Raw genomic sequence first — 965,000 nt, forward strand, 5'->3', positions numbered from 1 at the left:
TTTCAAGTGGTAGTATTCATTGTAAAATTCTTCATTGTTTGTAATAGTCATGGAAGCACACTTGATTTTTCAAGTTTCCATGCTTGGAAGTTCCATAATATCCTGAGAGTTTCTTGCGAGAGCAATGCAGGTAATGTTTTCTGTGCATGTGTGTGTTTATCCAGGATGGAGGCAGGTGCAGGTGCGGTTGGTGGAGCCTGTGTCACACTCTCTTAACAGTGGCGACTGCTTTCTGCTGGTCACACCCTCAAACTGCTTCCTCTGGACCGGCAAACTCTCCAACACCATCGAGAGAGAAAAGGTACCATCAGTTCACACAGAAGCAGAGTTATTCCTGTTAAAGCCTGTGCAAGTATTGTCGCATTCTCAACAGTATATTTCGGGTGTAGAATAAAATATGAAATACTTGGGAATATTGTTATTTATTAATACATTTTATTTTATTTAGCTTATTTATTCAGCTCAGATGAGACTCAAATATTACATTTAATTAAAATGCATTTCTAAAAAAAAATTTGTTGTCAGTTTTTTGTATTTATTTCCTGGATGTTGATTAATGGTGTGTTCTAGGCGTCTGAAATGGCCTCGTTGATTGTGACCCAGAGGGATATGGGTTGTCAAGCAACGGGCGTCGTTCACCTGGATGAAGGTGTAAATACAGACAGCCTGCAGGCAGCAGAGTTCTGGAACCTTCTCGGGGGACAGACCCAGTATAAAGGCAAGAGCCGTACTGTACACCCCACAGGAAATATCCCATCAAAAACAACACTTTTATTTCCCAAAACTGTTCAAATGACATTTGTATGTTTATGGGGTGTATCACTTTGCAGGTCCAGACTGTACAGATGATGATGAGCACTATGAGAGAGCCATATCAGAGTCAAACTGTATTTATAGGCTGCAGGGGGACAGACTCCGCCCCCATGAGCAGGCCTGGGCTGCCATACCACACCTCACTCTACTGAACTCCTCTCAGGTCCTGATCTCAAGCCATATACTATTAAAGAATAAATGGCATGCACTTTATAATGCACTTTATAACTGCTTGTGATTACACATGACAAAACTGCTATTTAAGGTGGGTGGTTACATTTATTGACAGTGCTTTTTCCGTTTCAGACTCTTCTGTTTGACTTCGGCAGCGAGCTCTATTTGTGGCATGGGAAAGACGTCGGCCCCAGTGAGAGGAAACTGGCCCTTCAGCTGGCTCAGCAGGTTTGGGACGGAGCGTATGACTACAGCAACTGCAGGATCAACCCTCTGGATCCCTCTGGTGGCAGTGCCCACATTCCCAAGTAGGTTCACTGTAATGGGAGATTCTTCGTATATCCAGCTACAGTGTGGTCCAAAAGTCCATTAGTGAAAATGCTTCTGTTTTGCATTCCTTTTAATGAGTAAGAATTATATTATCAGTATAACAACTTGAATTAACGTTAATGAATATCAGAACGTCTCAGTATTTGCTCTGTCTCCTTTGTTTTAATGACTGCAGCACTTAAGCTGCATGAACAACGTAAGTTTGTATGACTGTATAAATGATGTAAAACATATATAACAACGTATATTAATGCCATTATATATACTGTATATATATATATATATATATATATATATATTTTTTTTTTTTTTTTGTTCCACTGAAGGAATAAAGATAAATAATTGAATTTTAGGATGCAAGCAGAAAGAGCTTATTGCTTGTATTCACCAACAAATGTACTTATTTGTGTGTTCAGGCAGGGAACTGGACGGCCAGACTGGGCACTTTTTGGCCGTGTGTTTGACCAAAATGAGACGGTACTGTTCAAAGAGAAGTTTGCTAACTCATTTGAGCAGACAAAAGTGAACAAAAATCAAGTCGAACCTTTCATACAAGAGGAGGAGCAGGTGAGGAGGCTTACATACATGTTATAATAACAAAAATATCTCAGGTTCCTCTTTTATACCTATGACTAGGGCTGCACAATATATCTAAATACCGGTAATCAAAATATTGCAAATGGACATATTGCGATATGCTAAATGATAACTACTAAATGACATAAAAGATAAAAGAAAGTCAAAATTTTAGGTTGACGCAGATAGCAGAGAATAGACTGGACACATATGCATAATGTTAAAAAGAGGTAAGCCGCAGAGGCGTACTTGCACACACACATTGCGTGCGATCCTGAAATCAGTTCTCTTCCGTAGCTAACTGTATATGGCCAAATACACACAAAATTATGTCAAAATGCCATCTTGGTGAGTATTCACGTAATCAGTCAGTTATGTCTTAAGTTAACGTAAACAGTTGAGGAATAAAACGCATGCGTAACAGTATATTGGATCCGTGCCTTAGCTCTTAAAGTGACAGCAACCTAATAAACCTGCTGCCGTCTGTGTTTTTATTATTAATCAGACAACAAAAGACAAAGAGAAAATCACTCACTGCTCTTGACTGAATAACTTTTATAGCTTTAATAAGAATCAGTGTTTATTTCATTCATACAGTGAAGATTTCTGTTTTGTACATTATCGTATCGCATATCCCATTATTTAACGAGCTATCGCATATCGCACTTTTCTTCAATATCGTGCAGCCCTACCTATGACTTCCATCATCCTTAGGGGCCATTCACACAGAACACGTTTTTGCTTTGTAAAACGCGAGCACCGCATTCTTAGAATGCCGTGTCATGCACGAGGCGCTGCAAAGACTCGAGCGCAAACACGTCCGTCTAGCATGTGTTTACATAGAAAAACAATGGACAAGTGGCGCAGTGGAATGGAAAAAAACACTCTGTGCGAACCGGCCCTAAAACAGTTTCCGATTTTTTCAATATTATTACAGCCCTTTAGTGATCAGGTTTCACTTTTAAATCATTTGATGTTCTCTCTTTCTAGCTCTATAATCTTTTCCGTCTTTTCTACAGACCCCCTCACTCATATCATCTCCTCAGCCAGTGTCAGCTGAGCAGTGGTCATGTGATGCCAGAGCTCTCTTCGGTGGAGTCTGTCTCTCAGCGGTGTCACAAATCGTTCTGGATGGTGTGGATGTACGAAGGGGACGAGACATGGTCACTCTGAGTGATGGTCGGCAGGTGGAGTTACGCACACTTGCGGTGAAATCGTGGCTTATTTCAGAGAGTGAGGAGTGTGAGGTTGCCCCAGAGAGCTTGGGACAGTTTAGTGAGGGCTGCACATACGCTACACGCTGGACTTACAGCCTCTCAGCGTTAGGTGAGTTAATGCACGCATATATTTCATTTAAGTCGAAACATGAGATGAAAATTCACTCTGTTTCCTATGTGCATGTTATAGATTTTGCATATGTTGCATATGTTTCATTTTGTGTGTTTTGATCTCGTAATGCTCAACCGAAATGTCATAACTGGACCATCCGGTGAAAACGACTTCTCTCTAGTGACATATGCAGGACTTATCCAAACATTTAGTCTGCTAAATGTCTTTATCAATTTAATGCATCCTTGCTGAATAAATGTATTCATTTCTTTAATTTCTACTGTATTAATGTATTACTGATTGATACAATATTACATGGTTTTGCTTTATTTTGAATCAGAATAAGGCAGCCTTGATGAACATAAGAGACTTCTTTTAAAAACATTAAAAAATCTTACCAATCTTACATTTTTGAACGGTAGTGTATATTATTTATACATATTAAAATGAACATTTTGATGAAAATTAGTATGTTTGAGAATTTAAATTCTTTGTATATTTATTCTCCTATTATTTAACAGGAGATCAGATGGCAAGAGGTCAGGAACGATCTGCTCTTTTCATCTGGAAGGGACGGCACTCCAATGCCAGTGGGCGGGACTTGTCACCAGCGCTGACCAATCAGTGTAGTTCTCAGGTGTTTGTAACAGAAGGGGAGGAGCCGCCCTGTTTTCTGCAGCTGTTCCAGGGAGGAATGGTCATTTATAGACAACACAGCAGAGACACAGGTCTGGTCATTGAAAAATCGAATCCTCTTCTCTACTATGGATCCACTTATTACATCTGACAATATAGGTTTGGTATGTGTTTCAGGAGGCTGGCATCTGTTCTGTGTGAGGGGTGATGTGTCAGTAGAGGGCAGTCTGTTAGAGGTCCCATGCTCCTGCTCCAGTCTGAGGTCTCGTGGCTCATTGGTCTTGCTGAACAGCCAGCAGGGGGCGATCTACCTGTGGCATGGCTGCAAAGCCCACAGCAAAGCACGTCAGGTGGCCAAGCAGACCGTCCAATGCCTCACACAGATGTGAGCCACACCTTTAACATTATGTAAAAAGTATCAATCCATGAAACCGGATGAATGATTGTGATCGATTTCATGTGATTGATTGTAATGGTTAGGTGCCCACCTGAGCTGAGTCTGAGAACTGGCAGCTTTATGGATGTCCAGGAAGTGGAGGAGGGGAAAGAGCCCGCAGAATTCTGGAATGCTATTGGACCTCAGGATAAGAAGTCATATGACTGCATGCTGCAAGGTGTGATGTTTAACGAACTATGATAAACCATGTGTGAACTTTCTCTGTCATGCAATGAATGTTTGCAACCGTTTTTTTTCAAGAGATGCTCTATGCTTTGTATTCCTTTCAGATCCTGGTAAATTTAACTTTACCCCCCGCCTTTTTCACCTGAGTGGCCAATCAGGAACTTTTGAAGGGGCGGAGCTCATTAGCCCCTCCCATGTTAGTGGAGTAATTACGGCAATGCCTTTCCTCCAGGATAAGTTATATTCTGTGCCACATCCAGGTGAGAGCAAGCAAGTTCACATACACAGAAACACAAGTGGACATAAAGGCTTTTCACACTACACTTAACCACAGGATAACTTTCAACGCTGAATCAATGTTTCATACTTATGAAAGTGCTGACTTACTGAAATATTGATCAGATGGACAAGCATTTATTAAAGTGCCCCATTATGCTTTTTCGGATATCAACTTTCATGTAGTGTGTAATAAAGCTGTTTGTGATTGTAAAGGGTCTGCAAAGTTTCAAAAATCAAAGTGCACAATAAATGGAGATATTGTCTTCCAAAAGAAAGTCAATTCCAGCCTTACTTCCTGCTCAAATATACGTAGGTATGTAAAAAAATTTGCATATGGATTTCATTGGCTGCCCTTGAACAACGATGACTTTGACCCGCCCTCAAACACTGTTGTTGTAGCTGAGGCCTGGAAAAGTTTGGTTCGAGCTGTCGAGAAGACGCTGTTTAATGCGCCGCAAAAGCAAATCCACTTTGCATGAATTTCCAAAGGAAATCGCGCTTCAACTGATATGACTGACACCATCACTACTTCGGAGCTGAAATTCAGCTATGGTAATGGGCGTTTTGTTTCCGACACAAGCTGTAAGCGGTAGAACAATCACAACAGCCTGGGCCGTCTGACCAATCAGAGCAGAGTAGGCTCTCAGAAAGGAGGGGTTTAGACAGATCGAATCCTTTATCGAGCCGTTTCAGACACTGGAGAAAAGAGGTGATGTGGAACTAAAGTGTTTTTTGACCTTGGTTGCATATAAACCTGTTGTAGGATACATCCAAAACAAGTTAAATTAGACAACATCCAAATTAGAAGCCTTTAAAATAGCATAATAGGAGCACTTTAAAATAACTTGTCTGCTCGTTGCATGCCATGTGTGTCCAATCAAATCATACTTGTCCAAATCTGAAACCTCACTACCCAGAATTCATTCCAAATCCAGGATGAAATATAAACAGTGTGAAAGATGAAACAAGATCAAGCAGGATTAAAGGTATAGCGGGGGATCTTTCCGAATTTTAGATAAGACCCGCCCTCTCCACTTTTTAAAAAGTTTGATTGATTCACCAGAATGATTGACAATTAGGAGGACCAATAGTATAGGGAATCCACCCGGAAGTAAAAAATCCTCTGCTATACCTTTAAGTTGGTCATTTTAGACGTGGATTAACAAGTGTGAACCTCCCAATACAAGATACATAACTTTGGTGTTCTCGGACAAACAGATAAAACTAGATCAAATTGAATGTAATATGCATTATTTGTTTTCTTCACACTGCTGTGGTGTTGTAACGTTCTCTCGGCAGCACTTTTCCTGCTGGATAACTATCTGGAGGTGTATTTATGGCAAAGTTGTGAAGCTTCAGTCTCACAGCACCCCCACTGGGACAAAGAGAAGAAGTGCGCCATGGAGACTGCCTTACAGTACTGCAAAGGTGAGTTTGGATTCGGCGAAAAGAGCACAGATGCTTTCTGTTTCTGTTTCTGTTTCTTTTTTGTAAGGTTCTTTTTGGTGTTTTGTGTTCAGAGAGAAATCCTAGACGGCCTCCCATGGCATACCTTATTGATGAAGGGGCAGAGCCTCTCACCTTTACTAATATATTCCCTTCCTGGGAGATGAGACTGACACAGGGAGTACAGGTGAGTGTGGACATATCTTCATCATATGCATGAGTGAGTGCTTTCATGATTTAGACTGAAGTCTCATTTAAATATTTGTTTGTGTTTTCTTCTAGGACTGCACAGTTTGTAAAAAGCTGACTTTGGTGCAGGATGCTCTAGCTGCCCTTAATAAGACCCAGTTTCCCCTTAAGGATCTGCTAAAGAGACCTTTACCTGAGGGAGTGGATCCTTTACACCTGGAGAACTACCTGTCTCAGCATGATTTCAAGGTCTAACGCTAAAACATAATGGCCTGATTTCACAGACAGGGCTTAGATTAAGCCAGGATTAGATTCTAGTTCAAGTACAATGATTAAGTAGCTTTTATAAATGTGCCTTAAAAAAACAAAAACATTACTGCTGTGTACCTTGAGACAAAATAATGGCAGTGACATATTTTAAGATATATCAGTGCAAGTTGCTTTCAGTTAAAACAGCTCAAACATGCATTTTAGTCTGGGACTAGCTTAAGCCTAGCCTGAAACCGGGGGAATGTACAGTAGATTGATAGACAGTATGGTTGAGGTTCAAAGTATAGCAATAGCAGCCAGTGGCGGATTTAGCAAATTGGGGGCCCAAGGCGAAAGTATGTATGGGGCCCCCCCCATCCGATTTTTAAAAGATAACGAAAAAAAAAATACAGACTGAATGATGGATAGCCAGGTAAAGCTAATCTACGGGGAAGTAAAGGTTGAAGAGGAGAAAAAAACAACTTTCCCTTTAAACCCTGCATACATTTCTTTACTCCAAAATGAAGATGGAAAGCAGAGAACACACAAAGTGTAGCACTACACAAACTAATAGTCACGATGGAACCCAACAGAGAATAAGGTTTCAGATAACACCTGAAAAATCTTGCATCACAATAAGTGTATTGTGATTGTCAAAACATTTAGTAACTAAACAGAAACATGTTACAATGTTTAACGTTACATGGTACAATTTCTGGTAAGCTACGTTTTTTTATTATTGCTTGACAAATTTCACGATTTCAATTCAATTCTTGTGATTTGATTCAATATTGACTCATTTGGATAAATATTAGGTACACAAGATAGGGTTAATTTTTCTCAAGAAAAAAAAAAACAGCTTTCCTGAGGTAAATTTTATGTGACACAATTGTTCTCCAGCTGTTTTATTGACCCTTTCCGCTGTTGAAAAAAACACTGATTGATCGGTATTATGTATGAGGAATATACATTTTGGTAAGTTGTACTGTATCTTTCAATAGTCATTCATGTTTATTCACTATTAGCTAGTTACGTTAGAGATGATCAGTTCACGTGCGCTAGGGATCTTTCACGTCACATTTACAAGCGCCAAAACAGTATTTATAGTAAGTAATTGAGAGGGGGGTAAGAGGGGCGAACTGGGGAGAGGTGATGTTGCATTTGGCTCTAAGCAAATCCACCTATATCCATGTGAGTGTGCTGTCTGAATCCCCAACAGTAGCTGTAAAAAAGTTTGTCATCTTTGGCAGCGTTGACAAATACTTATCAACGTCTTTTTTCTTTTATTTGAGCCGCTTGGGTAACTTGGTTTCATTTTCTCGTTTAGACTCATCTTGCTTCGTCTCTGTTTTTGTGTACTTCCCAGTCCTCCTGTCACTGCGTGTTTATCTTTTGCGCCGCGCACAGTTATGGACTAGTCCATCTCATTGTGAAAGTCGGGGGTGTGTAGAAACGGATAACCATGAACTGGACATTTTAACTACTACTTTTCAACGTATTTCTTAAGAATATTAATACAATTTACTATTCTTTTGAAGCGTTCATGATGATAAGGGGCTTTTTTTTTCTTTTCTTTTTTCTTTTTTTGAGGTTGGTTGGGCCCCCCCCTACTACGGGGGCCCCAAGCAGCCGCCTACCTATGCCTCTATGTTAAGACCGCCACTGATAGCAGCTTTTTATTGTCATCAGTTATTTTTACACTGTATTTTGAATCTAAAATTGTATTTTATGTAGATATTTCATTTATATCAATTGAGTCTTGCATAGCGACACCTTTGACTGACTGACAAGTAAAGCAAATAAATTGTTGACTTTTGTTTTTACATGTTGTTTAAGGGCGGTTTTATTTTAAATAGTTTTTTTTTGTTTAGATATTTAATAAATAATCATTTAAAAAAATTATATTTAGTTATTTCATTAATTTAATAAATAATTTTATAGACATACACTACCATTAAAAATGTTGGGCTCAGTAAGTTTTTTATGCTTTTGAAAGTCTTTTATGCTCACCAAGGCTAAATTTATTTGCTGAAAAATACAGTAAAAACAGTAATATTGTGAAATATTGTTGAAAAATTTCTTATCATCACTGTTAAAAACAGTTGTGCTGCTTAATATTATTGTGGAAACCATGATGAATTATTTGATGGCCATAAAGTTCAAAAGAACAGCATTTATTTGAAATATAAATCTTTTGTAACATTATGAATGCCTTTTCTGTCACTTTTGATCTGTTTAATATGTCCTTAATGAATAAAAGTATACATTTCTTTAAAAAAAAAAAAAAAAACCTTACTGACCCCAAACGTTTGAACAGTAGTACATTTAAAAAAAAAGCAGAATTTGTAGATGTCTAGTTAACTACAAACTAAAGTCTTATAAAACTAAAATCTTATAAACACAATTTGGTTTCCAGGCAGAATGAAAAAAAAAAAAAGTCTGGCTTTCAAAGTCAGCCAATCAAATAATAGCTCACCTGATTAAGAAAATAGACGCTAATATCAAGTAAACTATTAAAGGGATACTTCACCGATTAGCATTAAGCTTTGTATCTGTAGAAACCAGTAGTATTTTCGAATGACCGTGCTTACCTCCCTCATATCCCCCTGAGACGAGAGATTTCTGTATTGTGTTTCTGGAAAAAAAACTCTGATGGCGCAAACATCGTTATTTAGCGTCATCGGAGGCTTTTTTGTCCAGAGGCGAGAGACAACAGCCAGTAGTAGGAGCTCGTTCCGCATGTCTTCAACCCGCCCATAGGGGGATCTCACGATAAAACGCCGTCTTTTCCAGTTTCGAGTCAACTAGTTGCCTAGTTGTATCATTTCTTCAGATACTGCCCTCTGTAACCGGTAGGTGTGAGTGGCCTCGTAGGGCAGCGAAGCAAGTGCATTCTGGGAGTTGTTGTCTTTCATCCACATGAGCCAAAAATACATTTTCTGGCTTTTCTCAGTCTAGAAGGCACCAACTTCTAAAATAATTTCACATTTCTTCTACATAATTAAATACACATTCATCTTTCCAGTGGTGAAAAGTCTGAATCTTACGATCTTCTTGAAAAATAAATAAATACATCCGGAGAGGTTGAAGTAACTGCCCTGTTTATTTGTTTTAGGCTGCTTTAGGAATGACATGGAATGACTACAACTGTCTATCAGATTTACAAAAAATGGACCTGAAGAAAAGCAAAGGACTTTACTGAGTGTCAGCAGCACTGTGACCTAGGCTCAACAAGAAGCAATATTTAAAAAAAGATCTGTTTGTGAGATGACATGTTCTTGATGGCGGTCATGTGTAAAGTGTAACTGTGAGTGTGAGTGTGTCTTTCGGTCTGCTTCTTTTCAGTCTGCTGCTTCTTATAATGTCTAATGCCCAGCACTCATTTTGGCCAAAAGCTTTCTGTTCAAAGCTAGACAGAACCGTTAACTATGACTTTGAGAAATAGCTTCCATGTTTTTCTTCCCATCCTCCATTGCAGCTGTTTCTCTTCCCGCTTTATCTCTTCCTGTCTGCCTTTTATCTCTCCTCTCAACACAAAGCAGCACATGTGAATAAAGATCTGGTTGTTTTACTGAACTTACAGTTGAATTTAGTAATGTTTATTTTAAAATAAAACAAAATGAAATCTTTTCACTGTGAAACTTTTATTCAACTTTACAAATCTCAAATACATAAACAGAGCAAGAATGGAAGAACAAATAGAGGAACAAACAAGAAATGTCAGTAACAAGATTTCTCAATAAAAAAGTCCCAAACCACAGCAATAGGAATTAAAAGGGGAAATACTGATAGTCAACAACAGAATGATGAAATGTATTCTTATATGATTGATAACTTTATTTAATACATGAATTACAGAGTACTGTATGTGTGTGCGCGCACGTGTGTGTGTGTGTGTGTGTGTGTGTGTGTGTGTGTGTGTGTGTGTTTCTGAGTGCATGTGTGTGGGGGGGGTGCGCGGGTGTGGGTGTGTGTGTGGGGGGGTGTGCGTGTGTGGGTGTGGGTGTGTGTGCAGCTGCTGAAAGTGTAAAGTGAAGCGGGGGGTTGAGGGAGGGAATTAGAGGGGATTTAGACTCATGTGACTGGTGAAAAATTACAGGCAACATCTAGATAGCAGATTGACAAAAGAATGTGAGTTTTGCTTGCTGCGTAACTGTTCACATCCAGTTTTTTTTTAAATTAATCAATTCAGCAAGGATGCATTAAGTTGATAAAATTTACAGTAAAAACAAGAATAATAAAAAACATTTCTATTTCAAATTAATGCTTCTTTTGAGCTTTCTATTTATCAAAGAATCCTGAAAAATCACAGGAATAAATTACATTATTACTGCTATTACATGGCATATTAAAATAGAAAACAGTTATTTTAAATGGTCATAATATTTAACAATATTACTGTTTTTACTTTATTTTTGATCATCAGCCTTGGTGAGAATAAGATACTTCTTTAAAAAAATATTTCAAAAATCTAACCAATCTTTTGGACCGTTGTGTATACACCATGATGAGCGAGACAAAATAAGAGAAATCTAATACAAAAGTACTATTTCAACTTAACATGTGATTATATTATGCAAATGTCTTTTCAAATTGTGAATATTTACTATGTACTATATACAAACTGATCTGCAAATGAGACTGAACTGGAAATAAGAAAATGAACCAGAATTTGTATATTTTAGAGAGAAAAAATACAAATTACTATTGATGCTAATAATGAAAATGTGTAATTAATGCATGAAAACATTAAATGTAATGTTTTAAACCAACCAACCATGTAGACTTAACTATGAGACACAAGAAAGAAAAGGTAGATCTTATTATGTTTATAAAAGGTTTAGCTAACAAACTTAGCAATGCCATTTAGCACATTTTGCATTTGGTTTATACATTCATGTTTTTGATTGTCTCAGGCATTGTTTAGCACTAGTATCTACATTAAATCCAGCATGAGGAAATATCAGACAGTATGACCACAGATTAAACTGGAATGTAACAGATAAAATGAAAGAAAGAGAGAAAGAAACAATGTTTGGAAACAAGGCTAAAGCTAAGGTGCCTTTCTCTTTCATACCATGGATGTGTTGAGGTATTGCCCACTGAATAGCAGATTCTTTACAGGCGCATTCATAACAGTGTATGTACATACAGTATGCCTGCCAGAGTCTTGTGTGTGATTCAGATTGACTGCTCTCTCTCTGGCAAACCTCTCTCTGGTTCAGACGCTAAAGCTGCCTCTCTCAACACCACCATGTGATCCTCGGCTGCATGCAGTGATTGGTCGATCCAGTCCAGGCTGCCAGACATGTGACAGGCGTTTCGTGTCACCAGTACCAAGTGACTGACCGACAATAGTAATGCTGTGGCCCTGGTCCAAAGAAACAATGTGGCAAAGTCAATGCACTTCTTTGCAGAAACTTAAACATGCAGTACAATAGACCCTGCTAGCATAAGAAGTTACCTGGCATCCAGGAGAATGGGGTCCAGCGGAGGGTACATGGATCGAACCACGTCATCCACCCTGTGATGGCACAAAGTCAGTATCAACACTCTCATATGCGTCATATCAACTCCTCAAACTTTTTACCTTGGGCTGATGCGTTTGGCCACGGTGATGATGTCATTCAGGCTGGCAGGTGCTTTGACCTTTGCCCCAGAGCCCATTGTCATGGCGACTAGCTTTTCGGTGAGAGTGTGGCATATCTGTACAGAACCAGGACGCTCATTTTATTAAACCAGACAATGCTTTGTATTATTATACTTACACTACAGTACAGTTCATGTCATGTTTGTGGTCAGTAAGATATTTTTAAAGAAATTAATAATTTTATTCAGCAAGGATGCATTAAATTGATCAATCGTGGCAGTAAAGCATTTATAATGTTACAAAAGATTTCCTTTTCAAATAAATGCTGTTCTTTTGAACTATATATTCATCAAAGAATCTTAAAAAATGTATCGGTTTTCACAAAAACTATTTTCAACATTGATAATAATAATAATGTTTCTTGAGCTCTAAATCAATATATTAGAATGATTTCTGAAGGATCATGTGACACTGAAGACGAGTAATGATGCTGAAAATTCAGCTTTGACCACTGGAATTTTGAAAATTTCACAATATTACTGTTTTTATTTTATTTAATCAAATAAATGCAGCCTTGGTGAACATAAGAGACTTTAAACATTCTCTAAACTCTTTAACATTAATTATATGTATTTGGTCTTGAAATTTGAATTTGAGCGCAAAATTTACCTTCAGAATTGCAATGCAGTGAGACACAAGACCACTGAGAGGAAGATATCAGTGAAGTGTTAATAAACAGAATATTATTATCAATAAAAATACTATGGTTGTGAACGTGAATGTGGAGAGAAGGCATACGAAGCATCTTCGATCCAGTCTTCGTTCTCCAGTATGGCCTCAATATGAGGATTAGTGATGACAACATCATCCAGCTCCAGCTCTGATGGTTCACTCTGAGTCTCCATCGCTCCAATCAAATCCACTGTAGGTCTAGAATATAAAAAAAGAAGAGCAGAGGTATTTTCATAGCTCAGAATGTTGGAATGCAAAATGGTGATGCCTGCTTAATCCTGAGTGTGGGAATGAATGAGGCCATGTCTTATTCTGCAGTGTACACTCAGGTACATACTTGGAATCAAACTGGTGCAGAAAGTCCGGAGGGTGGCAGTAACGATGGCGGCACACAACCACCAGCGCCACAAATGATGCCAAGAAGATGGTGGCGAGTACACCGATGGCCACGATCACCACCGTCTCCATGGCTGTGATGATGGTGATGATGAACGATTGGCAAAAAGTTGCTTGTCAGGAGTTTGCAAAAGCTAGACGTTTCTGAGGAAATAAAGACAAGAAGACTTGTTTATATTAAAATAATATCTCTTTATTATAAAAAACTACAACTCTATCTATCTATCTATCTATCTATCTATCTATCTATCTATCTATCTGTCTGTCTGTCTGTCTGTCTGTCTGTCTGTCTGTCTGTCTGTCTGTCTGTCTGTCTATCTATCTATCTATCTATCTATCTATCTATCTATCTACTGTATCTATCATCTATGTATCTATCTATCTATCTATCTATCTATCTATCTATCTATCTATCTATCTATCTATCTATCTATCTATCTATCTATCTATTTATCATCTGTCTATGTATGTATGTATCTATCTATCTATCTATCTATCTATCTATCTATCTATCTATCTATCTATCTATCTATCTATCTATCTATCTATCTATCTATCTATCTATCTATCTATCATCTGTCTATGTATGTATCTATCTATCTATCTATCTATCTATCTATCTATCTATCTATCTATCTATCTATCTATCTATCTATCTATCTATCTATCTATCTATCTATCTGTCTGTCTGTCTGTCTGTCTGTCTGTCTGTCTGTCTGTCTGTCTGTCTGTCTGTCTGTCTGTCTGTCTATCTATCTATCTATCTATCTATCTATCTACTGTATCTATCATCTATCTATCTATCTATCTATCTATCTATCTATCTATCTATCTATCTATCTATCTATCTATCTATCTATCTATCTATCTATCTATCTATCTATCTATTTATCATCTGTCTATGTATGTATGTATGTATCTATCTATCTATCTATCTATCTATCTATCTATCTATCTATCTATCTATCTATCTATCTATCTATCTATCTATCTATCTATCTATCTATCTATCTATCTATCTATCTATCTATCTATCTATCTATCTATCTATCATCTGTCTATGTATGTATCTATCTATCTATCTATCTATCTATCTATCTATCTATCTATCTATCTATCTATCTATCTATCTATCTATCTATCTATCTATCTATCTATCTATCTATCTATCTATCTATCTATCTATCTATCTATCATCTGTCTATGTATGTATCTATCTATATTTGTTTCTAGAGCTATCAAGTTAATAAAGGTTTGGTTTTATCTTTGTGTTTCTTAAAGGAGCAAAGAAAAACTATCATAATGAGACTTCAGTATTAACGTGTTGAGTAAATAATGTCATTTCCTCCCTTTTAGTCTCCTTATGCTTCACTAAATACAGAGATAACAACTTGATTTATACCCTTATCTTGATCATTCCAGTCTTTTACAATTGAATATGTAAAGTTTAATTCAGACTGTCCTCTCATCCTCTCGGTCAATGGCCTCTATGGCGCTTGCAGCAGTCTAAGAGCTGTTTTTTATGAGTATGTGAATGTAAAATGAATGTAGGAGTGTTTTTGTGTGTGTACCTGTGTCTAATTGTGTTTTGTAATGGTCACACCCATCAGACCTTTGATCAGTCAGTCATTAACCTACTCACAGTGTACGAGTCATTCTGGCACCATGTGTTTGTATCACTGTCATTAATGCTCTATAAGTATGGTGTGTTTGACTTGCCCTTTTGATAAAAAACAGAGGCAAGACTGACTATTTCAATTTAGGCACGAAAAGCCTCTGTTTGTTTAAACATGTTTTTGAACATAGGGTCGTATTTTAACGGTCTAAGCACATGGTCTAAAGCACACGGCGCAAGTGCAGTGTCCGAATCCACTTTTGCTAGTTTAACGACGGGTCGTTGCGCCCGGTGCATGGTCTAAAAGGGTTGTCCCTATTCTCTTAATGAGTAATGGGTGTGTTTTGGGCTTTACGTGCAATACACCAATCAGAGTGACATCTCCCATTCCCATTAAATGCCAGTTGCGCTCGCGCCATGGCGGGTTGCTATTTACATGACGGAATTTGCAAGGAAAAAAAAATAGCAACGCACCATCAATGCGCCAGAACACACCTCGTTTTCAGACCAGCACACCCATGGGCGCACAGATGGGCGCAAATGCATTCGCTATTTAAACAACATGGCAGGATGTGAAAATGAAAACTGCGTCGGGCTGAAACTCGCAAAAAACACTTGCGTAGCGCCTGGTGCTGCATTGCGCCGGGTGTATGATAGGGCCCATAAGGTTTTAGGGTTACAATTGGGCCTATTAATTTCCCCAACAGTCTTTCATTTAATGTTAACAAGTGAAAACTTAAGACTTACTTTCTATTTCACTTCTAATCCCAAAAAAATAAACCGAGAAATGATTATTGTCCATTTAAAACATTTAGTCTTTTCAGCTATGCAATGCTTATTCAACATGGGGAGCAGTTACAACATATGAGAAGTAGTATTTCGATCAAGATGATGAAATAGTGTTTTGGAATGCTGTAATTCCCTAATCGGATTAATTTGAACTCCCCCGGCCGTATCATACTGTGCACTATAGGCATTTTTTCAAATGTATCCTGCATTTAGAGACACTGGATTAACCTTTATGGTTATAATATATACAATGTATATGGGGACACACAAACCGTTATGTTATCACATAACAGATTAGCAAACAGAGAAAAAAATTTCAAGCCTTTGCATTTTGAAACATTGTCTTGCTAAGGAAGCTGGTCTTTAGTTACACAGTCATAAATTTGATATCCATGCAGACTTGAGTTCATGCAGCCTGTGTAAAGCAATAAATAAAGAAATTAATACAAAGAAGTGCTGGGTAGATTACTTACAAAGTGTAGCCTGTTACTAATTTCAAATTACATGATGAAAATTATAGTTGGTAAAAGTCATAATAACATCACATATTTTAGGTAATATAACTGGACTACTCATTACTTTTGACCTAATTTGTTTATCACATTGATTTGAATCAGAATATCTTGTACCACATTGATATAAAAATACAAAGAGAAAGAAGTTTCCCAAACTGAGGCTCATGAAGGAACTGCGGTTGATGAAAAGCTAATCATCTAAATAATACAAATGTAAAATTAAAGTAACTTAAAAAACAAAAAATTAAAACTATCATCAAAATAAAACCCTTACTAAAAATATGAAATATTTTCCTGCATGTCATGTGACCATTAACTGACATCAGAGCAACATGATTTAACCACTGTTAAATTTTAGGACTTTCCAAACATATATAAGCGATTGGTAAAAAAAAAATCTAAGTTAAAAAAAGAAGAATTATGGAGATTCATAATAATAATATAGGGCCATTGTGTGAATAATATGTAATCATGTAATCAATAAAATAGAGTAGCCTAGTCTGATTGTGAGTATTTTAAAAGGTAATAATCTAATCTAATTACAAGTATTTCACTTTTTAAATATGATTACGCAATCCAGATTACATGTATTCAGAACTACCAGAACTATAGAATTACACACACACACACACACACACACACACACACACACACACACACACACACACACACACACACACACACACACACACACACACACACACACACACATCTTTGTGAGGACTCTCCATAGACGTAATGGTTTTTATACTGTACAAACTGTATATTCTATCCCCTTACACTGCCCCTATCCCTAAACCTACCCATCACAGGAGACATTCTGCATTTTTACATTTTCAAAAAAACTAATTTTGTATGATTTATAAGCTTTTGTACCCATGGGGACCTCAATTTAGGTCCCCACGGTGACACGAGTCCCCATGAGTCTGTGTGCATTCAGGTTTAAGTCCCCACCGGTGTAGAAAAACATGTTCACACACACACACACACACACACACACACACACACACAAACACACACACACACACACACACACACACACACACACACACACACACACACACACACACACACATTTAGTGTTGATAATATTTCTAATGAAACTTAAATGTACCAAAATAGAAGGGAAAGCAAAATAGAAAAGCATTTTGACTAGTGCTCACTTTTGGACCCCACTGTATGAATGTGCACACTATGATCTATTGAACATTATATAAGTTAACGTTACGACTTATTAAAGTTATTATTATAAAGTGTTACTAAAGCATTAACAAAATACAGAATTATGTGCATTGTTATTGGCCTAAACGCAGTAGATGCTCTCCTCCATTTTACTCTAACATTTAAAAGGATTCGATGTTTATGGCATGATGATGCATATATCCAGCACATGAATAAAGACTTTCAAGGCTATACTGTATATTCACAACTTAATAGGCTTACATCTGCACTGAAACAAAGAAAGCTCTGTTCTAACCAAATCAGTGGGGTCTGTTTAAAAGTTAGCGTTATTTAATTTAAATAGCCTATCATTAAATTCAAGCAAAATACATTTTGTTTGTATAGAATTTTTTTTATATATGAGTTTTCTGTCTGTCAAATTTAGTAAAGACAACTGTAGGCTACTTTTGACTCACTTTTTTTTTTTGTTACATTATCACAGTAAGTTACAAATCTCTCAAATAATCAAATAGGTCAATTATACAGTCAATTAGATGAATTTTATGATCTTCTTACCTATATATCTTTTCCATTTTATGGCGTTTGTCCCACGAAACAAAGCGAGTTTGGGCAGGAAAGGCGGAGACGGCACGGAGATCTCCAGCACGGGAGCGCGCAGTAGAACAGCGCTGTGAACTTCGCTCCTGCAAGAGGCGCGCGCGCGCGCTTAAATACCAGGTGTCATTCCCGAGCCTTGTGTTGTGGAGCCCATGCGGGTTTTTCCATATTGCGCATGTGCAAATACCATGTGGCAGCTCGACTCACGTGCACGCAGGTACAGTGGGTTATTCAGTTTTTAAAGCATGAATGTAGGACAGTGTCAACTGAGTAATCATTCAACGTTTATTAAAAAAGATTCCGCAGTCATTTGCTGTGTAAATGGACATTTTGAATACACAACAGAAACACTGAATTCCAAATACAGTCCTATGAGCAGGGTGCAAATAAGCCGAACTGAACACTTTTCACAGCTAGGAGATGACAAGCTAGTTTTACCTCCACATTTAGAAAGCATTAGAAGCTAACCACAAACTTTAAAGTTAGCACTTTAACATAGGCTAATGTGATGTATAGGCTAATGTATTTCTCTCATGTGCAAGCTGCATGTTTAAATGAGAACATAAGACATTAGAATTTCACAATGTCCATTGTCCAGTGTATGTAACATTTTGTGTAATATTTTTAACAGTCATAGGTCCAAATTCATGAGAAAAACATTTGTGTGAAAGTTAAAGCCACACCATTAATCCATCCCATAACTGAAAGTGATTATATTATACCCAAAAATAAACAGCATGAAACATTTGGTAACATTTCACATTATAGTCACAAAGCTATATTAAAAGAATATTTAAGAATAATACAATTAAATGCAATGAAAGGAAAATTTTATATTTTAACTTCATTTGAGGCTGGCATACTCAGAGTGCTCTGCCATGACGCTCTGTTTGTGAGCTGGTTTGGCGGTAGTCTTAACGTGAACAACAGAAGAATATGTCACCTCGTCCTGGAGAGAGAGAAAAAGACAGATTTTGTTAAAATACCTACATGTAGCTACACATGCATTTATGCACATACACATACACAGAATACACTCTGTCTGACCTCATTTTCATCTTGTTTTAAGTTTTGTCCTTGAGTTAAGCTATCAGGATTTACATCAGCCTAAAGAAAGAGACATCATGATCAGAACACACATATACAGATGCTGCTCTTTATTTCATTCAGCTAGTAAATACATTCACTGGAAGTGCATGCATGTACTGTATAAACACATTTATCTGAATGGGTTTGAGGCAATTTGTGCTCACCTGTTTCTCATTTTCACTACTTACTAGCACAAGTCCATTGGTCATCTTTTTGACATCTCTTCCTAGAAATGAAAAAAATCTCAGTCAAAAAAAAAAAAAACATCAGACAAATGGTGTGGCTTAAAGATAAAAAATGATGGCGATGAGTTTATAATACTTAAAGTTGAACATTCAACATCCTTTTGACATGTATTTTTCCTATTTGCAGTAGTTCAAAGATGTGTTATATCATCAAACTTACGTATGACTTTGACTTTAATTTTGTTCTGAATAACATCAAATGCTTTGTAATGGTCAGCAAATCGTTTTTAACTTTCTTTAGAAAAATCAAATGTTTGAGAGGCCAGTCTTTTTTCAATGTGTGTGTGTGTGTGTGTGTGTGTGTGTGTGTGTGTGTGTGTGTGTGTGTGTGTGTGTGTGTGTGTGTGTGATTGTGTACCTCTGCATTTCCAGTAGATCAATGCCAGTACTGCTAGTAACATTAATACTGGAAGCAGTGACAGCAGAATGAAGGCTGAAAAAAAGGCTAAACACACACACACACACACACACACACACACACACACACACACACACACACACACACACACACACACACACACACACACACACACACACACACACACACATTAAATACTATGAAGACTTCAAGAAAATAGGCAAAAATACATTGAAATTATAGTAAATCTAAAAAAAATTCTTTAATGCAAAATAGGCTGCTACGTACTCATTTTGTCTTCTGTCTTTTGTTCTCCTGTAAGGGTTAGTTAGGTTATATGGTTATTGCATGAACTTTTGTATTTTCTATAATGAGTTCAAAATCTGCCAGCCATCATCTACACAACAGAGGATATATTATTCTAGAACTACATCATCTTCAACAGTTATAATGAACAATATTAATATTGTAACAACAACACATAAGAATATTACCTTGAACAGTGAGTGTGATGTTGATGTGTGGTTGATGAAGCACAGAGCAATGATATTCCCCCTGATCTTCTGTGTTCAGGTCTGATATGAGTAGAGAGAGATTTCCTGGAGAGGATTCATTCAACAGTTTGACTCTACCTCTGTGTCTCTCGCTCTGTTGATTTGGGTAAATTTCTTCAGGTTTTGTTGTGTGTTTTAGTGAAGTAAATGTCCATGTAAGTTGTAGAGGTGTGTCCTGTAGTTCAGTACAGGAACAGGGCAAAACTACAGACCCTCCCGAGTGTCCCGTCACCTCAACCGTCTGTGTGTTCTGATCCAGATCACACCCTGACAACACATTAGACTGACATTTACACTGCACTTTACTGGAAGAAGAAAATAGCTTCTGCATTTTGAGAGATTCAGGTTTCATGCAAAAAAAATTCCATTTACCTTTTATCTTCACTTTAATGTCTTTATATATTGGTGAAATATCACACCTATATGACCCTCCATCCTCCTTTCTCAGGTCAGAAATGAGCAGAGACAGATTTGCTGGATTACTGTCATTAAACATCTTCAGTCTGCCCTTGAAGTTTTCATCTTTAAAAACGTTAATCCAGCTTGTGGAGTAATACCAGGTGAATTTCTCTACGGTAGTCTGAGGGTCAGTACAGGAGCAGGGCAGCAGGACTGATCCTCCTGTGTAACCTGTTACTTCTTTAGACTTTCCATGATCTGAAAGATAACAACCTGCAGACAGAGAGAGTTTCTTCATGAATGGATCAATGTGAGCTTTAGAGATTAACATCAGGAAGAAGAGTTTAGTATACCAACATTCAATAATAATGCAGCACGCTTAAAAAAATAAGCATGCAACAGTTTCACAAGTCACATGATAACAGAGCATGAGACTCAATCTGAGCTTTAAGTTCTGGTCAGGGTGCCACACACTGTATAACTGTATGACAAATCTTCAGTTTAAAGTAAAATACACACTGCACATCTAAGGGTATGTTTACATGACACTTTTATGCGTTTTGGCAGGTCATTTACACGACAATGGTGTTTTTGGGGGCCTGAAAACTCAAGCTTTTGAAAACGGATTTCAAAGTGCAAGGTTTTAATACAATTCATTTATCATCTCCTTGTAAACAACAGAAACGTGCATTTTTAAAAATACAAAAACAAAAGGGTGACATCATGCGCATGCGTATTACGTCTTGCGGGGTGTTACTTGACAAAGTGACATCTCCATACTGGCCTGGTATAATACAGTCTTTTTAGTCATTTTCGCAGATCTGTGTGAACGGGGATCGTTTTGACAATGTTGTCGTCTGTTTTTAGTAGCCAACATCGTTGTCGTGTGAACATACCCTAACCCTGGTCCGGGAGCACTGCACATTTTAGATGTCCACCTAACCAAAACACACTTGACTCAACTCATCAGCCCATTAAACACTCCAAGACCTCAGATGGGTGTGTGAGATAAGAGAATTCAATATGCGCACATCCAAAATAACTCAGACAGAGCTCGATCAAAAATAAACCTTAGCTAAAACACAAAAGAACCAGTTTGCCTCGAAGACCTTGTGGTCGAAATGTTGCAAGTTAATAAAAGTCTTTGGGAGCTTGAATAGCAGTGTGCTGGTTCTTTTGTATTTTAGCTTTTGTCTGGCAAGAGAGATATCAAGAGTGTTCAGTGTTGGGGTCACTGAGTTAGGAACCACTGACATCACTCAGCACTATCACAGAATCACAACCATTGATGACTGATTCATTTCACTCTTAATTCTTAAAAGTATTTATAAATCTGGACTTACCTTCAGTAAAGTGAAGCATAAAGAGGAAAAGACAGAAACACTCATTCATGACTGATTCTCTGAACTCACTCACTGATGGTCCAAACTTACACACTCGTCACTTGATCAGCGAGTGTGAACTGATTCTTAATTTTGTTCTTGTTTCTTTTAAGTCTTAAGGAACTTCACATTTTGCGCCATTTCCTCTTCAGCTCTGTAATTCTGTTTCTCTTCCTGCATCACTGACACTAATAAAACATATATGCTGTCTTTGATATTATATCAGGGCTTCTCGTGTCACTACTGCAGCTCATGATTTAATATTAAGAGAGTTAAATGATCTACATTAGTCGGTAGATCATGATCCACAAAACTGATGCTAAATTGTTGCTAAAATTGATGGCTGAATTATTGTTTTGAGCTCGTCAAACAGAAACGATCCTCATTTAAAGTCATGAAAACGTGACTGTTCCATCTTAATGAGCTGATTAAACTGACTGTCAAACACACAATACAAAATATTAGGTAAGCAGTAAGAGTTCATGTTGTCTGAATGTGAAAGTGATTAATATCAGATGAACAATGTGCCTTATTTGACATTCAAAGATAATGCTGACTTCCTAAATATGAATGATTTTGTGGTGTGTGCGTGTGTGTGTGTGTGTGTATACAGGTTTGGCTATGCTTGTGAGGGCCAAATGTCCTCACTTATACAGTGAAATATATTGTGACAACTGACTAGTGAGGACATTTTACTTGTCCTCAGAAAGGCTTATTTTGGCCAAATATGTTTTTATTTAAATCTAGAGTTTTGCAAATGTTTATGTGTTTGGGGGGTGGGTTAGGCGATAGAAGATATCATTATCCTAATATAAAAACAAGTCTATGAGATGTCCTCTCTAGTATAGAGAAACAAACATTTGTATTTGTGAACATGTAGAGGAATAATTGATGATGCAACATACTAAAAAACGTTTTACCCAATCAGAGGTTAAGATCTCTACCCATAATGTACCCGATATTTTTACTGTAATAAAACAGCACAGTCCTTTTGATAAGACACACACACGCACACACACACACACACACACACACACACACACACACACACACACACACACACACACACACACACACACACACACACACACACACACACAATGTTGTAGTTTACAATAACTACTATTTTTTCATACCTCCCAGAGGACTACTAAGAATAACTATTATATGGTTCATAATTAATGTGAATAATTCATTATGTTTAACTAATTCTAAAGTGAAGATCATGGTAACTCACTAATGACTCAAGTGTTATCAAATCCTTTAGAAGGAAATACTAATTATCTGGAACAGTGAAAAGTATGATAACTCCCTACTAACGTTCTGCATACATAAACTCTGGTTTTTGGACTGGCTGTATAAATCTCTTTATAGTTTGTCTCTTTATAGTATTAGCAGTATAATCAGAATCCAACCTGGTGTTTTATTGTTTACTTTTTAAATCAACAAATTAGCAAAAAAAGCTATTTTTGAAAATTCTTAACACACACAAATACACATACAGATTGTAATTGCACAGGGTATAAACTAGATAAGTTGAGTTAAAACAGAAGGCATAAAATAGGTATGCTAAGTTACAACAGGAAGAATCAGAAGTTTCAAACAAAGTACAGATTATGATTTAAATTCATATTTCTTTGCTCTACTGTATCTCTGTGAGCTGGTGCATCTGTTTGAACATGTCATCCTAGAGAGAGAGAGAGAGAGAGAGAGAGAGAGAGACGTTGTACAAAGAAATCACTGTCTGAGTTTTCAAATGTCACAACAAGCACAATAAAACATTCAAAAACAGACAAGCAGCATATCATGTATCGTTATATTAATACATCTAATTAATTCTAGTCAAGGCACTTTCTTAAAACTAAAATCTTTACATTGACTACTTACATTTAGGTGAGTTGTGTGGTTGTTTTCTTGATTAGTCTCCGGAGTGTTGAGTGGTTTTACTTTCTTCTGTGTGTTTTACAGGTTTATGGGTTGATAAACACATTGATGGAAAGTAAAATTCCTCTGCAGAATACAATAATTGTCAGTTATAATATAGCACAATGGGACATATTATAATAAAGCTTAATGTCATTCTTCTAACAGTTATTTTTTTAAACAATTTTTTAACAAACTTAACTGATTTCCATAACAACAACACATAAGAATATTACCTTGAACAGTGAGTGTGATGTTGATGTGTGGTTGATGAAGCACAGAGCAATGATATTCCCCCTGATCTTCTGTGTTCAGGTCTGATATGAGTAGAGAGAGATTTCCTGGAGAGGATTCATTCAACAGTTTGACTCTACCTCTGTGTCTCTCGCTCTGTTGATTTGGGTAAATTTCTTCAGGTTTTGTTGTGTGTTTTAGTGAAGTAAATGTCCATGTAAGTTGTAGAGGTGTGTCCTGTAGTTCAGTACAGGAACAGGGCAAAACTACAGACTCTCCCGAGTGTCCCGTCACATTAACCGTCTGTGTGTTCTGATCCAGATCACACCCTGACAACACATTAGACTGACATTTACACTGCACTTTACTGGAAGAAGAAAATATCTTCTGCATTTTGAGAGATTCAGGTTTCATGCAAAAAAATTCCATTTACCTTTTATCTTCACTTTAATGTCTTTATATATTTGTGATATCTCACACCTATATGACCCTTCATCCTCCTTTCTCAGGTCAGAAATGAGCAGAGACAGATTTGCTGGATTACTTTCATTAAACAGCTTCAGTCTGCCCTTGTAAATCTCATTTTTGAATACTTCATTTCGTTGGCTCCCGTTTAGCAAGAGCCAGGTGAATTTCTCTACGGTAGTCTGAGGGTCAGTACAGGAGCAGGGCAGCAGGACTGATCCTCCTGTGTAACCTGTTACTTCTTTAGACTTTCCATGATCTGAAAGATAACAACCTGCAGACAGAGAGAGTTTCTTCATGAATGGATCAATGTGAGCTTTAGAGATTAACATCAGGAAGTTTAGTATACCATCATTCAATAATAATATAAGCTTAAAAGTGAAATAAAGTTGCACAAGCCACATGTTCATTTAAACTTTAGTTCATATAATACATAAGAATGGAGCATACCCAAGAAGGGTTATGGTACCTTGCTGCCACTTTAAAGGGGTCATATAATAGTACATGCACTTTTACAAGTTGATTGTACTGAAATGTGTGTTGGCAGTGCCTGTACACAACCATCATATAATTATAAAAATCCATCCAGTGGTCTTTTTTTTATCTTCTTATATGTTTTCCCCCGTCTCAAATCGAGCCATCTGACCGTGTGACATCACACGGTCGGACGCCCCTCCCACGATTGTTAATTGACAGCAGCGTTTCAACACAAACCCGCCCTGAGCGAGCTGTCATCATAGTCCGCCATTGTTGATACACTAGAGCAGAATGGTGTCTAAGCGATTGTGGTGTTCTGTTCTTGGGTGTAATAACGAACACAGCAGTCATACTGATGTTCCTAAATCCGAACCGCTGAAGACGCAGTGGCTGAGTTTGTTTTCGAAGGGAATATTCCCCACGATCAACAGCAATGCTTTCATGTTTGCGCGAATCATTTCACACACCAGAGTGCTTTACAAACGAGGGTCAGTATAAAGCTGGTTTTGCTATGAAGCTGCTCCTGAAAAAAGGATCGGTACCAACTATTCGTGTTCCTGCTGCACCTCCAGAAGAAGAAGTGAGTGTAACATTTTATTAACCTTTATATTAATCTTTATATTAATCTTTGCAAATCACTTGCACGCTTCACGATGAATGCGGCTAAGGTTTACACTGAGGGTACATTACGGCATGTTTTCTACATACAGTGTATGTAGCGTATTTTCTACATTCTCAATATAATTCATAATCCCAAGTTTATAATGAACAACGCGTTATGGTTATTGTGTTATTATTTCAAACGGTGTACGCACAGAACAGAGGGGCGGGGTGAGCAAAACTCATTATCATTTAAAGACACATGCACTGAAACGGCGTGCTGAAAACAGAGCTGTTTTTGACCAGGTAAAATTAGTGTTTTCTTACAATACTAATGAGAATTTTTAATTAAAGTGTATTACAAACTTTTCATTTACACCCTAAAGAATCATAATAACTTGTACAAAAAATGGCATTATATGACCCCTTTAAGAGCACGCTTGTACGTTGCAAAGTCAGTTATAATATAGCACAATGGGACATATTATAATAAAGCTTAATGTGATTATTAACAGTTATTTTTTTAAGCAATTTTTTAACAAACTTAACTGATTTCCATAACAACAACACATAAGAATATTACCTTGAACAGTGAGTGTGATGTTGATGTGTGGTTGATGAAGCACAGAGCAATGATATTCCCCCTGATCTTCTGTGTTCAGGTCTGATATGAGTAGAGAGAGATTTCCTGGAGAGGATTCATTCAACAGTTTGACTCTACCTCTGTGTCTCTCGCTCTGTTGATTTGGGTAAATTTCTTCAGGTTTTGTTGTGTGTTTTAGTGAAGTAAATGTCCATGTAAGTTGTAGAGGTGTGTCCTGTAGTTCAGTACAGGAACAGGGCAAAACTACAGACTCTCCCGAGTGTCCCGTCACATTAACCGTCTGTGTGTTCTGATCCAGATCACACCCTGACAACACATTAGACTGACATTTACACTGCACTTTACTGGAAGAAGAAAATATCTTCTGCATTTTGAGAGATTCAGGTTTCATGCAAAAATATTCCATTTACCTTTTATCTTCACTTTAATGTCTGCATGATTTATGTGTGAAATCTCACACCTATGATGACTGATTAATTACACTCTGAATTCTTTCACAACAAAAATATTTTTAAGTTTAGACTTACCTTCAGTAAAGTGAAGCATAAAGATTAAAAGATAGAAAAACTCCTTCATGACTGATTCTCTGAACTCACTCACTAATGGTCCAAACTTACACAATCTTACTGTTGATTATTTTTATATGTTTTCAGGAACTAAAACATGTTGCGCCATTTCCTCTATTCGTCAGCTCTTTATTTATATTTCTCCTCCTGGATCACTGACACTAATGTATATGTTATCCTGCTCTATATAGGGGACTATATCAGGGTTTTTCATGTCACTACTATAGCTCATGATTAAGCATGTAAAGTCACCACAACATGATCCAAATTCATAAACTCCAAGTTTATTCCTTTTTTCTAAATGGGTGTCATATTGATGTCAGCTGGAAGGACTTTTAAGTGCAAGACATTGACTTTGCTGCTCATACTTTTGTAACTAACCGCACATGAACAACAGCTCAGATAGGCCTATTTTGTGACAAAGCCAAAAAAGCCAAGAGATCAAGATCGCAGGCCATATAGTTTACCCTTTAGTCACAATGTTTTGTTATAAATAGAGTATCTAACTACTGTTTTTGGCATACAGGCTATATACTGTGTATCTATATGGAAAATGACTACATCATCACTCTTCTATGGTGATCATATTCTTAAGCAACAGCAGCAGGTAAAATGCAACAACTCAGAGATGTGTGAAAACTTAGTAACAGCTACAGTGTGTTGTGTTGGCACTTCACTGGGCTTCCTCTTCACCATAGCTGCAGCCTCCTCCTCTTCAAAACAACTAATAAATATAGCCGCGGGCAGCAATCATCGGGGTCCAATCACCAATGTCCCAATAGGATGATTTGCGATCAAATTGAAATGTAACTTATTATCTTGTTTTTACAGAAAATTCCATCTTGAATCTTCTCTGAAAGTTATGGTGTGATAAGGTCTAAGCAACAAGGGCAAATGACTTTCAAAAGAAATCTATCCCTCCTACCGTTAGATTAAACGAGAAGTCAAAAATACCCTGTTTAAGTATAAAAATAAAAGTTCAAGTAACTAATGTAAAAAAGTTAAAAATGTTCACTATCATTTAAGGCATGTAATCATGTGGTGTAAGTGTGGACTTATATTCAAAAAATATTTTGTTCTGAAGTAAATACTACAGAAAGGCAATAATTTTTTTAAAAAAAGAAGTAAAATCTACAGTATATTAGTACTCAATTCAAGCATAGAAATGAAAGCGTATCAACGTTTTAAAATTAAGTGAAATTACTCAACATTTCTGATACTGGTGTTCCGATCATGCACTGGGCCTTGAATAATTAATGAGGTTGATTTTTCACTGTTTTCCAGCTGTATTTACACTGTTTTATCATTGCTTTTGTTGTTAGGATTAGTAACTTGCCACTGACATTTGGAGTTCATTTTCACTCAAAATAACACATTCAAACATAAAAACGATCCATCAAATGTTACTTTAAAAGTGTGGTTTAATTCAATGTTATATTAATTGAGAGAAATGTATTGCAAAGGAATCTTAAACTAAATAGATATTGCTCAACCTTTTACTAGCCAAGTTAAAATAACTTATTTTCTTTGATACTTTCACTTAACTTAGTTAAGAAGAGTTTACTTAATTCCATATGTGAAATTTACTTAAAAAATATGCGTGTGAAATTTACAAAGACTTGCCAAATAAAAATTAAGTAAATTTGACTTAAGTTTTTTGTCAGTGCATGTCATACTGTTTAATGACAATTTCAACTGAAAGTGAAGATATCATTTGCAGTTCAAAACCTTATTTATCTGATTTTTTATTATAATTTGTGTAGCCTTCTAACCTTTTAAAGGGTGTGTTGTGTTTTAACTCAAAAGTAAAATGTTTTTTAGAGCTGAAACTAAAACCAAGTAAAGACTTTTATAATAATAAATAAATCAGTTATACTACACTTATAATAATACAATTGGTAAACATTCAACAATAATATCATTACGTCTAAGCGGATTTTTACATTTGCCAATAACAACCCTTCCCTATTTCTGTTCTGTTATGATAATGGGTTACGGTACCTTAAAGGAGCTGTATGTAGGATTGTGGCCAAAACTGGTACTGCAATCACTTTAAAAATACTGTAGAGAGGTGTATCCCCTCCCCCTCCCCCCTGACTCGAGGTTGCCAGATAAGCTGCAGGATTCAGCAGAAACGTAGGCTGCTTCAATGGTCATACAGGTCAACTTGCAGCATGTGTAACTTATAGGGTTGCCAACTTCAGAAAAGGAAAATACAGGACAATCGTGGTTATTTATAGGAAAATGAGGGACACTCAAAACTGTTCATCATTTCAGTGTCTGCAGTTAAATATGTGTTTAAAAGGTTATCAGACATGAACACATTTGTATTGCTTTACCTATTTATGTATTTAATTCATACATAAAATACAAAAAGTCATACATAAAAAAAATCACATTACAAACAAATCATCATTCAAAATAGCAGCATTTATCTAAAATAGAAAGCTTTTTAACATTATATAGGCTTACAGTTCAAAAGTTTGGGAGATTATTTTTTTGGAAAAAATTTTTAAAGAAAGTATTTGCCTACTTTTATTCAGCAAGGATGCATTACATTAATCAAAAGTGACAGTAAAGACATTTATAATGTTACAAAAGCTTTCTATTTACTTTCTAAGGCTTTTTTTTTTTACATTAATAATAATCAGAAACGTTTTTTGAGCATATTATTCCTTCAGGTAGATTACATGTTTTCTTGCGTGGCTGGATGTTAGACTCATGGCATGAACAATAATCACGTTGTTTGCATTCGCCAAAATTGTTTTGCCGAAATCAAAACGTGGACAGTAAAAGGTTATTACCGTTAGCGCGAGACGAGTCCGGCTTGAAGCGGAAGCAACCAGACAGCAGAGGATTATGTTCGCAAATCAAACAATTATTTGTCTAAAAACAGTGATTAAAAAAAACTGTGATTGGATGATGACAGGTGTCGGTGATCATTCTCAAGTGTCGTGGTCAGCACTGCTGCTGTTGCTGTTGTATCAGTCAGTGGTTAGATCAGCTTGTCAAAAAAACGGACATGGGAGGTCACGCACGGGACAAATATATTAGGCCCAAAATACGGGACGTCCCACCTAATTCAGGACAGTTGGCAACCCTAGTAACTTAGTCCACGATATACTGTACGTGAAGAACGAATGACGAATCTTTTTTTTTCTGAGGTAAAGTTAGGCTTCTGTCTCTGTTGTTTTCCTCAGCGTCTCCGCATAATGACAGAGAAACGGGCTCCATAATGCATTGCTAATACGTCCATGTGAGCTAATGTTACGTTACTTTGCACGAACATGCATAACTTTGTTCGACTGTCATGAATATATGAAATGTCCATTGACATCAAGTACAAGTTAGCCAAGCATAGATGAATCTTACCTGTCCAGGAGAAAATTAGCAACGTCGTGTCTGTGTTCAAATTCTTCTCCGTTTTCAGCCGTCTCCATCTTTCAAAAGCATCTCCAATACAAATTCTGTTTTTATTTCGGACTTTGTCACGACGAATTTCTGAATTATAACGAGGTCTTTTTGATTTAGTAACATTAGACATTTTTGTCCGACTAAAGTTAGGGTAGGTAAGAGCAGAGCTGGCAACCCGGATTCCGAAACACTACTGACTTCGTGATTGGTAGATAGGTGGAGGGAGGCGCGTCAGGCCAAAACACAAGATGACAACATCAACATCAGTTGAGGGCTGCAAGTCCACTTTTTAAATGACAATATCCTAGCCATACTACTGTTGTCAGTGATATAAGTATTTGAAATGAACATGATTTCTTAATGTCTGGTGACACATCAGGGCCATTTTATGATTAATTGAAATAGATTTCTTACAGCTCCTTTAAAGAAAGGTTGTAGTTTATGTTGCTGCCACTTTAAGAGCACGCTTGTACATTGCAAAGAGAGAAGAAGTGACTGTATGCTGTAGTAAAGTTACACAGTTCTGTTAAGCACTGCCAGGCCTCCATTACATGGTCTATGAATTATGTTGTAATTTTTTAGAAACCATTGTTTATTGTCACTGGATGAGGCTACATTATTTCAATATTTAGTTATATTCCCAATATATTAATAGCACAGGAATTTATAGCACAGAAACATTATTCCAGATAGCTCTCCAGTAGATAAGGCAGAGTTGTGTTAAGGGCTGATAACCACACGGGGGCAGTAGCTCTTTAAAGATGACCAATCAAAAATGGAAGATTTTAATGTTGGCATGGATTACCCAACAGTCTGGAAAAATTAATGGCAAAGCATAGTGCCAGATGAACAAATACAATTGAGAGAAGAGTTATTAAACTTTCTAATTCATAAAAATCTGTGATATGACCCTTTTATTGTTTTGTATATCGCAATGTGAAGCAGCAAAATAACAATTGTTTCACATCTCTGAGGTCTTTGACGTTTAGAAAGCAGAATGACAGTGACGTGGAGTTTCATCATCTTTGGAGGTGCTTCCCACAGAGTTAATGGGTTTAAGCTCAGCTGGATTGACAGAGCTTTGTTGAAAAGTCAAGCACATTGTGTCACTTGTCATATTAACAATAAGGTGCTTGAGCACACTTCTTCTTTGGAACTGTATTTTGTCCATATTTCATTTCTTATCCCATTCCAATGAACATAGCCATCTGATCATATTATATCTGACGGATTCTTACCGCGGCAGAAAACAGCCTGTCATTTTAACGCAGGTTTCAAAGCAATTTCTGTTCATTTTGCCTTTGCATAAACTATGAGAGATACAAGACACCAATGATACAACGGTAAAAAAGTTTCTTCTCGTTCTAAAATCATTTTGAAGCATCTAGGCCCGGCATTTATCTAAAAGTGAGCGTGTATTGCTTTTTTGTGTATACAGTGTATGAGAGAGAAATAAAGAGAGTGAAAGAAAGCACCAGAGACACAAGGCTAAAAAAAACTATTCCTCTCAAAGAGCTGCATGCTTTGTTCTCCCACCGTTGTTACATTCAGTTGTCTCATTATCATCCATTTTCCTAATAGTTGGCCTGAATTGAAAGGTGCCTTAGGTGTTAAATAGTCATTTACGGCCACTTCTTGGATATTAGATGTTTAAAAAGGATCACGATGACCTGTAATCAGACTTCCTAAGGTTGTGTTTTTCTGGTATTTTCAGGACGTGTGCCTGGAGATGAACTGAGTGTGAGTGTGAGTGTGAGTGTGTGTGTGTGTGTGTGTGTGTGTGTGTGTGTGTGTGTGTGTGTGTGTGTGTGTGTGTGTGTGTGTGTGTGTGTGTGTGTGTGTGTGTGTGTGTAGTGATTTGTGTGCAGTGATTGACAGTTCATTTCAGAGCAGGATGAGCTTGACCGTCTGTGAGAACAGAGCCAAGGTATGTTGTGATTTCTGATTACTCACCTCTTGCTGCAAGAAAAAAACTCACACACATATGCACCTATGTTCATGATGATGAGCAACAAATCTCTTTTTTCCTCTTTGGTTTACACAATATCATAACAAAGACAAATGTAGACATATAAGCCATTTCATAGATGCATAATGCGAGAGAACGGTAGTTGAAGAGTGCTTCGTTCATGCCTCTATTCTCTCTCTATATCTTTCTGTTTTCTGTGCTGAGTCATTAGGGCTTTCTTTACTGATGGATGTTTACAGACAGCCCTCTTCTTCTTTTCCCATGCAAAACAAAAGAAGATGGAAGCTATGTGCAGCTATGACATAGAAACAATACAATTATTTTGTGTCCTGTTTCATCCATGCATATACGACACAAAAGCTGTTTCTGGGGTGGTACCCTTTCAAACGGTACACATGTGTACCTTGTTAACTCCTAAAGGTTGCATATTGATACCTTAAAAGGTACATTTAGTACTTTTTGAGAGGGTATCATCCAGCTTCTGTACCTTTTTTCTGAGAGTATGCTATAGTATTATACAGTATACTAGTACTGCTAAGTATTGACCATAAATGGCTTAGGACCACACTTCAAAATGAATCAATTTGCATATGCACATTAGATAACAAAATATCAAAACAAGTGACATCTGACAAATTATGCTAGAGCATTGATTCATTTTATAGGATGCATGAATTCAGTTCAGTTCCTGTGAAACTCTTTTGATTCCATTGGCGTCATATTTTTTTTTTTTTTTTTGCACTGATCTTTGTTCTGGTGTTCTTATGCTTAATTATGCATGTCTTCATGGATTTACTGAATTAACAAAGGAGATGTTCAAAGTCAAGTCCCTCTTATACACTGATTATGTTGTTTCTAATGTCTGCTCTCTTAAGTGTCTCAGATGGGGTTCACCTCCCACTAAGCTGTCTAGACTAATTGATATCAGGTTTGAAGACATTTTTCTGGACTTTTTAACAAAGGTCAAGCGCTGAGGAGCACATGGAAGTTCATCCTCAGAAATACGTAGTATTATATAAACGTAATATTATAAAAAGTTAAAATCTGGGTGACAATGAGACACTTACAATGGAAGATATTTTATAAATACACATATAGTATAAATGTATAGTATAAATATGCTATACACACAGTACTGTGCAAAAGTCTTAGGCACATTAGTATTTTCACCAAAACAAAATGGTTTTAAGCCAGTTATTTATAGGCCTATCTTTTGCTGTGTCAGTATGAAATATCAGTTTTAATTTTACAAATTAACCTTCCTTTTGCCATTGATTGTAATAATCCAGTGAGATTTTTGTATGCAATCTCACAGACAACAATGCACAAAAATCTGACAAAAATCTGATTTCACCATCATCAAGTCCATCTGGGATTACATGAAGAAGAAAACAAGTAATGAAAACTCAGTGAGTGTTTTAGCGCAATTTTCTGACGTCATGGGATCACAACACTAAGAGATAGTAAATCTTTTCCTGGATTTTTTTTTTTGTGCGTTCCTGAGATTAGACCTTCCTTAACATAATGCCGAAAACCCGAAGTCTCTAGGTGGTCTGGTTTAGGAGTAGATAGAAGTGCAAGATTGGTGCGCACAGACAGAACAGAAATCATGAGTTAACAATCGCAATTTTGTCCGGTGGAAAATTGCGCTAAAAATGAGACAGATAAAATCCAGAAGAAATACCAAGTTCTGGCATGAAACTCTAGATGGCACAGGCTGATAGGACTTTAATTAATTTGGTAGCGATGCATCGGCATCTACATAGCGCAGCTGATTGGTTGCTGTAGCATCAGTGGCCAATGAGCTGCTGCTGCTCAACATTCAAACAGAAACCGGTAGTCGTTATTTTTATTTTATTTTTTGCGTACAAAAAGTATTCTCGTCGCTTCATAACATTAAGGTTGAACCACATGGATTATTTTAAAGCAACAACATGGAACTTTTCCTCTGCGGTCGCCCTACAGGTTGGAAGCGGAATTGTCCATTACCGCTGTCGTAAAATGATTTACGGTTACTGTATATGAAGCATGCAGGTTTTTTTCATATGGGCAATGACAATATTATTAATCTTCCCCCTTTCATAATTTATACACGTTTAGTAGACTAAACATTTTAACTCAAACATTTGCGATTTGCATGTCGATTGCAATGCTCAAATCTGAACGAGAATGATAGCGATAGCATCCTAACCATCTAAAACTACCATGTTAGTGTTTACTAGCTACCAGATTGATAATTCGCTCATCTACTAGCTGATTCATGAAGATAAATGGAGGACCAGATAGTTTCCGTAACGTAGCCAGGCAGACAACAGATTAGAAAAACTAAAGATTGTATGCAAGCAATTTACAGTTACTTACTAGTTCAACAGCATGACGGCCAAGTCAGCATCGGTCTGGTAACTCTCCTCCTCCATAAGCTAACGCCAGCGAGCAAACGCTCGACCAATATTGATCCTCGTCCTGACTTTCAGTTTATTACTCTCCCTTTTCCTCTTCCGACTCTACTCCAAAAACCTTGGACTTCTTACGTTTCGGTGCTGCTTCAGCCATGACGAAAACAGACGTACGAAAACAAACGCGCTGGTTGGCCACATTTGAGGAAGTGGTGGACAAAGTGACGTATGCCGTAAAGCAGTCGAATTTTGTAGTTCTTTTTGAGCTCTGGTTACTACCCGCACCCCGAAGTTACATAGTGCCAGTAAAAGCGATACAGACCCCGTCAGGCTCTGGCAGACGTCTCATTCAACCTATTGTAAGTCGATGTACTATCACAAGGGTCTTGGAAATATATTATGAAGGTTGAAAAGTTACATGTTGTTATTTTAATTATGTCTTTAATACCTTTCTGGGCCTTGAAAGTGGTCAAAACATTGCAGTCTATGGGGGCAAGTTTTCGGATTTCATCAAAAATATCTTAATTTGTGTTCCTAAAATGAACGAAGGTCTTATGGTTTTGGAACAACATGAGGGTGAGTTATTAATGACAGATTATTATTATTATTATTATTATTATTATTTTTTTTTTTTTTTGGTGAACTAACCCGTTAAAACGTTCAGTAATGGCTCTTAAAGGAAAAAATAAATCAGGTCTTCGCTGTAGATCTGCTTTTTAGGGGTTTGTGTTTTGTCCTATCTCAATCTGGCTATGTTCTTCAGATATATATGCATATCTGCCTATTCATTCAGCAGTTTGTTTTTTCACTGCATGTGTACGGTATAAATGGTTGTATTGTCTATTTCTTCCATTAACCTGTGCAACTGTGCAGGGTGAAAAGTTGCTTTACAAATGTATAGCAGTAGTCTCTTTCAGCTGTTGCACAACTGTGTGCTCCAAACTCAAAATCTAGAGTGGCTGGGAAAAGCTGGGAAACTGTGCAGCTTTATTTGGCATTGGCTGTGCAGCCTTTAACTATCTGGAAAAGATATTTAGTTTGCCTGTTCCCTGTTGGATACTGTTGCCACGCTTTTCAAGTTAAGCCCTCCCACCTGCCATGCAGGAGACCCGGGTTCGATTCCCAGTCGGACCTAACAGTACAAAGCCCTCCCCCTCAACAGATAGTCCGATAGGTCCTTAACTCATTTGGTAGTGATCGTCATCTACATAGTGCAGTTGATAGGTTGCTGTTGAAATTCAAATACCGGTAGTGTTGCTGCTAGCAGTCTGTAGTGCACTTTCAAAAACCCTACACCTTCCCCAGCTCCACCTGTATAGATCAGCTATGGGGTTAAATCATGTATGATTTATTCGGCCAAGACCAAATACATTAACATTGCCATATCCATCACCATGCCAATCTCTCAGAGAGTTGTCATGACAGAACTGTGGCAACATCTCCAAGACGCTTGAAGAAACTTGCCTGCAAAGCTACCTGAAAAATGATGTGCAAGTGGTCACACTAAATATTGATAATACAATCAAAATGTTTGGAAATGTAGACTGATATTTCATACTGACACTATTTTATATTATACATCAAAACTTGACTCCTTGTGTCACAGAAACAGGAAATGTGACATTGACGTCAGCTGGCCTGTTATGGCTGTGATCCGCTAGGAAGAGCTTCTGACTGGACATGACGAGAGCATCATTGGCTTTGCTCCTCCATGAGCTCCTAATAGCTCATAGCCATTTCTAGAATATTAATTGAGTGCCAGGCTCATGTTTAATCAGACACATGCACTGTCACTATGAGCAGCACTACCTGCTGGGTAGCATGTGGCAAACATAGCGGCTGAACAAATGCTGAGCGATTTACAAAAAGCATATCAATAATGTCAGCAGAATTGCTGTCTTGCAATTCCACCTGGAAGCACTTCCACCTGCTTTTCACATCTTTACATGTTCACTTCTTAAATATGATGATTCTCCAGTTTATACTCTAAATAGCCAGATTGGCCATGCTGTTTTTAAAATGTGTGAAGATCTTTGTCCTTTAGTAAATTTGCAAGCAACAGCAGTGTCTCAGACTTTTTCTATTCTTTCCTCAGATAAGCAGGTTTGACAGGACTAATGTAGTTCCCTTCAAGCAAATCTTGAAAATATGAAACTTAAAGGTTGCTGTTTTTGAATCCCAAAGGGCAATACATGAGTATCTGGTTAAGCAAACGGTAACCTTTACTTAAACTCATATGTTGAGCACTGCTGTTGTCCATGAGAAAGAGCTCACAAATCGGTAATAAGGTGTAATGTAATGTCTTATTGAACACAGTTTTCCATTTTATTTAATTTTTTACATCACACACACACACACACACACACACACACACACACACACACACACACACACACACACACACACACACACACACACACGATACTGAATGTCCAAGTCTATCCACAGGCCCATTGCTTTAATGCAGAGTCACATTCGATTTCCGTGTTAAATGACCTTTTGAATCCGACTCCTCTGGGCCTGTCTTACTATACCAGCCCGTCTCCTGCATTTCTGAGACTGACTATGTAAGTGCACATTAATAATGTGCTTGACTTTTACACATAAAGATAATAATGTGAAAACAGTAGGAGTGCTTTGCTAAATGAAAACCCTTAATGAAATGGATCTTTTTTATATGCATTTTCACTGTGGGTACCTTCAGTATTCACACACACAGAGCCGGTATTTGAGATTACACTCTTGGACAAGCTGATCCTTTTGATGTGGTAACATGTGCTTATATGCTAAAATTTGAAGAGATGAGCAGAGGATGAGAGTAAGGGGATTGTGTGAAGAAGAGACCCTCTGCGTCAGAAGCTTAATCTGAACAAAAAATGTGTGTAATAAAGCAACAGCATTAAGTTTCCTGGTTTCCCTCATGCTAATGAATAGTAATGACTCTTTCAGTTGCAATATCTACAATATGACTCCCTTACAGCTAAATAATAAATAGTTTAAAAGCACATACAAATACAATTATGAAAGAATACATTGATTTAAATAGTTGCAGGCCAACCATGAAATGACATATTTACTAAATCAAATGCAGTCATTTGTGTTAAATGTTTTGCCATCAAAATTCAGATGCAAATGTTAAGCTGGATTTTAAGAAGTTAATGCGTTAAAATGTGGAACAGACAATCGCTTAAAATTTGTGCTCTATAATCTACAACGCAAAGTCTTCTGAAACCATTCGATGGCTTAGTGTGGGGAACAGACCAAAATGTGTTAATTTGTTATTTCTTATACCCTAGCTGTTCTTATCACTCTCATGAAAGTTCATGAGAGAAGTAGGGATGGCAAATGCACAATTCAATTTGTTCTTTGGACTTGGAATTCTATTTCAGTGCTAATTAGTTCACAAACCATCTAAATGATTTTAACTGCACTGGATCTCAAGTTCAACTCGTTGATTCAATGATCCTGTTGCAGCAGTTCACAGCTCACCGGAGGGAATGGTTATCAGTGAATGGTAATACATTTAAATTTCAATCTGTTCCTCACACAAATGTAGCCTATCATATGACTTTAGAAGACTTTAAATTTTGCACACTGCTTTCGTGTTGTTTTTGAAGCTTGAAAGTCCACATATAGAAAATTGTGACCAGAACAGTCTTCAGAATTTCTCCTTTTGTAAAAGATCCTGCTTGTTAGAAAGCGCATAATGATGACAGAATTTACATTTTGAACCCTTGAGAGTTATTAAGCTAGATAAATGAGCTTGAGGATGATCAGTTAATGCAGTTTTTTAATTGTAGAACAGGGAAAAAAGGTGGAACTGAACTTTTATTTATAACCCCATTTCTCAAGAATGCTGGCATAAAGTGCCTGTGTGTGTGTGTGCGTGTGTGTGTGAGAGAGAGATTCACTTCACTGTACTAAAAGCCAAAACAAGCAGATTCTCTGTGTTAATGAGCTTCAAAACAGACTGTCCTCATATCATCTCTCCTCTTAAAGTATACTTCTCAGAAAATCACCGTACCATTACTTTTTCATTAGTCAAATCATAAATTTCCATTTCTCAAATCACGCGCTTTGTGTGTTGTTCAGGTAAACCCTACATTATGGGGACAATATTTCCCCACAAAAATGGCAATATCCGAAATCCTTGTCCTTGTGGGGACATTTTTTGGTCTCCATGAGGAAAACAGCTTTAAACCTACTTTTTACATTTTCAGAAAAATATAATTTAGTATGATTTATGTGTAAGTGGATGTGTGTGTGTGCGTGTGTGTGTGTTTTGGAGGCTGACTAAAATGACATAAATACAGCCTATTTTTGAACCAAGTGGATTTTTAATGCGGCTTCCATGACAAAAGGTATTTTTGATAATTAAGTCGCACAATTATTAGGTAAAGGTATAAGGTTCAATTTGTGAACATTAGTGAATTCATCAGAAATCATCAGCTAACAACAACGAACAACATTTTGGTTAATAATTTATCAATTTTCTAAAGTCCATTCATAATGCATAAGCTCATGTTATTACATGGCTCCATCACCGTCATCCATGTCGTGTATCAGTCTTCTCATCTGGGCGAATAAAACTCTTGGTTTATATACAAATGCAACTGCCGCCATCTTGCATTTCTTTTTTACAGTAGTGAAAATGACCTCAGAGGACTTCAGTATTAATATAACTTTAATTTTGTTGCAGTGTTCATCTTGTTGCTAGGCAGATTGCTTTGTGTGTAGTTGTAGACTGTTTTTTTTCTCAGTGAAAGCTTTATGATAGTATATAGGAAAAATTCTCATATCACATTTCATGTGAAAAGTTAAAAGTTCTGTCACGAACAGTCAGTTATCTTTGATTTTTTTTATTCTTTTTAATTGACTTTTAGTTTTATGCGCAAGAAACAATTGTTATTAGAATCAATGTTGAAAACATTTGTGCTGCTTTATATTTTTCAGGATTCTTTGATGAACAAAAAATAACAGCATTTGACTTATAAATCTTTTGTAACATTATAATGTATTTACTGTAACTTTTTATCAATTTATTGCATCCTTCATAATAAAATGATTCATTTCTTTTAATAAACACAAATCTTATACTGAGCCCAACATTTGAAATGTATGTATCTAATGCATTAACTAATGTTAACGTTAAACGTTAACTAAATGTTCATCTAAAATGCTGTGTGAGAAATCACATGTCGGTCAGTTCAGTCGAGTCCAATAATCTTCCGCAGATCATTTAACTTAACCTGAAACTTCTGTCATCATACCCACACTCATGTCATGTGACAAAAGTTATTAGGTCATGAACTGTACCTAAGTCACCAAAGAAAACCTTTACCATTAGACCAGCACATCTTAGACTTATTTAGTTCATTTAAAAAGTAATAAAGTTTTTTTAAAACGTCATTCAAATGTATTCATGTATTGGTGAATCATGTCTTGTCAGTGTCTCTAGTGCCTCCACATAAAAAAATAAATAAATAAGTGTATGATGCCCCTGTGTTGCACCTTTTCTCCCCAATCTCATACACTTTCTCTTACTTTTATTTCTTTACTGGCCCAGGTTGCTTAGGAACCCTATATCAGATTAATGTCCTGCCTTATCGAGTCACCCTCCCAATTTCCTGTAGTCGTGTCCCTCCCTCTGGCAGACGGTCCCCGACGAGGGAAAGAAGGAAGAAATGAGGGCAAGAGTATAAGAAAGAGGCATGAAGCCAATGAGACAGATGGAAAAACTAAGGAAAAAAGCATAAAAAAGACAGGAGAGGGACAGAGAGATGGATGTAATATTTACGTAAACAAGCTTCTCTAATTCTGTCTCTTTATTTTAAGGCTCAAATCTGTGAGCTAGTATCTTTGCTAAGCAAATATCCATTATTTGGGACATTTTCACAACAGATCACTTACATCCAAGGGCATGAAAATCAATGCATGAAAATTGCAGTTCACTGACACGGATGAATTGATAAGATGTAGAATCTGGATTGATTTAACGCCTCTTGAGGCTTTGGTCATAATGTCACTTTGGCGATTGACAGGGTCATGACACAAGCGCTCTAGACTAAATCATATCCCTTTAATGTTCTCTGATATTCCCATTTATTCACTGATGTAGTCTAGTTTGACGAGACTATGACACCTATGCTGGACTTCCCATTGACTCAGCTCTGATGTCCAGGCTGAAGGTGATTCAGTTATATCCCTGACGTACTCCCCAGGATCGGTCTTGATCACTGGACCGGAGAGATGAGATCATGTGCTTTGGTTCATTATTTCCACTTGCCTTCAAGAAAGGAATGTAGTCACAGTGGTATCTGAATCAGACTCATTTCATGGCAACATCATATTATTTTTAGTTATTACAAGTGTGCGATATCAGTGTAAGAATTTCTTTTGATATTCGTTTGCTTAGTTTGTTTCAAATTTACGTTGGCATTTATACAAATGAAGTGTATATTTTAAGAAAATTCCTTGTGTTTTTTGAAATTCTGAAATTTGTCTGTTTATTTTCACCCATTTTGCAAGATATACAGTAAAAGCAAGCAAAGCATTTACTGCATACTGCATGTAAAAGTATAATTTAATATTTAATATTCTATATTTTTATAATATTCTGTAAATTATGCAGATTTCTCTAGACCTTTTGGAACAAGAAGTTTCAACAATAGCTAGAGTTACTTTCTAGGTATTCAGAGGTCTATCTCAATGATTTGCACACAGCGGGATGTTGCCTACAGCACAGGCAAGGGTCTGATTTAGTTTCAGAAATATAAACCCTTATACTCTCACTCACAGTCAGACATATGCACACAAATCATGCAATTGAGAAGACATGCCACATGTACAGGTATAGATATAAAACAGAACTTTATTCAGTAACGCTCACGCCATCACAGCAAATAGAGATTATGTAATCCAATTTCACATGTCAGCAGTTTCTTCATGAGCATTAATATCTCTCTCTCTCCGTGTCTCCTCTGTCACGAGAGACTGTCCAAGCAAGGCTGGGCTGATGAAGATCTATTACACAACAGAGATTTGCAACATGGCTCCTCAATTAGTAAGATACTGATACTGATTCCAGCACTAAGCAACATGAAAAGCCCTGACCCGCACCAGAATGATTAAACGCTAACCATTAATCTTCTCATCAAAGCAACTAATTACTTTTCTTGTGTGGTGCATTGGTTCGATGCTAATCACATTCAGATGTGAGCGTGTGCATCTACAGGGCTGGATTACAGTAAAGTTCCTTTGCTGCACTATCGCAGTCATTTAATAAGCGCGTAGAGACAGTTGTACATTGTCAGTCGGCTTTAATAAATCAGTCCACTCTGCCCTTGCATTTACAAGCGGCTGTTGCTTCTGGAGAGCCGCTAATTGTGTGTTTGTCTGGATGTCTGTTTTAAAGGAATATATTTGCTCAGGTTGTTCCGAAACTTAGTTTGTTAATTTGTCCATGAACACAAAAGGAGAAATTTCATGTTTGAGAAATTTTAGATGTGTGACCACATTATGTCAAGCTACAAAAAAAAAGTGATTCATGCGAAAGTCTTCTGAAGCCATGTTTTAGCTTTGTGTCTTGGACAGACTATTATTTCATAGGTTTTACAACAGATACAATTATATATACAATTATAAAATATACAGTTATGTGTGTGTTTGTATATGTGTTTATTATGGACAAAATAATAAAGAAAATGCAGCTCACTGAGTCTACTGAAGTTCCAATTTTCAGTAAATGTTGCTGCACTCTAAGAAAATAAATAGCTGCATATATAAATGTTTAATTTTTTATAATGACCAATGCACAAATATATTTCAGGATTATTTAAAAAAAACATACTACTGTTCAAAGATTTTTTTTAAATGTCTCATGTGCTCATTAAACTGCATTTACCTGATCAAAAATACAGTAAAACAGTAATTTGTTAAAAATTTTAATATATTTTTTAAATATAATTTATTTGTTTCATAGCAAGGCTGATTTTTTTTTCAGCAGCATCTTCGTGTCACATGATCATTCGGAATCCATTCTAATACGCTGATTTGATCCTTAAGAAATATTTCTTATTATGCTGATAACAGTTGTGCTGCTTATTTTGTGGAAACAGTGATTCACAATTATAATTACAACAGCTATAAGTTGAACTGTCGCATTTGAAGATGCTGCTTGTCAAGAAGTGGAATTCATTACAACCTTTTCAGTCACAGAAAGGCCTTAAAGATAAAGATTCTAAAAGATGGTTTTCGTAACGATGCAACAAAAGAACCATTTTGGGTTCCCCAAAGAACCTTTTAGTGGAGCGGCTAAGTGCTTATGTTTGGCAGAATCGTTCAGTTTATGATACAAGCGTGAAAATTAGCATGAGCAGTCTCCATGGGTCACTTGTTAAGAAAATTGTCCGAGCCACTTGAAATTTCAAGATGGCGGCCATTTTTCAAGATGGCCGACACCTTAGTGGAGCAGTTAAGTGATATAGTGGTTTATTTGGTGATACAAGCATGAAAATTGGCATGAGCAGTCTCTGTGGGTCACTTGACAATACGCCACCTACAGCTACTTGAAATTTCAAGATGGCGGCCATTTTTCAAGATGGACACCACCTTAGTGGAGCAATTAGGCTTAAGAAATCATTTAGTTGGTGATACAAGCATGAAAATTGCCATGAGCCTAATTGCTCCACTAAGGTGGTGGCCACTTGAAAAATGGCCGCCATCTTGACATTTCAAGTAGCTGTGGGTGGCTTATTGTCTAGTGACCATCAGAGACTGCTCATGCCAATTTTCATGCTTGTATCACCAAATAACCCACTATGGGCCCTATCTTGCACCCAGCGCAATTGACTTTGTACACCGACGCATGTATCATTCCTATTTTGCACTCGCGCAAAGCGCGCTTTTCCCTCCACAGAAGCACGTCGGTTAACTAAGAAATACACTTGCGCTCCCCGGGGCGGTTCAGCGCAAAGAGGAGGCGTGTTCCAGCGCAAACGTTCCTTCATGCTATTTTGCAGGTTTAGAAAACAATTGCGCTACTAACCAGGAAAAAATGGTTTAAAGTCAGTGGCGCGTTGCGCATGTTATTAATATGCTATTTTAAGGGCGCATGCTTGGCCATAATCAATGTAGCGTGTGCACAACGCGAATGCACTTTGATTCTCTCATCTACACAGAAGCAGCAGTTTTTATTTTTGCAAATCATAGCCTACATTATTACGATAGATAGATAGATAGATAGATAGATAGATAGATAGATAGATAGATAGATAGATAGATAGATAGATAAAAGCATACATCTAGCTTACACATTTACCCAAATTATCATACGCCTTTTTAACCGAAGTTAATTTGGGTGGGTTTCTCCATCCCCAACGTCCCTGACGAGAGCGTTGCTCTCCTTGGCTGTGAACCGCTCCTGGCGCGCGCCTGGCAAATCCGCCGTTACAATAGGAATCCGGTTTAGAACAAACGCGTCTGCTCTTAAAGGGAATGTGAGATGACGCTCTGATTGGTTTATTTCACGTTACGCCCAAACCACACCTATGAATAATGAAGCTACTTCAGACCAACCCATTTTAGATTTGCGCCTGGCGCAAGAGTCATTTATCCCGCCGGGAAAATAGCAACAGCGCCAAGACCCGCCCACAAAGTTACTTGCGCTTTGCGCTTTGACACTTGCGTTTCAGATCGTTAAAATAGGGCCCTATATCTCTTAACTGCTCCACTAAGGTGTCGGCCATCTTGAAAAATCTCGAAATTTCAAGTGGCTCGGACAATTTTCTTGTCTAGTGACCATCAGAGACTGCTCATGCCAATTTTCACGCTTGTATCATAAACTGATTATATCACTTAGCCGCTCCACTATTTCTGTTAACAGTTCTTATAGAACCATGTTTTTCTTAGTGTGGAGAATATTTCCATAACCTGAATAACCCACTGTATAAAGAACCTTTTGTGCAATGGAAAGTTTCTATTTATGGTAAAGGAACAATAGATGCCAATAAGTAACCTTGATATTTAAGAGTGTAGAGTAATATTGAAATGATCATCATGAGAGTGTGTTTCTGTATGTGTCCTCAGTTTGTGAGTATTTGTTTTAGCTGGAGACATGCTGAGTTACTAAGCGTAATGATTGTAGGTCCCTGTGGTAAGTGTTCTGTCCTGCCAGTGTGTGATAAGTAAGCCAGAACCCCAGATGCACACTCACTCTTTCTCCTCTCTCTCTCTCTCTGAGGGGATCTACTGAAGAGAAGCTAACCCCTTCATGCATGCTCTCCTGATGCTGGCTAGCTTAAACAGGCCTGAAACAAACCCCAGGGGATACACAGTCTCACAATACAGGCTGTTTTTGGTCCACCTTACTATGTTTTTGTGAGCATTTGTTGTGTTCCTTGTGACTGTATTTGATAAGCTTCAAATACATGTGCAGCTATTTGATGGTGCAGTAGCCTACAGTATGTGTCATGTGGTATAGAATTCTGCTTGACAGCACCCTATTAAACCCGGATTAAGCCAAATGAGGTAACATGACCCTATCAGAACGACCCCACAGTGGGTCTTACAGAAGAAGTGCTCTGGGATCATATGAAAAGCCAGATGGTGCAGAATACAGACATCAAATAAGACATATGGTTGATCTTAACTAACAGTGACTTTGCACAGTATGTGAAGGACAGTAAGCTAACATACCTAGAGATAAAAAATAAAAAAGCAGGGTGAGTAAAAAGCAATTTGTTACTAGAAGTAGCAAAGGTCCATGTTTTTTGGATATGTAGTGTACTGTACCATGATATTAGGGTTGGGCAAAATAGACTGTAACTCATATCTCTGCATTGTTTGGCTGAATGACGATACACAATATATATCTCAGTATTTCCTACATAGTGGGCTAAATGTTTAATTTTCTTTTCATAAGGCACATCACGAGTATTGCAACACACTTCGTTTCAGGAGCAAAAGACTTGTTTTAGATTGCTCTTCGCGGCTCAGTTTGCAGCAGCAGCACAGAGTAAAGAGGACCTATTATACTTTTTAATATTTTCAACTTTCTTTAGTCTGTAATCTTGCTGTTAGAGCATGAAAAAGTTATTTAAAGTCACAAAATCACTCCAAAGGGAGTTATTCTCTATATCAGTAAGCACCATTTCTGAACTCACAGTTTCTTTTCTGAATAATTCCTGCCCATGGCATATGCAAAAAGAAAAAGAAAAAAAGCGAGGCTTAGTTGCGTTAGTAGTGTGTTGAAACTTTCGGTTATGGTAAGGGGCGTGGCATTTCCACAGTACGCTCAAAGTGGTTGACCAATTACAGCACACTGGTCCATCCGGCCAATCAGAGCACATTGTGCTTTTTGGAAGGAGGGACTTCATAGAGACCGGAACTAAATAGTGTTACTGACAGACTGGAAAGTGAGGTGCTGCAATAATGTTAAATGAAAAAATTAATTAAACATTCAAGCTTGAAAACCTATTCTAGTATACCCCAAAAACCAAATCAAGACTTTGAAAAAGGGCATAATGCGGCCTGTTAATATGGTCCAAATGTCCTTCAACATCCTGCCCAGTGTTGCCCTCCAAACAGTGTGTTTGGCCTCTGTAGTGTATACTGCAGTAAAATGTGCAGTTTCAGTGTTTTCTACCTCAACCATTCGAGGATGATGAAGTCGTTTGGCCCTTAGACCCTGTAATCACATCTGCATCGGAATGTTGGAGAACACGATGATTCTTAAAGCTGATTGGTTTTCTCACCTCTGTGCCACCTTTACCTCCTCACCGTCTGATTGGACTGTGTTGTTGTGTTGCATTCCTCTGACATTAGCTGATGAGGGTCAGGGTGAATGAGGTTTTTGTCTGTTCATCATGGACATGCAACTCAGGACACAGACAAACACATTTGTGCATGTTTACATGACTCTGTGTATGTGTATGTTTATGTATTTGTATGTGTGTGTGTGATGCTGATGATATACACTACTGTCAACAGTGATCCTGAACACAAATGTTTTTGGGTCGGTAAGAATTTTAAAGGTTTTGAAGGAAGTCTCTTATGCTCAGCACAATTGTATTTATTTGATCTACAATACAGTAAAATAGTAATATATTGTTAATTGTTACAAATAGTATTACAATTTAAAATAACTGTTTTCTATTGAATATATTTTAAAATGTATTTTTTTCTGGAAACCGTTATAAAGGGCACAATGTACTGTATAAATATGAAGGAGTTTTCTGTATAGGTTTTTTTTTTTTTTTTTTTTTTACAGTGCAGATCAAAAGAATAGCATTAAGAATTTAGAAAAGCATACAACATAGTTCAGTATTTGTCTCAGACTTTAGGACCCCACTGTATGTGCCGTTTCATGTTTAGTGCTTTGTTCACTCAACATAATCAGATTTGTGGGTTTTGATGTATATGTCTGATTTTGAAACCTATATCCTTCAATGAACCCAGCACACAGTGAAATTGGGTGTTTTTATTGTATGTGTGTGTTTGTGTAAGTAATTTTACACATAATTGAATGCAGCTCAGCTCTGGCGTTTCACACTTCAAAGAGCTTCCAGTTTGGCTGCCATAGACTCGACAGCTGGCAGATGAAACGCATTTTGGAGCCCTCGCACACAATGGTAAACATACACACAAGGACATATTTGGTGCTTCTGAATAAATCTCTAAACAGTCAGACAAAGGCAGTCAAAACAAGGTCAAAGTCCAGTCCACAGAACAACTTTACCAAAATATTCAGTTATTGTACTAAACATCAGATTTCTTGGAATCTCTCTCAGCCAAACAAATTAGAGGACTGACATTTTTGTCCAATCAAATGCTATCTTATAAGAATATCCCTCCCCCATTTGCAAGAATTGTACATACAGTGACAAAAAGTTAACCTGAACTAAAGTCTATTGGCTGCATGATATGCCCTGCTCTAACGTCTTGTTTCAAGAGGAAATATGTAAATATATGGAAGAAAATTGCATTCGACAAATAATTTAATGGGTATTCACTTTAGTCATTCACACAAATACACACACACGGCTTAATAGTATTAGGAATGAATCAATCAGCTGATGGTTACACTTGAGTAACAAATTGCACTCAGATACATTTTACAATTTATTGTGCTGTAGCGTACAAGGCATGAAACCATTCTACATTAACCATGAAATGATAAAACTAGCCATTATGTACTTGTCTTGCTTAAAGTGCCACTTCAGCTGATATGCTAGCCCAAGCTATGGGTGTACACAGGACAGTTGAATTATATCCCTGTCTGGTGCTGTGATAAAACCTTTAGCCTCCATTGTGTGGAATTGTCAGAATGAGAAAAGCCCACCATGATAGACTGACATTGTTAGAAATTTCTAATAGAAATAATTGCTACACTGCTTAACACACATGCATATGCACACACCCTTACATATGGCAATAGCAGCAACCACGGTTAAAGGCTATTCCCAGCATGCTCTATTGTGTGTGGGTGATGTTATGAAGAGACCTTTATGTTAGGGCAAAAAAAGCCATGATATTTATCTTGTTTTCCATTCATCCTGTCACATCGCTTTCTGCAAGAAAAATTTAAGACCGCATTTAAAGATCATCTTGTAGGCACATCTAGAAACTTGAAGTGTTGATTGGCAATAAAAAAGAATGACCAAGTATATCACCATGATAAAGTCGTAATTAATTTGAACTAATGTTAACCTACCTTACCTACTGTTACAACTCACTCCTGTAACGGGGTACAGTAAGTTGTAACAACAGCCCTATTTGTTTTTAGCATTATTTACACCATTTAGGGAGAAGTAGTCAATACATTAAATTGTATCAGATAAAAATGGGAATAATAATGAAGCCCATTTTCTCAAAGAAAAAAGAAAAAAGAAGTGAGATGGTTTAAATGAAGAAATAGTCACATTGTTGCAATTACAAGATAAAGTCATATTTTGCAATATGAAGTCACTGTAATGAGAGGCAGTCTTAATTGAGTGATATAAAATCTAACTGGGAGACACTATGACATCAGTACTGTGAAATATAAAGTCACAATTAGAAGATATAAAGGTCAAATTGTGAGATATAGCAGAGACAATTTATATGAGACATGCCACTTCCTCAATCCTCAATACAACTATATAAGGAAAACCCGTAACGGCAAAGATGGCGGTTGTATGCACATGTCCCGCCCCTCCCGCTGGAAAGCCAATCATCTGCTTTTAACAGTCAGCAGCTGACCACTAAGGAGCGAATGTACAGTGATGTGACATAACTGCCATATACGCTGATTTCACACAGCCGCCATTTTGAAATCGAAAGTGAGGCTCCGGTGGGAAAAACCCCGGAAGTAAAGATAAACAACAATGGCTTTGGACTACCAACCTAAAGCTGCTGCCGCGATTTACACTTTTGGATGTTAATATCCAATATAGGATATTTATATAGTTCATTCCTGCTTCTTTTTTTACTTTCTGAATAATATAAAAAAAATATTTTATTTATAAATGAATTTCACTGTATATAGTCTAAAGTATGAAAGAAATGTATGTACAGTTTTAGAATTGACAAAACATCATTAAACACGACAATACGCCATCGCATTCACGACTCTCCTATGATTAAAGGCGACACTTCCGGTTTTCTTCCCACCGGAGCCTCGCTTTCGATTTCAAAATAACGGCTGCGTGAAATCAGCGTATTCAACCTGTGCTTTCGCGCTGTGGCTGGCGCTGAGCCAAAGACGGACGCGCTCAGCGCTTGTCATAGGCTCTATCACAACTGTTCAGTGTTTTAACCACATAATGTTTATTTTAGGTTTCAGACATTTAAATACATATAATTGTTTAAGTGCTTGGCACAACACCGGCATTCTGCATAGAGACGTAAATGAAGTTTGGTGTCCTGAACGTGAACCCTTGCGCATGCGTAGTAAAGGTATAACCTGTGGGGAAAAAGGCATTTTAAACCTTATTTTGGGGCAAAGTAATCAAACTTTTTCAGCGATTTTTATCATATTTTACTGCTGTTTCTATACATGCAGTTTTTATGTCCCAGTGACCAGTGAAAGTGCAGTTCTGACTCTCTGCCCATTCATTTAGATAGGAGCCTGGTCTTGTTAGTCCGAAATAGCTGCCCGGAGGCGTTGCCAAGATGGCGGCCGAGTGGCACGACTTGCCTAAAAGGACTTTGGATATAGTCACCATTTGAGATAAAAAGTCACAATTATTAGCCTGGCTAACGTCAGACCTCTTTCTCATTGAGACGTGGTCTGGGAACCACACGTCCATTTTCTCGTATTTGAGGCGTGGTTTACGAATGCCCAGAGCCATTTATTGGGCGCTACGAATGTCTATCAAATGCGCCTGTACGTAGCTCATAGCCAATCATTTCAATTATAACAGATGACGTATGTAGAGCGACAGAAATTCGACGAGGAAGAAGACGAAATAAACTTGCGTTCTAAACTACTTAGAACACTATCTAAGGCTGCATCGAAAGGTAACTTCGTGTCTGATGCCATGTTGGATCCATAGATATAAACAAACTGCTTCGGTGTGTCGCATAGACGTCGTCATGTCTTGCTGCTCCCTCCCCGTTCTGTGATTGGTTCCCTTTTTGAGGGGAAAATCTGGTCCATGGTGTCCAGGCTGCCTAGCAGCGTGAATAAAATCGAGGCAAGGCAGCATGGGGAAACCCAGGCTACACAATTATAAGAACTTACTCAAATTGTGAGATAAAAAGTCTCTATTGTAAGATAAAGTCATAATTGGGAGAAGAGCAAAACAAAGTTACAGTCACCGACACAAAATGTGTTACAACACTCCCCAGTCTAGACCATACCTACAGTATATTTACATCAGAAACCAAAAATCCCCCCCTCACACACACCCATTAGTCTTGCTTTGTGCTTTAGTGAGCTAGGGTCAATGAGGTCAACGAGTGTGAATTTTTTTTCTGTGTTGAAATAAGCTCACACACACACACACACACACACACACAGTCACACACTTGAAATGCCAAAATGCTAATGCTAACATTTACAGCGGCGCTGTGGGACTGGGCTATTCACACATGTGAGGGAGATCTGAGGTCAAGAAGAGAATTAAACATTCTCAGTGCGTCTCGCGTTGTGTATGTGCATGTCTGTGTGGATGACGTTTGGAGTGTGTGAAGTTTGTTTGCTATTACTCTGAACACCTCTTTCATATCTGTCAGTCTCACTCATGCTGTTACATTTCACAGGCAGAAGCAGAAGGTAATTTTGCTGTACGGCCACACACTATATTTTTCACTAGATTATGGAACATGTGTCAGTCGACCGGGGCTGTAATTGGTTTTTGCCTCTTCCACCTGCAAGAGCCGTTTCTCTCTTCTCACTTCATCAGTAGTGTCCATCTCTCACTCTCCCGCTATCTCTCTGTCTAAAAGCAGGCTAATATATCCGTGATGAGGGTCTCAGTTCATTCTCACACCCCACCGGAGTCCTGAGGGACCGAGGTCTATATTAACTCTCACTGGATCTCACCTGTGCCTTCTACTTACCTGCAGGCTTTCATCTCTTCCATTTACTTCCTCTTCTTCCCTGTCATTACTTTCTCACTGAAATGTTGCAAGTGAACAGTGTGCAATAGTTATTGTGAAACTGGAGTAAAGATGCATGTGCTTTGCGCCTTTAAAGAAACATAACTGAAAAAAATATAGGCCTAAATTTAAGTGTTTGTATTTTGATAGCATATATCAATCCATCAATTTTTAACATAAGTTAATAAACTTATGTCATATTTTTCAACAACCAGGTTTATATATTTATCATAAACAAATCCAGTTTGTTTCAGTCTCATATATTTTAACTGACTGAATCTTGTTCCACAGTTAGCCACATTACATTTTTTTTTAATAATTTTTAACTGATTTCACAAATACTAGATTCATGCTGATTTTAAGCAATTTAAATAAATGCATTTTGAAAATATGATTATCTAAAATCAAATACAGTTTTCAAGTACTTATAATGCCATGGAGCGAGCTATCGAATACAGTTGTAAGTCACATAAAGTTGTTTTATTGCTCTCTTTGCCTTATGGGTAAAATAAAGATACAATGTAATGGACTGTGCTCTCAGAAAATATTTTTTCTGCTTGCTCAGTTTATTTTTTTATTATGACCTAATGGAGCACAATTCTTCAAGATTTTGAGCTTAATTTCATTGCATTTAAATTTAGAGCCAGATTAGTTACAACCCACCAGTATTATTTATCCACATTTATAACATTTATTAACAGTTTTCATTAACGTTTATTTTCTATTAATTTTAGGTTAAGTTTTAGTAATTTAGTAAAGTTTTAATGTGCTTTTGTAATTTTTAATAGAATATATATAAGCATATTTAGTATGCTTTCATTTTATATTTATTTCAGTTTTATTTTTAGTAGTATTAGTACATCAACTTAAATATTTTGTTTCAGTTTAAGTTTTTTTTTTTTAAGTTTATTTTTTCATTTTATTTCAGTTAATGAAAATAGATATTTGAATAGCTGGAGTCCGTAACTTTTGGCACTCTAGCGGTTAATAAACAGAACTGCATTCATCTTGTGGAAGAACATTGTTGCCGGAGCTACTTCTCTCTGTTTATGTCTATGACGAGTCACGCAGGCTCTGTGCTACTCCGCAGTGGTATGATCCATACCAGTCTAAAATAGTCTGAATATAAACACTTATTATAGGTGTACCGTAGTGATTCAGGATAAGACAAAAACACGGGTTGGAAAATGGAGTCATGATTTACTCACTCATCATATAATATTTGTACATTTGAACACAAAAAAGTTACGTACTGCAGCTTTAACAACAATGCTGGAACCAGATGGTGTAGTTACAACATATACCAGCAGGGTTGTGCTAACTAGTCAAGCCATGTGTCCTTGGTTCGAGCAGTTGATTTACAATTCCCACCATGCCAAAATGATGAATGGGGGAGACCAGTTAGTGTTTAAAGTGTTACTCAATTCTTCAAATTGAGAATCGTTTCTGTTATATTGGGGTTTTCGGGGGTTATCACTGAGTTGAAGAGTGGAACTTGTGTTTAGGAGATTGATGAATAGCTGAAGAGTATGTTTCTTTATTGGAATTACAAGCAATTACTGTGCAAATGCTAGGAGAGCGACTCATTTTGTCTCTCCATGTTTCCTGTCACCAGCACCACAGGATAGAAATGGATGTATTTAGCATACTAATGTGTACCTTGGTTCCCTAGTTGTAGCTGCATAAAATATCATTGCTTACTTTGACATGCAATCATATTGTATCAATTCACTGAAGTTCAGAGTCTGATTTAAACCCATTTCCGATGTGTGGTACCACTGTATTAAATTAAATTCAGTTCATTCAGGATTTTTTCTCTCTAGTTCGTTTAATTCCATGTAAAGCATAATAATGCATTGTGGCCATGTGAGGCAAGTGAAGTTACAGACGTGAGAGTGATGAAAGTAATGAAACCAGTTCATTTGACATCCAATCGTTTTATGAATATTTCTATTCCTGACGGCTCTAAGTCATTAGCATGGCTGATCTCCTTTTGTGAAAGCTGCTGCAAAGTTGCAGAGTAATATATTTCCAAATACTCCCTCTTAAGATTCATGACCGACAGATTTCAATTTGTCGTGGTCCCAGGGCTCTGGGCGCTGGAGGAAAATAGATTTTTTTTTTTTCATTCCTAAAGTCGTCATCACAACGTCTGGTGCTCAGGATTCTTTTCTTCAGGAGGGTTCATCTGAGGGCGCTTTCACACTAGCACTTTTGTTGCGCACCCAGGTTCGAATGACGTCAGAGTTCGGTTAGTTTGGATGATGTGAACGCTGTCTTCCGAACTCGGGTGCGCACTCACAAACCATACTCGAGTCCGCTTAAAAAGGGTGGTCTGGGGTACGGTTCATGTGAACTCCAGTACGGTTCGCTGCTGATATGAACGCAATCGTACCAAATCGCGGAAGTGAACCGCTATTGATGACGTATAATGTGGTGCGTGCGTGTGTGTATCCACCTTATTTTCGAACGCGGAAGTAAACATGGGTCCAATATCCGGTTTTTGTGCGGCACTTCCGTTTCCTCGCTTCCCTGGGCTAAATAACATATCGATCGCGAAGGATTATGCAGAGTTGATAGAAAAATGTTACACATGCCGTAGCAGATGAATACTACAAAGAACTAAAGCCCCGCCTCACTCAGTTAGGGTACCGGACCTGGTTGAAAACACTCATGCATCTAGCTGGCAGAGTGACAAAACTTCACCGGCGCCTTCAGCCCCGCCCTAAACATAGTCGAGCCAACGCTGGACTAATATGGAGGTATTTTGTCATGTCAAATGTATTAATAATGCCATAAGAATGCAACCAAAGCATAGGATGGATAGCAATAAGTAGATGGCTATAAATAGTTGTAAATCATACAAAATAAATGCCATGATCATGCCATTATGCCATGATCACTAGATTTTATACAGGGGTTACTATAATGATTTTGTTTCTCCTTGGAGTTTTTATCATGGTTTTTATTGAGACTTCATAGCCCAGCCACTTTTCTGGTATCGGGTGGTCTTCTATAGGTGCTCACGAAATGAAAAGAACAAACATACGGTCGTTTCGATGGTTTCTTCAAATGTAAAGCTTTTAACCACAGGCGAAGGGATTCCTCAGGCCGGCGACACACTGCGTGTCCGTTTTTATTTCGGCTCCCATGTTAACAGGTTAGAACGTGCACACTGCCTGCGTGACACGCGCGTCTCACAGGCGCGGAAAACGCGTGCATGCTATAAATAGAATCGACGCCTATTTTTCACGCGACACGCAAGCGTTTTGGAAGCGTTTCCAGACAAAATAGAATAGGAAAAGATCTTTGTATTTAATTTTACATGAATACATATTAATAAATTACATTTTGATGTTTGAAATTTTAGGTTTTGACAAATGCTGATATAAATGCAATGAAAAAAAATCGATTTTCTAATATTGCACCTGTCAATACAGAACGAAATATCAGGGGTGCAAACACATGTATGGTCAAAAAAGAGAGAGGTAATCGAAGCCCTCGTCCCGCGGCAAATATCCCGATAATACATTGCCACCATCCCCAACCCACCCCTATAGGCACATAGAGTCAAATGAAATTTAGAAAAACTATCTTGCACTTCTTCTTCTTGCTTTACTGCTACTTCCTGAAAACAATTTCACCTGATGATTTGAATAGCTCTTTTTGTAAAGAATTAATAATTCTAGGATGATTGGGGTAATTGTGTAGGGTAGGCCTAGTGCATCTGTATAGAAACTAATAAACAAAATACAAGCATCAGGCATGTGATTGGCTAAGGACAAAAAAGCAGGAAAATATACTGAGACCCCAATATAGGCCATTTATTAGCCTATACTTTAAATTGTCATTTATTTCTGTGATGCAAAGCTGAATTTTCAGGATCATTACTCTAGTAATTACTCCATGATGATTCATTATCAAAGTTGGAAACAGTTCTGCTGCTTAATATTTTTTTAATAACGTGTGATACTTTTAGTATACTTTGATGAATAAAAAGTAATAAAATTAAAATAAAATTAAAAAGGAAGAAGAATTTTTTTTTTTTTTAAAAATAGAAATCTTTTGTAACAACAATATACTCTACTGGTCAGTAATTTGGGTTGAGTATTTTTTTTCTTTCTTTTTTTTAAATAAATAAATACTTTTATTCAACAAGGATGTGTTAAATTGATAAAAAGTGATAGTAAAGAAGATTTATATTATTAGAAAATATTTTTTATTATTTTGAATAAATGCAGTTCTTTTTAACCTTTTATTCATCAAATATTTTAGGCAGCAGAACTGTTTCCAACACTCATAATAAATCAGATTTCTAAAGGATCATGTGATAGACCGGATGTCACATGCTGAAGACTGGAGTAATGATCCTGAAAATTCAGCTTTGCATCACAGAAATAAGTTATAATTTAAAATTGAAAACCAATTATTTTAAATTGTAATAATATATAACAATATTAAAAAAAAAATCTGTATTTTTGATCAAATAAATGCAGGCTTGATGAGCAGAAGAAACTTCTTTCAAAAACATTAAAAATAGTAATGTTTCCAAACTTTTGGCCTGTACTGTATTCCCCCCAAAACTGCACAACTGTAGGGTAAAACATTAATAAAAAAGTGATAATAAAAAATGCGTCTTAAAACTGACATGATTGTAACAAAATCACCCTGGGGACTCTGGAGAACTCAGAACAACTGCTAACATTAAGTTTAAGGTAAAAATAACCGCCATGAAATTATAGTAGGCTATCTTACTATTTTTTTAAATTACAAATATGCATTTGTCAAAACCGAGAGCCTTTCATGCATCAAAATGTAATTTATTAATATGTATTTGCGCCTTCCATTTTGTCTGGAAACTTCCAACACTCTTCTTGCGTGTCGCGTGAAAAATAGGCGTCGGTTGCGGTTCTATTTCTAGCACGCGGTTTCGGCGCGGCTCGAGAAGTGTGTGTGTGTGTGTGTGTGTGTCACGCAGGCACTGTGCTCTAACACAAGCTCTAACCAGTTAACATGAGAGCCGACATAAAAACGGACACTCCACGCCACGCAGAGAGAAATGTGATGCAGCGCGCGGCAGATCCAGAGTGAGTGAGACAGAAACACTAGTGGTTCACGCTTGCGCACATACTGCTGGTTTGGCGCGCAGTGTTCTGATTCGCTTATTTCCTATTTACTTGTTGGTGGATGCAATCCAGAATTACTGTTGGTTAAATTATAATCAGACTCTCTCAGACCCCCCCCCCCCCCTAAAAAAAAACTCTTCGGATCTGCACGATTCACACAAGTCACCCAAACTGACGTGAAAAAAGCGGGAGGCGCCGAAAAGCGCGCTGTTTGCACCCCTGAAATATTCTGTAGCCTGTTTTGCCGTCAATACTGCCGACGTTGTCTTTGCTGCTATATATATGTTTAACATTAAAGGCCTTCCACAACTCTCTCCCCATTATGTCGAATATAATCACCAATGAATGAGGATCATATGTCACCTAGCAGTGCCGCGTCAGACACGTTTCTGGTGTGCAAAGACATGTAAAACGCCACGCAACAGAAACGCCACGCAGCCAGTGTGTCTCTGGTCGTAGGGCGCCTGATTAAAATGTCAATGATTTCGATGATTAAAACACTCCTGCTCCAAGTAAACCTTTCTTTTGTATCAGTTTATGACAACCTCTAACTGCACAAACAATCCCGGTCTTCCCCGAAGCCATGACGATGAGTTAGTTGTTAGGAAAACTTGTTTAATTAACCGATATGGTGAAAAGTGATCAGCGCGCCAGTTACCGGAAGTGCCTGACCGGAAGTCTCGCACAAAATACCGTCAACTGGCTGCGTCCGTATTTCCGTTAAAAATAAGGTGAATAGGGCCTACACTTGGGCCTCATTATACTTCTGCGTCGGACCTACGCCGGAGCCTCTACGCTGTAGGCAACGCGTTGGTTTTCATTTATATTTCTGCGTCATTGTCCGCGTTGACGCGCAGAGTGAGCATGTGAAACCCGTGGGAGCGGTCCTAGCAGACCAATCACAGCGCTTGTGTCCGCGTAGAGTTGACGCGCTGTTACATTTTTGGAGAGGTGCACGTCAGGGTACGCCGCAGGGTACGCGCGCTACACACAGCCTACGACGTAGCTACGGCGTGAGTTTGGCGCATAAGTATAAATTGGCCTTTAACCTTGACGAAAAGCAGGATTGACGCACTGCAAGCAGAGCGATGATTTCTGGCTGGCTCCGCAAAAAACTGTCTTCGGCGGACAGCCCGCTGTCTTTGGAACGATTTTAGTACTTTTGCGGCTGACAGACACAAATATGTTTCTCTTGCTGTATCTTTTCTTTGAAAACAAAACCAAAGGTTCAAAAAAAGAAGAACAAAGTGAAGCGAGCAATTCTATCCATTTTGACGCCTTTTCATTCATAGTGGTTACCAAGCAACACGATTACGCACCAGCTGCAACTTGATGACACAAGCCTACCGCGGTTCGGATACTATAATGTGAACACAGTCCATCGGGGGCAGGGGGAGGGGGGAGCAATCGAACCAAGTGTGAAAGCGCACTTAGTCCTGTACTGATCCTGCTAGAAGCATGCATTTCAATTGTCAAAGTGTGAACGTGTGAAAGTTGAACTGAGAACTTTGAATTGTGAATGACTGAGGAAAGGAAGCATGCAGAGACAGAGAGAAGAAGGTTATTGTGCAGTGCAGTGTGGAGGTGGACTGATGCAGATGTAGTTTGCTGGTTCAGTGCTCAGTGCACACCTGTGGTCATTCTGCTCTGTGTCTCATAAGTAATATCATTAAACCGTGTAATTCCTCTGCTAGTCATTCACCCAAAATTACCCTGATGGAATGCACAGATTTGTGTTTTTCTTCACAAAAAGAATATTAGTTTATGGCATACAGATTATAATATACTGACTTTAGTTTTTTAATTTTAAAATATTAATTAAACAACAGATATTTTAAAATATAGGCCTACATTGTTGTCACGTGACCTCAAGTTCAGCAAATTGAGTCAATCAAGATTTAAATATGGTTATTTTGCGTTTTTAATAGTGTAAACATTTCTTTTGGCTGTCCAGTCAAATAATGGGCAGAGAAAAAGGTAAACTGCATTTTGGGATCATATGGGAAATGTTTTTTTTTTAACAGGGTTCAGCCTGTTGGGTCATTTTGCTATGTTATTTTTGCTAACAATACTTCTACAGCATTTATTGTTAATGTAAACATTTACTAATACATTATACAAATCAAAAGTTGTATTTGTTAATATTAGTTGTTGATGCACTGTGAACTAACATGAACAATCAATGAACAGCTGGCTAATAACAAAGATTAATAACTACAGTAACAAATGTTTTGCTCATTGTTCGTTCATGTTAGTTAATACATTAACTAATGTTAACAAATGAGACCACAATAGTATAGTATGATGTTATGCCATTTCGAATATATCCATAGTTTTAAAAAGAAATCCAGTAGCAGGAGTGAACATCTAAAATGTGTGCCAAAAAAAAAAAAAAGCAGTTTATTCATGTTTCATACATGGGTTTTTGTGATTGGTGGGTTTTTGGGGGAGGATGTTTAATGTACATTTTTGCTTAGAATTTGTTCTCATAAGGTCAGGAACAGTTTTAAGATATTAAAAAGAGTCAACCAGAACATGAGGGTTTAAATATCCAGTATATATTCTTTCCGACTTTTCTTCTCCAACAGGGTACTGATCCAGGTATTGCACCAGTTAGCACTTTTTCCAATCCAGTGGCCCTTTGTAATCAGGACATCTGTCCGTCCCTTGGGCTGGCCGAGGGCATTCCTGACTGGAGCGGTGTTGAGCTGACCTTTATCTGCCTCATTAGGGCTGGTGTGATGTGTGTGGACAGATGGCCTTGCTGGAGGGCTGCAGACCCACACACCAGTGCCTTGTCACCCACTTTACACGTGTGTCCGCTCATAGTTGCTTTGGAGATAAGGTGCACTGTGTGCCTGTTATGATCGGTACGCCTCATCAGCGTTCCTGTGACAACCGTACTGTTTTCCCTTAATCTCCGATGAGGGGGGGTGGTGTGCATGTGATAGCTTGTCTGTCTCATACGTTTTTTCCTCTTCTCTTCTCACCTTCGTGAAGTGTGAATTGGACAGATAACCACAACACCTCTTCTTTCAGGAGGTCTTAAACACTTCCTAAAATAGTCTCTTACAGCGATGCTGGCCCACCTGAAAGTGGCCTATCTGTTTTGTTTTTTGTGTGACAGCTTCATCAAATTTATGGTTTCCACAAAAAGATTATGCAGTACAGCTGTTTTAAAAATGTATCAGAAAAGTTTTCTTGAGCTGAAAATTAGCATAGTAGAATGATTTTGGAAGGATCATGAAAATTCAGCTTTGCCATCACAGAAATAAATGAAATGCATTAAAATAGAGAACAGTTATTTTAAACTGTAATATTACTGTTTTATCATATAAATGCAGACTTGAATAAAACTACACAATATTTTGAATAGTAGTGTAATTTTTAAACAAAATGCTGTCTTTACAATAGTGCACTTTTTTTTCTCATTTAGTATAAAATGTATTATTCTAGCCTGATGGTAGAAGTCCTTTATTATCTCTACATGACCACTCACTAATGTTTTCTGCATCATGAACTGGCTTTAAGTATGCAGTGATACAATGGTGATTCCTTTTGAGAATCGAACCAGCAACCTTCAGGCTACCAAATCCTGAATCTTAACCTGTCACCCCTGCGTAGAAGACCAAAAGCAACCTTCCCTCAACACACACAACCCCCTTTTCCATGGACATTAGCCATGTTAAATTCTTTTGACCGTGTCGAGCGTTGCACATTTGCTTCTCTTAATCAGCTGCAGAAATATGTACATATATTATCATAATCAATGACTAAACTGCATTACTTCAGCTATTCCGTGCTGAATTATAGCTGGCTTTCATTATAGTTAAACATGCGGCAGAGCTCCAGACAGTCAACCAATCAAGACAATGTCGATTTATGGACTGGACTGAAATTACATCCTGTCTCTTCTTTGTTTCCTAAAATTGGTTGGCTGATAAACTGTTTTGTGTGTGCACGTGGATCTGCAATACGTGCATGTGTGTGCAATGACTCTAATCTTAAGGTGTTCAAACAGACCACGCTAACATACAGCTGCGCACATTTAAACGCTGCTGAAATATTGCCATGTTTACAAAGACAGGCAAACAAATTAGCCACGCCGAGGGAGTGATTATGCATGAGCGCAGGTCGTTTCATGCATTTATTCCAATAATAATGTTTTAGATGATTATAGATCAAGTAAATATTGATATTACTGCGCATGGTGTGCGAGCCGAGATAACCAAATGTACTGCACGTAACCCTCTGGGATTTGGATTAATGTTTTACAAGAGCACATCTTGTAAATGTGTGAAATGTACAACGCAAATTTAGTGACACGTTGATTTAGGAATTCTGTCGTTCTGTTTAACCCATGATTGTATTAGAAAAACCACATACAGTGAGAAACAGTGTCATTCTCTGATTAAATATAACCCAAGCCTGATGGTGACTATGAACTGCAGTCATTAAACAAAAGGATTTCCATTTCATATTTCCATTTTTAAAGGGATCGTTCATCCAAAAATGAAACTTCTGTCATCATTTACTCACCCTCCTGTTGTTGTAGTATGACAAACCACTATGGCTTTCTTACAATGAATACGACACAAATGCTTCAGAAAAGTGGTCCATATTATGTGTGTGCTACAGGAGGGGAAAAAATGTGTTTAACTCATTTGTTAGTGAATGGCAAAGACCTTTGCGAACCATGAGAGAATGTGTTGTGCCACATGATGGTGAGTAAAACAGTATTTTAAAGTTCTGAAGGCTTGTTCATATTCACAGGGACTTTTAATAACTTCTTGTGATCTGAAGTGGTTGTTGTCACGATCAGGTTTAGATGAAGATGATGAGGTTCCTCAAACAAATATTTCTTTAATATAACACTCAGGTAATCCAATAGCAGGAAGGCAAAGTAATAGCATGTGATACACAAACAATACCAGACAATAACTTAATGAAAAGGAGGAACTTAAATACACAGAGTGATTGACCTCAAATGACGAACAGGTGTGCTCTAATAATAAGGAACGTAATGAATCACCATGACAACTGATTAATGACGTGCAAACAGGAACATAGGCAGACGGCAACAATGAGGAACATAATAAGAGTCAATTAAAGTCAATTTTATTAAAGAAATTAATCATTTTTATTAGCATGGATGTATTAAATTGATCAAAAGTGACAGTAAAGACATTTTAATGTTTGAAAAGATTTCAATTTCAAACAAATGCTGTTCTTTTGAACTTTCTATTTATAAGAATCTTTAAAAAAACTTATATCACGTTTAAGCTGCACTGTTTTCAACTTTATTTTTTTTTTTTTGTTGAGAAATTAGAAACATTGAGAAATGCATTGAGCAGCAAATCAAAACTTCAGAATGACTAATCAGCTTTGCCACCACAATAATAAATTACATTTAAAAAGTATAATAATATAGAAAAGTTATTTTAAATTGTAACAATATTTCAAAATATTACTGTTGTTACTGCATTTTTTATCAAATAATTACAGCCTTGGTAAGCATAAGAGACTTCTTTCAAAAACATTAAAACTTTTGAACGGTAGTGTATGTATGGCTTTCTAACTCTTCTCATCTTACTGCATCTTGTTTTCACACATGACAGAAGGACAGAAATTATAATTCTCATTGTCACGTCAGTCTGCTTTTGTGGAAAGTTACTCCTCTATGTCTTCAGCGCCCTTCAAAACCTGCCATGAATGCGATACACAAAACTGAATACATTTTTTTATAACAACTAGTTGAAATATAATTGGAAAATAAAAAAAAAAACAAGATATTGTGGGAAGACAAAAATCGGAGAAAAGGATGCATGGTGAATACCAATTTCTCCAACGGAAAAAGAAAATAAATAGCAAAGGTTTTGTGGTAATTTGCTGCTGTATTATGAAGCAGATTGTGCATTGAGTGAAGTGCATGTGACATTAGTGGGACGTGGAGATGGCTGTTAAGTGGTGTGCGTGTATGTGTGTGTGCGCTCTGTCTCCGTGCTTCCCTGGGGAGTGAAGGACAGTTGATAGGATGGTAATGAAGGAAGATAGGAGGAGAACAGGAGAGTGCCATGCTGACACTTATTACTGTGGGTGAGAACCACGACGGTGAAACCCACAGACACTCTCTCACTTCCAAAACCCCTGAGTGGTGTATTTACACTTGTCTTAACCAGTCACGCCCGCAATCAAATGTATTTCCTGTAACAAATTAAGTGTGTAATCAGGACAAAATCAAACACACACACAAAGTTTATGTCTTTGGTCTGATAGCTTGGAACACATGCCATGCTATTTCTGTGGAGGGTTGCAGCAAGTACTTATCTCTCTGAAGGGTGTCTGTGTGTGAGAAGTGTGATTAACAGTTGAAATAACACCTTGTGGAGACACTGATGGAGGCATACAACACAATACGGTAGCCAGCATGTGTGTGTATGTGGACGATCCAGCACTCTTTCTCTCCGTTGTAGAACATCCCTCTGCCTTTCCCATATTTAAACCTGCTTTCCACATGGGAGGAGGTACGGAAGCACACCAAAATAATATCCATTTGCATTTGCACAAGGGACATTCAATTCAAAATAGTCTTTAAATTAAATATGTTCCCTAGATGTTGTTTGGAATGCTGCATGTGTCTAAAATGTAAAAAACTTAAATGGGTACCAACATGAAATAAAAATTGCCATTTACAAAAAGAAAAAAAAACATGTTATTGTCAGACATCAAATTTTGCAAAAGTAAAACATGTTCCAAATAGCAATTCACATTGACTTTAATGCATTACATGTAAAATGCTATTAGAAGTAGGCCTGTGCTGTAACATATGTGACCCTGGATGACAAAACCAGTCACATGGGTCAATTTTTTTAAATTGAGATTTATACATCATATGAAAGCTGAATAAATAAGCTCTCCATTGATGTATGGTTTGTTATGATAGGACAATATTTGACATCTGGAATCTGAGGGTGCAAAAAAATCGAAACATTGAGAAAATCTCCTTTAAAGTTGTTCATTTATGTTTGAGATTGTGCTGCATTCACTCACAAAAATAAATGTTTTATATATTTACGGTAGGAAATTTACAAAATATCTTCATGGAACATGATCTTTACTTTATATCCTAATGATTTTTGGCATAAAAGAAAAATTGATAATTTTGACCCATACAATGTATTGTTGGCTATTGCCACAAATATATCCGTGCGACATAAGACTGGTTTTGTGATCCAGGGCCACATATTTGGCATGCAATTACAATGAGATCCAGTGTCATTAGTTTTTGGCTTTCCTCACAGACATCTGCCAACAGGAAATTATATAATATATAAACCTTTGCTGCCAGAAAACATTTTATTGTTGTGGATCAGTGATAAGGCCTGATCGGTTGGCATGAGGTGATATTTGCTTTGGTCCCACTGGAACTATTTACTTACTAAGGACTATCTATGGATTTTAATTTATTTGTTTGTTTTCTATAAATGTTAAGATATATATTTCCATTTATCTCATCCATGATGCATGAAGGAAACTGAGCTCCGTCCCCAAGACTGTGTTAAGAGCAATTAAATGTGTGTTAAATCTGAGCTGTTTTTTCCTTCATGTCACTGCTCTCATATTTCCCATGGTCTTGTAAATATTAAAAGAAATCTGCTTTCCTCTGAGATTCCTGCAACATTATTAGAAAGGACAAAGCTATTTGATACGCACAACTGCATCTCTGGAACTGCACGGTATTTTTATAGAGGCTTCGTTTCCATAATCTCTCTCTAACCTCTGAAGTTTTCATCATGCATCTTTAGACAAACTCTCACAGAATTTATTGCAGCCAGGTTTAGACATAATGATACATTTGAGCTTCTATATCTCCTAATATGGAGACTCTAGATTAAAGTCTAGCAGTTCTGGTCTGACTGATATTAAAATCAGTCAAGGGTTTTTCAGAGTGTAATGAGGAAAGCAATTTATCATACCAGAACCAACAACATCAGAGCCATACAGCCGTGACACTGAATGTCATTTGTTCTGCATTCACACCGAATCTCCCTCGCTCTCTCTTTCTAGGCTTTTTCAGTTTAATCAGGTGCTAATTCTGCATATTTCTATCAGTATAATGAACTTTAATGAATTCACCTAACACTCTCCTGAAACATGGCACATAAATTCATTTTCATCTGCTTTGAATCAGAACTCAAATGTGGAATAGATAATCAGTGAGCTGCACTGACGAGCCTGAGACTCAGCGTGAGTGACAGAAGTAGGAGTCAAATGGAATGGGGATGTTATTACCCCACATTGTTTTTTTCCTGGAGGATATTTATAAAGCCTCAAATAATTTATGACACAGTGGCAAAAGTGACAAAATGACAAAGACACTGACGCTGTCTGACTCTTTTATTCTTTTATTTCTCTCTCTCTCTCTCTCTCTCTCTCTCAGACTGTAGCCTAAAATCGAAGATTCAAAAGCATATTAAAATCACATATGATACACATCTATCATTATTGATATTGTCTGTATTATAATATCGCGCAGGGCTAGTGCTTTGTTAAGTTAGGCGACGAACATGTCAAGTATTGTTTACATAAGTGGCTTCATCTTTACAAAACACAGACATGCACATAATCACCTCAGTCTGAATTTCTGTCTGCATGTAAACATCAAAACACAGGTGTGCTACTCTGCCTAAGTGTGTGTGTGTGATAGCCGCTGTGGGTGGATACGGATCGAGCTCATTGTAACTCAGAGCAGGTGTGTTCATCTCCCTTTCATTAAACAAATAAATTCATCCTGACTCATTTCTCCAGCAATTTCAACTAAACTAGATTGAACAGAACTAATGATAAGACGTACGCCAGGCACTGTGGGAGAAAGGGTGTCTATATTTGAGAGCGATATGAAGAACATGTGAGAGAGAGAGAGGACTTTACTCTAGGTTACTCAAGCTGAAAGGATTCAAACGGCTATCTTTAATTATTCTTTACTCACTATTTCCCATTCCATTAGTGCTGGGAAGCGGCCGTCCATATAAACACTCTGCCTTTCCTCCATCCATGTCTGGAAAAATGAAGGATGGCTAGGGCTCAGGCAGTTTAACATACTAACAAATTGAAAACCAGCGTTGATGCATTATTCATCACAGCACTCACCTCTTTTTATTTAAAAGAAGTAAAAAAAGACCATAATTTGAGGCCATTTGTGTCTAGAGGGTCAATTAGTAATTTGCTTGTTTTTCATGTCATCCCTTTTACTTTTTTTTGCCACAGTCTGGGGTTTTTGTCTTTGACAAAATGGCAAATATCACACAGTGAAGCCATTTTTTGCAAAGAAAGAATGGTGAAGGGACAAAGAAAGAAGGAGAGCGAGAATTATTGGTGGTTTGAAAGAGGGAATTCATTTTAAGAAATGAACCAGAGCTGACCGGAGAGTTGCCATGGTGTTTTGAAGAGGGCACTCAGCCTGTTTTTTTTTCACACTCTGCCTGGATAAGCTGAAAGGATATTTTTCACAATGGACAATGCATGGAAATCAGCTGTTTTTCCTTTTGTGTGCATGTACATGACCAAATATGTGTGTGTGGGTGTGCGCGTGCACGTCATTAGATGCCCTGGACTCACGGTTGACAATTCATGTGTGGAGAATGTTATTGTTCTGATGTCAAAAGTTCAATTGAATTCTTATTGTTATGGCCTGCCTACATTACACATCTTCACACTTTGAAAATTACATTTCCTAAATATAAAAGTATAGTTCACTCAAGATTCTGGAAAAAAAATAATTTACTAAACCACATAGTCCTACCTTTTAAATGTTTAGGGTCGTTATATATATATATATATATATATATATATATATATATATATATTTTTATGATTTTGAAACAAGTATCTTATGCTCACCAAAGCTGCATTGTAAACACACAGTAAAATTTGCTAATTTGTTGCTCAAGAAACATTTCTTTTTATTATCAATGTTGAAAAAGGTTGTGCTGCTTAATATTTTTGTGGAACCCATGATTTTTTTTTCAGGATTCTTTGATGAATAGAATTTAAAATTACTAGTTACCTCAGTGCGCATTGATTGGCCAAAGGCAGGCCACATGAAACTCCAGCACCTGCCATTTTTACACACAGTTTACATGTACTTACTCCAGGAACATGTAAAACAGTGATAGATGGACCAGCGCCAAAGTCCAGGTATGGACTTTACAATATGGAGTTGTTAACGATGCAGCGCTAAATGACATCACTGTCAGTCGGCTTACGTCACTTCAGAATTCCTACTGGTGGTGCAAATGCAACCAGGAAACGGGGAACGTTTCGATCTCAGGGGACCACCCTGGTGGCTAGTTCCTATGACTGAGTACCTTTTGCTCTAGATCTGAAACTGCACTGACTTCATATTGCTTTGCGTTAGGCCGCAATGATAACTCAATGGAAAGACAATTCTCACCATTATTTTGCAGTCGTTTTACTGCGTCACACTCAATGCAGACTACAAACTCTTTTTCATGACTCTTGACTGAGTCTAAAAAACTCTAACTCTAACTCTCATGACTCTAAAAAATGATTTCTAGCGCAGAAAACAGCACACACATGCAGCTTTGGGCGAGAATTTAAGTAGTTATTCAATGAAAATATTCACCTCCACCAATGTAATGAATGTAATCCACATCCAGATTGACAAATGGCAGTAAAAGATGTAAAAGACGACAAACTTGCCCATGGGCAAACTATTCTTAATTGTCCAAATAAAAACTAGAAAGATAGTAAAAGATGTATGTTATATGACAAGAAGTGAGTAATTGTTTACTAAAGCTTGTGCAGCATGAGTGATTCAGTATGTTGTATTATGCATCATGTTTAAATATACCACTGTGCAGTGGCAGCCCTGACTCACATGGCGCCCTAGGCCAGACTAAATCACCTTTTCTTTTTCTTTTTCTTTCTAGTTTATTTTTTTTTCCTGGAAGGACATGCCAATCTCAACATTTGGTCAAAATGAGGTGTCAAATATGATATAATTGTATGCACTACAATTGTAAGACAGTATTTGTGCCAGAAGCGCACCTTTCCAGTTCAGCAGGTTTCGAGAGCTTGTTAAATGTATGCATTTCACTTTTAAAAAGACTATAGGGATCACAAATATAGACAATTTGAGGTAAAAAGGACAAAGAAATAAATCTCTTATGTTAATAATGGGAAAGAAAAGTGGTGCTTTGGCACAATGCATCAATGAGCAGATGTTCAAACAGTGCCCTCTGGCCTGTGTGTGGATGTATGAGCGTTTGTGTGTTTGCACAGGGGGATTTAAAGCAAACCCTATGTGTTTTGGAGATTAGGGACACACCGAGAGCACAGAACAGTGGAGCACACCATGAACCCGCAGAACAAAACTATCACACAAGATTTGCAGCAGAGAGAAAGTGAGGAAAAGAAAGAGCAGAAATCTGGAGAAACCGGATAAGCGAACAGAGAGCAACTCCAGCTATTCTGAATTCCTCAGGCACATGCGGAGAGAAAATTGGCTAAGGATAGTGGAATACAACAAAAGAACAAAGGAGCGAAAGAATAAGAGGATGATTGAGGAAGGGAGAGAGGAAAGGTTTTATTTCCTGGAAGGCCAAAAGAAAGTAATCAGAGAATTCATGATGTTCTTTAGCACCACACACTGCTTTTCATTTTAACTTGCTGCCTCTGAGTGAATGAGTCCTACTCCTGATTGGCTCTGTCAACTTGTTTTTGTGGGAACCCGACAGAGAAGCCATTTCTGAAATTTCAGTCTGAGGTTTCATCAGGCTTGTACTTTTTATAATCAAAGATGAGTAGACGAGATTGGGGGAGAACATTAAACAGTAAAAAAGTGATACTGCAACTATTGAAGCCATTTAAGGAGACAATATGTGACCCCGGATCACAAAACCAGTCACATGTCGCACGGATATATTTGTGCCAATAGCCAACAATACATTGTATGGGTCAAAATTATCGATTTTCCTTTTATGCCAAAAATCATTTGGATATTAAGTAAAGATCATGTTCCATGAAGATATTTTGTAAATTTCCTATTGTAAAGATATAAAACATGTATTTTGTAAGTGAATGCTGCACAATCGCCAACAGAAATGAACAACTTTAAAGGAGATTTTCTCAATGTTTCGATTTTTTTTGCACCCTCAGATTCCCTCAGATTTTCAATAGTTGTATCTCGACCAAATATTGTCCTATCTATCATAACAAACCATACATCAATGGAAAGATTATTTATTCAGCTTTCAGATGATGTATAAATCTCAATTTCAATAAATTGACCCATGTGACTGGTTTTGTGGTCCAGGGTCACATATATTAAAAAAATTAGATGATATGATTTAATTCTAAATAAATGTATATAACAGAAAAACATTAAATGAAACATTTTGCGATAAATACAGTTAATAAAACCAGCACCCCCTAATGGCAGTTTGTAGCCTATCTTTTATGACGATTTTGTATGAATTTGTACAATGTCATTTGAATGTTTTCGTACGATCTGCTTAGGCCCCAGATGATTAGATTCTAATTATGTTCTTTTTTTTTTCTAAGAATAGTAAATTTTTGGATGACCCAAATCACCAATTCGCCAAAATGTAAAATAGTGTACATATTATGTACATACAACCGAGCTGAAAACAGTGATGAACATGGGGTTAAAGTAAATATTTAGGGGGTTATTTGTAAATATTTTCAGATTTTAATGAATCAGTTGGTCGTTTACAGTGTTTGATTACTAAATTCTTTATTTACTGTACATGAACCTTGTTCAATAACATGGAATGGTTCATTTAAAAACAATTACATAAGGTATTTATGACTTTATTTCTCATAATTGTGACATTCTCTTATAATGTGAAATCATTTCACAGTGAGACATTTCTCATTTTATTCTCACAGTAACCTTTATTTTTTTTTTTTACTGGTTTTCATATGCATACTCCATTTCAAAGTATCATCTGTTTATGGATGTATTTCTTTACTGTATGTATACAGTATGTGGGGCCATACAGGAAAGTTTTTCAGTCAATCTTTTCAATAATTCATGACTGATATTTAGTCAGTATCCTGGAGGTTTCTGTTTGGTTACCACCTACAGAAAATAAGAAAGTCTGCTCTCTTGCCCTTATTGTAGCCGCACAAATATGATTTCATTCAGCTTATTTAAGATGTGTATATATGTTTGTGTGTGTGAATGTGCTTGCTCATGTCCAGGCAAATGCAATCAAGTAAATGTCAAGTGGATCATCTCCCTTGCATCGTTTTGCATTAAGTCCATCTGTTCAGTGAAGTGTGACTATTTCATCTTGAGTGTTCACATAGGCCACATCTTCAGTCTACACTGATTTTCTCTGATTTTTCCATAAAGTTAAGCATCTCTTCACACCAATGACAGAGCCAGACATACTCTCCAAATCAAGCACATACTGACTCTAGACACTGGTCATAGTTAATATGCACAGCCACAGACAAACAGTAGTTACATAAGGTCATCCATTAGAGAAAAGAGTTTCTAGATATACCTCAAGGACATTCAGTTAAATCAAGAATCCAATCTGAGACACCTTCAATGGGTTTACCAAATTTGACTAAATTAGTGGCATCTTATCTTCACTCAATACCCCCCCCCCCCCAAAACTGCAACAGTTATGACAACTTCAAAAGAAATTATGTTCAACAGACAAACTTTATTGAGTTAGAGGAACTTAATTTGTAACATAACACACATTTTTAATTTGATTATTTAAAATAAAAGTTGCTTCAACTAATTGAGTTGAAGCTCTGGAACCATTTACTCTTATATTTCAGTTCAAATCCACAACTATCATAACACATGCTAAATGTAACTTATTTAGCATGTAAATTTAATTAACAAGTAAGATATTTGTCATTGGCATTAGTGCAGTCATTGCTTGTCAATGTAGTGTTTACCTTAATGTTGACTACTCTTCAGCACATTGGTAACCACATCTTCAACATTACAGAAGAAAAAAGAAAAAGCTGCATCCTTAAATTTAAGTTCAATCAACTTGATGATTATTACAACTTGAATTAATCAAATTTTACTTAAACAATTAGTTGAATCTTGTATAAATTTAAAAGAAAAGTTGAAAATTGCTTAACTTATTTTGATGAGTTAAAGTAATGTAAAAACATATCTTGCCATAACCTTTTTACAATGTAACAGGTCTTTTAACATACATTTGAGTTTAAATTACACACAATATCAAATTAATGTAATGATCAACATTATTATGCCAACAAAACTCAACAAAATAATTTTTAAAACCTAAAATGTTTTTAATTTGCAACCATGCATTTATTTAGGTTGTCATAACAGGTCCGCTGAATTACTTTTTAGAGATTCTCTGAAACTGTAGATATGAAGAAAACATTAGAATTTTCTACATTTTACATGTGACACTTAACAAAATGTTGTATATACAGTATATATTATGTATATATCATGTTTTGTAATTTGTTTTGAATTACAGGCATGTGACATTTAACACAGTTTTAAAAAAAATCACATTTTAAACATTTGTATTTTTAAACAGCAGATTTCGCTCTGAATTTTTTATAGGAGAAATTATTCATATTTTACAATAGCTTCAAGTCTGCAAAGTTTTTTGATGATGCTGCACGATAATTGTCACGGTTCAGAAATCCCATGCTTCCTTATCGTCTCGTGCTCGTTGTTTATGTGTGTGTGAGTGTGTGTGGGCGTGCCGACTCATCAGCACTGATCAATGATCCGGCTCTGCAAGGGCAAGTTATATTCACTCTCTGCTCCAGAGAGGGAGGCTATGGAGAAATATATTTCTGATTCTCTAGCAGCGGGATTCATCCGTCCTTCCTCTTCTCCAGCAGGGGGGGGGGGGTATTTTTTGTGGGGAAGAAGGACGGGTCCCTACGACCTTGTATTGACTACCGGGGGCTGAACAGCATCACGGTAAAGAATACTTATTCTTCAGGCTGATGTCTTCAGCCTTCGAGAGGTTGCAGGGAGCGTCTTTCTTCACAAAATTGGATTTATGTAATGCTTATCATTTGGTCCGCATCAGGGAGGGGGATAAATGGAAGACCGCCTTTAACACCCCCAGGGGGCACTTTGAATACTTGGTCATGCCCTTCGGGCTGTCCAACTCCCCAGCGGTCATCCAAGCACTTGTCAACGACGTGCTGCGAGACATGGTCGATCAGTTCATATATGTCTACCTGGACGACATATTGATTTTTTCTTCGTCTCTCCAGGAACATGTGCAGCACGTCTGACAAGTGCTCCAGAGGTTGCTAGAGAATGGACTTTTTGTCAAGGTGGAGAAATGCAATTTTCATGCACAGTCTGTTCCTTTTTTAGGTTACATCATGTCGGTTGAGGGAATGCGTATGGATCCTGAGAAGATCAAGGCTGTGGTAGAATGGCCAAACCCAGATTCCCGTAAGGCCCTACAGAGCTTTCTGGGATTCGCCAATTTCTACCGGCGTTACTAGCCGCACCTCTGACCGCCTTGACCTCCCCCAGAACAACGTTCAGGTGGTCAGACGCAGCCGAGGCTGCGTTTACCAAACTTAAAGGTTGCTTCGTTTCAGCCCCCATCCTGATAACCCCTGATCCTTCACGTCAGTTCGTGGTGGAGGTTGATGCGTCAGAGGTGGGGATAGGTGCAGTGCTATCCCAGCGCTCTCCCTCAGACGACAAGATGCATCCTTGCGCGTTTTTGTCTCATCTTCTGTCCTCGGCCGAACGCAATTATGACATTGGTTCACTAGTTCACACTTACAAATAAGTCAGATAGAATAAATGCGTATTTGGCGTGCTGTCCGAGGAGAGGGCTCCGGGCTCGGTATTCGGCCCGAACCCAGAGTACTCCCCCCGTATTCCTGGCTGTAAAAGATTGAGCCAAGAGTGAGGAGTCGGGGTGGTGGAGGGATGCTGGAAAAACTGTCAAGGAATATTAGGTGAGTTGACAGAGTGGATATATATATACTACTTGTCATGCTGATTAGGGTAGACATAATTGTTTGATGACGAGTAGATTGGATTGATTATTTGAACGTGCACCTCCCGAACTTTGTTTATAAAACATCATTAAAAGAGAGTTGTTTGCAGTTAACGTAGCATTGGAGGAATTGCGCCACTGATTAGAAGGGTCGGGGTACCTTTTATTGTCTGGACCGATCATAAGAACTTGGAATACATTAGAACGGCTAAAAGATTAAACTCCAGGCAGGCTTGATGGGCTCTTTTTTTCGTCGTTTTGATTTTACTCTCTCGTACCACCCGGGTTCCAAAAATATCAAACCCGATTCTTTATCGCGTATTTTTGACCGTTCCGAACGCCCGTCTACTCCCGAGTGCATTTTACCTGAGACCCTATTTGTCTCTACACTCACATGGGAGGTCGAATCGAAGATCAAAACTGCCTTAGAAGGGGTAACGCCTCCGGCCCGTTGCCCACCGAACCGTTTATTTGTGTCTGAGGGGTTATGGTCCAGCGTTATTCAGTGGGGACATTGTTCCAATGTGGCTTGTCATCCAGGAGTCAGTCGTACTAAATTTTTAGTCAAGCAACGATTCTGGTGGCCTCTCATGGCTCGTGACGTTCACAATTTTGTCTTGGCTTGCTCAGTTTGTGCCACTGGTAAGACTTCCAATCGACCCCCAGATGGTTTACTTCAACCGCTGCCGGTTCCTTCGAGACCCTGGTCCCATAACGCGCTAGATTTTGTCACCGCCCTCCCACCCTCCCAGGATCACACGGTAGTTTTGACCGTGGTGGACCGGTTCTCGAAGGCGGCCCATTTCATTCCCTTGCCCAAATTACCCTCAGCCAAGGAGACAGCGTTGATTGTTGCTAACCACGTCTTTCGGTTACATGGCCTCCCGATAGACGTGGTTTCCGACAGAGGACCCCATTTGTGCCCAGATTTTGGCGAGAGTTTTGTAAGTTACTGGGGGCGACTGTTAGTCTGTCCTCAGGGTTCCACTCCCAGAGCAATAGTCAAACTGAGCGAGCCAACCAGGATTTAGAAAGAACGCTGCGATGTCTGGTATCCAAGAATCCTTCCTCGTGGAGCCAACAACTGTATATGGTGGAGTTAAACCAATTTTTCCTAGTCTGGAATCCGAGGTCGCGGTCCCCTCCACCCACGCCTTCGTCCAGAGGTGTCACCGAACTTGGACTAGAGCTGTGAGACTCTACTCCAAGTGGGGTCACGCACCAAGGCCAAAGCTGACCGCCACCGGTCTAGGCCTCCCGTATACGTCGCTGGTCAAAAAGTGTGGCTTTCTACCAAGAACAATCCTCTCCGCTCCGTGTCTAATAAACTTGCTCCCAAATTCATTGGCCCGTTCACTGTCACCAAGATCATTAGTCCGGTGGCAGTCCGCCTCAACCTTCCTCCGGCGTACAGGAGAATTCATCCCGTCTTTCATGTATCTAAAATAAAGCCCGTTTTTCGTTCACGCATTAATCCGCCGGCCCCGGCACTCATCAGCACTTGGTCACATCAGCACTTCTTATCACAGCACTCATCTGACCATCGAAGTCCCTGCGCCACAATTCTGTTTCTCTCTGGACTGCACCTATCATTATTTATATTGTTTAATAAAGAGAGAGTTTTACTTGCATACTGTTTCCGTGTTTCCATCATGACAATAATAGCCGCTATAACCGTGAAACTTGTTTAGTTCACAGTGAAGATCCAAGTTGTAAGAACTTGCGATTCACAAAAGAAAAAGCAATAAAGCACAGAAGGAGATAAACGCATATAATATGCCTCAATGGAAAGGCTGTTATTCAGCTTCATACAGCTGATAAAGAGCACCGTGTGATGTACTACAGAGTTTATATTTATTGAACAAATCTCCAGCAGCAGCAGGTCACGGCATGTTCCAGTGATATCTAACAGACTCATGAGGAGATTGTTGTTTAAATCCCACTGATTTGTGGCCTTTACATCTGCTAAAGACATCAACCAAATATGTGAGCAAATCTGTCCTCCTTGACTTGCTGTGATGAGTTTTAGGTCTTTTTATAAACTATAATGGTTTACAGTTTTAGTGAAGAAGGCTGTTTGTGGTGGTTGTGCTTGCAAGTACAACATCCTGAATCAACATACTCCGTTCCTATCATCAGATTGCTTTTAGGGTTCGGCTGTGATTGGTTGACAGAAGTTTTGGTCCAGAAAAACAAACGATGAATCAGGAACATGTCCTACTTGTGTAGCCTAATTTTGTCTCATTCAAGCCATTGCTTTGAGTGGACATGCTCATTTCTCATTGCTTTCTCCAAAAGACACACAAACACATTCACACTCTAACAAGGTGTACACTTCATATAAAATCTATTCTATCGAATCGATGTGAACACATGCAACCAGGAAAATAACATGATCAGACTTGTTTTGGAATGGGGTGGGGATGGTGTGACAGTTGACAATTCTCAAAGAAATAAAATACAAATACAGGGTCCCTGTAAATGTTCATCTGAACAAATGGTGGGTTTTGTGCTCTAAAATGAGGCTACGATGTTCCCCCAAATCATTTTGGACTATTTATAAACATGTTCAAAAAACAGTGTTCTCATTTTATTGTTATCATAATTGCTATCTGACGTTAAATCTAATTGCAATCCAGATTTTCATTTGTTTTAGCTTGCAGCAGTTGTCATTTTGTTTTATATAGTTATGTTTTAATAGTTATTATTATTAATTTCTTTTTTGAGTACTTTAAAAAAATATTTCAGAATTTTTTTTTTTAAACAAATTTACTTCAGTCTTTCTACTTAAATTAAATTCAATGTGTAGTCATTTCTTTGTAGTTATTTCTGAAATTTAAAAGCAATTTCTGAGTGAAAATTGATGCGAGAGATGCAAGATGATGGCAGTTGCCTTTGTATGAAACAAGAGAGCGCGAGTCCGCAGTGTGATACGAAAGACATGACAGTAGTGGTGTTTTCGGATACTCCGACGAGCGTCTGACTCTGATTGCCATGATAGACGATGGAGATATTCAGACCTCGACTGACCAATCAAAGTCGAGTGTTCCAGAGTGCTCCGTGATAAATGGTTTTAATCATTACCGGTCATGATTATTAATTACTACTGTAAGATATTCAGGCCTGCGAGTTTCTGTCTGTTGTCTCATTGTCCAGAATAATCCTTCACCTTCATCAAACCTTTCAAGAGACTCTTCATGTCCTATTCCTTTCCTTCACTCTTCTAAGTTCTTCTGAAACTTTAATGTCAGAAGTATTTTTACACCAGCAGCCTGTCAGAGTTATTAGTCTCACTCAATTTTTAGACACTGTGAGGAATGATCCGGAGAAAACTTGTCATTTCTGAAACTCTGATGTGAAAAGATGAAAAGAGTAGCATGATGTAGACTGGATAGTAGAAGGAAGTTCTGTACTTATCCGTTTTAATATGACAAGGTTTGAAATAACATAACACAAATCTATGTTATTTAGTCTGTATGTTTAGTCACCAATTACATATATTACAGTATGAGGTGATTTCTTCCATTTTGAAAATTTAACACGTGATCTGTGCTCTCCCCCCACACATACGATGTTTGATTGCACACACACAGGCACACGTGTATCGCTAAAGCTCATTTTCTCAATACTTCACAGCTTATGTTGGTGTTCTGTTTTTCATTCCCAGCTTTTAGCTCTCTGTGTCCCTGCAGTATATCACGTTTGCAGTGAAATCTGAAACTCGTTCACCATATGAGCTCTGTCTGTGGACACCTCTTTTTCTCTCCCTGTCCCTCCTGTTTTTCAATCTTTACCTTTCAAGCCTGCTCAGTGTCTTCTCAGCTTTTCTCTCTCGCACTTATTTTCTGCAGAGCAGAGGTGCTAAATGGACAGGCTTTTTCATTCAAACAGTGATCACAGATCCCTGTCCATGGTGCTGAAACCACAATCTTTCTTTCTTTCTTTCTTTCTTTCTTTCTTTCTTTCTTTCTTTCTTTCTTTCTTTCTTTCTTTCTTTCTTTCTTTCTTTCTTTCTTTCTTTCTTTCTTTCTTTCTTTCTTTCTTTCTTTCTTTCTTTCTTTCTTTCTTTCTTTCGTTTGTTCTTTCTTTCTTTCTTTCTTTCTTTCTTTCTTTCTTTCTTTTTCTTTCTTTCTTTCTTTGAGCTAGTAATGTGATGCTCATTTTTATTCAAATGTATTAAAATTATCTTTCAATTCATTCAGTTGAAAGATAGAGATTGAACTGAATACATTACACATTTGTAATAAATGTTCTCAATGTCTGAATTGAAATAAGTTGACTTGAAAGCTTTCTTAATTTATGATTTGTTTTATTTATTGAAAAAAATGAGCATGTATCAAACTTAAGTGTAATTAATGATTAATAGTAACAACACTTGACAAATCTAGAGTTGTTTAATCAATACACTTGCTGAAAATGTATCAAATTAATCAAATTCATGTATCAAACAGTCATAAATACAAAAATTAGGCCTACATTTCAAAAATTGCTAAGTAGATTTTTAAAAGATTTCTCATTTACATCATTGACCCTTACTAGTATTGCTTTTTTAACACTATTTTTTATTTCCTTGACCTTTTAATTTCAAAAAAAAAGAAAAGAAAAAAAGAAAAAAAAAAAGATTGTGTGTGTGATTGTGTGTGTGTGTGTGTGTGTGTGTGTGTGTGTGTGTGTGTGTGTGTGTGTGTGCGCTGGTAAACCCTATATTTTGGGGACAAAATGTCCCCACAAAGATGGCAATATTTGAAATCCTTGTCCTTGTGGGGACATTTTTTGGTTCCCATGAGGAAAACAGGTTTTAGATCATTGCCTATGTAAACTTCCCATAAAAACACAACGTGTATGTGTGTGTGTGTGTGTGTGTGTGTGTGTGTGTAGATCTCTATGTGCTCTGATAGAACTACCTATCATTACTGTCTGACCCAATGACTGCTCTAATTACTTTGTCAACCAATCACTACACTTTCAATCACCAGTAAAGCCCACAGTGATTATCCTCTCAACCAATCACAGTAAAAGGTCCTAATGAATCGTTTTTAGACAAAATGGTCATTTAATGTGTTTCTTTTTCTCTACGGGTAATGATTAGAACATCAAAATTTCCCCCCATGCATCAAACAAGGTGGCAGAAAGATTGTTTGAATATGAATATGTCACCAGCCTAATGATTTCATCCTGACAGTGTCAGAGTTTAATGTATTGACTGAATATATGAATTCTGATGGAAGCTATTTTACATCAGTTTTCATGTCATGTATCCTCAAGAATGCATTGTGTCCATACTCCATTTGATAATTTGTTACATAAGCTCTCTCTCTGCTAGTAACAAATTCAATGGTCATTAAACAATTCTATAAATGCATTTTTTTTATTTTATTATTAAAATACCAGGATTTGTAACATTATTAATGATCAAGACTTGAAATGGACTTAAAATGATTTTATTAAATATAATGTGTCCACTTTAATGGCCTTTTATGCATTTAAAAAAAATCTCAAAAGAGCATTTTATATCTCAAAGTCAGATGTATGTTCCAGAGAATTCTGAATTCATATGTCTCTTACTCTTCTGTAGTAGACAGACAGGCTACTACACAGACACCATGTTGCAGCTTTATAAATAGAATTTATTCATTGTAACTAAGGATACCAGAGGGTTGTATGATACATAGCTAGAGATGAGAAGCAGGCATGCACATATGTAATTGTGTGTAATAGTGACATTTCTAAGTGTGCGAGTGAAAGACACTGTGCGACCATTTAGCCACCAGTAAACAGAGAATTAAAATCACAGTACTTCCAGAGTTTTGTGCTTTCTCAAAGAAAACAAACAAACAAACAAAACAGACAATCGACAAAGAAAAGAAAAAAACTCAATGCCATCTCTCATGCTTTCTACTAGTAATCTATACCTCCAACTAGTTCTCACTCTGCAAAACATCATATTCTTAAGTATTTTTTTCCTAATTTTCCAGTTAAAATATCTAAAAATCATTGAAAATTAAATTTGAGTTAAACATAAATTTACTTGGGAATCAGCAATGCATGAGATGTTAAAACCCTAAGACTTGTTTACAGAGAATGTAGCTATAATATAGGTGTATTTTTTCCCTGTATTTTTTATGCATTTGGCAAACACTTTTATCTAAAGTGATAAATATAAATATATATATAAATATATATCAGTTTTGATAAATCACTTGCTTACCCTGGGAATTGAATCCATGACCTTTGCATTGCACTGACAATTCTTTACACTTATTTTAAGTATAAAGAAAACAAAAACAAGTAAAAAACAAAATCTACCAGTGAAGACAATATATACTTACATTCAAGATATAATATAACAATAATAATAATATAAGGTATCGTTTGAAGTCAGTAAGATTTTTAAATGTTTTTAATAGAAGCATCTAGTGTTTTCAAAGGCTGCAATTATTTGATCAAAAATACAGTAAAACAGTAATATTTTGAAATATTATTACAATTTAAAACAACTGTTTTCTATTTAGATGTATTTTAAAATGTGATTTATTCCTTTGATGTCAAAGCTGAATTTTCAGCCTCCTTACTCCAATCTTCAGTGTCACATGATCCTTCAGAAATCATCATGTTCATCAATCATTCTAATATGCTGATTTGATGCTCAAGAAACATTTCTTTAGAAAGTTAAAAAGCCTTTATTTTAAATGGAAAACTTTTGTAACATTAATGTTTTTACTGTCACTTTTGATGAATTTAATTTATCCTTGGTGAATAAGTTTTAATTTCTCTTTTTAAAAAAAAGTTAATACAATCTTAATGACTCCAAACATTTGAATGGTAGTTTATATACAGTATAAAAAAGGTTATTTAAGTCATGTTTATCAAGTAAATTGATCTCATTTTAAGTTTTTTTTTTTTATATATATATATTTGTTTAAATTCACTTTGTTTCCACGATCTTTAGATATTTTAACTTTTAAAACATGTTTTGTTTTTATGGATTTTTAGATAATTTACCGTGAAAGAAGTCAAGAAATACTAATTAAAAATACATTAATACATTGCAGGTCAAGCCAATGCAACAATTCATTCACTGTGCAGTCAGAAAGTTCACATTACCGTTACTCTACAAGAGTCCTTATTCAGTTCAGAACAAAACATTAATTTTGCCCTAATCTGGAAGTAGTTGTGCTCATCGTAAATAAACCCTAAAAACTGCTCTTAGATCAGTACAAAGTTCTAAAAGCACTTCCAGGTCAGCGATCTGCATTCATCCTCCTTAATTTGGCAGGCAGGTTGTCCTCCATTCGGCCACCAGGCGTGTGTGGAGGAGCGTGCTGGTGTGTGGGGACGACCACTGGGGTGGGAGGCAGACTCCTCTGGTGGAGGTCTCCAGTGGACAAGGCCATGGGCTGGAAACCCACCTTGAGGGCTTTGAGGTGGAATCGTGCCTCTCCGTCAACCTGCCCAGGACTAGAGCTGAGCCGCTGTAGTTTAAGAGGAAGGTCCCCGGTACTCGAAGCCTTCTCGGGGTGCTGCGAGCTCAAGCGTAGCGCCTTCCTCTGCAGATCTTCTCTGCCAGACGAACTCATTTTCTGGAGTTTACTGGGCAGCTTGCAAGAAGCGCTTCCGGGATGCGCCCTTTCATCACCTGTTTCCAGGCAGTCCATGGAAAACACTCTCTCGCGGTGAGGCGTGAGCAGGGGAGAGGGGAGCGAGGATTTCTCCTCGTATTCTTTCACGCTGTAGGGTGGCGTGGGCACCTCAAAGGTGCTGTGAAACTGGGAGTAGTCCACACGAAAGAAGCCCTCTTCCAGAGACATGACGGGCAGGAAGCGGTGACCCCACAACACCTCATCTTCCGTGTACGAGGTACGAGCCTGACATGTCATACCTGTGAGAGACGGCGTATAATAAACAAGCATTACAATAGAGAAGAAAGGTTTACGGTTGAAACGTATTTCAGATAAGGTGGCTTTCATTGTCAGGTTGGCCTGGCCATGAGAGTGATTTATACTGTCCTATTCCTTTGTCTTCCTAGAATGTGATTTAAAGACTCTCAGTACATAATGTGCGTGAGAAGGCAGAGTTTTAAGACTCCTGCAACCATAATTCAGCCAGAGGGCCCTTCAGTGAGTCATAAACACAGCCCAGCCATAGCTTTACACAGCCGCGCTCTTTCGCTTACAAACCCGGCCAGGAAGACTGAAAACCCAATCTGCTCCTCGATAAAATCAATACAGCAATCACTAAACAATTGGTGTTCCTTAAGAATGCATTGTTGTTGTTTTTCAGCAGGGTAATTCTGTCATTATTTTCATGGGGATAAACCAATAAATCAAAGGAGAGATGAAAAATGTATTCTGTTATGCTGAAGTAGCATTTGTGTCTTTTCAAACAGAATGTTTAAAAAGGTATATGCTTCTATTATGAAATAGTTCCAGTCCTCAAATTTTATTTAGTGTCAGTCTGTGTAGTGTTGGGGATATTTCATTGTAATGTCTCTCTTTCTGCTGATTACATTGCCAGTAGTTGTTGACAAATTACTATATTTATGAGTGGGTCATTGAAACAATTTGCTCACTTGAACAGTAACCGAATCAAGTATTGCAATTAAGTTCACTGTAAACCCAAAAAAGTTGGCAAAACTTAAAGAAATTTGGGTAATGAGTTACATGAAATTTTGTAAGTAAAGAAATTCAAAATTTAAGTCAATTCTAGCATTTATTCTCCTTTTCGAGTGTCATGGCAAAGCATGCTGGGAAATATAAATCCCAGCCAAGTTTCAGTTCAATTTAAGTTTGCTTAAATTAAAAGAATCAAGTTCATAAAACCCAAAACAATGAAACAATTCGGATTAATTAAAATGTGTCCGTTTTGTGAACCCATAAGAAAAAGAAAGTTATAAATTTAAATTTAATTTAAGTTTACCCAACTCAAACCAATTAATTATGTTGAGCATTAGGGTTTAAACTTTACACTGTAAAAAAATTCTAACCCTCCCAAATCAAAAATTTCAAGTGACTGATAACATCTAAATTTTTCAATTGGCCCAAGTGAAATTCTGTAAATTATAAAATTAAATTCACAGAATTTCACTTGGGCCAATTGAAAAATTTAGATGTTAGCGGTCACTTGAAATTTTTGATTTGGGAGAGTTCGAAATTTTTACAGTGTACAGTGTAATGCATTGTTCAGGCAAGTGATTTGTTCAAAACACAGATTTGTGCATGAATGAAACAAGTGATTATGAATGAGTAATTGAATTATTCGTTTAATTGATTCATTAACAAAATAAGTGATCATAAGTCATTAGATCATTTACTCAATGATTTGTTCAAAACACTGATTTATTCATGAACGAATCAAGTGGTTATGGGTGAGACATTGAATCATTAGGTGTGTTGGACTTAAAGTGGCGCTGCGCAGAGCTGTGTATGACATCAACGTACTGTGAGAGCGATTAGAGAACAGACGGCTCCGTGGTACTTTGATTTCATACTATCAGTCGAACACATCTTCACTCAAACGTTTCGTGCAAAAACGTTGAGTCGTTCTTGAATTAAACAGCAGTCCTGCGTGTTGCAGCATAATGACTAATTCTGCTGTGGCTTCATTGAAACTATTTCCAGTAAACTGCACTTGAGAGTATTACAGATAACTGAAAGCATCAAATTAGTCAAATATATAATAAACAAATATGCATGGGCAGGGGATCTGTACGTAACTTCATCAGTGAAAGGTGTTCCAAGTCTGCAGAGCTTCTGTGTGGGTCTGCTAATGATTAAATAATTATCATTAGCTTACTAATTAGCAGCACCTAATATAAAACATGAACAAGCCTCAAAAATGAAGGATGAAAATGCCAACAACTCGCTTTCTGTGAGCGTTTCTGCTGGTGACATTGCACTGAGAATTCTGTATTTTGCTGCCGGAGTGGTCGTGCTGAGTAGGAGCAGTGGGGTGTCCTGGCTTCAGCTAAAGGCTTAATTGATGGATCAATGCTGGAAGAAGTTTTGCCAATGTATCAATGGCTTCACTGTGCTGAAAGCAGCTTTTTAAGCTCTTATTTAAAGCAAGACAAATTTCACAGTCTTCACAGTAAGACTCTTGATCGCGCAATACTCTGTCGGCATACATAATTAGGGTCTGTCTTTCGTCTTTCATCTGATCTATGGCATTGATTAAAGAAAGCCTATTTCACACTTGCATTAAATCTATTTAACCAAATTGCACATCTGTTTCGTTCTTTGCTGTTTCTTATACAAAGAGAAGATGCAAATTAAAGTGAGTCATGTGAGGTGCAAAAGTTCACGCAAAGCCCTTAATATGCCGTAAAAGGAATACAGAGCCGTAGCTTTGTCTTGTAACATCGAGTTTGTAAAATGATTAACTTGACATTTCTGTCTGTGTCCAGGGCTTCAGTGGATCAATAAGCACTTATGAGTACATGATAGACCTCAGCTCCCCAACAGAAGGGTGGTTAAATCACCACATGACTGTTTGCCCCGTTACTGGCCTGACAAGAAATTAATTACTGAATTAAAAGAGGAAGTGAATTAATAGATGGTTTAACAGCAGTCTTCCTCTGGTGTGCACTGATATGCTTAATAAGTTTTGTGTTTATCACTGCTGTAACAGCTGCATAATGAGCATTGCTGACACAATGTAATGTAATATCGTCCCTCGCTCCATCTCATATCGTCTCTCTGATAGAGCGAGAGTTCAAACGAAAAGGCCCCCTGCATGGTGTTTCCATTTTATCAAAGGTAATTTACAATAAAACAACTAATAACTGAACAACTAATCTTCTGAAAGGGTTAGAAGGTGTGAAAGAATTCAAAAAGAATTTTCTGATAAAAATGTCAGTGCTTTCCAGGGAGTTGCTATGCGGTTGCTAAGGTATTCCAGGTTTTGGTCATTTACCAATGTTGTTGTTGTTGTTGTTGTTGTTAACCAAAGTTGCTAAACCTTGGTTGAAGAACTAAAAATCCTAAAACTATAGAAATATAAATTAAAGCTAAACAGAAATAAATGAAAAACAACAATAAAATTGACAAAATCAATTTCTCCTCGGCAGAGATGATAGAATAAAATGACTAACATTTGTGAAAATGTGAAAAAATGTATAAAAAATATAGTTCAACATTAATAAATCCAAAAATAGTGTGTAAATGATACAAAAATAAGGTCGCTTACTGGCTCAAGCCTCTAATCTGGTCCGTATTAAGTCACTCCTTCAATTTAAATCTATTGTATTTTTAAATTAATCCTAAAAAAATCCTATTATTTGGAAATGCAATTAATAGCATGCATCATCCCAATGATTTGAGGTGTCACTCTTGCTATGTCAAAGTTTAATTCTTATGGTTATAGGCAAATGGTCAAATCACTAACCCCAAATATGAGTATTAGTGATGTTTAGAAAACACCACTAAAAATGAAATGAGAAAAAGAACTGCTGTCATCTTCCTACTCCTCTCACATCCTCAAAAGAAAATCCCATTCTGCATTTCTCAGTTACTTTACTTCCTCGCACTCTGCTTGCATAAAAGACACCAGGAACCAACTGAACTCGAGCGAGGTCTGAAGCTCATACCTCAAACTGACAAGCATGTGAAAAAAAAAAAAAAAAAAAAACGCATTATGCACAAGGCACAGTTAACAGCACTTTTAAAGCACAGACCTGAATGAATGCAATCAGAAAGACACCTTATTAAACCCACTCGACACCCCAACTGACCTGACTGTATATTATGTCCATTCAAATGGAAAACCAGGACTGAGGGATGTGAGGAAGAATAGAGAAAGGTAATCAAGTTTAGAAGGTAAAGTGATATGTTCACTTCAGTTTGATAAATGAAGATGAATAATGATAAATGAACACTGCAAAAAAAAAAAAAATACTTTTCTTAATTAGTATTTGTATCATGTTTTCCAATAAACATCAAAACATCATTAAAACAAAATAAATTTACTTGAGGAGAAAATTTGCATAAGACAATACTTCTTTTCAGAGAATTAATCTTTAGAAAATTAAACTTGCATTGGCATAAAAATTTGGGGTCACTACGATTTTTTTTTTACTTTTGTTCAGAAAGAACATATTAAAGTGATCAAAAGTGGCAGTAACGATATTTATAATGTTACAAAACATTTATATTTCAAATAAATTTTCTATTCATCAAAGAACCTGAAAATAAAAATGTATCATGGTTTCCAATTTTTTAAAAAAAAATTAAGCAGCACAATTGTTTTCAACATTGATAATAATAACAAATGATTCTTGAACAGCAAATCAGCATATAAGTATATGATTTCTGAAGGATCATGTGACACTGAAGACTGGAGTAATGCTGAAAATTCAGCTTTGCCATTACAGGAATAAATTACATTTTGAAATATCTAGTTCAGTCGTGAAACTCTAGAGGGCACAGGCTGGTCCTTTATGCAATCTGCAAGCAATCACATCATTACCGCATGGAACAAGAAATTAAAAAATGAAGATTTATGCATAATACAAGAAAAAACCCAAAATATTTGAATTTTAGCCTAGAAATCTAGACGTACATCTAGAACAGTCTTTCGAATCGGCTTTGGCCGCGACTCTGGAGGACTTGGAGTTAAGTTTTTCTTTGAGAAAAGAGCAAAGAACGGCACTTAAGTCATTAAGTCATGCCGGCCAGATATGGCAAAAGTTGAATCTATCAACTAGCTCGGCTGTTGGGAAAACGCTCTGGTTGGTTGAAGTGCTGTCCTATTGCGTGCAGAGGGAATTTGAAAGACAGCCGTTTATCCTGCCCCTCGGATTGAGCCGTGTCTATGGTGAGTTTCCAGACCTAACATCTTGATGTAGGTCTGGCTTGCCAGGCTATTTGAATTTAGTTTCTTAAGGAGTTTTAGTAATGTTTAGGTATTTTTACATGAAAACGAGAAAAAAATTACTCTGCAAAATGGCCAAGGGGATGCAAGCAAAGTTGCATTGTAAATTAACTTTTGTGACATCACATTCTTAAGCCAAATGATGTTCCTAAAAGAATGGAGAGTGGAGTGAAGAATGCGACTTACCCGTTGTCTCTACAATGCCTTCCAAGATGACGACAATCTCAAACTGCTCGTTCATGAGCGAGCGCTGGGACAGGTCGAAGAAAGGGCTCTTGGGATTGATCTCGTGGCAAATGGTGAGGGGAGAGACTAGGAAGAGTTGGTCAGCACCTGTTCCAAAGCCCACATCCAGTTCACACTGATCCAACGGCAGGAACTCGCCCTCCGGGGTCTGACGAGACTGGTGAGAGACATTATCATCATTATGGTCACCATCTTTATCCATTTTACATTGAAAACTTCAATTTAAGATTATGCCCTTCAATATCTGAGACAAGTTACAGCAGGAACAGTCAATCTAAAAAACAAAAAAAAACAAGGATGATAAGAAATGGAGGTGGAAATGGAAAAAGCAAATTGAAAGAAGAATGTCAGCATGTGTATTTACAATTTTTATGCTGTAAACTGAATCGTAATCAAACTCAAAATAGAATTGAAATTGAGGGACAAATTCATGCTGTTTAGAGTGTAAGGAAAATATTCCTCACTAGGCAAGTGGAGAGAGAGTGAAGAGTGAATGGGGATTTTGATAAGCATGACTGCTCAGAACAGTGAAATAAAACGCAGACGGAGCAAAGGAGGAGGCTGGGGTGAGATAAGAAAATGCCTACAAAGCATTGTGTCATTTCAACCGTGATTTAAGAAGATAAAAAGAGTATTTTCAGAGAGCGAGCGAAGTTTAAGACCTACTGATTTACAGGGCGATGTCAAACTAAAAAAGAGAAGGAAACTCCAATGAGAAGGATATGTTTTTCTATACAGGCTAGTGAGGGGTTTGTGTGGAAAGGCAGAGGATGGAGCCACACACACAAACTCTCTCTCTCGGAATAATGTTGCTGTAAATACAAAGTGGAAGAAATCACTCTTACATTCAGTTAGTTGGCAGATGTCCTCTCACTTCCAAGTCTCCATTTCATCCTCTCTCATTACAGTGGCCTTACTGGAGCTGTTTAGGCTAAGAGTGTCTCTAAAGGGCCCTACAGCTGTGGAACAGCCTCGTGGGATGTAAACCAACAACCCTCTATAAATAGGTCCATTACTTAAAACACTGCAGCTCAGAGGGGCATTAAAAAGTGGTTTACATATTCCACATGTAAACCACACAAAACTGTCTAGGCATTTCCAATCTCTAAATACAGCCAAAGTGCATTAGACCTACAGAGGTGATTGGATAATAACTTTGTCATCGTTATTTTCTCCTTCCTTCTTTCCTTCCTTCCTTCCTTCCTTCCTTCCTTCCTTCCTGTAGGTTAAAATGTTTTAAAATTATTTTTTATTTAATTTCAGGCATATACTTCTAGATTACTGAATAGAATAGAACTTAATACAATAGAGTTGACTATGACACATCTTTTTCATTGTAGTACATGCAATGTATGTCTATGCAGTTTTAATGTTGTATGCAATGCATCTAGATACATGTTAATTTTTTTAACATCATGGTATCTACATGGTGACAAAAAACTCCCATTTACCTATTTATTATTCTGTCCTCCCAACGATGCTGTAATCTTGTGAACCATTTGTATTTAATAATGATAATAATAATAATAATAATGTCATGCTGTGGCTGTCTTTAATCAATAAATCCACAATGGAAAAACTGGGGATCTGGAGGAGGATGTTACGAGCATGTAAAAGGCAGGAACTAAGAGCCGTTGGCGTGGGAGATACCAAGGCGGAGATGATGGTGGAAGGAGCCAGGAGCAGGAGTAGCCAGGCGGGGACCCAGAGAGCAGCCAGGACAAAGGCCCACGGTGGAGTCGAGGAAGGGAGGAGCCATGGTGGAGACTTGGCTGACAACACCAGGCGGATGACTGATGGAGATGACGCCAGTGGACCCCTATGCGGAGGCGTAGAGCCAGCGAGTTTGGGTGACACTGATGGTCCTGGAGGCCGAGGCGGAGCCACAGAAAAGAGCGTCTGAGGTGGAGCCAGGGTGCCAGAGGACTGAGGTGGAGCCAGAGGGAAGGCGGAGCCAGATGATGCTGAAATGGTTGGAGAGACACAGCGCAGCGGTTGGATCAGAAGTCTGTGGCACAGGCAGAGCAACGTCTGACCAAGGAGGAGCCAGAGGGAGCCTGGTGAAACCACAAGGACGATGGTCAATGGTGGAGGCAAGTGAGGAGCCAAGGCAGAGCAGTTAGGTCAACAGACCGAGGTGAAGCGACTGAATCAGCGGCTGGAGGCAGAGCCGAGGAATCCTCTTTACTCGGAGGAGCTGGAGACTGGAAAGCCCGAGGTAAATCCACACCGTAGAGAGGAGTCAGAGGAGGAGCCAGGGGGCTGAAGGGAACCAGCAGAGGCGGGGCTGGGGAACTGGCTGTTTTTGGATGAGGAGGCGGGAAAGGGAGGCTGGGCGGTGAGGCTTCGAGCTGGGTGGAACCATCAGCAGGGATGGGAGAATCAGGGAAATTACCTCCTCCAATTCCTCTAAATAATTTCCAGAGGCCAGGTACAGCTCATCCACACAGGCTGGGCTCTGGGTCTAGAGAGGGGCTGGTGACGTCTTCCTCAGCAGAGCAGATGGTGCATGGGGACACGCAGTTCACCAGCACCCAATCCACAAATTGGCAAAATTCCCCCGGGGACCCACACCTGGTGTGCTTTCATTTCTGCATCGAGGCTGGTATGATAGAAGAAATTTAATGAAAATGAATGAAGCACGCACGCCAGATGTAAAAATCTGACATTACACAATTACACATACAAATCATCTTTGCGTACAAATTTGTATTCAGCTGAACAGATGAAGAGAAGTGAATATTTATTTATAAAGCATGTGATGAATATATTGAGTTGCTAGGTGAGTTTGAACTGTTGTTGAAGGGAAGGCTGGCTGGACAGGGCCTATCACTCCTACATCCAGTGCACCCAAGCAGAAAAATTTAATAGTGCTCATACAGACAGAGTATGACATTTCTCTATCTCTCTCTTACCCCATTATTCTCTCCATCTCACTCTTACTGCTCTTTCTCTCCTTGTCTTGTACTTTCTCTTGCAAACACATTCTTGGCAAGGCTAAAAAATCAGAGACAGTGAGGGAAATTTCACCATAAGACGAGTCGACGCACATAGATCAAACTCTGAAAATATGTCTGGTTTTCATGGAATCATAGCATAGGTTTCATAGGTGTTTTTGTCACAGTGATGGCATTAAAAAAAAAAAAAACAGCCTTGGATCAGATTTTATTGGATTGTCAGTTGACTTGATTAACGCATGTGGGATTGATCCAGTAACCGGTATGGCAGGGTGATCCATTGACTGGGTGGATTGATTACAGCATGAACAATTAACACATCAACAATTAGCAAAACTGCATTTTGAGTGTTAACTGTTATTTAATTATTCAAGGGTGATTTTGCTCTTTTTATTTTTTGACCAGATAGAATTTTGATGATGATGTAAAACCTTTTACACACACACACACACACACACACACACACACACACACACACACACACACACACACACACACACACACACACACACAATAATTTCTACACATACAGTAGATACTCTTGTGCACACATTTCCGCCTCATAAAAAGAGGAGAAAATAAACATACTTTTGAAATCCCCCCCCCCCACACACACACACACACAAACAGATACACAACCTTCACCCACACAGAGGTTCTGGTGCACTAAGTGTCTTCTCTACTCTTTATCAACCCACAAGGAGCACTTCCACAGTGAAGTCTCATCACACCAACTACCCATATCCAGTGTATCCCAGCTCTCTCTCTCTCTCTCTCTCTCTCTCTCTCTCTCTCTCTCTCTCTCTCTCTCTCTCTCTCTCTCTCTCTCTCTCTCTCTCTCTCTCTCTCTCTCTCTCTCTCTCTCTCTCTCTCTCTCTCTCTCTCTCTCTCTCTCTCTCTCTCACACACACACACACACACACACACACACACACACACACACACACACACACACACACACACATACACATCCCTGATCCCTGCCAAATATCGATGTGCCTACAACTTTTTATTTAGCAGCACTCCTGTCTTCTATCCCATGGTTGTTTTTCATCCAGTTGCCTGGACTGGTTTTGGGGAGTAAACAGCTCCCCCCAAAAGAATTTGCAATGCTAACACATTTTGTAGGCTAGTGTGTCTGTGTCATACAGGTTTGGAACAACTTGGGTAAGTAATGAAACATTTTTTGGTTGAACCCTTTAATAAATGTTCGATTTAGTATTTATTTTGTCACCTTTAAGTTAACCATCTTTGTTCTGTGTTAGATAAGTATTGCTGATTATATAATCATTTTTTGTAAACAATGATAGTTATTTATTTAAAAAAAGACATCTCTACCGTAAATGTCTTGTAGTTAAAGGAACACTCCACCGTTTTTTTTTTAAATAGGGCTTATTCATCTTCTTTCCCACATTTAGATAGGTGGAAGATATATTGATGGAAGACATGGGATTTCATGTGTTGCGTGCCCAGTAGCAGTGCTTCGCCTGTGCTTCCCCCTAATATAGTCCCAAGACAATATCTGCCTAGGAAATCGCCTAGTGTTAACCTGCATCGCTATTTGTACTCGTTGTGAATACGCAGGCCACAAGAAGTAATTAGGTGTGTTTTTTTTTTTTTTATCACTTTTACTTAGGACATGCTAGCTGGCAACAAAGGATACCATTCATTATGCTAAGCTAAGCTAGCGCCAACCCTGTCAAACTAAAACAATGCATGCAATTTGCATTGCACCAGACAAACATGCATTTTCCCACCTATCTAAATGTAGGAAAGAAGGTGAATAAGCCCTGTTTCAAAAAACGGTGGAGTGTTCCTTTAAATAGGCCTACTTTTCGCAAATAATACTTTTCGATATACTTTGTGGTGTTATTATTTTTTATTAGCTTTAGTGTAAGTTTTCCTAACAATGCCTAAACGGGTACTTCTGCCATCATACGTAGTGCCATCTTTGCTATTTTGGGCACTAGAAGATAGATATTAAGCTCACCTCACAAAGTATTTTGAACAGAGTAGAGTGATTTTCATGACAATGAGAAACACAAATATATAAGAAATGTAGTATTGAGATAAGTTTAGAAAGAGTCAACCACATCACCTCCCTTTCAAACCTGTCACCATACCTTTGATTGTTGCTCTGATTTTTGGTTTCCCCCTTTTTGGCATGTAACTAAAATACACAACCCATGGGACACAAGCCATCATTGTCCTACACATGATGTGGGGTTCATTGGGAGGTTTGTGGTATTGAGTATGAATGGTATTACACTGTTCCCTTTCGTTCAGTCACTACGAGTTACATCAGTGAATGATGAAATGGGGGTTTTGTTTAGAAGCCTATCACCTTTGAGTTCTAGAAAACGAGCCAAAGTCAATGGAAATGCCAAGTGTCTGCGGAACCTGCACAGCGCAACTCTGCCCGACCGCGTGGGTATAAAAGGAGGACGCCGGCAATCTCGCATCATGTTTTTGCTTCAGAGCCAAGAGCTTCTCTTCACTCTGCAAGCCTGTTTCTGAGTTCTTCACCGCCACCGACCTCGTTCTCCGGGCGACGAAGGTGACCGCACGCTGCCTGGGTCAGGTGACGTCCAAAGCTGTGGTCCAGGAGAGTCACCTCTGGCTAAACCTGGCCGATATGCGAGAGGCTGAGCGGACCAGGTTCCTAAACTCTCCCATATCCCAGGCTGGCCTCTTCGGCGGCACGGTCAAGGACTTTGCCCAACAGTTCTCGGCCACCCAGAAGCATACTGAGGCCATAAAACATGTTCTGCCCCGGCGGCCAGCTGCTGCCTCCACCCAGCCACCGGCTCAGAATCCTCAGTCTGCTCGCCACCAAGGGTGCCCTCCTGCGGCTCCCGCCCCTCCCGCCCGGCTCCAGCAGCAGCCTTCACCCGGGCCGTGCCGTGGAGGTGGCTGCACCTGATAGGAGCAGCTCAGAGATGGGCTGCAGTTCTTCCCAGGAGATTGTAGCTGGGCCACTCCTTCCCCCTGGAGGGCCAGGGGGAGAATCTTTTGTTCTCACCTTGCTGCTGGCCTCATGGCCGGCAACACCTTAATATGGTTAAAGGAAGAACTGACACCCTCATCTCTGAGCCCCCAGAGGCCGTGGATGGCAGACGCGGATGCACTAGTGCACAGCTGGCCGCGGGGCCAAGTATGCGTTTCCCCCAGTGAGCCTCCTGTGCAAGATCAGGCCTCATTGTCCCAACCAGACTTGGTTCTCCGAACTGATGCTCCTCGCGACAGCCCATCCCTGGCCAATTCCTCTGAGGAAGGACCTCCTTTCTCAGAGACGGGGCACCCTCTGGCACCCACGTCCCGATCTATGGAACCTCAATGTGTATGAGTCCTGGACGGGACGCGGTAGGTTTGAGTACCCGACCACCTCTACCCTACCACTATCCTACTTCCACTAGGGCCCTGTCTAGAGACACGCCTATGCGCTGAAGTAGAGCCTCTTCATCACCTGATGTTCTTCTCACCAAGAAGACCCCAGAAAATGCCCGATCAGGTCCGTGCTCTCCTTCCTCCAAGAAGGGTTGGAACGAAGGCTGTCTCCTTCCACCCTGAAGGTTTACGTGGCTGCCTTCTCTACGCACCATGACCTCGTGGAGTCAAAAACGGTGGAAAAGCATGACCTGGTCATCAGGTTCCTGAGGGGGCGAGGAGACTGAATCCTCCTCGGTCTCCTCTTATACCCACTTGGTACCTCGCAGTCTTATCAGCCCTGCAGAGACCTCCCTTTGAGCCATTGTGATCAGTCGAGCTTAAGTTCCTGTCAATGAAGACAGCGCTCCTGGTCGCTTTGGCCTCCATCAAGAGGGTAGGGGACCTGCAGGCATTTTCGGTTGACGAAGCGACCCCACCCTGGATACGTGCCCAAGGTTCCCACCACTCCTTTCAGGGATCAGGTGGTGAACCTGCAAGTGCTACCCTTGGAGGAGGCAGACCCAGCCTTGGCACTGCTCTGTCCAGTACGCGCCCTCCGTGCTTACGTAGACAGAACACAGTGTTTCAGGACCTCAGACAAGCTCTTTGTCTGTTATGGTGGGAAGCTGAAGGAGAAGGCACTCTCCAAACAAAGGTTGTCTCACTTGATAGTGGACGCCATTGTCTTGGCTTACCAGACGTAAAGTCGACCATGCCCCCTAGGGTTGGGTACCGAAACCCGGTTCCAATAGGGATAAGAATAAGAACGAAACTTTTGGTGCCTGATTTCGGTGCCTGACGTTTTTTTACCGCCCCCTATAAAACATCTCGCGGCACGAATGATCCAATAATAAAACATCTCCAGTTAACCAGCGAAGCATTCATTTAGTTCGTTTGTTAAATAAGAGACGATCTAGCGCTGAAATGTGTTTTTTTAAATCAAGTGATCAAAGTGCTCGTTGCCGCTGCGATCAGTGGCGCGGATACAGTGTTTTCTCGTGGCTCGCGCACACCGCACTTTTCTTCACTCGGACGCGCGCTTCAATACGTTGCGGAGATCAATCTATTTATGAGGCGCCGTCTATATGATTATGTGCGCGGAGAGTTTGTGTGTGTGTGCTCGCGTCTCAGATGAGTATGTGCTCGGAGAGTTTGTGTGAGTGTGTGTGTGTGTGTGTGTGTGTGTGTGTGCTCGCGTCTCAGATGAGTATGTGCGCGGAGAGTTTGTGTGAGTGTGTGTGTGTGTGTGTGTGTGTGCTCGCGTCTCAGATGAGTATGTGCGCGGAGAGTTCCGCGCGTCTGTGTGTAGAGTTTGCGTGTGTGTGCGTGAGCGACTTTAGAAGTTGTGCATTTCATATGTATTAGTTTGAGCATTCAGCAGTATACATGTATGTGTGACTACCTAGTATGTGTATGCAAGGGTTTCATATGTGCGTGAATGAAGTTTGATTTAAGCCCTAGATGGCGCCTCATATCTATTCGTTCTGGTGAAATCTCAAAATATAATGGACACAAAGTGTCCCTGCTTGATATACAACCACTGATGAGCATAATCGGTTTAAAAAATAAATAAATAAATAAAAAAATACAAATGCGGATTAGAACATAAAACCTCTGACACGCTTGACTAAAGTTCAAGTTCAGCTGCCAGTGTTCCTCTTCGGGTAAGTCTAGCATTTTAATGCCAACTGCAAATCTTGCATATCAAGTATGAAGTATATCAATATCAAGTATATTTATATGAGGCTATACTGTGTGTGTTAAATATTTCTGCTCAGTGTCAGATATTTCTCTGTTCTGTAAAAGTCATAATATGAGAAGACAAAATTTTGATCTTAACTCAAGTGTTTTGTGCTACATCAGTAGCCTTTTAAAGGGCACAATTTTTCATTTAATCAGAAAATCTTTTTCAGAAAATCACACACACACACACACACACACACACACACACACACACACACACACACACACAGAGGTATTTTTTTTTTTTTGATAAAGTGTGTGCAGTTTAGTTTTCTTAAGTACCGTTTCAAGAACCGTTTAAGCACCGGAACCGTTTGAAAAATACCGAGTAGGTACTGGTATCGGATAAAACCCAACCAATACCCAACCCTAATGCCCCCTAGGGGTGAAGGCACACTCCACCAGGAGTGTGTCTTCCTCCTGGGCTCTAGTGCATGGCAATTCGCTAACAGACATCTGTAGAGCTGTAGGCTGGGTGACACCCAACACTTTCGCGAGATTCTATAATCTCCACGTTGAGCCAGTGTCCTCTCATGTACTCGCTTCCACTAGCCAGTAACAGGACCTGCTCTGTGTCATCGCTTGCAGTGCCATTCCACTCCACGGACTGGATACGTGCGCTATTTCCCCCGTTGGGCGACCCCCACATGTGTATTTCCACGGTAAGCCTCCTCCGAGCACGTGTTTTCCCTCGGCAAGTTCCCTCTTGCCATCTCGGGATTGAAACATTCCACCCTGTGGGCTGGACACCTCTGAGTTTTCCATATGCATCCCACTCTCGTGTCATTTGTGTATTCTAAGTCCTCCCCTCGGATAGGGATGTGTTACATATTCCACCTAGGATATGCCACCCAGTGTACCTTGGCATTCCTGCGTTAAGCCTAGCCCTTCGTCCGTGCTAGTCTCACAACAGGGAGCTCAGTCTTGCGCAGGGTACTGGAAGACAGCCGCTGTGGCGTGATTGAATTGGAACCGCAATTTTGTCATTCACTGATGTAACTCGTAGTGACTGAACGAAAGGGAACGTCTCGGTTACGAATGTAACCCTTGTTCCCTGAGGAGGGAACGGAGACATTATGTCCCTCTGCCACAACCGCAGTCTTGGCTCCTCAGCGGAAAACATGATGCGAGATGCCGGCGTCCTCCTTTTATGCCCACGCGTTCGGGGGGAGTTGCGCTGTGCAGGTTCTGCAGACCCATGGCATTTCCATTGCCATTGGCTCGTTTTCTAGAACTTGAAGGTGATAGGCTTCTATAAGCAAAACCCCCATTTCGTCATTCACTGACGTAGCGTTTCCGTTCCCTCCTCAGGGAACGAGGGTTACATACATAACCGAGACGTTTTCCAGCTGGTCATTTCAACACAAAGGTTCTGTTGCTTTCTTCTGCTTTTTAAATCCACTCTAGGCAATGGTATTCTTCTGTCTCTTTAAGTTAAGCTTGAAAAGACAGATTACTGAGTTCAAGGAGATGAGCAGATCTTACACATACATAAACTTTCCTGCACATTTCAGGAAAACGCAGCTAAATACAGACATTCATTCAAAATCACAGTGGGCAGTGGTGATAACCTTAAACTGCTTAATATGAGAAAGTTACTTCATTTGAATAAGATGTGAAGTGATGAGATGTTTGCATGGGTCTGATAAGTTGTAATGCTTATATAAATGCTGACTGATGTCAAACTAAAGGCTGTACTCATCTTGATTCAGTATCCATTGACCTTTAAGGCACAGAGCTAGACAGCAAAAGCAATCTTAAAAACAGCACCTTCGTGATTAAAGTGAACAAGCTGTTATTCAAATAGCCATTTGAATGTGTCTGTGTGCACAAACGTTCATCTGTGTGTGTTTATGTGTGCCTTGTAGACTAAAGAGCTGCCAGATCAATCATGCCATTCTTCTTCATATCCCACAGGAAAGAAGAGGAAAAATAGAAGGATAGAAGAGTCTCTTAAAGAAGAGGGAAAACGTGGATCAAATCCTCTTTCCACTACAGCAGGTACCAGCAGCCATCTGTTTGACTCAGTCATGTGCATGGGTGAATAAAAGCTGGGATTTCACTGCTTTGCCTTCCTCTGACTCATAGTGGCTTTGACAGCAGAGCTGTGGGGCTGTGCATGTGAATACTCACATGTAAATAGATGTCTTTCACACTGTTAATAAGGCACTGTAACCCAAATTTAATTTAAACTGGTATAAACCTTCTGAGCTATGACCAGTGTAATCAGAATAAAATATAGCATTCAACAGAATAACACATCTATTCTATTCTACCCAGTCAGATTCTATTATATTCTATGCATGCAACTCTACTATATTCTATGTTTCTCTTTCTATCTATCATATTTCTGAATACTCTATAGCCCTAGAGTAGAATATAACATTACATATAACATAACATTATATATATTATATAATTATTCTAATATGACTTGCTGCTCAAGAAACATTATTATTATCAATGTTGAAAACATTAAGCTGCTTAATATTTTTGTGAACCATGATTTCTTTCAGGATTCTTTAATGAATAGAAAGTTTAAAGCATTAAAACAGCATTTACTTGAAATGGAAATAGTTTTCAACATAAAAAATGTTTTTACCATCTATTTTTTAACAATCTATTCAGCATATTTAAGTATGCATTGCAAATATAAATATATTTTTAATTCTCACAGACCTTAAACTTTAAACTTTATAGCGCTCCACAGAACATTGTTGTAGAGAACATTGTTCATTAGATTGATTATATTCTTTGCCAGACTTCTCTACTCAATTTCAGACCAAATCAATTCAGAGTTAACAGAACTGAACCATTACTGAGTAATTCAAATAAAAAACATGTGCCTCCTGCATTCATTTTTTTCTTTCTCTCTCTCTCCCTCTCTCTATCCTTTGTGGAATTACACAATTAAATGCACATACATTATACAGACAGTGTAATGTGCACCCCTGAGTATCTTATACTGCTGAAGGCCATACACATATAACGTGTGTGTATAACAAACTCATCCATCTGTATCACTGCTAGGTCACATGTCCCCAACGCCTGTCAGTGACAAGACAAATAACATGTTGTCCACCTCACATTTAATGCATCACCGCCAGCCTTGTAACACACATGAATGCTCAACACACCGAACAATACATATTCATACATAGGTATAAATAACTCCCAGCATGCCTGTGCCCCACTATGAACATATACTCATGTGGTTTGAGGTTATGTACATGATTGACATAAGTCATTCAAAACCTTTTTATTCATGTCAAGCATAAACACACAAACTCATTTAAAATAGACCCATGCACTCACAAAATATATCAACATTTCACCTAACAAAGACCTTTACACAATACACACCCACGCAGTCAACCTTCTGTACAAGCTGACTCCTGAGTCAAAGCCTGTCTTCTGTAATCGAATTATCTGCAATTAACTCATTCATTACAGTGCACATGTGACTGTCTGCACAACAGCAAATATCTATTTGTTTCTTTCCGCTGTAAGACACGCTAAATGAGTTCGAACAAATCCAGCTGAATTGCAGTGGGAGCGTGTTTCTCCTCAGCTTTTATGAGGTTACATGTACAATTAGCAGTTTGTTATCACGTCTAAACTCTATTGTGTGTGTGTGTGTGTGTGTGTGGTCTGACAAGAATGTTCAGCTGTAAAATGTAAATGGGTTTTCTCTCTGGGTAATCACCTTATAAATTTCATTTATGTGAGAATGAATCTGTGCTAATTAGTTATGCACGATATATCAGCCACCATATCCAAAAATTTGGATTTGGATTCAGATTTATCGGCCAATATTCCGTTTATCGCCTTTCAAATACAAAGAATTATCGGTTCTCAGTATTGGCCAAAATGTAATACCTTAAAACAATAACGTGTAAAACTACTGAAAATGGATAGACAAATTACAAAACTATCCACACTTGAAATTAACCACTTCAAGTTTGAATCAAAATAATGAGCTGGGTATGATGGTTATTAAACTGTTTTTTGCTCAGCTCAGTTAAATTAAGGGGGCACAACTGAACAACAGTAAGAAGTAACAAATAAGAGCTACACATAATGCTATTATTTACTATTTGTAAGATTTTTACTCTATTATAGTATTATTACTTCTAGAGCTATATAAAAAATAACAAAAACCTATTTGATGATGATGAATTTCTTTGATATGACTTAAATCAGATATTCCCCAATTTCTTTTGTCAGCCGAACATTTGCATGTTATTCTGATGATTTTCGTCATGAACCCGAAACCCTGCCTTAGATAAATGTTAATATTAAAAAATATTGCCATTCTACAAGCTTCCTGGAAACTGTAAAAATGAATTTTTTTGTGGTACCCTCAAGTGTGCTCTATTCTATTCTATTCTATTCTATTCTATTCTATTCTATTCTATTCTATTCTATTCTATTCTATTCTATTCTATTCTATTCTATTCTATTCTATGAATTCATACTCCTCCTCTCATCTCCCGCTCATGTTTATCATTGAGTTTTCCTCATTTCTTCCATGTTGCATTAGAATGCTCTTGTGTAGAAACACAAGGCTAACCTCAATTTCTGCCTCCTCTTTTCCTTGTTTTTTTTGTTTTTTTTTGTCCCTTATTATAACGATTTTTTTCCCTTTCATCTCTCTGCTCTTTTCATCTGTTCTTTTTTTTCTCTTCTCTCTGTACTCTGTTTATTAATTCACAAACAATAGAGACAGTGACTCAGGATGAGAGGAAGGTTGATAGATATATTTCATTTGTTTGGAACTGAAGATACAATAAGCAGATGGGGGAAAAATCATAGTGAAAATCATAATCATCACGTAAATGTTTGTGTTTAATCATAAAATGTGAGTGTGCCTCTTTAAGTGTGCATCTCACAGATGAAATTACAAATGCATGATCAATATTATCAAAGCACACACGGCAGGATGAGGCATGATCTGACAAAAGGTGACTGGGAATGACTGAGACTGTGTGCGTCTGTGTATGTGTGTGGGCGACTGAGTCTAAATGGACAGGATATGCCGGCTTTAACAAAAAATTGGCGAGAGAGAGAGAGAGAGAGAGAGAGAGAGAGAGAGAGAGAGAGAGAGAGAGAGAGAGAGAGAGAGAGAGAGAGAGAGAGAGAGAGAGAGAGAGAGAGAGAGAGAGAGAGAGAGAGAGAGAGAGAGAGAGAGAGAGAGAGAGAGAGAGAGAGAGAGAGAGAGAGAGAGAGAGAGATGTGATAAAAAGCACAGAGCAATGCCACCTATGTACTCTTTAGTGTCAAAGGCTATGTTTCGACTGCAGGCAAATCTGAATTTTTTTGCAAATCAGATCTTTTTAGGCAGACTGTCCACACTATTAATTGCAAGTGATCAGATAAGATTTGTGTGTCCAGACATAACCAACCTATCTGCATGGTTTGCTTTTGTAACGACGTAGGTTTACCTACGTGTGACGAGGCTTTCAAAACGGATGCCGTTAAAATGGCTCTCCAAATAAATGCCATGTAGAATCGCGGTGCTGAACTCCTCAGTCGCACAATTAAAAACTCAGCGACGGAGGAGACTGGTATTGTGATGTTCGGTGCTGTCGTCACGGGACTCACGGCAGAAATCTTTGGACATACCGTCTGCCTCTACAAAAACTTTTATTTTGATTTTATATATATTGAACATACTGTATATTTTAATAATTTGCTGTGTCTGTGTTGTATAAGGGTTCTTTTAAATAAGCCACATATTGCTTCTATAACATAAAACACTGATGAGAACAGAGTTAAGGTTATGAGAGAGAGGGGCGAAGAAAAATTTCTTCTTTCCAATTTTTGTTCACATTTCATCACTCTCTTTTTCTTTATTGAGTCAGTTTTCTGGCTCTTCATTTTGCCTTCTTATACTTCCAATAAATCCAATTCTCTTTCCCTTTCTATTTTGTTTGTGTTCCCTGATGCCTTCTCTCAACCTTATACTATCTGGCAAACCTTTCACTATCTCCCACTTACTTTGCCTTCTTTGTTTATCCTCTGTTCTTCCTCCTCTTTTTCTCTCATCGAGAGAAAAACTTCAGCATAGCTTAAACTGACAGTCTGCCTCATTAAGTCAGACGCCATTGACCAAAGACTCTTAATCATTCACAGCATTTGCTTGGCACTAGATAATTAGTGTGAGCTCTGTGAAAGATTTTTGGAGAGGGCCAGAGAGGTCATCCATCCATATCTTTGAAGAATAATCACCTGCTGTAATTGTTCTGAGAGCTGAGATCAGTTATCCTATTATTATACTGGATAGATTCAGATTATCTCACTATTTCAAGGCATATGAGCCATAAAAGTTCCGTTCTATTACACTGACCTCTTTGTTCACCTTTTCAGCGGCCTTTGACTGACAGTCATCAATTACAGGGAAGAAATCCTGATGGTGTTGTCCATGTGTCAACTTTCCATGCCTTATTCATTTAATTTTAAGCCTGTTCCATTGACCGAGCTTATGTGTAACAGCAGACAGACAGACACACTCACACAGTAGCTTCAAAACGTACGCATCTACTAGAGCTGTTATGTAAGCTTGTTCTTCCAGAAAAAGCTTACATTGACAAGAACGACTTCTCTCCCCCTCAGAATATATGTTGGACAACTCCAGCATTGCACTCTCGTGCACATCTGTAATTATTCTGCTGCATTTTCTAAGGCTCTGGAAGTTAGTGCTTGAGGCCACAAGCCACAAAAAAAAGAAAATCCTCCTTCACAAGTGTGCAAATGCAGATTTTCTGGCATCTCTCTGGCTGTGACCTCAGCTCTCGCAGGAGTCTTAGAGAGGCTTATGAGCTCAAAATCAAGAAACATTTTCTGTACTTTTTGGATTTGGAAACAAACCCGACAGAACTGTGCGCTGTCGTGGAACAGCCTTCCAATTACAGAGCAGGTCGGTTTAAATGTCACCGGTTACAGAGTGACAGATGTTGGGCACAGTTAAAACTCTTTTATCCGAGCCTTTTGTCACTGGAATCTCATCTCATTCAGCTGTAACGATGGCTGTCCGTGTCGAGATTACAATAATAAAATGTCATGTCTATTCATGTATCACTGGTAATCAGTTGTGAAGGGGGTACCTGTGCGTCTCGAATTTCCAGCTACACTGCTATCCCGCTAAATCGCATTTCACAGGTTCCTTGATTGTCACTTATTCTCAACAAGCTTTGCTCGCCATGCTTTCTCTGATAGAGGAGAGCGAATTATGAACTAACTCGATGAACTATGCCTTACAGCAGGCCAGGGATTCAGAAACTTTTTGTCAGTCTAACCTGTTTAGTTCTTTAACATGTTGGCAAATAAACATAAAACATGTCATCTTTCTGTTTGATTTCATTTTAAAATGATTTATTTACATTTTTATGATTTAAGTAATTATTAGATTTTCATCAACTCTCAAACCCTCTGCAGTTCCCTTACTATCCCCTAGGGGTTCTAAACCCCAGTTTGGGAAACCCTGTCTCACAGAATTGATCCAGAACAGAGCCAGAGGCATTTTATGCTATTCATATTTGTACTGCCATACAACTGCATCAAAAACGAATGACAATAGGAGAGAAATAAATCATGCCACTTTTTTAAAACTTGCTAAACTTTCTGTGAGGAACAGACAAGTTATTCCTACTGATTTCAGCAATGCAAAATATGATTAAAATGAAAATATTTGTAAAAGGCCTCTTCCTTTCCTGTTAAAAAAAAGGAAAGGGAAATCCTTATAAAAACTACCTGACATTTCTGCAATTTAGTGTTTTACACAATATTTAGAACATCTTTAACTTGAATGAATGAATAAATGAATGAATGGATGAATAAATGAATACATTTCAACTAGTAAACCACTTTCTTTTTACAGTTCAATGCTGTCACACCACTTAGCTATTTCTCAATGACACTAATGCTCATAAATTTCTAACAGTCAACAATAATTCCACCTATATTACACAACAATTGCCTTAATATGACTATAGGTGTTACAATAGTCATAGATAGCCAGCCTACCAAAACACCTAAGTGGGCTGGCATCAGTGGAAATCAAACTATTTTAAATAGATAAAAGTTAATATGATACAACACTGCTAAATAGCTAAAGAGTAAACTAACTGTCCCATAACCCATTTATACACATAAATGGGTCCAACAATAACATTAAATCGGCAACTTAGTGTAAGATTAATAACGAGTTGTTCCATTATTACAGATTGGCACATAAAGAACCTGCGAATGAATGAATGAATGAATTAATGAATGAATGAATGAATGGAACTGAAATAATTGTTTTCAAACAGCTTGCTGATTTAAAGATCAAATTAGCAACACCTCTTCGTGCGATTTTTTTGAACCACACAGTGTACAAATTACAATAAATCAGTGAAATAAACTGTTAATTGGTTAACTGTAACTGTAAGGCATATAACACACGATTTTACTGTAATATTGTTTAAAAGGTTTTAAATAAAAAAGTATAAATCACCTTATAATTTAATTTAATTCACAGAATTCTCCATTTGTTGTGAGTAATGTTGTAGTGTTTTGTTGCATTTTATGCCATTTAGTTTATTGTATAATTATAATATAGCCTACAATATTTGTGTGTAGCCTACAATCACCTAATTCCACTCCGTAGCCTAATGATTGCTACCTTTTATGAAAAAGTTGTCAAGTCAGCTGTTTATAAATGTAGCAACTATTTTTACACTCATGGCTGAGGTTAAATAAAACGAGCATCTAATAAAAAGGAGAGTCTAAAATTCTGCATTCCTTAAAAACAGTTTATTTAGCTCTTGATGCTTCACTATATTGTGTAATAGTAAACGAAGAGTCGCGCTGTAAGAGTGCAGTGTGTGTTTTCACCTTTATGAGTTTACACCTGATTTGCGCGGACACCATATGGCTGTTCCTCAGATTTCCCACGCGGAACATTAAGCAGAGTTTTCCGTCTCGCTGTGAGATCACCGAGTCCTGACTGAACATGAGTGTCTCCGCGCGCTTCTTGGGCTGAGACATCTTTATGAACATACAGCCGATGAGAAACGCGTCTACTATCGAACCCAGCAGAGACTGGAACAGGAACAGGATGATGCCCTCGGGGCACTTCTCAGTTATATAGCGGTAACCGTAGCCAATGGTCGCCTCGGTCTCAATGAAAAAGAGGAACGCCGACGGGAAGTTGTAAACATTGGCGACGCACGGAGTGTACGAAGCGTCACGGCCATGATTTATGTCCCCTCTTATATAGGCGATGATCCACCACATCGAGGCCATGACCAGCCAGGCGATGGTGTAGGTGAGGATGAAAATGAGAAGGTTCCAGCGCCACTTCAAGTCCACCAGCGTGGTGAACAGGTCGGATAAATAGCGACTGGTCTCTCCTCCGAGGTTCCCGTGCTGGACGTTGCAGCGTCCGTTCTTCTCCACGAAGCGCTGGCGCTTCTTCTTCACCGGCGCGATGGGGAAAGTCGCGGCTCTGTTCGTGTTCACCACCTGGTAGTCCTCTCCAAATTTACGCCTTAGCGCTGCCATAACTTCAGCACGTTTGTTTCATTAAACCGGTGGGAAGGGGTTCATAAGTAAAAAAAAAAAAAAAAAAAAAAAAAAAAAACACACAAAATGGAAACTTACTTTCTCTGTAGCATGGCTTTGGTGCCTTTTTCACTTTATAAAGTAGCTGACGTGGTCGCCGGGCAGGGCAATGTCTCTCTGCCAAGTTTTATTCCCCCTCCTTAATCTAATCTGAACTGTAAAATGTAGTCAGGAAAGCTGAAGGTGCACCCTTGCTATAATGTCAGTTTACTGTAGCATCATTGCACTAGTCTCTCTTCTGGTCGGGTTTCTCTGGATGTCCGTGTGAAGTGCACGGGCTGTGTTCTCTGTGCACTTTCGGCTCTTCTGCACATGATATGGCATGAACAGCAGAAGAAGAAAGAGAAGAGAGAGTGGGTGTGAGGGACGGCCGGGTGGGAGGAGGGGGCTTAATGTGTGAGCGAAATACTATTTTCTACACTGGAAAATATTGTGTGTGGTCCTAGTGAACGTTATGAGGACAGAATGTCCCCCACAATGATGGCTATATAGCTAATAAATCAAGTGATGTTTTTTTGAAAATGTAAAAACTATGAAAGTTGTCTGTGATGGGAAGGTTTAGGGTTAGGGGATAGAACAGTTTGTACAGTAGGCTATAAAACATGCTTGAAAGTCCCCATAAAAACATTAAAACCCAACTTATGTGTGCACTCTTAAAATAAATGGTTCTATTTAGAGCCAGAAATGGTTCTATCACCCGCTTCACATGTAGTGGCGTGTGTGTGTGGCCTAAACCCTACATTATGGGGACAAAATATCCCCAAAAAAGATGCCAATGCAAAATCCTACTGTAGCCTATGTGTACACTAGGGTAGTGTAAGGGATAGAATATGTTTGTGCAGCATAGGCTAAAATCGTTTTATTTGAAAGTCCCCATAAACCATAAAAAATAACACAAACGTACGCGTGTGTGTGTGTGTGTGTGTGTGTGTTTCCCTAGCATTGGGAAAAAGATTGGATTTCCAGTCCAATGTAGAAATCAATACGCTGCTCGGTCGGTCTGGTGTCCTGGTAAAGCTGACACAACATCTTGTTTTGTCATGTTAGCATTTGAGTCAAAAAATTCAAATTATCTTTCTTGTCACTGAAGGCAAAAAGAAAATCATACTCAATTGTCCTTCAAAATTGAACGATCCTCCTCAGTCAATTAATCAAACTCACAGCGCCATCTGCTGACTGAAATGCGCGAGTACACACTTCGTTAAAACAAACGATTGCAGTTTTTTTAGCAGTTTAAAATGTGTTGTATTTATTTGTGGGCATCAACCTGTGCGGACAAATTTACTTATCCCTTTAATAATTCACCTTGATTAAAAACTGAAGTTTGGGGTTTTGTTGATTTTCTTTTTTTAATTCTTAGAAAGACACAAGTTTTTGGATTATAATAAAATACCTCATATTAACAATAATAACACACACACACACACACACACACACACACACACACACACACACACACACACACACACACACACACACACACACACACACACACACACACACACACACACACACACACACACACACACACACACACACACACACGTCTGGTGCACTATCTTTGATCTTTGTGAGGACTCTCCATAGACGTAATGGTTTTTATACTGTACAAACTGTATATTCTATCCCCTTACACTGCCCCTATCCCTAAACCTACCCATCACAGGAGACATTCTGCATTTTTACATTTTCAAAAAAACTAATTCTGTATGATTTATAAGCTTTTGTACCCATGGGGACCTCAATTTAGGTCCCCACGGTGACACGAGTCCCCATGAGTCTGTGTGCATTCAGGTTTAAGTCCCCACCGGTGTAGAAAAACATGTACACAAACACACACACACACACACACACACACACACACACACACACACACACACACACACACACACACACACACACACACACACACACACACACACACACACACACACATATATATATACTGTATATGTATACACACACACACACACACACACACACATATACTGTATATATATGAAGAGTTCAGATGCAAAAGCCTCTAAGTGCCATCTGAAATTTTCTTCTAGAATGATCATTTTTATCAAGCTTGTATATTTAAGTTCAATAATTTCACTTAAATGGCAATGAAAATTACCTATTAATTGTCATTTAAGTGAAATTACTGAACTTAAATATACAAGCTTTATAAAAATGATCATTCTAGGAGAAAATTTCAGATGGCACTTAGAGGCTTTTGCATCTGAACTCTTCATATATATATATATATATATATATATATATATATATATATATATACAGGCTAGAGGGAGAGAGAGAGGCAGTAAGTGCATCGCATTAGGTTGGGTTATGAGGTTTATCATGTTGTATGTGGGCGCTCAGTTTTTTTTTTTTCTGTCATTTGAGATTCTGTCAATCTCATGTTAGATGAAGTGCTATAGGCTATTTAAGACCGTATTTGCTATGACTCGCCGACAAATGCTGGACTAAGACACTCTTAAAACATTAGCTTTATATGTTTCTTGAATAATTGAAACGCTGTACTTAAACAACCAGGGCCCGTATTCATAAAGATTCTAAGAATCCTCTCAGAAAACTCTTAATTTAGCTTAAAAACTTGTATGTAGGAGTCTTAGCTTAAGAGCGATTCGGGACCGATCTGAGAGCAACTCTGAGTAAGGAAAATACAAAAACTTTTATCTTAGTAAGAAGGCGGGGTTGACCCCGTTGCTATGTATGACACAATCTTTTGAAGACTGTGATTGGTTGGTTGTCCAAGAAGGAAAAAAAAAGTGATTTTAAGTATAGGGTCTATTCTAAGCCTCCACTTTGAACTTACATGCGTAATTTTTCCTGTTTGATCGTTCTCTCTCTCACACACACACACACACACACATTATATATGTGTATATAAATCCTTATTTTATTAACCATGCTGTGTTGATTTCCTATAAGGTATTTGATTGCTTAGAATGATAAAAATTGTTCCACTCTTTCCAGTTACACTGATTGCTGGCATGTCTATTTAAGCGGTGGTTTGAATGTTGGTTTTAATGTATCAAACATGGAATTTTCCCAGTTGCCAAATATCGTAATGTAGTGATTACTTTCATTTCAGGCGCTATGGCATTTCTGCGCTGTGTTGGAGATATTAGCGTGTCTCTAAAAAGATCAGTCACAAACATGATCCCTGCATGATCTAATCTATAGCGTCTTATTAACTCACTGTCATCCATTGTCTGCAACACATTTCTTCTCCCTCTTCGTCTTTCTGCCATTTTCTCCTCTGCTAAAGAAACTCTTAAGCCTCTTAAAAGTCCTCGTCCGTGCTCCTAACAATTTTGACCTTAAGACCTCTTTTAAGGGTTAAGATGCTTTCTGAATTACTTTTTTTCTTTACTAGGAGTTTTTCTTTAATTTTAAGAGTAAACGGCCACATTTCTACAAATTTTCTTAGAATTTTGTCACTAGGAGCTACTCTTTGCATTAAGATTCTTTATGAATACGGGCCCAGGGCCCGTATTCATAAAGATTCTAAGAATCCTCTCAGAAAACTCTTAATTTAGCTTAAAAACTTTTACGTAGGAGTCTTAGCTTAAGAGCAATTCGGGACTGATCTGAGAGCAACTCTGAGTAAGGAAAAGACAAAAACTTTTATCTTAGTAAGAAGGCGGGGTTGACCCCGTTGCTATGTATGACACAATCTTTTGAAGACTGTGATTGGTTGGTTGTCCAAGAAGGGGAAAAAAGTGATTTTAAGTATAGGGTCTATTCTAAGCCTTCACTTTGAAATTACATGCGTAATTTTTCCTATTTGACCGTTCACACACACACACATTATATATATAAATCCTTATTTTATTAACCATGCTGTGTTGATTTCCTATAAGGTATTTGATTGGCTTAGAATGATAAAAATTGTTCCACTCTTTCTAATTACACTGATTGTTGGCATGTCTATTTAAATGGTGGTTTGAATGTTGGTTTTAATGTATCAAACATGGAATTTTCCCAGTTGCCAAATATCGTAATGTAGTGATTACTTTCATTTCGGGCGCTATGGCATTTCTGCGCTGTGTTGGAGATATTAGCGTGTCTCTAAAAAGATCTGTCACAAACATGATCCCTGCATGATCTAATTTAAAGCGTCTTATTAACTCACTGTCATCCATTGTCTGCAACACATTTCTTCTCCTTCTTCGTCTTTCTGCCATTTTCTCCTCTGCTAAAGAAACTCTTAAGCCTCTTAAAAGTCCTCGTCCGTGCTCCTAACAATTTTGACCTTAAGACCTCTTTTAAGGGTTAAGATGCTTTCTGAATTACTTTTTTCTTTACTAGGATTTTTTCTTTAAATTTAAGAGTAAACGCCCACATTTCTAAGAATTTTCTTAGAATTTTGTCACTAGGAGCTACTCTTTGCATTAAGATTCTTTATGAATACGGGCCCAGGGCCCGTATGTATAAAACTTCTAAGAAATGCTCTTAAGAATAGTCTTAAGCTTTGACTTAAGTGTCAGAAAATACTTAGTAAAGAGTAGGACTTTTCTAAGAGTAGGAGACTTTTATAAAGCAGCTAAAAGCAGCTTTCAGTAAAGTATAAGACTGATTCTTAAGTGCTGACTGAAGTGGGACTTAAGTGTTGTAAACTAAGGACTACAATGATGTCAACCCAAAATGGCCGCCCTCAACCACTGAATCAGCCAATAGTGAGCCTGCAAGGGTGAGGTCACTGCAGCATGACACCAATCATTTAAACTAATCATAATAAAATCATTTAATTAAGACACTGAAGCTTTAATATTTAAATTTATTTAAAAAATGCTTTGCAGTGCATTGTGCAAAATTATCACGAATTAGTATTTATGCTGTGGAAACCCTTTTCTATTGATGCGTGTCTCCTCATTTACAGTTGGAGCAATTATGCAAACATGAGTTCCATCAATGGATCCAACAACTAAGGAAAGCCCGAAATACTCAATAAAGTGGCTTTATTTTACTGCGAGATTTGAAGATCAATTGGAATGTCAAAGAACTGCCATATAGTATTGGCCAAAAGTGAGGCCAAGGAAAATTGACACTCACCCTTTATTCAAATAGTATTAAAAATGTGTTAAAGATTTTGTACGCGTATTGTAGTTGTGCTTGGAGTCAAGTGTTTATTTGTGATAACACAATGAAACATTTCAAACTGTTCAAACTGTACAGACATCATTTTTAGCCAAGGCTGTCAAACAAATGAACAAAAGCGGACAATGAAATATTAATAACTGACTATGTTGCAAGCAATGTATGATTTTTTTTCTTCTCCTGTGAGATATTTAGTTTTTAAAATAACCTGTATCTGCAGTTTGCCCTTTTTCAACAATATTATTGATCTGCCTGCATTGACACCATTGTCTGAGAACTGAAGTGAGCTGAACAATGACATCACTGTTTTCTCAATCAGAGCGGCTGTATAATGAACTAAATAGATAACTAATGATCTTTTACAAAGGAAATGAATCATCATTGAACTAACTTAAGCTGCAAAATGACACTATGTTCTTCTAGAGCTGCTGTACAGCCCAAACTAACTTTGTTGCATTATTTTCCTGTTATCACTGTAAAGCTGCTTTTAAAACAATCTGTACTGTAAAAAGTGACTTTTGTCAGATAAATATCTTCACTAAGTTTTATTTTCCTTATATTTTGATGGTTTAAGCAATCTTGTAGGGTCATAAAAAAAAACAATTAAAAAAACTTCACTTTTAGCCACTTATGTGTTTGGTGTGGTCAGTGCCACAATAGTGCTATTAAGACCCTGGGGCCGTATTCACAAAGAATTTTAAGGCTAAAAGTAGCTCCTAACTGGCGAATTTAGGAGCAACTCCTAAAAATAATGGGCGTGTCACTCGTAACTTTAGGACTCCTAATTTTTTTGACTAAGAGTAATTCACAAAGCATTTTAGCCCTAAAAGTAGCACCTAAGCCTGGGACAGCTTAAAAGAAGTCGAGAGGACTCCTAACTCACTAAGACCTATTCAAAACCGCTTTTTGTGGCATTTCACGTTGCGATGTTTTGAAATGCGTGCGCGGCGGCTACAGGAGCTTCCAATCGCGAGGGAACAATTTTGCATTGTAGGCATAACTAGGGATGCAATAACGCCACCAACAACAACCAAAACTAGGCTACTCATTCATTGCATGTAAACTAATTGTAACGTTTGATTGTGAATCAAATTAAAATGTTCTTCTCTTTGCAAACGTAGGCAGAGGCATATAGTGACAGATTAATTCAATAACGTTGCAAAGATATTGCATCAATCCATATGTTTCATTAGGCTACTAGGCTATTTGTTTTTCCTTACTCTTTATTCATTTAGGCTATTTATTCAGTTATTCATCATCTTCGTCCTTCGCACTACTTGTGTAGCGCACGCATTCTCAGACCTGTCACCTGTCACTCATCATCGTAGGGGAGCTGTTTGGAATCATTCCCGCGTTACAATCATCAGCCAATCAAGGTGGTCACTTCAGTCAAGCTCGTGCATGAGTAATGACGTCATCCATAGCAACAAAGACTCACTCTTAGTTTAGGAGTTGTCATTTTTCTTTACTAAGAGTAGGTCTGAAAGGCGTTGTGAATAACTTTTAAGAGAAAACTCCTAGCTAAAATCTTTTAGTGCGATTTAGGAGTACTCCTAGTGGTAAGATAAAATGCTTTGTGAATACGGCCCCTGCTTACAGTGGACTGATGAGCTCAAGTCAGTACCGGGTGTGCTGCTGCTTTTTCCCAGTCAGCAACAATGTAATTATTACTTTCCTTTTTATTTCATTGCTATAAAATTAACTCTCAATCAACATTTACTGTAACTCCAATACATCATATTTTCATTGAACAGTGTGCGGCCTCCTCCTCTCTACGGCCATCTTGTTACTCCTAACTAGGTTAATAGACCTCTTCAGCTCTCTTAAATAATTTAGGAGCTGAGACCTAGTCTTGACACTTAGGAACCTTTATGAATCACACTTATTCTTAAGTCTAGGAATAAAAGTAAAGTGACGTCATTCTTAGAATTTTGAGAGACTTAAGACTAAAATTTTACTCTGAGTGGCTTTATACATACGGCCCCAGTTCTTTATTTACCTTTGCATTGCAAACAAGCAGAGACGGTCCAAATGTGTGCGTCACTTCATTCATGATAGAGTTACGAGGTTTGAGGAGCCACTGAAGTTTCGAAGTTTAGTCACAAGCTCTTTTCTTTGGTTAAATATTTGCAAAACCCACAGACAGATCTAAAGGGTGACCAATATATTGATTTATTTAAAAAATTAAAATGATGATATGGAGATATGCAACTATATTTTACATTTTAATTTATAAATTAATTTACAGAGATCTTACAGAGTTTTAGCAACAGAGTGGTGAAATAATAATAATAATACTAATTAAAAAACTATGATATCTCCTCATTGTTATGAGGTCTGTTATACTGCTGATGTTAATAACAGAAAGGCACTTGTCCTTTGTCTAAATACTCTTAACTTATAGCTCTAAACACTTAATATTCCCACCATGGCATGCTTATTTTTGGTTGTTGTGCAGTTATTCAGTGGGTAGAGAAATTTGAAACCGCATTCTCTTCCTCTCTCTGTTTGCTTTTCCTTTGGGGAATCTCAAATATATGGGCAGTCATCAGGCCAGGCCAGTATATCTGTTTGTGTGTTATATTAAAAATGAATACAGTCCCCATAATGACAACTCTTCTGGCTCTGAGAAATAATGAACACAGATGAAAAAGCACTTCTCTTGTTGATGGAGGCAGTGTGTATTTGTCTCCATCCGAGATTAAAGCAGTATTAAATGCATTTATCAGGGGAATGACTTAATAGCTTAATGAAATATTGAGCGGGGTCTGGTATTTTCATTATGTAGGACTGTGTGTATATCCGTGGACATGATTAAAGGATGCTTCGTTTTATTTTCAATGCAAACTACTAAGTCAATATTATAGAGAGTATGGGTTATGTGATTGTTTCAACTGATTACATGTCTGAACTGTGATTGAAATGAACCAGGGTCTTATGCTCATGCTTGGTGATTGACAGGGAAAGGGTTGCTCACCCTCCAGATGATCACTGGCCCCATGTGGATGGCGCATAGAAGTTTTGGATTGTTATATATACTCTTCTCCAAGATAAATAAACAATATAACACAGTACAAGAACACCAGATGCTGTTACACAGCCCTTCAGATTTGGAAATGAAAAAAAAAAAAAAAAAAATGAGGAGAAGAAGGAAAGGAGGCAGACATGGCAGACAGTGAGCGTACATATACGATCTTGAATAATGAATGAGCTCTATTGATGACATCTATATGATATCACATGACCTGTCAAGTTTCCTTTAGTAACAGTCATGAGCTGTTTGTTCAAAATTGAGAACAGAAAAAAAAAATTGGCAAACATAATTTGATTTCATTGCTTCTATATCTTCTAGATGTAATGAATTTTAATAATAAAATAATATGGTGAATTTGATTAATGATAAATGTATAAAAAATGTGTCCTTGATTGCACAGTAACTGCAATCATAAGATAGCACTGCCTCATTAAATAATTGTATTTTCTACACTGTATTAAGAGGAAAGGAAGCATATGATAAGATCAGACTGTTGTGTATATAGGTCTTTCTAGAATTTGAATACGCAGTCTGTTGTGATTGGTTATGAGCAGCACTATTGTACTATTGTCTGATCTTAGTCATAATAATGTTTCAAATGAATTATACAGTGGATTACCAAACACTCTTGAACACATATATGACAGAACATTGTTTGACTATGGCATTTGAGAAGAATGTTCAATGCATATTTAACCACTCCAGAGATGGTTGCACGTTTGCATGTGCGTTAAATCCCACACTCTCAGATTGCAAGAATTTATTATCTCTCTATATAAAAACAGCAATATTTCAGTCATGCCAGATTTTTCAGCCATTTAAAAAGCATGTGAAGACACACTAACATAAAATAGAGGAAAACTACTGCGATTGTTAGCCATTTTGTGGAAGAGGACAAGATGGAGGAGAATAGACAGGTCGGTAACACTTTCCAATTGTTATTACTTAACTAACAATTCACAGTTGTATTTTTATTAAATAATTGAACAATTATTAAATACTGCAACAAATGTATCGCTTATTAATAGATAATGCATAATGTTAACTGATGGGACTTTATCGTAAAGTGCAACCACAATATCTTATATGTCAAATGTCTTTTCCATTGTTAAATTTACCCATGTCCATTATTTCTCATCTGGATTAATTGGGTCTTAAAATAGACAATTAGGAGACATAACTTATTAGGTGCTGATTTCGTATGAATTCGTATGTCCACCTCTAACCCCATAAACCTAACTGTCGATGGAGCAAATGCAGAGCGTACGAATTCATACAAATCATCCACCAATTTGATAAAACATGAAATTGTTATGAATAAGAGAGTGTTGCAGCAACAGCATCTTCAGCTGTCATGGCAATTTGTAGCTATTTTACGTTTTGGCAAATTAAACTCATTTGTATGTTTTTGTATTATCTGCTCACGTCCCGCAGATGGTTAGGTTTAGGGATGGACCTTCATCATGACTGTTTTTGACCACCTAAATGGCTCTGTTCTCAAAAACTCTTTCAGGTAAGCACATCATTTTAGCTTCAATTTTGTTTATTATTGTTTTATCTTGTTTCATTGTCTCTATCTTTCTTTGTTTCTCTTTGGATCTTCTCATAATGATAACTATTTTTGCTCACAATATAGGATAAAGTAGTTAATTAGGGGCTATTTGAGGATTTTTTTCTTTAATGAATTGTGTCACAGCCATCCTATTAATTTGAGAGCCGTATTACAATGGCAGGATGTGCTGTGTCCTAATTTTGGAGGACCCAATGGGATACCACCATTTTTCTGAGAGACAAACACAGTTGAGAGAATCATATGGGCAATGCAAACTTCAACAGATTGTCATGAAAAAGAATATGAAAGCAGTCAATGCAGATGTTTTCATCTGTGAATGTGATTAAGTTTTCAAAAACAACAAGAAAAAACGTATATTTGTGAGAATTACCCACAGTTTGCTATATGGAAAACTATTTCCGCCACATAAGAAAAAAAGCTTTTGTAAATCATAATTATGTCAATAAATGTCGAAATTATGATTTAAAAAGTGAGAATCAAACTATATAGGCATTATTATGACACAAAAATTTGAAAATGACAAATATTGAGTTAAAATTATGATAGGCTATAGTAACTAAATTATTATATATGTCGAATTATGACAAAAATACTTTTAGTAACTGACTAGCCTTATAAAAAAGTTTAAAATTGTGTATAGTGTAGGCTATATGCTAATTTGGACTTTTTATGTAATAAATGTTTTTAATTATTACATAATGTCATAGGCTACTAAGTCATAATTATGAGATAAAAAAGCAGAATTATGACATGCTAAGTCATAATTATGACAATTTGACTGTTATAATTTGCCTGACAAAAAGTAGAAATGAATAAGACAACATTTTGACAGCTAGTCATAATTATGAGAAAAGGGTCCAATTATGATCTACTAAGTCATAATGAGAAAAATAGAAATGACTGCTTTCTATGTCATAATTTAATCTCATAAAGTAGGCTACAAAGTATTTAATAATTTCGACCGTTTTGTCATAATTATGATTTACAAAAGCACGCTTTTTTTTCTTATGTGGCGGAAATGGGCTTCCATATCAGTGCCTTGCTACAATAGGTAGCCTAATGCAAAAATGAATTCTTCTGAAATGTAAATCTTCCCAATGGCACCCACTAGGTCTAGTCTGCTCCTCTGTGCGACAGTGCACTATCGGACGCTGCTCCAATGCCCTGGATCAGAGCGTCTGTCTCCTCGCAGGACCCGTCCGCTCTACCCACAGTTCCCCGCGCTCAGACAAGATGGAGGAACGCAGCAGCTGCGGGAGAACAATGTTTGGACTCTGAACATTAAAAGAAACGAGCGAGGGGGGAAATATACACTGAGAGAGCCAACGGTGGACATGCACTGGTAAGCGAAATCCTGAGATCAGCTTTGCGTGAAGTTTGATGCGCCGGAGAGGTGCACGCAAGCGGGGCAGACAACAAAGCGCAGCGACTCGTAGTGTAGTTAGCATATTAGCCGCGTAGCTTGACGCGGAGCATCAATTGTTCGTTGGAGTTGCATGGTGCTGTTTATTATGGGTAAGCGCTGTCGCTCACACAGCCACACCATTGTGCCTACTTTATATATCTTCATTTCTTTTTTTGAGCATGTGGTGTTAAACAAAATCACATTTTACTTTGTAAAGTGCTTTTGTACTTAATTGTTGCAAGTATGTTTTATTATATTTGTCATTATATGATTGCTCATTGCATGCCCTACACTTCGCCAGTGTAATTTATTTATTACGCATCGCTTAGCCGGATAGCTAGCGCGTTAGCGGCGAGGCCCTTTGTGAGTCGGCATGAAGTTATTAATATGGATCCCACCATAACGGTCATGCCTTACAAACAAAAACTTTAAACTCATACGTTCACAGTATAGACTTCAGGGTCCCGCGCCACGGAGTCATGTTGCTTTTCTCTCCAATATGGCCACTGCGTCCCGAGTTGAGGATCGATTTGATGTGAGTGTGTGAAATATATGATTTATGTCTCTGATTGATGAGCTAGCTCAGTTGGCTAACGTATGCATGAGCTATTTACATACCATCTGCGTCGCGTGCTGTCTGCGCGCACTCACAACACAAAGAGACGCGAGCTGCGTGAGATACGAGACGCCTCTACTGGGACAAAGTGTTCCTTTATTACTCACAACGTGTTTGAACCCACTTTATATTAAATGTCTTTAACTACTATATATAGCCTAATAACATTTGAAGCAATTTTATGCAATGCGCTCATTGTGTACACGTTTTATAATTCCTATTCGTTTATAATTCGTATATATATATATATATATATATATATATATATATATATATATATATATATATATATATATATATATATTACACACACACACACAGTGGGACCACATATTTGGGCTCCTATTGATCCTTGTAGTTAGACTTCATCTTTGTCTTGACTGTGAAGTGACATGGATGGAGTGGTTCTGACTAATGCAGGGCATCTGGTTCAGATCCAATCCAACAGCTCTTTAAGGGGAAACGAATAGTATGAATCATCGGATGTCGCATGAATCCAAAGAGCAATTGGCCATTGACTTCCCGGAAACATCATGTACCCTCGGCAAACATGTGCACACATGCATTGAGACAGACGTGGATACCAATCTACATTGCTCACAAAATTTACCAGTTACATTTCTGCAAAATACTCTTTCTTTTACCATTGTAAACCACTGTAAATTAATGAGAGCCTATCTTTTACTGTTCATGTTTTACCAGAGGTGCGAGTCAGAGTTAATGAGATTTATTATTTACCACAAAATAAAGCAAGACTCGCATGTTATCGGTTTATATATGATAAATCTTTCAGTGAATGAACTCACTAGATCCGTTAGAGCGGTTTCTGAATCATCATTCTGACTCACTGTCATTACTTTGTTTGTGTGCTTAAAGGATTAGTTCACCCAAAAAATGAAAATGATGTCTAATTACTGTCATCGTTCCAAACCCCTAAGACTTTTTCATCTTTGAAATCTGAGAGTTTTCTCTCCCTCCATTGAAAGCTACGCAACTACCACTTTGACGCTTCAAAAAGTTAATAAAGAGATTGTAAAACTAATCCATATGAATTGAGCAGTTTAGTCCAAAATTGTCTGGAGACATGATCACACGAACAGATTGAATTTAGGCTTTTATTCACACATAAACATTGATTAGTGAACATAAGCCGAAGCTCAACCTAACCTTCTTGATGTTCGAAAACAAATCTCATTGGTCAAATGAGCTACGTAACACACGGGAATGAACCTCATTGGTTCTTGCTGAAGCTCAAACGTGCTGCGTAACACATGAGAATGGACTTCATTGGTTCTTGCGTGTCAAGCAAACATGCTAGAGCTTCTGTTTACCACAACTGATGTGTAGTTTGTTTATATGACACAGTGTAGACACACGCAATGTACAGTAGATTAGGGCTGGTTAAATTTGCATAGGTAATAATCTGTCAATTTTAGTAAACAGAGCAGACTGTAAGTTGGTGTACTGTATAGGATGCCCAGTTTTCAAACTCATGATAGTGCTTACACATAAAATAGCCACCAAAATAGATTAATGGTGGCCTCATAAGAAATATTTCTCTCTCACACGTTTTATTTACTCAAGACGTAAAAGTTTAGGTGGAATATCCCACAGGCCTTCATCCACCATCATCCGCAATGTTAGACGGGTTCACAGGGCAGAACATCTGTGTTTATATTTAAAACATGATCTTAATCCTCAACGTTCAAAATAGAGCATGTGAGCAAACACTAGCCATTTTGTTTTGCATATGGCATCTTAAAAGGAATGTCTGTGCATGTGTAAATACTGGTTTCTCCAGCTTGAAAATAGAAATTTAGTCTTATGTAATTGGTCCTGCTTCTTGGTTTAATTTACACACACAAAATGCAAACAATTCTAGTTTTGCTGTAGACAAAAATATTTTTTTTAAATAAAAATGTTCAGCTATTTGAATGAGATCTTCGCCAGTTAATGACCTTTAAACATTAATTGATGGTTAATCCTAATCATCTCTGGGCTGGGAAAATTGAATTGGAGTGAGATGTCGTGTAGCCTATGTGTGCTTTGGACCTATATAATGTGTCATGAAACTAGCCAGGTAACAACTCTATAATACAGAGTAAAGAATGATAAATAAAATAGTCCATGAGATCAAACATTGATTTTTTCTCAGCAGCACAACTCTTTACAGAGTTTTAAATGAAAGTGAGTCTGTGATGAAGCCCTGTTGGTGTGACTCCTGATCTTTATAAGTACTTAGCATTACTCCTCTTCAAAAGTCATAAGCAAATTGTTTCCTGTAGGCTGTTGTTTTTGTGTTAAAAGAAGGAAATGGCAAGTAACCATAGTTCAGTGTTGAGCAGTTGATATAGCAGTCTCTTGTGTCTGACCCACAAACCTTTGTGATTAATCCGGTTAAGCACTAGTTGGATCAAAAGAGCATACGGCGTAACTATTCCTAAGATTATCCTCAAAGATCTGCACATCGCATCAGTGCTTTAAGATTTCCATCAATTTGGCAATCCTCAAACAATTATTGTTTTCTTGCAAACATTTGTCACAGTGTCCCGGTTTTGAGGATCCTGAGAACTTTACGGTTTACAAACCAAAGTATTCAGAGTGTTCCGGTCTTAACACTAACATGGCTTATATTTGGTTCTCAATGGCATATTTCGCAGCTTTTGAAGCTTTTGTTGTTTTTTTCATTTATTATTTGATCCTCTTAGCAGTGTAGCTTTAAAATATTAGGAACTTAAGTAAAATTAAAAAATAAAATGCAATAACAACTGCTTTTATAAGTTTGTTTTTAATTGCTGGTACTGATATTTAGAGTGCAGAATGGTTTATAAATATCCGCTATTGTTTAAAAGTTTGGGGTCAGATTTTTGGAAAGAAAATACTTAAATATGTTTACTCAAATATTTTTTTTCAGCAAGGATTCAATTTAAATAAGACTTTTACAGTGTTACCAAAAATATATGTATTTTGAATAAATGCTGTTCTTTTGATAAAGCGTTTTTAACGTTAATGATAATATTAAGAAATGTTTCTTGGACACCAAATCAGAATATCTGAATGATTTTTGAAGGATCAATTTGAAACTGAAGAGTGAAGTCTGGAGTAATGATGCTGAAAATTTGCCATTGCAGGAATAAATTACATTTTAAAAAGGCATGAGAATAGAAAAGTAAAATTGTAATAATAGTATTCCTGTTTTTGCTGTGTTTTTGATCAAATAAATAATACAGCCTGGTGACTGGTGAGCATAAAATGGCTTATTTCAAGAACATAAAAAAACTTACCAAACAAACATTTGAATGGTACGGTAGTGTTTATTAATATATATTATTTTGTAAATTGCAAAAAAAAGTGAGCAAGATCACTTATTTTGCACACAATGTATTACACAATAGGGATGAAAAATAATAAAGATATTGCTTGATAAGTGAGATCTCTGATTGTAGTCCTTAAAAACAAAAAAAGTTGTGGAATTTAATTTTACAGTATCTTTACGAATCCTGTAATTCCTTCTACTTGGTTAGTTGGCATTAGACCGTAGTAATGCATGTGAAAAATGTCAAATCATTATTTTGTCTCTTTTGATGTCTTTAGGATGAGTGAGGTGGCCTTGCATTGAAGCAGACCCCATCGCCCCCGTTCCAGCATCAGTGTCGGTGTAATAACACTCTGAGCCTTGCCTCTTCAACATGAGCCTGATCCAGGACAAACTTGGCAATGAGTTCCTCCGCTCCAATGGTGGCATGGAGCCAGGCTTCGGTCCAGGCATGCTCATGTTCAGCCACCTGCCCCCTGTTACTAGTTTCACCCGTCTGGCCAGTCAAACGGTTATGGCTGACCTACAGCCCCACGAGATGATCTTGAAGAAGGAGAGGGACTCGCCGGACTGTGGAGGAGGAGGGCTGAGTGCTGGAGGCATGTGTGGCGGAGGTGGCATGGGAGGGATGATGGGAAGTGTGGGCGATTATGTTCATGCCATGGGCATTAAACAGGAGAAGGTTTCTGAACACGATTACAGACTTCCTCTCTACCCGGGGGGTGGAGGTGGAGCCGGAGCCGGAGTACGAAGTGGAGGAGAGTTGCTGGAGGTCTCGCTGGGCAACCATCAGAACCTGCTGGTGCACGACCTCAGTCTGGGAAACGTAAGTGTGCCGGTGTCTGCCTGTAGAATTTCCGTTGAAGTTACATTTGGACAAGAAGGTAGTTACTTCAAAGAATTTTTAGCTCGTGTTTTGTTAAAAGGTAAAGAACCACCATTGTGTCATTTCCAGGATTCCATTAAGAATGTTTTACTGGACTTCCCTACTTTTAATATCACTAGATGGGTTTTAACATATAAATTGTCTCTGGTTTTAACCAGAAAGTTTTTAGAGGATGCTTTAAAAAACAACAACATTTCACCAGGAAAAAGGCTTTTGAATTTTAAAATTATAATAGCATTTACATACAGTGCCCTTTTTTATAAAATATTGAGTTATTCTGTTCGTGACATGCACACAGCCTTTGGTGTCAACATGGCATTAAATAAGCAAATAAATAAATAAAAAGAAAACTTCAGAGATTGTTAGAGTATTTAATAGTTTATAAAATAACATTTTTCATAATGTTTTGCCTTGTAAATAATAGCACTATTTATAAATTTAAAGTGGGTCCTATGAAATGTTTTTTTTTTTAAAGATCTTTTTGTTATTTTAATTTTGACATTTGCTAGCAGAGTTTCACAGTCACATATTGCATCCAGTGATCTAATGGCCCTATATATATATATATATATATATATATATATATATATATATATATATATATATATATATATATATATATATATATATATATATAGGGCCATTAGATCACCACAGTATGAGAAGCAAAGGTGCCGTTTTGCATTTCCACATGCATGCACGCGCGCGCACACACACACACACACACACACACACATCTGCATGACTCTTGTTACATTTGACCTAGTCAAACCCCTCAGTCATCCACAGAAATGAGATGACTGAGGGGTTTGACTCATATATGGTATATATATATATATATATATATATATATATATATATATATATATATATATATATATATATATATATATATATATATATATATATATATATATATATACACACACACAGACACTACACCACACACACACACACACACACTTAGGGTTGCATATGTACCATGCTTTTTGCCATGTTGTTTATATTATAATTTTAAAAACAACAAAACAAAATCAATGTCTAAATTTCCCAGACTCTTGAGTTAAACCAGATTTATAAAGATCTAGATTCCACGGAAGTCATACAGCTCTATCCCAAGCCGAGCTTAACGCAGATTCCATAATAATACTGTAGGGTACAAATTATCCTTCCTGTCAGTGATGTCATCTCATTTCTGTAGATGACTGAGGGGTTTGACTAGGTCAAATGTAACAAGAGTCATGCAGATGTGTGTGTGTGTGCGCGCGCATGCATGTGGAAATGCAAAACGGCACCTTTGCTTCTCATACTGTGGTGATTAAGCCCTTTCCAGGGTTGTAAGGGCAATGATCCCATTTAATCATTATAAGGGCTTATTGATCATCTCATCCGCACCGATGGCTGAAAGGAAATTGGACTGAAGCATTGAGACACTGCATCTGGCTCAGTCTTTCTGCAGTAGCCAAAGGCAGCTATGATTACATTAATAAAATTATGACTCATGCTAATTCACAATTATTTCTAGCAGCACGCCAAGAAATAACACACACAACGTCTTTGTTCTGTCTTTTGTTTTCTGGTCGCTTGATTTTAATCTATCCAAGTAGCTCTTCCTCATGCTCTTTGTGTTGAAAGAGAGGTCATTTTTCAAAAAGTAAGTGGTTTTTTTTTTGTGTGTTTTTTTACTTCCTCGCTCTAGGTTTCTCCATTGTTATTTTGTCAAATATGCCATAGCCTTTAGAAGGACAATAACGATATTCAATAAGGAATTAATATTTTAATCTCCATTCAGGATGGGTTTTTGTGTGCGTTTCTTGGCGATCTCTTGTTGTATACTGCCTAAGTGTGAGACAATATTCAGATGTGCAGCTGGTCAATAATCCACATGGTGATTTTTTTCAATCAATGGTTGTGAAAATGAGAAAAGTGGCATTTGTTCTCCAGGGATAGATATAGAGGCTCGTAAATAAGGGATTTACCACCATGCCTTCTGCCACGTGCACATTAGGGAATACTTTTAATATTCAAACTAGACTTTCATCTATTCTGTGCATATTAGAGAGTTTTGGCTGATTTTTGTATGTGCTTTTGTTTCATTAAAAAAAGTCACAGAGTGTCACACATGCAGTGTCTCATTCACACAGCGCAAGTCTGTAACCTCCTATGCATACAAAACAAAAAACAGATTTGCGTTTCACAAATGTTGTGTGAATGAATGGGGGTTTGTTGTCTTTTATTTAGTCCTCTCCCAATCCTATTCTATCTTTGTTCTCCTTCCAGCTGTCGGGACGGCTGGTAAAGGAATCCTCAGGGAGGAAAGGTCGAAGGTCAAACGGAGAGGGACTGGAGGGCAAGACACGGAGGAAACGAGGAGAGTCGAAGGTGCGAACATGCAAAGCTTTTACATACAACTTGGTTATTATTCACAGCTGTGCTTATTTTTAAAATGTAAAGATTTTCCTTCATATAATAATATTAGTGTTGTCTAATGCTGATCATTCTCTTATTGTCTGCAGTCAATGATGCTGGATCCAGATGGAGGGAGCTTGTCTCCAAACTCCAAACCGCACATATGTGAGCACTGCAATGCAGCGTTCCGGAGCTCCTATCATTTACGCAGACATGTGCTTATACACACAGGTCAGCATGTGTTTACTCTTACACACAAGAGCGTGCTTAAGTTAGTGTGTGTTCTACACAGTAGACATTGGCCCATGCACACAGTGTCATCACCAATCAATTTGGTCCAAGGATTAACAGCCAGTATTAAGTAGAGATTAAAAGCACTTGCATTCTAAAATATTTGGTTAAGTTCACAAAAGACATTTATCACACAAAGACGACGGTTCTTTGTTTGGGTTAATTATTAAATATTTTAAATTATTTAAGGAAAAAGGTTTGCAGAATAGCCAAAATATAGAATTTTTTTACATTTGTTTAGAAAATATTTTTAATTTGTTTGGCATTAAAATAATGGCTTTTAATAATTTGGCTGAAATGTACTGCAAAGTGACTTCGGTAACTGCTAGAATAGCTTCTAACAAAATGTGAGAGACATTAAATTTGTTTCCATCATCATATTTTGGAGATTATTTTTATTAAAACAAGAACCTGCCTAGATAGGGGAACCTTTGAGTATTGTCATGAACAAAGGGGAACCTTGGAGTCACAAAGGTCGAGAACTACTGCTTTAATAGCACCCAAACAGGGCGCTTCAATTTTCAACAAGCTTATTGCTACAAATATTTCATTGAAAATGCTATTTTTGGTTTGCTGATTTACTCTTTAGTTCTGCCCATCAAATGGCTTTCTGAAGTAATTGATTCAGTTTGCACCTGCTGTAATTATTTCTACTCATATGCACATTGATGCCAGTACAGAATACTTTGGGGGGCTACTGGTCACTTTAAAAAAACATCATGTCGTGTCTCTAGTCATTGCAAACAAGGTCAATGCTTGACTCTATTTCCTTTACAGGTGAGAGGCCTTTCCGCTGCACTCAGTGTAACATGAGCTTCATTCAGAAATACCTCTTACAGAGACACGAGAAGATCCACAGTGGTAAGTTCCTCAAATTTGCACAAACTTCAGCTTTCATTTCCCTATTTCTGTCTTTGTTTGCAACATGTTTATCACGCCTCATAGCAGGTTCTGTTTTTGTTGCAAATTATTCAAAGCCTGTTTGATCTGCAACTTATTTTTTTTTATTCTTGCTTTTATGGTTTTCAGGAGAGAAGCCATTCAGCTGTGATCAGTGCAACATGCGTTTTATTCAGAAGTATCACATGGAAAGACACAAGAGAACTCATAGTGGAGAAAAGCCATACAAGTGTGACACCTGCCAACAGGTGAGTTTCATGCAGTTTCAGCCAGTTCTCTTTGCCTGTATTGTCTTCTTATACTGTTGTTCCTTCTTTAGTATTTTTCCAGAACGGACCGGTTGCTGAAGCACAAGCGGACGTGTGGAGATGCCATAAAAAAGGGTATGGATGGAGCGGAGCACGAGTTGGGCGCAGCAGGTGACGGAGAACACGGCAGCTACGGAATCTCTCAGGGAAATGCGGCCACGCCTGGCCGCAAACGGGGCAAGTCAAAAAACGCTGGTGAGGGGAGTGAACGCAAACGTAAGAAGTCATCCGGGCCGTTGGGGGTGACGCATAGCCAGGGGGCGGATGGTTACGGGGTGCATGACTTCAGCTCAGCTGCGAACCACGGGGTCTCAACAACGTCATCTTCAGTCCAGCCGGGCCCCAGTATGCATGGCGAACATGGCCGGGCTCCCAAGATGGCCTTCAAGAAGGGGAACAGGAAGTCCCAGGAGAAGAATGCTCACCACATGGATCAGTCCAAATCAGGAGGCATGGAGTTGCCTGCGGGAGGAGGCTTGGAAGGCCTTGGACTTCTTCCAGGTCCAGGGGCCAAAGTTGGTCACAGCAGCAGTAACTATGACGATGCCATGCAGTTTTTGAAGAAGAGGCGATACCTCAATGTGACAAACAATGGCAATGCGGGTTCCGGAACTTCAGAGTATGACGTAGGCATCAGTCATCTGCAGTCGCAACCGACGGTCATTCATGGTGTCGTTTCTGGGGTTCTAGATGGCGACGCCTCGCTAGGTCTTCTGGACTCGTCCCCTCTGGGAGATATAAAGCAGGACAAGTCTGGAATCCCAGATGAGGTTCTCCAGAGCTTGTTGGATCACTATGCTCACAAGCATGACGTGGCTTTTGACCTCACCGATCCCCATCACGTGGAGCTCCAGCCGGCCGGCACGGATGCCGCAGACCCATTGGGACCCGAGGGCTCCCCGTCAAGTCCCAACAGTGGCGACAAAGCCGTAATCATGCACGAGTACTCGCGTTTTCTTCTTCAGGCACTAGAGCGAACCAGTCACAACTTAAACTTCCCATTGGGTCCCAGTCATGGTTCTGCCGTGACTACCACAGGACCATTTCCTGGGCCTAGCCCACTTTTGTCAGACAAGCATGTGTATACTTCCTCACCTCTCGAGTACTCGTTCTCACAACCAGTCTCATCTTCGCCCTCCCTTTCGTCTGTGCCAAAGTCTCACTTTGGTCTCCTAGAGGGCTCATCTCCTCCAACGGGCTTCCACATGAGCAGCCTGGAGCAGTCTGCGCACACCCAGCAGCTCACACCTTCCCAGGAGCTCACCGAACAGCTGGACAAGCAGCACACCCCCCCTCCGCCGCCTCCACACACCCCCAACACCAACGCCTACCAGATCGCACCTCAGCCTCCCGACCTGGGCGGTCCAAAAGAACCGCAAGGGCCGAAAAATGGAGCCGCAGCCACCACTGGAGGATTCACTCTGGCTTCTTCCCAGGACCTGGCCACCCTGGACCCAGCCAAGGCTTCTTATCAGATTGAAAACTTTGCCCAGGCTTTCGGGGCACAGTTTAAAGGGGGTCGAGTGCCCCTGGCCTTCAGCAGTGACTCGGGGGGAGAGGTAAATCACCGCTTACAGACATCAGTCTCCGAATTCTCAGGGTATAGCAGTCTCTTGGCTGATGCCAGCGACCCAGTCAGCAGTGGCTCCAAAACCCCAACAAGCCAAAGCTACAGGTGAATGGGCTCCTGTGCCTAGATGCTCAGATGGAGGTTCCCTATTTTGATTTTGTCATGCTGTCTTTATTTTGTATTATTATTGTTGTTGTTGTTATTATTATTGTTATTATTAATATTGTTATTATTGTTGTTATTTAGTTCTCCTACTTTAATGAAATTGTAATGCTTTTAAGTAATGTTTTTCTTACTGCCATTATGTTCAGTTTCTCTCTCCTTTGGCCTGTGATGCATTTTCCACCATTGTCTCCCTCCCTCCCCGCTTTTTTTTTATTCTCAGCATACTTTTAGTTCTAGTCTGTTAATCAATAGATGAAAAAAAAAAAGTGAAAATAGTTGTTTACTTTTTCCAAAAGTCACTCACATTTTAGTAATTGACTTCACAAGCATGTAAAAATAACTACGAAATTGCAATGGCAGGGAGTCACCCAGAACTGAAATCGTCTGTTACAATGATTCAAGTATTACTCAGGAAAATGTGTGGACGGCAAATCTATAAGAGGGGGTAGCAAGCATTCATTGACGTTTTGCAAATACAAAGAGCTTTTTCAGGAGATTTTTTTTTTTATTCTTCTGAATGAGTGCGACAAGTAGAAGACGGAAGCGCTGCCTGCTAAATTACACTGACACCACTTTCCACTTAGCTGTATAGAGATTATGGTACTTTTATCTCAATGTGAAACGCTCACATTCTCTTTCAGTAAGGGCCATATATATATGAATATATATTTATAAGAATATCTGTATGTAAAATAACATATACTCTTTCTTGAGACTGTCAGGTGACTTGGAGGGAGATAAAGAGGGATTGAGTTTGTGAAGGGAGGCCTGTGACTGACAGCACACAACAGCCCCTTCATTCTGTCCCTCTTTTTTCCCTTGGATTGCGAAGCCAAGGGCTATACACTAGAGGGCGCTGCATGCGAGCGTGTAAGTGCCTCTTGGCACAGGCCAGATCATGGGATTTTTCTGTGCCTGTCTGGCTTGCTCATCCCTTTCTCCCTCTGTCCCCTCCTGCTTTACCTTCTTTGTCAGAAAGAATCCCATCTAGCACTTTTTTAACCTGTTTATTTTACATGGTCAATGAAACTACCCAGGCTGATGATCACACACAGTATGTGAGCTGTGCAACTGACATGCTGTTTTTAAAAGGGGGCAGTAGACAGAAAAGGGGCGGCTGTTATTTTAGTAAGTGTAGGTTGTCAAAAAGACCAGTGATAAGGTCTTTCTGATGGAAAACTTTAGTTTCAATGGGACGTGTTTGCTGGAATTAAGGGTGGGCTTTCCTCGGGTGGGAGCATAGGGTGTCTTTTTTTTGTCTTTTATTCCCAGATTCTAATGGATGTAGGGCAGGTTATAGAGGGGGATTTTTTTTTTGTCCATTCTTTTTTTCTTTTTTCTTTCAAAAGTATTGGTTTGGAAAATGTGCTATGTGTTGAAATGGCCCCTGTTGTACCGATTACCGTGTGTTTTTTTTTTTTTTTTCAGGCCTTTTACCAGAGGCAACTTGTAAAATGTCCTGCTCTTAGTAATTTATATAGCATAGGTCCTAAATATACTGACTTACAGTCCAAAAGGAATTCAGCCAACTTATTGCAGTGTGCATGCAGGGCAAAGTATTACCTTGAACTACATTTTTATACATTTGATTTTGTACTGTACAAGTATTATTGTATTTTTTTTTTTTTTTACGATCAATAATCGTGTCTTCCATCAGCGCTGTTGGCTGCTGTTACACTGTCCTTGAATTACTGTCATCTAATGTTGTTCTTCCTTTCATGTGTTTTACTCCTTTTGTACCTACCAATACCTAAAAGGACAGAACCACATGGAAGATTGTTTGACAGGCGCCCGTCTCTTGGGGAACACAAACAGACCACTAGGACTTGTTTAGAAATGTCGAGGTACTCCGTTCACATTGTAGTAATAATAACATTGATGAGTGTGGTGACTTGACTAAAATGAAATCATTAAAGCTGATGATTTTATACCTCTTATCACTGGTGACCGAAGCAGGGATATCAAAGATTGACTTTATGTAGCATGACTGACGTGGCTACCGCTAAGAAACACCTCAAATAGTCCCCTCACCATCATTTTTTGTTTTCATTACGCAATTGCTTTTTTCCTCGTGGGAGACAATTTTCTGAAAACAAAGCCTAATGGCAAAGGCACTGATGTCTGGAGCGTGCGTACTGTGTAATTCTTAACGCAAAAGGTTCTTGAAGTTGCTCACTTTGTATTGTTTCAATAACTGTAAGGACAGGAGATCCAAAGATGCTATGAATTCAAATCAAAGTTTATGCATCACATGCAGATTGTGCACAGCCTATCAGCCTACTTGTGTTTTGAAGTCATCCCATGCCCTGCAGTAATGTTCATTTTTTTGTTTTATGATTTGCTGTGGAGCACAGTTGAAATTTGATGATTTCTGGTTCAATGTGTAAAGCCCCCTCAGACACTGTTAAGCCTCGATTGAGATCATATGTGGCTTGAATAATGCCAGCCATCAATCTGTCAGTGGTTGCCACCATAAAGTTCTCTTGACATTTTTTTTTTTTTTGGGGGGGTGGGTCTCCTTGCTGTATATTCCTGAAAATATTTATTTTGTTTACACACAGTTAATAACACTACATTATTTTCCTCTCTCTTGATGATTTTTTTTTTTTTTTTTTGCATGTAAATTTTTGAAACTTTTTTTTTTTTTCGCCCCCTTTTTGTCACCATGCCAAATTTGTAGCTAATTATCTTTTTCTCTCCTGTCTTATTTTATTACAGATTCTTGTGATCTGATACACAGGGCTATACCTGTCCATTCTGACTTTATTATTGATTAGGAAAAACAATAAAAATGCTGATATCAGTGTGTTTGGACGTATGAATTTATTTCCATTGTGGCATGTCATACATGGACATTTTGCATACTGTATCTTGTTTGATAAACGCGTATTTTATTAGCTCAACAGATAGTTGAAGGACTTGCGTAAATGGGCTTTTTGCTGATGCAAAAGTAGAGGTGAATTTGAATCTAATCTTGAGTCTTGTTCTTTCATCATGTTGACCATAAAGCAAGGTACTTACCAGAGTGACAATCGCAGCAAGTAGCCTCTAATAACTTATTTACTTTACTTTCTGTAATCAAGCAATAAATGCTAAAAGTATCTTTTTTTACCCTTGGTATCTCATCGCTTGTACTATGAGGTAATGTTTGTATCAGGGTGGAGTGTGGATTGTGCGTTTCAGGTCTTTTTATAGCTCTTTGCCCAGCACTGTATGATGATGCTTTCTGTGCCTATATATATATATATATATAATCAAGTCAATAAATCAAGTTATTTTTAGGTTATATGTACACTACCCTGCATTTATACATTTAATACTTTTATTCAAAATTGACCAAAAATGACTGCAAAGACAGTTACAAAAGATCTCAAATAAAAGTTTCCACAAAAATATTAAGCAGCACAACTGTTTAACATTGATAATAAGAAATGTTTATTGAGCAGCAAATCATCATACTATTTTCTGAAGGATCATGTGACACTAAAGACTGAGTAATGATGCTGAAAATACAGCTTTGACATCAAAGGAATACATTTCTGAAGAGTTATTTCACAATTTTGCATCCTACAATGAAAATCCTACACCGACCCCAAACGTTACAATATGGTAGTAATTTAAACTTTGATGTAACCAGATCAAACCTTTTTTTTTTTTTTTTTTTTTACAGTCTATGATTAAAACAACATCTAGAACTACACAATAAAATGCCATCTTTCAAGTTCTAGATATTGTTGTGTACGTTCATTAGTGCATTAGTCTGGTTACATCAAAGTTTGAACTGGCATTAGTATGAATTTGTCTAATATGGTTTTGCAGATGAGATTTTTTGATATCACTATTTGCTTGATAAGAAATTATAGAGTTTCCATCTGAATACCTTTATAAATTGTGTCCTATAGCATTACATGATTTTAAAAGAGTTGATGAAACATTAGATCACTATCCTTTCACATTTTTGTTGATTTTGGCTTTTTTTGTGGGGAGCTAAATGGTGATCAAACATTTCAAGTCAATGTCAAGTTTAAGCATTAACTCATATCTCACAACATCAAGGAAGTTGTAATTAGATTAGATTTGAATTTAATTAGATTTCAATTAGAGTCAACGGAAATATTTTTGGCCCTGTTTGTTTCAGGGTAATAAATTCAGCTTCATTATCAATAGATGCTTTGTTCATTTTGTTTGAGTAGTTAAGACATTTGAATGCATGAAAAATACGCTTGACTTCCCATGTTTGAATTTATGAAAAATATGTTAGGCGGGGATAGGTTTTTACCTTTTATTTTATTTTTTACATTTCGTCAGGCATAATAATACTCATTTTCATACATCCATGTCTTAATGTCTTTGAATCTGTAGGCCTAATGATTTTGATTTGAGAACTGATATTGTCCCATTTAGTGTTATTATAACTAGGGCTGCCAACTTAACACCTCAGACGAAGTTCATCTTATTTTTCATTCAATTGATTAGTGACGAACATGAAGCAGGACAGTGCTCTGCGTGATGCAGCATATATAATGCAATCAAAATGACCTTAAATTCAGTTTTTGTCTCATATTTATATCTGTATTTATCCTGATAGCAGGAGTGAGACAGTTAGGCTGACAGAGAAGATTTCAGAACTAGAAACACGCATCCAAACTTTTATTGAGGATAGTAAGAGTGCTAGAGCTTTAGATACTATTTTGGATGCACCTAGCATAGTGAACTCTTTACATGATGCGGTTCCAGCTGAATTAGTGCCTGCGCAGCCGGGCAAATGGGTGACAGTGAGGGATCGCTCTAGTCGCGGATCAAAAAAAACACTCTTCTGTTCCGATTACCATAACAAATCGATTTGCCCTGCTCAGTGAAACACCCACTGAGAATGATTGTGCCCTAGTTATTGGCGATTCTATTACACGGAACGTGAGCATGTAGATAGAGCAAATAGAGCATGTGAACGCCATCAGCGTTTCTCACAGGTTCGCATTTAAAGTCTATGTAGAGAGAATTGTCGTCTTAGCGGCCCCTAATTTAATAACAAATGATCGTTGCGACGGAAGCGAATCAATCATAACTAACTTTAGCTGGAAAATAACTTGAACCGCTATAAAGCCAAAACAATCTCTGTTACCATAAATTATACATTTATCTCTGTAAATCTGCTTTGAAACAATATTGTTAAAAGCGCTATATAAATGAAGATGACTTGACTTGACTTGAGTGCGAATGTGATGATGATTTTACAGTTCAAAAAATAAGTTAATATTGTTATATTTTAGACACAATACGGTCTTTTTTGTTATTGTCTCAATTTTGCCAGTGCAGAACTGAGCAACACACATCAGCGTTTAGTTTCTGAATGAATCTGCGTTTTGAGCGAATCAATCAATCAGGTGATCCAATGATTCAACGGCCCATTCATAAAGAGAGACATTTACTTGACATTTGAACTAATCGAATTGATGAATGACTCCATTATACATTTTCCATCACCTACTGGAAATTTTAGTTTCTTATTTAGAGCACCACTTCATATTTTTTTTAAATCAAATTTTGGGGATGGTTTGGCCAAAAATTTAATTCTGTTTATTTACATTTACTCACCGTTTCAAAACGGTATGACGTTCTTTCTTTTGCGGAATATAAAAGAATATTTTGAAGAATGTTGGTAACCAAACTGTTTTGGTCTGTAAATATATCTAAATACCAAATAAGATGCAGCTTTTGAAAAAAAAAAAAAAAATCATGGCCCTTGATGTCAGCCAATTTAATGTGATTAATTTGTGATTATTTCGATCAATTAATCTGCACATCGTGTAATTAATTCGATTTAAAAAATGCAATCGCTTGACAGCCCTAGTAATAACACATTAAACGCAATCACTCAAAAGGTTTAAAGTCCAAGCACTGTTTGCTTGCAGTCATTCACGTCACACATTAGATAGGCCACTGTAACTCCGCTATTAAAATGAACTCTTAAAAATGACTTAAGCACTCTCATCTTATCAGACAAGTTGTAAGTTTCTAAATTCACAGCAGTCCCAATAAGCGAAGAGGCCCAATGAGCAGCTTTCTAAGAAAGATTTACAGTGAAGGACCAAGTGGCCTTTATCCCCATGGCAACCTGCATGTCATAAAGCCATAAAGGTGTATTCTGTGCTGAGCACACCTGATCAAACAGAGAGTTGTTCTGGTCGGAGGGAACCATCATGAATTTCAGCCAAGCATCTACTGACTGCATGAGCCTGCAAGTCTAGGCTGTGGTTTAGGTGGTGTGATGTGAGAGTTCAAATTCATTTGATCCATTCGTTTTTATGCACATTTTCCCATTTTGTGATAGCTTTGATGTAATTTGGAGCAAATCCCTGGTCTACTTTGAGGCTTTTGCTTGACTGTATTAAGTCATGACAGGGCTGCTCATACTCACTTCCTTGTGCTTTTATTTCATTTCAGCATTTCGGTCTTTTTAATAATAGAATAAGTCAACACTTTTAACTCATCGTGGTGTTTAAGATATTGCACCCTTAGTTTGGCATCACAGAGGCGGGGTACAGTCTCTATCAGCTGTATGAGGATGCTTTAAAACAAAGTTTCTAAATCGACGTTATATTTCAAGAAAAGTGTTGATAGGCTGCTCATTTGTTAATTGTTTGTTATTCTGATTCAAAACAGAGCAGTAAGGAAGAAGTGATATTTTTACTGTAAAAATACAGTAATTTCTCTTCCTGGTTCCCCTGTCGGAACAGACTTTCCACTGGATCTGAACTCAGATGCATATTGACAAAGGAAAGTTGTTTTTCTTTTATTACTTTATATTCAGAAACAAAAACAACCTTCAGCTTCACCCCAAAAGCTTAAAAATAAATGAAGCTTAAATTTGTATTTACATTTATCATATCATATCGCATTTTATTTGATTTATTTATTTATTTTTTACTGTGTACCCTATTACTCAGTAATTACCATACTAATAACATGGTCCCACTTTATATTAAGTGGCTTTAAGTACTATGTAATTACATTGAAATTAATAATTTGATACAATGGACTTATTGTGTACATGCATGTTTTTACATTGTACTTTACATGCATAGTTTGAAAATACCTGCATGTAATTACAGCTGTAATTCATTTATGTAATTAAATTTGTAATTACACAGTTGTACATTTTTCGATGTAAGTACATAGTACTTAAAGCTACTTAATATAAAGTGGGACCAATAACGTATTTCATTTAGTACATGAAACCAAAGCTATTTGATCTGGTTTGTGAGACTATCGTAGAAAAGAGAAAATAACTTATTGTACTAAAATCGTCCTTGATTTAGGTTCTTGTAGGGTGTCCAAATTGTAATCAATATTGCAGCTGTAAGCATGTCAAGTTTTCCTCTTTTCGTAGAAAAGAGAAAATAACTTATTGTACTAAAATCGTCCTTGATTTAGGTTCTTGTAGGGTGTCCAAATTGTAATCAATATTGCAGCTGTAAGCATGTCAAGTTTTCCATAACCTTAAGAACTGTTTTTTTTCTGCTTTAATTAAAGGTCCAAAGATTTACTGCAGTTGTCCTGTCCTTTTGATGAATTACTGGCCACACATTAAACTTCTGTCCCATGTCTCTTAGGAACAAGCATATTGAAACATGGTAATCTTGCAGATCTACCACTCTCACGATTACTGATGGTTTAGAACACCTTGAGGAAAAGACATCAAAACAATGCCTCAGATGTTGGTCACACTGTCTACTATTGAGAGCATATGAGACAATAAGCACCATAAAAGAATAATGACAGCGCTGGTATGTGATACATTTCAGGGAACTTCCATTTACTGCTTTATACGCATTTAATAGGCTATATTATTTTAGTTCCTATTTCCACATTTTACTTCTTGTTATGTCAATAACCGGTAACAACAGACTCCCACATGGTTTGTAAAATACACGCAGTGGGTAGGAAGTCATTTGTTACTTAATTAGTAAAGCTTTTATGTTTGGAAGTTGTCAACTTCTTACTACTGTACTATATGCCATTAATCTCAAATGATGGATGACAAAGAGAACAATCTGTACAAAATGTTAATTAAAACAAGGATTCTTTAAAAAAAGTTTCAATGATTTTATATTATATTTTATATGATAAAATTCACACATGTGCCAAATGAATACATGTTTTGCTCAAATAAAAGGGTCATTTGAAAATGTCCTCCAATAAGTAATGCTCTTGTCATTGAGTCTCGCCGAAAGGTCACGCTTCAGTGCCTACTATAAAATCTACCCTTTCCTCATGTAAACATCTATTCTTTTAACTAGACAATAAAACATTTTCATATGCTGCGAACTTCCCATGTTCTGTAACCATTCTTGGAACGATGGTGGCCGGCTATCTGCCTTCCTCTCTTGATGATTTGCTTGCTTATCATAATACTTGTTTGAAATCATTCCCTCACATTTTCATAAGTACATAATGGAGATCTCTCGAAACATACAGGCTAGGGCAAAATGAGCTTCTGTATACTACTTGTGTATAATCATCATGCTTGACCTAAAATTCTAGCATTTTAAGCCAGTAAAAGGTCAATAAAGCTGTAAAGCCTGAATTTAATCTGCTTCCTTAATCCAATATAACCAGCATTGAATTAACCTACTAACCTGCGAGTCCAACAAAAGTGATTCCGAATCTTAATTTTAAGTTTGTTCTAAAAGCTTGTTACTTTTTTCTAATAGCTTCTGAACAGCATTTCCAACAATAATTTTTTAGCATTTACACAACACTGTTTTCAACTAAAAATGCTAAACGTTTTATGCGTTTTGGCCTTTCATTTACAACGGCAGCATTTTGGGGGCCTGAAAACGCAAACTTTTGAAAACGGGGTTTCAGCGTGCAAGTTTTTGAAAATTATACTGTTATTGTCTCTGTGTAAACTATAAAACTGTGAGGTCATATGCATGCATATTACACGTTCAGCCTATAGGTCCGTAGTGTACTACTGTACTACTAGTGTCCGCCATCTACTGGCCTGGCAGCAATACAGCGTTTTTAGTCGTTTTCGCGGATCCATGTAAACAGGCATCATTGTGACATTTGTCATCTGTAGGTGAATAACACAAAGGAAAAACATTTATATTTTTAGCACATGATTGTTGTGTAAATTTCAAATTTCAATCTAATAATTTCATAGTAATAACAGCCTTATTTGAAAATGGCAAACATTTAAAAGCAGAAGACATTTTGTAATAAAACATTTAAAAAATATTAGGTGCTCTGTCAGTAAAAACAACATGGGAAAATGTGTGGTATATCCCTGTCTGTGCCATTGCTACTGACTATACTGATAATCTCAACACTGAATGACTTTGCATTCCTACAGATTAGAGTTCAAGCCCTCTTCATTACACAGACCCCATTTGTCTTTATGACCATTTCGAAATACGTTAACAATACGGTAGGCTATACAGCTCTAGAACTTTTGCCCTCTTCTATCGACACAGTAAATGACATATAAGTGGAAACTTTCGATAATGTTTGAATGAAGTGTGTAGAACATTCAGAAGATTAGAGATTAGACCTGCAGGACCCAAGATATTCTCATTACATGATGTTCTGATCATGAATCCTCTCTATCCCTCTTGTAAATCTATTCTTTTTATTTGTTGATTATAGGTGCTTTGAGGAGAAAATAAAAAGGTTTATGCTAATTAGAAATGCATAAATGTGACTAGAACAAAGCTGTTTTGTTTTGGTACATTTTGCATGCTAGTTGACACCGAGTCTTGGCATGGCTAAATTTTATCTGTTGGGACTTGGAGTGTTCACAGTCTTTCTTTTTATCATTGCTGGTTAAACAAAAAGGCTTATGTTGCCATCCCGTCCTTGGCAATCCACACATTTTCCAAAGTGATAAGAAGGAAGGGAGTGTCTGCTCGATACAAAGTGAAGGAGTTTAGGCACAAAATGTCAAGACATTCTTCTTTAAAACGGTATCGAACAGACCGTTTCCATTGCAGATATGAGTGCTCCCCACCCTTATTGTGAAGCACTTAATGAGTTTTGGAATGAATCAGAGGAGTAAAACTTTAACGTCAGACTCTTTTCTTTCTTTCTTTCTCTCTCTCCGAGGTTTTACATTTTCATATTTGTTACTAGGGTTTACTTGTGCTTCATCATGGCATCTGCAAACATCAAACATATCTTTAATGTTGGCATTCTCAGATATGATTCAAAGCAGGGTATTTTTATAGCCTCATAAAATACATCATACAAGGCTTGTGTTATTTTTATGAAAAAGAATTTGTAAAATGTTTCACGATAAGGTGTGGTCTAACTCCTGTGCGTCAGTATATGACCAATATGACCAAATAGGCTGAAAGGATATAACACCTCTTGCTTCTAACTATAAATTGGATTGATGAACTGAATCAAGTGTTTCCAACATAAAGTGACATACATACTTTTATGTATTTAATTGCTTTGGCACTTTTAACAAGCAAGTGGCACATTTTCAAAACTCACAACAGACCATCAAAAGTGGACTTTCTTCAAACATTTCAGCAAATTTCCAACTGTTAGTACAATATACACCATCACAAAGTATATTCACAAAGTTTTCAGTATACAAAATCAGTGTTTCATCTATATAAACATTTTATTCAGTAACTGCCTTTCATAAAGCTCTTACTATTTGATTAGCATCTCTTCTCATTCAGTTTAATACATTTGTTTAATTCAACTTGATTGAATTTCGGGACATATATTTCTATATAGATTCATACAGTATATATTTCTATAGAACTTGTTTGCAATTTCTGATATGGACAACTAAATGTATTCAGTTTAATGGTTAATCAATGAATCATCTGATACAGATAACTAAATGTATGTTTTTTTGTACATTATAAGCAATAATAAGTTTTTACAGTATGAGCGATTTATATTAGACGTTGACCACTGAGTTCAAAGTGTGTGTGTGTGTGAGTGTGTGTGTGTGTGTGTGAGAGAGAGAGAGAGAGAGAGAGAGAGAGAGAGAGAGAGAGAGAGAGAGAGAGACTGTTACTGGAATTATTTTAGCAATAGGGGTGATTTTAAATATCTTGCATTGTTTGCTATTGAATAAACTGTTTGTTAGACATACACCTTCTTTCAGCAGCCTTCCACAACTCACCCTAAACCAGACATATTTAAAATTAATTTCCCACTTGATTCTCTATGAAAATTAATCTACATTTTGAGAGGTTTACATGAGTCCTAATGGATTTCCAGACCTCACTCCCATCACTCATGTTATTTCAAAGAAATTGCACATTGATGCAAATCTTCCTAACGAATGCAAATAAAGCAACACCAAAAGAGGCCTATATTGAAGGTCTAAACATTTAAAAATAGGAAGTTAACCATTGATTTTTAATAAAGGAACCCAGTTAAACGACATTTTCTCAACAGACCCATCACGTTAAACCAAAACCATGTGCTACGTAATCTATCTGGGGGGAAGAATAGCCTAAACCACACTGATTTTAAGAGTCCAGTTTCGCAATCTAGGTTGTAGCCTATGTATCCTCCCCTTGCAGGCGTATTTAACTGGCTGGGCTCTCAGAAGCCACCTGTAGCGGATCTGTCCTCCAACGGAAATAAACCTCCGAAAGACACCGAGTTAACGGACATAACGCCCTTGCCACGGAGGAATTCTTCTTCTGGGGAATTTGATTTTATTATTTTTTTCCATAAGCCTATTATTATCTATTTTATTTGTATGAACGTCACTTAAGTAGAGAACCATGTTAAGGACGCGTCAACTCTTCCTATTAATATTAATCTCGACCTCAGGTAAGCCCGCGTGTTTTTGTCTGCTGACGGGTTTATTTTAGATATAGCTACAGTAAGTAGGCTAGTCTATATTTGAAAAGATAGCTATTTCTACAGGTGATAGCAACTTTATTTTGACTAACCCTCTGGTGTTATTTTGACTTGCGCCGTGGATATGTTTTTGCTTTAAGGACCATGGACAGTCTCGAGTGCTAAATTTCCATTAATGTTGGTCTCTGTTTGTAAAAGACAAAACTTTTGCCTGTCGAAAACGTGAGGCACATTTGAACGATTCCGTGGAAGACTTAGTAGGCTAGACAAAATAGTTTTCGCAGCCTATCCGGTTTTGAAGCGGAATAAATGAAATAATAGTGTCGAGATATGGTCGAGATTCAAAACTTAGTGATCTAACAACCTAGACAGCATTTATAGGCATGATATATCAGCGTTGTCCTTAGCTAACTCACTTTAACCTACAGGCACCATTTGCGTCCAGAATGTAGGCTACTTTTAAGACTGTGAAAACTAGCCGCTGACGCATTTTACAGAGTTGTCAACTATAAATTAAAGTGTCTATTATTAGAAGTATGTATTGCTCTTTCTCACATAAAACATGATCACATGCAAATAAGTCATTGGTCACATTTGTGGTCAGTGGGAAAAAGAGACTCATTTTGAATAAGTAACTGAATGATTCACATTATAAAATTGTAGGTTACATTTAATGAAACAAGCAATAGCAATAATTTATTCTTGGATTATTCCCCTTTTATTCAATATCCATTATTGCATAATAGTAAATGTAAAAATTAAGTAAACCACAGGATTTTTTGTGCATGAAAAGTATGAAAGACATTCAACAGTCTTTAAAAAATAGAGAAAAAGTTTCTTTGTTATTCTATCATAAAACACAATTTTAAAAAGATATTGAGTGTATTTTATTTTCAAGTGTACAGTGTTTTTATGTCTCTGTTTAATTTTGGCATTTTGTGTGGTGTGAGGGTTAGTCTGTGGTGAGTCATTGTGTCACACACAGTCAGACATGACTTTGAGACTCTCCAGTGTTCATTCACGCACACACACTTGGTTGTAAGTGAGCACTCCTGGGGATCTGCTTCATCACATCCTTTATTTTAGCATCTACCACAGAAATAGGCTATCAAATAACATGTTTCGTTCAGGATATGCGCTTTTGTGTTGCAGCTCTGATTGTGATGACTCTATCGCAGCCTTAATTCGATACTCACTGATCACAGGCTGATAAGTTTATTAAATAAATTCCACTCAAATTTCAAGTTACGACATTACCATTATGTCAAGGCCTAGTTAAACATAATCTGTGTATATATGGCGTCACATGTTTGCCTCTGGGCTTGTTTGTGTTTCTAATAAAATAAGTCTTAATGTGTGTGTGTGCGTGTGTGTGTGTGTGTGTGTGTGTGTGTGTGTGTGTGTGTGTGTGTGTGTGTGTGTGTGTGTGTGTGTGTGTGTGTGATGTTCTGTAGTAGAGGAATAGCCTGTGGGTATGTCCTGACTTTCTGTCTGGCACCAAGTCCAGCTGTGTCCTACCGGGGGACCTGTCAAAGACAGAGAGCAAGTTAAACAGAGAATGTCAGGATGGCAGATAGATGACAAGATGGCAAATGTGAGGAAAATGACAACGCATGTGTGTGAGAGAGACAGTATTTATATTTATCTTCCTTATATCTTCAGTAACCCATTATCATCATGCAAATCATATTTCTGATGGAGGTTTACCGATGTTCTGCTGAGGATGTTATGGCTAAATATATATTATTTACAGAATTTGATAACATAATTTATTGCATAAATTACTGCCATTTGAATAATTGACACATTTAATCATTTTGTTCAAAAAAGCTGATTCATTAGGGAACTAAATAAGTGACTGTCATTGAATCATTTGCTAAGCCGATTCATTAAAAAACACCGAATCATTCATTAACTAAGCAAACACCACTAAAGTGTGCTGCTAAAGTTCTGATGTGGCTTTGTTCGGGACTTTTTTTGTTAATGAAAAGTAAGATTGTATCTAAAATGTAAGTTATTCAGTATTAACTTCTTGTTTATTGAACTGTTGTATAAAAGCAATGTCAGCATTTTGCAGTGTTGTTGTCAGTTCTAAGGTGATGTTTTCTTGTCCAAATCTTGGACAAATCTTCTGATCTAGCAATTTCAGATCATGTATCTATGGACATAATAAAGTAGCTCTAAACAAAACAGGGTCTTTAGGACACTCTTTGGTTTTTCCTTGTTTATTTTTTTTGTTGCAATAGTAGCAGAATAAAATAGGCAATGAAATAAAAGTAAAAAAAAAAATATTATAAATTATGTTATTGGGCCCTCTGAGGTCTGATTAAGTGAGGCTGGGAAGATTGTGGAATAAGGCCTTTGTTTCAGAGTGTGCTCTAATCCAGGCAAAGTGCTGTAATGCTAATCTGGCCGTCTGAGGGATAAAGAAGCTCTCTAATACAGTCGATATAGTTAATTAATGCTGCCTGCTCTGTAAATTAACCGTAAGCTTCATCTAAATTAGTTACATATAGTTAAATTACATATATATAAGAAGAGACATATATATATATATATATGTTATATATATAATAAATTGTTTATAACATTATTTTTGTATACAGGTCTCTTCTCTTCTCTTCTCTTCTCTTCTCTTCTCTTCTCTTCTCTTCTCTTCTCTTCTCTTCTCTTCTCTTCTCTTCTCTTCTCTTCTCTTCTCTTCTCTTCTCTTCTCTTCTCTTCTCTTCTCTTCTCTTCTCTTCTCTTCTCTTCTCTTCTCTTCTCTTCTCTTCTCTTCTCTTCCATTGGGATTAGAGGTTGTAAATCTGCCCCTTTAATAGAACAACACAGGCTGACTGTGTTTTAATTGGATATGATTGAGTGTGAGTTTGTCTAGTGTGTTCTAGCACAGAAGTGCTTCTCCAAGGAACCATCTGTTACCTAAGAGGCATTTAAAGCTTTGTAAGCCTTTGCAAGAGAGAGTAAGGGAGAGTATATGGCATTATAATGTCTTGTTGTGTCTATAAATGGCAAACTCAACCAATTTTACACAGAAAGAGGAAGTGTGGTTAAGGAAAAATGAAGAGGGGAACTTTATCTAAAACAAGTATTTAGCCCATATGTAAATCAAAGCCACTCTAAGTTTTTACATTTTCTTAATAAAACGTACCTACGTGGGTGTTGTTGTGAATGGTTGCCAGTGTGTTGCTTAATGGTTTTGTTAGGGTGTTGTAGGAGTACATAAGTGAGGCTGCTTAGAAAAGTAATATTACGCCCTTTTGCCCAACAAGCCACTGTATTTGAGTCAACATTCATGTCCGGAGTATTTTCATAACTTAGAGGTTTGATCAAATAAATAATAGTAATATCATGATGACATAACTTGAAATCTGCATTCAGTGTTATTTTAGTTTTATATCTGTACTGATATAGTATTTATTAATACTTTGAATTAGCTTTTAAATGTATTTTTATGTGCCTTTTCATTGTTATTATTATTTTTAATATTTGTAATTATCTTTAATTTATTTTTATTTCAGTAATAGTTTTAACAATTTGAACATGCAACTTAAACTTATTTTTCCAGTTAGTTGCCAAGGCAACATTTCTCATTTTTAAGTTTTTCATCTAATATTCATATTTAATTTTATTTTATTTTATTTTATTTTATTTTATTTCACAAAAATGATTTATTTTATATTATGTGTAAATATTACTTTGTTTTTAGCAGTTCAAGAAATCTCTTTCAGGGCACAAGAGACTTTTAATTGTTTGGGCCTTTACTTTAAGCCAAACTACAGCTGGTTGATTTAACGTAGATTGTGACTTCAAATCTGTGACCTGATCGCTTTGTTCTGATTAACTTAACAGACCAGATGTGATTCTTCTTTAAACGTGGTCAGGATGTCTGAGTACTGGCATTAAGAAGTTTCAGTCCAAGAAACTAGTTCTAGAGCACCAGAAGAAACCCTAAACAGAGTTCACGTATCTCCAAATGCTACTGATATTATGATTACAGATAAGGCAGTGTGAAGGAGGAACAGACTGATTATGGGAGAACATGTCTGTGTCATAAGAGAGAGAAAAGAAAGATAAGATAGAGGAACAACATTGTCACGGCTGAGGGTGTAACAATGTTAGTGAGGAACGGTATCTTAAAACTGATCACACGCAAGTTTCTTTGTGTTTAGAAGTGCCATTTGTTTGTACAGGATTGAGGATGTGTCACCACTTCTAGGCAAATGTAAACAGTTTGGTCATGTCACTGTAAGTATTTAGAATGGCCTCATGATACACAGCACAAGAATTTTTGTATGCTAATTTTTTTTTTTTGCCAGATACTATTGGTAAGAGGCTCCGGTGCTCAAATGCTAGTACTAATGGTACCAGTAATACATTTTATGATTCTAAAATTCAAGATTCAATGTTTAAATTCATTTACTACGATATAATTGGATTAATTTAAACTGTTTCCTAGCATAAGATAGAGGAACAACATTGTCACGGCTGAGGGTGTAACAATGTTAGTGAGGAACGGTATCTTAATACTGATCACACGCAAGTTTCTTTGTGAAGTGCCATTTGTTTGTACAGGATTGAGGATGTGTCACCACTTCTAGGCAAATGTAAACAGTTTGGTCATGTCACTGTAAGTATTTAGAATGGCCTCATGATACACAGCACAATAATTTTTATTAAACTTAAACTGATTAAACTGTTTTCAAGTATGTTAATGGAATCGCCCATTAATTCAACTTTGATTACAATGACAAAGCTTATGCCTGAGGTGGACTGTCACTATAACCTAGTGAAGTGTGTCACTAAGACTAAGTCATATTTGTATGGCCCTCTCATAGATGACATCTGCTCATTCCAGTTGATGGAAGGCATACTTAAATATAACTAGGTATATTCATTTTATTATCTCATTTATCCTGGCCTAGAGGACAACCTAAAGGGATAATTCACCAAAAAAATGAAAATTCAGTCATCATTTACTCACCCTCATGTCGTTCTTTCTCTGTGGAACATAAAAGAATACATTCTGAGAAATGTCTGTGTTTTTTTTTTTTTTTTTGTCCATACAAATTGAAGTCAATGGTAGCCAAAACTGTTGGATGGCTAAATGTTTGCAAGTAAATGATGACAGAATTTTTATTTTATCTTTAATCTTTAAGTAAAAAAAGGCACAACATATGCCACCCCCACCCCATAAACCATATAAAGTTGAAAATGTGTCTAAAATGTCTAAAACATCAGATAACTGTTACATGTATGATCTGTGTTTTCCCCCCTTCATTGTGTTTTTGGTTCAGTCCTGTGACCTAGTGTTCCATGATTGTTCAATTAGTCAGGTCTATCACCTATGCATTGTCAATCACCTCATTAGTTATCTTGTTAGTCCCTGTGTATTTATATCTTGTGTTCTCCTTTAGTCTTTTTTCCGTTATCGTCAATGTAAGTGTGAGTGTTTGGTGTTCCCCTGAGAGTGCTGCAGTGGGCAAGTGATGTAATCGGTGTGTGGCTAAACACTGTGTAACACTGGTAACACAGACTATCGCAGCAAGCCTACAGTGAGCATGTAAGACATGCTGATGCAGTAGAATATAGCATATGAATTACCCATAGCAGATCTATACAGGTGGAGCTGGGGAAGGTGGAGGGCTTCTGAAAGCATGCTGCAGAATGCTACAGCAAATGCTGACCAACTATTTGTAGGTTGAGCAGCAAGATTATTGGCTACTGATGCAGCTGTGCCCTATAGAGAATGATGTTGGGGGATTATTTAGAATGAACGAGGGAAAGTCATGTGAGAAGAGACAATGCCTCCATCCGCTATGATTGGATATGACGATAAATTACGATAAATCCCGCCTCTTGTTTTCGTGTGTTTGTGAAATGTCAGTCAGCGCCATCTAGTTTCATGACAGAATTTTATATATATAATTTCAGTATATATATGTTATTTATGTTAATATAATATAATATAATATAATATAATATAATATAATATAATATAATATAATATAATATAATATAATGACTACAGATCTGTTCTAGCTTAAACTTTACTATTGACACTGAACAAAAGCATATTTGGTTCAAACTGCAAATGCTAAATACATACAAGGATTTATAATTTTAATTAAAGTATATTGAACAACTCATTGTCCAAAAACCAAAACTCAACTTTGGCTAGTGACAGGGACGAAGTCCCTTTTCTTACTTAACAAAAGATTTTAATTGAGCCATGGAGTGAATGGAGGAGATGATTAAACAGAGAGAAAGGGCAATCAGTGTGCGTCAGAGAAAGTCAGTGTTGGGTTACGAGAATGAGAAGGTTACATGTGTTTTTGAGAGCCAGGGTGATATATGATTGTGTGTGGGTGTGAGTGTGTGTTTATCTGTGGGAAGTAGAGGTGAAAGCAGTTTACAGTTTTCAGGTCTTTCTGCTGCCTGGCGTCAAGTTTGCTGCTTTGAAGCAGCGAGCCACGACTGCAGAAGCCTTCAGCCTTGAGGCATCTCAGATCTGCCTGTCAACCCCCACGTTTCACTTTTTCTCACACACACATAACCCATCTAATTTAGTTTTTCTTACACTGTCTGCCCCTGAGTGTGTATGTTTGGTCTAAAAAAAGTAATGTTGGCTTTATATCTTACACTTAAGCTTATTGCAACATAGTTCACAAATCTAGTGGGTGTGTTTCTGTGTGAGAGGGAGTGGATAAGCTCCAAGGTTCTGTGTGGACAAGCTCCAAGGTCATTTTATACCTGCCACACACACACACACACACACACACACACACACACACACACACACACACACACACACACACACACACACACACACTAATTCAGAAATAGAGGTCCTACTGTACATAGCAATAGTGGAATTTGGTTATAGGACAGGGTGTTGAGACATTGGCTACTCTGGTAACAGGACAGAAGCAACTTGTCTTCCTTTGACCTGAATGAATGCTATAGTTGAATTCTAGTGCAACCTCAATAATCATATCCTGTGAGTGCTCTCAGCAGACTAGTAGTCATTTATTAGATGATTTACTTTAATTGACCTTAAAGTTACTGACCTTACTGTTTCTTCTTAATTATCATAAATATACTTAATAATACCTATTGTATTTTTAAAAATATAAAACAAATCAAATATATGTTGATAATTTGGTTGATTTTGAATTATTTGTTCATTTATTTGTTTTGTTGTTAAAGGGTTAATTCACCCAAAAATACTTCACCAGAAAGATGTCATTAATTACTCGTCCTCATGTCGTTCCAAACCCATAAGATTTGCATTTATCTTCGGAACAAAATTTTTGAGAGCTTTCTGTCCCTCCATTGACAGCTACGCAACTACCACTTTCAAGCCCCTGAAAGGCAGTAAAGACCTCATAAAAGTAATCCATGTGACTCCAGTGGTTTAACCACAATTTTATGAAGCGCCTTGTTTGCGCCAAAAAAAAACAAAATATTTTACCACTTCATTTACAAAATATTAATATCCAATATTTTTTTACCACTAGGCCTACCTTTGAATGGACAGTCCTATTATTAATAAAAAAGAAAACTCTCTTTGTAATCTTTATTTCACGAGTTCACACTTACATCTATTAAACAGAGTAAAGATTATGCATATTTGGCGTGCTGTCCGGGGGAAGGGCTCCGAGCTCGGAATTTTTGCCCGAACCCAGAGTACTCCCCCTGTTGTTGTAAGAGTATTTTGGACTAGAAGTGAGGAGATGGGGTGGTGGAGGGATGCTGTTAAACTGTCAACGAATGGAGGAAAGTTTGCTGTATATACTGTATACACCTCTTAACTCGTTGATTGGGTTGATTAACAGAGTGTGCTTCACTTGTGTCTAATAGGTTTGATTATCTGAATGTGCTCCACATGTGTTTAATTAGGTTTAATTATCTGAACGTGCTCCTCCCGAACTTTAATAAAACATAATTTAAAATGTATTACTTTCCTTTCCGCTGATGGCAGTTGACCAATAGCCAAAAAATGTATTTAATATTTGTACTGCAAAGCTTTAAGTAATTGTTTATACTTAAAAAAAAAATGTAATGTATATTTTTGGTTTACATATAGAATTTTTATTGTAAATATAAAATCCTCTGGAAATAAATATGGACAATTTGATGTTCATTGATAATATTTAAATTGACAGAAATAAAATTAAAAATATGAACCTTTGCTACCACAACCCTTAAATAAGAGATCTGTAGAAAAAGTTCAATTAACTTAGTAAATTCCACTAAGATGACATCTGACCTGACCTCTGCTCTGGTCAGAAGTAAAGTCGTATGTGCTCTTTGACCCAGACAGCCTCATTCCTCATTCAGACTTAGTTTTCTGGTGATGCTTTGAGCTAGAACTGGACCTTACGTAACCCACTCATCTCTTTTGTGTCTGGAACGGATTAGCAAGTAGTAGGCTAATCACCCTGAATCATGCACTGCCCTTGGGAGAACACACAAGATGTATTATAAATGTGATTCTTTAATAAAATAATGCAGATTAGATTTTTCTTTTTGTATAACATTTAAATACAACAGCATGTCCCTTTGTGGAATCTGGTACTTAAAATATAATCTTTGTGAGTATCTGTTATGTTTTCACTTTTTGTCCTCACAATGTGATAAACTATGAAGAGAAACAGATGTTTCTGATTTGAGCATAGTGCCTCTGAGTCTGGTGGATCTTTACTTTTAAAAAAGCCCCTTAAATCTTCAGGAAATGCAAATCGCAGAACTGCTTATGTGATAGTGAATGTCTATCAGCATCTATCTTTGTTAGTTAAAAACCCTTTATAGAGACATTAATGTGTACCACTGATGTAGTATCCATCTAAAGGGATCCATTAAACCTGATTTTCCTTTGCAAAGCTCACCCAACATGTGAGACATTCAAAGAATATATATATATATATATATATATATATATATATATATATATATAAACGTTTGTAAGACTACTTTGTTTCAATTTAATTGAGTTCACATGACTTACGCTCCTAAATGGGAATTCTGCTAGCACTCTTAAGACATACATGAACATTGTTTAATTAGGTTGACATATTGTTCTTATAAACAAGTGGTAAATAGCCTATTTTAATCCATTCTGTTGACATTTTCCTCTCCACTAAGCATGAATATATGTGACTTTATTGCTGGGTAAACTGTGATCTATCTATGAGCGTGTAGTCGAGTGGAAAAATAGTTAATAAATAAACAGGCAGCTATGCAAATAGCCTGATAGTTCTTTCTTTCTTTCTAATGCCTCAATCGGATAATTAATGGAACTCCTGGATCATCAGGAAAAGGATTTCTCAATTATGCTCACTTCTTAGGGATAGTTGCTCGAAAAATGACAATCCCATCATCATCTACTCATTCTCACGTCGTTCCAAACCATGATGTATTGTTCCCATGGACAACTAGCCAAATGTAATGGTGACCACACACACCAAGGCCAAAAATTAGCTGTCTAGTTTGTCTGTGTTTGGATTTACGACTTAATTTCAAAAGCAAACAATAAAAGCAATAGGTATAGAAACATGACCTCTCTCTCTCTCTCTCTCTCTCTGTTCTGGAGTTCACTTGTTAATCTGTTGTTCTTTAGTGTGTGGTTGCTAGGTATTAACACAAGCAGTATATAGCTGCAGGAGACAGTCACTCTATATGACTGTTTGTTCTCGGAAAATATTGAAATTTCTATGAGGATGTGATGCATTCATGTGTAGTTTTAGTTTGACAGTAAATTACCTTATTGACTATGGAAATGATATGGGTGTGCTTGATTAGATTGCAAGAAACATACAGGAAACCAATTGAAGACTGAAATTTGTGTCTGAAGATTGTATGTATTCATTGTATTATATGCATCTCATGCCATCTGACCAATTTTGTCTGTTTTCACAGTTTTGATAGCCACATCCACTGAGGATCCCACAATAAGCACGACTGCCTTGACAACGACACCCGTTGACACCCGCACAAATTCAACCATTGATTCCACAGCTAGCCCAAACAATGCTACCTCTACTGATACTGCAGGTAAGGACACATTCTCTACTTCCAATACAAAACATTAGCTAGTACAATCACTACAATGCAGATGAAGTCATTATATCAGACATTATTGGCCTTATTATAGCCTATATATAAAACCAGAAACACCACATCGACCTCTGCTAGCTCAAGAAATATTCTTGCTAATATACTGCTGCTTCAGAAGCAAAGCAGCACTGGCAATGTTTCTTCATGTGATACAAGTGATGAAAACAATTTTGTAAAAAACTCTCCATTCATTTTCTCATTCAAGTCATTCAAAGTTCAGACATTCAGTCCTCAGACTTGTCATTCAAGCTTTGCATATGCTTCTGAAAACAGTTTAACCAAAATACAACTTCTGCTGTTCAATAACCAAATAATTGCTTGGGTTTTTTTATGCTGGTTTTACTGTCTGTCATATGTTTAATGCTTTTTAGTGGAGCAGCTACTAGTTATAGCCACAAATAAATATTAGCACACTTTATTTGATATAAAGACCTTTAGTCTTGACAAAATAGGTCATTGTTATTTATCTACAGCTTAATTCAGACACTTGTCGATGAATGTTTACTCTCACATGCTTATTTCTATAGCAATGTACACAACCACTGTTATAACACAATATGTCCTCTCTTTTGAATAAATTCAGTTATAAATACAGCATATGTTATACAACTTTAATCATGTATACAATATTACCTGAAACAGTACAGAGTTCTGAGAACACATTTTAGCATCGAATGTAATTAGATTCAGTAACTTTATGAATAAAATAAGTTTTTCTACACAGCTGATATAAACACTAAAGCTGTATCTGATTTGCCTTTTTTAAATCTTTCTCAAAGAAATTAAAATAGGCCATAAGCATAAATTAGGATAAGCAGTTATTCAAGTGAACATCTTATATCTAAAAAAATCTGAAAAGAAAGAACTGACTCAAAAAATTATTGTCACAAATCACTGGCATTGCTGGTTCAGTCGACAGAAATATGAGACACATAATAACTGCTGAAATTTTTGCAAGGAAAACGTCACTCAGAGTGATCCTGGTATACAGAGTGTGTACAACTGTACAGCTTCAGGTGCCACTGGTTCTGGTTTAGATAAGATTCTTAAAACTTTATGTGTGATTATATATGATTATGTGTTTGTGGCCATCAACAGTAGTAACAAGCATTCCATCTGGGAATACAACTACACAATTTCCAAACAATGCCACAACTCCGCTGCTGTCAACGCATGGGGGTAATGTCACATCCCCACCTTTATCTACACAAGGCAACGTGACAAGCTCCTCCACATCCGCACCAGAAAATGCTACAAGTTCATCAGTGAGTCCATCAGGAAATACCACAACTTCACCTGCCCTTGTAACTACAGCATCCAACACCGCAAGTCCACTTGTACCTACACTGGGGAATGCAACAAACCATCCTGTAACTGCACCAGGCAACAGCACAACTACCCCTTCACCTGACCCAGGCAACAGCACAACTACCCCTTCACCTGACCCAGGCAACAGCACAACTACCCCTTCACCTGACCCAGGCAACAGCACAACTACCCCTTCACCTGATCCAGGCAACAACACAACTATTCCTTCACCTGATCCAGGCAACAGCACAACTATTCCTTCACCTGATCCAGGCAACAGCACAACTATTCCTTCACCTGATCCAGGCAACAGCACAGCTACTCCTTCACCTGATCCAGGCAACAACACAACTATTCCTTCAACTGATCCAGGCAACAGCACAACTACTCCTTCACCTGATCCAGGCAACAACACAACTACTCCTTCACCTGATCCAGGCAACAGCACAACTACTCCTTCACCTGATCCAGGCAACAACACAACTACTCCTTCACCTGATCCAGGCAACAGCACAACTACTCCTTCACCTGCTCCAGGCAACAGCACAACTATACCCCAAACTACAAGAGGCAATGATACTACTCCTCCTATTAGCACACCAGGCAACAGCACATCTTCACCAATTACAACACCAAGCAATGTCACAATTACAGCACAAACTACATCAGGTAATGCTACAACAGGAAACAATACCACCTCACCCACCACTAATCCAGTAAATGCTACCACACCACCCATGACTACTCCAAGGAACAATGAAACAGTAAATGCTACCACACCACCCATGACTACACCAGGAAACAATGCAACAGTAAATGTTACCACACCACCCATGACTACACCAGGGAATAATGCAACAGTAAACTTTACCACACCACCCATGACTACACCAGGGAACAATGCAACAGTAAACTTTACCACACCACCCATGACTACACCAGGGAATAATGCAACAGTAAACTTTACCACACCACCCATTACTACACCAGGGAACAATACATCAGTAAACTTTACCACTCCACCCATGACTACACCAGGGAACAATGCAACAGTAAATGTTACCACACCACCCATGACTACACCAGGGAACAATGCAACAGTAAATGTTACCACACCACCCATGACTACACCAGGGAACAATGCAACAGTAAACTTTACCACACCACCCATGAGTACACCAGGGAATAATGCAACAGTAAACTTTACCACACCACCCATGACTACACCAGGGCATAATGCAACAGTAAACTTTACCACACCACCCATGACTACACCCGGGAACAATACAACAGTAAACTTTACCACTCCACCCATGACTACACCAGGGAACAATGCAACAGTAAATGTTACCACACCACCCATGACTACACCAGGGAACAATACAACAGTAAATGTTACCACACCACCCATGACTACACCAGGGAATAATGCAACAGTAAACTTTACCACACCACCCATGACTACACCAGGGAACAATGCAACAGTAAACTTTACCACTTCACCCATGACTACACCAGGGAACAATGCAACAGTAAACTTTACCACACCACCCATGACTACACCAGGGAATAATGCAACAGTAAACTTTACCACACCACCCATGACTACACCAGGGAACAATGCAACAGTAAATGTTACCACACCACCCATGACTACACCAGGGAATAATGCAACAGTAAACTTTACCACACCACCCATGACTACACCAGGGAATAATGCAACTGTAAACTTTACCACACCACCCATGACTACACCAGGGAACAATGCAACAGTAAACTTTACCACACCACCCATGACTACACCAGGGAATAATGCAACAGTAAACTTTACCACACCACCCATGACTACACCAGGGAACAATGCAACAGTAAATGTTACCACACCACCCATGACTACACCAGGGAACAATGCAACAGTAAACTTTACCACACCACCCATGACTACACCAGGGAATAATGCAACTGTAAACTTTACCACACCACCCATGACTACACCAGGGAACAATGCAACAGTAAATGTTACCACACCACCCATGACTACACCAGGGAACAATGCAACAGTAAACTTTACCACACCACCCATGACTACACCAGGGAGCAATGCAACAGTAAACTTTACCACACCAACCATGACTACACCAGGGAACAATGCAACAGTAAATGTTACCACACCACCCATGACTACACCAGGGAATAATGCAACAGTAAACTTTACCACACCACCCATGACTACACCAGGGAATAATGCAACTGTAAACTTTACCACACCACCCATGACTACACCAGGGAACAATGCAACAGTAAATGTTACCACACCACCCATGACTACACCAGGGAACAATGCAACAGTAAACTTTACCACACCACCCATGACTACACCAGGAAACAATGCAACAGTAAACTTTACCACTCCACCCATGACTACATCAGTAAATGCTACTACACCACCCACAACTACACCAGGGAACAATGCAACAGTAAACTTTACCACACCAACCATGACTACACCAGGGAACAATGCAACAGTAAACTTTACCACACCACCCATGACTACATCAGTAAATGATACTACACCACCCACAACTACACCAGGAAACAATGCAACAGTAAACTTTACCACACCACCCATGACTACACCAGGAAACAATGCAACAGTAAACTTTACCACATCACCCATGACTACACCAGTAAATGCTACCACACCACCCATAACTACACCAGTAAATGCTACCACACCACCCATAACTACACCAGGGAATAATGTAACAGCAAACGCTACCACACTACCCATGACTACACCAGTAAATGCTACCACACCACTCACAACTACACCAGTTAATGCTACCACACCACCCATAACTACACCAGGGAATAATGTAACAGCAAACGCTACCACTCCACCAATGACTACACCAGTAAATGCTACCACACCACCCACAACTACACCAGTAAATGCTACCACACCACCCACAACTACACCAGTAAATGCTACCACACCACCCATAACTACACTTGGAAACACTACAATAGGGAATTCCACCACACCACCTCAATCTACAACAGGAAATGTTACCACACCACCCATTACCAACTCAACGACTGGACCAATCGTATCTACTACTAACCCAACTAACAACACAACCACACCAGGTGTGTTTGAATGAATGTGTTGTGTGATTGTGGATTACAGTGTAATGTTCCTGCATTGTAACTCTTCACAAATGCCTAATACTTTCTCCTTTCGTTCTTTTAGCTACCTGTCCTTCAGTGCCCTGCCCACCACTCAGTGTCTGTGTGAACTCCACCTGTCAGTGTCTGACAGGAACTTTTCCTTTAAATAATGCCTGTGTGGAAAGTGAGTATCTGTCTGATGCCATTCTCTGTCAATCACTTATAACCTTTCTTACACAGGGCCATGGGACATTACAGAAAGTCCTTCTGTCTTTTAATTTGTATAAAACTCATGTGATTATAGTGATTCTTAAGAACAATCTTTATTTATCACCCTCACTCTCTCTTATTCCCAGCTAAATCATTCCCTAGTTCACTAAGGGTGATGCGCACATTTGTACCTGCAATGTCTGATCCCAAATCACCTGAATTCCGGAATGTTTCTAATGAGATCATTCTTGCGGTATGTCACAAACTTACATTACAATCAGGTGTTTTAGCTTTAACATTTCATTTATTACTTGCAAAGATGTATTTCTTCACACTAAAACTGTGCAGTTTATGAAGTCTGTTTGTATAACTATTGAGTAAGAAGGCATGGAATGAAATGATTAATCTAATAAGTCTACAAAATAAATATATTAATACAAATTTGGATAAAGTTTTTAATCATAAATGTAGTGTATTTTGTTATCATGCATCTTATATAATTTTAGAATCATATTTATAGAAGTATAGAATCATATTTATTTATCATATAGCTATATTCTCTATATAAGTTAAAATATTTCTGTATATTGCTTTGGCAGTATAGACAGCTATAGTTAATAGTCATGCCAATAAAGCTTTATTGAACTTGGGACTGCCAAAGTAAATACTTAAAACAATTCCATATCCTGGATCAATATCCTTCAGTTTCAGTGAGTCTAAAGTCATTACTCATTCTTCCCTTTCACCATAGGTAAATGCAGTTCTGCGTAACCAGCCAAACTACATTAACAGCACAGTCCTTAAGTTGACGTGAGTGTCCATTTCAAACAGTTCTTAACCAAAGCTCTTCTCTTTTGTATTATATTTGCCAATTACTTATCTCTGTGTAAATATTTCCAGGTCTGGCAGTATAGTGGCTTCAGTAAACAGTTATTTTGAGCCCAGTTCTCCAGTCACCCAGGAATCGTTTACATCGGCCCTTGATACTGGTATAAAAAGTGCAACGAACTGTGGAGAGACAAACTGTGGCATTCTTGCTGATGCTCAATACAATGGTGAGTATCTTGAAAAGATTTAGCATCTAAGTTTCGCTGTATGAACAGAGTGAAACATGTTTTAATGTCCACATTATAAATGAATACAGTACAGTATATTTGGTACATAAATATACAATATTTGGTTTCACATAATTTTAAAAACAATTTTACATAAAAAATCATTCTTTAAATGCAATACATTCTTTATATCTACATTACTTGACATTAATTCTAAACACATTCATTCATGTTTAGGCAACAAATTCACCTTCACAGTATTGATATCAAAAACATGTAGTATTTTTTATGCTAATTTCCACAAAGATTAATAAAACAGCTTCTCTTTGCAGTTGTATTAAATGGCAAAGATTGTTCCTAAAATAGGAACACATTTAAGTGCCAGTGCCCGAACTTTAGTTGTTTAGAATTGTTTAGCCATGATTGTGGCCATGTTTTGTAGTTGTGAAATGTTTTAGATCACATAAAAGATAGTCTCTCTATATACGTAAACTATACTGGGGTATTTCACATGAAATACTTTTGAGAAGCTGAAATAACCACTATGCCACGCATGCTACCATTTAAAACGAGTTGATTATTTAAAAAAATACACAAAAAAAATTATATAATCATCAAGTTGAAAACTGTTTTTACATTGCTTTAACTCATCAAAATAAGTTAAGCAATTTTCAGCTTTTTTATAAGTATAGATACATTTTTTTTAAGTCAGTTTAATGTAATTTAAGTTAAAATGACTTAAACAACCAAGCTGTACTTAAGGCAGCAATTTATGTTTATGTTTGCTTATGTTTGTTTTATGATATTCATATGAAATGAAACTACATGAAATTAAATGAGCCTATGAAATATTTATACTTTAAAAATCCATAGTTGCATCGCAGGACCATTTAAAATGAACCGGTGAAGGCAAACATGCTGTAAAAAAGGACCTTAGATACACGCTTCTCTTTAAACAACTACCCACAACTAAACTCTCTTTCTCTCTCACTGTCTGTCTCTTGTTAGTAAGCAATCTGTGCGAGCAAGATCTTGCTCCTTGTGATGTTGACACTACAGTGTGTGAGGCCAAAGATGGGATCGCTCTCTGTACCTGCAAACCTGGCCACGTACCCAGCCCTTACCAGCCCAAAAGCTGTAGAGGTGAGTGTGTGTCATGAGTACTCCCTTTCTGTGTGGAAAAGAACCCACATGGGCTTCCATATGTGTTTGTGTGTGCATATCATAATCATCAGTGACCTTTGATTTTGACGTGGATTTATCCATAGTAACAGACACATTAATCCTGGTCTGGATCAGAATGTACAGTACACTGACCAAAAATAATAAAGTTTATTTTATTTCTACATTATATAAAATAAAATCCCAATGTAAGAACAACAGTGTTTTATTATTGTAGTGTCATCTTTAAACACAAAACCAATTATTTACTTTCTAATCTTTTCACAGTTTGTCCAAGTGGCTACAAATCACAGGGAAATGACTGTGTTCGGTGTGTACCATTTCATTTCTTTGTTCTGAATACACATACCTAAACAACATGTTAACATTTTAATAAAGTTGTTCATTCATTCACCAACCTGTAAGGCCTTAAAATAGCGGTTTTCGTTTAATAAAACATACCTCAAAGGTGATGGCTCAGAAATACTAATTGCCTTCCTTGTTTTTAAACTGACTATATATTCAAAAGCTATATTCAATGGTGGAGTGTGTGTTCAGTGTGTTTGTTATAGAAGCTACTGCCCTCTTGTGTCGTGGCAATATTGCTACAATCAGATGTCTGTGGATAGGTTTCAACGTTTATTTCCCTTTTTTAACAGATGTTCATTTGGCTATTCTGGTTTCAACTGTAATGACTGTAAGATATTATTATTACAATGTTTCTTGTTTTTTAATCCTTAAAGCAATAAAGTTACACCAATACATTGATCAGCTTGTTTACTGTGCTAAATTATAGATTTTGCGTGTATATTTGTGTCTAATGAACTTTGTCTTTCTGCGTAGCCTCTTTGTTAGCTCTAGTGGTGGTGGCGTGTGTGTTAGGGGGACTTCTGCTCATTGTAATTCTGGCTGTTCTCATCTACATCTGTGTGAGGTGAGTGTTTATGAGAGGTCAGGTTGAATCTCTCTTTTACAGAGTATTTTATGCTTAGGTATGGATGTACATTTGTCACTTGTTGACATTTTTGTGTGTGCATTACTTATTTCTCAGCAGGAAGAAGTCAAACGACAATCATTTCGGCAGCCCGTATCCTACTGAGGATATCCGGGCCACATGGCCCTCTCAGGATATCAGCCATATTCCTCGTGTCACTCTCACATCTAATTCCAGCAATGATGTCTTTGGCAACAACCTGGAGATGGTTGAAGGGCCAGGCAAAAAAGGCCACAGTAATGGATTGGTGAGTACCTCCTTCCAGTCAAAACTTCACAAATAAGTTGTAATTTAAACCTGTTAAACAGAGAAGTTACACAGATCTTAAACTTACAGTGGGTTTCAAATCAAAGACAAGCGTATATGTGGACTTTTTAAATAAAACAATGTATCACTGTAAAATAAAATAAAATAAAAAGCTGAGATTTTTTGTTTGGGAACACTTTACAATAAGGTTCATTAGTTAACATTAGTTAATTGTTTGTTCATGTTAGTTCACAGTACATTAACTAATGTTAATAAGATTTTAATAAAGTATTAGTAAATGTTGAAATTAACATTAACAAAAATTAATAAATGCTGTGTAAGTGCAGTTCATTATTAGTTAATGCTAACTAATGTAGTTAACTAATGTTAACTAATGAACCTTATTGTAAAGTGTTACCTTTTATTTTTATACATATACACTACCGTTTCACCTTTTGGGGTCGAATTTCCATGGAAATATTAAGGAGTGCAACTGTTTTCAACATTGTATTTTAATAATAATGTTTCTTGAGCATCAAATCATCATATTAGAATGATTTCTGAAGTATCACGTGACACTGAAGACTGGAGTAATGATGCTGAAAATCAGCTTTGACATCACAGGAATAAATTACATTTAAAAAAATATTTAAATAAAAAAGTTATTTTAAATTGTAATTACAATATTGCTGTTTTTACTGCATTTTTGAGCAAAGAAATTCAGCCTTGGTGAGCAGAAGAGACTTCTTTTAAAAAACATCAAACAATTTTACGGTAGTGTATATCATATATACATTTATATGGCTTATTACTGTACCTCTTTTTAATAATTGTAGAAATGAACCCACTGTAAGTTACAGTTCCCTCCAATTCTTCCATTAACCCTCTATGTAACCTTATTTAACTCTAATAATAATGTCATCACACCACTAACCACTACTAAATATATTGTTCAATCAGACCCAAGTCTAATTCTAAATCTTTACTCTGCCTGCCTGAACTCCACTAATATACTATGAATTAATCCAAACATTACAATATCCTATTTTTTCACAAAAGTATTACTTTACTGAATGATTGAAGTCCATTATGAGCAGATGCAGTCCTAACCAGGCCACACATAAAGAGGGTCTATTGCATTAGTGCCTTTGCACTGAAAGGAATTGAAAGCTAACAGTAGTACAAACTCAGTAGATTTCATCATTTTAATTTTTGAAATCATAATATTATCATAACAGATGTACAAGTTTTATGATCGGTTAGCTCTTAAACAAACCTCTTTGTGTGTGTTTGTGCACGTATTTGTGGTTGCTGTGTTGTGTATGTGGTGTTACGTATACGGACTTGATACTGCCTCACTCCAAACACTATGACTGTAGAAGATTAGAGGAAAGGTAAGTCACCGATGAAACAATTGGGCTGTTGAAGTGTGTAGTGGTTCGTCGTCAGAGACTGTAAAAGGCAAAAAGGGTCCACTTGTACATATGAATGCACAACATGAACATACTTCCTGTAGTTTTGCCTTAAAAGCGGCAGTGGCGTTATTGAAATGCTTAATTTGGCGGCTGTAGGAATGGAAGTCATGCCTGACAGTTAATATAGCCAATCACGTGTTTGTTTACTCTACATGCAAAATGAACTGGACCAGCCTGAAAAATACAACATTTGTGAATGTGATTTGTATGGAGCCACTAAAGGGACAAAATATGAGGTGGTTGAAAAAATATGCGATGGGAGGAAAAAAATATTTTGCGAGAGAACGCAAAGTTTTGAAAAATATTTTTTCCTCCCATCACATTTTTTTCCACCACCATGTCCCTTTAGTGGCTCCGTAGATTTGAGCTTAAGAAGTACAAAATATGATAAGATTGTTGCCAGATTTTATTACTGATTTGAAATATACTACCGTTCAAAATTTGTGCTCATTAAGATTATAACGATAAACGAAAACTTTTATTCTGCAAGAACGCATTCAATTTACTGTAAAAATTAGTTTCTAATGTTTTCTAATGTCTAAATTTCTAATGTAACAAAAAATATTTATATTTCAAATAAATGCTGTTCTTTTGAACTTTCTGTTCATTAAAGATTTCTGAAAAAAGTATCACGGTTTGCACAAAAAATCAGCACAACTGTTTTAAATATTGATAATAATAATAAGAAATGTTTCTTGAGCAGCAAATTAGCATTCAGAATCAGATTTTTTCACGTGACACTGAGTTATGACGTAGAAAATTCAGGAATAAAGTACATTAAAATATATTAACAGAAAACGCTTATTTTAAATTGCAGCATTGGTGAGCAGAAGAGACTTCTTTCAAAAACATTTAAAAAAATACAGAGCCCAAACTTTTGAACAGTAGTGTATGCTATTGAAATGTAATAAAAAAAAATGTATACGGCTTGTATCGCTGAAAGTAGCTGTGATACGAATATGGCCACCAAGTGAACTGACGTGCCTTAAAGGAGAACTCCGGTCAATTTTAACATTGAGCTCATTTTTTTGTACATTTGGAGTGCTGTCAATACAGAGAACAACGACAAAAATCGGTGTTGCCTACACCGTGTTATCCTCTTTTTAAAATTTGCACCCTGTTGACTTCAATGGGGCAAGTTTTAAACCTGCTTTTAGCCTCTTAACATCCTTGATGTGTCATTACAAGTGCACAGCCATGTGAGTGATTCCTTCAGAGTGAACACGAGTGAATCTGACTGCAGTAGATGTGAAAGATATGTATAAAAATGATGTTATTTCAGCCAGCGCAAATACCTGTGTTTACATCCTGTTTTCGGTTGAAGTCCAAAGTAGTCGATTGTCGAGTTCACGCGCGTGATCATAGGTACTAAACCTATGCGTGTGAACTCAACACTCGACAAACTTGACAAATTTTAAAAATAGAATAACTCGGTGTAGGCAACACCGATTTTTGCCGTTGTTCTCTGTATTGACAGCACTCCAAATGTACAAAAAAATGAGCTCAATGTTAAAATTGACCGGAGTTCTCCTTTAAAGGGACTTGTTTGAAAGTGTCCAAGTTCTTCCAAGTAAAGGAATATTCTGGATTAAATACAACTTAAAGGTTAAGTGTGTAAATTCTTAATCACTAGCATAACCAAAATAATAATTGCAGCACCAACATAAATTATGACTTAAACTGTATGTAACTTGGAAGGAATATTCCTTTACTGTACTTTTCTTTATTTCTTCTTTTCGCTGTGACATCGCCGTTTACCGCAACTATATACATTCTGATTCTGAGGTGAATTGCTGTTAAATTCTTGATGAGATCTCTGTTTTCAGCTGTTTGCATGCCATTTTAAGCTTTGCATGTATTTTTAAGCAGGTAATTGTGATTTCCCTGCATGAGGAGATGGGCTGAGAGAGTGAAGGGTTGCGGGTTGTGTTTACCTGTATGTGGCTAATATGAACTCATTTCTTCTGCAGAAGGGCTCGTATGACCTTAACGCAGAGGGCATGAGGACCTTCAAGGACCCAAACCCCACACGGTACTCTTATCTGGTGGGTCATGAAAATCCATACTTCATACAAGGAGATGAGAAGAGATGAGGAAAGAAGCAGGGAAAGCCAGCGAAAAGTAAGAGGACAAAGATAGAGTGCAATAACAACATGAATTATAAAAAGGCCTTGGATCAAAATGTTTCAGGAAAGTTAACGCTGTCAAAACCGTACAGCTGATCACAGACTCAAGGTACACACAAATGGCATTTGAGAGATACATTGTTTTTAACATTTTACTGTTTTTATTGTAATTTCCTTTCACCCAGGATAAAATGCTCACTTCCTGTGTGCATTGATGATTGGGTTTCTTTTACCACAAGCTTGACTGACGTGTCTTATTTATGTTAGTGAGAGATGAACATTGAACAACCACTCATCTGTATTTCTTGTCATTTCTTACCATGTTTCGTCTGCACAATTTATATCATATTCAGTGTTTTGTTGTCTGTCATGCATGTTACTGTGGTTTTCAACTCAAAATACTATATTACAAAGGATGTAATTTTGAACCACATTTTGACACATTATGTATTTAATTTGTCTCATCTGTGGAAGAAATAAGGGGTAGAATATACAGTGTAATCCAGTAGATCTGGATCTAATCAATATTCTGATACAGTAATTGCACTTTGTTGGAGAGAGCATGTCATGTTTGTGTTTTTTAAATTATGATGAAGTTTTCATTGATATCTTCTCCAAAGCATTCGTTTATTTTATGCCAGGACAATGCATGCCACCAGAAATTGATCCCTGTGCCTGACTGTAATGTTGTCTTTTGAATAGGAGACTTATGCATTGAAGGGGAGCTCTTAACCATGTTTCCTCTGTAGTCGTGCCAATAATCATATTTATTTAAATCAGAACATGACATTGTTCTTTTTACTCAACCATCTATTTGCTTCATATATACTTATTTATGTGTCACTGGGAGATTTTATATCTGTACATAAGGCTTTTGTAAAAAAAAAAAAAAGAGACTAAGTGATTCTTCTTGTTCTGTATATTGAAAGGAAATAAATTAATATAACAATGTTATCTAATATTTGTCCAGCTGTCCTTGTATATGTCTCCAGATGTGCATACGCACATTCACATATGTTTCTTTTGATTTTTAATTTTAATGATTTTGTTGTCAAACTAAGATATTTTGCAAGTGTTAAAGACATTTAATATTAGTGTATTAGCTAATATATATATATATATATATATATATATATATATATATATATATATATATATATATATATATATATATATATATATTAGCTAATATATATATTAGCTATATATATATATATATATATTAGGGCTGTCAAAAGATTAATGCGATTAATCGCATCCAAAATAAAATTTGTTTACATAATATATGTGTGTGTACTGTGTATAATTATTTTGTATATATAAATACACACACATGCATGTATATATTTAAGAAATATTTGCATATACTGTATATATTTATATATAATTTATATTATATATAAATATAATTTTTTTATATATAAATTACACATTTTTCTTAAATATATACAAGCATGTGTGTGTATTTATATATACAAATTTAATTATACACAGTACACACACATATTATTTAAACACAAACTTTTATTTTGGATGCGATTAATCTTTTGACAGCCCTAATATATATATATATATATATATATATATATATATATATATATATATATATATATATATATATATATATATATATATATATATGCAGAAGCATGATAGTAAAAATACGGCATCTAGTTTATTTGATAAAAATAATTTTAAAAGTACATTATTTAATTCATTAAAGTTTTTTACAATTGCTAGGGCACATTTCTCAATACTTACGTTCAGTCACTTTTTCACATTCAAAATGCACTAAAACTACCCAAACACTTGACTTGATACATGTCTCAAATCAACTCATTCCTACAGAACACCAACAAAGGTTGTCAACCAACAAACTAACTTTGTCAATCATAAAACACAGACCTAAAAAACTCTAACATCAGGTAGCATTATACAATATTTTCTTTTGTAATATTTCTTTCCAAAACAAGAATGACTCTGTCTACTGCTTATAATTCACTGCAGTATGTTAAATAGTCCATGTTTACATTACAGTACTAAATCCTTCCTAAATTTTCCCCTTTTGAATGGATGGTAATGAAATTGAAAGACTAATGCTTGTGTAGGTGTTCAGTTACATCTAATTGCTTTAATAGCATTTGATTTTTTAGATTCAGTATATATTTCAAAATGGTATTACTGTAGAAATGGTGCAAATTTCTGTCTTATTCGTGTGTGTGTGTGTGTGTGTGTGTGTGTACTGACAGAGGGCTCTAGTAAATCTTTTCCTTAGAGTCAGATCAGGTGTAACAGATGTCTCAGAATGAATTAGACAGATATCCCAAAACAACACTTTCAACCCTTAATGACCCCTGCACCCAAAAATGAAGGGCTCTCTGACTGTAGAACATCCATGTTATTTATGCAAGGTTACCACATGGCCCTATCAAAAACACACACTAGGTTTGAACCTATAAGCATGTTATTAAAATAAGAGCAAGTATATAACCTGCAAGTCTTTAATCTTCTCTTTAGTGAGATTTGGAATTTAGCATGTTGATGTTGTTCTAATGGCTTATTTTAATTAAACACACCTTAGCTTAAACATACTGTATGTAAAAGACTACTTGTGAAAATTGTCATTTTTCATTACACGTTTCACTGCAAGAATTCTATATTTAAAAATAATAATAATGTCCTGAGTGAAAATGTTTCATTACAAATAGCACTTTTTAATGTAATACATTTTCATTACAAATTATATTACCCATAGATTGTTTTAAAACAAATGTTATCATTTAAAATGACCAGTTTTTAATTTAATACAAATGTTTTCATAAATTAGAATATCATTTTTTTAATTATGCATTTTTTATAATAAATCATATCAGTTACTGTCTCTGACAAATCAGTTAAAACAAGTTAGACAGTTTAAAAGAAATAAACGAAAAAAAGGTATCTGTACAAACTAAGTTGAAGTTGATAAGAATGATAAATGTCACAAATTTACTGTTTTGATTCATGACCTAAACAGCGAAGAATCATATTGTATTGTATTTATTTATTTATTATCTAACATGATCAGAATTCTAAAAGTTTCTGTTCACATCCAGGTTTAATTGGGGAAAAAAATATTTATCCAGATTTCCTGTGGTCTCATATTCTGAACCCTACTGTACGTGCAATGAAACCCACAGACCTCTAAGCTCTGCCTGGAATAATCCATCTATATGTAGCCTACAACAAAGAAACAGCAACAATCTCACATGCACAAAACATAAGCATGCTGCATGCCTGTGGAATAGAGAAAGGGGGGATGGGGAGAGCCTCTTTTCTCTCTCTCTTCCATCTGACTGTGAGTGAATGAGTGCTTAGGCTTTCAGAGCTGCTCAAGTGAACACAATAATCTAAAGAGAAAAAAGACACAGAGGGTGAATGGGAGGGGGGAGAGATACCCACTGCGTGTCTTACAACGCCCACCTGCTTCTGTCTCTGGTGACATAATGACAGCAGAGAGAGAGAGAGAGAGAGAGAGAGAGAGAGAGAGAGAGAGAGAGAGAGAGAGACTAGCTGGAGGATACAGTGCTGGATGAACGGAGGAGAGAAGGGGAGGAGATAGGAGAGGAGGGAGGATGGAAAGGGGAGGGGGTCTATGTATGTGTGTGGAAGAGAGAGACAGAAAGAGAAGCGACAGACGGCAGGGGCGGCAGCCGGAGGAAGAGTCACAGCGAAAGGATCAGTAAGGCAATCTTCTGGGAACGACAGATCCAGAGACACAGAAAACAGAGGGGAAGACGGAGCCAGAGGTAGGCTGCTCCTTTTTGTTACGTTCATTTGCTTCATTATACCGGAGCTAAACCCGAAGCAAGACCCAGCATGCACTGCACGAGATCATGCGTGCGATTGTATGTGTGTTTTGGTGATTATCTCCTCTAGAGGGGCTTTTTTCTCTCTCTCTCTGAGCCAATCATATGGCATATGTGCAAATCAGCACTGCACTGCAGATGAGGGAAGAGAGAGAGGAAGAGAAAGACTGTGATGGAGAGAGAGAGAGAGAAAGAGAAAGTAGCCTACTGATGCTTTCTCAACACTGCTGAGGAAAACGTGCACACCTGTTTCCATTATTGATTGTAATTGTCCATAGATCTATGTCCATTGTTTGTCCAAGGTGCATGCGTTCCTGTATGTGTTGCACATGGTAGTGCAACAAAAACAGAATTAGGTCACTGCGAGTTGAATTCTAATGGTCTGGATCTGTTTCAGGGTTAAAGAACCGCTATTTGTGTCAGAACAGTACATATTTGAGTTTGGGTCATGCCAACAGGCAATTGAACTAATAATGAATTTGCTCTTGGAAAATAACGAGTCTTAACATGAGTACAGCCTCCAGACAACTTATATTCCTCTCAGATGATTGAAATATTTGAAGATGGTCCAGGAAAACATTCAAACTAATGTCTCTCTGTGTTTTTAATCTCTAACAAAAGGAGCTTCTGTTGTGATGGCTGACCTTTCACCCCTAGGGTCAGATTATTATTCATGAATCCCATTTGGCACTATGAAATATCCCCCTGTTTGTCATAAACATCTTCAGAGGCCCTAAAGACTTTAAGAATAAGGACACAGTTGTTGGCATAATATTGTTCTAGATCAGTGGTTCTGAGCAAGGATGAGCACAAGATGACTTAAAACGATTCAATTATATTATAAAAAAAAAAGAATCCTTATAGTTTAAATGCTAAAAACAAATCAAATCTAATAACAACACTCTCAGTTTCTGTTCATAAAAAAGTAGTAAGTAATTAATCACATATTACTCTAATAAATTATTGCATTACTTATTAATTACTTTCTAAATCCCACATCAACCTCGACCAGTTGAACAATACAAGGATAGACATGAAACTGCTCTTTTAATTCTTTCAAATAAATAATATAAAATTGTATAAGTTATTCTTGAGCTGACCAAAGTATTTAAAGGGAGAAGTTTACATTAAAAACATACATTTTGTCAGTTAAATCCACTATTGTTTTTATAAAGAATTGTTCTATAATACAGTATTTAATGCAATTACATCAGAAGTAACTAATTAAATTCTAGAAAAATGAAGTGCAATCCTTTACATTACTTTTTCAAGGAAAAAGTAAATAAATTACAGGAATTAATTAAAAAATGTAACCGTAATTTTTACGGTAAAAAAACGGCAGCTGTGGTTGCCAGAACTTTACCGTCAAAAATACGGTAGCAACCCGTTATTGGTTTTACAGACTTAACTTAAAATTTACAGTAATAAACCGTATTTTATTATCTGATATAATGTGAATTTACCGTCCTATTGAAGTATTAATATCTGTTTTGTACCATAATACACTGATAACCACCAATCACAGCAGTGATGAGAGTCACATGATCAATCAAAGCTCATCACAAGCAGCTCTTCCACAAGAAAGTTAATACTATAGAAGCTGCACAGTGTCATTCACACAAACATTAAACACCATCACGGTAACACACATGAAATTTTAAAAATGCAATAAACATTAATTTAACAACATTAAATGTAACATAAAACCCTAATGTACATTAGAAAATTAGAAAACTGATTAGAAAAAAACAAAGACAACTGAAGAAACATAGTTATTTCAACAAAAATACATCAAATGTGAAGTGTCACACAGGGAATCAATCACAAATGTCAATTTACGGTTTTTCACTGTAAATTATACAATGAGTTGTTATTTTTCACTTTCAAAAGCTGTAAATTTAACGGTATTTTACAGTAAAATTACATCAAATGTACCATTAGATCTATCACAGTTATTTACCGGATATAGTGCGGAAACTTTCTGTTAACCAATTAACAGTTTTTCACTGTAGCATTTTTTTACCGTTAAAATTACGATCATTTCTTACAGTGTATCACATTACACCCAATACTGTTGATAACAAGCAGCATAATCATAATACAAGAGGAAATATTGAATATTCATTCAAATATTGCGTTGGACAAACGGGGGCTTTTAATCAAAAAGGCTGAGAACTACTGTTCTACATAACATTTAGTAAAAAAGTCATACTATATACTCAGTGTTTTTTAAAGGATGTTTTTTATTTGTATCTTAAATTGTCCAGGTCAAAATGTGATGCTTTATCTCAGACCTCACTTTGCCTTCCCAGATTAATCACCAGCACAGATCAAAATTCATCCTAAGGGATATAAAAACTCCTCTAACAATCATGTACATGCTTTTATCTCTGTCTGTGAAAACCTATCTATTTCGATAACCTGATCAACATCCCTCTACCATTATACCAGTTTAAAGGAGCAGTCTCCCACCTGCCCTTAGACAGCACACACCATCCAGCTTTCAGCTGTGTAAGCAAACAATTCATTATGATTATTGTTAATAAGCTTCCCATCAGTCACCAGGCACAATCACTGAAATTAAATTCAAAGTTTTGTAGCTTTAGTGTGTTAGCTCATGCTAGTGTATTGCTAAACTAATTGTCTGACATCGTTTAAAAAACAGGATGTCCCGCCCCAAACTCAAACCATTGGTTGAGCAAGAAATTGACATGTCAAACTGCTCAATGACTAATTGTTTGATGGTGCAACAGAGCCCGTGTTTCACTTTTCAGGGATATTAACCTATGGTGTAAAATAGGGAATGCATTTTACATTGAGAAAATTACAGCATTCCCATTTAAAGTTTGTTAATTACAATGAAAGGATAAAAAGACATTGAAATGTAATGAAAATATATATATTTTTAAATTCTGAATCCTATTCCTACCCTGTGCAGGTGGCTGGTAAAAACAGAAGCTTCCCTATAGGTCAGATATTTTGCTCTGGTTCCCTTGAATATCCTCCAGACAGCAGACAGACAGTACCATTCACTTAACTACATTACATGTGTTTTATACATCCTTAAAAGTTTTTAACAGCCAGACTGGATTTGATGTTCTGAAATTCAGCACACATCCGTGAGAATTAGAAGGCCAAGCAGATGTACTATCTGCTGAAGACTGTGTGACCTAAACAGACCTCTAAAGCCAATAAGGTTGCAGAGAGGTCTTTGAGAGTGTGTGTGTGTGTGTGTGTGTGTGTGCTTGTGCGTGTGTGTGTGTGTGTGCTTGTGCGTGTGTGTGTGTGTGTGTGTGTGTGTGTGTCTTTTTTACATCCAAGCCAAAAACACGAAAAGGGCTCTAAGCTGTTCCAGACAGAAATAGCACACATAATGACGTGTTCATGCATTTATGCCAAAACTTATATTTATCTTTTTAGGTCTATGAACAAGCCATACAACACAAACATTACACTTATACATAACCAGATATTATTCTTGATAAAATACAGTAAGAAATGTATTACAGCTATGCTTAATTTTACACTACCGTTAGGGGCCAGTAAGATTTGTTTTATTTAAGAAATTAATACTTTACTGGTATTCATTTGATGATAGACTATATACTTATTTATTTAAAGTTTCTAACAACAAAACCCTTTTTTTTCTCAATACTAGCTTTGTTGTGCTGTTTGTACCAACACACACACATTCTTGTACAGTACATCTATCTTTATGAGGCCATTCATTGACACAATGCAATCTTTTGCCGCTTACCCTAACCTTACCCATCTCAACTAAGTGCCTAACCCAAACCCTTACCCTAAACCTACCCTTAATCTAATTATAACCTTATCCCTAAAACCAAGTCTTGACCCTCAAACAGGCCTTTAAAGAAAGGGGTCTCAGAAACTGAGGACCGGCCAAAATGTCCTCACTTTACTCTCTTTGTCCTCACTCCAATGGTCTAAAACTCAAACTGGTCCTCACAAAGATAGTTGTACAAGTACACACACACACGCACGCACGCACGCACGCACGCACACACACACACACACACACACACACACACACACACACACACCTCCTTCCCCTGTGTATTGCTTCCACAAAGCTCTTTTGCCAATTACATCATTACCAGAACAGCATAAAGTGGGAATGACATCATCCTTTAGAGCAAAAGTGATTGTGGATTCCTATCTGTGGTGGTCATGGTTGGATTATTAGTTTATATCTCACATTCACTCTCCTGATATTGCTGAGAATTGAATGTTGCTTTATGGTATTATGGTACCAGCAGCCATCTATCAACAAATATTTTTTTTTTTTTTTTTTTTTTTTTTTTTTAAATACATCTGTGATTTGCCATATTACTGTGCAATTACATACTGTATAGCTTGTTGGATGCAAGGGTTTTTTTTTTTCTTGGTTTTTTCACAGACAAACCAGGAAGTGCATATGATGTTATATTGTGTGTCACTATATGGAATAGTCAGAGAGTCACAGATCTAATTATTGCCACAAATGTGATACATCAAATCTGTAGGATTAGTGGCTTGGTTATATACAATGAACACACTCCTCAGTCTTGACATGTCCATCTACACCAGAATTCATTCTAGACTCTCAGTCTAAGCATAGAGCACAGTCATGGTTGAACTGATAAAGCTCACCCCATGTTACAACACCCCTTATGCTGAGTGTTATGAGGAAGAAAAACTGCAGTAGAGTTTCTATTTTTTGTCTCTCTTCTGTTTTCTAGACGGATCAGTGCTTGTGGAATTGCTATTTCTGTTTCACTGGGCATGCACTCTGAAAGTATGGCACGTCTGAATTGCTCTGGGAGAGTGTTTGTGAGGGAGAAAGAGTGTAAAAGAGGAAGTAGTGGCAGCACTCTGAGCTTTGTGTTCCTGCTGCGGCCTCTCGGCACCCACAGAAGAGCATCACTCAACTCTTCCAGTCACTCTCTCTCCTCTATTCTAGCACTTTATCAAGGATGAATATCCATTAATCTTATCAAGGCAATGCACACTCAGTAGAACTATATGAAATATAAGTTGCAAGCTTAAAAGTGATGGGATATTGATGTACCGATACACTGCAGGTATTTAAACAGATTTCTAGAGCCTTGAAGACACCAGCAAGAGAGATAGATGGTAGATGAATCATACATTGAAAATATCATACATTGAAAATATGATTTTGTAAATTAGAGATAAAACAAAGAAAAATTAAACAGGGTTATTATAAAAAGTACTATTTGTGTCACAGTCCTATCACCTTGTGAGTTTGTTCCTGGTCAACAGTGATTGGAAAAAAATTATACTAATCATCATATTTAAAAATATGACATTAATCGTATTATGTTACTATCATTTATAGTAAATCTATATTAAATAATTATGGGATCTACTTCAATGCTTTCAGAATCTTTTTTTTTATTATAATTTTGTTTCTGTATTTTTAAAATATATATTTATCTTAACATATTTTAATGACAGTATATTTATTGAACAAACATATTTATTAAAATAAACATAAAATAGAACAAACTTTGCTAAAGTGATTGTTTTGAACAATTATTAACTTTATTAATACATTATTAAAAAAAATAGTTTTGCTAAAGTATCAATATATTGTGCCTTTTGCCCCATGCTGGTGAGCCTTGTACCCCGTGTGTGGGTGAAAAGGCCCACCTTGCCACCTCATACATTTTTAAACAAAAAAACTTTTATGATTTATTTTCAGCTATTAGCTATAAGCATGTTTTTTTTCTAGCTCTAGAATATATTTTACTAATTTATTGCAACAAAAAATCGGTTATAAAATGATGTATTTAACTACACCTCAGTAGACTCACATAGGATACATCCTCTTTCAACTGGACCGAAAAAAATACTTGCGGTTCAGCGAGGGAGTAATGTGAACTAATTTACAGCTCTGGGGTGCGTTTCCCGAAAGCATCGTTGGCCAACTATGGTCGCAATTTCATCGCAATGTCCATTGAACTCTATTGGTAACGACGGAACTTGCGACCATAGTTGGCCAACGATGCTTTCGGGAAACGCACCCCTGAACGATTCACTACTTCAATTCAGAACCGGTTCATAAGAGTTAATGAGTCATTTGTTCGCGAATCGTGCAGTAAAGTAAAAAAAAAAAAAAAAAAACGCGGAGGCTAAAGATGTAATAGCAACGTCACGGAAGATGATATCTGACTACACTTAAAGTTAGTGTCGCAAATGTTTACTTTTTGTCAAGCCCTTTATCGTAAACTAAAAACTACAATGAAAACTATTGATTTTGAAAACACTGTCAGGACTGTGGGGTGCATAGCCTATAACGTTACTTCTATAATGGTTACCTCTTTTTTTTAGGTCAACCCCTTCCTTATCGATGAAAGAAGCCATGCCAGTCCTCTCTGCAGGAGCAGGTGAGCTGCACAAATGTAAACATCTAAACAAACACACTTATGTACAGTCACAATGACGCTTACTGATCTCTGTTTACATGTAGGGTTGCATGAGACGCTTGCCCTGCTGACCTCACAGCTGCGTCCAGATGCCAATCACAAAGAGGACATGGTCTTCCTCAAGGATGTCTTCAGTGAGAGAAGTCTCAGCTACCTGATGAAGGTGTGTAGGTTTTGCATTGAATTCACTTGCAGCATCATATGTTATACATTTTTCACTGCATGCATTATTTACCTTAGCTTATTTTTAAGGTATGGCAGCAAATGTGTAAGAGACCAATCTTCTCCAGCTCTGTGTACATGTGCATTGTGCTTGTCTTTTTTAGATCCATGAGAAGTTGCGTCAGTACGAAAGGCAGAGCCCCACCCCAGTTCTCCACAGTGCCTCCACTCTGGCAGAGGATGTAAGTGCTGCAGTCTGTCATATCACCTCACTTCAGGCAAGATTAATGGCCTTTTACAATAATATATGAGACTAGTTTAATGGTATCTGGGGGGAATGAGGGAACACTAAAATGCTTGACACAGCAGCTTTCTGTTACACTTACTTGAGAAAGTAAATTAAATTGTATAAGAATTTGTATCCATAATCTGTGGACAAATTTGCTCAAAAATGTCCCTAGAAGTTGGCTAAAGAAATATAAGAAATTAGAAGACTATTTTAAAGAAAGCTAGCTTGCTAAATGCTTTGATCACAGTCCACCCTTATTGATTGGCAGGTGGCAGAGGAGTTGCAAAGTGGACCGATGAGTGTTGAGGAAAAAGAACTGCTACATTTGCTGACATCACCTCATCTCAAGGTACAAACAACACCTTCATTGTTAGATCTTCGTTAACACGGTTGGCCAGAAACAAAACGTAGTTGTTCATATCCCCCCTGCTTGTTAGGCGGTTTTGTCAGTTCATGACACGGTGGCGCAGAAGAACTTTGACCCTGTGCTGCCTCCTCTTCCCGATGACTTTGAGGATGAACTAGATGAGGACTCTGTCAAGATCGTCCGCCTTGTCAAAAACAAAGAGCCACTGGTGAGAGAAAGAAACAATGCCAGTTGTACAAATACAGTGACCCTGAAAATATTAGTACACTTGAACCTGTGTGTTTTTAGTATTATTTACATACTAGTAGTGCTGTCAAATTGACTCATCGCGATTATTCGCATCTAACATAAAGGTCTTTGTTTACATAATATATGTGTATGTATATATATATATATATATATATATATATATACAGTACACACACACACATACACATACACACACATACACTAAATTTTAGTTTAAGTTTTAGTAATGTAAAACTAAATAATTATGTGCTTTTGTCATTTTTATTAGTTTTTATTTATTTCTATTTGGTTTCATTTTTATTTGAATTTATTTTTAGTGTTTTAGTACTTAAACGTAATTTATTTTGGTTAGTTGCCAAGGTAACATTTTTAATTAATGTTTGTTCTACAAGTTTTTCATCTAAAATATATATTTCATTTATCATATCATTTCATTTATATTTATTTATTTATTTCATATTCTAATTTCATATGGAAAATGGGTTTTAATAGTTTTAATTTTTGCTAACAAACAATGACTTGAACAACACATAAGAAAGCAAATGATGCAAGAAAATGTATGCACTGTAAGTGTGACTAAAGAAAGTCCAAATAGACAATTTGAGATCACTGAATATGTTTTTTTTTTTAAGAGATAAATTGCTCAGGATTCAAGATAATTTCATCTGTCAGCAGCATTAATATTTAGGTGATTGTTGTTTGGTGTTTCTTTGTCTCTCAGGGTGCCACTATCCGGCGGGATGAGTCCACCGGGGCCGTGATTGTGGCTCGGATCATGAAGGGCGGGGCTGCAGACAGGAGTGGTGAGTGACACTTCAAAGAATTTGTCTTACTCCATGCTGGATTCCATAATAATCATGATGCAAAGCTATTTTGCCAAATATACTCCTGAAATGTGTTTTATCTTTTGTTTTAATTACCATTCCATTATATCAATGGGAAACCATTGCAGTCTTCAAAGGTTCTGTATTCATCACTAAAACCATTGAAGTTTCTGAATATCCCTGCACCTTTACTGAGATATGCTTGTTATTTTCACCTCTGTGATGGGCACATGCGTCTGCTACAATGGCCCATCTGTGGTGGTCAAGGAGAGTCTCCTGAGACCCAATCAACCGAATCAAACAGACTCACTAACCACCTGACCACAGCTGTTGCCATGGGAATATAACCCATGTATGCTGTGTGTGTGTGGTGGGAATGATCTTGGTCATTAAAAATTCATTTAACTATGCCTATAAAGTGTATTGTGGATCAAACACAGCGGGTGCAGCTTGAACATGTAGTAGTGAATCTGTAAATCAGGTATCCTTCCTCTCTCCACAGGTCTGGTGCATGTCGGTGATGAACTGAGAGAAGTCAACGGCAGCTCTGTAATGCACAAGAGACCAGATGAGATCAGTCAACTACTGGTAAGGAAGACCTCCTGACTTTCTTCACATTCATTTGGCATGATTAATTATGATAAAAAACAAACAAAACAATTAAACATATTAGCACAAAATGAACAAATGCTTCTTAAGTTCTGTTTGAAGGTATTTTTCTATCATCAAAGCATTTCAAGCTTTGACACTATATCTTAAAGGGATAGTTCACCCAAAAATGCAAAAAAAAAAAAAAAAGTCATAATTTCCTCACCTTTATGTTGTGTCAAACCTGTATACAGGTTCTGAACATACCTTCTTCTGCTGAACATAAAACAATATATATATATAATGCGTCCATACAATACCTTGTAAAGCCATTTATTGCCTATTTAATGCATTTGCATGCCACAATTTTAATGTAATTGTCTCATGTAGTATAATAATATAATTATATTATTAAAAGTACACTATGTAACTTGTTTTTGTTCAGAATTCATAGACTGTAAAAAAATATTGACGTATTGTCCGTTGACGTCACCTGTAGGTTTCGTAGCTGAGGTGATGTGACGGCTAACAGAGAGCAGACAAATGGCTAGGAGTGACAGCAGCGACAATCCACCTGTCACTCAAGTGACCACGCCCTTAATTATGCAGAACTTTAAGGCTTAATATAATTTAAATGGATGAGTTATAACAACAACAAAAAAACTGAATAAAAAAATAACAGTTGTCATGAAGGGCAAAATTAGCTATATAGACCAAAACCACTTTTTGCACCAGGCTGTAAACACATTTTGTTCTGCTGTAAAGTTGGACATATTAACATGGGGTTATATGGGATTGACTCTCTTTTGCAGCCTGTCTCTACCGGCCACTCGCCCGTGCGTGTCTCGTCATGTCAGTATTATATTAGTAGAGAAAAGTTACTACTTTGAAGCGTGTATTGTGTGGGAGTGGCATAGGTTAGTTGTCACGATAAGCGAGAAAGGTTGACATGGAGCAGCTAAACCTCAAACCTCCAGAGAATCACCCGTTTAAAAAAACACTGAACAGAAGAGAGTCTGCAGGCAAAAAGAGAACAAGACAGAGCTCGTAATAAAACAAGAATCAACATTGGCTTGGATTTTTGGAGATGGCAAGAATTGAGGGATTTAAAATGTTGTAAATGTGGCGCATAGATGGTGTTTTTATTACACAACAGGTGAGAAAGGTATTTTATTGAACAGATAAATTGCAATATGTAGCTCTCTAACAGAGTTCAGTGGCATCATCTATTGTGAAGGGTCATTTCACTTTGGTTGTTGTAGTGCTGTGCTGGAATTTATTTTCAAGGAAGTACCGTGTCTATTAATGGTATAGCTACAGTAACATCTTCAGATAGTCAGCTTAAGATCCTTTCCATCTAAACCAGTTATATTTCATAAGCCTAGTAGTGAATGTTTTATGATCAGTAGGATAATCTCTCTCTCTCTTTTTAGTTATGAGTAAGAACCATATTCATCTACACAGTCACATAGAGCCGAGGCACAACCAAAACAATGTTGTGCCGCAAAATTCATGCAGTTTTGTTTTTTAACTGCTAGAGGGCCAAAAGTTACATAGTGTACCATTACCTTTAATAACAAAATTATATTATTTTAATTTTGGGGGTTTTCTCAGCAAATATTGTAATTAATTGTGAATAATTAAATGAATTTATTGGCATATCATGTACTTGATTTGATTTACCTGTTTAATATAAAATAATCACCTTAATCATTCCCGTTTATTGTCAAAACAGAATAATTTGAGCAGTTTTTTCTTTTCTTAGTCTCAATCACAAGGCTCTATCACATTGAAGATCATCCCAGCGATCAAAGAGGAGGACAGGCTGAAAGAAAGCAAGGTGATTGACTATAAAAATAGCATAAAACCTAGTAATTTACCAGTAATCAGCCCAGCATCTCTCCAGTTTTTTTTTTCTTGTCCAATGAGTTTGTATCTTGTTTGTACGGTGTCATCTTCAGGTCTACATGCGAGCACTGTTTGATTACACTCCATTGGAGGACAAAGCCACACCGTGTCAGGAGGCAGGGCTTCCGTTTACACGAGGAGACGTCCTGCAGGTGGTCAGTCAGGATGATCATACATGGTGGCAGGCCAAGAGAGTGGGAGATTGCAGCCTGCGTGCAGGACTCATCCCATCCAAACAGTTTCAGGAGAGGTGGGACAAGTCATCCATAAAACACACACCTCAGAGATGTTTAGTTTGCATGAAACTGCTAAATATTTTATGACCTCCACTCAAAAACAAAAAAACAAAACACTTTTTGCTCTCTCCAGCTAAATTTTGCTGGTGAACATCTTGGCTGTGCTGGTCCCACACTTTGACTGGTACTAAACCAGAAATTACCAGCATAAGCCAAAATATACTTTAATATAATTTCGGTAGAACTTTTACAGTCCTGTTCCCCATCTACATACTATGTGCTTATTATAGTAAATGCAATAACTGGGTGATAACTAGGTACTAACCCCAAACCTACCCCTAAACCTAACCTTAACCCATGTCGTTATCTTAATTTACCAAGTACTTTCTTAGGTAAGTACACTTGTATTTAAATATATTTGTAATTACTCATTTGCAATGATGAAGTTGCTATTTAGTACATTGAAAACATAGTTACAACGATGAACAGACTCAGAAACAAGGGAGAGTGAATGCAAATGCAATTTATTTATTAACCAAAAAACAAAAAAATACACAAACTACCTCAAAATATCAGAGAACACGGAAAATCAGGAACAGAACTGAAAGCACTGAGCACATCAATGAAACAGCCTAGAAAAAAACTGGGGTTTAAATACACAAGATAAGGGACAGGTGAGGGTAATTAAGCACTATAGCCAGGGTAACTATGGAGACAAATAAGGGAGCTAAGGAAAACACAGGAAGTGAAACACAGGAACAATAAGAACAGAAAATACACTTCAACATAAGAGTCCTTGAACACAAAACAGGGGAAACAAGACAGTAAGTAACAATAATAACTCTTGACATTAATATTTAAAAACATGCCACAGTTCAAATTATATTCAAGTACTTTACTTGTGATATAGTATGTTAGTCAACACATCAAAATAAGCATATTTCTTTAAAGCATGACACAAGTTTATTAAAACATAATGATTTAAAAAATGTATTAAGTATAACTTTAATTTTAAATTATTAAAACCTTGACTAGCATTTTTTAAAACACTGTAATGTGTTAAGAGATACAGTTGTGTACTTAGTTATTGAGCAGTTGCTAAATCAGGTGTAAATGGACAGTGTGGCTGCAGCATCATTGTTAATAGTTACAAATTAAATCAAATTATCAATGATATTAATTATAAATTATTAGGCAGAGATGGGCCAGTCTGTCTTTTTGTCTTTCATCTCAGCAGGGTGTATTTTGGATGGATGTACTGATAATAGGTTTTTTTCTTTCACCAATGAGTTTGTTTGATCTTGCTCAATCAATAGTATATGATGGCTCAAGTCAGACCGGCACAAAATATATTTGTCAAGGGATTTAATGTTTTTCAACAGTTTGAAGTTCTCCTCATATGGTTTTCCCCCTCAGGCGGTTAGCCTTCAGGATAAAAATGGGCACTCTTCAAAACTCCAAGTCTCCCCAAAAAACTGTCTGTGAGTATTTCAGAGTGATTCTGCTTTCCTTACCGAAAAACCCCTTCAGTTAATAATCAGTGTTGACTAACGGGAGGCATAATTTGCTCGTGTGAAGTGGCCAGGTGATTATTGAGCGCTTCATGTTCACTAATCTAAAGCTGATTAGAGAACAGACACATCTGCAGATTAGCAACATGCCCCGCTCTCTCTCTCTCCCCCTCACTCACAGACTCTCATTACGTGTGTGTTATATCTGATCCTCTTCTGCTTTTTCCTTTATTACTGCATCTCTGTGTTGGTCTCACTGTTGACCTGCATTTTGTGGGAATGTTGCCATTTATGATCAATCTCTATGTAATAAACTCCAGGGCCAGGATAGCATCTTTTCCCATTCAGAGTAAATGAAGTCTGCAGTTTTGTCTCCTTTCGTTGTCATCATATATTTTCCTTTTCCTTTTACTTGCTGACACCAGATGACCAGGGATGTGATAAAGGTTGGTCTTCTAGATCTGAGTTCACACATTCACACAACACACACATATTGGTACCACAGTGATTAGGAAATTAGGCCAGTCTGTCACCTAATCTAATTTAATTCCTGGAGAGAGACTACAACTGCTGTTACACTGTACACACACACTTTTGGTTTCCATGTTTTATGTTTTACTAGGGGCTAGTCCCCTCATTTGGGTCATGTTGAGAATAAATGAATCTGGATGACTGTGAATAACACATTTTTACAATGGCATCAGTAACTGACACCTCTTGCTTTTGCATAATACTACATTAACACCGTTAGGTGTCAGTATAAGACAAGTCCAATATGAATAGCATTTAGACCAGTACAACAGAAACACAAAATTACTGATTATACCTACAAGTATTCCCAGGTTTCTTTCACAGATTGTCTATAGCTGTCAGGTGATGTTATATTCCAATCTTTTTTTTTCTTCTTTTTTTTTTAAATCTCTACCGCCTTTTCTCATCTCTTTTTCAATCTAAGGGCCTCATTTCCAATATTTGTAGGTTATAAAACACCCATTGTTTCCTTTGAGTCCCACTCAACCACAAAAACAAATCCTAATATTTACATTCTATCACACCATCATTTTCTTCTTGGCAAATAACAAAGCCTCTTGGTTGACCACAGCCGTCATTTCAGTCTGCTGAAACACCTGCTACCCACCCGCCCGCCTACCTACCTACCTAATCGTTGAACCTGCTTGTGTAACTGTAGTTCTGCAGCCCTGCTTTTCTCTCCTGATCTCCTCTGCTCACTCCCTCTCTCCCTGCTTGCCTCCCTACAGAAGACTGTGACTGTGAGGGCTATTTCAATGGACACTACATAGGTGAGAAACTGCCCTCTCCTGTACCCAGGCAGCGCCTGCTAAATCTGAAATGTACTAACCTTCTGCCTGAGTGAGCATCTATTGCTGCCTGTCTCTGTGCCAAGAGCTATGGCCTTGATGAGGGGAGGCCGGATTGGGTATTTAGCAGCGTGAAGGGAATTTTAGCTTTCTCAAATCTTTGACTGTGAAGAAGCCAATTTGCAGTGGTGCTGCACTGATGTTTCTCTGGAAGAGAGACTGAGAAGCGGGCTGCTATTTATTTATTTTTCACACTTTTGATTTTGCATAGTAATAGAAAGAGTATGTGAGTGGAGCGGAACAACAGCAATTTCTCCAAAGTAATCACTGCCGGGTTTTACATTTCGCGCTCCTTACTCAGTGGTGGGCCTGTTTATGGTCATTTCATGTTTCCTCTGATCGGATAGATATCGAATTGTGAAAAGAACAGATGTAAATGCCCTTCAAAATGCATTTGAGACAGATTGCACTCCGACCCAAAATGGTAAAAAATAAATGTGTAGGTTAGGAAAAGGAGTAGCCAGATACGACACCGCAACAACACGCATCTCCATATGAGTATCTCTTTTCAGCAAGCAGACGCACAAACTGCCGCAAATTAAACTCAACGTTCTGCATCTCATCCTGAAGCTCAACACATATGTCATCTTCATTAAGAGTGGTGAATGCTAAATTCTCTCACTAGTGCTGATTCTGTTCTCTCTCCTCTTTGATCTTGAAATCAGCTGATGATAAATAAATTGCTACACATAGCTCATCTGTTACTTTTAGTGACGTGAACTTGAATTTGCAAATGGCGTGGGAATTGAAGATCGGAATTGTATTCATTTTGCAGAACAGTTTTAACTGGGATCGGATAGCTATCCGATTAGTAAAAAAGCATGAAGTGGTCAAGTGTAAATAGGCTCGATGAGAGAAACTCCGCTAAAGGAAAAGCATGAGTGTCTGAGCACAAGATGCATAAATAACATTTATGCAATTTATGTACCATTGTGAGCAAAATTACGCAAGCTTGTTGCCAATATGGAACAAAATAAAAAAAGATCTCACAATTCTGACTTTTTTTCTGAGTTCATAACTCGAAATTGAGAGCAAAGAGTCATAATTGAGAGATTTAAATGTGCTAATCTGAGAAAAAAGCCAGAATTGTAAACTTGCAATTGAGAGAAAAAAAAAGTCATAACTGCAAAATTTAAACATGCTTATCTGAGAAGAAAAAAAAAGCCAGATTTGTGTGATATCTCAATTACCTTTTTTATTCCGTGGCAGAAACAAGCATTGTTCACCCTTCTCATTTGTCTGTCATTATTATTCACAAAAAGTTTTTTGTAATTTTGATTAACACCTTTCCAGTAATACAGTTAATATAACATTCATTTTAAATAATATGATTACAATAATATAAAATGTATTACTTTTTACTTTTACTTTTACATTTAATTACGTATAGCACATAGCAGTGGTTTTACCATGGTGAATTCTTGCTCACATGTTAGTGTGTAATTTGATTTGATTTGATTTATAAGACAAAAATAGTGAAATACACTAATTTGTCAAGGATAACACAAAGTTAAAAACTTGTCTCCATTCCGGTCATTGATGTACAGCACAAACTTCACTCATAGTGACAGGTTGCTTTGGCATTGCATACTATTATAAATACAAAGCTACAATAGGTTAACAAATTTGTATAAATATACATAAATTGTATAAATACAAATAGGTTTCCACATTTGCAAAGTTTACAATCACAATTAAACATCCACATAATACTATGGAGTGAAAACAGTCTCAAAACCTTCCACAAATGCACGTGAGAGATCCACATGTGCGCGCAGCAATCCACAAATGCACGCGAGAGATCCACATATAATACACTAATACAAATTCATCACTAAAACAACCTATCTAATAACCAACATTTAACATTCACACTAAAACCAACCATATTAGAAATACTTTTGATTTCCAGAGGCAACGAATTCCACAATTGAGCCCCTGAGTACTCAAAAGTCCTACGACCATACATAGTTTTAAAGCGATATAATGTAATATCCATGAGACTTTGCCTAGTATTATAAAGATGTCTCTCACTTACCCTAGAGAAATATTTGTTAAAATATGTAGGAGCTCTTTTATTGATTAAAATGTGCTACTCTGCTTTCTATAGGTAACCAATCCAGATGTCTAAAATGAGATACATCAAGTGCAAAACTATTAAAACTTAAAACCAACCGTATCAATTTATTTTGCGATTTCTGTAACTCATCCAACCATACACGAGACAAATCAGACATCCAAGAAATGCATGCATACTCAAAATGACATTGCACTAAACATGATGCAAGTAGTTGTACATTTTATTTATCCATAAAACTAACAAATTTTGCTCTAGTATTAACCTTACCTAAAGTTTTCATAGCCATACTTGCACCACTCAAATCATTGTCAAGGACACAGCCCAGATAATTAACACTATTTCTGTTTGATATTACACTATCCCTTACCTTGACAGACATGTTAAGAACCTTTTTCAGTTTAATTTTGGACCCAAATAATGTGAATTCCGTTTTACCTAAATGCAATAAGAGTTTATTTTCAGAGAGCCAGTCTTTTATTTTAATTAACTCCCCACTTAATGTCACTTATATTTCACCGATATCCTTGTCTGAAATCAGTAATGTCTATGATGGAGTGGTTTTAAAACGGGTTTGGAGGGATTGAGAACTCCAACACTCTGACTTACAAGTAAAACATTCATAGCTCTAGGCAAAATCATGCTCTGCAACGCTCACATACTCTGATGATAAAAAGAGAGGAAAGGTTTGTCATCCCTCTGAGTTAAAAGTGTTAGAAACATGTCTAGCATGTTTCAAGTCTCATTTGTTAATGACGCTAATTGGAGGAGCTGTTAAGAGAGTGATGAAAGAGAAGTGATATTCAGTTCATATGGTGTTAGATATTTCATTCACAGGCTATCACACTATTTACAGAATGTGTAGCAGATGCAGAAATCTTTATTAATAGGCCTATGTGTTAGTGGGGACAACCAACAGGCTGACAGCTTCTCATCTATCTTCACGTTCTGACACCAGTCTCTTTCTTACAATCTGTGAAGATGAGCTTGACGAAGTTTAGATTTATGTGACTTTCTGTGGTTGGCTCGAATAAGTAGCTATGATATTTGAAACACTGGTGCAATTTTTCAGCACAGAAACATTATTGTTCACCAGTCATCTGTAATTTATTTCATTTTTCCTAAGTGGTAATTACGCTGAAATAGCATGTGATGTGATTATTTAAATTAGTGCAAAGACGCCTCTTTAAAAAACAAAAAAAACAAAAAAAAAACCTACATTAGGATTGTTATGGATTGCTGTTTGCCTGTCAAAATTAACATTGTACTAAAAAAACGTTTTTTTTTTTTTTTTTTTTTTTTTTACTTTTCTATTGATCATGTCAATAGTAACTGATTAAATAATAGAACACATATGTAACTTTAAATATGCACTAGCCTTTAAAAGTTTGGGGTCAGTAAAGATATTTTTGATAGAAATTAATACTTTTATTCAGCAAAGACTGAAATGGATCAAAGATGACAGTAAACTATTTATAACTTTATATATATAACGGATTTCCATTTCAATTTGTAATTTCTTTTGAACTTTTGAAAAAATATTAAGCAGCACAACTGTTTTTAACATTGATAACAACGAGAAATGTTTATTGAGCAGCAAATCAGCATATTGGAATGATTTCTGAAGGATCATGTGACACTGAAGCATGTGACTGAAGTAATGGCTGATTAAAATATTTTAAAATATATTCATATAGAAAACAGTTATTTTAAATTGTAAAAATATTTCATAATATTACTGTTTGATCAGATAAATGCTAACTTGTAGGGCACATATGCTATCATTAAGCGAAAATCATTCTTAGTGAGACTTTTCCTTTGGTTCAAATATGAGCAAATCATAGATTACATTGAAACTATAGATGAGAATAATGACCTTACCTTCCTCCCCTCTGGCAGGTATAGTACTTTCCCTTGCCCGGTCTCTATGTGAATGTATTCCTTTCTGCTGCCGTCTGCTTTATGTAGTCCTCCATCCCTAAAAACCCAACCCCTCCAAATCCACTGTCAGGCTGCTGCCCTTCTATAGGACACTCTGCACATTCCACCCTGCACGATTGGCTGTGCACTCACTCACTGAGTCAAGTGTGTGATATAGCTAATGTGCGTGACGGCAACTCTCAGCCCTTAGCCACTGACCTAGAATCATTAAATAATCTAATAGTGTAAATACTGGGAAGTGCCAAAGATGACAGTGGGAAGGCTTTGAAGTCAGATTTACTGACAGCAAGGAATCTGCCTCCACAGAATATTATAAAGCACCAGTAAATTTGGCCAGAACTCGAATACCTGTCATTTAAAACATTCTGCTTATCCCTTATTTCCAAACTGACTGTGTCTTAAATATTTTTTGATCATTTGTTGTTGTGCTGCACTCCGTTACATTTAGCACATTTTACTATATTTAAATCCTGCTGATTTGTGATGAAATGTGCAGATTTTGAGCAGGCCAACTTTTGGGGTAGTGCTGATGCAGACCTCAACAGAATTCACGGTCAGTTCTAAATGATCTCAGAAGTGAAAGTCTAAACTGATTTTGGGTCAGTTGTTGAAGGCAGAGTGTGGCTTATGCACAAGTGTGAGGTGGTCTAATGCGCATTGTAGTCTCTTCGAAGTGTAATGCAGTGGCACCCTCCTGTGGCCAGGTGTTTTCCTGGGAGTTTTACTCAGGTACAGTCCTCAATCTTCCCACCACTAACCTCCATGTCCTGAAATATAAAACCCTTTACAACATTTTTCATAACATCAGCAATACTGCTAGAGGGTGGGGTGAAGATTACAGGAGTTACGATACAGGAGTTTCATTGGAGTCAGACTATGGCTAATCACTGCTTGCTTTCAATATTTTATCTGTATTATTACTATACAAAGTGAAAGTGTGAGTTCTTAAGAGTGTAAATAGACTAGAGTAATAAATTAAATTGAACTATGATTAGACTTTTGATTGTCTTTCACATTATTCTGTCATTATAACTATAAATACATTAAATATACTCTACTATTCAAAGGTTTGGGGTTAGTAGGATTAGAAAAATGTATACTTTTATCCAGCAAGGATACATTAAATGCATACAAAATGCAAAAAAAAAAAAATGCTGTTAACAAAAATATGTGATAAGTAATGAACATTAATTAATTATTATCCACTGTTTTTTAAGAAATGTTTCTTGAGCAGCAAATCATCATATTAGAATAATTTCTGAAGGATCATGTGTAGACCTTGAGTAATGATGCTGAGAATTCAGCAGAATAAATTACTTTTTGTAGTTTTTACTGTATTTTATAACTCCTACATATAAAACGCCTACTGACCTCAAACTTTAAATGGAAGTGAAAATCAATAAAACAAATAGTCTTGTAATTAGTTTTTTTCTTTCTTCTCTTAGACATGTAATAAATAATGTTTTCTGATTTTGTGTCTGTCTCTATCTCAGCCGGTTTAAGGAGAAGTTTTCGTCTAAGTCGGAAGGACCGTCGTGGTTCTTCAGGAGAGGCCAATGTTTCTGACCAGAATGACACAGAGTTCCTGACCTATGAAGAAGTGACACGTTATCAGCAGAGGCCCAATGAGAGACCCCGATTAGTAGTTCTCATTGGTAAGATAATATAAAACATAATATTTCAACTACAGTTTTGTATTATGTGTATATTGTGCAATGTTTAATTTTGGTGGAATAAACTGCCCACTGATTAACTGAGATATAGAAGAAAAAAAACTACTTTAAATATAAATGGGAGGCACGGCGGTTGTCCTCACCATTTTACAAAGTAAACAACAGCCTATCAGTTCAGTCAACCTTGTGTTCTATTAAACATAATTATAAATAATTATAAATTCACATTTCCGGGTTTCTCAGAAGCAGAACACATCATAGTTAGGTAAACTTCTATAGCGGTGAATGAAAGAAAACATTAAATATATTTATTGTGTTCACATTTGCTCAAATAGCAAAAGAAAAACACCACTGTAGTGTTTTCACAACTTTCAAAAAGAGATAATGTTGTGATAACGGCAGGCAGAAGAGAGAAAGACATCAATTTTACCATCACTCCCACAGCCGCTCTATTAGAAACACCCTCACAGCAGCGTTAACTAGTTTCTTGTCATTTGATGGTAATATAATACAAAGTCAAGTGTTATAAATGTACATACATTTAAAAAAAATGAAAATATAAAAAACTTTGCAGGATTTAAAACCTGCAAAGTTTTAAAGTCCACAGTCCATTGTGAAAAGGGTCCATTGGCAGCTTGAGCAAGGAAGCTAACTTTTTTTTACCATGACTAGTATGTCTTACTCGGCATACCTAGCAATTCCAGAAAATATACCAAATCGGGTATTATAATTAAGCACATAGAATTTATCCTTAAAAACTAGGCTGGAGCTACACTATTCCTTCCATAAACCACTGCCTGAATCAGGAAGATGTTTGCCAACACGGTTCACTGCATCCCACATTCTGATGATACACTGACCCCTAGTGGCAATAATAATTTTACTCAGCTTCAGAAAGTCTCTGTGATCTAAGTGATCTTCTGAAATACTTTTTTCTTGTACGTTGCACTCTAAGTACATAGACTACTATAAATGCTCTGATTTGAACTTGCTGCTTATCTTTGCGCAGGTTCTCTGGGAGCACGCATCAATGAGCTGAAGCAAAAGGTCATTGCAGAAAATCCACATCGCTACGCTGTGGCTGTGCCCCGTAGGTCTTGCCTCATTTCCTATTCAGGATGAAAAGAGTTTCCTGATAAATACACTAGCTACATTATTCACTCATAGTTCAAACCATTAACATTCAAACTTTCCAGTGTTTTTAGACTTTAGAAATGATCTATGTGAAATTTTAAATCGCCAAAATTTTTAATTTTTCACTCACCATCATGTTGTTCTTCAGATGAAACAAAATGCAAATTTTGGAAGAATATCCTGGCCTATATATATGTGTATGAAAGTGAAATAGGACTGGGTGCAAAAACACAAATGGACCACTTTGATGATATATTTATGGTCCTTTTGCATTCTTTTTGAAGCTTGAAAGATTCGGTTCCCATTATAATTGCATGAAAAACAATCTTTGGGATGTTTCTTTTTGTGCTCCCCACAAAGAAAAGTCATGCATGTTTGGCAAAACATAAGAGTGAATAAAAGACAGCATCATTTTGCAACTATCCCTTTAAACCACATGACATTTTTGGCTCTCTGTCCTCCATCACAGACACCACACGGCCCAAAAAGAGCCACGAGAAGGAGGGAGTGGAGTACCACTTTGTGACTAAGCAGGCCTTTGATGCAGATGCACAGAATAACAAGTGAGTGCTGCTGTGATGTGGTCTTCTTGTACTGCTGCTTTGAAAATATATTGTCCAATTGTCATACCCTGACTTGTCTGCAGATTTATAGAGTATGGAGAGTATAAGGAAAATCTGTATGGGACCAGTATAGAGGCCATCCGCTCCGTTCAAGCCAAGAACAAGATGTGTTTGGTAGACGTACAGCCTGAGGTAAATAACATAAACATTGACATAAAAACAGCAAAACTATTCTCTGATCAGCTTAAATTATGCACAGAAGCATTATGTCGGAAACACTCAAATTTAGGGTTCAATTCTCACTCTTTTAACTAGTTGCTTTTTAGCATGCATATTACTAGGACATTGGGTGTTTAGCACATATTAATACCTTATTTTGTATGACCATATTCATATTCTTCCTTAATCCTACCCAATAGTCCTAAATGTAACAACTACCTTACTAACTACCGTACTATTTGGAGTTTACTGAAGCAAAAGTCGTAGTTAATAGTTAGTTAACAGTGAGAATTGGACCTGGGGTGTGCGATATCAAGATTTTCTATAGTGTTCGTGGATGATTAAAATGTCTCCACAATCTGCTTTTAAAGAAATATCGTTTAGTGCTACAGTGTATTCTAGCAGTTGCAGTTCTGGTGCCTCTGTCCCAACACACTGTACAACGCGATGTACATTCACATCACATGTTAACACAGAGGTCGAGTTACACTTACGGGATACAGCAATTCACAAAAGTTAATTATTTGCATGTGCTTTAAATCCTTGCCATTTAATCATTTCATTCACGTCTGATGCGCTGTTCTACATTTACATTTAGTAATGTAGCAGATGCTACATGGAAGAATACCTAGAGATTGGCATGGGGTACTTTCCATAAGATCATCTCTCAATGCAAATCAAACCAGCTATTAGGCTAACTGAAATAAAACCATGCCAAACTCTAGGTATGGTGAAGGCTATGTGATGATGTGGGGCTATTTTAATTCCAAAGGCCAAGGGAACTTTATCAGGATGCATAGTATCCTGGATCCATGAAGTAACTGGCCTTTAAAAATAAAAATAAAAATCTGCCTGCCTCTATGGGAATTTAACATAGGGTTGTCCAAACTTATACACCCTGTATTTTAAGGAAGAATATTTATTTATTTACGATACATTATTCATTCACAAAGAAAATTGGTGTCCTTAAAGGTTGGATTTTTCCTAATTTTTTAAATTAAGGCATTAAAGGGATAGTTCACTTTGAAATTAATTTTTGATATGTTTTAGCTTACCTCAAGGGCATCCAAGATGTAGGTGTCTTTGTTTCCGCAGTAGTTTCAATTTTGATATTTTTAGGTCAAACCGTTCTTGTCTGTCAGTCATATAATGCAGGTCTATGGTCACTGTCTCAAAACACAAGCACAGAGTCCAAATTAAAACAATTCTCCATCGTCCAAATGAAACAATTCCCCATCATAAGTACACATTGATGGCCTAAGACACGAAACGAGCGGTTTGTGTGAGAAAACGAACAGTATTTATATAGTTTTTAGCTCTTGAAAACAGCACACGTCCAAATGGTCTGACGGCGCGGGCGAGTATAGATGTATACATAGATGTCGCCTTGGCTACTGCAGTTCATTGGAACGAAACCGTAGCAAAGCGACATCTAGTGTATATATCTATGCGGGTATAGATGTATACACTAGATGTCGCCTTCGCTACTGCAGTTCATTGGAACGAAACCGTAGCCAAGGCGACATCTATGTATACATCTATACTCGCCCGCGCCGTCAGACCATTTGGACGTGTGCTGTTTTCAAGAGCTAAAAACTATATAAATACTGTTCGTTTTCTCACACAAACCGCTCGTTTCGTGTCTTAGGCCATCAATGTGTACTTACGATGGGGAATTGTTTCATTTGGACGATGGGGAATTGTTTTAATTTGGACTCTGTGCTTGTGTTTTGAGACAGTGACCATAGACCTGCATTATATGACTGACAGACAAGAACGGTTTGACCTAAAAATATCAAAATTGAAACTACTGCGGAAACAAAGACACCTACATCTTGGATGCCCTTGAGGTAAGCTAAAACATATCAAAAATTAATTTCAAAGTGAACTATCCCTTTAAAGCTCCAGTATGCGACTTTGGTATTTGACCACAAGAGGGCGCAGTTTCAACAATAACAAAGGCGAAGCTTGATGACGCTATGAAGGAGGTGACGATGGGAGATGTCGTTTTTAATGCGTTTTCACCATCTAGCGATATCTACATGGAATTAATGAATCATGATCACGGATGAGGTAATTTATTCGTTTTTGTATTACCTGTATGTCTGATCGTATTATTTTATTTCATCATAATTAATGAACTGCAAGGAACGTGAAATGTTATGCTATATTATCCCGTTACAACATACAGCTATTTGTCAAATGATTTGTTTGGTTAATGTTGTGCAGTTTTACGTTTTTATGGTTAATGCCGTGTTGTTTAACGTGTTCAAACCAATATCTAAAAGTAAATTTGAACGAACATTTGCAAGTAATGACTAAATATATTTTTTTAACATCATATCCGATTGTATTTAATTGTACTGCCATAAGCTCGGTCACCACACGTGATAAAAAGCCTTACCAAAGTACAAAGAGCAATATAACTTTGTTTATAAGTGCTATTATTGACAGTTGCATGTCTTACCTGTCTATCAATACACTCGCGAGACCAGAGTCTCTGTCAAGTCCAAGATTGACGCGCAGCTCTCTCCATCTCGAAAACGCCTGCCGATATTTATCTGGGTTTTATTCCTCCGTTTGTCACACAGTCTGAGTGTATCCGAATATGGACGCTTTCGTTTTGTTGGCACTTCAATACTCGCCAAAGAGTTCGTGATCCATAACAGCTATAACCATACAGTCTATGGCTATAACACTTTACCCACCACTTCCGCATTTGACCATGCGATATTCCGGTGTGGTGGGTCATATTTTTTATTTTATTCTTTTTTTATTCTTTGTCAGACGTCTTTATTGTTTATTGTGATAAGAAAAAAAACCTCAATAAAGTTGTTGTAAAAAAAATAAAAAAATAAAATCCGGTGTGGTGGAATATCCTATCACATGGTCCACACCGGAAAAAAGGGATATTGCGTCACTGAGGCGCGACATTTCTTTTCCGGGACGGCCAGTTATTTAAAATCGGAATTTCTCTGAAATAAAAAATCTTTGGAGACTTTTGAGATATTGTAAGTACACAGCTGGAGGAAATATATCACACTGTGCAAGTTATTTTTGGAAATTTTATTACAAAATTCCTACATATTGGAGCTTTAAGTTCAGTTTCCAAAAGATGATTTTTTATTCCTCTTTTAATCAACTTTAGTATGGGTGTCTAAACTTATGCATAGCACTGTATGTTGCTTTGTTTATATTTACAATTTTCATGTATCACTTGGCCAAAAGGAAGTCTTTCTCTAATGCTGAGATGTACTGACTGGCTTCACCTTCAGGTGGAGCTACTTGCCTATTGCAAAAAGCATATTAATTGTGCAAAACCACACACAGCACTTTACCCCCGATGGCAAGAATCCTTCTTATGGACATGGCAGGAAATTTACCTTAAACTTGCTCTCATGCATTTTTAATGTTTTACTGCTACTGGCTGAAACTGAACATGAATTTTATCAGTGCAGACCTCATAATTTACTTTTTTTTGTCAAATCTCAATAAAGAAAGGGTTAATTTGAAAGAGTCAGATAGATAGGAGTCAGTAAGATCTTTTATGTTTTTGAAAAAAGTCGCTTATTTATTTGGTCAAAAATACAGTAAAAACACTAATATGAAAACAATTGAAAATAACAGTTTTCTATTTGAACATATTTTAAAATGTAATTTATTCCTATGATGTCAAAGCTGAATTTTCAGCATCATTACTCCAGTCTTCAGTGTGATCCTTCAGAAATCATTCTAATATGATGCATTTCTTATTATTATCAGGATTCTTCGATTAATTGAAAGTACAAAAGAACAGAATTTATTTGGTAACATAAATGTCTTGCTAAATATTCATTTCTTTAAAAAAATCTTGGACCACAAAACCAGTCTCATGGGTCAATTTTTTTTAAATTGAGATTTATACATCATCTGAATAAATAAGCTTTCCGTTGATGTATGATTTGTTAGGATAGGACAACATTTGGACGAGATACAACTATTTGAAAATCTGGAATCTGAAGGTGCAAAAAAATCAAAACATTGAGAAAATCGCCTTTAAACTTGTCCATTTATGTTTGAGATTGTGCTGCATTCACTCACAAAAACAAATGTTTTATATATTTATGGTAGGAAATTTACTAAATATCTTCATGGAACATGATCTCTACTTAATATCCTAATGATTTTTGGCATAAAAGAAAAATCAATAATTTTGACCCATACAGTGTATTGTTGGCTATTGCCACAAATATACAGTACCTGTGCGACTTATGACTGGTTTTGTGATCCAGGGTCACATAGATATAGATAGTGTCATTTAACCCTTCACATTACTGGTTTTGTTGTTTGTCCTGCCACAGGCTCTGAAGGCCCTGCGGACAGCCGAATTCAAGCCTTATGTCATTTTCGTAACACCACGAATCCCGGAGAGTCGCAGACGCCGAAGTGCCGGCACCTCGCCGGGTGGAGGTGAACATGGGCGAATCACAGTGAGTCTCATCACAGGTTTACATCACTCAGCTCTCAAGAAACCCTGTGGCACTGATCATCAACAATTCTCCCAACCTCTCAAAAATCAGCCTTGAAATTGTGTCATTTAGTAATAATTGCGAAAAAAATTGCCACGATTGTCTAGCTTTTAAAAAAATCAGCTTAAAGGGTTAGTTCACCCAAAAATGAAAATTCTGTCAGTAATTACTCTACGCTACGCAGTTATACTACGTGAAAAAACTCGAGGCCCAGAGAGAAGGAAATGAATAGTGGAATAAAGTAATAATTTCGGGGGGTTTTTGCGCACAAAAAGTATTCTCGTCGCTTTATAAACTTAAGATTGAGCCACTGTAGTCACTTGGACTATATTAACGATGTCTTTAATACATTTTCTGGGCCAGCAAGTTATAATGCCTTAGAAGCCTATAGAGGAGTGAGACAACTCTCAGATTGAATCAAAAATATCTTAATTTTGTGTTCCGAAGATGAACGAAGGTCTTACGGGGTTGGAACAACATGAGGGTGAGTAATTACTGACAGAATTTTCATTTTTGGGTGAACTAACCCTTTAAGGTTTGTCTCACTTGCAAAATGTATGGGAAAATCACATAATCTACAGGCACGATATATCTAGCTTGATTATTATTTTTGCACAAATCTTCAGACATCTCTTTCATTTCATTCTCTCTATTAATGTTCATACCCTACACTTTCTCATCTCTTCATTTTCAGGAGGAGGACCTGCAGGAAATGCGTCTGTCTGCACAGCAGATAGATCAACAATATGGTCATCTAGTGGATCGGGTCCTGATTAAGGAGGACACTGCCAGTGCCTGTGCAGAACTACGTAGCATCCTAGAAAGACTGGAGCGGGAGACTTTCTGGGTTCCAATGAGCTGGGTCAAGGCCTAGGAACCCCGCCCTCCCAGCTTTATTTCAGACTGTTGACCAAGTAGAGGTCCACTGAAGGCTTCTTTTCCTCCATACGGTGCAGTCGGACTGCACACTTCCTTCTTGGCCTGGATTCTTTCAGCCATCCACCATCTGTAAGGGAAGGTAGAGTTCTGTGCAGAATGGATTTTTCAATCCCGTTCACGCCATCTCCCGCCAAAAATATGATATATTTGATCCTGTTCCCACCAAAAACAAAAGCCCGTAGGAAAAAGCCGTTGGCTTTTTCAGTCCTAGTCTGGTTAGAATCGGTATTGTTCTGGTGTTGCACACTCACACAATGCTTCAGATCTCCAGAATTGTGCATGCTGTTATTATTAGATAATTATACTTTGCGGGAGCCCATGAGTCATTTTCTTTTCTCCTGCTTCCTGCAAAGGTGTTGATCCAGGAACATGTTGCATTTAGTGAAATCCGGTTCTGCCACATATCAGTATCTTTCCTCCCGCAAGCACTCAGCAATTCAAAACTTCCCCCGGGCCGCACTGTTGCGTCAGGTCCCGCATACCTCTTAGGGAAAGCATAAAGAGACTAAACAAGAGACTTAAACCTTTAATGGGAACAGGCCATTGAGGGTGTCTGTCTTGATACAGATTTTGTTTTCAGGCTGGGACATGCAGGCACATAAGCACTTATATAATTTATTTTTTTAATGACTTTAGTTATTTATTATTTGCATTGTTGTGTCAAAACATTTGTTTCTTTGATACTTTGTGGCTTCCTTTTAGGTTATTTAAAGAGTTTCAGTAGACTGTTCATTAAAGCAATACTTCAGTTGCGAACAGATTATATTTTCAGAAAGGTATTAAATGTGGAATTTGGTTTCCATAGAACTCCACATCTGGCCACAGCAAGTGGGAAATTTGCAGATTGAACTGTACATTTTTCTGCATTGCACAGTACGCCTTTCCCACGCACACCCATGCAGAGACTCATTTAGCAACTGTAATCACTTCAAGTTTGAAATCATTTGAAGTTTTGATTTCATAAAGTGTTGCCTATCAGACTTAATTGTCTAATTGAATCACAGAAATCAGGTTATTTTTGAAGAGCACGATTGATCAGTGTTTAACAGGAAAATATTAAACTCCTGCTGTGCCAACAACTGTCTCAATACACCAAGCTTTTCTTCTCAAAGATTTTCTTCATTCGGAGGGTTACGAAATACCACGGCAAAGCACTTAAGCTACACATTATCCTTGTAAATATGTAACTAAGCTTTCTGGAGTTTAGGTTTGTTAGATGTAGATGAACTAAGAGAGTGTTGAGTTGAGACAGTAATACACAGGCCCTTTATTTTAAACCAGACTTTGATTGTAAAGGTCTAAGCGACAGTTCAGCGTGCATTATGAACTCATGCATCTTTTCAGGTTACACTTTTTTTGAAGGCGTCCTTGTTACAGTGTAATTATACATTTAAGTACTGAGTAATATTAATTAACTACATGTACTTACTATAGGGTTAGGATTAGGTTTGTTGTAGGGTTAGTTGCATGTAATTATGCACAATTTATAGTTATTATTACAGTAACTTCATGTAACTTGTGTAACAAGGACACTGTAGAATAAAGTGTTACCAACTTTCACATTCACGATTTCCCGAGAACTTTCTACCATTTCCCAACATATCATACAAATCTTCTTGATCCTACCTCACCTTGTTTTTGAACTGAAATCTGTCGCTTTTGTTGTAAGCTGCCATTCTTTGGTGTCAATTCTTAATTGTATGTCATGTACTGATTGCAAGTAAAAAACAAAACTTATCAAGAAGTTGCCTGTCTTGAATGTGCAAATGTGAGTATTATGACAAATGTTGCCTCTTGTTACATATTTGTCTATTGCATTCAGACTGAAATGACAGTGAGCAGTACTACGTGCCTTTGAGGATTATTCTGTCAGCCACTCTATTGTGCATTAACATTATGAATATATTCTTTGCTGTGGGCAATCAAAACCCGAGACTGCGTTATCCCATTTCCAAGCTCACAGGCTATTGCTTTTTCTGCCTCATGTTAGATTGCATTTATGACAGTTTGACAGCTGCTGTCCTAAAACAGAACTGAAATAAACAATGTTAGATTTGTACAAACGATTTGTTCAATAAAAATCTCAGTTCAATATTTGAGATTTCCACAAGACATGGATGAATCATTTCACCTAATATGTAAGCAAAAAGGTATACACATCAATCAGACTGGGTGCTAGTTCTGCCAGATTCAATCTGGAAGTGATGAAAAATGAAGAAAACAGCCAAACAACATTCCCTCAAGTGGAGTCGTCCTTTAATTCTTTTAAAAGCGTCAAAGAAAAGCCAGGCGTCCGATCAAACAACCCAATGTTGGAGACCTCTGAGTGTCAAGGCTTGCTTATTCATTAGTAGATCATGGTCTTTAATTGGAAAATGGGCAGAAAGGCCTGGACTCAGTGAAAGCTTGGCTATCTTTAGCCAGCTTTATTTCACAGGTCCCTGAGCAGTGGCATATTTGTGTGATAGACTTCCATCCTAATTGGGCTGAGAGGGAGGAATGTGATGCTTGCTAATTGACATTTGTTTGATTGCGTGGGAAGAACTGTTATTTGTTTGGTGGCAGAAAGATCCTTTGAAGTAATCCCGTCTCATTCTCGTTCCCCCTCTCAAGCAATTAAGTTCTGGAACATTTTGGTTGCCCTATAAGACAGATGGGAAGATGAAGAAAAAACAATTAAAATGGGTGGTGATTGATCTCATTAGTATGGAAGTCTTGGCAGAAGAGTAGATTTCTATTACCAGCACAGAATTATAATGTCATAAACACAACATTTTCAGTAGAAGCTGAAACCAACAACACACACTTGCATTCATTTAACACACACACACACACACACACAGTGCGATTAACTTCAGCGAAACATTACTATACTAAAAATGCAAAATAGACATTCATCCTTGTGAGGTCATAATATTCTCATTAGCTAGTTTATTTATCTGAGACTTAGCATACATCTGACAGCATGCTAATTTATACTGTATCGTGTTGTGTATCATTAAAAGCATTGCTAATACGTAACTGCTAAAGGCCAACATTAATAACGTTTTCAAAACAGTAGCCTGTTCAGCTTTTTCATGGCCTACCTTTATTTATGTTCACCGAATGTCATGAAAGCAATTAATATTGCAAATGCGCACTGGTTTTTTTTTTTTTTCGAATTGTATTATTGTGTAGTGCAGCCTGGACTATCAGCATTTGCAGCATTTGTTCACACACCAAACTCCTGACTTTCATTACATAGAAGTAATTTTAAGTGTTCCACAAGCATCCTGAGGCTTGACTATCAGCCTGTTACATCAGACATGCCATGATGTCTGTTTACGAAAACAGCACCTCTGGCATTATAACTTGTTAAAACTTAATGAGTATACTGTACTTTTTTTGCAAACTTTGTACCTTTAGGGGTACAACGACAGCTTGTCGCTGTGGCCTAAAGGGTACATTAGTACCTTAACATGTACTACAGGCACAACGAGTGTATTTGAGGATACAGCCCCGCTGACAAGCTGTTGTGCCCTTAAAGCTCCGATTTTTTTTTTCTGACCAACTTTTTTTGCGGTTGATGCAGAATCACCTTTCTTTTTACTTTATAGCTCAAAACCTACTGAATATCTGTGAAGTCTTTCTTATTCTATCTTAATAATTAAACAATGCAAATGTAAAGCAGCCAATGAAGAGGCTGAGAATTCTGTTTGGCTCATCAGAACAAAAATGTATAAAAAAGCATGTGTGATTATTGTGGTGAACAGCACATTCCAGGGCCCAGTTTTATGGCAGGGCCCCTCTCTGTCCGTTTTGATTGGATCTTGGAGGACTAACTCAAGCAAACTGTTCAACACCATCAGATAAAGATGCTAGGACAACAGCCAGACACCTCTTGGAGGGCAAGTAGAAGACCTCTGGCCAAGCTCGGGAAGGACAGGACCTCTCATTGGTCCACATGCAGTTTCTGCTCTTGAACCATCTAGAGATTACTTCCAAGGTTTTGGCCTGTGACTGCCATAAAAAATTCCTTAGGACCTCCGGATGCAGCAGCAGTAAACAAAGAGAGACCACAATGATCCATCCAAATCTATTCATAACTATGTTTTCAAACTGATGCAAACTACAAACCTCTATTTCAAACTTCTAACTAAATTCAGCTGTTAATGTATATGAATGCATGACAGTTGAATCTTTTTCCATCCTGTTTGGTCTCTATTTGTTTATAATATTGCCAAAGGTATTCTGGTGGTGGTTTGGAAAGTGAGAAATGCATTGGTAAAACTTTAAAGACACTTACAGATTTCCAACTGTGTGCTTTATGCAAAAGAGTTCCACAGGGGAAAGAAGGGTGGGCCACACTGTGTGTCTCCCCTCTGACGCCAGCAGCCAATCACAGCACTGGAATGGAGAAGCGCCGAACTGCATCGCAAAGGGATAAAGGTACCCTTTCAACAGACACTCAAGTTCAAGTTCAAGTTTGTTTATTTCTAGAGCACATTTACTACCGGCTTTTGGCCGACCAAAGTGCTGTACGATAATCACAACACGATACACATTGAACCAACAACATCACTATCGTCAATCAAAATATGGTGCATTAAAAGATAAGTTCAGGTAGATTACACATTAAAAGCTAATCCAAACAAATGAGTTTTTAGCGCTGTTTTAAACTCAGATAGAGTGGAAGCCATTTTAAGTTGGATAGGTAGATTGTTCCATAGAGTGGGGTCCACCACTTCAAAAGCTCTATTTCCCCTCTTTTTCAAGCGGGTTCTAGGAATACGAAGGAGGGATTTGTTTCCTGATCTCAGTTCTAGATTTGAAGTATATGGGTGAAGTAAATCCGATAAATAAGCTGGTGCAAGATTATTTAAGGATTTGTAGACTAGTAGTAAAATTTTATAGTCAATTCTATATTGAACAGGTAACCAGTGAAGGGATCTCAGAAGCGGTGTCACATGATCAAATTTTGTACCTCCCTTCAGAAAACGCGCTGCTGCATTCTGAACAACTTGTAATCTAGAGATTTGACTCTTAGAAACCCCATAATACAGAGAGTTGCAGTAATCTAGCCTGGATGTTATAAAGGCGTGAATAGCAACTTCTAGAGAAGCATTAGATAGGAAAGATTTAATTTTGGAAAAAGAGCGAAGATGAAAAAAACTAGAGCCCACTACCGAGGCAATTTGCCTATCAAATTGTAAGTTGTTATCAATTACCACACCTAAATTACGAACTTTTGCTGAAATAGTGAGATTTAAAAGATCAAGGTTAGGTAAATATTGTCTTCTATGTTCGGAGGGGCCAAAAACAATAGCTTCCGATTTATCTGAGTTTAAAAAAAGAAAGTTTATTGAGAGGCATGCCTTTACATCATTCGAACATGCTGAGAAATTACTAACAGCATTCTCATTACCGCTGGTCAAAGGCAGATAAATTTGCATGTCATCAGCATAACAATGGAAGGCTACATTATGTTTCCTGAAAATGGATCCCAAGGGAAGTAAGTATAAAGAAAAAAGAGTAGGTGCAAAAACAGATCCCTGTGGTACGCCACAGGATAGCTTGCGTAATGATGAAGTAAAATTTCCAATTTTAACAGAAAAAGTTCTGTGACACTCCTTGTTCTGAGTCTTCAACCGGATGAGCAATAACAGATGTGCCGTTCTGAGTCTGTCCAGTAAGGGGAGAGACATTAACAGATACATTCTCGTTCTGAGTCTCTGGCCTGCAAAGGTGAGACAGAAACAAATCAACATTTTCTGAACATCTGGCATTTTCTGAACATCAGGGAAGGCAGCAACAGATACACTGCACCGTTCTGAGCCTCCGGTTTGTCCAGAGAGACAACAGATTCCATGATCTGGGTCTAAAGCTTGTGAGGCAGCAACGGACCACGTTCTGAGCCTCCAGTCTGTGAGAAGAGACATTGACAAACACTACGTTCAAAGTCTTCGTCCAGCGAGACAGTTAACAGATGCAGCACGTTCCAAGTCTCCATGCCAGAGAGGACAAATGCGGACTGACCAAGTCTCTGGCCCAGAGAGGCAGAACACAGAGACATTTGCAACAAGGTTAAGCTCAGGAGAGCGAATCTTCACTTCAAGGTACTGTCATCTGCATGTTCCAGGTTGTTAAGGACCTTCTGCACCTACTTCAGGGCCTCATCTGCATGTTCCATATTTAAGGGCTCTTTGGTGCTTTAGGAGATCAGCATCCCACAGAGCTTTGTGTCCAAGGCTGTTGAAACGCATTCCGGCTCCTTTCCCCACTGCATTGTTACCCAGCACAACCAGTAGAAGACGTCATCGCCATCAGACTGTGATTGAAAGAAGGACAATGAAAAAAAAGCACAGATTTGAGGACTTAAATGTTCCAGACTGTCAACATCACAGAGCCACTGTCTGACAGTTGTAAGTCTTCTAGTAGCTGTGCCAAGAGAAATCTGATTCATTCCCTTCCGAATCTTGCAGAGACGGAGAGCATGAGTAGGGGCTGTCCATGAGCTATGAGCAAGAGCAGCTTTATGAATCTCTATGGGCTTCTCCCTTGACTTTATCGGACTTTATGCCTCCGCTCCATGTCCCACCGATTGCATGCGAGCTTCTCCTCCTGTCTATACGGTAATTTCTCTACTATCGTTAGCCTATTTTTACAAAAACTGCTTCTATGGGGCCATAACGTAAGATACAAGGTAATGGAGCCTTTTATATATTGTCCTGTTTCTCTAGAAATAAACAATGGATAAATAGAGTCTTTAAAGGACTCAGATGTAAAGTTATTCGCTGTCAAAGTGACGCCAAAATGAATGGGAGTCAATGGAATGCTAACAGCAGATGATGGCTTGCTAACCAATGGCGGCCCCCAGGGAAGGTACGCTTTCCGGGTGCTGGATTACCCCCTTGATCTCACAACGCACCGCGAGAGCGTGAAGCTGAACTTATAGGAACTGAAAATGCTCACTCTGCTGTACTTGCTTCGCACCAGTGTGCACTCACTGTACAAACAGGAATCCACGTGATCACATATTTTGCGTGAGGGCGAAAAAGAGTTCACAACAGATCAAAGTTGGTCATGCAGAATCAACACGCTGATCAAAATAAAGCATTAGTCTGAAAGCAACATGGGAGCTGTGCTTCTGCTAAGCCAGACAATGGCCAGACCATGAAATTTAATTGAAATGTAAGGTGACTGCACCTTAATATTTTCAATTCAAATCAATATCAACTTATTTTATTATTTGGTGAGTTGTAATGAACTAGATAGGGGTAATGCTTCCGCAGGTTGCAAAATAAACCCCTTCAGGATGATAATTTTCATTTCTTGTTTGTGTGATAGAGATTTTTGTAGTATTTAACCTGGATTTCCTTTAATGGGAAATGTGTTTTATAAACACTTTTTGTGTTACTGGTTGAAACTCTCTTCACATCCTGCAATCAATAATAGAAGTGTAAATATTAAAACACGCTAAAACATCTTCTGTGGAAGTTTCATGACCAAAACATTTTATCCAATCATTGCATTTGGCCGAATAAAATGATACAATGTCCTACCTGCCTGTGAACATAATGTATTTGCATACCGCCATGCACCCTGCTCGTGTAGACATCACTCGTCATCTGTGCGCTTCGTAAGGCTATATGCAGAGTTGTAGACAGACAAAAAAACAACAGCCTTTTAAAGTTCCTTCTAAACCAAAAAAACTAATTTATGCTGCGTTCACGCCAAAATAAATCTGCAGCAGTCAAGGGGTACAACTAGACGTCTGTAAGTTGTTCATGTTCATTATTATTGTAATGTTATGTGCTCTGAGACATGAGGTAATTTAACGCTGTCTCTCATCTCGTGACGCTTTGCAGACTGGGTTTATGTGTTTTGAAGGAGGCGTGACTTTGGAGAGCACTCTGAAGGGAGGGTGGGATCTAATGCTTTCAAAGCTAGCTTGCTATTGCTAGCCTCTCGGAAATTGCCTACTCCACCCTACACAATTAAGTCCTGGAAGAACAGGTTCTGTAAATGCCTCAAACTGAGATTATTATTTGTCAGCAGACAGAAAGGAGCCTTATTGTGGGTCCAAATGGCTGACACCAATGCCACGTTCATCATTAGTTGTTGAGCCACCGCTTAAATGCGTTTGATTTCCGCAGGCCTTGTTATGTTTTCAGCACCCTTATCATCAGGGCACTATTCAATTAGTTTGAGCAGTTTCTCTGAGGCAGTAAACAAGAGCGACAAGTGATTGCACACAACTTGCCCTCAACATAACGGCTTTACAAACACAAAATATTCCTGATGTTTTGGTGTGGAAATAATGGATGAAATCACTCTTTCACTAATTCTGATTACTTTTGTGATGGAAAGGGACTGACAGCTAAAGCCCTGAAAGCATTTTCTACCAGATAAGCAGTTTGGAACTGGAAATATATTATGTGAATAAATGTAAGCTTAAACTAAAATGTACTGTAATCAAACATCATAGGAATATTATGTCAGCCTCACACCTGAGTTCATTTTTAGTGTTAAGAGCAATCCACGTGAACCGGAATTTGTGACTGACCTTACTTCAGTAGTGTGACGTATTTTCCGAGTGAAACGGAATAATGGCTGCGTCTGAAAACTTGTCGTCTCACTGCCTTATCAGACAATGACTTTGTTAGCAGTGTTTGAAGCAGTGCAATGGTTTAATAATCTATATCAAAACAGAGCACGCTTTGGTGATAACTAAGCAAATATTTAAACCCTACAATAGTAATTTCTCGCTAGAAATGACATCGGAAGTGGAAAACGTTAGTTAAAAACTTGACCACCAACCGCAGCTTTCAGATGCCATCTTTCTTTTTTAGCTCAACTGTCAGAGAATGGAATGAACAAACAGGATTGTGGGATATCAAAGGGAGCGAAGGATACATCTAAGCTGCCTTCAAAAATCGATCAGATGAAGGAAGTGAAGCTAACAGTGGAATTTGGAATGCATCCTCCAAAGGCAGCATTTTTAAGATTTTGGACGCATCCATTGAATGAGACAAATAGAGGGTGTGGCTTGTTTTTTCCTTTCTGGGAATTAATTGAGTGTAATAAATTAATTTTATTCAGTTCGCTGTCAAATCTCGCAGGAGACTGACAGTTGGAGGGGATGTTCTACCCAAACCGTCAAAATGCCATCATCAGAAAAGGAAAGCAATATTAGAGGGGAAAGATTACGTAGACAATTTTTTGTTTTTGTGGATTAACACATGAATTGTTCACCACAAAACTAGCAATGTGTACTAACAAAGTAAATAGGGTTGATATGGATTTAATGACGACTTTAAGGGAGATCACTAGAATAAAATTGCACATATTTAGTCATGAACAGTCCATAATATCCTGTGCTGCAGATGTCATGAGCAGATGGTAGGATAAGATGGGGAAAGATGCCCCCCTTAAGAACCATGTAAAAAAAAATGTAAAGTACTAAATCAATTATTCTATTTAAAATTGTGTTTTGACAATTTAGTTGAATAAATGAATAACTGATGACAGGCAAGGCAGAATACCAGTAAAAGGGATTCATCTGAAAGGTGTAGATTTGTTCTTTGACTTTAATGTATTTGAATACATTGATTCAATGTATTGAATTGCCCATATTTTAATTGAAATGTCATAATAGCAAAACTAATAATTCAAATTGAATGATTTCACTAAATTATCCAAGTAAGGGTTAATGCCCGACGAGGTGTCCATTATCAGGTATTAATGGACGACGGCGAGGCGTGAACCGTCCGACGCGCAGCGGAGGAATCCATTAATACCTGACAATGGACACCTCGAAGGGCATTAACCCGCTTATACCATGGTCACTTACGAAAGAAAGAAATATTTAATCAATTAATAATACTTCAATGTGTTTTAGAGTAAAAATCGTGAGGGTTTTTATTTATTAAGTCGAGGGCACTATTTAATATCTCCCGTATACAGGCGTTGCCAAGCAACGTGGCCACAGCGACCCGACCGCAGCAGCAGTTGATCAGTGAGTTTGAGCCAGCGCAATCATTTAGAACTGTCATCAGGCAAATTGACGGGACGCCTTTCCTAGTTGTACATTATCACTTTTTAATGGACACCCTGCAGCCAATCAGAATCGAGTATTCACCCAGACCATGGTATAATAGGTTTTAATGAATAGTGAATATGTCTGAAAAGTACATTCTCATGGAATTTATGACCATCTATAATCAAGGAAAAAAAAGGTGTGGGGGGAGGTGCCTTTCATCTTACCCTACTTTTGGCGGTACCATATCAAATAGCCTAAATAGATAATTTAAAAAGTTGGCAAACCAGCCACAAGAACCACAACAGCTAGGTAACATTTGTATTCATAAATCAGTAAACAAACCGTTATTATAAACTATATTTAAATAACTAATGTTGCAGTGATGACAATGAACAGCAACAACATCTTATGCAATGTGACTTTAGAAGGCCGTGTGACGCAATTTCTGGACAACTTTTGAAGCTTATAAGTTAATTGGAGCTGTAGCTAGTTTTTCTTAGAAGTAAATGGCATGAAGAGCCCCCGCACTTGAGTTCATGCATTATCTCTGAGCTCAAAGACAGCTCTTTTGTTCTCCATGATGTTTGTTTATGTGTAGGGTGGTGAAAATTAATTCGTTTTTCTTAAATGAAATTGCGTTTCTTATATCTTCACTTCTTTCTTTTTTCTTTACTAGGTAGAGACACAAATAATCATATGCTGTCAAAATTGTATTTCACCATTTGTTTCTGGCAATCTAGACGGACACGTATAGCCTTCATCCGTGCTCACGCACAAGATAAAAGAGCAACCGTGTAATCGAGTAAGAAGAAATGATAAAGGGACAGCAAGTATGAAATAAAAACATTTCAATCAAATTGTCTTTTTGTTCTAAAGCTGCAAAAGGGAGACGGACGGACGGACGGACGGACGGACGGACGGACAGACAGACAGACAGACAGATAGATAGATAGATAGATAGATAGATAGATAGATAGATGCAAGTGAGACATAATGCAAAGACAGATGCTGTAACTCATTTATCCTTTATTGTTTTCATATAAGGTTTGAGGTACTGAAGCAATTACCTTGGAATTGGAAACCATCAACCCCTCTGGTTTCTGCTAATGAGAAAATAGCAAAGGTGGCATGACACTCCTATGGTGTTTGTCCACATGGCAAGAAAGAGTTTGTCTATTAAAATTACTGTTTAACACTATGAGTGACTTCTTAGTTCACGGTTTTATAATATGGACGGCTATGGACTTCTGCATTTGTACTGTGTACTTGTCTGGTTATTTTTTTCTCTGCATGTGCTTGAAACCCTTTGAGGTTCACAGATCTGTCTTTGACACAGATTTAGAAGAAATCATCACATTTTTAGGGCAAATAAGGATAACACGTTCATCCTCTCCAGCCCATTACATTTAATTAGCAAACTGAATAGCAAATAAAACAACTAAAAACATCTACATTCGGTCACAGATATTTAGCAAATCAGGAAAGTGTCCAGATTGCGTGATTTTTATAGAACTATTTTTATAGAATAAAACAAACAACATTAAGCAACATGTGTCTGTATTAACATTCACATGGCTCTCTCACATGTTACAAACAACCCGGAGTACACATTCATTATTCTATTCCCTGTGGCAAAATGAAAGCGTTTCCGCTCTTAACGTTATTGAATTAAATTTTGCATTATGTTATAGGTGCAAATCACGCCTCTTAATACTGTTATTAGTACCACCCAGAAGGGGGCATGAAAATAATAACTAATAATCCTGAAACAAAAAATATCTTAGCATGGATATTAATGACAGATATTTGCATACTGGCTCTAACCTCAGATCTGACTGGACAAGGGAGCCCTAGGTCATGTGTGGACGCCTGGGCTTATTAAACCAGATTAAATACCTTTTATTTATTTATTTACATGCAAATTTTAGAAGCTTGTCAACAAATTCATGGTGTAACACATCTGCAGGGGCCTTAGTGTCCCAGAGCAATTTGTTCAAAAGCTTCACCTACAGTTTCAACACACAAGCTCTTTTTCTTATTTTTGTGACTGAATTTTGTGCCAGTCAGTATTCTTAAATTGAGAAATGCAATCAAGCTCTCTTTCGTCACCCAGAACTGACCCTCTTTTCATTCATACTGATTCATACTGATGTGTAGTGATCTGAGAACCTCATATTTAGTTTGAGAAGAGTATAGACACAATCACACCTTTGAACCGTCCATCATCCACCATCAAAGAACATTGTGGGACAGGGAACATAGTAAATATCTGATAACTTATGGCAATTGCAGTATTACAAACCACAGAACAGATGAAAAGCTCTGAAATGATAAGATGAGATAAAAACTCACATAGCCTAATAAATCACCGTGAACACCTCTAAATCCTTTATATGTATATGGGAATGTGGTATCATGATGGCTGTCAAAAATCTCTAAAAAGTGCTAATATATCTCTCAATTCTGAATTAAAAGCATGGAATCAGCTTTCTAATATCAGTTTTAAATGACAAAGTAACACTTCTTACATTTGAAAAAATGAAAACTGCTATTTGTATCTTATCCAGAAAGCAACAACAACTTTTTTCCTGTACTTTCTTTGTTCATCATTTTCCCAATGGGATCCAGAAAGCATTTATAAGAACCATCTACAGCCACAATGGGCTCATAATGGCTGCCATTGTACCGTGACCCATTCGGCTTTTCTATGAAGGATAGAAAAATAAAAGGAAGGGAGAAAGAAAAGGGCTCTCGGTTTTATGATGCATCCCTGATACATCAAAAAGCCAACTGAGACGCTAGAATCACATAGCAAACGAACAGCACAAGAAGACAAAATCGTCTCCATAGATGAGAGAGGATGACATGTTCGAGAAAACCGTACTGTAACGCATGAAACTGACACATGCACAGTTAGAACAGTTTCACAACATTTTCTCTGTTAATAATTTACAGTGTTTTGGCAGTAAACTTCAAAATGGCGGCTGGGGAGAGAGAGAGAGAGAGAGAGAGAGAGAGAGAGAGAGAGAGAGAGAGAGAGAGAGAATGCGAGAACACACCGAGGCCGTGTACATTTGCAGTTCCTCACATGCTCGTGTTTTCGTGTTTGTCTTATGTTTACAAGTGACTGTCCTGACAGGTCCACAAACTTCTGCTTTCCTTCATGAGTCCAGAACAAACAGATGGTGTTTGCGAGAAACTCTGCGGTCCTCATGTTCCTCGAGAAGCTCCTTGGCTTCTAGTTCTCATGTTTGTGCCAAATGATGACATGTTGAGAAAAAGAAAAAGAGTCTGTTTCCTTCTTTTTCCTCTGTCCTTCACCCATTGGAGTGGAGTGGCCTGGCTCCCCCTGGTGGTTTGGAGGGGAACGGCGCTCAGCAGGCGATCTCCTCTAGGGTGCCCAGGGTGGTCTGCAGGGGAACACTGACTGTGTGGCTAATCGATTCGGAATGGTTTACCACCGGATCACATGTACTCTGAGGGAAAGCAAAACAAAAACAGATGTCATCGTTCATAGAACTGTATGCCTAAGGCACGAGTCCACGCAATGGGTTCCTGATATCTAAATAAATTATTTGAAGCTTAGCAGGCGGTTGTTTTTTTACCACATTCTCTCCATGACTCTCTTCCTCCTCCTCACGGTTTAGCAGGTCCAGCAGTCTCTCCTTCACCACCTGCCAGCACACATCACAAACCACCATCTCATTCACTGCCAAATCAGGTCTCAAACTGCTGGCCTCAGAACAGCTTTGTAGCTCTGCCAGCGCTGCATTAATCAAATCAGCAACATGGGTTGCAGCCCAGGGCACTGACCACCGGGGGATCCCAGGAACTGGAAACCACACAGGAATTGAAAATGGCCATTTTGATTGGGACAATCATGCATATTGGTCTAGTTTTCAGCTCCAAACTGGCTCCACAGATCCTCAAGCTGTAAGTAGCTTGTTTATCAATGTTCAGTCTGGTGTGCTTTTGTTGGTCGCATCTTTTTGGTCATGTGAACATTTATGGCCAATTTGAATCCTACTATTGTAAAGGCCAAGCTCATGAATATTAATTAGGCCATATTACTGGGTTGCACTAGGAGGTTACCAAGAAATGTGAGGCTGGCCTAATCAATATTCATTAGTAATTCTTCGTAATATCACACACTGGGAGGGATGCCTTTGTCCTGAACCTGAGGAGGTTTAACATGCCCTGTGGACATTACTGAGTCTCTCTCTTTGTTAAAGTTTACTGGTTAATATGTCCGTTCTTAAGATGACCACATTTTTAAAGTTAAAATCTCAATGGGCATATAGTCTCATGCATTTCCAATGAAGCTAAATGCTTTAGTGTTTCCTTTATTTTTATGTGCTTTGTTAACAGCGGCCAAAAGGCTTAGAAAGGCCTAAGTTTTAAGATGAAATCTGTCCTTTAAAGCTATCCTGCATAAGAAATCCATTAAAACAGGACAGGGCAGAATGCAAAATGAGTGTGTGTGTGTGTGTGTGTGTGTGTGTGTGTGTGTTCCCGAGGGTATGAGTGGTGTAAGGACTTGTGCTGGCTGCTGTCCACAGAGCAGAGAGACCAGCAGCAATGCAGAATTAATGAAGGCTCATTATGAGGACACTCTCCATCAGTGTCATTCATTCATTCTACACCAGAGACAGACAGACTCAAGTTTTCAACAGCCATCACAATGTCTGAGGGAATGTATGTATGTGTGTGATTCTCTGAATAAATTAGCAATTTTTAATATCTCAGCGTGTTAAAATGATTATTGCAGTGTGCAGCTATAGCGTCTCCTGTGCCTCTGAGTTAGGACACCGAACGGTGTCAGACAGGGTCAATTGACAAGCACCAAAAACGTGTAAAAATTGGCTTTGGCAAGTAAATATATACATGCAAATAGCTGGAAACTGGTTAAACTTTAAGAATGATAGAACAAAATGAAAATATTTGGGGGAAATAATCACAAAAGGCTTTCACATTTTTGTGACAACTGTGATTTAACCGAGAGATGCATTCAGTAGCGTTTAAAATTTTGGGGTAGGTACGATTTTATTTATGTTTTTGAAAGATGTATCTCATGTTCATCCAGTAAAAACAGTAAGTGTTTTCTATTTTAATATACACATATATTAAACTGTAATTTATTTATGTGATGTCAAAGCTGAATTTTGAGCATAATTACTTCAGGTTTCAGTGTCTCACGATCCTTCAGAAATCATTCTAATATGATGATTTAGTGCTCAAAAATATTTCTCATTATTATCAATGTTGAAAACAGTTTAGAGAAACCAATTCCTTAATGAAAAAAAAAAAGTTAGAATGAACGGCGTTTACTTGAAATCTTAATATTTTGCAACATTATAAATGTCTTTACTGTAACTTTCAATTAACTATCAATTTAATGCATCCTTACTGAATAAAAGTATTAATAAAATTAATATAAAATCTTACTGACCCCAAACATTTGAAGGATTGTGCATATGATGCTGAAAGTGATGTGTTTGTGCCAAATACACAAGAAAAAGCAAGTAAATAATACAATTGTCAACAACAAATGATGTTACATCATGGCATGTTATACCCTGTGTTTAGATGCTGACATACCTCATATGCATAATCGAATAGCTCCAGGATGGTCAGGATACTTGCACCGATAAACAAGCCCATCTGACCACCAATATCACCTGCAACATAAATATATTTATGATTTAGAGGAATGGAGAAAGAGAAAAGATGAAAGAGACAGTATTCATACTACAGTATGTTGTGTTACCTAGAAGACCTGCCACCTCATATGCTTTCTTCTGCTCTATGGTCTCATAATTCAGAGCTTCAAAGAACACATCCAGAACTAGGATATTGTCCCTGGAACAACAGAACAAGTACAGATCAAAGAGTGATGTTTTGAATTTCAGATATTTTGGTTCAGTAATTTTGGTTCAGAAGTAATTTGTCTTGGTCATACCCAAAACACCTGAACAATGTTGTGCAATCTGACACAATCACAGCAAAGTAGAATAGTTTAGATGCTTCATATGAATGAGATTTCACTGTGAGCAGAGGTACTCAAAATGATGCAACAGAAATAGAAACCAAATGACCAATAAAATGTCCTGTTGACCAATAAAACACTGTGGCTGCTTAGAACAGAAACTCAGATCAAAGAAAAGGTAACCAACAACATATCTGTATCGTGTCAGTTAGTTCTAGTTATTGTAGTGTTTTATTGGTACTGAGTGGAATACTTAAATGAAAGAGTGGTTTTATCCTCAGTAGCGCTTTTTGCTTTTCCACACACACACACACACACACACACACACACACACACACACACACACACACACACACACACACACACACACACACACACACACACACACACACACACACACACACACACACACACACACACACACACACACACACACACACACACACACACACACACACACACACACACACACACTAAAGGCAAATTGGTTGTTATTGGATGTTAGTGGCTAAACTGCAACCTTCAACAACACTAGTATTGTCTCAACCATTCATTACGCTCCTATTATGTTGCAGAGATGAATGATCTTGGCATGACCAATAATTTGTGTGAATGTGTGGAGGAGTTAAACATAAACAAGTTTTTTTTTTATCACCATAAAATTAAGCAGTCTAGCTTATCTCTCTCTAGTGGGACACCAGAGTGATGATATTCTGTCTACTTTATGCTAATATAATTGACTCTGCACACAGCAACATCTCTGTGTGTGTGTGTGTGTGTGTGTGTGTGTGTGTGTGTGTGTGTGAGAGGGAGAGAGAGAGTCAGTGTTCCCAATAGCTCCACATCTCAGACACATCAATCCCAAACTTATCGCTATGACGATGAACTAATGAATGGGGAGGATGTGATATCTGTCACTATATTGAAGAACAACTCACTGAATCTTCCTGACACAAAGCAGAAGTGTTCTCAACTTGTCAGCCAAATTTCTGAAGGAGATATAAATATGTCTGAGGGCCACATCAAATGTCCTGGTGTCCTAATTCTGTTTTTTTTTGTAGCGAAGCACGTCTATGAGGCAACATTTCAAACGCACATTACGCACATTACGAACGAACGCACATTACGAACGAACACACATGGGGAGTACACAAGTAAAGCTTTCTCCCAGAATCCAGTGTCCATTTTCTCCTGTACAGTGTCACAACTAAGCCTGCGTGCCATTCATAATTGAATGGCAATGTCAATTCAATTATAATTAACTTCCTCAATTTGCATTTGAACAATTAAAGAAATTGCAAGTAAAATTTAAATGGAATACAATTCTAAAGCAACTTAACTGTTTTCAACATTGATAATAATAATAATAATAATAATCGACGTTTATTGAGCACCAAATCATCATATTATTATGATTTCTGAAGGATCATGTGACACTGAAGAGTAAAGACTGGAGTAATGATGCTGAAAACTCAGTTTTGTCATCACAGGAATAAAATTACATTTTAAAATATATTCACATAGAAAACAGTTATTTTAAATTGTATTAATATTTCAAAAATTAATGATTTTATTGTATTTTTGATCAAATAAATTAAGCATTGGTGAGCACAAGGGACTTCTTTCAAAAGCATACGGACTCCAAACTTTTTTTACGGTTGTAAACCAATTAATGTTTTTACTGAATTGTTGTGTGACTTTGGATTGCAATTAAGTAAATCCCTTCTCCTTTCATTTCACCATCCTGTGGTTTACGGCCAATTCAATACAAGCTTGAGAATAAAATGAAGCCAATTCTTAATTTCCAAATTGTTCTCAGTTCTAATAACACCACAGCTCATCCTTGGCAGAAAAGTGCAGGCTTGAGATCATTAACAAGCTCTGTATCTCTGTGATCATGGATATAACTGGTGGCAGTAATGAGGTAAAGTTAAAGACTGTGAAAGGTATTAGGAGGACTACAATTAAAAAGTTTGGAAAGTGGTAAAGTTACAACTTAAAAAAAAAAAAAACAACAACAAAAAAACACTTCAGAGACCTTTGGATGCTGAATTCAAAGCCATTTTGATGTAAAGGAAAGTGGCTTTTAAAAGGGTTGTGAGGTGCGTACTCACGTGATGTATTTCTCAGATCGGTTGAATTTCTTCTCCAGGTAGCGGGCAGAAGTTTTACTGGGGATCTTGACCATGGAAAGCTCTTTGTTGTATCGCGTCATGTTACAGGGGCTCCTGCAGATGCAGTTTGTGCCTTCAACTGCTGACAGAGCAGCTACAGAGAGCAAAAAAGGGAATAGAAGAGAGGAAAAAGAAAAGAGAAAAAGAAAGGGAAAGGGTACAGGGAAGAAATGGAGAATATTTGTCTGTTCTTTCTGCAGGTGGCATTCCTGAACTGGGTTCTATATATGACTTCCTCTGTTGAACAACTGATAGTGTAAAGAACATGAGGTCGTCTTATCCTTTTCTGCAAATGGAGGGTCTTTTCAGTGTCTTCATATACACACACACATACAAACACCTAGACAGATTGGAGTTTAATTCAACTTTTGGCCTTGTCAGAACACTTTTAAATCACTGCTGTCAACTCTTGACGCTTCGGAAAATATTATGTGTTGCACTTTTGATTACCTTTAGAGAGATTGGCTACTGCAAAAAAAAAAAACAAAAAAAACAAAACAAAAAAAAACAATGTTACCCACAATGATTCTGGTAAACTGCAAGGATCATGCTGTCAAAGTGCTTTCTAGAAGTCTAGAAAAACTGACTGAAAATCAAAAGACTTTACTAATTGGCAGGTGAAATGCATCAAAGTATTTTTCTTGAACTTGAGCTGAACTTTTAGCTTTCATTGATTGATAAAAAGTGCTAAGGCAATGTGTACGAAATTGGAATTAGAATGCCAATCATAGTTTGGAACCAAAAGTAAAGAATCCTAATGGGATCACATAGGAATTCTCTAGGAATCAAATTAAGCCCCTACTGGATATACCCTTACGGAAAAAAAGTATACTTCAAGTTCATTTTATGAAGTGTACTTGAGTAATGTTCAAGTATATTTTTAAGTATAATTTATGTAGTAAGTATACTAATGTCAATATGTACTAGTAGTAAACTTGTAAGTGTACTATTTTAATACCGCTTGGGACTAAATTGGCCCACTTGAAGTATATAAAAGTATGTTTAAGTGTACTATAAGTGTAACAGTAGTAAACTTTAAGTGCACAACTAGTTCATAATTACGTTTCTCATTTGTACTGCAAGTGAACTTGAGTATACTAGTAGTTCACTATTGTAATACTTGTAGCAACTTTGAAGTATACTCTCAGTAATCTACTAGTTTAGTAGTTTTATACTACAAGTTTTCTTTAAATGAACTTAATATTATACATATAGTTTACTATTTATATACAATTTTTGCAGTTGCAGTAGGCCTATACTACTATGTTCAAATGTTATTTTTTACACTCGAAAAATACCTTTAACTCTACTTTAATTTTAAAAACATTTTATTAGCTTGCATCCTTTTTATCAACACTTGAATGTAGGTAAGTTTCATAAAGAAAGGCAACATTTTAAACAAAATAGTTGAGAAAATCATATTTTTGTCAAAGACTAAGTTACGCCTTGATCAGATTCAGAACGATGATCAAAACACAGATGGAGTAACTTAGATCGAGTCGGACACCCCCACAGCTTCAGTCGTTTTTCCTTCATGGGTTACGCTTCATTTCATTTGGAAACATTAAGCAGTTTTGATTTACAAGCTGTTTAATGTTTGATGATCACAAAAAAGTTGAATTAAAGTAAATTCCTATGTACACCAGTGGACTAAAATTCAGATACGCAGAATTAGAAACATATCTGTTTTATATCAATATTTTAATCAATATTTTCAAACAAAGTTTCATAAGACTGTATATGAAAAACAATGTTAAAAAAGTATATTTAATAAGCTACTCGATCAAAAGAGTTAACACAACTACAAGTATACTTTGAATAATTAAACTTTTAAGTATATCTCGATCAAAAGATTGAGTACAAGTATAGGCCAAATATACTTGGACTTTTCTCTCAGTATAAGTCAAGTACACTTAAAGTAAGTGTAATTAAGTATATTTTTGAGAAGTATATAAAATGTAGACTGAAAGTATGCTTTCTTCTTTTTAGTTGAAAAGTATACTAATAGAACACTTGAATAAACGCATTTTCCATGCTTATTTTTTTGCTCTATAAGCTCTTCCACCCGAAAGTTTGTTATTATATAAAGCTGAACATGTTAGTTTATAAGACGGTGTGTAATATTATGTTTTTAAAAAAGTATTTAATAAGCTACTCAATCAAAATAGTAAACGCAAGTACAAGCCAAGAATACTTAGAATACTTAATTATACTTTCTCGATCAACAAGTATAGGCCAAATATACTTAGACTTTTCTGTCAGTATAAGTCAAGTATACTTAAGTGGAATTTTAAGTATATTTCTGAGAAGTACATAAAGTGTATTTCTGAGAAGTATATAAAAAGTAGACTAAAAGTATACTTTCTTATTTTTTAGTTTAAAATAAGTATACTAATAGCACACTTGAATAAACTTCTTTTTCGTAATGGTAAAGAGATTCCTACAGGACTTTTTAGGGGGTGGCTAGAATCAAATTTGTTTCATACCCGACTCCTTAATGTTTAATACTGTTTCTTCTTTCCCTTTTTTGTACATGTAAAGAAACAAAATAGATAATTTTCTATTCTCTTGCTGGTTGCCCAGGGCTGAAATCTTTAGCTCTTGGCTGTGCCTTCCTCAGATTTCTAATCAGCTCATAACTTGCATGACCTGCAGATGGAATCTGACCTTTCACAGAAACATTTTAAAATGCATCCATCCCTGACCTTTTCTATCTCCATCTCGCTTTCTTTTCCTAACTTCAATCCCCTCTCAAACCCTACCACTGGAGACGAAGCTAAAGTCATATCATTTAATTGGAGAATTAAGTCAGATTTAACCTTCCAAACACTCATAGACAACTTAACAGGATTCAATCACACACACACACACACACACACACACACACACACACACACACACACACACACACACACACACACACACACACACACACACACACGTACGTTGCGTTTTCATGTTTTATGGGGACTTTCCATAGATAATGACTTTTATACTGTACAAATTGTATCCAAGGATTTCGGACATTGTCATGTTCGTGGGGACATTTTGTCCTCATAACGTTGGGTTTACCTGGACCACACACACACAAGGCTATTAAATCTGCTATAACCTTCTGCTAAATCCATCGTTCTGTATGAACTTATATCCCATAACATCCCATGTGTTCTCTAGGCATCGCCTATGGCAGATCCTGTGCTTAAAACCACAAAGGTTATGCTATAGAAAACAGTTGTGAGTTTCATACTACCATACTACTTGTACTAGTTTTACAGTGCATAATGTAAACAGTGAACAGTATGGACAGTATTTTCTGCATGCATGGATGACAGTCAAATGACCAACACAATACAACCAAAGCATTCAAGACTCAAATCTCACAATGCATTCCACTCAACCTGCTTTATTTTACTTTCAGCCTTTTGTGTATAGTATAGTATAGTATAGTATAGTATAGTATAGTATAGTATAGTATAGTATAGTATAGAACAGAGAAGACAGGATGGAGAAAAGAGGGCAAAAATGGGATCTGGAAATGTTGGATTCAAACTTGCATTGTCCACATGAGCTTCAAAGAATACTACACTGTTAGAAAAATCTGTAGAAATTACAGTATTACTGGCAGCTACTTGCCAGTAACTTACTGTAGATTTAAATTGATGTTATTTACTGGCAACAATTTGTTCAAAATTAAATGAACATTAAACATTAACAAGTCTTTATCTTTACAGAATAAAACTAAAATAACATCCTCATGCAAAGAATTCTGGGAACCAAAATCTGAAGGAAAAAAACAGAAAAAGGTTGATGAAGATTTCTGGTTCCCAGAATGCTTTGCATTAGATTGTTATTTTATAATTTTATTCTTTAAAGACAAAGACTTGTTAATGTTTAATGTTCATTTAACTTTGAACAAACTGTTGCCAGTAAATAACATAAATTTAAATCTACAGTAAGTTACTGGCAAACAGCTGCAAAACTACAGCAATTTTTTTACAGTGTATGCTACAGCATATATATGTGCTAATAACCAGGTTTTGGCACCGGCACTGCCACAGATATTTCCTTCTTTACAGTATTTGGTTTGATTGGACTACAAAAATTGCATTTAAATGGCAAAATAGTCATTTTTAGTTATTAGGGGTACTACTGTTTTTTTATTATTATTATTTAAGATGGCATACTGTTTAACAGTTTTGGTGACACTTTATTTGAATAGTCCACTTTAGACTGTCTAATATCTCTAAGTAACTTTGCAACTATATGTCAACTAGCAGTCATTAGAGTATTAGTAAACTCTCTGCTTAAAATCTGCTAACATTTTACTTTATTGGTCATCCAACAGACATTCTACTGACTATAAATAACTTTACCAAGTACATGTCAACTTATTCTACTAACCCAAACCTAACAGAGTCTACCAATACTCTAATGAGAGTAAGTTAGCATGTAGTTGCAAAGTCACTTATAGTTAGTAGAATGTCTAAAGTGGACAATCAAAATAAAGTGTAACTACATTTTTTACACTACAGTACACAGTGTGCAGGAAGCAGTATTCTTATTCAATTCTGAACATGTCTTGATTAACCTCCTGCTTGTAATATTCTTCTGTCCCTGAGTGTTCTATATCATTGTCTTCTCAATTATCTCAAACATTTCCTCAAACAAGAGGATCCTGTATTTCCGTTCTATTAGCCTCTCATTCATGTCTAAATGGTTTCATCTGCATATTGTTCTGGACTGGTGAAACACATTTATTGGAATTATTTATTGGATTGGAAAGTACACATTTCTTCCCTCCTCGGGGTGCTGTGAACAGAAAGTTGGAGTTGGTGATAATTTCCTCTCCACTTTGCCAAAAGATAGGAACCAGCTGTCAAGAATTTTGATGCCAGCTGCTGAAGTTTTAGACAAGTTGTGCAGCCATCTTGTGCTGTGCCTTTACTTGTCAATTGACCCTTCGCAGGGAGCTTGATTGACAGGTGATCTGACCAATCATACTTCGTCATCCGCCATTTTGTCCGACAAAGCAGTCAGGAGAGTTAGTAGATTAACATGGGAGGATTTGAACTTGAAAAACGGAGTGTGCTGACGTATTTCCGTGGTTAAAACAACATTCCTTCTTATGTTTGTTCATGTTTATTTGAGGCTATAAATTAACTAGAAGGAAGAGATGATCGGTTCACGAGCAGCTTTAACTGATGCTCTACAGCGATCTGTCACGACACATTAAAGAGCCACAAAACGGTATTTATTGTAATTTTCTTTTTAAAAATGACCAAATTTGAAAGGTGAGACTTTGTTTAATGTTTAATATCAAACGTAACCGAAAAGTAACCTGGTCTGCCCTGTCTGTCAGCGTGTTGTCAGTCTCCTCTCTGCTCCGCAATGTATTTTCACTGCGTGAGAACATGGTGTGGCGTGAGAACGGCGTAGCTTGTCGGACATAGCGACAGTAACTAAGAGGGGCGGGTCTTTGCGAGCGGTCAATTAGAGCTATCCCATTAATACTTTTCCAATGGTTTGAAATTCTGCCTCTCTTCATATAAAAATTGCCTTTATCTCGAATGGTTGTGCACACAGAACTCTAAAAGGTAAAAGTATGTGAAATTAGACAATTGTTAACAACCCAAGGAAGTCTTTGGAGACAGTTTGAGTGCTGAATACCTGAAAAGTTCGAAAATGTACAGTCCTAGCTGTGCTCTAATTTGAATTTCTTCATTAGTGGAAGATAATTAGTGAACATGGAGCCAACTTGCTTATTATGTTTGGTATATACTGTCAGATGGTACATAGAGAGGGAGTTAATGAGGGCCAGAATGCATTCTGTTGGTAGAGACGGTGCACAAAAAAAAGTCTTTGCTTTCCCTGAATACATTTCCAAAATAATGCCTTAATTTGAGAAAGTTCATGAGGGAATTTAAAGTTCAATAAAGAAGTCCCTGTGTCAAGAAGAATCAAGATCTGTGAAGAAAAATGCAATTAATGCATACTTTCAAAGTTTCTCCACGCAGAGTTAATATAGTTTAATTTGGTGAAGCTGGTGAAGATTACGTCTAAAGTCTACAGCCACCCACTACAAAATCACACATATAAACAAACCGATGTGTTCTATTATATTTATTTTACTTTTTGTTCTACCGTTTGCCCTTTTATCCTCTTTAAGGATGCTACTTAATTTAATTTTGTGGAGGGTCAGTGTGGCCTGTTGAACAGAAACTTGAGCGTATGTATTTTGTGCCCCAGTAGTGTATTAGAGTAATTAAAATGAGCCTAGTAATACATCAGGATTCCAAACACACTTTATTCGTTCAGCCCGTCTCACTGATCAGTGAGACAAACGCGTCTCACCCAGCACGCCCATGGGTGCACAGATGGATGCAAATGCATTTGCTATTTAAACAGTGTGGTGCAGGAGGTGAAAATGAAAACTGCGTTGGGCAAAAAATAGCAAAAAACACTTGGGTCGCGCTTGGCGCTGTATTGCACCGGGTGTATGATAGGGCCCAAACGGTCAATATTTCTTGAATTGAAGGGGATGGAATGTCTTTCTGGATTGTTCTGACCCAATTTAACCTCTCTCTGGGATCTTTTTGGAAGGATTTCGATGTATTTACTTTCGCAAAACTAGTTTGGTTTCAGTCTGTTATATTCTCAGATTTATTGTTCCTGTAATAGTCTAGTATTGTTGTGTCTGGGATGGAGATGGCACGGTGTGTCAGGTGTGTCATGAATGCTGGAGAGTCTGTGGAAGACGCGCTGTTGGATGTAGCTGAACACGTCGGTCACATCAACATTGTTTCAGCGTCCCGAATGAACAAAGCGTTGGTGGTTTTTCTCAAGGATGAACAACTAGTGAATCATTTGATCGAAAGCAGGATTTCGGTAAGTGGTGCTTTTATTCATGTTCAACCGTTAGTAACACCAACAAGTAAAGTTCCCATTTCTAGTGTTCCGCCGTTCATTCCTAATGCTGATATTGAGCGCGAGCTTTCGTGTTTCGGCAAACTTGCTAGTGGAATCAAAATGGTTCCACTTGGCAGCAAAAAATGCGTCTTTGAAACATGCTGTCCTTTAGGCGACACGTATTTGTTCTTAAACTCGCAGACTCTTAATGTGTCGTTTCGATGCATGTATGAAGGCAAATCGTACATGTTATATGTGAGCGCAGGTGAGATGCTATATTTTGAATGCAGTGGTGTCGGGCACGTAAGGTTATCACGTCCTAATAGAGCCGAGGCAGGCCCGAGTGGAATTGAAACTGGAGTGCAAATTGACCCTTTTACAGTTGGTAAACATGGTGACGTATTTGTGTGGGCGGGGCTTAGCTGGAGGCAGAAAGATCCCTCTGGCCGCTTCGCTAACGCTAGTTTGCAAGTTTTGTTAGCTTGTTTTTTAACAATGACTAGAGAAAAATCCGATTTTGTCTTAATGTGCAAGGTCACTCACTGTCCAGGACCGCGATTGTTATTTGCAAAAGTTAATTTTAACGGACGGAACCAGATGACCGTACACGCTCAGTCAATGGACGATCTGACAGGATTAACGTTAAGGCTACCTCCGGTCGAGTGGCCTGACTTCTACACCTACCTGATAGAGAAACCGAGGGTAAAGAGAAACTGACGGCATATAAATCTTTAGATGCCTATAACTATGTGCTGAATGGTCATGTAAAGACTTGTGTGGTACGATCCGCAGTTCTGCCTAGCCAGTGCCAAGAAGACGACAATGTAAAGAGTGACACTACGGTGCAATTTTAATGATATGAATATTTTCTAGAAATAAAAAATCCAGATACAGCATACTCATTTTTCATCGATTCTTGCACCCAACAACACAACAAGATGACATTTAATAATAAAAATAATAATTTAAGCTCCTCATTATGTAGCCGAATATGTGCTGGTTTGTATTGGCCGCCTCCAGTTTTCCGTTTGTTTTGCCTCCAGCTAGCGCCGTGACGTAACTGTGACTTCGGCGCAAAAGGGGTCTATAGATCCACATAAAGATCAGGGTGTTGTGATTAATGCTGAGAATGTAAGGAATGATGAGGAAATTCCTACTGAGAAAGTAAGAAATGACGAGGAGGTCTCTACTGAGAGTGTGAGGAAGGATGAGGAGTTGTCTTTTGAGAATGAACGAATGGATGACGTTGATGTTGAAGTAGATGTCTGAAATAAATTATGTTGTGAGGATGGAAGGCCAGATAAGCAAAGACTGTGTAGTGACCAAATCTGGAAGCACTGAAGATCAGAACAGTGTCAGAAAGGTAAATTCATGTGAGCCTAAAGAAAAAATAAATAAATCAGGTGAAGATGAAATGAATGAGGCTGATGATAAGGATAGTGTTTTATCTGATACTTCAGATCTGTCAGATATTTCCCAGATACCTGTAGGTTGTGATCAGATTTACTCTTTGAATGAGATTAATTTGTTTTTGGATGATACTTTTGGAAAGGTTGCTGATGTGAAGAATTTCTTTCCAGATGTAAAGAAATTTGAATCTTCAGTTCTATATTGGCAAAATAGGGTAGGAGAAGAAAAACTGAGCACGCAAAAGAGGTTTCGCTTAAAAAAGATTCTCACTAAACTTAGAAAGGGGAAAACCCCAGTTAAATGTAGGCTAAATCAAATTGATTTTGCGAAATGAGATACAAATCAAGGGTGTCTTTACAGTGCTTTCTGTTTTTTCTGTCTCTTTCTTTTCTCTCCTTACATCTTTTTATGGATATTTTGCGAATAGGATCTTTAAACATTAATAGAGGGAGAGATAGGAATAAAAGAGCCATGATTTCAGAATATGTTCATCTTAAGGACATCAATGTTATGTTTTTACAGGTAACACATTCAGATAATCAAAATTTAATTAAATTTTATAGATGGTAGGAAGGTGAATGTATTCTGAGTCATGGAACAAATTTGAGTACAGGGGTAGCGATGATCTTTTCTAAACATTTGGATCTAAAGGTCCTATCCACAATTGAATTTGAAAAAGGTAGAGTTTTTAGAAATGAAAGAGTTAAAATTTCTTTTTTAATGTATATGCTCCAAATATAGGTCCACAAAGGATGGAATTATTTGAAAAGTTAAACAGTGCAATAAGAAAATATGATGATGGAAAAATGTGTGTAATAATGGGAGGAGATTGGAATTGTACCACTAATTTTGTATTGAATAGGAATGGGCAAGAACTTCACTTACAATCTAGTAAAATGCTCCTCGGGATAACTCAAGAACTAGAACTGAATGATGAGTGGAGAAGTAAGAATCAATTAACAAAACAATACACATGGGTTCAAATTTTAGATTCTACTGTGACGGGAGCAAGACTGGACAGAATATATAGAAATAAATCAGACAATAATAGAGTCATGAATGTTGGTATATCTCCTTGTGGGTTTTCTGATCATCATATAGTGACTATTGATTTTAATACTAAAAGTGTGTCGCATCCAAAATCTTATTGCCATTTTAATGTCAAACTGGTACAGGATAAGTTCTTTTGTGAAAAATGTAATGTTTTTGGGAGAGTTGGAAACTAGAAAAAGAACATTTTGAAAATGTAATTCAATGGTGGGAGGTAGGAAAAGTCCAAATCAAGATTTTTTGTCTGCAGTTTTCTTATAATAATACTGTGATTGTAAAGAGTAATTGAGTTGAATGTTTCGGGTATGACTAAGGATTTAAAGAAGAAGAGATTGGAGTTGAAAACACTGTTGGAGGAAAGAGCAAAAGGTGCCTTAATCCGAGCAAGGATATCTTCCATTAAGGAAATGAATGCTCCAACAAAGTTATTTTTTAACTTGGAACATAAAGTAGTAAAACAAAAAAAATATGCTTTACCTTTGGAAGGACAATGGTACATTTACTTCAAATCCTATAGAAATGAGAAAAATCGAAGTGGACTTTTATGCTGAACTTCTTGGGCCCAAAGATTGTGATCCTGAGAGTATGGATCAGTTATTAAAAGGACTGCCTAATTTAAAACCTGAGGACAGAAAAACATTGGACAAATTGATTTCATATGAGGAACATTCAGAGGCTGTAAAGCAACTGTCCACAGGATGTGCCCCGGGAGTAGATGGTCTGCCTGCTGAATTTTATAAATCATTTTAGTACATTTTAGGAGAGGACTTTTACAATGTAATTGGTGAATGTTTTAAAAAAGGTATTTTACCCAGCAGTTGTCAAAGAGCAGTACTATCACTTCTGCCTAAAACTGGTGATTTAGGGTTGTTAAAAAATTGGCGCCAAGATGTGCCAATTTTAATGTGCCAAGATTACAAAATATTGTCTAAATGTTTAGCAAATAGATTTAAAAAGTTTTTGAGTATTATTGTGTGAAATGAGCAAACATACTGTGTTCCAGGACATACAATAATGGATAATTTATTTCTAATAAGAGATGTAATGAACCTTTCTATGAGTGATGATTTTAATATTGTTTTCTTATCGATTGATCAAGAAAAAGCATTTGATCGTGTGGGTCATGATTACCTTTTAAATGTTTTGAAAGCATTTGGGTTTGGGGAAACATTCATTTTAGTAATGCTTAAGTTTGGAGGGGGACTGAGTTGTACAATACCTGTTAAGAGGGGAATTAGGCAGGGTTGTCCAATTTCTGGACAACTCTACAGCTTAGTTATTGAGCCTTTGCTAATTAAGCTGAAAAATAATTTAAAAGGTTTTCATATACCAGGAGATTTTAATGGGTCAAGTGTCTCTGTTTCAGCTTACGCAGATGATGTAACTGTGTTTATTACTAGACAAGAGGATATTCAGATACTGTCTAGAAGTTTAGCTTTATATGAGAGATCCTCCTCATCAAAAGTAAATTGGGCAAAGAGTGAGGGTTTTGTTGTGGGTCCCTGGAAAAATGGTGGGCCACCTAAGCTTCCAGGGGGGTTACAATGGAATACAGAAGGAATTAACATTCTTGGAGTATTTCTGGGTAAAGAAAATTATAGACTAAAAAACTGGGAGGGTATGCTGGAGAAGGTGTCAGCCAAGTTGTCTAAATGGAAATGGCTATTACCTGAACTATCCTACAGGGGTAGAGTCTTGGTTACAAATAACCTGGCCACCTCCATGCTATGGCACAGACTAAATGTGCTGGATCCTTCAAATGAACTGATCAAAGTTATACAGAAGAAGTTTGTAGAATTCTTTTGGTCGTAGCAACACTGGGTTCCTGGATCTGCGTTATATCTGCCTTTACAAGAAGGAGGACAAGCTCTGATAGACATAAGAAGCAGGATTATGACTTTTAGACTGCAAACAGCACAAAGAATATTATATGAAGAGGATCTGGGATGGATTTGTGTTGCTTGTGCTATTTTAAGGACAGCATCTGGTCTTGGTTATGAGAAACAATTGTTTTTTACTGAGACTTAAAGAACTGGACTAATTTAACCCTGTTTTATCAGTCAATTCTGAAAGCTTAGCTTGATAACTTTAATGTCAACAGAGATCTTTCAAAACCAAAGGAGTGGATTTTGGGAGAGCCATTGTTTTACAATCCACTGATATAAACCAGAACTCTGTCATCAGGAAGCTTGATGAACTGCCTGGTGGGAGCTGGACTGAAGAGGATAGGAGATCTGAGAGACCTTAAAGGATGGAAAATGGCTGCAGCACTACAGTGTGAAAGGGGTATTCGATCTCTCCGTCTTCTGCAGCAGGTGTTAGAGGAGGTGCAGAGAGCATTGCCTGGAACCTGCAGGGAGGCACTGGAAACTCAACCAGCTCAAGATTGGAGGAGAAATGATCAGTTCCCAACTATCAGTGTATCTGCAGCAGCAAAAGAAAATTATGAAGATGCTGACACATTACTAACTTTTAAGACCCCGGAGATGGGACAGTTTCGTGAAACAAGTAAAAAAGCAATCTACCTTACTTGTGTTAAAGTTGCCCATCAGACTGTTTTAAAACGAGTACGAGCAGGGAGGAGGACAGAAGTGTTTGGATCAGACTTTAAAGGATCCTGGAGGTCTCTGTACAAACCTCCCATTGAGAAACGTACAGCAGACCTACAGTGGAGACTTATTCATGGTGCTATAGCTACAAACAGACATGTGGCACACCTGAATCCAGCAGTGGGTAAGGAATGTCCTTTTTGTGGAATTGAAGAGACAGTTGACCACTTATTTATTTATTGTGTGAGGTTAGGCAGTCTTTTTATTTTTTATTTCTCTCTCTCTCTCTCTCTCTCTCTCTCTCTCTCTCTCTCTCTCTCTCTCTCTCTCTCTCTCTCTCTCTCTCTCTCTCTCTCTCTCTCTCTCTCTTTTTTTTCTTTGACTTCAACCTGAATGCACACAGACTCATGGGGACTTGTGTCATTATACAGAATGATTATTTTATTTTATTTTTAAATGTAAAAATGCAGAGAGTTTTAAGTTAGTGTAAAGGGATAGAATTTACTGTTTGTGTGTGAAGATCACACTTACCCAGAGCAGGTTCAGCACAGTCCTTATACTGTTCAGGAGTGCAGAACGGAGAATCGCCTAGAAACAAACAAAGAAAATGAAAAAAATATTCTTCTTTATTCAGCCTTATTAAATTAATAATGAAACACTGATATTGTGTTCTAAATAGGAGGGAAAACAGACCCCACCTACACTTAGCCAAACTCAACACGACATGGAAATAAACAACTGTGAGTGCATGTGTGCCGTGCGCATGGAAGAGAGAATTGTACGTGTCTACACTGGTCAAAATGTATCAGATGTATCCCGAATGTACATCACAGGCCTATCACAATCAGTTAATGAATCTATAATTACATTATTAGAGCAGGGCGCCTGTGTGAATGAAGGACTAATCATCTATGAGATAATTGTTCTGTCTCGAGCACCTACTGAAGTAGCACGAGGTTGAGGTTGGCACTTATGGGTTAGATTTAATAGGGAACTTTATGATAAAAAAAGAGCAATTTTATTTGATTCAAAAATTGAGAAAATTGTGCAAATGGAGACTGTATAGTGTCATTAAAAGAGACCAGTTGACAAAGAAATCTACTGCAGCACTAACTTTAAATATCAGCATATTACGGGGCAGCATAAATTGGCATTAAGAACGGGACATAAAGGGCACTTGAGAGTCACAATGAGATGTTCATGAAATCATATTATTAAATCTTGGAAATATATTACGTCTTTAAAAAGACCATTTAGCGACAGTTAAAGATGACTATTTATCAATGGGCCAAAATTACCATTTTATCAGTGAAATTAAATTAAAACTGAATGTTTCTGAAGACTATTTTGGTAAGAGCTCTTCCACACTTTTTAAATTACACAATATGTCATGGCTCCTGCATATAAGCCCTTGCTGTCAATTTGTGGGCTTGTTCCAAACCACCTTTGACCCACAGACAAATTAATTCTTTTCTATATTCTGACCTCTCCTAAACAAGTTCAGCCAGCAAAACTCGACTGCCAAATGCAAACCACAAATGCCACAAGGCATTAAGTTATCGCAACACACAACCTCATGCTGACATGCTATCCATGAGCATATGAAATCTGACCTCATTGGCTAACTGTTCATCAAGATTTGAAGACCTTAGACGGGTTTACACAGACAAGATGGAAACAGAGTCCCTACAGATTTCGTGATTGACAGTACAAACTCTATTTGTCCTTACTAATCAGTCACAGACATTATAAGTGATGTCTTCATCATGTCTTCCTTCTGATTACATTAATAAAGGGTTGGATCTGATTTGTATGCAAACTATTTATTTGCACATAATTAAAGCTGTCATTTATTTCTATGAAATATGTATGTAAACACTTATTGCTTTGAACACCATATTCACTAGTATTTTACTGTCTTGGACCAATGTATTATGACAGGACATTACAGGGCAATTCTTTATATATATATATAAATTAATAAATTTGTCATCACAGGCACCTTTTTGTCACATTTTTATTATTGATGCTTTGACAATATTTTGTGTAAAATCCTGATAATTAAATCTAAGAGCCCTATCATACACCTGGCGCAATGCAGCCGTTTTCATTTTCACCTTCAGGCGTGCTGGTCTGAAAACAAGGTATGTCCAGGTGTGATCACGCGCATTGTTGGCACGTTGCCATTTTGAGGCAATTATTTTTCCTTTAAAGAGCGCATTAGTTATGCGTGCCTATAGGCAGGTCCACAACACGCGTACACTCTGCTTATTACACACACAGGGACGCGCAGCGGCACACAAACTAGCCAAATATTAAAAATAAAAGGATTACAATGTAAAATATTAATATTGTGTACATAAAGATATGGTGGAATTCGGCTTGTCCCGTAGATGGTCTGCTGGCTTTTAAAGGGAATGGGAGATGAGACTCTGATTGGTTTATTGCATTATGCCCAAAACATACCCATTACTCATTAAGAGAATAAGGACAACCCTTTTAGACCATGACCACCTTTTTTCCCGTCGTTAAACTAGCAAAAGTGGATTCGGACACGCCCTGAGTGTGCTTGCTAGGGCCCTATGACTGAAAACTGAAATGCAGAGGATGCATTTAAAGTAAATGGATGAGTATAAAGAAAGAGGTATAAAGTTTCAAGCACTGCTAGGTTGGGACGTACCAGGCATATAGACCATCCTGCAGTTGCAGTTCTCTACAATGTAGCGCGTTTCACACTCGATACGGCAGGCAGACACGCTGTACACCTGAAAGAGGCCTGAGTCCAGGGCTCTGGACACACACTCGCCCCACGGAGGAGGAAGGTACGTCAGCTGAAAGAGGAGAGAGGATTATTATTCATTAGACAGATTGATTAGCATATGATTGACATTAACAGTGTAGGTGAGTTACAGAACAGAGGTTTTAGTGCATAAATTTTTTTTACACAAGTAATTTAGGGAGGAATACTTTTTACAACACCAGTGGTCAATGTAAATCTATTTTATGTTATCTCAATAACCACCTACTAGTTTCATACACCAACATCATGCCCACCAACCATTCACAGTAAATTTCCTACCCCTTTGATATCATATTGCACACACACACACACACACACACACACACACACAAAAATAAATACTGGGCAGATACAATAATTGTTTTTGGAGACAATTCAGAGTTTTGTTTCAGAAAGTAAAACAGACACTATTGGTACAGTCCAGTTATGCCTGGTTTGACCTTTTCTGCTTTCTGTACAATCGTTCACAGAAACTGCTGCATAATGCATCTTCATGAATTTGTTCTATTTTTGTGGTACATCTCTGCAAGTATTAACTATTAAGTAAAAGTCAAGTAAAAGTTTATTTACAAAACAATGACTGAAGTTGATCCAAAATGCTGTACAATTCATAAAAAAGAAAAAGGAGCAAACAATTTAAAATATAAAAAGACATATCATTATAAACTATAAAGTACAAAGTAACTACTGTGGTCTGTTGCTTTTCATTTGAAATCAAATCAATCAGGCAGTCTCTTCATGTTTAAATAGGAGGTGCTCTGCAAGTTACCCCCTATTATTGGAGACTTTACATGCTGAATAAATAAATAATACATTTTCTATCCTCTGGATATTTCTACATTGGCATTTGGTGTGAGGCTGTATCCATGCCTGTCAGCATGAAATCCAAAACCACTGTTGTTTCAGCAAGAATTTTTTTTTTAAAAAGTACTCAGCCCACATTTAAATAATCACATCACAATCATCGGAAAAGGGTAATTTAGTTCCAGTTTGGCAAACATAGTGCACAGTGTCCCTGCTCTCTGTTCTGTGCAAAACAATTCCAATTATATGAATTTGTCACAAGATAATAATTACAACTTTTCTATTTAGAGAGGTCTTTGTCTAAAGAATTCACACAAACAAAACAAACAGACATCCTGCTGGCATGTGTCCACTGGCTGGAAGAAGTGCTTACTGTGTTACAACTTCCAACACACTCAGACTCCACAATCTTTCATGAGCAAACACCCTGAACTGGCTCTCATCTCAGTGAACCTGGCAGCAGACGGATGGGGAAGGCGGCAGGGAGGGAAGGGTGTGAATGTCAAGGGAGCGAGAAATATGGATTAAGGATTTAAGAGGGAATGACAAAAGAGATAGTAAACAACAAGAGGAAGAGACACGGCACAGGAAATGTCAGGTGGAGGAGGAGGATCCCATCTGCCCCAAAACAACAGGTTGCCCACATTCGCACGTCTCCGAGCATACATTACCAAAGCTTCCATGCAGGTCAGCTTCATTTAGTCTCAACAGGAGACATCATGGGTACCCATACACAAAATAAATATATTTGAAATATATTTTCAAAATATATTTTTGGAATATATGCAAATATTTGAAATTGGCCCAATAAACATATTTTAGTTAAATTAGTTTTCATATATTTACATATATGGTCATATATGTTTTAACTTTCGCAAATTGTTTCATTTGAATTGTTAACATTTTCACAAACAAACAACACATTTTCAATTTAGATAGATAGATTAGATAGACCACTTCAGCCGTGGATGTGGCCGTGGCATGGGAGAGCTGAGCTACCACTTCCCCCGCCCACATTTTTCCTACTGGTTGGGGATCGAACCGGCAACCCTTCGGTTACAAGCCCGAAGCCCAAAGCCCTAACCAGTAGACCACGGCTGCCCCTTTACTGACTTTATTGGCCTAAAATGAGAATTTTATGTAGGAAATAACACACAGAATGCAGAGTTTTTTTCCCTATTTTTACAGAATTGAATACAGTTATTTAATAGTGTGTGTATGCAGTGTTAGACACAGAGTTCTATCTATTGTTTAAGTGCACTTCACTAATGGAGTGTCACTGTTACTTGCATCATAATATTGTGCATATTTTCTATATTTAAATGACTTATATTTTATTGACTTAAAGATGTCAATAAAACAACAATAAATCTAATAATTGCTCTTAGTGTTAGGTACGTGCAACCTAATATGGCCTAATAGTCCCAGGAAAGCAATATCTGTCATTTTACATTGCAGTCATTTAAATGTAAGTACAGTATTTTATTATAGCTGTGTGTCATAATACAGTAGTGAAATATGGTAGCCTACTGTTGTGTATAAGGGAAAAGGTAGAGGAATTACTATGATCAAAATACATTTTCGACCCTTCTTTAGCAAGCAAAACATTTTATGACCATATATTTTTGTCATATATTTTACATTACTGTACATGTTATAAATGTAAATATATTTCACACTTAACATCATATATTTTTGTTATATTTTAGAATATATTTCAAAATGATAAATATAAGTGAACAACAATGCATATATATCAATGTATTTGGAATATATGCCACATATATTTTTGACACTTTAAAATATATTTCAATATTTTTTTTTTCTGTATGGGTAATGCAGTCTTAAGACTGAAAGAGCCAAATGTGAATAATGAGCTGACTTGGAGAGAATAAGAAGGGACATAATCTCTGTCCAACTGCGTCTGGAAACCACTGAGCATCAGGCACAGATTGAGGAGGCGATTTCACACTGCTGCTGATGGGAAAAAAGATATCTGACAGGCAAATGAAATTTGTCAGTGGAGATAAAATCAAAGCTGTGTTGGCATGGGAAGACTTTAAAAGGCCTGTCGTCTTACCTCTGCTCCGGGAATCAAAACTAAAACCCAGCAACCAGATCTGACACTGACAAAAGCCTCCCGCAACAAACGATATCTTTAAAATAAACTCAGTGACAGGTTCTTTAGTAAACAGCCTTATAATAACTTCATTTGCATTTCTCCAGCTTGCCTTCAGACATATTGCAGCCTATAGACTCTCTTTGAACTGTATGAAAAAAGGCCTTAATTAAGTCTTGCTCAAAATTACACTGCATCTGTGTATTACTTGTAGCCATGTAGATGCTAGATTACATCAGTAAATTCCAACATCAAAGGATAACAAAAATGAGTATAAATACTAGAAATCAGATTTATTTATTTATAATATGTATGTTTAATTTCATATTTTAAATATTTTAAAGATCATTACTAAGAAAAAGCCCTCAAATGAAGATAATTCAAATTTATTACATTATTGTGGCAGATGAGAGCAATAAACACATCTGATTTAGAGGTCAATATATAATTTGCTGTATTATTTCCATATCACTGAAACATAAGCAATGAACACTGTTTTTCAGTGTCTCACTCAATTTTAAGACAAAAATACATGTCAAGACCCCTTCATTCTGATTTATTTTGATTACAGTTCTGTAATACGGATTTAAAACAAAATAGCATTCATTTTATTCATTGTTTTTAACTTAATGTTACATTGACAACTCTAATTATTACACATTACAATCAGTTCTTATTTTTAATATATTACAAAAAATCAGTACAAGGTTGAATAAGCTATTATTTTTTAATTCCATTAGTCAACTGAGAAAATGCTGATGTTCCATTTACATTAATTATTCATTAATGATTAACACAATGTTCTGCCCTTTATACTGACCTTCCCTTCCAGCATCAAGGTGTGTGTGTGTGTGTGTGTGTGTGTGTGTGTGTGTGTGTGTGTGTGTGTGTAGCTCATAATTGCTATGATCACACTCAACTCACACTAAAGGAAGAGACTTAACCTTCCACCTTCTGTATATATACTATATATACTGTATATATATATTAAAGAAATTAATACTTTTATTCATTAAATACGTTAAATCGATCAAACATGGATAGTAAAGATATTTATAATGCTACAAAATATTTCTATTTTAAAAAAAAAATCTTATTTTAAGCTTCCAAGTCATCAAATGATCCTGAAAATCATGGTTTCAACAAGCATTTTAAGCACAGCTGTTTGGTTCTTGAATAGCAAATCAGAATATTAGAATGATTTCTGAAATGCTGAAAATTCATAATTGTTTTTACTGTACTTTTGATCAGATAAATGCATCCTCTGTGAGCAGAAGAGATCACTAAAGACCCTAAACCATTGAACAATAAACTAAAATGCACTGTTACTGGCAACTAACAAGGACAGTTCTCTAGTTCACATTTATACTATATCACAGAATGCTGCAGTTAACAAGCCTCTTTCTTGTACACGCTCTGCAGTTTCTTCAAAATTAAGGAAAATTGGCAAGAAAAAATGGATTTATATGTTCTCAAAGATCAAGCAGTTTCAGCCATCCTGTTCAGCCATACTTCTTATTGCTCTTTTTATCTAAATAACAAAAAGAGTAATTGGGCTTTGTTAAGATAGATGATTATGAAGGATGGTAGTCCAGTTAAAAATGCAAACCATATTACATCCATGACAATACAAATAATTCTGATTAAATTGTAATTACAAACCATTCCAAAAACATCTGGTTTAAACTTGATTCAGACCATACGTTAACACAGACTGAACTGATAAAACCTGAAAGCAATGTTTATTCTCTATAGCATATATATTAAGTGACTTAAAGACCATGACTTCCCAGCATTTATATAATTAAATGCTGGGAAGGACAGTTTGTTTATTCAAAACTAGTTTGAAGACCTAATTTAGCGTATTTACTGGCAGAGTGTTGTGGGGGGTGGGGTGGGGGGGCATCACTAGAGACGCTCTCGAATGGAGGAGCGAGGGTTGAGATAGACAGAAGGGAGTGGAAAAATATCCCGCTGCTGGATGATTTTAAGTTTTTTTGGGGGTCCTATGAGCCTAAAGTAAAGTTAATTAACCAGTGCTAAATTTACAGAGCTCCCAGATGAGACGAAGCTACAAGAGAGGAATGAAAATGACATTTCTGAGAGGAAAATGTCATTCAGACTCAATCTGTGAACTTAAGACTCTTCAATCAAATGAAAAGCCATTGCAACTCACCCCACATTCATATTGCATGACTTCAGAAATTGGCCACATTCACCTTGTTTGTTCTCTTTCTCCTTCTCTCTGGGTCTCTCTTAATGGGTTTCTTGCAACACTGCGTCAGCGAGTCATTACGGCCCCTGGCTAGGACATCAGGGTTAATGATCATTAGTTGGAGATACACCCTCCTGTTCAGAGGATATTTAAAAACAAATCCAGAACATTTTCTCCAAAATCTACAGCAAAAAGTTCTGTTCTTGAATTTATTTTGCTTTAAAGGAACACTGTGTAGCTTTTAAACCTTCATAATATATTTCCAAGACCCTTGTGATGGTACATCGACTTACAATAGGTTGAATGACACGTCTGCCATAGCCTGACGGGGTCTGTATCGCTTTTACTGGCACTACGTAACTTCAGGGTTCAGGTAGTAACCCGAGCACAAAAAGAACAACAAAATTCGACTGCTTTACGGCATACGTCACTTTCCCCACCACTTCCTCAAATTTGGACGTGAGAGGCCAACCAGCGTTTGTTTTCGGCTTTCGTGCGTATGTTTTTGTCATGGGGGCTGTTTACACCTGGCCACTTCATGCTTTTTCTCAGATCGGATAGCTATCCGATCGTGAAAAGACCAGGTGTAAATGCCCTCCAAAACGCATTTGAATCCGATCGCTCAAACCACTTCAGGAGGAGGTCTGGGCCGCATTCCAGAGGAAACTGGACAAGTGTAAATGCATCTGGTTGTTGAAACCACATATATAATTGTACTCCTCCCAAAAATGCAAAAATGCAAAAAAAAAAAAAAAAAAACCGTGTGAGAGCATGTTATAGTCTATATGTTATAGCCAGATATGATGACGCTGGAACAGGGATATTGGAACACGCATCACCGCAGATGAGAAGCTGAGCATCTATTCATCAAGCCAACATGCAAACTATCGCAAATCAAAGTGAAAGTAAGTCGCAGACGCTTAACACACAATCATCATCATTAAAAGTAAAGAAATGAAATGATCTTACCAGGGCTGTTACTGCTCTCTCTTATTGCGGTCTTTGATTTTGAAATTTTAGCTGATGATCAATAAAATGCAGTTCATATCTGTTGCTTTCGGTGACGTGCACTCCATTAAATCTGCATATAGCGCAGGAATTGAAGATCGGATTTAAATCCGTTTCACAAAAACACATTTATGTGACCAGGTGTAAATGGAACCGTTTTGATAAATCAGATAGCTATCCAATCTGAGAAAACGCATGAAGTGGCCAGTAAATAAAATCTCTTATTTGTGAACTTGTTTGCATTCTATGTTGTATGTTGTTGCGCTTGCTTGTAGTATGTCATTTTTTTACATGCTGTTCATTCATCCATTGCTCATATTTAGACCAGTCCAATTTCCACATGTCTAGCTAGCTTTCGATTATCAGAGCTGTTAACAGACTTGCTAACAAACACTCGTTTCTCTTACGTGTTTTTTGCGTTATGTTTTATTGCCTAGCTTGCCTCACAAACTAGTTTGCCAGCTGAACTCAGGTGTTGTGAGGTGTATTTATCACGTAGTCCTGAGGGATATCAGACGACGCTGTTGACGTTGATTCTTGCGATTATCATGAGAACAGTTTTCAATATCTCACATAATTATCAGGACATAAATAATCCTAACGTAGAGGTTGTAAATAGTGTAAACGAGCACAATTTGCAAACTATTATGATAAATTGCAATAATCATGTCTTCGGAGTCTATCTGTGCCTGTTCCATGCCCGACGCAGGTACCGGTGTACAGGGTGGGAGGTGGGCTCTAGGGGTCGCTGTTTGACAAAAACACAATTTCTACACAGTGTGCCTTTAAATATTAATCCCATAATTTCCATAATTAATGCTGCCTATCTGTATGCTCTAGACAAGAATGATCAAAACATTAAACAACACCGGCGACCCAAATGACCTTTTGGTAATGAAAAGTCAAGAAATTAAATGTTTAGTCAATCGTTAGTTAATCAAAATCAGAGGGAGAGGGAGAGAGAGAGAGAGAGAGAGAGAGAGAGAGAGAGAGAGAGAGAGAGAGAGAGAGAGAGAGAGAGAGAGAGAGAGAGAGAGAGAGAGAGAGAGAGAGAGAGAGAGAGAGAGAGAGAGAGAGAGAGAATGCTCTCAGTGCATGCTTGGAAATGCCAAAAATATCAATCAATCAGAGACTGTTATTATCACAAGAATCAGTATTCAGGAAGTATATTACAAGAAATAATACTTCCCGAATTCAATCAATGTTCCCCATTTAAAATCTGTGTTTTACTCTTAGTAGGAAGCTGAATGTGCAGAGTGAGATTTGTAGCATCTAGCCATATCCTGAGGGACAACCAGGCCTGAGAAAACAACAATAAATGAATGTGTCGTTAAAGGGTATCCCTGACACACAGGGTACACTGGCAATAAAGAGAACTGGGACTTTTCCCAGTGGGCCAGCCTAGTTATCAAAACCAAGTTTATAACAAATGGTTTCAGAGAAAAAATCCTGATCTTGTTAGGCTCAACAGGGAGGGTAGTTTAATATTTCCACTGATCTTTTTTTTTTTTTTTTTTTTTACAACCATGTCCAGTCTCATCACAGATACTACCAAACATCTCGTTGTGTTCCCCAACAATACTCATACAGAAGAGAGTGAATCTAGACGACAGTAGAAAATAGAAAACAGTTATTTTAAACTGTAATATTTCACTATATTTTGTTCAAATAAATGCAGTGCAGTGTAAGTGGAAACACAGAGGCAATTAAAGATAAGAGAAGTTTAATTATAAATATTTCTATAATGTTTAATGTCTAATGTTTACTACTTCACACATGAATGCATCAACGCAATACTGCATCCACAGTAACACATCAATGCCTCCTTTCACATCATTGCGTCCTCGCTGACACCCATGGTACAGACTTTTTTTCAAAGTGCAAGAGTATATATTTGTTCAGCATATCGGCGTGCATTGTTTATGAACCAGTAACTGTAACGAAGCGTCACTCGAAGTGGGATCCATAAGCAGGCTTTTATTAAGATCGTGATCAAACAGGCAAAGGTCAAGCACCAGCAAACACAGTAACTTAGAGAAAACACAATCATGGTCGATTAACAGGCAGTAAGTCAGGGCAGGCGGAGAACAGTCACAAACCAGAGACAATGCAGATAATCCAAAAGGCAGGCAGCAGCGAATCATAAATGATGTACAAACAGGGTCACAAAAGGCAAAAACAGGAATGAATGCTCAGAAATGTCAACGTAGTAAAACAAGACCTCGCAAAGAGGGATGGGAAAGAGACAGTTTAAACAGACCAGCAGACAGGATACAGTTGGGCAATGTGATCAGTGCCAGGTACAGGGCTGATGGGAAATGTAGTGTGTATGTGAATGAGTCAATATTCGGGTGAGGGAACCCTCTGATGGCCGGAAGAGGGAACCACGGAGTTAGACTCTGTGACAGAGCCCCCTCCCTGCGAGCGGCTCCTGGCGCGAGGAGGCAGGTGACACCAAGGTCTCCCATGTGGTCGAGGAGCGGGCTTATCTTGATGGTTCAGATGGAATTCTTCCAAAAGATTGGGATCGAGAATGTCATCTGCATTGACCCAAGAACGCTCCTCCAGAGCGTACCCCTCCCAATCGACCAAATACTGCAGAATTCTTCCTCGGCGTCTGGAGTTCAGCAGTTCTTGAACCTGGTATGCCTCCTCGCCATCCACCATGATGGGTAGGGGACTTTGATCTCTGGACACCTCCTCCCCCTCCTCATTTGGACCAACAGCAGGCTTGAGCAGAGACACATGGAAAGTTGGAGTAATACGGTAATGATTAGGCAGGGCAAGACGGAAAGAAACAGGTGTGATTTGTTGGATAATTTGAAATGGGCCCACATACCTGGGACTGAGTTTCTTGCAGGGAAGTTGAAGATGTACATTTCTTGTGGATAACCACACCCACTGGCCAGGACTATACTCAGGACCTGAACGGCGATGTCGATCAGCCTGTTCTCTTTGTCGACGTATGGCATGTTGGAGGTGAATGTGAGCTTGATTCCAGGTTTCCTCACTCCGGCGTAGCCAGTCATTAACTGCTGGAACATTTGTGGGTTCTCCAGACCAAGGGGATAAGGGCAGTTGAAATCCTAGGATGCATTGAAAGGATTCTGGGCGTACTCGGCCCATATCAGGTAATGACTCCAATCGTTCTGATGTTGATTACAATAGGACCGATGGAAACGGATGAGTTCTTGGTTTAATCTTTCAGCTTGGCCATTGGATTGAGGGTGATACCCAGACGTTAGGCTTACATTGACATCAAGTGTTTTGAAGAATGCGGACCAGACTTGTGATGTAAACTGGGGGCCTCTATCGGAAACTATGTCCTCTGGTAAATCGTAGATTTGGAAAACCCAGTTGCATAGGTGTTCTGCTGTCTGCAGAGCGTTGGGGAGCTTGGGTAGTGGTATAAGACGGCAGGCTTTAGAGAATCTGTCTATGATGGTGAGGATTGCCGTGTGACCATTGGAGACGGGTAGATCCATAATGAAGTCAATTGCAATGTGTGACCAGGGGCGTTGTGGAATGGGGAGAGGATGGAGCAGGCCAGCTGGTAGCGGTTGTGACAGTTTCTGTATATTACAGGTTTGACATTGGTGGACAAACGTGGTGGTGTCTTTGGACAGGGATGACCACCAAAAGTGGTTTTGCAGGAAATGGATGGTGGCAGTAATACAAGGGTGACCAGAACTGGGCAGAGAATGGATTTGTTCTAAGACTCGATTTCGGAGGATTTCGGGAACGAAGACTTTATTAGGTGGGCATTCAGCTGGAACTTTAGACTGGGCGTTGGCCTGCTCAATCTCAGTCATGATGTCCCATTTAAAGCATCAATGGAAAAACTCACCGACTTCTGGGATTCAGGGTGTGGCCGTGAGGGACAGGAGATTCGTAGGTGACCAGCTTGACCACACTACAAACATAGACATTGAGCTAGACAACGATCTCTTTCTTCAGCTGATAGAACGTATGAATTAACTTGCATGGGTTTAGTTTCGTCTGTAACAGCCGAGACAGGAACTCGGGGGGTGCTACGTGTGTTTGACCTTCGTAATCTGATGAGATTATCAATTTGAATGGTGAGTTCTATAAATTGATCTAAATCTCTCCCCTCGTCGCAACAGGCCAACTCAGATTGCAGTTCATGACTTAATCCTCTTCTAAATAGTGCTTTAAGTGTGTCATTGACCCATGAAGTCTGAGCGGCGAGAGTACGAAAGGCGAGAGCGTATTCAGCCGCGTTTTTTCTCCCCTGAGAGAGTTCACGGAACCGTTGTAAAAATACATCAGATGACGGGAAAGCTGTGCCATCCTCTCTCCACACCGCCGCAATCCATTCTAACGCTGTGCCAGTGAGTAATAAGCAAACAAATGCGATCTTACCAGCCTCGGTAGAATACAGCGTGGGTTGTTGGGTTTCTGTCAAACTTTTCAGGGAATGCTAGACGAGGACTCACGGGAGATGCCGCCTCTGAAGCGTGTGTAATGGCGGCGTTGGATTGTGTAGTGGCAATCTCTGTTGGAAAAGCGTGGAGACTTTGGATGACTTTCACTAACTCCTCTATGAGGGATGCAAGGCGATTCAGCTGGTGTTGATGTGCTGCGAGTTGACTAGCCTTGGCAGAAAACGCTGCAGTCAAATGGGACACAGCCGCTGGATCGTGTGTAGGCGAGGTCTTCTGTAACAAAGCATCACTCGAAGTGGGTCAAGCACCAGCAAACACAGTAACTTAGAGGAAACACAATCATGGTTGATAAACAGGCAGTAAATCAGGGCAGGCGGAGAACAGTCACAAACCAGAGGCAATGCAGATAATCCAAAAGGCAGGCAGCAGCGAATCATAAATGATGTACTAGTGATGTTACATTTGACACTGAAGCTGCAAAGCGCGTATCGAGTACGCAGCGCAATTTCTCAAGAAGCTCCATGCCGGAGCGCGTATTGCGTTCAGAGAAACACGTGATCAACGAAAAACGAAGCCTCACTTTCTTTCCAGTGACGTGAATGCTTCACTTTGCGTGTCGGAATGTTTGAACCCAGACCACTACTCTACAGGTTTTTTGAAGTTTAAGTCCATTTACTAAAAAAAATTTAAAATATAAATAAGCCTATAGTCTATGTTACATGATCATATATTCTGACACATAAACAGCATAGAAACCATTACATAATTAGACCAACATTTACTTGCATCAAGCAACTATGTTAGTATTTTTATAATTAGTATTAATATAATTATTACATTTATTTTATTGCCACACTTTAATATGCGAATTATATTATCAGAAAACTGAACATGTAGCGTTGTCAGGCTTTTATTTGTGCTTAATGGATAAAACAATGGCGCTGCGCACTCAGCTGCTCATAAACATGGCTGCTCTAAATTTGACCTGCCACAAGATGGCGCTGTTTTCGACACGCTTGATGCTTCCCTGAAACATTCAGGGGAAAGCCTCAGTGCTTCATAAAGCTTCATTTGCCCATCCCTCCGATGTACAAACAGGGTCACAACAGGCAGGCAAAAACAGGAATGAACGCTCAGAAATGTCAACCGTAGTAAATCAAGACCTCGCAAAGAGGGATGGGAAAGAGACAGTTTAAATAGACCAGTAGACAGGCTAAAGTTGGGCAATGTGATCAGTGCCAGGTACAGGGCTGATGGGAAATGTAGTGTGCATGTCAAACAGTCAATATTCGGGTGAGGGAGCCCTGTGATGGCCGGAAGAGGGAAGAGTTCGTCTCTGTGTCAATAACAATAGGTCAAGAATAATTTAGCTGTTCTACATGAAATGGACATGATTAGATTTGACTTCAAATTATTTTATCAAGTGAGATCAAAGATTGTGGAGTGCAACATGTAGACATGTAGTTAGTAGTGTAGAAGATTTCCAGGGACAAAAGTAAACAAAGTTTTTAAAAAAATATATATATTTTCCGCTCATTTAATCTAGCAGAAAGCTCTGTAATAATTATACATTTTGCTGCAGCATATGCTGCATGGACTTGTATATATATATTTCATTTTATTTTCCATTAAATTAAATTTTCTTCATTTTCCAGCAGGATTTGCACCTGCCCACACTGCCAAAAGAACCAAAACCTGGTTCAATGACCATGGTATTACTGTGTAATTACTGTGTGATTTCATGTAATATTCAAATTTTCTGGGATTTTGATTTTGTGGATTTCATAAGCTGTAAGCCATAATCATCAAAATTATAACAAATAAAGGCTTGAAATATCTCACTTTGCATGTAATGAGTCTATATAATATATTAGTTTCACCTGTTAAGTTGAATTCTTGAAATAAATCAACTTTTTGATGATATTCTAATTTTATGACAGACAGTCAGTCAAGAACAAATAGACACTCTCACTAAAGAAAATAACTTTTTTTTGTGTGTGGACTCAGTTCACACACCTACCACTCAACTCACTTCCGTTGTCGCAGAAAACAAAACCATGAAAGAAAACATTTTGGATTTGCTAACAGTTTTTTGGATTTACAGGCCATCACTTTTCACCGTATCAGATCTCAAAACAATAACAATCGACCACGACTGATCATCGCGAAATTCGAACACTACAAACACAAAGAACTGGTTCAGAAGCAAGGCAGGCAACTTAAAGGCACAAACTATGGAATCAACAAACTATACCCAAAGGTCATTCTTGAACGACGAAAACAACTTTTCCCAATCCGAAAACAGAAAATAAACGAAGGAAATCATTACAGTGGATAAACTATATAGCTGGACAGTTATATTGCCATAATGACATTACCCCATGGCTTTTCTGAACACTTCTCTTCCATCCCAGAGTCAATAACTGCCATAATCACAAATGTAACTAAACTCTCTCTTTCTTTCATTCTCTCTTTTTTCTCTCCCTTAGATGTGCTCGTATTTTAGCACTTAGGTCTCGTGCCCCTCCTCCCCATGTTCCACCCTATGTATGTATTTAAGTTTTTTTGTTGTTGTTGTTGTTGTTGTTGTTGTTGTTGTTGTTTTCTGCTGTATACATTGAGTCACTTGTGTATTTGTATTTATGTTAATCTCCCAACAACATTGCCTTATGCACACACACATACTGCCATACCTGCTCAAACTCATACACTCACACATATACAGTACTAACAGGCCAACACATTAGTATGTTTGTTTAATTTTCACTAAAACATGTCATCTGTTACTTTTGTAACCTGGAATGTTCGTGGATTTGGTTCTCAGACAAAGAAGATCAAAGTTTTGAATCCTCTAAATAAATTACAAGCCGACATGCCTTCTACAAGAAACACATCTATCAGAATCAGATCATAACAAAATTAAATCATCAAAGTACAACCATTTATTCTCGGCTCACTACAACACAAAACAAAGAGTAGTATGCATTTTAATAAGTAAAAAAAATCTCATTTGTTCATAACACCACTGTTATAGACGCCGAAGGACAATTCATTATCATAAACATTTCTATTAATAATAGCCCAATTACTATTGGCAATCTATATGGCCCAAACACAGATGACCCATCTTTTTTCCAGATATTTTTTTCCTCCATTTCAAATCTTTCTAACTGTCCAGTCATAATAGCAGGTGATTTCAACACAGTTCTAGACCCAACAATAGATAGATCTAACAGTTCAGGCAATAAACACATTTTGGAGTATACAGAAACCATAAAACAGTTCATGAGTGATCTTGATATTGGCGATAGCTGGCGTCTACAGCATCCAAATGTTAAAGAATATAAATTTTTCTCTCCAGTCCACCACTCATATTCCTGCATTAATTTCTTTCTCACCAGTAATTCTATCATATCAAATATTTCTGAATCAAAGATCCATCCAATATTAGTGATCATGCCCCGGTAACATTAAAATGGAATGGAACCAGTCCACATAAACCCATTACCAGATGGCGATTTAACACATTCAGACCCTGAATTTGACAGTTACTTTAAAAGAGAGTGGGCATGCTATCTAGAGATGAATGACACTCCAGAATCATCCCCATCTCTTCTGTGGGAAGCAGGAAAAGCAGTACTAAGAGGAAAAATTATTTAATTCTCCATTTACAAAAAAAAAAAAAAAAAGAAAGACAGAAAAGGAACAAGAAGTAGATCTGAAACAAAAAAAATCAAACAACTAGAAGACATTAACATAAATAACCCAACAGAAGAAACACAGGATCAATTAAGAAAATATAAATTTAAATTAAACGAATTAATCAATAAACATACCCAATTCCTAATACATAGGCTAAGACAAGAAGACTTCCACCACTGTAACAAATCTGGTAAATATTTGGCAAATCAAATCAAACAAAATAAGGAAAAAAAAAACAATACCAGTTATTATAAACACAGCAGGGAAATCCACCAACACACCAGAAGAAATAAAACAAATCTTTCTAAAACTCAAGCCGAACAAAAAAGCACCAGGTCCTGATGGATTCCCTGCTGAGTTCTACAGACAATTTTGGTCCATTTTATCACCACTCTTCATCTGAATGATAAATTAATCAAAACAAAAATCAAAACTACCGGATAACATGAACACTGCCACAATTTCACTCCTTCTCAAACGCAATAAAGACCCAACATTACCGTCAAGCTATCGTCCGATCTCCCTAATCAATGTAGACATTAAAGTCCGCGTGAACCGGAAGTTGCAAACGACTCTTCTCCAGTGTTGTGACGTATTTCCTAGTGAAACGGAATATTGAACAGAGGGCAGGGTTTTACTCTAGCGCTCCTCCTCTCCATCTCTCGCTCATAGCAGACTAACGGTTTGAGGGGAGTGGTTAAGCGTTTCCCAAACCAAGCCGTCAAACCTACGTCATCAGGGAAGGTCCTCCAATGCAGAGGGGAGGGGCATTTTCAGATTTTGATTAAAGATTACGAAGCCAAAAAATGTTTTTGTGTGGATTGACTTGCATGGATGAATTGTTCACCACAAAACGATCAATTTAGGCAAACAAAGTAAATATGGTCAATTTTGATTTCATGTGGACTTTAAAATCATCCCCAAAGCACTAGCCCATAGAATAGAAAAAAGTCACACCATCTATAATCTATCCAGATCAAACCGGTTTCATTAAAGGTAGACTCGCTTCCACTAACACACGCAGACTTTTTAACTTAATGTATTACTCATCAATTCAAAATGACAAAACCATTATAGCTACTATCGATGCAGAAAAGCCTTTGATAGAGTCAACTGGAAATTCCTTTTTTCCACATTAGAGAGGTTTGGTTAAGGGGAGTCATTCATTAACTGGATCAAAATTCTGTATACTTCACCTTCAGCCACTGTCATCACAAATGGACTAACATCACATAGCTTCACACTGCACCGGGGGACTAGACAAGGATGCCCACTCTCTCCTTCACTATTCACCATTAAAGGTGAAACACCAAAAATACACCATAAAATTAGTCTTCTTTACTCTGATGATATACTACTGAATTTGCAAGACCCCTCATCATCATTACAAGAAACAATCAAACTCATTGATTCATTCTCAAATATTTCTGAATACTCAATCAACTGGAGTAAATCTGTTATCCTTTCATTACATTCCAACAGCTTGGATGTGACATCCCAGACACAACCTATCCCTCTATGCACCAATTACATCACATATTTAGGTATTGACATTTCCCTCAGGCTGTCAGAGCTGTTTGGACTCAACTTTACTCCATTACTTAAAACAATAGATGATGATCTTCAACACTGGATGAACTTACCACTATCCATTATGGGCAGAATATTAATAATTAAAATGACTATACTTACTAAATTAAACTATTTATTTACAATGATACCTTCAAAACCCACCCTCACCTGGGGCCTCATTTATAACCGTTGCGTACGCACAAAACAGGCCCTGAAAGAGGCGTACGCCACTTCTGACGCATAAGTTGTGATTTATAAAAACAAACTTGACGGGAAAATTTGCGCACCTGCACGCAAACTCTGACCCATGCGTACGAACGTTTTGGAGATGGAGCAGTTTGGCGACACCGATGGTGAGCTGGAGTTAAATGTCTTTTTGGTCACTTTTAGACAGAAAATCTAAAGACATGTACAGAAAGATAATACAAAATATAATTTCACTCACCAAGCCTATCACTTGAAGCAAATATCCATCCCTTCTTAAATGTCCGCGCCAGCAAGCGCATTGGGCCATTTAGTGAAACTGACGCAAATAACAGTTTAAATAAATAAAATAATGATTTAAACTATGTTTTACTTCTGATATAAACATTTAGATTAAATATGGCATTCAAATTAATGGAGTTAAACACTTAAACATGAAATCATTACTGAGAAGTTACAACATTTTTTTATATTCAATCAATAGAAATATTTGTTGTGGATGCGATGTTTTTGAACACTTTTCCTGTGGCGTGCTGTGTTTTAATGTTTTAATCACAGAGATAATTGCTTATCATGATAATACCAGATTGTCTGAGAAAATAGTTTCGTGCAAATAATGCCCAAGGCCTATATGTTTCCATTAAAAATATAAATCAATTAAAAATACAATTTGGCCAGTGGAAAAGATTGACAAAACTTTCTCTGAAATGTATTTTACACTATTTGATTTATGTATTCAAAAACAAGGCAAGGATAGGCTACTGCATGATTTTTATTAATGTAATGTGTCTTGTACCGTTAAACGTTAGCACGTGGATGAATAATCATATGCAAATGATATGCAGATGAGGATCTGCATAGTAAAACTAGGCGTTGTAAGCTCCATATATGGTTATTTCGGGGTGGAGACGCATGTGCGCACAATCTTCTGCTGACTGGGATTTATAAAGTGAATTCTGCACAGGTTCTGGCGTTCGAACAGTTTTAAAAGTCTGAATATTTTTTTGTGTACGCCTTTTTTGGCTTTCGGGCGCACGTACACTTTTAGTAAGGTTCCTACGCACAGTTTTATAAATGAGACCCCTGGTTTAAATCGCTAGATTTAATCACTATTGAATTCTACTGGAAAAATTAGACCCAAATAATTTAATTGACTACCCTACAGAAACCAAAAACACTAGGAAGACTGGATGCACCACATTTCCACCATGGAAATGGATTCACCTTCCGCCCTCAATTTCAGAATTAATGTATCCTCTTCAAAAAAACTACACTCCAAAATATATAGAATGATATTAAAATCAGATAACACATTAAGCCTACCAACTGCTAAATGGGAATCAGACCTATCCATCACTCCCGATGCCGCTTTCTGAACACAAATCTGCAAAAATATCTACTTCATGACGAAAAATGGCAACCTGCAACTCATACAATATAAAGTACTTCATAGATTTCACCTAACTGGACAAAAAACATTTAAAATGGGATTTACTTCTGAAACCTGCTCACATTGTACACACAATACCCCAGACATCTATGTTCACGCCATTTGGTATTGCACCTCAATTAAAAGATTTTGGGAAAACGTTACTGACTCACTATCCAACCTTATGAGATGTCACATCCCATTGTCTCCTTCCCTCTATATATCAGGTGACATATCCATAAATAATTTAAACAATAGAAATGGTCAATTACTCTATTACTCTAAGTGGCTCTATCGCCAATAAAACTATCCTCATGACCTGGAAATCAAGGAACACCATACATATTACATCTTGGAAAAACATATTAATAGAGTACATCGCCATGGAAAACCTTTCCACCTCCATTCAAAACAATACACTAGAATTTGTGGCCTGGGGCCTGGGGATTGTGCCAATCCGCCGTCTGCCTATATTCTTTCGCCCTGGATTTCTTGCCTCTGGCTGGCACTACATGTCTTGCTTTTGTAATGGCACCCGGCACCCAATTTGTGCGTCTTAAATTAGTTGCTTACATTTACAAAATGAGCCTATGGCAGACATAAGCCATTTTAATAAAAATAAAGGTCCATGTATTATAAAATGTCCACGAAACTTAATGAAATGTTTAGTGAAATTAGAAAATATTTAAGAGATTGTTAATTTAGTTGTATAGCCTACATACATATTTTTATCCAAAATATATTTCCATATATTTTGTTCTCATGTCACAAGTAATAATCTCAGGGTTTACTGGATTTTACACGATTCTTTTTGTAGTGTGGTATTGGTGGTGATGTACTAAAATAAATACTGTCACGGTGTGGACCTTTGTTCTTCTCACCATTGATTCCTGATGGCTAAGAGGATCATTACTTGAATCACCCCCTGACGTTTCACAGAATAGTACAACATCGGCGAGCGCGTCGAATATAAACGCCTCGTCCGTTTGGGGAGGTGCGTGCGCAGGCAGCGGAGACTTGTGCTGCAGAACCAGTTGAAAGTATAAACAAGGCTTTACACTCTCAGATAACACGGAGGGTGAAGACTGTAAAATCTCTGACAGAAACACCAGCTGCATATGTATCATCCAAAACAGCTTTAAACACTAATGGGGTTGCCATGACCAGACAAATGCAATTAACTAGAGGACTGAGATTACAAGCACACTGTCATTAGCCTGTATTTCAGTTTAACAGCCACCTAAACATAACAATTAGCACAATTAAGCAAAACCAGTAATCATCCATAAGCACAATCAGCAACAAGGAAGCACCAAATAAACTTGTTTTAACCTGAAATGTGATGTGGCATCTTGTTCTGTGACTTTCATTGTTTAAAAAGAATCATCTTTACTCAACCAGTTGGGTCATTCTCTAATGGTCATTGCTCTAACTGTTGCTCGGACTTCGTCAACAAACCGTGCTTTTGCACCTCCTGCTGGTGAGGTCGACTAACAGCAGATGGAGAGCATGCTCGGTAATCTACTGCTTTTCCTGCAGTTCCTGGTCGTCAATGTTGAATTTACTGTCGAATTTGAACCACTGAATTTGTGGAAGTGAATTTGCAAAGCGAAATAAAATGGACCGAAAATTGCCTGTTGAATATTATAGGTTGTATTTTTAAACAGTTTGAACATTTTGGAAGTGAAATATGAAAAGTGAATATGGATTATTTAATTTGTAATAATGAAAATGTGTTTGAAATATTTTGAATTGAAATATTCACAGCTTAAATATTCAATCATGTTGAATTTCAGCCCATAAAAATGCAAGCCCTAAAAATACAATGCATTAAAATGCAAGCATGGTTAATGCAATGCCTATTTTTTCAAGTATTGCAATTCAACAGGCTTTTTTGTTTCAAAAACATTTGGCATTATTTTACTTCCATATGCATACGCCTTCATGAATGGGACAAACTACATTCCGTTAATTTCCGTATGGCTTTCATACAGAACGCTTTATTGATGGACGATTCTGTATTATACGGAACGGTTGGCAACCCTAATTAAAGGTGCATTTAGTAGTTTTTTTTAGCTGCTAGCATCACTTCTTTGTGTACTTTAAGTACCGATACCACAATGACATTAGATGCAGCACTGCCATCTATTGATGCGGATCAGCATGATTGTCTCTGAGTTTTATGTAAATTTCACAATTTCCACAATTTTTTTCCTCAATCTTTCTGTTTTCTGCATTTAGAGCTTTTCTGCTTCTACAGCTATACATTCACCCATTTGTCTCTGCTGGTAAAGCACAATAATAAGTGTATGTATACACTGAAAAAATTTGTGTATGATTTAAATCTTTAGAAATTTAGCAACAAGAAATTGCTAGTAAATTTCACAATTAATTACAAAGAAATGGCAAGTAACACATTGAATTAAACATGACATTTTGAAATAGGAAGATGTTTTGTAAAATGTACTCCAATCAAGTTTTATTTACAACTTTGAAAAATATTTGTTTTACACTGTAGTCCATTGGTCACCAAACTACACTACGCTAGAGTATCTACAGTGGCGGCAGCCATTGTGCATGAGGAATTTTCTCTGACATTTATATTAAGGGACTCAATATACTTGACTACAGATGACTCTTCACAAAAAAACAGAATATTTTTAATGTGTAAAACTTTTAAATTAGCACTAAAATACTAAATGCACCTTTATGCCCCTTTTCACAAGATGTAAAATAAGTCTCTGATGTCCCCAGAGTGTGTATGTGAAGTTTTAGCTCAAAATACCCAACAGATAATTTTTTACAGCATGTTTAAATTGTCATTTTTTGGGGCTCAGAAAACCGCACCGTTTTAGTGTGTATCCCTTTAAATTCAAATTAACTGCTGCTGCCGACACAGGGGGCGAAGCTTCATGAGCTCGCGCTCAGAGCCAGGACAATCTCATCTGATAATATCAAAACAGAAACTCTCAGTAACGCTGTTTATTTCGACCCGGAGTCGGACAATAATGCCCACAGAGCCAGAGATTATTTGCTGTATGGAGATAGAACAGGTATCGTTTAGTTTGATTACGGTTATAACTAATTTGTCATCTGCTTTTATCCACTATTAATACAAGCCTGGTGTAGCAAACCCCGTCTGAATGATGACCAAAATATACTGAGGAGTTCAATGAAGTTTATTGTACATCACAAAAAAAGATGAAGTGTTAGTTTTACTCCAGAATATCAGTGTAAGAGCTAATAAACATAGTGCGCATTAAAGTCTTATCCATAAACTCTCTCTCTCTCCCTTTCATTATCATCAACATACACAGCGAAGTACACAAACACTTGTTACAACCAACCAACAGTAAACAAATATATACACACCTTTTCAGTGGGTGCTTAATAAACTGGAAAAACGCCTCGATGAGCTGTCATAAAGTGCGCGCTCTCACTTTCATTTCTGCCGTGATCAGTAACGTTAGGCCTGTCGCTCCGGAGACTGGATCACGAACAGTTGGTACAGATCCATCCTCGAGTAACAACGGGAGTAAATGAAGATTGCTATGTTCATTCTTACATCCAACAACAAAACACCTCAATCGCTTAGGAGACATTCTTGTCTACAGCTGCTCCGGCGTTGAAGCAATGGTGGACTGTGTCCAGCTCACTCAGGGTGGGTCTATGCTCAAACTGCAGTGTCAATCAACAGTCGTGGGCGGGGCCTGTGCAAAGTGACGTCACATTGCCCCGAATCTGAGAACAGCTCGTTCTGAGACAGTGCTTATGATTTATGGAGATTTTAAAAAAGCACTGGGTGGATTTTTATCATTATAGGGTGGTTGTGTACACACACTGCCAACACACATTTCTGTTCAAACACCATGTAAAAGTGAATTTTGCATAATAGGTGCCCTTTAAACCAACCATTATTAAAGATGCAAATCATATGCGGCTTGCTTTCCGCTCACTGTGGTGAAACTCTGACTCTGTGAAAATGATTGCAAACAAACGGTTGTCAAACTGCCCAGCAAGGTCACAGAGATATTACAGCTTCACAGCATCAGCACAACAAAGACAAATTAAAACAAAGTGGAGAGCACAAAACCCAATAGAATAACTAAAAATAAGTGGAGTAGATATAAGTGTTCATATCAACAGAAAAATATACCTGGATAACCTTCTCTCGAGACTCCCCTGCTTCACAGCATATTAATGATATGCTAAAGTCCGCCCGCACGTTGACAATATTGGTTACAACATATTTGTGACGTCATGAAACACCGGCGATTTCAAACCGTGTTTTTGAAACTGTCTTTTTTTCACTGCAGTTTTAAGGAGAAAATACTCAGGAATGGTGTTGACTGATGAATTTGCACATGGTTTGTCTTAAAGCATATTAAAAGCACCACTTAGACAAATAAACAACATTAAAAGTTTGATTTTCACCACTGGGGGTATTTAAGATTGAGCACTCTGAGGCCCCGTCCACACTACTGCTTTTTTGTTTAGAAACGGAGACCTTTTGCTACGTTTGCACCTTCCCGTCCACACTAAAAACGGCAAAAACGGAGACCCAAAACAGAGAAGTTTAGAAACGCTGCCGACCCGTTTTTCGTTTTGAATCTCCAGAGGGCGTTTTAGTCTGGACGGGTCAAAACGGAGGACTTTAGAAACGATGACGCAGAGGCTCACGCTCGGCTCTATGATTGGGTGTCATCAGTCATGGAGTATACACAGGTAATATTCAGTACCAGCTAAACTTACAGTAAGAAACTGCCACGTCTCAGGCGTGGCTCGCGCGGTAAACGCGTGCATGCTAGAAATAGACCTATTTTTCATGCGACACGCAAGTTGTTAGAGGCGTTTCCAGGCAAAATAGAATAGGAAAAGATGTTTATATGTCATTTTGACACAAATACATATTAATAAATGACATTTTGATGTTTGAAAGCATTTTTTGACAGTCTATGTTTGAAAGTCTCTAGGTTTACACTGGCATGCGCATGCCCAGTGTTGGTGAATGGTCACGTGATCTGCGTTTTCAGTCGTTTTAATGTGGACGGAGATCAATTCTAATACGCAGCTAAAACGCTGGTGTGGACGGAGATCGTATTCATTTTAATTCTCCGTTTCTAAACTAAAATGCAGTAGTGTGGATGGGGCCTGAGGAGGTTGACGAAATACAAACATCCCAGATAGCATGTAACCATTGAAACAATGTTGAGTCAGTGTTGATGCGTCAACGCTGATTACATTGAAATAACGTTAGAAAGTGATGTTGTTTTACCATCACTCTTGCACCCTCAGTTAATATTGAAATAATGTTCAGATTTCAACCACAAATCAATAGTGTTAATATTGCTTCAATATTAAAAAGTGATGTTGATTCAATGTCACTTTTGCACCCTCGGTTAATATTGAAATAATGTTCAGATTTCAATCACAAATCAATGGTGTTAATATTGCTTCAACATTACAAAGTGATGTTGTATCAATGTCACTTTTGCACCCTCGGTTAATATTGAAATAATGTTCAGATTTCAATCACAATTCAATGGTGTTAATATTGCTTCAACATTACAAAGTGATGTTGTTTCAATGTAGTTGGGGGCCTTAAGCACATTTTCGCGCAAATTCATCTAAAAGCGCCAAATTTGGCACAGATGTAGCTCAGGTCATACCGAAATGATTTAGCTAGGGCGCCGGAGCCAGCAACCCTCGGGGCCAAGATGGCGGCCAAATCCAATATGGCCGCCGCCCGAAAAGGGTTCCGGCTTTAACTTTTGAACCACATGAGATACAAATACAAACTTGATATGTTTTTCAGCTTAATTGATCATGAGAAACACATAGGAATGTTTATATTTATGACCCAGTATATCTGGACCCCTCGATCCTCCAATTCCAATATGGCCGCTGTCCAAAAAAGCAGTTTGGGCTGTAGTATGGGGCCTTACACACCATTGTCGCGCAAATGCATCTACAAGCACCAAATTTGGCACAGATGTAGCTGAGGGGATACTGAAATGATTTAGCCAGGGCGCCCGAGCCAATGGTCCCTGAGACCAAGATGGCGGCCAAATCCAATATGGCCGCCGCCTGAAAGGGTTTTGGCTATAGCTTTTGAGCCAGATGAGATACAAATACAAACTTGATGTCTGTTTTACCTTTTTTGACCATGGGAAACCCATAGGAATACTTACATTTATGATTGGGTATATCAGGACCCCCAAATTCCCTAAATTCAATATGGCCGATGTCCGAAAAATGGTTTTGGCTACAAATTTTGAACCAAATGCGCTACAAATGAGGATGTGGTGTCTATTTTATGTTTATTGACCACAGGAAGTCCATTGGCATATTTATATTTATGCTTGTGTAAGTCTGGAACCTGTATTCTTTTCAAGGCTGTGGTTGAAAATCTTTTTTTTTTTACCACAACTTTGAAGGTTATTCTCAATTTTGATTCATTTCCTTATAAAAGTGAAATGGTTTTCAGTGTACCACAGGTAAATACATTTCAAAGTGTAATCATATAAGAAAGAATAAAACACAATTATTATTGCAAGGCAATATTTCTATTATGTTAAATTATTAAAATAATAATATAGTAAATTTTTCCAAAACTCTTAAAGGTTTGCTAAGCATAACAAAAAAACAGCAATAACATAAACAACAGTGAATTCTCATGGTCTCTCACATGAATTATCATTATCACTCACAATCACTGGATCTCTCATTGTCTTCACCATCATTGTTTGTACAAGAACCCTCACATGCACATATAGAAGTGCAACGAACTCCGGCTTTACAGCACTTACAGTGCCCTCTACATGCTGTCTTGCAGCCACAGTGAAGGAGAATGGTGCAGGCTTTACTGGCGTCTCCGAGATTAGTCCAGTAAGGTTCCCAAGTCTTTCTCGTAGAGTCCCGAAACCATCCCCATGCATTAAACTCTGGGATATCTTGCTGGACAGCGGTTGCCTGATTCCAGTAGAAGCTGGCCTGCAGCAGTGCTCTTTTGATGTGCTGAATCAATGCAGCTTGGGTGGGTGGCAGGTTCTCGAGAGACTGATGTCTAGCTTCATCTACACGGCTTGAAACACAGGTCTTGCTGTACATGATGAGCTCATGTGACAGATTCATAGCTCATGGTCCAAATGGTCCGGCCAACTACTTAAAAAAACATTCCATGACTACGTTAACACCAATATTGCTGGGTTTGTGAGGTCACACATGAGCTATGAATCTGTCACGTGACTGGATATTGTGTTTGACACATATCCAGAGGAGAACCTCAAAACACAAACTCACCAACGCAGAGGAACCGGATCAAGAACTAAAGGAGATAGGAGAACTCCAATTCCAAAATGTAACTGGATATATCTATTATATACAGTATATACTGGATATATTGTTATATATTTAACTATTTGGATATATCAGTGAAGAGATAACCAAGCATGGCATGTCAGGTAAACTCCTCCTTTCCACCAAGAAAGATGCTGTACTCTCCAACAGACCAGGGTATGACATGTCTGCCCTTCAGCCTTGTAATCATCCAGAAGCACTAGAATAATCCTGCATCTTGCACATGCTGGGGCCAATGGCCATAAAAAGGCATTTGTCCAGACTGTCGACAGCGATGTTGTCATCCTTGCCATCCGCTTCTTCAACACACTCGGCCTCACAGAGCTCTGGATCGGCTTTGCAGGTGGAAAAAACTATAGGGACATTCCTGCTCATGAAATCAGCAAGAATAGAATAGAATAGAATGAGGCATTTATATAGCGCTTTCATATGTACTACTGTACACCCAAAGCGCTTTACAATCATATCAGGGGTCTCTCCTCAACCACCACCAGTGTGCAGCATCCACTTGGATGATGCGACGGCAGCCACAGAACAACGGCGCCAGTGCGCTCACCACACACCAGCTATAGGTGGAGAGAGGAGAGAGAGTGATAGAGCCAATTCAATGTAAGGGGATTATTAGGAGGCCATGATTGGTAAGGGCCAATGTGTGGAATGTGGCCAGGACACCAGGGTTACACCCCTACTCTTTATGAGAAATGCCATGGGATTTTTAATGACCACAGAGAGTCAGGACCTCGGTTTTACTTCTCATCCGAAGGACGGCAAGGATCTTGGTCCCCAGAAGTCACTAGCCTTACCACTCTTCCACGCTTTAACAGGCTGTGACACAACCTCACCCTTTCTGTGCCATGGGAAAAAGAGTGCATGGGCAGCTTGGGAGGCAACACCAGATCTCACAGAATCTCTGGTTACCCTCACCTTGGAGCCTGAACAGATCAACAATGACGTCCATGTCCAAAGACTGGAGCGTATGGTCATCATCATGTACAGCAAGAGCTGTGGTTCCAGCCGTGTAGATGAAGCTAGACATCACCTTTTCTCGAATGGTACCAAGTCTTTCGAGAACCTGCCACCCACCCAAGCTGCATTGATTCAGCACATCAAAAGAGCACTGCTGCAGGCCAGCTTCTACTGGAATCAGGCAACCGCTGTCCAGCAAGATATCCCAGAGTTCAATGCATGGGGATGGTTTCGGGACTCTACGAGCAAGACTTGGGAACCTTACTGGACTAATCTCGGAGACGCCAGTAAAGCCTGCACCATTCTCCTCCACTGTGGCTGCAAGACAGCATGTAGAGGGCACTGTAAGTGCTGTAAAGCCGTAGTTCGTTGCACTTCTATATGTGCATGTGAGGGTGCTTGTACAAACAATGATGGTGAAGACAATGAGAGATCCAGTGATTGTGAGTGATAATGATAATTCACTGTTGTTTTTTATTTTATTGCTGTTTTTTTGTTATGCTAAGCAAACCTTTAAGAGTTTTGGAAAAATTGACTATATTATTATTTTAACAATTTGATATAATATAAATATTGCCTTGCAATAATACTTGTGTCTTATTCTTTCTTATATGATTACACTTTGAAATGTATTCACCTGTGGTAAACTGAAAACCATTTCACTTTTATAAGGAAATGAATCAACATTGAGAATAACCTTCAAAGTTGTGGTAAAAAAAAAGGATTTTCAACCACAGTCTTGAAAAGAATACAGGTTCCAGACTTACACAAGCATAAATATAAATATGCCAATGGACTTCCTGTGGTCAATAAACATAAAATAGACACCACATCCTCATTTGTAGCGCATTTGGTTCAAAATTTGTAGCCAAAACCGTTTTTCGGACAGCAGCCATATTGAATTTAGGGTTATTGGGGGGTCCTGATATACCCAATCATAAATGTAAGTATTCCTATGGGTTTCCCATGGTCAAAGAAGGTAAAATAGACATCAAGTTTGTATTTGTATCTCATCTGGCTCAAAAGCTATAGCCGAAACCCTTTTAGGCGGCGGCCATATTGGATTTGGCCGCCATCTTGATCTCAGGGACCATTGGCTCGGGCGCCCTGGCTAAATCATTTCAGTATCCCCTCAGCTACATCTGTGCCAAATTTGGTGCTTGTAGATGCATTTGCGCGAACAATGGTGTGTAAGGCCCCATACTACAGCCCAAACTGCTTTTTTGGACAGCGGCCATATTGGAATTGGAGGATCAAGGGGTCCAGATATACTGGGTCATAAATATAAACATTCCTATGTGTTTCTCATGATCAATTAAGCTGAAAAACATATCAAGTTTGTATTTGTAACTCATGTGGTTCAAAAGTTAAAGCCGGAACCCTTTTCGGGCGGCGGCCATATTGGATTTGGCCGCCATCTTGGCCCCGAGGGTCGCTGGCTCCGGCGCCCTAGCTAAATCATTTCGGTATGACCTGAGCTACATCTGTGCCAAATTTGGCGCTTTTAGATGAATTTGCGCGAAATTACCCATTTATGTGCTTAAGGCCCCCAACTAATGTCACTTTTGCACCCTCGGTTAATGCTGAAGCAATGTTGAGATTTCAACCAAAAATCAACGGTAATATTGATTCAACATTACAAAGTGATTTTTTTATCAACATCATTTTTGCACCCTCAGTTAATGTTGAATCAACATTACACTATGATTGATTCTACATCACCAATGCTGAATCAATACTGAAATTAATACAAATAATCAATGGTAATATTGAATCAACGTTACACTAAGATGTTGAATCTACATCACTGCTATTGAATCAACACTGAAATGAACTAAAATAAATCGATGGTAATATTGTTGAATCAATGTTACACTATGATGTTGAATCTACATCACTGCTGTTGAATCAACACTGAAATTAACTTAAATAATCCTTGGTAATATGGCTTGATCAATGTTACAATGTGATGTTGATTCTAAATACATTTTGTTGAAACACTGAAAATACAACTGAAAAGGAATGTCAGCCAATGTTGCCATCTGATGTAATAAGTTAATGTTGAAACAACATTAATATTTCAACTACACTTCAATGATGCGTCAACAAATTCCTGACCAAAAATTTGGCAAAAACCTTTTAAAATATAAATGACACATTTCCAGCAGTTGAGTTAATTTATTTTATTCAATCAATCAATGACAAAAATATATTAAAAGATCATTCTTTAAAAAAGAAAGGGGGAGAAATAGGACAAAAGCATTTCAACCTTTAAAAATAAAATTGGCTTCAGAAGTCTGATGTCATAACTACAGGTGGTCCAACGGTTCAGGTTTTTAAAAATCTGTCATACATCAGACTACTGCCTCTTTTCCTCTGGGTTCTCTGAAATCTGAAAAAGAAAGCATGATGTTACTCGAGAACAAGTCAATTCAGTTGCCACATTCAATAATGTTAATATACTAACCACAATACGATTCACTTTTTAAAAAAAGTTGCTGAACACGAAATATTCTAACTATGATTAAAGTATCGTTAAATTCTGATTATTTCATTTATTTATTTTAAATCTATTAATGCTTCAATATAAAAAAAAAATCATTACGGCAGGGGTGTCCGATTTTATCTCCAGCCCTAATTAAACACACCTGAAGCTAATCAAGCTAATCAAGGTCATTGGGATCAATGGAAACTTCCATGCAGGTGTTGGAGCTAAACTCATGACTTCATGAAGAGGAACAAACACCTATGGGCAATAGCCATTAACAATATCTCAGTTCAATTTCTGTGAAACTGCATAACATTCAAGTAACACGTTTATCTTGTATAATAAAAGAACTTTGGTTTTTACAATGAAAATTTCTTTAAAGGGATAGTTCCCTAAAATGAAAATTCTGTCATCATTTACTCACCCTCAAGTTGTTCCAAACCTGTATGAGTTTCTTTCTTCTGTTGAACACAAAATATATTTTAAAGAATGTTGGTAACCAGAAAGTTGACGATGGCCATTGATTTCCATAGTAGAAAATAAATACCATGGAAGTCAATGGCTACCCTCAACTGTCTGGTTACCAACATTCTTCACTCTCTTCTTTTGTGTGCAGCAGAAGAAAGAAATTCATAAACGTTTGGAACAACTTGAGGATGAGTAAATAATGACAGAATTTTCATTTCGGGATGAACTATCCCTTTGAAGCTGCAGATTCACCTTATGTAGACCTTAATCTCTTTAAATATCACAAAATAGCCATGTCAGTCACTCTCTTAATAAACACAAGATGTTTTTTTGTTATTGTGTTTCAGTGGAAATTTCTCAAATTTAATACAGATTCAGGAATATGAATGATTACCTGATTAAGCAGTGATAAGGCACAGGATATCATCAAGTCCCAGGTCAGGTGATTATGCTGTCGACAACAACTCGGTGTATAATCAATGTCAGCATTATCAGGAGGGGGGTGCTTTCTATTTATTCATTGTCCATCTTCGTCGGCCTTCATTCCTACTAAAGGAGAAATGTGCTCTGCATGCAAGCACTGATGGATGCAAGACATGGGCTATGTTTGCAGTGTAACTTTCTTGCTCATGTTCATGTCTTCTGCACTTCAAGAAATGTGTTAAATGACGTTAGAACTTTATTCAGGAAATTCGTAATAAACTTTACTAAAGTAATGTGCATTTTTTAAGTATGTAGATGCACCATTGTTTGAAACTGTGCTAGAGAAGTCATGTAAGTATGTCAGGTGCTTCAACAAACCAGACTTCTGTATAGGATGCACCTATGTTTTCTCTCTAATGAGGAAGCATTACACTACTGAGAAGTGCACATGCAAAACCAAAATGGGCGTTTACCAATCAGTGGCCAATTTCAAACTACAATAAATGTTTTTCAACCATTTTTCAACAGACTTGCTAAACCACCCCACCCCTAAACCAAGCCCCCACTGGATTAGAGCAAATCAGGTAAAGCGGTTGAAAATGCCCATTGTGGTTTGAAAATGCCCCACTGATAGAGAAACACCCACTAGTGTTCTGCAGAGATACCTGCCTGTATGATCTTGTGCTCATCAACTACAAATCACTGTTAGTTCAATGTCACTGTCTCCACCCATGTGTGCTGTTGGCTTTCATCAAAATTTCGATGCTGATCCAACACACTTTAAACACTGAAATGTCAATCTCAACCAAAATGATGGTTTGGATCAAAACTCAACATTGTATTAATGTTCCCATGCTATCTGTGCGATTTATTTCAACACTTTACTTACTTGGAAAATTAATGTATGTTAGTAGATTTAGTAACAATAAATAAAATGCAAGTAAAAAGCATGCTAAAAACAGAAATACATTATATGCACCATTGTTTGAAACTCGGAGAGTTCATGCATGTCAAACACATAAGACTTCCGTATAGGATGCACCTTGTGTTTTCTCTCTAATAAGGAAGCATCAATTAACTACTGAGAAGCCCACATTAAAAACCAAAATGGGCGTATACCAATTAGTGCCAATTTTTAGTGCAAACTACAATTGGTTTTTCAAAAGACTTGCTAAAAGGTGTGTTCGACATCGGCTGCGGCTGGATGTAACCGATCGTCGAGAGTAGCCGCGTGCAGGCGGGAGGAGCTGCAAACGGAGACGTGAAGTCGGACACTTTCTGGTTCCCGTGGTGACCGCTCACGTGGTGTTTGCATACTTTACCACAGCTGCAGTGAAATAAATGCAATATTTGCCAAATAATACACAGATGTTTCAGAGACATTTTCATTCAATACTTTATGTAGGCTACTGCTTCATACAGCGTCTGTTTGATCAAGAATAAAGTTCAACATAAGCTACTATCAATGAAGTGGAGTCTACGTTTTTTAAGCAGTTTTAATTTGATAAACATGACACAATATGACAACGACATGGAAAGAGTGTTCACTGTTATAATAAACTGATTTGAGAGCTTTTTAGAGGAACTAAAGGTGTTTGAATAAACACGAAACACACGTGATCGTTGTCATGCGGTGAATCCGGCCAATCGTGGAACAGCTGTGTCGTCATCAGCCCACGTGCAGCCCAGTGCAGCCACTCTTGAGAAGCTGCGCTGGCTGAGTTCTCCGGCAACTCTCGAATTGCTCTCGCGGTACTTGGATGGCATACGTCACAGTCACGTGGCGTCGGCGCTGTATCAAGTCGGACAAAATTTCTAACCGGCATGCACTGCTTTAAGTCAGCCGCCGATCGGTCTGCGCAGAGCTGCGTGAAGTCGAACAAGCCTAAAATCATGAGGGCCCACCCCTAAACCAAACCCCCAGTGTATTAGAACAAATGAGGTAACACCATTGAAAGTGCTCATAATGAACTGAAACGCCCCACTGATTGGGAAACACCCAGTAGTGTTTTGCACAGATACATGCCTGCAAGATCTTGTGCTCATAAACTAAGACTCACTGTTAGTTCAATGTCACTGTCTTCAACCATGTGTGCTGTTCCCTTTCATCAACATTTCAATGCTGATCCAACACACTTTACACATTGAAATTTTGATGTCAACCAAAATGATGGTTTGGATCAAAACTCAATATTGAATCAATGTTACCATGCTGTCTGGGATTGCATGTGAAACAGAATACAAACGTGGAGCAATAAGGAGCCTGAACACATTGATATGGATAAAACGGTCACATTCATTAACCTGGTCGATCTTGTTTTGGTTTGGTGACTCAGTGGTCCTTTGCTGTTGTGTGTGATGCATCAGGATGCATTAGCATTTACACTACCAATAAGATGGGGTGGCATCTGTTTCTGACTACTTTCGAATGTGGTTTGAATACCGCTACTAGCACCGAGCTCTTGTGAAAGTATAACCCTATGGATGTTAATACCAGGTATAAATGAGATAAATATGATGAGGACAAATACATAGTGGTGGCAATGAGAGATGAAGGCGGGTCTGAGGTGAAGGTCAAAGCTCACTTACTCTCTGCTCCTGGGTAGCCACGAAGGTCTGAAAGCCTGGAGCGACTCCAAAGCCCAGCTCATGTACGAAGGGCGGCTCCGCCTGACTGTGGATCTGCACCCTCACTCCTGCCTCAAAGGCTGTCTCTTCTAACATAGAGAAAGATTGAGAAATTAAAAGATTAGTGGTGCTTCAACAGAGTACAATGGAGTTAAGCAAAAGTAGTGCTGAATGAACACATTTGCATCTTTAATGCTTTGAAAAGTTTCCTAGACCACCTAAGCTGATTCAGATGGTGACCAGCTTTATTTCTATTTTTACAAAAAATGTCATATTAACAACAAGTTTGGTGCATACATATTTGTTTTTGTACTCTTGTTGTAATACAGATTATTCTAAAATGAACTATTGCATGCTCACTGTTAGTAATTTGCATAACACACACACACACACACACACACACACACACAAACATCTCCATATCAGGGTTTTACACACAATGTCACTTTTACAGGCATTAATTACTCTAAAGATGGGCCTCATCTGAGAGTACATTCAGTAAGAACTTTGAGTAATAACAAGTGGGTCATTCTCAAAATTATTTGAAGCAAAATATACCATTTATTTAGGCCTAGACTATGCATGATAAGTGTTTTTTTTAATAATTTTTTTTATGCAGAACCTGATGACACAAGCAAGACTTAATGTGGTTTTCTATTTTAATTCATTTTAAAATGTAATTTATTCCTGTGATGGCAAACCTGAATTTTAAGCATCATTATGCCAGTCTTCAGTGTCACATGATCCTTCAGAAATCATAATAATATGCTGATTTGCTGCCCAAGAAACATTTCTTATTATAATCAATGTTGAAAACAGTTGTGCTGCTTAATGTTTTTTTTAGACATCATGATACATTGTTTTCATTATTGTTTGATTAATAGAAAGTTCAAAAGAACAGCATTTATTTGAAATGGAAATCTTTTGTAACATTGTTACAGGTTGTATCAGCGATTTCAGGCCCAAACATAAATGATCACATTCATCTAATCTTTCCTAACGATCCACTAGCTGCCCGTCCCATAAGCATGCCGTCAAAAAAATGCGTCTCTGTAAGCAGCCTAGGCTCTGAGATCTGCACACAAAAACAGTTGGTATCACCAACACTCAAAACCAAAATAAATAGTGTTCCAACCACTGATCTATATAATGACTGGATAGCTCATGACCATAGGCTCATGACGTTCTAAACTGCCACTAGGCAGTGAAGCCACCGCAAGTGTTCGAGCGGCCATCTTACAATTCCCTACCAGCAGAGGGCTCCAACGCCCGTTATACAGAGATTGGTAGCTCCGACGGCACTTTTAAGATGACCCGCTGTGCAGCATACAAGTGTTAAACGCATAGACAGTATAAGAAGTGGACAGAGCCATCTCATTGGAACTCAATTGAGACAAGAGAAGCCCATTTTTAGCGATTTTTTAGCACTTCCGTTCCTGACGCGCAGACTCTAAAACCGACTCAAACTAAGCTTGATGACGTGAGCAACCTGTCTGACAGATGTAAATCTTCTAGTAGCTGTGCGTGCAAACTGCCAACGTTAAACTTGCAGAGACGGCAAGCTTGAGCAAAGAGTTCTTTGGCGTGAGTGAGCAGGAGTAAGTATTCTGATTAATTATTTTGTATAGTATTTATTTTAAAATGTTATTCCCTTGACGTCCCCCCGATTGCCTGCGAGCTTCTCCTCCTGTCTGTACGGTAATCTCTCTACTGTGCGACAGAGAGTCGAGTGGTTATGACGCAATCGTTAGCCTGTTTTTACAAAAACTGTTTCTACGGGGCCATAATGTAACATAGACGGTAATGGAGCCCTTTATACATTGTCGTGTTTCTTTAGAAATAAATAATGGACAAATTGAGTCTTTAAACGCCTCAGATGTAAAGTTATTCGCTGTCTAAGTGACGCCAAAATGAATGGGAGTCAATGGAAATGCTAACGCAAGTGAAGTTCTGCTACAAGATGGCGGCACGCGGCCGGCTTCAACTTCCGGTCGATGTATTTCCCGCCTGGTTAAACGACGTTCACAAAAGGATGTAGAAAAACTGCCCACAGGTTGTAATTCAAGCCCTGTAAGTAGTAATTTATATGCAAAATTGTCGCTATGCCCGTGTTGTTTTCTCCGAGGCAAGAGTAATAATGCTGCTGCTTCTTCAAAAAACAACGATAAAACAGTCAACAGTAGCCTCAGAGCAGCAATAATCCAATAGCGACACCATTTGACAGCTTCAAAAGAGCTTCGTGCAGAGTCCGTTTACCGTTACAGATACATTTTGTACTATGCATTTCCTGAACATTTACTTGCTAATCAAAAACTTTATATGAACAAACTACTAATCTATAAAGGTCTTCCGACCTTTTACTATTGTGTCAATTGATGTTGATATGCGTGAAGGCGGTGAGAGTTTAATATTTACGATCAGAAATCCTGATGTGTGGGGGGAACTCCGAGAACAAACGCGCGTACGTTCTGGAGATTATCACGTGAAACAAAACAATATCCAATCAGAAAGCGAGATGATGGAAGACACGGTTATTCTTACACACACACACACACACACACACACACACACACACACTTGCAGGAAGCTGAGTGTTAAGGGTTCAGTGAGGTTCTATAGAGGGATTAAATAACTTTTTCTAAAGAGACAATAAATCCAATAAAGAATGAATATCTTTCTGTATAAACGGTTATATATAATGGTGGATACAATCTACAATGGTTTTTTTCACATGAATTTTCTGTGAAAATCATTCCAAAAACAATAGCAATTTCTTCCTGCATATCACCCGCCATGCTTATTCTGAAGTCTCGCGAGATTTCCTGTGTTAACAGTCGAGACTCTGGTTGAAAATCTGTTTGTGTGTGGTGTGCTGTCTTTGTCACATCATGGCACACCACACACTATAGGAGCAAAACGCTTAAATCTAGGATTTTTTTGTCCTAATGTTTGTGGTCTATCACATTTCGAAAATCTTATAAGATGTAAAAAATCTTTTGGTGTGTACCCAGCATTAGGGGGAAAATCAGTACAAACTTATTGATGAATCATAGTAATAGCCTTGTGGGCAGGGCTTCAACATTAACTGCAGTAGTACTCTGGGTGACCTGGCTTGAGGTCCTTCCTGGATCCCATTTACCTCTCTCCTCCCATTGCATCCTCTCACACTATTTTATCAAAATAAAACCAAAAATATTACCTAATGTGGTAATTACCTTTTTTTATTGATCCTGATTTTATGAAAATACGCTTACACAGACATGAATGCATGAGCAGTTAGTGAATGAGACCCGCTGTGAGACATGATCTACTTCTGCCATATTTCAGATATTCTCTCTTCTAAAATAAATGTTCTTTATTGGCATCTGTGGCTCCATAAATAACCATTAACATTCATGGAACCTTTCCATTCCAAAAAAGGTTCTTAATAATTGAAAAAAAAAGAAGTTCTTCAGATTATTAAAATGTTCTTCACACTGAGAAAAAAAAAATGGTTATAATATAACTAAAATGGTAAAACTAATTGTTTTAAAATAATTTAAAATAATTTTTCACTGAAAGCTTCTTTATATCGCTGCAAACCCCCCCCCCCCTTTGTAACCTTTATTTTTCAGAGTGTAAATGTGAAGAAGGATCAGCTTTAGAACCATTAACCTCAATTCAACACTACAACACCATCTCATATAAAAAAGGAAAAAGTGTCAGGAAATCAGGCCTATTCCATAGCTTCTTCTGTTTTTCTTTCTTTCAAATGCATTGCCACGACTCACAGGACACTCACACATTTAATATCTGTCATTTTGTTTGATTAGCCGTGCCCCGCTAGCCTGTAATATTTGTTGCGAGAGATGTGTTCATTTCCCCCCCGCCTGCCTCATCCGTTCTCAAAGGCCTGGTGAGGAGAGAGGCCTCATTCAGTCATCAGGACCCCCACAGGCTTGCAGGCATCTTAACAGCCATCTATAACAGGAGAGCACAGCCACAAATACCCCCCCACTCAAAATCCAGAGGCCAAAGCACTGATGGAAACACACCATGACAGCAGCTGCAAACAGCCTCACACACACTGGGACCAGTCAATACTTTCAGCAGTGTGTGTGTGTGTGTGTGTGCACGTGTTTATGTGTTCCATATCAAACATACCAAAGTGTAGCTTGTCATATATGATGGGTATTAGTTTCCAGAAGACAGTTAAAAGCTCAAAACATTTCAGGGAGACAAGTGGACAAAAGTTCACAGACCAGATTGTGAATTGATTATTGTAAAGTTTTCTGCAAAGAAAGAAAGAAAGAAAGAAAGAAAGAAAGAAAGAAAGAAAGAAAGAAAGAAAGAAAGAAAGAAAGAAAGAAAGAAAGAAAGAAAGAAAGAAAGAAAGAAAGAAAGAAAGAAAGAAAGAAAGAAAGAAAGAAAGAAAGAAAGAAAGAAAGAAAGAAAGAAAGAAAGAAAAGAAAGAAAGAAAAAAAGAAAGAAAGAAAGAACCGTGACTTAGATGCTCACACATTGAGCTGTAGTGCTTATGCAGGTGAATTGTTTGAATCCAGCTTGCAGCATTTCCTGATTTTCTTCCCGCCTGTCTTTTAATCATTTTCTGTCCTCTACCAACAACTGTATTTATTAAAATGGCAAAAACAACAAATAGAAAAAAATTGCAAAATAAAACTACAAGTCAAGAATCAATAGCATTGGGAATCAAGAACAGGTTCATTTTAAATAATAATAATAAAAATAATTTCATGATGTTCCATTTGCAGAAGGACAGCTTGGTTATATGCTAAAATACTCAGACAGTGTTTGCACTGCTTCAGTGGCGGTGCTGCTACTGCATCTACTGTGCCATGACATTATTATTGTTTAGCTCAGTTGTGTTCTTGTGTCCTTAATGCAATGAAAGAACGACCCTTCCAGCACATTAAGAAGAGTGCTATGAAATACTACAAAACCAATAAACTGACAACACTATTGTGTTGTCCTCACTGGTTGAATGGCACTGCACTGCAAGACAAATACAGTGTTAATCTAGACAGCTTGTAAGTAATTTATTCAGCATTTATGGCTTTGGAATACTTAGAAAAAAAAAATATATATATATACAGTGAGGAAAATAAGTATTTGAACACCCTGCTATTTTGCAAGTTCTCCCACTTGGAAATCAAGGAGGGGTCTGAAATTGTCATCGTAGGAGCATGTCCACTGTGAGAGACATAATCTAAAAAAAGAAAATCCAGAAATCACAATATATGATTTTTTAACTATTTATTTGTATGATACAGCTGCAAATAAGTATTTGAACACCTGTCTATCAGCTAGAATTCTGACCCTCAAAGACCTGTTAGTCTGCCTTTAAAATGTCCACCTCCACTCCATTTATTATCCTAAATTAGATGCACCTGTTTGAGGTCGTTAGCTGCATAAAGACACCTGTCCACCCCATACAATCAGTAAGAATCCAACTACTAACATGTCCAAGACCAAAGAGCTGTCCAAATACACTAGAGACAAAATTGTACACCTCCACAAGGCTGGAAAGGGCTATGGGGAAATTGCCAAGCAGCGTGGTGAAAAAAGGTCCACTGTTGGAGCAATCATTAGAAAATGGAAGAAGCTAAACATGACTGTCAATCTCCCTCGGACTGGGGCTCCATGCAAGATCTCACCTCGTGGGGTCTCAATGATCCTAAGAAAGGTGAGAAATCAGCCCAGAACTACACGGGAGGAGCTGGTCAATGACCTGAAAAGAGCTGGGACCACCGTTTCCAAGGTTACTGTTGGTAATACATTAAGACGTCATGGTTTGAAGTCATGCATGGCACGGAAGGTTCCCCTGCTTATACCAGCACATGTCAAGGCCCGTCTTAAGTTTGCCAATGACCATTTGGATGATCCAGAGGAATCATGGGAGAAAGTCATGTGGTCAGATGAGACCAAAATAGAACTTTTTGGTCATAATTCCACTAAACGTGTTTGGAGGAAGAAGAATGATGAGTACCATCCCAAGAACACCATCCCTACTGTGAAGCATGGGGGTGGTAGCATCATGCTTTGGGGGTGTTTTTCTGCACATGGGACAGGGCGACTGCACTGTATTAAGGAGAGGATGACCGGGGCCATGTATTGCGAGATTTTGGGGAACAACCTCCTTCCCTCAGTTAGAGCATTGAAGATGGGTCGAGGCTGGGTCTTCCAACATGACAATGACCCGAAGCACACAGCCAGGATAACCAAGGAGTGGCTCTGTAAGAAGCATATCAAGGTTCTGGCGTGGCCTAGCCAGTCTCCAGACCTAAACCCAATAGAGAATCTTTGGAGGGAGCTCAAACTCCGTGTTTCTCAGCGACAGCCCAGAAACCTGACTGATCTAGAGAAGATCTGTGTGGAGGAGTGGGCCAAAATCCCTCCTGCAGTGAGTGCAAACCTGGTGAAAAACTACAGGAAACGTTTGACCTCTGTAATTGCAAACAAAGGCTACTGTACCAAATATTAACATTGATTTTCTCAGGTGTTCAAATACTTATTTGCAGCGGTATCATACAAATAAATAGTTAAAAAATCACACATTGTGATTTCTGGACTTTTTTTTTTTTGATTATGTCTCTCACAGTGGACATGCACCTACGATGACAATTTCAGACCCCTCCATGATTTCTAAGTGGGAGAAATGGCAAAATAGCAGGGTGTTCAAATACTTATTTTCCTCACTGTATATTATTTAAATATATTATTTATTTATTTATTTAATTTTTTGGTAGCCGTGATTTATCATATAATGAATTGTCATTGTAATGAAAAGAGCTGAATTAATTCTTCAAAATGCCTCCTTTTTTGTGGCAAAAAAGAAAGAAAGAAAGGTTTGGCCATGTTAGTGAAATTTCACAGACAAAAAAAGATCCACAGTCTATTGTGTAGCGATGCATGAGGCACAGCTCAAAAAGAAGTCACTTACAAATCATGCAGCTTTCTGTTGGTCAGCATGGCGAATACAAGTGACTAACTTGCATCCATTGGGAAATCAGCATGGGGAAATCTTTTGCCCTCACACAGAATTCCTGTTTGTGTGGATTTCTTTTGAATTGACTGGATTTCGCTTGCTAAACAAGTTCAAGAGTGAATGATCACACCTTAAGGGTCTGGATCAACATGTATAATAATGAACACTGAAATCCTTTGATTTTGTTTAAAAGGGTGGTATAATGCCATTTTCAAAAGATGTAAAATAAGTTTCTGATGTCCCCAGAGTGTGTATGTGAAGTTTGAGCTCAAAATACCCCACAGATATTTTTATATAGCATGTTAAAGTTGTCACTTTTTGAGGGTGAGCAAAAACGCACCGTTTTGTGTCTGTTCCTTTAAATGCAAATGAGCTGCTGCTCCCGGCACAGAGAGCGGAGCTTCAACAGCTCCTGTCCTTTTACCTCACACGGACATGTACTGAAAATTTCAAAAACTTTTAGCCTTTTATGTTCAAACCGGATTCAGACAATGATGGAGAGACTCAGAAGAAGTGACAACATGTAGAGTGCAACAGGCCATTTCTGAATGGTTAGTTGATGAATTTATGTAGCTTATGTGTAGTTATCTTCTAGTCCTTGATTAGCATATTCTGTCTTGATAATCTATAAATCACATTCTCGGGGTTTATGTACATTTTAGGGTTTGTGGTGTCACTAACCTGGAGGAATGATGTGTAGTCCCTTCCAGCCGTTTGTTGTAGTCCTTAAAAAGCAATTTCTTTAAAAGAAAATATCTCCCTTTGCTTTGAACTTTGAGCGTAGTAACTTTGCAGATGTTGTTTATGCTCAAACAGCAACATTACACACTAGCTAAAGTTAGAAAATAGAAATCATAATCAAACACCCCTTTAACTTGTTTCGAAAAAAAAAAAGCACATTGTGTTTGTGATGAGAATTTGTGTTTCATCCCAAATTACAAAAACAATCATTAAGGGTGGGATCAGTAGTTTTTGAAAAACACCTTTGAAAGGACCAACTACCAAAACACACTTGTAACCAATCAGCAGTAAGGGGCGGTTCTACTAATGATGGGGAGGAGAGAGCGCTCAGTGCACACAGCACAGACATTAACCAAACGGCTACAGAAAGAGAGATGGCAGATAAAAAACAAAAGAGGAAAATGTCTGCGGGACTTAAAATTAAAAAGAAGGCTTACGATCAGGCAAGAGGTAACTTGTGTTAATATCGGAGAAGCTTAACAGCGCAAGACCACCAGACTGACGGCAGAAGGTCTGGACTCTATCGCAGCTTTTCTTGGCCAAGGACCGCCCAAGAGGACGTTTGACTGACATGTAACGCAACCAATCACAGTTTTGGCATCACAGCATTTGTTTCTAGGCGGACCGATAAAGAACGCGACACACACGTCCTGTAGAATTCAACCAATCATTTCGTGACTTCGGAACCCCTGAAGTGTTTCCAGAAAAGTGTGCCATATGCATCAGACATTCAGCCAACGGTCTGTGTGACGTCTGAGGCTGAGACTAGACTCCACATGCACAAACAACAGATCCTTCTTTACTGCTTTTTAAGCTAGGTTGAACTGCATTAGACTGCCCCCTACAAGTCATAAATATTCATTTTCAGCAGTTCACTTTTAAATCCCACATAGCTATTTTTTCTGGTCCACATAACACCCCATTTCCCTCGGCCCACATACCACAAAGAATGACGGCCCTGTAGTGGCCCAGATCTGGATTAAAGACTAGGACCACAAATGGGCTATAACTGGCCTGAATCCCAGCCAATTAATCACCCGTAAATGGCCCTGCACTGAGCCTGAAAAGGTTTTAGTATTGGTACATATAATAAAATTATGTTCCTCATGGTGAACAAAATAAATAAAAAACTACAGGGCAGTCATTCTTTATGGTATGTGGGCCGAGGGAAAAGGGGTTTTGAGGAACAGAGCTGGGTCAAATAAAATGTGGGAAAGTGCATTTATATGGCCTGGCCACAAGGTTGATTTGGGCCAGATAATCAATGGACTGATCTGGGCCACACTCCTTCCACCATTCGGTCCTCACGTGTTTTGCCCTGCACAATACTGTGCCATCATTGCCACACATGGCCCAGCTCTGGCTGACAGGATACATGCTATTGCCGACAGGAGGCCAGCAGTGCCAGACTGAGGCCACATTCGGGCCAAGACTGCTTGCTATGGGGCTGCTGCTATTGCAGTAATCAATATATTTGCACATGACCAAACAATTGTTGGTAAATGACTATTGACTCCCGTTTGGGCTTCTCAGCTCAATTATTAAGCAAGCTGGTTTAATTAAAGTTTAGAAACGGAAAGAAATCAATCAAATATTTGCCATGTGAAATGTAATATCTTTACAGATTGAGGCTGTTGATTCCAGACTTAGTGATCACCCGCCAAAACCTGCGGGCGTTTCCATAGCTACAAAGTGGAAAAACAACACATGCTGAGCAGAATGCATAAATATCCGGCTTTGATCAGGAACTGAGAGTGCAGGCATGAAGGACAGAAAGAGAGTATAAAGAGAGATTTAAGGTTTCTCCCTAAACTCTGTTCTAAGACTAACTATATATTACATACTGTAGAACAAAGACATTTGCCTTTAAACACACACACAAAAACACACACATGCACACACACAGGGTTGAGCAAAGTTCAGAATTTTGAATGGGTTCCTTTTCAGTTCACGAGTTTGAATTGATTTGAGTCACACAGGATGTTAAATTTGGAATTTGAAGAGGAATGTACATGTACTGAATTTAAATTCAAAGAAATTCAGTAGTTATAAAGACAGGTAACACTTTACTTAAAGGGATAGTTCATTAAAAATCAAACCAAACAGTGGACGAACCCCACTGACTTTCATAGTATAAAAAAACTGTTTGCTTACTGACTTTCTTCAAAATATCTTATTTTGTCTTCAGCAGAAGAAAGAAACTCATACAGGTTTGGAACAACTTGGGTGAGTAGATGATGACAGAATTTTCATTTTTGAACGAACATTAATTACTAATTACCCAGCTGAAAAATCCAGCATTAACCAGCATGGATTTTATGCTGGTCCAGGCTTGTTTATGCCAGTAAGTGCTGAACTGGTATAGTGCTGGTCCAGGCTGGTTTATCCTGGAATAGTTCTGGTTTTATGCTGTGCTTGTCTAGCTGGTGGTCCAGCATATATATGCTGTTCTCAAGCAAAACTGAGCTGGCGAAGCTGGTCTTGCAGGGTTGAGTGTGAGCAGGCCAGCTGTCTATATACAAGCAGTGTTTTGGGAACAGGCATGGTTTTTGCTTGCATACTTCTCTATTTAACATGTTAATGATGTAAAGGAAAAACAATATAAGGTTAAAACATATGATTTATTGAATTATATGATTATAACTTTGTATTTTCTTTTGGTCCCTCTGCTGAAAGTAAAACTAAAAATTGTAATTGTTTTCAGGATTACGTTTTTTAATCAATGTCACCCGTAAAACGATTCAAAGCATCAACAGAATTGTCTTCTGTTTCAAAAGTTCTGTACACAAATCCGTTAAAATCAAGTTAAAAGAGCTTGTGCACAAAACATTTAGATATATAGGAAAACCAAGAAAAATGCCTCATATAAAAGCATAATCATAAGCATAAGCAGTTCAATGGCTTCAGTGTATATGTATATGTACCATATTAAATAAATAAAGGCAAACTGGTTTGTAATAAGTGAATGGTGATACTGTTTTTGGAGTTATATAATCATCCTCTGGTGAGATATTTACTGTAGTTTTTTATATTTATATGCAATATATAAATGTCATACCACATTTCTAGGTGACATTTTAAGCATTGACTATTATTATTATGATTATTATTATATTAAAACCTACAATTACAGCAGATATGAATTTCTTCGAATTTCATTTTAACTTCATTAATTAAACTCACACTGAATTATAATGACACATCCTGTGCACTACAGATTGAATTTGCATTTACAAATCACTTAACGGTGCACAAACCTGACACACACACACACAAACAAAGCAAAACCCTGGCTAAAAAAGAAAAAGAAAAGAGAAGGCATTCACATAAAAGAAAGAAACTGCATGAAGACAAACATAAAAGGTCTTTTGATAAAGCTGGAACATGTCAAGGCACAGTGCTTTCCGAATCAAAAGCATCATCTCAGAAAACCAGAGCATCCAAAGATGTGCAGTAATTAAACCATTTTATACCATGGTCTGTCTGAAAACCATATACGGTAATTTACACATGCAAGGTCTCTCTCTTTCTCCCAATTCACTGAAAATGTAATCTTACAGCGTTTCTTTTTTACTTCAGAATTCTAGATCTAACAACCAATAGATACAATAACTAACACAAGTTCAGTCATAACAATGTGATACGCTGCTGCTGGTGCTGAACAAATGCAATCATTTGTTCAGCTTAGCCAAAAATAACAAACAAGGGAAAGGCTGCTGCAAGAAATAACCCCTGTTGCAGATCTCTACATGTGGTGCTGGGGAGGAGGAGGGATGACAGAAGCTTTCACATCACGCAGCGTGCCGATCGCAGGCAAGTGTATGATATATGGTTACGTGGATTTGGAAGTACTTGGAACTGTACCAAATTACAGTTACTGTAATTTTTATCCATTCAGTCAAAGTTAATGCTGGAAACATCAATGACAGATTTAACTTGTCCAAGTTGGCACCATGCTCTATTAGTGAGATAATCTACGGCTATGCATTAAATGCTTTACGTCAGGTAGTTCTTTGCCTCCACATCGTGCATTAAAATCTTTTAATTAAAACCTAGTCGTGGACTATCCTTTACATAAAGGTGATGTCAACATGTTCATCTTCCAGGATTTCCTTATAGGAAATGTTATTCAATATGAAGGCACTGAAAAAAGACACAAACATGAGGAGGGAGGAGAAGTGAAATGAGTGAAGGGAATGCAAAATGTACTGAAACAAAAAAGCAAAGTAGCAATCTTTTGACTGGATTTATGGTACTGCTGAGCTTCACCACTGCATCCAGAAAACAATAAACACATAAATATTCCAGTTCAAGCACACCGAATCTTGCTCTACATAATATACTGTTTATCTCCCCATTTCTTCTTTCAAAGTGAATAAGTTCTTCATCACTCTGCATTCATCAGAGTTCTCAAACCAGCAGACAGAATGACGGATTGGCTGCACATTTATTCAGTGAGGTTCAGGGATCTCTCTCCATGTCTTAAATTTGAAAAAGATGATAGCAAGTTTATCACTGGCTCTTTCTCTGCTCCAGACGTCTCATCTTTCTTGTGCATCATGCCAACATTTTTCAGTGCAACGTAGCACATTTATAATATTACATATGCAAGCGCACACTTCCTCTTCACCATTTCCAATTTCTCCATCTCTTTCCCCATGGCCCTCCAAAATCTTTGGAGTGTTAGAGCTGGAATGGATGGAGACAGACAGATGACTTTCTGATCATGAAAATGCAGAAAGTAAACAATACAGCAGGTGATCTTCTGCCTTTCCTTCCATCCCTCCCTTCCAACGGGAACAGGTACAGAATTCCTCAAATATCCTCTTATGCAGTGGCTCTCCTTTGAAACTAGATTTTTTTTTTCTTTTTTTACTTTTCATTAAATAAATAACTTTTTTTGTCAGTAAGCCTACTGTTGTTATTTTCTGTACAAAGAACATTTTGATGATAGACAATGACTTTTATTCAAATGTCCTAAAGTACATAAATAAATAACAAATGAAAACTGCTTTGCCGGAACAATATCAAATGATAAGTTAATCCAAAAATTAAAATGCATTTACTCAATATGGAACACAACAGGAGATGGATGTGGGATGAGAGGATAGTAGCTCTCAAGCTCAAAAAGCACATAAAAGAATTATAAAAGTGGTCCAAATGAGTCTTCTGAAACCATATGATAGCTTTGTGCGAGGAACTGACTAAATCATTATTCGGTGAACATCTTCATACAATTCAAATTCGGCGCTTTACCTATGTTTCCATCCACCTATTTTTATGCGCTTTTTGAGATTTCGCAAAATAATATTACGATAAACGCTGGATGGAAATGCCAAGATAAGCATTCATTCTAAAAATGCGCATAAAAAACCTCATGTGCAATTATTTTATCCAATAAGAAACATACGCATAAACTACGATGGAAACACATTTACCGAATAAAGTCCTCTATGTGCACCAAAAAAAGTCATGTGACTTTGCGCACTGGGATGGCGCTTAGCCAATCTTGTTGCAAAGCATCTGAAATGCTGTTTTGGTCTGTCGTCAAAGTGGTTCGATATAATTACCTGCCAGAACTGTCTTACACGACTGCGTTCCCAAACAGCAGGCATCCGAAAGCAAGATAACATGATCACGTTTATTGCGTTTTGTCTGCGTGCTCTGAGGTGCAAGTGTTTGATTATATACGAAAATTATTATAAGTGGCTTCTCCTACTGCAGCAACTTCCATTTTTCTTATTGATATTTAGCGGCAGTTTATCAGGAAGTGACGATTTTGTTCTCTTCGGCTCTCTAGAATGAAACAGTGCTTTATTCGCAAATGTTTTATGACATTAAGTTAAATTCGCAACTTTGGAGGGAAACATAGCTAATGACACATGAGAATAAGAGCAGTGCAGTGAGCACAATGGAAACCATATAAGGAGAAAAGAGGAGGAGAAAAAAAAACTGCACAAACTTCATTGGTTCCCGCATACATCATCAACGTGGCAAATTGAAGGAAGAGAACAAGATTTCAATATTGACTCATACAAAATCTCCCCAAGGGACTCTGCCCTAATAGCTAATACAGGTTAACTTGGGGCCATAAAATAAGCCATAGATCAGATCTACAGAATAAAGGAATTTCAGAAGATATATCTGGTTATTGTCCATATCCTTCACAGGATAAAGCTGTGGAACAATTCGTGCAATTACTTTAAAGGGCACTCTTCCAAAACAGCTGATGAAATGTATATTATTCCTTTTGTTCATTGTTGGAAAAAGTATGTTGATATTTCTCGGAATAAATTTGAATTCAGCCTCAGCAAAACTTGTAACCTTTCAAATGCTAATTAATCTTTTGCTGGGAATTCTCAATGCTGCTCTCTAAATCCTGAATGCTTTCATCTTCTTTGAAATATTGTACACACTACAATTCTGTGCTTTCCTTGGGTGTCACAATGCTAATCAAAAAAGTTTTTGTGTACTACTGTTCAGAGAAGTGTAGCAGCATCAGATCAGTTCAACAGGTTGCAAGAACATCTATTTGATAATGAATCCCACTGGATTTGTCTGCACCATTACAGCATCACAGCTGTTCTTCAAGGTGTGTGTCTCTTGCAAATATTCACCGTATCCCTGGGGATGGAATCACACTGAAAGCGCTGACAAAACCTTGCCCTAATCAGACACCTGTAAGATAATCAGAGTTTCTCCTGGAAATGAGGAGAGATGTTTAACAAGGGAGAGCTCTGGGAAAGCTCAAGTGTACATGGTGTGATCAGGGCTGACTGTGTTTGTGTGTGTATGTGTGTGTACCTGTTTCTCCCCACACAGGCAGGTATTCATCTTGCTGGATGTCCAACATGATTTCCAGGCCGTTGCCTGTGCCACCTTTCATTGTAGTCCTTAAAGTCTTCCCCTCTTCGGCAGCGTTAAACATGTAACATTTCCCATAACGTGTAAACACCTGGAAAGAGGGAGAGTGAGAAAGAAAGTTGACTTCATTGATGTATTTTTCATCTTTTTTTTTCATTCATGTTGATTGTCATAGACGATAACTGATATAGACAATAATAAGTCATTTTGCATTTGTATAAATACTATGAAATGCATATAACGAAAGTTTGGCAGGCAAATTGGCTAGAGAGTTTAAGCATTAATGTGAAGCTTGTATATTTTTTAAACCTAAATGAATAATTTAGTATCAAAAATATGCATTTATTGAGCTGTAAAGTTGTCTGAATCATCCTCCTGAGATGGGAATACTTGTTAGGTGGATGGTAATTCGATATTGGTGTTATTCCTGTGGGTGGAGTTTGCAGAAAGCATGCAGCTCCATATAAACAGTGGTTTACATTTCACATACAATATTTACATCGTGTCCCTCATGTGCCCTCCTGGTATTCCTCATGCAGATACCAAACAAAACTAAGTGGATATACTTTTTTAACTGGTCGTGACAAGAGTTGTCAAGCCCAGTTAAAAATATATAACCTGTAACTATAATTATTATATTAGGCTAGTTGTCACAAGGGTCAGTAATTATCTGTTCAATTGCTATTTTTTTAAGCGCTTTGTTTACTTTTGAATAGGTTTGACGTTTGCATTTTGAAACATGTATTTTCAGTGCTGCAAATTATAGGCTTCAATATTCATAGGCCGTATAGGCTGCCATTAGTATTGTATGTAGCATAATATGTTTCCCTGTGGTAATTGGCAGTCAGTATCCCACAGATGCAGTACAAAGAAATTAGTTTGATATAACCCCAAATATTCCTTTAGAATTTTACCAAAATTTTTAATTATGTCATACTGTATGTCATGCACTCACCCTTATGTTTTTTCCAAACATGTATGGCTTGCTTTCGTCTGTGAAATGCAAAAGAAGATATTTTGAAGATTGCGCTGGCTACTTTTTTTTTTCATGTAGTAAAAATGAATGGGGAGCTGTCATGCTTTCAAAATGCAAAAGCACCATAAAAGTATTATAAAAGCGGTCCAGGCAATTATATTCTTCTGAGGTCATGTGATGCTTTGTAGGAGGAATAGGCTGACATTTAGGTAATTATTGATTAATAATCTTCCCCTCCAGTCAATAACTGAGACCGACTAATAACAAATAATGCATCATTTATACTGACTTTGATTTACTGGAAATTTCAGGTTCAAAAGAAAAAATAAATCACAAACTTGACATACGTCTCTCCATGGCCTTGCATGAATGTGTAAAAGGAGAGATAGGGTGGATATAGATGTGAAGAAAATCAGGGAGGAAAATATGCCATTGAAAGTATTTTACTCGCACAAAGCTGTCATATGGCTTCAGAAGACTTGGAATATTGTGCAAAAGTCATGTGGACTACTTTTATACTGCTTTAATGCTGCCTTTTAGTCCTCTTCGAAGCTTGAAAGCTTTAGTCCCCATGCATTATAACAGCACAGAGTACATTATCCTTTTGTGTTCCACAGAAGAAAAAAACTCTACAGGTTTGGAAGGACATTGTGAATTGTTGGTACAGTAGATGAACCACCCCTTTTACATCATTCAGCCATACGCTATTTGTGAAATGGGGTTTCAGACTTGCATTTCTTGCCTTGCTTGTTTGAGGAACAGGATTAGAACTGTGCAGCATCTTTATCTTAAGATATGCCTTTTGGCTCACACTTAGATTATTAGAGAACATACTACGAGTCTGCGAGAACAAGATAACATCTGATTCATTATCCAGGATGCAAAGTGAATCTCTCCGTTACCCTTCAGAGCCCTTCCACATTATAGCCCTCGAGGAAAGAGCGATAGAACAACCTCAATGTTCCCCATTCAGCTGACATGGAAGAGAAAGGACGGACGGTTGGGTGCATTTATATTCATTTGCCAATGAAGGTTTTTTACACAGCGGACTGAGCAGAGACAAATATAGCCATTTCAGAGTAATGAGGTGAAAAGAGACCATGCACCACCTTTACAAAACCCAACACCTATATCCCTTTCTTTCTGCTTTTAGCTACAATTTTAAACAAAGACTTGTGTGGAGAACGCTGCCCACCTGATCTAAGATCTGCAAAAGAGCTGCTTCTGTCTAGTGTAGGAGCTTGATGGATGAATGAATGATTGAGAAGGTTTCTTCTTACAGCATGTCTGTACACACACAGACCACCATAGCCTGCAGCTGCCAGACCACAGCCCACAAAATCGACAGGAATATTCAGTCTCATCCTTAATGCCTGAGCTAGCGCTAGCTGAGATCACCCTTCTAAGATAAAGAGAGAGGATGCTGTAGGCCACATAGTCCTCATTTGCTGCAATGACTGACAGCTTCAGTTCTTTTGCTTGCTCTCTATTTGAAATTCAATTTAATTTTAACTGACAAGACAAACAGTAGCAAGGATTTCCGCTTAAGATGGCTTGCGGCTTATTAAATAGGGATATAGCACCAGCAACTTAAAAGCTGTCTTTCCTCATAAAAACCAAAGACGTGTCGTTGGAACCAGACCATCCCTTTAGGATTTAAACCAAACAGCTTTGACAATGAGCTAATAATGAAACAATTTAATCCAAATAACTAAAACCACCTTAACACAAGACGCAATTTGAAGGTGTCTAGTAATCGCAGTCTTACAAAATTAGGTTTTAGCAGGAGTTAGTAGAAGAACTTAGCATCATAAAATGACATCTACTAAAAATTCTCACAGAATACTCAGATATACAAAGCACAAATAAACATCACCCTTTAAAAAAGTCAATAAGCCAGCTGTTGTTTGGAATAAAGGCATACTGTCATTACCACTTGTTGTTAACATTCAGAATCATTGTAAACATGCCAATAGTCATTTGCTATTACTGACCAAGAATGCTTCAACGAACTAACAGCAAAACATTTGTGAAGGCTTAAGAGATAAGCACACAAATTAAATACTTTCTTAATAGCATTTAAAACTCGTCATTAAACTAATTTAGACGAATAATGAAACTCAAAAAGTCTCCATTTTCACTTTCCAAAGAAAATAAATCTTCCATTAGTCCTGCCGTTTGGTGCTTTCATGTCAAGATTAGACAACCTCTGTTACCTCGAGGTCAGCAGGTTACTGTTAAAGGTGGTATCAGGGATTTCAGGCCCAAAAATATTTTTATCACATTCATCTATCTTCTAATCTTTCCTAACGATCCGCTAGCTGCCCACCCCATAAGCATGCCGTCAAAAAAACGCATCTCTGTAGGCAGCCTAGGCTCTGAGATCTGCACACAAAAACAAATGGTTTAGCCAAACACTCAAAACCAAAACAAATAGTGTTCCAACCAATCACCGACAGGGGGAGGGTGTTGTGAGGTTTTGAGCCAGCTTTTTCTTCGGCTATGACTTCGCGCTCAGCCGTGCACGAGCACAAAACCTCACAACACCCTCCCCCTGTCGGTGATTGGTTGGAACACTATTTGTTTTGGTTTTGAGTGTTTGGCTAAACCATTTGTTTTTGTGTGCAGATCTCAGAGCCTAGGCTGCCTACAGAGACGCGTTTTTTTGACGGCATGCTTATGGGGCGGGCAGCTAGTGGATCGTTAGGAAAGATTAGATGAATGTGATAAAAATATTTTTTGGCCTGAAATCACTGATACCACCTTTAAAACACAGGATATGTTATAAAACACACAAATTCACTTTCAATTAACTTGCAAGCTCATAACCGCGTCACATTTGTGACATCTTCAGAAGCGCATATTTGAGAAATGGATGTTTATACATAAGCGCCTATGTGAGGTAAATCAAGCTCATTAGCTGGATTGTGCGCTTCTGTGAATAAAAAAAAAAAAAATTCTCATTAAACATTCAAAGAAAGGAAGCGGTTTGAGTGTTCTAGAACAAAATGGCATGACCTGGTTTGAGTGATGCCCATTGTATTTAATGACACAGACTGAGGCGCTATTAGTGCAGGCGTTTGTGTGATATGGCTGTAGGCAAGAGCAGCTTGACTGTGGCAGGGCTCTTTTGTGCCATCTCTGACAGGTGAATGTGTGCCGGGTTGACTAAGGATATGAGGAATACATCATGATAATCATATTTAGGGAAAGGCGTAGGAGATAAAGCACAACTTGATGTTCACAAAAGGTTATGATAATTTACATCTAGCAGCTCTCTCTCTCTCTCTCTCTTGCTCGATCACGGTTTGGATTAAGAATATAGATGTATGAATAAATCAGGTTAATCTGAATATTTATAGGGTCCATGATTAGATGCTGTTTGGAGTGGTTTGGACCGTCTTTTCGACCGCTAACTACCATGTTAACAAAGCACGTTATGAACGCTCCCTGTGGAGCTGATCACCTTGTATTCTTGCCCTCAATTTTTTTATTTACTGACTGGTCATGTAGTATGCAGATCGTCTCTCTGACTGACAGGATATTTATTACTGAAATTGCGAAAATAAAGACTTTGCCCCAGAGGTCTTAATCCCGCAGAGTGAAATGTGGTCTTTTCTGCAAATGTTCACATTAAGTCATCCTCAAAATTGGAGAAGTTTCAACTGGTGTGCCAGAAGCATTATGTTTTTGCCTTTTTTTCATCTGGAGACCTGGAAGTGCACTATGATGTCTTATCAGTCACCGGCCTGGTGGGTTTTTTGCACCCTTGTCGCTTGCCACATGGATTATCTTCTTCACACATGCCATCGTTTTCTCATTTCATTCGCTGTCTCCAGGCCCTCCTCCACTCTTTTATTCCACTCCATAGTGTGTTTATCTCTAAAGTGGCTTTTGCACCATGAAGTTTCTGTTATGTTTCCATTAGATAAAATCTCAGTTTAAGTTATTGCTGTGGAAATTCTAGGACAAGACCGAGTTAGAAATAAAGAACAATGTAAAAATGATTCTTAGATCAAATAAATTAAATAAAAAAACGTTATTATTGCAGTTTTTAAATAAAAAACACAAGTATCTCAAATCCAGCATGTCTATTAAAATATACTTCATATCGTTTAACAAGAACATTGGGATTAATGCATTTTCACTTAGGTCTTTGATTTACTGTTAAGGCATTTGATGAAAACAATTTAAAAAACAAACACTGCAAACAACTTCTGTGCAAATAGTCATAGTTTTAAGTCATGGCAACCTGATATTTTAAGTCTTTCAAGGCACTTTCTTAAAATAATTCAGCAAACGAATTCAACTCAACAACAAAAAAAAAGTTAGTCAAACTTTTGGTCTTTATTTTTAAGTTTTTTATTTTTTATTTTTATATATATGTATATTTTTTTTTTACAGTGAGCAGAGGAGAGCAGAAAAGTCCTTGGCTGTTGAGTCGATCTTTGAGTGGAAGAGAAGTGAGTCCAGACGCATTATATCTTTACTCTGGACAGCGAGTGCCAGTGCCTTGCGGCTAATGGCATAATGCCAGGATATTTTTGACAGTCAGCCACCCAAACCTGCTCGGCCTCATGATTTCACACGGTCAATCACACCATCACAAAATCAATGACACGCTGACATTTTTATGGCATCACCATTCACACACAAACTCAACTGAGGAACCCAAAGATTACAAGTATAGGCCTCTATTAAACTCCCCAACATTACTTTTCAGTAAATGGAAAATTTCTGTTCAACAGAAGAAAGAAAGTCACGAGGTTTGGAACAACATGAGGGTGAGTAAATGATGACAGGATTTTCATTTTTGTGTGAAATATCCCTTGAAAATGCTGTGGCCATAACACCTCCACAACAGCCATCATGTCTAAAGCTGTCAGTTGTTTCAAATCTTAAAACATCAGTGAGAGGAAAGTATGACTTTCAGCCTTCAGCAAAAATTACAGAGAGAAAATATCTAAAAATGCCACCTCTTTCTCCTACATAATAGAATAAAAAAGACTAAGTACCACAGTATTGTACCAGGCCATCATTTCAACTAATATGACATAAACAGGTGATACAACACTTATCTCCTCAGACAAATTCCCATTCCGCCCCAGCAGCTCGACAAAGGACGGAGCAATGATGGGAAAATTCAAATCAGGAGCGTTAAGAACCAGTTAAGCACCTTTATCAAAGCCAAAGAGGACTAAAGCGCTCTGACTGCCTTTATCGTTATGTGGTCCTGCTTTTGTTCCCCTAAATCGATTTCCGTTCTGCAGTGGATTGTCACAGGATGGAAAGGAGGGGGTATGGGCAGGGTGTTTACCGGCAGTTGTGTTTATAAAAATCTGTAGAGTTGCAGGGTGAGCACTTTGCTTCACGGAGCATTAACGATGATGGGGTGAATAATTCATAATATATAGCGCTGACAAAACGGCTACACAACAGACACACAAATTCACAATGTCACATGCAGACACAGTCAAAGACAGGACATCTTTACATCCAATTAAACAAAGAACTTTACTGGACATGCAACATTACACAAATTTAATTTTTATCACACCATGAATGTTATTGCAGTTATATGTGCTTATAGTGCTAATTAAGGGTCTGAGGAGGGAATGTATGAACTAGTAATCTAGACAATAAAGCCTAATGGTAGAAGAAGGACAGAAGAAGATAGTGATATGTCGACAGAGAAATAATATTTCAAAAAAACATTCATTATTTTTGTCTATTTCTGTGCATCCAGTGTTACTGTAATTTCAGACAGTGTCCGTGTGGATTCATCCATATATAATTTACTTCAACTCTCTGCCACTCATTTAATGGCCTCTTCCATTCTTTGCTTATTTATCTATTTTAAGCAACTCAAATGCTTTTTTCTGTCCATCTTTCCTAGTTCATCTACAGCACATGCTCAGCTGGCACTGCAGCAACAGCCTATTTGAAAAGAGTTCATTAAAATATTATAATACTGTACTTTAAAATGCAGCATAAGACGTCACTCAGTAGAGTCATTATGAGTCAGAGACCCTTGCTCTGTTCCTTCTGAGCTGCATACGAAGGCAGTATTTCGGGCTTAATAGGCACACTCCAGACATGGAGACTAGTTCAAAAGGTTGACAGCATAATTATACCTCCTAAAATACCTTGTTTTTGTCAAATTCTAGGTCAGCATTGCATGTATCCTTCACAGAAGACAATCCCAGAATGAAGAGCGAGTGCAAAAATAAAAAAAATCATGCCAGAGAAAGTGAAATAAATGCTGCTAATTAAAAAAAAAAACACTACTGTTCAGTTTTAGGTGTACAGTATGTTCAGTCTGTTTGTGTTTTAGTTTTCCCTGTCTGCTTGACTCACTGTTAAAAATTGCTGCTTAAAAATAATTGTTGTTTTCGATAAAATTTTGGGACAGGAATGTCATTCCAGGATCAACAAAATATGTTGATCCAGGAACATGTCTTACTTGGCAAAATCACAGTGACCGGTTACTAACATGATTATTTTATTGTTTTCAGCTCTGTATCGTTAAATTACCTTGTTTGTGTTACTACTTAAGTTCATCCCTTTCCTGTGTTTGGTGTCCGGTCTTGTTTGAGTTAGCATTTGTGAATGTGTTGCTACTACTAGTACCTTCTGTTATTTTGCCTGTTGGATTATTAATAAACCCTGCATTTGAATTGTATCCTGATCTTCATCTGTCTGTCTGCAACCGTTCTAACAGAAGACCAGACCTAAATGGATTATGCAGCAGAATTTGCTCTGATTGGATTGAAACAAGATGTCAGATGTCCACAGAAGTTCTTATTAGGAATTAACTGAGGTTAAGAGGTTGAGATTATTTGATGAACAGAAAGTTAAAAAGAACAGCATTTGTTTGAAATATGTATTTATTTATTTTTGTAAAAATGTAAAAGTCTTTACTGTCACTTTTGATCAATTCAATGCAACATTGCTGAATGAAGGACAAGAGTTGCTAGATAAATGCTAAAGAATTATAATGAAATGTTGATTATAAAAAAACTGTATTTTGTGCAACACTGAAAAGTACTGATAAAAATAGTTTACTGATGTTTAGTAAAATTATCAATAAACTCTGTCACTCTGTGCTGTGTGCTGAGTATTTTGTGGTTACTAGCCAAGCAGAATGCTGCTAACATCAAATTCTACTACAGTATCAGTTGTGAGTCAACTCATGTAGTGCCATTTTTGCAGTAGCCATTGAGTTGCTATAGGGCATTAGAAGGAAGCTGCTTTTGTCCATAGGCAGTAACCAGTGAAGCAGCTCAATAGGTATTCTGCAGGCATGTAATCATTACAGCAAGAGCCCGTGACAACGTCCAGACATTGCAACCATGACATACCATGCCCTCAATAGCAAATTAATAGCCCGTCTTTCATATTCTGTTCTACAGTCTCTCTCACACTCACTCTCTCTCAGAGCTTCTTGGGTTATAAATTAGACCATCCTCTGTCACAATACCATCATCTGCCCTTTCTCTACCTGTCTCCATCTCTTCCTCTCCGTTTTTATGTGCAAAAGACACTTCAGCCCTGACACCACCCCTTCGAGTACGTTTCTATCCCAACTGTCAGTCACGGAGTCTTGCTGCCGTGGCAACAGGCGATGACCCTGATTTAAGCTCATCAATCATGCTTAACCTGTGGCGTAATTTGTTATCTTAATCAAAGCCGTTCATCACACACACTTGTATTTACACTACTTTTGAGTAGTTAGCTACACAACATGTTACAGTAACATCGCCCAACACATTTTAAAATGTAAAAATCATTTCATCCCCCTCATCATGGTTTTTCAAAGGAACCCAAATGAAGATGTTAAAAATATTTTAACTGCTTTTGTCCATATAATAAAAGGTAATGGAGTCCATAACTAAACTGGATCCCACTGACTTTCATTGTTAGCATATATATATATATACTGTATTCACGCAGCTTTGAAACGACATGAGGGTAATGACAATTTTTATATACAGTATAATTTAACTATCCAATTAAATCATTTAGAATCAAAGCTGTGTTTTAAATAGCAAAAGTATAAATAAATCTGAATGCAGGAAAAAAATCTCAACCAGAGACAACATCAAATGTATCACAATAAATATAATTTGAACCTACAATATGTACCATAATTTATATAATTATACACTATAGGATAAAAAACTAAAATGAATGGCAGCTTTTAACTTGAAGACCGCTCAGGGCAAAACAATTAAATGGAATGAATCATATTTCGCAATGCTCCATGACAGAAGTGAGTGTGTTTGATTATTGCATCAGCTCGCATGGCAGTAAATATTAGCATGCTAATATTTGGTCATGCTACACAGCTACTTGATGGGAAACAAAATGAATATAATGCCTTTGAAAACAGCTTTGTTAGTAGTAACACTAATCCCCTAGCCTGGCTCTGCCCTCCTGCGTACTTCCGCTCAATTTTTTTTCCCTTCAGTACTACGTTTGGGATTGTGGTGTATTCTTTGGTTTTCTCTGATCATTTTTTTGGTGGTCCAATCAGCGAACAGAGGGAGTGGCTGAGAACGATGACGTTGAGGCCGTGCGCTAGTTTGAGTTGTAGGGTTACATCACGACCAAAGGTTAGCGATTGGTTATGGCATATCCAGAGTGACTCTGGGCAGGTCCAATAAGTTTAAACTTCAACAGAGTACCCGCCTACAAGGAAGTTAACGCTTGTCAATGGAGAGAGGCCAGACTCTCTGTACAAATGAAATGTACGAGAGTCTGGTAGAACCAGGCTACTAATCCCCAACACTGATACACAAAAGGTAGTTCTTAAATTAGAAAGTAGCTTCTGTATCTGTCAAAGAAAATTCTTTGAGATTTTTCAGGCATGATGGAAAACATGACACCAGATACAAATAAAATATATAGCAGACGAACAGGTAAGAGCTCCCCACTCATAGGGATGCAAGCAAGACAGCAGAGCTCAGGGATGCAGGGATTTGGGCTTGGCGGTTATGATCCAGGCTGTGAGTGTTAGAGGAAGATGTTGAACGAAAGAAAATGTTAAGCATGAAAGCCCAAGAGTCTAGCAAACATAAGCACAGGCATTTGAAGAGACACTGCATGCATCTCTGATGAGTTGTTTTGAGGGTCACTTCAGTTGAAGCTTACTAACTTGCTAAATCCTTACTGCTGTTATCCCCCCTTTCCCACAATTTGCTCAACTGTCATTTACTTATTTACTGGAGAAACCCACTCTAGCAAAGGCCATCAATCACAAGTGCCTTGATCTTCATTAGCTTCTACAGAAGTGTTGCTGAGAGCATCATGATCTGCAATGCAGTGTTTGCAGTGGAAAGTGTTCAGACTAAAAGTTAAAACCCCTAGAGCTGTCCTGGATCTGTTCTTCCTCATGTCTGAAGTTCACACCAACCTGTTTAAAGAATGAAGGTCAACTACTACTCCTCCTATGGACCTTTTTCCCCACTGCTCTTCTGGGACAAGATTCAAAAACCCTCCTGTACACCCAATGAGTGCTGAGTGCCCCTGAGTGCTTCCTCCCGTCTCCACCGGTTTGTTTCAGTCAAATTAAAGAAAATGCTTGTCTTGACTAAATCCAGTTCATTTAATGTCAGTAAGTGAAATTCTTTCTAGGAGTTGTTTGTTTTAAATCTAACCCTTACAAATGACTTCTGTTGGAGAAAGTCGCATTAAGCTACGGTAAAAAATATATCTCAATTTCAATAACATTCAATAGATTAACACTGCGTAATACATTACGTATAATGAGCAAACTATAAACTGGCATTTAATCATCTACATTAATGCTAATTTGTGCATATACTAAAACATTTCAAGTTGTATAAATTAATTTACATTAATGAATTAAAATGAACTTAGATTATACATGTTGTAATGTTCTTTACAGTCTCTACAATTAATGTTAACGAATTTTCATTTATTGTAAAGTGTAACTCAAATTATTTTAGGCTGAAATATATAGCTAGAGTTAATTTACATTTTAAGGCACATTTTGTAGATTACTACATAAAGCCAGAGGTTATTGTTAACCAAATCTATATCTACAAAAAAAAAGAAAAAAAAAAAGAAAACTCAAATAAAATTAAATAAATGTTAGATTAAAAAGGTAAAACATAAACAAAGATTAGAAATGTTGCCTTTAAAGCTGAACTAGCTGAAAGTATTTTAAGTTGAAGTATTAAAATGAAACCTAAAAAAGCTAAATAGAAATAAAAACTTACAAAAAAAAAAAATAATAATACTAAAATTACACTGAACAAAACATTTTGTATGCATTATTCTGGTCTGCTGTGAGATCTATTGAGATGACCGGGTTTATTGTAATCTTAAACTCTCCTTTAAGTGTCTGAAGTCACTGAAGAAACAATTTCGTTCCATCTAATCTGCAGGATGACAATGACAATAACTTGATAACACCAATGTCACAACATCTGACAGGTTGAAGACTAGCAAGTATGATTTCCTTCAACCCCAAGTCTATCATTCACTTTTCTCATCTATCAGTATCAAAGGGGATATCAGTATACGCCTCAGATTCTCATTAAAATTCACCTGTGACAGACGCCTACTGCTATGGTAACTGTAATAGATCCCATTATATTATATGTACGTGATATATACATTATATACTATATAATATACATTATATATATATATATATATATATATATATATATATATATATAAGGAATAGTTACCCATGGCACCTTCTCTCACGTATCTTTTCCAGGCATGTTGAAGCAAAAAGACATCAATTGTATCTCTTCCTTGTAAATACGTTTTTGTCCTAACTAGACACGACTGTAGCTTGGTTTCCCTGCCCATTGTGAATCTTATTGGTCCAAAACTTAGTTCTACATAACTGTACAATAAACACTAAATCTGATTGGCTGTGATTGGCAGCAGTTTAACTGGAAACTACACCTAATACATGTATAAAGCTTTGTTGAGAACCTGGTGCTGCTGGAACTCAAACCGGTGGTCTCCACAATGCAGAGCAAAGTGGTTTTGGGGGGAATTGGCTGTTGCGATCCTCAAGGATTTTGACCAAATCCTCCATGACTTTCTACACCTGCAGAGCAATTTCACATGCACTTCATGGGTCAGTAAATCAGACTTTTCGTGTCCTGCCCTTTGGCTGCTGGGTTTATACTCTCCACCAGGCAATAGAACAGGTAGTATTACAAGCACACAATTTCAAGAAGCAAAATAATCCAAGAGACTAGAGACTTGATCTGGAAACATGCCGTTAACCTATCATTTTTTCTTTCCACTGGCTGTCTTTCAAATGCAGTATTTTATTCATAGTTTTTTGCCCTCTAAAACCACCTTGTCGGTGGAAGCTACACCAGACTTGAGCACAAGTTCATTATGTAAAACCTTCACAAAAATATTCAGAGTGATCTCATTTGTAGATTTTCATACATAAGATGTACACATACATTCTTGAATTTTTGGCAAGACACTGAAACTTATTAGATCAGAATACTGACAACTTTAAAGGAGGACTCTTATTTATCATTAAACTAAACAAGAAATATATTTTTAATTGCAAGGAATACAAGTGAAACACCAATGATTTAACATTAAAGCTGCAGTCTGCAGTTTTTCCTCTTTGTCGCCATCTCTATTCGAAATCTGCAATTGCAGTTATTCACGGAATTATCAACTTTACGTGGGTTGTGCCTCGGCACGGCACAGCGCGGATGAATCCGATGTTTCGAGGAGAATGAGCGGCTGTCAGTCGCCGCGCCGGTGTGGATACTGTCATTCGCAATCACAGATTCTACTTTTTGGAAGTATGACCAACATAAGAATTTTCACTGGAAAATGTTGTCTGAACAAGTAACATCCACTTTTGTTCTGACCAGCTAAGGGAAAAAAAGCATTGCAGTAAATTGCGCCGATTAAATCTAACGATCGCTTATTATATCACGTCAAACCGTGCAAATTATACTTTGTTCTCAAATTGTTCATGTTAACAACATCAGCGTTGCGTGACTACATTTAATGCCCTTCCGATATTTGTCCTTGTTTTCGCATGGGCCCGGTTGCAGTGTCTTTATTTCTCCGAAGTCCGAAGTCTTTCGCGTTTTACAACGGGTGAATCTCCAGTTGTCACTGGTGATTGTCGTTTGAACCTTTCTGGATCCGCCATCAAATTGATAAGTTTAATTATATCAAGTGCAGTGTGAAAAGGCTATAAATCTCCACCACCAACATCCTCACATGCAATATAGCCTACAAGCCGAGACTCCTTCTTTATGTGCCCAGATGTGATGTAATGATGCAAAGATATGCTCGAATTTCCCACGGAAATCCACCAGTACCACTGGAATTAAAAACATTATTGCAAGCTTACCATTTTGAATCGAGCTAAGGCAAGCAGACACTTGGGTATACTTTGGATGTATACAAAAATATTTTGGATGATTTTTAACCCAAAAAAGCTACGGACTGCAGCTTTAACTTCTTGTTTTACTTGTGTGTGTGTGTGTTTGTGTTTGTGTGCCATCACATTTTTTTATTTTATTACAAATAACAGATTTAAATCGTAAGAAAATTAGGTAAATTTTAACTGCACTAGCCTATACGTGTTAAACATATTCAATTCATTTCATTCTGCATAAACAAAACCAAATGAACCTTTTGTCACAGTTATGTTCTGTTTCTCGGTCTTGTTTAGTTTTAGAGTACGTTTGGCTGTGATTGGCAGCAGTTTAACTGGAAACTACACCTACAGCCATCGTTTACACAACAACGATGTACTAGAAGCGAAAAAAGTTTTTCCTTTCTGTTTTTCACCAATAATATTCAATATTCTATCAACATCAAAGGATTTGTACACATTCAACATCTCTAAAGTTCTTCATATGCAAAAGCTTTCGTGGGTTAGATGTTCTCTATGCTGATATTGTGCGTTGAATTGTCTATCCAAACATAAAAATGTGTGCACACTTTACATATGCATATCTATGAATACTAATGAGATCATGTTTAAATATTGTGGACAAAATGATTCCATCTCAGATCTACACTTACTACAGGAATTAAACAATTTTTCTTAAAGTCAAAGGTATTGCACCTGCCTCCACTGGCTGGGCTGTTTGTGTGCCCTTGGTTCTGGTCAAGGCCAAGAGACTTACAAGAGAGTTACAATACTGTGCAGTCCAGTGCACACACCAACACACACACCCACAAAGATGCATAAGATGATCTATCACATACTGTACAATCACACACAATAAAAGATGGAGATGAAGGATGAAGGTCATTAGACAGTGACCTTTCATATTCATTGATGACTTTAGGCACTGAGCTGTGAACTACTTTGGTTAGAAGTGAAATATCGGCCAATAATGCAAATGTTTGTTTAGCTTAGTGACGTACAGTATCATAACGCAGATAGTTTGCGATTGTGACTCTGTGCATTCGTATGTTTATTAATAGCAATGCCACATCTATTACATTAATCTGTGAAAATGTAATCTGCACTTACTAGATGCTTTAGTCTCCATGGAGAATTATCTAGTGCAAGAAATAATAACAACAACAATAATAATAATAATAATTAAAAATAACACAAAACAAGACAATTTGAGCTGTACGGAGAGCACTGGGTAAAGGGAAAATCTCTGCTGAGATTTATTCAGTATTATTAAAACCATACATCAAAACGCAAAAGATGTCTGCTGAGGAAAGATAAAACAAAAAAAGTCTGCCTTATAAGCAAATATGTTTATCTCCCCAATGCTTTTCTACACATGCCTTGATATTTAAGTGGTTTATTAACGTCCTTTAGATGTTGGCACAAAGCACTTCAGCTGTCTCAAAGCGAGACGAGATATTATTTAGTTAGTTAAATATCTTCTGTTTTTCCATCGTTTAACACCCCATTCTCCAGTATTAAGGGCAAAGCTAGAGATGTTAATTTAATGATCTTGTTAAATTTTCTGGTAAGTGACAGGAAATGAGAAGTGATGAATAACTGACTGATAATATAAAACAGGGGGACCTACATAAAACTATTCCACATCTTTTCCATCTGCTGCCAGTTCTAGTCAGAATTAAATTAATAACTACAGCATCAAGACTCCTGGGAAGAGGATTCCGGAAGCATTGAAAAACTAATTCATGCAATATGAATGTAATGCATCACACACTCTCTGATAAATGAACGCAATTTTGCTTAAAACCATCCAGCCATGCATTAATTCCCATTGCAATACGCATTTATATCTATTTGCGTTCATATGCAATATTACAACCACATCCATATTTTCAGAAAATATTGACCCTATATGTTCCCAAGTGAATAAGAATGAATACAAGCCTCAGAAAAATCTTATTACGTCCATTGTGTAAGCATGGCGATGCGTCTCTGGAGAGATGCATACAAGCACATATTTAGGAATGTCCCATTCTTCTGTGCAATAATGTGAAGGGGAGAAAACTGTATTCAGCATTCCTGAGACGACTGCACCTAGTGCCGTCCTGCACATTTCAGCTTCAATAAATACAGTCAGTGTGCATCACTGCATACAGACAGGGCCTAAACCTCTCTAACACCTGTCCAAGAAAACCTCTCGGTGTTGTTTCCCATTACTTTCTCTGCAGAAGGAGGAATATATATATATACACTGGTTATTTCTTGGCAGTCACTGCTACTCTCAACTGTTGCACATGATCAGTCTAATTTCAGCAGCACTACTACGTATGATAGCTCAAGACAGATGTTCTGATACAACAAAATTCATAGAAGAGTTGGATGAAAAGAATATTAAAAACTTCTATTTCCTTTTTGTCATGTATTTTTGGTTACATTAGCTGACTGTTTGTTGTGACATTCTGAATAGGTTAACCGTAAGTTAAACCTTTCGCATTTCAGCTTTTAAAGGGTAACTAAACCCCTGTTTAGAGCCTGATTCCACCCACTGGCAATATTTGAAAAATAATGTAAAAGCGGGCATCTGAGACACGTCTCTCTGTAGGTAAGGGTGTGGTTAGCTGGTACCACGTACTTCCAACAGGAAAATTCAACTGCAGTAGCCACCGTTCAACCTGAAGAGGGCAGCACTCAGACGTTTTTACCAAGGGGGTAATCCAGCACCCGGAAAGCGTACCTTCCCTGGGGGCCACCATTGGTTAGAAAGCCATCACCTGCTGTTAGCATCCCATTGACTCCCATTCATTTTGGCGTCACTTTGCCAGTGAATAACTTTACATCTGAGTCGTTTAAAGACTCCATTTGTCCATTGTTTATTTCTAGAAAAACACGACAAAAAGGCTCCATTACCTTGTATCTTACACTATGGTCCCGTAAAAGCCGTTTTTGTAAAAATAGGCTAACGATTACATCATAACCACAAAGCTCTCTGTTTCACAGTGGAGAAATTACAGTATAGACAGGAGGAGAAGCTCGCAGGCAATCGGGGGGACGTGGAGGCAAAATGACAAAATAATTAATACTTAGCAAAGTTGCTCCTGCTCCTAGCTCATGGACAGCTCCTACTCACGCTCTCAGTCTCAGCAAGATTCGGAAGGGAATGATTCAGATATCTCTTGGCACAGCTACTAGAAGATAGACAGGTTGCTCACGTCACATCTACGTCGTCAAGCTCAGTTCGAGTCTGCGCAGTACGCTCAGCCATCAGGAAGTGAGTTTCTAATTGGCTTCACATTTCTCCGTTGAAGTCTAGGAGACGCTGTGTCCATTTCTTATACTGTCTATGGTTTTTACACCATATATTGTAGAATTAAAACACTTTAAACTCAGATGTCAAAAAAATTAATAAAAACAGTATTAATAAAGCCCCAGTCGTACAGATCATTAACTAAAAAAAGTTGTTCTAGGGTTTAGTTACCCAGCAACTCTGACAGAGCGTTAAAAACCATCAATATTAAGATCTATAGACAATGATGTTCAAATCTTCAAATCCAATTTTTTTGGGCAAATTCTTTTTTGTTTTGTCTTGGATGTGGCACATCAGCACAGTATTAAACATGAATTTTGGATGCAATCAATTACAGAGTGAAAGCAAATTCAAAGTGCTGACTTGTCAGATCAACACTGTGGAGTAAATAAACAGAACAAGCATCAGCTGTTATTTTTGCTATCGATGACTCAGATTGATTACAATGAGTTTTCTCTAAGACAGAGAAGAAATTTGAAAGAAATTGATTTGGACATGACTCTGCATTTTGAATCAGGAACATATGTAATGAATGACACTGATAGAGTAAGTTGTGATTGTTGCTGGGTGATATTGAATATAATATATTTTTAATTATTTTTCTTCCATTATACAATTAAGCTGCATCACAAATGTATCATCAGTATTATCAGCTGAAAAAGCAAGTTTCAATAGGCTTTAGTTACTTCACAGTCAAGGATAATAAACTATTATTTGGTATTCGATACACTGTGCAAAAAAAAAAAAAAAAAGTAACAAAACAGTAAAAGTCTGGCAGCAGAGTTTCCAGACGGATTCCGTTAAATTACAGCAAATAACCATTTCACAACATTACATGCAAAAACTGCAAAAAATACAGAATTTACTTTACTGTCAAAATTAATTAAATGACACTATATTACTGTTGATAATGGCTTATTAAACTGTGGAAAAACTGATAAATGGTGTCAAATCACATTAAAAAAACATTTAACTTTCAGGTTAAACGGTAAATTTAGGGTTTTATAAAGTTATTTTATAATAATGCTGTCTATCTACAGTAATTGTCTTTTAATATATAGTCTATGTGTAAAATAACTATGAAATTATGTATAAAAATGCAATAAGTACATACATTCAAATACAAATGTATGTATATTTAGTTTTAATTTTTATTTTTACATACATAATCTCTAATTAAGTACTTAATAATAGCAAATTTACAGTAATTTTTTGTTAAATTAACTAACTGTATAAGTACAGAATACCTGCACATTTACAGTATTAGTCATTGAACATAAACACTGAACATCAATATACATCAATGATAGGAAATACAAGCTTAGTATATAATTTAGAACATTTAAAAAATATCCACATTAAAGGCAATTGCTGTATACCTTTATACTCTAATATAACTTATTAATTTATACATTTACAATTACATTTTATCTAAAGTGAATTACCAGTTAAGAGAACAATAGAAACAACAAGTGCATTGAAAAGTCCCAGTTAGTCTAATACACATAGCATTTTTTTTTTTTATTAAAACAAAGATTTTGTATTATTGGGTCAAGAGTTAACGAAAAAGATGGATCTTTAGCAGTTTCTTGAAAATGTGTTGAGTTGGGCAGGTCATTCCACCAGCAGGAAACAGTCAAGGTGAAGGTCAGTGAAAGTGAATTTGTGTCTCTTTGGGATGATGGCACCACAAGGCGCCGTTCACTTGCAGAACACAAGCTTCTGGAGGACACATAGATCTGAAGTAGAGAGTTTAGGTATAGGGCTACCTTTAAAGATCACTCTTGCCACAACATTTGGATCAGTTGCAGAGGTTTGACTGATGCTGGAAGGCCTACCAAGAGAGCATTACAATAGTCAAGTCGAATAGAACAAGCGCTTGGACCAGGAGTTGTGTAGCTCCGATAGGAAGGGCCTGATCCTCATAATGATGTATAAGACAAATCAGCAGGATCACACAGAAAGTGTGGTTTGGCTGAAACCATAAGCAGTTCTGTCTTGGCAAGGTTGAGTTGAAGATGAAGGTCATTCATCCAGCAATAATTTTCCATCAGGTAGGCTGAGATGCGAACAGCTACCGTCAGATCATCTGGCTGGAATGAAAGGTAGAGATATGTGTCATTAATATAGTAGTGATAGGAAAACCCATGTTTCTAAATGATAGAGCCTAGTTACAAAAATACTTTACTGTAGCAAAACCAAACCTTGTGCAGCCACAGTGGCCTCACAAGGATCAAATCAATATTCACATGGGAAAATATACAGTATAAAACAAATTAATTTTTTTGCCATTTTTAGTGCAATCATATTGAATCAGAAGACTCGGCCATTACGATTTTTTTAAGTTACTTCTTCCCATACCTTGTTTGCCATGATCATCTGCTTTCCACATGACCTGAAATAAAAAAAAACTCAGTGTTACATTTACACAAGTCAGAATATGTGCCACTGGGACAATGCAAAACCTCAACTGACTATGATCTGAAAGGCTAACAGTAATGCTTTGAACAGATGCAGCCAGAATGCAATTCATCATGTTGTGTTCATATTCTAGTCTCATGTGCTTTCCAGTATCATTATCAACAAGTACAGTAACTTAGTTTACTGGATTTGATTTCTTAACGGCCTTGATAGAGTTAGCCACGTTAACCCTTACGAAAATGAACCATAACTACAAAGAAAAAAAAAAGAAAAAAAAAAACATGGTAGGCTTATTTGTAGTAAAACTGTTGTTATTAAAATGGTAATAAATCCGCCAAAAACGTGGATACTACAGTTTTGCTATAATAAAAGTTGAAAGACGCATGCTGCATTTTCAGTGTTTTGCCCTCCAGCTCTCGACGCCAGTTATGACTGAACATCATTTAAGAATGCTAACGTTAGCTTGGAAACTGTCAACTTAACATAAATGTAATATAAAATATTGTTCACATGTAACGTTAGTATGATGAGACTCTTACCTCAGCCGGTGGTCGGCATGATGTCCGCTGTGACGAACCAGTCTTACTGAAAAAGGGCGCGTTATTTCCGAATGGACTGACTGACACCCGGACTATAACTTACGTGTTCAGCGTTCCTGCCCACGGTTTCTCTTGACGAATACGATTGCTTTGAACCACTGTTGATCTAATCCACTTCACTAGTGTAAACTGAATTCAAATCTCCTGCTTGTCCCTGATACAGATCCAAACTAACTTACTCGACAGATCAGCTAACCATTGTGGGTGGGACTAAACAACGGAAACGTAATAATGGCGGCTAATTTGAATCTGCGGCACGCACGCACACAGCCCTGAATGTGCAGCAACGCAGATTTGGGATTACTGACTAACATACAAAGTGGATTTCGAAAAGGACACTCCATAACAACAGATGCTCTAGTTAAGAGTAAGTAATGAAGTGGAAAAGGCATTGAAAATGAAAGAGCTGATGACAATAGTATATTTCGACATTGAGAAAGCGTATGATACTGGAAAAAAGGTCTGCTTATTAAACTATGTAGAATGGGTTTTGGAGGAAGGATGTATAATTGGATAATGGACTTTTTAACAAATAGGAAAATTAGAGTGAAAGTTGGATCAGAGGTATCCATGCATGGAGTTTAATGAAAACAATGGTATCCCACAAGGCAGGGGAGTGCAATCAGCCCTGTATTGTTTAACATTATGACAAATGACATGTTTTCAAATTTAGATGAACACATCAAATCAGTGCTATATACGGATATGGATGAGAGGAAGGAAAGTGGCAAACGTGTTAGAGAACATAAGGAAATCAGTAAAGACAGTAGAAAAGTGGTCATATGAGTGGGGGTTTAAGACAAACAAATCCTGTTACATGATGTCCACGAACAAACGCAAGTGTCATGTTGGAAAGTTAACATTATATCAGCAACCAATGGAGAAAGTAAATGAATTTAATACCTGAGTTTATGGTTTGATAGAAAATATACATGGAAAACACACATATAGCACTTAGAAACTAAATGCAAAAAAGTTATCAACCTACTGAGAGCTGTGGCTGGATATGATTGAATCAACCTAAATCGACCCATTTAAGTATTTGAGTGAGAAAATCAACTAAACCAAAACCCAAGACTTTATCTATGCATCAGCCCCAAGCAAGGCAGACAGAGAGAGATCTTTGAATGATTAGTGTATGGAACAGTGTGCAGTGACATATCAAAGAGAGATGGAAAGAAGAGAACATGGCGTTGTCTCGATAGCAGCATGCATAGGGTTCTAATTGGTGAGCATATGTTATGATGACGCAGGGGAAATGCTGAGATTCCCGATCCAAAAAAACTATCAAAAACAGCCAAAAATCCACACTCAGCATTTCTAGTACCTTAGAGATAATATTAGATTGAAAATGCAGTGGAAGACAGAACTAGACGAAAGGATGCTTAAATTCATACGTGCAAAGAAATCGAGCAGAATAAAGAAACTGATGAAACAGCAAGTCGTTCTTGTTCTGAGATAAACACGCACAAGCGCACACAAACTCTTTTCATAAACTCAGCATGTCAGGATTCTTTAAAGACAAAGGCAACAGATTTGATTCAGCAAAAGGTGGCGAGAAACATTCTGCAAAACTGTATGGTTAAAATATCAGAGATCAGGGTCTTGTGAACGTAAAGGCATAAGGGAAATTCATTGAACCTTTATCTCTAAAACACTTTGTGACCTTTAAAATCCTTTATGATCTGCATATAAGTATATCCATACAGCATTTTCATAGCAGGGAAGTTTCAAATATTTATCTAATCTTCCATTGCTTGGGAAAAAAAATGCTGTCCTCAAACTCATGCCATTGGATGAGCCTGTGTTGTTATGTCTGGGCCAGAACCGTATTTCAATCTGGCACCACTAGAGAAAATTACACACTTAACCTGTCAGCCTTCACTTCTCCCTATAACACTGGTGGCCCTACAGTATAACACACACACATACACTGGAATGAAGAAAAATGCTCTTTAAGAGGAGGACTGACCTGACCGAAGATTTTTGTGATTATAAAGTGCTTTGGAGTGTCTAGAGTGGAAAGACCTTTAATTGATATCTTTTGGAACAAAGACCTGCCACATTTGCTATGTCACAGCCTCAGATGGAGAGGAAAATACTTTTGACCATTCTGTGCCCTTGGTGCCTGCCATATTTCCTCTCTGTTCACTTGTGTCTCACCATAACTCATGCTTTTCTTTCATTTCTCTGCTGTTTAAGGTTATTTCTCTCCTGCACTCCTACTGTGAAATCATGCTGTTTTGGCATGCTGGGTAGGACTGTCGAAGGAGCTTTGCATTGTCAAATATGTGTACAAATCCGAAAAGACAAAGCAAAATCCTGTTTAACATGATAAGTTTGGCTAAAATGATATTTTTTTATTATTTCTGTGAATCATCATCTACTCTCTATCCATGATGTCTTACCAAGAGAAAAATTGATTTCTCTCGTGCTTTCGTGTTGTGCTATTGAATTAAATTATCTAATTGCTGCTCCGCACTATCATTCTGCAGGCTGTTGCGTTTTACCGTACAGAATAACAGAATATGTTTTATTCCAAACACAGAGTATAGTGTATTCTCTCTCCTCTCACTGTGGAATATATCTTTTCTGTGTTGCCTCAGGCCTTTATCTGTGTATTTGAATTGCATTTTGTTCTTCCTTCTGGGGTATTTGTAACTCTAACATATTGTATGCATTATAAAGAAGTCTGTTTTGGTCAGAAAGAAATGTGAATGTCCTGAAAAGAAAAAGTCCAGGCATGAAAAAATTAAACAACATGACAAGTTTATGGACAGTGAACTTGCTTAAGCAAAAGTGTTTTCTCTGTGGATTGGTAGGTTTGCTAATTGAAACTTCACAAAATCCTTGGGGGGAAATACAATTTAGTGTAACAGCAAACATGCAGATAGGCATTCAGGGTTAGATTAATCTATTCTCATGTCTTTAATTACAAGGGTGGAATGATGATCAGCAGGTGTTTTACAAAGAAAGGCAGGAAGTAAACAAGTCTCTATAGTCATACAAAGATTATAATGAATATTTTGATTAGGTTGAGGAAGCTATCATTTCATCACTGCTTGTACGAACAACACTATAGCAGAGGTGAGTCGATTTTGATCAACAGAATGCTACAGTAGATTAAACACTAGAACACTATCACTATCAACAGAATGATCGATTGATAGACAGAAAGATAGACAGAGAGATAGATAGACAGATAAATATAGAACATTAGATAGAGAGGAAGGTAGGAGGGCAGACAGAAAGACAGACAGACAGACAGACAGAAAGACAGACAGACAGACAGACAGAAATATAGACAGACAGACAGACAGACAGACAGATAGATAGATAGATAGACAGACAGACAGACAGACAGACAGACAGACAGACAGACAGACAGACAGACAGATAGACAGATAGACAGATAGACAGATAGATAGATAGATAGATAGATAGATAGACAGAAATATAGACAGACAGACAGACAGATAGATAGATAGATAGATAGATAGATAGATAGATAGATAGACAGACAGACAGACAGACAGACAGACAGACAGACAGACAGACAGACAGAAATATAGACAGACAGATAGATAGACAGACAGACAGACAGACAGACAGACAGACAGACAGACAGACAGACAGACAGACAGACAGACAGACAGACAGACAGACAGACAGACAGACAGACAGACAGACAGACAGACAGACAGACAGACAGACAGACAGACAGACAGACAGACAGACAGACAGACAGACAGACAGACAGACAGACAGACAGATAGATAGATAGATAGATAGATAGATAGATAGATAGATAGATAGATAGATAGATAGATAGGTAGATAGGTAGATAGATAGATAGATAGATAGATAGCATTGCAGCTAGAAAGACTGGATGGATTTAAAAATGCATTTCTCTTTAAGCCTGATGGATATATTCCTTGACCTCTGACAGTGTCCAGTCCCTCATTGACAACTAACCTTTATCATCATCAGCAGGTGCATGCTGGGAAGGCCAAGAGATTTGTCCTCACAATATTCATTCTATCACAGTGAAGGAAGAAATATGGGGAGAAAATGGCCTTCAGGGCATCATGTCAGAGATAGACAGGACCGAGAGGAGGCTCCAGCGTGAAAACTGAGGGAGGGATTATCTGAATAATGATATTTAAAATAGAGTATGATTCATTACAACTGCATGAAAAGGAGATGAGAGGAACAAGCACAGGATTCTATCAGGCACTGTGCGTTTTATTTTAAGTATGGATTTATGCTTATGCATGTTGAAACTCATGAGGCTACAACCCATATAAGATGCCAGGACAAGAGCAGACTTCTCTTCCATCAAGATTATCCAGGCTGTGAAATATTAATACAGAAAATGAGAAACTGTATTAGGGCTAAAAAGGATCCAAGCAGAATGAATCATCAATAATACAGCAGCCCTCCTTAGTTTGTCAGAGTCAGAAACTCGCTCGCGTTTGACAACCGAGAGCTCTGTACCATCAGAGCCCCAATCTGGCCCGGTGTCACAGGAAAATCTCCTAAGCCCTTACGTTTATTCTTTTTTTGAAACTGTGATGAAATGCTAAACATGCTAAGCCTTTCGTCTGAGATGACTGAGTGCATGTTAAATTTGACTTCAGTTTGATGTTAAAGATTTTGTGAGCGGCTTCCCTTGGTTTTTATTTTTGTCCCCTTTCTCTCTCTCTGCTCCTTCTTTCTTCACATCCTCTGCTGCTGTCTTGCTTTCATATTTAATTAAGTCTCACCTCATTTCGATCCTGTTTTATTCTCTAGTCTGACTGGCCTTATTAATTTATTTCTCCTCAGTCTAAGTAGATGTTATAATGGTGTGTCAAAAGCTGAAGTCAAAAGCTCTTTCATACTATTGATTAATAGGATTAAATTTCAACTTGTTTCATTGACTGAAAAGCTCTGCTATAATCTAACATCTCACATCTATTGTTGTAGTGACACTGAGTGAAGAAAGAAAGAAAGAAAGAAAGAAAGAAAGAAAGAAAGAAAGAAAGAAAGAAAGAAAGAAAGAAAGAAAGAAAGAAAGAAAGAAAGAAAGAAAGAAAGAGTGTTAGTATATTTATTAACATAATATAAAATAATTATAGTATTATAAATATCAACAGTCAAGTACAAAAAATGTAGATTATAGACCCTTTCCAAAAAATTAGAATATCATGGAAAAGTTTATTTATTTCCATAATTCCATTCAAAATGTTAAACTTCCATCTATTATAGATTCAGGGCCCACAACTTAAACGATTTCAAGTGTTTAGTTGTTTATTTGTACATAATTTGGGCTTCCAGCTCATAAAACCCACGAAAACAGGATTTCAAAAAATTTGAATATTACATGAAATCACACAGTAATTACACAGTGATACCATGGTCACTGAACCAGGTTTTGGTTCTTTTGGCAGTGTGGGCAGGTGCAAATCCTGCTGGAAAATGAAGGAAGCATGAAGTGCTCTGAAAATGTCCTGGTAGACGGCTGCGTTGAGTGGACAGCACAGTGGACCAACACCAGCCGATGGCATGGCTCCCCAGACCAACACACACTGTGGAAACTTCACACTGGACTTAACACATCTTGGATTATCTCCATTCTTCCTCCAGACTCTGGGACCTTGGTTTCCAAATTATAAGCAAAATTTGCTCTCATCAGAAAAGAGGACTTTGGTCCACTGTGCTTTATTAAATCCAGAGTCAACGCAGCCGTCTACCAGGACATTTTCAGAGCACTTCATGCTTCCTTCATTTTCCGGCAGGATTTGCACCTGCCCACACTGCCAAAAGAACCAAAACCTGGTTCAATGACCATGGTATCACTGTGTAATTACTGTGTGATTTAATGTAATATTCAAATTTTTTGAAATCCTGTTTTCGTGGGTTTTATGAGCTGGAAGCCCAAATTATGTACAAATAAACAACTAAATACTTGAAATCGTTTAAGTTGTGGGCCCTGAATCTATAATAGATTAATTATAAAGTTTAACGTTTTGAATGGAATTATGGAAATAAATAAACTTTTCCATGATATTCTATTTTTTTGGAAAGGGTATGTATATATATATATATTTAAATCCATGTAAAAAAAAAAAAGATAAAATACATGCAATTAAATAAATGCACAATCCAAAATAAATAAAACCCATAAGAGTTACATTCTAAATTTTCGGAAGTCACACTGAATCAACATTTAATTGATTTGCCGAAGTCATCTCCTCAAGCTTGCTGCAACTGTCAAATCTCATTCAATCTGATTCAATTAAACTTTGCCTGTCACAAAAGTCAAGAGTCAATCAGTGATGTCAAAACTGTCGCATTGCTTCTTGGTAAATTTTTAATGTTTGAATGAGTATCATATTTATATATAATTGATTAAAGCAATAAATGATTGCTACGAAGTTGCTATTCCTTGAAAGTATTAAAAATAATATATATTTATAGTATAATACATATATATGGAGTTTTTTATTGTCTTTAATTTTTTATTCCTTATATTATATAAGGAATAAAAAAAATTAAGAAATAATAATAAAAAACTCCATATATATGTATATTATACTAAAACCCCATCACTACATTACAGTTTTTAACCATAAGGAACCCATGTTTGAACCCAAGAAAAAAAAAATCACATTTATTTATTTATTTCATTTTATTTTAGCATTGAATAAAGTAATGGAGTAAATTTGAATATGGCATCACAGTGACATTTAAATATCAATTTAAATAATTTAATATAAAATAGTGATGTTTTGTTCCTGTAGGCTATTGAGCAATGACTGTCTGTGACACCAGCATTACTGTTTTCATTTTGTACTTTATATAATTTGTACTATCTGCTTGTTTCACATGAGGATCACTGCGACTCTGAGTCACATTTTAAAATAAACCAGTAAATGCCTCAAAATGCAAAATGCCATAGCACTATAATAATAACTGGGTCTCTGATGTGAGTCCCAGCACAGCTTTCATTTACACATACACCACTCATATTTAGGCCTACATCATAAAACAAAATCAATCTCTCCATGTTTTTTAATCTTTTTGAAATGCCTGTATATATATCGGTTTCTTTGATTAAGAGCTAGATAACTGTCATATTTTACTGGCTTTGTGTTCAAATGGGAATCAGGCAGTTGATGCATGAACACTTGTAAAGTGTGCAGTCCTTTGGCACAGAATAAGAATTCCCATTTGTGAGGACAGAACCTAATCCAGCCAATTGCACAGGCTACGGCTACGTCAGGCTCTGTGCATGGCTACACGACGTGCCTGTTCATGTAACTCTATTAGCACTGCAGTTTACTCTGTCTCGCCCAGAAAAAGCACACAAAGGTGCGAGAGAATAAGATTAACAAAAATGCTGCACAAAATCTCTGAGGTGAATATAATCGTTGTGTTTGTCGAAACAAGAAGTTATCGTGTTCACATCTGTCAGCTGTCATTATGACTGTCATCAGACAAACAGAGATATTAATGTAGATATTTTACTCAGTGAAGAAAGTACACGGATACTTTTTTGGGATTTCTAGGCATTGTATTTCCTGTCGCGTTTTTGTTAATCTTGATTTCTCACACCTTGTGTGCTCTTTCTGGACGAGATGGAGGGAACTGTGGCGCTAGAGTAGACCAACAGCCGGGGTCATGATTATCTTTAAATTATACATAAAATTTCATATCGTATATAATATATGACACGTGTTGCATTGGATCATTCTGTGATACTTTTGCATCATTTTAAAAAGCTTGATGCTGGTCGCAGTTCGTTGTCATTATATGGACGTGCACGAACAGACATATTTAAAAGACTCTCCTTTTGTGGTCCATAAAAGAAAGAAGTGCATACGGATTTAGAACAACACCAGGGTGAGGAATTTATGATTTTCACTTCAGGGTGAACTATCCCTTTAACATCAGGGCCATGCAAGACTGATGTGAGACCTGTAGGAAGGCACATGTCCTCCAGACACGTGTTCGCCTTGATCATGGGCAGAGGGTGTGCAGCAGCGATATGAGCCCCTGAGTGCTAGTGACGGTATTTGTTAGGGCACTTAAGACAAGCACCCTTTGGCCAAGGGCAGTTCACTCAAAGAAAGTGCATTCTCCCAGCTGGAAGTAAGCATAGACTGAGAGCGCGGATGTGGAACTAGCTAAGCTCAGAAGACGCTCATGAACCCCTAACTCCTGGATGATTTAGAAGGTCATTTATGTGCTGCTCTTGCTGCTAATTGGCTCTTAATTAGAGTCAGATCCCCATTGAAACTGTTCATTTACTTTCGTGTGTGTGCGTGTGTGTGCACACAAGTGTGTGTCCAGAGGGAGTAATGTAGCCACAAGCAACAGCTAACTGTCCTTCACACGATTTTGTCATTACCACTCTCAGGGAGGCATGTCTCTCATAAAAGCAAAGAGAGCTCGAGGGAAAATGTAAGTCATTACCGTGTGTGTGTGTGTGTGTGTGTGTGTGTGTGTGTGTGTGTGTGTGTGTGTGTGAGACAGAAAGAGAGAGAGAGAGAGCATAAATGTCATTCGACATGAATGTATGTGGCTTTATGTTTAAAAGCATGTACAACCAGAGGGCGGTATATTTCATGTGAGTTAGAAAGAGCATTACTGCACAATATATTAAACTTTTATTTCACAAACCTGTGGATTAAATCCATAAGGGTTATATTGTCAAAGTCAGAGATGGTATTCTACGCAGGTCTGCAGTGTCCACCTATGCAGTGACTTCCATCAACCACCATTTCGTTATTAGCCATAAGAAGCCAAAAAGGTAGAGGAAAAGAAAAAAAATATTTGATGCGAAGAACAGATACACCTCAATGACACTCCAAAAGCCCAGTCCTGCAATCAAAGTCTAAGAACAATCACAGACAAAGGTTTTGATTGCGGGGTATAAAGACTCACTGTGACAGAATACCAATCGGTTGTCAGGGAAGGTCATTTCACTTATGTCTTTAAGACTTCTTTTATGAGAAATATCCGCTTCAACAGTATGGTCATTCCGATTTTTTTTTTTAAAGAATGACTTGTTTACATGTACTTTAATCAGTGGTGGACAGTAACAAAGTATTTTTATGTACTTTCAAGTTTCTGTATATTATCAGAGTATTTTTTTGGGGGGGGGGGGGGGGGGGGGGTTCAACTTTTACTTTTACTTCACTACATTCTAAAGCATAACATCATTTTACTCCAATAAATCGTTATTTTGAGCTGAAGAAATCACCACAATTCATTAGTTAATCATACTGATCCGATTGCACTGTTCTTGAATCAACAACTAACTGATTCAATGATCTGGTCAAAACGAGTGAAGAACTGGGATATCACCAGGGCTTGAATGTGTGTGAGATGGATGGCATGGAAAGTAGGCTACTAGCACAGGACAATTATTTGTTAAGTAAATCTGCTGTAAAAAAGAGAAGAAAAAGAAAAAAGTAAGAGCTATTTAAGCCCACTGAAATGCTTTAATGTGGACATGTGGGTATTTATGTCACGTGTATAGGCGTTATTTCACCTAAAATCACCCGTTAATGCATGCATCTTCGCTGTCGTAGCAGTTACAAATGATATAAAACTAGTATGTTTGCATAGCATTCCTCTTAAAACACGAATGCATTTTGCCCCATGTGACGTGACGTCTGTACATACATAGTATTTTTATACTAGGCTAATATGTGGCTTTGTAGCCACATATTTACACAAATTTCGATTTTCCTAATTATTAGTGATGTTTTATTACCAAAGTTCGGGAGCACCACGTTCAGATATTATGAAAAATACTATATTTCACATGTTTGCACACTTGAATTCTCAGTAAGTTAAATTGATACTGTATGTTAGTTTATTGAAGTTTAATGTTCAGTAACATATAAGTTTTGGTAATAAAATAAAAAGTTTGCTTATTTGCAGACCAATGCATATTAAATAGTCTGCACTAATCTTCCTAATTAGTCTGAAGGCTGGCTAAATAATAAGCATGGTTCATGAATCCTACTTTTTACTTTTAATACTTAAGTAGCCTACATTAAAAATCAAGTACTTTTACTCAAGTAAAATTAAAAATTTGTATTTATATGTTCACTGGAGTAATATTTTATTAGGTAGTCAAGTACTCAAGTAGTCAACTTGATTTGTGTACTTCGTCCACCACTGAAAATGGTCTACTACATTTCTACTACTTAAAATGGTCAGTTGGTTTTCATGGCAATTAGACAATTTTAAGTCCTGTCAAGCACTTAATAATTAAGAAACCATGATGTACAAAATGCCTAAATTTTTTAAAGTTCAACTAACACATTATTTTTACTGTGCCAAAAACTGTAGAGGAATACTGCATACATTGGTAAAACTGGGAAAAAGCTGAGATAAAGTGGTCTTTACATATTTGTTGGTGCAGTAAAGTGGTCTTTACATATTTGTTGGTGCAATAATGAATTCAGGACTCTTGGTAAAGACGGTGTTTGGTCCCTGTGGATGAAGGGGGTACTCAAACAAATAGACCACTCACACGTAGAGAAACAGCAATTTCCTGCTTCATGGGTTCCCATCTTTCTCTCTGCTGTGTCCCCTTCTATTCAAGCACATCCACCCTTGATGTGTGAAATGCTAACATGCAGACTGGATCAAAGACTGCCTTTAAGGACACAGACACAGGCATTTAAACACATGCACACAAACACAGATGTAGACAGTGCAGGGATGCAGGAGGTGAAGGTGCTGAGATTGATTTTCACTGGAGATTGTCACTGGTCAAAATAATTGTGGTAATACAAACAATATTTGGGTTTGAGCTTAAGGGTTTGAAATGTTAAGTTTGTGATCTTAACACTAAAAAAAAGTTAGTTGTCCTTCAAAAATCTATATGTATTTAACCTAATATAAAATACAAATTTATTAAACTTCAAAACAACTGATCTTTTTTTTTTAGAAAGTCTGAGGTCAGTCAGATTTTTTTCAATGTTTTTGAAAGAAGTCTCTAATGCTCAACCAGGCTGCATTTCTTTGATCAAAAATACAGTGAAAACAGCAACATTGTAAAATATGACTACAATTTGAAATAACTGTTTTCTATTTTAATACATTTTATAATGCAATTTATTCATGTGATGGCAAAGCTGAATTTTCAGCATCATTATTCCAGTCTTCATTGTTACATGATCCTTCAGAAATAATTCTAATATGATGATTTGCTGCTCAAGAAACGTTTCTTTTTATTATAAATGTTGAAAACAGTTATCTGCTGTAACCGGTCCAATTCAACCCGCTCTGAGCGGGATTTGAACCGGGGTTTCCAGCGTGGGAGGCGGGCGCGCAAACAAGGACACTAAAGACCACAGCCGCTAAAACACCTCTTGAGGCAAGAGGAGAAAGGTTTACACACACAGCTCTAACTGGCCTACGTTACACTCAAACCCTAAACCTAACTCCCATCTGGGTCATGGCACCAAATGTAGCCGGTCCTACTCGACCCGCTCTGAGCGGGACTCAAATCGGCGTCTCCAGAGTGGGAGGCAGGCATGCTAACAAGGATGCTAAATACTGCAGCCTCTAGTGTCCGCCGCTAATGCGCTTCTTGAGTCCAGGGGAGTGTGGTTTACATGCACAGCTCTTACATGGCCTACGGTAATATTTTGTGGAAACAGTGATACATTATTTCAGGATTGTCTGATGAATAAAGTTAACAATTTATTTGAAATAGAACATTTTGTAACATTATAAATATTTTCACAGTCAAGCTTGATGAATTTGATGAGTCCTTGTCGAATAAAAGTATTCATTTCTTTCAAAAGAAATGAGTACTGACCCCATGTGTACATAATATCATGCTCGGAAAAAGAACTGGAGCAAAGATATGCTAACACATGAGTCTTTCACTTCCGAAAAGTTCAGCACCTGCACACCAATCCTATATTCCTGTCTAACAGAGAGAATGAGAGAAATGTAGAGGGAGAGTCAAGGGAGAATAGAGCGATCTCCAGCAGCAGATACTGAAATAACTGCTCTGATTTCCCCTGAGCATAACAGTCTACAAATCTTTGTCTATCCCCCATATATACACCAACCAGTGCAAACAAAAAAGAGACCTGAAGCATGTACAGAGATCTCAGAGTACGGATGTCAGGAAATGTATGATCACATTACAATTTATCTAATGGGTCTGCAACATAATAGATTCAAACCTCACATAATATCACTTCCTCTATTGAGAATGAACCGCATAATAGCTTCAATTGGATTAGTGATTATGCACGACTTGGGTCAACTGACAGATGGGAAAGCAGGCAAACCCAACAGTTGTGATATCAATGCACCATGCATAGATCTTTATGAATGTCTGCCATATAGAAAGCATTAAAAAACCTGGATTGCTCCTCCATGTTCATGGAAAAGACATCTGCACTTGATGGAGCACTGTGAACCACATGCAAGTGCTTAGTGGACACAATCTGAGGTGCTTGATGGACAGGCAGCTTGGTCATACTGCAGTTAAACTGAGTTAAACTAGCGACAGAATGCTAGCACAGCTAAACCGCAGCCCGGAGCGCATTTCGATCATAGCGTTACCAACGCTCAGCAAACCATTAACCTGTCATTCTGTCTGCAGGTCTTTTAGATTTAAAAAGAGGATATTCGCCCTCCCCTCGTTCCTCTTGCTTATGGGGTAAACATTTGAGACTGACATGCTTGTTGAAGATAATATTGTTTTGCTGTTTTAGAACATTCTCACTGCTGCTGTGTTTTAATGGGGTCTTGTCTGTTGTTTTAGCTCCCGTCTATTGATCAGCATGAAGTTTTAGTCTGTGCTGCAGTTTTAGAGCATGTATCTCTCCTCTGCAAGAGTTTTGTTTTATCTTCCACCTGATTAATCACTCTAATTTGAAGGGTTTTCACTTTGTTGCTGTTGCACCGCACCACAGCGCTAATGAAAACAGTAAAAATAAATATTAAAAGCACAATAAGCCACGGAAGAGAACTGAATACGCTATACTGACAGGATGCTTTCTGTGTGCCAAGTAGCATTTGTCTTCGGTTGCATTCCTAAATGGTCAAATACACACAAATACATCAAAATGTCCGACTTCATGAGTATTTACAGATGACGTAAGCACTGTGAGTTCACTCACTCACATTTGTTTTTAGTTGTCTATGGACCTAATAAAAAGTTACTATTATTGAAACGTTATTAATTTTTTTTTTCAATAATATTATTTAATGGTATAATATTTTTTGGAAAAATGCATTAACAAAACGTTAAAAAATGTCTCTTTGGTCAAATAAGATTCCCAACCTCTGAGTCAGGACAATGTTTAGATGATGTATTTCAAGACATTTGTCAGGTTTTTGTCCTTAAACGCTCATGTTTGTATAGGACTAATTTCTTAAGCATTTAATCCCAAGCCTCCGTTGCTTACGTCATTTTAGAGCTAGCAGACTAATACAGTTATTAGAAAAAGATACACACTGCACTAATGGAGTTGTAGAGGACGAACTGCACTTCCTCACCGACTGCAGCAAGCATAAAAACATTAGGGAAACTTATTTCACCCAAATAGCTCAGATTGTACCTGAATTCCAGCAATTCCAATTCTCTGTATTTATTTACTTTGTCTTTTGTGTGTGTGTGTGTGTGTGTGTGTGTGTGTGTGTGTGTGTGTGTGTGTGTGTGTGTGTGTGTGTGTGTGTGTGTGTGTGTGTGTGTTTAGCATTTATATTTATGCGAAATGTGTGTTTAGCATTTATATTTATGCGAAATGTGTTTAGGCTACTGTTTTTCATAACAAATATCATAGAATATATTTTACTGGGTTTTTACAATGGATGCCATTATCTGCAAATATATGATACTATGGAATAACAATAGTAAATTTTAACAAGCAAACACAAAGTTGAATCAAGTGATGTACCTTCCTAACTCAGAAGCACTGTCAGATGATTGAAATGTTTCCCTATAAAAAATAGGTTTGTAAACTTCTTACAGATACTTCTGTTGTTAATATAAATACATTTACATCTGTATCTCAACCCCAACTCATCAGTGCTTTAGTGTCATATATCAATATCCATGAGACATTGCAATATTAACTGCTTATTTGTGAAATAAAGGCATTTGTGATAACAGGTGCTGGTGCTGCCATCTATAGAATTTGGTGAGCCCTGCTTTAACTATCACTATATGGACAGAAAAAAAACCCTCTAAGAATTTTTCCCAAAATATCTTCCTTTTTGACTCTCCAAGGTTTTTAAACATTTAAAAGACCTATTCACTTCTTTCTGAGTAAAACTTATTTAATGAGGTAAAAAATGACTGACTGCACTTTTAAATTGGCTACAAAACAGATGAATAGCACACAATTTCAAGTCTAATTTGACTTGCAGGGGGTTGGCGAAAGGCAGTATGAGATTTATCTGTTCGGGACATCTAGTTAACAATCTGATTAAATGTATATCCAGAAAAGTTCAAAGAGGTCTGTCTGATTTTAATACCCCATAGTTATGACTGTTAATAATGAGTATACAGAAGTAGGTACAGGGGTCGAGGAAGAGTGACAGTAGATAAAGAAGATGATAATAGACAGGCAGAGTAAGTGTAGGGATGGGCTTATGATATCAGTACTGGTCTATGATTTAATAAAGAGTTTCAGCACTTCAAAGCAATGAGATAATTGAATTCTCCCCAAAGTTGAAAAATTACCTTTTCTGTTTATTTGCATACCTTTAAATATGTGTACCGTGAATGGCAGAGAAGAATAAAGACCATGATTTCCAAGTCTTGCCTCACTTTCTCATTTTAAATCACTGATCCTCCTTTTCTCTTTCCCCATTCTTCTTTTGCTTTTCCTTTCTTATTAAAGTCTCCCTCCCTGGTGTTTTGGATGTACTTAACAATTCTTACTGTGGATGATTATGCATTCTTGTTGAGGACTCAAAAATCCACTGAGTGAACGTGGAAAATGTTAGAGGGTTCCTGTTAAAGCAGTGTTTACTGTTGGGAATGAGAGGCTAAAGCAGAGAAAATAGGAAGGAAAGCTTCTGAAACTTTAGTGCTGCACTCGTTCTGCCTCTGTCTCTGGGATTTTCTATCAGCCCATTTGTATTCCCAAAGTGTCTTAATCCATCATACACTGTCTTGACCCTGAAGGGTCACCTCTGGGCTTCACAGGTCTTTTGTTCTCTTTTTATCTGTTCGGTCAAATTTAAATCATCTCACTTCCTGTCTATCGTTGCTCCTTTTCCGCTTTCATCTCCTGTTTGCCTCAAATCCATTCATCATGGTGGCTCACAAGAATTTTCCATCAAAGTAGATAGCTACTCGGAGGTGACGAAGTAGACGAAGAGAGAGAGAGAGAGAGAGAGAGAGAGAGAGAGAGAGAGAGAGAGAGAGAGAGAGAGAGAGAGAGAGAGAGAGAGAGAGAGAGAGAGAGAGAGAGAGAGAGAGAGAGAGAGAGAGAGAGAGAAAGACAGACAGACAGAAATAAAGAAAGAAAGAAAGACAGACAGACAGAAATAAAGAAATAAAGAAAGAAAGAAATTAAGAAAGAAAGAAAGAAAGAAAGAAAGAAAGAAAGAAAGAAAGACAGACAGACAGACAGACAGACAGACAGACAGACAGAAAGACAGAAAGACAGAAAGAAAGAAAGAAAGAAAGAAAGAAAGAAAGAAAGAAAGAAAGAAAGAAAGAAAGAAAGCTGGCCAGACAGAGCTTTTTGGTGTAATAAAATCTGGATAACACTTTAGAATACTGTTCCATCATTAATGAATAACTACACAGGAACAAATGAGTAATGCAATATTAACATTCTAGTAACTAATTAACTATACTCTATTAACTAACAAGAAACTCTGATTAATGAATAAGTAAGTAATAGTGCTCAGTTGAATGTGGTAGTTTATACAGTAATAACGACTATTTTTTATACCTCCCAGAGGACTATATATGTGTGTGTTCATAATTAATGTGAATAATGTATAATTCATTTTAAAGTAAATATTATGGGAACCTACTAGTAATAACTCAATTATTATCAAATCCTTCAGAAGGAATTACTAATTATTTGGATCAGTGCTCTAAGTGAAAAGCATGATTCCTCACTAGTAATGACTGAAATCATTGTAAGCTTTTGAGGTTTTTGTAAGGTTTTGCACATTTTTATAAATGTGTACAAATCTTGAGACAAAACAATGGCCCTGACATATTTTAAGATTTGCAGTGCAAGTTGGTGCAGTTAAAACAGCTCAAACATGCATTTTAGTCTGGGACTAGCTTAAGCCTTGTCTGTGAAACTGGGAGCTAGAGTGTTTTGTGTCTCCATGTCCTGAGACATGACTTACTAACATAATATCTTATTATAGGAGTAAAAAAATGCATAGAAAATGCATACAAATGTCTGTGTAGTTTTTATGCAGATGAGGCAGGGTGAAGGAAAAGGAAGTGGAAGGAAGGGAGACTACAAAAAAGAGACCATTGGGGGAGAAAATATCAGCATAATGAATGAGTAAAAAAAAATGTTAAAAGACAATGTGAGCCGCAGAGGATTAGAGATAGTCCGCGAGAGATCAAACCAGAGAAAGTGGGTTTAGAATGAGCTAATTAAGAATGTGCGCAAGTTTCCGACAGGCCTGTATCTCTCTTTTCTCATTAAAGTGGCTGGCTTCATTTCTATTGCTCTTCCATACGATTTGTACAGTTCAATCTGATCGTTTTGATTAAGAACTAAGACCATCAGGTGATTAATGAGTCACATGATCAAGACCAGTCAGTGTGAGGAAGGATGTGCTCAAACTTTACTGCCCTGTAATCGATCAGGGCCACTCCACTCAAGTTCAAAAAGGACTGGCTGGATGAAGCGTGCACACACACACACACACACACACACACACACACACACACACACACACACACACACACACACACACACACACACACACACACACACACACACACACACACACACACACACACACACACACACACACACACACACACACACACACACACACACACACACACACACACACACACACACACACACACACACACACACACACACACACACACACACACACACACACGAAAACCATGTTGGGTTTTAATGTTTTATGTGGACATTCCATAGACATAATGGTTTTTATACTGTACAAACTGTTTATTTTATAAATATACAGTTCCTAATCCGAACGGACAGACAAACAGACGGACGGACGGACGGACGGACGGACGGACGGACGGACGGACGGACAGATAGATAGATAGATAGATAGATAGATAGATAAACAGACAGACAGACAGACAGACAGACAGACAGACAGACAGACAGACAGACAGACAGACAGACAGACAGACAGACAGACAGACAGACAGATAGATAGATAGACATTAGCCATGTGTCTCTGACGCGTTTAAACCCTGGCAGTTTTTCTCAGTGGCCTATGAACATGATCCCATTAGCCTCTATGTCAGCATTAGACACTGCGTATGGCTTCACATCTCTTAATTAACCAGCACTGAGCATGAACTACATTAGCTTTAAATATAGCTCTGTACTGTGAAAGAAGACCTCCGTTAAAACCATGTTAAGGTGATTACAAGTTATGACCTCAATTATAAACCACTATGAACTATGGACCAACACCTAACAAGTGATATGGTACAAACAGAAACATACCTAAGCAAATCATGTCTAAGTCATACTGTAGGACACTTGTGCCACTTAATAATGTTCATGCCACTTCATTCATTTGAATGTATCCATAATACCGCTGAGTTCGTTACTGGAATTTTATTAATCACTTACTCCATTGAAACAATTTCAGCTGGGCTTTATTTTTTTTCATGAGTGACTTACAATCTTCAATCTCTTACAATGTCTTACAATCAATTCAGCTGCATTACAAAGCTGCCACATTCAGCAACACAGATACACAGAAATAATCCTCCTGTTCCTGTTCCTGTATCACAGAATTCCGGGCGCTACGCACGTGGCGACCAGCAGCTGAAACAGGACTAAACTGACTTGTCTGTCACGCGCTTGTTGTCTAAAGTTTTGTTTGTCTGAGTTTGTTGGGACTTGTCATTTCATAACGCCTAACGAGGACGAGTTTGTCAAATGGATGTGCTGTTTATTGTCCTACTGTGGGCTATATCCCTACTTCTCGCGCGTCTGGATGCATCTCCTGTTAAACAGCCGGTGAGGATCCAGTATGGCAGAGAGTTTCTTCTTCAGTGGCATCGACCTTACAATGTTCGTTATCCTGTGGACCAATGCCCGCCGCATGGAAACGGTGTTCAAAATAATACGGGACCTTTTACCACCCAGGATTGTAACCCTCGAAAAATACGGAAGAGGGGGAAGAAAGGAGGGATACGGGTGAGGCTGAGAAAGTTACGTCTAAACCGGATTCCTCTCCCGTCAATTATCATGGCTAACGTCCAGTCCCTTAGGAGTAAGATTGATGAACTTCAAGCAACGGTACGTTTTCAACATGCTTATAAAGATGCTTGTATTATGGCTTTTACTGAATCGTGGCTAAAAAGTAGTGACTCTGATAACTCCGTAATTATCGACGGTTTTGGCACTCCTTTTCGGACAGACCGTTGTCCCTTAGTTACGGGTAAAAAACAAGGAGGAGGCGTTTGTCTGTATATAAACCAAGAATGGTGTAGATCTGTTACTGTGAGAGAGAGCGTGTGCACTAAAGACCTTGAACTGCTCTCTGTATCACTCAGACCACAATACATGCCCCGCGAATTCCCTCAACTTTTTGTAACAGTGGTCTACATACATCCGAGAGCAAATGAAGCAGATGTAGTAGAGACCCTTGGGAGTGTTGTGCATAGACTGCAAGCTATTTCTCCGGATGCTCCAAACCTGATTCTGGGCGATTTTAATAAGTGTTCCATGAAGCAGTGTTTGCGGAATTTTTGCATTGCCCAACACGTCAAAATACAACTCTTGACCTCTGTTACGGATCAATTAAGGATGCATATAAGTCTGTTGTTCAGCCCCCAGTGGGGTCGGCGGACCATAATACTGTCTTACTTGTCCCTGTTTATAAAACTGTTTTAAGACGAGTACGGCCACAGATCAAGAACATCAGCCTGTGGTCTGAGGAGTCTACTGTATCTCTGCAGGGATGTTTGGAGTGTACGAACTGGGATGTTTTTTATGACTCTTGCTCGAGTATAGATGAACTTACAGAAGTTACTAGTAACTATATATCCTTTTGTGAAGAGATGCTTATCCCCCGCAAGACTGTTAAAATATTCTCAAACAATAAGCCATGGTTTACAAATTCTCTTAAAGCACTCATGAATGAGAGGTGTAGAGCATTTCATGAGGGTAATCTGGTCAAAAAACTTGAACTACAAAAGGAAATAAAAACAGAAGTGAGGAAAGCAAAGTTAAATTATAAAATAAAGCTCGAGAAAGAGTTGAGTATGAACAATTTGGGGTCTGTTTGGAAGGGGTTGACGCTTATAACTGGAACTAAAGGGTATGAGATTAAGAAAATTCAATTACCTGAGTATGACTCTAGTAGTCAGCTGGCAGAGGACTTAAATAAGTTTTATTCACGATTTGATGTGTCTGATTTTGGTCCAGTGACAGAGTCTATGAAATCTAAAATGAGTTATGGTTGTGCTTATAACTTTTTTGATGAATTGTCTGTAATGAAAGTTTTTAAGGGTTGTAATGTGAGAAAAAGCCCCGGTCCTGATAAAATCGGAGGGCGTTTAATTAAGGTCTGTGCAGAACAATTGGCGCCAGTGTTTTGTAACATCTTTCAAAGATCAATTGCCCTCCAGAGAGTTCCAAAACTCTGGAAGGAAGCCACCGTAGTGCCGGTGCCGAAAACCACACATGCTGTAACACTAAATGACCTTAGGCCAATAGCATTAACATCCCTTATAATGAAATGTTTTGAGAAATTAGTAAAATGTGACCCTGGATCACAAAACCAGTCTTATGTTGCACGGGTATATTTGTGGCAATAGCCAACAAAACATTGTATGGGTCAAAATTATCGATTTTTCTTTTATGCCAAACATCATTAGGATATTAAGTAAAGATCATGTTCAATGAAGATATTTTGTAAATTTCCCACCTTAAATATATAAAACATTTATTTTTGTGAATGGATGCAGCACTATCGCCAATAGAAATGGACATCTTTAAAGGCAATTTTCTCAATGTTTCGATTTTTCTGTACCCTCAGATTCCAGATTTTCAAATAGTTGTATCTCGGCCAAAGATTGTCCTATCCTAACAAACCATACATCTATGGAAAGATTATGTATTAAGCTTTCAGATGATGTATAAATCTCAATTTAAAAAAAATTACACATAAGACTGGTTTTGTGGTCCAGGGTCACAAATATGAATTATTAGATAAAACAAAGGATTTGTTAGACCCTCTTCAGTTCGCATATAGAACAAAGCGAGGTGTAGAAGATGCAACAGCAACTCTACTAAACATGGTATTACAGCACCTGGAGGGTAGTAAAACTCATGCTAAGCTCTTATTTGTCGACTTTTCATCTGCTTTTAATTCTCTACAACCTCATATTTTAGCAAAAAAATTAATTACTAATTTTAGTCTGGATCTTAACTTGGTAGGTTGGGTCTTAGATTTTTTAACTGAACGAACTCAGAGAGTGAGAGTTTACGGTAGTCTTTCAGCTCCCTTGACAATATCCACAGGTTCTCCCCAGGAGTGTGTTTTGTCTCCTTTATTGTATATTCTATATACAAATGACTGTCTAAGCAAACATAAAAATAGGTACTTCTTAAAATTTGCAGACGATACAGTTATTGTGAGTCTTTTAGAAGAAAATGAAACGTGCCATGGTCCAGTGGTTGATGATTTCGTGAAGTGGTGTGATGATGCTTGTTTGCAGATAAATGTATCCAAGACAAAAGACATGAGTATTGACTTTAGAATACAAACACATCCTTCCCAAGACACATTTGTCAAGTACAATAAGGTGGAATGTGTGGACAGTTATAAATATCTAGGGACAATTATTGATAAAAGATTGCGGTTTGACTTGAACACAGATGCCCTTTGTTAAAAGGGACAGCAGCGTCTTTTCTGTCTTAGGAAATTAAGATCATTTAATATAGACAAAACACTGATAGAATTGTTTTACAAGTCTTATATAGCCAGTGTTGTCTTTTTCCATTAGCTGCTGGTTTGGAAATCTTGGTGTGAAATACAAAAATGCACTAAATAAATTAGTTAATAACAGTGGGAAGATTATAGGTAAAGAGCAAAGAAGCTTGACAGTTCTGTTTAACAGAAATGTTTTGAGTCGAGCCCACTCTGTGCTTTTAGATAATGAACACTTTTTATATTCAGAGTTCTCTATGCTGCCCTCGGGCCGTCGCTACAGACTACCAAAGATAAAAAATAATCGATACAAATACTCTTTTGTTCCGAGCGCAATCAGACTATTAAATAAGTCTTAAAGGTATTTATTAAGTTTTTATTTTATATATTTTATATATATATATATATATATATATATATATATATATATATATATATATATATATATATATATATATATATATATATAAATATATATATATATATATATATATATATATATATATATAAATATATATATATATATATATATATATATATATATATATATATATATTTATTTTTTAATTTTTATATCTTAGGTATTCTTTGTACTTTTTTTTTTTCTGAAATCCGTAATATGTGTTTGTTATTTACTACCATGATGTACTGTATGTGTCAGTTTGTTGTCTGTTTGCCTGTGCTGCAACCAAATTGCCCTAAAGGGATCTTAATAAAAGCTTGACCTTGACCTTGACCTTGACCTTCCATCACAATGAAGACAACAAGACAAGGACACATTGAAAAAGGAAGGCCTTGAGACATTGGCCATTGAGATGAATGGGAACGCTAACAGATCATTCTCTCCAGGTATAATAGACCTTGTTGTTTACATACAGTACACAGATTTTTCTTGTTCTTTTCTATTTCTTTTCATTTTTTTTTTTTTAAGAATTATACTGTCAGAGGGATACTAATATATAGCCTGAAACATACAAAATCACAAACAAATGGAACAGTGTGAGAACACATATGCACGCACAATCAAATTTCTAAAGAGCATATTGAGCTTGAAGCTAATTATCTGGAAGAGAGCTTAGTGGAAACAGGTGTTATCTTACTTCAAAGCAGATTTGAGAGTTTCTAAAGAAAAATAAGACTGTGATTTCTAAACAGGTGAAAACACTCTGATCTGTATGATTTAAAGGCTTATTTTATAGGTTGAATGATTTGTAATTCAACATGTCCTCATTGGCAGTAAAAAAATAATAAAACTCACAGAGCTCAGCAAGAGCACGAATTGGGTTCAGTGCAACAGGGATGAAATCCTTAATCAAAACCCATATACACAGATGGATCATTTAATCTATTTCAGGATTTCAGAGTAAAATATTCCCACGTTTCTTAAGAGCGAGAGATGGAGGGGGGAGAACAGAGCAGCTCTGAATTGATCTCAACACCACTTGAACTTAATTTAAAAAAAAAATTTCATTCAGAAATTAAAATTATTATTCTCATTACTAGCTACATCAAATTATTTAAAGGTGCATTAAGCAACTTTTCATGTTAAAAATACCCGTTTTTCTAACCCATACGTGCTTAAACAATTGCCTGATGGGCTGAATGAGCCCTTCTATGATCTCTGCGATTGCCTCTATAATCATGTACAGTAAAATAAATAAGAGGGATTCGGGACGGAATCGACTGGGCGTGACGTCATGCGCGTTCACGCTCACCTGGCTATGTCTGGCAGGTTTGTGTATTCGCCGCCATTATCCGCATCAGCGAAGACAACTCAAGCGACTTTGGCAAAAGTAGAAGATGGATTCAAAGAGACCGGCTTCTAGTTCATCCCAAACCCCAACGCAAACTCCACGTAACCGCGTGCACAACTCTGGTTGCAGTTTCGCGTGTCGCCAGAAGGGGGCATAGTTCTGCAAAAACTCAGAGCTTTGCGCAATGCACCTTTTAATATTGGAAACTTTTTAAAGGTAACGGTGTATCTTCAAGAGAAACGAAATATATATATAAATATTTCAATAAAAAAAAAATATTCTTGAACATGTATTTTTCAAAGAACAAAATATTTTTTCTTTCTAGAATAATATATATATACATGTAGTTTACTTCTTGCAATTAAAATGACTTGATTTGCATGGGATTTGCACATAGGACAATTACTTGAACCCATTGCTACAACACACTCTAGTGGCAATTTCTAACTATTTTACATTGTATAAATTCATACAAAATTTCGCCAAAATTTGTACGTCTTTGTACAATCTGCCCCCACTGGTGGTTAGATTTAGGGGTAGACCTTCATGCTTCACTTTTTTTTTTTATATATAAAAAAAAACATGCTTTTTTGAATTTATGCATAAAACTTCATACGGAATTTCCAAATCATAACACATTCCAAGTTATTCCAAGTTTTTTATTTATTGATTGATTTTTTTCTCTTAAATGTAGGTGTGGAACAGCGGTGTGTAGACTTTTTATCTCCACTGTATTCATGATTTCTCATTGGGTGATCGGGTTGAACAACACAGTCGGCATGTGCAAATAAACTAAGCTATAAGCATCCACAATTAATTTTGAGTAAATAACCCAATAGAGCTTAGGAGGGAGAAAGCCAGAAAATATCCAGACACATATTGGATTTCCTGTGAACTATTCAGAGGCCTTCCCTCCTCAGACCAGATAAAAGAGGAATCATTAGCACACTGAGACTTTGGGGATGAGTGCTGATTAGCCTGACTAACTGAGGACTGAATCTCAAACGTTCCCTGACAGGGACTTGGTGGAGATTGCGGTCGACGGGATTCATAAGCAGATTTTCAGCAGCTTTAGGTATAGCTGCTAGACAAGCACATTGCAATTACACCAGCACAAGTGGGATGCTAATCATTAATCCTCTGCCCGCAACACTAATCGTAAAGCTGCATGAAATGTGTGAACACTTCGTAAATGAGCACAATGACAGGGAATGTTGTGACACAGTAGGATGACATCGGATGACAGTGTTGCCGTGTCATAGCTCCAGCGCTAGCCGAGATAACGGTGACATCACAACATTTCCATCTATTATTCCACACAAAATATATAAGACATGATTTTTAAGGATAAAACATCAGTTTGTATGGGTAAAAGACTCTTCAGGTTAATTTTGCCAGATGAGATTTGATGTTGAAAGCGGTGAACCATGAGGCGATGTACTGCCTCAACAGCAAGGTACTGACTCAAGGCAACAGTTTGTCTGTCTAATCGGCTCTGACACAAGGGCATATGCGTCATTCTCTCTCCTGCATGAATTACTCTCTCTCCTCTGTGTCTGCTGCCTCATATCATGTTGTAGTTTTTTTTTCTTATTTATAATATTGTGAATGTCTCTTATTTACTTGATGAAATCAAAGAGTAATACTTAGGAGTCATGCATCAAAGTCAAAAAAAACAGAACCATAAATCAAGAAAGGTCCCGGAGGAAGGGTTTATTACTTTCATATGGACTATTTGATGTACGTTTCTGATGTTTCACCTAAAATTCACACCAATGAGACAATTGTTAGGAATTTGATGAGAAATGTTTGAGTTCGTATTGAGTTTCTCTGACTTTTTCCTTTGATATTCACATTGTATTTTAATTTACTTTCCCTGTTGCACTGAACCCAAAAGTCCCAGTGTTCCCTATGGCCAACATCTGTATACTGAAATCCCTCATTGCCAGTTGAATGTGTTCATGTGTCTCTCTTCTGGACAAGTCGTCTTTTCTATGCTACATAATAATAAGAATGATAGTTTTAGGCAGAATTAAAGGAGGTCATGCATAGAAGATACAATAAATCAAAAGCAATACAACAGTTTAAATGAAAGAGAAAACCCTAATAAGAACGAATTAATAGATGGATAGATTGATAGAGAGATAGGCTATGGCTGTCCTGTATTTGAGTCCTTCATATAACTTTCACACACAGTTCAGTTTACCGCATTCTATAGCCAAACTCACACCCGTAAATTTTCAGGACTCACACTTTGGCTACTTTGGTCATGGACACTGTTTTTGTATTAGAAGATTAGATGGGCGTACACCTCCTGAAATTACTTACTGTATAATAACTTCACTTTGAGATTCATACCTAAATGTGGTTGTCAATCCCAAAAAGCTGACAGTGTGAACATAGCCAAACACTCATCTTCCACCATCTCTACACTACTCCCTTTTTTTCCTCATGAAAAGTATAAAGAAATAAAGGGTATCAGTAATTAATCACTTAATTTGTGCAATGACATAAGCTACATAAATATTCAAGTCGAAGTGTATCAATGTAATGGCCATAATGGCAGTAATTTACAGCAATAATATAATACAAGTTAATGTCATAATTCTATTTAAACAGACGCTTAACTATATTTAAAAATAGCATCTTTATAATTAGGCTATTTTTTTTTAGATTTGCTACAGAAACTCTATAATCATGCCTGATCTCAGCTGTCAAGCGCAGGGTTGTTAAGATGCTGAATGCTGCTAATGTTCTGAGAAGTGTTTGTCTCCCCTTTTCCTGGAGTGCCCCCAGCCCAGCACTGCACATTCAGGATGTCTCCCTTATTAGAAACACATTTCATGTCTCGGAGAATCTACTAATAAGCTGATAAAATGGTCACTCACTGGAGACACAATTTTAAAACCCACACATGTTATTCAAAAAATCTCTAAAAGTATTTCATCAAAAGCCTCTGTCATTCCATCAGTGTAATATTTTGGAAAAATACAATATGCTCAATTTTGAAAATTTTATTCATTTTAAAAATAGCTGTTTAATTTATAAAGTTTTTTCATGGACTCGCCCCACCTCCACTTTCTACATATATTAAACCAAGGACTGACAGAGGTTTTTGAACCAGAGCCTATGTCCCACTTATTGTACATTTAAAAAGCACCATTAACAGTTTCTTAAAAGTTCCCAGTTATGTCCTCATTTTGACAAATTTTATTGATGTAATGTAATTTGTCTGAATGATACAGTATATTGTCATATTATCCTTTTGTGTTGTTGTCTTCCTGCCTCGGGACTACAGATGTAAATTAGCATCTATGCTATAATCTGGCTCATTTACAGTCTGTACAGAAGTGTAAGATTGTTCATTAATGTGCACTGTTCTGAATAAAAGATAAAAAAAATGAATTGAATCAAGTGTGCAAGATTAAGGAGACATCCCAAATGCGCTGTGCTGGAGGGGTCTCTGAAAACCAGACTGAGAAGCACTGCTTTAGAGAAAATGTTCAACTTTTTTTTGACTTGACACCCACCAGGGCCACCTTTTTGTGGAAGGGTTTTGTCCCTGGTCCCATGAATTCAAGCAAAAGTCCGGCTCTATCTGAGATTAGACTACACACAGCTCCTTATTCCTCTCTCTAGCTTTCTCCTCAGCATTAGTCAAAAGCTTGACTGGGCTTCAAAGCACATGCAGTTCAAAGCATCCTTTTTCAAGTGTGTGTTTGGACTATATTCTGATGTGCAGTGGTCCCTGCAGGCCTACAGAAACAGAGACGGCACCGAAGAGGCCAGACCACACTGCGTTTCATGTGTCATTCACCTAACCTGCCCCTTCACATGACCCAAGTTCAGCATCTGACAGCTGAACTGAACACCAGCCTTTTCTCCTCTCAATGCACTGAATATAAGAATCATAAGGAATTTAAAGATTCCAGATAAATGTGTTATGTTTTCATTACCAATTAATACTTCTTTGGATCTTTTCAGGAACTTTTGAGTACTTTTTTTTCCTCACAATTATTAAAACCAAATTATGTTTCTGATGTGTACCATTAATGTGATATTGTCATACGATCAACCTATTAATAACTACAGTGTACTGATTTAAGCCTTACAAGCATTTAAAGTATGGTTTGTTTGAGGCTGTGTCCTTCGCAGGCAGTATACAGAGGTATAGCAACAAGGTAAGTCTGGATTGACTTTTTGCACCATATTCTGTCTGCTAAGTTGCCTTTAAATGCATAATACAGTAGATGTGTCCTTCACAATCCTCTGGTTGGTGGAATGAATAAATAATGCCATCTGGAGTAGTGGTTGAAAGTAGTATTTACTTTTTCAAGATATGATTCAGTTTCTATGGAGAAATAAGCATCATAGTCATTAACTATTTGCATGGTAACTGTATCTCTAAATCTCACTTAAATTTGTTTTAGATAATCTTATGGATCTTTAGAAGCCAGTTTGACGCCTGTTTCTTTAGGCAGAACCTTCATGCACCATTCAAGGTGTCCATAGGTTTCAAACACAACCAGTGGCTCATTTGAGTTGACTGATTCATTTAAAAAAAAAAAAAAAACAGCTCAAAAGAGTCACTCAGTCATTTACAAATAACACTACACTAGTCATGCTGTATGTTGGTTGTTGTGAGCATATAAACCAGCATATAAACGTGTTTTCATTGCATTATTTTACAATGCCTAGTCTTTTCTCATCACATTCACCTGTTGCGGTAAACTCACAACTCGGCTAAAGCATCAATGGAACCAGCAAAATGCAACCAGTTCTGAATAAAATACAGTTAAAGATTCTCAACCATACCGGAGAACAATCGTGTCCCACAGTTCTTCCATAAGCACAGGCTTTGATACACTCTAATCTGGGACACCAGTCTAAATCTGTGTGTGGAAAATAGCATGAAAACTAATGCATAAAGGTTATTTAGACCAACCTATTGAACAGTAAAACCACCACACTAATACTTTTATACTAACACATACTGTGTGTGCCAGCCATCAAATGATGTGATCGTCCTTTCATTCTGAAATGCATTACATGTGTCACCACCATGTGATGGGGAAATTAGAAGCGCAGCAGGAGCAGACAGCAGTGGAAGAGAAGCAGCAGGAGAAGAGGTCCCACCCTGCCCTGAGTAGCGCTCTGTTGTTTTCTGCACATCAGAAGCACCTGTTCAGATGACAGGCAGAGTGATGGTGCTGCCACAGTTCCAGCTTATTTTAATCAAAACAGTCTTCCCTCTGCTTTCATACCATCCCTTAACTATCTCTCTCCCTCTCCCTCTCCCTCTCCTTCCCTCTCTCTCTCCCTCTCCCTCTCTCTCTCTCTTTTCTGTGTTTTTGAAGAAGTGTTTTTCTTCTTTCTCTTCAAATGTTCATCTCTCTCTTCTCTAGTTCCATTGTTCTGTTCATTTCTTCATGTAAAATCTAATACCACTTAAGAAAATCGTTTTTTTTGACATGATTATGTGTGATTTATGACAAGGTATGAGTGTGGGGAGGTTGAAGCCAACAATCCCCACATGGAAACCTACATTATAAAAAAACTAAATCAGGGGCCTGTTCTTCGTATGTGGATTACTCAGTTATCTGGATTTTACAGTTGACGATTTGACATGATCCAGGATTGTCTTCGAAGTTCATCCCGGAGTTGCTGTCATAGCAACAGGTCCGTAAGCTCAAACCTGCTCAGGAGCAGGCTTATTTCATTTAAAAAGGATTAGATTGCATTTTTTTTAAAGTGAAGGTGATACTTAAAATTTACTTTCTTACAAGAGTACCCTATTGAACCAGGGACAATAATAATAAAAATAAAAATTAAAAAATTTCAAATGAATTTGAAAATAATATTATAATGTTGTGTAGTCTGTCATAATTTAGACACAGCTAGTTTTACTCATTGAGAGTTTTATTCGTGAGGAAATAATTACCTAATAATTTTACTGCAGTCTTACACACGAAGTTAGTTAGTCTGAGCCGTGCATTAATTTGTAAATTAAAATGTAAAGCATGTAATACTATTGTGACATAATGGAAATAATTGGGACAAACAGTACACATTTCATTTCATATAACTTTTATGTTGTTTTGGTCGCTTGGCTGTTTCCTTATAAAAATTTTCGTCAGGTGTTTGATGTTCTTTTTTAATATGATGCCATTACGTTGCTGTCTTGCTGTCCGGCCAATCGCTGCATTGCTGATCATGGTCGAGTATCAATATATCTGCCCTTTCCAATAAACACATGAACGTGCAGTAATTTCAGACAACTTAAACCAGATATTTTAATCAAATCCACAAATTCATTCGAAGAATCAAATTAGCCAGAGATCAGTTTTCATGATTGAAGATCTGGCATCTGTCAAATCATCTCAGATGTATTAAGCAAGGTACGAAGAATGGACCCCAGGAATGTTAGACACCAGTCCTGGAGGGCCATTATCCTGCAGTTTACTACCAACTCTCATCAAACACACCTGCTGTAATTTCAAGTAATCCATAAAACATTTCTTAGGTGTCTTTGATTAGGGTTGAAAATCAATCCTCCAGAGCCAAAGCTGAACAGTCATGTACTAAATAACATTCGGCTCAGCTATGGTTCAACTTAACCATTTTAGCACCGATTTACTGTGACTTGATTTCAACTTTTCAGCCTGAAACCTCCTGCCATGCTCCACAGATGTGATTTTCACATATCAATGTGAAATACTTTCACTGTCACCATGTATCTAATACACACTCAGTCACAAACAGCAAATTGCGACTCTTCAGCTGTACTTTGTCATGCAACAAGCAACAAGTACACTGGCTCCTTAATAGTGCCAGCGCAGAAATATCTAAAAATGCTGAAACTTTTTTTTTTGAGAGCAGGGGATAACAAATAATTGGCTCAGTTAAAAACAAACTAAAGTAAAAATGAAAACAAAAGTGAATGGAAAGTCCCCAGCATGACTGACATAGAGGAATATCTGTACAATACAGCACAATATGGATGGTATACGGGGGGGGCAGATACGATTTCAGGACAGATTGAGTGAGAATGAGTGGAATAGACACAGGGTGAGCAGGAGTAAATGAGCGAGACAATAGGTGCAGACCAGCTCGATAGAGAAAGGAAAGATCTGGTCTCATGATGGACATATGGGTCAACGGATCATGACAGAGACTTCAAGAAAAGCAGAGATTTAAGTAGACAGAGGGGCAGAAAACGTGTGAGGACAGGGAGAGAGTAAAGGAAGAGACACAACAAAAACAAGATCTGACAAAGCACTTCTTTTGAAAGTCATCCCTCACTCTCTGTCGTCTCCTTACCAGCCTCCTTCTGGTGTGGAGATCATTCTGATGAGATTCGTCCTGACACAGGCCTTGATGTGTCAGACTTGTGAGCTTTTTCTCTGCCCTGTAAATGGACCATAGTCCACGGAAGCCGTGACCTCAAACCAGATTACATTGAAAAAACAAGACCTCTAGGACTTAACAAAGGGTCACATTCTGCTCATGGATGATTCTTCAATTTGCACACTGTTATGTCACAGAGGTTAGAATTTTTTTCATTATCTAAAGGTTGCATTGAAACTTTTTTTTTTTTTTTTATGTTCGCCATTTATTTTAGCTATTTTTCAAATGTTTTTAATATATATAGATTTTTATATATATATATATATATATATATATATATATAGATTTAAGCTTTAGGTCACAGACAGATCTAAAACTAAAACTTCATTATAAAAAAATGAAACTATGTTGATCAAAGCAAGTGGGAAGTTGTCCCTAATTTTACACTTAAAAAATTAAATAAATAATTAAGTGTTACTAAGGAGATGAAATATAAGTTGTAAAAATTATGGTAAATATCAGCTTAAATACAATACTTATTAGATATTTAAAAATGTTATTGTGCATTTTATTGTGTAAATCAAGCTAATTGGAATTAATCATATTTTGAATTAGCTTTTAGTTTTATATTTTCAGTTTTTATTTGAATTTAGCTTCTATTTAGTTTTTTTTGTCATTTAAGTACTCCCTCTTAAATGTATTTCAGTTGTCAAGTTTTTTATATTTTATATTATTTCAGAAGAATTGAACTGAAAATTCTTCACATAACATTTGATTTTCTAAAATTATGCAAATCATGTTGTAACTTCTTCAAGTTATGCAAAGTGTGAATATATATTTTTAATTGTGTGTATTTAGCGTACATTAAATGCAAGCTACAAAATTTCCCTTAGCAGTCATTTGTTTCAAACAATGTTCAAAAGTGTCATTTCCTTCACAAAATGCTAATAAACACAACAAACCATTTGAGATGTGAAATGACACCATATCACTTCAGAAAGAAAAAATAACAGCATTTGTGTGTATGTCCACAGTTGGGCATTGTTAAAAGACAAGTGAAATAAAATGTATGAAAAGTGTGAAAAGCATAATTTAAGTGTTTATTTTTTAAAGGGCCAAAAGTGTCCATAGTTGAATAAACCACAGATCATCATCTTTACCATTCAGCTGTGAAAAGTTAGTCTTAGCCGTGTAAGACCCACGGTTGCAAATTTACAACATCACTTTTAACAATTCAGAAAAAAAAGCCTGCAAATGTTTTTTTCTCTCAAAACCACATTTACATAGTTAATGGGTCCTATTGTTTGTCCTCACAATGCTATTGGATAGAAGAAGTGTTTATAGGTCCGGTCATCTGGCTATGAACTCATTCTACCTGCAAACTTCCCGCTGAGCTCATCTTCTTTTTTTGCATGACTGGATTTGTCAGGATTAAAGTAAGTAAAATTGCTTAAATATTTTTTTGGGTGTTTATTACAATGTCTACATATTTAGTTATTTTGGAAAACTTTCATCAAATTTGATTTAGAGCTTGTTATGTCTATGTTGTAATTCTACAACGTTGGGTCAGAGTGGTAGTCAAAATAGCCTGTGCACCTTACACATTACAAAAGGACACTGCACTTTTCAAATGATCACAAATTGAAAAAAAAAAATGTAGTAGAAATGTAGTGATTCATTGTAACTAAGCTCTAAATGTGTTTTTCTGTTAATTGTTTTACTTAGTTTAGCTTAGACCATTATTAAACACATGAATACATTGTATGGGATATTTGAAACTTCAGCATCTATAGCAGTATTTGAAACTCCCTGTATCTTTGTAGTTTTTTGTTTGTTTTTTAACTTCTAAATGATCCTGAGCCATTTTTTCTCAGTGTTGCCCAAGCAGCAGTTAGTAGCATTAGGAGATAGAAAACCAGATTCTGAATGTTCTGGAATTCTTGGGATGCCTGTTGCATTGTCCAGGGACAGGTGCGAATGGTCTTGAATGTAAACCTGTAAGTGCTCTGGGGGGATGCATGTGTTCCTTTAGTATGATAAGTAGAGAGCATAATAGGCTGCAATAGACAGTATTGTTTGAATGTAGTGAAATGTTGATTATCACTTCATTGAAATTATAATACTTATGGGCATGCTAATGGAAATACTTAGATTTCTACCCACATGGTCAACCACCCTGTCTATTCTTTCAGTTTATCTACTACAATGTAAGACCCATATGTATTATTCACATATTTAACTTCATTATTTTGTACTTTTTCCATTTCAGAATGCCACCAGCGCAGAAAGGTCTTTTATGATGGATACACAAACACACTGTGTAGCAAGTGCAATGTTCGCCTGTGCTTAACAGATGAAAAGAACTGTTTTAGGGACTATCACTGCAAGTGAACACAGACTGCCTTCAAACCACAGTTTTTTTTTTTTTTACGAAAAGTTTTGTAAATATTTTTTTCCAATATTTTTTATTAATAAATGCTTATTCATAAAACTATGATTGTTGTGTGGTTATTACTCATGATATATACTGTTATGGGGCTAAGTAAGCAATCAACCCTGCAAATGAATGCTTAAATGTTCTGTATATCTGTTCAGACAAAGTGAGTACAAACACAGAAGTTCTGCTCCCAACAATGCCCAACGTTACAAATTTACAACATTTTCCTAAAAACTTACTAAAACGTAAAGAATCTGAAAACTCTTTCATTTCTACATCAGAGGCCTCCTAAAACAATATCTGGGAGGTCAAAATTTTTTTGCTCATTTTTTTCTATATTTGCTTACAGGGAATTTAATGAATTGTCTGACAGCATTAAAGTGCCCTTATTATGCTATTTTAAAGTTCCTTAATGTAGTCTCCTACAACAGGTTTACATGCATCAAAGGTAAAAAAAAAAACATTTCATTTCCTCATAATATACATCTTCACATCACCACATTTTCCATGATTCTCAAACGACTCGTCAAATGAATCAATCTCTCTAAATCCCGCCTTTCCGCGAGCTACTCTGCTCTGATTGGCCAGACAGCTCAGTCTGTTGTGATTGGTTTACCGCAGCGCGCGCATCGAAAACAAAAACGCCCATTGCCATAACAACGTCAGCTGTCCTGAGGCTTCCTACACCTTAAACTAAAGACAGTAACGAACAATGACGTCGATTTGACCATATCAATGCGAGCGCGAGTCCGATGATGAAACACTGGAAGAACTAGTTCTTCAACCCAAACCTCCATCGCAAGGACGACTCGAGCAGGACGTTTCTCAGTGATACACTACTCAGTTTGAGGTACATTATGAGATGTTGCAACTGTAATTCTTCACCATCAGCATTAACAAGTGCATGTCCATCAACAAACCGATTATTTTACTTGTACTAATTTATTTAATGAGTATTTTTGTAATATATTGCGGTGAACACGTGGAAACTGTATCAATAACAGTGCATGTATGCAATGTATACATTAGCCGAGCTCTAGCGTGAATGACTGATGTGAATGACTGATGTAACAAACGTTGGTAAAAAAATCTTGCTCCATGCTTAATCTTTACTCAAAGTAGTGAGAACGACAGACAATTTGCATTAGACACAGTTTTAGGTAATAGTGGCCCACAACTGATGAGTGTAGTAAATACTGACAGAAGTATTTAAATAAGACAGTGATAACGTGAGATACTCAGGAGACCTACACAATATAGAACTCAAAACTAAGTATTTTGAACACCATCTTTCAAGAGCAAGCGAATCCTACATTGCGAATCCTACATTGAACTCCGAGATTTGAGAAGCAGTCGTCAGTGAAATGAAGGGAACACAGCAAAAGTTTAGGATTATACTGCTGTGATATCGTGGTAAAGATGAATTTTAACCACTGATTCTTCACATGCTCGTCCTTGGGCAGTGAAAAAAACTGGCTTTACCTTCACACTGTAGAACACAGCATCTTCTCGACATGATGCTATCCAGTATCCACAGGAAACAGCTGCAGGTTTGAGGATCAAGTTTTCCCTGGTGTCTGCATGCGCAATAAGTGGGCGGGCAATATGCTAATGTTTCGTCTTGACGTCACAACGAAGCGGCTTATGACTTGTTTGAAAAACAATTCATTTCATTGACTCAGAGTCGACTCTTACATTTGAAAGACAATAACTTTATATACAGTGCACTTTCAGATTTAAAACTTTGCAGGATGTTTTCATTCACTTAGAGCTATGTTACACACTACATGAAAAGTCATTTTCAAAAATCCTTTAATAACTAGGCCTACAACTGCAACTCAAAGCTCATCATCGGTGACTCTCAAACTTGAAAACTAGCGTGTATCTTTCCTTCCTTCCCTTAAAAAGTCTGTCGCTATCGCTCCTACCATTTCCCTGGTCTCAGTCACCATGGTGATAAACCACCATGTGATAAATTTATTAAGAGACAGCCTTTATTTACATACTCAAGCCTTTTCCACACTGAGCCTATGAAATGAGAACCCGAGAGGGACAGAAATTAGGGTGAGTGGGAGGAGGGCTATAAACACTAGGGAACTTTAGGATTGTGTTTGTGTGTGTGTCACACACAAGCACAGTGCCATGAATTGGAATTCCAATCTTGTTTTAAAAGAGCAGTTAGTTCATGGCTTTTTGCTCTTTTCATGAGATTAAGCCATAGTGCCTTTTCACACACCCAGGGTTCTGGAGTGAATATTTTCGAGTCAGTGAGATGATTGGTCAATTGTTTTAATGGGTGGTTTGGTGAAAGAGAGGGGCTGTTGCAATGACAGGACAATCACTGAAAGTCACAGTACAGACAGTCTTCCATTTGTTCAAGTATCTGTAACACAGGACAGCTCAAGTACCACACTTTATGATCTAATTAGACTTAAAAAAAAAAAAAAAAAAAAAAAGAGGAGCAGCGCATAAACAACACAATGCAATCTGCATTTAATTCAACACACAGGGAAAAGTTATACGCAGATTTCTTGATTGGTGCAAAGGCATACATCAGATTTTATTGGCCCCAGATGAATATCCGAAGTCAAGCAGGTTGCAAATACACACCACCGATGGGGTATGAAATGAAGCCAAGCTCTAAGCCTCTTCACAGCCTGCTCTCAAGAGTTATAGATGAGAGGATGGAAGAAGAAATATAGTGCCTTAGAGGAAATGATATGGAGGGATTAGGAAGCTGGAAGTGGGCGCAGAGCTGTAATACTCCAGAACAATTTCACTTCCTGTCTGTGCGGCCCTCCAGGTCCATTTTACCAGCGTGTCACCTTCTTCATTTCATTCACTTCCTGCATCCTTTGTTTATTCCTCTCTCTCTCCTTCTCCCTTCCTCTCCACCTATCTTTCTGTCAGCTATTTTTCTTCTTGTGTCATCTCTTGCTCTCCCTTTTGTGATTTTATGATGCTTTCAACTAATAGACTGGATCCACGCAACTAGGGGACAGACGCTGCACACTGCGGCAACGAGGTATTGATCGGGTGTTTGGCCCTGTTCTCTAAGATAGGGAAGGTAATCTGGAATGTGTGTTGCATTTAGCTTATTTCAGAACCTTTGATTCTCTGCTATAAGGTTTTGCTGTGTGTGTATATGAGGGGAAAGGGAGAAAAATCAAAGATGACAAAAAGTGGCTAAAGAAAGTTTCGCAGTTATACTGTTATACTGCCAATAAATATAACACAGATAATTTAATAATTTGATTATGTGAAGACTCTGAATAAATCAATAGTTATCAAAAACGAAATGTAAATTATTGCACTTTTGTTAAAGGGATAGTTCACTTTGAAATACAATTTTTTATTATAAATTATAAGTATTTATATCGTTTTTACCTCTTGTAACACAGCCACGTCCAAGTGATCTGAGGGCGCGAGCGCATCCTGGTGTGTGACGTGTGTGCAGACTGGTGCATAGATATATACACTAGATGTCGCCTTGTCTACGGCAGTTCATTGGAACGAATGTCTTTAATGTGACATCTTGTGTATATATATCTATGCACCAGTCTGCACAGCAGGAAGCGCCCGCGCCCTCAGATCACTTGGACGTGGCTGTGTTATAAGAGGTAAAAACGATATAAATACTGTTCGTTTTCTCACACAAACCGCTCGTTTCGTGTCTTAGGCCATCAATGTGTACTTACGATGGGGAATTGTTTAATTTGGACAATGGGGAATTGTTTTAATTTGGACTCTGTGCATGCTCTTTGAGACAGTGACCACAGACCTGCATGATATGACTGTCAGACAAGAACGGTTTGACCTAAAAATATCAAAATTGAAACTACTGCGAAAAAAAAAAGACACCTACATCTTGGATGCCCTTGAGGTAAGCTAAAACATACCAAAATTTAATTTCGAAGTGAACAATCCCTTTAAAGGATAATTCCGGTATTTAGCACTTTGAGTCTCTTTTCTGTTTTGGATGAACTAGAGTGGTGGACACAGAAATTTTGACGATGGGTCCTGTCTCGACTTTTTGACTCGCTTAGAATCGCCTTTGACCGCTTCAGAGTGGCTGGCTACGGGCATGCACAAACATGTCCTTAAAACAACCCTTAACGTTCGTTTTCAAAACTGTGCAACTCACAGTGGTTAGTGATGTTCCAAAACAAGTAGCGTAGCGAAATACAGTTTCTGTCGTGTTTTATTTGGCATTTAGTAAAATCCCATTGATTTCTGTTGGAGGACTCATTGCTCGTTGATATTACTGCGCTACCGGAAACGGAAAAGGGGGCTGTTTACTTTTGGTTGTAGTCTAGTCCTATCGAACGGATATATATATATATATATATATATATATATATATATATATATATATATATATATATATATATATATATATATATATATATATATATATATATACACACAGTGAGGAAAATAAGTATTTGAACACCCTGCTATTTTGCAAGTTCTCCCACTTGGAAATCATGGAGGGGTCTGAAATTGTCATCGTAGGAGCATGTCCACTGTGAGAGACATAATAAAAAAAAAATCCAGAAATCACAATATATGATTTTTTAACTATTTATTTGTATTATACAGCTGCAAATAAGTATTTGAACACCTGTCTATCAGCTAGAATTTTGACCCTCAAAGACCTGTTAGTCTGCCTTTAAAATGTCCACCTCCACTCAATTTATTATCCTAAATTAGATGCACCTGTTTGAGGTCGTTAGCTGCATAAAGACACCTGTCCACCCCATACAATCAGTAAGAATCCAACTACTAACATGGCCAAGACCAAAGAGCTGTCCAAAGACACTAGAGACAAAATTGTACACCTCCACAAGGCTGGAAAGGGCTACGGGGGAAATTGCCAAGCAGCTTGGTGAAAAAAAGGTCCACTGTTGGAGCAATCATTAGAAAATGGAAGAAGCTAAACATGACTGTCAATCTCCCTCAGACTGGGGCTCCATGCAAGATCTCACCTCGTGGGGTCTTAGTGAGAAATCAGCCCAGAACTACATGGGAGGAGCTGGTCAATGACCTGAAAAGAGCTGGGACCACCGTTTCCAAGGTTACTGTTGGTAATACACTAAGACGTCATGATTTGAAATCATGCATGGCACGGAAGGTTCCCCTGCTTAAACCAGCACATGTCAAGGCCCGTCTTAAGTTTGCCAATGACCATTTGGATGATCCAGAGGAGTCATGGGAGAAAGTCATGTGGTCAGATGAGACCAAAATAGAACTTTTTGGTCATAATTCCACTAAACGTGTTTGGAGGAAGAAGAATGATGAGTACCATCCCAAGAACACCATCTCTACTGTGAAGCATGGGGGTGGTCATGCTTTGGGGGTGTTTTTCTGCACATGGGACAGGGCGACTACACTGTATTAAGGAGAGGATGACCGGGGCCATGTAATGCGAGATTTTGGGGAACAACCTCCTTCCCTCAGTTAGAGCATTAAAGATGGGTCGAGGCTGGGTCTTCCAACATGACAATGACCCGAAGCACACAGCCAGGATAACCAAGGAGTGGCTCTGTAAGAAGCATATCAAGGTTCTGGCATGGCCTAGCCAGTCTCCAGACCTAAACCCAATAGAGAATCTTTGGAGGGAGCTCAAACTCCGTGTTTCTCAGCGACAGCCCAGAAACCTGACTGATCTAGAGAAGATCTGTGTGGAGGAGTGGGCCAAAATCCCTCCTGCAGTGAGTGCAAACCTGGTGAAAAACTACAGGAAACGTTTGACCTCTGTAATTGCAAACAAAGGCTACTGTACCAAATATTAACATTGATTTTCTCAGGTGTTCAAATACTTATTTGCAGCTGTATCATACAAATAAATAGTTAAAAAATCATACATTGTGATTTCTGGATTTTTTTTTTGGATTATGTCTCTCACAGTGGACATGCACCTACGTTGACAATTTCAGACCCCTCCATGATTTCTAAGTGGGAGAACTTGCAAAATAGCAGGGTGTTCAAATACTTATTTTCCTCACTATATATATATATATATATATATATATATATATATATATATATATATATATATATATATATATATATATATATATATATATATATATATATATATATATATATATATATATATATATATATTGTCAGAAACTGTATTTCACTACGCTACTTGTTTTGTTTGTTTTGCTACGCTACTTGTTACTAACCCTAACTGCTGAGCACACTTCAGAGCGGTAAAATGCTGAATGGGACTCATAGACTCAGCGAGCACGCGCAATTCAAGTCCACGAGACCGAAAGTCTGCATGAAGTGCGCCATTTGGGACAGGGCCAATGACAACAAACTGACCAAACATGAGGGCAAGAGAACACATATAAAGGGAGCTGAGAACAAGAGGAACAGGTGAACACACTCAGGCAAATGAGGACTCAACAAGGGAGCAGAGAACATGAGGAACAGGTGACAACACTCAGACAAACGAGGACTCAACTAGACCAGAGGGCGTGGTACTGGGAAACAAGGAGGCAGGAACAGAGGAGCACATGGCCAACACAAACAAAGACATAGCCATATGTTCAAGCACAACACAAGCATAGACAACACAGACAAAGCTGCCAGGGCAAAATACTGACAGTGACATCTTCACAGTTTAAAGGATGACTGATCACAAATTCACGGGCTGATTCTGGAAAATTATGAAGATGAGAATGCTGAGCTAGAAGTCTTCGAAGGACACATAAGTTTGTGCCAGACTGCGGCCCTGTCTTTCCAATCATCAAAGACTTTCTGTATCAACCCGGTTCTCTCTCATCAATACAACTTCAGCCAAGATCAACAAAAGCCTCAACAAATTGCATCAGGACTCTCTTTCAAACTGGCGAGACGTGCAAGTATCAGACTTTGTCTTATTAATTGATACATTAAGTATCACCTATCCTTTTTCACAAAGGTGTGTTAGAACTAAGAGACTGATGTTTCCATCAGGCTGGTGGTCTGTTGAATATCAAATACTGCCATAATGTCATGATTTTATTCTTTACTCTGCTTCAGCTTTAACCCTCTTCCTATACCAAACTGTATGTGTATGTATTTTTTAGAATAGATAGTGTTTACTGCAGATAATAAAGTATTGTGTTTATTACACTTGTGGTTGTTTGTTGTTTTTCTCATAACTGGAGTTCCTAATCATGCTGATTACAGCTTCATGCTCTTTTAGAAAGTGTTGGATAGGATATTGTTGTCTATAGCCAAGTAGAGTAATATCCTACTATAGTCTATAGATGTCCTCACTTCGCTGGACGAGTGTTGGCCAGACATCAGGAAATCCTCAAATCATTTACTTGATCCTAATATTTTTTCTGATCATAATCAATTATACATATCGTTTTGGCCTAATTTTCAACATAAAAAGGTTTGGAACATGAGGGCAAGTAAATGACGATGATACATTTCATTTTGGGGAGGTGGAATTGTTCCTTTAAGACTTGGATACTTTTCTTATAGTTGACTTTGGTCAGCTGCTATAACTTTCCTCTAATAAAATGTGCACCTTCATAAAAGTTTCACAGCATCAGCCCTTAAATGCATTACAGACCTGTCAAAACTGAGCTACATATGAAACATAAATGCACCATAAAAGCATTTAGAGCTTCTAATTCCCTGTTACAGAGGAAAGAGAAAACCTCTGACTCACATACAGAGCTCGAAATTAACTTATTTACTTCAAAAAGTTAGGAGCACCAGCAAAAATGTAGGAGCACCCACCAAATTTGACCTTTAGCTCTGCCGGTAGACCAGAACGACTGGCAGCATCCTGGCGATTATAAGCCTTAATAATCGAACCTGATGAACCTGATGAACCTGATTTATTTGCCACACACTTGTCCCTGCATTTTTTGTGCTTGGCACTCTCTCCGTGTTTAACCAAGCTCTCACACTTAAAATGTATTGATTCAGTTGCGAACGCTGTGTCACCTGAAAAACTCTGTTCCACAGGCTTTACAGTGAACGCAATGCATTGAACCATCAGCATAGTGGAGCCACTCGAAATCTTTTAGCCACTTTCTCTGAAAGCTGTACTATTTCTTTTCAGCTGGTGGATCCACATTGGATCCACAGCAAGCGGCGTCCATTAAAACTCGCAGAATGACGGAGAAGTCAGAAAATAGATGTGTCATAATAAAAGCATAATCGTGAAATCATAAATATGAAATGGGGAACAGGCCAGTGCTGAGTAAGAACTGGGCTGAATGATTAAGAGGGTAATTAATCTCTAATGAGATTGATTCTCTTGATTCGCCTGCCCTTTAAAACAGACATCATCTTACAGAACAGCTTAATGACCTTGCTTAATTGTTCACGGAAGAGGGAAAGGCTGTACGTGAACATGTGGGTATGGGAAAAGCAGCAGGGGTGTTATCATTTCAGAGGATGAGTGTAAACATTTTTTCATGGTCTTATATTATACAGTATAAATAGCTACGCACTGAGTGACTCAGCTCTCTCTTTCCTTTACCGCTCTTATTTTGTAACGACTGAGACAAATCAGACACAACTATTTGGTATATGTACAAAAGAATCTTTAAACTTCACTCTGGGATCTGTGGTTCCATCTCCCAAACAGGACAAGAAGGTCCTACCATGATCAGATAAGTTGGTTTTATGGGGCAAAGGAATGTGTCCCATGCTTAGGAGAGACAATGGGAAGACAGAAACAATCCTTAATACAGACTTTGCTGCATTAATCATAGACAAACTGAGCTATAAAGGAACATGCATCCCAGAAACTGTGTGAATGATTGACTGTCTTGTGTACTATTATGTATATACTAGGGTATGTATTTTATTATACAACCAACCAACAGTCAATGTAACCTCACCTGTATCATGTCTCCTATCTAATTAATCCTCATGTAATGACTCACACTTTGATGTACATCACCTTCTCTTAGAATGCAGTGTGGGTTTGTTGAGAAGGGTCTGGCTGCAGACCTGCACTTGCACTCCCAGACACCAGCGCTTCCTCTGCAAGTGACGTCACTTGCAATCGACGCATAGTGTGGTTCGTGTCGGATTGAGAACAGCTCCCAATGTCATTCAAAAATCGTTTCTGTAAGTATATACATATAAATAAATACATATTGTCACTTTTGGGCGGAAACCTCGTATGTCCAAATTTTGTCAATTTCATATTTTTTCACAAATCGATGCTATTGGTCAGACCCCATGTGGTTCTGTTATTTTTATAAATTATTAACCAATCAAAAGTGTTGAAAATAGCTAGAGAGCAAATCTCTTAACTCCATTGGACACTTCAACTGTTTGAGAATCTTCGTATCTCCACCTCTTCTTCACTCGGCGGCATTTTGTCTCCTCAGGATTGAAAGTTGCAGCGATTAAGAAATCCTCGTCGAGTAAGGAGAGAGAATTGTCTTTATTACATGCAAGAAAATAAATGATCTGAGAGAGAAAAAAAAGTTTGAGAGAAAAAATTATCACACTGATAGCAAAAAAGCATTTTATGAGAGAAAAAAAAAATATTTGAGAGAAAAGTGTTCATACCAATAGCAAAAAATAATAATATTTGAGACTAAAAAAAAGTTTGAGAGAAAAAATTATCACACTGATAGCAAAAAAGCATTTTATGAGAGAAAAAAAAAATATTTGAGAGAAAAGTGTTCATACCAATAGCAAAAAATAATAATATTTGAGACTAAAAAAAAGTTTTGAGAGAAAGTATTTTCTCAGAACAAAAAAAAATATAAATTAGAATTTTTTAAAAATTATTTCTGAGAAAAAAAATCTCTCAAAATACGTTGAAAAAAACTCTAATATATATATTTTTGCTATCAGTGTGAAAACATTTTCTCTAAAAAAAAAAAAAGTGTTTCTCTCAAAACGCTTTTCTTTGCTCTCGATGCAATTTCTTGCTCTCGTGTCAGGATTCTGCTTTGACTGTGAGAATTGTGTCATGGGCGGGGCCACGATCCTATTGGCCAGTCGGGTGAGCATCGTCTTGTCTTGGGAGTCGAACTGAATCATTATACCATTATTCGGTTCACCGGCATAGATGCCGCCTCTGCCTTAGTAGTTGAGCACGGACACTCCAATGTTTGGGTAAGATGATTCACGGTGATCTTAGATCACGGACGTATTGCCTGCGATAATTAATGTGATATTGCTCAGCTTGTCAGTGAACTACGACTCTGTGTTAATGCCGCTTCATCTGAAAGCAGGAGATGGCGATTTACTACTAATCAAGGAACCGGCTTTACTGACGAGATGCGTATAACAATGTCATCCGATATATCGCCCAGGCCCTGTGTGTGTGGACATGTTTTTCTACACCGGTGGGGACTTAAACCTGAATGCACACAGACTCATGGGGACTCGTGTCACTGTGGGGACCTAAATTGAGGTCCCCATGGGTACAAAAGCTTATAAATCATACAGAATTAGTTTTTTTGAAAATGTAAAAATGCAGAAAGTTTCCTGTGATGGGTAGGTTTAGGGATAGGGGCAGTGTAAGGGGATAGAATATACAGTTTGTACAGTATAAAAACCATTACGTCTATGGAGAGTCCTCACAAAGATAGTGCACCAGACATGTGTGTGTGTGTGTGTGTGTGTGTGTGTGTGTGTGTGTGTGTGTGTGTGTGTGTGTGTGTGCGCGCGCGAGTGAGTGAGCGAGCGAGCGAGCACAGTGAGTGTCTGTGTGTATTTGAGTGAGTGCGTGTGTGTGCGTGAGACGGCTCGCGGTGACTGGTCGGAAAGCATTGTGTAGTCTGACATATTTCTTGTCCATCCACGACATGACAAGATTTTTAGGAGTCAAAATTGTGTAATCTGACACCGTGACTATCGTAACAGACACAAAATTCTTGTGATCTGAGCCAGGCGTATGATCACCGTGAATCATCTTACCCAAACATTGGAGTGTCCGTGCTCAACTAAGGCAGAGGCGGCATCTATGCCGGTGAACCGAACAATGGTATAATGATTCAGTTCGACTCCCAAGACAAGACGATGCTCACCCGACTGGCCAATAGGATCGTGGCCCCGCCCATGACACAATTCTCACAGTCAAAGCAGAATCCTGACACGAGAGCAAGAAATTGCATCGAGAGCAAAGAAAAGCGTTTTGAGAGAAACACTTTTTTTTTTTTAGAGAAAATGTTTTCACACTGATAGCAAAAATATATATATTAGAGTTTTTTTCAACGTATTTTGAGAGATTTTTTTTCTCAGAAATAATTTTTAAAAAATTCTAATTTATATTTTTTTTGTTCTGAGAAAATACTTTCTCTCAAAACTTTTTTTAGTCTCAAATATTATTATTTTTTGCTATTGGTATGAAAACTTTTTCTCTCAAATATTTCTTTTTCTCTCATAAAATGCTTTTTTGCTATCAGTGTGATAACTTTTTCTCTCAAACTTTTTTTTCTCTCTCAGATCATTTATTTTCTTGCAAGTAATAAAGACACAATTCTCTCTCCATAGTCGGGCAACACGTAAAGAAAGCCTTAACTCTGATTTTATCTGTGTTAAACTATGATATCACACTGTTAAAAATTGCTGTAGTTTTTACAGTAAATATTTACAATAGACTACTGTATTTTAAAATTTACAGTATTACTGTATTTTGCCATGTGGGAGCATGCATGTTCCTATGACTTGTGGAAACATGCTTACCGGTATGCAGTAAATGCTACTGGATATCACGCATATACCACTGTAATTTATTTTATTTATTTATGTTTTAAGAAAAAAAAACGGTTGCAAAAGTTTTTGCTTCACAAGTCAATAACACTAAAGTAATAGTCAACTGTAATAAATACAGCCTTTTTTTAGCGAATTATTTACACCATTTAAACTCTGACATTTGATTATATAACGTACACCTCTAGTACTTTAAAACTGTTGGCTTTTAAAAAAACTCCCATGATTAAACAACGACATCGGCGTAGCGCAGTGCGTGTGATGTCATTTCGTCAATCGTCATCTTCAGTGGACATCTTGGGGGACCGTTGGGACTTTCCACGCGCTGCATCATCATCACCACTCAATTTTCGCGCTCACCTCATGCACGCTAAGTTTACCGAAGGAGGACGAGGACCTCGAATGAGAGTGAGACGACGAGGTGTGTAACGCTAGTAATTCATGCTTTAGTAGTGTAAACGTGAAATCCTGTTACATCCACAATATATTAACTATTATTTTTTTTATTTTTTTTTGTGACGTTTCAAAATTGATAATCTAGATTATTTGTCCAATTTTATGATACTGAATTTGCTTGATGAGTCCAGACACAGATGAACGATTAAGTTAGCTGGCTAACGTTAACTGTTATATTTTCTTCACCGTGAAAGTGTGGCCGTGCTGTCATTTTATATTAGTGCTACATTTTTGTTAACTGTTCGGTATAAAATGATTTTACATTGTTGTTGGTAGTAACGTTAGACATGTAAGCTTTTAAACATTGCAATTAAATTGTGTAGGTTTTATGCAACTAAATAGTGTTTAACTTGACTGCCAAGCCATTAGCTAATGTAATAGCACGTTTTTGTTCGATTTAAGATGGTGTAATTAAGTATTTTTTTGTTTTATTTTTATGTTAATATTATTTGTAAGGGTGCTTGGTATTCATATTTGTAATTTAGTTGTTAAATAGAAAGTAGTGTAAACGTGACATTGGTATTTGCTGTGCACATGCTTTATTGCTGTGCATTTATTAGCTTGTGAAGGGTTTTTTTTTTTTTTTTTTGGGCAGTTGAACATGTTCTGTCACTTTTGTAATAATGAGAGCAGTACAATCCTGAGTTTTGTGCAGCATGTGAAATTGCATAGAAATGTGCATAAATCAGGATTTAGATGTGGTGTACCTGATTGCCCACATATTTTGTCTCTCTCAGTAAATTTCTTCTGAAGGAATGTCTGGAGCCGATAGAGGAGAACTTCACAAGTTGATGGAGGTCACATATTACCGTCAGCGCCACCTCCACCACTGTCTGAACTAAAGAACTCATGGCCTTACCTGTTTTGTCTGAAGGGGATCTTTTTACATTTCCAATTGCTTACTGAAAATCATGGAGAGCATTGAAGGGAAAGGAAAGAGGATTCTAAGATTTTTTCAAGAAAAGCCAACAAACAATGTGGTGTGTGCTGTTCTGTCGAAGTATCAAGAGGGAAATTCTATGGTCCTGTGCATCTTGCAACTCTTAATGGCCCATTTTAAAGAGAGAACAGAATCCCTTATAATTGAAGCTGATGTAAGTATAACATTTAGATTTTTAATGTGTTAAAGATTTCATTGAAATGCTAAATTAATTTTTGTTTTTCTTAGGCAGCAGCAACTTCAGCCGACATGGAAAGAGAGGGATTACCGGATTCACCCGCACTGATCATCCAAGGTTTTTTGCTTTACTTTGTGTCTGTGTCTCCATCATATAAACTTTTCTTTGCTCTCTAGCTTTTAAATGGATAACTGTTTGTCCTGTACTGTTTTTTTTCTTCTCACTTTAATGGCCATTTTAAAAATACAATTTTGCCTCCTCTGTTCCTGTATTCTATTTCACAATTCTATCCTCATTCCTATATTCCTTCCATAGTTAGCTCTCTCTGTGCCCTGTTTTTTTTTTTATCTCTGAACCATTCTCTCTCATTAGTAACAAAAATCCTTATTAGTAACATTAATCTTCATTGTAAATCCATAGTTTATAGTGTCTTTATCTAAAAATAAAAAATTACATCATGATTTACTCACCCACAAGCCATCCTAGGTGTATATGACTTTTCTCTTTCAGACAAATGCAATCAGTTATTTTAAAGAATGTCCTAGCTCTTCCAAGCTTTATAATGGCAGTGAATGGAGGATGAGATTTTAAAGCTCTAAAAAGTGCATCATCCATCATAAAAGTAATCCAGGAAAAAGTAACTCCAGGGGGTAAATAAAGGCCCTCTGAAGCGAAGCAATGTGTTTGTGTAAGTAAAATATACATTGTTAAACAAAAGTCGACTTATGCCAAAAGAAAGTAACTCCTGACATGATGTATAGTGTAAGCTTTAACGCCTCTCGTGGTTCAAACAAATAGGGCTGTGTAACAAACTTAAGGTCTTCTCTTATATCGATTCGAAATCCTCAGAAATTTGTCTTTAAAAATTATTGTTTTAGACTTCTAATTCGAGTCTTTTTTTTTTTTGCTCTATCCTCTGCACTTACGTGTTCTTCGTTGCGTCAGGTCAGAGTTCACTCTTTCGCCATAAATATGCTGAAAGCTAGATATTTTAATTTAAATGGTTTTAAATATGGATATTTTTCTTAAACAAATGCATCGCTTCACTTCAGAAGGCCTGAGTCATGTGGAGTACTTTTATGATCGATGGATGCACTTTTTGGGCTTCAAAATCTTGGCCGTCATTCACTACCATTATAAAGCTTGGAAGAGCTAGGACATTTTTTTAATATAACTCCGATTGCAATTGTCTGAAAGAAGAAAGTAATTTACTCCTATGATAGCGTGAGTAAATCATGGTAATTTTCACTTCATTTCATTCTTTTCAGACTATCCCTTTATCATGAGCTACCCATGAACCATACTTTTACAACACTTATTAATCTATGCTCTGCCGTATTTTATTTTTATTTTTTATAGGTGAATCCATGACCCCAAGCAAGTGGATGTCAGTCGAAAGGGAAGTTGTCCTGGGCCCATTTTCAGAGTCATTTGTTGAGGGCCTGGCAGCGTTGTTTGCGACCTATTACAACTTAAATCTTGCTTATCAGGATGACGCTGCATGCACGCTGGAATTTATTCAGAGGTATTTCAGAGCATAAAATCTTACTCTATATTTATTGTGGACTTTCAAATTTTCTTGACTTTTTTTTTTTTTAGGTTTTCAATTTAGGATAGTTTATCAGGATTAGATATTTTATGGAAAAGTTTTCAAATGAACAAAAAAAAAATTTGCTAACCACACACTGAATAGAGAATTATTTTCATGAATAACTAAATCTAAAATTACTAAAATTAAATCTGTATAATAATGATATAATCTGTACATTTTGTTTATTGCAAACATGGAAGGCTAAATATTTTTATATTAAAATTTTGGATAAAATTAAATATGACCCTAACTCTTCATTAATTGAAATTAAATGTAATTTATGAGTTGTCTGACAAATTTTGTATTTTATTGTTTAAGTGTATACTGTTTTTTTGATAATTGGATGTTGTGTGTTTTTTTTTTCCACAGAGGACTTGTGGGCATTAACCTGGAAACTGGATCAAAAGTTGCTGCTGGAAACAAGAAAATGCATGAAATGAACCCATATGTATGCACACTGTTACGGAAACTATGGACTTTGAATGGCTTGCCATTTAAACAAAAGTATTCCAATGGAATTGATACAAGAGACTCTGACCTGATTTCCAAGTTCATGATTGATGTTCAATACATTCTTGCCTTTTTTTATGGATTTGGCAAATTAAAGGTAGGCACAGTTCAAACCATTTCTTTTGTTTATGACTGAAGTTCAGTCACACTTTAGGGATGTGTGCCTTGTATAGTTGATACTTAAAGGATTAGTTCACCTCAAAATGAAAATTTCCTGATAATTTACTCATCCCAATGCCATTCAAGATGTTCATGTCTTTCTTTCTTCAGTGGAAAATAAAGTTTTTTGAGGAAACCATTTCAGGATTTGTATCCACACAATGGATTTCAATCGCAACCAATATGTTGAAGTCCAAATCAATGCAGTTTCAAAGGGCTTTGAAGTGCTTCAAACGGCTCTGCACGATCCCAGCTGAGAAATGGGGTTTTATCTAGCGAAACGATCTGTAATTTTCTAAATAAAATAAAAATGTATATACTTTTTAACCACAATTGTTCGTCTTGTGCTGGTCTGCTACGCGCCATGCATTACGTCATCACGTTGGAAAGGTCACGGGTCACGTCATCGGTCTAAGTTATTTGTCTGTGTATTCCGGTTCAAAAAGGTAGGGAAGGGCGAAAAATGTATCTAATTTTCTCCTCCAACTTCAAAATCGTCCGACATTTTTGTTTTAGTTTTTTCGTGACCTTTCCAATGTGATGAAGTAATACGTAGCGCATCTCGGAGATGGTACAAGATGTGCATTTGTGGTTAAAAAGTATATATTATTTTTTTAATGACCAACAGTTTCGCTATACAAGACCCTATTCCTCAGCTGGGATCGTGCAGAGCCGTTTGAAGCACTTCAAAGCCCTTTGAAACTGCATTGATTTGGACTTCAACATGTTGGTTGCGATTGAAATCCATTGTGTGGATACAAATCCTGAAATGTTTTCCTCAAAAAACGTTATTTATTTTCCACTGAAGAAAGAAAGACATGAACATCTTGAATGGCATTGGGATGAGTAAATTATCAGGAAATTTTCATTTTGAGGTGAAATAATCCTTTAAGTGCCGCTGTTCTCAGTGGTTCTTTCCAAGGCTAAAGCCTTTCATTTAATCTCCATTTTTGTTTCTCCCAATATATTTTGGAATCTGGTGCTTATGTTAAATAGCCATTATTGCACAATAAATTTGTTATATTAATGAAAACCTGTTATTGTGAGTTTTATTTGACAAAGGCTGAAACTTACAGCAAACGTACACACAAAGCAGTGAAAAATCTCAAATGTAGTTAGTGAATTGAATTCCACAGCAAATGCTCTAATTTACTGTAAAATGTATAGCAGTACATGTAAGTTCATTGTTGCTCTTGTAATTTCACTTGCATTCACAAACATTATTTCGACTGTAATTTTAGTTACAGCTGTAAAAACAATTTTACAGCATATATAAGGCAGTGTGCTGTGTTTTTTACGGTACAATTGTAGTTAATGATTTACAGTGCTCTTGTAAATTTTACAGTCTTACTGGCAACCAAAGTTGCCAGTAAGTTACTGTAAATTTTACAGTACAATTGTAGTTAATGATTTACAGGACTCTTGTAAATTTTACAGTACAATTGTAGGTAATGATTTACAGGACTCTTGTAAATTTTACAGTACAATTGTAGTTAATGATTTACAGGACTCTTGTAAATTTTACAGTCTTACTGGCAACCAAAGTTGCCAGTAAGTTACTGTAAATTCTACAGTAAATTTTTTACAGTGCAGTTATTGACGTATTTTAAATGTCTACTTATTACTAGGCTTATTATTTGTGTGCATGGAAGTTTTAAAATGTATCTAATATAATACTTGAACTGAATTAAATGTTTTGGATACCAGCATTAAATTATTGTTTTTATTATTATTTTACTGACTCGAAGTTGGCATTGTGCATGTAAAATACCCCAAATAGCAGGTTTTAATTTATGGGAGAAAAAAGGTCTGCCTAAGTTACTGGCGCCAAATAAGCCTATCTTTGGATAACTCTGTATGTTTTTTAGACAATAACGAGTGAAAATACTTAGGTTAGATACATTTGAGTAGGCATGTTTTGTTAAAAATCGATAGCTGTAATGCTTCGGTGCAGAAGGAAGCCCGTGAGCCACGAAGGTAAGTTTGTGTGCAGATTAGGCTAATTTCCGCCTATTAGACAGCCTAGACACCTCAGGTCATTGTTTTTTGTTCTGCTTCACTTATAGCTCTTAAACCTTTAAAATGGAGTTTAGGAAGATGTATGTAACCACAGTCATTAGCTTTGGTTAACTATTGAAGCCTTTTCTCTTGTCAAAAGGCTCAACGCGACCGCCGACTTTGTTTGCGTGCAGATTAATTTCCGCCTATTTTAGACAGCCTAGTATTTTGGTATTGCATCACTCATATCTCTTAAACGTTTAAAATAGAGTTCAGGAAGATGTATGTAACCACAATCATTAGATTTGAATAGCTCTTAAAGCCTTATCTCTTGTCAAAAGGCTCAACGCGACAGCAGACTTTGATGAAAACTGCTGGCAGCAGCGACGTCTGTGTCCGTTCCTTTCTTATCAATGACAGCGTAACCTCGTATCTCCCTGCTCCCAAGTCATAAATCTCGTATCTCCGATTAAACATGATTTTGGGGAAATGTTGTGTTAATGTTGGTACACAACAGTATATGATAGCAATATAAGGTATTAACGATAAAATGTTTAATAACAAAAAAAATGCAGTTTTTTAAATTTCCTGAAAAAATAAATAATATAACATAATATTTACTGCTGGAAACATATTTACGGTTAATTTGTGTCGATTGCAGGTGACGTCACAAGCAGAGGAAGCACTGGTGTCTGAGTGTGCAGGTCTGAGAGTGCAAGTGCAAGTCTGCAGCCAGACTCTATTGGGTTTGTTATATCTATCTGAGCATTAATGAACAGAAAAGAGGTAAGGCAGATGTCTGACCACACTTGAGATAGCATCATAAATCCTCCCCACAGAGGAAACTCCCCTCAGAAATTCCTCCTTTCTGATTGGTTTAGCCAGCCTGCAAGGTGTGCCTTTTGTCAAGCTTTAAAAGGCCTTTCCGCTAGCCCTGCCTTCTCTTAGCTTCTTTGCTCCTGGCCTCACTGTTACTCACGTTGATAATAGACGACCCTTTGATGAATAATCAAAGAGTTTGTTGGAACTGTTTAATTGATTGTAATAGTAACTGAGCTTACCTCAAAGTTAATCTAATTAACTGACCCAAATATTAATAATTATTCATAATTGGTAATTGTGGATTATTATTAATATTTCCCCTTTGAGCTAATATTGTTACAATTTCCTCTACCACAGTTTAATGCAACCAACACAAATTGCTCAGCAAGAAATTACAGTGAATGCAGACTAATTGAATGACGTGACTAATAAATTGAATCTGTGTTCTGACTTCAAACACTCATGACACACTCATGTCATCAAACAATAGGAATGTTCTCATAAATATTCAAAACTGATTGTCAGTCTTTAGAACACTGATTCACAGTGAAATGAACCATCATCTGAAAGGTCTCTCAAGAGGGACCTTGTTAGTGTCTTGCACTGACAGATTTGATTTGTGTCCTAACAGATTTGACACGTCATCAATGTTTTCAGCATCAAGATTTATGCATTTATTTTTTTCTTCAGTTAAAGTAAAATACTGTGCAGTCATGGGGTTCTGGTGCGCAACCCAGTGCGGTTCAACCACAGGGTCAAGGTTAACAATGGCCCCATTACCCAGCAAACACAGAACGTTGGCACAACGTAGCCAACCTTCTAACAACGTTTTATCAACATGGCCAAAAGGTTGCTATAAATACGTTGTGTGGTGAAGGTTGTTACAGCATTGTCACAATGTTGACATTAAACCACCGTTCAGGGCCATTGCTTAAGGTTGTGCCTGGGGTGTCTGGACAACCACTGGACTACATCGTCACTTCCCTGAAGCGGGAAAATCAGCCTTTTAAATTCCAACCACCTGTTGGGCTCATTGTGTTCTCATTCATCATCGAGCAAGGATACGTGAGTAGGCCTATTGCGTTTAATTTAGCCTTCCTCAGCTATCAAACACAACCTACAACTTTCATTTCTAATGTGATTAATGTAGCCTCGCTTGCACTGTTCAGTTTGTCATCTCATTCCTTTCTTTGCTCCTCTGGATTTGTGGATGTTTCCCCGGTTACCGACCTTTTTCGGCCGGCTTTCGGCTACTGTCTGCCATACAGACCCGGTTTTGTTCATTAAATGTTCTGATCTGCCTTTGCTTTTTATGTTTTATTTATTATACTTAAAATAAATGTGTATATTCGTTTATTTCTTTTTTTTCTTTTTTTCACAAATGTATTACTTTTGGAAGTGCCATTTGATTACCATGCAGTTTTAATAAAGTTTAATGTCATTTTTACTCTTCAAAGTTTACACTTGCAGGTGTTGATAGCCCCATTAAATAATAATATAGATAAACAATAAACTATAAAAAATATATTATTATCTAACAAAATGTTAAATGGGGGATATAGCAGCATCTAAAAATATTGCCAGAACGTCGTCTCTCAGTTGCTGAATGTCGCGCAACAACGTTGCTACAGTCCTGTGGCGTCTTACAATTCTACGTTGTTACAATGTTGCAAGCACGTAGACAGCGACGTTGCCCTAGCAGAAATGCAACGTGCCACAGACGTTGCCACAACGTAAATGTGTTTGCTGGGTAGTCACTGCTGATAGATGCTGTAACTACATATAATAGCATACATATAAATTTAAAAACATAAACTTGCTGCATCACAACCTACGTCTAACACAACGGAAGAGAACAGACAGGTGATCGTATAAACAAAGTGTATTTATAGGATGCAGGGAACAAACACTGGTCGATGGAAGGGTGAATGTGAAGTTCAAGCAGTTGCACTGTGACTTAGCTGGGTGGAATTTGATGACCACAGGTGCAGGTGGTTGAAGGGTGGTACAGGCTGAACACACATAACGGCTCGGGATCAGATGACAGAAGACTGAAGACAAAAGACAGCCATCCGAAGACAGATAAGTCAGGCAGGTAAGTCTCAGGCTGATAATGGGAGTTGTAGCAAGAGATGAGTCTGTACGTGGTTAGACGAGACCAGAAAATGGTGTGCAGGTTGTGTGTGGTATATATAGTGCAGGTTGATGAGGAGGTGCAGGTGTGTTGAATCAGTAGTCCTGGGAGAGTGAACGAGTGGACGGAGCATGCTGATCTGGTGACGATGGGCTGATAGATGGTTGTGTTACCGTGACACTACGATAGTTGCTAATGAATCTTGTTATGCCTTGTTAAGGCAGACTGTGTGATTTTGCTATAGTTCAAAGATATCTCTTACCATTAATACCACTGCCTTTTGCTCTCTCTCTCTCATGCACCCTTCAAGCTTTCCAATGGTAAATTATCTCTTACTTAATGAAGCCATGTTTCTTTCAGTGTTAAAGGTTGACTGCAGTGTGTTTAGTCATGGCTGATTTATGATTAGCAGCTGACCAGTAGAAATGACTGCTACAACACACACATGTGGTGCAAACATAAGACACCCCCACGAGCAAACGCCATGAAGAATGAAACAACCTTTACCACTCCCAATTAAGCAGATTTACAGCTGCCACAATCACCCCATTATACAAAATGTTTTATGAACAGATATAGTTTATAGTCCAGCCACAATGATCCATCATTAGCGCTGCAGCCGCATCTGGAGAGGGAGGGTATTGTTCGTCCTATTCAGAAACTCCAGATGTCATAAGGTACAACAATGGGTTACTATGCAAAACATGTCATGTCCTCAGCGGCAGCCCGCTCGCGAATACATCTGCAGCAGATGGTCCTATAAAAAGATCTACTGATATTGCAGACCTGTAAAAATGAGATATAATTAACTTACACACTCATCACAAGTGTTTCATACTGTTGAGTTAAACTTTAAATTAACCTATCACTCAAAAGGTCTTCAAAAAGTCCTCATGAAATCACTGACCAAACTGACCCTCTTGGAGAATACTCAGTGCTCAAATCCATATGGAAACACATCTCACACACACATACAGAGAGAAAGAGAGAGACCAAAGGCTGGTTGGCAAGAGCTCTATAGGGAGAGATGTGGCATCGTTATGCTTTGTGATAAACATGTAGGAGTTGAAATAAAGAGCATATTATTTAGCCTGCTGGAAGGTGGCACAAAAAGTAGAAGAAAAATGACGACAGAAAAGTGAGAGTGGAGAGATAAAGAAACAGTGTAAGGTGAAAGGACAAAAAAGAAAATTGGAACCTACAATGTGAGAGGAAAACAATGGCTAAAAAGAGTGAAAGTGTCGCAGCAGGAGTAAGAATGTGAGGCCAACAAACTGAACAACACAGAATGACACAGTCAGACAAATGTGAACAAGTTTGGACATGAGCAGAAAGGTGGAAAAAGGCAGAGCGATCTTCACAAGACCTGTAGGCTTCTTAGATACTCCATTTCCATGGAGACAGGTTTATTGATGCCAAAGGTGCCATATTTGATGATGAAAAAAGGTGCCAGTCTGGCAGCTTAAAGATGAATTGGTCGAGGATGCCAGGTCATCTTTCTTACACTCTTGGTAACTCTTTCTGAATGAACACTAGATTTTATGATTTTAGAATTAATCGAAAAAAGTTATAATCTAAAATCTATAATCTAAACAAGTTATTCCATGAATGCAAAAAACTGATTTTGTATCTTGTCAAACAATAGCCTAGTGAAGAACTACATTGAGTTTAAAGGAATAAATACATAAATAAATAAATCAATCATGACATGGCTTTTGTTCTTCTGTGGAACACGAAAGATTAAGTTTAGCAGAATGTGCAAGCAGCTTTTGTCCATGCAGTGAGAGTAAATGGTGACCATGAATGTCAAACAAGAGTTGTAATTAAATATAAACTTTAATTTCAGTCTCTTCCTTGCAGTTATTCTGTGACATCAAAATACTTTTTAGATATTTATATACACGTTTATATACATCTTTTGATACCACACAATGGTTTGTGTTTTTTTGTGAGTTCACCAATGATTACCATTCACTTTCAATCTAATGGAAATGAGTAGCCAGTTCATTATTACAAAATAATCATTAAATCTTCAAGAAAGTTATAAAGGTTTGGAACGACATGACAGTCATGTAGTGAATTTGCATTTAAGGGTGAACTATCCCTTTAAGAAATAGACAAACAATAATACGCAACATAACAAAACATATGCAAAGTAAAATGGCTTTGCAAACAGTATTAATCTGTTGTACCCCAGATTTAAGTGAGTTCATGTGTGCAGTCTCCAAATCATGCACAATGTTTCAGTTAGAACAAAACCCTGAATGTACCCTGAATAACCTCTCCTGGGGCCGGTACCATGATGGTAGTTGAACAAATTCAGCGTTACAGGATTAGTTTCAAGTTGACAAAACCAAACCAATCCAACCAGGCCTTGTTGGTACCATGATGCTGATCATCAACTTTCTCTGTCAACTCAGGCTTTGATCCTGAGTTTAGGAGTTTAGGTGTGACATCAGTAGTGAACAGCCAATCACATGCTGAGAAAGAGTGAAACTGTGATTCAAGCAGCGCAATTCACTTCTCTCTTTTGCAGAATATTACGAGATTGAAAAATATTAAGAAGTTAAACAAATTTACACAGCAAGAAGAAAGCTGTCTATGAAATAGGACAACTAAAAGAAAAAGTCTTGCTAGTGCAAGTAAAAGTTGTGAAGTTAGTTTATACAATTGATAAAGTTATAAAGAGAATTGAACAATTAAGCTCACATGTAGTCATTTAATAGTATTATATATATATATATATATATATATATACACTTTATCTATTGATCCTAAAGCGTATTTATAGTACCTCATTATATTTATTCATTTAAACTGTGCGTAATAATAATTGATAAGCTAAAATTGTACATGTGTGATCAATTAAGGGCATGATAATAACATAAATTATATCTAAATCATACAAAAAAATTTATTCTAAATAAGCATTAGTAAAAGCAAGACAATTTTGTCTTTAAAAATCATTTACTATGTAGTGACCTTTAATTTGGAGTAGAAACAGGTGGAGTGATTTTATCTTTATCTTTTAAGCTCGGTTTGTAACCTCTTACCTGGAACATAACCTGACCCGCACCAGGTTAGCCGTGGAGCGTAAGTTACTATGGTGATGAACACTGCTAAAAGCCAAACCACTTTCATGGTGCCTAAAACCCAGGGTTGGCGCAAACTAAACTGAAACTAGCCAGGCTAGCCACCTAAACCGGCTTCATGGTATAGGCCCCTGGTCTGAACCTAAAACCGAGAGTTTCAATGACTGACAAATGTGTTTATCAATATTGTCCATGGCAGGGCCTTGGAGCAAGACTGACTTTTCAGAGATAAAAAAAAAAAAGGAAAGCCACTAGAGGCCGAGGCATGTCTATTTGCTGTCAAAAAAAGCCTCCCTGAGACATGCACACTCAGGGCCCTTGAGTTACAGCCAAAGCTTGAAAAAGAGTGAGAGAGATATTGAAATGTCTTTGTGCCAAAACAGATTTCAATATACAAGGGAGTTGAAGGGAGTTGGGGGGCTGAGAAGGGAATGTTAGAGACAAAGACAAGAGATAGATGTCTCTAAATCAAAAATGCTATCTGTGTATCTCTGTGCTGTTTTTTTTCCTGGCTTAGTGGGAAAAAAAGGTGAAAACTGGAGCACAGTCTTATCCAAGGCTATAAAAAAGCAGGTAAATTCAGCACACTTTCACACATTCACTCTATAACACAATTAATAATTCACATTTGTACCAAGAACAAAAATACAATTTATCAAATAAGCTTTCTAAGCAGTGGTGTGTGGAGTTGCTCATGGGAGGGTTACGACTTCATAAATGTAGTTTTGTGTGTTAAGTCCAGGCTATCAGTGAGCATGTACTGAAGAAACTGAATAACCCTCACATTGGGATTCATGGGACCATGACTCCCAGTCTCCCTCTCTCCCTCCCTCTCTGTCTATGACACAGATTGACAAAGAGCAATCTTTTTAATTAACTCCAATAGAGAGACAACACAACAAACCATTACCTTTAAAGCAAGACATATAACTGAGAGAACTGATGGAAAATACACACAGGTAATCAACAGAACAGGGAACAAGTGAGGATTAATTGGGGACTATGAAAACAAATGAGAACTCAGGCAATGACATTGAAATTTAAGAAAGTGAAACTAAACATGATCGGGACAAATAGAGACATGATATCTTGATCAAAATCAAACAGAGCAGGTTATCTATTTAAGTACAGACATAAAACAAAAACAACTTTTAACAACTTTATACTTTTGATAGCACTGGAATTGTATTAATATTACAACTGCATTTAAATTAGTGTTTCTGGACTCATGTGATTTCATTTATGAACCTAGAAAAGCAGCCGTCTGCTGATTTAACTGTCAAACTCCATATGCACTTTGTTGTAATATGCTTTGATATGAAAACATCTGCAGAGAACATAAATATAAATATGCCCCCGTTTGCTCTCTGCTCCTATTTACAGATCATAAGGCAACTCTTGCCTCATGTTATTTGCCTTCTCTTCTAGTCTCAACTCAATCTCAACTCTACTTTTCTCATCTCTACACTAGTCTCTACTACTCATCTGTTTTCTATACCTCTACTTTTCATACCTCGTCTCATTTTTCTCCTCTCGTCATGACCTCATCTGACTGGAACCACAGTACACTTTTTAGGATGTGTATTACACAGCTCACTTCACACCTCCCGGCTATGAACCAGGCCACACTGGGCATAATTACAGCTCAAACACTCACCCACTAACATCAGTCACACTCCATAATTCAGCGCCATATCTGAAAGCAAGATGCATGCAGGAGTTAGTTCCTTCACTATACACCAATCAATCGTTTCAACATATGAGCCCTTGATCCATCAACCCTGCTGACCTGAACACCCGAGGGTGAAACAAGCCGCCAACTCTGCACACTGGAGGAATTTGGTTAGAGACACATCCTCTCTCAGCGATGTTATTGAGCACTGATTGATCATTTCTACGTGCAGCTTCAGGTGTAATTAAATGCGCTCTAATGAGATTCTCCTGGCCATCAGTGGACCATCAACAGTAGGAGAGGGAGCAGGTATAAGACACACTTACACGCTGAACATCAGCAGAATTAAGTCAGAATTAAAGGTTTATCTCATCTCGTCTCAGACTGGACACATGAGACGTTTATCAGACAAGTGAGAGTCAAGATGTCAAACATAGGACTGGTTATCATATGCACAAGTAGGTGACAAGATAATTAAGTGTAAAAGGCAAGAGAAGTGATCCATCTACTGTTTCTTTATGCTTCAACTGAAGACTCTGAACCGAAAATCCTAGCCAGGCGTGTCAAATCTTCAAGACACTGACAATGACAGGAACAGATACGAATCAGAAATCTCGAGCGTCGACCAGTGACTGTATCCCACTATGACATGATTATGTCACCTGTGTGTGTTTGACACCACCTCAGTGTATGAAACTTCAAAGTTGAAAACTTTAATGAGCAGATAGTGAGGAACAAGAAGACATCATAAAACCATCATAAACATTTACATCATAAAACCGACCAACAAACAACCAGTTTAAAATGCACTAAACAACAAACATCCTCAGCCTTGGTATGAACAGCTCCATGCACTGTACAAAAAAAAAAAAAAAAAAAAAAAACTCCTATTACATTCATATAAAATGCGGCACAAAACACTAACTGATAACAAAAATTAAAAGGAGCAAAACTATTTTGATAAAACTATGCTTTATCTTTTAGTTTAAATTAAGTAGCTCCTATTTTTACTTAATTTTATCAATAATTTACCATAAAATTGCATGTATTTTCTTGAGTATCATACAGATTTAAAGTACATGCTAATTTTATGGTAATGCTTACTCTTTTACTGCCAAAACCCATATAGTTTACAGTATTCCAACAGTAAATTTACATAATAAAATTGCACAACGCAATGCTCATCATTTTCACCATATGATGGACCTAGAAAGGTAATTTACAATTAACCAACAGGGAGTTTCTTGCATTTTTTTTTTTAACAGTGCATGAATTTTTTGTATTTGTACAATTGTATATGTCATAAAGTTCAATTATTACAGTAATAGTTGGCATGCTTGATTGCTTCTGTAAAAAAGAGGAAAAGTGGTGGAAATTTGTAAGTTTGTGATTTAAGCAGAGGCTCCACAGAGAGAGGTTTGGTTAACAGGGTGAAGCCACCTGAGACTGCATTGTAATCATAAATTGTGTGTGTGTGTGTGTGTGTGTGTGTGTGTGTGTGTGTGTGTGTGTGTGTGTGTGTGTGTGTGTGTACAGTACACATGTTTGGGCAGGATAAAGTTTGAGAGCATGTCTTTTAAATAAGTCAAAAGACCTCATTTCAATTTAATGTCACTCTCGTCCAATAACAAATTACCCCATAAAAAAACACTAATGTTTGCTGACAGACAAATCAGTACTTGCCCCTCAAATATAAGCTAATAAAAGCAGCCTAGACGTTTATTACTTATTGATTTTCCTTACTGTACTTCTATTTGGTGGCGTAAAGTGAAATCTCATTTAATGTTTTTTTTTTTTTTTCTCTACTCTACTCTGTCTGTAAGTGGGAGGACTTTGGTCTTGCTTATCCCTCACTGCCTCTCAAAGAAAAACTTAGAAGCAACGAGATCACAGAAGGTGCCACTGTCAAATTGACAGTATTTTTCTGTAATGCTTGTCTCTGTGTGTGTGCTGTCTGAATTTCCCCTCAACTCTTTAAGAAAGAAAAGAACATCTGTGGAAGTCTGTTAGCGTGATCTCTTCATACGTTTTAGGCTTAATGTTATGTGTGAAAGTGTGATGTTTGCTCTGGCAACACAATAACATCTGATTGTTCTTATATCAGAACAACCCAGGCTGCCTCAAAACTTGTATGGTGTTGTGGAGGAGACTAAAGTATTTACAACAGTATGTCACATCCTGCAGAGGGAAGTGAGGTTATGGGTTAAAATGAACCAGGAATGTGATTGGAATAAGCAAATACCATTCACAGGACACGCCTCATTAACTCTGAAGGATACTGGATATGTTCAAAACACCTCAGTTAAACACAAACACACACACACACACACACACACACACACACACACACACACACACACACACACACACACACACACACACACACACACACACACACACACACACACACACACACACACACACACACACACACACACTGCCCTTTATTGTCTATTTCAACTGACACCAGAGGAAAGACGTTAATTTCTCACTTTTCCCTCACACGATTGGAATGTTAATCAATGCTGATCCCACAGTGTATAACATCTGTGGATGTGACTGTTTGCAAATTTATCACGTTTAAACAAAGGATTATACAGCACGACAAATAGAGGCACTCATGACTAAAATAATTTGCTAAAATTATGATATTGGAATACATAGGCAATTACTATTTAAAACATTTGTAACTGCTAATTTTAGTACCAGCCCTCATCACACACACACACACACACACACACACACACACACACACACACACACACACACACACACACACACACACACACACACACACACACACACACACACACACACACACACACACACACACACACACACACAAAATGTGGGCTATCTTTTTCAATTTATTTTACAATCTTGTCCCAGTTGTATTAGCAATTATGTTAAGACTGTGTCTTAAATACTAATAATAACCTATTAGCATTTAGTCAAGGGGTAATCAGTCTTACTGTATGGTATTAAATTAGACCAATCTACATTCATATGTAAACAAACTTTAAAAAAAAAAAGTCTTGAAGAAAAAAATGTGATGACCAATTTGTAAGAGACTAGTTTTTGCAGTTTATGCAACCGCCCCTGGTGTCATGAGTAGTTTAAATAATTTGAACGAAATGGTGAAATCATATGAAATGGGGGGGGGGGGGAGCTGTTCATTTTACAGTTTTTTTGGATTGCTTAAGCACGATTTTCAAAACAGGGCCCGTGTTTTCAAAACACTACACACAATTAGCATAACCACACACCCAATTAGCAAAACACTACAGATCCTTTGCATAATTAAACACTCTTGTAAAAACTATACACTTCTGTTTAAAAACCACACTTTGTTACCATATGAAACACACACGTTTCACATTACTATACTCTGTTTTCACGAGTTACACTCTGCTGTGATAAACCTAAAACACTTTTAGCACTTCTACTTCCCTATGATTAGAGTATGCTACTCATACACAAAAGAAATTTGTTTGAAATATATTTTCAGAGTATATTTTGGAATGTATGCAAATATTTGAAATTGCCCCAATAAATATATTTCACACTTAACATCATATATTTTTGTTATATTTCAATGTATTTTGAATATATGCCACATTTATTTTTGACACTTTTGGGGACCCATACAGAAAATAATACTGTACATTGAAATATATTCTGAAATATAACAAAAAATATATGATGTTACTGTAAGTGTGAAATATATTTATTGGGCCAATTTCAAATGTTTGCATATATTCCAAAAAATACTCTGAAAATATATTTCAAATAAATTTCTTTTGTGTATGGGTACCATCAACAAAGTACAAATATAATGTAAATTCACCAAACACTACACAAGACCAATGTTGCATAGTGAAGAAACTCATTTATTTCTCAACACGCCCAAAATGTTGACATGGAGATTCATACTACTGTAACAAAATGTCACTTTACGTATTGTACTGGAAGTTTACTGTAAAAAAAAAAAAAAAAAAACCTACACATTGTCTCTTCGCCTAGCTGGATCTGGCCAGAGAATTTCATCAACATCGTAGGCAATGTTGTCATTAGCAAGTCACCTTGGTAAGAAACTTGCACTCTTGAATGACTGCTGCTTTTTATAGTGCTTATACACCTGATTGGTGTGTCTACAATTAAGCAAACAAGTGTTTGCACACCTGATGACTGTGTTGAACCAATTGGTTGGACGGTGCGGTAATTTGACAGTTAGTGCTTTGGTATTGCAAGGAAGTGACTTAATGATAGATTTTTGTGTGTAATGTATGTTAAGTGTGTTTAGTGTTTTGCAAATCACTGTGTGTAGAGTTTTGCAACAAGTGTGAGGTTGACAATGTGCTTATAGTTGTGCAAATATGGGCTGATGTTTTGCTTCTTGAGTGTAAGGTTTTGCTAATAGTGTACTACTTTTAATTTTAGTGTGTAAGCAATCCAAAAAAACTGTAATACAATTCAAGACAGACAGGATCATTTGATTCACTATCTCGTACAACTTATTTCAACCAGTCAAGCTGTTTTCTGTTCCACACAGAGACAAACTTTTCCCTGTGCAGTACAGTACCACCATCAAAGGGGAAAAATAGATCAGTAGAAAAGCAGAGATACGACAATGTTCTGAACCCCCTGTGAGAGACCCGCCCCTCTAATGGACATAGCAAAATGCTACTGTTTCAAACAGTGAAAAGTGCCTTCCTCAGAAAGCTGAAAATGGACCACTATTATCCATATAGTTCAACATTGGAGGACATTTTTCTTATCAGCACTAATAGCTTGTGAATTATATAGGCTGAGTTTCAATGTGTGATTTTACTGTATGATAATGGCAGTTTGAGTGCTGATGTAGAGTGGCTCTCAGAAATCAAAGACATAAAGGCAAGCAAGCATTCAGCAGCACAGATGTATACACAAAAGCAGATCTGCAGCACCACGGACAGCACATACATGAATACGCACAAGAAGATATTCAGCACCACGGACAGCCACCAGACACAAGCACATAGCTGGGGAAGAGATATGCTCTGGTTTTGCAACCAGTGATTAATAACTTAAATTTCAGTCTGTACTACATATAAAGTTACTGTATGACTTTAAAACACTATGGGCCCTATTTTGCACCCAGCGCAATTTACTTTGTACACCGACGCATGTATCATTCCTATTTTGCATCCGCGCACAGCAGACTTTTCCCTCCACAGACGCACGTCGGTAAATTAGGAAATTAACTTGCGCTCCCGGGGGCGGTTCAACGAAAAGAGGAGGCGTGTTCTGGAGCAAACGTTCCCTGATGCTATTTTGCAGGTTTAGAAAACAATTCCGCCACTGACCAGGAAAAACCTAGTCTAAAGTCAGTGGTGCGTTGCGCATGTTATTCATATGCTATTTTAAGGGCGCATGCTTGGCCATAATCAATGTAGCGTGTGCACAACGCGCATGCCCTTTGCTTATCTCATCTACACACAGACGCAGCAGTTCTCATTTTTAGAAAACCGTACATTATTACAAGGAAAAATATTAACACACGAGGGAAATCATTGTTGTGTCCATGAAGATGTGAAATTTTTTATTTTTTTTTTATATAAAAACTTTTTATATAACTTTTTACCTTTTCCAAATTTTTATACGCCTGTTTAACCGAAGCTAATTTGGGTGTGTTTCTCCCATCCCCATACAATGTCACTTCTCTGTGTTTTACGGCCCTGACGAGAACGTCGGTCTCCTCGGCTGTGAACCGCTGCTGGCGTGCGCCTGGCAAATCCACCGTTATAATAGCAATCCGCCATGGAACAAGTGTGCCTGCTCTGCTCTTAAAGGGAATGTGAGATGACGCTCTGATTGGTTTATTTCACGTTACGCCCAAACCACACCTATGAATAATGAAGCTACTTCAGACCAACCCATTTTAAATTTGTGTCGGGCGCAAGAGTCTTTATCCCGCCGGTATAATAGCAACAGCGCCCAAATTTACTTGCGTTTCGCGCTTGATACTTGCGTTTCAGAACGTTAAAATAGGGCCCTATATGCGACACACCCTATCATTTTTAGTCACAAGTTCAAATGATCTTAAGTGTAACATCTCATGTAATTGCCCAATCATTAAATCAATGCATTATATTCTAAACCTTTTACTGATGTTTTAATTATATCATCTATGTTTGAATAAAACAAATAGAGCATTGTTTGGATGTGGCAAACAGGTTTCCAAATTGTAAAAAAAAAAAAAATCTATGCAGAATAAAATTTTCAAATAATGTTGACTTTAAAAAAAAAAAAAAAGTTATGTCTGAAAGTTTTAAGAACTTTCTGAATTTTACCCAACCCCTGCAGAGGAACGGGGAACAGCAACCTTTTCTGAAACTCAAAGTTACATAAAATCTCACTGGATTTGGGAATATCAGATTTGAATGGGCATAAAGAAAGGGGACCGGATGAAGGTCTAGAAACCAAAAGTTTCCAAATACATGTATTGTTGACATGAACCGGTTTCATGTGGACATTAACACTTAACAGCCACAGCAGTATCAGCAATTCTCCCTCCATCAATATACTGCAGCACTCAATGCCAGAGAAAGAGAGAGATGAATGGGTAATATGATGGAAGATCAGAGAAAAAAACAGAAATGCAGAGGAGGAAATTCTGTGGGAGCTCAAGCACAGATCAAGAGCAGATGCAAAGGTCAAGGTCAGAGTCATGTGGCTGGGAAATTGATGTGAAGTGTTCCTCGCGTATGCGTTTGTCTTAAGTGAAATCAATAAAAAGGTGATTCACTGTAAAGAGCCTTACACACACACACACACACCGTTGGAGAGCTATAAGATTTGCCAACTGCACAAGCACCATACATCTTAAAATTGCACAGCTGTACTAAACGCACACTAAACAACCACAGTTTAACTTCAACCGAGCACATTCAGAGAGAGTAATAACAAACATTCATATTTGTTATCATCCTCTGCATTCTTATTCTTTATTGTTTTTTTTTTTTTTTTTTTTTTTTTTTTAACACTTCATTAAGCAATTTTGTGACACTTTGTTTGTTTGTGAGCTTAGAGAATCTCACTATACAATCACTTGGCTATTTTATCTCTTTATCCTTGCAACCGACTCCTATATTTGACTGAAAAAGCAAAGACTAAAGTCTTACCCAGCTCAAATAATGGATTTTATGAGGAACAAAGTTAGAGCCTCTCAAATCTCTGTAAAACGCTTAAGGGAGCAATTTATTCAACCCTCATGTTGTTTGAAACACACACACACACACACACACACACACACACACACACACACACACACACACACACACACACACACACACACACAAAAACCTAAAAGGTAAAAGGCAATTACAGGATACCATTTTTTTGTATATTCCACCTATGTGCGCTGTGACTTCAAAATGGAAGTTATTCTCACAGTTACAGGCTCTGAATGCAGGTCAGCTGCCTGTTATACACAGACATTAATAACATATGGCTATATCATTTGGGCATGCTGTTATCTGGCTCTGACAGCACTCCGTGTGTAATGCCAAAAATACAATAACCTGTATCTCTAGATGACTGCTCTACCCAGATCCCTTCTCGTGCTTTACTTGACAAGCTCAAAATATTCTCTAAAACATAATTTCAAATTGTAAGTCTGGGATTACTAAACAGCCTCAGTTTCTGAATTACAATCTCTCTTCATCTGTATCATCACAACCACAATATTCAGTGGTTCTATTTGTGAAGTTCCATGAGACTTTCTTCTCGGGAAAAGCCAATAAACACATGAATAAAAGAGAAGCTTTTTGCTAGTTTTGGTGAATGGCCTTGAGTGATTTCAGCATTCAGTTCCTCCAGACTACCTGCTTGTGATCTCAGAATATCAGCTTTCATTGAGATGAATAGTCTTTGTCATGCAACCAAACAATATCTTGTTTTCATCCCTAACAGGTTTTCCAGAGAGGGAGAGAAAGAGAAAAAAAAGGATGTTGTGTCTTGATTCCTGACATTAAATATAACTCTGCTTTTTGTAACCTTTTGCTTCCTGTATTGACCCCAAAGCCTCAATCTTTCTCCAGAGCTACCATAACGGATTTGGTGATAGAAAGACTTGGACATTGCGCAGCTCTGATTAACTGAGATTCAAGTCAGAAATAGGACTGAGCAGATGGATGAGTGGCTCCATTTGGAAGAGTAAGTCCATTGAGGTTGGTTCCCTGGCCAGAGTCTGATGGCTTTAGCAGGCTGTGCTGGGGCAGTGAGAGCGGCTTGGCTGTGGAGGGACTCTCGCCTCACAGTAGCGGGGTAAAGAGGGCTGGATTATGTCCACTTCATTTCCAGTTATCCAGGAAGTGGAACAGGATTCAGTAGGGGTGTAACAAATCGTAGTTGATCAGTGATCCGTACGGACCTGGCGCCACAGTTCGGAACACATGTGATTCGCATATTAACTGCAATTTGTCAGTTTTGTCTTGCCAATATACACACAAGTGATTTTAAACCTTTCTTGCACAAAAAGAGCCGAAACAGAACTCTCAATTTGGCAGTTGCGCGCAGCTATTTGTGCACAGAGTTGCACACACCCGAAGCACACAAATTGATTCCTCTTTCACGTCTCCTTGCGCTTGAACGGACACATACACACACAATTATGTCAAAATTCCCATCTCTGTGAATATCCTCATAAACACAGACGGCTGTGTCTTAAGTAAACGTGACCATTTGAGAAAGAAATCGGATGTGTATAATTTTATTGGATCCATGCATTTCGGTCTTAAAGTGCCAGAAGCCTATAAATACCTGCTGCTGTCTGTCATTAAAATAAATCAAACAACAAAACACAGCTTTAAACAAGATTAATCTGTGTGTGTGTGTGTGTGTGTGTGTGTGTGTTGGCTGGAATGACTCCTAACTTCCAACTGTACTGTTCAATCTGACTTTCTAATGAAACATATGAAGACTTCTGCTGGGTTGATAAGGTGAGCAAACATGCTGCCAACGCTAATAGTATTCATTGGCCCAAACAATCTATGAACTTTTCCATCTCAAGCGCTAAACATTCTCATATGGATTAATCCTCATGAATATCAACACGCTGATTATTGCTAGCATATGCACTAAGTGTTAGTGAAGCAAGTCTGGAAATGTCCACTTAATATGGTTGAAGCACACTGCTCAGACTCCAAATGATTGAGAATAAAACCCCTCCTTACCCACAGTAACACACTCTCACAAGGACCTGATAATGTCTGCAATGGCCTATTTTGTGATTAGAGATAGTGATGTTATAGATTGTTAAATAGCGTAAGCCCTACTCTAACTGTGGCTTTACAGAGCGTAAATTAGATCTGAGCCATTAATAAGATTGTTGTAGATCCAGCAGACCACTGACCCCCTGCCCGATCTCTGCGGTGATACCATGTTCCAATTGGTCCGCTCCAGATCGATTGTTTACAACCCTGACGTACAAAACACCACAGAAGGTCAATAAAAAACGAGAACAGGAGCAGGGCAGTTTATTACGCAGAGCTTTTAAAATACCATTGGCAATTTCCATAACACAGAACCATTGTGCTCCGCAAGTAGTATTTGTTAATAGTAATAAACCCTCTGCCATGAGATTTTACTCGGAATGCCTATGAAAATAGGACCTTCGCGTAAAATGTACTATAAACCTGCAGCTGGAACAGTGAGGGAGGACCTCCACAGAGAAGAAACAAAAAATATATATTTGCAAATAATGGATTTTATATTATCACAGGTCAGGTTTGTTTTGAATGTAAGGAAGCGGTCTGTTTTATTTTGGTGAGGTAGTTCTTTTAAAACCAGCAGGAGTTCGTACTGTGACTGGAGTGATATTAATTATTGATGAAGGCCACTGCTGCACTCAAATGTAACTATAGATAAATGACTCACAATGAAAAAGAAAAAAAATATCAATATCAAGTCCACATTAATAACTCAAACAAGAACAGGCATGGTGGCACACATGCATGAGGCAAGCATGAGCTTGTGAGAAATCTGTCAGCATACTGTACAATATTACATATATGCCCTTGAGAAGACTTAATCACAATGAATTGATTGCCAATTTTGCTTGCCTAATTGACTTTTCGATTAGAAATCTGGGTATGTTAAAATAAGGACCATGTTTAAATTCACACTATATAGTAGAAACGTCTCGGTTACGGATGTAACCCTCGTTCCCTGAGTAGGGAACGGAGACGTTACGTCGGATGACGACGATTGGGGTTTCGCTTAGAAAGCCTCTCACCTTCGAGTATATAAAACGAGCCAATGGCAATGAAATGCCATGGGTCTGCGGAATTTGCATAGCGTATCTCCGCCCACCGCAGGGGGTATATAAGGAAGTATGCTGCAATATGCAGATATGTCTTCGCTGAGGAGCCGAGACTGAACTCAGGCGTTTTTCAGCGATACAGCGGAAGTGGCAGGAAGACGTAACGTCTCCGTTCCCTACTCAGGGAACGAGGGTTACATCCGTAACCGAGACGTTCCCTTTCGTGGTCACTCCGAGTTACGTCGGATGACGACGATTGGGGTTCCAGTCTAATCACGCCACCTCGGCTGTCATCCAGTGCCCTGCGTAAGTCTGAGCTCCCTGTTGTGAGAATAGCACGAACGAAGGAGTCCTACTTAACACAGGAATACCAAGGTACACTGGGAAGCATATCTCAGGAGAAATATGCAATTATGCCCAACCATTAAGGGGGGGACTTGAGAGACACATATGACCCAGAGGGATGCATATGGGGTATCACTGAGGTGTCCAGCCGCAGGTGGAATATTTAAACCCCAGGGTTGGCAAGGTGGCTTGCCAAGGGAAAGACACACGCTCAAAAGAGACTTATAGTGGAATACACATGTGGGGGTCGCCCAAAGGGGGGACCATGCACATGGAGGCACCTAGTCAAGCGCAAGAGCTGTGTTATGGCAGATTGGCATAACTCAGGCGTTGACGTAACCAGTGCTGGAGGAACTCAGAGCTTATCAGACTCACCTGAGAAGATGATCGCACGTATCCCGTCCGTGGAGAGGAATGGCGAGCAAGCGAAGACACCTGAGCAGAATCTAGTACCGGCTGGTTGAAGCGAGTACATGAGAAGAAACTGGCTCTACTCGGAGATTATAGAATCTCTCGAATGTGTTGGGTGTCGCCCAGCCTGCAGCTCTACAAATGTCTGTTAGCGAGGTGCCATGCGCTAGAGCCCAAGAAGAAGCCACACTACGAGTGGAGTGGGCTTTCACACCAAGGGGGCATTGACGACCTTGCTGCTGGTATGCCAAAGCAATGGTATCCACTATCCAGTGAGATAACCTTTGCTTTGAGAGAGCCTTTCCCTTCAGCTTCCCACCATAACAGACAAAGAGCTGGTCTGAGGTCCTGAAACACCGCGTTCTGTCTACGTAAGCACGAAGGGCGCGTACTGGACAGAGCAGTGCCAAGGCTGGGTCTGCCTCCTCCAAGGGCAGCGCTTGCAGGTTCACTACCTGTTCTCGAAAGGGTGTGGTAGGAACCTTGAGCACGTATCCAAGCCGGGGTCTCAGGATCACGTGAGAGTTAGCCGGCCCGAATTCCAGGCACGCTTCGTCAACCGAAAATGCCTGCAGGTCCCCTACCCTCTTGCTGGAGGCCAATGCAACCAGGAGCGCTGTCTACATAGACAGGAACTTAAGCTCCACTGATTGCAAAGGCTCAAATGGAGCACTCTGCAGGGCAGTTAGAACCACTGAGAGGTCCCAAGAGGGTACGAGGGGAGGACGAGGAGGATTTAGTCTCCTCGCTCCCCTCAGGAACCTGACGATCAGATCGTGCTTCCCCAAAGACTTACCATCGACTGCTTCGTGATGTGCGGCAATGGCGGCAACATACACTTTCAGGGTGGAGGGAGACAGCCTTCGCTCCAACCCTTCTTGCAGGAAGGAAAGCACGACACTGATCGGGCATTTCGTGGGTTCTTGATGTTTAGAAGAACACCAGTTGACGAAGAGGTTCCACTTCAACGCATAGGCATGTCTCGTGGACGATGCTCTAGCGGAAGTGATGGTAGCCACCACCGCAGGTGGTAGGGTACTCAAACCTGCCTCGTCCCGTCCAGGAGCCACACGTGGAGGTTCCAAAGATCGGGACGAGGGTGCCATAAGGTGCCCCGTCCCTGAGAAAGGAGGTCCTTCCTCAGAGGAATTGGCCAGGGAGGTGCTGTCGCGAGGAGTACTAGTTCGGAGAACCAGGTCCGGTTGTGCCAATACGGGGCAACCAAAATGACCTGCTCCTCGTCCTCCCTGATCTTGCGCAAGGTCTGCGCAAGGAGGCTCACTGGGGGAAACGCATACTTGCGTAGGCCCCGCGGCCAGCTGTGCGCCAGTGCATCCGTGCCGAGCGTGCCCTCGGTCAGGGAATAAAACAGGTCGCAATGGGACGAGTCGTGGGAGGCAAACAGGTCTACCTGTGCGTCGCCGAACTGATCCCAAATCAGCTGGACCGTCTGGGGATGGAGCCGCCATTCTCCAGCGAGAGGCCGAACTCGAGACAGCTCGTCGGCCGCCTGGTTCAGGTGTCCCGGGATATAAATGGCTCGAAGCGACCTCAGATGCTTCTGACTCCATATGAGGAGGTGGCGAGCGAGTTGCGACATACGGCGGGAGCGTAGACCACCTTGTTGGTTGATGTACGCTACTGTTGCGGTATTGTCTGATCGGACTAGTACGTGCTGACCCCTGAGCAGCGCATGGAAGCGGTGCAGGACGAGACGTACAGCCAGCAACTCGAGACAATTGACATGCCAAAGGCGCTGGGGTCCTGTCCAGGAGCCCGCGGCAGCATGACCATTGCACATGGCGCCCCAGCCCGTGGTGGAGGCATCTGTTGATACAACAACATGCCGGGAAACTCGCTCTAAGGGCACTCCGGCCCGTAGAAAATTGAGGTTCGTCCACGGGGTGAAGGTCTGACGGCAGGCTGGAGTCACTGGGACTTGGAGCGTGCCGTGTTGCCATGCCCACCTCAGGACTCGATCGCGAAGCCAAAGCTGAAGCGGTCTCATATGAAGCAATCCCAGCGGCGTTGCTGCGGCTGCGGATGCCATATGCCCCAGGAGCCTCTGAAATAGTTTCAGTGGAACCGCACTCTTGCCCTCGAATTGGCGAAGACAAGTCAGCAGTGACTGCGCGCGCTCGCTCGTAAGCTGCGCGCACATGGCGACCGAGTCGATCTCCATACCGAGAAAAGAGATCCTCTGCACGGGGCAGAGTTTGCTCTTCTCCCAGTTGACCCGAAGGCCCAGACGAGCTAAGTGCCGGAGCACTAGGTCCCTGTGTTCGCAAACCTGGCCTCGAGAGTGAGCTAGGATTAGCCAGTCGTCGAGATAGTTCAGGATGCGAACCCCGTGTTCCCGGAGGGGAACAAGGGCTGCCTCGACGACCTTCGTAAAGACGCGAGGAGACAGGGCTAGCCCGAAAGGGAGAACCGCGTACTGGTATGCCTGCCCCTTGAAAGCAAACCGTAGAAACGGTCTGTGTCGAGGTAAAATGGAGACATGGAAGTAGGCGTCCTTCAGGTCGATCGCTGCAAACCAATCCTGCGGCCGTACACACTGGAGGATGTGTTTGGCCGTTAACATCTTGAACGGCAGCCTGTGAAGGGAGCGGTTCAAGACGCGCAGGTCGAGGATTGGCCGTAACCCACCGGACTTCTTGGGTACAATGAAGTAGGGGCTGTAGAAGCCGGACTTCATCTCGGCTGGAGGGACAATCTCGATCGCACCCTTCGCCAGTAGGGTGGCGACCTCCGCTCTCATGACAGGGGCATTGCCCCCGACCATAGTGAAGCGGACTCCCCTGAAGCGGGGAGGAGATATCGCGAACTGAATCGCGTAGCCGAATCTAATGGTTTTCGCGACCCAGCTGGACAGTCTGGGAAGCTCTAACCAGGCCTCCAGAAAGTGCACCAGCGGGGTCATACGAACCACAGACGTACCGTCGGTGGGGCAGCGAGGCGGAATGACCGGCACCGGCGAGGGTGGCATAGCGGCCCTGTGCGGGGGCACGGTCATAAACCGCATCCTGCCAGAGGAGGCCAGGGGAGGGCGCGCGTCCCACGGGGGCGTGCTCTGGCAGGGGTCTGGCGACAGAGGGGGGATGAGAGGAGCGTGGCCCGTGGGCGGCGCGTGCTGTCATCCACTGCCTCTTAAAGCTCAGAGAAAGAGCATCAGTTCTTTAGAACAACATTCTCCCCCAGCCCTCCACTGGGGGAAGGAGTGGTCCTGCTCCCAACTCCCCGAAGAACTGAGCCCTAACTCCAAGCTGCCCATCTCAGGAGTGCTGCTTAGCCAGGTGTTAGCCGGCTAAGGGGCAGAGACAGGCAGTGCCAGCCTCCAGCGACCTCCTCGTGCTCGGACCGGTGAAGGCTCGAGGGAAGGAGCCGCATGGAGGTGGCGTCGGCGGGAAGCGGACTAAGCAGACCACACCAACGGATGACCGTCAGTGCATAGCCTCAGTCCGCTTCTGGAGTGATCGAAGACTGTTGGGCGCAGTCCTCAACCACACCGCCGACCAGGCTGCCCGCCTCAAGGGTGCTGCTTAGACTGACGTGGCAGTCTAAGGGGCGGAGACGGGCAGCGCCACCCTCCTGCGACTTCCTCCTACTCAGAGCTGGTGAAGGCCCGAGGGGAGCAGCCGCATGGAGGGGGCCTTGGCGGGAAGAAGACTAAGGAGACCGCACGGATGGATGACCATCGGTACAGAACCTGAGTCTGCTTCAGGTGGCCGAAGCCACCCGCCAAAGAGCTCAGCCTGGGACATGGGGGAGCTGAGAAAATTAATTCTCAGACCCTACCACATCAACCTGACTAAGCCCATGTCTGGACCACATAGTGGACATCACCTGACCCAGGATCACGCAGGTACCGATGTCGCCCGAGAGCGAGGTCAGTAGTGTGCGTGGCGGAACAACCAGGCCGGGCATGGGAGGCATAGCGTCCCAGCATAGGGGCGTGGTTAAAATTTTCCGCGTTCTGCCAGGGTTGGCCAGGGAAGGACTAGCGTTCCACTGCGGCCGGTTCGACAGAACTCCCGGGACAGCACTGCATCGAAGGCTTAGGCGACACACAGTACTGCATGACCGTGCCACGATAGTGACGGGGAACATACAGACCATGATCACCATGCGATCGAAAGCAGCGAAGGCGGAGGACACCCGCGAGCCGCGAAAGTCACGTGGAGTCTCGCGCAGCGCAGGCGTCCTGATGCACGTCCGGGAGAAGCTTACAGCGCTCGGGGGGAGGGCGGGGCCACTCCAGCCGATGCTTTCAGCTGCCCGGGAAAGCATGGCTGACAGCTCTGGATCGGTCCCGGCAACGATGGCACTCCCGTGGGAGGCAACGCAGTCGAAACTTCATTTCCAGAGGAATCAAGCCCACCTTGTGATGCTGTGAGTGCATGGTCTGCGATGTGGAGGGGGGTGTGGCCCGAGGAATTGACTCGTCGGTTGTTGTGCCACACCAAACCCTCAGATCACCCTGGCCACCAGCCAAAGTATCTCTTCTCGAGGAAGAGATAAATTGGGGTGTGGCAGAGGGGACTCTACTCACATGGAGATCATTGAGTCTTGATCTATAAACATCGCGATGGTCATGTTCCCTTCTTTTTCTTTTTTTTTTTTTAGTTTATTTTTTTTGCAATGAAAACATGACTCATCAACGAGCGCTGCCAAGCGTGATTAAGCCCAACACGCAAAACAGCGCTCGCGACCGTTAGGCAGATGACCGCACAGTGCGCACACACATCCAGAAAATACACGGGCGAACCGTCTTGAAAAAGACGTGCCGCGTGCAGCTCTTTTAGAGAGTGGAAAAGCTCAGCAGAGTGCTGAAGCGCCCAGGGAGAAACACACTCACTGTCGGCAGATTACTGCACAAATCAGCAGCAGGAAATGCGATCTCGCTGGAAAGCGCCGTCACACAAACACACTGAAGAGCCGCTCGTCTCGAAGAGATTTGAGATGACACTCAAAAGGCTTGTGGAGTGAAGTACTGAACTTGGCTCCGAAGCGAAAACATATCTGCATATTGCAGCGTACTTCCTTATATACCCCCTGCGGTGGGCGGAGATACGCTATGCAAATTCCGCAGACCCATGGCATTTCATTGCCATTGGCTCGTTTTATATACTCGAAGGTGAGAGGCTTTCTAAGCGAAACCCCAATCGTCGTCATCCGACGTAACTCGGAGTGACCACGAAAGGGAACACTAGATCCTTTCAGTGACTGGGAATTTTGTTGGTGTCTATTTGTGTGAAGTGCTAAACAGAAGAGTAGCACACAGACTATTGCAAATTCACCTAAGCATTGTCAAACCTTGACACCTTGTTATATACAATATATTCAGAAACTCTTTAGTTAATTCAGAATTCTGTCCCAAATCCTCAACCAGACATAGACACAAGCAAACACATGCACACACAGAGCCCTACGTATCCTACCACTGGTAAGATCCTTTCTAATTTTATGCTTCAGTATGTCCATGTACACAGTGAGAACACCAGCAGCTCATCTTTGCAACCTGTAACCTCACAAAGCTCCTTTATTGTTCTTTTCATGCGTGTCAGACTGTCACTATGGCACAGTTTCTCTGTCATCTATCCTCTCTCTCTTTCACATCTCACTTGTTGTGTTCAAAGGCTTCTCAGCGCTATTGGACTTGTCACAGCTTACATTCGTCAAGATGGCAATGCACAAGCATTTCCATAAAGACCCAAAGCAACTGTGTCTCTTTCTTTCATTAATGCGCTGATGTTTTGTGTGATAGTGATGATGTAAACACTGGGCCACTGTGAATCTTCATGTGGGTGTGTACTTTATATGTGAGGAAAAGCAGTAATGTGACTGAGTGTTAGATGAGCTCAGACAGTCTAGGCCACCACTGAAAACATCAAGACCTTCCACAAATACTGCAGTCGCAACACAGTTATCCACATTTACATAATTTAACAATTTAGCTATTAACAGCCCTATTAATAATTGCTCTAAATATATAAAAAAAATATTCAATTGACAGCCCTAATAAATATCCACACACATGTAGAGAACAGTTGTGCACCATTCAAAACTGAGAATGCCTTTTAGATTCAAATTCAGTTGCTGAATATTAAATGTGTCCTATGTAAGTTTTGGCCGTCTAGCAGTTAAAATACAAAAATGCATCCATTTTGCAGAAATTCTTCATTTTGGTTGTGCTTCAGCTCTGTGTGACTGTTTGGATGAATATGACCATTCACAATAGATACTATTTAAAATGAACTTTGTTAGAGAGCTACATATGGCAATTTATCTGTTCAATAAAATACCTTTCTCACCTGTTGACCATCTCCACGTCGCTTTTACAACATTTTAAAATCCTTCAGTTCTTGCCATCTCCGATAAGCCAAGCCAATGTTGATTCTTGTTTCATTACTAGCTCTGTCTTGTTCTCTTTTTGCCAGCAGACTCTCCTCTGTTCTGTGTTTTTTTAAACAGGTGATTCCCCGGAGGTTCGCGTTTTAGCGTAATCCATCTCAACCTTTCTCACTCGTGACTACTAACCTCCAACACCACACGCCGTGCGTCAAAGTAGTAACTTTTTTTCTATTTACAGATATGACGAGACACGCACAGGACATGCATTGCCTGCGAAAACCATTCCAACAGGTTATATAACAAATTATAAACACTTTATAATAGGCTTACCAAAGTGAATCAGGGTAAGACAAAAACGTGTTTTGGAAGGAGGACTGTTGATGTATTGACTCATTATTTTTTAACAAAAGAATTAGAACGAATCTGTGTAAATAAGGAAGTAGAATTACAACAAAATTAAATTCAAGAAATTCAAATAAAATAACCCAAATAAGTGTAAATCTTCCCAAGATAAGAGAAGATTTGTGAAGAAGCTTTGAATGTCAATTGAATTTTTATTTGAAGTAAAAAAAAAAAAGTCTTAACCTGTTAAGCTGCAACCCCACTTTTGAAAAATCCCCAGAAATGACATACCCAAACTGAAACAGATACAGTTCATGAACCCTTTGTACTAAAAGCACAAGTATGATCTCATTTGAAAGCTGACACCTGGCAGTTTATTGTAAATGTAGAATTAATTATTGTCATAATGAAAAATTTTTTTATAAATAGCTTTAAAGTTTTGTAAAGTTATTAGAAATTTATTTTTATGAAACATCTTCATGAAAATAAAATTGAAGTTGACCCTGTAGCAATCTAGAAATGCACTACAGCTAAAGCCACATGTCTAAACATTTTGTGTTTAAAATCTGAAGATGATAAGTCTAAAACTCTGTATTTAGTTAATTTTTTTTTCAAGATAGAAGCACCTAGAGCTAGCTAGCAGGTTAGCTTAGCACACCATCAATACATGACAATTTATGAGTTTAAAACCATGTTTGTGCTCCAAACTTACTTTAAAACGCAAGTGAAGTGTTTTAAATAATCTTCTGTGATCTAATAGAGAGCCTAAGTCCCTCCCCTTCCGGTCGACCACCATGGGACCTTATTTCGGAAAAATATTGTATGGTAGTCAATGGCGAGAGACAACAAATATTTTGATCTCGTTTGAATTGTGCCCTGATTTACACATATGATGTTTGCCAATTTAAAAGATACATTTTAAAGTCAAGAAAGTCGCAGCTTGATGTAAAACTGCTGAGGTATAAGACTGTGAATATACGTAATTACAAAGACTACAAACCCAGAAGGCGCACATGCGACGTCATACCTTTTCTCTCAATGAATGAAGCTAACTTTACTGAAGCTAACGTCTGTCATTTTTTCTATAGTCTTACATTATAATCGTAACGTTACGCCGTCATGCCTGAGTGTTTTGAGCCAGAATACACACATACGAGCAACGGATCTTGTGACGTACATAGTGCGAGACGAGAGATGTAGTTCATTGAGCGATTTTCACATAAAACTAAACGTTACTCTTCTGTTTTATGACAAATTGTGACTTTCTTGACTTTCATAATTACCTTTTAAATTGACAAACATCATATGTGTAGTTCAGGGCACAGTTCAGACGGAATAAAAAGATAAGTTATCTCTCGCCATTGACTTCCATACATATTTTTTCCGAAGTAAGGTCCCATGAGCCGGAAGCGGAGGGGCGGGACTTAGGCTCTCTATTTGACATCAGATAAAAAAAATCAGACAGAAAATATACTATTTAAACATATTCTGCACAATGATGGTCTATAGATTAGCATTACATTATAAATATAATCTATTATTATGAAAATACCTGGCATGGCTTGAAAAACACAGGTAACTCAAATATCATTGCAATCATGTTTATTGTCTTCAAAATATCTGTATCTGCATGATACAGCGCGATCTCTTGTTAGCTTTGTGTGTATCATTGACGTCCTGGAATGTCACATGATTACGGCTCTTCTTCATGTTCCATATATGGGTTATTATTGTGCATATAGCGCCCTCAGGCTATTGGTATGAATTGAAAACACAGTAAATGAGAGTGCCAAACCCTCATAAAGATTACATCGCCGCATTTGGGTATAAATTCAATAAATATTATTCCTGTCAATAGAAATCTGATGTAAACCTATGAGAATCTATCAATATTTCTCCAAATCTGCACATTTTTGAGCTAAAAGCCCTGAGGGAAGTTGTTTTGTGTATCGCTGTCATGACGACAGCACGGAGTTTTTTTTATGAATGAAAGCGGCTGACGCGCATAATTCATATTAAAGGTATCGACTCATTTTTTCATTTCATAACTCCTGACAGAAATTAAGAAATAACTGTCGCTATAAGTTTCTCAGAATACAATAGTGGTCAAATACTGAAACTTGAGTATTATATCTTTTTAATGATGTATAGTTTGTCAAGGTATAACATTAAATCTGATAGTAACTTTGAACTAAATTAAAAAAAAAATGCTTCAGTGCGCGGGCGCACTGGCAACGGTTAACAGGTTAAGCTACAAACTTACAGTACAAACAGACAGACAGACAGGCAGACAGACAGATAAACAAAAAGATTCATTGACTAAAGTGAAAGAATGTCCCAGATTTCCATTATATGTTGGAATTCTTGGAATTACAAATAAGGAAAATCCACTTTCTGTTGTCAATCGAATTTAAACTCCATCTAATGAATTGAAAAGGATCCAATTCCGAATGTTTCCCAACCTATACAAAGAGACACACACTGTTTGTGGATCAATGGACATACACGACACAATTAAAAGAAAGTTGTAGATCATGTTACACTGAGTGACGAGCCATTTATATGAATCGAACATACTAGGAACATGCAGGTGCCTTTGCTTACTGATATGGAACATGGTTTATTTTCGTGGCAAGACTATAAGTGAAGCCATTCGTATTCAACTCTTATTGACCAGCATTCACACACAGCTGTCTCAATAAGAGCCAGGAGAGCCAAAGGAAGTACGCACACACACACACACACACACATGCATGCACGCTCATACGCACACACACACGCACGCACGCACACACACACACACACACACACACACACACAAACATATTGCCTCACCTGGCAGAAAATGTGTGCGCACAAATGGAGGCATAACCCATTAATTTTCATATTGTATTTTAAAATAGTAGGTGTCACTTTATAATGATTTGATGAGATAAGATAAATGATTGGTAGTGTTAAATTGTGATGGCACATACCCCTGCTGGTTGGCATAACCCATTAATGAAAGAAAACACTGTGCAAACCCTTTTGGGACACTGTGAGAATGACGGCAGTACCATGCCAAAAAAAAAAAAAAAAACAATCCACTAACGTTATTTTGTCAAAGTGTCGAGAACATCTCAAAGTTAAAATCTCTGTCGGGTCTGGGAGTATTGAGAGGTCAGGCGATAGCACAACGATTTTAATTCATCTGCCAGTGAACTCCTTGAACAGCCTATCTCAACCCATCGGACTCCAGACCATAGCTTGATATAGCCACATGATATCAAAAGATGCATCATCCAAAACTGCTGGAAGCAGAAGGATGAAACTTGTCCGAAAGTATTGGATATGAGTTTCAATACTCTGGTGAGAAACCACTCACCAGAGGAACATTAAAAACCAATCTAGCCTTGGGATAAGACTGGCAAGTTTTATAGCAGGCAGAGTAATTCATACTATTATGTCACTGAATACGTATAATTAATATAGTTGTAGTTGAAACATTTTACCTGCAGTAGATGTAATTTTTGTTTCTTTGTGTAAATGTGCAATATTACTACAAAACCTTTATTTTAAAGGACCCCTTTCAGTTTTTATATCGATAAATATGGTGCTTGAAATAAATGATTTATGGTATTCATGGCTAATTCAATTAGTATTCCCATCGCAATATATTGCTTCTTACTGTAATGAAAAGAGATCGAGAGAGAAAACAATGGTTGACATAATCACTTTAGCATTACTGGGTTTGTACTGTCAGGTAATATAGTGTTTTCCTTATAGAATAAAAGTGAATATTTGTAAGAATTTAAAAAAGGATTGATTTCTTAGAGAATTATCATTCAGAAACCTGTAGTATTACAGTTTTTCTCAGCTAATTTTACTAATTTCCCCAACACTGAGATGGATATAATTTTTTGAACAACTAATTCTTCCAAAATGCACTGTTCATTTTCTTTGATTTAACAGAACTTGAATACATAATTTTATGGAAAATAATTTAAATGTCAGTTTGTAGCACATCTGTATTTGAGTGGCATGTGCCAGTGAAAGTCATATGTAATACCAGTACAGTATGTTGTTGATCACGCAAACTTCAAGGAAATGGACAAAATAAATCTATCATGGGTCACTATTGTAAGGTTTAGAACTTAAAATAACTCTGGGATGTAATAAACCCTATATTTGAAAGCAACTAATTAAATAATTAATTTCATTTTAATTCTGCTTCTCAAGAAAAGGCTCACATGTGAACCCAGAACAAAAAACAAAAAAACAAACAAAAAAAAACAAGGAGAGACCTGGAGATAGACTGGGAAGCAATGCAGGACTGAGAAGAGCTGTATGTATGTGCAAAGTGGGAATAGGAGGAAGAGATGAAGAGTAACTGAGGGAGAGAGGGATAAGAGAGTGCGAGAGTAGATGGCATTGAGAGATTCGAGGAAAGAGACAAGATGGTATAACAGGTGAGAAGAAAAGAAAAGATTAAAGAAAGAGAGTCTCAAATTGGATGAGAGTCATTCAGATTGAATGTGTTATGAATCATGATCTCTTGCTGGACAGAAGCAGAATGTGAGCAGATTTACTGTGATACAAAAAAACTTATTTCAGGGGTTATTACATAAAATAACAAGTCTCTTTTCTTGTGGTTTGGAACATTGACTAATTCATTGTCATTAGTGTAAAAATGACATTTATTTGCTGCACTACGTGCCAGTGGCATAAACGGCAGTAAGTAAGTAATTGTAAAACTGGTCATGGTAATGAGCAAACGTATGAAAAACTAAGACATGGAAATTGTCTTGTGACACTTTAGCCATTAATTAAGCTGCATTTTAGAACTGTTAATCAAATCATTCATGTCATTAACAAAATAAAAAGAATGAACTGGGAAATGCAGGCCAGAAACCTTTTTAAATATGAGGCTGTTCCAGTGCTGTTACCCGTCTGTATATTGATTTATGTAAATTTCCTCTAATGCTTAAAAGAAAAAAAACAAATGTGTGCTTTGAAGCTGAACAAACATGAGCACATCTGCATTCATATCATAATATTCATGTGCATGTTTACAAGGTTAAAGTGCTCCATATGACAGAAACATTGAAAGGTTAAATGTTTTAGCAATGCTTTCAAATGAATCATTTCATGGACAGCCAGATCTCAATAGTTTCTGACACAAGTGATCCACAAATGACAGATCATTATGAACTTCATTAATAGCGAGTCGGTCTGGCTTAATTCTGATAATAAAAATTTGAATAATACACACAACATACATTACATTTTGACTGTCAATTTGAACATGACATATTTTTTGCTTGTTAGGAAATGTCCTCTTGTTGGGCTTGGCGACTGGCTGACCGCATCCCAGAGCCTCGGTCGCCAACTTCAAAGCAAATCCCCCAAACCACAAAATCTCACACAGTATACTGCATTTATCAAATGTTTCAGCTAAACACCTGTCACAAAACAAAATATATTGGCTACATAACTGAGAAATCTACCGATATTCTCGAGGAAACTAGAAAGACCACAGAAGGGAGGCACGGCTTCTCGCTCTCGTTCCAGACGGGAGACCCCCTGACGGAAAGCTTCAACCTCAAGGATCATTACAGTGCCAGACCAAACTAATCAACACAGTGTTGGAGCTAATGAAACTCATCCATTTCCATCAAGTGATGGTCATGGCAGACTAACAGTGTTACCATGGCGATGCAGTGATGGAAATCTGTCTTCATAACTACAATTATGAATATATAGATAGCCAGGCTCAAAGGTTTGCAAATGTACTAATCATACTGTATTTCTAAGCCATCTGTGGTCCCACAATGTAAAACATTTAGTAGTAGAACTTCATTAAGTTCAATTATAGTAGTACTGCATGGTCAGTAGTAGAAGTACTACCAATAGTAAAATGTGTTACAAATAAGTTGAGATAATAAATTTCAAACATCTTTTAGTAATATTCATGAGTAAGGCAGAATTTGCTTATTTCTGTAACATCCAACAGATAAACTGCAGCCATATGAAACATCCCAAAGCTGGATATTAGAGTTTTCCCTGCTGGGGCTTCTCCGATTGTCTTACTGGGTCTCTAATACACATTGTAATGAGTAGATAATGTTAAGCTAATGTAACGGAGAGAAAAACTGAGCTGATGAGGTAGAAGAAAATTAGCCATCACACACGGGATTTCCAAACTCTAGTTTTCTGAACTCTTAAAATGGGCGTATTTACCCTCCAGTGACTACTATATGAGCTAAGTAAACACGGATGCTGTTGGGTAAGAAGTACAATAAATAAAAACTCATTTACACGGACACATAAATCATCACGTCTCAAACTATTGATATACTTGCCATTAGAAGACATAAGGCGTGGCTTAAATAAGATGCATACAAGGCACATATGTTCTTGTTATTGTGAAATGGGTTGTTAAAATTCTCCACAAACTGCAGTGTCGTTCCTAAACGCAGTGAAAAACACCTCAGTGACATCCAGCCCTAATTAAGAATTATTGTGAGAGAGTTGCAAAGTAGTCTCGCACAGATACACAAATGCAACAAGAAGCTCTGCTGAAACGTAGCCTGAGAGAGAACATCTGCCCGCGCTCCTCCTCTCCACACATCAAGAGAATTAGGGAAACAACAGAGTGGTAAACAACACAATGAGACTGAAATATGGAGAGAGAGGAAGGTCAGAACCCAAAAAATCCTTCTCATAGTCCCACAACATTACTTCATTTACAATGTCAACATAACAGTGCATCCTACTGCTGTCACTCTGAGACTGACTGAAACATCCCACAACTCCTTACAAAACATTTAACAGTGGCCTATTAATGACACATAAACTTGAAAATGAATAGTGTGCTATATATTCTGTAATTTACAGTAAATAAAATTCTGCAAAATTTTCAAGACTCAGTTTAAAATCTAATAATGGTGTTTGAACCTGTGGTACAGTGATTAGAAGTGACCTTGTAATTGAATATTTTATTGAAATTAAACTTCTGAGCCATTTTTAAACCTTCATTTTTAAACCTAAATAAAGTTAATAAAGTGATTAAACATTTATTTTATTATTGACCCTATACTAAAAGGGGTTAATTGTCACAACAAAACCCTGCCGTTTTTTAAAATAATACAAATAAAATAAACAGTAATAATAATATTAATACTAACAATAAATAATAAAATACTGCAAATATAAAGAGTTTTTTATCATTTATCTTCATACTTTTCTTCATTGATTTTAAAGGCTTTTTAAAGGTCTATAATAGTGCTCATAATAGTTTAATTTATCAGAATAATGTATTTGCACAGAAAGGAATGAGTGTATGCAATACAGCTGCAGCAGTGGTGACTTTGGAGAAACAGGATGAGCACGAGAAGGAAGACATGCACTAACAATAGGAGTCTGAGACTGTGACAGTATTGCAATGTAGAGAAACATAAAGCAATACTCATTTCTATGAATATAAAGAGATTTTACTGAAAAGCACAAATAAATATTCATGTAAAAACAAGCGTTGTGCGCTGTACAGTTGCAAGAAGGTGAGCAAAAAGAGAGAATTCATCCGCAAACTGTTGATACTGATTGACATTTTCTCTTAGGTGTGGGTAGAAAAATCGACATAATCTTATGTCATGCCTGGCTAATTATTTATTGGAATGAAAAAAAAATCAGTGTATGCTAATAGGCTAGACAGTTGCCACACTACCAGATCTCTGTGGAAATAGGTTGAATGTCCTGGAGGTCTTTATGAGCAATGCAAATGCAAATAGCACATAATGCTCAATCAGAATGGCATTATGAAAATCAGCCTTGGAAGATCACATCACCTGATGTGTTTGTAAAAAGCTGGTGTTCAACATCTGACTCCCTGAGAAAAAACAACAACTGTCTTTATGAATTGGGGTCAGAAAGTTCTGATGCGGGTGTACAAAATGCGCTGTGAAATATTTGAAGCATGACGGAGAGGGCAACACAGGACAAGAGCTAACGAGAGGTCAGAGCAGAGTCTGTGCATGTGCTGCATGAAAGAATAAGTCACAGTGAATTTGACAAACACTAGAGAGAAAAGGTGACAGAGAAAGAGACAGAAGGAGAGAGAGAGAGAGAGAGAGAGAGAGAGAGAGAGAGGTGGAGGTCATTTGTTCAGACTCACAGTGGAGAAGTTGTGGGCTCCACAGGGCTCTCCGCGGTACTTGCAGGCCAATAGCATATCCTCCAGCTGGTGGCCCAGTCGGTCCATGAACTCCATGCTGGTGCCCTCGAAGCGCCGTGGAGGCAGGAAAAGACGGAAATCTGACAGCTTGCTAAACCATGCCCGCCTGTCATCTTGAAGCAGGTCCAGCACCAAGGGTCTGGCCGTGCGGTTGGCAAGCAACAGTCCAAGCCAGTGACCCGCAAAGTACAGATCACTCTTAGTGAGGTGGTTCAAACGAATGGGGTTATTGTTGCAGATGGTGACCGTGGGAAAAGCGAGTTCTCTCGCCCACTCTGTGTGGATTCTTGTGTGAGTGGGAAAGGCCAGCCAGTGAAGCAGCCGATTCGAGGACCAGGAAACTAGAAGACCCAGACATGTACATAATGCCAGCATCCAAAAGGCCCGGCGGCTGAGTGAGTTTGACGGAGCACAGATGTGCCGCAATCCATGGAGGCGAGTCCGCGCTAGGAGGGCCACGGTGAGGTGGGACAGATTGTCTCGTGGTGCTCCGGCTCGGGTGCGGCGGCGACGACGGGCCCTGCCTTGGCCCGGCATGGGCGAGGCAGGGCGCAGACAGGGGCCTTCCAGAGCCATGAGGGCCCACAGGGCTGCTAGAGCAGCAGGGGGGGCGCCTTCATCTCCCAGCCAGGCCTCCGCGGCCGGGGCCCTCATGGGGCTCCAGGAGCACAGAGAGAGCCACAACACTGATTTCCTGAATACTAATCTCAATTTTAGAGTCCAGCAATCAAGTCACACACTATTGTAGCACCTGCAAAACTACTCAAGTTTCAACTGAAGCGTACAATCCCAACTCTACTTTGATTTCCACTTAAATATCCTGTCAAATGTATGCAAACTTTATTACTGGATTGAATAAACACATTCACGCACAAACACACTGCTCCCTAAGGTACACAAAATTCACCATGTGTCTTCATACCCACTGACAACCCTCTATAAACCCTCAGGCAACATCCCCAGGCTATTTTCCTTGTTCCTTTCTCTTTCTAGATCTATTTCGCTCCCCTCCTCAGTCCATCTGGTCAAGGTGCCCAGACTTAGTCTTGGTTAGCAGACAGCTTGCAATCAGCAAATCTTCTGAAGTTCAGGCAAGTGAATTGGATCTTAATGAGAGAAAACATTCAATAGATAAAACACAGATTGTAAGAGAGAATAATGAAAAAGAGATGAATTGTGGAAGGCAACGCCAGCTGAGTTACAAGAAAGAAGGATCTGAGCGAGTCTCCAGGCAGGCAGTCCTGTTGGTAAAATGGACCTTTTTCCACAATCCCTGGAGAGAGGGTTTCCTGAACACTAGCTAGAACTGACCCCACAACCCCATGATCACACTCATCTTGTCTTTTTACCTCTTTTTCTCTGGCTTTTACAGTGATACTGAACTGGCTTTTCGCCTTCCCATTTCTCTGTCTCTGTCCTCAACAATGGGGGCACATGGCCAAAAGCCTGGCGTTACAGAGGTCGTACTTCGTGCTAGTTCACACACACATACGCACACACACTGACTCTTGCCTGTAGGAGGGCTGAATGCCGCTGATGTGGAATCTGTTCTGACATGGTCCGAATTCAGCATCTCACTCTCTCTCTCTCCTTCCCTTTTTCCATCCTTCTTTTAGACAGACACTGCATCCTTGATCTTCTTCTCCTTTGATTTTCCTTTGCTAAAAATATCCATTCCAGGAAAATTAAATTCTTCAATTTGTATCCATGTCCCTCCTCTTTACTCTGTCAATCAAAGCATGCTTGCTCCTCCCCCTGCCTCTCGCGTGCCTCCTCTTGTCCTTTATCGTTGTCTGGACGGATTCACTTCTGCCTCTTTGGTCGCTCGAAAGAGAGAGAGCGCGAGTGAGCGACAGAAGCTGCTCAGCATGGGAGACTTTGCTTTCCTTTGCACTGTTTAATTGCTCTGCTGTTGCTGCCACGGCACTCTCGCCTTCCCTTTCGCGCTCTGTCGGTCTGTTCGCTCAGCATTCCTCTCCTCCTCCTGGGTCACTCCATCTATTCACTCCTCCTTCTGCTCTGTCGTTTCTGTTCTCTCCGCACTCCTCCGTGTCCACACAGTCAGTGCCTGGCTCAGCCTGTGCCAGCTCTCTCTCTTACTCTCTTACTTACTTGCTTACTCTCTCTCTCTCTCTCTCTCTCTCTCTCTCTCTCTCTCTCTCTCTCTCTCTGTCTGTCTCTTTCTCTCTCTCTTTATTTGCCTCCATATTTTCCTCACTGCCTGCTTCCTTGAACAAGGCTGAAAAGAAACAAAAGAGTCGCTCTAATGTTTCTCTTCATATGCTTGTTAAAATGTAAAATGGTGTCCTGTGTGTGAGCGTGTAGGAGGGTTGTTTTGTGTAGGAAGAAAAGCCAAAAGAGCTCACTGGTGTCCTACACTTCTTTCTCTCACACTTATATTCTACAGTATGTCACCTCTTTTTCTGTATTTTGCATACATATCTGGTCCTTTTCTCTCTTTGCAAGCTACATAAATATGCCAACATTTTTTTTTTTTTTTACTATTTTGGCCAAAAACCTTTTTCTAGCATGACTGAAAATTTAATTATTTAAGATTTGCATGACAGTGTGGAGAATGTTGTCCAATTGTACTTTCTGTGCCCAACACACCAGCTCACGACCAACTAGGTGTGCAAGGGAAGTTTATTTATTCATTATCACTCAACTTCTCATTCTTAGATTGAAAAAAAAGTATACCTAAAAATGATTCCTAGGGCCCTATTTTAAAGGGTTAGTTCACCCAAAAATGAAAATGATGTCATGAATGACTCACCCTCATGTCGTTCCAAGCCCGTAAGACCTCCGTTCATATTCGGAACACAGTTTAAGATATTTTAGATTTAGTCCGAGAGCTTTCTGTTCCTCCATTGAAAGTCAATGGACGGCATACTGTCCATGTCCAGAAAGGCAATACAGACATCAAATCAAATCAAACAAAAATAACGACTTTATTCCACTATTCATTTCCTGAATAAAATTCCTGAGTGGAATAATGTCGTTATTTTTGTCTACTTTTAGCGCACAAAAAGTATTCTCGTCGCTTGATAAATTTAAGATTGAGCCACTGATGTCACATGGACTACTTTGATGATGTCTGTATTGCCTTTCTGGACATGGACAGTATGCCGTCCATTGACTTTCAATGGAGGAACAGAAAGCTCCCGGACTAAATCTAAAATATCTTAAACTATGTTCTGAAGATGAACGGAGGTCTTACGGGCTTGGAACGACATGAGGGTGAGTCATCAATGACATAATATTCATTTTTGGGTGAACTTACCCTTTAACGATCTAAGCGCATGATCTAAAGCACTTAGGGCATGTCCGAATCCACTTTTGCTAGTTTAATAACGGGTAAAATGGTTGGTGCGTGGTCTAAAAGGGCTGTCCCTATTCTCTTAATGAGTAATGGGTGTGTTTTGGGCGTAATGTGCAATAAACCAATCAGAGTCTCATCTCCCATTCCCTTTAAAAGCCAGTTTTGCTCGCGCCATGGCGGATTGCTATTTACAAGGCGTAATTTGCAAGCAGAAAGACCTAATGCTTCTCCAGAGAGGAAACAGATCTGCTCGTGTGCAAGGCTAAAGCGAAAAATACTGTGCCATTGACTTTAGACCAGGTTTCAGTTGGTCAATGATTATTTGACACAGTCTATTTCAGTTGCCTCAAAATAGCAAGGGGACAACAATGCACCCGAGCACACCTCATTTTCAGAACAGCATGCCCATGGGCGAACAATTATTATATTTGTATTCTATTATTCTATATTCTATTTTGCTATTTAAACAACGTGGTGCAGGACGTGAAAATGATAACTGCGTTGGGCTAAAACTAGCAAAAAAAAAAAAACTTGGGTCATACCTGGCGCCGAATTGCGCCGGGTGTATGATAAATGCAAGCAGCCATCATACTCGACTAACAAGAGATTGCAAACGACGAGTTAAATGCTTACAATAAAAATTTAAATATATATATATTATTATTATTATTTTATTTTTTTTATGAACTGATTTTGATGAACTTAAATACTTAAATACATTTAGGTTTCAGGGTTTAGGTTACATCAGCAAAATGCCATTTAAGGGTCAAATTAGATACAAACACCTCCTTAAGTTAACAATAGTACCATTTTTTACAGTGTATTAACTCACTCATTCACTGACTTCACCTTCACACACATGCAGGTTCCAAATGACCAGTCAGAGTCTTTGCCACATAAGTGGCAGTCACAGATCACCAAATATTTAGAGAGCAACAGATGGAGTAAGGGTTGGATAAAAGTTTTTTCTTTAATCACAAACTGAATACATCACACACAATTTGACGCATCACATCATTCTCTTGAAATGTTTCACTAATTAGCCAATAATCCATTTGTGTTTTTGTTATTTGCAAGTATTGTATTTTTTTTTAAAGAGAGAGAGAGAGAGAGAGAGAGAGAGAGAGAACAAATCCAATTAAAATAAAAGTATATTTAACCAAAGCTGCTTTCTCAGTTAGATATAATTAATAAAGATGCTTTTGTAAGGCACATGGGCTCTGTACATGTAAATGAGTCATTGGGAGATACAAATTGGATATTGATATCATCACAGTCTAGTGACAAATAAGGGCTTTCTTAGAAGAATACTTGACCCCAAAATTAATGTTCTCACCTTAAACAATATAAATCTGAATGATTGTCTTGGGAGATTTTTTTTTTTTTTTTTTTTTTTCAATGAACACAATCATCTTGATTACAAATCAGACTGAACAATTTATTCAGGCTGATCTAGTTACTAGTTCTAGAGTTAATTCACTGGATGGGAAGAGTATCACTGAAAAATTATGAAACTTCAGGAAAATCTGTTCATTACACAAACCTGTGTTTTCAAAGGATTTGGAATATAGCACATTAATCACTATGGATCTTCAACATATTTAATGCCTTTGTTTCTTTGAACAAATCATTCCAGTTTGGAACAATATTAATAAATGATGACGATTTCCATTTTTGTGTTTTCCAGTTCTTCATTATACTATATTATGTAGTTCTCAGTCGCTTTGGATAAAAGCTTCTGGTAAATGAATAAATGTAAATGTAAATGTAATGTAGTTCCAGCTATAAACCAGAAGGTATAAAGTTGAGACTGCTTTAGATTTATAGCTTCATATGCAAAATTTATTTCTTTATCTATATTGCATTAATAGCCTCAGTTGTATGTATTTTTTATAAGACCTAATAAAATTACAATAAATGTGATTTATAATTCATTGGTAAGACTTGGAGAGCTAGTGAAGTCAGATTCATGAAACCTTGTATCTTGAAAAGTGACTTAAAGGTTCAGACCTAGGCACTGACTTTGTCTTGTAAAACATTGTCTTGGACCTGTCTGGCAAATTTCTGGCTGTTCTTTGAGATACTACATTAGAGTAGAAAGAAAAAAAAAATATTAAAATGATTTGTGCATAAAAGGTCATTCTAATACCAAGCAGCAAAAAACTGGCAATGATGTAAGGTTAGGGGTGAACTGGTGTGCAGCCTCGCATAAAACACATTTTAATTCATTTCAACAGGAGAGAGATTCATATTCTCTTCATTGTCCTCATATCACAAGTATAATCTATAACTTCAGTCTGAAGCCCTTCAGCCATTACTTATCAGTTAGCATCACACTTCCCCTAGGATCTCATATCCTCCAGTATTCAAGCAGCCTGGACATCAGTGAATCTATTAACTGCTGCATGATTCCGTCTCAGTAAGTACAATATAGAACATTTGCATCTGGATTGTGTTTTTCATCCTTTTCATTATAAAAATGTGCTAAGTACAATAAAAAGGACAGAAGAATACTTTAGCCTATTATATACATTTCCCCAGTATGTGGGGCGTTTAATTTCACAGCAAGCATGTAACTGATTTTACTATGCTTTCTTTCAGGCAGATGCTTTATTGAGTGCTCATATGGTCTCAGCATGAAACGAGCCCTTCAATGTGATCCCTTATCTTATCATATTATTATCATAAGTGAGTACAGAAGAAACAGACTTCTTTAACACAGCATGCCATCTCAAAGAAATAAACAGTTTACAGACTTGTATGTAAAAAGCATAGATCTAAACACAATGGCGTCAGTTACAGTGCATACGATGCCACACTACATGCTATACACTGCAACTAAAGCCAAGTTTCCATCCACTTTTTGCGCTGTTTTGTTATCGACAAAGAGAATATGCGGGGAAAAAAAACATTATGAAATTTGCCGTCTCCAGCCTGTTTCCATTCAATTGGCCTTTTACCGATAAGATGGTGTGCGTGTTGACGTCACGAATTACGAAACCGATTTGTCGCATATGTTTTGGTGTATCGCAAAAAAAATAATCTGCCCTTTAGCCGTTTCCATACATAGTTATTTTTTAAATATCGCAAATTCTACCTTTTGGGGTTCCACAAGTCAGCACACCCGCCAACACCAAACAAACAAACCCCCCCAAAAAATACAAAAATTTGCCAGCTTACCGTCATTTCAATTTCAAAAATAATTGCAAGTGTCCGAAATATCAGAAGACAACGGCAGAATGAAGCAGTTGCTCATTTGATAGGGCTCGAAGCCCAAGGGTCTGGAAGAGACCACGCAATAAGGCGTTCTGGGAGGAAGTGGTGGAGAGACACTTTACAGAAAGTCTCTGGTCAGACATTCACCACTCATATGGTTATTATATGGTTTTCATGCCTACAGTTGTGGCAGCATGTTGTGTACTCCATAACATCTGTGAGATGGAGAAGCAACGATTCATACAACCTTGTGAAGACTGATGTAATGAAAGCAAGAGACAACCATGATGACCGACCTTCTGCACAAGCTGTGCTTATCAGGGATGCTCTCATGCAATATGTATCTCACTTGGGAAGGCAGTGAGCTTGGGACGACGACGACGACTACACACGAGCATTATATACTGCTTTGCATATAATGTGTGCTGGTCAACTAGTCTAAAATTAAGAAACCCCTAGAAAACAGTAAAAAAAAAAAAAAAAAAAAAATAGGAACATTGTGTACAATTAAGTTAGGCTACTTAATTTATTATTCCAATATCCAAATATGATACCAAATACCACAAGGAAAAGGGCTTCTATTTGTGACGTGCTGTCTTTGCGTTTGAACATTGCACATTTTAAACAGGACACGTATTAGCTGAATAAATGTTAGCCAATAAACATATTTATAGAAAAGAGTTGACAATGAATAGACAGGAGTCCAATAATAGCATAACGAATCACTTATTCTAAAATGAATATCAAGTATAAGTTAGACGAATCCGACATATAATGAGCGCTGTGTTAACAGTAAAACGTCTGTCATTTAACGAATTTTAAAAACACGGAAGGATAATACAAAATGCTTTCTGACATTTTGACATAAAAAAAACAAGCAAGAACAAAATTTAAACTTAGTCAATTTTTTTATTTTACAATTATCTTCTCTCTCTCTGTGTGCGCGTGTCCGTGTTTGTTAGAGACAGCTCGCGCAGCACTGATACAACGCGTCCGTCAAACATAGACTAGGCGCCTATTTAGCGAAGCGGCGCGGAAAGCTGCTTTTGGGAAGCTTCTGAAACACGTCGCGTCGCGGCCGGTGTAAACACAAGCATTGACTAGAATGGGCGCGATCAGCTCCGGTAGCCGTGTCGCAGCCGTAATGCGCCGCAGACGTGTGCGGTGTAAATGAGGGGTGAAGGGTAACGCCCATAGATATCATATATAAACGCTAGGGGCCCTATTTTAACGATCTGAAACGCAAGTGTCAAAGCGCAAAGCACAAGTAACTTTGTGGGCGGGTCTTGGCGCTGTTGCTATTTTCCCGGCGGGATAAATGACTCTTGCGCCAGGCGCAAATCTAAAATGGGTTGGTCTGAAGAGCTTCATTATTCATAGGTTTGGTTTGGGCGTAACGTGAAATAAACCAATCAGAGAGTCATCTCACATTCCCTTTAAGAGCAGGCGCGCTTGTTCTAAAGCGGATTCCTATCATAACGGCGGATTTGCCAGGCGCGCGCCAGGAGCGGTTCACAGCCAAGGAGAGCAACGCTCTCGTCAGGGACGTTGGGGATGGAGAAACCCACCCAAATTAACTTCGGTTAAAAAGGCGTATGATAATTTGGGTAAATGTGTAAGCTAGATGTATGCTTTTATAATAAATTATCTATCTATCTATCTATCTATCTATCTATCTATCTATCTATCTATCTATCTATCTATCTATCTATCTATCTATCTATCTATCTATCTATCTATCTATCTATCTATCTATCGTAATAATGTATGATTTGCAAAAATGAAAACTGCTGCTTCTGTGTAGATGAGAGAATCAAAGTGTATGCGCGTTGTGCACACGCTACATTGATTATGGCCAAGCATGCGCCCTTAAAATAGCTTATGAATAACATGCGCAACGCGCCACTGACTTTAATTTTTCCTGGTTAGTGGCGCAATTGTTTTCTAAACCTGCAAAAAAATATGCAAAAAATGCAAAAAAATATATCTGTAACTCACGCAATTGTGATGACTACAGCTGACGACGGAATCTTGAAAGTTTGTGATAAACATTGGCGCATCTCCTGTGACGTAGGCGCTAACGACGACGTATAATGACGGTGTAGTAGTGGTGTCCCATTTCTTAGGGGAATATTTTCACCCCTACGCCTCTGTTTCAAGGGGCAAGGGTAAGGGGTAGGCGAAGGGGTAGGGGTAGGTGAAGGGGTATAAAATAGAATTGGGATTGGGCCTTAATGTAAGGTGAGTGATCAGCACACACACAAATCCTCTTATCTCGCTGAAATCTTGACGGATTTACAAACGGTTTGGTTTCTTACAAACGTTATTAACGTGGCTATAATTCCGAATGCTTGAACATGCAAGTTATAATTATTCATATGTATGCAGTGTATGTATGCAGTGTCATAGCTACATCTCTGACGTTTATAATAAACCAAACCGTTTGAAAATCGGTAGGAAATTTAGCAAGTTATGGTTATTTAAAAGTACATGCACCATTAAACAAGTGAGCGAAATGCCTGTGGCAAGATGGCCGCCACGTACAAACATCGACCTCCATTGGCCAGCAGCGCGCACGAGACATCTAGTGTTTATATATGATATCTATGGTAACGCCGGTTTCACACTGCACGCGAGAGCGGAGGCAGCGCAGAAGCAGTGTTTATGGTGAGCGGGAGCAGGACCCGCACATTTTGCTTTCACACTAGCAGCGTTTGTGTACAGACAGAGTACTCTATAATGTGTAAGTAACAAAGAAAATATATTTCTTTGTGGAAATTTGAAATGAGATTTTCCGAGCCCCAAAGCTCTGCTCACTGTATGGTCCTGAAAAAAAAAAAAAAAAAAAACCTGTGCATGTGAACATAAACTTCTCAGCTTTACAACATCAATCTATTTTTACCGAGAGCCATGTACACACTTCACATATTCACAGTCATTGCCTACAAACAAACAAGCAAACAGGACAATTGCATATGAAGTATTACTGAAATATCACTGAATTATAGATACTGTAGATGCACACACACTGGTCTTAAATCTGTAAGATGTATGCATTTCTCTTGAATGGTATTCCCACATGCTAAAGTGATGGATCGCTTTACTGATCCAGCTAATCCAGCTGTAATTAGGCAAATTAGTATAAGAAATGACAACGTCTGATTCAACCCTTTCCACTCCAAGATAGGTGTTAGAACAAGCTCATTCCCCAAAATGGCTTATCAAAGAGAAGAACGAAGTCAATGGTTTTGTTGTTTCTGCACCACTTGCACCACTTGGAATCCCAGTGTACCCACAAGCATCAGCCTTATCGAGGGGAGGAAAGGCGGAGAAAGCCGACGAACGATCCCGGGAAAACATGGGAGCCTTCCAGGACCGCGTGACTTCGCGGCTGCCCGGGAAAGCATGGCAGTCAGCTCGGGATCAGACTCGGGCAATGCTGTCACGCCCGAAGGCGGCAACACAGCCGAATCCTCACTTCCCGAGGACTCACGCCCACCTTGTAATGCAGCGATCGACATTGCATCCTCCTCTGGAGCTCCAATCGAAACACGTGGGGCCTCCGTAGAGGGACCAGCGGTCTCAGTTTGAACACTCGCGGGTACCACTGCTGAAGAGGGGTGTGTGGACCGTGGACGTCTCGGCGGTATGTCCCACACAGTCACCCTCAGGTCACCCCGGCCACCAGCCGAAGTACTGGCTCTCGCGGAGTCAGTAGATCGGGGTGTGGGTAGGGGGACTCTCGCTCTAGTGAGCTCATTGAGTCTCGACCGCAGCATGGAGATGGTCATGTTCCCGCAGTGGGAACATGAGTCATCCACGAACGCTGCTTTAGCGTGATCAACGCCCAAACACGCTAAGCAGAGATCGTGCCCATCAGAGAAGAACACATCGCGACCGCAACCAGAAGTGCACGGGCGAGGCATCTTTAAAAAGACGTGCCGCGTGCAATGCTCTTTTTGTGAGAGGAAAAACTCTGCGGATGCTGAAGCGAACAGGGAGAAGCACACTATCTGTCAGATCACTGAACAGATCAGCAGGGTAGTGAGCACTCGCTGAAATCGCCGTCACACCAACACCGGAGAGTTCGCTCGTCTCGAAGGGATGAGAAGAAATAACTCAGAATATTTGGCTTACAGGGAGTGGAGAAGTTCTCGGCTCCGAAGCGAAAACATATCTGCATGTTGCCAGCGTACTTCCTTATATACCCCCTGCGGTGGGCAGAGATACGCTATGCAAATTCCGCAGACCCATGGCATTTCATTGCCATTGGCTCGTTTTATATACTCGAAGGTGATAGGCTTCTATGCGAAACCCCAATCGTCGTCATCCGACGTAACTCGGAGTGACCACGAAAGGGAACTTAATTTGAACACAGATTTAAATTAAATTCTCTTTCATGTCTCTGTGCTTGAATGGATGCGGACACACAAAATGATCTCAAAATACCTGTATCTGTGAGTATCCTTGTAAACACAGTCGGTTATGTCTTAAATGAATGTCAACATTTGAGAAAGAAAACGGATGTCTATCTATATATTGGATGTGTAGGAACTGAGAAATTAAGAGATGCCGGACAGTCTGGTTGAAGAGCGACCAGACCCTGAGAAGACAAAGGACCTCTCTGGAAATTAACATTTGAACTCCCCCTCATGCACTATTGAGACGAAAGTCTCACCTCAGAGTCATCCTAATCTACATCTCTTTCTCTCATCCCCCTCTCCTTCTCCCCCATGCGAAGATCACCAAAAACTGGCCCAAGAATATATGGTTTAATGTGAATGATTAACATAGAGTATTATACATATTTAGTATCATTTGAAATGTCTCATTGCGACTGGTAAAAATGTCCCATTCCCAAATTAGTAAAACAAAAGGTAATAAGGTTTTTAAGAGTTTAAGGATAACTGGCGCACAAGGAGGGGTTGGTCTCCTGCCAAATGGTCTCCTTACACCCAAAGGTGTCAACTCTGAATGCAAATTCAGATGTTTCCATGTGAAAGGTTCTGGCTATATGATGAAATGCAGCAGGGGATTCGGGGCCTTCTGTTACTCAGATGAGCTCATGATGTTGAAGGACCTCAAAGAATTCAGCATCATGTATTTTAATGTTGGGTTCGCATCTCTTCTCTTTAATCCAGAACTTTTGATGTTTTGTATTGATTATCTTTGAATTGATTATGTAATTGGCATGATACATTTACCTGACATAATAAATTGTTACATTTGATTATTCTAACTGACTTTGACATTATTTTAATTAAAGACTTAAAAAGAATAGTCAAACATTAACTCACATTTAATGATGCACAGATATCATTAAAACCTTTTCATTTATGGAGTCATGAAACTCCAGGAACATGAAATTGTCTAGCTATGACTTATTGTTTCACAGGAGTTTAAATATGACGAAAACACAAAGGCCGAATTTCCTTAATCATCCATCACGATGAGTAAAATCAAAGAATAGTTCTGATGTGGAGCAAAAGATTGTTGAGCATCACAAAATAGAAAGTGGCTGTAAGAAAATAGCTAAAGAATTGAAAATCCCCATTTTTTGACCATCAGGGCAATAATTAAGAAGTTATAATCAACTAAAGATGTTACGAATCTGCCAGGAAGAGGGCGTGTGTCTATATTGTCTTAATGCACGGTGAGGAGGAAGGTTTGAGTGGCCAAAGACTCTCCGAGGATCACAGATGGAGAATTGCAGATATTACTTGAGTCTTGGGGGTCAGAAAGCCTAAAAAAAAAAATATCAAACAACCCTTACACAACCACATGATGTTTGGGAGGTTTTCAAGAAAAATCCTCCTCTCTCCTCCAAAAATAAACTCCAGCATATTCAGTTGTCAGACACGACTGGATCTTCAAAAGGGACCGGATTCTGTGGTCAGATGAAACAAAAAAAGGGCTTTTTGGCAGCAAACCCACCAGATGTGTTTGGTGCAAACAGGGATAACAAGTACCCCATGCCTTACGGTTAAATATACTGCTGGATCTTATATGTTGTGGGCCTATTTTTTTGCTGGAGGTCCTGGACATCTTGTTCAGATACATGGTATTATGGATTCTAGCAAATGCCAACAGATAAAAAATCAAAACCTGACTGCCTTTGCTAGAAATCTTATAATGGGCTGTGGTTGGATCTTCCATCAGGACAATGGTCCAAAACAAACATCAAAATCAACACAAAAATGGGTAACTGAGCACAAAATGAAGCTTCTGCCATGACCGTTCCAGTCCCCTAAACTGAACCCTATAGAAAATGAGTGGGGTGAACTGAACAGAAGAAGCACCAACATGAACTTCTGAATCTGAAGGATCTAGAGAGATACTGTATGGAGAAATGGTCTCTTGTCAGTTATTCTCCAAACTCATCAGGCATTATAGAAGAAAACTCAGATCTGTTATCTTGGCAAAAGGAGGTTGCAAAAAGTATTTAATAACAGGGAGCCAATAATTATGGCCAGCATGTTTTGGAGAAAAGCATTTATTTTATAATGTGATTTACCCCCCACTTTCAATTATTTTACTTCAATGAAAGGTTAGATTTTTGCGATTTTTTTTTAATGAAAGATCAAAAGGATAAACAATGCAGATTTATTTTTACATCCATTTTTGATCATATTTACCAGGGGTTCCATTAATTCTGACCACCACTGTATATTTGTCTACCTCTCACACATTCTTTTTTGCTGATCTGAAAAACTGATCCATGACTAAAAAAACACAATATGAACATGGGGTAGAGAGAAGTCTGATCTATCCTCTGAAAGTGTCCGAATCTGTATGAAAGGGAATTGCTTAGTGTTTGTCGCCTGTAATGAGGCAGCATTATTACAAACAACAAAAAACATTCTTGAAATTAACGAGCAGAAACACGCACAAACTTGCCAAAACTGAGCCATTTAGTGTTCTTTTCCCACTATCAACAGATGGCCTCTATGGTATAGAATACTGTATGCATAGCAGGCACAGACTGAGATTTAGAAAAATGGCAGATAGCAGTCAATTGGCTATGCAGAGTGAGCTAGATAGTGCAGTAAAATATGCATGGAAATGCTTGCAATTTAAAAACTGCCATTTAGAAAAAGTTGGGTAATGCTGTGTAGGAGTATTTGCACAATGGGGGTATTACTGTCAAACGCAAGGACTAGGCATATCAAAACAATGCAAAAAGAGATGTAATAGTAGGTATTAATGTGCACCAAAGCACCAGTATGCATGATTTGAGGAGTTCCTTATTTGCTGTGCTAAATCAAGGGAGATTACCTTGTATAGCTATTTCTCAACAGATTTATCCTCCCTAATTTACATACAATCTAGAGTAAGTGATGATTGAGATTGTGATGGATTTTTAATAGATAAGATAGTAAACTATCTTTTAAACTAACCATGATTCTAACAATTCTAACATATAAACCTTACTTCCCCTTTTAGTTCTAACATTCTAACAACTTTGGACAGAACGTACTAAAACGTTCTGTTCTTTGTCTATTTGTATAATGGAAAATTCTCAAGTGCTAACCATGACAAAATCAAAAATATACTGTCTGTATTATGTCATGATATATTGAGTAATCATTGATAGACGGTAATAGAAGGTGACGTGAGTTAACTCATGAGTTAGTTATTTGATCTTATTTGTTGTGTCTGTCTTTATCCTATAAAACCTGATGTATTCCATTTGCTGGTGGGATTCTCTCTGAAATTTGTCTGAGATCCTCCAGCCGTGCTTCTTCTTGGGGGCGATTCTCTGAGAAATGCTCGGGAAACTCTCCCGGCCGTGATTAAAGCATTTAAAGGACATTTGCTGAAGTCTGTCTGTCTGGTTATTATTGCTGCGCAGCAAGTTAGTTAGGGAAACAAGTTAGGTATTACTAACTTGGCCGATGTCGTGTGTAGACGCGCAAGAGTATAAATATTATTGAACGGGGACGTCGACTGTAGATGAGACCCAGAGAAACTAACGTCGACTGTAGACGTTCGGGGACGTCGATTGTAGACGAGACCCAGATAGACTTAAGTCAGGTGCGAAATAGGTTTAGGAAATATCTACAACAAGATTCTTTCAGACATCTCTTAATTTACCAGGACAAGACTATGAATCTCAGAATTTCAGGAAAAAACTGAAATAATGTGCAAAGCACTGCTTAAACACCAGCTGAATAGATCAATATTTAAATTCGGGATGAAACGAAAGTTGCGATAGTCTATGGTCCATGGGGAATTGATTTGATTGTTCGATGTTTGTGGTTTGCTATTGCAGTGATGTCATTTAAGTGACAAGTTGTCCCGCCCTCACAACTGTAAACGCCTGTCATGCAGAGCAGAGAAGAGCTGTCGCTGCAAGAGGGAGGGGAAGATATTTTGATTAAACATTATGAGGTCACATGAATTAAAAAATTATAAGGACGTGCAAGGATAAATCAGTTAAAATACTGCAAAATTACATAAAAAAAATAAAAATGGTCCGTTTTGATGTCATGGTGACTTTAAAAAAAGAAAAGATGCCCTTTGTCAAGGTGATCATTCAGAAAGTATTCTGAATAATAAGCACTCCAATAGCACTATTTATCAATGACCTCAGTCTGCACTATGAGTTTTTTAATCAAGGCATCACCAAACGTGTCTGATATGAGAAATTACCTTTACCCCAGAATCACTGCTTTAAAAGCAGGAGACTATTGAAATTAATGGAAGGGCCATGCCTCATCAGACAGGAAAGGAAATTAATAGTGTTTGTGCGAGAGGGGAGATCGAAATAGTGCATATTCTCAATGTCATCCACACTCATCTACTACACAATGCTCTGATATTATTGAGTGGGTTTTTGCAAAGAATAATAAGAGAAGGAGATACTAAGAGTGATGGAGGTAGGTGTGGCTGACCAGCAAGACCAAATTAGAAAGCAGCAAGCAGCAAGTGATGGTAATCACCTGAAAAAATATGCAGCTGACTTTAAAAGGGAAGGTGGCCATCTCAATCAGTGAGCATTTACTGGGCTGATAACAGAACAACAGGCAGCTTTTCACCCTGCTAGTTCATACTGCTGCAACAAACGGCTATATTTCAAACATTATAAAGCAGGTTGCTATATATGTAGGGAAACACACACGGCCATGTTCACAATAACCTTCGACACTGACTGCTGTGAGACAAGAAGGGAATACATACTGATAAACAGATTTACAGCATGATTACGATTGTGCTAGTGCTTTTACACAACAGCTCAAGAGGATAATATTGAGTAACTTACATTTTTAAACACAAGTTGTGCTAGTATTTGTGCTACGGCATAAAAAATAAAGCCATTGTGCTTTATTCATGTTTTGTTACTGAATAAATCAGTTCAAGTTGTTTCCTTATTTAATTCATCGTTTGAGTGAATGATTCAATATCTGCTAACACTTTACTCATGGGCGTAGCTTGTGGGGGGGCCAGGGGGTTGAAAGATTTCGCTAAATATTATTTTTCTAATTAATATTTTCAACTTAAAAGTAAATATGCATATAATGCAGTTATTTTAATACATACATTTTTTTATGACTTTTACAATCTTGTGAAAGTGATCTGCAGGACATTCTGTTGTAGCGGCTCTTGCATTTATGTCAGGAAAAGGACCATTTACATCCAAATGTTATTTAACACAAAATGCAATTTACACAGAACACAATGTAATTTACACAGAATAAAACTTAAACAAAGACTTCTTAATCTGCCATTTTCAGTGAGATTTACTAAATATGAAGTGTTTGTGTGCCTGCTAATGTGAGTTTAACTTTAATCGTTCCAAACAGATATCTGTTTTAAAGAAGCCAGTGGGTGAGTAATTCACTCCTTGATTTGCTTCATAAAATGCTGCTGCTCTATGTGATCATTAAAACCACTTGAATGGTACACGGAGTGTGCATTTGTACGTTTAATATAGAAAAGCTAAAATGTATTTAAAAGTGTGACTGACCTGGGTTCCTGACTTTATTATGGTGGTCCCTCAACAGACATTCTATTGACTAAGTAACTTTGCAATTATTTGCCAACTTATTATACTAACCCAAGCCATAACACTTAACATCATTCATAGAAGTTATATATGTGAATTAAATCACTAACTTCTTGGAACAACATAGTTCTAATGGTGGGGAACATTGTAAACTTCTAAAGTTCGCAGCTCGGATTTAAACCTGGCTAGTGTCTTCTGCTAGTTAGCTAAGAATTAAAGAACTATATAAACTGCTTAATGACAGATTGAAGATACTTTTTTATTCAGATTTGTCTTCTTTTAAATAAACACTAAAAATGTTTTAAAAATGTTTCCCCAGGGGCCGCCATTGATTAGCAGACCATCACCTGCTGTTAGCATTCCATTGACTCCCATTCATTTTGGCATCACTTTGACAGTGAATAACTTTACATCTGAGGCGTTTAAAGACTCTATTTATCTATTGTTTATTTCTAAAGAAACACGACAATGTATAAAAGGCTCCATTACCTTGTATCTTACGTTATGGCCCGTAGAAGCAGTTTTTGTAAAAATAGGCTAACGATTGCATCATAACCAAGCGACTCTCTGTCGCACAGTAGAGAAATTACCGTATAGACAGGAGGAGAAGCTCGCAGGCAATCAGAGGGACGTGGAGGCAAAATGACAAAATAATTAATCAGAATACTTGGCAAAAGTTGCTCCTGCTCCTAGCTCATGGACACCTCCTACTCACGCTCTCCGTCTCTGCAAGTTTCGGAAGGGAATTCAGATTTCTCTTGGCACAGCTACTAGAAGACAGACAGATTGCTCACGTCAAATCTACGTCGTCAAGCTCAGTTTGAGTCTGTGCAGTACGCTCAGCCATCAGTGCTTCTAATTGACTTTACTTTTCTCCGTTGAAGTCTATGGGGTCGCTGTGTCCATTTCTTTTACTGTCTATGGCTTTGATAAGGCTGAATCAAATCGATCACAGGGATGTAGGAAGTATGGCAAAGTGACGCAGCATCTCATTCCCTACTCAGGGAACTAGGGTTACAGTCGTAACCTGAGACGTTCCCTTTTGAGGGAACTCACACTGCGTCAATGACGCTTTGGGAACGAGAATGCCCGAACGCCATATGACCAAGAACCGTGTTCAAACGTGTTAAAACTGTTGTGACATGAGAACTCTAGACCCAGGGGTATCCATGTCTAAATCATAGAATCTGACAAACGTGAGCGGCGAAGACCAGCCCGCTGCATCACAAACTTGAAGGGAAACCCCAGAAATAAGGGCCTTGGAGGCCGCCATACCCCAAGTAGAATGGCCTCTAGTGGCCAAAGGTGAAGGTTAGCCTATAACCTCATTTGCAAGAGAAATAGCCTCGACTATCCATTTGCTGACAGTCTGCTTGGATGCAGGAAGTCCTTTTTTAGGGGGCCCAAAGCAAACCAGCAGCTGATCAGACTTCCTCCACTGGGAAACTCTATGGATGTACGTGTCCAGAGCTCTGGACAAATGAGGTTTAATTTCTCCTGATCTTTAACCTGTTAAGCTTCACCAGTGCGTCGGCGCACTGAAGCGTTTTTTTTTTTTATTTAGTTAAAAATTACTATCAGATTTAATGTTATACATTGACAAACTATACATCATTAAAAAGATATAAGACTCAAGTTTCAGTATTTGACCACTATTGTATTCTGAAAAACTTATAGTGACAGTTATGTCTTAATTTGTGTCAGGAGTTATGAAATGAAAAAATGAGTCGATACCTTTAATATGAATTATGAGCGTCAGCCGCTTTCATTCATAAAAAACTCCGTGCTGTCGTCATGACAGCGATACACAAAACAACGTCCCTCAGGGCTTTAGCTCAAAAATGTGCAGATTTGGAGAAATATTGATATATTTTCATAAGTTTTCATCAGATTTCTATAGACAGGAATAATATTTATTGAATTTATGCCCAAATGCGTCGATGTAATCATTATGAGCGCTGGACACTGTGATGTATTGTGTTTTCAATCCATACCAACAGCCTGAGGGCGCTACATTCACAATAATAGTCCATTTATGTAACATGAAGAAGAACCATGATCATGTGACAATCCAGGAAGTCTCGAACACACACAAAGCTATCAGAGATCGTTGTTACATGCAGAAAAAAAGACTTTTTGAAGACAATAAACATGATTGAAATGATATTTGGTTTACCTGTGTTCTTCAAATAATGTCAGGTATTTCCATAATAATAGATTATATTTATAATGTATTGCTAATCGATATAGACTTTATCATTGTGCAGAATAATAAAAAATATATATTTTCTGTCTGATTTTTTAATCTGAAGCGAAATTATATCACAGAAGATTATTTAAAACACTCTACTTGCGTTATAAATTAAGTTTGAAGCACAAAAATGGTTTTAATCTCATAAATTGTCGTGTATTGATGGTGTGCTAAGCTAACATGCTAGCTAGCTCTAGGTGCACCTGCCACATATTGCAGTTATCCTTTTATAATTTTTTTCTAAATAGGCTTACTAAAATGTTTCATTATTCAAGCAGGGCATTTGATCCAGTTTTTAAATGTTAAGTAAGAACTTTGATAAAAGAAATTAGGGATTGAAACCCTATGAATAGCCAGTCGTTAGTAACTATAATGCAGACAAAAGAAATGCATATTTACAGCCATAACCAGGCTGGAGAGGTGTGAATGTGTGCAGGGGGAGACTGAGACTGAATGGGGCTCGTTTGCACCACAAAACAATAGAGACAATATACTGGATAGATGGTTAGAAGATGGCAATAAACATCAGAAGCATCTTTAACGTCAAATCAAAATAAAGTCAACTGACATGGTCTTGAAAAACATGTAACTAAATACAGAGTTTTGGACTTATTATCTTCAGATTTTAAACATAAAATGTTTAGACATGTGGCTTTAGCTGTAGTGCATTTCTAGATTGCTCCAGTGCCAACTTCAATTTTATTTTCATGAGGATGTTTCATAAAAAATTATTTCTAATAACTTTACAAAACTTTGAAGCTATTTATAACAATTTTTTTTCATTATGACAATAATTAATTCTACATTTACAATAAACTGCCAGGTGTCAGCTTTCAAATGGGATCATACTTGTGCTTTTAGTGCAAAGGGTTCATGAACTGTGTCTGTTTAAGTTTGGGTATGTCATTTCTGGGGATTTTTCAAAAGTGGCGTTGCAGCTTAACAGGTTAAAAGGAGGAGGACAGAACGCCTGCAGTAAAATAGGCCGTGGTACATTGGTTGGAACTTTAGGTACATATCCGGGTTTAGGATAGAGGAACGCTTTGACCAACCTAGGTGCAAACTTAAGGCATGAAGAAGATACCGATAGGGCCTGAAGATCTCCTACTCTTGCAAGTGAGGCTAGAAGGAAAACAGTCTTGAGGGTCAGAAACTTTTCTGAGACCAACTTTGAGAGGCTCAAAAGGAGGTACAGATAAACCTTATAGAACAAGAGCCAAATCCCAAAAACCACACTCGGCTTGGGCAATGCGGAGCTACCAACAGGACACTCACTACATCCTGGCGAACCTTCTCCAGAACTCCTGGGAGCAGAGCAATTGGGGGAAATGCGTACAAACGTAGCCTCGACCACGTCTGCACAAATGCGTCCAGTCCCAGTGGGGTTGGATGCGTGAGAGAGAACCAAAGAGGACAGTGCGTCGTATCCTGAGACGCAAACAGATTCACCTGTGCCTGGCCATAAACTCCCCAAATGTGCTCCACCACCTCAGTGTGGAGCCTCCATTACCCGGGCCTCAGCCCCTGCCTCGACAGGAAGTCTGCTCCTATATTCAGATGTCCCAGAATCTAAATTACTCTCAGGGAGAGTAACTTCCCAAGGGACCACAAGAGAATCTGGTGCGCCAGTTTGCATAGTGAACGCAGATTTATTGCATAGTGAACGATGATTCATATAGGAGACCACCGACGTGTTGTCTGTGCAAAAAAGCACGAGATGGCCCCTCAGGTCTGGAAGGAAATGTCTCAACGCATTGAAGACGGCCATCATCTCCAGGCAGTTTATGTGCCACATAAGATGATGACTCCTCCATAGACCCTGAGCTGAGCGGCCTTCCATTACCGCTCCCCAGCCTGTGAGAGAAGCAACTCGATGGCACAGAGCTCCTCACACAGGACCCTGGGATAGAAACCAAGGTTTTCTCCATATAACTGAGACACCGTGTCATGTTATCTTGATCATACGGAGTGGGTTCCCCCTCGGGGAAAACCCCTTGGTCTTGAGCCACCATTGTAGGGGCCTCATGTACAGCAGGCTGAATGGAATAATGTTGGATGCTGCTGCCATCAGGCCCAACAGCCTTTTTAAACAGTTTGACAGTGAGTGACTGGCCTAGCTTTATCTCTTTTACAACTGTGAGGATCAAAGCGACACGAACAGGAGAGAGCACGACCCTCATTGTCACTGAATCCCACAAGACACCAAGAAAGGTGGTCCTCTGTGCTGGAGAAAGCACACTTTTCTTGGCATTTAATCTAAACCCCAATTTCTTTATATGCGTGAGAACGACATCTCGATGCCGAACCACTGTCTGTTCCGACTCTGCCAGGATAAGCCGTCGTCTATATAGTTCAAAATACGTATGCCCTGCAGCCTGAGAGGGGCTAGAGCTGCATCTACACATTTCATGTACGTGCGGGGTGATAGAGCTAAACAGAATGGAAGAACCCAATACTGATAAGCTTTTCCCCCGAAAGCGAACCTCAGGAACTTCATGTGTTGTGGAAGGATGGAGACATGGAAGTATGCATCTTTTAGATCTATTGTGACAAACCAGTCCTCGGATCTGATTTGAGTCACGATTTGCTTCAACATTAGCATTCTGAATTTTAACTTCTTTACTGAACTACTGAGAAGATGAAGATCTAAAATGGGACGCAACCCCCCATTCTTTTTTGGGAACAATGAAGTACCGGCTGTAGAACCCTGAGTCTCTGTTGGCAGGAGTCACCAGCTCTATTGCTTCTTTTGCTAATAGTGCTTTCACTTCTTGTTCCATCACCAGAGCCTTCTCTGGATGTACTACTATGAGTAATACCCCATTGTAGTGTGGTGGATGAGAACCGACCTTGATTCTGTACCCCTTTTCTACTATCTGCAGGACCCACTGAGATATGTTTGGCAGAATCTTCCACTATGACAGATAATCTACTAAGGGAACTGGTGACATAAGGTCATTTCGGTGACCTGAAGCATACTGGCAGGAAATAACCAAATTCACTTACTTTCGACCATCCTCAGAGGGCGCGAGTCTGACGCAGCATCGTGAAGGCACTGAGACAGAAGCTCGCTGGAAACCGCTGGGCCCCGAGGCACAGAGGGTGGTGGTGTTGGCAGAACGGCCTCCTGAGGCACCATGTACTGGGGTGAATACCGTTCCACTCCGGAGGGGGCTGCCCTCAGAAGTCTGACACCACAGGCACAAGGACCTTTTCTTTGCAGAAGCCTTCTTTACAAGCAGAACGTTCCTCAGATCGGTCTGCGGCTTGGAAGACTTCAGCTGAGAATGTCGTCCCGCACCCCACAGTTTTTGAGATAATACCTCCACCAGCTCCTGATTCGCTGGGAAGAGGTGTTTCTTCTTCACCCATTTCGATGCTCAGCACATCTAGTTCCTCAGAACTAGACAGCTGAAGCACCTGTGCCTCTTCCAGAGTGGAAGGAACCATTTGTGATCCCCACGTCAAGAGCTTCAGGAGATCACGTAGAGAACGCTCACTTGAACTGAATACCCTCCTCAAAGAGTGACAAGCGAGAGCGGAGCGTGCTGTTGTAAAGTTTTTCTTTCTTCAAAGCAGAGACCAGGAGACAGTTGGGATCGCGTTCAACGGAAGTTATTCTTTATTGAGAACTCCTCTGTACGCGGCTGTAGAAACTTCCAACATGATCTGATCTAACATAACTTTACATGTTATCTTATAGGCATTTTAGGAGGAGGGACTTTTGGGGATGGCATGTAAATGAGTATACAGGTTAAGGTAAGCTGCCCCAGACCCCAGCGTGTTTACCAGTATCAATTTAATCAGCATACCTATTCAAATGCTGATACTGGCCAGGAAACTCTGGTTCCACGGGCCATCCCAGAGCCATTTAAGACAAAAGGGTGCGTCTTGGAGCTACTGGCTAGAGCCATTAAAGACTCATTTAAAACACACTAGAGAAAACAGGGTTTAGGAGCTGTTGATACCATTGTAACCTAACCTTAAAAGCTAAAATCAGTATTCTTCACTGTAATGTTATGTAAGGAAGCATATCTGAAAACATATTCTTAAATTTTAACCCTTCAGTCCCCTCTTTGAGAGTTCTTAAAAAAAACTCTCACAAAATACAAATTTAAACACATAAAGTTAATTCTGTAACTGGTGTAAGTTACAGGCACATCGCATATGTTCATTCTTGTAACTTGTGTAAGTTACAGGCACATATAACTTGCTCTGTGTTGTTCATCTGTAATTGCATGTTGACACAGAAACAAACATGCACTTAGGGTCCGTGAAATCTTACGGGTAATATTCTTTTCTGGTTGAAAAAAAACTGTTATTTCCTTGTGCTGGACGTGAGTCATTTGTTGGTTGACACACTTGATACTAACAGGTTTCCGAACCATGAAAAGTTATCTTCAGTCATATTAACCAGGTGCAGCACTCAGATAATGGTGCAGGCTTGTAGTCTTGATCATATCCATGGTTGACTGAAGGTTTTGTATTTCTCTGCGTTGTGTATTTTTTTCTTCTTTTTCTTTTGTGATTGGCTCGTTCAGCAGTGGGTGTAGTTGTCTTCTTGAGGTTGTGGCTTCATATGCAGGTGAGACGTCGTTGCATATGGATTTTTGGAACAGCCATCAAGTGTTTATCTGCACAGAGGAAGAAAGAAAACAAAAGACGACAGAGCAGTATTTGTCCAAACACTAGGGTTGTAGCAGTATTTGTTTAAATACTAGGGTTGTAGCGTCTGCTGCAGTTGTTTCATTCTTTCCCTATTTCTTAATTTATTTGACACCTATGGACCAGTGAGGTAAGGATGGACTAAATGGGGAAAGGCCTATGAGGTTGTCTTCACCCTGGATTGGCCCCTGACGCCTGTTGCGTCAGTTCTTTCCAGGGCCCTCACTGAACCGTGTCCTATTCTGTCCCTGTTGTGTGTACACTGTACAGTGTGTGAGAAAATTGGCACATTTTCATTCTCCAGTGAAACATCAGTCTTAATAGACATCATATAGAGCATGGAGGTCTGATTGTAGTGTTCTGCAGTGTAACATTTATGGCTGTGAGTTTTCTGAATGTCCCCCAAACAAAGGCTGTGACAGTCACTTTCCTTTTGTTCTATTAAACAAAAAAAAATAAGTCTTTCATCTTTGTTGTAAGTTACTGGGGAGATTAAGCAATCACAGCCCAAATTGTTAACACCTCAAAAAGCTTACCCACGAGTCCAGTGGCGAGGGGAGGGGTTGCTTCAAAGTAGCAAACAAATGTAGTAAGAGCTGCATAACATTGTTAACTTGTCTTAAGTTATTTTTATTTTTTCGACATTCTTTTCCAAAATGTCCGTGCTTGCCACAGTAAGAACAACTGGCTTCTCTAGGACTTTTGCGTTTCTTTGGCTTCTCTGAGTTAACCTTAAAGGATGCTGCTGCAATTTTTACTCTTGCCTTGACATCAAAGTCTCTTTCCCAAATAGCTAAACTGTCCAAGTTGTCTTGCAGGGTTCTATTTGACCATGTAAGATCTAAGAAAGGCAATGCATTTCTATGTTCTGACAAAAGACCATCGGACCATGTGCGAACTAGAGGACCATTATGACCTAACACTTTCTCTGGAGTGTCGGCAATTCCGCTGTAAACGGCAGCGATCTGACAGAATCGTTCTGTGTACTCACAAACAGTTTCATCCTTCTTCTGTACACAATTAGTGAGCTTTGACCAGTCCACCTTCGGTCCAACAATGTTTTTTAACACTTTAACAACTTCCTCTCTCAATTCATCTTTACTGGCCTGTTGCAGTTCAGAATTATTTACAGCACTTTCAAAATCATTGAATTCTGACTCAGTCAAGATCTGTGATATTAGCTGGGTGACTTCAGCTAGAGTCATATCATAGAGCCGCATTTTGCTGATCAATGCTCTTCTAAACTTAGAAAAATTTATTTGCACTGATGGCAAACTTTCAGCAATTCTCTCAATCTCTTTAGGACCTAAAGATGTTTTGATTGCTTGTGGCTGCAATATGGGGGTTGCACATAGAACTGTATCAACACCTTTTCCCTGAGGCTTTTGTCTAGCTACGCACACTTCAACTGCATTTACATCTGCATTGACATTGTCCTCTATACTATCAAAAGACTGTAAATCAGGATAGCTTTCATCTGACTGTTGGTCTTCTAAATCACATTTGGTTGAGGCTTTGTTATGGCCCACCTTTGTCTTGAGACAGGACATGTGAGTCTGCAATTGTTTGTTCTGATCGTTTAACGTAGCAATACAACGAGCTTGTTCTTGTGCAATGGATAAGCTAAATTCTCGGTAACAACAGATAATAGCTTTCATATCGTTCTTGCGAATACTTGCTCCTAGTACCTTCTTACAATCTTCAATTGACCAAACTTTGACTGCATCAATGCCAAATTTCTTTGTTAAATTCAATCTGACTTCCTCAGTCACGATTGAGTCCATGCATTCTCCTAACAAGGACTTAAACTCATTGTCTGTCCATAACGGGCTAGCTAATCCACCTTTCTCTGTCGTGGGTATCAGCCTAGCATTCCTTCTAACCATTTTGTGACTTCCTTTGTTACTTAATCACAAAACACTAAAAAAACTTCTCTCTACTGTCTTGCAAACAGAGGGTACAATCTTATTAGCACATGAGGCTAATCTAATTCTAAAGCTAATTCTCTAGCTTACAGATAGGTCTTCTCTAGCAAGAGCATACACACAATATTAACATGTAACTGTTAATCTTCCCTGCCAACAACAGGGGGTAAATTTCATCTCTAAAAGAAAAATCTTTTTAGAGGCTTATCTTTAGTTAACCAAACTCTACAGCTGTGTGTTAACTACTTCTCTGAACGGCGCAGGGGAAAACATTTGTACTGGTCTGCATTGGTTCTTTTAATGGAGTGAAACTCACCGAGTCTTTCATTTGTAGAGAAAGATTCCGTCTGGAAAAATTCAGTCTTTGAGATCTTTTTGGAGCTTGAAGTTTTCAATCTGGATTCAGAAGATTCAGTCTGGAACTCAGTCAGCTTCGTTGAGATCTTTGAGCTTGAAGTTTCAAGATGCAGTTCTTTGAGTTTCCTTTTTCTCCATCCGGGTCACGGGGCACCATCTGTTGTAAAGTTTTTCTTTCTTCAAAGCAGAGACCAGGAGACAGTTGGGATCGCGTTCAACGGAAGTTATTCTTTATTGAGAACTCCTCTGCACGCGGCTGTAGAAACTTCCAACATAATCTGATCTAACATAACTTTACATGTTATCTTATAGGCATTTTAGGAGGAGGGACTTTTGGGGATGGCATGTAAATGAGTATACAGGTTAAGGTAAGCTGCCCCAGACCCCAGCGTGTTTACCAGTATCAATTTAATCAGCATACCTATTCAAATGCTGATACTGGCCAGGAAACTCTGGTTCCACGGGCCATCCCAGAGCCATTTAAGACAAAAGGGTGCGTCTTGGAGCTACTGGCTAGAGCCATTAAAGACTCATTTAAAACACACTAGAGAAAACAGGGTTTAAGAGCTGTTGATACCATTATAACCTAACCTTAAAAGCTAAAATCAGTATTCTTCACTGTGATGTTATGTAAGGAAGCATATCTGAAAACATATTCTTAAATTTTAACCCTTCAGTGCGAAGCAGCAGCCTCTCACAATGCTCACAATCAGCCCCATCGAAGGCTGACAGAGCTTGCTCCGCTCCCAAACAAATCACACAAAGTTTGTGTGTATCTCCACCCGTGATGTAATGAGGCCAAGGAGAAGCACACAACTTGTAAGACTGTTTGGACGCCATAATATCTTAGATTGAGCTGTATACAGTGAGGAGAACAAGTATTTGATACACTGCCGATTTTGCAGGTTTTCCTACTTACAAAGCATGTAGAGGTCTGTAATTTTTTTATCATAGGTACACTTCAACTGTGAGAGACAGAATCTAAAACAAAAATCCAGAAAATCACATTGTATGATTTTTAAATAAACAATTTGCATTTTATTGCATGACATAAGTATTTGATCACCTACCAACCAGTAAGAATTCCGGCTCTCACAGACCTGTTAGTTTTTCTTTAAGAAGCCCTCCTGTTCTCCACTCATTACCTGTATTAACTGCACCTGTTTGAACTCGTTACCTGTATAAAAGACACCTGTCCACACACTCAATCGAACAGACTACAACCTCTCCACAATGGCCAAGACCAGAGAGCTGTGTAAGGACATCAGGGATAAAATTGTACAAGGCTGGGATGGGCTACAGGACAATAGGCAAGCAACTTGGTGAGAAGGCAACAACTGTTGGTGCAATTATTAGAAAATGGAAGAAGTTCAAGATGACGGTCAATCTCCCTTGGTCTGGGGCACCATGCAAGATCTCACCTCGTGGGGCATCAATGATCATGAGGAAGGTGAGGGATCAGCCCAGAACTACACGGCAGGACCTGGTCAATGGCCTGAAGAGAGCTGGGACCACTGTCTCAAAGAAAACCATTAGTAACTCACTACGCCGTCATGGATTAAAATCCTGCAGCGCACGCAAGGTCCCCCTGCTCAAGCCAGCACATGTCCAGGCCCATCTAAAGTTTGCCAGTGGCCATCTGGATGATCCAGAGGAGGAATGGGAGAAGGTCATGTGGTCTGATGAGACAAAAATAGACCTTTTTGGTCTAAACTCCACTCGCCGTGTTTGGAGGAAGAAGAAGGATGAGTACAACCCCAAGAACACCATCCCAACCGTGAAGCATGGAGATGGAAACATCATTCTTTGGGGATGCTTTTCTGCAAAGGGGACAGGACGACTGCACAGTATTGAGGGGAGGATGGATGGGGCCATGTATCGCGAGATCTTGGCCAACAACCTCCTTCCCTCAGTAAGAACATTCAAGATGGGTCATGGCTGGGTCTTCCAGCATGACAACGACCCAAAACACACAGCCAGGGCAACTAAGGAGTGGCTCCGTAAGAAGCATCTCAAGGTCCTGGATTGGCCTAGCCAGTCTCCAGACCTGAACCCAATAGAAAATCTTTGGAGGGAGCTGAAAGTCCGTATTGCCCAGCGACAGCCCCAAAACCTGAAGGATTTGGAGGTCTGTATGGAGGAGTGGGCCAAAATCCCTGCTGCAGTGTGTGCAAACCTGGTCAAGAACTACAGGAAACGTATGATCTCTGTAATTGCAAACAAAGGTTTCTGTACCAAATATTAAGTTCTGCTTTTCTGATGTATCAAATACTTATGTCATGCAATAAAATGCAAATTAATTACTTCAAAATCATACAATGTGATTTTCTAGATTTTTGTTTTAGATTCCGTCACTCACAGTTGAAGAGTACCTATAATAAAAATTACAGATTTCTACATACTTTGTAAGTGTAAAATCGGCAGTGTATCAAATACTTGTTCTCCCCACTGTATATATCGTGACAGACAACAATAAATAAGACAGACAGTTTGTAACACAGAGTGCTTGCTGAGGCACAGAAGCTAGTGCCGGTCAGACCGAATGTGCTTTTATCCTTTCCTGGTCATGACATCACCTGCCCATGACGCTCATTCTCGCCATTGGACTAGACACATGTGCTTCCGACGCAATCACGTAGGGGCATTCCCAAAGTGTCATCGACACCCTCAAAAGGCAACTGAGGTGATAATTTAACTTCAATAAGAAATCTACAGTTGTTTTGGTTAAGTAGCCTAAAATGTTAAAAAAAAATTGGCACATTTTTTTCTCTATAGTGTTTATGGCAAGTAACTAACTATACAAGTAAACTAGTACATTTTAAGTTTAGATATGCTAGAATGTGTGGAAAATTTTAAACCATGTGTGTTACAACTAGCCATGTGTTAGGTTGTGCCGCACTCTCATCTACTCCATACTCTTGAAAATAAAGGTTCCAAATAGGAGTTTTCGCAGTGATGCCATAGTAGAACCATTTTTGGTTCACAAAAGAACCCTTCAATAAACAGTTCACCACAAGCACATACACACAGTCGCTGATAACTTGGGTAAAGGATATCTTTTTTTCTCTTGCAGATTGCTGGAGAATAGACTTGGAGATTGGGAGACAGAAGATGGAATAGGATTGGAGTCAAAGGGAACCACTCAGTGATAGGTGTCTCAGGTAAGATGATCATCAGTATCAATAGTAGTCCTAGTCGAGACCAGACAATGACTGTTTGTGTGGTGCAGGCTTGTGTAGCATGTGCTGATGAGTGCACTGATTGATGACAGGTGGTGGTTAATACTCAGGCGATAGTGAACATTGTGAGGGAGTGGAGTGGAGTCTGGTGGATCCCTGACAATTGTGAAGGACATTTTATTCAAACTAAGAAACGTTTTCCAAATAAAGAACCTTTATTTTTAAGAGTGCACTCTGGTGTCTTTATATGCACACACATTTGAGTGTCAACCTGTAGCGAACTTCATGTGATGAACTCCGCAAATAAAAGCATTTTTTTCCCCTTTAAATAACAAGCAACTAAATGTGATGTCATATCCATAGCGGAAATAAAAATGTCCAGTGTCAGGAGACACGGTGGTGTTTCACATGGCTCAGCTTGATTTACTCTCATTGATATCCTGCTCTCCCACCATGTATGGAATGTTTGAATCTCCCGCTGGAGCAGTGTATGGAGAGAAATTGTGCACCTAACCTGATTTAAATGGAGACTGACAATAAACCAGTCATGCTAGGGAAAGTGTAAGTGCAACTCTTTCTTGCTGTTGTTAATTTTTATGGGAAATTGTCAATTTGATAGTTACTTTGTGCTAATTGTATTTCATTTGTTTGTGTTTAGGGGTGGGCTTTTCTTTCCTTTGAACTGTATACGATGCAAGCTATGAATAATTCACAAACTCAACAGGCATTCCTAAAAAAATTGTGATTCGAGCTATATGAACTATACACAAGTTCAATGGGCATTACTAAAAGTATTTTGAATGGACTGAGGAGTTATGAATTTGTAGTTGATTTGTATTTTTTATGCTGATTTGATATGTTTGGAGATGTTGTACTGGTGGAATCTGTGTCTGGGTATTATGAACTTGAATTACACTTCATTATGTGAATATACTGTATCTTGTTTTACCTGCTCTGGGTTGTGAAAGGTCATTTGAATTGATAAAAGAACAAAATAAAACCAAAGAAACATGAAACCTGCAGGAAATGATAGGGATCATATAATTTGATGAGAACATTTTATTAGATTCCTTTGGGACGGTTTAATTTATGAATATTTAAAATTTGTCTGGATAATATACCAGACTGGCACCCCTTTTGGTACACACTAAATTGAAAAAATGGCACCCCTTTTGGTACACACTAAATCGTCACAATCCTCTCAAATTGTTGAACCCAAGACTGTTTTCTGTCCTTAAAAAACAACTGAACAATTTAACACATTCACTTAAAAAAATGCAGGTAATCACGAATGACAGCCCTTCTCTCGCAGGTTGAGTCCGTGCATGTTAGTTTCCATGGAGTTGGCAGGACTGCTAAAGTCAGTTTATATCAGGGTGTGTTTGATATCATAAAAGACTATACAAACATTCACACATTTAGATGGTAGAATAGCAGGTATGCAGTCCCTCCAGTTTTTCGCGATTCCGCGATCGCTGAATACAACGCAAAATCAACAAAATGTCGCATTTTTTTGCGATCCTGCATAATTCCTAATTTAACCGCAAAATAATCACAAAAATGAAAAAGACCTCACAAAACATTAAATTATAATCACCCAATTGAAATATCTCTAGTTCTCTCCGCACACATACTCATATGAGACGCGTGCACACACACACACAAACTCTCCACGCACATACTTGTATGAAACGCGAGCACACACGCGCACATACACATACTCAATGTGACCCGAGCACACACACACACAAACTCTCCAGGCACATACTCATATGAGACGCGAGCACACACACACACACAATACCATAAAGATGTGGAAAAGTCGATCAAAAGTGTGGCTACATTTCTCCAGGCTCGATGCCAACAGCGCGCGATGCAGTATATGCGGTAAAATAAATGCTGCTACCGCGAAAATATGATGAAGCCCTTGACAGTGCACGGAGTAAACATTAATAGCAGAAAGTTGTTCCGTCTTCGAATGGTTAATGAAGATATACCTTGTTGATCACTCTGACAGTGTTTATATTGCAATAATGACCTACTGAATGTACACTGTTCAAAAATCTGTTGGTTAGTCAGTAAGGATGCATTAAAGTGATTAAAAGTGACCTTAAAACATGTCACGTGTAAAGTTACAAAATATTTCGTTTTTTAAATAAATACTGTTCTTTTGAAAATTTTATACATCAAAGAATCATGAAAAAAATTCCAAAATGTTAAGCAGCAAACTGTTTTCATATTTCTGAAGGATCATGTGACACTGAAGCAATGATTTTGAAATATATTCAAATAAGATTTTAAATTGTAATACTATTTTACAATATGACAAGTTTTACTGTATTTTTGATCAAACAAATTCAGCTTTGGTGAGCATGAGCTCTTTTATATATATTTATATATAACTCAGGATTTACACACAGCTCTACAATATAAATTACTACACCTGCTGTTAATATTTACATTAGTCAGGTAGAAAAATTACCCATAGGTTGTTTTAAAAGTTAATTTGATGAGACCAAAATAAACAAGCTTTATGCATTTTGTTTGTGATTTGTGTCATTTATGACTATTGTGCATTTGACATAATACTATTATGGTAAATGTGATGTCCTAATTATAAAATATAAAAATCGCAAATTTTTTAACAAATTTCTGGACATTACCACCACAAAATCAGTCATTTTGATCGCAAAAATCACACAAAAAAATCGTGAAATCCTGGAGGGACTGGGTATGCATACTACAAACTTATTTCTGACCCAACATGACAATAGTCTGTTGTTTCCACAGTGAAGCTCAATTAAAATTAAATCATTATAAATGTGTGATTACATATGATGCAGTCAGTGGCATGCTGCAATATACAGTACTTTAAGTCATAATGAAGCATTTCGGCTCTGTTCTCACTGTGTGGGTGGCCAGCAGGATGCCACAGCAGTCTGTCTTGCTGTAAAGCCACTGAAAATGAACTCATTAAAGGACAGATTAGAGAGGGGGAGGGGACGAAAGGGGGTGAACTGAGATATCGTGACTGTGGGCACCTAATAGAGGACCAAAACAAATGGGAGAAAGCTGAGGACAACAGAAGAGTTAAAATGCAAAGTAAACGACAAAATGGATAGCAATGATTTAATGAGAGCCAAGAGGAAGATACAATATATGCTCTGTGATTCTTATCATTGAGTATCAAAGTGCATATGTTATATTTGACTAAAGTAGAACAGACAAAAAAATTGTCAACATGTTTGTGTGCAAGTGTTCTACTGATGGTGATGGAAAGCATTTCTTGTTCAGGCACACTAGTACAGACTAAAATCATTACACACTCCATCAGTACAGATAAAATTTCATCTTAAACTCTTTGGCCATCTACTGCCGTTTTGGCATCTTCACAGATGTCACATGACCAGGACAACTGAGTGATTCTGGACTGATACAAGAAAATGGCAAAGAAAAAGTGTCTTCAGTCAAGTATGTGGGCCAACTAAAGGAAGTGTGAATATGTCACCTAAAATGTCATGGGTACTTTGTGGTCTTAATGGTGGATGGAAGCAGAGCAGGCAGCATCAAACATATACTGTATGACAACTTTTCTATCTATAGCAATCACTGCCTACCTGGTACCCTGCAAGCGGAAAAATGCAAGGGCATTATCTATAATAACATCAGTTTTGCTGTTTGTAGCATGACTACAATCACTGCAGCTAACAAAAATGTTCTTAGAATGTTTTGCTAACATTCCCATTAAGTGAAAAACCTTATTTCTGAATGTTTTTTTAAATGTTCAAACCGTCTTGGGTTAACTGTGTATCCCATGTTCTCTGAATAGAGAACAAGGAGTTGCATAGCGATGATGTAATGGGAAATGCCCTTGGGTGGTGCTGATTGTCTGAACTCGTATAGAATCATGCCAATTCATTGGCTGTGCCTCCTCAGCGTTTTTTAGGCCAGACCAAACTCAACCAGGACAAAAGCGACCAGTTCATGCGGGAAGAACCTGGGAACCAGGGGCCACATCAAAATCCAGGTTATAAAACGTGTGCGGAGAGGACCAACCTGCCACCACACAAATATCCTCCAAAGGAACTCCTCTAAAAATAGCCTGAGAAGATGCAATACTCCTAGTAGAGGGAGCTCTAATGCCCAGAGGTGAAGGGAGGTTCTGCACCTCATAAGCCAAAGAAATTGTTTCTCTCACCCAATGAGAGTTCATGTGCTTAGAGGCAGCGAGCCCTTTGCGGCTGGCCCCAAAGCATACAGGCCAGAGCAGTCCACATACACCTTTAAAGCCCGAACAGGGCAAAGCAAATGGTGTCTCTTCTCTTACGTGGTGGAGAAAAGAGGAGGACAGAAAGAATGAAGCATGACCACATGAGACTTGAAACTTTGGGGACATAACCAGGGACTTATAACTCAAACAAAGGATTACCGAGACTCAACTACCAACGCTGGAGGACATATACAGCACAAGGTGTCTTAGAAAGGCAATAAGTATCTGTGAGGACTCTACACACCCAGGTCACCATCTTTTTAAACTGCTACCATCAGGTAGACATTGCAAAGCCATTTACTCTCGCACAACCAGATTTAAGAACAGTTTTTTCCCCTAGAACTGTGACCGCTTTAAATCAAAAAGGCTACTAATCATCCAACATTATCTGCTAATGAGTACTGTTTACATACAGATTATGGCACATAACAGTGAACATTAGTATTTATTATACTGATTCTGCATAAATGCTTGCACTGTTTACTGTCATAATATACTGTTTATACTGTTATACTTTGAACACTCTTTACAATTATGCACATGCATGCAATACTGATGATATTTTAAAGTACTCTTGAACTACCTCACTTTACAACACTAGTGGCTGCACTACTGTTTATACTGTGTATATTGTTCAATTTATATTAATTGTTAATTGTTATTCTACTAATTATTTATTTATAACTTACTGTTTTAAGCATCTTTTTAGAGCTGCTAACCCCATTTACATAAACGTTGTACCATTTATGATAACATTGTGAAAACATTCAGCAAATAAAAATAACATTACAAGGATGTTCCGAGAACGTTGTTCTAAGAACGTTTTCTCTCAACATTACGAGAACTAACTATTAATAACATTATACGAATGTTCCATAAACATTATTTTAAGAATGTTTTGTCCTAACATTTACATAACTTTTAAAGAACGTTAGTTCTGGGAATGTTCCCTGTTAGCTGGGTAGAACCATCCTAATTATTTCAGGGATCATTAGTTTGTGCTCCTGTTTTTTTTTTTTTTTTTTTGCGATATGACAGCCTAAATAAACCAGCCAAAATATGTTTTGTCTAATTATTAGAATTTCACACCTCAATAATATGATATCCTCCTGACTATTGTTGAGCTGTTATAATAGCTATACATCTAGGACTAATGCAGCACTGTAACTGGTGGAAAGTGTGCTACAGAGCTATCAAGATCAGATTAGTTGTTGTGGTGCAATAGTTAAAGCGACAGCAGCGATAATGCTAGTGGTTTGATCCTAGCAAGAAGTAAGCCAAAAGCTACTTCCATTGTGCTGTTGAGTAAGGCACATGATTACATGTACCCTAATGTCCCTAAAACATCAGTTTGAATAGAAATGTGTGTAAATGCTTACATTAACCACAAAAGTGACATTTTAAGAAATTAAATCAATCTAGACGTGTTATAAGTGTCTGATGTAGAATCCAAGTGAAGTATCAAGGCATTCAAGGACAAGTGACGTCTCAAATGCCTTTTGGTAATACTTTTCTATACAATGCACAGACAGAAGTACATACAGTACACATACAGACAAACATACATTAATTGTTGAAGTGAAAATTCAATTTATTTGTGATTTATGACATTTTAATGATTTTGAAAAAAGTCATCATGCTGACCAATTTAATCAAAAATACAGTCAAAAAAGTAATATTGCAAAATAGTATACCAATTTAAAAAAACTGTGATTATTGTGATCATATGGTGATTTGCTGCTCAATTAAATATTTCGGTAACACTTTATTTTGATGGTCCCTATTGGACATTCTGTTGACTATAAATTACTTTGCAACTACATGTCAACTAACTCTCATTAGAGTATTAGTAGACTGTCTGCTTCATATCTGCTAACTGTTTATTTTTTACATTTTTTACATTTATTATTAATATCAATTAGGGCTGTGTATTGGCAAGAATCTGGCGATATGATACGTATCACGATACATGGGCCACGATTCAATATATTGCAATATATTTCGATACTGTGCATAAGGCGATATATTGGGATTTTTCTTTTAAAGTATAATTTTAGAAAAAGTAATATTTAAAAAAAGACATGATGTGCATAAAAGTCAAAGAAGTTTACTTTAGGTAAACAATTCAGTACACAGAAAATCAAACTGCCAGTTTGGGATTGTGGTTCATATGTTCTTAGGCCGGCGACACACTGGCTGCGTGGCGTTTCTGTTGCGTGTGAGCTGCGTGGCGTTTGCATGGCGTTATCCATGTCTTTGCACACCAGAGACGTGTCTGACGCGGCGCTGCTGCTGCTAGGTGACATATGATAAGCCTCATTGGTGATATATTTGACATATGGGGAGAGAGTTGTGGAAGGCCTATACTTAATGTTAAACATAAATATATAGCAGCAGAGACAACGTCGGCAGTGTTGACGGCAAAATAGGCTATAGAATATTTCGTTCTGTACTGACAGGTGCAGTATTTGAAAATCGATAATATTTTTTTAAATTACATTTATATTTGCATTTATGTCAAAACCTAGAGACTTTCAAACATCAAAATGACATTTATTAATATGTATTCGTGTCAAAATGACATATAAACATCTTTTCGTATTCTATTTTGCCTGGAAACGCTTCCAACACGCTTGCGTGTCGCGTGAAAAATAGGCGTCGGTTCTATTTCTAGCATGCACGCGTTTTCCACGCGGCTCGAGACTTTTCCGCGCCTGAGACGCGCGTGTCACGCAGGCAGTGTGCAAGCTCTATGGGAGCCGAAATAAAAACGGACACGCCACGCAGCTGAGACGTTCACGCCATGCAGCCAGAGTCTCGCCGGCCTTAGTGAGCAAATTTTTATATGCTCAAGTAGGCCATAATAAAAGAAAATACATATAGCCCCTATCACAATACATAACACATTATGTGCAATCAAATTCGTGGTATTACCAGAGTATTTTTCCCAGACACAATTTACAAACTGCATGGTTCCTGTCGATATCGGTAGTGCCCTCTTTACTCTGGAAACCAAAATGATTCCACACTTCAGCACGGAATACAGCGGGAGCCGGTCTTACACGGGGTTCAGCCATAGCTACGTTGTTAACGTCTAGCAAAAATGTTAGGCGAGGACACTAGTGGTACATCTCAGCATAGCCATCTAGTGGTAGGGATTTAAACACAACATAAACGTGAACCAATGTCTTACCATGAATATTTTTGCACATAAAAAAAAAAATCGATATTGCGTTTTTGAAAATCGATACAGTATTGCAAAATGAAGTATCGCGATATTGTATCGCAAAACAGTTGCTTAATAGAAATCTTGTTTGAAATAGAAATCTTTTGTAACATTATAAATGTCTTTACTGTTACTTTTATTTTATGTAATTTGTCTTGATACCAGACTAAAATGTTCCTCTCTGATTGTACCATAAACATTTTTTTTATCCATTTTAAACAAATGAATCAGCAAGATTTTGATTCTGGTATCATCTCAGAGCATTGTATGTAACCCTTAAATGTTGTATAATATATAATATATGTTGTAAAATATATAATGCAACTGTTATTGCCGTCCATTTTTAAGGTCAGGGTTTTCAAGGCTGGGCAAAAAGACATAGGCTATATAGTCATACCCCAAAAAAGCAAACAATGAAAACACAGCGATCATGCAGGATGAATCTCAGAAGGGATGAAGTGTTACAATGCCACTGGCACTGCACTTTGACTCATCTATTCTACAGGCTTGAAATCTCATCCGCTCCCAAGGCTCTTTAGAGCTCTGCCTGCTTGTGTTCTCCCAGACAAGCTTGACCAGGGAGCGAAGATGTGCCACACAAATTATTAGCAATGATTCACCGGAGCCTCTTCGACTATGTTGTCAGGTCTCTAAGAAAACGTATAAACTGACTATAAAAATGAATGCAATTTCATACTCAGTCCAGCCGCTGATAAAACTTTTGTTTCTGGACATCTTCATTTTTAACTGTCTGTCTGTTAATCTTTCCATTACATGCACATCTATTCATTCAGCCAGCTCTGTTTCACCAAAAATACATATAAATATAGCTGCAAGCAGAAACTGCATGGCCAAGTGGCCCAATTGCATGCACATCTTAAGGTATAGAGTTTTTAGGGGTCATAGAACTCCATGCCATGGCATATTTAAGTTAGTTGAAAATTAAGTAGATTAACTATTTATTCCTTTATAATTTTGGGCCAGTTTAGGTGCACTAACTTACCGTGGTATTCTTATGTATATTGTAGCAATGATATGTTTTTTTTTTTGGATGGATGGATGGATGGATGGATGGATGGATGGTTGGATGGATGGATGGATGGATGGATGGATGGATGGATGGATGGATGGATGGATGGATGGATGGATGGATGGATGGATGGATGGATACGTACGGACAGACAGACAGACAGACAGACAGACAGACAGACAGACAGACAGACAGACAGACAGACAGATAGACAGATAGATAGATAGATAGATGGTTAGATCGATGTTTCTAAAGTGTCTAATTTCTGATCCTTTTTGGGGTTTTGAATGAAAAATTTTGAGGTAAGATTTAGCTACAATAGTGAAATGTTATTAGTGTTGGGAGATTATTCCTTTCCACACTGGCAGGTCAGGAAAGAAATCTATCTGTACACACAGCAGCACACGCAAGCTTCCAACATCTCTGACCTTTTCAAATCACCATGCAAGTGGCATATTTCATTTAGCTGCTTCCTGTTTTCAGAAAAGCAATAAAATCATTGCAGAATTTCTGGACAGTGTGATATTTTACTTCCTCTTCCTCCCGTTCTCTAAAACCCCCCAACCTTTGATGATGAAAACAGAAAGCTCAATGTTACATAAAATGTGTCGGAGAGTGTCTGTAAAAACACTTTAATTCAGCTTTTTTGTGCACATGTGGTGTCATTGCCTCTCTTTGGAACTAATACAATTGCATGAACGCTCCCTTTGGTCAGTTGTTTTGGTGACCAGTGCCGCCTACCAAGCTGTGGTACTGCTCAGACTGTGCGTATGTGTTTGTAAAGAGTGATTCTGACGTGACCTGAATTACCAACCGGGTTATTTATTCCCCCTCAAACACACACTCAGCAGTGACTAATCACTGCAGCGTAAAGCCACAGCAGGCGCGAGCACAAAATGACATACTCCTAGGCACATTAAATGGACATTCACCACAAAATATAGAGGTTAGATGGTAAATATATGGTATAAACTGCAGAATAAAACAGCCATATAGGCACGGTTCTCAATGAATTCACATTCGCAACATGAACAACAATGGAACAAAACTCAGACAACAACATGCACATGCTCCTCTATAGATTCAGGAAACTGCTGTAAACAACAAATGCAGCATTGCACTTTCTTAAATTAGCAGCCCTAAACAAGATGAAACCTATGGTCCGTAAAGATGAGATCTGATTTAAATTCCCTTCCTCTGAGCCAATGGCAAACTCATGCAGAACATAAAGGGTGAGTTTAATTTCAGTCGGGGGTTGGTAACTAAGAGAAAACATTTGGCCACCGGCCAAACCGTATTTCAGTACTGAGCGATTCTTAATGATCACCAGCACCACGAAGAAAGAAAATCAGAGACAGACCATGAGACAAATTTTCATTTTTTGGCTGATCTATCCCATGAAATACCAGTATAAAGACTACAAATGTTCAGTCCCTCTAAAGTGAATTTCTTTTTTTTTCCTTTGAAATTTTTAAATAATTACAAAGAGACTGCTAGAAAAGCCTTGAATTAAACTATTTAATGAAAGTTTGAAGTAGAAAGCCAGAAATTGTATTTTCTTGTAAAGTACAATTCAATAATCTTTGTTACAAGTTAAAAAAAATATTTTTTACCGCATTTGTAACGATAAATACACGATGTGCACTAAACATCTGACCGATGGGAAACTTGTCATTTGTAACTTGTAATTACAGAAACTGATCTTCATATGAGCTTTACTGGAGCTTTAGAGCTTGTTGTAACATTTTGAACTATGCACATCTGAACCATTTAAAGTTTCAGCATAACATATGGTAGAAGGACATTAATTATTTGGAAACACCTGCTTGAATCTCAAAAGCTTATTCTTGGCCAGTCCTCCATTTAACCTAACAATTAAAGTCAGAAGCAAAGCTCATTGGAGATTTCATTGTACTTTGGTAATTTGCCTGGTCTAATAAAGGCTCATTCCTTACTTACCCTTGTCTCATAGCAGTGTTTTTTACTTCAGTCCACTGCCTATTCAGCTGGCAAATAAGATTCTAGTTGCACAGCTTTTTAAGAAGGACAACATGTTGGTTTTCTTATTTTTTCTGGGCAGCAAATGTGATTTACTTTGCACCTGCACCTCAAAATTCTCCCCAAAGCCTATGAGCCTATATGCAAATTGCAAGGGTGTGTGATGCCAATAGAGAGCACTAACAATGTGGTAGCAAATTTTTCCAATCGTATTATTGTTGTTTCTCAAATGTCATAAAACAAGTTTACTAATGTTACCTTGCACAAATAGAGAAGCAAGGTTATTTAAAAACAATAAAAAGCTTAAAAATATTCATATTTACTGTGTGGAGCACAATACAGAAACATGATAGTTCTCTTACGAGAGGTTCTCTCGTATTGCGTAAGTAGCTTACGCATCGGGAAAGTCTTCTTTCTTCGAGATCTGAAGCCAAAAAATTATCCTTAATTTTGTATTCATTGTCAACGCAGTGCAGCAGCCGACAGACATAGGCAGGCTATATAAGCGTGCTCATTGGCTGCTCGGCTGCAACTGCTTAAGCCTATCAGTGAGCGCTCTGAACGCGGCAACCAATGAGGGCGCTTCGCGCCCTCCACACCCTTCTAACCGTCAGAATGGGCGTGGCCAGCGTGTATATATTCAGTGCTCACAGGCTAAAATTCTGATTTTCTTGTCTTCAGCGACGCTCTTCGCATCGCTGGATCTTGAGAGCCGCCGCCGTTGAAACCAGCGACCAGCAAGCTTAGGACAGCGCCTGAGGAAGCCGGCCGTCTTCGCCGCCTTCAGCCATCCGTGCCTGCTACGCTATCCGGCGACATATCCTTTACATTATTACTGTTTCTGTGTGTACTCTAAAAGAGCACGAGGCGTTTTTGTAAAAACGCCTCGTTTTTGCGGCTCGTGCCGCGCCCCGCTCAGCTACGGAGACCGCCACCTCTCTGCGCTCTCCGCCTGGGCCGCGGGCACGCCGCCACCGCACTCTCCGAGTGCGAAGAGTTTTCAATGTCGACCCTGCGGGCTCGACTTGAAGCTTTCGACCAAGCTGTCGCTCCGCCTGTCCCTGCCGGGCCGCGCAATAAGAAGCGCCGCTCGCAGCGACCACCGGAGACTGTTGTGACTGAGGAGCTCGCCGGAAACCTCTCCCTGGAGCTCTCTCTCGCCCTCTCCCTCCCGGCCGCTCAACCGCCGGCTCTGCCCGCGCCGCCGCCGCGTCAGGAGATGAGGCGAATGTGATAGATACCCGTACTCTCCCTCTGTTCGAGCCGTGCAATACGCCGCTCACAAGGGATGGCAGAAGCGGACGGTCTCGGAGCGAGTTTCCTCTCCCTCTGTTCGAGCCGCGCAAACTGAGCCGCTCACGAGGGATGGCAGAAGCGGACGGTCTCGGAGCGAGTTTCCTCTCCCTCTGTTCGAGCCGTGCAATACGCCGCTCACGAGGGATGGCAGGAGCGGACGGTCTCGGAGCGAGTTTCCTCTCCCTCTGTTCGAGCCGCGCAAACTGCGCCGCTCACAAGGGATGGCAGGAGCGGACGGTCTGAGCTCTCTTTACGTTACAAGAAAGCTACTCCGTCCTCGCGCGTCACTGGTGAAAGGGGAACAGAGTGTTTTCGTCCCGCCGTGGCCTGGACTATAACCTCCATTCTCACACATTTCTCAGTCCCCTCTTAAGTTCAGGCGACTGGAATTGTTACTATTGCAGTATACGAGCCTGTTATAAATACACGCTCGCCTGCAAGCAAACACCGTCACAAGACATAAAACTAATGTATTCTCCCCTGTGGCTCAGTGGCGGAATCCTAGACTGTCAAGCTAGAGACCGGAGTTCGGTCCCCGCTCTCGCGGCAGTTAAAGTTTATGCTGTTCGCTTCTCCGAGCTCGCGGCCAGTTTTTCTTACATACAGAAAACAAGCCCGCTCTCTCCCTCGTTGGGCCGCGCAGATTGCGCCGTTCAAGGGATGACAAAGCGGACGGTCACGAGCAGCGTTCAGCGTGCGCGCCTCACTCACCGGCGAAAAGAGAAGAGAGTGTGTTAGTCTCGCTACGGCTGGACAACCGCCAATCCTCACACATTTCTCAGTCCCCTCTTAAGTTCAGGCGACTGGAAATATTACTATTGCAGTAAACGAGCCTGTTTTAAACACACGCTCGCCTGCAAACAAACGCCGACGCGACACATGAGGTCGCCTTTTATATGCTCGCGCTAACTGAAAGCCTATGTGTTTCCCCTGTGGCTCAGTGGCAGAATCATACGCTTTCATGCGAGAGACCCGCGTTCGATCCCAGCTCTCGGGGAAAATAAAATTTATGCTGCTTGCTTCTCCGAGCTCGCGGCCAGTCTTTCTTACTTACAGAAAGCGAACCCGCCCCTCGCACCACACCTTCTCAGGGTGCTCGAGTATTTTTTGAGCGTCTAAACACGAGAGAAGAAAAGACGGTTAAATCCCGCAGCCCTGCGGCTGGACCACCGTCGAAGCTTAACGCTCTGTCAGTCCCCGTTGCCACGGCTACTGCAGCTGTTTACCCCGCAGTCAACGAGCCGGTATCTACCCGCTCGCCTGCGCGCATCCGCCGTTCTCACGGCAACCCAGAAAAATGTCAAAAGAGCATAATGTCTGGTTGCACGGCTGACGCCGTATGTGTTTCTAGTACAGTGAATGTGCCCACGTTCTGTGCTCACCCCTGTACACAAGCACTATACATCCCGTGTCTCTCACAGAGCCCACTCTCATGAAGCAGGCAAAAGCCGCTTTAGTGTTAAAAGTAGGTCACGTGTCCACTTCTCCGTGCCCACACCTACTCACTGCCCGCTCTGTCACACGGCCTCGCACGACCGGTCATGTTTTAAATGTGAGTCCTGTGCCCGCCCTCGAGCGCTCACACATACTAACTACATTTTCGCGCCTCACACTGTATGTTCCCCGTCCAAAGCCACCGGGACACTGTGTGTAAGACGGCCAGCTATCGCTACGTGCTATCCGCCGTATCTAACCACCAAGAGCGCGCGCGCCGCGCCCGCCCCTGAATGTAACTCCTGTGCCCGCCCTCGAGTGCTTACACATACTAACGAACATTTTCGCCCCCAACGCCGCCATCGCGCGTCGCGCCTCACACTTTATGTTCCCCGTCTAAAGTCACGGGGACACTGTGTGTAAAACGGCCAGCTATCGCTGCGTGCGATCTGCCGTATCTAAGCACCAAGAGCGCGCGCGGCGCGCCCGCCCCTCCGTTTCGAGCTCTCGAGCCCACGATGCGCGGCGATCGGAGCCCGGAGGCCATTCTGCCCCTGGCTGCACACGCAAAAGCGTGGGAAACTATTCCAGGCGCATCAGAACGAGTGCTAAGCACAGTAAAACAGGGCTATACTCTGCAGTTCGCTCGCCGCCCTCCGCTCTTTCAAGCGCGTATCGAGACCAGAGTGAATGGGGAAGTAGCACATCTACTTCGAGCAGAAATAGCTACACTTCTGTGCAAAAGGGCTATGGAACCGGTTTCCCCTTCCATGAGCGAGTCGGGCTTTTACAGCCGTTATTTCCTCGTTCCCAAGAAGGACGGAGCTCTCAGACCAATTTTGGATCTGAGACGTTTGAACGAGGCTCTTATGAGAAGACCGTTCAAAATGCTCACAACCAGACAAATTCTCGCGCAAATTCGCTCGAGGGACTGGTTTATATCTCTCGATCTAAAAGACGCGTGCTTTTCAGATCCTGATAATACCCCGTCACAGGCCATTCTTGAGATTCGCCTTCGACGGTCAGGTATATCAGTACACGGCCCGCCTGTCGACACAGCGCGCGCGGCCCCTCCGGCCGGGCAGCACCGTACCTCTCAAAACATTTCAGAGGCTACTGGGTTGTATGGCCTCAGCCGCAGCAGTGCTTCGCCTGGGTCTTTTACGAATGCGCCCGCTACAATGCTGGCTGAATGCCCGAGTGCCTCACAGAGCATGGGCTTCCGGCGGTATTCGCATCAGAGTGACTCAGAGCTGCGTTTCAGCTCTGAAGCCCTGGTTAGCGGCCGACTGGTACCAGCGGGGAGTGACAATGGGAGCTATCTCACACCGCAAAATTATCTCGACGGACGCTTCCACCTCAGGCTGGGGCGCTCTGTTCGAGGGCAAACCGGCTTTTGGCCTATGGTCAGACCGGGAAAAATGCCTCCACATAAACTGTTTGGAGATGATAGCGGTCGAGAACGCGCTCAGGCGCTTCCTCCCATTCATACGGGATCACCATGTGCTAGTCCGCTCGGACAACATGTCCGTGGTATCCTATGTGAACCGACAGGGCGGTGTCAGATCCAGGAATCTGTGCAGGCTGACAGAACGCCTTCTTGTGTGGGCTTACCGCTCGCTGCGCTCGCTGAGAGCCGCGCACGTACCGGGCCACCTGAATGTCGGTCCAGACAGACTGTCCAGGGACAACATTCCCCCGGGAGAATGGTCTCTGCACCCCCAGACAGTCCAGTTTCTCTGGCGCCTATTCGGCAGAGCGGAAATCGACCTCTTTGCGTCGGAAGACAATGCTCAATGCCCGAAGTTTTATTCGAAGAGCGAGGACGCGCTGTCCCAGACATGGCCCAGCCTCCCGCTGTATGCTTTTCTTCCGATCTCCCTGTTGCCACAGGTCATTTCGAGGATCAGAGAAACGCACCACTCAGTGCTGCTTATAGCCCCGCGATGGGAAAACCAAACTTGGTACCCAGAGCTAGTGAGGCTGTCGCACTCACCCCCGTGGCCGATCCCGGTGAGAAAGGATCTCCTCTCCCAAGCCGCTGGATCGATCTGGCATCCCCATCCAGAGCGCTGGTCGCTGCATGCATGGGTGATCAACGGATACCCGTTGACCTGTCAGAAGGGGTCGTGAACACGATCACACAGTCGAGAGCCCCCTCCACGAGACGGCTCTATGCGTCTAAATGGTCGGTGTTTTCTAAATGGTGCGCTACTCAAAACCTGGATCCGCGCGCATGCGGGGTCCCGCGGGTGCTCTCCTTCTTACAAGAGCTGTTGTAAAAGGGCAGATCCCCTTCCACGCTCAAAGTATATGTGGCCGCTATTACAGCGTTCGCTGAGACGACGCGCGGCCGGGCAATGGGAAGGAATGAGCTCATTATCCGCTTCCTCAGAGGAGCTAGACGGATGAATCCCCCGCGGCCCCCCTCGGTTCCCTCGTGGGATCTGTCCTTGGTCCTGGCGGCCCTAAAGGCTTTTCCCTTTGAACCGCTTGAATCCGCGGATCTAAAGTATCTGTCGCTTAAAACTGTTTTTCTGATAGCTCTGTCTTCAGTCAAACAAGTGGGTGATTTGCACGCGCTATCTGTTAGCCCTGCATGTCCCGAGTTCGGGCCGAATGACTCGAAAGTCATTCTCAGACCGAGGCACGGTTACATCCCCAAAGCGATTGGAACCCCGTTTAGGGCACAAGTTATTTCCCTCTCGGCTCTGCCAGCATCCGATAGTGGGGACAGTGATAACCTCCTATGCCCTGTCCGGACGCTGAGAGTTTACATCACGCGCTCCGCCGCTTTCAGGCGTTCAGAGCAGCTCTTTGTTTCCTTCGGCGGACGCACCAAAGGTCTTGCCGCCTCGAAGCAGAGCTTGTCCAGGTGGATAGTGGACGCGATAGCAGCAGCTTATGCCTCCAGACACCTGTAGTGCCCTCTGGGCATCAGAGCCCACTCCACTAGAGGCATGGCCTCGTCGTGGGCCTGGTCCAGCGGAATTTCTATCCACGACATTTGTATGGCGGCGGGCTGGGCCTCCCCGTCAACATTCGTGAGGTTTTATAACCTGGAAGTTCCTGCCCTACAGGCAAAAATATTGTCAGTATAAGTGACATGTATGCTCTGCCCAGCTCCCGTGTGCAGACTACGTTCATATGCTGGCGCTATTCTGGTAACTACTCAGGGTGAAGTGTTTGACTCAGACCGGCTGATCCGTTCTGTTTCCTATTTCCCGTTACGCGCTGTTATTGGTGCTGGCCCGCGCTGCTGGCCGCCCGCATTATTCTCTGCCGCGCGGGAATTTTTCTCTTCATGTGAGACCGACTATGTCGTTTTCTCCTACCCTTATGAGTGCTTATGTACTGTATGGGCTCGCTCCGCCGGCCCTACTGTTTGTACTGTTATGTTTATAGACCGGCCGCGCCGCTCTATTTCATATGCTGCATGAAGTGCATGTACTGCGCTGGCCCGTCTCTCCGACCGGCCACATTTCCCAGCAGAGTGTTTTCCCCGGTTCCCCTGGGATTCATGGGCTGGATGCTCGGCGCACACGGCGTTGACAAAGGGTTCCCGATGCGTAAGCTACTTACGCAATATGAGAGAACCTCTCGTAAGAGAACGTACTCGGTTACTAATGTAACCTCGGTTCTCTCTAGAAGAGGGAACGAGTATTGCGTAACCTGCCGTGTCGCGCCACGAGCTTTTGCGCTTCAGACTGCGAAAAGCAGAATTTTAGCCTGTGAGCGCTGAATATATACACGCTGGCCACGCCCATTCTGACGGTTAGAAGGGTGTGGAGGGCGCGAAGCGCCCTCATTGGTTGCCGCGTTCAGAGCGCTCACCGATAGGCTTAAGCAGTTGCAGCCGAGCAGCCAATGAGCACGCTTATATAGCCTGCCTAGGTCTGTCGGCTGCTGCACTGCGTTGACAATGAATACAAAATTAAGGATAATTTTTTGGCTTCAGATCTCGAAGAAAGAAGACTTTCCCGATGCGTAAGCTACTTACGCAATACTCGTTCCCTCTTCTAGAGAGAACCAAGGTTACATTAGTAACCGAGTACGTTTTTAAATGTAACAATGCAACTATTGCAAATACTGTTCTCATTATCAACTTTCATTCTTACTGTGACACATATGTATACTCTTATTTAATGACACATGCTCTTTACGCAATAATTTGAAAGCTCCAGAAGTAAACTGAAATTATGTATCCTAGTGGTGTTTAGCAGCATGAGACTGGACCTCAGCGCCAGCGCTAACAAAAGGGCATATATCGCTGCAAGTCAGCGCCTAATCAGATGAAGGTAATAGCTTGGAATGATTGACATTCTTGTAAAGTACTCCTATGCTCTTTCCTTGATTTCACAAAACTTGCCCTGTAATTTGATGAATGACAATTTATTTGATTTAACTTGAGTTATAAATGCCTTGCTTTTTCCCAGAAAAACCTGTCCTATTTCACTGAATCACACAGTTCCTTTCTTTCTTACTTGCTTTCTTTCTTTGATTGTACTTTGCCATTAGTTATGTGGACTTTATATCATGTTTCCATGGCAATTGCTCACTGTAATTGTACACTCTACTGCTAATGGTCAGGGGTCATGAGTGTAAGAGTGAAGATTTACAAAAACATGAAAAGACTGAACACTTGTCCTAATTGGTTACTTGTATCCAGTTAAAGAAATATACTGGAGAAAAATCTTCCTTTCTTTTGTATTATACAAAACTGCACGTGTCTAAATAGGCAGTTAACAATATATTTAGCCAAAAACGCTAATTGCAATATGCTGTGAGAGTGCTATACACTGTATGAAGGATACCAACAGTGACTTTGTGTGTAATAGTGTAAAATAAAAAAATAAAAAACAAAATAAAATAGTTCTGGTTTTATGTTGTAAATTGACAATGTTTTAAAGTATGGTAATCATTCAGTAATAGTATTAGTAGTATTACAGATAAAATAAAATAAAATAAAATAAAATAAAATAAAATAAAATAAAATAAAATAAAATAAAATAAAATAAAATAAAATAAAATAAAATAAAGTAATGTCCCTGCATGCTTTTGATGCACCAAAACATGACCAGATCACCCCCTTGAAGAAGTACAGGAACACACCAGTGAAAACAGTGATTAGACGTTCAGCAGGGAGCTGATCAATCAGGAGGTTATTAGTGCTAACTAAAGGAAGGCACGCACACCATTAGTCAATAGGCATCATTTTCAGCTACTAAATGGACACAGGGGGAGATGGATTGCTGTGGGTTTGTGCCACCAGTGCAAATGTGTGTGTCTTCAGGAGGAGGGCATGCCAGATGGCTAATATGCCAAATCAGCAGGAATGTCATAGTGTAATCTTTGCCTGTCAACAACTGACAACAAGACAGGGAACTCTTAATGACAAACAATAATGTTTATCTAGGTTACTTTTAATGGCTCTTCTGCAATTTAGGAAATGGAAGGATGGAAACATTTCTCAAGGAAATGCTACATGAAAAGTTTTTGCACATTGTTACAAATAGGTAAGAAAAAATATAATAAAATAATATTTGTTTTCTGTTGTTCTTTTAACCCTCTGGGGTCTGAGGTGTTTTCTGGGCCCTGGAGGTGTTCTGACATGCGTTGACATTTGTTCCTATTTCTGTTACTTGTGACATTTTCATGGCTAAAGTCTGATTACACTGTATATAGCACAAACTCTGCTACAATAATATATCAGCAGCATGTACATAAAAGTTTGTAGTTTTGAGATAATGACATGTATGCGTGGTTTGTGAAAAAAACAAAAACAATTGTCACTGAAATAAGGCCATGAAACCCATACTGATTATTTTTTCACACGACTTTTGAAAATTGTATCACGTAGCCTAGAATATTTGCTCCAAAACTATGTGAAAATCATCCTGACAACTCATTCAGATAAAACAATATATCGATTTTAAATTTGTAAGACATATTTTGTGTAAGAAAGCTTTATGCGAGGAGGCGTGAACACATCATTAATATTTATGGATTTCAAACCTGAGAAAGACAAAGACCCTCCCATAATGGCCCTATTAGGTGCTATCAGGCCCTATCATTCTGAGCAACCTTACACAAAGAATGAGGAGATTTAAAAAAGAATGGCTTTTTGATTGTTTGGATTTATTTACAACACAACATAATCCAAAGATGCACAACAAATGACAAAAAAGCACATTATTTAACACACTGAACTAAAGACACAGACTTGAAGGGCCCTATTTTGCACCCAGCGCAATTGACTTTGTACACCGACAAAGTATCATTCCTATTTTGCACCCGCGCACAGCGGACTTTTCCCTCCACAGACGCACGTCGGTAAATTAGGAAATTAACTTGCGCTCCCGGGGACGGTTCAGCGCAAAGAGGAGGCGTGTTCCGGCGCAAACGTTCCCTGGTGCTATTTTGCAGGTTTAGAAAACAATTCCGCCACTGACCAGGAAAAACCTAGTCTAAAGTCAGTGGCGCGTTGCGCATGTTATTCATATGCTATTTTAAGGGCGCATGCTTGGCCATAATCAATGTAGCGTGTGCACAACGCGCATGCACTTTGCTTATCTCATCTACACACAGACGCAGCAGTTCTCATTTTTAGAAAACCGTACATTATTACAAGGAAAAATATTAACACACGAGGGAAATCATTGTTGTGTCCATGAAGATGTGAAAAAATGGGCATAAATCTAGGTTACACATTTACCCAAATTTTTATACGCCTGTTTAACCGAAGCTAATTTGGGTGGGTTTCTCCCATCCCCATACAATGTCACTTCTCTGTGTTTTATGGCCCTGACGATAATGTCGGTCTCCTCAGCTGTGAACCGCTCCTGGCGTGCACCTGGCAAATCCGCGGTTATAATAGCAATCCGCCATGGAACAAGCACGCCTGCTCTTAAAGAGAATGTGAGATGTCACTCTGATTGGTTTATTTCACGTTACGCCCAAACCACACCTATGAATAATGAAGCTACTTCAGACCAACCCATTTTAGATTTGCGTCGGGCGCAAGAGTCATTTATCCCGCCGGTATAATAGCAACAGCGCCCAAGACCCACCCACAAAGTTACTTGCGTTTCGCGCTTGATATATATATTCATTATATATATATATATTGATATATATATATAATGAACACCAGGTTTGTAGGCTACAGTGCTGCATAAAATAATAATAACAATAACCTGTAGCAGGCAGCCTATCAGTCGTTAAAGGGTTAGTTCACCCAAAAATGAAAATTATGTCATTAATGACTCACCCTCATGTCGTTCCAAGCCCGTAAGACCTCCGTTCATCTTTGGAACACAGTTTAAGATATTTTAGATTTAGTCCGAGAGCTTTCTGTTCCTCCATTAAAGTCAATGGACGTGTCACTGTTCACGTCCAGAAAGGCAATACAGACATCATCAAAGTAGTCCATGTGACATCAGTAGCTCAATCTTAAGTTTATCAAGAATACTTTTTGTGTGCAAAAAAACAAACAAAAATAACGACTTTATTCCACTATTCATTTCCTTCTCTCTGGGCCTCGTAGTGTTTTTGCGCAGCGTGTCTGTGTTGCACGTCATCACGTAGGCTCACTATTGGCCGACGCTGGTCATGTGTGATGCGTGATGACGTGCAACACTGCACAAAAACACTACGAGGCCCAGAGAGAAGGAAATGAATAGTGGAATAAAGTCGTTATTTTTGTTCGTTTTTGCGCACAAAAAGTATTCTCGACGCTTGATAAACTTAAAGTCCCTGTAAAGGCAATTCTAAAAAAAAATTCTAAACACATTCTAAATGTTAGAAATGTATTGCTAAATCATATTACAAAGACTGTGCATTGTGAAGTACTGAATTGTGGAGTTAGACCGTTAAACAGTTTTTCACCGTTGCTGTGTTCCGGATTTTTTGGGCGGGGCTAAAACGGGGGCTCGATGACACACTGGAGCCCCTGAGCTCCAGGACACGCCCCTACTTGATGACGCACTGGAGCCCATTCACATCAGTTTGCAACTCAATCGCGAGTTACTGTCAGTACTATTAGTTATTACATCCTACAGTTTGCTAGCTAGCTATGCCTTCGTCACGGAAATGCGTATTACCTGGATGCGATCACGTACAAAACAGATCGGTGTCCTTATTTAAATTTCCGAAAAACTATCATATCAACAAGAGGTGGATTAATTTTGTGAAGAGCCACCTTGATGGAGAGCTGAGGATCACCGCCAAAACCCGCCTCTGTTGTGATCATTTTACACGGGATAGTTTTATAAACTTTCGTCGGAGACAACTGGGATTCACTGATAATCCGCTGTTACTGGTGAATGTGGCCGAACCGACTATCTCCCGCCTCGGCCTTCATCCTCCCGTCGCGCCGACAACTGGTGCCATCATCGGCAGTGCGTGCCCACCAATGAGTGTAAGTTGCCTTGTTTGCTTATGTTATAATTATAGTAGGTAGTCCAGGCTCGAACATGTATGGCTTTGTAAAACAAATTAAGCTGCTAGGAGCATCCTTTCCGGCTGTAGCGGTGACAGTTGAGTGTGGTGAGTCGACGGCAGCGAGCTTTCCCGCGAGTGGGCGTGGTTTCAGCGCAGCCAGCGGACACGCCCCCAGCGTTTGAGAGCAGAGACTACTGCTCATTTTTTCAAGATTTTGATCGCTTATTTTATGTACTTGCCGGCTTTTTTTATCATTAAAATTTGGCTGGGTGGCTAATAACACATTTTTCTGTGGTGTGACAAACTCAGAACACATACTTAATTTTGACTTTACAGGGACTTTAAGATTGAGCCACTGATGTCACATGGACTACTTTGATGATGTCTGTATTGCCTTTCTGGACGTGAACAGTGACACGTCCATTGACTTTAATGGAGGAACAGAAAGCTCTCGGACTAAATCTAAAATATCTTAAACTGTGTTCCGAAGATGAACGGAGGTCTTACGGGCTTGGAACGACATGAGGGTGAGTCATTAATGACATAATTTTCATTTTTGGGTGAACTAACCCTTTAAAAAGGAACACTTCAGTAACACTACACTAGAGAAAAATTAATTGATTATCATTTGTCACTTCAAATGTTTCCATTCATTTTGACGTTATGAAATGAGACTGGAGTAAAAACATGAAGCCTAATGTTTGGTGCGTTTTGCTTTTCAAACGCACAGCGTGATATTTACTGAAGCGATCGAGCTGCTCCAAACTATGAAACATTATTGTTACATATACATATCTACGTTTGAGCAGATATCCACAAACATAGTATTTAACAGTGAACATGAGTATAAACATTATAATATTCAGCATATATCTAGCAACAGTTCAACTGCAATGTGAAGTTTATGCAACAATAACATTAACTAATATAAATCAGAATACATTTCTTACCTTACATCTTTCTTGTCTTCAAATCGCGTTCTTCTTCTTCTTCTGAGGTAAATCTTATGTAAGCTGACTAAGCTCACAGCGTGTCTTCCAAACTCGACAAAAAGCAGAGACTGATGAAGTTTGGTGCTTTGTTTTTGAGGTAATGAGCACGTTCGCGTTCCTTAACGTGGAGATTTGCATGTCAATCTTTTTTGCGCGCATGGGCGTGGTCACATTAAAAATAATGAGCAAGGGTTTGAGAAACTGGACATCTTGTTGGTTTTATACAAATTACTTAAACAGAGAATATTTGTTTTCATTTTGAATCCGATCATTTAAAAGTACACACTTAAATGTTTATAAAGATATATGGCTCATAAATGTGTGACAAGTATTCCCTGAGTTTTGTTTCAGTTTATAGACGTGCTCAAGAAAAAAAAAAGTTCACTTAGACGGATAGGCAGAAAGCACACCCTGTTTATTTTCTTTATTTTACAAAAGCACAATATTTTGTTTTGATTGTAAGTGGACACATGCAAAAGTAGACATCTCGCAGATTCTTTTTTCATATTTATTTTTTCTGTATGACCATAAATGACGGAGTAATTTAAGTTTATTGTGCTACTATGTAAAGAAAATCCAGCAAAACGTGCCGGCGCGTTTGCAGACCCCAATAACAATACCCATGTTTCTATCATGCGGAGCTGTGTCAAGACTGAACCAGGACTGATGGAGAGGAAAGAGTGCTGACATGGGAGGTATAAAAGGAATGAGTGAGATCAAAAGCACAGAGAAACAGGGAAAGAAGGCAGCAGGTGAAATGTTTTCCAGTCGTTTCCCTAAGGGACCAATCCGGCCTCCTCGGTGATGGGATTAACGGACATCTGTGTTAATGTTAAAACAATCACCCTAATGCAGCAGCCCAAGAAAAAACACATCCATGAATAAAAGATGAGCTCACATTATTCTAGCAGTACTTGAATTGACTGGAACAGATTTTCAATTTGCATTTTGCTAAGAAGCCTGTGAGCATCAGCCGCTCATTTGGCAGGAACATATATTTTTGACAATTTTGGTTTGAAGTGCCTCAAGGTCCTATTGTAGACAAGCAAAAGTTATCACAGAAAGTTCTGACAAAAGATATAGTATGACAAGGGTTTAAAATAGGCCAAACAAATATATAAATATATAATATATTGATTATTCATGTTTATATGAATATACTGTAAATCTCTGTCATAAAAAATGTTTCATCATAAGTCATTTATTAAAAAAAAGTTAAATATTATTTCAATATATAAAAAAACTTTTTTTCTATTTGAATATATTTTAAAATGTAATTTATTCCTGTGATGTCAAAGCTGAATTTTTAGCATCATTACTCCAGTTTTCAGTGTCACATGATCCTTCAGAAATCATTATAATATGTTGATTTGCTGCTCATGAAACATTTCTTGTTATTATCAGTGTTGAAATAGTAGAAATAGTAGTATCTTGTAGAAGTCAACTGAGGACAATGAAAACTTTGGGCTAAATGTGAGACCCATACTTAGCACAGATGGTTACAAGATCAAATGAGGCATGAAGACTGGGTCCTGGACGTTTGCTTTCCATCAGACTGTTCCCATGGAGACACTCTCAAAAGGGAGAGGCCGTTATCTTGATGTCAGAGCCAAGTATCAGATCCTACACTGATTAAATCTGGCCACCAGAACCTTCATCTGTTCATTGTAACAACTGCTACAATCCCAGCATGTCCCTGGCATGCTCTACAATCACTCCCACATGAAGAGCTTAAAAGGCAGCAAACAGTGGAGTTTGTGCCATGTGATAGATAAAGTGGACATCAACTGCTCAATTGAAATTAAATATAATATAATATTTGGTCACATTTGGACACTTAAAATTTTTTTGTAATCTCGGTACAAAAATCCAGCATTGCCGGTCACCAACATAAGGTATGTTTTGTATGCTGGGACCAGGATGGGATGCTGGTTGCTGGTTTGCTGGTCACCAGCATATGGAGACCAGCACTATACCAGCTCTAACCATCATAAATGCGCCTGGACCGCCTGGATTTCACTTGAAAAAAATGTGTGAAATAAATTAAACTTGATTTGAGATTTTGTTAAATTACAAATACATTAGTATGTTTTTACTGTGTCTTAAGTATCAACATACTTTTTTGGACCACTGTATGGTGCTTCAGACACAAAATCTCTGCCTGGGTGACATGGAAACCAGAATTCAACATGTACAAAATGTCTTTCGACCAACACTAGATACAGTGAATGGACTGAAGAAGCGTGCCTGCCTACATATAAGCGCTGGCCATTATGTCTCATAAGACATTATGCTCTTTGATAACCACATGATGTATCTAATCCAGCAATCTTCTCTAAAATGGAGAGGATGAGTCTTAGGAATATTCATGAAGCTTTTGGTGGGTGTTTCTATAATCTCCAGTCATTCTAGGCTTCTTACTACTTTCATCAGATGGTCAATAAGGGCCCCGGGGAGTGAGAGGGACAGGAAAAGGTCAGTGATCCTGGTGGGGGATTATCCGTAATAAGGGCTTTTAAAGGTTAGCTGCATTAGATCAACAGCGCTCCACTTCAGTCTCGCACAGTTTAAAGAAGACAAGCACACATGAATTGAGATTGACCCAGGGTTTTTTCTATCCTTCATTGCGCTTTTCTTGTCTTTCCTGTTTATAAAGTGTTCATAAAGTAACAGTTATATTACAGTAAGTTCAACATGCTAATCATTCATCATTTAGATTTTTACACAATGTATATATATTTTACCGAGAGTTGGTGAACTAACACAATTAAAAAACGCATCCATTGTAAGAGTAAACAAGGTAAACTTTCACAGAAGAGAGATTTGCATTTTGCATTTAAAATACAGTAAAAATAGTAATATTGTGAAATATTATTATAATTTAGAATAAGTTGTAAAATAAGTATATATATATATATATATATATATATAACCAGGGTCTAAATGAAGTTCTGGGGAAATATTTCCCCCTCCAAAAGTCCCTGCTTGCGAGGTAGTACTTTTTCAAAGTTCAGGAACTTTCGGGGGTGGGACTTGGGTGCTGAACATGCTGATTGGTTGACTCCACGCAGCATTTTATTTCAACCACCATTTTTAAAAGTCTGTTGCGGTGCGTGCAGTAACAGTTGTTTGCTATTCGAATCAACAATGGAGTTTAAAAAAATACGACAGATGGACCAACGACGAGGTTCAGGCTTTATTAAGATTAAATTCAGAGGATGAAATCCAGCAGGAACTGTAAAGTAGCGCGCAGTGCTACGTCACCAGACTAATTTGCCTAATCTTCACGGTACTTTAGACAGCGGTGGAAACGCAGACAGCAACAGGTCTGGGGGGAAAAAGTTCCAGGGACAAAAATCGTTCTGGGTAATTTCGGTGGAAACGCAGCTTAATATGAAGATTTGATGCTCAAGAAACATTTCTTATTATCAATGTTGAGAGCAGTTGAGCTCAAAAGAACAACATTTATTTGGAATACAAACCTTTTGAAACATTATAAATATATTTACTGTCACTTTTGTTCAATTTAAAGCACCCTTGCTGAATAAAAGTATTCATTTATTACAACGAAAATCTTATTGACCTCAAACTTTTCAACAGTAGTTTATGTTACTTGATCATGTCACATTACTGTATACATAAAAAAAAACTGAGCAAAACTATTCCAAATTCAACCACAATGTATGCCAGTGTTGAAATATATAAAGTATTTAAGGATAGAGAGAAAATTACTGTGGATTAAACTTTTTTTTAAACTATATATTAGTTAAGATTAAAGCAAAGAAACCAGCTATTCTTAGCTAATATATTTATTTTCCACCTGTAATACGATAAACAAGAGGGGAAAAAAAGGTGTGCATCCCCTGCATGTATCCAAGGTGTTTCATAAATCATTTTCATTAACATCTGTTGCTGACTTTTTAAATATAAATCATTTAAAGCCAGAAAATGTATTCACACACACACACACACACACACACACACACACACACACACACACGCACGCGCACACACACACACGCACACACACACAATTTCAGAAGACATTAGGGATACTCAGGACAGGGTCTGTGCTGTGATAGTGCCGGTCTGTGCACGCTTAAACGGCAGGGCATACGCGGTGGCGGGTCTGGCTGGTGATGCCTTGCACACAATGACGGTGTTGCAAGTATACCAGGCTGATCTGCTGACAGATTTGAAGCATTTCTCACCTCTCACGTTTCTTGCGTCAGCCTGAGACTGCACCTATTATGAGTTATTCCTTCAATTTGGAACCCTTTTGTAGTTCTGCCGTCGGGTTAGGTAGTAAGTGCGCTCTTTTGTGGTCTTATGGTGATAGTCCTCCATTTTGTGAATGTCGTTTAGGCCATCGCTCTATGGGCAGTAGGTTGAGCTCTACAGGTCTTCTCCCTTTACGTGAGTTTTTAGTAAGGTAGAATAATAGGCCACGGTTCCCTGTTAGGAAGTATTAAGGGGGTGTTAAATATGGTTTTCATAGGATGGTGAAATTAGGGCCCAGAAGTTCCCACATATAGGTAGGCTACGCATACCCTTCCCATAGGCCTCCTCTTAGTCATCAGGCTTATATAACGGGTAGTGCCAATCTGTAGTAGTGAACAGGTTAGCTGTATGGAAAATTCTCTAGTGAGGCCACCGTTCATCCGAGCACCTAATATAGTCTAGGTCCTGGGTAAGATTTGTGTGCGAATCATTTAGCGGAGAATATCTCAACTGTAATAGACTAATATGACCCCATAGAACAACGTGGGATGTGTGCCAAAATCTCTACCCGGGACGAAAGTCCTGAAAATGACCACAACCTGTGACACTATTATCACACTACAGGTGAATGGGACTTTTTTTTTCTTAATAGATATCCTCATACATTTCTACCAGTTTAATCTTCATATTAAGAGAAATAATTTTTGTATTACATTTTCTCTTAAAAATAAAATAAAATATGCAAATTAGGCAATATCTCATTAAATATGCGTAACATTAGATATAAACTTTTGAAGCTACAGATTTTCTGAGGTGATCACAATGTTTACAAAGACCATGTAGTGTAAGAATTCTGGTTTGATATTTTTAATTGTGTTTCTGTAGATGTTCAGTGTGGATGTCGTGTGTGTGTGTGTGTGTGTGGGGGGGGGGTGATTATTAATCAAGTTTTCATTTGATTAATAAAAACAAGCATTTGATTAATATACAGACATACAACCTTGCTATTATCATTGGAATGTTAACTTTACGACAGGTTTATTCCCTGTGTTGCTAGGTAAAACTTTCACCAGAGAGTCCAGGCATTCAGTGATATGATTTTTACAACTATTGCCTCCCTTGCATTTGCAGTACTTGTAACAACGGATACCAGCTACTCGACAGGGACACCCATTCTTGTGTGCACACTTGCCACACGAGCAGGGATCTGGCAAACCTTAAGGTTTTGAGATTATAATCTCAGGGACTAATAAACTGCCCTTTCTTACAAAACCATAAGCATATGCAATTAAGATCGAGGTGGTGTCAGTAAATGGTGCTTGGACCCAAAGCTGCTGTTGATAATAGGCTCTTTGTATATGTTTTCTTGCATTAGTTTAGGTGTAAACGGTCCTCTCAAAGTCCATCTTAAAGGCATTACTATCGAACGCAGCAATGCACAGGTCGTCAAATGTCTCCATGTCCGTTGATGGTTTGAGATATTTGACCAAGAATGTTTCTGCCATTTGTATTGGACTCTTTGTTAGACAGAGACAAAAGTTGCAAACAAAAGTTGCCTTAAGGATGGCATGTCACTTTTCTATTTTTTAACCCCCATAATCCACAGAAAAATTTTAATTATTTAATTAAATCTTATCTCACCATGTTTCCCGCTGTAGCCCAGTCCAATGAAGTATTATCTACAGTGGGGAGAACAAGTATTTGATACACTGCCGATTTTGCAGGTTTTCCTACTTACAAAGCATGTAGAGGTCTGTCATTTTTATCATAGGTACACTTCAATTGTGAGAGACGGAATCTAAAACAAAAATCCAGAAAATAGCATTGTATGATTTTTAAATAAATAATTTGCATTTTATTGCATGACATAAGTATTTGAAGAGTTCAAATGCAAAAGCCTCTAAGTGCCATCTGAAATCTTCTTCTAGAATGACCATTTTTATAAAGCTTGTATATTTAAGTTCAATAATTTCACTTAAATGGCAATGCAAATTACCTATTAATTGTCATTTAAGTGAAATTACTTAACTTAAATATACAAGCTTTATAAAAATGGTCATTCTAGAAGAAAATTTCAGATGGCACTTAGAGGCTTTTGCATCTGAACTCTTCATTTGATCACCTACCAACCAGTAAGAATTCTGGTTCTCACAGACCAGTTAATTTTTCTTTAAGAAGCCCTCCTGTTCTCCACTCATTGCCTGTATTAACTGCACATGTTTGAACTCGTTACTGTATAAAAGACACCTGTCCACACACTCAATCAAACAGTCTCCAACCTCTCCACAATGGCCAAGACCAGAGAGCTGTGTAAGGACATCTGGGATAAAATTGTAGACCTGCACAAGGCTGGGATGAGCTACAGGACAATAAGCAAGCAGCTTGGTGAGAATCTTCAATCAATTATTAGAAAATGGAAGAAGTTCAAGATGATGGTCAATCTCCTTCGGTCTGGGGCACCATGCAAGATCTCAACTCGTGGGGCATCAATGATCATGAGGAAGGTGAGGGATCAGCCCAGAACTACACGGCAGGACCTGGTCAATGACCTGAGGAGAGCTGGGACCACAGTCTCAAAGAAAACCATTAGTAACACACTACGCCGTCATGGATTTAAATCCTACAGCGCACGCAAGGTCCCCCTGCTCAAGCCAGCACAAGTCCAGGCCCGTCTGAAGTTTGCCAATGACCATCTGGATGATCCAGAGGAGTAATGGGAGAAGGTCATCTAGTCTGATGAGACAGAAATAGAGCTTTTTGGTCTAAACTCCACTCGCGTGTTTGGAGGAAGAAGGAGGAGTAGTACAACCCCAAGAACACCATCCCAACCGTGAAGCATGGAGGTGGAAACATCATTCTTTGGGGATGCTTTTCTGCAAAGGGGACAGAACAACTGCACCGTATTGAGGGGAGGATGGATGGGGCCATGTATCATTGAAGATGGGTAGTGGCTGGGTCTTCCAGCATGACAACGTCCTGAAACACAGAGCCAGGGCAACTAAGGAGTGGCTCCGTAAGAAGCATCTCAAGGTCCTGGAGTGGCCTAGCAGACAGACTTTTACATGCTTTTAAGTGGGAAAACCTGCAAAAACAGCAGTGTATCAAATACTTGTTCTCCCCACTGTATGTGACACTGGATGGATAAGTTGTTCTCTCACTCTCTCCAGATCTTTTGGAATTTTGTAAAATAAGGTTTTAAATATGAGTAATTGGTATGTACCAACTTATCTGTTCTTTGTGAGGAATAACTTTATGACATGAAGACACTGTAACTTCATCAACTATGTGAGTACAAGTTGTGATGTACTGGTGATGGCATTTTCCCCATTTTGCAAAAATAACAACAAAAACAAACACCTGTGACAAAACAAAAGTGACCTCAGGTCACTATGGCTGCCAAGTAAACTTTTGTTGAAAAAAAAAAGTTGGAGGTGATGACGTGATGACAGCAATATTTAGAACAGGTAGGGAATGTAAGCTTTTAAAGTTTAGGTTAATACATAACTGGCAATTCCTGTATGTTGCTAGTTGTTTGTAATAGGTTAACAGTTTTTTAGCCATTTGCTTTATATCAAACCAGAATGCTTACACTCTTCTATGACCTTATAATTATGGTCATTGTGATCACCTCAGAAAATCTGTAGCTTCAAAAGTTTATATGTAACGTTACGCATATTTAATGAGATATTGCCTAATTTGCATAGTTTATTTTATTTTTAAGACAAAGTGTAATACAAAAATTATTTATCTTAATATGAAGATTAAACTGGTTGAAATGTATGAGGATATCTATTAATGAAAAAAAAAGTCCCATTCACCTGTAGTGTGATAATATACACTATTTAGTGTCACTGTGTCAGGGTTTTACAGAGGATGCAGACAAGATGGTAAGGTTAATAGTTTATTTTCAGGGAGTGTGGAGATGCAGACAGATGGTGAGTAACAGAAACACAGAATAACAGTGGATGCTTAGCTGGTTGGTAATGTCCTTGTCTTTCTTTCTCTTTGCAGATGATGTCGGGCTGAAGGCAGAACAGGATGGCAGGCAGGATGGATTGGAGAGGATGAAATGACAGGTAGGAATCCAGGTAAGTGTTCGGAAGTCTGTGGGTCATGTTAAGGTGAACATCGACGAGACCAGACAAGGAGTGAAGGGAGAGTGTTGAATATAAAGGGTGGTTAATGAGGGAGTGCAGGTGATGATGATTGGTGATAGGGTGAGTGAGTGCAGGTGTGCGCCATGGAGGATTCTGGGGAATGAAGTGCACACACAGATGAAGGCTGAAGAATGTGACCGTGACATTACTCCCCCCTCCCGTAAGGCGCGTCCCGCGCCGAAGAAGGCAGCATACGGGAGGGAGGGTGGGCATCCTGGAGTCCGTGACGGGAAGGTGGAGCAGGTTCAGGAGTACGGACTCCAGGATGGTGGCAGGACAGACAGAGGAGGTGATCAGGACGGTGCAGGCTGAGCAGGGAACCAAGGTGAAGCAGACTGATCAGGGGACCATGGTGATACAGGCTGAGCAGGGGACCATGGCGGTAAGGACCTTTCGGGTGGCCATGGCGGTAAGGACCTTTCGGGTGGCCATGGCGGAGAGGACCCTTCGGGTGGCCATGGCGGAGAGGACCCTTCGGGTGGCCACGGCGGTGAGGACCCTTCAGGTGGCCACGGCGGTGAGGAACCTTCGGGTGGCCATGGCGGAGAAGACCCTTCGGGTGGCCATGGCAGAGAAGACCCTTCGGGTGGCCACGGCGGTGAGGACCCTTCAGGTGGCCATGGTGGAGAAGACCCTTCGGGTGGCCATGGCGGAGAAGACTGATAGCCCCCCCCCCAAAATTCCTTTGGGGAAATATCAGGCTTTAACACTGGACTGGAAGAGGCAGGGGGCGAAAGCGGCTCTGGGCTGGACTGGACCAGTGATGAAGGCGGCTCTGGACTGGACAGGACCAGCGGCGAAGAGGACTCTGAGCTGGACAAGACCAGCGGCAAAGAGGGCTTGGAGCTGTACGGGACCATCGGCGAAGAGGGCTGTGAGCTGGGCGGAACCAGCAGCGATGAGGGCTCTGTGCTGGGCAGCGATGAGGGCTCTGTGCTGGGCAGCGATGAGGGCTCTGTGCTGGGCAGCGATGAGGGCTCTGTGCTGGGCAGCGATGAGGGCTCTGTGCTGGGCAGCGATGAGGGCTCTGTGCTGGGCAGCGATGAGGGCTCTGTGCTGGGCAGCGATGAGGGCTCTGTGCTGGGCAGCGATGAGGGCTCTGTGCTGGGCAGCGATGAGGGCTCTGTGCTGGGCAGCGATGAGGGCTCTGTGCTGGGCAGCGATGAGGGCTCTGTGCTGGGCAGCGATGAGGGCTCTGTGCTGGGCAGCGATGAGGGCTCTGTGCTGGGCAGCGATGAGGGCTCTGTGCTGGGCAGGACCAGCAGTGAAGGCTTGGTGCTGGGCAGGACCAGCGGTGTAGACTTTGGGCTGGGCAGGACCAGCGGTGAAGGCGAAGAAGACTCTGTGCTGGACGGGACCAGCGGCGAAGAGGGCTCTGTGCTGGACGGGACCAGCGGCGAAGAGGGCTCTGTGCTGGACGGGACCAGCGGCGAAGAGGGCTCTGTGCTGGACGGGACCAGCGGCGAAGAGGGCTCTGTGCTGGACGGGACCAGCGGCGAAGAGGGCTCTGTGCTGGACGGGACCAGCGGCGAAGAGGGCTCTGTGCTGGACGGGACCAGCGGCGAAGAGGGCTCTGTGCTGGACGGGACCAGCGGCGAAGAGGGCTCTGAGCTGGACGGGACCAGCGATGAGGGCTTTGAGCTGGACGGGACCAGCGATGAGGGCTTTGAGCTGGACGGGACCAGCGATGAGGGCTTTGAGCTGGACGGGACCAGCGATGAGGGCTTTGAGCTGGACGGGACCAGCGATGAGGGCTTTGAGCTGGACGGGACCAGCGATGAGGGCTTTGAGCTGGACGGGACCAGCGATGAGGGCTTTGAGCTGGACGGGACCAGCGATGAGGGCTTTGAGCTGGACGGGACCAGCGATGAGAGCTTTGAGCTGGACGGGACCAGCGATGAGGGCTTTGAGCTGGACGGGACCAGCGACGAAGAGGGATTTGAGCTGGACGGAACCAGCGATGAGGGCTTTGAGCTGGACGGGACCAGCGATGAGGGCTTTGAAAACTCTGGCTCTGGCTCGGGGAGAATGACGCTCACAGGCTCTGGCGGGCAGGCGACTGGCCCTGGCTCTGGCTCTGGCGGGCAGGCGTCTGGCTCTGGCGGGCAGGCGACTGGCTCTGGCTCTGGCGGGCAGGCGACTGGCTCTGGCTCTGGCGGGCAGGCGACTGGCTCTGGCTCTGGCGGGCAGGCGACTGGCTCTGGCTCTGGCGGGCAGGCGACTGGCTCTGGCTCTGGCGGGCAGGCGACTGGCTCTGGCTCTGGCGGGCAGGCGACTGGCTCTGGCTCTGGCGGGCAGGCGACTGGCTCTGGCTCTGGCGGGCAGGCGACTGGCTCTGGCTCTGGCGGGCAGGCGACTGGCTCTGGCTCTGGCGGGCAGGCGACTGGCTCTGGCTCTGGCGGGCAGGCGACTGGCTCTGGCTCTGGCGGGCAGGCGACTGGCTCTGGCTCTGGCGGGCAGGCGACTGGCTCTGGCTCTGGCGGGCAGGCGACTGGCTCTGGCTCTGGCGGGCAGGCGACTGGCTCTGGCTCTGGCGGGCAGGCGACTGGCTCTGGCTCTGGCGGGCAGGCGACTGGCTCTGGCTCTGGCGGGCAGGCGACTGGCTCTGGCTCTGGCGGGCAGGCGACGCTGTCAGTCACAGGCGCGGCGGGCATGACGCTCATAGACTCAGGGGCGGCGGGCACGACGCCTACTGCCTTGGTCTCGGCAGCTCTGGCGTGAAGTGCGGGCTCGGCTGGACTGGCGTGAAGTGCGGGCCCGCTAGTGCTGGTGACTGAATTCCGGATGATGATGGCTGGAGATGGTGGTTGAGTGGCGATGTCCTCAACCTCACCTACGGTGAACCTTGAGCCACTCAACCACAACACATGATCTAGATACTGGGCAAATGAGCCTGGGATTGCCTCCGCTGGAGCTTGCTGGTACAGATGGTTATCCAGTCCGCCCCAAAATACTGTTTTTAGGACATCATCTGTCCAGCTTACCCCAACAGAAAGCTCCAGAAAGCCGGCGACATATTCCTCGATTGAGCACCCATCTTGAAAACAATGAATCAGATGATCAGCTGGGGTTAGGGTGAAGTGAGCAACTTCCATGCTTCGTGTGGTCTGGTCTTCTGTCAGGGTTTTACAGAGGATGCAGACAAGATGGTAAGGTTAATAGTTTATTTTCAGGGAGTGTGGAGATGCAGACAGATGGTGAGTAACAGAAACACAGAATAACAGTGGATGCTTAGCTGGTTGGTAATGTCCTTGTCTTTCTTTCTCTTTGCAGATGATGTCGGGCTGAAGGCAGAACAGGATGGCAGGCAGGATGGATTGGAGAGGATGAAATGACAGGTAGGAATCCAGGTAAGTGTTCGGAAGTCTGTGGGTCATGTTAAGGTGAACATCGACGAGACCAGACAAGGAGTGAAGGGAGAGTGTTGAATATAAAGGGTGGTTAATGAGGGAGTGCAGGTGATGATGATTGGTGATAGGGTGAGTGAGTGCAGGTGTGCGCCATGGAGGATTCTGGGGAATGAAGTGCACACACAGATGAAGGCTGAAGAATGTGACCGTGACACACTGGTTGTGGTCATTTTCAGGACTTTCGTCCCGGGTAGAGATTTTGGCACACATCCCACGTTGTTCTATGGGGTCATATTAGTCTATAACAGTTGAGATATTCTCCGCTAAATGAAGTGCATACAAATCTTACCCAGGACCTCTACTAATAGACATTTTTTTGTGTGAGATGGCTTCCTCCCTATCGGGAGTTATTCTACTGAGGCCAATGCTCTGTCAAGCTCCACATAGAACTACAAGGTCAAGAATTGGTCCTCTTTGGGTCACCTTGATAGCCACCTTATCCTAGAGCAGCAGTTCTCCTCTCACTTTAGAGAGTCATTGAGATTACAGCTCTGAACTTCAGTCACTTTAAATTCCTGTGTCGGCATGTTTGCCGGGAGCCAGAGCGCCTGACATCAAAGCAAATTTAAAAGTGCTGGCAAATGCTAATCGCACATTCTCTGTAAGATTATTATTCACGTCGGCACAAATGAAGTTCGACTCCGCCAGTTGGAGATCACCAAAATTAATATTAAAGAGGTGTGTGAACTTGCAAGTACGATGTCAGGCACTGTAATTTGCTCTGGCCCCCTTCCTGTTCGCAGGAGTGATGAGATAGTCAGTAGATTGTGTTCACTCAATGGCTGGCTGTCGAGGTGGTGTCCGCAAAATAATATAGAATTCATAGACAATTGGAAAAGTTTTTGGGGCAGACCTGACCTGTTGAAAAGAGATGGTATTCATCCCTCCTGGGATGGTGCTGCTCTTCTCTCTAGTAATTTGGCTCATAGTCTTAGAGATAAAACATGACAATCTGGGGCTCAGGTCAGGAAGCAGACAGACTGGCTAAACCGACTGTCTGCTAGCGGCCTCGCGTCACCAAGGTCAGATAAATCCCATCACATAGAGCCTCTTTCACCTAGATATCATCACATAGAGACTGTGTCTGTTCCCCGAATTTGGAAATCCAAAAAACGTTTCAACCCATCTAAGGTTAAAAATTTAATTGATGTTCAACAAATAAAAAACAGCTATAATACAGATGAGCAAATGATAAAGCTTGGGGTTGATGAATATTTGATCCCTTACTTCAAAAGCACTTATTGTTAATGATATGATTACTGACTATAATCTAGATGTGCTGTGTTTGACAGAAACCTGGCTAAAACCAAACGATTACATTACTTTAAATGAGTCCACCCTGCAAGATTACTGTTATAAACATGAACCTCGTCTGAAAGGCAAAGGGGGAGGTGTTGCTGTAATTTATAGTAATATTTTCAAAATCACTAGGAAATCTAGTTTTAAAAATACTTATTTTGAAGTGTTGGTGCTTAATGTAAAAATATATAGTGTAAATGACAAATCACGTTTGAGATTTGTGCTGGCTACTGTATACAGGCCACTATAAAGATTTTATCAAAGAATTTGCTGACTTTCTATTAGAGTTAGTATTGGCTGCAGATAAAGTACTAATTGTTGGTGATTTTAATATACATGTAGATAATTAAAAAGATGCATTGGGATTGGCATTTAAAGACATTCTGAACTCTATTGGAGTTAGACAACATGTGTCAGGACCTACTCATTGTCGTAATCATACTCTAGATCTAATATTATCACACGGAATAAATGTTGATGCCGTTGAAATTCTGCAGCAGAGCGATGACATCTCAGATCATTATCTAGTCTCGTGTAAATTACATTTAGCCAAGGCTGCAAAGCAGACTCTGTGTTACAAATATGTAAGACCTATCACTTCTGCCACTAAAGATTGCTTTATTAATAATCTTCCTAATCAGTTTCATCATCTCAGCAACCCGGATAGCTTAGAAGAACTCGATATTGCAACAGAAACTTTGAACTCTCTCTTTTTCAGCACTTTAGACACAGTTGCTTTGTTGCACTTAAAGAAGATTAAAGAAAATAGTCCAACGGCATGGTACAACGAGCACACCCGGGCCCTTAAGAGAACAGCAAGAAAAATGGAGCGCAACTGGAAGAAAACAAAACTAGAGGTATTTCGCATTTCATGGAAAGAGAGTTCGATTGCATACAGAGGCCTTAAAAGCTGCTAGATCTGCTTATTTTTCAACCCTATTAGAAGAAAATAAACAAAACCCTAGGTATTTATTTGAAACAGTTGCTAAACTAACGAAAAAGAAAGCTTCAAGCCCAGAAATTTCCAAGCAACACAGCAGTAATGACTTCTTCACTTATAAGATTGATAATATCAGGGACAAAATTATAACTATGCAACCGTCTACTACAGTATCGCATCAGGGAGTGCATTGTAGTCTCCCTAAGGAAAAATTTGATTAATTTATTGCTATAGGAGAGGAAGAATTTGCTAAACTCATTAAATCATCTAAACCGACAACATGTACAGTATGTTAGACCCTATACCGACTAAGCTACTGAAAGAGATGCTTCCAGAGGTCATAGATCCTCTTCTTACTAGTGTTGTCAAAGTACCGGTACTTCGGTACCAAGTCAGTACTGAAAATGTGATGATATCAGCATTTCTGTAGTACCGGGTACATTCTGTACCCACTAATAGGCAGCTGCTTTAAGTCGCTTCCGTGTTTTTATCTAAGTGCGGGGCTCCAGACTAACTTTTTTACTTGGAGAACTGTCTTTAGCCGATATATACCACGATATATAGTGTCTGTGTATATTAAACTGCAAAAAGACTATTTAAATATTAACCCTGCATGTTCTGCTTGTCTCTGTGTGAATAAATGGCGCAAACGCGCGGTTTCATTTACCTCACACACACACACACACACACTGATGCACGAGTGACGCTCACGCTGTTTTCAGTCTCTGCTGCCTCACGATATGATGACATGATGAAATTCATCTCCAGAGCCACTCTGAGAGTCACTTCATTAGCATTTTACCGTTTAATTTGAGAAAAAACTATCGTCATATCATACACAACACAGTAACTCAAAGGTCTTCACAGCAACCCGTCAAAATAAAAGTTCGGTTTAACTTGAAGAAATTGACAGAAATAATTAGGCTACTGTATAGTAGATTTAGCTACGTCTCCATGGGATTTTTTTTATAAGCAATATTTATGTTTAAACAGCATGTAGCCTTTAATGCTTACAGTATATGTATTATTTACTTATGATTACCGTCGAATTGAATTTAATATTTTTTTTCAAATAGTTAAATAAAATAGAAAAATAGTTCCAACAGATTTTGCTGTGGTACCGAAATTGGTACCGAGAACCGTAAAATTTTAATGGTATCGGTACTGACTACTGGAATTTTGGTACCGTGACATCCCTACTTCTTACTATCATCAATTCATCTTTGTCTCTAGGATACGTACCAAAAACCTTTAAGCTGGCTATGATTAAACCGCTTGTTAAAAAAAACGCAACTTGATCCTACAGAATTAGTCAATTACAGGCCGATCTCGAATCTACCCTTTCTGTCAAAGATACTAGAGAAGGCAGTACCTTCACAACTATGTTCCTTTTTAGAAAGAAATGATATCTGCGAGGATTTTCAGTCAGGATTTAGACCGCACCATAGTACTGAGACAGCTCTCATTAGAGTTACAAATGATTTGCTCTTATCATCCGATCGTGGTTGTATCTCTCTATTAGTGTTACTCGATCTTAGTGCTGCATTTGACACTATTGACCACAACATTCTTTTAAATAGACTTGAAAATTATGTTGGCATTTGTGGAATTGCATTAGCATGGTTTAAATCATACTTATCTGACCGTTATCAGTTTGAAGCAGTAAATGAAGAGATGTCTTATCGATCACAAGTTCAGTATGGCGTACCACAAGGCTCAGTACTAGGACCACTGCTGTTCACTCTGTACATGCTACCATTAAGAGATATCATTAGGAATAGTGGTCGACTGATATATCGCCAAGGCCGATATATCGGCCGATATTTGGCATTTTTGAAATATAGGCATCGGCCGATAAGTTTTTCTGATTGGCCGATGTGTTGGAAATTTTATTTTGACGGCGTTCCGGACTTTTATTTTGACGGGCGGCGCTGAGAACACCAGCGCCAGAAGAGAACGGAACGGCAGATCCTCAGATCACACAGGGCTCACTCACATTCTCCGTCTTCATTAATTTACGATCTCTGTCAGTCATATCTAATACTTTGTTAGACAGAACTGGTAAACAAAGAAAGTAAATGGTAGGCTATGCGAAGTAAGTAAAGTAAAGCATTTGCTTTTATATTATTTGTAACAGAAAAGGCAAACAATCAGGCTAAAATACTTTCTCATTTGCCGTCAACATTCAGCAAATGCGCATCTACCTCATTTAAACAAATCTCTGAATATCTAATAAACATTTAATTTCACAAACCTTGCAGATTTAATCGAATCCAGCTGTGATATCTTGTGAAGTGTGCATTACTGTCTGCGAGTGACGGTCGGTCCGTGCGAAGTGAGTGAATGCAAACAGAAGATCAGCTTCACAGGAGACGCGATCGAAAAACTTTAAATCCTTCATTTTAAAATATGCTGATATATAACCAGTTGCCAACTGTGTCATATTCATATATCGTTTTCACTGTGCTGTATATGTAAAATTAGCGTTACCTTTTCTTTTTTGAAAAAATATGATTACCAGCACGAAATTACCAGATTACTGAGTGCCCTGTTACAGTGTTTACTTTCTTTTTATTCACATATTCATATTTCTAAACAATTACTTTGTGAAAAATACTGTAATAGGATTGCAGATTCAAGAAGTTGCCATCTAAAGTATAAAAGCATGTTTATTTTAAAGATTTGTTTTCTAATTTATTTATAATTTATTAAATATTGATTAAAATAAATATATATAAAAATATCGGCTTTATATCGGCCATTGGCCACCCTGCTCTCTAAGATATCGGCATCGGCCATCAAAAAAACAATATCGGTCAACCACTAATTAGGAAGCATGGAAGTTTTCACTGTTATGCCGATGATACTCAGCTCTATATATTTCTTCACAACCTAATGAAAACTACCAATTCACAAAATTAATGGAATGCATAGCTGATATAAAAAATTGGATGACTAGTAATTTCCTTCTACTAAATTCTAAAAAAACAGAGATTCTAATTATTGGACAAAAAACTTCCTCACGTAATAACCCAGAATACTGTCTAACACTTGATGGCTGCTCTGTTAAGTCTTCGTCATCGGTTAGGAAACTGGGTGTGCTCTTTGATACCAATTTTTCATTTGAAAGTCACGTGTCTAGTATCTGTAAAACCGCATTTTTCCATCTTAAAAATATATCTAAATTACGCCATATGCTCTCATTGACAAATGCGGAACAATTAGTTAATGCGTTCATGACCTCAAGGCTAGATTATTGTAATGCTCTACTGGGTGGTTGCCCTGCACGCTTAATAAACAAACTACAGCTGGTCCAAAACGCAGCAGCTCAAGTTCTTACAAGAACCAGGAAGTATGACCATATTAGCCCTGTTCTGTCAACATTGCATTGGCTCCCTATTAAACATCGTATACATTTTAAAATATTGCTGATTACTTACAAAGCACTAAATAGTTTAGCTCCACAGTACTTGAGTGAGCTCTTAACGCATTATAGTCCTTCACGTCTACTGCGATCTCAAAATTCCGGCCAGTTGATAATACCTAAAATATCAAAATCAACTGCTGGCGGTAGATCTTTCTCCTATTTAGCACCAAAACTTTGGAACAGTCTTCCTACCATCGGGAAGCAGACAGACTCTGTCAGTTCAAAGCTAGACTAAAAACACATCTCTTTGACCTAGCATACACATAACACATTATAGACTTCTATAATTCAATGTTAGGCTGTATAGATCAGGTCAGCTGGAACCGGGAGCACTTCCCATAAATCCTGATGTACTCGTTACATCATAAGAACAATTTTAGTGTTTTTGTTTATCCCGAGGTTTTCCCGCAGCCTGCCAGATCCAGGCTGTATCCAGATCTGATGAAGGACCTGCGCCTGGACCCGATGTCATAGCGGGGTGCTAAAGTGCCAACTAGCTTCTCCTTATGGAGGATCCCTTTACCACTCTACAGATAAAGCGTTGTCGGGAAAATTCGGTTCGCGTATCTACCCCGAAGTGATACAATTAGATATCAAAATGTTAAGGCCAGACAAGTAGTTTTTTAAGGCTTGGTTTGTAGGGAATTACAAACCTGCGCACATATATTCAAACACGCATACCAGACCAAAGTCTGTGTAGAGTTTCCTGTTAAAACGGTGTTGTGTTAGCGGCCCCTAAGTTAATAACTAATGATCGTTGCGACGGAAGTGAATCAATCAAATTAACTTTAGCTGGAAAATAACTTTATTCAAGAACTGCTATAAAGCCAAAACAATCTCTGTTACTTTAAACTATCCTTGTATCTCTGTAAAGCTGCTTTGGAACAATCTACATTGTTAAAAGCGCTATATAAATGAAGATGACTTGACTTGACTTTGGACCCCCTGTTCATATTCCCTTAAAGGAACCCCCCTCTAAAGTCGGGCTGTGGTATCTATGCCCTTAAGTTGGCTCTGGGTCAAGTCCTTCATGTGAAAGCACAAAGTTACTTCCTCGCTTAGCATGAACATCGGGCAGTGGCCGTAGGGAATACTGTCACTGCCGATATGTGACCCGAAGGGGGAGTGTTTTTGGCATTTCAGTGAAACTGCCATTTTTTCTCACAGCCATAATTTAGCATGCACTCCCCTCAGCATGGCAGCATGGGTAGATCGTTCCCCATAGCGTTCTGACACAGTGCGAGTTCCCTTTCGAAAGGGAACGTCTCAGGTTTTGACTGTAACCTATGTTCCCTGAGAACAGGGAACAAGACACTGCGTCTTTTCGCCATGCCTCGGGATGCTTGCTGAACAGTCCCCTCAGACGATAAGTTGCTGACATGTTCTCCAGGCTCCCCTTATATACTTCCGTCATAGGCTGTCGCCGCCAATAGGATTGCCGTGATTAGATAAGCGATTCAGACACCGGTTCACACGGAGGTGTAAGGAGGAGTAAGTTCATATCAATATGCAAGTTTTTTTAATAATAAAAAAAGTAATTATTGGGCAACAGCCCAAAGTGTAATTGCCTGCCCTTCACTCTGAGACAACTTTCTTCATAGACGAAAATACTTATCCTTATCTAAGGGTCTACCCTCATACAGGAGAGATGATAGAAGGTTTTGCCACTGACAGATCCATTAAATATCTTCATACATCCATAACAGAAGCTTAATCTACGTCAAGCTTCAAGCTTCCTTATTAAAGAATAATAATGTGGGTAGATTAGATTGTTGTTAGGAGGTTATTAGGATCCAAACTCTCTTCTTTTTTATGAGACCTCATACATTATCTAGTGATAACAAGACATCTTAAAGTTCTTTAAGGTCCTGGAGTCCTGTGATTGCACTGTAAATAAAAAAAAAAGGCAAATGAGGGTAATTATGAAAAACATCTGTAATAATTAAATTAATCTCCATGACAACTAAAGAGTGGCTGGGAAACTGAACAAAGGAACATATTTGACTGAAACAAACAAACTAAAAGCAACAGAATGATAGCAACACAAACTAAACATAATTGGGACAAAGTTACAGTTTAAAAAGCCTTCAAATCTGAGGTGTCACACTGGGATTTCTGGAAATTTTACATTGTAAATTATAGTATAACGTTCTTTTTCCTTCCTCTTTTGCTCTCTATTTCAGAGTAGCTTAGTACTGATACAGACAACGCACACTATAGTTTTCACTTGTTGTTTTTTTTTTTTTTTTTATAATTTGTACCCAGTGACATTAATACTGTAGATCAGACTGCAACTTAGAAAAAACCTACTTCAGAAAATCTCATTGTAAATGACATTTCTTCGCATTTTTCTCAGTTTCTTTTTTCTGATTTTCTTTTTTCTGTGGCAAGAAATTTTAAGCAAACCTCTTTGTATCCAAATTCCCTTTCATCAAAAGCACACACTCACCATCGTCTCCATCCGCAAATGATTCTTGCAAAGTGCTTAACCGCCAACCCTTCGACTGCTTGCCCTCATTCACCATGACAGGATCAAAGTAACAGGTAGACTTCTGCATGAGGGAGCTGCCAAAATCAGCAATTTTCCAAAGCCATGGCTCAGGAGAACCAGCGTACGAGAGCTGCCAATGCATGCAGCCTCATTTGAATTGCACAGAAGAGAAGAAATTAAGTAGGTGTTAGGGAATGAGACTAGTGTTGGAGATAGGGATATCTTCTTTTCCGCAAACCCCTGCCTTTTTTTTCCCTTCTTGCTAAAGGAGACTGAGTTTGGTTTTAATGCATGACTGGATCCTTGCAGCCAATTTGAAGGTTCAGATACCAACCATATTTCAAGTAGGAATGACCTTTCCTGACATACTCTTTAATCACTCTTTTTCTTGTAGACCTCTGAATACCAAAACCAAATGTGATGGACGTTTCTCTAAATAACACGTGTCCACTTCTTTTTTTTTTTTTTTTTTCTCTGTCCACTTCCTATTTGTGGTATCTGTCAGGAGTTAGCAAGCAATAAAACACATGAAACAGGAATGGTGAACTTCATCTGTCTTGTTTACTCTTCACTTTCGTTCTCTCACGTTACGTCATTACACAACACTTCAAAATAGTAGTCAACAATGCAATGTTATGAACACAAGAGACGGATCCTAATGTCTGCAAAAATCAAATGATTAGCAGTGGCGATTATAGAGCCCACAGGGACTCTTTAGCACCACATTGTCCACAAATCTTTTTTTCTTTGCTTTCCCATGCAGAGTTAACACAAGCTGCAAATAGAAATGGTTCCCGTGGAGATTAGTCTAATTAAGATTTTTCACTGTATCTTAATGTGTGCAACTAATTTTGGCCTTCACATCAGGCACTTCAGAAAGAGAGACAGCTTTGTTTATGCCCTGCAGCTAATATGAATCGCACATCAAAGTTTGCCATCAAGTACCATTTGGATTGGTACTTTTTCTTTCTTCTTTTTTGTAACCACTGGCTTTCAGCTGCCAAAATGTAGTCGTGGTTACAGTTATAGCTTCTCCTAATGCATGAGGTCTATTTCATGTAATCATTCATATAACATCTCCAAAATGTTAAATACCTTTTGACTAGTAAACAAAAGTCCAAATCATAGTCTCTGCTGCACCAATTTAACTGATATAAATAGTGTAGAACATTGCATAGAAACTGTGTCTATTCCTCGTTTAGTGAGATCAAATCATAAATCTACTGCAGGATCTAGAAAAAATCTAATTGTTATTAAACCAGAAAATGTTGCTATTGGTAATCAAAAACAATTTTTAAAGCTAGGTCTTCTAAACATTAGATCACTCACACCTAAGGCAGTTATTGTAAATGAAATAGTCACAGATAATAGCTTCGATGTACTTTGCCTTACTGAAACCTGGCTTAAACCAAATGATTATTTTGGTTTAAATGAGTCTACTCCAGCAGGATACTCCTATAAGCACGAGCCCCGTCTGAATGGTCGTGGCGGCGGTGTTGCAACAATCTATAGAGATTTTCTCAATGTTACTCAGAAAACGGGTTATAAGTTTATTTCATTTGAAGTACTTGTACTAAATGTTACGCTGTTAGATGTTCAAAAAACATCCCTATTAACTCTAGCCTTGGCTACCGTATATAGACCACCTGGGCCTTACGCTGATTTCCTAAAAGAGTTTGCAGATTTTCTCTCAGACCTATTAGTTAACTTCGATAAAGCATTAATTGTTGGAGACTTTAATATCCATGTAGATAATCAAAATGATGCGTTAGGGGCTGCGTTTACAGATTTATTAAACTCCTTTGGGGTCAAGCAAAACATTACCGGACCGACTCATCGATTTAATCATACACTCGATTTAATTATATCACATGGAACCGATCCAACCGATATAGATATCATTCCACAAAGTGACGATGTCACTGACCATTACATGGTAACTTGCATATTACGTACTCCTGTAATATATCATGCTGCGCCGCGTTATCGATTAGGCAGAACAATCCTTCCATCCACCATAGATAATTTTTCAAACAGCTTATCGGATCTGTCTCAGCTGCTCAGTGAACCCAAACAAACAGATGAACTTGAGGAATTAACTAGCACTATGAGCACCATTCTCTCTGGATCATTGGATATTGTTGCGCCCATTAGATTAAAAAAGGTCAGAGAGAAAAGTAAAGCACCATGGTACAACAATACTACGCGTGTTCTAAAGAGAGAAACCCGTAATTTAGAGCGTAAATGGAAACAAACCAACTTAGAGGTCTTTAGAATCGCATGGAAAGACAGTATGTCACGTTATAAAAAGGCCCTAAAAGCGGCCAGGGCTGAGCATCTCCGCAAACTAATAGAAAACAACCATAACAATCCTAAGTTCTTATTTAACACCGTGGCGAGACTAACAAATAAACAGATGTCTCCTGAACAAAATATTCCGTTACAGTTTAGTAGTAATGATTTCATGAAGTTCTTCACTGAGAAAATAGAAAACATCAGAACCACAATTGTAAACGTTCAATCCTCAATCGCGCCTTATAATTCAGCCTCAATTATCACCCCGCAAGAACAATTACAGTGCTTTACAACTATAGAACAAAAAGAGTTAAATAAACTTTTTACTTCATCTAAAACAACATGTTTACTAGATCCTATACCGACTAAACTATTGAAAGAAGTGTTACCTGTAGTGGAAGAGCCTCTCCTCAATATTATTAACTCGTCTTTATCTTTAGGTTATGTTCCAAAAACATTTAAACTGGCAGTTATAAAACCTCTCATTAAGAAACCACAATTATATCCGAATAATCTAGTAAATTATAGACCCATTTCAAATCTACCTTTTATGTCTAAAATACTAGAAAAAGTTGTGTCCGCTCAACTGGGCTCTTTCTTACAAGAAAATGACACCTATGAAAAGTTTCAGTCTGGATTCAGGCCGCATCATAGCACTGAAACTGCGCTCGTTAAAATCACAAATGATTTACTTTTAGCTTCTGACCAAGGCTGTATCTCAATATTAGTTTTACTTGATCTTAGTGCTGCGTTCAATACTATAGATCATACAATACTCTTAGATCGACTACAAAATTATACTGGTGTTCAAGGACAAGCATTAACCCTCTGAGGTCGACAAACGCGCCGGCGCGTTTTGCTGGATTTTCTCCACATTGTAGCACTATAAACTTAAATTTCTCCGTCATTTATGGTCATACAGAAAAAATAAATATAAAAAAAGAATCTGTGGTATTTCTACTTTTGTATGTGTCCACTTCCAATCAAATCAAAACATTGTGCTTTTGTAAAATAAAGAAAATAAACAGTGTGTGCGTTCTGCCTCTCCGTCGCGGTGAACTTTTTTTTCTTGAGCACGTCTATAAACTGAAACAAAACTCAGCGAATACTTGTCACACATTTATGAGCCATACACCTTTATAAACATTTAAGTGTGTACTTTTAAATGATCGGATTCAAAACGAAAACAAATATTCTCTGTTTAAGTAATTTGTATAAAACCAACAAGATTTCCAGCTTCTCAAACGCTTCCTAATTATTTTTAATTCGGCCACGCCCACTCGCGCAAAAGATATTCACATGCAAATCTCCACATGGAACGCGATCGCCCTCATTACCTCAACAACAAAACACTTCACTTCACTTTTCATCGAGTTTGAAAGACGTGCCTGAGCTTACATTGGATTTACATCAGAAGAAGAAGAACGATATTTGAAGACAAGAAAGATAAGGTAAGTAATTCTTACATATTAGTTTGCTATTGTTGCATAAATTTCACATTGCAGTTGAACTGTTGCTAGATATATGGTGAATATTATAATATTTAGACCCGTGTTTACTGTTACTGTGTTTGTGGATATCTGCTCAAACGTAGATAGGCTATGTATATGGTAGGCCTAACCATAATGTTTTATATTTGATCGCAATCGCGTTTTAATGTATCATATTTTTGATCGCGATCGCGTTTTAATGTATCATATTTTTGATCGTGATCGCGTTTGAATGTATCATATTTTGGAAAAGCAAAACGCTCCAAACGGCTTCATGTTTTTACTATTATCTCATTTCATATCATCATAACGAATGGAAACATTTGAAGTAACATGATAATCAATATATTTTTCTCTAGCTTAGTTGTTACTGAAATCTTTTTGAAAATATATATAGGCTGCTATATTGTTATTATTTTATGCAGCACTGCGCATAGCCTATACCTACAAGGCACAACAAACCTGGTGTTCATTATATGTTGTTGGAAACATTTGTGTGAGTGTGTGTGTGTATTCTGTGAATTTTAAAAAGCAATTTTAACAAGAAAAATCTAAAATGTATTCCCAAAATCGTGCAGGCCTTTCTCTTGATATTAGTATGTTCTTTTTTTTTTTTTTTTTCAGGGCCCAGATGCCACTGAGTCCTGCTGACTTAAACATTCACAGTACATGTCACAGTACATGAACATGGTAAAGTGAAAATCAAACACCTTAGAAAATGAAAGGTATGTACAATGTTTTTAGGAATGGCACAAAGGTCTCTTTCTTCAATAAGTGCTTTTTTGTTGTGTATCTTTGGATTATGTTGTGTTGTAAATAAATCCAAACAATTTTAAAAGCCATTCTTTTTTAAATCTCCTCATTCTTTGTGCAAGGTTGGTCAGAATGATGGGCCCTGATAAGCTCCTAATAGGGCCATTAGGGAGGTTCTTTGTCTTTCTCAGGTGTGGAAAGCTTTCATATTAATGAGGTGATCCGCCCCTTCGCATATTGCTTTCTAACACAAAACACGTCGTAAAATTTTTAAATCAATATATTGTCTTCTCTGAATGAGCAGTCAGGGTGATTCTCACATAGTTTTAGAGCAAATATTCTAGGCTACGTGATACAATTTTCAAAAGTCTTGTGAAGAAATAATCAGTATGGGTTTCATGACCTTATTTCAGTGAGAATTTATTTTTGTATTTTCACAAACCACGCATAAATGTCATTATCTCAAAACTACAAACTTTTACATACATGCTGCTGATATATTATTGTAGCAGAGTTTGTGCTGAATACAGTGTAATTAGACTTTAGCCATGAAAATGTCACAAGTAACAGAAATAACCACAAATGTCAGAGCATGTCAGAACACCTCCAGGGCCCAGAAAACAGCTCAGACCTCAGAGGGTTAAGCTGGTTTAGATCGTATTTATCTGACCGCTACCATTTTGTTTATTTAAATGGAGAAAAATCTATCATAACTCCAGTAAACTATGGAGTGCCGCAGGGATCTGTGTTAGGCCCTCTATTATTCTCAATATATATGCTACCACTTGGAAATATTATAAGGAAACATGGAATTAGTTTCCATTGTTATGCTGATGACACTCAAATCTATATTTCATCACGGCCAGATGAAAACGCTAAATTATCCAAATTGACAGAGTGTGTTAAAGATATAAAAGATTGGATGACGCATAATTTTCTTTTATTAAATCCAGACAAGACAGAGGTACTACTTATCGGTTCAAAAAACCACCCACAAAACCTCTCACAATACAACTTTAACATAGTAGGATGTCCTGTTACTTCATCCTCTACAGTAAAAGACCTGGGTGTTATATTAGACTGCAACCTGTCTTTTGAAAATCATATTTCATATGTTACAAGAACAGCCTTTTTCCACCTTAGAAACATTGCTAAGCTACGTAATATGCTATCAGTTTCTGACGCAGAAAAGTTAGTTCATGCATTCATGACCTCGAGACTAGATTACTGTAATGCGTTATTAGCCGGTTGTCCTGCATCCTCAATAAACAAGCTACAGTTAGTCCAAAATGCCGCCGCTAGAGTTCTAACTAGATCAAGAAAATATGATCATATAACACCGATTTTATCATCCCTACATTGGTTACCTATAAAGTCCCGTATTAATTACAAGGTATTGCTACTGACTTATAAAGCCCTAAACGGCTTAGCTCCAGTCTATTTAACGGATCTTCTATCGCCCTATAATCCATCGCGCTCTTTAAGGTCACTAAATTCGAGGCTTTTGGTCATACCTAGGATATCTAGGTCCACCAAAGGAGGGAGAGCATTTTCACATTTAGCACCAAAACTCTGGAATAGTCTTCCGGATACTGTTCGTTGCTCAGACTCGCTCTCCCAGTTTAAAACTAGATTAAAGACGCATCTCTTCAGCCAGGCATTCATATAATACTTTTAATCCTACAGTTAAATCCGACCTCTAGTTCATAAACGCCAGAGGAGAACTGGCCCCCGACTGAGCCCGGGTTCTCCCAAGGTTTTTTTTTTTCTCCATTAGGTCACCTGATGGAGTTTTTCGGTTCCTTGCCACTGTTTCCTTTGGCTTGCTCAGTTGGGGATATTTGGGGATATTTAATTTAATTAATCAATCAACGATACTATTGATCAGCATTACCAAACGTAGACGTTCCACTAGAAACAAACATTGATGTATTGTTCTAATTTATTACTGTGAAGCTGCTTTGATACAACCTGTGTTGTGAAAAGCGCTATATAAATAAACTTGACTTGACTTGACTTGACTCATTGTAATTTTTGACCATCATAAAATGGTTATTTATTTAATTTAGTGTCTGAAGATTTTTCAGTTGAAGAAGTGGAATAGAATACAAAGTAAAAGTGCACATTTAATACCCGAAATTAAACTGTAATGTTGATCTTCCATTGGCTTCATTTGAAACTCATCCTCTCTCTTTTATAATGAGAGTAATTTATAAATATATAATACCTGGAGATTTCATTAAAGCAGCTTGCAGAATCAAGGGGGCTCTTCAAAAAGCAAAATGAAGCGGGAGGGTCTGCACTCACAAAAGGTGAGTTAATGAATGCTTGTCTATGGCTTTAGCCCAGAGCTCTGCTCTCTCAGGTGGTCCTTTATCCCCACAGCCGAGAGGAAAGACCTGCATTACAATCACATAACCAGCGGCCTTTGATCTAAATTCAGCTTATGTGATGATAAAGATGGTGAGAAGAGTCTGGCTGAAATTATATTAAATAGAGAAGCCAAAATGTTGGACCATATCCTCTTTTAGTAAAAATAAATTTTTCAAAAGATAACTTAACAATTTGTATAAGTTTTGCGATTGTTTTTCATGTCACCCACTAATTTTAACTCTGCACTGTAAAAAGATATCGTAATTTTAAAGGTACAAGCCTGTAAAAATGCTAAATGCTGATTGGTTAACGGTAAGTTTACTTACAATAGAAAGAGAAAAACTGCAACAGATGTAATTTTAATGTTACATTTACAGTGAAAGGCTGTTCTAACATATTATTATGAATTAATATATATATATATATATATATATATATATATATATATATATATATATATATATATATATATATATATGTATTATAACTAGTTGCTTATTACTGTCACGGGTGGTTGCTGGCAGACAGATGAGGAAGACATATACAATTCAATTCAAAAGGTTTATTCTCTAAAGATTCAACAGGAAGGCAAACAGATAGCAACACACACTGAACATAGACAATACCGGACACTGGACTGAAACAGAACTGAACATATATACAGGTGTTAATGATGGTGACTAATGAGTGCGCAGCTGAACGTGATTAGAGTCCGTGACAACAAATGAGTGACGTAGGCAGGTGATGACAAAACATAACGAGTCCAAACTAACGTGAACAATTGCCATGCATATTACTAGGATACTGGATAATGCCTTGCATCTTCTACATCCCTTAGTCCTACCCAATACCTAATCGTAACAACTCACTAACTATTAATAAGCAGTAATTAGGAGTTTATTGAGGCAACAGATCCATTCTGATTTGGAGCAGAAAATTCTCAAATCATTCAGACACACAAAAGCACAGTAAGAAAATAACACACATTTATACAATTGCACTTTTGACTTCTGGTTACTATACTGTCCTTCTATTCCAGCAGTACTTTCAATGCAGACACAAAGTTAGTGTTAGGACAAAATAACACACCTTATAACAATGTTGTAACATTCTGTGTTCCTGTGGTCATTGTGTTTTTGGTTCTGTCCTGTGATCTAGTTTTCCTCAGTCTGTTTAATTAGTTATTATATTCACCACCTGTGTCTTGTTAATTAACTCATTAGTTCCATATGTTGTTCATTATTATAAGCTTTCAGTTCTCCCTAAGGGGCTGTTTACACAACATTGTTTTTAACTAAAAACGTAAAACTTTGCATTTTGGCCGTTCGTTTACACAACAACGGCGTTTTGTGTGACTGACAACACAAAGTTTTGAAAACGGGTTTCAAAGTGAACGTTTTTGAACTTGTAAACAACAAACATGACGTCATTTCCAAACATTCCGGGTAAAAAACAAACATGACGTCATGCACATGTGTATTACGTGTTCAGCCTATAGTGTTTCATCGCCATCTAATGGCGTGGCAGCAGAATACAGCGTTTTTAGTCGTTTTCGCCAATCCGTGTGAATGGGGATCATTTTGACAATGGTGTCGACTTTACGCAGAAAACTCAAAGGAAAAACTTCTCCATTTTAAGCATATTGTTGTTGTGTAAACATACCCTTAGTGTTTGTCGGTTCTTGTTAACGTTAGCGTGTGTGATTTACTTTTGTTATTAAAGTCTGTCTCCTAGTATTATTCCCCATCTTCGTGTGCTTATACACCACGTTCCATGACAAATATACCACATTGATCCTGGCTTGTTTTGTTTGTGTGCATGACATTGTTTGGTGTGACCTTTCTAAAAAAGCCTGTAGATATAAGCCATCTCTGTGACTATGAAATAGTAATGCGCTGTTGATGTTAGCAGAGCTGACGGATGTGGCTTTTGAGAGATCTTATCTAACTGTGAGGTTCAACTGACATGCTGTCTCATTTCATTTACTTTGACAGCACTGGATACATGTTTTGGATCAAACCAGTATATGTACTGTATTCGAAAAGATGCACTGTACTTGTATTTAATTACGTAGTGCAAAGTTATTTAATAAATAAGTAAATAGAATAGAACAAAAATAGCACATTTTAAAAAATACATTGAAATAAAAAACCTGTTATATTAATTATTATTTTAATTGCTAATATTCTAATAATAAACAGAAATGATTAATAAAAAATAAAAAACCTTCATTAAAATAGACATTTATTCTGATCTCATTAGTAATTCCCATGAATGTAATGTGTAGAATATGGACATATTGACATTTAGCATCTAAACGGTAAAATAATTTACCTATGTACAGCTTTAGAAACAAAAATCTTTGCAAATCCCTTATATTATATTTGTATATAATATTATATAATATAATATAATATATTATATTTATATTATATAATCTTAATAAACCCAATTACTTCTCCATTATATATAAACAGACAATGTACAGTAATAATAGTTTAGTTACATTATAATATTATACAGATATTTTATGTATAATAATAATAAAATAAAATAAACTTATTAGTTGCATGAATTCAATATTTTATGAACCCTGAAGTTGTTTTGTTTCTTTGTGTTTTAGTTTGGTTTTGTTCTGTTCCTGTTTGTCTAAGTTCCCAGTCATTGTTAGTTTCCCTGAGTGTTGTAAAACCACACCGATACCTGACAGAAGTATTTATAAACATTTATTCTTTACATTATTTTTTCATCTTTATTTCATTCAGTTGTTTTTGGGGAAAACAAATGGAACAATTTCACTGTTTCCACTCCAAATGTTGTGTTCATATTCTAATTGTGCCGGGAGGAGAATTCACATTCAAATGTGAATGCACATACTGTATGTGTGCATCTCAGCTAACACTTGACCCTTTTTTCTTTATCTTATACTCTCTTCTCCATGCTAATTAATGAGCGAGCTGAAAAAAAAAAAAAAAAAACGAAGAAAAAAAAAACTGATGCGGGTCAGCATCTATCCACCGAGTCGTTCTGAAATGCAATCTGTCTCTCCTACCTCCCCGTCCCTCTGTCCCAGGTGAAATGAAATATTCGTATTTCTCTTCTCCAACTGGCAGTGGTTTTCTCTGGGGCTTTCCTGTTCATCTCTCACTGCTCTCTCACATCACTGTTAGAGACAGCTTTCTTCCACACTTGCCTTATGTATTATTAACAGGGAGACTCAGTGCCTTCTACTTTGTCTTTGTGTAGGCCTAAAGGCTCTCTAAAGGATCTGTTTAAACACTCAACATGAGAAGGCAAAGGGGTAAAATGAGTGAGGGTGTCTGGATCTGACCGTTTCTGGGCTACCAGGAACCATCCTGGGACTCAATACACTCAGTGTTATCGGACAGAGCACCACAGGGGGAGCAGCTTTTGAATATTTTATGAAATTCAGGCGGACAAGCTGGACTAAGACTCCTGGGCTCTGGATTTCAACTGCTTGACAAGATTGTGACTTGTTTAACACTTTGTGATGCTGTATCGCTACTCTAGGTTCGAAACCAGATATGCAAATAGGCTCATCTGAAGAGACAGATAGCAAATGCAGCGACGGGCAGAAAACATCCTTCCTCGTCAAAATTTGAACAAAAAGTCTATTTAGTGATAACGCTATTTTCAGCGCTGTTGAACAGACATCTTGCATTTCTTGACATCTTCACATCCACTGACTTCTCATTTGCAATGTTGATAGTCCATAACGTTATTCTAGTTTTCAATCTCCAGGGTTTCGAAGCATATTTTGCCATCTTGAAAGATATATCAGTCATGCTCTTCTAAACTGTGTGGATGTGAATTAATGCAGCTCAAAGCTGAATTAATGAATCGAGTGTATAGTCTTCACATCATTTACATCATATTATTGCCTAACTGGTTAAAGATCTCTTTTAAATGGAAATCCAGTTTTTAAACAGAGACATTAATTTATTGCACACTGTGGGGTCATTTTGCACAGTCTATTAGCAATGATGAAGAAGCTACTTTTCTACTGCAAGTTATACTTTTAAAGTGCTACTTGTAAAGCAGTTAAACTAGTCAAGCTATTTTAATTGGCAATATCTTGTTAAATATGAAACCGGCAGATGATATATTTTATTTTTACATTCAGCACAGAATTTATCTGGTACCAAATCAATGAAGATCTTTTGGATCTTTTTTTTTTTTTTTTTATGAATCTGTATAATGGACTTTAACTTCATATTTCATTAGGGAAAAAAAAAGAATATAAATGTTGTGTTATATATATTATATATATATATATATTACACAACATTTATATTCTTTTTTTTAAAGAATTCTTTTTTATATTCTTTTTTTTTAGTATATATATATAAAACTTTGGTTCATTCAGCAGTTTATGTAAACGATCTGATAAAAAACAATCCACCAATTTGTGCCAATGAATTTTTGAGCAGATTATTGTACATGAATGAACTGATTCGCTAAAATGAATCAGACATTCAAGTGCTCCTAAAGAAGGTTTATAATAAGTGTGGAAAGTTATACATAATGTTTACTCACAACTGTAATCTGTATTACTTTTAGTTTTTTTGGAACACAAAGACATTTTGAAGAATGCTAGTTCCCAAAACGTTCTTAGGGCCAATCTCATTTCTCTGTCTTACCCCTTCCCCTACCCCTTCATCTGCGTCTTCCCCTTGCCCTTCGATACCGAGTGAAGGGGGGTAGGGGGAAGAACGTTTCTCTAAGAAATGAGACACCACTCGATTACCGTTTGCGTCATCTTCCCTTTCCGCTAGCTGGCTGCTACGTCAACAGAGGCGATACGCGTTGACATAAACAAACGAAGATGCCGTCGTCTCGGGTTGTGATATCGATTGCCTGGTCTCCCTTTATCTTTGCACACTTGTGTGCCATCAGTCAAAGACATTGTTTCATTGTATTTAACGGCGGCGCCGGCGACACCATAAGCAAAACATTAGCAAACGGCAAACAGCGCATAGCTGCTAGCTAGCGGTTAACTAGTGATTCAAAACAAAAACATTACAATTAAAACCGCTTGAACGTTTTATTAAAGGTATCATAAAACACGAGTGTCATTGAACTGCTGAAAATACATACATTTGTGTGACTCACTTCTGGGAAATTCCTACCCCTCTCTTTCAAGTGTGGTCCTCCGCAGACTTCGTTTCAAGGGCTATGTAGCCCTACGCCTTGGCCCTAGCCCTTAGTCAAAATGAGAATTGGGACACCACTTCCCCTCACATGAACGCGCAAAACCGAGGGGAAGGGGTAAGAGTAAGGGGTAAGACAGAGAAATGAGATGCAGCCTTAGTTAAGTATACCTTCTGTAAGTCATACGTTCGGAAGGTTGGTGTGGACCACTCTTAGCTTTACCTTATCACTGTTAAGGTGGCCACCACTGCAAAAAAAAAAAAAAAAAAAAACTTCTTTACATCTCAGTATATACGTTATAATTCTGACGTTAATACACCCAGTGTTCAATTAGGCGAATTAAAATGTTTTCATGCACAGAATAAAATTGTAATTACACTGATTGTTGTTAGCTTTTTAATTATATTAACCAAAGGTAGGCTACATCAGCTGGCAAACCATTAGGCAGAAAAGGCTTAGGAGTCTATTTAAAGGGAATGACTGTGAATGATTGCTCAAACTATGGCAGCGATACAGCGAATAGTTAAATGAAAGACGGCGCTGTCCGCGGAGCCCTTTCAATGGCCAGTGAAAAAGCATACTGTCAGTTTAGCCCTATTCGGATGCTAATTGTTTCTCATGGGGCCGTATGGTATTTTAAACATTTACATGGGTTAGTCTGTGATTTTACTTCCGTTTTTTACTTCCGTTTTTCTCCCACCACCCGCGTAAAAATCTCTGGTCAAATTACCTAGGCTGCTGTTTTTTGACGAACACCAAGGTCGTGTGGTGATTTAACTGCCGTCCGAATCCACATCTCTAAGTTTACAAGTAGAGATCACTTAACGCAGAGAAGCAGCCCCTGTATGAGTGAATAATTTATTCTCGAGCCATCGATATCAACAAATTCAGCACCATCGGCACGCACAGCACCAGGTAACGTCGCACATAAGAAGGTATATCTTGAGCATTTCCTAAGGTGGTTCGGGGAATACGCCTAGAAATGGTATACCTTTAGTTAAGTTATACCTTTAGAGTCTTTGTAGCACGCTAAGAGACAACGTTATCGGGAAACGCAGCCTTGGATTGTATGGGCACAAAACACTGAGACATTTCTCAAAATATCGCCTTTTATGTTCCACAGAAGAAAGAAAGTCATACAGGTTTGGAATGACGTAAGGGTGAGTAAATGATTACATAATTTTCATTGTTATCCCTTTAACTTTGCCATTCCAGTATCAGTGTTTACAACACATAAATAAACAGTTTTCATCTTTCCAACGCATTGATTAAAATCACGTGCAATACTGAGAAGAAATGCATATATCAATACATTAAAAAAATGTGATATGTTATAAAACACAGGCTTCTCACTGACTGATTCTGCTTCAAAACATAATGATTAACAGTGTAAACTGAAAACATCTGGCATCATAAATACTGTTTTATGAATAACTGACAGGTTGAATACATTCCTGACAGTCCTGCCATAGGCTGTAAATTGATTTAGATGGAGCAGTACTCCAGTGATGCCTATGATTCAGTTTTAGAGACATGGTTTAACCAAAGCCTCATATGTCTGCGGAGTTCTCATGCAAACAGTGATTATTGACACTTCAAATCCATATGTGTACATATACACCCAGCAAAAGCAGTGAGTTTAAGTGTTAGATCTGAGGCATAGTATACTCTCCAGTGACAGCACTGATCTCAGATGTGGCAGTTAGAGATCAACCCGTGTACCATATAGATTGGGGCGATGACCCGAATATGTAATAATGACTGGCAAAACATTCATACATTTAAAGGTTACTTTATTTTTTTTATCAAGTTGAAATTGTGTCTGTAATCAGTAAGATTAGGAACAGTCATGAAGAATCTGACACTTCAATGTTCAGTATTTTTGGAGCTACTGTCCTAAAATGGCCCAGGAATCCCAAACAGAACATGAGAGTTGCTGTAGCAGCATTACAAGGTAGAATCAAACACGAGAGATCTATAGTGAAAAGAGCTTTATCACATTCTCAGATCCTCGGGGGAGAAGGAGGGGTGCTGACATCTGACCCTTGCTGTTATATTGATTGCTCATGTCTGCTCTGAGGGGACAGTGATGTGAGTGATGGGCAGTGTTTATCCTCACCACAGACACATCCCTCCTCCTCTACATTACCATCAAATCAGTTACACAACAATTTCCTGACTGTCGGTGTCACATGCACGCAAACAATTCTTTGATTGCGGTGTCTCACAGTCTTCTTATTAAGTCTGCTAACTCAGTCTGATGCTATCACACACGTATTTTCAAGGTGAACTACGAGCTGTACATGCTCTTCTCTGACAAAGAGACGGAATAGAACGACACACAGCCCTGTAAACATTATAGCATCATGAGCAGTAAACAAATTTGCAAACTCACAATCAGCCATTAAGCATAATTAATTAACAGGCACTTAGCTGCTGCACTTAATTCATTTATCAGACTGCTGACATAATAAAGGCACACAGCGTTTTCATCTGTACTTAAATAAGCATAACCATGGCTTTTAATTGGATTTTACATTTCTTGCAATTAAATGAGTGTCATTTCTTCCTATTTTTTCTCTAACAAAACAAACCAAGGAGGCTGTTAGCTCCTGGTGTTCCAACTGGACCCAAAATGCATTGCAAATCATTTCCAGGACATCCTATAAGAAGATGGCATTGAGATGAATGGGAATGTTACTGGATAGTTCTCTGCAGGTATTACAGACCTCCTGTAAAACAATAGAAGGCCTGGAAAGCTATTTGAAAACATTGTTGTTGCAATTACATTTGATGCTGAAATTGTACACATCACCTTTAAACACGAGATGCTACTGTAGTACTGACATTGAAAACTAATATGAAGATGATTATGGTGCAATCTTTATGGGAGAAAGAGACGTACAATGGTGAGAACAGGGAATGATTCTCTACTAAAAGAACAGGTTTCAGATAATTAAATGTTACGTTACATGTTTGACTGAATGATTAGATATTCAGGTGGAGATGACACAGCTGTTTCAGTACAAAATGACAGATGATCGTAAACATACATTTAGTGATAAATATATGCAGTTAATGATAGATGGAACATTTCCGTTCTGGAAAGAGAAGAGGATATGTTTCATTTACTCATTTATTTTCTCAACGAAAGTTTAGTATGTCGGAATAGAGTGTTTTATTGGTTTCCTGATTTTCTGTGTCTCCGCAATTACTCACAATTTTAGTCCAATAAAGCGAGGCAAATTCACTCTCACTTCACTTCATTCTCAATAAAAAAAAATACAATGTTGCAAGAATAAAACATATGATACTTAAACATTCATAAATAAATAGTTATTTATATTATTCACTATCTGAATTTTCTTTTGCAAAATGTGTATCTTTAGGGATACAACAGCTTGCCACTGGGGGAGTACACTTAAAGGAACAACTTTGTATCTTATTTACCCCTAAAGTTTCATAGCAGCATCTTAAGGGTATGTATACTCTGAGGTACAAATATGCACCTTTTAGGGGTTGATAAGGAACAAAGTTATCCTTTAAAGGGCACTGCCCCAGTAACAAGCTGTTGAACCCTAAAGGTGCAATTTTATATGCATTGTAAATGTTATGCAAATGCAAAGTTCATGAAACTGTATATCCATGGAAACTCCAATAAGTTTTGGAGTGTTCTTAAAATGAATGCAACAGATCCATACATCAGAAATTCTAATTATGCACACCTTCATACAGAAAGTGGACTAGTGAATTTCATAAGATACATGGTGTCCTTGAAGACAACAAAAACCATCCAGGGTTTGAAAATCTAGTATTATCCACCCGTGTGTGTGTTTGTGTGTTAGAGGATTGGCAGGGGGCTGATGATTTGAAGCTTAGATTCCCCTCTGAGGAATGATTTCAGACCCATAACTTTGGACAGCTTCAAAGTATTAAAGTTCCTGCAAAAAAGAAAAAAAAAAAAAGGTTCAGAGCAATATGTTGCTAGGCAGCTGATGTGGTGTAATCTTAAGCCTTTGCCTAGGCTACAGAAATATTCTGTGTGTGTGTGTGTGTGTGTGTGTGTGTGTGTGTGTGTGTGTGTGTGTGCGCGCGTGTGTGTGTGTGTGTGTGTGTGTGTGTGTGTGTGTGTGTGTGTGTGTGTGTGTGTGTGTGTGTGTGTGTGTGTGTGTGTGTGTGTGTGTGTGTGTGTGTGTGTGTGTGTGAGAGAGAGAGAGAATATATATTGAAATAAAACTTGCATCCTGGTTGGCAGGGATATGCAATGCCTTAAAGGATTACTTCACCCCAAAATACTTTCTGTCATTATTTACTCACCCTCATGTTGTTTCAAACTTACTTTTCTGTATAATGAAAGTGAATAAGGACTGGAGCTGTCAAGTTACAAAAAACACCATAAACATAACATAAAAGTGGTTTTGTGTTCATGGAAGAAACATAGTAACATGGGTCTGAGAAAATGGTGACAGAATTTTTATTTTTAGGTTCACTTTCCCTTTAAACTAAATAGAGTCATTTAAAATCTCTGCCCATGTAGAGTGAATTTATGTAGATTTACAGCAATCTTAACCAATTAGATGACACCTCAATTATACAGGGGGAAAAAGTTGCAAAGTATAAAAATTGAAAGCAGCAAGCCATTGAAAGGAGCCCCGTACTTCATTCAGTATCCAACTGCCATTTAGTACTCCAGAGACTTTAAAACCAACTGCGCATTCTTTCTTTCTTTCAAATGCTTTTTGGTTAAACGTTGGGATTCAGATCAAATACTCATTCTGCCAATCTGCTAGTTATATAGATCTGAGATGTGTATGCAGCCACTGTCATTTTGCTCTGGATCGTTCAGACTGTACTCTATATGTAGTAAATTGCACAGAAGTATCCTCTAAATCAATATCTCTGTATCTAAGCACACAGGGCCAGGCCGTCAGTGTGTGTACAAATAGAACATGTGGAGACAGGCTAAGCAGTTGCATCCACAGAGGTCAACGATAGGGCTAATAACAAGCTCTGATTTATAACTGCAGCTAGACACAGACAGAGAGATAGACAGCAGATAAAGTTTACTACTAGATATAAATCTGCTGAAACTACTGTAACTCTCAGCAGATTTCAATCAGGCCACCAATGAGTTCAGATTATAAGTTTACCTTATGAAATAGTCATCTTTGAGTAAGTTCAAATAAGTTCCGGTGATAATCGGAGGAGCATTTTCACTCTAGACAGAGTATGATTGGGGGAAAATAGATATACAAGTGAGTATATTTTAAATGTTTTAAATTCACTAAAACTTCACTTCAAAACATGATTTCATAGACAAAGAATATAGAACTGTTATTGACTGTTGGGTTGTCATTTGGTTATGATTTCTGATAATAGAAATATACTAAAGTTATTTCTGCTGTTGTTGCTGCTAAAGTCTTTCATTGGTACAGTCAGCATGATTTAGTCTGGAAACGTTACATCACTTTAACAGCATGTCCTCTTAACAAAAATTCTGTTTCCACTCATCTGCTTCACTCACTCCCTCACTCTCCTCAGTCCTCTCCTTCCAATTTCATGCACTGTGACTTTAAGAGTTGTCTGATCATTATTTAAAGCCTGCAGTATTGATGAGTACAAGTTTAGAGGTTTAGACACATGTACATACACAGTGAAAGTTGGAAAGTTTCTGTTCACTTGAAATATTTTAAAATTGAAGAATGAGAAGCATCAAAAAACATCACAGTCAAAAAAACATGTATCATTGAAGAACTTTTATCACTTTGCTTTAGTACTTTGAAAACTAAAAACTGACATTAGAACAGCATTAAAAACAGTGAAATCAAATATGGTCTGCCTTACAGTAGAAAGAAACAAAGAGACATCCAGAAAGACTAAGACTAATGGATATAAAGGACAAGACATCACAGACATCGAAACAAATGCCTGCACTCCTGATGAAAGCATCGAACATTTTTGCCAGGCTCTGAAAGGTTAATAGTTTCTCAGAGAATTACACTCACACAAGATAAATGAACTGTAAATACTCAAAATATGACAGACACAATTATGAGACGTGAAAAAAGGTTTCTTTTCAACCGATATCTTCAAAGTGAAGATCGATCTTTACATCAAAATACTGATCCAAAGTGGTTTTCAATATAATTTATTTTATTATTTAGCATTAAAGTATATCACAAGATTGAAAGTAGTGTCTTCCATAGAGGCTGCTTCATATGTTGTTGATGTGTGTGACGTCGTGCCATAAAGCAAGTCGTGATTCTCGGAAGATTTGTCGGGGCGCCACCTCTCAAACTTGCATTGCTGGTTTTGCCAGCGGCAAATTTGATTTCACATGATTTCTAAAGCATCATGTGTCATTTAAAAAATTTTGATTACATAAATGCAGCCTTGTTGAGAATAAAAGACTTCATTCAAAAACATTTAAAAGTCTTACGTATAGCAAATACAAATAGTTTTGTAGGATATTAAAGGGATATTTCACTGCTGGAAAGATGAATGTGTATTTAAATTTGGTCATTTATGTAGTAGAAATGTGAAATTATTTTAGAAGTTGGAACCTTCTAGACTGAGAAAAGCCAGAAAATGTATTTTTGGCTCATGTGGATGAAAGACAACAACTCCCAGAATGCACTTGCTTCGCTGCCCTTGCAACCCAAGCCACGGGCAGAGGGCAGTATCAGAAGAAATGATACAAATAGGCAACTAGTCGACTCGAAACTGAAAAGACAGCGTTTTATCGTGAGATCCCAAACCCTATGGGCGGGTTGAAGACATGCGGAACGAGCTCCTACTACTGGCTGTAGTCTCTAGCCTCTGGACAAAAAAGCCTCAGATGACGCAAAATGACGATTTTTGCGTCACAAGAGGGTTTTTTTCCAGACACACAATACAGAAATCTCTCGTCTCAGGGGCACATGAGAGAGGGAAGCACGGTCATTTGAAAATACTACCGGATTCTACAGATACAAAGCTTAATGCTAATCAGTGAAGTATGCCTTTAACTATTTCTTCTTCTGCACATGTGAACACAGAGTCACATGACTCATTCACAGAGACATTCAAGTGACTGACAAGCAACATCATCTGGAGGATTTCACTTCAATTAATACATCTATGTATTATAGGCTAATAGGTATTGTGGTGTTTGATAATAGTTGTTAAAATTAGTAATATATATTATAGTTAAATGTAAATGTTCTCATGTTAAATGTAGTTAATGTTCTATAATTGTTAATGAATGGGGGGAAAAAAACAACAAAAAACAAAAAGGACTCTACAATTTCCCTTTTAGGCCAATTTAATACTTTCATTTAATGATTTAATGCTAAATGGCTATAAGTTGCCATTTTATTCCCATAGTTCTTTCAGTTTAATAACAGTATTTGTATTGGTGTATTTGCCTTAATGGTTCTTGGAATGGGACAGAACAGAAAAAAACTGGTGTTGCCCTCACACCTGACTATTTTAGCAACCAGCCTTTTTATCTCAAGGGTAGATTTGGCAAAGCAAGTTAAGCATTCATGATGATGCATATTTTGACAATTCAAAATGATACAAATGGCTAGTAGGAGAAAGCTACAGTTGATGCAAAAAGCCCAGCCTCTCACATTTAAGACTGCTGCAATAACAGGTTTGAGGAGAGACGATGAAAACAGAGGAGTTTTTATTACGAAGAACATAGAGGATGAAATGAGAAAAATAGACATTTGGATGAATCACAGTTTAAGCCCAAGACACAAATCAGGCATAATTAAAGCCACATGTACAGGAGTCCAAAAGCATCTACAACCATTTGCCACTTCATATTAAATCCTGAGGGGGAAAATGCATCTGATTACATATCGAAGTATTTCTGCAACCACAGCAGTGAAGGCGGTTGGGACTTGAGAACAGTGTGATTGCACATAGAGATACTGATTAATGACAAACATTTAGCACAATACACAACCATAGCAAGGTCGCTAAATCAACATCTGATCTGGTGCCCTGGGCTGGCGCTAGAGACCATGAATACTTTATACAGTTAAATTGAGACTATCCTTTTAGTTTTAATGAATGAATATAAATGTTTAATGCATTTTATTCTTTTGTTTCAGCCAAAAGACATGAATTATTAATGCTACTCAGGAGTGTAATCAACTTTTAAGCTGTCACTTGGAAGTGCTCTGGATGTAGGGTGAGAATAGGAGGAGTTTTAGGGATGTGTGACTGGAGATTGGTCGTTCTGTGAAGGGAAGAGCTTTAGTGATATTCAGTTGATGATTGGTCTCAACATTCCTATTCATCTCAATAGCTGTTGCTCAAACCCGCATCTTTCCTCATGAACACACAAGCCAGTCATCTAAGCCATAGCCGCAGGAAAATAACATCATACTAATGCTGATTGGCTGATGGCACCACAAGAACATGAGCTGTAACATCAATGACGGCAGAAGGGGGAAGAATCAGTTCATTCACACTGACAAAAAGAATCGCCTGTATTTTCTGAAATATGACACGTTTTTTCATCTGAAACATGCTGTAACTTATATTCCAAAGCAATTTATATAATGCACTCAACACATACACAAAGTGCACACATTTGGATTTGTGTCGATTCGGATTGGTATGCAAGCCCAAGTTTATTTGTATAGCGCTTTTCCCATACTAGTTTCATTTTCACATTAAATACATTTGTTTATACCTTTTTTTACATTTGTTTTATACTTCATTCTCATTTACATTCTTTTTCTGTTCAGAATACCATTAAATTTAAAGGGTTTGTTGTGGAGTGAGGGTAACTATAATATATCTGCATACTGTTTATAACGTATTTAAATGTTTCGCTTTATTTACCGGTCTTTTACATTTTCTCTGAATGTGATAATACAATGCGACTTATACACAGATACTGTTACGTATTCCCGGTTCTGTGTACCTTGTGTTTTTGTTATTTGGACTTAGGTTGCATTCTGCCCTGTTCTTTTCCTGTTTCCTGTGCCACATTTTGTTGTCCTTTGTAGTTTTCTTGATGATTATTTCCCCAATTCTGTCCAGGTGTGTCTTGTTTGTCTATTACCTGTCTGTGTTCGACCCCCCCCCCCCCCCCATACCCTCATTCACCAGTCCCTATTCCACTAACATAGTCCATTTGAAGGAGTGCATGAAAAAGAGTGAGTGAATTCGGACACTGAGTGCACCGGAAGGGCTGCTGCTTTTGCATAGTTTGTGCTTGCTTTTTAATAATTATTTGAAACTAAGCAATCTGGTAGCTCCAGTAGTAAAATGAAAATATTTATCTTGAACTCTGTCATGGAAACTATGTATAAACCTTAATGAAACAATTTAATAACCAATTAAAAAGAAATGTATACCAGTATGATATTACGCTGTAGCTACATTGGACCAGCAGTTTGGAAAATGGAGAGATGGATGATTCCATGGATGGGTATTCTCTAGCAGTGATTGAGTGCACTCGATAACGTCCACTATGGTTTCAGACACCACTACAAATGGCTGTCCCTTCAAATAGTGCCCTCTTTAAGGATATATGGGGTGATTTTGGAAACAGCTCCTGTGTTTCTATAAGCCCCAGATGGCAAATAAATGGTAAATTTTGATCTGGTGTGACTTATTTTCCAGAAAATATGGTACTATAAATGTAATTTTGTAATTTATGTTTGACTTAAAATATGTTTTATTAGTCCAATTACAGAAGAAATTCTGAATGACTGTAACAAAATGTTGGATTTTTTTGGCAGCAGAGTGGTGTAGCAGCATCTAAAAACCAGCAAATAAACACCAGAGAAAAAGAGAAAATAATGGGATAATAATAATCTTTGAGCAAAACCTTCAACAAGTTTTTGAATTAGGGAGGAAAATGAAAACACATACAGACAGAGATATAGAACAATGGCAAGACCAAAGTTAATTAAACACAACTGTGTAGAAAGATTATCTCTCTTCTTCTCTCTCTCTCTCTCTCTCTCTCTCTCTCTCTCTCTCTCTCTCTCTCTCTCTCTCTCTCTCTCTCTCTCACACACACACACACACCACACACACATTCAACAATCTGTGCAAATAAGGAGCATGTTGAGCTGTAAATGCGTGGAAAAAGGTGTGTTAAATTTCTTGTCCGGGGGGATAAAAACAGAGCAGAAAGTTATGAGGGACAGGAAAGCATGCACAATTGAAATTAATTCAGAATGTAAAATTACACAGCATGAACACCAGTAGGTGAAAGTGAAATAAAATAAAAAACCTCTACCCATTGACAGTGAACGAGAGACTTTAAACTAAAAAAAAGAAACTGACGTTGAGATGATGGAGATATTAGCTTGATATAATGGAGATATCAAAAACTGGTTTGCAAAGTTCACATTTGTTTTACAAATCATTAATCTGAATCAAATAAGTGACCCGGACAACACACAATGGCTTCAACTGGAAAATCTAACCGGAAGAAACTGTCCATGTGAGCCATGTGTTTTGGAAATATATGATACATTCTTAAATACTATGAAGGTTGCAAAATACAAGTAATGTGTAATATGATTTGTTCATGAGATATAAGTCTCCCAATGTCCTGCAGAAATCTTCATATTTGTCATTTTTAGCAGATATAGTGTTCAGAAGCCAATAAAATTAAGTTACAAATTTTACCAAGGTGCCATGTGTTTAATATCATGTTCTTGGGAGTTGTGAATCAATAAAAAGAACCAGATGTGCTCATGAAAATGGCTGAAAATAACAATGCTAACGTTATTTACTGAGTGAGTATCTGCAAAACTGATTTTTTAAAAACACGACTACATATAAAATCATCAGCTACAATGTGAAAACATACATCGCTCTCGACATTAATTTGTGATTGATTATTATTGAGGCAGAGGCGAGCAAGGAAATTCAGCTCTGGTGGAAATCCAAGCAATTATGCATCGCCCAGAGCGACTATGCAGCCCCTTTACAAATACATATTTCATATCTTAATTCTATTTTGTTGTAGACTATTCCTGTAGTATCGTGGGTTAATTTCTTTAGTTTACTTTTGTTTCCCAAGGCCACAAAAGTAAACATTCAATCATTGAATCACTCAGAGCATTTTTTGAGCTAACAGTGTCACATGCCTGTCCTGTCTTGTGTAGCACATGTGGTGTTTGTGTTCCTGTCACTGTTTGACCCCACCCTCCTTGTTATCTCATTATTGGTTTCATTTGCCCCACCTGTTGTTCCTTATTACCTGCCTGATTTGTCCCTTTTATAAGTTCCTTTGTGTTTGCAGTCTGTGTCGGATCGTTGTCTTGTATACGTCTCCTGTTCTCCCGTGACCTTTCTGGTATGTTTATTTTGGAAGTTGTTATTGTGTATTTAGTTGTGTTTTCCCCCTCGTGGGTGTTTGTTTTACTTTGTTCTTTTGTTTATTAAAATCTTTTCTCTGCACTTGAGTTTTTCTCGTTTTCTTAATACTACCGTGACAAACAGCTCTTACATTTCCTAACATACATTCCAGCACCACATCACTTATCTAGGTTGTCTTGACATTATTTATGCTGTTACCTTGCAATTTTTATTTATTAAGCACATTTAATATCAGTTACTTGAATACATTTCCTACAATGTTTTTTCTAATTAGCAACTTCCATTTCCATAAATATATGACTTTCTTTCACAGAAGATGTTTTGAACAACAAATAATAACGTTCCACAGAAGAAAGTCATACCGGATTGGAACGACATGACGATGAGTAAATAATTTGTGGATGAACTATCCCTGTAAGTAGGCTACACCATTCAAAAGTTTGGGGTTGGTAAGTTATTTCATGTTTTTGGAAGATTTAAGTCTGTCTCACCAAGGCTGCATTCATTCATTTGATTAAAAATACAGTAAAACAGCAATATTGTTAAATATGAATAATATTTGAAATAACTGTTTTCTATTTGAATGCACGTATGTGACTCCAGTCTTCAGTGTCACATGATCCTTCAGAAATCACTCTATTATGATATAATGATTTACAGCTCAAGAAACATTACTTGGTGTTATCAATGTTAAAAGCCGCATTACTTTTTTTTTCAGAATTACTTGATTAACTAATGTTCAAAAGAAAAACATTTATTTGAAAAATAAATCTTTTGTAACATTGTAAATGTCATAACTGTTACTTTTTGATCAATTTAATGTGTTTTTGGTGGAGGAAAAAAATCTTACTGATCGCAAACTTTTATACAGGTCCTTTCAGGATAGTGTCCAAATTTGTTTTGTTTGTCTAAATTACCAGTTACTGTTATGAAAAAGATTCATTTTAAAAAGCCATATGGAGAGGTGTATACTTGAGCAGAATGACTGAATGTGGTATGAATGTGTATCTCTTCTGGATACTGTGCAGTGAGTATGTGGGAGTGTGGTGGTTAGATATAATGAGCAGTGTGAGTTCAGGACCCAAAACTCACCATTCACCGCAGGCATGAAGCTCACGGAAGAGAGTCTGCTGTGAACGTTCAGCTCTCTAATGATGGAAAGACTATACCTTATGCAACTGTACCTGTGTGTGTGTGTGTCTGTGTGTGTGTTTGTTTTTGTTGTAGAGGTGAGGTGCAGAAATGAGGGCTAATAATGTTGGGTACCTGTGTGTCATGTAGGTAAGTTCACCTTGTGAAGAGCCTGGTAATGAGATTCGAATGATCAGAGTCTCACAGGAGCCTAACATTACACACACATACACACAGTAATGGTGGTCATAAGGTCAGAGGTCACTGGTCAGAGGTCACTGCTTGTTTATACATGTGTACTTGAAAACACCAACAAAAAGTAAAGAATAGCTTGGTATACCAGAGAGGATCCCAAGTGCTTTTGCAACATAACACACAAACAAACATGGAAACACTTTATAATAAGATTCTGCACGTTAACATTATAGTTAATTTAATAGCTAACATGATATATAGGCCTATATATGACACGTATATATTTCTTTCTTTCTTTTTTGCTCTACAGAGTTATTTTGCTGCACTTATTGCGTTTTATTAATTGGTCAGAACAGACATGTGACCTATTTTCAGGTCATGACCGAAAACCACTACAGTCCCACAAGATTCTCAAGTATTATTGTGATTCAGGACATATAGGTGTACAAGAGAGAATGAATTATTGTTTTACCAGGGGCCCAAGTCATGCAACACAAGGACACTTAAGGGGCAGAGCGGGGGCACTGAAACGTGATTTAGTAGCTTGAAGAAAATAGATGTGAAATTGAGCACTGTAGAAAACAGGAGAGTGGGTCATAGGACGGAGCAATACAAGACAGTACAAACAGGCAAAAAGTGCAGTAACACTGCAGATATTATGTACAAGAAAACATAAATAGACATAACCAAGTGTAGAACATTTCAGTCTGTCCTTGTGCTAATCTCCAGTCATCTCTTCAACACAGGACACAGAAACACACACACACACACACACACACACACAAATGGTTCACAATGCAAATATTTAGCTATTTTGCCATCCATCAAGGGCAGAGGCGCTCACAGAAGAGCACTTAAAACTTCTTACAACCTTTAAAACAGAGCAGGGGTGTTTTATAATATTTTTAATCTCCCATCCTGAGGGTCCTTTGGAAACGGCTGACACTCAGAGTTCTGCCAGCACACCATTTAAGCGCACTTGATAAAGGGGGTTCAGCTCTAGAATTGAGCTCTGCTGTGACACAAGAACAGCACATTGAACTGAACGTGACAAACGTTCGGCAAACTCATGCCATCATTTGTTCCTATAACAACCAGATCTCTCTCTCTCTCACTCTATCTCTCTCTCTCTCTCTCTCTCTCTGCATATCCTCCCTCTCTAAGGACAGATACACTTTACCCTGCTCCAAATCCAGTCCTAATCCTGCTGTCTGAATAGGGTTTTGTGCATCCTTATGGACATTTTTGTCTTTTTCAGTTTTGTTTATTTGCTAACTTTGCCTGTGCTACCTGAATAAAATTTGGCACAGGTATATTTTTATTGGAATTTTACTATTTCACCCCAATTTCTTTTAAAAAATCTATTTTGCACTAGGTACACAAAATAGTTCCTCTCAGGACCTTAAGGACAAAAATGTCCGCATTTAAACCCATTAAAACTGCCATTTTTAATCCCAGGGCCATTTAACTATAAAATGATGCAATCTTTTTAAAAAGGTTTCATTCTGTTGGCAAGGCCTCAAAATTTAAATTTGTACTATTTTTTTATCAGATGGTGCCATTCTTTCAGGTTTGGCCTATAAAGCAAATACTCACTTTATTCCTGTTTTCTGCTTCGGCATATTATAGAGCCAATTGGATAGATTATGCAGCGATAATTGTGTGGGTCTGTTGGTATGAGTGTGGTTTGTATGTGTGTAATAAAAAAAAAAATAATATGTGAGAGAGAAAAACTCAACTGCAAAAAACAAAGCCAACCACTGTGTGACCAGTGGAGTTTTGCTGGCATCCAATGGGGAAAATCTATAACTGCGCCCAAACAAAATCTTACCGAAAGCTCATTTTTTGAGATATCAACCTCAAATTTGGAACACAACTTGTTTAGATGTATGGCTGTGATTTTCTAGCCGTTTCAGAGTTCAACATGTTTCATAAAATATAAATTTTATATAAAATAATGTTCATAAATCATTTTCATAAACTCAAACCTATATAACTTTTTTGGTTTTAATTTTTTACTTTTTTTTAGGACCTATGTGTAACTTTTTTTAATTGATGCACAAGGGTTAACATCAGCATAATGGGATCCTCTTACAAACCAGTGGAAAACCCAAACGCTGTCTTAATAATGCGCAGCACTCCAGCTATCACACACTTCAGCTCATTTGTGTTATTCAGAGTGGCGGTGTTTATAATTACACAAATGAAAAATGATTCCAAGCGAAGTGCATTAAGAGGCGCAGACAGTCGTTTGCGCTGATGAAACTCAACTGAGAGAGTGTTTGTATTACATGGATCATCTGGGCTCAGCACTGATTTGAGATCAGGCCAAGCATGCTGTGCAGGTTACAGAAATGCATGTTGCTTAGCGGTTTGTAATTAGTTGTTGGAGGGAAACATAGCACATGGACATCAGTCAGTAACTCTGTGTGCTTCCCTAAAGCACAAAAACTCACATGTAACCTGCATGACTTTCTTTCTTTCGTGGAACATAATAGAAGATAATATGGATAATATTTTTGCCCATATAACTGGGTCCAAAACAACACTGATCCAGAAGGAAGAAAGCCACACAGGTGTGGAATTATGGGTGAGTAAATTATGACAGAAATTACATTTTTTGGTTGAACTATCCTTTATATTGCTACATTCTGTTACAAAAGTTGTTGCAAATTTAACTTGTGTATTGTCTCTCTGTATAACTCTGTAATAATTCTTAAACACAAACAATATATGTAAATATGTAAGTAACCTTGGTCAGAAAAGTCACGCTAGGCTGGTCAAACAAACAGAGCAATTCTCTTAAATGTGTATATCTAATTTAGACTGCTATACAAGTTACATATACAATTTATAAGTTTGGGGAAATTGGGTTACACTTTGGTTACACATTACTTTAACAATGTAACAACAGTGTAACAGTGTACTTAAACATTTAAGTACTGAGTAATAATAATTAACTACATGTACTTACTAATGGGTTAGGATTAGGGTTAGTTACATGTAATTATGCATAATTAATGGTAATTACAATAGTAACTACATGTATCATGTGTAACAAGGATACTGTAAAATAGTGTTACCAGAAATTGATACTTTTATTCTAATTACATTATTATTCTAATTATTAAATTAATCAAAAGTGACAGTAAAGACATTTGTAATATTACAAAAAATATCTCAAATAAATGCTGTTCCTTTGAACTTTCTATGCATCAAGAATTCTGAAAAAAAAAAAAATCATCATGATTTCCACAAATGTATTGAGCAGCACAACTGTTTTGAACATTGATAATAATAATAAATGTTTCATGAGCAGCAAATGAACATATTAGAATAATTTCTGAAGGATCATGTGACACTGAAGACATATGAGGTTACAAAATGTAAAATGCACCCTTCAAAATGCAATCATAAGCTGTAAAATGAATTCCATAAAGTGACCATATTAACCCTTCACTAACAGTATAAGGATCCTCCATAAAAAGATGATGTTGCTGACTACAGCATGTGGGCTGATATCCAAAGGTTTGCTGGTTTGATCCATTCTAAGGGCGAGCCATAAAGCACCAGGAGTGGGCCCTTGAGTGAGGCGCTTATCCTGCAGATTGTTCTTGTAATAAGTTAACACAGTCTCACCCCCAAACGTCACATACTGACGCGTCTTGACCAAACGGCAATATACGACGAAAAGGGTACCCCTAAAACGTCCGTATGTGACTATTCGGGTTATGGGTAGGTTTAGGTATGCGTTAGGGTACCGCTAAGAGGCGCTGCTGGTGCGCTTATGTCTTCGTCTCATATGGACGTTTTAGGGGTACCCTTTTCGTCGTATATTGCCGTTTGGTCAAGACGCGTCAGTATGTGACGTTTTGGGGTGAGACCGGGCTGAATAAGTTAACTGTAATGTGCTTTGGATAAAAGTGTGTGTTAAATTATTGCTGGTCTACTAGGGGCTAAGGCTCTGTGCTCAACAGGTTGCTAGCGGATGCCAGTCTGATTTCACACAGGGTTTCTGCAGGTTTCAGTAAGTCAAATTTAAGACCTTTTTAAGACATTTTAAGACCATGAAGATTGAAATTTAAGACCCTACACGTGACGACGCATTATCCAAGTTAGATAGATAGTTACCTCGGGATCATTAAAGTATCTATCTATCTATCTTTCTATCCATCTAGGATTATCTGATGTGTGTGTTTTTTTTTTTTTTTTACAGAAAATTGTACTTTTGCATATTATACTGTAAAAACACAATTATTGTTGATTTCAGTTGATCATAGTTGATCATAACTTGAGAGGAAATGATGAGATGATTAAAGTGACCAAAACTATCACGGTTATCACAGAATCCTGTTCAAAAAGTACTAATACTACAGAATGAAGTCAACTCAACAAGTTTTATGTTGAAAAACAGCAAATAACAAATTGATTAGCATCAATATGCACTTTTTGTTTAAGTGAACATTAAAATACCATTAAAAATGATGGCCAGATTTTAAAGGGGTGTCCTGCAACCCTTGAACACAAGTTCAAATAAAGTTTTGACAAAAAAGGTTTTATACAAAGATAAAACACATATTTGAGCCTTTAAATATTTTTTTATAAAAAGAATGAGTCAAAAAAGATAAATTATTGACATTTATCTTATTGACATTTACACATTAGCTTATATTTATTAGTGTTTGGGTACACCCCCATCCTTCATGTTGACTGAGCTTTCAATGTTGTTATGGAAAGGGGTGATTGGTTGGTTCCTGTCACATGACCTGCGGTGCGTTTGCGGCATTCTGAAAAGTTTAGATTTTTTTCATCTCGTTGCGTCTGGTAAAAAAATTAGCGCGTCGCTTCAATTATGAGCGCGCTTGCCGCGCGCCTACATTTGAACAAACTTGAGCGCGCAAAAGACGCAATATGTGAATGGCCTCTGGGGAGCTAGCTCATATATCAAGCCACGAGCTATTGGTAGCACGCGAGCGACGTGTTGGAGACCCCTGCTAGAGCTCCGCTTTGTAGGCTACAACTTGATACTTTTTTGCTACTTTGTAATAACTTATAACTATAATTTGTTTTCATGAAAGACTGAGTATCAGATCCATGATGACCCGGCTTTATACTGAGACAGGAGTTTCTGAAAAGAACTATGAAGAGGTCTTTAGCGGGAATAATGGTGTTTACTTCACACAGTTGCACCCTGGTGGGTTAGTTGAACAGAGCAGACAACAGAGCAGACAACAGAGCCGGAGAGTGAGAGATGGGCTTCAGTGTCACTCTCTGTCAACCAGAGCAGCTGGAACAGGCCATCTGACAGCACTGTCAGTGAGAAGGATGAAGAGGTTCGCTTTTACTCTCCTGTGGTTCAAGTGAACAAATTGCTTTTTCATACTTTCCTCTCCAACTCAAATTAAGGATGTGTAAGACTATATTCAAAATACTGGTCTGTGGGTTGCTTTAACCACTGGTAGTCTTAAGGAAGCCATGAATAATTACGTTGATTTCAGGTTTGGAAGACTCCAGTTTGACACTTTTCTCAGCGGACATGTTCTTTCACTCAAAAACAACTAGACAGAGTTTGTAGAAGTGAAACAGTATGGTTTTCTAAAGTATAACTATTGTTAACTTGAAACGTCTGTTAAAACACTTCTGGCAACATGCCCGAGAAAAACAAAACAAAAAAACACTTGAGATGTAACACAATGGCCAAAGACGTGCTTTTATCAAGGGAACTGACAACTTTTTGAGAGTGTTTTACCATGCAGCGATGCAACAGCCAAAGCAGAGCACACTAATTTAAGTACCACTGTTGAAATATCAAAACAACAAAAACAAATTTAAATAAACTAGGCAAGCTTCTTGCACTACTTATTGACCATCATCAACCATCCCTAATCACGAAATGTGACAAACTCTGTGCCCTAGTAAAATATTACAGATAAATACATGTCTGATGGTCCAGATTACTTTATACCAGAATGAGAATCATATTCCCTGATAATATTCTGCAGTTATGTCCTGTGTGTTTTCAATCAGCTGCTTAGAAACAGAACAAGTGATGCCAAATAAATAAATACATAAATAAAAAAGAATCACTTTTGATCTAATTGGTCAAACGTTTTTTTTTTTTTGTTTGTTTTTTTTAAATCTGAAATTGTTTATGATCAGTTTGATTAATTCGGACAATCACAAACTGAATCTATTCCAGTGGTTTCTCACTTCGAAGTAATATTAGAATACTTTATAAAAAGGAAAACTGGATAGGGTGGATATTTAGCCTACATAAAATTCACTTCTGGAAAAAAACGTTCTTTTCTTCAATGATGAAGTAGCTCGTAGCTTGTGAACAATGACAATTTTATTCTTATATCCAAAACTGCACACAAAAAAAAGTAGAAAAAAAGTAGAAAAAAAAAAGAAAGTTTTTGATGGGAGGCCTGTGCCCCAGTAGCTACTTATTGAAGGCTATAAACATCCTGGCTGCACTTCCTGTATTTACCAACATAATAATGCTGGTGCAGTTTGACACTCATTGAAAATTAAGGCCTGAAACATGTGAAATGAGTAAGAAAACCAATGAGAAAAATTCCCTGTGGAGTTCAATGAGGATTCGAGTGTGAGTGTGTATGTCAGCAATGATGGTCAGTAGATGGTGTTCTGGATGCGGTGAAGGTGGCCATTGTCACATTTTAATTGGATGTGATGGCAGATGATAGGGTCAGGGACAGAGGACGCCCATGAGTGACAACAAGAAAGCAGACCTGTGGCAGCACAGCTCTCAACACAAAACAAAGCAACTCACTTGCTATTGTCTGACAGGAAGAGGGAGAGAGAAAGAGCCTGGCGCTTTTCAAGTCACAAGTCTAAGTGTTTAATATGCCCATTCACAGTTGGCCTAAAAGGAGTTTAATTAAATTCAATTAAATTCAATGTTATAGTATAGCACTTTGTACATTGTAAATCACTGGAAAGCAGCTACAAAGAACACTGACTTGCTCGCTAGGGGTTTTGTCAGGCAAAGGCGACAGTGGGAAAGACGTTTATGTACTGTAGATGAAGAAGAAACCTTGAGAGAAGCAAGGCATGCAAATATGCATAAATGGTGATTTGAATGAATGTATTACAGGATTCAATTTATAAAAATATTGACTAATTTATTAGTTGGAGATAATTAACCTCTGAATGGGCAACTTAAGGAATGTTTATAAAAAATAAAGGTTCAATAATAGTAATGCTTGTTAATGCATTAGGAATCATAAAATAGCTATGAATAACATTATTACGGCATTATTAATTTAGGTTAATGTTAATTTATAAATATAGAATTGTTTATTGTTCATTTTTGTTTGTTCAGTTAAAACATCCAACTGTACGGTAAACATCCCAGTAAACTCCTAATCAGGTGGGACACATATCTTTTAAGACATTTTGCCATTTGTTTGGTTTCTATCTCCCTCAGGTTGGTTTAGATTATTTTAGATTGTACTAGATATGTAAATATTTCAGTTGGGAATCATTTCTTCAATATTGTCTTTTTTGTTAATAATTAATCTACCTTTCCTCTCTCTTTTTCAGCCACAGGTTTTTCTGGAGGAAATGCCAGCGCTATCTCAAACAAGCCTCCCACTGCCAAAATATGTCATGAGCCGGGTCATTCCAGTGTCACCTGTTCTCAGGGCCAGTGAGAAAATAGTTCCTGCAATTTTTGTAAGATACAAAATTCATATGTGAATTATGTGTCTATAGTCAGGTAACTAGTGCAGCGATAATAAGATTGGAATGATAAGCTAATTCTTTAATGACCTGTTTTTCTTGATGTTTAAACCTTGACCAAGACATCAAAAAACAGAATGGCTGAACAAACGCATAATCAAATCATGCTCTTGTGTCTGTTTGATGCTTTGTTTCCTTTCACCCCCATTCTTTATTGCATTCTTCTGTTCTTTGAATAAGAAAGAGTATGTTTAATCTGCTCCGCCGCCATCAAACATCTGTCCATCTCTTGCAGCGCTCAAAAAGCCAAGTTCATTTGAACACATCTGAAAGGATGCCGTGAGCACATGAAACAGTCCAAAGCAACGCTGTGCTGAAATGTCTCTGAACTCCCTGTGATCAAAGAGTCACTGCACATCTACAGGAAAACAGAACCTAATAAAACCTGCTCTGATATGAAAGCTGGAGGAACAACATGTTTGTGAAGGTAATCAACAGTCAATAAAGCAATAAGAGGAATCTATTGGGTTTCTTCAGTGTCTCTAATAGGGATTGGGTTTCGGATTGATTACAAATACTGCACTAGAACAAACCTAAAAGAAAAATAACACACACACACACACACACACACACACAAACACACACACACACACACACACACACAAAAAAGCAGACAATACAGAATGTTCTCCATAATGTTCCTCGTATTGATTTTGGATAGACATGAAATGTAATCATTCCAGCTTGCAATATATTTGAAAGATGATTTTTTTTAACTGCTAATAGCATTAACTTTAAAGTCAAGCTATATAAAGTAAGCTAAGTCAATAACTTACCTAAAGTGCATTAATCATATGTTTGTCGGGACCAAATATACTACTCCAATATAAGATATGAACTGAAAGAAAACTCACATTGAAAATAATGTGACATTGAATCAATGGAAAAACACTTTAGCCTATATTTTCCATCTATGACCAATCCACTACTAACAGCATGCTGCAGTTATTTAAAAAAATATAAAAGCAATGCCAACCCACCTACCTGCCCATAAAACACTTTGACTATAGCGTTTTAAAACACGGCAAACCTTGTAATTTGAAAGCAGCTCTTGAATTTTTTTTTTTTTTTTTTGAAAACTGTAGATACTGTACTTGATTAAAAGCTTGCTTGAAACGTTTTTACAACATTGGTTTTCAATACTGGCTGATTGCTTATAAATCCTTAGTTATAGTTTTGTAAACATCTCTAACAGGATTGAGAAGGGCAGTAAATGGCATCTCTGGGAAGATGCTCCCTCCGTTGTGGTTTGATATTAAACACACAATGTAATACTATATACAATCAGAATGCCATCTGTCTGAATGGATTCTGCACGTTAACACACATATGTGGTCACGGGGGTCTCTGAGTGAGCAGTTGAATGCTGTGTGCCTGAGAGGGGCTGCTTTATTGCTGTATTGGACAATTTGTCTTCAAACAGAACATATAAAGCAATAACAGCCAGGAATAGAGGAAAACAATGCCAACGGGTGATTTTGGAGTGTGTGTTTGTTTGTGTTTTTCTATCATCAGCATGCTCACACTATTAGGGCCTAACGTGGAAAACCCACTTATGACAGAGTACAGTAATAACATCTGCAGCAGCCAAATACTATTAAGGGGTTTAAGTGTGTGTGTGTGTGTGTGTGTGTGTGTGTGTGTGTGTGTGTGTGTGTGTGTGTGTGTGTGTGTGTGTGTGTGTGTGTGTGTGTGTGTGTGTGTGTGTGTGTGTGTGTGTGTGTGTGTGTGTGTGTGTGTGTGTGTGTGTGTGTGTGTGTGTGTGTGTGTGTGTGTGTGTGTGTGCGCGCGTGCGCGTGCAGTAGCAACACACAAGTCATTGAAATCACTCATGTTTTGGGACTTGATAGTTATGCCCTCTATCATTCCACCATTCCACTGACAGCATAAATATAATACTACATTAAATCATGTGAAAATATTACAAAAATGAATTAATTTACCGACAAAAATCACACCTGCCCACCCTACAATCTCTCTGACTGCTATATAAATCCTGAGGACAATCTGGCCTTTTTATCAGGGGATGATTGCACTTTCAGAGTGATTGGTGGCTTCTGCTGCCCAATGTATTACTAACACAAACATAGACTATTTCCGCTATACAAAATTAATTTCCCTGCATCATTAGCGCACACACACACACAGAGAGAGAAAGAGACACTCCTGGACTGATAAAACATTCACATCGCAGAGTGGAAAAAGTGAAATCTCCACATTAACGATTCCTCCAAAAGCTATTCAAAGTCAGGCTTCAAAGGAAGCATCGTCTGAAAAAAGACCTCAGAACATCAAAGAATTGTTGACTTGCTTACGACTGTCTATCATCCGTTCACAATGAGATAAATGAACAGAGAAAGGTCAGCACTGTTTTAGTCTCTTGAGAAGTGGGCCTCCTGCAAAGATGACTGCACTGAATCTGGGTGATGCAACAGGACAATGACCCAATGCACAGGAGGAAGGCGAGAACAAAAGAGCTTCAGCAAAAGAAGACACCTTTTGGAGCAACCCAGACAGAGTTTTGATGTTGACCTGACTGAGATGCTTTGGTATGACCTCGAGAGTGCATTTCACACCAGACATCCCCGGAGTATTCCTAATAATGCACTTTTGCAAACATACTGGTGCAAAATTAACTTTTTTTTTTTGCGAGTCTGTTCCAAAAGCAAACATTTCGAGGAACCATTTGGACATCATGACCAGTCAAGGGTTCACATACTTTCCCCCCCCCCTGCATTGTGAATGTACGCTGTGTGTTATGTCAGCACACTGTTTTTTTCTTTTGTTAGCAAATTTTATGACCAATTTAAGCAGAAATACATTATACTTCAGAGTTCTTGCAACTGTTCTTTAAGAATAATAATAATATGTTTAATTTATATAGCGCCTTTCCCAAGCTCAAGGACGCTTCACAATAATAGTAAAGAACAAACAGTCAGTTCATACATAATAAATGGACAGTAGACATTTGCCCAGTCCAAGACATGACTGGGCACATTGTAAAACTTTACAATGTTTTACATGCTGTCTACAATGTGAACAAGCAATGCGATGAAATAAAACTAGAAAGAACTTCTTGTTTTGTTCCGACAGGTTGCTTTCTTGCATTGTATAATGATAAGCACAGTTCAGAAAGGCCTGGAAAACAAATGCATTTCTCACAGAGCTTCCGTAGAGTAACAGAATAATTTAATGTCTAATGTTGTGACAACAGTGAAAACACTGAAAGCATGAGAGGTGAGCAACATGACCTTCCTCATCCTGCATTCGGTAGGTGCTTGGTCAGAATACTGAAAACACTTTTTTTTTTTTTTTTTTACGTCCAACCACATTTGCTTTAACTCCTTAAGTATGGAAATTCAACATTTAGCATAATCTAATCGCATTGAGTTGTTTACCTCATGATTCAATTTGAATTAAGCACCCACCATATCATGACACCTGTGTGCCTGTCTGGATTGTTTTTGCAATTAAAATTAGCCAAAGACAGTCTGACATTTTCAGTGTCCAGTGTCTGGAGTGTTCAGTATTCTGGTCAATCACCTGCCGGTGGCTGAGGATGACAAAGGTCATGCATCTCGTCTCACAGGCTCTCAGTCTTCACTGTTGTCACATTAAAGATCACACGTTAATTTGTTGTGTTATAGTCCTACAAAAGCTTTGTGGGAAAACTATAACTTTGTTTTCAAGAACTTTTGACCTTTCAAACTGTGCTTATGATTATACACCACCAGTAAGCAACAAAACTAAACGAGCATCCCAGATTTGTCACGTCGTATTGCTTGCTCAATGTAGAGGTCTTGTAAAGTAAGAAATGAAAAGTTGCAGGAAAAAGTATGTGAACTTACAGCAGATTTTTTGCATAAATTGGTCATGAAATTTGACCTGATCTGACCTGAAGTGCAGTGTGGGAAAAAGTACACTACTGTTTAAAATTTGGGGGTTGGATAGTTTTTTTTTTTTTTCGTCTCTGCATTTATTGATCAATTATACACTAAAAACAGTAATATTGGGAAATAGTATTACAATTAAAAAAAAAAAAAAAAATTTAATGCATTCTAAAACGTAATATTCCTGTAATGGCAAAAGTGAATTTTCAGTATAATTTTTGAGAATAAAAATTGAGAAGCTTCGGCAGGTTTTTCAGGTTTGTTCTGCAAGGAAATACTTTCACATACATGAATGTTCAAAAGTTTGAGGTCTGCATCACAAACCTCACTGGCACTCTTCAGTGGCAGACCTCAAACTTTTGAACATTCATGTATGTGAAAGTATTTCCTCGCAGATCAAACCTGAAAAACAGTCAGGAGAAACTTTGCACCATTCCACTTAATAAAACAACTTCACTTCAGCAATATTCTGGAGATGTCTGTGTGAATCACCCTCTGGAGGTCATGCCGAAGCTTCTCAATCGGGTTGAGGTCAGGACTCGGACTGGGCCACTACAGAAGGTGTATTTTCTTCTGCTGAAACTCCAATCTAGTCACACTTTCTGCAGGTCATTGTTTGTTTTATTGTCAAAAATTCTGTCATAATCAATCCGCCATAATGTTTCTTTTCTATTAAACACAAAAGGAGTGATTATCCAAATGTCAAAGTTGGTCTTTTCCAAACAATGAAAAGGCATGATGATCACTGGCTGCCTGTTTATTTGTTTGCTTGCTTGCTTGCTTAATCATACAGGTACAGTATGTCAAGAGTTGAACCAATGCCATCTTGTACACTTGACTTATGCAGGTTATTAATCATGTTGTCCTATCATAAACAGGCAAAATATTAAAAAAAATATATATAAAAATTCCGGCATTTTGCATGAAAACTTGGCTTTCTTTACAGGCATTTCTTTAATCTGATTGTTGTGACTAATACACATAGATGACAAATGGTTAGCTAATTTATTTGGACATAGGACAGCTTGGCTGTATAAATCAAAATTGTCTCTCTCTCTCTATCTCTCTCTCATGAATCACCTCCTAGTGAAATCCCAAAAGTATGCTGGCCTCTGCTAGCAGGTAAATGAGCACAGAGAGAAGACTGTTTGTGGGGGTGTCAGAGTCAAGAAAGGTTTTCCACACAGTTTACTTCCAGCACTCTGATGCCAATAACACATACGCCTCTGGAGACAAAAGATGGACCTTTTTTCTTTCTTTTTAACTCTCCCTCCCACAGATCCTCTGTATCTTTAACTTTTCACCCCATTCTTCTCTCTTCTTCCAACCACCGGCCCTCTCATTTAGTGGTTTCCTCAGTGGACATTGTTATTGACAGGACATGCAGACTAAACTGTGTCCAGTTGGCAAGGGATTGCAGTAATGTATGGAGAAAGAAAAGTGTTCCATTAGAGAGCTAATAGCATGTGAAGACATCAATGAAAGTGACCGCAGGGGGAGGTATGTCCTTGGAGGACATAAATGAAAGCTAAGATTACCCAAAGAACGACTGAATTTGGTGAATGTGTGTGCTGTGTTTATTCACTTTATCAAAACTTTATGGAAAAAAAAAACACTGAAGCACACAACAAAAATCCGTTAGACTTTCTGATATCGCTATATCCTTCTCTGTCATTACTTCATGGAGGAGCTGTTGGTTTGCTTTCGGTTGTTGCCAAACACGAAGGGTGAAATCAATACACAGTTGAGTCATGTTTGTGTGCAAACCCTGCATTTTATTTACTAACCAAACCAAATGTACACAGGATAATGCCGGGTTAAATTAGTTAACAACTCCTTTCTATAGGCTCATAATTCAATAACGTTCAAAAGTTTGATGTTGATGTAAGATTTTGAAGTGTTTTCTTAAAGTCTCATACTCACCAAGGCCATTCTTATTTGATCAAAAATACAGTAAAACATACAGTTGTGTTTTCTATTTTAATATATTTTAAAATGTAATTTATTCCTGTGATGTTAAAGCTGAATTTTCAGCATCATTACTCCAGTCTTCAGTGTCACATGATCCTTCAGAAATCATTCTGATATGATGATTTGATGCTCGTAAAACATTTATTATTATTAAGAAGTTGTTAATAATTTTTAGAAGTTGTGAAGTTGTTCTGCTTAATATTTTTGTGGAAACACTGATAGCCTACATTTTTTATCAGGATATTTTGATGTTGACATGTTTGTGAAGTTCAAAGGTAACTTTTGATCTAATTGATGCATTATTGCTGAATAAAAGTATACATTTCTTTAAAAAAAACTTACAAACCTCAAACCTTTTAATGGAAATGTATACTGCATTTTATTCACAAAACCCTGCTCTACTGTCAATGCAATTAACATTGCGCATTTGCCACCTGTGGAAAGCAGATGGCATGTTTGTGTCCATTTTCTAGTGATCATGGCATAAGTAATTCATCAAATGATGATCCAATGATGGATAGCAGCATTACAACCAGGCATACTCCCAGATCAATGCACTATTATCTGCATGTTAAAGAGCCTGATTAGTCTGGATTGCAGTGTTCTAAAGTGATGCTGTACAGTCCCAGTAAAACATGGCAGATTTAGTTAGTCTGCTGCATCCTCCACAGTTGAAACTGGAAGGTAGGGAATCGTGGCATGCAAACTGTGCTCAGCTAGCCTGGCAAGCCAGACCTACATCAAGATGTTAGGTCTGGAAACTCACCACAGACACGGCTCACTCCGAGGGGCGGGATAAACGGCTGTCTTTCAAATTCCCTCTGCACGCAATAGGACAGCGCTTCAACCAACCAGAGCGTTTTCCCAACAGCGGAGCTTAGTTGATAGATTCAACTTTTGCGATATCTGGCCGGCAAAACGACGAACACATCTTCCTTTTTTTAAGAATGACTTAAGTGCCGTTCTTCGCTCTTTTCTCAAAGAAAAACTTAACTTCAAGTCCTCCAAAGTCGCGGCCAAAGCCGATTCGAAAGACCGTTGTTCGACAGCTGCAGCCGCCATTCTTTGTTTTCAAGTGGCAGCCGTCGCAACTCTCTGTCGTCATATGTTAAGCCCGCCCCGCCTGCTCTATACACGACGTGATTGGCCTGACCCAATCTGGGTTTTTGAGAGTTGCTAGACTGTACTCTAGGCTGCGAAATACATTTTGCTGCCGCTAGGGTGCGTCTAGATTTCTAGGCTAGTGCTCAGCCGTATTTGTGACGAAACCTGATTTGCGTGATTCCTTTAGTAAATCGGGTGCTAAAAATTCTGACAGCATGTGCAAATAAAGGACAATATTTATTTATTTTTGTCACTGGCTCCATGTTATTACTCTCAAATTAAGTGTATTTTGATGTAGTTAAAATTCAGCCGATGTTCCCGATTTGCATATAATATAAATCTGTTACAATCACAGGAACAGCTTTTAATTAAATGCATTGTGTGAAAGACAAAGGTTCAGTTCTAGACGCTTCAGTGCCTTGTGGACTTTAAACTCGCAGACACAGAAAAACATGGTTGTTTGGTGTCAGTGGCACTATATGCACTGAACGTGCGTGGTCTCACACAGCTGGTGAGAGGCGAGACGGGTGAGGCAGGGGTGTCTGTATGAAGGGACGGTCATACTGTGAGACAAAGGCTAATGAGGTTGGATGCAAACGGGGCAGTTTAATTCACACATCTGCAGAGTGCTCTCTATCCACCCTTTTAGTGAAGGTGGGAATGCAAATGAAACAGATCAGTGAAGTAAATCTCTTGTGACAGGGGGAAATTCAGACGGGTGGGGAGATAAGAGGCGGATGAGATGTGTTATTGTATTTCACTGTATAGCAAATCCATATGTATGAGGTGGTTGTCCTGAAACGAACGTCATCAGTTAGTTTAGAGCTATACAATAAAACTATATTAGGAGAGTGCAATGCAATAAAGTGCTTATAGCCATATATTATGTATTGCACATTTGCAGATATTGCATTGAGATTTAATGTTACCCTCAGCTATATTTTATAAATACTAAACAGGGAAAAAATGGTTTTAGGCTTTTTGTATTATAGCACTCAAAATGTAATATGCAATAAGCCCAGAGATACGATGTATTATAATGATTTTACCACTGTTAGCACTGTGTTTCTAGGAATGGCACAATGCTGTAACACAGTCTTGAGTGGCTAATTGCTTTTATAAATAGTGCAACAGCAATTTAATAAAGTTTTTATATTAAAATTGTTATAAATAGTGCAACAGCAATGTTCATCAAATAATTAAATAATAATAATAATTATTATTGCTGCTGTTGTTGTTTAAATATTATGATTGATTGATTAAATCATAATAATAGTTATTATTATTACTGTTGTTGTTTGAATGTACACTGTACAGTATAAACATATAACACGTGTGCACTTTATACAACTGCTGTAGCAATTTATTGGTTATATAATAATCTTATATTGTTATTATTATTATTATTAATGCAACTTCTGCTTTTAAAAAAATATATATTATTTTTTTATTACAGGGACAGTGCATATTAATAAACATTTCTGTCAATATGCCGGAATTAGCCAAAATGCTATTTTTCATCTGCAGTCCCTTGACAGATGGTAAAAAGTCACCCTAAAAGGGAGTAAAATTACATTTACATAACAATATAAAAATTACAATACATTTAGTAAGAAATACTATTATGTTAAAATATACAATCGAAAAACAGCACACCAACAATCAAATGAACATCAGGCAAAAACATGACACATACACGGGCAGCGAGAGCAGGTCTAGAAGTAAGTTAATGTTGACAGCTCTGATAATCAATTAACCATTTCTTTAATTGGGTCTTAAATGTACTATATGTGTTTAGATTTCTGATGGTTATGAGGGTGAGGTTCCACTCAGTAGCAGCTTGAACAGAAAAAGCAGTTTGACCAAATACACTTTTCCTAAAGTGAATGATACAATCTCCCGTCGCTGCACCTCTGGTTCTGCTGTGATCAGCTGTTCGGATGACGTTAAAAAACTGATGGAGAGGAGGGGATGATAAACCATGAATAATTTTATACAGAAGACATAGATTTGAATATTTGACCATGGTTTCCCAGCTGAGTAATATATATTTTTGTAATATTGGAGAATGATGAGAAATACATGGTTTCTTATCCAGAATTTTAACAGTTTGTTTGTAAAGTGATGCAGAGGTTTCAAAGATGTAACTAGCTTGCGACCAAATGGGGAAACAGTAAGTGATATGTGAGAAGTTCATAGAGTGCATGTACATTTTTGCTGCCTGTTTGGACAATTGATGGCGAATGTGTCTAAAGTTACTGAGGGTACATTTAATTTAATTACAGACCCTTTTTACATGTAATGTTTTTTAATCAATTAAACTTTTAATCAATTAAAACTCCCAAATATTTATATTCTGACACGATATGCAGCCTTTCCCCTGAAACAAAAATATCTGGCTCAACACTGAAGTTTTTGTGAGATTTGGTGAAGGACATTGCTACTGTTTTTGATGTATTCAGCTGCAGGCAGGAGTGTTTCAACCAAGCTGTTATATTATCCATGGCGTTAGTGAGTTTCTCAGCCACCTGGGAGATATTCCTACCATGAACAGACTACGGTGTCATCAGCACATCTGCACAGAAACATCAGGATAGACGGATGGGAGGTCATTTATATAAATTGAGAACAACAAAGGCGTTTCCATTAACCGATGTTATGTGACTAAAACGTTATTTTTCCTCTCGCGATAAGTCATTTCAAAAAAGCATGGCAACGGACATGGTAAGTTTATATATATATCAGCCACGTGCCGCACTAGACATTGTTATTATTAATGGAAGGAAATGTAGGCGTGTTATGCCAGCATTAATGGCAAGGAAAGACCCTACTGTGAGCGGCACATATGAGGTGTTTCTGGGTTTTTCTCACTCATTTCTGCTCCGAAGTCTTAATTGGGGGATTTCTTTGAGGTTTAGAATCCAGTGTTTCTGTCATTCTTTTGCCTTTTATGAATTTAATAAAGAACTCTGTCTCGTATTCTGTCCAAACACACCGCGCCTTCTAAGTCAGGTGACTGTAAATGTGCAAAAACTGTTTCCATTGCAGTTTTGCGAAATATTCCTTTTTCGAATTGCCTGAAAAACCACCTCATGCGAGCGTAAAAACTTTTTTGCGATAAATGGGAGTTTTTGCGAAATTGACGTGTTTCCATTGAGCATATTTTCAATGCGCAATTTCGATTTGCGCAATTTGAAGGGTAATGGAAACGCGGCTAGTGTCAAAAACCTTCCTGAGATCCAGGAACACAGCACCAACAACCCCACCTCGATCCAACAGAGCTCTGATGTTTTCAGTAAAGAAGCAAGTCGCAGTCTCGGTGGAGTAATTGGCTCTAAAGCCAAACTGCATAGGGTGGAGAGCATAGGGTGTAGTATTTAGATGGTTAATAATTTGTTTTGCTATCAGTTTCTCAGAAATCTTAGACACTGTGGGCAATATACTGATGGGTCTGTAGTTTGACATGGAATGAGGATCTCCACTTTTGAAAACTGGAGCAACAACAGCTGGTTTCCACATGCTTGGGAACATATTTTGAGAAATGGACAGATTGATAATTTTGGTGATGGGGGTATGACTGATGTACTTAGCCTCTTGAGCATCACCGTATCCATGTCAAAAAAATATTTACATCTGGATGGTCTGAGTGATTTAATGGTCTGTGATACCTCTGATTCTGTGATGGTAATTAAACTGAAAACTGATTGATTTGTGTCTATTGACGGAGTGTATACGTTCTCAGGTGTAAAACAACTTGCTATGTTAGCCACAGAATCAATAAAATAGTGATTGAATGCCTCTGCTACAACCGGAATATTGTTTGTCAGTTGTTCATTTATTTTAATTTCTAGAGTGTTTTGTTCTTTGGGGCGATCACCTGTCATTTTTCTTAGCTGGTTCCATATTATTTTAGAATTTCCATTTGATTTTTCAATTATAGTGAGAAAGAAATCTGCCTTTGCTTTTCTTAATGATCTTACAACTTTATTTCTCAACATGGTGAAACGTCCTCTGTCATGAGTTGATTTCGTTTTATTTGCTAGTTTTAGGGCTTGATCTTGTTCTTTCATGATTTTTATGATGTCTGGATTTATCCAAGGTAAAGTGTTTTTGTGTTGTTTGTGCTGGATTTTTTGTGTGAATTCTTTGATAGTTCACTCAAGTGTTTTTAGAAATATTTGGCTATCTTTTTCATAGTCAACTAAAGGTAAAATGTCATCCCATTGATTTTGGTTAGCTGCAGCTACGGTTTTGATATTTACTTTTAGGGATTGTAATAGTTTCTTTTTTATCTCTAGCACAAGGATGGAAATGTTTTTTTTGGTAAGGTTTCTAATGACAAGAGTAAGATTATGGTTCGATAAACCTGTCAACATATTAAATGATTTTACAATTCTTTCTGGTCTATTGGTAAATATGATATCCATTTGTGTCTTGGTAGAGTTTGTTATTCTTGTTGGCCCACGGACAACTTGTTTTAGATCAAACCTGTCTGTGATTTGTTTGAGCTTTTTTCTAGAGGGTTTGTCCTCCCAGTTGATGTTAAAATCCCCCATTATGACAATTTCTTTATCAAGATTGTTTTCTTTTAACAGCTTCTCAAAGTTTTCATAAAAGCTGTTATCTGCAGAGGGAGGCCTATACATTACAACAAGGACAAAGGACATTTGTGGTGAGAACCTGACATTGAGACCTAAACATTCTAATAGATTACAATTTGACCACTGGATTTTGTGTCACTGTAATGCGCTTTTTCACTCCTCACCCCTTTTTAGATCCCTCCCTGTCTTTCCTGTAGATGTTATAACCAGGAATATTCAGAGCTGCTAATGGAGCATTTTGATTAAGCCAGGTTTCAGATAAGCATAAGGATTTTTTTAATAAATCCATCATTAAAGGAGAACTCCGGTCAATTTTAACATTGAGCTCATTTTTTGTACATTTGGAGTGCTGTCAATACAGAGAACAACGACAAAAATCGGTGTTGCCTACACCATGTTATCCTCTTTTTAAAATTTGCACCCTGTTGACTTCAATGGGGCAATATTTAAACCTGCTTTTAGCCTCTTAACATCCTTGATGTGTCATTACAAGTGCACAGAAAATGTGAGTGATTCCTTCTGAGTGAACACGAGTGAATCTGACTGCAGTAGATGTGAAAGATATGTATAAAAATGATGTTATTTAAGCCAGCGCAAATACCTGTGTTTACATCCTGTTTTTGGTTGAAGTCCAAAGTAATCGATTGCCGAGTTCACGCGCGTGATCATAGTTAACTAAACCTATGCGCGTGAACTCGGCAATCGACTACTTTGGACTTCAACTGAAAACAGGATGTAAACACAGGTATTTGCGCTGGCTTAAATAACATCATTTTTATACATATCTTTCACATCTACTGCAGTCAGATTCACTCGTGTTCACTCAGAAGGAATCACTCACATTTTCTGTGCACTTGTAATGACACGTCAAGGATGTTAAGAGGCTAAAAGCAGGTTTAGTACTTGCCCCATTGAAGTCAACAGGGTGCAAATTTTTAAAATAGAATAACTCGGTGTAGGCAACACCGATTTTTGTCGTTGTTCTCTGTATTGACAGCACTCCAAATGTACAAAAAAATGAGCTCAATGTTAAAATTGACCGGAGTTCTCCTTTAATCAATAAACGATAAACATTGAAATAATAATGATAATAACATAAGATTATTATATAATCAATAAATTAAAAAAGCAGTTGTATAAAGTAAATAAATGTGGTACATTCTTTTAAGTAACATAGTTCATTAACTGTAGAATCTTTACAGTTGCTAAGCAACAATCAATCTACAAATAATATGAATGAATCACTGCTGCTTTAAAGGTACAATATGTAAGAGTTTTGTAATAAAATACTCAAAAAACACTTTCACAGTCTGATATATTTCATGCAGTTGTTTACTTACATTATCCCAAAAGTTCCCAAGGATTTGTAAATCCTTGTTTTTAATAATGAAATTCCAGTTTAATGGCTAGTCCCTATCAATGACGTAATATATGCGCACTATCCTTGGTTTCCCATAGAAATAAAATACATAGATCCATCATTAGCGACGGTTTCAATGGGCCGCTATGTAACCCATTAATGAGGAATCTATGTATGCATATCATCTCTATGATACAAAATCTCGCACACCGCTGTTGTGTCTTTCAGTCATCATGGTTCACGATTAGATTGACGAGTACCGAAAATCAAAAAAAAAAACATAAACATAGATCAACTTAGGCAAGCGGGCTTTGGGAAAACCGGAGAAATAAATCAAGGATCAATATCGGCATGGCGTTTTCAGGATGGGGAGAGCTTCGAGACAAACTTGGACTTGATCTGTCGACAGAGACTCCGCTCTCGCATGTGTTTTAATAGATTGGTAACCAAATATATTTTATTTATTGTACACTACAGTTATTTTGCAATTTGTTTGTACTTCAGTAATGCTTTTTATCAAGTCTGGTGACCAAGACAGTGAAATTAAGTAGGCCTATGTGTTGCACAAAATTATTTAGCCATTACTTGCAAATACTGTGGGTTTGTTCAAATGTACTTTTTGTACGATTGTTTTAAACGTGTAAAACTGCGCAGCATTAACCCACCAAATCATTTGACAAATAGTAACATATTAGTAACAGGCTAATATAGCATTACATTTCACATTCCTAGCAGCCAATTCATTACAATGACATAACATAGTGTGATCAAACATACAGGTAATACAAAAACTAATTTATTAGCTGATATATAATTTATATGATTCGTGAATTCTATACATCTCTGGATGGTGAAAACGACATCTCCCATAGTTCCACTCTGTCATCAAGCTTCGTCTTTGTTATTGTTTTGAAAATGCAACCTCTGGCAGCCAAAAAATTACAGATTGTAACATTAACATAAAATTCGACTGCGGCTCTGCACAATGGCTTTTAAATGTGTCCTCCAACTAAATTTTAAAGCATAAAATCTTAGTGTGACATAACATCATGAGCTTAATTAAAAAAACTAACCATATTTACTCTCTTAAATCAAATTTCTGGTGATAACTGAGTGCATTTCACAGATATTCAGGTTTAAGTTTGACCTCTGCTCGACTATCGACAATCTCTTTGCACATCTCTATCTTCATCCTGTTGCTGGTGTCTTTATGACTCCCTTCATTATCAAATGAAGTCAAATAAACAAACATCTAAGATGTTCAGCACCCTCCTTTTTTCTTCTCTCTCTCTCTCTCTCTCTCTCTCTCTCGCCTCAGGGAAGGACAAATAAAATCTTAAAATAAGCATGCTTAACAGGCATAAACACCCGTATTGATTTGTCTTTTTCCTTCTACACCCTCTTTTCTCTTTCCTCAAAGCTGTTTTCCTTCCTGCAAACAATTTAGTTTTCATCCATTCCCTTTTTTCACAACAGTACAATTTGCCACCATAACATAATTTTCTGTTGCTTCTGAAAAAGTGTACAATGCTGCTGTGGTAAAACACATTTCTGGCTCTGTTTATTAAGAGTGTATTGTAAGTAGTACAAAAACCCCTCCATGGCAGGACCTGGGCTTAAGTGCCTGACACAAGGGCACAATGATAGAGACATGAAACCAGATCTTTATCCACCAAAGCCCCCAAAAGTAAAAGTCATACCTGAGATTGCTCTCAATTCATTCATACCAAATGAATGTAATTTGTTCACATAGAGGTGTTAAAATTGCCATTAAAACCACTTAATCGTTTTAGCAAAGACATGACAGTGATGCAGATCTCGACATGTTTTGTATTTCATTATTTGCCTCGCCGTCACTCGTTAATGGAACAGTTATGAATTTACATGAGACATCAGAAACAACTTGAGGGTAAATATGTTCAGCTCACAGCTCTGTTTTACAGTGAGGACAAAGAGAAAAATATCATAGGCTACACATAAAGTTTTGTTTTTGTAGGCTACTGAGCAAATGAAATTACACCTCAAAATCTAACCTGTACCGTTCTGCATTTCTAGACTGCAATTAAGGCTATGTTTAATAAAGAGTTGGTTCGCCCAAAAATGAAAATTAGCCATTGACTTTCATAGTATTTTTTCCTACTATAGAAGTCAATGGCTACCGTCAACTAGTTGATTACCAACCTTCTTTAAAATATCTTTTGTGTTCAACAGACTCACATGGCTTTAGAACAACTTGAGGGTGAGTAAATGATGACAGAATTGTTGGGTGAACTATCCCTTTAAGCTGTTCTATGTTTATATTTTTCATTTTCCATCCCAACCTGACTCTCAGGAACTGGTGTGGTCCTTGTTCAGCTCTGCCATCTAGTGGACTGTTATGGCTGAGCACACAGAAAACCTTTACAAGCCCATAAGACTGCATCACCTTTACAGGATTGAAGAGCCAGAATCTCTCCTCATATAAGTGCAAAACACTAAAATACCAGTTTATAATATAATGACTGAAAACATAATGGTAAAAACCAAAACATGAATTAACTTAAAATTACAGACATGTCTTGACTTAATTTTTTTTACATCATTATCGTGCAGTGAGGCTTATCAGAAAGCTATTCTATTATTATTAATTACTACATCACATAATATTAAGGCATCTTGTCAAAGAAGGCTAAAGTAACATCCACAATCAACCACCAGAGGGCAATAGAAGAACCAGAATAAGAATAAGGAAGATTTCCTTCTAGAAATCAAATGTTTTCCTTTTTTTTTTTTTTTTTTTTTTACAATGAAAGAAAAAGAAAAAAACTCTACTCATATCTTTATAGATGTTAAAAACTGTGCAGGCAATCAAACTCTACAGAATTCTGGTGCAAATTCATCTGTCACGAGTCACAAATTAGGCAGATGCCAACACAGACAGGCTGCATGACGTGCCCTAAATACGGTTCACTTGCTGCGAGGATAAACATGGTTTGTCCCACAATGTGTCTTGTGCAGTGAATTATCAACTGCTGAGAGCAGAAAACCAGATATTTTCTTTTCTTTTGTATGATAAACAAATCTGGTACTTTATGTCCATTGTGAAATCTGAGTCCTGAAGTAAAACCAGTTGAGAACCACTGGTCTGAACCACCTCCTATAAAATCCAACATGAAAACAAATGACTGAGCTTGAGGGAACCTTTCTGTCTTCTCCCATCTGTGTCCCTGTCTAGTCCTTCCTCTTAGTAGTCATTTTCCCCTTACTGTTTATCTGTTTGTCTCTCTCTCTCTCTCTGTCTCTCTCTCTCTGTCACTATGAGTTAACATCTTCATCTTCCTCTTACTGTGTATCATACTGTCTCACTCTGTTTATGTCTCTATTCATAATCCAGGTCTCTGTTCAACTGGATTGTGTTATTTTTACATGTCATATGAAACCGTAATTTATCTGTAATTTCACATATCTGTCATTCCTATGTATGTGTGCGACTACATGTTGTCTAAATGTGTACAGTATGTGATGATTTGACAAAACCTTAATTAAGGGACCAGCAAACCATCGGGTTTGAGACACAGGTTTGCCCTTTTTTTACATCGTAGCAACAGCATGAAACTTATAATTGGAACTTTTAATAGAAAACGCAACTACAAATAATAAGACATACTTACAAGTTGTGATCCACAACAAACAACAGATTGTCCCGACAAAGTGGGAACTGTTCCATTTCAGGAGAATCTTTTGTGTGTATCCTGCATACTCTTTAGGTTCTGGAAGGACTGGGGTTGTAATGTTCAGGAACAGATCCATTTTAACCACTTTAAGGATTAGGAAGGTCAGACAAAGGGGGTGGAAAAAACAGCGTCTCTTTGACATATCAGCATCTCAGCCAGGCCTCGCACCCTTTTTTTGCATATTTTGTGGGTGGGGATTATTTAAATAAGTAACATTTTGACTTCACAAAGCACAGAAAAATCGTGTTGAAGTCCAAACGAGCCGTTCATTGTAGTTCTTGAAAAGGGGGATTCTGTTATCTTTTATTCTGTTAAAATATCTCCCTTTGGAGTGGACTTTGAGCTTTGTAACCTTGCAGATATTCTTATGCTCAAACAGCAACATTACACACTAACTAAAGTTGAAAAAAGTGAAAAAACATAATAGGACAAAGAAGCATTTTTTTAAAGTCTTACTGACCCCAAACTTTTAAATATAAAAATAAATATATTTTTAGTATTAAGTATGACTTGATTTACATTAAAAAATATATGTGTGGGTGCATCATCTCTTCCTGACAGTATGTTGCAGCTTCTGTCTCTCTTTAAATAAGTAACAGTTAATCCTCAGTTCACACTCTCTTGTCATATTCGTCTTCATCCTTAAGCTGATGTGTATAATTTCAAAAATACTTTCTCCGATCCCATCTTAATGTGTATAGACAACTATAAATAAGCCATAGGGACAACTATACATCAATCATTCATAGGTTGATGTCCCTGAAGCATGTAAACACTGTTGCTTTCAAAACATTGCTATGTCCTTAAGCAGCCCAACAAAGCAACTTTGTGATAGATGAGCAGAAACCTGCATGAATCGTTATTTTTCAGCTTATCCATTTGGTTTGATGGTGCTAGTGAAATAACACACCACAGCTTCAAACTCCTTGAGGACAATGTGAGCCACACAAAACAGAGTCGCCTAAAGATGGAAAAATGTCCTATTAGCCTGATAAAGGACTGCAGAGATTGAATGCAGTGCCACAAATCAAAACCAAACAGAACGTCCCAGGACACATGCCATTATTAGCCTTAAAGCTCAGACTGATTAATCAAAAGAAAGAAAAGGCATATATATGCAAGAACTGAAAAAAGACAACCCTGAAAGTGAAAAAACTGACCCTTATCTCCAATCTAGTACTTTTTATCTCCGTTGTACAAAAATTCGCTGTCTAAAGCTACAGTGGTTTGTCTTGCCACTGCCCTCCACAGGGAGTTCACATGAGAGGACAGATCAAGGGCTTCATCTACAATAGCAGCGCTGCCAAGCCAAATAGGTTGATGACTTACCTGTGTGGCCCGAGGAGGAGTCCAGGTTCAGAGAGGTGTTGAAAATGATGTCAAGGAGGAGGGTATTACCAGCATGGGGGAAAAAAAACAGAGAAAAATGCACATTTACAATATTGTACTGATACTCACTGACAGGGAAAAATGTTTGTGTTAAAGGCATTCTGTGAGACTTGATTTGTAATATCAGGTAAGACTGGGCAATATACTGTATAATGTTACACAAGATTTATATTTCAAATGAATGCTGTTCATTTAAACTTTCTATGGACCCTGAGTTTGGAAATAAAGCTTAAAGGTTGTGAACTTAGAATCGAACGACCAGGAGACTTGGTTTGTATCTTCAGCAGGATTCTTTATTGAGAACACGAGCTGTCGGTAGCTGCAGTCACCAAAGTCTGACATGAAATGTTCTCTTACAGTTTATATACATTTAGGGGCAGGAACCGAAAAAGACAGGTTTAGGAACCGGTTTTAGACAGAGCATTGCCCACCCTAATCCACTCAGCATATCTATTCAAACACTGAGACCCGAGTACAGGACTGGCTGGACTTTCTTGCTAAAACACAAACTCCAAGAGTTTCAGTAAAACAGGACTGACCAGAGTCGTTTGCTAGAAAACTCTGATAATCATAATTTATACCTAACCTTAACATGCTAAATTCAATGTAAACCTAAATTAAACATTTTAATAAATATGCTTTCCCACACTTGCCCCTTTGAGAGTCTAAAAAAAACTCTCACAAAATACAAATTTATGCACTTAAAAGTTAATCCTTGTAACTTGTGTAAGTTACAGGCACATAGCAAGTTCAATCTTGTAACTTGTGTAAGTTACAGGCACAAAGTTCAATCTTGTAACTTGTGTAAGTTACAGGCACAAAGTTCAATCTTGTAACTTGTGTAAGTTACAGGCACAAAGCAAGTTCAATCTTGTAACTTGTGTAAGTTACAGGCACAAAATTCAATCTTGTAACGTGTAAGTTACAGGCACAAAGTTCAATCTTGTAACTTGTGTAAGTTACAGGCACAAAGTTCAATCTTGTAACTTGTGTAAGTTACAGGCACAAAGCAAGTTCAATCTTGTAACTTGTGTAAGTTACAGGCACAAAATTCAATCTTGTAACGTGTAAGTTACAGGCACAAAGTTCAATCTTGTAACTTGTGTAAGTTACAGGCACAAAGTTAATTCTTGTAACTTGTGTAAGTTACAGGCACAAAGTTCAATCTTGTAACTTGTGTAAGTTACAGGCACAAAATTCAATCTTGTAACGTGTAAGTTACAGGCACAAGGTTCAATCTTGTAACTTGTGTAAGTTACAGGCACATAGCAAGTTCAATCTTGTAACTTGTGTAAGTTACAGGCACAAAGTTCAATCTTGTAACTTGTGTAAGTTACAGGCACAAAGTAAGTTCAAGTTCTCTGTTGGATCCATTAACCCGGTGCATCACTCAGGTACACCATACGATGGGATTAATGCTCCAGGAGTTCTTGACCACCACGTTTGAACACAAGTGAGTCCTGGAATGCAGCCATCTTTGTAGATAAAAGGAGCTGAATTTTGTAGCTGTGGAGAGCTTGTGGTGGAGTGTGTATTTTCTCTGATAGCTGGTAGAACATAAACCAGGGTGCACCTGCCGTTGAATTGGCTGGGTAGGATGCTGTAGACAGAGATAGGGTGTGCAACCCATGGGATTCTGGCTCCTACTGAAGGTGCATGTGGCATGCAAACGTTCTTTTCAGCAAACAAGGCATTTCTTGACATATTCATCAGCTCTAAGAAGATGTTGTTTCTGGGGTCCACACTTTGTGCGATGTCCATGATGGTTAGTAGTTGTACGACAATCTTGATCATGATGAGGGATGACTGAAGTTCCCGTAGGTGAGTCTGCGTTGTGTATCTTTTTTTTTTCTTCTGTGTTGGTTGTAGTCTGTGCAGTTGGTTTAGTTGTTTTCTGGAGGTTGGGTCTTCATATGCAGGTGTGTAGGTCAGTGCATATGGTTAAAAACAAACAAACAAAGAACAACTGCAACAGACCAGTATTCATTGTAAAGACTACAAAAATTAGGGTTGTATGTATTGTTAGATTTTGGTTTATTTGGCCGAGCAGTCGTTTGGGTGGCTCGCCAATGTATTAGATTTCTCCAATACATAAAATAAGTAAGCTTGACCAGAGTTCTTGTGGGGAGAAGAATTTATTGAAGGTTTGTAGTGTAGCAGTCCTTCAGCAGCGATGTTAGCATGTCGCCCTTCAACAATCTTAACCCAAAGTTCTGTCTGTGTGACTGAACTTTATACATGAAGACAAAAGGGCTACAAACAAAAGAAAACTGTTAGGACCTCCCACAGGAGATCGATCTAACTTGCTAATCCACTCTGAGCAATGCTAATTCTTTTTAATCATTCACACCAATCAGTTTCTATGGGCCATACATCTGAATGGGCCATTTGGCACACACAGACAGAGTTGATTAAATCTAATGCACAGTAACCATGTAAATGCATCTAACTTAAGTTAACTGAAAATACACATAATCTTTCAATCCCTCCTCTGATCATATTTGATCACAAAACAAACTTCATTAATCATATATACAGCATGCTGCATACAGGCTCCATTACTTAAAATGACAGGATAAGAGTTCATGGTGAAACTTTGCATCCTCTTGAATGCTTGAGTCCTCTAGAAGATTTTATTTTGGAGTTGTGATCTTTTGGAGGTGGCGGATAGTGTTGTGTTCTGTGAATGTTCAGAAGTGTTCTTGGTGGCCAATGCAGTGCAGTCTAAATGTTGGATGTCTTTGCTCATCCTCTGGAACGCTGGAACACCTGCAATCACACAAAAGAGAAACGGGGAACGCATCTTTGCCAAGGAAAATATTTTAAACACATAGTTCATAACTGCCTGAAAAACTGTCCCTATTTAATATTGGCAGGACACTACTGTGTTTATCAGTGGCTGTAGGTTTATGTCTTCGTCCTCAGGCGACAAGCTAGGGCTTAAAAACCCTAGTCCCGCCATATCTGGACTCTGATAAACACTACTGCCGTCTATCCCTCATCTCTAGGCAGATGTTTCAAATCCCATTGGCTCACGTCGGTCCACTCCTCTTTTCTCTGCACCTTAACTGCTTCATCAGTTACCATGAGATCATGAAGGCTTTCCCTCCTGGATTCTAATGGTGAAAATTGATTCTTGGCATTGTGTCCTACCAGGCTGAGTCTTTCATCAGTTTGGGCAAGGCTGTCAGATGTTAGGTTTTCATTGGACATGGGCCGGCCTGTGACATGTTCAAAAGGGCATAGTCCAATTTCCTTGTGGTCATCCTTACTGCATTGCTTGTCATTATGCAGTTTTGTTTTAGCTTCCGTTACTGATTGCATTTGTTTTCTGGATGCTTCATTTTCAATCAGTTTACATGGCAAAACTTGCTGAAGTTGTCTTAATGCCGCTGTATGTGCACCTCTCTCCTTTACGGCTTGTATAACAGCACCTTCTACTAGGACATCATCTTTGGCTTCAGTTGTTGAGACTTCTGTGTATGCTTTTACCTTTGGCGTGGTGGCTTCATTTGTCATTTTTGCATGCACATGGATTCCATCAGTGTTCTGATGAGATGTCACTAGTTGGTGCTGCAGAGAGAGGCTCTTCAGTTTCCCTGCGGCTCAACAGCTTTTAGCAGAATCTGTTTTTGTTCGGCTGTCAACTGCTGAAACCTCCTCAACAGGTTGTCCTTGTCATCGCTTTGATGTTTTAAACTCAGCTTGCAATCACGAGCCCAATGTCCTTCTTCGTTGCAATACCTGCATCTTCTTTGAGTTTTTGACTGTCTATTATCTTCATTTTCTTTATGCTCATTCCACATTGTCCTGTTGTTGTATGACATTGTCTTCGATCGCAATGCTCTGAGTTTGACTTCATGTGTTCTTTCAATCTTTGCTGACCACTCAACAATCTGATTAAAAGATTTTCCAACACTGTCCCAGTCATCATATTGGATTTTGAGGGCTTTTGAAACTTCAGGTTTCAGTCCATTAACAAAAGCAGTTTTCAGAGGCATGCTAGTGTTCTTGTCAAGATCCTCGCTGTCATTTAAACCAGCATGTTCCAACCAAATTTGTGTGAAGCGTTCTTCAAACTCTGCAACACTTTCTCCAGTCTTCTGCATGCATGAGGTAATTCTAGCCCAATTAACCTCTGCTGGTTTCAGTTCAAACAAGAATGTTCGTAGAGCTTCCCATCCAGCCTCAATGTTTTCTTGAGACTCACCTACCCTGTTTTCAACACTTTCAGTTAGCCTCTTTTGGTCATTGTCCCTTAAGTTCACATTAACAATCATCACACCATCTACTGGATGTAAATTGTAAATTTTCTGTAACCGTTGAAGAAATTGCCAAGCTTTCCTTGGTTGCTTGTACACGTCTGGCAATTCTTTTGACCATTTGTCAACTTGCTCTGGAGAAGCTGGTTGGTATGTTCTATGTGGAGCATATTTCTTAATTGTTCTTTTTACGATGCGGGTTCGTCTTTCGCCTTCCTCCTCATACTCCTCCTCATTGTCAACTTCAATTTCAGTCCTTCTGTTCTTGACAATTACAGGAGCGAGTCTAACCTTTTTGTTTTTCTTGGTGACATAAGCATATGTCCCAGATTCAACATCACTGTCATCAGGGCTCCCAGTCGAGCTGCTGTTACTTTCTTCTAGCAGATAATGACGTTGTTGATCCTCAATCTTCTTGAGGTCTTTAAATGGGTAGAGTGATTCTTTCTGTATCTTGCTGCTAGATTTCATGGGATTTTTTCGTCCAGAACAGTCTTTTGATCCCAGTTGTGTGGATAGCAACTTTAACAGCTTTTCTTTATCATTTAAGAGTCTTTCTTTGTCCTTCTTCTCATTCTGCAATTGTTCAGCCAGTGCTCGAACCTTTGCTTTCTCTGCATTGTACTCACGCTGTGATTTGTCAATCTCATACTTCTGTCGATGCTGTAGAATTTGTTTTACCAAAATCACAGACAAGCCATCTCTGTTGGTGTTTGTCCTTAATCGCTGCATCTTTCCATAAGCCCTTTTAATGTCCGGCAAGGCCCATAGTCCACTCTCTGAGTGCTTGATGCCGTACTTCTGGCACATGTCATCATGGCACTTCTTTAGTCCCAGCCTTTTGCCCAAATATGCATTCAGATTGTCCATCATCTGATCAATGGTAACATTTGGAGGTTCTGTTCCATATCTTTCTGTTGTTGGCCTCAGTGCAGGGCCATTACCATTTTTTAGTGCAGACTCAGCCATGGCAAGTACAGGAGGAAATCTGAAGATAATAAGTCCAAAACTCTGTATTTAGTGAAATGTTTTTCAAGACCATGTCATGTGACTTTATTTTGATTTGATGCTAAAATGCTACTGATATTTAGTGTCATCTTCTTACCATCTATGCAGTATATTGTCTTTATTGTTTTGTGGTGCAAACGAGCCCCATTCAGTCTCAGTCTCCCCCTGCACACATTCACACCTCTCCAGCCAGGTTATGGCTCTAAATATGCATTTCTTTTGTCTGCATTAGTTACTAACGACTGGCTATTCACATGCTATTCATATGGTTTCAGTCACTAATTTATTTTCTCAAAGTTCACCCTTACATTCTAAACTGTTTTAAATGCATTTCTTGAATAAAGAAACATTTCAGTAAGCGTTCAAAAAATAATAAAAATATAACTTCTAGGTGGCAGGTGCACCTAGGGCTAGCTAGCATGTTAGCTTAGCACACCATCAATACACGACAATTTATGAGATTAAAACCATGTTTGTGCTTATAAACTTACTTTATAAAGCAAATCGAGTATTTTAAATAATTTTCTGTGATCTAATTTGGCTTCAGATAAAAAAATCAGACAGAAAATATACTATTGTATACTGTTCTGCACAATGATAGTCTATATAGATTAGCATTACATTATAAATATAATCTATTATTATGGAAATACCTGGCATGGATTGAAAAACACAGGTAACTCAAATATCATAGCAAACATGTTTATTGTCTTCAAAACGACTGTATCTCCATGTTACAGCCATAGTTACAGCGCGATCTGTTGTTAGCTGTGTGTGTGTTCGAGGCTTCCTGGATTGTCACATGATTATGGCACTTCTTCATGTTCTAATACTGTGCACAGGGCGGCGAGGGCGCCCTCATGCTATTGGTATGAATTGAAAACGCATTAACAGAGTATACAAACGCTCATAATGATTACATCGACGCATTTGGGTATAAATTCAATAAATATTATTCCTGTCTATAGAAATCTGATGTAAACCTATGAGAATATATATCAATATTTCTCCAAATCTGCACATTTTTTAGCTAAAAGCCCGGAAAGACGTTGTTTTGTGTATCGCTGTCATGACGACGGCACGGGAGTTTTTTTATGAATGAAAGCGGCTGATGCGCATAATTCATATCAAAGGTATCGACTCATTTTTTCATTTCATAACTCCTGACACAAATTAAGAAATAACTGTCGCTATAAGTTTCTCAGAATACAATAGTGGTCAAATTCTGAAACTTGAGTCTTATATCTTTGTAATGATGTATAGTTTGTCAAGGTATAACATTAAATCTGATAGTAACTTTGAACTATTTATAAAAAAAACCGCTTCAGTGCGCCCGCGCTCTGGCAACGGTTAAAAGGTTCCTACAGACTCATGAAAAAGGCCCAAGCTTAAAGTTTCTGCAATCTCTGGACGAACGGACTAAATTGTTTCTTTAACAATTCCTACAGACTCCAGAGAAAGGACCAAACTTATACTTTATTTCAATAGCTCCTACAATCCCATGAGAATGGACCAAACCTCTTTCTTAAATGATTCTTAGAGACTCAAGAGAACAGGGCCAAGCTATACAACTTATTTCTATAGCTCCTACAGTTTCAAGAGAATTAACCAAATCATTTAAAAGGTTCCTACAGACTCGTGAAAAAGGACCAAGCCTAAAATTCTCAACAATACACAGAATGTGTGACTACACTACAAATCTTTACTGGTCTACTATCATTCTTTTCAGAAGATGTTCTTTTAGACAGCTGATAAGTTTCACTCACCAAATTAGGATATTTGAGACCGGATCCAGTTGATTCAAATAAATTGTGTCCACAGATGCAATCTTTTCTTTTGAACTTCAGATACTCGAAAACTATTCCGTTTACTTCTTGTTGCAGCTGGTGAGTTCTTGGTTTACTCCTTGTTGCAGTTGGTGAGTTCTCTTCTTGTCAGTGTCTCCTGGCTGGCTCTCGCCAAATTGTTAGATTTTGGTTTATTTGGCCGAGCAGTCGTTTGGGTGGCTCGCCAATGTATTAGATTTCTCCAATACATAAAATAAGTAAGCTTGACCAGAGTTCTTGTGGGGAGAAGAATTTATTGAAGGTTTGTAGTGTAGCAGTCCTTCAGCAGCGATGTTAGCATGTCGCCCTTCAACAATCTTAACCCAAAGTTCTGTCTGTGTGACTGAACTTTATACATGAAGACAAAAGGGCTACAAACAAAAGAAAACTGTTAGGACCTCCCACAGGAGATCGATCTAACTTGCTAATCCACTCTGAGCAATGCTAATTCTTTTTAATCATTCACACCAATCAGTTTCTATGGGCCATACATCTGAATGGGCCATTTGGCACACACAGACAGAGTTGATTAAATCTAATGCACAGTAACCATGTAAATGCATCTAACTTAAGTTAACTGAAAATACACATAATCTTTCAGTATCCTCTATTCTGATCAACAAAGGTTACACTTGTTAACACAGCTTAACTATTGTTAACTCTCCAAATGACCAACACTTCACACTTAACCTCCCTGCCTACAAAAAAACAGAGGACAAACAAAAATAACTAGCACGTAAGCTAATTCTTCTCTGCCTGAAGCAAAGGATAAACCAAAATAACTAGCACGTAAAGCTAATTCTTCTCTGCCTAAAGCAAAGGGTACACAATATTAACCTGTAATGTTAATCTTCTCTGACGGGCAGAGGGTCTCTTTCATCTCTAAAAAAAACTTTTTTAGAGGATAACTTAGTTAACAAAACCCTGCAGCTGTCTGTTAAACTCTTCTCTGAAAGGTACAGAGGATAAACACATATACTGGTCTGTAGCGGTTCTTTGAATGGAGGTTCTTTGAAAACTCACCAACCCTTGGTTGTGAAGGAAGATTGTGGAACTCAGTCAGGCTTTGAGATCTTTGAGCTTGAAGTTTCAATCTGGAGGAAGCTGAATCTTTGTTTAGCTGGAAGTTTCGCTCTGGATTCCAAAAGATGCAGTCTGGAAAGCAGATCTTTTGTTGATGAGATCTTTGAGCTTGAAGTTTCAATCTGGATTCAGGTCTTTGAGCTTGAAGTCCTTTGAGTTTCCTTTTTCTCCATCCGGGTCACGGCACCATCTGTTGTGAACTTAGAATCGAACGACCAGGAGACTTGGTTTGTATCTTCAGCAGGATTCTTTATTTTTTTTTTATTTTTTTTTTTTTTTTTTTATTATACATAAGGTAAACACATAGCACAACAACAGGACACAAAAACAACAATAAAACAGCAGTAATAACATCAATGAAAAAAAAAAAAAAAAAAAAAAAAAAAAAAAAAAAAACAGCAACGACAAATAATGATAGTAATATGTAGAAGTATTAAATAGTATTTAAATAGTAATAGCATGTATAATAATAATGATAATAATATTTTATGGTGACAGTAACAGTAATATCAGTGATAACAATGACAGTAATAATACAATAATGATACTACGGATGGTGATAAGTTGTGTTAACGGCAATTGTAATATTAATAATAATAATAATAATATATAACATTGATAATAGTGATAATAACAATAACAGTATTGGTACTCATACTAACACAAAAAAAAAAAAAAAAAAAAGTGATGATATTGATGAGATCAATAATAACAATAATAATAATAACAACAACATTTATATCAATGATAAAAGCAACAGTGATAACAGTAATAATAGTAATACTAAATATGGCGATGATGATATTTTGTATTGAAAGTACAATTGCAATAGTTATATCAATAATAATATAATAACAACAATAGTAATAATAATAATAACAACAATAGTAATAATAAAAAATAAAATTAAAAAAAGTATAATAATAATAATGCTAAAGATGGCGATTATGATAACACTTTGCGTTGACGGCGACAGTGATATCAATAATAGGCTAATTATTGTAGTAATAATGATAATAATAATAATAATAACAACAATAATAATAACAACAATAATAACAATACACACACGTGTGACACACACCCACCACATACCACACCTCTCCTAGTTTCTGTGTCATTGTGCATGTTTTCCCCCCCTTTTTTTTTTTTTTTTTTTCCCTCTTTTTTCCCCCTTTTTTTTCTTTTTTTTCCCCTCTTTTCTTTTTTTTTTCTTTTTTTTTGCAGGATTCTTTATTGAGAACACGAGCTGTCGGTAGCTGCAGTCACCAAAGTCTGACATGAAATGTTCTCTTACAGTTTATATACATTTAGGGGCAGGAACCGAAAAAGACAGGTTTAGGAACCGGTTTTAGACAGAGCATTGCCCACTCTAATCCACTCAGCATATCTATTCAAACACTGAGACCCGAGTACAGGACTGGCTGGACTTTCTTGCTAAAACACAAACTCCAAGAGTTTCAGTAAAACAGGACTGACCAGAGTCGTTTGCTAGAAAACTCTGATAATCATAATTTATACCTAACCTTAACATGCTAAATTCAATGTAAACCTAAATTAAACATTTTAATAAATATGCTTTCCCACAGTAGGGTAGGTAGGATTTTTCTAAAAAAAAAAAATCCAAATTTGTTTAAACTGTCTTTATATACCAATACATAATTAAAATGTAAGTACTCTGAAAAAGAGAGTATAAAAATCGAGTGACTGTAGACCTCTCACGCCTGTGATAAACACAGCTCATTATTTCCATTCACTCCACCCCCTCCCTTCTGAGCTCCTTCCAAAGCCACGCCCCCCAAACACATGAACGCACGACTCCGACCGCTGATCTGGAAGACGCATTATTTACCTGAGACGGGTGGAGAGGAAGGAGCGCAGTGCACGCAGTGACATCATGTCAGAATCACATGTAATAAAATACCTAACTTTATCACTATAAATATAAACATAAGATTTCTTTTAGTACTCACTATCAAGCTAGCATATTGATACTGGTAAAGTTTAAAATATACTTTGTTTGATTCGGTAACGAGCTATATTTATAGGTAACGAGCTATATTTATAAGGCAAAGCTAAAAACAGGTTGCATTGATACACGTTTTTCCATTACCATCAGTTACACTGTGTTGAAGGTGAATTTCGTGTAAGATTCATAACATATACGGTGTTTTGCATGTAAGAGTTTCCATGATGAAAACATTGTTGACTCTAATGAGGACTAACGTTACACTCCGGAGACAAGTACCGCTTCGTCGGTTCGAGGACAGGTCCGGGGTCGAGGGCGAAGCAGAGGAGGTCGTTCAAGAGTGCGGGCAACCAGGGTCCAAGGAAGTAGTTTTTGCCTTGTTTGCCTTCGCTGAATGCATATGCAGGTGCTTTGAATTTTGAATGCTCTTTCTCTGCCATAATTTTACTCTTCGTAGGTTCCGCGCCTCCTCAAATCAAACGGGTGCACGCGCATATGGGCAGAGCAACAGGGGTGGTAGCCATGGTTGCGAGAGTGAGTGACAGTCGCCCAAACCAATCAATTTTTTCGTCCCGAATGGAAATAATGAGCTGTGTTTATTGCAGATTAAAAGGTCTACAGTCACTCGATTTTTATACTCTCTTTTTCAGAGCACTTACATTTTAATTATGTATTGGTATATAAAGACAGTTTAAACAAATTTGAAATAAAGTTTTTTATAAAAATCCTACCTACCCTACCTTTAATTGAGTTTCTAGTTATCCAAAAAATGTGAAAATATTAAAATAATACACAAAAATATTAAGGAGCACAACATTGATAATAATAAGAAATGTTTCTTGATCAGCAAATCATATTAGAATGATTTCTAGAGGATCATGTGACACTGGAGACTGGAGGAATGATGCTGAAAATGCATGGAAGTGCGTATACAACATTTTTGACGAATACGTTTTCTGACTCAATTTTTGCTAATAAGGTTTAAGAACAAAACAAGGATAAGTGGTTTAAACATTGAATGTAGTTATTTTCAACTATATTTAATTTCCCAAGCTCCTTACATCAAGTTCAAAGATGAACATTGGACACAATCATCATGACCTGCAAGGTCAAAGCATTATTGGATAAAAAGTGCTTAGAATAACAGCAAAATTCTGTATTGAAAGATTGTTAAACATTAGCGATGTCAAGAAAAAGTTATTTATCACAGGCTTGAATCAAGGACAGATCTGAAGGCCTTCAGGCATTTTCTCCTTACACTCACAGGAGGTAATCATGCATGAAGAGGGGATATGCTCACATGATCCTTACTTAATTTTCTCTCAGCGATAACAGAAACATTGATTGAACACACACTCACTCTCTCAAATCAATGGAGAGGTAAGAGACAGACACACCCTCTAAATCCCTCATTCAGGTTTGATTTGTACCCTCATACTCTTCTCCATCTTCACCTCCACACGTCAACTCAGCTCCAGACGCTAATGTGATCATTGACACCCACAAGGTCCCAATGTGGGTACTAGCTAGTGCTTTCACACTCAGATGTGCTGACGCTCTCTTTGATCAACTGCCCCTTGGCCTGTAAGGCTGGCTAGAAATGATCACAAATAGCAGCATATGATCAAAGCCCTGCAAGTCTGATTTTGTCATGTAAAATAAAAATGATCCGTTGCCTCTTGTTCTACAGCTTAAATCTGCTGCGATGTGTCAAAATGTACTTGCACCGCTGCTATTCGGTGATGAGATCTTTGCTCTTTGTTTGAGTTTAAGAAGGGCAAACCTTCGGATCTGGAATCTGTATCACTTTCAGTTTATGAGTTGAAATTTTAACTTAATTCTACTTCCTGTTATTCTCATTCAACTTCCAATTCAGGTTACTCAGAATTTTTTTAAAATATTTTTTTTTAAATATTATTGAATACTAAATATACCAAATTTATACCAATACTATTTAATAATATTACAATTAAAATTAATTAATATTAAATGTATTATTTCATTTCATCCGTTTCAATTCTACTTCCTTACTTTTAAATTCAAATTCAGAAACGATATTATACCATTTAAACGTTTGGGTTAAGTAAGTATTTAAAAAAAAAAAGAAAGAAACTAAAGAATTCTGAAAAAAAGTCATGTTTTACATTGCGATAAAAATTTTTGTTTCTTGATCAGCAAATCATCATATTAGAATGATTTCTGAAGGATCATGTGACACTGAAGACTGGACTAATGATGCTGAAAATTCAGCTTTGCATCACAGGAATACATTACATTTTAAAATGAAAACAAAAAACGCTTATTTTAAAGTAATATTTCACAATATTACTGTTTTTTTTATTATTAAATAAATGTAGCCATGGTGATCATAAGAGACTTCTTAAAAATAATTTTTTTTTTAAATAAAAAACATTAAAAAAATTACTAACTCTAAACTTTTGAATGGTACTGTATATATTCAGTATTTTATAGTAGATAGTTTGCGTCCAAATCTTTTTGGAGGATTCATAAAAGTGTGAAATGTCTGTCTGCTGCATCTGACGCTCAGGACAGTAACCATCAGTCAATCAGTCTTGTAATAATCTCATTTTTATTTGTCTCAGTGATTGCCTCAAAAAGTTGATTTGATATTGTGTACTTCGGAAAGCGCTGTCAACACCTGAGCAGCTGCCACTGAGATGAATGTGAATGCTAAAGGATAACTCTCTCCTTTCCCTTCAGCCCACCTAGATAGTACGAGGGGGGTCCAAAAGGTGTATTTGCGTCTTGTAAAATGACTGACAGATTCAAATAGTAGATCCACAATATAAATGTGTGGAGCTATGTGTGTGTTGTGTTGGAGGTGTAGAGTTCAGTGAGGCCCTCTCTGTCTCATTTTGTTCCAGCAGAATCCCATGAGACCCTCAAAAGTCAGACAGCAAGGGATTTAACCATTCTTCTGAAGGCAGGAGACTGCTAAACTGCTTTCTACTGCATAAGAAAGCAAAAGCTCTTCTGAGGGGAGAGACCTGCCAACCAGGTGTGTGTGTGTGTGTGTGTGTGTGTGTGTGTGTGTGTGTGTGTGTGTGTGTGTGTGTGTGTGTGTGTGTGTGTGTGTGTGTGTGTGTGTGTGTGTGTGTGTGTGTGTGTGTGTGTGTGTGCGTGTTCGTGTGCGTGTGCGTGTGCGTGTGTGTGCCCGGGAGGATAGGGAAGAAGGAAAAGACAGAAGGAGATAGAATGAAACAGAGAACAAGGTACTAGTGAGAATTTGAAGAAAATGTATGTTTAGGAGAGGTTCCATCTGCTCAGGCGTATGGGATGATGGATTGGACATGTTGCTGGCAAAGCTTTAAAGCTAAACTTTACAAACAGAGTTTGATGTCATATTAAAGTTTGGTACTACAGTATTACTACTGTACCACCTGTGTTTCTTTTACATCCAGTTTTATTCAAACACAAATCAAGGTCTTGGGGGTTTACTTGAAAATAACAGGCAAGTGTCTTAAGGCAGATTCACAATGCACTAACAGACTCTGACAAGACGGCAACAGATGCTTCTTCGGGTTTTGTTGGATCAGCGTGTTACCCCTGTCAGCGTTGGTCGGCTCTCGTTTGTCGGGTCTTGGAATGCCTGAGAAGTGACGTACTGTAATCTGGTGATTTGGTCGGCATCTGTTGATGCAATGTAAATTGGCCTTTAGAGTAAATTGATAAAAGATTGACTGGTTAGCATGTTTAGCCTCAACTTTCTGCAGGAATAAAAAAATGTTTCTCTATTGACAGCTATCTATGGCTGTGTAATGACGAAAATACTATACAATATAATTATATAAAGGTATTGACGATTTAAAAAAATAAATATTTATAGCATGTTAATACAACACATATGATAATATTGTGAATATGTCTGATTGGAGTGTTTGATTGATCAAAGCTTTTGTACAGTTCTTGTACAGAACAGAAACAGAATAAAGTTAGACTTGATTTGACTGATTTATTATTATTATTATTTATTTGTTTTGTTTATTTATATAAACATTTTATTTTTATATATATTTTTAAAGTGCTATATATAATGTTGTTATTGTGAATTATTTTAGCTACAATTATGGTGTAGTAAAATTTGACAGCCCTATTCTGGATTATAATTTTTTACTTTGCCTTTGAAGAAATCTGAAGATAAACATTTTAAATTACGCATATATAATAAGCATAAACATTTTTCTAATCAGCTTTATAGACCGTACAATACTTTACAGTATATAATACAGTATAAAATACTTACCTTAAAAATGGTTGAGTAAAGAAATTTGGTAAATTATTATTGCAGTAAAACTCTTTACTGTAATTGATATTTATAAAACTCATTGAACAGAGGGGGAAAAGCAACGCTAAATGCCAAAAAAATGAAAAGCAACCATATATAATCACATGCATTATCAAAGTTGTGCTTTTGCCAATAAGACGACTGTCTCTTTACACTGAATGATGAGACTTTGTTCCCTTTAGTTACCTGTTTCTTCTATTGATTTGATATATCTCCTCCTTATACAGTCTCCATCCTGGAATATTTGAATTTGCTCTAAAATTTTTAGATCATGTCAAACTAAGTCCAATCCTCTCAACAGACAGAATATGGTAACTCCAAAAAAATTTTTTTTAATAATAGTCTTACAGTAGACTGAGCAAAATTGGTTAGGAGTAGTACTACCTTTTTAAGAGTTCATTCTGAAAGCACTGCTAGTTTTCTTTTAGCACTTGAGGAGACGCGAAACCTTTCATTAGTGAGAAGAAACTTTAAGAAGAACAACAAACAAAAAGAACAACTCTCCATAAGAGAGTTTCTCTGCTCCCGTCAATTCAAACCAGCCTCTTCTCACAGATACCCAGTGGCACTGCTAAGGAAATATATATATAAAAAAAGTCTCGGTTTTGAATTCACGCTAATCAAGTATCGTCTCAGCGTCCTTGAAAAAAAGCAAACATAAGAACTTTCTCCCCAATGAGAAGAGATGTGAAAGAAAGTGGAGGAAACAAGTTTTTATCCTCTCTCATGAGATGAATGTTCTCTCCCTCAGTTCATTGTAATGCTCCAATAATCCACTTGTGTACAGGCGCTGACTGTAACATTAAAGTCAGAGCTTAATACAGTCTTCCTCCATTGCATGACTGCGCCCTGTGCACATACAGTACATAAGCAGAAGAGCTTTATACTACAGCAAGGGTGTTATAGAGATGGGAGATACCAAGTACTATTAAAGCCAATATGACCAATATTGATACCATTACTGATGCTTCTGCTGATCTGAAACTGTTTCTGTAATTGCTGAGGGTGAAATGGGCTATAGCCATTTAACAACACATTTGAATAATAAAAACTTTAATTTAAGTCAGTCTACTAATACTACTGGTATTTGACATTTAGTTGCAAAGTTACTTTGCTTGCTTTTAGAATGTGGACTATCAAACTAAAGTGTTACCAAAATCTCTAATAGCAGCTTATAACTGAAATTACTATTATATATGCATGTTATGTTTGTCTTTCAGCATTTCTGCTTCTTGAGAAAAAGCAAAAGGTGAAATATTTCTTATCTTACGCAACCCAGCCATTTTTTATTTTTTTTTATTTACTTTGATTATTTTTTAGGCACCAAAAATAATAAAAATGCTATAGGTAAAAATACTAAATCTATATTTTTAAATGAACCTCTCAATACAACCTCATTATTATCCGAAATAGCATATTACAGATTGATGTATAAAAACTAACCTCACACACACGAAAGCATGAGAACATCAAGAGTCTCAAACAAGAGTAGCAGCTTGTCTTTTTAATCTTCTTTTTTTTCTGAACACCGTTTCTGAAGGACGCCGTACAGGAAAGAGGATTAGAGAACAGAGTTGATTCTGTGTCTGAGTCACTCCAGTTCAGTTCAAAGCCACTCTGATTCTCACTTTCAATTCAGATTCTGCTCCGGAGTCCTCCTATAGGTCAGAGGATGTAATGAAAGATGATTTGATAAAGGAGTGGCCTGCGGGTGAGATTTACTGACGGATCATTATCCATTCATAATGTTTTCTTTCATTCTGATAGCCTGAGACAATGACAGCGGAAATTACAAGGAGAGGAGAGCAGCGTGTGAACGAGCCGCACTATTGATGTGCCAAAAGTTAGTTATTGTGCCACCTCCGGACAGAGTCATTACAGCTGTTCCCACACTGTCAAAATACCCATCCACACAAGATCCCTCTACAAAACACACAATGACCTCTTTTAAACAATAAAACCCTGAACTTTCTTTCTCTCTGAAAGCATTTGGATGTTCATCTAATAAACATCCCTGCAGTGCACTACGAATCTGACATGCACAAACAGATTATTTGCTTTGTATTTCCGAACAAATAAGACAGTGATTGCAGACACACAAAATGTCACGTGTGTCATGACTCATGTGTGAGTGTATATCATGTTCTGTTGTCACTAGATGGCATAGATTGTGATTTATTTCCCTCCCTGATTAAATGCATTATGTTAAGCACACAATCACAGATTTGATATACACAGATTTAAGGCGAGACACTACAGGTGAATAGGGTAAAAATTTAAAATAATAGATATCACCATGAAACTTCCTCAGTTGATTACTTTCACAAGTATATAAAAAAAATGTATTACAAGTTTTAGAAATTTGTATGTTTAATTATGCAAATTAGGCATTATCTCATTAAATATGCACGATTTTGCATATATTTTCGGTAGATAGATCTGAACATATGATAAAGCCAGGTGAAAAATTATTTTTTCATTTTGTTTACACACAAGATGAAAATAAAAACTCAGAGGGATTTCAGGATATATACTTTCATTACCTATAAAATCAAAATATACTGTCCATAGCCATAAAACATAGATTTTCGCCATATTTTTTTTGATAAAATGTCACATAAATCAGGCCAGGAATGATTTATTAACAAATCCCTCTGAAAATATCTTCAGAATACTGCTAAGTGTATAACTGGAAAGTTTGGTGTACACAGGTGCTACATAGGCTGAGATGTTTCTACTGGAGAATGACAAAAACTCATTTTGAGAAAACGGCAGTTAAAGATTTAAATAGCTCTAAATGAGAAATCGTTGTAGCTTTAAATCCCCCTTTGGACATTCACGATTGGTTACTGATAGAAAGGAAATGCCCATATTTGGGTTACATAGCGTTGTGCAGGAGACTCAGAGCTTCACGGTGATACCGGTCATGACAGACTTCAGTAAACAGACGGAGCTCGGCGCGTCGTATTGTAATGCTAACTTCCTGGTAAATTCGGGAGAAACTTACAGCCGCAAGTAAACAAAATGTAATAAAATAAACATTTTAATGTATATTTTCAACGTTTTCTTTATAGCAGCTTGAAAGAACACATATTGAAGGAGTAAACTAGCCCAAAATCTCAAAATTGACCACTGCATGAAAATCGATGTTTTTGCCTGCCGTGTCTCGCCTTTTTACTATGGTATGCATATAAAAATGCACTGTGAAATGTAGTAACAGGTACTTGATACCTGAAGGAGCTTTTTAACCTTATCTCACAATTAACAAATTACTTTGTTGGTGCAACCTAATTTAGTCAGGGTGATTCAGTGATATTAAACATATGTTTGACTTAAAACCAAAACAGTTCATTGAGATGTTACGACATGAAGAACATATGGTTATCTGATATTTTTATAGTGTAAACCAAAAAAAAAAAAAAGTGCTTCATGTGCTAACATTTAAATGATACTGATTTTAATGAGCTTTTACTATAAGGATTAGATGTAGTAGAATATATTACAAACATTCCAAAAGTTTTACTGTTATTGCAAACCTCTAGCCAGTAGTGTAACGTATTACTAACCCCAAACTTTTGAATGGTCATTTAGATAGTTTAGTTGTTCAGCCACACACAACCTTACCTGACTGATTGACCAAATCACTGACAAGAGGTGTAATGGGAAAAGTGGATAATAACTTTGTAGGCAGCCAAATGATACCACACAAAAGCACTTTTAAAAACAGGTTGTTCAAGTCACGAATGTAAGAAAATTGCTGTTGTTTTTTTCCCCTGATGAAGCTAATCATCATGAGTCACTTCTGAGATGAGTGTGTTAACATCTGTTGAGCTGTTGCTGATGCACACTGATGGTTTGAAGAATGATGAACAGCAGGAGCTTTGTTATTTGTTTCAAACCAGAGGTGTTCAGTTGACGAGGAGAAACTTATAGGAAGAAAAGTTATTTGAAGCTTGACAGATGTGGTCACGATGAAAAGTTGTTATGTAATGACTCTTCAAAAATTTCCACTCTTAAAAAAAAAATCAATTACATGAGGGTACATCATTTTTTATTAAAGCAACAATTATGATAATTTCCAGAAAAATATTTTTTTGTGTTAACTTGTGGCGTTCCCCAAGGATCCATTTTGGCTCCCTTTTTTATTTTATAGGCCTACATGCTTTCATTAGGTTCCATCTTTAGAAAATATGGGTTGTCATTCCACTGTTATGCTGATGATACACAAATTGATCTGCCTATAAAGCGAAATTCAGATGGACTGGATGCTCTCCTGGCCTGTTTGAAAGATGTGAAAGGCATGGTTGGCGCTAAACTTCCTGAATTTCAATGAGAATAAAAAGGAAATCATTGTATTTGGACCCTTAGATTCTTTGACTGTTCCCAATCCAAATCTTGGTGGGTGGTCCTCATGTATTAAGCAATGTGTAAAAAATCTGGGTGTTGTGCTGATGAACATCTGAAGTTTGATAGGCAGATCAATTCTGTGGTCAAATAATCCTTTTTTCAGTTGCGACTCCTGTCTAAAGTTAAGTAATTTATTTATTTTAAAAACTTTGAGAAAGTGGTTTATGCTTTTATTACTTCTAAACTTGACTACTGTAACTCACTTTATGCTGGGATTAGTCAAACAGCTTTGTCCCAGTTACAATTGGTTCAAAATGCAGCAGCTAGACTTCTGATGGGGGTACATAAACGGGATCATATTACTCTGGTTTTATGATCCTTACACTGGTTGCATGTGTGTTGCAGAGTAGAATTTAAAATTTTTACCCTTTGTTTAGAAATCACTAAATGGTATTGCTCCTTCATATATCTCTGATTTATTGATTGCGCACCATGTAACCAGATCTCTCCAGTCTTCTAACCAGAGACTCTTGTTGATGTTGAAAGACACGCTTTCTCTATAATTGCCCCAAGACTCTGGAAAGATTTAGAATTTAGAATGGCTTCTTCTGTCTATTTTTAAGTCTAAATTAAAAATCTATCGGTTCAATAAGGCTTTTAATTCTGTTTGGAGCACTCTTGTCCTTGTCTTATGTTTGCCGCGTGTTTATTATGTTATGCTTTGTATTTATATACATTTGAAATGTATGTCATTTTGTTGTAAAGCACATTGGTAGACTCTGGTTGTAGTAAATTGTGCTATATAAATAAAATTTCCATTGCCATTGCCAAGCAAACAAAGACACATAAGAGGAACCGACACATCACTCAAAGTGGGAGTGGGAAAGCTATTTACAAGCAGATTATTAGACCCTGACCGAAAAAAAAGTCTATTACTATTCAGAACAACAGCTTTATATAGACTCTTTTCCAATCTCATGATTGCTTCAAATGGGTCTATTAATTCAGACATTAGCTTTGATGAGGTTGTGTACATCCCTCACAGTGCAGTTAGATGGTGTATTTTTTAATGAATCAGTTCAGGTTATAAAGTGAATCAATAAGGCTAAAATGATGAATGGCTTCTTCGTCTCTAAAGTCGCTTCGGATAAAAGCATCTGCTAAATGCATCACCTGCCTAATATGTTGATGGTCCTCCCGTGTGCTGCCTAAACATCACCGACCCGCCGAGGCATGGACTCTACAAGACCCCTGAAGTTGTCCTGTGGTATCTGGCACAAAGACATTAACAGCAGGTCCTTCAAGTCCTGTAGGTTGGCAGGTGGAGCTGCCGTAAATCAAACTTGTTGATCCAGCACATCCGACAAAATGCTCAATTGGATTGCATCACACTCCCTCTGCCGGCCATGACGTCTTCCCACAGTGCATCCTGATGCCATCACTTCCCCAGGAAAATGGAACACACGTACACTGCTGTCCATGTGATGCAAAAGAAAACAGGACTCATCGAACCAGGCTTGGCTTCTTCCATTGCTCCAAAGGTCCAGCTCACGTGCACATTGTAGGTGCTTTCAAGGGTGGACAGGGGTCATAGGCACTCTGATTGGTCTGTGGCAACGCAGCACCATATGCAGTAGAATGTGATGCATTGTGTGTTGTGACACATTCCTCCCATAACCATCAATCAAATGTTGTGTGACTTGTGCCACAGTGGACTTTTTGTTGGCTCAGACCACACGGGATAGCCTAACAGATGCCCAACATCCAGTCGCCGGTTTGTGGTTTGTCCATCCTCGGACCACTGTTGGTAAATTTCACCACTGCTGACCAGGAGCAACCCACAAACCTTGTCGTTTCAGAAATAGTCTGACCCAGTCGCCTTGCCATAACAATCTAGATCAGATGTTTATTCCTGCATTTCTCCTGCATCCAACAAGTTGATTACAAAGACTGATTGTTTGCTTACCATCTAAACTACACAGACCTCAATGTGGCCCTGTTAGGAGATGATCAACAATATTCGCTTATATATATATATATATATATATATATATATATATATATATATATATATATATATATATATAGCCAGTAAACAGGTTGGAAAACTGTGGACATGTCAAGGCAAACCTTTGTTGTGCTTGTTCTTTTGGAAAACAAAACATAAAAAAGTGGTATATTGCACAGATAATGCCACTATCATGTCCACAAATAGAGGTTGGATGGTACTGTGTGCACCACTAAGTTTATTGAAACAAACAGAAATGCAAATAAACAATCACTACTGTTTCACAACGGTTGAAGCACTGAGCAGCCATATTGGATTCTGAAGTCGGGGTTGTTGTGACTCGAGGGGGCTTTCCATGTTAAAACCACACTGGGAAAAAGGAATTATCCTTTTCCGAGGACAAATGGAACACACCATAATGACTCATTAGTTGGTCAGATGCGAAAGGGTTCACAAGGATGCATTGTTCTGTTTTAACCTCTTGTCACGGCAGAATAACATGCTCGGGATGAACAGGCCTTGAGAGTCACCGCAAGTTAAAGCAAAGGCCTTGAAAGTTCCTGGCTTTCACCCAAAGAACCTTGTGTCGAAACACACAAGTGTGCTGTGCATAATGGATGTGACTGATTTCACAAGGACAGGAGGTCTCTCTAATTAAGATGTTTGTTTTTCTGGCTTTGTGAGGAGGGGCCGGCTCTGATCGGCTGACATGCTAAATACACATTGGAATTAGGAACAGCTGCTGCAAGACAAAGAGCAGCGTGCCACTGCGACGTGAGGAAACAAACATTTAAGGTAAAGCTAAAACATACATTTAAATTTGACCTTTTATAGACCAACAGTAGCTCTATAAACGTCCACAATACTGAGTGTCAGATTTGACTCTGTAGGGATCTATCTTATGATGACGAGGCTAAGCAATGTTTAGTTTCAGATGCTAAAATGCCAAAATGTAGGGTTTGGCTTACAATAAGCTCACTTTAAGAAGTCAAAGGGAGCTCCGTACAATGATATTTAAAAAGTTGTGTGAGTGTGTCCTAACAACCTGGCTTTTGTTTAACAGGTACGTGCCCCTGAAAGAAGGCAGTAAGTTCACACTCACCATATTGCTGTCTAGCTGTGAACAAAACACCTCACACTCCAATCTGTTCAAAGTCTGTTAAGAGACATTTCCAGAACGAACACCCACACAGACATATTGTACATACAGTGTCCTCGTGAGTGCCATCTCACGCACACATTCATTGTAACAAATGGTATACCAGCATGTTTGTTTTTATCTATTTCATTCATTAATTTCGCAAAAAATAAAAATAAAAAAATAAAAATAATAATTCTACTCTAAGAGTTTCAGTGTTTAATGTGTTTACTTATGCTGTACGATATAACTTCAGCATTGTGGTTTGCTGTGTGAAAAAGGATGAATGTGCCAGAAACAACAATAGCTTATTTCCATATGATCCTAATGTCTTAAAGGGACAGTAAACACAAAAATTAAAATTCTGACATCATTTATTCAACCTCATGTATTTCAAACCTGTATGACTTTGTCTGCAGAAAATAAAAGAATACATTTTTGTCGAGACAATGAAAGTCTCTAACTTCCATTGAAAGAACAAAAACAATGTTCTTTTATGTTCCACAGAAGAAGAAAAGTCACACATGTTTGAAATGACATGAAGGTGAGTAAATGATGTAAGAATTTCCATTTTGGTATGAAGTACTCTTTAAATTATGTTTTATGGCTGACATTTAATTATGAAAATAACAATTAAACTGAATCACCAACACAGGACCTAACAGTTGTGATATATGCTGTAGGGCTACTTGAGTTCCCAGCATGTACCGTCCATGTGTGTCTAGAATATTTATATTTATTGGCTCTTCAGTCGGTTCAGATCATTGTGATGGTGTATGTCAGGGCTCTCGCCATGTCAAGGCCCTTAGGCGTTTGGCAACATTGCCGATAAGATGATCCATCCTGGAAAACATTCATATCCTCTAGAAATTTTGTTTTTCTAAGTAAAAAAATAAATAAATAAATATATACAGTCAATTTGCAGAGCAACACTGAAACGATGAAAAAATCCAAAGTCAATCTACTATGCAATAATGATTTTAATCACTTTGGTTTCACATAGGCTTTTAAACCAACAATTAAGATCATGTTTTCAAGTGGCTTATGTTCAGACAGCAGGACTGAAGTACATCTTGTCCCTCTGAACTGATCATCACATCATTAGATGAAGAGGTCTGAGTTATTGTGTGCCGAGCTGCTCCAACAAGAAAACCTGAGAAAAATGATGTCTAAGTGAGCTGAGTTACCTCACAGTGATTCAGTGGAAATCATCAGGGTTTTTTCATTTCCTTTTTCAGAGAGTCATAACAGAGAGCATGAAAGAACAATGGCTAATGGCTAGATAAAGATGAATAATCTGGGATATTCACTCTCACACACACATATAGGTATGCCCCCTCATTTACCCCGATCCCCCCAGATTTCTGATTTCTTTCAATAAAAAATGAAGAAATTGTTTATTTGCTACTCTATTTCATATACTGACCAATTAAAATGTTGCGCATTAAAATGCAACGGCAATTTTCTTATTTCCAATATCCAACTTATTGGTTTGATTATGTCACGTTTTGTGTGTAGCCTACACTGTCATTTTCTTTGCACGAGGGAGTTCATTAACGGGTGGTGACAATGGCAGGTGCACAAAGTTCAATATTAGCCTACGCTTTTTCAAGAAATCACGGAAAGATGAGCGAGGAGAAAAAGTGCCATCTCAATCTGAGCCTACTTCACCTTTCCATGAGGAGACAGCGAGTGAAGTGGCACCTGAGGCTTCCCATTTCCAGGACACAGACATGCATATTTCATGACTGGAGTGTAGTGGTGAGACTTCCACGACACAAATCGGCACAACGCCAAATGATTTTGTCTCCTTATAGGGGTAAGGGTAAGACATCATTTTAAATATATATTTTTATTTGTGTACACTCACAATAAAACATAACATTGTGCTATTGTAAAATAAAGAAAACAAACAGGATCCCGTTTTCTGTCGTTTCAGCTTCTATTTGGTGAGCTTGTTTTGCGGTTTATTAATCTGGTAATTATTTGAGTGAAATATATAGACCTTTTTATTTTTTTCCATCTAATATGCATTGGTCACAGTTAATTACACCATTTTATGCAATACTTCTTGCAACCTCCTTTTGCCAAGAGAACAGCTCTGAGTTGTCTTCTATAATGTCTGATGAGTTTGGAGAATAACTGACAAGAGATCAGAGACCAATCCTCCATACAGAATATCTTCAGATTCTTCAAATTCCCAAGTCCGTGTTGATACACTCTTCTCTTCAGTTTTCTATAGGGTTCAGGTCAGGTGACTGGGATGGTCACGGCAGAACCTTAATTTTGTGCTCAGTGACACATTTTTGTGTTGATTTTGATGTTTATTTTGGATCAATGTCGTGATGGAAGTTCTCACCACGGCCCATTGTAAGATTATCGTAAGAGAAGGTCAAGTTAGATTTTTTATCTGTTGGTATTTGATAGAATCCATGATGCCATGTATCTGAACAAGATGTCCAGGAACCTCCAGCAAAAAAACATAGGCCCACAACATTAAAGATCCAGCAGTATATTAAATCGTACACATGGGCTACTTTTTATCCCTGTGTGCACTAAACCCATCTTGTGGGTTTGCTGCCAAAAATATCTATTTATAGTTTCATCTGACCATAGAAGTCGGTCCCGTTTGAAGTTCCAGTAGTCTAAATTCTGGATTTACTTTTTTCTTTTTTTGAAACCCTCCCAAACAACGTGTGGTGATGTATGTGATGTTGCTGTTTTTTAGGCTTTCTGACTCAACTATTTTCTGCAATTCCCCAGTTGTGATCCTTGGAGAGTCTTTGGCCACTCAAACTTTCCTCCTCACTGTGCACTAAGACAATATGAAGAGTTCAGATGCAAAAGCCTCTAAGTGCCATCTGAAATTTTCTTCTAGAATGATCATTTTTATCAACCTTGAATATTTAAGTTCAGTAATTTCACTTAAATGGAAATGAAGATGACCTATGAATTGTCATTTAAGTGAAATTACTGAACTTAAATATATAAAATATCATATAGACAAGCATCCTCTTCCATGCAGATTCAAAATATTTCCTGTTGATTGAAACTTCTTAATCATTGCCCTGATTTGATTTGCAGATTAATTGCAAAGTTTAACCACCATAGAGTGAAACTTTATCATTTGTTTTGCCAATTAACACATTCAAGCAATTCCTGCGCAAGAAGAGGTGAAAGAGAACTCAAATCGGTACTCACATGCATCTATCTGTGCGCACATCTGCACACACCCTAGGTGCACACACAATCCGCATTTCAACACGAACATCTAATTAATTCCTATTTCGAGTCTCCTTGGGCCTGAACAGACACGTACACACAAAATTATGTCAAAACACCCTTCTCTGCCAGTATTCTCGTAAACAGTCGGTTATTTCTTTTGTGAACCGTTGAGAAAGAAATAGGATGTGTATCATTATATTGCATCCGTGCATTCTGTCTTAAAGTGCCATCAGCCTAAATAGCCTACCTGCCGCTGTCTGTCATTAATGTTAATCAAACAACAAAACAGCTTTAAAAAAGTATGTTTATTTAATACTGTGAACAATTTACAGTGTTATTTTAAATTTAATTATTACATTTCTGTACCTGAATATACCACTGTTAGACAATTTATTTGTAACTGTTGTATCTTTGTTATATTCGTTATATTTATATTGAAAAAATAACACCCAATGGCTCAGTGGGAAAAATAAGATGTAGTAATATTTGGCTCCAGTTCTATGATTTTATATGAATGCATCTCAGACTGCCTAATTCTTTTTCCATCTCTATGAGCTATGGATTTTCTACATTTGTCAAAATATTAGGTTTGCTGGTGATATGCAATATCAATTGTATGATTTTTCCCCCTCAGACCTTTTAAAGGGGTCATATAATGCCATTTTTGTACAAGCTAATATGATTCTTTAGGGTCTAAATTAAAAGTTTGTAATATACTTTAATTAAAAATTCTCATTAGTATTGTAAGAAAACACAAATTTTACCTGGTCAAAAACAGCTCTGTTTTCAGCACGCCGTTTCAGTGCATGTGTCTTTAAATGATGATGAGCTTTGCTCACCCCGCCCCTCTGTTCTGTGCGTACACCGTTTGTAACACAATAACCACGCGTTGTTCATTATAAACGTGGGATTATGAATTATATTGAGAACGTCGTACATAGAAAACATGCTGTAATGTACCCTGAGTGTAAACCTTAGATGCATTCATCGTGAAGCCTGCAGCAAGGTTTGCAAATTTCGCAAACATTAATATAAATACTAATATAAAGGTTAATAAAACATTACACTCACATCTTCTGGAGGTTCAGCAGTAACACGTTGGTACCGATCCGTTTTTTCTCGTTTGTAAAGCTGTCTGGTGTGAAATGATTCGCGTAAACATGAAAGCATGGACGATCGTGGGGAATCCCCGTGAGGGAATCCCCGCGTCAATCCTTTGGGCATATCGCTTCAAAAACAAAACTCAGCCACTGCATCTATAACGGCTCAGATTTAGGAACATCCAAATGACTGCTGTGTTCCTTATTACATCTAAGAAGAGAACACCACAATCGCGTAGACGCCATTCTACTCCAGCATATCAACAATGGCGGACTACTATGACGGCTGTCACAGCTCACTCAGGGCGGGTCTTGTGTTGCAACACAGCTGTCAATCACAATCGCGGGAGGGGCGTACGATCTTATGACGTCACAATATCGAACGGCTTGATTTCATAGATGGTCAAACATATAAGGAGATTAAAACAAAACCACTGGATGGATTTTAATCATGATAGGATGGTTGTGTACAGGCACTGCCAACAGACATTTCAGTGCAATCAACTTGTAAAAGTGCATGTACCATTATATGACCCCTTTAAAGGGATATACTGTAAGAGAGAAAACATGTTTTCGTTTAGTGTTTTTTTGCATTTTAACTACACAGACAGAGAGAGAGAGAGAGGGAGAGGGAGAAATACTGATTTTGTGTTGATTTGCTCAGTTATGTTTTTAAGTGAACAAGTTTCAGCTTTGTTAAGGTCACTGTGCTGGGTTCAGAGGGATAGCCACATCAATGTTATAATCTGTAGTGTTACAATTATTGTACCCCAAATCACAGCTGCTTTCCAGTCAGTGACTCACATCTGAGTCATGACCGTTCAACACTGCCACCTAAAAAACTGCAAAAATATAATTATTCTTTTCACGTCCTGAGAAAAAAAGTAATTTTCTTTTCAATGCGTTGACATTAAAAGTGTCTAGCTGCACCTTGAAAAGTGTTTTTCATAAACCTCCACCAGTGTAATGAAACTACTTACCAAAGTAGAATGGATTTTGATTATTAGAATCATAAAACATTATAGTTTATTATTTATGTAAAATAATACCAGAACTTGACCTAAAAGGAAAAGTGGCATTATTTACCCTAATTTAGTTCAGAAAAAAAAAAAAAAACGATTTATTTTTCTATATAAAGAGAACAAAGGATAATTTTTCACTTTTAACACAACACTTCTCATACAACGATAGTGCACAGCCCCAAACAGAACATAAAACGTCATACCATAATATCTGATTATGCTCTATATTCAAAGTCCACGGCCACTGAGAATATGATTTCCACAGAAGAAAAAAAAGAAAAAGAAAAAAACTATTCAACTATATTTAAATGTTAGGCTATAATTCAAAGAAGACACAATGTTTTTGGTCGGAATGTGCTTTTCTGAAAGTCACGCTCTTGCCTGAGGGCTTTTATGACTTTATCGGGCTGTTGGGGTCTTCAGTAGAAGTGCATATTAAACAAAGAGGCTAATAGGTTCTGAAGGACATGGAAGTGAACAGAGTGGTGAATGTAGAGACTGACCTTTGCATGATAATGCTCCAAATTACATAATTTTTGGTTCTCTTTATTTTTCGTAAAGACCCCATGAAATCAAAATTTGAGTTTTTAGGACCAAGTGTGACAGTTTGGAGATCATCTATATGCTAGAGTACTAATAAAAGTAGAAACATATCACTTTAATTCCCTCCTTTCTCCTTTATCACTGACTGCTAAGTTGAGTAAAGACTCTCAGGCTACTATACTTCACTATACTCTTGGAACCTACTGATGATATATTAATAAAAGCAGTTACTAATAATGTTCCAGAGCGATTAGGGAAAGCAATAACATACAAATTACCCCAAACTAAACGGTGTGAGAGTCCATAGAGTGGTTCATTTAGCACAGTTCTGTCGGGTTGGCCGTAACCACTCCTCCACCTTTCATCCATAGACAGAACAGGAGCCAGATACTGAATGCCAGCCAGGCTGATGACAAAAAGGCCAGCCAATAAAATCAACCCTATTTTCTCCAAAATGCACAGCAATTACAGAGCAACAACAACTTACTCTGTCATCCGACGTGACTGAGCACAGTCGAATAGACAAGGGCAGCAGGATTAAATGAGAAAGAATGGGAGGAAGTAACAAAATGACTAAGAAGAATTGGATAGCCAGGGAAGAGAGGGAGGAAACACAGGATAGCACACAGGACAGAGTAAGGCAATATACTTAAGACAATTAAAACTCTGACAGCTACTGATAAGTCAATAATTATTTTCATGTCGTGGTCGATAACTGAAAAATGTCTGATATTAAGATTCTATGATTGTGTCTAAATAAAAATATTTAAAAAAAAAACACTAAAAAACTGTTTTGCAATGGGTCCAGGTTGGTAAAGCGGATTTACCAGATTTGAAAGTGACTTGTGTGAGATGTGCTTCATACATTGCAACAAATTGCCCTTTCTGACCGCAAAATTTCACAAAATATTCATTAATGTGACTACACTATGACACAACCTTGTATGGTGCATTGCTTTGAATCCTATAATACTATCTGATATTATGGATTCTTTCATCAATTTACCATCTGTTGACAATAAAATTCCTTTTGTATGAAGGCACCTCCTAAGAAAAATGGATTCAGACCAGCTTCATAACATCATGTCTAATGTTCTAGAACAAATCGAAGTGAGCTTTAGAGGTAATTAAATATCTAATGATACAATACTTATTTCTGGGTAAGCAGAATAGTTTGTCACCACTGGATTCAGATAGATGCCATCCTGTCAGCATCAAGTATTCTTCTTGAAAGTATTGAAAGTGTTTCTTCCCAGATTTGATTTGTTTGCATCACAAGTGCATTTTTACTGCCCTGAATTTTAGGATTAGGCTCAATGAGCAAGCTGTTTGTAAAAAGCCATGAAATGTTCTCTGTGATTTCTTGATAAAGCATAAAGGATTGAGCGAAATGAAGCCTGCACTGTTATCTGTGGACTTAAACACCCGTCTGTGAGCAGTAAATAGATCCTCAAGCAAACAAACGGTAAACAAACAAAGACTTGGAGTGAAATGTCCACAGCCTGAGGCTATATCCACACACACAGACCATTAAAAGGGAGCAAGTGTTTTGTGGGTGTGTGTAGGGACAGGTTATTTTCCAGACCCATAAATTGGGTCGATATATGCGTGCATCTCTGTAACCTTCCTGGATGTCACATTTCATCACGAGTATGTGTGTGCAAATTTTTTTTTCAATACCGTAGATCGATATAGATGAACCTGCCATGGGCATATTCCCCTATAAATATATACTTTACCATTAAATCAAACCACGTTCTGAAGATACTATATTACAACAAGTCTTGGATCAGCAGTTTCAGTGTATCTTCTCAAATAGTAGCTGGGTCAAGTTGTTCATTAAATCTCAAGACATGTTACGGATCAGCACTTTTGCTCTCTCGCAATCCTGTCAGGTCTCTAGTCAGAGACTCTCAAAAAGTGACCAACTGACCCTGAGATTTGTACATGCAAACAATACCATTCACAACACATACAAATAAATGAATTGTTTAACTGTAAAATATAACTTGCAATAGAACCATCTTATGAAGTTACACTACTGTTCAAAAGTTTTGAATTGTTAAAGATTTTTAAGTTTGTGAAAAAAGTCTCTCATGCTCACAAAGGCTGCATTTATTTGATCAAAAAATAGAGTAAAACAGTAATATTCAGTACAGTAATATATTTTATTACAATTTTATGCCTATTTGATGCTCAGGAAACGTGTATTTTTATTATTATTGGTTTAAATAAATAGTAAAATAGTGAAATATTTTGTGCTATTTTAGTGGAAACCATGACTTTTTTTCAAAATGGTTCGGTAAATAAATAGTTAAAAAAGAACCATATTTATTTGAAATAAACATATTTGGTAACATAAAAAAGTCTTAACAGTCACTTTTTAATAATTTAATGCAGCCTTTCTGAATAAAAGCCTTAATTTCTTTAAAAGAAACTTTTGAACAGTAGTGTACCTCTTGACCAAATGTAAAACAACTAAACTTTTAAATAAATAAACAGAGAGAAAAAAAATAAGAAACTGATAAATAGCACATTTATAGAAGCAAGCAAGATGATTAGAAACAGGTTGATGGTAAACCTACTGGGCATTACTGCCTGACGCACCTCCAACGGTGCCAAATTGCCAGCCGCAGGGTCATCAGCTGGAAGCCACCCTTCACCGATGTTTCGCCCCTTTAGTCCCAGAACATCTCAGGGTGGTGGGACAGTGGACAGGGACGTCTCCCTGCCGCTGGACTTAGATCTCAGGTCCTTATGCCTTAAGGCTTCTCAGCAGCCCAGCCTTGTCATTCCTCCTCGGCCATAGCAAAAAAGCTTCCTTTCATAGCCTTTTCAGCAAGATTTATAGAAACAAGCAAGAATTTTTCATTTGAAGTCAAAATGAACCTGAGAAAGTGATGTCGAGTTCAGAACACCAATACTGAAAGCATTATAACAATGTTAAATAAAATGTAATAAATAAATTCATACATACATAAATAGTGAATGAATGAACTAAACCAAGTGTGTATCAAAACATAACACAAAAAAGGGAAAAGGTGGAGCTATTGTTGCAATGTAATGGCTTATTTAGAGAATAAAGAATGCCAAAAATTCATTAATTAGTCAATATGATGAACTGATACCATATTGTAGATACATGACTGATGCTGGCATCAGTAATCATCATTTTTGTTTATATGTGCTTGCCAGCAGTGGATTTCACTAGTCGCATAAAAGTTCTGCTGCACTAGACCATTGATGACGCCCTTGTCAAAACAGCTGGAGGTAGACAATGGTTATAAATTTCATGTCGTTGCCATAGAAACAAACTCACTTCAATTAAAAATAGATAGTTAGATGTAGAGGACACAAATTAGTAAACTAAAGAAAAATCAGGTCACCTTTTTCCTTAGAGACAACTCAAAAAGTCCACAGTATTAGGGATATTGAGTTGGACAGATATATTACACATACCCGGATCAACATATACTAACAATTATATAAAAAGAAAATAAGAAGATAAGATATTTCTCAGTGTCATGCACAATTTCCACACTTATTACAGAACTCCTCTGGTCCCAAAATCTCATTATCAAGAGTCATTTACAAACTATTCAAACGAATGTATTAATTCTGGCTCAATACGTGACCTTCGTTAACTTTTTGCAATGTGCCTTTGTCACTGGCCAATCGAATGATCCACAAAATCCTCTCTGCCAATGCTTCGTCCTGTCACATCATTAGAAAAGCCATCTATGATTGCAGACTTGTCTAATCTCGTTAAAGTCAAAATCAGTGGTGCTGACAGACCAACAGAGAGAGCAGAACATCTCAGAGAGGAGTCAAGATTATTTTAAATAAAACCTGTATGACCAGACATTTTTCTTTCTTTCCTACTTCTGTTTGTTCTTTTTTTTACAGAAATTCACTCTTTATCCACTTCACACCTACACAGTTAATTCATAACATTGTCTTTACCATCACTTAATGCATCCTTGCTGAACTTACTGAGCTCAAATATTTGAATGGAAGAGAAAAGAAAGAAACATGAAATAAAACGATTTTACTTTATTTAGATAAATGTAAAAGAAAGTATGTGCAGTGATTACAGTAGTTATCACTGTTAATTAAATCAATTTGCTGTACTTAGAGGTTTAAATAGTCAACTAATTCAACTAAGATAATGGTGCAAAATGGTGCCTTCATTTAGTTCTACAAACAGCTCATTTACAGATTTAGACAGTATACATGCAAGTAGAGAGATAGCAAAGGGATCAGGACATGACAGGCTATATTTGCACCCTTATTCATGTGAGCACACAAATTGAGCATCTTCAGCACTGTGCCACAGCTCTCACAAGCACTGTTATGCTTAAATACAGATAGGCTGGCTGATGGCACAAATCACACACATTTACAAACTACACTACACTGTCCCCGAGCTCATAACATCCTTCCTGTCAGCGGGTATATAAGTCAAGATGAACTGGGGAGGGTAGGGTCTCTTGGCCTTTGAAAACAATAGTCACGGGTATGACATGTGCATCACATGCCTCTCTTAAAGGAGTCAAGTCAAATGACCACAACCTCTTGTGATTCAAATGCTTTTGAACTGTGACCTTCTCTCATAGTTAAGCATGCCAAATACTGTAGAAGCTTCATGATATGAATATAAATGCAAAGCCAGATGATTCACTGCCTGTTGCCATGCAAGTCTGGGTGAATGTCTTCCGCTGTCATGTTAAGACTTTATGGTCTGTGTGGAGGACCAAAATATTTTTATATATTATTTATAAGTTAAGATATATTTTAAGTTTTTAAGTTATCTTTTCTGTAAATTAAATAAATTTGCAGTAGTAATCTGGTGAAATCAATCAATTAAATAGATTAAAATAATGTACACAAATATAAGAAATACTAAATAAACATTTGATTATTTTTAATGAAAAAAAGTTTTAATAATTTTAAACATTATATTTATTTTAAAACAGTTGTTTTCAATACAAAAAAGCGGAACTGAAGTGGAAGATGTTGTTAATGACATTCGCTCTGATAAAATGATCGCCTGTAACCGCACACCGGTACTCAAATCATCATATTCACCTATGCTTAAGAGCTGAGCTGAAGACAAACTCGTGAAATTACCAAAACAATGTTCCTCTGCTAGTAACTTGTAGTTTTACAACTGTTATGAACTGCAGTATGCCATAGTAACTTGCTTTAAGCCTTCTAGCCTATATTGAGATCTGGTGACTGTGGAGGATCAATAATTTGATCGTGAACTCATTGCCATGTTCAACAAACCAGTTTGAGATGATTTGAGCTTTGTGACATGGTGTATTATCCATGGGGCTGAACACACTTTGACCATTCTCTGTAAACCTTAGAGATGGTTGTCTGTGAAAATCCCAGTAGATCAGTTTCTGAAATACTCAGACCAGCCCGTCTAGCACCAACAACCATGCCACGTTCAAAGTCACTTAAACAGTGGTGGATAGTAACAACGTATTTTTACTTAACTCTTTTCCCGCCAGTTGCCAGCCAGCGACAGCATTTTTGATCATTTTCACAAAAATTTCATGACCTCCAGAATATTTTGTTGTATGAATATCTGAACATGCAATATATCAAAAGAAAGAACAGAGTATCTGCTTTTAAACAGAAACGCATGCATTCTTTTTTTATCAACACTTGAATGTGGGCAAGTTTATTAAGAAAAAGCAACATTGAGCAAAGACCACGTCTGGATGGGATTCAGAAACATATGGAGTAGATCAAGTCCATCAAAGTTTGCACAGTCCTATACCTCATCCTGGGTAAACATTTCATTCAGTAACATTAGGCAGTTTCGATTTATGCTGTTGAATGTTGATGATTGTGTTATTTTACATATGCATCTGCTTACATATGCTATCGCTTGTTTCTGCTTCTTCTTCATGTCTTTTAATCAGGAGATTCAGTACTCTTTTATTCAGTACTCTTTTAAGATGTGTAATAGCGCCCCCTACCATATAACAGTGCAAACACAGAAAGCCGGAAAATTCCGTCAATGGTGGGGAAGCGTTGTCATTATAAATTACGAAACGTTTCGTCAATGGCAGAGAAAGAGTATTTTTCAAGTGTCTGTACTTTATCCGAGTATTTTTATTTTGGGAAACTTGTACTTTTACTTAACTACATTCCAATGCATAATATCATACTTTTTACTCCACTACATTTCCTAAAAACATGTTGTTCCTCATTATTTTGAACTGAATAGCACGTACGATTCATGAACGAGCTGATTATTTCAATCAACCTGTTAAAATGGTTCGCAAATCACACTGAATGATTCATTTGTGAATTGGATTGCATCTGTTCTCGAGTCAACAACTCATGGATTTAAATGATCCAGTCAGAAAGAGTCTATTCAAGCTCCATCACCCCATTTTAAGCAATAGGACGTAAAATTGTAGTATATAAAATTGCTAAATAAATAAACATTCGTAGATCTGTACTTTTTACTTTAAATACTTAAGTACATTAACAAGTACTTTTATACTTTTACTCAAATAAAATTGAAAAGGAGTACTTAAAACTTTTATTCAAGCAATGTTTTATTAGGGTATCTGTACTTTTACTCAAGTAGGCTGCATGAAGTGTACTTTGTCCATCTTCTGATGCTCAGTTTAAACTTCAGCAGATCGTCTTGACCATGTCTACATGCCTAAATAAACTGAGTTGCTGCAATGTGGTTGGCTGGATATTAGATATTAGCGTTAACGAGCAGTTGAACAGGTGTGCCAAATAAAGTGGCCAGTGAGAGCATATGGCATGAATGCAAAAATATATTAAAAGTTTAAATATATTAAACCCCTTTTGTTAAATATAATATAACTCAGATTCAGTAACTCATTGGTTGAGCAACATACAAAGTATCATAATGCTACATTAGTATGGCAAGTTGTAATAAAATTTAAAAACATTTCTTAAAAAATTACTACTCAGCTCAGGCACTGAAAAACAGAGAGCCTAAAATATAAATATACAGTCATTCTTATTTTTTGTTTTAAATAAGTAGACTGTGTGATTCAGCAGCATTCATTACAGTAAATTGCCCTGGTGATGTGTAAACAAATACAATCATGTGATTTAACTGCAACAGTCATTTTGTGTGTGAGGTGGATAATCCACACTAATGCTACCAAATTATATGCACCATTACCACCACTAATGAAATATGCTCAGTAATGTAGCTATTAATACCTCAGTTAATAACAGCTGTGTGGAAATCAAAGGTTTGTATAAAGGAGACTGGAGCTAGTTGTCAAAGAGGCTCTACTTTATTTCAGTAACTAGTCCAATAGTAGGATTATATGTAGGACTAAATCAAGCAACTGTTTCGAACACAAACTGTCACGTTATGTGTAAGACTCCAAAGCTCATGGAGACGAGGAATATGTAGAAATAATATTTAATAACCAAACACTGACATTGATGATAACGGACAAAGACTGAAGGAGAACAAAGTATAAATACACAGGGACTAACAAGATAACTAATGAGGAAATTGACAATGCAAAGGTGAAACACGATGAAGGGGCAAACAGATCATTCATGTAACAGTGCACCCCCTCCAAAAAAGGCACGTCCTCACGCCATACATAGTCCAACTGAGGAGGGAGGGGAGTTCTGGAGGAGGGCGTGGAGCTAACAAAAAACAAAAAGTCCAGGGCACAAACAAAAACAGTCCATGGAGGAGTGGATGGTGGGAGAAGCCAGTGGGGAGCAAGGAGCCGGAGGAGCCAGATGACATGCCAGAGACCAGCCAGGACGAGGCAGTCAAAGGCAGGAGGAGCCATGGTGTAGATGACTTGCTGGAAGGCGACACCCTGGGGACGACCGACGGAGATGATGCCACATATGGAGACCCTGGTGAAGCTGAAAAGCCGATGAGCCCATGGGAGACCGCTGGTCCTGGAGACTGAGGTGGAGCTGGGGCGACGAGCGTCCAAGGTGGAGCCGGAATACCAGAGGACAGTGGCTGAGCCGGTGGTACCGAGGACGAAGACGGAGCCAGGGAAAAGGTCGGAGTCAGATGGAGCCGAAGGTGCAGGCAGGTCAATGGCTGACCAAGGCGGAGCCAGAGGGACGAGGGAGCCTGGAGAAGCCGTATGGCCAATGGTTTCCGGTGGAGCATAGGGAGGGAGGAGCCAAGGCAGAGCCGAAGTGTTGACAGGCCGAGGTGGAGTGATGGGCCCAGAGGCTGGAGATGGAGACAGTGGATCCTCCAGGCTAGGTGGAGCTGGTGGCCTGAAGACAATGGGCAGGTCTTCAACACATACGGGAGCTGCAGAGGGGTTGAAGGACAGCAGCGGAGGCAGGGCTGAGGAGCTGGCTGATAAAGGAGGTGGGAGAGGGAGGCTGGGTGGGCATTCAGGTAATACAAGGGACACTGGAGATTCAGGGGGTGCTGGAGATACTGGGAACTCTGGAGATACAAGGGAAACAGGAATTACCTTGCCAAACCAGTCTATGAGGCTTTCCTCAAAAATGTTCTTCAGTTCCTCATAATATATGCCAGAGGCCACTGACATCTCATCCACAGCAATAGAGGTGTGGGCAGGGGTCTCCTCCCAGCCCTCAAGCTCCACAAGCACTCCCTCTGCGACGCACAATGTTGCCGGCTCACGCACCTGATCAGACTCCGTTTGTGGTCCGGGCTCTGTGGCGATGACACTCTCCACCCTAATCCTCGGTAAGGGCTCGTCTAATCGGGGCAGGCTGGTCTCCACGGCCTGCGGTGGGCACATGCAACTTCTCCGTCGCGTCACTCGCTGGTGATGGAGTGGGGCTAGTGGTGATGCCATCCTCAGCAGGGCCGACATTGAATGGTGAATTGTTATTCACCAGCACCCACTCCACAAATGCGGCGAGATCCTCCATCGGACCACCCGCTGGAATGTGTGCCTTGGACCAGCGGTCTGGGTAGTGTGTCTGGCACACAAGCTGGATAAAGTCACAAGTGTGTTCTTCCAGCGGGCAGTCTCCCTGCTCCAGGCAGAGAAGCTGGACGGCGGGTAGAGCCATAGGGGGGAAAAAATAAAAAATAAACTGAAGGAAAAAATACAGCCAAAATAATAAATAAATCACTGTTAGGTCCGTTATTCTGTCATGTTACGTGTAGGGCAAAGCTCATGGAGATGAGGAATATGTAGAAATAACATTTAATAACCAAACTCTCAGGGGAAACACCAAACACTTACATTGACGATAACGGACAAAGATTGAAGAAGAACACAAGTTATAAATACATAGGGACTAACAAAATAACTAATGAGGTGATTGACAATGCACAGGTGATAGACATGACTAATTAGAACAATCATGGAACACTAGGTCACAGGACTGAACCAAAAACACAATGAAGGGGGGAAACAGTTGAATAAAGATAAAGTAATACACAGTGATGTTCTAATTTGTTTAAAATTACCTGAAAAGCATTCAGTTGCATCAAAAAATGGCCTTGTAATAGATGTGTGTTGCTGTTTCAATATCAGCGCAGTCAACAAAAATGAAATAAGACAAGGTAGAAGAGATGACAGAGGATATTAGAGCAAACATTTCCTGTGTAATAAAGACAGTTACAGCAGTCCTATTGTTGCTAACTCCACTGCCCTGATCCTGAGAAAAGGACAGGCAGTGCAGAGAACATGACAGAAAAAGGAAGGAAAAACAGGGAACAGCAAGAATACACTGAGTGCAATTAAGAAGCAGGACACATTCGGAAATGAAGTATGACAATTAATCATCTCAGTGATTTTATGAGGCACTCTGAGGGATAATACAACTATTAATGAGTTTTTGAGATTCAGAAACTCTAGCCTTGATTCAGATGTATTATTCCCCATTTTAACAAGTTTTTAAGAAACCACTTGTTAAACCTTTTCACTTAAATTTATAAAAGCGCAGAACAAATAGTTATTATATACAAAAAAAAAAGCTTTTAAAAGAATGGATTTGCCTATTTGGAGATGTTAGTCTCAGAGTGTTCCTCTGCCAATCTCTGAAGTTTCATGATCGGACCTTCATGACCCCAAAGAACAGATGCTTTGACCTTTATGAAGAGTCTTATAGGCTGAAACCTCAGATTGTCAGTGTAAGAGCAGCTCTCATGCACTCTGTTTCATGATCCTGAAACATTCCTGCACCTCTCTGGCCTCCCTGTAAATGCCTGAAAACTCAAATTTACAGAACAGTTGAGTCAACCTTTATAAAACGTCAATGTACTTCACAGTACGCTTGAAGGCTGAAATCTCAGTATGTTCATTTTAGAGCATTAATAAGCCCTCTGAAACTTGATCAAGTCATGAAAAACATTTGTAGGAGTTTAACATTTACCAAACGGGATCTGTTTTGTGAATAAACTATAAGTTGTTGACCACTATGGCCTAGAGTTGCATATCTGCAACACTGAGAGAAAGAGAGACAAAAGAAATCTTATATTTATTTATTTAGGGAAATTTTGCCATTTCTTTCTGTCACTAAATACTGTATGTTGAGAATTGTGAACAAAATATTACAGGTCAAAAGCTTCCTCAAAAGATTTGCTTAATTTTTTAGCCAAACTGGTTGCTAAGACACATTTCAGAGTTTGAACTGCTCTTACATGTACTATTATTTATTTAGTGAAACTGGGAACTATTTTGCTGAATCTCTGAAGATTGAAGCTGGACTCTTTAGTCTAAACTATAGACAGAAGGACACTGAAAAATTCTGTAAACAGAAAATGAAAAATAAAGGACTGATACTTAAGGTTCATACCGGTAATAGCTTCCATACAAACGGACAATAACACCTTAATATACATTTTTAAGTGCACGCTGAAGTTTAGTTGTCTGCCTTTGAAATGCTTGAGATTTCAAAATCAGGAGGAGTTCTGATTAACTGTAAATGTTTTTATCGTTCATCAGCCAGAAAAAAAAAAATATATTTTGAAAGTGACTCCAATGATATCATTATAGTCATTATTGTTATAGCTGAGGTGTAGAATCATTATTAAAATGTTATAGTTATCGTCCTTGGTGTGAATGGGAATTTACTCACATAAATCCATACTAATATAACACTAATATAATAATACTTTAACCTAAATCCAGATGTAGAGAATAAAGTTCCTGTCCAAGTGAAATGTAACCATTAGGAGAGAGATTACAGAGCAATAGCCTAAAGCAAAGAGCAAAGTGGAGGAGAAACAAAAAGAGACTGAATGTATGTGTGTTACTATTCAATGAGCCATTTACTGTAAACGTCAATGTTTTCTTCTTTTGCATCATCTCCTCTGCCCGGTCTGTTCTTTCCTCTCTCCCTAGGTTGGTATTGATTGTGTTCTACGGTTTGACAGTTGTGTTGCTATGGTGAAAATAATTCAAAAGATAAAAACAGAAACAGAGTGTGGCTTGGTGTGATGGGAGAAAGAAAAAAATATATATATCAATAAAAAAATATATATATATTATATTTCATTAAAAGTAAAAAATAAAATCACAACTTTCAGGCATCTGCTGTATTTGAAAACATCCAATTGGAGATTATTTACAAAATGTACACAACATGTTTACTACGTACACCACCTACCATTGCCCTGAAGAAATCATTTTATCAAGTGCAAAGGCTATTTCTCACATCACATCAAACTGATATTTTATTTTATTAACTCACATATATTTTATATTTTCTTACATATTCGGTTGCAGTTACTTGTGATATTGCTATGGTTACTATGCTGTTGTTTATTACAGTTTGCATGGTTGGTTTGTTAGCCTGGTTAAAACCAGACCATTCTCAGTTGTAACTGAGTTATGGTCTGGCAAAGCTCCATAGACAAATCATTTCCAAAGGGGCGTCACCAACGGACGTCGGATAGACCTAAAACCAATCAGAGCGATCGTCATCGTGTAAAGCCATATGCTGCGTCCCAATTCGCCTAAGTTACACTACGCCATAAAATTATGTACTCTTTTTGTGAAGAAAAGGTATTTACTTTTGAATGTGTAGCAAAAAAGTAGGCAAGCTTGGGATATACTACTTCGTCATCTTTATCGGACGGATCTGTCGCGTGCGTCCTGTCACTTAAACTGCCCTGTCAATCATCGTGTGACAGTTAAAATCCTCTATTAAATCTAATTTAATTTCCTACCGTTTCGGAGAGAAATGTAGCAGCACGTTCATCTGCCAGTGGGTCTTTCATGGAGACTGTCCTCATGTGTTTGCAATTTGAATATAATAATGCATTTAAAAGTTGAACGGACGTCGCTCAAATGCCTCTGGGCGCAATTGGATAGACCTAAAACCAATCAGAGCGATCGTCATTGTGTAAAGCCCGCCTCAACGTTTCTGATTGGTGCCGTAATTTCTAGGCCATGGAAACGGGCTTGAATGAGCTATTTGCCAGACTACTTCTCGAGCAAATCTGAATTTGCCGGAAATTGTCTGGGTTTTCCCAGGCTATTGGTTTGTTAGGTTTTGAAATAGAATTGTTGCAAAAGTAACAAAATAAACATCCTTTTAGTATCTTACAAAAAAAAAAAAAAAAAAAATTCAACAATTATGTTATAATATGTACTGAATTAAACCATAAACAAACATCTCTTTCCTCTGGCTATTTATAGAATATGATTTATGTGCAATTTTTTTTTTTTTATTCAGTAATCCTATACTGTAAAAATAAAGCGCTTATAGAAGTAAAAAAAAAAGTTACAAATTAAACATTTGCTTGTTTTTTTGTGCTGAATTCATTTGAACAAACCATTTATATAGAGCTTTTATATGTACTACTGTACACCCAAGCGCTTTATCATATCAGGGGATCTCTCTTCAATCACCACCAGTGGTTTGCTCACTTTAAATGTGTTGATGGAACTTAAAATGATTAATCATGATTTAAAAGCCACCATTCTTGTAGCAAACCTATTTAGCCTATTGATTCCCATAAGAAGAATTTTGTCAACTTCTAGTCAATGTACATATCAAGACAAGTAAAATGTTATCACACTCATTTCAACAAAAATCAAGAAAATCTTTGGTTATGCATTATTTACTTGATCTAAGAATCATGTGTTGTGATGTATAAGATAGGAGCTTATCAACATATGATCCCACCATTTCTCCAGTATTCACATCTGTCTATTGCGCCAAAAGCTTTTCTAAAGGAAACTGAAAGGAAACACATTAGGGTATTTTCCCCTTTTTCACCTTGAGCTGTCACTGCTTGAAGGAAAAGCCACGCTGGGACGTGACTTCATTCTGTAAACAGCACTATATCGAGTGACCCAGCGAAAGTCAATCCCTAACAGAGAACCCTTTATCGAACTGAGATAAACTATTTCTGAAACTTCTAATAACTGTATGATTTAGTGACCTCTACATCCTATACCACTACAAAGAAAAATAAATCCATAACATCAAAACACGTGTGTTTTCAGAGCCTGGATCTCACCACATGGTTCTTTCTCCAAAGAACGAGTGCAGGCAATATCAGACGTGTTGGTCTGCCATTACCTCTTACTATTCCGTCTGCGTCATCTGAAGTGAAGTGACTTGCGCCTCACTTCAGAGAAAACAGATGAGATATCATGGAGGACTTAACTATCAGAATAATTATTTCCACTTGTCTCACCAATTTCTTTCATTTGTAACAGCCTGGCTGAAGTCTGATGTTTGTTTGTTTTTTTGTTAGCATTTTCTTGCTTATGGTTCCCACAGCATCATGTCTGCACTTTTAATTTGTAAAAATACAAATTAATCAATGGAAGTAACCGCAGCCCATTCGAGATGTTTCTAAAAATACTGGCAAAAGGTTGTTTAAAACATTTTGGGAGGTATTTCTCAGATCCAGATACTTAAATTGGTTTCTCTACCACTTTGATTGCCTTGTTCCTACCGGATAGCTGCATTGTCATATTGTAGAAATTCAAATAAGTTCACTTTTAAGGAAAAGAATACTTCCCCGATTGACCTTGCGAGCCAAGTAGCCTCATTTTGTTATCGTACGGCAACAATATACCACGTAGCCGCTCAGGCCCTCATTAAAACAGAGCAACCTTCTTTATTCACTCTAAAGGCAAGGTCAGGAGCAACCTGCACAAAAGCAGTCGAGTTAATAAAGAGACAGCCTTTGCATTGATAAGAACATCACTCATTGTGAAAGGTTGAGAATTCTTCTTCCACCCACTGAATGAGCTCAGCTATGATTCTGATATAAGGGAATGTGGAATTGCAATGGTCCCCCACTTCTTCAGTGTGAATAGGTTTAGAGATGGAGCCAAGTACATCAAGCATACTTTTTACAGTTCAGTGGCTTTTTGGATGTTGGCATGTGGGATGTTGAACAGACCGAGAAATGCACTTGCACGTTTGTCAGTGTATCATGAAACAAGTTAACCCATGTGAAATTGGATGTAAAGAGGAAGAGAACCTGTTAAGCTCACTCAACAAAAATAAAGCAATGTAATTTGAATTAATATCGATTCTGTAATAAAAGAAATAGATTTTAAAATCGTTAAAAAAAAAAAAGCACGATACCTAGGTCGGCAAAAGTGCACCCTTCTGAGGCTTAAAATGACAAATGGGACACCCTATGGTCTCATGGACTTAACGGACACGCGCACGCAGCCGCCATTGTAAGTCCACAAGACCGAAAGTGCATATGAAGGTTAAAGTGCGCAAGCAGACCATCTACAGGACAAGCCGGATTCCACTATATCTTTATGTACACAATAATAATCTTTTACATTGTAATTCTTTTATTTTAAATATTTGGCATGTTCGTGTGTTGCTGTGCATCCCTGTGTGTTTAATAAGCAGAGTGTATGCGCGTTGTGCACCAGCCTATAGGCAAAGTAATAATTTTTTATTTATTTCTATAAAAACTAATAGCCAACACAACGCATGCAAGTTATGATCAAGTAAAACGTTTCTCATCACTGGCATTAGCACAGTTCTTTGAGAACAACAAATATGTTTTTTTTGTAGCCACCCACAACCTAACCACAAGGTCTACACTTCAGCATAATGGTAAAGTCAAAAAATCAAAATAACAAAATAAATCTCTTTTAAATGTCAAATATAACTGAACATCAAACTTGAACAGGCCTTTCACTTTACTAAAAAACGCATTAAACAGCTTAATTTCAACATTTACTCTCCTGATCAATCCATTTGCAAAGCATGGATTTCCGGGAACTTGAAATCCACTGCTCAGTTTCAATCAATGCAACAAAAATTATTCATGTAGTCCCAACAAAAATGGTTTAAGTTAGCTTAACATTTTATAAATTTAATTTAATTTAATGTAATAAAATTTTGTGCAAATGACAATTAAGTAAAAAACTAAAGATCATTTTTTTATTATAAAAATTAATTTCATTGTCATTTATAATTATAGTGTATAATTAAAGAACAATCACTAATTCTCAGCAAAGGAAGTGCATGAAACACAAAGTTCAAAGAGCCAGATAAGGTCCTTGATTTTTAGAAGTGTCAGGGTTTGTGATATTTGCTTAAAAGTGGTAAAAAAAAAAACACAGATGAATGCACATTGATTTATCTCTGTAGCTGAGCAGTAACATTTCTCAGACCCTTCAAACCAAAACCACAATTGTTCTTAATATATTCAGTAATGTAATTAATTAATGGTAATAAATCACTTGTTTTAATCTTTTAACAAGATAACATTCAATTTGCACATTTGGCAGCAGTTTTACCCTGTTTTCATGTTGGGGAGACTAACGTTTTGGCCATAGTTCAGCACCCTTTCAGCACAACACATTTAATTTCTACTTAGCAAGCAATGTACATGCTGGTCTGGGAAACTGACACTGGCACAAAAGTATTCCTCAAAATAAATAGAAACAGTGAAATGCAAACTCAGAATTTTACACAAACCTGCAATAATTACAAGCTATTTTTTTAAGTTTGATTATCCAATTCAGCCATAAAAATAAGCAAAAAGGACTTTAACATCAAATTTGTTTCTCTTTTTTAAATAGCTGAAGTAAGAGCTTAAAATTTATTCATGCAACCTATTCTTCTGTGATCTATAATGGTTTGTTTGAGCTGCGCCCTCTAGTACACAGGTGTGAATTTGCACTTCCTTCAGCCTGGGGCTTATTCATAAAAAATAAAAATAAAACAAGCAAGCCCAGCCCAGGTGAGAAAAGCCCAACTCTGAGGGTGTGTAAATGATGACTGAAAGTTTTTTTTTTTTTTTTTTTTTTTGAGTACACATGTTGTGTGTGGCTGTGGCTGCCGTCGCATCATCCAAGTGGATGCTGCACACTGGTGGTGGTTGAGGAGAGACCCCGACATGATTGTAAAGCACTTTGGGTACATATGAAACAAGCTATATAAATGCCTTATTCATTCATTCATTCATTCATTCATTCATTCATTCATTCATTCATTCATTCATACAGTACATTCACTTTATCCCCACTAAATACTTTTCCAACAATAGAAAAAAATCCAGCACATTTTTGTTTCTTAAAGGGGTCATATAATGGTACATGCACTTTTACAAGTTGATTGCACTGAAATGTCTGTTGGCAGTGCCTGTACACAACCATCCTATCATGATAAAAATCCATCCAGTGGTTTTGTTTTAATCTCCTTATATGTTTGACCCTCTCTGAAATCAAGCCGTTCGATATTGTGACGTCATAAGATCGTACGCTCCTCCCGCTATTGTGATTGACAGCTGTGTTGCAACACAAGACCCACCCTGAGTGAGCTGTGACAGCCGTCATAGTAGTCCGCCATTGTGGATATGCTGGAGCAGAATGGCGTCTAAGCGATTGTGGTGTTCTGTTCTTAGATGAAATAAGGAACACAGCAGTAATTTGGATGTTCCTAAATCCGAGCCGTTGAAGAGTTTTGTTTTTGAAGCGATATGCCCAAAGGATTGACGCGGGGATTCCCTCACGGGGATTCCCCACGATCGTCCATGCTTTCATGTTTGCGCGAATCATTTCACACCAGACAGCTTTACAAACGAGAAAAAACGGATCGGTACCAACGTGTTCCTGCTGAACCTCCAGAAAATGTATGTGTAATGTTTTATTAACCTTTATATTAGTATTTATAATAATCTATGCGAAATTTGCAAACCTTGCTGCAGGCTTCACAATGAATGCATCTAAGGTTTACACTCAGGGTACATTACGGCATGTTTTCTATGTACGACCTTCTCAATATAATTCATAATCCCACGTTTATAATGAACAACACGTGGTTATTGTGTTAGAAACGGTGTACGCACAGAACAGAGGGGCGGGGTGAGCAAAGCTCATTATCATTTAAAGACACATGCACTGAAACGGCGTGCTGAAAACAGAGCTGTTTTTGACCAGGTAAAATTAGTGTTTTCTTACAATACTAATGAGATTTTTTAATTAAAGTATATTACAAACTTTTAATTTAGACCCTAAAGAATCATATTAGCTTGTACAAAAATGGCATTATATGACCCCTTTAAGATATTCAAATATTCACTCCCACTTGTTTTTGAATCTGTGCTCTGCTGCATGTGCACTTTCTGTATTGTTGTAACACAGTGTGGAGCATCTAGTTGTTACTTAGAATAAGAAAGCTTATGTTATGTTTAGCAGAGTGATGTAGAGGAACTAATTATCAGTTTTAAAACCATTCTCACTAATGCAATTTCCTTAAGAAACAGAGCGATGAGTTCAACTTGATTCACCTCAAATATTTTTACTCAAAATCACATTTTGTTCTAATATTCTTTAACAATATGTCACCATTTGCCACTTTTCAAAATATCTGGGGTTTTTTATAGTCAAATTCCAACATGTAACTGAGCACTTCTTTTTTTTTGCAAGAACAAAGGTGTTCGTTAAATGAGAGATCATATAGCCATCACTCCAGGCTATAAAAGCATGCAGTAATTACAGCGAGGTCCTGAACACCTCTAGTTCAGACTCTCACCTGAAGTAACTCAAACCTGCACTCCCACACGCTAATATATAAAAAACTAGCTCAAACAGCTGTGCAAGTAAACAAAAAAAAAACATGTGTGGGCTCTACACACTCTTCCATGCCTGGGTGACATTTTCAAGAAGGTGAAGTACCCATTGCACAGAAATATCGAGACAGATCTCAGTGATGTAAGCCTCATCAGAAGTAAGGAATTGATGGAGAAAGTTGCTGTGGAAATGGAATTAATTTGTTTAACACACAAACTAAGGCCTCATTATTGTTGCCAGTGGTCACCTCACTGAAAGCAAAAGGATTCAGAAAAGCCTGTAATTACCAACCAAATGTTGTCTTGTAAATCCCAAAAGCAATTTAAGGGTGTGATAATAAAATTGACTTCATAAATTGTAATCTCCTCTATGGGACAAGAACATTTTAAATTATTAACTTATATACTTTTTAACTTTAATAATTATAATAATATTTCAGAGTATTTCTGTTTTCATTGCATTTTATACAAAATAAACCAACCTCAAACTATTCAATGGAAGTGTACATTAATTTTACAGTAACGTAAAATAGATTGAGATTACGGTATTGTAGAATCGTAGAGCTACACAGTCTTCACCACATACATCTTTTATGACATGAATCAGGCAGTTTTATAATTTTGGATTCAGAAAGGAAAATTATAACACACAAAAAACCCTAGCTGTTAAGATAGCAGTAGCGGATGGAGGCCCAAAGTGACAGAGGAAGCCATTGGTCAGGTTCAAGATGCTTTTTATTTGCCACACGATGACAGTCATCCAATAATTGTGGGTAAAACACAAAAACAAAACAAAACTTAAATGCAACGAAACACAAAACTGCACCAAACACATGGCCAAAAAACAAGACAAAGGGCCCTATCTGCACCCAGTGCAATTGACTTTGTTCACGACGCATGTATCATTCCTATTTTTCACCCGCGCAAAGCGGACTTTTCCCTCCACAGAAGCACGTCGGTTAACTAAGAAATACACCTGCGCTCCCTGGGGCGGTTCAGCGCAAAGAGGAGGCGTGTTCCGGCGCAAACGTTCCCTCATGATATGCTATTTTGCAGGTTTAGAAAACAATTCCGCCACTGATCGAAAAAACCTAGTTTAAAGTCAGTGGCGTGTTGCGCATGTTATTCATATGCTATTTTAAGGGCGCATGCTTGGCCATAATCAATGTAGCGTGTGCACAACACGCATTCTCTCATCTACACAGAAGCAGCAGTTTTCATTTTTGCAAATCATACATTATTATATGCCAGTTTAACCGAAGTTAATTTGGGTGTGTTTCTCCATCCCCAACGTCACCTCTGCTCTTAAAGGGAATGTGAGATGACGCTCTGATAGGTTTATTCCACATTACGCCCAAACCACACCTATGAATAGAGCTGGTAAGTCCCGCCCCTTCCGCTAATCCCCCTGGACCTCTAGGTTGAAAAATCATCAATGCAAGTGAATGGGAGAAAATAATTATTTTCTGGTCCCGTTTGAATTTTGCCATGAATGTGAACATATGTTGTCTGTGAATTTTTTATATAACTTTTCGTGTAAAGAATGCTACAATTTAGAATTGCTAAATAAAGAATTGCTAAAAGAATTGCCAAATAAAGAATTGCTAAAAGCGGGTAGAAGTTTGATACGGTTAGACTTTGAGTGAGAGCACTTTGTGGACTACAACTCTTCGCTGCTTTCGACGCGTTTGAAACATCAACACCACTAGCACACGGACACTAGCTTACGGATCCCGCTAAACATGTCTGTGTCTTTGGTGCACTTCACCGCCTTCTTTCAGGGAGAGGACAAAATCGTAGAGTTTGGTGAAAACCACGGGTAAGTCAATTTTATGGGGTGACGTCACATAGGCGACATGTAGTCTTTCTCGTTATGTCTTTTCCACAACTGCTAGCCGAAGAATCATACCATATACTGTCAAACTCGTAACATGAAAAGTTATATAAAAAAATTCACAGACAACATATGTTCACATTCATGGCACAATTCAAACAGGACCAGAAAATAATTATTTTCTCCCATTCACTTGCATTGCCGATTTTTCAACCTAGAGGTCCACTTGGGGTTTTACGGATGGGCGGGACTTACCAGCTCTATAATGAAGCTACAGTACTTCAGACCAACACATTTTAGATTTGCGTCGGGCGCAAGAGTCTTTATTCCGCCGGTATAATAGCAACAGCCCCCAAGACCCGCCCACAAAGTTACTTGCGTTTTGGGCTTGATACTTGCGTTTCAGATCGTTAAAATAGGGCCCAAAATCTGACCTGTACGTGCAGCCGCATGACACAAACCACACTTGCCACACTCATACTAAATTTCTGGAGCCGTTTCATAGGCCTGACTCCTCCCTCCCCCCGGGACGTACCACTTGAAAAGGTAAATGTGTTTCACATAAATCACATATATAAGTAAAAATAACAATAATAAATACAACTCATATCTGCAGATACACATCACAGCATGAATACACACATAAATAATAAAACAAACAACTCAAACATTTCTTTTGTACAGCTATGATGGATGGAACCTCCGGTCACGTCACACACACGGAAGCGCTACCAAGATGGAGCGAACACTATGTATAAATATACCGGATTTTTAACTGAGCAGGTTTGGCAAATATATTGAAAATATATTGAAATATATTTTAAAGTGTCAAAAATATATGTGGCATATATTCCAAATACATTGAAATATATTTGCATTGTTGTTCACTTATATTTATAATTTTGAAATATATTCTGAAATATAACAAAAATATATGATGTTAAGTGTGAAATATATTTACATTTATAACATGTAATGTAAAATATATGACAAAATATATGGTCATAAAATGTTTAGCTTGCTAAAGAAGGGTCGAAAATGTATTTTGATCATAGTAATTACTCTACATTTTCCCCTATACACAACAGTAGGCTACCATATTTCACTACTGTATTATGACACACAGCTACAGTATAATAAATACTGTACTTACATTTAAATGACTGCAATGTAAAATGACAGATAGTTGCTTTCTTAGGACTATTAGGCCATATTAGGTGGCACGTACCTAACACTAAGTGTAATTATTAAATTTATTGTTGTGTTTTATTGACATCTTTCCTGAAGTCATTTAAATATTGAAAACATGCACAATATTTTTGATGCAAGTATAACAGTGACACTCCAACAGTGAAGTGCACTTAAACAATAGATAGAACTCTGAAATTTCCACAGGCCACCAAGGGACAACTGGGGACAGCTGTCAACTCAAAAATAGCTGAACTCAGTGTAAAAAATTTCTAACCCTCCCAAATCAAAAATTTCAAGTGACCGATAACATCTACATTTTTCAATTGGCCCAAGTGAAATTCTTGTTGCAATAGCATGTTAACATTGGCTCAATGAGAAATAATAAGTCAGATTAATTGAAAAATTTAGATGTTATCGGTCACTTGAAATTTTTGACTTGGGGATGTAATTTTTTTTTTACAGTGTGAAATAAATAAAAATGTAAAAAATAAATTGAAAATGTGTTGTTTGTGAAAATTTTAACTTTTTAAATGTCAAAATATATTTCAAATGAAACAATTTGCAAAAGTTAAAACATATATGAACATATATGTTGTTAGTAAATATATTGACATAAATTTATTCACATATTTAACTAAAATATATATATTTTTTTAAAATAAAAAATATATTTACAAATATTTTACTAAAATATATTTATTGGGCCAATTTTGAATATTTGCATATATTCCAAAAATATATTTCAAAATATATTCTGAAAATATATTTCAAATATATTTCTTTTGTGTATGGGATGACTCGTCAAATGTGGTAAGTATATTTGTATCATTCTTAGCACTGTACTTAATCCTATATCATAAAACTCACGTACACCAGGTAATACCAACATACAGGACATAATACACCACCACACACCAGGCTTTAAACACACAATACCATCAAATGCTACACAAGTCCGTGTATACATGATTGTCAGTGCCGGCAAACAGACTGTGTTAACATAACGCCGGTGTATGTGCGAAATGTGTGTGTGTGTGTGTGTGTGTGTGTGTGTGTGTGTGTGTGTGTGTGTGTGTGTGTGTGTGTGTGTGTGTGTGTGTGTGTGTGTGTGTGTTCCGTCCGCCATGGGCGTCAGTTTGGTTTGAAATGTGGTGGGGACAGAGACGCATTTGGAAGTGCATTTTCAGAAGTGCTGGGTACAATGACGCATTCATTTTTTTCTCTCTTTCGCGCAGGTTATAAGACGATGTCCTGTAGCTCAGACACGGCCCCACTTTTCAACAGGCCCACCCAAAACTTTCAAAAAAAAAAAAAATTTGATAATTAATAATTTGATTAAAAAATAATCAATAATTATAAAAAAAAAATCGCCAATAACCTCATAATTTGTGCTAAAATAGTGCTTAGTTTTAAAAAACATTTTTAAAAGCTGGTTATATTTTGATGTTTCTGCGTAAGTTCAGCAGACAGTGAGGTTCGGGTTAGTTCCGATCAGAGTGGAGAGCGCATTTCTGAATATTCCGCTCCGCTGGTCCACTTCGTAAAAGTAATGATTATGAATGCGTCTAAATGTGTCTAAATACGCCGTGAATGTGAATGTGTATCTTTATCACACGCTCAAAAAGCTTAAGCAAATAGTATCAGCCCCCAATCATGCAAAATTAATCAATGAATTAATCTTTTTGAAAATATATTTTATATAGGCTTTTTTATATTTTATATAGGCTAGCCTATACGTTTTTTTTAATATTATATATTATACAGGCCTAATAAGATTTATTTTTGTTAATAGGCTATATCTCCATTACCTGATATAATTAAACAAAAAGTAGTCAAAACACATCTAACAGAAGTTGTTTATTTTTTACAACATTGTGTTCTTATTTTGTTTAGTTAAGATGTATAACGGATTGTCACCTTATAAACAGTCCCTTTTTTAATGGAATGATACACCCTTATAATAAAGAAAAAGCTTCAGTGATAAAGAATATGAACGCAATGCATTTAATTATACATTAAGCGTTTTCCTTCCATAGAAACCCTTTATTATTTAAAATAGGTGGCTCTCAACGTGTCTTTCTATGGGAGGATGGCATAGCGGTGCACAGCAAATATTCAATGCATTCGATGAAAATATTCAATGGTATTCAATGCAAAACAAAAATTAAAAAATACAATTAGCCAATAAAATAAACAAATTATTGTGGCATTAATTAGCCCATAAAAAATATTTATTTTAAAGCCTAAACGAATTTGTTTAAAGAAAAACACCAGCGTTTGGCGTTTATCTGTAGCTATAGGCTAAGTGTCACGGTTCATAAATCCTATGCCTCTTTCTTGTCTCGTGTTTCTGTTGTTGTATGTTGCGTGCTGATTGTGTGGGCGTGTCGGCTGATCAGCACTCATCAACAATCAAGTTCATCACTCCGTCACCAGCTGCAGCTCGTCTCAGCACCTATATATGCTCACTCAATTCTCATCTCCTTTGTCAGATCGTTGTATGTGGTTCCCGGTGTGTGATCTCGTCTTGTTCCAGTCTCGGTGTCTCCTCGTTCCTGTTCTTGTCTCCGTGGATGTTCACCCTGGATTTGTCACGTCACGTCATCACCCTTCATCACGGCACATCTGACCATCGAAGTCCCTGCGCCACTATCCTGTTTCGTCCTGGACATTATCTATCATCAACTGGTTTACAATAAAGAGAAAAGAGTTAACTTGCATTTGCTTCCGTGTTTCTATCTTGACAGAACGATCTGACCCCTCGATGGAAGCAGCAAGTAGCTCCACCAGATCGCTGGAGGAATTCGTGAACAGCAGCATACTTCGAATGGACTCCCAGGAGAAGAACCTCAGCGATACAGCTCGCGCTGTTCAGGCTCTAGTGGCGCAGGTGTCCGGGCTCACCCAACAGCTTCAACATCTGCGAGGTCCCGCTGCGCCCCCCACACCGCCAGTTCCCCCACCACCACCAGAGAATCCCTCCCAGTCGGAGCCCCGCCTACCAGTTCCTGAGTCCTATGCAGGTGAACCCAACTTCTGTCGAGCTTTCTTAACACGATGCTCCATGCACTTCTCTCTTCAGCCCAGAACATTCAACAACGAGCAGACTAAGGTCGCCTTTGTGCTGACGCTGCTGACTGGGAGGGCGGCACTCTGGGGAACAGCGGTGTGGGAGAATCAAGACCCATGCTGTGCCTCGTTCCAGGAGCTCTCCGCCGAAATGAAACGAGTTTTCGACCGGTCCGTCGCTGGACGTGAGGCAGCAAGGATGCTGGCCGATTTGCGACAGGGAGAGAGATCCGTTTCAGACTTCTCCATCGAGTTTCGGACTCTAGCGGCGGAGAGCCAATGGAACGAGGAGGCGCAGTGGGATATGTTCCTGCATGGGCTGGCTGACCGCGTCCAGAAGGAGATTTATGCCATGGACCTGCCAGCTTCTCTCAACGACCTGATTGCGTTGGCATTAAGAGTGGACGCACGGTTATCACGAATGAATCGACGCACGTTGCCCAGTCGGCCCACAGGAGGGTTCGAGGGCCAACGATTCGGAGGCGGGGACGCGGTCAGCCCTGTCTGCGATCACGAGCCCATGCAGGTGGGTCGAGCCCGGCTTTCCCGGGAGGAGAAGGAGAGGCGGAGATCCCAGGGCCTTTGCATGTACTGTGGAGGAGCGGGTCACTTCGCCTATAACTGCCCGTTAAAAGGCCCAGCCCGATAGTAAGTATGAGGCTACTATCGGGTGGGATCTCCGCCGAGAAGTCCTCATCCACATCTACTCTCCTTCCGGTAAGACTGAGATGGTCAACTCACCTTCACGACTGTCGAGCACTGCTGGATTCTGGGGCAGAAGGTAATTTCATGGACCATTCATTTGCACGCAAACTCCAAGTTCCCCTCAGACCCCTCACACACAAGATCTCTGTACACGCTCTTAACGGCCAGGAACTTCCTACCATCTCACTCATCACCGAAGACATCACTCTCATCACATCAGGAAATCACACAGAAGTCATCTCCTTTTACATTCTGGACACTCCCCTCACACCCATCGTCCTTGGTCACCCGTGGCTCACCCGTCACAATCCTAGAGTGGACTGGCTGACCAATTCTGTGTCTGCGTGGAGCAGTTTTTGTCATAAGTCTTGTCTTGTGTCGGCTTGTCCGTCTGTTTCTGTCCCTGTGTTTCAGGAGGAGGCAGTGGATTTATCTAACGTGCCCGCGGAGTACCTGGACCTGAAGGAGGTGTTCAGTAAGTCTCGGGCTGCTTCTCTTCCCCCGCATCGTCCCTATGACTGTGCCATAGATTTACTGCCAGGTACGTCTCCGCCCAAGGGCAAGTTATATTCACTCTCTGTTCCAGAGAGGGAGGCCATGGAGAAATATATTTCTGATTCTCTAGCAACAGGGTTCATCCGTCCTTCCTCTTCTCCAGCGGGGGCGGGGTTCTTTTTTGTGGGGAAGAAGGACGGGTCTCTGCGACCTTGTATTGACTACCGGGGGCTGAACAGCATCACGGTAAAGAATACTTATCCTTTGCCGTTGATGTCTTCAGCCTTCGAGAGGTTGCAGGGAGCGTCCGTCTTCACGAAATTGGATTTACGTAATGCTTATCATTTGGTCCGCATCAGGGAGGGGGATGAATGGAAGACCGCTTTTAACACCCCCAGGGGGCACTTTGAATACTTGGTCATGCCCTTCGGGCTGTCCAACTCCCCAGCGGTCTTCCAAGCACTTGTCAACGACGTGTTGCGAGACATGGTCGATCAGTTCATATATGTCTACCTGGATGACATATTGATTTTTTCTTCGTCTCTCCAGGAACATGTGCAACACGTCCGACAAGTGCTCCAGAGATTGCTAGAGAATGGGCTTTTTGTCAAGGCGGAGAAATGCGATTTTCATGCACAGTCTGTTCCTTTCTTAGGTTACATCGTGTCGGTTGAGGGAATGCGCATGGATCCTGAGAAGATTAAGGCTGTGGTAGAATGGCCAAGTCCAGATTCCCGTAAGGCCCTACAGAGGTTTCTGGGGTTCGCCAATTTCTACCGGCGTTTCATTCGCAATTTCAGCCAACTAGCCACACCTCTGACCGCCTTGACCTCCCCCAGAACGACGTTCAGGTGGTCAGACGCAGCCGAGGCTGCGTTTGCCAAACTAAAGGGTTGCTTCGTTTCAGCCCCCATTCTGATAACCCCTGATCCATCACGTCAGTTCGTGGTGGAGGTCGATGCGTCAGAGGTGGGGGTAGGTGCAGTGTTATCCCAGCGTTCTTCCTCAGACGATAAGATGCATCCTTGCGCGTTTTTGTCTCATCGTTTATCCCCTGCGGAGCGCAATTATGACATTGGCAACAGAGAGTTATTGGCAGTCAAGTTAGCATTGGAGGAATGGCGCCACTGGTTAGAAGGGTCGGGGGTACCTTTTATCGTCTGGACCGATCACAAGAACTTGGAATATATTCGGACAGCTAAAAGACTAAACTCCAGGCAGGCTCGGTGGGCTCTTTTTTCGGTCGTTTTGATTTTACTCTCTCGTACCGCCCGGGTTCCAAAAACATCAAACCCGATTCTTTATCGCGTATTTTTGACCGTTCCGAACGCCCGTCTACTCCCGAGTGCATTTTACCAGAGTCTCTATTCGTCTCTACACTCACATGGGAGATCGAATCGAAGGTCAAGAAGGCCTTAGAAGGGGTAACGCCTCCGACTCGTTGTCCACCGAATCGTTTATTTGTGCCTGAGGGTTTACGGTCCAGCGTGATTCAGTGGGGACATTGTTCCAATGTGGCTTGCCATCCAGGAGTTAATCGCACTAAATTTTTGGTCAAGCAACGATTCTGGTGGCCTCTCATGGCTCGTGACGTTCACAATTTTGTCTTGGCTTGCTCAGTTTGTGCTACAGGTAAGACTTCCAATCGCCCTCCAGATGGGTTACTTCAACCGCTGCTGGTGCCTTCGAGACCCTGGTCCCATATCGCTCTAGATTTTGTCACCGCCCTCCCACCCTCCCAGGGTCACACGGTAGTTTTGACCGTGGTGGACCGGTTCTCGAAGGCGGCCCATTTCATTCCCTTGCCCAAATTACCCTCAGCCAAGGAGACAGCGTTGATTGTCGTTAATCACGTCTTTCGGCTACATGGCCTCCCGATAGACGTGGTTTCTGACAGAGGACCCCAATTTGTGTCCAAATTTTGGCGAGAGTTTTGTAAATGCCTGGGTGCGACTGTCAGTCTGTCCTCTGGGTTTCATCCCCAGAGCAACGGCCAAACTGAGCGAGCCAACCAGGATTTGGAGAGAACGTTGCGATGTTTAGTGTCCAAGAATCCTTCCTCTTGGAGTCAGCAACTGTCTATGGTGGAGTACGCCCACAACACGTTGCCAGTGTCATCCACGGGCCTATCACCGTTTGAGTGTAGTCTAGGGTACCAGCCACCTATTTTTCCTAGTCTGGAATCCGAAGTCGCGGTCCCCTCTGCCCACGCCTTCGTCCAGAGGTGTCGCCGCACTTGGACTAGAGCCCGTGAGACTCTACTCCAAGTGGGGGCGCGCACTAAGGCCAAAGCCGATCGCCACCGGCGTAAGCCTCCCGTGTATGTCGTCGGTTCTAAAGTGTGGCTTTCTACCAAGGACATTCCTCTCCGCTCCGTTTCTAATAAGCTTGCTCCTAAATTTATTGGCCCATTCTCTGTCACTAAAATCATTAGTCCGGTGACAGTCCGCCTCAATCTTCCTCCAGTGTACAGGAGGATTCATCCCGTCTTTCATGTGTCCAAAATTAAGCCCGTTTTTTTTGCTCGTATTAATCCGCCAGTCCCGGTTCCCCCCCCGCCGCGACTCGTAGATGGGGAACCTACTTATTCGGTCAGTCGTATTCTGGACTCAAGGCGGAGGGGACGCGGATTTCAGTACTTGGTGGACTGGGAAGGTTACGGTCCGGAGGAGAGGAGTTGGGTACCGGCTAGAGACATCCTGGATCACTCCCTTATCGATGATTACAATCGGCAGGTAAGGGAGCCTGGGAACGCCAGGAGGCGTTCCTAGGGGAGGGGGTACTGTCACGGTTCATAAATCCTATGCCTCTTTCTTGTCTCGTGTTTCTGTTGTTGTATGTTGCGTGCTGATTGTGTGGGCGTGTCGGCTGATCAGCACTCATCAACAATCAAGTTCATCACTCCGTCACCAGCTGCAGCTCGTCTCAGCACCTATATATGCTCACTCAATTCTCATCTCCTTTGTCAGATCGTTGTATGTGGTTCCCGGTGTGTGATCTCGTCTTGTTCCAGTCTCGGTGTCTCCTCGTTCCTGTTCTTGTCTCCGTGGATGTTCACCCTGGATTTGTCACGTCACGTCATCACCCTTCATCACGGCACATCTGACCATCGAAGTCCCTGCGCCACTATCCTGTTTCGTCCTGGACATTATCTATCATCAACTGGTTTACAATAAAGAGAAAAGAGTTAACTTGCATTTGCTTCCGTGTTTCTATCTTGACAGAACGATCTGACCCCTCGATGGAAGCAGCAAGTAGCTCCACCAGATCGCTGGAGGAATTCGTGAACAGCAGCATACTTCGAATGGACTCCCAGGAGAAGAACCTCAGCGATACAGCTCGCGCTGTTCAGGCTCTAGTGGCGCAGGTGTCCGGGCTCACCCAACAGCTTCAACATCTGCGAGGTCCCGCTGCGCCCCCCACACCGCCAGTTCCCCCACCACCACCAGAGAATCCCTCCCAGTCGGAGCCCCGCCTACCAGTTCCTGAGTCCTATGCAGGTGAACCCAACTTCTGTCGAGCTTTCTTAACACGATGCTCCATGCACTTCTCTCTTCAGCCCAGAACATTCAACAACGAGCAGACTAAGGTCGCCTTTGTGCTGACGCTGCTGACTGGGAGGGCGGCACTCTGGGGAACAGCGGTGTGGGAGAATCAAGACCCATGCTGTGCCTCGTTCCAGGAGCTCTCCGCCGAAATGAAACGAGTTTTCGACCGGTCCGTCGCTGGACGTGAGGCAGCAAGGATGCTGGCCGATTTGCGACAGGGAGAGAGATCCGTTTCAGACTTCTCCATCGAGTTTCGGACTCTAGCGGCGGAGAGCCAATGGAACGAGGAGGCGCAGTGGGATATGTTCCTGCATGGGCTGGCTGACCGCGTCCAGAAGGAGATTTATGCCATGGACCTGCCAGCTTCTCTCAACGACCTGATTGCGTTGGCATTAAGAGTGGACGCACGGTTATCACGAATGAATCGACGCACGTTGCCCAGTCGGCCCACAGGAGGGTTCGAGGGCCAACGATTCGGAGGCGGGGACGCGGTCAGCCCTGTCTGCGATCACGAGCCCATGCAGGTGGGTCGAGCCCGGCTTTCCCGGGAGGAGAAGGAGAGGCGGAGATCCCAGGGCCTTTGCATGTACTGTGGAGGAGCGGGTCACTTCGCCTATAACTGCCCGTTAAAAGGCCCAGCCCGATAGTAAGTATGAGGCTACTATCGGGTGGGATCTCCGCCGAGAAGTCCTCATCCACATCTACTCTCCTTCCGGTAAGACTGAGATGGTCAACTCACCTTCACGACTGTCGAGCACTGCTGGATTCTGGGGCAGAAGGTAATTTCATGGACCATTCATTTGCACGCAAACTCCAAGTTCCCCTCAGACCCCTCACACACAAGATCTCTGTACACGCTCTTAACGGCCAGGAACTTCCTACCATCTCACTCATCACCGAAGACATCACTCTCATCACATCAGGAAATCACACAGAAGTCATCTCCTTTTACATTCTGGACACTCCCCTCGCACCCATCGTCCTTGGTCACCCGTGGCTCACCCGTCACAATCCTAGAGTGGACTGGCTGACCAATTCTGTGTCTGCGTGGAGCAGTTTTTGTCATAAGTCTTGTCTTGTGTCGGCTTGTCCGTCTGTTTCTGTCCCTGTGTTTCAGGAGGAGGCAGTGGATTTATCTAACGTGCCCGCGGAGTACCTGGACCTGAAGGAGGTGTTCAGTAAGTCTCGGGCTGCTTCTCTTCCCCCGCATCGTCCCTATGACTGTGCCATAGATTTACTGCCAGGTACGTCTCCGCCCAAGGGCAAGTTATATTCACTCTCTGTTCCAGAGAGGGAGGCCATGGAGAAATATATTTCTGATTCTCTAGCAACAGGGTTCATCCGTCCTTCCTCTTCTCCAGCGGGGGCGGGGTTCTTTTTTGTGGGGAAGAAGGACGGGTCTCTGCGACCTTGTATTGACTACCGGGGGCTGAACAGCATCACGGTAAAGAATACTTATCCTTTGCCGTTGATGTCTTCAGCCTTCGAGAGGTTGCAGGGAGCGTCCGTCTTCACGAAATTGGATTTACGTAATGCTTATCATTTGGTCCGCATCAGGGAGGGGGATGAATGGAAGACCGCTTTTAACACCCCCAGGGGGCACTTTGAATACTTGGTCATGCCCTTCGGGCTGTCCAACTCCCCAGCGGTCTTCCAAGCACTTGTCAACGACGTGTTGCGAGACATGGTCGATCAGTTCATATATGTCTACCTGGATGACATATTGATTTTTTCTTCGTCTCTCCAGGAACATGTGCAACACGTCCGACAAGTGCTCCAGAGATTGCTAGAGAATGGGCTTTTTGTCAAGGCGGAGAAATGCGATTTTCATGCACAGTCTGTTCCTTTCTTAGGTTACATCGTGTCGGTTGAGGGAATGCGCATGGATCCTGAGAAGATTAAGGCTGTGGTAGAATGGCCAAGTCCAGATTCCCGTAAGGCCCTACAGAGGTTTCTGGGGTTCGCCAATTTCTACCGGCGTTTCATTCGCAATTTCAGCCAACTAGCCACACCTCTGACCGCCTTGACCTCCCCCAGAACGACGTTCAGGTGGTCAGACGCAGCCGAGGCTGCGTTTGCCAAACTAAAGGGTTGCTTCGTTTCAGCCCCCATTCTGATAACCCCTGATCCATCACGTCAGTTCGTGGTGGAGGTCGATGCGTCAGAGGTGGGGGTAGGTGCAGTGTTATCCCAGCGTTCTTCCTCAGACGATAAGATGCATCCTTGCGCGTTTTTGTCTCATCGTTTATCCCCTGCGGAGCGCAATTATGACATTGGCAACAGAGAGTTATTGGCAGTCAAGTTAGCATTGGAGGAATGGCGCCACTGGTTAGAAGGGTCGGGGGTACCTTTTATCGTCTGGACCGATCACAAGAACTTGGAATATATTCGGACAGCTAAAAGACTAAACTCCAGGCAGGCTCGGTGGGCTCTTTTTTCGGTCGTTTTGATTTTACTCTCTCGTACCGCCCGGGTTCCAAAAACATCAAACCCGATTCTTTATCGCGTATTTTTGACCGTTCCGAACGCCCGTCTACTCCCGAGTGCATTTTACCAGAGTCTCTATTCGTCTCTACACTCACATGGGAGATCGAATCGAAGGTCAAGAAGGCCTTAGAAGGGGTAACGCCTCCGACTCGTTGTCCACCGAATCGTTTATTTGTGCCTGAGGGTTTACGGTCCAGCGTGATTCAGTGGGGACATTGTTCCAATGTGGCTTGCCATCCAGGAGTTAATCGCACTAAATTTTTGGTCAAGCAACGATTCTGGTGGCCTCTCATGGCTCGTGACGTTCACAATTTTGTCTTGGCTTGCTCAGTTTGTGCTACAGGTAAGACTTCCAATCGCCCTCCAGATGGGTTACTTCAACCGCTGCTGGTGCCTTCGAGACCCTGGTCCCATATCGCTCTAGATTTTGTCACCGCCCTCCCACCCTCCCAGGGTCACACGGTAGTTTTGACCGTGGTGGACCGGTTCTCGAAGGCGGCCCATTTCATTCCCTTGCCCAAATTACCCTCAGCCAAGGAGACAGCGTTGATTGTCGTTAATCACGTCTTTCGGCTACATGGCCTCCCGATAGACGTGGTTTCTGACAGAGGACCCCAATTTGTGTCCAAATTTTGGCGAGAGTTTTGTAAATGCCTGGGTGCGACTGTCAGTCTGTCCTCTGGGTTTCATCCCCAGAGCAACGGCCAAACTGAGCGAGCCAACCAGGATTTGGAGAGAACGTTGCGATGTTTAGTGTCCAAGAATCCTTCCTCTTGGAGTCAGCAACTGTCTATGGTGGAGTACGCCCACAACACGTTGCCAGTGTCATCCACGGGCCTATCACCGTTTGAGTGTAGTCTAGGGTACCAGCCACCTATTTTTCCTAGTCTGGAATCCGAAGTCGCGGTCCCCTCTGCCCACGCCTTCGTCCAGAGGTGTCGCCGCACTTGGACTAGAGCCCGTGAGACTCTACTCCAAGTGGGGGCGCGCACTAAGGCCAAAGCCGATCGCCACCGGCGTAAGCCTCCCGTGTATGTCGTCGGTTCTAAAGTGTGGCTTTCTACCAAGGACATTCCTCTCCGCTCCGTTTCTAATAAGCTTGCTCCTAAATTTATTGGCCCATTCTCTGTCACTAAAATCATTAGTCCGGTGACAGTCCGCCTCAATCTTCCTCCAGTGTACAGGAGGATTCATCCCGTCTTTCATGTGTCCAAAATTAAGCCCGTTTTTTTTGCTCGTATTAATCCGCCAGTCCCGGTTCCCCCCCCGCCGCGACTCGTAGATGGGGAACCTACTTATTCGGTCAGTCGTATTCTGGACTCAAGGCGGAGGGGACGCGGATTTCAGTACTTGGTGGACTGGGAAGGTTACGGTCCGGAGGAGAGGAGTTGGGTACCGGCTAGAGACATCCTGGATCACTCCCTTATCGATGATTACAATCGGCAGGTAAGGGAGCCTGGGAACGCCAGGAGGCGTTCCTAGGGGAGGGGGTACTGTCACGGTTCATAAATCCTATGCCTCTTTCTTGTCTCGTGTTTCTGTTGTTGTATGTTGCGTGCTGATTGTGTGGGCGTGTCGGCTGATCAGCACTCATCAACAATCAAGTTCATCACTCCGTCACCAGCTGCAGCTCGTCTCAGCACCTATATATGCTCACTCAATTCTCATCTCCTTTGTCAGATCGTTGTATGTGGTTCCCGGTGTGTGATCTCGTCTTGTTCCAGTCTCGGTGTCTCCTCGTTCCTGTTCTTGTCTCCGTGGATGTTCACCCTGGATTTGTCACGTCACGTCATCACCCTTCATCACGGCACATCTGACCATCGAAGTCCCTGCGCCACTATCCTGTTTCGTCCTGGACATTATCTATCATCAACTGGTTTACAATAAAGAGAAAAGAGTTAACTTGCATTTGCTTCCGTGTTTCTATCTTGACACTAAGTGTTTCAGACGCCCTTTTCAAACTGGCGCAAGAAAATGCAACAGAATTTGATTAGTTAAACATGAAGATGATTATCCGTCTGGCATGGCCGCTCGCTCTAACGTTAACCTAAATGTTTGTTGTTATGAAGCGCATATCCGAGTGTTTGTGCGGAGTGTGGAGCGCGCACTATATGACATGGATAGAGGCGCCGGTGCCATCACTCGCATTTTCCTATCAACAGTTGAAACAACTTAAAATACTCCATTTCTGGTCATACAGAAAATAATAATACATCAGTCGCAACTACGTTTACTTGTGTAAACTCACAACAACAATAAAACGGTGTGCTTTTGTAAAATAAAAGAAAACGAACAGGGCGCGCTTTCATGATCTCTGTGAAATGGAGCGCGCCTTAAAAATGAACTGACAAACAGTGTATAGAGTAGACAAGCCTCACAGACATGAGAAATATAACAATAAAGTTAATAAAAAAAATGTCCACCAACGAAAAAAAAATCCAATAGAAAGCAAATACGGTAGCTACCATCTGATTATGTAATCTTGTCCGTATAAAAGGCGCATCTAGGCTACATTACAGCGGAGATGTGGAGATGCAGGCAGCCTACACTGATTTAGAAAAGACTAGCTCATTAATAAACAATTAAAATGCATCGTTATTTTAAAACGACATAAGATTTCGTTATTAGACATAATTGAGGTGAAAAAATAATATAGCCTATGTGCAGCAATGCGTCACCGTATGATTCTGCTATATTTACTTTTTAGCTATATAGGCTATTAAATCCAGGCAAATGGTTCATGAAACACTGATTAAAATTAAGATATAATTAATACAAAACGAAATTCACTTTAAAGAAAGGCAGCTGTTCTGTTTGAGGTGTCTGTGAAAGTTTTAAAGCAGTCTTTTAGTGCCGCTTTCAGACCGCTTGTTACGGAATTATGTAAGTTAAATTATGTAAATGTTTTGAGTTTGTATATTGTTTGTATTTGTATTTATTTTGTTATTGTTATCTTTTGTGTGTGTGCTTATTTTGCTGTTTGTTTTAGGATTACGATGATTAGCTGTGAGCTGGCTCCACCCCTTTACGTGGGTTTAAGACCGTGCTTCCGTTTCTAGAGGACGAGTTGTTGCGATTCCGGGCCGGTCGCACTTCTCCTGGCTCCTCTCCAGCCGTCAGACTATTGTTGTAGCAGCTTATATGTTAGATACTTTCTTTTTGTCTTTGTTTTCAGTGGTGTTCTTTGTAGGGTTGACCTGCCCTTTTCTTTTGAAATCCTGTTCGTTCTGTTTTGTTAGAGTATGGAGGGTAATTTGTTGTAATTTTGATTTTGGATATTTTGAGGGAAGTTAGTTGCTTATTTTATTTATTATCTGTTTTGTTTGTTATTTTGGGCCTTGGGTCTTCCTGAAGACTATAACACCTACTGTTTTTTTTTTTGTTACTTTATTTGAATACATCCAATTTTCAAATTGTTTAAATTTTCTTGTCTTAATAAAACGTTTATCGTTTTTCTTGATTTTTGAAGTCATTTGAGTCCTTTGGGTCTGACGACTGGGCGTGGGAGACATATTTATTTATTTTATTCTTTTGTTACGATTAACCCTAGACGAATCGTAATAAATGGGGGCTCGTCCGTTTTTTCGTTAGGCCATAATTTTTGTCCTCTCGTTTGATTATTTTCGTTTTTTTCTTGTCTTCGGGAACAGTGTTTTTCGGAAATCTTGCTGGTGAGTACACTATTTGCTAAATGCATGTATTGTTGTTTCTGATTGGCATCTTTTATTTGTGCAGGGGAGTTGGAAATGGTTGTATAATGGACTTTAGCATTGAAGCGTTTAGACTTTCACCTACTTTGCAAGCATTAGAGAAGTGTCGTAAATCTGACTTGTTTCTGATAGCTGATTTTTATGATATACCTATTCCAAGAGCTGGGACAAAGCAAGTAATTCGGGAGACTTTGTGTGATAGGTTAGTGAGGATCGGAGTTTTTGAATTTGATGAATCCAGTCCAGAGTTGCGAAATGCCGAAGCAGGTGTGCAGCAGGATGCGGAAGCCACTGGTGGGGAATCTGTGGATGGAAATGCTGTGGCTAATCCACTAGTAGGTTTAAACACAGAAGATCTTAAACTGGCAGTTAGGCTTAAAGAACTTGATTTAGAAGTTAAGCGGCAGGAGCATAGCACACAGCTTTTGAAGATGAAGCAGTACGATCTGGAAAGCCAAGGTGCGCGTCGTTTGCCGGTGAGTGCATTTAAAGTTCCTTTATCACCTGCCCCTTCTGCTAATGTTGATTCTCATGCGTCACCTATAAATTCAAATGAATTTGACATCAGTAGACAAATTCGATTAGTCCCTACGTTTAGAGAAACTGAGGTTGACTCCTATTTTAATGCGTTTGAACGTATAGCCGCTGCCTTGCGTTGGCCTAGGGAAATCTGGCCGCTTTTACTTCAGTGTAAGTTGGTTGGGAAAGCGCAGGAGGTATGTGCTGCTATGTCAATTGAAGACAGTCTTGACTACGATGCATTAAAGGCGTCTGTGCTCCGAGCCTACGAGTTAGTCCCAGAAGCTTATCGTCAGAAGTTTCGTTGTCATTTAAAAGGTGCCAATCAGACGTTTGTGGAGTTTGCCCGTGACAAGGGAGCTCTTTTTGATAAGTGGTGTCAATCCAGCAAGGTAAGTGATTTTGGTAAACTTCGTGAATTGGTATTACTTGAAGATTTCAAGAATTCGTTATCTGATAGAATCGTGGTGCATCTAAATGATCAGAAGGTGACCACACTTTCGGAGGCCGCTGTTTGTGCAGATGAATTTGTTCTAACGCACAAAAATAATTTTTTGCCACCTAATCGTCGTGAAAATTCTCAAAATAGTGTGGGTAAAAATGTGAAATATACGAAAACTGTAGTTCCAAATCAAGGAGAAAATCGCGAATGCTTCTACTGTCACGAATTTGGCCATTTGATTGCGGTGTGTCCAGTACTTAAAAGGAAAAATCAGTCACCAAGAAGGGATAATCCTAAAAGTGTTGGTTTCGTTCGTGTGCAATCGAAATTTAACCTCGATGAACGAAATGTTGATTCAGGATATGATCCGTTTATTTGTGATGGTGTAGTATCTTTCGTTGATAAAAACGAAACGAAATCAATTCGGATTCTCCGTGATACCGGAGCAGCTCAATCGTTCATACTTGATAGTGTGTTACCATTCTCGAAGGATTCGTCATGTAATTCAACTGTCTTAGTTCAAGGCATTGAACTGGGAATACTTGAAGTACCTTTGCATTATGTGAATATTAAGTCTGACCTAGTTTCTGGTCCTGTTAAAATTGCTGTGCGTCCGCAGTTGCCTATTAGAGGAATTGAGTTGATCCTCGGTAATGATCTTGCCGGAGAAAAAGTTTTGCCGTTACCCGAAGTTATCAATGATCCGATTTATGAACTTCAAAATTCAAAAGATTTGGCTTCTGAATTTCCTTCTGTGTTTCCTGCGTGCGCAGTTACGCGAGCGCAAGCTCGTAAGTTTGGAGATGTAGCAGGTCTTTCTGATAGTTTCTTGAATCTGACTGAACTTGTTGATGAATCTCTTACTACTTCTGATGTTCATGGGTTAAAGCGTACTAACTCGCTGTCCACGCACTTGAGTGCTGAAGTTGACCTGTCATTGTTCATTGACAGAGCGTCATTAATCACTGAACAACGGCAGGATGTTTCTCTTTCTCGTTGCCGAATGTTAGCAGTGGAGAAAGATGATCTAGATAAGAGACCTATTGCATATTTCTGGGATGATGGATTATTAATGCGCAAGTGGTCATCAGTTGCTTGTGAAGTTGAATGCAATTCAGTCTATCAGATCGTGGTACCTACGAACTCGCGTTCTCACGTTTTGACTTTGGCTCATGACCATAATTTTTCGGGCCATCTGGGTATTACGAAGACTTATAAACGCATTTTAAGACATTTTTTCTGGCCTGGTTTGAAATCAGATGTAGTGAAACACTGTCGATCCTGTCATGTGTGTCAGCTGGTTGGAAAGCCAAACCAGACGATTCCTCCTGCTCCTTTGTGTCCTATACCCGTTGTGGGAGAGCCGTTTGAACACCTCATATTAGATTGCGTTGGTCCGTTGCCCAAAACGAAAACTGGGCATAAATATTTACTCACTCTGATGTGTACGGCTACTCGTTTCCCAGAGGCTATACCATTACGTTCTCTGAGTACTAAGGTCGTGTTGCGATCTTTGATTAAATTTTTTTCTACTTTTGGTTTGCCAAAGATAGTACAGACCGATCAAGGATCTAATTTTATGTCCAGGGTTTTTAAACAAGTTTTGACTCAACTGAACATAAAACATCATGTGGCTAGTGCCTATCATCCAGAGTCGCAAGGCGCTTTGGAAAGATTTCACCAGACTTTAAAGTCTATGTTACGTACCTATTGCGCTGATTCTGCCAAAGAGTGGGATGAAGGCTTACCATTACTGTTATTTGCTATACGTGAAACTACACAAGAATCTTTGGGTTTTAGTCCGGCAGACTTGGTTTTTGGGCATACTGTCCGAGGTCCACTTAAGCTTTTGAAAGAAAAGTGGATGTCTAGGGAATCCACTTCGACCAATGTGTTGGATTATGTGAGCTCCTTTCGTGAGCGGTTGCATAAAGTATGTGATCTGGCTCGTATCTCATTATCGTCTACCCAGGCGAAGATGAAAAGCCATTTTGATCAAAAGGCCGTTTTTCGCAGTTTTGACAAAGGCGACAAAGTCTTAGTTTTACTACCAATTTTGGGGTGTGCTTTGCAAGCACGTTTTCATGGGCCGTATGTTGTCGAGTCTAAGCTCAGTGAAACTGATTATGTGATATGTACTCCGGACAGAAAAAGGAAGACTCGCGTATGTCATATTAATATGTTAAAGCCATATGTGACGCGAGACGATGACAAAGAGTTAAATAACCCTATTGTCCCGATTGCTTCTGTTTCTGTGTCTATGACATATTGTCCCGATGAAGATGGACTGACTCTGCGAAATATCCCTGTGACTGGCGTGCGATTGCAGAATTCACAAATTTTTGCAGATTTAGAATCATTTCTGTCATACCTGCCTGATTCGTCTCGAAGTGATGTAAGTGAGTTAATACAGTCTCACCATGCTCTGTTCTCGGATGTGCCTTCACGTACTACTGCTGCGTTTCATGACATTGAGGTAGGAGATCATACTCCAATTAAGCAGCATGCTTATCGTTTAAATCCCACCAAACGTGAGTTAATGCAATCTGAGATAAAGTATCTTCTGGACAATGGTCTTGCTGTTCCTAGCTACAGTCCTTGGAGTTCACCATGTCTCCTGGTTCCCAAGAGTGACGGTTCAGTTCGTTTCTGCACCGACTATCGAAGGGTTAATGCAGTTACGAAAGCAGATTCGTTTCCCCTTCCTCGTATGGAGGACTGCGTGGATAAAGTTGGTTCTGCTATGTTCGTTACAAAATTAGATCTGCTTAAAGGATATTGGCAGGTACCCTTGACGCCCCGTGCTGCCGAAATATCTGCGTTCGTCACTCCTGACAATCTACTACAATACACCGTTATGGCTTTCGGTCTTCGAAATGCTCCGGCAACATTTCAGCGCCTTATGAATTCTGTATTAGCTGGTGTTTCTAATTGTGAAGCATATTTAGATGATGTTGTGATTTATTCCTCCACTTGGGATGATCATTTGAAAACCCTTCACGATGTCTTTAATCGCTTTCAAGAGGCTTCGCTTACCGTTAATCTCGCAAAATGCGAGTTTGGTAAAGCTACGGTAACCTACCTGGGAAAGCAGGTGGGTCAGGGACAAGTTTGCCCAGTTTCTGCTAAAGTGCAAGCTATCCTAGAATTCCCTATGCCAAGAACTAAGAAAGAATTGAGGCGGTTCTTAGGCATGGTTGGTTATTATCGTGGCTTCTGCAGAAATTTTTCTGATATTGTTCTGCCTCTTACGAATTTGCTTAGTCAATCTCGAGATTTTGTTTGGTCTGATCTTTGTCAAACAGCTTTTGATTTGGTTAAAAGTCTTTTATGTAGCACCCCTGTGTTAAAAGCTCCGAACTTTTCAGTTCCTTTCAAAATTGAGGTGGATGCTAGCGCAAATGGAGCTGGTGCTGTGCTTCTGCAAGAAGACGATCACGGCATGGATCATCCTGTGTGTTACTTCTCGAAGAAGTTTTTAAAACATCAACTGCATTATAGCACTATCGAAAAAGAAGCTTTAGCGCTATTATTGTCTCTTCAGCACTTTGAAGTATATGTGGGTTCGAGTTCATTGCCAGTTAAAGTTTTTACCGATCATAATCCACTAACTTTTCTTGCAAAAATGCAGAACTCTAATCAGCGCATTATGCGGTGGGCATTGATTGTACAAGAGTTTAATATCGACATCTGTTATAAGAAAGGAAAAGAGAATGTGTTAGCAGATGCATTGTCACGCTCTGTATAGGAATGATGTTAACTCTTAGTGGAGGGGGTGTTACGGAATTATGTAAGTTAAATTATGTAAATGTTTTGAGTTTGTATATTGTTTGTATTTGTATTTATTTTGTTATTGTTATCTTTTGTGTGTGTGCTTATTTTGCTGTTTGTTTTAGGATTACGATGATTAGCTGTGAGCTGGCTCCACCCCTTTACGTGGGTTTAAGACCGTGCTTCCGTTTCTAGAGGACGAGTTGTTGCGATTCCGGGCCGGTCGCACTTCTCCTGGCTCCTCTCCAGCCGTCAGACTATTGTTGTAGCAGCTTATATGTTAGATACTTTCTTTTTGTCTTTGTTTTCAGTGGTGTTCTTTGTAGGGTTGACCTGCCCTTTTCTTTTGAAATCCTGTTCGTTCTGTTTTGTTAGAGTATGGAGGGTAATTTGTTGTAATTTTGATTTTGGATATTTTGAGGGAAGTTAGTTGCTTATTTTATTTATTATCTGTTTTGTTTGTTATTTTGGGCCTTGGGTCTTCCTGAAGACTATAACACCTACTGTTTTTTTTTTGTTACTTTATTTGAATACATCCAATTTTCAAATTGTTTAAATTTTCTTGTCTTAATAAAACGTTTATCGTTTTTCTTGATTTTTGAAGTCATTTGAGTCCTTTGGGTCTGACGACTGGGCGTGGGAGACATATTTATTTATTTTATTCTTTTGTTACGATTAACCCTAGACGAATCGTAATACCGCTTTACGTCCGTAACCGTAAACTTTTTTCCCTCATAAATGCGAACATGGAAAATAAAATAAAACGAATATTATAATGTTTTTTTGTTGGGTCAGACAATGATTACCAAATTTCTCTCTCATGCTCCTCCCAACTGAAAACTGTCAAAAAATCGAACCAAAAGTCAAATTAATATGGAGGGAAGTTAAAAGTGGTGGGTACAAAATGACTCATGAGGAAAACCGGGGGGTACACGTCCCCCCCGTCCCCCCCGAAATCGACGCCTATGCCGTCCGTGCATAGTCACAGGCTTACCCTTTGACACAAGCATTTAACCCATGTCCTTTCTGAATGCTAAACAAACTATGCCGTGCTCTAGCGTTTATTCAGCAACTCTTTTCCACTCTCTTCCATAGCATATTTTAAGCATGTTTTCTAGAAATCAATTTCATGATTACCCAGAAGACAATAGAAAAAATCAACATCAGAGTTTGGCAGAGAGGGAAGATTTACAAATATATGTTTCTGTAACCAAAAATGAATATTCTGCCATTAATTAGGCTTACTCATCCTCATGTTGTTACAAAGCCGAAAGACTTTTAAATGAAATATTGACAGCTACACAACTGACACTTTGTCGCTGCAAAAAGTTTGAATTAAATATGTTCATCATAAAGAAATTGTTTTTTGTTTTTCATAAAATTTGGTCTAAACCGCTCAATTCATATGGTCAACCCCAGAGAGAAGAGTTCAGGAGCAAAGGAGCCTCCTGCCACCCAGTTAACACAGAACGTTCCCCTAATGTTATTTTTTGGTTATTTTTTTGGGAACCAAATACTTACGTTAGGGGAACATTCTTTTTTTGTTTTATTTTTATGTAACAATAAAATAACATTCCCAGAACGTTGCTGGGTGGTTACCATAAAAAAATAATGTTCTGGGAACCATAAACTAACATTCTGAGAATGTTCTGGGTACCAAAAACTAACGTTATGGGAACCAAAAATTGTTAGCTGGGCAGGAGTATAGCTCTGTGTGAAAGTATGAGAACCGTGAGTACCAGATATTGCCAGAATGGATGAGTCTTTTATCAGCATCAAACTCTTCTCAGTCTACTGTCAAATGTAATGAGGATGTCAAATGGAGTACATAGAATGGGTGGAAGGAGACAGTAGACTGTGCTAGAAAGCTGGAGAGCCAGTCAGAGGATGGACCCAAGAAAGATGCGACGTGCCCACTGTATAAGATCTTCTTTTGTGAACGCTGGGATGAGTATAGCCAGTGATATGCTCCTTCGATGACAAGCTGGAGAGCGAGTCAAAGAAAAGAAAACAGCCAGTAAAGAACTCCCGTATAGGCTCAACAGGCATCCGCCCACATGTGCACTTGCCACCTCTGACGTCCACAGATGTGCCAAAGCTATCTTTGAACAATGGAATGAATGGAGCGAGATTACCGGTTAAGATGGAGCACCACAGCAGAGAATAAAAAAAAATCTACGCTGTGGATGGCAGAGCTCAATAAGCTCAAAAAAGTTAACTGAATGAAGGTACAAATGAATAAATGTTTCCCACCTTCACCTAAGTTACATACAGGTAATGTTAACGCTCAAAAGACAGTGCTTTAACACACTTTTCAACTTTCTTATAAGTGAAGTCAAATTTATTTGACTTGCCACATTGTTTCAAAGCAGCTTCACAGAAAATCATGATGTTAAGGTTTATAATATTCACACCTTGTATTCGCATTTAGCAGATTTGAGCTAGGCAATATATAGTTTACATTTTGCAACGATACAAGCAATCAAGTATTTATATGTATACTACATACTTGTGTATACTGTACACTACACAAGTATACTATATGTATTTGGATAAAGTTGGACTTTATATAAAGAGCTGGGCGATAATATAGTTACATTTTGCAACAAAATATAAAATCAGACAGTTGAGATGTAAGTAAATGTACCTCTAAATTTACCATCACTTGAGATGAACTGGCAGATGTAAATTGTTTAAATCCGTATTTGATCAGAAAAGATTATTAACGCAGAGTCTGACAACTTTCTTTCTGTGGGATAAATTTAATGATCTATAATAATAATTCTATTTTTTATTCAGGTGGTCCAGAGTATATCTTGCAATGATCTTGCATCTGTATTTTTGTCATATGACTCTTCACAGATTTATCACATCATGTGAATGCAACGTAAAACACATCTTTGACTAAAGTTATACTCTATCTACAACTCAAGGATCTGACCTTATTTTGATAGACTTTTTTTCATTAACACTCAGTTTAAGAGTGAGAAAACAAGCAATAAAACAGCCTGAAACAAAGCCAAAGGTGTCTGCAATACTTCTGTGAAAATGGTCCATACTGTAGATGTGCCATTTGAAAAGTAGCAAAAATAATTATTGAGGACAGTGTCCAGTGTGTCCACTGTATTGAGGACAGTGAGGACAGAAGTTTTTACTTATTTTCATATATATGCATAAACTACGATGAAAACACATTGACCAGATAAATCCCTTGATGCACAACAAAAAACTCATGTGACTTTGCCTTAACAGAGGATGTGATTGATAAATGGACTCATTGGAATCATTATAAGGGGTTGGTTGTAACATTTTTAATGAACTGTTATACAGTATCTCTTTTAATTCCTTTTATAACTTTTATTTTCTTTTATAACTGTTTTAATTTTCCTTGCTTTTATTTTGTGATTATTTTAATTCCTTTCTACGTAAAGCACTTTAAACTACAATAGTGTATGAAATGTGCTATTTAAATAAACTTGCCTTGCCCTGTTACAACTATCCCCACCCAAAACAGCCATAGCTAACTGTTTTATTATGTGGGTTTAAAGTAAGCATGAATGCAAAGTATCAAATTAAAACTAGAGAAACAGCTACTTTAAGTTATGTAAGTCAAATAGTTGATCTATAATACAATAAATGCCAGGCAATTTTACCTTCCTTCCTGAAAATCAGCTTTTGGTCATAAAATTACAATGTTGCATATAGTCACATGCCACTTCTCCAGTGAGCTCAAAAAGGTAATGGAAGTATATTATATTGATGACATCATAACATCGCTTTTCAACTTACAACTGATCCCGTGTTACAACACTCCCGGGTCTCACCCTATGTCCAACACTCACTGGTCAAACTCCATTTGAGCTTGATTTTGGTCAAATGTTAATAATATAATGACACATGCAAGTGTCTAACCATATATAAAGCCACAATATCAACTCAAAAAACCCAGAGTTTAAAAAAATACAGTTAAAAAAATACAGTTTTCATTTCCTGAAAAGTAATGGTTTTGGACATGAAAGGTTTACACCCGACAATGACAAGTTGGGTGAGTTATATTAGTTATAGTTATACTTTTAAAAGTAATAGTATACAATTTCAGTGAAACAAACAACTGATTAATTGCAAAATAAGTAGAGATGCACCGATGACAATTTTCTGGGCCGATTCCGATTTCCGATTTTTCATTAAGTTTGACCTGCCGATACGGATTTTAGCTGATTCCGATTTCATTTTTTCTAACCACTTTACAGCACACACAAATATTTATTTTATATCTTTTCTGTAATAGAACATTTTACAATTTGCATATACATATTGTTTTGAACAGATAAACGCTATAAAATAGAACTATATAAATTACTCCAGGTGTGGGTAATTCACACACATCTAAAGTGCAGTGTTATGGAAGAACCATTTCCTTTTCACATTCAATATCCAATATTTTTTTTATATATGTATTTAGCAAACTAAACATCTGTGTGAAAACAGGGAACGGCAATAAAATAAGATATAAATAAAAAATAAAATAAATATAGCCTTGCAGTATAAAGATATTTATCAAAGCACACACACACAGGCCTATTGCAATCACTTGTACAAACTGAATAATAAAAAGTTTAAATGGGTGCATTTTCTATAAATATTAGTCTTCGTTTTCTTTTCTGACATAGCCTACTCCAGTTCTTGTTAAAACATGCAAATTCTGTGCATTTTGAGCTCTTTTTTTGTGAAACCCTGTTTAGGCTATTTTGTCCATAGACCAACGCTACTTTTGCGTCATCGAAGGGTAACGCCCCTTTTTGGGGGAAAACAAACGGATTCCCTGAGAACAGAACTCGCTTGCTCTAGACCTGCAAAGTTTCTTGATAGCAAAAATCGCACAAACATACACTCTCTTTGGACTATTCAGACATCTACCAATATCTCGTGGAATCACCAAGTTAGTTGCCTATTTTTTTTTGTCATTAACACACTCACAGTATGACAAACTAGACGATGAGGCCATGTCAAGAGGAGTCGGTGGTTTACTTGGATCATATTTCACTTGATTTAAGCTATTGACATAGTTTTGTTGTCGACTAGCTATAACTTACTACTAGTTAGAAAGACGAAGCTGCCAGCAGCTACATGATTAATGTTAGCTCTCACTAGGCACGCTATCTTGGCTGTTAACTGATTTTACTGTTGAAATAGTGGCAGGCTAGGACTAAAGTGGACTTGGCTGGTTTCTGCTTGTGTCTAGAAAGTGCTAGGACTTTGAAAGTTGTAAAAAGGTTTACAGTGTACGGAAAAATATGTATGGGACCTATGTATGGGGCATGTTTTTCATTGTCTCTACCCCACTTAAGGTACGGACTATTTATGTTTTTAGCCTCTGACATGATTGTTCTGATTACAGTGTTTGAGGGTTTCTTACTAGTATAGCTAGTCGACAACAAAACTGTCAATAGCTTAAATCAAGTGAAATATGATCCAAGTAAACCACCGACTCCTCTTGACATGGCCTCATCGTCTAGTTTGTCATACTGTGAGTGTTAATGACAAAAAAAATAGGCTAACGTTACTTACTTGGTGATTCCACGAGATAGTGGTAGATGTCTGAATAGTGCATATTTGGCCACTGCGTGGGGTCATTAATCCAGTTTTCGACCATTTCAAAGGGACACCTCTGTAACTCCCTATCCAGTAGCTTCTTTAAATACCGATCACGGTCCTCGGCCGGCAAAGAGAGTGTATGTTTGTGCGATTTTTGCTATCAAGAAACTTTGCAGGTCTAGAGCGAGCGAGTTCTGTTCTCAGGGGAATCCGTTTGTCTTCCCCCAAAAAGGGGCGTTGCCCTTCGATGACGCAAAAGTAGCGTTGGTCGATCAAAAGCGTGCTTTCCCTTTAATTGAGCGTGAGCAGTGCAGCAAATAGACTCGGCGCCGAAACACGCGCTTCACTGCTCGCGACGCTCCTGGTTGACGCTCACGCACTGCTCCTGCTCCCGTTGTGAATGAATGCACTCATTGATTAACATGCACGCCGAAAAAAAATACGCGCTTGCGGTCTGAACAGACGTAATTCACAAGGTTTTCTACATGTGTGTTCCGTGTGCACGTGTGATGCTAATATTGCGCGATGTTAATCATGCGGCGCCCGAGTGCATTTGACCGGCATAAAATCGGCATTTGTCAGACTGACCGGTCGGTCGCCGGTCACGGCCGATAACGTGAAAATCGGCCAATTCCGGTCACCAGCCGATCAATCGGTGCATCTCTAAAAATAAGTAATCTTATACTCTCATGATGGGATAATCAGTATATAAGATTTAAAGAGTGGTGGGGTTTTGGGGGGTTTCAGAAAGCAGTACGTCTACATCTTCATTTTCAAGAAAAAAAACTTAGGCTATTTGTCGTCACAGTGATTTCTCCATGAGGATCTTCAATGAAAGAAACACAAATTACTGACTGAATAGGCGGCTTCAAGATGTGCTTTGCAATAACTGAGTTGTATTGGGAAAGCAAAGGTAGAACACAAAATGAGAAAGAAATAAAAGTGGTTTAGAATGAAAAAATAATGAAAACTGCCTTTATCAAGTGTTCTAAAATAAATGAAACATGCAACAGACCCACAAGAAACCCACATGGGTCACCAGCGAAACCCACGAAAAATGTCTAATTTCAGTCCTGTTTTTCTGCCTCAACCTCAATCCATGAAATGCTCCTTATCTTTGGCTCGTTATTCTTTTTCATCTTACTTGATGAACTCCTTTTCTCTCTCACCCTGGATCGTTCCATGTGTTTCACAACTTCTCTAACAATCTTCTCTTTACTCCCAGTCCACTTAAAGCCACAGTTAAAAAAGAGCAGCTCCTCATAGACACCGCATAAGCCTAAGAATGAAGGAAATTATCATACTCAAACTCATACGCAAAGCCAATTACATGTCATTATTCAATGCAAAGGGCATACGGCATGTTTGAGCTTATCAGAATGACTGTGAGAGAACAGGAGGAAGCATGAAGAAAGGTGCAGGGACAGAAAGAGGGAGCGAGAGCAAGGAGGAGGGGGAGGAAGTCATTAATGACACAGTAACATCGCAGCCTCCAGCTTTTCTCTCTAATTACATTAGGCTCTTTGTAACATTCTGGAATTACGTGCTACATTTCCAGCCTCCAAGTAGCTTTTAGAGAGCCCATGGACCAACACTCAGCTTTATCTCATTCTCATTAATTCACTTTCTATCTCCCTTTCATTTTGTACAATCCACATTTCCTGCCAACTCCTAGAAACAAACACTAAAACAATGTCAAGCCTCTGCAAATTGCTGCATGTTTTGTGGAGCATGGTAACAGGGTGGGTTGAAATCTCAGCCCGGAGCACTATGGGTAATGGCCAATAGTACTGTGCGCCTAAAGACCTGGAATCCACCATACATGAGGAGAAGAGGAAATTAAAACAGCACTGACTAATAAAATATCAGTCAAACTCAAGTGCTTTCTAATTACCAAGTGCGGGAGGAAAAAGATGATTAATCATTTGAAACACTTCAGTAATTTCGAGGACCAGATCATAAAAAGAAAGAAAGAAAGAAAGAAAGAAAGAAAGAAAGAAAGAAAGAAAGAAAGAAAGAAAGAAAGAAAGAAAGAAAGAAAGAAAGAAAGAAAGAAAGAAAGAAAGAAAGAAAGAAAGAAAGAAAGAAAGATGAACATTTAAATGCATTAAAATTGGGAAATTTGTTTATTTAGTTATTGTAGCGACAATGCCTGACATGCAGTCACATGCTGTTCCAATTAGTAAATCCTTGTCTCCAAACACATCCTTCGTTGTCTCCTTAAACAACAGTCTGTGCATGGTGCTGCTAAGTCTACTATGAACAGTCAAAATTGCAATCTGTTGCTCCCCAGAGGGACATTTTAGTCACAAAAGGAACCCTGTTCTGGACAATCCCCTCTAAAACCCCCATTTCAGCATGGACTCCCTGTGACTTTACAACCTCATGACCCACACACACACACACACACACACACACACACACACACCATTCATGGAGCTTTTCAGAGAAAAGTACCCCTAAAATGTTTGATATGTATTCCTGTGTTTCTCAAGTGTCTTCACATGCCATAACGGAAATACTGACCATTTCATTGTGTGTTTAATCAAACTTAATTTGTGTGTAATTATGCATATAAATGTAACGTTATGTTTCCCCAATCTTTACCTGTCATAATTGATATCTCTGTAATCCTCTCCATCTCACGGAGACGAATCTTGACTGCAAAGTACAATAATATGCATTTGTTCCAGGAAATATCATATTTCTTAGTATGAATCCTTTCCCTCATAAGACATATGGTAAAAGGGGGCGTGTTTTTCTTTACACAAAGAAGACTTCTTCCTGCTACAGATCAGAAGATCTGATTGGCTGTTGTCAACGAAAACAGGGCGTAAACAGATGTCTTTAAAAAGCAAGAGACCCTGTTTCCTCTCTCTCTTCTCTCTTTTTTATCCCGCTGATCCCACTTCCTCGCTTCTCCGGTCCCTGACCTCCTCCTCCTTCTCCATGTGCAGCGCTGCTCCAGCTGGACAGGCCCTGCCTTGGCCTCTGGGACGCAAACCCCCGCGTCATGTAGAGTTGCCTGCCGTCTTTTCAACTAAGCGCATACGTGCCTTTCCCCTCCAAAGGGAAACGATCTGATTCTGAACTCTCTCGGTAACGTTAAATTTAAGTAAGCCTTTACATCGTCTTGCGAAACGACCCAGAAGACGAAGCTAGACGCGAACCAGCCGGACACGCGCACGCGCGCGCCCCCTTTTCCAGCATCGCACTGAAAGAGTACAACAGCTCGCAAGTACTATCTCTCAATCTAAAAGCTGATTTCCTGGTGTCTATCTCTTAGGTCTGTGAATTAAGTTACCCTTCTTTCTCTTCTCTTTCTTTCTTTCATTTCATTTCATTCTGATCACTTATGTTATTGTTTGGTTATATGTTTATTGTTTCCATTTTTACGTACGTTTATATTCGTAGCTCATATAATCTCTAGTTTTGCATTTATTAAAAATCATAAATACTTTTCACTGTCTCTGTGTTTGAAAATCCACCTTATAAGTAGGGCTGAAACGATTAGTCGACATTGTAAAAAATTGTTGACAAATATCTTTGTTGTCGAGTAGTCGTTTGATCCCACGTGACCTAATGTAAGGGCCTGCAATATCGCGATTTGACCGCTACGGCGCTGTAGCGCTAGAGTGTAATGCAGCCGTTACAAATGCTTGCGGTAGAAGAAAACACAGCGCGAATTATGACGGAGTGCAAACGAATCCGAACTAGCAAGGTGTGTGAAAGTTTCACAAAACTTCAAACCAAGAATACTGTCGTGTGCAATACATGCAAGGCGGAACTTGCTTTTCACGGGAGCACAACATGCATGTTAAAGCACTTAAAGAGGAAAAACCCGGCATGAGACGAGCTGGTGAGAGGTGAATGTTCTCCAGCTGGAGCTAACGTAAATAACTAGCAGTAAATCTCTTTTTAGAGAATGCAGTATTACTAATAATAGCAATAATATTTACAATAATAATATAATTACAGTAATGTGATGATTATTTTTGCATAGAATAAAGCTTGATCGAGCTTAGGAGTCAGGGCTGTTTTTATTATTGTAACTATTAGTTATTACAGTCTTATCACTTGCCTGTATTTTGTTCCATATTCATGAAGACTTACAAAAAGAGATGTTATGAAGAATATCATGTCAGTTATTTTTTATACTGTAAATTAAAAGGTGAATGAGAATGTCTCTGTCAGCTCAGTTGTCAATTTTTTTTAAATTGTGTTCTTATAATAATTGTTTGCAGTTTAAGTTTGTCTGTAATGCAGCTGATAATTTTTTTTGTTTATTTTTTTCTATTGAAAGAGAACCGAATATTTAACCAATGCTTTTTGCATTTGTGTGTGATTTGAGTTGGACAGAAATCTGAAAACTTAAAGAGAATGACCTGTTTAGTTGGCTCAAAGTTCATTAAACCAACCATTTCAAAAGCTGAAGTGATTTTCTTTTTTATATTATAGTTAGAATATGTATAACTCAGTGTTTTAACTAATTGAAAAGGCTGAATAATCGTTCCAAACTTACTGATTAGTCTGTGAAATAATCGACGATTAGTCGATTAATCGTTCTAATAATCGTTAGATGAATCGATTATTAAAATAATCGTTTGTTGCAGCCCTACTTATAAGTCAATGAAACTTAAAAGATCCAATTATAAGCTACAAAGCTCGATATATAGACTACTTGAGTAGTTTTAATTAATAAACTCAGAAAGTTTGATGTCCGTGGCCAGAACATAAAACTTTCTTGGAGTTTGTGAATACCTCTTCTTAACTGTAATGATTTTACATTTATTTCGCTGGACGAATTAAATGTTGGTCAGACCAGTTACAGAACAAGGTAATCTCGATAATTGATAAAATAAATGTACATGCGACTTATGAATTATGACCATGAGTCATAAATATTAATATTCATAAAATTCCCCATATTCTTGAGCTAATTCATATTTACCCAGAGTCGTATATGCTACATTATTTTATTTATTGATTGTTCATAATTACATAATTATATTATGATTAATTGAAAATATTTTTGTATGCAACCCCAAGCGTTACTTCAACTTAATCAAACTCTGAGTACATAGAAATAAGCAAACACACAACATCAACATCAGCACAAAATAAAAACACGTGAAAAATGCACTAAACTTAAAGAGATCCCAACAGCTGGCTCATAAAATAGATTAGAGAAAAACACTTTCTCTCCTTTTCCCCATTTGACACAAATTACACACACACGCACATATACACACGTGCACACACACACATTTTTAGTAAACAAAAAACTCTTTAAACTGCATCACATCTGTTAAAGGCATACGAGGACCGCTCTGGCCAGTGGCGCAAGTCGTCTCAGTTGTTCGTATGCTTTGGGGCTAGCCGCCGAGGGGCTCACGGCCTCTAAGCACAGGATCTCTAACTGAGTGAGAGACGCAATTTCCCTGGCTTATGAGGTGCGGAAGCTTCCTTCACCTCTGGCCGTAAAAGCTCACTCTACTAGGAGCATTGCATCCTCCCAGGCTCTTTTCAAGGGAGTTCCTTTAGAGGATATTTGTGTGGCAGGCAGGTTGGTCCTCTCCGCACACTTTTACTAGGTTTTATAACTTGGATTTAGACGTGGACCCTGGTTCCCGGGTTCTTTTCTGTATGAACTGAGGTTATAGGAAAGTTATAGGAAAGTTCCTTGTTGGGCCAGATCCGGCAGGCAGCGCTTAGCTTGGCGTGTGTGGTATATCGTTCCTATTACGTAATCGCTACGCAGTGTTGAGTGAACCTATGAAAGAGAACATCTCGGGTCACTCATGTAACCCATGTTCTCTGAATAGGGAACTAGGCGCTGCGTTCGCTGCCAAGCTCCTCTTGCTGCTGAAGGAGCTTCTTCATCGGTGGAAAATCTTAGGAGCAGATGGCGCGTTCACTGTTTATGAGTGAATGACGTAGCGACGTTGAGGAGGCGCCCGCACCATCAGCCAATTATTTTTTCACAAAAAAAAAACCCTGAATAATAATTATCTAACTAAATAAATTATGTTCTTTTGAACTTGTACATTGTATTTGTTCTCCAGTCATATCAGATCAAATGCCATGATTAGCCTATATTTGCTCGAAATGTAATGAACAGCAGCTATGCTAATTATTTTCCATTTGTTTTCTGTTTTATCTGGGGATGCCCAACCTGAGGCAACTAGAGACTATGCCAGCTGGAGTTTGGATCCAGCCTCTTATGAAGACTTCAGATGACCCAACACCTTGTGAACAATGACTCCAATTCCTCCGAGGACTTCAAATGATGCCGAATCTGAATAAACATGCACCAACACTCAAAAAAATGAACTAGGAAGGTTGTGCACTTTACATAATATATTTAGTTTACTTATAATAATTGTGTTTGTTGACTTGAAATGTTTTTTTTTTCTATTAAGGTCCACGTAATTATGTCTCAACTTAACAGTACAAAATCCTAACGTGTTGTCAAAACACAAACCATTTATGTCAAGTAAAAACAACTGCTACTGCTAACAAATAGCTAGCTATAGGATGAATGAAAATCACAAACACATAAGTTGAATGCAAATTAAGTAAATTAGTTGGCCCAAAACATTGCAAATTAGTTGGGCTGACACTATTAAATTAAGCTGTGTCCAACCATAGTAAATAAGTTGAATCAACCTTAATAAATTAAGTTGACCCAACGTAAGCATGGGTCACTATGCAAATAACAGAATTGCATAGTGCTGAAATAAAGCAAGTTAATCATGTGGAAATCCTTTCCATGATTTTTTTATGTTCATTCAAAGAGTTATTTTTTTGAGTGAATGCCAAATTTTATATACTGTATATTGTAAATCATTAATATGTTCACAACTTGTAAAAATTACTTGGTAACACTTTACAATAAGGTCCATTAATTAACATTAGTTATTAGTTATCATTAACTAATAATGAACTGCACTTCTAGCATTTATTAATCTTAGTCAATGTTAATTTTAACATTTACTGTCTGATACAGTATTAAAATCCAAAGTTTTAATAGTTAACATTAGTTAATGCACTGTAAACTAAAACAGACAAAAAATGAACATCTTGATTTGTATTATCTTAGAACTGTAGATTTGTGAAATATGGACATTACTTGGATAACAGATCATAAACTGTAATGTAGACACATGTATTTTCTGTAAAGCTGCTTTGAAACAATATGTATTGTGAAAATATACAAATAAATGTGAATTGAAATGAAACTGCACAACTGTTTTTAACATAATGTTTCTTAAACTCCAAATCATCATATTAGAATAATTTCTGAATGATCATGTTTCACTTTCTTTCTCAGCATTGGCATCACATGAATAAATTACATTATAAAATATATTACAATAGAAAACAGTTATTTTAAATTGAATTAATATTTCACAATATTACTGTTTTGACTGTATTTTTGATCAAATAAATGCAGCCTTGGTGAGCCGAAGAGACTTCCTTTAAAAGCATTTTTAAAAATGTTACCAAACCAAAAATTTGAACAGTAGTAAATATAAAATCACCAATAAAACCTAAAATACATAAACATGCAGTTTTCAGGTAATGCTCATGTCTGTTTTAGAGCAAAAATAATAAGGTTTTTGCAAATCTCAGCTGCAAGGAGCGTTAAATCCATCGGCGTCACGTTTTGGGCGTTTTGAGCATCAATCAGAAAGTTGAAAGTATCTCAACTTTATGGTAATGAGCTATGACGCGGTTCAGCGGCAAGCAGCGGCAAAACGCCAGCAACCAATCAGAATATAGACGTCCTTCACGCTGGCTGTTTCCGGAGAAACATACGATGTAAACTTTTGTTCCTACCAAAACATTAGTTCCGAGAAAATGGAGGAAAAACTGATAATCGCTGTTGCTGGTTTTCCTATCATTTATGATACGATGTTATTTCATATAGAGACCAGTTACGAAAGAGACAGAGCCCTGGCCACGCGCGCGCACTCACCTTCACCGTCTTCAAACAACACGTCTTGCTCTCTCTCCCTCGCGCATATTAATCAAAATAATTTTTCCCGACAAAATGTGACCAAAACCGTTATAAAATTGCTGTCATTATAAAAGGTTTCTAGTGTCAATGTATTGCTTGTTTTTTTTCTGGTTACATTTCATGGTGTGACACAGACTTCAGAGCGGCCAAAGCGTCAACAAGCTTCCCCGTACTTTTTGACAAGCGTCCTTGACAGGGCAGCCTGAGCTTCTTTGCAGCTCAAGTCGGCGGCGGTGTGAACGTACAGTAAGGGCTCTAATGTACGGACTACGGATAATCAGTGTGAAGTAGGACGAGATTAATAGCATGTATGATTAGGAGAGCAGAATAGTGTTTGGCTGCAGCTAATGCATGCACCTGGAACATTCTCTATGATAATGAGGGATTAAAGCAGAATTTCATAGTGAGGAGATAAGAAAGTACCTGTGCAACATTACCAGAACAATCTTGAAATAGAACATGCAGGTAAAAAGCAAAGAGACGTTGGAAATATTACGCACAGACAAAGCAACACAGTAATGAGGGCAAGACATATTTAGGTAAGGTTTCATGTGAACATTGGGTTTCTTTTGTAATCTAAAATGCATGAAGAGCCATCAGTAGATGAAGAGGGGTTTTTTTTTATTTCTGAAATCACACACAGTCTTGAGTGAGTGCTCACAAATCAATAATATTCATCCAACTGAATGCCATCCAATCAGGACTTCTAATCATCAGAGCCCTTTCATCAGAGTCTCAGGTGCTGTGAAGATCCCAGCATCAATCATCTAAAGAGCTCTTACCCCTAAAGACCAGCAGCTCATCTCTATCCATGACTATACCTGAAGCTTACGGGTCATGTAAGTCAACATTGAAATTTTACAGCTGTTTATAATTATTTTGCTTTGCCTTCCATACATAAAAAAAATTAAATAAAAATAATTTTTAAATGTCACTTGTCTCCAAAAAGCATTGTGAACCTTAGTACATCCAATCACAGCGAATCACAGGCTTCGTAATTTCTCTAAGTGAAAGACAACCTCAGAGTAAACTGATGACCTTTAGCTCTGAGGAACAGGTGGCAGAGTAAGTGACTCAAAAATAGGGCCTTTTTACACCTGATCACTTCATGCGTTTTTACTGATCGGACAGCTTTGTTAAAATGGTTCCATTTACACTTGGCCACATAATTGTGTCTCTGCAAAATGGATATAAATCTGATCTTCAATTCCCACGTTATATGCAAATTCAACGGACTTCACTTCAACGAAAACAACAGATATGAGCTGCAATTTAGCTATTTCAAGATCAAAGACCACAATAGGAGAGATAGTGGCATCATCAGATGATCTGGTTAGATCATTTAGTCTCTTAGTACTTTTATATTCTATCTTATATTGTATTATATTCATTTAAACTAAATGCTTAATAATTGTATAATAGGTACTAAATAATCATAGCTATAGCCAGACTATTTTGTATTTAAAAATCTGTTTCTGTAGTCACCTTTGATTTGGAGCAAAAGAAACTTGTAGTGACTTTATTGTATCAGAGATTAGACACTTTGCTCACAGCTGATTGGTCCAATTTCAGTTTCTCAGATCTCTTACCTAGAACATAACCTGCCCCGGAGCAGGTTAGCAATGGAGCATAAGATAATATGGTGATGAACACCGCTAAAGCCTAAAACCCAGGGTTGGCACAAACTTAACTGAAACATGACTGTCTAGCCACCAAAAACGGCCTTATGGTATAGACCCCAGGAATTGTGATGTATGCAGTATGAACACATCTGAGATGCAATCACTCTCCAGATGACAATGAGGGCTAAATCTGTTAAAGAATATATTTGACTTTCAAAGCAATGCGGCTATAGCAAGCTCAAACTTTTTGTTTTTTTGGTCTTAAGTTTCCATACAATCTAGGGCACGGCTATTTCAGCTTAATCATGCACGCAGGATACACAGGGAGTGGGCGTAGAGGCTTCGAGAGCAAGTGGGCATGCAGGGGAGTTGGGCTTGTAGAGGGTATGAAAGTGTTAATGAGCCCCATCAGTGCTCCGTGTGAAGATGTTGTTTCACAGCACCATTATCTCTCCTGTATGGGAAATAGTGGCAGTAGAATTCATCTACAAGTAAGAAAGCATTGCTGTGTGTCCTAGAAAAACAACAAAAAGCGGCCCTGTTAGAAACAGTTAGGCGCCAAGACAGCATCAGCCACACAAACACAAGTTTACCTATCTAAATTGAAAGGATAGACTCCAATTGTTTTATAAATAAGGTATGGCTGTCTGTCAACTAACATGTTTACATTTAGGCTACAATAGATTAGATCAGTGGTTCTCAAACTTTTTACACCAAGTACCACCTCAGAAAATGTGGCTCTCCAAGTACCACCATAATAACCAACATGAAAATACAGTAGCGTAGTAGGCCTAACTATTCAGCTACAGTTATGCACAGCTCAAAAAATGAATGAGTGACAAAAATGAGGTTTTATTTCTAATAAGAATATTTATTATTGCCGCCAGTTTAAACATTGTAAAAAGACAGTTTGAATATTAACACTGCACTGAGCTGCTTACATACAGGTAAATAAAAAACTTAAATAATGATTAAATTAAAATGTATTGCACCTAAAAGTGAAATAAAAACTGTAGCCTACAGAAAGATTATATTATGAAAATGTATTGTACTTAAAAGTTAAATAAAAACTGTACTGTACTTAAAATATTAAGTTTTAAAAAAAGTAAAAAAAGTGTAATTAATAAAAAAATATAAAAAAATAACACAGGCTGTGTATTCATGTTTAAGCAATAAACCCCTTGAAGCCGTGTTTTACAGTGGATTTAGAACAGCTAAGGGGCGTGTTTTTCAAGGTGACCGTTATTTAGAACCAGAGCCCGTCTACGGAGAGCCCTACCCACTCCCTATTAAGTCCTATTGTACCGAGTTTTGGTTGTAGTTCCACCAGAGTTCCACTGGGGGCGATCGTCCATGAGTGCAGAATGAATGGGAGTCTATGGGGCTAGACGGCTAAATGTGTCTCTTTCACCCGATTGCCGTTGAGAAATGTCAGATTTGATTGTAGGTTTTGCAAGTTCAACATGGGTTATAGGTCGAAAGTTGAATGAACGAGTACTTAAGTCCTTTTGATTTCTTACAGGTTGAGTTGTTGTTGCCCAACACGCTAGCATTCTGCTAATGAACGCTGATTGGTCAGTGAAGGACTGATTACGACCAGAGATACCGCTTGATGGCATCGTGTCATCCGCAGCGGGACCAGAAACAAACAAAACAAAAACTCTTCTAGCAAGTGTGTTTACCTGTGTCAGCTGTGTTGTCGATGCCTCGAGTGAAAAGAAAGTGCAGAGAGCGAACGCACCAGAGTGAGTGAAGGATTGCCGTTAAGCAGTATCTCTGGTCGTACGATGCGTATGACGTCATTGACATATTTCGAATACAACATTCAAATTACTAGACAAAAAATTATATCCTGAGAAAAGTGGATTTTGATGTGTATAGCGCCATAGACCTCCATTCATTCTGCACTCGTCCTGTGAGCGCCCTCATATGGAATCAGAGTGGAACTGCAACCAGTTCAGAAGCTGGAAGTGTACTGTGAGTGAAACTTCTCGCCTTATTAGACATTCTCTGTTAGAACTTATCACTTTATTGTTTCCATGGTGACGCGTCGTTGCTTGTCACGTGACACACCGCAACCACAATAGCGCTGAATGACTGATGATCTGCTTTTATTTCCTTTTTTATTCAAAATATTCACAAATTTGTTAGCTATAGCATAAAATATCTGATATTCCGATTGTCAAATATGTGCATGTGGAAGTGTTTTGTTGTTTAAACACCTTTATAACGATCGCATTAGTTGAGCTATATATGTGCGATGGGCGGCGCCATGTTAGTTTGTTCCGCAGATGCAGTTCAGAGAATCGGATCTGTTGGATTAACAACACGTGAATTCATCCACTTCTCCCGAAGTACATAAAAGTAAGTGGCTAGTGAACTGGGAGAAGAAAAAAGTAAACTTTAAAGTTACTTACACAATGTGTATCTGATAGGAATAAAACGTGTTGTCTAATTATAATGGAAAGGATTATTATTGCCGCTTCCATAGACAGCAGTGTGTATTTTGCTAACTCTAAATGTAGCCTATTGTTTTTTTAGTACTTAAAATAAACATTATGTGGTTGAAAACACTGAATAGAGATATATGACAGCGCTGAGCGCGTCAGTCTCTGGCTCAGCGCCAGTCAAGCAACTGCGAAAGTACATTTGAATTTAACAGTTGGTGATCACGTGATGCACTGACCGTTCGAATCACACTGGTGTGATCGTACACTCAAGGGACCAGCCAAAACTGATCACACCGGTTTGATCGTACGTGCGAAATTCAGTGATTCCTCTGCGTACCACTAGAGGGAGCCTGTGTACCACACAGAATCAGTGGATTAGATAGATAGATAGATAGATAGATAGATAGATAGATAGATAGATAGATAGATAGATAGATAGATAGATAGATAGATAGATAGATAGATAGATAGATAGATAGATAGATAGATAGATAGATAGATAGATAGATAGATAGATAGATAGATAGATAGATAGATAGATAGATAGATAGATAGATAGATCAAACACACCTGATTCAACTCATCAGCTCACTAACCCATGTGATAATGAGCTGATGAGTTGAATCAGGTGTGTTTGATTAGGGAGACAAAGAAAACGTGCAGTGTTGGGGGTACTCCAGGACAGGTTTGAGAACCACTGCCATAGGCCATGGGGTCTACAACCCTGCTCTTCAAGGGCAACCATCCTGCAGCTCCAAGCTAATCAAACACACCTGAACCAACTAATCAAGGTGTTCAAGCTATAACAGGTAAGTGTGTGGAGCAGGGTTTGCTACCCCTGACATAGGCACTCTGATTGGTCTCCGGCTACACAGCCCCATATGCGGTACAAAGTGATGGACTGTGTTGTGACACATTCCTCCCATAGCCATCATTAAGATTTTGTGTGACTTGTGCCACAGTAGACCTTCTGTTGGCTTGGAACAGACGGGATAGCCTTTGTTGCCCTCATGCATCAATAAGCCTTGGACATCACCCAGTCTCCGGTTTGTCCCTACATTACTCCACTAATATAGTTTACATGAAGAAGTGAATGAAAACGAGTGAATTCGGACACTGAGTGCACCAGAAGGGCTGGCGCAAAATTGAGTAGTTTGAGCTTGCTGTTAAAAAATCATTTGACACTTAACTAATTGGCAGCTCCAGTAGTAATGAAAATATTTATATTGAACTCTGTCATGTAAACAATTTGCAAACCCTAATCAGGGTCCGAAATGAACTTTTTGGCTCACCTGCTACGGGGACTGGTAGATGAAAAAATCCACCAGCCAAGCATATTTTTTACCGGCCAAAATAATAAACAGCCTTTTTTTGTCACATATACATTAATTGCCGTACATTTAATTGAGATAATGAGGTATTATGTTGAATACAAACATTAAACATTGTCCAGAGCAAAAAATGAAATATATAATAAAAAAAAAAATCTACATATTGATCAAAATGTAATCAACTTTATTTGTAAAGCACTTATAGAAACTGTAGTTGACCAAAAGTGCTGTACAGAGTGCAAAAATGCCAAACAGTAGGCACACAATGAAAACAAATGAAACATCTAAGAGGCAGTGTAGAGAAAGAATTATCTGATAACCGAGGCACTCCTTAATTAAAATGTCTTTATTGCAAAAATGACATGTCCTAACTGGACAACTTTAAAATGCCCACGCGTAGCGGCAAATGAAACATGTCAGATCCAATGTGTAAGGACATTAGCTCTAAGGGGAAATATTAATAATAATCCATAATTACCAATTATGATTAATTATTAATATTTGGGTCAGTTAATCAGATTAACTTTGAGGTAAGCCAAAGTAATATTGCAATCAATTAATCAGTTCCAAAGAACTCTTTGATTATTCATTTATTCTAAGGAAAATGTATTGTTCATGGTCGCTGAAAGATAATTATTCCTTATGTACAGCAATTAGCATGTAGCAAGATCAAAATCGTAAAAGGGACTTTGTATGCAAACAGAGGATCAGAAACCAAATTCATAATCGTGCACAAATTTTATTAACTAAATCACAAACATAACTAACACTAAACAAACATAAATACATTCATACATTCATACATACATGCATAGGTAAAGGGGTGAGTGGTGTGGAACAGGAAATAGAACTATGGAATAAGATCTCAGTATGAGAAGAAGAACCATCAGCTTATTTCATAGCAATCTCATCAAAGAATACTTGCATGGCAGTTGCAATCGTGGAAAATTCTTGGATTGGATTGGATTCGTTGATTGGGTCTATGGCCTTGAAGAAAAGCATGGTGGCTTCGAGCACATGGCTGTTGTGAGTCGAAGCCTGCTGTCCTGGCTTGAAGACCAGGAGTGGATCGTTGAGCCAGTGATGGTAAAGTTGCAGTTGTTTTCTAGATTGAAGAAAAGTCTGACTCCTTTTTGGACTATGAAAGCATGGCAGGCATTGCTCAGGCCTGTTTGGGCCCAGGGAGCTGGGCCCAAGTGGGGGGGGGGAGGGGTCCAGCCCCTCCCCCAGTAACAGCAGAAGCTGCCTTGTTGTCGGATGAGAAGCGTTGAGAAGAGAGAGAGCGGTCACTGTGGTCAGTCTCTAATAAAGCCTGAGAAATGGCCACCCCTCTCTGGGTTTGCTGTACCAATGAGAAGGGTGGACTGTCTGGCGGGAGTTTCTTCTGTCACCAGGATTTACAAGCCTTTGTCTTAAGCGTGCTCACTCGGACTGGCATGCTGGATTGGTGTTTAATGACACTACTAAGGAAGATTCTTAGTAATTCTAATGTGTTGCACAGCTATTGGCATATCATGTACACAATCATTTCGATCTTCAAAGCACCAATTTATCGAGACCAAACATGGTTACATAGACAGTTGGTCTTGTAATAACTACATAGTATCAAAGAGATCATAGTATCAACAGAATTATTAAAAGACAAAACACACAACAGTAAATCATTCTCAAAATGTTCTGGAATGCCTGTTCATTTCATGTCAGTCAGTTCATCAATAAATGAATGCAGGAGAGTTTGTTCTGATATCTGTGGCAGAGTTAGTTACTTGTTAGCATTCCTGAGAGTCATAAAACATCCTATCTGATCGCGGCCATGGCAACCAGGCCCCTTTCACCCCGCCTGGGGGTTGGGACCCTGCTCTCGGATGGAAGTTTTAAAGATTGGTGTGTGCATATGGCAAATAATTGTGTCTGATTTGTCTCAGTCGCTACAGATTCCCCCCCTTTCGGTCGTTGTTGTCCCTCTCAAGGACAACCACGAACGATGTTGAAAGTGCAGAAAGATCAGACACTGTCATACAAGGCTGGAAGGCCATGGTGGCCTCTGGTTGCTGGTGTTTCCTGGAGCGGTGGTCGTTCCACCAGGTGTTGTAGACAGTAGCCAAGTACTGGTCTTTGAGTTGGTGCAGCAGGTGCCGAGGCAGCAGGTGCCTTGACAGGGTGTCACCGGTCATTCTGAAGTTAATTAGTTTCGGGGCAGGTGTTTGCCTGTGGTTGCAGGAAGGGGTTAGGGCTCTATGTAGCATAGAGAGGTTTTCAGGCCGACCTAGTGCTGGTGGCAGGAGGTCAGAAGGTAGTCTGAAGAATTGAAGTGTTGCTCCGTCCTTATGGCGGTGCTGATGTGAGCTTGCCTAAGCTGGGGTAGGCAAGGAGTCAGATGCTTGTATTTTACAGGACTCCTCGGGTGAGTCCTGTTCAGGGAGCTGGTTTGCGTGTGTCAGCAGCTCCTGTAGCTCTGAGTCAGGTGTGTCCAGCTGTCCTTGTGGAGCCTCCGATTGACACCTGTGTGAATGGTGTGGAGGAGGATGTTGTCGTTGACAGCCTATGGTCATTTTGTGGTGTTTGCAGGTGGAGGGTGCTGTCCTCCATGGCTTCTCCAAAAGCTTGACTGTTACCTGGGTTACCTGGACAGTTCTGCGCTGGTGCTGGGCATGCTCAGTCCAGCTGCGTTGAATCTGGTTTGAAACTCAGTCTCTAGCTGGTGTGTGAGGCTTTGAGCACAGGTCCGCTCCTTGTGGGACGCTGTGATCTTTATAGAAGGTTGTGTACCTTCTGTTTCCCACCCAAAAGGTGGGGTAAGGAGATGATACTCTTGATCAGCCTGGTGAGGCTATAACTCTGGCTTGGGTCATGGGTCGTTGGTCCTCTTCTCTCAAGGTTCAGTAACGTTTGGCTCTGGTGCTGTAGGATGTCAGCAGCCTTGGTGGAACAGTGTTCCTTGTGAGGGCTTGTCAGTTCTTTCGGTCTCCTGTCTGGTTAGGGTCAGATTGAACAGAGGATCTGCGACATTTTTGACACCCTAGGGTTGAGAGGCTAATGCATGACCCTAAAGAGTTCAGAGCTAAGGTTTGATAGGTTAGCTAGGTATGTAGCATAAAGCTAGGTGTTTATGTGTAGCTTGTCAAGTGTGTCTTGTATCCTTATCATCTTAGCTGTGGGTGTTAGTGTTAGTAGACCTTTTTTTTTTTTGAAAAGGGCATAAGCCAAGAGGAAATAAATGACTTAAGATGGTTCTTATGGCTAAATTATTTCTCTGGACTTAACTGGTTGTTCACAACGGGCTTGGCGAAGTGAATGATAGTAGGAAAAGGACAGTTTTCCTATTCAGATTATGCTTATTATCAATCCTCAGGACTATAGTTATGCCCTAGTAATCGTTGAGATTACTTGTTTTGCAGGGTCATAAAAATGAGTGCACTTGTTGAAAATAAACAAAATCACAAGTAAAGGTCTCTGGTTCCTTTCTGGGCCCTATGGGGACTGGAACCACATTAGAACAAGAGGGGAAATGTAAATAAATCAAATAAATGAAAGAATAGACAAGTGAATAGCTGATGGCTATTATCAAAGTAAAATAATAAATAAAAAGGACTTAAATAAGTGATAAAAACAGCAGGAATCATCTAAAATTGGGAATAATCAATGGCACGAGTGGCTAAACTTTGCACTGTGCACAGCACAAGCTGTAGAAAAAGGCTTCAAGTAAATGATGCTAACCGCTAACTGTAGCAGTTATAATTTAGCTTGGTCTAAGCTGAACGGACGCTAGGTTAGGTTGGCTTAGCTCTCTAGGCTGATTTGTTTACAATATGACGTTATGCGTTTGCACTTCCTGTGACAAGTCGTTGTCAAGGGAACCATGTCAGAGCAATTCAACAGTCTATGACGAATGTCTGTACATTTGAAATGAGTCATACATGTTTAAACAAGTTAAAATGTGGCGCCTATACTTTGAGTCTTTCCAAAACTTGATGTTACATTCAGTAAAATGCAAATGTGGTTTGGCATTTGAAACTTTTACTCATGTAATGCTTCTCTTTACTTTAAACAACTTCTTCTAATTGTTTGAAAGTGAGGAAATGGATTTGCTGTAAGTTAAAGCTTTCCTAAGCATACAAGGTTACGTCCATCTCATGCATAAATATTGACTTTCAGCGAGTGAAACAATCTTGATCACTAAGTAGCTCTGCTTGTAGATGCAGCCCAAAATCTAGATGAATTACATCAATCTAACAATAATTTGTAAGGCCTTTACATTGTAGAAAGGAGGGGACATCACCCAAGTCTACTTGTATATAACACTGTACTGAGATTTCTTCGTCCGAACAGATTAAATAATGCTGCACTTTGGATTTCTCCAGTCAAGGCAGAATAATAAATACCGGCACAGCATGCCGCTGAGTTGAGCTTCCTTTGTCAAACAGACTTAAGCTTTAATGCTGAAATTGCCGATACTAGTTAAAAATCTATGACTTTTTATTCTTAGTAGAGATGTCGATTACAGCTATCGTTTTATCTGCACTTAAACAAGCCAGTAACTAGTGATCAAAGTGCGTATCTCAGGTTGTATCCTATTTGGATTGCAATGATCAAATGTCTGTATGGTTCGAAAGCAGTGCATAGTCTGTTGGCGCGTTGGGCTTACGTATGCATTCAAGATTTTCTTTAAGTCAGTAAAATTCTAATTTTACTAATGCCGCTTCCTGCTTCTTTTGAGCACACATTTTCATCTACTTTAAAAGTCCTATGTCCTATGCTGACTATGAACTTTGTAGCAGCGGTTTGCATTATGGTCGGGCTGTGTGTCTTCTGATCTTTGCCGTTCAGAGTCAGTGGGGTTTATGAACCCTTTCTGATGAGGCCTCGTGTGTTAAAGGCATTCTGCGTCAGGTCACACATTGTTGAGTGGGCATTGCATGGAGCTGCCATGAATGGTGACTAACTGGTTTTGGAGAAAAAGGTTCTTGGAGCATCGCTTCATGTGTCGTTTCAGGGTTTGTCTGAATTAAACCTTTTCCTCTGCGCCTGCAGAGCCTCTCAGGACACTGGCGGGTGACTGTCGAGCCAAGGGTTTGACTCCTCCCCCCCTTTGTACAGGGCTGGGGGAGCTTATGCGGCTGATGTGAAGTTTAGCTTTAGCAAACTTTAGAAGTTTATGTGAAGTCCATTTGCAGGTGGTTGGACTGTTTCAGTTCTGTTCAGGGTCACATTCTGTTTGTCTATAATGTTGCAGCATTGTTGAGTCAGTGTTTGGACTTCAGCTCTGACTGGACACTTATGGCTTTAGTGTCTCTCTTTGAGCTCAACCAGTTTTTTAAGGTCATTTACCTCCTGTTTAAGGCCTGAGGGAGCGTGGCTAAGGAGAAGATGATGCTGGTCAGCTCTTGGTGACTCAGGCTGGGTGTCAGACGTCCGCTTTCGTTGTCGTCTAACGGTTCCCTTCTCTGCCTCGGCAGGTCGTTGTCTGCTTCAGGCTGGAGGATGTCGAGGACGTGGCTCTGCCGGTTTCCAGGTGGTTCTGGTGGGTGGCAGGGCTGGATGTCTGAGGCCTACTGGCATACTTTGTGGGAACACAAGAGAGAAGTGACAAAGGCCAATGCAAGTTTCTACAGAGGTGGCTCTGTGGGCCATTAAATTTAGTGTTGGTGAGCACACAACAAAAGGGTTTTGAGTATTCAAGTTGATGTGCTTTAAGCAGCATCGACTGATGACTGGCCTCTTACATGTCCTAAAACTATTACTCAAAACTGATGGTTCTTTTCACGTTTTACTACGAGAGTAGCAAATAGAGAAAAACAAAATAGAAACAATAGAAATCTGAAAGGGAAGGGAAGGTGTGTTCTACCTATTTAAGTTTAGCTAGGAGACATAGGTAAACAGGTGTCACGTATGGGTTAAGCTGCTGTAAGACGAAGCTAGCAGGGACACATCAAACATCAGACAAAAAGGTCAAAAGAAGAAGAAACAGCGGGAAGTGTCTCCCGTTCTGTCTTTTGCCTACTGTGCGTTTACGTTAACCGTACTTCATGTACTTAACTTGGTGCTAAGGAGTGAGGAGGGTTAAAGCACAGACAGGGGTTAGGATTCTAATGACCTGGGTCGTTACAGAAACAACAGTTGCTATAATTACTGTAATCCTATAGAGAGAGGGAAGATGTCGATAGGAAGTACATAAGATAAGGTATAAGTAAAGGTAGAATGTCCTTATAGCTCAAAACCAAAGGAAAGGGAAACAATTGATTTAGTTAAATCTCAAATTTAGTTAAACTTTATTTAGCTGAATATGGAAATTCAGGCTAAAATAAAGTAAGTAAATAAATTGAATAAAATCAAAATCAAAGTAAACAGGGATTGTCCTCATAGCCCTGGTAACTAAAAGGGAAATTGAATAAGCAAATTGATTTAATTAAATCTCAAATTTAATTAAATTCAACTTAACTGAATAGGAATATTCAGGCTCATCAGGTGTAAATACACACACACACAAAAATAGGGGTAGACTTAAGTCGAAATAAATGAAACACAAATAAAACCAAGGTATCTGGGTTTCAACTAAAGTGAAACCAAAAAGGGGGGGTCGAGAGAGAGAGAGAGAGAGAGAGAGAGAGAGAGAGAGAGAGAGAGAGAGAGACAGAAATAGAGAGAGGGCGGAGTAGTTTAAACCGCCTATGATACGTGCTTCGTGAAGCTCGGAAACCGGTGTGAATCATTTGTCTCAAATCAGTGATTCTGAGCATGTATCAGACTGTTAAAGTCACAGGATTTCAGTAAACGGGCTTTGTTGCGCGTCATAGATATTTAGAAATTATTCTAAATTTCAACGGTTCGTGAAACAATGTGTATTTGATTTCTATGTGATCTTGTATCACTTTATAGATTCGTACACATTTAATGACACATTTGATAAAAGGAAGAGGCGAATTTAATAGTCTCTTTCATAAACGAGCCCTACAGTTTATTAAATTATTGTGCCTTGAAAGACACCTCATAGTATTAGATAGTTTGTGCGTTGCTATAACATGCTTACACCTTTGATCAAACCTTTGCGATTGGTTTGTTAAAGGTGTTTCATTACGCTGAGTTCTCTACACTTACACTGTTCTGACCAGCAGGGGTCGCCAAAGAGGGCGCTTCAAAACAAAGAATCATTTGTGATGCAATTGACTCCTTTGATTCAAAGACTCGAGAAGCTTTGACTCTTGTGTTCAAAACACTACCCCTTTGTTTCAAGGGCCACGCTCCAAAGTCTGTAGTCTTTGGTTTAAAGGTTACACTTTACGCTCGCACGTGTCTAAGTTTTAGTCAGTGCTAAAAGCTATCACTCGAGGTAAAGGGGCTTGTATGCGCGTAGGGTTGCTAGCGAGCTGGCTTTGGCTACACGCATTCACTTGTTTACACAAGGGGTCTGTGAGATTGGTGCTGTTCTTCACGTAAACAGAAGTGCCTGCTCGCACTTCAGACACACTGCCAACCAGCAACACAAGTTGAACGGAGCAGCGTTCGCATTGTGCTGAAGGTTTGCACTGAGTCAGAGATTGTCTAGTTTAGACACATGACGTTGCATGTAAGTGATTCTTTCACAAATCAAACAGCACCGTTCTTTCACAGACAATGGCAAATTCCTAGTTAGCTAGGCTAGAATTTATACCACTAAATCGACGCGATTGTTTCATATGTGCGGTTTAGCAGTTTAATATGAATACAATGACGTGACGAATAATAATAAGGCCTTAAATCGGTGAGGAGGAACATCGCTCAAACACCTTAAAAACTGCTGAAAATGGGGATTTCTTCGCCCATCTCAGACTAATTTGTTCTGGTACCATCTATACGTGCGGCTAATCTGAGATTTCTTCGTCAGAGAAGGCTTACGATCACTTTAGAACTGAAATTAGGGTTGCTTTGCTAATATCAGGAACCATTTATACCGGCGGCTAATCTGAGATTTCTTCGTCAGAGAAGGCTTACGCTCGATTTATATCCGAAATTAGGATTTCTTCGCTAAAATCAGAAGTTTCTTATTGTACGATTTAAACATGCATAATAGCATTGAGAAACTTTCTGCCATTCGTAGGAAGGCATATTCAAACAATAGTTTTGCTGATTTTATCAGAAACTTGTACGTGCATGTATGAGATGTTAATAAAAACTTATGGGACAACATATGATTGATTAATGTCTGCTTGCATACAATGTTTAATACAATGCCCGCATTCTCCACCATATGTAAGGACATTAGCTCTAAGGGGAAATATTAATAATAATCCATAATTACCAATTATGATTAATTATTAATATTTGGGTCAGTTAATCAGATTAACTTTGAGGTAAGCCAAAGTAATATTGCAATCAATTAATCAGTTCCAAAGAACTCTTTGATTATTCATTTATTCTAAGGAAAATGTATTGTTCATGGTCGCTGAAAGATAATTATTCCTTATGTACAGCAATTAGCATGTAGCAAGATCAAAATCGTAAAAGGGACTTTGTATGCAAACAGAGGATCAGAAACCAAATTCATAATCGTGCACAAATTTTATTAACTAAATCACAAACATAACTAACACTAAACAAACATAAATACATTCATACATTCATACATACATGCATAGGTAAAGGGGTGAGTGGTGTGGAACAGGAAATAGAACTATGGAATAAGATCTCAGTATGAGAAGAAGAACCATCAGCTTATTTCATAGCAATCTCATCAAAGAATACTTGCATGGCAGTTGCAATCGTGGAAAATTCTTGGATTGGATTGGATTCGTTGATTGGGTCTATGGCCTTGAAGAAAAGCATGGTGGCTTCGAGCACATGGCTGTTGTGAGTCGAAGCCTGCTGTCCTGGCTTGAAGACCAGGAGTGGATCGTTGAGCCAGTGATGGTAAAGTTGCAGTTGTTTTCTAGATTGAAGAAAAGTCTGACTCCTTTTTGGACTATGAAAGCATGGCAGGCATTGCTCAGGCCTGTTTGGGCCCAGGGAGCTGGGCCCAAGTGGGGGGGGGGAGGGGTCCAGCCCCTCCCCCAGTAACAGCAGAAGCTGCCTTGTTGTCGGATGAGAAGCGTTGAGAAGAGAGAGAGCGGTCACTGTGGTCAGTCTCTAATAAAGCCTGAGAAATGGCCACCCCTCTCTGGGTTTGCTGTACCAATGAGAAGGGTGGACTGTCTGGCGGGAGTTTCTTCTGTCACCAGGATTTACAAGCCTTTGTCTTAAGCGTGCTCACTCGGACTGGCATGCTGGATTGGTGTTTAATGACACTACTAAGGAAGATTCTTAGTAATTCTAATGTGTTGCACAGCTATTGGCATATCATGTACACAATCATTTCGATCTTCAAAGCACCAATTTATCGAGACCAAACATGGTTACATAGACAGTTGGTCTTGTAATAACTACATAGTATCAAAGAGATCATAGTATCAACAGAATTATTAAAAGACAAAACACACAACAGTAAATCATTCTCAAAATGTTCTGGAATGCCTGTTCATTTCATGTCAGTCAGTTCATCAATAAATGAATGCAGGAGAGTTTGTTCTGATATCTGTGGCAGAGTTAGTTACTTGTTAGCATTCCTGAGAGTCATAAAACATCCTATCTGATCGCGGCCATGGCAACCAGGCCCCTTTCACCCCGCCTGGGGGTTGGGACCCTGCTCTCGGATGGAAGTTTTAAAGATTGGTGTGTGCATATGGCAAATAATTGTGTCTGATTTGTCTCAGTCGCTACAAATGAATAAGAGTACATAGAAGTCAAAACAGAGCAACAAATGGTAAGACATGGAAGATGTGAGCATGGAACTAGTGCTCATAACAGTACTTGAAGGTTTTGTGAAACTATCAGATGCTTAATCTAATGAACTTAAACCTCATCCGACTCCTCACTCTCTTCAGCATACTGGCGACACACAGAGCAACTAATCATATTGTAGCCAGCCTCTTGAAACTCCGTTATCTCCAAACCTCCATTTCTCACAAAACTTTCTTTTTTGTAATGTAATTCGTCCCCCTTTTCGTCTGTGGGTTTTCGTTTCAAAGGTTGGCTCACTCACTGGTAAATGTCGCCACATAACAGCTAATAAGCGGCAGCTAGCTGCAGACCGGAAGTTAGCTGTAGTACTAGCTAGCAACAGACCGTCTCTAGCGCTCCAAGTCTCGCGGCACTGTTTACCTTACGGCCCCCGAGACAGTGGCGTGAGACTTGGAGCGCTAGAGACGTTCTGTGGCTAGCTAACCTCGTCCCCAGATTAGTGACTGGCGAACACAACAACTCCGAGCCATCATACCAGATATTTTATAACATTACAAAATGCAATTGTAATAAACATTTTATTACATTACTATTTTGGTATGAACATTCACCCGCCAGTGTGGCGGATAGCCTTTTGAGATTTACTCGCCAAACGGAAAATCGACCCGCATTTGGCGCTTGGCCGGTGTTAATTTCGGACCCTGACCCTAATTAATCAATTTAATAATCAATTAAAAAGGAATTTATACCAGCATGATATTACGCTGTAGCCACATTGGACTATCAGATTGAAAAATGGATGGATGGATGATTCAGCTGCTGGCGTCATTTTCTGGCGAGACGTGGGAATTCATTTGGCACAACGCTCAGTGCATTATGGATATTCTCTAGCCGTTAAGTATACATAGGTTGTACACTCGTTATTGCAGTGCATTGTGGTATTGAATGAGTGCACTCAATAATGTTCACTATGGTTTCGGACACCACTACAAATGGGTGTCCCCTGAAATAGTGCCCTATTTAAGGGTATGGGAGCAATTTCGGGTACAGAAATCCCTAAAAGTTTTCAAGTTTGTCCCCATTATATAAACCACACACATTGGTTCTCTTACATATTACAACACACAAACACAAACCAAAATGCCCCAAAACATGCTCCAGGGTGAGCACAAGACAAAGACTACAACAAATGGCTGAGATACATAGCTTCGTTGACATTTACAGTGATTTACTGTAGTAATTTAACTAGCTCAATGAGAGAGAAACTACTTATTCTGTACAATACGACCGGAGCTGTAAATCACTCATGCAGGATTATGAAGACTCACTCTCCTCCAAAAGACTTATCTGAGATCAGTCAACTGCAAACTAAACCTCACAGCTCGCTAATCATCTCATATTTCACTATCAGTTCACTGTGATTTCATAGACACTCTCTTATTGAGAAAATCAATTACATTTTTGCCAGCAGTAACAGATTTTCTGACAACGAAGTTCTAAAAACATCTACATATGCTTAAACAAACGTGCCACAAATAGCTGTAAAGGAGGCACACACAGGTTTATTTATTTAGACGTGCTTTCTGCTTGGGGTGTAAGTGTAACAGAGACTGATTAACAGTACAACCCTTCTGGTAGCACCTTAATTAAGGTAAATTAAGCCATCAGATAAAATGGTTGGTGTGTCATTGTAATTTAATTATCAACAGACAATTAGTATAAAATACAAATAAACTTTTCATCAGCTATGCTTGACATGCATTTACTTAAGCAGTATGTGCAATAGTTATGCATGAATATTTTATATTGGCAGTAAGATTGTGTGTGTGTGTGTGTGTGTGTGTGTGTGTGTGTGTGTGTGTGTGTGTGTGTGTGTGTGTGTGTGTGTGTGTGTGTGTGTGTGTGTGTGTGTGTGTGTGTGTGTGTGTGTGTGTGTGTGTGTGTGTGTGTGTGTGTGTGTGTGTGTGTAAACAGTGATGCTTTTGATTTTTTGATGACTAGAAAGTTCATAGGAACAGCATTTATTTGAAATATAAATCTTTTGGTGACATTGCAAATGTCTTTACTGTCACTTTTGATCAATTTAATCCTTGCAGAATAAAAGTTTTCATTTCTTACAAAACTGCTAGTGCATGTTTAAAATACCAAGAGATCACATATCTGAAGTAGCCTCTGAGCTATAAAGGAAAAGGTAAAAAAAATGTATCAACTGATCCTGGTCTTCGTTACAAATACCCACACACACAGACGCATGCTCCATGTTTTAATAAAACCATGCGTGCTGTGGAGAACAAATAGAATTTATGGGATAAAGATTGCTGATGAACAAATATGCAAGACAGAGTGATCCGCCTGTCTGTCTCTCAATCGCACAAACAGAGGTTCACAAATAGGCAAAAACAAGCCAAATAAGTTATAGTACGAGCTGAAGCAACTGAGTAAATTAACTAAATGCTATTGCATTTCAATGTTATTTCCATTTTAAAATGATACATTATATTGTTAAATACAACACTCACAAAAAAACACCAACTTTTTTTTTATTTCTATTACGTACACACATTTATTTAAATACAAATGATTTGGTGTAATGCCATATTGCAAAAAATAAACAATAACATTTTTAATTAAATTACATTTTAAAATACATTGCACAATTGTTCTTTCATCGTAATCATTGCTAATTGCAATGTTGTTTTTGCAGCTTCACTGGCCCATTTCAACTGAAAACATTTTTGAAAGAATGACAGACAAGATATGAACACACAAAGAGCACTTCTGGAAGTTGAGCATTATGGAACATTTTAAACAGGCCATTTTATGACCTTTTACAAACTCTTGATTTTGTTTTTAGGGTCTACTAGAATAGGATTTTATGCTTGAATGTTCAAAAAACACATATTTTTCACATTAACTTTCCAGTCTGTCTGCAACGCTCTGTTTAGTTCCGGTCTCTATGAGGCCCCTCCTTCCAGAGAGCGCAATGTGCTCTGATTGGTTGGCTGGGCCAGTGTGTTGTAATTGGTCAGCCACTTTGAGTGTGTTTTGGAAATGCCACGCCACTTACCAAACCAAGAGTTTCAACACACTACTAACACAACTCAACCAGACCTGGCCACCTTTTGTTTTCGCTTATACCTTGTGCGGATATTATTTAAATGAGGAATATTGTGACATGTACGTTCTCAGAAGAAAACTCAAGAATACAATCCAGGGCAGCATTTGAGGGAGTTCAGAAATGGTGTTTACTGATATAGGGCCCTATCTTGCACCCAGCGCAATTGACTTTGTACACCGACGCATGTATCATTCCTATTTTGCACCCGCGCAAAGCGCGCTTTTCCCTCCACAGAAGCACGTCTCTAAACTAGGGAATGAACATGCACTCCCTGGGCGGTTCAGCGCAAAAAAGGAGGCGTGTTCCGGCGCAAACGTTCCTTCATGCTATTTTGCAGGTTTAGAAAACAATTGCGCCACTAACCAGGTAAAAATAGTTTAAAGTCAGTGGCGCGTTGCGCATGTTATTCATAAGCTATTTTAAGGGCGCATGCTTGGCCATAATCAATGTAGCGTGTGCACAACGCACACTTTGATTCTCTCATCTACACAGAAGCAGCAGTTTTCATTTTTGCAAATCATACATTATTACGATAGATAGATAGATAGATAGATAGATAGATAGATAGATAGATAGATAGATAGATAGATAGATAGATAGATAGATAGATAGATAGATAGATAGATAGATAGATGATAGATAGATAGATAGATAGATAGATAGATAGATAGATAGATAGATAGATAGATAGATAGATAGATAGATAGATAGATAGATAGATAGATAATTTATTATAAAAGCATACATCTAGCTTACACATTTACCCAAATTATCATACGCCTTTTTAACCGAAGTTAATTTGGGTGGGTTTCTCCATCCCCAACGTCCCTGACGAGAGCGTTGCTCTCCTTGGCTGTGAACCGCTCCTGGCGTGCGCCTGGCAAATCCACCGTTACAATAGGAATCCGCTTTAGAACAAGCGCGCCTTCTCTTAAAGGGAATGTGAGATGACGCTCTGATTGGTTTATTTCACGTTACGCCCAAACCAAACCTATGAATAATGAAGCTACTTCAGACCAACCCATTTTAGATTTGCGCCTGGCGCAAGAGTCATTTATCCCGCCGGGAAAATAGCAACAGCGCCAAGAAAGTTACTTGCGCTTTGCGCTTTGACACTTGCGTTTCAGATCGTTAAAATAGGGCCCATAGAGAATAATTCCCTTTGGAGTGACTTTATAACTTTTCAGACATTTTTCATGCTTAAACAGCAACATTACACAGAAAACTGAAAATGTAAAAAAAAAAAACTTAATAGGTCTTCTTTACTGCTGCTCTACATGTTTAGACATTATAATTATAATAATTTACTCTATCAAATAAATTATCACCAGCACATTCATGCATAACAATCATGTGTCATCATGTATGTATTACGCTCTTTAAATTTGCCACCATGAATAGATTATAACAGTAGATACAATTACTGACGAAATAAAATAGCAGAATGTGTAAGGAAGTAAGAATATATTTTAAAGGGAACATGAAAGTGCTACAAAGCAGTGTAACATTTAAATAGGCACTTTTTCCCAAACTATAATTATGACAGTATGTTAAACACCTGACTGAATAATTAGGAGCTCTTCAGTAACACGGCTGAAGAACATTCTCCATCAGTTGAAGGGAGTTGGTCCTTTTTATGTTTGTGTTAGCTAGGTCAGTTAAAAATAGCACTGCTCACTGGTGGGACTAAAGTCTGGGAATATGATGCAGAAAGGGACTGAATTAAATGTGTGTGTGTGTGTGTGCGTGTGTGTATATACATTCATAGTGATGTGCATCTCACCCCCATATCCACCCATTGCTCACTCAGTTTGAAAAAAAATCTCCCTGAATGATAATGTCTCATGCTGTGTGTTCCACAATTTCACTTCCTCTACTCTCTTCCTATTTCCCCCCTCTTTCTCCCAGTTTACATGGCCTCTTATTTCTTTATTTCTTTCTCTAAATGCACCATCCATCCAAATGCGATCTGAAGGAGGGGGTTGCTTAGCAACTTCTTTCTATAAAGATAATTCTAAAACTCTCCCTCTCTCCCCTTCCCCCATAAATCCAGATTTCATTTCTGGGTAATTTCTTTTCCTGTATCTTAGTCCATTTCCTTCAACATCCCTCACACATACAAACTTTCTAACTTCACAACAGCAATACTTCCCTCCTAATCCTAAATATGTCCTTTCCTGTTTAGTTCTGAAACACCTCTTGATCCCTGGCTGTGTGCCTCTCCTTCCTGCTATCTCTCATTTCACATTTCAAAAGCACAGCGGTGTGGAAATGCTGCCATCCCACAATGAAACTACAAACACGACCCAGCGCCCTGCTCCCCTGACTGACTCCTGTGCATTGCACATAAAATGAATGTCAAATTGACCTCCCCTACTAGCACAAAACAGCTCCATCTCTTTCCACATCTCGTCGATCCTCACTCGCTTTTACCCTCTTCACACAGACATCTGAAGGAGAACAGTAGTCATTGTTTGGGATCAGGCTGTAAGACTAAAATGAAATTGACAGCATGAGGATAGTATCAGTGCTGTAACTTGTTATTGTTAACCGAAACGAATTGACTTTATGTAGCCCCACCCCTTTTCAGCACTGCACTCGTTGTGTTCTATCTTTCAGTTTGTATTTCCGCAGCAAGAAGGTAAAATCTAATGGATTAATGAATGAACCGCTCGTTTTAAAATCTTCCCGGTCTACTGTTATGTTATCCGCTTCAAACATTACAATGCTCATGATAACTTTCGGTAACTCTACAATAAGTAAATCCACTCCCCCAGCTAATTACTCTTCGGAAATAATTTAAATTCCACTAAATGGAAGTTCCCCTCCTTGAACTGCCACCTTACCGTGGTGGAGGGGTTTGAGTACCCGAATGACCCTAGGAGCTATGTTTTCTGGGGCTATATGCCCCTGGTAGGGTCTCCCAAGGCAAACAGGTCCTAGGTGACGGGTCAGACTAAGGGCGGTTCAAAAACCCCTTATGATGCAATCCAATTCAAGGGCCGTGACGTCGACCGGCATGGCGCAGCCGGGGCCCCACCCTGGAGCCAGGCCCGGGGTTGGGGCTCGTATGCGAGCGCCTGGTGGTCGGGCCTCCCCCCCATGGGGTCCAACCGGGCTCAGCCCGAAGGAGCGACGTGGGGCCACCCTCCCGTGGACCTGCAGGAGGGACCGTAAGGGGCCGGTGCAAAGTGGATCGGGCGGCAGTCGAAGGCGGGGGCCTAGACAACCCGATCCCTGGACGCTGAATCTAGCTCTAAAAAACGTCACCTCTCTGGCAGGGAAGGAGCCTGAGATTGTGCGTGAGGTTCAGAGATTCCGACTAGAGATAGTTGGGATCACCTCTACGCACGGTTTGGTCTCTGGAACCACAATCCTCGAGAGAGGATGAACTCTTCACCACTCTGGAGTTGCCCATGGTTAGAGGTGGCGGGCTGGTGTGGGTTTGCTTATAACCCCCCAGCTCAGCCGCCATGTGTTGGAGTTCACCCCGGTGAACGAGAGGGTCGCTTCCCTGCGCCTTCGGGTCGGGGATAGGTCTCTCACTGTCGTATGTGCCTATGGGCCAAACGGCAGTGCAGAGTACCCGGCCTTCTTGGAGTCTCTGGGAGGGGTGCTGGAAAGTGCTCCAACTGGGGACTCCGTCGTTCTACTGGGGGACTTCAACGCCCACACGGGCAACGACAGTGACACCTGGAGGGGCATGATTGGGAGGAACGGCCCCCCTGATCTGAACCCGAGTGGTGTTCTGTTATTGGACTTCTGTGCTAGTTACAGCTTGTCCATAACGAACACCATGTTCAAGCATAAGGGTGTCCATCAGTGCACGTGGCACCAGGACACCCTAGGCCGGAGGTCGATGATCGACTTTGTGGTGGTTTTATCCGACCTCTGGCCGTATGTCTTGGACACTCGGGTGAAGAGAGGGGCGGAGCTGTCAACTGATCACCACCTAGTGGTGAGTTGGATCCGATGGCAGGGGAGGAAGCTGGACAGACTCGGCAGACCCAAACGTACTGTGAGGGTCTGTTGGGAACGTTTGGCCGAATCTCCTGTCAGAGAGATCTTCAACTCCCACCTCCGGCAGAGCTTCGACCAGATCCCAAGGGAGTCTGGAGATATTGAGTCTGAGTGGACCATGTTCTCCACCTCCATTGTCAACACGGCTACTCGGAGCTGTGGCTGTAAGGTCTCCGGTGCCTGTCGAGGTGGCAATCCCCGAACCCGGTGTCCAAGTAAGGGATGCCGTCAAGCTGAAGAAGGAGTCCTATCGGGCCTGGCTGGCTTGTGGGACTCCTGAGGCAGCTGATGGGTACCGACGGGCCAAGCGGACTGCAGCCCGGGCGGTTGTGGAGGCAAAAACTCGGGCCTGGGAGGAGTTCGGTGAGGCCATGGAGAAGGACTATCGGTCTGCCTCGAAGAGATTCTGGCAAACCGTCCGGCGCCTCAGGAGGGGGAAGCAGTGCCCTACCAACGCTGTTTACAGTGGAGGTGGGCAGCCGTTGACCTCGACTGGGGATATCACCGGACGGTGGAAGGAATACTTCGAGGATCTCCTCAATCCCGGCGTCACGTCTTCCATTGAGGAAGCAGAGGCTGAGGGCTCGGAGGCGGACTCGTCCATCACCCAAGCTGACGTCACTGAGGTAGTCAAGAAACTCCTCGGTGGCAAGGCACCGGGGGTGGATGAGATCCGCCCTGAGTACCTCAAGTCTCTGGATGTTGTGGGGCTGTCTTGGCTGACATGCCTCTGCAGCATCGCGTGGCGGTCGGGGACAGTGCCTTTGGACTGGCAGACCGGGGTGGTGGTCCCTCTTTTCAAGAAGGGGGACCGGAGGGTGTGCTCCAACTATAGGGGGATCACACTTCTCAGCCTCCCTGGGAAAGTCTATGCCAGGGTACTGGAGAGGAGAATCCGGCTGATAGTAGAACCTCGGATTCAGGAGGAACAGTGTGGTTTTCGTCCCGGTCGTGGAACACTGGACCAGCTAATTTGTGAGAAAACGTTTCCCCGCCATTGATGGAATTTCCGGCTTTCTGTGTTTTCACTGCGATCCGGTAGGGGGCGCTATGACACATCTTCTGAAAGAGCACTGAACCTCCTGATCAAAACACAGGCGAAAAGAAGAAACACGCGATAGCATGTAATTAAATGCATAGGTAAAATAACATCAACATTAAACCGCATATAAATCAAAACTGCCTAATGTTACTGAATAAAATGTCGACCCAGGACAAGCTACAGGACTGTGCAAGCTTTGGGGTGTTGATGGACTCAATCTACTCCGTGATTTTCTCGGCTTTTTATCAAATATTTTTTCTTTAAAGGAACACGCCGACTTTTTGGGACTTTAGCTTATTCACCGTATCCCCCAGAGTTAGATAAGTCCATACATACCCTTTTCATCTCCGTGCGTGCTGTAACTGTGTCTGAAGGACCCACCGCTAGCCTAGCTTAACACAAAGACTAGGAGGTAAACGGCTCCAGCTAGCATACTGCTTAGAGCCCTGCACGTGGCAAAAAATCCAGCCCTAACCGAGACCTGGCCCGTGGTGTTCAAGCTCTAACCCGGCCCCAGCTCGAAAATGTCTGCAATTTTTCAGCCCGAACCCGAACCGAGACCAACATCAATATCACTTCAAGCTCTCTCTGACGCGTGCTTTCTGATGCACGCTGTCTCTGCTAGACGCACACACATACACACACACACGCTACTAGGTACAATTTTATTATATGCCTCAAACATAACTACCACCACCGACAATTATGCCCACAAATATTAATACAGACTGTCCATTACAGAGACGCATAAGCATGCAGTAGAGAATATTATATAGCCATGTGATCCAGCAGTAAATAAAGATTTACGGCCTACCTTTTTTTAATGTTAAGTAACTTTACTGAAGAACAACGTTTCAAAGAACTCTTCGCCAACTGGCTAACGTTAAATAATAATAAAAATATAATAAAAAATTTAAAAAATCTGTTGAACTGAGTAGGCTCATTCACTGTTTATTCGCGAGTGTTGTGAAGAAAAAGAATAGCATCCACTGTTGATGGCTTCAGGCTCATTTTTTGTTGTGGTAATCAAATCAAATCTCTTTCAAAATGCAGCTTTTCCTGAAGTATTGGGAACTTTTAGTAACTCCCCACGCTCCAACTTCTCCCTGATGCTCTGCATGGTCAACTGTCACCTAATGCATTGCACTCGCGTAATCGCATATTGCGTTGCATATTTATAATATTATCAATATAACAATATTTCATACGGTAGCCTGCGCTCTGCACGTATATTATGGGCACGATGAAAGGAGAGAAGCTAAAGTCCGACCAAAGCCCGATCAGTAAAAAAAAAAAAAATGGCCCGACTGCTCTCAAAAAGTGACAAAATAACGCTAACATTTTCCTATTTACATGTTGTGATTTGTATAATATAATTGGCTTATGTGTTGTGTACACTTATTGGCCCTCATTTATCAAAAGTGCGTACACCAAATTTCCAGCGTACACCTGGCGTACACCCAAAACCACGGTGACTTTGAGATTTATCAATATGAACGTTGGCGTACGGCACGCTCAAATCCTACGCCAGCTCAGGAGGTGGTGTACGCACGTTTTGAGTGCGGGAATGCGCAGAAAAACAATTCCTAACACCACAAAACGCACTGACAAACTAAAAGATATAATATATTATGACCCACTGTAAAAAAAAAAAAAAAAGATAAACTTCAGTGTTTATTTTTGTGCAACATGGACTTCAATGTTTAATTTGTGTGAATTTACCAAAGCATTTGAATTGTAGGCATAGGCTATGTATTCCTTAAAGGGCACCTATTATGCAAAATTCACTTTTACATGGTGTTTGAACATAAATGTGTGTTGGCAGTGTGTGGGCAAAACCACCCTAGAATGATAAAAATCCACCCAGTAGTTTTTTTACTATCTCAATAAATCATAAGCATTGTCTCAGAACGAGCTGTTCTAGATTTTCCTCATTGTGACGTAGAAATGAGCTAAGCCCCACCGACGCGGTTTGATTGACATCTGGTTTTGGCATAGACCCCGCCCTCGGTGATCTGTTCTGCACACCATCGCCATATTGTTTCAACGACAGCCGGTAATGTCTCCTAAGAAGTTTGGGTGTTCTGTTGTGGGATGTAAGAATGGACATACTAGTCTTCACTGACATTAGAGCCACTGAAAACGCAGCGGATGGATTTTATTTATGAAGAAAAGGCACCACTTAAACTTCATACGAGATTCATTTTCTGACTGACTGTTTAGTGAACGAGGGTCAAAGTTAATCCTCAAGTGTGGATCATTTCCAACTGTTCGCGATCCAACGTCACCTCCAGAAGAAGTACGTGTATTTTATCATTTTTGAGCAAATAGTCATTTCAATCGATGTCATGTCAGCCAGTTCAATAACAAATGCGTCTAAAGCTATTTATTGTCGTCGTCAAAGGATGTCTCAACAAACGTCAGACAGTTTTATGTCACGTACATAATTTTTTGCAGCAATAAAAAATGTCAAATGAATACCTCTATCTCCATAGACAGTATAAACGTCTATCTCCCTGCAGCATTTGTTTTCTGGTTCTGTAACGTTAGCCATCTTCTCATATTTGCCACATAAGCGTGTGTATAACTTAAGTTAGTTTCAAAAAATTGCGCGAAAGTTATCACAATTTGTTTGTGTGTGTGTGTGTGTGTGTGTGTGTTGCACATCCATAATTGCAAAGGGGACGCGATTAAAATTCTATAAGTACATAAATGTATCAAATAACCTTTCCGAGACGTTTAGTCCATTCTCATTCGTGTTTATTCTGTGCCGGAGTCTCTTCATCATCTGGGTCCAGCAGGGCGGGGATATGCAGCTCATTTACATTTAAGGTGGTATAGACCAAAAACAGCTCTTTTTAAAACAGGCCCCAAAAATTACATTTTCAAATGGTTATAATAAATTAACTGTGGGGAATTTTGTGCTGAAACTTCACAAATACATTCTGGGGACACCCAAGACCAATATTACATCTTGTAAAAAGGGGCATAATAGGTGCCCTTTAAGTTGCGAGCCTGTGCGCTTTACCTGACGTTTCAAGCCTTGTTTATACTTTCGCCTGGCTCCACAGCGCGAGTCTCCGCAGACTGCGAGCGCACCTCCCCAAACGGACGAGGCGTTTATACTCGACGCGCTCGCCGTTGTATTCTTTGAAACGATGGTTAGGCCAGGGTTAGGCCCGGCAGGTGTGCACGGACTGGGTTTAGTAATGAAAGGCTTTCAATGACCAAAAAAATAATTCAGACTGCCAAAATAATGAAAATGCAATTCTTCTTATTTTAAATAGCCTAATAATAATAATAATACAAATAATAATAATAACGACATTCTTCTTCTAAATAACAATAAGCGTCATTAATAATAAAAATCTAGAAATCAATTTTGTTTCTTTCCACTTCCCTGGTTTCGCTTTCTCTTTCTAGTTTCTCTTCTTTGCCGTCTTCCGTGTGTCCATGGCGTAAAATGAGGGCATGGGGGAAGCGGAGACTTGAATATATAGGGGCGTGTTATTCTAATGACGATCGATTTCAGCCGCGGCATTTATCAAGGGCAGGTATTGCGTACACCAGAATTTTAAAGGTACGCACAGCTTCATAAATCAGGCGATGAGAAGAGTGTAAGCATAATCTAACGCCAATATATACGCCCGTTTCTACGCAAGATTGATAAATGAGGGCCATTGGGAGCAGTATGCTAGCTGGAGCCATTTAACTCCAGTCTTTGTGCTAAGCTAGGCTGTCGGTGTGTGCGTCAGACAGAGTTACAGCACGCACGGAGATGAAAAAGGTATGGACATATCTAACTCTGGGGGATACGGTGAATAAGCTAAAGTCCCAAAAAGTCGGCGTGTTCCTTTAAAGAAACTTACCCACATTCAAGTGTTGATAAAAAAAAGAATGCATGAAGCTAGAATAAAACAGTTTTTCTTTTGTTTAAAATCAGAGAGTCTGTTTTTTCTTTTGACATATTGTATGTTCAGATACTCATAAAACTAAATATTCTGGGGGGGGGGGGGGGGGGCATGACATTTTTTATGCAAATGGTCAAAAACGCTGGCGTCGGCAACGTTATAAATAATAAAATAAAAAACACTGATGGGGAAATAGTTAAAAATAGCCCAATTAAAGCTAAATAGAAATATTAATAAAAATGACAGACACACCTAAAAAATACACACAAAAAACAAGAATTAAAACGAAAACTAAAAATATAAACACTTATTCAAAATAGTAATAATACTCTAATAGTATATAAATAATACTAAAATGACACCACAATAAATACAGTATATGGGAAGAAATGTGACTACATTCTCTAAATATCACTATATTGTTAATGTTATAGGCAACATTTATCAGTGCAGCAATATCAAAATGTCATTTGTCTGCACAGAGAAGAGGTTTGCTTTATAAGGTTATATGCTTCAAATAGTTACAAGGCAGGGCTCCAGATAAAATATGACTAGGGAGCAATTGGCTCTTAAAATGAAGCATTCAAGAGCCAAATGTCTTTTCCAGTTGCCAAATTACAGAGTAACTCGATAAAAATGGTTGTTCAGAAGCATTTCAGTTGAGTGCAGCTTGTTTACTTCAACAGTTGTGTGCTGTGATGAAGTGACATTTAGGATGGACTGTAACTAATGTGAATTATAGTAAAGTAAAATAGTCTAATTTAATAAAGTATGTTTATAATTGTTTTACTGAAAGAGATATTTTGGTAAAATCTCCCATCTGGATTAAATATTCATGACTGTGATCCTGAAGGTTCTCAGACGGAGAAGAAGGATTCCTAGAGGCACATAAAGAGTGGAGAATGCATTTGTTCAACTGAAGATCAGTTTGTGTGTTTGTTTTGTGTGTGGATCTATCTACCATCCTCTACAGAACACACACATACACATACAAAGGCATTTGTGATTAGTCATTAATTACTGCTTTGCCATGGCATCTTTGCCACTGTACAAGAAAGTGTGTGTGTGTGTATTTGGCATGAGTGCATGTTAGTTTCCCACAAGGACTGAACTTGTCCTCTTCACTGATTAACTGGGGAATTGTGGGTGATCTGGTGTCCTGTACCCAATAATGAATTCAATTATGAATAAACACTGTGCACAATTAAACCCATAACATTCAGCTGGTTGGCTCTTTGCGTGTGTGTGCGTGTATGTGCGTGCCTGTGCGTATGCATATGTGCTGCCCGGGAGTGCTGCCAATTACATTGTAAAGGCAATAAACAGACTGCACTTACAAAAGAGCTGACGATCCAGTGGCAAATGATGAATGCAAATGAAAAACGAGCAACAAACAAAAAACACGTACACGTTTTTATACAAAAGAGCCCCTTCTAGTGTAGTTTATCATGATTCAAAGCAAACAATGCACTGGATTCATGGGTTGAATGGAAAGAAAATATGTCACAGCAGTGTTTAAATTGATTTGTCCATAAGAACAAATTAATTCTCAGAGGATTCTGTTCTAACCAAAAAACAAAACATGACGTAATATCAGAGCAATATATAGATACACTACTGGTCAAAAGTTTGGAATCAATAAGATGTTTTAATATCTTTGAAAGAAGTTTCTTATGCTTACCAAGACTGCATTTATTTGATCAAAAATACAATAAAAACAGCAATATTGTGAAATATTATTATAATTACTGTTTTCTATTTTTATAATTTATTCCTGTGATGCAAAGTTGAATTTTCAGCATCATTACTCCAGTCTTCAGTGTCACATGATCCTTCAGAAATCATTCTTATATGATGCAATCAAGAAACATTTCATACCTTTCTAATCAGTTGCCACTTGAACAGCCTGAAATATTCATGCAATAAATTCAACAATATGCATGAGCACTCAGGTCCAGGATGACATAATAGCATGACACATTGCTCCAGAAATTGGTTGAAAATTTATGCTGTGAAATAGCCATTCCACAACACCGCAAATGTGCTCAATTGTGTTGACATCTGGTCACAACAGGAGTAACTGACAAATAGACTGTTTCCAGCAGGTATACGGTGGTACATGGTCAGCAACAATACTAAGGTAGACTTACACTGTGACATAAATAACTCTGAACTGCTGTTAAGCAGCCGAATGTATGCCGAAAAAATATTTCCCACACCATTACACCACCACCAACTGCCTAAAGCATTGAAACAAGGCAGAAAAGATACATGGATTCATGCTGTTAATGTCAAAGCTTGAACAGGTAACTTTTCCACAGTCTTACTGTCCAATTGCAACTGTGGCTTAGACTAATTTTTCCTTCTTCTGAGCTGACTGGAGAAGAATCCAATGTTTTCTTCTGCTGCTGTAGCCCGTCCCCTTCAAGGTTTGATGTGATGTGCGTTCAGGGATGTTCTTCTGCATGTCACTGTGCAATTGTGCGGTTATTTCAGTTACTGTCGCCTTCCTGTCAGCTTGAACCAGTCTGGGCGATCTTCTGTGACCTCTCTCATAACACTAACAAGCCTTTTTCACCCACAGAACTGTCACTCACTGCTTTTTGTTGTTGTTGTTGTTGTTTTTCCAGTCCTTCTCTGAACTCTAGAGGCTGTTGTGCATGACAATCCTACAACGTAAAACTTCTTAGTGTGAATGTACAGTATATTTCTGACTACCTGTTGCTGTTTTATTTTTAACTTTTTTAATAGGCTAGTTGTATAATTTACAGTGTGGCTTCACACTGAACAGGAGCAGGAAATGTATTGTATGAGGTAGCAGGATGTGCTGTAGAATCACAGTGAGTATATCTGTGTCTGCATTACAGCAAGTGTTTGTGTATTTACACATTAACCGTAAGGTTATGTACACAGTAATATGCTGTCACTTGTTTTGTTCCACAGTTCAAAAATGTTTAAGCTTATTTGGCTGTTGTTGTTTTTGATACCACTTTAGGATACTTGCGTTCTAATTTTCATTTTTCATCTAAAATGATGTTGGATGATTGTCTGCACTGATGAGTTTTGTATGCTAAGTGTTGACTTGCTAAGTGTGTGCCTGATTGATAACTCAAATGATCACCAGAGACACCAACCACTCAGCTCACCACGACAGCATTACAAACATCATATCCTCCTTAACTGTTTATGTAAGATAATATTGCTTCTATATTATTATTGAAAAAAATCATCACCAGAGTGAATTATTAAAATCCTAGCATATTTTCAATAAATATTACAGAAAATACTGTAAACAAGCTACAGTAAAAACCTGTTAATCGTACAGTATATGGTGATGTTTGAATGTCACATTATATTAGGGCTGCACGATATGAGGAAAAGCTGCGATGTGCGATAACATTAATATTGCAATGACGATATGACTTGCGATAAATATTCAAATGTGAATGTTAGCTATACTGTTCTCATGTCTTAGTGCTTTATTAGGTTCTTTGCGTGATAGGTCAAACGTTTATTACAGTCTGCCTGGTTCAGATTACACGATTTTAGCGTGATTTTGGCACGATCCGTTTGACGTATGGGTGTCGTGGGGATCCGTAAATGACAACGGGTGTCGGGACGCAAGATTCGATCATTTCATCTCGTATAGTGTGTCATAGTGGGCGACAACCTACGACGCGTCTGCGATACTTCACGACATCACAACAGAAAGACTAGCATGTTTAATTTTTTTACAGTCCGCCATGACGGGTTGAGTATGTGAGCGAGAGTGAGTGAGAGCGTGAGCAACAGTGTGTATGTGTGTGTGCGCGCCAGTGAGCGAGTGAGTGAGTGTGTGAGCGAGTGTGTGTGTGTGCGAGTGAGTGAGTGAACGCGAGTGAGTGAGCGAGGGACAGTGAGTGTGTGTGTGTGTGTGTGTGTGTGTGTGTGTGTGTGTGTGTGTGTGTGTGTGTGTGTGTGTGTGTGTGTGTGTGTGTGTGTGTGTGTGCGAGTGTGTGTGTGTGCGTGCGAGTGAATGTTTGCGAGTGAATGTGTGCATGTGACGGCAAGTGCTGACTGGTAGGAAAGCAACGTGTAGTCTGACATGTTTCTTGTCCACAACACGACAAGTTTTTAGGAGTCAAAAACGTGGCCTAATCTGACTCCGTGACTATCATAACAGACACAAAAACCAGGCATTATTCATCGTGTCAGGCTGTCTGTTGCGATGTGTTCATCGCGCGAGTTCATATCGTGATGACGATGAAAATTCGATGTATTGTTCAGCCCTACATTATATGTAATTTTACTGTAAAATACTGACAAAATTATGGGTTTTACAAGAATTACCATATAATATGAATTACTATGAATTACAATATAAGTACAATATATTTCATATAATACAGTGAAAGAACTATTAATAAAAGGACATTTCTAGACTCCTAAAAATGACTTTTTATTTCACAGTAAAATCCGTAAAACAGTAATACTGTTAAATCGTGTAAAATGCACGTAAACGACTCAAACCAACAATTATTCTACGATCAAAGATCACATTTGTTCTGATGTATGAACTTCAACTGAAAAAGAAAGAAAGAAAGAAAGAAAGAAAGAAAGAAAGAAAGAAAGAAAGAAAGAAAGAAAGAAAGAAAGAAAGAAAGAAAGAAAGAAAGAAAGAAAGAAAGAAAGAAAGAAAGAAAGGTCTAGACACAAAAGTGTCAGCTGTTTAAATCCAGAGTCTGTTTCAGAGAGTTTCTGAAATGCCGCTCAAGTGTCTCCTCATCTCAAGAGAGATGAGAGGCAAACTCAGTTACACAAGTCTCCCTGGGGGATGTATGTGTGCTGAAGCCCTCAGAGAGAGAGAGAGAGAGAGAGAGAGAGAGAGAGAGAGAGAGAGAGAGAGAGAGAGAGAGAGAGAGAGAGAGAGAGAGAGAGAGAGAGAGAGAGAGAGAGAGAGAGAGAGAGAGAGAGAGAGAGAGAGAGAGAGAGAGAGAGAGAGAGAGAGAGAGAGAGAGAGAGAGAGAGAGAGAGAGAGAGAGAGAGAGAGAGAGAGAGAGAGAGAGAGAGAGAGAGAGAAATATTCAGATCAGAGTGAGCTGTGGATGAAGGTGATAAGCCTCCTCTCATCAGACGTATTTCATCCCAAAAAACCCTTCCTCTCGCAGTTAAGTTCCTCACGCTGAGGAAATATCAGAATTAATGTTTCCTAAACCTGACTTTCATGTCTGCCACATTTCTTTTTGATCTATGTTTGGGAAACTAAAGGGTTCTGTTACAGAAATTGAGAACTGGTTCAATAACAACCTTATACTTGCTGAAAATCACCCGCTCTCGCAAAGACAGACGCATTATGATGATTTATGAATATATCATGCCTTAATCCTCAGAGATATGAAAATGTAAATTGAAACTATAAATTTTGTGGAACAGCAAATCTAGTGACTGATTTTGTTCATATAGAGCAACAAAGTTTTCTATATGCTTAAGGGGAAAATTTGTCAAGAGGTCTTGGTCATGCCTGGGGCAAAGAATCATGGGACATGAAAACGAGCGTGAAAATATTTCAGTCCATTTCTGGGTAGTTTGACTGCAGTGGCCATACTGAGGTTGTGAACTCAGGAGCTACAGTATAGCATGGAGAAAAGAGAAAAGAATACGTTCAAAAAGACAGAAAGCCTTTCGTATGATTTTATAATGAAAAAGAGGGAGAGTGTGTGTGGGGGGGGGGGGGTGTTGGGGGTGCACGTACGATAAGAAAACAGCATGAATCGTTAAAAGGAACGAAGACATAATTAAAGTGTTATGGAGATTGAGACGAGATAAAATAGGAATATTTTCTCTTTTATACCCGCACAGCTCCTCACTGATGTTTTATCATTCTGAGAGTCTCTCAGACTGACAGCAAACAAAAACTCAATTAAGAACTTTGACCTTCAGGCCGTGTCTGTTGCTAAGGTGATAAGTGCCGGGGCCCCTGGGAAATGCAGTCCTGGTGTCAGCATCCTTTGCCGCTTTTTCATTACAAGTGCCCCAAATCTGATTTATCAGCTTGACGTTGGCTCTGGAGTCCACTGGTTGTTCGTGCTGCAGTATCATGTTTATTCATGAGTTTAGAAAAGCAATTATCTCCCGGCAAGTTTGGATTATATTAGTTGTGACACTCACCAGCAACAACCCGCCATGTGTGTGAGATTATATGTACAGGCATTTGAATAATTGTGTAATAATAACAAGTCTATGATGGTCACAATGAAATGTCTGTGATGGTTCAATATTGTGACGTAAGAAAGCCATTTGAATCCATTATAAACTACAGAAATATTACAAATGTCTGAGATATTGAAAATATGGGATTCAATATGTAACCAAGGTACATACTGATACATCATTAAAATTCTAACAGACTTCTAATGTTTTAACAAAAATCTAATTGTGATTACTAACCCAAAACCTACTGTATCCCTAAAAGAAAATGTTCTGCATTTACAGACAGACAGACAGACAGACAGACAGACAGACAGACAGACAGACAGACAGACAGACAGACAGACAGACAGATAGACAGATAGACAGATAGACAGATAGATAGATAGATAGATAGATAGATAGATAGATAGATAGATAGATAGATAGATAGATAGATGGATGTTCTTTGGATCATCTCAGATTGTCCTGGAGAACATGATCATTTGGCTGGAGTACTGCTGTCATTATTGGAAAATTGTATTAAACTAGACAAACGCTAAATATGACCATGATTGTTTTGTGAGGGGACACAGAGGACAAATATATACATTCTGATGTATTGGAGATATTAGAATATGGAACTAATGCACAAGAGAGAAATCACAGAGATCCTCAAACTTAATGGCGTGTGTGTATGTGTGTGTGTGTGTGTGTGTGTGTGTGTGTGTGTGTGTGTGTGTGTGTGTGTGTGTGTGTGTGTGTGTGTGTGTGTGTGTGTGTGTGTGTGTGTGTGTGTGTGTGTGTCTCAGAGAGAAAGAGAGCTCTATCAATCAATGCTCAGATGCTGTCTGTTCAAGATACGTACAGTAGCAGGTGATTTATGCAATGTGCACGCAGGAATAATATCAGATAAATCAGATATTGTGTGAGTAAGCACACTCAGAGAGAGAGAGAATGGATGGTAATGAGCCAGTTTGGATGGTGTCGCACTATGATCGACAGGGGTATGGTGGCAGAGAATGGAAATGGATGCATTATACTCATATGCACACGTACCTGCACACAAAATGCTAATGCAGAAAAAAACACTCCAAGCATGGAGTACTATATATTTCCTTCTGATCTTCTTTTCATAATGTGAATAAAGAAATTTAGAAATTTGGATGTCATGCAGAAAGATGCACCTTATAGACATACACACCTTGCTTGCATTGCATAACCTTTTCTCAGACAGTTCTTTTGGACCATTATTGAAGGACTTGCCTAATCTTCTTCTGTCATTGTCTGGATCGTCTGGCTCACTAATGTAAGAAACCGCTATAGTGCATTATCAGGTGTGGTGAAAAAGTTATTGCTGCAAGCTTCCATCTCGGGCTGAGTGCGAGCACGTTGAAAATGATCACAGATCCTTCACACTCTGTACATTACCAGCTCCAAAAGCTTTACCCTGGGAAACATTTTAAACAAATCCAAATCAAGCACAATTTCCCAATGCTGTATGTCTGCTCAGCCAGCTGTACACATCCACTCGCTATTTTAATTTTGTCCTATACTGTATATTGTATTGCAATTATTGTACTTAATTCACACGTTAAACTGACATGCTTAATTATAATGTGAATATTGTAATGCAGTGGTTCTTAACTCTTTCCCCACCAGCGTTTTTTTTTTTTGGTAGTTGCCAGCCACCGCCAGAGTAGAGTTCTCAACGGGTCGGGTCGGCCCGACAAACCCGACGGGACCCGCGGGTTCGGGCCGGGTTCGGGTCGAAAATATAATCAAATGACTCGGGTCGGGTCGGACCTCGGGCTTAATCTTTTCCGCTCAGTAAAAAATAAAATAAAACATTTATTATTAATCGCTGCTGGTCACCATAAAGAAAGTCTGGCTGCTGCGTGTAACGTGCATCATGGGGAGGGGCGGGGGCAGACCTGACACGCGTGCAGTGCACGCCTTTAGCCTGGAGAAGAAGATGGAGTTGATGAGAAGTAAACTTGCCGCAGGTGAATACACCGTCGCTACTACAGCCTATTTATATATTTAAAGTGTATTGTTTCAGTTGTTTGTATTGTTTGTATTGTTAAAAGGCGTGAACATTAAAGGTTGATTTGAATTCCCGTCTGCTGGTCATGATAATACGTGTATGAGAGAGAAAAAAAAAGACGCGGCGTCGGGCCGCGGGTCGGGTTCGGGCAGATAATTCATGTTTATGTGTCGGGTTACATCGGGTCCGGGCTTTAAAAGCCACGGGCCGGGTCGGGTCGGGTTGTAATTTTCAGGCCCGTTGAGAACTCTACGCCAGAGTTTTAAATCCCAGAGATATTGGGATGTCAATGTGGTAACATGTTGTTACGATACTGTGTATTTGAACTCTTGCTAGCTTCAGAAGCTGTTAAAATTAACAAAATCCTTTCTTTTCAAATATCTGGGAAACAGATTCTTATAAATACATTTTTGTGAGCAAGTTAATGTATAGACAGGTATATTCTATGCATTTGTGTTGATAAAAAAAAAAAAAAAACGAGATACATTTCTAGTTTCAACATTATTTGTTGGTCAGATATTTATCTTTAAAATAAAAAAAAATATCAACTGTATGCAAAGTGTTTTTTGGCCACTGAAACTGCATACAATTGACAAATTTACTGCATTAAGATCTCCAAATCTCTGGCACTCTACCACATGGGGCCTTTAAAATGAAGATACCAAAAGAAATGTTTGTTAAAAAAAAACTAACTATAAAAGAATATTAAGATATCTTTAATACTTCTTGAGTTACAGGCATGCAAACTTTTGGCAAAAAAATACAAAAAGTGCTTTTTTCCATTTTTGAACTGTCCCCGTTGGCATATAAAGCAACAAAGATTGCTAGTTTCAACAGATTTTTACTAATAGACCAGCCAATTTCTGTGTAAAAAATAAAATGATGCTGCCATCTTTCTAAAATTTTTGCGTCAATGCATCTTAAAAGTTGAATTATTGTGTTTGCTGGCAAAAGTATGTACGCTTATAAAATTTTCGTTTTTTCTAGTGTAGAAGATGTTATTATTTAGAAAATAAGTAATTTAGCTATATATTTATTCTAGATAGATAATTTAACTATTATTTCCTCTGTGTGTGACTTTGGTTTGAAAGCATGAAGAAAGGCATGGAATGTTGCCATTCTATTCTGAGAAGTCACATGGTACAAGACCTTTACCAAAATATCCATAGGGTGTGTTACCATTTTTGGAAAAGGATGTATGGTATATATGTGTGAAGCTGAGCAAAGGACTGGAGCTATCTTCTGCGGGAGATGCTCGGCTTTGTTGTAAAATAAAGTATAATATTTCTGGCATCAAAGATCTCTGAGCAGTTATTTCGAAAAAGAGAAACCACAACACTAGATGGCCCATGCTTTTTCATTTAGTTGTGCAAGTCATGGTAAGATAATTAATAACGTTATTATTTTCTTCAAATATGAATAATATTCATTTTCAAGAACATACTTGGTTAGTTTTGTGTGATAAACAATTATGGTACTGTGTAGCATTGCTAGTTAAAATGTATGTAAAATCTGGGTCTTGTGGCAAAACCAGTTGAGGATCACTGTTAATAAATAAATAATTTTATTTATGATCATTGTTCCACTTAAGAATGTCCATATACATCACCAAAGCGAGATTTGTCCTCAAACTATAGCTAAATAAACCCATAGAAACATATGAACACCCACTAGACTGTGAGAATGAGTAACAAGTGTAACTGAAGTGTAAGAGTATGACTGAGCATACAGCATGTGAGCATCACATGTGGCTATGAACAAACATAAACACACCAGGATGTCAGACAACAGTGGCAGGCTCTGATGTTGTTTAATTGCACACTTCCTCCAGCAGAGTAAGAGTAAATCTCTGCAAGGTTCAGTTATAATGACAGTTCATTTCCCTCATGAAGGAGAAGGAATCTTCACTCCATTTCATCTGAGCTTACTAAGTCTCCCAGCAAATTCAGAAAGTAAGAATGCAGGAAACAAATGAACAGGTGACAGATGAGAGGAAATATATTTTGACAAAATGCAGTAAACAAGAGCAAAGGATGTGTCTGCTTGTGCTCTTTCATTCTCTGCATTACTCTGAGGTAAAAATCATTAGGTTTGTTTATGTTTTTTGGAACTATTTTGAGAAAAAGTGTGAAGATGTCACACTCTCACACACACACACACACACACACACACACACACACACACACACACAAACATTAACAAACAGAATGGAGAATGCACACAGTTATTTTGCAGTGTTGCAGAAAGCCAAGCTGACAACAGCATAATATGCCCAGTGGTCCAACTGACACTGTAGGAACTTAAAACCACACATGCATCAGACACACACCTACACAAATACAACTCTGTGAGCCTGAGGTGCATCTCCACACTGACTTATCTAAGGGCTAAATCAGTCATTTAGTAAGGCATTTACTGTTACACTGATCAAAGCATGTCTGTCTTTACCTGTCTGTCTCCTCTCTCCATTCTTAAAAACAATAAAAACAAATCTTACATCTACACACACTTATTTATGTATAATGCACTCAGACCAAGAGGAAAGCATATTTGTGACCATGTGCAGTATAAAGCTTTGCACATCAAATATTTCAGACAGGCAAGACAAAGATAAATAGACAAGATCAACAGAAAGAAGACAGACAGAAAGAAGACAGACAGACAGACAGACAGATAGATAGATGGCACAAAGTATATTTTTCTTGTTAAAGAAAGTCAATTAATTTAAATTCTATTTTTGATCTAACCAAAACGATATAGATTTAAAACAAATTTCTCATTTAATTCTCATTTAAGAAATATGTATTAGAAATTATTTGTTTTATCCAATCAAATAGATATAGATTTAATTAATTGTTTCTCATTTTTAAAAATACAAGTTAATAGAAGATATTTGTTTTAACAAACAAAAAGATATGGATTTAATAAAACATGTTTCCCATTAAGAAACATTACTTAATATTTAATCTTATCCAGAATCTAATAAAAAATACATCAATAATTTTCATTACATCTATATTTAACATACTATACATTACTCCACATCTACAATTTCGGTACTCGAGGTGTCAAATTTTTTAATTCTATGAGCTGGCAAACAATGACCTTAGAAAATGTCTCACTCATGTCTTGTGTCTGTGTATATGTGTGGGTGTGTCACATTTGCGCTGATTGTTTCATGTGGGCATTACCACTGATTGATCCTCATCAGCTGCAGCTGCATACCATCTAACGTAGACTCACTGTATTCCGGACATCACGGTATTCCGGACACTTGAACTTTTCCGCAAATTCTATAAATAAACACTTCCAGGTCACGGCATCTATATATATCCGTGTTATCTTTGCCTCCTCCTCTTTCGATTCCGACCAACCCTGTGTTTCCAGAGCCAGTCGTTTCAAAGAAATTAACGTGAATTTCTAACGTACACCAATGACTGTTCAGAAAATGGCGGGGGGAGGGTTTTCCGGCAGGACAAAATGAAGAGGGGAGAATATCTCGGCTCTTAAAACAGGATTACCCATGATCACCCACCAGAAAATGACACAAAAAAAAAACATTCTTATGGTCTTATAAAATAATTATGAGTTACAATTTGCAAATATTTGTACTTTTTTAAGGGATATATACGTTCAATGAGCCACTTTGTCGACATGAATTTGAGTGGCAGCGGCGCATCACTGCACCCTCATTTAAACACCTCAGCTCAAGTTAAATTTATTAACGTTCATGTTAAATGCTGTTTTAAAGGTCATTTCCACACATCTGTGTAATTTCACGTTATCTGGTTAAAGGTGAACTAAGTAACTTTTTTTTACCTTAACTGAACAGCTTCGGAGTCATTGGAATGGTTATATTACTTATTTCGGGTTGAATGGTGGTCGTTTCGCACCCCCCTGGTGCCCGTGAGCGGAAAATACGCACTTGCAACTTTGAGCCGGCGGGCCGCCGGCCGCCGCGTCAGGAAGACTCGCGTGATATCAGGTCTCGCGATGTAAACAATTGCTTTACGGCCAAAAGAAATCTGCTAAAATGCTGTCATTATTGCGCTCCCTCACGCTGTCCGAACCCGAATGAAGAAGACGTTTTAAAGAATGTCCCATCTGCTTTGATGTCGTTGATCTACTAGCCTCTGGTGTCTGAGAATCACCAACGAGTTTTTACAACAGTGTTGTCAAATATCTATTCCGAAGCTGTGGGGGGAGCTCTAGAGAGAAACCTGCGAGCAAAAAGCGAGAATACAGCGAAGAAATCCCGAAGCTACTGAGTGCTGCTTTAAGTTAGGACAGCACGCATTATAATAACATGCAATTTAACAACATTTCAAGCCATTAAGTTAATATGTTTAAGTTAACGTTACTTATAAGCCATAAAAGTAACGTTAATAACATTAATCATAATTTCTATAACATTAAGTTATTTGAGGACCCAATAAAAATGAACCTAGACCATTTTATAAAAGGAATTTTTTAATAACATAAAAAACATCAACAAAAAACTAAGTCAGGTTTCTATGGAAGTAAAATAATGTCAAATGTTTTTTAAATAAAAAGCCTGTTGAATTGCACTACTTGAAAAAAAGAGGCATTGCATTAACCATGCTTGCATTTTAATGCATTGTATTTTTAGGGCTTGCATTTTTATGGGCTGAAATTCAGCATGGTTGAATATTTAAGCTGTGAATATTTCAATTAAAAACATTTCAAACACCTTTTCATTATTAAAAAATTCAATAATCCATATTCACCTTTCATATTTCACTTCCAAAATATTCAAACGGTTTAAAAATACAACCAATAATATTCAACAGGCAATTTTCGGTCCATTTTATTTCGCTTTGCAAATTCGCTTCCACAAATTCAGTGGTTCAAATTCGACAGTAAATTCAACATTCACGTCCTGGAACTGCAGGAAAAGCAATAGATTACCGAGCATACTCTCCATCTGCTGTTAGTCAACCTCAACATTAGATGGTGCAAAAGTGCGTGTTGTTGACGAAGACCAGCAAAATAAGAGCAAGTCATTCATTCATAAAACTCATTTACAGCAATAAGTGTATTTGTGATTATTATGATGGCTGTTTTATGTTAAATTCAGTGCCTTCACGGTTACTTTTTCTGTGTAGCCTACTTGCATCTTTATCTACCATGAACAAGATTAATGTTATTCCCCGATGCGGATGTACAGATCCAATGTTACATTTTTGAGGTTGACATATATTTATCTTGGTTGGTTGTTTAGTTAGTTGCCTTAACTTTATATTGTGGCGATGTGCTGTATGCATGCTATTAGGGTTCCCCTCAATACTTCTGGACATATACAACGCTTAACGTAGATTAATGGACTACAGTGATGTAAAAGACCAAACTCGCAGGCAAGCAGATTGACTCAGAATAACGCGCAAAGCTGAGCGTTTCCCAGTGATCGACTGGCATAAAGATGGCTTGATGTTGGACATTCGCACATTTAGGGACCGTCTCTAAAGTGTATACGACTTATACACGTTTCTAACTCCAATAGCATTTGAATAGAACGACTTACAGTCATAAAACGAACTGTAAAGTGTTCATGTAGTGTCAAGCATAATGCGCACCCTTTGGATTTTTGATATTTATTCAAATAAATCTAAGTTTGCTATTGAAGTTAGAAACATGTATGCCAATGTTGTATGCAACTTTAGAGACGGTCCCTAAATGTGCGAATGTCCAATGTCAAGCCAATTTTACATTTAGTCATTTAGCAGACACTTTTATCCAAAGTGATTTACAGTTAAATTAACAATAGGACAACAATATGCAAGTGCTATGACAGTTTAAGCTAATGCAATACACGTAGGCATACTGTATATAGTATATCAGTATATGCATACCACCAGTAGGCTTATATGTATATCGCCAGTATATCACGAAACGCTCAGCATGAAACTTTGCGCGTCAAGTTCATATTCTGAGTCCATGCTTACCTGTAGCCTATATAGTAGCCTACAGCCTACTTCCCCAATAAGGTGCAAGACTGATCTTTCATATCACTGTATTAGTACATTAAGCTACGTTAAGCGTTTTGGCCCAACTGAAGGGGAATCCTTGAGTATGAGGTATTGAGGGAAACCGATTATAATCCTGTTCATGGTAGAGAAAGCTGATGACATGTAGAATACACAGGTAAAGTAACAATGAAGTTATTGAATGAAACATAAACGTACAGCTTTTGTGTGTTTATCATCTTTTCCGCACATACTGACACATAATCATTTCCATTTTATGAATGAATGTCTTCGTCAACAACACGCGCTTTTGCACCATCTGATGGTGAGGTTGACTAACAGCAGATGGAGAGTATGCTCGGTAATCTATTGCTTTTCCTGCAGTTCCAGGACGTGAATGTTGAATTTACTGTCGAATTTGAACCACTGAATTTGTGGAAGCGAATTTTGCAAAGCGAAATAAAATGGCCCGAAAATTGCCTGTTGAATATTATTGTTTGTATTTTTAAACAGTTTGAATATTTTGGAAGTGAAATATGAAAGGTGAATATGGATTATTGAATTTTTAATAATGAAAAGGTGTTTGAAATGTTTTTAATTGAAATATTCACAGCTTAAATATTCAACCATGTTGAATTTTAGCCCATAAAAATGCAAGCCCTAAAAATACAATGCATTAAAATGCAAGCATGGTTAATGCAATGCCTATTTTTTTTCAAGTAGTGAAATTCAACAAGCTTTTTATTTCAAAAACATTTGACATTATTTTACTTCCATAGGTTTCCCCCTTTCCCTGCTGTGTCCTGGCCTCTCTCCTAGCCTGTTAAAAAAAAACATTAATGCTTTAAAAACACTTAAAGCCATAAGTAAAAGAATCGTGACACAGGTGTCCGAGCTCACCCAGCAGATCCAACTCCTGAATATTCCCACTGCGCCGCCCACACCGCCTGTTCTCCTCCTAGCACCTGAGCCGAATCATCGGCCTGAGCCACACCTACCCGTTCCAAAGAGCTATGCTGGTAAGCTGAATTTCTGCAGAGCCTTTCTTACCAGATGTTCGATGCATTTTTCGTTGCAGCCCAGGACGTTCGAGACGGAGGAGTCCAAGGTGGCATTTGTGCTTACTCTGCTCACGGGACGAGCGGCATTGTGGGGAACGGCGGTGTGGGAGAACCAAGACCGATACTGCGCCTTGTTCCACGCACTATCCGCCGAAATGAAGAGTTTTCGACCGGGCGGCAGCCAGCAAGGAGGCTGTAAGAATGCTTGCGGATCTCAAGCAGGGTAGGGATGCACCGATACCTTTTTTTCAGAATCGCTCCGATCCAATTAGGGCTGGGTATTGGCAAGGGCCTCACGATACGATACATATCACGATACATGGGTCACGATACGATATATCATGATACGATACATATTGCGATATACTGCAATATGTTTTTTTTTTTATCAAAAATGTAAAAAAAAAGAAAGAAATAGAGCTGAATATACAACTTATGTACCACCTGGGGTATTCTGGTATGTGTATCACATTATATTGATAACTCAGCAGACAAAAACTTAAATTCCAATTTATTCGCAAAGGTATTTGCATTGTGTCGAGTGTGTCTGCGTGCACAAGTGACAGTGCGCGAGAGACGGAGTGTGTCTGCACGCGAGAGAGACTGAGTGTGCCCCAGCATTAGTAGCCTAATTGGTAAATAATATTATATACTATAAGAGGCATGGAAGTTCGATTAATGGAAAGCAATAATCAGTACTACAAACGTCTTGTTTTGAACTATTGTTTATAATAATTTGATTGTTGTTTTTATTTATATTGTTGTCTATTAATCGAACGTCCATGTCTCTTATATAATATTTATATATTACTATGTACCAAATAAGCCTACTAATCCTCGGACACCATGACTTGCACTGACAACATCCCGATGTTGGTGAATAAAATTCAGAATCATTGTTATTTGATGCGGTTATGGTACAGTGTCAGTGATTAATTATGGAATCTTACTACATACATTCAATCTTATTTAATCTGGAAGTTTATGTGCTCGAATTATTTATATTTATTAAACAATAGTTCAAAACAAGACGTTTGTACTGATTATTGTTGTCCATTAATCAAACTTCCATGCCTCTTATATAGTAATTATATTACTATGTATGTACCAATACTAATGCTCGGACACACTCGGTCTCTCTCGCGCGCTCACACCCTAGGTCTCTCTCGCATGCAGACACCCTCGGTTTCTCTCTCACGCGGATACACTCGGTTTCTCTCGCACGCGGATACACTCGGTCTCTCTCGAGCTCTGTTGCTCGCTCGCGCAGTTCGCTTCGCTTTTGTCCAGTCCGGCGCCTCATACAACTGGACAGCGAGTCAGCGACAACTACAGCAGCGGCGGAGGAGGTCGTTTGACACACACCGTGTTGATGAAACATCTTTTACTTTTTTTTTTTTTTTTTTTTTATATATCGATACTAGAGGTTGAAATATCGATACACTATCGTGAAAAAAATATCGCGATAGTTAGCTGTATCGATATTTTTGCACAGCCCTAGATCCAATACCAAAAATTCTGAGTATCTATCGATCCGATACTGATACCAGTGCAGTTTTTTTTTTTTTTAATCAAGTAGAATTTATATAACTCTGTGTTGAACTGATAATCACTATTTTGTGTGTTAAACACAATCTATTTAATACAGACAACTTCATTATAAAGAAAAACAACAAAAAATATATGATCATAATCTGACATAAATGCTATTATAAACTAGATTAGTGGATAATTCAGCAGTAAAATTTAGTCTAGAAAAATCACGAGTGCACAATAATTGTATAAAATCTAAACATTTTGTGAAAAAAACGTTTAGTGGGGAACAAATTAGAGACAATAAGTGTAACACTAAATCTGGTAAAACTTTGCACATTGCTCTTTGAATTGTTGTAAAATACATTCATGAAAAACAAGATATCAATTTTTTATATATATAGCCTACTATATATTTTTTTTTAAAAAGACATTTTTAAAATGTATAGCACAGCTGTTTAATGAGGTAGCAACATATGATAGATAGGACAGAAAAACAACGGCTATTAATAATCTTTCATTTCGTCACTGTATTATATGAAAGGCTCCAATACAGTGCGGCACAAAGCGCTTATGCGCATCCCGAGCGCAGAATGATGCACTTGAAGCAACATGAGTCACAGTGCGCAGCGTGTCGAGTCCGCATTGAAAAGTTTAAAGCACAAAGAAACTACATATTGATGCGTAGTGTATTATACAGTATCTATCTATGCAATGGTCTATTCAGCATTTTCTTTTAACAGTTTTAAATTTCAGTTACTGTGCGCGTGAAGAACAAATAGTGCTCTCTGACTTTACTCGTGTTGTGATCTAACAGACACCCGGTAGAAAGTAACATGATTATGGTACAGCAATAAAGTCCAGCAAGATAAAGTTGTTTTATGTGAAACCATAGACTTTTATCTACAGATCAAGAATAATAATAGTAACATTGAATCATCTTGGAGAGAGTTTCATCGTGTTAACTGTCAAAACCGAACGCGACGCGCTGTTTGAATGCTGAATGAAGAATGATTGACAGCCGCAGCTGAGGGAAACGTTTACATGATCTTGAATTTAACAACTTAAATATTAATTTATATCTCACATTATACTATATAATGGCTTCAGAACACTTATAATATTGTGCACGAAAACTTATGGTGCTTTATCATGTTTGTGTGCCTTTTGTGGGGCTTAACAATAACACTGAATAGTATACGCACAATATAGGATTTGGATCGGCCTCGTCTGACCGATACCCGATCCGGTAAAAATGGCAGTATCGGAGCCGATACCGATACTGAGTATCAGATTGGTGCATCCCTAAAGCAGGGTGATCGTTCCGTGGCAGATTCCCGTAAGGCCCTACAGCGGTTTCTGGGGTTCGCCAATTTCTATTGCCGTTTCATGCGCAACTTCAGCCTAGTCGCACCTCTGACCACCTTGACCTCCCCCAGAATGACGTTCAGGTGGTCCGATACAGCCGAGGCTGTATTCACCAACATTAAGAGCCGCTTCGTTTCGGCTTCCATCTTAGTCGCCCCTGATCCCACACATCAGTTCGTGGTGGAGGTCGACGCGTCAGAGGTGGGGGTAGGTGCAGTTCTCTCGCGCTTCCTCAGACGACAAGATGCATCCCTGCGCATTTTTTTCCCCATAATTTATCACCTGCCGAACGTAACTATGACATTGGTAACAGAGAGTTGTTGGCCATCGAGTTAGCGTTGAAGGAGTGGTGTCATTGGTTAGAAGGGTCGGGGGTACCTTTTATCGTTTGGACCGATCATAAGAAACTTGAATATATTAGATCTGCTAAAAGACTCAACTCCAGGCAGGCTCGGTGGGCACTTTTTTTTGACGTTTTGACTTTTCTCTTTCGTACCGCCCGGGGTCCAAAAACATCAAACCCGATTCCTTATCTCATCTCGTATTTTTTATCCATCCAAACGCCCGGTTACTCCCGAGTGCATTTTACCCGAGAAAGTAGTTATCTCCACACTCACATGGGAGGTCGAATCGAAGGTCAAGACGGCCTTAGAAGGTGTAAGGCCTCCGCCCGGTTGCCCACCGAGTCGATTGTTTGTTCTGGAGGGGTTACGGTCCGAGGTTATTCGATGGGGTCATTGCTCCAACGTGGCTTGTCATCCAGGAGTAAACAGCACCAGATGTTTAGTAAAGCAACGATTCTGGTGGTCATTAATGGCTCGCGATATTCACAGTTTTGTTTTGGCTTGCTCAGTTTGTGCCATTGGTAAGACGTCTAACCGACCTCCTGATGGGTTACTCCAACCGCTGTCTGTTCCTTCGAGACCCTGGTCCCACATAGTGCTAGATTTTGTCACCGCCCTTCCGCCCTCCCGCCCTCCCGCCCTCTAACGGCATGACGGTTGTTTTAACCGTAGTGGACCAGTTCTCGAAGGCGGCACATTTCATTCCCTTGCCCGAATTACCCTCAGCCAAGGAGACAGCGGTGACTGTAATTGATCACGTCTTTCGGTTACATGGCCTCCCGATGGACGTGGTTAGGTTATTAGGAGCTACAGTCAGCCTGTCTTCGGGTTATCATCCCCAGAGCAATGGTCAGACCGAGCGAGCCAACCAAGATTTGGAGAGAATGTTGTGATGTTTGGTATCCAAGAATCCTTCATCCTGGAGCCAACAACTGTCTATGGTTGAGTGTGACCCATGTAAGGGGGGAATTCCCCCCAAGTTTAAAAAACGAAATTCAGGCCGTGGATTATGTTCACCAACATTACTTTCTTGCCACAGATAAGACATTCTGAATTGTAAATACATTGTAGGATGTGATTTTTATTTTTTATTTTTTTTGCACACAAACAGACATCAAGAATCATCATATGAATCTCAACAATGGTGACATGTTTCATGATGCTATGCATGCTGGGAGCCACCACAGTATAAAACTCATTGCTCCCAGCATGCATTGCAGCATAAAGCATGTCACCATTGGTGAGATTCATATGCTGATTCTTGATATCTGTGGGTGTGTCTAAAAAAACGTAGTGTATCATAAATATCAAAAATCAGAATGTCTGATCTGTGGCTAGAAAGTATTAGCCTAATGGTAAATATATTATTTTAAAGCAACACCAAGGAACTTTTCCTCTGCGGTCGCCCTACAGGTTGGAAGCAGAATTGTCCATTACCGCTGTCATAAACAATTTAGTCCAAAACATAACAGTTTCCCAGTCAAATATCCTCCATCACCAAAAATCAACTCACAACTTCACTAACGCTAGCATGCAATCAATCAATCAAAAACGCTAACGTAAACATAAGACGTTAGCGTCTTATGTTGTAAGTTATTGTAATCTTCACGGCATTCAACTCAGAACAGCAGTGCTAGAAAAACTGTTTATAAACAAAATGACGTGCTTATCACTAATTATATGTTCGCACGATAGCTAACGCCTTATCTAACATTAGCCAATTGAAATATAAAACAATCTAACATGTACACACATGCACAGTGTTTGAAAACTAAAAAAAAATATTATTACTTACAAGTCCAGTAACAAAAAAGCCAAGTGACCATCAGTCTTGCATCTTGTAGCCTCCTTCAGCTCTCGCCAACGAGTGTAAGCCAGTTCAATGTTCACTCTAGTTCGAGCTCTTACTCGATCATGCTCCCGTTTTCTTTTCCTCGCCTCCTCCGACATCATACCCTTCCTTTTATTTCCAGACTCCGTCATGATGACAATTCAAAAGCTACCCGGCTGCTAGTTATTTTACTAGACATGTGCCGGTATTCGGTAATGCGATAAATCGCGGTAATGAATATGCACGATATTCTTATCACGGGCACTTCAAAATACCGTGAAAAATAATAGATCCGAATTTAGATTTTTAGAACGCGCATTATAGCTTATTTTCCATCAACCGCTTAAACAAACACTGCGTATATGCTGTGCGAAACACGTGCGCACTCTGATGTAAACAATCGCCACGTGTATAAGCATGCCGCCGGTGCGCACTTCTAGTCTAATGTAAACCGTCCTCACATGGAGAAGCAGCATGGTGGAAGGAGGAACGCCGCCGCCTACAGTCTATGGCCGCCGCCGATCTATCCGGATCCATCCCGCTTCTAAAAGCAGAGCTGCCAACTCGACGCATTCAGCGCGAGACTCTTCACACGCTCACGCCACACATTTGTTTTCTCACGCAGAGAAAAATCGCGGAGCAAAGAGGACACGAAGACCGTCAAACAAGACAGAGCAGGTTATTTTTGATATGAAACAGGAGAAAAATTGTGTCACAGAACGTTACATTTAAACCACTTAATGTCCAGCATGTTAGATGACTAAAACAAATAGATAAAGAGGAGTATTTTGCTGAATATGTACACTGCACTTTTTTACATATTTATTATATTTTTACTTGTGTCATTACATAATTGTTATTATAATGAAAACCACATTATATTTGATTTAATTAGTTATTTGTAACCTTTAATAATACCAGCTGATAGGGCTCTATGGTTACATAGCATTATGTGAGATATTTTTTTTCATGAGAAAAAAACTACTGTAGCCTTCCTAATATTTATCTAAAATTTGTCAAAATTGAATCAAGATTTAAATCAAATCCCAAGTATTGAATTGAAATCATTAAATTTGTGTTAAGCAATACAAACAGTTAGCCTACCAGTCATTGTACCATGTAATCATTGTAACATGTTGTCACTAAACTTAATAAAATTCAGTTTAGTTACCAAATGTTTTGACAATCACAATTACACCTTGTGATGCAAGTTTTATTTATTTTTTTACATCCCCCCCCCCCAATCCATCTGTTTCTCATGTGCAATTAAAATATCGTGATAATACCGTATACCGTGATAAAAGATCACTCAATTAATCGCAGCATGAAAATGTGATACCGGCACATGCCTATATTTTACATTTAGTTGTAGTCTACTGTCAAGTACGCTCCACCTATCGGCAATTGTAACGCTTGCCGTAAAGCAAGTCAGATTTGTAGTTTTCTTATGTCTCATTAGAATTACAGAAACGCGACCCGATCTGGCAATCTTACATAGCGTGGATATACCAGATAAAGGACCGCAAAGCAGTGGCATAAGTCCCTTTCACCCTGTCCCTGTCACGACTTGATGAACCACTGAAACGATTTTGGAAACATTATTTGAAGGTAAAAAATCCTACTTAGTGTTGCTTTAATAACAAATAACCCCTTTTGGTCAGGGATAAGATTATTGAACTATTCTACTTTATCATGATAAAAACTATATATAACCTGATCATCTTTGTTTGCCCAACTAAAGGAAACATTCTTATGAAATTCAACTCATAGATTTAGAAATTATTGTTTAGGGTCAGTTATAAAATATAGATCTGAACCATTACCCTAAATCTTTTTAATTTGTTGAATGAAAAAAAAAAATTCAATGTAGATAGGACTTTCAAGGACTTTTCAAGCACTACTTTTTGGCATTTTCAAAATAGCTCTGTATCTCAGACGGGCTGCAGCGTGAATTTTACGTGAAAAGCTTGTATGTTTTTCCCCCCAAAACAATTAAACACTAATTTCATATATACATATTGTATTTCAATAATTCAAGCACTTTTCAAGTACCTCTTCAAAAATATTGCCGTTTTTCAAGGGTTTTCCAGGACTTAAATTTCAAAAAGTCAAATTCAAAGACTTCAAGCACTTTAAGCACCTTGTACGAACCCTGTGAATACAACATAATATTATGAGAAAGGCATATCTAGAACACATACTTGCCATTCACTTACATAAGTACATACATATTGGTGATTTCAACCATGACCTGTCCTTGAAGACTGGAAGGTTTGTGGGTTATGAGTATTTTTGTTTAGGAACATTAGTGTGAATTTAAGGACAGCAGTCCCGACCAGCAATCTCACAGTACGCCACTTATGCAAACCATCTCAATTATCTTCCACATTCGGTTGCTTTTTAATTCTCATTCACTTTCCATTTTATCTTTTATCTTTCCCCATTTCCTGTCATCTTTCACACTTGCTACATTTGCTTCTCTCATTTTCGTGCTTCATTCCTTTGCGTGCATGCGTGCATTCTGTCGCCTTTTAGTACATCCATTCATTTTCTGACTCTTTTTACTCCATTTTTTCCTCTGAATCTCCCCTCGTCTACAACCTTCTCTTCCATTATTCATATGAAACAGCCACAGACATTGTTTCTAATCAGCATTTGTAGGACAAGCCTGTTTGATATTCTGCCTTATAAACTTATTTCACACTCCAGTCTAGTCTCAGTCTTCTTTCTTCTATCATCCCCCCACACTGTAAAAAAAAAAAAAACTGTCTGCTGCAAATTCTGCATAAAGATGCAATGCAGCATACAAGCCCTATCATACACTGTGTCAAAGCATAAAACAGGTATCACGCATATAAAGTTTTTTTTTATATTATTGTTCAGACTCAAGTTAAAAAATAAATTCCTGATGAGATTCAAGATGTCTGAATCTAATCACCACACAGACAAAACTGACATTTAAGTGGTTTTTTTTACACTTTTCAAGAATTAATAAAGTGAAGAAAAAAAGTGGGGGAAAAAAACAGCATTAGAAAAGGTGGTTTATTTCTCTGTATGTTGCCTGGGCTTTTATTCAAGCGGTCAAACAGCAAAAAGACTACACAATGTGATGTAAACTACCGTTTCAAAGGCTTGGGATCCGAAAGTGAAATGTTTCAAAAGATTTCGATTTCAAATAAGTGCAGATTTTTTTAACTTCCTATTCATAAAAGAAACCTGAAAAGAATGTACTGTATCATGTTCCCTTTTAGTCGCTCACGTTCGACGTAACGTCGACATGACAACGTAATTGGGATCACTTCAGAGAGCACTATCAACTTCGAGTGTCTACAGAATGAGCCAATGACTGTTGGCGTGCGTGAATCGCGTCACGCGCCCCGCCCCGCAGGTATAAACAAGAAGCGGGCGCATGCACACATTGTCTTTCACTTTGGACCCGAGAGGTTGTTACTTCAGTGCTGCAAGAAGAGACTCTGCGAGTTGGAAATCCAAACTCTATCCAGCATTGGTGTGACAGCACGATCAGCGGTGGCCGCGAGTCTACAGCTCTCAACTGCTGTTTTTACAGCTTATACTTGTGTGTCGTATCGGTGGGTGTTCCTGAGTGTTTCACTCATTATAGCCGCTGCTACCCCTGGGTGCCTCAGTGTGGGAAGAGTTTTTCTTTTTTCTTTTCAACTAAAATAGCAACACAAGTGAACCCTGCGTCCTTTTCAGAATGTCATTTCGCTTGTGCGTTTCTGGGTGCGGTCGTTCCCTGGTGCCAGCAGACGGCCAATATAGTTGCCTCACGTGTTTGGGCATTCAGCATGCTGAGGCAGCTTTTGTGAATAGTTCATGTTCCCATTGCGGGAGTATGACTATGACCGCATTAAGATCAAGACTTGCTTACCTCAAGGAGGTGCAGTCCCCTCGCCTATGCCCCAATCTAGCGTCTATTCTTCCCCGCAGAATAGGGTGATCTGAGGATCACCGTGAGGGCTTCCCCGCCGAGACAATCTCCGTGGGCCCCTCACGCCTCACAAACGTGGCTGCCGCTGGAACTTCCAAAAGAACGTGTCTTTTGGGGCTCCACCTGACGACCAGATGTCAATCGCAGCATCAGAGGGGGAGCTTCGCTCCTCTGGAGATGAAGATTCGGCTGTGTTGCCCCCTTCAGGGAGTGCAGCGTTGCCCGAGTTCGATCCAGAGTGGGCTGCTATGCTTTCCCGGCCGAGAAGGTCGGGCTTGAATGGAACCCTCCACCACGTCCCAAAGCATGTTTTTGTTTCATGTTTGATCTTGTTTGTAATAAACTGCACCTAGGTTCTCAATAAGCTTGCCTCCAGTGGATCCCTATGTTACAATATTAAGTATTTAATCAATAAATAAATACAAACAGTAGTCTGATTATGAGTATTTTAATAATATAATTTTACTCAATAGTATTATTTAATCTTAGGAATGTGATTACGTAATCCAAATTACATATAATCAGTTACTACCCAGCACTGGTTGTAAGAACCCTAAAATCTCATTGTATGGGTTTTCTTTTCTCAATACCTTTCTTCCAGTGCAATTACAACTCCTCTTCCCTTTTCTATTTCTTCTCTTTGACGTATAATCAGTGTTGGTGTGTTACTGCCTTAGGTTTCAATCAGTGGGAGGTTGTTTAGCATTGGCACACTCTGCTGAAGGGCGAACACACACAGACGCACACAGATGCAAATACAGGCCTTCTGCATCTTGACAGAACTAACTAAGATTAATGGTGTGGCTGGTCATGATTAACTGTGTATTTGTGTGTATACGTATGCAGTTGTGTGTGTGTAACTCCTGGTCCACACAGCTTTGCTCACACACTCTGATGTGTCTTACTCCAAGGAGGGACATACTGAGTGTCTTTACTGAGTAGTCGCGGTGTGATCTGCTAGAGAGCAGAGGGGCAGGAAGTGCAAGTCATTACGGATGTGCAACAGCGCTAAACCTGCCTTCCACCCACTCTCCCGACAGACAGCTCATTAACACGGGGCGCGTGTGACCATGTGTGTGCGTGCGCAGGGAAGACAGCTCATTAAAAGGGCGATGTCCGTAAGATCATTAAAATCAAACTCTCTCAGCAGGTGGCCAGTCAGTGCCAAGACCCCTCATTATCTCCTGCTAGAGGAGCTCTGCTGTGAGCTTACAAAAACAGGTAGAAGGATCTGGCAACCCAGGACCTCGCTGGTCCACTCATCAGACTGAAACATAAGTGTGCCCCAAGAACAACCGAAAACCAATCGCTGTGCCAGTGTTTGTGTGATTCCTAGGTGAGTGCTGGGGTCACATTATTCAGGTTGGTACAACACGAAGTTTGACAAAACACATGTTTTAATGCTCGAACAAATGTGGGGAAACACATTGAGAGGTACTGAGGGGATAAAGAGGGTCTGTTCTAATACCAAGTGAGCTGTCTTGCTATCTTCAAGTTATGATTGTTACGACCATCTAGGGCTAGCCGCAACATATGTGTGCTCATTCACAAAGATAATTTTCAAACAAATATAAATTTATTAGCAAAAATATAGTGAAAACCAGAAAAAAAGGGGGTTAAATTCAGGAGTGACAAGGCCAAAATATTGAACAAAAATAACTAGTTTAGTACCCTCTAAATTCCCTAAAAGAAATAAATCACATAAAAAGAAAAATACAATGCAACTTCGCCAAATCCTTAACCCAAAACATAGAATAAACATATATGCAAAATAAATGGTGTCACACTCCCTACTTCCCCTAAATTGAGTATTTACGAATAATATTTACACAATATAACTGAAGGCCAAAGTAATTCAAAACAACCTAAGAGTTATAAATCAAATGAACAAAAGCGAGTTTTACAAAATGCACACAATCACAGAGGAAATCAAGACAGAGCAAAACAAATGGCACGCATTCAGCCTCCATAGAGTGTTTGGGGTGGTTCTTTCCAACGTAACCAAAACTAGACCAATCAGAACCTGACCAATCAGGATCTCTGCTGGCTTGAGTGCAGGCCACACCTTCTCCTCCAACAGAAACACTCAGAAACACAAACACGTCCTTCTAAAAGACATAAGATCATAACATGATAAAAAATAGTGTGCGTGCTTATGATAAGTATCATGGTAATCTACAGGTGACTTTTGAATTGTTTTTCATTGAGTTGATCATCTAGATCAGTTAGTCCACCCAAAAATGAAAATTCTCTCACTATTTGCTATATGACTTATTTTCTTCAGATGAACACAAAGATTTTTTAGAAATCTCTGTGAACCATTAATGCAAGTGTATGGGACCCTCAAATTTGACACTTCAAAAACCATGCCAAATGAATGAGATGGTAATCCATATGATTATGGTGATAAATCAATGTCTTCTGAAGCAAAACGATAGCAATAAACTATAAACCATAAATTCCGGCCAACTGTCACACATGGGTTCATGAGCTGACACTTGACGTAAAGGTCAGTTCGTTGTGAAGTGTGATGTCAGCACGTTATGAAACTCACATGAGAAGTGATGCATTTAAAAAGTTTAAATATTAGTATTTTTATTACACACACCTACCATTTCACTTCAGAAGACATTGATTCATCAACTGGGGTTGTGTAGATAACAGTCGCATTCACTTTATGTAGTTTTTGAGGCATTAACTTTGGAGGTCACATACACTTACATTATATAAACACACAGAGATGTTCTGTCAGGACAACTATCATCAAATACGATTGACAAATAGCATACAGTTGGGATTGGCGGTATGGTTCTGTTCTGGGCAAGAACTCCCTGCGCATCCATGCAGCCTAGCATGGATAAGAGCAGGGAGAGCAGCAATAACACCCCCTAAACAGAACAGAACCAACATGAATGTATTGCAGATATCATAAATCCTTTAGATATCTTAAATCTTTAAAAAAAGATTTTAAAGTACAACATGATTCGAGAATTTATTCTGATTCAAGGGGAATCCGAAATTTCTGTACTTGCTGTTAACATAACTGTTGCAAATAAATATACATTTTATGCAAAAAAGTTTTTAAAATATGCGTTAGCCTATATAGCCTATCTGTGTGAGTGTCTCAACTTTAAAACTTGCCGTCTCATCTTTGGATCCTGCATTACCTAACATTTCTTACCTATGCCACATATTTAAACATAACATGACAAAAATTTTACAATGTAACTGATGTATAGATTAATATCTTACCCTCATGGTCTTTTTCTCTATCTTTTTTTTTTTTTTTACTTCTTTTCTCATTTGTATTCTGATGACACTGAACATGTTAAAACATTTTGTATATTGTATACACGTCATCTCTATGTTTTGCAAGAAAAAAATTGACATTGAGCAAAAAGCATGTCCCAGCCGGGTTTGTCGCTTATTGGGGTCACCTGGAAACATTTCCATTGTGGTCTGTGCTATTTGCAGCGCGCTTCTGTATTAGGTTGTGATGTGAACTTTTGCAGCGCATTTCTGTATTTGGTTGTGTTGAGTATTTGGAGCACACGTGTGTTGTAAAACTGCTGAAGATGTTTTCTCTTCAGTTGCAGGGCGTAGAGCTCTCTCGACCACCGTAGGGTTGGAATGAGGATGGGTAAATGAGAAAATAAATGATCCCTTTAAGGAAATATTGGAGTACTTCCTAAGAAATTGCACTTAGGAACATTCGTACAAGCTTTTATTAGGAATTTATTGTAAGAAACTTATTTCTTACAAAGATTTTAATGAATACGGTGGCTGAAGCTTGTCATTCTGGCCATTTGACACCAGTCATGTTGGTGTGCACTTTACACAACAGTTCACAGATTATATGTGTCAATTGCCAGACCATTCTCCTGCCTGACTGTAGTTATGATCCTGTGCTGGAAGATCTTAGAAGTTTGTAAGAATTACAAAAAGTACAATTATAAAATAATAATAATAATAATAATAATAATAATAATAATAATAATAATTTTTAAGAACTTCTCAAATAAAGTAAAATAAAATGACAAGCTGTGATGTTGCCTGATTATACTATCCTTCACATGAGGGTTTAGATTTTAATTTTTTTTGTGCTAATAAAACAAATTCAAAACTTTACATTGGTGAACATTTGACCTTTTCAGCCATCTTCAATTAAAATTTTCACTCAGTTTATCACAATGCATTCTGAAATTGTGCTATCTGTGAATAATACATGTGGTGCTGACTTTTGCCAAAACAAGGGTGCAAAATATACTTGTCTACTATTTGGAAAATACTATGTACAGTATGAGAAGCATGTGTAATATTCATATTATGCTGTCTAGAAAGCAAGACAGAGATGGACACAGGGACACATGGGCAACCTGAAAAGCAGAATTAGGTGACTGATAAAGTGACGGAGGAACTGGCATGCACAGTGTGTGTTTTTTTAGGAGAGCGAGAAGGAATGAGGAATGAAATATAGAGGTCAGAGGAAAGGACAGAAAGAAACAGAGTCTCTTTCTCTTTCTGTTATATTTTGGCTCAGATTTTTATTATACTCCTGAGGTCCCCAGCTAAACTGACAATAATACCACACACACACACACACTAATCAGCTGTCACTTTTGCAGTACTTTTTTACTAACCCCCTACAACCCAGTTTAACTAGGTGCTAAACATGCTGAAACAAAGCTGTATATAAAATGTAGTCATTATTTTTAGCCTACATTTCAGCATGTCTCCTTTCTATAGGCTAATTATAGATTGTGCTTTATTCACAGAACTCAGTGCTTTGTGTGCAGCAAAACATAACAAAAAATGGCTAAAAATGCTGATAAATATATTATTTCTATAAAATCATTTGTCACTTATTTCTTTCCCCGCCAGCATTTTTGAAAAAAGTTGCCAGCCAGTGCCAGCATTTTTGATCATTTTCAGACGCCCAAAATATTTTTTGTATGAATATCTGAACATGCAATATATCAAAAGAAAGAACAGACCTTCTGCTTTTAAACAAAAAAATAACCTATTTTATTCTAACATAATGCATTATTTTGCTATCAACACTTGAATATGGGTATTGGGTAAGTTTAATTTTGAGCAAAAAGCTGAGAAAATCAAGTTTTTGTCAAAGACTTTGTCCAGATCGGTTTCAGAATGATGATCACAACAAATGGGGTAAATCAAGTCCATCAACACCCCCAAGGCTTCACAGTCCTGTAGCTCATCCTGGGTCGACATTTCATAACATAAGGCAGTTTTGTACGCTTTTTTTAATATTTCTTTGATATGCTGTTTAATGTTGATGATCGCGTTATTTTGATTACATGATATCGCTAGTTTCTTCTTTTTTCACCTCTGTTTTGATCAGGAGATTCAGTACTCTTTCAGAAGATATGTAATAGCGCCCCCTACCATATAACAGTGAAAACACGGAAAGCCGGAAATTTTCGGCAATGGTGGGGAAAGGATAAACGTGATTTTAAAAACAAATTATGAAAATATACTGCACCATAAAAAAAAATTGTAAAAGAAAATTCATACTTTTGTTCAGCAAAAATTTCTACAGCATTTACCAATCTTTAATGCTAATATCTACATTTACTGACACATTATTAAAATCAAAAGTTGTATCTGTAAATATTATTTAATGTTAATCTGAGCTAACATGAACTAACAATGAACAGTTGCATTTTTATTTATGATTGCTAAATACTGTAACAAATGTTAACTAATGGGATTTTATTGTAAAGTATTAGGCTACCGATATTTCTTCAAAATAAAAATAAAAATCCTTTTAACCACAAACTTTTGAACTGTAGTGTATATTTTTAAATAATTACTCTCTGCAAACAGACTAGATTTATCAGCACTTTTCCCTCGTTACCTGATTTTGGATAATTACATGTAAATTTCATACAGCGGCAAAACAAAGCAGACAGTCTGTGCAAATAAACAGCACTATCAGCAGGCACAATTTTTAGTGAATCCACCCCATAGAGTTAAACTCTCAGTGCACATAAACCGAGAGAAGCACTTCTGTGGATACACACACACTCCAGCCAAAGCCCAGAGAGCAGTGAAAGAAAGTGACAGTTAGAGCTCCACATGCAGCAGAGATAAAGAGCCACAGACGCATGGAGGGGTTTTCAGGCTGCACAGAGCTGAATTGAATCAGAGTGTATCAGGCCGAGTGATGTTTACAACAGCAAGCGTTCTCTACAGATGCACTATTGATTAGCAAAACACATCAAAGAGCTTCCTTGCAAATGTTGGTTATTTTAACATAAGCACATGAAACTCTCTCACTCATTAGCAGGCAGGACCTGCATTACTGTTTGCACACTTCGCTGTTCAGCCTAAATGAGAAAATTAATGAGCACAAGACTCACCGCTAGCTTCAAACACACACATAGACATACACATACGCATCTGGGCATACACACTCATGCATGCTTCCTCTTTCCTTTATTTCATTTTATGCCCACTGTGGGACTGTTAAATGAATAATTTTGACCTTCTCCTTTTCTCTAACCTAACGCAACCTAAATTTACATTCATCCCATCCAACAAGCAAAAAAGACATGAATATTCTATGGACTGGAAAATGTGGTAACAGCATCTGAAGCACTTTTTATGCACATGTGAATGAAAAGATTTTGTTTATTTATTGGAATAAGTCTCCAAGGATTCCCAAATTCTCCAACACGTGTTATATACAGTAGTTAAAACACATTTTTAATGAAGTTCATTATTCTTATTCATGTTCTTATTCACTTTTTCTGAGATGTGATGAGCTCTAGATAACTTTGAGAGTGTAGACTGAGGCTCAGACTACTTTGTTCACCTTTAATGGCATGGTCTCGCTATTAGACATGACAGATGCAAGACTGCTTTGTCATAAGACAACAGCTGCTCCATTATGGAATGAATGCCATGGCATAATGAATAACACATGCAAAGACATTTTTGTTTCTTTCAAAATTTTGCTAACATAGATACAAACATGCATCGAGTCGTTATCTGTACAGAAAAGGGAACTTGACCTTGAACTGAATTTCAGACATAACTGACCTCACTATGTAATTTTTCACTGCTAGAGGTCGCTTATTCAAAACTAAGGCGTAGCTTGATGATGCCGTGATTTCGGTTCGAGAGCAGTGAAGCTTTTATTATGCCTCTTCCGCTTCTTCCGGTCATATATGTGGGGTACTATTCATTTTCTTCCATGTGGGCCTCTAATGTGAGTTCACGAGAGCGCCACGACGCATACGTGAGAACTGAGAAGAGGACACAGATATTTGACGCAAGTTTGGTTAAAAAAAAAGTCTTCATCTACGTCGAAATCTGCGGACATATTTACGAAGACAGTTTTATGTACAGCGCGGTTCTTCCTCTGATTGTAAACAGACGGTGAAGCACTTCCGGCTATGTCAGGACGTCATCTATGTAATCTTCACAGTTCTTGCGCATGCGTCGTGGTGCTCTCGTGAACTCACATCAGAGACCGACAGGGAAGAAAATGAATAGTTGAATAAAGTTGTTATTTTTGTTTGTTTTTGCGCACAAAAAGTATTCTCATCACTTGATAAACTTAAGGTTGAGCCACTGTAGTCACTTGGACTATTTTAAAAATGTTTTTACTAACTTTTCTGGGCGGCAGATGCAATTACCTAGCAGCCTATGAAGGAGTGAGACAGCTCTCAGATTTCATAAAAAAATATCTTAATGTGTGTTTTGAAGATGAACGAAAGTCTTACAGGGTTGGAATAACATGAAGGTGAGCAATTACTGACAGAATTTGCATTTTTGGGTGAACTAACCCTTAAAGTAATGACTAATGACTGAAAGCGGAGTGAATCACATCACATTCTGAAAACACTCACAATCAGGAAACGTGCCATTTATCCATAGGTAAAAGTCCACTGTACACTCATTTGCTCTAAAAATTTATCACAGGCAAAGAAATTTTTAAATAATTATATAGTCATTATACACACACACACACACACACACACACACACACACACACACATATATATGCTGTAATGTAATTAAATATTTAGGATTCTAGAAATATTTTCTGTCAATGGCCAACATGGTCTTATGAGAAAACCTAAATATTTTACGTGGTGGTGATTTCATATGAATTCTTACAATGCGCGTATGGAAATATGTGAGATATTGCATGAAAATATACAACTGAGACAGTACAAATTCATATGAATTAGCCACTGATTTATCAAAAGCTAAATATTTACAAATTGCCATGAGAGTGTGTTGCAGTGACCATCAATAGAGAAATATGCGTTTTGCCACCTGATATTGTATTTGTAGCATCTACCAGCAGGGACAACCTGGACCAATCTAACCAGGAAAAAACTGACCTCTTTGTTTGATCCATGCTGTAGTGTAAACAAGAGTTTTCTTCAGACTTCAGAGAGGACAGCCACAAAGCCCCGGAGGAATAAATTATAGATGGAGAAAACCGAGCAATGCAAGTGAGTTTGTGTGGCAGTCTAGAGCCCTCTCCACATTACAGCAATTACTGCCTCATCTTCATGTAATCTCTCTCTGATGTTATCTATTTGGGGAGGGTTAAAGGGGAAATTCCTGGTAAGATGAGGAAAGGGAGAGAACTGGAGGTAAAGAGAGGGGGTATGTGTGTATGGAAGTAAAATAATGTCAAATGTTTTTGAAATAAAAAGCCTGTTGAATTGCACTACTTGAAAAAAAATAGGCGTTGCATTAACCATGCTTGCATTTTAATGCATTGTATTTTTAGGGCTTGCATTTTTATGGGCTGAAATTCAACATAGTTGAATATTTAAGCTGTGAATATTTCAATTAAAAACATTTCAAACACATTTTCATTATTAAAAATTCAATAACCCATATTCACCTTTCATATTTCACTTCAAAATATTCAAACTGTTTAAAAATACAACCTATAATATTCAACAGGCAATTTTCGGTCCATTTTATTTCGCTTTGCAAAATTCGCTTCCACAAATTCAGTGGTTCAAATTTGACAGTAAATTCAACATTCACGTCCTGGAACTGCAGGAAAAGCAATAGATTACCGAGATACTCTCCATCTGCTGTTAGTCGACCTCACCAGCAGGAGGTGCAAAAGCGCGTGTTGTTGACGAAGACAGAGCAAAAGTTAGAGCAAGCCATTCATTCATAAAATGAAAATGAGCTGTGTCAGTATATATGCGGAAAAGATGATAAAGACACAAAAGCTGTGTTTATGTTTCATTCAATAACTTGTTACTTTCCCTGTGTAGCATGTCATCAGCTTTCTCTACATGAACATGATTATAATCGGTTTCCCTCAATACCTCATACTCAAGGATTCCCCTTCTGTCGGGACAAAACGCTTAACGTAGTTTATGGACTAATACAGAGATATAAAAGACCAAACTTGCACCTTATTGGGGATGTAGGCTGTAGGCTACTATATAGGCTAGATGGACTAAGAATATGAACGTAACGTGCAAAGTTTCATGCTGAGCGTTTCGTGATATACTGGCATAAAATCAACACTTGATCAATACTAACACTTTCTCCTCTCTTTTCTCTCTCTCTCTCTACAGTATATATATATATATATATATATATATATATATATATATATATATATATATATATATATATAGTATAGGCTATGCCTACGTGTATTGCATTAGCTTAAACTGGGAAGAGTCATAGCACTTGCATATTGTTGTCCTCCTATTGTTAGTTTAACTGTAAATCGCTTTGGATAAAAGCGTCTGCTAAATAAATGACTAAATGTAGCCTAATAAATGTAAAATTGGCTTGACTTTGGACATTCGCACATTTAGGGACCGTCTCAAAAGTTGCATAAAACATTGGCATACACGTTTCTAACTTCAATAGCAAACTTTAGTTTATTTGAATAAATATCAAAAATCCAAAGGGTGCGCATTATGCCTGACACTACATGAACACTTTACAGTTGGTTTTATGACTGCAAGTCGTTCTATTCAAATGCTATTGAAGTTAGAAACGTGTATACCAAAGTAGTATACACTTTAGAGACGGTCCCTAAATGTGCGAATGTCCAACGTCAATGCCAGTCTATCACTGGGGAAACGCTCAGCATTAAACTTTGCGCGTTATTCTGAGTCAATCTGCTTGCCTGCGAGTTTGGTCTTTTATATCACTGTAATTAGTTCATTAAGCTATACGTCAGGGGTCGGCAAGTAACTTTGGCCGCGGGCCAATATTTTTTTTAGCCAGTAGATGGCGGGCCAGCTACACAGAGTAGGCCTATGGATACAAATTAAATACTCTTATATAGGCCTATAATTGCGGAATATGATGGGTCCGTCACCGTCCGTGGATCATTCATTCAATCGTTTTTTTTTTTTTTTTTCAAATTAAAACCAAAAATAAAAAGATGAAAAACGACTTGTTTTTCCATTATTTATTTCCTAAACTGAAATGAAAAAAAAAAAAATAAGGACGGGTTTTCTGATTTTCTGATTGTGCTCAGATCAAAAATAGAAAAAATGAATTACTGGATTAGACAAATTTAAATTTTGATTTTTAAGTTTTAATTTAACACCTTATGCATATATCAAGGAAACCATTTTAAACAGATCAAGTAGGCTACTATTGTGGTAACATATTACAGCCATTTTAATAAAGGTGTGAATAGCAATCATGCCTCATTCCGTACAGTCCGACTTTTGAACTTTATTCCTTTTTTATTATTATTATTTATTCGGGGACACACACATACACACCTAAGGTTTAAGGAGGTCTGCGTGGGACTGTTTTTTTTCGTCCCGCTCCCACAAGGTTCTATTCAGCAACCGCTTAAAATACACTCGGTGTTCACCCGCTTTATTTCCCGACCTGACGGGTCCACAAAATTTAGATCTCGTTTCCATAATCTCACATTCAAATGTCTCTAATGGAAAGAAGGAGATTGGAGTAGCCTATAATAATTATAAATGCTATACAAAAATTGTGTTCGTGTCAGTATAAATATTAGGCTATTTTAACATTGTACTGTCAGCAGAGAAAAAAAATGTCACAGAAAAAAAATATGAAATATAAATAACATGAATTAAATAGGACAAAGCCTATCACTCAAGTTTCTAAGCAACATAAACGAAAATCATATTGCCCTACTGACGAAATGAAGTAGGCTATTTTCTGTCGAACTATTTCAAACATCCTTGCAAAAAAAGAATGTTGTTGACTGACAATGGTTTCAGTACCAAACAGCTCCTCAGAGCTAGGTGTACAGGCGGTCAGAATTAAGTGCGGATACGCTGTCAAAAGATGTCGGGAGTTGGCTATTGTCAGTCAGACCGCACGCTCCGTCCAAAGTACACCAGAGTTCTGACCGCTACCGTCTTTTGACGCGCGAATGGACACAAAGTGGTCAAGCGTATAACCAGACGCGGCAGGCGCGAATTTGACGCGCTATTCACGTCCGTTGTGAACGCACAGTTATACTTTAAAACGTAATCCCGCGCCGCATTATTCCCTATGGGCGTTTCACACAGTATGCGGCGGTGAAATCGCCGCGCGACTACGGCTTTTCTCAAGTAGTGGAAGAGTTTTGTACAGCATTTAGGACTGCCAAAATAATCCGGCGGGCCAGAAAATATTGCTGACGGGCCAGTTTTGGCCCGCGGGCCGCCAGTTGCCGTTCCCTGCTATACGTTAAGCGTTTTATATGTCCAGCAGGGGAATCCTTAAGTATTGAGGGAAACCCTAATAGCTTGCATGCAGCACATCGCCACAATATAAAGTTAAGGCAACTAAACAACCAAGAGAAATATATGTCAATCTCAAAAATGTAATATTGGATCTGTATAGGCCTATCCGCATCGGGGAATAACATTATAATCTTGTTCACGGTAGAGAAAGATGCTTGTAGGCTACACAGGGAAAGTAACCGTGAAGACACTGAATTTAACATAAAACCGCCGTCATAATAATCACAAATACACTTGCATTGCTGTTAAATGAGTTTTATGAATGAATGGCTTGCTCTAACTGTTGCTCTGTCTTCGTCAACAACACGCGCTTTTGCACCCCCTGCTGGTGAGGTCGACTAACGGCAGATGGAGAGTATCTCGGTAGTCTATTGCTTTTCCTGCAGTTCCGTTGAATTTACTGTCGAATTTGAACCACTGAATTTGTGGAAGCGAATTTTGCAAAGCGAAATAAAATGGACCGAAAATTGCCTGTTGAATATTATAGGTTGTATTTTTAAACAGTTTAAATATTTTGGAAGTGAAATATGAAAGGTGAATATGGATTATTGAATTTTTAATATTGAAAATGTGTTTGAAATGTTTTTAATTGAAATATTCACAGCTTAAATATTCAACCATGCTGAATTTCAGCCCATAAAAATGCAAGCCCTAAAAATACAATGCATTAAAATGCAAGCATGATTAATGCAATGCCTATTTTTTTTCAAGTAGTGCAATTGAACAGGCTTTTTGTTTCAAAAACATTTGACATTATTTTACTTCCATATGTGTGTGTATGAAGGGTTTTACTCCTCAGTTTTACCCACAAGGCTCACATTGACAAACTTCTAGTCCCACGCACAATGTATCTGTCAGTGTGGATCAAAAAAGTAAGACATTCTGCATTTGAAAGTCTACACATGCCGTTTGGCAGTTGAATGCGATTATCTTGACTTGTGATAACATTTCTTGTGTCCAACAGCTCTGAAAAGAGAGAATGAATGGAATCTGCCACTTCCGTTTATGCTGCAGCGTCAGGAGGCAGTAAGTTAGGCAGGACAGCAAATATAAGTGAAGCGCTGAGATAAATCGAGTAAACAGAGTAGAGAGAGTGAGTGAGTGAGATAGTGCCTACTGTATTTTCAGAGGAACAGAGCAGGTCAAAGGTCAAGAATAAAACCTGGTCGGAGGATTACAGATGGAGTTTGTTAAGAGGAGCCAGCAGCGCTTATCACCATGGTGATGTATTTTTGCTGACCTCTGCCAGAAGGCAGATGTGTGCTGCCAACTCAAAGCCATTAGTCGGAGCACATGAGTGATGGAAAGACGAGCATGAATGATCTGCTGTATGTTCACTGCAATGTGTGAGATTGATTGTGTCAGGGCTTGAGAGTGTGAGTGTATGAGCTAAGTTTGACAAAAAACCTTCATTGGGAGACATCTGAGGACATCCTCAAATGGAGAAAAAAAAATTATACTGTACATAAAATAAATTATATCTATTTTTAAATGATTTAAATGTTAAGTTTAAATGCTTTTTTTTTATCAATGAATTTTTGATGATTTTTGTCAACAGTTGTTCTTACAAGACAAGGATTTTTATGTTTTAAGAATTTCATCCAAGAATTTTAACTTACAAAGAGCCAATTAAATATTTAGAGTCATTATTTAGAGTATTTTCATATATATATATATGAAGAGTTCAGATGCAAAAGCCTCTAAGTGCCATGTGAAATTTTCTTCTGGAATGATCATTTTTATCAAGCTCGTATATTTAAGTTCAGTAATTTCACTTAAATGGCAATTAATAGGTAATTTTCATTACCATTTAAGGGCAATTCCGCGCAAAACTGTCATCCATAACGCCAACACAATGCCATGGTATTTAGTTGGCGTTATCGATGTGACAGTTTTGCGCGGAATTGCCCTTAAGTGAAATTACTGAACTTAAATATACGAGCTTGATAAAAATGATCATTTCAGAAGAAAATTTCACATGGCACTTAGAGGCTTTTGCATCTGAACTCTTCATATATATATACATATATATATATATATATATATATATATATATATATATATATATATATATATATATATATATATATATATATATATATATGAAGAGTTCAGATGCAAAAGCCTCTAAGTGCCATGTGAAATTTTATATATATATTTTATATATATATATATATATATATATATACTGTATATTGCAAAGCCATGTCTGTTTAATTGTCCATAGGGGTGTTGTTGAATCTCCACTGCACACTCTCAAAAGTTTGGGGTCTGTAAGGTTTTTTTTTTTTTTTTGAAAGAATTCTCTTCTGCTCACTAAGACAGCATTTATTTGATCAAAAATACAGTAAAAACAATAAAACTGTGAAATATTATTACAATTTAAAATAACTGTTTTCTATTTTTATCTATTTTAAAATGTAATTTATTCCTGCTTTGGAAAATGTTAACTTTCAGGATCATTACTCCAGTCTTCAGTGTCACATGATACTTCAGAAATCATTCTAATATGATGATTTGCTGATCAAGAAACATTTCTTACTATTATCAATGTTGAAAACAGCTGTGCTGCTTAATATTTTTGTGGACACATGAAAGTGGAATGTGAAAATTTTTTTGGATTCTCTGATTAAAAGAAAAGTTAAAAAGAACACCATTTATTTGAAATATAAATATTTTGCATTATAAATGACTTTTTAAATCACTATTGCATCATTTCTGAAAAAAAAAAAATCTTCCTGACCCCTAACTTTAACGATAATGTAGTCTGACAAAAAAAAAAAAACTAAATAAATTCTACAAACAAACAAACAAACTGCCCCTGCTTTTTTATTTCATTAGTCAAAAGTCGAAGTGAACCCCAGAAAACACAGTTTACACAATCAAGATGTTTGAAAACAGGCGTTTATGATATGTGGCTTTGTTATTGCCAAGGAAACATTAGGATCAGATGCGAGAACGGCAATGGCTTGTCAGTTCTTCCGGTTAACTGAATGACAATTTCAAGCAGTACAGAAGTTTATTTTGAGGCAGCTTAAACCAGCTGGGATTTGAGTCGCTGGGGCTCTTAACACCCACCCACATGGAAACGATACTTAAAGGTGCATTGCGCAAGTCTCTGAGTTTTTGCAGAACTATGCCCCCTCTGGCGACAAGCGAAACTGCAACACTGCAACTGAACGCGCATGACGTCACGCCCAGTCTCAAATTCCGACCCGAATCCCTCTTATTTACTTTACTGTACAGGATTACAGAGGCAATCGCAGTGATCAGAGAAGGGCTCATTCAGCCCATCAGGCAATTGTTTAAGCATGTATGGGTTAGAAAAACGGGTATTTTTAACATGAAATGTTGCGCAATGCACCTTTAAGACTTAATACTTACTTGTTTACTTAAGAGTGTTTCTAATGGACTCCAAGTAAGATGTCTTCCACTGGATTGTTCAGGGAATGAGGATGATCAATATACTCTGCAGGAAACGTTTGTTAGGAGAAAAAAGCTTGAAGGGAAATCTAGGGTGAAGTGCCCTATCCTTTCAAATAAAAACTTCTACTCCAAAAACCAACTGTACACTAAAGTCTTAAACAAATCACATTTCTCCAGCTTCAGACTTCAATAGAAGTCCTTTAGAGTAATCAGTCCTATTGATCAATCCATCAGCCAGAGATTTCACCTCTCTCTTTGACCTATACAGAGCTCCCTGTTGCTGCCACTGAAGCGTGAAATCTCTTGGGGTCATTGGCAATAAAGTCCTCAACAGTCTCAGTCTCCCAAAGGACCTTCTGAATTTACACCAGTCAAATTAAATTACAGGCTCTCTCTGCCTGACCCTCAGCCAATCAGAGTCACTCTCTGTGTTGTCAGGGGTGGATCCTTAATGACTCTACTAGTGGTTTTAATTTCATTTTCATATTTCTTACAAAGCAGCCTAGACAACAAGTGCACTCACACACCCACAGAGCTCTGCGCCAGCTGCTCAGCCTGAGTTTGAGAGAATGACATTTATCAAACTATCAGCAGAACTGTCTGGATTGAGTGTGCATATTGATCTGTTTCACTGTCTCTCTTCTTTCCCGCTCGCACCCCATCCCTCATTGTATTGTCAATCTTTCCTCACAGTAATTTCAGCAGTAAACAAATGTGCTGAATATATAATTCACTCCTGCTTATCCACATCTGTCCCTCATTGCATAGTTAAGTGCACTGTAAAAAGTGAAAATGTGCAATGGTTACATTAAGGAGTTTTTCCTATACCTGACATGACCTTTAAAAATAATTTTTGTTGGTGTTAAATGCTATTTCTGAATTGAATAAACTAGGCCTAGTTACAGTAATGTAATAGGCTATAGAGACAGTTTTTTTTTTAAAGAAGTCCCTTCTGCTCACCAAGGCTGCATTTCTTTGATCAAAAATACAGTAAAAACAGATTTAATAATATATATATATATATTATATATATAATATATATAGCTGTTTTCCATTTTACTATATTTAAAAATGTAATTTATTCTTGTGATGTCAAAGCTGAATTTTCAGCATCATTACTCCAGTCTTCAGTGTCACATGATCCTTCAGAAATCATTCTAATATACTGATTTGGTCTCAAAGAACATTTCTTATTTTTATCAATGTTGAAAACAATTGTGCTTCTCAATATTTTTGCGCTACGAGATCTTGCGATATTAAAACCTGACGATATTTCTTGTTGAGGTGAAAAGTTGTATCATGATATCAAGATGACGGTGTTGACTGTGGCACAAACTTTCACAGTGTTTGCATTATATGCATGTTCTGTCTTTTCAAATAATATAATTCATAATCAGAAAGTAGAACTGAAATGTAATTACAAGGTGGTTATAGTTAAAACATTTCAAAATGCACCTGCATTGTTTTGCATTTTGTGACTTTCAGTGAAATAAAAGTCTATTTTTCCAGTCATATATACTGTCATTAAAGATTTCTTATAAAGTGTTGAAATATCATCTTGTCTCATTCCCATGAACCCAAAATCATGTAACGTCTCGTCTCGTGAGCAAAATGTATCGTCACAGCCCTAATCCCTGCTTAACAGAAGTATCAACATGCTTTATTTTTTCTTGACTGTGCAACAAGACTCTGTTTGTTGCCATGGCTACTGGTGAACTATACAGATTTGAGGTCATTAAAGGGTTACTTCAGGATTTAGCATTAAGCTTTGTATTAGTAGAAAACCTGTAGTATTTTCGAATTACCATGCTTTCCACCCTCATATCCCCCTGAGAGGAGAGATTTATGTATTTTTTGTCTGGAAAAAATCCTCCGATGACGCAAAAATCGTCATTTTGCGTCATCGGAGGATTTTCTGGACAGAGGCTAAAGACTACAGCCAGTAGAAGGCGTTGTTCCGCATGTCTTCAGCCCGCCCATACAGGGTGGGATCTCACTCAGAATGTACACAGTGTCAGCCGTCTTTCTTTGGAAGCTAAGCTAGCAGGCTCTTGTTCTGTGGAGAAAGCTGAATAGTAGGAGAAAGCTGAGTAAGTAACCATCCTCCTTTTCCCGGACTTGTCCGGCGGGCGAGATCGTTCAAAATGTCCGGGATTCAGCTTTTGCTTTCTGCGGTCGCCATTCATTGTTTACATGCACACCTTTCAATCTAACTGAATTCATTTCGATTGGTGAATTTGAATGTAGTGTTTACATGAACGCTAAACAAGTGATCGGTTGATGTGCGCTTTACCCTTGCTAAGAAAATTCCCGCTCCTCCGTGAGAGATGCGAGACCCGGCGCGTCTCAGTACTGACGCCACCGGCCTCGCGCTGTTCTCCCGCGGCCGTCAGCGTCGTCCTGCTCGCCACAGTAAACATGATGAATGGCGACTGTAGAACGCAAAAGCCAAATCCCGGACATTTTGGACGATCTCTAAATCCCTCGCAAACTCATCACGTAGGCTAGCTTTGTTGTTTTCATCTGCGCACTCTTACCGGTAGGCGTGGCATCCTAAGGCAGCGAAGCAAGTGCATTCTGGGAGTTGTTGTCTTTCATCCACATAAGCCAAAAATACATTTTCTGGCTTTTCTCAGTCTAGAAAGCTCCAAATTCAAAAATTTCTTCACATTTCTTCTACTTAAATTACCTATTTTAAATACACATTCATCTTCCCAGAGGTGAAGTATCCCTTTAATATTTGACTGCTAAGCACTGCATTGACCAATCATTATCAAATACTCCTGAGAGCTACGTAATAAAGTGCAGAATAAAAGTGCATGTAAAGTGAAGACAAAAAGCTGATACTGAATGTGGTCACAGAACCTCTCATTTGCTCTGTCACTGATCCAGACAGATCAGGATATCTTTAGTGCACACGTCTATATCCCATGATCCTCTGCTCCATTAGCAGTGCAGATCACCAACTGAGTGAAGATCAAGACTGTTTGGGATGTGACTGTCAGACTCAGAGCTCTTATAATTAAAAGGAAATGACTAACAATTAGGAGACACAATTAGCTATGTCTCAGGAGATGCAATTATATCCGACACTATACGGTGTAGTAGAAGATATGAGATCATGAAATGCATTCTTCCACCATTTACTGACCCTCATGTTGGATCAAACCCTACAAATGTCATATTCCATGGAACACAAAAGGTGAATTTTTAACAACATATTGGCCACTCAGTAAAACAAATGAGGACATTACAAAAAAAAGCAGCATAAAAACATCATAAAAGTAATCTAGATGATTTGTACACTGTATTTCAAGTCTTATGACGTGGTTATTCACTGACTCCACTGTAACTCTTAGTTTTGCATTTATAAGTATTATTTATTTATAAGTATTATGCATTTATAAGTATTATTTAGAGAAGTACTGATGTCTGATTCATGAATGATCACTATTTCAACTGTTTTCAACACTAATACTAATCAATGTTACTTAAGCACCTAATCATCATATTAGAATGATTTCTGAAGGATCATGAGACACTGGAGACTGGAGTAATGATGCTGAAATAATGCTTGGAAGTTCAAGTTGTTGTAAATCAAAATAATATTTCAAAACATTACTGTTTTTATTGCATTTTTATAGCCTTGGTGTGAGCATAAGAGAACTCTTTGTAAAAACTTACCAAACTTTTGAATGGTTTTGTCCATTTTGAACTGAAGAGGGACTAGTACATTTTTCCATTCATGTTGTAAGAAATAAAGAAAGTCATACAGGTTGTGAGTAAATGATGACAGATGACAAAATGATTAATTTTTGGATTAAGTAATCCATCAGGACTGAGGATGTGAAATTACATTATTCTCTGTCTCTACTCTGTGTATTTAAATAGACCCTGACAAGATAGACCTGAAACATCCTGAAATGACAAAATGATCTAATCCTACCTGCACACATACACACTATTCAGAGTCAAACGGATATACGCACATATATACACACTCCTGCATATCTGGAAGAATGGAATATTATCATGTAGAAATTAATAATTCAACATCATTCACCAGATGGATGGAAGAAGACAGCAAAGCTGAGACCTTCACCAGCTCTCTCTCTCTAAGTATTGCACATGAATGCTAAATAAGAGCAGACAGCAAACATGGTTTGACATTTACCCTTCCTCTGAATTTCAATCATTACTGTTGACATGAGCTCCAACAGGTCTGTGCCAACAAAACCAGCTCCCTGGAGATATTTCCCAGATTACTCCAGAGAGAATGCTATGTTCAGCTAACTCAGATTTGTTAGAAACAGAAGCATTAGGGGCCTATGTTTTAATTTCGCGCAAAAATAACATTAAAAAAAAACATCCGAAAAACAAACACACTAACAAGAATAACAAACAAACTTTTTTTCCAGTGGATGTTTATTTTTATAGACAAGCTAAGGAACATTTCCATAAAATGCAAAAGAGTCAATTGAACACACGTTGTCAATAGTGGTACCATGTTGTCACACAATATGGGGTAAATCATTGCAATGAGAACCTGCTATTAAACAGCCAGTTACAGATACTTTTTGATTAAAATCTACCTTCATTATATAAGTCATTTTGAAATCTTTTTCTAAACAAGAAACATTATAATACTGGAATTTTTTATATATAGCCTACACTCTAAAAAAGAATTATGTGGCTTAGTAAACATCACAGTAATATTTAACTTTATTAACTTAAAATCTCTGAATATCATTTACTAGATTGTTTGAGTTAAACATACCAAAATAATTGACTAAAAATCCAACAGTTCATTTTATCTGAAATTTACAGTTATATTTAAGCTTTTTTTCACTAAAAGAATGTAGTATTTGACTAACCAATTATTTATTTATAATACACTTAATATATTTGTGAAATTTCTATCAAAATATTTGAGAATGGAGAATTAAACTGATCAATATTATGAATATATTTAACACACTCTTAAGAAATTGAGTATGTTTACTCAATTAAAACAATGCGTGAGTAATGTTGCTGTTTGAGCATAAACCACATCTGCAAAGTTACAACACTCAAAGTTCAATACAAAGGGAGATATTTGCTTTTAAAGAAATCAATTTCTAAGGACTACAGCAAATGGCCGGTAGGGACTACAAGACATTCCTCCAGGGTTAGTGACATCTCTAACCCCAACATTTGCATAAACCCCTCCTCTGGGAACACAATAAATAAAGGGGACGAGGCGATTTTATGTTGCTTTGGAGAAGAGTTGTTGTGGTAGTAGAGTGTCGTTGCCGCCATGCCGTCGAAACGCTGTTATTTTTACCCAGATTGCAGGTCCACTTTGTTCAGTCTTCCTAAGGACGGTGGAGTTAGGTATCAATGGTTACAATTTATTTTTAACTCGGTCCCTCATAATTGTAATCAAAATGTCGCTCTCTGTGCTGCACATTTTCCGGTGGAAAGCTTCCTCAATCTACGCGAGTTCAATGCAGGGTTCGCACAACGGTTTGTCCTGAAAGATGGAGCAGTTCCAACTTTAAAAACAGAAGCTGTTGTTTACGAGCCACAACCTGTAAGTATGTATTTTCATTGATGTGTTTTCCTGTAATAGTTCGTATTGATAATTGTACGTTGTAGCAAGGAAGTAAACCAGGACAATGCTGTTTGGCTCCACAAACCAATGCTAATTCATAATTATCCGACAAATACAAACTTCTGTTTAATATCACCAGCGCGGCGAACTTGGAATGTTTGTGGTTGTTGTCGTTTATGTGATCAGTGTAAGTTATTCTTTGATTATAGCTTTTATGTATTGATTATCTACATGCTTGTTTATCTACAGGCATGCTAAACATGGTTTTGTGTTTGATTTGGCTACTGTTGTAAAGCCAATGTTTAGTGTTCGTATTGGGTTAATAGTTCTGGAGACAGATATTTGGCTACAATCATTCTAAAAATACAAAAGTAACAGTGCCATATACTAGTCAGTAGCAATCACAATAGATCTGCAGTCAAAAAACAAACAAAAAACATACCATTCTGAAACGTCCTTTAACAGCCGTTCTTGAACAGGTTCTGCTCGATCCTCTCCACTAACATTCTCTGGGTCTGATTCGGGCTCAAATTGGTATGGCAATATTGACGTCATTTTTTATAATACACCGAAGCACAAACTACCGGTAAAGGTAAGGGGCGTGACATTCGAACAACGTGCACTTGGTGGTTAGCAAATCACAACACACTAGGCCAGCTAACCAATCTGAGCCCATTGTGTATTTGGGGGGGGGGGGGGGGGGGGTGTCTTCATAGAACCCGGAAATCATCCGACCGTTTTTACAAGGAGGGACAGAGCAGTGTAGAATAATGGTTAAATATGTGAAAAATAATGCAAATTTTTAAAAACGAAGCATGAACATGTTACAGTGCACCCCACCCCACAAACACAATCAAGACTTCGAAAAAAGGTGTTTTACCACACCCCTTTAAACACATTAGTGTTGTGTTTTCTCCAGCAGTTTTGCTTGTTAGGTCCAAACATCTTCAAAACGTATTTTTTGTGAATTCTTACTCTGAAATAAAAGCTTTAGCGTAAGTTCTGTTAGGAACGTTTGACCTGTATAGTGCAACCTTTGATACAACTTTCCCATGTGACAACTAGCACCAGTCTCCACTACATATACAAGTCAATAGTACAGATGACAAGTATAAAAACATTGTTTAAAGTCTCAGATGGTCAGATTGTAAACACTGGGTAAGTTACATATACAGTAAACCAACCAAAACAAAACAACTTTAGACAACGAAAACAAAAACCAACTGCTATACAGTTTCCTCTGTGTCATTCTGAATGATCTCTGAGTATGTGTTTTGTGCTCACACATGGATACTAATTTCCATCAAAGCAACTGTCTATGTGGTTACACTTCACTAAAAATATAGCCTGTCTGTATCTGACCTTACCTATGTCATCTGAAGTCACCTGTTCTCTCTCTATCGCGTTTCTCCTCTTGTTCTCTGCTTGTCTATTCTAACAACTTAATCACATCCTTCTCCATCCATAATTCATGACACTTATTAGACTTTGTCTTTGGTTTGTTATATCAAGCAAACACAAACAATCCAGCTCATTTACCAACATCATAATATTTCTGCATCAGTAGCCTCACAGAGAAGAGTGTTCAAGAAATGAATGATATTTAGGGAATCTTTGACTGCCCTACATAGAAAAAGAGAGAAAAAAAGAGTCACTTATACATACAATATTGTGAAAAGGGGGAAGGGTATCAATTTGAAAACTGAAATATTGTGAAACAGCATTACAATTTAAAACAACTGTTTTCTATTTAAAATGTAATTTATTCCTGTGATGTCAAAGCTGAATTTTCAGCATCATTACTCCAGTCTTCAGTGTCACGTGATCCTTCAGAAATCATACTAGTACGATGATTTGTTGCTCAAGAAACATTATTATCAATGTTAAAAACAGTTGTACTGCTTAGTACTTTTGTGGAAACCGTGATACATTTATTTTCAGGATTTGGCTATTATTAAAAAGTAAAAAGAAATTTAAAAAAAAATATATTTTGTAACATTATAAATGTCTTTAATGTCACTTTTGATCTATTTATTTTTAGCATAAAACAATTAATTCAGAAAAAAAAATACTGACCCAAAACATTTGAACGGTGTAAATTATAGCCAGATCGATTTATTTTACATTACATGGATTTATTGTTTTATTACAGCCATTTTAATTTATTATAAAATGGTATGCTCAACAGATACTGTAAAATCTGGTGTTGTAATCATAATAATATCCCATCCTTGCATGTATTGTATAGACAAAGCTTTTTTGAGTATAGCAAGATTCAGTTTTGTTGCATTTTGATTCAGTTTTGTGCCGTTTGCTCAAAGTATAGAGATGTGGTGAGAGTTCAAACCAGGTTCATCCACAGTGACCCAGTCCCAGAGATCCCTGAACCCACTGAAGTGTGGACAAGCTGAATTGCTCAAACACAGACACGTCCGCCCCGCCAGCAGAGCCACTTAGAGGGATCATACCGTGTCAGAGCGGCTCTCTTTCCTCTGAGAGAGGGCCGGAAAAAGCCTTGTGTTCTTAATCATCCCTGCTTTACCCCGCCAAAACAGAACTATATTCACCCTGATAGTTTATGAAGGAGAAGAGCATAAAGCTGAGAAACTGAGCAGATCTGGTCAGTCGTATTTCACATGAGCGAAATGTTAAACGTCAACAACAATCAACAAACAGCCTAAGTTAGTTGCAGCAACTTTCCTTTACTTTTATGGTCACAAATTTTGGCACGTTTTTTTGGCACGTTTTAAGGACCTATTTAACTGACTGTATAAAAAAAGCTTTTCACACAGCCATATTTTCAGCTGAAAGACCTTGAACTGCAGACTGTAAACAGCAGGTGCCGTTCATTTGTTTTTTTAGTTCTCATCTTAGATTTTGCAAAACATTTTTTTTTTTTTTGCTGAAGGAGCCTGTTAGTTGCTAGGGATGCAACGGTACAAGGTAAAATCCCGGACCGTTCGGTCAGCCCTGCACGGGACAATCTACCCTCGTGTCCCGCGGGACTTCGGTTTTGCCATTGAGTTCGCGCTGATCCTTTTAGTTTTTGCTTTAGGCGCCGGTCACATATCGCGCCTAAAAACGCGTAGAAAACGCGAGGCGCGCCGGGGTTCTCCTTTTTCCAAAGCGCTAGGGCGGTTGCGCTCCGGAGGCGTCTGTCGTTGCTAAAGCAACCGTCAGCTGCGCTCTGGTTGGTTCTTGTCACGTGACCTACGGTGCGCTTGCGGCATTCTGAAAAGTTGAGAATTTTCTCCACTGCTTGGGACATCGTTAGTGCCGAGACCGTGGCCCAAAAACCGAGGTACGGACCGTACCGTGGGCTATCTGTACCGTTGCACCCCTATTAGTTGCAATAATAAAGGCACAGTAGAGGGACAACCCATATTTCCCTAAGGTTTAGAGACATGAGTTGATCCTTTATTGAGAGTTTGACTTTGTTTTCTTGGTCCTGATTTGTGTTGTCCTCTTTTCTCCAGCGCCTCAATTTTTCATCTTTTCACTATGTCACAATTGATCCAAAAACACCCCTTTAATCATAGCCAGTGTTTCCCCTACCATTATATAAGGGGGGCGCCCCGCCCTCCTAACGGCTCGCCCTGCCCCCCATGAAGGTCAAGTAAATTTGATTTGATTTTCTTTATAGCGCCAGATTACAATTTGTTATTTTATTAAACATGTGTTTATGTGTATGTGTATCATGTGTATGTGTTTGCCGTTTATATACTGCCTATGTTGTTTATATGACTTCCTGTTTGGCGACTACGCCGCCGATTTCGTTTGGCTGTGACGGGCAAACGCTTCCGAAAATCAAAAATCCTTCTAGTAACTTTTGTGAGGCTTGGTCCAAGGATCATGTACGTCCAGTTTCGTGAAGATCGGACCAAATTTGTGAATTGTGAAAATTTTGTTTCGCTTTCTGTTCAATCCAATATGGTGAACGAACGATATGGACTCGTGATGTCATCTTCACGAGCAACTTACACCGGTACTGACCGGACGTTTTAAAGTTGAAACGGTGTCTCTGCCTCAAAGGGCCTAGGCGCAGGAGCTGGCCAAAATTTCTCTCCCGGGAATAATAATAATAATAATAAGAAAACTTAAGAAGAACAATAAGTGTGCTGCTTTCAGCAAGCACACTTAATTAAACAAACTTTTTGAACATTTGCCACAGCAACAGCAATAAACTGAAGAAATTCCTGGAAAGCATGTGTTTTGCGCACCAACAAAACAAAGTTTTACACATTAAGAAATATGTTGTGTTTTTGTAAAGAATCATCTGAAAGGTGTACATTCAAATGAGATGAAGACTGATCTCATAATAGTTTTCTATAAAAAGTGTTTTAATTATTTATGATGCGGGCACTCTTCAATGTACAGTAATTCACCATGAAATTGCGTTACCAGAGGTGCTACATTGGAGAGAATCCTCACGCTCTGTATATACGCTAGGTGTAGTGTATTTGTGATGCTAAGAAATCAGACACTTTTTTTCATGCTTTACCAATGGAGAGAATGGGAGTATCAGTACCTGTACGGCCAAATAAGCACACAAAAAACTGAAGCCAGAAGACTGAAAGACTCACAAAGGCAAATACGGGTGTAAACATTGGTACGGCATGCAAACGGTAGAAAGATTTGAAAGTGGAGAAAAACCTGAGAAGTGACGCCCAAGTTGCTTCATTTTTGTTTGATGGGCAAGAGAATTAATTGCGTAAACTGCTCTATAAAAACCTGTAATAGTGTAATTTACATAAATCGCAGAGACGATCATGATGATCCACTTCAGATGGCAGTGCTGCGTCTAACGCCATTGTGGTATTGGAATAGCTAAAAATCTACTAAATCCACTTTTAAATGGGTGCATATATGTAAATATATAGCAGCATTAGTATTTTCCATTAAAAAAAAGTCTGTGAAAATATTTAGCAGCATTATTTAGTAGGCTATTTATGTCCATCAAAAAAGTCTAATATATTTAATATATTTATATGATAACTTCTTTATAACTCGCACCCATAAACAGTTTGGGAGTTGAGCGCTCCTGTTCTCAGGCTCAGTACTAATATATTTATCAGCCAGCACAACGTAAAATATCATTAAATGGACAACCAGGCACAACAAAGGAGAAAAAGACAGTTCGCCAATTACATTTCCATAAAAACCAGTGGACTATAACCTAACCTGGCTGTAGAGAACATATTTGTGCTTGTGTGATTATGTGTATGGTTATGAGTCTAAAAATGTCAACAGAAGCTTTTGTAAAGGTTTTGTAGCAGCAAAATGTTTGCACACACAATAAAAAAAAAAAAATAGAAAACAAAAAAAGAGGTACATACATACAGAAAAAAAAAAAAAAACACATACACCACACACATAGAGTTTCATGGAGTGTAGCACAATCTCAGGCTCAGCCAGACCAAGGTTATTATTTGATGGTGAGTTATTGGAAGGAAAGTTGTTTGAAATTGTCTAGCTAAGTTCCCAAAAGGCTCAGAGAGCCATCATCTTCAAGTGCTGCTTCACACACACACACACACACACACACACACACACACACACACACACACACACACACACGCACACACACGCACACACACACAGAGACTCTTTACATAAGGACATGGGACAGCCTCATTTTCAGAGAAAATAAATTCAATTTCATTATAAAATTGTTCCTCAGCCTGCCTCTCTTTTAAAGGTTACTGATACAGAGAGACAGGGTTTCAGTAATAATGCACCAGGGTTAAGGCCTGTCATCATTAATAGGGAATAAAGGACAACACTGTCTGATTTACACTGCCTTCAAGCAGGATTTACCACTGCTAACCAATGAGACCTGCACACACATACAAGCACTTTTTATACAAAAGGGATATCTGTGTGCTTTGGTACAGCATCCCTATTATGCCTTCTTGCCTCTTTTCCGTCACTTTGATCTTGTTTCATTCAAGAAAGTCTTTCAAAATTGTCGGTAAATATGAGAATGAAACGTTTGTCTAGTATTCTGTCTAAAATATGAAGATAAGTAATCTTGTGGTAATAATAAGGTTTGTTTGCTCAACAGCATTGACCTGAGAAGGTTTTTGCTTTTACGTATGACTAAAATTTGCAGAATTTAGTTGGATGTTTTCTCATTTGCATGCACTGCTGTTCAATCAAATTTACCTTAAAAGCCTGCAGTACAATTTCGTGGATCCATATCCATAAAATGTAGAATGGCAGCCAGTGAAGTTACATATCCCAGAGGAAAAAAAGGTACTGCAATAATTTGAATATTCAGACAATGAGAAATAGATCAACTATGAACATTCATGTGCTGCAACCTGTTCATTCACTTGCATCTCATTTAACTGTTTCAGAATTGGTGTTACAGGAACAGATAATGGAATATGCTTGCAGAAAACATTTCCAATTTGAAACTTTATTTGAAGCACAAATTTACCAAAAACAAAAAAATGACACTGACGCAAACAGAGCTGTAATATCGTTGATAACGGCAGTTCCCTTTCAGTCGGTCACGTTCGACGTAGTCGAAGTGACGACTGATTGGGATCACGCTAGGGAGCCTGTCATCTTCGAGTATTGTAAAAACGAGCCAATGGACATTGGCGTGCATGAATCACACCACACGCCCCGCACCACAGCGCAGGTATATACGGGATGCACGCGCAAAAAAAAAAGTGGATGCACGCACCAGTTGTCTTTCGCTTCAGAGCCGATCGGTCTCAATGTCTCTGAAGAGTACTGTTGTTTAAACGAGCGAGTGTGTCAGTGTTCTTCTTGGAAGACTCTCCCAGAGCTGGTGGTTTTACAGTGCGAGTACAGCGGTGGATCGCGAGCTTTGAGCTCTCAACTGCTGTTTTAACAGCATCAAATTTCTGTGTTGTTGATGGCTGGTTAGAGGGTGGAAAAGTGAGTGCTTCACTGTTTCAGTTCACTGTTCAGTGTTGCTGCGGTCATTCTCCTGTGTGTTCTGGTACTGGTGATGGGTCCTAATTCCTGAAAGAGCAACACGTGGTGCACTTGCGTCTTTTTCAAGATGTCATTCCATCCATGCGTTTCTGGATGCGATCATTCCCTGTCCCCCCAAATAGACGGTCACAATAGTTGTATCAAGTGTTTGTGGAAATATAGATAGATAGATAGATATAGATATAGATAGATATATAGATATATATATATAGACATAGAGCACGTTGAAGCTTTTGAGGATGGTTCATGTTCTCATTGTGAGAATATGACTATTGCGGTGTTGAGATCGAGATTTGTGTGTGTGTGTGTGTGTGTGTGTGTGTGTGTGTGTGTGTGTGTGTGTGTGTGTGTGTGTGTGTGTGTGTGTGTGTGTGTGTGTGTGTGTGTGTGTGTGTGTGTGTGTGTGTGTGTGTGTGTGTGTGTGACTGTTCCGCTGCTGGCGCCCAAAAACAGCGGAGCCGGCGGTACCCTCACTTCAAAGAAAGAGTAGTTTCCTCTGTTCCTGGGTTCAAAGAAGGCCAGACTGGCAGTGTGCGACCCTGTAAAGCCTTGCACCCCTCAGCTACCTCTTGTATCGCCAGCCGGCAGTTGAGTGCGGTTCGAGGTCTCAGTCACGCCTTCTCACGCACTCTCTGTCGCCATGAACAGACAGGTAAGAGTCAAACTACACACTCAGACCCTGCTTCGGGCCGCCTTCCACCCTTCCGAGCTGGGTCCCTGTTATTTGCCTAGAAGTCTGTGGTATTCGTGGTTCCCCTGTATCGCTCAGTTGTAGCACTACACGGTGCTCCTGACTGAGCCAGCGGTTTCCCCGGACCAACAGACTTGGCTTCATTAGCTAGCATTGAGTACGTCCGAGGACCCAGTCACGCTGTCTCATGCACTCTCTTCCGCTACAAAAACTAGAGACAGGTGTTAATCACTCAGACCCTGCTTCGGGCTGCCTTCGGGCCTTCCAAGCTGGGTCCTTGTTCTCTAGCCCGCTGCCTCACTCTGAGTACATCTCTGATACCTTGGGCCCCCTGTGTTGGTCCGTTGTAGCACTGAAAGGTGCTCCCGCCAATGTACAGCATTATTTGTTACACATCTGTGTTCTGAATTGTGTCTGCCGTCTGTGCGGTCGTCGCTTCCTACTGGCGAAGGTTGCGATCAAGCCGTTCCTCCAGCCGATATGTAGTAGTAGTAGCTTTATTTGTCACATAGTCACAAGTACCAGTGAAATGAGCCATCAACCTGTCCATACAAACGTATACAACATGACAATGGGGTAGACAGGACAGGAAGACAGAAGATTAAGAAAACAAAATACAGCATTACATGAGGAAAGGTGAGGAGAAAAAAAGGCAACCCCCAGACTATGCTCCTGTAAGGAGTACAGTTTGGAAACAGTAAAAAACACCTCAGCAACATTAGCACATAATCAGTACACAGCATGAACACACAAGACTTGCAACAGGGGAGGGGAGTGGGGGATGGAGGTAACCCAGCACAGGCAAGCAGCCATCCGGTCCTGTAGCCATTCTCGGCGCTGGTCACAGACCCGCCTGTCAGACTGGGGGTACAAAGCGTCGAAGGCGAGGGATTGGGGGTGGGGGAGGGTGATTGCATATGTATATGTGTAAGAGTTCGTGTATGTGTAGGCCTGGAGAGTCGCTACGCCTGGCATCCTAATCTAGGTGCCTCAGTCCGCAGGATGTCATAGCGATACACAGCAGTTGCCATGGAGTCAACCTTGATCAGGTCCCAGACAGAGTCAACAATCAGCAGGTGTCAGTGGGGAGTGGGGGAAGGAACGCAAGAGCGTCTCACTGCAGTACTCTTCCGGGGGAGTTGTTGTCCCAACAGAGGCCTCGGCCAAGGCCAGTGCTGGTTGAGGGGGGCCGAAAGCAGATAAGATTGGGGTTATTTGGTCTTGGGACGAGTAGCCGCATTCCAATTTACACAGCTCCTGGTCCATTTTGGTCTCCGAAACGATCCATTTGCCTTTGCAAAGCTGTGAGCTTCTCCATGATGTTATCCATATTGTGGTTCATAGTCACAGTCTGAGTGCTGACAGCTCTGCCCACTGCTTCAATCATTACGGGCAGCCTTGTGGGGTTTTGGACAGCTGTCACCGTCTTCTTAATTCCTCGATAAACCAGGGCAATGCCTAATCCAAACAGCAGAAAACCTGTTATCATGGTTCCGAATAGGTAGATATCTGCAACGTCCTCCACGGAAAGAACCGCCAGACACACGACCCGCCACCTCTCCCACGCGTCCATCGTGTAGCCAGCTGCGAACGTTCCGGCAGGGCAGTCAGGTTCCCCCGAACCCAAGCTTCTCGTCGAGAAGATGGTGTCAATTGCACTGAGAGACCAGTTGATCAAATCCATAATTTCTTAGTTTGGAGAGCAGTGCGGAGAGAGTCTCTCAAAGTACAAGACAATAGACTAGACGAGACGAGAGGAGCAAAGCAGGGTAGATAAGGGAGAGGAGGGTAAGAAAGTGCGACCGCCTTCGTTGAGAGCCAAAGTGAAAAGAAATATGAAGATAGGCTTCCAAGTGAGGCCTGTTCTTCATTGTACTCAAACTACAAAGTGAGTTAGACCATCAGGGATCTGTGTACCATGAGTCCAGCAGGCATAATGATATGACGCAGCGCCTGAAAACAGTCCCCAGCTCAGTGACTTCCCACGTGACCGGGACCAAGTTTGTCTAACCTATTAGACCTATTTTCAGGTGCTGCGTCATATGATTACGCCTGCTGCACCCATGGTACGGCAGCAAAGTTTCTTGATTATTACGCAGGAATGAGAGTATAGTTCCTAGCCATATCAGCCTAGAAAATCGCAACTTTACATTTTCGTCGGTCTTAGTACACGATGTAACCACAGAAGAGTCAAGTTTTAAATAGGAAAAATATCAAAACTCTTTGGTCATTTTTTTGAGAGAGATGCTAATGGTCCTGTCCGATTCAATGATCTATGCTAAGCTATGCTAAAAGTGGTACCGCTAGACCCGGAGATCGGCTGAATGGATTCGAAAACGGTAAAACTCAACTGTTTAGCCTAACTCTGGGGGAGTTGTAAAATGAGCCTATTTCCAAAAAAAGTAGAGTATCCCTTTAAAGTTGAACCACTGGAGTCACATGGACTATTTTAACAATGTCTTTACTGCCTTTCTGGGCCTTGAAAGTGGTAATAACGTTGCTGTCTATGGAGGGGTCAGAAAGCTCTCAGATTTCATTAAAAATATCTTCATTTGTGTTCCAAAGATGAACGATGGTCTTACGGGTTTGGAATGAAATGAGTGAGGAATTAATGATTGAATTTTCATTTTTGGGTGAACTAACCCTTTCAAGTTCGGTACTGTAACAGTACATGCTTAATTACTAAATACTTCATTATGTTCTTTAGACTACCAGTTCCGAAAAAGAGGCTACAAAAGAAGTTGACGTTGGCCTTCTCATTGTTACTGAGGAAGGTGGAAGCACCCACTTCTGGCAAAGGAGATAGTCGTTATTACAGTTGTGCTGGAAGAGAACATAATCATACGTGAGCTAGGAGATGTAGCTAATGCCTTTTTCTCACTCATGGGTCTTCTTTACTGTCTTGACATAGACTATCCCAAGTGACTGAACTTAAGTACACATTCGAGATGATACAAAAAGTTTTCATCGACATCGATTTTATTTCTATATTTACACTTGTATGTACCAGAGTTTTTTTTACAATTTTTTTTAGATAAATGTTCATGTTTACAGAAACGTTAAAATGAAATGTCAATGTTTAGCTATGTGTTTTAATGGTAAGATGTTTTAACATTAAGTACATTATAGGATGTTGTCTGTTTTGAAATAAAAACAAATAGCATTCTGCATGTTCTTCTTTGCCAATGAATAATTTTTATGTAGTACTATTAGAAAACAGAAACTTAAGTTGTGTGGGCAAATTACGCAGTTCAGTCTGTTGAATGAACTTAACATTCCAACTAAAATGAACTATTCTTGAAAAAGTAACCTGGCTGCCTTAAAAAAAAAAAAGTTAATTCAACAAAATTAATAGTTTAGACAATTTTTATATTGTTTGCACAACTAATAATTATAAATTGACTCAACAAGATGCTTAGTGTAAACAACTCAAGATAGCAGAAAAGTGTGTTGGTGTCACTCATTTTATGTTGTCTCAACTGGGATTTAGGTTTACACAACTTTTAATGTATTGTTGGAGTAACTAAAAAACTAGTTCATTAAACTTAAATTAAAGTTGATCAGACTATTTTGTCGCCTTCACCTTTGTTACCCCAACGATTAATTCTAGGTTTAAGGAACTCCAATATATGTACAAACAACTGAAGTTTCTTAGCTTACTTAACACAACATTTTAAGGCAGCCAGGTTACAAATTATTTTAAGTTGAATGAACTTGTTCGTTTTTACAGTGTATGCTTGGTAACTTGTGTTAGGTGGTGTCTATATGTTGTGATCCCTATGGCGATCCCATATTTGTATTCTTCCACGGGTTGACTCCCTGCGGGGCAAGCCCGTGTCTTCCCTTGGCAGAGCCTGCTCTGCCGTCACTGACCGGTTGTGTCCCCCCCTGTTTTTGGCTGGAGCCACCTCAGTGACATTCCATATGTTGTTAAGTTCGCTCAGTCCATTTGTGTATTCTCCACGTTACTTCCATCGGGCAGGATGTGGCTTCTACAGTGTATGCCTTCCAACGTAATGTATGCTTTCCCAGTGGTCCTGTGGACAAGCAGTGACTTTCCTGGCCTCAGCCCTGTCCTATATCCACCTCAATTTGCAGGAGGATCAGGAGGCTTTTGTCTAGGCACAGGAAGGTGGCAGCACTGGCGTTTTAGTAGGGATCCAATCAGTTGACACGTCGACTACTTCGAAAGTGACTGACTGAAAGGGAACGTCACGGTTACGTATGTAACCCTCATTCCCTGAAGGAAGGAACGGAGACGTAGTCCCCCAGCCACTATTGCTGTACCACCGCTGACTGGGCTCCGCTTGGCTCATCAGCGAAAAACAACTGGTGTGTGCATCCAATTCCGTATTTATACCCGCGCTGCGGGGCGGGGCATGTGATGCGATTCACGCACGGCAATGTCCATTGGCTCGTTTTTACAATACTCGAAGATGACAGGCTCCCTAGCGTGATCCCAATCAGTCGACACGTCGACTACGTCTCTGTTTCCTCCTTCAGGGAACGAGGGTTGCATACGTAACCGAGACATTCCTTACATCTGATTGCAGTAAACTGCACTTCAGAGTCTTTCTTTTTAACAACTTACATTTTCATTTCAGACTTTCTTTGATTGGAAATGGTCAGGAAGTTGAAGGCCAAATTAGTCTACCCTGTCTATGCATTTGCATTTCATCAAAAATAATATATTGGCTGTGAGCAATGAGATAGCCAGGTGCAAAGTTGTTCTTTTATACATATTAAGCATATTTCAAATTGCACTACCTGTATCATGTACCAGATGTTAATGATCTACTGTCTGATAGATCATAAAAGTACTAGTACTGCTAGCTTTATTGGTTGAGCTAAGGTACAGTAACTTTTAATATTAGTCTAATGCTAATTAACTTCAATTAATCCTCTATAAAAGTACAACAGTAAATTCAGTTCATTAATTTTTATGCATTTTACTGTCTCTTTTCTTATAAGCTAATAGGTACTGTATATAGGTTGTTAATTTGAAGTGCATTAGGTGGTTCAATAGTTGCAATTTGAAAAAAAAAAAAAAAAAAAACCTTCAAAACAATTTGATATTTAACTGTATGTCTAAGTATATATTTATTAAAGTGGTAGTTCACCCATAAATTAGATTCCGTCATCTTAAGGCTACTCATTTAGACTCATGTCATTCCAAAGACATAACACTCTTGTTCATCCTCGAACATATTTTTAATATTCTTTCATCATTTTGTCTGATCATTTTAATCAATGTGAATAAACACCTAAATGAAATCTGTCTTCAGAAGACCTGGATGAACGGTTCGATTCATATGGATTACTTATGTCTTTATGAACTTTTTTAAGTTTGAACATGTTGGTTATACGTGGATTTTCAATTGATGGAGAAAAATGATTAAAAAAAATCTCCATTTGTGTTCTGAAGAGGAATGGCATGAGGGTGAGTAAAAGACAACATGCAAATGAACTTGCATTTTTGGGTGAACTATCCTTTTTAACTTACTATTAACCAATCAAAGCACTGTCATTTCAGAGTAAAGGTTTGAGCTGTGATGTAACACTGCATACAGACAAAGAATATGTGAAATCCACAGAGTGAGAAGAGTTTTCTTTTTCTCTCTATCCACACACACAGCAAATGTAAGCTTGAGTAAATTTGTCCAATTAACTGATTCGAGTTGGCATTATTAACTTACGGCAAAGTAGACTTATTCACAGGGGTTACAGTGATAGGAAAAAAATACAGTGTAATGTTTGACACAGATTGATTGAGTTTGGCTAATGTAGGTCATTCCCTCTGAGGGAAATACACATCCACTCATTGTGTTCCTATGACTTCATAATGTACAGCACTTTGGTCAACATGGTTGTTTTTAAATGTGCTATAGAAATAAAGTTTGTATTGTATTGTATTGTATTGTATAAACATGTAACTGTCCTCTGGTTAATAAACAGACCAACACAAAATCTGCAGAATTGGAACAGCCATCATTCACATCCCATCCCTGGTGTGTTCATTATTAAATATTTTCATTATTTAACTATGCTTTCAGTTAGTATTCTCAAGTCCATTTAATGCTTTCTACTATGTTGGAATTCAGAGGTTTTTTTTACTAAAATTAGTGCACGGAAATGCCAAATTCTATAAGACTGTGGGTCTGAAAACAATACACTGTTAAAAAAACAGATTTTTAAATCAAGGAAATAAAGCTAAAAGTAGGCAAGTAATGCACCTCAATGCCACTCTTCTATTGTAATATACTTAGATTTTTTTATGTCAAACAAACAAGCACCACAGGTGAGATGGATGAATAATTGAAGTTTTATGGTTCATTCATTCCCTTTCCCAGCATGCACATGGGCATGAATAATTAATATGGTTGTGTTGTTTGATTATAAGCCAGACTTAAAAAAAATCCTTTTTGAGATACTAAAAATGTATAATGATATGCAAATTATTAAGCAATTCATGGCGACTTTAATATCATTCAAGACGTTCACTACTATTCAACATGGATTGAACTGAAAAAAGCTATGCAAACTGTTGTCTTCATTTTTTAACTTGTCTGATCACCTAATTTTGTGTATATATGCATGTACTGTATTGCTAAAGTGCTGGGTTGCTCAATGCTTCTTGTCGCTTAAGGACAGCATATTCTTGTTTTTTAAATAAGCTAATAAGCGGGCTTGGGAGGGATCCGACCCCCCTCACACCTCAGCCTTACTAACAGTAATAACTCCTCATTCCAGTGATACTGCAATCTCTGTCATGCCCTTGTGGTTTAACCTGTAATGCCATAGGCTGTTTACTGCGATTAAAGAAGCATACATAATGTATGAGTACAGTCACTTAATGGATCCTAATTAAAAATTATCATCCCTGATGATCATATCTCTGACTGATCTGAGACTGAAACTCCTATAGGCTACACAATGATTATAAGTTAGACAGAAGATGCAAACTAATTTTATCTAACTGACTGTTATAGAGCAGGGGTTAGAAACCTAAAAGGTCCCCTCACCAAATTTTCCTTATGTCCAGGGTCCGGAACAGTGATGGTCAAAATCCAAAAACAGAGCTCCAACAAAAAAGTTGGTAAATCCCCCAAAACGTTCAAACTATGTACAAAAGGTGACGTGGTCTGGCCTTATTAGTGTGAAAAGTGACACCTTTTTAGTGCCACCAGTTCTTTAAACTTGGGCATAAAAGGTGTGAGGGTCAGGCGGAGGCACTGATGTAAGTGTTCATTATTGTGGGTGCTCCTGTATTTGTTTTCATCATATCCATGGTTGAAAAGGCAGACTCACAACAGTATGTTGAGGGAAACATGAAGAGAATTTGAAGGGCCATCTTCTGCAAGAAAGGGACACCTGCTGCAGGGACCTTCTTAGTCCAGACGGTGGTAGGGTCACAGAGAGACTCCTGCAGTGCAAGGTTTTCCTGAAGCTCAATTAGAACTAATTGAAGAGAAGCAGCACTAGCCCATGGGCAGATTTTCAGGGCTTCAGTTGAAAATTCTGCGATGTTTTTGACAAGGAATGGATTTTCCATGCATAGTAAGACTTGTTTTCCCAGAGGGAAATCTCCAAAGCGAGTTTGGAAATTTTCAATCAGCTTGTCCAGGAATTCAGCATGATTGTGATGATGATGTGTTCCTGCTGTTTGGTTCAAAAGCTTTGCGAAGTGAAGCAGGTCCTGCTGTAAGTCACACTTGAACAGCTCCAGTTTCTTCTGAAAGGCACAGACAGCTGATGTGAGGTTACACACTGTGTTATTTTTACCCTGGAGCTTCATGTCCAGATCATTGAGATGGGAGGTAATGTCAGATAGAAATGCAACAATTAAAATTTTTTCTTCATTCTGCATGAATTCCACGAATTGGTTTACTTTTGCACTCTTCTGATCCAACAGAAAGGTTTCCAACTCTTTCTGTAATGTCCAAAAGCGCTCCAGTACCTTGTCTTTACTAAGCCACCGGACATTGTTGTGGAGGAGCAAATCATCAAATTCTGCATTCACCTCTGTTAGGAATGAGCGCAACAAGCGATGCTGCAGAGCAGATGATGCCCTCAAAAAGTTCACAAGTCTCATTACTGTTGTTATGACCTCTGCATACTTTTCTTCAAGACTGGCACACAAAACCATCTGATGAATTATGCAATGATATGCTATAAGGTCAGGGTGATGAGCTCTCAAGCGTGCCACTAATCCCCTCTCTCTTCCAGTCATACATGGAGTTCTATCAGTAGCACTGGAAATACCACATGCTTCAGGTCTATCTCTCTGTCTCTCAACATCTGCATCAGTGCTTCATAAATATCATCCCCTCTTGTGTGTCCATGGAGGGCTGTGAGGCCTAACACATCTTCACAGAATTCTCCCTTCTCTTCATCAAAAAATCTGACAAACACCAGAAGTTGTGCGTTGTCTGTGGATTCATCCAAAGCCAATGAAATGCATTTAGCCTTTTTTTATTGCAGACTTCATTTGGTCAAGCAAATCATCAGCAAGGACTTCAGTTCACTTTACAGCAGTGGAGTCAGACAAAGATATTTGGTTTATTTTTTTGTATGATGTCATCTTTTTGAGTTCCCTCAAACAGGGCAATTGCTATTTCATTCACGCATTCCTTCACAATCTCTGAGTCAGAGAATGGTTTCTTGTGCTTTCCTAAGACCCATGACACTCTTAATGAGGCTTCAGTTGCACGCTCTTGTTGGATAGCTGATCTAACTATTACACTGCATGTTGCTTGGTATGATGATTGCAGTTGTTTGATTTTTCTGGCCCTTACCTCAGATTTATGGGGGTAATTGTGGTAAAAGTGTCCATGCGTTGAGTCATAATGACGTTTTACGTTACCACTCTTGACAACGGCAACCGTCTCGTTGCAAATTAAACACATTGGTTTTATGCTCCCCACCGCTAGCACAAATGCATAACTGTCAGTCCACTCTGTCTTAAATTCGCGATTTTTAGAATCGACTTTTCTCTTTTTGGCAGGTTTTGAGCACGCCATGATTTTCGCTAGCAAGGAAACAGGTACCGTTAGCAGATGGATTAGCACCTGTGTTTTTGCAAATGACACACAGAACCTGGGTGACCCACAGAGGTTGCGGCCAACATTGAGTGAGTGAGTTGTCATGGTGATTACAGTTATTACAGCTCCTGATTGGATCTTTGGATTGGACACAGAAGATAGATAAACCACATCTAGTAGGAAAACAATATAGGCGTGAAATCACGCACCAATGAAAACTCGCTTGGATCATAGACTAAATTATAATGTTGATTTTGGCTTCGGTCCAAATTGTATTGCGTCTGGGTCCGGATCCGGACCGCGGTCCGCCTATTGAGTACCCCCGTTATAGAGGGTGGAGCTCACAAAGTCTGAGTTTTAGATTGGTACGATTTTTTGTTTTGCTTTTAAAAGAAGTGTAAGAAATTGTAGTCTGCCTTGACCCAGATTCCACTCCTAAATATATTTTAGAATGAGCTCATCCCCAAAATGGCTTAATTATCATAGAGATTAAGGCAGTCAAGTTATATTATTACTTGACCATTTGGGTTGATCACATCCTGAGCAAATGGTAGTCAATTGTAGAATGGGAATGGGTGTGGGACACAGAGAACCTTCTCAGACAATGGGGTGTCTCAACTTCATTAACATACAGATCACAGCTGTTGAACAAGAGTAACTTCATTTACATTAAGAGTGGTAAAACTGTAACAGGATAAAAGGTTTGAGATTTGGATGTTCTGGGTTCATTCTGACGCCGGTGAACCCAAGGTGCTTTGTGTACCTTGCCACTGCTAAGCTGTAATAAACTTCATTTTTGAGATCTTCGACGTCCACATAATTTTTTCTTACAGAAGCCTCTTCTGCTCACCCAGGCTGCATTTATTTGACCCCAAATACAGCAAAAACAGTAATATGGTGAAATATTTTTTACAAATTAAAATAACTAATATATATTAGAATAAATAATATATATTCTATTTGAATATATTTTAAAATGTTTTTTTTTTTCTGTGATGTCAAAGCTGAATTTTCAGCATCATTACTCCAGTCTTCAGTGTCCTTCAAAAAATCATTCTAATGTTGATTTGCTGCTCAAGGAACATTTCTTGTTATCAGTGTTGAAAACACATTTTTTAGGATTCTTTGATGAATAGAAAGTTCAAAAGACCAGCATTTATCATAAATAGAAAGCTTTTGTGACATTATACACTACCGTTCAAAAGTTTTGGATTCCAAATTAATATTAACATTAACATTAAAGACATTTATAATATCGAAACCTTCAAGCACTAGAAATTAAAATATACTACATAAATTGCATAATCAAATGTATACATAACCACTGCATAGTCTTTACTGTGGAAATTAAACATTTATTATAATTAAAGTTACAAAAAATTATTCAGCCAAGATCAGTGAGAGATTTTGTCTCTTGTTGTTTGATAAACATTAATAACACAGACGACAGCATGTATATAGCTGTACGGATATGAATATTTGCAAAGACGAGCATTTGGATACTTGGGTGTAAAAAATAACTCCGTTCAGTACTCACGCTCTTCATGTGCGTGCACCTCAGACAGCGCTCAGAAACCATTTCTCAGGCAGCACACGCATATAGCGAAATGAGTTCTCTTTCGCTTCTTGTTTCAACGGTTTAAAATCACTTGTTTTAAAACTGCAATGCTTAAAAACCTATGCAAATAATACGCTTTCGTGACAGTGCAGAACAGCAGCAGAACTGCGATAGAGGCGATAGACCACTGAAGTTGACTGAAGCTTTGTAGCAAATCTTAACTTAGAAAATGAAACTCTCAATGGAAAAGAAAAGTAAGTAAGTAAAGAAGGAAAAGAAAAATAAGTGAGACGAGAGTATCTAAATAGCTTGCTTGCATAAACTCATTTTAATTTGATCTGATCTCGTCATCTCATCTAATGCTTTGTTTGAGTCCAACTCTTTGTAGAAATTCTGACCAAATAGTAGGGCTGGGTTTGGATACATATGTCCCGATTCGATTTGATTCACAAGATCTTGATTCGATTTCATTCTCAAATTTCGACTTGATAAAAGAGAATTCATTTTATTTTCTGCCGTGATTTTTTTTGAGCCCAGCTCTACCAATTAGACATTGTCTTTAGTTTGGAGTGTGACTCTCCTCCACTCACATAAATTACATGTTATCTGATTAGTCACATGGTCTCTTAACTTTCCCGCTCTAGCAGAGCACAGTTTAGACATGATTTTGTATAATAAAAGTACAATACATTTTACACAGATTTGATTGACACCACAATTTGACAAACGGAAAACCATTCATGCTGATAGTACACAAGACACCCCTCCAATAAACCGTAATGTAAAGGTAGTCTCTGTAGTTTTTGAAAGGATTTCAGTCCTGTGTTTAAGAGGTTAGGTCAAACAGAGGTATTTGAAAAGACGGTCTATTTTGGATCTCTGTTTTGGGGATCAAACGACCTTTGGCAATAACTCATGATTTTCTCTTGATCTCTCGTGGTCTGTGGTCAAAAAATACCATTTCATTCAGGACTTGAGGTGAAGATGTCTTTCTAAAGCGATCTCTGAAGCATAAACTGACAAGGGCATCATGCGTCTATTATTTTAAGAGGGCAAGAGCTTTAATCCTGGTTCACATGGTGCATGAGGCGAGGTAATATATGCCCAAAGAAAAAAACTTTAAGAACTTAGTAGTTCTTTAAAAAAAAGTATAAGATGTGTTATTCGTGTGGTACAGCTGTATTTCACGATGCAAAGAGAAACAGATTCAAGTCTTGACCTAATGGCCGAATTTAATTTAACCTGACTTAAACGCCATTGTTGTATATCTGCAACAGTCAGCAGATATTGGGCCATTCAGAGACAATTTCATTTTCAGTCCCATTTCTTTGCAGTCAGACTGTGGCTGCTGAATAAGCTAATGACTACAGCATTTGTGTTCCATGCATCAAGAACATGCTCCATGGTATCTCTTGAAACTGATTCTGAGCAGGTTTCTGAGAAAGTGTTACAGTCTGATCTACAACAAAGAGAGAGAGCTTTGGTGATAACCAAATGAATATTTACCACAATAATAATTTCTCACAACAAATTAAGTGTTTTACATTTTTGATCCAATTATAGAGGCTTCTTGTTACAAAAAAAGCTACAAAAATTGATAACTCCTTGTGTATTATCTGTGGGGGAAAGTGTCAATAGACAGCATTTTCTGATTTAGGCCTAAAGCAAATTATCTGCGGAAGGCCTCGATTGGATTGATCAAATTTAAACATGTGAATGGCTGAATTCTAAAGATGTTTTGGACAAACTTTCTTTTTTCTTTTTGATGCATTCAAAATTCACTTTGCTTCAAACACGCAGTTTAAATGGCAATAACACTTCTGAACACAAAAATATTCTATCATGTGAAAAAACAGTAAATAACGTTAAATAATGTATTTATATTTATGCGCCTTTCAAAGCACACAAGGACACCATACTTCATATAAGCAAGTCAGTAAAATACAAAGCTATGTAAAAACATAGACATACAGATCAAACATATAATCAAGTCACTAAAACAGATAAGTTTTAATCTAAGATTTAAAGAGGAAAATAGAAAATGCAAATGTAGCAAATGTGCAATGGTAAAGAATTCCATAATTTTGACACTGCAGAGCTAAAAGCCCTACCACTGAACGAACTCAACTTGAAATTTGGTGAAACTTCACCAACAGGTGAAGGTGATTAGATTTCCGGTGATGATGAACGAGTGGGTGGATCTGGTGCGGATTGCTGAGTGGATGGTGTGAGTGACTCCATGACAGTAGGTGAGCAGAAAAATGTTGTAATGGATACGATAACGAACAGGAAGCCAATGTAATTATTAAAGAATTGGAGTTAAATGATCAGAGGTACATGAGTGGGTAACAATCCTAGCAGCTGAGTTCTGAATTAACTGTGAATCAATAGAATTGTTTTTCAGGAAGACCAAATAAAAGAGAATAACAATAATCAATCAGAGGAACAGCCTAATATTAGTAGTGGCTACCTCAAGCGGTTAAAACAACGTGACAAAAACACACGCACACCTGACCCAAATGTTTTATGTCGCAATTGTTACTATCTATTTGCATTTGCTTATATCCAGCTGGTCACTTTTATGCATTCATTAGCCGTCGAAGTTTAATATTTAAAGCTAGTGACGTGATTGCTTTCTCAACATTGATATGTTCATGTAGCCAACAGAAACGTAAACAAATCAGAAACGCATTCGATTTCAGTTTTTGTTTTTATCACTACAATATATATTGTTATTTTGATTAGATAATCATCAAGTGTTCTAAAATAGAGGCAAATAAAGTGAGAGACTATACATGTAATATAGGTCTACATTTATGTAATTTTAATGCTCTGTCCTTTGCAGATATTTAAATATGGCCATCTTCTTTAAGCATGATTCATGTGAAATGGTAACACTTTACAGTAAGATTACAAATTTAGCATTAACTAAGGTTAATAAATGTTGTAGAAGTATTATTAATTGTTAGTTTGTTAATTTCAACATTTACTAATAAATTTTAAATTAAGTTTTAATTTGAATTTTATTTGTTATTACCTAAGTTAATGTACTATGAACTAAAATAAATTTTCAAGGTACAATTGTATTGCTCATATATTATTACATGCAGTAAAAACGTATATTGCATAATGCATAGTTCATGAAAGCTAGCTAATACATCCTTGTTAACAAATGGGACTTGCAAAGTGTTACCTATGAAATTTACAAAGGCTATGTTTCTAGGTTATAGCTAAAGAAATACACATTTGATCTGTAACATTTTAATGTTTAAATTATTTTCTGTAGAGTTCGTTCTGTAGAACTTCTCATTTTAATATTTATATAATTTATTTCATTTAGCACATTTCAGTTCAGCACAGTTTTACTTGGAGTGTTATGTTTGTTTTTAATCCCAATTTCCATAAAAAAAAAAAATAGCGGTTGAATAATCGGTTATCGGCATGTACGGTCAAACCTAAATATCGGTATCGGTAAAATCCACTATCGGTCGACCTCTAATGTTAGCATCCTGGAAACATTTAGTGAATACTAAAGGGGGGTGAGAAGCATTAGGTTTTGTCGGTACAATTGTGTCATCAGCATAAAAATGAAAGTTAATGTCAAGTGTGTAAAATGTGACAAGTATAAATAATAAATAAAAGCGAAAACAACACTGACCTCTGTGGAACACCGTGGGTAACTGTGACAGACTCTGACTGAGCATTCCTAATCTGGACAAATTGTTTCCTGTCACTTAAATAGGTTGAAAACCAAAGAAGCGCATTGTCAGCTACTCCAATACAAGCCAATCGGTCCAGTAATACTGAATGACTAATGGTTTCGAAGTCAGCACTAATATCTAAAAAATAAATAAGGATAGACAGGAAACCAGAATCAGTTGCAAGGAGAAGATCATTTGTAACTTTAACAGGAGCTGTTTCTGTGCTATGTTTGGGTCTAAAGCTTGACTGAAAGTGCACATAGAGGTCATTACTTTGCAAAAGCGCTTTAAGTTGAGTTGCTATTGTTCTTTCAAGTATTTTTTAAATAAAAAGAAGATTAGAAATGGGCTGATAATTATTTACATCATTATAATCTGCACAAGAATTTTTAAGAATTGGAGTGATAGAATTTCATTTTAATGATGAACGAACAATAGCAGTAGATAATGAAGAACTCGCTATAGCTGTAATAATAGGGGTAATTGAATGGATGCAGGACTTAACGAAGATAGTGGGTAAAGGATCAAGTGAACAAGTAGAAGGCTTGGACCTTATAATCAACTTAGTAATGTAATCAGCTGAAGGCAGCTGAAATATTTAAAGAATACTTGCAGACCAAAAAATTTGATTATATCTAATTTGATAATCATTAGACACTGAAACAGAGTTAAGTACGTCTTGATGTATACTGTCAATCTTAGATCTAAAAAATTAAGAAAAAGATGAACATTGATTGGAAGAAAATGAAACAGTACCAACAGGTTTCAACAATTTGTTAACAGTGCTAAACAAAGTAGCCTATTTGTATTTCTCTGTCCATTGGCAATGATATTTGCATAAAAAGATGATTTGTGCAGCCTTGTACAATTCCAGATGCTAAGTACACTGTTTGTGTACTTCAAGACCAGTTCATTTATACAGTCTCTCCAATAGACGACATATGGCCTTTTGGTGGCGCAGTTCAGAAGTAAGCCAAAGAGAAGAGTGAACAAATTATACAGTACGTGTTGTCACAGGAGCCACAATATTAAGTGTTTGAAACAGAAAAAAACTTTCATTATAAAAATTTACCAAGTCAGACGTGGAAGAATTAAATCAGCACTAATTTACAAAATGGTCAATCATTCCATCCAAAACATTAAAGTCAATATTTTTAATATCATGAAATGAAACAGAGCATTGTGGTTTAACTTTTGCTAAAGGAACAGAAACATTAAAAAATACAGGCTTGTGATCCGAGACAGGAGATTAAGTAGAAGTAAAATTAAAAAGGATGGCACCAGAAAAACATACTAAGTCTAAAATATGACCTAAGTTGTAATATAAACAAACTGCACCAGGACAGCACTATCCAAAACTGATTTGAAGTCATTACATTATGTGCAAGTAATATTGTCATAGTGAATATTAAAATCTTATTAAAACAGTAGAAAATTCAGTTTAAAAAACTAGTCAAAGTAGATGACTTTGGTGGTATATAAATCATACAACAATTGTGGGAGTTGAACCTTTAAGTTCTACAGCCAAGGTTTGAAAAGATGAAGCATCTGCTACTTTATAACTGTCACAATTAATAAGTGCAAGGCCGTCCCCTTTACCAGAACAACGAGGTTTACATATAGGCATATCCAGACGTTGTTGTTTGTTTTAAATGAAGAAAATCTTTAGGCTTTTGCCAAGTCTCAGTAACACAAAATCTATATTTCCGTCCACAATGAGTTCATGGATAGGAGAAGAGATTGTTGTTGATTAACCGAAAATTAAAAAAAGAAAAACTGGGTGCAGAATATGTCAAATCTGACCTGGTCAGCACTTCATAATAGACAGGCCTCCCAGCGTTTTTAGACAGTCTTAAGTTAGTAGACCAAAGATACCTAATTTGTCCAGGTTTAGCAGTACTGATTTGGATATTCCAACGGGATCCACGATGAAGGTATTTCAGTTGATGTAACAAATCCGGGTGATTAAGAAAAGCCAGTGGAGGTTTAACTGCAGGTCTAAGTTTGCAGAGGTCTGCCGCCGAATACATCAGATGTTGGGCAGCGTTGATCAGAACCACAGAATAATACATAACAGCAGCTTGAGGAACCACATGGTGCAATCTCATAGCGCTAGGACAGGCAAGTTATACAGCGATGGAAGCCAAGCTGCAGACGCCAAACCACAGTTCAATACAATTAAAAAAAATATTCAAACATAAGAGAAATAGGAATAAAAAGAAGTTGATGAATTAGGCGTTGCAAATATGGCCACCGAGTGAAATAATTTTTTCTTGAAAGGAACTTTGATAAAACTAATGCAATAATATAGCAAGCTGCAATAATTATGTTAATGCAGTCCAAAAATATCTCAGAGTAATACTGCAACATCATGCCTGTCTCGCAAGTTCCTACAAGCCTATTGTCATGATTAACTATTGAAGATCAATGGTTCCGGCAGTGAAAACAGCCGACGCAACAGGCGGCACAGCCAAGCACCCCAGCAGGCAAGCTCCATGTCTCATCACCTATGCTCATAATTAATGCTCCTGAGGGGGTGTTGGTGAGTAAACAACTTGTTTCCTGTTTGGTTCGTTCACAGTGTCTGAAGCCTAACCTACAGTGAGGAGAGACGTTCATCAAACAACGAATGGCAAGCGGCCAAAACCACTCAGCCCGAGATTAGCCCTGGGTAGGCGATGCAGGAATCTAAACCAGACAGGAACTGAAAATCACTGAGGATTGTGGGATGAGTTGACACTTAATGAGGTGAGGGTTGAGAACGTAATATCAAAAAGAATATGATATCACTCAGCCTCGTAAAAACCACAAGAGGAGATCAGACTTTACTTCGAGCTACGCGTATTTACATTTGTTTCTCACAGATACTTGATGACAGAGGAGGACCGAATTTTTATTTTATTTTTAAGAGAAAGAAAGAAAACATCCCATTTTTCAAAAGCCGGCCTCAAGTGCTCTCTTTGCATAATGTTCATTCATATGCATGTGCCTGAAATGTTTGCAGGCATTGTCATTGGATGAATTTGATTACATTAGTAGCTCTAAATGGGACTCCTTGATGGAGCCGCTGTCTGTGTTTGCGAAAAGAAACCATTGCACCGGAATGGGTAAGTGTGTCAGTGCCACTGACAGATTCCTCAAAAAAAAATATCACTATTTGCTCCAGACTCTGCAGTGGCCCCTGCTTATGCAAATTACACTGGAAAAGCAGTTAATCAGACTAGAAGACCAAATCTTTACGCCTTGGCACCTCTGAAGTGGCCACTTTCAATCAATCTAGAAGGAGCGACTGATGCCTCGCTCTCTCAGCCGAGTCTGATGAACTGAGATCAGGTCACGTACTTCCTTGCAAACATGTCAGTCTCAACCAATCAGCATGGAAAGTCATTTTGGAGGTATAGGACTGTCCAAATAAGTTCCGAAGTGTAATCTAAAATCGTCACATTAGCACAAGATGAAAGCGGGTGAGCGAGAACGCAAATACTAATAAGAGACAGGTGTGGAGATGACATATCTCCTCTAAGGTGTAGGAATAAACACAGAATGCAAATAAAGAGGATTTGAATAAATAGTCATGGGTGTTCAATTGGCTTTGCCTGTAAACAAATATTCAGATGGGACTGATCTTTAGCTGCTCAATACTTCTCTTTCTCTCACTGTAATAAACAGTCTGCTCTCTCCTGGGAGGTCATCCAACTCATTTCACAGTAAATTACAGTAAATTAGCATCTCATTCCACCTGATGAGCAGATCTTTGTTCTGATCCCTTGAATGAATGTATGATGAATATTTGAAGAGTGTCGCTGACTGTGTTTCTCATTAGGGTGCATGGGGGAGGGTGGGGTAAACTGTGACACCTCTAACTTGAAGTTGTCCTCTAAAGGGGAAAAGAATTGAGATTATATAAAATGAGATTAAAAAAAAATAAAAAAATAAAAATAAAAATTGTATGTCAGGTGTAACATTAACAAAGGGCCACAGAAATATGACTGGACAAAAATAGAATGAAAAAAAAAACATCAGTGAAACTGACACACAACCTATGTTATTTCAAAGGGTAATTTGATTTTGATGATTTATAGTTCAAATACAAATATGAAAAAACAAGAAAATAATTTTTATTTTTTTTACTGATGCAACCCTTTCCAAAGTCCTATTTTTCCTGCAAAAAAAAAATGTATGAAAAGTATGAATAGGTAAGTAAAATAGGTAAATATAATAGGTAGGCTAAGTACTTGTAATAAGTAATGCACATTAATTGCATTAACCAGTCAGGAAAAGGTTTAATATACAGATTCTTTTAAATAAAATATAAAAAAGTAATAAAAAAATGCAACATTTTGTAGCAGTAGTATTATAGTATAGGCTAATCAGATTGTCCTGCATTTGGAGTGCATTTCATTCTATTTTTATTCTGTGAATTTTTACTGGCGAAATCAGATTTCGCAATAGGTTCGGGGTTGGTTACATGTATTTCACTGCTTGGTTTGAAATCACTATGTATTTACGTTAGATAGGCTATATTTTGCCTGTGAAATTTTAATGAAATTTCATTTAATGTGACCACAATTTTAGCTGTATGTGATGAGCACTTTCTTAATAAATGTAATATAATGTGCATGTCCCTCAGTGAACTTTAGAAGAAGAAAAAAAAATCTCAAATTAAAGTAAAAAAAAAATAACAAAATCACAACAGACCTTTAGCCACCATATGTGCTCTCTGTGGCTCTGTCCAAATGTTTCTGTCCAATCGTATTACTTTCCCATCCATTTTCTTTCTCCAGGGCCACATTAAAACTAACAAAGACCCCTGGGTTTTGACTTTTGGAGGGGATCCTATACACCTTTATTCTGCAGACTATGAACACACCTACTGCCTATATACACAGTTACACACAAGACTAATGACAGATTTTAAATATATAAAATATATCATCAAAATAAAGTGCTGGCAGACTACTAATACTCTAATGACTGCTAGTTGACATGCAGTTGCAAAGTTACTGATAGAATGTTTAAAGTGGACTATCAAAATAAAGTGTTACCTTGGACGGTAGTATACACAAATTAAACTATAAAAAAATACTGATGGCTTCACATGACTAGCCTATATGGTTCAGGGTTTTTTGAAAAAAAAGTAGAATTGAAAATACCTGTGTGATATTAGGAGTCAATGCACATTCAGGCTGCAGCAGATGAAGAGTTTATGGAGAAACTGCTTATCCTATTTCTAAGGTGCAGATGAATAGCAGCCAAAGTGAGAGGGGGCATAGAAGTAAAGCTTGGAGAGCTGCTCAGAGATAGTTACATGCTAGGTCACATTTCATTTTCAATAGGAAGGTCGGGTGGAACGAAAAGTGGCCATGGATAAGTGAGAAGTGGAGTGTGAGTCTGTGCCTATATCGCCTTGGTTTAGACCCAGGTAATCCTGTGCAATAATGCACCCCTGTCTATTTGAATACTCACTTGCAAATTAATATTATTTGTTTTGCAGGAATTTCACAGTCTTGAACAGAACGATTCTTCATTGTCAGTTTTACAGTTTGTATAATGTTCCTATTGGATAGAATGCAATTCCAAAGTGCAGATTTTAATGCTGTAAATAGAAATGTAAACATCTGTTTCACTTTGTATTGTTTTCTTTATTCTCTCTCTCTCTCTCTCTCTCTCTCTCTCTCTCTCTCTCTCTCTCTCTCTCATAACTAATGCATTGCTTCAGACCTCAGTTTACTTCACGTATGAGCATCCATTGTGTGCATATGCTTCAAGTACCTACATATCAATATTTCTGTGTCCTAATTTACTGTATGTCTAAAATATTACATATTTCAAAAGTTTTACACTATCATAACGCAAGAGGAAAAGAAAGCTGACAAAGATATTCCACGAAGGCCAGGAGAACTGCTCCCAGATGGCAAACTCAATTTCACATGTAAGCATCATAATAGCTTGCCAAACACCTTGCAGCCCCTCTCTGCTTTCCTGCAGCCAAATATCTGCTACTGCTGCTCTTTTTTAAATCTTTAGCTGTGTAAGTATGTGTATGTGGGTCACTGAGTGTGGTGGTAAACATTTTGTGGCTAGAATTCATGCAAGACCTTGGACAGGGAAAAGTCGTTCTGAGGAGAAAGTCTGAGGAAAATGAATTAATTGAGATTATAGCTATGAAGTATAGCACACTGTGCATTGCTATAAAAAGAAGTGGCAGACCGATATATCATTGAGGCTTGATATTTGATTATATATTGCCATGCCTACTTGGCTGATTAACAAAGATGTCTCAGCTCTAAAATCTGCAGACAGAAATAAAATAATAATATCAACACTGTTACAAGGAATTTGTGAAGAGACGATTTATAAACCAAGCAATAGGCTGGTTATCACAATGACGTGAGTTTTTTTTTTTTTATATGCCTAAGCTGAAGCTCAACATCACTGAATGACAATGGGGAAGAACTTATAATTGCACATTTAAGTTCTTCCCATAGTTATTCAGTGATGTTGAGCTTCAGCTTAGACACTCAACTGAGGGTCTCATGCATAGCTGCCATACAACAGCTATTATAAAATGCTACAAACAATCATTCAAGCAACCACTGAATAATGAATGTGACAAGTGTGCCAGCTTCCACTCATCAGGAATCACTGGGAATTAAGGAAAGGAATGAGCACTCGGAAGTGACAGCGAGCAATGATCGATCATAAAAACCCAATAACTGAAATGAGCAGACACATTGTATGCTTTGTGATTGGCTAAGGCAAGCTTTTTGGCAGTACCTTGTGGTCATTTTCATCAGGCGTTGGGACTCAGCTGGATTTAACCGATCGGCAAGTTTTATAATATAACATTAAATTTAGATGAAAAGATTGCTTACTGTTTTAAAAAACTGAACTACTAAAGGTGGAACTAAAGGTGTCAGAATAAACACGAAACACAAGTGAACGTTGTCATCAGTGAATTTGGCCATCCGTCTCCAAAATATGATTTTCTATAAAGAACACTAAAAAGAATTTGTGAAGAGACGATTTATAAACCAAGCAATATACAGAGTCAGTCTCAAGGCTGGGTATCACAATGACGTGAGCTTTTTTATAGAATTGTATGGTTTAATTATTATCTGGGATTATTTCAGGGATTATCTGAAAACAGTCCTTTCTAATTTTCATTAAACACCTGCTATCTTAATGGGTTTAGAATGACAAGCATGTCTGTACACTCTAATCGCTCAACGTGGGTGACACATTACCATGCATATTATACAGATAACCTCAATCTTCACTGTGGCACAAGGCCAAAACGTAGACGTTTTGTTATTCAAATCCCAAAGTCTGAACTGCCGCTCATTCACACAGAGTATTCAGCCTGTGACTACGATTCTTGTGTTGTGTTACGGTGGTCTGGGCCTCCGATGTGAAGAATGCAAATGTAGCTGTGAGATATTTTTGGGGCTCAGCCTTAATCCAGATTCTGTTCCTGTGTGCTACAGTGTCTGCTGAATAAGAAATGAGACGAGAATCCAGGCCAAGTGTGCCAGCATCCACTCATCAGGAATCACTGGGAATTAGGGATGGGTGTGAGGGAACTCATGGAACTCAGAAGAAACAGTGATGATTGATCATGAAAACACAAGAATCGCATGACTTGACCTTTTGTTGAAACATTTCACACTGATCCCAATTTGGTAAAACATGCCAAATGTGGTCTCGTTTTCAATGTTGTGGTTGGTTACAGTGTTGATTTCAACGACATTGCTTCATGAGATGGCAATTTGTTTTAAAAATATAAAATATAAATTAAAAATAGTGATTAGTACGTTTACATAGGTCTAACGAACATATTAAAGAAAAACTCTTCTGACATATTTGTATGTATATATGGATCAAGACACGGTAGCTCTGGTGACATTATCTCAGTGCTTTCTACATTTCGGAGTTCTCGGTTTCAAAGTTTGAGATACATGTAATGCATGTAAAATGAATATGTGAATCGGATTCAAATGTTTAAGATGCATATAACTTTCAGAATCTGAAACTGCATGTAAACATCTATTGTTATGTCTGTTGACTTCTGTCAAATTGTTATTGTTCAGTTTTTTTATTTTTTGAAAAGCCTTATTATGACCACAACAATGTCCAACTGCTTATGTATTCCACAGGTGCCTCCGTTTAAAGGGACATTTCAGAGATAAAGCGCCACAGCAGGCTTTTTTCCCAACCTTCAAAGACACATGTATTCAAAGAACAGTTTGAAAACAAACAGCCAAAGCAATTGAAACTTTGTTGTGTGGAGTGTTCTAACTGAAGCCCTAATAAATGGTGATGCATTAAAGGAGAGGCTGTGGAGTGTCTCTCAAACCTCAGTGGATTATTGATCTACGTACTGAGGGATTCTGCAGTCCTCCTGTTACGGCCTCACTAAAGTGTCCTGAGCACCACACTCTGTTAATGCCACAAACCTCTGAACAAACACAGCTCAGTGGGAGAGGATGAAAAAAGGAAAAACTGAAGCAAAGGAGCGGAGAGGAAGGAGGAAAGAAACTGTCAAAAACTGTCAAATTTGTACAAAAAGGAAAAAAAGTGGACTGGAGATTGCATTCCAGACTAGCGGTAAAGCAGGAGTCTTTAGTCTTTGTTGGGTAATTTTCACAGTGTAGGGTAGTTTTGTGTGAAAAAGATAACCCCCAAAAATGTCCCAAATCAGCATTTGGTAAGTTTTTGAGATGGTCCTCACTGCGGAACATGAAATCCACGGGGAGGAGTCGGATAAAATCCAACTCCTCCCACCTTACATATACCTAAACCTACCCGTCTCCACCCCCTGATCCCTAAACCCACCCCTAAACCTACCCATCTCCACCCCTTAATCCCTAAACCCACCCCTAAACCTACCAATCTCCACCCCTTATATCTGGATCCAACTCTGCCCCCCGGATCTCATGTACTGCATTGAGGTGCTACTGAAGTTTTTGGCTTAACCACTTTACCAGAAATCACAGAATCACTCACTCCAATCCAGCCGCACCTTCCACAGGTCATCTGCTTTTAACTGTAAATGAAATTTTATTCACTTTTTATCCAGCAGAACACAAAATGAATTATCAAAATACACAATGAGCATTTTTGCTGTTAGGACCAACTGGTTTATTAAAATGTTTATTAAATAACCTAAACGTAATAATGATGTTAATGCTGCTATGTACACACACACACACATTTACATTTAAATAGGTTTGGTCTCCTTGGATGCTACCACTAGATACTTAGCTGTCATTTGTGCACCACTAAAAAACGCAGGTGTGCGATGTCGTGTTTCTGATGTAACGTTTAGAGTAGCGAACTGACGCAGTCTGTTCTCTTGCTACTCTTCTCACGTCCACATAAACAGAGGATCAAGCCTCTGTATGAAAAGCATCTCGCTCATCTCACAGCTGGTCTGTTTACCTGCTCTACACACAAACAGATTAATACTCTCTCCCCTCTCTGTCTATCTTATCTCATAAACGCATGCACACACACACACAGATTAATGCTCTCTGTTTCAATATGTCAGCTGCACACAGGCACGCACACTGATTTGACATTTTGTTTAATGTCTCTGGAGTTAAAAAAAAAATGAAATGGCTGATTCTTAAGGTGCTTAGACACAACTGTTGGCGCTGAGCTCTTATGACTGCTGTGGAATCACCTTGTAGAAAAAAATAAATTGCTTCATCCGATTTTATCGGTAATGACAAGTTTGACTTGAGACTCGGTTGTGAGATATGACCTCATGACCAGACCCATACAGAATCCCCGTAAAATTTGGCTAATTTGATCATGCATTCAGCTATGAATGTCAGCTTATAGTACCCTCAGCTCAGTTTAACACATTTTACCATTGTTAAATCGATTCTGGAGATTTTCTTTCAAAATCAGCTCAGATAATGCGAAACAATCTGCAGGTTCTGTGCGAGCCTGTTTATGACTGACGAATTACACAGGATGTCTGTGATTGATTAGCTGTTGGTGTAACTTAGACAAGCAATAGATTACATATAGGGGCATAAGCAGACTAATGGTTAATGACCTAAGCAACAAACTTCAAGGTTGAAGAGTTATAGATCACAATCAAGACGCTGCTCAGGATGAAAAGTGTCTGCCAAGTGGCACAGAAAAATCAAGAGTTTAAACGATTCTGGTATGTGTCCTAAGCCATGTGTGCTGACTTCAGTCTGCTGCATCAGGACTGATGTTACTTGAGGATTAATCTTGATTCCCACCATTTGTTGTTCCGTCAAAAATCTAATTGAGGCTAAATGTGAACGAGAATCAGACAATTTGACACCGTTGACCACAATGGCAGCGACATGTTCTGAGCAACACCAGCTGATGCCACATCCTAATGCCTGTCTCTAATTACTCAGTGACCACGTGATACATTGACAAAATGATACACTCAAAACCCCAAAATAATTTTATTTTCTCACCAAAACTATTCACATTAGGTCATTCACATTTAATGAAAATTAAAACTCACCACTAAATGAAATCAAAAATCTTACATTTCATTGGTTGATGAGATTCAGAATGTGAACCAACAAAAAGACCTACATCCTATCTGCATCATTGCAGTGCACATTTATGCATTTGGTGTAAAGAGGTCCACAGGGATGCATGGTTTCATTCTAAAATCTAGTTTTTCCCAAAAAAGAATTGGGCCAAAAATCCACACAGAACAGTGTGACAGACAGTAGGCTGTAATGACCAAAAATATTTAATAACAATGAAAAAATATTCATATGCTCTACATATTTAATATATACAAATATAACAGAAAAAAAAGATATATTAAATGCTGATATTTTATATTGATTGATATTTGATATTTCATACCGATTTCAGACTCCGATCTTCAACCAGATGGAACTGGATATTATTCTGATTGTTCCAAACCAATCTGACTTCTGACCTATAATGCTGCCTGAATCATAATCATACATTGTACGTTCATTGCATAAGTTTTTATTTCTCAAATAATAAAAGCCAACAGAGCTTTTGCCGAAAAGGGAGCTGATATCACAAACTATACATAATATAATATCTGTTTTTAACCTAACCATTATAAATATTATAATATAATATTATTTTTTTATTTTATCTATGTTGATTATATGAAAAGTGAACAGCATGAACAGGGCCGTACGCAGGATTTTATAAATGTCAAGATCCTTGCTAGATCCTGCCATGGGGGTTCGTGGACATGCCCCCCAGAGAAAAAATGTATTTTCCTCATCTACTATGTGCATTTTAATGTGTTTGAAGGTAAAAAAAAAAAAGGAAAAAAGTATAACTAGCAGTGGCATAAATTATTTGTCAAGGAGATAACAGATCCTTAAACATGAGAATCAGGTAAAATGCTGCAATGAATGATCCAGACTACAAAATGGAAAAGCAGAATGTTTATGCTTATAGGCTAGTTGACTAAACACGATCACATATTCAAAACGGGAATGGCCTTAATTTAGAAATGATTCAAGAATTATTTTGCATAGATGTCACATTTCAATCAAATGCCAATGCAATACGTCTTCTGTGTCCAGAGGCAAATGGGCACTTTATATGAGCATCAAAGATTGGTTTCAGCAACTTGTTTTTGGACTAATCTGTTCATTTAATGGTTCAATTGTTCACTCATGAAGACAGTCACTTGTCGCCACCTACTGGCTTGGGTTATCCAAGTTGCGCAAACCCTCCCAATGCTGATACTGGTGAAATACATATTCGAAATGCAAATATTAACATTTATACAAAACTACTATTATGGCATTATAATTAATAGGTGCTTGTGTTGTTAAATTGAGCTTATATTTTCCACTGTAATTGGCAAAGAACATTTATATGTGTTAAATAGGAATACATTGTAATAATGTTAATCTCATGGGCACAGTATGCAGTACCTGCTCTTCCTCTCTCATCTCCTAATCTTTACCTGTATATCTTCTCAAAGCTGAGCTTTAATTGATACAGTCTTTGCAAACTGATTGTTACTGTTTCTCGTTTAATACTTTAATCGTAAACAGTTGTTTGGTTTAGCTACTTACATCTCAAAGGCCAGACTCGCACTATATGACTGTCAACTGACAGCCTGTCGTGAAGCGCACCTTCTGTGAACATAAAGCCGAAAGCCTACTTTGAATTCCAAGCGCTATATAAATAAATGTGACTTGACTTGACTAGACTAAATATAGAAATACATTTTCTGCATCTGGATATTTTAAGTCTTTTTGCTGTGAAATCTTTAATGATTTGAAGTAAACGTAAGAATAACTTTTATATTGTGTGTAATATTTTAAGATAAACACTCACTGGAATGAAGCGACTAGTTTGATTGCTTATCTATTCAATATCTTCCAAATTGCATATTTTTGAGTTTGGGACTCAGAAAAAAATTGAGGTGTTATTATTTTTTTTTTCTGCATAATTATGAGCGCCATATACTCCTATATCATGCTATAAGCCATAACAACCTGATATATAATATATGTTACAAAAAAAAAACTTTTATATTTAAAAACTTGTCTAAAGCTTCAATAAAGGTTTCATTTTTAAAAATATAGATTTTTCGGACTGTTATTTCATATGTCAGGCTTTACATGGTTTACAAGAACACAGACATAGTTAAGTGTACAATAGAGCTCTGCCTCTGTCAATTACATATTCCTTTTAAACTTGGATTGAGAGAGACCTCAAAAAGAGAGAGAGAGAGAGAGAGAGAGAGAGAGAGAGAGAGAGAGAGAGAGAGAGAGAGAGAGAGAGAGAGAGAGAGAGAGAGAGAGAGAGAGAGAGAGAGAGAGAGAGAGAGAGAGAGAGAGAGAGAGAGTGGTGGGAAGTCCTGAGCACAGAGAATGAAACATCACTGTGAGACAGATATAGGAGAAGATCTGGAGAAAAATGTCAGAGGTTTGAGTGCTTGAGATTCCATTGAAAAGTCATTCAAATGTCACAGTATGCACTCATACATAATATAGTATTGTTATGACGTTACTGTGATGTTACGTGTCTCTTTAGTTCCTCTGGATCATCAGAAACTGATGTAGGCCTATGTCCTTGAAAATGTGTCAAGGCAGGTATTTAATTGCATAGGTGGAGAGAGACACATGTTTGGGGCACTGGAGTAATATTACATCCCTTTATCTGTATTTGATATACTGTAATAAAGAGAGTCAGGTTGTTTATGAGACAATGGTGTCCTGTGAGACAGCTGTGTCCTGGATATAAAAAAAACACTGTCTGCCTTTTTTCTGTCCTGTCTTTGGAGTTCTCAGTTAGATTTCAGGTTTTTCTTTAACTACAAAACTATGACACATATTATGATAATCGGCTACAGTGTTTTCCAGGACTCTATGGAAAACATTTCTGTGCAAGAGCGTAACAGCCGGGTTCCAGAAGAAACCCAAAAAGACTTTCATTTTCTCCATATATAAATTGATTTTTATCAATAATGTAAAGTCCTTTCAAAACACACCTACCATGAAGCCACAAGTCAAAGTGATTTCGGTGCCTACACTACCAATGAATCCTAAAGAAAGAAAAGTCCCTGTGAAATTGTGACCTCCACTCCCATGAAGCGCTAAATGGCAGACAATCTTCCCTATATTCTCAATTTAAGATTATCTCAACAACTTAAATTTGTATATACCTGAATATTTTACAATACAGCCCATTGTTTTTATTCGTACAATTGTTTTATAGTAGGCAATTGTTTTTAGTATGTTTTAATAGTATGCGCCGATATGAAAATTTTGCTCGACACTGATAACTCTTTATATCTGAAAGCCGATAACTGATATATTGGCCGATAAATCTAAATCTAAAATTTTTATATAATTTGAGAGCCTGATTACAAAAACAAAAGTCATGACCATCAAAAGCCATATAATATGTCTCATATAACTTAGTTGCAACAAAACCTCAATGGTGATTCACACTCATTTACCTTTATTGTTTGTTTATTAACATTAGGGTGGTCCTTATTTTTAAAGTATCTAATTGTCATGCTCTTAACCCTTCAAATCGTTCCTTTATATAAGAAAATACAGCATGCCAATTTTTATGGCAGTAACATAATTACTGGTAGCTCAATAGCTTTAAACTTTCTGAGATTTTGATGATTTTCGTAAAAACAGATCATTTGATTTGGTATTGTACCTGGCTAGTAAAATTCCAAAAAAATCTCCATAAAAGCATCTAATGCACCATATATTCCTAAATATGTATTTTAGATACATATCTCAGTTTACTTATTGTAGAAACTAAATCCAAATGAATCCATCCATGACCCGGTTTAGCAGATTTACCTCTCCTGGTGGAATCAATACATATTTCTATTGATGATCGCCTTGGTTATTGTTTGGGTTTAGAGCACATTTTTTTGTTTACAAAATTACATTACGTTCCTTGAAATCGACCCGTAACTTTGGCCGAATCAAGCAGATTGTCAGGAGGCACAGGCAACCATGCAATGAAAGTAATGATCACGCCGAGAGAGCAGTGGCTCTGATTCAAGAATACAATGGCTATCTCACACACTCTGAAGAACAATTGCAGTTTCTCCTTCATGTGGTGGAAGATCACCGACGGATCTATCCGGACTGCAAAAAGTCAACACTGGCTGCTGAGCATCAGAAATGAGGGATTGTTGAAAACTTTGTGCTTTTTTGAGATTGTTGTCATTGTTGTCATGTCAGTGTTGCTCTGATTTCAATAAAATGTAGTTCATTTGCAGCAACTTTTAATATTACTTGCAGTTGCATATCACAATAACGCCGCACAGCTTAACATAGGCAATCTTCCACATGATTGAGCTACCTCTAAATATCATTTTTTTGTCAACATTTTTGCATATTTCTAATTTTGAAGTCAAAAGGAACAGTTTAAAAGGTTAAGAAAGACACTAACATTTTGCAAAAAAAAAAAAAAATTGGACTTGATAAGGACCACCCTAATTAACATAGGGATAAAGAACAATTTTTTAGCAACCGGGCCTTCTTCACTGTAACATTGACTCTCATGTGATCGATAAATACATGATTTTTGAGTTCAAAACATTATTGAGGTTTGGATAGTAGTTTACTCCCTCATAAAAGTCTTTCTTCCAGTTTTCCAGTAATGTTTAGCTGGTAAGTCTTCAAGATTCTTTTCAATCCCTGTGGAGATGAATGAGAAAAATACTTCCAGAACCAAGGCTGCTGAGAAAGTGGGCGGTCACTGTTGCGCTGTATTGCCTCATATATTGAAATTGCATTCAGAAGTTCCTTGCTTTGATAGGCTGGAGAAAAGTAATAGGCAAGCACATTCCCTTAAAGATTGATCTTCCGTTTCCACTTAAAATAGGCCATCCTGCAACACATCAGAGACCAAATCCCATCAGCCAGAGCACACAGGACATTAAATCTGTTGTTTTGTGCAGCATACACATATCTACATTCCATCAAAACACTCTTCATCCACCTTCAATCCTTTCAGCACCGCTGTTCAGTAAATCTGAATCTGACCCATGGTAAATTCTTACCCAAGTTGTGGGAGTAAATTGAATGTAAGGAGATAAACAGACCATGTAGCACAGAATAATGGCAAGAAAACTAACTTATTGCATTGTTGCTGACCTGTTGCTGGCTGCAATCAAAAACAAACATACACTACTATAATAGTCTCATAAGCCGGTTCTTTTAATACATTGTTCAAGAGACTCATATACGTTATCAGTTTGAATCCCTCTAACAAATCCTTCATTGACTGAACTCACTTACTGAACCTCAAGTCATGTGCAACTTGAAATGATTTTATATGTGCTAAAAGTGCATGAAATGTAAACCGTGTATATATAATTTTTTTTTCCTATTGTAAATATAATAATGTGTTGTGTTGTTGTTACTGTTAAAAGCTAGATGCTGAGAAACGCTATTGAAAGTGGATCGGACTGAGCTCCACAACACACTTGTAGCCAATCAGCAATAGGGGGCATGTCCACTCATGATGGGGGGAGAGGGAGAGGGAGAGAATATGCAGGGTTTGAATGCAGAATTCGAATGCAGAATTGATTCTTCTTTCGTGTTTCCTTGCCCTTGAACGGACACATTAACACAAAATTGTCAAAATACCACTCTAAAGGGGGGCATACACTGTGCGATTTTCATCCGATTTTGAGCCAAATTCTGACTCGTACGACTCTTTTTCGGGTCGGCCCGATTTTCAGCTTTGTCGTGTTTCATTTGTCGTGCAGTGTTCGTGCAGTGTACAGGGGGAAACGAGAGGCGATTAACCTCCCCCGACCGACAATCGGATGGTCGGATGAATTTATGGCACGTTAGAAATTTTGGTCGCTCCTCGTGACTATATCGCACAGCTGAAGCAGAGCTACGAACCGACTGCTTTTTCCCTCACTGCGCCTGCGCGAAAACAGAAGTTTCATCTGCACAAAAAAACAAAAAGAAAAAAAAAGAAAAACGAAAAGAGGAAGATCTTTAAGTTCTCTAGTTCAAACTGGCTACAAATTACTGTTGCTTTCCTCCAGTTCATGTTGCAAAATGGATTAGCCTAACCATTACCCACATCTTCCAAGCCACCTGCGATGTACACTTTGCCTCATATATTAATTTGTTAAACAATGTTTTTGAAATAAAGCTGTTTTTAATTTTCATTGATGAATTATTGAAGTGTTCGGACATATAGACTGTTAATTAATTATATGCCTATAATTCATTGTAATCGACCTAAATGTTTTAGACAATTTTCAATGAGGAGGAGTAAGCTTTGTAATATTTTTTATCCTCACAGCGCGTTGGTTATGCGGTGATGCACTATGAAATTATTGCGTGGCAATTTAATTATAGCCTATCAATTTAATAATAAAAGTAGCCTAGGCCTTCCCTAATAATAATAATAATAATAATAATAATATTATAATACATAAATTGGAAATGCTAAATCATCGTGATATTGATAGCTGATGCTTGTTTTGACAATATCTCTGTATACATGATATTGTGTATATAGGCGCGTGTATACAGTAAATCCTGAGCTTTGGCTTTACATCGCATGCGATTTACTTGTTCAGTGTGAGTAGGTACCTTGCTGAAATCGCACAGACATCGCACAGTGTATGCCCGCCTTAAATGGCCGTCTCGACAAGTATTCTCTCGTTTATGTCTTATGTGAACAGCTGAGAAAGAAACATGTTTGTCAGTTTTTTTTTCGGTCTGTGCAGTCAGTCTTAAAGTGACAGCACACACTTAATATTATATATATATACTGTTTTCTGTGTCATTGATATAAATAAAACAATAAAATACAGCATTAACTGTCAGCATCCTGCCTCCTGTTGTTTGTCTCCGGGCCTCTAGAGGTCACCTGTGTTCCCCTCTACTTTAGTTCTTCCTTGTTAGCGTTATCCAGGTCACCTGTGCCTTGTTTCCCCTAGAGTATTTAAGATGTGTTTTTCCCCTTGTTCCTCACTTGGTTTTTTAGTCCTGGCTATGTGTCTCCTTGCTGTGACTTGAGTCCTTCCAAGTCATCTAAGCTATCCCAAGTAAGCTATTCTGAGTTATTTGATTGTGTTTTTCTCCCCTCATGGAGTTATTTTATTTCTCTCCTGTTATCTTTTATTTTGGATTATCTGTTTTTAATACCTCTTTGTGAGAACAACTTTTGTTGGATTTTTTGGACTTGCAAAGTATCTTTTTTTTTTTATAAATCTACTTTGCCTCTCCACACCTGAGACCCGAGTTCGAGCCCAGCTTGTGACATTTAACAAAGATTAAACTATATTTCATTTATATATTTAACAAATAGTGTTATTTTACATTTAGGCTTAATTATTAATTTCAGTACCTGAATATACTGTTGGACTTTGTAAACTTTGTTATTTAGTATTCACCGCTGCTTGTAATTTGTGTATTTGTTCTTATTTTATTACTGACTGTTCACTTGTTTTAAATAATGTGTGAACTTCATCAGATAGGCTAGTAGTTTTTAATGTAGTAGCTATCGAAAAACTTCAAGTGAGCTTTAAGTAATAAATGAAAAGCAAAGTTATTATAAAACTTCTCAATTAAAAACTTATCTTAAACTACAGTATGAGATGGTTAAAAACAAAACTATTCAATCACAAAGTACCAGCGGCCAGACGAAACAAACGTCTATAAAAGCAACGCTATTCAACACAACACCATACCAAAAAATGTTGATAGACTAGTGTTTCTTGCTAAGAATCTTAAATAGCCTAGGTCTAGCCTGGCATCATACCTTTGAATGTTGTCAATGTTTAATTGTATTTTTTTATTTATTTAAATATTACATTCTTTTTGTTTACTGCGTTTATTTAAAATCGACTGAAGCAAGAGTAGCCATGTCTTATTTTGTTTCTATCTTGTTTGGTAACCTAATGTTCAGGATTTGTAGATCTTTAAAATAATAAAGCTTTTCAGAATCGTGATCTTTATTCCAAGCAAAAAAATCGTGATTCTCATTTTCAGAAAAGTGCAGCTCTAACCAGGGGGTACCTTGCTGCAAAAATTGCATTCTGTAGTAAAACCTGCCCACCACTTACATATTTTTTTCCAGCCTGTTTCATCACCTCTTCCCCACACACTCTCCCAATGTCTTTTACTTGCCTTTCTCCACTTTCTTTGTCTGATTCCAGCAGAAATGAATGTAAGAGTCTGAATTGCCTGTCCACTTGTCTTTCGGTAGAAAGACAAGGAAGGAATCTCAGCTCTTTTCAATCAGTCTCTTTCTCTCACCCCTGTGAAAAGGTTCTCTGAAGACAGGCAGAATCTACCCACTAAGACAACCTCTCTCCTTTTTCCAGTCGCAGGCTATTATTAGCACATCACATGAACATGTATATTGCCTGACAGCTGAAAATTCAGCGCAGTGTGCTGATTTAAAATTTGAATTGAATTCCATTTTACCTGGCAATTACACAAGTATAGCGTGACTCAGTAGCTCCCTGAAACATAAATAACGAATTTGAATCCATATCTCAGAATAAGAGACTACAATATGAGGTCCAAAGAAATAAATAATAAAGCCTTGGAAACATGTCAGAAGAACCCATGTGCATGTATGTTTTCATAAGTTTGGACTTTAACAAGCAAAGTTCAACTCATGTCCAACTCATGACCACTGAACCGCAACTCATTACTTTCCTCATGTCCAACTTGAAATAAAAATAGAATTCTTACTATGTCTAAATGTATATGAATTGAGCTTCCTGAAAGACACTAAAAGGACTCACTGTAAATCTGATCAAAAATCGTTAAATTTGTCATTCCTAACAGCCCAGACTTTCTTTAACTTCTAGCCTACACTAAATAATGCTTCATGGAGCAGTAAAAAAAATGTTTTATTTGACACAGTGAAATGTTCAGGAACATTACAATAGGTGGTATAGAGCGCAGCAGCAGCATACCAATAATGCTGTTTTATAGAGCTGAGTAAAAACACAATGTAAAAAAAAACACTTTATACGACGCACTGCGTGCAACAGAGGGCGATTAAGATAAAGCAAGCATGCATTTTTCATGACTATAGCCGTGTGCGTGCTTTAGGCCACACTTATCTTTTAAAGGAAGGTGTGTGTGTGAGGACTGTATTTAATTTAGATCTGATCTCCAAAAACTCTAATTAAATCCTATTTGTGAGGTTATTAAAGGCAAAGAATCATCTAGAAAACAAAAAGAGCACAGCTGGATCTGTCTACCTCACCCTTAGGGGACTGATATTCAAGCAAGTTAAGATTTTGACAAAGTGCTGGTTATTCTAAAAGGCCAACCAAAGGAAATGCTAAACTCAGCTGGATGAACACAATGTGTGTGAAGATAGTCCTGAATGGCACATCATCTTCAAATCAGCAGAGATGTGATCATCAAAGCACAGAGAGCCCTAATAAACAAACACTAGCATGTATAAAACTGTCATTACAACGTTGCTGCTACAAGGCCATGAGAATGTCTGAAACACAAACAGCACAGGACATGCAAAAAAAAAGAAAAAAAAAAAAATTATATATATATATATATATATATATATATATATATATATATATATATATATATATATTCCATTGAATTAGGGTTTATGAATTTTTTTATTTGTTCCCTTGTTTTTGGGAAAATGTCGAGATGCACCTGTCGACCGGCCGTAAACCATGCTGTTTTTGCTTTAAATCTTAAAATTACACAGTCTAATTTAAATAAAAAACAACTTCTCAATCAATCAATCAAATTTATTTCAGGAGTACATGGCCTCTCGGTCTCGGCCCATAGTTCCACAAAGTCACAATCGCATGACAGATGCTCTTTTCTTCATTCCATGATACAATGCCAATCTCAATACATGCTTCAACTCACAAACCTGTGACATATCAATACAAACATCACCAACAAGTGTGAGATCACCCAAATATTTCTGCCGCAGGTCCATGTACAAAGAACAAGCATACAAGAAATGCTTCTCGTCTTCAATCACATAGGTATTAGTTAGATTACAATTATTACAGATTCTCTGTCATTGGTATATTACTCCATCTACCTGTTACTATAGCTAAACAGTGCTCTGAGCATCTGAACAAGAACAGAGATCGTACCAGCTGTATGTTATTTATAGATGCAATGTAGCTCTCCTGTACCACCAAAGGACTTGCAATGTTCAACTTCTTATTTTCTAAAACTGATGTGTACCATGCATTTTGTGCTTTTTCTCTCAATCGTTGATTCAGAATAGATGTGAATATTCTTATATCACCTACACTTTGAGCCTAACAGGCACTAGAGAAACCATAGAAATACAATAGAACTCGAATGCCGGAAACCCATGTTTTTCTATAGAGATGCACCGATTACAATTTTCTAGGCCGATTCCGATTTCCGATTTTTCATTGAGTTTGACCTGATGATACCGATTTTAGCCGATTCCGATTTTTTCTAACCACTTTACAGCACACACAAATATTTATTTTCGATTTTTTCTTTAACCCTTTCACGCGTAACTGACACCCCCACCCCCAGAGTGAGTTTTTCCAAGGCGAACGTTCCCTGTTTCCATGGCGACGCGTCATGCGATACACCGCAGCCACAATAATACTATGACAGATGTCTCGCTTTTATTTCGCTTTTCCTTTTTTATTCAAAATATTCACAAACTTGCTTACCATGTCATAAACAGCCTATCTGATATCCTGATTCTCAAATACGTGTAAGTGAGTGTGTTTGGTCGTTCAAAAACCTTTATAAATAATCTTGATCTATGACATGAGATGGGTGCCGCAATGTTGTCCTGTCAGTCGGATTTACAGCACGTGAATTCATCAGTTTCTCCCGCAATAAATGCAAGAAAGTGGCCGGTGAACTGAGAAGAATAGAGTAAACTTTATAATTACTTCCACTATGTTTGTCTGATATGAATAACACATGTCGGCAAATTATTATATTTTGAATAGATTGTTATTGCTGCTTCCACAGACATCAGTGTGTATTCTACAAACTCCAAATGTATTGTTTTACTCGTGCTTATGTGTATTTAAATATCTGAAACCTAAAATAAACATTATGAGGTTGAAAACACTGCTTAGTTGTGATATATGACAGCGCTGAACGCGTCCGACTCTGGCTCAGCGCCAGCCAACGCGCGAAAGCACAGTTTGAATCTGGCAGTTATGCGACGTCACTGAACATTGTAAATGTGGCACCGTAATGTTACTCTCAGGGGCACAGAAATAAAAATCTCATAGAGACCGTACCGCTCAAAAGGTTAATCATGCGGCGCCCGAGTGCATTTGACTAGCATAAAATCGGCATATGTCAGACTGACCGGCTGTTTGCCGGTCATGGCCGATCACGTGAAAATCGGCCAATTCCGGTCACCAGCTGATCAATCGGTGCATCTCTATTTTTCTACCTACTACATCTAACTGAAAAAGCATATTCTTGGATACCGATAATTAGACATGGACACTAATTTTATCCGATACATGATACACCTTTTCATATGGGTAGTAGGCCTAGACAATGAAAATCTACCCAGATCGCCCAAAACAGCTATAAAACAAAACAAAACAATTTCTCATGCTAGGCTATGTGTGTAGGATCCTGATAAAATACAGTAGTTGCCTCTAATTTCAAATGGCTACAGATTTTTGTTGTTGTTGTTTTAGACCATTTCTGCCTGTAATAGTGCAAATAAACAACAAATTATGCTTACACAAACCAATTTGCTTACACAAAGAAAAAAAACAGCAACTGGTATCGGAATCGGCCCATTTGCTTGTAAAGAAAATCAGCAATCAGGCCATCCTTAAAAATATTTTGGTTTGCAGTAACAGCAAAAAAAAAGAAAAAAAGGGTCGGTAGGTAGGTCTTTATTTTTTTATATATATAAAAAATAATATAAAAAAGTATATTTTTTTAATAATAAAAAAAAAATCGGGGTCGGGGGGGTCTTGAGAGAACATTTTTCACCGATGTCTAGGGGCTGTTTACACCAGGCCACTTTGCGTTTTCTCAGATCGGATTGCAATCTGATTGATCAAAACGATTCAATTATTTACACCTGGTTACATAGATGTGTGTTGTTGTTTTTTTGCGGATATAACCGATCTTCAATTCCCGCTATATGCAGATTTAATGCAGTGCACCGAAAGCAACAGTTATTATTTTATTGGTCAACAGCTAAAATTTCTGAATCAAAGCCCGCAATAAGAGAAAGCGGAAACAGCCCTGGTAAGATCATTTCGTTTCTTTACATTTAATAAAGATGATCGTGTGTTAAGCGTCTGCGACTTACTTTCACTTTGATTTGCGATAGCACGTTGATGCTTAGCTTCTCATCTGCGGCGATGCGTGTTGCAGTAGCGTCGTCATTACTGACTAAAACATGACATGTAGCCTATATAACACGCTTTCACATGTTTATTTTTTAATAAACCATATTCAACAACATATAAAAATGAAATAATCTTTAGAGTAAAGCCGCAGCCATCATTACCAAGCGCGAACCATTGACAGTGAATGAAACGGAGCGATCTTAGCCTGCAGGCCGTAGTGTGACATGCGTAAACCACATGGTGTGAACATAATGACGCGCCACGAGTTTTTATTTAAAAGAAAGAACGTAGCTTATGTTTGTATACGTCTAAGCAATTTATATTCACAATACTTAATAACTAATATTATTTTATTGCATTTGTATTAGTTGTTTGAAGAGTTAAAAAAAAATTGGTCGGTCTTAACGCAAGTTTACAACCGGCAAGTCGGTCGGACTAAAAGGGGAAATAAATAAATAATTGGGTCGGTACTAAATTGACAGGGTCGGTCGGGTTATGGCAAACAAGAATATTTTTAAGGATGGCCTCAGAATCAACCATGAAAAATCAAGATCAGTGCATCCCTAGTAAATTTAAAAAGGGCCATGGTTAAACAATATTAAACTAAGGGATCAAGGGAAGAAATCAAATTAATAAAAAGTGGCCATAAATAAACTACGGTAATAAATTCTTAATTCTTAATTTCTTTATTGTAAAATATGTTGTTGTTGTTTTCGCAGATCATGGTATGTGGATCCAAATTTATTAGATTTCTAAAAACAGTGCCTCCAGACCACACATTCATGCAGAAAAGTTTAGTTTAAACTCTACTAACCCAAATAATCAAGCTGTAGGAATATGGCTATCCAGAAGTACAGGGTGGGCCATTTATATGGATACACCGTAATAACATGGGAATGGTTGGTGATATTAAAGTCCTGTTTGTGGCGCATTAGTATATGTCATGGTCACCACCCATCTTGAGGAGTTTGCCCCCTCACATATACTAATGTGCCACAAACAGGACTTTAATATTACCAACCATTCCCATGTTATTACGGTGTATCCATATAAATGGCCCACCCTGTAGAAATAAGTAACGCTGCACTAAAGAAATCTCTTGCAGATAGACCTCTTACGCTTGACAGATAGAAACACGTACAATTTATTTAAGGGTATGGAAAGAGTAGCCTGGAAATCCAGACCCAAATCCGAAAGATTAAGGGTCTGGCATCGACTAATGAAAATCGCCCAACTCGAGGGGCAGCACCAAGCATGCATTTGAAAATCTCACTGCACGCAATTGGATAACACTACGACCAATCACAACAATACACGGGGTGACGTATCCAGAGCCCCATTAGCTGAGCTACCAGCGGAGATATAACTGGTAGATTAGGCTCTTGCCGTATCCGGTCGGCAAAACAGCAAAAACGCCCTTCTTGCAAAGGAACGATTCGAGCACCATCTTCTGTTCCTCTTTTAGATAAAAAGCCAAGTCTAACTCATTCATTGTAGCGGCCAAAGCCGTTTCAAACAACTGGTGGTCATTCATAGCCATCTTGCAATGTTTACTAATAACTTTGACGTCGCAGCGCTGTCGTCATCTGTTTAGCTCACTCTATATCAGATACACCAATGTGATTGGTGCAGCTCGGCTACAAGGGCATAGTTAATGAGCATTATTACTCAAATGCCAGAGTGACTCGCTGAGTAAATTCAAATTGTGCTCTCGTGAGAACTCTGGATTTCCAGGGTATGGAAAGAGTTGAATGAATCAGTTTGAAATAAAGCAGTATTTTTAAAAGCACAACCATCTATCCAATCTGATGTTTAAGTTAGTAAAAATGTAAATGTTCTAAAGGTTGGGAAAAGCACAAGATGTGTCAGCTGAAGACAGAAATGTTTGTTTTTATGTCCCAAACAGGATTTAGAATGAATGAATGAATGAATGAATGAGGCATTTATATAGCGCTTTCATATGTACTACTGTACACCCAAAGCGCTTTACAATCATATCAGGGGATCCCTCCTCAACCACCACCAGTGTGCAGCATCCACTTGGATGATGCGACGGCAGCCATAGTACAACGGTGCCAGAGCGCTCACCACACACCAGCTATTGTGGAGAGGAGAGAGAGTGATAGAGCCAGTTTGATAGAGAGGCACAGAACAAAAGAAAGAGGAGATTAAAAGACAAACACTTTTAAAAGTGTTTTTCAACGCACCAAACAGGAAGATGTTGACTTTGCAGGTGGCTCCTGAGAGCACTAAAACTTTAGAGTCTAGAGCAAAACCAAACACTGTAAATCCAGAGAGTCTTACCATAGATATAAAAAGCACCCTGGAGCTTCCTCACTGGGCTATTTTCACCAGTCCGTTTTGCTTTGCAAAGCTTTTAAGCCTTTAGCAATTATCTGAGAAGATCAGAATAAAACTCAGGTGGAGGCTACAACAGTAAGCCCTTGCTCTTGTTTTACAAAAAAGTAAAGTCATGGAGCAGTCTGCCAGCTGTTACAACCCAAGGAGTGTGTTAAATACAACTGTTGGCACTCTTAGAAAAAAAGCACTTTAAGAAAGCAACACATTTTCCCCAACCGACGACAGCATCATGCAGCAGCGAGAGCCCCAGAGCAGGGTCATTGCAGTATGTAAGTGAAAACTCAATACTCATGGCATCAACATACTACAAATGAATCACAGCAGAGAGGAGCACAGGAGGGCACAGAGCCGCGTTCAAGTAAAAAAATCTCAGACAGCGCCACAGGGAAGCACTGTGACTCACCACATCTGAAATACACGATCGAAAAGGTATAATTACGGAGCATTGATGTGGTCAATACACAATCATAGGAAGAATAAAAAAGAGGGAAATATTTACCAGCATGACTGTCCTCTCTCACACTCTTTACTGAGGAGCATTGTGGGATATGAAGGGAGCTTTTCTAAGACTTGCAGCTGACTTCAAACTGTTCTACTCCATTCTGGCTGTAGATGATGGTGATAGAGGAAATAATACAGAAGAAATAAACCAAACAAAACGGTTCATTTTACCATATTGGTTACTGGATGATATTAGAGCTGTTAATGTGTCCGCAGATATTGAACATTTAATTGTACATTTCCCCTATTTTTACATCTAGATTATTGTTTTATTTTAATTTATTATGAGTATGACAAAATAAATAAAAGTCCTTTATTGGTTATTTGCCATAAAATTAAAATAATTATTTGCTTATCTGTGTCGGTCAGACTTTTTAGATTGGCACCACCCCTAGTTATAATTGTTCAATCAAAATGACTTCACATTTGCTCAGGAAAATAAGGGGGGGAAAAATTGTCACAACTCTTTTTTTTTTTTTTTTTTTAGGCAATGCATTTACAGCATTTGTGCAAAAGCTTGATTGGGTTTGCAGAGTGTAATTTTAATTTCACATGTAAATGGGGATGTCAGACGAACGGACGCGGACTGGTAAATGTTGAGTCAACACTGTCATTCGCTAAGAAATGCATCACACAGGCACTGTCAGCCTGGGCTTTTACCCAACAGTGAAATTATTCCCGTATTGCCTGTAATTTCATAGGAAAGTGTAGAAGTGACAGGTTGATGACTAGGGGGTGCAATCGGGAAAGGCTAGAGTCAAACTCAGGTCACCTGCATACATGTCTCAGGTTAAAAAAACTGAAAAGATGAACTAGAGAGCATTAACATGTGATTACCACCAGTAACTAAATACTAATTTTATTAACTGTAAAAAAACAAAAAAAAATGTAACCTGTTGTCTCCAAAACTTAAAAGGATTCCCTGCAGTTTTCTGTCAAATATAGCTTGAGAGTTTAATTCAACTAAATATATAAAGACATTAGTATTGTAATTTTACTAGTTTAAAGTAAAATAATTGGTTGACATTTTCTTTATTTCAATTCTATCCTCTCTAGGGATAGAACACTCAAGCCATGTTTGTGCAAAGAAAGCACTGAATTAGTACGAAGAAAGTATGTCTTCAACCATGCTTGTGGAATTTGACATGACTTCCGATAATCATTTTCTTTATGTCACATTAAATCTTGTGTTCATATTTACGGTCATGTTCTTCAAAGAAACGTTTGCAAAAAAAAAAAAAAAAAAAAACGCTGAAGTTCATTAACGATAGTCCCGCAACATATTTTCATGTCTGATAACTGGTGAATGTAATTGCGGCAGGGAATTGCCTTATCTTTTACCGTAACGACTGCTATGAACGCATTGTTTTCTTGTGGTTATATGTGAACACGATATAAACGAACAGTGCTTACACAGTTTCGTGCTTTTTGCAACATGATCAACCAGTCTTACATGTTCTTTATCAAACAGGGACACCTGAGGAAACGCCGAGGCTCATTCGTTTTCGCGCTGACAACGAGCAATGTTTCCTGAAGTCCAAAAATACTTAGGCGACGAAGATATCGTCATCTCCGTTGTTTTCTCCGAGGACTTCAGAAGAAAATTGCAACAACAAAAAAATAGCTGTAACTCACGCAATTGAGATGACTACTGCTGACGACGACGGCATCTTGGAAGTTTGTGATAAACATTGGCGCAACTCCTGTGACGTAGGTGCTAGCAACAACGTATAATGACGTGTAACGGTGTAGTAGTGGTGTCCCATTTCTTAGGGGAATATTTTCATCCCTACGCCTTGCCACTCTGGTTCAAGGGGCAAGGGTAAGGGGTAGGCGAAGGGTTAGGGGTAGGCGAAGGGGTATAAAATAGAATTGGGACTGGGCCTAACACTGAATCAGCCCACCTGCAGACAGAATTCACACAGTATCCTGTTCACGGTTGGCTCTGCATGTGAAGAATTTTATCAGGTCATGCCATGCCAGACTCACTCCTGCCTTTGATATCTGCTGCCGACACGTGAAGCAATTATCTTTCAAATGAAGGCTATGCTCAAAGTAAACCGCATGCACAGCCAATTGATGTCCTCCTGTCTCTCAGTGTGAACACACGGCCAGTCGGTGGACAGAGGGTCATGACAATACAGCAAGGGAAAATCAGCAGCAATATAGACAGGATGAGCATTTGACTCATGTGATAATATGTTTGTTCTCTCTTTCTCTCTCTGAAGATACATAAAGATAAGCATGAATCTTTACAGCTTGACTATACAACTTATAACAATGTATTCCATTATACGGTTAGCCTATAATTTGTGTAGTAATAATGTTTATTTACCAATTTACCAGTACTTGAAGTATCAAAATGTACCTCAAAATGTACAGACAACCACCATTATAACACAGATGGTATACAGAAAGCCACATGGTAAATTGTTCATTGTAAGTGGCCTGTCCAACAAAACATAGCAAACTCATACACATACACAGAGTCATATACACAAAGAAAAAAAACACCATTAGGGTAACACATGACACTAAAATAAAGTTAACCAATTAAAGGGTTTTTACTGTTACATTTTTATATTTTTTGTAAATATAATTTTTTTTACAGTGCATGCATCTCAATGGCCATTACTTAGCTGGTGGCAGCCCTGAAAGTATGTGATCATACATACTAAAAATACTAATTGGATGATGGCACCAAAAAGTATGCAGTCCCAAACCCACAGTAACAAAATACTTTATCCTAAAAAGTCACACTGTATTGAACACAAGCTAGCTGAAGCAATCATTAAACAAACTCCCCTATTATGTCTCTCTCTCCAAAGCAGAAAGGCCAATACATTTTAGCAAATTGGTTTGTTTTGACAGTTCATTTCAACTAACCGGTTTGAAAAAAAAATATTCAGATTCGGGGGCCAGAAAGTCCCTGCATGGTATTTTGCATCTTTTTTTTTAAACTGAAATATGAAGTTAAATATGGAGGTTCATTACTTTCAACTTAGTTATGTAAATTAATGACAAATGTCCCATTAGTTGCATTTATAGTAAACTATCTGATCCACTGCTTCCACCTTAATTGAGTTCCACAGTTTTTGTAGGAGATACATTGCAAATTCAATACTATATTTTGATGCACCCTTAAATTAGGCTACATCAATGTAGGTAGCTACCTTTTGTTACCTTTAGCGCAGTTATCTATACTATAACAGCACTATTTTAACCAGGAGATATAAAAGCAAGAACACTATAATGTCTGTCTGCTGCAAACACTGATTCATACTGTACACATCATCAATGAAAACAAGAAGAGACAACACAAAGCAACAGAAAGCAAGTAGCGTGTGTGCGAGTTGGTTTTATGGTCTTGTGTGCGGTTGGAAGCACTGAGAGCACACGTGTGGCGACTGAGGGGGGATAAACAGACCTCAACCCCTGAGGAGAATTAGCAGCACTCCAACTGAGTATCACACCAGCTATCAAACCTCATCATCTCAGCCCTCAGTGTTGAGAAAAACACATTCTTCACACACAGCTGCGGCCAGCAATTACATCTCCAGTAAACCACTAAAACCATTTTTACCAGTCAGAGAACATTCTAGAGCGTCCTACTGTTCTTGAAATATTTAGAGCAACAACTAGTCGATTACATTTCTGATGTGTAAAAGCAAATGGCTCTGTCTCACGACCATTTCTTGTTGTCGCAGGCATGCAGCTGACAGCTTCAATTTGTAATCAGCATATAATGCTTTCAAAGATACTTTGAAACAGTTTTGTTTGCATCATTTGTGGCTAAAAATGCATTGCGAGGAGCTCAGCGAAAAAATGTGGCTGAAGGATCAAGGGATATGCTGATAATACATTAAAAAAGATATTTTAATCCAGAATCATTAGCAGGCTACATGGAAACAACAGAATGAGATGCGTCAGTGAATCTCGTGAGGTTCACGTGAGGACCGCTATTCACGGCCGGGGCATGCTTGAGTGGCTGTTTATAAAGTTGCTGCATGTGAAGAAAGTGCCAAATATGTATGTTGAGTATGTTGAGGCAGAGTCAAAAGTCTTAAACAAGCATATTTTTTGGAGAAATTCATAATATATGTGACCCTGGATCACAAAACCAGTCTTATGTCGCACAGGTATATTTGTGGCAATAGCCAACAAAACATTGTATGGGTCAAAATTATAGATTTTTCTTTTATGCCAAAAATCATTAGGATATTAAGTAAAGATCATGTTCCATGAAGATATTTTGTAAATTTCCCACCCTAAATATATACAACTTTTATTTTTGTGAATAGATGCAGCACTATCGCCAATAGAAATGGACAACTTTAAAGGCGATTTTCTCAATATTTTGATTTTTCTGTACCCTCAGATTCCAGATTTTCAAATAGCCGTATCTCGGACAAATATTGTCCTATCCTAACAAACCATACATCAATGGAAAGATTATATAGCCTATTCAGCTTTCAGGTGATGTATAAATCTCAATTTTAAAAAAAAATGACACATAAGACTGGTTTTGTGGTCCAGGGTCACATATATCAGAGTTACTAAGGTAGAATCTGTTCTGAATCCTTGTAGTATTTTGGAAAGAGGCACATTAGACATTCAACACATAATTAATCAGCCCATCACATTACATAAACATTACAAGAACAGTATCACAGTCAAGGTGAAAACAGCTGCACCTTCAGAATGAAAGCAGCCGCACACAGAGTCCGAGAGTAGTTAATGGAGCAGTAACACTTCACAGTTCACACCACAGCTTAGCATCCAGAACTACACCATCAGCAAGAATCAATATCATTTCTTTACAAACCTATGAAACAGCTCAACAACGAGGATAATCTTTAGAGCTAACAACACTGAGCCCATAATACTTTAGTCCACAGCAGCGAAACACACACTTCTTCCAAGCCTATTGAGCCCTTAAAGAAATCCCCTTGTGAAAGAAACATCTTGCAGACACTCACCGTTTTGAAGTCCTGGTAGCTGCACTCCTGGCCCTGGAAACGGCAGTAGAGCATCATCTCCTTCAGGTCGTGTCCCACTCGTTCACTGAACTCCCGCATGCTAAAGGGCTTTGGCCGGTAGTTAGTGAAGTTGGATTTCTCTGTGAGAAAGGCCAGCACATGGGGCTCGGTCAGGTGTGGCTCGGGGATCTGCAGGTGCACATCCAGCAGGGACAATAGTTCCCCGGCGTGGTAGAGGTCATTCTGCGTGAGGCGCGAGAAACGGTAGGCGTTCAAATTACAGACAGTGACGGCGGGGAAGACAAGGCTGCCAGAAACCACAGCATCCACGCTGGTGACGTGAGGGTAGGAGAGGAAATAGGCCAGCCGTTCGGTACTCTCCAGAGCCAGTAGGACTAGGCTGGCCAGCAAGGCCACGCTCCAGAGCAGACGGCGCGCAGTGGAGCGGTAAGGGGAGGAAGAGTAGGGGAAGATGAAGCGCAAACCATGCAGGGTGCTTCGGTGGGCAAAGGACTGCCAAGACGAGGGGCCTCCCAGGCTCCCCATGCCTCCGCTCTCGGTCTCACGACTGGCCTCGCTTCCACAGCCCTCCTTCAGGTCCATGGCTGACACGCACACACCTGCAGGTAGATCAGCACACAGTGATTGTCAGCTTAAGCTCAGGCACCTTCTGGCATCTGATTCTGGCTAGATTTCACTTCATTAGAGTTTCACAGACACATCAATAATGTATCGTGAAATACAGTGTCTTTCTTGAAGTGGCGGGTTTGACACAAACATAAAGAGACACTGTAAGGCTTTATGAAAAAAGATAAAACTGAATGTAGTCACCAGTGAGAGAGGATTTATGTAACACGAACCCTACTGACCAAAGACACTGTAACAGTTTTAGACACAGATGAAAAAAGAAAAACAGAAAGAAAAAAGAAAGATAGGAATGTAAGAAAGGACAGTGAAAAATAGAGAGGACTGTGAAAGAGATGAAAAATTTGAAGGAAGGAGAAAGAAACATGAAAAGGAAAGAAGGGTGGAATTAGAAAAAATATGGGAGGGAAGGAAAGAGAAAGAAAGCATAGAATGATGAAGAAAGAAAAAAAATCAACACTGACACAAATGCTCAAACAGAGACAAATCAAGGTGCACACACCCCCTGAAACCATAGTCAAACTGTCTCCTGTCCAATCAGAGAAAGCGACACATAGACAGAGAAAAAGACAGGGTCCATTGAACACTAGTAGTCAAAGCTGCTCCTATAAATAAATATCAGGCTGGACCAGGATCACACACACACACACACACACACATACACATCACATAACAGAGCATGAAGGAATAAAAGATCTTGCTCCAGTTAAGCTGTGTGAGAGGGTGGCAATGGAGTGGAAGATGCTGCCCAGGGGTTTCCCTCCGTCTGTCTCTCCACCCACTCCAACACTTCAGCCCCTCCAAATCCTAGGATCCTCCCTCTCTCTACACAATCTCCCTCCTCCATTACCTTATTTTACATCAATCACTCTCACTTTAACTTTTTCCCACTTGTTCAAGAAATGTTTTGAAAATGCCCAGAGCAAACACAGTAATGTTTTCCAAAGATATTTGTCTGTTTGGCTTCACTGTATTACTTACAGACATGCCAATAAAGCTATACTGACCTGAAATTGAAAAATATTACACAAGAGCTGAAAAACTATCCCATTCCCCATAAACAAATTCATGCACGTGCACACACGGTCACTGGACATCCAATGGCAATGCTAAGCACCTCACGTGCAGCCTAAGGACACAACATCCAGCCGTCCATGAGTGTGTGTGTGTGTGTATGAGAGAGAGAGAGAGAGAGAGAGAGAGAGAGAGAGAGAGAGAGAGAGAGAGAGAGAGAGAGAGGGCCGGAGATGTTGTCGTTGATCCTGAGTCGACGAAGTGTGTGAGCGCGATCTTATCCCAGTCGCGCGCTGCCCGCGCTAGTCCAGACAAACCATCACGCGTCCGGCGTTTCCGCTCCTCTTCTCGCCGTATCCAAGTAAAAGACAGCTGAATCGGTACATATGCGGTACACTCACATGTAAAAACGCAAACTGAGGTATGAGAGAGAGAGAGGGGCTCGTTCGCTCTTGCTCTTCGCGAGACACTGTGCACTCTTCCCTCTCTCGCGCTCGCTTTTCTCTCCTCTCCTCCCGCGTGCGTTGACACTCCTCTCCGCTTAGAGCGTGATGGATACAATAAGCAAATTGTGGGTAAAAGCATGAACGTAGAAACTGGAAAGAATCAAACACGAAAAAGGGGAGAGGAGGGGAACACACAGACTGAGAAAAAGAGAAAAGAGGGAGAGGTGACAGATACTATTTGGTGCCCGGCGGGCGACTATCATCACATTGAAAATGTGTAATAGAAACTGTGTGAGGCATCTTTAAGTTTAATGCTTGCGTCTGCACAACATTCAAAGCGCAAACACTTGAGGGAGGGGGACTGAGAAAAGCAATAAGACTGAAAGAGATAGACAAGGAAAAGAGAGATATACAAACAGAGAGAGAGAGAGAGAGAGAGAGAGAGAGAGAGAGAGAGAGAGAGAGATGCTACAAGTGTGTATTGTAATGCAAGCCGACAGGACAAAAGAGAGGGAGAGCGCAGGGACTGAGAGATGAAAAATAAGATGACAGCAAGAGCTGAATTTGGAGGAAAGTACGGATTTGCCAGAAGGGGATAAAAATAAAATTTAAATGGATGAGAGCAGCTGGTGAAGAATTTGATATATAAAAAAATATGTCATTCCTCCACGTCTGAGCGGGCCCCACTCACTGTAGAAGATCATTCTACAATACTTTTCTAATTTATTTCTCCTTCCATTTTTCCTCCTGACAGTCATGTAGTGTGACTCTTCGGAAATGACATCGTCTACGACACGTTTTTCACGGCTCATCTGGCCGGAGACACCAGACCGCATCAAGACAGCAGAGCCTGAGGAACTGGATGGCTACTTGAGCTCCCTTCACCTCCAGGGACGTGCAGAGTTCCTCAGGGACAAGGGCTCAAATGTAAAAAAAAAGGGGCATATATATATATATATATATATATATATATATATATATATATGCCCCTTTTTATATTATATATGCCCCATATTTCTGTGATGCAAATCATATATATATATATATATATATATATATATATATATATATATATATATATACAGTAGAGATCAAAATTAGAGAACAATTAAGAAACACTTGATTATTTTCAAAAATATTGTTAATCTTCATTGCTTGAAATTTGAAGGATTATTAGCTGTGGGTATACCATTGTTCTACTAGCATTTTATTACAAAATAATAAAGGTAGTTCACCAAAAACCTTTATTTTGTGGAAAACACTGCGATCAAAATTAGAGAACAATAACCATTGCAGCACAAAAGGAAGCATTACAACTCAAATTTGAGGCTTACAGCAGTCACAATTTAGTAGGAAGTGTAGAGGCCCTTGCTTTGAATGACCTGAGCACATCTGCGGCCACAGGACATCACTAGATTCTCACACTGCTCTGGTGTGATCTTGGTCCACTCGTCTTCCAGTCTCTTCCAAAGTTCGGTAACTGTAGTGGGTTTCTTAGCCATAACTTTGTCACCAAGGATTTTCCAAAGATTTTCAATCGGGTTTAGATCAGGACTCTGGGCTGGAGTTTCAAGGTACTGCTTCACCCGTTTTGCAGTGTGACAGGGGGCATTGTCTTGCATGAAAATTGCAGGCTGATTGGGAGATGCTTGCAGGGAAGGAACCGCATGTTGCCGAAGGAGGTTCTGATAAACATTTGCATTCACCCTGCCATGTAGCTGTATAATAGGCCCAACTCCTGCTGCAGAAAACATCCCCCAAACCATGACACTTCCTCCTCCACCTCTGACTGACTTCTTTACACACTTTGGGTTCAATCTTTCCCCAGTTTGACGCCGAACATAATGTTTCCCATCGGACCCAAATAAATTAAACTTACTTTCATCACTAAAGTGAACTTTTGACCAGTTCTCCTCTGTCCACACAACATGCTCCTCCGCAAAGGTTAGTCTAGCCTTTTGATTCTTTCTGCTGATGAGAGGCTTGGTCACTGCAGAGTGAGCTTTCAGTCCGAATCCTCTTAAACGATGAGACACTGTGTGCCGAGACAGAACCTTACCATGTTCAGCTCTGAACTGCCGAGCAATTCCAGCTGCAGTGTTGAACCGAATCCCCATTGAAAGTCTCCGCATCGTCCTGTCCTCTCGTGCATTTGTCTTACGTGGACGACCAGCCTTTTTGGGGGACTTGAATGAACGAGTATATTTGTAAAGCTTCAATATTCTAGAAATCACAGATTTTGAACGACCAATTTCTGTTGCAATAGCTGAAAGGGTCATCCCTTTGGCCTTCATCTGGACAACCTGGTGTCGTAGGGTTTCAGTCACCTTAGAGCGGCTTGCCATCTTGCAAAGTCAGTTAAAATTGGAAAGTTTGCTGCCAGTTAAATAAGGTGTGCCAGATAATTAAAGGGTTACTTCAGGATTTAGCATTAAGCTTTGTATTAGTAGAAAACCTGTAGTATTTTCGAATTACCATGCTTTCCCCCCTCATATCCCCCTGAGAGGAGAGATTTATGTATTTTTTGTCTGGAAAAAATCCTCCGATGACGCAAAAATCGTCATTTTGCGTCATCGGAGGATTTTCTGTCCAGAGGCTAAAGACTACAGCCAGTAGATGGCGTTGTTCCGCATGTTTACAGACCGCCCATAGAGGGTTGGATCTCACTCACAGAATGTACACAGTATCAGCCGTCTTTCTTTGGAAGCTAAGCTAGCATGCTCTTGTTTTGTGGAGAAAGCTGAATAATAGGAGAAAGCTGAGTAAGTAGGGGTTACCATCTTCCTTTTCCCGGACTTGTCCGGCGGGCGAGACTGTTAAAAATGTACGGGATTCGGCTTTTGCGTTCTGCGGTCGCCATTCATTGTTTACATGCACACCTCTCGTTTCAATCTAACTGAATTAATTCCGATCGGTGAATCTGACTGTAGTGTTTACATGAACGCTAAACAAGTTATCGGTTGATGTGCGTTTTACCCTTGCTACGAAAATTTCCGCTCCTCCGTGAGAGATGCGAGACCCGGCGCGTCTCAGTAATGAAGCCACCGGCCTCGCGCCGTTCTCCCGCGGCCGTCAGCCTCGTCCTGCTCGCCACAGTAAACATGATGAATGGCGACTGTAGAACGCAAAAGCCGAATCCCGGACATTTTGGGTCTCTAAATCCCTGGCAAACTCATCACTTACTTAGGCTAGCCTTGTTGTTTTCAACTGTGCTCTCTAACCGGTAGGCGTGGCCTCCTAAGGCAGCGAAGCAAGTGCATTCTGGGAGTTGTTGTCTTTCATCCACATAAGCCAAAAATACATTTTCTGGCTTTTCTCAGTCTAGAAAGCTCCAAATTCAAAAATTTCTCCACATTTCTTCTACTTAAATGACCTATTTTAAATACACATTCATCTTCCCAGAGGTGAAGTATCCCTTTAAGGAAATTAGCACCAGGTGCCACATTATCACCAATAACTTGGAGGTATCTAAAAGAGTTCTCTAATTTTGACCAGAGTTATTTTTTAATAGTCTCCTTTAAGTTTTATATACTGTAGTTCAAAATACATTTAATTTATGAAATATGCAAAAAAACCTGCTCTTTTGCTCTTGTTTGTTTAACATTAACTACGACTAAGCAGTGACCTTGAAATTTAGGAAATAGTATGTTGTTCTTTAATTTTGATCTCTACTATATGTGTGTGATTTGCATCACAGAAATATGCCTAAATGGCATTAAAAAGTATATTAAAATAGAAAACCATTGTTTTAAATTGTAAAAAAAAAAAAATCTGTATTTTTGATCAAATAAATGCAGGCTTGATATGCATCAGGGACTTATTTAAAAAATTAATAAATAAAATAAAGTAATGTGTGTGCAAATTTTTGACCAGTAGGCCTAGTAACGTTACTGTACTATCATATTGCTGCAAAATTATCAAAAATGTCCACCATTTCGCCTGTTGTTGTCAGCCTACAGCCCTACACTTCACATAACAGGCCTGTAGGCCTGGACTTCATTTAACAAACTATGATAGTTCATCAAATGGTAAACGGTGTATCAATATAGATTAAATACAAGTGACTTGAATAGCCTACTATACTTACCATTAATGCTACTTTTGGTGCTGGTTTTGTGCAGTACTTTGTAGTCATATAACATCCATTAGTTCAACGACGCAGATTTAGATCGCTTCGTAAATGTAAATTCGTCTGTCCATGTAATTTTCAAACGGTTTATTTATAAATGACCGGAAAATTCCCGCCCCACTTCACATTGTCCAATGAAATTTGAACTTGTTGTGCCAGATGACGATTGGTCAGTGACAATGACACATGACATTTTTTATTGAATCGACACACTACCTTTTATTACTGAAAAAAAAACCGTTTAAAAATTGCTTGGTTTATTTTTTTCTGCCGTCGAGGTACTCGAGCCATATAAGTTACTCACTGAAATAACCATATTTGGTTCGAGAGCATCGGTTCCCGAGCAGACTGTGGGATACCTACGTTAACACTAGTTCATTTTAATTTTAAAACGCATAACTTTTGTTAGGTTATGCCTGCTGTCCACACACTACTCCGGAGTTTTAGACCCTCGAAAACGGAGACTCAGTCAAGACCGAGCAAGACACGCGCAACTTGACGCAACCAGTAGCCTACAAATAAACGTGAATTTAGGCTACTTTAGTTTTGTACACATTGTCATGTTAATTATAATCAAATGCATTTTGTTTTATTGACCACAATATTATCATTGATATTTGTTTGAGAAGGGCACTTTTGATTAATTTTGAAATAGGGCAGGGGCTCGAGCACCCAGAGCACCCCCCACCCCCTCCACCCTGAAGCTTGTTTTATCTTTCACAACAGACCATAAACATCTTTTTCTTGTTTTTTAGTTGCTTTTTGGGGGGGTTAGTTAGTTGAGGTGGAGAAAATGTTCCTCTCTATTTCATTGCCCTTGACACCCATTTCATTCTCCCTCTCTCTCCTTCATCAGTCTCTCTGCCGCACACTTTCATTCCCTCATTCCAGTTCCCTGATTTTCTCATCCGTTTCAGCCCTGGGTACGCAGATGTGAGGAAAAGAAAAGGGGAACGCGCAAAGAGGTAATTTATGAACCTCTGCAAATACATTTACACAAAACGGGTTTACGGGACACACACACAGCTCTGATTCTAAGTGTGGAGAGTGTTTGGCACACAGATCAATAGGTGAGGCTGGAACTTTACACTGGAGCTCTGACAGCCTGTAATGACACGAGCTCAGTTAAAGCCATTTGGAAGAGTAAAGGGCATATAAGACAGTCATGACCTGACAGAAATAAACATACTGCCTGAAGCATCATGCACATTCACCCAAATGGATATTAAATGCAACTTTCAAAAACAAATGATTGGCATCTTTGAAAAATGAACATGCACAGTAATTGTAGGTATAAAAAACAAAGGTTTACATGTGCAACTAAAATTTTGGGGTTGGTAAGAATTTTGTACACCAAGGCTGCATTTATTGGATATAAAAAAATGCAGTAAAAACAGTAATATTGTGAAATATATATAATAACTGTGTAATGCCAAAGCAGCCATTACTCCAGTCTTAAGTGTCACATGATCCATCAGAAATCATTCTACTGTCATGGCCAAACGATTTGCCAGTGACACATTTTGTGGTTCTGAAAGATTGCTGCTTTAGTATTTGTAAATCTTTTTTTTTTCACGATTCTACGGTATACTGGAAAACAATAATAGTTTTAAAGGCTTTTATTGCCCAAATTCAAAACATTTAATATATGTGAGAAAAGAGTCAATATTTACAGTTGACCCTTCTTCATAACCTCTGCAATTTGCTCTGGCATGAGCTTCTGAGGCAAATCCTGACTGATGGCAATCCATTCTTGACTTATTAGTGCTTGGAGTTGATCGCAATTGGTGGGATTCTGCTTGTTCACTTGCCTTTTGAGGATTGACCACAGGTTATCTATTGGATTAAGATCTGGGGAGCTGCCTGGCCATGGATCAAAAATTTTAATGTGATGATCTCCAAGCTACTTGCGATCACCCTTGCTCTTGCAGGATGTTTTGCTACCATTCTTTATTCATGGCAGAGTTTTTATTTTATTTATTTTTTGGCATGAATTGTAAGAGAGCCCATTCCCTTAAATGAAAAGCAGCCCCACACATGGATGGTCTCAGGATGCTTTACTGTTGGCACGACACAGGACTCATAGTAGTGTTCATTTAGTCTTCTCCAGGGGCTTCATATGAGAAAATAACCAGCTTTCTGCTGTCCAATCCTTGTAGTTGCTGACAGAACTTCAGTCTGTCCTATATTTCTTGTAGAGAAGTGGCTTCTTTGCTACCCTTCTTGACTCCAGGCCGTTGTCCAGAAGTCTTGACCTCACTGTGTGAGCAGATGCTCACACACACACACACACACACACACACACACACACACACACACACCTGCTGCCGATACTGAGCAGCTCTGCACTGGTGTGGCGACATGATTCTGTAGCCGACTCCTCAGGAGGAGAGGAGACTGTCCTGGCACTTGCTGGACACTGTGGGACATCCTGGAGTCTTCTTCACTGCAGTTGAACCAATCTAATTAAAGTTCTTGATAATCTGTTAAACGGTTCTTTCAAGTGCAAAATTCTTTCCAGCAATTGCCTTGCATGTGAAGCCATTTTGATGCAAAGCGATGATGGCTGCATATCTTTCTTTGGAAGTAACCATTGTTAACATAACATCACAATGATTGGAGGCACTTTTTCATTCCCTTTTATTCCCTTTATAGTCTCCTCTTATAATCCAATCAAAATGATACTGACTAGAACTCATTCACATTTTCCCATGTGCTGATGATGATATGATTAGTGAAATTATATTATCTGGTCATTTTGTGCCAAGGACAAAATACAGTGAAAATGAAGCTTTTTGCAATTATTCAAAATGCATCTGCACTCTGCACAAAAATATTACTATGTGAATCAACAACACAACTTTGTGAAACAAAATGTATGTCACTGTCAAAACTTTTGGCTATGACTGTAATATATTGATATGCTATTGCAAACATCACTCTTTCACATTTCTATATTGTCAGTGCAATCAAGTCACACTTAAATATCTGACAGTTTTTGATGTAACTTTTCAAACATGAACATATAAATTGTTATTTAATGAACTGTAACATGATGTCAGTTTTCTTCCCACATATTCCCACTGGCTGCTCCCGTCACGTCATAAAACGTTGTCTAAATGTTTTTAGACTGAATTTTTATTATTTAAAATAAAAACCTATATCAGGTTGACTGGCCTAACGCTGTCAAAATAACCCCGCATGTATTCTGTCCAATATTTGGCGCTGGGTTGCCAAATAACCCAGAAATGGTGGTTTCATTTTTATTTCTTTTGTGTAGCAAGCACCTTTACTTCACTCCTGAAAAGCAAATTTAGTTTAATCCAGTTAGTATCATTAATATTATAGTTTTTATTAACATTGTATTAGTTTATACAGTCGTGCTCAGAATTAATCATACCCCTGGTAAATATGATCAAAAATGGCTGTAAAAAAATAAATCTGCATCGTTTATTCTTTTGATCTTTCATTAAAAAAATTGGCAAAATCCTAACCTTTCATTGAAGTAAAAGAATTGAAAGTGGGGGGAAAATCACATTATGAAATAAATGTTTTTCTCCAAAACACGTTGGCCACAATTATTGATACCCTTTTATTAAATACTTTTTTGCAATCTCCTTTTGCCAAGATAACAGCTCTGAGTTTTCTCCTATAATGCCTGATGAGTTTGGAGAACACCTGACAAGAGATCAGAGACCATTCCTCCATACAGAATCTCTCCAGATCCTTCAGATTCCCAGATCCATGTTGGTGCTTCTTCTCTTCAGTTCACTCCACTCATCAGGTCAGGGGACTGGGACGGTCATGGCAGAAGCTTCATTTGTGCTCCCGACCCTAACACATTTTTGTGTTGATTTTGATGTTTGTTTTGGATCGTTGTCCTGATGGAAGATCCAACCACGGCCCATTATAAGATTTCTAGCAGAAGGCGTCAGGTTTTATCTGTTGATATTTGATAGAATCCACGATGCCATGTATCTGAACAAGAAGTCCAGGACCTCCAGCAGAATAATAGGCCCACAACATATAAGATCCAATGGTATATTAAATTGTACACAATTTTTATCCTTGTGTTCACCAAACCCATCTGGTGGGTTTGCTGCCAAAAAGCTCTTTTTTTTTATTTAATCTGACCACAGAACCCTGTGCCATTTGAAGTTCCAGTCGTGTCTGACAAATGAATATGCTGGAGTTTGTTTTTGGATGAGCGAGGAGGATTTTTCTTGAAAACCTCCCAAACAACATGTGGGGATGTAGGGGTTGTTTGGGTTTTTTTTTAATAGGCTTTCTGACCCCAACTAATCAACTAATCTCTGAAATTCTCCATCTGTGATTATTGTAGAGTCTTTGGCCACTCAAACTTTCCTCCTCACCGTCCATTAAGACAATATAGACACACGTCCTCTTCCTGGCAGATTCGTAACATCTTTAGTTGATTGGAACTTCTTAATTATTGCCCTGATGGTCAAAATGGGGATTTTCAATTCTTTAGCTATTTTCTTACAGCCACTTTCTATTTTGTGATGCTCAACAATCTTTTGCTGCACATCAGAACTATATTCTTTGGTTTTACTCATTGTGATGGATGATTAAAGGTGCTCTAAGCGATGCCACGCGTTTTTTAGGCCAAAACATTTTTTGTCACATACAGCAAACATCTCCTCACTATCCGCTAGCTGCCTGTCCCCTGAACACACTGTAAAAAAACGCGGTCTCTCTAGACACCACAGGCTCCACAAACGGCAACAAAAACAAACTGGGCTCACCCGCACCACGAAACATAACAAACAGAGTTCCAGCCAATCACTGGCAAGAAGTATTTATTAGTTATATTTTATTTTAACTAATAAAATAATTTAATATTTAACCAATTAATATTTTATTTTCATTCCACTTTGTTATTTTAGTGAATCAAATTGAACATGAATATTATTAATTAACTATAGGCTATTAAATATACAAACAACAAACTTTTTTTTTTTTTACATGGTTTTAGGTTAACTAATAACTGATTAATATCACAAATATTAAATTACTGATGTAGGATTGAATTATAACAATGCAACATGTAATGATGTGTTGGCAGTGGCTTCATAAATTAATTAAAAACGTAAAAATACAAAGTACACATGATGCACATTTCTTTGTTCTTCATTTTCTAGAACAAGAGTTTAAGAACCTTACTGTTTTTTGTGTAATTAATTAAGAGAAAGTACCATTTTCTTCCATATTGAACGCACCAAGAAGCTGTATTCAAGTAGTTTAAAATAACAGCAAGTAATCAGCAGGCAGGTTCACCCACAGTAGCCAGGAGTTCAACTGCCCATCACAAGACCTAAAATAAAAAGTATTGAGAAATTTATATACTGCGCATTCAAAGAGGCAAGACGGAGACTTAGATGGTGAAGGTCTTCAAATCAGTGCTGAAGAGTTGGGTGATTGATCTTTCAAGTGTCTCCATAGGCCTGACAATGAAGAGCATTTCAAACTGACCCAATAATACTGATTAAATCTGACTTCCGCTCAAGTGCCAGTTAATTACTCGAGGCGTAAATAAAAAGGACAGGACAGAACAGTATTAACGTCTTAGTGGACTGGAGCTAAACTTGTGGAAACACATTAGGCTCAGTAATGAATAAATAAAAACACGCTTCAATCTAAGGCTGATCATTAGTGCGCACGTCGCCCCCTAGTGACTGACACACATCCTACAACATACATTAATGCCTGCATAACCATCTCTAGAAGAGATTATTGGGGTGATTCATCTGACAGAAGCTAGACGAGCCAAGAGTCTTGAAGATAAGTGAACAAATCTCTCATTTTATAAAAGAAAAATAAGTCAAAGTAATATGACTATTAAATAGGGGGAAAGAGTCCAAATGAAAGGAGATATTTTAGATACGATGGCGTCCATATTACATTTACTGATAATCCCCATCCTCCATCACATATGCCATTCACAGCTCGTCTCGCACCAATATCTCTGTGGAGGCCACCAATAGTGCTGACAGCTGTAGGGCTTCCAGACTGTTAATGACTTAATGAAGCGAATAAGACAAGGTCCCTGTGCCCCTTCCGCTGCAGTAATGAACAAAGTTTAAACATGGATTACTCCTCCTCTGGGCCCCGGATAAAACTCACACATTCATTCTCCAAGTAACAAGAGACATATGTGACATGCTGACAGATTAGATCAGATCCCATCTTTGTTCTGAGATTAATAGTAAAGCAATGTCAAACTCAAGAACAGGTCTATTAATGGACGAAAATGCCTATGAGAATTTAAAAGTTCAAATCAAAAGCTGTTGATGCTGCATTTAGCCATTTAAAGATGACGCAGCTTTTGGAAGCAAATCAACTCTAGTAAATAGTAGCCAGGAAATAATGAGCTAAATCTGTACCTGCTAAATCACATATTACAGTAGATGGTGAGATATTAACTCCAAAAAACAAAATGGCAAAAAGTTTGAACTTTAAAAAAATAACACTCATATACGCATGTGATTGGTGACAGCTAGAAGATAGATGCATGTGTGTGTAATAAAAATAAAATACAAATTAAATTATATAAAAATAATAATAATAATAAAAATATATATATATATATATATATATATATATATATATATATATATATATATATATATATATATATATATATGAGGAGCATTTCAAATTGACCCAATAATACTGATTAAATCTGACTTCCGCTCAAGTGCCAGTTAATTACTTAAGGCGTAAATAAAAAGGCCTATATTATATATTATATATATATATAAAAGGGAGACAGGAATTCATATTTAAACAATTAATTATTAGGCACACGGTACTGTAGGGAAGACTGATTAAGTAATTGCACCTTCATGACTTTATAATGATTCTCAGTGAATCAACCTAATCAAGAAATCAATAACCCACGGAGCGACATGCTGTTGAGACAGTGAGATCAAGAAAGTACAGAGCAATTCATAAAATATGAAGATTAATCGAGACAAGGGTAAGAAAACAAAGTAACAGGCTGGGACTCACAATTATAATCAATGAAATGATCAAATAATGTCAACCACTCAAGAGGTCTTACGGTAAGACATGAAAAAGCTTTTAAACAGCGTGAACAAACCCCATTATGCCAGCCACTCCGCTAGCACATCAAAAATGACTAATTACACCATTCAAGACCTTAAAGGAGGAATCCAGCTGGCAAACTGTAGCCTTAATGGCTGATTTAAATTCACAAGGAAAGCTTGCCAAAAAAAAAAAGGACAATAAATAAACATCCTTACACACATCTAATACTAGCTACAAATTTGTTAGCAAGACTCAAGAAGTGAACACGTCATTTACGGGTCTCATCGGGAATTTATTCCTAAAGATTTATGCATGAGACAAGTGATTTATGTACATATTTACAAAGGTTTACACAAAACCTAAACAAAAGTAGTGAAGTCTTAGGTTAATAGGTGTTGTTTGTTCAATAGTGGGTATTGTCATAATATGTATTAATATAGGACATGTTCTACAATTATACTTTGTATTTTTAAGTGACTGTGCGATCAATGTAATCCATCATATGACTCCACAGGTAACTCTCCGAGCAGCTCATCAAGGTCATCTTTAGAAAAGAAACAAATCACATACAAAGATTAATACTCAAATGCATGCACTCTCTCCACAGTTCCAAGACACTGGCGCATCTGAAAATTAAGTTTAATTATCTTTCCCGACTAATTTCAAACCACCAGCATACCACCCACTGTTAAGAAGACTAAACATTTTTTCTTGCAACTTCTAAAGAGTCTAGTGAGTTAAAAGCCACTGCGATAATTGCATTGTTCTAATCTGAAAAACTCATATGTTCAAATAAAGAGTAAACAATGTGACAAATTTCTGAATGAAAATTAATCCAGTTTAGGGGTGTGTGATAAGCAAGAATTTATCAGGATATGCTCAATGTTTTTCAATATATAAATCACATCAGGTCATCCTAGGACTGACAGACCTTCATAGTCCCTAACAATGATACTACAGAAAAATCCATGGTAAATTTTTCTAAGGATGTTAATCAAAAGCTTTCTGGCTTCTGAATTGCTGTCTCCTCTTGTTTTCCTCCTCAATGCTGCTTAAAATGTCAAGACAGTTGAATAGGACTTAAACTAGCTTAAGTATTGAGTCAATCGGGGTCAGAATGGAGTCAGTAAAAGAAAATGCTGTACCAAATCTAAATGGATCTGGCAAAATGCCTCCATTTAGTCACAGTCTGGCATCCAGCCTAGATCCATTTCCTCAAACTTACTTCATACCTGATGCTTTTAACATGCGACTGATGCAATTCATGAAATGTAAATTTATGAAAATATCCAATTGATTGTTCCGAGTCGATTTTAAATGGTGAAATGCCATTTCAAGAGTGCTAACACAAGAGTACTGTTAGTTTCACTCTGATAGTCTGTGCCATTCCAGACTAGAGTATGTGAGTGTGAAAGTAGAGCAGTGTTTTTTGTTTTGGTGAAGGTCTGTTTTCTCCTGCAGCAAGAACTGTTTTCCCCAACACGCCTGTGTTTCCCTATCACTCCAGAAAAGCTTAGGGCAGGGGTGTGTTTCCCAAAACCATTGTTAGACAACCATGGTTAAAAATTCTGTCGTTACTAACATAGTTCAGTGTTTCCCCAAAACAAAGTTTCAACAAACATTCGCAAACTTGTTTGGTTGGAACTACAGCTTATGACCTGTGGTTAGAAGAACAGATTCTTGTTAGTATAACATGTGGATCATGCTCTTGAGCACAATAAGCAACTAGCCACTATTGCATGATGGTGGTTAATCAGCGTCATTGTACAGGAAACACCCCAGAGCAGGATTTTCTCAGCAGTGGAAATGAAAAACCTGGAGCAAAGCTAAAGTGTTTACAGAAGACTTAGTGCAGGGAAAAGAAACGTCGCTCCACTCCACTCACATACTCTGTTCTAGATCAGCTTTCAGCCATTATGTTGCTTTGTGACTACAACAGCACTCTTGCTTGTGTGAGATTGCTTAATTGACAAAACTCCAACATTCACACCTGTGTCCCATGCTGTGTCCTCTGTTGGTCCCAACACTGTAGATGCTTGACAGAGCTCATTAGAGCCAGCTGCAGTGTCTAAACCATCAGCAGCCCGACTTTCCTCAACTGTGTTTTCATCTTCGTCATCAAAGTGGAGCACCATCTGAGAGACCGGGCCCCCCGCAGGCCCGCTGGGTTCACTACGCAATGCAAACTCCTGCTTGTACACGGCACAACAGGGGCAAAATGAAAACAAAACAAGTGATAAAGACAACACATAAATAGTTTAATAGAGAAACATTTTGGAAAAGAAAGCATCTCCTCAGTAAAGGTACTTCCACAACAGACAAGCAAAATGCTGGAGACCAACAAATTGGACTCAATTTGAAGAAAGAAAAATGATGTATACACAGGGGAACAGAACAAGGCAACTCACCAGTGGAGGGTGGGATGGCTGGGAGTTATGAAAGACCCCATCAGGTGGGTATATCCTGAGAAGGTTATTGGGTGTGACATTCAGGTAGTGATTTCGGTGTGATGGTGAGAACACACCCACCTTTAAAAAATAATTAGAAATCTATGGACTCATAGCCTCTTTATTAGACACACAGTAGAGGACTGGAAATGATAGAGAATAGTGCACAATGGGATCTGCAAATATTGCGAGCCTGATCTCGTAATGCCCACATAAGATAAAAAGTCCAATTCATATCACCATTGTAAAATTTTAATTAAATATGATCTTTTAAATTGGGAAAACATGATTAAGTTTGCTGATATCTTACTTGTATATAAAATTTTTCATGGTATGGCCCCCCCTCCGCTCAATAAATTCATCCAACAAAATCTAAACGCATCCACTAGAGCGTCTACAAGAGGGGATTGTAAAATACCATGTAGAAAAAGTAGTTTTGGACAGTCAGCTTTCTCTTTTCGAGCAGCTCATACATGGAATACCATACCCACAGAACTAAGGAACAACACATCTATTAAATCATTTTCCAAATCCATAAAACATTGGTTATTGTCAAATCAAATATGCTGCCATAATACAGAATAATATATTTGCATTCATTGTTATAGTGGTGTCTCTGTGTTTGCATATATGTTGTTGATGTATTCAAATGTGTGTCTATTCACTTTGATCTGTGTCTACTGTGTATGACACTTGTCTTTTTTTGTTTTTTTTTTTCTTTCTGTTTTTTGATTAATCTGCCAGTTGTCCAGATCGCGAATAGTAGTGTTATTCGTATTTATTTTTATCTAAAGCTTTCTTATTGATATGTATTTATTGTATTGTTATAGTATATTTATTGTTTTTCTCTTAACCATCAACCTGCTAGGGACTGCAGATGAAAATTAGCCTGTATGGCTAAATCTGGCACATTTACATTTTGGACTTCGTCCTCATGTTGATTAATGTGCGTTGTCCCTTTTAAATAAATAAATCAAATAAGCACAACGGCTCAACATGTGCTATCCGTTAAGCCGTGGCTCTGAGTAATATATTACAATAGTAATGGGTAAAGTAAAACAATATCTGGTGTAATCTTAAGTGCATATTAGTTCATGGTATAGTTTATAATGAGGTCAAAAAGATAGTTACTTGTTTGAGTAGTAGCACAGCTCCTGTCTTGAGCTCTCCCTGTCTGTCTTCCACAAGGCGACGATGAACAGTGCCCTGCATCTCACCTTCAGTGTGAAAAAGAAACACAGGAAAAGACAAGTAAAAAAAAGAAAGACTTTACTGGAAACAAATATGTGCAATCAGACCAGGAAAACCAGTTCAGTCAGGAACCATATTTTATATGCTATATTATATGCTTTTGGCTGTTAATGTACCATTAAACCCTAATTATTTGTAGTACCTGTGGGATCTCTGAAGATGGCCTTTGCGTCTACATGCGTGTGTGTGATACTCTTCAAGACAACAGCCATGTTAGGAACCTTATTCTTAGTTAGCTGCCTGAGAGCAGCCTGGAGGAGTGAGAGAGATTTAAGTCACAAATAAGCACCAAAGAAAACAAGAGAATAACAGAAAAGAAAAAAAACATAAGTTGGAGCACAGCCTCAAGGCCATTGGTAATGAATCAAGTGAAAAGCTAATCAGCATTTGTCAGCCTAATGAATATTTAACACACGTGTACCATTAGCAGAGGATCGTTATGACACATTGGGCAAAACACATTAAAATTACATTAATAATCACTTTAAGGTGACTGATGACAACGGTGATTATGTTTGTGTTAATCATTTAGGGAGCCGAGACTTCTCATTTGTCCTGATTATAGTCATGGACTTCCACTTCAGGCATTGCAAAGCAATACAAATATTTATCGTACAAATCTGGATAAAATGAACAAATCTGCAAACTAACAAAGTTCTATCATAAGCACAAACACTCAAAATCTAATTTAAATACACAGTTTGCTGTGAGATTCAAGTAGCTCACCTTGCGGAGAACCATGACAACACTGTACAAATGCAGAAAGCAAGAAGGGTTCTTCTCGTCCAATCCCATCTCAGACTTCATCACTGCCCACGGACCCCTGCTGAACTCCTCTTCCTCGCTCACCTGAGAGCTGGAGACCTGCTGAGAAAAATGGATACCGTCTGATGAGTGTACGTTTGAGAGTATGTGTGAGAAAGTGAATCTGTCAGCGAATCCACACAATTGTACAGTGTATAAAAAAGAAAAGGTAAGAAAAAGAAAAAATATATAATTTCAATAACCGAACAATTTTATACTGTTTTAATTTATTGGTATTGGCTGATATTGGATTTTACATTGATGCTCATTTAGATGACTTCTTCCATCATCTAATACAATTATGTTAAATGTAATATTTAGCAAATCTCAAAATTAATATCCATTTTATATTTTTGTGATGCCTAAATTCACCTGAAGCATTTAAAATGAGTGATTTTAGTTGTCTTTTCTTTTAAATATAAATATAAATATATATACATATACATATATATGATGAGCATTTATTTTTACATATATCAGGACAAATAAAAAATCATCTGGTCCTTAACAGGTCTTAAAATTAGGTAAATACAACCTCAGATAAACAACACCACATGACATTTTACAGTCATTATTTATTTTTATGAAAAATAAAGACAAAATGGAGATGCCTTGAGTGACATTTATATAGCGCTTTTCTCTGCACTCTGGAAAGGGGAAATCTCCTCAACCACCACCAATGTGTAGCATCCACCTGGATGATGCGACGACAGTCACAGTGTGCCAGAATGCCCACCACACACCAGTACAGCCTATGATTTAATTGTTTGTAGAACCACCTTTAGCACAGCAGCAATAACTAGAAGTGATAATTATGACTTTTTTCAGACGCTCACATGGTTGTGGAGGAATTTTGGCCCGCTCTTCTTTACAACATTGCTTCAATTCATTGAGGTTTGTGGGCATTTGTTTATGCACAGCTCTCTTAAGGTCCCGTCACAGCATTTAAATCGGGTTGAGGTCTGGACTAGACTAGGCCAATGAAACACCTTTCTTTTCTTTTTCAGCCATTCGGTTGTAGATTTGCTGCTGTGCTTGGGATCATTGTCCTGTTGCATCCCCCAATTTCAGCCAAGCTTTAGTTGTTGGACAGGTGTCCTCACATTTGACTCTAGAATACTTTGGTATAAAGAGGAGTTCATGGTCGACTCAATGACTGCAAGATGCCCAGGTCCTGTGTCTGCAAAACAAGCCCAAATCATCAGCCCTCCATCAGCGTGATGGACAGTTGCTATGAGGTGTCTGTGCTGATATGCTGTGATATGTTTGGATTTCGCCAAATGTGGTGCTGTGCATTACGGCCAAACATCTCCACTTTCGGCTCGTCTGTCCAAAGGACATTGTTCCAGAAGTCTTGAAGTTTATTCAGATGCAACTTTGCAAACCTAAGCCGTGCTGCCATGTTGTTTTTAGAGAGAAGCAGCTTTCTCCTGGCAACCCTTTTCAAACATGCCATACTTGTCCTGTCTTTTTGTAATTCTACTGCCATGAACTTTAACATTTAACATGCTAACTGAGGCCAGTAGAGGCTGAGATACAGTTCTTGGGTTTTATGCAGTTTCTCTGAGCACTGCATGATCTGACCTTGGAGTGAATTTGCTGGGACGTCCACTCCTGGGAGGATTAGCAACTGTCTTGAATGTTTTCCACTTGTGAATAATCTTCCTTGCTGTAGAATGATGGACTTCAAAATGTTTGGAAATGTCTGCATAACCCTTCCCAGATTGATGGGCAGCAACAATTGCTTCTCTAAGATCGCTGATGTCTTTCCTCCTTGGCATTGTGTTAACACACACCTGAAGGCTCCAGAGAAGCAAACTGCCAAAACTACTGCTTTTATAGAGTTGGTCACACTTGCTGATGATCAAGATTTTAAGACCTGCCACAAGGTCATTTTTTTTAATGTCCACAGAATTCAAAAGGGTGTACTTTTTCACGTGACTGTATTTTACTAAACATTAATAGTGGAATAAACTGCACAATAAAATGACACTACAAGGGCCATTCTGTGTCAAATCAACAAAATTTGAGAAACCTCCCTGGCTCAAATGTTTTGATTTTGTCAATATTTTTTTCTGAAGAAAGATAAACAGAAATAGTGATGAAAGCCAAAATATTAAATGTCTTGGATAAATATTTACTGAGTAATCCATTATTTTGTAGAGGGGGGAGGGGGGGGTGTCAAAATGACAATTTACCAGAGATTTGGAGCCAAATTACAGGGGGTTAAAAATGACTTTAGAAGGATGGCAGCATCATTATTTTATTTTTATACAGAGATTGGTTGACCTATTAGTAAAATCTGTTGCATTATATGCCAACGGTGACTGTTCAAAAATGGGAAAAAACTCTTCTTGTGTTTTTTGCCCAAAGTTTGCATGTCTGTAACTCAAGTACTAAAGATACCTGAATATCCTTTTATATTTTGTTTTTTAACCAACTTTTCATTTGGTATCCATTTTTTTAAGGCCTTATATGGTTCAATTACAGAGGTATTGGGATCTCAATATGGCTCTAGGAGTAAATTGTACATTTCCAGGGGTCAAAAACCAAATGTGAGTCACATTTCATACAGTTGACACGTTTTTTTTTTTTCTTTCAAGGAGGAACAGCCGAAGAACATGAAACTAGAATAATGAATAAACCAACTTTTCTTTTGAAATGTTCATTTTCAAGGCACTATATGGTTCAATCCCATAGGCATGGCAAGGCAAGTTTATTTATATAGCACATTTTATACACTATGGCAATTCAAAGTGCTTTACATAGAGAGAGAGAGAAAAAAAAAAAGCACGGAAAATTCAAACAGTTATAGATAGATATGGGGATCTCAATTTGGACCCATTTTACAATTGTTGATTTTTACTCATTTTTAACATTTACATACTTTAATATTTCTTGAGTTACAGGCATGCAAACTTGGGGCAAAATACTCAAAAAGTGTTTTTTCCCCACATTTTTGAACTGTCACCATTTGGCATACAATAAAGATTGCTTAAGTCAACAGATTTTACAAATACACCAACACCAACCAATCTCCAAGTAAAAATTAAATAATTACGCTGTTATTTTTCTAAAGTAATTTTTACCCCTTTGTAATTTGGCTCCAAACCTCAGCTGAAAATTGTTATTTTGACCCTCTCCACAAAATAGTGGATTACACTCTCATTTTATATTTTAGCTTTCTTCTTCATTTATGCATTTCTTTCACCAGAATTATTTTTAATCAATATTACAATTTTTAGCCAGGGACCTCTGCTTGAGTTGACACGAAATGACCCACAAAGCCTCAAATCCATCGACTGTAATTTTCTAATGTGTAAGGTTCCACGTCCACATACCTCATTTCTTAGGCGAGCAACCGCTCCATGTGCAGGTGTCTGAGGAACTGACACAACAATATCATCAAGACTCCCCCCACTGACCTACAAGACAACATAAATAGGAATATTTTAAGAAAACAGTGAGGAAACAAAGGAAATCTCCAGGTTACAGCTGAGGCTACAGAACAATAATTAACATCAGCCACAAGCTTTAGGCCGAAGTAGTCTTGCATTACACAAACTAAGTGCGTATTGTGTTCCATTACCAGTAATCAGCTAGATTTGTGCTTGGCTGACCTGCTGTGGTAGTGCTCCTGCTGGGCCAGGGAAACGACGTGCTTTGGTTGTCATCATACAGCTCTGTGGTCTCTGAGGTGTCTTATTGGCTGCAGACACCAGCTGGACCAAGTGATTGGTCAGGACGGGTGTGTTGAGAGGACGAGGTGTAAATGTGGAAGAGGAATCAATAGCAGATGACACAGAGTGGAAAAGAGATCCTCTCGGCTGCAGCGGGGTCCTCGGTGACGAAGTACCCCTGTGGCACTGAGGAGACACAACTGGAGGCCTTGTAGTCACAGGTCCAGGGAATCGTGAGACTAATGTAGCGGGGACACGCATGTGATTTGGATTCTGCATAGGGGTAGATGGACACCTGGGGCCTTCAACATTGGAAGCGAATGAGCTGTTGATTGAGGGCCGTGCAACTGACACAGAGCAGGTAGCATCGAACCTGCCATGGGAGGACACTTCTGCTGCTGAATGTCTCATTCGTTTAGCCGGTGAAATGTTGTCCAGTGGTGAAGAAATATTTTGTGGCTCAGAAACCACCTGAGGAATGCTATCCAGCTCCTCCAGATCCACATCCCAGTCGTCAAAGTCATCCTGAGGAGTGAGGTCTCTCTGCGGGACACTGAGAGATGCTGGCGGTGGATGGTTTATTTGGTTAGAGGAGGGTTTCAGGGATGACGCAGGTGCTCTGAGGGGGAAAAGTGTCTGATGGCAAGGTATGGAGAAGTCTGGTGGGGAATTGATAGTGCCACATGTTGGGGTTCGGAGAGTCGCCACACAACCAGATCCTGACATATTTTCCCCAGGGCCTGATGACAAGCTAACAGGTCTCTGCTGAACATGAGTGGATTTTTCAGCCAACACATGCGAGGACTCGGATGGTGGAGCTACAGAGGGAGCAGTAGAAGATGTGCGCTCTGATGGACATGTCCAATCAGGTTCAAGCAAATCCTACAGATGGAAAACCATAACAATATAAAACAGATTATACACATACATATACATATACACAATACACATGTAATATATGAAACAAATACATATATATGTATGTATGTATGTATGTATGTGTGTTTACATCTTATTCTTATGTAAACTTTGTCTGTTTTGTAAACTATAATAAATGCAAGTCAAAACTAAAAGTAAACTCCAAACCTCATCATCAAACTCCTCTCCAAGACTGAACAGCCCCTTCCATTTCTTACAAGCCTGTAAAAACAAACTGTTAACTATATCATCAAAGAAAAAAACACAATAATCCGTTTTTAGCTTACATACAACAAAAACGCTAACGTTAGCTGTTTGTACATAACGTTAGCTTACTAACCGTGGCTGTCATGTCTGTTCCGTCAATCATTAGAGCAGTTATGCAACACGACAACCATTAATTATTGTTGTATGCAACTATTCGTTAAAAGTTTTGTTCTCATTGGATGTGCAGACCAGGAAAACACCGAGTAGTGTATAATCTCTAGTTTCCACAACCTCGCGCCGCCACGTTCAAACACAGACGACGTGCGTGTGACGTAGGCAGGCGACGCGTTTCGTTGGCGCGTTCAGCAGCGGTGAAGTAGCGACATCTGTTGGGTGTGTCCTAGGCGTGCATACACACGGCGAACAAAACTTTGGAAACGTTGTACTTTCAGAAAAAAGGTGATGTCCGAGCTTATTCCCAAAGTCGCATTAGATATCACCTTTATTTACACTTTGTGCGAATGGCACTCATCACTACATAATGGAATCCGCCTTTGTTGTACAGCAACTGCAGAATTTTTTTTGTTGTTGTTGTTGTTGTTGGCATTTTAGTCTTAAATTGCACATATGTAGGTCCGAGAAATCCAAATTTTCAAGGGGAGCATGCCCCCGCCCGAACTACCTCATATTTGAACGCGTGTGGTAATATGGGCTGGTGTGGCTACAGTGCCAGGGCTGAATTTTTGCCCGGTCCGCCCATGATCAGGCCAAATAGACTTTACCACGTACAATCCTATGTAGAATACTCATAAAATGTGAGGATCTGCATAATTTCTAAATGTTAATGATTTTCTCTGACATTACTCAGTACTGATGGGACATGCCTATATATATATATATATATATATATATATATATATATAAAACAAGCTATTTGTCCATCAAAATTAAACCAGCCTACAAAACTACACAAAATTCATGCAAGTGTCATTCATGAGATTGTCAATCTATGTAAACATATCAAACCAAAATTCAAAACAATACTATTCGGTAGCACTTAATTTTTCAGTCCTGTTCGCACATTCCATGTACATACTATACTAATTCTGAATCTACACCTCACCCCATGTAGTTGCCTTATAATACCTAGTACTTTCTTAGGCAAGTACACTTTAAGTACATTTTTAAGTACAAATATAAAGTACATTATCTCTGCTGATCATTTTAATTGGGCCTGTTAGATATATCCAAAATATGATATGTTGAAGGGGGTGGGGGGGGGGGGGGGGGTTGACATAAGAGCAGAATGCTTTTGCAAAGTGACATTCATTATAGACTACACTATACAGAAACATTTAAAGAACAGATTTTTATTTCCATTTCCACAAACAGAGGAGCCGTTTTGTTAAAACATCAGTTCTAGAACTTCTGGAACTGCTTCTTGGCTCCAGCTGCCTTGGTGACCTTCAGGACGTTGAACCTCACTGTCTTGCTGAGAGGTCGGCATTCACCAACTGTAACGATGTCACCTACAGTCACATCCCTAAAAATATGGAGAACATTAGTGACATTCAAGAAGAAAAACTTTGAACAAGTAATTTTCCAAACTAAACTACTCAACCCAAAAACCTTGAGTGTGAAGAAACACTTTAGGGACTACTATCTGCTGCATCAGTGAAGCCATAAGGCAGTGTCGTCAGAGTCTGACAGACTTGGAAGACCGTCATGATAAATCATCATTTGCAGCTCACACAAAGGGTTTTTGGGCACCTAAAAGGAAGCGTCACAGGAGGAATTTTACCTGAAGCATGGAGAGAGGTGGACAGACATGTTCTTATGTCTCTTCTCAAAACGGTTGTACTTGCGGATGTAATGCAAGTAATCCCGCCTGATGACAATGGTCCTCTGCATCTTCATCTTGGTCACCACACCTGGAAAAAGGTGACGGCAAATAAGTTAACATGCAGTATATAAACGGCCAGCAAACAGAGTCTATAAAGGGATAATTCACCCAAGAGCAAAAATTCTGTCATTTACTCACCCTCAAGTTGCTCCAAACCTGTAAGAATTGATTTCTTCTGCTGAACACAAAAGATATTTTGAAGAATGTCAGTAACCAAACAGTTAGATGGGCCCAATTGACTTCCATAGTAAGGAGGGGGGATATACTATAGAAGTCAATGAGGACCATCAACAGTCTGGTTACTGACATTCGTCAAAATATCTTTTGTGTTCAGCAGAAGACAAATTCCTACAGGTTTGGAACAACTTGAGGGTGAGTAAATGACAATTTTCATTTTTGGGCGAATTATCCTTTTAAGAATCTTTGATTTCCAAAATGACTAAGATATACAGGGAGGCATCAGCAAAGCCATTAGGCACTATCCTCAAAACCCAAACGGTTCAGAAGACCATCGTGAGAAGACATCATCTGCACCCCAATAAAACTGCAATTACTCCACAAAGAACTACAAAGACTCACCGGACAGAATCCGGCCTCTGATGGACACGTTTCCAGTGAAAGGGCATTTCTTATCAATATAAGTGCCTTCAATAGCCTGTGGAAGTAAAGCAGAAGATGTTTAGTCATTTGAAATCCATTTAGGGCACATAATGGAAGCATATTCAACTGCATCAGTATTGCCTTAAGGCAGTATCCTCAGAGCTCTCCTGGAGTCTAGGAAGACCGTCATGAAAAAACATCATCTGCAATGAAAAGTGATAAGTTACGCTTATATGCAAACAAGCTCACCTCTCTAGGGGTTTTGAAGCCCAAGCCAACGTTTCTGTGGTAACGTGGGAGCTTTTCTTTGCCACTTCCTTCAACAGCCAAGACCCGCTTCTTGTTCTGGAAGATGGTGGGCTGTTTCTGATAAGACCTCTCGTTCTGAAACAGAACACAAACACAGAGTCAGGATGTTGATATGTTCAAGTAACATAACAGCCCTAAACATCCTGAATAATGGACATTTGGATGTTTTTGACTAAGAATCAAAAAGGCTTTAACAAAACATTTTAGAGATTTTAATGCTGCATCAGAGAAATGCCATAAGGCAGTGTCGTCAGAGCCTCACAGACTTGGAAGACCGTCGTGATAGATATCATCATTTGCAGCTTGATGCCCATTTAGAGCATGTATTCAATTACACAAAAAAATGGCATTCTGGACTCGTGGCATTGCAAAATCGAGGCATATCCAACTGGATCAGTATCTCCATAAGTATCATCAGATTTAGAATATCCTCACCCTTAAGAGCAAAGCTTTCCATGTGCTGGAGTGCTTTGCAGACAAATTCAGTTATTTTAATCAATCAACGAACTTGATTCAGGATACTAAAACAACTGTAGTCCATATAAACAGTTGCAAGTTTAAGAAGTCACATTCTGTTGATGATATGGTAAAGAAAGGCCGCACGCGTTTCCGTTCAGCCGGGATGAAAAACGCGTATTTTAGCACAAAATATGGTCCATTTCGACATCATTGTCTCCATTCTGGTTTCTTCGCTGTTCATCTACCAGAATTTGTGGCTTTCAACTGAAGTTTAACATGAAATCAAATGAGTTTTCATGACCACGCCGTTTGGACTCACGTACCTGAGCGTCCGCCATCTTCGCCACCCGAGTTGTAAAGAGGACTACACATGCGCGAGACGGACGGAAGAGAGGCTTTCGCGGATGTGACGACAAATTGTGGGCGTGACTGAGTTAACGTTAAATCTTGCCAAATGTTATGTATTTTATCCGAGATTATTTCTTTCTTTACATTTAAACAACTTTAAAAATCCTTTTAATTACAACTGGTTTGTGCTTCAAGTGGTTGGTGTTACCGTCTGAATTCACTGTTGACAAGGTATTGGATACTTTTATCCATCTTGTTTCTTTGGTGTGCGTTAATTCAAAACATATTAGGTTCACAATTATTATTAATATCGTTGCGTATAATTGTACATAATTAAATGCAGTAAAAAAAATGCGCCGTGCAATCATGAAATATATCATTTCTGCGTGAATCTACACAGATGGAGTATGAAAAACAGTCAAACTGCAATGACAGTATTATCATAGTGAGTGTAAATCTAATAAATAAAGTGCTGAAATATTATTATTAGGCCTACGTAATTAACAATTAGTAGTAGGTACGACTGGCAAACCGCCAACAGCTGTAATTCACACCATATTAGTCTGAAATGAATAGTTGACATCTGAACCACATATGCCAACTGAGTTTTACCAGTAACAAGGGAGTACTTGTCTATATAATCTATATAAAAAGTATGCTTGAGGAGGAAAAACAGACAAAATTAACAGAAATGTGCAATTTTGTATATGTTGTAATTTATATACAACATAGCATGTCATGCAAATCAGTGAGATGTGTATAACAGGTCAAGAACGTTTCCTCTAAACGGTTGTTTTATTTGAAGCGTTGCTGCCTCAGACTCCGGTGACCGACTTCCTCCTGCCGATCACTGATTGACGTCACGCAGCGGAAGCGTCCACACTCACTCTCATGCTAATATGGCAGCGCCGTCGGGTGGAGGCGATACGGGTAAGTGCCGCTTTTATGCCCAAATAATGATTTTCGCCTGTTTTTCCGATTCGTAACTCAGATACCCTACCGAATGTCTAGACTGACGTTTTAATGTAGATTAGACTTTATTTCTAACGTGAACTGTGAGTTTGCTCTGTGCCGTTCACTGTCACAACACCGCTGTTTGTCTGAAACATGTCTGTACACATACCGACCAGCGGACGATCCGCCGCTCAGATATACTGATTGACAACAATGCCTTGAACTGCATACGCAAACCACAGTCTTATTTGGCTGTGTTTTAAAGTGAGTCCCCTACCCAGACTGTGTGTGTGTGTGTGTGTGTGTGTGTGTGTGTGTGTGTGTGCGTGCGCGCGCGCGTGTGTGCGCATCACCCGCGTTCCGAACGAATGTACGAGCATCCGAACTTTGGACGATGCCTAGAAATACCGTCTAGGTAGGCAGCACCCTATGTTTTTAGACACAGCCTCTGTGCGCATGTGTTGGTCGTGCTCACATGCCCGATACCGCGATGTTGTTGATTTCCAGAAGAGGTGACATCATCGTTTCAGTGATGATCTCTTAGGAGGGGGTAGTAAACACTCACCTCACCGATAGCTGGCCATATTATACAAGTTTCGAGTTGGGTTGCTGTCTTAAAGGGGTATAGTTCACCTAAAGATGATAATTACGTCATCGTTGACTCTTAATTGTATGTTGATCCATTTCTGTATCACTGTCTTTCTTCTGTGGAGCACATAAAGAGATGTTAGGCACTGTAACAGCCTCAGTCACTGTTCACTTTCATTGCATCTTGTTCCGTGTAATGAACGTGAATGGTCTCCGAGGCTGTCATTCTCATACAGGTTTGGACATAATGACAGAATTGTCATTTGTGGGTGAACTAATCTTTTAAAACGCTCCTGCTGTGTTAATACAATAGATCTTCACCATGATTGTTTTTTTTTATGTTCCCTTAAGACATAACTGACTGGGTTTACATGAATAATCGGCAAGAGGGGAATTTAGATTTTTGGTGAATTGCCTGGAAACTCAATTTGACTTTTAGACGCAATATTTGTACAGCCATTCCAAAACATGTACCAATTTTGCATGCATATTCATGACCCCAAATGGAAAAAAGTATCAATTTCAACTACCAGTGTTTCGAGCAGTTTATTATGGGTCATATTGACCAGAACACAAAAGGAGGGTTAGCCTACATACTTAGATACGACCGGAAATGGGTTTTTTTATGTTTCCATCCTGCTTACTTAGACATCATTTCTAGGTTGTGACACTCAAAAAGGCTGTCTGGGTAGGCAGCTCACTAGTTTTGAGACAGCCATTTGTTATGTTGGTGTCATCGAGTGAAGTTTTAAAAGGGTTAGTTCACCCAAAAATGAATATTTTGTCATTAATTACTCACCCTCATGTCGTTCCAAACCCATTAGACTTTTGTTCATCTTCGGAACACAAATGAAGATTTTTTTTAATGAAATTGGAGAACTTTCTGTCCCTCCATTGACAGTTACACCAGCCCCAGAAAGGTAGTAAAGACATTGTTAAAGTAATCCATGTGACTCCAGTGGTTTAATCTCAATTTTATGAAGTGACGTTTATAGGCAGCACGCCATGTTTTTAGACACGCTTGTGTTGGCTGTGCTCACATGCCCGATACCGTGATGTTATTGATTTCCAGATGAAGATCTTTTTAATGTGCTTGCTTTGTGTTTTTTACCATTTTATTTACTAAATCTCCAGCCTGTGTTCAGGAGAGCACCACGACGCATGTGTGTCGAGAGTAGACGTTGTTGTTTGAACTCAAGTTGGAGATTAATATTTTGTAAGTAAAGTTGTAAATTTATGTTTGTTTTAGTTTTTTTGCGCAAACAATGCACTTGCGTCACATAAAACTGAGGTCAAACCACTGGAGTCACATGGATTACTTTTATGTCTATACTACCTTTCTGGGGCTTGAAAATGGTAGTTGCGTAGCTGTCAATGGAGGGACAGAAAGCTCTCAGATTTCATTAAAAAGATCTTCATTTGTGTTCTGAGGATGAGCGAAAGTCTTAAGGGTTTGGAACAACGACATGAGGGTGAGTGATTCATTTTAATGTTTGCGTGAACTAACCCTTTAAGGTCAGCGATAGAGTTGTGAGATATTTTGACAGAAGTCCTTTTGTTTTATTTGAATATTCAAATATTGTCTAATAGTCAAAATTAGATATTTATGAAATGTGCTCGAGGGATTTAGGTTAAGCAAGTCTCTTTTTCCACAGGACAGCTCATGCATATTATTTCCTTTACATCAACTTTACTCACTAGGAAACTGAAACCAAATGTGTGCAAAATGATTCACTGCTGTGCTGCTGAGTCATGTAACAATCATGTAATTATTGTGACTTTTTATCTCTTATAAAGTCAGAATTGTGTGATATAAAGTCTCAATTGCCAATTTAAAGTCAGAATTGTGATATATAATCTTTTTATAATCTTTTAAATTTTCCCCTCAGAATTGGACTTTATAACTATATCTCACAATTCTGAGAAAATAATTCAGAATTGTGAGATAAAAAGTCGCAATTATCTTTTAAATTGTTTTATTCTGTGGCGGAAACAAAAGTCAAAATAAAAGTCAAATATGTTTGCTCCCTTTTTTAATATAAGTGTCTTTTTACTCATATCATGTTTTTAATCCTTATTATTTCCTGTCATTTGAAGGCATTGGCAATGACCAGATAATTGCCTTGGGTTCTGCACTTCTCAATAAGTGAGTATCATCTTCTCTCCACTTCTTATTTCCCATGTTCTTTGTTTTCGTTCATTACCTCGGTCATCTCGCCCCTGTCCTTCAGCTTCATCTATGAACGGGTTCGTCGCCATAGAGGCGGTGATGGTGATGGAGATGGTGATGCTGAATTAACCCGGAGTCAGTTGGATGGCGTTGAGCTGTGTGACCCCAGCCATAAACGTCTTGCGCAGTGTTTGCAGCAGATCGGAGATGAGCTGGATGGAAATACACAGCTGCAAAGGTAAGTTAGTGTTCCAGCTTGTGGGTGACATTGCCAACATGTCCTGCTGTGCTCAGAAATGCCCACTGGATGGCAGTGTGCTGCAACTCATCCATACATCTTCACTGTCGTTTTGCTGTAGGATGTTAAATGACTCTGCTCTTCAACCGACTCAAGACGTCTTCATAAAAGTGGCCCGTGAGATCTTCTCTGATGGGAAGTTCAACTGGGGCAGGGTGGTGGCGCTTTTCTACTTTGCGTGCCGGCTTGTCATCAAGGTAAAGACCTACGCAAGCTAAGTCTCATATTGAAATAGATTGTTTTGATGTTTTAAATATCTTTCTTTTTAAATTTTTAAATAATGTCTTTCTTTTTCTTGTACTCCTAGGCTATTTTAACCAAGGTTCCTGACATCATCAGAACCATCATAAGCTGGACTATGTCCTACATTAAGGAACACGTTGTCAACTGGATCAGGGAACAGGGTGGATGGGTAAGCAATGACAGTGACTTCTTCACTAGATCAGTTCCTTAAAATCATGTGAAATGTCAGTGTTGATGTGATATTTCCACACAAGCCACAGTGACCTTTACCAAGAACACTGATACCGAGATAAACAAAAGACACAAAACAACATGTACATTTAACTTCTGTAATGTGAAGCTCAATATTCAGGCAGTACTGTACACATACACTACAGTTCAAAAGTTTGAGCCAGTGATTTTAAAGGATGATAATTTTATTCCACAAATTAAATTGATCACAAAAATGCCAATAAAGACTTTAATGATTTTACAAAAGTTTTCTATTTGATCATTAAAGAATCCTGAATAAAGTGTATCCACAAAAAATTAAGCAGCACAGCTCTTTTCAACATTGTTGATAATAGATGTTTCTTGAGCAGCAAATCATCATATTAGAATGATTTCTGAAGGATCATGGAGTAATGCATTTTCATGATGCTGATGAAAATGCAGCTTTGCATTACAGGAACAAATTACATTTTAAAATATATTCAAATAGAAATAAATTATTTAAAATTGTAATAATATTTCACAATATTTCAGTTTTTACTGTATTTTCGATCAAATAAATGCAGCCTTGGTGACTGAGCATAAAAAAAATTCAAAATTGCATCGACCCCAAACTTTGAATAGTATTGTAATTTTATTGGATTTGTTTAATTGTTTGACAGAATTTATTGGCTAATATTATTTACCACATCCATTTGCCTTTTATTATGTCATTAGACATAATTATGTTATTAGAAATGTAATGTAATTTCTGAATTAATAATGCATTTTTCTTTTTTTAAGTAACCTTGAAAAAAAATTTTTTTTTAATAATAATGAATATGTGTGTTTTCAAGATTTCTTAAATCATTTAATGAAGTGTGTGTGTGTGTGTGTATATATATATATATATATATATATATATATATATATATATATATATATATATATATATATATACATACACACACACAGTGGGGAGAACAAGTATTTGATACATTGCCGATTTTGCAGGTTTTCCCACTTACAGTATAAAGCATGTAGAAGTCTGTAATTTTTATCATAGGTACTCTTCAACTGTGAGTGACACAATCTAAAACAAAAATCCAGACAATCGCATTGTATGATTTTGAAGTAATTAATTTGCATTTTATTGCATGACATAAGTATTTGATACATCAGAAAAGCAGAACTTAATATTTGGTACAGAAACCTTTGTTTGCAATTACAGAGATCATACGTTTCCTGTAGTTCTTGACCAGGTTTGCACTAGGGATGGGCATAATTAATCGACGATCGATAATCGATCGTTAAGAATTTCGTCGATCACGTTTATTTGTTATCAATTAATCATGCAGGTTGCGTTGCGTAGTGTGAGTCTTGAAGCAATGGAATTGATTTTAGCGCGGAGGTACCTGTGCTGTGCATCCCGGCAACGTCAGTCCCCTCAGAACGGGTGTTTTCGGCGGCTGGACTGGCTGTCACCAGGTTGCGGTCGCATCTGATCCCAGATCATGTCAACATGCTTATCTTTCTCAACAGAAATCAGTGTACTGGTGCAGAAGTTCTATGGGAACTTCATGCGTTTTCTCAGATCGGATAGCTATCTGATTTATCAAAACGATTCCATTTACACCCGGTCATATAAATGTGTTTTTGCAAAACGGATATAAATCCGATCTTGAATTCCCGCGCTACATATTTAAATTGTTGCACGTCCGAAAGCAACTGATATGAGCTGCATTTTATTGATCATCAGCGATAATTTCTAAATCAAAGACTGCAACAATATTGTGGCAACAGCCCTGGTAAGATCATTTCGGTTCTTTACTTTTAATGAAGATGATTGTGTGTTGATGAATGACTTTCACTTTGATTTGCGATAGTTTGCACGTCAGCTTGATGAATAGATGCTCATCTGTGGTGATGCGTGTTCCACTAACGCCGTCATATCTGGCTATAACATGACATATAGCCTAGGCCTATAAAACGCTCTCACATGTTTATTTCTTAGCATTTTTGGGATAAGTCAAATTTACATATGTAGTTTCAACAACCAGATGCATTTACTCTTGTCCAGTTTCGTCTGGAATGCGTCTCAGATCTCCTCCTGAAGTGGTTTGAGCGATCGGGTTTAAATCCGTCTCGAATGCGTTTCGGAGGGCATTTACACCTGGTCTTTTCACGATCGGATAGCTATCCGATCACAGAAAACGGATGAAGTGGCCATGCATGGGTCTCTGTTCAAGAACGCCGGCTCGCAGCTGCAGGTTCCGCTGTTTTAGAGCACCGCAGGGCATATCTTCAAGTCTACCGAACGTCCAGTTTCACTGCCACAAGTTGATCTTCTTGTAATAAAGATCTCATCGAGGACAAACAAACTGTATTTTTGTATTTTCATTGCATTTTTAATTTATAAAAAGTTGAAGAAATAATGAATTTTAATATAAAAATATTAATGATTAATCGATAGTCGATCGTTAATTCTCCCGACGATCGACTAAGAAAATTTAATCGAATGCCCATCCCTAGTTTGCACACACTGCAGCAGGGATTTTGGCCCACTCCTCCATACAGACCTCCAAATCCTTCAGGTTTTGGGGTTGTCGCTGGGCAATACGGACTTTCAGCTCCCTCCAAAGATTTTCTATTGGGTTCAGGTCTGGAGACTGGCTAGGCCACTCCAGGACCTTGAGATGCTTCTTACGGAGCCACTCCTTAGTTGCCCTGGCTGTGTGTTTCGGGGTGTTGTCATGCTGGAAGACCCAGCCACGACCCATCTTCAATGTTCTTACTGAGGGAAGGAGGTTGTTGGCCAAGATCTTGCGATACATGGCCCCATCCATCCTCCCCTCAAAACTGTGCAGTCGTCCTGTCCCCTTTGCAGAAAAGCATCCCCAAAGAATGATGTTTCCATCTCCATGCTTCACGGTTGGGATGGTGTTCTTGGGGTTGTACTCATCCTCCTCCTTCCTCCAAACACGGCGAGTGGAGTTTAGACCAAAAAGCTCTATTTTTGTCTCATCAGACCACATGACCTTCTCCCATTTCTTCCTCTGGATCATCCAGATGGTCATTGGCAAACTTCAGACGGGCCTGGACATGCACTGGCTTGAGCAGGGGGACCTTGTGTGCGCTGCAGGATTTTAATCCATGACAGCGTAGTGTGTTACTAATGGTGTTCTTTGAGACTGTAGTCCCAGCTCTCTTCAGGTCATTGACCAGGTCCTGCCGTGTAGTTCTGGGCTGATCCCTCACCTTCCTCATGATCATTGATGCCCCACGAGGTGAGATCTTGCATGGTGCCCCAGACCGAGGGAGATTGACCGCCATCTTGAACTTCTTCCATTTTCTAATAATTGCACCAACAGTTGTTGCCTCCTCACCAAGCTGCTTGCCTATTGTCCTGTAGCCCATCCCAGCCTTGTGCAGGTCTACAATTTTATCCCTGATGTCCTTAGCTCTCTGGTCTTGGCCATTGTGGAGAGGTTGGAGTCTGTCTGATTGAGTGTGTGGACAGGTGTCTTTTATACAGGTAACGAGTTCAAACACGTGCAGTTAATACAGGTAATGAGTGGAGAACAGGAGGGCTTCTTAAAGAAAAACTAACAGGTCTGTGAGAGCCGGAATTCTTATTGGTTGGTAGGTGATCAAATACTTATGTCATGCAATAAAATGCAAATTAATTATTTAAAAATCATACAATGTGATTTTCTGGATTGTTGTTTTAGATTCTGTCTCTCACAGTTGAAGTGTGCCTATGATAAAAAATTACAGACCAAAATCGGCAGTGTATCAAATACTTGTTCTCCCCACTGTACATACTTGCATACATTATCTCACAAAAGTGAGTACACCCCTCACATTTCAGCAAACATTTTAGTATATCTTCTCATGGGACAATACTATAAAAATGAAACTTGGATTAGAGTAGTCGATGTGCTGCTTGTATAGCAGTATATATTTACTGTCCTCTGACTCAACCAACAGCCATTATTGTCAAAATAGCTGGCAACAAAAGTGAGTACACCCTAAGTGAACATGTCAAAACTGTGTCCAAAGGGTCAATATTTTGTGTGAGCACCATTGTTATCTAGCACTGCCTTAATCCTCCTAGGCATTGAGTTCACCAGAGCTGCACAGGTTGTTGCTGGGATCCTCTTCCACTCCTCCATAATGACATTACAGAGCTACTGGATGTTAGACTCCACTTGTATCCACTCCATGTATCCACTTTCCACTTGAGGACGCCCCACAGGTGCTCAATAGGGTTCAGGTCTGGAGACATACTTGGCCACTCCATCACCTTCGCCTCATGTTGGCGGTGTGTTTGGGGTCGTTATCATGCCGTTCAGCCCAGTTTCTGAAGGGAGGGCATCATGTTCTGCTTCAGAATGTCACAGTACATGTTGGAATTCATGTTTCCCTCAATGAAGCGCAGCTCCCCAGTACCAGCAGCACTCATGCAGCCCCAGACCATGATGCTACCACCACCATGCTTGACTGTAGGCAAGACACAATTTTCTTGGTACTCCTCACCAGGGCGTCGCCACACAAGTTTATCTTAGTCTCATCAGACCACAGGACATGGTTCCAGTAATTCATGCTCTTGGACAGATTGCTTTCAGCAAACTGTTTGCGGGCTTTCTTGTGAGCCAGCTTCAGAAGAGGCTTCCTTCTGGGACGACGGCCATGCAAACTGACTTGTTGCAGTGTGCGGTGTATGGTCTGAGCACTGACAAGCTGACCTTCCGCTTCTGCAACCTCTAAAGCAATGCTGGCAGCACTCATGCGTCTGTCTTTTGAAGCCAGCTTCTGCACCTGACGCACAGCACGAGGACTCACCTTCTTTGATTGACCCTTGCGAGGCCAGTTCTGTGTGGACCCCGTCTTGGAAAACCTCTGTATGACCCTGGCCTGTACTGTAACTCAGTTTCAGGGTGTTACCGATCTTCTTATAGCCTTGGCCATCTTTGTGGAGGGCAACAATTCTAATTCTCAAATCCTTAGAGAGTTCTTTGCCATGAGGTGCCATGTTGAGCATCCAGTGGTCAGTATGAGATAATTGTACTCAAAGCACAAATTTGAACTGCTCTAATACAAGATACACAAATTTGTATGGTCCTGTCAAGCAGACAAAAACATGAACATGATGAATAGGACATGTGGCTTTGCATGGTTAAACACAGTACAGCTATTATCACTTAGGCTGTACTCACTTTTGTTGCCAGCTATATTGACAATAATGGCTGTATGTTGAGTTATTTTCAGAGGACAATAAATATATACTGCTAGACAAGCAGCACATTGACTATATGCGATTCATTATCATGTGTACACTCTCATCTGTTATTGACTCTTATATCAACAAATTATTATTATTATTTTTTTTTTTTAAGCTGATGTAATTTTCTCTGTATTAAAAGCTCTTCCACTCTTGCCATTTGAAACATACCATTTCTTCTCCTTTAGGAGGGAATCCGCTCCTATTTCGGGACCCCCACATGGCAAACTATCGGGGTTTTCCTGGCCGGAGTTCTCACCACAGTAGTGGTGATCCGCAAGATGTGAGCACGAGGACTTATAAGAAGGTGGAGATTGAGAGAAGAGAGGGTTAAGACAGTGAACAGAGGGTGAAACAGACCAGCAAAAGAGAACGGAAAGATGGGGTGGGGGGCAGAAAAGGATTTGAATAGAGATATACAGAGAAAGACAAATAAGAGAGTTGAAAATGACATCAACTCACCGAAAGAGAGAGAGAAGAGGAGGAAAGAAAGAAAGAGAGCATGATGCAGATGTCTCGAGCCACTCTTGTTACTCCTGAGCCTGTGCCCTTTCTCATCTACAACTTATAACATTTGCACTGAAAAATGAGAGATTAATGCGCAAGAGGTCAGGTTTAGGCTTAATTTTAGCTATTTATTCTTAGTATGGGGTTATGGGTATCTAGGTTATATAAAATACTTTATTGGTATTTGATTTAATTTATTAACATTGTTTGCAAGCAGGAATTTCTGATTTAGGATTTTTTTTTTTTTCAAAGTGAGTAATGACAGTCACAGTTGCATTTAATAATACAAAATATATAATAGTTCATAAGTGTTGAATTATTGTAATATCTGTCTCTCTTTTTTTTGAGCATACCATCTGTCATCTGAAAGAGTAGGAATGGGCTCAGGCTGTTTTTTCTGCTATTTGAATTTCTTCTCTTCCTCGTTCCTCCTCTTCTTTCATAGTTCGCCAGTTCATCGCAGCAGGGGCTAAGAAACGTCAATGAAGTTGATTATACTTGAAGGTACAATTTTAGCCGTTTATGAAGTGTTTGCAGCAGCGTTTGAGCAGTGCAGCCAACCAATCAGCACTCTGGTTGCAGTATGTGGGCGTGTCTTAGTTCGCGTGAGCGCCGAGCCCCTCCTACGACAGGGATGGACAATACTAGTGATTCTTAAATGCATTCAACTTCTCTGAGCCATGAAGACAGCGTTTTTTACAGAACCAAATATTTTCCTTTTCGAATAGTGGAGGGTCCTGCTTGACTATCAAAACACTTGAAAATTCGTTCCACATAAGGGGACTTTGTGAAAAGCAGTTAGTTTCGCTTGCGCTGGTGCAAACATTCGGTGTTTAAGTGATAGCGCATGGGCACAGACTCATCTCAGACTTAACAGACAAATCAGTTGAGCTTTTCCCCTCAGCAAAGTCTTCTTAGTACTGTATTTTAACCATGGTTAGTCAGACCCACAGTCCTACCTTTACATGCAATTGTTCTTTTTATATACTTGTTTCTTTCTCTTTTGGTTGTTTGGATACGGTTTCTTTTATTTTTTATTCTTTCGTTGACAGTGCCTTGGCCTTTTTATGATACTAGCCACCCCTTTTTCATCTTTTTCTACATCTTTGTAAAATGGTATCAATTGTGCACCCTAAGGCAGTCTATGTGCTGTGAGCCCATGAGTTTGTTTTGTAAGATGTAAAATGAAACAATAAATTGTTTTTATGGATTTCAATTTAAACGTGTGGTGTGTGTTTTGATTTTTTGACACAGCTACTCTTTATTATAATTTTCCACATTTTAAAATAATGGTAAAAGCATCAGAACTATGCAATAACAAACAAAAGTATGGGAATTATGTAGTGAATGTCAAACGAAGAAAACTATAGTATTCACTCTGGTTTATTTTAGGAGACTTTCATGAGGTGCATGCTGGGATGTTTCTAAAATACTGGACACTTGTCAACTGTAATATATTTCCCATACATTTGTCTGCAAAATAATTGGAAGCATTTAAGAATAATCCTTGCCTTTAAAATGTCTTTGAAATCATGAAAAACAAATTTAGCTTGACTCTGTAATGTAGTGTTTCTTTAATTAAAACTAAAACTATTAAACATTTTGTAATTTAAAATAAAGCTGAAATAAGATGTTAGTATGTAATAAAGATGTAATAAATATTAGACCAAAAGCAGAAGTACTAAAATTACTTAAAAAAAAAAACTAATAAAAATGAAAAAACATAGCAAAATAAATTCAACTAAGATAATAAAAAAAATTTAACAATAAAAGCTAGTAATACTAAAATGATGTAATGTGGATCTGTTTTGTAATGTGACATGGTCCAGCTAATTATTTTACTTCCGACATTTGATTGACTTCTAAATAATCAATAAGCTTTTTCAAGTAACGCTTTCAAGCACGACAATACTGAACACATCTATTATCAATCATAGATAATTGAGACAACTGCAAAAAATTAAGAATTCGTTTTTATTGAATCTTTAAAATGCAGATAAAACACTCATTGCGAGGAGATCAGTGATTATTTCGAATTGTGATGTGCATCTTAATGTTCCACAGCTCAACCATATTGACATTGTAAAATACTTTGGTAAGTGCTTAAGGCTTGATTAACTAAAGGCCTTTAAATCTTGCCGTTAATCATGAAAGAACTCCACGAAGGCCCATGATGATCTTCACAACACAGCACAAAAAATACCTGCATAGTCCATTAAAACTACTTCAAAATAATAAGAACGTAAACCAATAATATGACAATCGCTCAAAAGTTTAACAAATGTGACCCTGGATCACAAAACCACTCTTATGTTGCACGGGTATATTTGTGGCAATAGCCAACAAAACATTGTATGGGTCAAAATTATAGATTTTTCTTTTATGCCAAAAATCATTAGGATATTAAGTAAAGATCATGTTCCATGAAGATATTTAGTAAATTTCCCACCTTAAATATATAAAACATTTATTTTTGTGAATGGATGCAGCACTATCGCCAATAGAAATGGACAACTTTAAAGGCGATTTTCTCAATATTTTGATTTTTCTGTACCCTCAGATTCCAGATTTTCAAATAGCCGTATCTCGGACAAATATTGTCCTATCCTAACAAACCATACATCAATGGAAAGATTATGTATTCAGCTTTCAGATGATGTATAAATGATGTAAAACAAATTACCCATAAGACTGGTTTTGTGGTCCAGGGTCACAAATGAGATTCATGAATACTAGTTCAGTTCAACTTCAATGCAAAGGTATTTTGACTGGAACCGAAACGGATTGAGGATGGATCAGTCTCTCGTCTCCAGCACCCCCTCCCTGATCCTCCAGCTCCACGGTAGTTTGCAGTCGGGGGCGAGGGTGCCGCAAGGCTTGTGTCCATGCTGACGATAGTCGCAGGAGTCAGGGGCAGGGACACAACGCAGAAACAGGCCGTTCTCTAGGACCTCTTTGTCATGGGGCACCATGCAACCATCCTCTGTTTGCATACTGAACACGTTCTCTGAGATCTGCCCGAGAGAGAAGATATTATTCTCTAGCAAATACAAAGAGTAATGCAGAAAAAAAATGTGTTTTGCATTAACAATATACAAACGCACACACACTGTTTACCTGATCGCTGATTCCTCTTGCGATGTGGCCTACTTTCACCCTGGGCGTCTCTCGAATATGAAAGCATTTTCCATCAAAATCCCTGATATAAACATCCACGCCTGAAGAAACAAAGAACAGATGTGAGCATGGCACAAATAGCCATGATAAATGTCATCTAAAAATATCCCACCAATGGCATGTGTGAATGTTCTCGTAGCTTCACTGAGTTATGTGCCAATGTGACAAAAGCACTGATTTATACAAAAAAAACATTTTTTTTGGTTAAAAATGGAACACGTGCATTAGGCTTAGACCTGATATTGTTGATTATTGTTAAAAATATATTTTAAAAAGTAAAGAGTGATTTTGTAATAATATTTCACAATATTACTCTTTTTACTGTATTTTGGATCAAATAAATGTAGCCTCGGGGAACATAAAAGAGACTTCTTTCTAAAATCTTACCAACACCAAGCTTTTGAGTGGTAGTGTGCATGCCATTGTTTTAAGTTAATTTGTTAATATTTATACTATTATTTAACTTCAAATAAAGTGTATTTGATAGCATAATATTTTGTTGCAGTGATATTGAGTATTGTAAAATTTCACTGCCAAACCGTTTGTAACGTAATGATGCTTTGCATTTCTCTGAAGCAATGAGGATTTGTTCACACACCCTCAAAGCAGCGGGGCGGAGGTTGATGCGTGGGGGCGAGCCAGTCCCTGCTGAAGCTCTGGACATCTTGGCTGTTGTAGGAAAACACGCCAGAGCTGTCGTCATCGCCAGCGCCGACTGACCAACGTCCTGAATCCTGGAGAAAAAACAAGCGGGAAACCCATTGAATTTCAAATAAGCTGTAATTGGTCAAAGTGAGATGCTCCACTAGCAACCAACAGCTGGGAGTTGACAGGATGTTTGGTCTTAACTATCACTCTTAATGACATTTTACCATATTTACTAGACATGCATCAGGTTAGAAGGAATTACAGGCTGCCTCATATCCAGCATTCTGAACTTTGTTTACCTTTTTGTCTCCGTATTCTCTAGTGGAGAGGCAGTCGCTACTGAGGCAAGAGAGCAGCTGCTCCTGTATCTCAGCAGAATGAGGCTGGGAGAGACTACTCAGGAAAAAATCTGCAGAGAGAGAGAGAGAACAAACTGAATGTTACAATTATAATCTGCAATGCTACGGTTCCGAAGGAATATTAACAAGCAGCTTGTTTCCATCCACATATTTATAATGCTAATTTTGGGATATGGCATAGAAAAAAACCCCACTGGAGACAACAAGATGCAAATTAAATTTCCAAAACAAACATTTTTTTTTTCTTTGAGGTGGATCGATTTTTATTTGTCACGAAGACATGTGGATGAAAATTTACGGAACGGATTTACGGAGTAAAATACTAGATGCCCGTCAAAAACAATTGTACGGTTATTCTGAAACCGCAAGTAATGTAATTACACACCACCGTTCAAAAATTTGGGGTTGGTACGATTTTTTGAAAGTTATTTTATGCTCACCAACTCTGCATTCATTTGAATATCACATGATCGGATGTGATGGGCTGCTCACCTATCTCCAGTCTCCGCATCTCTTGCTCTGGCTTGGTTTTATTGATGATTGGCGGCTCAGGTGAAGTGGCCTGAATGTGACGCAGTGACTTCGGAGGAGAGTGGTCATCGTTTCTTGTCTCCTCTGCATTTTTCCTCTGCTTTACCCTGTGTGGTTTGTCATTACGTTCCCCATCATCACCCTCTTTCTTCTGCTCTGAGCTCATCCACTGCAGCTTAGAGTTATGAGAGGATGTGGCGAGGTGGGACGGGGTGGGTGTGGGGTTTGAATGGACGGGGTCTAATTTCTCTGGCTTCCCCAGTGGCTTCTTATAGGTTCCTCCTTTCACAGGGCTGCGAAGTCCCCCGACTGCAAATAAAGAGATTTTTAATTGTATAATATTTAATATTCAGGCATTTGTATGTGTTGCATGCTTCTTTATTGGTACCTTCTTTAAGTGCTTTAGCAGTTTTAACAGCAAGTTCTTTGGCAGAAGCTCGTTTGATTGGATCTTTCTGCAGTCCTGCTTTTATGATATCAGCCACTCTGGAACTGCAGTCACGTGGGATTTCCCTCAGTGGTGGAGGCTCTGTTGCTATCTGTCACGTGCAAACAAACAATATTTCTTAAGTGTTAAGTGAATGTAAATCATATAAGTATAATAAAACACTGATTGAAATTAAATGTGACTTTAAAAGTGTGAGGGCCTTGTTTGGCCTCATTTCGTTAAATGAATTCCAATCGTAGCCTACCTTGAGGAAGAGTGGGCGGGAATAGTAGCGTGTCCATGGATGACAGCCATTGAGCATGTGCAGAAGCATACAGCAGCTGCTCCAGATGTCTGCTTTTGAAGAGCGGGGCTCATTGAGCACCACCTCAGGTGCCATATGGGTCTCTGTGCCTTTCAGCCCTAAACACATACCTAATTAGTTGCTCAACTCATGCATGTGTCTATATTCAATTGAAATATGTTTGAGGTACTTACCCTGACCCTCACTAAGCCCTTGTTTGCCTAATCTCTCTGAATACCCAAAGTCACACAGGAACGCATCTTTCCCATCTTCTGACAGCAAAACGTTATCCGCTGAAAAAAAAAAAACCCAAACATGAGAACACACTCAAAAAAAAAAAAAAATGACAGTAAATAGTTTATCTGAAAAATAACTTGGAAAAGCCCTGAGAAATACATAAAAGCTAAACTACCATTCTGAAAGACTTGGACCAGTAAGTTTTAGTATTTTTTTTTCAAAATTAATACATTTTATAATTGCTGTCAATAATGCTGTTTTTACTGTATCAAATAAATTCAGCCTTGGTGAGCATAAGAGACATTCAAAAACATGAACAAAATCTTACCAACACCAAACTTTTGAACAGTAGTGTATTTGAGTGAAACAAGCTATTCAAATATATTTCTCGCCTCCCGAAACACCACCAACACCCACTTTTGAGTCTTTTTGATTGAGAAATGGAGGCTGAAGTTTAAGATTATCTTCAAGAGTATCATGATGATGCATCACAATGATAGTGCATCAGCTTAAAATTTATCATACTTTAGATTTAGGGCAGGTCGCAGCCTTTGAAAAACTCTCCTATAGTGTGCACGGGAGGATTGATGTATATTTTGATAAATGGGGGAATTTTTTGCATTTCTGTAATCCACAGTAGTAGCAACATGTGGCAGGACGAAAATAAATAAATAAATAAATAACGGTCATGGAAAATATGATTTAGATTATAGTGGGAACTTATTATGTTGGCAACACCCCTTTTCACCTTTTTTTTTTCTTTTTTTTCTTTTTTTCAAACTGTTCTAATTATTATTATTTATTATTATTATTATTTATTTATTTATTATTTATGTTGTTACTATTATATTGTTGCCATTTATTATTAACTGAGTTGTTTTCATTTCCTTCTCTCTGGACCCCGAGTTTTTTTTTACGTAGTGTAATAGCGTAGCGCGTCTGTGTTTCACGTCACCACGTATCACACATGACCAGAGTCGCCCAATAGTGAGCCTACGTGGTGACGTGCAACACAGACGCGCTACGCTTAAACACTACGTGAAAAAACTCGAGGCCCAGAGAGGAAATGAAAAGTGGAATAAAGTTTGTTTTTGCGCACAAAAAGTATTCTCGTCGCTTTATAAACTTAAGATTGAGCCACTGGAGTCACTTGGACTATATTAACAATGTCTTTAATACATTTTCTGGGCCAGCAAGTTAAGGTGTCCATAAGCCTGCAGGAGGAGTGATCCAGCTCTCAGATTTCATCAAAAATATCTTAATTTGTGTTCCGAAGATGAACGAAAGTCTTACGGGGTTGGAACAACATGAGGGAAAGTAATTACTGACAGAATTTTCATTTTTGGGTGAACTAACCCTTTAAGCCTTGTCTGTGAAACCGGGCACTAATTAACTATTGGTAATATTTCAGAATGAGAACAGTACCAATAAACTTCGCAGGACCCACCAAGAAATGGGTGCAGAAAATGATCAACTATTTCCGCTACAAAGCAATGTATTTATAATTACGACCATACATTAAAATAATGTGGTAAGAAATACCAGTTTGCAGTATCAAGCAGCATAACAAGCTGTTTTCCAGTCTCTGTTCTAAAAGGGGTGATTGGCCGGTTCCAGTAAAAGTTAAAATTGGAGTGCGACAGACTTTCAGTTTCTAAATTGCAAACCACACCTTGTCGACTGAAGAAAATAAAAGACTGACAATCAATGAAATGCAGAATATTTGGACAGCAGATGGCGCTGTAGATGTCAGAGTAGAAAGGTTGGTTTTTACTGTTTGCTTGAATTTAACCGCCCTTTAATCAATTTGAATGGATTATAAAGACATAAAGCTGCTCATTTAGTCTCTGGTGTCCTTCTGCATTAAATATGATCAATTCTTCGGTCAGTGTCTTGTTTCTTCAGTACCCCCCCTCCCCCCTCCCCCCTCCCCCTCCCCCATCTGAACCACATGAGTCATGCTGTGGGAAATTCCCAGCCTGGGGTTGCTCACAATGTACTCTGATCTCTCTCTTTCTCTCTCTCACCACAGGTGCTGTTTGCCTCACCCCGTTCTATGGAAAAACAACTAAACCCAGCCACAAAACACAATATTTATTTGTATATACTATTAAAGTATTTATTAATTAGCATTCATTTTTATATTTTCAGTTTACATTTCAATTTTAATTTAAGTTTTAGTAATTGTGTGTTTAATTTCAATTTTAGTAATTGTCTTATGTGCTTTTGTCCTTTTTATTAGTTGTATTAGTCTTTTATAAGGTTTAATAGTTTTTTATTTATTTTAGTTTTGGTAATTTTTGTACTTATTTTATTTAATTTAGCCATTTATTTTACTTAAAACTAAGTTTTTAAGTGCTAGGTTTTAATCTAATATTTACATTTTATATTTTATAATTTATTTTGATAATAGAAAACTATTTTTAATAGTTTTAGTTAACAATAACAACACTGGTTCACATGGTGTGTATCAACTTTGTTTGAGGTGTATCTCCTAAAATGTACACTGAGGTAACCTGAAGAACAGACCTACAATTTTGGAAACTATTTATTGTTCAGTTATGAGAAACTAGTTCATATTGAGACGTCTGACTTTTGGTATCTTGGAAACTCTGAACACATGTGGAGACATGAGATTACCAGGGTCATTTGGTCATTTTACTTAGAAAAAAAATCTTTGAAATATGATACGCAAAAGTCTCAATTTCTTCAGCATTTAATCTCAACTGCCGTCTAGAAGAAAAAATTGCGATATTAAGGACATCTCGCTTGTGATTTTTCATTTCTGTATTCAGTTTCCAAAGAACTGTGAATCCACTGAAGGAAGTGAGATAAAAAAAGGGATGTCCATTTTCCACATAAATGATGTGAAGAGATGTTAATGTTAAATGTTAATATCATGTCATCTTTCCACATAAATTAAATAGAGAAAGTCTGGCTTAGAGAAGAGAGGACAGAACAAATGCTCAAGCGTTAAGACTTGTTTATAAGACTCCACCTAGCTTCCACTCTTATCAATCAATCAAATCCTTCAAGGCCTTTTTATCTATCCAGCCTACATTCTGCACGTACCTTTGATGTCCAGGTGAAGGACACGTTTCCTATGCAGGTAGTTTAGCGCCCCCAGTACTTGCTGAAGGTAGTGCAGGGACAGATCCTCTGGCAGGCGGCCTCGTTCCTCCACCAGCTGTCCTAGAGAACCTGTGTAAACAGAGCAGATCAAACTTTCCATCTCTCCACTAGAGACTTCCTGTGTGCAGAACACCAGAGATGCCAAATAATGAACTAAGAAATGGATGAGGAAATAAAGAGGTTGTGTGTTGCGAGTTCTTACTGGATTTGAGGTCCATGAAGAGGATGATGGACAGACCTTCACGAACCACCCCAAAAAGTTCCACCACCTGAGGAGACTGCAGGGCACTCCACGAGCCCACCTCCTCACTGCTGAAACTCACCAATGGCACCTGAAAGCACAGGATCAAGGGATCAATGAATGGAAAACAAAATGCATCTGAATATCAGCAGTGCCATCAACCAGAGGAATAAGCTGGACACAAAGGAGGTCAAAAATACCTTTTTGGCAGCACACATGAACCCAGTGCCTTTGTCTTTAATGCTGTAGACCTCTCCAAAGGATCCCTGCTTGATAAATCGACAGAGTTCGTACTCCCGTCCCTCTCTGTACTCATAATTCACCGGTTGTAGCCCCTAAAAAAATGACACAATGACGTTATCAATGCTGATTGGCCAATGCAGTGTTCTTCCACAATATATATGGTTATAATATTTGTCGTCATCTAACATTCACTTTAAAAAAAAAATACAAATAATTTAATAAAACTGTTAAATGTGATCTTTAGTAAATGTCAAACTGAATATCTGTTTTTCATAATGTATTTTATAATGTTGTGATTCCTAAATCAACTTTTATTTTTTATTAAGACAACACAGTATAGAATTATAGAAAGGTCTCTCATGCTCATGCTGAGGCTGCATTTATATGATCACAAATACAGTAGAAAATGTAATAATATTGTGATTGTGAAATATTATTACAATTTAAACTGTTTTCTATTTGAATCTATTTTAAAGTGTAATTTATTCCTGTGATGTCAAAGCTGATTTTTCAGCATCATTACTTCAGTCTTCAGTGTCACATGATCCTTTAGAAATCATTCTAATATGATGATTTGATGCTCAAGAAACATTTATTATTATTATTATTATCAATGTTGAAAACAGTTGTGCTGCTAAATATGTTTGTGGAAACTTTGATGCATTTCTTCAATCAGAGGATTCTTTGATTACCAAAAATTTTTAAAGAACATAATTTATTTTAAATATAAATCTTTTGTAATATTATAAATGTTTTTACTGTCAGTTTTGATTAATTTAACGCATCCTTGCTAAACAAAAGAAGTATTGATTTTTTTTTTTATTACTGACCTCAAACTTTTGAATGGAAGTATATAGCTAAATGATGTGCATTTGTACATAAAAAATAAAATGTGCATTTCTTATATAAAACTCTTCACTTCAGACTTTATCCATCTTTAATAATGTACCTTAAAATATTGTAATGCACAAATTTACTTTATAACTACAATTATTTATTTTGGTGTTTTATTAAACAAAATACTGTACATGTATGACTTTTTTACGACCATGCTTCAATATCGACAAATCCCTGACGGATGCATCTTTATTATATAATTAAAACAGTTCAATAGAATTACTGAAAATATCTAGAACATTTCTAAATGTCATATTAAAGCACATGACTAGCACAGTAAGTGTGTGAAGACGTTTTTTACTGTTTTCTTATTTCTCTTTGTAAAGGAAACTCCCCAAGCAGAACTAGGCTGGTGAGGTAAACATGAAACACTGCTGAACGCAAGAAAAACAGGAAATCGACAACCGCAAGTCAACTTCTGGCTGTGTACATGCAGGCATGTGTTTCTCACTCTCTCTCTCTCTCTTCCTCTCCGTATTAGTATGCTTATGTCGTCTTTATCTGTATTGTCAGGTTGTGTGTGCTTTTATGACTGTTAGGCTGTGTACTCGTATGTAAATTTGTATCTTAGCGTGCAAGAGAACCCATCTATGCATCACGCACTTTCGGTCTGAGTTCATCCATGTGTCAATTTCAACATGCCTTTCGCCATATGTTTTAATTGGCATTTAAAATCACCTCTTTGAACAGGATCCCTTCGTTCTTGTCGCTCTCCTCTCTTTCGTCCTCATCTCTCTCCCTCTCCTCTCTCAGCACATCTTTGAAAAAGCTATATGCCAAATCCCTATCTTCGGTTGTAACGTAGTTCCTCAGGAACGTAACAGGCTGGAATTCGATCTTTCTTCTCACTGGAGAGTTCAGCTCCTCACTCTCTAGCGCATAGCTTTGACAGGAGGTCTCCCACCGATGGCACGACGGACCCTCTGTTTCCTGCACGGACACCCTCTCCGTGCTGAGGCCACTGCTGCTGTATGAACTGCTACTGTTGCTGATGCACACTGGGTCTCTAACCTGAACCAAGAGGACACAACAAAGGTGACTGGACTGGATTAGTGAGAAAAACACTTGAAAGCAATGTATAAAATCAATGCAGATTAATGGGGGGAAATCTGTTTGGGTCTGTAAAAGTGTCCCTTAGTTTAAGTGCTTCAAGCCTCTAAAGACATGAGTCTTAAATTAAATCAAAAGACTTTATATAAATTCAGCTCCAAAATATAGTGAGCTTCCTGCCTAGGTAACATTTTTACACATCAGAACAATTTTTCTAATCACTACAGAAAAGTCAATAGAAAATGTGCCATTTAATTAAAAATACACACATTTAGTCAATATTAGGTTATTAGCTTTGTAGTGCTTATTAGTTTCAAGATGTTGTTTTAGCAACTGCTAATAATCTGCTAATGTCAGATTCTGCTAGATTAAACTGCTTAGTGCATTAACAGGCCTTTAACACCAAGAATGAAAACTAAATAGAACAATAATGGTAATTATATTAGTGTCCACACCAATAAGCAATAACGTGTGCACTGCAGTTATGTCGTCTGCTGCTTTAAATGCACAAGCTTTTTGTGATTGGCTGTCACTGTTTTTATTGTTCAGCTTCTGGGGTCAAAAAATGAGTCCTGAAAGGAATCTGTATAATTATTGTTATCATTATCATTAGTTCAGTTGCTGCATACATTTTTTTAATTACATTGGCTGTCTAAGTCATTTCAACTTAAATTATATTAAACTATATTACTATTACTATATTTTTTAATTTATATTAAAAAAAAGAGATAAATCTTGTATTACTTGTTAAAAAATTTAAAATTGCTTAACTTATTTTGATGAGTTAAAGTAAGGTTAAAACATGTGTTGTTGTGACTTACTGATCATATCTTATTTACAGTGTTCTCAAAGAATTAAAACGATTATTAAAACATCATAGCTATAGCTATCATAATCCGCTTGTTTTGTCTGACTTCACATCATCTTTTTCGGCTCCAAACGCTCTATCAAATTTCAAAAGCAAACAACAAACAGTCCTAATAAACACTTTCGGTTTGCTGTACTACTACCAAAAAAAAATCTTTTTCTATATTGTGACATCTCAGTTGGCCAGACAGCGAATCATCTTTTCTGAACCGTTAAAATATTGGTGTTCAGTACGCAGTATGTTCAGAGTTTTAAATGCTTTGTTTAAAAGTGTGCTTTAAATGAATTCTGCTCATTCACTGCTGTTTCAGATGGTATTCTCACTTGAAACACAGTGGAGGCGGAAACAGTATTCGATATGTCACAACTTAAGAAGCAAAAAGTTATAGTCCTTGAAAGAGGATTTGGATGCTTTCTTTGAGAGTAGCTGCCTATCCAGACAGAAAATACAATGGCAGCAAACTAGGCTTTGGAACAAAGCTGTTGCATATATCGCATATATGATAATTACACAAATTACAATTAATTCAGTCTAACCTGAATGAGAGATGACGACAGGCACTCGCCGCTGTCCTGCTCCGGCACTCCAGTGACTCCCACGAACTCGCTCGATCTCCGCCGCTGTCTCTTTCGACGTTTCTTTCTGGACCGACTGCGAGAAACGGAGGCAACAGGCGATATGGAGGAGATAACACGTGGCCCATTTTTGTGGCTGAAATTATGAAAATATATGTAAGTTGTAGTGATATATTAATTCCTGGTATTAAAAGAATACATAATGAAACGTGTTTGTGGGACAGTCACAGGTTTTTACCTGCCAGTGGGGCAGAACTCCTGCGAATCCTGGGACTCACCTATGAAAAAAAGAGAAACAATTAAGGCCAAATATATTTGGAAATATTATCATCAGAAATGATCATCTCATTCTTTAAATCAGTACTTACATTCTGCCTGAGCAATAATGGTATGTTTCTCTGTCCTGTGTCTCCACTCATGTTTGGCAGTTCCCTGAAGCATGACATCAGAAAAGAAGGTATTTTTCAACGGATACATTTTGTCCAGCTCTCCTTCTTTGCTCTCTGTGTGAGAGACCGGGTTCAGGCCGAGGCAGTTAAGAGCTTTGCTATCACTTTGATCCATGCAGGAGAACGGGACGGTGGAGTTACAAATTCTCTGAGACAGCATCTTGAAATTCTACAAAACAAAGAAATAGATCAATAAATTATTTTTTTAAGTCTCATATTGCCCAGTCACATTAAAAGCATATCACTATTGTGGATCTTAAATAGGATCCCTCATTCTCTTATTTTCTCACGCACACACATAGCAAGATCGTAACTGCTCCGTGGAAAAAGATCCCACACACCTGGCCCTCACTAACTGGTGCAGGGGAGGGTATTTTCTTTCAGGTAAAACGAGCTGATACAAATTAATTTAGTCTCCATCCTAACAGTGATTGGTCACAAGGCCTGTACTTTGTACCTGTTGAAGGTGATAGAGGACACTACTCTAAGTATTTTCAGTGAACACAAAGACTCTGTTCTTCACTTTAACACTTCCTGCTCCTCAAGCTTGATCTGTGGAGTGGGAGGAGCTGCTGAGGGCGTAACATGAGCCTTCTGCTTATCAAAATGAAGGCGTGCTCTGTGCAGCTCACACCACTGTCTGACGATATGATGTTGTACAACCCACATTTAAAGAAGCGAACAAGTTATAATCAGACTGTAACTAAGGACTCATTTTGGTATTGAAAAAGTCCTAATTTAGAACATTATATCAGAGCTTTATCTCTGATGAGTTACAAAAGTAAGTTGGCTTGTTATCATAAACCTGACATCAGCGACTATTTCTCACTACTTCAATGCGGACCGTATATGTGGGAGGTATCAAGACCATCTTTTTTCTTGTTTGATTGGTCGATGATACATTTTCAAATGCAGACGGTGTGGTTACTTTTTTTTTTCTTCTACTTCCCTGTTGTTTGGAAATACAGTAAAGCTTTTGTTAGTGGCAAATACGAGTAATATCAGCCATGCCTTGCCTTTATTAGTTCACCCAAAAATTCTGATAGAAAACCTTTAAAATTTGGAGTAAAATAGATTTTGATCATGTTTGGAGGTTCTTGTGTTACAAAACTGCTGAGAAAACCCCAGAAAAAGTTATTGATTTATTTTGTTACTAAACATGCTTGGCATGATGAATATTAGAAAGCATATTTAACAGGACATAAAATCAATTTTGGGCTTGTTCAGTTATGTCAACTGCATCTGGGTCAAACTTGATATCACAAAGCAATCAAAAGATATGGCATTAGATCGGCCAGATTTAGTGACTACGGATCGATTCATAGAATGCGGTTATCGGCTGGAGCATCCCTACTCAAAACACCGAAGTAACTAGACATCAACAAGCTAAAACTAATCCTTAAAATACCTTAGCAAGTGCATAGTAACACCCTGGCAACCACCCTCAGCACTCTAGCATTGTGGCAGCCAGTTTTGCAAGCAGCAACCATATTTTCATAAGAAAATCTAGTTTTTGTTACTGTGAAATCATTTAGGCTAACTAAATAATGTAACATTTATAAAATTAGTCCAACATGCAAATACATTTCTTTTCTTCATAGTGAAACAATTATCCTAAAAGCTTTTAATCATTTGAATACACTAAAATCTGAACAAGTTGGTCTTTTTCTTCAGTTCAGCTGGAAAGATCTTCACAGCCTGAAGAAACTCTGCAAGGTCTCACGCAGTTGCAGCATGTTGCATCAGTACGCCTTTATATGACCCCAGTTAATCTGTCCCACACTCTCCCTTTCCCTTTCACAATCTCTCTCTCTCCCTCTCTGCAGCTTTTATACCTCTAAACTAAGAGAAAACAGGCCTCCGTCTAAAACCAACGTCATCTGTGTACAGTGTGTAGATGCTGCCAAACGGCTTATTGGCTGCAAGGAGCTGAATCCTCCATTTTGATCGCTAATGGAGAAGATGTTACATCACCGAAATGACTTCAGAGAGCATCACAGCACTGTGGGAACATAAAAATCCTCCCATAGCGTTTCAAACATAAGCAATGGAAAATATGCTGCAACAAAGTCATGCAGTAACCTGTTGTTCCTCAAATGTTCCTCACAGTTACACACACACAGCATAATCACATGAAACCCCAGCAGAGACTGACAGTCCTTTTCAATACAATATAGTCATTTGCATTCAATGGTGATTAGCAAATAGTATCATTTTTATCTTGTACACAAGAAAAAGCAAAAGAAAGAGAAGAAAGAGAAGAAAACATACCTCTTTTTAAATACAGCTTCAAATGCAGAAAGCAATGCATGAGAAATCATTTACTAACACTCTATCGAGACCGGTCCCTCCCATTCTCTCTCTCTCTCTCTCTCCATTAGTCAGCGTGCACCTCTGATCCCGCTGGCTGTCTGCCATGTTGAGACTGAGCGCTCTGATTGGATGGGGGTGATTTACGGGAAATCATCCCCATTTCCCCTAGCTGCACTCCCCTCCTCCTCCTCCTGAGACAGCAGTCAGGCTCTCAGTAACTTCACCTGCCTGAAAGACTCTTGTTCTTTAACTGAGAGTCTTTAACAGATTGTATTTATGTCTCCTTGTACCTATCTTTTTTTGACATTTATCACCTTAAAGGGACAGTTCACCCTAAAATTTTAATTCTGTCATTATTTACTCATCCTCATGTCGTTCCAAACCTGTATGACCTTCTCTCTTCTGTGGAACATAAAATAAAATATTTTAAGGAAACCAACATTCCTCAAAATATCTTCTTCTGTGTTCTGCAGAAGAAAGGAAGTCACAGCCTCCAGGTTTGGAACAATGTGAAAAAATGATGAGTAAATGATTACAGAATTTTGTGAGAACTGTCCCTCAAAGTGTTCTTTATTGTGAGAAGGTAGACATCACTCAAACAAATAGCCTAGCTTTTGTTGTTTAAAATGTCAAAATTTGTTGAAGGGCTCATCGTGATGCACAAATTTAAACTTACAAAGGCCAGATCCTGCTCATCTACTATAACCTCACAATAGACCCTTTTCACAGACCACAATGACACATTTCAACAGCGTAAATCTATCAAAGTTTTAAATATTATTATGTAAATATATATATAATGTACATTCATAATAACACTATACCTTGCGTTTATTTACTTTGGCATTAAATTACAGAAAACTAGTTAACATTGCTGCGTGAGTGTTTCCAATACAACGTCTGAGGGAGTGACGGCAAATTTGTCATCTTTCTCTCTTCTAACCAATGTCAGAATCTCTCAATATTTTTTTTTCCTCTTTAGTTAAGTCAAAGAAACGCTATTTAGTTTTTTTTCTATTGCAATTGCAGCCATAGGAACGCACAAAATATTTTTACTGTAGCTTTCGTTCACCACTATAGACGTTTACCCAATTATGACGACTTCAGCTTCAGAGAACCCCGGAAATGTGAAAACAAGTCTCTATTCGCTGACATCAAGTCAATCATTTGTTGATGGATTTCCATATCTGACCCAAGTACATCCAGAATTCTGCCCACCAGTGTAATAGCCAACTCAACATTAAAAGCTGTATGTCCAAAGACTAAAGCCTAAAACATATTTTATGCATACGCTTGCTTTGGTATGCGTACAGTGCATGACATAACTTTTGCCATCAGCATAGTGCACATATTGTACACACGCAGCCATTTTTCTAATTCTCTATGCTTACCTTGAACATGTGGCTTGAATTTTTTTGTACCAATTAGTTTCACTGCCCCAGCCCATTGTTTCGCAATATAAAAAAAATGGAAAAAAAGAGGAGACAAAACAACCACAAACTACAAATACGTTCTGGAGAACAGCGCAGACAGTGGACAACGATGAAACTTTCTAGTGCGCATGTTGACCGCCTGTGTTCGCACACGCTATTAAATGGAGTATGCCATGTGTCAAAACTAAAGTTTACTTTGGGCTTTATATGACTAAGAAGTTATCCAATTATTATTGCACGGCTCTATGGAATACTTGATTCTGATTGGTCAATAGCACCATCCAGCGGTAAGTTATTCCCAGACAACAACCGCTCTAAACAGATAACGCAGGCTCATCCGGGTCACTGAAGTCAGCAGTGCTATACGACTGCTAGGAACGTTTTTTCTTCGTGGAAGTTTTGCGTTTGGTGAGCTAATAAAATATTAAAACTCAGTCGAATCAATATTTTGTGTAGTTATTTAATTATGCCATCCAGTATCGTGGACTCGCTCTCTCTTGTTACATACAAACGCAGCTGCTGCCATTTTGTGACTATAGTTTTGTACACAGTTGGATTATGAGATACAAACAGATACGAATTTAAAACAGTTTAATCTGAAATCAATATATGTTATCCCCATAATTATTTATGTGGGGAAATGCTGTTTAATTAGTGATATGAATGACTGTATACCGTATCTCTTAAATGTACATACTTAATGTTGCTAATGACAGAGAAAAATAAACATTAGGGCCACAATTCTCACAAAAATTAATGAAGAAAAAAAAAAAAAAACTAGTAGCAGCTAAAAAAAACTTTCGTTCCTGAATGACTTCTGTGACTAACATTTTGTTTGTTTGTTTTATAACCGGTTTGACCAAATGTTCAGACGAAAAGTATGTCAAAACACTACTGCATATTGAAACAACCTCATTCCATTACAGATCACTATTTTCTCTTTGAAGGAAATGGAGCTGAAACATTTTTATGGCAAAATAAAAACACATTTAGAAGATACATTACCGATTAAAATTCAGTAAGACTTTTGGTAACACTTGATTCTGATGATCCCCTTTAGACATTCTGTTGACTATAAGTAACTTTGCAACTACATGTCAATTAGCAGTCATTAGAGTATAAGTAGACTGTCTGCTTAATATCTGCAAACTCTTTATTTTGATGGTCATCCAACAGACATTCTTCTGAATCTTGAAATTGCATGTCAGTGAATAAGTATTCCACTGACCCTTACCAAACAGTCCATTAATACTGTAATGAGAGTTAGTTGAAGTGTAGTTGCAAATTAACATTTCAATGTCAGTTGAAACGTCATTGCAATGGTACCTACAATTAGTAGAATGTCTAAAGTGGACTATCAAAATGTATTGAAATGTAGTGTTTAGATTTTTCTTTTTAAATAACTGAATAAATGCTGTTCTTCTGATCCTTCTATTCATCAATTAGAATTTGGGAAAAAATGCATTTCGACATAACTATTTTTAACATTAATAATAATAAGAATGTTGATTAAGCTTTGCCACCACAGGAATAAACTATATTTTAAAATATATTAAAATAGAAAATAATTATTTTAAAATTTTAATAATATATCATAATAGTACTGTTTTTACTGTATTTTTGATCAAATAAATGCAGCCTTGGTGTGAGCATAGGAGACTTTTTTTCAAAAACTTCTGGGCCAACAACCCCAACTTTTTTGTATATTTGTCTAATATTCACAGAGCAGTCACACATCTATCTATTCAAAGCCACAGAAAGTGAGAAAACATAACTAGCAAAGAAAATTTCACACTGCAAACATTTGTCACAGTCAATTATTTTCAGGCTACTACAGAACTGGGAGTTAAGCCACACCTTGAATTTGTCATTTCGAATTAACAGTTCAGGGAAATGGTGCGGTTTGGCTTGTAACAGACAAAAACTCAAAAGAAATTGAACTTTAACTTTTCTTCAACGCGTCAAAACTCACAGCCTGTAATTATCAACAGGATAAAAGGTTGTGTTGTTGTTGTTTTTTGCAGAAGTGAGAGCGCAGAATGACAGGCAGATGAGGAAGAAGAGACAAAATGACAGACAGTGGATTCAACGGGCCATGGCATACGGAAGTGTGGATGTTCAACAGGAACAGTGTGGTAGTGAGACCAGGGACGGGGCCAAGAAGGAAAACACACATGCTAAGAGCTATAATGACAGCCTTTAACCGCTGAAGTATGTGACAAAACAAATCGGTTTAACCAACGGGAATGTCCATTTCACAATGACTGTGTTTGAAAGACCAGTCTTTAACTGTAGTGTATTTGCTTACTGCAAACCAATTACCTTTAAGTCCTTCTAGTTTATCACTTTATCACTAAACCTGTCTTTTCACTTGTTTACTCATTCAAAAATAAGATGGACGGAAGCGCAAACTGGTTGAAACATGAAAATCAAAGAATAATGCACAGGTGATTAGAGAAAAAATTAACTAATAACTAATAAATATCACCATACTTCCTCAATTACAGTAGATTGAGACATTACATTTTGTATTACAAGTTTTCCGAAATGCTATGCTTAAATATGCAAATGAGGAGGTATCTAATTGTACACAAATTTGCCTACATTTCCACAACAAAAATCTGAAGATAAAGCCAGGTTCAGAATTCTCGTTTCATTTAGTTTACATATTAGATATCTCAAAATAGAGGAGTTTACAGAGAAGATTTCGAATATCTCTTTTTAACATTCCATGAATGTCAACAGCCAGAAAGAGTTTTCAGGAGTAAAACTGTTGCCTGTAGTGTGTTGCCTTTAACACACACACACACACACATTATTTTTTAGAGATTAGGCGTGACTCATCCACGCCCCCACACATGGACAGGATGCTTTTGGCCTGAGTAGGTCCTGCTCAAAAGACTAAACTAAGGGACTGGAGGCCTGCAAGACTTGGATCTGTTGATCATCCCACTGCAAACAGACCCCCTGAATAACTGTCAGGGGCCCCTTTGCCACCAAGAGACACAGAATGCATAAAGAGCTGTGCTATGAGACACTATTACCGTAGCATTACAGAAATGCGTTCATTGTTAGGCATTAAACACATGATAATAGATTTCTGCACTCTTGTACTCCTATATGAAGGGGAAATTAACTGTATTACTGTATCATTACACGCGCGCGCGCACGCTCGCTCGCACACTCAATGTAACTGTTAAAGATGAGCAATTGAATATATGATCTATAATGAATGTAACACATAATATGGAGAAAAACAAAACTAAGGTTAGGCTATAATTGTCTTACATTTTACATCCAGCAGATTTGTGCTCGTTTTCACAGACTATTGTTTCTCAATTATCTTTTAGACATTTATATGAAAAATATTTTGAAAGCCGCCATGAGGTTTTGCATACAACGTTTTAAAACGATGAAAGAAAGTAACGTTAGAGCTTTAACTTCCTCCTTCGCGCCGCCATTTCGTACAAATCAGGGAGAAAATACTCTGAAAACAAATTTAGTGAATTCAGCTGGTATAGGAATTAAAGACAGGCGTTCCTGACGGACACTATAAGGGTAATTCAGTAAAGTTAAGGGGACTTACCTTAGTTGTACTTAATCAAGTAGGAGAATGGTCTTGTGTCGAACGGTGTCGAGTTCTTCTGATAGCCTGAGACAGGAAGACGAGGCTGCGTGTCAAAGCCTAGTGAGCTGCCTACCTAGACAGCATGTTCGGGCAACCCAATCGCGTTCAAGCGGCTGTCTAGATAGGCAGTTCACTAGGTTGTGAGACACAGAATGTGACAGCAGCACGACTGAATTCACATCGAAAGAAAGTTCCCTAAAGTAGCTTTGAAGTTTACGTTACATGGCCATATTGTTGTGTTTGTTTCTAAATTGTTTTGTGAATTTCCGCCACAGCAGTGCAATAAAAATACATCTTGTGTGGAACATCCATAGCATAGGCTACTTTCAGCCACGTATACAACCATAATTCAGCACCTCAATTCAAACAATGTAGAAAACTGTTAATTATTTTTATTTATTTATTAGGGCTACTTTATTATTATTATTATTATTAGTAGTAGTAGTAGTAGTAGTAGTAGTAAGTTATAGAATGTAATATTAAATAATGTAAATGTGACATATCTAACCATACTTGTTTTTGTGACGTTTTCATCTGTGTATATATCTTCTAAATCTTCTGGTATTTAAACCCCACCGTCCTTTCCTCATTTTGCTAATGAACTTAAAGCTATTGCTGCTTCACTCTGCACCCTTTCAAATGTAAAAGCTTCCACAGTAGCAAATTTCCTCAATGAGCTAAGTGCACTTTAGATCCTTTACCATTTGCAAGGACCTACTTTTACATAGCCTAAATGTTATTCATTTATTTATTTATTTTATTTTATTTTATTTCTTATCATCATTTTATTTACTTTTTTTTTAAATTATCTTTCTTGATTGTGTATTTGATTTGAGACTTTGTTGCTGTTACTTATTATAATTTGCAATTATGTCTGCCTTTGAAAATTGTAAGTTAATATTGTTTGTTCAATACCTATTTTGTCTGTAAATTTGAATATTCTTCTGGTATTTGGACAATATTTTGGTCTGCAGCACCATCTACTGGCATATTGGCATGTAGGTAGGCTACTTGCATAGAAGTTGGGAAACGAAATATCCGGGTTTGGAAAAATGTTATAGAGTTTAAAGCAATAGAATTTTGAAAATGGTCCACACGCAGCCACCAGCCTGGGAATCCTGAAGAATGTTTTTAACATGTCCTGCTGTGACAATTCCATCCCATGAAACAGATAATAAAAAGGACCCATTTTATTGGAAAGGATTATGCAGAATTTGATCTGTAATCAAATGATGTAAAACCTTATTATTTAATCTATTTTATACATTTATTTCGTTGTCCATGCTTTTTATTAAACTAAAACCACAAAAAACTTTGTTTGACTTTCAATTGTTTCAAAGAATCCAACAATTAAAAAGATTTGATTAGCTATGATGTTTGTTGCAAACTACCACAAACCTTGCCAGAAGTGCTGATTTAAAAAAAATAATAATAATTTAACAATAAGATATTGTCTTATCTGAACAATTAAATCTCTTACATTTTAGATATGAGAGGCCTTATGATGTTTAGTAACTTGTGTCATTGCTTTTTGAGGTAGACATTTAATTCTTGTTCTAAATTTATAGATAGTTTCTGCTACAATTTCACCCCTTATTTGCTTTTGAAAATACCTTTATTTATTGGAGAAATGTTGTATAGATCATATTACAATACCACACAAGTTTCCTACCTTTTTTTCTTTTCATTTTGCATAATGCTGTCATAGCTGTGGATTGAGGTTCAGGAGTTCTTCATTTGATTCAAATGTTTGTTGTTGTTTTTTTTTTTACTTTTTGGCAAGCTTTTATTATCTTATATTTATAAGCTTATTCTAAATTTATAGATAGTTTCTACTACAATTTCACCCCTTATTTGCCTTTGAAAATACCTTTATTTATTGGAGAAATTTTGTATAGATCATATTACAATACTACACAAGTTTCCTATCCGTTTTCTTTTAATTTTGCATAATGCTGTTATAGCTGAGGATTGAGGTTCAAGAGTTTTTCATTTGATTCAAATGCTTTTTAACTTTTTGGCAAGCTTGTGAGCCAATGGATGTTTTTTCCCTCCTGGCACCAGAGGGGGCCCTCCCAGTAACTAACAAAAGACAGCCGATAAAAAGAATCACATGAATGATAAATGCTACATGTGTAGAAATAATAAAATACAAACATACTGAGTAAATATGTGTATTGTCATTGAAGTTGAATTACTATTAGTTCATTCATCAACAGAGATGTTGTGTAAAATAGTAACACATTTATGACAATGCAAGACACATTTTAAGGCGTAGTAGGCTATGTGTAAAATTTGTAAAAGTGTCCAAGGCCCTTCTCTGTGATCAATGCACAGTTGTCGTACATTGCACCATTCATACTATGAACAACAAACACCAGCAATGGTTCCAAACAATCTCTTCTAAAGCCAATGCGTTCAGAGTATGACGCGCTTAGATGATTGGACAGCCAGCACATCAATCAACAATGGCGCACTGTCATTGGTCTATCGCTCATCCGCCTACTTCACTGGGCGTTTCAATCAACAGAGGAACAAGTCGCAACGCAGGAGACGAGGCGAACAGGAGAGAAAATGGCCGACAGATTCTCTAGATTCAACGAAGAACGTGATTTCCAGGTAAAAAAGCTACAAGAACTGCACGTATCCAAACCTTGCTGGGTCACTGTGTATTTTGGAGAGCCGTGCTCTGTGCAGTTTGGTGTTATTTGTTTAAGCCGCTGAGCTCGCGCTGCAACTGTGACACTAGAACAGCGATATCGTCCCAGTTCAGCATTGACAAGCTCGAGACCAGTGAGGTGTCTGTGTCGCTTTCCAGTTTACCTCATACATTTTGAAGAATTTCCAAAAAAAAGATCTAAATGGCCATTGACGTTGAGACGTGTCGTTATTTGACCCCTTGTGGTTGACAGTGGTATGTTGTTAATTTGAGACGCTGGTAGGATGACCGCAGGCTGGACCCGGCCTGGCACTGAGAGATAACGCCTCAGTCAGGAGAATATGAGCAAATATCTCATTGACTAACGGCCACCTGACTCTAATATGCATGAGTTAAATGTAAAATGTTCGCTTTTACTTGTGAAACTTCAAAATTAAAGTCTGAGTTTTGTAGTTAAAGCTTTTTTTAATCCCCGTTGTGCATTTTATCTTTGCTAGGACGTTAAGTTAGCCGTGATATCATGTCCTGTGTCTGCTCGCGGTGGTGACTATATGCGAATAATACAGGCATTGTTTGATTTGTTTTTGTCTCATACTGACCCTTAACTAGCACAATGGCATGTTTGTGCTGCATTTTGCATACCTGATTTGCAAGTTATGCCAGCTAACAAAAAAACTAAACAAAAAACACTTTCCTGTCAATTACAACGTCTGGAGTACTGATGCTTGGACACAATGCGATAAAAGAGATACATTGTATATTGCATTATTCTGATTCCACATGTGGCATCTTTACTGCTTGGTCAGTTGGAGTGTTATTGACATGTCTTGATTAATATTTGTGTGTGTATGTTTATCGAGTGATGCAAATAACATTTTCTGTGAATCTCTTGCTGTAGATGTTCTTGGGCAATGCATAAGGAATGTTGTTTTTGTCTTGACAAATGATATGTTGCTTGTCATGAGGGTTTCTTAATTTAATCCTTAATGGTCTTTCTGGGAAGGTTTTCTGCTTTCAACCAGAGCCTTAGCAAGTTTTGTCCCTCACTGATGTGTAGGCAGTGGGCCATGTTATCAAAGAAGAGTTCAGCCCCCATTCTGAAAGAAGGGTTTCTAAAACTACGCAGTTGGGCTGCTCATGATGTATTGACAGGAACAAACAGGCTTTTATAAGAGTGCCCACGAACATTGTGAACCCCTTAGTTTAGAGCCAGAAGCCAAACTGAGAGCTTTGCCTTGGCAATTTTTCAATTGTCAGAAAGAACCCTTTCATGCATAGATGTCACTACAGTGGACAGCAATATATATATATATATATATATATATATATATATATATATATATATATATATATATATATATATTATTATTATTATTATTATTTTTGGCGTATGCATGAGTTTTGATGGCCTAGTTGCACCACTACAGTGAACTATAGGTGCTCATCCTATACACTGTCAGCCAAGTGGCAAGTCGTTGTATATGGAATTGAGTTTTCTCCAAGCAAAGACGTCTGACAGCCAATAAATCAATGTAGATTTCAGTCTGAGATTTTCTCAGAGATTTTTAAGATCCAAGGTTACTTTCTACAGATATGGAGATCTTAATGCAGTTCCATGTGTAAATTGTACACATTTTCTATGCCCAAAAACCAAATGTGGGTCATTTGCAAACTGCATCTGCAAACTTTGTATACAGTTTATATTTTTTTCTTTTAAAGAGTATAGAGATCGACCGATTATATCGTTTTCCCAATATTTAAGCATTTTCTCATTATTGGGTAGCCTATCGGTTTTGTAATATCAGATTCACCGATAAATGGCCACATCTTGTCGCCGTATTGAGAATTGTGCACAAGACCGCCATTAAAGCACTACGTGTCTGAGAGGGAGGAGTCAACAATGTTGTTCAGCCATTAATGCACAAATGAGGTATGCACAAATAAGATGTTAGGCTACATGGTTATGTTTCCCTCTGTCAAAACAATTGCATACAAAATCACTCTCTGAGTGCCAAAAATCCACTGAAATGGTCAAGTCGAGGCACATTAACTTGTTCACAAAAGTGTATTTATAAGAATCTATATTTGAAACAGTTTCAAGGATATTTGATAGAAAGGATTTTGTTAATTTTAACAGCTTCTGAAGCTAGCAAGAGTTCAAATACACAGTATTGTAACATGTTACCACATTGACATCCCAATATCTTCATTCATTCAGGTATTCCTCTTTAAAATAAAAAAATATCAACTATGTAATGTGACCCAAATTTGTTTTTTGTCCACAAAATATTTGTACAATTGACCAATTTACTCATGAAGCCGCATTAAGATCTCTCCATATCTAGTAGGGCTGTCACTTTTTATTCTATATTCGAATACATTCGAACATGACGTGAAATATCCGTAATCGAACTATAAATAAACTATTCGGTTTTTAAAGTGCCATGTGTAGCGCATTTTTTACAGTCTTTGATTAGACCGTTCGTTTTTTATTTTATTGTTTGCCATCTCGTCCAGTAGCGGGCGCTCTAAACTAGAGATGCACCGATTACAATTTTCTGGGCCGATTCCGATTTCCGATTTTTCATTAAGTTTGACCTGCCGATACCGATTTTAGCCGATTCCGATTTAATTTTTTCTAACCACTTTACAGCACACACAAATATTTATTTTATATCTTTTCTGTAATAGAACATTTTACAATTTGCATAGTACATGTTTTTTTTTAACAGATAAACGCTATAAAATAGAACTATATAAATTACTCCAGGTGTGGGTAATTCAAACATCTAAAGTGCAGTGTTATGGAAGAACCATTTCCTTTTCACATTCAATATCCAATAATTTTTTATATATGTATTTAGCAAACTAAACGTCTGTATGAAAACAGGGAATGGCAATAAAATAATATATAAATAAAAAATAAATATAGCCTTGCAGTATAAAGATATTTATCAAAGCACACACACACAGGCCTATTGCAATCACTTGTACAAACTGAATAATAAAACAAGTTTAAATGGGTACATTTTCTATAAATATTAGTCTTCGTTTTCTTTTCTGACATAGCCTACTCCAGTTCTTGTTAAAACACGCAAATTCTGTGCATTTTGGGCGCTTTTTTGTGAAACCCTATTTAGGCTATTTTATCAATCAAAAGTGTGCTTTCCCTTTAATTGAGCGTGAGCAGTGCAGCAAATAGACTCGGCGCCGAAACGCGCGCTTCACTGCTCGCGACGCTCCTGCTTGACGCTCACGTGCTGCTCCCGCTCCCGTTGTGAAAGCACTCATCGATTAACATGCACGCTGAAAAAAAAATACGCACTTGCGGTCTGAACGGACGTAATTCACGAGGTTTCCTACATGTGTGTTCCATGTGCACGTGTGATTCTGATGTTGCGTTATGTTAATCATGCGGCGCCCGAGTGCATTTGACCGGCATAAAATCGGCATTTGTCAGACTGACCGGCCGGTCGCCGGTCACGGCCGATCACGTGAAAATCGGCCAATTCCGGTCACCAGCCGATCAATCGGTGCATCCCTACTCTAAACGTTTTGTAGCGTTGGCCCATGACCAAATCAAGCGAATAATAGCCAATAGCCACCCTGTTTTGAAAATGGAAGATAACGCACAGAACGGCCAGCCTGAGCAGACAATTACGACCCCAACTCATCTAAAAAGTAGTGTCTGGAAATATTTTGGGTTCTACATTGTAGATGGTAAAGTAACCGTTAAAGATAAGGTAGTTTGCCAGATTTGCAAAAAAACGGTTTACTTCCGCATCCTCGACATCCAATCTTCGCGCTCACCTGTCCAGTTACCATCCAAAGTTACCATCATAGTTATTCGAATATATTCAAATACATTCAAATACATTGCTTGATATTTGATTCCCATTCGAATTAGATTTTTCTCAAAAGTGACAGCCCTAATATTTAGCCTATGGGATTAAACCATATGGGGCCTTTAAAATTAAGATACCAAAATAAATTTTGAAAGAAGAAGAAACTAAAAGGATATTAAGGTATCTTTGATAATTCTTGAGTTACAGACATGCAAACTTGGGGCAAAAAACACAAGTGCTTTTTTACATTTTTGAACTGTTACCGTTGACATGTAATGTAACAAAGATTGCTAAAGTCAGCAGATTTTACTAATAGACCTACAAATCTCTGTGTAAGTCTAAAATAATTTTGGTGCCATCTTTCTAAAGACATTTTTACCCCTGTAAATTGGCTCCAAATCTCAGGTGAAAATGGTAACTATAAAGCCCACGAAATTTTGGAAAACTGAAAGTTAATTTATTAGATGTTCTACAGATCTCACTTTCAAAGGTGCATATCTGTGGTCATTCTACTTCTCCTTTGGGTTTTGCCCATATTTTTTGCTCATCTTTGTCTTAGCTGAGGCAATGCATTATGAATTCAAATACTTTGTGTCTATCTTTGAACAGCAGTGCATCCTGGTGACTGGTCAGCATACCAATGTACTGGTCTGTGTGTGTCTTTCAGGTCTTGAAAGTTGTTTTTTTGCTTGGCCTTTAATGCCTTTGATCCATCTTTATTCATGAGGTATGTTTCTATTAATCTATGTCTTTTCTTTTCTGTGACCGATACAGTCTAGGGATGTCAATTCTCACAAATTCCCATGATTGATCGTCGTTTAAATTAACGATCAATTAATCGATTAATCGTTAGCCTTACTGCTGCTATATGCATCTGCTGGAGTGGCCTATAGCCAACAGCATGACAGGGTCTGCAAATGCTGCTCAAAACACCATGTTCTTCAAGAGTTTTTAATCTAAATAAAGGGCTAGTAGGATTGTAAAATGTTTTCGATGTTTCGATCAGATGTCATGCTTCTCAGAATGTGTATGCTCTTCCTGGAACAATGTGCTGAAAACGGCTACTAAACCCAATGAATTCACAACGATTTAATAAAATAGTATTCTCATGTTATGTAATATGACCCAATAGTTATTATTAGTCGTACATTGCTGTTTGAGCTGCGCGATGAATGAACACCGGTAAACTGGAGCACTTTGCCAGCGTGTTATTTAACTTAAAGAAACGCATCCTAAATTTGATTAATCAGATATATTAAGGGTGTCACGATTTCGATTTTGTATCGAAATCGATCGAAATTAAACCACAACCTCGATCATCGAATTAAAAAATTGAATCGTCGATACTGCCACGCCCCCATGTCACGTCCGGTGCGGTCGGCTTGCAGAACAGAAGTCAACTAGAGCGCAGTGCAGCACCTAGAAAGTTTAGAGGGACGTACATGCTCGCAACGGGGCTTAGGCTACTTTACAAGAAGTTCATATATCAATATTCTTCTAACGAATAGAAATAACCTTATATAATGTATATTGTATCTATCTGTATGTGTACAGTTACGTTCAGAAAGGACGCGCAAGCGGTTGCCATGGTAATGAACAGCCTGCTAGTTAAAGCGAATGTATAATATTATCCTGTATCTGAGCCAAAATGTACAGCGCGCGTTATATTTTCCTAAATCCAAACAATTGGCCACTGAAACAGCTGATAAAATCTTCATTTGATTCAAAACGTGATTACAACTTGAGGACGCTCAAACTCGATCGTATTTTACTGATACAAAAGACGCGCGCGTGCACGCACTGAGAGGGAGCGCGGTTCACCGGGCTATGGTAAAATAATGACACAGTTTCAAGGTGTTTATAATTTAAACTACTTAGTCAATGCTAACAGTAGCTGCTGTAAGGTTTTTATTACTGCTGCTCTCCTTCTAGTCACTTCTGAACTTTTATTGATTAAGCTCCAGGTGACGGGTTGCCAGATATCACAAAAAGAGCAAAACAAGCCCCTTAAAAACGCAGTATAAGCATGGCAAAATGAATAGAATAGTTCAATATAAAATATCAGATATTATAAACTGAATGATTAAGTGAAACAATAACATGAGATTGAAAAGTTATTCAGCAATACTTTCTTTAAAGTTTAATCACACATACGAGTTGTATTTAATATCAATCAGTTGGGGGCAGTTCATCTAAAAGTTGATAGTTGTGTTCTGTTTAATATATTTAGCTATCAAAATAGTTTACCAAATAAATCATTTACCAAATAAAAGAAAAAGAAAATCAAACAAGGTGAAGTACTTTTCATTTCTAAAGTAGGCTATTTGGGTTTATTTATTATACATAGCCTAAAGCCCTTTCTGTCAATTTCTCCAGAATAGCATAACTATATTGTGAAATATATTGTTACTGTGAAATAAAATGAGTCATATCGTGAAAAAATTATTTTGGTCATACCGCCCAGACCTAGTCTAGCCTAAGCAACCTGTGCTTAAAAAACTAAAAATAAATAAATGTAAAAATCGAGAATCGAATCGAATCGTGACCTTAGAATCGAAAATGTAATCGAATCGAGGATTTGGAGAATCGTGACACCCCTAAGATATATACAAAATAAATTATATCTGTACAAAATGACACGAATGCAAACGTGAACTTAAACTAAGTTAGGTGTCATTCAGAATGACTCATGTTGCTCTTCCTGGAGCAACGCAATGAAACATGGCAACTAAACCCAAATAATTCACAATGCTTTATTACAATATTGTTCTCTTTATAATGTTATGTAATATGACAGTCCCAATCATAGTCATTATTAGTCGTGCATTGCCGATTGAGCTGCAGCGTTACGTTTATTACAGCGTTAATAGGCCATTATCGCATCACAATAGAACGCCGTAAGTAGCCGTGAAAAATTGCTGCAGCCGTGTACTGGGTCTTCCAGTTATTGCGTTCACCATGGCTGCCTGTTAATTATCACTGGACTACTTCGCTCTCGCATCTCCCAAAAGTTTTTTTTTTTTAGTTTTCTTGATTCCATTTTAATGGTTTAATTACGATAGTTTTTCTGAAATGAAGCTAAAATGCTGCTGAAGTGACTCTCAGAGCGGCTGTGTTGATGAAGTGCATTAATGTCCTCATATAGCTTGAAAACATCGCGAGCACGCCTGCCTTAGTGTGTGTGTGTGGTAAATGAAACAGCGCGTCTGTGCCATTCATTCACAGAGACACGCAGAACATGCATGATTCCTATTTAAATAGTCTTTTTGCGGTTTAATATTGACAGACACACTGGTCTATATCGCGATTTTATTTAAGTTTACTGACATACTTTTCATCTAAACGTAATTAAGTAACCACCGGAAGTGCGAGTACACTGCTTGGCGATTTCGAACGTTCCAAAACCAAGAAATGAGATAAAGGCCTATTCTTAACCAAATGCGTCCTATATGAGATAAATCAGTTATAGATAGGCCTACACAATTACAACTTGCATTTGCACAAAACAAAAGGCTGCGAATGCACACACAAACTTAGTCATGATGGGGTGTAAAATGGTCCCAAACATAACTCCGGCGAGCTTGCTTTAGCCTACATGTTTCGCGGTGGAGCAGCACGCACGCGCATGAAACTGCTTTTGCTATTTCATAATTGTAATCTACGATCGATGTGTTTTATCGATTAAATGTCTTATAGACAATTAATCGATCATCGATTAATCGCTAGCATCTCTAATACAGTCGGTGACAAAGGCTTGTCTTTAGTTGACTATTGGCTTTTTCCAGTTGCAGTGTTCGCCAAAAAACTGAATGCAGTGCATTTATTTGTGAATGTCTGAGCGGAAGAGGCTAAATAAACTAAATTTCATGTCTTTAAAGGTCACTGTGTTTGATCGTTGTGTGTGTTTAGGCTAGAAAGTATTGGCTCTGTAGTACTTTCTAGAGATCCACCAATAATCAGTTTTACTGATATTTTTCCCGATATTTAAAGGGGATGTCTAATGCTATTTCATACATTCCTACTTATTTACACTGTTAAAGAGTTGGATTCTCATGCTAAACATGGCAACATTTTAGGTGTGCAGTACATTCTGCGTCGATGACGTCAAATGGTTGAACTCGGTGAGCTACTTGCGCTACCTTTTGCTATTTTTACCGCAACACAACTCGGAAAATAAAATGCTGATACGATGCCACATTGTGCGGCTTTTGGTTGTAATTTTCAGTCGAAAGGCAACAAGAGAAGCAATGTAAGTAAAGGGGACCTTATGATTGTTTGTCCTGATCAAAGATTTTATTTAAAAAAGACACTTAAGTGACTGTGCTTTTTTTTGCACTCTTTCAGACATATTTATTGATGTAGAAGTGCTTTGTTTTGTATGCAACGAGGGAGTGAAATTGCAGAAATGACAGTATAAAAAGTGTTAGCCTAAAGTTTGTTCTGTTGATATAATTGTCAAAACCAGAAATAAAACAATAAATATCGGTTCTGTATATCAGTTATCGGGCACATAAACATGCAAATAATTTGTGTCATATCGGTTATGAATCAATATCGGTCGATCCTCTAGTACTTTCTTTACTCTGATTGTAAGTCCACTATTCCCGAATAGTGGTTGTGTGGGTTAGGCTAGACTCAAGTTTATCCTTGTACCAGACAGGACAACACAACATGCAGTATGTGTGGATCATTTCAGCATGATATTCTGCAGAATGTCTTTTATTGGGTGATGGAGAAGGATTATCTTTGCTGTGACTGTTTCTCTGTCCATGTTTGGTTATGTTTTCTAGTGTGTGTGCAGGATCTCTGAGATGAGTCGCAGAACTTGGGTCGTGGGGTCAGCTTACAGTCTGATGAATCATGCTGCACGGCCTGTTCTGCTTGGTTTGTCCACAACAGACTAACTGTCAGTCATATTTTTGCTTTGTAGTCCTGTCTTGGCTGTAGGGCTGGGCAATAAAACAACAATAATTATCACAGTATAATCTTCCTCGATAAAATTATTACAAAGGTTCAATGAGTATTGGATATAATGTTTATGCCGTTTGCTAATAATGCTGCACATGCTTGTTGCAGACCGTCGCACTGGTGGCAATAGCTGATAAGCGCTGTCATTTCTGTTGCGAATGAGAAACATAAAACGGCAAATGCGCAAAAAGCTGAACGAATCAGAGCTGTTCATTTGAACCACGCGCCACACTGAACGTTTATCCGCTCGGCTCAAAATTCAACGCCGTGAATGCATATGAATCCATCTCAATCACGCAATCACTAAACAGCGCTGTGAGATCCAGTGAAAAGTGTTCGAATTCTGTGCAGAGTTCTCCCATACAAACCACAAATCTAATGCCTTGTAGGGCTGGGACGATACACCTATCTCCCCGATTCGATACTATCTAGGGATGGGACGGTATGAAAATTTAATATCACGATTATAGTGACCAAAATTATCGCGATTATCAATATTATCACGGTTTTGTTAAAACGAGATGAAAGTGTTCAAAAAGAGTTGATGCTCACACTGAAGACATTTCAACAAGTTTTATATTTGAAAATCAACAAACAACAAATAAAACAAGCAGCTCTATGCACTTTTTAAAGCATTTCCTTCCTTATAATGACGGTCATCAATAGCAACGCATTATAACACCTAGGGGTGGTTAATCTGTCTGATTTCCCGATTCGATTCGATTACGATTATTGAAGTCCCGATTCGATTACAGTCGATTTTCGATTATTAACGATTCTCGATTAGCGATTATTGATTTTCCATTTCACAACAGTAAACGAAAATATACTACAAAGTGATTGCAGTATTAAAAAAAAGTCAGCTGCTGAATTACTTAACTCTTTTATTGAGTAACAACAACTCAAAGCACTTTCTGTGTCGTGTAATTATAACTTCAGAATTATTTGTATGTAGCTTATGTTCTGTAGAACACAGAAATGAATACATCACATTGTGTTGTGACTCATCAAGTTAAACTAAACAATAACAAATAAATGAAAGGCTTATTTAGAAAGGCTTAAGTAGATCAGGACCAACATACTGTAGAAATTGTAAACAATTTAATCATTAAGAAGACAAAATTAACATTTTTTAACAATTTACTGTAGCTTCAGCTTATATACTGTACTGTAGAACACAGTGACAAAATGCAACACACTAACTTGTGAGTAATCAAGTTGTACTAAACATTCATAGCTCTGGAATGACCAGATTCTTATGGAGGAAGACCAGCTGGTCCACATGTTGTGGCGTGAGTGTGCTCCGTTGTGCTGACACAATGTCTCCCGCAGTGGAGAACACTCTCTCTGCAGCAACGCTCGTACCTGGTATACATAAATATCGTTTTGCCAGCTTAGCTAGGAGAGGATACACATGATGGTTGGTGCTCCACCACTCAAGGGGGTCATCGGTGAGAGGAAGTGAAGGGGCCTCCAGATACATGCGAACCTCTTCCTCAGCCCTGGTGTGTGCTGACTTGGGCTCTGCTGTGGTGACAGCAACATTAAATATTTGGCCCAGCAGTGCAGTCAGAGAAGATGGTCTTGAGGTAGAGGGCGTGGAAGGACCATCTTCATCCAGCTTCAGGGCTTCGTCGCAAACCTTCTGAACTGCATCATCCTCCTCACCGTCATCATGCCCCTCAGCCATGTCATCACCTTCCCCCTCAGGGACTTCAGCCTCTTGCCTCATCACCTAACACAGGGAAGCAGTGAAATAAGACACAAAGCATACAAAGCACACAACTGATACAAAGCATTCTATTAATTAGGGGTGCACGATATATCGGCCGCCGATATAATATCGGCCGATATGGTCATTTTTTTTACACATCGGTATCGTTCCGATGTCAAAATAGGGCCGATGTGAACAGGCCGATATTTGACGTGTGAAGTTGAAGATGAAGTTGACGATGCTGACTCGCGATCTTAGCAGTAGTGAACGAGGCTGAGAGAAATACACATTGCATACAGATGACATAAGCAGAGAACAGTCTGTTTTCTTTCGTTTTGAATTGTTCTGTTTAAAAATAGATGTTTCAAGCTTTCTATGTCTCAGGTCTGTGAGGCAGGTAGGTTTCGGTTCATTTGAGACGCGCTTCAGTTCAGGCGCCGTCGCCTCCATGTCCTGATTAAATATTTTCTAATATTTACTTCTTATTTATTTTTGATGAAACATTGATCAAAATGAAGAAACAATTAATACAAAACGAAATTAAATTTAAAGACAGGCTTTGTGCTTTCTGTTTGAGGTCTCTGTGAAAGTTTTAAAGCGGTCTTTAGTGCCGCGTTCAGACGTGCGTAACAGAGAACTGTCCCGTCAGTAACATTGTTAACGCAGTTATGTTTTTTCCCTCTTCATGACACATTTTTGATTGATCGTTTTTTGACTCGTAGATATTTGAATATATTGCTTGATATTTGATACCTGTTCGAATTAGATTTTTCTCAAAAGTGACAGCATGTGTGATTTGTGGATTACTGATAAGCGTGAGTGGAGAAACAGGCGTTTATTTATTAATTCTCAGTGTTGAGAAACGTAGCCTTCATGTGTTACGGTATTGTGTTAATAATAACTAAAGTAGCCTACCTAATTATGTTACATATTTATTTTGTATGAAAACTAGCGCGTTCGTTACTTATGGATTAAAAAGTAGGCTACCGTTGTATCAGTGCTGCGCGAGCTCTCCCTCACAAACACGGATGCGCGCACACAGAGAGAGAAGACAATTGTAAAATGAAAAATTGACGGGCTAAGTTTAAATTTTGTTCTTGCTTGTTTTTTTTTCTATCAAAATGTCAGAAAGCATTTTGTATCATCCATCCGTGTTTTTAAAATTCGTTAAATGACGGACATTTTACTGTTAACACAGCCCATATGTCGGATTCGTCTTATAGCCTACTTGTTATTATTTTTAGAATAAGTGATTCGTTATGCTATTATTGGACTCCTGTCTATTCATTGTCAACTGTTTTCTATAAATATGTTTGTATTGGCTAACATTTATTCAGCTAATGCGTGTCCTGTTTAAAATGCGCAGTGTTCAAACGCAAAGACAGCACGTCACAAATATAAGCCCTTTTCCCTGTGGTATTTAGTATCATATTTGGATATTGGAATAATAAATTAAGTAGCCTATCTTAATTGTACACAATGTTCCTGTTTTTTTTTTTTTTTTTTTCTAAGGGTTTTTGACTACAAGTTGACTAGCACACATTATATGCAATGCAATATAATGCATGTGTGTCGTATGTGTGACATATTTTGCATACAGGTAAAGGTGCCCAATATCAGTAATTTCTAAAGTAAAAAAAAAAAGTGTTTTGGAAAATAGCTCTTTATTTGATAATCATTAAAATTTGTTTTCTAGAGATATCGACATCGGTAAATATCGGTATCGGCCATAACAGCAATATTAATATCGGTTATCGGTATCGGCCACAATTTTCACATCGGTGCATCCCTACTATTAATCAGATCATTAATTAATCATTCTCTAAAAAAATAGAATTATTAATATCAAAAGAGAGAATACCTCGAGGGATGATGCAGCCTCTGTGGTCACTCTGCTGTATGTCTCCACTTTTTCATCCTCTGAAAGGAATGGGAGAGCTTTAAAGCGAGGATCCAGGCAAGAAGCTGTATGGAGTGTGTGCCTTTCTTTTGTAGATGTGTATCTCTTCTTCAAATCTTCCCGGATGGCATGCTTGATTTCCTGGGTCATCGGATCATCCTCTGGTGCAGGGGTGAAGTCGGCCAGGAGCTGTGTGTGTAGTGGGGCGATGATTGAGAGAGTAGGCATGCTTTCCTCAGACATTGTGGTGGTGGCCAATTTCATGGGCTTGAGGGTCTTCACAAGGTGTTCAGCACCGGACACGTCTCCCTCACTCAGTGTGCAGATGTCATGCGCACCTTTCCTCACCTGTAAGGATGATGGGAATTGAGAACAGGAAAAGTTAAAATAAAGGAATTAACAACACTGTATGCTATAAGAGTTCTCCATTCACGCCAACACAACGACTCAGTCATTTAGACTAAGTCTCAAACACATGCACCAGTGCCTCCTCAAGGCTGTCGTGTCAAATTGACAAACAAAACTAAAGACATTTTCTGTACATATACATATATATATATATATAGTTTTGTGTGTACAATATCATTTTTATAATATTTTTATTCTAAAGTCTAGTTTTTTTTTTTATTTCAATTAGCTAAAATATTTTTCACACCTTGGCTTGCTACTAGGTCTGATTAAATCTTAAATCCCATAAGTTACTTACTTGAGGGGAGAGGAGCGCAGCGCAGATGGCAGGCTGCTGTTCAAGGAACCGATCAACCATGTCAAAGCCACTATTCCACCTTGTTGGAGCATCTGTCTTCAGTTTGTGTTTAGGCAGTTCTGGTAAAATTAAAAAAGAAAAGCTAATTACTAGTAGCCTATATATGGAATTATATTTTTAAATAGCCTACTGGTAATTTAGAAACTAATAAAAAGCTTGCTTTGAATGCAACCGTTAAAATAGATTCACTTCTATTACAAAGGTAAATATTTTATTTTTTAAATTAATGTTAAGCCTTTTGCTTACCGAGAAGGGCCTGCTTTTGTTCCAGCACATGACTGGCTATGGTGCTGCGGTGGAAGAAGGCGGTGATCCGTCTGACTCGACCCAACAGTCGGGCTACAGCGGGCAACTTCAGCGCTCGTTGGCAGGCGAGGTTTAGGGTGTGAGCGTAACAACGGACATGTAGAAAGTCGCCAAGCTCTGCAGCAACGTTCATATTTGAAGCGTTGTCGGTGACTAGAACCAGGTCGTGTGTCCCTATCCCCCACTCGTCCGCCACAGCTTTGAGAAACTCGCAAATATTAGCGCCCGTGTGGCTATCATCCATAGCTCTCGTCTGAAGCACGTATGAAATTAGCTTCCACTCACTGTTGACATGATGAGCTGTAACGGTCACATATGAGACGGTGGCTCTGGAGGTCCAGGCATCGCAAGTTATTGCTACCCTGGGAGCAGACTTGAGGGACACTTGCACTAAAAACTTTGTCTCCTTGTAAAGAATAGGAATCGACTTGTGTGTAAAAAAGCTCCGGGATGGTATCACATACCTTGGCTCCATACTGTGGACCATGTAGCGGAAGCCTTGGTTTTCAACCACACTATATGGCCTCATATCTTTAGCTATAAAATAAGATATCGACGTTGTGATTTTCTTAGCTCTCTCCGAGCCCGGGGCCAATTTTGTCATATCGTGGAGAGTGCGCTGATTCGGTGGGATGACGGGCTTCAGGCGGTCGTCTTTAACCCTCCCTGCCTCCTCTGGATGAAAGCGGTAAAGGTGGGCCCTCAAGTTGCTCGTATTGCCGCAGTACTTCAGTTTAGTGTGGCAATGTCGACAGACGGCATGCGTTTTATCAACATGTTTAGAGCTCCTGCCATGAAAACCAAAATGAATCCACACGCTTGCTTTGAGCCCAAATGGAGCTGGGTGGATCGGTTGGTTGCTCGTTTCTGGTTCTTCCATTTTACAGACCTGCTCTCACTCGCTCTGGCTGCCGTTACACGCGCTTGCTGACTGGAACTGGGCGGCGTGGGCGCGTTCGTGACGTTCAACTTCCGGTATAACATTTTTCCGAAATAAAATAATGCAATTTTTTTTTTAAAATAAAATAAATAAAAATCGATTTTTGAAAATGTAATAATCGATTCATACTCGTCCACAACATACTCGCGATTAATCAATAATCGATTTTTTTCACCACCCCTAATAACACCACGCACATCCATTGTAACGGCCACCTAGTGTTAAGTAGTGTTCATGACATGAATGCGGATGTGCCTTTAAGATAACTTCTTCTATGGCGTACGTTATTGTATGCATGCTGTTTTTATGTTAATGAGCACGCACTAGTACTATGAACTACCAGTTCATTTGCACGGTCTTGTATTTTTCATCTGGGCAGACTCTCTGACAGACGTTACAACATGTATCACAATGGACGCGCTCTCTCGTTTCATTCAAATACAACTTGGCGTCTTGCGTCTCCGTTTTTAATTGTATTAAATTAAATCAGAGTTGATTTATTGTTTACAGAGTTTGATAATATTGTTGTGATCATCTTGTCTGAACGATTGTTTTGTACGCTGTACATAATGGATTTATAAACAGGTAAGATTTAAAACATTAATCTCAATTCAATGTCCTAGCAATTATGTGGTAAAAAAAAATCGGTGTAATAAGTGTATAATGAATATAAGTTATTATCCCTTAAATGTCACCTTTAATAGTTTTGTTTGAACTTGTTCGTTCGTCTTTGGCTAAGCCACTTGCTGCAAACCTTTATTTGCGGAAGCTTCACGTGTATTTCAAGTTATTGATATAGTTCAACTTAAAACAACATTTTATGCCCAATTATTTCCCAGACGTAGTTTTGGTATTGAGGTCAAAGTTAACTTGCCTTGCGTTCGCTATACAACAGTCGGTGATGGTCACACAAGATGTCTCGGCAGATCTGTGTTTCTATTGCAGCAACTTTTTCTTGTGCATGTTCTGCTGACAGGGTGGCCATCCTCGATTAAGTTTCCCTCAGGACTTTTGTTAAAGCCAAAATATGACCACACCTCAGAATTGGTTCTTTTAAAAGGCTGAAAAATCTCCCGAGCACGGTCACTGCCTTCCGCAATTACTTCTTAAATAAAAAAAATAACGCTGCGCCTGCGTCAGACTGTTGCTGGCTGAACAGGATCTAAAATCGCGTTCAATCAAACACTGCTTTAATGATAATTAAATTTTAAACGATATTACTAACCGTCAGTACATTTTATCGTGGTTTATAGTGAAACCGGTAATCGTCCCATCCCTAATACTATCATGATACTTGGGTGCCGATACGATATGTAGGCCTAATGCGATTTTTTTTTTTTTTTTTTTTTTCATTTATTTATTTATTTTTAAGAATTGTGATTCTACAAGTATTGCTATTCGATATTTTTTTAACTAGACCATGGGGAAACGTTAAATCATACACTTATACAGACTGTACATAATGTAGGCCTATAAGATGAGTCATATTTACAAAAACAATTCATCACATCTTTCTGACTTATTTCAGAAGCATCATACAATACTACATTCTCTTTAAATGATTCAATAACAAATACAGTTTTTAACAAAATTGTTTGTGACTACCAACTGAATATTACTTTCTAGCCCCTCCCATTCCGAGGGCGTTTTAACTCCTATGGTGGCCATATTATTTCAAATCTGCCGGCAGTCGTGAGTAATCTCCCCCTCGCATTCGTCACGGTGCCACTGAGTGTAAAAACGCGAAAGGCGAAGCTTGAATTTCCAGTTATCTCCCTCTTTGGCTAATGTATTTTCAAGATGGAGGCGCAACATGGCTGCCACCATACGAGCGACTCGCTCATATGTATTCTAAACGGCAGATTCTACGTTTACAAGAATACTTGATTAGTTGGTGGAAGTAATTACACATTAATGAGCACATATCATTTTGAAAGAACAAAGTGTTTTTTGCTAAGAACCAACTTAAAAAATTACACAGTGTAGCTTTAAGATAGTCCCAGACTAAAATGCATGTTTAAGCTGTTTTAACTGCTTAAACTGTTTTAATCCTGGCTTAATCTAAGACCTGTCTGTGAAACAGGGCCTAAATGTATTAAAGGAGTAATAGAATTTAATAAATGTATGTTTTTTGTTTATAGGCTATAGCAGTTTTTGTGCATTATTGTATCAAATGTCTTTAGGCTACTGTTTTTCATAACGAATAACTTTAACTTATAACTAAATAACAAAAACTTTTTGCCATGAGGGGACTGGACTAAACTGTCACTGATCCTGCTGTCGTCAGGCAGAAGACTCCATTCCCAGCAGACGGGATGAGAGTAGAATGTGTGCAGAATGGAAATGTATTTCCCAGGAAAGGTCTCCCAGAGGGGTGTCACAGTCGGTCACTCCTTTCCATCTGGAATTATTTCATTTATATCATTAGGCGTTGATCATCTCTTTTAATTGTATTATTATTTTCTCTATTCCAGAACAAATGTGGAGAACAATCTCTACTCAGACTCCTTATTAAACCCGTTGTTTTCATTGTCCTTTTCCTTTGTTTATGTTTTATGTTACAACACAGATTCTGGGGGAAGACTGTTTTCACATCAGAGACTGGTTATACTGTGTGACATGACTTTTAGTTTGGTACAGGATAATTAACAATCAGGCATTGTTATGAAATAGGCTAAACCCCAACAGTGTAATTAGAAGAGGACTTCACCCTAAAGGGGTTTATTTTGCGAGATTGGGCAACTGGCTGTACGTTGTCCTGCTTATTACATGACCACTCACCATTCATCCATTTTTCAAACCGCTTGTCCAGTGTAGGACCGCTGGGATTTTTTTTAGCCTGTTTCAGGTTCTCAGGCTGCAGGCTGGTTGATTACCAAATAAATAAATACATGGACACTAGGGCTGTAACAGCTCTCAGTAAAAAATCAAACCGTACCGTTCTCCACCTATGGGTTTGCATGTACTTGCAGTGTGGTTAATCTCAAATCTGATGACGCATATATATGTGTGTGTTGTCAAAAGACCCGGTACTTCAGTACTTACGGTACCAGCTTTTCTTAAGTACAGGTGGTACCGGATTAATCCGGTTCTTGATGCGCTGTCCGAAAGGTGCATAAAAACACTGAGACATGGCGACCGGCGGCGCTACTAATGCGGTGGCTCTGAATCCGCTCGTTGACAAGAAAGGAGGAAAGAGCCACATATGGAAATATTTTGGATTATGCTATGTTGCGTGTTAGCGTGTTTTTTGCACACAAAAATTCATTATTTCGAATGTAGGCGCGCAACATGCGCGCTCATAATAGAAGCGGCGATGCGCGCTCGTTTTTCCAGGCGCGCCTTTGTTCATGGTTTCATAGCAACGACAGACGCCACGGGAGAGCAAGAGCATGTGGAAAGGAGAAAGCGGTGCGAACTGCGCTCTCCATGATGACGAGGAAGTATCTGCAAAGAATTAGGCTAATTTATTTGTAGCCCTTGCATTAGCTTTACTACTAGATATATTTATGTAGATGAGAAATAAAAAGGCGCCCAGTACAGCTATGATCAGCTGTTCGGCCAAGCTTTCGATGTTGTTACGGAAAGGGCGAAGCTGATCGGTTTGTTTTTGTCACATGACCTGTTGAGATGAGATGTTGAGATGTTTTCATATTTGAAATAAAGAATTTGCACGCGCAAAAAACGCGATATGTGAACCGCCCCTAAAGTGGTATCAGGTGCAGTTGTACCGGGGTAGTTTTACGAGCACAGTATTGGACCAACACCCAAATACTGGTATCAGTATTGGTGCATCCCTATTTATGTCATTAATATCAGTCCGTCAGAAAGCAGTTCTAGGCTGGATAACTCTTAGCAGGTTTTAAAAGCCCTTTTAAAATTAAATATGAACGCAGTTTTGGATTAAATAAAAGTACAGTCAAGTCAAATAAAACACGATATACACTTTAATATATGTAAATTTAATCTACAAAACAGTCATTCTTTGTTCAATGCCAGTGCCATATGCTTTAGTATGACCAGTCAATTACTTCATCATCCGGGTGTTGATAGTAGGGCTGGAACGGTACATGTATTCGTATTGAACCGAAACGGTACGGGCGATTTTGCGCTCGTGCACGGCTGCCTATGACGGCTGCACGCGAAAACCTCACAACACCCAACCCTGTCGGTGATTGGTTGGAACACTATTTATTTTGGTTTTGAGTGGTGGTGAAGCTAGCGGATCGTTAGGAAAGATTAGATGAATGTGATCATTTATGTTTGGGCCTGAAATCGCTGATGCAACCTTTAAGTCTTGCTCTTGAATGGACAAATTCAGAAAAAAATTTCAACATGTCCGTCTTTTTGAGTATCCTAGCAGACGTGTGAGCGTGAAATAGGGCTGGACGATATGACCTAAAATCAAAATCTTGATTAATAGAACATTTTACCTCGATTAAGATTAATAACCGATTATTTTGTTTTTTGTTTTGTTTTGTATGAAAACCCCTGCCCTAGAGGACAGACAAATGATTACACAAATAAAACAAATCATTCAAAAATACATGCACATTACAGCTCTTGACTAGTTGGCTAACATTCATCTGCAGTCACATGTTCTCATAAAGTGATGGCTCCTTTGGTTTTTATGCTATGAAATAACTGCAAAGACATGAGAGACATTAAAGTATCAGTGATATGTTACAATGGACAGAAGTGAAATATTTACTTTCATTGGTCATATTTGACTGCTCATTTGCTTAGTGCAGCAACTGACCAATCAGAATCAAGTATTCCAGAGAACCGTGTAATAAATTAGCGCAGCCTTCCTTGTTCATATTATCATCAGTAAGAAATAAAGCAGTGGGATCATACAGACCTCCCATAATGAGCCTGACGCTTGTCATCAGCTGTTCGGGTGAACTCAAAGCAAGCTATCAGGGGGGCAGCTGCTCCCCTGATGTTTAACTGAGTGTTTTTTTTTTGATTGTTTGTTTTTTTGTGTGTGTGTGTGTGTGTGTGTGTGTGTAGATGTGAGTGGGGAGTGTAAATTCTCAGAACAGGTGCTGCTGTTTCATGTCTAAAAGCTTTAAACAGTGACTCGGGTCAGAGTTTAAACAAAGACAGACATAGAGCCGCCGGATTGATAAGGGGATATAGTATCTTTATCCATCTTTTGGGGAACATAGACATGCATCTGTCATACATGGTGTTGCATCAATTGCTCCTCTGCATAATCCTTCTGCCTACAAATCTCTCTCCTCTTTCTCAATATTGCAGTCCTGCTGCCACAACATGCTGATCTGTGTCAGAGGGCATGAGCATGTAAAATCGTGACACTGCTGAGAGCGAGTTTTTCTTTGCTTGTGTAAGAGCACACGGTATTCCCATTGGATGTATGTGGGTGTCTGCTATTAAATGTTCAAAAAAAGATAAATGTCAAGTGCAAAAGCTGTGTTGTTGAGTGAATATATAGTTCTACATCTGTGTGTTCTTCAGTATCTTGTAGTAGCCAGTTCTGGTTTAAACTGTTTGTATGCAGGTGGGTAAGAGCTGGTGTCATTGGCCTGTCATTGGGAGATGTTGACTCCCTGTAGCAGAGGCTTCTGATGGCACACGGAGTACAACAACAGCTGAGAGCTTAACCAGTTTTAGCTGTTGTCAGTCTTTTTTCTGTTTGTATAATTTTTTTTAATATTCTGTCTACTCATTTGCCATGATCATGTGCTTCATGAGCTTAATAAGATGAATGGTTTTCAAATAGGTGAAATCAAAGCTTCAAGTCCGCATGAAATGTAAATTCAACCTGTCCATTTTCTAAATGCATCTTATCGTGATTGATTCACCTATTTTTTTTTCTTTGTTTTTCCATGTTTCATTTTTTTTAGCTTGTTTTTAACATAGACTAAAAAATATGGACAAAGCGTCTGTGACGTCACCCATAGACTTTCTGAAGAACGGGTTTGAAGCCGTTTATGGGGGGTATGGGCGGTGCCATCTTGGAAAATCTTGGGAAATCCTAACCCCGCCCACCTTCTAATGCAGCGCGCGTCACCCGCCCACCTTCACTCAGCTCGCATGCTACTCCGGTTATCTCTGTGTATATTTCAGGCAACGAAATATGTTATAAAACACCATACTAACTCTTTTCGTTTTCATTTAAAGAAATCTTAAACATTATAGCCACACAAATGTGGTTCAGGCAACGCATATTGATTATATTCAACTGCACATAACATTTGCCTATTTATGAAAACAAATATATATATATAAAACACAAACCTGCCTCTTTTCATTTTAAATATAATATAAAAATATTAAACATTTTATGGTCCAGTCAATATGTGCATTTGTACTAAACAACAGATTTTGCAGTAAACAACATTACATATCATCTTCGTTGTATTAAAATTTAAAATGACAAAAACTCAACCCAGTCTCTTTTTGTTTAATTTCAGTTTTATCAATGTTAGCCATTATAAAAGTATAAGTAAAAGGTATAAGAAGCTATACAAATAAAGCAAACAATTCAGTCAAACATACAAAGTCAGCGCGAGTCTAACCATACATCGGTAAAGTTAAATAGCTTATAAAGTTATGAAACTTCCCCTCAGCCAAAACGATTGCCCAGGGAAAAAAATATAGATTCACGAGACCAAAAATCGCTCATTAGATATACACAAGAAGAATTATATCTCATGTTTAACCACTACAGAGACGCCAGAGTCCGCGGCATTGGCGGCAAACCTCAGAACGTCAAGCCGATGTAAGACTCTTCCAGGCGGGGTACATCGCGCCGAGCACCCGGTCATCGCTGGATCAACTGGATAAAATTTTCATAAATCTTTAAATAAACCACAGATTTGAGCTTTAAACAACTACATTCTCGCCTGAAAAACTCTTAAAACTACATTTCATGATACAGAAACAGTAGTATTATGTCAACTGTATTAAAAAATGGCGCTTCTTATGTTGTCATTCTCCGTGGCGCTGCCTTGTCAGCTGTCAATCAAGCTGTCAATCAAAGTTAACCACGCCCTTATTGTCATATATTTTATAACTAAATACGATCTAAACTAACGAGTTAGAAAAAAATTCACCCCCCTCACAGTGGTCAGGCACTCGGAACCTATCGAAAAATACAATAAAAGTCCATGGGACCAACTTGTAAAAACATGAATTTATGCTGTGAAAACGGACATTTTAACATGGGGGCTATGGACATTTGCTCCCTTTTGGGACCTGCCCCTAGCGGATTTTCGATGTATTGCAGTTTTTCGCACTTCCGGGTAGGCTTCATTTTTCAGATCAGAATGTTGCCGCTTGGTTTTTAATCAGAACAGCTCAATCTTCTAGTGAACAAGACGACAAACGTCTTTCTGGTGACATGCCTGGATCAGTTAGTCTTCTTAAAGGTGCTATAAGCGATGTCGGGAAACGTAACTTCTTGTTGACATTCGAATTGTTGTCAAACAAAACGACCCTCCCTCCTCCTCATCCCGTCTCCTCCCTCCTCCCCTCCCTTCTGGCATAAAGGAAAGTCAAAGTAGTCACTACAAACAAAGTTAAGTTTTACTGATACTTCATTCAATGAGTAATGTCGCCAAGTTAGATAAATGCTTTTATACATTGCAGAACAGAATGCAGAAAAAGAGAAACATTATCTTAAAATCGTTTTGCCACCTGAGATTATAACTATAGCTCCCATACAAGGACGCAATAATAGCATGATAACGTTAGCTTCGCGTTTCCCAGTGAGCATAAACAACGGCGGCGGCGTAAACAAATTTAGTCAAAGTTGTCAATAGCCTATAAATGAACATTCAAATTCATAACAAACAGTGGATGAAAACAATCATTCACACAAATTGTCGCCCTACTGTGAATTTGCTTGATCATTTACAATAGAGATTGATCGCTGCTAGAAACATACATGTTGTATTCACCAAAGTTAACGCTGACTGCATAGATCTAGCTAATTACATCCTTGTGTTGGTTTGGCGAACATGAACGTCAATTTAGAAAGAAAAATGGATTTAGGCTACCTGTTCTGCAAAAACAGAGCAACTGAATGTCGGATTGGAAGCCCTTCTGCCGGCGGAGTTCTCGCCACCTTTCGAAGGTTTTTCCGATGTAAATTCGGTAATTCGCGCGTTCCTTATCCTTGTCCCTCTTCTTTGCAATTTGTTCATCGGAACGTCGTCTCTTTGGTCGTGTGTCGGCCATAATTCAAACTTCCCTCTTCATGCTTCTCTCTCCTCCACACCCCCTTCATGTGTACGTACACTAACCCCCCCAAACCCCACCCTCAAATACTTCTTGCCAGTGATTGGCTGGAACACTGTTTGTTGTGTTTCGTGGTGCGGGTGAGCCCAGTTTGTTTTTGTTGCCGTTTGTGGAGCCTGGACAGTCTACAGAGACCGCGTTTTTTTACAGTGTGTTCATGGGACAGGCAGCTAGCGGATAGTGAGGAGATGTTTGCTGTGTGTGACAAAAAATGTTTTGGCCTAAAAAACGTGTGACATCGCTTAGAGCACCTTTAACCCTTGTGTGACCTTATGGACATTTGTCTTTCTCAGTTTTGTTTTTTTTTTGTTAATTTTGCCTGTGTTAATGCCAACTGCATACATTTTGGCACAGGTGTGTATTTTTATTGGAATTTTACTATTTCACCCCCATTTCCTTTAATAAATCTATTTTGCACTGGGTACACAAAATAGTTCCACTCAGGACCTTAAGGACAAAAATCTTGAACACAGCGCCCAAACAAAATCTTACTGAAAGCTCATTTTTAAAAATATCAATAATCTGCCATGGGTCTTCTTTAAAATGAGACCAAACTTAAGTCTGCATTTTTTGACAGATTTTTGACACAGACATTTTTGTCCTGTATGAACTTATGTGTAACTTTTTTTTAATTGACGCACAAGGGTTAAACCCTGCTCCTTTCTTACAATCAACCTCAAGGTCACATTTAATTCCAAGTCCCCGTCCCACTTTTTTTGTTTGTTTTCTTGATCTGTTACTACTTCTGTTGTTGTCTTACACAAACTTACTTTAAGACTGGTCCCTGGTTTGTTGTAATAGACCAAATGTAAAGCCAATGGTTTGGCTTTAAGTTGTGACAATCATATTACAGACACGGAATTGATTCCAGCCCATTCTCATTCCTCTGCCTGCAAATTTCCTCTAATCAGTAGCAAGTGGCAAAAGATAAAAAAAAAACAATAGAATAAAGAGGAAAAAACTGCTAGATTGACTGACCTATATTTCATAGAGAAAAAGATGAGCAGGTGGATTGGAAATCACCCCCTCCTCCCTTTCAAGGTGACCTCGTTTTTCTCATCTGATTAAATTCCTGCTGCTGGAATCGAGGCAGATGAATGATCCGGTTTGTCAGGATTTTGGCATTAAACATGAAGCCAAGAATCGGTTCATTAAAACTGAATGTTTCAGTACTGTTTCCTTTAATAATGAAACATTGCAGTATCTGTTTTGTATGCAATTTCATTTTTAGAGGGGAAACATCCTTAATTTTAGTGCACTGCTTTGTTTGCTCTGCTTTAATCTATCATCTTCCTTGTCTCTCTCCTTTCCCTCTCTCCTCTCAGGGTGGAAATCACTTTGACCAGTATGAGGAAGGTCAGTTGGAGTTGGAACAGGCCTCTTTGGACAAGCCCATAGAACCGGTAAGGCTGCACACCTCACTTGGTACTGTTGACTAGAACAGCTGCTTCCTGTGTGTGAGAGTGTGAATGATTGGTCCAGTCAGGGATAGCCACACCACCTCTATGGTCAGCCCCTACCCTTATTTTAGAGATAGTCAAATCATATCCTTTTTGGTAAATAAGTCAGCACTCCATTTCTGGAGGCCATCGTAGACCCCCTTCCCTGTTCCTCACCCCGGCCTTCAGTGAACACATCTGGTGTCATCACCTGTGTAACTGTATAATAAAGACACAGGTGAAGCAGATCTGTTGGATTGTACCAATCACTGTGATCAACTTGCTGTTTTTTTTTTGTTTGTTTGTTTGTTTTTTTGGATCACAGATGTGAGAGAGGATGGGTGTGTGCTTGTGTGGATGTTAGATGGGATTCCTGAATGAAATAAGTTTATTTTGACGTGTTTAAAATGTGAAGTGGATGGCACACTGTAGAAAAGGTTAAGGTAGAAACAGACATGCACAGTCACAATATATAATTCAACATTGGCCAGACTCTTTGTTCGAGACATACATTTTGATTTTTACCCATGATTGCTCAATTTTTTTGAGTAACTGCCCTATCCAAAGTCATTTCAAAGTGCAGACCTGGAGTGTTTGTCCGCTTGAACATTTGCATGCTCCTCTGGGTGTTGTCCTTGATGAGCTCCGTTGATTCAGCTTCAGTGTAGGAGGATGCCAAGGGCCCTCATGATAGCCACAGTATATCCAGTATATGCCACAATACAGTTAGCCCTCTTTCTTTAAAAGTTAAGTTAGTTAATTAAAACTGTGAGGCTGGTTACATATGCAACAAGTTGAACAGAGATCAAAAAACAAATATTAATCAAACAATCCATAAAAACCAAAGTGAATACTTTCTATTCAGAGACACATTTAATTGATCAAAAGTGATAAAGTCATTTAAACTGTTTTCAACATTGATAATGATTAGAAATGTTGCTTGAGCACCAAATTGAATTGTATTTTCCAATACAAATAGATGCATTCACTTGGTTTGCAAATGTAAAAATTAAGTCTTGAACAAATTGAACAAAATGATGTGAGACTATGTTTAAAACAATAATAAATATGGCAATGAGTTATATGAACTTCCCTTAAAATTAAATTGATTCTATGAGCCCATTGGCAGATATTTCTTCTGGTTTTTAATCATAAACTCACTTCATTTAGATCAGTTTCTCAGAAAACAAGACTTAATTTCTGATGTAATTTTGCATGTCATGTAAATGTATCTTGATTTTAGAATCTTTAGACATTTGCACTGAAAAACAATACAAAAATACTGAGGAAGAACATCACTTTTTTGAAGTGACAAAGCAACCATTCCAAATCCATTTCTCCTTAGTGTCAGAAGTAGCGTCAGTGCTTGGAGTACTTCTGAAATAGAACGAGGCATCATTTTACTGTCGGGGAGTTGTTGTTTCGCACCGCATCCAGTGTAGACAGCATCACTGATTGTAATGGTTTCTATTGTTTTTTTTTGTCGCATTGAGCCGCTCGCATCCGGTGTAGACATGGTGTTATAATGTCAATAATATCAGTCAAAATTTGATTACGATTTGAAAGAGAACCCCACTAAATGATTATAAACTGTAGTTGAGACAAATCTGCTTATGCTTTGTTCCTTTAATCAGTAATTAGTGTTTTGACTGACACACCAACACAAGCTGCAAACACATGCTGCATAGGTTTTATAGGTTTGACGTTGAACCACAACAGGCTGTTTAGTTCACTCTATCTTGCAAATGGAGTCCTCTAAGCATACAGAAAAAAGCCTCTTTAGAAGATGCGTATGTGCGTCAGCTCTCAGAGCTAGAATAATACATCCATGCACAGACATTTAGTGGTTCAAATAAAGCGTTCGATCAATACATTCACTCTGAGTCAGTCAGATTTGACAGACTTGGAGGCAGACCTTTGATCCGCAGACACGCTACCATTTGAATTACACAACTGGCCTGTGTGTCTGCTCCGTTTGATTCAAGCTAAACTGACCTGATTTAGAAATGAACCACTCAGTGTGTCGTCCACCTCACATAGGAAAGCTAGAGGGAATGTGTGCCTTTTGATTGAGAGAAAGTGGTGTGTGTGTGTGTAACTGTGTATGAGCACACTAGTGCCCAGTATCTTGTGTGTTTTTGTTTTTTGTGTTAGTGTTTGTGTAGGACAGTTCATTTCAGATATTTTCAGTATTGTACACAACTTGGGGTGTTCGACATTTCTCTCCTGCAGCGAATTGGCCCCAATTAGCTAAGCAGCTCTGACCCGGTTTGTATCTGCACGCTCTGCTCTCCTCCTGTCTCTTTAGGGGCTCCTTGTAACGCTTTCTCACTCTCTCTGTCTCTCACTCTTGCTCTTTCTGTCTGTCTCTCTCACTATCTCTCTGTCTCTCTCATCATTCTGTCCTTCTTTCTGTCCAACACAGTGATTCGGTGTACAGTACCCTCTGTCATTATGTGCTGGCATGGTGCTTGTGCAACTGGGACTGCATTTTTCGCTGACTAGGCATGTAGATAATATCGCAGGCAGCTCTCGTCTCTGTCTCTCTGTCTGGTTCGCTCTGTATTGCAGAGGCTTGCATGCCGGATGCCTCTCCTCCTCTCCATGTTGTCCTCTCTGCTCCAGTTACACTAAGGCAACTTTATTTTAGGGTAAATTCACTAAAATCAGATTCTCAGGTATGTCTTTCTATTATATTATAATCTCTCTATTATATTATAATCTCTCTCTCTCTCTCTCTCTCTCTCTCTCTCTCTCTCTCTCTCTCTCTCTCTCTCTCTCTCTCTCTCTCTCTCTCTCTCTCCCCCCCCCCCCTCTCCCTCTCTCCCTCTCTCCCCCTCTCTCTCTCTCTCTCTCTCTCTCTCTCCCTCTCCCTCTCTCTCTCTCTCTCTCTTGTGTCGTTGGTTTAATAAAAAACACCAGTTTGTATTGAAAGGACCACTTTTCCATGTGTTGACATAATGTCAGGGCTCAACAATAAGGATAGGCCACACACATGGGGCCAGTGTGAGAGCAATTTTAAACATGAAATGTTTTAAATATTTCTTGATTGCAAGAAATTTATTTAAATAAAAACTATATTTGTTTTTGTCATGGGGTAATTGTAAAGACTAACAACATAAGTGCAGTGGGACAAGCAGACTGGCTGGAAAAATAAATCCTTATTGTTGAGTGTGATACTGGACATGGTGAACGTGTTAAAAGTAAATTAAAAAAGATTCTCTACCATGGTAATAGCTTTTATTATTGTAAGTATGACTTTGAATCATGTATTCATGTCCAATCATTTTTAACAAGCTGTAGAAGTATGTTTTCATGTGTCTAGTTATGAACGGGGCAGATCTGCTGGTCAGAAGGACACGAGAGAGAGCAGGAGAGGTGGCCTGGCTGCCTGCCTGAACCAAATGATTCCTGCTCCTGCACTATTGTCTATGGAGGGGTGTGGAGAGCAGAACTGCCACACACAGTGTTCGTGAAAAGCAGTGACGTTACACACCGCAGGAAGCAATGGCTATCACTGTCAATTCATTTTTTACACTCAGAACATAGTATCCAGTGCATAATATTTCCTCAATCACATGAACACACAGCAATATCTGAGCTTTGGTTTATTTGCCCCCCGTTTTCCTTTTGTAGATCTTGTGTGTCAGGGCTATTTTCCACCAAACACCAGTGGTGTATTTATATCGCAGAACTCCTAGCAGCTGGTCCGGATGGACGGTGACAGCCATCGCTGCATGTATGTGTGTGCGTCTTGTGTTTGAGCACTGTGTTTGTCACGCTCTTGTTTCCCATGCCTCTCCTCTGCCAATCATTGTGTGTGATCTGTAGGCAGCTAGAGGTTTGTGGTAATCGGGATCTTCTCTTATTTTCCCATATGCTTTTATCTACTTCTTCCCTTTTCCTTGCTCTCTTAACACCTTTGTTTGTCTGTTTGCATGTTAAGTCTGTAGCATTAGTTTCTCTTTCACACACACTCCCCTTCATCTTACTATGTACCCTAATTCTCATCTTCCTTTTCTCGCCCCCCCAACCCAAGGAGATGTGCACTGGGCAGTGACCAAGTCAAATGACAAACATCACGTAAATCACACACATAACATGATTGTTATCGCTACTCATGGTGTGTAACTTACTTTAAATACTGTAGGAAACTCAGAATGCATTATGACTACATTGATATATAAGGAAATACTATTGTCCGTCCTGTTTTGCACTGCTAAATATGGTTATTTTCACACAGTTTGATTAACGAGAGTCACAAAAGCATTTATGACCAGCATCACTCCCTTAAATGTTCAGGACAGCCGCATCTAGAGTGGACTTGGTAAACCTGTGCTGTGAGAACAAAACCACTCTGGAAATCTAGTTGTCTATCAGTCGGTGTCTTGAGTGTATTTTCTTTTGGGGTTCTGGTAACTCGCAGAGATGGTTAAACAAGCTATATCCCAAGGTTTTAGATCCAATTGCTGTGTTCCACCGGCACTGCTCCCATCAGTTTTGTGATCTGTGTGAGACGCAAGCGTTGTGCTCTACACTTAAATATAAATATTAAAAAAGCATCCAAAGTTGCTATATGTTAATCAAGATTGGTGGGAGAAATGTGCACCTTGATTGGACACATTTATTTTACATAAGACTTTCCAGTGTTCTGCAAGTCCCTGTTTAATTGCCAGTCACTGTGAAAAAAATGGCTTGGCTTTGAATATGATTTTAAATCCCAAATGCTGACTGTGTAAACATAGCCTATGAGTGACTGCTATATCTCACTGGTACAACAATTTCCAACCTAAAAGGCCTTAAATATTGGTACAGGCATTCTTAAAAACATTCAGTCCACACAGTTTAGCTTTGCAACCACATGCACACACATTCTCTTAATGAAGCTCTTGATCTTCTGTGCAAGAGTTAAACCGGGAAATGTTGTGATAGAAAGGTCAAGGTTTGCCATTTCAAAAGAACCCTGACCTTTAGACATGATCCTATAGACCCTTTTACAGTTGGTAAACACGGTGACGTATTTGTGTGGGCGGAGCTTAGCTGGAGGCAGAAAGATCCCTCTGGCCGCTTCACTAACGCTAGTTTGCCAGTTTTGTTAGCTTGTTTTTTAACAATGACTGGAGAAAATCCGATTTTGTCTTAATGTGCAAGGTCACTCACTGTCCAGGACGCCGATTGTTATTTGCAAAAGTTAATTTTAACGGACGGAACCAGATGACCGTACACGCTCAGTCAATGGACGAACTGACAGGATTAACGTTAACGCTCCCTCCGGTTGAGTGGCCTGACTTCTACACCTACCCGATAGAGAAACTGAGGCTAAAGAGAAACTGAGGACATATAAATATATTTAGATGCCTATAATATAACTATGTGCCGAATGGTCATGTAAAGACTTGTGTGGTTCAATCCGCAGTTCTGCCTAGCCAGCGCCAAGACGACAATGTAAAGAGTGACACTACGGTGCAATTTTAATGATATGAATATTTTCTAGAAATAAAAATTCCAGATACAGCATACTCATTTTTCATTGATTCTTGCACCCAAGAACACAACAAGATGACATTTAAAAATAAAAAGAATAATTTAAGCTCTTTATTATGTCGCCGAATCTGTGCTGGTTTGTATTGGCCGCCTCCAGTTTTCCGTTTGTTTTGCCTCCAGCTAGCGCCGTGACGTAACTGTGACGTCGGCGCAAAAGGGGTCTATAGCTGAGGTGTCTTTTCCATCATCACGGTCTTATCCTTTTCTTCTTTATTATTGTAAAGTTCAGAGATTAAATACCGAAGACCACGACTTTCCAGGAACTCAGTGGCACCAAAAAGTGTTTGGACACTTTAGCCATATTTAATGTCTGCATTTAAGGGCAAAATATCAAGACAAGTGGGAATGAATTAAGGAACAACGGTTAGTTGGGATTTAATTTATACAGAGATATACTGCAGATGAGTTGTTCATTAAAAGGCATTATAAAATGCCTCTAGCATCATTGTTTTCAGATGACTCTTGGTTTGATGTTTTGCTCTCTAATGCAGTGACATTCAGACAATAAGTGTGGCTAAATGCAGTTGTGGCCACTCCGCATAAGAAAACTGTGCCACTGTGACATTAAAAAGCCTCCCTGCTGTCCTCCCATTTGGATCCGAGTAGTTTACATTCCCTGGCAGTAAGGAAGACAATGTGTTAGATTTCTCTCCGTCTCTTCCATAATGAATTGACACCAGCTGTCAAAGTCCCCTAGCAAACAAACATACATACCAAACATACCCCCCCCCCCCCCCAAAAAAAAAACAAAAAAAAAAACAACTAGCCCATTACCCCACCCACCTTGATAAAACTTTCCTGCTCTGATCTCTCTGGCTGTTTTTGGTTATCTCTGTTTGTAGCTGGCCACCAAAATGTCAGATGCTTTAGAGCATGAAGGTCAGCAGGAACACTGTCACCTCATAAATGGTTTCATCACTGGCCACCAATTACTGGCTCTTAAGGCTGTGACACACCACGCCGACGTCAAAGAACTAGCGGCAGCAAAAGGACTACAGGCGACTGCCAATTAGCAAATGTGTTCTGCACCTGCATGTATGAAATCAGCAGGTATCAGTTGTCTATATTCGTCATTTAAAAAGGGAAACTGAAATTAGGACTCATTACAGATATACAAACCCTAAATAAAGCAGGGCTTGCTTACCATTTTGAATATCAATCTGCTCACTTTCTTCATTCCAGGCAGCTCATATTGTTATCAAAATATTTGCGTATTGGAATGCCCAGGTAAGATGATGTCAAATTAGAACAGCCTTCTGTCTCTGCTGTCTTGACTTCTTTGCTCTCTTTCATTACTTTGGCTTTTATTCTCATGCACTGACTCGTTCACTAAACTGAACAGCTATTCAAAGCGATATTTTTTGCCGACTGCCAATTCAACATGCTGAATTGGGTGAACTCCCCCCGACATGTAGAACATACTGTGAAAACTAGCCCGACAGACTCGCACTGATGGCTGACCGTCTGCTTGGTGTGTCACAGTCCTTATAGTTCTTTGTATTTTTACATTTCCATTGGTCTCTGAGACCATCAATTCCTAGTCACTTTAAGATGTTTGTTTTTATTCTCAATGTATCAACATAATAGTCCTTTCTATTTTCGTATTTACATTTTTCATGGGCAGAAAGATTTGGAAAAAAAGAAAGAGTTGCGTTTCTTTGTTTTATTTACACATGTTTGACATGTTTTTGTAATGACGGTACTGTGAATTTTCCACGCTTCAGTATTGCACAGTATAAAACATCAAATTTAGTGTAGCTCATTCTCAATTTTTAAATCAGTCTTAATGAAGCTATCAAAGCCCTAAACGCACTGTTAAACCACTCGCTGCCCTGCACGTCTCTGTTTGGTTTTAATTTAATCCCACCTTCCTCTCCCTTTCTCACTCCCTGCTATTACTATGTTGATAACATCACTCTTTATCACTCTTTCCTTGTGGGAGTGTATATGTTTGGACAATATAACATTTTGTTGTTGTTTTTTAATCATTTATATGAATTAACTGCCAGTTAGTGGATGTGTAGATGTGTGAATTCACTGTGGTAATGTAGTGGATCAAAGAGACAGTGTGACCAGTAGAAAGCTGTAGAGATTGGCCAGTTTCTTCAGTTTGTGTGACGTTTGACTGTTCTTTTGACAGCCCAGGGTTTAAAAGCCAGGTTCGTATGGACATGTTTTCACTCCACTTGCACTGCTGTTGGATTCTTCGGCGTTGTTGCTCTTCATCTGTCTGTTTTATTTTAGTGCATTCATCCGTTTGTCCCCACAAAACCCACCCGCCTCCCACGTCTGCCTGACACGCCATCCACGGGCCCGGTGATTGGCCCTGGGCCACATTCGACTGATTCTGATTGGCTCATATGAAGAATTAAACTAGGCAAAGATAGCTTTCTTCCCCAAGTTCTGTTCTCTTGATCTAATGGTCTCCTGTTTGGGAAAGAGGAGTTCACATTTGCTATGTAAAGTGCTCCACTCAGCAGGAAGAGGTAATGTGAGGTCAGCTCAATGCGCACCCTGTTTAGATTCTCCTCCAGTCTTCAGAATGATGAAATGCTGTGTGTTGTTAGCAGAGGATGCTGCAGAGCCACTGCATTGCAGGCCTTTTGGGTTGGGCTTACTGCAGGCGCTTCTGCACTGCTGATAAATGAAAGATCCTGGGACCTTCACTCTTTTGATCCTGTGGTCTTTCTTCACATCTGTCCGCAATGAGCTCATCTGTCTTATGATGAATTCTGTTCTGCCATCATTTCTTAGAGGTACATATGCGAGCTGTAATTGGCCTTATGCTGGTTTTAATGTGCGTTCTGTGGCCTCCTCTGCTGACTGTAAATACAGAAAAGGAAATGATCGTTATCCCATGGTCTTGTTCCTTTTTTCATCCCTGTAATTTGAACGTAAGAACATGCACATAACTGTTTGGATGTCCAGAGGCTCAAAGGGGATTTTGTACAAGATAAGTATTAGTGCAGCTCCCCATGCAAGACCATCTGGAGAAAACGTTTCCATATTCTGTCGCCACACACACACACATTGCAGGTATGAAGCTGAGAGGTATGTACTGTACACTCTGCTGAGATATAAAAGAGCTGAAGATTTAACACTGTTATTTTGTATGTAAGATTATAAAAAGATGTATAAAAGGATAGCACGACCAATATTCATTTTGTAAGGCCGATATGATATTGATTGTTTTTGTATGGTTATAACCAATAAGCAGAACTGATTTGTAATTATTACATTTACTGAATAAAAGTAATGGGACGCAGTGGGATAGCATAACTTGACTAACTAGCGGACCAATCTTTTTGCGCAGCTTCTGAAATGTAGTTTTGGTCATTCTGAAATGCCTTAGCCAAAGTCTGTCATCAAAGTGGTATCGTCATACTGCCTAGCCCTAATAAGAAATTTTATTATACAGTATATCATATTGTGAAATTTTCATATTGTATAATATATCATATTGTGAAATTTATTTATTTTTGAAAATCAAGACTGGAGTAATGGCTGCTAAAAATTCAGCTTCGCCATCACAGGAAGAATAAATTGTAATTATATTTCACAATATTATTTTTTTACTGTAATTTTGATCAAATAAATGCAGCCTTGGTAACTATAAGAGACTTTCTAAAAATCTTTAGAGACCTATTGAGAAAGGAGAAAGTGTGAAAATCTGTAAAATAAATAATAATAAAAAAATGTATGTAACAGCTAGTTTATTCTACCTTGTTTAATTTCATAAAGTGAAATGACCTTGAGTAAATGTTCTTTTTTGCCACAAATTTGCCACAAGTTTTCTCCATTTCAATCTTAACTCGACTCTTAAAAGAGTTAGGGACATCTCAGGAGGCCTGTTGCAATAACCCCATTAAATAAATGGAAAAATATGATCAAATCCCAGTAGCAGTCTTAACACCAAAGCAAGGAAAAGAAATGGAGTAGCTATTTTGAAGCACTATTAAAAACAAGCCTCACGGATCTCTAATAACAGACTGTAAGACTGACGGCTTTATATTTATAAAATGGATATTTAGGTTTAGCATTCAGTATCCAAATTGGCCAAACTATTGCGTGGGCGTGGCAAACAATTGGCAGAGTGGAAAGTAATGGAAAGTGGGTGTGTCTTGTGGGGGTAACCACTCCCTCCCTACCCATAATGCTCTAACCTTGTACTTGCTCCACTCCTTGCCTCTCACACACCACTCATGGCTGCTCCATCTTATGCTCACTCTCTCTAGGTTTTGACATCTGTTTAGATGACCTTATGCATCACCACTGTAATATGCTCGCCCTCATCTGTAACAACTTCATAAGTTCTCTGCTGCCCTCTCCCTCCCTGAATATGCTTACTACTATATAGACACGACTAACACCGCCGTCTCTTTTTGTTAAAGTGGTTTAACAAAAAGCTGCATGCTGGTTAATGGTTTTGGTTTTCACCTCGTTATTTATTTATTGTTGTTCATATTGGCCTTTATTTGTGGTGTGTGTGTGTTTGTAGATAAAAAGAAATTATTTCATTGTTTACGTTTTTTATATATTATCCATTATTACTTTTTCTTTATGCTTGGATCTGATTAAAGCTGTTTATATTTTTGTTGTGACTTTAAGCTTGATTTTTAAAAAAAAAAAAAATATATATATATGTTCTTGCATTTCATGTATTTTAGAGTATCCTCTGTTTTTCTTTTTCTTTTTTTTTGTTCTTTTTTTTTTGTATGAAGCATCAGATCAGTCTATAAAATGCAAACACACTCACACACATGCAGATCGAGCCTCTCAATGGTAACCGAGGCCTCCCTCTCTACTTTTCTTTTTTGTCTCTCCATAAATCTATCAATCTACCTCTCTGACTGTCTCACTCCTCGATCTCCTCCTTTCACTCTCGTTTACAGCTACATACTGTGTTTTTTTTGTGGTGGCTCTGTTGTCATGATGATGAACTCACAAAAAGCTTGTGAAAGTGTTTGGTTTGTATGTGTATGCAAACTCTGTCTGTGCCGTTCCTTCCCCCTTAGTTTGTGCATTAATCTTTCTCCCTGAGACGGTTTATGTATGTATTTGTGTGTAATGATACATATATAACCGTAGGTTCCTCCCTCCACTGAAAGTGAGTTAGTAAACTCAGAGGTTGGTAGTGTAAACTTACATCCCTTTTAGCTGTTACCTCCACTAGTTGTTCATTTGAGGAATGCCCCTGTTAAGCTGTAGTTTAGATTTTACACTATAGGTTTTAGAATGAAGTTGGGTTCAATTACTCCTCCACAACAAACACTATACTGTAAGGGCTTCAGATATATGCCTTATCACAGAGCCCAATGACTTTTCCTCCTCTTGTTCTTCCTATCTATCTCCCTCTCTCCCTTCCGCTCCCCATCAGACAAGGAGTTTAAAGGTGTAGCAGATGTTGCTAATGTTGATGACAGTGAGTGAGGATGTTTTGACAGTTGTCTGCCTATCATGTGTACTTGTGACTCAGTGTGAGTGTGTGCGTGTGTGAGGAAAGCGCTTCTTATTATTGGAATATTGTGGTCTTTCTTTCCTTTCTTCCTCACATCAGGATAACATTGGGCACCGGCTCCTTCAGAAACATGGCTGGAAGTTGGGTCAAGGCCTGGGCAAAACCATGCAGGGTAAGCAAGCACTTTTTACTTTAAAGCTCAATCTCTCCCACTCTTTCTGTCTCTTGATTTCCACCCAACAGCATCAATTCCCTATGGTTTGATCAGTTGTAAAAATGTTTTCTTTCTTACTTTTCTGATCTCTCTCTATTCTGTTCCAGCACACCCATTTGTATTTCTCATTTGTACTGACATTAATGGATGTCTGTGAGGAATTAATTTGTTTGGACCGTAGTGTTGATACAGTGAATGGGGGAAGACAGAATGAGATGGATAGACAGGAAGGAGTTGGTAGACTGGCATGAGGTGACATCAGATAAGCATTGAGTGCACTAGCTTTTCTATGGAGAATTATAGTCTTGAGTAGATATGGACAAGAGATGGGTACTTGAGTGATTTTGTAGTTAATACTGTAAAAAATGTAGATGTTTTTATGATTTTATAGGATGGTATATTGTAATTGGTTTAACTATCTGGGTTATGTCATTCACTCACTTTGCAAAAAAAAAAAAACAGAAACTTTTTTTTTTTTTTTGTTTAACAGCATTAAAAATATGTAACGCAATTAATGCGGCATCTGTTTTTTCTGTTATCCTTTGGCTGGGCTACAGTATATGATCACACTATCATTCATTCAAGTGCGATAATACGCAAAAAAAACCTGTGAAGTCTGTGAACCAGCTCTCTGTGAACAAACACCCAAAACGCACACACAGAATACCGCTTCAGACAGCGCTGAATTATCTTTTGCACTTGAATGGACATAAACACAAAATTGTCAAAATTCCCATTTTTTTCAAGTGTCCTCATATGTGCAGTCTTAAATGAGTTAAAGAAGTGTTAAATGAACGTAAAGAGTTGTGAGAAAATAGGATGCGTGTCAGATCTGCGTCATGTGTCAACTCTTAAAGTGACAGCAGCCTAATAAACTTGTTGTCTGTGTCATTAATAGGGCTGGGAAAAAAATAGATTTATTTATTTATATTTTACAATTTCAAAATCGATTTTTTTTTATTTATTTTTTTTTTATTCCAGAATCGATATTAATCCACATTAAATTTGTGTATAGATGAAGTTACCTCTTTTATTTCAACAGAGGGCAGGGCCAATAAGGACTATCCGATGGCAGGGGGCCAGCGTAAAGTACTCTGGACAGTTAGCGTAAACTTCGCTCAGGACTGTTAACGCAACTGTCACTTGCCCGATTGAGCAAGTGCTGCATCACGAAAGTTTACCAATTGCATGTGTTTTTAAGCCTTGCCAATTTTAATATTAAAGCGTAAGAGGACTCAAGAGAACTTAATTAAATAGTGTGAAAAGTTTTGTGTGCATGCATGCCCAGAAAGCCACTTCTCAGATAGCGTGTGAATGCTGAATTGAGCTCTCTTTCACATCATCTTGCGCTTGAAGGGACATATTCACACAAAATTACATCAAAAAATGCTGATCTCTGCGAGTAATCTAGAAACAGTCTGTTATATCTTAAGTAAACAAAAACAGTTGAGAAATAAAACGCAATGTGTAACAGTATATTGGATTTGTGCTGCTCTTAAAGGGACAGCAGCCTAATAAACCTGCTGCTGTCTTAGTTTTAATGTTAATCAAACAACAAAGGACACAGAATTAAAATCCCTCACTGCTCTTGAATGAATAACTTTTGTAACTTTAATAAGGATTAATCTATATTTAATTTATAATGAAGACTATGCAGTGCTGTTTTACATTTAATTATTCATTTCCTGAAAATGACTGTTCCTGAAAAACATGGTTTTATTTTATTTATGTTTGTTCTATTGTAGTTGTACTACTGCTCGTAATTTGATTTGTTGTATTATTTTATTACTCACAGTTTACTTGTTTTTTGTAACAATAGGCTTTATGAAATTTATTTAAGTTAGGGCTTGTAGATTTTGGTGTCACAACCTTATTTATTGAGGTTATGGGTCAAAAACAACGAGGTCTATAACTAGGCCTGTTTTATTTATTTTATTTATTTGTTACTTTTTTGTGGTGGGGCCAGTGACAATTTTGGCAGGGCAGGTTTATTTCTTACCAGTGGACACGAGAAAGTGACAATTTTAGGCACAATATTGTCTGTTTTTGCTCTTTCACCAATGAAAATAGTTCCAAACATGCAAACGACCAACGGTCTCAACAACCATTGTCTGTCGCCAAGAAATAAGCATTTTTGAATGAATCAATGATCCATTCATAAAGACAGTAATTTCCTTAGTTTCTCAATGATTCAGCCATTTGAACGAATCTGCTGAATAAACTACTCAATGACTCACTCATTGAGACAGTCACTTGCTGCCACCTACTGGCATTTTTAGACCGCAAACCGGCTAGGTGTGACCATTTTTTGTGTGACCAACAGTCGGGTTTAAATTTAAAAACCATTTTAAAATAAGTTTTCAAGTGAAGCTTATATTTTGTTTTATTCACAAACATTAGGCCTACATCACCCAAAACAATTTAAAAATGGTATGGTTTTGGCATCAAAACCTCAATGCTTTTTCACAAAACTTAATGAGGAATATGCATTTATTAAAGCAATAAGATATTGATATAATTAAAATAATACTTAAAATTAAGTTGGAAAGGGGAAATCAATTTGCACAGTCTAAATAGTGTTTGTACTAGCAAAGTATTCGGTGTAGGAGGAGTACTTGACGGCTCAATTACTTAAGCACATCCCTGATATGAACAGACAGACACACCCTATCACTCATGCATACCCAGTATCAAAGAGAAACCGAAACGGTCATGAGATCCTCTGGATCACACCAGATAAAAGCATTCACTGTGCTTTTTTAGTGCATTTGCTAAGGAAGAACAACTCTTTCATTTCTTTCTCCATCCCTCTGTCCTCGCCCAGTTCCCCCTCTACTTTCTCCCCTGCACTTGACTTATGGCCTGGCGATATGCTGTATTGATGCAGTATTGTTGTCTGTGTTCAGTGGTTGTTTGGTTGAATAACATGCATATGAGCCATTCTTCCCTGCAGAAGATCACTTTGTCTCTTGTTGCGCTAAGAGCAGAGCTGAGATGTACAACGTGTTAGATTTCATGTTGACTTTTCTTATTAAAGGGTTAGTTCACCCAAAAATTTAAATTCTGTCAGTAATTACTCACCCTCATGTTGTTCCAACCCCGTAAGACTTTCGTCCTTTACGCTACACCATCACACGCATCACACACATGACCAGCGTCGGCCAATAGTGAGCCTACATTCTGACGTACAACCCAGAAGCGCTGTGCTGTTTATACTACGTGAACTCACTCAGAGGCCCACTAAGAGGCTCTTATCATCCCAGCAGGATGCATGTGTGCAGCAGTCACGCTGCAAAGCCTGCAGGAAATAAAGCACACAATGAGGAATGCAAGTATGTGTCATCCTCTTAGTGCATCAGTAGTAAGAGCAGAACAAAATGTAGTGAATCATAGCCTGAAAGAATGTTCAGATTTCTGAGCTCAAGAGAAATCAAAATCAGAGCTTTCTGATTTCAAAAGAAGTGATTTTTTTTTTTACTTTCTTTTGTTTTTTCTCTTTATTCCTCATTGCAACTTCTGTGCAATGAGAGGTTTTGTATGTTTGCACACAAACATGCAAATTGATCTACCCACATGTAAATCAGTACGAGATGTTCTCAACAAGGTGAAAGGAGGCAAACTCAGCTGACACCTGTCTGACACGCAGCCTTGTTAAAATTACCTTTACAAATCATTTTAGCAGAAAGGTTTAGATCGAAAGCAAACAGTGAAGGTTTGTGGCATCTAACTTTTGCAAGGTCATTTAGCCCATCAGGCAAGTATTTGAGTCTCTCCCTAGAGACTGCTTTTATTGTGAACATTTGCACACACGCACAGCACACTCTGGACCACTGGCCTGCAGCTGTTAAGCTCTGCTACTCAAGTGCTGAAGTCAGCGTTGTGTAAAAGCCCAAGATCTTAATCAGTTCTCAGTGTGCATAAATGGGAAAGGCATAATATCGGTTTTCATTGCTCCCAGTGACCGCTTCCCATGGACATGAACATCCCATTTCAACCATAGTAGGAAAAATAACAAAATAGCAGGATCATTTTTTGAAATAAATTAATACTTTTATGTTGTAAAGATGCATTAAGTTGATTGGAAGTGATCGTAAAGACAAAATAAATTGTAATAATACTTAACAATATTACTGTTTTTACTGTATTCTTGATCAAATAAGCAGCTTTAAGCATTTCAGACTTCTTTTAAAAACTTTTTTTTTTTAAAGACGCCAAACTTTTGAATGAAAGTGTACATGCTGTTAGAATAATGTTGAAAATATATATTTATATCTGCTCTAAAATGGCTTAAAATGGTGTGATCAGAAGAACTAACATTTTTAGCACAGCTATTTTTGATGCTGAGGTTTAAATCAGAGACCATTTTAAATATCTCCTTCGTTTTGCTCTTATAATCACAAGTTGCAGTAGAAAGAGGTTTTTTTGCCCTTTATGAAGCTTAATGGGCCAACAAAATCATTGTGATGTTCACCATATTTCTTAATTTTTATATTGCCAGCACTACTTCACAAAGAGACAGCGTTTCCCTAAGCGGTGACAACAGAAACCAGAACAGCATCTCTCTTTTTCGCCTTTACCATAACAATTCACACTCCATTTGCTGCTTTCTTAGAACTCGCAGTGCGGAGAACCCAGAGGAAGTAGCCGAAGCCAGAGGTTGTCATCCCAGCCAAGTCAAGTGTGTGACAGATTAGGAATGTTTCCAGTGTTCCCCGGCACCACCCATCTGTTTTGTAGCTTGGCAAGACACTCAAAAGATCAGAGTTTTGTCCTTTCTTGGTTGTCATCTTCCTTTCATCACACTGTTTGTGTTTAATACACACAGCAGATTGAGTGTCTGAAGTTTGTTTGCAGTAAAAGAGAATTTCCATCGAGCTTGAGGAAGTAGATTAGTTCCATCTTGCAGGAGAGAAATGAGAGGAGGGGTAGAGTGAGAGCTTGTGGAAAGCATGTACACCAAATTACATGCCAAATTGCTTTGGTGGAATCTGCAAAGAAAATGACTCAATGTGTCTCATAAAAAAGGCACCATATATGTTTTGACCCAGTCAAGTGGTCATGTTGGGAATTTGGAACACTCACTCTTAGTGCAAAGGACTCAGCTGCATACATACCATACAAACCCACACACAATCAAAAAAGCAAACACACGCCTGTTCACCCATTATGGTGCTCATGCCATGATGTTTGAACCTTATCCTTTTCCTTTTCTCTCTATCTTTTGGAAAGAGCCTTGGAACTGAGTGTGAATTTACTGAAATGTCTCCCCAAATGCTTTGAGTTTCCATTGTATTGACTCTGTTTTTTTACTCTTCTTTCTTTTTTTTACTCTTGTTTTTAGGTAAGGTTTGTAGGACCTCCCCCACTGTATGTTTGTGTGTATGTTTGAGTAAGTGTGAGTGTGCGTGTGGATGTTTTTTTCTTGTAAATAATACAAAATAACTCTCCCCCTTTTACAGTGTAGCCTAACGGCCTTTCTTAGTTCTTCTCTATACGCTTACAATCACTAAACGCTCTCTGCTCAAAATACCAGCGCTACGATTTGAAACTCATACCAAAATGGAATCAGTAAATATTTTGAAGAAATTGCCCTTTTTTTTTTTTCTCTTGATTGTTCAGAATTCACCCATGTTAGAATAGTACTTGTATATATTAGTTTAATGTATGTTTGGCTGCGATGGGGGTGTTTTGATTGGCTGAGAAGATGAGATGGGGCCCTCTGATTGGCTGTGAACATGATTCTGCCTCTTTCCCATGATTCCCCTGAATGGCTTGCCAGAATGAGCCTCAATCTCCTGCCCATTCTCCCCCCTCCTTCCGCCTTCAATCGGTCTATCTGCCTGCGTCCACTTTTGTGAAGTGAATGTACACATGTGGTACATGTGGGAGTGGAAATTGTGTGTGTTGAGAGTGTGTGTGTATGTGTCACCAAAACAAAGGGTGGGGGCTCAGGTGTTTTAGCTTGCAGGGAGAAGTCTTCACACCATCCCACCTGCATCCCACTTCTCCTCTTATACTTGTGAAAGCCTCACCTGACCTGACCCATCTCCGTCCCCCTCTCCTGCAGAGCATGCTGGCTGTAGAGACCCAGTCTTGTGAAGCTGAGTTTTAAGCAACGCAAAAGACCACAAAACGTATTGGAATTGATTCTAGATCAATGGCGAGATGAAAATGACTGAAATAGATCTAGTCTTCTAAAGAGGCCAGAGTCCTGCTGGCCGATAAGAACGATGCGCTGCTAAAAGCTCACTCACAGCATATGCTTCTCATAGCTCATACAGCTGCGTGATGAAGTATGTATACAACAGCCTCTCTGTCTCAAACACATTCATGTGGAGACTTGGACCCGCATGGGGATTGGAGAAAGGGGGAAATGGGGAGGAGAGTGCTCCTTTTTGGATTGAGTGATGGTTTGATACATTTATGTTCAAAGACAATCATCAAAGAGAGGGGAAACTCCTCCTTGCTTTGTCATCGAGGAATCCAAAAGCCTGAAACAATAGTACCAGAAATTAGCAGTAAAAGAGGAGGAGAGTCAGGGATGGTGAGAGGGTATCCCTGTAATCACCCAGGCCCATTGGTAGGGGGTACACCAAAGCCCCTGCCCCCAAACCCACCCCTAACCCCTTACCCCTTACCCCTGAACGCTCTCTTTGTGCCTCAATCTTCCTGCTTAACCAATTGGTGTTTCTTTTTTGCAGCATTATGATCCTGGCCATGTTGTGCTGATGGTAAACTTAGTGGTAAATGTTATTTTTACCCCTGATTGAATTGGTTATTTTCTTTTGATTTATTCTTTCATTTTTGTTTTGTTTTTTTGTTTGTTTTTTGTTGGATTTTACTTCCCCCCATTTCTTGTTTTGATATGACTCTCATCATCAGAGCACCAGTGTTTAATAGGCTTAAACTGTCTCTCTACCTCTCTTTGTATTAGTCTTCATTCTGCTGCCCGTCTCTTAGTGTTCAATATGCACTCTTCTAGAACACTCTCATTCTGTTTGTTTTCAGTTTTTTGGGGGATATTTAGTTTCACTTCCCCTTTTTTGTTGCATTGCACCTTTTTGTCCAGTCTCGTTATGTTCTTTCACTGGAATGCATAATGCTAGTCTTGACCTCACGTTGTTCCCAAAGACTGATTGTTTGGGAGGGGAAATGATCGTTGATTTGGGGACCTGGTTTTGGGATTCCCCCCTACCTTTTAAAGATAATTCTCAGACATACTCTAACATACTCAGAGACAATCAATGCTAATCATTACAAAAACATTCCATGTTTCCAATTAGATATGGTAGAATGTTAAAATACACTAAAACCATATTAGGTATCTGGTTATAGTGTCTTTTAACGGCCTGCTTCTGTTTAATTTATTATATACAGTTTCTCTATTTTGATAATAAACACTCTTGTGCACCCTGGTGGTAGTATGAATCCCTCAGTGCACTTCTTCTGGAGGCTCTGGTGGGGGCTGGAATCCCTTCAGGACCTTATCGTTCCGCACATGCTCCTTTATCACTTTCTTACTGGAACAATTATACCACTGGGCTGAAGCTCCAGTCAGTTTCAAATCTGTATTTCAATGCTTAAAAAGGTATTTAGGCATCACACAAATGTAATTTACATGGGTAATGGATAAATAATTTTAAAAAATTACAATTTTTTTTTTTTTTTTTTTTGGTCAAATTCCTAGCCCTTAGTTACGTTAAGTTACTCCTGGTGCCAGTTGCATAAACATAGCCATTATGTCAAGACTGTGTCTTAAGAACTAGTATGACCAACTAGTTAGTTCGGGGTAATCAGTCTTATTTTTTGGTATCAAATTAGAACAATCTACGTTTTTAAGTAACTTTTTTTTTTAAAGTTGTGAATAGTAAAAAAAAAAATTACTAACTTGTAAGACTAGTCTTAGCAGTTCTTGCAACTGGCCCTTGTTGTTATTCACAAATTTTTCTTGCCTTGTCATTATTACATCAGCCCAAGGGTATGATCTGATCCTGCTTTTAAAACTTGAACTCCCCGCAAAAAAATGACAAAAAAGAGGAAGACTGACAGAAAAAAACTGAAATCCAAACGATTGATTGGAGTCTGATTGACTGTGACCATGGTGCTAGCCTGTGCAGCCGCAAATTAGTATGATTTCTGTTTTTGTGCCTTTTCTCCTTTATTTGAAACCCCCCACCCTTTCCTGTCTCTGTGTCTGTATGTTTGCCACCCCATCCCCACACTCTCCCAGGTAAGTACATCCTTTCCCCAACCCTGCACTGTCACCATGGCAACCTCTGGCCTTTGACGTCACTTTGCTGCTGTAGCTCAGTGCTTGTGTCCTTATTCTCTCTGTTCTCCGTCTTTCACTCCCTGTGTCTCTTTCTTTCTCTCACTCTCTCTCTCTCTGCTTCGTTTGGCTGGTTATGAGTGGATTAAGCAATTATGTGTCAATCTTCAATGTAGTTTTGATTGTCTTTTTTGTTTCATTCTGATTTGTGTTCATTTTTTCTGATGTTACTTTTCCTCTGATCTAGGTCTTTTCACAGCTTGTGTATATAAAACGTATGATCAGTAAAAGATCAGTACTATTTCATCATATGGGACATAAACCTCATTTGCATTCAGGTGTGGCCTGTAGCCAGGTAGGAAAGTTGATGAGCAGCTCGGAGAGCTGTAAATTGGTCTTTACACCAATTTACACCATAAATTGGTGTAAAGAGGAGAATATTATGAGACACACTTCGGATCAGGTAGTCAGTGTTGCCGCAGTACTGTGAAAATATGCAGTGAATGCTGATATCTCCTCCTTCTCTTAAGCACTCCTTCCGGCAACCCAAATGCCTCTGTCATCTGAGTTAAGAACATGAGTAGGACAGAACACAATCCATACAGCATTGAGACTTGACTAAAAAGAGTGGGAGGGCGATAACAGGAAAAAAAGTGAGAAAGAAAGAAATAAGACCTCCTTAAGCAGGCCACTGTAGGGACACTGCGGCAAATTCAGTGAAATCTTCAGTCCAACCTTCCCCTCCTTGTTTTCTGTCCCTTGCTTCTTTCAGTGGAAGCTTCTTGTACTTTTTTCAGCGTATGCCGTTCATTTCAAAATAAATTGGCAGCAAACTCAAATAGTAAACGTTTAAAACTAGCCTTAGTTCATTTTGCAAGTCATATTGCAGCACCTGGAAAGGCCTTTTAGAGGAGAGCTGCACATGAAGCTGTGAGAATGGCTAGAGTTTGGTTCACTGTAGCTTTCTGGTCTCTTGCACTTGAAGGCAGTCTCTCTAACCCAGCACCCTGTGCTCTAAGCAGGCTGTCCCGCCCCGAGTTTTCTCTTATATCGGAACAAAAGTCTAACCTCTGTCCTATGTCTCTCTCTTTTTGCCTCTCCCCCCCCAACCTCATAGGACGAACTGATCCAGTGCCCATCGTCCTCAAATATGACGTCATGGGAATGGGGCGAATGGAAATGGAGGTGATGATTGTTGTTTTTGCTTTCTTTTATTTCTGAATGTTAATTTTAATGTATTCACTTCTAAACTATGTGTGCCCACAGCTGGACTATGCAGAAGATGCCACAGAGAAGCGCCGGGTGTTGGAAGTGGAAAAAGAAGACACAGAGGAACTCCGTCAAAAATACAAGGTGAAATTCTATGATACAGGGATTAAAGTTTACATTAATTGCAGCGAGTCTACGACGGATTTTCGTCAATTGCAGGGTTCCCGCCTTTCCTTGTCTTAAATTCACTTTTCATAATTTTAAGGCCTTAAATATGCTTACATTTCTCAAATAGTGTAATTAATGTCTTAATTTCAGGTTGAATAGTTATTAAATTAAGGAAAGATGAGGTGTATTCACCCTGCTGAGGGGGATGTGATCAAAGCCTGGAGTGGAGCGAAAGCATGTTCCTCTCTGCACTCTAAGTGTTCTGTATACACTCACCTAAAGGATTATTAGGAACACCTGTTCAATTTCTCATTAATGCAATTATCTAATCAACCAATCACATGGCAGTTGCTTCAATGCATTTAGGGGTGTGGTCCTGGTCAAGACAATCTCCTGAACTCCAAACTGAATGTCAGAATGGGAAAGAAAGGTGATTTAAGCAATTTTGAGCGTGGCATGGTTGTTGGTGCCAGACGGGCCGGTCTAAGTATTTCACAATCTGCTCAGTTACTGGGATTTTCACGCACAACCATTTCTAGGGTTTACAAAGAATGGTGTGAAAAGGGAAAAACATCCAGTATGTGGCAGTCCTGTGGGCGAAAATGCTTTGTTGATGCTAGAGGTCAGAGGAGAATGGGCCGACTGATTCAAGCTGATAGAAGCAACTTTGACTGAAATAACCACTCGTAACAACCGAGGTATGCAGCAAAGCATTTGTGAAGCCACAACATGCACAACCTTGAGGCGGATGGGCTACAACAGCAGAAGACCCCACCGGGTGCCACTCATCTCCACTACAAATAGGAAAAAGAGGCTACAATTTGCACGAGCTCACCAAAATTGGACAGTTGAAGACTGGAAAAAAGTTGCCTGGTCTGATGAGTCTCAATTTCTGTTGAGACATTCAGATGGTAGAGTCAGAATTTGGCATAAACAGAATGAGAACATGGATCCATCATGCCTTGTTACCACTGTGCAGGCTGGTGGTGGTGGTGTAATGGTGCGGGGGATGTTTTCTTGGCACACTTTAGGCCCCTTAGTGCCAATTGGGCATCGTTTAAATGCCACGGCCTACCTGAGCATTGTTTCTGACCATGTCCATCCCTTTATGACCACTGTGTACCCATCCTCTGATGGCTACTTCCAGCAGGGTAATGCACCATGTCACAAAGCTCGAATCATTTCAAATTGGTTTCTTGAACATGACAATGAGTTCACTGTACTAAAATAGCCCCCACAGTCACCAGATCTCAACCCAATAGAGCATCTTTGGGATGTGGTGGAACGGGAGCTTCGTGCCCTGGATGTGTATCCCACAAATCTCCATCAACTGCAAGATGCTATCCTATCAATATGGGCCAACATTTCTAAAGAATGCTTTCAGCACCTTGTTGAATCAATGCACGTAGAATTAAGGCAGTTCTGAAGGCGAAAGGGGGTCAAACACAGTATTAGTATGGTGTTCCTAATAATCCTTTAGGTGTAGTGTAGAGTAGTTGATACTTCCTGTTGTCGAATGCGCATGCGTCGCGTCTGAACGCGTTGTTGTCTTTGGAGCTCTATCGATTTGATTTATAATTCTTGATTTTACTCTTTAAACTTACTTACAACAAACATTTTCTACTTTTCCTCACTGAGAAGCACTACTGCTCAAACCTCATAGTTACAACGCGGACTGTTGAGCAGACGTGTCTCAAGCCTGTTAGTGATTCTACGCTGGATACTCTTATAGGTTACTCCCGGGGATCACGGCTGAACGCGTCTTCTCAACACTCACTTACAAACATTTTTCACCTATCGTGCGTCTACTCTACACCCGTACCACTTAAAAGACGGATTATATCTAAGACGCTTGTCAGAAATTAGTATTAATTGATAGCATCACTGGTAGTGTCGTTGCTAACTTACTGTCCATCTGTTAAAATGGCGAATATATCAGATGCAAGTAGTCTACCTTTTGGTGCAGGTGAGGACACATTTGAGCTGCACGCGGTACAGTCTGAGCTGGAAGCTGTTGAGAAACAGATCCACGACCTTTTAGTGAGACAGGCCGAGCTGAGAGACCGGCGTTTAGCTCTTGAAACATCACGCGCTGATGCTCACAAATCAGAGATTAATGTTACTAACCGGCTGACTCCGACCTCGTCTACTCCGTGCGTTACTCGGCATCGGTTCCGAGCGCCAAGGTCGCGATCAGCCATGGTCTCGTTCACTCCGGCTCCAACACGCCACCACGAAGCCTGGATATTTCCGCAGCGGAAGACGCGAGTCAGGTCTAGACCAAGACCCTCTCCGACCCTCCCGGTTTTCGAGTTATCCACACAAAACCGCTTCTCCGCTCTTCGCGAAACAGAACGCGATGCTGTGATCATCGGTGATTCCATTGTTCGGCACGTCCATGCTACATCAGGTAAAAATAAGGTGCACAGTCACTGCTTTCCTGGTGCTCGTGTTTCTGAAATCGCTGCTCGCGTTCCCGAGATTCTGAACGATAACGAGCGCGTCGGAACTTTGGTATTGCACGCGGGAGTGAACGACATCAGGCTGCGCCAGACGGAAGTTCTGAAGAAAGACTTCAGGAATCTGATCGATACGGTACGCAGCACATCGCCTGATATAACGATCATTGTGTCAGGACCGCTTCCCACGTACCGTCTAGGACATGACAAGTTTAGTAGATTATTCGCGCTAAATGAATGGTTAACGTCATGGTGCAATGAGCAGAAACTGCTCTTTGTAAATAATTGGAATCTGTTTTGGGAGCGTCCTAGGCTATACCGTGCTGATGGCTTACACCCAAACAGATTCGGATCGGATCTTCTGTCAGATAACATCTCCAAAACGTTAAATACCTTTTGACTAGTAACCAAAAGTCCAAATCATAGTCTCTGCTGCACCAAATTAACTGATATAAATACTAGTGTAGAACATTGCATAGAAACTGTGTCCATTCCTCGTTTAGTGCGATCAAATAATAAATCTACTGCAGGATCTAGGAAAAATCTAATTGTTATTAAAACAGAAAATGTTGCTATTAGTAAACAAAAACAATTTCTAAAGCTAGGTCTTTTAAACATTAGATCACTCACACCTAAGGCAGTTATTGTAAATGAAATAGTCACAGATAATAGCATAGATGTACTTTGCCTTACTGAAACCTGGCTTAAACCAAATGATTATTTCGGTCTAAATGAGTCTACTCCATCAGGATACTCCTATAAGCACGAGCCCCGTCTGATTGGTCGTGGCGGCGGTATTGCAACTATCTATAGAGATATTCTCAATGTTACTCAGAAAACGGGTTATAAGTTTATTTCATTTGAAGTACTTGTACTAAATGTTACGCTCTTAGATGATAGAAAAACATCCCTATTATCTTTAGCCTTGGCTACCGTATATAGACCACCAGGGCCTTACGCTGATTTCCTAAAAGAATTTGCAAATTTTCTCTCAGATCTATTGGTCAATGTCGATAAAATATTAATTGTTGGAGATTTTAACATACACGTAAATAATCAAAATGATACGTTAGGGGCTGCGTTTATAGACTTATTAAACTCCTTTGGGGTTAAGCAAAACGTTACCGGACCGACTCATCGTTTTAATCATACACTCGATTTAATTATATCACATGGAACCGATCCAACCGATATAGATATCATTCCGCAAAGTGATGATGTAACTGACCATTACATGGTAACTTGCATATTACGTACCCCGGTAATATATCATGCTGCGCCGCGTTATCGATTAGGCAGAACAATCCTTCCATCCACCATAGATAATTTTTCAAATTGCTTATCGGATCTGTCTCAGCTGCTGCCTGAACCTAAACAAACAGATGAACTAGACGAACTAACCAGCACTATGAGCACCGTTCTCTCTGGAAAATGGGATATTGTTGCACCTATGAGACTAAAAAAGGTCAGAGAGAAAATTAAAGCACCATGGTACAACAATACTACTCGTGTTCTAAAGAGAGAAACCCGTAATTTAGAGCGTAAATGGAAACAAACTAATTTAGAGGTTTTTAGAATCGCTTGGAAAGACAGTATGTCACGCTATAAAAAGGCCCTAAAAGCGGCCAGGGCTGAGCATCTCCGCAAACTAATAGAAAATAACCAAAACAATCCTAGGTTCTTATTTAACACCGTGGCTAGACTAACAAATAAACAAGCGTCACCTGAACAAAATATTCCGTTACAGTTTAGTAGTAATGATTTCATGAATTTTTTCACTGAGAAAATAGAAAACATCAGATCCACAATTGTAAACGTTCAATCTTCAATCGCGCCTTATAATTCAGCCTCGATTATCACCCTGCAAGAACAATTACAGTGCTTTACAACTATAGAACAAAAAGAGTTAAATAAATTTATCATTTCCTCTAAAACAACAACATGTTTATTAGATCCCATACCAACTAAACTATTGAAAGAAGTGTTACCTATAGTGGAAGAGCCTCTCCTCAATATTATTAACTCGTCTTTATCTTTAGGTCATGTTCCAAGAACATTTAAATTGGCAGTTATAAAACCACTAATTAAGAAACCACAATTAGACCCAAATAACCTAGCAAATTATAGACCCATTTCAAATCTTCCTTTTATGTCCAAAATATTAGAAAAAGTTGTGTCTGCCCAACTGGGCTCTTTCTTGCAAGAAAATGACACCTATGAAAAGTTTCAGTCTGGGTTCAGGCCGCATCATAGCACTGAAACTGCGCTCGTTAAAATCACAAATGATTTACTCTTAGCTTCTGACCAAGGCTGTATCTCAATACTAGTTTTACTTGATCTTAGTGCTGCGTTCGATACTATAGATCACACAATACTCTTAGATCGGCTACAAAACTATACCGGTGTTCAAGGACAAGCATTAAGCTGGTTCAGATCATACCTATCTGACCGCTACCATTTTGTCTATTTAAACGGAGAAAAATCGATCATAACTCCAGTAAACTATGGAGTGCCGCAAGGATCTGTGTTAGGCCCTCTATTATTCTCAATATATATGCTGCCACTTGGAAATATTATAAGGAAACATGGAATTAGTTTCCATTGTTATGCTGATGACACTCAACTATATATTTCATCACGGCCGGATGAAAACGCTAAATTATCCAAATTGACAGAGTGTGTTAAAGATATAAAAGATTGGATGACGCACAATTTTCTTTTATTAAATCCAGATAAGACAGAGGTAATACTTATCGGTTCAAAAAACCGCCCACAAAACCTCCTTCAATACAACTTTAACATAGTAGGGTGTCCTGTTACTTTATCCTCTACAGTAAAAGACCTGGGTGTTATATTAGATTGTAACTTGTCTTTTGAAAATCATATTTCATATGTTACAAAAACAGCCTTTTTTCACCTTAGAAATATTGCTAAATTACGTAACATGCTATCTGTTTCTGATGCAGAAAAGCTAGTTCATGCATTCATGACCTCGAGACTAGATTACTGTAATGCTTTATTAGCTGGTTGTCCTGCATCCTCAATAAACAAGCTACAGTTAGTCCAAAATGCCGCCGCTAGAGTTCTTACTAGATCAAGAAAGTTTGACCATATAACACCAATTTTATCATCACTACATTGGTTACCTATAAAGTTCCGTATTAATTACAAGGTATTGCTACTGACTTATAAAGCCCTAAACGGCTTAGCTCCAGTTTATTTAACGGATCTTCTATCGCCCTATAATCCATCGCGCTCTTTAAGATCACTAAATTCGAGGCTTCTGGTCATACCTAGGATATCCAGATCCACCAAAGGAGGGAGAGCATTTTCACATTTAGCACCAAAACTCTGGAATAGCCTTCCTGATACTGTTCGTTGCTCAGATTCGCTCTCCCAGTTTAAAACTAGATTAAAGACGCATCTCTTCAGCCAGGCATTCATATAATATTTTAATCTTACAGTTAAATCCGGTCTCTACTTCATAAACGCCAGAGGAGAACTGGCCCCCGACTGAGCCTGGGTTCTCCCAAGGTTTTTTTTTCTCCATTAGGTCACCTAATGGAGTTTTTCGGTTCCTTGCCACTGTTGCCTTTGGCTTGCTCAGTTGGGGATACTTAATTTGATTAATCGATTCAACAGTGCTATTGATCTGCATTACCAAACGTGGATGTTTTACACCAGAAACATACACTGATGTACTATTTTATTTAATACTGTGAAGCTGCTTTGATACAATCTGTATTGTGAAAAGCGCTATATAAATAAAGTTGACTTGACTTGACTTGTATATATTTCGGTTCATTTATGAGACGTGCTATGCAATATCGCGCCGGCGCCTCCATGTCCTGATTATATTGTCTGCTATATTTTGCTTCTCATTTATTAAATCTAGGCAATTGGTTGATAAAACATAGATTAAAATCAAGATAAAATTAATACCAAATGAAATTCACTTTAAAGACAGGCTTTATACAAAACAAAACTTAATGAAGTGGTCAAAATCATGTCTGACCCACTCCATATTTCTCCCGAAATATTGTGCATCTAATGATCCTATCTTACTCAAGTCTTGCCCAGTAAGACTCGCTCGTGCGAGTCTGGCCTTCAAAATGTAAGTAGCTAAACCAAACAACTGTTTACGATAAAAGTATTAAACGAGAAACAGAAACAATCAGTTTGCAAAGACTGTATCAATCAAAGCACAGCTTTGGGAAGATAAGATATACAGGTAAAGATTAAGAGAGGAGAGAGGAAGAGCAGGTATTGCATACTGTGACCATGAGATTAACATTATTACAATGTATTCCTATTTAACACATATAACTGTTCTTTGCTAATTACAGTGGAAAATTTAAGCTCGATTTAACAACACAAGCACCTATTAATTATAATGCCATAATAGTAGTATTGTATAAATATTCATATTTGTATATGGTCCTCGAATGTTATATTTCACCAGTATCAGCCATAGACTGTAAAAAAAGATGGACGACGCCCCTTCGCTCTCTTCCATTGATGAGACCTGAAGCCGCCAGTGTCCCGATATGGTGCTGACATATTGGAACTTGAGTCAGCGCAGTAGCGATCTCGGGACCAGACCTGCACATTAGTGAGCCGCGAAGTAAAGCCGCAAAATCAACACTCCGTCCTCACTCTCGCAGAATGCACTCAGGGAGAGTGCATTCTGCACACTTTTTTAAAAATTGATTGCAGTACAACAAGAGGCTTGTTAAAATAAAGTAAATACAATCTCCTCAGTCCTCCGAAAATCCCGAAAAAAATGTCCGTTGGTGCTTCAGTGACTACTTCGCTCAGAGAACCTGTCAATCACAGCTGTCAATCATGACGTTACACCACCGCATCACGTAACTAACTAAAAACCAACTTACTTTTGAAACAGACACTTGAACTTACATCAGCGTGATAAAAACGACAGCAAATGAAAGAAACCACCTTTGGAAAAAAGATATTTGAAGTGTAATTTAACTGTTTAGTTGGTCTCACGTCCCGTTGAATTACACGGGGAGGCGGGGCTTATGACCTATACTAGGACCATTCACCGGGGGGGGCAATCGAGACGCTTTGGCTTTACTTTTCAGGGCTTGTGCGGCACGCTTGGTATCAGAATTGGGAGTGTTTGCAACTTGCATCATTAAGCCAGTAGGTGGCGACAAGTGACTGTCTTAATGAGTGAAAAATTGAACCATTAAATGAACAGATTAGTCCAAAAACAAGTTGCTGAAACCAATCTTTGATGCTCATATAAAGTGCTCATTTGCCTCTGGACACAGAAGTATTGCATTTGCATTTGATTAAAATGTAACATCTATGCAAAATAATCCTTGAATCATTTCTAATTTAAGGCCATTCTCGTTTCGAATGTGATTTGTGTTTTGTCAACAATAAGCATAAACATTCTGCATTTCCATTTTGTAGTGTGGATCATTCATTGCAGCATTTAAACTGATTCTCATGTTTAAGAATCTGTTATCTCCTTGACAAATAATGTATGCCACTGCTACTGTTATCCTTTTTTTTTTATAACCTTCAAACGAAAGCTCTGTTGGCTTTTATTATTTGAGAAATAAAAACTTGTGTTAAAGTTATGCAAATGGTTAATTATTTGTATGACTACATCACAAAGAGTCAAGTCTTGTAAAAGCATTAGAAATTTCATAAAGTGTGTAAATAATAGAAACGCGGTTCAAAATGGCCTTTCTTTAAATCAAATTTAAAGAGTATTTCAGTTCTGTGAGTATTTCATTTGTGAAGGTAAAGCATGTACTCCCTATACTCCTAATTACAAGAAGGAAAAACTGCTCTTAAACGGGGTGTGTGACAGGCTGTGGAATGGGGTTTGGCCGAGGAAAGGTTTTCAGTCAATTTTTTTTTTTTGCTTTAACCCCTGATGACAGCAACAGGGTTCAGTGCCTTTTTCCTGTTAGTCTTAAACATCCTATACACATAATTTCTCTTTCCTTACAGTTCTTCCCAATTCCCTAATTTTCCGTAGATCCGCAGATTCCGTAGATTTTCCGCAAGTCTTATCTAGTTAAAATTCAGTGAATGTTTGAGATTGATTCGTCACAGTTACTACTCTTGTATGGATAGAAAGCTACTCTTGTTCCACTGGAGCTCAACCAAATACAAACAGACATACAAAAACATTGAGGATAACTGTGCGTAACTCTCTAAAGCCATTCGAGGTTATAAGCATGTTAATATACTTATAATGAATATGATGATATTAATCTCCTTCACACAAACTTGATGTCTTTCTTGACAAACTATCCTACATGTACAGTACATTATAATGTTCATATACTGTTCTCCCAAATGCCAATGTTGCCTATGCAAGCCAGTTTTCCACACCCAATCAACCTAAAGCCCAATTTATACTTCTGCGTCGAACTCATGCCGTAGCTGTGTTGTAGGCTGTGTGTAGCACGGTTAGCCTATGGCGTACCCTAACGTGCACCTCTCCAAAAATGCAACAACGTGTCAATTCTACGGGGACCGCAAGGGCTGTGATTGGTCTGCTAAAACCCCTCCCTCAGGTTTAAAATGCATGTGTAATTGCACGTCAACGCGGACAACGATGCAGAAATATAAATGAAAACCGATGCGTAGTCTACACTTGGGCCTTAATTTCAATTAATGTTTTATGATATGTTGTTCTGTTTTGTAGGATTATGCGGAGAAGGAAAAAGCTATTGCCAAAGCTTTAGAGGAACTGAGGGCCAACTTCTACTGTGAACTGTGTGATAAGCAATACCAGAAACATCAGGAGTTTGACAATCACATCAACTCCTACGATCATGCACACAAGCAGGTAGGAGAGATTCACATAGGCATGACTGTACTGAACAACATTTAAACATGCCATAATTTTCTTAACATACAAACATGTCTTTATCACGTGTGCAGCTGCAGCTCGTAACATTTTCAGTAAGATCTTATTCCTCTGTCTAATCCAACAGAGACTGAAGGAGCTGAAGCAGAGAGAGTTTGCTCGAAATGTGTCTTCTCGTTCCAAAAAGGATTGCAGAAAACAGGAGAGGATGCTGCGGCGGCTTCATGAACTGGCCGAACAGAGGAAACAGCAAGAATAGTTAGTAAAATTCTGAGTCTGTCTTCGAATCTTTTTTTGGAAGTGTTGCCAGTCATTGCACAGCGTCTCATTCTTTTATTTATTTTGCAGTGTCGCTGGTAGTGGCCCTATGTTTAAGACCACCACAGTGGCAGTAGATGGGGAAAAGGGAGAAGACTCCATGGACGGTGTGCCTATGACAGTGGATACCAACACAGAGGTTATTGAAGATAAGGGAATCTGTAGTGTTAGTGATCAAGACTCCCCTAGAACAGGCCCTACCATCAGCTTTGGGTTTAACAAGACTACTTCTTCTCCAACACCCTCTGGAGGCTCACAGGCTCCCAAAGTCAGTGTATCCTTCTCTTTTGCTAAGAAAGCCCCAGTCAAACTTGAGACAGTTGCAGCTTTCTTTGCAGACCATGGTGAAGAGACGGTGGAAGGAGAAGAAGGTCAGGAAGAGGGAGGAGAAAAGACTGAAGGAGAGGACGTAGTTGTGGCATCTACCACTGATATCTCCCAAGCAGGAAGTAGTGGAGGAGGAGGAGGAGCAGGAGGCGGCGGCGGAGGAGGAGGAGGAGGAGGTGGTGGTGGAGGGCTGGGTGAGGGTGAGGAAGAGCAGTCACAACCAGATGATGGAGCAGCCCTGGCCTCTACTTTGAACAAGCTGAAGATGATGATGAAAAAGGAGGAAGGTTACTCTGGACAGGAGCCACAGTATTACCATTATGTACCTCCTGCACATTGTCGGGTCAAGCCCCATTTCCAGTTTCTGCTTTTCATGAAGGCTACAGAGCAGTGTGATAGCAAGGAGGATGAGGATGGAGCGAAAGATGAGAAGGCAGCAGCAGGTACTGTTGGAGAGCAAGTCAGCTGCTGCACATCTGAAAAAGACACTGAGATCGAACCTACACAGGCCCAAAACACAAATCCCTCTCCCATATCAGCTGAAGTGAAGACAGTGGAAGAATCAGGAAGTACGGCTGCAGGGCAAAGTGATACAGCAGTAGTAGTTGGCATGTACCAACCAGCTGATAACAAGCAAGGGATATCAGAGTCTCCAGACACAGGTCCACTCATGGCAACTGGGCCTTTCTTTCCTGTGCTAAGTAAGGATGAAAGCACTACCTTGCAATGGCCTTCTGAATTGTTGGAATTTACCAAGGCTCAGCCATCTCTCTCCTACAGTTGTAATCCTCTTTACTTTGACTTCAAACTGTCAAGAAACAAAGGAAACTGGGCAAGCAAAAACAGCAAACCTGCCAAGGCAGTTAGCACTGATGGACAAGAGGGGTCTAAGCCTGAAAACACAGACAGTACTCCTGACACTAGAGGTGAGACTGCTACAACGGTTGCAGGACCCAGTACTGTTCAAAAAGAACAATCATCCTTAAAAGAGGAGGGTGCTGAGAGCGAGAACAATGAGCAGAAATTACAAAGTAATGAAGATGTATCTGCAGGGTCTAAGAAAAAGAAAAAGAAGAAGAAACACAAGAAGTCAAGCAAGCATTCCAAGCGTAAAGAAAAAGCAGCAGTGGAGGGGGAGTTAGAGAATGAGACTCCGGGAGAGAAAACAAAAAAGAAGAAGAAACATAAAAGAAAGAAAAGCAAAAATAAACCACGTGGCACTGATGAAATTGAAGCAGAGGGAGGTGGAAGTAAGGAAAAAGAGAAAGACAAGGATGACAAAGATGGAGTGTCCACTGCTCAGTCATCAGAAGTAAGCACGTCCCTTGTGGGAGGAAAGAGAAAACGGTCCCACAAATTGTCTCAGTTGTCTGGAGTTGAGGAAAGCAGTGCGGTAAAGGCTAGCTCTAAAGAGGAACACAATGGTACTAAACGTCTTAAATCTGACACCAACACACCTGCTGCTTCCTGCTCTGCCTCAGCCCAAAAGACCTTAAGTGGAGGTCGACCTCCAAGCAGTGACAGTGAGGAGGATGGTGGATCATCCTCTCAACGTTCTCGACCAGCTCGCCGTCGCTCCACACCACCACGCGAGCAGCGCAGACACCGCAGTGATGATTCTGGACGATCACGTAGTAGGTCATCACGTCGAGGAGACCACAACCATAGACGCCACAGAGGTCAAAAGTCACGCAGTCGATCCTACTCAAGTAGCTCAGAGCGTTCCTCAGCAGGGAGCAGTGCTTACAGTCGCCGTAGCCGTAGCTACTCAGACAGTTACAGTGACTACAGTGATGAGAAACGTCGCCACAGATCAAGAGTACCCTCCTCAGACTCAGACTATGAGAGGCGTGGTAGTGGGCGATCTCACAGGCGGCATTACTCCTCATCTTCTTCAGAGGAAGACTCGCGTTCACGTTCACGCTCACACAGCCGCAGGAAACATCATCGGCGGAGACACCAACGGAGCAGTAGTCGCAGCTCCAGTCGTAGTAGCAGGAGTAGCAGTGCCCGTTCCTACAGACGCAGCAGCTACAGTCGCAGTCGTAGCTCTGCCAGTCGTTCATCTATCTCCACCAAGGGCTCTCCACATCGACATGGTCACAGCCGGCGATCTGACAGCTCAACACAGCGACGGGATTTTAACCGATCCAGAATCTACCGTTCCCAATCTCCTAGGTCCTCTTCCCGCACACATACCCGAAACAGCAACTCTTCATCGGTACAAGGAACTAGAAGTGGTGGTGGAGCTTTCTCAAAGGAGGGTGGAGGGGCTGCAGAACATCGAAATTCATTCACAGCTCGACAACTCTTGGAGAAAATCCAATCTAGAAAAGGAGGGGATGAATCTGGTACTGGCACTAAGACAGGCATCAAGATCAAGGACCCTCCACAAGGATACTTTGGGCCCAAGCTCCCCCCTGCCCTTGGAAACAAAAGTATGTTGTCTCTTTTTGGCAAGCTCCAAGCAGGAAAGAAGCCACCATTTCTTCCTCTTACACGTTCAACTGAGGGCGCAAAGTCTGAACAGGCGAAAAATTCTGATAGTAATGAAGTAATCCTGGTAGAACCCATTCGTGAGTTTCCCCCACCTCCTCCTCCACCTCAGCCACCAGTTCAACAACAGCAACCACAACAACAAAAGCAGCCATTGGAAGAGGCTGTATCAAATGCTGCTGCAGTGTCCGAGGAGACCAGACATCCACCCTCAGACCCTCCAGCCCTCCATGAGTCTCAGCCACAATATGAACAGGATCCAGCAATGATGATGTCACAATACCAAGGTGAGCCAATACAAGACTCCAGTAACCCCATGTTGGACGGGCATCTAATGGGGCCCGACATGGGACCTCAACCTTCTATGCACGCCTACCCTGGTTACCCACCGCCCACAATGGAGGATGGGGACATGGGCATGGAAGCTGAAGAGGATGGTCTTGCACCATTAGAAAGTCAACCAATCACCTTTACCCCAGAGGAAATGGAGAAATACAGCAAGTTACAACAAGCAGCTCAGCAGCACATTCAACAGCAACTGTTGGCCAAGCAGGTGAAGAGCTTTCCCTCAGCTGCAGCTGCTGCTGCTGCAGCTGCAGCTAACTTGGCAGCAGCGGCTAACCTTGCCCCTGCACCGCCGCCACCACCAGCTGCACTGCAGCCTATGCACATCCAGCAACCCACAGTTTCTGCAGCTTCTGCTACCTCTATTACCACAGTACAGCATGCCATCCTGCAGCACCACGCTGCTGCCATGGGTCTTCATCCCCATACCCAACATCATCATCATCACCACCCTGCCCATGCCCAGCTAGCCCAGGTGCACCACATACCTCAACATCATCTAACCCCTATCTCCTTGTCACCACTGGGCCATTCTTTGGGCCATTCACTGGGTCACTCTTTAGGACACACTGGCTTGATTCCAGCCCACCACACTGCCTTCCTTTCAGGCCAACCCATACATATTATACCAGCCTCTGCTCTTCATCACACCCCTCTTGCTCTACACCATTTCCCCCATGCTGCCCTCTACCCAACGCTCTTTGCCCCTCGGCCAGCCTCTGCTGCGGCAGCAGCTGCCCTACAGCTACACCCACTTCTGCATCCTATTTTTGCAGGGCAGGACCTTCAGCACCCTCCAAATCATGGCTCCTGAATACCGGCTTCTCTCAAAGAGAGGGCCTGGCCAAGCAACGTGTAAGGCTGAAGAGTTTTAGCTAATGGGTGGCACAGTCTGGCGACCCATAGCCCTCTTCTGTCCTCTACGTCCTCTGCTACCTAAGGGTGACCTCAACAGGGCTGTTTAAGAGTGCATTTAAATTAAGGACAGAATAAGATCTTGTCTGCCTTTTGAGATTGTAATGTTATGAAATTATATGTCCTGAACCAGGAGCTAGGAGGTTGAGTTATGTAACACCATATATAAATATTCCCACAAGGAGTATGAGTTGGTTTATAGGCCAAGACATGGCTCTTACAACTAGGAAACCACTGCTGGCGTGTTGTTTCATTTTGTGTGGTATGTCAAATTTTTGTTCATTTTTTGATGTGTTTCTTGTATCCAGAAGCTCTCTTGCTGAAGCCATAATCAAAATCTTTGTTGTGGGCTTTTAGCGTGGTTGTATACAGTTGGTAATGGGTGGTCTTTAAGGGTCACTTTTGGAGACTTGATTTTCTGTGTACAAAGCATTCATGAAAGTTGCAGAGTTTATGAATTAACTGATACAATATGCAAAGATAAAATTAAGCCTGCTATTCAAAACCAGGCTGTGATAAACTGACGATTGGTGTGCTCAACGATTATCAAAATATTTGGTAATTTTCAGATCATACCAATTATCAAAAACCATTGTACTATACTCTGATCAAAGGGTATCAAAAAACATGAACAAGATGATTAAAATAAAAGCCATACTCAGCACTGAACAGTGTTAAGCTATTTTTGCTGATTGGTTGTAAATCAATATAAATTATTTGAAAATAGTGGATGAAACAGACATCACACATGTTGATGTCAAAAGTTTTTATAATGTCACAGGCTGTTGAAACTGTATAACAAGTTACACTTTGGGATTTGAAGGTTCCCATCCCTTATCGAATTGTGAAATCTTGCACTGAAAAGATGTACATTGAGATGCTGTTTTTGCATCTTGTAACAACTGTATGATTGTAGTATTCTGCAATAATTTTATTTTCTATTTGATTTTAAATTATTTTCTTTGGAAAATGTTTTTTTTTTCTGTATACTTAGTTAAATGTAAATAAAGTTAACGTAGTGAAACTGTAAAATAAAGGTTTGTAACACCCATTTAAAAATGCTAATAAAAAAATAATGACATTAAAAATGTGGGGGAAAAAAATATGTTAACGTGATCAGGGCTGGTACTACAGAGGTTAGGAGTGTGTTTGAACTTTGGAGGGACACAGAATGTGGCAAAACTTTTGGTGACGTACTGTAAATGGCAGCGGTGACATTAGCTTTTTTTAATTCCTCCTTGATGCATCAGCAAATAAAGACTTTGACTTGTAATTCTGGTGTACGGGTGTGATTATTATTATTTTATCCATGTTTATATGAAGTAGTACTAAAACATTTTACATTAACATTTCAGGTTAACCTATAACATTGCAAACAGGAAGATATAGAAATATAAATAAGTAAAATTGCACTTTAACAAACCAACCATGACCTGTCTCTCACTGTTCAGTGGCGAACCCCTGGATTTGCAAAACCAGCTACAAGGCATCAGAAAGTGGCAATAAGTGAGATATATTGCAAGGTCATCTGTGCCTGAATTTGACTTCATTGGGGAAAATAAATAAGCTCTGGTATACATAGAAATAACCTGCTAAAATAACAGTCAGCCTAAAAAGTAGTCTATGCCTATCCTCACCCACTAAGAAAGGTTCTACTGGCCATGTACTGATTAATAACCTTTTGTCAATGTTACTTGCCAAACAAAGGCATTTTCAAATTTTGTACTAAAAGTGCTTGAACTATTTATGAACACACTATGATCAAAACCCACACAAAGAGCACCTTCTGGGATGGATTACCTTACTGTGGAAACCATATAACTTAACCTGAACTTGTAACACTGGTTTCTTTATTGTAGGTAGATTTTAGTGGCAGAATAGGCCCTACTTTATCACCCCAATGAAGTTCACCCAAATGACGCTAGATGGCATTGTTGGATGGTACTTCACTTGCCTTAGATTGGCTTTAGTTATCAACGCCGCGTCTTGTTGCAAAGTTTTCACCAGAAACCATAGAGGAAGTAATATTTGATGTTAAATATCGTAACCTTCCTAAAATAACTGCCCAAGTCATTCTTTAAGAATAAAACGGCTCACACTCTCGACATAGGCCATTATACTACAGGGGTAGAATTGCACGATCTGTTCAAGGTGCGAGTTTACCAGAGGTGGCCAGGATCATGAGGAGATGCAAAATAATAATACAAAGATTTTTTGTCAAAAAATGACTTAAGCAATTATTTTAGGAAGGTGACGATACAAGATCTTTCAATTACAAATGCTGCCTGCTTGTTAGATTATGGAGGCAGTGTTTTAATACCTTAAAATGTGTTTGAGCAAATATAAGCATTAATGACTATGTACATTTGTAACATATCTTCTTTCTGATCCTCAAGTCTGTCAATTTGTGACTATAATGGAAAAGAACTGCAGGTGACTTTTTTTCTACTTTCACATAATTTTTTATCTCATTTTACACACAAAAAGAGCATAATTATTGAGCATTATTATAAACAAATAATTAAAATAAAGTAACTAGCAATTAGGAACTGATGTCACATTATGGTATCTTTTTCGTCTTGGTCAACGAACCTGCTGTCAACAGTGGCAAACACATAAATGTTGTGACTGTTCCAGGGGGACATTGTTGGGGATTATGCTGCTGGGGTCCTGAGCATGTGTGAATGTGCGCACACAGAGCGTCAAGATCCATGCAGCAGATGTCCAATAAGACGTCTCATTTCCTGTTTGCCGGGGGCTGTGGCTCCTGCTTAGATCCAGGCGAAGACAGTTTAACAGTATGAAACAAGTTTTACATTTCAGGGCAGCTGGATGTATATGGATGATGAGTTTATTGCACAAAAATGTCTAAGAATCTGTATTTACAGGTTTGAAGAGTTAGGAATAATACAGTACAAAACCAACACAGCACTGAATAACCAAACGTTTTTGGTTTGTTCTCCAAAAGATGACGATGAAGAGCCAGATAACAGACCGATTCTCTAAACAATTTTAAAAGTACATTTTAATGACTTTTTGCTCTCTATACCACCTGAGCTACAGGAGGACTGATGTTTTTAGTTCAGACTAGCAGAGACAAATGTTCAAACTGCTTATTTGAGAGTCAGCTGAGCAGAAAGTTATGAAAAGATTAAATGTCTTTCAAAATACAGTAGATGAAGAAAGAATAGACACAACAAAAAAAAGATTTGTGAAGATGAGACGGACAGTCATCCTGCAAAGAAGCAGTTGTGTGATTTCCTTTAGCACACCTCTGCAATTTTTATAGATGTGATGCAAGTGGCATGAAAACCGGAATGAGCCACTGACGTGATCAAGGAGCAAGGTCGCCTAAAGTTGGGAAAGTTCAGCTAAGGTATTTAACCGCCAGGAACATGACAAAGCAAGTAGCGAGCATTCCAGCCATCATGATGAACTTGTCCTGTGTTGCTCGCTTCTCAATCAAACGCATGACCGTGTTCGACAAACCCAACATGTTGGCGACATCCAACATCTTTTTATGGGTACCCTAAAAAAAAAAGAGAGAGAGAGAGAGAAGGTGCAAGATTTAGCCAAGAACCTTCAGTTTTCTGAATAGCGTTTTTTTAACACGGTGAGCAACAGAGACATTCATTCACTCAGTAAAACATCTGAGGTACACATCACCCCCGTCATTTCCCCAAAACCAGAGTCAGAGGCGGTCTCTCACGCTCTGTGATAATCAGACGAGCTTCAGGAAGAACACATACTCCTCCCTGGAAACACACTGTCAGCGTCTAAATGCGCATGCATGACCTCAAACCAGTGTTGTTATTGTTAACTAAAACATTTTCATTGACTGACAGGGATCCTACACGATTTCCATTAAAAAAAATCTATACTTTTTCAGTCTCAAATTTCAGACCATATTAACATGAAGTGATAACAAGAAGAAACCTCAAACACTTTATAACCTGCATATATTCACCTCTGCATCAGTCGGATGCTGTAAATGAGGTTGGATGTTGCATGATCACCAAACAGCAAAATACAGCCTGATTTAGATGATCGTTTGCTCCTTTCTCGGTCGCTGGTTTGAGTGGCACACCCACATTCATTTAGTGAAGTTTAAAAGAGACTCGCTTATGGTAAAAGACAAACAGTTTTGCGTAATGAAAATGTGTGCCTTGAATTCATTCGTGTTAGACAATCACTAAACTTTCACCATGAAAACTCTCTGCTTGTATGATACTTTTATTTTTAGAAATTATTATTTTCATATTTTAGAAAACGGAATAGAGGCAATAGTCTGGAAACACATATTTTTCCATACTTATCCAGACCTGGAAATGATTAAAATCAAAAACTGCGTAGGAACCCTGCATTGAAATAAAGCTGAAATATAATAATATAATAAATATTAGATGAAAAAGAAAAGAAAAAAAAAAACGTAAAAAGAAATTAGAAATGTTGCCTTAGCCACAAACTGAAATAAAATAAGTTTAAGTTAAAATACTAAACCTAACAAAAAATATATAAAAAAATTATAAAATCAACAAAATTACTAAAACAACTCTAATTAAAAGCTACTAATATAATAGTATATAAATAATGCCAAAATGTCACTGCCTAAACTGTTAAACTGTTAGGATTTCATTTTAAATGGATCAATAGATCTATTGTTTTTCCTCAATCTTGTGAACACTTCATTTGGCTATCATTAAACTGTATTATCAGCGATCGGCACTTTATCAACAATCAGTCAAGCACTATTAGAAATGTTTAGAAACACCCTGATAAGAGGATAAAAAAATTCCCCTTCCTGGTCTCCAAATGCAATCCGCCCTGCATTCTGTGTGTCACACAGACCTTAAGTGTGCTCCTCTGGTCTCTCAGGCCGTTTAGGATGCTGGAGCCTGAGCCCAGCAGGTCGTCCATTCCTCGGTGAGCGTTTTGTAGACTGCTACTAAACTGCAGGGTTTCATCAATAGGGATGGAGGTGTCTGCATCCTACACAAAAAAAAAAAACACTGTCAAAATCATGCCTTCTTTGTAGTGTGATGTACGTTTATAGACTGATGAGTGATGGTGAAAGAGTTTGGGAAACTGTGCAGAAGGCGGCGTGTGTGTGGTCTACTGACGTTTGTTGTGAAGCTTCGACTCAAGAGATCCTCTCTTTCTCTCTCCTGAGCCTCACGAGCGTAACGTCTGTGCTGGAAGTTCCTCAGGGCAGTCTGAAGATGCTGCACATCATACTTTAACTGATCAACACGCCTACAGAAAGAAAAAACACACTGAGTGTGAGCTTTTGGACCACACAGCAGCCCGCCGGTATTGTCTGGTGATGCAATAGGTGTAGAGTACCTGCTCATTTAAGTATAAAGAGGTTTTGCTTTCAGAAATGGCTAAAGATTTATTTCGAATCAAACTTTTCAGAATTTATTTACACCATTTAGGACTCAACAGTAAGGATAATACAAGGGCTCAGGGCTAGTATAAGACCAGGCCAGTTATTGGAACTCTGTCAAGCTATTATTGAAAATGAATCTTAAAAAAAAAAAGAAATGGAATATTAATTTATATCCATTCAATATTCATTATATATCCATTATATATCCATTCAAATATTTATTTTTTAAAAATGATGAAAATACCATTACAGTTAATGTTAATAATAATAATAATCACACTGCTAAAAGTAACATTTATTTTATTAAATAAAAAAATAAAATTATGCAAGCATTAGCATATATATATATATATATATATATATATATATATATATATATATATATATATATATTATATATATATATATATATATATATATATATATATATATACACACATACACTATATATAATTTTTTTTTTAAACAATACATTTTCATTTATTACATTTCATTTCTTTATATATATTTTTAACTATTTAAAAAAATTCTAAAATGTATTGATTTTGTTGTATGTATTAGATAATAAGTTAAGATTAATAAGTTTATGTATTAGAACATATGAAGAGTTAAGATGCAAAAGCCTCCAAGTGCCATCTGAAATTTTCTTCTAGAATGATAATTTTTATGAAGCTTGTATATTTAAGTTCAGTCATTTCACTTAAATGGTTATTTGCATTGCCATTTAAGTGAAATTACTGAATTTAAATATACGAGCTTGATAAAAATGATCATTCTAGAAGAAAATTTCAGATGGCACTTGTCTAACAATCACTTAAATTACAGAAGTGTCTGAAGCTCCTTCCATTAAAACTAGGATTCCCATTGATTAGACCAACTTACCAACATTAACCTGGTTTCATGCACACACACACTGTGAGACAGGCACTCTTCAAGAAGTGTCTGTACGATATTCAGTGTTTTGTGAATGAGTTGGTGTAACAGGTGTGTTGGCCTCAGGTGTGTTTGCGCAGTGCTTTAGCCAAGCTTTGCCACACACAACAGGAATGTTGGTGATGACGTGACTGCAGACGGAATGTTTTCACTGGATCCCACGGGGCGGCACACAACACAAACACTCCTAACCTTCATCACATCACATTATTCTTCATTTGGCAGTGGCTTTCTTATTCAAAGCAACTTACATTATGTATTTACTACAGGGACAATCTTCCCAGAGCAACCTGCCTTGTCATGGTGCGGTAGCTTATGAATCTCCTGATCTTTGAACCTACAACGTTGAGGTAGTCATCCATCCAACAGTCCTATAGTCCAGCTTCCACTTACTCACATACTGGACTGCAATCAGTCTGTGCTTACTGATTAAAGATCAAATTGGAATATTTAGAGATATTTATTTATATACAAATATAGAGATATTTTGCTCTAGTTGGCAATTCTCCAGAAAGCAACCTCTGATCAAGATGAGGACTGGATTCAAGAAGGCACAAGTAGATATTTTTACTGATGCACTCACAGTTTGGCATTTTGGCGGCGGTTTGGTGGCTCTTTACTGGCTAGTATCTCGAGTCGCTCCAGCTGATTAAAGATCTGATCAATTCTGGCTTGAAGTTCATTCTCAAGTACTGCAAGAAACACAAGCATCAGAAAATATAAGTACACAAATAACAATCATATCAAGAACATAAAGTACTTCACATACTTTACCATTCAAGTTGGAGGTGGTTTGCTCATCAAGGCTGCTTTTATTTGATCAAAAATACAGTAAAAACTAATATTGTGAAATATTATTTCTATTTAAAATGACTTTTCTTTACTTATCTTTATTTATTTTAAAGTGTAATTTATTCCTGTGTTACTCCAGTCTTCAGTGTCACATGATCCTTCAGAAATCATTCTAATATGATGATTTCCTGCTTAAGAAATTATTATTATCAATGTTTAAAACAGTGCTGCTTAATTTTTATTTTATTTTTTTGAAAAATAGAATAGAAAATAATAAATATCTATAAATATCTAAATGCCAATTTACATCAATTTAATGCATGCTTACAAATAATTATGAAACAATGAGTGAAATAAATTGCAAGTGTGTGTGTGATAACAATATATGGCAGATTTTTTTAATTCTATATTATTAAACAAAACACTAAAAGCTACAATTAGCCATTTTAAATGTTACAAGTGTAAATAGATGAAAATGTAGCACGAAGTTGCAATGAGTTAAAATAAGTAACAGTGTACAGATGGAATCAAGCACTGACATGCAGATCCACAGATTGGGAATGAGTGCAGCTTCCTTGGACAGAACCACAGACTGGTGGGAAAGTTTTATCACACAGGCAGTCTTGCCCTGACCCCCACCCACTGAGACAATGCAATCTCACAGTCGCTCTCACACAGACAAACGTACGCATACGTTACGCATCCTTCCCGCCTATGACATCTCATATGATGTCATCAGTATGGGTAAGAGACGGTTATCTCATTCAGACTCACCACAGAGCCACAACACCACCTCAATTCATTCTCCATGCCCCCCACCCCATCACTCCTCCCTGTCCTTCCTGCCGTGGCACCAGCTTGGCTCTCTGCGTGAGCTCCACCTCTACAGAACAATCAGGTGGTCAGTGGCACCCGGTGGCACCACAATGACTTTGCCTGCAGCTCGAAGACTGGACACAGTTTGCATGTGGTTTTACATCTAGGTTATCCAATCACAAGAGTATTTTTACTGGTGTGAATGGGGTCAATACATTTTTGCGAAGAGGTCGTGGAAAACACATGTAACCACAAAACTTTTAGAGTTAAATGTTATTCGGTACGCAGGTGTAAACCAGGCCTAGGACTGGTTATATGTCACATTTTTATAACTGGTGTTACCTGGCGCTCTTTCTCAGTTCTTTAATATGTTACAAGAGAATAAAGATGCAAATGTATGCAGTGATTAAATATCTACAAAAAATGGGCATAGTTATGGTCATTGCCACAGAAACACCTCATTTCTAAGTGCAGGACCATCAAACAGCTCAGAGTAGGAAGATACGAAGTAAAAAAAAAATTTGTCTCATGACATTAAAAATTGGGCAGACCAAAAATTTGTTTTACGGTAAATGTAGTGCTACAATATTGACATTCTGGTTCAATAAATGGTACGGCCAATACGACACCTGGTATATACTTTATTTAAAAAGTCAAGTAAATTTTCAAAGCAAAAAAAAAAAAAAAAATCATAATGTTAATGTTTATAATATCTTCATGTCTTTTAGCAGTTAAGATTATGCTTTATAGTGTATTATATATCCCTGTTAGAGTACACCATATGTATCGGGTAGACACATTACCAATCGAGGATAAGGAAGCAGCTTTTAGGTGAAATTCATATTCATAAACCACACTGCCCAGCTCTTACTATCATAATGTTTGAGAGTATGTGTCTTATTTGTATCCGATCGTCTCTGAGTATCTTTATTCGTTATATTGTAAGCACACACACACTGACTTACAGTGGACTGACTGTCTGTCTGTTGTCTCCAGTCGTCCCATCTGAGACTGAACCTCCTGAATTTGTCTGGAAGTGAAAGACACGGATGTGTGAGAAGAGAGAGAGGGTTAAACACACTGTACATTATTCACTGGTGTTAGAAACATTAGGGGACTATAGGTTCATATGGATGTCTCGCTATCTAGTGTGACGTCTCTGCTGTCAGACAGATGATAGCATTATACATGCTCTACATTAGAGTTTAACCTTACTTTTGGCACACTAAACAGCTGAAAGACCATAATTAAGCAGCATAATAATAATAATAATAATAATAATACCAAAAAATATTAGATTCATAAACAGGAAGAAAACAGAGAAAGCAAAGCAACATTATCTTCTTCATTGCTGTCAGACCAAAGCAGCTTGTCACATTACTATACAATAGATTTCAAAGAGCCTTTTATTTGTTACATGTTGTACCGAACTTATGAAAACGCTCTGTTTACTGTTAAGCCAGCTAATTTATTTCAAAATGATCAGCAGAATGAACAAACTCACTTATTGGTCTGATGGTAAAGCATCTCCATCTTCAGAGACGGTTAAAGACGCCACCAAAAACACGGTAAAAAAAAAGAAAAAGAAAAAGAAAAAAGCCTCTAATCGAAAGTTATGCAATGTTTTATCATCCGTTTCGTTTAGTTTCACATATCGATTTCAAGAATACACGTCACCAAGAAAAAGGACCTCTGTTAGGTGCCCTCTCAACCGCCTGACTGTAAAAACACTGCGAGACGAGAGAACAGCGCCAGCTGTGGCGGATGGTATTCAGCGTCGTATTATTCATTCGTTCATTCATTCATTTATAGTACAACAGACCAAACAAGGTCAAATTACATTCAGAACTACAATCATATAGCCTAGGCTAAACAAATAAACCAGGCACAATTTAAAGATATGAAATACGGAAACATGACTGAAGAATAGTCCTGATATATATTTTAATCTCTTGTCCAATGATCAAAAATATTGGTTAGCCTACTACAGTTAGCCTACTACAGACCTATTAACATTCATCTATATGATATTTAGCTAAATTAAAATTTAGTAATAGTCTACATTTATATAATGGAGATTTATTTGATGAACTAAAATTATAACTATAAGATGAACACTGTTAATTTCTAATAACATAATAAAACGGACGTTAAAAAATAGAAGATTTTAGAAGACGAGACATTAATTCATTAAACTGGTAAATAAACAAAGCGTTATAATATTGTGTGGCTGACTGAGGCTCATAAAATGTTGTCCCGGTACAAAAATACAGCCCTGTGTTTTGGTGGAAACTAACACAGTGTTAAGGAAGATCTGAAAGTTTAGATTAGAACGTGAACAGCAATTAGTAGCAAGCAGCTGTGATCTTAAATCATGTGAATTAAGGTATTTTCCCCATTTGATCTCTGCATTCAGAAATCTGCTCCGTAAAGCCCTTTAAATGACAGCTATTAATGTAAAATTTTGTAAACCTCAATCCCATTCATCATTAATGTAAAACATGAATCACACAGCAATTGCAGTTTTATGAAAGCAAATTCCATCACTCTTATTGTATAGTTACAGCTTGAGGCCTGGGGGAAGGTGTGTCGACTTTCATCCCTTGATGGAGCGTCAGTGACAGGAAGAACATAATGACAAAACTTCTTGGGGCTAGGTTTTGTCAACTCCTTTCGCTCATCCCAGTTTTGTCTAATTATGTTGGTTTCCGCAGCCCTGTATCAGAAAACACTAGTCAGATCTGGTGCCTCCCATGCCTGGAGACAGACACAAGAATAATGATATCAAAATTTCCACAGGAGAGACAGACAGACGAGGTGGTTGTTTGTTGACCTGTTCATTACAGTTTGAAGCGAGTGAGTGGATGAAAGTGACATTGATTTTGCAACATTGAGGGTTTTTTTGCCCTGTGGTAAAACCTCAACAATGTCATCACTGAATTCTCTAGAGACAGGTCTGTGTGTGTGAGTGTGTGTAAAGAATAAGACAGTTTCATACAAAATTACACAGTCGGATTATATTATTTATATATACTGTCTGTGTTGTAATTTAATAAAGTGTAATAATCTACACTGAAAATAAATAAATGCCCGTGCATATGTTTTTTAACATAAATCCTATATTAAAAAAGCGCTCAAAAAATATTTTTGCTATGGTTACTTCCTCCAGTGAACGCAGCTTATGATTATGAGTGTCTATTTATTTATCTAACTTTTGTCAAAACTGAAATGTTTTAAAATGCTTTTGAAACATGTATATATTTGTATATAAAAGTATATCTGTACTGCATAGTAGGAATGACAGTGTTAATATGATTCCAGTCATTCACTCTCAGTATTGTGGTGAGGTGTGTGTAATTATGGGTGTCGGTATGTGTTCATTAATGTGTGTGTGTGTGTGTGTGTGTGTGTGTGTGTGTGTGTGTGTGTGTGTGTGTGTGTGTGTGTGTGTGTGTGTGTGTGTGTTACTCAAGAACAGGGCAGCTACCTGTTTTGACTGGTGTTGATGTTTAGCCCCCCCCCCCCCTCCAAAACATTAGTGTGGTGGCGGTGGATGTCTGTCTCTCCAGGCTACATTTCTGAAACAGTGCCCCTTTTTTAACTCTCGTCTACCCTCCATCCAGCTCGCCCCCAGCACTATCTCTCTTCATGCTCCTTCTTGCTCTCCACACACTCCATCCTTACTGTCATAACACCTCCTGAGGCCAAGAGGGATATTCAGAGAAAGAGAGAGAGATTTTAACAGGAATGAGCAGACAGGAGTCATGAGAAATGGAGGTGGAGAGAAACAGGAATGATTATTCCGGGAAAAGGAAGTAGATAGAGAGCAATGAGGCTGGTTGATGTTTTCGATCATATTTTCAGAGGTTACACATGTCAAATCAATCTGTCCTCCAGCGACAGAGCATCATTCAACCGTCTGCCATCACACAAACTCACACACCTGAGAACCAGAGGCAGGGGGCTTTGTCAGGTGCTGGTGATTTGTGAATGCCCCCGATGACCTGTTTTACTAAGAAATTAATAGAGGTAGCCTATACTACAAAATAAACATTGGGTTAATTGTCTATTTTTTCAGCGTTACATCAGACACCATAGCAACAACACTGCTGTTCTGTGGTGATCAACATCACAAGGTGTTCTTGTGCCTTTTTCAAGCATAAAAAGAAAATAATATGTTATTAAGCCACTTGAGTTTAATGTTTGGTGGAAAGAACTCCAGTCTGTGTCTTTTATCTTGACAGCAGGTAAAGGTGGTAATCTATGATGTCATGAGAAATATCATGAATGGTGCTGAAATTGCTCCAGGGGAAGACATTTTTGGATGCCAGACGTCGGTCTTCTCATTCATTCTTGTTTTTATTTTGAGGAGAAGAATAACGCACTTGTGTTTCAGCTGATGAGAGGTTAGGCCTATGAGATCTAATAAAAACCTATAAGGCTTTGTGCTTTTGCCTCTGTATTTGTAAGAGGGTTCTTCAGCGTTGGGAACACTCAAATAAATATTTATGCCTGACTGAGATTTCTGTATTTGAATTGCATATAAAAGTTCTATCCATTTACACAGTTTTCACATAAACATAAACAAAAATAATTAATGTGACGCTGTCACGTTCTGTTATTGTTTCAGTTTCACTTTCATGGACTTTTAGTTTGCTTCTCGTTGTTTCCTGTGTTTCTTTGGTCATCATGGTTGCTTAGTATGTTTTCATTAGTTGTCATGATTATTCATTGTTTGACTGATTTCACACAACTGATCCTTGTTTTGTTCATTGAGTTCACACTGTAGGCTATATTTGCCCTCAGTTCAGTTAGCTCATTAAGTTAGCTGGGTTTGTGAAGCAAAACTTGTCAACGTTTGCAAAAAAAGGGGGGGGGAGACACAAATGCGAATTAGGCGTTTCCATCAAGTTGCTTGAGCGAATGACGGTGGTATTGGTAAACTATAGTAACCAACAGAAAATAAAACGCCATCAGCGGGAACAGATTAGTCACGTGGTTTAATGTTCGCTGCATCAGCGTTTATTATGCAAATGTGTTTCTTAATTCGCAAAACTTTTTTTTTTTTTTACCGTTTCTATCACTTGCTTGATGCGATACTTCCAAATGTGCATAAAAACAGGGTGATGGAAACATAGCATAGTCATTTCATACTGTTTTCTCTTGTTGGAACTTCCTGTTGTTTTGTTTCTTAAAGTTACACTGCTATTCGATCCGCTTGGCTTCGTCCTCTTCCTCTGCCTGAGTATTATGCATATGTCAGTCATACATAAATGAAACGGGTAAGATTTTTGTAATATACTAACAAACTGAATGTGTTTTAAATGCACAATAACCATATTTATTATCACGAATAGCCTAAATCTAATATATTTTAAATTCCGTTTAAAACAAATTGAATATTGCTTGTTCCACAGCTAGCCATATTTTAGCCATGTTCATACTTTTTAACTGAAGAAATGCAGATAAATTGCGCAATGATTTTTGCTGTTTCTAAGCAATTTGAGAAAATACATTTTGAATATGAATATTTAATTAAATAAAATCAATGCAAATAGTTAATAATAAACTATGCCATGAGTTTCTGAGTGGAGAAATCTTACCTTTTCATATCTGGTTCATTTTTTAATTAAGCATCGCATTACGTTTATTCATTTGTTTATGTTTAAATATGTGATTGCACCACAATACAGAATACATGCATCCTATATTGAAATCCTATACTTCACCTCCTCCTGAACTCTGCCTCCACATCTCTCACACTCTGTCTGGATTTCTATAGCTTATGAGATTGAAGAACTTGCAGCAGTGGATAACGAACACATTCACACACAAATACAGTGGGGTCATACCACCTTTGATAGAAGCACCATTGCTCCTACTGAAGATGAACATGTCACCCGTGTCTCTATAAACATAATAACAATAACAGAGATCTAAGATGATCCCTATACAGGAAATTAAGAACTTTACTTCTTTAACTCTATAGAAAAGACTAAAGGGCCATTCACACCAAGAAAAATAACTATAGTGATGTATATTAGCATCTAAACTAATGCACAATAACATTCTGTACATCTGTATAACACATGCTGCAGTTATGTCATAGCTGCTGTTTTGAAAGCTCAAACTCTTTAAAGCAGGTTGTCAAAGTTTTATTGTTCATCAGCTGGAAAAAAAAATCTTTCTGAAAGGGATTCCAACAGCATTGCTCCCCTTTGTCGATATAGTTGTGGTGTGGACTTCCCTGTTCTCATAGAATTAGAACGATCATTCAAAGTAAAATTTATTGTTACAGTCCATGGTGTGAACAGGCCTTCACACCAAGCTGCCATCCTTTCAAAATGCATTTTTGCATTCCACTGTGCTGCTTTTCCACGTTTGACTGCTGCACTTGCATCTTTGCAGCATCTTGCGCACAACACAACATAATGAAAATGCAGTACTCAAGTTAAAAGTTTTCATTTCACTACCTTGTTTCACATTTTAAAACACATTCCTTATAATTCACCCCTAACTTTGCAATAGGCACCTTGTGTGAAGTCATGAACATAGCAAAATTTGACACATGAACAATACGAATGTTTCAAATCCTTGCTCGTGTAATAAATCTGCATAGTGTGCAGATGGCTGACCATCCACAGAAAGAGTACAGATGGGTGCTTTACAGATAGGCTTGGGAAAGAAAGGGAGCACTCTAATCACGTGAGATGTTTAGGTGAACACATGTCTTGTATGTGTACGAAACAGAGAGAATGTTGATGTGAAGAGAAGAGGAGTGAAGGCTGCTCCTGCCTCCAATCTGTTGTTATCTTCAGTGCACTTGTTGATCAGTCTGGGAAACTCTTGTTTTTCACTAATGGAGGTCAGATCCAAGACTGGATCTGATCACACAGGTACTGAATATGATGTTTTGGGATCTTTCTTTATGTCTTTGTTTGAACTGGAAATGTATGTGCTTGTCAAGCAGTGCAGTGTGTGATATTATGGAATGAAGGTTATCCTGGGTGGCTTTGAGTTTTAACACTACAGGTGTTTCTTTAACACCATGCCAAGGCTCATGGGAAATCCTCCCTCACAGATTTCCCAGCCCTCAGCCACCCAGTCAGGATCATGAGAGGATGAAACCCTGGTGAGTGGTTTTGTGCGTGTGTGTGTGTGTGTGTGTGTGTGTGTGTGTGTGTGTGTGTGTGTACGTGCGTGCTTGCGTGCATGCGTGTGTGTTGCAAGGCAGAACAACGCAGGTTGAGAAGGTATTTCCTTTTTTCGTCTACACATATGGTCTTTGTAGAAGTAAAAAAAAATCTTACACAATGAGGTTCTAATATTAACAAAACCAACTCCTTCTAGCTGGTGCTGATAGTCTCGTGGTTAGCAAGATGACAAATAACACTGTTATACTTCAGGTGACTGGAGTTCCAGTCCAGGCTTGTGATATTTTTCTGATCCCGTACCCCTCTCTCGCTTTAATTCTTTGGTGCCTGTCTACATACTATCCTATCAAAATAAAAGACAAAAATACCCCAAAATGAAATGCTGGTTAAGCTCCATCTACACACAGGACAGAATCAGCATCTTTTAAATCACTAAATCGACATCTCTCATCATGGGGGTTGGGGAACAGATTCTGACAGCTGAATTGTTTGCCGTCAGATTCTGTTCCCACCTTGTTTCTTACACAATGAGGTTCTAATATTAACAAAACCAATGTCTTCTAGCTGGTGCTGATAGCCTCGTGGTTAGCAAGTTGATATGTAGTGCTGTTATACTTCAGGTGACCTGAGTTTGAGTCCAGGCTTGTGAACTTTTCCTGATTCCTATCCTTTCTCTCACTTTTCCTCTTTGGTTCCTGTCTACATACTGTCATAATAAAATACAAAAACAGCAAAAAATAAATCACTAATATCATGCTGGTTAAGTTCCATTCCCATGCAGAATAGAATCAGCATCTTTTAAGCCACTACATCAACATCTCTCATTATAGACGTGGGGGAACGGATCCTGACATCTGGATTGTATGCTGTCGGATTCTGTTCCGCCCATGTTTCTTACACAATGTGGTTCTAATATTAACAAATACAAAACTGTCTAGTTGTCGCCGAAGACCTCGTGGTTAGCATGTTGGTAGCACTGTTGCACTTTGTTGCACTATCATAATAAAACGCAAAAAAAAAAACGCAAAAATTAAATATTTAATCTAATGCTGTTTAAGATCCATTCACATGCAAAATAGAATTAGCATCTTTTAAGCCACTACATACACATCTCTCATTACAAGGGAGGGTGAATGGATCCCGACAGCTGGATTTTTTGCAGTCGGATTCTGTTCCCCCCATGTTTCTTACACAGTGAGGTTCTAATATTAACAAACCCAATCCTGGCTAGTTGTCACAGATAGCCTCGTGGTTAGCATGTTGATATATAGTACTGTTGCATTTTGGGTGACCTGAGTTCAAGTCCCTGCATGTGAACTTTTCCTGATCCTGTCTTCTCTCTCTTTCCGTCTTTGCTTCCTGCCCTGTACTATTCTATCATTAAAAAAAGGCAAAAAAAGCTGGATTGTTTGCCGTCGGATTCTGTTCACACCTGGTTTCTTACACAATGAGGTTCTAACATTTACAAAACCAACACCTTCTAGTTGATGCCGATAGCCTTGTGGTTAGCACGTTGACGTATAATACTGTTATACTTCAGGTGACCTGAGTTCAAGTCCAGGCTTGTGAGCTTTCCCTGATCCCGTACCCCTTTCCCTCTTTGCTTCCTGTCCTATACTATTCTATTATAATAAAAGGCAAAAACACCAAAAAATTCATCTTTAATCTGATGCTGGTTAATATCAGAGCTTCATGGAATTATCATTTTCAAGTCCTGAGCCCCTTTGTTTAAACAGTAAATGCATTTGCGCTCATTTGTGCGCCCCTGGGCGTACTGGTCTAAAAATGAGGTGTGTTCGGGTGCATTGTTGACGCGTTGCTATTTTGAGGCAACTGAAATAGACCGCGCCAATGACCAACGAAAACCTGGTCTAAAGTCAATGGCGCAATATTTTTTTTGTTATTTAAAGAGCGCGTTAGTAATATGCGCCTAGGCGGGTCTTTAACCTCGCACTCAAGCAGATCCGTTTCCTCGCTAGAGAAGCATTCAGTTTTTCCGCTTGCAAATTCAGCCATGTAAATAGCAAATCTGCACAACTAGCCCTTAGTTTATTACATGTTACACCCAAAACACACCCATTAGGGACTGTTCGTTATTTATTTAAGGGGCCACCGGAGGAGTTTTGAGATCTGTTGTCAAAAAAGACATGACCCTCCCTTCGCCAGCAATAAATTTTTCTATGACCCTCCAAAATGATTGTGAAAAAAAGCATGACCCTCCCCGATAATTTATTGATTAGCCTACTTCTGTACTGGTTTGCGCTTGGCAAAGATGTTCAGATAGCCATTGTTTGTTTGTTTTTTAAACCATAAACTCTTGCTTTCTCATCTTACTAGGGCTGTAACGATAGACCAAACCTACGATTCGGCTCGTATCACGATTTTTGATTTTAGATTTGAAAAAAAAAAAAATCATGTTTTCGGTGCTGATGCGGTGTGACTCGTTCAACATGTGGGTGGCGTTGCGAATAAAGCATCTAAAAGCTGTCACAAAGAACCGGCAAAAGTAATGATTATTAATATGTCATATATAGCTAGGAGACAATTTAATTGTTTATTAATAAACAAGTGTTTTCTGTGTCTAGTGCAAAGAAGAAGTTGACGATGCGTCGCGATCTTCTCAGGACGCGCCAGAGAGAAATGCACATTTCATAAGCAGAAAGCAGTCTGTTTTCCTTCGTTATGAATTGTTCTGTTTAGACATTTCAAGCTTTCTATATATTTCTTAGGTCTGTGAGGCAAGTAGCATACCTTACGCTGAGTTTCGGTTCATTTATGAGACAAGAGTCCAGTTCACTCGCCCGCGCCTCCGTGTCATGATTATCTATTTTTCTACTATATTTAGACTACTTCTTATATTTATTAAATCCAGATGAAACATTGATTAAAATTAAGATAAAATTAATAAAAAAACGAAATTCACTTTAAAGAAAGGCTTTGTGCTTTCTGTTTGAGGTCTCTGTGAAATTTTTAAAGTCGCTTCAGAGCAGTCATGTTCGTAATGGAGAACTGTCACGCCCGTAACATTTTTTTTTCTTCACATAAATGCGAACACGAAAAATAAAATAAAAATAATATAATATTTTATGTTCTGTGGAGGCCGATCTTTATTCATCCGGTGGGTATATATATTTTGGTTTGCACAGTGTAATTTATAGAATTACTAAAAAATATTTTGCCACCTAAAAGTTAAAGATTTATTTGTGTCACGTCACATGTGTATTTCCCTCATATTAAATATAAAACGCATGTGTAGACTGATATTTTTCTAATGTCTTGACTCCTTTCAGACGTTTCAAATAAATGCATTTTCAGAGAATTTTTATTTTAAGTTTTGACTGCAAATGTCACGTCCATTCACTGTAATCGCCCAATTTTAACGAATTTATCCTCAACTAGTTTTTGTGGTGTAGGTCTATGTATTTTATGTTAACTTAAATAATAGCCTACTAATAGTGATTTAAAGATGTGGTAGCGCTGCGAAAATCGCGAGTCAACTTCATCTGTCTATAGCCGACACTGCAAAAAATAACTGTTTTATTAGTAAACAATTAAAATGTCTCCTGCTATATTGAACATATTTGCCTGTTCCTTACAAAACACTGACAGTGGGGTTTTTGACGGTTTTTTTTTTTTTTGAGCAGCTGCGGACAAATTATTTCGACACACACACACAATATTGATAAACAGGATTTTTTTGTTGCTTTTTTAATACAATAAAAATGTAATTTAATTTATTGTTTAATAAAATTATAAGCCTATTATTTTTAGTTTATTAACAGCAACAACAGCTGTAAAGATGAAGTTGACGATCGCCATCTCCGTAGTAGTGAACACGGGTGCGTTCTCCGATAACGTTGTCTCTTAGCGCGCTACGAAGACTCAAAAGGTACACCTTAACTACGGGTATACCTTTCCTACGTGTGTTCTCCGAACTATACCTTAGGATGTTGCTTAAGGTAAACCTTCTTAAGTTCGACCTTAGCAGGCGCTGTCCATGGTGGAGGCGCTAAATAGGTTGATATCGATGCCTCGATGATCGATTGTGCGCTCTTTCCTTCACAGCGGTATAGGTAAAGTATTGAGAAAACAATGTTAGTTATAAAGAAGCGTTTTAGAAATAGTACAAACTGCATTTATCGGGGCTCATTGAAATATGTAAATGCAGAAATAAATATGAGTATGTGTTTATAATTTAGCAAGTGTGCAATCCCAAACCCTCACGGCCATAAGTGTGTTAATTTTCTCCACAACGTAGGCCTATGCTGATTATCCACCAGCCATGTAGTTGACATACACTAACTGGCTCCGCGGACGGCGCCGTCTTTGATTTAAAACAAGTACTCGCTGTCTCGCTGCCATAGCTATAAAGTTTGTGCAACTCATCTTTCTTTATATAGACTCCTAAGCCTTTTCTGTCAAATGGTTCGCCAGCTGATGTGCCTTAGGATAGTAATTAAAAAAGCTAACAACCATTAGTGTATGGAAACTTTATTAATGAAAACACTTCCATACACTGGGTGTAGGCTATAACAACTTAAGTATTTTATGTGTTGCGTAGTGGTGACCACTATGAACCGTCAGCAGCGATAAGGTATAGCTAAGAGCGCTCCAGACCAACCTTACGAACGTATGACTTACAGAAGGTATACTTAACTAAGAAGGTTTCGGAAAACACGTATTAACGATAAGGTACTTCTTAAGGTACAACTTAAGAACGACGTAGCGTTAAGGTAGCTTCGGAGAACGCACCCCACGCCTATAGAGAGAAATGCACATCATTATTTCTTTTCGTTTTAAATTGTTAAAAAGACATTTCAAGCTTTCTTAAAATATATTTCATGTCTGTGAGGCATATGCTGAGTTTCGTTAAGTTAGGATGAGATGCGCTCCTGTTTACGAGCAGTGCAAGTGACCACGCGGGCGCCTCTATGATTGTGTTGTCTGCTATATTTTGTATTTGGCAATTGGTTGATAAAATTGTTTTTTAAAATTAAGATACAATTTATACAAAACGAAATTCACTTAAAAAAATCGTTTTCTGCAAAACAAAACTTAATTAAGTGGTCAAAATCATGTCTGACCCGCTCCATGTCTCTCGATATTGCGTACTCGTGTGTGCGGTTCACTTTTCATCATCAACATAGATGAAAAAATAACATTATTATATTTTAACAAAAATGAAACTAAATGAGCTTATTTAATGGTAACAACACAGTAGGCCTACAGACTCTGTATCTGTAGGGGAGACCGGGGACAGTTGCAACACTTTTTGCATTTCTCTCAATTACTCAGAGACTATTTGGACTAGACCAGCCAAATTTGTATATATTAAACTTGCATCTGTCTGCTAATTACCCATACCATTTAAAGATGATTATATATGACATATCGTTCACAGTATTTATTTGAATGGAAGAAGTCAGATGTTGCAACTGACCCCGACCCAGGGGACGGTTGCAACACAACCCAGGGACGGTTGCAACATGATTAAAAATACCTTAAATTTAATTAATTAACTTAATCTTCTTGTCTCAATGAGCATATAATTCTGAAAATATTAACTGTTTTAGGCCTACTATAATATTATAGTATTATTTATTTCAATAATATTATTGTAGCCTATTATTTATTTATTTAGTCATATTTATCAAATAACGGTTATTGAGTTTTGTTTGTTCATGCGTAGAACATAGGCCTACATAGATTCAGTGTGCAGGTGTTACAGATGCTATTCAATCTCTCCATATTTTAGTGTCAGACAGGAAGAATTGAACAATTTGCAATGCAACAAACTTTTATTAAACATGCAATTTATAACTTGTTGCAACCGTCCCCGACCCTATCAGCCATGACAGAACATCATATTCCTGCTAGACACACTGACTTTGACACATGCTAACCATGTCACTTAGAAGTCAGCACAACAGTAATTCAAACTAAGTAAGTTTTGATTAATTCATACAAAATTTCAGGACAGTATGACAAAAATATATCTAGTGAAAAAAATTACTTTCATACCTCCAAAACAAGTTTTGTTCAATAAATGCAGCAGCAGATGTTGAATGTGTCTACCGTTTTCTTGGTGGGAGGAGGGTCTAACTGTGCATGTTCAGTGTGAGTGTCATCACTCTAGCTTGTTTCTGATTGGAGAAAAATGACATGTTGCAACCATCCCCTGTTACAACTGTCCCCGGTCTCCCCTACAAATTGCTGCACATTCATTTTATTCTGAATTTTGCACACACAAGTTGAAAGGCATTTGTTTGTGCATGCATGTAAAACATATCTGCAACATTTATCAAGTTCACTGATAATTATGCGTGCATTTATTAATTATTATCTTAATGAATAATGTAACAAGGACGAAGCATGTAAACTGTTTGTTTAGAATTTGGATCGATCATCGCAAATCCGAATGAAGAAACGTACAAAACCATAGTAGAAAATGGGTGGGCCCGGACCTAAAATGCCCAATGGTAGCGCCGCGGCTGGTGGTAGCCCTACATTTTACACATCGTGGAAACAAAATAAGAATGGAAACTAAAATATGCAGTATCGCCCTACAGCGCACATTCTATCAGCTGCAGTTCGCCTCAGTCCCAATACTGTTAAACTCGACGTACATTCACATCACATGTTAATGCAGCGGTAGAGTTACACTCACACTGTGCACTTAACAACAGTTCATTATTTGCTCGTGTTTTAAGTCTTTGCCGGGTAAACATTTCTTTGGCATTCTGTTCTGATGATGCACTTTTTCTAAGCACGAACTGAAGTGCGCGCGCACTGTCAAACAGCGCCAAACTGGATTTTTGTTGGGTCAGACCCATCTGATATCGAAGGGGGGCTGATAACGCGAGATCAACATGGAGCTAAATGGAAAAAAATAGCACCAAACAAGCCACTTTGAAATGTTGCTGTTTTAATGAATATAAAAGTTGGGTGACCCTCCCCCTAGACTAAAAAAAGTTGGATGACCCTCCCCTCAACAAAGAATAAAAAGACATGACCCTCCCCTATTTTCCTCCGGTGGCCCCTTCCATAAATACCGAACGGTCCCTAATAGTATGTCTTCTTGAACATTCAAACATGGAGAAGCGGAGTGATACAAACAGTGAAAAGTTCCAGGGCTCCTGTTGGACTGTATATTAGTGCTCTTAGAACGTCGCTGCGTTGTTTCACCCAGTAACGTGCTCTATGGACCGATTCCCTTACCTGCCTTATTATATCGGCAGCTACAAGAGATTAAATCTTTAACTTAAAACAGATACATTAAAAGTATAGACAGTTGGAAAAGGGATAAAGAATGTAAAAAGTACAGAGAGATGGTGGAATGAAGGGATGGATGGAGGAATGGAGATATGCACACAGCTTGTCATAGCTCCAGGCACTGTGGCTTTGTGATGTGGGTTGAGCAATAACATTACTCATTTCACATTCCAAATTCTTACCCTGTGCCATCGTTCACCTCTCTCTCTCTATAACCCCCTCTCACTCATTCACTTGCTCATTCCAATTTTTTTTAAGACAATACTTTTTTATTACATTGCTCCCTATCTTTTCAAATGAAAACACTCCTCTGAACTTCTGCAATTCTCTTTTTTTATTTCCTTTGATATTTAACATGATGATGTTGTAGGGTGCATAGCTAAACATAAGGTAGCAAATTCATAGAAATGTGTTCTTGCTCAAGGCAAAGGAGCTAAGCATCATTGTGTGTTCCAATAGGTAACGCATAAACCAGTAATCAATGTAAAACTATGTAAGCCATTATGGATAAAGGACATTTGCTAAGCAACAGAAAATAATATTTATGAAATATTTTACTATACATGACCTACTTGGATAGTTCACCCAGAAATGACAATTCTGTCATCCTTTACTCACCTTTTACTCACCCTCATCCAAAACCTGTATGACTTTCTTTAGCTTGTATGAACACAACATTTTAAGATTTTGTCCATACAATGAAAGTTATTGTTGTTTTGTTTTGACTTTCATTTTAACATTTCGTAAAATATATATATTTTTGTGGTCCAAAATCATAAAACAAGAAATAGTTGATCATGTACAAATCACTGTCCCAGGCTGACCTGCAGGGTTTCATCTTGTCATGAGCCTGAAAATGAGATTTAATTTACTTCCAATTTATCAAAGAGCCAACTGGTATTTTTATGCTAAGTGTGTCTGTTTTCTTTCCAAACTGAAGATGGCAGATAAAGTGTCCTGTCCCCAGAGGGTAACAGACCTACCTGCTTGACCTCCCTGACCAAACACACCTCACACACACATTCTGATTAAATTAAAACACGATGGAATATTGAATATTTGAATATACAGCAACACAAAGACAAACACACTTGCATATGCAAATGAAAAGAAAAATGATAAGGATAAAAAAGAATAGACACATCAAAGCCAGTCATTGAGGAACACACACACTCTCTCCCCCGTCGCTGCCTCTCATAGGGGATGTGTGCGTGAGAAGAAGGCTGTGGATGCTAGGCTTTGGGGAAATGAAGGCTTTAGGATTCATTATTAAACTAGTGCTGTATCATCCCTCACAGACCCCTGCGGTTCACCAGCAGCATATTCATCTGCAGTTTGCTTGCTTCTGTGTGAAACCAATGTCAAACAGTAACTTATTCACATTAGCCATCTCTCTGCTGCACATTTTTCACTTATTCATCCATATGCTCACTCACTCACTCTTTATCCCTCCCTTCTGTCTGAACTTTACCTTTCTCTGCTTGACATGCCCCAAGGGATAGAAATTCCTTTGTTGAAGCATGCGTGCATCTGTGTGTGTGTGTGTATGTGTGTGTGTGTGTGTGTGTGTGTGTGTGTGTGTGTGTGTGTGTGTGCTTAAATGTAGTCAACGAGGCTTAAGTTAACTGTTTTTAGACTTTGGTTTAGTACCAAATCAGCTTTTATTCACAAAGCCGTCACATGACGTGGCTGTTGTCTTGTAAACATGAATTCTCTGGCCTGCTTCACCTCCAACCTTTTTCTTTGTGTCTTTAATAAAGGTAAGTACTGATAAACAGTCATTAGACGAGGTCTGGGTTGAGGATCTGGGCAGACAGTGAAAGCACAGATCTGTTTGATGGAGCACAACTATTATTCTCATTACGTCTTAACAGAGAATGAGAGAGTCTTATTAGGGCTATTACCTCTACACACATCAAACACAGCAATACACGCATGCTTTAATGTTCAGACAATAAAGTGCTATGTATGTGTGCATTAGTTCTATGGTGAGTCAGCTTATGGATCTCACCAGACCCAGACGGTATCTGGAGACATTTTAACCAGAATATGTAGCTATATTTAACATTTAATAAATGAACATTAAAGAGGCAGGTACGGTGTTGAACTTCATGAATGATGGTCATTCCATCTCTGTGGAAATATTCACTGTAGTCAGACTACTCTTTTGAAGAGTTAGCTGCTCTATAACCTACAACAAAGTAAACTATTGAAGATACTTAAGGGGGAGTTATGCTTTTACAATTAATAAATAAAACTATCAAATAATTTAATAATTTTGGTCTCAATAAAAACAATGAAGGCTTACAATCAATAAACAACTTCAATTAGTCTGTCAGTACCAACATTTATACTGAATACAACAAAACACCATAATTCACAAAACTGAGTTGAAAATAGGACAGGGACTAGAAATGGTAAATATTTTGTGCACGCTACATATCAGAGTGGATATGTAGGGTCTAAAGGACCCTTTAGAATGAACCGATTTACTAGAATAAATGTGGATTTTCCAATGCTTTATCTGACCATTGATCATAAACCAATTCACTAGAATGAATCGGACTTCCCAAAATAAAAGGACCATTTAGCACGAACCAAGAATGAGTCAGACTTCCCAGGCTACATATGAGAGCAAACCGTTATGAACTGATTCACTAGATTGAATTGCATGCCTAATACTGCATATGAGAGTTAAGGACCATTAAAGGATGCATAAAATGGAAGTCGCAATAGTCTTTTTTCCCTATTGTGATGTATATCTGAGTGAAATGGCTTTTCAAACAAGTAAAAATGTAGGGCAGGACTTTATTTGTCTATCGGGAATTGATTGGATGGTTGGGTGGTTGTGGTTTGCTATTGCTGTGATCTCATGTGAGAGACAGCAAACATCAGATATGGTAAATGGAAGCTCAAGCATGTTTGCTTGACGTGTGAAAAACCAATGAGGTTTATTCTCGTGTGTTACGCAGCACGTTTGAGCTTCCACAATCAAGCATGTACTGTTTAGCTTCTGTTTGTTTGTTGATCAATGTTTATATGCGAATAAAAGCCCAAATTCAATCTGTTCATATGAAGCGATCAAATCTCTGGAGAAATTTGGACTAAACCTTTAATCATATGAATTTGTTTTGTGATCTCTTTATGAACTTTTTGAAGCGTCAAAGTGATAGTTTTTGATAGTGATTGTAAATAGAGGGACAGAAATTTCTCAGATTTAAGATATCTTCATTTGTCGTTTCAAAGATGAACGAAAGCCTTACGGGTTTGGAGCGACAAGAGTGATTGGTGACAATTTTTTTAAATTTTAACTATGGGAGGGATGGAGGACTGTTTAGGTGAGCCAGTTTGATTATTCTTTCAGCTCAGACATTAAACACAGCGATGGTTTCATAAAGTAGTTTATTACTGGAAATAACTACACTATTGTGAAAGCAAATAAACTACAAAGTCAAGACTCTCACTTGGCTCATGCCAGATTCCCCGTGTCCATTATTTAGGTTTTTGTGTGGGTGTGCATGTAGCATGGTAAATCATCACGTGCAAACTCAACTATTTGTATATGTTTTGGGTGAGTGAAATGAGTATGAGGCTCCGGTTGAGAGTAGTGACAGGAAAATACTGCAGGTCGGGATCCATCAGCTCCATGATTAGCTGTGATTTAACTAGAGAGCAGGTGCTTGCGTGCAGAGCTCTGGACAGGTGTGCGACCACAAACACAGAAAGAGAAAGAGAGAAAGCAAGAGACAGAAAGGTAATCTGTGTTTTAAAATTTAAGTTGAAGAGATAAATCTGTTGACAAATGTCATACACCATTTTTACAAATGTATTATTTTATTTGAATATGATAAATTTGTTCTTAAATAAGTAAATAGGTCACAATATATAAAAAGGAGTAAATGCATCTGTATTTCAGGCTAAAGATTTTAAAAGAAGCATTGTCTTAAATATCTAGTAAGAAGAAAAAAAAAACATCTTAGCATTTAATTTCCCCCATAGACCAGGTGAGGTAGTAGAAAAAAATCCCTGGCGTGAAATCACAAAGTGAAACAGTACACTGTTAAAGCTATGACAACACAAACAAACACATAGACTCCAGGTTGACAGAGGTTTCATTATGGATGTCTATGCTATAAATGTTGTCATTTCAGCAATTGCAGCAGAGAAACACAGGCATAAGACACTTGCATGCACATACACTCAAAAGGGAACAATCTCATTTGGATTTTTTTTTCACGGCCACCGTTGGGGTTTCAGGTATTTGCATACGCTGACTCAGTGTGAAACTCTCTTTCTTTAGTCTCTTTCATAGAAAATGGATCGATTACTGGTCAAAATGAATTTCAAGTAGTCAGTGAAACCCTTTTACAGCAAATGTTTTACACATTACAAACGCTTCAGCCGAATGGCATGTCACTGAATGCTTGGACTTTCTTGCACTTGATTGATGTGGCCAATTTTACTGCAGTTTTCTCCCTTCCCAGAAAAACCATGCACACATGCACGCACACACACACACACACGCACATACAAGTAGGCACGTACATGCTCACATTCTCATACTTTCTGTTGATTTCTGTTGTTAAGTGAAGAAAAGCATGTGATGTTTTAACCGAAAAATATTTTTGAGTAATACTTTGCATCTGAAGGTTAAAATGTGCCTTTGTGCAGTGCACCAATACAACTGATTTTTAACATTTTCACTCTTGTTTGGTCTCTTTCACAATATAATTAGCAATTTGTGTGAAAACATGTTTTTTTTTTTGTATCTAAAAAAAGGTTGTTGTTGCTTACAAGGAATTAAAAAATCTCTGTAACAAATGGCTCTCTATTGGGAATCCAGCCAACTTTAGACTCAGGCACATCCTGGAGAAAAAGCACTGTTATTTTCTCTGATTGGTAATGGGCTAATACGGGACTGGAATGGACTTTATCAAAGGCTTCACACACATGAAAGGGCTTGCAGACTTTATAGGGCAGAGAGCTTTGCTTACTAGGGAAGGAGATGTTTTCCTTTGTTCTGGATGGGACATACTCACTATCATTGCCCTTGATGGGATAGCAAAGACTACACACTCAGAAGCCCAGATGTTTGCACATACTGTTTGCAGCTGTAGGGAGAGGTTATGTTTGGGTCATGTAATGACACACATTGTTATGGTCGATCCCTAATGCTTGTGTTTTACACATACTTCTGCATAGAAAAGCAGGATATCATGCAGCAATGTGTAAAAATTAAACTAAAAAAGTGTAATTGCATGAATGCAATGTAATAAGTGTACTTGAAATTGGTACAGCAGTCTAATTGCAATAAATACATTCCTATCTATACCAGATGCAGCCATTTAATGGCCATTCAAGATTTAAAACATAACATTTCTGATTATATAACTTGCTCTAACATTCATTAAAAGTCTATGAAAGCAGACGGTGTCCAAGTAAATTTCCAGTTTATCAACATAACCCCACCCCCCACCCCACCCATTTGTAATATATCTGTGAAGCATGACAACACAACTACCATAACAGACACATAGTACTTTCTTCCACACAAATAAAAGACTACAATAATATTCACAAATAAATGCATTCATAAGTGCTTCATACTTTCAGTATATTTTGAAGCCATATGTGGACTCTCAGAGCAATAGAGAGATATACAGTATAGGCAGGTAGAGAGACAAGCAGTCAGAATTCTAAGTGAGCAGACCGCCATCTCACTTATTAGTTTGAGTATAACTAAATGTCGCAGATCACTAGTCCATTGACAGAAGCGTGTATGCAACACAGACTGTTCAAAAGGCAGTCTTCCCAGAGAGGTTGGTTTAGCACTGCAGAAGAAAAGAGTTGACTGGTTCAGTTCAAACCTCCACTTCTTGCGAGCTGCTGGGAAACACATGGAATGTCCTATTTTGTAGAAGAACTGTTCTAGGACAGAGGTAAGCAGCTGCTTGTATACTCTTGTTCAGGTGCTGATTGGTCAGATTAAATGAAAATGTTCATTCCGAACTTTAGTTAGGAACTCCATATGGGAGCCCAGACGCTCATCCATTTAGCCATCTCATCTAAGCCATTCCTCTATCAGGTAAGACTGGCACATCATCCTTAAAATTTCCCCTCAGCACAACCTGGATCACAACATCCAAACCCTTCCAAATGCATCCTCAACCTTCCTCACTTTCCGCTTCTTCCTCTCAGTCTCCTTCTTGCATGGTCTGTCAATGTTTCTTGCAGGTGTAGACCTCCTCCTCTCTGAGGCAGGTTTGACACTCGACGTGACAGCACCAGCGGACCTGGCAGTGGCAGGAGAGGGTGGTGAGGTGGAGGGCCGTGTTGTAGCCTCGTCCACAGCACAGGCTGCTGCAGCTGGTGTCCTTGGAGCACGGTCTGCCAGCCGTCCCAGGCGAGTAGCGTGATGGCCTGCAGAAGCTGGGCGACTCCTCCAGAAATACCAGCTCAGTGGGCCGCGGACGGGGAACCGTGTTGCTGTGGCGACGAGGGCTCGCCAGCTCCGTCTCCCCCGTGGCGGAGTTAGTGACGCTGTGCACTCGAACGGCCGTGTCATAGCGGTACTTCAGCAGATGGCCTGTGTCTTGAAACGGGGAGAGCTGCTTCCAGCATGTCCTCACAGCACACGAACCGGAGACGCCATGACACTTACAAGTAGTCTTAAGTCCACTCTTCACCGCCTGAGAGGTAAAGAAAGACAGAGGTGGAGACATGAACATAGTATTCCAAATACAACACTACGATCCTGTGAAAATGAGACGAAAGAGGGGATTGATAAAGATTAGATATGGGATGCTGAAAGTTGGTCCCACTTTTTGATTGGCCAAGACCCGTTCCCTGTGAATATTTGGAGGTAAAGAAGATTTGAAACAATTTATTCCTATGGAACTATTACCACTTCTGTGATTGTGGCTAATTTTTTTGCACAATGATGAAACATGCCATCAAATAAGATATAAACATTGATTGTTGTTGCTTTATTAGACAAGATAAAAAAAAAAAAATTCTCCTTAATCCTTATCCAGTAAATCAAGAAAACTGAAAAAGTCATGGGGCCTATTGGGAATGTGGTTGTTGTGGACAATGGAGTCCAAAAGGTTGAGGGACACATAGGGGGTCATATTAATATATTGGTATTGATTATCTCCCCAAAAGTGGAAAGGGAGATAATCAAAGACTCTAAAAGTGGTACGGCATGCTATCTTAAATTATGCTATAAAGTTGTTTAAAAGAAATCGAGTGAATGCTCAAGGACTTCATAGCCCTGAGCTAAAAGAAAATCAGGTTGACATGGCGTAGATGATGGATGCAGAGGGAATGTCTGAGCTGGCCGTCTTTTAACTCTGACCTGCACCTCTTGAAGACCACCATCCCTGATCTATGCTCCTATCAACACATTTCCATTTTTGTTCTATTGCTCTCTCTCATTCTCTATCGTATTGTATCTCTGAGTTTGAGAGCCAAATCATATTGTTTACTTGTTTGCTGTTTATCTATTTCTCCTATTCAGGCTCCTCTCTTCATTTCACATATTGGGGGGGGGGGAGGCTGCAGAACAGATCAGTCTATCAAAAAGGGCCCAAGGGGAGATGGGGAGGTCAAATGGTCGATGGGGGTGTTCCACCCTACATAGGTATGAGCTCCCACCCCAGGGCTACCTGAGAAATACAGAGAAGGAGAAGCGAGGAAATGGAGAGAATCTGAAAGAGGAGGGGATAACAAGACCTCAGCCACCTTTGCTTGTTTTTGTTAACCGCCATCTGTGGCCTGAGGTGTCAATTGTGGGAAACAACAAAACCGGAGACTGATAAGATAAGATCCGAGTTTGTCCAGCCGTTCTTTTCTAACTCTTTCTGTGAACCTCGTAAACCCTCCCCCTTTTTCGTTCCCTCTGTCTTTCCCTGAGGCTACCAGTCTCCTGGTAACAGGACTGTTTTGAGGGATGTTATGAGGATTTATGAAAGTCTGGGAGAGCAGCGGCGACGGCGGCAGCAGCAGTGAGACTGGTAGAGCGGGAGGCATACAGTAGGTGGAAAAAATGCTCGTATATTACAGAGGCCTCCTCGCTGTATAATCGCCCTCATGGGGAGACCTCTAATTTTGAAAAGGGCCCCCACAGCAAGCGCTGTCATGCCTGGACCAGGGGAAGGAACACCTGGCTCCAGAGAGCTGGCCAATACCTGCTCACCTACCTGCCTCACCCCACTCGCTGAACTCTCCTTTGGGCTACAATGAACTAGGAGACTGCAACCCGCCAGCCAAGAGAGAACGTGAAGGCATGAGAGAAATTAACCCTTACAGATGTTCTCTTCTACAAGCGTTGGAGGAGATTAAAAGGTTCTCTTATATCATAAAGCCATTATATCACTATCAAAAAGAATGAAAATACTCAATTGTTCTTTGACAATGCCAATACCAGTTTTTCGGACCATGTACCATGACAATATTTTTAATATTCTGCATCTTACCCGGATGCCGACATTAATGTTGTGAGAGTCTATCTGGGCACGCAGGTCCTTGCTGACTCGTTTTTGCCCCAAGAACTTCTTGAGAAACTTGGTGCTGTATTTCAGATTGTCTCCGCATACGCCCCACTGCCAGGCCTCGCGGTGCTGCAGACCAGGAGAATCGTCGCAGGTGCAGCGCTCCATGCGTCCAGAACTGCACGCTTTGGCCAGCGCGTGAGACAAGGCCGCTGAGGACACCGCAAGCAGGAAGGCTGTCTCTTTAAAACCTGATGAAATGATGCATTTATTAATGAGCACTGTGCAAAACTGCTATGAGTATTGTACTCTTTCCACATTAAAAAGTTTTACACTTAAATAAATGAAAATATTTTTTAAATGACGTACATTCAAAGGAGATGGCAATATTAGGAGCATAATAAAAGCTGTTTGATTTTACATGAAGTGGGTTGCATGGGGGGGGGGGGGGTGACATGATGAGCTTAGCTAAAAGACAAGCTAAATATTAGGAACTTTATTGGAATTATTTAATATTAACAAATTAATAAATCAATCATGTTTGATTGCAAATGATGCATTTCTATAACAGCATTAACTGGCGATATGAAGTGGAAATGAGTATAATAAATAGGCCAAATGTCCATTTATGAGATAATTAATACGTCCGCAATAACATAGAGATAGGCTACTGGATCTTTGTTTTTTGAAGTAAATTTCCAGGACCACGTTCATTATTTAAAACTCACTTCATCTAGTTTGAGCAATTTGAAAAGAAAAGCCCACCTATATCGTGCCTCGCTAATGGCGTTCTCTAACATAAAAAAAATCCTCCATCATAACCTACATCTTTGTTTCCCAAGTGTTAAGTGCAGCGTTGTGTCATGATCCTTTAACCATAATCCCCCCTTGCAACATCCTCGTATTATTGTTTGCTTAGATCGGAGCTGAGACAAGGCGTGTATTTTGATCCAATTAATTATTATTTTGACTAGGTTTTCTGTCAGATTAAAGCGCGCGATCACGCCGCCCTTTTCCTCTGAGAACTGGGCGCTTTTCCGCGAGATAAAAATACTTCAACTGGCCCCGCGAGGCCTCACCGCACAGGGATTCCGCGCTTCCCAACTCCCTAATTACCAGCGAACTGACCTAAGCTTGGCTTTAACATTCACATCCTGCACATTACGCACATGTCCGTTTGGAAACAGGCACCTCATGGAGGTTTCTGCATAGTTGTTAATACTAAAACATTTCCTTTTCTGACATATAAGTAGCATTTACTAATTTAAGACTACCAAACAACAAATTGTAAAATTGTGTTCTGTGGGATTTAAACTCACAATATTTGGCTGTTTCTTTTTAGTGCCTTTATGAAAGTGCAAACGACTTTAACAATAAAAAGCTGATCCCAGTTACTGTGTGTTAGTTTCCCCCCCAGCAGTTTTTCTATAACTTATGTCTTAATGTTACTAATACATTTTAATTAGCCTAATTTATTTATTATTTTGTTTTCTATCTATCTATCTATCTATCTATCTATCTATCTATCTATCTATCTATCTATCTATCTATCTATCTATCTATCTATCTATCTATCTATCTATCTATCTATCTATCTATCTATCTATCTATCTATCTATCTATCTATCTATCTATCTATCGTTTTTAATAGAATTTTTGAGGCCAAACAATTTTATAAAAAAAAAAAAAATCCCTGTGATGGGAAAATGATGAACAGTTCCATAAACAACAACTTGTAATTGTATGACCTTGAACGAAAGGAGAAAAATGGCTAAAATAAAACAGGCCTATATTAAAATATTTACATTTGCCCTCCGTTGAGATGGAAAAATGGAATGTTAATAACACTTAATACTATTTGTTTCATATTTCACAAACATTAGGCTATCTTTTAAAATCACATATTCAGAATAAATTTAAAAACACCTGGCAAATCTTACCTCGTTTTAAAAGGCTTCCACGGCCATCCATACTACAGTTCCAGCGCTCGTTGCGGAACTGATAGCGGCACTCGAGGAGGCTGAGGCGGACAGATTCCCTCAGAGTCTCCGCCAGCCCCGGTTCCCGCCGGCACAATCGCTTTTGCCGGCGCGTTAAAGTCATCTGCTCGCATTGCTTCAGGTGCGCTTTACCGTTCGGAGGCTCGTTGGCAAATGGACCGGGCAGAAAAACCAAGGGCTCGCGACCTGTAAGCCTAACGAGATACACAATACAGTTACGAAAACTACAGTAGGCTACAGTTGAAACATTCATTTACTTTTAAGGATGTTCATTTTGATTAGTTCACACACACCCTGACCATACAATTAACCTTTAAGAACTTTTAAACTATCAGATAGGCTACACTGTAAAATGTTTTAATCACCATGTTATAAAAATCTTTGTTTTAGTTTAGCTTGTCACAGTTATTTCTCTCATTTAAATGTTCTGAAGAGTTTTCAGTGTACATACTTTTTTTTTTTTTTTACTGTATTTGAGAACTAAAGGCAGCAAATCAACAAATTAGAATGAACTAGCGATGGCACGGGTGCTTTGAATATATGTTTAAATACCTGATTTGAATAGTCGTGACTCTTGTTTGAATAGAGAACGCACATAACTATACGTGGTCAGTAGTCTGAGTGCCCTTGGATTTTGGATACACTACTGTGGCGCTTAACAATCTTCAGTCAGCACTCTTAATTAAAACCCATTGGAGAGTGTTTTTACGAGTTTATAGGATTCTTAATATAAACACCAGTGGGGCAATAACGTCCTGTGAGCGTAAGCCAGAAAGATCTTAATGATCAGGTAGGGCGAGTGTCAGGACGCGGTGCCAAACCATCGGAAGACATCTGGATCCATACACTGCGCTGTCCAGTGCTCTCTATGGCAATAATCGGCCCGACCAACACACTATTTCGATATTTTAGACAAATCAATGTTAAAAAAAACAAATAAATACATAGGCTACAACGAAATCTAATGGTGTTTCTGGTAGCAATTTTGAAAGCAAGAAAAATGAGAGCAAGCCAAAAAAATTCTTAGTTAAAAAATTAATTTTAGAACATTTTAAAATACCACATTCTTTAAATAATTATTTCAGTCTGTATAGTGTGATCATTTGTAATATACAGCCTGCAATTTAGGTTTAAAACATGTTTGTTAAACATAATAAAACAATAAGGCATGCGTAATTGCGCATGGGATATCCAACATCACCAAATATCTCCACCTGTTGACACCACTTCAAATGATTCAATTCCAAGCCAAATATGTCAATAATGCACTCAGAGGCTATTTCCAAGACTTCAGAGAAGATGGAGGATATAAAAGGCTCTGCTGACCCGAAATAGGCTGCTGCGTGGGAGAGAAGGATGCAGAGGGCAATAAGTCGCAGCGGACAGGCAGTCCTTGTAAGCCCGGTGCACATGATGACGGGTCGACGCTGCTCTTCATTGCGCTATCTGTCCTTGTTGAAATCCCAGCTGTGCTGGACAGAGCAACTTCTTAAAGGGGCAGAAACTCATTTCAGACCTTGGGAGGCGCGGTCCCGAGAGGGGTGAGGCATGAGCGCCGAACTTATTGGATCATCAGTCATTTACTCCGCCTATAGTGCCATGCAAGGAAACGACTCTTATTTCCCTACAGATTGGCAGGTGCGCTTCCCTGCTGAATGGTTCACATTTAGGCTATACTTAAAATCCCCCTTCTGATTATGGAAGACATGGATGGACAATTAATTAATCATCCAAGACCAAAACAAATAGATTAGGTGATTAAACTAATAATGTTCAATTTCAATAATTATCAAGTCTTCTTCACGTATAGTTTGTCTGCTTTTGTAATACATATGAAAATAAATAGAGAGGAAATTAGGAAGGAAATAGACTTTTTTATTGGTTTTCTTGTTATCTCTAATGTCAAATGAATACAACATTGAATAATTTAGCCTTTTGTGTGTCATCATCACTTGTTATACTATTCTTTTAAAGCGCATACGTCTTTTGAGTTCAGTGTAGGAATAATGAGTGTCTGTTTACTCTTGTTTAATTCCAACACCTTGTTTACAAACTGTGGCTCCATTCTCATTTCCTGAGCATCATTAACGCACTGGCGACTTTGATGCTGTTGTCATCACTAAGCACAAGATAATGAGCTAATCATGGCTGATCTTTCATCTCAGTTCCTCTTGCCTCCATCAGTGACAGACCAACTGGGCTCCGCATTTCCCTTATGATGTCACCTTCTTTGTTTAAGACACCCACCTTTATGACGTAGGTGTGTCAGGTGCACTTCCTGCTTGTGGTGACCAATCCAAACAATATGCAGGAGACATTCTCTGCTCCTAAAATAAGTGTAAAATACATTTGAGAATCATCTTTCTATCATTAATGTTGGATTATTGAATAGGGATCCATTTGTTCATTTTAGAACTGTTTTGAGGTCTTTAAAAATATGATAGAGTAGATAACACTTAAGTTGATATAAAATACTTTATGTAAATTTATTATTATGGGTTTATCTTGTTGACAGTAAAACCTTGCATAACAGACTGCCACTGATATTAATGTTGTTAGATTAACTTATATTTTAGGCAGTTAGTCCTTGGGAATGTTATTTTTCATACCCCCCAAAACAAATAAGTAAACTTTTGGGACTGTTACTATATGTTTCTAAAATGAAATTATCTCTCCAACAATTTGTCCAGTTATGTATTTTACATTTTAGGGATTTTTGAGGTCTGAATTCGAAAAGGCCTTGTTTGGTCATGTTTCTTGTCACTACAGTTGGTAGCCTACAAATAAAAAAATAAATAAAAAAATTGATAAGCTTAAAATTTTAAATGAATAGAATTACTTTAATTTAAGGGCAGACTCTCCTAGTACCCAGGTTTTATTTGAGCACACAGTACTTTCAGATCATTAATGACCTTGAACCTTGTCCTGCAATGACCTATTTTTTTTTAATGTGCCATCCAAGTACAAGTTCAAATAAAAAATAAAAAAAAACATTAACAACAAATAGAGTAGCTAAAGATATTCAATGAATTGCCAGTATTTGTAGCTTTGTGCTTCAGTGGATGGGCAATTGTTTGGTTTGTCTTATCTGCAGCACCCTCTGCTGACTGGAACATACTCTGTCTATCTGCAGAATTATGTACAGCTCAGTTGATCATTGAAAATGTATTACACCATCTGGTGGACTATTGATTTTTTGATTTGAGGCTATTCATATTCATGACAAATAGGTAATAATTTAGGAAAAAAATTCACAAGATAAAATAAGCTACTATAATAAGCTAATTTAGGACGAAATGCCTTATAAATAAATAAGGTAAGCAAGTATGTTTAACTAGGCATACAGTTTTTTTTTTGTTTCAAGTATGGATTTTTTTAATAATTATTGTTTTACTTTTTATAATTTAAAGTATTTGCTTGTGTTACATTGCATTATTGAGTGCAACAAGATATAACAAATGGTACAATAGATAAAACATACTATATTTATTGGCACCTGACACTTTGTAGTATGTTTGCCGCTAGAGGGTAACCTCATCCATGTTAATGTGTTAGACGATGCAATCCTCGAAACAGCTAATCTGTCATATTTATAAAGTCCTCCTCCAACAGAACCTTCAGTCCATTTAATCCTTTTACTTTATATTTTCTCAACTCTCTGGTTAGCGCGGTTCGAAAAAAAGAGGTTCTCATTAGAAGCATAAATTTGTTAAACATATTCAGGTCGACTCATCTTTCATTTTGCATGGGAAGAGGCGGCCTGTACACGCGTCCCTATGCACTCACGCCCACCATGCAGTCATTGGACGACGACAGTAAAGGGGTGGGGTTTCGCATACGCTTTGGACACTGTGATTGGACAGCACTTCCGCGAGGGCGGAAAACATGACGCCACCGTCCTCAGAGTAGAGAAAGACGCCATTTTGTTTTTAGCGGTGAGGAGGAGAACCGGAAAAAAATTGTAGCGAAACTGCACCAAAAGGTAAATACTGCCGAAACCACTCATTTTGCTTTGTCATTCTGACGTAAGTTGTACAGAGGTATTTTAATTTACCTGTCGTTCACATGTAGCTAACAGAAAACGAGTATTCGGTTATGAATGGTCATCTCAGTCAGGGAGGCTAACAGGCTAACTAACGGATGTTTGCTTAGCTGATGTGGAACTGCATAACCAGTTCGCGCCTACTTATAGCAATATACAGACATCTTCAGCGCTAATTTTCCTGTCTAAACGCGTTTTATCCCCTACACAAATTATATAGATACTCAGGCCTGACCAGAGTAAAATAAGTAGTGATGTAAACAGTCGAGTGGTGTAGTTACCTCGCCCTTAGCACATATAGCAGACGACAAGGCGTCGCTCGCGACACAAGCTGAACGCTCCCCTGTAAAGAACGGCTCCTGCGCTAACAGTCTACATTGGTTATAATCTGGGCGATCTAGTTTGTCTCTTAATTCGATGGTGGAAATAAACTGTTACGTTAGATCACAGTGACTCAAAGTCAGTTACAGTCACTGTGCGTAACGTTAATCTGTGAATAATTTCTAGGCCGCGTTTCTAATGTTGGTGTTCGAAACAACAGACGTTGTGTCTTTTCACCAGAAGTGTTCCTTGTAAAATTGTTGGCAACATGCTCTATATGTAGGTCTAAAGTGGTTTGCATTTTGAAAAGCGCGAACAGTATTGATACCGTCACTGGCATTAGAGAACAACTGAGTGTTTGTAATAACGTTAAACGGTGATATGATGACGTATTTCATTTGTCTAGCGGGTGTCAAACACCCAGGGTGACCACAGTAATGTATGAATGGATGGATTCAATCAAAGAAAGTGTAATCTAGGTCGCTGTCAGTGATTATTCATTTTAACCCCTTTCAGTTCCTGGTCAGATGGTAGAACTAGATATTTGTTGTCGGATGATTGCCGTTTTTCTAAGTGTGGTTGTAGTGCTGCTGTTGAGTTTTTAAGGTGTTTTGTAAGCAAGCACAGTCACTCTGATCATAAAAGACTGGCGTGTTGATTTCTAGTTAGGAAGCATTTCTCGCTATAATTGGCAGTGTCTGTCGCAACATTGTAACTGTGGATGGGATCGTGTGCTGTCATGTGATTTTTCTCTAGCCTCTGTTACGCTCTCACTTCCTAGTCTGTCTGATAAATGGGTTGTCTTAACCACTACGGTCTTTGATCTTTGTGCACGTTTGATCATAATTTTAATCTCATATAGGGGAAGTATCCTACATGTATCACATCAGAGTACTGATTAATCTCAGTTGATCAGAGATGTGAATGTTCTATTCAGAATAAATAAAATAAATAAAGTCAAATGTCAGGAATGATGTTTGCTGCTGGAAAAATAAAGAGCAAGGTAACATAAGAGCAACACAATGTACACTATCGTTCAAAAGTTTGCGATCAGCTAACAGCTTTAGATTTGGAGAAATGAATGCTTTTATTCAGTAAGGATGCATTCATCTTTACTGAAAACTAGTAAACTACTTTATAATGTTTCAAAAGACTTCTATTTCCACTTTATACTTGTATTTATTCTGAACTTTCTATTCAACATATTATTCAGGAACATTTTTATCATGGTTTTTGGTTTCCACAAAAATATGAAGCTGCCACTGTTTTCAATTTCAACATTGATAATAAGAAATGTTTCTTGAGCAGTAAATTAGCATATTTGAAAGATTTCTGAAGGATCATGTGACACTGAAGACTGGAGCAATGATGCTGAAAATTTAGCTTTGACACCACTGGAATAATTAACATTTTAAAGTATATATAAAAAAAGGTTATTTTAAATTGTAAGCATTTTTCAGGATACGACACTTAGGCCTATTTAAAAACACACATAAGTCTTACCGACCCCAAACTTTAGAAGTGTGAATGGTATGCCAGTGCTTAACCTTAAATGCCTTCAGTTTCAGCATGACTAGTTCACTGTGGTAACCAGTGGAAACAAAAAGAGTCAGCAATACTCATCACATCTGATGCATGATTTCTAAATGTGTTGCTGCACAGGGGGACAAAGTGAATAACAGTGGGGGAAAAGAACAAGCTTTCACTTAACAGAACAGACGTTTTTAAATGTTAAGACAGTCATTGAAACCCGTTACTGGAATCAACAGAATTTATATCAAGACTTTGTAGACTGATTGAGGTATGTTTTTTAGGCCTGGTTTCACAGTCAATGCTTAGATTAAACCAGGATGAGGTCTTAGTTCAATTAGCCTTTTTAAAGGGATAGTTCACCCAAAAATGAAAATTACCCCATGATTTACTCACCCTCAAGCCATCCTGGGTGTATGACATTCTTCTTTTAGACGAATACAATCAGAGTTATATTAAAAAATGTCCTGGCTCTTCCAAGCTTTATAATGGCAGTTTATGCCTACGTTTTGAAGTCCATCAAAGTGCATCCATTCATGATAAAAGTGCTAATAAAGGCCTTCTGAAGTGATGCGTTCGTATAAGAAAGATATCCATATTTAAAACTTTCTGGACTTAAATAACAAGCTTCCGGCACCTGTAAGTAGCTTTTATAAACATGCCTTAGAAAAAAAAAAAAAAACATTACTGCTGTGCATATTGAAACAACACCATTGCACGGACATATTTTAAGATATATCTGTGAAAGTTGCTTTCATGTACAGCTCAAACTTGCATTTTAGCCTGGGACTAACTGGAATAGTTCACTTCAAAATGAAAATTCTTCTGTCATCATTTACTCGCCTTCAAGTTGTTTCAAACCTGTATGAATTTCTTTCTTCTGCTGAACACAAAGAAAGATATTTTGTCGGTAACCAGACAGTTGATGTGCCCCATTGACTTCTATAGTAGGGAAAAAAAAAAGTCATTGGGGCACATCAACTCTCTGGTTACCGACATTCTTCAAAATATCTTCTTTTGTGTTCAGCAGAAGAAAGAAATTCACACAGGTTTGAAACAACTAGAGGGGGAGTAAATGACAGAATTTTCATTTTGAAGTGAGCTAGTACTTTAAGCCTTGTCTGTGAAACCAGGGGTCAGTATAATATGTGTAATGTTGTAGCTCTATTTACACCATACAGAGATTAGTGTGCAGTTATGATTACTACAACAACATTAGCAACAGCTTCTCGTTTTACCTTTTCTATTCAATAATTCAACTTCTTTGGTTCCTTGAATAATTGATGTGGCTTAATTTGTGGCTGACGTACCCTATGGCAGATTAAAAAAAATCTTTCTATTTGAATTTACATCTTTGTCCTTTCTCCTCCATTATTTTCACAAACCGTACTTGCCTGTTCTTTCTTTATCTAAAACACATACACTGACCATAATGCAACCCATTTGACTGATCAGTGAGTCAACCTGTGGAAATGTGTAAGTCACAGAATGAGTCAGTTTTTTGTAGCACTTCCTTGTATTTGCAGGGACGTCTTCCAGTGATGTGTCCCCTTGTGGAGCACCCTTTGTTTAACAAAAAGGGTGTTTTTCAAATAGTTCTTTTGGGACTTTGTTTCTACTCTGGTGTCACTGCATTTCTAAAGACCCACCTCTGTTCTTTTTACCCAAAGGACACTGCTCTTGCAATCTTAGTGGGTGTGTTCTCACACCATTCTTAGCACCTAACTTTTGTGACATTTAGACTCGGTAGACAGACAGAGTACATCCCTTCAGATCTTTAATTACTTGTGAACAGACTTGCTTTTATTATTTCGGCTACTGTAGTCTTTTAGATTATTTTTGCACACATGTATTTTGTGTAGGGTATCACTAACTACCTCACAATACCGTACACATTCTGATGCATATGCTATGGTTCAAAATGTTGCAGTGCATCATGGAATTATAATTGGATCATGAGTGAAATACATGCACTACATCCACCATGTCAATGAGAGTGAATCTGTGGTATCAGTTTTAGTCTCTCCCATACATTTGCTGCATTTGTTTAAAACAAATTATAGCCGCTTTTCCACTGTCGGGCCAAACCGTTTTCTTTGCTTACCCGTTCCATTCTTTGCCGGTCTGGCCCAGCTGGATATGGTTTCATTTTCCAGTGTGGGACTGATAATACAGCTCTTTGGAAAGTAACACAAATGTGGCAGTCACTGACATAGTAACGCAAGATTTTACAGACCGCGGGTAATCTCAAATCTGACGACGCATCTATAATATGGTTTGTTGAAAAATTCATCATGTAAAACAGAGTTCTGCTAATGAACGTTTCTGTCGATGTATACTCTCCGCATTAGGGATGCAGTGATTAACCAATTTCACGATTAACCGTGATTAAAATACAGACAACCAAATTTAGCTTCAGTGTGTACGTGGCAATTGTTCACTCGTATACATTTCAAACACTACAGGTTTTAAAGCAGATTGACAAGTTAAGCTAACATGAAAACAAAAATGTGACATTATTATGGTTGGCTGTTTATAATTTCTGAGAATCTTCAAACATGTCACATATTGTTTAGACATAAGATAGGAGAGATATATTGACTGTCTTTGGTCTGTATAGGGATGTAGTGTGGCCTCATTGTCTAAAACTGTGTAGTTTATCTCTTACGCTACAGTTGGGATTAGAGTGTAACCCAATCGATGGGGACCTCTCTCTCTCTCTCTCTCTCTCTCTCTCTCTCTCTCTCTCTCTCTCTCTCTCTCTCTCTCTCTCTCTCTCTCTCTCTCTCTCTCTCTCTCTCTCTCTCTGGGGTTTGTAGTTAATAGTTTGGGTTTTGGGGTTAATAGTTTGTAATTATTTATCAGCAGTGTTGAGCATGTTACTTAAAGTAAAAAAAAGGAATTTAGTTATAGTTACTAGTTACTTCTCACAAATAGTAACTGAGTTACATCATTAAAAAAGTAATTATTTCCCAGGGAAAGCAATGATTGCGTTACTTAAAAAAAAAAAAAAAAAAAAAAAAAGTAAAATAACTTGGATGCCCCAAATATTACATATGTTAAATTAATTAAATGGACACTAAATAGAATAAATTATTATGATAAAACATTGTATCTACACAATTTTTATGTTGCTGTGGGACAATGTGAGAGACCCCTATTAAATTTAATATAGCTATAGCTAATATACTATTTAAAATGTTATCATTACTATAGTGGAACAATAAAACTGAAGCCGGTTTTATAGAATTTATTGCACAGACCACAACTGGCCAACAAATAAGTCTAAAAATAAATTATGCTTCTTAAGAAATGTACCAAAAACTTCACAAAATGGTAGACATACTGCAGCCTACTTGAAGTATTTTCTTCCTCACAAAAGTAAACAGTTTAACAAGAAGTGCTCTCAATATAATACTGAACAGTGTAATATAAAATTTAATATTTTTGGGTTTTATTTTTAAATCTACAGAGAACTTCATTATCAGAGGTTATTTAAGCCAAATTCTAGGCGTATTTGCAGCATGTTCACCGTCAAACAAAGATGTTTTCTGGAAACGTTCCCTGCAGGTTATTTTTGAGTTTTATTTTATAAATACTCGGATGAAAACCGCTGCAGTGAGCTCAATTATAGTAACGCCGCATTTTATTGTCAGTAACTGCGTTGTAATGGGGAAACAATAATTCGTTTGATTACTCGTTACTGAAAAAATAGCGCTGTTTATTTATAACTCCGTTATTCCCATCACGGTTTATCAGATGCCTGTGTCTGAAACTTACTGCAGAGTAACTTGGTTAAGTGCTTTGCTTAAGTATCACCCTTTTGAAGGGTTCAAGCCTCTTTTTTATTTATTTTTTATTTACACCTCTGATCTTTACCACTGTCACACCATCCTCAATTATATGTTTTGCTTGCTCTATAACCCTATCTACCCTCTCTATTGTTCCCCGCAGATCCGCCACCATGGGGAACATGTTTGCAGGCCTCTTTAAGAATCTCTTTGGGAAGAAAGAGATGAGAATTCTGATGGTGGGCTTGGATGCTGCTGGAAAGACCACCATCCTGTACAAACTGAAACTGGGAGAAATAGTCACCACCATCCCCACTATCGGTTTGTGACTTTTCCATATTTACTATTCATTCTTTCTCAGTCATATTTTAGATGACCTTTCAGAATAATTGCTGTTTCACACTGCAAGCTTGAGCTTCACGTCAGCGTGACTGCATCGTCACTGCAGTTGCGTGAGAGTATTCACACTGGAAACGTTTGTACAGCAGCGGCTCCAAGGCTTCATATAAGTGAGCATTTCTTTTCAAAGACAACTATAAATTTGTTTTTAGAAGTTGGTAATTTATCAACTTAATGGTCTTGAAAGTTTAAGATGGGGAGGTGTACAACATTCGCATATGTAAATGGTTAACAACAAACACAACCAAGAAAACACCTCCGATCTTGTCGTTTCAGTCGCACTTCGATATGTTTACAAGGCCGCAAATGCACACTCAGGTTTGATTTGGGTAGTGCTAGCCTATATACTTGTCTGTATTACATAAACTAAAAGAAACTTTATATATCATATATCTGGCTAGTTTAAATTAGTTTTTTTATAATACACTATACTTTCACCCAAACGGAATAACTAAAAACTATTTTAAATGGGTAAATCATCTATAAAACACTCACGCGACTCTCCTGCTCCTGGTGTGAAAGCACTAATGGTTAACATGCATGTCGAAAACAATACGCACCGCTCACGCTTGTGGTGTGAAGTGGCCGAAATGCGCTGGTTTTGCAACATGTATACGGCTCATAAATGCAGCCCTTTTTTTCAGTGGATTTGGTTCTATAAATATTCCTTTTTTCCATTGGCATTTAAAAAATGATCAATGAATAGTTTTGTAAGCCATCAATCAAACCAACCAGATGCGAGATCAATCAATTCAGACATTAGAGACTTTAATTTGAAGAAAAATTTCAGGTTTTCCTGCATTTAGGAAAAAAACTCTTTATTCTACTTTTAGCCGTCTCCCCTCCCCTCTTATCCATCATTGTGTGTCGAGTCTTATCCCTCTTTCTCTGCTCTTTGGCAAAAATGTTTTACCCTCTGGCTATAGTGTTATTAGAGCAGGGCCCCAATGTGAGACAGGAGCAGTTCATGGCTTTTCACCCTCATTCCTTCTGGCCCTGTTTCTGTGTGCCAATGTTTATTTAACTTGCCTCCCTTCTCTTTGTGCAGGTTTTAATGTTGAGACAGTAGAGTATAAGAACATCAGCTTTACTGTGTGGGATGTGGGCGGTCAGGATAAGATCCGGCCGCTTTGGAGGCACTATTTCCAGAACACACAAGGTCAGTGTCTATGCATACACACAGAGTACCAGGTATCAAGCTACTCTTAAGCACATACTCAGTCTCCCACGGTCTCTTTCACAGGCCTGATATTTGTTGTGGACAGTAACGATAGGGAGCGAGTGAACGAGGCAAGAGAGGAGTTGACGAGGATGTTGGCGGAGGACGAGTTGAGGGATGCCGTGCTGCTTGTCTTTGCCAACAAACAGGTAAGAGAGAGCAGAACACAATTTGCTAAGCCCAAGGAGCATCAGCAGCTCCAGTATTTATTGGGTTTGTTTTCAGTCTTCAGCTATGGCTGACATCATGTATGACTGTGTCTTTGATACAGTTTTCCTGATTTGATTCTGATTCACAAGCTATTCATCCAGTTCTGATTTTAATTGTTTCAGACTAAGTTGGGTATATTTCACTTGTATCGATTTTGCTTACATGCACTACTGTTCGAAAGTCTTTTTATTCAGCAAGGATGTATTAAATTTATGAAGCGACAATGATTACATTGTTACAAAGAATTTTACTTTCAAATAAATGCTGTTGTTTTGAAGGGGTTTTTTTATCAAAGAAAAAACAAAAGTATTAAGCCGCACAAGTGATGGTCAGCATTGTACAAACACATTTTCGATCTTGACTTTTATGAATCAGTATCATTCATATCAAAAATCTGTTTTTACAAAGCTCAGTAACTGACTGCATTGTTCTGACCGTCTGTTTCCTACAGGACCTGCCCAATGCGATGAACGCAGCTGAGATCACAGATAAGCTGGGCCTTCATTCCCTGCGTCATCGTAACTGGTACATTCAGGCCACCTGCGCCACAAGCGGGGATGGCCTGTACGAAGGGCTCGACTGGCTCTCCAACCAGCTCAAAAACGCTAAATGATCCATTCCACCCTCTCCTCTTCTGTCAGCGCTGTGTGTGTATGAGTGTGTGTAAAGGGTGACAGCACTAGTTTCAGTCTCGCCCTGTTGCCCAGTTTATTCATATCTTTCTCTTGTCCAGTCTTGTATACATCAGAGACTTAGCCCAGTGCTGTCTAAAATACACATGCAAGTGTGTGTGTGTGTGTGTGTGTGTGTGTGTGTGTGAGTGAACTGAGGGTGGGAGTAGCCTTGCTGTGCCTTTCAAAATAGACACTCAGCGTACAGCACGGTTCTCTCTTTCTCTCTTTTCTCCCTCCTCTCCCCGTGGTTTTCTGCACGCAAAGAATGACCCAGGATGTTAAATATTTCTGTTACCTAATACACTGAAACCAGACTATAGGCCTGATTTTTCCCTTTCCCAATGTTTAAAGCAATCACGCATGACTAAAATGTTACAAGGTGTGAGTTGCCATCCTTTGACCCCACATTTGATAAAACTCATTGTAACCTGCATCAGGTTGGGAAAAAAGAAGGAAAAAAATCAGACAATAAAGTGACATTTGTTTTTCATCCATTCTTCTTCGCGTTATTTGAAAATCATGCTAATGCTTTCAGGTACGTCACATGACACTCGCCATGTGAACACCAGCTCGCTTTCCCTACTGCTGTCCTCAGTCAAGCGCATTCAAGCACAAGCCTGTGAAATCTTTTGTTTACACAAAGTCAGCTTGTAAAACGTCTTAAACTATTGCCCGTGGGGAAGAAATCATGTGACCCTGTGTGTCTGCTTTCTTGGATCTTGCTGTAGTATGATCATCCAGTCAGATCCCAGGCACTAACTAACAGTCCTACATGTGTTTTGATTGGCATGTAAGAGGCGACTGCAGAAGTGATGAGTGTTTGTGGGAGTATGGAGGGAGTGAGCGCCTTCTGCTGGTGCAGCAAGGCCTTTTGCGAGCTGCTCCCACTCCAGTGATTCTTCTTTTAGCTCTTTTTCTTTATTTTTATTGTTGTGATGATTATTTTTGTTGTTATTACGGTCTCTTTCAAGGTGTCCTGCATCATGTGTACAGTCAGAATCGCATGAGTGTTCTGGTGAGGCCACTAAGGGCTTTTTGGGGTGCGTTCGGTTTCCTTATTGTAATCTGAAAATGAGATCCCTGATATATTGATTAACACCCAGGCAAATCTGCAGCTGATCCAGAGTCGCCAACAAGATCCAGTGGCTGTCTCTATGGTTCTCCTTGTATGAGAGAAATACAGAACAGCTGCAGGTCAAAATGCAAACTCCTCCAGCCTGCTGTAGTCCTCCCTCTTCCATATTTCACATTTCTTTTTTCCTTCATTTCTCTTCATCTGTTGATGGCTGCTCTACCTGATGCACCGGTCCATTTTGAAACATGTCACTTATAGAAAAAACCACCAGCAGAGAGATGTTCGCTTTGAGAACGTGTACACAGCCTAATAATCCAAAACTGACAAACGCTTTGCTTCGCTTCATATTCCAAAGGCAACTGCAGTGCTGAGTACAGCACTGAGCATTCGGCTGTAAAGATCCCAGTGGTCCGACCCCTGTGCTGAGCTCTCACAAGGGAATAGCTGACGTTTCACCTTGTGTGAAACTTGATGGCAACATGAATGCATTTTATTAATTTGTTTTCTTTCCCCTTTGTCTGTCACCAAATTCATGTTTCATAACTCTAATAATGTTTTTCTTGGCCTTTTAGTTATGATACAGATCTACTGTAGTTGATAGATTTATTTGAATAAGCATCATCTATGACAAGTAATTAAAGTGTATGGACTTGAGTATGAAAATGTATTTAGCTTTCGGATTTCATTTAGCTATCCTATGTTCAGATGTGAAGCTTTAATTTCAAAAAAATCTGTAAAATAATAGGAGGAAGGAATGTGTGCAGATGTTTTTTTTTCTTTTACTGAAATGGTTTTTGTTTTTAGCTTTTTTTTTTTTTAAACCCATCTTGTAACATCTGATAAATGCACTATAATAAAGAGATCTCTATTACAATTGTTTTTGTTGTGCCTTTATTTTTTTAACTTTTGTCAATATTCATATTTGTATGATTGCTGTTGTTGGAGCACTGATGTGTCCGTCTTATTCTAGTTAATCATAAGGTGGTGCTGTGGAGCTGATGCTGACAGGACAAGATATAGCACGATTCAAGTTGATTTGACACCCATACATAGTCATTTAGTGACTATAATCTATGGCCTGAGACGCTGGGATAAGCTCCAGCATTCCAGAGACCTTACGTAGGACCAGCTGTTTAGAAGACGTATGAATTAAAGGGATTATAAAATAGGGTGTAAAACTGCCATTTGTTGCATTCCATTATGAAACTGGCAGTCAAGAACTGAATGAAGATAGGAGAATAATATTTCAGTTGCACATAGAGCTAACATCCATCTGCTTCTCCAGGACTGGGCCACAGTTGCAGCAGACTATGTAGGGCAGCCCACACCATGGATGCAAGGAAAAAGCCTGGATAAAATAAGCTTGAATAGTAATAATACACACGCTAAATGAAGGCCATTTAACTGTGATAAGTGTGGGGGGAGAATATTGTGTGGCAGTGAGAAATTCAAATTTTTGCTCCCAGCAAATGGAACAGTTCAGCATGACAAGCCCTAGCCACCCATATATCCTAAGAGAAAAGTACTTCATTAATTCAAAGGAAAAAGCCAGATGAAACCTACATATAACCTTAAGCTTTGATGGAAGGATCTAATGCTGTGGAAACAGCCTGATGTTCATCACATCGTATGGTTAAGATATTCTCTTATATTCCTTACATACCCAGCAGTCCAACCATTTCACAAACAACTGGTGCTGATAGATTAATTAACCAGCCAACACCCGAATTTAAGGTTATTCACAAAATGTAACCACCTTCAGAATCCCTTCTGAACCCGTCCGGGCTTTATCCTGCAGATCTCTGGCTGACTGAAACAATAATAATAATAATAATAATGCATTACATTTATATAGTGCTTTTCTAGGTACTCAAAGCGCTTTTACATATGGATCTCCTTAACCACCACCAATGTGCAGCATCCACCTGGATGATGCGACGGCAGCCATATTGCGCCAGACACCAGCTTACTGGTGGAGAGGAGACAGAGTGATAGAGCCAATCAGTATATGGGGATGATTAGGAGGCCATGATAGACAAAGGCCAATGGGCAAATTTGGCCAGGATGCCGGGGTTACACAGGATTTTTACAGGATTTTTAATGACCACAGAGAGTCAGGACCTCGGTTTAACGTCTCATCCAAAGGACGGTGCTCTTTGACAGTATAGTGTCCCCGTCACTATACTGGGGCGTTAGGACCCACACAGACCACAGGGTGAGCGCCCTCTGCTGGCCTCACTAACACCTCTTTCAGCAGTAACCTAGTTTTCCCAGGAGGTCTCCCATCCAGGTATTGACCAGGCTCAACCCTGCCTAGCTTCAGTGGGAAACCAGTCTTGGGCTACGGGGTGATATGGCTATTTGAAACAAGCTCTTCAAAAAGGATTTACCTGTATTTGGTTCCATTCAGGTTAACAATGACAAGCTTTCCAGTTCCTCCAGTTCAAATGAATACATTCTGTCACCACATTGTTTCATGGAGGTTGAACTATATTTGGTTTGCACCTAATATAGCGCTTTCTTTTCAGGCAAGATAGTTCAAGGCTTTGACAATCTTTTTTTTTTCACCTTACAAATTCAACACAACACTCCTCAGACAGCAAGACTGATGTGTGTTTCTATTTCAGTTATAAGAGTTTACAAAATCTCAATCTGAAATTAATGATGTCATCGAGCAGTTGAGTCTTGAGCAATTCAATTCACCTGTCTGTCAAGTGCTTGACTAGAGGAGCCTGTCGACTCACCACAGAGTTCATCCGCCTTCCACACACCAACCGCAGCTGCTGCTCTGCAGTTAGGCCTGTAACCGCAGGCTTCACTGGTGATATGGCCTCAATGAGCAATCCCCTACTTGGTGTTCACGATGAGGTGCAGGTTGGATTTAATGGAGGACAGAAAAAATTACACAGTCCTTGAGGGGGGCATTCCCCCCACTCTACCATATGTTCTATACAGTATGAATGTAATCTGGATGTACTACATTCGCTTGTTGTCACTATCATGTGACCTACCAGTGTCAGTTATGTCGCCTTATGGGATAGTAAAGTGTCCATTGTATGCACACTTCAGAATCTTGCCGGAAGTAGTAGGTCATCCGGGTACCTTTTGCCTACTCTTTTATGAGTACTGTGAATTCGGACATACTTCTTTTGTCACACACTGTTTTTCGCCTACTATTTTGCGATTTCGGATGCAACCAGTGGATTTATCTCATTACTCACACTGAGTGGTGTGTGTTGCTCTTCCCCATGTCACTCAGGCATTAGTTGAGGCGAATAACCATCATCAAAAAAACGCAAATGAGCTTTTGTGAAATATCAGATTATGAGCATCCAATTTTTCCTTTCGTCTCCATCTCTATTTTTTTTTTTTGTCTCTACTGCATTGTTTGACGCCCTAACGGCTCTCCACCCAAATCTCCTCCCTCCATTTCCCAATCCCCATGACTGATATTTTGGATGATCGCTGGATAATGACTTTCAGTGGACTAATTGTGATAATTTAATCGTACGCTTTGATGTTTCCTGGGATCTGCTCAGCTAAAAGATGTCAATTAGCATTATCGAAAAGAGGAGAGACAAGGAGGGATTTAACGCTAGATACTCTTCCCACTAGACTTGGTGTGTGTAATCAGAAGGTTAATGCTGTATTCTAATACTCCCATAGTGTGCTCCATTAACACCTTAACATAGTCTGTTTGACTGAAGCACATATTAATCGGCAGTGCTGGCTAGTGTTTAGCCTCAATAAGCTTACTGAGTTCAGGCAAAGTCAGTTCACTCAAGCGGCCATCTTAATGCCTTCTGCAGTCTATTTTCTAATCATACATACAAGTATAGCCACTATTCACCTAAATGGGAAAATACCCAAAATCACATTATAAAATAAATGCTTTTTTCCAAAACACGTTGGGAACAATTATTTGCCCCCTTTTATTAAATACTTTTTGCAACCTCCTTCTGCCAAGATAACAGCTCCGAGTACTTTTTTATCCCTGTGTGCACCAAACCCATCTTAAGTGTTTACATGATTTACTTTTTTTTTCTTGCATGTCATGTATGGGGCTCCGAAGTCTTGAGATCACTGCAGTTTTAAAGAGAAAATACTCAGCAATGGTGTTGACATGAATTTGCACATGGTGTGTCTTAAAGCATATGAAAAACACCACATAAACATATAAACAACATAAAAACTTGATTTTCACCACAGGGGGACTTTAACAACCAGTTTTGATGATGCACGTGAATATTTGTCTGATCCTTGATGCTATCGCAGGCAGCAGCGCAAAGTTGATTCTGCGATAATATGATCTAATATTTATGTTTCATAAAATGTTGTAGATTCATGAAGCAAATGAGAATCGATAAAATTATTGATTATATTTTGAGACAAAGGCCTTGTTAATGATTTCAGTTTTGTTCAAGGTAGCCTAATTAAAGCAACAGTTTTTCAATAACGGAAGAATATGGTATGGTATTTGAGGTAAAAGGCACAATAATTAACATGAAAATATACAGCTGGCTGACTTTTTCATTTGTTGACACAACATGGTTGGATTCAGATGGTAAATCAAATTGGGTGTCCGACTTAAAGATAATCACCATATTTATAATGAAACCATCTTTTTAAAATATGTTAATCTTATCATAAAATAGAATACTTAGCCTATTTGTTACTAGGCTACTGTAAATCTCATTCTTTAGCTGCTTTTTAAAATAATTTTGTTTCTGTATTTTTAAAATCAACATATTTGAATGATAGTATATTTACCGAATAAAATGTATTATTTTATTTATCAAAATAGGCCAATTTTGTTTTGAACAAGTTGTGTGCCTTTTGCCCCATGCTGGTGAGCCTTTTATCCTGTGTGGTGTAAAAGCCCCACCTTTCCACCTCTTTTATACATTTATATGATTTTTAAGCAAACAAACCACTTTTATGATTTATTTGCACACCAAATCTGTTGCTCCATCAATGTTCAATAAACACACACACACATTTTTATTTTGGTGCCTTTAGCCCACCTTAGTTGTACCCTAACCCCAGTTTCGGCTTTTTGAGCTTTTTTTTTTTTTTTTTTTACTGAAAGCAACTTAAACTGATATATCTTAAAATATGTCAGTTGCCTACCATTGTTTTGTCTCAAAAAAAAAAAAAGTTTTTTTTTAGTTACTTACAAATCGCTCCAACTACTCAGCACGTGAGTAAGCTGTCCGAATGATTCAGAATGAATCGCGAACCGAGCCACACAGTTTTTCTAAACGTTTTTGTCCGATGCACTGAAATAAATCAAAAGAGTGATTCATTAGCGAATCAGTAGTTCTGATTCAAAACAATCGACGCACACGACAGGCCCGCTATTCGAAAACATCCCTCGTTACATTTCCCTGGACTGTCTACACTACACTGTTTTCCACTCAGGGCCTCGGCCAAGTAAAGATGGCTTTCAAATCGCCAATAAAACCAAATCATGGACGGATTGTTCCTGGTTGTCCATTTCCAATTGGCATTGTTGTTGTAGGCCAGAGACAGCTCGGCTTCCAAAACCCAAAAACCACCACAAGAGGGGGCCGTTCACTAACGTTACACCTGCAGGTAAGAGGCCTAGCTAGTTAGTTATACAACTAGGATTCGTGTTAATTCCTAAATTATTTCAAGCTTCCCTGCTTTACTTTACAATGCTGATTTGAGCAAAGTCAGCAGTTAGATATGAACCGCAATAAACATTTAACTGCAGAAGCAGCTATTCAAATCTCTTGGTATCTGCTCTCATTTGTTCCTGACATGCTGTAAGTTAGCTGTAGCACTAGCAGTGTACTTGTAAATTTCCCACCCAGTTTATGAGCACTTATTCATGCACATCAGCACAAAGCCATCCCCATATGCTGTGATTTACCGGGGGCTGCTGATGGGGAACGATGCTTTGGTGGCAACACAAACACAGCAGGTGGGAATGATGGGAAACACAGGATATGTAAATAGATTTATGACTCTTGCTTAATTTGTGCTATAGTAGAGAACGTGTGTGGAAGTTGCGAGGACTGTGAGACCTGTTGTGTGATTTTGTTGGTTCATTACACACCTTTCCCCCCTAATAGTAGAAGGGACCAAGTCTCAGGGGACATGTTTCCTTGGAAACGGAACCTTACTTATTTATAGAGTCCGACAGAAGAGAGCTGGAAGAGATAAAAAAAGAGAAAGCTCCTGTCTTTCTTTTTCCTCCACACCTGGGTGGTGTTTGATCGGTGAGCTACGTCTCTTTAATATTTATATCGAATTCAGCATCACACACCTCTAGTTCAGTGCCATAGCCTAGTAACCCCACCCAACAGCCTTAAAATATTCCCTCCATGTTTCCCAGGAGAGAAAACAAGCGCACGCATCACACATGCACTCACCCAGCATTAATCGCATTGATCGCTGTACCTTTGGGTCCTGAAATTTGAGGGCAGTTATTCATTTGACATGCTCGACAGCTTCACATAGAGCATCTCTCCTCCTCCCTTAACGCCCCTCTAAATCCCAAAGGACTGTTTGAAGGCCATCGTCAATTGAAGAACGATGGACGGATGAGTTTATTTTTTCTTTATTCCCCACACTGCCATAAAGGAACATATTATTATTGTCAAGACATTTTTCTTCATATTTCTTTGTGAAGTTAGCGTTTTGTTATAGCTGATCGAAATATAAGGCCATGTTGTCACATCTTCAGTTCATAATTCCATTCCTTCATTTTATGGAGGACTAGAGGTGACACTTGAAAATACAATGCAGGGATAAGTTATAATGTAGTTAAATAAAATAACAAAACAATAAACTAATAAATATTTTTTTCAGATTTAAAATATTAAAATACATATGTAAAATAAAATCCATATTTAAAACAGTTTTTTTTAATTGGTTTTTAAATAGTAATAGTAAAACCATAAAGTAGCAATTCAGTTTAGAAGACTAAATTGTTTCTTGACTATCATTTTAGGTGCACATTATCCATCCACCCATCCTATTTTTTTCCCATATTGGGCAGTGAGGTTTTTTTAATAATTAAGAAGATATTCAGTCTTGTGGAAGAGTAGAGAAAAGCCTATTTTATCATGAGTGCCCCTTTAGTTATTTATTGTGTTTATGCAGGTGTAAATGTGCATGTGTGATCTCGCCTTTATGCATAAAGTGTTTGATGCATTTTGTGTTCCTATAATAGACATTATAGGAACATGCTTTTGCTCTTTGGTCAGTTTGAGTATTTGTGTGCATCTGTGAACATTTCATCTGTTATCTGACCTCTCTCAGGGTATTCAATCATTTTTTTCCTCTGCATCAAATCGACAGCTCACATCCAGCTTCACACGCAATCACTTGCACGCAAGCTATACTAGGGACATTGAGTGATGGTTCTTTCTCGCTTGTGCAGAACCTGTGTGTGTGTATATATATATATATATATATATATATATATATATATATATATATATATATATATATATATATATATATATATATATATATATATATATATATATATATTATTACATGGCTTGGCTGAATTCCAATGTAGAATGCGGTCTGTTATTTCTTGATAACAGACCGCTGCGAACTATAACAGACCGTTGCTATGGACGCGGAACGGACTATTTTCTTTAGCGGAAGCAATACAATCGTTTTTAAATCAATAAACTCCTTTTAAATAAATAATTTGTGTCAATTTATTTATTTATTTTGTAGGTAGCCATGTAATAAGCGGGATAATGTATAGTGAGCCGGTTGTTATAGTGAATAACAACCCCGACAGGCTGAACGGGATCCCGACGCGAAGCGGTCTTGAACAACCGGCTCACTATACATTATCCCTTACATATAATATAAATTATATATAAATATATACAGTATATGTATGCAAATATTTCTTAAATATATACATGCATGTGTGTGTATTTATATATACAAAATAATTATACAGAGTACACACACATATATTATGTAAACACAAACTTTTATTTTGGATGCGATTAATCGCGATTAATCTTTTGACAGCCCTAGTTTTTTTTACATCAAAGCATTACAAGATGTAAAAATAAATAAAAAATATATTTTTGACATTTGCTACAGTTGTTAATTTATTAGTGTATTCAAAGAATAACTGTGCGCGAGTCAAGTGTGTGATGACGGAGAAGTATTCTCAATGTCAAAGTAGGGAAAATGAACATTTTGACCCAACAGATTCCATGTTTCTAAAGCCCCTTTGCGACTAAATATATTTTGGAATACTGATTTTTTGCTTGAAAATAGTGAACAGGTTTTACATCCAGATATACGCAAGTACAGTAAACGAGACTCAGTGTCTTTAAATCTGATTCTGCTCTGTCCTCTCCTAATACTTCCAGTGCTATGGACGCTGTAATGGCCTGTCACATTCAGACCTCATCAGTGCCCTGTAAACACAGCTCCCCACAGTTTCTTTACTTTCTTCGTCTCACGCAACAATAAAAAATACAGCAACCCCTTCTTTCCACCATCATCACCGTCACCATGGAAACCCAAAGGTCTGGGTTGGTGGGTGATGATGTGTGCTGTGCTTTAGGGTTATTATTTGAGGGAAAATTCATTCTTTATATAGCAAAAAGAGTATAAGACGTCGGAATAGTTCCATTGAATTTATAGAGATACATTTTCCAAGGTAATAATAATTGTAATGCAGTACTGGGAACTGAAGTGACTGCATATGAATGAGTCTTGAACAGAGATGGGTAGATAATTATCATTTAGGGAAGACCTGAGACTAATTGCATATAATATGCACATCATAATGTTCATAATTTTCTTTATTGGTCCACGAGAAAAGACAGACAGCTCTCCTTCTCATCCATTACAGCACAAAACAAAAACGGGTTTCTTAACACGAATTTTGAAGCCAGTGAAAAGCAGGATTTAGCTAGTAATGGCATACAATTTTTGGAAGAGGTTTTTAAACAAGGGAGTATTATTAGTAAGGGAGAAGCTTATTTCAGTTAAAATCCAGACGGTGAGAAGATGTGTGATGAAGAATTGAGGGTATTGAATCCTCTGTGCCTCACTGTGCTTTTCTACAGTTATCAATCAACCTGGCTCTTCATCACTGTACCATGGCACAAAGCAATAAGGTCTTAATAGTATAAGCAAACATGTGAAGGCTAAACCAGAGATGTTCACTAGTTTGTGCCTGTGAATGAAGTGTAAAGATTGAAAGCCTGTTTCAGTGTCCCAGGGATGTGTGAAAACAAAATGTATGTTGTTGTGTGCATGGCATGTTGTCTGTGTAGGTGTGTTGGTACACAAAAGATGTACAGGGTAAAGCTGTGATAGATGCACAATATTCTTCGTTTTTTTCTCTCTCTAATGCACTCGTGATTGATCTTGATGTATCATTTCTTTTGACACTGATGGCATACTGATACACTGTTGTACAGATATCATTCTTTGTGTGTTTAATACTAATGATTTTAAAACTATTGATGCACAGTGTAATGGCAGTAATCTGTTTTTAATAACTCTGCCGTATCTGTAGGGAATGCCATTATAATTAGACGCATGAAACAACTAATTTGAGTGTAACAGTTTTTACTCATTTGTCAAAAAAAAAAAAAAAAAAAAAAAAAAGATATATATATATATATATATATATACTCAATAAATAAAAATATTAAACCTATTTACAAGCACTAAAATTAACATGTTTTCATGCTCCAGATTATTTAGATATATATGGTATTTGAAAAAGAAATATTCATGCATGCAATATGCATAATTTCACATACACATACAAAATATTTAATAATAATATAATTTAATGAATTTTACGTTTGAGTCTAAATATATATATAAAAATTGCAATCCTAAGATTTCCAAAATTATTCTTAATACAATTTCTAAATGAATAAATGTGAACTTGAATATTCAGAAGGTCAAAATTCTTAATCAAAAACAAGTTTTATGAGTCTAGTATGGCTCTATTACGACTGTTAGCAAATAGCTGTGTAGGATAAGCAATAATTGTCCTTAGTTTAAAGTATATAAGTTTTTTTTTATTCCTAAAATTGTTGTTGATGAAAGGAAAACACAGGGTTATTAGCATAAATTAATGTTAACAAAGGTTTTTAAATGTTGATTAAAAGGGATTTTTAACTCCTTTTATCAGAAAGAAACTTTCTGTTTAATAGACTCTTCTGTATTAGCATCAATAAAATTGGCGATATTGACTCTTGATATTGGTTAAAAATAGTTTTGGGTCATTTGTATTATCATTATTCATATTATGAGAAGTGTGTGTGTGTGTGTGGTTCAGGTGGTATGCGGACAAAATGTCACCACACGGATGGTAATACCAGAAATCTTTGACCTTGTGGGGAAATTTTATTTGGTCTCCATGAGGTAAGCAGCTTATAAATCATACAGGATGATGTTTTTTGAAAATGTAAAAATGCTGAAAGTTTTCTATTATGGGAAGGTTTAGGGTTAGGGCCGGGGATATAATATATACAGTTTGTACAGAATAAAAACATTTTGTCTATGGAAAGCCCCCATAAAACATGGAAACCGTGTGTGTGTGTGTGTGAGAGAGTGGTTTCTGTCCCATGCAACTGCCCTGTCTGATCCAGTCTTCTCAAGCCACTAGCCCAGCATTTCACATTAGCGTCTCCACCTCCAGAGGGCTAACGATTGCCATAGTAATGCTGTCACTGGAGCGAAGGAGAAATTCTTTTAGTTGAGCTGCTGTCTGCTGCAAAGGTTTCTGTGTTAGTGCGCAGCGCTCTTCAGAGGGGCTGGAAACAGAGGACTAGTACAAAACAGTTGCTCACACACATACACGTTCACAGAGAGCATCCGTGTTGAGCTGATCATGGCCTTTCTGAGGGAAATGGCAAGTGTAGAACAGGAGAGGAGAGCAGAGATGAGGAAGGTTAAAGAAACACAGGCACTCAAATCTGTCCTCATCAGCTTCACTGTGCTGTCAGAGCAGTGAAGGAGGGATGACTTCTTGTTAGAAGGCAGGAGGGAAAGAGAGAGTGAAGCTCAGTGCCTGAGGGAAGAGAGGAGAGCAGCGGAGGAACCCGCTCTGCTTTATTGAACACAACCACCTCACTAATGACACACACACACACACACACACACACACACACACACACACACACACACACACACACACACACACACACACACATATACACATACACACACATATGGGTCAGGGAAACCAGTATAGGAGTGAAAGGCAAAGGAAAGATGGAGGTTTGGTGACAGAAACGAGAGAAATCATGTAATGGTGCACATCCATTGCTCTTGTATTGATTGTTGTTAAACCCAGACCACATGAGCAGGGGCATTTATGCTGAAGCAATGTATGAGACAAACATAAAAAAGTACATATCGATATGATTTTTGTGCTTTTTGTATATTTATTGTACAAACAAACAAGCATTGAATTAAGAAGACAAAATTATATAATATATATATATATATATATATATGTATATATATATGTGTGTGTGTGTGTGTGTATATGTATGTATATATATATATATATATGTATACTGTAAATACACTGCTGTTTTTTTAAAGAAATTAATACTTTTATTTAGCAAGGATGCATTCAATTTGTCAAAAGTGACAAAGACATTTATAATGCAACAAAAAAATTCGATTTCAAATAAATTACTGTTCTTTTGAACTTTCCTCAAAAATATTAAGCAGCGCAATTGTTTTCAAAATTGGTAATAAGTTATTCTTGATCATCATATTAGAATGATTTCTGAAGGATCATGTGACACTGAAGACTGGAGCAATGATGCTGAAAATTCAGCTTTGCATCACAGGAATAAATTACATTTTAAAATATATTAAAATAGAAAACAGTTATTTTAAATTGTAATAACATTTCACTGTTTTTACTGTATTTTTGATCAAATATATGTAGTCTTGGTGAGCATAAGAGACTTTTTTTGTTCTTTTTTTCCCCAAAAAACTAAACTTACTTAGCCCAAACTTTTGAACTCTAGTGTGTGTATGTATGTGTGTTTATATTTTTAAAATATTTGCTGCATCTTTATAAGCAAATATCTGCATCTTTTTTTGTTATTTTGACCAGTTGTCGTTTTCTGTAAATAAATGCTCTAAGTCTAAATGACAATATTTTTATTTGGAATTTGGGAGAAATGTTGTCAGTAGTTTACAGAATAAAACAAAAATGTTAATTTTACCTAAACGCATATCCATAAATAGTAAATCCAGAGAAACTGATAATTTTGCAGTGGTCTCTTAATTTTTTCCAGAGCTGTATCTTGCACCCATATGGAAAACAAAGGGTATTATTTGTATTAGATTAAAACAACCCATGAACGAACTCCTTTAGCTCAGTGAGATGCACTGAGAATACATGAATAGTTAAAGAGCAGCATGGGAAATAAACATGATCAGCGGTGGTCAGTCTCTGCCAGCCAAACGCTGTCGGCTTTGCACATCCATATAATTTGTGCTGCTCTGGAAGGAAGGGATTAAACACTGTGAAACTCTACATTCTGCCTCAGAAAAGAATGTCATAACCACTCAGTCTTCTGAGCTAAAAGTCTCAGAGAAAATAATTTCAGTGCTTGCTGGTAGAGCTCAAAAGCCCTGGCGATATTTAAATTGCAGTAATCAAATCCCTCAGTTGGTCTCAGCATGCCTCCACTGATTACCGCTCACAGATGCTTTTTAAAGCGTACAAATTACTGTCCAAAATCAAATAGGCTGAAATATGCTGAGTTTTTGCATGGTAATTTGTTTCCCTGGAATAAATCATAAAATATCTCATAAAAGTTTGGACAGCTGTGTTAGTTTAGTTCTGTGTTCTCACACAAGTAGCTTTAATATCAAGACCTAATGAGAGTTACAGGCCTAATACTGATACTTTAAAGGGGTGGTTGATTATGATTTCTCTTTTTTAACTTTAGTTAGTGTGTAATGTTGCTGTTTGAGCATAAACAACATCAGCAAAGTTACAATGCTCAAAGTTCAAAGCAAAGGAAGATATTTGCTTTTAAAGAAATCACTTTTTAAGGACTACAATAAATGGCTGGTAGGGACTACACGACATTCCTCTCGGGTTAGTGACACCACCAACCCTAAAATGTACATAAACCCCCCGCCGCCTGTACACGATTTATAGATTATCAAGACAGAATATGCTAATCAATGACTAGAAGATAACTACACATAAGCTACATAAATTCATCAACTACCATTCAGAAACGTCCTGTTGCTTCTACATGTTGTCACTTCTTCTGAGTCTCTCCATCATTGTCTGAATCCGGTTTGAACATAAAAGGCTAAAAGTTTTAGAAATTTTCAGTGCATGTCTGTGTGAGTGCAAGCTGTTGAAGCTCCGCCCCCTGTGCCGGGAGCAGCAGCTCATTTGCATTTAAAGGAACAGACACAAAATGGTGCGTTTTTGCTCGCCCTCAAAAATTGACAGTTTTAACATGCTATATAAAAATATCTGTGGGGAATTTTGAGCTAAAACTTCACATACACACTCTGGGGACATCAAAGACTTATTTTACATTTTGTGAAAAGGGCATTATACCACCCCTTTAAATGGCATAAACAGGAACTAATTCAAAACATTCATTTTTGGAGAGACAAAAAATATAGTCAAAAAATCATAAACATCTAGTCTATATTTTGCTTTCAAATGGAAACTTTATATCACTGGTGATGATGTTAAACCACAGTGACTTTTTGAGAAAAGGGTCTTTGAAAATTTTGTTATTTAGTAGTCTTAAACTGAACACTGCTTCCGCGGCAATTACAGGGTGTTTTCAAGCAAATATCTCACAAAGAATTAGAGAGAGGAAGTTCTGAGTAATTTTCTCATAACGTCATCAAAGCTGCTTTTAGGAAAGAGTATTCTTCAGATGACATTGATTGAATAAGCAACAAAGAAAAGGCCTTTAAACATCTCTTTATAGATGAATGCCTTTAGCGTCAAGTCAAAAGTCACTGTAAGATTTGCTTTGTGATGATTCGGTTGCTTTCAAAGGGAAAAGCTGCTTGGGCTGACATTCCATTTGACATTTTTAATGCCGCCTTAGTGTTGTTTTGAGTCATTGATCATTTATACATTTTGAAAAGGGCACTGTAGGTTTGTCAGATGCTGGCTGATTCTTATTTCACACTTCAAATACTATACTAATACTATACTATACAAATACTAATATTCAAAAAAATCATAATAAAAAAAAATCAAATCTCATCTTGTAAATGATCAGATTTACTTCCTCATATTTTATTTTAAAGAAAAAATTATAATAAAAACACGGCACACTGCTTTATCTGCTTTTTTGGCCGAGAATCAAGTTTGGATGCTCCTTCATTGAAATTCAGAAGTTGAATTGCAATGTAAAAAACAAGTACAAGCAGTAACAAACACCCTAAAAAGTTGCTCTGTTTTTGCTGAGTCTGATGCTTTGTCCTTATATAGCAAATAAGGAGCGCTGTTTCCACCCCATCAATATCTCCCTTGTTTTGCATTGTTCTTGGCTGGTTTTGCCTGTTTGTTCCAAACTTGGTAGGGGTTCAAGGACTAAACTGACCCTTTCACAGTTTTCTCTCTGCTGTTTCCGATAAATCCATATTGTTTTCTCCCTTTCACACAATCACTTTCTGTTCCCCTTTCCCCAATTTAGCTCCTCTTTCTCCTCCCACGCTTTTCTCCATCATGATAATGATGACCTTGAGAATTACTTGGCTATTATAATCATCCCTTGCATCATCATCATCATGATGCCTATGTGCTAGATTAGAGAGACGGTGAAAGATGTGTGTGTTTGAGTGTATTTAATCATGCACTTGTGTTTGAGTGTGATGGACTCCTGTGGTCCAACTGTATCGCGTGCAGTACTGCATATTAATGAGTGTGCATTTCTCATCTGACTCATCCTTCCTTTTGCTCTGTAAGAACCACGAACAGAAACCGCACTGAGGTTGATTTGCAATCAGATCTGACCCGTCTCATTATAACACGGCGACGAGTTTGTTGGCTAAACTAATCTTGGACCTGCAAGTGATATGTTGAACTATGCATAACTGCCTGGCACATTGCCTGAGATCTCCTATGATCTCCCTCTTTTTTTAATAGAGGTATAGCAGCAGGTTGGATGCTGTCCTCCTTTCTTTTTTTCTGTCATTTACCAGATGGACTGCAGGAAGGCCGTCGTGTTCCCTGAGCCTGCCTGGCCATACATTATTAATGATACAAATCATTAAGAACTCTCTCTCTCCCTTGCCATCTCTGTCAATCTTACAAGCCCTTCCTGTGAAGCATGCTTAAAAACACATGCTCAACTCACCCACACATACATGCCATGGTTTCTTCTTCTTCCTTTTGTTATGATCAGAAGGATTTCTGACCCATGAGTCAACAATGTATCATTAATGTGCTCTCATATATTCATAGCGCGTTCTTTAGCCGGATTGAAGTATGACTAAAAAGCCCTTGGCCATTGATTTTTTAAACCAGTTCCTTATCCATGTGTGTATTTTGATTTGAGCATAATAATAATAATAAAAACGAATAATAATGTATTTTTTATTATTATGAGCAGTGGCTTTGTTTGGGCCATGTGAACTTGATGGTTATCGTAGATCTAGGCTAGACTAAATGTGAGCATGTATCATCTTACTTGCACAAAAACAGATTCAGTGTTCCTCAAAATGAAATGCAAATACAGTTTATGCAAACCTGCAATAATTAAATATGTTAAATAACACAAATATACTTTCCCCCGTTTTCACAGGAAAGGCTTAAGCTTTAAAATGTTTTTAAAGTTTAAAAAAGCCACTACAATGTCCTAATTTAACTAAGGCCTAATCCTGGCTTAATCTAAGCCCTGTCGGTGAAACCGGGCCTATATGTATTTAATCTCACTTTATTAACAAATGTCTTTGCTGCTGACTTTCGATGATCCAACAATGCTAAACAAAAATTACTTTAGTTAAACTTCACATTTGTGTTTCATTTTTTATTTATTTATTTATTTATTTATTGCTGAAGTTGGAGTGTTGAACTTTATTCTCCTGCGTCCTATTCTTCTGTGATCCAGAATTGGCAGCACAACTGAAAGTTTTGTTTGAGCTGCGTTCTCAGCTGTACAGGTGTGAATTTGCACTTCCTTTAGCCTGAGGCTTATTCATTTCACTTTTGGCATGAAAGGGCCTTTAAATTTGCCAAAAACAGAACTTCTGTTTTTTCTCTTTTTTTTTTCAAACAAGCGAGCCCAGCCCAGTTGAGAAAGAGTAACGTAAAAGTAACGCAACACATTTCCATAAAAAGTAACTAAGTAATGTATAAGGTATGTTTTTTTTTTTTAAATTACATATAATTAAGTAGCATACTTTAACTTTGTCCTATTATAACTTCGACTATTGGTTTTTAGTTAATTTTCCTTTTTTTCTTATTCGAAACATTTGTTAATTATATCATAAAAGATCTGATATTCCCATTCTCAAATAGGCCTACGTGTAAGCAAATCTATTTTGTCATTTAAACCCCAGTTTATTGACTAAAGAAATGTTAGTTGATCTATAACTGGCGATGGGTGCCTCTGCAATTCAGAATTGTCGGATTTACAATACGTAGGCTACATTTATTCACTTCTTCCAAAAGACATGAAAGTAAGTGGGTGGTTAACTGGGAAAAGAGTAGAGTAAACTTTATATCTAATATTATTAAAACATTGTGTTGTCGTAGAAACTTAAAATAAACATTATATGGTTGAAAACAGTTGTGATCAGTTGTCCATCTATGGTTCTGCGCCAGCCAAAGAGCGAATGCAGATTTGAATTTAGCAGTTGATAACGTGCCGCACTGAACGTTCTAGTCACACTTGTGTGATCGTATCAAATGCAACAAAATATGGAAGCTGCATTCAAAATCTATTTGGTTCAAAAATCCTGTTGAATGGGCATTGCCTGACGAACTTCCGGCAAATTTGAGATTTGCTCTGCAAGTCCGTCCGGCCAAGAGCCCATTCAAGCTCATTTCCAATTTTTCTAAATCGAGGCACCAATCATGAACGTTGAGGCGGGCTTTACACGATGACGATAGCGCAGCGACGTTGAAGCAGATTTTGCAGTTTTGGGTCGACCAGGACTTAGAGTGTTTGGGCGAAACTTTTTCAAATCCCTCTGTGTTTTTGACGGAGTAGGCTCCCATTGTCTTTTGCCAGCATCTGTCAATCCCGTTGCTTCCCCGTCTTGCTCATCCTCTACCCATGACCTATACACTGGCAAATCGCATTCTAATCGCAATATAATTGCCTTACACCACTGGTGGTCGCTCTGCATATGTCATCTCCTTCATCGCTCTGACTGGTTTTAGGTCTATCCAATTGCACCCAGAGGCATTTGAGTGATGTGACGCCCCTTTGGAAATGGGCTGTGAATGAACCTTCCTCAGACCCACTCTCAGTTACAACTGAGAAGGGTCTAGTGTCAACCAGGCTATCTGATCAGTGGTGTATCATTAATGTGACCTCAGATTCATATTATGTCTTTACTCCTTAGTTTGACAAAGTATGAACAGAACTTATGTATGGCCTTCAATATAATGTTATGCAACCCTAATATTATGCATGTTAACCCAGTGCTGTTGTCCCTGGTTTGTCCATGTACCATGATGTGTTGTCTTAGCATGTGCTTGCTTATGTGTTCTCTGCATGATCCTTCATGTATTTCCACCATCTGTTCCATGTCTTTACTCCCGTAGTGCATGATGTCACATTTACACCATGTCCTCTACATGTGCCATGTGACAAGCAATGAAAGCTCTGAGCTTTTATCCTAACTATCTGCAACTGTGACAGGAAATTTTGGTGATCACTTGGTTTCTATTTTTGCAGCGTTGGGTAGCCCCATCCACAGTGAAATCTCTTTAGTCCTAAAGTTTCACTTGGAAAACAACAAATATCTTCTAACCGGCTGTCACACACCTGCAGTGTGTGTCACACTGTGTGGCTATTTTGTATTTCAAACTTGTTGAATTGTACCCTTAGGACACTTTTTTTTGTGACCTTTGGAAGACCTTGATGATTTTAATGGTCATTATGTTAGAGAAGGTGGCAGAGGTAAACAACTGATTTTAAAGAGTGTGAGTGTGACTGTTTATTGACATCATTATTGGATGTCTGTTTTTGTGCATGTGTATGAGAGAAGGATTTTTGTGTGTGTTGCACCTAATGGACACAGAGTCCTGTCCTTCATCAGCTTCATCTGCTTACTTGGGCAAAAAACCCTCCCCTTCCCATGCAGAAGGACATTCTGCTGTCATGGCAACCTCGCCATGTTTCATTGCAATCATGCAACACTTCCTTGACACTTCACGACAGGCTCCCGCCAAACCCTCATGCAAACAGGATCATTATCACAATGTGTTTCCTTATGCTTTTCACTCATAATTCATACATAATTACTGTCATTATCTTAAATCATTTAAAGGGATACTATCCCTTTAAGTTCTTCCCATATTTATTTGTGACCGTTACATTTGGTCACCCTACCCTCCTGGTGGTTTCTCTGAGTATGTAGAGGGACCTCCGTGGCTCCCCCCCCCTCCCTCCCCCAGCCAGCCTAGCCTCAGCATCACTCTCTAGGGCCCTTCCCGTGACTTTCAGCACCATGGAGAGCTCAGATCCCTAGAGCTCCCAATATTCCTCCATAAAGGAGTCTGCAGAGACTGAGAAAAAGAAAAGGGCAAAGAGAAAAGAGATTAGCACAATCACTGCAAATAAGAGACTGTACCTTTAAGAGAGAGAGAGCAAGAGGAGAACAACAAAAGCATGTTAATCTATCATATCACTGACTGTTTTTTTCTTTTTGCTTAGTACAAGCTGTTTAGTAAAAGCTCTTTGCAGCTTCTCCAACACTTGTAAGCCAGCTCAATTGCACTGAGCGAGGCAAGGACGTACACACATGCACACACGACCGCACACGCTCGTTCTCCCTGACTCGCGCACACACACACACATCGCCTCACACGCGTACGGCGCTGCTGCCTGCAAGAACCAGCTGGAGAGAACGAGCCCATCTCGCGCGCCGAGAGAGAGGGAGAGGAACAGAGGACAAGAGCGAGAGAGCAAGACAAAGGAAGGCAGGGACGGAAGGAGAAAAGGAGCGAATAGAAGCACGGCCGGCTCCGGGAGAGGTTAACAACGCGGAGTGAAGACAAGAGAGAGGAGGAGGACCAGGAGGGTGGATCAGGAAGCAGGCTGGTGGCTCTCTCTTGTAGGCAGCGGAGCGCGGTGAAGGCATTATGGGAAATGCACCATCCCAAGGTATGTCAACCTTGTATTTATCTGTTCTTATGTAACAGGTATTTTGTTATTTGCCGTGTTTGTTGCTTTCCTCATTCGCTGCTCTTTTCCCCCTTTTGCTTTTGGTGAGGGGGTGGGGCAAGGTGGGGTTGGAGGGTGTGTGTGTGTGTGTGTTTGTGTGCATAGTTATCCTTTGGTGGTTCATACCGATTGCTCAGTATCTGTGGGATCTAAAGGCTCTGCTGGTGAGCAGGGTATCCAGGGATGGGAGTGATAAGGCTGGCTCAGTGGGTGTGGAAGCTCAGAGATGAATTGAGGGATCCATGCCTGGAGAAACAGAAGGATGGGAAAGAGGGAGAGGGGGAAAACAACTGTCTTATAATGATGCCTTTGCGTGAACGTGTGTGTGTATATTTGTGGTTTTGCATTTTAGCTTTCAGTGGCCGTGTAAGAATAACAGTTGGAAGCATCACACCCATTAAACCTGGAGTGAGTGTGTGATCAAGTGGAGAGAATTTTGTGGTGCTTGTGAATATAATTACTATTTGAACCCTGATGAATAAACTTAGCTGAGCAACCTGCCTTTGGATTGTTTGCGCTACAAACCTCAAATAATGTGGCTTGTTGATTAGAAGTTGCTATTACTACAAGTATTTAGAGTTGACTTACCTGTTGGACTATAAAAACAATCAAAAACATATTCACATGCGAGATGTTTTACCATAATTGAAAATTCGCCATTATGCTGTTCCATGCCTGTATGACTGGCTTTCTTTGGTGGAACACAAAAAAGATATTTTGAAAAATAATTCAGTTGTTTTTGTCCATACAGTGAGAGTAAGTGGAGTCCAAATCAACATTGGAACCCCATTGATTGTCATAGTTTTCTTCTAAATATTTTCTATTGTGTTTATGAGGATAAGTATATGACGATAGTGTTTGCATTTTTGTGTGAACTATCCCTTAAAGGCCTCTTATGAATTGGGTCACTAAGCAGCAACCCAGAACACCCTATCATCCATATAGCAACACCCTGGCAACCACCCACACCAGTGTAGCATCGTGGTGGTGAGTTTTGCCTGGATAAGCACTTGCATTTTCTTGAGAAAATATAAAAATCTAGTTTTAGATTCCTCTTTTGTCTTGTATCACAGTTTCAAAGTCACTTCTGCTGAGAGGAGGCTGCAAAATGGATGCAAAAAAAAAAAGTTAGAAAAAGCCAAACAAAGAGAAATGGACAAAGAGGAGCTTAGAGGCATTTGTCCCTGAAGTCTGCAGGGAGAAGAAGTAAGGCATCACAAGAATGATAGGAATAATTCGTATGAGGCCTGAGACAGAAATACTACACGAGAACATAAGAAAAATCTTCAGCAGAGAAAAACGCATATACAGAGCAGATGAGAGATGGATTGAAACCAGGGAAATGCTTGCTTGAAGTGAGACTGAGGAAGGCAGGCAGAGAGTAAGAAAGGAGGAGACTGGCTGCTGGAGGCATACCCACACTCTCTTGGGAGAGACCAGCTTTGGTAAGCACGAAAGGGAGGGCCGATATGCCTAAAAAAGAAGGAATTGCAGAGGATGGAGAACACTGATGCTTCATTGCATGAACTACTCAACAGATAACCCAAAGAACGTGAGAACAAGAGTCTGAGAACATCTCGCAATTTCAGTCCTTCTATTCCTTCTTTTCCTAAATCCCCTAAATGTAGCTGTGACCCCCATTGTCAACAACCATTTTTTAAGGCCCCATGGCTTTTCCAGTCATTCGGATAAAAAAAAAGAACTTTTAAAAGTAGTTTTTACACACAATTTATACTCAATAAAATATTTGACTTGGCATAATAACTAGAAAAATGTACATTAATTAAATGTATAAACATAACCATGGAGTTTTATTTCTTTACATGACTTTTATACCAGTAACAAACCAGTTACAAGCAGACACTTGATCTATTTAATGTGGTCAAGCTGTTTTTTGAAAGATGTTGACTGGTCGGTCAGTTTGGACCAGCTATTAACTAGCTTATGACCAGCTTTGACCAGTTATTGACCAACTTGGACCAGTTAATGATCAGATAATCACTAGTTTTGACCAGTTTGGACAAGCTAATGGCCAGCTTGGATAAGTAAACAATTAAGGAGCAGGAGCATGGGCCAGCTAGAAACCAGCTACCATGGTCCAAAGTCGGTTCTTTTTTTCTCACCCCCCTTTATTTACCCATTTCACAGGAAAATATGGCAGAAGCAACGTGAAGAAAGCTAAATAGAGAGTGAAAAGTGCAGAAAGTGGAGGAGTAGAAGGTGTGGAGGATGGAAAGAGTAAGAGCAGTGCTCCTAGGAATGAAAAGGAGAAATAGGTGTCAAGAAAGACGTGGGTGTAACGAAAACATAAAGTGGAGATGAAAGAAAAGAGGGGATGAAAGCACTACTAGGATGAAAGGAAGGGATAGAGAGATGAAGGAGATAGAGTTCCTGGATGAAACTTGAAGACTTTAGGATATCTTATGTGATCTAGTTTCATTCTCATGGTAAGAGTGTTTGAGTATGCATGATGATGGTTGTGTGATACTTTGTGTATAATGTGCTTGTTGCATAATGTTTCCCGAAAGCATATATTGAAGTATCTAGAATACAGAATCTCTATACAAGTCCAAAGTATCATAGATTCTGTACAATCTATAGGATATACAATTTGCAGCTCTAATAACTTCACAATTTTTACTTTTGAAACATGAATACACTTAAAACATATAGTACCTGAATTATTTTTAACCTGACTGAATGCACCGTCACAAATGTCTTCACTTACCCATGTGAAGTGTAGTGTAGGTTAAAATAGCCGCCCTAAACCACACCAATTTTGCCTCCCTTGTCATTGTTTAGGTTCTGTTGAGGTGTGTTTGTGCAGAAAATGTTTTTGGGGTGAATGGCAGGTAGTGGAATGGTTCCAAATGACCTTTTACAGTTCCACCAAACAGATATTCAGAGGGACATATCATGCAATGCCTTTAACCTTTGTGTTAAATAACGGTAATAAATATTCTTTAACAGTTCGATATTTATTTGAAACTCTAAACAGCTCAGCCTCGCCTGTATGAGATCAGAAAATCTCCGCAGCTGTTTTCGCATACCAGTTGATAGAGCACAGTTTGGCAGTAGAGTATAAAGTGTAAAAAACATGTGAATCAGACCCAGCTCAAATTAGCTCTTTTTCTAATCCATGATAATTCAATTCCTACCCTCTGTATCATTAAGCAGGAAACCATCTTGTTATTTGGATTTCTTGAACCTCATCATATTGCGGGGAGACTTCCTTGCGATGGAGGTTCGGGTTGAATAACTATAGTTCTTCCAATGACGTCACCGTTACTGTCTTTACAGAACGTTTCTCAGTGATACGCTACTCTAATTCCTGCAACTGTTCCTCACCATCAGCATTAACAAGAGTATGTCCATCAACAAACTGATGTGTATATTTCTAATTTATAACTGTATTAACTGTATCAATAACGGTGCATGTTCGCCCAGCACTGACGTGAATGACTGATGTAACAAACACTTGTAAAACAAATCTTGCTCCATCCTTTATCTTTACTCTAGTAAGAATGACAGACATTCTGCATTAATAGACACAGTTTTAGGTAATAGTGGCCCACATCTGCTTAACAGAAGTATATCAGTAAGACCGTAATAACGTGAGTTAGCCGGTTAGCCGGAAACTTACACAATATAAAACACAAAACTACATATTTTGAACACCCAGTAGAAAATATATACATTAATATACTTTTGCGAATCCCGCGTTGAACTGAAAACGTCAGTAAAATCACGTTTGAGGGCTGGTCAAGTTGTTCGTGGGCGGACAACGTACAACATAGGCGGGCATTATGTAAATGTATCTTCCAGTGATGTAAAACAGTAAAGCAGTCGGATTTGAACAAAAAACGACTCGTATTGGTGGTTCGTAGTCGATTCTTTTGGGACACAATAACTTTATTTATCGTTCATAACTTTCGACTTTACAACTTTGCAGAATGTTTTCATTCACAAACAGCTATTACACACTGCATGAAAGATAATATTCGAAAAACCATAATAGTGGCACTTTAATCATTTCTTGCGGGGACATTTAAAATGTTAAAGGTTCTCTAAGCGATGTCGGGAGACGTTACTTCTTGTTGACTTTCGAATTGTTGTCAAACAAAACGGAGGCTGGCTAGACCCTCCCTCCTCCTCAGCCCGTCTCCTCCCCTCCCTTCCCTTCCCTTCTGGCATAAAGGAAAGTCAAAATAGTCACTACAAAGTTAAGTTTTACTGATACTTCATTCAATGTGTAATGTCGCCAAGTTAGATAAATGCTTTTATATATTGCAGAACAGAATACAGAAAAAGAGAAACATTAGGCTATCTTAAAATCGTTTTGCCACCTGAGGTTATAACTATATGTTAGCTCCCATACAAGGATGCAATGATAGCAAGATAACGTTAGCTTCGCGTTTCCCAGTGAGCATAAACAACGGCGGCGGCGTAAACAAATTTAGTCAAAGTTGTCAATAGCCTATATATGAACATTCAAATTCATAACAAACCGTGGGTGAAAACAACCGTTAACTTACACAAATTGTCGCCCTATTGTGAATTTGCTTGATCATTTACAATAGAGATTGATCGCTGCTAGAAACATACATGTTGTATTCACCAAAGTTAACGCTGACTGCATAGATCTAGCTAATTACATCCTTGTGTTGGTTTTGCGAACATGAACGTCAGTTTAGAAAGAAAAGTGGATTTACCTGTTCTGCAAAAACAGAGCAACTGAATGTCGGATAGTAGCTAATCCCTTCTGCCGGCGGAGTTCTCGCCACCTTTCAAAGGTTTTTCCAATGTAAATTCGGGACTTCGCGCGTTCCTTATCCTTGTCCCTCTTGCAAGTTGTTCTGTTCATCGGAACGTCGTCTCTTTGGTCGTGTGTCGGCCATAATTCAAACTTCCCTCTTCATGCTTCTCTCTCCCCCACACCCCCTTCATGTGTACGCGCACAACCCCCCAGACCCCACCCTCAAATACTTCTTGCCAGTGATTGGCTGGAACACTGTTTGTTGTGTTTCGTGGTGCGGGTGAGCCCAGTTTGTTTTTGTTGCCGTTTGTGGAGCCTGTGGTGTCTAGAGAGACCGCGTTTTTTTACAGTGTGTTCAGGGGACAGGCAGCTAGCGGATAGTGAGGAGATGTTTGCTGTATGTGACAAAAAATGTTTTGGCCTAAAAAACGCGTGACATGACTTAGAGCACCTTTAATGAGAGTTTTGACTCTTTCTACAACCACACAATTTTTTAATAAACTGAAAGAAGTTGACATCCCCATTCCCTAATCATATTTATTGACAGCAAAAAAATATAACCCACAAAGAACATCCAACTTGTTCTCAAAATTTGTTTGTGACTGCTGAAAATGTAAGTTTGTTAGTGTGGCTTTGGTTAAAAATGTAATTATGTTGTAAAATGTCTATGAGCAGAACAACATTAGCACTTCAAACAGGATTGACAGCTGTTTTCTGCTGCTGCGTGACTATAACCCGAAGACCCAGTGTTGCCAGATTGGAAATGTCCAAGTATCGTACCAGAATTAATTCGGTTCGGGAGTATAGATAAAAGCCCACCCGCACTTACAAATGATTGGTTTGGGTCCTTACATGCGCTTCGTGAGGCACACTAGCATACACACACGCAAGGTCTCTCGCTCCCTCTCTCTACACGTTCTTCCGGCCGGTGGACTTAGAATCCACAGCTAGATCAATGAGAAGCCCTATGTTTACAACGACCATCATTTGAAGTGTCACACAGTTCTGAAATTATCGTACATTATAAGATTTTTTCCATTATTGATCGTACATCCTACAGAGGTCAAAATTATCGTACATCTGGCAACACTGCGAAGACCTGTAATAGTGTACTGGTGATACTTTGAATATTTTTCATTGTGTGTATTTGTAGAGAACAACCCTTAAATGACATTACAGTCTGAATATAAAGCCACAGATTGAGAAAGGGTTTACATTATGCCCCTTCTTCACATGTCATTTCAAAGCTGTATGAATTTTAAATTAGTGTAGCAGCGTTTGAGAAATAGGCTCTATATTATAGTGAGATTCCATCATATAGAACCACACTTACAGAGAGATGAGCGGTGGTCATTTTGTAGATGACAGAATGATAACAGGAAATTACTAAACCTCCATTTCTAGAGTGTCAGAATGATGTTTTTTTCAGAGTGACTTAAGTACGCAAAGGTTAACAGATCAGTGTACTGCTGTGCAAAACCAACTTGTGTCTTATTAATTGTAAAACGATTAAGTGTATGCTACTCTTCAAAAGTTTGAGGTCAGTAAGATGTATTATGTTTTTGCAAGAAGTCTCTTATGCTCACCAAGGCTGCATATCAAAAATACAGTAAAGTTACTATTTGAAATAACTGTTTTCTATTTTAATATATTTTAAACTGTAATTTATTACTGTGATGGTAAAGCTGAATTTTCAGCATCATTACTCCAGTCTTCAGTGTCACATGATCCTTCAGAAATCATTATTATATGATGATTTGATGCTCAAGAAATATTTCTTATCATCAGTGTGGAAAACGGTTATGCTGCTTAATTTTTGTGGAAACCATGATACATTTATTCAGGTTTCTTTGATGAATTGAAATTTCGAAGAACAGCATTTATTTGAAAAAGAAATCTTTTGTTTTAAATGTCTTTACTGTCACGTTTGTTTCATTTAATGCTGAATAAAAGCACCATTTTCTCACAAAAATACAAACTTTCCCTGACCCAAAAATTTTGAGCAGTAGTGTAAACAAAAAAAAAGTATGTTCTAGAGAGCACTTTAATTCGGGCTGTATTAAAAAAAAACACCAAGCTTATTAAATTGTAAAATTTATAGCTGTAACAGTAAAATCATCAGGGACATATTTCCATTATAACTGCAGCTTATGAATTTTTGATTGCCGTGTGATACTACCTCAATATTCCTATTTTTAATTAATTTTTTGCTTGTTACTCTGAGTGCATTTAACCTCAGGAGAGTTCTGCCATCATACTGAATAAACGTTTTAATGTGAACTGTCCTGTGATTGGCTGACGATGACATAATGGTTCTGTGACAGTGTGTTGATGATTGGACGGAAGGTTTTATTTAAGAAGGAAACTGTAGCAAATTAGTTCTAAAGAAATATTCATCATCAATCATAACTCGTTATATTTGATTGAGTATTTGAATCAGTTAATAGAATTAACTTAATGTAGTGAAATTAATATTACAATCAATCCACCTGTTCGTCCCGTGAACACTCAGTGTTAATTGTTTATTAATTCTAAGAAATGTTAATTTCCGGGGGAGGGAAATGTCTTTCTTACTGTACGGTACTACTAAGAGTCTGTAGTCAAAATCTAAATCTTAAAATAAACTTTGTTACAAGCAGAGAATCAGAACCAAATATGTATTGTTGCACAAGTTGTATTAACTAAATCACAAACATAACTAAACTAAACACACATACATACATGCATGGGTAAAATGGTGAGTGACAGAATGAAACCGGAAGCAGGAAATGGAACTATGGAAAACATCCATTTAACTATGAAAAGAACCATCAGCTTATCATTTTCAGAGCACCTCATTAAATGTATACTTGCATGGCCTTTGCAGTGAAACATTTTGTGAAATTCCTGAAGAAGGATTTTGATGGTCCCATGAGTCTCAGTCGATTTCTTTGGCATTGACTAAAGAATTGGTGATGAACTTGCGTGGTTGGTTTGACTCTGTTCCCATGGCTGGAGTGCCGATTGTGGCCTGCCGGCCCTGGGCCGGAGAGGACATGCAGAGCAAACGAGAAGGGAGAAAGTCGGAAGAGTTTATGGTTGGTGTTGCGATGGACTTCTTCTGCATTGAATGAAGACATTGTGCCACACTCCTGATGTTGTCCTTTGATTCTGTTCTGGTTGAGAGAGCCCTCTCTCTCCTGAAAGAGCACATGGCTGGTTGTGGGCCAAGGCCTGTTGCCCTGGGACCTAGTGTGGCCACGCAGGACAGCTACGCGAACGTACCGATGAGGCCAACGAAGAGCTTGTGCAGAGGCCATTTAAAGTCTGAGAAAGGTCCCATCTCTCAGGGTTGGCTTGACCAATAAGAAAGGGGGAATTTCCAAGCGGGAAATTCCTCTGTTGGGAGGATTTATGGCTCTGTCTCAACTCTCAAGTGTGGTTAGACATAGGCCTTGCCGTTTGTGTTCATTTATACTCAGCTAGATATAACAAACACACTGCATTCTATGAGAAGGTGATGAAGTGTGAGTCATTAAATGAGTATTAATTAGATAGGAGACATGAAACAGGTGGGGTTACATTGACCGTTGTTTCTGTCATAAAATACATAGTATCAAAAGACACTACATAAGACAGTAGATCATTCACACAGTGTCCTGGGGTGCATGTTCATTTACAGATCAGTTCGTCCATAAATTAATGCAGGAAAGTCTGTTTTAAGGGCTGTGGGTCTTTCCTATGGCCTCAGCTTTTTCCACGTGACCACATTTTTACAGCAATAAAACCAACTTATCTGATCGTAGTCATGGTAACCAAGACCCTTCTTGCCCTTGTTGGGGGGATGGGACCATAGATCCCAGAGTGAGTTTTAAAGATTATTTGTTAAATATAACAAATAATCGTGTCTGATTTGTCTCAGTCGTTACAAAATGTAGAGTGTAAACATCAGCCAGAGATCTAATCCGCAGTATATGGCAACATGGGATATGCCAGCCTCCAGCAATGACATTGCTATGACAGGTAACCTTGAGGGGTGTCCATCTATCCTTTCCCTTGTTCTCTTCTATTTTCTCTCAGTCACACACACAAACAGGTGCATGCTAGTATTCATTTGGGCTTTATAACAGCATGGGTGCTTAAATGACAGTTATTTCTTTCCAGGCTCAATCTGAATTAATTGGAGCGCTGTCTGTTTCTGCAGAGGGTAGATTTCTCTTCGTTTTTTTTCAGTGTTACCGCAGTAATGGCTAATTTAGGCCCTAAAATCTCTTACTAAGTTGTCAGAGTCAGTCTATTTGAGTATATGTGTTTGTTTTTGTGTGTAAAAGAGGATTTACTATGAGCCTTTAGGTCTTGGCTCACAAGATAAACCATAAAATAAATCAGAAAATTACATCCCTGAACAGAGCTGTGTATGTGCAGTGCTTTTGAATGTGTGTGTGTGTGCGTGTGTGTGTGTCTACAGCTTTACTTCATAAATCCAAATCTAGGTGGCTATAGGATCCATATCAATCAGTGTGTAATTTGCTGGGGAGCAGAGAAAGCCTGCAGATGCTTTCTTAGCACTTTCTTCCTGTGAATCGATTAGTCTATGAATGAACAGCCAGATCTTCTTTGACATCCCGCCTGTCCTCTGTATCCCCCTCCTGCCATTCTGTGCATCTTTCTCTCTCTTCATCTGTCTGTATTTATACACGTAGACTGGAACGTGCAAAGGATAATTCAATCATATTGCTTTTGACAGAACAGAACACAGCTCCTTCAGATGCTCTTTTGACTGTTTTGTTCAACTGGTCTGGATTAAATTATAGCCACATTTAGTACTTAGTATTATCAGTCGTCTCGGGTGATCCAAACAATAATGGTCCAAATGGGGTCCGATATTTTATTTTGATCCGATCACTCAAACTGTTAATACACGATACTAAGAGTGAACACACAAAATTTAGAAATTCAATCACAAGTAGTGACGGGATGCATGTTAATACTGGTAAATGGTGATCTGTCTCATGATTTAATTTGATTGAATTCACCTACGTTACACCACTGTTAGCTTAAAATTGCATATTACCACATTTTACAGTGTATAAATACCAAATGACATAAATACAGTATATATACACTACTGTCCAAAAGTTTGATATATTTATCATTTATAATGATATTGATTCCCATTTAAATGAAATGTTCTTCTTTTCTGATTTCTGTTCACCAAAGAATCCTGAAAAACATTTTTTATCCTGGCTTCCACAAACATATTAAGCAGCACAACTGTTTTCAACATTGATAATAATAAGAAATGTTTCTTGAGCAGCAAATCATAATATTAGACTGATTTCTGAAGGATCATGTGAGACCGAAGACTGGAGCAATCCATCACTGGAAGAAATTATATTTTAAAATATATTCACATAGAAAGGATTTATTTAAATTGCAATATATTTCACAATGTTACTATTTTTATTGCATTTTTACTGTATACAGCCTTTGTGAGCATAAGAGACTTCTTTCAAAAACATTTAAAAAAAAATCTTACTGACCACAAACTGTTGTTTGTATATTCATGTGTGTATATTCATATTATGTGCATAAATGTGTATATAACTGTATAAGTGTGTGTATATTTAGAGAAAAAACACAACACTTTAAACATTTATAAAGGAAAGTTAAGAAGTCAGGGTAATTTAACCTTTCACCACTCAAACCCCCAGTTTCACAGACAAGGCTTAAGATAGTCACAGACTAAAATTAATGTTTGAGCTGTTTTAACTGAAAGAAACTTGCACTGAGATAACTTTAAATATGCCAGTGCCACTGTTTTGTCTCAACAATGCACATTAGTAATGTTAGTATGTTTTTTTTTCTGACACGCTTATAAAAGCTATAGGCCTAATCCTGGCTTAATCTAATCCCTGTCTGTGAAACCAGCTCCAAAAGTAAGTAAAAAGATGCAATAAAAAGCTAATGTAATCTCTTCTTTAAACCTATAATGATTTATTTTGCTTTAAAATCATCCTAGAGGACAGAAAAGTTCCTCTAATTGAAGAATCACCCATATATGAAATTAAATTATGTGCAAACCTTTATTGCTCTGATTTAAAATGGTCTCTGATATTTGGCTGAATATGAAAGCAGGCTTCCAGAAGCTGTTACTTCTTGATAATATTCGCTTCATGTCGTTCTTCAGTGATTCTTATCATTACCTGATATAATTCAAACAGAGAGGCAATCACACAGCACCACGGACGCCACACAGGTGCCTGAGCAGTCTTCTTCTTCTCCTGCGGTCACTGGGCTCACTGGCTTTTTCAGACTCACTGCCACTTTGGCAGCAACCTGAATATTCAAGTCAAGTCAAGCCAAGTGAGCTTTATTGTTATTCTACTATATGTGGAGACATACAGTGGAACAAAATGCTGTGCCTCGCAGGACCACTGTGCTACATATTTAAACATAAATATAAACATATGGCCTCCAAATCCGAGGCCATGGTTCTCAGTCGGAAAAGGGTGGCTTGCCCGCTTCAGGTTGGTGGAGAGTTCCTGCCTCAAGAGGAGGTGTTCAAGTATCTTGGGGTCTTTTTCACGAGTGAGGAAAGGATAGAACGGGAGATTGACAGACGGATCGGTGCAGCTTCTGCAGTAATGCGGTCCCTGTACCGGTCTGTCGTTGTGAAGAAGGAGCTGAGCCGCAAGGCGAAGCTCTTGATTTACTGCTCAAACTACGTTCCTACTCTCACTTATGGTCATGAGCTGTGGGTCATGACCGAAAGGACAAGAACCCAGATACAGGCGGCCGAAATGAGCTTTCTCCGCAGGGTGGCTGGGCGATCCCTTAGAGATAGGGTGAGAAGCTCGGTCACTCGGGAGGAACTCAGAGTAGAGCCGCTGCTCCTCCACATCGAGAGGAGCCAACTGAGGTGGCTTGGGTACCTGTTCCGGATGCCTCCTGGACGCCTTCCCGGGGAGGTGTTCCGGGCGCGTCCCACCGGAAGGAGACACTGGGAAGACCTAGGACATGCTGGAGGGATTATATCTCCCGGCTGGTCTGGGAACGCCTCGGTGTCCCCCCGGAAGAGCTGGAGGAAGTGTCTAGGGAGAGGGAAGGATAAACGGAATAAGATGTATATATGTATGTACGTATGTATAAACATATGTAGCACCGCCTCTCTCACTGTTTCTCTCGTTTGTTGATCTCAATAGAAAAAACATGTACCCTTACATCATGTTCACATGAGCTTCTAGGTTCACCTTGATCTCACTCATATTGCTCAGGCTAGACACATTTGGTACATATTTTATTCTATTCCATTCTAAGCATTTAAGCATCTCTCTCTCTCCCTCTCCTTGTCATTCATCTGTGATTGACTGTTCAGCTGTTGGGACTGGAAGTAGTGCTGCGATTTGTGGCTAGACTGGTCTTAATTCTCTTCCTGTCAGCAGCAGAACTAGGTCAGACTGGAGCCTGTGTCTGAGCCTGCAGACAGAAACGAGCAATCACCACTATGTCTGGTCCGAGGAGCCCACAGTTGTTTGCTGTTAGCCATTAGTACCAGACAATGAGGCTCCACTGGCACCACGCTCCATCACTCAATTCAATGAACATATTCAGCGGAGCATCCCATGCAGACAAATATCTGCTTTTAAAAGCAGCCCATGAGAGGTCTCACCAATTCCTGCTCTCACTACGGGTAACGTTTCGCTGACAGCACTACAGTCCTCTTTTCTATTTTTTTCTTTTTTTGCTGCTGCTTCCATTCTCCTGATTGCTATTATTTAATTTCTTCGATTAAAAAAAAAAAAAAAAACATCCAGGGAAGATTGAATAGGCCTGTTTCTTTTCATTTTTACTCTGTATCTGACAGCTAGGCTAATCAAAAAGACGCGCGATTAAGTGATGCAATAAACTGCGGCTACGCACACTCACTCCACACAATTTTTTTTTATAATAATGCTTTTGCAATAATGTATACATGTATACATTTATGTGTTCATTTAAAATCTGCCATTGTGTTTTCGACATTGTTAAAATAATAATAAAAACATAATAAATAATTTTCCTGAAGTGGGATCCAATCAGATAAGTCGGCATTAAGAAGTTGGCGTGAATGGTCACTTATCGCTTGTTTTGCCTTTGGATTTATCTTCAAATGAATATTATAACAATTCTTTTAGCAATTTTATTGTACTGAAGCATGAAGTAGCCTATAGAAAGAGTAGGAAAAGTCACAAAGTCTCATGCCGTTTGGATGAAAGGAAATAAAAGATATAAATAAGCCCGGATTTTACAGTGGGAAACGTGTTGAATTGCTTCAGCATCATATTAAGTAAACTGCATTTATGACAAACAAAGAACTACACAGATGCATATATATCATAACGATCTATCAATAAATGCACACACATTGTCCTCTGCTTTTGTTCTGATGCTGCAGAGATAATACTGGGAGGAGCCGGTTTCATATGACTTTTAAAGGTGACTGAGGCGATCACGAATTAGTGTACAGTTAGTAGCAAATTTTTAGGGGGGCTGGATGGAAATTTAGGGGGGTTAAAGCCCTCCAAAAATCTTTAATGAGCATCATCATTAGCTGATGTTTTATCTGAACTCTGACTGCTAGGGTATGGCAACTGCCATACTCTGCCATACACAAGCGCCGCCCCTGGTCACACCCCTTCATAACCGCAAGCTCTACTCTAGTGTAAATATAAAGGACCATGGCGCCAATTTCAAGCCAATTCGAGCCCGATTCAGACCCTGACAACATTGACGAACAAGATAATTGTGCTAAACGTACAACTGGTACCTTTTTTTTTGTAATTTTCTTATAGATACAATGTTATCCACCATTTAATCATATTTGTCGGAAAACTACAGTAATACAAATAGTAATCGATCACAAGGGGCGGCAAACAGTCTTGCAAAAGCAAGAGCTTACAAGAGCTAAAGTAAACACTACATAAATACTGTAATGTTAGTTAGCAGGCTAGCGGAGGCAAAGTTTTGCCATTTGTTTACATCGTAGCTATCGTAGCAACTACATAAAGTTTATAATTGGAACTGTTAATTGAAAACAAAACTACAAATAATAAGACATACTTACAAGTTGTGATCCATAAACAACAGATTGTCACGACAAAATGGGAATGGCTAAATCTTTCAGGAGAAGCTTTTGTGCAGGTATCCTGCATTGTACTCTGCCTGTCTGCTGTTCTCCGTAAAATGTGCAGTGCACAGATAAACGTTGAGGTTATAATCTTCAGGAACAGTGTTAAAAATAAATTTTAACCTCTCTAAGTTTGTCAGCCTTTGGACAAACTTTGTCTGGGGTGGAAAAATCAGCGACAACACTCTTAATCTTGAGGAATTCATCTTGAATAATAAATGAGGAACATTATGATTTATATAAATAATTTTCACAAGAAATGTTGAAATTATTTATTTTTTAGATTATCTTAAAATTATATATTTTTAATAATGGGGTTTAATATTGTAAGATCGAAAGTTTACATCTGGGACAAGAGTAAAACGATAGAATAAGTTGGAAATCAGTAAAGTGCTGACATATAGTGCTGTTATATAATGATGTTTAATATTGAGTGACAGAGGGAGGGAAACATCCAGCACCAGCTGCATATTTAAACACTCATGGATTTGCTTGACTCTCACACACACAAATTCACACAGCTGAATAAAATCTGTAAATGTTTAAATAGTGGCATTCAGCACAAGGTTATGGATCCATGGGTATTCCTGGCACAGAAATGTCATAGACATGAATATGTGCACAAGTTGGTTGTGTCAATCTGAAACTGTGAAAATGTGTTTGCACTGAAATGGTAATAGCCTGTCCTCCCTCTGACACTCATCTCCCTCCCTCTGTTCTTCAGCCATCACTGCTAGAGAGAGAGAGAGAGAGAGAGAGAGAGAGAGAGAGAAAACGTACACGGCAGCCGCTCCAGAATACAAAGCAGGTGGAGATGATGTGGGCGGTGTGTGGGACGGAGAGGTTTATGGGTAGGGCTGTGGTGATGCACTCATGACACCTTGCTAGCAATACTTAAGGTGCCCCATTATGTTTTTTTTTTTTTTTCAGATATTACCGGTCATGTAGTGTGATAGCTGTTTTTGAATTTAAAGGGTCAAAGTTTCAAAGATGTTTATCTTTAGTTATTGTCTCCCAAAAGACAGAAGTTTTACTTCCTACTTGAACCTATGTAGATTTGTAATAAATTTGCATAATGCCAGCCTATGGTCTTCATCAGTCAAAGTAGCTACTTTGACCCACTATCAAACACTGCAGTTGAAGCTTAAGCCTGGAAGAGTTTAGCTCATGTTGTTGAGAAGACGCTTTTTTATGTGCTGCAAAAGTAAATCTACTTTGCAGCACATCCAAAGGATGAGGACTCGTGCTCAAATTGATACGGTAAAACCGACACCATTGTTACTGTTCATATCACTGTGTATGCTGAAGTGCTGAGGAAGCCTCTGGAGCTGAAATTCAGTTATGATAATGGGCGCTTTGTTTCCGAGTCGCGCTGTAAGCGCTAGACCAATCAGAACAGACTGGGCCATCTGACCAATCAAAGCAGAGTAGGCTCTCGATAAGGAGGGGTTTAGACCGAATCGTTTATCAAGCTTTTTTCAGACACTGAGAGAAAAGAAGTGAGGCAATTATGAGAAAATTAAAGTGTTTTTGGACCTTGGAACCTATTCGGAGACCACACAAATAAAAATAGTAACCTTTAAAACAGCACTTTAAATCTTCCTCCATAAGAAAATCCCTGTTTCTCTTTTCTATCCCAACAATATGCAACCCAGGTAGGTACTGAATTGCACTTTGAGATGTTATATTTAAAAAAAAAAAAGGTTTATTGAAATGATTAAGAGCTTCATATGTAGATAATATTTAAATACTGTTTTGCTTATTCTTTTCAACTTTTCACCTCTGCCATCCACCCTGTCTGTCTGCTCACGGTCATATCTCACTGTGACAAGTTCAATCATTTAGTGAAGCTTGTGTGTGGAGAAACTGTTTGTTTGTGAGATCAGATTGTCGTCTGTAATTGCTGGTCTTTAAGCTCTGTGATAAGGAAGGACACCAGGGTTTGTTTACAAGCAAAGCTATAGGGGTACAGTGCAGTGAATGACTAGAAAAAAAATGTGATGCATATTTATAGTGGCCTAATGTTACATGTAAATTTGGATCAAGTGGTAGTCAGCTGTTTTGCTTTAGCATCCAATGCATTATGGTAATGTGCCGTTAAATTGCTTATGCTCTCTATGGATTTGTGACATTAGAATGGAGAAAGGAAGGAACAAAAAAGGAAATCCTGGCAGCAGGGAACTCTGATGAGGAGTGAAATGATGTATGCATTACTAGGACTAGATGTTAGAATCTCTTGATAATCAGCAAGCGATGTTGTTGGAGATGTCCTCTTGGGTGGGGTTGGATTGGGGGATGACCGCCTGGTGCCTCCAATTGACACATCATCAGTTGTGCACCCCGGCCTCATTGGGTGTTTCGGCCTTTTATCACAATACACCCTCACCCGAGGCTAGCCCACCACAGGCTGATCAGACCCTTCCAGTCCCGGTCCTCTGCTTCGGCAGCCAAATCTGCATATCGCAACCTTCCTTTCAAATGCCTCATCGATGGCTTCCTCCCATGGGACTGTCAGTTCCACTATTAAAACATGTTGACAGGATTTGGACCAAATGACCAGGTCTGGGTGCAGGTTTTGTCACTGCAATTTCGGGTGGGAAAGTGAGCCTCTGATTTAAGTCTACCTGCATTTCCCAGTCCCGGGCTGCGTTCAGTGGGCATGAGTCTGGAGGCGATCGATTGGTTGACTGTTTCTCCCCTTCCCGGACGAAGGATGTTGGTTGCCGGAAGGTAGTCTGGGCTTCCAGGGGCATGGCGTTGACGGTTACCCTTTTACTCTCCAGTGTAGCAGCCAGGCACTTCAGCACTTGGTTGTGGCACCAGGTGCATCTGCCTTGCGTAAGTCTGGTCTTGCAGTCCACCAGGATGTGTTTCAGGGTTCCTGGGGCAAGACACTGAAGGCAGGCTGGATCCTCTCCAAACCAGAGATGTACAGTAGGTTGGTTGGAGAGGGCAGGACATCATACAGCGGGGGAAATAAGTATTGAACACGTCATCATTTTTCTCAGTAAATATATTTCCAAAGGTGCTATTGACATGAAATTTTCACCAGATGTTGGTAACAACCCAAGTAAGCCATACATACAAAGAAACAAACAAAAATAAGTTCAGAAATTAAGTTATATGTAATAATGTGAAATGACACAGGGAAAAAGTATTGAACACATGAAGAAAGGGAGGCGCAAAAAGGCATTGAAAGCCAAGACAACTGCTGAAAACTTACAGTAATGAAAAAGCAATCCAGCCCCGTCAGTGGAAAATAATAACAGCTGGTTCAGTCCCAAATGATGGCCTACAAAAAGGTCTCATTGCCAAGGTGTCACACAAGACACATCTCATGATGGGTAAAAGCGAAGAGCTGTCTCAAGACCTTTGCAACCTAATTGTTGCAAAACATAATGATGGCATTGGTTATAGGCGCCATTCTAAGCTTCTGAATGGTCCAGTGAGCACTTTTGGGGCCATAATACGGAAGTGGAAAGACAATAATTTCACCGTAAATTTGCCTCGACCAGTGCTCCTCGCAAGATTTCTGATAGAGGAGTGAAAAGAATAATCAGAAGAGTAGACCTACCCATCACAGAAAACTTTCTGCATTTTTACATTTTCAAAAAACATTATATAATGATTTAAAAGCTATTTTCCTTGTGGGAACAAAAAAATTAAACATTTCTTCCCCACGAAGTAGGGTTTACCAGGACCCTGCACACACACATGCAAAAAAGCTCTCACACACACACGCAAAACAATTAAATTAAGCTACATCAGATGGCTTCTGAAAATAGTTAATGCATTCTCCATCCATTTACTTCTCCAGTTTCATTGTATTTCCTTCTCTGTGGTGTGTATTTGTGTGTATGCATGCAGGGGTAACACCCTATTAGGACTGGAGTAGTTTTCCCTGCAGAGGTCAGGCAAATTCATGTTTCAGAAATATACTTTACATCTATTGTTGTCCTGTCCACATCAAACACGTGTGTTTTTCTCATACAACCTTGGAAAAAAAATTACACAGCAAATTACCTGCTGTAGTAAAGTTATATTTCTTGTTTCAGTTCCTGGTGCAGTTCCATTATGGATTTAGTTCTTTCTGCAAACTTTTTATGGACTAACAGTATACCATCTGATGTAAAAGGAAAAAGCAGTGTGGTACCAGCTCATTCAAGACCAAATCCAGGCTGAGACTTGAGTAGGCTGAGAGAGTGCTTTCAATTTGATCGTAAGTACCCTGCAAAGTGAACTTCACAGGTATTCCACCATCTTAAGTGAGATTCCAATCCAAATATGTTCAGTTCGAAGCACTGCAAATGGCATAGGGAATAAGTTAACATCCCTTCAGAGTAAGTGAAGAGGGACATTTTCTTACCAGTCATTGTGTATCACTCCAGTACTGCAAGAAGTTTGACTAAAATAAAGGTAGTGAAAGGCTCCAGTGTTTTTATTGAGCTTAATTTGTCCTAAATGTGGTTTGCACAAAGTTGTTCACAGGTATAAGGTGCGAGAGATTTGACTGTTACAATGCAATTATTATGATTACGGTTAAATAAGATAAAATAAACGTCTAATATAACCAAATTACGTTATTTTCATATTAAGCATCAACAACAGACATTCATAATTCAGTTTAACATTTTCAAATGACTATTTATATGGATTAAAAAAAATAAGAACTTAATATATAAATGCACATTAATGTATTATATACGCATCGTGCATATTACGTGAATGCATGATCATTTATATTATGTTTATTTACGGAAGTATATTCTGCCATAAAACATTAAATTCCTCTAATATGCTCAACTCAAGTGTCATCTGTGGTTGATCATATTTTGTTCAACGCTCACTGTAGTAGCAGTCTCAGGTATCATCTAAATTAATGCTTTCCCTTTAATATATGCATAAAACTGTAATTAAATTGCATATTTCAAGTTTTATTTGAGTCTGTTTTGTGATACACACAACCTGATCATATGACCTTGCATAATGCTCGTATCCGGACTACAGACACTCCAATTTTAGTAAAAACTGCTGAGATCCTAATCTGTTCTAGCATAAAATCACAGATGGCCTGTATTAATAATTGTATCTCAGATGTCATTTAGAAAACAAATCATGCTTGTTCATACATGCATAGATGTGTGACTATAAATAAAATTGTCACATTCAGACAGGCAGATGCTGTCATCATGTTGTTATTTGAAAGAGTCTTCCTTCACTTTTATTTCTGCTCCTCATGTGTTCATCGTAACATCTTTTGCTGGGTGGAAGATGTTTTAGAAAGCTCCCAATGTAGATAGCAGATGACACAAACCATCTGTTGCCCCCTCCTGTGTGGACTGGATGTGATGTCATCATAGTTGGACAGGTATCAAAGTGGTGTCTTTTCAACTGCCCAGCATCTGCCTGGGCAAGATGCTCTGGGTGAGTTTCTGTGAACTTTGCAATCCATCCTGGAACGCCATCAATAACTGTTCAAAACTCTGGTCACTTAGAGATCCACTTAGATGACAAAAGTAGTGGTATCTCTCTTTCTCTCTCTGTCACACACAGACAAACTCAGGCTCTAAATCTCTATTGTGCACTCAGTTGCATTTCTCTCATACATTCTTTGTTCCTGCCACATCTCAGGTATGGAATCTTTAAATATTCATGAACTTCTGGAATTATTGATGCAGAGCGTGAGTGTTTCCCGTGGGAGGGCTTTTGTATTTTACGGGTTTCATTTAAACAGCCTGTTTTTCCGGTCGGTATGAAATGCCAGAGAGTGTGAAAGTATGTGCATTATGTGTGTTTGTCCACTGAGAAACAAGGTCTCACAAGTGCTTGCCAGACACAGTTTATGAGATTCCATCTGCAGTCATTTCAGCAGAATTAAACCACTACGAACAGGCAACTAAAGCAAAACCCATGTCCACTGTTTCTTAGGGTCTCTCAACCAATGAAAGTAGAATGAATGTAGAAGCAGAATGGAAGGTCATGCATACAGGAGCTGATCAGGAGTTTTTGATTTATGTTTTTTGAGTCAACTTACATGAGCATGTGATTTTTACTCAACACAACACTGAATAAGTATTCATAATTCATCTCTAACTGCACTAAACCAAAACACTGTTTAAATACACTCAAATGTCACTGTGCTGAACCTGAACACTGTTTGAAAACTAAACTAATGTAGGTTCGCTCGCTCGGCTCGCTTTGGCTCGGTTTGCTTTTCCACTGCAGTTAGTACCGAGTCAAAGTGGGGGGGATTATAGACTGCTCATTATAGTTGCGCCGCCTACTGCCGTGACATCATTCACTCCTCAGCTACCAACGAGAGGAATGTCTGCACCTCGTTTACTGACCACAATTCAGCCATTGCTTTTTTCAAGTTTCAAGTCATTTAAAGCAAGTCGTTTAAAAAAGTTGTGTGCACAAATGATACTGCGGTGGCTGTTGCTGTTAGCAGGTATGGTGTCTCGTTCCGCAAAACCAATGATGCTGGTAGTGACGATTCTCTCTGACCAATCAGTGATCTGCTGTGTTTACACGTCACATTTTAGTATCTGTACGGCATGCTTGGAACCTCAACCGAGGTGGTACTATTTAAGCGAGCCATACCAAGCCGTACCATGCAGTGGAAAAGCGCCAAAAAGTGAGCCGAACCGAGCCATACCGAACCGTACCATGCTGTGGAAAAGCAGCAAAGCGAGCCGTACCGAGTCATACTGAACCGTACCATGCAGTGGAAAAGCGCCATAAGTTCCCTCATAATGCTAATAGCTGCTGATTAGTTCATGTATGCATGACCGCAGTGACTTACTGTATTAAACCTAAACCCAGTATGCTAACATAAACATCACTGTGCTGAACATAAATTCATTCTGAATGCTAACATAATTGCCACTGTACTGAATCTAACACATTTTGTACGTTAACATAAACATCACTACACTGAACCTAAGCATCATCTGAATGCTAATATAATTGCCACTGCACTGAACCTACTGTAACACATTCTGAATGCTAACATAAACATCACTGCACAGTGCACTGAACCTAAACATCATCTGAATGTTAAAGTCCCCTGTAGTCATTTTATCCCTTAAAACTCATATTTGATCACCAAAATGACCAAAATTTATTCATGCCTTAAAATATCTTGAATGTAACTCTACACCCTTGTCTCATTTAGTATACGCGGTTCTATGAATGTGCAAATTAGCCCCACCTCCACTCACTCGTACCAGCTCAGAGATCCACTCGTTGACGATCACACATTGACGTAATTGGTTACAAGTTAGTTTGCACTGCACTGAGCCTAAACATCATCTGAACACTAACATAAACATCACTGCAATTAGCCTAAACATCTTCTGAACACTAACGTAAAAATCACTGCAATTAGCCTTAACATCCTCTGAACACTAACGTAAACATCACTGCAATTAGCCTAAACATCCTCTGAACACTAACGTAAACATCACTGCAATTAGCCTAAACATCCTCTGAACACTAACGTAAACATCACTGCAATTAGCCTAAACATCCTCTGAACACTAACGTAAACATCACTGCAACTAGCCTAAACATCATCTGAACACTAACGTAAACATCACTGCAATTAGCCTAAACATCATCTGAACACTAACGTAAACATCACTGCAATTAGCCTAAACATCTTCTGAACACTAACATAAACATCACTGCCATTAGCCTAAACATCCTCTGAACACTAACGTAAACATCACTGCAATTAGCCTTAACATCCTCTGAACACTAACGTAAACATCACTGCAACTAGCCTAAACATCATCTGAACACTAACGTAAACATCACTGCAATTAGCCTAAACATCATCTGAACACTAACGTAAACATCACTGCAATTAGCCTAAACATCCTCTGAACACTAACGTAAACATCACTGCAATTAGCCTAAACATCATCTGAACACTAACGTAAACATCACTGCAATTAGCCTAAACATCCTCTGAACACTAACGTAAACATCACTGCAATTAGCCTAAACATCATCTGAACACTAACGTAAACATCACTGCAATTAGCCTAAACATCCTCTGAACACTAACGTAAACATCACTGCAATTAGCCTAAACATCCTCTGAACACTAACGTAAACATCACTGCAACTAGCCTAAACATCCTCTGAACACTAACGTAAACATCACTGCAATTAGCCTAAACATCTTCTGAACACTAACGTAAACATCACTGCAATTAGCCTAAACATCCTCTGAACACTAACGTAAACATCACTGCAACTAGCCTAAACATCCTCTGAACACTAACGTAAACATCACTGCAATTAGCTTAAACATCATCTGAACACTAACGTAAACATCACTGCAATTAGCCTAAACATCTTCTGAACACTAACGTAAACATCACTGCAATTAGCCTAAACATCCTCTGAACACTAACGTAAACATCACTGCAACTAGCCTAAACATCATCTGAACACTAACGTAAACATCACTGCAATTAGCTTAAACATCATCTGAACACTAACGTAAACATCACTGCAACTAGCCTAAACATCCTCTGAACACTAACGTAAACATCACTGCAATTAGCCTAAACATCATCTGAACACTAACGTAAACATCACTGCAATTAGCCTTAACATCCTCTGAACACTAACGTAAACATCACTGCAATTAGCCTAAACATCCTCTGAACACTAACGTAAACATCACTGCAATTAGCCTTAACATCCTCTGAACACTAACGTAAACATCACTGCAATTAGCCTAAACATCCTCTGAACACTAACGTAAACATCACTGCAACTAGCCTAAACATCCTCTGAACACTAACGTAAACATCACTGCAATTAGCCTAAACATCTTCTGAACACTAACGTAAACATCACTGCAATTAGCCTAAACATCCTCTGAACACTAACGTAAACATCACTGCAACTAGCTTAAACATCATCTGAACACTAACGTAAACATCACTGCAACTAGCCTAAACATCCTCTGAACACTAACGTAAACATCACTGCAATTAGCCTAAACATCTTCTGAACACTAACGTAAACATCACTGCAATTAGCCTAAACATCTTCTGAACACTAACGTAAACATCACTGCAACTAGCTTAAACATCATCTGAACACTAACGTAAACATCACTGCAACTAGCCTAAACATCCTCTGAACACTAACGTAAACATCACTGCAATTAGCCTAAACATCCTCTGAACACTAACGTAAACATCACTGCAATTAGCCTAAACATCTTCTGAACACTAACGTAAACATCACTGCAATTAGCCTAAACATCTTCTGAACACTAACGTAAACATCACTGCAATTAGCCTAAACATCTTCTGAACACTAACGTAAACATCACTGCAATTAGCCTAAACATCCTCTGAACACTAACGTAAACATCACTGCAACTAGCTTAAACATCATCTGAACACTAACGTAAACATCACTGCAACTAGCTTAAACATCATCTGAACACTAACGTAAACATCACTGCAATTAGCCTAAACATCCTCTGAACACTAACGTAAACATCACTGCAACTAGCCTAAACATCCTCTGAACACTAACGTAAACATCACTGCAATTAGCCTAAACATCCTCTGAACACTAACGTAAACATCACTGCAATTAGCCTTAACATCCTCTGAACACTAACGTAAACATCACTGCAATTAGCCTAAACATCCTCTGAACACTAACGTAAACATCACTGCAACTAGCCTAAACATCCTCTGAACACTAACGTAAACATCACTGCAATTAGCCTAAACATCCTCTGAACACTAACGTAAACATCACTGCAACTAGCCTAAACATCCTCTGAACACTAACGTAAACATCACTGCAATTAGCCTAAACATCTTCTGAACACTAACGTAAACATCACTGCAATTAGCCTAAACATCCTCTGAACACTAACGTAAACATCACTGCAACTAGCTTAAACATCATCTGAACACTAACGTAAACATCACTGCAACTAGCTTAAACATCATCTGAACACTAACGTAAACATCACTGCAATTAGCCTAAACATCCTCTGAACACTAACGTAAACATCACTGCAACTAGCCTAAACATCCTCTGAACACTAACGTAAACATCACTGCAATTAGCCTAAACATCCTCTGAACACTAACGTAAACATCACTGCAATTAGCCTTAACATCCTCTGAACACTAACGTAAACATCACTGCAATTAGCCTAAACATCCTCTGAACACTAACGTAAACATCACTGCAACTAGCCTAAACATCCTCTGAACACTAACGTAAACATCACTGCAATTAGCCTAAACATCTTCTGAACACTAACGTAAACATCACTGCAATTAGCCTAAACATCCTCTGAACACTAACGTAAACATCACTGCAACTAGCTTAAACATCATCTGAACACTAACGTAAACATCACTGCAATTAGCCTAAACATCCTCTGAACACTAACGTAAACATCACTGCAATTAGCCTAAACATCCTCTGAACACTAACGTAAACATCACTGCAACTAGCCTAAACATCCTCTGAACACTAACGTAAACATCACTGCAATTAGCCTAAACATCTTCTGAACACTAACGTAAACATCACTGCAATTAGCCTAAACATCCTCTGAACACTAACGTAAACATCACTGCAACTAGCTTAAACATCATCTGAACACTAACGTAAACATCACTGCAACTAGCCTAAACATCCTCTGAACACTAACGTAAACATCACTGCAATTAGCCTAAACATCATCTGAACACTAACGTAAACATCACTGCAATTAGCCTTAACATCCTCTGAACACTAACGTAAACATCACTGCAATTAGCCTAAACATCCTCTGAACACTAACGTAAACATCACTGCAATTAGCCTTAACATCCTCTGAACACTAACGTAAACATCACTGCAATTAGCCTTAACATCCTCTGAACACTAACGTAAACATCACTGCAACTAGCCTAAACATCCTCTGAACACTAACGTAAACATCACTGCAACTAGCCTAAACATCCTCTGAACACTAACGTAAACATCACTGCAACTAGCCTAAACATCCTCTGAACACTAACGTTAACATCACTGCAATTAGCCTAAACATCATCTGAACACTAACGTAAACATCACTGCAATTAGCCTAAACATCCTCTGAACACTAACGTTAACATCACTGCAATTAGCCTAAACATCATCTGAACACTAACGTAAACATCACTGCAATTAGCCTAAACATCATCTGAACACTAACGTTAACATCACTGCAATTAGCCTAAACATCCTCTGAACACTAACGTAAACATCACTGCAATTAGCCTAAACATCTTCTGAACACTAACGTAAACATCACTGCAATTAGCCTAAACATCTTCTGAACACTAACGTAAACATCACTGCAACTAGCCTAAACATCATCTGAACACTAACGTAAACATCACTGCAATTAGCCTAAACATCCTCTGAACACTAACGTAAACATCACTGCAATTAGCCTTAACATCTTCTGAACACTAACGTAAACATCACTGCAATTAGCCTAAACATCCTCTGAACACTAACGTAAACATCACTGCAACTAGCCTAAACATCCTCTGAACACTAACGTAAACATCACTGCAACTAGCCTAAACAACCTCTGAACACTAACGTAAACATCACTGCAACTAGCCTAAACATCCTCTGAACACTAACGTAAACATCACTGCAATTAGCCTAAACATCATCTGAACACTAACGTAAACATCACTGCAATTAGCCTAAACATCATCTGAACACTAACGTAAACATCACTGCAATTAGCCTTAACATCCTCTGAACACTAACGTAAACATCACTGCAATTAGCCTAAACATCATCTGAACACTAACGTAAACATCACTGCAACTAGCCTAAACATCCTCTGAACACTAACGTAAACATCACTGCAATTAGCCTAAACATCATCTGAACACTAACGTTAACATCACTGCAATTAGCCTTAACATCCTCTGAACACTAACGTAAACATCACTGCAACTAGCCTAAACATCATCTGAACACTAACGTAAACATCACTGCAATTAGCCTAAACATCCTCTGAACACTAACGTTAACATCACTGCAATTAGCCTAAACATCATCTGAACACTAACGTAAACATCACTGCAATTAGCCTAAACATCATCTGAACACTAACGTTAACATCACTGCAATTACCCTAAACATCCTCTGAACACTAACGTAAACATCACTGCAATTAGCCTAAACATCTTCTGAACACTAACGTAAACATCACTGCAATTAGCCTAAACATCTTCTGAACACTAACGTAAACATCACTGCAACTAGCCTAAACATCATCTGAACACTAACGTAAACATCACTGCAATTAGCCTAAACATCATCTGAACACTAACGTAAACATCACTGCAATTAGCCTAAACATCTTCTGAACACTAACGTAAACATCACTGCAATTAGCCTAAACATCTTCTGAACACTAACGTAAACATCACTGCAATTACCCTAAACATCCTCTGAACACTAACGTAAACATCACTGCAATTAGCCTAAACATCTTCTGAACACTAACGTAAACATCACTGCAATTAGCCTAAACATCTTCTGAACACTAACGTAAACATCACTGCAACTAGCCTAAACATCTTCTGAACACTAACGTAAACATCACTGCAACTAGCCTAAACATCATCTGAACACTAACGTAAACATCACTGCAATTAGCCTAAACATCCTCTGAACACTAACGTAAACATCACTGCAATTAGCCTAAACATCCTCTGAACACTAACGTAAACATCACTGCAACTAGCCTAAACATCCTCTGAACACTAACGTAAACATCACTGCAACTAGCCTAAACAACCTCTGAACACTAACGTAAACATCACTGCAACTAGCCTAAACATCCTCTGAACACTAACGTAAACATCACTGCAATTAGCCTAAACATCATCTGAACACTAACGTAAACATCACTGCAATTAGCCTAAACATCATCTGAACACTAACGTAAACATCACTGCAATTAGCCTTAACATCCTCTGAACACTAACGTAAACATCACTGCAATTAGCCTAAACATCATCTGAACACTAACGTAAACATCACTGCAACTAGCCTAAACATCCTCTGAACACTAACGTAAACATCACTGCAATTAGCCTAAACATCATCTGAACACTAACGTTAACATCACTGCAATTAGCCTTAACATCCTCTGAACACTAACGTAAACATCACTGCAATTAGCCTAAACATCATCTGAACACTAACGTAAACATCACTGCAACTAGCCTAAACATCCTCTGAACACTAACGTAAACATCACTGCAATTAGCCTAAACATCATCTGAACACTAACGTAAACATCACTGCAACTAGCCTAAACATCCTCTGAACACTAACGTAAACATCACTGCAATTAGCCTAAACATCATCTGAACACTAACGTTAACATCACTGCAATTAGCCTTAACATCCTCTGAACACTAACGTAAACATCACTGCAATTAGCCTAAACATCATCTGAACACTAACGTTAACATCACTGCAATTAGCCTTAACATCCGCTGAACACTAACGTAAACATCACTGCAATTAGCCTAAACATCATCTGAACACTAACGTTAACATCACTGCAATTACCCTAAACATCCTCTGAACACTAACGTAAACATCACTGCAATTAGCCTAAACATCTTCTGAACACTAACGTAAACATCACTGCAATTAGCCTAAACATCTTCTGAACACTAACGTAAACATCACTGCAACTAGCCTAAACATCATCTGAACACTAACGTAAACATCACTGCAATTAGCCTAAACATCCTCTGAACACTAACGTAAACATCACTGCAACTAGCCTAAACATCCTCTGAACACTAACGTAAACATCACTGCAACTAGCCTAAACAACCTCTGAACACTAACGTAAACATCACTGCAACTAGCCTAAACATCCTCTGAACACTAACGTAAACATCACTGCAATTAGCCTAAACATCATCTGAACACTAACGTAAACATCACTGCAATTAGCCTAAACATCATCTGAACACTAACGTAAACATCACTGCAATTAGCCTTAACATCCTCTGAACACTAACGTAAACATCACTGCAATTAGCCTAAACATCATCTGAACACTAACGTAAACATCACTGCAACTAGCCTAAACATCCTCTGAACACTAACGTAAACATCACTGCAACTAGCCTAAACATCATCTGAACACTAACGTAAACATCACTGCAATTAGCCTAAACATCCTCTGAACACTAACGTAAACATCACTGCAATTAGCCTAAACATCATCTGAACACTAACGTTAACATCACTGCAATTAGCCTTAACATCCTCTGAACACTAACGTAAACATCACTGCAATTAGCCTAAACATCATCTGAACACTAACGTAAACATCACTGCAACTAGCCTAAACATCCTCTGAACACTAACGTAAACATCACTGCAATTAGCCTAAACATCATCTGAACACTAACGTAAACATCACTGCAACTAGCCTAAACATCCTCTGAACACTAACGTAAACATCACTGCAATTAGCCTAAACATCATCTGAACACTAACGTTAACATCACTGCAATTAGCCTTAACATCCTCTGAACACTAACGTAAACATCACTGCAATTAGCCTAAACATCATCTGAACACTAACGTTAACATCACTGCAATTAGCCTAAACATCATCTGAACACTAACGTAAACATCACTGCAACTAGCCTAAACATCATCTGAACACTAACGTAAACATCACTGCAATTAGCCTTAACATCCGCTGAACACTAACGTAAACATCACTGCAATTAGCCTAAACATCATCTGAACACTAACGTAAACATCACTGCAATTAGCCTAAACATCATCTTAACACTAACGTAAATGTCATTGCAATGAACCAAAACATCATCTGAACTCTAACATAAACATCACTGCACTGAGCCTAAACTCTATGAATGCTAATGTCACTGCAGTTAACCTAAACAGTTAAACACTTAAACACTGCCTGTGTGCTAACCTAACCATCACTGCAGTAAGCAAACTCAAACCTAAACCTCACCCTCACTTCATTTGCTGTGCAGAAACTAAACACTTGACCTTTTAATAATTTCCAGCTCATTTTCACTGTCAAAATCCTTCCTCAAAATAATTGGTCACAACTTGCATCTATCTATTTTTTAAAATAACAGTAGTAATACAAAACAATTGCATTTGCTGTTGGGATTTTGTGAATAATTCAAGATCTAATTTAGACAGTGATATACTGTACATACACTCTGATCACTGTGAATGTGTAAGTGTGAATGAATTCCTCGTAACAAATAAGGACACCAATACCACTGTACCTATTTGTGTCTGCAATTTCCTCTCTTCCTCCCCTTAACCCCCCCCCCACCCCCCACCCCCCACCCGTCCTGCGTGATCTGACTTTTACATGCAGGGCATATAAAACAGTATTGATTTAGCTCTCTTTCTCTGCTCCTTTCTTCCTGTTCTTCTCTCTATTTGACACAAGAATCACTGTGATATTGCCATCTCTCTTCCCTCTCACCCTCTGGATTATTCCTTCCATCTTTTGTTCAGTGTGCATAAAGACTATTGACAGCCAATGTCCGCCCACTCTCCAACATAGAGCCTTGAGCCACAGATCCTGCTGTTCTACATGGCTGTGCTCTGTCAACTCGACCTTCAGCATGCACAGTGCTCTAGTGAAAGAGGCCTGTCGTTTCTATGCTGTATGCTGTGTTCTCTAAAGTTATTATTGCTTTACTTGTTTTATACCTGTGAAGCTGCGGGGAGTGACATACTTAATTTAATTTATGCGCCACTAGCATCACCAAATGAATGTGTAAAGATAATGACAATGTTTTAGTGACTTAGTTTTCTCTTAAGTTAAGCTTGAATATAAGAAAGTATTTTGGGGATGCCCCATAAATCTGTGCTATACCAATAAATCTGATATTATAGCGATTTATAAAATAGATTATTGGTATTAGATATTTAATTGTGCATACTTATTTTCCCTATTTTACATTTAGATTGCCTTTGCTGTCATATAACACTTGCGTAGATCTTAAAAAAAAAAAAGTACTTTCTTAATATATGGCCAGGGTGTTCATCAGTGCATGTTACGGTAAATTGACCACTTTTTAACTTATAAATAACTTTCTCTGCCTCTGAAATGATACAACCAAGGCTGCACAAAAAATATGAACTAATACTTTCATAACCTAATGGACTGCCTGTTTTCACGATCCAATCAAATCCCAGTAGACGAAACAAAGTCCTTTGCAAGTATTATTTTCCTTCAGATACGCATCACATTATGGATGTGCTGAAGATGCCATAATGTTGCCTTTAAAACACACACATACACACTTTGAAACACACATACACACACACAGAAGTTTATACATGCACATAAATGCATAGAAATGATAGATGGGCAAATTCTGATACACCATTGTTACAGCCCTGCCCCTGTTTTTTAACTTTAGGACCGACGACTCCTTAGTGGGTGGGATCATTGCCCTAATGATTGCCCAGCTGTACCTGTGGCTACCTATTTAAGGTGCTCCTGGATTTTGAACTAGTTCTCGCTCTCATTTTTGTTTTGTGTCTTTGTTTGAAGAGTGGGTTCTTGAGTTTTTGTGTTCCCATATGATTTCCACGACTCTACAAACCACATTTCACACAGTTTATTGATTTGAGGTTGTATTGATATTTATTTTTATTACCTTATGTTTTGACCCTAGACATTATTTGTTTAACTTTAAATAAACCTATATTTTCTCTATTGAAACCCATCTTGTGAATTGTCCTCTTTATGTTATGACTTTGAGCCGGGTCGTAACAACCATTTCAAGACACTGACTACCGCAGTGACATGCACATTTTCTATTAGCTATAATCAGCATGTTATTCCTCTTTTCTCTGCACACACACACGCAGCATGCCACAGTCTCATAATCACTTTAATTGGAGGCAGCAGAAAGGAGGTAATTTGGCAGCGAGCGGAAGAGGAGAGAAAAAACATAAAAAGAACAGGATTGAAGAGCTGTGTTTACTGAGCGACTGATGACTGGCTTTTGGCTGCTGTGTTTTGTTGATGTGTTTTCAGGATTGTCTCTGGGGTTGAATAGAGGTTAATTCTGTCATTTAAAAGCAAGGATCAACCTTTAGCACAGATGTGCTGTGTGTGTGTGTGTGTGTGTGTGTGTGTGTTTGTATGAACTGCCATTTTACTGCAGGTGGTTTCACATGCACAGATTTCTTTTTCAGTATACTGTCCCTAAAATTTGCATCTTGCTGCAATTATTGAATTTAAATGTGAATCTAAATACAGCATTTAAAATATGATGTATTTAGCATAACCTTGTTCATTCTTTTCAATTGTCATCCTTTCCTCTTCCTCTTGAAAGAAATGAACGGGTTTAACCTGAGTGCTTCTGTGCCCTCTGGTGCATTTTTCTATTCAGAATAGCTGTGCTGTACAGTGCAGATGTTAGTGCTTAAATTACTACACCGTTATGTATAGCACTTCCCCTTCCTAATACATGTGGCCACAACATGGACACACACACGGGAGGGTATGGTGCATTAAATGCGTTCATTTGAACAGTGAGCTGTAGCATAACATCACATCCTACACTTCTTGGACTGATAGTCATGCTGCAGGAGGACTACCTGCTGTTCGGGCTGGACGGGGAGGGCTTTTACTCACCGGACTCGCCTCCATGCAGTAAGTTTTGACCGGGGCGTTTCTGGATTAGGTCCAGGTGGCTGGAGGTTTTACTTCTTGGTTTGTGCCGGAATGTGAAATATGATTTTAATTCATAGAGGAGCTTTAATGCAGAGACAGCGGCTTTATTCTCTCTGTCTGCTGTGCAGATTAGATTGTGCTGTGTTTGGATTGCGAGACAAAGAATAGAAAAGCTTTTGTCTTTCTTAATTGTTTGCACACATCATTAGCAGGCGTGAGATAAATGTTGTGCTCTATGGCATTTTCCTTATTTGTGTGTGTGAATGCATGTGCGTGTGTGTTTGTGTGCGTGTGTGCATTGCATGCGTGTGTGTGTGTGTCCTGGTAAACCCTACGTTATGGGGACAAATTGTCGCCACAAAGATGACATATTTCGAAAATCCTTGTCATTTTTGGGAAAATGTTTGGTCCTCATGAGGAAAATTAAGTGATGCTTTTTGAAAATGTAAAAATGCAGAACGTTTTCTGTGTTGGGTAAGGGATAGAATATACAGTTTGTACAGTATATAAAAACCATTATGTCTATGGAAAGTCTCCAAAAAACATAAAAAACCCAACGTGTGTGTGTGTGTGTACATTCCGGCATCAATCTGTGTTTACTTTGATCATGATGAAGGTCAAACATTAGCCGGTTTAACTCACTCACAAGCATTAAAATGTTCTTTAAAATTGAATTCTTTTTTTTCTAAAAAACAAAATAATAATAGAAATGCATATTTGGTTTGGTTACATCCATATTTGGGTTGGCAGCACTCGAGCGGCATGTTCTCAGCATAATTTGAAATGAAATGAGAAAAGCATCTGAACAAGAGTCACATGATCAGTGTCCCTAATTTACCACTAATTTACTTTTTTGGGTTAGGGACCTAGAAATAGTACAGAATCTAAAATATTCCTTGCTCATTTTATGTCACAATATTTCATTGTTTTAAATGTTTCTGTTCTTTTTAAATTCTGGCTTTAAACACAAAAAGATCTTCACATTTTCAGTGTGGTCTTTTGAACTCAACTGTGTATGTGCTATTGATTTATAAAATCAATCTGAAGAAGCTATAATAGCATATAACTCCAAAAAAACTAGAGAACGAACTCCACACAATGATTATTTGTTGAATCTGATGTGCTTCAAAAGCATTGAAACCCATTTATTATATGAATGAGAACTTTAGGAGGAAATTAAATCTGTGCAACAGTGATCTAGAAAAGAATGATGGAATGAATGTGACAGTGAGGAGAGCTGGAGTAGCTTTCGCACTACAAGCGCTCTGGCTGATGTCTTTTGAAGCCAGCACTTTCCTCTTTCATATTATGCTCTGTGGCCTTTGACAGCACAGGCCAATTAGAGCAGCACATCAGAAGAGCATGCCAGAGCCAAACTACCATGGATGGGAAACCATGAAGCAATCCACTGCTTCTTATTGAGTTAGATAATTCATAGAGCTGCAGTCTTTGCATAGGTAAAAGTGGTTTCTTTCACAGATCTGCTTACAATGAGATTTATATTATATAGCCGGCGGAGCAAACACTGTAAGCTTTAAAATAAAATTCATGTTTTTCTGAACTGTATGGTGAACTTTTGGTGCCACTAATGGTGCCAGGTGTTGTGAAGCAGGCAATTGACGACACCAGTGGCTTTAAAAATAACCAAGCATTGTTGGAGGCCCTGTCGGATCCCATGATTTGAAATGTTTTAAGCTAACTTCTGAATCTGAATGGTGTTATATTCCTCTCATGTGCTCTGCGGTCTATCCAGACTGTGAGGAATGAGTCACACGCAGCATTCGGTGACAGGAAACAGACTGGTCATGACTTTCAGAGAGCATTAGTGAGCACAGGAAGATTTAGCTAATGTTCCTCCACCTAAAGTCCCGTCCTGGGGACTTCATGTATGAATGGAGAGAAACTAATAAGGATTGTCGTGAGCTATAATCTGTAAATAATAAAAACATTTATAATGTTAGAAAAGATTTGTTTCAAATAATTGTTACTTTGAACTTTATATTAAATAAATAATCCTGAAAAAATTATATATTTTCCACAAAAAATAATACGCAGCACAATGTTTTCAATATTAATCATAATAAGAAATGCACCAAATCATCAAATTTGAAGTATCATGTGACAGTGAAGATGGCTGCTGAATGCAGTTGTTTTCAATTGTAATAATATTTCACAATATTTCTGTTTTTACTGTATTTTGATCAAATAAATGCAGCCTTGGTGAGCATAAAAGTTCATTCTAAAACAAAACAAAAGTCTTACCGTCCACAAACCTTTGAATGGTAGTGTAAATAATATTATTTTATTATAATATAATAATTTTATAGTAGCATTCTGTGCAGATTGTTTCCTGCAGACTCCTGCATCATTATTTGAATACATTTTATGTAGTCATTTTATTATGTTTAAAATGTTTTATTATAATCTGCCAAAATCCAGATCTGCCTCCAAACAGCACAGCAATTATTATTATTTTTTTTTTTTTGCTGTGTCTTGTTGCTTTACTCTGTGAGTCTGACGGTCTCTTGTCTAAGTGGGTGGTTCTTGGCCAGAATCATTTAGACCAGATCATCCGCCAATCTGATATTTCTTCCCTTCTGTCCTTCTCTAGCTCACTCCTTATGTGATTTGTGTATACTGTGTTACGATTGCCTATTGCTATTGTTATTGATTGTTTATCCTAAATATATCAGAAAACAACAACAACAGGATGCCTTTTTCATCGCATCAAACTGATGTCAGATCAATGGTTTCAAGGTCACAAAAGATTAATCAACTTTCTATGAACTCTCTTTTGAACGCTCTTTTCAAGATAATGACTCACGACGCTAACTAAACTCTTCAGCATCTATCTATAGCAGTTTGTGCGCCGTTCTGTGTGAACGACAGCTGGGGAAAATTAACAAGCACTCGAAAATCAAAAGACCCCATCCATCTTTTCTCCTCAGTCGTGTTTTTTCCCTTCCTCTTTTCCGCTCCTCTGCCATTCTCCGGCTGAGTGACAGATTGAAAAGATGCAGAGATTACTTATTCTTTGTCCCCAAAGTGAACAAAAAACAAAGCAAAGGAGGAGAGGGAAAATGAAAGGAGCGATATTTGGTTTAGATGAATAGAGAGAGGGGAGGAGGGAGAAGAAGGCAGAAGTATGTGAGAGAGAGATAAGCACAATAGAGACAGAGAGGGTGATGGAGTCTTTCTCAATATAAAGATACCACCTACCAGAAAAGAGAGAGAGAGGGAGAAAAAGTGGGTGGAAGAGTACAACCTGGAAAAGAAAGAATCGATCAGATACATGTTCTATTTTATTTTAACAAATCCCAGCCTTAAATTACTTCCACTGCTGTGATCAAACACTGATCTTTTTTCTCTTACAGTGAACATGAAAATATCTGATATTGAATACACCCAGACATTTCTTTGAGTTATAAAGCCTAATCCATTTTTAAACACTTTTTTATGTTTACTTATAATTTTACATCTCAAGTCTCCAAAGGAATCATAATTTACTTTAAAATGACTAATTTTTCAACTCTCTCAATCATGCTGTGTTTGCAACTATACACTCATAAAAACAAAGGTTCTATAGGAAGGTTTCACAGTGATGCCATTGAACAACTCCTTTTTGCAGCTTAATTTTGATAAACGGTAGGGAAGCTTTGAGTTCTTTTTTGTACTAGTACATCAATCTGTTTTATTTCAAAGAGCCATCAAAATCCAGATTTTTCCTCCCTTAAAAAAAGTGCTTTAAAGCGCTTAAGGAAAGAGAACAAAAGATGCTACGAGTTGAAGGGCAAGTGAAGGACGGCGCTTGAGAAAGATTGCTCTCTTCCTGTCCCACAGAGAGTGCAATCACTTCGATCTTTACATGATCACACATGCGTACTGTGACTCTCCTATCTGAATCTCCATTACTTATTCGTTCATCCCTCTAACAGATTCCCATTTTCACCTTATCCTAGTGCATGCCAGACAGAATGCTTGTCATCACCATATGTGTGTGTTATATTAACCCCTTGCATGAGAATACATTGATGTTTGCATTGTGTATACAAAATGCCTCAAACATTTGTTGATCTTCAAGATCTTTGTTTGTGCAGATCTTAAATGCTGTTGAAAGAACTGCTGTTTCCATTGAGAGGTACACTGGTGCTGTCCGTGGTGCTGATAAACTAGACCAACCTGCAGAAAATAATGCTGACTCTTCTACCATAAAGGCTTGCGTTTACTGCACATTATGCATTGTTGCTGTCTAAAATGGTACAGATTGTGTTGGATGCTGTGATGCCATCCTGAGAGCATGTGTTTAATGTAAGTCTTACAGTATAGGTGTTGATGATGAGCGCTGCATTGCTTCTGTTTAACATTGTGCAGTCATGCAATGCGGTCTTACTGCTGCCTCATTCCCTTCATCTCTTTTAGACATTTACATTTTGGCAAGTTTACAAGTTAAAGCTTCAGCGTGTTGGAAGAGGTCAGTGTTGGTCTCAGTTGACTGAGGCTTTCTAACAATTGACTGTTGAGGTAAATGTCCATTTTTGTTCCTTTACTGCCAAAATCATTCAGAATTAGTCACTTCTCTTGTGTGTTTGTGTAAATTTGTTGTTGATGCGTAAAATGTCCAAAAATGTTTTAATTAACCAAATTTTGTAATACAGTAGAATTAATAAAATAATAAAATAGTCAATTAAATGTATTAATTCAAGTGTACATTTTATATTAGATTTATATATATATAACATTAAATGACAGTTTAATATATTCAATAAATAACAAGTATTATCATTTTTATATGAAATATAAAAATAGACTAAATATAATTCATTATAAATCATATTAAAATTTGAATAATATTTTTATACTGCATGTGACAAGCCATAATTTCACTCGTTCACTCATAATTTCGCTTATTATGAATGTCCTGTAGTGTGACAAATTTTTTAAAAGTACAAATTATTATTCTATATATGAGGTCAATAAAAAGTACTAATTATTTGTAAATAAAGTAAATTAAAAAAATTATTAAAATAATACAGTTTTCAGATAAGGGTCAAGTTAGTCTGTAGCCATTATAAATAGCTGTAAAAATCTGAGAACAGCAGAAGACTATAGTACGCCTTCATTTAGCTGGAGGTGTTTGTGTATGTTTCATCTGTGCTTGCCACAGTGAGGCGCTGTGTGTTTCCACAGAACTCCTCCTCCTTTCCACACACTCTTTCTCTCCCTGTCCCTTTCTCCTCTTTCTCTCTCCTCCCTCTTTCCTCTGATGAGGATCTCTCATCTCTTCCACTCCATGATCAGCGGGTCTAATCGAATCATCATGGCCACGCTACCATCCCCACTTCTTCGACTCTTTCTCCACTCTTCATGCTCTCTCTCTTTTACTCCGTCCAGCCCCTTCTTCCATTCTCCCTCTCTTGTTCTGAATCTGGGTCATCCTCTAGCATGACGGACAGTCTCCCATTATCACCCTCTTCACTTCTCCCCTAAAGCAAGAGAAGGAAATAAGAGAGGGAAAGCAGGTGAAAGAAGGCTAAGGGATGAGAGAAAGTCACAGAGTGCCCTGTTTGTCTGAACGCACGCTCTGATTGGCTGCTCGTTCCGCTGGTGTCACATTCTGCCCTCTTCACATGTTCACGCACCGGCAGCATCCTCACGAGTGTAACACTCTAATGCACGCTCATGCACACACACACACACACACACACACAGACTCATGAGTGCTGCCGGACACCGCTGGAATAATGGATTATTTACACTGGATTCCTTCAGCATGTCTTCTTCCAAAGCTAATGGACTAACTATCATCCTTGTCGGTTCAAATGAGTAAGTGACAGCGCAGTCTTCCTCAAAGATGCCTGTTTCTTACACGCTTTTCTCTATGTGTGTGTGTGTGTGTTTAGAGATGCGTTCTGTTAACTTACAAGCATGTATCAAGCTCTTAGTAATGCATTTGCATATAAGCTTGTATATGTATTTATGTTTTTTTCATCCTCTCTTCTTTCCATCAATCGCTTATCTATCAGTGTCACTCATTCTCAATCGTTTCTGACTCTCGGTTTGGCTAGCAATCATTTCTCAACTTATATTGTTATCTATTTATTAATTTCTTGTGCTTTCTGACTCTCTCAAACTTTTTCATCATTATCATTTCTCAGATTTTGTATTTTTCTGTATAAATATAATTAACATTTATAATATATTGGGTTAGGATTAGCATTTGTTTTAGGGTTACTTGTAATTATGCATAATTTACTGTTATTACTATAGTAAGTACATGCAACACTTTAAAATAAAATGTCTATTATTTATCTAAGGTTTTATTACTCTGTGTAAATATGATTAATATTAATTTAGTAAATAATTGATTAAATTGATTAAATTTGAATAAACATATATATATATATATATATACACACACACACACACACACACACACATCTTCTTCTGCTTTTCTGGGGCGCGCGGGCAGCAGTCTAAGCAGAGATGCCCAGACTTCCCTCTCCCTAGACACTTCCTCCAGCTTTTCCGGGGGGACACCGAGGCGTTCCCAGGCCTGCCGGGAGATATAAACCCTCCAGCGTGTCCTAGGTCTTCCCCAGGGTCTCTTCCCGGTGGGACGCGCCCGGAACACCTCCCGGGAAGGCGTCCAGGAGGCATCCGGAAAAGATGCCCAAGCCACCTCAGCTGGCCCCTCTCGATGTGGAGGAGCAGCGGCTCTACTCTGAGTTCCTCCCGAGTGACCGAGCTTCTCACCCTATCTCTAAGGGATCGCCCAGCCACCCTGCGGAGAAAGCTCATTTCGGCCGCTTGTATCCGGGATCTTGTCCTTTCGGTCATGACCCACAGCTCATGACCATAAGTGAGAGTAGGAACATAGATTGAGCGGTAAATCGAGAGCTTCGCCTTACAGCTCAGCTCCTTCTTCACCACGACAGACCGGTACAGGGACCGCATTACTGCAGAAGCTGCACCGATCCGTCTGTCAATCTCCCGTTCCATCCTTCCCTCACTCGTGAACAAGACCCCAAGATACTTGAACTCCTCCATTTGAGGCAGGAACTCTCCACCAACCTGAAGCGGGCAAGCCACCCTTTTCCGACTGAGAACCATGGCCTCGGATTTGGAGGTGCTGATTCTCATCCCAGCCGCTTCACACTCGGCTGCAAACCGTCCCAGTGCATGCTGGAGGTCCTGGTCTGATGGGGCCAGCATGACAACATCATCTGCAAAAAGCAGAGATGAAATCGTGTGGTCCCCAAACCTGACCCCCTCCGGCCCCTGGCTGCGCCTAGAAATTCTGTCCATAAAAATTATGAACAGAACCGATGAAAAAGGGCAGCCCTGCCGGAGTCCAACATACACCGGGAAGAAGTCTGACTTACTGCCGGCAATGTGAACCAAGCTCCTGCTCCGGTCGTACAGGGACCGGACAGCCCTTAGCAAAGGGCCCCGGACCCCATACTCTCTGAGCACCCTCCACAGCACGCTGCAAGGGAATGCCTTCTCTAAATCCACAAAGTACATGTGAATTGGTTGGGCAAACTCCCATGAACCCTCTATACCCTCCCATGTGGGTATAGAGCTGGTCCAGTGTTCCATGACCGGGATGAGAACCGCACTGTTCCTCCTGAATCTGAGGTTCTACAATCGGCCGAATTCTCCTCTCCAGTACCCTGGCATAGACTTTCCCTGGGAGGCTGAGAAGTGTGATCCCCCTGTAGTTGGAACACACCCTCCCATCCCCCTTCTTAAAAAGAGGGACCACCACCCCGGTCTGCCAGCCCAAAGGTACTGTCCCCGACCGCCACGCGATGTTGCAGAGGCGTGTCTATATATATACTGTATATTCATCGTTAAAAATGACGTTGATTGTGTTTTCAGTAACATTCAGAAAAAATGTTATTTTTTGTTGCTAAGAAACCAAAGTAACTTTTAAATGAGCACAGTGTCTTTGGCAATGTGCAAGACGTGTTATATTTTAGACTGCTAATTATTTTGCTGCAATATAATGTTCTGTGGTGTTTGTATATGCTTGTCTATCTGACACTATGAACAAGTTCTAGTTTGTGTGCTTCTGGTCCTTTGGTAATTCAGCTCAACTATTTTGAGCTTTATGTGTGTCAAGTGCAGCTCTCTGACAATTTACTGTTAGTGCCAAACTGCCACTATTATTTTTTTTCAATGCCGGTGGCGTGAGAAATTTGATTTCTTGTCACATTGTTGTGTGGCTCGAGTCTGTAGGCTTCAGATTGAAGAGGATGCGTCTTGGGATCACCAGATGGCCTTATGTTTCAGAGAACACATAGACACATGTAATGCATACATGGTTTTGTACACAAACACACACCGCACACACACATTCTTATATAGAGAGCTAACATTTCCAACCTTAACCTTAAAAAAACCCTGTAAAAATCGGTTTGAAAAATCTCCATTCCTTCTCAACGTGCTAAAAATCGGTTTGAAAAATCTCCATTCCTTCTCAACGTGCTGTCTGGATGTGTGTGTAAGAGTGCATGCTTGTGAATCTGTGATTTTATGTGTGTCTGATGCATTACATGACAGATTTCCATGTGTGACATTCTTTTTCTGTGCTGAATTTGTTATTCTTAGCATTCAGAGACACTTTGTGCGTGTTTGAGTGTGTGCGCAACTCGCCATAAATGTTTAATGTTAATACAACAAAATTCTTGGAAAAACATTTTTAAAAAGGATGAGACATTACAGAACACATCCGGCCTATCTGTATCAGCCAAGACACTTACCCATAATGCACTGCCATGCAGATGCGCTGACAAAATTTCATTTTACGTTTGCTGATTTAATTCGTAATTGTTGTATGTGATGATAGCGCCTGGCAGCTGTAGATAATTACATGCTGTTTTTATGCTGCATATTTATTCCCAAAATTCAATTCCCATTTGCTCTGGCATGAAATGCAGAGCTATACTGGCTGTCTGCCGTTTTACCCTTAATAGTCTCTAATCTATGGTGTGTAGGCCTATAACTTACTGAGATGCATACAGAGATATGCTCACACACACACCATTATATATTTATATATCAGCCAGCGTATGTAGACCTGTTTAGACCTGTTTAGACGTTAAACCCACCCACACACATCTTAGAAGGGCTGCTGGACAGTCATCTGTATGGTCAGTAACTTTGCAGTGTTATGGAATATTTTTTTAGGTGATGCTATTTATTTTAGTCACTGCCACAGCCGTGTTTTCTTATCTTTTCCTCATGTGCTGCTCTATGATACAATTTCTGAAAAGCTCCACTGTTGTCCACAGGAAAGCCTAAGCCTTGCCATGTGTACCCTAAATTATTCAGCACTGTTTTGGATCTAGACGTCTGGGCTGACTGGGAGTCTTCGTGGTCTCACAGTGTTGTCTGGTGAGGTGTGAGTGTGTGTATCTCTGAGTTTGTTATCGGTCCCTGAAAGCTTGCCAAGGAAGGAAAACAACCATGAAAACACATTAGATTTTAGATATGCTGTATATCTCCCTCTTTCTATGTCCCTATTTCTTTCTCTCACATGGATACATTCCTTTTCCACATGTTTCTTCAACTATGGGCACTTTTAGAAAATAATCTGTGCACTTTTTAAAAATAAACGTTTAAATTTTTCTGAAATAATTCTTTTTTTAAACTTTTCATCAAAATGTTATTTCCATCACAAATAGAATTATATATTGTCGAAATTACAGTTATTTAATTTTTTAATTTTTATGATTTTGTTTGTATAAAATGGCTGATTCTTTTATCTTGCTATGGTAATTTCATAGCTAGCATTTTATGTATCTGTTCGTAAGTGATAATGTTGTTCACGTCGCGTGTCATATTTCATTAATTTCAAGCATGATATTCACACCGTTGTCTCACAGTCAAGTCACCTTCATTCATATAGCGCTTTTAACAATATAGATTGTTTCAAAGCAGCTTTACAGTGAACAAATACATATTTGATACCAATTTATTTGTGGCAAACTTGTTGATTGTTGTAGACATTATACCAAATTGAGAGAAAGTATAATCTATAATATATAATAAAAGTATAATAAATTAAATTAAAACTAAACTTTTTAAACATTTTAGATATGATCTCACTTTAGATTAGATGTTCATAGTAAAATAAGTTGTATATTTTTTTGTTGTTTGTTTAAATTTGTATTAATTATTTTATTGTTTTTATCATTTCATTCTAGATTTTCATATTTAAAAAAAAAGGCATTTGATAAAGTTTTTTGTTTTTCTGTTTTTTCTTTTATTTATACGGGACCTTGTATAGAGCAGACAGGAAGCAGAAGGGGGACTGGATCGGAAAGGGCCATGAGCTGAACCTGGGTCACCCAATGCATTGAAGACTCTATCTGTTAGTTTGAATATAAATCAAGCCCTTGGACATAAAAGTGCCTTAGTTAAAGAAACCCAGTGTTTCGTCAGATTTCCAGAGATAGACAGTATACCCACACTCACTCTTTTAAAGTTCAGTGCATTCGTGCTGTGTGTTTGTGAGTGGTAATTAAATGGCTGTTAGTTTGGTCTCACACTGTTTTAGCCATGCACTAATTAAAGAATCATCTGTTAATTCTGCTGAAAGACTGCAGACCTCAGTGCTTAAAGAGCACACTGGCAGGATGCATATAAATGACAGAAAATTACATTAACTCTTGCCACCTCCGGGGTGTTCCACTTGATGTATATCACTTGATGAATATGCAAACAGAATTTTTTTTTATGAAAATCATGAGATTCTGTATCTAACGAACCTTAGAAACTCTGTGTGTGAGTGTTAGTTCCCTAAAGCAATATTCTCTTGTGGAACTATGAGGACAAAATATGAGTGATGCTTACCAAAGATGGTTTGTCTCCACAACACAAACACATACAAGACTTTCTTCAAGTTCAACGTTTGAAAATCATTGCACTTGTTCTCGCTGTTTCCAACCCAATTAAAAATAAACACTTGATCACTAGTTTCTGAAAGCACAACTTTTGAAGTCTGTCTCTTTCTATTTTCTGTCTCTATACAGACAAAAAAAATCTCTCTCATTTACACAAACAGATATACAATATCTTATGTACAATGAACTTTGTACAATGTACAATCACTACTCCAGCCTTTAGTGTCACATGATCCTTCAGAAATCATTTGAATGTGCTGAATTTAATCTTAATTATTCTAAACGTTTGGCGTAATATATAAATGTATAATGTGATAGGTATATCTATATATATATATATATATATATATATATATAGATGTGTGATATAAATATATATATATGTGTGACGAAAGCTGAATAAATAAGCTTTCCGTTGATTTATGGTTTGTTAGGATAGGACAATATTTGGCTGATATACAAATATGAAAATCTGAAGGTGCAAAAAAATCGAAACATTGAGAAAAATCGCCTTTAAACTTGTCCATTTATGTTCGCGATTGTGCTGCATTCACTCACAAAAATAAATGTTTTATAAATTCACGGTAGGGAATTTACAAAATATCTTCATGGAACATGATCTTTACTTAATATCCTAATGATTTTTGGCATAAAAGAAAAATCAATAATTTTGACCCATTCAATGTATTTTTGGCTATTGTGGGGGTGGTGTGGCGCAATGGATAAGACACATGCCTTTGGTGTGAGAGACCCGGGTTCGAATCCACTGTGAGACACCAATGTGTCCCTGAGCAAGACACTTAACCCCTAGTTGCTCCAGAGGCGTGCGACCTCTGACATATATAGCAATTGTAAGTCGCTTTGGATAAAAGCGTCAGCTAAAATGAATAAATGTAAATGTAAAATGTAAATATACCTGTGTGACATGTGACTGTTTTTTTGATCCAGGGTCACAAATAAGTACCAATTAATAGTAGCTAATTAGAGTACATGTACTTACTATAAAGTTACAGTTAGGGTTTGGTTTAGGGTTAGTTACTTGTAATTATGCATAATCTACTGTCATTACTATGTAGTAACATGTAACTACATCACCTTAAAATAAAGCATTACCCAACTTTTCACTTTAACATGCTGTAATCAAAAATGTTGCATTAAATCATAAAATGAATACAAAATAATCATTTTCATTAGTGATCTCAGATTTTGGACCCCAAATGAACACAATCTTCACAAATAATAAATAGGCGAATAAGAAGAGAACAATTTGCAGTCCAACATGGCTCTTCTTGTTCTTCATTGCTCATCACTTTTCCTATCTCTTCTGTCCAATAATTTTGACCCATACAATATATTGTTGGCTATTGCCACAAATATACCTGTGCTACATGTGACTGTTTTTGTGATCCAGGGTCACATATAGGTCCTGACATCGGCTGACACCTGCACTCATGCTTAAAAGTGGCAAAACATTTTTTTTTATTTAGCCACCTAATATTCCTTTAATATATGCCATACTCATTTTTGTGATAGTCCTAGAGTAAATTAACCCCCCAAAAAATCATTAACCAATTTACTTAAACCTCTTTAGCTGCAAAGAAGGTTCCCTAACCAACCCGATTTCTATTCAGTTTTTTTCTAATTACAAACCTTTCATTAATATTTTAAAAATGGCAATCTTTTGAGAGCAGTCAAGTGTGGGCAAAACATTTAGAGTATTCTTTTCAAGGTCACGCTGCTGAAAAGTTTCAGGAAGTATCAGTCACTCATTGCTGTATGCGTGTTTTGGCCTTTTAGCTAAAGCAGTTCTCATACTTTTCACATATTATATGTTTACATTGGGGGTTTGGTGTGTGCTTGTTTGAGTGTGTTTGCTCTCCTCCATGCTGAGCAATGTTTCCCTCAGAATAAAGTGAGTTCGGTGGCGATGGAAAGAGAAATGATTGCTTTAAGCAGAGGAGGAAAAAATCTGCCACTGTTAGTGACATCCAAACGCTGCTGCTGCAGCCTCCCACGCACTAGACGTTCATCAATAAAGATGCCCTGGGTACACACCTAACAGAAGGTTTGCTTTTAAAGAAGATCTGAAAAAGATTGTTTTGGTGATGGAACAGTTAGTAAGCAGACAGGTAAATCAGTGCAACAATGTGTCTGAGGCTCATTAATTATGGACGTCAGTTCCTCAGTAGACCTGCCGTCTGAAGAAAAGTGAAAATCAGAGAAACTATCCTCCTTTGATCAGCTTTTGTTATGTTGCGCTGAAAGATCACATTTTATAGGCCTGTACTTGTCTTCTGTTAATAAAGGCTGCTGGTATCAAGGGAATCCTCTGATTCTTGGAAATATTTCCCTTCGGAGAAAAAAAAATCTCATATGTGCATTCAGTGTTTCACAAAGAATGACAGAATGACTGTGGAGATTTACCTGGGATACAATGCAATACCACTTTTTTCTGAAAGTTTGGGAATAATAATGCAGTTTGTCAGTATGCCTTAGTTTTTGTGTGTGGGTCAGGATTGAACACTGTAGACGTCAATGGAAAGTCACCTCTATGATGGAAAATGTGTGTGTATGTGTTTTCTCAGTAAGACTGTCAGGTAGCCAGGTTAGATATTAATGATGCCTCAGTGACACATCCCACCTTATCCATCACCCACTGACTGAACTACACCACCGTCTGCTCATTTTCTCACATGCACAGACACAAACGCACACACATTAAATATTTCTCCCGCACACATGCTCATAAACACATCCGCTGGAGTTTTAGGAGGGGAAAAGCTCTTTTCTTCCTCTTTTCTGTTCTTAATGCAGTGAGCTGTGGATAATGAGAGAGATGCGAGTGAGAGAGAGAGAGAGAGAGAGAGATTGTCAGGAAGTAGAGATTTCTGTAACCAACCCAACCAACTAGAGCCAATGCGTCCTCCCTCCCTCTTTCTCTCTCTTTCTCTGTCAATGCCTTAGAAATTTTCAGTCATATGGTTGACTGTTTTGGGAATGGATTGGAATGATGGTGGGATAAAGCTGGACAGAAGAGATAGGAAAAGTGATGAGCAATGAAGAACAAGAAGAGCCAGGTTGGACTGCAAATTGTTCTCTTCTTATTCGCCTATTTATTATTTGTGAAGACTGTGTTCATTTGGGGTCCAAAATCTGAGATCACTAATGAAAATGATTATTTTGTATTCATTTTATAATTTAATACAACATTTTTGATTACAGCATGTTAAAGTGAAAAGTTGGGTAATGCTTTATTTTAAGGTGATGTATAGTTACATGTTACTACATAGTAATAACAGTATATTAGAACTGTAGAACTTTATAGTAAGTACATGTAATTAGCTACTATTAATCATTACTTATTTGTGACCCTGGATCAAAAAAACAGTCACATGTCGCACAGGTATATTTGTGCCAATAGCCAAAAATACATTGAATGGGTCAAAATTATTGATTTTTCTTTTATGCCAAAAATCATTAGGATATTAAGTAAAGATCATGTTCCATGAAGATATTTAGTAAATTTCCTACCGTAAATTTATAAAACATTTGTTTTTGTGAGTGAATGCAGCACAATCGCGAACATAAATGGACAAGTTTAAAGGCGATTTTTCTCAATGTTTAGATTTTTTTGCACCTTCAGATTCCAGATTTTCATATAGTTGTATATCAGCCAAATATTGTCCTATCCTAACAAACCATACACCAATGGAAAGCTTATTTATTCAGCTTTCGGATGATGTATAAATCTAAATTTAAAAAAAATTGACCCATGTGACTGGTTTTGTGGTCCAGGGTCACATTTGAGTAAGTACAATGAATATTTTTACAATACAGATTGTTTCAATGTAACAACGTCCCCTTTAAATAAAGGGTTTTTTTTTTTTTTTTTTGGCTTTAATGACATCAGCACTAGAGCTGCACAAACTGAAGTTTTTGTCAAACCTGATGAAACTGGTGTTTATGATTTGAGATGATCCAAAAAGCGTCTTGAGCTTAAATGGAAGAATATCTAACCTGTCTGTACAAACAAAGTGTCACATGATTAATGTCATGAAAACTAATTTACTTAAGGGATAGTTCACCCAAAAACGAGTTTCTTTCTTTTGTTGAACACAAAAAAAGATATTTTGAAGAATGTCGGTAACCAGACAGTTGACGGCACCCATTGACTTCCATTACATTTTTTTCCTACTATGGAAGTCAATCGGTGCCGTCAACTGTCTGGTTACCGACATTCTTCAAAATATATATTTTTTGTGTTCAACGAAAGAAAGAAACTCATACAGGTTTTTGAAGGATTTTTTTATTTGTTTGTTTGCTTATTTTGTTTATTTTTTATGAATCCCATTCTATATATTTGCTTGTTGTCTTGTTGTCCACTATAGAGGGATCGAGGAAAGACTCAAATTGCCTGTGAGGGTTTTGCGTGTATCTGTGGAAAGAAATGAAACCATTTCCCCTCCCACCAATCAGAGAGTTTAGAGAAAAGACAGAAGCTAAGTAGCATTGATGCTGGAGGGAGGATGTGAAAAGGAAAGTAAAAAGGACCAGATGGAAGCAACATAATAAAACAGAGTAGATTATAGGCAATCTAGAGCAAAAGAAAGACAAAATATAGAAAGAGGAAAGGGGAAAATGGAGAGTAAGAGGAGAGGGTAAGGATATATGGCATGCATGTATAGACAACACTGCCTGTTGTAGAGGTCATATGTAGATATAAAAGGACCAAGGATGTTTTAAGCAGATTATGACCTGATGAATTATCTAGAAAGAAAGGGTGTGGTACATGGTTATGCTAAAAGAAAAAGAGGGAAACTGAAGGAATGGGGCTTTATTAAAAGATAGAGCCTAGAACAATACAGACAATTAGCACTGGGTTTGTGCTAGATTTCAGGAGGAATAAACAGAGGAGGCATATGGCTGTGTGTTTGATTTAGGGGAGCGAGAGAGACAGAGATGAAGAGAGCGAAAGAGAGAAAGGTTGCGTTTGGCACTTTAGGTGCCATGTGATGATAAATGCCCCAGTGCCACAAACCGGAATGCACCATGTTCGACATGAGCTATGTGATATTTTTAGCCAATCACAGTGTACGGAAGGTTGAGACTAACAAGACATCAAGTGCTCTACCAAATCCCTCATGCCTCTCTCTGTCACACCCTGTTCCTCCAGCTCGGGCCGCCCATAAGTCATTCTTCTCTTTTTTGCTTCCCATATCCTTATTTTTCTCTTCTGACCACCTATTGTCCCAGTTTTACATGTTCTTTCATTTTCATTGCCTTCCTTGTTCTCTCTCTCTTTACTCCACACTTTCTCCAGTAATCCTCATTCATGAGAATTCTGATCTGACATTTTGACTTGCGCTGAAAACATCTTGTTTTTATTCCAGTTAGTTGAAGAATATCAAACACAGATCATGATCTCTTTTGAAATAAGGTTGGGATTTTGTTTGGGAAATCGTATCAAAGTGTACTCACTGCTCTAGCCACAACCGCAGTGGTTAACTTTCCAACAAACACACACACATACAGTACATGCACAAACAGGCCATTTGACATTTCCCAGCTTTCTGTGGGGCAATTCTGTCCCGTCCATTTGTGAACATGCTGAAAGGGATGTCATGGATGAAGAGGATAGGCATTCTTCTGGACAGACACTCTGACCTTATGTAACACATTGTGCTCACGTATATTTGATCATGGGTTTGGACATGTTGGAGTTGCAAACAAGGATAACACCTTTTTTTCTATTATATTTGAATTTGACTTTTTGAAATGTAAGTCCTGGAAAACACAAATACAATTAATGCTGCAGCCAATCTAATATAGATAAAGAATCATTTCACATGTCTATGAGCATAATATTGCTCATATATTTCCAAGTAAATTATACAGTTTTCATTCTTCAGGTTAATCATAAAGTGATATCTTTGTCATAGTATCCTTTCAATTATTAAGTGCATTTCGTGTGTGATAAGTGCACGATTAAGTGCATTTCGAAGTGTCAGATTCAGCTTTACTCTGTGGCCGCTTTTCTTGTTGGTTGCACCTTGTTGTTCAAAGTTAAAATAATTTCTTTGTTTATTACCTTGCTTTCTTTCAGAATGAATCAGTTTTTTTAATGAATTAATGACTGTCAGTCCCTTGCTGCCACCTACTGGCGTAACTGTGTAATTCGCACTGAACTCATTGATAAACCCCACTCAGACCATTTCTCAATACCACATACGCCAATAATAATAATAATAATAAAAACAATAATAATATTAATATAAACTATTATTTATTTAACAATAATAGCCATTATAAACTTTGTATTTAATATTAAATAAGTTGGATTACTTATATCTGTAATTTGAGTAAAAGCAACAACAATATTTTTAGTGCAAGTAATTTAATTGCAATATAATCAATTAGTAATTACAACGAAATGTAACATTTTACAAATGAAATCCTTTGTTTTCTTCTGTTATTACATCTTTTAATAAGAAACGTGTAAGAAGTTGTATGCCCTCTTTCTATTTTCTCTTCTATGCAATGAAAATTATAGGGCTTTGTTAATGCTTCCATACTTCTAAGTTGCCACAGTCATTGCATACTTTGCTAGGCTGCACTTTATTTGTACCATTTTGTTTTATTAGTATATTTTTATTTATCTATTTAAATTTTTTTATTTGAAAGGTAAAGATAATGTTTGATAATTGAGATCTGTAATTGTAGTCCTTGAAAACCAAAATAGTAGTGCTTAAAGTCCTTGAATGTCCTGGAATTTCATTTTACCGTATCTGTACGAACCCTGGATTGATTTGATTGATTTGATTGGTTGATTGATTGATTGATTGATTGATTGATTGATTGATTGATTGATTGATTGATTGATTGATTGATTGATTGATTGATTGGATTATTGATTGATATATATAAGATGTCCACTTTACCAAAATTATTTAGCATACAACAGTAAATAAAAATGTCTTTAGAATCAAACATTGAAGTTTATTAAAATGATTGTGAAGTGCCTAACAATATGCAGCATTAATAACATAACATAAGGAAAATCATGTCTTCTATCTAAACAACAGCAGTTGACGTGTAAATAAGGTTACACTGGACTGTATTACTATTAGCCATATTAACAAGTGACACATTAATTTGTGCCAAATTATGTATCTGATTGGATGCTCATTTGATGTCAATATGGTGAGCATTTTTTCTTTCATTTAAAAAGATTAAATGTAATATGAGGTAAGTTAAGATAAAACAAAACTACTGCTGTCCAAACTATGCATGGTTATGATTTAGTTGCATTTTATGATTTGTATTTAGCATTGTTTTTTCCTGCCTTTCTGTGATCTTATCAGAATGGAAGTGTGACCCATTTTTGATTGTGACCAATTAGAGAATAGTCAAGTCAAGTCATCTTTATTTATATTGCTCTTTTTACAATACAGATTATATCAAAGCAGCTTCACATTAATAACATGAAAAAACTACAGCAAAGTTTGTTTCTAGAATAACATTGCGGCATTGTCCACCTTAAGTAAGGCAGATCAATAATATTGTTGAATATTAAATGTCCCCAACTAAGCAAGCCAAAAGCCAAGGCAACAGTGGCAAGGAACCAGAACTCCATCAGGTGACAGAATGGAGAAAAAACCTTGGGAGAAACCAGGCTCAGCTCAGTTCTCCTCTGGCCAACGAGCAAACAGTGTATGATTATGATTCAGGCAGCATTACAGGTCAGAAGTCAGATTGGATCAGAACATTCCGAATATTTATCCAGTTCCATCTGGTTGGAAGTTGGAGTCATCACGCCGGTATGGAGACGAGTTTGTTGAGGATCAGTGCCGATGGCTGTCGTGTCGATGATGCCTTCACAAGGCTGATGAGGCTGGCACCTCAGGGTCAGGGATGCATCATGGATCGGTTCAGGCGCAGGTCCACCATCTGTTCTGGAGACGGCCCGGATCCGGCTAACTTCAGTAAACCTCGGAAAACAGAAAGACTAACATTGGTGTAGATGCCATTCTTCTTATGATGTAACGAGTACATCAGGTGTTCTAGGAAGTGTCCCCGGTTTTGGCTGACCTAATCTATGCAGCCTAATAATCATTTAACTGATTTGAATACTAGAAATGTATAATGTTCTATATGAATGCCAGGTAAAAGAGATGCATTTTTAGTCTATATAGATTTAAACTGACAGAGTGTGTCTGCTTCCCGGACAATGTTAGGAAGACTATTCCAGAGTTTTTGTGCTAAATAGGAAAAGGATCTACCACCAGCAGTTGATTTTTATATTCTAGGTATTATCAACTGGCCAGAATTTTGAGATCGCAGTAGACGTGAAGGACTATAATGCGTTAAGAGCTCGCTCAAGTACTGGGGAGCTGAACCATTTAATTCTTTGTAAGTAGTCAGCAATATTTTAAAATTTATACGATTTTTAATAGGGAGCCAATGCAGTGTTGTTGACAGTACGGGGCAAATATGGTCATACTTTCTGGTTCTAGTGAGAACTCGAGCTGCTGTGTTTTGGACCAGCTGGAGTTTGTTTATTAAGCGTGTAGGGCAACCACCCAGTAGAGAACTAGATGTACCGCATCGCGGTACAAAATATGACCGCCGCTCAGGCCTGCACTGGCTTTCCACAAAAATAAATGACGTGGAGTAATTTCGCTGTATTGCGTGTTTATGTATATACCTAAAAAAAGTAATAGTATGTGCATGTCTGTGTGTGTGTGTGTGTGTTTGTGTGTGTATGTGTGTTTGTGTATGTGTGTGTCTGTGTGTGTGTGTGTGTGTCTGTGCGTGTGTGTATGTGTGCGTACATGTGTGCGTGTGTGTGTTTGTGTGTGTGTGTCTGTGCATGTGGATTTGTGTGTGTGTGTATGGGTGTGTGTCTGTGCGTGTGGATGTCAGTGTGTGTGCATGCTTGCGTTTGTTTGTATTCCTGCATGTGTGTGTGTGACAGTATCATCCTAAACCAGCAACCCTTCGCTCAACAGCACCATCTACAGGCCGATGAGTGTACAGTCACTAAATGTGCACATAAATGAATTTATTTTATACCCCCCATGGATGAAATTCTACAAAACTTAGCAGAGGATACCCCCAGAGGATGTCAAGTTAATCATACACATGAAATATGGTGCAGTTCTGAACATCTCCACTGAAGATAGGGGCGATTAAAGCAGAATAATATTGCATTTTCATTTTTTATGGGAGGGGCGCAAATCACAAATGAGTGATTATGGGCTAGGTTGATGTGGGCCCTTAAGAGCAACATACCATAAAAATTTCTTCATCCTCGGTGCCACGGTTCAGGTAGTTATTTAGGAAAAACTGAATTTTTTTGGGTTTGGGGGGGCCCAGCGCGGGGGGGGGGGAGTGGCCCCCGGGGACCAAACGACATTTTTCCGTAGAAGTGTAGTGGGGCTACATGCCCACCAAATTTCATGTTCCCCGGTGCTTCGGTGTCCCTGGTATCGTTGACGAAAAATTTACGGGGGCCCAGCGCGGGGGGGGAGTGGCCCCCGGGGACCAAACGAAATTTTTACTTAGAAGTCTAGTGGGGCTACATGCCCACCAAATTTCATGTTCCCCGGTGCCCCTGGTATCGTTGACGAAAAATTTACGGGGGCCCCAGCGCGGGGGGGGAAGTGGCCCCCGGGGACCAAACGAAAATTTTCCGTAAAAGTCTAGTAGACCAACATACCATAAAAATTTCTTCATCCTCGGTGCCACGGTTCAGGTAGTTATTTAGGAAAAACTGCATTTTTTGGGTTTGGGGGGGCCCAGCGCGGTGGGGGGAGTGGCCCCCGGGGACCAAACGAAATTTTTCCTTAGAAGTCTAGTGGGGCTACATGCCCACCAAATTTCATGTTCCCCGGTGCTTCGGTATCGTTGACGAAAAATTCAGTAAGGTGACGAAAAAAAAAAAAAAAAAAGAACTTTGACAATCCCTATATGACCGCTTTCGCTAGCGGCGGTCATAATTACGATAATCTAGCCTTGAGGTCATGAACGCATGAACTAACTGTTCCGTATTTTTCATTGAAAGCATATGTCTATGTCTATGTCTGATATATTTTTAAGATGGAAGAACGCGGTTTTACAGATGCTAGAAACTTGGCTTTCAAATGAAAGATTGGTATCAAAGAGCACACCCAGATTCCTAACTGACGACGAAGACTTGACAGAGCAGCCATCAAGTGTTAGACAGTATTCTGGGTTAATATGTGCAGAGGTTTTTTGCCCAATAATTAGAAACTCTGTTTTTTTTTTTCAGAATTAAGCAGCAGGAAATTACTAGTCATCCAAATTTTTATATCCGCTATGCATTCCGTTAAGTTGTGAATTGGTGCGTTTCGTTTGGGCGCGTTGAAATATAGAGCTGAGCATCATCAGCGTAACAGTGAAAACTAATTCCATGCTTCCTAATGATATCTCTCAATGGTAGCATGTACAGGGTGAACAGTAACGGTCCTAGAACTGAGTCTTGTGGTACTCCATACTGAACTTTTGATCGATATGACATCTCTTCTTTTACTGCCACAAACTGATAACGGTCAGATAAGTATGATTTGAACCATGCTAGTGCAATTCTACAAATGCCAACATAATTTTCGAGTCTGTTCAAAAGAATGTTCTGGTTAATGGTATCAAATGCAGCACTAAGATCCAGTAACACTAATAGAGAGATACAACCACGATCGGATGATAAGAGCAAAACATTTGTGACTCTAATGAGAGCTGTCTCAGTACTATGATATGGTCTAAATCCTGACTGGAAATCCTCGCAGATATCATTTCTTTCTAAAAAGTACCACAGTTGCAAGGATACTGCCTTTTCTATTAATTTTGTAATAATAACCAGCTTAAAAGTTTTCGGTACATATCCTTGTGACAGAGATGAATTAATGATATTAAGAAGAGGATCTATGACCTCTGGAAGCATCTCTTTCAATAGCTTAGTCGGTATAGGGTCTAACATACATGTTGTCGATTTAGATGATTTAACGAATTTAGACAACTCTTCCTCTCCTATAGCAATGAATGAATGAAAATTTTCTGATTGTCTGATGCGATACTGTAACAGACGGTTGCAAAGTTATAATTTTCTCTCTAATATTATCAATCTTGTAAGTATAGATGTTCATAACGTCTTTACTGCTGTGCTGTTTGGAAACGTCCGGTGTTGAAGCTTTATTTTTCGTTAATTTAGCCACTGTTTCGAATAAATACCTAGGTTTGTGTTTGTTTCTTCTAAAAGTGTTGACAAGTAAGCAGATCTAGCAGTTTTTAAGGCCTTTCTGTATGCAGTCGTGCTCTCTCTCTATGGGCTCGAAAAGGCAGTGCGAAAAAAACAAAAAAACAAAAAAAGACGGCAAACACGGATGATACATTAGCGGAAGGCTAGCGCGTTGCGAGCGATAGTGATTTAGATTAAAGCTAGCAAAGTCAGATCAAAGTTTGGATTAGATTATATCAGATATCTGGTTGATAAGTAGTACTATATATTTAGCGATATAAACAACAAGGAATGATAGTAAATAGAGATTATAAACAGAAAGCTATGCGGAGCAGCATACAGACGCAAACCACATGGCAGCAAGACCTGCCGTAGAATATACTCCTTCCAGTTGCTAGAGCAGGTGTTGTAATTAACTGTAGCTGTACTTGTAGTTCTGCTACCTGTAGTTTGTATAACAGTTGGTGAAGCGGTAGGCATGTTGCCATGGATTGTGGGTGTTGTGGGTGAGGGGCAAGACACGTCATCTCACCAAACCACTGCCAGATGGCTCGTCTTCCTCTTCTTCCTCGCCTGTAACCACAGAAACCTTCCCACCAGCCCATCTGTGAGGCTGCCCCACCCGTTCCTCCTTCCATGCTCCACTCCCTATGGGCAACCATGAGGGACTGAGAGAGACACCGAGAGCCAGAGGGAATGAGAATAATAATTTAAAGTGGCCTCCTGGGTACTCAGGCTCTTAAATCTTTCCACATAGATTGACAGACACTTCTATGATCCCAGAAGGGATTTTTTTTAAGGGAAAATCAAAACCCTTTTGTCCAGTGACAGCCATTTTATGTTATATTTTTTAATTTTATTTTTTTGTGTTGTTTTATTTTATAAATAGCTTATTTTATATTTTATTTGTATATATTTTTTATTTTATTTGATCAGTGCCCAAGAAACAATGAACAGTTTTATCCAGAACTGAGTAAATGATGGCAAATTTTGAAATGCTTACTTTAAGGGGCTCCAGCTCTAGCCAAGCAGCTTACATAAAGACTTCCCTGTTTTTTTAATAAATAAAAAAAAGCATAAAATATTTAAGTTGCTTTTGCTGTCTGTCTAAAAATGCCCTCTGTTTGACTTCAATATATTCACATGAGGCATTCATGTATAGCATTTTGGAGTCTCAGAGCCAAAGTCAATAGAACTGGATCAATAGAGGAAACATTCTCTGTCCAGAAACAAATGAGCAAACACACACAGTAAAACACAGTGCCCTCATCCTGGATAAAACAACATCAGCCACCAATGATTCATCGTTTCCACTGCAAATGTGTGACGTGAATTGCTGACGCTGATGACAATTCCTAAAACTGTAATTTTCAAAGTTGTCAGTTATCAAACTGTCAGTTGTCAAAGGGTCCCTTAGTACTTACTGGTAGTTACTTTTCTTGGAAAATGACTCTATTTCTAAACTAATATCCTCATTTAGTTGATGTACAGTATAATGTTTATTAATAAGAGTTTTTTTTTTAATAGCAGGAACAGCTGGATAAACTAAGATGAAGGGTACAGTGGCCATAGGGCTGAAGGTCACCTCTACCTGGGATCAAAACTGGGAACTTTGTTTTAGGGACAGTTCACACCTTGACATTTTTTTTTTTAAAGTAAATGATGACATATTTTTAATTTTTGGTTGAACTGTCCCTTTAAGAACTTTGTTCACCCGACCTACTTTATATGTCTACCTGAGTATTATCATGCTGACTCATAATAGTTAACTTCATAGGCTTGTTTGTGTGTAAGCACGAAAGGTGGCATAGAAAAGTATTTCTGAATCTGTGGGTGGTCAGGGTGGGTGACTGAACAAATTTCATATATAGCAAACAACTTTTTTCTTTAATATTTGTTTTTCCCAGAATATATGACTAATCATGCCTTCATTATGTTCAATTAAGATGTTCTTTTGTGCATACAGGTTTACTAGAGCATTGTGCAAATCTGAAATCAGATGTTATCTGAGGTCCCACATTCTGCACACCCACTTTATGCAATATTTGCCTCAGCTTTTTCCTATTTATAATTCCGCCAGCTTTTTCATTTCATCTACTCTCCCTATGCTTTTTCTAAGTTCACAGTGAGTCAGTCTAATCTGAGCTCCTTCTGTTGTGCTTGTTTTTAAGTATTGTAGCAGTGTTGTTATATTTACAACATCGAAAAATATTTTTTTACAGTGCATAATAGCATAAAAATAATACTAAAATTACACTGGTTTGTATATTTAGATTAGATTTATTGTTTACATCCACTACTTTCTCATAACCGTGTGCATCAATAGAAAGGCAAAAATTTTGTTTTATTCTAATTCACTGCGACCTTTCTCCTTCAGAGGTCAGCCAGAAAAACTGCAGGGTGATTTATGATGCAAATTTATGTGAGATTTGTTCGGCTCTAATTATTAAACATTGTCTTACATGTTTATGTTTACATTATATTAGTGATGAAACGTGTGAAATGGATTTTGTGTGTGAGATGATAGTTATAGTATAGCATACTATAATCATTCATTTGTATAGATTCACAGGACTAATTTAATTTCACCGTCAAAAGCTTAATCGGGTTTTATCCTCAAGTTATACATCATTATGACATCATTATTATAAAGATTCAGCCTTCTGTAGCAAGCTTAACATCTGCCGCCTCACATCCAATAAAGAAATAAACTAATCATCCACTTTTGTTTTAAATTAAATCCATCACTTTTTGGATGGGAAAACGATGCATGTCTAAATGGTATTGAGAAATCTCAAGGATTTTTAAAGGAATTATGCCTAAGGCCTAAAATAAAAATTCAGTGCTCTTTTTGTGTGTGCGTCTGAAGTGGGCAGCATGGAGCGGGACCGCTTGTCTTTTTTGAGAGAACTTGAAAAGTGGGTCGATTCTTCTGCCTGCTTCTTCGCTGTGAGGTAAAGAGATGAGTGAAGAAGCACGCGTAGCACTCCAACACGTCTGACCTGGCAGACCCTGTTATTTCAGCATGTTACAAAGAGAGAGGGAGTGAGAGGAAAAGAAGCAGAGAGAAACTTTGCTGCTGGTAACAATCCTGTCCAAAATAAACCTGTTTTAATGCTAGACCTTCCTGCTCTTTGCTTGTATTATATAACAGTTAAATAAGATGCTGAACCTCGTGTGACTCAACTTGCATGAAACACACGCTCATGTCTCTCTCCTGCCTGTTCCTGTTATGTGCTTGCTTTCATGAAGTTTGAGAACTTATCTTTGAAAGTTATCTGTGTAGATCTGTTTCAGGAAATTATTCTTTGCATGGTTCAAGCTTAAAGTCTCATGTATTAACTGAATTTAAGTCATGCAGGTTGGAAAAGGTTGATGTCAGTGTGTGAGAATGCAATCATTTCCTTCTGATTTTAGAGATTATTCTGTGCTGGCATTATCTGAAGCCTAAACTCATTGATTTGACCTGACTGGTACAGTCACATTTGCAGACCGGAATAAATCAATATTTTATTTCCTCTTTAATAGACCCAGACACATGATTTAGTGAGCTAATAGCTCTCTAAACTTAACAATAAATGAAGGTGTGAGTGCATGCGCATAGAACACGTTAAAATTAAAACATAATTATTTACAATATCAATTTAGTTTTTCTTTAATTACAAACCCGAAGTTATATATTGTTACAGTTTCAGGGTACCCTTTGGCTCGAGTCTGGTAGCAGACCTTTATAATTGTAAATTGAGAGAAACAGGAACACATTGTGTGGATGTTTTCTTGTGTTCTGGTTTATGCTGCTTAACTGACAGTAGTTGTAAGAGTCAAATAAACATTAAGATATGTTCTGGAAGTATTTTGCAAGAATGCTAGAGAAGCCAGTCAGATCCCATAAAAAGTACACATTGTACAACAGTTAACAGGTTTGTTGAATCAGTGAATCATTTAATTGATTCATTCAAACACACTGATTAATTCAGGAACTAATCAAGTGACTGCTTTCATAAGTCATTGAATCATTCACTCAATCGGTCCATTCAAACAATGATTCATTTAAGAACGAAACAAGTTACTGCCCTCATAAGTGAGTCATTGAATCATTCACGCAACCAGTTTGTTCTAAAACACTGATTTATTCACAAACGAATCACTACAGCTGTGTTGATCAGAGACATGGAGCAGTTCGCACTTTATTGTTTGAAACCATTCGTCAGTGCAAAAAGGTACAGAATAACTGGTATCTTAAGATACATGGTACGTAAGGGATAATGTATAGAGAGGCGGTCGTTATAGCGAATAACAACCCCGACAGGCTGAACAGGACCCCAGGGGTCTTGAATCAGCCTGAAGGGGTTGTTATTCGCTATAACGACCACCTCTCTATACATTATCCCGCTTATTGCATGGCTACCTACAAAATAAATAAATAATTTGACACGAATAATTGATTTAAAAAGGAGTTTATTGATTTAAAAACGAATGTATTGCTTCCGCCAAAGAAAATAGTCCGTTCCGCGTCCATAGCAACGCGCTGTTTTTCATGGCAACGGTCTGTTATACTTCGCAGCGGTCTGTTATCAAGAAATAACAGACCACATTCTACTTTAGAATTCAGCCAAGCCATGTAATAATCAATATTAACTTCTTGTTCTTTAAACTGTTGTATAAATATCACACTGGCGATTGCGCTCTAGGTCTGAGCATATAATCTCAATAAGTAGGTACAGCCTACTTATATATATTTCATATATTATATTTCACATTTACTTTGATGTTACATTAATTTACATCTCTGATTGACTGCTATCTGAAACCACTCTGCAGCAACAGTGTTCTGCTAGCCTGAAGATCTGTGGAGCAAATCTTCCAGCAGATGAAATGTTTCTCTTTCACAGCTCCTTTAATGGAGTCTCTGATGGTTTACAGAAGCATATTAAAGACAAAACCCACACACACACACACACACACACACACACACACACACACACACACACACACACACACACACACACACACACACACACACACACACACACACACACATTTATGTGTATTAAAATATTCATTTTTAGGTTTAAAAACTGCCTTTGTCTCATCAAACATTGACATAATTAATAATAATAATTTGTTACATTTATATAGCGCTTTTCTGGGTACTCAAAGCGCTTTAAATAGCGCAACTCCAACTTACTGGCGGAGAGGAGACAGTGATGAAGCCAATCAATATATGGGGATGATTAGGAGGCCATGATGGACAGAGGCCAAGGGGCAAATTTGGCCAGGATGCCGGGGTTACACCCCTACTCTTTTTCTGAAGGACATCCTGGGATTTTTAATGACCACAGAGAGTCACTAGTTAGCAGTCTTGTTATTGGAATTACTCGTGGGATGAGTCTCCGCTGTAACTGAGAAAGAGAGACGGGGGATGGCGATCTCTTGTTTAGTTTAATTAAAGAGGCTGCTATTAACACTGGAGGAAGCAAACAAGCTGGTAATCCGCCCCAACCATGGTGAGTGAATGTTTGTGTAACGGTATTGTGTATGTCACTGTTTGAGTCTGATCAGATCTTCCAGGGCAGATCTAAATAATGAACTCTTCTCAAACATCTGATGGTTAAAACAGGGAGACAGGATTGCATGTAGCAGATTGAGAAGTCACTATGTGCTGCTACTTTTGTTTGCTTTTCTCAGTCCGTGTATGTCTGTGAATGTGTTTCTGATTGTGTGACTCATCCGTAATGGACTTGTTAGAGAAAGAGTTGTTTCTCAGTCAGTTTGATGGCCCCTAGGGGGTAATAGCAATTATACAACAACGAAGAAAGGTCTCTTTGCTCTGTCTGCAACCACAGTAAGAGAGAAACAGAGAGTGAGGAGTGATTGAACAGTTGCAGTGGTTTAGTTTTGTTTAACAACATCTGACCGATGGCACCTCCTCCCACTGGATGGATTTTACATATCTCTTGTTGGAATTAGATGATTTGTTGCTTTTTGCTGTTGTTGTTTTTGTTTCAACTGGTTATTCTCTGTGTATATCCACCAGACTAATCCACCCTAAATAAGTCATTACACTTGATAGGGCTCCATTAGAGTATGCCTTTGGCTTTTACAAATAATGTTTTGAATGTGAAATGTGCAGCATTTACAGTACCATTGGATTTAATTAGTTTAATTAAATTAGTTCTTACTGTTCTTTCTGGTTGTGATGGCTAAAGCGAAAAGGGAATTTTTGGGATTTATTTTCCATTTTGTCAAATAATGTGTTCATGATATCATGAAAAGATAATTAAATCATAGAAATATAAAATAAACAAATAATTTCATATAAAAACAATCAAATAAATTGGTGACCTTTTATTTTGATGGTGCCCTAGTCATTATGTTGACTACAAGTATTGTGCCAAGTTCTGCCAACTTCTTCTACTAGCCCTAACCCCTATTCTACTACTATACTTCAATGAGAGTTAATTAGCATATGAAAAGTGAAAGTGACGTGTAGCCAAGTATGGTGTCCCATACTCTCTACGCTCTGCATTTCACCTATCCAAGTGCACACACACACCGTGAACACACACCCAGAGCAGTGGGCCGCCATTTTTGCTGCGGCGCCCTGGGAGTAATTGGGGTTATAGGTGCCTTGCTCAAGGGCACCTCAGTTTTTGGGTAATGAGAATGGAAGAGAGCGCTGTTCATTCACTTCCCCCACCTACTGTACATCTCCTGCCGGGACTGAGACTCGAACCCGCAACATTCGGTTAACAAGTCCGACTCTCTAACCATTTGGTCACAACCGCCCATAGACATCAAATGAGGAGGATGGGATAGGAGAAACATTACATATAGTCAACAAAATATCTAAAAGGGGATCATCAAAATAAAGTGTAACTAATAAATTAAACACTTAAACAATATTTTATTTTATATCATGTGACCATTAACTAACATCATAGAACCATGAACATGAAAATGTGTTGTTTATTTATTGAAATATTAACTTATAGATATGTTAGGTCAAAGGGAATACATTGTGTAATCCCTGGGATATAGTTAGTTTTATAATAATATATTATATTATACTCCACATAATGCGACGGCAGCCATATTGTGCCAGAAATCCCACCACACACCAGCTTACTGGTGGAGAGGAGACAGAGTGATGATCTCAATCATATGAGGATGATCAGGAGGCCGTGATGGACAGAGGCCAGTGGGCAAATTTGGCCAGGATGCCGGGGTTACACCCCTAAATCTGAGATTTTTTTATGACCAAAGAGAGTCAGGACCTCGGTTTAACGTCTCATCTGAAGGACGGTGCTTTTTGACAGTAGTGTCCCCGTCACTATACTGGGACATTAGGACCCACACAGACCACAGGGTGAGCGCCCTCTGCTGGCACCTTGGGTAGCACTAGTGAAATAGAAATTACACATTTCCCCTTTGAAAAGGTTCTTGGTGAAAAGCCAGTGCTACTGTTGAGCAGCCAAACTCTAGAGACCATTGTAAAACAGGCTGTTGCTTTTGTGTGTGCACTAAAACACAGATAAACAACAGCCTCCAATGTTTAGTACTGGCTTTGTGTGATATAATAGTTTTTCAACAATGAATAATTTTCAGCTTAACAAACTTTAGGCTAATTCCATTAATTGAGTTAATGTATTGTTTAACTGTTTAGGACAAACACTTCGTACCTGTTTGTCCTAAACAATCATATATACACACAAACACTACCATTCAAAAGTTTTGGAGCAGTAAGATTTTTTAATATTTTTTGAAAGAAGTCTCTTATGCTCAACGAGGCTGAATTTATATGATCAAATATACAGTAAAAGCAGTGAATGTTATAAAATATTATTAAAATTTCAAATAATTGTTTTCTATTTTAAAATGTAATTTATTCCTGATCTAAAATCTTAATTTTCAGTCTTCAGTGTCACGCGACCTTTCAGAAATCATTCCAATATGATGATTTGATGCTCAAAGATTTCTTATTATTCTCAATGTTGAAAACAGTTGTGCTGTTTAATATTGAATGAATAGAAAATAGATGAATAGAAAGTTCAAAAGAACAGCATTTATTTGAAACAGAAATCTTTTGTAACATTACAAATGGCTTTACTGTCACTTTTGATCAATTTAATGCATTCTTGCCTTATAAAATTATTCCTTAAAAAATGACTAAGCCTAAACTATATAAATATATGTTCAATCTAGCCAAAGTCCAAGTATGTCAGGACTACGACTGATGTCCCATCAAAACCGATCGGTGCATGACGCCTCTGCCTGTTTCCTTCCTCTGCCTCCCCATCATTCATAAGCTCTACCTCCTCCTCTCTCCTCTCCATATGCTCCTGATTGGCTCCCATGTGAGCAGAAGGCAGCTTGTCTCCCTAATGGCAGCATGAGTGCATTTCACTGTGGTTTAAAGAACAGCCAGGGGAAGATGAGAAGGGAGGCATTAAAGCATGTACGTTCAAGTTGCTCAAATTAAAGTACTGTTTGTGTGCTTCAATGCAAAGTATGTAGCCTTAGTTGTTATTGCTGATTCTTCACTGTCCAGTGTCCTAGAATGTGCCAGGAGTTATCTCTTCTCTCATTGGTCACCCGTTTCACAGGTGTATTTTGAATGAATGAATGAATGAATGAATGAATGCAGCTGCTGCCACACAGTTCCACTTAGTTAGAAGTCATGCACTCTTACCAAAATAATGTTCTTGTGTTAACATGTGGCTACGATGCAGATCATAAAAGAAAAATCACTTCTCTTATTTTTCAGTTGCAAAATTATTGTAATTTTAATTACAATCTGTAAAAATGTTTTATGGTAAAAACCTGTTAATTGGTTTATGGTAAGCTCTCTTAAATAGTTTTAGCATGTTATTGAATATGGCAGTGTTAATGTATTTGGTCTTGGCGGACTACTGTAGATCTGCTACACTGCTAGGGTTGATTATTGCTGCTGCTGCAGAGCAAGTATGGACTTGCTACTGCTAATAGATACACAGACACGCTGCTGTGAACATGTCAGATATGCTGCTGCACGAATAGACATACATAAGTCCATTAGCAGATCTAGGCAGGTGGAGGGTTTCAGAGGAACTCTGATAGCTCGCTGCAGGAATACTCTAAAGCAACACTAAACCAGACTATTAAAATGTTGAGCAAGAAATCTCATTGGCTGCAGGATCAGCAGAAGCCAATCAGTTTGATCCATGCAGTTATAATGTGATTGCTTACTGATTGCATGTAAAGGACCTATCAGCCTGAGTTTCATAACTGAACAAGATATTTTCCTCAGCTTGTGGAAAAGCTCATTGTGATGATGTTTGATTTTACATGTACTTAGTACTTCAGTAGGTTGGTATATTAGCATTACACATGTTAATGAAATATATCAGTAAAACGGTTGCGGCACAATTTTTACGGTACATTTCTGGCAACCACAGCTGACGTTTTTTTTTACTATAAATTTCACTGATTTCTTTTTTTACTGTGTATTTTTGTAGCGATGTTAAAGATGGGACTGACGGCATTCTCTTTGATAGTTGTGATACAACAAGGTCTCTTGAATAAATACACAGTAATGCAATGTTTTCTATGAAGACACATACAGCAAAAGTACTGCTTTTGCACACAGTAGTTGTTCGTAACAGTGGGATAAAGATGGCTTTAGTGTTTAGTGTTTGTTCGCTCTCATTTTCTCTCCCTCACTCCCTCTTGCTCGCTAAACATCATTGTTCTCTTGTACTTTTTGAAAAGGTCTTGCTAACACATTCTCAGGCTGTTATTTTGCATTGATTTAGCCTGTCAGGGTAATTCTAGCTTTGCATCTGTGATGGATGGAGGCAAACAACTTGTCTCCAATTCCGGCATTGTGTGCGCTCTCTCTCTCTTTCTCTCTCTGTGCCTGTGGCAGTTACCTGCTTTAGCACATCAGATGGGCTGACTTTCTTTGCTGATGATATCTGCTTCCATGCACTGGTCAAATCAATGCCCTCTCCTTTCTTTAACCTCATGACGGTTATTTTTGCTACAGCATTTTGTCTTTATTAGGAGGAAGAGTTAGCAGAGATTATATGATCTGAGATGAGAGAATGAGACAACAGGGTGTAGTTTTGTTGGAATCAATGCTTCAAGGCTTTTGTCTTTATTGCATTAACCTGGTCCGTTGTGGTCTTAAATTCAGCCAAAGCGGTCCCCTTTGCAACTGCCGTACTTTAATGTAATACAGCTGAGAGCAGAGCATTATGTGTCTGTATTATTTATCATACATATTAGTAAATGTAATATACTGTATTTATTGCATAGTAAACATACTTCAACAATAGTAGTTTATTAATATCTATCTATCTATCTATCTATCTATCTATCTATCTATCTATCTATCTATCTATCTATCTATCTATCTATCTATCTATCTATCTATCTATCTATCTATCTATCTATCTATCTATCTATCTATCTATCTATCTATCTATCTATCTATCTATCTATCTATCTATCTATCTATCTATCTATCTATCTATCTATCTATCTATCTAATCTATCTATCTAATCTATCTAGGCCATCAAAACCAGTTTAAATCAGCAATTGACCATCAAACCACTATTGGCTGTGTTTTATTAGTGCAGTCACCAATTTGCAAATGTTCTTTGAACAAAATACCAATAAACAACTTCAACACAGTGATATCACTCAATTATGCAGCCTGTTTAAGTGAGTTGAACATGTCCTTCTTGCTTCCATTCAAAGCTCTTATTGCTAAAGCTAACACAGTTTAGTCACATTGTCAGGGTGTATTAGTGGTTAAAACTCCCTAGAGCAAGTATCATGGTAAGCCAGTATCGGTTCCGTCTGTCCTTCAACAGGCGGCTGTCTGAAAGATAATGCTCCTTCTCGGGAGAGTATAAGTGCTATTAAAGAATTCAATGCTAACAACATTAACCACAAGGTCATTCAACTGAACCATTTCTCAGGAGCACTGCTGCTGTCTATTACTCCAGAACAACCCTGATGTTAGTTTAAAGCACCAGGCTCTGCTAAATAACATACCAGCTGCTTTCAGACTCAATGCTCTAAATAATATGTGAATAATTCATTGGATGGTAATAGTGTTTTTAGCCCCAAGCTTCCTGAAAAGGGGTGTAGGAGCAATAGGGAGACCATGGAGACAGTTGAGACGGTGACAAGAGTGATTCACATCCCATTGAGGTGAAAGTACATGATATGATGTTTCTGAGAGAGAGAGAAAGAGAGAGAGAGACTTTGTGTCTTCATTTTCTTCATTCTATTTTCTCCGGTTTAGAGTGGCACATATTTAAATCTAACATATTAAGTGTTATAAAATAAATATTTTACAAGGGTTACTTTTAATGGCAAGCTCTCAAACGTTAAATTAAAAGAATATGAATAATCACACTTCAATTTGACAAACTGATGAATAATTAGTTGTTGCAACGTATTTGCGTCATTTGCTACTTGTGGCAGATATTTAAACTGCCAATCAAATGTCTGATTAGTACTGTATTTTTTAAAAAAAAATTAAAATTCCTAATTTTATTCTATTTCAAATAAATGCTGTTCTTTTAAACTTCTACAGCAAAAAAAAAAATAAAATTAAGCAGCACAACTGTTTTCAACATGGATAATAATAAGAAATGTTTCTTCAGCATCAAATCATCATAATAGAATGATTTCTGAAGGATCATGTGGCGCTGAAGACTAGAGTAATGATGCTGAAAATTCAGCTTTCGCATCACAAGACAAATTTTTTTAAATATGTTCAAATAGTACATTTTATAGTTTTTGATCAAATACATACTTCTTAAAAAACTTTCCGACCCCAAACTTTTGAACAGTAGTGTGTATATCTGCTAATAGTTTGTCATAGAGCTGTTTGCCTGGCGGACATTTACTGTATATTTGGAAAAGATTTAGCTTAGAACAATTTGTCAATGGTGGCAAATTGCAGAAAAGCTGGAAAACCAACAGTCATTTATTATTAAGGAACTGTGGAAGAAATTAATAAGTGAATTAATGAATCTATAAAGTCAGGATGAATAAATGAGTAAAAATACGAACAGACAAATCAATGAAGATATAGCGTATCAAATGAAGGCACCTGCAGCTGTCAGCAGTTTTGTTATGCTCGGTGTACGCAGGGTTTTTATGAGTAATTATACATCACTAGAGGCTAGATTTTAGCCCACTAAAATATTCAGGTATTTCATGAACATTTTATTAGCAAAATTACTCCACACAATCGCGATCAGGGCCAATACCTACTTTTCTGAAACTCACTCCCTGCTGGAAACTTTTCTGACTTTCCAACACACACATAAACACCACACATCATCAAAAACATATACTCAATTATTTGTTTTGCTCATGAGAGGCTATGTTTGAATCTGTTAACAAAGAGAAAATAAGTAAAGGGCAGTGGCTAGAGGAATGGTTAATACATTTTAATGTAGTGTTTGTGTGGGTTTGTGTGTTTGTTCAGGCATTCAGGAATCTGACAGTGAGACTCATAAATTCTTGACAGAATTCTTGGGAAGGTTTTCGCTTGGAACCCTTATCATATTGAGGATGTTTACTGAAAGCTTCTGTTTACACACACACACACACACACACACACACACACACACACACACACACACACACACACACACACACACACACACACACACACACACACACACACACACACACACACACACACACACACACACACACACACACACACACACACACACACACAGAAAACGACACCAGCAATGTGAAACATTTTTTTTTCTATTGGGGAATCGTGCCTCTGTGTAAGATTTCATTTTTTTGTATTACTGACTGAACAATGTTTCTTATTCCTTTTGCATACAAAAGAGAGAGATGATTTGGGAATCAATTCTTTCCAACAGCACCAAAGGCAATTATTGTGCATGTGTATGAAAGAGAGATAAAGGGAATGAAAGAGAGCGCAAAAGATAGAGAGAATGAGGAGCTTAACCATGGTTGATGTTCTTTTTTTTTTCCAGCCAATGTTGGGGCCTGCTTTCCGAAGCAAGGTAACCACACCAGCCACTCCCATATCTCCTCATGTCGGCCTGCCTCTGGCCAATCAGGTTGGCCTGTCATTTTGTTCCTCTGGTTTTGTCAATTGTATGTCAAAGTTTTGTCTCCACATACTGCCCGACCACAACGAATGGGTGTTGTCTGTGCGTTAGCTGCTGTTCTGGGCCGTCTTTATGAGCGAGAGAGGGGGAAAGAACGAGAAATTGCTGAGGGAAGTTAAACTAAATGTGCATTAGGATGTGCCTTTTCCCCTTGGAGGCAGTTTGGGAATGTATGTGTACTGCTCTGTCAGAAGCATCATGCACATTCAAACTGAGGGGGCGTGTAAACCAAGGTGTCAAGTTTTGGCTGGTTAGCATGGTTTAGCTGGTAGATGCTGGAACTACACAGTCTAACTGCATCTTTCTTCACTGATGGCCATTCGGAAGTATCTGTGGATTCTGATAGAATAAGTCACAAATATTTCACTATACAGTATCATAGTAGTTTTTGACCAGTAACCTGGTCAAATCTTATGTCAAATGGATGTTTTTATTTTTTTTCATCTTACACTTCTTTAGTGAATTATTAAATGAATAGTTCTCCTAAAATTGTTAAATCTGTCATCATTTACTTGACCTCATGTTGTTCCAAACCAGCCCGATCTCATCCCAAGGCGTCATATACTGACACTTTTGACATTTCGTCTACATCCAACGCACATGGCACCCTTTAGCGTCAGTATGAGATGCAGATAGATATGGGCCAGAAGGCGCCTCCTAGCGGTCTAACCCTAACCCCACCCCAGACCTAAACCTACCCATAACCGAACAAAGCTCTGTGCGTGTCATATTGTGTTGCCATGTGCGTTGGATGTAGACGAAATGTCAAAAGCGTCAGTATATGACGCCCAAGGATGAGAATGCGTTGTCCAAACCCATAAGACTTTTATCTTTAGAACACAAATGAAGTTACCCATCCATTGAAAGTCCACGCGACCAAAACGTTTACACACAAAAAGTACAAAAAGACATTGTAAAAGTAATAGATATGAATGCGGTTTAATCTAAGTCGTCTGAGAAGACAGGATCGCTTTATATGATGATCAGATTTAATTTCTCATATAAACATTGATCAACTCGTATATTGTATACATAGAGCACATCAAATATGGTAAACACATGCACAAGGTTTGTTTGATTACTTTTGCAATGTATTAATTTGAAGCGTGAACGTTTTGTTTGCATGGACTTTCAATGGAGGGACAGAAATCTCTCAGGTTTTATTAAAACTACCTTCACTGAGTTTTAAAGATGAACAAAAGTCATATGGGTTTGAAACGACATGAAGGTGAGTAAATGATGACACAAGTTTAATTTTTTGGGGTGAACTATCCTTTAAAGTTGCTAAAAATTGCTCAAAAGTTTTCTTTCTTTTTTTTCCTTTGGCCATGTCTCATCTGGTCTAGGCCACAAAGTGAGCCAGAACTGCCACCGGTGCCCCCTCAAAAAAGTGTACATGACTCCCTGTGTAGTTACGTTTTTCAATGCCTTTCTCTCCCAGCTTATATAAACATACTTTTTCATGTGTGTATACATGATTGTGCATTGGGAGGGTTGTGATCCAGCACGTTTCCTCAGAAAGCAAGGAACGCCACTTCAGATGACAAAGGCGAACCGACAGGCAAAGCAAAATGTAATCTCCTACAGAGAAATTTTGTCTCCATTCTTTTCTCTGATCTATAGCTCAGTGCTTTTACTTTTCCTTAGTTCCCTCTTTTCGACTAAACCTGAGATCAATAGCTCTGCAGGGAGCAGACACTCGCTCTTGTGCTCTTTTCTGTTGTAATAAGTCTAACATCTCATCCCATTTCTCTCTCTTCCTCCCCTTCATCCCATTCTCCTCCACCGTCTGTCTCTGTGAATGCATTTGCGCTGTTGCATGCGTGCGTGGGGTCGTGCATGACCGTATGAATGCGTGTGTGCTGGTGCCACTCTTCTCACATTCCTCAACTCCTCGCCCCCCTTTCACCCCTCTCTCAAACCAGACCCGGAGCGTGGCGGAGGTCACATGATCTCCACCGATGACCTGGAGTACCCGCGTGAATATCGCACGCTGGGAAACAGCACGCGCCGCTTCTCCAACGTGGGGCTGGTCCACACCTCTGAGCACCGGCACACGGTCATCGCCGCCCAGAGCCTGGAGGCTCTCACCAACCTGCACAAGGCCGACATGGAACGCAAGCGGGATGCTTTCATGGACCACCTGAAGAACAAGTACCCACCCCAGCACTCCCTACCGCCCTCTCCATCCCCCTCACACGGCAGCATGAGGGGCAGCTCAGAGAGAAACGCACGTGAACAGGTATGTGCAAGGCTTACCTTGTGTGATGTTGCTGGATAGACGTTGTTGTGATGGAACAACATCCTGATTCACCAATCATATTCCAGGGTCAAACCCCCATGGTTTTAGAGGGAGTTAATGGTTAATGGTTGGGGATACAGATTTGTATTCAATATTCATTTTATTTTATATTGAATTATTTTGTTTTATTTTGTTTAGTTTTGTATTTTTTTTCTTACTACTAACAACTGTTATTATTGTTATGATGACTATTTTTGTTGAATCAAATTTTTTATTTTAGTTGATTATTTAATAATAATAATTTGAATATGCATGAATTATTAAATATATGAATTGAATAGAATATGTTCTATTCATGTTGTTCTATTTTTTGTATGTTTATTTAATTTAGCTTTTTTTATTTTATTTTTATACATATTTTCAATCTATTTTTTATTAAGTGGATGTCATTGGATAGCATATTAGATGTGATATTGTACACTACTGTACAAAAGTTTAATTGTTTTTAATGCTTTTGATAGAAGTCTCTTATGCTCACCAAGGCTTAATTCGATTTTTAAAAAAAAACAGAAATATTGTGAAATATCACTACAATTTCAAAGAATGGTTTTCAATTTGAATAAATTTTATAATGTAGTTTATTCCTGTGATGTCAAATCTGAATTTGTTAGCATCATTACTTCAGTCTACAGCAGGGGTCACCAAACTTTTTTCTCTGGGGGCCACATTATCGTTCCGGACTGTGATGGGGGGCCGGGTCAGCTATATAACATAGAATTGTATGACCCAGACCAAAATGACCACCAGCAGGCGTCATTGTGTAGTAGAGATTACTAGCCTGGCACAGCCATCCCACTATATTCACACTACTATATCAACACTTGATTTCTGGCACATATTTGTTTATCTTTACTAGTGGTTTGCAAAAGTAGTAAGCGAGTCTTCACACTTTGTTTTAATTAAAGTTATTCTTCACTTTAAAAATAATCGTTGGTCCACTGTTCTTTGAAAACACTGCACTCTCTATTAGGGGTGGAACGGTACACACGGTCACGGTTCGGTTCAGACATCACAGTTCGGTACGAGTTCGGTACAATGGAGGGAAAAGTAAAACAAAAATGCAGAAGGCTTGTGCATGTCTCAGGCTGTTCCACCAAATGAAAATAAATGCCTTAAGCCTTGTATTTTTTTAAAATAAGTTTTATTAATAAAGTAAAGGCATAGAACCAGTTTATTTGTAGTGCACTGACAATAGTTTTATATAATTAGTTCATTAATTAAATTACTAAAAAGACAGAAAAGACCTTAAGATATGTTTGGTATAATTTGCTACATTTCAGATTAATATATTTTTTTCTTTAAAATTTTAATTAACAGTAACTTAAACACTTTGCAGTTTGAATGATGTCCTGTATAAACAAAATGACGGAGTATGTTTTTATGTTTCCACTGTTTGATCGCGCCCACGCCTCACTCACTCACTCACTCACTCACTCACTCACTCACTCACTCACTCACTCACTCACTCACTCACACACACACACACACACACACACACACACACACACACACACACACACACACAAATATAAGTAAACACTTTGCGACCTTACGATCGCGCACACACACCTCTCTCTCAACATATTCCAGCATTGCAATCTTAACATCGCAGCCTGCTCCAGAGCTTCAGAGCTAAGGCGGAGCTACAGATTAGGTGTCCCTAAAGAACCCGCGTATCTAACAGTAGTTCCGCATTGCATTAATTAATTTGCACAAAAGTTTTATTTATATTTATATAATAGGCCATGACGACTTTAGGGGATTGCCTCATAGGGCCGGTTCAAGTAGTGGGTGGCAGAGGGGCTGAGGGGGCCAGTCAAAAGGGGGTGGCGGGCCTGATTCGGCACGCGGGCCTCAGTTTGGTGACCCATGGTCTACAGTATCATATGACCCTTCAGAAATCATTCTAATATGATGATTTGATGCTCAATAAATATTTCTGATTATTATCAATGTTGATAGTGCGTGTACGTGCAATCGGAAAAATGTACACACGTCGGACATGTTTTTGGTTCCACATTGCTTGTCCCTAAAATAACACTGTAATCAACCAAGCGTTAGCGTCTGGTTTTAGGTGATGTAAGGGTGAGGGCTGTGATTAGTTGATTATTGCCTTTTTTTTCAAGATTAAGTCTCTGATTGGTTAATAGGAATATTTTTCCAGACTGTTGATTCAGGAACATATGCTGCTTGTGTAAATTACATTAAGCATGCATGGATACACTTTCAAACACACAAGATGCACAATGCAGGGTTTTGAAATCTACCTATCTAAGAGGTCTTCTGAAGGAGACATAGACGTGTACATATAAACACTTCAGTCACTAGTGGCATAGACTAAATATATGCCCCCATCTTCCCAGCTTTCACACAGCTTGTCATTGAAACATTTTGTACTCTCCATAGAAAATAGACAGTTGTATGCCAGCGAAACAGCAGTCACTCTGAGTGAGTGGAACAACTGGTTCTTATGGAGGAGGGTGACGTAATGTTGAATTCAAATATGGGTGATGTCACTGCATCAAACCAGTATCAGCCAATCAGCTGTGTGCTTGAAAAGAGAGAGAGAGAGAGACACGCAGGTAACAGACACATTTACACTCAAGTCTGTCAAAATCCGCCTGCGCTGATATTTTTAGAGGGATGGGTGTTGGAAAAGAGGCTTTATTGCTTCAGTCTTCTAATTATACTCATCAGCCCTTTATCTCTCCATCTAGATATCTTCTGTATAGAAAATGATTTACTGTGCAAGTCTTTTTTCTTGTTCTTTTTTTTTCTTTGACCTGCAGTTCTGGTCACCAGCATATACTGTGTTGTGGTTGCTTGTATAACGGTGTCTCTGCCAGGCTTCTTAACCTATTTTTAAGGGATAATTAGCGTCAAAAATGAACATTCTACCATTATTTACTTACTCTCATGTCATTCAGAGAGCAGAATAGTAGAATGTAAAGCCGATATACATTACGTTATTTATTTTAAAGAATAAAACATGCTACAATTAAGTTTATTATTTACAATTAAAAGTACTAATAATTTGAAAATAAACTTTCATATTTATATGAAAAAAAATATTACTTGAAATTCTAACTTTTTAATACTCTAATCTTATTATAGTATTTTGTTGTTGTTGTTGTTGTTGTTGTTAAAAACATAACTATACAAAGAAAATAAACACTGTAACCAGCACTGTTCATGGAATTAATCTTTATAAGGCTTGTTGAAATTATATAAAAGTGTATTTGCTGAATGTAATAAATTAGAAAGTATTATTACTAAAAATAGAAAGGCAAACCCTATAATACTTTTTTATATACTGTTTAATTTCTTTTTTATATGTCTAATTTATTAGACAGAACAGTTAAACAAAGTCATTAAACTAATGAAGATGAAGAATGAGAAATTCTTAGAGCTTTCAAAATGAAAGTCCAGATGTTGCCAAAATAAAAGTCTGGCTCTGAACACTTCATATTTTTGTTGACCACTAGTTTAAATGTTGCTCTCTTCCATGCAGTTACAGTGACTGACGTCAAAAAAAGAAGCATCTTTATTTCGTATCTATATTTTACAATTCCTAAGGGATCATAAAACTACTGCATGACTGACTACTACATGAAACTGAAACTACTACATGACTGAAATTTAAATCGATTCTTGACGCTTGAAAGCCACCCTTACTGACTATAGCGAACAGCACAATCCTTCCGTTACACTACAATTCATGAAGGCTTGAAACAAACTATCCATTTAACTAGATTGATCAGCTGGTTGACCAGCATGTTTTGTTGGCAAACAACATGGCTATGGTAGTCCACTATCTAAACTAGCACCAAACCAGCATAAACATGGAAAGCTAGTCTTTTCAGAAGGGCTGTTCAAAAGTCTCTCTTTGTCTTTTTATCACCTATTTTACAGCTCTTTCATCCTCATGTATATACCTGTGTGTGACACTAATGCCCGGTGAGTGTGTGAAATGATGATAGGATCAAATGAGAGAGAGAGAGAGACAGGGAGGTTGGGTGAGAGACAGGTGGAGTCCATAGTTGCCAAGGCAACACATCCTTATATGGAAACTGGTGATATCATATTGCAAAGGTCAGACTGGAGAGAATGAGAAAGCGAGAGAACAAGGAATGAAGAGAGTGTGTGTGTGTGTGTGTGTGTGTGTGTGTGTGTGTGTGTGTGAGAGAGAGAGAGAGAGAGAGAGAGAGAGAGAGAGAGAGAGAGAGAGAGAGAGAGAGAGAGAGAGAGAGAGAGAGAGAGAGAGAGAGAGAGAGAGAGAGAGAGAGAGAGAGAGAGAGAGGCAACAACAGAAAAACAGAGTGAAGTAAAAGGGGAAGGGAATATCCTCAACCTTGAAGGAAGACGCATCACAGGAATTCCTCCTTATTTATTTGCCTATCTGCAGCCTGTGTGGAATAATGGAAAGGGGGAGGGGAAGAGGAGGACAAGAAGAGAGGGAAAGAGCCGACAGATGAGTGCAACGGTGTGTAAACCGGCAGGAGGAGAGTTAATTACCCTCTGCCAGCCTTTCCCGAGACTCCAGCACGGAAGAGTTAAAGCAGCAGCCAGTAGCCAGTTGATGCTGTAATGAATTAAATAAAGAACCTGCCGTCGCATGTGCTGGAGACAGAGAGAGAGAGAGGGCAGGAATAAGAGAATGAGTTTTCTGCACACCTGACAGCCAGCTGCTAAGACTGAAGGCATCTAGATAGTGTGCATGTGTGTGCGTGTGTAGGGAGGACGCACACTCACTAGCGTACATGCATGCAGGTGCAGGTGAGATTCGACCTGACGACTTCATTTGTTTGGTTATTGCGAGATTGGTTGACGTGGTGACTGCATGCAGATGGACACTAACTGGGTTTGATTTTTGCATATGCGTGTGACTAGTGTGAGTGTATGTGTGTGTGTGTGAATGTGCATGTCAGGGAGAGGGAACATGTGTGAATGCATGTATTTGCGTGCGTGCCGTGCATGTGTGTTCATGTGAGAGGGAAGGTAAGAGCTGTTTTGCATGCAGGTCAGGTGGTGTACAGCTCCGGTAGTCTTGCTGGGCTGACACATGTTTCTGAGAGATGGAGACTAATGCTGGTCACAGGATCAGATGCAACTGGTATTCAGGCCTGATTGCACATGAGGATGTGCTTTTGCATTGGGTTGTACTGTTGATGTATATGTGCACATGGAGGCATTTGACTTGCAAACAAATGCCATCACATTTCAGATGCATGCAGGAGGTGGATTTAAAGGGGACATGTTCTAATGCACTTTTGAAGTATTTTATTTTTTGGCCTGAATAATGTCAAGGATTGTTGCACAAAAAAAAAAAAAACAGTCATAATTTGTATTTCAATACCATTTAACCCTCTTAGCATTAAACAGCAAACAGTTTAGCTTTTCTTGTTACTGTACCTTTAAGAATGTAGGGTTGGGTTATGTAAATAACCTCTGATAGGTTAACCATGTACCAAAGCAGTTCAGTGCTGATGTGTTTCTTGTGACCATTTGTATTGAGGGTCTCTGATTTTGTGACAACATAAATTACTCTTTAAGCTAGTGCTTCAGTGCATATGTTGATAAAAAGCCACAATATTGTTATAAAATTTACTTCCAAATTTAAATCTCATAAGAAACAAGCAGAATTTCCAGTTATGTTAGTTGAATAACTGAATTAATGTACCTTGGATTGTGCCTATGTGATGTGTCTGCATGTTGATGTCAGGCAAATGTTGAGAAAGTTAGACCGTTATTTTACGTAAGTGGCAAATAAACACTTGTTTTAGAGCAGATTAGCATTTTTGACTGCTTCCATAAGTGATTTGAATTATTTAAACCCTCTTTTATTGCTGTAGTTAGTGTTGTCCGTCTGAAACTAATGCTAGTACCAGTCTGTGTAGGGAAGCTTCACGTTCTGGAAAAAAAATCTGTTGTTCGTGATTCGTCCCTTTTTTAAATGTTTCCTTTCAGCTGCACCTGTATTATCTACAGCTTTAACCCTTAAGTATGCTGTTGATTTTCCGCTGGCAAAAGCAGCCACAGCTTAGACAGACAATTATCCCCCATTTAGAGTTGTTTCTTAGCAACTGAGGACGCAGGCCTCATACTGCTCCATGGAATTCTGCTTGTTAGGGGAAAATAACATCACCAAGCCACAGCTCACTGGTACCTTGCAGTGCATAAATCCATAAGACGCTGAAGCGCCCCTCAATTATGATCCAATATGATGGTGTTTATAGTTGTGTTATTTCAGTTATTTATCAAAAGCTATGTCAAAGAGAGAAATTTAGGGCTGTCACATTGAAATGATTTAGGAGACTTTTCATTGCTGTGAATTTTTCACTTCCTCTGTGGTTTGGCTGGAGACCGCAGCACAAATTGAAATGGCCATGGAGGCGTGTGTGTGTGTGTGTGTGTGTGTGTGTGTGTGTGTGTTTATAACCTAGCCATACTTTTCAGACAATTTTCCTGAAATATTTTGCTAGGAGTTAGCTAAAGCTGACAAATCTCATTTTAGAGACGTCCTCAAAAGTGCTTCATAAATAAATATCTAATAAATAATATTATGTATGATATAATATAAATAATAAATTATATATATATAATACTACTACAAATTTGAGAATAAGTCTAGTTTAATTAGTATTTTTTCTAAAAATATGGCATTTTTTATAACAGAACTCAAAAAATGAAAAGACAGTGAAAATATAATTAAATTCTAAAATACATCAGTCAAATTAAATTGCAATAATGTTGAATGTCTATTTACTGTAGATTCACGTTTTGAAGAAATTTTCTCTTCCCCCCCCCCTTTCAAAAAGGAAAAGATTCATAAAGAAACATATGATTATTAACTTTTAAAGCGTTGAAATACAGTTGCATTTTATGAGTTGGGTTTAAAGATAAAGAAATATTACTTTTTTGATCCCCAAAAGCATTTGCGTTGTATCTTTGCTGATGTAGGTGTCATTTTAAAGGCACAATATGTAACTTTTTTGCTTAAAAAAAGAGCACAAATCACTATATCTATGTTATAAATATTTTTTAGTTGTGTACTTACATTATCCCGACCATTTCCAACAACTTTCAAACCAGGAGAAATTTGTAATTTAATTCGAAGACACGGCACGTTTCTTTATTTCCGTTTTGTCGCAGTCAATGGTAACCGCTCGTACTGCCATGGTAACCAGAGCTATGAACCAGAGCCCTCTGATAGTAACCAAGGCGACAGACGTGGACAAATGTGTAGTTCGCAATGTCTATTGGCACGCTGTTGTTGTTTCGTTCAAACATTATGGACCATGGCAAGCAGACTTTGGATAAAAAATGAGAACTAAAACGAGAATCAATATCAGCGCAGTGTTTTCGAGATGCCGAGAGCTCCCATAGACAGTATATAAACGAGAGCTCCACGTCCGAGACTTCGACCGCTCCTACATGTACTTTATTAAACAGGTGAGCACATTTACATAAAACTAATCAATGTTATATAGTTCAACATGATAAAATGTTAGAATATGATCAGTATTTTATTCTAATGTTGATCTAGTTTACTGTTAGTCTCATACAGACAAACTAACACATACATTTCAACACATTCAAATGCAGTTTATTGTGCTAGTGTAATGTTAGACCAAGTGAAATAGCGCTGCGTTACCTCACAAGTTTAATTTGTCTAATAAACTGACCTGTGAGTAGTAATTCTGCGTGTAGTTCGGTAGAATGAAATGTCCATATTCCTTTTATATCCGCGGGACTCGCGTCGCGTGTGGAGCTGATAGCTGTCTCTTAGCAATCCCGAACTGCTTCATATCACAGTCATGATAAAAGCATCGATGTATTCAGTCATCCATAAACATTATTAGATCGGTCGGCTTGACGTTGACGACAAGATCCATAATTCTTAGCAAATGTTGCGTCATCAAACTACACCTTTGTTATTGTAAGAGGTTAGCGACCCCTAGCGGCGAAAAAAATGACATACTGTACGTTTAAGGTCCATTGTTTTATCGTCCAATAAATCTTAAACACGAGATTACTTAATGTGCATTTAATTTAGATTTAAATTAATGTTTTTGAGTGTTTGTTGAAAGTGTTGTATAGAATGGCTACACTGTCGTTCATTTTATGCTTGAGACCATCATGTCCCACGCAATATTAAGAGTGCTTTGGTTTGAAAATGCTGCTGGGGAATATTTAATATTACATCAATGGGCAGGCTCTTAAATCTCAAGCTGTTTCAAAGTACAGTTTATCCCCCTGGATTGACCATCAACTGCACAAATGGCGTAGGCTGAAGTTCAGTACCAGAACACCTTCTGGCAGCAGTGCAGGTCCATCTGCCGCTCAGTAGTACCTGACATCAGGTAACCCAGAATCAGGCCCCGCAGGTGAGGCCCTGCCCTTCTATCTGGCCAGTTTTGTCTGGAGGAGCATGCTGAATCAATCATTAAAGCAGTCCAGACAAAGAAACCAGTTAAACCTGCTCCATAACAGAAAAAACACAGGATCATCTGAGAAGGGTTGGTTGGTTTCCCAGAGATCAGCAGCACAGATAAACTGACCAACACTGAAAAATATATACAATATAACATATAAACAATATATATATATATATATATATATACATACTATATTTAGGTAGTTTTAGGTTTAGTGTAAGGGGATAGAATATACAGTTTGTACTGTATAAAAATCATCGTGTCTATGGAAAGTCCCCATAAAACATGAAAAACCATGTTTAAAACCTGTGTGTGTGTGTCAGGTATTTCCTTTTTGAAGAGACTCTGATGCAATGTTTGTTTGCTGGTACCTTAACCTCAGCTCCTGGGTGTTTGTGTATTTGTCAGTTAAGTTTACGAAAACAGGTTTGCTGTAGTGCTTCATGCTGCATATATTTTTCATATTGCTGATCCCTAGGGCAGTGCTCAGAATCAGGATGAACTGCACAAAGTAAAGTTGAAAGCAGGTGAATGAATACACAGAATATTATTTTAATGCTGAACTACTGCTATATGTGCTATATACACCATTGACATCAACATCCTGCTTCAAGGTAGTTTGTTCAACATATTTTTAGCCTTGTGTAGAAGGAAATATTTAGCTGATGTTATAAGCTTCACGCTTTTCAATTATGTTTTCTACCCCAAATGTATGTTTGCACACACACACCCTTTTAATCAGCTGACGATGTAGTCTAGACTCTAGACAAACATTGAAAGGTCTTGATCGATTAGGGTAGGGTTCATCAAATAACCGGCAGTCTGAGTTTTATTCAAAGAATATATGGGAACTCTTATATATCTTGTAAAATTTATTTAATTCGTCTTCTAACAATGTAACCAAACGAGTTACAGAGAAAGTTAAGAAGTGGATTTAGCTGGTGACATCTCTGACTTTCTGTAAAAGTGAAGTTCACAGATGAAATGGGAGAGATAGGTGAAAGCTGCAGACAGCTGACCGATTTCAGTATGATTGATAGGTCTGGGCAGCAGGCCAAGCACAGACACACAGGGGATCTTTTTAATTAATTGTTTTCTCATTTGCGGAAATCCAGTCAGTTTGTCACTCAGGCAGGACAGCTGATGGACAGATGAGAGAAAACCTCAAAATACCTCATTTATAGGGTCCAGCCCATTCAGAAGAGCTCCATATGACGACCAGACTAGAGGAATTATGTGTCACTGTGTCACCATGTGCTTTAATGCCATCTTTAATCTGCAGAGCTGCATTTGAAGCTGCATATGGTCTGTGAAAACTCTGGTTAATACTACATATACAGTATACTACCATTCAAAAGTTTGGGGTATTTTTTGTTATAAAAAAATGTGTACTTTTATTCAAATTTGACAATCAAAGGTGACAGTAAAGACATTTATAATGTTACAGAATGTTTCTATTTCAAGTGCTTTTGATCTTTCGATTCATCAAAAAAAATTTGTTTCTTAAGCATCATATCATCATATTACCCCATCACTGGGATACAGTCCTTTTTAAATATATTCATATAGAAAACAATTATTTTAAATTGTTATGATGTTTCACAATATTACTGTTTTTACTGCATTTCTGATCAAATAAATGCAGCCATGATGAGCATAAGAGACTTCATTCAAAAACATTAAAAATGTTTAATGAAAATATGAAATATACGTATAAATTGGGCATAAATAAAAGAGTAAGATTAAAATAAAATAATATTATTTAGAGTGAGTTGAAGTGAATGTTTGTCAAAATTCTCACAAATATCCTTACTGGGATGTGCCCTCTCTCTGTTCATATCTTCCCTCACATTCATTTATCACAAAAGATGTCACATGGTTGGAGATTGTGACTGTGTATAAGGTGTCACCACACACAGAGATAAATGTCTAAGTAACGCTCTCTCGTTTCTCCTTTCCATAGCAACAGCCAAACTATTGGAGCTTTAAGGTCAGTGCTTTGACTACTTCTGTGTGTTCCTGTCACAAAAGCTCTGTTCTTGTAATATGTGTGTATGTGTTCTTATATGTTCTTGTACATGTACATTGTATTGTGTTCTTGTATTGTACATGTGATTCGACGTCTGTTGTAGGCCCACACTGAATCTGCACCAAGTTCTATACATCTCACTTTGAGTGTTTATTTATTAAATATTTTAGTTTATTTGATTATATGTTAAGACGAGCAAGTATCCAATTGCCTACTTTCTTGGGCTTTCTTGAATCAGTTCTCTGTGTGTGTGTGTGTGTGTGTGTGTGTGTGTGTGTGTGTGTGTGTGTGTGTGGGTGTGTGTGTGTGTGTGTGTGGGTGTTGTGTGTGTGTGTGTGTGTGTGTGTGTGTGTGTGTGTGTGTGTGTGTGTGTGTGTGTGTGTGTGTGTGTGTGTGTGTGTGTGTGTGTGTGTGTGTGTGTGTGTGTGTGTGTGTGTGTGTGTGTGTGTGTGTGTGTGTACCTGTTTTTCTATCCCGGTGGGGACTTCAACCTGAATGCACACAGACTCATGGGGACTCGTGTCACAGTGGGGACCTAAACTGAGGTCCCCATGGGTAAACAAGCTTATAAATCATGCAGAATTAGTTTTTTTGGAAATGTAAAAATGCAGAAAGTTTTCTGTGATGGGTAGGTTTAGGGGTAGGGTTAGAGTAAGGGGACAGAATATACAGTGTGTACAGTATAAAAACCAT

General features: G+C 38.4%; 16 protein-coding genes and 1 long non-coding RNA gene across 42 annotated transcripts in view; 9 read left to right on the forward strand and 8 right to left on the reverse strand.

Moving 5' to 3' along the window:
- The window catches only part of svilc (supervillin c), a 32,408-nt gene extending 22,135 nt beyond the window's left edge, over nt 1-10,273 (forward strand). For 5 of the 8 annotated variants that reach the window (XM_081384782.1, XM_081384784.1, XM_081384785.1 and 2 more), the window contains 14 exons: nt 165-301; nt 571-718; nt 831-976; nt 1,120-1,295; nt 1,734-1,884; nt 2,913-3,219; nt 3,744-3,950; nt 4,018-4,243; nt 4,339-4,472; nt 4,585-4,740; nt 6,059-6,187; nt 6,280-6,392; nt 6,488-6,643; nt 9,759-10,273. In XM_081384782.1, coding sequence (XP_081240908.1) covers nt 165-301; nt 571-718; nt 831-976; nt 1,120-1,295; nt 1,734-1,884; nt 2,913-3,219; nt 3,744-3,950; nt 4,018-4,243; nt 4,339-4,472; nt 4,585-4,740; nt 6,059-6,187; nt 6,280-6,392; nt 6,488-6,643; nt 9,759-9,845 — 2,273 coding nt within the window. In that variant the 3' untranslated portion in view covers nt 9,846-10,273. The remainder of the gene's footprint in view (nt 1-164; nt 302-570; nt 719-830; nt 977-1,119; nt 1,296-1,733; nt 1,885-2,912; nt 3,220-3,743; nt 3,951-4,017; nt 4,244-4,338; nt 4,473-4,584; nt 4,741-6,058; nt 6,188-6,279; nt 6,393-6,487; nt 6,644-9,758) is intronic. The other 3 variants (XM_081384789.1, XM_081384783.1, XM_081384786.1) reach the window with 1 other exon arrangement.
- Nucleotide 10,274: 1 nt separating this feature from the next.
- On the reverse strand, nt 10,275-18,147 carry tmem98 (transmembrane protein 98). The gene is made up of 7 exons (XM_081384845.1): nt 18,018-18,147; nt 13,303-13,505; nt 13,032-13,163; nt 12,903-12,936; nt 12,234-12,349; nt 12,108-12,167; nt 10,275-12,014 (listed from the first exon to the last, which is right to left on the reverse strand). The coding sequence occupies exons 2-7, from the start codon at nt 13,431-13,433 to the stop codon at nt 11,825-11,827; spliced, it is 663 nt and encodes a 220-aa protein (XP_081240971.1). The 5' UTR covers nt 13,434-13,505; nt 18,018-18,147; the 3' UTR covers nt 10,275-11,824.
- Nucleotides 18,148-18,323: 176 nt separating this feature from the next.
- Nucleotides 18,324-103,636, reverse strand: LOC308702189 (uncharacterized protein). Of its 4 annotated transcripts, XM_081384856.1 has the most exons (12): nt 102,598-103,636; nt 85,532-85,748; nt 26,369-26,695; nt 24,677-24,982; nt 24,246-24,572; nt 20,678-20,977; nt 20,246-20,572; nt 20,040-20,066; nt 19,752-19,838; nt 19,313-19,374; nt 19,107-19,166; nt 18,324-19,008 (listed from the first exon to the last, which is right to left on the reverse strand). In XM_081384856.1, exons 1-12 carry the CDS (start codon nt 103,264-103,266, stop codon nt 18,904-18,906), a joined length of 2,814 nt encoding a protein of 937 aa, XP_081240982.1. In that variant the 5' UTR covers nt 103,267-103,636; the 3' UTR covers nt 18,324-18,903. The 4 variants fall into 4 exon arrangements, 3 of the variants coding, with proteins under 3 accessions (XP_081240982.1, XP_081240984.1, XP_081240983.1); XM_081384858.1 differs by lacking the exons at nt 24,246-24,572; nt 24,677-24,982; nt 26,369-26,695 and having other exon boundaries at nt 102,598-103,615; XM_081384857.1 differs by lacking the exons at nt 18,324-19,008; nt 19,107-19,166; nt 19,313-19,374; ... (2 more) ...; nt 20,246-20,572; nt 20,678-20,977 and adding exons at nt 23,491-23,773; nt 23,974-24,096.
- A 10,544-nt stretch (nt 103,637-114,180) lies between these two features.
- Nucleotides 114,181-125,163, forward strand: znf281a (zinc finger protein 281a). Its single transcript, XM_081366707.1, has 7 exons — nt 114,181-114,384; nt 118,658-119,205; nt 121,546-121,647; nt 121,782-121,905; nt 122,743-122,826; nt 122,995-123,113; nt 123,185-125,163. Exons 2-7 carry the CDS (start codon nt 118,753-118,755, stop codon nt 124,850-124,852), a joined length of 2,550 nt encoding a protein of 849 aa, XP_081222833.1. The 5' UTR covers nt 114,181-114,384; nt 118,658-118,752; the 3' UTR covers nt 124,853-125,163.
- An 11,324-nt stretch (nt 125,164-136,487) lies between these two features.
- Nucleotides 136,488-159,571, forward strand: LOC308705625 (uncharacterized protein). Its single transcript, XM_081390716.1, has 13 exons — nt 136,488-136,719; nt 146,671-146,805; nt 147,967-148,845; nt 151,430-151,531; nt 151,704-151,810; nt 152,309-152,367; nt 152,458-152,612; nt 153,621-153,755; nt 154,062-154,104; nt 154,433-154,470; nt 154,617-154,707; nt 154,825-155,014; nt 158,459-159,571. Exons 1-13 carry the CDS (start codon nt 136,671-136,673, stop codon nt 158,579-158,581), a joined length of 2,106 nt encoding a protein of 701 aa, XP_081246842.1. The 5' UTR covers nt 136,488-136,670; the 3' UTR covers nt 158,582-159,571.
- A 2,723-nt stretch (nt 159,572-162,294) lies between these two features.
- Nucleotides 162,295-189,416, forward strand: mpp3a (MAGUK p55 scaffold protein 3a; the record flags this gene model as incomplete). The annotated part of the gene is made up of 19 exons (XM_081363617.1): nt 162,295-162,402; nt 168,820-168,875; nt 168,959-169,077; nt 169,241-169,318; nt 169,634-169,714; nt 169,803-169,940; nt 170,703-170,784; nt 171,308-171,393; nt 173,159-173,233; nt 173,355-173,551; nt 174,954-175,018; nt 175,474-175,494; nt 176,308-176,349; nt 181,939-182,100; nt 183,128-183,208; nt 183,722-183,815; nt 183,899-184,007; nt 188,375-188,503; nt 189,237-189,416. The coding sequence occupies exons 2-19, from the start codon at nt 168,839-168,841 to the stop codon at nt 189,414-189,416; spliced, it is 1,776 nt and encodes a 591-aa protein (XP_081219743.1). The 5' UTR covers nt 162,295-162,402; nt 168,820-168,838.
- Nucleotides 189,417-202,115: 12,699 nt separating this feature from the next.
- On the reverse strand, nt 202,116-702,841 carry asic2 (acid-sensing (proton-gated) ion channel 2; the record flags this gene model as incomplete). 3 transcript variants are annotated; one of them, XM_081369199.1, is made up of 11 exons in its annotated part: nt 202,116-202,978; nt 203,108-203,176; nt 205,101-205,180; nt 205,270-205,361; nt 207,603-207,756; nt 220,109-220,165; nt 222,258-222,408; nt 254,130-254,257; nt 268,699-268,849; nt 700,660-701,279; nt 702,720-702,841. In XM_081369199.1, 10 exons carry the CDS (start codon nt 701,260-701,262, stop codon nt 202,877-202,879), a joined length of 1,587 nt encoding a protein of 528 aa, XP_081225325.1. In that variant the 3' UTR covers nt 202,116-202,876. The 3 variants fall into 3 exon arrangements, with proteins under 3 accessions (XP_081225325.1, XP_081225326.1, XP_081225324.1); XM_081369200.1 differs by lacking the exon at nt 702,720-702,841 and adding an exon at nt 702,422-702,452; XM_081369198.1 differs by lacking the exons at nt 700,660-701,279; nt 702,720-702,841 and adding an exon at nt 372,306-373,019.
- Nucleotides 333,135-337,682, forward strand: LOC308692822. The gene is made up of 5 exons (XR_014030375.1): nt 333,135-333,267; nt 334,040-334,396; nt 334,471-334,537; nt 335,780-335,945; nt 336,381-337,682. It is a non-coding gene; the product is annotated as an uncharacterized lncRNA (long non-coding RNA).
- Nucleotides 702,842-714,230: 11,389 nt separating the features above from the next.
- On the reverse strand, nt 714,231-723,781 carry hrob (homologous recombination factor with OB-fold). Of its 6 annotated transcripts, none has more exons than XM_081379755.1 (10): nt 723,405-723,739; nt 723,233-723,286; nt 722,087-723,028; nt 721,808-721,891; nt 718,389-718,529; nt 717,805-717,913; nt 717,543-717,628; nt 716,373-716,492; nt 715,955-716,156; nt 714,231-714,508 (listed from the first exon to the last, which is right to left on the reverse strand). In XM_081379755.1, the coding sequence occupies exons 1-10, from the start codon at nt 723,432-723,434 to the stop codon at nt 714,450-714,452; spliced, it is 1,827 nt and encodes a 608-aa protein (XP_081235881.1). In that variant the 5' UTR covers nt 723,435-723,739; the 3' UTR covers nt 714,231-714,449. The 6 variants fall into 6 exon arrangements, 4 of the variants coding, with proteins under 4 accessions (XP_081235881.1, XP_081235880.1, XP_081235879.1 ...); XR_014031142.1 differs by having other exon boundaries at nt 714,239-714,508; nt 715,955-716,153; nt 716,373-716,427; nt 718,389-718,526; nt 723,405-723,781; XR_014031143.1 differs by having other exon boundaries at nt 714,239-714,508; nt 716,373-716,427; nt 718,389-718,526; nt 723,405-723,781.
- Nucleotides 723,782-724,621: 840 nt separating this feature from the next.
- On the reverse strand, nt 724,622-727,337 carry rps11 (ribosomal protein S11). The gene is made up of 5 exons (XM_081379828.1): nt 726,866-727,337; nt 726,024-726,158; nt 725,754-725,829; nt 725,073-725,202; nt 724,622-724,814 (listed from the first exon to the last, which is right to left on the reverse strand). Exons 1-5 carry the CDS (start codon nt 726,878-726,880, stop codon nt 724,691-724,693), a joined length of 480 nt encoding a protein of 159 aa, XP_081235954.1. The 5' UTR covers nt 726,881-727,337; the 3' UTR covers nt 724,622-724,690.
- LOC308699177 (apoptosis regulator BAX-like) lies at nt 726,943-738,339 on the forward strand. Of its 2 annotated transcripts, XM_081379805.1 has the most exons (8): nt 726,943-727,121; nt 727,696-727,820; nt 730,530-730,578; nt 730,664-730,840; nt 730,962-731,097; nt 731,208-731,312; nt 736,805-736,923; nt 737,569-738,339. In XM_081379805.1, the coding sequence occupies exons 2-7, from the start codon at nt 727,790-727,792 to the stop codon at nt 736,901-736,903; spliced, it is 597 nt and encodes a 198-aa protein (XP_081235931.1). In that variant the 5' UTR covers nt 726,943-727,121; nt 727,696-727,789; the 3' UTR covers nt 736,904-736,923; nt 737,569-738,339. The 2 variants fall into 2 exon arrangements, with proteins under 2 accessions (XP_081235931.1, XP_081235930.1); XM_081379804.1 differs by lacking the exons at nt 726,943-727,121; nt 737,569-738,339 and adding an exon at nt 727,380-727,543 and having other exon boundaries at nt 736,805-737,052.
- A 744-nt stretch (nt 738,340-739,083) lies between these two features.
- map3k14a (mitogen-activated protein kinase kinase kinase 14a) lies at nt 739,084-757,806 on the reverse strand. 2 transcript variants are annotated; one of them, XM_081379733.1, is made up of 16 exons: nt 757,594-757,806; nt 750,181-750,430; nt 750,051-750,090; nt 749,774-749,948; nt 747,998-748,330; nt 746,380-746,514; nt 746,141-746,270; nt 745,879-746,007; nt 742,764-742,862; nt 742,531-742,688; nt 742,227-742,377; nt 741,800-742,147; nt 741,248-741,357; nt 740,899-741,034; nt 740,241-740,341; nt 739,084-740,137 (listed from the first exon to the last, which is right to left on the reverse strand). In XM_081379733.1, the coding sequence occupies exons 2-16, from the start codon at nt 750,419-750,421 to the stop codon at nt 739,919-739,921; spliced, it is 2,505 nt and encodes an 834-aa protein (XP_081235859.1). In that variant the 5' UTR covers nt 750,422-750,430; nt 757,594-757,806; the 3' UTR covers nt 739,084-739,918. The 2 variants fall into 2 exon arrangements, with proteins under 2 accessions (XP_081235859.1, XP_081235860.1); XM_081379734.1 differs by lacking the exon at nt 757,594-757,806 and adding an exon at nt 752,533-752,558.
- A 2,348-nt stretch (nt 757,807-760,154) lies between these two features.
- On the forward strand, nt 760,155-820,291 carry gpatch8 (G patch domain containing 8). Of its 6 annotated transcripts, XM_081369238.1 has the most exons (10): nt 760,164-760,254; nt 784,327-784,404; nt 792,125-792,143; nt 795,362-795,406; nt 795,542-795,614; nt 805,043-805,110; nt 805,192-805,278; nt 814,453-814,596; nt 814,745-814,875; nt 814,966-820,291. In XM_081369238.1, exons 4-10 carry the CDS (start codon nt 795,386-795,388, stop codon nt 818,915-818,917), a joined length of 4,476 nt encoding a protein of 1,491 aa, XP_081225364.1. In that variant the 5' UTR covers nt 760,164-760,254; nt 784,327-784,404; nt 792,125-792,143; nt 795,362-795,385; the 3' UTR covers nt 818,918-820,291. The 6 variants fall into 6 exon arrangements, with proteins under 6 accessions (XP_081225362.1, XP_081225364.1, XP_081225365.1 ...); XM_081369239.1 differs by lacking the exon at nt 795,362-795,406; XM_081369236.1 differs by lacking the exons at nt 792,125-792,143; nt 795,362-795,406 and having other exon boundaries at nt 760,155-760,254.
- A 943-nt stretch (nt 820,292-821,234) lies between these two features.
- gosr2 (golgi SNAP receptor complex member 2) lies at nt 821,235-828,729 on the reverse strand. The gene is made up of 6 exons (XM_081369290.1): nt 828,453-828,729; nt 827,914-827,978; nt 825,924-826,032; nt 824,139-824,271; nt 823,867-824,007; nt 821,235-822,547 (listed from the first exon to the last, which is right to left on the reverse strand). The coding sequence occupies exons 1-6, from the start codon at nt 828,479-828,481 to the stop codon at nt 822,386-822,388; spliced, it is 639 nt and encodes a 212-aa protein (XP_081225416.1). The 5' UTR covers nt 828,482-828,729; the 3' UTR covers nt 821,235-822,385.
- Nucleotides 828,730-845,185: 16,456 nt separating this feature from the next.
- Nucleotides 845,186-856,327, reverse strand: wnt9b (wingless-type MMTV integration site family, member 9B). 2 transcript variants are annotated; one of them, XM_081371637.1, is made up of 4 exons: nt 853,193-853,331; nt 851,807-852,060; nt 849,852-850,117; nt 845,186-848,063 (listed from the first exon to the last, which is right to left on the reverse strand). In XM_081371637.1, the coding sequence occupies exons 1-4, from the start codon at nt 853,276-853,278 to the stop codon at nt 847,593-847,595; spliced, it is 1,077 nt and encodes a 358-aa protein (XP_081227763.1). In that variant the 5' UTR covers nt 853,279-853,331; the 3' UTR covers nt 845,186-847,592. The 2 variants fall into 2 exon arrangements, with proteins under 2 accessions (XP_081227763.1, XP_081227764.1); XM_081371638.1 differs by lacking the exon at nt 853,193-853,331 and adding an exon at nt 856,190-856,327 and having other exon boundaries at nt 846,900-848,063.
- Nucleotides 855,365-866,006, forward strand: arf2a (ARF GTPase 2a). The gene is made up of 5 exons (XM_081371658.1): nt 855,365-855,848; nt 861,714-861,871; nt 862,998-863,108; nt 863,193-863,317; nt 863,830-866,006. The coding sequence occupies exons 2-5, from the start codon at nt 861,724-861,726 to the stop codon at nt 863,989-863,991; spliced, it is 546 nt and encodes a 181-aa protein (XP_081227784.1). The 5' UTR covers nt 855,365-855,848; nt 861,714-861,723; the 3' UTR covers nt 863,992-866,006.
- An 18,439-nt stretch (nt 866,007-884,445) lies between these two features.
- The window catches only part of srcin1a (SRC kinase signaling inhibitor 1a), a gene marked incomplete at its 5' end in the record, with an annotated part of 124,686 nt that continues 44,131 nt past the window's right edge, over nt 884,446-965,000 (forward strand). The window contains 4 exons of the mRNA XM_081376710.1: nt 884,446-884,467; nt 951,401-951,430; nt 953,464-953,780; nt 964,242-964,268. Of these exons, the coding sequence (XP_081232836.1) occupies nt 884,446-884,467; nt 951,401-951,430; nt 953,464-953,780; nt 964,242-964,268 (396 nt within the window). The remainder of the gene's footprint in view (nt 884,468-951,400; nt 951,431-953,463; nt 953,781-964,241; nt 964,269-965,000) is intronic.

This window comes from Scardinius erythrophthalmus (assembly GCF_964197995.2).
Source record: "Scardinius erythrophthalmus genome assembly, chromosome: 1".
In the NCBI taxonomy this organism is placed as follows: Eukaryota; Metazoa; Chordata; class Actinopteri; order Cypriniformes; family Leuciscidae; genus Scardinius; species Scardinius erythrophthalmus.

Excerpts from the sequence above, each read along its gene's own strand:
- tmem98 (XM_081384845.1), bottom strand. The coding sequence starts at position 13,433 with ATGGAGACGGTGGTGATCGTGGCCATCGGTGTACTCGCCACCATCTTC. Across the intron at positions 12,937-13,031 it reads GACTGGATCGAAGATGCTTC|TGGTCTTGTGTCTCACTGCA; the intron begins GTATGCCTTCTC and ends TCTTCCTCTCAG. Across the intron at positions 12,168-12,233 it reads GCCAAACGCATCAGCCCAAG|GGTGGATGACGTGGTTCGAT; the intron begins GTAAAAAGTTTG and ends GTGCCATCACAG.
- LOC308702189 (XM_081384856.1), bottom strand. The coding sequence starts at position 103,266 with ATGGCAGCGCTAAGGCGTAAATTTGGAGAGGACTACCAGGTGGTGAAC. Across the intron at positions 19,375-19,751 it reads GATCTACTGGAAATGCAGAG|GAAGAGATGTCAAAAAGATG; the intron begins GTACACAATCAC and ends TTTCATTTCTAG. Across the intron at positions 19,167-19,312 it reads GTAGTGAAAATGAGAAACAG|GCTGATGTAAATCCTGATAG; the intron begins GTGAGCACAAAT and ends CTCTTTCTTTAG.
- znf281a (XM_081366707.1), top strand. The coding sequence starts at position 118,753 with ATGAGCCTGATCCAGGACAAACTTGGCAATGAGTTCCTCCGCTCCAAT. Across the intron at positions 121,906-122,742 it reads ACATGTGCTTATACACACAG|GTGAGAGGCCTTTCCGCTGC; the intron begins GTCAGCATGTGT and ends TTTCCTTTACAG. Across the intron at positions 122,827-122,994 it reads ACACGAGAAGATCCACAGTG|GAGAGAAGCCATTCAGCTGT; the intron begins GTAAGTTCCTCA and ends TATGGTTTTCAG.
- LOC308705625 (XM_081390716.1), top strand. The coding sequence starts at position 136,671 with ATGTTAAGGACGCGTCAACTCTTCCTATTAATATTAATCTCGACCTCA. Across the intron at positions 136,720-146,670 it reads AATATTAATCTCGACCTCAG|TTTTGATAGCCACATCCACT; the intron begins GTAAGCCCGCGT and ends CTGTTTTCACAG. Across the intron at positions 152,613-153,620 it reads TGCTGATGCTCAATACAATG|TAAGCAATCTGTGCGAGCAA; the intron begins GTGAGTATCTTG and ends GTCTCTTGTTAG.
- hrob (XM_081379755.1), bottom strand. The coding sequence starts at position 723,434 with ATGATTGACGGAACAGACATGACAGCCACG. Across the intron at positions 716,493-717,542 it reads CTGTGCTACTACTCAAACAA|GTGGGTGTGTTCTCACCATC; the intron begins GTAACTATCTTT and ends TATTTTTTAAAG. Across the intron at positions 716,157-716,372 it reads AGCCATCCCACCCTCCACTG|CAGGAGTTTGCATTGCGTAG; the intron begins GTGAGTTGCCTT and ends GCCGTGTACAAG.
- rps11 (XM_081379828.1), bottom strand. Across the intron at positions 725,203-725,753 it reads CAGAGGCCGGATTCTGTCCG|GTGTGGTGACCAAGATGAAG; the intron begins GTGAGTCTTTGT and ends ACCTTTTTCCAG. Across the intron at positions 724,815-725,072 it reads CACCTCTCTCCATGCTTCAG|GGATGTGACTGTAGGTGACA; the intron begins GTAAAATTCCTC and ends CCATATTTTTAG.
- LOC308699177 (XM_081379805.1), top strand. The coding sequence starts at position 727,790 with ATGGCAGCGCCGTCGGGTGGAGGCGATACGG. Across the intron at positions 730,841-730,961 it reads GGAAATACACAGCTGCAAAG|GATGTTAAATGACTCTGCTC; the intron begins GTAAGTTAGTGT and ends GTTTTGCTGTAG. Across the intron at positions 731,098-731,207 it reads CGTGCCGGCTTGTCATCAAG|GCTATTTTAACCAAGGTTCC; the intron begins GTAAAGACCTAC and ends TTGTACTCCTAG.
- map3k14a (XM_081379733.1), bottom strand. The coding sequence starts at position 750,421 with ATGCTGTCTCAGAGAATTTGTAACTCCACCGTCCCGTTCTCCTGCATG. Across the intron at positions 750,091-750,180 it reads CATTATTGCTCAGGCAGAAT|GTGAGTCCCAGGATTCGCAG; the intron begins GTAAGTACTGAT and ends TTTTTTTCATAG. Across the intron at positions 746,271-746,379 it reads TCATGTGTGCTGCCAAAAAG|GTGCCATTGGTGAGTTTCAG; the intron begins GTATTTTTGACC and ends CTGTGCTTTCAG.
- gpatch8 (XM_081369236.1), top strand. The coding sequence starts at position 760,210 with ATGGCCGACAGATTCTCTAGATTCAACGAAGAACGTGATTTCCAG. Across the intron at positions 784,405-795,541 it reads TGGACAAGCCCATAGAACCG|GATAACATTGGGCACCGGCT; the intron begins GTAAGGCTGCAC and ends TCCTCACATCAG. Across the intron at positions 805,111-805,191 it reads TGGGGCGAATGGAAATGGAG|CTGGACTATGCAGAAGATGC; the intron begins GTGATGATTGTT and ends GTGTGCCCACAG.
- gosr2 (XM_081369290.1), bottom strand. The coding sequence starts at position 828,481 with ATGGAGATGCTTTACCATCAGACCAATAA. Across the intron at positions 826,033-827,913 it reads AGACAGACAGTCAGTCCACT|TACTTGAGAATGAACTTCAA; the intron begins GTAAGTCAGTGT and ends TGTTTCTTGCAG. Across the intron at positions 822,548-823,866 it reads ACCAGAGGAGCACACTTAAG|GGTACCCATAAAAAGATGTT; the intron begins GTCTGTGTGACA and ends TTTTTTTTTTAG.
- wnt9b (XM_081371637.1), bottom strand. The coding sequence starts at position 853,278 with ATGTGCACCGGGCTTACAAGGACTGCCTGTCCGCTGCGACTTATTGCC. Across the intron at positions 852,061-853,192 it reads CACGCAGCAGCCTATTTCGG|GCTTACAGGTCGCGAGCCCT; the intron begins GTCAGCAGAGCC and ends GTATCTCGTTAG. Across the intron at positions 850,118-851,806 it reads TGGAAGCCTTTTAAAACGAG|GTTTTAAAGAGACAGCCTTC; the intron begins GTAAGATTTGCC and ends TCATTTCATCAG.
- arf2a (XM_081371658.1), top strand. The coding sequence starts at position 861,724 with ATGGGGAACATGTTTGCAGGCCTCTTTAAGAATCTCTTTGGGAAGAAA. Across the intron at positions 861,872-862,997 it reads CACCACCATCCCCACTATCG|GTTTTAATGTTGAGACAGTA; the intron begins GTTTGTGACTTT and ends CTCTTTGTGCAG. Across the intron at positions 863,109-863,192 it reads CTATTTCCAGAACACACAAG|GCCTGATATTTGTTGTGGAC; the intron begins GTCAGTGTCTAT and ends TCTCTTTCACAG.